Below are 1,153,433 nucleotides of genomic sequence, written 5' to 3' on the forward strand. Positions count from 1 at the left end.
AAAACAAGGTTAACTGAAAGTATTAGCTCTCTAGGACTCTATAAATATTAAAAAAAAAAACCAAACAACCAAAAATCCTGTATTCCATTCAATCTCTAGTTTTCATAAAATACTCCCAGATACTCCTAAGCTCTGAGCAGAATAAATCTCCTCTATACCTATGCCAAATTCTGTCATTCCCAAAACCAAGCCATCTCCGAGTGTAAAGCCCTCTGGTCCTATGACAGAAATTTTAATTTTTAATTTAAATAACTTTCAGAGGGATGCCATAATTTTCCTTCAATCTACATACTTTTTATGCATATAGTTATAGAAAAACCTAACCTCTACCAAAAATATAATAGTAATAATAATTAAGTTATTTGTTAAAGGCTCACTGTGTGTCAGGCACTCTAAGTGCTGGGGTGGATACAAGCAAATCGGGTTGGATACAATCCCTGTCCCACACTAAGCTCACGTTCTTAATCCTCCTTTTGTAGATGAAGTAATTGAGGCATAGGGAAGGTATGTGACTTGCCCAAGGCCACATAGTAGACAAGTGGTGGAGACGGGATTAGAGCCCATGAACTTCTGACTCCGGGGCCCGTACTCTATCCACTGCGCCATGCTGCTTCCTGCAATAGGAAAATATCAACTGAGAGACGTTAGGGAAGATTAGTGCAATTGGGAGGTGGATTCCCTTTATCGCTAGACGAGAACCAGTGTCCTATATGAAATCCATTTCTTTTCGTTTACCCAAGATGTGGAGGTGGTATCAAGTATTCTTATTCTGATGAAACAGCTAATTCCACATGGAAGGAGATGGGGAAAAAAATGAAAACTGACAAGATGGAGGACAAACTTGCTTCCATTGACTCTTTTACACCTCCTCTTTACTTCCCTTTCCCCTTTCAAGCACGAATATAAGCAAATATAAAAAACATGTTTGAAAAGGGAATTTAAAAAGGAGGTAAGGTTTACCTTTATGATTTATTAATCTGGAGAAGCTTTAATTGTTTAAGAATAAAGCATCACCATTTCGATGGGTTTTGTTCTTCAAGAGCTGATAAAGGTATGTATTATTTTCAAAAGCATGGGAGGTGCTCCATATATTTTATTATTTGGTGATAAGAAAGTCAGCCCCATTTATTTAAGGAAAAATACTCCAGCAAAAACATGCATTTTATAGTTTTCATGGGTCGAGCCTAGGAAGCAGAATGTTATTCTACCGGTAATCCCATAAACCCTAGCTGTTTATAACCAATTTTAAAGAGTTTAATAATCTCACCTAGCAAACTGTACATCCATTTAAAAGTGGTTTGAAAACATCTTTAATAAATTGTCTTTAAAAATTAATGCCATTTCATGATTTTCTTGCCAAGCAGCCAAGAAACTTTAGAATGTGTGTGATATAGCTAAGCTCTGTCTAATAATGAACTTGCTAAATGCTCAGTTATCCCAGAGTAATCATAATTGTGGTAAATAAACATTCTGGGAAACCTTGACATTGCACAAGGAAAAGCTAAAAATAAAACCCACACACCTTTGGAACTATTCAATATCATTTGCTAAGAATGAAGCACTGAAGAGTACTAGTCTATTTAGTAAGATACTGTCAAACAGTATCCACAAGGAGTAACACGAAATTTAAAACACCAGTTCTTCTGGTTAACAACTAATTGCTAATGCAGCTTAATGTCTCTACAAGTGTTATACATGTGTTTATGTTACAACAAAATGCAAGTAATCAAGTGGTTGTTTATACTGTAACACATTAATTAGTAACCCAGTGGATTTCAACTGTAAAACAATAGCAATACGTTGTGATGATGCAATCTATTCTTTGTTTACCATAATTATACTTGCTAGACCATTACTCATTTCACTAGCAGCCCCGCTTTATTGGAACACAGAAATACACGGAGTGACCTCAAACCTATAATTTGCTCTGAATCTCTGACTTTTCTCATAAACACTTTCTTAATTAGCATTCCACAACTGATTCAAGAAGAAAAAGTAACAAAGCATGTATTGTGATTATCTTTACTGGGGTCCTAAAAATATATTCAATATTAATTTTATTAATTTTATAATGAAAAAGGAGCTTGTAAAAATAGATGATACAGCAGGAGTCCAAAAAAAAAAAAAAGAACGCAACAGGAAAATGATAAGATAATTTAATTCCTTCTATATATAGTAGAAATGCAGAATGAGATTTTTAACTGCTGTGTCATATGCTGTTCCGTACATGTTTATCATCTAAATTAAAAGGCTTAAGCAGACAAGGGATTTACAGATTAGAAGGATTTTCCTTGAGCCTATTAGTTTGCTATATATGAGATTCTCCAGCACCAACCACACCATCTCAAAAATGCCAAAGAAAAACATTGTAACCACCTTCAAGGCACATGTTACACGTACTATTTGTATCGAGCACAAAATTAGTTTCCACTTCTCTTTCAACAGATGCTCACATATTTTAACACAGCATACACAGCAGTCACTCTTGATATAAAGAAAGGTAAGTAAATATAGGCTATCTATGATGTGTGCAACTTTATGTGTTTATCAGACATGTTTACTCAACATAACATACTAGTGGAGATCTGTTATAGAAAGGGTAAGTCAAAATGGCCCAGTTTTGCTTTGTGTATTTAGAATATGAGAGTGCTTCCTAATTTCAGTTACCCTTAGTCAAAATAAAGCTACTAACTCTCTCATAGCATACCACATGCAAAAGTGATTTAATCATAAAAGTGAGCAAATAAGTGCTGAGACTCAAGAAGAGAATTATGAGTGAAAAATGCCAAGTAGTCCTCCAAGAAGGATTGTTACTCTAGTGGAGAGTGTTCTCAAAGGACAAAGTAGAAGGGGGCAAGGAGGATGGAGGAGAGCCAGAACAGAGCTTTGCAAGTGAGTATTGGGGAGGGGACAGGTGGGGAAAGAAGAAGCCATGGTTGCAGTAAAGCTGTGCTCGCAGCCACAGAGAAATGTCAAGATGGGGACAGATAGGTAGCAGGAATGAAGGGAGCCTCGGCAATAGTAGAGGGAGTTATGATGACCCCTATAGAGTACGTTGGAAGGCAGAACCACAGTATAAGTAGGTGGAGCCATGGCAACTGCCAGATGACCTGCAATAAGCAATAAATGAAGAGTTGACCCCAGAGAGGTCAGGGGAGGAGATGCAAGAGGGTCAGGGAGAGAACTGATTGTTGGGATTTGAGTTCTTCTAAGTCTTCCCTAATTCCCATCATCATTCACCTGATCGGTAGAATTTATTAGCGTAGCACACCCCATGGATAGGACTCTTTCTGGTTTCCTTCTGCCTGTCCTGCCAGAAGCTTCTGGGAGTTGACCCTTTCCCTGGCCTTTGTGGTTGGATGCTTGTCAGAAATTGATTATTATATATAATAATAATTGTGGTATTTGCTAAGGGTTTACTAGGTGCCAGGCACTGCACTAAGCACTGACGTAAATAAACGGTGATTGAGTTGGAAACAGTCCCTGTCCCGCACGGGGCTCACAGTCCTAATCCCCGTTTTACAGATGAGGGAACTGAGGCAGAGAGAAGTTAAGCGACTTACTCAAGGTTTCCAAACAGGCAAGGGGAAGAGTTGGGATTAGGGCCCAGGTCCTTCTGGCTTCCAGGCTCATGTTCTAACTGCTAAGCCGCTCTGCTTCTCAATTGAAATGATACCATTGCAGAACAACAAAGATGTTGCTTAGCTCATTGTATTTTACACTGTAGAATCCTAGGCAGTAAATTGACTGGAAGCTTTTCCTCTAAAGAAAGATGGGATAGTTGCATGTCCAAACTGAAGAACTTGTATCCACCCAATGCTTACAGCAAGTACCATTTTGGCTGAAAGTAGACCAAAATATGTTAGGTGTTGTTGCTAAAGAGAGTAGTAAGGGTTTTGTTTTGTTTGGTTAAGCACTGGAATTAAAATACAAAACCATTGAGAAAATTAAAAATAATAAATTGTATTTAATCTATCCTTTCCAGGAGCTCCAGGTAAAGTTGTGTTGAATTTTATGAAAGCACAATCGGCTGAGGTAGACTGACGGGAGAGGAGAGCTGGACATGAAAAATGTAAAAATCACTACAATATTAAATGGTACCTTAATAAACAGTTTGAGTAAATGCCCATTATATATGAAGTATCTGGATGTCATTTCAGTCCCTTTATTTTAGAAGAAGATAATCCAATTGGTAGATAAAATATATTCTGGTATTAGTAGAAATGTTCATAAAAAAACAAACTTTAAAGTTCTCAGTGGTTCCACAGCTAGACATTTATTTTTCAGGACTTGTTTCCTTACACACAGAAGGGTGGTGACTGATGGTAGCAAAGATTGATAGTTATCATACAATAACTTTTGGTGGTGATTATTCTATTCATGGATGGAGCTTATTACCAGTATAGTGGACACGTCTCAAGTTAAGCATATCATTCATAGAGAAGCAGTGTGCCTCAGTGGAAAGAGCACATGTTTGGAAGTCAGAGGTCATGGGTTCGAATTCATGCTCTGCCGCTTGTCAGCTGTGTGACAGTGGGCAAGTCACTTAACTTCTCTGTGCCTCATTTATCTCATCTGTAAAATAGGGATTAAGACTGTGAGCCTCATTTGGGACAACCTAATTACCCTGTATCTACCCCAGAACTTAGAACAGTGCTCTGCACATAGTAAGTGCTTTACAAATACCAACATTATTATTGTGTTCCAGATTTAGGAAACCTTCCACCTCAGCTCTAGGGCATGAAACCAGATACAATCAGGTATTTTACTACAGGATACAAGATACCCTCAGCATACTTGATCCTTCAAAAGCAATGGGTCTCACTTGCCATATCAAATATCGCACAATCTTCAGGCTTCATAACAAACTCTTTGTGAATTTCCGCCATTCCATGTTGAAGGTGGTACTGGTTTTGCCTGTTATTTAAATATTGGTTTCACCATAAGATCCCCCAACATCATTGTTTGTTTATAATATGTATTGGGAGAGAGAGGAAGATATACCCATCATTGGGCAGGGATTGTCTCTATCTGTTGCCGAACTGCACATTCCAAGCTTAGTACAGTGCTCTGCACATAGTAAGTGCTCAATGAATACTATTGAATGAATGAATGAATGACTATATGGGGAGAGAGCTTATTTCCAAGACTAAATATGAATTGGAGGAAGGTCATCCTGGAATTTGGAAAATAAACACAGATGAAAAAGGGATCATTATAGTAAAAAAAAAAAACTATGCCAACCTTGCATTTTATACTTGCATTTTATGTTAAATGATCAAAACTACAACTTCATGGTGGCTGGAATGGGGTTTTCTCGAGGAGATTTAAGTCTGCGGGGCTTCCAGCAGGTTTGTGAGCCTGGAAGAGAGGTGAGTCTGCTGTGGGACCTTAGGCAAATCACTTTACTTCTCTGTGCTTCAGTCCCCTCACCTGTAAAATGGGGATTGAGACGATGAGCCCCACGTGGGACAGGGACTGTGTCCAACCCGCTTTGCTTGTAATAATAACTTATGGTATTTGTCAAGAGCTTACTATGTGCCAAGCACATTGTTCTACAAGTATCTACAAGGTAAACAGGTTATTCCACATGGGGCTCGCAGTCCCAATCTCCATCCACCCCAGGGCTTAGTAGAGTGTCTGGCACACAGTGAGGGCTTCACAAACACCACGATTATTATTTTTATTGACTCTTATGCCCTTCTAGAGAAAGAAACAAGCTAAAAGGTTTGTGGCTGGAGAAAAGAGGTGAAGGGGCAGGCTGTCCCTCTGGCTTTTCCTGCCTCTGGTTCTCCAAGGGGCCTCGACCGGCCACTGGGGTCCTCTCCTCCCGAGGTCCGTGAACGCAGAGAAGCAGTGTGGCTCAGTGGAAGGACCCAGGGCTTGGGAGTCACAGGTGGTGGGTTTTAATCCCGCCTCCTCCACTTATCAGCAGTGTGACTTGGGGCGAGTCACTTCACTTCTCTGTGCCTCAGTGACCTCATCTGGAAAATGGGAATTAAGACTGTAAACCCCACCAGGGACAAACTGATCACCTTGTATCTCCCCCCACCCAGTGCTTAGAGCAGTACTTTTGTACATAGTAAGCGCTTAACAAATGCTTATTATCATTATTATCATTCTCTATGCCTCAGTTACCTCATCTGTAATGGAATTAAAAAATGTGTGCCCCACGTGGGACAATCTGATTCCCCTGTATCTACCCCAGCGCTTAGAACAGGGCTCAGCATATAGTAAGTGCTTAACAAATACCATAAGTATTGTTATTATCAGCTGTGTGACTTTGGGCGAGTCACTTGTCTGTGCTTCAGTTCGGTCATCTGGAAAATGGGGGATGATGATGGCAATGATGATGATGCTGGTATTTGTGAAGAGCTTATTACGGGCCAAGCACTGTTCTAAGCGCTGGGATAGATATAATAATAAGAATGATGGCATTTATTAAGCGCTTACTATGTGCCCAGCACTGTTCTGAGCGCTGGGGGGATACAAGTTAAGCAGGTTGTCCCACATGGGACTCACAGTCCCCATTTTGCAGATGAGGGAACTGAGGCCCAGAGAAGTTTACTCATTCATTCATTCATTCAATCCTATTTATTGAGCGCTTACCGTGCGCGGAGCACTGGACTAAGCGCTGGGAATGGACAACTCGGGCAAGTGACTTTCCCACAGTCAGCCAGCAGGCAAGCGGCGGAGGCGGGATTAGAACCCACGACCCCTGCCTCCCGAGCCCGGACCCTTGCCGACGAAGCCACCCGGACCGTGAGCCCCAAGCTGGGAGGGGAGGGAAATAACCCGATGGACCCGACTGCCTTGCATCTAGCCCAGCGTTTAGCGCAGGGTGGGCGCGCAGGAGGCGCTCAGCAGAGCTGGCACAAGGCGCAGGTCCCCTCCACAACGCGGCAGGGGCGCGTTCAGCCAAGGGGGGGAGGGGGCTGGGCTTGGAGATGCAAATGAGGTGACGTCAAGGGCAGGGGGCGGGGTCTGCCCAAGGGGCAGAGGAGGAGAAAGAAGCCCCCAGCCCCTTTTTGGCGAGAGAGCCCGGGCAAAGAGGTGAAGGCCACCGGTGCTGTCCACCGCCCTGCTGGTGCTGATCCATCCCCATCCCGGACCGTCCTCCCATTCCCTGCATCCTCCTTGGAAATTTCGACAGTTTCTACTTTCTGGACCTCCTACCATTCCCCTTTCCTCCCTCCCTCCCTTCCTTTCTTTTCTTTTTTTTTTACTCTTCTTTTTGTGCTCTTTTTGAAAATCCGTTACCAGGAAAAGACCCAAAGCAGCCTCCTTGGGGACTTTGAGGACTGTTCGCATCAGGTAAGAGGCAGGATTTTTCCATGTCGGGGATTCTTACAGGGGGAAGACTGGGGTTAAAAAGGATCTGCCTAAGGAAAAAAAAAACCTCATAAAACCCTAAAGTTGCGAGGTGGTGATCTGCTGCCAAATTGTACGTTCCAAGCGCTGAGCACAGTGCTGTGCACCTAGTAAGCGCTCAGTAAATACTACGAAATGAATGAGTGGTGCAGAAGGAGCCTTTGAAGGAGGGAGAGGGAGTAGGATCGTTCATTCAGTCGTATTTGCTGAGCTCTTACTGGGTGCAGAGCACTGGACTAAGCGTTGGAAAGTACGATTCGATGTCAAAGCCGTTTTCAGCCTCTAGTGCCTAGGAGGAAGGTCTAGGGGTGAACGAGAAGTTGGGGGGTGGGAGGGGGTGGATAAAGTTAGTCTTCCAAAATGTCTCTGTCTTCCGTGATACGTGACAGGCTGAGCCTTACCCCCCCCCCCCCAAAAAAAAACAAAATCCAAAAAAAAATATGAGCAAAGGGCACCCGACGAGTTAACCCCCAATAAGGCACCCTAAATAAATGCCCTTAGCAAATGGCTTGTATTTGGGGGTGGGAGACTCCTCCGCCTTATCGATAGCTCCTCTGGGATTTATAACCGTTTGTCTGGAAAGCCCCAGGGCACCGAAGAGGCTTTCCACCCAGGAAAATAAATGATTTTTTAAAAAAAACTAAAAGAAAAGAGGCAAAAATGCACTCTCTATCATGCTGGGTGAGTGCTGGGCTGCTGACGGACAGGAGACGCCGATGAAAACTTGGTAAACTCAGAAGCTCCAAGGTCAGTGTGTGTATCTTTGTGGTTTTGTGTGTGTGTGTGTGTGAGTGTGTGTGCTGTTGTGGGTGCCTCTGTGTGGAGAGAGTTGGGGGTTGTTTGTTCTGCCGCTGACGGGCGAATGTCAGGCCTTCCCGCGGGCTAGAAGTAGATGTAAATGGGGAAGCTCTGATTTAATAATACAGTATTAGGTTGTATTATAGTTGCTGCCGCTGTTGGTAATTGAATGGAACCGGGAAGCGTGGGCAGAGAAAATGTCTTACTATTTTAGTAGCGTTTAACCTTTCGCAGGCTTAGAATAGCGCTCTCCCCTACTTAGGGGCTGGTTTCTTATGCAACTTGGCAGAATGGGTATCTGGTAGGCAAATCCTATGAAGAGGGGGAAAAAAAAATAGGGAAAACAGAGAACGGGTAGGTTTTCTTATGGTGAGATGATGGAACTAAGCTTCACGTTCCTTGTATTTTTCCTGGCCACACATGCCTTTATTCACTAGAGAGACAGGTTCATCTTTTAAATAGAACAGAATCCGTCCAACAGTTAATCGGCAACTCAGGTACATCAGTCCAGCCACAAGTCCGGAACTACTTATTGCTTGAGATGACTTTCGTTTAAACTGCTGAAGCCCATTTAGGAAGAACGTCAGTACTGCAATTTTGGTTTGAGCCACGTGGTTTTAATATATTAGATATATGTATTTGTATAATTAGTGCACAGGTTTCCAGGAGGTAAATAGCTCCTGGAAATGTCTTGTTGATATCCGGCCGTGGCGTAGCTACACAACCACTTCTCATCAACTCAAGAATATTGGATTTTCAAGTTCAATGTTAGACCCCCCTTTTAATATCTAGGTTCTATTTTGCATTACACTCGTTTGGGAATTTAAGTCTCAATGTGTGGAATAGAAATCTCTCCAGAGGTGGTTATTCAACTTGGATAGCTGCACAACTCACACAGAAGTAGATTTTTTATGTCAATGGACTTGCAAGAGATCAGATTAAAATTCGTGCCTGACCAGTGCACATTTTTTCCAGGGACAAATGTTTTCAATCACGTTGTAATATTTATATGCATGTGACAACTATTAATAGTTATTGAAAACCTTTGCATATATCGGTTATACGCAGGGGATAGGTACAGGCTTTTATGGAGATAGGTAAAGGAGAAATATGGATAAGCAAGCTGTTATCTTGAATTTTACCTTGTTTGAATAGAAAAAGACTTATCTTTGTAAATTTGAGCTTTCAAGTATCTGCTTTTAAATAGGAAATGTTAAAATGCAATTCTTGTTGGATTGAAATATTTTTAGTTTAAGCAGCACCCAAATCTTCATTTTTCTTTTCACACCTGTTGGGTTGTAGTTTAGGAGTATGTAGAAGTGAAAATTTTTATTTTTATTTTTTTAAAATACAGGCAGATGCAAGAGTTTCCTAAACCCTAGTCTCTTGTCTCATATGCTTTTGTCAGAAGATATTTTTGCACCTGGAAAAAGTTCTGGGGTGTTTAGCTAAAATTCAGCATTATCACAGGTTGAATTAATATGAAAGTAAAAAAGATTTCAATTGTAAAATGGATACCATCAACTGTTTTAATTATTTTAAGAGGGCTATGTTGATCTTTTAGTGATTCAGTGGTCTTTTCGACTCTTCATTAAATAATAAATATAATAAATAGTACTTGTAAAGCACTTACTGTGGGCCAAATCAATGCTGAGGTAGATAGAGGATAATCAGGTTGAACACAGTCCTTGTCCCCCAGAAGGCTCCCAGTTTAAGGAGGAAGGAACACATTTGCTTCTTCTCCTACCGGACTGTTACCATCCAAGTGCTTATCCTATCCCTCCTTGAAAACTATATCAGCCTCCTGGCTGACTACCTGCCTCTTGGCTCTACTTCAATCCAATCTTCATTTTGCTCATTCCTCCAGATCATTTTTCTACAAAACCATTCAGTCCAGGTTTACCCACTCCTCAAGAACCTCCAGTGGTTGCTCACCCACCTCCACATCAAAACAGAAACTTCTTGCTATTGACATTAAACCATTCAATCGTCTTATGCCCCCCTACCTTAGGCCTCTGATGTCTTACAAAAACCCACCCCTCACCCTTCCCTCCTCCAATTCAGTCTTACTCACTGTACCTTGATCTCATCTGTCTTGACCATGTCCTTCCTCTGGCCTGAAATAACCTCATCCTTCATAACTGAGAGATGATCATTCTGCCCACTGTCAACCTTATTAAAATCATGTCTTCTTCCGGAGGCCTCCTCTGTTTAAGCCTCTTATCCTCTTCTCCCACTCCTTTCTGTGTCACCCTTGCAGATGAATCTGCACCCTTGATTCACCCTACCCTCAGCCCCACAGCACTTCCATACATATCTGAAATTTATTTACTTACTGAATTTAATATCTGCCTTCCCCCTACATTGTAAGCTCCTCATCAGCGGGAAACATGTCTACCAACTGTTATATGGCACTCTCCCAACAATATAGTACAGTGCTCTATATGGAGTAAGTACTCAATAAATACCAGTGATCAACGGATAGAGTAGGATTTGATCTCCATTTTACAGATGAGGTAACAGAGACAAATGAAGGCACTTGCCTAAGGTCACACAGAAGTCTAGTGACCGAGTCAGGATTAGAACCCAGGTCCACTAACTCCCAGGCCTAGGCTCTTTCCACTAGGCCACATTACTCGTTTAAACTCTATTTCCTTATGACATATTTCAATATTGAACATGTGAGATGGAACCCATGTTGACTGGAAAACATTCCTGACATTTATTTTGAAGAGGGAGCTGATTGTTGAAGCAGTCTTTGGTGCTGGATAATATGGTAGTTTTTTATCTTATTTGGTAGGATAATAGATCATTTTTACAATTGTATACTTCAATGTCATGAGTGTATTTGACATTTCATGAACACTATCTTACCTTAACATCTTTTGAGTCCACTGGAACTAGACATACTATCAAGAAGTTGACAATATTTCATTCCTATGGTAATGTAAATGTGATAATACTGTTACTTAAATAAACCAGCCCATTGTCAAAATGAAAAGGAAACATTTGGAGAGAAATGCATGCCTCTTTCACATGACTCACTCTAGTTTCTGGTATTGTCTATTAGAAAGTGGTGATTCTTAAAAGTTGAATAATAGGCTGCATAAGTTACTGCTGCAACTCAAATCATTATTAAAAATACATCTAGTGGAGACTTTATACTTAATAAATATCAATGGGTATAAAATGAAGTTTTTGAAGTTTTAAAAATCTTTTTATTCCAAATTTAGAATTAAATATGTTTAATGTGGTATTCATTTTTTCCCCTTCATTGACTGAGATGAAATTGCTGTTATTAGTTTCCCAGGGATGTGTCAAGAAAAAGAGATAAAAGCACATTCATTCAGTATCTTGATCTCTGAGGAAAAAAGACACTGCATTAATTATTGAGATTTTTTTCCAGGGTTTCTAGTTTAACTTTTCCACAGATGTTATAGGTAATGTAGCATTTTATCATTTTAAGAACTATAGGAAACCTGAGAGAAGTTTGAACACTTTAGCATTTTAGTGTGAACATTTATCATTACATTCAGTAGACCTTAATCACCACACCCATCCATTAAATTATATAATATGAGTGGTCATACAGTGCTGTTGAATTAGGAAAGTAACATTTCTAAAATGAAGTATAGACAGATTCTAGTTACTCCCTTTTTGAAAATGGAAATCAACCAGGCTGGAATAACAACTGTTGAAAGATTTCACGAAGGCTGGAAATCAGGAAAGGAAAGAACCAGGCTTAGAATGAAAGTGAGGCTAAGACTAAGGTGAATATTGGGGCCAAGGCATTTTTTGTTTGGGTAAATTTACTCACTACTCAACCATCAAGTATTTAAACTAGTTCCTGTGCTGACCTGTGATCGTTTGTTGCTTAATCTTAGAAAATTTAAAGCACTAACCTTAGACTTCAGTTATTTTTCCATCCCATTATGCTCCATTAAAATTGCTATTTAATATTTTCCATTGATTGGGCACCTTGCAAAAGGTCCTAAGAGTCACAGAAACTAAAGTCATATGTTAACACTATGTTTGCCGGTTCTGGCTTCCACTGAATTTCTCTAAACGTTTTTTTCCCCAACCAATCTTATTTTTACTGGCTTCCGTGTTCCCACTGTCCCTTTGGCAGATATCCCTCGAGGGAACTTTTCATTTTCCAATTAAATATATTATTGTAGAGTAAACCAATTGGTCCCTCGGTGGCAAATCACCTTGACATTCAGTTAGGGTAATATCATTATAATTGAGTAAGTTTTGTGTCTTGATGTATTGAGAAACTCATGACCTATGGATTGAAAATAAAGTATCCAAGAAGTTAGAGTGAAACACTTGAATGTTAGTGAAGTAACCCTTGGAAGGGGTGAATTTTAGTTTGGTTAGTATGCCAATATTGAGCCAATTTGAGTTCTGAAAATGTTTTGAATTAATTTGACATTAAAGAGGAAAGAGTATAGCCTCTCCACCTAGGCATAACCATTTTAACTAAACCTACACCTTCAAGATATCATAGAAATCTCCAAATGTGGTACTTTTCATCACTCTAGGTACCAAGCGCTGGGGTAGATACAAGCTAGGCAGGTTGGAAACAGCTTATTCCCTACATGGGGTTCACAGTCTTAATCCCCATTTTACAAATTATCTAAAAGGCAGAGAGGTTGAGTTACTTGGCCCAGGTCACACAGAAGACGAGTTGTCAAAACTTTATTAATTAAATCTCGTCTTTTGTATCGCGTTATGTAAATCTCTAAAGCTGAGTGGATTGCTTATTAAGTTCTTATGCGCATTATAGAGAATTCTCTTCCAATTCATCACTGTATTAAAACAGTGCTGGCTAATGAGTTCTATCCACAACTCTAAGGATTTGGAAATTGTTTTTGAAAACTGTTTTCTTTTCTGTGAGTCTAACTTTATGCCTGTCCTTGCAAAGGACTGTTGCAAGTTTCTTCTGATATATGCCTATCCCAGGATATTAAAGGAAAAAATGTAACAAACACTTAAAAAAAAAGTCTTAAAAAAAGGGCTCTCTGCTACTGTGATACTGAAATGGCCCTGAATGAAGACTCCCATTCTTTAAAATGGTGGGACACAATTTTTTCTTCGAGGAGGGACTTTAAATTTTTACCATTCCAAGGTGTGGCTACTAGTTGTAATCTTTGCCCTAGAGGTTGTGGGTTCTAATCCCAGCTCTGCCACTTGTCTGCTGCATGACCTTGGGTAAGTCATTTCAGTTCTCTGGACCTCAGTTACTTCATCCGTAAAATGGGAATTTGAGAATGTGAGCCCCACTTTGAACAGGGACCTTGTCCAACTCGATTTGCTTGTATCCACCCCAGAGGTTAGTACAGAGCCTGACACAGAGCAGGTGCTTACCAAATACGATTATTATTATTATGATTATTATTTCTATAAACTTTGAACTCCTCTAGGTCATGGAGGCTATGTCTTGTTCTCCTATATTTTCCCTTACCGTAGTATCTAATACAGTGCCTTAGCATATAATAGGCACTCAATATGTACTATGGATAATTATAATCAACAGTGGTATTTTTTTATCATCAATGTATTTATTGAATACTTAGTATGCGCAGAGCACTGTATTAAGTGCTTGGGAAAGTACAGTGCAACAGAAATGGTAGACAGGTTTCCTGCCCACATATTGAAGTGGAGCTATGAAATGTGCCCTTATTTTGGAGTGAGCAACCACACTCAGCATTTCTGAGAAATTCAAATATCCATTCGAGTATTTTATTAGTACCTGATCATGGCAATTTCCCTATTGCCTGTTATTCTTAGGATATTTCCTTAAATTATCCAATTACACTAAATCATATTTTCCATACAGTTAAGGGTTTATGTTGACCTAGAAACATTTGTTCATTCTACGTTTTACAGATATACATTAAGCTGTAACAGTACCAAAAAACCTTAAAAACACAAGTACATAATAAAATTTTCATTTTAAATGTCACAGATTTCTGTTTACTAGTGTTATAGAGATCAAGACAATAAACTACTAGCTAAGTTTCACTGGTTAAATGTGATTAGTACTTGGTAATACTGAAGCTGATTGAGAAATGGGTAGAAGGTCACCATTTATTTGCATCTGAATTAACTGAGATCAGTATCCAGCAGAGCTTCTTTGGAAAAAAAAACCCTCAAAAAAGACTTAGTGAACAATGAAATACTTCAAAAGTTCTTGAATATATTAGGTGGGGACTTTGAGGTACAACTCCTTATTAGTTTTTCCCACTGGTGCATTTTTTATTTGAGAAATATGCACAACACATTCTTTCTTTAACTCTGCTTAAAATGATGAAACATTTAATTAAGAGGTCATCGGTTATATTTCTGAGAAGAAATGAGTCAGCTATCATAATAGTTTGTTGATCATGATGATATATTTTCTTCTTTAGAAAGAATGGGATTCAGTACATTTGTGATAAATTCTGTGTCAAATGTAAGTTGGGTTGCTGAAATCATTTAATCAGTGAATTAGCTAATTAGGGTCTTGGGAGTGACCACTATTCTAGCAGTCCATTGTTAGAGCGGTTAAAAATGGAAAATTCCTATCCCATCATTGCAAGAATGATGAAACAGTCTTACATTCATTGGCAATGTTCAGGACCTAGTTGCAAGTTGAGTCTCTTGCTCTCTAAGGTAGTTGTCCTCTCAGCTCTTTGAGTTTAGGGAAATTTCTAAGAGCACAAGTAAAAACAAAAAAGAAAAATGAAGTAAATGAAGTAAAAATGCAGAAAAAAATGAAGTAAAAATGAAAAAAAAGACTGAAAAAAATGACAGCTATAAACATGACTTCTATAGATTATTGGAATTGGAAGTAAAATACAATAAGAAGGTGAAAACTCTAAGTTAGGGTTTACTGGGAGAAGGTGACAGCTGATAAGCCCTTACAATCAATAGTAGGACTTTACATGAGAAAACACGGCTAACCTTTGGAGGATTTTGTGGGAACTGATGTGTTCTGAACAGCGTTAAGGAGCATGTGAGCACTCTATTAATAATGTTGGTATTTGTTAAGCGCTTACTGTGTGCAGAGCACTGTTCTAAGCGCTGGGGGAGATACAGGGCCATCAGGTTGTCCTATGTGAGACTCACAGTCTTAATCCCCATTTTACAGATGAGGTAACTGAGGCACAGAGAAGTTAAGTGACTTGCCCACAGTCACACAGCTGACAAGTGGCTGAGCTGGGATTCGAACCCATGACCTCTGACTTCCAAGCTTTTTGATAAATTCAGATGAGCTTTCTGGAGAATCTCAAAATTGACTGAAGTCCTGGGGAAGCCACTAGTGACCATTTCAAAAGAGTGTCTCTGACTGGGGTGATTAAGAAGCAGGGCTATAGCACGGGCCTGGGAGTCAGAGGACCCGGGTTCTAATGCTGGCTCTGCCACATGGCATGTCTGCTGTGTGACCTTAGACAAATCATTTAAATTCTCTGTGCCTTAGGTACCACATCTATAAAATGGGGAGGAGTAGGAGCCCCATGTTGGGCAGGGACTGTGTGCAACCTGATTACCTTGCATCATCCCCAGAGTTTAGAATAGTGCTTTTCACATAGTAAGCATTTACCAAGTACCATAATTATTATTATTTGGCTAATAATTAAACAGTAGTAATTATCCTGAATTTATGGACAGCAAATACTAGAACTGGGAAATTGTGTTTCATTTAAAATGGTCTTGGATCCCAAATGTAGCATTTATCGTTTGCCCAGGAAATTGTATCTGACACGTTCCAATCTTTAAATCACATTTATGATGTGCTTTTCACTCTCTAATTATTCAAATCATTGAGGCCAGAAAAAAACAAACTTTCAAACCTGAATACTCAGATAATTCAGACAAAATATTATTTCAGGTCTTGAATTATTCAAATAATTGCCTCACTTTTGCCTCTTCTCTTTGGCTGTGTCTACAACCACAAAGAATCCAAATACCTCCCACCTAAATCCAACCAACTTGGATAGCTGATAATTATAGCATTTGTTAAGGAAAATAATTTTTAATGTGAAATGTTTAATCAACTTCCTTGAACAGACTTGTTCTTTACTTCCTTAGCTGTGCTTCAGGATTTTTCTCATGATTATTAGAAATTATACTTACAATTTTAACCTAGGAAAAGAAATCACTTCATTAAGGAATTATTTTTTTTCTATGCAGGTGAAACTTTCATGTGGAAAACAAACCTCAGCTGTTTTTTAACCTGTTAATTAGTATGATTGTGTTGTTGTGACTTGAGACATCCTATGGGAACATTTACAAAGTTTGTACACGCTCTGGGCATTAATATAAATGCACTTCTTTTGAGGGGAAGTCAGAACATATACCTTTTAAAGTACAATATGTGAATAATTAAGTATTCTGATAACAATCCATTATTTTTTTAAAAGTTTGAATGACTGAAAATAGTAGCAATAGAGATATCCTGATTTACTCTTCCAGGATTAGTAAATATGTTATTTATAAGGACTGAAAGTCCTTGATTAGACTGTAAGCCCGTCGAACGGCAGGGACTGTCTCTATCTGTTGCCGACTTGTTTATTCCAAGCGCTTAGTTCAGTGCTCTGCACATAGTAAGCGTTCAATAAATACTATTGAATGAATACCTAAAAATACTTCATGTGGTATGATAGAAGAGTTGACAGAAAACATGATAAAAAGAGCTATCAATTTATTTTAATACTCTTAATCATTTGCTGTAAATGGGCTCGCTATTTTTGTGAAAACATTATTCAGTGGAATAAACAGTTTTCCCCAAATTTGCTCTAGATTCAATATTAAAATATAATTTCAGATGTAAAGTGATAGCTTCCTAAATGTAAACACTAAGCAAGAATCAACTTCTAACTGGTTTTCAGGTTATTACTATACTATCCTCCAAAGTATATTTTCAATCAAATAAACATGTTTATGTTCAGTCAATCAATAGTATTAGAGTAGTACCTCCACATAGAACATTGTACTACACACTTCACGGAGAGTAGTTGGTAGTTACCATGCTTGCCTTCAAGGAGCTTATTATCTAGTGAGGCAGACAAACATTAAAATATATGAAATAAGTAGGAAGGAAGGAAACTACCAAGTAGCACTGAGCCACACTCAATCAGTGCTGCCATTCAAATTGTAAATAAAACTCTGGGTAACCTCAAATATGGCTCTTTTCTTTTCCTGGAAAACCTCTATTATTGAGAATCTTCCTCCCACCAAGTTCCTGATTTAATAAGTTCGTGTCTGTTTTTTTTAATCCCTTTATTCTAGAATCTCAGGCATTATGAGAAAAATTGAAGAATTTGATGGCTTTTTGGTTTGTGCACATGCTTGAGAACTCAGTGTGGTTGATTGGCACCGTTATTTAATTGGTTCCTTTCTTAGAGAGCATGACATCATTGTAGAGAGGAAAGAAAAAGCACAAAACAAAAAGGGAAATCATAATGAATCAGTACACTTATGGTTCAAAACTTCAGGACTTTGGTACATTAAAATGGAAGAGTAAACTTGAATGAAACGTAAGGAAAAGTAAAGATCCCATGGCTATGAATTTTCTTTATATTGTATTTTCACAGTTTCTAGTATTTGAATGACAATACCTGGGAAACATGAAGAGAGCACTTTCAGAAATCTCTCAGAGGTTTTAACTTCATTATTCCAATTATGATTCCCTTAAGAATTACCAAAATGAGTTCTCCAAATAAACCTTTTTTTTTTTGCCACATTTGTTTTTCTCGTTTTGGCAAATTTCTTGTTTTAATCCATTCCCTAAAGGCTGGGGAAACCAAGAGGCTGTCAATAGGTTTCTTTCTCGGCCTGTGCAGAAGTATTATGGCTTAATTGATAATGTCTGCAGTGGTACTGTGTGGCCAGTTGTGGAAACTCCTCTGTGTGTAAGCAGAGGACTGGTCACATCATTAATTATGCATGTTTTGCAGAATGTCTCAGTAAAGTTAACAACCGTTAAAAAAGCAGTAGGGGGAGCCCAAGCAGGCATTACAGATGTATTGTTGTATAATTTTACTAATGCTACTGCATTGTTCTTGTTTTCATCATCCTAACAGAACACAATAAAGAAAATTCAAATGACCCAAAGAGCATTTTTAGTAGATGTGGGGGTCTTAGGTTAAATCCTTAGAAGACATCCCACTAATTTTTCCAAATAGTTAGAATATGCAAAAAGATCTTCATATATGCAAGCCACCCAAATAGATCATTCAGGAGTGAAGAGGAATAAAAAATAAATTCCTGGTGTGTGGCCTCATCAGAGCACCATTTTCACAGCCCATATAAATTGAATTCTTCAGGCAAGACATTTTGGGGCAGTTTAGGTGGGGTTTAAAAGGCCATATAAAGCACTACCTCAATTTTTCCAGAGTTTTCCTTTTTCTGTAGGGAATTATTTATGTTTCAGGTAAATGCCACAGAAGGGGGAAAAAAACCTAGGGCATCATTTCCTGAGTTATATTTTTATGCTTCAGTGAAAATAGATCTGAATTAGGTCATAGAATTTGACACCTGCTATTCTATACTTAGTTGTTACACCAGAAATATTTACCCAAAACCTTCTGCACTTGTTTTAAGTTTACATTTTCCCATTCAGGTGTGTCCAACAGGGATTGTAGATTTCACCTCAGGGATATAACTTAAAGCTTTAGTGATCTCCTCTAGATACTTACTGGACATTATAAAACAACATTCTGGAAGGTTAAGAATGTAATGTTTTAATAGAAATGTTTCCTTAGCATATTTTTCACATGATACTCTTATTTAAACACAGCATCTAGCTACTGTGTGTTTCTTTCTCACACAAAATGACACTTTTAAATATTAAAAAATATCTGCTTATGCGAAATGAATACTTTGTATTTATTCCACACAGGAAAATGATATGTAATGGACATGAGTTTCACCAGGAGTACATGAAAAATTCAGTATTTTAACAGACCTTACATGATCCGGTTAGCAGTTCACATTGCTTGTCATGTAGGGCTTAAATTATATGTTGCCTAAGGGCTTATTGGGCTCTTAAAAGGAACGTATGCAAATGTTTGCTTTTTTCCTCCAAGAAGTAGTGAGAAATAAATCGAGGCACCCTTATTTTCAGATTCTGGAAATGCTGTGAAGACAATCCGTGGGTTTTGATAATAAATTAAGTATAGCAGTTGAAGTATAGAGTCTAGTCAAGGATAATGCCACAGTTACAGACTTGTAGTTGGAGAGGATGATAAGATTAGAATGGAGTAGACTCAGTTACACTTTTCAAGGGGGAAGTTGTTGGTAACCTTGGAGAGTGCAGCCCCAGTGGAGGGAAGATGTATTTGAATTGTACTGGCGTAGGAGAGGAGATGAAGGAGTGGGGAGGTAATTCACTCAAGAAGTTGAGGCAGGAATGGGAGAAGGGAGATGGAGGTGATAGCTAGATAGTGAAGTGGGGTCCAGTGAAGGTAAATTTCTTTTTAAGATAGGGATCTCTAAAGGAATGCACTCGATGGTGACCACTGGATCCCCAGAGTTTCTTGTTGTTGTCTTATGCCGTCGAGTCGTGTCCTACCCATAGCGACTCCATAGATACGTCTCTCCCAGAATTCCCCACTTCCATCTGCAGTCTCTCTAGTAGTGTAACCATAGAGTTTTCTTGGTAGAAATATGGAGGCAGTTTACCTTTGCCTCCTTCTGCACAGTAAACAAGCCTCTGCCCTCGACTCTCTCCCATGCCGCTGCCCAGAACAGGTGAATTTTGACTTGTGGCAGACTGCCTTCCACTTGCTAGCTAGGAATGGAATGGGTATGCCTCTACTTGTCTCTGACGGGTAGAGTACTGGAAACTCTTCAGGAATGACCCTCAGGAGACAGAGCTCTCTACCTTGGAGTAAAAGCCTGCGGCATAACCACCACAGTTTTTCATGTAGGAACTAACCTGATCTTGCTAGGACTTGTAAGAGGATCGTAAGAAAATCCAAGATGGTGATGGATCCACCTCCTGGCCTTATTATTTGGAACTGGAATCCTTGGTGTCTTGAGAGCTGGGGTCCTTGTGGTGTGAACAAGGCTCAGGTGAGAGCTGGGCAAAGGTTGTGATCCTCACGGAACAAATGAGTACTTGAGGTGCATTTGGGGACTGAACCCAGCTAGGGTTACTGCAGTATGAGAGGTGAAGCTAGGGGCCAGTTGACATGAGCAGGAGCTGTGCATGGAAGGTTCCTTCATTCAAGCATATTTATTGAGCACTTACTGCAGGCAAAGCACAATGGGGTCCCAATCTAGAAGGTTGTTGGAAGTTTGGAATCAAGGCTGCTGCAGCAACAGTACCTCTGTGGTCCTTCGGGGCACATGAATAGGTCAAGTGAGGCAAGTGGGTGGGGTGAAGAGAGCCTCTTGTGTTAAGCCCCAAGCTGGTGAGTGTCAAAGGTGGGTGATGGAAAAAGAGACTCTCCTTATTTCCCACCTTTCATCAGTTTCTTTCATTTTTTTTTCTCCCACCATTCTCTTGCACCTCTTCCATGCCCATTCTTACCGTTGGTTTTATAACACTCATTCATTTTGTTTGCCCCCTCTTACTTTCCCTCCCTGATTTCCTACTATAACCTAGCTTGCACACTTTGCTCCTCTGATGCTAACTTACTCACTGAGCCTTGATCTCATCTGTCTTGCAGCTCACCCCCCCACCCACTCACTCCCTGCCTCTGTCCTAGAACTCCAACCCCTTTCATATCTCAACACCCTCAAAGCCTTACTAAGAGCACATCTTCTCCAAGGGGCCTTCCCAACTAAGTTCTCATTTCTTCTTCTCCCACTCTCTTCTGTGTTGCCCATGCACTTGGATTTGCATGATTTATTCACCCCACCCTCCATCCCACAGCACTTATGTACATATCTATAATTTATTTTTATTAATATCTGCCTCCCCCTCTATACTGTAAGCTTCCTGTGGGCAGGAAATGTGTCTGCCAACTCTATTATATTGAGTTCTTCCAGATGCTTAGTATGGGTATGCACACACTTAGTGCTCATTTTGATTGATCAATTGGTTGTAATGGAAAGGTCAAGAGAGCATAAGTCTCTGTTGAGCACGGTTAGGACAGTTTTGCAGAAATGAGGTGGAAGAAATGACAGATTAGGTGGGTATAGTTGGCAAGTTGATATGTTTTAGGTTCCTGAAGGACAAGGAATTCTAAGTCTAAACATCTAATGTATTTCAGATATAATGCTACATGGAAAAGTACACTGGAACCATAGACGTAAAGATGCACTCTTCCTTGACAGTCAAATAACACTTCTAACTTCTAATAGATCTTGTCTTCAGTCACTTTTATAACATTTCTTAAAGTCTGCCCGATAAGACACTGCCCTGTACTAAAGGATCTAATTTAGCAAATACCCAGTGCTACTAATTTCATTAGAGATAATTCAAACTATCCTAAAAGGAAAACCAAATGAATATCTAACTTTTTCTTCTTTCCTGGTTCTCTCTCCTCCGGCCCTATAAAATAATAATGTGAACAAAAACAGCAAGAAAAAAAAATCCTCTAATTGCTTCTCTTCCTTCAGCATCTTTTGTTGACCAAAAATACCATTTAAGTTATAGCAAACTCCAAGAAAGGTAGGCAGCAGCATGCTTTTCTTGCATCTCTGTGTGGAAATCCCAACCATTGTAGTTCTGGAGTAACACAAAATGGGAAAATAATATGTTTCATATTTTATGGCCTCACTAAATGTAATGCTTCTTAGGAAGCTTCCTCTGGGTAGTCTTTCAACTACAGACCATCACTTTCAATAACTTAAAGCCCTTTGACACGTAAAGAGATTTAGCACATCAAATTGTTTGCAGTACAAGTTAACAATTATAAACTTTAAAGGCCCAATGGAATGAGCCTTTTAAGCAGTGGAGTAGAGGCTGCCTTTTTCTGTACAGTAGATCAAGGTCAGAGCCAGTTGTCAGGACAAGAATAAGTCTATTAAACCTGGGATTTCTCATGTGGGTTTACTGGTACCTTCTAGGTCCAGGGCCTACTCCAAAGGTTTGTTGTCAAGATTTGTCAGTGGTATTTACTGAGCACTTACTGCGCACAGAACAGTGTAATGAGACATGCATCTTAACTACATTTTTTTTTTCAATTTCTAATGTCCATAAGGTTCTTGCACTAATGGGAGAGACAGACCTAAAAAACATTAGCAGTAAAATAAGAATGAATAAACACTATCTCTGGCCATCAGTTCTACATCGTTTTTGTGTTGCTAAGGGGCTAATACAGTGTTTCATGATAATTAGTTGTTCAATGAATGCTACTGATTTAATACTGACTTATTTCTCAAAGAATCGCCCACAGGCATGAATATGAGGCATGATCTATTGCTAAATATATATCATTCTCAGTGCAGTAAGAATAAGAGAAAAGATATCTATATAACTCCCCATTTTACCAGTGAAGAAAATGAAATTATTAAGCATTTTTAGTGGTATTTGTTAAGTGCTTAGTATATTCCAAGAACTATACTAAGGGCTCAGGTAGATACAAGCTAATCAGGTTTGAGCACAGTCCATTTCACACATGGGACTCAGAGTCTTAAACCTGTTTTACAGTTGAATTAACTGAGCCACAGAGAAGTGAAGTGACTTTCCCAAGGTCACATGGCTTAAATATGATAGATATGGGATTAAAACCCAATTCCTCTGACTCCCAGGCCCTTGCTCCACTAGGTCACACTGCTTCTGCGGTTATTGTGTATTCTTCACTGTACTAAGTGCCAGGGTAGATGCAAGATAATCAGGTTGGACATAGTCCCTGTCCCAAATGAGACTTCTGGTCTGAGTATGTTCACCAACAAACAACCAATCGATGGAATTTGAGATCTATTTGACTAAGGATCAGAATCTGAGAATCTGAGATTCTATTTGACTAAGAAAAGACTATATTCAGGAATGCATTCCCACTTTTACACATACTGAGACTTTAAATGGGAATATCCTCTGCTTCAGAAGAGGACACAGACAATATAAATATATGAAACTATAGGTACATAAATCCAGGCACCACAAAATTTGCAAGGAGGCCAAGCTCTTCTTTTCTCTATAATTTAAATTAAAGACTTGAATTGTATTGTATATATGTCTCTAGGCTTAAAAAGAGTAGCTCTAAAAATAATAGATGATCCAGGATAAAAGTGTTTCCAATTTATTATTCACTATAATTCTAATGAGTAATTTGGTTTCAGGTACACTCACACCATGAAAATGTCACCAGATCCAGTAGAGACATATTTAGGGAAGGGTGATGGGTACATTTCCCTGACAGGATTTCATTTTCTTCAATATATATAATGATGTGCTCAAAGTCATAACCAACGAGGCATATTTTATATTTACAGCTACAGATATATTATAAAGCTATTAATAACATGACAAAATATGATGGAACCTAGCACCAGTGCCTGGTACATGGAGGGTAGGCGATTAATTGCCATCTCTTTATTACAAATCCATAAAATGAGGGTGGTCAGATATTATAGATTTCTTCACCATTCCGCAGCATGTCAAATGGGTTGTTCTTGACGAAGTTTTCTTTTAACCCTTACAACTGGATTTTGTCATTAAGATTTCCCTTGATCGGGTGTGACAGTCACATTTTTAAATGAAATTTGTTAGAATCACTGGCCAATATACTCATGATTTCTCAGAGATCATCATCATTACATTGCCTTCTGTATTTCTTGAGAGTCCATTGAGTTTGAAGCACTGTACTAAGTGCTGGGGAGACCACAGCAGAGGAACCATGCATGATCACTGCTCTCCAGAAGCTCACAATCGAATGGGCTGGACAGACTGAACAAAATAATTCACAAACGGTATGAACAGAAGGAAAAACCAGGATATAATGGGAAATACTGCAAATGCATCAGGGTGAACTAGCTGAATAAGTAATTTTAGTAGAATCACTTTCCTATTCCACCTTGATTGTTGTATCAGCCTCCTTGCTTACCTCCCTGCTTCCTGTTTTTTCCCACTCCAGTCCATGCTTCACTTTGCTGCCCAGATCATTTTTCTCCAGAAATGTTCAAGCCGTGTTTCCCCACTCCTCAGGAAACTCCAGTGGTTGCCCATTCACCTCCACATCAGAGACTCCTCACCATTGGCTTCGGAGCATTCAATCACCTTGCCCCCTCTGGTCTCACCTCACTGCTGTCCTGCTATAGCCCAGATCTCACACTTCACTCCTCTAGTGATAACCTTCTCACTGTGCCTCAACCTCATCTATCTCACCTCTGATCTCTCGCCTGGCATGCACCTCCTCCTCGTAACCAACAGACAGTGACTCTCCCCTCCTCCAAAGCCTCATTGAAGGCATGTCTCCTCCAAAAGGCCTTCACTGACTAAGCCATCCTTTCCTGTTCTCCCACTCCCTTCTGCGTCATCCTGACTTGTTCCCTTTTTATTTATCCTCTCTCCCAGTCTCACAGTACTTACGTACATATCTGTAATTCATTTATATAAATGTTGGCCTCCCCCTCTATGTGGTAAGCTTTTTGCGGGTGGGGAATGTGTCCCTTTATTGTTGAATTGTACTCTCCCAAGTGCTCAGTACAGTGCTCGGCAAAGAGAAAGCACTCAATATATACGATTGACTGATGATTACTTATTCAGCTAGTTCACTATTTGCAACTATTTCTTGTTACATCCACTGTATATGTAAAGGTACTGAGGTTAGTAATGAAACCTATAATTATTAAAGGTGATATTGGGATGATTTGGTAGCATAGGGAATTACTGGGGTTGTATTTGAATTCCAGGTAGTTCTCATGAATTTTCTGGAGATGAAATAGCTGAATAGCTATATAAATACAGCGTCAGAATTGAGTTCCTTTATTCATACCTGTGTTGACACAAAGTCCTACATACCTGAAAGACAAAAAAGGGGGAAAAAAGGACATTCTCTAGGATCCTCTTAGTTTATGAAATGGATTATCATCCATCATTTGAAATAGAGATCCAAAGACAATAAGCTTCTGTGCACATGGATTGCAACACATATTCTTCATCTTTGAGTAAAGCTGAGTAATCAGTTGCATTGAATGTGCTGGAAGTGTTTTGGCTTGATTGAGTATATTAAAAGACTATAATTTCATAGTGCCTGAACCTATTTATTACGTACTTGATGATCCTGAAATTTACAGCTATAATGAAACATCTTCGAGTCTGAGACTTTCAAGCTTTAAAAAAGCAGTTTTTCTCAGGCCTTGTCTTTTGACAAGCAGTGAAGGAATTGATGAAATCCTATAAAAAGTGAAAGCAGAAGTTAATGAAAGCTTATTAATGGTGCCATCCTCAAAAAATGGTTTATCAATAACATGATATTTTCTTAAACTATTGGCTAAAATGCCTGAGGTTAGCAGTGGGTAATAGGGATATGCATTCTATCAGAATGCTGTTTAACTATGGCAGGTAATTTCAGAGAATGATAAATGCTCAGGAGTGGTGGGTCCCTTATTTCTTTTCTATTACTTTGTTTGCAATTTTACTTCACTTACTTCATTAAAAAGTTATTTATGGTTCCAATATTTCTTTTGTTGAAAAAAAGTTCACTTTAATACAGGTGTCAGATAAATCTGTTAGGATTTGATTGTTTAATTCATATAACTCTTTCCTCTCTGCATCTATAGTTCAAATATTTTTAAGTTAATAATTAATTATGGTATTTGTTAAGCACTTACTATGTGCAGAGCACTGTTCTAAGCGCTGGGGTAGACACAGGGTAATCAGATCGCCCCACGTGGAGCTCACATTTTTTAATCCCCATTTTTACAGATCAGGTAACTGAGGCCCAGAGAAGTTAAGTGACTTGCCCAAGGTCACACAGCAGACAAGTGGCGGAGTCGAGATTAGAACCCATGACCTCTGACTCCCAAGCCCATGCTCTTTCCACTAAGCCACGCTGCTTCTCAGATATATCAGATATATCTATCAGATATATAGGGAGAACTTTTGTTCAGGGATCATAAACTTAGGTTTTGGGTTTTTTTATGGTATTTGTTAAACTCTTAAGCCAGGCACAGTATAATCAGGTTGGACACCATCCATGTCCCACATAGAGCTTACACTCTTAATCCCCACTTTACAGATGAGGTAACTAACTGAGGCACAGAGAAGTAAGTGGCTTGCCCAAGGTCACAGAGCAGACAATTGGTGGAGTAAGGATTAGAACCCAGGTCCTTCTGTCTTCCTGGCATGTGCTCTATCCATCATTTAGACTGTGAGCCCGTATTTGGCAGGGGTTGTCTCTATTTGTTGCCAAATTGTACATTCCAAGTGCTTAGCACAGTGCCCTGCACATAGTAAGTGCTCAATAAATATTATTGAATGAATTAGGCCTTACAGTGCCAACCATAAATGTCGATTTCCAATCATAAAGGCAAAGCCATTATTTTCACACACACATTTTTGGACTAGGAGTTACATTCTTGCTCATCCAGTATCTAGAATAAAACCTGAAAGTTTTCAAGTGGCCCAGAAAACCGGGTCTCTATCAGGCCTAGTGGGGCCTTTCAATGTCTTCCGGCCACTCCCAACCCCTGCATCTCTTGCCCCTGGTTTGTAAAACCGCATTCCTATTCATTTCTTCCCTGAAAGTGAAAAATTGATACCTCTGATCATAGAACTATGAATGGGGTAATACAGAATTTGTCCTTAAGGTTAGGAAAGTGGACAGTGGGATGGCCAATGATCATTGACTCTGATATGAGGCCATTGGGACTAAGTTGTGTGTTTCCCACTTGGTGTTGATTTGGTTTTCAACAGGAAGCTTCTCTTCCATTAATGGAATTTCATGCCTCTAACTTAAAAAAGGCTGTGAAGTTGGAAAGAAGTGTTTCAGCACTGCTTTCGTGGACAGACTGATGAACCAGCTCATTGGCTCTTATCTCCTATTTTGTATTCAGTGATGATTGCTTCTTGATCAAGAAGAGGTTCAGTTATGTTAAATTGATGTTGCAATTTCTACACTTCCCAGGTGTATACAGAAGTCTGAAAAGCCGTCCACCAAAATAGAAGGAATAAATATCTACTTGTGAATCAGTCAATAGCATAAATTGAACACCTACTGCATGCAGATACCTTTTCTAAATGCTTGGGAGAGTACAGAGGAATTAGAAGGCACAATCCCTATCCTCAAGGATCTTACAGTCTACCAATTATAATGATTAATAATGAAAATGATAATAATGATTTTGTGTAGCACTATGTGCCAGTCACTGTATTAAGTGCTGGATTAGATACAAGATAATCAGGTTGGACATAGTTCTGACCCACGTGGAACTCATGTAGGAGAAAGAACAGGTATTGAATACTCATATTACACATGAGGAAACTAAGGCACAGAGAAGTGAAATGACTTGCCCAGGGTTCCACAGAGGGCAAGTGGCAGGCCTGCAATTAGAACCTCGGTCTTCTGACTCCCAGGCCCATGCTCTTTTCCACTAACTCATGCCCGCTTTTTAGTAATCCAAATAATCTGAGTAATCTGAGTAATCTGAATGTCACCCCCTTCCTCAAGAATCTCCAGTGGCTGCCTATCCACCTCCATATCAAACAAAAATTCCTTACTATTGGCTTTAAAGCTGTCCATTGCCTTGCCCTCTCCTAGCTCACCTCCCTTCTCTCCTACTACATCCCAGCCCACACACTCTGCTCCACTCACTGGTGCTAACCTTCTCACTGTGCTTCGTTCTCACCTGTCTCACTGCCGATCCCTGCCCCACATCCTACCTGTGGCCTGGAATGCCCTTCCACCTCAAATCTGCCAAACAATCACTCTTCTCTCCTTCAAAGCCCTACTGAAGGTGAACCTCCTCCAAGAGGGCTTCCCAGACTAAACCCCCTTTTCCTCAGCTCCACCTCCCTTCCACAACACCTCCACTTGCTTCCTTCACTCTTTTCCCCCATTCTCCATTCCACAGCACTTAGGTATGTGTGTATGTATCTATAATTATATTTACTTATACTGATGCCTGTTTACTTGCATTGATGTCTGTCTTCCCCCTTAGACTGAGCCTATTGTGGGCAGGGATTTTCCCTCTTTATTGCTGTATTGTACTTTCCAAGCACTTAGTACAGTGCTCTGCACACAGACAGCGCTCAATAAATACGATTGAATGAATGAATGAATACTGGTCATACTCCTGGCTAGGTGATGAGATGTAACCTAGTAAGTAGATGTTCTTTCTTGTAAGAATCACAAGCTTCTTATATGTAACATAAAGACACAGTTGTTAGTCATTTCTATGTTGAGGAGACTGGTGAGCAAAGATAGAAAAGGGAGGATGAAACTCAGCATTAGCTGCAGGTGAAATATATTTCCCAAGGAATAGTCAAAGATCAAACCAAACTGGGTACCTAGTTTAAGTTTGAAGATGAGGCATGCTTTTGGCCAAAGCAGTAATAAAGCAACTCAGAGATTGGAAAATACATTTATTTTTTTATCAAGAACAAGACTCTTTCTGCTGTGATACTTCCCACGCCTAGTTTTGTCTGTGCAGTCATGCTCAGTCTGTATTACCAGTGAAAATGTGGATTGTGCCTATAACACTCGATGTTGTTTGTACTGTCATTTTTAGTCTTGCAGACTTAAGGATTCTATTTTATAGTAATGACAAGTGATTGAAGATATTTTTCCAAGTTTCTAAGGACAGAAAAGCTCCATTTGCAAAATATAAAGAAATACAAACAACTAAATCTCCAAGGTATCTTCCTCACAGGTCTACAATATACAATTAAATAAGTGTTTATAATACTGTTATTGATAAGCACTTACTATGTGCCATGCACTGTGCTCAGGACTTCGGTAGAAACAGTAAAATCAGGTTGGAGCACAGTGCCTGTTCCAGATGGGCTTCATAATCTAAAGAGAGAATAGATATTTAATTCCTATTTTACAGAGGAAGAAACAAAGGCACAGAGAATTTAAGTAACTTATTGAACATCATGCAATAGGTCAATGGCGGGGGTTGGATTAGAACTCAGGCCCCCTGACTTCCAGAAATTATAAAGATTGGTAACTGTGATGCAATTTTATGTTGCAGTGCTAGATGGCCTTTGGCTTTCTGCTGACTTACTTTGTAGCTTATTACACCTGGTCAAGTCTTTCATTGTTTCATCAATAACACAGAAACTTTCATTCTACCAAATTCTGGTTTCAGAAATTCCTGTTCCAAAAGATGGCCCTTTATGCCTAAGGATCATTGTGAGCAATTAGGACCCCCCCCCCCCCAGTTGTATGCATCTATAATGAGAGGGCTGTGTTTTTAATGTCCGCCTACCCCTCTAGACTGAGCTCAATGTGAGCAGGGAATGTGTTTATTGTTATATTGGACTCTCAAGCATTTAGTGCAGTGCATTGCACATAGTAAGCGTGCAATAAATACGATTGAATGAATGAATGAAAATGAGGAATACTCACACTCTTAGATTTTGAGCCTCCCAAGAGTCAGGGAACATGTCTAATTCCCATTGGTGTATTCTTTCCCAGCACTTAGTATAGTGGTCTGAGAAAAATAAGTGCTTGCCCAAATAATAAGCTTTCTATTACTACTGCCTTGGTTTTGAATATTGCTTTTATTCTCAAAGTGCTTTCATATCAGTTACCTCATTTCTCCCATTCCAACAACCCTGTGAGTTAGAAAGGAAAGTATTATCATTCCCATTTTGCAGAGGCAGAAACTGAAATCCAGAGAAGCTAAGGACCCACCATCACACATGGCTGGCTGGTGGCAGAGTTCAGATTTGAACCCAGTTCCTCCACCTACCATATCAGTGCCCTTCCATACACCATGTTGCCTCTCTTGTCAGCCATCCCCTTGTACTTGGTGTCCCTACTGTCAAACATGTCCATGCATAACTCCATTCTATCTAGTCGTACATGTCAGAAGAATGATACTTTGCTTGTGCTGTTGGATTCCATACAAGCCACCTGATGAAATAAGTATTAGAGGAGAAGTGATGGTCCCTAGCCTGGATTTGGATCCTGCAGGTGCTGTCCTTGTATTCAAACTCCCCCATATGGTCTAGGATTTCTCTGTCTCAGGAGACAAAAATATAAACCTGCATTTTCATCCTTTCCTGACACCAGTGGCCAGCCTGGAATTCCCAAGATACATAATTTTCTGATAAAGTAGAGATAAGTATTTTTCCATTCCTGGGTCACTACATTAAGATAGCTGATGTAGAATTCTTTGACCCAATAGAAGGAAAATGAAATAAAAATATGAAATAGTTATTATAGACAGCATCTGAGCTGTTAATATCCATTACATTCTATCCCTTTAGATAGCAAGATTGTTGTCTTTCAGTGGAAGTAGCATGCCCTAGAATAAAAAGCGTGGGCCAAGGAGTCAGAAGACCTAGGTTCTAGTCCTGGGTCAGCCAAATCCTTGTTTTCATTCATTCATTCAATAGTATTTATTGAGCGCTTACTATGTGCAGAGCACTGTACTAAGCGCTTGGGATGAACAAGTCGGCAACAGATAGAGACAGTCCCTGCCGTTTGACGGGCTTACAGTCTAATCGGGGGAGACGGACAGACAAGAACAATGGCACTAAACAGCGTCAAGGGGAAGAACATCTCGTAAAAACAATGGCGACTAAATAGAATCAAGGCGATGTACAATTCATTAACAAAATAAATAGGGTAACGAAAATATATACAGTTGAGCGGACGAGTACAGTGCTGTGGGGATGGGAAGGGAGAGGTGGAGGAGCAGAGGGAAAAGGGGAAAATGAGGCTTTAGCTGCGGAGAGGTAAAGGGGGGATGGCAGAGGGAGTAGAGGGGGAAGAGGAGCTCAGTCTGGGAACGCCTCTTGCAGGAGGTAATTTTTAAGTAAGGTTTTGAAGAGGGAAAGAGAATCAGTTTGGCGGAGGTGAGGAGGGAGGGCGTTCCAGGACCGCGGGAGGACGTGACCCAGGGGTCGACGGCGGGATAGGCGAGACCGAGGGACGGCGAGGAGGTGGGCGGCAGAGGAGCGGAGCGTGCGGGGTGGGCGGTAGAAAGAGAGAAGGGAGGAGAGGTAGGAAGGGGCAAGGTGATGGAGAGCCTTGAAGCCTAGAGTGAGGAGTTTTTGTTTGGAGCGGAGGTCGATAGGCAACCACTGGAGTTGTTTAAGAAGGGGAGTGACATGCCCAGATCGTTTCTGCAGGAAGATGAGCCGGGCAGCGGAGTGAAGAATAGACCGGAGCGGGGCGAGAGAGGAAGAAGGGAGGTCAGAGAGAAGGCTGACACAGTAGTCTAGCCGGGATATAACGAGAGCCCGTAATAGTAAGGTAGCCGTTTGGGTGGAGAGGAAAGGGCGGATCTTGGCGATATTGTAGAGGTGAAACCGGCAGGTCTCGGTAACGGATAGGATGTGTGGGGTGAACGAGAGGGACGAGTCAAGGATGACACCGAGATTGCGGGCCTGCGGGACGGGAAGGATGGTCGTGCCATCCACGGTGATAGAGAAGTCTGGGAGAGGACTGGGCTTGGGAGGGAAGATGAGGAGCTCAGTCTTGCTCATGTTGAGTTTTAGGTGGCGGGCCGACATCCAGGTGGAGACGTCCCGGAGGCAGGAGGAGATGCGAGCCTGAAGGCAGGGGGAGAGGACAGGGGCAGAGATGTAGATCTGCGTGTCATCTGCGTAGAGATGGTAGTCAAAGCCGTGAGAGCGGATGAGTTCACCGAGGGAGTGAGTGTAAATGGAGAACAGAAGAGGGCCAAGAACTGACCCTTGAGGAACTCCAACAGTTAAAGGATGGGAGGGGGAGGAGGCTCCAGCGTAGGAGACCGAGAATGATCGGCCAGAGAGGTAAGAGGAGAACCAGGAGAGGACAGAGTCCGTGAAGCCAAGGTGAGATAAGGTATGGAGGAGGAGGGGATGGTCGACAGTGTCAAAGGCAGCAGAGAGGTCAAGGAGGATCAGAATGGAGTAGGAGCCATTGGATTTGGCAAGAAGGAGGTCATGGGTGACCTTAGAGAGAGCAGTCTCGGTAGAGTGGAGGGGACGGAAGCCAGATTGGAGGGGGTCTAGGAGAGAATGGGAGTTAAGGAATTCTAGGCATCGATTGTAGACGACTTGTTCTAAGATTTTGGAAAGGAAGGGTAGTAGGGAGATAGGACGATAACTGGAGGGGGAAGTGGGGTCAAGAGCAGGTTTTTTTAGGATGGGGGAGACGTGGGCATGTTTTGTGACCTGGGACAAGTTACTTCACTTCTGTTTCTCAGTACTCCTGTTCCCCCTCCTATTTAGACCATGAGCCCCTTGTGGGACAGAGACTGTGTCCACCCTGATTAATTTGTATCTACCCTAGTGCGTAGAACAGTATTTTACATGTGGTATGTGCTTAACAAATACCATGAAAACAAAATAAAACAAACAAAAAAAACCAATCTGGTAAAAATAGTAAATGGAAATAAGGGGATCTTTTAAAATTGATTTTGTCTCAGTTTTGTATCAGAATATAATTTGAAGAATTTGTCATGTTTCTTTCTAGTGTCCTCGGTCATAACTGTATCTTTCCAACTGCATGGTCTAAATTGATATTTTGTCTTAAGGAATTTATAATCAAATTGTTCTGATAATATGTTGAGTTCCCGCTAGGCAACTATCAGGCAATTCTGCTCTGTTTCAGGACTCAGGGTTGGTCCAGCTCACATCTGACTATACCCCTCCTTATTGGCCTCTTTCCACTCTATCCAAGCTTCTTTCACAGCACTGGAAGGGGAGATTAACCATTCAACTGCATTGATCATTATATTGTGTATTTGCATTGTGAATTCAAATAGTCAATCTTTCTGCTGCTCTTGGGAAATATCAATGGGGGGGCAGATAAATGGAGCACATTTTGATTCATTTTACACAATTGAGCAAAAGTACAATAAAATATGAGACAAATACTGCTTAGAATTCAAAGGGATAAGTGGTTGGAAAAAGTACAAACTGTATAAAAGAAACAAAATAGAGATGATACTAAGATTGGGCTTCAAAAAAAAAAGGCAAACAGCATTGATTCTGTAACTGTACATCAGACTTGCACTTACAAGCCCACCTTATCAACATATTTAGTGGAAAATAAACTCTGTTAGTGCATCTCTAACAGAAAACTCACTGGGTGCCTGTCAGAGTTCTAGGAAAAGGTGTTAAAATAGCCCTAGCAAAATAGAGGTAGTCCTAGCTAAGAATGGTTGGTTGATGTGGTTTGCATTGGACAGAGATGCTACTATGTTGGTGGAGAACACAATTCCAATTATTCTTTGACTGGTGAAATTGGAGTTGCAGGACAGCAGTGACCTGGAATTTGGAATCCTGGAGAAGTGTCAGGATGTAATTGCTCTAGGGATTCAAGTTAGGCCCAATGTGGTCTCAAGTGAAGAAGCAGCATGGCCTAGGGGAAAGAGCATGGACCTGGGAATCCAAGGACTTGGGTTCTAGTCCAGGATCTGCCAAGTGCTCTGCCAACTGCTTGCTGTGAGACATTGGACAAGTTATGTAACTCTCTGTGCCTTAGTTTCCTCAATTTTAAAATGGAGATTCAATACTTATTCTTCCTCCTATATAAACTGGAAACATCATGCAGGACAGGGACTGTGTCTAACCTAATTAACATGTACTTATCCCAGGTGTTAGAACACTGTTTGACACATAGTAAGGGCTCACTGTGGGCAAGGAATGTGTCTACTGTTACTTCATACTCTCCCAAGTGCTTAGTACTGTGCTCTGCACACAGTAAGCACTCAAATACGACTGTGCTTAACAAATACCATAAAAAATGGTGAAACCATCTTAATCATTAGAAAGTTTGGATTCAGGCTAAGAACCCTCAGGCTAACTTCTTGTGGCAATGGGGCTATTCTGTAATAGACTTTGGGGAGAACATCATGGTCTTAGAGAAGCAACCTTTGAGTTGTATGTGACCCTGCTGTGACTGACCCTATGTCTAAACTTAACCTTTAGGCTCACAATTCTAGGTTTCCCTAAACCACTTTAGGGTATGAGAAAAAGATGAGAAACCACAGTTCCTGCTATTCCCATGGCCTGTATGTGCCAGAGACCATGAGTTATCTGCAGTTGCAAGCTCCTTGTAGTTCTATACCCTTGAACTAATAAAATTGGAAGAGGTGCTTGGGAACATACAAAATTCAATTGATCTTATCTATTTGGGGCACACTGTGTGCAGAGAGCATTTTACTAAGTGCTTGGGAGAGTACAATATAAGAGGTGGTAGACACATTCCCTGCCTACAACAAGCTTAGTGTCTAGACCTGTTACATATGTCAAAGAACTGCCTAATATGGAGGGCAAAGATCATAAATAACCTGGTTCCTGCTAGTCTAACTGGAGGCTGAGAGTTCTGATGTTGGGCAGGCCACTGGGCCACATTGGGTAAGATATAAGTTGTACTGGACTCTCAAAATCACCAGCTCTGATACCCCTGACTTGGAGCCTCTTACCCTAAAGTAGGAATTTGTGAGAAACATCACAGATAACGGCCTTGGTCACATGGTTTTGGTTGTTATTACTCATTTATCACTCAGTCTATTTACAGCTATCGGAAACTGAAACTTCAAGAAAATCAAAATACCTACTATCCCTGTCAGTGACAATTGCAACACAGTAGAAATCCACAATGCCACAGTGTATAATGCATCATTAAGTGTTCATAGACCTTGGCAGTGATAACCACATATACAAGGATAGGATCTTGCCATCAAAAGCATCATCCTCAGACACAAAAGGTTTAAACTACTCCCCTCACTTGTATGTAGCATATTCCTAGAATTCTTCATTATCTTGTCCATAGACAGAAATGCTATTATGCACCTTCCTGGTTATGGTAATTTTTCCACCTTTGAAGCAGAGGTAGGATTTCTCCCCCTCGCTGAAGATAGAAAAATAGTCCAATGGCCTAATCATAATCAAAATACATAAAAAATCCAAACTGAAAATATGTACAACACTGGGGAAAAAGGGCACTGATTTCTTTTCAAGCCTCAAATAACTGCAGAATTTAGACCCCTGGGATTTTAGGGAAAGCCAGTCCTAAGAGCTGCATTTCTTCCTTAATTTACATTTTAAGTGCTCATCAAGGTAAGAGGCAATGAAGTCAGAAGACTGAACATATAAATTTCATTCTTCTCTTGGACCAGGACATCGAGAGAATTTTCAAGGTCAGGACATTTTTAAACTTCTAAGGGCTTTTGCTTTCACATCACATAAGGCTAAAATATATGTACCTTAGATGGGAAAGTGCTGAAATGAGAACCTCTTGCCCAAGCTACGTGAAATTGTTTACAGGGATTGCCCCTCTAGTGCCAGAACAGACTTAACACAGAGTAATTGGCTAGTCAAGTGGCTGATAATTCCCAGAAGGTAGGGCTTTTGAAGAGAAAAACTGAATTAGTCTACAGAGAGCCTGATATTGACAAAAATACCCTTTATTTTTTATCCAGACTAAAATCTTGTTTGAAAAGCTCTCTAAAATTTAAATAAATGAGATTACTCTGTAATTCATCTTTGTTATTACGACCCTGTACATAGCCACAATATTTCAGTTATCTCATGTACATACTCAGCAGTGCTAAATTTTAACTTTCAAAGAACAAGTAAGGGTACCTGTAGCCTTCTGTTAATTATATTATTTCTTGTTAACTTTTCTAAGGGCACCAGGATTTATTAATGTATACTAGGACTTCTCTTTGGGAGAAGGGAGTGATTAGAAAGTTACTAATTTGACTCTGTAGCAGTGTATAAAAGGAGAAGCAGCAGAATTGCCATGATAGATATCGAAGAAAATGCTGAAGATGCACCTGTACGTGATGCGTGGTACCTACTTGGGGATTCAACATTCAAAAAGAGAAGCAGCATGGCTAGTGTGGAAAGATCATGGCCTGGAAGAAAGAGGTCCTGCGTTCTAATCCTGAATCTGTCATCTGTTGTGTGATGAAGGGCAAGCCAAATAAGTTATCTGTGCTTCAAAGTCACCTCATCTGTAAAATGGAGATCAGATTCTCCTCTCTCTTGCTTAGACTGTAAGCCCTACATGGGACAGGGACATTATCCAACCTGTTTATCATATCTACCCCACATAGAACACATCTCAGTGTCGTACCTGGAGAGTTTCCAGGACTCTACTACTCTCGACTATGGGAAGGAGAGTCAAACAGAGACATTTCCATTCCTAGCTTGGGCAGTTGCTAGCTAGTGGAAGGCAATCTGTTATAAGTCAAAATTTTAGCTGTGCTGGGGAGCAGTGGGATGGGAGAAAGTCACAAGAAGAGACTCAAGTTTATCGTGTGGAGAAGGCAATGGTAAACCACTTCCGTATTTTTACTGAGAAAACTCTATGGATTTACCACCAGAATGATTGCAGGTAGATATGGGATGTTCTGGGAGAGACGTATCCACGGCACTTCTATGGGTCAGAGATGACTAGACGACTTAAGACAAGGCTTCATATAGAAAGTGCTTTAGAAATACCATTAAAAAATTGTGGATAAACCCACATGCTCTTATTAATAAATCCTTGCTCTTAAAAATTGCAGTTTTCGCATGACAAGGAGAAATATTGCTATTTTATTAAGTGTTGAAAGAAACCAGATAATAGATAATGCCAAGGAAAAGTTGTATTCTGGTTTTGCTTGTCCAACCTCTTGCTTAACAAAATGATGTGGGATGACAACTCACAAATTGGATGGCAGAAAACCATGCTGAAGTATGGATGCATAATTTAAATATGGCATATGCACAGTAAAATATCTGATTATATAAATGTATGATGAGTAAACCACCACTCAGATGGAATCGTTTTGAAACTGGGAGAGGAAGAACATTTTTGGGAGAAAAACATAATCCAGAATTTTATATTTTGCTCTTCTTAGGAATGAAAGACATCACCATCCTTAGTTTTTCTTCAGAAAATTAAAACCAAATTATAGGTTTATGTTCATTCCATTGTAAGCATCCTTTGAAATGAAGTACATTACTCCTGCGTTCATGGCTCCAATGTGGCTGCTCCTTTCCAGTATTGATTTGTGGTGAGGGTTGGGAGAATTCCAGAGCACCAGTGGGGAGGCATACTTAAGTCCACAAGGGGACAAGGGCAGTGGGCAGAGCTATTGACTCTGACTTTTAAACATTACAGCCCTTTCACATAATTTACCTCTCTAAACCAGGACCTATTAGAAATACTGGGAAAATTGTGTATAGTCAGGAAGGGAGAGAAGAATTGAAGGTCCCTGATTATAATACTAACAATAATGATATAATAATAAATAATTTAGTATTTATGCACTTCCTACATACTAAGTGCTATGATAGATGCAAGCAAATCGAAATGGACACAGTCTCTTTACCGCATGGAAATCACAGTCTTAACCCCAATTTTACCAATGAGGTCACTGAGGCACAGACAACCTAAGTGACTTGCCCAAGATTCCCAGCAGACAAGTGGCGGAGGTGAGATTAGAACCCTGATCCTTCTGAGTCATGAGTCCATGCTCTATCCACTTGGCTGTGCTGCTTCTCTATTAGTTATAATCATGGTAATAATATTATTTATTAAGTGCTTACTGTATGCAGAACTCTGTAGTAAGCACTGGAAAGGAGTATTGTCTTGCCTATGCTGTCAAATCACCTTTGACCCATAGCTACTCAATGGACACATCTTTCCCAGAACACCCTACCTCCATAGTCCTAGTAGTGTATCCATGGAGTTTTCTTGATAAAACTCTGAAAGTGGTTTACCATTGCTTTCTTGCAGTAAAATTGAGTCTCTGCCCTTGACTCTCTCCCATGCCACTGCTGCTCAGCACAGGTGAATTTTGACTTGTAGCAGATTGCCTTCCACTTGCTAGCCGCTGCCCGATCTAGGAATGGAATGGGTATGACCTAGCTTGTATGACTCTCCCTCCCTCAGCTGAGACTGGTGGAGTACTGGAAACTCTTCAGGTGAGGTCCTGAGAGGTGGGGAAGGAGTACACAGGTGGGAATTAACAGGGACACTGATCCTTAATAGACTCACTGTGAAATCTTGTTTTCTCTCTCTTTCTCTTATCTTCAAGGTTAGGGCTGAGTGAAGTGTGAGAACTCCAATCAGGCATTTCTATTACTTTCACTTTCCCATTCTGCTTTTCCTCTAAGAATTAGGCGTGCTTTCTCTTGTGCTCTTTTGCAGTCTCACTTCTTTTTTTATTTTTTTAACTGCACCTCTTCCTTCCCATTATCTTTTTTTCCTCCTCATTTTTTCCCTGCCTTGTATTTTCTGGCCTATTTCCCACAGCTACCATTTCCTGTGTCTGGTTTCTAGAATAATAGAACACTTCATTATAAAATATTTGGCCACAGTTACTAGGATGTCATTAATTGCCACTTGGGGGAGTTCATTAGAAGAATCTTCCCAATGATCCAGTAATAGTTTGGTTCTTTATAAATGACAATGTCCAGTTCTGGACTTCATGAGTAAGAAGAGATATGAGGAATTTGCAGAGTTAGAAGTGAGACATAAAGATGATTGAAGGGTTTGAAAATCAGTCTGATAAGGAAAGGCTAAATTATTCAACCCAGGCAAGACTGAGTAGTAATTTAATAAAGGCCATCAAATATTTGAAAAGAGGTCATCAGCTCCTCTTCCTTTCCTGTGAGAACAAAAGAGGAGGTGACTTTTAAACTTCAGCTTGGAGAATGATTTAGGTTACATAAAAGGAAGAATTTCTGTAGAACGGAGAATGTGTGGTTGTGGAATCTCATCCACTGGAAGTGTCCTTTATGTGATCCTGAGTGAAGTATGGAAATCTTAAGAGAATTGGAGGAAAGAAAGCGGAAACAGTGGGTGTAAATAACTCTCTCAAGAAGTTTGGAGAGAAATGGTAGGAGGGAAGCATAAGGTCAATAGTTGGTACATAAGCAGGCTTGAAGGCAGTGGGGAAGAACCCTACAGTGTTGAATAAGGACTGTGTCTGACCTGAATATCTTATATCAACCCTAAAGCTTATTATGGGTTTAGCAAATATCAAAATTATTATTACCATTATTTTTTATTATTATCATCATCATTTAATATCCTGTTATGACCTAGTGGATAGAGCAAAGGCCTGGAAACTAGAAGAACCTGCATTCTAATCCCAGCTCCACCACTTGTCTGCTGTGTAATCTTGGGCAAGTCGCTTCACTTCTCTGTGCCTCAGTTACCTCATCTGTAAAATGGGGATTAAGATTGTGCTCACTTTAGGGGACAGGGACTGTGTCCAACCTGATATGCTTGTATCCACCCTGGCACTTATTAAAGTAAGTAATATTAAGCACTTAACAAATGCTACAATTATCATTATTATATCTCTGTCCATCCTCCCAAGGAAGATGATCTGCCATAAGAACAGAGGCACAAATGTGCAGTTAGAAAAATGATGTGTCCTTCTAGGTAAAGGAAGTCAAAAAGGTAACATGGTCTAGTAAAGCAAGCACAGTTCTGGGAACCAGAAGATCTGAGTTCTAATCCCAGCTCTATCACTTGTATGCTTTGTGAATTTGGGCAAGGCACTGAACTTTTCAGTGCCTCAGTTTCTTCATCTGTAAAATGGGGATTAAATCCTACTCCCTCCTTCCTAGACTGTGAGCCCCAAATTGGGCAGGAAATGTGTCCAATCTGGATATCTCAACAAAGTTCTTGGCACATGGTAAGTACTTAAACACCAGAAAAAATAGAACAACTAATTCTGGTTAGAAGACTGGTGAAGATAGAAACTGTTATGTCCTTTGCAACACTTTTTCTGGGAGTTCTACTGAATATGAAATGAGAAAAAGTTTGGGATCACTTATGATCCTCTCAAAGCATTTGGAAAAGTTTAGCACTATGCATTATACTGTATGTATCTGTGTGTGTGTGTGTGTATTCATATATCACAGATGATGTTATGGCCAGAGGAGACTGGATTAGGTATTTCAATTCAAGATTCCTTAAATTGCAATGAGTATATTAAACTCTAGTTTTTGCTTTTTTGCTCACTTGTCACATGAAAGATAACTGTCTGAAGTTCGATAATCTCAATTTTGTCATTATTCTTTATCACAAATAAAAGGTTGATGCTGCATTACACTAGAACTTTCTCTTCCTTTAAAGAAATAAAATTTAACTAGCAATCAAAGTCTCACTCCATAACTTTTCAGGTTTCATCAATAGCCATAAAAGTCATGCAAAAGCAGGGAAAGTCATAAAGACTTGTTGACATTTGAGAATTGTAAGGTAATAATCAAAACCTGTATATTTCCTGAAAGAAGACACCTGGGAATTGCATTTCATGATTGAGAAGGCTAAAGATTGTATGACTGCTGAATATTTAACTGAATAATTATATAGTAATCCTAATAATGTGGGGCTAAAACAAAGTGAATCATCCGAAATGAAACCTGCCAAACAATTTAAATTATGCCACTCAGTCTTAATTAATTTTAAATTTGATGAAACAAGAAGAATTGATATGTAGTAGGACTTGGGAGAAAGCAATAGTGTCAACTGAAAAAAAAACTTTTAAAGTGTGACCTTTAAATTACTAATATTATAATTATAAATCCAAACATTCTACTATTTGCAACTTCATAAAGAGTTTAGTTCCTGAATTTTATGGAGGTTAGAATGAAAAGTCACAGGAGTAATTACAGCACCATCTGTTATGTAGATTTTTTTAAAAATTGTATGTTTTTAAGCATTTTGCTGAGCTGTCGATCTGCCAATTAATTGTGATCATCTAATAGACAGTGAGAGGCTATAGAGCCTGAAGTAAAGAGTATGATTTAATAAATAAAATAATTATAATAATTGTGGTATTTGCTAAGTTCTTACTTTGTGCTAGGCACAGTTTTAAGCACTGGGGTAGATACAAGCAAATGGAGTTAGAAGCAGTTACTGTCCCAAGTGCGACTCAGTTACCTCATCTGTAAAATGAGGGTTGAGTCCAAGACACAGATAATTAAAGTGACTTGTCCAAGGTCACAAAACAGACAAGTGGTAGAAACAGAATTAGAACCCATGACTTTCTTACTCCCAGGCCCGTGCTCTATCCACTACACCATGCTGCTGGGAATCTTGAAGATGCAACGTAGTGGTAGAAACAGAGTGGCACAGTGGTGATTTACTCCCAGATCCCACAAACCAATCCTATCCTAGTAAGCCCGTCATTGGGCAGGGATTGTCTCCATCTGTTGCCGAATTGTACATTCCAAGCGCTTAGTACAGTGCCTGGACATAGTAAGCGCTCAATAAATACTATTGAATGAATGAATCCTAGTGTCTCCTGAAACCCAGCCTCTGTAGTCTTGCATAAGGCCATCTGAGGGTGTAAGGAAGATAGGAGATGGTACGATTGTCTGGAAATCATTTTCATTGATAATTTTTCCCTTTCCATCAATTTTCTGTTCACCCTTATTATTATTATTATTGTTATTATTAATGCTATATTTGTTAATTCCTTTTTATGTGTCAAGCCGCCAGTACTATAGAGTTAATCAGGATAGACACAGTCCCTGTACCACATGCATTTTTTTGGCTAAGCAAGAGGGAGAACAGGTGTTTTTTCCTCCGTTTTGCAGAAGAGGAAAGTGAGGCGCAGAGAAGTTAAATGACTTGTTTGAGGTCATGCAGCAGGCAAATGGGTTACGTGACTTGCCCGTGGTTACACAGCTGGCAAATGGTGAAGATGAATTTGGAACCCAGGTCCTATGACTCCCAGACCTGTGAAAGAATATTTTTCAAAAGATAAGTCAAGCCAAATAGCAGAAGCACAAGTTTGCAGTTTAGAAAATTGAGTCATTACTGTTTAAGACCAGTTTTTTGCAATGAGCTTTTTCACTTTCATTCTGATCATTTTTGATTCCTCTTGTCCAAATGAAAAAAATGAAATCTCCAACTACTAGATACTTATTAGTCAGTTGTAGGGAATGATTCCAAGGTTTGTTTACACAAGTTAGACCTCTGGGCCTCTTCTTACATAGCTCATTATGCAATGTTCTGCCCTAATTCTTGCCTTCTCTTATACACACTTCCTCTGAGATTTGCAATTGGAGCAGAAGTGATACAGAAAAGGAAAAATGCTTCTTGTCTGGGGAAGCTATGAGTTTAAAGCTGCTAAAGCTATAAGAAGGTCTTACAACAACAGTTACTTCCTGGCAATGAGAGGCAAGAGGGAAAAATAAAAACAATTTTGGAGAAAGGGAGGAAATGCCACATAGGCAAAATTGAACTCCATTTATACTAGCTTGAGAACTCTACTTTAAAAATTGCAATATATCCATGGCCTCCAGATTTTTGGAAACAGCCTGTCATCTTTCTGGGTACAGCCTGCCATCTTTCTGGCCGTTCCTCCTGTTGCGATGCCCCAGCTCGTACCAACCAAGAATTTCCCAGGTCTTGGTGACATGTAGTAGGGTCAAACTACACCTCCGATCACCAAGGCTACTGTGGAAAGTTTTTTACATAGTTTTACCAACATGAAAGAGAGTTACACATACACACACTCACTCCACTTCTCCAATACCAATTGCAGTGTGTTGGTCAAGGGAGTCCGTTCTACTGATGCTGCTTCTTTCTGCTTCCAAGTGTTGCTGACTTCTGATGCTTTTGAGTGCTGCTCTCCGTGCTTCATGCCCTGTGTGTTTCTGTGTGCCATCTGTTCTGCATGCCTCCTCGTGATTCAAAATGAGTGCCTTTTATCTGCTTTAGGTGTCACAGCTATTTCTCTATGTGGCAGCCTTTGGTTGGTCCAGGCCCGTTCTCGGGTAGAGAGGAGAGAGAAGGTCATGCCTTCCTCCATTCTCCACCCCCACAGGCCAGCAACCACTTGCCTCAGGTAGAGCTCAGTGGTGCCTTCACTAGTCTCTTCCTTCTTGTTGTTCACGAGATCACAAATAATCACTATTAAGGCAGTTTGTTGTGGGCTCAACACACCTCCCTTTCTGAAGTTCCGGCTGTTTCTGTTGTTGTATTCTAGTGACTTTTCCCTCCTCTGTGATTTGCGTCCCTCTTCAATAACTGTTAAAAGCTTTTAGGGCAAGTTTGGGCTCTCTTAATACCATGATTTATGTTCTATTTCTTGCTAAGTTGGAGTGTAAAATTCTGGAGGACAAGACCCTTACTCTACCGAGTGCTTGGGAAAGTGGCTAATATATTGTGCTTCCTCCTAGTAGGTGCTCAATAATGCAACCAAGTAATCAGTGATAATTATTGAGCACTTACTGAGTGCATAGCACTGTATTCATTCATTCTTTCAATCATATTTATCGAGCACTTATTGTTGCAGAGCCATGTACTAAGTGCTTGGGAAACAACAATACAACAATAAACAGTGATATTCCCTGTGCCCACTGAGCTCACCTGGGAGAATATAGTATTAGATCTACATTTTCTGCCCTCAAGAAGTTTACAAGGTAATGGGAAGCTAAAGCCTTGTCAAGAAAATGTTGGAATGGAGTACTGTCTGCCTCCTGACTAACCAAGGAAACAATTTTTCTAGGTCCTATTTTCTGAAGATGTGTTCATGTATTCTCTTTGATTTTGTCTCTGGTTTTTTTTTGCTCCCTCCACGTTGTGTGTGTCTTCCCCGCAATCTTGAACCACTTATATCACCCCCATAGAAATACTATCCACTAACCTTACACTGATAATAAGAACTGATGAACTAACTTCATTAACTTAATTGCCTTTTTATTTACGTGATAATGATGGAATTTATTTAACTTATTTGTGGTATTTAAGTGCTTAATACATAGCAGGCACTGTACTAAGTGCTGGTGTAGATACACTCTAATCAGGTTGGACATAGTCCATGTCCCACATAGGGCTCACATTCTTCATCCCCATTTTACAGATGAGGAACTGAAGCACTGAGAAGTGAAGTGACTTGCTCAAGGTCACACGGCAGACAAGTGGTGGAACCGGGATTAGAATGCGGGTCCTCTGACTCCCAGGCCGGTGCTTATCCACTAGGCCATGCTGCTCCTCACAATTCCATTTCTAAGGTGCCAAGATAAAGCTCTGGGTTAGTGCAAGATATTTAATACTATGACAGTAGTATGTAGCTGATTATTCTACAAATCATTATCAGTCATTAGATTTTTTTTTAATGTAGCATTCATAGGATAGAGGCACACAAATGAGTTTGGCATGATTGTTAAAGTGGTTGTTAGTGTCAGTGAAATATGATTCAAAAATTCTATACCTGGCAATGTAGAAGACCCTTATTAAGTAGTCCAGCTGTATCTTTCATTCTAACACATTGATGATTCAAATAATGATATTTCTTAATATTATAACTAGAATAAACTAATCATGTCATCAAAGGTAGGGGATTGAATGGCTCCTATAAGATGTACCTAGTTCATGTGTTACCAGAAAATTTATTCCACGGCTCTGGGTCTACGATGCATGATGATATATGTCACTAAAAAAAGGAAAATAGTTGTTTGTATAATAATAATAATCATAAATACAGTATTCGTCAAGGGCCTAGTATGTGCCAGGCACTGTTCTAAGTGCTGGAGGAGATATGAGATAATCGAGTTGGACACAATCCCTGTCCCACCTAGGACTCACACTCTGAATCCCCATTTTCCAGATGAGGGAACTGAGGTCCAGAGAAGTGAAGTGCCTTGTCCAAGGTCACACAGCAGACAAGTGGCAGATTCAGGGTTAGGCCCATGCTCTATTCACTAGGCAATGTTGCTTTCCAATGTGATAACAGTTCCTTTTCTTATTTTCTTTTCCCTTTTCTGTATGAGGAAAAAAAAACTGTTTCCGCCACTGAAACTTTATATGAGCTCATATAGGTCGTAAAAATTCTGTGAAATAGGATACATAGCCAAATAAACTCTCTAAATCATGTTTGGGGCTAGGAAAAAGTGTTTAAAGACACTCTCCTGGCACTCTTTTTTATCATAACCATTATCAGTATTTGTTGAGTATCTACCACGTATGGAAAACATTGTGATAAGAACCTGCAACCAAGTTAAAAAATATGGATTCTGCTCTCAAGAAGCTTACCCTATAGTGGAGGAGACAAATCAACCAATCAATCAGATTTTTTGAGCACTTACTTTGTGCAGAGCACTGTACTAAGTGCTTGAGAGAATACAACAAAATTAGCAGACACTTTCCCTGCCCATAACAAACTTAAATGAACGTAATTTTCCATACATACAGTATGGAAACAAGTAAGAATCTATGTGTAGAAGCAAAAAGAAGGTAATAGCGGATATACACACTTGAAGCTTGGTTTCTGATCTTAGGAGCACATCTTCATGAATCATAATCATTTATCACCATTGTCTGTCTCTTCTATTTTTAGTTAAGTTTTTGGAGATTCTAAATTATTCATATGTGTTATCATGTCTGTTTCCCTTTTTTCAAGTCGTGGCATGATTTTAAGAGGTGATTGAGCATTCTCTTATTTCTTTAGCCTGATCGTGGTATTTGAGGTATATAGATTTTAATGTCTCTAGGTTGCTGGTACAGCCTATTTTTGCTAACATGTGAATTTAATAGCACCCACAGAGATTTCTTATGAATCCAATTTTATTCAGATTGCTTTTCTCATGATATAAGGCACAACATACTATAAAATAGTTGTCCTTTGTATTTGAAGAACACTCCATTGATGGCAAAATTTACTGAGTTCATGTGTGAAAAGAGCAATGTGGGACCTTCAGTTCCAGCCACACTCTGCACCCAAAAAGTCCATCTCTTGTTGTGGTGTCTTGCTTAACATTTGCAGTGTCTGCTGTTGTTTTCCCTTTTTCCTCCCTGTCTCATTTCTTATAAAGCTTTTTATTCAAAGACAGCCACTTCTTTTTTGATAGCAGTATGCCATGCTGGTCTGTCTTCAGGAACTGATTCCCAGATTTGAGCTGCACTGTTGGGGGCTTTGTTTTAAATAATGAACACACTAACTTTCTTTACTGACTATTTATCCTTTCAATTTCAATTTTGGCAGGAGATCACCTATAAGGATGTTTAAGTGCTGGTCAGCTGTTTTGTTTGTCGGCTGCATTTTTCTGGGAGCTGAAGGGAGGCCAACCAAGGAAGGATATGGATTTAAATCCTATCAACCGCTAGTAAGATTGCGGCACAAGGTACTGATTACATTTTGGCTCTGTTTGCTCATATACAAAACCGTTTAGTAGTGATTTACTCACTAGAGTTCCAGTGATTAAGTTTATTACCCATTTGGGGATGCCTCTTTCAAAATTTGTGTCTTCAATAGATTCTTTATTGTGAAATTTGCATATTTTTAAACCATAAAACAGAGCTTTCTGTTTCAAGGTGAGTAACAAAGTTCAGAAAGAAAATAAAACCTTTTTTTTCTATGTAAAGGCAGGGTTGGCTCAGATATTATTTTTTTCTTTTTTGCCATTGAAAATTGCATATATGGGTGACGAGCTGCAAACTAGCTGTAGTGGGATTATATCTTTTGGAAATAATGTAGTTCAGTATCTAATTATTGGGAATATTCATTTGTTTCTGTTAACGAACCCATAGACGATTTGTAAACTGAAACTGTTGAACTAATTCCTCTGGGAGCATATCTGCTCCCAGGGCTTCAACTGCACCTCTAGTTCTGTGACCCTCAAATCCTCCAGGAAACCTGCCCTAATTAATTCCTAAATTCCCCACTCAAATCCTCTAACTCTCACATCAGTAGTGCTCTTGCATCATTCATTCACTGATTCATTCAATCATAATTATTGAGCACTTACTGTGTGCAGAGCACTGTACTTAAGCAATGAATAGTCACAACTCCTCATAGTCCTTATGTAAATATTTTATGTATTTTAGTACTTCCGCCTATCTGTATTGTAGATAGGTCTTTCTGTTTCTCCTGCTAAATTGAAAGCTTCTTGAAGGCAGAGATCATAATTTATAATACTACTCTGTTGTCTCAAGCACATAATACAGTCCTCTGTGCACAGTAGATGGTCAATACATATTATTAGTTCGTTGGTCTGACTTGCTAATTCCAACCTTCCTTCTATTCTTCACATCTGCATTTCCGCCTGCCATCCCTCTCTATACGGGTGTCCTTCCAGCACCTAACCTAAATATATCCAAAACCGTCTCCTCATCTCTCCTCACAATATGATCCTCCACCTAACTCTTCTATGTTCCATCACAACCAACCTCCCTATCTCCAAAGGCCACGACCTTGGTTTTATCCCTCATGCCTTCCTTTATTTCAAATCCAATATTTAATCTATCACCAAATGCTCTCTTTTTTTCCCTCCAAAACAATTTTTGTATCTATCCCTTCCTCTTCATCCAAATGGCTCCCATGGTGTCTTTTTCTCATACCTTGGTTTGACTTTGCATCAGTCCTTTCATTAGTCTATAAGTCATGCTACCTGGATTATTTTTCTAAAATGTTGTTCTGCCTGCATTTCCCAACTCCTCAAAAACTGCCAATGGTTATCCATTCTCTTAACAAGAATCTTCTCAATATTGGCTCTAAGGCATTGAATCAGCTCTCTTCTCTCTTTAAAAATCCCCTACCTTCTATCACCTACATTCCAGGTCACAGTATTGTTCCTCTCAACCTAAACTGTACCTTAATTCATTTATTCATTCAATCATATTTACTGAGCACTTACTGTGTGCAGAGCACTGTACTAAGAGCTTAGAAAGTACAGTTCAACAATAAAGAGAGACAATCCCTGCCCACACTGGGTTTACAGTTTTTCACATCACTTCTGCTGCCGACCACTTGTGCCTGGCCTATTCCTTGCCCGAAACTCCCTCTCATCTAAGAATCCAACACATCCCATATTCTACTCAAGTGAGAATGCACCATCTAAGGACTACTCTAACTTCAAAACACTGATGCACAAATATTAAATAACCTATTATTTAACCACTAATTTCTTCTTTATCTAGTCTGAAAATTATTTTGGCATCTGTTTACACCACTAGATTGAAGACTGTTTGGAGATAGGGATTATACATATTTTACTTGACTTTCCAAAGCATATTTAGACTGAGCCTGCTGTTGGGCATATTGTCTCTATCTATTGCTGAATTGTACATTCCAAGAATTAAATACAGAGCTCTGCACATAGTAAGTGCTCAATAAATGCGATTGAATGACTGAATGAATTTAAACCACAGAGAAGCAGTAAGGTCTAATTAACCAATTGGTATGTGTCAAACACCGTTCTAAGTGCTGGGTTAGATACAAGCTAATCGGGTTGGACATAGTCTAAATAGGAGAGAGAACAGACATTGAATACCCACTTTGCAGTTGAAAAAACTGAGGCCCAGAGAAGTCAAGTGGCTTGCTCATGGTCACACAGCAAGCAAACTGGCATAGCTGGAATTAGAACCCATATCCTGTGACTCCCAGGCCTGTCCTCTTTCCCCTAGGCCTTGCTGCTCCTCTGCTTCATAAATGCTTGGAAAAATCTAGCAAAATACATATAATCCCTATCTTCAAGCAGTCTACAGTCTAGGGCTACAAACAAATCTTGGGCTAGTTACTTGACTTCTCTGGCCCTCAGTTTTCTCATCTGTGAAGTGGAGATTCAATGTCTGTTCTCCCTTCTGCTTAGACTGTGAGCTCCAGGTGAGACAGAGACTGTGACCAATCTAATTAATTTGCATCTATCCTGGTGTTTAGTACAATACTTGGTGTATAGTAAGGTCTTATTAAATACCATTATTATTATTATTCTATAATCAAGTGCCAGCACACAGTAGATATTCAACACTTCTGAATGATCTATTGGAATAGGTTTTCAAGATTGTGAAGGGAAAAACCTATGCTTATATGGGTAATAATTGTGATTATTTATTGAGCCCTTACTATGTTTAGTAAGGAGTAGATTCAAAGTAATTATATTCGCACAACCTCTGTCTTATATGGGGCTCACAATCTAAGGACGAAAGATTGATTGAAAATATGATTGTTCATATTTTATAGATAAGGAAATTGAGGCCCAAAGGGTTAAATGACTTATCCAGTGCCACACATAGAAGACTAGGGACATAGAAGAACTAGAACTCGGGTCTCCTGACTCACTGTCCCGTGGTCTGTTAACTAAGCTGCACTGCTTTCTGAGCAACCATGTGTGAGTTCAGGTGAAGGAGGAGAATGCCTAAACTAATGATGCAGACCAAACTAGACTTCTCAAAGTACATGGCCTGAATTGTCCTCCTGAGAGGCTCTCCTTCCTCAACTAAAAAGCCTGCTCTTGTCCAGTTTGAATTTGATCTCTTCTTGCTAATTACAGATTTTGAAAGTAGCATCAAGAGATTGTGATAGAGTAATTAAAATGTGTTATACTAATTCTTTTCATCTAAATGTCAACTTCGATCCTCTAAAATGTATTCTCCACATATGGCTTTGAGGAGGGTTTCATTAGGTAGTAAAATAACATTCTAAACTGACTATGAGTTTTCACCTTCCACAAATGGTAAGTGGTCAGGAGCAGTATTTGAAGCTTGATTTGCAAATTTTAAAACCCAAAGAAAGGAGCATAACAGATGAAATGGATAGAATGATAACGAGACAATGATTTGTAATAGTACCATTCAGGGGATGACAAAATTAGAGATTATCAGGGACATGTAGAGTTTAGTGGCTGAAATAATTTCATGTCACCTTTTGCCGGACCCCACAAAATTATCAAAGCTTGAGTTGGTATTGGGTATTACTGTAAACAACATAGCGATTAGATGGTTGAGTTGCTATGGTAAATATTACATTTGCTATTTTCACTAGAGAAAATTATCACAAGAAATGACCCTTGTTCATCGTGGGGATTCTGTTATAATTGAAGTGTTTCCTCAGGACATTTATTAATGCCCCCTCCTAACCCAAGATGTATCATCTAATGCATACATCTCTCTTTCTAAGAAAGTCATTTTTATTCTTGCCTTCTCTCGTTTAAGAACATATGCTCTCATTACTCACGGTGCCATATTAAAAAGAATGAAAAAGCATTGTATTTCAAGGATCCAGAGAAAAATAAAGGCCTTTTTATGAATGTTAAATTTTACTAAGGTTGTCAATTTGCTGGTCTCTGAGGAATTCTTTTTTATAGATTTTTCAAGAGTTTCTTGAACTCATTCATTAACCGATTTCTTTATTCTTAAAACAGAAAATAAATCCATATATTTCAGTCTGGACATGGTAAAACAAATATAAAATAATGAGATATGATTCAGTATTTCCTATGTCTACTGAAATTATCTGGAGGGAGCTACCTTTCTGCTATTATTCCTCATTTTAGATTAAAGGTCAGGTGATTTTGGGTGGGGAAGAATAACAAGAAAAGGCAGTTCATCTAATCCATGTAAATTGTGCAGTTTAGGTCTGACTTTGGGTTTAACAACAAGGCAGTTGCCAGAGGAGTTTGGGGAATATATAAGAATCAGTGTGGCCTGATGGCCTTTTAGACTGTAAGCTCCTTGTGAGCAGAGAACATGTCTACCAACTCTATTATATTATAGTCTCTCTAGTGCTTAGCACCGTGCTCCGCACACAGTAGGTACCCAATAAATGCCACTGATGGATTGATTTATGGAAAGAATACAGTATTGTCAATCCAGATTCTAATTCCAGCTCCTACTGTGTGATGCTGGACAGGTCCCTTTACTTTGACTATTAGCCCCATGTGAGACAGCTACTGTCCATATTATTCTGTATTTACCCCCATTATATAGAAAATATTTAACAAATTCCATTAGTGTTTATTATCATCATTATTAAATATCATTGTTATCATTTATATAATCTCAAAATGGTCCAACAACAAATCTTGAAGCCTTTTTCACACTCATTGTAAGGAAAATTAGAACTTATTTAAGAAATATTTTCAAGACATGAAAATATCTATCCATCATCTATGGCACCAAAAATGAAAAATAGAGCACATTAAAGGGATTTGCTTCATTCAGCAATGCTGAAAATGGGGACAGAGTGATTAAAATACTTCACAATTGGATGGAATTAGCAAATCTTTTCTCTTTGATTTTTAAGGATGGGACTGAGGCTGAGATAATTTCCTTTGCTTAAACAAGGCCTTCTTTATGAATGGAGCAGTGATGATATGCTCTGGGGCAGGCAAAGCCAGATGGTTGGTGGACAGCGTGGCTCAGTGGAAAGAGCCCAGGCTTGAGAGTCAGATGTCATGGGTTTGAATCCCGGCTCTGCCACTTGTCAGCTGTGTGACTGTGGGCACTTAACTTCTCTGTGCCTCAGTTACCTCATCTGTAAAATGGGGATTCACTGTGAGCCTCACGTGGGACAACTCGATGACCCTGTATCTACCCCAGCGCTTAGAACAGTGCTCTGCACATAGTAAGCGCTTAACAAATACCAACATTATTATTATTGATAGTCTGTGCCCTTAAATTTGTATCTCCTAAATACTCTTTAAGTAATAGACAAATGGCCACTCCTTCAACTGCTTGGTGTGCTGTTGCGCACTGAAATACTCCTAGCGATTGTCTACTCATCCCAGCTCTAAGTATATAACAATAGCAAGTAACAATAATCCAAAGTACATGAAAGATAACGAAATTTAGCTTCCATGAGAGTCTGAGATGGACCAGAACATATCCAGGAAAACAAGCTGGAGACTATTCTGAAGTCAGAAAATAGGATCTGGTAATCCAGAAAGCACTCATGTGGCTGGGCAAGGAACCTGTAGAGCTATCAGAAGTTGTGAGAGGATCAAATTCAATTCAGTTCAAATTGATTGTATTTACTGAGCACTTACTGTGTACAGAGCACTGTATTAAGTGCTTGGGAAGTACAATTCAGCAACAAATAGAGACAATCCCTGCCCACACCCAGCAGGTGGGAAGATTATCTGGAGACAATAAACCAATCAATAGTATTTACTGAGTGCTGAGCACTGTATTTACTGAGAGACCCTGATTGTATTAAGAAAATTATTGACATCTGGGAATTTAAGAGAACTGATTAACGGAGAGGACATTTCCCCATACTTCCAGGGAATTAATCCATCCTGCCTAGTTGGAAGAAATATTTAAAAGGCAATTCAGAACCATGCTTCCATCTGATTTTCAAATCACAAAACAGTTCCCCAGTAGGAGTAGGATGGTGTTTAACAAGTAACTATTGAATAAAACTCCTCTCCAAGTCACTTTGAGGCCTCTATCGTCATCAAAATTGGCATGTTTTTGTAGGGCACCGTTCTTCAGGGATCACTTAGAATCTACATTGCTGGTGGACCAGATCATTTATTAATACTGTGTTTTCTCACCCAGTATAGCTGGAAGGTACATCTTGTGTTATACAATTTTTGAGCTGATGTAATGTATAATCCTCCACGTGGTTGTAGCAGAAAAAACAGGGAGTAAGCAGCAGTTTTGTGACGAAGCATATTCTGTGAGAGCATCAGGTGTAACAGGAATGAGATCAGAATAGCATCTGAGTAAAGGGGAAAAAAAACATCAAATGGATTCAAGGTGTATAGAAAAGTCATATGGTTAGTGAACAAGTCAGTTTCCACTTCTTAACTGAGAACCTCTGTCATACCCATGGTGGAATAAAGTTTGCTGATCTTTGGCTATTCTTTAGCACATTTAAAACTCCTCTGTCAAATTGGATTTGTTTTGAGTATAACGTATTGAATCTTAATGCTTAACAAGAATATGGGTTAAATGCAACAACTGACTTCTACATAAGCCTCTATCTCTGGTTTGTAAAAGATGTAAATAAAATTCCCAAGATAAGGACCCATGATTTAAAATGCTTTTGCCATTCTTTTCATACTGAATTCTCAGAAGAGCACTGATAAAATATATTCATGTGGTATGCTGGAAGAAAACTGTTCGTGGAGATTTCCTTAGCCCCACTAGGATTCAACCTCTTAAAAATAAATAATGAAGTGATTTAAGATGTACAATAGATGGAATTAGGAACCAATCCACCCACCTCTCTTACATCTCTTGCTGCACTGTGAGAGTTAACTAGTTAGTGAAACCAATATGTTCTTAAAATTGAATAGACAAATATTATTTGTTTGTGACTGCAGCATCCATTCCTTTAAAGTATTGTTGAAAATGGAATGGAGAAGAGACGGTCCATTAGCCTGCCGCACAAAGCTATTTTTAAGCACAGGTGATTCCACAATCGTACAGCATCAGAATCACCAATATTTGATGTACTATTAGCAAACTTTTATTTGATTTTAGTAATAAAAATCTCAATCCCTATCAATCGAACAGTGTCACATTTATTGTTTACTGTATGAAGAGCTGTGTACTAAGTGTTTGGGGGAGCACAGTTTAACAGAGTTGGTAGACACATTCCATGTCCACAATGAGCTTACTGTCTAGGGAGGGGAATATGAATTCTGAACTACCAAAGATCCAATATGTATTAAGTGCATATTGTACCACATGAAGTTTTTTATGTCTGACTATAAATGAATAAATGAAAGCTAATGGAAGAGAGAGCAGGTGGATTTAATAGGAACATAATGTAAATCTAATTGCTAATACTGATTTGTTGACAAACTGGCAAAAACCCCTTGATTTTCAGGTTAAATTAATTATGAGCTTTTTAGCCTATCTTTCATTATTAAAATTTCAATTCTGTTTCCAATTAGCAGATCTCCATATTATAAATCAAAGGAAGTTTGCTTAACGATCTACTGATTTCTGAGCTTAGAAGAGTAAGCAGCCTTTAAGCTTTAAAAAGAAGTCATATTTCTATGATGTAAGACAGCCTTGAAAAATAGTTTTTGAAATTTATCTCCACATTGGAAATTTCTCTTTTCTTTTCACAAATTAGCATGCCAACCTCACCACCATCTAGCTTCCCAACTCACTAGGCAGAAGGAAGCAACTTCAACATTGCCAGCTTCTGGCTGCAGCAAATACATAATCTCAAGCATAGGTTTTCCAAGAAAGCTCCTCAGAGACAGGAGTGTTAGCAATAAACTATATTAAATTCCCTTTAGGCTACAGCTTGATTTACATTCGCCCTGAGCTTATGGGGACAATACTTGCTTGTTCCTGTCATGAAAACCACTTCTTCTAAAGCTAACTTCCCAAGCTCTACAACTTTAATTTTATATCTCAAACCTTCCAAAATATTTGTGCCAATATTTTTATGATTGTAAAAACTCAGGCATGGTTGTAGTTATAACTGTCAGGTAGCCTAAACAATTATGTGACTTTGATTTGATTACCTTTACTTATTTTTCCTCATCCTACATCCTAAACTTGGGAAAAGTAATTGTCTGTGGGACATGAAAAGGGAGGGCAATCCAGGCCAGAGACAGGACATGGGCGAGTCAGCAAAAAGATACATAAAATTGAGTAGATTGAATTAGAGGAGTGAAGTGTGCGGGCTGGGTTGTAGTAGGAGAGTGGTGAGGTAGGAAGGGGTGAGGAGCTTGAATGTTTTAAAGCCTATGGTAAGGAGTTTCAACCAATCAATCGATATTTGCTGAGCACAATTATTCTCCCTACCTCCAAAGCCTTAATGAGGGCAGATCTCCTCCAAGAGGCCTTCCCTAACTAAGCCCTCATTTCCTCTTTTCCCACTCCCTTCTGCGCTGCCCTGACTTGCTCCCTTTAGTCACCTCTTGGCCCAAGCCTCACAGCACTTTTGTGCATATTCATAATCTATTTATATTGATGTTTGTCTCCCCTTCTAAACTGTAAACTCATCTATTATATTTTTATACCCTCCTAAGCTCTTAGTACAGTGCTCTGCACACAGTAAGCACTCCATAAATTCATTCATTCAGTCATATTTATTGAGTGCTTACAGTGTGCAGAGCACCATACTAAACGCTTGGGAGAATACAATATAACAATAAGCAGAAGCATTCCCTGCCCACAGTGAGCTTATAAATACAATCGGTAGATCGATTGAGCATGTACAATGCTTGAGTTGATAGATACGCTCCCTCCTTCATCGGGAGCTTAAATTTCATAGGCGGGGCCAGTAATTAAAATGAATGACAAAGAAAGGAAATGGCAGATCATGAGGATATGTACTACATACTTTGGAATTGAGGTGGGGTGAGTATCAAAGTGGTTAAGCTGTTCAAAGCCGAAAACAGAGGTGATGTGGAGGAAGGGGAAGATGGGGGAAATGAGGGTTTAATCAGAGATGTCCTCTTGGAAGAGATGTGATTTCAGTAGGGGTTTGAAGATGGGGAGAGTGGCAGTCTGATGGCTAGGTAGAGGAGGAAGTTCCAGTCCAGAGAGACCTGGGCAAGGGGTCGGAAGCAAGGGAGTTGAGATCAAGCTGTAATAAGAAGGTTGACACTAGAAGAGCAAAGTGGATGTATTTGGTTGTGGTAGGAGATGAGTTAGGCTAGGTAAGAGAGGGAGAGTTGATTGTATGCTTTAAAGTTGATATTGAAGAGTTTCTGTTCGAGGTGGAGAGGGATGGGTAACCACTGGGGGTTTCTGAAGAATGGAGATGTGAGGACTTAGTTGTTTATCAGAAAAAAATGATCCAGGCAGTAGAGTTAAGTATGGACAGAGTGGTAGGGAGATTGGCCAGGAGGCTGATGCAGAAATCAAGGTGGGATATGATATGCACTTGGATCCGCATGGTAGTGGAAATGTTGGAAAGGAAAGGGTGGATTCGGTCAATGCTTTGACATGAAGGATCTGGTGACTGACTGAATATGGAAGTTGAATGAGAGATGAGTCAATCAATCATATCTATTGAGCACCTCTTGTATGCAGACCACTGTACTAGGCACTTGGGAGAGTACAATATAGCAGAGTTGGTAATCATGCCAGGCACAGAGTAAGCGCTTAAATGCCATCATTATCATTATTATTATTAACAAGCATATTATAAATACTTTTTTCATACTAATGTCTGCCTCCCCCTCTAGACTATAACTCCATTGTGGGCAGGGAACATGTCTGCCGATTCTATTGTGTCGTATAGCATTGTGGTATAGTATCGAGAAGCAGCTTGACCTAATGGAAAGAGCCAGGGCCTGGGAATCAGAGGGCCTGGGTTCTAATTCCTACTCCTGTCACTTGTCTCAGATATAAACTTGGGCAAGCAGCTTGGTTTGATGAAAAGAGCACGGGCTTGGGAGTCAGAGGTCGTGGGTTCTAAGCCCCGCTCTGCCACGTCAGCTTGTGTGACATGTGACAAGTCACATGTGTGACTTTGGGCAAGTCACTTAACTTCGTGCCTCAGTTACCTCATCTGTAAAGTGGGGATTAAGACTGTGACCCCCACGTGAAACAACCTGATTTCCCTGTATCTATCCCAGCACTTGGCACATAGGAAGAGCTTAACAAATACCATAATAATAATAGTAATGGTAATTATTAGTATTATTAAATTCTCTGTGCCTCAGATTCCTCAACTGTAAAAGGGGATTAAATCCTACACCTTCCTACCTGAAGGACAGGGAGTGGGTCCAACCTGATTATCTTGGATCTGCCCCAGTGCTTAGAAGAGCGTGGGGCACATAGTAAGCATGTAACAAAAACCATTATAACTATTTATAACTATAAACTATTATTATTGTTATTATCATTATTATTACTCTCCCAAGTACTTAGTATATTACTCTGCACATAGTAAGTGTTCAATAAACATCATTGATGATAATCATAACAGTGATTGTCAGTCTAATCCAGAGACGATGCACCTGAAAATTCCAAGATATGGGGGTTGCTGTCATTTCCCTGAATAACTGAAATTTCCTTCTGAGTTCTGAAGGTTACCTATCATGAATTCTAATAACCTTCTCCCCACATCAATTACACAACAGAGGGGTCTCTTTTTGAGGATTCTTTATGAAAAAAAAAGAAGAAAAGAAAATAAATAATTTCTTAAAGAATGAAAGCAAATTAATAAAATAATGCAACCTGCCATACTACAGGGTTTGCCTTTTTGAAATAGCTTATCAGGTTTTTGCTTGAGGCATTGTTATGCTTTCAAGAATTGACAGCTAGGTCACTCCAAACCAGAGGACTACCTGCCATTCACTTTTGTCGGGACAGTTTCCAGAAATTACATTGTAATAGCCTGAGAACTGCTGTCCTAGTAATTTTTCAGATATTATAGAAATATGAATCTAAACTGACAGTGCATTTGGAATGGGGAAGGTGCCTTTTTAAACAGGCCACACATGTTCTGAATGCTGTGCCTTTTAATTCAACTCATATCCCCTTTCCTTATCAGATTATAGGATAATGACTTCAGAAATTGTACAGAGAATCAGCTTCATTGTTGTTGTTATTGTCTTCACTGTTAATGAGTCTGATCATATTGGGAGTGAAGTTGAGTAAACTGCTTTTTAACAGCAAAATGCTCATTTACTGTGAAATCTGATTCTTAGCAGTCACTAATGCTAAGCTTCATTACTAAATGTTTACATAATTACCTCCACCAATGGTGATGACCGTGTTTATGCTTTTAAGCCTCCTTCATAGGAGAAGTTTAAGGCAACATTCCAGAATTCTTACTGTGCCAAAATTAAGTCCAAGACAATGAGAAGATAAGTGACTTAAAGGAAGCAACTCAGAAGGTATGTTAGGGTTGAACTAAATCTCTGGTTCCAATTTCTCTACTGAAATCTCTAGACCTTTGCCCTAACTGTAAGGTTATTTATAGGACCAGAGAAGGAATAGGTAGGAAAGAAATGTGGGGCTGAGGAGAATTCTGGCTTTAAAAAAAAAATTCATGGCAAGGATTACAAAGCCTTAGTTTAATGAAACTGGTAATAAAATAAAATATATTCTCAAATAAAATAAAATATATTCTCAAATTTTATTACCAGTTTCAATATATATATATATGTGTGTGTGTGTGTGTGTTTTGTCGTATTCTGAAACCCTTTGGGGTTGAAAATGATGCTACCTACTGATTTGTCTCTGCTTGTGCCAGAATGAATGTGAAGACCTATTAGGTGTGATTGATTATCCCTTCCATATATTGTGCTTATAAGAGTTTCCCTAGCTGCAATGTTGAATTTTTTATCCTTGGGTCTCATGCTGTCCTAGGTTTTTCTTCTTAAGGTTACAGTCTTCCAGAAGCCCTTGATGAATAGAGGTCACCCAATTGCTGATTGCTGTTATGTCTGCTGAGCACTCGATAAACGGCCCATGACTCTCCCACATTATTTGAAGATGTGTCATTATGTTTTCAAAATATTTCTTTATCAATCCTATTTTCCAGTGACCCCAATTCAGCTCCACCATAGTGCAGGTCTTTGAGTAGCCTCATTCATCAATTTTCCTCACTTCTCCCCCAGTGAAAAGTGATATGATGTCAGAGACTGATTGATTCCTCCATTGTTTCTAATCCTGTGGTGGAACTGATCTAGCAGCTGAATATGGTATTTTGAATCATTCAGATATCATATACATAAAGATTTGGATGCTAAAATTGCTCATAGATATGTCAGTTTGGTCTGTATCTTTGATGATGTGTTGGTGCCCTAATGTGTTAATCTGCCCAAAATAAGCAATTTTGTTTTATTTTGGATTCCTGGCTAATAAGCTACCTAACTAGCAGAATATGGTTCTGGTCTCAGTTCTATGTCACCAGAGGAGAACCTTATTTAGGGGTAGGATTTTGGGGGGTTAGGTTGATACACAAGCTCTGTTTTTCCAATAAGCAATCTACTCTGTTTTATTGATTCAAAGTAGCAAGTCATAACCATCTGGATGTTTCATGTGTGTTTTGACAACATGGTAATAGCAAATAGGAATCAATCAATTAATGGTATTTAGTGGGTGCTTTCTAGCTATAGGGTACTGTACTAAGTGCTTGGGAGAGTTCAGTACAGTAGAGTTGGTAGACATGATCCCTGCCCACATGGATCTCATGGACTAGAAGGAGAGACAAACATTTAAAAAAAATTATGGATATGTACATAGGTGCTTTGGAGTCATTTGGAATGAATATCAAGTCCCTAAGGGGTACAGCTTCAAGTACATAGGCGATGCAGAAAGAAGAGTAAGGAGGGAAAATAAGGAATTAGTTGGAGAAGTCCTCAGAGGAAATGTTACTTTAGTAGGGCCTTGAAAGTGGAGAGAGTGGAGGTCTGTTGGATATGAAGAGAAGGGATTTCCAGTCCAGAGGGAGGACCTGGGCAAGGGATGGATGGTGACCCAGGTGAGATTAAGTTGCAGTGAGTAGGTTGGTGATAGAGGAGTGTTCAAGCTGGGCTGTAGTAGATCACTGAGCTAAAATAGGAGGGAAAAGCTGAATGAGTGCCTTAAAACAGCTGGTAAGGAGTTTCTATTTGCTGCAAAGGTGAAATGAGAAACCAGTGGAGGTTTTTGAGGAGTGGGAAGACATGGGATGAATTTTTTTTAAAGAAATGATTTGGGCAGGAAAGTGAAATGAGGATTGAAGTAGTAGATAGATCGGGGGCCTTGGAGTCAAAAGGTTCAAATCCCAGATCCTCCGCTTGTCCGATGTGTGGCCTTGGGCAAATTACTTCACATGTCTGGGCCTCAGTTCCCTCATCTATAAAATGGGGATTAAGGCTATGAGTCCCATGCAGGACAGGGACTCTGTCCATCCCAGTTTGCTTGTATCTGCCCCAGCACTTGATACACTGCCTAGCACATTATAAGCGCTTAACAAATGCCACAATTATTATTATCATTATCATTATTATTATTATTGGAGAGGGGACAGGCAGGAGGCAGGGAGATCAGCAAGGAGGCTGATGCAAAAGTCAATTCAGAATATGACAAGTGCTTAGATCAGCATGAGAGCCATTTAGATGGAGAGGAAAGATGGATTGTAGAGATGTTGGGAAGGTAAAAACAACAGGATTTGGTGAGAGATTGACTATGTGGGTTGAATGAGAGATAGGTTGATAATGCTGAGGTTACTGGGTTGTGAGACAGGAGGATCGTGGTGGTGTCTGTAGTGATAGGAAAGTCAGAGGGAGGATAGGTTTTAGGTGAGACAATGAGGGGTTCTCCTGTTCATATGGCAGCAGGACATCCAAATAGAGATGTTCTGAAGGAAGGAGGAAATATGAGACTGTACAGAGGTAGATTTGGGAATCCTCTGCATAGAGATAGTAGTTGAAGTTATGGGAATAAAAACATTCTTCAAGGGAATGGGTGTAGATGGAGACTAGAAGGGGACCCAGAACTGAGCCTTGAGGGACTCCCAGTGTTAGAGGGTGGAAGGCAGAGGAGCCTGCAAAGAGGTGAGAAGGTATGGTCAGAGAAAGAGGTGAAGCACGAAGGGACAGTGTGAGGAATGCCAGGACTAGATAATGTTTCAAGTAGAAGGGAGTGGTCCAAAGTGTTAAAGGTAGTTGAGAGTATAAGGTTTAGGTGGAATAGAGGCCATTGGATTTAGTTTTGGATTTTGGTCATTAGTCTTAGAGGGGACAGTTATCTAATTATTATTACTATCATTATTATAGTTATCTTGGAGTGACGTGGGTGGAAGCCAGATTGCAGGGATCAAGGAGAGAATCGGAAAAATGGAGGCAGTGAATTTAATAGTAATAACAATTACTGTAGCATTTGTTGAGTGCTTACTATGTGCCAGGCACTGTTCTAAGCACTGGGGCACATACAAGCAAACTGGATTGGACATAATCTCTGTCCCACGTGAGGCTTACAGTCTCAATACCCAGAGGTAGGAGAGGGATAAGGGAAGTGAGGCACAGAGAAGTGAAGTGACTGGCCAAGTGGAGGACATGTGGCAGAGCTGGGATTATAACCCAGGTCTTTCTGACTCCCAGGCCCGTGATTTTATCCACTAGGCCACACTACCAAGACAGATCACTCTAGGAGTTTGGAGAGAAATGATACAAGGGAGATGATACCTGGAAGCTGTGCTGGAGTCAAGGGATTTTTTTTTTAGGCTAGGGGATATATGAGTATTTTTGAAAGCAGTGGGGAAAGAGCTATTGGAAAATGAACAGTTGAAAATCACAGGCAGGGAAAAAAGAAGCAGGGGAAGTTTTTCAAAAAGGTACAAAGGGAAGGAGTCACAAACACAGGTAAAGTAATTTTGAGAGGAAATGGTAGATTACCCCTTGAGATCCTTTTGGGAAAAAAGGGAGGGTTGAATAAGGGGCAGGAGGAGGGAGAGGCTGGAGGGGAGTGGAAGATTTTTAGGGAGATCACATCATCTGATGGTTTCAATTACCCTAATGAAGTACACTGGGTGAAGAGATTGGGTGTGATGGCAGGCAGGGAGTTTAAGGAAGTAGTTAAAAATCTGAAGCAACTGGTGCAGACAATGGGTCAAGCTTGTCAATAAAGATGGGAAAATATTGTTTCCAGGAAGAGGAGAGGGCAGAGTTAAAGCAGGTGAGTATATGTTTGAGATGGGTGGAGGTCGACTTGATGTGTAGATTTGTGCCTATAACACTCTGCAGCTTGTGAACAAGAATAGTAGTGTACTGTAGCGATGATTCAGGGCTGGGAGTTTATGGCATGAGATTGGCAGAGAGAACAGAGGAGCAAAACAGTTGAGTTCAGTGGAGTATAAGGTATTCAGGATGTAGATTTGTGCATCAGGAGAAGGTAGGTTGGGTATGGAGACCAAATGGGAACAGGACAGATATCAATCGATCATGCAATCATATTTATTGAGTACTTGCTTTGTGGAGAGCACTGTCCTAAGCATTTGGGAGAGTAAAATATAAAAGAATGGGTAGACATGGTTCCTTCCCACAGTTAGCTTACAGTCTAGAGGGGGCTTTCAGTAAAGGGATATGTAGAGAAAGGGTGTGTAAGAGAAGAGAAGCCAGGAGGTTGTTTCTGGAGAATAGAATTTCAAAGTTAGCAAGGTTGGATATTGTATATCATGCCTCAGTGTAAAGAGCACGGGCTTGGGAGTCAGAAGTTGTGAGTTCTAATCCCTACTGTGCTGTTTGTCAGTTGTGTGACTTTGGGCAAGTCACTTAACTTCTCTGTGCCTCTTTTACCTCCTCTGGAAAATGGGGATTAAAACTGTGAGCCCCACGTGGGACAACCTGATTAACTTGTATCTACTCAGTGCTTAACACATAGTAAGTGCTTAACAAATACCAAATTATTATTATTATTTCAGTAATTAGAGATAATGAGATTGAGCAGGTGTCCAAGTGGGTAAGCAGATGAGATGGGGTAGAGCAGAGTTGAACAGTGAGTGGAAGAAGGCAGCAGAAAGGTCATCAGGAACATTCATGTGGATATTGAAATACCCGAGGATCAATGTAGGGCTGTAGAAAGAGAGAAGGAATGGGAGAAAGGGATCAGAATGCTTCAAAGGTTGGAGGGATAGAGCCTAGGAGACAGTAGATGACTGCAACTAGTCCCTTAAGTAGGAGGTTTGTAGCAGTAAAAATAGTAATAGTATTGTGATTTATGGAGTGGGTGCTGGAGGTAAGACATGGACTTCTGATGAAAAGCTCTTTCCACCGAATATTTTTCACAGGGCAATTGAATTGTATTTCAGATTCATAGAGGCATCTTCAAGCCACATAGGGGGAGGCTTCAAGCTACCTAGACTGTATTGAACAAGACCTAGTAAATTTTTTTATGGTATTTGTTAAGCTTTTACTACCTGCCAGACACATTACTAAGTACTAGGATAGATACAAGCTTATAAAATTGGAAATTGTCCATGTCCCACAGGGGGCTTACAGGGGAAACAGAGTGGTTCAGTGGAAAAACCTGGGCTTGGGAGTCAGAGGTCATGGGTTCTGATCCTGGCTCTGCTTGTCATAATAATGTTGGTATTTGTTAAGCGCTTACGATGTGCAGAGCACTGTTCTAAGCGCTGGGGTAGACACAGCTGTCCCACGTGGGGCTCACAGTCTTAATCCCCATTTTACAGATGAGGGAACTGAAGCGCAGAGAAGTTAAGTGACTTGCCCACAGTCACACAGCTGACAAGTGGCAGAGCTGGGATTCGAACTCATGAGCCCTGAATCCAAAGCCCGTGCTCTTTCCACTGAGCCACGCTGCTTCTCAAGCAGCTGTCACAGCTTGTCAGCTGTGTGACTTTGGGCAACTCACTTAACTTCTCTGTGCCTCAGTTCCCTCATCTGTAAAATGGGGATGAAGACTGTAAGCCCCACATGAGACAACCTGATCACCTTGTATTCCCCCAGCACTTAGAACAGTGCTTTGCACAGAGTAAGCGCTTAACAAATACCATTATTATTATTATCTCCATTTTACAGGTGATGTTACTGAGGCACAGAGAAGTTAAATGACTTGCCCAGTGTCACAAAGCAGACAAGTGAAAGAGGCGGGATTGGGACCCAGGTCCTTCTGACTCCCAGGCCTGTGATCTATCCAATTGGCTACCCTGCTTGTCCAGTTTTGTTTTATTTAGAGTGATATTTGTTAAGCACTTACTACATGCCAAGCACTGAACTGAACACTGGGGTAAATACAAGATAATAAGACTGGACACAATCCCTGGCCCACATGGGGCTCACAGTATAAGGAGACGAACAATACATTTTAAATCTCCATTTTACAGATGAGGAAACTGAGACCAAGAGAAGTTAAGTGACTTGCTCTAGATCACACTGCAGGCCAGCAGAAGAGAGGATTAGAACTCAAGTTCTCTGAATCTCAGGACCATCATGCTCTTTCCAAGAGAAGCAGCATGGCTCAGTGGAAAGAGCCTGGGCTTGGGAGTCAGAGGTCATGGGTTAGAATCCCGGCTCTGACCCTTGTCAGCTGTGTGACTGTGGGCAAGTCACTTCACTTCTCTGTGCCTCAGTTTCCTCATCTGTAAAATGGGTATTAACTGTGAGCTTCACATGGGACAGCCTCATTACCCTGTATCTACCCCAGCGCTTAGAAAAGTGTCCTGAACGTAAGCACTTAACAAATACCAACATTATTATTATTATTAGCAGGCTGTTTCTTTGGTAGAAATGCAATCAAGAAATAATGATATTAATAATATCTGCATTAATTGTTCTAAGCACCAAGTTAAATTCTGCAGTATTTATAAGGTAATCAAATCGGTACAGTCCTAGTCCCACAAAGGTCACCAGTTTCAAAGGAGAGAACATGCGTCGTATCCTCATTTTAGAGATGAAGGAGCTAAGGAAACAGAGAAGTTAAGTGACTTAGCAAGTAACACACCAAACAAGCTGTGAAGTCAGGATTAGAATGCGAGTCTCTCCAATCTATTTGTCCTGCTCTTTCTAGTAGGAAATTCTGCTTCTTTAAATCAGTGCTATTTATCGAGCCTTTTCAGCACAGCACTTGCATGGATGGAAACATGAAACAAAATTTCTCTGATCCTAAACTGGGTTTACATTGTAAGTAATGTTTAATAGCTTAATTTCCTTTAGACTAAGCTGATCATAATTTCTTCCGACAACCTAGATGGTTCTTATGTTTTGTTTATTTAAAAGGGCCTTTAAATGGATGTTAATATCAAATATATGCTTCATTCACTTCTCACTTGATTTTATTGATATTTGCTTTTTTTCTAACTTAGTTTACTTTCTGTTTAAAGGTAAATACATGACTGCACAAAGGGCTAATAAAACCTGCTGAGCAAGTCTTATAAAACCTTTAAGAAAGCAAATTAAAAATTCACAGGCTTATTCACTGAAAGGAGATGCATTCCCACCCCAAATATTTTCATTTGCTGAGGAATCCACTACTAAAAATGATATAAAGTTTGCAAAATCTAACCCGAATATTTCAGGGAATCCATAGTATCCAAGTCTCAAAGATTCCTTTCTTTCCCCTTTCTGTGATTCCCCCAATATTTTATTCAGCATTACTACCAAAGTTTATCAGAAGGTGAAAGTGTGGACAAAGTGTGGACTGTATTTATAAAGAGCTCTCAACAGAGACTATCAAAATCTTGAAAGATGTGTGATAAGGTCCTTTGGGCAGGGACAAGTCTACCAACTCTGTTGTATTGTACTCCCTCAAGTGCTAAATACAGTTCTCTGCACACAGTAAATATTCAGTAAATAATAATAATGTTGGTATTTGTTAAGCACTTACTATGTGCAGAGCACTGTTCTAAGCTCTGGGGTAGATACAAGGTGATCAGGTTGTCCCACGTGAGGCTCACAGTTAATCCCCATTTTCCAGATGAGGTAACTGAGGCACAGAGAAGTGAAGTGATTTGCCCACAGTCACACAGCTAAGTGGCAGAGCCAGGATTCAAACCCATGACCTCTGACTCCCAAGCCTGGGCTCTTTCAACTGAACCACGCTGCTTCTTGATTGATGAAACCAGTGTGGTTTAGTAGAAAGCACAGGTCTGGTTGAAGGGCCTTGGTTTCTATTCTTAACTCTACTACTTTGATAGCTCAGCTGTTGGAGTGCAGGACCGGGAGTTATGCATTCTTAGACATTTTTAGGTCAAATGATCAACTCCAGCTCAAATAACCTTTCAGATTTTTTTAAGGCATTCATTCATTCAGTAGTATTTATTGAGCACTTACTATGTGCAGAGCACTGTACTAAGCACTTGGAATGTACAATTTGGCAACAGATAGAGATAAGGCAGCATACGCTAGTGGTTAGAGCATGGGCATGGGAGGCAGAGAGCCTGTGTTCTAATCCTCGCTCCTCCACTTGCCATCTGTGTGACTTTGGGCAACTCACTTAATTTCTCTGGGCCTCAATTTACAAATCTGTAAAATAATTCACTATCTGTTCTCCCTTCTAATTAGACTGTGAGCCCCACGTGGAACAGGGACTGTGTCTGACCTGACAGGCTTATGGAGTAGTGGATGCCCCAGCCCGTTGTTGGGCAGGGATTGTCTCTATCTGTTGCCGAATTGTCCACTCCAAACACTTAGTATAGTGCTCTGCACATAATAAGCACTCAATAAATACCATTGAGTGAATGAATGGATAGAGCGTTGGCTTGGGAGACAGAAGATCATGAAATCAAAATATGACAGATTAAACAGCAAAAGGGGCTTCAGTCTAATCTGAAAGAATTGTGAAGATAGAAGAAATGGTCTATTTCAGGGTATGGAGTGTTACTTGCAGGAAAATTACTTGATGAATCCAGGTGATATTATTATTAGATTATTGTCCTCCTCTAAGGCTATCAATATTTTGAAGTGGGAAATTGCCTTTAAATACATTTTAAACTATGATTGGATAAATGATTCCAGTGTCCTCATGGAAAGGAATATATTCGTCTAAATACCAAAAGTTTCAAGTTCAGTTGCTTTTTTTGCCTGCAGAATTCTAAAAGGAAGAATCCACCTTTGAAAGGAACTTTTTTTTTTAATCATTTTTATTCCCCTTTCCTTCAACTAGTTAAAAGGTATGTCTCATAAAACGTCTTAAGAAGATAGTCCAGAAACATAAATGATCAACTTCAAATAGAAAAGTAGGTAACAGTGAATATTTTTAAAAATATATATATATATGTTTGTATAGATATTTCAGTACTATACGCAAACACACACACATCTATGTATATACTCACACGCATATATGTTACCTTCTGAACAGCTGCTAAACATATCTAGCACTAATATTTCTTTAATTTCCACCAGGACAGATTTATAACAAATCAAACGGTAATTAAATACCATATCCAAAACAACAGAAGCAGTGTGGCCCAATGGAAGAAGCTTTGACCTGGGAGCTGGAGGACCTGGGTTCTAATCCCACTTCTCCACCCGTCTGCTGGGTGACCTTGGGCAAGTCGCTTAGCATCTCTGTGTCTTACTTCCTCATCTGTAAAATGGGGATTAAACCCGTGAGCCCCATGGGACATGGACCATATCCTATCTGATAAGTATCAATCTATTCCAGCGCATAGAACAGTGCATGGAATGTAGTGGGAAGCAGCGTCGCTCAGTGGAAAGAGCCCGTGCTTGGGAGTCAGATGTCATGTGTTTGAATCCCGGCTCTGCCACTTGTCATCTGTGTGACTGTAGGCAAGTCACTTCACTTCTCTGTGCCTCAGTTACCTCATCTGTAAAATGGGGATTAAGACTGTAAGCCTCATGTGGGACAATCTGATTACCCTGTATCTACCCCAGCGCTTAGAACAGTGCTCTGCACATAGTAAGCACTTAATAAATACCAACATTATTATTATTAGTAGTAGTAAGCACTTAACAAATACCATTAAAATTAAAAAAATGAAATAATGAAATCTCACCAGATGAGCTTCCATTATGCATTTTTTTAGTGCATTTTTCTTACTTTGAGCCAGGGCTCTGCCCTTTCTCACCATCTGTAAGAGGTCTATTCCTTCTCTCTGTTAAATTGTTGCAGCTTTCCCCCTCATCGGTCAGTCCACTGAGGTAAATGCAAGCTAGTCAGGTTGGACATAGGCCCTTGCTATTTCCCTAGGTCATGCTGCTTTTTCAGGGCTGCTCCAGGCTCAGGCACCCCATGATACCTAGTAGCCCAAGTGCAGGGGCAACTCAAACCATGCCACTGCCCAGTGACTTTTCCTTGGAAGCAAATGTGCATCACACTCTGTTTCACGTGCAAACTTAGAGAGGGAAGGGAGCTAAACTGTGAGACTTTAACTTAGCCGACATAAGCCAATCCCAGGTAATCAGGCTAATTGCATATTCTGTCTCCTACTTTAAGTGAAGTGTAAGTCAAAAATACACTTTAATCAGTAAGTAATTTTGAAAGCACACCTGTTTTTTTTCTATTTATTCCTGCTGCATCTTTGCACAGAATTTACATTATGTGCATATACAAGTAATGCTATCTTCCCATTTTCCAGCCTTAAATTACTTTTAATACTGCAAAGGAATATTTTTATTGTTCCTCAGAAAAATGAACAATCATTCAGGTAACTTTAATATAAATATATCTGGTTTCTTCAGGAAAATTTTAGGTATAGAGTTGAAATACGGTGAAATATGTTTTATGCTAGAGTTTCTACACATTTCAAGATAATGTGTTTCCACTCCTGGCTGTTTATAATTGTGCTATAAACACATAACTCTGATGGTCCACAAAGGACCATGAATTCCATGTTGGGAGGTTGAAGTATGTGGTATCTATGAAGAGTAAATTACCAGTAGAGAAATAACTACATTTGTAAACAATTGTGAAAATAGGCTTTCTCAAAGGAATACAATTTATTGTAATGTTGAACACCTTGTTATTTTCCTTTACAGATAGTTTGCAGAGGCACAAGGCCAAACAGCTGTAGTGGTGAAATACCTATAATCTCCATTGTACTAAAAGTTATATTTCCTAGTCCTGCATAATTTTGTCATAGAAAAAAGTACTGTCCTTTATTTAAGGTCATGGAGTCTTGACTTGCTTTCAGTTTAATATAGATTCCCTTCTAATCCCAATTGCAAGATGTTTCTTTTCATTTGTTACTTTTTTGGATTTCAATCACCTTATCGCATGGTGAATTTGTAAAGCTCATTTAATACATTAATATGGTCCATTTGGGGAAGTTTTCTCCTAAAGTAATTAAGGATTTTACACTTTTTTTAACCTCTTTGCAAACTGAGTTAGTTTTCTACTTACAATTTTTCTTCCATTGTTTTATACTTCACCTCTTTTTCCCGAATGTATCTGCCAACACTGCGTAGACTTGATTAGCCACTGACATTGGAAACTACTTAACAGATCTGATTTATTGTACCATAAATATAAATGGACATTAGCTGACAGCTAATTTGAATTCCTCAATCAGAAACTCAAGCTACTCTCCTGGAACTAAATAACCTATATCCCAACATGAGGAGGGCTTATAATTGTGATATGAAGCCATTCAACTCTATCACAGGATAGTGCATTTCTGACTGAAATAAATTCCTCTTGTTTGTGATTATTACATTAAAAAAAGAATTGGGAATGATCTGAATAATGATGTAATGGTAAAAATTCCCAACTAACCCAGGGCATAGAGTACATGTTCCTTGAGTTGAAAGAACATAAAGAAAATATAAGCATGATCAGTGCCATTAATAGATTATTATCATTATTGTTTTGTTATTTATTTAGCACTTACTATGTGCTAAACACTGTGTTAAGTGCTGGGACAGATACAAGATAATCAGGTCCCGTGTGGGGCTCACACTCTAATAATAATAATAATAATGGCATTTGCTAATTACTTACTATGTGCCAGGCACTGTACTAAGCACCGGGGTGGTTACAAGCAAATCAAATTGGACATAGTCCCTGACCCTTGTGGGCCTCATAGTCTCAATCCCCATTTGCTCCTCTTCCCCCTCTACTCCCTCTGCCATCCCCCCTTTACCTCTCCGCAGCTAAAGCCTCATTTTCCCCTTTTCCCTCTGCTCCTCCACCTCTCCCTTCCCATCCCCACAGCACTGTACCCGTCCGCTCAACTGTATATATTTTCGTTACCCTATTTATTTTGTTAATGAATTGTACATCGCCTTGATTCTATTTAGTTGCCATTGTTTTTACGAGATGTTCTTCCCCTTGACGCTGTTTAGTGCCATTGTTCTTGTCTGTCCGTCTCCCCCGATTAGACTGTAAGCCCGTCAAACGGCAGGGACTGTCTCTGTCTGTTGCCGACTTGTTCATCCCAAGTGCTTAGTACAGTGCTCTGCACATAGTAAGCGCTCAATAAATACTATTGAATGAATTTTACAGGTGAGGTAACTGAGGCACACTGATTTATAGAATTGTATGATGGTTGCTCTCCATGCATTCACTGTAATATTTAGAGATACATCATTTGACATCCCTTTTTCTCTTGGCATGCCGAGAAGCAACGTGGCTTAGTGGAAAGAGCATGGGTTTGGGAATCAGAAGTCATTGGTTCGAATCCCTGCTCTGCCACTTGTCAGCTGTGTGACTGTGGGCAAGTCACTTAACTTCTCTGTGCCTCAGGTCCCTCATCTGTAAAATGGGGATTAAGACTGTGAGCCTCCCGTGGGACAACCTGATTACCCTGTATCTACCCCAGAGCTTAGAACAGTGGTCTGCACACAGTAAGCGCTTAACAAATACCAACATTATTATTATTATTATCATTATTGTATTCAATCTTGTAAACTCATTATGGGCCGTTTGACCACCAATTAATCCAAACCCCTCTTAAAAAAAAACAATTTATCAACATTTTCCAGCCAGAATAACTTTCTGTGGTAGATCAGTCCATATATGTGTTGCCAAAAATATGACAGGTTGTTTCATTTTGTTTCTTTGGAATAAGCTCCCACAAAATACCTAACTCTTTAGGACAAAATCTAGAGCTTAATTTGTTGTGGATCTTGGAGGCTCAATCCTCACACTTCTGAGATTGTCAGTGCATAAACCCAGCCGCAGTATGATCACTGCTGTCTTGTAATGTTATTACAATTTAAAGTGTAAGATTATGTCAACTCTTGTATAAAGTTTCTGCACCCGTTAATCCTCAACAAAAAGCAATTTGTGAAGAATGAAAAATATGACCAAGAGGTGTTCCCCAATTAAGCCCTGATTTCCCCAACTCTCCATGAACCAATCATATTTATTAAGCTCTTACTGTGTACAGAGTGTTGTATTAAGCTCCTAGGAGAATACAGTATAATAGAGTTGGTAGACGTTCCCTTCCCACAAGGAACTTACAGTCTACAGTCCCTCATCCTTCTTTATCACATATGCACTTGGACCTGTGTCCTTAAGCACTTGAAATTCACCCCCAACACTTAGCCTCTCCACACTGATGTACATATCCATAATTTACCTTAATGACCGTCTCGAGACCATAAGCTCCTCGTGGGTATGGAACTGTCTGGAACCACTGATTGATTGAAAGATGGAGATACTACTGTGAAATCGATAGTCACATAAAACTGTATTCACCATCAAATAGCAGGACAGAAGCGAGCGAGGCTGTGGAATGCACTCGGAATTCCAGAATTATAGGAATGTTCACAGTAACACAAAGACTCTGGGCAAGACATGGGGAAAGAATGGAGGGAGCAAGTGACTCTTGTATGGTGAATTGAAATGAGTCACCCACAAATTGTGAGGGAAGAATAACCAATTCTAAACCATAATGAAGATTTCTCAAACAATTCGGTATAGTAGTGGACAGCTGGGAGATCATTGCAGCAGACAGACCAGTCTGCAAATCACAGTACTGAGAAGAGCTGGCTACTAGAAGAAAGGCTTAAAAAAGACTGGGATATGAGCAATCTCTCATGCAAAAGCTCTTCTTTTCTTGCCTTTTTGCAGTAGAGCTATTGAATTTTAATGCCAGTATGGCTTGCATTTTTCTTTAACTTTGAGAAAACAATAGAAAATATATCTTGAATGGTTTGAATGCAGTGATTTTAGCCCATTCCGTATTATCTATGATGAACAGATCCTTACTTCCAGCATAGTCTGTATCTGTCAGGTCCCTGGATATATCTCGAATACTAAACATTTTATGGTTTATTGGGTCCGAGAATAAATATAAGCTTCACCTCCAAGCTCCATTTTTACCCCTGCTACGCTGGCTTACTCGCTTGAACGAAATGTGATTGTGGAGGAGGGAATACAAATTTGGTTGTCCCAGTTGGCAGTTCACTTTGGCTCATCATAGTTGTTCCCTAACAATAATAATACTCATGGTATATGTAAAGTGCTTACTATGGGACAAACAACCAAATCAAAATAAGCTGGCATCTCAGTCTAAGAGGGAAGGAGAATTGGCAATTTACCACCCTCCCCATCTTCAAAGTCTTGATAATATCAACATCTCTACAGGAGACCTTCCCTGATTACTCTTCATTACTCCAGCTATTCACCTTTCCTCATACATCACCACAGCACATATATGTATATATATGTAATTTACTTCTTTTTTAATCTATATTAATGTCTGTCTCCCCCTTTAGACTGTGAGCTCATTGTGGACAGGAATGTGTCTGTTGTTACATTGTACTCACCCAGGTGCTTAGTACAGTACAACTAACTCTTATATTGGATAATTACCAAAACAAAACCCCTGAAAATGTCAGGTTGTACATGAGAAAAACAGTTTCTGTTCTGTTAACTCCTAATATAAAATTAGCTATGCAGAATTTCACTGTCTTGGGCTAGAATACTGTTAACCCCAGACCTGTCAACTGTAAGTATTTGAAAGAATCAGCAGAATTTTAAAGTTGCAGAGACAGTTAAAAACAAAAGCAAAATATTCTTTTGAAAACATGAATTACAGTTCTAGAATTTAGAATGTGTGATATAAAAGCAGTTGGCTCTCTCAGGGAGAGAGCTTAGAGAAGCAGAAAACAGCTGCTTGACTAAGCGAGGGTCTCAACATTGCGGGGAATAGAGACTTCCTAAGTATGGCAGCAAAGAGTGAACATTCGGGTGTCAGGAATGATAATTAGGCCCTATTGAATGAATACTCTTGAATGAATGAATGAATGAATCACCTTTGTACTCATGTCTGTATCCCTTAAGCACCGTGATTCTCTGTCCATATCCCCTACTCGATTTTATTTATTTATTTATTGAAAAATCTGTATCTTCCATGTGACTGTAAGTCCCTTGAAGGCAGGAATCATATCAACCAAGCTCTATCCTTTTGTACTGTCCCAAGCTCTTCTACAGTGCTCTGCACAGAGTAAGCACTCGATAATAATAATGTTGGTATTTGTTAAGCGCTTACTATGTGCAGAGCACTGTTCTAAGCACTAGGGTATAAAGGGTAATCAGGTTGTCCCACACGAGGCTCACAGTCTTCATCCCCATTTAAAGATGAGGGAATTGAGGCACAGAGAAGTGAAGTGATTGTCACTGTCTATGGCAGGATTTCAGGATTTCAGCTATCCACTTTGTGGAATGGTTTAGGTGGTTCTTCAGTCAGAAACTTTCACCCCTGATGTGAGAGGCTTAAAAGGCAATTCCCTATTTTAGAAACCAGGACTAGGCTTCCTCTCCTGCTTCTCTATCCACAGGACCAAACAGCAAAGGCTCAACTCTGAAGTGATGAGAATTTTCAAGAACAATGAGTTATCCTGAATTGTATTCCTACTCACATGTTTTTCTTTGAAAGCAGAGTATAATCTGAATAAGAATGTAGAGTGCCTGGAGGATTATACATTTAGAGCATTTTTCCCCGTAGAGAATAGACCAACTACTGAAGCAAAGTGAATGCAAAATAATGTAGAAAGGGATGGTTTGCTTTGTGTACTAAATTAGGACAGGATGGGCTAGTGAGTGTAATTTACTTTTGGACCGTAAGGCAGAAAAGTGTCCTATGATATAGTTCCAAGTTGAATCTATTTCTGTCCAAACTCCAGTTATTATTTATCATTGTACCAGTTTATGACCTTATCTTTGAATTGAAAATAACAACCTCTCAGTACCTTTGAAAATGAATAATTAGCTGTTAAGATTGTTGACATGTGTGTTGGAAATGAGCAATCTTAAATAAGGAAGGCTCTGTCATTCATTCTTTGACATTTTAATTCGGCAGTACATGATCAGGAAATGTGCCTGTTATATTGTACCTTCTCAAGTGCTGAGTACAGTACTGTGCACACAGTAAGTGCTCAGTGAATTTGATTGACAAGACTTCTTTCAAAGCCTATTTCAGAATCTACAAGATGCAAATATCAGTTCCTCTAATTCTGCTTTTCTATGCTGTTTTGGTTGGTTACCTGGTGGAGAGTTAAAGAGCTATAGAAGTGTTAACCATTTGCTTCGGGCCTAAGCATTTTGCAGTTGTATTTTGTTAGTTTCCTGGCATTTTGAAACATGGACTCATAGAGCATGTGAACCTTTTTGTAGTGTACCCCAGTGCTTAGCACAATGCCTGGCACGTTATAAGTGCTTAACAAATACCACAACTTTGTTATAATAATAGTAATAATACCACGATTAATATTATTGTTATTATTTTCTCTGGTCCTTGCAGTTTTGTATATATTCTGGGTAACACATAGCACAATGTTAAAGGCAGAAATGCTTATGAACACGTAGGTTTTTAGCAATGTATGATCACATAGCAGACAAATTTCTCCCCCTGTCCAAAAGAGTAATGAGGTTTTTTTATTATGATTGTTTAATTAGGTAAAGTGTCCACATAAAGTTCATAATTTGGATAGGAACGAGATCAACAAAGTTCTATCTAAAATCCATGTTTTAGTGCAGCTTGCAAATTTACTACAAAAGTGTGACCTTGAATCTGAACTCAACTCTATATGATTCTCTAAGAATTCTACCCTAAAAGAAAATAACTAAATTCCAAATGGTTTCTTATTTTTCAAACGTATTTCTTATCCACCTGCCCTGAAATGCTGACTATTTATCTACTGAAGATCTAAATAAACTTTATAGGGTCAGTTCACAAAGATGTGAAAAATTTTACTTTTGAAAGACTGGATAATAGTAATAATAACAATAGTAATAATAATTATGGTACTTGGTAAGCACTTATGTGCCAGGCGCTGTTCTAAACTCTGGGGTCAGTCAAGGTAGACGCAGTCCCATTCCCACATGGGGCTCACATACTTAATCTCCATTTTGCAGATTAGGGAACTGAGACAGAGAAGGTAAGTGACTTGCCCAAGGTCGCACAGCAGACAAGTGGCAGAGCTGGGATTAAAATCCATTCATTCATTCAATAGTATTTATTGAGCGCTTACTATGTGCAGAGCACTGTACTAAGTGCTTGGAATGTACAGTTCAGCAACAGATAGAGACAGTCCCTGCCTACTGACGGGTTTACAGTCTAATCGGGAGAAACAGGCAGACAAAAACAATAGCAATAAATAGAATCAAGGGGATGTACATCTCATTAACAAAATAAATAGGGTAATAAAAATATATACAAATGAGCGGATGAGCACAGTGCTGAGGGGAGGGGAAGGGAGTGGGGGAGGAGCAGAGGGAAAGGGGGGGGGGAAAGGGGGCTTAGCTGATTCCCAGGCCCATGTTCTATCCACTAAGCCAAGCTGGATATATTACTTGTCCCTTATGAATGAATAGATCGTGTTATAAATCGAGATATGTTGAATTTTCATCTTAAATTGTAGAAAGATTGAATTTGAAGAACTTCATTAAGTTATATTGATTAGAAGCCATAGACTCAGAGCAGCAGGGACCTGGTATATTTTTAATACATGCATTTACTTCCAGGATTTAAGTGCTATTATTATTTCTATTACTACAATAGTAATATCTGTTTCCGAATTGCACATTCCAAGCACTTAGTACAGTGTTCTGCACATAGTAAGGGCTCAATAAATACTATTGAATGAATGAATGAAAAATAATATAGATGAGGGGAACCACATAACAAATTTTAAAAGTCTGATCACTGCATAAGTAACAATTGATTCTGTAAACCAAATTGTACTAATATTCAATTTTGCCCTTGAAAATGTAGATTTTAAAAAAATTAAGGTGAAGAAAATTTTGAGTTCTTATTAACATTTATATATGTTGAAAAGTACATAGTATCCAAAATGTGAGCAGTTATGATGCATTTAAGGATCCTGGAAGTATAATAGAGTTAATATTAGAGTGAGCAATGGATTGGCAGGGCTGTTTGGGAATGAGAAGAAAGTGGTCTAGTGAATAGAGCACAGGCTGGAAGTCAGAAAGATCTGGGTTCTAATTACAGCTCTGCTACTTGTCTGCTGTGTGACCGTGGGCAAATCACTTAACTTATCTGTGCCTGTTTCTTCATCTGTAAAGTGGAGATTAAAACTGTGAGTCCCATGTGGGACGGGGACTGTGTCCAACCTGATTAACTTGCATATACCCCAGCACTCAATACAGTGCCCGGTACATAGTAAGCGCTTAACAAATACCATAAAAATATTTTTAAAGTGCTATGGAAAACAAGAGTGTTTTACTAATTAGATTTTTTGGCACATTCACAGTGGTCCAATGATGCATGTTGCTTCAGAACTCCTCTGGTATGGAGCTCCACCACTTTTAGCAAAAGTAAAATATACTTAAATATTAAATGAGAAAGTGCATCACAAACAGTTCCTGCTTAGACCTGAAAGCTAAATCTTCTCTAGTTGCCTAGCAACGAACAAGGAGGTGTGTCAAAGTGAGAGACAGGGTTGAATGAAGCAATTCTAGGATAAATAGAATTGTTGTCAACTTTAGCCTTAGCTTTCATTTCAGAGTTGGGAGATGGGGTCCTGTACTAGTTAAATTGCACAATTGCTAAATCTTTTGTATCCTCTTAGTGAATTCTTGGTGGGTCTGCCTCACTCTATTCTTTATAAGTGATTTATTTTTAATACTGGACACAATAATTGGAGCTCTCGTTAAGGAAAATTTAATTACTATGATTTTCTACATGGGCTGGCCCAGCCCATTTAAGATGAATGTTCTTTTGTCCACATCGAAGTATTAACTCATCACATTAACCTTTGAAATTTTCTTTTAGTAGGGATTGTTTTTTATTCTGCTGTGACAATAATGTTTGGGTGCAAATTGTGACACATTTCTTTGTTTCAATTACAGCAGGAAAAAAGTCCAGAAAGTTCAAGAAATAAAGGTAAGATCATTTAAAATCATTGTTATGGATTAAAGTGTATAAAGAAAAGCTCACATTTATGCTTGAAAAAGGTGTAGGATTTTTAAGGAGAATTTCAGAGTAATTTAGAATCAGTGAAGTGCCTGACAGTGATCGATGAAAATGCGGGGAGTCCGATGGAGGGATATTTTGTCTTCCACGCAGGATGGTTGTTACCCTTAAACTGGTAGGCTCCTCTATTAGACAGTAAGTTCCTTGTAAGCAGGGACTGTGTCCACTAGTTGTACGAAATGCTTAGTACAGTGTTTTCTACAAAGTCAGTGCTTAAAAAATACCCTTAATTGATTCTCTAGAAATCGTTATGGCTTCAGGAACATAGGCTTGAAGAAAACAGGTACCCCCAAAATGCAAGTGCTACTGTCATAGTTCTGCAGCTCTGGAAAAAAGTGATGATAGAACTGGAAAACACAGAATTACTCTGTAACTCTGGGTCAGTCTAAAGGAGTTAGTTCTAGGAGGCCTGAGGGAGGGAGAGAAGGAAGATGGGAAGGGCTGGACTGTGTTTGGGAATGTTCTGCTTTCCATTATTGCCCTCGCACTTCCACTGGTGAGAGATTCCACAGATGGGCCACTTCAGACCCACATCCCCTCTGAAACAGGTTCTGGTGCCTGACAGACACTCAGAAGTTGGAAAACTCAGGGATGGTTTTAAAGCATGCTTTCAACCCAGACATCTACAACAATCTCAAGCGGGTTGGAGGAGGAAGGGGAGAGGAAATATTCCCAAATATGTATCCAACCTTTTCTTCATGTTGCCAAGCATCATGTAGGAGACAAAGAAGACAAGAATGAAACATAGAAATTTCCTATAAGAAAATATTACACTTATGAATTCTCAGGATTGTGTATCCACATCTTTATTTGTCATTTAAAAAGCCTTCAGGAATCCATTTTGAAATTACTAGACCACATGCTAACTGTGGGCTAGTGGTAAGAGAATGGGCCTGGGGATTAGAGGACCTGGGTTCTCATCCCAGCTCTGTCACTTGCCTGCTGTGTGACCTTGGGCGAGTCTCTTAGTTTGTCTGTGCCTCAGCTTCTTCATCTATGAAATGGGCACTACATAGCTCTTTCTTTCCACTTAAGCTATGAGCCCCATGAGGGACAGGGGCTGTATCTGACCTGATTATTCTTTATCTACTTTAGAGTTCAGTATAGTCCTTGGCACATAGTAAGCATTTATGAAATTAATAATTATAATAATACTTATAATATGACCAATGTTTGTTACAACCCTTTTTAATTTTTAAAATGTGCATTATTTCACCCGTTTCTGTGGATCACATCATTCTGACCTATTGAAGCTACTTATGTAGATTTGTGATTTTACCTTTGGAATAGTAATGATTCATACTCAAAACGTCTACAGTAACTCAGAATTTTATGAGTAAAGTGCTGCTGAAGAGAATTTCAATTCCATAAAATGCTATATGAGGAATATTTATTTGATGTATGCATTATAAGTGTATCAACTGGACACCTTATTTGGTATAAGGTGTCCCAAGATGTGGGGATGTTTCTTTAATATGATGTTCATGGTGCTATAAACGGATATCTGAAATTGGTGTTGCTTTTTTCTGCTTACCCCATTGCCGCAAACTATGCAAATTGTATCATACATAAAATTTACCCTTTTTTTAACTGATTTTTGGCTGTGTATTCATGCTTATTTTTTTCTTTGACAATGTGATATATATAAGACTTGACATGATGCCCTTTGGGTCTTTTCCTTCTATTTCTTGGCACATTGAGCAAAACCCTCACTTACATTATGAATTCCAGACCACTGAATTGTAAGCAAATCAGAGATATGTGGATACTTGAAAAGATATTATTTGCCTTTGCCCATGAGAACCCTAAATTACGCATAACGGCTTATATGAACTCATCTGGAAATGCTGTTACCATACTGGATTTGCTGATTGGCTATTTTTCGATCATTATTTCTATTTCAGGCTGCAAGAATCATGCTGAGGCAAGGATACCATAATCTATGAACTCAGAGTTCTAATTCTGGGATTATATGTCACCAGGGTCAAGAGGTCATCCATTGAGCAGGCTCACCAGCTCTAAAGTCCAAGTTGATTTTTAAAATATAACCCACAGCTACTCTCGTCCTATTTCCAGTTACGAGATTCTGAGCAAACCATTACATCGATTTTTTTTTTTATTTTAAAAGGCTTTACATTTTTACACCCATGATATTTCCAGAGGAAATCTTTAATCTACTGACTTTCCTGCATGCTGTGCATGTTTCTGCTTAAGATAGTTTGTCTTTGAAGATGGAAGTGATCTTAAAGTACAGTGAGGCACAAGGCAATCTTTTGATAATTGGTTAGTTTTGAGACAGTGAGTGAAATGTATGCTACTGTTTTCATTAGACGCATCTTAACTTATGAAAGTTTTCATTTTCATTGGTGCCAAGTAAATCTCATCCAGCGACATAACAAAATCCCCTCAAATCATCCATGTTTTATACGCACAAATAATGCTGTCACAGCAGAAGAGCTTTGGTTAAAATCTGGCTAGCAAGGACGCAACCTATCCACTGATTGTGACTTATAGAGCCACCATCTTTCTGCAAGTGAGGGTTTTTATCCTCTTTAGTTCACCTCTTTTAGTTCCACTATCTAAATTCGCCACACTAAAAGTCCTTCTAAGACATCAGTATGTGCATTTTTACAAGCACTCTCTAGTTTTGTGTATTTGAATGTAAGAGATCCGTTGGGAATGTTATAGGCATAGTTAGGAAATAGTTTCCCTCAAATTGTCAGTCTTCAATGGAAAGGACACTATCTGGACTGTTCTCTTTTCAAGTACATGCCAATGAATTTCATAAGTAATCGGGGTCTAATTCTCAGTTACATTTTATTTTGACTTTCAGGAAATATTTGAAAATTGCATTTCAAATGCCAGAACCGATGGGTAAACATTCAGTGCTAGATGGCAGTACAAAGCACTCGGTTTTGTAGAAACTAGTAATCTAGCAAAGCATTAAAAAATCAAAATGTTATTACTCCCATTGGTCCTAGGCTACTTCATTCACGGTGTTTGAAGCTATTTCATATTATAATGTGAACATTTGTATCTTTAGTCTCGCTAAAGAAGAGCACTATTTCTGTTCCACTGCTTCTGTTGGTTCATCTGATGAAAGATACTTTGTGGAAGTGTGGGCTTTCTTCTCTCTTCCCACCCTGCTATCTGTGGATGCTGAGCTCTTAGTGTTCAGAAAGGAATTTAATAGGTAGTGGGAGTTGAGTATTATGTTCCTATCCCTGGGATTCAAGTGTCACTGGCATGGGAGAGTCGTTGATAGTATCTTTGTGCTTCTTAATTAGCTACAAGGTAATTAACTCTGGATACCTAGTTAGTAACAGGATCTAGAAGGTGTGTGATTTAAGCATTAGGTTTTGCCTTAATATTAATAATAATGATGTTGGTATTTGTTAAGCGCTTACTATGTGCCAAGCACTGTTCTAAGCACTGGGGTAGATACAAGGTAATAATAATGATGGCATTTGTTAAGAGCTTACTATAGACTGAGCACTGTTCTAAGCGCTGGGTTAGATGCAAGGTTATAAGATTGTCCCATGTGGGGCTCACAGTCTTAATCCCTGTTTTACAGACGAGGTAACTGAGGCCCAGAGAAGTGAAGTGACTTGCCCAAAGTCACACAGCTCACTCTGGTGATTTATGAATTATCTCTTGAAAAAGTATTTTAAATATGTCAATATTAGAAGTGAAAGTAGAATGATAACACTAAAGGAATAGGTGGGGTGGTTTGTTTTCATGCCATATTTAAAGATCAATCAGTGGTTATTATTGAATGCTTACTATGTGGAGAGCACTGTACTAACTTGGGAGAGTACAACACAGTGGAGTTGGTAGATACATTCCCTGTGCACAATGAGCTTACAATCTAATTGGGGAGATGGATATTAATGCAATGAAATAATTTATAATCTATAATTTATAGGGCTGTGGGGCTGAGACGGGGTGAATACCAAATGCCCAAAAGTCATAGATCCAAACGCATAGACAACTTCCCAAGTACTTAGTACAGTGTTCAGAACACAGAAAATGCTCGATAAATATGATTGAATGAAACTCAGAAGGGAGAGAGAGCCAGGGAAAAGTCAGTTTAGTCAGGGAAAGCCCCTTGGAAGAGATGCATTAAATTCTTTCAATACCTCATATAAGGAGGTATTTGAAAGTCAATTATCCAAACCAATTGATTTCAGGATAATTCAGGAAACTGAGTTTGGTTATCTTGAACTGGAGGTTGGCTTACTTTCCCAAACTTCTTGTTGCAATATTTCAGTCCTTGGTATGTATAAATAATAGATTAATAGGGATAACCAGTTAAATAGATAAAATAGTATATATGGTAGTATATATTACGGGGAGCAACATGTCTCGGTGAAAAGAGCACGGGCTTGGGAATCAGCGGTCATGGGTTCGAATCCTGGCTCTGCCACTTGTCAGCTGTGTGACCGTAGGTAAGTCCATTAACTTCTCTGTGCCTCAGTTACCTCATCTATTAAAAGGGGACTAACACTGTGAGTCTCACATGGGACAACCTGATTACCCAGCATCTCCCCCAGCACTTAGAACAGTGCTCTGCACATAGTAAGTGCTTAACAAATATCAACATTATTATATATGTATATATATATATATACATATATAATAGTAAATGTATGGACTATAGAAATTATACTTAAATCTTTTATATATGTGCATGTGTTATTGGAGAAATTAGTTTGTTGATAGAAGTGTTGACACTGGAAGTCAACACTGAAAGAAAATGGTAAAATGAACATAAGTAGACGACCCTCTAGTCCATTTTAGCCCAGTGTCATGGGGTAGGAGGCAGGCTACCACACTAAGTCCCTCTTTCCTGGCAGGACAAGGAGGCCAAAGAAGAAACAAATACAAAAAGAAATAGCTTACCCTGCTTATTACACTCAAGATTGTAAGCTCATTTTGGTCAGGGAATGTGTCGTAAACTCTATCATATTGTTACAATGTATTCTCCCAAGTTCTTGGTTCAGTGGTCTGACCCAATAAGTACTTAATTAATTTTTACTCTCCTGTTCCTGGTTCTGGATCTGGGTTGATCAGCTCCATTGTGCAGCTGCTTTGTAGATTGTTTCCTTCATAGCTGATTTTCCAATATTATAAATGTGCTGTGTTAATGAGGTGATGCTTGCATTTATTGTTTTGCTATGACTCCATGCTCCATTATCAGTCAATCAATAAATCAGTCAGTGGTATTTGTTGAGTGCTTTCTGTGGGTAGAGTACAATACAACAGAGTTGGTAGCCACGTTCCCTGCTCACAGGGAGTTTTCCATCTAGAGACATCTATTTCAGTTTCCAGAGGTGAGGTTTTTTCACTACTATTATCCTATGGATGGCTTGGACTAGATTTTCTAGGAGAGTTATAGTGAAAGATATATTGCAATGACCAGTGAATTTTTCATGCAATATCTGAGGTAGCTCAAGAAAGAAGCCCAAGCAACTTATGTAAAGGACATTCCTACATTCTATTATTAGCTTTGAAAACTTAGTACTTTATTCTCCCTCTCTTCATACACACACGCACAGCATTCTCACTGAAATTTTGCCCTTTATCACATGGAATATAACTAGTACACATACTAAAATAACACTACCCATGATTTATGAAGTTCCCTTCTTTCCTGGATGCTCTGTCACCAGTATAATTTAGTTGTGGATTCAGGTATTACTATCCTCCTTTTGCCAACCAACAATCTGATGCAATGAGAGAGTAAGTGACATGCCCCAGGTCATCTATTGAATTGGTAATATAGCTGAGGCTAGCCCTTCCTTCTCTAGGTTCTTTCCAGTGGAATAAACTGTCTCCCTGTGGACAGATTGAGTGTTGGAGGTGAAGAGCTGTGAACTTTCTCAAAGTCACAACAGCAAGTCTGTAGAGCTGGGAATAGTTTCTCAGACATTTATTCCTAAATGCTGCACAACTGAGAGCCTCAGATGAACAAATGGAAATATACTATAAACCTCTAAGGAAGTAATTCCTGTGTATGAATTTTTTATGAGGCCCATTGTCTAATTGATGGGTGTCTTTATGTTTATGAAGTACAATAAAGCCTGTGTCACAAGTGATGTTTGAAATGGATATTGCTTACATTGCACTGTGTGAACTTGCCGTCTTTTTAATGGATTACATTACAACTACATTGTGATTGCTCGAATCTTTGTTTTCAGTTTGAGGACTTTTGCTAGGATAAATAAGTGTTTGTAGAATTTATGACAATTTTATCTCTTGTCTGCTTTTTCTCCTCGTAAAGACATTTGTAACCCCAAGGAAGCCCAAGAACATTCAATTAATAGAATCCAGCACTGTAAAGGTGAATTTTAAAGACTGACAATCTGAAAAAACACAAAGCATTAACAATGCTGGATGAATCCCACTAGGAAACTGTTCATTCTTGTCTTTGTGATAATAACTGGCAAGACACGGCCAGAGACATACAGGGAAAAACAATCATTTTTCACACCCTTCGTAGACAATAACAAATGTGTTGGATTTGACATGGAATTAAAATTTACAATCTAGCCACTACTTTATTGGACCCATACTTTAGAGATTGGATTGGGCGTGCAGCCCTGAAATCCTCATGAGCTGCTATTGATTAACCACAAGTTTTATCATCATGTAAGGGAGAACCAAGCACTTGGAAATTGACTGATAGTTCTTCAATTATAGTATGAATTTCCACAATAGTTCGATCCATTTTACTTCATACTTAGCTTAACAATCTTAGTGCAAAATAATTGTTGACTTGCAGATCAATTTCAAACATGTCATTCCCTATTATTATATACGTTACCTGACTTTTCAGACTTCATTAGTCAGCATCAGCTTCATTTACAATCTTTTGATATGGAAAGTGAAGAGATTGCCATATGGAGGCAGGTTCTATCACATATTCATTTGGCATTAAGAATCAAAGTTGGTGCTTTACCATCATACTAGCCTCAAATCCATGCCTGTTTAGAACAGCATAGCCTACTGGGAAGAGCACTGGACTGGAGGCCAAGAGACCTTTCTGTGGACTCACACTTGCTCTGTCACTGGCCATGCTAGATGATCCTATCTGCGCTTCAGTTTCATCCTATGAAAAATGGGGAGATACTTGTTCTTCTTCCTCTCCAGACAGTGGGCTCGGTGTGGGATAGATACTGTGTCCGATCTAATTATCTTCATATACTCCAGGGCTTCCCATGTTGTATAAACTCTTAATAAATGAAGTTATTATTATTATCATTATTATTATTTGATGGTTTTGCTAATTTATAAACTTTCTATAATGCTTTCCTTTTTACCATTTACAAATAATAGGCTAAAGGAGACTGAGTGCAGTTCATCATTAAAATAGTCTTATTAGTTTATTAGCTCTATGATGCAAAAGTTCTTATTTCCAAATTATTTCAGGTAAAAGGTGAATCATGCCTGCAGAACGTCCTTGTCAAACTGCACTCATTCCTTTGTTCCTCAGGTATCATGTGTTGTCTCATTTTATAAGAACATTCTTTTTTCACATGATCCTGGTCCATTCCGTGATGTAACTAAGGAACTGTCAACATGGAGGCACTTCATTCTTGAAATATTACAATTGTCTATCATGAAATAATACTTTATTCAATATTGAAGATCTTCATGCATCTTAAGATTGATAGATGCTTTTTGAAGATTTTTATGAAAAGCCTCACAAATCAACTGTACACTCCTGTCTTAGAAGTCCTGGCAGCTGGGAGAATAGGAATATTCACTTAAAATTAAGCTTGTCATCTTACCAAAAATTAAACAATCATGAAAAGCACCTCCTGTATTCCAATATGCTTTGGAAACTCTTCATTTATTTACTGGATTTGTTCAGAGTTGACAAATACCAAGTTAAATATTGCCATTCTGTTCCTGAGAGCCGGATTTCATTGACCTATATCCGAAGTGACTATATTAAGTTTGTTGAACTCAATTCTCCCCGTGTATAAGGAAGTAATACTTTGAGGGGATATTTAAGGCTTTGTAGCAAATATACATGAAGTATAAATTGGACATATACTCTCAGAGTGTCCTAATTGGTGCTAAAATCTTGGTTCTCTATACCTTTTTCACTATAGTCAAATTTGTTGCTCTCTGCTCTATCTGAGGGCCCTGATTTACCCAGAGACCCTAAGATGAAGTAAAACTCTGGAAGAGAGCTATAAGAGCAAATGTGACAGGAGGAAAGGGCAAAGACCTGAGAGTCCCAACCAATCAGGATATCAGTCAGTCAATGGTATTTGTTGAGCGTTTACTCTGTACAGAGTACTGTACTAAGCACTTGGGAGAGTGCAGTACAACGGAGTTGGTAGACACATTCCCTGCCCACAAGGAGCTTACAGCCTAGAGGAGGAGTGAATCAATCTGGGAGCCTATGTCTGCAGAGAAGCAAAGTAGAGGCCAGACCAGATTTCGATGTGGAAGCGGGATCAGTGTCAGAGAGAAAGATAATGTCATTATCCTTTCTAGACTGAAAGTTGGTTGTTGGACAGGGACTGTGTCTATTACATTGTTGTGTTTACTCTCCCAAGCACTTAGTAAAGTGTCCTACACCAAGCAGACACTCAATAAATACGATTGATTAATTGTATGCCTACCATTGAATGAAGCCATAAGCAAGAGTGGGAAAAAGCATTTTCCCATCTCCTCTTCCTCCCTCCCTGCCAAACTAGATCTTAATATGATGTAGAAAGTATAATATCCTCAATATATTTTACATGTCTGATTCCCTCCTCTGGAGAGTGAGCAGGGAACATGTCTACCAGTTATTGTATTGTACTCTCCTAAGCACTTAGTACAGTGCTGTCCACTTGGTAAGCACTCAGTAGATACCACTGTTTGATTAATTGATTGATCATATGGGAGTAATCAAGAGAACTCATTGTCCCCTGTGGAGGGGACAGAATTAGTTTTCCCCCTCTAGACTGTAAACTTGTCGTGGGCAGGGATTGGTCAGTTACATTGTTATATTGTACGCTCCCAAGCACTTAATATAGGGCTCTGCACATAACTGAATAATGAATACGATTGATTTATGTGTCTTCAAAAATTGTTCAATGCCAGAAGTTCCCGGTTTGGCTGTCTCCTTCAATAGAAAGTTAGAGAAATCCAATGACTGAATAAATCCACTTGAATATGTGCGATCATTGATAGCCTCCACTAAAATACAGAGTTTAGCTGCTATTTAATGTTTCTTGAATATTCATAATTCATAATATATAAATTCATAATATATTCATTCATTATTCATTATATTTGAGAATCAGGGTCTTTTTCTTTTCAAATCACTTTAATATGGTATCTAATCTGAAGGTGACAACACCAGATACTATAATTGCCACTTATAAAGCAAATATATATGCAAATATATATGTGCACATATGACATCTATGAATACAGATATAAGATGTACAGATGTACATATATGAATACAGATATCACACAAACGTATATCTTGATTACTGCCATTAGTAACATGGATGGTCTTATTATTTTAACATTATTAGACTGAACATTAATCCTTTAATCCGTTAATCCTTTAAAGCCATGAGAGGTTTATTATTAGCAATACAAAAAACTTTTATCATTGAATGTGATAATTGCTACGGTATAGTTAGGTAAATTATATCTCCTCTTGCACTTTAATTCTGAGTTGTTAATAGAATAGAGGGGAGCTGGGGCTTATGCAGGATACCTACTCAGTTTCCATTGCCTAAGCAGCTTTAGGAATTACACAGAACAAGACACCATCCTTCCCCACCCCCCACCTTCTGCTTATACTTAATGATAGTAGAGCAGCCTGTCATCCCAATTGGTTCTGTGACTTGTCTTCCATTTGGTGAGTTTCATTAAGTTCTAAAGAAAAGTAACATTTTTAGTGGGAAAGGAATCTATATGAATCTTTATGCATTAGGGTTATGCAGCAGTGGTTACAGTGAAATTGAAGAAGGCTTTGAGGATAATACATTGGTTTTGTTTTCTCCAACTGTTCGATTCAGTAGAGGAGGTTTTTCTTTGTTGCAAAAGCCTCGGAGATTAGATGGGATCAAATCGATCTTATTTATACACAGGATGATCCAGTGTACTAAGGGAAGAGAAGATGATGAGCTATCCAATCTTCTTGTGCTCAACTCAGGCAGAACCTCAAAGGATGTCAGTTCTGGGCTTCTCTTTCACCCTTCATTAATAATAATAATAATAAATAATAGCAGTGATTCAACAGCTATCACTAGTAATAATTTGGACCCTGCTATTTGTGCACAAATCCTGAGAGCTAAGGAAGGCACCTACATCAGTTGTGGTCTGAACTGTTAGCCCCTCAGTTCCCCTCTTAGTGCCAATTAATAATAATAATAATAATAATAATAATAATAATTGTTCAGCACTTACTATGTGCCCATAAGCAGTGGGGACTGTTCTAAGCAATTACCTGTTTAGCCTAGTCTCTTCTGCCTGCAAACCTGCTGAGGCTTTGTTAACTAAATCAACCTGAGGAAGAAGAAAAATTGTTCATAGGAGCTGGACAGTGCAAGTGTGAATTTGAACTAATATAATGATAATAATAATAATGTTAATGGTATTTGTTAAGTGCTTACTATTTGCCAAGCAATGTTCAGCCCTGGGGTAGATACAAGGTAATCAGCCACATGGGGCTCACAGTCTTAATCCCCATTTTACAGATGAAGTAACTGAAGTCCAGAGAAGTTAAGTGACTTGCCCAAAGTCACACAGCTGACAAGTGGCCGAGCCAGGATTAGAACTCATGACCCCTGACTCCCAAGCCTGTGCCCTTTCCACTAAGCCATACTGCTTCTCTAATGTACCTGTTTTTATTTCAGATTAGTGGTGTTCAGTTGAGTAGAGATCAGCTGGACATTTTCTTGTAATTCAGCTCCTAGGGCCGAAAAAGCAGTTGTGATTGTGGAGATGGAAGGACACACCATCCTTTGTGTTTTGAAATCTATCTGTCAACATTCTGTCAACTTTCCAGCTTGCTGATGTTTGATTCCAAAAGCTGTGGTCCTATCTGCAGAGTACAACCTCTTCTATTGCTAGGGAATGATTATCATTTGGCTTCTAATGAACAGGTTCGGGCCAAAAATGACATTTTCATTGGAAAAGTATTTCCAAAAATTCTCCTGCACTTGCAGAACCAACCACTGGGTTTTCCTGTGAGAGTCTTCTGGATTATTGCTCTCTTTTCAAGATGCCTTGGAGGCAATAGAATTGATACAGGTTGTTTCCCATCATTGTCTGAAAAACAGGGGGACGATTTCCCACTTCAGCAAGAAAGATGAAATTCTGGTCCACGGGATGTATTAGTTTGACTCATTCTACTCTCCTACATCCCAGATTTCACTGCACCCCACCGTACCCCATTTCTGCACCATCCAAATCAATCAATCAATCAATCAATGGTATTTATTGAACATTTACTGTGTACAGAGCGTGGTACTAAGCCCTTTGGAGAGCACAATGCAAGAGAGTCGGTAAACATATTCCCTGCCCATAGTGAGTTTACCATATTTATTCATTTAATCATTTATTGAGCGCTGACTGTGTGCCGAGCACTGTACTACGCGCTTGTAAAGTACAATTCAGCAACGGAGACGATCCCTACACAACAAAAACGGACTCACAGTCTAAAAGAGGGGAGACAGACAACAAAACAAAACAAGTACAGTTCTGATCTACAAAGCAAATAGAGCAATACATAGTTACTTATACTGAATAAGCCCCATGAGGGGCAAGAACCATGTCTTATTCCCATTTGTATATTCTTTCCCAGCACTTAGTACAGTATTCTGTACAAAGTAACATTTGATAAATACTATTAATACTAGGCTTTGAAATGTCAGAGATACTTGTAGCTACCAATGTTTGTTCAGATTTCAGCATTTGTACAGGTTTATCAAGTCCCTAGATGACCCAAAGTAGGTCTAAAATTTATTTTTTAAAGCTTTGAAAGTTTAACATTTTAAATCACATACCAAATACAAACTCTAATCTCATAGTTTCTAATCTCATATAATTCTTTTGTATATTTATCCCCCCACATTATGGCACTTTCTGTTAACTGGGCTATCCAGAGTTTATCTCGGAAAGAGAATGTGCACAATGCTTATAGATTATAAAACAAAGCATTATAGAATTCTGGCATCACTTAAGCATGAACAATCGGGTGTATAAATGAATGAGGAAAAATATTTTATTTCATGCTACATGTAGTAATTTCCTTTTTACTGCCTTTAAGACATCATTATTAGCCTCCACTGTGCATAGCTAATTCTTTGGAGTGCTATTAATTATAGATTGAGAATGTATTATTTTTTCTTTTATCTCCTGCTGGCAATTTGAAGGACAATCAGAACTCACGCAACTTTGAAATATGAGTCCAGTGAGTGCTTTTTTGGTGGCATACTTTCTAATTGCAACTTTTACATTATGCAGGTGCCGTTGAACCAATTACTTCATTCATTTGTGCGCTGGTCTTCTTCTACCAAGGATTGAGGCATTTCATTATCCATTAAAGTCCTGTTCTAGTTCATTCCAGGAACCCTCTTTTGCCACTTCTCCTCACACGAAAACACTCTAAAGCGTGTCTACTCATGTTAACGTTTACGTCGTAACTGAGAGCACATATCAAAGTGAAGTGCAAATTAGAAACTGCTAAAATGCCTGCCACTAACAATTATGATGGGGCAGTAATAAATTTCTCATTTATTTCAAAGGGTCAGATTAATAAAGCTGCATGGCAAATTAGCATAAAAGGTGGACCTTCCTGTCTGTTTTGATTATCCTTAAAGGCTAGTGTTTCTTGGGAGATTTTGCTTGAGATCAATGTATCCATTCTTAACTAGCAGTTTAAATATGGGCCTCCTTTCAGAAAGAATCCAAACCATGACTGCTAATCAAAGTTGGGGATTGTTCTCTCTCTCTTTTTTTTTGTCCTCTGTCCAATTCACCCTTAAGAAGGAGTTGGGTCCTTTTTTGTAAATGAAAGAAGGGGGGAGGCTGGAAGGGAAGTTCTTTACAATCTTGTTTTCTATTGCTCCTCAAATAGCTAGTCTGTACAATTAGAAACATGATAATGGAAACTATCGGAGAGGGTGCCCATGAAAAAGCGTTTTAGTTTAGGTTAAGAACTCAGTATTTAATGTTAAAAATAAAATGTTGCAAATTCACTTGTGCATGAAAAACATAAAACATAATATTTATCACTCTCTCTGATTTTCTCCCATTTTATGGATAATATCTGAGATCCAAAATTCAAGTGAAAATTGCTATTAACACCCTGAGATTTCTTTCATGAATAGTTACAAACCCACATCACAGTGATTTTCTGTCATTGTTTCTACATAATAAGCCTATCAAATGAAGCTTTTCACCAGCTGCCTCATAGTCTGATCAGGAAAAATGCAGGATTTTTAGGCACTCCTGAATCAAGCTGACATATACAAATATCCACAGGAATCGTTTGTCCCCAAATTCCTATTATTAATTTTAGATAATGTTGAAGACAACATTAGCGGATCATAAAAGTGGTTTTACAGCTTCTTGAATGCATAAGATTATACAAACTGGTACTGATGGACATGATTTGATTGTTAAGGATATTAAACAATCAAAACCATTTCTTGAGTACCTATTGTGTTCAGAGAGCTGTATTATAAGCACTGTATTGGTGAGTACAATAAAATTAGTATAGAAGACCCTTGCCCTCAAGAGGTTTACAATCTAACAGGGGAGGTATGATTTCAGAAGGCCTTTTATTTCATTTGTATCTGTTAGGTATGAAAGGGGAGGGAGTTTCAGATAGGAGGGAGGGAGGGAGGAATTGACAAGAATGAGATACAGTGATCATTTTAGCTTGAGACACATGAAGAGCAAAAGATAGGGTTTGGGGAGAAGAATGTAGATACGTAGGAGGGAGAGAGCTGAGAGAGTATTTTAAATTCACTGCTCGGAGTTTGTGCTTGAAATGGAGAGGAAAAGACCACGATTCAAATTGTTCAAAGAGTTGGGAGTTGTGAATAGGGAAATACTTGAGAAAAATCTTTGAGCAGCTGAATGAAGTAAAAACTAAAGGGAGAATCAGGAGGCGGGAAGATCACCACTGAGATGGAAGTGGTGAGATATTCCAAGAGCGTAGACCAACATGGGGGACCATTGGATTGAAACAAAGAAGCAGATCCTGTAAATGTTGTGGAGGAAGAACCACAGGATTTAACAAGACATTGAATGTTTGGGGGGATTGAAAGATAGTGCCAAGGCTGTAGACTTGAGAGAATGGGAGGATGATTCCCAAATCTACCTCTCCAGCCCTAACTCTCTCCTTCTCTGCAGCCTTCTGTTTCTTCATGCCTTCAGGACATCTCTACTTGTGTCCCCCTCCAATACTTCAGGCATGGCATGTCCAAAACTGAGCTCTTCAATTTCCCACCCAAGGCCTATCCTCCACAGACTTTTCCATTGCCACGGGCAACACCAACACACTCCAGGCCTCAGTCTCCTGAGCCCTCTAACCTCAGTATTATCTTCAAATCATATCTTTCACTGAACCCGCACATTCAAACTGTGATGAAATCCTGAAATCATAGCATCTACAGAATCTGCCCTTCCCTCTCCATCCAACCATCATCATCATCCAAGCCCTTATTTCCCTCCTTGACTACTAAATAATGTTCTCCACTGACCTTCCTTCCTCCATTTGTCCTCCTCTCCCGTCCGTACTTCACTCTGCTGCCCAGATCATTTCTTCTGAAAAACCTCAGTGATGTGGAGGTGGATGTGCAAACACTGGGTATTCTTGAGGGGTGGAAGAAAAGGGACTGAACATTTTTGTAGAAAATTGTTAGGGGCAGCAGAATTCATTCAGTAGTACAGCAGAATGAAGTATGGACTGGAATGAGGAAAGACAGGAGGCAGGGAGGTCAGCTAGGAGGCTGGTACAGTAGTCAAGGTGGGAGACGTTAAGGGCTGAATTAACGTGGTAGAAGTTTGGTTGGAGAAGAAAGGACTAATTTGATCTAATTTTCATTCAGTTCTTTCTTGGATTTTTTTGAACAATTGAATGGAATAAGGAAATTGAATTGATTAGCTTCAGAAGGCTTTTCTCAGAAATAGAACAGAGGTGATTGAATAAGAAGGGTTTGACAGAAGACTATTATCTGCCTTATTCAAGTGAGTTTGTGAAAATACATCGACAATTGGTAAAAATTAGAAAAAGTCTCAGAAGAATTTACAAAATGTATTATGCGGACTTGGACTAAGATTTTTCATTATTTCAAAAGTACTTCAGGGGCACTCTTTGCTAGAGTGTTTTTTTTCTCAACTTTGAAATTAACCTATTTTCCAATCTAATTATGATTTAGAGGCTCTGCTTCAGGACATTTAATCATCTTAATGCTACTCTTTGATTTTATGGTTGATCTGAAAATGTACTAATGCTTGACAACTAACCATGGGTCACATCTTTAGTTATAGATTTTGTCTAGAAAATAATAGCTAATGTGAAAAGGAGTAATTGAATCTGAAAATAGATCATTTCTGGTAGGATTAGACATGCATAAGTACAATTAGAGAATAACTATCTTGAAGATGCGAGTTATTTGACAATAAAAATTGAAATGAACATGTATGCATTAGCCAAATTTGCAGATAGAGCCTAAATAGAGAGGGCTAGATATGATGTCTCTCGTAGTGTATTTAAACTATTCATGTTCTATATCACTTATTGCAAAACCAATTGTTTTTTCTGCTTCCAGATTAATTTGTAATTGTAATTTTTTTTCCAGTTACAAAACTAAGAACAAGCCACACTTGTTTAACTCCAAGAACTTTAGAAAGTTCAACATGGAAGTGAAATAGTAACTAGGCTATGTTTTTCATTCAAAAAGGAGACGTTTGCTTTATATTTGAATCAACTGATCAATCAATCATATTTATTGAGTGCTTACTGTAGGCAGAACATATTTGAAGAAGAAATCCTACTGATTGTTTGAAAATATCAAGGTGGTTGTCTCAACCTTTCGGTAGTATAACAGCTATCATGTCAAAATAAAATGTTGGCATTTAATGAAGTGAGATAAGAATAGGATTACATTTAAAAGTACCATAGTAAAAATAAAAATTACAGAAATCAAAGCGGTAGAGATATTTTCCCCGGAACTAATTCCTACTGGTAAATTTAAGATATTATTAGAATTGGACTATAATTCACCTTAATCCCATAGTAATCCTTATATTACATAGATGCTTGTAGACAACTAGGTGAATTATTTCTTATGTTCTAAACACTTCACTGCTTTTATGACATACCAGATCCTCAAAATTGGAAGAAAGGATTCTAAGTAAATAAGGGAATTAAAACTATTAGTTGAGTTAGCTAGAATAAGATGTTTACTTCTGCTTTATAGAAAATGAAAAACTGTTGGATTTTAGTTTGCCTTTGTTATCATATTCCACAACTACTATCTTGAAGCTATTTAGCTACATATCCTTAAGTATGTTTACATTTCTACCACCTACTGAGATATTTTCCTGGGAGTTAGAAGGTCATGGGTTCTAATCCTGGCTCTGCCACTTGTCTGCTGCGGGACCTTGGGCAAGTCACTTCACTTCTCTGTGCCTCAGTTACCTCATCTGTAAAACGGGGATTAAGATTGCGAGCCCCCCCTGTAGTACAGCGAATGTATCCAACCCGATTTGCTTGTATCCACCCCAGAGCTTAGTACAGTGCCTAGTACATAGTAAATGCTCAACAAATACCATTACTATTATTATTATCATTTTGTTTAATCTACCCAAAGGCCATTTCATAATTAATTGAAGGTCACCCATTGTGATATCACTTAGAGCCAAACTTTTATTTTTCTGCTAGTACATTCAAGGGTTATTTAGAAGAAATCACTTTCACTTTCATTGGTGTCCAAAATATTTCTTCCAGATAAATACCATTTTAGAATTTCTCTCTTTTCTGATTTTTATATTTTGCTTTTTCATTCATTTCAAAGAGAGATGAGATCAACATGAAAACTTGAGGTCTTAATAATTCCAACTTTCCGAACGGAACCCCCAAGTCAAAAGTGTTTGGGGCGGAAGTATTCTGTGTCCATTTCTATCTGTCAGTTGTATTTATTGAAAGCTTACGAAGTGTAGAACACTGTACTGAGTGCTTGGGAGAGTATATTGCAACAGAATTAGAGGTCACATTCCCCACCCATAACAAGCATCTGAAGAACAACAATTCTCAGTGCCATTGTTTCAAAATATGTAGGCAAAATAAATATTTAGGAGGCAAATAACACTAATCCCTTCTCTGAGCCCACTACATTCTAAATAGAGTAGACAGCAAAATCTTTGAAGGCCAGTACTTGCATGTTGTGTTTTCAGACATGTAGTGTGGTATTCTGCACATGAAAGTTGCTCAGTACGGATTGCTACTGCTTTTGCACCTGGTGAATTATATACAAAATTAGAAAATGCCTCTTTCTATAAATCGGCCCATGGGAAGAACGACTAACTGACCTCTTTTTTGTGTTTTATTATCAAGAAAGAAAGGAAATAATATATATATATATATATATATATATATATATAATTTTTTCTCAAATGTGAGTGACACCTAGAAAAATGTGCCATGTTTGTGAAGATTTGATAGAAATAGTAAACCTTGCTGTTGGGGACGCAGAACTCTTCTATCCATTTTTAAAACCACATACACAATATTTAGTCTGTAACCTTATGCAACATTTGCCATAAGTGAATGAGACTAATGAGTGAGATTACAATTAAACTCTCTCTTGAAGAAATTCATCTGTGAATATCCAATTTATTTTAAATATCATATATATCCGCCCAGACATGAGCATTGGCTAGAACATTTTCTAAGGGTCTCATATAATAAGGAGCATTTTGAGGAAAATCGCAATATTGGGTGCACGGTGAAAGGGGGTGCCTAAGCGGTGGAGGGTTTAGAAATATATCGCAATATTAGGGTGCTCGGTATAGAAGGGGAGTGGGCTGAGCGGGGGAGGGGGCATAGAAATAAAGCGCAATTTTGGGGTACTTGGAAAAAAGGGGATCGGTCTAAGAGGGGGAGGGGCTTAGAAATGAATCGCAATATTGGGGTGCGCGGTCTAGAGGGGAATCGATCTAAGCGGGGATGGGGCTTAGAAATAAATCGCAATATTGGGTGCTTGGTCTAGAGGGTGGCTTAGAAATAAGTCGCAATATTGGGGTGTTCGGGAAAAGGGATCGGTCTAAGAGGGGGAGAGGCTTAGAAATAAAGTGCAGTATTGGGTGCGCGGTCCAGAGGGGGAAACGTAGAAATAAAGCGTAATACTAGGTGCGTGGTTGTCACCCGTCTCCCGGGACAAGTTCGCCGCGAGAGAGACAGAGAGAGAGAGAGGCTGGGGATGGAAAACCTGAGTTTTGTAAAGAATTTATTCCGCGGGGCGAATTGAATTTAATTAATTATTTAGGCTCGACAATCGGCTTTCCCTTTGGGGGGATACGTGGTGTTAAAGCTTCCCCTTTGGGAGGAGTATGGTGTTAGAGCTTCCCTAACGGGAAGAACACACTGGTATGTTACTGGCGTGTGGGCGGACAGCAGGGCCCGCCCAGGCAGAGCTCGTTCATGGTTTACTCACAACGTGGTGAGGCGGCTCGTTCCCACCATGTGCGCACCCACTTAGGCGCTAAACCCACTTACACGTTAAAACCCACTCATACGTTAGCACCCACCTTTGGCGTCAAATTGGCGTAGGCGCTACTTACACGTGGTGAGGCGGTTACCTCTCACCATGTGCGGTGCACCCACTTGGGAAGAATCCTCTTAAGCGTTCAATCTATTTATGCGCCCAACCCACTGAGGCCTTAGACTTACTTAGGCGTTGCACTCACGTGTGCGTGAAACTCACTTGCGCGTTACGCTGGCTTGTATGCTACCCACTTTCGCACCAAAATCACATGTGCATTATACTCACCTATACATTGCCTGCTTAGGCACTAAGATCACAATTGCGTTACACTCATACATTACCCACTTATGCATTGAACCCAGTTATGCGTTACACTCATACATTACCCACTTAGGCATTGAACCCAGTTATGCGTTACACTCATACATTACCCACTTATGCATTGAACCCAGTTATGCGTTACACTCATACATTACCCACTTAGGCATTGAACCCAGTTATGCGTTACACTCATACATTACCCACTTAGGCATTTAACCCGGTTATGTGTTACACTCATACATTACCCACTTATGCATTGAACCTAGTTATGCGTAACACTCATACATTACCCACTTATGCATTGAACCCAGTTATGCGTTACACTCATACATTACCCACTTAGGCATTGAACCCAGTTATGCGTTACACTCATACATTACCCACTTATGCATTGAACCCAGTTATGCGTTACACTCATACATTACCCACTTATGCATTGAACCCAGTTATGCATTACACTCATACATTACCCACTTATGCATTGAACCTAGTTATGCGTAACACTCATACATTACCCACTTAGGCATTGAACCCAGTTATGCGTTACACTCATACATTACCCACTTAGGCATTTAACCCGGTTATGCGTTACACTCATACATTACCCACTTAGGCATTGAACCCAGTTATGCGTTACACTCATACATTACCCACTTATGCATTGAACCCAGTTATGCGTTACATTCACCCGTCCCGCGACCCCTGTCTCTGTTCGTTGTTCCTGGTGGCAGAATGGGCATCTGGTGCTCGGGGCAGGGAAAGACACATGGGTGGCTGTTGCTACCGCTGTGATCTTCCCAGAGAGACCCGAGCACCAGAGGCCACAGGTATTTATTACCTTTGGTTTGGGTGGTCCCCACTTCCTTCCTGTTCAATCTCCGTCCCTACCATACCTTATTGGGTGGACACGGAGGTGAGGGACACCTATCTTCCCGTCCCGCCTCCTCTGGCCAGAGAGGTTACGTCCCGATGGCATTTTGACCTTTGGGTAGCCGGTAACCAGGTCCGCCTTGGCACAGTGGTCTAGAAGGGGACTTAGAAATAAAGCGCAATATTGGGTGCGTGGTCTAGAGTAGGTTTCACCTTTACAATGCCGGTTTCACCTTTACAATATCGCCAAGATCTGCTCTTTCCTCTCCACCCAAACGGCTACCTTACTGCTACAGGCTCTCGTTATATCCCGGCTAGACTACTGTGTCAGCCTTCTCTCTGACCTCCCTTCCTCCTCCCTCGCCCCGCTCCGGTCTATTCTTCACTCCGCTGCCCGGCTCATCTTCCCGCAGAAACGATCTGGGCATGTCACTCCCCTTCTTAAACAACTCCAGTGGTTGCCTATCGACCTCCGCTCCAAACAAAAACTCCTCACTCTAGGCTTCAAGGCTCTCCATCACCTTGCCCCTTCCTACCTCTCCTCCCTTCTCTCTTTCTACCGCCCACCCCGCACGCTCCGCTCCTCTGCCGCCCACCTCCTCACGGTCCCTCGGTCTCGCCTATCCCGCCGTCGACCCCTGGGCCACGTCCTCCCGCGGTCCTGAAACGCCCTCCCTCCTCACCTCCGCCAAACTGATTCTCTTCCCCTCTTCAAAACCCTACTTAAAACTCACCTCCTCCGAGAGGCCTTCCCAGACTGAGCTCCTCTTCTCCCTCTACTCCCTCTACCACCCCCCCTTCACCTCTCCGCAGCTTAACCCTCTTTACCCCTCATTTCCCTCTGCTCTTCCCCCTCTCCCTTCTCATCCCCTCGGCACTGTACTCATCTGCTCAACTGTATATATTTTCATTACCCTATTTATTTTGTTAATGAATGTACATCGCCTTGATTCTATTTAGTTGCCATTGTTTTTACGAGATGTTCTTCACCTTGATTCTATTTATTGCTATTGTTGTTGTCTGTCTGTCTCCCCCGATTAGACTGTAAGCCCGTCATTGGGCCGGGACTGTCTCTATCTGTTGCCAACTTGTTCATTCCAAGCGTTTAGTACAGTGCTCTGCACATAGTAAGCGCTCAATAAATACGAATGAATGAAAGGGGGGTTAGTATTAAAGCGCAATATTGGGTGCTTGGTCTAGAAGGGGTTAGAAATAAAGTGCAATATTGGCTGCTTGGGGGGGGGGGGGCGGGGCGGGGCCTAGAAAGAAATCAGCGTGGCTCACTGGAAAGAGCACGGCCTTTGGAGTCAGAGGTCATGGGTTCGAATTCCGACTCGGCCACTTAATAATAATAATAATGTTGGTATTTGTTAAACGCTTACTATGTGCCGAGCACTGTTCTAAGCGCTGGGGTAGACAAAGGGGAATCAGGTTGTCCCACGTGGGGCTCACAGTCTTCATCCCCATTTTACAGATGAGGTAACTGAGGCACAGAGAAGTTAAGTGTCTTGCCCAAAGTCACACAGCTGACAAGTGGCCGAGCTGGGATTCGAACCCATGACCTCTGACTCCAAAGCCCAGACTCTTTCCATTGAGCCACGCTGCTTCTCTATCAGCTGTGTGACTTTGGGCAAGTCACTTAACTTCTCGGTGCCTCGGTTACCTCATCTGTAAAATGGGGATGAAGACTGTGAGCCCCACATGGGACAAACTGAGTCCCCTGTGTCTACCCCAGTGCTTAGAACAGTGCTCGGCACATAGTAAACGCTTAACAAATGCCAACATTATTATTTAATGACTGTAGGCATGGGGGCAAAGCTGAGCTAAGCTGTACTACTACCATAAATCACCACTGTCTCCTGTCTGAGAGTGAGACTTTCAAGGTTGCCTCAAGATCTGTGGGAAGGAAAACAAGCACACAAACCAACAAAAGCAGCCCTTGATATTTACGGGCAAACATTCACAGTAAATTTCCTAGTGTGTTCTTTATAAAAGTCATCCTCAGGACGATTTTGCAGCTAGGCAATTAAAAGAGTTCAGGTAATCAGGCTCTGAATGAACATTTTATATTCCTGCTGTTTTACAGGTAGAGCAGTATTGCAGGAATTGGAAGTTCACTGAATTTCACATTTTGATTGTGACCCAATCTAGCCCCCTCTTACTCTGGAAATTATGAATGTGTACTTTGAGTTTAGCCAAAGAAGAGTCAATAAAAGCTTCTATGCTGGCATTTTACCAAACTATTTGTACTAATAAGTGACTCTGTTCTGTAAATAACTGTGCTTAGTGGATGTTATTTCTTTGAATTCACGTGAAGGGTATTGGTTATAAATTTCTTAAGTGCTCTTTCCATTCTAAAAGTGTGGGCACTTGGTTTATTATTCCTAAATCTCTGTTACTAATCTGATAAATGTAATATTTGCAATATTTTATTAGGTCAAAATATGAATACCATATCTATTGGCTGCATTTAATTCTAATCTTTATCATTCATAAACATCATATCCTCGTCCCAGAATATATTTGCTATCTATCAATGGTATTTATTGAATGTTTACAGTATGGAGGGCCCCATACTAAGTTTTTGTCAAAGTTCAATACAACAGAGTTGGTGATTATGTTCCCTTCCCACAAGGAGATTACTCTTGTGTCTACGGGAGGAGACAGGCAATAAAATAGATAAGGGGTAGAGGAAAAAGTAGACTATAAGAATATTTATATAAGTATTGTGGGGCTGGAGTGAGTATCCACGTTTACTCCATGTTTCCCAAACTATGAGTCAGGAAAGCTTTCTGGTGGCTCTCACTGTAGCCTTGGGACTTTGGCGCTTATGTCTCTTGGACCCCAACTTCCCTATGCTATATTATGACTGTGTAACCTTAGGCAAGTCACTTACATTCTCTGTGCCTCAGTTACTTCATCTGTAAAATGGGGATTAGGACTGTGAGCCCCATGAGGGACAACCTGAATACTTTGTATCTATCCCAGCACTTAGAACAGTACCTGGCACATAGTAAACACTTAACAAATACCATAATTATTATTATTATTGGAATTCTAGCTGATGATGCTTCTCAATCTTAAATTTCCTCCAGCCTACAGGACAACTCCCACTGAGAGTTGCCAGCATTTTAAGCTCAATATGTTAAATTTTGAGTTCCTCATTTATTCTCTTAGCCTTTCTATCCTTTTAACTGTCCAATCATTATATAAAGCATCATGCCTTCTCTAGACTGCAAGCTCTCTGTGGGTACGGGGACATGCCTACCAATTTTGTTGTACTGTACTTTCCCAAGTACTTAGAGCAGTGCTCTACACACGATAAACCCTCAAAACACATGATTGTCTTCCTTGCCCCAGGAGTTCACAATATTATTGCTATCTTCTACTGCTTCCAGTTGTTTTTTTTAGTTCTCTGAAGCTTTTCTACATCTTTTTCCTAAAGATTTCAATCATCTGCCCCTTCCTTACAGGTTTATAGCTGCCACTCTGGATCAATCCTTCTAGCTGGTTGCTACAACTTATTTACTAATCTCTCTTCCTCAAAGCTCTCCCAATTTCAGTTAATTCCACATACAGCTGTTCAGATAAACTTCTTAAAACCTATTAAAGTCCCATCACTTCCCTACCCATCAACACAAACCCCCAGTGCGTATTGATTTCGCTCTGCATTAAACACAAAATCTTAACCATCAGGTTTAAGACTCTCCACTGGCTGCCTCCTTTTGGCATTTCCACCATCTTCTATTATTCTACTGCCAAAGGCAGTTTGCACCTTTTGCTTCTCTCCAGCTAGTCTTCTAACTGTAATTCACTAACAATTACACCATATCCAACCCATTGCTCATGCCTTTTTTGGCATGAAATTAATTCCCTTCTTCATCAAAATTACCAAATTATATCACTTCTAATCTTAAAAGATTTACTAAAACTCTACCTCCTTCAAGAGAATTTTCCTTAGTCTCCACCTTTTTGTTCATTTTAGCCAATTAGCCACCATAGCACTATGCTCTTATCTGCTATTTCTTTAGTTAATTTCCTATGAATATGCTTATTATTTGTATCTTTGCTCTTCCTCACTTATCCATTTTATGTTTGTAATTTTTTACACCTTCTTTATATTATAAATTCTTTGTCATCTCTCTTCTTGTAAACCGTGACTTTGATTTCAGGGGCCATATCTTTCATTTCTATTGTCCCAAATAATGTAATTAAGTCTGATGTACCCAATAAATGATCAATAAATGATGGTAACCATGATTTATTACGAGTATGTGAGAAGAAGCTGACAAGAGAAAGATGAAAAAATGAAGACTTAAGGGAAGCCAAAAAACGAAATTGAACATTATCCAAGGAAATATTGCCAATTCTTTTAATTTTTTTCATGGTATTTGTAAAGTGCTTAGTATGTGTAGGTATTATGCTAAACCCTGGGGTAGATACAAGATAATCAGGTTGGACACAGTCCGTGTCCCGCATGGGTCTCACAGTCTTACTCCTCACTTTACAGAGGAGGTAACTGAAGCTCAGAGAACTTAAGCATTTTGCCCAAGGTCAGACAGCAGACAAGTGGTGGAGGCAGGATTAGAACCAGGTCCTTCTGACCTATGCTTTATCCAGTAGGCAAAGCTGCTTTTCAATTGTTGAATGGCAGTTCGCTTACTGACCTCCCAACCATTTAATCCATTTCTGTGAGGACTTCATGAATTTCCTAAGTGCTTGAAACCTCACAATATTCTAAGGGTCTACCTTTGTTCAAATGCCAATGTTCACAAAGTGCATATGGTCACTACTCTTTGAATTAAAATTTTAACACCCTTGCTATTAGGATTAGAGAGCCAAACATGGAAACAAAACTCCATTTTACTCTTTACCTAGCAGAACTTTCACTACATTAATTTCCTCAGAAGACATATTCTCCTCGAACAGAGATTTCCAGGGCTACTTAGGTCAGTAGGGTGACACTGGAAAAGTCAAGCTAGCAAAGGTGATTATTTTCCATTACAGTCTAAGCAGTTTACCTGAAACTTTTCCATTTCCTTTCACAAGTACGAAAGCATAAAACTTTGAAGTTACAGCCACATATTCTCTAAAGGGATAAATAAATATGTGAATAGAGGCTAACCCAGTAAACCTAGAACATTTAGATTGTCAAAAATACAGTTGTCCATCAAAATTTTATTTAAAAAGCTGTGGATAATAATGGGATTGGAAGAAATATTCTATTGAGATTATCTGTAGGATTTTATGAACATATAGGAAATGAAACAGAGTGGTGGATGAACAGTTTTCAGGTTAAAGAAATATAAATTGAGGGATCCATGGGATCTTCATTAAGGTGTTTTATTTAATATCCTCACAATTTGCCAGCAAGTGGGAGTGTGCAGCAAAAATCTCAAAATTTTCAAGTGATTAATCTCTTCCTATTGGTGGAATCTGATGAAAACTGAGAAAGGTTTAATAAGAATGGAAAAAAAAATTAATAAACCTTGAAAAATGGCAGAATAGCCACGTGAACCAAGTGTAAGGCAATGCAAATATGAAAATGTCTCCCTTATCCTAAAACGATCCTCCCTTTATGGCTCCCTCCAATGATAGTCCTGTCTTCCTCCTACCATTCCCCTCCAACTCCTTGAGCAAGTTGTTTACCCCTGCTCTCTCAAATTCCTCTCCTCCAATTCTCTCCTTGACCCCCTCCAATCTGGCTTCTGTCCCTTTCACTCCACAGAAACAGCCCTCTCAAACGTCACCAATGATATCCTTCTTGCCAAATCCAACAATCTCTACTCCATCCTAGTCCTCCTCGGCCTCTCAGCTGTCTTCAACACTGTCAACCACCCCCTTCTCCTGGAAACTTTATCCAACCTTGGCCTCACTGACACTGTACTCTTCCTGGTTTTCCTCTTAGCTCTCTGGCCATTCATTATCAGTTCCCTTCACAAGCTCCTCCTCTGCCTCTCAACCACTAACTGTGGGGGTCCCTCAAGATTAAGATCTGAGTCCCCTTCTATTCTCCATTGATACCCACTCCCTTGGAGAACTCATTTGCCCTCATGGCTTCAACTAGCACCTCTACGTGGATGATACCCAAATCTACAACTCCAGCCCTGATCTCTGCCCCTCTCTGCAGTTTTGTATTTCCTCCTGTCTTCAAGACATCTCTACTTAGATGTCCTCCCATCACCTCAAGCTTAGCATGTATAAAACAGAACTCTTTATCTTCCCATCCAAATCCCTGTCCTCCCCTTGACTATCCCATCACTGTAGGCAGCACCACAATTCTTCCATTCTCACAAGCCCATAACCTTGCAGTTATCCTTGACGCCACACTCACTCAACCCACATATTCAATCCATCACTAAATCCTGTCAGTCACACCTTCACATCATTGCTAAAATTCTCCCTTTCCTTTCCATCCAAACTGCTACGATGTTGATGCAATCACTCATCCTATCCCACCTGGATTGCTGAATCAACCCCTTGCTAACCTCCCAGCCTTCTGTCTCTCCCCACTCCAGTCCATATCTCGGCCATTTTTCAATGAAAACCTTCTGAACATATCACCCCACTCCTCATAAAAAAAGAGTGTTCTCAGCTCCAGGGCTTGCCCATCTACCTCTGCATCAAACAAAAACTCTTCACCATTGGCTTTAAAGAATGCAGTCACCTTGCCCCCTCCTAGCTCATCTCACTTCTTTCCTACTACATCCCAGCCTGCACACTTTGCTTCTCAAAAGTCAACCTTCTCAGTGTTCCTCGATCTTGTCTATCTCGTCACCATCCCCTTATCCACATCCTGCTTCTGGTCTGTTGCGCTCTCCTCAAATTGACAGATAATTACTCTCCCCTCCCCTTCAATGCCTTCCTGAAGGCACATCCCCTCCAAGAGTCATTTCCTGACTCAGTCTCTCTTTCCTCTTCTCCCACTACTTTCTGTGTCACCATGACATGCTCCCTTTGTTCTTTCTCCCTTCCAGCCCCACAGCACTTATGCACATATTTGTAATTTATTCATTTATATTAATTTCCTCCCCCCTCTAGACTGTAAACTTGTTGTGGGCAGGGAATATGTCTGTTTATTGTTGTATTGTACTCCTCCTCGTGCGTAGAACAGTGCCCTGGACATTGTAAGTGCCCAATTAATACAGTTGAGTGAATGATTGAATGAATGAAAAATAATCTAAATTACATCTACATGATGAAGGTGGGCCCATAACTGCAGTTATGACTCAGGAGATTCCAGTGTCTTTATCGATGATTATGTCATACCACTGACCCATTGTGCAGCAGCAACCAAAATAGACAATAGAAATGAATAGAAAACAAATATCAATATGTGATTGTGTATGAAATACTCTCTGCAGTTCTGGCTTCCATATTTAGGATACACATAATCGAGATAAGGTTTGGAGAAGGGAGACAAAGATGGAACAGTCAATAAACTCTCTAATGAGTACAAGGGGAAAAGGTACCAACTCTTCAGTTAGAAAAGATGTACATTGTGTTAGAGGACATAGCTGAAGTGTACAGAAACATTAAGAGTGTTCTCAGCTCACCCACAGAATTGTGGTCATGAAACCCTCCAACATTAAGAAAGTACTTCAAGTGGTGGAAACCACATTGAATTTCTTACCACAAGAAGCAGTGTAAGCAAAATGTATGCTAAAGGGAGTAGATTAATTTTGGAAAGTGGTCCACAATGGATTGATTAGTGGAAATGTTAGGTACTAAACTTAGGGACGTCTGATAGTACAAGCCTAAACATTAGGATTTATGGGAAGCATGGCAACCATTACACAGTTGCTCCCAGCATCCTATTTCTACTCTTGAAAAAAGGAGAGTGTGCTAGATAGATCAGTACTGTTCTGTTTTACTGTATTTGAACCTGTGCCAATGTCAGGTTTTGGAACTGTAAAGAGAAGAGAGGGCACTTCCTAATCCATTTGTTGATTTGTGAAACCTTTTTGTGAAACTGCGTTGTACTTCTATGTTCACCAGCACATAGTTGCCAGTAAACAGGGACATCAGCAACTCATGCCATCATTTTCATGTCTCACTCAGTATATTACATATTGGGTTTAGGAACATGGTTGTAGAATTCCTTGCTGCTACTTTTTTTAATGGTATTTGTTAAGTGCTTACTATGACAGACTCTGTACTAAGTAGTACAAGCTAATCAGGTTGGACTCAGCCCAACTTTCATATTGCTAGACCTCAATGTTTCCTGTGGGCTCAGATCACTCCTCCAGCCTCACTAGGATAAGAGGCTACTGAATGGCTCCTGATCCCAGATCCTGCCTTCTTTGAGATGGCATTATTTCAGAAGAACAATTTGTCCCTAAGACCAGGGAAAATCTAGTTTAGTGAGAAATTCCCTCTTAATTCTAGAACTCAGTGTAAATACCAGTTCTATGACTGGGTTTGTAGACACTGGTCCCTCTCTATCTCTACCCTTCTCCCCATTATCCAATCCTGCCTCTTTGAAGTAGTCTCACATTTTTTTTCTTTTCCTTTATTTTGTGCTTACTGGTTTTTCTTCTTTCCATTTTTTTTTTGGCCATTCGTCTTTTTTTGGGGGGGTCCTTTCCTTCTTTTCAGAATTTTGCTTTGTCCTGCTTCATTAACTCTGCCACAGTTCACCCAGAGGGCAGCACTTTGTTTCCAATCCTTACTCAGCTTCAGTTCCTTGGAATTATGTACCAGCAACACTGAAGTGGCCAGGTACTCTTTGTCTTTTTTTTCTTTCTCTTTCTTTTGGTGCTAACCTCACTCTCCTCCCCATCTTTATTCCTTTGTGCTGGACATTTCTGTCTCCGCTACCCTTTACCCTTGATATGAATGAATGTTTTAGTGCTGTCCTGATTCCTCTGCTCCCATCTTCTGTTCTGAAAACTATCATAGAGTAGCAACATAGAGGCTGTCCATGATCCAGCATGAGCTGTGAACACTTTTCTCCTTGTTCAAATAGACTATCTCAGTTTTGGTGCCCCAAACTAAATACTGGCTACAGAATTTGGAGAGATAACTGGATAGGCAGTAGCAAATGTTCAAGCCAGTTACACATATCCAAGATAAGGGACTGCGCTTTCATGAAATGTGTTGATTTGGCACATATGCTTATGATACTTCAGTTCCTTCTACGTATATTGTGGCTAAGTTTTTCCTGAAACCTCCATCTGCAGGTACTGGGCAAGCCTCTTAAAACGCAGACCTGGTTAGAAATTCTACACGGTGACTTCATAATTTATTTGTGTTAATGTCCGTCTCTTCCTGTAGACTGTAAGCTTCTTTTGGGCAGGGAATGTGTCTACTGACACTGATTTATTGTATTTTCCCACATGCTTGGAACAGTACTCTTTGAACAGTAATAGCTCAATAAATATCATTGAGGGACTAATTGATAATTTGAATGTGCCAAATTCATTCTGTAAATTGCCCTGAAAGACATACTGGATGTACACTCCAATTTGAAAACCTTTAGACTTTTATTGTTGGGATCTCTGGAAATTTTTCATAGCTCAAATTAGATTCTAAGTCTTTCAACCCACTTAAAATGTGTGTTTTTCTATAAGATACCAATGAGAAATAAAATATAAGGTTACACTGAAACAAAATGATATAACATTCATTCTTCTGACGTGGGCCATGAAGGCTCTAATTAGCATACGTTTTGATTCTCCCCACATAAATTTTATGGCAACAATGATTTCATGGCTTTAGGGATAATTGCACACTAAAACTGTGCTTCACATGAAAAAAATCTATAAAATAATATTCCACCATCATATCTTCTATCCCTAGAGAACAATTTTGATAAATTTCAATATGATCTAATTAGCAATAGGTCTATCCCTCTAACTACAGATGAATGCTGTTACTATTTATAATTATGCTATAAAGCCCCTCTAAATAATAGGTATTTGGAGGTACAATTACAAGAAAGTAAATAAACTGGGCAAAACTGCTATAGCACAGTGGTTCTGAGAGAAATAGGTTTAAGAATCTCAAATGAAACCCCATTTAAACAGAATACATAAGGTTGTTCAAATAACTCTAACTTCACATGTGAAATAAGAATACTAACACATATGTTTTCAATCTTTGGAAAGAGCGAAGGTCAATTTCTTCGCAATTTTGGTAGTTCTGAACCTCTGAAAGAGCCAGGAAGAGAAGGGATCCTTTCCATCATTGTTTTCCCCTACATTTCAGAGTTTGGCTGAGTAGGCAAGAAGTAGGGAAGGTGAATAAGAGATGAGAGATGAGGAAAGAATGGAGAATTGAGGTTGAATGTAAATTTGGAGGGAGGATAACAATAATTAATTATAGTATTTGTTAACTGCTTACTATCTGTCAAGGACTGTTGTAAATATTGCGGAAGACTCTGAATAATCAGCTTGGACACAGTCCCTGTCCCACACAGGACTCATAATCTAAGTAGGGAGGGGAACAGGTATTGAGTCCTCATTTTACAGATGAGGTAACTGAGGCACAGAGAGGTGAATTGACTGGCCCAAATTTACACAGCAGGCAAGAGGAAGCGCTGGAATCAGAACTCAGGTACTGAATAGTAAACCCCTTTGATGTCTACTTCCTCCCATTGACATCTCACCTCATTAAGTTAGCCCCCAAGAGACCACCTCCTTTTCTTCCCTTTAGGAATACTTCTAATTCTCAGTTGGAAAATGACTTCATTCTCCTTCAATAAGGTCTTTCTCCTTCCTCCACATCTCTCTTCCCCACTGAACATGTCTTCTAATCTGGACTAAGAGTATCCTTTAAAGTACATTCAGCCACACTGAGAAGTTTCATTACGAGACAAGAACTTGGAATAAGTTCAAAGTAATAATAATAACAACAGTGCTTAGTAAGTACTTGGTGCTCAGCACTGGAGTAGATGCAAGATTGATTGACTGATTGAAGGATGCTGCCTCCTATTTAGATTGCGATCTATTTAGGTGGGACAGGGTCTGGGACTGGGTCTGGCCTGATAAGCCTGTATGCACCCTAGAACTTGTTGCAGTGTTTGACACAGTTTATGCTTAATAAATATGATAATAATAATAATATAATATTTGGATTTGACACAGTCCCTGCCTGCCATGGGCTCATAGTCAAAGAGATAGCAAATATATTATCCCAATTTTAGAGGCTCGTAAACTAAGGCACATAGGTAAGTGGAAGAACCAGAATTAGTATCCAGTTTTTATTATCATTATTAGTATTATTATTATTTTCATACATTTAAGTGTTCACTAGGTACCAAGCACTGTTCTAAGCACTGAGATAATAATAATAATGTTGGTATTTATTAAGTGCTTACTATGTGTAGAGCACTGTTCTAAGCTCTGGGGTAAATGCAGGGTAATTAGGTTGTCCCACTTGGGGCTCACAGTCTTAATCCCCATTTTACAGATGAGGTAACTGAGGACCAGAGAAGTTAAGTGACTTGCCCACAGTCACACAGCTGAGAAGTGGCAGAGCGGGGATGATAGATACAAGTTAATCAGGTCAGATACAGTCCCTGTCCCTTGTGGGGCTCACAGTCTAAAAATAAGTACAGCGAAGCAGCGTGGCTTAGTGGCAAGAGTGCTGGCTTGGGAGTCAGAGGTCGGGTTCTAATCCCACCTCCACCACTTGTCAGCTGTGTGACTTTGGGCAAGTCACTTAACTTCTCTGGGCCTCAGTTACCTAATCTGTAATATGGGGATTAAGACTGTGAGCCCTACCTGGGACAACCTGATTACCCTGTATCTACCCAGTGTTTACAACAGTGCTTAGCACATAATAAGTGCTTAACAAATACCACAATTATTATTATTATTATAAATAAGAGAGAGAGGGATTTAATCCTCATTTTTCAGATGTGTAACTGAGGCACAGATTCATTAAGAGACTTGCCCAAGGTCACACAGCCTACATGTGGCAGGGCTGGCATTAATATATAGGTCCTCTGACTCCTAGGCCCCTATTCTATCCACTAGGCCACAGTTCCTCTTTAAGGCCTTTCTTCCTTCCTCCTCCTCCTCTTCCTCCTCCTCTTCTTCTTCATTCTCCTCTTCAATTCCCATATATGGGAGCACCTCCTGAACGCAGAGTGCTGTTCTCAGTACTTGGAAACAAGCTTAAAATAAGAGTAAAAGAGAGCCACTGCCCTTGAAGAGCTCACCACCTGATGCAAAAGGTGAGCATACTTAAATTCTCCAATATACAAGAAATAAAAGAAAAACAATAGATACAAATGCTAAAAACCCATCCTGGTAATGAAATGAAGCTATAAACAGAACTGCCAAGTTGGCTGTTTGGGTAGCAATGCCATAAATATGGAATTTATCTAGGAAATGTCTCTTGAAGATGAGTTTCTTTTTAAGAGGTTTTTGAAGGTGAAGGTGGAAATGATTTTTGGAGCTGAATGAAGAGGGGATTCCAAGCAAGAATGAATATAGGAACTATGGGACTGGAATGGGAGAAACTTGAGTTCCAGTGGGCTGCAGTGGGAGGAGAGAAGTAATAGGTAAGGGAGAGAGATAGTTAGTGTAGAACTGCAAAACCAATGGATAGGAATTTTCATTTTATGCAAGAAGAAATGAAAAGCTACAGGAGGCTTTTAAAGAGGAGGGTGATGTGTTCCAATCAGTGTTCTAGAAAAAGGATATATTATCCAAGGAAATGGCATGGTAGGAAGGATGAGCAGGAGTTTTTTGATAAGTAAAATCCTTGCTGAGTTGTAATAGTGCAACTAAGTCATGTTACTGCAGACTTTATTTGAAAGGCTTTTGGAGTTTAATAAGCAGGTTAACATTTCATATGGCCTTAAAGATTGGTCTGATTGCAGACAGGGATTCATATAATGTCTTTGATTTTTGACAGTGACACAATCAGAAAATTTAAAAAATGATACTGGACTATGTGAAATAGTACATAAAGAACACATTCTTTACCTCCTGGAACTTCTGCAAACATTAACTTGGTATACAATTTTGTACAATGCCATACATTTGTTTCATCAATGCTGTGTATTTGTTTCTTCTGATTCATTCCATTTCAGACATTATTTTTGTTGGATAATTTATAGACTAAACTTGATGAGTAACCTTTTCAATCTCTAAGTTATCAATGCTCTCTGTGGCCAATGTTTCAGAGACACAGCTAGCAAAATGAAAACAACTGGATATATATTATACCAACCATGTTTATTATATATCAAACCACATTATATACTTATTATGCTGGTAATATACTGATTTAAAGGTTAATATACCCTGGAGTAGTAAATGACCCGGTGGTCAAAAAATATTGCTTCACCTTTCAAGCATCCGGATTATGACCAAAAGAATATTTAGACTCTGGGAGAAATAAGGACCATGAGCTTTGACTTTTTTGCTGAACAACTTATTCTGTCAGTGGCTCATGTCTCATATATTAGGACTCATGCAGGACAAGACAAAGAGATTTTGAAAAATGACTTACTGAATCTCTCTCAACAGGAATATTCAACCAATCATACAAAAAAAGGCCTCACGTAACATAGTGGGGTTGACATGTTGTCTTCAACTTGATCTCTGGGCATTCCATTTTCTTAAAATTTCCTGTCTAGAATCTAATGTGGGTGCCGTGGTGAAGGAGGAGGGTCTTCGCTTATTGTTGATTCTGATAAATCTAAAATCCAATTGTGAATTAAATGCATCAAAGATAGGCAGGAGACCAGAGGCCTATTTATTATGTATTGACTGGCTGGGTCATGATTTAAAGGGACAAATTTTTTACTATTGGTAATGTATCCTGGGAGACAATATCTCTAAGACCCTGATCCTTCCCCATCACCTAAGATGGCTGTATTGTACTCTCCCAAACCTTGCATATAGTAAGTGCTCAATAAATATGATTAAATGAATGAATGAATAAAGAAATGCACTTTTTTGTGGTTGCTGGACAAGGTAGTCCTTAGCTGATCTCATCTAATCACTGCCAAACCCTTTGCCCTCATCTTTCCCCTGACTGGGAACTCCCGCCCCCTTCATATCTGACAGACCACCATTTTCCTCGCTTTGACCCCATGGGTCCCTGAAGATACGGACCTATCTGCTTCCTAATGCCTTTTGAAAATCGTCAAGCAAGTTGCCTATACCTGTTTCCTCCACTTCCCCTCCTCCAGTTCTTTCCTTGACCCTTTCCTTCCATCCCCTTCACTCCGTGAACCTGCCCTCTCTAAGGTCATCAATCATCTTCTTGCCAAATCCATTGGCCTCTACTGCAAACTAATCCTCCTTGACCTCTCAGCTGTCTTCACTACTGTGGACCACCCACTTCTCCTTGCAGCATTATCTAAACTTGGCTTCACTGACACTATCCTCAGCTGGGTCTCCTCAAATAATAATGATAATAAAAATGGTAATAATAATATTTGTTAAGCACTTTCTATGTGCCAAGCACAGTACTAAGTGCTGGGATAGATGTAAGATAACCAGGTTGGACCCAGTCCCTGTCCCACATGGGGCTCACAGTCTAAGTGGGAGAGAGAACAGGTATTGAATCCCCAAGGAAAATGAGGCACAGGGAAGTTAAATGACTTGCCCAAGGTCAGAGAGTAGGCAGCCAGTACATGTTGGTTCATATTTAGGGGTGAATGTGCCATCTAGTAGGCCTTACTGTTCCGACTCAATTCCTACGTTTTCTTTTTCATACTGTTATAACAATATAAAGTGGACTCTCATTTTCTCATTTTAAAGGCACACAAGGCTATTTTTTGCTATATGTACCCTTAAAGTGAATTGAGGTAGTTTCAGCAAAACAAATTTCAGATTAACAAATACATGTTTAGAATCCGCTGTGGCTTGTTAAAACAAAAATGTATTGATGCCTGCATTCCATTCCAAAGACCTTAACCTCTTCAATCATTTTATTAATCCTTCCAATTAGCAGGCAGAAAGCAGTGGCCTTTTGTAATGACCAACCAATACACGTTGATAAATTGACCCACAACAGGTTGTTTTGGGGAATGGGTTAAAGCTTGTACCTGCTGATCCTCAGAAGGCAAATAGAATGTGCATATTTTATTCCTCTTATACAATAGTCTGAATCTTAAATTTAAGCCAAATTAAAATGGATCTTGAGGCTTTCTTGGATTTCATATTCTTTCCCACTAGTTGTCTATTTAAGAATGTTAAGAAGGAATACCTTGAACCTTGTTAATTCTAAAATCTTTTTCTTGTAGAAGAAAAAGCTTTAATTTAAATGGACAGTACAGTAGTGAACAATACCTTGATAGATGTTGGATAAGTAGTGGTTTTAAATAGTTTCTAGTTCAATCTATTCGCTTGTACCGTGTTCCATTTCCTCACCATATTGATCATTAGGCATGCTATTTGACCTTTTCTAATCTCTTTACTTATTCAGAAAGATGATTTCTTTCCTTGTGCTTTCTGAGAAGTCAACTGCAACCTGCAGCTTTCTTGCCTTGTCTCTCCCGAGGAACATTAAGAGGCATGAAGTTTGTTTACTTTCTTTCAAGTCTTTTTTGTACTGACAGAGACTGCCCTTTTTCAAATGTCTATTTTACTCCTCCAGTTGTGGCAACTGTTTAAAGGTTAGGAGAATCACAAATGCAAGAAGATGACACACTAACAGGAAGAAGGTGTGAAGGTCAAAACTGCTTCACACTAAAGGATTAAAGTCTCCCTTCAGACATTTTTGCAATCTGATCTTGTTGCTCTCAGAAAAGTCAATATTTGCATCCTTTTGAATATGCATGCCTCAAGTGTTAGGGAAAAGGACACTTGATAGCTGCACTTATATGATCATCTTGTTTTCATTCACAAGATATGATCAGAAAATCCTCTAATAATTGGAAGACACCACAGTAAGGAGTTATTTCATTATTATTTGCTCTTTTGTAATTTTAGATTGAACAGATTTAGCACTTTTATGTTTCTTAATTTAACCTAGTGCATTACAAGGGCAGCTTAAAGAAATCTGAGAAAGAACGTTGTTTTCTTCATAGATTGTTAAGGGTAAAGATGGTGAAGAAGTTCCTTGGAAGTTTTCTTATTATATTCTCCATTCAGTGGATCTTTGGAAAGAATTGTCTTCCTTAAAGAAATCATCCTACAGAGGCTTCAGTGGTATTTTTGGATTTTCGGGGTTTGTTACTTATTTAATATGACATCATTTGAAATGTTGCACACATTTTTTATGCAACACTTTTTCATCTCTAGTAACGGTAATGGTGTTCAGTGAGTGCACTTTAGTAAGCACTGGATTAAGTATAAAGGTTTATTAAACATATTCCTTATTAACAAGGAGTTTATTCATTAATCTCTAGGTGTTTTTTTCTCCCATTTCCATACTGATCCTTCATGCTCTCTTCCAGAAGCTTCTTCTAGTGGTAGCAATAATAATATTTTGTAATAAATTCTTAATGTATGCAAAGCACTGTATTAAGCACTGGGAAGCAATACACAGGTGAAAATGCATTGGGTTAGAATTGTTTCCGAACCTTATGGTTCTGAGATGTCAGTGGGGTCAACTACCTAGGTTACTCATACAAATGCTTCAAATCAGTTCCTAGGTCACTTTTGCTAATCCTGATTTTATTTTCTCAACCTAATCGTGTTTCACACTTGCGGCGATTGTATTTAGATATTAAACTGGCAAAGGATTCCTCTCCTCTCTCAACTCTCTTCTCCCCACCAGGAGCTTTCCAGACAAATTGAGTGGTACCTTTGATTCCCCATTGGCATGTTCAGAAATTCCCCATATAATAATAGTTCTTTTTTTTATGGAGCATCCTGTATCTTTCTCTTGTTCTTATCTTTGCCTCATGTATAAAATATAAGGGGCACCTCTTACCTGAGCTATTGTTATTTTCTCTATTCTAGTTCTTCACTGCTTCTTAATGTTCTTGCTTTCAATCAATTCAATACACTTCTACCACTATTAATCCATATGCAGAAATGTTAACCACTTTCTGAATCCCTTGAAATCCGTCCAGCAACTCCCCACTTAGTCAAACAACTTTGGATTCAGGAAACCCAACAAAGCCTTTCCTACCTACATACCCTCTCAAGCTTGGCTTACTTTAGCGAAAGGATGTGCCTGAGAGTCATTTTGGTATCTGAGAAGCTGACAAGTTGCATTTCTAAGCTCTTTTCCATGACAGATTTGTCCCCCGCACACCATCTTTAATGACAGAAATATCATTTCTGATTCGGGGGATTTTTTTGGCATTTGTTAAGCCCTTATTATTGTTACTTACTAATGTACTAAGCACTGGGGTAGATACAACTTAATCAGGTTGGATGCATTCCCTCTCACACATAGGGCTCACAGTCATAATCCCCTTCTTCAGATGAGGTAACTGAGCTCCAGAGAAGTTAAGTGACTTGCCTAAGGACACACAGCATGCAAATGATAGAGCTGGGCTTAGAACCCAGGTCCTTCTGATTCCTATGAATCCCCTAGCCACACTGCTTCTCTACTCTTCTCTAGAGAAGCAGCATGGCTCAGTGGAAAGAGCCCGGGCTTGGGAGTCAGAGGTCATGAGTTCGAATCCCAGCTCCTCCACTTGCCAGTTGTGTGACTTTGGGCAAGTCACTTAACTTCTCTGTGCCTCAGTTACCTCCTTTGTAAAATGGGGATTAACATTGTGAGTCCCACGTGGGACGACCTGATCACCTTGTATCCCCCCAGCACTTAGAACAGTGCTTTGCACATAGTAAGTGCAATGACAAATGACAAATACCACCATTATTATTATTATTATTACTCAGATGGTAGACAAATAGACATGGATTATACCTAATTATATAATAGTAACAGCATTAAGTCCCTAACGTGTTTAGACACTGTACTAAGCTCTTGGCAAAAACAAAACAAAACATCAGTGTGAATTAGACATGGTCCCCAGTCCCTATATTTTTCAAATGACGAGGCATAATGTCATTTCTATCATTATCTCCATTATGTCACCTTCATCACCATTATCATTGTGACATCATCCCCATCACCACCATCATCATGGATCAAAGGCAGAGACTTTGTTGGGAGTCACTGAAGGTCTTGGTGCAACACTGCTATTTGATCACCTGGTCCAGTAAACTAAGTATCACTTCTGCATTGCCTGTGTATTTGAGTCTGATAGTTATCTCACTCCCTTTTTGACTGGCTGTTCATTTGTTTTAGGTCTATGACTAAAGCCTTCATTTTCTTTGTTTCTTAGAAATGTCATACAGTATATATTACAACTTGATTTTATATCCAAATTGCCTTTGCTTATTGCTTCTTGGCTTGCACTGCAGTAGTTACTAGAAATATGGAAGAATGAGATTAGCTTCTTTTACTCCTGAAAGAGATTGAGTGTCATGAGTAACTGTTCTAAGATGGTGCTAAAAGTTTAAATAATGAGCCACATTGACAGGGGATCCTTGTGGACCCCAAGCCTTGCCATCCTGGGATATTGCTCCCAGCCTGCCTTGTGCCAACAGGAAGGACACAAGATGTCACAGCATGTGACATTCACACAATTTAAAATGCTAGGAAGTCTGTGGTTGTGAGATTATTGTGGCTGTAATGCCTGGACTCTGAGTCAGGAGAAGCCTAAGTGTTTTCCTTTTGTCACAGCACCCTACTGCTCTTTATGCTTTTATTGTTTGTAGTAACTATTTTTCTTGTCTTTCATGTTGTTTTTGTGTTTTTATTGTTCCCATTTTCCAAATTTGTGTATTAACAATCCCCACCTCCACCTCCCTATTTTTAGAGTGTGAGCCTCTTGGACCCAGACATCCTGTCTACTTTTCCCAGAGCTTAACAAAGTACTTTGCGCCCAATAAACACTTAATAAATACAATTATTACAGTTTTCCTTAATATAATTACCTTGCCTGAAAAACAGCAACTGAGATTAAATTGTAAGTTTTCATGTATTCATTTGAAATGCATTATTCAGACATGACCACTGGTTAACACAAATAAAAGTACATATTCACTTTGAGACATTAGTTGTGAATTTTTCACTGATCCAGGTTTTAATAATGACTCCTGGATAATTGTTTATGTTCTTGACATTTTAATTGCTGCCATGAATAATTAGTGTAACTTTATTTAAGCTTTTGCATAGGCTATTACGCAAAAGTACTTTTATATGCTGTGAATCACATCTTGGGGCTAAAAGTTACAATAATTTTTCTTGCATTACGTTTCCTACAAACAAATTATGTGTATTAAAGACTCATTCTCTGTTCAACTTAAAATGCTTTTTGAAGCTAGATATTGTTTTTTATGAGTTTGAAATAGTTGAAATTCTTATTTCAGTAGATTTTTCATCTTTTCAGTTGCTTAAAGGAAATAAAAAAATCTTCAGTGATGAATAATCAGCTATCAAAAAGCAATTACACTTTTACCAGGATTATATTAGAATAATAATAATATAAGAATTTTAATACATCACTATAAAGTTCTTAATTCTGGAGGTAAAATGTCAAAAGCAGCCTTTTTGATTTGTAATATTGGTTTTGTGCAGAATTTCTGTAACTAACTTAACCTGATTATATAACCTGGGTTTTCAATTGATATTTCAAAGTGAATATACATATTCATCAGTGTCACCCCTTGGTCATATTTGAATAATGAATTTCAAGTAGTACCAGGAATATAGACTAATTATTCTCCATTTTTACCTTCTAATACAAGATGATTGCATTAAAGAACATCCTAGTTCTCTTAGGTTGTTTTAAGTCTGGTGTACTTCTTGCCGTGCTTGTCATAGAGATGAGAGGGTCAGGTTGATGTGGCAGGGGTCACTACAGTTTGAGGATTTCCATCAAGATTGTCCATTTGTGCAAGTGCAGGGGTTGAAGAAGTGGCCTGCTATAAGTGCCCCAGAGATGGGAGAGTTTGGAGGCAGACCAGAGGGTCATGTCTCAGAGAGATTTGAGGGTGTGAGGATGGGAGGCAGAAAGCTGCACCACCAGTTCTAAAAGCAAGGAGGGGGATGGAGATGAGGGAATTTACCTTGACAAGAGAAATGATGTGTCTGGTGTTATCTCAACAGTACTGTGCTGAAAGTTACTTTGCAGTTGAATAGTGAGGTGATACAAAGTGGGGTTGATGTAGTATTTGTTTTGCTGAAACTATTCATTAAATAACTGAGTAATTTGCATCATACTAATCTCAGGGAATTGAAACGGCCATGTCTGTCTTGTGGACATTAACATGGAAAAATGTCCACTAGCTATTTTTACTGGAAATTGGGGTTTGGATTCTCTGTTCCAACAAGACAGTATCCTTGCAAGATCTAAAGAGTGACATTCTCCAAGAGCTTAATAGGTAGCTGATGATCAGGAATTTTGTATACATTTGTTTTGTAAAAATTGCAAAAAAAATAAAATAAAACCCCTAAACCCCTTTTGGGGCATAGCATAAAATGATTAAGGATGATTAAGCATGTGGGCAAAGGTGCTACCCTAGGACATTATAAAGTACATACAGAAGTGTTACCAATATCCTGGATTTTCTCAAGAGAATCCAAGTATTGAATATGCTCCTTTTCTAATTAGGTCTTTGAAATATTTCACAAGAATTTAGGTCTACCTGGGTCTGGCTTTCAGCCTCATTTTAAAAGATGGAAAACTCAGGCCCAGTGATACCCATGACTGGTTACCCTTTTAAATGATATTTGTTAAGTGTTTATTATGTATCAGGCACTGCACTAAGCATTGAGCTAGGTACAAGTTAATCAGGTTGGACATACCCCATATCCCTTATGGTGCTCACAGTCTTAATTCCCATTTTACAGATGAGGTAACAGAGGAACAGAAGAACTGTCCATAAATGAAATACTGAAAAGCTAAAAGGGATCACTGTGATTTAACTTCATTGTAAAAGGCATCGCTCTCCTGAACTCAATCAAATTTGCACTGGAGAAGTTGTGACTTGCCCAAACTCACCCAGAAAGTGGGAGAATCAGGAGTAAAACCCAGGTCCACTTGAGTCCCAGGCCTGTGCTCTACCCGATAGGCCACATTGATATTTCTAGTTGTCCCATGAAAATTTGGCTCCAGTTGAAATTTTTAAAGGAAAATTAACAGCAAGAATAGGTCTATTTATGTAGACATGCCCTCCATCACCATCTTCGGTCCTTAGCCAGATTTTGTCAGTGTGAAAGAACCTCTTCTAAAAAGATCTATGGGGAAATTTTTTCCTTAAATGTAAGGTTTGGAATTTAATTCTGATTTCAAATCTATTTTTCCTTCAGTCTCAAATGAAAACAACTTGATGTTTTGACAGAATTAGTCATTTGAGCTGTAGAAATTTTTGAACAAACCGTTTTCAGAGATCAGGGACTTTAAAAAAAAATTAAAAAATTTTGCTGAAACACGTCATCCCAAAGATCTCAAAAGTAGATTTCCAGGGGTTGTTTCCAGTGCAAATTTGGATGATTCCAGTAAAAAGGTGCCTTTTACAACAAAGTTAAATCACAGTGATCCTTTTTAGTTTTTCAGTATTTTGTTTATGGACAGTTTTCAGTTTTCAGTTTAATCTACAAAATGACTTTTTTTAAATCCTTATTCAGTGGGATTTAGAAACATAAAATCTTTAAAGATCATAGCTCACTTTCCTTTTTTGCCCCCTTCTACTCTGGTTTTGGCCTCCTTTACTCTATCCTTAATGTCAGCCGTGACCTCTTTCTTTCCAAATCTAATGGCCTCTACCCCACCCTAATCATCCTCTATCTTTCTGCTATCCTCGACAATGGGGAACACCCCCTTCTCCTTGAAACATTATCTAACCTTGGCTTCACTGATGCTGTCATTTCCTGGTTCTCCTCTTAGATATATTCTGACCATTTCTTTTCAATTTTTCTTTGGCAGTCTCCTCCTCTGCCTCCAATATTCTAACTGTGGGAGTTCCTCAGAGCCCAGTTCTGAGTCAGTCCCCTTCTATTCCTTATCTACACCTACTCCCTTGGAGAACTCATTCACTCCCATGGCTTCAGCTACCATCCCTATGCAGATAATTCCCAAATCTATCTCTACAGCCTTGATTTCTCTCCTTTGAGGTCTCTGATTTTCTCCTACCTTAAGGACATATTTACTTCTACTTGGGCACCACTAGCACCTTAAACTTAATACAACCAAACCAGAGCTTCTCATCTTTCCATCCAATCCTTGTGTACCCCTTGAATTTCCTATCACTGTAGACAATGCCACTATCCTCCCTGTTTCACAAGTTCATAACCTTGGCATTTATCTCATCCCATCTCTCTCGTTCAACCCACATATTCACTTTGTCATCAAATTCTGTCCAGTCTATGGTCACAGTATCTCTAGAATCCACTTTTTCCTCTTCACATCCAAGGTGCTACTGTGCTGATTGAAGCACTTATAATATCTCCCTTGACTATGGCATCAGTCTCTTCATGGACCTTCCTGTCTTCTGCTCTTCCCATTCCAGTCCATATTGCCCTCTGCCAGCCAGATCATTTTACTCAGAAAAGCTCAGCCCATGTCTCCCCACTCCTAACTTGCCCATCCACCTCTATGGCAAACAGAAACTCCTTACCATCAGCTTTAAGGCACTCAATCAGTTCTCTCTCTTCTTGCCTTTCCTTGCTGAACTCCAACTCCAAACCAGCCCACCCACTTCAGTCCTCTAATTTTAACCTACTTACTCTACCTTGATGTCATTTATTTCACCACCGAATCTTTTCCCACATCCTCTCTCCCCACTCATATCTGACAGTCTACAACTCTTCTCACCTTCAAAGCCACCCTGAAATCAGGTATCAAGTCCCCATTTTACAAATGAGGAAATGGAGGCACAGTGAAGTTAAGGTGTGGCCCCTGCCTTAAGTTAGGGGGTGCAGGGTGTATGTGTGTTTGTATGTGTGTGTAATTTCCATATAAATATCCATATAAGATAACTGCAATATATTGAGAGATGATCAAGTGGATTTTTTTTTTCCCTGAGGTATCATTTGCTCACCCAAAGGTGGAATTAAACCATACTTTTGAAGTTTATCCTACAATATGATGAATGACTTTTTATGTGCATAGTAGTATATCTTTATCAGCTCCATAGTATATATTCTGGAGACACATCATAATATACTGGTTCAATTCTCAACTAACTGAATAAATGTCATGTTTGACTTATTGCCATATATTTTTTTTTTGTTAAGTTACTGGGGAGCCCTGTAAGAACTGTGTTGGCTTACTAGTTTCATTCAAACATTATGGATCCTTGCTATTAGCTCATTCGTTTTCACATTGAAATATTTTCCTTTTGAATTCTAAACACTTGTATGACCATGGAATGTACTAAATAATAAATAAAGCAACAGAATTGAATATGGATTTTATTGCACTCTGATGAATGTCTCTGAGATTTTATTGCAGATTGACAATGTGTGATCTATGGAATATACGAGTTCTCCTCTAGCAGAAATCACACCTTCATTGTTCCACTCCCTGGCATTCCTTTCATTATTTCATTAGCGGACAATTTATCCAACTTTCACTCTCTATATTTCATCCTTGTCTGACAAGGCTGCTTGCCTTCAAGATGCCAGAAAGGCAGGATCTATGTTTTCCCTGTTCATCACAAATGTGGGCTTCTATATCCTAAGTGTCTGTGAGGGACCCATCTTGATGTGAGGTCTGAGTCTCATGAGCTAGAAACTGGATTAGTAGAATAATGGCTTAATAGTTCTGGATCAGGGAGAGAATTAGCGGGTCTGGCCAAGCCTTAGAGGGTTGGACTGAAAATTTCCTGTTGGTGTTGTGGAGTTATGTATGTAACCTCTTTCCTGTGGAGCTCTGTGAAATCCTATCTGAGGTATATGTTATTGGATCCTTCAGGACTGGAAAGAGAGAGTCACACCTTCATATTCTGGGAGGGAACTGGCTTCTGGGATCATGGGATGCAAACCCCATCCCATAGGGCCAGAGCCAAGGTCTCCTAAGAGCAGAAGGAAGGAAAGGGGGGAGTTGAAAGCTGGTTGCGAGCGATGAGCAGCTCTGTGTGTTGCTGTCTTCTGTCTCTGAAATCCAGCCAGAAACCATATCTTCATTCATGAGATAATTAATGCATTTCTCTCCACCCAACCTATTCCAGTGGTAAAAAGGATACTTCATCCTTGTCTGGCAAGGCTGCTTGCCTTCAAGATGCTGGAAAGGCAGGAACTATGTTTTCCCAGTTTATCACAAACAAAGCAGGTTAATTTGGTTATCTTAATTTGTGGATGATTTTAGACTGAACTTGATTTCCCAGTTTTTTCTCCAAGCAAAGCTCTCAGGATTCACTTGGCCTAACCACACAACTTTGTTAATCAAATCTTCAGCTTGTCTCTGACAGGTTTGAACCTCAGGGACTGTAAATATTAACCTGCAAGCCTTGTTGTTAGTGTTCTTTTCCAGGGAATCTGATTCAGTCATGGTCGCCAGGACCTCAACAGGCTTATTCACTAGATCCTGCAGAGGAGGCTTTAATCCCATATCAGCCTCTAATGCTTATATTGTTGATGCTGATATTGAATTCAGGATGGTCAATCAATGGTATTTATTGAGTGCTTACTATAATAATGTTGGTATTTGTTAAGTGCTTACTATGTGCAGAGCACTGTTCTAGGCGCTGGGGTAGATACAGGGTAATCAGGGTGACCCACGTGGGGCTCATAGTCCTAATCCCCATTTTACAGATGAGGTAACTGAGGAATAGAGAAGTGAAGTGACTTGCCCACAGTCACACAGCTGACAAGTGGCAGAGTCAGAATTCAAACCCATGATCTCTGACTCCCAAGCCCGTGCTCTTTCCACTGAGCCACGCTGCTTCCCATGCTCTGCTTTCCATGTGCAGAGCACTGTACTGAGTGCTTGGGAGAATGCAATACTATAGAAAGGCAAATACATTCTCTGTCAAATAACGATCTTACAGTCTAGAGTTGGAGACAGACATTAATATGAATAAATAATACCAAATGAATATCAAATATTCACATATCACCAATCCAAGTGAGTAGACATTACAGAACGGAGAACCAGCTGGGGGAAAGAGAGCTTAATAGCAGAAGGCCTTTGGAGGAGATGTGACCTTAAAAATAGTTTGAAGATGGAGAGTGTGCCAGACCACATATGGAGAGGGATGGAGTTCCAAGCTGAGGGGAGGATATGGCAAAGGGATAGGTGGTGAGATAGACGAGATAAAGGCACGAGGATTATGCTGGTGCTAGAGGAGTAGAGTTTATGGCTGGGACATAGTAGGAGATCACTGAGGTGCGATAGGATGGAGCAAGCTGATTGAGTGATTTAAAGCCAACGGTAAGGAGTTTCTGTTTGACGCAGAGGTGGATGGGCAGCCAATGGAGGTTCTTCAAGACATGAACTGAACGTTTTTGTTGATAAATGAGCCATGCAACAGAGTGAAGTATGGACTGGAATGGGGAGAGACTGGAGGCCGGGAGGTGAACGAGAAGGCAGATGGAGTAGTCAAGGCGAAATAGATTGTAAGCCCGTCATTGGGCAGGGATTGTCTCTATCTGTTGTCAAATTGTACATTCCAACCGCTTATTACAGTGCTCTGCACATAGTAAGCGCTCAATAAATACTATTGAATGAATAGGATAAGTGCTTGGATTAGCGAGTTTGCAGTTTGGATGGAGAGGAAAAGGTGGGTTTTAGCAATTTAGCAATTGGTCAATCATTTCAGCCCCATATCAGGTTCACAGACAGTACATAATTGTAGTCACACCCACTCCCCGCCCCCCTGCCCTGAGGTTTAGATTTTGCATGTTTCCTTCATTATTCTTGCAATTCCATTTAGTTATTTCCTATATTTCTGCTGCTTCTGGAATCCATCAGAAATCTTGTCGCTGCGGTCACTCCTGTGCCTTCAGCATCATGAGCTTTTTCTGTGCTCAGTCGTGCCCTCCTTCTGTAGCTACACCTTGGCGCAAAGCAGGAGAGGGAGAAGGAAATGGAGGAGGGGAAGAAGCAAGCAGAGGATGAGGGAGAAGTCAGGGGAGAGCCTTGAGCTTTTTCTCTTATGACCCCCCCCCCACTCCCCTCCTCCGACCTGCCGAGAGCAGGTGGAAACTTGCTTGCCCCAAGTCCTTCCCGGTCCAAGCCCAGTTCCTTGACTTTGCAGGCCAGTGAAGAGGATAGCCAGTTGCTTAAAAGCCAGGGGTGGTAGAAGTGGGAGCAGCTGTAGAAAAAAAGATAAAAGTTACAGAAGGTATTATACAGTGAGTGGGATTACAAGAGGACTGAAGACAAGGGGGTGACTTTAAGGAGAGGGGCAGAAAAATGGTGACACTGCCCTTATACCCCCTCCAAGTGCCTTGACCGCGATGGAAATTCTGGGTTCGAATCTATACTCCCACTTCGCCCTCCCCATGAACTAAACTCAGCCTGTTGAAACGATCTTACTACAAGAGGTTGTATCAATCAATCTATGGTAATTATTGGGTAAGTACCTAATACTTAATCTATGTAGACCACTGTATTAAACTCTTAGGAGATCATATTATAACTGTGGTATTTGTTAAGTGCTGCTGCATGGTTCAGGAGAAGCAGCGTGGCTTAGTGGAAAGAGTCCGGGCTTGGGAGTCAGAGGTCATGGGTTCTAATCCCGACTCTGCCACTTGTCAACTGTGTGAGTGTGGGCAAGTCACTTGACTTCTCTATGCCTCAGTTCCCTCATCTGTAAAATGGGGATGAAGACTGAGCCTCACTGATTACCTTGTATCTACCCCAGTACTTACAACAGTGCTCTGTACATAGTAAGTGCTTAACAAATACCAATATTATTATTATTATTATTACTCTGTGCCAGACACTCTACTTAGTACTGGAGTGGATACAAGGAAATCAGGTTGGACACGATCCCTGACCCACATGGGGCTCACAATTTCAATCCCCATTTTACAGATGAGGGAACTGAGGCACAGAGAAGTAAAGTGACTTGCCCGGGGTGGCACAGCAGACAAGTGGGGGAGCCGGTGTTAGAATCCATGACCTTCTCACTACCAGGTCCGTGTTTTATCCACTATGCCTGAGTTGGTATACATGTTCCCAGTCCACAACAAACTATCCTGTTACATATGAAAAAGCAGTTGAACTGAAATCAGCTGTGATTCTAGGGAATAATGTGGCATCCTTTAACTCAGGAGTCTCTGAATTATTATTCAGAATAGGAGTAGTGCTAATGAAACTCTTATGTTTGCATCCATAAATTTAAGGAATTGATGATATTAAAGGTTAAGTATTTTAAAGATTTCCTTTGGTCTTTCTATTTCCTTTACCATATTAAATCATTTGCCACCTTTGTGGTCAGTTTGCCTTTCTTTTGCATGAAAATACCTTATATTTAATTTAAACTGTTTGCTCTCTTTTCCTCTAAATATTAATAGTTTTCCGTGTTTGCCTCCCAGATCACAGCATGATAGTAGTGGGAATATGTGAAACTTTCTTTTTGTCTCTGGTCTGCAATGAGTTTTCAGGAAATACCATTTACTGTATTTCTACACGTTTCTCCAGGCAGATGTTTTCTAGGAAGCCAAATTGAAACAAATTTATTAAATTAAGCATATGGACACATCCAGTTACTGGTCATTATTTTATTTTTTGAGTTCTGTACTAGGATAAAATTAATATAATTACAAATAAAATGTGTCCTACAATCCTAAATTGATTAATGCACCTCTAAAAAACATTGTATTTAGGTACTGTCTTTTATTGAAGTAAAAAAATCATGGCGGTGTAATGACTAAAGTACTTCAAATGGCCTGCTTTATATATATAAAAAATTATATATGCATAATGGGGGTGAGGGGTGAGGGGTGAGGGGAGTATAAACAAGCAGAAATCTTCATATTCTATCCAAAGTAATTACTGAACTCTTACATGTGCAGAGAGCTATATTAAGTGCTTGAGAATGTACAAGAGAGCTAGTAGATATGATCCCTACCCTCAAGGAGATTGCAATCTGGTGGATTGGAAGACGATGCCATTGTCAGGAACTTCAGCAACTCATTTCTTTGAAATTCATAAATCGTTGGTTATGTAAAATTTCCTGAGGGACTAAAGCGATTTTTAATCCCATCATTCCAGTTGCAGGTTGCACACTCTTCTCCCACACCCCCAGCATGACCACAAAGAATGCAGTGTTCAGGACTCGTCCTTTCACCCCAGTTGTTATGAGTAATAGTTTTGACAAAGAGTCCTCAGTTCTGACAAGATCAATCGCTGCGGTGAATTAATTTTGAGAATTCAGAGTAGCTAAAAATTACTTAGTAATTGACAAATCCCAGACCTACTAATGCTGAAATGCTTGATCTGAATTCATTCATTCATTCATTCATTCAACAGTATTTATTGAGCGCTTACTATGTGCAGAGCACTGTACTAAGCGCTTGGGATGAACAAGTCGGCAACAGATAGAGACAGTCCCTGCCGTTTGACGGGTTTACAGTCTAATCGGGGGAGACGGACAGACAAGAACGATGGCACTAAACAGCGTCAAGGGGAAGGACATCTCGTAAAAACAATGGCAACTAAATAGAATCAAGGCGATGTACAATTCATTAACAAAATAAATAGGGTAACGAAAATATATACAGTTGCGCGGACGAGTACGGTGCTGTGGGGATGGGAAGGGAGAGGTGGAGGAGCAGAGGGAAAAGGGGAAAATGAGGCTTTAGCTGCGGAGAGGTAAAGGGGGGATGGCAGAGGGAGTAGAGGGGGAAGAGGAGCTCAGTCTGGGAAGGCCTCTTGGAGGAGGTGATTTTTAAGTAAGGTTTTGAAGAGGGAAAGAGAATCAGTTTGGCGGAGGTGAGGAGGGAGGGCGTTCCAGGACCGTGGGAGGACGTGACCCAGGGGTCGACGGCGGGATAGGCGAGACCGAGGGACGGCGAGGAGGTGGGCGGCAGAGGAGCGGAGCGTGCGGGGTGGGCGGTAGAAAGAGAGAAGGGAGGAGAGGTAGGAAGGGGCAAGGTGATGGAGAGCCTTGAAGCCTAGAGTGAGGAGTTTTTGTTTGGAGCGGAGGTCGATAGGCAACCACTGGAGTTGTTTAAGAAGGGGAGTGACATGCCCAGATCGTTTCTGCAGGAAGATGAGCCGGGCAGCGGAGTGAAGAATAGACCGGAGCGGGGCGAGAGAGGAGGAAGGGAGGTCAGAGAGAAGGCTGACACAGTAGTCTAGCCGGGATATAACGAGAGCCCGTAATAGTAAGGTAGCCGTTTGGGTGGAGAGGAAAGGGCGGATCTTGGCGATATTGTAGAGGTGATGTGTAGGTGAGGTGTAGATGTGAAATACACACAGTTCTTGGTGTTACTCCCTGCTCTTCTCCTTTATGTGGTAGGCTGCAAAAATCAAGTCCATCAGGCTACAAAATCCTTTTGTCAGGATCCCGAAGGTTTTCGAGATGTCCACGATGCATAGCTTGTTTTTGCTACAAGTTACTTTAATCTTGGAATCATTCTCATTGGATACGTTTTCATTCTTCCAATTTTCCACTTCTAGTGTTTTGAGGACCTGTCCCTTAGGGAAATGCCCATTCCTAGATGGTTGGAACTTTTAATAATAATAATAATGTTGGTATTTGTTAAGCGCTTACTATGTGCCGAGCACTGTTCTAAGCGCTGGGGTAGACACAGGGGAATCAGGTTTTCCCACGTGGGGCTCACAGTCTTCATCCCCATTTTACAGATGAGGTAACTGAGGCACCGAGAAGTGAAGTGACTTGCCCAAAGTCACACAGCTGACAAGTGGCAGAGCCGGGGTTCGAACCCATGACCTCTGACTCCAAAGCCCGTGCTCTTTTCCACTGAGCCACGCTGCTTCTCAACTTTTATTAGTTGGGGTTATTCATATTAATGTTTGTGTCCCCCTCTAGATTGTAAGATCATTATGGTCAGGAAATGTTTCTGTTAATTTTATCGTATTGTACTCTCCCAAGAGCTTAATACAGTGCTCCACATAGGAAGTGTTCAATAAATACCACTGATTGATTGATTAATTTTAGAAATGGGATCTAGTTCTAATCAGGTACCTGGAGTAGTTGAAGCACTATTTAGAGGTGTTTTCATTCTCCACAAGTTGAATGTTAAGTCACCATGATGATTTATATATTGGCTGCATTACCTGCAAAAGCTAAGAGTGCATCAGAAATGTAGGGCTGTGCTATGAAGCATACATTTCCAGGTATCACAGAAGTGTATTATACTTCATGAGTCCTACTCTTTTAAAAGCATTGAATCTACAATTATTTGTTCATGATCAGTTTTCTTTATTTCTGCCATGTTGCATTGGCAACTCCTGTTTAAAATTTCAATATACATATAATTTAGAGGCATCAAGGAACAATCACAATTCCTTAGTGGTAATAATTTATTTAATAGTGAATTAGCAAAAATAATGGAAATCTCTGGATCAATGCCATACATAAATATGCATGTTCCCATTTCTGAAGTGAGTATATATAGATATATAGAAAAATTAGAAGAGCAGATCTGGGGGCCATTTGGTATTAGAGAATATATGCTTTATAATTAACTGTTTGAACCTAAGTAAATCAACGTAGATTCTTTAAGTGTGTTACACTTCCACTCTAATTTAACTGGGCTGATAGGACTGTAAAAAAATGTGGTCTGAATGTAGAATATCTCAAGCTGTGATTTTACTAGGTGAAATTCATTGACATTAGTTTTCCCCTCTTGGGGAGGTGGTAATAGCACAGTTTCTTAGATAGTGGAAGGAAGAGGATACTAGACTGTAAGCTCCTGTGAGCAGGGAATGTGTCTGCTGACTTCTGTTGTATTGTACTCTCCCAGCCTCAAAAGACAGTGCTCTGCACATAGTAAAAACACAATAAATACCATTGAATATTCAATTGATTGAACCTTATTTAATTCCAAAACTAATTCTCCCAGCAACTCTGTATTTTTTTCTACCACTAGGAAATGGGCAGGCATAGTTTCTACTTGTATTCATCCAAGTGCATAGCTCAGAGGTCTGCAGAAACTCTCAGTATACACAAGTGATTTGTTGGTTGAAGTGGTTAACTGTTTTTGCATCTGAGCTGCCAGTAGGATGGCAATCTAGGAAAAAGCGCAGTGATTTACAGAAAATGGTTGAGTAGACAAATCTGTCTTCAGGTTAACGGAATATGGAGACAACTAGTAAACAATCATCATTTCAAAATGTTCCTATGTTTTATCCCTCTCAACTTTTTCTGTGCTTCTTTGAACAATGGTCAATAACTGCGGTTGAATACTGACACTAACTGCCTATGCATAAGGGAAGGAGTGCATGTTGTTCTCCTTTCATTCCCCGTACTCCCTGCAAATATTATTAACAAAAGCATCTCCTCGGAGGCTTACCTGTCCTGCTTTTCCTCACTTTCAGTGTAGAGAGAGAACAAACTACAGAAGATAAACAAAGCAGCCTGGCTTAGTGGAAAGAGCATGGGCTTGGGAGTCAGAAGTTGTGGGTTCTAATCCTGGCTTAGCCACTTGTCAGCTGTGTGACTTTGGGCAAGTCACTTCACTTCTCTGTGCCTCAGTTACCTCATCTGTAACATGGGGATTAAGTGTGTGAGCCCCACATAGAACAACCTGCTTACCTTGTATCTACCCCAGTGCTTAGAACAGTCCTCAGCACATAGTAAACGCGTAACAAATACCATCATTATTTGTATTATTAAGAGAGGAGGAAGAGAAGGGAAGGAGTAGAATTAAATGAAGGATGTACCTAAGAGAATCGGATGCAGAGTTTTCTTCTTGGGGTAGATTTTCAAGTAAAATCCAGCATGCTGTGGAAACTGAAAATTTAAGAATTGGGCTCTCCCTCAGATATTACTTCTAATGATACAATTTGTGAGTAAACTTACTTCTTTTTGGGTTTATTACTGAGCCCTAATAGCTTGTAGTCATTCACTTGGCTCCTCTAATTCCAACCTACTCACTGTACCTCGAACTTATCTTTCTCCCCACTGGCCTCTCACCCACGTACTGCCTCTGGTCAGGAACAGCTTCCCTCTTCATATCCAACAACTACTCTCTCCACCTCCAAAGCCTTATTGAAGGCCCATCTCCTCCAAGAGGTCTTACCTAACTAAGGCCACATTTCCTCTTCTCCCACTCCCTTCTGCATCCCCCTTGCACTTAGATTTGCTCCCTTTATTCACCCCTCCCTCAGTCTCACAACACTTGCATGCATATATGTGATTTATTTATTTATTTATATTAATGTCTTTCTGTCCCTCTAGACTGTAAGCTCATTGTGGGCAGAGAATATGTCTACCACCTCTTTTATATTTACTCTCCTAAGCTCTTTGAACAGTACTCTGTACCCAGTAAGCACTCGGTAAAGATGATTGATTTATTCAAAGTGCTATTGCTGTGTTCATATCAATCAATCAGTGGTACTTATTGAGCACTTAATGTAAGCAGACCACTGTACTAAATGCTTGAGTGAGAAGCAGCGTGGCTCAGTGGAAAGAGCACGGGCTTTGGAGTCAGAGGTCATGGGTTCGAATTCTGGCTAGACCACTTGTCAGCTGTGTAACTTTGGGCAAGTCACTTAACTTCTCGGTGCCTCAGTTACCTCATCTGTAAAATGGGGATTAAGACTGTGAGCTCCACGCGGGACAACCTGATTCCCCTGTGTCTACCCCAGTGCTTAGAACAGTGCTTGGCACATAATAAGTGCTTAACAAATACCAACATTATTATTACAATAGACAAGGTAGACACTATCTCTACTCTCAAGGAACTTAAAATCTAGCAGGGAGAATGTGTGTGAGTACTGGGTTCAGGTCCCAAATAGCTCCCAATCTAAATTTCTGCCTCAGGCAAAATGGGCTAGAGAATTTGGATCAAAACTGTAATACAGTGTGCACTGAAGGGAGAAAATCTCAGTTCAGTTGGTCCCGAGTAGACATTATATATTAATATTGTAGGCAGGCATTTCCCTTTTATACCAAGCCAATTTAGACTCATTTTCTAGAAGGAATTATGGGCATTCATATAAGGAATATTAAGAAGTTTCTATGGAATCCAGAAGGGTGGTGAAACTGGATCACTAGTTTCCTTCAAATATTCTGACAAACAATAGATCCTAGAGTGTAGTCTTGGAATTGAGAGTGAGTGGTAATTTTTTCCTTATGTCAGAGGGACCAAATGTCTAAAACCTACCCTCACCATATTACTGTTTGTGTTACAGTAAAGTTGGAAAGCCCATGATTTAATCTCTGTTTGGAATGACACTGCTCTTAACCATGTGATTGCTTTAAATTCCACTAGTATGTCACTAGTCTGTGGGCCTATGTATTCCACACCTATCTAAAACCACGCGCATACCTGAGATGAAAACAACTCAGTTTGAACAATTAAGTTTAACTTTCATAAGCTAAACTCTTTGGAAATTCTCTTTTAAAAAATTCTCCCTGATCTATGTGGAGAATTTTCTTAATATACTACTGGACATTTTTCTAGAATTTCAAAGCCTCAAAATTCATTGCTGTAGCCACTTCACATAAATATTATAGTTGTAGTTCTAAATATTTCTAAATAATTTACATTGAACTGCCTAGAGGCTTATAATGCAGCATGCTTAATTAATTAGCATTATGTTTTTCCATAATGTTCCCAGATATCTTTTTGATGATAACACAGGATATATTATCCAGAGAAATTTAACAATGACATATAATGTGTGATGGCGATATTACCCTTCCCTCCTCCCTTCACCTTCCCATCCTCAATGGTTCTCTTCTTTTATGAGTGCAGATGGTAAAATCAAAGGCTTTTCGGATAGAAATGCACAGAAGCAGAACTGCAGCAGCTCATAGGGAGTGCTGAGAAGTTCCTGGTAGATGCTCAACAAATAATAAGAAGGAAAAGATACCAATCTAGTAATTGGAGGGGGGGTTGGGCCAACCGATTCTGGAATCTGAGAAATTGCTGAAGAAACCTACTTCTGTTCTCATTCCATTTCACAGACCTGAACTTTCATGAGCAAAACTACAGCATTAACAGTTTTAAGAACACTTTAGTGACAAGCAGAGCAACTAAATCTATTTAAAGCACTCAATCAACACTGCTCTCTGCCACTTGTCTCTTCCTACTTATTAATTTTATTTTTCCAATGCACCTCACCTTGCAGAAGAGCAGCATGGCCTAGTGGATAGAACACAGGTCTGGGAGTCAGGAGGATCTGGGTTCTAATCCCGGTTCTGCCACTTGTCTGTGTGACCTTGATTAAGTCATTTTACTTCTCTGTTCCTCAGTTACCTCAACTATAAAATTGGGATTGGAACTGTGAGCCTGGGGGGCAGACAATGTGTCCAACCCAATTTGCTTGTATCCAGCCAACTCTTAGTACAGCACATAGTAAGTGCTTAACAAATACTGCAATTATTAATATCATTATTATTATTGCATTCTTCATTCCTTTCTAGCTAATCTACTCAAAATACCTAATTTTTATCTCTCCTGCCACTGCTCACACCCTCCTCTTTGCCCCATACTCTGTTGAATTGTATTTCCCAACTGCTTAGTACAGTGCTCTGCACACGATCAGCACTCAATAAAATCATTAACTGATTGATTGCTCTTTATTTCCCTTTGTTTTCTGTTTCTTTATCTCTCCATTTCTATTCTGAATACTTTGAAATCAGGGATCGTGACTTTCTATTTCTTTACAATTTTGCCCTGCACCTAGTCCCGTGTTTTGCTTCAAGCTGGCACTCGGGGAATATTGGCACTCAGAATATGACAATGTTAGTGGTGGAACAGGGAGGGTGCCGCTAGCTGGAAAACAGTAGTGTTAGGAAGCAAAATAAATGGGGGAGAAGAAGAGATAAAAACTAATAAAGAGAACTCATTTGAGCCAGTTTAGCGTTACAGAAAATATTCATTTAAAAAGTTAGGGGCTTTATTTATGTTTCATTAATGTTCTACCTTGCTAACCATATTGAAATGTTCTTTAATGAATCCTTTTAAAATAAGGAAGCACAACAATGGGGCAGTACTGTTTAAATTTTAAATACACTTAAAGTTTCTTATTAGGCTTGTGGCCTTAGGGATCTTTTAAATTTCTTTGGGTGATTAATAAGAAGAAGAGAAATGCCACGTGTGCGAATAATGTAGGAAATTACACTTTGAAATTATTCTTGTTGAAATGAAAAAAGTGCTGGAAATTGGACAATAAATTATGAATGAGTTTTGCCATATAGAATATATAGCCAATGCTGCTACTTTGTCAACAAAGGGAATCAGTCCAGCAATGATTGCTTTAACAAAGCTTTGATGTTATTTCTCACTGTGTTCATTCTTCTAACAGGCTCTGGCCATGCAACAGAAAATGGGGATACCTTAGCGTAATGCTAAATCAAGTTGGCAGATGTACCTTTATGAATTCTGAATCTCTTAATTCCTTTTCTCGTACAGTAGGCATGAATTAACATTGAATTTCCATCTGGGTAGGCTTGGCTATCTGGTTGTTAGCTCTGGTTGAGAGCCATAGAACTTAAGTAAGAAGCCTCAAAATGTTATTAGAGCAACTTTTTAATTTTCATGAAACCTAAAGAATGTAAATTCTAATTGTTTTAGCCCTCAAGGCAGTCACATTATCAATTTAAAATTTATATTTCTCTTCAATGGAAGATCAAACTTCAATTCACCTTGTACGTTATTGCTATTAAATGCTATAGGTTATGCATTTCCATTGAGCAGCATTCAGCTGTGGAAGAAAGGAGAAGTGAGGTAGGGTAGCCACAAATGGAGAAAGTTACTTGTTAGAAAGTGATCATAGGGCTCGGAGCACATAGGTGGAGAAATTCTATTACCGAACAAACTCCCAACTGCAAATGGGTGCCATTTCAAGGAATTCATTTTTACTCTAAATCTTTCAACCTTATTTAGTTTGTATGTCTTACAAAGATTTATAATTAACCGGATTCTGCCTGCTAGATGCACTACTCACTGGGTGTAAATTAGACTTTTCTGGGGTATTTACCCTTTCATTCCATTAGGGAATTATTTAGTAAATCACTACTCCAATGTAGTAGGACAACTCTAGTAGCTATAAGATTAAATTGCTCAACTCAACCAAGGATTAGATTTTTCACCCAGCCAAGTCTAGCTGAATATATCCCAGTGCTGTAATGTTATTAGAGTATAGACTTTAGAAGATTAGTGCAGGTACGTAGAAAAATATGAGAGAGTGTGAGAGGCTAAAAAAAACTTTTTGTCCAGAAAAATCATAGTAATATCATGATAGAATAGGGAATGAGGGAGAGGGCAATTTAAATCCCAGTGAAAACTGCCCTCTGTAGTTTTAAACAGGAGGAAAGAGCCCACATTCTTCATTTAAGTGTTTGAGAATAATGCCTCTGATATTAGATTGTGAGTTCCTTGAGAACCAGGATTATGTATACACAGTATCCCCAAGTGGCTAATACACTGTGACCTAGAGGAAAGAGCATGGGTCTGGGAGTCAAGGCAAATGGATTCTAGTTTGCTCTTCCAGTTACCTGCTGTATGACCTCGGGTAAATCACTTAACTTCTTGGTACCTCAGATTCCTCATCTCCAAAATGAGGATTAAGTACCCATTCTGCCTCCTCCTTAGACTGAGAACCCCAGATGGGACAGGAACTGAATCTTATCCAATGGTATTAATTCTACCTCAGATCTTAGTTCAGTGCTTCAGATATAGAAGGTGCTGGGGAAGCATCACGGTGCAGTAGACAGAGCACAGGCCTGGGATTCAGAAGGTCATGGGTTCTGATCCCACTTCCGTCACTTGTCTCTTGTGTGTCTGTGGGTAAGTCACTTCACTTCTCTTTGCCTTAGTTATCTTGTGTAAAATGGAGATTGAGACTGTGAGCACCCTATGGGTCAAGACTGTGTCCACCTTGATTTGCTTGTATCCACCCCAGTGCTTAGTACAGTGCCTGACACATTTGCATAACAAATACCATTATTATTATGGGAAGCAGCTTGGCTCTGTGGAAAGAGCCCAGGCTTGTGAGTCAGAGGTCATGGGTTTGAATTCCGGCTCTGCCACTTGGCAGCTGTGTGACTATGGGCAAGTCACTGAACTTCTCTGTGCCTCAGTTCCCTCATCTGTAAAATGGGAATGAAGACTGTAAGCCTCACATGGGACAACCTGATCACCCGAATCTACCCCAGCACTTAGAACAGTAACAATAATAATAATAATAATGTTGGTTTTGTTAAGCGCTTACTATATGTTGAGCACTGTTCTAAGCGCTGGGGGAGACACAGGGGAATCAGGATGTCCCACGTGGGGCTCACAGTCTTAATCCCCATTTTACAGATGAGGTAACTGAGGCACAGAGAAGTTAAGTGACTTGCCCACGGTCACACAGCTGACAAGTGGCAGAGCTGGGATTCAAACTCATGACCTCTGACTCCAAAGCCCGTGCTCTTTCCACTGAGCCATGCTGCTTCTCACAGGAGTACTGTGCTGCTGCTTCATACAGGAGTACTTCCTGTGTGCCAGCCACTCTACCAAGTACTGGGGTGGATACAAGCAAATTGGGATGGACACAGTCCCTGTCCCACATGGAGCTCATGGTCTCTATCCCCATTTTACATATGGGGTAACTGAGGCACAGAGATGTGAAATGACTTGCCCAAGATCACATATAATAGACAGATGATGGAGCCCAAATTAGAACTCATAATAATAATGTTGGTATTTGTTAAGCACTTACTATGTGCAGAGCACTGTTCTAACCGCTGTGGTAGACACAGGGTAATCAGGTTGTCCCACGCAAGGCTCACAGTCTTAATCCCCCTTTTATAGAGGCACAGAGAAGTTAAATGACTTGCCCACAGTCACACAGTTGACAAGTGGCAGAGCTGGGATTCGAACCCATGACCTCTGAATCCCAAGCCCGTGCTCTTACCACTGAGCCATGCTGCTTCCCCAACTCATGACCTTCTGACTCCCAGGCCTGTGCTCTAATCCTGGCTCAGCCAGTGATTATAATTTATTATTATAATACAACTTTATTACAATAATAATAATTGTGTTATTTAATTGTGTTACACTGTATTAAATGCTGGGGTAGAGACACATAATTGGGTTGGACACAGTCCCTGTCCCACAAGAATCTTACAGTCTTAATCCCCATTTTACAGATGAGGCAACTAAGATACAAACAATTGAAGTGATTTACTTCAATTCAAATTTACTTCAAATAGAGAAGCAGCGTGGCTCAGTGGAAAGAGCCCGGGCTTGGGAGTCAGAGGTTATAGGTTCAAATCCCAGCTCTGACACTTGTCAGCTGTGTGACTGTGGGCAAGTCACTTAACTTCTCTGGGCCTCAGTTACCTCATCTGTAAAATGGGGATTAAGACTGTGAGCCCCATGTGGGACAACCTGATTCCCCTATGTCTACCCCAGCGCTTAGAACAGTGCTCTGCACATAGTAAGCGCTTAACAAATACCAACATTATTATTATTATTATTATTATTTACCCAGGGTCATACAGCAGACAAGTGCCAAGGCTGGGATTAATACCCACGTCCTTTTGACTCCCAGCCCCTCTTGTTTGACATATGGTAAGATTTTTAAAGTATTATCAAATTATACCTGTATCTTTAGAAAGTTCACCATAAAATGGTCTAGTACCCATAGTAGTGAAGGTTAAAGGATTCCTTTTTCATTTATAATATTAGTATTTCAATCCTTATTAAAATATTCTATTTTAAACTTTTTTGATTGCTCAGTTGATTGTCAGAATCAGCATCACCGTCACAGTATTGTCTCCCCAAACTCAGTAGGTTCTCCTTTACCCTCAGCTTAATATTGAAAGGTACATACAGCTTAATGAACCATGTCTTTTTTTCTGACAAGCTTCAATATGCATATCGTTATTATTACAATCAAATGTTTTGTTTCGTTTTGTTTCCAAAGGACGTCCATGGAAATGGCAACAAACTAGGTGTTACACAAAGATTTCACTTCTCCTTCGGAATTTATATTCTAGAGGAAAGAGAATGAATTCAGAGTTATCATCACATAAATAGTAGGACAAATGAAATGACTGTTGGGGTTATCCAAATGCCTTTTGGCAGCATTAGAAAAGGGAGATTTTAAATAATCGTAATTATAATAATGATGGTATTTTTAAACATTTGCTATGTGCCAAGCACTACATTAAGCTCGGGGATAGATGCAAAATAATCAGATCAGACTCAATTCCTGTCTCAAAAGAGGGAAGGAAAACAGGCATTTCATCTCTATTTTACTAACGCAAAAATTGAGACAACAGAGTTAAGTGACTTGCCCATCTGGACTAAAACGTGGGTCTCCACACTCACAGTTCCGTGCCTTTTTCCGCTCGACTGTCTTCCTTCCAGGAGTAAGGTGATATCATCTTCGGAGTGCAAGTTTTCTTTTTTTATGTTTCCAGTGGTAAGCTAGCATTGCTGTCTTGAACCTAAAAATTAAACATAATTCATCTGCACTGTCATTGGCGTTATGTTACATCGGCTTTACTGTAGAGTTGCTAATGGTCTCAGGCGTGTTTGGATTAAGCAAAATGCTGTGTCCCAGTTCCTCGGGATGGGAAATTATGTGAGCCGCATACACTCTCACAATCTTTACAGTGCTGTGTCTACCAATTCTGTTGTATTGTACTCTCCCAAGTGCTTAGCAGTGCTCTGCACACAGTAATCACTCAATAAATACTATTGACCGATTACAGTTCTCCATCCTGGCTCCTTGGTGGTTGAGTTCTCTCTCACCTTGGCCCTTTTTACCTCACCTCCCTTCTCTCCTTCTCCATCCCAACTTGCACACTCCACTCCTCTGGTGCTAACCTTCTCACTGTGCCTTGTTCTTGCCTGTCCTGCTGTCGACCCCTGGCCCATGATCTAACTGTAGCTTGGAATGTCCTCCCTCCTTAATCTATGAAACAATCACACTTCTTCCCTTCAAAGCCCTACTGAAGGCTCACCTCCTCCAAGAGGCCTTCCCAAGACCCCCTTTTCCTCAGCCCCCTGTGTCGCCCCAACTTGCTCCCTTTGCACTACTCCTTCCCCACCCCACAGCACTTGTGTATATATGTACATATCTCTAATTCCATTTATATTGATGCCTGTTTACTTGTTTTGATGCATATATACTTCTCTTTATATTGATGCCTGCTTATTTGTTTTGATGTCTGTCTCCCCGCTTCTAGACTGTGAGCTCACTGTTGGGCAGGGATTGTCTCTCTTTATTGCTGAACTGTACTTTCCAAGAGATTAGTACAGGGCTCTGCACATGGTAAGTGCCCAATAAATATTATTGAATGAATGAATGAATGAATGAATAGTGATGTGCAGGGGGTTGGGGGTCAAAAGGTCATGGTTTCTAATCCCAGCTCCACCATTGTCTGCTGAGTGATCTTCATTTATTGGGTCACATTACTTTTCTGGGCCTCAATTTCCTCATCTGTAAAATGGGGATTGAGACTGTGAGCCCACGTGGGACAGGAACTGTGCCCAACCCTATTTGCTTGTATCCACCCCAGTGCTTAGTAAAGTGCCTGGCACATAGTAACTGCTTAAAAATTACCAGAATTATTATTATTTTTATTAATAACTACCCCTACATTCTAAGCCCTCTTTCCTAAAATCCCACCTCCTCCAACAAGCTTTCTCCTATTAAATCCAATTACTCCAGATCCTATCAATTCAAAGGTCACTTCTAGTACTTACATATTTATTTATACTCAGCATTTGTATACAAATATATTCAGTGTTACATTCAATTATTTATTATGTTTGCACAATTTGTAAATATTGTACTGTCAGCCTCCCTTCTTAGAATGTAAACTTCTTGTGTGCAGGGGATGCATCTCATGTTTTTGTTGTACTTTCACAACTCTCAGAATAGCACATCAGAATAGTACATTGTGGAAAATAGTACAGTTACTGTCGTTATTACCTCCATCACCAAACCTTTGGACCAGAAATTAACACTCCAATTTCCTTTCCAGCTGTAATCGGAGCTTATTAATTTGACAATGAAAAATTTTAAGTGTTCCCATTTTCTTTGCCAACTGAGGGGAGTCGATGGAGTAAAAAGATTTCTAACACTTAAAGCAGCAAATACTTAGCACTTAGGGCCACCTCTCTACTTCAAGGAGTTCTGTTTCTGGTAGGATTGCTACAGATGTAACGTTGCTGCCAAAGAGAACTTTCTGGGTTTTCATCATCAGTGAGATGTAGGTTTTAGAAACCATGTATGCTCTAAATTGATGAGGATTAAGTTTTGGAGGTCCGAAACATCATTAGCTTCCAACCTTCACTGAACAGCACGTTGCTCAGAGTGGGACTGCTGTTAGCCAATGCCTGTGTGAAATCATATATAAAGTGGTGGTTAAACTTGGCATCATTCCAGATAGATTAACTGCAGAAATGGCTTTCAGAAAGATTAACTGCAGAAATGGCTTTACCAAAGATACTTATTCAGATGAGTTTTTGAGAGGGTTCTTCTTCTTCAGATATTTTGTCGGTTTCAACGTATCAGGCTTTCCCCAGTCTATTTCACTATCAGATTGTGAGGAACCCCTGCTCTATCATGGGCAAACTGTCCTTGTTTCTTGACCTTTCCAAACCAGGTCTGGTTCCTCCTTGCTGCCACTGAGTCCTGACTGACTCCAGAAGGTTCTGCTCCTCATGCGCTTTTCTCCCAAGGGGTCCTCATCTTAACCTACTGTCCCCAACTCACGGAGAAAGTGGAGGAGGAGGCCTTCTCTTTGACTCCACTTTAGCACCACCCACCCTCCTCCGTCCCTCACTGAATTCCTCATTATCCACCTCTACCAACCGCTACAATAACTAATTTCAGTCATCTGCTACTGCCCTGGCTCCACCTCCATTTTAATGAGCGACTGCAATACATTTCTCACCTTCCTTCTCTCCTTCTCTTCCCTTAAACTGATTCTCAGGTTCAATATCCACAACAACAATTCCCCAGTCACTCATTGCCTCTCGCTCTTTAACTCTACAGACTTCCTGCTATGCTCAAAATAAGTACCAAAAGGAAAACAAAAAGCAAAAAGTAAACAATAGTATATTCTTGTTATTTATGCTTCAATTAACTTCATGATTATAAAATAAATTCTACAGAATCAATTCACTATATGAGCAAATTTTAAGGATATTAAATTGCCATATATCATGTTTTAGGTTGACTTGAGCCAATAAATGCATGTAAATTAATACAGTATAAGATTAAGAATATAAAGGTGCAAGTGAAAAATGTTGTCAGTTTCAAAAGATGAGGATAATTTGGGCTTTCTACAATTTTCAGCCATGTGTACTGAAGGAAGAACCACCGACTGCCTCTAGTTTTCTCTGTTGCTGTGTTTGCAAGATGGGAATAAAAGTCCAGAGTTCATTCACTGGACTGTTTACTGATAAGAGTTCAAATCTAAAGGAACATGGAAAGCCAAAGGCTGCAATTTCACAGCACCTAGAAGAACATGGTCTTTGGGGACTGTTATAGATTGTTTGTGATAAGGAGAAATCCTCTACGAGAGGCAGCTTATAAAAGTAACCATACTTTTTGTTGCAACCCAGAAGACCTACTTTAAGAATGCCTTTTAAACTGCTTCTCATTTATTGTCATCCCCTATTCTCTTGCCCAGTCCCTGACACTGTAAAACTGTGCCTCTCATTTCTACTTCTTCAATCAGTCTGGCAGTGCACTGTGTATGAACACACTGCAGTGGCTCATTGAGGTTTTTGTCAAACAATTTATCTGTGGTCCTTTTTGCATAAAGTGCCCATATTTTCTTTCAAGTTCAAAGCAGAATTAATGGCAATCATTCTGAAGTAAAAAGCTATAATAATTCAAGTATCTCCTCATTGGGGTGGGGTGAAAATCAGAAGAGCGACAGAGAGACAGAGCTAGTCAGTAATAAAAATAGTTTACCTGAAGAGGAGGGAGGGGAAAGAGAGAGAGAGAGAGAGAGATTCATGTTCATACATGTACACCAGGATCCAGGATCCAGGTACAAATTGCTTTAGGTATGATTAATTTGTTTACAGCTATCCTGGGCCCTCATATCTAATCATCTTCCACCCAGTTTAAGAAGTTGATTTGTGACACACTTAAGAGCCACATCCTTGATTTTCCAGAATCTGTTTGGAAAATGCAGTGAAATCATAGTGGGACCCGAGACTGAGAGACAGAGAAAGAGAATCCTTTGAAATCATGATATCAGGGAGACTGGAAGGGCCTAGTTGGACCAGGAGGAGCCCTGGACACACGCAGCCCCTTGCAGCTAGATGGGCCAGTGAGAGCCCTGCACTGCAGCTTGGGGGATGCTGATAACTTTGTCTTGCCACCCCTGAAGTGACCACTAGCCCGCTAGATTCCCAAAGCCCCCTGAATAGAAAAAGTATGTGAGACTTGCAGGTGGTTCAGTGGGCAACCCCACCCTGTACCTTAGCTGATTCTGAATCCGTAAAAGTTCTACCTGAGAGTCCTGGATATCTGTGGCTCCCTTCTTATTCTGTACATCCCCTGCCTACAAGTAGATCAAATCTGAAACTCTATTTAGGGAAGCTTAATCTTCAGGATTAGTTAAGGTCTGGGAATGTTCACTTTGGACTAGTTGATATCTTGCATGGGTCCCTTACCTGCACTTCAGTCCAAACTCATGCTCTGAGAGTGGTTCTCAGGGGCCCAGAAACTCTGGAAATTGGCCAAGACTTGATTATAAAATTTGGGATGATCCCCAGAGCGGCTAACCTAGCGTATACCCATGGACAGAGCTGGTGCCACTCAACCTCCTTCATTCTATTTATCTTGATGATGTTGTCTTGTTTTTGTTTTGTTCTGTCTTGCTTTGCTGTCCGTCTCCCCAGTTTAGACTGTGAGCCCATCATTGGGGAGGGATTGTCTCTATCTGTTGCCGAATTGTACATGCCAAGCACTTAGTACAGTGCTCTGCAAATAGTAAAGGCTCAATAAATACTAATAAATGAATGAATGAACCTGCTCGGGCTGAAATAATTCGCCACCATTCACAGATAACATTCACTTGTTCCTTGAAATGGGAAACATATATCATGTTATAATGACCATATTCTCTGCACTTAGTACAGTGCTTTGCACACAGTAAGTGCTCAATAAATGATTGAGTAAATGAATTATTTTATCCATATGTCCTTCTCTAAACGCCTATCTCCGATTCCATCTTCCCACAGCTCTTCTTCAGGTTGTCTCCCCTCCCTCTGTTTCAGTGAGTTTGCCTGTTTTTTTCTAAGCAACCTGCCATCCATACGTGACAAAATAAATATAACTTCTTAAAATACATTTTAGAAATTTGTTTTACTAGGGATTGTGTCATTTAGTACAGTGCACTCAAAAGGTATCCAATAAATACTATTGCAACTACTAAAATAAATTATTAGAATTCAACTGATTTGGCCAAGTATTTATTTTTTGATTTATGATACATATGTTTTAACATAAAGTTTAATTTATGCCAACTGGTAAGAATACTTTCAGGCATATCACTTAGGAGTAATATACCTTGGAAATTCCAATCCAGTGTCCTTTCCAAACAATGTGTCTCTTTAGAAAGTGAGCCTTGTTTAAGGCTCATAAATTCTGCCTGCCTGCTTCTAAAGCTAAGTAGCATCTCTTCACTGTAATCCAGATCTGGCAGCACAGTTTGAAACTGCTTTTCTATGCTTTCTAAGTAGTTTTGCGTCATCTGAGAACCCGTTTAACCAAGTGTTCCAGCTGCCTCTCGAGACCTATCCTTAAATGGGCTGCACAGTATCTCTTTTCCCACTTATAATGAGTTAAACTTTTTCCATTAACCTCAAATAAGCTGGGAATGATCACTTAAATCCAGGCTGTTCTGTCTACTTTCCCCTGTCCACATTTTTATCTGACTCTCCCTCGCTTTCCATCTCTATTTCCCCTGAGGCATATTTTTCACTGAAGTCAGAAACAGAACTATTTATTGTGTCTGACAAGTGTCAAAAGTCCTTTCTGTGAAGGAGAAAGGAAGAGAGAATGCCTAACCCTCTGATCAAAGCTGGTGTGATAGATGTTGTCACTCCGAAAATGAAGATCTTTTCCTTGAACCACCTACCATTTTTTGAGCACCTTTGGCTATTTGTCAAGGTAGATTGTATTTCAGTAACAACTCTCTTTTCAGAGATATTTATGATTTGGGACTCTGATAGAGGTCACTAGTTGTCTTTTCTCTGGTTTTCTTACCTTAACAGATGATGCCAAGTTGCTTCTTAGATAAGACATCTGCAGATTTGTTCCATGTTTCTTAGAAGTTATAAACTCTCCTATCTGTGAAACTGGGCTTAGAATCTCAGGATTGTAGGGGTTTACATGAAAAGTAGCTTTGTTATTCTAGCCAACTGTCGATGACCAGAAAAATAGTCTTCACTGTTGCTGTGCTGATATCAGCCTGCAAATGAGGCCTGCAGAGGAAACTCCACGGTGTGTGGAAATGCTCAATTTTGTACTGTTCAATTCCTTTGCCATTTCAATTTCTTGAAGACAAGTAATGGAATTCTGTGTTTTGTTTTTAGGTCAGTGGCATTTTTTTTAGCAAATTTTTGATTCAGGCATATTTATTGCATTTGGTCAAAGGCCAGGGTTTCACTAATAAGATTCATAATCAAGTTTTCCAGTTGGAGGGCCAATGAACATCCAGTAAACGCTCTGAAACTGGGGCAGCAAAAAAACTCATAAATGTTCATATGCAGCTCAACACCAGATCCAGAGCCTAACTGTTTGTAGAGCTGAGTGCCAAAAAGAGAGGCCCCATTAATCCTCAGATTTTGTATCCAGCCACCTTTTTGTTGGGAAATTGCTTCATTGTATCAAATCACAGAAAGATGGAGTAGAATTACAAACACCAATCAACATTTGGCACTGGTGCATTTTCCCTTCTATATGACAAAGAACCAGAATGGAGATTTCCAGGAGAAAAATTCTACATTTCTGTCTCTGCCTACCCATTGCTAAGTTTAACTGAGGAAGACAACCCAGGCTGCCTAAAATGGAGTGGGGTTGCATAGCTCCCTCTTTTTCGGTAAGACCCATCACTCCTTTGGCCAGTTCACCAGGCCATCACACTGCCTGCCTAGTGGAAAGAGCATGAGACTGGGAGTCAGAACACTTGGGTTCTGGTCCTGTCTCTGCCACTTGCCTGCCGTGTCATCTTGGGCAATTCACTTAATTCCTCTGGGCCTCAGCTGGCTTCGCTATGAAATTAAATAAAATGTCTTTCCTCCCTCCCTCTTAGATTCTGATCTCCATTGAGGGAACATGTCTGTTTATTGTTCTATTGTACTGTCCCAAGTGCTTAGTATAATGCTTTGCACACAGTAAGCGCTCAATAATATGACTGAATGAATGAACTGGATAAGGATGGTGTCATATATGATTATCTGTATCTACCACAATGCTTGGAATGTAGTAAGTGCTTAAATAAATACTATTATTTTATTACCATTATTATCATCACCATCATAATCATTATTATCATTAATTAGACTTATGAACCCAGTCAAGGTTCTTGCTATCATCCTTTCTCAGGCTCTTTCTGCAAAAACACCACTTCATGTATCTTTCAGTTGGGCGAAACTGCTTTAACCCAGGTTTCATCCTTGGGTCCCATCAAAGGCGGGATATTGTGGAGCTATAGTTTTAGTTTTTCAACCATTTCCTTGGCACCTCTTCTAAACCACTTGGTTTTACTTCCAGAGATGCAACCCAATAATCGAAAACCATGCAATATTACGTTAGTCATTCACCTCTTACTTTAACATATTTTAAGAGTCATCTTAGGTCTCCTGTAAAAGTAGTATTTAGCATGGTTTTACCATTCTAGAATGTGAGGGATCACCTAGCCCTTGTTGTTAACATGGACAAGCAAGCAGTGGGCTTATAGCGTCAGAGTAAAAGTCCAAGGATTTTGTGGAATTATATACACTGATTCAAAACCTACTAGTCCAGGGTTCTGAACCCAGAGGGCGCTTGATTCTGGGTGTTGACTGACTGACTGACTAAGCCATTCAGGTTACAGAATTACATTATTCCTTAAAGAAGACTTCAATAAAGAATGTGGAATAAAGCAGGAGTTGCTTCAGAACCTGACTGTTAACACAAGTTGTGTGCGAGGTGACCCTGTTCACCCAATGCTCCGTTACTACAATTTTTAGCAATTATTTCAAACCTTGAATGCCTTTAGAAAGAACATGACAATTACAAAGAGAAGGTGAAGCATAGCAAGTTGTGGGGAAAAAATTAATCACTCCGGACATAAAGTTCAGGAGAAACCAGACCAAAGTGCTTTTTTGAGATATTGTGAAAAAATAAGGTCGTAAAAGAAGAAATGGCACAAACTTAGCAGCAATTCTAGGAGGAATCTAGTTGAAGCATGGAACTTACCAAGATGGAAGTGGCACATACAGTCTGAGATAGAATCACAATAAATTTGGGTCTAAATCTGTGTTATAAAGTAGATTTTGGGAGCCTTTTTTATCAGAGAGAATTTCCCATGGCATTTTGATTGGCCGGTGGATATTTAAATGGCACAAAGTTAATCATTGTAAGAGAAAAAAATAAGCAGTGTCAAATTCTAGGTATTCCTAAATGAATGGCTAAATAACTGCGTGACTTTTTGGTGCTCTGTAATTCTAGCTTTCCTGTAGATCCTTGTATTCTTATATTCTTGTAAAGTGCATGCATTTTTTCCAGCCCTCTCTAAAATATTTTATATTGAGGCAATTATTATTGTCATTATTTTACATTGCATTACAAATTTTCAATTTTGCAAAGTTCACTCTTTTTAACCTGAAAGATTGCAAAGTACTTTGTTAGGCTGTTCATTCTTTAAGGACAGGAATTACCCCTATTTAACTTTCCCAAGCACTCAGTAGAGAACTTTTCTCACTATTGATGCTCAATAAATGGTGTTGATCGATTGACTGAAAATAATGGTCACATGCTGTGTGAGCAGATTTTGGTCCACATCCCTGACAGGCAGGCACCCAATTAATTGGGTCTGACATGCAGCCCCATTTTCACTCCCTTTACTGTAGAGTCTAATAAAACACATTCAGCCTTCTCAGACTTGATGTCAAGTGACAGTTCAAATAAATCCTCCAATATCTGCTGAAGATTGATCACAGTATGATCCAATCAAAACCTTTAATGATTGTGATGTGTGTTTCCTGCTGCTACTTGGTGAAGTCAAGCAAAGCACAGCTGGGAGACTGAAAGATTGCCTGGTAGGCTAACATTGAAACATAATCAACCACTTGGACATGGACCACATATCATTCCTAAATGAATGGCTAAATAACTACATGACTCCTTGGTGCTAATTCTAGCTTTCCTGTAGATCCTTGTATTCTTATATTCTTGTCAAGTGCATTTATTCTTCCCAGCCCTCTCTATAATATTTTATATTGAGGTAATTATTATGATCATTATTTTACATTTCATGACAAATTTTCAATTTTGCAAAGTTCACTCTTTTTGACGTGAAAGATTGCAAACTACTTTGTTAGACTGTTCATTCTTTAAGGACAAGAATTACCCCTACTTAATTCTCCCAAGCACTTAGTAGAGAACTTTTCACACTATCAATGCTCAATAAATGGTGTTGTTCGACGGACTGAAAATAATGGTCCATTGAATATGAAACTCTTCCCTCCCTTCAGCCTAGGTGTCCGCCCTTCATAGAGGAACTTAATAAAACTTTGAAACTCTTTTTTAAAAAATATGAAAGAGAAAAAGGGAAATTCTATGCATAGTTAGGAAGTCAGTAAATAGCATCAGTTGAAAATCCAATATCTCTCTCCTGACACTGCAGCCAAACTGTTTTAATGGATGCATGTTAAAGTAATTGAGGTTTACAATTTCATGAAGCCATTTGGTCTGGGATCAGTAGTTAATGAACTATCTGAATATCTGTTGATTGATCTTGATGCTTTGCAACTGCACTGATCTCAGAGTTTGGATTGCAGATGTACGTGCATATCCTGAGATCCACTTTTCATAAAATGTTTTGAGAAATATTTGTGCCTTTGGGTTGGTCAGCCTGTTCTCCCTCTTCACTGGAGGCAGGAAAAGTTTCATGATGGTCAGTAATATTGGTATAAAAACCTCTTCTTAAAAGACCTAATTAATGTAGATTGCCACACAGTTATTTTGCTTTTGTGTATTGGCTTTCTGTGTCTTTTAATGGTTTTGTTGTTTATAACCATGGGCAGCTAACTATGGAAACATTGCAGTGATTTGAAAGTATAGTGATGCAACTGAAAATAAATGGGATTTTTAATAGATGAGACAACTTGGTAGAAAATATGTAATTTTTATGCAAGCTAAATTATACAAGGACATTGGATGCTGATTGCAATTCATTTTGAGTATAATGTGACTGAATGAAGTAAAAGTATACCTTGACACAATAATCAGATTAAATTGATTAAATCTCAGGCTGAACTGTGGTTCAGCATTAGTCATGGGTAATTACTGTCAGAAAGGACATGTTCTAGCCATTCATTTACATAATATGTACACTCTTTTAGATCTCAAATGAATTAATTACATTTTGTTTAATTGTGGTGAAGCTTCGTGCAAATGTACAGATTCTAACTTGTATAAACAGGCCATTAACTTTTAGAAAATGGCCCATTTTCCAATACAACCATCTTTAACTGAATTGCCAGTTTAAGAGAACAGGTTGGCATGAGGAGGTATGAAGTTTGGGGTTTTAAGTTCTATTTTCTATAACTCTTTAAATTAATAAAAACACAGGCTGCATCAGCAGTTCTGCACGTGATTTGTGTAGGTTTGTGTATGAAAAAGATATTATACACTTTGGGAAGTTCTCCCCCTCCCTATAGCCCACTTTCCTCACCTTCAACCCCTTATTAAAGTCTTATCTCCTCCAAGAGGCCTTCCCCAACTAAGCCTACTTTTCCTCAACTCCCTCTCCCTTCTGCATCATCTGCACACTTGGATTTGTTCCCTTTGGCATTTGATATTCACCCCACCCTCAGTTTCACAGCACTTGCGGACGTATCTGTAAATCATTTATTTATATTAAGTCTATTTCCCCTTCTGAGCTCACTGTGGGCAGGGACATGTCTACCAACTCGGTTGTATTGTGCTCTCCCGGTAAAAGTTCAGAAAATACCTTTGATTGACATATTCTGTTAGGATGCAATTTCCATTTTGATTCACATCTGTATGCCATTTTTGCCCATGCTCAATCTGCTTTTTCTTTCTCTTTCCACAGGATACCTGGGTCAGGATGGTCCTCTTGCATCTTGTGAAAATAAGTACTGTGGATTGGGAAGGCATTGTGCCATAAACAGAGAGACAGGGCAAGCTGAGTGTGTGTGTATGGAACACTGCAAACCACACTACAAGCCCGTGTGTGGCTCAGATGGAGAATTCTATGAAAACCACTGCGAAGTGCACAGAGCTGCCTGCCTGAAAAAGCAAAAGGTCACCATTGTTCACAATGAAGACTGCTTCTTCAAGGGTAAGTGAGCAATTCATGAAAGACTGTGTTTATTCCCTTTTCAAGGACTGCGATAGACATAACATGTAAAACTTCTGTCTGATCATACCTGGGAATACTGAAAAGATATAATATGAAAAGAAAAGGTTTGAGTACCTACATGATATATTGTGCAGCAGTTTGATTTCAATGACAATTCTGTAGAAATGACTAGCCGGTGGTCAAAGCATGCTTCAAGAATTAAGTGTATTCTGCTGCGATAGCTGTTGATTCGATACAGAGGTTGGTCTATTGTAACAAAATCCACATGGAGTAAAGTCCCAGTGGTGATTATGCCAAGTCCTGGTCTTGTGACACCTTGCCCCTACGTAGTCAAAACTGTGGGTTTGTTTTGTTGATATTGTTCAAAATATGTGCCAATCTCTGTAACCACCAGGGCTAGCTTTTAAATAGCAAATGAACCTCAACTGGCAAAACTGTAGAGGTCTCTATTGAAAGTATGGAAGCATAGGGAAACATAAATACAATGTTCAGTATATTTTGGAAATATTATTGTTCTTTTCTTTACCAGTGGACATAACCATCTGAGATTTTCAGGGAAAAATTGCTTTTCAATTATTTTCAGAATGAATAAGCCATTAAACCTCTCACCATAGGGTTTTAGAATAAGTGTGGGATTTAGAAACAATATTTTCAAAATTATTTCATTTAAAAGAAACACTTTTCTGAAGCAGGAAAAAGTAAAATGATGCATAAGAGCTTTTCAAATTCTGAAAGATACAGTACTCTGTATTCATTTTATTTATTAGAAGACTACTGTCATAGCAGAAGTTGAAATTATGGTAATAATTTTAATTCTTTAGTGCTATAAATAAGTGGAAAAGGTGCACATGCAAACTACTTTATAAAGAGAAAAGCAGCTATTTTTATTTTGAAAATTAGATCATAATTTAGTTGTCTGAGGAGGATGAATGTTACTTAATTTTACCTCACTGCTTACCTCTTTTCTATAATATAGTAGAACTATGAGATTAATGGTTTTCTAACAGTTAGCAGTGCTCTACCTTTGAGGGTTTTATGCTTTTGTAGTAGAAACTAAACTGTTCTACCAATGTTGAGGAATAAAGGAATTTCAGATTATACAACTAATTTTCTCCTTTTCCACATTTGCTCCTGGAGGAATTCTCATTCTGAGAAATGTAGCAAAAGTTTCAAAGTAGAAGAATAAAAGACAAAATAACAATTTGTTGTTACCCAGGTTAAGCTTCTAATAGCAATACTTTCACAGTGTGCATTTTAGTTTCAAAAATAACATTTGAGACCATGGAATGAAATCACTTGTTAGATCAGATACTTTAAGCTCACTGTAGGCAGGAAACATTTGTACTTTCCCGAGCACTGTATCAAGTGGATACAGTATCACTGTATCAAGTGCTCTGCAAACAATCAGTGCTCAGTAAATGCCACTGATGATCAAATATCTTATCCACTTGATTGTCCATTTGTTCTTAGATGTTTTACCCATTAGGAAGGGACATTATCCCAATACGTGGAATTCATATCATGTGCTAAGGCTTCCTAGTTTCTACCTGTGTTTCTTATATCCCATAGCATTGGAAACAAATATCAAAACCCAATAATAGACTTGTCATATTGTTCTAAAACAATACATATTTTTCAATCATCTTTACCACCTAAAAAAAAAGATATTCTTTCAATAGCACATTATCTTACTCAAAACAATTTTAATTAAATATCAATGAATCAGTTCCTGAGTGCTTACTGTGTACAGAGTGCTATACCAAGCTTGCAATCTGTGTCATCTGAAGCCATTCCACTCTCAACTTTCCAACATATATTTTCCTCTCCCCTCACAAACAACTACTAGAAAAGAGAGTAGGAGTTTAGGATAGTGGTACAAAAAGAGAAAAAAATGTTTTAAAAAGTTCATTCTTTTATTTTACCCATGTAGTTTTGCTTAACTACCTCTCATCTCCTTCTGTGTCTATCTGACTTTGGCTGTCTTTGTACCTAATATGAAGAGTTTCTTTCATAACATGTAAAACTTCTGTCTGATCATACCTGGGAATACTGAAAAGAAATAATATGAAAAGAAAAGGTTTGAGTACCTACATGATATACTGTGCAGCAATTTGATTTCCATGACAATTTTGTAGAAATGACTAGCCGGTGGTCAAAGCATGCCTCAAGAATTAAGTGTATTCTGTTGCATGGCATTATATGGTCAATGCACAATAGCTGTTGACTCTATACACAGGTTGGTCTATTTTAACAAAATCCACATGGAGTAAAGCTTTCTCGACTAAACCTGCACTCACCTCCTCCAATTACTACTGTGAAGTGATGTAAGAGGAAAAATGGTGCATAGGGTTGAGGTGGCAAAGAAAGAGTAGATTAATATATACATAGGCTTAAAAAACGAAGGAAAAGAGGAGTAGCTTAATGTTATAGAACTATAGAGATGAGGGGACCTTAAGAAGTAGCATAACCTATTGGAAAGACCCCTGAGCTTGAGAGTTGGAGGATCTGTTTTCTTATGCTGGCTTACACCTCTTACCTTCTTTGTGATCTTGGACAAATCACTTAACTTCTCTGTGCTTCAGTTCCCTCTTCTGCAAAAAGAAGAGTCAATACTTGTCCTCCCTACTACTTAGATTGTGATCCCCATGTCAGACCTTATTATTTGAATCTTTCCGAGTGTTCAGTACAGTGCTTGTCACATAAACAAGTGCTTAACAAAGACCACAGTTATTGTTATTATTATTATATCATCTTATCCATTCCCCCTACTTCAGGTAATGAATTAATAAAACAATCCAGGACAAATGGTCATCTTTTTGTCTTCAAGGCCTGCAAGGATGGTAATTGCTTGAGCTCCCTTTAAGGTCCAATACAGAGTTTTTAAAAACTCTTCTTGAGACCTAAATTTCCAGATTTTCAAAGCACCTTTCCACTTATGACTGTTAATTTTCATTTCATGAAAGTTCATATTCATAAAATGAATGTTTTATTTGTCCCCTTGATACCCCCTATATTTTCAACTCTGAAGTACCTCCACGTTTGGATACCGGAAATGCTTTCTGGTATTATTGAAATAACTTAAAGGAACAAAGCAAAATTTGAATACTATACTTTAGAGATGTGGGCACCATGAATTAGTCATTTTCCAAAGTACATCATGATAAAATCACTCTAATATGTCACTTTTCATTTTCCTCTATTAGGAAATAACTGAGAAAGCAGAGGATGGAATATAGCAACATCTGTGCTTCTTTGGCATGATGTTCTTTTAGATGATGCTCAGCATAATCTACAGCATCCAATGTCCATATAATTTCCAGACATCATTTTCTGCATCTGATAGATTTGCGCTGTCATTTTCCTAAGGACTTGCTAACTGTTACGACTCATATCTTTGGTCTATAACAAGGCAATTTCTTCTAACCCTGACATAAGGTCAGGCTATACCAAAGAGCATAATTTACTTATTGAGGGTTAGATTTAAGACTGAGAAGAAATTGAACAAATAACTTGTCAAATGAATAGGGAATTAAACCTTTTTATGAGGAAACCAATTGAATGGAAACCCTCTTGCCGTTTATGGAGTAGAGAATAAAACTGTCATAAAAGCAAATGTTCTGTGCATTTAAATGTGCATTGAAAACAATAACAACTTGGGAAATGTAGTTGTTGAAGCAATGTGGATATTATTGGAATGAAACCTAACAGAGTTTCTGACTCCTGTGTGATAGAAAATTGATGGCACAGGCTGTCTTTTTCCTTTTGTCTAAATTTTTGGGAGTTGTATGAAAAAAAGTGGTAAGATTCTTGCCAATGACTGAAATAATTTGCTATATTTAATATGTGGGTATAAAAATATCATTGAATATGGAAAGTCAAAAGTTGGGAGTCAGATTATTTTGTATCAGAATAGTTAGTCTTTTTTAAGCTAGAGAAAAATAATAAATTGGGCCACTGATGTCCTGTGTTTGGTTTAACCATATTCTTTAGGTACAAATGGGTTATTGTAAGATTTGGTGAAACTCCCTGAAATAGGTTCACCTTGACACAGGTTAGAAAATGTAATATAAAAACAAGCCAAGAACCCAAGCCCCAAATTTTAAAGGTCTATAAGTGTCAAATTGTATTGCATTTTCTGCTTTTCCCACCTCTCTCACTAATCCAAATGTGAGTTGCTTTCTTGGTGACCCACTTAAATGCCTTAGAACCAGAGCCTGGTATATAACATATCCAATATATAACTATATTTATATGTTATATATAATACCTGGTATTTAGTAAAAGAAAGTCTTTTTTATATTTTATGTTTTACTTTTATATTTTTATTTTTATATTTTGTTTATAAAACAGCTACTAATAAATAATAGCAATGCATTTCATATTTTTGGATTTGAGTATCCCAAATTGAAAGAAATCAAAAGAATGAAATCTTAGAAAATATACCAGTAAGATTAGATTTTATTGAGGAATAGCAATAATTGTTGCCTTTTGCCTACCAATCCAAAATTGAGTCCAGTGGAACTGAATGAATTCTTCCATCCTTCTAGACTGCATGATTGGGATGTTACTTCTTTTGGGGGCCAAGGATATTACTTAAACCAATCATATTGTGTGGGTAATAGTTATTAAAAAATTAGAACATACAGACTGATGGGAAATATAGGCTAGTGGAAAGAGCACGGGCCTTGGAGTCAGATGGCTTGGATTGGCTTGGATTCTAATCCTGTTTTTACCACTTGTTTTTAATGCTATTTGTTTAAACCTTACTGTGTGCCAGGCACTGTACTAAACACTGTACTAATCAGGTTGGATACAGTCCCTGTTCCACCTGGGGCTCACAGTCTTAATCCTCACTTTGCAGATGAGGTCATTGTGGCATACAGGAGTTCAGTCACTTGTCCAAGGTCACAAAGCAGACAAGTGATGGAGTCAGGATTAGGAGTAGAACCCTCTGACTCTCAGGCCTGTGGTTTTTCCATCAGACCACAGAAGTTCTCACCTGTCTTCTGTGTGACCTTGTGCAAGTCACTTAGTCTTACTGTGCCTCACTTTCATCATCTGTAAAATAGGGATTAAAATTCTGTTCTTTCCTAGTTAGACTTTGAGCCCCACTTGGACAGAGACTGTGTCCAACCTGATTATCTTGTATTCAACCCAAAATTTAGTACAGTGTTTGGAACTTTGTAAGGTTTAACAAGTACCCTTTAAAGAAAATCAAGGTGTTATTTCAGTCAGCACCAGGGAAGTCACACACACAATCACACACAAGATTTATACTGGCAACACAGAACTAAATATCATCACAGAATTCTGTTAGCTAGGCAGCATATTGACCAAATATATATCTTTCCATTCTTCAAAAACTCTCAATGGTTATCTAGTCCTCTCCACATCAGTCACAAACTCCTGGCCGTTGACTTTAGAGACATTCACTCAGTTTTCTCCTATGTACCCCCTTTCTTCTTCCACTACAGGAAGAAGACACTCTTTGTTCTTCTCATGCTAAACTACTCACTGTGTCTCACTCTCTCCTTTTTCCCTCACCTCTTCTTGCTCATAATCTTCCTAAATCTTCCCATTCATATCATCTATTCCACAGCTCTTCCCATTTGTAAAGCCCATCTGAAAACCCAATTTCTTTGGTAGACCTTCCCTAGTTAATTAATTCATTCATTCATTTCATTCAATATATTTATTAAGTGCTTAATGTTTGGAGAGCACTGTGCTAAGTGCTTTGGAAAGAACATACAATGATCAACAGTGACAATCTCTGCCCAAAACGATTTCTCTCCCCAGATTACATCTCCCCAGCTACTACCTCATCACTTCTGTATATACTGACTTACATTCACTATTATCCACTCATCTATATATCAACCTTTCCTGATTCCTTCTCCTGTAAATTATTTTAGCATCTGTTTCAATCCCTGGATTGCAAACTCCTTGAAGACATAACTAATATCTACTAATGCTATTGTATTCTCCCAAGAGTCAAGTTCAACGTTATGTACCTCGTGGAGTCTCAGTGAATGCTATTGATTGATTAATTGACTGATTAAACTCATGTATAAGGTTTTACCATCAACTTTGAAAATAGAGAGCAATGCCCAGGTGCAGAATCCAGTCTATGGATTCTGCCTTGTCTTGCTTTGCTTGCTTTGCTTGCCTTATCTTATGCTATCGAGTCGTTTCCGACCCATAGAGACTCTGTGGACACAACTCTCCCAGAATACCCCGCTCTCCATCTGCTGTCTTTCTCACAGTGTATCCATGGCGTTTTCTTGGTAAAAATACAGAAGTGGTTTACCATTGCCTTCTTCCTTGATTTTCTACCCTTGATTCTCTCCCGTGCTGCTGCAGCCGAGCACAGGTGAGTTTTGACTTGTAGCATATTGCCTTCCACTCACTAGCCAATGCCCAAGCTACAGATGGAATGGGTAGGCCTCTGCCTGACTCTCCCTCCCGTAGCCAAGACTGGTAGAGTACGGGACACTCTCCAGATGTGAATCTGAGAGGGGATGGATTATATCACGAGTGGTCAAACTGGGGCTTCTGGGCTGCTTGCATCTCTTCCTCCCTTGCAAAACAGTTTGCACAGAAGTTTTACTGTTTATTATTTTGTGGCCACCACAGCAGTGGGTTGCATTTTGTTACTCTTCTGGTCCTACTGAGGGCACATTAGCATATTTAAGCTTGGGTCAGGCATTTCCCATCCCCTAACTAATGCTCCCTGCCAGTCCCTACCATTCATTCATTCATTCATTCAATAGTATTTATTGAGCGCTTACTATGTGCAGAACACTGTACTAAGCGCTTGGAATGTACAGATCAGTAACAGATAGAGACAGTCCCTGCCCTTTGACAGCTTACAGTCTCCCTCTGAATGCCTACTTGCCACTCCAGTTAAAGGGATTTATTTGATTCTGAAACTCTCAGCCATGTTTCATTTTTAGTTGTGACTTTCCAGTTCAAGAAGTTTCGTTACCTCTGTCATATATGCTATTGGCATTACTGATCTATGTGTCCTATACTGGCTCCTCCAAACAAGCAATGTTGTAGTTCAAGGACATTTATGTCAATATCTACTGCAGAGATTGGCTTACATATAGATTCATATTTGACAACCGTGCAGATATGATCAAATATACTCTGGGCAGGTGGGATTAAGTCTGTCCAACGATGAACATGATATACACCTAAAAAATAGAAAGGCAAAGTAAATGCAGTCTATTGAAAATGAGTAAGGAATTTACTGTAGCAAATGTCATGTGTTTAAATGGTATGCGGTCAAGTAGTTCCTTTGCCAATGTTATTAAGATTCTTTTCAGCAAATACATATTGATTTATTAATATTTTGTACCTTGGGGCTTAGGAAGAGTTCTATGAATTTGACAACCATGTTTTCAGCTTTTTACTTCTTCAGATTACATATTCCCTTCAGCTTCACCAATTTAAAAAATCCTTTGAGCATCATTGCCCAAGTGACTTACAAGGAAAACTCACTAAACTTACCCACTAAGCTTACCAAATTCTCAGACTATAGTTTGGGGAGAGAAAATATTCTCTGGATGAAAACTACATGCTATGGTTGTTTTTCTCTAGTTCTCAATAGGGGCCCTTTGGCATAAGGAGCTCAGTGAGATATATATCTTCAAAAATGAATAGATGCCTAAGGCATTCTCCTTTAAGATGGAAGGTTGAATTTTAAACTTCTTGAGAGCAGAGATCATGTCTACTAAATCTGCTGTTTCTCCCCAACTGCCTAATACAGTGATCTGCACAGTTTCAGTGCTCAATAAATACTATTGATTGAGAGCAAACTAGAGAAGAAGGAAAGTTAAAGTGCAGTTTAAAGCCAAACCTAGATGCACAGAGAGCATGACAGCTGTGCAGTACAACATTTAAAGAATTTGTAATATTATTACAGAACTCCAAGCTACTGTTTTTTTTTTAAGGTCTTATGGAATAAAATTGCCCAAGAATTGAAAATAGGCGGATGTTGTTCCCATCTCTTAAAGAAGGAAATGAAAGACCCCAGTAAATACAGAGCAGCCCTCTTAACATTGATTCGGGGGAAAACTTTTAAAGCAGATTTCAAATTGGAATCATCACCTTAAAACTATTATCAAGACTTTGGTTCTAATGCCGGTTCCACCACTTGTTTGCTGTGTGTCCTTACGCAAGTCATTCATCTTTGTGCAGCTTGGCCTAGTGGATAGAGCACAGGCCCAAGAGTCAGAAGAACCTGGATTCTAATCCTACCTCATCCATTTGGCTGTTGTGTGACCTTGAATAAGTCACTTAACTTCTCTGTGCCTCAGTTAACTCATCTGTAGTATGGAGATTGAGACTCTGAGCTCCGTGTGGGACAGGGACTGGTGTCCAACCTGATGTGCTTGTATCCACTTGGATTGTATCCACTCCATCATTCAATATAGCACTTAGTAGAGTACAGCACAGTGTAGTAGATAAGCAGAATTGCATAAAGGATAGAGCGTGGGCCTGGAAGTCAGAGGGTCATGGCTTCTAATCCTGTTCTGCCACTAGTCTGCTTTGTAACCTTGGTTAAGTCACTTCACTTCTTTGTGCCTCAGTTACCTCATCTGTAAAATGGAGATTGAGACTGTGAACCCCACGTGGGACAGGGACCGTGACCAACTCGATTTGCTTGTATTCTCCCCAGAATTTAGTTCAGTACCTAGCACGTAGGAAGTGCTTAACAAATCCCATCACTATTTTTAAGTATTATTATTACTTGGAACATAGTAAGAGCTTAACAGCTATTCTTATTATTATTATCATTCTTAACTCACCAGAAGAACACAGACGCAACATACAGCAACAAACCTATGTAAAGAGAAAATCAGACCAAATAAACATAATGCAGTCATTTCTGCTATAATGTTCAGGTGCTTTAGGTAGAGAAGCAGCGTGGCTCAGTAGAAAGAGCCCGGGCTTGGGAGGCGGAGATCATGGGTTCGAATCCCGGCTCCACCACTTGTCAGCTGGGTGACTGTGGGCAAGTCACTTAACTTCTCGGTGCCTCAGTGACCTCATCTGTAAAATGGGGATTAAAAACTGTGAGCCCTACGTGGGACAACCTGATCACCTAGTATGCCCCCAGCGCTTAGAACAGTGTTTTGCACATAGTAAGCGCTTAACAAATACAACCGTTATTATTAATTAGAACTTGGTAGAAGATCAGAGGAACAAAGTAGTTGACATAATGTGGCTGTGAATAGACTCTGAATTGGTTATGCATCTCACTGAGGAAATGCTGCTTCAGGGAATGATTGGGTCATGTAAAGCACTCTTATCTGTCCTTCATTAGCATATCAAAGGGAATCAATTGCAAACACTTAAAATTCACGGTTCATTAGAATCCCATTCACCATGAGGTGCTAATGGCCACTAATAAGTGTCAGATATGCGTCAGAGAAATGTCAGAGAAACAAGAAAAGTACAATGAGGCCAAACTTGGAGTAAAACAAGCTGCATAAGCCTTTTTAGTCTTCCATAACCTTCTGGAATTTCACGTGTGATAGAAGTCATATACTATTTCAACTCTTTGGCTCAGTGGAAAGAGCCCGGGCTTGGGAGTCCGAGATCATGGGTTCGAATCCCTGCTCTGCCACTTGTCAACTGGGTGATTGGGGGCAAGTCACTTCACTTCTCTTGCCCTCAGTAACCTCATCTGGAAAATGGGGATGAAGACTGTGTGCCCCACGAGGGACAACCTGATCTCCTTGTATTCTCCCCGCCCCCAGCGCTTAGAACAGTGCTTTGCACATAGTAAGCGCTTAACAAATACCATCATTATTATGAGAAGCAGCGTAACTCATTGGAAAGAGCCCGGGCTTGGGAGTCAGAGGTTACGGGTTCAAATCCGTGACTTCTGACTCCCAAGTCCGGACTCTTTCCACTGAGCCTTGCATTTTACTCTACTCTGAGGCCCTGGGTTATATACCTCACATCCCACACCCCTTCACCAAAAACCTGCTCCCTCCTCACCGTGGATATTGTCACTGCCTCCACCTCCCCTTCTTCCAACCCTGGGAATCCAGTTTAACTCTCGGTGGGTGATGGAGGGGTGAGGGGAGAAAAATTTTTTTCTACTTTCAATACTGCCTCTCCATTAATTTTTTCCTTTAGTTGCAGTTTTATCTTCTGTTGTTCATCTTTCCTTTTTTAGCAACAGAATCCTTTCCTGCGGGATCCACGTCTTATTACCATTCATCCCACAGAAAAAATATTAGCGAGAGGATTCTTTATCACATTTAATATTTTCTGCCAGCTTCTTTTTCTATCTATGATATTTAGATACCGAATTTGACTTTTAAATATTTGGCATGTCTTTCATTATCATTGTAAAATTTCATGTTGACTCCCCCAGCTTCAAACCTAAAGGACGGTACCTCATCTACTATATTTTATTTCATGGTTGCTATGGATGTCAGAATTTTCCATCAGCAGGTGTGAACACAATATTCGGTAGTGGTAGAAAAACAACAGGAGGAGCCTTTATTAGTCAGTAGTATATTTCTTTTCCCTTGAAATAGACGACTTAAATAGTGTATAGTTCATCACCCCTATTTAACACCATCCCTCTATTACTTTGCCTTTCCCACTCATCGCATTTCCACATGCTCACTACAACTTTAGTAGTTTCCATAACTAGCTTAGTTCTTTAAATACACTGCAACGAACACATTTTACAGGCTAGTTGACTTTTATTTTTTCAACATTCCATTGCAAAAGAGGGATAGCGAACAGTTGTCCAGCTTTTTCAGATTTAGCAGATAGTTGCGTTCAGCGGACATTATTAGGACTAGGTCTTGACTCTTACCAGAAAAAAGAATTGTATGAACTTGCTTTGACTTCTCTTTAACCTACTAACTGATAGGTGAAATGAAAGATTTTTTGTTTGTTGGTAACACTCTTCTAGAGACAAAGTAATAGACTAGTTATCGGCTACCTGCAGGCAAACATAAAAGCCAACCCCCAACTAGGGGAGTTTGAATTCACCGATGTGCGTGATGGGAAAGAGAAGTGAGAAAATAGAGTTGAAAGGAGAAAGGGAGTTTAGGGGAAAGGAATAGAAGGAGAGAAAAGGAGTTAGAGAAAAAGAGAAGGGACATTATAGTGGAGGAGGTTCTGGAAGGGAAAGAGGAAAATGGGAAATGAAGCAAGGAATTAATAGAAAAATCAAGGGACTCCTATCATTGCTATGGTTTCTTTCCTTTCCTGGACTGTGGAGCCCTGTGAATGCCTGCTCTCTCTGCCCAAGAACTTGATAAAAATAATAATTATTATTGTGGTATTTGTAAAGTAGCAATAATGTTGGTATTTGTTAAGTGCTTACTATGTGCAGAGCACTGTTCTAAGTGCTGGAGTAGATATAGGGTAATCAGGTTGTCCCACGTGAGGCTCACAGTTAATCCCCATTTTTCAGATGAGGGAACTGAGGCACAGAGAAGTGAAGTGACTTGCCCATAGTCACAGAGCTGACAAGTGGCAGAGCCGGAATTCGAACCCATGACCTCTGACTCCCAAGCCCGGGCTCTTTCCACTGAGCCACGCTGCTTCTCTAAAGTACTTCTTATTATATGCCAGGCATTGTACTAAGTGTTGGGGTTAGTTTACAAGCAAATTAGGTTGGGGACAGTCCCTATCCTACTTGGGGCTCAGTTTTAATCGCCATTTTACAGATTAGGTAACTGGGACGCAGAGAAGTGAAATGATTGACCCAACGTCGCATAGTGGACAAGTGGCAGAGCAGGGATTAGAACACATGACCTTCTGACTCCCTCCACCTTCATGTCTAATTGACCACCACCCTCCCCATCTTCAGAGCTCTCCTAAAGTACCATCACCTCCTAGAGGCCTTCTTTGGCTAAAACCTCACTTCTTGTTTTTACCTTCCCTTCTGTGCTACTGTGGCATAATGGTTAGAGCATGGGTTAGGTCAGAAGGTCATCGGTTCTAATTTCGGCTTCACCATTTGTCTGCTGGGTGACCTTGGGCAAATCATTTCACTTCTCTGGGCCTCAGTTACCTCATCTGTCAAATGTGGATTGAGACTATGAGCCCCACATAATAGTAATAATATATGTATATTAGTATATGCTAAGCACTGTTGTAAGTGTTAGGGTAGATACAAGATAATTAGGTTGTCCCACATGGGGCTCACAGTCTTAAACCCCATTTTATAGATGAGGTAACTGAGGTACAGAGAAGTGAAGTGACTTGCCCAAAGTCACACAGCTGACAAGTGGTGGAGGCGGAATTAGAACCCACGACCTCTGACTCCCAAGCCCGGGCTCTTTCCACTGAGCCACGCTGCTTCTCACATGGGACAGGGACTGTGTGCAACCTAAGGGGAAGGGGTTGGCAGTGACAAAAAAGATGAGATTGAGAGCTAGTGAATAGGTTGGTGTTAGAGTACATAAATGGGTTAGATTATAGTAGCATATTAGTGAGGTGAGGAGGTGGGAAAGTCTGATTAAGCGGGAAGGTCTGCTCTGTGATCTTGGGCAAGTCACTTCTCAGTGCCTCAGATACCTCCTCCGGAAAATGGGGACTAAGACTGTGAGCCCCATATGGAATAGGAACTGTGCCCAATCCAATTTGCCTGTATTCACCCCAGAACTTAGTACAGTTCCTGGCACATAGTAAGTACTTAACAAATATTACAGTTATTGTTATTATCACTGTTATTATCAATAATCCTTGGCCAAACTGGAGATCCTAGAGGAGACTCCTGAGTGATTTGGATCCCTGAGATGCTCTTTGGTTGACTCCTAAACCTTTAAGTGGCTCCAAGCTATCCTGAGATCACCTTATTCGTGATTCAGTGTGGGAACCTTTCATCTCTAACACTGTGCCTGTCATAACTGCAAGGTGACAGTCTCCACACCTCCATATTGCACCCACAGTTATTTCTGGAGCTTAATAATGACAGGTATTTAAAGAGGACAAATGCAACATTCTGCATATTAATATTCAGGCTACCTTACCATGGAACTATTATGGGGCAAAAATATGCCATCTGACTGGTACATGTACCTCAGCAAGCTAAGAAAAACAGTAGTTTTACATAAGTAATAAGCAATGTGACCTTTCAGTGCTCATGTTAAAAAAATAAAAAGCAGACCATGCCAAACTCCACTAATGACATATTTAAATTACAGGACTTCTTCATGGAGTTATCTACAATTTCTAATCTTTTAACTAAGCTATCAATCATACTATTATTTACTAAATTAACAGAGCAAATGTATTGGTTGCACATAGGTCAGGATGCTCTGACCAATCAAAACTTATTCAGCTGATTCCCTGCAGAAATAACTTCAGAGTGGAACATGCAGCGGGCCAGAGGTGTTCCGGACTTTGGAAGCCGGGGGCAGGAAGAGCTGGGATGACCTTTGCCATTGAGGAAGAGATCAGAGGAGCACAAGGGAACTTAGATTACATTTACTGAATTATTGCAGTTGATTCCTAGAGTTCGTAGATATCACTTTTCCCCTAGGCACTTTTCCCCCTCTTGATGTTGCATTCTTCCCATACATACCACTTTAAAAATTTATCCTCTTTCTGATTGTTATATATTAGGCCCACCAATTTTCTCCTTTGCCACCTCTTAATATGCTTTGTCTTTGAATCTCCCAAAGGATACACTAGGCCTTTTGAGCAGCATGGTCTAGCAATGAGAGCATGAGTCTGGGAGTTAGAGGACCAGGGTTCTAATTCAAGCTCTGTCCTTTACCCTCTTTATGATTATGGGCAAGTCACATATTTTCTCAACGTCTTAGTTTCCCCAGCTGTAAAACGAGTCTGTGCAGAGTTTATGGTTGGGATAGGATGGAGCGTGACCTCAGTCTTCTGAGGAATGATTGTTACTGCAAAGTGTTTTAGTCGTTCTAAGAAGTAGTTCATAATCATTCGTGCGTTACCTAGAGTGCGAGAGTGCAGAGCATCAGCAAATTAGGTGAATCAAAGATTCTGATGCTCTCAACCTGTTGCCATCAGCATGGTCTGGTAGAAAGAGGACAGGTCTGGGAGTCAGAGGACCTGCCTGCTGTGTAACCTTGGGGAAGCCCCTAATATCTTCATGCCTCAGTTCCCTCCTCTGCAGAATGGGGATTCAATTCCTGCTCTCCATTCTTCTTAGACTGTGAGTCTCATGTGGAAACTGATTACCCGTATATCTTCTCTTGTCTTATGCCACTGAGTCGGATCCGACCCTGAACGATACCATGGACAACATCTCTCCCAGAACGCCCCACCTCCATCTGCAATCGTTCTGGTAGTGTATATCTACCCCAGCTGTTAATACAGTGCCTTACACATGGAAAGAGCTCAACAAGTATCACAATTATTATGTTATTATTCTATAGAATTGGTATTGTATTCTGATGCCAGATTTCAGATTCCTTTTGTCCTTGAGCTAGACCATAGTTTCCGATTTACTTTCTTTATGCTTGGAAAAGGTTCTGATTAGTTCTTTCCAACTGATATGAGATTGGCTCCTGTATCTGAATTGCAGCAGAGATCATGTCCTCTGTGTCCCTTTGGTATTGGAAGCCACGTTTGCTTCTGGGAATCATGATTAACAGTAGCCTTGCTGTTGGTCCAGTGAACAAAACAGTGCTCTGAGAATCAGGGGATCATTTAATCCATCAATCCATTAAATGTATTGAGCACTTACTCTGTGCAAAGGCTCTGTTCTAAGGTCTTGGGAGCTTATTTGAAACAAAATGTTAAAAAATAAATATTTAATTTTTCCTTGCTCTTCACCTTGCCAACTTTCCCCTCTTATCTTGTATTCACCATGTATTTCAGCCATTACTGGGGCTTGGAATATGGAATGACTTCTGCAAAATGGGTGTTTTAGCACTCTCTGCATTTTGCTCACTTTTTTCAAAATAAGATATTTTTCTCCAAACAAAAAGGAAAAATAATTATAAATCAATTTTTAAAATGTGCTTGCACATTTTGGGTAGGTTTAACTGACCACTAGGGAGACTAATTGAAAATGGCGGCATTTCTACCTGATTAAATTATTTATAAATGTTCTAATAATTCATGCATCAGGTTAATTCTTTCTAAAATATTATTTGTTTTGAGAAACATTTCTTGAAATGCTACTGAAGATATCTTTAAGATTATATGAATACATATGTAAGATTTTTATCTAAGGGAAACAGTTATTTCTCAGTGATTTCTGCCTGTATTCTTTTTGGGATGGAGAACTAGTAAGTGCTACTGTTTCTTTTTAGCAGAAAGGAGAACTCAAGGCAACGATAGTTGAAATTACTTTGTTCAGGTTCAGATACTGAATCAGTAGCACATAGAGAAATAGAATCCAGATTTCCTGGCTTGTAGCCCAGCTTTTCCTCTTCCGGTAATCTCATTTAATTTCCTATCTCATCCTTTGGTTTGTAGGAACTCAGGAGTCCTGACAAAAAAGTGAAAAAAAAACCCACATTCCTCAGAACTTAAAATCCTCCCTGATTTCAATAAAATGACCTCTTGAAAATTGTCTCTGGAAACACAGTCATGTACTCTGATCATCAGCATCAGCAGCCTAATTCAGATTCATTACTATTATTATTATTGCAATTGTTTGTAATTAAGTCATTAAGAGTGCACTGCAGGCTATTGCTGATGGAAGGGGTAAGCTGTGAAAAACATTACATGGGGTAAACTCTTTTGGTATGCTGAAATAAACATTTGTTTGGGTTCAGTCTACATTGGCATTTCATTAACTGTATCAACCTGGCCATTTTGCTTTTTATCAGTATTTCTTTTCAGGGCAAATGGAAGCCCATTCATTATCTTTCAAAGGAACTGAACAGTGGTTAGTTGTAGGATTTGCTGTGATATCGAGATACGTAGACCTCTGACAAAATGATCCCCTCTAGGGAGCATTAAAAATGCACTTCCTCTCTTTTCTTTCTCTACTCAGCAATTTTTCTCCCCCTGTAACATCCCTGGGTAGTTTGTCATTTCGTATTTATTGGCATATATATGGCTCAGATTAAACGACGGTCAGGGCAACGTGGTTGACTTCTTAAATGGTCTCCTTATAAGATCCCCGGAGGCTTTGGCTGGATGCATATGGTTGGTACTTCTGCACTTGCATGTGACTATGAGTACCAAAGTGAATTGTACCTTTGTGCAACTGAAATGACTCCATAGCTCTTCCTGTCAGTGAATGCCCAGAAAACTACCATTAACTACAATACTACAAAACTACACTGTACCAACAGTCACATTCCTGCCCACAATGAGCTCACAATATAGAGGTTCAGTTCTTTCCATGAGAATCCATGGGAAACTAGGATTATTAGGAATGAAGATCAATTAATCCTTTCTCTTTTAATGGTACTTGTTGAGCACTTATTTCTTAATTACTATACTAAGTTCTGGGGTACATGCAAGATAATTGGGTTAGGCATAGTCCTTGGCCCAGATAGGGCTCACAATCTAAATAGGAGAGAGTAGGATTTAATCCCCATTTTACAGAGGAGGTAAATGAGACATAGAGAAGTTGTGACTTGCCCAAGGATACACAATGTCCTTGGGCACACACAAGTGTGTGGACACACACAAGTGGCAGGGCTGGAATTAAAACCCAGGTCTTTAACTCCCATGCACATACTCTTTCCACTAAATAATCTTGAGTGTTTTTTCTATGCAGAGTACTATACTGAGTACTTGGGAAAGTACTATAGAGTTGGTAGACATGATCCCTGCTTCCAAGGAAAATATAGGGATTTGAAAATGTTCAATAAACAGTATTGATTGATTGATTAATTTGAAACTGCTCTGTCAGCAAGTATCAAGGTAGGGAGAATGTGCCCAAGCTTCAAGGAACCTTTCCCTCTACTTTCCCAGGCCTGAAATGGGCCCATCAAAACCCCCAGGGCAGTTCCAGAGTCCAAATTAAGCTTAGGAGTCATGCGCACTGTCTTTTCTTGAAAAGGTAATTCTCATCCCTGCCAAGTGTATGCCCATAGTAGGGCATTGCTGTTCTGGCTGACCTTAGGTTGACCTACTCTCACTATTACTCAGGATGCTCCTCCAATCTTTTACCAAAAGGATTTGCTTTCTCTTTTATTAGTAATGCTGATGTATTTACATTTAAGTATTATGCAGAACAGTGAAAGTTGCTACTGCATCGTAATTCAAATTCAAATTATGATACAAAGATGAGTCAATTTTAAATTTAGCCACGTCTAAAGAAATCAGTAGGCGCATATTTCTTTTGGTTGCCTTTTTCAATGTGAAGAATAATAACTAAGGCATTTAATTTTGATGTTTAACTACAAAATATAAAGATACAGTTTTTTTAAGCTTTAATTAAAATCACATCAAAATTATCGCTAAACCCAGAAGAAAATATGTCTGATTAATGTAACACATATTTTGTCCTTTAAAGATTTTAACAAGTCGAAACATTTATGTGACATATTGGCACAATCTCTGTAACTCAGAGATAGCTAGTCTTTGACAGAGCAGTTGATAAAGTAACAGCTTTTTTCATTAATAACTGAGTAAATAGGCATACAACAACCCACATAAATTGTCAGTGCTGGGGCTACAGTGACTTAAAGCAGCAGGCGTGGAGGCGAATTCAAGTTGATAGAGCCTATAAATTACTTTGAGGAAAACAGGTTTCATGGCCTTTTTTATGTAATTCTAATTTCTGAACCATCAGCTCCCAATTTATTGGTATGTGGTCTTGCTTAGGCATGATATTGCATGGAGCAGATGATATAGGATTGTCCCTCTGGCTGCAGGTGTTCTGGACATTTTTTACATTTGTCCAGATCTGCGAGAACATGGCATGGCAACCTACCCCTGCTCACGAGGCATGTGAGCAGGGCTCCCGAGGGGCTGGTCCCTGGGGAGGCACCTCATGAATAAACCCAGGTTGCATCTTTTCAAATTCCACTGTCCTGGTTCTAGCTCCTGAGAGGGGCATCGTATTTATTAAGCACTTACTCTATACCAGGCACTGTACTAAGCACGCTGATCGGGTTGGACACGGTCCATTTCCCCAAGTGGCTCTCACAGTCTTAATCCCCATATCACAGATGAGGCACAGAGAAGCTATGTGACTTGCCCAAGGTCATGCAGCAGATAATTGACAGAGCTGGGATTAGTATACAGGTCCTTCTGACTCCCAGGTCCATGGTCTTACCACTAGGCCAGACTGCTTCCCAGCATGCTTCCCACGCTACTTTATTTCCTGCCTTACTCCATCGCTCTTCCTGATTCCATTCTCTTCACAACCTTGCCTCTTCTTAAACCAAAAGCAGTAATCATTCCTGAATCCCCACTCTTCTTCCCTCCTCTGTATACAACTTTGCACCCCATTGCATGCCCAAGGCTGAGATAATCATAATGATGATGATGATGATATTAATGATAGTATTTGTAAAGTTCTCACTATGAATGCCCCACATAGTACTAAGCACTAGGATAGTTACAAGATAATCAGGTTAGATATAGTCATATAGTCACAGTCTAAATAGGAAGAAAAGCAGTCATTCAATTCCCATTTTACAGATGAAGGAACTGAAGCCCAGATAAATCAAGGGACTGGAAACACAATATTATTTGCTGTTTGCGTTGCAGAGAGAAAATGATTTCTGGAAAGACTGGGCAAAAATGCTTTAAGAACTTACGTTCGGGAGTCAGACTTAGACGGAAAAACTGCACAACAGATTCAGAACAGAAGAGTGATGTTGCAGTGGAGGACTGTTGTGGGTCTTGATTTGTTGATAGGAGATCAAAATAAGGAAGTTTTTAGGAAAAGAGTAGAATGTGAATGTGAGAAAAGGCAGTGTTCTTAGTATTATCAATTTTCATTTGATTCAGGAAAATTGAACCCAATTTCATTGGAGACATTCTTAAAATTTTTCAATTTCAAGCTCAGCAGGTACTTTATTTTGAGTTCAGAATAACACCAAACACATAGTTGATGCTCCAATGATTACTACTTTTCCTGTACTCCTTGTTAAATAGAGACATTATTTTTCTATCATGAGTTCCTTCTTGCCAAACTGAATGTGTTGGCAATATTTATCCCTATGCTACTTTTTCATGCCTGCCGTGCCTTTAGCTATAACTTCCTCCTTTAATCTGTAAGCTTCTTGTGGGCAGAGATCATCTATACCTAATTTAATTATGCTTTGTTAAGCACTTACTACATGTTAAACACTATTTTAGGTGTTGGCGTAGATACAAGTTAATTAGGTTAGATGCACCCTGGGTCTTTTATAGTGCTCACAATCTGAGTAATAATAATAATAATGGCATTTAAGTGTTTACTATGTGCCAAGCACTGTTCTTGGCACCTGGGGAACCTACTCTTTTGTATTGTGCTCCCCCAAATGCTTAGTACGGTGCTTTGTACACAGTAAAAGCTCAATAAATACCATTGATGGATGAATGGACTACCACCTGCAAGGGAAGGAAAGGTCTCCAAGACCATCCAACTTTTGGGGTGCAGTAATTGTGCTCCAAAGAGCTGGACATTCCCTTCAAGAAACAGTGGCAAATTTTTTAGTCCTGGAATTAAGGGGGATGTTTTTAGATATGCATTGTTAGAAGCATGTGCCCTAATTCTGCAATAACATTCAATTCCGAGATTAGGGAAAATATGCATTGTAAAGAACTGAATGTACTCACACAGAGAAACATATTCTGAACCTGTTCCCATTTTAAGCCAAATCTTGTTGAGTGTTTTTTTTGCAAAGCAAAATCGTGTTTTTTGCTTGAATTCCTAGCTGAGAAAGATATTTGAGGTGTCAATGATAAAGCATACATGGATTATTTTTTTGTGGTATACCCAGCCAGTACTAGATTTGTAGGTATGAAAGATAACCAGAAAAAAAAAATGTGGTTTTTCCACGAGAATCCCATACAAAATTTGTTGGCTCCTGATGTTCAGAGAGTTAAATGAGCTGATCCAATTTCAAATGTCTAACATTTTGAAATTTACTTAGCATTCAAAGTGTGGGAACAAAATTCCTAGAAAGCTTCTGGTTGAAATTCTAATGCAAGCTAGATAAAAGTCAACATTCATATTCAAAGACAAAACTGCCGATGGTGAAATTCTTCAATGCGAGCAGGTGTGAATGGAAAGGTCCACTTCTTACTCATAATCCATTCCACATTGTCAATGCCATATGATTGTCCTTTGCTAGACAAATCAATTTATTCTTTTGGTACATGATTCTTCTGAAGTGTAGGTTCAAGAAGACGAGGCCCTCCTCTCCTTACAGCGACTTACCAGCCTAGTTTGCTTTTCTTGACTTCTTGACTTGATTTCTCCTCTGAATACCAAACTAATTGATGCTATGCTTCTTCATGTCTGCAAATCAGATCTGTCCCTTACAGTTTACAGTCCCTCTAGACTGTAAGATCCTTGTGGGCAGGGAACATGTCTACAAGTTCTGTTGTATTGTGCTCTCCCAAGAACTTAGTACAGTGTTCTGCACACAGTAAGCTCAGCAAAGGCCAATGATTGCCTTTTATTCTCCTTCTACTCTCCATCTACATCCACTGCCTTGGAGAACATAGCCATAGCTTCACCTGCCACCTCTATGCGGATGATACCCTAATCTACATTTCCAGTCCTGATCACTCTCACTCTCTCCATTCTCACATCTCCTCCTGCCTTTAAGTCATCTCTACCTGGATGTCCTCCTGTCCCCTAAAACTTAACATGTCCAAAACAGAGCTCCTTATCTTCCCACCCGAAACCCCCCCCACCAACTTTCCCATCACTGTAGATGGCACCACCATTCTTCCTGTCTTACAAGTCCCTAACCTTGGTATTATCCTTTATTCTCTCCCTTCAAAGCCTTATTGAAGGCACTTTTCCTCCAAGATGTCTTCCCAGATGAAGCCCCACTTTTCCTCATTTCCCACTGTCATTACCCTGACTGCTCCCTTTGCTCTACCCTCCTCCCAACCCCACAACATGTCTGTATATATCTGTAATTTTATTTATTTGTATTGAAGTCTCCCCCAGTGTAGATTTGTATTGTCTCCCCCAATCTACATTTTAAGGTCGTTGTGGGCAGAGAATGTCACTGTTTATTGTTGTATCGTACTATCCCAAGAGCTTTGGACAATGCTCTGCACACAGTAAGCATTCAATAAATATGATTGAAAGAATGAATGAGTGAATGAACGATTGAATGACTGATTTATTGGGCCTCATTTCAGTTCACCACATCGCAACTACTCGGACATTTTGCTAATATTTAGTCTCTGTACTTGTGCTGCCTTATGAAGCTGAACTGTGGCAGATATTGTCTCAGTGCTATGTTTCAGAATCTTTGTTGGCTGCCCTTTTTGTCATTTGATACTAAATATGACATAGTCTATTTAATGATACTGTTCTAGGAGATAGATGTGGCTTCTATAGTGGATCTAAGTTGAAGAGCCATAGAAAAGATTAAACACTATTACAGATTTGTAGACTTCTAGTTTGATATGAATCTTGAAGCTCTGTGGGCAACATTTCTATTTTGGGGTTTTTTTCCAAGAAGGAAATAGTGGCAGTATTGATTAAGCTTTCTACTTTTGTTTATTTGTGCATTTTTGGATTGAGTACCTCCAGGGTAGCAAAATCAGGAAAGGTGCCAGGCTCTATGTTGTGTGTTCTGGGCTTCTCATGGAAATGAACTGACACATTTCCTCCATCTTCTTCAGACTTACTGTGAATCTAGCAGTATACAGTTCTGAAGTCTTTAAGCTCCTTCTGGGTAGAGATTGAATTTACCAATTATGTTGTATTTTACTTTCCCAAACAATTAGAATAATGCTCTGCACATAGCAGTTACTCAGGAAATGCCAGAATTGATTGATTAATAGATTATGCAAAAAATTTGTAATCATTTTCATCTGTTTCCCTGTGTATCCCTTCATATCACAGTCAGTAACTCATGGATGACTGTTTCAGAATCTTTTAATGATATTCATAGTCATTAGTTGAAAGAGTTCACAAGTAGATCTGAACACTTTTTGGCATTGGTTTCCAAATTGTTTTTCATACTCTTTCTTAATCAAGGAAGTCTGGAGTAGACATGGCTTATACAAAGTCCTACTTTAATACAGTCTCCATGGGCGAAGAATCAGTCCATGCGTTTTCAACTCATATGGATCAGCCATATTGTTGGCAAAATGAAAGCCCCTAACAAATTCTCAGTACAGCCAAATTAGACTAGTAATCAGGAGTCTGCTGTAATCCAACTCTGTATGTGATAGCAAATACTTTTACAATATCGGCAAATGTAGTATATAATTTTACAGTCCAGATCTACAAAAAATTACATCTGTTATTCTCTCCAGATCTATAAAAAATTACATCTGTTATTCTGCTTTTGGTTTCAAACCATTTGCAAATTGGGTTAATGGTAAGTGGTTAGAATCTTGCCTGCAATGGAGATACCCTGGAATTTCCCCAGTCAGTTTCCTCACCCTTCTTCTTGAAGATATGATTATATCTTCAAAGGAAAAAATAGAGGAAAGAAGATGTAAAATTGAAAGGATGCATCATGAAACAATAGTTGTAGAAGAATGGAAAAAGTGATCTTCACTTTTCCTTTATGGGGGATATAGGCCTAATAGATTTGAATAGAACCTAGAGAAGAACCATTCCTAAATTATCTTCTCATGCCAGAAGGGACTTAAAGCCATATTTGAATAGAACTCTTGGACTAGTGACATCAATAGCATATCTTCAACATTTTGTTCTATAAATCATGGCTGTAAAATGAACAGAGTAATTCATGGAAGGCTTAATAATCCAACCTAAAGAAATAAGAAGAATTAACCACAAAAAAAATTGTCTTTATTTGATATTCTAGAAGAAAATTACCTGTGAGAAAATTCTCACTAAAGACTGAAATTTACTAAAGAAGCAGCCTGGCTCAGTGGAAAGAGCAGGGATTTGGGAGTCAGAGGTCATCGGTTCTAATCCCATCTCAGCCACCTGTCAGCTGTGTGACTTTCGGCAAGTCACTTAACTTCTCGGTGCCTCAGATGCGTCATCTGTAAAATGGGGATAAAGACTGTGAGCCTCACCTGGGACAACCTGTTTACCCTGTATCTACTCCAGTGCTTAGAACAGTGCTCAGCACGTAGTAAGAGCTTAACAAATACCAACATTATTATTATTATTATTTACTCTACCATCTTCTAACCCATGAGGATAAGGTCCTTGCATTTGCTGACATGTAAAGCACACTATTCAAATTAAAGCATGCTATTCTGATATTTGAATAGCAAATATTAGAAGGTAATTATCGGTTCAGAATTGAGTTAGTTTATCTATGAGAAACTACTAAATGATGAATTTGAACGTGTGAAAAATGTATGACTTAAATGCATGTATTCCTATTTTCTTTGGTAAATTTTGGGCTAAAATAGTTTAATGAGAGAAAAAAATATTCCCCCCAAAAGAAATAGAAATTATGACTTTGTAATTGAGCAAGATTATAGCTGTCTGCTCCTGAAATATTTGCAGTGCTATTAATTGAAATGCTAAGAATTTAAAATGCAACATAATTTATAATGAACCATAGAAAACTGATTGGACAACAGAATGGAGCCTACTTGCTCTTTCAGCTAAATTTTCTCTGGGAGCTTTTATTGTAAACACAGCTTGGATGCATTATAAATCATCTTGGTGAACTATGTTGAGGAAATAATTGGATAACTAATTAAACTGATAATATATGCTCACATTTTCATAGCACCATGGAAGTTGGGGTGGATAGCAATTAAAGTGGGATGAAGGGTAGATTAGGCATACATAGTCAAAAAAGTACAATATATATGTGCAAGATGGGAAAAGTATAAGGAATGTGTTCAGATCTTTCAGAAAATAAGAATCCCAGGGGATGACAACTAAACATTTATTTACAATATTATAATAATGATGATATTTATTAAGTGCTTACTATTGGTGGGCAGGGAATGTGTCTGTTTACTGTTGCATTGTACTCCCCCAAGTGTTTAGTATTCATTCATTCAATCATATTTATTGAGTGCTTACTGTGTGCCGAGCACTGTACTAAGTGTTTGGCAGAGTACAATACAACAATAAACAGACACATTCCCTGCCCACAACAAGCTTACTGTCTAGAGTGGAGAGACAGGCATCAATACAGATAAAATTACAGATATGTACATAAGTGCTGTGGGGCTGGGAGGTGAGAAGAGTAAAGGGAGCAAGTCAGGGTGACAAAAGAGTGTGTGAGATGAGGAAAGCTACAGTACTCTGCAGACGTAAGTGCCCAATGAGTACGATTGAATGGCATGCTATGTGCCAAACACTGGTGTTTATAGAAAATAGATTGGGCACAACCTTTATTTCACATGGGGCTCACAGTATGGGAAGGAAAACAAGTCTTTTATCTAGATTTTAAATACAAGGAAACTGAGGGGAAGAAGTTAAGTGATAGGACAACTGCAGAGCGGGGATTAGAGCTAGGGTCTTCTGACTCCCAGTTACATGCTATTTTCACTTGGCCACATTGCTGTAATGCCACTGAAAAAATGAAGAATGATTATTTGAAACACAATTTACCAAAGATTTCTGCCATTTGCCTCAGTACTGATAAAGCAAAATTTAGAGAACAGAGTTGATTGCGGTAGGCTCCTGAAGAATACTGGATAAAGTCCATCTGTTAAGCTCTTTCAAATCAGAAGGGACTTTGTGTATTATGATCGTAGTCAAAATCATCATCATCATCATCAAAGTCAATAACATTTCCTAATGCAATTCCCCCATTCCAAATCAGGTCACCCAAATGTACCCTTAATAGTTACATGCCTGGCACATAGTAAGCACTTAAGAAATACAATAATTATTACCATAATTATTATTATGTATGCAGCACAAATAACACTTACATGCAGAGCTGGTCATTCAGTTAAACTATAAAACAACTTTTCACTAGGTGTTTTTGTTAGAATATTGATATGGAATTTGAAAACTGTTGTTGAATGCAAGCTGGTTTTGTCAATGCAGCAAGTGCAGATGTCAGAAGAAACAGTTTGTGTATGCAATACCTGACATTGTGAGTACTAGAACAGATGTTTTCCTTACTGTGGAATTTTCAAGAATGCAATGCTTGCCTAGCAATTTAAACTATTCATTAATTTATTAGCCTTTCCATATCCTGGCTCTACTTCTGTTTTTCCCTCTCTTCCCACTACTTGGAAATACTTTTTAAGTTGTCTCTCTTCCCAACAGATTGTACCCTGCTTGAGGGCAGATAGCTTTTTTTTTACCTCCAGTGCTTAATGGAATGTGTTGCACATATTAAGCACTCAATGAATACTAATGATAATGATGATAATTCATTAAGTTCTTACAGTACTCTAAGCTCTGTGAAGAAATATCAAATTAGTTACAATTGCTCACAATTTATAAGTTGGGTGGAAAAAACAGTTGACACACACACATGGAATGAACATCAATTAAAATGAATCAGAGCAGGGAAATGAAGCTAAAAGAGAACAATTGAGGACCCTTTAATAGCAAAAACGGGTCACAATACTTTGCAGTTTAGGTTTAGGACACATTATCATTCCAGGCAAACAAGCTAGAGTGAAGAAATTACAGCAACCCTTTTAGTTCTTTAACTGTTGGAAATATTAACTTCTCCTGAGAGTGTCCTGCTGAGGAGGGAGGAAGACTACTCTGATTTTGGGGTGTCTGACTCCCATAGTTTCAGTCCATTTAAACATTTCTAAAAACCTATTCTGGAAACCTTTCCAGCTTGCTAGACCTAGTCCACTTCCCAGAATTTGTTGAAGTACCGACTTGCTTTCTTTCCAAGTTTAAATCTTCCTTTGGATAGAAACATGGAGACAATTCATCATTATTGCAAAGAAATTTGCCAAGTATTAGGTGGAAAAACAACTAATGGAAATAGCCTACACACAAAGCAAGAGTGTATACTGAGTGTGAAGGTTCCCAGTTGTTTTCATTCTGCTACTACATTGAAATTTAAAATGTCAAAAATATTTTAATTTATTTCTCCTGAAATCTCTGAAATGATAGAACAAATATAATTCATCAAAAACATAATGAAGGACACTAGTCTGCCAAGAATTATTAAAATGTGTCATCGCATAATCAAGGAAGCACTAAGTTCTTAGAGAATAAAACCATTAATTTCAAAGCTCCTTCTCCTGTTAGCAGGTAATGCAGTTAAATCCTCACAAAACTCAAACTCTGTTTTATAGATTGCTATTATTTAACGCTTATTGAGAGTTGAAAATCAAAGACTTGATGCTTTCTAAAATACAGTAGAAAATGATAGATTGTCAATGTAAATATATTTGATGAAGACATGTAAGTTTCTGAGAGCTGAAATGCAATACTTAACAAAATAAAAGTGTGAACATTTGAAGGGCAATTTTTACACTGTTCATCTCTAAGTCCTTTCAAGTCATCACTGAAGCAAAATATTGAGTCATTTGGGCCATTGGCCTGACCCGGATAGCATTTTATAATTTCTTAGAGTGCATTAAAATCAGTTTATTTCCTAATATCATAGAAATAGATGTAGATATAATCCCAGATCTGCCACTTGTCTGCTGTGTGACCCTGGGCGAGTCACTTAACTTCTCTGACAATTCACCTCTGGCTTTGGGTCTTTGGGCTAATATCAGCCTTTCTAGCTTGAGTATGTACTTGTAATAAAACTGGTTATATATTTCCCTGAGGTTGCTCAGGTTCAGGATCTTATATACTACTCTGCAATCCTAGCTGGTAAGGATTTCTGCACTCGAAACAAAGCATTTTGATTTCTCCAGCCTTCCAATGCCTAAATATGGGACTGAGTGACCTCAGAACATCAGTAATTGTGGCATTTGTTAAGTGCTTATTATGTGCCAGACACTGTACTCAGTATAGGGGTGAATACAAGCAAATGAAAACCACATTGTTGTTGGAATCAAGCAACCTTAACTTTTGTTTGTTACTGTTCGATTGATATTTGAAACTCCCATTGAGAACCAATAGGCTATTTCAGATAAAATCAATTTGGAATCCCGAAAGTAGTTAAAAGCCAATTTTTGTAAAGGAATCTATTTCTCGACTGTGTGTCAAATGAAACTGGTAACAAATTAGACAAAGCAAGAGGCTTAATTAAATGTACAAGTTTGTTTTTTTCTTTTGTTTTTTCCCTTCGTTGAAACAGTTGAAAGCCAAGGCAGAATAAAAGAAAGCACACCACACAACATTTGTTTAAAATACAACTACAAGAAAAAAAAAGAGATGAAAGCCTACTAGTCTTTTGGAGACAATGGACACTATTTGAACTTTTTGCATTGAGCCTTAAAAACCTGAACCACAATATAATCTATAATGTAGTTTTGCTGAAAAGTTTTGTGGGGATTTTTTTCTCTCCAAAGGCTTGGATCAAATGATTATCATATTCAGATACTAGCAAGAAGAAAAATGTAATACTACTAATAATAACTATGATATTTGTTAAATGCTTAACTATGTGCCAGGCACTGTACTAAGCACTGGGGTAGATACAAGCTGATCGGGTTGGATACAGTCTCTGTCCCACATGGGGCTCACAGTTTCAATCCCCATTTTATAGATGAGGTAACTGAGGCCCAGAGAAGTGACTGGCCCAAAGTCACACAACTGACAAGTGGCGGAGCTGGGATTGGAACCTATGACCTCTGACTCCCAAGCCTGGCTCTTTCCACTGAGCCACGCTGGTTCCCATCCATCCGTGCAAAAGTGTGAACATTGTGACAAACAGCTGATATCTACCTAGAGAGAGAAGGATTTTTACGGTTGATCTCACAGGTTTTTTTGCCAATACTGACAATCAATCAAGCAATCAATCATATTTATTGACACTTACTGTGTGCTGGGCCCTGAACTAAAGATTTGTGAGAGTGCAAACAACAATATATGAGACACATTCAATATTCATTCATTTAATTGTATTTATTGAGCCCTTACTGTATGCAGAGCACTGTACTAAGCACTTAACAATATAACAGTCAACAGGCACTGTGTTGCACTCTCCATTTCATGTTGTCATTTTAATTGGTATTTAATAATTACCATATTGATGGGAAAACTTTAATACTAAATGTTCAGTAAGGGTTGAGTTTTTATTTCAACCGCAAAATTACGCACGCAGTATATTCCTGCAAATTCCTTCTAGACATTGACATTCACTGGATGTACTATTGTTCCAGAAGCTCTTTGACTGGAACTATTACCTAAGCAGAAAGAGTACTCTAATTGGATCTGTTAAGAATCTGGTATTTGCTTCTGTTTAACATGGTAATCCCCTCAGGAAAACAAAACAAAGAGCAGGAGCAAAAACAACTGGAAAAAGACAAGTGTAAAATATTAGCATAAGAGTATAAAAGTGAAAAAACCCTTTCTAGTGTTAAATGCTAATTATGGCATAGAAGTTTGTTCCATTAGCTCTTTTAAATTTAAAACAACTGCTGAATGGATCGTTTCTTTGTTATTTGGCCATTTCAGCTTCTCTTTGATAAAGGTCCTTGTCTTTTGAAAGGAACATAAAGATTTTATTGGTCCCTAATGATGCAAACTACAGCTGTACAATCATCATTTTAGAATCCAAGATCTGTATGCTCTTAGATCTGCTGTCACTTTATCACGATTGTAGAACATCTTTAAGTGTATTTGCTTAGGCAGATGGTGAATGCCTATACTGGGACAGCATCCATCTTTTTTACTGAATGATGAAGTGTTAAAAAAAAAATCACTATGGTGGGAAAACACAGACTTGTAAAAATCAATCTTATCCTTGGAAATGTTGGAATACTGTAGAAATGTAGAATATTTTTGTGTGAGTATAACAAATACAACATTACCCAAGGTACAAATACTATATTAAACAAATAGCAATCCAGAGCATAAAGAAATATGCATGGATAGAATGATATGTAAGTAGAAGGATGAAAGAATATTTCATTTAAAAGTTAATCATCATTTAACACCAATGATGCTTTTCCAAACCTCAACTTTGATAGGAACCGTAATTTCTTAGGATTCTCAGTTAAAATATTCCATGACCATTCCAGCTGCATTTCTGGAGCACTTTTAAGGAGGAGAAAATTGCTTTTGAATTTTTACATTTCAATTTTTTAAAGTAAACCAGCAAATCCCTTTTTCCAACTCGGTTTCTACATCTGTAAAATAAGCATCATGCATTCCTCTGCCTCAGAGGTGTTAGAATGAATATGGTAATTCATAAAAGGTAATTTGTAGTCTTTCAAAATGTATTATTATTTATACGTTCAAAGTGCATTATGGTACAAGATGTCATATTAAATAGAAACTCATCAGCTGTATAATTCCTTAAAGTTGATTATTAAGGAGAAATTTAGTGATTCTGAAAAAAACAAAAAACTTTTGTAGACATTCATGCGTTAGCAAAGCATAAGAGGGAGCTTTATACTCATTACTTAGTGTAAATATGTATATTCATTCATTCAATCGTATTTATTGAGTGCTTACTGTGTACAGAGCACTGTACTAAGGACTTTTGCATATTATATACATTACCTTTGACAGTGAGAGTCTAACCATGTGCGTGACCTCTACTCCCTCTCACTTTGTGTGCTCATGTTTTTTTGCTTTATTTAATAGTATTGCTAAGCACTTACTATGTGCCAGGTCCTGTACTAAGAGCTGGAGTAGATAGAAACTAATCCGGTTGGACCCAATCCATGTCCCATATGGCGTTCCCAGTCGGAATCCCCATTTTAAAGATGAAGTAACTGAGGCTCTTTGGAAGGCCAAATGACTTGACTTAGATGAGCATATTCTGGAAGAGGACTAATTCTCTGGAGAAAACAGTAATGCTAGGAAAAGTCCAGGGAAAATGTAGAAGAGGCAGACCAATCGCTAGATGGATAGAAACCATAGCAACAATAATGGAAGAATCATTAGCAAGATTACAGATTATGGCATAACAGAGGATGGTGTGGGGAAACTATATCCATAGAGTCGCTAAGAAATGGAAATGACTTGATAATAATAAAACTGAGGCTCAGAGAAGAGAAGTGACCTACCCAAGGTCACACAGAAGGCAAGTAGCAGAGCCGGGAATAGAACCCACATTTTACTGCTCCCAGGTCCATGTTCTATCTTCTAGGTCACTGGTTTGTGTCACAGAGGCCTTTTCTATGTTTTCAAGCCTGTCTCTTGGCATTCCAGTTTTCTCAAAGCCTTTGCTAAGAAGAACAACCTCTTTGGTGATTGCTACCAATGTGGTTAGTTTCTCTTCTGCAATGATATTCCAACTTTCCACTGTTACATGGTTCTGCTCTGCACACAATAGGCCCTCAATACATGCCAGTGATTGACTGATTGAGAGTGTTATTCCTTGGGTCTTTAAATAGTTTATTCTGTCCTCTTTGCTTGAGTATTGTTCCCTGTCAACATGCAGTACTAGTTTAGGTTCCGCACTGCCATCCATTCTTCTCTTTTGTCCCACCCAGAGAGCTGCATGTGTGTGACCATGGGTATTAATGAGTTGATTTGGCATTCCAGGACCTTGTGGTTGATAATCTTGTCTGGTCCTTCCAATTGATTTTCAGTGATTCGAAAATGGCACTGGTAAAACTGTTCCAGAAGTTACATGGCATCTCTAGGCTGTCGTGGTGTCCAATTTGGTGGGTACAGCAAATGTTAATATAACTTAACCACTTGACAGAGTGCACAGATCCTAGATGCACGTGCAATTCAAGTATCACTATTCACAAAGGGGCCTTAAAGATATTCAGATTTCCAATGAAGTGAATGGTCTTGGAATTACTTTTCAGACTCTCATACAATACATTCTCCTTACTTTCAATAGCTATTCAACGTTATAAAGTTGCTTTCAGACCAAGAGGTTGGCTTGGTGTGAAGTTTATGAAGAACAAAGTGGTAGAGTTTTATCCTAAAAGAAATGAAATTTAATAAACTGTATTATATATGTTTTCAAAAATAAGGCCTAACTTTTTCAGTCAATATCAGTGACTATCTGTGTAAGTTCCTCTTTGTAAAATGTAAAAAAAAAAAAGAAAAGTAAAGAAAAACACGACCATTTTAGCAGAGATGTAGCTCTGGAATGACAGACCCAGTGATTAGATTAAATGAATTCCTGCTCAAGTATCTTGAAAACTGATTAATGAAAACAGAGTAGCCTATTTAAATACATGTCTAAAAACTAAAGCTACATTTCAAACTGCCCTAGCTGCCAAAGTAAAATCTGCCTGCTGCTGGCTCAGAGATTTAGCAGGGTTTTTTGGGGGGGGGGGATTTAGCAAAATAGATTGAGAATAAGCACAGCAAATCTAATGCTGCCTTCCACACAATTTGTGGAATGTGAATTGTCTTAGTGTTTTGCCTCTAATGCATCACTTCATGGTGGCCGGTGAGATTACTCTAGTTCAGTTCATTTCATTGCATACTGCACAGCGGGCCCTGAGGGAGAAATTGTAATCTGTTTCTATTTGGAAAAATCTCATGATTATAATTTGGAAGAATCATTAATTGACCTTCCTTTCCTGTGATGTATTGTTGGCCATGATTTTCTTTTGTGGCTACATCTTTCCAGATTCAAGTTCTTTAACATGTATTTTTGGGGGGATGAGTACCTCTAAAAGGCAAATATGTAATTTAAAGAGTAATATAAAAGTCAAAGTTGGTGGGGAGGACAGTGGACATTAACAATATTTTTTGAGCTTAACTCCACAAAAGTGATTGAGGAATGGCTGTGAAAATTTAGAAAATTATACAAAAATATATGAAAAAGGTGGCATCCTTTCTTTTTAAGATTTCTGGGCTTGTTGCACCCACAGGTCTTTTAATCTGTGGTGGTGTCATTCAGTTAGCTGAAAAGGAGAACTTTTAAATCTAAGAACTCCTTAAGCAGCATTAGTAATATAAATGGTAGCTTATCGAATGATGCATTTTCCGAAACTTTTAATAAGATTGCATGATTTTGTAAACATATTTATTTCACAGTACCTCAGTCAGGAACCAAGGCAGAATTTGGGAAAACATGGACCCTATCTTCTTTAAAAATGTGGTGTTACTTGATCTTCTACCTTTAAGCCTAAATTTGTGCTATTGTGTCCCTTGGCTCATACACCCTACACTGGTCCTGGGACAACGCGGCTAGGAATACTCTCACTCTAGAAAATCACTTCCCAGTATAATTTTCTTTTAAATTAAGAATAATTTGTTTCTCTATGGCTCACAGGGATATAGGGAGAGGGTAGTTAAGCAACTCAACAGTCACAATGTGAAACAGAAGTAGACCATGGATTAAGACTGAAATTCTTAAACTCCAAACCTCTGCCTAGGCCATGAGACACTCTAGTTCTTCAGTTATAAGGGAAATAGGTGGATGCTAAAATCCTGGCATTTTAGTACTTAACCAGAATCTATGGGATTAACATTTGTAATGAAAAAGTAATAAAAAACAGGAGACCCCAGTCTTGCCCGAGAAACAGCATGACCTATTAGAAAAACACAGGTCTGGAAGTTAGAGGACCAGGGTTCTAATTCCGACTCTTCCACTTGCCTGTATTGTGGCCATCGGCAAGTTACTTAACTTCTCTGTGCCTCAGTTTCCTTATCTGTAAAATGGAAATTGAATACCTCTTCTCTCTCCTAATTAAACTGTGAGGCCCAAGTGGGACGGAGACTGTGTCCAGCCTGATCATCTTGCATCTACCCCAGCACTTAGCTCAATGCTTGGTGCATAGTAAGTGCTTTTGTCCAGCCTGATCATCTTGCAACTACCCCAGCACTTAGCGCAATGCTTGGTGCATAGTAAGTGCTAAACAAAAACCACAATCATTAATTAGTCCCTATGAGTAAAAATGATAATTCTGGTGTTTCATGGGTGGATTTTGATGAGGAAGCAGAGTGATTTTAAAAGATTAATGGAATGAATAAAAGGCATGATGGAGGAACAGGAACTTCAATCTAAGGATTATCCTTACAAATTATCACTGAATCTAAGAAGCAAGTGAGATACCCAGGAAGAGAACCTCAAAAGAAAGTTGCCACCCTGAGCGGAAAAGACAAAGGGGAAGAAATTCTTCTAAGAGAAGTTCAAATAGTAGTAATAGTGGAACATAGTGAGTGGTAGACACTAGACTCTGTGCTTGTTATGGGCAGGGAATGTGTCTGTTTATTGTTACATCTTATCCTGCAGCTCTTAGTACAGTGCTCTGCACACAGTAAATGCTCAATAAATGTGAATGACTGAATGACTAGTATAGCAGTAATAGTAGTAGTGGAAGACAGGGTTGTGGCATGTCCTGGAGAAATGTATCTGAGAGCTCACCTCCAGGAGGCCTTCCCAGGCTGAGCCCTCCCTTTCCCTCTGCTCCTCCTCCCCTCCCCACAGCCCCTACTCCCTCCCTCTGCTCTACCCCCTTCCCCTCCCCACAGCACTTGCATATATTTGTACACATTTATTGCTCTATTTATTTTATTAATGATGTGCTTCTATCTGTGGTTCTATTTATCTATTTTGATGGTAGTGATGCCTACTTGTTTTGTTGTCTATCTCCCCCTTCTAGATTGTGAGCTCGTTGTTGGGTAGGGATTGTCTCTATCTGTTGTCAAATTGTACTTCCCAAGCACTTAGTACAGTGCTCTGCACACAGGAAGCACTCAGTTAATACAATGGAATTGAATGAATCTTAAAAGTATTTTGTAATCATTTTAAGGAACGTGATAGCACAGAATAAAAGAATGAGAACAAACCCCAGATGACACAACAGTGATCCCTAAGGCAATTTTGTGAACCTCTGATTGTGAAGTTGTGACCCCTGACCCTCATTATGCCAGCAGGGATGAGGGAGGGTAATGTGGGCTAGGTGGCCTTCGTGTCTTTTGAAGACATACCCTTTCAATGAATGATTTTTGCTCCAGGAACTATTTCTGGTATCTTTGGAAGCATGCATCAAGAAGTATTATTATGGGTTAAATCCATTTCAATCTTTCCTCTTCAGGACTGTTATGTGATATCAGGATAATGCAGAAGAGGCTTTTCCGTAGTGCAATTGAATGTTACATTACCCATGAACTGTCAAACCAATAGACTGTAACAACCATCAGTGTGGCTATTTTAAAACCTGTAGGCTGCACATACTTTGAAAAGTCTTTAATCACTGGGGTTTTTGAGCAAGTCATAATAAATGTCTTGTGTTGGCTCTAATAACTTTAAGTTATGTCATTCTCTATTTCATTCCAATCCATGGTACCAATCCAGGGATTCAAGGGACAGATGTACAAATCTTGCTCGGAATTGATTGTTTGTGTTCCCGGTGACAGTGTATTCGCATTTTCAAAAGGAAGGGTATTCTCCTAACTCTTCTGCATTTGGTACAAAATGAGGTATTCAATTTGGGTGGGTGGGATACTAAAATTAAGTGTGGAGTTTAATATTTAAAATATAAAAAAAGTAAAGGAGCTGTTAAAATCTGATCAAAAATAATGGTGAGTATTTTTTTTGTTTTTTACTGTCAATCTTACCTAGTATGTGTTTCTCTTGATAAAAAGCTATTCTTATGTCAATCAATCCATCAATCACATTTATTGAGCACTTACTACATGCAGAGCACTGTACTAAGCGCTTGGGAGAATACAAGAGAATTATCACACCCATTTACAGTCTAGAGGGTGAGACAGACATTAATATGAATAAACAAGTAATTTAAAATATATGATTTAAAGATATATACATAAAGATATATGGTGCTGGAGGTGGGGTGAATATCAAATACCTGAGGGTTTCTGAACAGATGAAAGTGGTTACCTTAATTTGAAATAGCCTCAGTGCTCTCCGTTTAGCATCTGAACAGTTTTTCATATATTTTTATTTTGAATCCTTGCTAAGGAAATCCAGGAACTAGGGTTTATCCTTCCATAGAAACTTTGACCAGTTTAGCTGTGTAATTCCTAGTAAGCCATAAAAACAGATTGGGCAGGTACTATTATTTGATTGCAAATTCTTTAAGGTTAGGGAACATGTCTTATAGTTTGAATATTCTCTCTCTATCTATACAGATGCTCAATGAATATTGGTAATATTGCTGATTATGAGTATTATTTTGATGGACTCATTGCTTTATTAGGAGTGATGAAGGTGATAACTGTACCTTTGGAGAAGCAGCGTGGCTCAGTGGAAAGAGCACGGGCTTTGGAGTCAGGGCTCATGAGTTCGAATCCCAGCTCACCACTTGTCGGCTGTGTGACTGTGGGCAAGTCACTTCACTTCTCTGTGCCTCAGTTCCCTCATCTGTAAAATGGGGTTTAAGACTGTGAGCCCCACGTGGGACAACCTGATTCCCCTATGTCTATCCCAGCGCTTAGAACAGTGCTCGGCACATAGTAAGCGCTTAACAAATACCAACATTATTATTATTATTACCTTTGCAAGTTTATCAGTGAGAAATCCTGCCCCTTTCAAAGACAGGTAAGAACTCCAGGTGGTTCTATTAGAAGCTCTTGATAAAAGACAGCTGGGGGTTGGGGGGGGGGGGTATCTGTGTAAAGAGGAAGATAGTTTTATAGGGGTTCTTGGTGGAGAGGGTTATTATGATTCCTTTTGCATCATTACCCCTGCCAAATGAAGAAAGTCTTGCTAAGCTGGAAGAAAGAGAGTCCTGCTCCAGATGGAAAGAGAACTGGTAAGACAAATGCCAAGGAGGAGGTGTTTGGTGCATAGAGAAAGCAGGGAAAAGAACTCTCTGAAATACAGGGTAGCAGACATATGGTTATATTGAATAACTGTGAAATTGAGGCCTAGAGGAGCCCAGGAGGTGATCTCTGAGGTCCTATTCAAGAAGAAAAAGGTTGTTTATCCCTAGAGGCTTCAGAGCTGGTGGGAACCAAAAATTCATGATTTTCTGACCCAAGATGCACCCATGGTCTTATCCTTATCTCCCCATGAGATGTGCATCTGCTTTGTTATGAATAAAATATGATTATAATATTAGTACTTGTTAAGCTGTTACTTTGGGCTACACACCATAAACAGTAAGTGCAGGGGTAACTACAACATAAGCAGCCCAAATGTGGCTGATATTCTAAGAGGGAGACCAGAGGAGGAAAATGGGGTATAGGTAAATTACTTTGCCCAAGGTCACACAGCAGGCAAATGGCAGAGTCAGGGCTGGAACCTAAAGTGACTCCCAGACTTATGCCCTTTCTCCTGCATCACAGTGCCCCTAACTGTACTGACTTCCTAAATATCCACTCTACTCTTGATCCTGTGGAGGTGTTAATAGCAGGAAGAAGAATGGATCATTCTACACTGGCTCCTCGTGAAATATGGGAAAGCTAAAGTTAATGAAGTGCTGATCCATAAATGGTGTTTTATTTAGAGTGTAGTGTGGGGAGAATCCTGTACCAAACACTTGGGCAACATAACAGAAGGAAAAGACAGTCTGTTTCTTCAAGGATCTTACAATCCAGCTCCATTTTTTGTGTGTCTGTGTTAGCTTTTCTGTGTGTGTGTGGATTTGAAGAAATGAAAGGACTGTCCTTCTTTTCCTTCTTTTCTCTTATCTTCATAGCTCTCTTGAAATCCAAGGCTGCAGGGCACCACTGACATGCTCACTGTTTGGGAAATATTTCTTGGGCATAAATCTGCAATTCAATCAAGAGCAGGCCCCTCAAATTAGGTAGGCAGCTGGAACATAGGCAGTTCCTACAAAGGAGCAAAACTAGATGAGCAGCAATGAGCTAGATGTTGTATCAAGAATGGGCCAATAAACAGGTCATGAACAAGAAAAGAACCTAAAATGAATTCCTAAAGCTGCTTACTAGGAAACTGAAATGAAACCTTTTTTTTTTTTTAAGTCTTTGACTCTCTTCCAGTTACAGTTCATTTCCCATGTGTGTGTTCCATGAACCACAAAAGAAGCAATGAAGGTAAAAAATACTTTTAGAGTTGGAAGGGTAATTAGTATTGCTCCTAGGAAAAACTTGAGGACAAGGATTATTTGTGTGTGTGTATGTGTGTGTGTGGTAGGAAAAGGAAACTGAGCAACCAGAAATAAATTTATACTTCACATGAGAACCAAACTAACAAACTTTTACATTTTATCCTTCTCCTAATCCTCAAGCTTCACGTAGATCTGTTGGATCCCATTAGTTTGAATTATCTCTTCTAAAATGTGGGTTTTAACCTTTATTCGTTTGGCAAAATACTACTGGAACCATTACCTTCTGTGTCCAAATAGGGTGGCAGAATCTAGAAGAAGGAAGCATGTTTCCAATGATGTTAGTCCCAGAGATTAGAGATGGGCAAGGGGGCTGGTTTAGACTCCGCACAAGCTCTCCCCCTGAAAGCTACCCTTTCTTGACCCCTTTCTGAAATGACCAGGATTGCTGATGTCAGCCACTAATGCATTTGAGAGCAGACACACCTTTCCCAACTGAGAACTAACAGATGAGCATTATATCAATCCATATTAAAGGCTTACTGTATGTAGAGCACTGTATTAAACACTGAGAGTTGAATATCACAGAGTTGGTAGACATAATCTCGGCCCTCAAGGAATTTAATCTATTTGCTGAATTAAATTGCCAGTTGTAACACACCTGAAGTAAAAATCATATAAGCTATCCTAGAACTGCTTATCACTTTCTCCATTAATGGGAAAATTAGCTCCAGTCCTTCTAATGCCTATGGGCTGGGGGGGTCGGGGGGGAGGGGACAGGGAATAAAAAGTCCTGACTAAGGCTAATAAGATGCAAAAGAAAAAAAATATCTCAGGAAGCACAGGCCTTTTTGTTTTTAAGTGCAACCATTTAAGGCCACTTTAAACTCTCTTTTCAGTCAATTGCACCATTTCCTCTTTTTAATAGAATAGAAACCTGCTAAACATACCAGTTCATCAATTGTACTATTTTCAATTTCCTCAACTGACTTCAGGATCATTTCTCTGGTGCATCTTGTATTATGCTGACAGTTGAATCATGTCATGGCAGTTATGAGCTGGCTCAAGAAATCCTAATCTATCTACTTCTTTCAATTTACTCTTCCACCTCCCACCCAGGAGGGTTTGTCACCCTCTCCATATAATTTGTTTCTCATTTCCTTTTAGCCTACAAAATATATTCACACTCACAAATCGGTTCTCTATCAGAAGCAATGCAATTGAAAGGAAGCAACTTTCAGACAATTTTAGCCTGGATTGTGTGAAGCACACAATGTAGGCCCTAAAGCTTTTAATAATCTTCACTGTATGGATGGGACATCTTGTAAATTTTCCACCCAATCTCTGTGTTTCCTTTTAGAGAAAGGCAATATAATGAGAACTAATTTCAAACTCTCTTTACATCTTCCAGTTTGGTAAAATGTTAACTCCCTTCTCTCGCTCAGCGACTACAGATGCAATCTGGTTTATGCCTTTCTCATGATTTAGGTGATTTGTTTCAATCTCTTTGTCCCTTTTTAGTTTAAGAAAATATCTGGAGTTGTGGGTTACATGTATCAGGTTTCTGAATTGAGAAGCTCAGGAAAGGGGGAGTAATTCAAATCCTCTTTTTTATGGATATGTTAATTTTCTTATTCTAGAGCTCACTTGGGATGGAGTAGTATTTTTCCTTTTCCCTCATTTAGAAAATTTTATTGATGGTCTCTGGGATAAATGGATGAAAAAGTTGCCTTCAGCTTGCATGGAATAAAGCTTTTCTCAAATAATGGGCCACTAGTTTCCCCTGATGATGCCAATTAAGCATATAGGATATTCTCTCTGATTTGCTTTCTATTTAAATTATGGCTTCCAAAGATTTCACTTTACTAGCCCTCTGTTGCAGATTCATTAGTGCATTTGTACATTTTTGTGTCTGTTGATACACACAGTTATTCTCAATATGTTATCTCCACAATATGTTGCGTATTGCACTGTCACTGGTCACATTTATTTCTGTTATTTTTTTGTAATCTTTTTAAATCCTCTGCTCTAACACCTGCATACTAGGCTCTTCTGTCTTCAAGTTATCTGAAATGACTCCACATCATCTGAGGCTTTTGCATCATGTGTCTGTTATCCCTTTATATATCTAGTCTCCTGCCAGACCAACTGGTGGCTATATGTGTCCTATCCATAACATGGCCACAGCTTGGGTCACTATGAAAATGGCATTCCAAAATGGCCCAAAGACAAGGGGAAGTTCAGAGAGGACCAGGTAGTGCTGATCCGCTGTCTCTGCCATCCAGCACCCACCAATCCCTTGGTGCTTCTCATGTGCACTTGCTATGTGAAAGAGGAGAAGGGTGGTGAGAACATGTTGCTTGATGGACTTGGACCTCAGCCTCAGCTGCCTGGTATTATTCCCTGGGCTGACCCTGGCTCTGCCATCACCACAGTTAGACTTCAACACCCATCCAATCCAATGGAGCTGAGCTTCAAGACACTTTGCTTTGGATTGGATGGTTCATCTGAGCTCTGAATGGCAAGAGAAGAGAATCTATTTAAAAAAGTCATTCCCCCGTTTGGGACAAAAGAGGAGAGCTTGTCAGTCCCAAAGCCATCAGGTGAGGTATGACTGTCATATTTCCACTGCTTTTACTCCCATCATGGGTCCTAGAATGATTTGGCAGAAGTAGTTGGGGGCAATCCTTGTTGGGAAGGGAATTAGCACAGGTGGGGAATGTTGACTCTTACCAGCAGGGAATGTCAAACTTCTTTTCTCTCACATTTTCTCTCTGGTTTCAGCTCCAGGTTGCAGAGTGGGTAATTTTGGTTTTTTGCCATGGCTGAATTTATCAGTTTCTTGATGTATGACACAATCACCTTCCTATCCTTTCACTTTTACAGGGGTTTTGTGTTTTTCCTAAAACTATGAGCAAAAAGCCCAAACCTGGGGATTTCCAGCTTCCAAACCCACCCTTTCTCTGCAGTGTAGCTCCTGCTCCCCTAGATGGCTTCTAGTGAAAAGGGGGAAGTGACAGACCTCAGAAAATGTTCCATTCTTGGGTCTCCTTGGACTTCTAGAAATCACTGTTTTTCTGGGCTGTGGAAAAAAAAAACAATCCAGAGAAATTTGAAAGAAGCAAAGCAAAATATTTTTGCAGGTAAGCATTTGATCATAAATATGAAATGGTTTCAAGGATCAATGCACACAAATCTTTGGTCAACCAATATTTGAGTTCCAACTGTTTTCAAGAATCAGAGAATCCAAAAATATAGGTTACTTTTCAATTCTGTTCTATCCATGTAGATGTTATCAAAAAAAGTTCCTGAATTCCTCAGTTTTTCTATTTAAAATGTACAGTAAAAATAAATAATATGGAAACTGCATGGACAACATAAATTTTGATGATGTTGGAGTCAAGCTAGTTTGGTAGAAATCTGATCATGGAAAAGGATAAAAATAATAATTGTTTTTAAGGTATTACTATGTGGCATGCACTAGGACAGATACAAGATAATACATATCTGTAATTTATTTATATTAGTCAGTGTCTTCATCTAGGGACTGTGTCTGTTTATTGATGTACTTTACCAGGTGCTTAGTGCTCTGCTCTGCACACATAGTAAGTGCTCAATAAATATGACTGAATGCATGAAAGATAATTTAGAGTTTGAGTTCTCTGTGGCCGGGCAAGGTGATTACTAACTCTGCTGTTGTGTACTCCCCAAACTCTTATTAAGTGCTCTGTACACAGTTTGGGCTAAATAAATATCATTGATTGATTAAACAGATTGAAAGCAGTCCCTGTCCCACATGGGACTCAAAGTCCTAAGGGAGAGGGAAACAGATATTAAATATCCATTTTACGTCTGAGGACTGAGACATAGAGAAGGTCAGTGACATACCTAAGGTTCCACAGTAGGTAAGTGCTGGAGCAGTGATTAGATAGAAGGCAGAGATGAACTTGTGGCCACTAATTTGTGAGTGATTCATTATAATACTGACTTTTTCTGGGGGCAGTTGCACACATGTGGTTTAGTTTTGTATATTTTGTTTAGATCACACAAACTTGTGTTAGAAATCTAAGAAGTCAAGCATAGTTTAATGGACAGAGAAGATATTTAGGTATTTTGTTTTAAGAAAATTTTGACTGATGAGATAAGGTTGAACTTTAGAGTTCTGGAAAATCCTCAGAGCCTTGTACTCTCCCACCAAAAAATATTTTTGACGGTATCATCTTACTATTTCTTCCTGCTCTGGATCACATGTTTAAAGAGTTTCTTTTCACTTCTGAAAGCCTCTCACTTGGCAGTGGTTCACATAATGTGATGCTGATGGTTTTAAATGAGAATCTATAAAGAGAGAAATGGGAAAAGTGTTGCTTTCAAACAGCCATTTTATTTTAAATGAAAGAATACTTAGACATAGGAAGTCATTACTATAAACCAAGTTCTCTAACTTAAAAGATAAACATAAGTATCTTTTCCTTCATAGCCATTATCATGTTTTTGCTTAAATCTTTCTAATAACTTATCCCTTTCCACTCTTTGTGGATTCTCTTCCAGCTCACTTATAAGATTTTCCCTTTAATTAGACTTTTTTATATTTCAGGCTGTTCTTACAAATACTTTACTCCCTTCCCCCTTTTGCTTTTTCAACAGCAAAAATAATCTATTTCTGTCTTAAAATATACTTTTTTCTGAATATTAATAGCCTTTGTAAAACTGTAAGGATAGCAAAAAGATAAGAAAAGAAGATCTGTTGTTGAGATGGATATTTTTTTCTGTATGTTTTCAAATTTCCCAGTTGAGTAGTATTGCTTTACTTTGGTACAAGAAGACAGTTTCTAAATAATCCATTGGATCAAGAATTAATTTAGGATTTGTAGTTTTTTCAAGTAGTGGGCCAGTGGATTTTTGAGGACAGCATGAATTAGACAGGGACAATTTAAGATAAGACAGGCAATCAGCTTAGAGTCCATTCCTGGAGGCTTACGTTTTATGGCGGTGGGGCCAGAGGGTGGAAAGGGTATTACTTGTCCAAGCTATCCAGTGATTCTGAAAGTATTACTCTGTAGGGGAGATGGATAAGGAAAGTAGTAGGGCCTGGAAAACAAGACCTCTCAAAATGACTAATTGTTGATCAAGAGGCACAAAGGATAAATAATTGAAGCAGGCACTCCCTGATGCATAGCTATTTAAACTGAAGATATTAAAATGTTTTATTTCTATTCTATCATAACCTAGAGTTTCAACGTTAGCCTTTGGCGATTACACTTTGAAGCAGATGATTCCTACATAATTGTTCTGGGGTTGATACGAGATAATTAGGTCCCACCTGGGGCTCACAGCCTAAGAAGGAGAGAGAACAGAGAGAAATTGAATTTCCATTTTTCAGATGAGGGAACTGAGGCAAAGAGAAGTTATGACTTGCCCAAAGTCACACAGCAGACAGGTGGTGGAGCTGGGATTAGAACCCTGTTGCCCTGAGGATGCTCTGGTCTGGTCCCTGGTCTTTGCACCAAGTCATGCAGATCTACTCTCCTATTGCTCCTCTCAAGCTCCCTTTTTACCTGTACCTGGTTTTCGGTACTGTGTTTAGTTTTTGTGAAAAAAACAAAGAAAAACTTGATGCAAAATTAAGGAAAATTCATGTCAGTAGACAAGGCAATGAGAATATAGTAGTAATAATGTCATTTGTTAAGCGCTTACTATGTACTGAGCACTGTTCTAAGCACTGAGGTAGGTGAGGTAATGAAATTGTCCCATGTGAGACTCATAGTCTTAATCCCCAGTTTACAGTTGAGGTAACTGAGGCACAGAGAAGTCAAGTGAGTTGCCCAAAGTCACACAGCTCATCAGTGGCTGAGCCAGCATTAGAACCCACAATCTCCGACTGTCAAGCCCATGCTCTTTCCACTAAGCCACACTGCTTCTCTATACCAATTTACAAATACGATAGAAGTTGTTGAATATGAAAGCTGAGAGGAAATAATAGGAAACTATGATTTCCATATTTGATGGCAGAAAATATTCTAAACCTTAGGGGCATATTTACAATATCTCCTCTACCTCTCAGGCTGTAAGCAACCATCTTGAACAGAAGTCATGCAAACTGATTGTATTTTATTTACTGTAGTCCTTAATACAGTGCTCAAAATATACTATAATCACCGTTAATGTTATTATTAATAATAAAATTGTATCTGTATGCTGACTCAATAGTACAATTTGAGGGTTAAAATGTACTAGGCATTTGGGAGAGGACAATGAAAATTTAAAGACATGGTTCTTGCTCTCAGTACTTAAAATGTAGGATGGGAGACAGGAAAATGGGGAAAGGATAAGCTACTGATGCAGTATAGGACTCAAAAAAACACATCCTTTACATCATTCTTTCAATATTCCCTTTTTCTATATCAGTCAGGTGTAAGAATTAGAAGTTGAAGCCAATCCAAGCATTTTGAGTTAGCTTACCTTTTTAGTTGCCTTCCTGCTCCCCCAAAAAATCAAAAAACTTTCTAAAAATGAGCTGTCTTTACCAATAATATGTTAAAACTATGGAAAAATATAGACCCTGATGTTAAACTAATATGATAGACAAAAAAAATTCACAGCAGGTTTTTAACCTTAGTTTCTATTTTAAAATAATCATTACTTTTCAAGTGTATGTCTTCTCTATGGAATGAAAGTTTATAAAATTGTTTTGCATACTAACCCAAATTAAGGTATAATTAATGGACAAAAACAGTAATTAAAGAGGTAGCTTTCTAATTCATAACTTTGCTATGTGTTTTGTTCTTAAAGTGATGCACAAGGGAAGGAAAATTACCAGTAAAATGAATGAAGAGAATGAACTCAAATCTTCACTGTGATAGCATTTGTCATGACCATTAAAGCAAAGCTCACCAGTGTTTTCAGTGACCCAAGTTGGATTTTTTCAGATGATCTGTGAATTGATAATAATAGGAATAATAATCATGGTATTTGTTAAGCACTTACTATGTTCCAAGCACTGTTCTAAGTGCTGGGGTAGATACAGGGCAATCAAGTTGTCCCACTTGGGTCTCACAGTTTTAATCCTCATTTTACAGATGCGGTAAATGATGCACAAAGAAGTTAAGTGGCTTGCCCAAGGTCACACAGCAGACAAGTGGCAGAGCCGGGATTAGAACCCACATTGATGCAGTATAAGACTCAAAAACACATTCTCAAAAAAGTCAATGTGGAATTAGAATAGCCACATTATAGTCCAAGTGATGTAGTTATCATGATGATTTTAAGATATTTCCATTTGTGACACCACTGTCATATTGACCAATTGACATATAATGAAACACAGTCAAATTAAACTCAATGTTAATTGAAAATTTGAATCACGACCTCAGTTCCAGTGTGATGAGAACACTGATGGGATGATTAATTTCACTAATGCTGATATTGTAAATGATATTTAAGGAACTCAGCCATAAAATCATCTTTCTACATTAAATGTAAAGGATTATGTGTGTGTGAATGAAATGGGATCAATTTAGGCTCGTTATTATTTAAAATTCGAAGTAACGTTCACTCATTTCTATTTTAAGGCAATAGAAAAAGTTTCTGATCCAGTTGAACACTTGGGCAGAGATTCAATTTTGTTAACATGAGTTTTATCAAAAAATCAAGAATTCTATTTTATTAGAGAACTACATGTTTTCCTTGATTTAGTTTGAAATCACTTTGCAAATATTGATGAAGCTAGTCATTGGAAGTTTATTATTTTAAATCAAATAGTTCCAGAAAATGAATTTCAAGAGGAAAGTTATGTGGCAAACCTTTTTAATAGGAATAAGTTATGCAAAGTGTGTTTTGCCAACATCTACCTCATGTTCTATGCTCATTATGCAAGGTTAAACCGTGTTAGCTTCTGAAGTCTGTGCTAATGAATCTCATTATTTTTAAATTGTTTACAAGGCCCAAATAGCTATAATGAATTGGTAAAAGGTGTTGTTTTGGAAATTGGACTGAAATGCATTAGTTGACTGAAACAACCATCAGATATTTAGATACTTCATAGGCAGTCTGTCATGACCTGAAAAATATTGAAGTGATAATGCTTGTTCATAAAATTTACAATGGTCAATGCCTTAGCTGAATTTAAATTTTATTCCATCAGCATTATTTTATAGTTCAAATAGAACTAATATTTTTAAAAATGCTAGTGCAGGGAACATAATTTTCTAGGTAATTTGATGGATAACTGCATGTCTTACTTATCAGTGGGTTCTCATCTTCAAAGAAGATTAATCACTCAGTGATGAGGTAGGTAGCCTCGTTTCTTCAACACTGTAAGCTTTTGTATGGCCTAATGGTTAGAGATACTACTACATCCAGTTTAAATTCATGTGTATTGCCTATATTAGCTGTGTTAGACACCAATTGTTTCTGTTTGGCTGTATTCCGGACCCTTTTTATGTGAGTCTTGTCTTGCCGCTTGTTAGAATGGTTCATATGTAGCAGCTGAAATAAAATTAAAACAAGTCCAAAAGTTTGTCAAAGACCAACATTTGTATAATCTTGGCTTGTTTTGGAATACTCTAGTTTCCTAAAAGAGAAAAGAATTGAAGAACTATGCTTAACAGTGACTGTTTTTCATGTATTTGACAGATTCATTCAATAGTATTTATTGAGAGCTTACTACATGCAGAGCACTATACTAAGCGCTTGGAATGTACAATACGGCATCAGATAGAGACAATCCCTGCCCAATGATGGGCTCAAAGTCTAGAAAAGACGTTGGTGTGAAGAATGACCTGGAAGTTTGTAAAAAAAGAAAAGTAACAATCAAATCAATAATGTTGATTTAAGAGGCATTATCTTTTCTATTGTGAGACTAAGGAATGAATGAAATGAGGAATTAGCCAAACCTTGCCTACGGTAATGTGCCCAGATTAATCTCTCTAGTACTTGCCTAAAATGGAGAATTCTATAAATTCATTGGGGGCCAATGTTGCCCTCTCATAGTAGGAAGTAACAAAGTCAGAAGTACTATTCTGAAAAATGAATTTTTTGACCAGCCAGCAAAACATTTCCTTTTTCAGAGTAATAATAATAATGTTGGTATTTAAGTGCTTACTATGTGCAGAGCACTGTTCTCAGCACTGGGGGAGATACAAGGTAATCAGTTTGTCCCCCATGAGGCTCACAGTTAATCCCCATTTTACAGATGAGGTAACTGAGGCATAGAGAAGTGACTTGCCCAGAGTCATATAGCTGACAAGTGGCAGAGCCGGGATTCGAACCCATGACCTCTGACTCCCAACCCGGGCTCTTTCCACTGAGCCACGCTGCTTCTCTGAGTAGTAGTACTGAGTACTGAGTCAGTGGAACTGAGTGTAGTACTACTGACTTTGCTACTTCCTATTCAAAAATCATTCTCTTTACAAAATTTCTACAGAGAGAAAAGAGCACTGATAACTTTAAATAATCAGTGAAAAAAAGCAATTTTAGCTTTGATTTTTGATGCATTTGGGGAAAATAAAAAGCGTAGTCAATATTAGATGTCTGGGTCACAACCATTTTCTTATGTAAAAGCTATCGACTCTCGGACTCTCCAGTCAAGTCTGAAAATGGAAGGAAAGGAAACAGAATAACTCTATGACCCAGAGTGCAAAGGGACTGGTTTGTTTATCTTTCCCGGGGTCATTGTGATTTTCTGGGTGAAATATTTTCAGCACCACCATCCTTCCTTTCTCACAAGCCCATAACCTTGGTACTATCCATGATTCCTCTCTCTCATTTAACTCTCATATGCAATCTATCACTAAATCCAGTCTGTTCAACCTTCATGTCATTGCTAAAATGCATTCTTTCCTCTCCATCCAAACTGCTACTCTAATCCAGCCCACACACTTCACTCCTCTAATGCTGCGTTCTCACTGTACCTCTATCTCATCTCTCGCCACTATCCCTCAATCATGGCCTGCCTCTGGCATGGAACACCTTCCTTCATGTCACACAATAATTTTCCCCACCTTCAAAGCCTTATTGAAGGCAAGTCTCCTTCCAGAAGGACTTGCCAAATAGTTCACTTCCTCTTTTCCCACTCCCTTCTGCATTGCCTTGATCTTCTCCCTTTCGCAACACACTCAGTGATAAGGCACATATATATATATATATACATATATATATATACACATAATTCATTTATATTAATGTCTGTCTCCCCTTGTTGACTGTAAGAACGCTGGAGGGCAGGGAATATGTCTATTGTTACATTGTACTCTTCCTAGAGCATAGTACAATGTTCTGGACACAGTAAGTGCAAAATAAATGTGATTGCTTGAAGAGGGCAGCCTCACCTATACATGAATTAGAGCTATGTTTTAGAAGATTACCCAGAGGTAAAATATGTCTCTGCTGGTTTGCTGCCCTGCTGGTTCTGGCCCTGCTGCTTGCTACTTTTTGATCTCTTCCTATCAGCTTTAGACTCTATCAGAAGATTAGAGAGATCTCTTCCTTTCCCTTTCTCTCTCTCAATAAAAGACAATAGGAGGCATCTAATTTAAGTTTTAAGTTTTTCAATTCTAAACCTTTTCTCAGCCCCTTCCTTAAACAAAGGCATTGGATAAACGGTGGTAAACAGCCTATTTATCCCTTTATCTGTCTGTGTGGGTGTGTTGGTTTGAAATCTGTTGAATATTTAATTCTTTTTGTTTCCTTTTCTTCAGTAAGTGCTGATTGGTCAGCAGACAGCTGATGAAATTAATAGATAACCTACAGCCAAAATTGTTAGAGCATTGTTTACTATTTCTAAATTAACCCTGCACTGTCCTAGCAGCCTTGCTAGAATTGTAGGAAAAGTTTAGGCACATTATCCCTGAAGAATGCAAACAGCCCCAGACAGGAAGAAAGGAATCTGAATAGTGGAGATACATGGATTAATGACTTCCTCTCATTAAATGGCTGACCCTACATGAGTTGAATAGACCCAAGGAGGTCTCAAACATTGTAAATATATTTTCTTCAAGGGGAAGATTGCCCTTATATAGGGGAAATCCAAAGTGCTGTTTATTTGCAAGTTCCCTCTTGTAAGGAAAGGTAGTAGCATTTTTAAATCTCATTTTATTAATGATCTTCAAATGTCTTGTTTAGCTGTTCTTCCACCAGAGGCTATACATGAAGATTCCAGGGGCCTGATGATTACTGCTGATAGGGTGAGGTGTCTGGAAACCTCCCTTAGAAAGAGAAGAAGAGGCCTGATTAAAGCCAAAGGTGTAATGGAAAGTTTTTCCTCATTGAGAACTAACATCTTAGCCCTTTGCAACAGTTAATCCCTTATCAAAGCCTTACTTTCCATTACATTAACATTAGATGAAAGTTCATCTTACTATATTATTTCCCTCCTGGGAAAAGGAACTCCGCTCCAGTAGTATATATTCATTTTACTAGGTAAAAACCCACTAACAATGTTTGATTTATTTTCTCAGTGGGGCAGAGAAGACTGAGCATGAGAAAAATATGTTTTGTGCTCATAACATGTGAACGATCAGATCCTGTCTGTGGGATTTACTTTGTGTATATCTTTTCTTCTCACCTTGCTGTCGACTACAATAATACCAAATTTATCTTCAGAGAGTTAGAGGAGGCGACTTTCACAGTTCCTGTTTAAATCAGTCAAAATTTCCCTCATAAATCCTTCAAGCTGCCATGCTGAGAACATAGTGTTAATGATATAACTAGCCTTCTCAGGGTAGAGTATATCCTGATATGTTTCCAAATTTAGCACTCATAAGATTTCTGAAAAACATGAAGACTGCTGGAAATTTGGTTTTAGACTAATTATCTCCTCAATTTGAAAAATGTCATGATGAATTTTTTTTTTAATTTGTTTTTTCAGATGGATAAAAAGAGGCAGGTGTGCAGTAGCACAGATTTTTTAACATATGCCGTCTCATTCATTCATACATTCCGTCGTATTTATTGAGAGCTTACTGTGTCCTGAGCACTGTACTAAATGCTTGGAAAGTACAATTCAGCAACAAATAGAGAAAATCCATACCCAACAATAGAAGGGGGGAGACAGACGACAAAACAAGTAAACAGGCATCAATCGCATCAATATAAGTAAATAGAATAATAGAGATGATGTGGACAGGTAGGCAGAAAAGTATCTCAAACTTGGGAAAAGCTTTGAGTACAGGCCACAGCAGTGAATACTCACTTGTCTTCAGTAACCTCATTGGGCTGCAAAATCTAAGAAATGATGGACTGGGAATATTAGCATCTTAGACAGAGGCCAGAGAAGACAAACATTCGGCGATACAACATGAATGTGCTTCTGAAATGCTTGCTAAGAAGAGCTTGTACATCAGAAAATTGTTTCAGGTCAGTGGAGCTGCTTTTTTAATGCTGGAGCTGATATTCCTTCTGTGAAAACTGTTTTTACAATAGTGCTGCTATCATTATCATTGGTATTTACTGAGTGCTTACTGTGGGCAGGGCACTGTACTAAGCATTTGGTCTCTGCCCACAGCGTTTTAGTCTAGAGACTGAGATACTGACAATTTCTCTCCCTGTAAGGTATATCTATATATACCTATATATAGATATATCTGTATGCACATACATGCACACACCGTACACACACATATATTTATATCTATATCTATACACACATATATCTATATATAAAAATATATAGATATATGAGGATATAAAAAATTTGGACCATGCCCTATTTTCCCAAATACTCTATATAGCATAGTCCTCTACTCTTGTAAGCTCCTTGTGGGCAGGCATCCTCTATACTGCCTCCTTTGCATTGTACTCTCTCAAACTCTTAGTACAGTGCTCTGCACACAGTGTTCAATAAATTCCATTGATTGACATAGTAAAGTCTTAATGCTATATTCATCATTATTTTATCACATTATTATATTGTGTTTATCACTATTTTTGGATGTGTTTACATTTCTTTTGTCATCGTTTGGCTCTTGGGTCCAATAATACACTCATCTTCTGTGGGGAACTATGCTTACTTAATCAGTGCTATTTACTGAGCACCTATTGTGTACAGACCACTGAACTAAAGGTCCTTTGGAGAGTACAATCAATGGTATTGATAGATACTTTTTCTGCCCACAAAGAGTAGAGAATTTTATTTTCATGACACCAATTAATGAAGGGACTGGTGGAGCACTGGGGCTCAGGAAAGAGGGAAATACAGGAACATCATCAGATACTCTGGGGAATTAAGGCACCAGTACAAGAAGGAGCAAGTATACAGGCACACCATGCAGATTGGATTGTAAGCACAGACTGGTTTTACTGTCATCCATGCCTATAAATGCAGGTGATATTCATATAGAGTACAGTCTCATAAATTTCCAAGATGATGAAGACAAATGGATTAGCCTCAAACTTAAGACTTAAGAATGACAACCTCCTGATACTATGGTTTACACAGCACTTCTTGCATGCTATCGTGCCTACCAGTCATATTCTCTTTGTGACATGGATGCAATGACCAAGTAGGCAAGCAGAGTTGTACCATATTTTAATGCACTAAGCAGTGGGATAGATAAAAGCCAAGCAAGCTGGACGTAGTCCATGTCCCACATGGGGCTTTACAGTCTTAATCCTCATTTTACAGATGAGGAAACTGAGGCACAGAGAAATGGCTCCCACAAGGTCACAAAGCAGACAAATGACAGTGCCAGAATTAGAACCCAGGTCTCCTGATTCCTAGGCCCATGCTCCTTCTCATAGCAGAATATTGCAGTGGCACACTGTTTTGTTTTGCCTTTTTTTCTGATGTACAGGACCCATCTATGACTGGAGTCACCACAGCATAGTGTCAATGCTGTTTTTGTGCCTCCATGACTGAAAAGACAGTCGATTTGATAGCCACTTTGGCACTTCCTATTTTTCAGAATTTCTGTTGTGTTTGTCCACAGGGTGGAATGCTCTGGTTGTCTCTATGGTCGGAAACTTTCACCACTGATAACATAGATCCAACAGGCAGAGAGAGGACTAGAATCTATGACTCGTGGTAGAGCAGTGGTCTTTCTACTTGATCAACAACCAGGCATAATTTTCAATACAGTCTTTTGGATTTCGGCATTGTTCTTTCCTACCTTTATTTAAAGTACTTTATATTTTGACATTAACAGTGAGTAATTTGTGATTGAATTCAAAGAAAGCAAATATTCTTTATAACTCTAAAACAATATAATCCTCTGCAAAGAAATGCCTTAACATTGCATTAAATTTGGGGTGCCAGATGAAGAACTTTGCTTTACTATGTTGCTAAGGTCATGAATATATTTTCTTCCCTTATTTGCTTTCAAGGTAATATTGAGTTTCTTAGCTACATACAAGTTAGCAAGCTCTCCATAGACATGTTATGATAATGTTAGCTCATATTTTTATAACATAGTACATAACGGTTTGCTAATCTAAATCTTTATATTTATTGCAATCCAATTAATTTATCCTAAATAGCATAATTAAAGCTTAATCGAACTCTAGTTTCTTTACTATTATCACCTTGAGTCAGATTGCTGAGAGCTATTTTAGCTGAAGCCCTCCTGCTAACAAACCACATTGCCACAAAACATCTGCCTGAATTTCAGTAGTGCCATTTGCCTGAAGACACGCTAAACTTTCCATTATGTAAATTTTTCCCATGTAAGTGACACTATATACAAGTCAACTTGCAACCAGAAACTGAGTAGGGGCATTATATATCCTGATGCCACAGATGAGTTAATAACAAAGCTAAGATAATTAATTTGAAATGTTTTCTACTTAAAATCATTTAATTTAAATAATAATATCAAGAGTTTTATGGTTGAAATTTTTTTCTCTTATCATGGACTTAGTCACTAAAGGAAAGATCTTAATCAGGTACAATACTCTGAAAAGTACTGGATGGTTTGAATACCCATATAATCTATCCTATCATTTCCTCATTATATTGCTAGGCTGAGTGAATATTAGGCAGCATTTCAATATCTACTAGTTTGTTCTTTGATATGTCTTGTAGCATAAAGCAGTTTCATTTTAATGATCTGCCAGAGAACTCCATAATTAAACTTGGCCATTGATATGGGGACGTGGAGACATGAAGCCTTGAGAAAGCTTTTTTTTTTTTCTAGGTCTATGGATGCTCAGTGACAGCAACCTTAGTCACAGGATATATGGCTGTAATTTCCCAGTCATTAAGAAAGCTCTGTAACTAGTATATATGTAGATCAGCAGGTTGTCTAAGATTTAACTGGATCCTAGGTATTAATTCACCTTTTTCTTGGAATTGTCTCCCCCTTTACGTCTGACAGATGTAATCATCTTCATCTTTGGTTTCTTTGGGATGGGGATCATGTCTACTCTTATTATTCTAATTATTCTATTGTACTCTCAAATGTTTCATACAGTAGTCTGTGCACAGCAGCATTCAATTATAATAGTAATGATAATATTGTATTTTAAGTCTTTACTATATGCCAAGCATTTTACTAAGTGCAGGAGTAGAATCAAGATAATCAGGTACTGATTATCATGTAGGGCTCACAGTCTGAGAGGGAGAACAAGTATTTTATCCCCATTTCATAGATGAGAAACCTGAGGCACTGAGATCATAGGTACTATCGATATTATTGATACATTGATACTATTAATTACATGCCTTTTAGAAATTGCTTGTTGTGAATGTTTACCTTCTATATTTTCCTCTATCAGATGTTTTCTCTTTAGGACAGTACTGCATGACCTTGCATTATTTCTGTGCACCCTCAAATGAATATTTTCTAGGTGTTTCTAGCCTCTGTACCTAACGCAGGTAGTTCAGATGGCTCCTAATAGCTTTACGTTCATTTTCCAAGACTTCTGGCCAACATTCTAACTGCAATCCCAGGAAAATATGATTTGTGTACAGCCAGAAAATTAGTCTGACATAGAAATACGACCATGTATAATGTACTGTAACAGCTGACTGAACTTGCACTCTCTAGTAGATTGATTCATGAAGACATCCCCATCACTGTGGCAGCTGCTGGACTTTTGAGAGAAATGTGGGGACAAACTCATGGTGAATAGATTACTTGGACAAGCAGAAGAGAACATGTTTTTGTGGGGAAGATGATGTGCCTAAATATTTGTGATGTTTATGAAAGCATCATGAGGAGCAGTTTGGCTCAGTGGAAAGAGCGCGGGCTTGGTAGTCAGAGGTCATGGGTTCTAACCCCTGTTCTGCTGCTTGTCAGCTGTGTGACTTTGGGCAAGTCACTTAACTTCTCTGTGCCTCAGTTACCTCATCTGTAAAATGAAGATTAAGACTGTGAGCCCCATGTGGGACAACCTGATCACCTTTATCCCCTCCAAGTGATTAGAACAGTGCTTTGCACATAGTGAGTGCTTAACAAATACCATTATTATTATTATGAAACACCCTGAAGCATTAGAGTAGATATAAATTATCCAATCAGACAGTCCCTGCTTCCCACAGGGATCACAATCTAAGAAGCATGAAAAACAGGTATCTTAGTTTAATTTTACACAAAAGCAAATTTCCCCATTTTACACATCATGAAATGGAAGCTCCGGGTGGTTAAATAGCTTGCTGTAATAATAATAATGGCATTTGTTAAGCGCTTAGTATGTGCCAAGCACTGTTCTAAGAGCTGGGGGAATACAAGGTAATCAGGTTGTCCACATGGGGCTCAGTCTTAATCCCATTTTACAGATGTGGTAACTGAGGCCCAGAGAAGTAAAGTGATGTGCCCAGAGTCACACAACTGACAAGCGGTAGAGCCAGGATTAGAACCTGTGACTTCTGATTCCCAAGCTTGCCTCTTTCCACTGAGCAACACTGCTTCATGATCTGCATTATGTATATAGTTCAGTGGAAGAGCTGGGATTATAATCTGAGTCTCCTAACATCCCTCTCCCACCATACACTTTCTACTTGGCCTCAATGTCACTAATGTTTCTCCTATATCGAATGAAATTGTACATTCCTTGATGGTATGGTTCTTGGCTAGCGTGGCCTAGTGGCAAGAGCACGGGCTTGGGAGTCAGAGGTTGTGGGTTCTAAACCTGGATCCACCACTTGTCTGCTGTGTGGCCTTGGGCAAGTCACTTAACTTCTCTGTGCTTCAGTTACCTCACCTATAAAATGGGGATTGAGACTGTGAGCCCCACGTGGGACAACCTAATTACCTTGTATCTACCCCAGCCCTTAGAACATTGCTTGGCACATAGTAAGCACTTAACACATACCTTAGTAATAATAATGGTTATTATTATGAAATCTATTGTATCCCCCCCAAGATCTTAATGCAGTCTTCTGCCCAGACTGTGCTAAACAGTAATAATAATTGTGGTTTGTGTTAAGCAGTTACCATGTGCCAAGCACTGGGGTGTATATATATATATATATATATATATATATATATATATATATATATATATATAAAAGGTAATCAGGACCCACCTGCTGCTCCCGGCCTAGGTAGGAGGGAGAACAGTTATTGAATGCCTGTTTTTCAGATGAGGGAATTAAAGCACATAGTTGCCCAAGGTCCCACAGGAAACAAGTGGCAGAGCTGGTATTAAAAGCCGGATCTTCTTTCTCCCAGGTCTGTGCTCTTTCTAATAGGCCATGCTGTTTCTTGCTGCTTTCAACAATACTACTGATGGAATACGCAGTCTACTGTTATTGTATGGATGATGTGATTACCATTAAAAGATTCTTTCCTCTCAGGATTACACCTGGAGAGTTCCCAGTATTCTACCAGTCTCTACTGCAGGCATATCTATTCCATTCCTAACTTGGGCCGTGGCTAGCAAGTGGGAGGCAATCTGCTACAAATCAAAACTCACCTATGCTGGGCATCAGCAGCATGGGAAAGAATCAAGGACAGAGACTGTCCCTTACTGTGCAGAAGAAGGCAGTGGTAAATCACTTCTGTATTTTCACCAAGAAAGCTCTAGGGATACACTACCAGAGAGATTGCAGGTGGAGGTGGGGCGTTCTGGGAGAGATGTGTCCATGGTGTTGCTATGGGTCAAGGACAACTCAATGGCATAAGATAAGAAAAGATCCTTTCTATACCTTCCTGGCTCTGGAGTCAAGAAAAATACTAATAAGGGCTTTGATTCAGATGGTTTGCTGATGGAATGCTATAGCCTTTTACTAGTTATTAACCTAATAGCTAGGGTGTTAATTGAAGAACACTGTAAGAATGATAAACCTATGAGAAGACCTTGAAAGAGCAGTGAGAAAGTTGTGGAGGGTTGTTCAGATAACTCAATCAATGGTATTTGAGTATTTATTGGGTAGAGTACTGTACTAAATGCTTGAGAGAGTACAGTATAATAAAGCTTGTAGATACAATCTCTGCCTTTAGATAGTTTACAATATAATGGATTAGAGGGAAGAAGCAAAAGAAATGACTAAAGAGGGAGAGGAAAAGAAAGGATTTGATCCATAAAACTCCTAGTTTTAGGAGGATTTAAATATTGGATTTTGAGGAACTGCCAAGATGTAATGATGCATCACATGTAATATGATGCAATTTGGCACTGATAAATGATAATAATTATGGCATTTGTTAAGCACTTACTATGTGCCAGGCACTGTTCTAAGCCCTGAGGTAGATACAAGAAAATTGGGTTAGACACAGTACCTGTCTCACATAAGGCTCACACTCTTAATCACCATTTTTACAAATGAGGGAACTGACGCATAGAGTAGTCAAGTGACTTGCCCAAGGTCACATAGACAAGTGGTGGAGTCGTGATTAATGCCTATGACCTTCTGACTCCAGGTCCGTGCTCCATCCACTACGCCATGATATGGGAGCTTATATACTTATGGTGTAACAGAAAAAGAATTATCAATAGGTAAGTGTCAGAGCCCTTTTGCATTTCATATTTCCATTGAAAGATAATTGAAAGGAAAATTAAAGATAAAATTATCCTTTAACTCTCTTGAAGTCTTTTACTCAATGCTAATAAGAAAGCAGATATAGATTTGCTTCATCATATTCAATGATCCCAGTCTGAGGAAAAAAATCTCTTACCTGTGAATACTCTGATACCACAAATTTAGCCTCTTTAAAACAATCAGATATATTGAACACTTACTATGTACAGAGCATCTACTAAGTTCTTGGAAGAGTACAATAGAATAGAATTGGTAGGCATGTTTCCTGCCCAGGAGGACCTCACAGTCTCTAAGATTCACAGACTTGAATATTCTAAACTTGGTTCCAGAACCTTTTGGAAAAATAACATTAAAATCTCTAAGTATTATACATTATACTGATAAAGATTACAAACTAATATTTTTAAAAGCAATTGAAGGCATGACCTTGCAATATTAAGTTGTAATATGATTGAGTCTTTGCAGAAAGGTGCAGAAATAGAAGTGCTGCTGGTTGTGCTAGTGGTTTTTCTATTTCAGTGAAGAATTTAGCTAATTTAGGCTGAGCTGTCTTTTCTCCATCAACTATTTGTTCACGGACTAATTTCTAAAACTCTTTGCACCATTGAACCCTTCTCTCCATCAAGATCTCCTTCAATCATATTAATAAATTCATCACTTATGTAAATTGATAAGAGGATTTAAATATTGGCACTGTTTGTATCCCAACATTTATATCCAATGGAAACTTCTCCATTTGTTTCTGTATTTCCCTGATACATTGGATTGTCAAAGTAAAATAGATCCTTGTTCGTTTTAACCAAGGAGACATAACCCAGATATATCATATTTACTGCATGAATGAAACCATTCTATCCAAGATAGCTTTATAAATTGGTCCTTGAATTTTCAACTAATTTTTCAGATTCAAAATTTACCATAAAATCTCCTTTGGATAAGTTTTAAAATACAAATCTAAACTTTCACACTGAATCTAGAAGTTTGGGAAGTTTGTCTATCTAAAAGATTAGTTGCATCCAGGGAATGTACCTACCCACTCTGTTACATTGTACTCAGTCAGGAGCTTAGTACAGTGTTCTCTATAGCAGAAAGTGTTCAATAAATCCCACTGATTGATTGGCTTAGTACTTTCTGAATCTTAACATTATAAGCAAAACTATTAGTTTGGGAGCAAGCAGTTGCATTTTATGACAAAAATAGTGACTTAATTGGGATATTTTAGATGAAAACAACAGTGTGAGAAAGTGATTTTTATTTTACACATACCATAAAATTAGCTGGAAGCTACTGGGAAAGTGTCCCCAAGGCATGGTTGCTTTAGAAGGACCTCCAATTAAAAAAATAGTTGTTCAGTTACCTATACAGAATAAATATGATTTAGCTTTGAAATTATGTCAGGTTGAAATGACTAAAATTAGTATTAAACCAACATGATGCAAATGGCCTGTAATTGAAATAGTTTAGTCTGAATTTCCTGGCTTCTGGTGAACTATAAAGGAACACAAGCAAGGATTTCTGAAATTGAGCTGGAGTGAGGGAGTACATATTTTTTTCAAAAGCACTTTTTCTGTTACCAATCTTTCTCTATTTCAAGTATCTGCAATTATAATCTTCAAAGTTTAACTGGAACCAATTTTTAAAATTTGCTTAATTTTCTTGTCTCCAACTAACGCCCATTAGTTTCCAATTTGGAAGCATCACAATCCTTATTTAAAAGACTTCAATAAGGGCTGGTCTGGAGTAGCAGATTTACTAAATGATACACATTTGTCAGGACTGTCTAGATAGCTGAACCCTAACCGATTCTGGATCTGAGAGATTTAAATCATGTATTAATGCAGCTCTGACCCAGGTTATTTAAATGGTTTCTAAACTACCAAGTGAAATGTGTGCGGATATTTCTTTCAAACTTATCATTCATATGAGTGTGATAGTGATCACAGGAGTCAAGGATTGGTACAAGTGCAGTGTACTTACACTGTGTCAACACTGTGATTCTGTAGTCTGGGATTATCCTTCTTAAGAGCGGGAATCCTGAAGCGATGATTCCACACTACACCAAAAGCCACGGAAATACTCTGAACTAGGGAAATGCCTAAAGTTTCATTCGATACAGCATTTGGATGAAACCTTGAAGGTTCTCAACTTCAAAGTAAACTGTCAGCTACTCCCACTCCGCATCTAGCAATATTCCTTGTGAGTCAATTTATACAAAGCAGTGGCGCAGCACAGGCTGTTTGGAGTACAGCCATCAGCCATAAGTGAACAGTGGAAGCGACTGACAGCTCAAAGCATCATAGAAGCTGTAAGTTGCTTCCCTTCTTCATTTTCAGGTGACAGCTGAATGCTGAAGGGAATGTGCTGTGCCTCGCCTCTCTCATGGCAGATTTCTAGATGCAAAGTAGAAGCCACTGGTGTCTGAAACAAGGAATCTTCTCTGTCTCAAAGCATCAGGAACAGGTCCTTAGCTTCAAAGAAAGGCTGTCAGTTCCTCCTGCTTCTCAGCTAGAGATCTGCCAGAGAAACTGTGTACAAAACACCAGTGCAGAAGCTTGCTGAGGATTAAACTCTCAGCTATAACTCAGTGCTTACTGCTTCTATACAGGGGATCGTTCATAATGTTGAGGGGTAATGGGAAAGAGACATGGTGCTTTTGAATAACATCCTGGAGGGAATTTGTATTACCCATTGTTTTGTATAGAACATACTGTACATTTTCTAGAGTTTGTGGCCAGTGATTAACCTGTAGTTTGAGATGGAGTAAATGGTATACTGAGATAAGCCAAAATATAGTGCAGGATGTATTTCTGAGTGGAAGACCTTAGTACCACTTATTTAGAAGTGGTGGTGGTTGTTTTATCTTTATTCTAAGCATTGGGTCAATGCTTGATAATCAGATCTTAGTTTCTGTCCCTCAGGGAGGATGACAATCTAACCAAAGGGTACTTCAGGTATCTCCTCTATTTACAGATGAGGAAATTAAGATGGAGAGCTGAAATCAATCAATGATATTTATTGAGCACTTATTATGTGCAGAGTACTGTACTAAGCACTTGGGAGAGTACAATGCAACGGAATTAGCAGTCATGTTCCCTGCCAATAATGATCTTATGTACAGAATCCCCTTTTGATAGTACTAAAAAATAGGATGATAATGGTGGTATTTGTTAAATACCTAGTAGTCCCAAGCAGCAGTGTGGCCTATTATAATGTGGCACAGGATTGGGACTCAGGAAACCTGGTTTCCCATCCTGCCTCTGTTATTTGTCTTCTACGTGGACTTGGGTATGTCGTCCAAATTTTCCTTGCCTTAATTTCCTCATCTGTAAGATGAGGATTAAATGCATTTCCCTACCTTTAGATTGTGTACCCTATGTGGGACAGAGATTTCTTATCTGATTGTATTCTTTATTTCTGAAAGTTTAGCACAGTGTTTGGAATACAGGTGCTTAAAAATTATTATTGTTGTTATTATTATTACTAAGCATAGAAGTAGATACAAAATAAACCTATCAGACACAGTCCTAACTCACAGAAGGCTCATAGGCTAGGGGGAAGGAGAAAGAGTCATTTTATCCCCTCTTTCACAGATGAGGAAACATAAGTTGATACTAGTTATCTCATTTTAGGAGAAGTTACTGTCATGATTCAGAAGAGGGGATATTTAAAAAAAATGTGAGCTCAATCTGTTGTAGATAGGGAATTCTTTCACTAAAGCTTCATCTTAATTGATTCTTATTTGGCCTAAGATTCTGCCTCAAATTACTAACTACTCTGCTGCCAACTTTTCTGGTTTCTGAAATCCTGACACTTTCCAGTATCAGTTTCCCTAGACTTGTCTCTCCTTTCCACTGCATTTTGTCCCCTCCACCAGGATGACAATGGTGGAAACAGGCAAGCAGGGCTAGAGGCAAGAAAATCCTAAAATACTGTTGCTCTATCAGGCAGTCATACTCAAGACCCAACTTGGACTTTGAAGCAGAACTAGTAGGTCGTGACTCTAAAAGCACTCTTTTCACAGTGTGGTTCTTGCTAATGTTCGTTTGTCATATAACACAATGTTCTGTGCAGATTCAGATGAAGGAATATTGCACTCAAATTCCTTACAGACATAAACTGCATAGGACTAAACGATTCTCTTTGAAGGGATGTTCTCTTTTCTTTTCATCTGGTTTTCGAGGCTTCTGGAGGGAAAATGCATACCTTAAAATGTAATCCATGCCTTTATGCTGTGAGTGGCATATTATGTAGATTTTAAAAAATGAATTTTTAATCATTTAATCATTAGATATTCATATTTTAAACAGAAAAATAAGCCTAGAGAAGTTCGGAAAGGCAATTGCTTATTTTAGGACCCTAAGAGATTTGAATCGAATGGTTGAGAATAGCAAAAGAATAGTGGTGCAGAAAGTTGGGGTTCAAAATGGGAATTCATAGCCAAGACCGATGTGCAAAATATTGTCCGTAAAAGAGATCGAGCTATGATTCCCACCATTTTCTAAAGAATGACATATTCAATGATCAGTACAAATTTGTGCGTACATTGTGTGTGTGTGTGTGTGTATATATATATATATATAAACAAGAAATAAAGCATCACTGTAGTTACAGAGAGAAGCAGCGTGGCTCAGTGGAAAGAGCATGGGCTTTGGAGTCAGGGCTCATGAGTTCGAATCCCAACTCTGCCACTTGTCGGCTCTGTGACTGTGGGCAAGTCACTTAACTTCTCTGTGCCTCAGTTCCCTCATCTGTAAAATGGGGACTAAGACTGTGAGCCCCACGTGGGACAACCTGATTCCCCTATGTCTACCCCAGCGCTTAGAACAGTGCTGGGCACATAGTAAGCGCTTAACAAATACCAACATTATTATTATTATTATTATTCTTTAAAGATGTGATAGTAAAAGGGAAAAGAGGGGGAAAAAAACTGGTCACCTAAAAGAGAAATAACATTACCTGAAGCCAAAATTAAAATCTGCTCATGAGAAAATGTTACTTGCATCAATAAACATTTTTCATTTATTTTAAAAATACAGAGGCATCAATAAATATTACAGAAGACAAAGTTGGACTCAATACTACATAGCTTCATATTGCTTATTCTTGTCTTTAGAGGCAATAATTATAGACTTGTATAAAAATTAAATGGAAAGTAATAAAAATCAGAAAAGAGATTAAACAATTAACTTGAATGTAATCAAATCAGTAATGCCTGATTGACTACACTTTGGTATAAACACAGACCTATAATAAGATTTATTGAGGCCATTTTCAGTTATGTTTAAGTACTCATACAAGGTGAATAAAGTAGCTATGAAGGCAAAGGACCAGAAAAAAAGCTAATAGAGTATCTGCATTTCTAAAGGAATTAAATGAGTTGATATTCAGTACTATCTAAAAGGCTAGAACAATTAGTGAAATAGTTTGTAAATTACTGGAGGGAGAAAAAGTAGTAAGTAGATCACACATACTCATCAAATCCAAAAGTACAAAAACTTAATTTTACTCCTTGGTAGGATAACCTGTTGTATAAGGGAAGTGCAGAATATATGAATATTTACATTCATAAATTCAAGGATTCAATTTGTATAAATATGTGAGGTGCCAAGTTCTTAGAAAAAAATCTGAATATATTAATCATTAGCATTTGAGTGCTTACTGGGTGCAGAGCTCCTTACTAAGCCTTTGGGAGAGTTGGTAGGTGTGATTCCTGTCCATAAGAGATTATTGTCTTGTAAGGGAGAAGCAGACCTTAAATATGTTATGGATATGTAGGTAAGTGGAGTGGGGGTGAATATCAAATTCTTAAAGGGTACAGATCCAAGAGCACAGGTGATACATAAGGCAGAATGAGTAGGGGAAATGAGAGTTGAGGCTGGGAAAGGCCTCTTGAAGGAAATATGATTTTATCTGGGCTTTGAAAGTGGGAAGAGTGGTGGTCTGTCCATATATGAAGAGGGAGAGAGTTCTAGGTCAGAGGGAGGAGGAGGATACAGACAAGGGCTTGGAGGTGAGAAAGATGAGATTGAGGAATAGTGAATAGGTTGGTATTGGAGGGAAGTATGCAAGCTAAGTTACAGTAGGAACTTTAGTCAGGTAAGGTAGAGCTGATTGCTTTAAAACCAAAATTGAGGAGTTTGTTTGATTTGGAGGTGGATGACCAACGACTGGAGGTCCTTGAGTGGGGAGACAAAGTTGGGAGATGTTAAATGGTACCTTACAAGACCTTGCCACTATTTAAATACTCTCCCCCTTTAATCTATCTACCACCACCCTCTTGCTTAGCACATTACCCTTAATGCACTTTTACAAAGATGTGGTCTGCTCCTTTAAAATTCTATCCCAAAACATAGTTCCATCTGTGCTGTCTCATAGCTGGCATAAAATGCCAGGACTGCATCCTGAAGACTAGAGTCCTACAGACTAGAGGTATTGAGCTGATGACCCTCAGAGCTTGGCTGTGATGGAATGATCATCTAACATAAAAGGATGAGAGAAATTTTCCCAAGAAACTATGATATGAAGCTTATGCACTCCATCTGTGCACATCAGTGTGATAGTACAGTGCTGTGCACACGGTAAGTGCTCAATAATTATGAATGAATAAATGAATGTGATTTCGATATTTGATATTAGCCCCAATTCCACAGCACTTATGTACAAATCTTCAACTCCTATATTATGAATTATTCATATAAATGTCTATCTCCTCCTCTAGACTGTAAGCCTGTGGTGGACAAAGAAAGTGTACGCTAGAGCTGGTGTATTGTCCTCTCCCAACCACTTAGTACAGTGCTCTGCACATAGGAAATGCTCAAAAATATGATTGAAGTGTGGAACAGTGGCTGATGCTTCAGAGGTGGCCAGGGGAATACTTACAAAAGATGGCACCTTAAGGACATTAAAAATAATTATGGTATTTATAAGCACTTATAATGTGCTAAGCACTACATCCAGCCCTGGAGTAGTTACAGGCTGTTCAAAATGTGTAGCCTAATGGTTAAAGCATGGGTCTTGGAATCAGAGGACTTGGGCTCTAACCTGCGTTTTGCCATTTGTCCACATGTGATGCAGTGTGTGTGTGTAGATGTGTGTATGTGTAATATATTCATATATATGTGTGGTGGGGTGTGTGTAAATATATATATATATATGTCATGAAAACACTTAGGAATGGCAATACCTTGATAAACTAAGAATAAAAAATACTAGATTACTCCTTTAAACTATCGATATCTTTTTCTGCTTTATTTTAATGGGTTAATTGTACAGCTGTTACCAAAATATCATTCCTGCATTTAAAATTCTTGAGGACCCTGGTTATTAGAAAAAGAATAAACCCAGTGTTTAAAGCTGCTAGTCTCATTGCACCTTATGAATTAAATTAGCACGATAATGTTTTTCAAATTTAGGGACCTTGGGAGAGTTAGGCCTCAACTGAGCATTGTGAATGCTGCACATAATACAAGTCCTGGAACTTCAAAAAGGAAAAAAAAAATGCACCTTGGAGTAGACAAATAAATCTACTTAAACAAGGTATTGTTAGAAAATGGCAGGCTTTGATGAGACTTCAATAAAATTATTTTGATTTCCTAAAAGGATTGGTTCTGGTCAGATAAATATTTAATGCTTATGGAGTATCTACTAGACAAGTCTATCCTCTTCTCTTCTTGGAGATTTGGGACCAATCATCTTAATCCTGCTCTGAAGGCTGGCAAGGCATTCTGAAATAACTTTTGTAATGAATGAGATGTCTGCTCTAATAAATTACTTTTTTTAGTAAAACAATCCAGAGGCTCATCAGTTTGTCTTTATATTCTTCTTGCATTCTGGCAATTGTTTTTGCAAACCAAGAAGCCACATAGGGACACAGTTCATTCAATTCAATAGTATTTATTGAGCGCTTACTATGTGCAGAGCACTGTACTAAACGCTTGGGATGAACAAGTCGGCAACGGATAGAGACAGTCCCTGCCGTTTGACGGGCTTACAGTCTAATCGGGGGAGACGGACAGACAAGAACGATGGCACTAAACAGCGTCAAGGGGAAGAACATCTCGTAAAAACCGATGGCAACTAAATAGAATCAAGGCGATGTACAATTCATTAACAAAATAAATAGGATAACGAAAATATATACAGTTGAGCGGACAAGTATAGTGCTGTGGGGATGGGAAGGGAGAGGTGGAGGAGCAGAGGGAAAAGGGGAAAATGAGGCTTTAGCTGCGGAGACGTAAAGGGGGGATGGCAGAGGGAGTAGAGGGGGAAGAGGAGCTCAGTCTGGGAACGCCTCTTGGAGGAGGTGATTTTTAAGTAAGGTTTTGAAGAGGGAAAGAGAATCAGTTTGGCGGAGGTGAGCAGGGAGGGCGTTCCAGGACCGCGGGAGGACGTGACCCAGGGGTCGACGGTGGGATAGGCGAGACCGAGGGACGGTGAGGAGGTGGGCGGCAGAGGAGCGGAGCGTGCGGGGTGGGCGGTAGAAAGAGAGAAGGGAGGAGAGGTAGGAAGGGGCAAGGTGATGGAGAGCCTTGAAGCCTAGAGTGAGGAGTTTTTGTTTGGAGCGGAGGTCGATAGGCAACCACTGGAGTTGTTTAAGAAGGGGAGTGACATGCCCAGATCGTTTCTGCAGGAAGATGAGCCGGGCAGCGGAGTGAAGAATAGACCGGAGCGGGGCGAGAGAGGAGGAAGGGAGGTCAGAGAGAAGGCTGACACAGTAGTCTAGCCGGGATATAACGAGAGCCCGTAATAGTAAGGTAGCCGTTTGGGTGGAGAGGAAAGGGCGGATCTTGGCGATATTGTAGAGGTGAAACCGGCAGGTCTTGGTAATGGATAGGATGTGTGGGGTGAACGAGAGGGACGAGTCAAGGATGACACCGAGATTGCGGGCCTGCGGGACGGGAAGGATGGTCGTGCCATCCACGGTGATAGAGAAGTCTGGGAGCGGACCGGGTTTGGGAGGGAAGATGAGGAGCTCAGTCTTGCTCATGTTGAGTTTTAGGTGGCGGGCCGACATCCAGGTGGAGACGTCCCGGAGGCAGGAGGAGATGCGAGCCTGAAGGGAGGGGGAGAGGACAGGGGCAGAGATGTAGATCTGCGTGTCATCTGCGTAGAGATGGTAGTCAAAGCCGTGAGAGCGGATGAGTTCACCGAGGGAGTGAATGTAAATGGAGAACAGAAGAGGGCCAAGAACTGACCCTTTAGGAACTCCAACAGTTAAAGGATGGGAGGGGGAGGAGGCTCCAGCGTAGGAGACCGAGAATGATCGGCCAGAGAGGTAAGAGGAGAACCAGGAGAGGACAGAGTCCGTGAAGCCAAGGTGAGATAAGGTATGGAGGAGGAGGGGATGGTCGACAGTGTCAAAGGCAGCAGAGAGGTCAAGGAGGATCAGAATGGAGTAGGAGCCATTGGATTTGACAAGAAGGAGGTCATGGGTGACCTTAGAGAGAGCAGTCTAGGTAGAGTGGAGGGGACGGAAGCCAGATTGGAGGGGGTCTAGGAGAGAATGGGAGTTAAGGAATTCTAGGCATCGATTGTAGACGACTCGTTCTAGGATTTTGGAAAGGAAGGGTAGTAGGGAGATAGGACCATAACTGGAGGGGGAAGTGGGGTCAAGAGCGGGTTTTTTTAGGATGGGGGAGACGTGGGCATGTTTGAAGGCAGAGGGGAAGGAGCCCTTGGAGATGGAATGAACAGTTAAAGTTCATTTCTTAAATCAGAGAAATGAGATGATTTTAAGAACAATGGCTGAGATGGAAATGACACTTTATTAATGTAAATTAAAAAACAATTGTGAAATCTGAATAAAACCTAGGAAATAAAAAAATGAACAAATTGTAATTTTTGCTTGATGACTTCATGATTCTTTAGGCAACTTAGCCACACAGATTCTTGACTTTTCCTCGTAATTCTCTTGTCAGAGACAAGTGCTTTCCTAATTCCTTCTGCAAAATACATGCAACATTTGTTGCTTTCATTTTATTTCCACAGTCTCAAGCTGAGGTCTAATTTGTAGACACTCCTAGAAGACTGCCTCTTCTCTCTTCAGCCTACATACCTTCACCTTAGTATCACCCATCAAAACCTTATCAATCACTCTTGCTTTAGTAAATCTATACAATCAATTGATGGCATTTACTGATAGTACAGTGCTCTACATATAAGAAATTAAGTGCTTGGAGGAGTACAATGTGACAGTGAAGCAGTAAGTCTTAGTGGATAAAGCACAGGCCTGGGAGTTGGAAGGATCTGGGTTTTAACACCAACTCCTCCATGTGTCTGCTCTGTGAACTTGGGCAAGTCACTTAATTTCTCTGTCCCTGAGTTACCTCATCTGTAAATTGGGATTTAATACTGTGAGCACCATGTGGGACATGGACTTCGTTAGGCATTAGCGTATATCTACCCCATTGCTTAGTTCAGTGCCTGACACATTTCCTGCCAAATTGAACTTTCAATCCAGAAGGGGAGACAGATGTAATATAAATATTATGGGTATGTATATAAGTGCTATGGGTTGGGTATCCAGTATCCAAAGGACTAGATGGGTTAATGTTCATTTTGACTGTTTCTTGCCAGCTTGAAAATATCTGGTGTGACAAATCCAAAAAGAAGGGAAGAATGATCAGAGGAAAAAAAAACTCTGTATATGTTGTAAAGATGTTAGTTTTTAAACTGAACAAAATAGAGATTTTAGTTAGGAACATGATGCATACTTTCAGTATTTTTATAGTATTTGTTAGGCACTTACCTTATGTTAAACACTGTCCTAAGTGTTGAGGTAGATACAAGTTAATTGTTGGACACAGTGCCTGACCCTCACTGGGCTCAAAATATAAATAGAAGGGAGATCTGGCTTTTAATTCCTGTTTTACAGTTGAATAAACAGGTCCAGAGGAGGGAAGTAACTTGCCCAAGGTCACAGCATGCAGTTGACAGAGTCAGGATTAGAACCAAGGTCCTCTGGCTCTCTGGCCTGTGCCCTTTCCACTAGATAACACTGCTTCATTATTTCCTATGATTAAGCACATGGTAGTAAGAGTGTAAAATAAGAACCTTAATTGATCCATTTTCCCCTTCAAAATTTCAAATGACATTGTACAAAATGAAGGACTGACACTTTGCTTCAAAATGGAGCATATACTCTAGGGAAATGGACATAAAAATATCTGTGAATAGAGTAATCAAAATAATTGTATGATCTAGTAAATAAACCCAATACACAAGCACTCAAAAAGGGCTAGAGAAGGCTGATAGTTACATTACTTGTGTGCTGGGAATTTTATTTTATTTCATTGGTATTTAAATGCTTACGTTTCTAGCACTGTTCTACATGCAGTGGGATAAAGAAGCCTATCATGTTAGATACAGCACTTGACCCACGTGGCGCTCACAGTCTAAGTAGGAGGAAGTAGGATTGAATCCCCATTTTACCATTGGAATTGAGGCACAGAGAAGTTACTTGTCCAGGATCACAGAGAAAGCTGGGATTAGAACTCAGGTCCTTTGACTCCCAGGCCCATGCTCTTTCCATTAGGTCACACTGGACAGCCTATCTTAGGATAGGCTTCTTGGAAGAGCTGGGCTTTTAGGAATGGCAGACAAAGCTGTGGTCTGTCAGACTGAGGAAAGAGGGGAGCTCCAAGTTACAGCGGCATGAGACTGTGATAGAAGCTGAAGACACCAAATACATAAGGGGGAGTAGGTGGAATTCGGGCCAGGAAAAAGGTGTGCGAATTGAGAATCCCTACCAAATTCACTAAGAATGTCCTTTGTTGTCCAATGATGTTTGTTGTTTGTAGCAGTTAGGTGTCTTCATTTTAGCCTCTTAGTCTCATGTTAACCTTGGGTAATCAAGCAAGTCTTCTTTGATAATATATGTGCACCATGTTGGCCTGTCTATCACAGTTGTCTTCCAGTTTGGGGCTGGGATAAAATATTTTTTAAGATTTCACTTGAATGCATTCTTGAAATGTTTTCCCCATCCCCCTTCCTTTCAACTGTGCAATTTTAGCACATAAGATAGTAATTATTATCCTATTTATCCTTGATTTATCCTATTATTATTATTATTATTATAAATTATCCTATTTATCCTTAATCCTATTTATTACTATTGTTCTTGTCTGTCCGTCTCCCCCGATTAGACTGTAAGCCCGTCAAAGGGCAGGGACTGTCTCTATCTGTTACCGATTTGTACATTCCAAGCGCCTAGTACAGTGCTCTGCACATAGTAAGCGCTCAATAAATACTAATGAATAAATGAATTATTAGGGGATCTTTAATGTAAGTGGTTCTCCCCAAATCTTCCATCCACCTGAGCTGTACTGAAGCGGGCACAGCTTCACTGACAATATTCTTAAAAGAACACAGTGAAGACTGATGAGCAAATCTAGAGCACCCCAATATTAGCCTAAATAATAAGAATTACAATAATAATTATGGTACTAGTTAAGCACTTACTATGTGCCAAGCACTGTTTTAAGTGCTAGGGTAGATACAAGTTAATCAGGTTGGACATAGTCCCCATCCCATATGGGGACGCACACTCTTAATCCCCATTTTACAGATGAAGTAACTGAGGCCCAGAGAAATTTAAGTTACTTGCCCAAAGTCACACAGCAGACATGTGGTGGAGCTGGGATTAAAAGCCAAGTCTTTCTGACTCCCAGGCCCATGCTCTATCCATTAAACCATGATAATCAAGTGTCACCAGGACAACAGTTTCTAATATCTTTTAGTGAAAGAGCAGGCAATCTTTCACTTCCCTCTTGGCTGATATATGGAGTTTTCAAATCTTCTAGTAACTCTTTATTGAAAGATAATTTATGAAGAGAAAATCCCTTCATTACAGAGCCACTCCTTTCCGTCATCTGACAGAATTGCAGTTTATTGGAGGCAAATCTCTAGATTTACTATTTTCTGAGTTTCCTAGAGTCCATAGATACATTATGTTGAATCAATCCCAAATTGCCAAGTAGATGATTTTTCAAAAAACATATTGTATTAACATGTTTTACATTGAAATAGATAACTTCTAGTGAGAGTGGCAGGAAAATGAAATCGTCAGCATAAACATAACACTTTCTGACTTCCCATATTGATGAATTCATATTTATTGAATTGACCTTGTAATCAAGTGGTATTGATCCATGTCTCCTAAATTGTATAACTTTAATAAATTGCCATAAACCCAGATTTAATAATAATAAAAACTTCTATGGACAGACCAAATACTCCAGAATATTAAACTCACATAATAACCTCTATTCTATTCAGACTAGTCATTAAAACTTCTTTCTTTTTTTTTGATCATTTGCAATACCAGGTGTTATCTTAGCTATGTTGGGTCTCAAACGTGTACTTGTGAAATACTGAAGGGCCGGAGAAAGCAGAGAGAGAAAATACCCTTGGGTAAGAAATATACCATAAAAGTGCCTTGTTCAAATTCATACTCTGCTCTCCTTCTCCCTCTCTCTCTCTCTCAGGAGAACCTGATACTGTTTAGTCTGAAATTCTAAAGTGATGTTGGGATTTCGTGACTCTGAGGCCTGTCTTCAAGAAAGAAATAGTGTAGGTGCAAGACAGCCATGTTTAAATGACTGAAAAGCAGTAGACCTTTATAAATCAATGGATGAATTGAGGTTATTTAGCTCAAGACATAATTATATGTTTCTGCCTATCCTGCTTTTTTTCCAGAATCTCCAAACTTGCACCTGTGATTTGACTGATAGTACCTGTAATAACTGTTACCCACTTTAAATAATAATTTTGAGTTGGCTGACAATATCAATTAAGCGATATTTATAGATTGCTTACACTGTACAGGACACTGTCCTAACCGTTTCAAAGAGTACAGTACTACAGAGTTGATAGATGCATTTCTTACCCACAATGAGGTTATAGTCTAGAAGGAGAAGCAGACTTTAATATAACAGCACAATCAAATTTCCCTAGTACTCTGAATCTCACAAACTTCACAAGTCCCATCCAGAGAAACTTTGAATCAAGCATTCCTTTAGTGTTGGTGGGCTAATCACATATCAAGATCACAAAATTAAGTTATGTTTTGACACTCTGCCTAGCCCTTTATAAATACTTTATAAATAGTTCTCACAGCTGTAGAGAAGATGACACATGCTAATTCTTTCAGTTGGATTTTGACAGAAGTGCATGCAGTCATTCTTTGAAAGGATGTTTTGACCTTCTTGATTCTCTTCTCAATCTCTTTTGGAAATCTTTGCTTCCAGGTACCTTTTTTTTTTCTTCCTGGATGACTGTATACATTATTGATGAATATTCGATCACCTTAATTTACTTTAATAGTAATTATTGGCTCAAATCAAGCCTCTTGAATTCTGACCCAAGTCATCATTAAGTTAAGTCTAGATCACTGATACATTATCCAGGTCAACCAAATTTATTAACAACGAATTTTTCAGAGCCCAGGATTATTGTTTAGATCAAAAGGCTATATCTGGTTTCCAGATATTATGTGGAGAATTTGATAATTTTACTTGTTTTGCATCATGCAGCAACCAATATTTTGAAACCTTCGCAATCACTCTTCACTAACCCAAATGTGGGGAAGATCCAATATGACCTATTCAATTTAAGATGGGTTTGAGAGTCAGGAGACTTGAATTCTTGTCCCAGCTCTGCCACTGACCTGTGGGGTCACAGCCGATGTTAGTAAGCCTCAAAATTTAGGTGAAATATTAGGATCTCAGTTTCCTCATCTGTATATTGTAAGTAAAATTCTTGCTTTCTTTCCCTCTTTGACTGTGAGCCCTGTGTGGGACAGAAACTGCCTCATCTGATTAACTTCTATTTACTCCACGAGAAGCAGCGTGGCTCACTGGAAAGAGCACGGGCTTTGGAGTCAGAGGTCATGGGTTCAAACCCCGGCTCTGCCACTTGCCAGCTGTGTGACTTTGGGCAAGTCACTTAACTTCTTGGTGCCTCAGTTCCCTCATCTGTAAAATGGGGATTAAGACTGTGAGCCCCACGTGGGACAACCTGATTCCCCTGTGTCTACCCCAGCGCTTAGAACAGTGCTCGGCACATAGTAAGCGCTTAACAAATACCAACATTATTATTATTATTACTCCAGAATTTAAAATATAATAAGCACTTGGTAAAGTCTGTTATCTGTTTCACTACTAATCTCTTTAAGTCTCTGATAAATACATTCAGGATTATTGTAAGCCCAGAAGAATTACATATATTTCATGATGTTGTTTCATATCGGAAAATGTCATATTCTCATGTTGAAGAGCTTAATGGTCATGTAGGACTTCCTCAATAGTGGACAGTGTCATTTCTTTAACATAGCCTCCTTTTTGGCGATGATGATGTGTTAAAGATTCCATCTTGCTTTGCTTACATAAGTTTTTGATCTTGAAGTCATAATTGCCAAATGATCTTGGTATCGCTAATGACTTAAATGGATTCCTGGTGTATATGTAGGTGTCTATATTGGAAGACAACACCACTGATGGTGAAATTCGCTTAAGTGTGTGTCTGGGGCTGAAATGAGCAAAGAGGGACCCATAGTCCTGACCATATTGTCCTTTTGTGTTCTGTTTAATACCTGCAGCTCTTGGCCCTGTTTTCTCTTTTGTCTCCTTATTTCGTGTTCATCAAAAAGAAACACACTTTCTTGGTTGCAGTACACAATGTTGGTCTTTATTCAGTAATTCACTTGAAGTTTTTAGCTGGAATGCACAATTATTTGAGTTTTTGTTTTTCTGGGTCCTTAAAATGTTTCTTCTGCCATCTTTTGGTTTCCCAATTTCAGATCTCCCTGCAACACTTGTTTGGGTATCCTACTTTGACTCATTCTTCTCCCATTTACTTGTTCTTTAAACATATTTTTAACATATTTTTAGAGCAGGAGTATACCACTGCTTTATGTTATTTCAGTGCTGTGTAGTCTTTTTTTCTTTTTCCCCACACTTCAGCATCGCTGTCTCCAAATATATTTAAATCTTCATGACAATCCTCTTGTCAGCTTATTGGCACTGCTAATCACTGGTAATGATTATGATAATGGTAATGATTATAACTAGATCCTTCTAAGATCTTTCTTTCTCCTTCACTGGTGTCAATCATTCTATGATCTACAATCAATTATAGTGCTCTTTTAGAAGCGAGAGCCATTAGACACATTAATGCTTTGGGTAAGCTTGGAGGCTTGAAATGGGCTATTATCTAATTGTTAAATTCCCTTAGCAAGTCTTCTTTGAGAAGATGAAAGGCATTAGCCAAAGAAGAGAGAGAGCACCTCTCTTTAGAGCTTTCTTTATTCAGGAAATAAAATAATAATAACATTGTTTCCACTGTTCCAAACCCTGTATTAAGCACTGGGGTAGATACAAGACAATTAAGTCCCAGTTCCACATGGATAACCCAGTCTAAGTTGGAGAAAGAAGGGGTATTGAACTGACATTTTACAAAGGAGGAAACTGAGGGCCAAAGACATTGTGACTTGCCCAAGGTCTCATAGGAAGCAAGTGGCACACTTGGGATTAGAGCTCTGATCCTCTGATTCCCAGGTCTGTGGTCTTTCCACTAGGAAACACTACTTTATTTCCATTAGTATTGTATCAAACACCACCCTCAGTATATCAAATGCAGTTCTCACCCTCCCATACTGCTTCAATGTTCCATTATTCAGTTGTCACTTTCTTCATGCTAGTAGCTTTCTTTATTTTCTGTATTATTAAAAGTCCCATATGAAGAACACTGACAATTTTTGGACTTTGACTTACATATCTAGGAAGTTACCAAAAGCTGTGAGCCAATGTCCTAGACCCCTAGTCACATAGAATGCATAAGTTTGGATTTCACATGTGAGTAGCAATTTGAGTTTCTGCACAGGATAACAGTGATTAACAAAATCATCTCTTATCATGTCAATTTGCAGCTGTAAGTTCAAAATTATAAAAAGGGCTAGATGTTGTTTTTGAGTCCAATTCTTCCCTTTTCACCCTCCCAGACAAGGAATAGAGAAAGCTCTCACTGTGTTCCCTTTCAGACTATCCCCACTTGGAGGTAGAATTGCTCTCTTGGAGATCAAGACTTTGGGGGATCTCCAGGAAATAAAGATGAATATACAAAGGGATTTAGTCCAGAATAGGGTTGGGGGGCAAAGTTTTTAAAAGTGCCTGGCTGTTCTGATAAGACCTTATATTGACTACAGAAAGGGGGAAGCAAAGCATTTGAAATCATAATGGGGAGTCTTTATCTATCAGGTGCAGATGAGGAAGGTCCACAAGATCCTGAGCCAGGGTAAACACTGTGTTTTACTGGCTAAAGAGGAGGAGGACCATGAGCCCAGGCCCGATTACTCCCATTCTTATTCTATTGTAGCTTCCACAACCTCTATGTGAGCTCACTGTGTGAAGAGAATGTGTCCGTTGTTTTAGTTTACTCTCTCAAGAGTTTAGAATAGTGCTCTGCTCACAGTAAGCATTCAATATGTATGATCGATTGATCAACCAGAGAGCTATACTTGCTCCTTGAGGGACCCAATCATTTACACTGGTGCTCCATTCTGGAACATTATCCCTGTACTTCTATCCACGCTGATAAAAGATTTCCTTCTGGTAAGTCACAGGGATGCAAGCAAACCCATCCTGGGAAGGAAAGATTGGCTATAGCATAACTTGGATAATCTCCAGTTTTTTGTAGCTGCCAATTACATCCATATGACTAATCACAGCCCAACCCAGGGACACTGCTCATGCCAGGTCAGGTGGGAGGAGTGGTGCTGTTTGTCCAGGAAAACTCTTTACATTTTCGACACCCCTACTCTGGAGATGGGAGTATATTCATTCAATCATTTATTTAGCGCTTACTGTGTGCAGAGCACTCACTCAGCTCTTGGAAAGTACAATTCAGCAACAAATAGAGAGAATCTCTGCCCACAGTGGGCAGGGTTTTAATTGTTAAAGAAAGATTCAGGAATTTTTATTTGCCATATGCTAAGAAACTATTTCTCAGGTTGCTGCATGCTTCATGGGCAATGAGTCCTCTCTCCCCACCTCAAAAGGACAACAAACTCACCTTTCAGGATTTTATCCCCAGTCGGCCCTTGGATATTGTCCCAGTCTTTGAACCTGGGGAGGTTCCTAGTTGTCTAAATATTGTCTGAATTTTACATAAGGACCCTGGATATCTGCTACGTTGTTGCCACATAGCTGTACTGAATATATCTTCCTCCTCAAAGGACAGAGATGGATTTTTCACTTGGATTTTTTTTTCCATTTGTAATATCCAGGATAACAAATCCAAGTTGCATATGTTCTCACTTGTCAGATCCACCTTGTCTAATTTGAAACAATTCTGTGTTGTATGTGGATTTGTAACACACAAGGGAGAATTATCTAGGAGACATATGGGTAACTTCATTCCAGGAACATGATGAGATGTCTCAGGGTTTTAGCGTCTGTTCAGGAAATTTGCTTGGTAATTTTGCATACAAGTGGATTGTATGCCCAAGTGTATTTACTGACCTTTTCTGGAAAATGATCGGCAAAGACAAATGGATTATTGAATTCTAAAGAGAAAAATTTAAGGTTAAATGCAATATGTTTGATTTTTTACCCATTTTGGTCAGATAAACATTTCAGATGGCTTTAAAACAGGCTACAAATGAATAGAGAGCAAAGTTTCATAGAACTACAAATTTGTTATGAACTTAGAAAATGAACAATGAATATAGAAGAGGCTGAATAAGATAAAAACAAGTGTCATTGGAGTATTTACAATCAATAAAAAAGATGTTAGGAATGAAATGTTTTGAAATGTATACTTAAAAATTAAGAGCAAAAGGATTAAATGTCATGAGCAGATGTGGCATATCCACAGGACTAGACCCAAAGGAGATAAATGATTCTAAGCTACATTTTCATTAAAAATGTCTTTCCTAAATCATTTTGTTCCCTGGATCTCTTTAATACACATATGGCTCAACTTTATATGATTGTAAAATGAATATCAGTTTGGCATGTTTGGGCCCTTGGGCAAATGCAAATAAGTGTTGATAGCAGAAAGATGAGAAAAAGATTTTCTATCAAGAGGGAAAAACTATGGATTTGGCATTCATCCACGAGTCTAGCATGGCTCAGCTTCTGCCCCATCCAATAACATTCTGTGTGACCACACTAAATGACATTATCTCTTTATTTCTCAATTCCCACCCCTACCTACCCCAGTGAATTATGAAGGTAGCTAATCAGCTTAAGGGAATCCCAGGGATGTTCTCAGAAGAACTACTGAAAGTTACATTTGAAGGACTCCACTGCCCAGGGGTGATCCCAACACTCAACTTCAGCAGATAATTGTTAAAGAAAGATTCAGGAATTTTTATTTGCCATCTGCTAAGAAACTATTTCTCAGGTTGCTGCATGCTTCATGGGCAATGAGTCCTCTCTCCCCACCTCAAAAGGACAACAAACTCATCTTTCAGGATTTTATCCCCAGTCGGACCTTGGATATTGTCCCAGTCTTTGAACCTGGGGAGGTTCCTAGTTGTCTAAATATTGTCTGAATTTTACATAAGGACCCTGGATATCTGCTACGTTGTTGCCACATAGCTGTACTGGATCCTTGTGCCGAGATTCTCTTTTTTCCTCATCGATGTAAAAATTATTTATGTTGTCATTGTCCTCAAAAACAAAGGGCAGAAGCACCCATTCACTGTCTCCAGCTTTCACACCTTGGAAAAAAGCTCTCACCATAGTTCTGGATAAAGTTCTTCTCTCCTACAAACTTTAGAAAATGTCCTACTGTACCAGAAGCCTTGTACCAGAAAGTTAGTCTCTCTTACAAATGTTAGTAAATGTCTTGCTGTACTAGAATTATTTTACAGAGGATGAAGTGAGTGGTCTTTAGAAATTATGGGTTTCAAAACAGTTTAAAAAGAAGGAAAATATATCCAGTTCCTTGCACTTTTTAACAGCTCCAATGCTAGATATCTTATTTGTAGCCAGAAGTTCTGCAGTGACTTCAGAAATTGAGTTTGGGATACAAGTTAGGAATTTCCTGATATGCATTCTTGTGTGGATTTCCTGGTTGATCTAGAGTCTGCCTGACTGACAGGTGTTCTACATGGGAGATGGTATCCCTGTCCTGCCCTTGCCTACTTGCTGACTCCATTTTCCTGTGAAGTTGCGTTTTGGGGATTAACCTTTTGTTCCCCTTCATCCAGATCAGTGTCAGGTGGAAAGATAGAGAAGATGACCCCCCACCCCCATCCAAGCTAGCACACTTCCCCTCTTCAAAGCCCTACTAAAAGCTTATCTCCTCCAGGAGGCCTTCCCAGACTGAGCCCCCTTTTCCTCTGCTCCTCTTCCCCTCCCCATTGCCTTTACTCCCTCCCTCTGCTCTACCCCCTCCCCGCACCACAGCACTTCTGTATATATGTATACATTCATTATTCTATTTTATTAATGATGTGTATATATCTATAATTCTATTTATATTAATGCTATTGATGCCTGCCTATTTTTTTTTTGTTGTTGTTGTACCCTTCTAGACTGTGAGCCCATTGTTCGGTAGGGATTATCTCTCTCTGTTGCCGAATTGTACTTTCCAAGTACTTCTTACAGTGCTTTACACACAGTAAGTGCTCAATAAATGATTGAATGAATAAATTAAATTGCTATTTGTCCATCAAGGACTAAGGCCATGGGCTTCAATTTTGTTATTCTTTTGGATCTGTTAAGAAATAGTACTAAAATCTTTTTCAATGGAAAAGAATCACTCCTAAAAGAATACTTGCTTGTACTCAACTACTATCTGTTTTTCCAAGGGAGTTGAAGGAATGCCTAAAAGGAAGAAGGTACTATCATTTTCAATAGTTTAGAACAATCTGTGATTAGGATCTATTTCAAAATTGCTAAATGAACCTCAGTAGGTAAAAGAAAATTGAGCATACATAAAATGATATGTCTAAACTGTGATGCCTAGAATTTGAAGAGGGCTGATAGGCTAAGGCAAGTCAGTTTCTTCCATGGCAACTCTGATTTTTGATCTCTCGGTAGCTTTCCAGTGTAACTCCAGGTGGCAGGGAGACAGCTGGTCTCTGCCTGTTGTGTGGCGGGAAGAGGAAGAATTTGGGTCTCCAGTGCTGATGTACTATGTACCAGTCTAGGCAATGTTCTCTAGCTTTCCCAAAATGTTGGCCCTGGGACTTTTGCATAGCAGGGATTTCCTGCCTTGCATCCATGGACTCAAAGATAATAGGAAAAATGGGATTCTTTGGCCTTTTCATGCTTCCTAGGTGGAAGATTGCTGGGCTTTGAATGTAGAAGAAGTAAAAGTTGGCATTGCAAAATACAAAAAGGAGTGCTCTGCACATAATAAGCACACAGCAAATGTGATTGATGGACATGCCTCCTCTAGATGTTTGTTACAAGTAAGGACTAAAAATGGCAAGGGTTGGGATTTTATCAGATTTCAAAATAACTTGTTCTTTTAACAAAAACAAACTGTGAAATAGGATTCTAAGGAGAACTTGAAAAATCATATTTCCACAATTTAAGAATTGAAGGTTCTTAGTTGTGGTGTTCATTAAGATGTTACTACACTACATTTCGGAAACAACTGTTTAATACCTGAGGCAAATGTTTTTTTAAGGCTTCTGATAGATGCAATCAAAGGCAGTTACTTGAATGTTTACGGTATGCAGAGCACTGTAACTATGTAATGATTATAATGGCATTTGTTAAGCACTTACTATGTGCAAAGCACTGTTCTAATTGCTGGGGCGGTTGCAAGGTGAGCAGGTTCTCCCACGTAGGGCTCACAGTCTTAATCCCCATTTTACAGTTGAGGGAACTGAAGCCCACTGAAGTGACTTGCCCAAAGTCACAAACAGCTGACAAGCGGTGGAACCGGAATTCAAACCCATGACCTCTGGCTCCCCAGCCTGTGCTCTTTCAACTGAGCCAACGCTGTTTATATAAAACAACCGAGTTAGTAAACATGTTCCTTTGCCACATTGAGTTTACATAGAGGGGGGAAGACAGGATTATGTAATATTGACAACTTTTTTTAATCCTGTTGTAATTTATCATGTGATCTTTCCTTGAGCATTTTATTTAATGCAATTTTACTTTCTCCTGGTGATGCATGTGAACATATAAGAGGAATTGGCAGGGCCAAATGTGGCTCTGAGCTTTGAATATGCTCTGAATTTTGTAGTGTAATAGGTGGCAAAATGTGAATTCAGGGCTGTATTAATTATATTCATTTATTATTTAGGAACTACAGATGTTAAATAGCAACAGTGTGATCTTTAATAATAATAATGTTGGTATTTGTTAAGCGCTTACTATGTGCCGAGCACTGTTCTAAGCGCTGGGGTAGACACAAGGGAATCAGGTTGTCCCACGAGAGGCTCACAGTCTTCATCCCCATTTTACAGATGAGGTAACTGAGGCACCGAGAAGTTAAGTGACTTGCCCAAAGTCACACAGCTGACAAATGGCCGAGCCGGGATTTGAACCCATGACCTCTGACTCCAAAGCCCGTGCTCTTTCCACTGAGCCACGCTGCTTCTCTAATTTTTATTGTAATCACCTCCCGTTAAGTCCTCTTGCTAGAAGAAGGTTAGCCAAATTGAATCCTATTTCCCTGCTATTTAGGAGATTTTTATAAAAAAGAATCAAAATAGTGAGCAATTTACTTTTTGAAATTTTTAAAATGTGCTTTTAAGAAATTCCAATTAATTCTCATGTGGCTTCATCAAATTATATTTTCTATCTTATTTTCTCTTCTCTTTAGGTATGTCCTTCAATTTCTCATTATATAAGGTTGATCATTTGATATTCCATGTCCTAGTTCTCACTCCTGTGAACTGTACTCATAATACTAATCTGCTCCAAACCTGTTATGACCATTAGTATTTTTCATGCTCTCAATATCTGTGTGCTCATCCCTTAATTATCCAGAGTCTTCTCTCTAAATACATAAGTGCTTTTAATTGAAAAGGGTGAAGAGGAATAGGATAGTCCTTTCTACCCACTAGAACTGCCAGGCTCGGTGAGGTGGCGGGGTGGTTGAGGTTAGTCAGTCGTATTTGAGTGCTTACTGTGTGCACAGCAAATAGTTGCTCTCATCTGTAAGCTACTTATAGAGAAGGAACATGTCTACTAACTCTATCATATTGTACTCTCCCAACCACTTACAGTGCTCTGAACACAGTAAGTTCTTAAATAAATAGAATTTAAAGATGGACAATCATGTTTAGGTAAAGTAACCTTCCCATGGAAAGACGGGTGTTGAGGTAATTCCACTTGATATGAACTTTTCCACTAACCATTATGGTTTCAATTAGAGAAATGTTCAACTGATAGTGTCACAAAAATTGGGAGTAAGCAAACATTATCATCTTTAAAATTCATTCCAAATTATTCATCTGTTTATGCTAGAAATAAATTAAACTTGGACTTCATTAAGATACTTTTTAAAACTCACTGTAATTTGTGAATCACCTGAACATCATCAACTTCACATAGTAATTAGGGAGTTTGTGAGTTCATTTTGAATGTAATGATACTTCTGGGAAAAGATGAGCAAATTTTGAAGAAAATCAGAAACTACATTGTAGAGAAGTGATGATAAAAAAAAAAATTTTAAACACACATGTTAACACTAACAATGTTAGAGTGATATAATAGGACACATCATGATTTGATTAATGATATTACCTCAAATTATTATAAACCCAACCTCATGTTGGGCAAGTCATATAACTTTGCCTCAGTTTTTCCATTGGTAAAATGGAGATTGAACACTTGTTCTCCCTCCTTAGATTGTAAGCCTCATGTAGAAGAGGGACTGAATCCAACCTGAATATGTTTTATCTATCCCAGGGCTTAGCACAGTGATTGGTATATAGTAAGGACTTAAATAAAATAGTATTATAATTATTGCTCTTAATGCCTATCCTATCCATAACTCATCTGTAGACAGAGCCTTTGGGTGTAGTATTTGTTCCATGTTTTCCACTGATACTGAACCCGATTCTCTGCTCTATGGACTGCACTTCCCCAAAAGCTTAGTACAGTTCTCTGCACAGTCAGCTCTCAATAAATACCAATGATTGATTGCCTTGGAAAACCAGATTATATTCTACCTATAAAGGATGTCTGTTGACTTCACCTAGGAGAATATGTTCCCCATCACCAATGCTTTGCACTCACTATAACGTCATTACATGATTCTCTCATGATGATAGGGAAGATTTGGAACATAAAACACCTTTTGGGAGGTACTGCTAGTACAAGACAGGGGAAAGGAAGCAGGTATGTGCTCTTGTTGACCCTGCTCTTAGCATAATCCCCATTCCTCTGTTCATTCTCTAATGCCTCTTCAATCAGGAAATCCCTGAAGGAAGACACAGCAAAAAGATGCATACATAGAAGACTAACTTCCTGAGCAAAGAAAGTAAGCTATGATGTAAATGACTTGTAAAAGTTTCAGTTGTCTATCAAATCTGCTGCATTTCCAGAACAGCTGAAATTTACAGAGAAAATGATGCAGTTGAGAGTGCATCCTGGAAGCACAAGATTAATTTTGAGAAATTGTAAACCATGCTTACTTTGTCAGACATACAAAAATGATATATCAAGAAGATATTTTGGAATATCACTGTATGAAATAGGAGAAAAACCCAGTGGATAAATTGCTGCATGTTTGCTGAACAAATCATCTGGTAAAGAAAACAAAAATTGCCTTTTACTAGGTGAAACACTTAGGTATCTGTTAAGAGTGAAACACACTGTCCATATTTCATTCAATTGTATTTATTGAGTGCTTATTGTGTACAGAGCACTGTACTAAGTGCATGGATATTTCTAATGAAGAACAAGAAAAGTAATTTCATCAAATGAATTCTGATTATGGAAGTCAAAAATAGGAACAAAATCAGAATGTATATGAAGCAAACTAGAGAAATTAAAATAAAGTGCATTATTACTCAGAAAACAAAGCAAACATTAACTAAAGAAGTTGTTTGCAGTTTGTTTTTAATTTGCATTGTGGTGGGTTTTTTCAAAGTTTAATACCTTGAAGGTATAAAACTTTGTTTATATGCAGTGATGATACCACTGGCGATATATTCCTCCCACATACAAGATCTGGTTAGAAATTCTAATAAAATTGCCAGGACTCAAAACTGTTAAATTTAAACTTGTAGAGTCATCAATCAAGTAAATGGGATTTAAGTGCTTATTCTGTTCAGAGCACTGAACAAGGCATTTGGGAGAGTAACTACCAATAAAGATTTGAGGTTTTGTGTTGCTCCCTGAAATTTTCCTGAATATTAATTCCGGTATTTGTTAAGCATATATACCACATGGTTGGTGTACTAAAGTTCTGGGTGGATGCAAGATAATCAGGTCAGACACAGCCCATATCCCATGTGGAGAATGGCAAGGGGTTTCTGTTTGATGCAGAAATGGACAACCATTTGAGGTTTCTGAGGAGTGTCATTTTTAAGACAAAAATGATTCCCACATCAGAATGAAGTATGGAATGGAGTTAGGAGAGACAGGATGGAGGGAGATCAGTGAAGAGGCTGATGCAAAAGAGAAGGGTTGTAAGTGTTTGGAGCAGCATGATAGTAGTTTGGATGGAAAAGAGGGGCAGATTATAGAGATGTGAAAGTAGAACTGACTGATTTGGTGACAGAGTGAATCTGTGATTTAAATGAAGGGGATGAGTTGAGGATAATACCAAGGTTATGGGCATTGGAGAGAGGTAATATGGTGGCATTTTCTACAGTGATGACAAACTCTTGGAAAGGTCAGAGTTTGATGGGAAAATTTGTAATACTATTGTAATACTATTGTTGATATGTTAAATTTGAGACATGAGTGGGATAGTCAAGCAGAAGTGTCTTGAGGGCAGGAGGAAATGCAAGAAATGAAACACATAAAGTTGCAGGCTAGAATCTTGTTATTATGGCCAACAGTGAGATTGCAAGATAATTTATTCTTCCAAAAGATGACTTTAGAGGCAGCCTTTGACATTTGCAATTCTCTGATATTCCATAGTTGTAAACTCTTTGAGGACAGGAATCTCTTGTCCATTAAATCTATCAAATTATCTCCAGCATTTAGAGTGCATTTCACAGCATGAACATTCATAAAATAAATCATATAATATACCCTTTGGCTTTGGACATTTACTACATACTATGCTTAATCATCAATAATTTTTTGTAAAATCTTTTGGTCTTTATTTAGTAATATCTTCTAAGTGATAACTTTTTTCGTACTCATTACTATGTACTCATTTCATTGAACTCCTTGAGTCACTAAGGTCTTAAATCCTATCTATACTTGAAATTTCATTGCTTGACTTGAATTTTTGACATCTGAAAATCTAAATAATCTATTAAATATTCATAGTTGGTATTTAAAATCCCTTTTGTATTTCCCGCACAAAAATTAGGGAGCAAAAATCAAAGGGAACACTCATTGTTTAGTCACTCTCACACAGAAATTTCTTGGAAAAAAAAATGCTCCTAGGAATTATTTCTGCTTATTTATGGATCTCAAAATCTACCTAGGGAAAAGAAGTGCAGAATAATCTAAATGTAAATGTGAATAAATTTGCACTCACCAGAAAGGAGAGTTCTAAAAATCTTAATTTAGAACTGAAGAAATTTTTGAGGCTACAGGAAGATAATTTTAAACAAGGGTGAAGCTTTATGCAAAATGAAATAATTTCCTACTTGAAAACGTGCCCAATATTTTATTTTGACCATAATTCTTTTAAACGTTAGAAGGTATGTGACTTCAGGTACATATAGGGTGTGAAGCTCTTGTTGGTAATTTGAATGTGTCTTTAAAGTCCACAGAGGCAGAATTACCTAACCCTGAAAATGCAAAAAAGAAAAGCACTTAAGACAAGATTCCTAATATTTGGGGGAAATGAATCACACCATGTGTTTAGCTTTGTATTACCTAACCCTGAAGAAATTCATTTTTTTTTCCATTGCTGAGGTGGGGAGTAATAAATCTATTGTCAGGTAGAACAAAAACAATTAGTCACTTTGTAAAGCATATTTTGCAAATATATTGAGCACTTAGTCTTAAATATTACATTAGTTTATACTACAGACTAAAAGTTTAAGAAACTTAAATGCAATGTTGCAATTACAATGTGGGTGAAAATGTACTAAAGGAACAATCATAAACAACAACAGCTGCATTTCTCCATTTATCAGCAACACTTAAGATGTTAGGCTTCCAAAATAATTCCATAAAACAATTTTCTCTGACTTTAGTAGGGTTGTTCGCAAAGTAAAGCACATTTCACATATTCACAAATCAAAATTAGAAGAATATTTGAGTGTCTCTGGAGTTTAACTTTGTGTAAGATATAGAAGCAGCGTGGCGCAGTGGAAAGAGCACGGGCTTTGGAGTCAGGGCTCATGAGTTCGAATCCCAGTTCTGCCACTTGTCAGCTGTGTGACTGTGGGCAAGTCACTTAACTTCTCTGTGCCTCAGTTCCCTCATCTGTAAAATGGGGATTAAGACTGTGAGCCCCACGTGGGACAACCTGATTCCCCTGTGTTTACCCCAGCGCTTAGAACAGTGCTCTGCACATAGTAAGCGCTTAACAAATACCAACATTATTATATATAATCAAACTTTAGGTTTATAACTGTTTTAGAGACTTTGAATAACTAGTGTCAAAAAAAAAAATCAACCAGGCTTTTACTGCTGAAAATTTATTCAGAAAAACCATAGCCAAATCACAGAAAATAAATCCAGAGATGCCTATTCAGGAAACTATAGGAAAATTCATAATTCAGTATAAAGTAACCACTTTATTGCTTTGTATGGAGCCAAGCTTTAATTCACTCACATCATAACCCTATAATAATTAGTGATTTGTGCAATTGTAGATTTAGCTATTTTCCAATTTTAGAAATAAAATATAACTGATAAGTCATTTTGGTATGTGGTATTTCACTTTAAATTCAGTAGAATGCTTAGAAGTAATTCCTTGAAACAATTATGGGCATAAGATGAGATGGTTGAATTTCAGTGGAATTCCAAGGAGTATGGCCTTGTGGATACAGCTTTATTGCTGAATTGTACTTTCCAAATGCTTAGTACAGTGCTCTGCGCACAGTAGGTGCTCAATACCTACGATTGAATGATTTTATCAATAATTATTCCCCACACTGTAACTACTGTGGCTGTTCCTCTTCATCCATAAACAAATATTAACTATCTTAAAGCCTACAGTAGTATTTGGGGGGAGAGGGGGTGAATTTAAGTGCTTACCATGTGCCAAACTTTTCTCTTCCTGTTATCACTAATGGTTACTTGCTCGAGTTGTTATTCCTATGAACTGGGCTTTCAATCACTGGCAAGCATTCTTGGATCTCTTCTGAGAGATCTTTTGAATTATTTGGTGGACACTGTAGTATCTTTGAATCCATTCCAGGAATATTAAGTGAAGAGGAAAAATTGCACCTGTGTAATTATTAATAACAGCCTCCAAGTTTCCAGTCTTGGCCCCAGATCCTGTAGAGGCTTCAGAGTCCATGTCACCATTCTAAGTGATGCTGAATTACTGGCATTTATTTCTCTGAGTTCCTCTTGGAGGTATTTATAGTCTAGAGTTGTGGAGTTGCAAAAGTATGATATTTGTTTCCAAGGTCTTATGTGTTTCTATTTTATAGAAATCTAGTAAAAAGTTCAAATACCTTTATGTGACTTCAGTAAACAGCTTACCACACTTATCCATAGCTAATACTTCGGTTGTTTTCTGACCCAATCTTCTGTTGGCAACCTAAAAACACTCTCACTGAAGCAAAGATGAGGGAAAGTCTATCTCACGCCCTTCCCTTGTATTTTGTAATTTTCAACAAGAGTCAAATTATGGCAAAAATAACACACTTAATTTTGTAGTCTTTTCTTGGAGACTAGCAAAATGATCATGCCCTCACAACACATATGAAAATGGATACAGCACAATTTTCTTTTAGGGCATACTGGGTGAATGTGCTCAAATCATGCTCCAGTAATGTTCTCTGTTCTTAATTAATCCTTAATTGTGCTCGTGCTTCAACACTTTTGAATGAAGACTGTGAGCCCGTCATTGGGCGGGGATTGTCTCTGTCTGTTGCCGAATTGTACATTCCAAGCCCTTAGTACAGTGCTCTGCACATAGTAAGCACTCAATAAATACTATTGAATGAATGAATTATTTACTACCTCATCGTGGAGAAATTACTATTTTCCCTTTATCAAGCGTGCCGGAAATAGAGGATGTTATTCTATGAGTTGATGATACTCTGTTGTGGTGTGAGAGAGATCCTGTTTCTTATTGAGGAAAATGTGAACTAATAATAATGGTATTTAAGTGCTTACTATGTTCCAAGCACTGATCTAAGCACTGGGGGAGATACAAGGCAATGAGGTGGGACACCATCTGTGTCGCACATGGGGTATCCCCCAATCTCAATTGCCATTCTACAGATGAGGTAACTGAGACACACAAAAGTGAAGTGACTTCCCCAAGGTCACACAGCAGACAAGTGGCAGAGGTGGGATGGGAAGCAGCGTGGCTCAGTGGAAAGAGCCTGGGCTTGGGAGTCAGAGGTCATGAATTCGACTCCAGGCTCTGCCACTTGTCAGCTGTGTGACTGTGGGCAAGTCACTTCACTTCTCTGTGCCTCAGTTACCTCATCTGGAAAATGGGGATTAACTGTGAGCCTCACGTGGGACAACCTGATTACCCTTTATCTACCCCAGCACTTAGAACAGTGCTCTGCTCATAGTAAGCGCTTAACAAATACCAACATTATTAGAACCCACAACCTTAGACTCTCAAGCCCGTGCTCTTGCCACTAGGCCCTGCTTCTTTTCTGGAATGTGGATACCCAGTTTCCATTCTTTTGTAAAGTTACGTAGGTTAAAAGTAACACTGAAACTTTCTAATGGGGGTTTGATGGCTAGTTAATAAAAGCAGAATACTGTATACATTTTCATGTCTACGATTTTTTATTTCATTTCCCAAGCATATTATTGTGTAATCACTTGGGGCCAATATGTACTGTGCAGGTGATACCAAAATACAAACATAATCATCTGATGCTTTTCATGAACCGTGTTGGTGACACTACAAAAATGATGAAATCTTTGTACTGTCTTTAAATGGATTTGGCTGTTATTGATAATGAATTTATTTTTGTGCAAGCACATTCATCTTAAGCTACAAAGGAATTTTTGGCTATTTCTTTACAAGTTATTCTGCTTCTATGATATTGAAAACATATTGTACGACTATGTGAAACTCATTCACTTTACAGTAAAGTCAATTCAGGATTAGCTTTGTAGTTTGTTTTGACTAAAGTGGAGAGAAATTTAGCTTCAGTTGCAAAAGCTAAGAAAAGCTCATTAAAGTTCTGTCACTGCGTGCAATCAATGTTTCATATAGCCATGTTCTATGTGAATTCGAAAATACTTAAGAGGCTTATTGTAAAAAAAAAAAAAAACTATCCATTTGGTTATTCTCAAATATTTCATCCTGGGTAGGAGGAAACCTTAAGAAATAAAAATCGTTTCCGCATGTCAAATAGTATCTGAAAATCTCCAGCCCTGAACTTTCTCCTTCTCTGCAGTTTCCTATTTCCTCCTGCCTTCTGGATTACCTCTGCTGGGATTTCCCACCAACATCTTAAACCTAATGTGTTCAAAACCCAACTCTTTATCTTCCCATCCAGACCCTGTCCTTCCCGTGACATTCTCATCACTGTCGACAGCACCACCATCCTTCCTGTCTCACAAGCCCAAAATATCGGCATTTTCCTCAAATCGCCTCTCTCGTTCAACCTACATATTCAATCCATCACCAAATCTTCTTGGTTCTACCTCTGCAAAATTGCTAAAATCCACATTTCCCTCCATCCAAACTGATCCAAAAGCTTATCCTATCCCACCTTGACTACTGCAACTATTTCTTGGCTAACTGCCCTGCTTCCTCTCTCTCCACTCCAGAACATACATTTGGTCCAGGTTTTCCTGTCGAGAACATCCAGTGGTTGTCCAACCGCCTCTGCATGAAACAAACTCCTTAACATAGAATTTAAGGAACTCAGTCACCTTACCCCTTCCAAACCTTCCTCACTGACTTCCTACTACAACCCAGCTTGATCACTTTGCTCCCCTAACTCCAATCTACTCACTGTACCTTGATCCCATCTATCACGCCATTGACTGCTTACCATATCCTGCCTTTGGCTTGGAACTCCTTCTCCCTTCCTATCTGACAGACCATTGTTTTTCCCACCTTCACAGTCATATTAAAATCACAAGTCCTCCAAGAGGCCATCTCCGATTAAGCCCTCATTTCCTTTAGTCCCTCTCCCAGCTGGGTACTCTTGCACTTAGATTTGTACCCTTTATTCAACCAATCCTCAGCCCCACGGCACTTGCGTACATTCCATTACTGTAATTTATATCCATCTTCCCCTCTAGTCTATAAGCTCCTTTTGCTCAGGGAGCATGCCTACCAACTTTGTTTTAATGTACTCACCAAGTGCTTAGTTCAGTCCTCTACACCCACTAACTCAGTAAATTGAGAATTTCTTTTCACATTTTCCAGTCATTTAACAAGGAGAGGAAAAATATATTTTGTTGAATCAACAATATCATTCTTGCAATCTTCCCAGTAAGGGAAAACTCTTCTGTAATACTGACTGGGGCCATGTTCATGTGCATTTATACATGCACAATATGCACACACATGCAGCTCCCATACACTCACACACACACACCACACACACACATACACACACAACCATTTGTTCCAACACTGCGGAGTCCTGTATTCAACTAGGCTCCCACTGGCCAAAGAAAATTCCCTAGAAATATTTTAGCTGAAACATATAATGCTTATAAGTATGCATTTGGGCCAAATAAAATATTCTGTAGAAACATTATAAGTAGCCTTTACAAAATAAATTACATATAAAGAGAAATTACATATGAGAAACAATATGGCATAGTGGATAGAGCACAGGCTTGGAAGTCAGATGGTCATGGGTTCTAATCCCAACTCCAGTACTTGTCTGCTGTGTGACCTTGGGCAAATTACTTGACTTCTCTGTGCCTCAGTTCCCTCATCTGTAAAATGGGGATTGAGATTGTGAGGCTCACACTGGAAAAGGAAGGTGTCCATCTGGATTTGCTTGTAACCATCCCAGCACTTAGTAAGGTGCCTGGCACACAGTAAATGCTTAACTTTACATCCAGGAAAATGGTGGGGGTTTTATTTAGGAGAAGACAAGCACTTTACTAGGGGTAAGTAATAAGGATGATAATAATAATGGAATTTGTTCCTCCTGCCACCCTCCCCCTCCTAGCTTGCTTCTACGTGATATCAGGTCACATCCCGGCTCACGTTTGGTTACCTCCATTTATAATCAATGTGTGATATTGCTGAGTTGAGAAACAGCATGGTCTAGGGTGAAGGGGTGATAGTAATAATAATGAAGGTATTTTTTAAGGACTTAGAATGTGTCAAACACTGCTCTGTTGGGGTAGATACAAGGTAATCAGGTTGACCCACGTGGGGCTCACAGTCTTAATCCTCATTTTACAGAGGAGGTAACTGAGGCCCAGAGAAGTTAAGTGACTTGCCCAGAGTCACACAGCTGACCAGTGACAGAGCAGGGATTAGAACCCATGACCTCTAACTTCCAAGCCCATGCTCTTTCCACTAAGCCACTCTGCTTCTCTAGCTCAGAAACTCCTAAAAATGAGTTTCTCTTTATCCAATGGTATTTTCCAAGGGTGACCACATGAAATTATCGGTGTGTATTAAGCACTGTACATCAGAACCATAACAGCTCTCTAGAACCCGAGAAAAAAAGACGTGGAAGTTTGGAGGAGTCATAGAATAGACCTGCCTCCCCTGTTAGATCATCAGCTGCTTGAGGGCAGAGAATGTTTATTCTCTACTTCCCAAACACCTAGTAGAGTGCGCTGCACAGTGGGTCCTCAGTAAATACTGCTGGTATTACCATTGACATTGTTCCCATTACTGCTATTAGGAGAGTATTTGAGCTAGATACTGCAGTGCACTCTGCTCAATAAATATTTCTGCTGTTCCTACTGGCACTATTAGTGAAGCAGTGTGGCTCTGTGGAAAGAGCACGGACTAGGGAGTCAGAGGTCATGGTTCAAATCCTAGATCCGCGGCTTATCAGCTGTGTGACTCTGGGCAAGTGGCTTAACTTCTCTGGAGCCTAAATTCCCTCATCTGTAAAATGAGCATTAAGACTGTGAGCCCCAAGTGGGACAACCTGATCACCTTGTATCCTCCTCCAAGCTTAGAACAGTGCTTTGCCCATAGTAAGCGCTTAACAAATGCCATCATTATTTAGTTGTTATTATTATTACTAATAGTACTAGGACATTGTCTGAGCTTGATCCAGTTCAAGCACTAGCACAGTGCAATACACTGTGAGTGCTCAAATACTGTTGGTATTATTACAAATATTACTATTACTGTAGCTGTGACATCATCTGAGCTCGATACTGCTCAAATTCATTGCTTGGCTCCTGAGCAGTAACGGGCACCACTGGATTACCTTTTCCGGCTCCTCCCAGAGCACACTGTACTTGTGAATGGGCTGAATTAAGCATGCAAATGGGGAGAAGCAATAATCACAAGGTCTGCATTGGTCTCCAGGTTCTGTGATCCCTCACAAGACTGAAAGTAGGTCATCATTGCCTTGGTTTTTCCACTGAAGCTTCCTGGGGAATTCCTGGATGATTTGGGGGACATAGCTCGATTGGTCACTGGTTTTTATTGAACACTTACTTTGTGCAGAGCACTGGGCTATGCCTTTGTGAGAGTGTATTATAACATTCATTCATTGAATCATATTTATTTGTCACTTACTGTGTGCAGAGCATTGTACTAAGTGCATGGAATGTACACTTCAGCAACAGATAGAGACAATCCCTGCCCAACAACGGGCTCACAGTCTAAACAAAGTAGACAGAACAAGTTGCTGTATTAAGCACTTACTATGTGTCAAGCACATTGGTAAAAGGGTAGATGCAAGAGAAGATGGAACAATATTCCTGTTGATCTGTGGTATTTATTGAGTGTTTTCTGTATGCAGAGCACTTTACTAAGTTCTTGGGAGAGTACAATTGAAGAGTTGGAAGATATGTTTCCTCAAACAAGCTTCTCTACACCCAACTTTGAAATAACCAGTATGTGTCTTCCAGAACATGAGAGGTTACCTCAGGGCACAAAATATGAGCAGACAAACAATCGCTTCCAATCTCTCTTTATCGTCTCCTCGTTAAAGCCATCCCTATCGACTCATTCCCCATTGACATTTGCCTCTGTTCTGTTCCACTGGCCAATGGTAAACACTGCTCATTTTATGTGACTGCCCTATTGCCTCTAAATCTATACGGTGTTGGGAAAAGGAGCAGAAATAGCTGCAAACCACTTTATTAATATCAGAACGTGCCCCCCACCCCAATAAGGGACTGCTGGCCCATATTCCTAAAAATGTACTCTCTCCACATTTCTTCCTCCCCTGACCTCTCCAGTCTATATAAACCTATACTCAGAATTACTCAGTATCAAGTATCAAATTATCCAGATTCAAGTAGCAATAATGTTAGCTAGATTTTTTTTAAATCTATGTTTTGCATGCAGACCAAGTCCCTTTGTGCTTTTTATCTCCTGCATTAGCAAAGGTAAAGAAACATTGTCTTATTACATTCCTATAGCTTGGCATTATTTACTGGAATGATCAATTTCAGAGAGAGAAAAGTGCTTCTCAATGAAGAATGATCTCATTGTAAATTCTAGAAATTCAATTATTGTATTATTTATTTTGATATGGATGAAAAAATTTCCCAGACATATTCATGAGAAATGTATTAGCTAAGTGTCATGGGCAGCAGTGAAGATCTAACATAAAGTTATATGACAAAGTAACACAACACTTCATCGTTTGAACATCTAATCAAGCAGAAAATGCCTAATTGAATGCAGAATTAACCTTTTGTCCACAGTAAGAGGTTAAGCTCACTTTCTGTGATTTACATGAAGCACACCTCCACAAAATCCTCCAACCATCTGCCACTGGTCAATAAAACCTCTTTTAATTTTCATGAATTCTTATTAAAAATATTGAGGAAAATCCATCCATCTGTTTGATGGAAATGTCCTATCCAAAAGGAAAGCATGTCTAGATTTTATCAATTTTATTTTTCATTTGCAGGAAAAAGATGATATAGTAAGATTTTAATCATGTTTGAAACTGTTCAATATATATTGGCAAACAATTTTACAGGTAACTCCAGTGGGTTACTGAAGTTAGAGAGTATTATGATTTAAGTGGTACAGAATTAAGAAGTATAAGGTTTCTAAATGAAATCTTAAATGTGTGACAAATTAATTTCACATATATTATTACCAGTTCTTATTTATGCTTAGAGAACAGCATCGTGATAAATGTTCTCTTCATACATTGAAGACAGCCACCAGATTCATGACTATCCATGATGTAAAAGGTTTTTTATACTAAAAAGATAGATTACCCATTTTCTGCTATCAACCACAAAATATTCTTTGATATTTATTGACTATTCATGTAGTCTTAGAAGTGAAAAAATATTTTGGTTTTATAGATGTCCATGAAAGATGTCTTCAAAATGACACTGGTTATTAAGACCAAAACCTCTGAAAGGGTTCTGAGGTGGATCTGCTTGGATCACTATGATCTTCACCATACTTTTAGAGATCAGTCTTACAATACACATTTAGATTCAATCACCAGGTCTTCTGAACACATCCCTGTGAGTTTAAAGGAGCTGTATTTCACTGTACAGAACTAAAACTCTCAAAAATATTTTCCAGATAGAGTTTCAGATAAATAGGAGATAATCATCTATATGGTGGAATAATCTACAGAACACATTTTAAATATTTCAATTTAAATCATATGCTGTGAAGAGGCATTATAAGGTCACTGATTGGCATCACCAAGAAATCTCCCTGTTGAGCAGTGTATATTGCTCCATCCTTGATGTGAGAGGGAAAATTGATCTCACATTTAGATCTGAGATGCCTAAGTCTCTATAGTTACACTGAATAAAGCCATCAAGTTACTAAACCTTCAAATACTGTAAAAAAAAAAAAGTTGATGCACTATTTAGAATTTTCCGCACTTCTGACTTTTTAAATTTTTAATCTTTAATTCCATCCAAGTTCCTTTAATTTTTTTAGATTAAAAAAGCTATTGATTTTCAGAAATGAACACCCTCTTGCAGTTTTCTTCACGTTGGGGAAGAAGCATAACAGATTTCTTCTGAATCCTCCATGAATTTCAACATCAATTCACCTGGACTTAAGCAATTAAATGAGCATGATAATGTTGTTTTCCACTTTGCTTGGGATGTTTTTCTCTAGCAACTTTTTCAGTATTTGGATTCCTGGGACAGTTTTTTTTTTTACAAATTCTGGCATTAATCTTGTTAGCACTACCAATGACTAAAATGGTTTATCCTTATTTTAGTTTTGTCACTCAGACCACGTGTACCTATTAGGTTTCAAGTAGTAAATGTGTATGTTTCTATAAATGGTGTTTACAGCTAGTCAGGTCACTTTTCCAGTGGATTTTTGGGTGAGTGTCAATGGTAAATCAAATTAATCCATATAGGGATTATGTCTTCACAATGTTTTCAGAGAACAACTTTGTACATCAATGAAATCAGTTAGTAATTGAGGTGACTTGAGCACTTTGGTTCAATCCTTATGTAGCCTTTGAAGACTGATAGTGTGCTGTTCAATTTATTTTTCATCTTGCACACTCACACTATAAAATGAAGTAAGATCTAATACCAGTTTCTGCCGGAGTCCAGTGGAAATCTGTTGTCTACTTAATATACTGTCATTTTCCATCACTTTCAAACCAATTTTCAATCCATATTTCAGAAGACACATCTCAATGAACCTTAAAATGAAATTTTCAAGTAGGATTTTGATAGGCACTTAACTATTTTAGTAATGCAAGAAATATTTGTGCTATATCCATATCTTGCTATGTTGTTTTATCTCCCATTTATATAGTCATGCCTATTTTTTCATAGATCACTCCAAGATTTGTAAAGAGTTGAGGTTAAGGGGTAGTGCTATTTTCATTAATTTGCTAATTATTTTTCCAGCACTCAGAATATCACTGTAGGCAATGAACACATTTCCCTACCTTCATAATAATAATTAACGATGGTATTTTTTAGGCACTTACTATGTGCCAAGCTTTGTTTTAAGTGCTGGGGTAGATACAAAGTAATCAGGTTGTCCCACGTGACGCTTGCAGTCTTAATTCCCATTTTACAGGTGAGGTAATTGAAGCACAGAGAAGTTAAGTGTCTTGCCCAAAGTCACATAGCTGACAAGTGGAGGAGCAGGGATTAAAACCCATGACCCCTGACTCCCAAGCCCGTGCTCTTTCCGCTAAGCCACGCTACTTCCTTAATTCATAAAACTCATAAAAATGAATTTCTTTTTATCCAATGGTATTTTCCAAGAGTGACCACATTAAATTATTGGTGTTTATTATACACTGTACATCAGTACCATAGCAGCTTTCTAGAACCCAAGGGAAAAAAGACATGGAAGTTTGGAGGAGTCATAGAATGCAGTTACTATATTAGATTCAAAGTCCAGCTTTGCATTACAAATACCTGATTAACAAATACCAACATTATTATTTTTATTTTGGATTAAAATTTTTCTTCTCTTCCACATTGTCAGGCTCCCAAGGCAAGGCAACTTCACCATTTTGCGGTGCCTGAGGTGCATCCATTCATTCAGGCATGTATTGAGCACTTACTGTGGGCAGAGCACTGTATTAAGCTCTTGGGAGAGTATAACAGTGCTTAGAACAGTGCTTGGCACGTAGTAAGCGCTTAACAAATACCATAATTATTATTATAGCAACAATCAGACACATTCCCTGCCCACAGTGAATTTACCATATAGAGGGGGAAGAGAGGTCAACCTCCTATCAAGCTGCCTCAGTCGATCAGTCAGTGGTATTTACTGAATGCTTACTGTGTGCGGAGCACTGTGCTAAGCACTTGGGAGAGTACGGTACACCAAATTGGGTGGACATGATTCCCGCCTACAAGAAGCTTACAGTCTAGAGGAGTTGCGCTTCTCAGTCTTTGACATAAGAGTGTTCTATGTGGTTATATCAAGGGTTGTGGTTTTTTTTTACCATTAGTGGTATTTATTGAGCATTTATTGTATTTAGTTCTTGGGAGAGTCCAATACAGCAGAGTGGGAAGACACATTCCCTGCCCACAAGGAGCTTACAGTCTAGAGGGGTTGCACTTCACAGCCTGTGTCAGAAGGGTGTTAGTTTTAGGTTAGGGCAAGAGGCTTGATCATCAGGGGTAATTATTAGGTGCTTATCATGCAAGGAGCACTGTACTAAGCACTTGGGAGAGTACGGAACACCCAAGTTGGTAGGCATGGTGCCCGTCTACAAGGAGCTTTACAGTATAGAGGAGCCGCCCTTCACAACCTGTGTCAGAAGGTTGTTCTATCTAATTATACCAAAGAGTTTTATCCTCAATGGTATTTATTGAGTGCTTACTGTGTGCCAAGCATTTGGGAGAGTCTCTCATTCCCTTCCCTCCACGAGTTTACAGTGTAGAGGTTTTAGTGAACACAGGTAGTTTTTCACCTTCTTTCAGGCCAATACTCAGAATCTGGTCGCATCGAAAGAGCCCGGGCTTGGGAGTCAGAGGTCATGGGTTCGAATTCCATATCTGCCACTTGTCAGCTGTCTGTGGGCAAGTCACTTTACTTCTCTGGGCCTCAGTTGCCTCATCTGTAAAATGATTTTACAATCTGATGACCCTGTATCTACCCCAGCGCTTAGAACAGTGCTCTGCACATAGTAAGTGCTTAACAATACCAACATTATTATTATTTTGCTGATGTTTATCCATCTTTAGTATTTATTTTAAAATGCAAATATGAGGGAATTGGGAGCACCTGACGTGCAATTCTGATTACATATATAAGGCATGAATGTTGGTAAGAATCTATTAGGAAAAGTGCTGATGTTGTAAGTTGTACTGATTCTTTTGGAGGAAAAAAAATAAAAGTGCTATTTTGAACTTCTGGATCTCCACATTCAGAAATGCTGTAGGGAGGGAATTATTTTGAATATACTCTCCCTCTAGCTAACCTCCCCAAAATGATCCAAGAAAAATGAAAGTGTGAAAAAGTGATTTCTTCATTCCAGTTGTCAGATACATTGGAATTTTTCCAAGTTCTGAAAAAAAAAATACATAGAAACTGAGTGTGGAACTGAAAGATCTAAAAGTTGAATTAACGTCCTAACTGCCAATGTGGACCTCAAAAATTACTATGAAAATATGACTTAATAGCAATTTATATACTTTGTCATATTACCATAATGAAATTTTTTATCAAATGATAGTAATAATAGTGCTATTTGTTAACCCCCACATGTGCACTCTCCTAAGAACTTGGGATGGTTAAAAATATTATCAGGCAGACACAATCTCTGTCCCACACAAGACTTATAGCCTAAGGGAGAGGAAGAAGAGGTATTTATTTCCCATTTTACAGATGAGGAAACTGAGGTACAATGAAGTTGTGACATTAATATTATCTTCAGCTGAAAATTCTAACTTTAGGATAAAAACCATTTGTGACTACAGGTTCTCATAACACCTCATTCTTAACAAAATTAAAATAATGAACACTGCGAGTTCTTTGTCTTTAGAATAGGGCTAGAGGGAATCACAGACTGGTGATGAGATCTTACTTTTAAGTGTTTCAGTGATTTAATAATTTAAGCCCGTTGTGGGCAGGGATTGTTTCTTTTTATTGCCGAATTGTACTTTTCAAGTGTTTAGTAGCATGCTCTGCACACAGTAAGTGCTCAAAAAATACGGTTGAATGAATAAATGAATTTCAGCACTTAATGTGTGTCAAAGACTGTTCTAAGCACCGGGGTTGATATAAGTTCATTAGATTGGACACCCAGGGTTCACAAGTCAAGGTAGGGTGGAGAACAGCCTGAATTCTTATTATTCCATTCTATTTCCTTCAGGAACCAGGGTCATCTGGCTTATTACTTTGCCTCCTAATCAAGTAACAATGGGCTATTTTTCAAGGGGTCCTTCATTGGCCTCAACCAGGATATGCGGTCCTAACATATATTTCCACCCTTGTAACTCAATATTGTCTTGATATATTTTGATCGTTGCCTGGGAATACAATATGCTTTTTCTATAATGTAGTTGTTTTGTTTCCCAAAGAACTGCATGTTCACAAAAAGTCCTGTTGTAGTAAATGAATAAAATATTTTTTTACACCACTATATCAAGTTGTATCCAACAGATAAGCATTGTGGGAAGAAAGTTCACCAGTTTCTCAACCATGCCTAATGAAAATGCAAAATAGCAATAGAAACTAAATATACTTGCATCGAAAGGGCAAAGATAATGGGTTTGATCCCGCAGTGAGATTTCAAGGCAGCTAGCTGTAGGCATGTCCTCATAGCCCCAAAGAAACTAGAGTTGAAGTTATGTCAGTTTCTCTTCTTGCCATCATCTTTAGGGGAGAAGAAAAGTGAGATATCAGGGCAGCTAGGTGTAGGCATGTCCTTCAGAGCCACAAAGAAACCAGAGTTGAAGTTAATATGTCAGTTTCCTTTCTTGCCCCAATTTTAGGGGAAAAGAAAACTGAGATATTACCACAACATTCCTACCATTTCCCTCCTCTTCACTGGCTCCTTTTCTGTATTCATGAATCCTAGTAGAACGGTGCAACTATTGTGTGGCAGCCCTGTGATAACAATAATAATAATAATAATGATGGTATTTGTTAAATACTATGTGCCAAGCACTGTTCTAAGCACTGGAGTAGGTACAAGGTAATCAGGTTGTCCCTTGTGGGGCTCACAGTCTCAATCCCCATTTTACAGATGAGGGAACTGAGGCACAGAGAATTTAAGTGACTGCCCAAGTTCACACAGCAGACAAGTGGTGGAGGCGGTAATTAGAACCCATGATCTCTGACTCCCAAGCCTGTACTCTTGCCACTAGGCCATGTTTAAAGCTGTGCAGCTTTTGAACTCTCAAACCTATTCAATTTCTGTGGATCCCTCAGTTTTCCTCTATGGGTTGAATAGGATTCAGTGAGCTTCGTAGACAGTTTCTTTTCCCAGTCTTCAGCTACTTGCACCTGACCCCAAATCCTGGGGGGATCAGAGGGAAAGGAAAAGCAGTGGTAGTGATGAGGCATTGTTGAGAACCTTTCTCTTCCCTTTTTCTCTTTCTCTTTCTTACCCCTCATCCTTTCTTTTCCTTCCTTTGTCCTATTCCTTCTCTTCCCTACCCATTTTCTTTATTTTTTTTCTACCCCCTTTTTCTCTCTCTCATTCTTTTTCACTCCCTTCCCCTCTTTTCTATCCCTGTTCCTTCGAACCTCCACCCTCCTCTGCTTTGTCAACCCAACCCCAAGTCTATCTCCAACCTCAAAATGAAAAGTTTGTACCCTTTCTTATATTAGCATTATTCCATAAAGTAAGAAGGGATAATTCCTTTTATGATGATTTGCCTTTTCCATTTTTTTCTAAATCAGGATATGATCAAATTCCATGGGTTAGTAGTGCCATCCTCTTTGCCAACACATAGAATACCTGTTGCAAGGCAGTGCTATTTCAATCAAAACAGACCTTCCCATCTTTAAAACCCATCTTTTAACTCCTCCAGAAAGCTGTTTAAACCCCACACTTTGTCATATTAATCACACAGCCATTTTTGACACTATATATTTATAATTCATATTTATTCACCTTATTCTTGCTACTACTAATTATATCCTCTTTTTTCCTCTTGATTCTAGTCAGATGTCAGTAATGCACATTTGACTGTTTCCTTCTTTAGACTGTAAACTCATTTTTGCTGAACCATGACTTTAGTAATAATCTCTGGATAAAGTGAGCTCTAAATAATTTTCATGGATGATTATCACCAAGTCTTATACTCTGTTACCTTGGAGCGACCATGTTGTCTTTCTTTACATTAAAAATCTCTATTTTGGGGTTTCTTTGTTAGGTTATGAGCCACCCAAATCTCATATTCAGGGATCATAAAAGGACTTTTTTCCCCATAATTAAACATATTACATTTTTGTAGCACTAATACCATTGAAGGTTTTATCAAAAAGGATCCAGAGTAATCCTGGCATTTTTACACTTGAAATGTTTCCAACAGCAACAAAATCTATCTTCAGTGTACCAAAATCCCTCCCATAGGGATCAGTCCATCAAGTGAAACATTATTTCTAATTCACTACAATAATGTATTCATAGTCAATCTTCATATCCATTAATAGGCACAGGAGATATAAAACAGCTTGTGTAATGGACATTCCTTGCTATTCTGTTTGTTTTTCAAATATTGTTCTGAAATGATTTATAATTGAAATTCAACTTTACATCTGGATTGGGTATGGGCCTGAATATTTCAATGTCTCATTTTGTAAGAGATCTATCATTCTTAAGCAAGAATATCTGATTATTTAGAATTCAGTAAGCACTAAATATATATGATTCATTGACTGAGCACTTACTGTATGCAGTGAAGTGGAAGTGCTTGGAAGAGAATACCATGTGTGAAAGATAAAGGAGGTTTACCATCTCAGAGGACAGGCAGACACAGATTATTTACCAATAGAGAGGAAGAAGAGGAAGAACAAGGATACATCAAAAAATGTCAGCATGGAATTAAATATTTGAATGTAAACCTGAGTATGCTTAAGTGCTACGGATGGGTGCAAGTATATAAAGAAGGTTGTTGCAGTAAACCAACTTGGGGTCCTGTGGTATTTTGGAGGTGGTAGGATTTTAGGAGAAATGCTGAGGTCTGGAGGATTTGACAGGGGACATAATTTGAAGCTGGAGAAGAGGGTAAAAGAGCGTCAGAAGTGAGAGAATTGAGTGTGTGATCCAGTTAGAAGGGGAATTGTGAGGGATGAAGTTTATCTGATCAATATTCATTGAACACCTAGACTGCTAGAAATAGAAGAGAAGCAGCATAGCCTAAAGGATAGAGCCCAGGCCTGGGAGTCAGAAGGACCTGAGTTCTAATTCTGGCTCTGCCAGTTGTCTGCTGTATGACCTTGGGCTAGTCACTTACCTTCTCTGAACCTCGGTTATCTCATCTGTAAGATGGGGATAAAGACTGTGAGCCTGTTGTGGGACAAGGACTGTTTCCAACCCGATCTATATCCTCCCCAGCACTTAGTACGGTATGTGGAATATAGTAAGAGCCGAACAGATACCACTATTATTATCATTATAAGGTCAAATAGCATTTGAAGACATAGACCCTGCTTTTGAGGAGCTTACCGTGAATATTATCTATTTAATAAGGATTATGTGCCTGCAGTTGTCAAATGTTATTCACGATTTCAATTGACAAAGGATCCTATACATTTTGTGCTGTTTCTATGTATTGGTTTCATTTTAAGGAAACAATTTATTATTTTAAACTGATTCCTTTCTGTATATTTTGCCACCAAACTCATCTGCCCCATTTGCAATTCAGTAACACACCTAGTCATGTCCCTAGAACATATTCCATTTGCTTCTCTGAAATAGTGAACATGGGTAAGTGTACTTTTACGGAAGTCCAATATGAGGTATTCAGTGTTAGTATTGACCCAGAGTTGGGTCTTACTAAGAAGTCCCCAAGGGTAAAACTATCAGCAAAAGCAGTGCAGAATAGAAAAGCAAGATCTTCCTAGCCCTCATCCACAGGATTGGCCTCATTGACCAAATCATTATGAATGTCCTTCTAACGACTACTTGTCAGCTAGATGTAGACTTGCCCTAATAATAAGATGGTATTTAAGTTCTTAGTATGTGCCAAACACACTGTTCTAAGCACTGGGATAGATAGAAGGTAATCAGGTTGTCCCACGTGGGGCTCACAGCCTTCATCCCCATTTTCCAGATGAGGTAACTGAGGCACAGGGTAGTTAAGTGTCTTGCCCAAGGCCACACAAAAGACAAGTGGAAGAGCCGGAATTAGAACCCACATCTTCTGACTCCAAAGCCCTTGCTCTTCCCACTTGGCCTGCAGCTTCCCTAGGTTACTGAACTCTTGACTAGTTAAACCTACTGGCACATCCGCATTGATCTTCAAGTTGAAATTTGCATTTAAACTGCAAAGGAAAATGTAGCCTATACATTAGTGTGATCTTGTCTTCCTGGTCAACATAAAGAGAAGCCTGAACACTTACCCAGAAACTTTACAATCACGCATATATTCCACAACAAAAAGCAAAACAAAGAAAATATACCTTTGACTAAATTAACTCTGAAGACAGTACCAGATTATTCAACAACTCTAAAATCATTTCATTTTGTTCCACTTCTACACTTAAATTCATGCTTTTAATTCAAAATAGTCAAGAAAATGAATGAATGTTAACAAAAATTGAAACATATAATTTTTTTTCTCACAAAGCTGTGAGAACAACATTATATGCTTGAGTTTGCAAGGGCTTACTGAGCCAAAAGATTATTAGCTAGTACAATGCTCTTTGCACACTAAGTACTCAATAACTGCTGTTGATGTCACAAATTAAATGCAATAATTAAATGCCCCAATATCATATTTTGGAGAAATTAGAATGGGTTCTACAAGTATTTTGGCAGAAATTTGGTCCAAAACGTGCCCAAATGGGACAAAACATATTATTTCACCCTGAAGAGTATCATGTGTATAATAAGCCACCAAAGAATTAGATACACAGGCTCAACATCTGTTTAACAGTAGTCTTGCTATATCAGTTTCTTCTTGTAAAATCTGTATTAGAGCATAATGATAGCAAATTTTATCAACCTGTAAAGCTGAACATATCTTTGAAGTATTCTTGTTTACTGAAAATGAACTACTCTCAGAATTGATAAATTTATATTAAAAAAATCTTCATAAGAGAGAGAATTTCATATGCTGAAGTGTTTTTTTTTATTGTTTATGGTAATACTTCCCAACTGGCTATGACATTTTAAAAAAGGAAGATATTACCAAAAAAGAATGGCTATTAACAGAAGCTATTTGGAAGCCAAGTCTCATTCCAATTTTAGGGTAAAAAGTATGTATGTATAGCTGAGCTTTCATATATCTGGTTCCTGGAAATTTTTGTCAATTGTATAGTTTTCAAATATTCACACTATGTGGTTAATTTGAGGGTGTTTGTACAGTTAGAGATTAAAAGTACGATTGAAAATCCGTGGTTCAGATATTTTTTTTCAATCATACAGGACTGTTTGAATCTGGCAGGGTAATACATGAAGTGCAGGACTCATGTATGGGAAGCAGTGTGACCTAGAGAATGGAGCACAGGCCTGGGAGAAGGTCATGGGTTCTAATTCTGACTCTGTCACATGTCTGCTGATTGACCTTGGACAAGTCAACTTCTCTGGGCCTTCGTTCCCTCATCTGTAAAATAGATATTAAGACTGTGAGCCCTATGTGGGACAGTGACTGTTTCCAACTTGACTATCTTGTATCTATCCCAGTGCTTAGAACAGTGCCTGGCACATAGTGAGCACTTAACAAATACTGTTGTTATTATTATTATGTTTGAAACTTGTTTATAAATGAATCTATTTTTATTGTTAGCCATATTTGATTTGAATTGATTTGTGATGTTGATTTCTGTGTGTGTGTGTGTGTGTGTGTGTGTGTGATTGCTCATGCCTGAGGAAATTGACTGTTCTTCCGGAATCAATAGATACCATTGATTGACTGATTGCATCAGATCTTTTAATGGGAGTCAACTTTATTGAGTGGGTTTCATAGAATCTGCTTACATCAAATGACCAAAATTATATTTCACATGGCAAACCATGGCTATTAATAACTTTTATCACCCTTTTAATCTTGGCAGGGACTGATTAGCCTAGGAATCTTCCCAATTGACTATATCCTATAGTTGCCAGCAATTCTGCACACACCCCCGGGTTTCCAGATAGCTTGTTTGCCTAGATTTTGGAAATTAGTGACATTATGGTGAGAGGACAGGCCTGGAAAGAGGCAGAAGCCCTGAAATCAGTCTGTCATTAGGTTTCCCAAGATAGATTTAGAGAAGATCAGTGGTATGGTATACTGATGGATTATTAAGTATATAGCACCCAAATATGAAATGCAAAAAATGCCCTAAACCAATAGTTGGCCCTAAATGGAGAAAATTGAAAAATAACCTGTTAAAAAATCAGGGAATAACTGATCAGTGTTGGTTTCATCTCTGCTTGGGATAGGATAGGACATGGGGCCCAGTGGCGAGGAAGTAGTGACTTGAGACAGGAAGACAGTGCAAAACCAGAAATTGCAGAAGGGAGATTTGCGGGCTGAGGAAGATAAAGATGACAAAAAGGAGGAAGACAACAATGAGGATATGTTCAGGCCATTCAATCATTCAATAGTATTTATTGAGCGCTTACTATGTGCAGAGCACTGTACTAAGCGAATGTACAATTCGGCAACAGATAAAGACAATCCCTGCCCATTGACGGCCTTACAGTCTACGGGTTTACAGGCCATCCCTTCCCTATTATGAAGTCTCTCCCATTAATTTGCCCCATTCTTCAACAGTGTAGGAAGTTGCAGATGTTCCAGTATAATAATAATGATAGTTGTGTATTTTTGTTAAGTGCTTACTATGTTCCAGACACTGATCTAAGCACAAGGGTAGATACAAGATAATTGGGTTGGACACAGGTCTCACACAGGCTCTAATTCTACAGACTCTACCAGAACATTCACTTCCTATCTGTCCCAGTTTTCTCCAAAGAGCTCATTGGTGAAAAATGAAACATTTGTCATTTTAACATGTGAAGAGACACAGCAGTCTCTGCCAAGATTTGGCCGATTGTTATACTTTCCACAGAGTAGAATCAATACCATGGAAATGAAAGAGCACTATGAAAGATATTCAAAAATCTAGAAAGACATATCTATAAAAGCATTGACTTAGAGATCACCAATTCTAACATTTTTAAATGATATTTAGAAAGAAAATCATATTTGTACAAATTCAATAGCTGAAACTTTAAAAAAAAATTCAATCTCTTGGAAACCTGCTGAAGATGTGTTCAAATACCACCAACCAAAATAATTCTCATTTATGCTGAGAACTAGGGACAGTTTTGACGATTAATATTTTTTTTCTTAGAAAGTGAAGTTTAGAGGTTATGTAGCAAGTCTGCTTGTTACTTGAACTACTTTTCTCAGCCCTAAAAATAGGTGGTTCTGATTCTTCCTGAGCACAGACTGTAGACTGCACTTTAAAGAACATTAAGGATTGCTGACTTGAGAATCCTTTGTGTATTTGCATTGGAGATGTTGTCTCATCACATTGGGATGGGTTTGAGAATCGGCGTGGTGAGAGGGAGAGACCGGAATCAGGAAAGCTAAACCATGTAAAATTTATTCTCCTTGGCAAATTGAACTTTCCTTTCAGGAGGAGTACACTCATTTAGCGTATTCACATGTGGCTAATTGAACTTCCCTCTTGGGAAGAATACACTGATTTTAGTTTGGCACCCTGCGTCCACTCAAACTCAAACCTCTCGGGAGGAATTCACCTAGGCATTACTTGCACATGGTGAAGAACCTATCCCCCCTCCATGAGCACTTCCCACTGAGGAGGAATTCACTTGTGTGTTAAATGCATGGCAAAACACCCTAACCTCCAGCCCTATAAATGCTCAGGGGGACATTCACCTGTCTTGTCCCATGGCTTCTCATTTGGTGGAGACAGAGCAGGCATCCCACACTCAGGCAGAGTTTTCACACAGCCTGCTCCGTGAGTCTCAATCCCCTGCAGAGAATGTTGGAGGTGGTTGATATTTGTCACCTGTTCATCTAAGCAGTTCAGTTCAGGAAGTTTCTGCTTGTCTAATCTCCATTCACTCCTGACCCTTATTTGGTTGTCATGGGGACAAGGGACACCTCCCGCATTCCCGAGCTGGGATATCTAGTGATTTCATTTGCTAATTGAACCACCCACAAGACCCCAAGAGATAATATTTGACCCTGAGAAAGTGGGTGCCTCGGTTCACCTTGGAACAGATGTGAAGGGAATTATGTTCCTCTGAACACTGTCCCAGGGCTGCCATGCAGAAAATAAAAGATAATGGTGATTGCATTTATTTAGCCCTTACTACGTAATAACCACTGTGCTACATTCAAAATAACCACACTGGATGTGGTTCATGTGCCACATAAGATTAACAATCTAAAGTGGAGTGACAATAAGTGTTTTATTCCCACTTCACAGATAGGAAAACTGAAATACAGAAAGTTTGCAACTTTCCAAAGATCACTCAGCAGACCAGTGGCGGTGTGAGGCCTAGAACCCAAACCTCCTCACTTCCAAGTCTATGCTTTTCCCAGCCGGTTGGGCTGCCAGCCAGAACTACCTCCTGCCACAGCACTGAGAGGTATCCAGATGTATGGAAGCGTTGTCATTGCTCCATGTAAGATTTTTTTCCACACTGCTCAGCTCAGAATCTCATCTTTTGTGTGTGTCTTTGAGAAGGGTAGAGCAGTTGGTAGCTGGTTGCGTTAGTGACCCTAAACTTGAGGAGAAATCCAGGAGCAAAACACAAGATTTCTCTGCTGTCTGTGTCCTGAGGGCATAGTGATTACTGAGAGGAAAATAAGGGTGAATAAACTGTAGCTAAGGAAGTAACACAATTTTGTTTTTTTCCTACTTAGGGTAATACCTAAAAAGCAATGAAGAAGAAATCAAGATCAGACCAATGTTTCATTGATTTCATTGATCTAAGTTTTACACAGAGACAGGATATTCAGAAAAGTCAATCCAAAGTTTCATTTTAGGATTAATGGAGAATTCATGCAGAAGTGAATGCTTTCCTGTTCATAATAAATATTAGCTAGTGATTTTTTATTTTTGGCTCTTTGGATTTTGTTTGCTTTAGAAATTGTTATTCCAGTAAAAATCTAAACAGAGTTATTCTTTTGTTACTAAATGGTATTTTGCTGAGATCGATGCAATTTCTCCCTCCTGCCCTAAAAAAGGGGGAAGAGTGAAAAAAAACTGTTTCCCATTTGTGAAAATAAGTAATCTCACCCAGAAGGTTATTCTGTGTCCTTTTCATTGCAAGCCTTGCAGGAAATTCATGAATCCATAGAGAGAAATTCCATCTAAACTATATACTCAAAACATAAAGATTGGTGACCTTACATATGCCTTCTTGTCATCAAAACTTTTCATACACTCTTCAGTAAAAATTCCTCTCCCACAGCTTCAAGCCATGTGCTATTAACAATAGCAACGTTGTCTTCAGAAAAGTGAAAAATGAGATGAAAAGGGCAAATTGTAGCCCCCCAAATTAATGCTTTAATAGGATCTTTTAAAAGTTTCCTTTGCACTGAAATAAATGTCCAGCAAATGGGTAACAACTTCTATTATTTTTTTCTAGTTCATAATATTATCATCCATATGTGTTTAGAAGGAAAATGTCAGAATGAGTTTATATTATTTATATATTTATGATACTATAATGTATAATTTATGTATTATAAATTGAATGTCAAAATTTCATGTCCAAATTTACAAATATGTTTTATATTACAAAGAATGTAATTTAGAAAACACAAATTTGCCTAATCTAAAATTATACTAGTTCCATATGAATATCAAAAGCCCTGGAGTGTGAACTTTATATAGTCAGTATATTTTTTATTCAGAACTTATCTAGGAACTGAGCAAATATGAAAGTTAAAGGTAAAATAACTTCATCTTTTCAAAACTTTTTTATTTATTCATATGGAAGGAGATGATGCATTAATCAGTAAATACTGAGTTTAAGATTAAAAAAAAGTTGAAGATATAAAACAGAAAGATAACCTTCTTTTTGAAATAACAATTGGGAATTTAGTAGGAATTTGTGTTTTTCAGTTGTCAAATTTCCAGTGACTTCCAACTCTGCAGATTGTCAACTGGGCTAAATTCCAGAATACAAGAGGAGTGTGAAGGAAGAAATGTGATATTTCTCTGAAATAGAAGAAAAAAAAAGGCATTAGATTTGAGTATACTAAAAAACAACAAAAAAAAAGCAAATGCCCATAGATTTGATTGCCATCTATATGAGCAAATAATAGTTTTCTGTTAATATAAAGTGAATCATATTATAAATAAATTACTTTCATCCATCAGGCAGATTTCAAAAACATCAAATATCATGCCTGAGTGACAGATATATTTCAGCTTTGTGAAAAGAATGTAGAAAAATTGGATTGTGTATTCTTCCAAAATAACAAACACTCTATTTTTAATGGAATTAGGAGAGTAAGGTTTAGGGCATAAATACTGTTGTTAAACATATTCAGTGAAGTAATGGATGTATTTACAGTCAAACTAGATAAATTTTGACAGTTTTTGGACAAGTCCCTAACACAGAAGATTTTTCATATATTCTCATGGTCATGATTGGAATAGTAAATCAAATTCGGCTTTGTGTGCATCAAAAAGGCTGCTGCCAAAAAGGAATGACAACAATTACTTTGACTATCTAGTATCTTGGAAAATAAGTTAACACTTCTTTATTTCCTAAAACAACGATCATAGTTCAGGAATGGATTGAGGGAAGATTAACTGCTTTGTTTATCATGTTTAAATTATTTGTAGCTGGGTTGTCAGAGATAAGCCTTTATGATTACTTAGAAAACAAAACTTAATTTCTGATCTGCTTAACCATTATCCACCATGTTTTCTAAAGTAGTTCTCCCCTTAAGAATAGGGTAGCTATTTTTTCCTATGTAGATTAACAATGGTCACATATAGTAATCATCAAGTCCCTCAAACACTGAAATATAGAATTGAATTATTATTGTTAATTGAAAATATTAAAGATCCATTTAGATGTGGTAATCAAAGGAAAAAGAAACTCTTAAGAATTAACCCCAGTAGAAGATGAATGATGAATGCTTGATTTGGCTAATTTATTTGAATTCACTTGGTAAATGTTGACAAGCTGGTCCATTTTTGGTTTTCTTCTTTCTTTCTGTGCTTTCAGGACCCCTGTTTTTGTTTTGCTTGGGAAACAAATTGCAAACTATGTCGAGAAAGTTGAAAAATGGCAAGAAGAGTCAAAGGATACATAGACCGTTTAGAGTAGATAATTAGTATTTTCAGAATTGGAGATGGGTATTTACTATTGGACTATTCCATCATGTGAAATTATATGAAATAGTACTTACTATTGCATGTTCTCATTCTCTCTTGTTCTTTCCTCATCTTTTTCTTTACCAGTATTTTTTTTCCCTTTTTCATTTTACCGTCCTCCCTCTTGCTCACCATCCATATCTCCGTCTTTTTTCTCTTTCCTCTTCTCTTTTTCATTCCTATTTTAGTATCTGCATCCCCTATTAGATCTCTGAGAGAAAGTATCATGCCTATTAATTCTATTGTACTTTCCCAATCACTTAGTGTGGAGTTCCAAACGGAGGAGGTACACAAAAGAAAACATTGATCATAAGAATAGTATGCATTAAAGTTGTATTCTGGCAATGACTTGTTTCCAGTAAGAAATATTCATCCCAGACTTTTAAAAACACTTGAGGACGATATGGAATTTGGAGGGCTGAAAATAATTTCAAAATTTCCAAAGTTGCTGACTTTGTTTAGCTCCTTTTTATTCACATAGAATAAAATCTATGTGGCAAGTGTTTCATCAGTAGTATTACTCCCTTATGACATTTGAAACGATGGAAATAGTGAAGTGTTCTACATCACAGCCTCCTGTTGGTATAAAGTAATACTGAAGTCTCCCCTCATTTCCCACCCTATTTGCCCCTCCTCTGCATCAACTATGCAAATGAGTTTAAACATCTTAAGCATTTAGATACACTCCTCATCCCAGCCCCACAGAACTTATTTATATACCCTCATTCTCTGCCATTTCTCCTTTCTGTAACTTATTTTAATGTTTTTCTCTCCCAGTAGACTGTAAGCTCCTTGTGGGCAGGTCACACATTTGCACAGTTAGCATTTATAATAAATACTATTGTTTGATCGAGGCTACCTTGTTTAATTCAGGACATTAATTCTAAAATGAACAATAGCCAAATTTTAGTTGGTATCTGAGAGGTCTTTTTTGGAATAACAAAACTGATTGATAGAATTGCTAAACAGGAATATTAGGCCTTGGTCCTGAGTTCAGTCCTAAGAAAATCTAACAGTGGATTAGACTGAATGGGTTAAAGATGAGAAATAGCAGTTACCTAAAACAATTTCGGGCTCTGCAGAATGTAAAGAAGAAATTCCCTAGAAAAAATTCTTCATAAAACATTTTTTTAAAAAAACAAATCTTTTAGGTATTTGTTAATAGGAATATTGGTGTTAAATTTCTAAATAAATGTTGATTCTATCACCGACAGTGACAATATTGATAGTTCATTACATAAACATGTTAAATTGACAGTGGAAGAATTAGGATGGATGAGTGAAATAAAATAGTTTTGTCTTTTTTTTTAAGGAGGACTCTACAGAGGGTAGCAGGTAGATATCCCTCTCTAGAGTTCTCCCATTTTTTAAAAAAAGAGTCTTATTGCTTTCATAAGTCATATGAAAGACAATAAATCAATTAATGGATTTGAGTAACAAAGCACTGTACTTAATACCTTGGAATAACAGAAGGAATCTATTCCTTGCCCTCAGTGAGTTTACAATCTAATGGTAATACCAACAACAATCTAATAGACAAATATTTTTAAGTATACATTTTTATTTTTCTCATTTCCATTTTTAGTTTCAAAATACATGAAACTATCAAACTTTAAACATTTACCACAAAACATCTGATGTGATATTCTATAGACTCTCCACACACACCGAGGGGCTTACAAAGGCTACTTGAAAGAAGCCATGATCTGTGCCCCAAGCAAAGGGAAACATTTCATTTCTGTATATAAACGAAGACTGCATGCATGTCTGAAAGCATGAATGAATTGACTGTGCACTGTGAGAAAAAAGTGAATCTCCTCCACATTTTCAACAGATGCACAGTGCTGGGAAGGGAGAGAAGTGGAGTCAAGATGGTGAAGTCAACCAAGAATTAGAATTCAGAGCTACTATATTTTCAATTTATCATTTGGCCTGCAACATCAGATTCTCGTGAACTGTTTAACTTATATTTAAATTCCCATTCTGTGTTGATTTAATAAAATAAAGGACAAAAGCTCTCTTAACTAAATAATAATAACAAAGCTCCAAATGTAAAATCTTCCATTTTTCCTGGCCACCTGCTCTGTAACACAGTACATTTAAAGAAAAGAGCACCTTTAAAAAATAATAATAAAAAAAACCTTTATAAGAGCTCTCTAAATTGGCCCTGCTATCTGTTCTACAGAAGTAATGGCCAAGCATGGGGCCTCCATTATCTAAGGAGCTGTTTTCTTAGCCTCGGGTGTTCTAAAAGTCACAAATCCAACATGCAGTATTATGACTGGAAAGAGTGTTCACCTAGATTATAGACTTGGAGATCCTAATTCCTCCCTAAGAATAGCCAGTATTTACAAATTATGAAATTTTTGTTGTTGCTCACATCTTCCAGGGTGCAACAGCAAAGGTTTTCTAATATTCAAATATGGCTTACATTTGAAGTGATTTTTTTTCCTTACATTCAAATCCAAAGGATTACTGTCTCACTAACAAGTACTAGTGGTATTATATACCCCATCTTAAAAAAAAGGAAGGGTTAAATCAGTGTTTGCATAAAACCATCTTTGTAGATTTCTACAATTTTCAATATTTCATTTTCATGCAATTATGTTAAATTATTTTGTTGTTTTGCTTAAAAATAAATAGGTGTTAAAATACTCTACTGATCATATTTCCATAAAATCATTTGAACTTTCTAATGACTCTCACTATGGCTTGTCATGAATGGCATAAAGTAAGTTTTTCTATAATAATTTCTACCCTTTCATTTTCCTCCCTTGGTGGGAGTTAACCTTTTTAGTAGAAAAGTCTGAGATTTTTATGAGAACTCATTGTTAATATACTTTCTACTCTTTGAAATCAAACTGCATTATAAACTGCATTCTTTATGTAATGTATTATTTTATATTATATTTATTCTCAGTGTTGAAATAGCTGTTCTATTATATTGCACAGTTTATAAAGACAGTTTACTGAGAATTGTGTCCATATGAAGCTTCTTGAGAACTCTAAATTTTCTTATTCTTGAATGGCCTTGAAGGGAAAATATCAAAATACCCAGACTAGGCTTAAGGTATGCCAAGATTATCCATTATTATTAGGCTGGAGCAAAATAGCCCAAAAGAATAGATTTGAAAAATTGTCCTTTGTGGAATGAACTCTTCCAGAAGTTATGCAGAGGCCAATAGTAAGCCAGTCTCTCCAAATAACATGATATTATGTAGTTAGTAAAATATATATATATATATGTCTGTGTCTACATATTTTAAATCTTAGTAAATTGTTGGTTGTTTTTTTTAACAGGGGACAAATGCAAAACTACTGAATACAGCAAAATTAAAAGCATGCTCTTGGATCTACAAAAGCTGAAGTATTTTACACCACAAAATGAAAATCCTTTTGAAGAGCAAATACCTCTGAAGAAGACACTGGTGGATCAGATGTTCAAATATTTTGATGCTGATAACAATGGACTTGTGGATATTAATGAACTGACTCAGGTAGGTGTTAGTCTTACTTTAGCTTAACTAGAGTAATAATAATAATTATGGTACTTTTACACACTATTTTCCAAGAACTATTATAAGCTAGGGGTAGATACAAGCTAATCAGGTTGGACACAGCCCCTCCCTGTACCACATGGGGCTCAAACTCTTAATCCCCATTTACAGATGAGGTAACTGAGGCCCGGAGATGTTCAGTGACTTGGGCTAGGTCATACAGCAGACATGTGGCAGAGCCGAGATTGAACGCAGGTCCTTCCGACTCCTAGGCCAGTGCTCTATCCACTAAGACACATTGCTTCTCACAATTATATTTTAGAAGGGATAAAGAAGGAGCTGGAAGATACATCTTTGTATCCTATAGATCTTGGGGGTGGTTATGCAACTTTTCTTAAGAAAATGAATTTGCCTCCTTGAGCTGCTATAAAAAGAGTTGGCCTATATTTTCTCAAATGGTTAGGACAAGTTTTCAACGTTTTTAATAATGGTGAAATTTAATTGAATTTTAAAAATAACTGTATTTCAAAGTAAACTATATTCACAATGTTAGACCTTAGGCTGTGAAGTTATTTTCCTATTTGTGTCATATTTTAAATATATTAATCAGCTTTCTGTTGGTTGTTTACTTCCTTAAGGAAATGTATAACAGCTGTAACCTTTCAGTTGGAGAACATTAATTTTCTATTTTTGCTAAACTGTGTTATGCACACCTAAATGAGAGTGGTTAAGCAAAAGGCAGGACAGATGATTATCTCAATCAATTGGTTGTCAAGCACATTAGAAGTTTATGGACATCATATCCAAATCATTCAATTTAACTATACATGACAGTCAATCTGTCACCAAATCCTACCTTTTCCACCTTCACAATATCCTCTTCGTCTAATTGCTACCACGTTAATACAGTAACTCATCCTATGCCCCCTAGATTACTGCATCAGCCTCCTGCTGACCTTTCCACCTCCTGTCTCTCCCCACTCCAGTCCACACTTCAATCCACCACCTGGATCATCTTTCTACAAAAAGTTCAGTCCATGTCACGCCCTCCTTAAAAATCTCCAGTGGTTGCCCATCCACCTCTGTATTAAACAAAAACTCCTCACCATTGGCTTTAAAGCTGTCCATCATCTTGTTCCCTCCTACTTCACATCACTTCACTCTTCTACAATCCAGCCAGCACACTTTGCCCCTCAAGTGCTATATTTCTCACTGTGCTCCGATCTTGCTCGTCTTGGTACCGACCCATGGCCCACATCCTGCCTCTGGCCTGAATCGCCCTCCTTCCTCAAATCCGACAGTAATTACTCTACCCCTTTTCATGGTCTTATCGAATGCACATCTCCTCCAAGAGGCCTTCACAGACTAAGTCCCACTTTTTCGCATCTCCCAATTCCTTCTGTGTCGCACTGACTTACTCCCTTTGCTCTTAATATCCTCCTCACAGACCCACAGCACTTACCTATAAATCTCTAATTTTATTTGTGTTATCTGTGTCCCTTCCTCCTCTCTAGACTGTGAGTTTGTCTGGGCAGGGAATGTCACTGTTGTTGTTTTGTACTTTTCCAAGCACTTAGTACAGTGCTGTGCACACAGTAAGCGCTTAATAAATATGATTCGATGATTCAATAATGGTTGACAGCTAATAGTGAATATTTTTAAATGATCTAGATTTGATGAATTTGCTAGTTATTTTTCTCAAAAGTTGTACGCTCTTGTCTGTTTTCTTTCTCTCTCTGAAAACCACCTTTTCCTCTACTGGCACTTTCATTTCTCTGAGTATAATTAACATGATTCAGTGTTGAAAAATGTAGGTCATCAAATAATCCTGCAGTCGATTTCTGAATATTTTGGGATTAGGAGGAAATAGGCAGGAGACAGACACCCACAACATTCATATCTGGAGTAAACATAACACTCTTTTCCTCTTTCTCTAAAGGAAGCAAATTGGGGTAGGGGTGACAGAGAAATTGGGAGAAAGGAAATGTGGGCTTAATCAGGGAAGACCTCTTGGAGGAGATGTACCTTAAATAAGACTTTGAAGGTGGGGAGGTTAATTTTTTGTTGAATAGGAAGAGGGAAGGGGTTCCAGGTCAGAGGCAGATCATGGGCAAGAATCTGGAGCTGAGAAAGAGATTGATATACAGGAAGTAGGTTGGCTAAATGTGCAAGGTAGATTGTAGTAGGAGAGTGGTGAAGTAGGAGGGGGAAAAGTGATTGAGTTCTTTTCAATGAACGGAGATGAATTTCTGTTTATACTTGCCCAAGCACTTGGCTCAGTGTCTGCACATAGTAAGTGATGAAAAAATAACATTGATCATGAAGCACGGCCTGAGAAACAGAGTTGCAGACACACTACACTAGTGCAGATCAATCAGGCAAGGGTTGGCTTTCCTGGAGATGAGATTTCAGGAAGTTGGCATACTAAGATATAGACTCTAGAACAATGACAAGCCCTGAAAGTGGCCAGTGAATGAGTTGTCAAGGAATCATCTTTATAGGTTCACAGTGGGAAATGAAATGTCAGTCATACCTCAATCTTTTCAACAACAGCACATGCATAGATGGAATCTAAGCTTCAACAGCATAATTGCCACATAAAGAAGATAGATTATATATATATATGGATGATAACAACTTGCTTTTAAACTGTCCCCTGCCATTTCTCCAATGCTTCCATGATTGGAGGTACAAATTTATTCACTAAAGTGATGTTGTATTGCTACTATTATTTTAAAGGGTTAATGCACAGCTGCAATCAAGGAGGAGCATAGACATGGTAGAATCAAATTGTAAGGAAGCCTTGTAAATGATCAAAAAATCAATCAGTGGTATTTATTGAGTTCTTAGATAATCATCTAAAAGATGTCTTAACTTTACCTAGGAATAGTATTTTCAAGTAAGGTTTCATCCTAACTCATAACAAACTGAAGCATATTCAGTCCTCATACCCCCATGAATCTAGTCCTGCCCCCAGCTACCAATATAGAATACATTAGATTTACAGTTACAATGAAATAAAAATGCATTTTGGCAGTATGGAGGGAGAAATGCCATTAGAAGTCAGTTGGGCTCTTGTGTTAGAGTATAATCTATGAAATATATTATGTTACATATAAAACTCCTCTGCCTATGTTTCTCAATCCCAAGATGACCAGCCAAAAATATTCCCACTCAAACAAACATCCTAAAATTCTGAAGTCCTTCCAAATGCCAGGAAGCAGGTAACAATATAAAAGGGTTTCCGTGGACACCCTTATAATCATAATAATAATGACTAATTTTATATAGCCCCTCTCTTCCCGAAAGCTTTCACATTTTTTTATTTTCTCAACATTCTTATGAGATAAATAAAAGCCACACATAGCATTATCACAATTTTACAGATCAAGAAACTGAAGTTTAGAATGATTAAGTAACTTGTCTAATGATGCAAAGCCGGCCAGTGGCAGAAATGGGATTAGAACCCCAGTTTTCCATCTCTTAGACCCCAAATCTTTTCATTACATCATTCTGCCTTGCTAGAGTAATTTACCCACTTACAGTTGGAGTATTTTGGGGCATGGACTTAGAGGAACAGATGACTATCGAGAACGTATTGGTATTCACCACACATCCATGTGGTTGCCTTAAATTGGGCTTTTGATCTTCCTGGTTTCTGAAATTAAAGTAATTATTACCACAATCAATAAAAGCATATTGAACATCACTGTATACAGACCACTCTAATAAGTACTTAGTAAAATGCAGTAGATATAAAAGACACTGTAGTGGAATTTCAATTGAATACAAATAGGAAAGATGAAAGGGCATAACCTGACAAATAATCAAGTAAAAATTCAGATGCAAAAACAATTATATAAATCATAAATACAATCAACCGGTCTGTAAAATGTGCACGGTTTTACTGTTGTAGAAAATGTGCATCCATTAGAGTGCTTGGGTATGTGAAAAGAGTGTTAATTATCTAAGGTATAAAGGTACTTAGCATTGGATTTTGGGTGTGCTTGGGCTTGTTCATAGCAGTAATCTATTTATATTTCTGTCTGTCTCCCTCTGTAAACTGTGAGCTCCTTGTAGGCAGGGAATGTGTCTAAAGAAGTTGGTGTTACATTGTACTCCCCAAAACACTTAGTACAGTGCTCTGCACACAGTAATAGCTCAATAAATACGACTGATTCCTAACTTCTTCCCATTTGAAAGCATTGATTTCCTACCATCTGCTAATGAGCCACATCCTACGGGAGGAATCTGATTCCTTTGATTTCTAATTCTTTTGAAGCATCTGCTAACTATATAGTGGGCAATTTGCATTATTAACATATGCATGCCTGTTCCAATTTACCAGATAAGGCAGAGGGAAGGAGTCCCCATCTTGGTGGCTATGAAGAGGTAAAAGTCTAGGGAGGATATTAACCACTTGCTTTGAAACTGTCCCTTGCCATTTGTCCAACGCTTCCATGATAAGAGGTGAAAATTTATTCACTGAAGTGATGTATTGCTGCAATTATTTTAAAGAGTTAATACACAGACCCAACCAAGGAGGAGCGTAGACGCGGTAGAATCAAACTAAAAGGAAGCCCTATAAATTTATTAATTAATCAATCAGTGGCATTTATTGAGTTCTTACTACATGCGGAAAACTGCACCAACCACTTGTCAATAAAGAAATGTCAAAGATATGAGCTTCTGAGAGTTGCTTATTGAACCAGTGAAATTAGGTGAATTTAATCCACTGGAAAGAATATGAACTGGTGTGGGTGGAAGAATGGAAGGGAAGGGTATTTAAGAATACTTAAATTATGCATTCCACTTTTCGAAAATGACATCTGCTGGTAAAGTTGGGTGAGGAGAGGAGTGAGAAGTTTCGATGAGCAGACTGTTAGACTGTGTATAAGCAAGCATAGTCCTTGGTGTTTCTTTCCTCCCTCTCCTCCCTCCCCACCTAAGGTGAAATGTGTGAATTTCAATCACTCATCTGTGATTGTGTAGAAAATATTCCATTCAGTTTCCATGATTTTATTTAATAACTTTCTTCCTCTTTTACTTAGTGGACTTATATTTGTGGTCTGCCTTATTTATATAGGTAATTGCCCTCCTGTTGCTTATGGCTTTCATGTCTCTGAAGGAAGAGTCAATCCTCAGCTTTTTAACAGCTTCCCCATGTGCTAGTTTCATGAATGTTTAGCATCATTTTGAGCTATGACCCATTTATCAACTGAAGTCCTTCAAATAAAACAATCAGTCTTCTTATCTCACCTCCTTCTCCAGTGTCTACACAGTGCTTTGCACACAGTAAGTGCTCAATAAATATGATCAAATAGCTTCAATCAATCAATGGTATTTACTGAGCACTTACTATGTGTAGAGCCCCGTAGTAAGCACTTGAGAGAGAACAATACCACAAAGTTGGCAGAAAGGTTCCTACCCCATAATGAATTTACTGTCTAGAATACAAAATTTTCAGCCTAATGCCAAAGGGCAAAGACAGGGAAGAGGAAGAGTGGAATGTTCTGCGATCTCCACTCTTATCCCACCCACAGTGGCCTCTCTGTCCCCCTCCTCTGACTCAACTCATCCCGGAGCCTGCCTCTGCCTTCCTTGTGTCTGTGTTGTGGCCTCACAATACTTGGGGAACTGGTTATGTCAGGGTATTAACTTTTTAAGATAATTAAACAGTATATTACAACATCACTTTGGAGATTGGAATTCTAACTTCCAGTAGTGTAAGACTTACTACACCTGGAAGCATGGTAGAAATAGAAAGGATTCTTATAGTGCATTTTTGGAACATGTTTTGTGCAAGAGTGTGTCTTCCAAAAGTGTATTAAGTCCTATCCATAGAGATGTGAATGGAGGTAAGAATAATGGCCAATCCAAAGCATGATGAAAACTTACATTGTTATTACATTGATTGTAGCTATACGAACAATGGCTAAGGGGGCTGAGGGACTGAGTGAGGAAGGAACCTTTTTTAAGCACGAGAGCGGTAGAATATTTTGTTTTCACATCCATCTAAATGTCTTTCCTGTGCCTACCAGGAAAAGGTTTGCATATGCTTCTGTCCATATAATAGGATACTTGTAAGAGTTAATTTTTAAAAATTCCTTATACACTTCAAGGAATAAACACAACCAAAAGTTCAGGAACCAAAATAAATTAGGTTAGGTCTAGTGAAAATCAGGCAGAGTGCCTTTTGCAATGTGATGTGGGGTATTTTAGGAGCTGTTGGGAAATGATTCACTTTCCTTCCCAAAGGCGGTGAAGGGGATATGGATGTTCAGGGATAGAGGAAAATGAAAATGCTTTTCAGTACCACCCCACACAGCCTGAATAATTTCAAGGCTATGTTGCCAAATGCTTTACTGGAAACATTGAGGCATCCAACCCCATTTGATATATCTAGATATCTATAGATATATATCATATAATTAACTGCCAATCATTTTACACACATTTATAAATATGTATGTTATATAATTGTTATATATATATATATATGTCCTATAAAAATGCTACCAGATTCTAATTATCTAAAATTATCTAATTATCTAAAATTATTAAGGGTCATCTATACCTATGTTAAGAAATTTAATCTCCATTAAGGTGCATTAAATGAAAAATGGCTTTGTGTCATTGAGAGTACAGGGTTGCTACTTCATTTGGGAGAGTTTGCTTTTCCTAATTTTCCCTTTCCATAACTGGGAAAAGAAAGATGTTATTATTTTAATGAAATTCTGGGCAATTTGCAAAGCAAGTATGGTGACATGTAGGGATTGAGGAGTGCAGAATTCTCAGATGAGAGTTCCTATTTCAGTTAGGTGAAACTAATTGAGTTGGGGATATTTAGGACCACATTTGAAATCTGGAAGAGGAGTGGAGTATGTGGGCTGGGATGTAGAAGGAGAGAAGGGAGGTGAGGTAAGAGGGGGCAAGGTGATGGAGAGCTTTGAAGCTGTCTAGCCTTGGTTTGAGTCAAGGCTTTGAAAGACTCATTTTCTTTATAAGTAATGACCCCAAAAAAGTTGCAGTGTAAATCACCTGCTTAAAGATCCATGTAACAAACTGATGGAGAAGGGTGGGAATTGTATTAGGATTTGGAATGGCATGGCTCTCTTTTTTAATAAATGTGTTCTTCAGTTCAGAAAAATGCAAATTGTCTTGAACATGTCTTCCAAATATCACCCTCCCTCAAGAAGACAACACTTTTCAATTCTTTCTGTATCTAAGAGTGGGAATCATTAAGAACACTGAATTTTCTAATTGTATAATAATTCAGAGATGACTGGTTATTACAGTGAATTGAAAATTAATTAACAACCTCAATCATTGTTTAATTAAGATGGATGAATTTGAAGCACCAGTATTTGATGTGAAATATAATTATTCAAGATTTAAAATTTAAAGAAATGCAATGTCTACAGTACTTCAAATATTCAATATAGGGGATGCTGATTGTAGTTATTTTTATCACCTGAAAAGGAACCTACTGTCTATTGGTAGAATAGTGCAGAGTTTTGTCAATCATCTAGTATTTTGACACAAGTATACAATTTAATTTCACATTCTTGTTGAAGTGTCATGGTCTAGAATACACACAGAGCTATTTCATTTATGACATTTGAACATAGTTTAAAATTTGAATCAGAAGAAAGTGCTATCTACTGTAGTTCTAAGGAATAGTGACTTTGGAGATAATTGTAGAGCGAGTGTCAACTAGTTTTTGGAGTAAACATTTAATTCTTCAGTGATTTGTTGCATGTCTACTGGGTACAGTGTGCTATACAGGCAGGGATTGTGTCTGCTAAGTCTATATACTCTCCCAAACACTTAGTACATTGTTAGACACAGGGCTTACCCATTAAATTCTATTGATAGATTGACTGATATACTTGAAAGAGTATACCAGAAGCAAAAAACATGATTTCTGATCTTAAGAAATTTTTAATCACATCTTTATTTTTCCAGACAATACACAGATATGTCTTTCAAGCTCATTTAATAATGAACTGAACATGTTTTGGTTTCCCTGAATGGCACTATCTAATTGCTTCTCAAGCAACCAAGATTACTGAGTTTATAAAGGAGAAGCACTTTACCATGTGGGGAAATTTGTCATGTCATTTATTCACCTTATTTTTAGGTATATGTTTGTATGTTTAGATAATTTCTATTACCTAATTAAAACTAAGAGAATTGTATTTCAAGTATCCAAATTCATCTGAAGGGCTGTGACTGAATGATTTCAAGAGTAAAAAATGCATTTAATCTCCCCTCCCCTACAGTCTCATTTTTCTTCCTGCCTTAGGAAATTTCTACATGGTTATCCCAGGGTTACTTCAGGTTCAACAGAGCTAAAAATAAACTTATCTTCACCCTCAAATCCTCCCTTCCATCAAACCTTCCTATGAGAGTTATCACTCAAGTCTGTAACTGACATTATCCAAGATTTATTTGGTTTCTAAATCCTGTCACCTTTGTCTTGTCAGAACTTCCCAAATTTGCCCTTTCCTTTCCATCCATTGGCAATCACATTGGATGCAGAAACTTATTATATCCCAGCTTTATTACTCCAACAGCCTTCTGATAATTATAATAATTCTGGTATTTTGTTAAAGCTGTATGCCAGGCAGATGAAGAAACTGAGGCACAGAGAAGTAAAGTGACTTGCCCAGGTCACACAGCAGACAAGTGGTGGAGCCAGGACTAGAACTCAAGTCCTCCCGACTCCCAGGCCTATGCTGTATCACCTAGGCCATTTTCATCACATACATTACACAGAATACTGTTGCAGAATTAAGGAATGCTCTTTTTATGGCATTTGCTAAATGCTTACTATATGTCAAGCACTGCTCTAAGGCCCCATACTTTTTTGACTAGGTCACTGCTTCCCTGTTCTGTGTACCTATTTATTATTTATTTTAATGTCACGGGCCCATTCTGTAACTCCTTATGGGCAGGGAACATGTCTACCAACTCTTCTGTATCATATTCTCTCACTTAGTACTGCACAAAGGAAATAATGCTATTTGTTGATTAATCGGGAGAATGAGAACAAGATCAGAAGAAATTCTAAATGTGAACAATATGCTTTTAAAGATCATTTTAATCTTCATACAACATTGAATTTGAATAAAATTTCCAATGTGATCATTTCTAATACCCTTTAAAAATCACCACTTTATTATGAATTTAAAATTCCTTACATTTTCTCCTGTTAAACATCTTGCCATCTTCTTTAAAGACAAGCTGAAGATTATCACTTCCCTAATTCCCCCCCTTCCCCTGGATGTGTCATCACAAAAACAATTAACTGACCACTGACAACATAATGTGTGGTTGAATTCACTTGATGGTATGTATCAATGTCCAATATACATAGGGCACTTGGAATAAATACAGTATCTGAACACTATCTCTGCTCTCACAGAACTTACAGTCTAGGGGAATTGTGGACCTAAAACTCACTCATGTCTGCTAACTCTGTAATATTGTATTCTCCCAAGAACATAGTACACTGCTCTGCACACAGTAAATGTTCAATGTATATGGTTGATTGAAGTGACCAATATTTTTCCCGATTTATAAGGATGAGATAAACTATGGCCAAATTCTCTCCAGAAGTTATTCTGCATCATGTCACCTAGCTATGCTGGGCTTTCTCTTCTCTCTATTTATGTCCTTTCCTTCTGGATTCGGCCCAAATTAACTTCCTACCTATGCTGCTTATCCATTTCTCACTCTTACATCTTCCTTCTATCCACTCCCCCTTCTATTTGTGGGCATACTATATAGATTTAAATGAATTGACAACTGAATTATTATAAAATTGTTTTACATAATCACAGCAGGGGAAATCTTTCGCTATTGAAGTGGTTTAGCAAAAAAGTGAAAATTGCTCAGAACCATTTTATAACCCCTTTCACTTTTCCCAGTATTGTTTTTAATTAAGTAAATAAAATACCAGAGTTGTCCACTTTTTTGTTCCTAGACTAGTGGAGCAGTGTGTCTGTTGCCTTGTCTTGCTCTTCATCAGAGAGTAAAGAGTCATCTCAATCCTCGTTTATGAAAATTGCTTAGCCTGTGAAATCAGTGTCATGGTGACTTTGACATCACTATACGTAAAAGTGTTGTGTTTTCCCTTGACAGTTATGCCTGGAAATCTCTGTCTCTGCTTCTCAAACTCCACTGCCACTCTTTCACCTTTCTGTTCCTCTGAATCTACCCATGCAGTTTTTTAAATTGTCCCTCCATTTCTCCATCCTTCTCGTGCATCCGGACAAATCGATATTCCCAGTCCTACAATAATTCTGGGACTCCCTCTCCCCTTTCCTGCTGAGCATTGCTTTTTGCATTATTTTTTTGACTTCTTTCATGGCTGGGCTGTCTCTTTACCTGTTTAAAGCCCCCAACACCAAGTTCAGATGTGGGAGGCCAGGCCAGGGTAGGGTGAGGAAAGGAGAAGAAATTGACAGTCACCTCTGAAACCTCCTCCCTTGCTGGGCCAAACACAGAAGCTCAAAAAGGGAAAGAAACTCTGCCCAGGAAAGAAACAGGTAAAAAATATTCTAAATGCAATTTTAGGTAGGAAGAAAGACTGTGGGAATGTGGGATGAATTGGAAGGCATGTGTGTGTAGGAATGAACAGGAAAATAATTTCAGAAGTTGCAATAGAAGAGGGGAAAAGTTTCAAATGGTGAGAGAGAGTCTAGGGATCCTAGCAGTAGTAGGAGTAGTTAAGAATGATATACATCTTTGATTTATGATCAAGTAAGAATTAGTTGCCCTATGTAGAATCCCTTTGTGATTTACTTTTCTGCTGTATTTATCTACTGGGCATCTAATTAATGTGGATTTTTTTTCTTTACCTCTCCTATTAGCAGACGTGACTTTAATTGTGTAATTCATCTGAAATTTGATCATTTCGTAACTGAAAAGACTTCCTTGAAATCCTTCTATTTTGGAACAACTATCTGTAGATAGCAATTATAGCAGAATGGATTATGCCGACTAATGGGAAGGTGATCTCAGAAACAATGATTTTTATTTTTTTGACAGGAAAGGAAGAGCAACACAATAAGCTTATATTCAGGTGCTTCTTTGAAAAGTTTACTCTCAAATGTGCTCACAGTCTTCATTCCATGAAGCAAAGATAAGCACACATACAGGCGAGAAACAATATTAGCTGGTAAAATTGGTCTTCTTCCAAACCTCTCTATGCGGAGGTCCTGATAAGATTCTGAAGTTTGGCTATGTTTTTGAATTCAGCAAGAAATGAGTTTAAGATTATGCTGTGCAATGAGCTAAATCTTAGCTAAACAGGATCTACAATGCACCCAAATGGAAGGATGCATGTTTCTGTGTGAATAGCGAATGCATTATGATTAATGCTGTGAGAATGGACACAATTCCATTCAACTAGTGAAACAGCAAATTAAACTCATTTGAAAGAGTCTGGATTCAGTGGAGCCTGTGGATTTTAAATAAACTGACCGAATTGTGTTCTTTCTAAATAAAAAATCAGTCAATTCACATGTATTCATTATTTTGCATTTCTTCTACTTTTTTTGCCCATATTTCTGATGTGTTGTTGGTGCTGAGAGATTTAAATAAAATGATTGCATCTTTCATTATTATGGTTCATGTTGAAGACATACTTATTTTCCCTCCTGACTCCACTCCCCATACACTTGAGTTCACACCCCCTAAGTATTTAGTTACTCACTCCATCCGTACCCTTACAGCCTTTTTGTGCACACCTTACACTTCGTTTTCTTCTACCAGTAATTGATTTGAATGCTTTTCTTCCCCACTATATTTAAACCTCCTTGGTAGGGATCATTTCTACTTACTCTTTTGTGCTCTAACATCTGCTTAGTACAGTGCTCTACACAGAGTAAGTGCTCAATAAATGCTCTTGATTAACAGAGCTGTGGGTGGGTCTTCAGAGAACCACTATACATTGTTGTATACATTGTGTGCAGCTTCAATCAATTCCCTTCTCTACTTCTAGGCAAGATTTTCTTTTCTCCCTGTGAAGGGCAGTATTATGCCTTGTAAGAGAATAATAATAATGATCATGGTATTTGTTAAGCACTTCCTATGTGCCAAGGACTCTACTAAGTGTTGGAGTGGATACTTGATGATCAGGTACCACAAGGGACTCACAGTCTGAGTTGAAAGGAGAACAGGTATTGAATCCCCATTTTGCAGATGAGGGAACTGAGGCACAGAGAAGTTAGGGTCTTGCCAAGGTAGCACAACAAGCAAGTGGCAGAGCCTGAGTTAGAACCCAGTTCCTCTGATTCCCAAGCTCATCTCTTTCCACTAGGCAGCACTGCTTCTTATGCTGAGGACTAACATCTTGTTTTATTTAGCAAATATTGTGGCTTCTTTAGTTTTCCTGTTAATCCTAGAAAATGTCTAATTGAGGAGATTGAAAGGGTTTAGTCGACTTCAATATCCTACCCTCCTAGGGGTTAGCTAGCACACTTTGTGCCACCCAGGAGGGAAATGCGCTCAGTGAATGTTAAAAACAAGGTTTTTGCATGCCTTTGCTATAGCAAATTCCTGTCATTGTGTGTTAATGAATGCAGTAAGAAAAAACATTGATAATAGTTTTTCCTTTTGTGGGGATTTAGATAAATTTTTCAATGAACATAGAGCTTTGCTGAATTTCCAGCAGGGGGCAAGGCTGCTTGATGGAATTTTTAAAAAAATTGCCAAGATGAATGGAAACATGGGAAATGTCAAGCATAGGAAGTAATTTAATTGAAATAAAATCACAATAAATTGCCTCTTGGAAATAGCTTCCACATAATCCCAACTGTGGCCTATCCATATCTTTTGACACACGGTGTACTAATCATTATAATAGTTAAATGTTTGCATTTTCCTTTCATCACAAATTGGAAATCTGTGAAATATCTTCAATAAGATTTTATTTCTCTAATTGAATACACAGGCCAAATAGATGCATTATAAGCATATTTATGGATGGTAAACTGTATTATTTCAAAATTAAGAAAAGTATAGCCTGTGCTGTGCCACAATTTGCATATCATTTGAGAAATGTGTATGAATATATTTTTGAAATCATTTCTTTAGTGAGGAAAAGCCATTAATGAGATTCCCAAAGCTGTTTAATGGTGTGAAAAATAGTCATACGTTTATAATGCATAACTCATATGAAAATATTTAAGGTTAGGAGTTATACATATATTCATTCTTTAGTACACATTTTCATTATCATGTTTTGAACATATTGTTGCTTTACCCACATCTTTCTTTCTCTTAATTTTTCTGTGAGCTTATATTGGAAAATGAAGCACCATCATGAAAATAAGTTAAGGGAAAGAAAAAGATATGGAAGATGAATCACTATAAGTGATTTTTTTCCCCTAAACAAGAGCTTGGAATTGGTGAAATTTACAATACTTGATCTTGGGAATACAAGGTAGTTTTGAGCCTAATTTTGCTACACTGTTTTAATATTGCAAAGATTCACAAACATGATCTACTTCTAAATGCATTGAAATGATAATTACTGAAAAATTAACCGCCTTAATTTCACCTAATTTTTTCTAATAACTTAGCACTGAGATTGTTGGGAGCAGATATAAATTAATTTTACAGGCAATCAAGTTTGGTAAACAGGATTATTGTTTCAGACCCCTACTAATATCTAGCTAAACTCTCTCCCCTTCTTCCCTTCTCATCAAAGCATAAGCTAGTCCCTGAGAATCATTTAAAAACTTTGGAAATCCTTATTAACACTCCTGTCTAGTTGGTATACTTCTGTTTTGCTCTTCTAGATAAAGTATCAGAAATGAATGAATGGAATTTTCAAAATGCCTAACAGTAAGGTGTTGTGAACAGAGAAGTATCTACCAAACTCTGTGATATTGTACTCTGCTAAGTGCTTAGTACTGCACACAGTAAGTGCCCAGTAAAGACGATTGATTAAGGTAACCAGATTTATGATTGTTCAAGGTGGGGTACATTGCCAAAAAGAAGAGGGAAGGTAAAAGTCTGGACAGATAGGTGGAGGAGAAAGAAGAATGAGGAAGGATAGAGGAAGACAGGACTATCAGAGAAGGAAAGATGAGAGAGAATGAATAGAATGGAGAGAGTAGCCAATTCAGTCTGCCATGTCACCATTTACCACAAGTGCCAGCATGGTCACAGACATTGCCAACTCCCAGTTAGAAACAGCAGTAGCCTGCATCAGTGAGTCCAGTCATCCAAGTTACTGCTGGCCTTTTCTGAGTCAGTTTGGGGAGTTTCCAGTCAGAAAAGCCTTATTCCAAATTTGTCTGAAATTTTGAGTTCGGGTCCCTAGGAGATCCAAAGAACTATGAATGGTGGTATTCTCAGATTACCAATCTTTCCTGAAACACTTATGGCAGGCCCTCCTCCAGTGACAGTGTGGAGAGCTGCTAAGAATATTATCCCCAAAGACAAAATTAAGTCACTTGAATTGTGTATTCATATGAGGAAATGAAGCTCCCAACTGATATTAATCATTAAGCTCCTTGTGGGCAGGGGACTGTACCTATTTGTTGTTATATTGTACTCTCCCAAGTGCTTTGTACAGTGCTTTGCACACAGTAAGCACTTAATAAATATGATTGAATAAATGAGTGAATTGAGTGCTATGTGTAGAGCACTGTACTAAATACTTGGGAGAGTATAATACAACAGAATTGGAAGTCATGTTCTGTGCCCAAAATGATTAACTATCGAAGAAATAAAATATATAATAGAATATAATTAATATATATCATAAATTAATATTAAATCAATGACATTTAATAACTGCTTACTCTGTGCAGAGCATAGTACTCAGAGTTGGAAAAAATACACAGGGGGAAATAAAGGGTAGTAAGGCATTAAGCACCCTTGCATGTAGATAATGTTCATTTTCATGTGAGGCAATGACACAGGCTACTCACCAGAGTTGTTCTGGTAGGTGTCAAGATTTTGGGAACACTTAAGATCACACTAATATCACTTTTTGGGCCATGAAAATCAGGAAAGGAGATTAATGGTTTTAACTATTAGTCACCTAATGCAAGAGGTGTGTTCCTTCTTTTTTAAATGAGGTGACTTCATGAAATGAAACATTGTATTTCTTCAATAGTTAATATCAATAGTAATATAACACTACCAGAGAAAAAGATCCCTCTGCATAACTCTAAAATCCCCCTTGCTCTTGTAAATTGAAGGGTCAAGCTCGCTAATTCAGTGGGCCTACCTGGACCATATCCCTTAAGTAAGACACTCTTGGTGTTTTATTTGCATGGATATTGGTGCGTAGTTCAGGAAATACATAGATCTGACACTGAAATGGAATGAAAATGCTGACATTTTTTCTACATGCAGCATGGCCTACTGGATAGAGCACAGGTCTGGGAGTCAGAAGGACCTGGGTTCTAATCCTGACTTGGCCCCTTGTCTGCTTGTGACTTGGGCAAGTGCCTCTGTGGCTCAGTTACCTCATCTGTCAAATGGAAATTGAGACTGTGAGCTCCACATGAGATATGGACTGTGTCCAACCTGATAAGCTTGTTTCTACTCCATCAGTTAATACGGAGTAATTTGTAAGCACTTAACAAATACCATAAATAATAATAATAATAATTATTATTATGGTATTTGTTAAGCACTTGCTGTGTGCCAAACACTGTTCTAAGCACTGGGGTAGATACAAGGTAAGGAGGTTGTCCCATGTGGGACTCACATTCTTAATTCCCATTTTACAGATGAGGTAACTGAGGCACAAAGAAGTTAAGTGGTTTGCCCAAGGTCATACCTCAGTCAAGTGACAGAGCCAGGATTAGAACCTATGTCTTCTGACTCCCAAGCCCGGGCTCTTTCCAGTAACCCACGCTGCTTCTCAAAGTCCAGTCAACCTGGAAAATCAGCATGTCATCCATGGGCCAGACTGACACTGGGTTTCCAGTGAGGCTGCCATTTCTGGCAGCACCACACCATTGGCTACTGTAGTAGAGACCGCCTCCTCTCCATCATTGCTCGCCCCCAATCCTTGACCTGAATGGTGGAAACAAGACCAGCAGAAAGGTGATAAGGATCTATAAAACCTCAGATCTTCCAAAGATGGTCAAGTTTCAAGCAGCTTTTCTACAGAGACAATGCAGTGCTCCATTCCATAACAGATAACTGCAGATCAAACCCAGCAACCATTTTTAGTTACTAATGCCTGATCTACAGTCTACTAACCCACTTGAAAAATGCCTATATTTCATTTAAAATGAAATGATCCATTCCCTTAGGGTGATGAGCTTTAATAAGCAGATGTATTAAGAATATTGATTTAGTTCTCCACATGCAGAATCTACTTAATCTTAATAAACTGCTTCATATTAATAAAGGACTTCCTTACTGTGGGAGTAATATTTGTATTCCATAGGAAAATGATATATCAAACTGCTTGTTAATTTAAGACCCAGGTTTTGATTATATTTGCTAGATTTTAAAAATTGCCCCCTCTTCCACCGAATTGCTGAGTAAGAGAGTAAATAAAAGTAAATGATTAAACCTTAGCAACTAGTGAAAATATATATATAGCAGTTTCACAGCAGACCAGAGAAGTTCATTCCTGTTTTGCTATCCTTGAAAATGGTCAACTGGAAATGTTTTTGAAAATGAGGAATAGATTAGAACGGTTTCTATCTGAGCAAAAGACATTCTGTTATCTCAGGTGCTTATCTTACAAGTATTAGAAAGAATGTTGCAGGTGATGTCCATGATCATGGAAATTGCTAAGGAATTTTTTTTTTGTTGAAGCAGCATGGCTTAGTGGAAAGAGCCCAGGCTTGGGAGTCAGAGCTCATGGGTCCTAATTCCAGCTCTGCCACTTGTCTGCTGTGTGACCTTGGGCAAGTCACTTAACTTCTTTGTGCCTCAGTTACCTCATCTGTAAAATGGGGATTAAGACTGTGAGCTCCACGTGGGATAACCTGATTACCTTGTATTTATCCCAAGGGCTTAGAACAGTGCTTGGCACATAGTAAGCACTTAACAAATACCATCATTATTATTATTATGTTGAGTGTGGGCAGAAGAAGGAAAGCTTAGAGCTGACTTTGTGCATTTTATTTCTGTTTACCTACTGCTTTGCCTTCCCCAGAATGATAGAGAATAGCCAAAATTCTACCTCGTCCAGGGATCGCAGACATCATCATTGCCTAGAGATAATGTAATGAATCTTTAGTAGGGATGCCTAGCTCCAAGCTAGCTTGTCACATTTGGATAGCAAGGAGCTTTGGTAATATTGGGTTAGTATTTAATATTAGAATTGTCCTGAGCAGAATGAGGTGTAAAACAGCATTTTCTATTGAGCAATTCTTTATTAAAAATGTGTTTGACCCATTTAGATCTAGCAAGGCAGTATTATGAATATTATGGTTTTAGAAATTCAGACAAATCTAATATAGAATGTACTTATCAAGCACTTACTTTTGCCAAGCAATGTACTAAGCACCGGTCTGTTTACTCTACTTGTCCCTCAAATGTACCACATTTATTAGATTGTGCTACACTGTACCTTAAAAATATGTTTTTCCTGTCTGAATGTGCCATTCCAAATGTTCTGCAGTCATCCCTTTTCTTTGCTTGTCCCATTTAATAAAGTTGGGTTTTGTTAGACATTGCCTGGCTACTTGGCTGGTGAATTTACTTGGCTCTAGACCCACAGTATGGGTCATCATATCTGGTCATTTGATTAATATGGACTATAGGTAATGCTTATTAAGCAGTTGGTGGGCCTGGTCATACAGCCATACATTCTGCATTTAGAAGCATTGTGGCCTAGTGGAAAGAGCACGGGCCTGGGAGTTTAGAGGATCCAGGTCTGCCACTTGACTGTTGGGTGACTTGTGGCCAGTCACTTAACTTTGCGGTACCTCAGATTCCTCATCTGTAAAATGGGGATTAAATCCTACTCTCTCCAATTTAGAAAATATACTTTATGTACAGGATCCATGCCTGTCATGATTATCTTGAATCCACTCACTTAGTAGAGTGAGTGACAATATGATCATTATTATTATTGTTGGCAATTATGCAATATCCAGCTATCCAACAATATCAAATTGTTCTCCAGCTCAGGGCTCCACTGTCAATAATTCTGACAGTTAATTTCCTAAAGAATACAGATGATAGACTCTTTCACTATGAAGCTTGACCTAGTAATGGGGACTTTTAGGTTGAAAATCTGTGAAGAGGAATTGATAAAAATGCTAGTAATTTGTGCAGCAGCACTTGCATTCTTTCAGTCTGACCCATCTTTTTCCCATTACTGCAGCACGAGCAGTTGCTCCAGTTAGAAGCAGTGTGGCCTAGTAGATAAAGCACAGGCCTGTGAATCGGACAGACTTGGGTTCTACTCCAGACTCTGACACTTGTCTGCTGTATGACCTCAGACAAGTCGCTATACTTCTCTGTGCTTCAGTTCCCTTATCTGTAAAATGGGGATTAAGACTGTGAGCCCCAAGTGGGAAATGGATGGGGTCCAACCTGGTGAGTTTGTCTACCCCAGATACTTAGTACAACACCTAGCACATATTTAGCGCTTAACAAATACCATAAAAAATTTACAATAAAGGGGGCAGTGGTCACCATCTTGCAAAGTGCATGCAATACTTTTTCTTAAAAAAATACCCTTTATGGCCAAAGTAACTGCAACAACAGTATTGATGATGCTGATATTGTGCTGTATTATTTAAGTTCCTGTGGGCAGGGAATGTGTCCACCAATTCTGCTTTATTGTACTTTACCAAGGACTTAGTTCAGTGCTCTGCACATAGTAAGTGCTCAATAAATATGATTAATTGACTGATGGAACAGCAGGGAGTTGTCCCGGTGACACCGTAAGGCCTTCTGGTTCTTTGGTCAGAAACTTTCAACACTGATGGCAAAGTTCTAATAGACATTCCCTTCAGTGGAGTAAGGTGTAGATTGGATTTTGGGAGGGTGAGAGGTAGCTAAAGAGTATCCTAGCTTTCTTGATTCATTTTTCTACTTTATCTTTTCAAAAATGCTAGATTAGTGTATTGGTAAACAACAGAATTTGGTGGCAGCATTGTTCTGCTTTGCTGATGAAAATCTTTTGTTGTGTGTAGAATGTCCCTGAAGCAAGCAAGCACAAACCGTATTGCTCTTTCAGTTTTATCATCAACCCTCTACCAAGCTCTTTGTTATTGGCAGGTCAGCTTGGGTCAATAATAACAATAATAATAATAATTATAATTGTGATATTTGTTAGGTACTCTACTAAGTGCTGGGGTAGATACAAGATAATTAAGTTGGATACAATTTCTCTCGCATGTGTGACATAGTCTAATTTGGAAGAGAACAGGTTTTGAATCCCCCTTTTTACAGACAAGGAAACTGATACACACAGAAATTAAGTGGCTTGTCCAAGATCACAGAGGAGGCAAGTGAAGAAGTCAGGAATAGAACTGAGGTTCTCTGATTCACAGGCCTATGGTCCTTCCACTAGATCACGCTGCTAGATAAGACAGACATCAGTATGCAGCAGTTCTTGAATGCTTATCTTAAAGTTTTCTTATGATGCACAGTCATTTCCTAAAATGTACCACTGGGGTCTGAGATATCAGTGGAACTTTTAGAAATGTCTAATTCACTCACAGTGAGAAGTCTAGGCTCTGAATCTAGCTGGTATTATTTAATCAAGTACATTTTGTTGAGAGGGGAGAAAGGAAGAAGATATTTATTTATTTGAGGAAATCGTGCTATAAATGCCATGTTTCTGTCATAGTCAAGTAAATGTCTGAAGGCACTGTCTAACCTGTGATATTTTCATCTTTGCTGTTTGGCATAGAGTAAATTAAGAGAGTAGACTCTTGGTTATAACCCTAAATTAATTCTGCACTACCTCATATTAGTTTGGATGCTGAGGCTAATATTCGACAAACTTTTATATAAAGTCAATGTCACACTCCTAAAGGTATTAACTTTTTTTAATCCTGCAATAAATATCTATAAAGAAACTGGAAATCCCTGACTTTACATAGTTCCAGTTCATTGTTCCCCGGCAGCTTTAAAGTGATATATTAAGTGATTATTAGAAACAATTAATTATACCGCAGAACTCTAAAGGCTCAAATGTAATTTCATGGATATAATTTTCTTGTCAGGTAATAAAACAGGATGAGCTTGGGAAGGATCTGTCTGACTGTACTCTGTTCGATCTACTGAAATACGATGATTTTAATTCTGACAAGCACCTAGCTCTGGAAGAATTCTATAGAGCATTTCGTAAGTACAAGTCTTAGTCTATGCTTTCTCTCGATTTTCTTGTCCTGTCTCCATAACACTTTATTCTTAGAATTGTCACTAAGTCCATGCTGGCTCATTTTAGTAAAGGAGCTGACTCAGGAGTAATTTAGTGCACATTCTCTAGGGTACATCAGTGAGAGTAAAAGAAATTAAGGTTAAATAATCAGTTTTTGATACTATATCTTTGTTCCTGAGTTTAGCCCAAGGCATGATTTCTTGCTCTTCTTTGGGGAGATTATTTTGCAATAATAAGAGGTTCTTGTTTGGCTGTTGTGAAACACAATTTGAAAGACAGAGCTTACTGCTTTATTACCCATAACTTCCTCAGCCTTTATTTTTTAAGGATGTGTATTAGATTATGTGGGAAAGCTTGTAAATGTTTGAAGAGAAGCAATGTCACTGTGGACAGTCTTCACTATCACTAACTGTAATGAAGGTAAATTATTTCTACACCTTCAAAAGTACCCACCTTTACATTTTAATCTACCATTGCAAACAATACTTCACAGAAATGATCACTTATGGCCTTCTACAACTATAAAAGAAGAAACTTTGGACAAGGCTAAATAGTGGATAAATGATCATTATTTCATTCTTTTGTGTGTGCTCCATTATAGAACATGGGAACCCAATAAAACATACTCACTAGTATCTATGTGGAATTGTGGAATTGTTTGATATACAATTGTGTGTGAAAATAAAATCTATTTTCCATCAAAATTTATCATTAAAGGATAATATTCACATTTTTTGACACTTTTGGCTTTAAAGTGAGAAAGTGCTGTTTAAAAATGTATTGTTTGATTCATTAGGGTTTACAAATGTTTTAGCATTGTAATAACCAAACAGAATCTGACTAAATCTCTGGTTTTGATGCAAGATATTACTCTTTAACTTTGAGGACTATCAAAACTGCTAAAAGGAGAATAGAACTCTTCCACACCCTTCAAAATATGACCTTATCATCTCAAAGCTCATTGGCAGAAGCTTTATATCATGTCCAGTGTCTTGTGTCATTTTGATATTTATAATTCTGTATCCCCTCTCAGGAGTCATTATTCACTCACCTTCTCCACTGCCTCTAGTGCCGAATGCTTCCACATAGCTTGGCCATCAATTACCACCACTTCTTTTAAACCTGTCTTTTCTCCTTTAGGGGCTTTGTCATCAAATCCCTTTTGTCTTCCCACACTGCATCCAGTGAACTACTTTAAAGCCTTGGTTTATCCCTTCCCAACTTAGTCTTTGTTTCTTGTTTGCAGGTTACCTTTTTTCCCTCTCTTTTCATCTCTCTACCACTGCCAGTTTTATCCCACAAGTCTCACTGGATTGTGATTCTACTTTTAGCTCTGTTCTAAATTTCACTAGCAAAGTTCACTAGCATTGTCTTCTCTTAGCCAGGGTACAGCAGTATTCTTTGTAAAGGAAAGACCACCTGATCAACTGTGATCTTATCCTGCATCAATCAATCAGCCATATCTATGGAGCACTTTCTGTGTGCAGAGCAATATTTTAAGCATTTGGGAGAGGTCATTATGCTACAGTTGATAGACACATTCCCTTCCCCCATTGAGCTTTCAGTCTACAAGGGGATACACACATTAATATAAATGAATAAATTATATATGTGTACATAAGTCATGTGGACTGAGGAAGGGTTGATAAAGGGTGAAAATCCAAGTACAAGAAGATGTAGAAGGGAGCGAGAGAAGAGGAGTTTAGGGCTTTGAAGGTGGGGAAAATGATCATCTGTCAGATATGAAGAGCGGAGGTGTTCAGGCCAGAGGGAGGATGTGGACATGAGGTTGGCGATGAGACAGACAAGGTAATGGTACAGTGAGTAGGTTGGCATGAGAGGAGCTAAGTGTGCGGGCTGGGTTGTAGTAAAAATCAAGAAAGAAAGGTAGGAAAGGGCAAGGTGATTGAGTGCTTTAAAGCTAACAGTAATAAGTTTCTGTTTAATATAGAATTGGATTGGCAGCCACTGGAGGTTCTTGAGAACGTGGACTAAATGTTTTTGTAGAGAAATGATATGAGTAGCAGAGTGAAGTGTTGACTGGAGTGGGGAGAGACAAAAGGCAGGGAGTTCAGCAAAGAGGTTGATGCAGTAATCAACTCAGGGTGGGAGAAGAGCTTGGATTATTGAGGTAGCAGTCTGAATGGAGAGGAAAGGGCAGAGTTGATGATGATATAGAGGTTTGAACCAACAGGAATTTGTGACAGATTGAACATGTGGGTTGAATGAGAGAGATAAATTGAGAATTAACCTTGGCCAAGGTTATGGGCTTGTGAGTCAGGGATGAGCTGGTGCTGTCAACAGTGACAGGAAAGTCAGGAGGAGGACACAGTTTGGGTGGGAAGATAGGGGTTCATCTTTGGGCATATTAAATTTGAGGTGCTGGTGGGTCATCCCAGTTGAGCTGTCCTGAAGACAGAAGGAAATGTGAAACTGCAGAGAGGAAGAGAGATCAGTGCTGGAGATGTAGATTTGGGAACCATTGGCATAGAGATGGATGGCATGAAGACATGGGCATGTCGACACCTGTGCATGAAGGCTCATGAAGACATGTCCATGAAGATATCGACCCGTCTCTCAAGAGGCTCACATTCTATGAACAACTGATAGACTTTTGACTTCTCTCCAATTTCTTATCCTCATCTTATATCATCTTCTCCTCTTATTCAGTATACTCACTGTACTTCGTCTTTAATCAATTTTCACGTATTGACTAATTTGACTTCTTTCTTCCTTCTACTCCTAACTGATTTGGGGGGAAGAAGGGGTTGATTTTTTTTTTCTTCTGCACTTGACGTCTTGAGGAAGAAACAAGGAAATAAGCGGGGCCTTTAGGGGTTCCACTAGATCAGGCCCCTTGGAAGGTCAGGCAGGGTGAGTCTTCAGTAGCCTAGTAACAGCATTCCCCCAGGAGTCCAGAAGAGCCAAAGTAGTTGGAAGACATTGCCCTTCCCCCCATTTCCCATCCCAATTCCCTTCAGTTATGTGCTTGTATTGGGATCAAAGTTCTTGAAGCCAGTGATCCAGGTGGCAGGAACAATTATAAGAGACTTCGATTCATCTGTTTTATTACCACCCATTTGATCAAATCCATGTCCCCAGTGACAAACCCAAAGAGAGTCTTTGCACCTTATCTTTTTGACTTCCTACAGCCTTTGAGATTGTAGACTGTGTTTCTCCTTCCTGGATTGATTACCTCTCTATATCTAACTGCCTTTCAGTACTCTATTTAAAGATCCCTAATCATCTTTCACAAACTGACTTCTTGTCTCTCTTATTATCCTATTTCCCTTTCTTAAAGCTAATTTTGTTCTGATGCAAGTGAGAGGTTATTCATTTTGTATGAATCTTATTAGGGACTGGTAAATGATTCTAAGCCTCTTATACCCAATTCTGAAATTGTGTCACCATTCTCTCAGTGTCTAAATTACTTCTCCAGATTGAATTGAATGCTCAGTGAGATATTTAGTCTTTAAATCACCAAGAGTATTGCCAAAAGCAATGTTTTGAGGGTCTCAAAGTGTTTAAGATCCTCTCTAGCTCAGAAAGATTGAGTTCAACCCAATTCCCAGGGGATATGCACTTTGGAAGAAGTAAGGGCTCTTTTAGGTTACCAAGCACCATTTATTGCATCAATACCTATATCACACATACACTGAACAGTCTCTTAGTAGTTTGAAATTATTCATGCTCTTCTCAAACTAATTTACTACCAGGAAGTAAGTTTGGGAACAGTGAACACAGAATTCCAGCTGAACAATCAGAACAGATTGCTCTCTTTGTTATAGCCTGTATGTTTACTGAAATACAGACAGAGAGAATGGTAGTACAGATTCATATGTACATTGAATTCAAATTGACATTCTGACCTGGTTTCAAATTTAAGATCTTTTTTATCTTAATATGCAGAGATACCTGACTCCTTTACTTTATTTAGCATTTTGAAAGGGTTATCCAATTAAAATTAGTATGTGTGCAATGATAGGAACAAAGATGTCTTACCTTTAGGATTAATTATTGTTTCATTTGCATTTATAATGAGAAGTGTTTTAAGTAGATCAGATAATTAGAGACATAGCTGTCATCTGAAGATTCCAAGTTCATAGCTAAGTTACAACAGTGACTTGTACCAAGAAATTTTGATAAGTACCCCTTCAGACAATTTAGGAGTATTTCTTTCATAAATTAAGTGAAAATGGTTTATATACTAGTGGTGAGTAAATGTAAGCAAGTCCAAGAAGAATGGTTTCATAATTAGAAAAATGTAACTCTACCATCATTCATCTTTTCATGCTGCCAGTAATAGCTCCACCAAAATTCAGAATATCCTGATATGCTTAGGCAGTTGTCCTTATATGCAGAGTTTCATTTCTTTTTTGAATGTGAATACTTCAAATAGGTGCTTGATTAACTATATTGCCATATTATCGTCACCTCCTCTTTCCAATAGAAAATTTGAATCTTTCTGAATTTTATTGAACTGACATACATTTCATACTTTGTTTCTGGCCTTAGAAGGAAATATTTCTTGAGGTGTATGGCTCATCAAACATTGATGGATGTTAAGTGGGGAAGGTGGTGTGTAGGTGTTTGTTCCAAATGTACTTGTTGCTGGTGGTAGAATCAGTGACTGAGGAAAGGCAATCAAAATAAAGTGTGAAGAGTGCAAGCCATTTTTATTTGACAGCTCAGGAAAGCAACTGAATAATGATCTGTGACAAGATCAGTAAATAATAATGTTTTCTAGAATGCTGCTGTTTCCACCTCTCATGGGAAAAACGATGCAATGTATTGGGACATAATTTGATGTTGCTAAAGAAGGAAGTGTAAATTGGTTTACTGCCCTGATAAATAATATTTTCTTCCTCAGAAGTATGATGTTCCATTACTGAGTCTCTGAAAAGAAGTTGGTAATTTCACACTGCCAAGTCACAAAAAGCTAGAATATTTATATGCAGATGTGTGTGTATCTACAGATACTTTTCTCTGTCTCATTATCATGCAATCAGACCTCTAAAATATGACCCAATGTGAGAGAGATAACCATGAACAGTGCCATAATTAACTACTTGATATTATTAGGGTATCCACCAATAATTAATGAAATTATTTTTTGTGAATACAATAGCTTTAATCAGTAATGTAATGATTTCATTGTTAGGTCATGGTATCAATCATCCACTCTGTGAGAGTTCTGCTCTATTTAATTCAGAGCCATTAATAGGCTTTAAGGAATTGAATAGGCTTAAGGAATTTAAGGAATTGTACTCATTTTCTGGATGCTTTTTGGGAATCGCAAATTAATATTAGCCTCCTCTCTAACCAGATGTATTTCATGACTACACTTAGCTCTCTCTTAATATAGGTAAATATAATGCTATTCTAGGCTGCACTGTGACTGGCAGCTACATAAAAACAGTTTGCTCCCTTCAAAAAATGAATTAATGAAGCACAAAGGTGGGCTAAGATATAATTGTCACTGAGCAACTAGCTAGATGTATGTGAGGTAGCAAAAAAGGATGTTTATCTCAATGCTACAAAATACTTCTAGTCAAACAATGGTAGTTATTGAGCACTTACTAGTGCATAGTGCTTGATGTCAGCAATGAATGTGCAATGTATCTTCAGGTTTTAGTAACCCAGGCTTATTCCTGTACATATGAAGATATAGCGGTCATAAATAACCATATTGGTGAATCGCAAACTATTGAGGCTCATGTGGGAATTGAAGGCTACTATAAAATCCCTAAGGGAATGTTCAGTGACTTTATCAGACATTTTTAAATTGGACACAGGTCATCAGAAGAAAATAGATTTATTAAATAAATGTTAAACTATAGACAGACTATACATTGGGTTGGATGGCAGGGAACATCTCTACCAACTCTATTCTATTATACTCTCCCAACTGCTTAATACCATTATCTGCACACAGTAAGTGCTTGTTAAATATGAATGATTGAACACCATGCAAATACATACAACATATGCAATAGATAATAGTTCTACAGATTGAATATCACAAAAAAGTGAAAACATCACAGAATAGAGAGAAGCCATGTATCTGTATGTACATGATTATCCATGTTAGTTACCCTTTCATTGGGTTGTTCACCTTAGGCTCAATTCAGATCCTAGCTGATACAGAAAACTGGTTAGAAACAATCCCATCAAAATACAATTATGAAGACAAAAATTTCCCAGACCACTTAAAGAGTCTCCAAAGCAAAGACTCTGGTTTAGCCTTTTTGAATCTGCCCTAATTCCTGTTCCTAATTGTCAAAGGAACCTTCCCCAAACATTTTGCTGATTATTTTTCCCAGAAAGAAATTGTGCCTGTGTAACTACATGAAATCTCAACTTCTTTGCCCATCTGAGGTTTTTCAGATAGGCCATGTGTTTAAAGAATGCCAGCAACTCCTGTCCCTAAGAGACAGAATTGTTCTTGAATATAAAGGCACCACTGATAAAAAACAAGCAAACAAAACTTTAATTAGAAATCTGAAAAAAGTCCATTGGTTCCTTTTACAAAATACAGAACCAGGTTTTACCTTCCAACCTACATCTACCATGCTAAATTCACTGAAGGTTATTTAGGAGAGGTTAGGGAAGGTTAGATAGTTGGACTGATGTGATAGTGCTGGCAAATGCCAGTGATTCTGCCATCAAAATTGTCAATGATGCTCCTTTTTCCTTGAATATTTTGATGGGGATTGAGGAACTATATCAGGCAAGAGTGAAGCAGCTGCATGCAAGCTTCCACCATGTAGCTTCTAATTTCTTCTTTGAAAGTGATGTAAGGATGCTTTGAAAGAAAAAAAAATGAAGACATTGGTGAGAGGTTGCATTTATGCAAACAGTTCTGAAGTGCTTTGCAGTGACTGGTGCAAAATTATTCAAATGTATTTGAGTGCTTAATATGTAGAGAGCATTGTACTATTGTATTGTGAGAATACAATACAGTAAGGTTGGTATACATGTTCTCTGCCCACAAGGAGCTGAAAGTCTAAAAGGGAGACAGATATTAGAAAAAATATGCATATATCCATAAGTGTTGTGGGTCTGAGGGAAGAGTAAATATCATAAAGTACCAACATAAGCTTCCATGAAATTACATATTGTTTGAGGTCTAAAAAACATAAATATGACCAAATATTTTCATAAGTAATCTACAGAAGAAGGCTAAAACCAGATTCTAACAGACAGTGGGCAGGTCTTTGAGGAGATCAGCGGAGAATGTAGGACCTATGTAGAATCAAATACTTGATAGTGAAGAAATTTTAAGACCTAGAAAGGACCTATTGAGCACATATACAATTAGACTGTGAGCCCGTCATTGGGCAGGGATTGTCTCTCTCTGTTGCCAAATTTTCCATTCCAAGCACTTAGTACAGTGATCTGCACATAGTAAGCGCTCAATAAATGCGATTGAATGAATGAATGAATGACAAGAAGACTTAAGCCTGTCTCAAATACAAAAAGTGAATGTTTTTATGGCATTTGTTAAGTCCTTACTATGTGCCAGGCACCATTCTAAGCACCACAAGATAATCAGGTTGGACACAGTCCCTGACCCACAAAAGAGCTCACAGTCTTAATCCCCATTTCAGAGGTGAGGTGGCTGAGACACTGAGAAGTTGTGTGACTTTGCCCACAGCTACACTGCTTTTAATCAATGGCTTCCACAGGCATTGGAAATGGCAGAAGAGTATCATAAAAAATGAGGTCAACCTACCAAGATTTAAACAATGTTTAATGTAGCAAAACTGCTGGGCAAGATATTGATGGAAAATTGAGTACAGTGACTATGAGCAGGCCAGGCACAATGAACAGGTCTTTGGTAAATGCGACCTCAAACAGTGCATTGTGGCTTCAAACTCCTTGGAATTCCTAGCGGCCATATGACCAACCTGGCCTGCAGCAATCAAGAATGGCGAATCAGTCTGCATCAAAAACAGCATGAGATGCTTCCAAGTGTCAGTTGCTGACACAAGTCAAACCAAAGGAATCACTAATGAAGTACTATAGATCACACATTGCTCTTCTCAAGGACATTCTTACACATGGATAAGTGATTTCCCTCAGGAGTGCTATTTTCAGAGATGAAGAAGAATATTACATCGCCACAATCACTTTATTAAAATACTGTTTAGGAGTCAGATTTTTCTAAAGCTTAAGCTGATTTCTGGTGATACATGGGCACTTTAAAAGCTTTATTAAGACTGCTTCAGAGAGTGCCTTTGGATTTGCTAAGAGTAAATCCAAAATGTTATTTTTATTCTATTTGGATTTCCAAGTTAAGAATAAAAAAGATTTTCCTATAAACAAACTTAGGAGTATTATAACTTTTAGTTTTTTTCCATTTCCACAATCCTATTTTCACTTACTGCAGACTCTTTTAGCTTTCTCTAAATAAAAATCTTACCATCAAGATGCAGAGGCATTTTTTTCATTCCAAATTTACAGCAGGTAATTGTAATAGAAACCTAACCAGGGATTGCAGTCTTTAACATATGTGGATATATACTTGAGAGTGACTTATAGCTGTTTTGAGTAGATAGACGCAAATGACAATATGTTGAATTGATGCAATTTAACAATTGTTATTTATTTTCAGTTACTCTTTACTCTGTGCTATCAGTTTGTGGCTGAAATTGCTTGCTTAGACATTTCAAGTTAATTGGTAAATGCTAATGAAGAGATGTTGAGTGATTTGGGGGTTGGGGAGGGAGGCAGATATGATGAGAATCAACAGATGCCACTTCTCTCAGTTTAAATACTGTATTTAATGTTGCTAAGGCTGAAGTTTTGCTCTAATTGTCTGGAGCAGAGCCATATGTGAGGAAACTATTTCCTGCTTGTCTCACTGCTTGAGTTACAAATTGTAAATTTCATTACCTCTAAGAGTAACTCTTGAAACTTCTTGTAATTAAGAGTTTTTTTATATATAGAATAAACCCTAATGTAGTCTGCGTGTACACTGAAGTTTAATTTATCCACCTCCTGGCCACTTTTTTCTAGAGTGGTAGATGTTACTGGAGCTCATTTTCAAATATTTCTTTGAATTCAGTTTTATCTATAAATCCTAGAAAGAGATGTATAAAATACATTTCTTTTTTTACTAAAAAAAATAATTAGGTTTAAAGTATTTTTAATAGTTTGATTGAGAGCTTTATTGATACTAGAACTTATGGATTCATTTTTCTATCTGCTACAATAGATATTCAGTAGTCTAATGTCTTGGGATATTTAAAAGCATAAAACACAATCTATGGCATTGTAACAGTGAGTGAAGCATTTTTAAGAAAATGTGTTACTCTTGAAATCACTTCAGGATTCATGACTCTGTATTTAAGCAATCATATTTACTGAGTGCTTACTGTGTGCAGAGCACTGTACTAAGTACTTGGGAGAGTTGATAGACATTTTCCTGCCCAGTAGAATCAATTCATACATCTAATTGTGATATTTTACAGTATCCCTTTTTTTCATTTCAATTGTTAATATTATAATAGTGTTTATTCTGCCTTATAATGTTAGTATTAGGACACAGAGAAGCAGCGTGGCGCAGTGGAAAGAGCATGGGCTTTGGAGTCAGGGCTCATGAGTTCGAATCCCAGCTCTGCCACCTGTCAGCTGTGTGACTGTGGGCAAGTCACTTAACTTCTCTGTGCCTCAGTTCCCTCATCTGTAAAATGGGGATGAAGACTGTGAGCCCCACGTGGGACGACCTGATTCCCCTGTGTTTACCCCAGCGCTTAGAACAGTGCTCTGCAAATAGTAAGCGCTTAACAAATACCAACATTATTATTATTATTACTTGTTAAGCATCCTGGCTTATTGAAAAGTGCACAGGACTGGGAATCAGAATACCTGAGTTTGCATTTGGCTACTTGTCCAAAGACTGCATAATTTCCAGTCTATCATCATCTTTGACATGTATACCCCTACCGTATGAGCTTAAATGCTCACCAAATACCATTTTTTGATTGATTGATTAAAATACCAAAGAAGTATATAATACAATTCCATTCCTAAAGGAGGTGAAGGCCATCAGAAAAATTAACAAAATGTAATTTTTAAAATTATGAGAACACTGATCAAAATAGCAGCAAGCCCTAGTCTATAAATAATAAATAAGCAGAGAGACCATATGACCATCTGCGATCATTGAAGTGGTTATGGAAGTGAGTGAGCCAGAATTGTGGGATATTATGTATGCATTAGATGGTTAATAAAATTGGTGTTAAATTGAGGCATGGTGTGGTTTTATGAACTGATCATGCAGGCATTTCAGGAGGATGTAATAAGCAATGGATCAGAGGTCGGAGAAACTTGTTTTCAGAATCCCCTTCCACCTCTGCCCCCATTCCTTCTTATATAAACACCTGCAGCCTCTCTTTTTACTTCCCTGATCATCACTTTCAGTGGCTTACTCTCTGGTTCCTTCCTCTCTCCCTTCAAACACATCCGCATCTGTCCGTGGAAAAAACAAAAAGCAAAAATCCTGTTTTTTGAATATTCTCAAAATGCAGCACATTTTGTTAATACGCCCACAGTTTGGGGAAGTTTTAATCTGGAAATTAATAACATTTATGGCCTTTTTTCAAGTATCACACTTCAACACTCTATATGTGTCATATATTTATGACAGTAGTCATATAAAACAGCACTCTGAGAAAAGAATCAAGGAAACCATAGGTAAAGCTTTTCTCCCTCTCTGATCCAAACAATAACAAATAATAGAGAAGCAGCATGGATCAGTGGAAAGAGCATGGGCTTGGGAGCCAGAGGTCATGGGTTCTAATTCCGGCTCTGCCACCTGTCAGCTGTGTGACAGTGGGCAAGTCACTTTACTTCTCTGTGCCTCAGTTCCCTCATATGTAAAATGGAGATGAAGACTGTGAGCCTCATGTGGGACAACCTGATTGCCCTGTACCTACCTCAGTGCTTAGAACAGTGCTCTGCACATAGTAAGCACTTAACAAATACCAACATTATTATTATTATTATTATTATAATGTTTGTGTCAGTGAGAGGCAGAGTGGTTGTGTGACTAGGATACGGGCCTGGGCATCAGAAGGACCTTGGTTCTAATCCTGGCTCTGCCACTTGTCTGCTGTGGGACCCAGGACAAGGCACTTAACTTTTCTGTTCTTCAGTTACCTAATCGGTGAGCCCCATGTGGGGCATGGAGTGTGTCCAACCTGATGATTTGATACCTACCCCACTACTTAGTGCAGTGCCTGGCAAGTAGTAAGAACTTAACTATAAATACTACTTGCTTTTATAGCTTTTATAGTGTTGAAGAATGGAATGAAAATAAAGAAAATCTGAATAAAATAATATCAATATCAAAATGTATACGTGTAGGACTATGTCTATATATTGATTTCTACAGGGCTAGTATTTTTTTTATCGTATTTGTCAAGCGCTTACTACATGCCAGTTACTGTGCTAAATCCTGGAATAGATACAAGCTAATCAGGTTGGACACAGTCCCTGTACCACATGGGGTTCACAGTACTAATCTCCATTTCACAGATGAGGTAACTGAGGTACGGGGAAATTAAGTGACTTGCCCAAGGTCACAAAGCAGACAGGGGGCAGGGCCATCATTAGAACTAAGGTCCTTCTGACTCCCAGACTCCAGCTTTCTCTCTTGGACCATGCTGCTCCTCCATTAGTTTAATGGAGTAAGTTGTTAAAGATATTAAGTTTCTGTTAAAAATCTATCCAGTTGTTAGCTTAATTTTGGATATCTTTGACACTGACTGAGCAAACACCTTGTGCCCAGAATAGCGGAATGTACACTTTTGAGTTCCTGAATGAAGCCCATTGAACAGAAAATGAATGACATTTTCTAGTGTTTAAGTTCACTGTCAGTAAACAAAATAGAAATGTTGAACAACAATAGCAGGTCACTATTATCCTCTCTCCATACTGCTGAGGAAGTGACTCTTTGGCTCTATACAATCTTTGATTGCACTTATATACTGAACCCTGTTTCTTTGGTTTTTAAGGATTTTCTCAATTTTAGCATCAAAGCATTGACAATCTTCAATAAAATTGTTAGGGTGTATTCCAATGTTTTTAAAATGTGGTTTGTGAATTGTATGTTTAGACATTCTTTAAAATGGGTTATGAAGTTTTAAATTGAGTACTGTGTGCCGAAGAGTACCATTCTCTACAACGCCCACTAGACTGTAAATTCCTTGAGGGTAGGTATCATCTCTACCAGCTCTGATGTATTGAACTCTCCCAAATGCATAATGTACTCCGTAATGTACTGTAATGTGTTATGTGAATTAAAGTAAGGGTGAATGATATTGTAAAAAGTACATAGAACTTAAATGTGTTAACTTGAAGGTGAATTCCTGGGTCTAGACTGAAGTGTAGCATTTGAATCCTTTTTCTCAGTAGCAGAAACACTTCACTGTTTTAATATATGTACCAATTAATGCTTTGTGATTCATCAATTTTTCAGTATTATTTATCTTGCATTTTAAAGAGGAAGAGTAAATTACTGAATGGCTGTCATCATTTATACATTGCTTTATACAGCATCCCAAACTAACCCCATCCCATAATAGGCTTTAAAATAAATAATTATTAGCATTGCACCATCAACATCATATGCACAAATGCATTTATTGAGCACCATACATAGCAGCTTTTCTGAAGATAATATTGGGACTAATAATAATGATGTTATTTGTTAAGCTCTCTTTGTTGAGCATTGTATTGAGCATTGGGAAAGACACGAAGATAATCAGGTGGGACACAGTTCCTTTGCTATGTGGGGCTAACAGCCAATTACTACTAATTAATATAAACCCCTTAAGAAATTAAGGGAAATGCAATTCACCTTGCCCAACAAGGATTTGTGAAGAAAGTTAAAAGTCTTCCTATTAGTCTATGCCACAACATCATTTAAACATAGAGCCTTCTTTTTGGAAAATAAAATACTATCTCCTGTTGAACAAACTCAATTTCACCCTGCAAATCAAGCAAGTTGAAGCTGAGATTTTGCAAAGTTTTGATTTGATTAAAATGTCAGTCTAGCTAAAGAGGAATTTGGAAGAGATGCCTTGGCAATATTTTTGCAGCCTACTAGTTTTTTTAATCATGTTTGTTTACCTTAAGTTTATTTTTCTTTGAGTAGAAACATATTGATTGTGAGCCCAGAGAGTTCCATCAGCTTAATGTGATTCAGTTATGTGGATAGCTCAACGTCAAACCTAAGTCTTTAAGTCAACCTCATTAGAAGCATATAGAAAATATAAAGATTGAAGACCAATTCCTATTGATCTGGTGTAAGTATGTTTTTGAAGTGTTTCTTTGGGTTCTTTTAAAGCTGGAAAGTAGATTAAATGTGAATGATCTTTTTATAAAGTTTAAAATCTATTTCTAATTAAAGCTCAGCAGGGAAATGGGATTCTGGTAAAAAGGTATCAAGGAGAAACAAACAGTTATTGTTCCATAAACAACATACTCAAGTGCATGAAAGGAAATGATTGGTTTGATCCAGTTAGCCAAAGATCAAAGGTCCGTAGTGGTGCTAAAATGAATTAGAGGCTATAAAGTGCAATCATAAATAGTATCATGATAGTTATATTAGCAGAAATATGATATGAAAACAAACATGGAAGACCTTCTTCCACTATTTTTGACACTGGTCAAGCACAAATTAGGTGATGAGTATCTCTCTGGATTCTGTGATTTTAGGAAAAGCCTGGAGATATAGAAAAGATTGAAATTGCTTAAGTGTTGGAAAATAGTTACCAAGGGAAAAATTTAAGGAGTTGTAATCACTGATTTTGAAGAAATGAAAGTTCGGCATTTGCTTATTAATTCTTTCCCCAGAGAGGCTACTGATCTACTGTTTTTGATTTCCACTGACAACAACTGAGATTAAGTAGATTTAAATGACAATTACTCTCCCCACTTTGAAAGTCTGATTAAAAGAAGGTCTCCTTTAAGAGGCTTTTCCAAACTAAATCCTCCTTTCCTCTTCTCCCACTTTCTTCTGTCATCCTTGCACTTGGATTCACACCCATTATTCACTCTTCCAAAAGCATTTATGTACGTATGCATAATTTATTTCTATTAATGGCTGGCCCTGCTCAGACCTTAAGCTAACTGTAGGCAGAAAATCTATCTACCAATCTGCTATATTGTACTCTCCCAAGTGTATAGTGCTTTACTCTGCACAGAGTAAACACTCAATAAATGTGAATGATAGATTAAATAACAGCAAGAAAGATGTAGCAGAGACATAAGGAACCATGTCTTGACACCGAGGAAGATGAGGGAAGCTTCTTCCCTATAGAACATCAAGACTGGGGGAAAACTGTGTTTGTGTGTGGTTCTGTTTTGAGTACTTCAATTTTATGATTTTGGCAGATATTTTTGAAGGTTGAATTTATGTGTTTGAATGCTTTATTTAAAGTCTAGTTCTCAGCTTTGTTAATAGCAAACCCAAGGATTAAATTGAAATATAAACGACCAAATAGCTTGGAATGTTTTGTGTACCAAACTCTGTGACATGTAAATAATGCTTTTTTGTGAGCTAGTCTTTCGAAAGCACAACAAACATACACGGGTATTGATTTTGGTATAAATCTACTGTTTCAGTAAGGCATTTTTTCAGGATATGCTGAAGTAAGTCTAAACTAGGAAAGGAAAATAGCCAGCCAGGCATTTTTATCATTCCTAGTGAATCAGAGAGTTTAAGTTCAAGGTTCTCCATATGTTTATTTTCAGATGTATTCATAAGTAGAGTGTTTTGTGGTACCTCATGACTCCAAAGTAGGAAACTTTGCTAAATTTTAATGTTTCAATCAGTTGATAAATGGCATTTATTGAGTACTTACTGTATGCATGCACTATTCTAAGCATTTGAGTACCATAAAGTTAATAGTCATGATCTGTGCCTTTAATGAGCTTATCATATAGTGAGGAGTAAATGGAAAATGACTTTCTGAACTGATTTTTTTTTTTTTACTTGAAGCATGACAAATTAAATTTGGCTCTTGCATTTGGGATCTAAGAAAGAGGTGGGGTGGACTGAAGCTGCCTGATCTCTCAAATAAGTATGGGAGAAATAAAGTGAGAAAGAGAAAGGGGGAAAAAAAGAGATCTATAAATCAACTAGTAAGAGAGCTGTAGTAAGGGAGGTTATACCTAAAGAAACAAAGCTACAGAAACATGACAGAAGTATGTAAGTAAAGGAACAAAAGTAGAAGATACTAGAGTCAATATGGGAAGACAGTGGTTTTCCATAATGGGGAAAGTACATTTCCCATGAGATTATTGGAAGCCCACAGTTCTCACCCTAAATCCCCAGAGTCCAGTGAAACTGGTGGGTGGGAACAGGTGGACTAGAAGTGTGTTGACTTTCAATATTTCAAGGCAGCTATTATCAATACTTTAGGCTTCCAAGTCAATTAAAAGCTCAAAAAGAGGCATAAAATACTGTATGCACTGCTTTAATTTGCCTCTGTGCTATGCTGAATCACAAAAAAAAGTAGATCTCCAGACTGTAAGCTGGCCGAAAAGTCAGACACCATTAATGCAGTTAAGATATTGGCAGATTCTGTGAAGAATTTTTCAAAGCTCAGGGATGTTCTGATTTTTTGTTCCCTTTTTTATTATTTAGTAAAACAAGACTGCTGTACTACTTGAGAGATTAATAATTTCCCTTATGAGGAATTCCTGATATATTAATTTTCTTCCAAAGTACCAATAAAAGGCTTTCAGGACAGTGGAGTTTAGTGAGAAGAAAGCAGGGCTGGGTGTGGGACCAGAGATGTGAACCACTTTGTTCCCTTATTACAGGAATTAATATTCTTGGTTGTCTGAAACTTTCAAGGATTTTCAAGGAAAGATATCCTATAAAAGCTCTCGGCAACTCATAGTAAAATTTGCATTACCAACCCTTATGCAGTTTTTCTCTAAACTGGCAGCCAAAAAAATAGTGGTGTTCCAAGGATAGGAATTTGATCCTAACAATATGTGACTGTCACCACAGAAACAGATCACTGTAAAGATGATGTTCTCAAATGTAGGAGACCTATAATTCTAAAAGTGTAAGTGGATTGGAGCCCAAACAGCTTGCTGGAAAAATTCATCAGGTTTTCTCTTGATTCCGGCTGAGACTCTGTTTCGATGTAATCACAGCATGGGGAGAGTATAAATTGCCTCATCTTCTGTTCTCCCAAGATGCGAGTCTTACAAGTTTTATCTGCAGGATTCACTGTAGCCTGAAAGATAGTTACTAGCATTATCAGAGTTCATGGCTGAGGTCGCAAAAAATGGAGAGTGCTCTGCACACAGTAAGTGCTCAATAAATATGATTGAATGAATGAATGAGAGTGTATGTTCATTGTTTAAATTGGGTGAAAGTGCTGCTGGTTAACAAATAATCTTCAAGAGATTCAACATAATTGCATGAAAATTATGCAATAGCTTTCTTATACTTGGCAACTCCAAAATGACATGTTCCCTGCCCTCAATTCATAGTTTCCTATCAAGATGAACTACCAGGCACTGTTCCAAAAAAGGAAATGTTCAAACAATAGTAACAGGTCTACACTTTTCCCTCACCCTCCTCACTTAAACTCATCAGCTCACATAGTTTCAACAACTCAGTCTATGGAAATGGTTCCTAAATCAATCAGTGATTGATATTTAAAGAGTGCTTATTGAAGGCAGGGCACCTGGGAGACTACAACACAGTAGAATCGGTAGATATGTTCCGTACCAAAAAGGAGCCTACCCTCTAGCGGTGAAAGACAGACATTTTAAAAATAAATTAGGGATAATTATTTCATCTGTAAATCTACATCTCTGACTCTGACTTTCCCTTGTTAATACTCATTTCCACTTGTCTTTGGGACTTCACAATATGGACTAGCTGCAGGATCTGAAGCCTATGTCTAAAATGGACCTCATTTCTTTCCTGAACCTTTTATTTTATTGATTTTCCCATCCCAGGTAGCAATACCTATCAAATATGACTAAAAACTCAAAGTCGTGGTGTCATGTTGGTTGCTATTTTAAAGGTATTGTGAAGGACAGCTCTTCTTTTTTTAAATGTCATTAAGCACTTACTATGTGCTTGGCACTGTATTAAGCACTGGGGTAGATACAAGCTAAACGGGTTGGACACAGTCCATGCTCGACAGTTTTGGGACCCATTTTACAGATGAGGTAACTGAAGCTTAGAGAAGTGAAGTGATTCGCCCAAGGTTCCGCAGCAAAGGGGGAGTGCTGATTATAATCCATTTTCAAACAATGCAGTAGAGACACAGGCTCTTGCAAAGCCATGCCAAAAGACAGATCAGCCTGTTGATCAGCACCCAGGCCCCAGGGAAGCTTGTGGGTTTACAATGAGATTAGAATTCCCGGCCAATTTAGGAAAATCACTTAACTATTTAATAAAAGAAAGGGCTTTTGTGAAAAGCTGGTTTTGTTCCTTCTCATTCTTGTGTTATGTTCGACATTATAAGCAAATTTATGTGAAAACAAGAGATCTGGGGAAAATGGAACAGCTGATTTTATTGGTCATTCATATAAATTGACAGAATAAAGTCCATGTTGTTCAAAGACTCAGAGTTTGTGGTCCAGGCTGTGCATGTGGTTTGATTTGAATTACATCTACTCCAACAAGTGATACACCTTTATTTGCCTCTGGTCAACAGCAATTAATTTGCTAACTTTTCAAATAGGTTTTGGGATTTAGTCAGTTTCACTTTCATGTTCTTTGACAATGCACTGGCTTTAGTTTGATCACAAATTTTTGATCTATTAATTATCCTTGTCCCTGGTTCACCTAAAGTTCATTCCTTTCTGTTTTTCATTCTGTTCTTGTTTTACAGCCAATTTGCTTGTAAATGGATTTTCTGCAGATAACTAGATGAGTAGATTACCATGACCCAAAATTTCATTCTTGACCCAATCTGTTTTGTTACTGAGATAAATGTATCATAAGATGAGCTATTATTTTTCCCTAAGAAATGGGACAGCAAGCAGTGTAAAGGTCTTCTGAAATTTTCAACCTAACTCTTTTGCCATAAATATTTCTTGATCCAAATCTAGTCCTGGATGTGGGCATTTGATTTTCATAGGATGATTTTTACCCCATAAATCTTAGCATTCAGCAGTACATCTTGCATTTCACAGTACAGCCTTGAATTTCTTTTCTGCTGGAATATTTTGTGTTTATTTGGAAAAGTGTGTTATTCATACAGAAGAAACCAGAGATTTCATTTGATTTTGTCTGGTTTTTTTCCTCTAATACAGCTAATTTAGGTAAAACCCCAAAATTTTAGCAAGCTTTTATTTTACAAAACACCTCGGTTGCCATCAATAAAAATTGAAATTTAGTTTCTCAGTGCATAAGCAACATAGGAATATGGAAGCAGGGGGAAGTACAAAATATGATGATGATAACATTTATTAAGCTCTGTGTGCCAAGAAATATGCTAAATGCTGAGGGAAGTACAGGATAATCAAATCAGACAAAGTTTGAGGAAACAACTTTCCTCAACTTTCCTCAGACAAAGAGAGGAACTTTCAACTGTCCTCGGACAATTCTCACATGGGGCTCCTAATCTAAGTAGGAGGAAGAACTGGGTATTGACTCCCTATTTTACAGATGAGGAAACCAAGATACAGATGAGCAAGCTGAGATACAGAGAAGTTAGGTACAGAGCAAGCAAGTGGCAGAGCCAGGTGTAAAACCCAGGTGCTCTGACTCCCAGGTTCTGAATCTTTCCACTAGGTCAGGCTGTTTTCCTTTAACCTTGCATTTCTGTAAGTGCAGAACTTCAAATAAAACAGAATATCTTTCTGTTTTAGACAACACAAATTAAAAATAGAATTTTAAGCAACGAACACATGAATTCTCCATTCTGAGCACATAAGGGTAAAGTCCTAAGTCAGAGCACTCCAAAAAAAAGCTATTTAACTCTAAAATTGGGTATATAAAGGGAAATAGGAATCACTTCTCATTATTTCCTTTCTAATGTGTATCTTGATCTTATTTATAGCTGAAAAGTTCAAGTTCGAAAGTATGGTTCTTGCTCCTTCACATCAACTACTCTTTTAGAAAGTGAAAAAAGTAAAAAGCATGGGACACGATTTAAGAGTTTTGCGAAGTGTGGTAATAGATTCTTCTTTTTTAGGCAAAAAGAAAAGAGACCTAGGACAATGATTGGGGCCCTGAATTCTCTCTCTACATTATTTATAGAATGAATTGCATAAGGTGGAAAAGTGGAAAAGGTGAGCAGGCCATAGAAGGCAGCTTGGCTCAGTGAGCAGGGTGAAATCTGACCAATGACAGGGATCAGTGATTTCTAATCAAAACTCTGTTGACTTGCTGGTTGACCCTTGCCAAGCCATTTAACATCTGGGGAGTTCAATTTCAACATTTGGAAACAGGACATCACTTTCAGATTGGCTATAAAATGAAGAACATTTTGTAGTATTCTTTCCTCAGTGATTACTTCTTGATCCTGTGAATTATTTTTCCTGACAACTAAAATAGTGGATTGGTGCAATGAAACCCAAATGATTCTCCTTTCTTGAAGAGAGGATTTAATCCATTGTCTACATAATTACCTAAATGATTCCCCTACTCTCTTTAGCCTCTGTTTCCTTTCTATGTATATTTATGCAGTAAAAATATTATTTCTATTAGTAAAATGATTTCCTCAGATATGTTGAGCCTAAATTTATTGTTCATTAACTATAAAGAATTGGTCTCCATTAGTATGCTCATCTTCGTTATGTTACTTAGGAATGTGGTTCCCTGCTGTGTTCCCCACTTTATATGTAAAAGGACAGTAGTTCTTTAGGTCCTTCTGAGAGTGGAGTAGAATTAGCCTTCTCTTCCTAGATATTTTCCCTCTAGTTTCAAATACAAATGAATGGTATAGAGAGTGCCATATTGCCCTAAAATGTGAGGTCTATCATCCCAACATGACCCAACACACACACCTTCTTTCCACATATAAACAGGATGCTTATTAGTGACAGTTTCCAATTTCTTTGCCTCTTTGGATTTATAGATTTGCTGTAGCTGCCATGCTTCCACCAAGTAATAACAGGTAGGAGAAGAGAGGGGAAGGATCTGGGCCTCTAGAAAGTCCATAATCTGCATTTTATATCTCTATACTGAGTTCAGAAAGACAAAGGTTAAAGGCTAATACAAATCAGGAACAGTTGCCATCCCCTTCTGCTTCCTGCAGAAAGATAGAAATATAGAATGATTCCCATATAAATCATTAGATCAATGGTATTTATTGAGTGTAAACTGTGTGGAAAGCATTATATTAAGGATTTGGGGGAGTACAGTACAATAGAGTTGGTAAACATGACCCCTATTCTTAAGGTGCTTACAGTGTAGTGGGGAGAGACAGGCAATAAATTACATTAGATAGAGGAAATGGCAGAGTATAAGGATATGGACATATGGTCTGTAGAATTTGGGGTGAGGTGGTTATCAAAGTGAGAAACAGTGTGGTCTTGGGAGTCAGGCTAAGAAAATCAGAAGGACCTGGGTTCTAATCCTGGCTCTGCCACATGTCTGCTGGGTGACCTTGGACAAGTTACTTAAATTATTTGGGCCTCGTGTAAAATAATAATGTTGGTATTTGTTAAGCGCTTACTATATGCCAAGCACTGTTCTAAGCGCTGGGGTAGACACAGGGGAATCAGGTTGTCCCACGTGGGGCTCACAGTCTTCATCCCCATTTTACAGATGAGGTAACTGAAGGACCGAGAAGTTAAGTGACTTGCCCAAAGTCACACAGCTGACAAGTGGCCGAGCCGGGATTCGAACCCATGACCTCTGATTCCAAAGCCCATGCTCTTTCCGCTGAGCCACGCTGGGATTAAGAGTGTGAGCCCCATTTAGGACAGGGACTGTGTCCAACCTGAGTAACTTGTCCCTACACCTAGCACTTAGAATAATGCTTGGCACATAGTAAGCACCTAACAAGTACAATTATTATGATAATAATAATAATTATTATTAAAATGCTTGAGAGGTACAGACCTAAGTGCATAAGTGATACTGGGGAGAGGATGAATAAGTTGGGGAAATGATGGGTTAGTCAGGGAAGGTCTCTTGGAAGAGATACAAGTTAGTAGTATTTGAAGACAGGGAGAGTTTGGTCCATCATAGAAGAGGGGAAGGGAGTTCCAGGCTAGAGGTAAGAGGAATGCAAGGTGTTGGAGGAGAGACAGGTGATATGTGCCTGGAGAATTTGGTTGTCATAAATTATAGCCTTGCCTTAGGTGTTTCAAGCGTAATCAGAAAGCAGGCAATCCTCCTAATCAGCATGATCGGTATCTCACATACCCAAACACACGCACCCACACACACAGAAAACACCAGCTCTCTTACTGAGATCACTAGTTCTACATGAAGATGGAAATTATTGAATAAACAATTGGAACCAGCTCTTCCAAGATCAGTTCAAACAGGACTCAGGGAGCATGTTGATCTGTTTGATCATAATAGTCTCCTGAAATGGAATAGTTGTCTTTTGTTATGGTATTTGTTAAGCACTAACTGTGTTTCAGCATGGTAGTAATCTTTCTAATGCAACTGGCTTGATTCACCTGCATTTAAATTTGAGCATCCCCTTCACTAGCCAACTAGTTTCTCACAGAAGTGATAAGCTAATGGGTATAAAATGAACATAATTACTTCAGCTTTAGCTGACTAACACTAACCTTTAAAGGACCATTCAGACTTCGTGAATAATTTTTGCTGATTTAGGGGCTGCCGTTCTGTAGTTGCCAAATTCAGGACAGAAAAAAACTTGATTTCATGATGTGAAGTTTTGTACCACATTTTTTTATGAGAGTTTCAAATTTTATCTAAAACTCTTTACATTTACATGCTGTCAAACTAGTTAATGCTTTTTTAATATTCCATCAGTGGATAAATCAGCAGCTACAGTTGCATGAATGGAAAGCCTTAGAGAATCGCTTCCTATTGGCATTGAGAGATTACAAAGATATGTACTTTATTACTTTCTGTCTATCTTAGAGATCCTTTAGAATTTCAGTCCCATATATTTTTCTTTCATATCTGATTAAAGATCAAAGACTCCATTTACCTGGAATTTCTCATTTCTTCTAGAGTGCAGTTTAATTTTGTCAGTTCATCTTGGAGTTTGCTATTTGTAGTTGTTGCTTTTAAACTCAAATTATTCTTGCACAAGCAAATTTCTACTTTGTCCAGAAATATTTATTTCTCCATAGTGTTCCTTTCAATATCCAATAAATGTGAATAAGATTTTTTAATGACTCATAGAATAAAATTCTGAAGGGAAGCAGGAGTTAAATTTACTCAATATGCACTTGTTGCTCATATTTCTTACTTTTTATCTGAGTGATTTAAATTACTTCCATTCAATTACTTGAGAGAAAAAAAGGTTATTGAATTCTAGTAATATAAAAAATGTGATTATTGAATGACCCTGCTTCTCTCCATTCACTTCTTGCTAGCAAATTTGGAGAAATGGAGATGCAGAATAGCCCAGTGGATAGAGTACATGCCTGCAAGTCAGAAGGACCTGTGTTCTATCCAAGCTCTGCCGTTTGTCTGCTGTGTGACCTTCACAAGTCACTTAACTTCTCTGTACTTCAGTTACCTCATCTCTCAAATGGGGGGGGGGTAATACTGATGATTATGCAATGATGATGATTATGATTATGAATACTTAGATGATGATGGTACTTTTTAAGAGCTTCTCATGTGCCAAGGACTGTTCTAAGCACTGGAGTAGATATAAGGTAATCAGGTTGGACACAGTCCCTGTCCCACATGGGGCTCACAATCTTACTCCCTATTTTACATATGGTGTAACTGAGGCACAGAGAAAGAAGTGACATGCCCAAGACCACGCAGCAGACATGCGGAAGAGTTGGGATTAGAACTCATGACCTTCTGACTCCCAGGCCCATTCTCTCTCCACTACACCATGCTGTTTCTCTGGAAACCTATGTGGGATATGGATGGTGTCAAACTTAACTAGCTTGTTTATAGCTCAGCACTTAGTAGAGTGCCTGGCACATAGTAGGTGCTTAACAAATACCATAAAACATGCATATATGATTTAGGATTTTCAGTAATACTTTTAGACCTCTAGAAGTTTATAAGAATATTCATTCATTCAATAGGATTTATTGAGCGCTTACTATGTGCAGACCACTGTACTAAGCACTTGGAATGTACAATTCAGCAATGGATAGAGACAATCCCTGCCCATTGACGGGCTCACAGTCTGATCGGGGGAGACAGATGGCAGAGCAAAACAGAACGAAACAGAAACAAGGCAACTTAATCATGATCAATAGAATCAAGGGGATGTACACCTCATTAACAAAATAAATAGGGAAATTAAAATATATACAAATGAGCACAGAGCTGAGGAGAGGGGAAGGGAAAGGGGGAGGAGCAGAGGGAAAGGGGGAAAGGAGGCTTACCTGAGGGGAGGTGAAGGGGGAACAGAGAGGGAGCAGAGGGAAAAGGGGAAGCTCAGTCTGGGAAGGCCTCTTGGAGGAGGTGAGCTCTCAGTAGGGCTTTGAAGAGGGGAAGAGAGTTGGTTTGGCAGAGGTGAGGAGGGAGGCCATTCCAAGACAGAGTAATGTAGGACGTCCCTTCAGCACCCACCTGACCGAGCAACTGATCTCACCAGAGCATGCTTTCATTTCTAGAGAGAGCAGAGATATACATTCTAGGCATCTAGGCTAGGGCTGGGTCACTTTCAGACTTCCCTGTAGTAGAAGTACAAAGGAAGGTCAGAATTTTTTAGTTCTTTTCTACAAGCAAACTCGATATGAAAGCCTCTTTGAACTCACTGGAGAATAAGGTAGAACATATTTTTAACAGATTTGAAAGGCAAGACAAGAAAGTTAAAGGGCAGGAATGCCATAGAGACAATGAAATTGCAAACCTTGTGGAAGCAGGGGAGAGATGTAATGATTTTCCCTACACGTGTGATTAAATCCCAACAGATTATGAATAGAAAAAGTGGAAAAAGTTGAAACCCAAGTAAGAGCTGGGAATATGTGGCTTGCCTCGATCCTAGGATCGAGTAGAAAATGAAAATATCACTGCATAGTGGGCCAAGTTATTTAACGTGTCTCATTTTGTTATGTAAGAGATACCGTTTGGATAGTGGGTACCAAATAATCGACATGTATCTGGAAGCCAGTTTTTCTAGGCAAAGAAGAAAGGGCATCCATCTTCTAATCCACAATTATGACTGCTATATTTTATACCTCTGGTTGTAACTATCATGCTTTTTCTTAAGAGGAACATCAACGCAAGCTCCTACCAAAACAAATGGTTAACAATTAAGGAATAGCTCTTAAAACTTGGCTTTGCAAAGGGAGGAAGGGTGCAATCAAGATCAAGGGATAGAAAGGTGAAAATGGCCCTATTAGGAGAAATTCAAGAGCTAATATTTCCAGAAAATGGTTGGCAAAACATTTTTGAGAGGATATATAATGTGTTTTTCCTCAATTATATTTCATTGCCATTTCTACTTGCTTCATTTTTCTAATCTAACAGTTTTTCACATGCCTTTGTGCATACTTAGTTTTTTTAATGTATTTTTAATTGATGAAGATTCTGAATAACCTGAGAGATATTTGAGAGCAAGGCTACACCTAGAGCAAAGTGCTTTATATGGCTTCCAGGACAGGTGAATGGAAGGTAGCATGGTCCTAAATCCCCAATAGGCTTTCTGGAAGGAGGCTGAATTCTCAGGAAATAGTGGAGAAACTCCCTCCCTCTCTGAAAGTGAGGCAGAGTTCTCCTAGAGGAAGAGCTAGGAGAAAGAAGTCAGTGTGGGTCTTTTATGTGTTCCATGTCTGCCTGCGTGCTCCCAGGAGACGCCTCCAGAAGATATTTTCTTTGCAGGAAAGTATGTCTCTCAGTCTAAGCTATGAGTAGACTAAAACTTTAGCTAGGGCAATTTAATTTGATCATTGCATTAGACTGAACCCTGTTTCTAAGCCAAACCTTTAGGCAGCTGCATGGAGAAGCACGTGCTTGTCTGTTACTCAGCTCATTCACTTAGCCGTGGCAATCTTGAATCTCGGTGACTTTAAATATTAACTTGTAAACTTCGACTTCAGTATTTTCATTTGTGATCCATACCAATCTGTGATACTGATTATCTTATATCTATACCAGAGCGTAGTACAATGTTTTAATGTAGACTTTAAGCGCTCCTTTTGGCTGTAAGCACCTTGTAGGCAGGAATGTGTCTACAGATTCTGTTGTATATTACTCTCCCAAGTACTTGATACAGTGTTCCTGGCACAAGATGCTCAATAAATACTACTAATTGATTGACATGTAGTAAGCATTTAACAATATTTATTAATAATTAACATTTATTATTAATAATGTAATGTTATAATATACATTGATAATATTTTATTAATAAAGGCCACTTTAGTATTAAAACCTCTTATCTGCCTTGAATAATAATATCAAGCATAGCATGGTTCATCTTTTTTGATGTATTTCAGTGGCATGTAGTTAAGAAATCCCAAATTTAATCTCGGCGGAGTCTAATAATGGGTATTGACTCTTCAAGAGATGAGAAAGTAGAAGTGGTCTTGAAATGCTTCAGTTGCAGCTGAAAGGATGTTCAGGCCTGCGTTTCTAGAACTGCATTGCACTGAGAAGTCCTCAAGAGACTTAAAAGGTTAATCTGATTGCCCATAAGTGTCTCTCACATTATCGTGGTATTAGACTCAGAAGCAAATCCTTCTTGAAATTTGCACTGCCTTGTCATACAACACTGCAGAAGGATTAAAATCAATGGAATCTCTCCTATATTCATCTAAGAGGAAAAAGAGGGGCTGCATAGCTGTTCATTATACAAAAATCCTTGTAAACATGGCTGAACTAGGTTCCCATATGGAAAAGTGGCCAAAGTCAGTGTAAAGAATAAAAAGAAGGAGATTGGAAGACAAGATTTGCCACTGTAGACCTAGGGATTAGCAAAGTTATCCTTCATATTTAAAGGAGACACCACTGACCTTGATTTCCACCTATAAATGCATGTGTAGCTGAGAAAGTCATATATGGGACCCACAGTCCAGGGACACAGTACACAAAAATTATTGTGCTATGCTATATATGTTATGGTGTTTTTTACTCTTTTAAATGGTTTTCTCTCATTCCTTAAGCAAAGAAATCTAGAGAGTATTTCATATATGCTAGGAGCCCACACCTCATAATACTTGGCCTACAGTCCTCTAAGGCTTTTATGGGGAGAAAGGTATACTGAGGCACAGAGAAGTTAACTGGCATGCCCAGGGTCACACAATAGACATGTGGTGAGCTGGAATTGGAACCAGGTCCTTCTGACTCCTAGGCCCATGCTCTATCCACTAGGCCACTTTGAAGTAGCCTCAAATTACATTGCCATCACCTCTTTTACCATAGATATTGATTTGAATAAAATACATTGATTCCTCACCCCATGGAAATCTTCTGGTCATGGTCCAAGGCTAGGAATTGGCAGAGAAAGAGAAACAGCTACTAGCATAAGGTGAAGGGGTAGAGAGATAGAAACAGAGACACCCTGACTGACTGGCTTTCCTCTAGAAGATCACAAAAGAAACCAACGTCACAACTTCTTTAGACCTCAGTTTCTTTATCTGTAAAATGGGGATTGAATATTTCTTCTTCCCCCACACCTTAACTGTAGATTTAGACTGTGAGAATAGGTATTGTCCCTCATCTTATTGAATCATTTGCACCCCAGTGTTTATCACTGTGTAAATTTTTGTATGACAATGTATTTCCATGCCAGAACAACTCAGCAAATGAAATTTAATATTTGATTAACATTAATCAAATATTATATTTCATGAATCTCACCATAAGTTAAAACCTAAGGAAATTTTCTATACCTGTTTCTCCTAGGTAAATATCTAAGAATCCTTTGTCATTATGTGGGATATGGGGGAATATATATTGCATATAACTGAATACAAATGCTAATTTCTAAACACAGGTCTGGTTTGCCCTTGCAAATTCAGGTGGAGAGTTTGGATTATTCAGAATTGTAGAAAAGGAAAAAAGTTTATGTCTGGATTACTTAGATATTACCCTGAAGGGATAGCATTGTGAATCCAATAATGAGCTGTAACTGAAATGTTTTCCCAAAAGATAAATAGGGATATTTCAAAAGGAAGAGCAGAAAGAACAGGTAAAACATACATTGTAAGACAGTTTCACTGGGTAGAAATGAAATGAAAAAAGGCATCAAAGTTGGAGCAGAAAATCTTTGTGCAGTACAGAGGTATAAAGAAGGTTACAGTGGGGGCAGAATTTTATGAAATCAGAGCAAACAAAAACACACTTCTCTCTGAACTTCACTTTTTTCCCATTGTAACTAAGATGTTTGCTTTTCTGGGGTAAATGTGAACTGTTTACTGAACATTTAAGCACTCTCTGTTGTCCCCCATTAGTGGATATATTAGTTCTCTGCCCCAGGGTGTTTCTAAAGGAAACAAACTAAAAAGCAAATTGTGGTATTGACAGTTTAGAGCAGTCAAGAAGTCCGGGTTGTAGATACCTCCAAGGCCCGGGATCCCGAAAGAACTCAGGCAATGAAGAAGGGATACTTGATCTCCAATTAGAATGGGGAATTAGTGCAATGACTTAAATAATTTTAGTATTTTAATTGATAAAAAATATAAAATCAGTCATATTCATTTAATTATATTAGCATCACTTTCTCAAAATCAAGAATTTGTGAAGATGATTTACTTCACTCTAAGAAGAGTCAAAATGAGATATATTGGACTGATTCTGTAGCAATGTGAAAGTGTCATTAAATTCTTCACAAAAACCCTCCAAATTAAAATATTGTCTTGAACCCCTTTGTTATTACAGTTAAAAATTCTAGCGGATCTATTTTTTATATGTTTTTACATTCAGCGCTCTCTTCATGACCTGTAATTTTATTTATAACTTAGTTACATTTATTCTTCCACCAGAATAGACAGAAAGAGTGAAGGGAAAGTGGAAATGAAAATAGTATCAATTATTCCCAGTTAAATGATCATTTTCTCTTCATTTCTAATGGCAATATTATCCATTTTGTTACACTAATACTAAGAACTGGGATTGTGTAATTAGGTGGAGTTGAGATTCATACAAGCTATGGTTTTCTAGTTCTGTCATGGAAATGTAAAGAAAGGTAGTGTATCTTTCTGAGAAACTAGTTAACAACTAAGCTGTCCTTATATACCTTTTCTGCTTGCATAATTGCCCCAGTTTTTGCATAATTTTTGCAACACTGAAACAGGGAGGTTTTATGAGTTAAAGTCTTAAGATGCAAATTTATTGAGTGTTTATGCAGGGCACTAAACCGAGTGCTTGGAAGAGTGTAATACAATAGAGATGGTAGCAAAAATCCGTGCCCCCAGGAGGCTTACAGTCTGGAGGGGGACACAGACAGTAAATAAATTACACATAGGAGAAATTGCAGAGTAAAAGGGGAAACAAGTTCTTTAGAGCTGGGGTTGAGTGGGTGTCAAAATGCTTAAGGGGTACAGACCCAAATACATAGGTGCATCAAAAGGGAGAGTCAGTGGGATTGGAAAATAAGGGATAAGTCAAGGAAGATATCATGGAGGAGATATAAATTATAAAAGAGAAAAAAACGAGGTGGAAGGAAGGGAAAAGGAAGTAACAAGACACTTGAGATTGTTTCTTTTCTACTGCACTTTCTTTAAATGCCCCATAGGAAAGGAACTCTGTGACGTAGTCCCCCCTTACTCTCTTCTGGCTTTCTCAACCTTCTATTCCTTCGCTCCTGATGGAAACCTATCACTTCTTAGGAAGTCTGAGGAACCAAAAATATTAATATTTTATTTTCTCCTCAAAACTCTGGGTGAGGGAATTATTCAGTGGAGGCAATTATGGAAAGAAATATGTAATCATCAGAGCAGTAGTATTAAGAGCTTAATACATGAAAGCGCTCTATGAAGCTCTGGGAAAGAAGCACATGGTTGAGATGTAAACACAGCCATTAGGGGATCACAATCTAACACTAAGAGGGGGATGGGGTTGTTGACAGACCCATATGATAAGACAAAGGTAAGGAGGCCAATAATGAAAAGAGCAGTGGGATTTCAGGATCCTTGAGGCTCAGACCAGCATTCAAAGAGTCACACATAGAGTGATGACTTTCAGAACATTCTGAAAGTTGAAGAGGCATCATCCTGCTTCACAGGTGTATGAAATCACTAAACAGACAATAAGTATTGATTTGGATGGCTAAAGAAGGTTAGACCTATAAAGCCAGAGAGGAGGTGACATATGGGTTGCCTTTGTAATAATGCAGAGACCTCAAAATGTTCTGACCAAATTTCTCCTTTAACATTATAAGGGAGAGGAGAAATTGTCCTGCTTGATTTGTTTGAGATTTGTGATTAGGCTAGAAAACAGAATTTGACTAAACTGAAGACCATTAGATTAAAATAATGTAAAGATACGTATGTTTTAATAAAATATTTATCCATAGAGATAATCAGTTTTTAGACCGGAAACAGTCCCTTCCTTACTTTAGCACTCCCATGCATAGAGTAAATGTAAGTAATATAAACAAATGTGATGAATTGTCCTGAATTTTAATTCTAATTTTTACTAAGTATAAAATACATTCTTGGGAATCAGTGCATTTGGCCCAGTTTGAAATGTATTTCATATTAATGAACCATAAACATATATTGCTTCTTTGGAGTTGTATATATTGTTTATTGCTCCCTACCAATTTCCCATCCACGTTCTTCTCCAGACAGAGGATGCTAGGGATCAATATTCAATTTTGAAGGAATTTCACTACTTTCCAGTCTGTGACAACTCAGTGTCTATGGAATTTTCATAGTTGGAAGCAAGAGATTTATGATGCACAGCATAAATTTTCTTTGGTCTATCAAATTTTTCTGATATATGAACTATTTTGATGATTTTTTTCCATCTTGAAATAAATTCTATGAATCATTCTGATAGAAAATGATGTCTTTATTTGTGCTGTTTAAATCCAATTTCTGTCTTTTGCAGTTCAGGCATGTCAATAGAAATTAAAAATTAGAAGTACCCCTGGCCTTAAAATGCTATATCTAGTAAAATGGGTCATGATGCTTTAGTTCCTAGTCATCTGAAATACAGACAATCATTTTAAAAGTAGGCTTTTTAAAGCCAGAGACTTTTGTGAGGTGGCAATACACTTTTCAAAGCTCAACCTTTCCATTTTGGAAAAAAAAGGCTTGTTAGTGGTATTCCAAAGATACAGAGAAAGGGAAAGGCTGTTTTTGCTAGGAGTGCTCTGAGAGCAATACGAGTCCATAATTTTGATCTTTATCTGAAGGATTTCCTTCTAGAAGATGTATCCTTAGCACAGAACCTCAGGAACTGTTTTCTTCCGACTCAACTAGTGAAGTGTTTATGATATTTTTAACTAAAGGGAGTTTTAGCTTTTATTAATTCTGCATGATCTCTAACAAGAAAGGTAATTGTCGAATTGAGAAATTTAAGGTAATGTTTTAGAAATGCAGTAAGTATTTAGAAAAGCTAGCATAATAGGTGATTTTCAGTAGGTAATGCTTTTATACATTGAATGTGCCCAATAAATATAGCATTTCATTGTTAATATCTCAGATCTAGGTGAACTGGATAATTGCTCTAGTGTGAACAATTACTGTGAGTCATGGAAGTAGGCTTCCTGGCCCAGAATACCTTCAGGTGGGTGGCAGGTGATGGTTTATTGGCATGCTGCCTCCTTCTCCTTCTACTCCCCAAACCTGGCTGCTGTCCCAGGCCTCTTGTTTCACTAATGCCAGTTCCCTGCGGAGACATCTGAGAATCCCTAGATCTTCCCTTACTTACATTGTTTTGGAATCCTATCTGTCATCAACCCTCAAAGTGTTTTCTCTCTCTCTCCTCTCTCTCAGCAGGTACTACCACATAGGTAAGTGGGGAAACTTGCTAAAGGAAAGATGTTTGCTTTTGTTTCATTTTCAAAGCTAAACCAAAAAAATCCATTTTCTTAGTGCTGCAGGCTTTTCTTACTAAAAATTACCTTGCTTAAAATAGCTTCCACTGAATTTCCCATCAAACCTTTAGATCCTAATGAAGAGTAAGAAGCCAATGGCAATCACATCCCTAAACATTATTAAGTGATAATAGTTTTTCTGGTCTTTAGGATATTGCTTTTATGAGCACATTAGTAGTAGATTTGAAAGCCCATCAATGTTATTTTAATGTACTGTTACATATGACCACATAAAAAAAAGTATTGCTCTCTTAAGAAACACTTTGACGATTAAAGAAATTTAATTGAGCTTTACCCACTCATAGAACATAGCATATTTGTCATTTAAAAACATACCAAATACTTCATAGTATAATTAAATTTTGAATGCTTTATTTTTCTTGTCTTTCTTCACAGTTTATGTCTTCTTTACTAGTACTCATTTTTGAGCTGATGATAAGGAAGAGTTGGTCATATTTTCCTAGTATTATACATCTTCCTAAAATGCATTATAAAGTCTTTTGTTTTGGCTTCCTTTCCCACACCACTCACTGGTCAGGGCAGATGTGCATATAATTTTGGATCAATCATTAGTTTCTCCATTCTTTCTAAAGAATAGGGAATTTTATTTATAAAGTCTTGACAGAAAAAGCCATTATTTTTCCTGACTTAAATGGAAAAACTCTAAATGATTTGTCAGTAATTTGGAACTATCACTCGCACTGATCCAAAGACGGACAATTTAGAAGCTTCATGATTGGTTTGCACAAAATAATTAATATCGATCAGTGATATCTCTCTAGGGACAAGTTAAGGCCTCCGTGCAAGGGAAATGATGGCTTTGAAAGGAATTCTAAGCTAAAGATGGGCAGACAACTGAGTGACTGGAAAATGAGAAAAATGAAAAAGGGGTACAGTCCAAATTGAATCTAAAAGTAGTGAAATCAGAAGTGTTGATATTACTATGATTATTGTTATTATTAGTAGTACTCTATTTGTTAAGCACTTATGCAGGTGTCAAGCACTGTTCTAAGCATTGGGGTAGATACAAGATAAACAGATTGGACAAAGTACCTGTCATACATGGGGCTCACAGTCTAAGTAAGAAGAACAGGTGTTTTATATTTTTGAAAGTGTAAATGTTAGTCCTCATTTTAAAGATGAGGAAACAGAGATACAGAGCAGTTAAGCGATTTGCTCAACATGACATAGCAGACAGGTGGCAGACCCGGGATTAGAACCCAAGTCCTCTGATTCATGGGACCATTCCCATGAATGGTCATTAGGCCACACTACTGTTCCTCCAGATTACCGGTGAATATAGGCAGAGGGATAAAGTGAGTGACTCTCAGGGAAGAGAGGCTTTGATTCAAAAAGGAGAGAAAGACTCATCATCATGAGTGAGTCCAAAGCTTCTTTTTCTCATCCTTATACCAAGAAGGAAAACTTTGGTTCTAACCTTGTTGGGAGGAAGAAGGAGCAATCCTCAGTTCTAGTCATTTTGAAATTTGTGAAGTGCATAAAGCCATGTTAACAAAATTCTATTTAAATTTTCACCTAGCAAGAAATGCAGAGTCAATAAATGAAGGTGATACAGGATGTACAGGCTGTGGGTACCCAGTGGTTAATGCTGAACTAAGCACTAAGAAAACAAGACTGAGAACATCACAAAAGCAGAACAAAGTCTAGAAAACCTGGAAAATAGAGATAAGACAATAGCAACAAGGAGAAGGTCACTCTCGCCTTTGAATACAGATAGAAGAATTAGCTTCGGGAAATCGTCAAGGGTATCCGTGACAAACTCTGAGATACCATGAGAAGTAGGAACAATAGCTAGTAGGACTAGATAAATGAAGTAATCAATGTGTCAGGATAGCTTGTTAGTAGTGATGAATGGAACATCTGGCAGGTGGTGACATATGTAAGACAGGCAATTGGGATGAATTCAACTTGGTAAACTTTAGATTTTAAATAGGGCTCCACTGAGGTCTCCTTGGCAACAACTGTAAGACTGAATGAGCATAAAATGGAATTACAGGAAAGATAAACTCTCTTCTGGTTTTCTAGGATTCCATGGTGTGGGAGAGGTCTATTAGCTGAAGGAGAACCTAGAACTTAACATATAAAAGACAATGAGGCAAGATTTAATTAGTATAAATTTCCTTTGAAAAAAAGCTTTATTACCAATATTTTTATTCATAAGTATTATTATTATTAGTTATGATAGTTAAGCACTGTTTTAATTACTGAGGTATTCTATTAGGTAAGACACAGTGCCTGTCCCATGTGAGGCTCACAATCTAAGTAGGAAGTAGAACAGATATTCAATTTCCATTTTACAGATGAGAAAACTGGGGCACAAAGAAGTTAAGTGGCTTGCCTTAGGTTACACAATAAGCAATTGGAAGAGCTAGGGTTTAGAACCCAGGTCCTCTGATTCCCAGGCCCATGCTCTTCCCACTAGGCCATGCTGCTTCCCAGGAAACAGATAACTTTTCTGGAGGGAGAGGCAGGATCTCAGTAACTCACCTTCTTCCCAATATTAATAATAATAATAATGTTGGTATTTGTGAAGAGCTTACTATGTGCAGAGCACTGTTCTAAGCGCTGGGGTAGATGCAGGGTAATCAAGTTGTCCCTCGTGAGGCTCACAGTCTTAATCCCCATTTTACAGATGAGGTAACTGAGGCACAGAGAAATTAAGTGACTTGCCCACAGTCACACAGCTGACAAGTGGCAGCGCCGGGATTCAAACCTATGACCTCTGACTCCCAAGCCCGTGCTCTTTCCACTGAGCCATGCTGCTTATCTCTGTCACCCCCGATAATAGGCTGAATGTAGAAAAAGATGTTGAGGTGACTATTGAAGTGGATTTCAACCTTTTTATCCCCATGCACTTCTTCGTTGGGGCATAGGTTCTTAAAGACCACTTGCCCAACTCACTCCTCTTTGGTACCACGGAAAGGAAGTGCACTCTTACATTCCCATGTCTTCTCAACAGTCTCACTCTTCAGTCAGTTACATGATCAAAGTACCAACTTCAGCCATCATGCATAGTACCTACTAGTCCCACCATCCACCTGAGGGCCTGCAAAAGTAGCAATATTCCACTTATGATAATGGTAGTAGTGATTATAAGCATTCCAAAGAACCAGAAGGAGTGACAAGTGAAGAAGTGGAAGGAGGAAATAGGTGACCGGTACAGGATGTGCAGGCTGTGGGTGCCCAGTGGTTAATGCTGAAGTGATAGCAGTCCTGAGACTCCAATTCCCTCACGTTCAGCAACTGCTGTTTCCAGCCCTGTTGGATTTCAAGAAGGGCTTCCTCCTAGCTTTGAACCAGGCAGCACCAGAAGAAAAGAACCTTTCTCCACATCCTTGGCTTTGGATGATAGGGGGACTAGGATACTACAAGAGCAGATGTGGTGCTTAATCCCTGCAGGATTTCTGTATATATCCAGATTTTATTTGAAAATATGTCTCCCCCTTTAGACTGTAAACTCCCTGTGGGCAGGATACATGTGTATCATTTTTGTTACATTTTACTCTGCCACGCACTTAATACAATGCTCTGCACACTTTAAACACTCAGTAAGTGCTATCGACTGATGAACTGATTAATGAAGAGGTCTGGGGCCTGCAACTCCTATAGATCATTCCACATAGGGGAGTTTAGGGTCTCACTCTGGATTCTGGGTATAAAACTTGGCAAGTTCACAATGCCTAACAAAGCATCTGTGACATTTATAACTTTCCCTCATCAACAAGTACCCCTGCTACCATCACGTTCCATGAATAGAATCCCAGGGATAAATCTGCTGTCACATGCTCTCAGATCCTTCACAGAGGCAGAACAAAGCAGCCAAGGTAACTGCCGCCTTGCATCACTCCACAATGTCCCTGTTCTGAACATGCTCTGTATTCACTGGGCTAGGGATAATATTTTCTGTCACACTATTGGCTTTCTCTCCATTTAAAGCTTGCTATGTATGTGTTTACCTGGCAGCTCATACCAGCTCTCATCTTTGCCAAGGGGAGATTCCAATCACTCAATCAGTGGTATTTATTGAGCAATTACTCTGTGCGGAGCATTGTCCTCAGCACTTGGGAAAGTACAAGATTACAGAGTTTGTAGAGTTGATCCCTGCCTACAAGGAGAAGCAGCTTGGCCTTGTGCAAAGAGCACAGGCCTGGGAGCCGAAGGACCTGGGTTCTAATTCTGATTTTACCACTTGTAGGCTGTATGACCTAAGGCAAATCTTTTAACTTCTCTGGCCTTCAATTACATCATATGTATAATAGGGATTAAGACTGTCAGTCCATGTGGGGTAGAGACTGTGTCCAACCTGATTGTCTTGTACCTTTACCAGTGTTTGGTGTGGTTCCTGTCACATGGTAAGTGCTTAACAAATATTTTTTTTTAAAAAAAAGAAGCATACACTCTGCATAGGGACGCAGTCTGTAGACAGTAAAGGGGAAAATCACCCACAGAATGAAGGCTCCCCAAAACCTCAACCAGTCTGGAGGCTGCTGTAGTAATTGATGCAGATGTCATTGTACCATGGATTCTGAGCCACAAGAAGCCTAAGATTCTTCTCTTTTAGCCCATAGCATTCTACAATTCTGTTTTTATTTTGGATATTTGTCTTTGTGTTGTGGATTCTCATTTCATCAGTCAGTGATATTTCTTGAGCTCTTACTATGTGCTAAGCTCTTGGGACAGTACGGTACAACAGAATTAGCAGACACGTTCCCTGCCTGTAATTAGCAGATTCATTCATTAGTATTTATTGAGCACTTACTATGTGCAGAGCACTATACTAAGCACTTGGAATGTACAATTTGGCAACAGGTAGAAACAATCCCTGCCCAGTGACGGGCTCACAGTCTAAATGTGGGAGACAGCAAAGCAAAACAGAACAGAACAAAACAAGAGCAAGACAACATCATCAAGATAAAGATGTACATGTCCCCTGGAGTTGGGGGTGGACTGAAGATCAAATGTTCAAAGAACACAAATCCAAGTGCACAGAGGATGCAGAAGAGACAGCAAGCTGGGGAAGGGAGCACTTAATCTGAGAAGCTTTCTCGGGGGATGTCTGAACTTCATAATGCTTTCAAGGTGGAGAGAGTAGTGGGCTGGTAGATAGGGAGAAGGCAGCTCCAGGGTAGGGGGAGCATGCAGGAAAGAGATCAGTGATGAGATAGATGAGATCGGGACACAATGAGTAAGTTGGTGCTAGAGGAGGAGAGTGTGAGGGCTGGGAGTAGTAGGAGATCAGTGAAATAAGTTTAAGATGGGGTGAGCTGATTGAGTGCTTTCCTGATGTCTGTATCCTGTCCCTTCTCTCCACATATACTCTTAGACCATGAATCTCTTGAGGAACAGGGACCATGACTAATTCCCACCTGTGAATTCTCTCCCAGCATTTAGTACAGTGCCCCAAATACAGTAAGCACTTAATAAATACCCTTACTACTTCTAGAGAAATTAAATTAAAATTGACTTAGTAGTGCAACTGCACGTATTGAGCTGATGGGAGTTTAAAAGTTTAATTGAAATGGTAATTTGAAAGCTTCCTTTGGGCCCCATAGGTTATCTTCCAGATTTCCCTGCTGCCTGAATGAAGTTAAGAAGATATACATTATTTCCACTTATTCATAACTGTAGACTAGGAGCTGTACAGCACTAAAAAACAGAAATGGACAAGAAAAAGAGCATGGCCTAATGGATAGAGCACAGACCTGGGAGTCAGAAGGACCTGGGTTCTAATCCTAGCTCCTCCTCTTATCTGCTGTGTGACCTTGGGCAAATCACTTAATTTCTCTGTGCCTCAGTTCCTTAATCTGTAGAATGGGGATTAAGACTTTAAACCCTATGTGGGACAGGGATTGGATATAACCTAATCAGCTTGTATCTAACCCAGTACTTAGTACAGTGCCTGGCACAGAATAAGCGCTTAACAAGTACCATTAAAAAAGGAGGGGAGAAAGATAATGGAGCAGAGGAGGTTATAATCTAAAGTGCAGGTGTTTCAGAACCCAGAAAGTTTGGAAAGCAGCAGCTTAAAAACACTTAGAATTGGTAGGTAAACCCACTTATTTATTTCCCCAGTCAAAACCATGTTGAGAATTAATGAAAAATTAATAGCAAATATTGAATGGGCTTCACCATTAAAACATAGAAGTGGTTTTACATGAGGAAAAAATACTCCGGTAAAGAAAATGTTTGCGTTGAGATTTAATTGCCAGCTGTGTTTTCAAATGATCTGAAATATGGAAATAATGTTATCACTCTGGGAACAAATCCAAGAAACCCACATAATCTTCAATAGAAGAAAAGAAACAGCAACTCTTTTGATGTCATGTAAATTTTAAAAAAAAACTTCTAATTTTGATGTTGGTAACTGAAACTTCATTTCTGAATTTGGACCAAGCTATTTTACAGCTTTCTAGTTAAAGTCTCTTGATTTCTCCAATACATTTTCAGGACACTACAAATCAGATTATTGTAGTGGCTTTAAGCATAATGAAAGTTTAATTTCCAATGGGTCCTTTGCTAAGTTACTTTTCATAAGGATCACAACTATGGAAACTGTTTTCCCATGTCAATTTCAAGACTGAAGACTAATCCATTTTCAGAGTACATGGAAATTATCAAAGGGTCATAGTAGTCTTGAATTGACAGTTAATATTTGCACATGTGAACATGTAATTTGTGGGTGGGGATGAAGAGGAAATAGATTCTGATTAATATTCTAAACTGCTATGTTTGTGAGGTTACTTATTTTACCATTTTCACACATGGATAACCAGGTTTATTTATACATTTAAAAATCTTTAAGGAGCACCAAACTCTCATTTAGTTTAAATATATTCTATAAAACTGTAAACTTGGACAGATCAGTAGTTCTAAGATCATTTTAAATGTTTTGGGTCACCATGACTGTCTATGAATTAAACAAAACTCATTTGAGTTTCAAATATATACATTTTCTAAAGTGTTGCAAAGTCGAGCAACTATTGCTTCAACATTGAACAAAATAGCCTTGATTTCAAAGAGAATTATCAGTAACTCAGAGAAAAACTTAAAATTGATACCTAAATTCAAGCAGTATTAGCCTAGGGATCCTCCTCTATGTTCTCTCAGATAAAAAAATATATAGTTTTTGGAATTCAAATCTCCAATTTAGCTAGAGAAAATATTCCTAACATATACTAGAACTAAACATATACTAAACTGAAAGATTTCAGAATGAGTTTCATTTTTTCTCCCCATCTAAAACTGACTTCACTGACTGTGGAAAGATGTGGGCTTTTGGGCAAGGTGATTTCAGGATAAGAGCCTAGTCATATAGATACCTGGGGCAGATACTGAAACCAGTCAGTGAGTGGCTCATTCTTGACATGTTGTGGATTGAGGTGTAGGACAGTCTATTTTTTTTGTGTGTTGATTTGACTCTAACTCTTTTTTTAAGACTTTCCCCAATTAATATCTAGCAATTCCTGTTAATGCTTGTTTGGCACTTCTTAGATTGTGAACCCCCTCAAGTGATATGGACCATGTCTAATTCCCATGTGTGTAATCTTTCCGATTCATTGTTCTCCAGCCAGCTCTGGCAGCGCATTTTACCCACTGGACTGGCTTGTCCCAGGGGGGCCAGGAGACCCCAGGACAATCCTCCGCTGGTCCCCCTAGGCGGGGAATCCCCTGTGCTCCCTGGAGCCATGAAGACCCCACCTGGAAGCTCTGGAGAGAGGGTCCCAGTGTCTGTATTCAGGGAAGACTAGAAGGAAAGGGTGAGGAGAGTGGGGTCAGGGGGAGGCTGGGGAGAGCTCTCAGTCAGGCTGGCTGCCGCCTGGTGATGAGTGTGAGTATATCTGTGGTGTGAAAGTTGGGGGAGGGAGAACAGCAATGAAGTGTGGTGGGATTAGGGGTACTGGGCCAGTGTAGAACTGGGATTGGAGGTCTTGCCTGGCTGCACTTTGGCCAAGACCGCTGGCTCGCCCCACCAGCACGGGTGGGCCTGACCTCTTCCTTTTCATGAGCCCTAGGGCTTTGAGGGGAGAAGGTCAAAGGGGGTGTCCAAGTGCACTGTGTCTGATCTACTTATATTGAAGCTACCCCAGTGCTTAAGACAGTGTATGTGCATAGCATAGATTTAGCAGGGAGCACATCAATAAGTGGGTGTCGGTGTTGAGGGGTGTATGTGATTGTTCACAAGGGAACTTGCGCATTGTAAATATAAGTCCACACATGTGCCCATATGCATCTGCTGAGCAGGGCCCACTTTTTTCTAACCCTTCTGCATCACCCTGACTTGCTCCCTTTATTCATCTTCCCTCCTAACCCCACAGCACTTACGTACATATCTGTAATTTATTTATTTGGATTGATGTCCGTCTCCCCCTCTAGATTATAAACTCTATGTGGGCAGGGAATGTGTTATATTGTACTCTCCCAAGCATTTAGGACAGTGCTCTGCACACAGTCAGCGCTCAAATACAATTGATTGATTGATTGCTTTGCACACAGTAAACTCTATTAAACATCCTTACTACTACTAATTGCTTAATCAAGCAATGGTATTTATTGAGTGCTCACTATTTACTAGGTGCTTGGGAGAGTACAATACAATATAATTAATGGACAGTCTTTGCTCAAATTGATCTTAAGTTCTCACCGTCTCCCATAGCACTTTTGTACACATCTTTTGTCCTCTGTTACATGTTGATGTACATATTCCATTTTCCTTCTTCCTATATGTAATTTATTTTAGTGGATATCTGCTCTGCTAGGTTGAAAGCCTCTTGAATACAGGGTTCCTATCCACTAAATTGTACTATACGCTGTCAAGTACCAAGTTCTACCTTCCAATCTCCAACCGCTTTTACCTTTAACAGCTATTGTAGCTCTAGATTAGCCAGAAGTTCAAAATGTTAGGGGAAAAAAGCCAAACAGATTATTGTTTTTGAAGGACATTCCACTTCATTAACTCTTCAGGTAATTTTATAGAATTAGTTCTGTTAAATCATTTGGTGAAAGTTGGCTTGAAATTCTTACAGAAATGAATTGTTAGGGAAAAGTTAGGGATGAATTTGACTGGTGCATTAATTATGCTGATAACTTACTCTGTTGATCGCTCATTAAGATCAAATAAATATCTACCATAAATTCCCACCTTTCATCTCCCAAGGTCTCCAGGGAATCACCCGAGAGATTTGTGACCTTTGCTTTACCCACCGGTGAGAACCAATTTGATCCACAGTATAGATCATCACATTTCTTACAGATTCCTTAGTGCATGAGTTTAACATCTGCCAAATTGCAGCTACTTGGCCTTTAATACTTTTATATTTTTACACTGGCTCTTCTGACTATTTAAAAACATGATCTTTTATATGCATGCCCATTTCTAAGCATCAGAGCAGTTACCCCAGCTATACACTCTTTATAATTCCAGATTTAGTCTTGGTTCTTATACTTGAAATTCCTCTTTAGAAAATCCTTCCATGAATTCCATTTATGTTTCACAATTCTAGCTGAAAGACAATCTTCAAGTATTTCTGGGTTCTCTCTGCTGCTTGGCAACCATATTTCACAAGCGTCCATTATCTTGGTACTTAACCCCTGGCAATTATCGTGTATGTTTTTTTGAAGGTGAACCCAACAATGGCTTACCTTCTGGAAATAGTCCAACAGTGGTTGGCAAATTGATTTTGTAATGCTTCTGCTTGTTAGATACCAGATCCGTTTGCCCTCAGTGCCTTGATTTTAAAATTGTAGCTTCATATATCCAGGTTCTGTCTTTCAGTTATTTTAATTCTTTCTTTCAGCCTCAGTTTCCTCAATTCCAGTTGAATGCCCAGACAATCTAAAATTCTTGCTCTACTCCCAGCCATCCAGAATATCTGGCCAACCCTAGATAACAAATCTGTGAGTTTGCAATGTTTCCCTCCCAAACAAGGAATTATTTTGCCTGTAGAAGTGTCCACTGAGCACATGATCCATGCCTGATTCTAAATTTAATTGTCATCACACATTTATAAAATAAGTACAAATGGACACAATTATTTCCTATATTTAAGGCTGGATAAATTTAGCACTAATATTTCTTGAAGGAAAGGACTCCAAAATTCCTACTATATTTTAGTTCACAGCATGCTGCCCCAAATAATGGAATCAAAAGCTGTTCACAATCAGAGAGAATGAAATATTTCTTACCAGGAAGCAAAATAACTCCTTAAAAGCCTTCACATACACACAGACAAAAAAATCTAAAATAGTTTTAATATGTTAATAGTTTCCAGGAGAAAAATGAACAATGCAAGATGGAGTTTAGTAGGGACAAAGCTGATGGAATGCTTTTGGTGGTCAGAAGTTTCTGATTGATGTAAAGATAAATGGGTAACCTGTGGAGGCTTTTCAGGAGTGGAGAAATGTGTATAGAACTTTGTACTGGGAAAAACGATCCCAACAGGAGAGTGAAGAATGAATTGGTAATGGGAGAGAATGGAAAAGGAAGACGAATGAGGAGCCAGGATATAACAGATGCCTGATCCAAGGTGGTAGCCATTTTCATGGACTGCAAAGAAGGAGTCTGGGAAGTATGTGCAGAAGCTAGAGAGGCAGTATCAGAAAAGTGTAGCCTACTGTATAGAGTATGGGTGTGGGAGTCAGAACGACCTGGATTCTAATAATAGTAGTATTTGTTAAATGCTTACTATGGGTCAAGTACTGTTCTAAGCACTGAGGTAGATACTAGGCAATTAGGTTGGACTCAGTCCTTGTCCTACAGGGAGCTCATAGTCTTAATCCCCATTTTACAGATGATGTAACTGAGACACAGATAAGTGACTTGCCCAAGATCATACAACAGTTAAGTGGAGGAGCTGGGATTAGAACCCACAGTCCTTCTGACTCACAGGTCCATGCACTATCCTCTAGACCATGCTGCTTCCTAATCCCGGCTCCACCACTTGTCTCTTCTGCTGTGGGACCGTAGAACAGTACCTGGAACATAATAAGCACTTAACAAATACCATAAAAAAGCTGCCAATATGTAGAGTTAGGCTGAATTTGAAAGTTGAAAGCCAAGAATGAAGGAAAGTAACAAGATTGGCTTATGAGGCAGGGACAGTGGTGCTGTTAACAAGGATGGGAATGCTAGGGGGAGGAGTGGGTTTGGGAGGGAAGATGGGAAGTCCAGTCCTAGAAATGCTGAGTTTTTGTCTGTGGGGTATTCATGTGGCCCTATCCAGAAGACAACAGAAAATATGAGATTGCAGAGATGCAGTGACAGAATGCACTCTAAATTCTTGATGCCACCCACAGTGTTTTCTTAACATCTTAAAGTGCTAAAGCTCAAATATTCCCATAAGGATCAGTGACCATTGACTCTTTTGGGTTGATAATGCAACTAATAAAATGAAAATATTTTATGTAGCATCTAAAAGTAGATGGCTAGATAGTACCAAAATTTTGACATCTTTGAGACTTTTTATGAGATTTGTCTAGCCAATCGTACCCTGTTAAATCTTCATTCATTCAATAGTATTTATTGAGCGCTTACTATGTGCAGAGCACTGTACTAAGTGCTTGGAATGTACAAATCAGCAACAGATAGAAACAATCCCTGCCCTTTGACGGGCTTACAGTCTAATCAGGGGAGACAGGCAGACAAGAACAATGGCAATAATGTCCAGGTCCAGTTTCTTAACTATTTCTTAAATTGTATGTCTTATGTCGTCGAGTCATCTCCGACCCATAGCGATGCCATGGACTCATCTCTCCCAAAATGCCCCACTTCTATCTGCAGCTGTTCTGTTAGTGTATTCATAGAGTTTTCTTGGTAATACAGAGTGATTTTCCACTGCCTCCTTCCATGCAGTAAATTTGAGTCTCCACACTCGACTCTCTCCCATGCTGCTGCTGCCCAATGTAGGTGAGTTTTGACGTGGAGCAGACTGCCTTCCACTCACTAGCCACTGCCCAAGTTAGGAATGGAATGGATAGGCCTCTGCTTGACTCTCCCTCCTAGAGTCGAGACTGGTAGAGGACTGGAAACTCTCCAGGTGTGAGCCTGAGAGTGGAAATTGTACATGAGACAAAGGTAAAGGCATAAAAAATACCTTAGGAATATATTTTAGAAAGAGTGTTAGGGTAGCAAAACGAAAAGCTAATCAAAAGTAGTTGTAAAAGTGATATTTATGAATTTTTTTCAGTGGACAATGCTGCTATACTGCCACTATACTATTACTTTGGAAAATATACAAAATGAAGTATCACATTCCCTGCCAACAGAGAATGTATACTATAAGGAAGAAGACTAAAATGCAGGTATTTATGAAGAGAATAATCAGAATAAATGATTGACCATCCAATTCTAATAAATATACATACATAACGTTTGAGGATGAGTATGCATATATAAGTGCTGGAGATGACAAGCATGTTGACAATTAATTGGGGAAGGCTTTTGGAGAAGGAGGGATTTAAATATGGGTTTATGGAAAAAAAAATAGTATAGCTTTCTCCAGGCATATGGAAAGCCTTATTTAGTTTGAAATTTGAAAAGTTTTATAAGTAGCATAGCTTTATTGTAATGAGGGATAGGGTAATTTGGAAAATTCAGTGTCATTAAAACAGTTTAATTGTAAATCAAGCAATTCAGATCCCCCCCATATTATTTAGACTAAAAATGATACTATTCTTTCCTGTTTCTCTTGTTCAAATGATTCACTGATGCAGTTAACAGACTGCTGGCCATATCTCCTCTACATCACCATCCCGACCCTGCCTTTTGTCAGAGTTCTGTTTCCATCCCAGCCTTGTCCATCCCGGCTCTGGCACCATCCCAGTTCTAGCCCTATCCCTGACTCAGCTTCTATTCTTCCAGCCTGGCCTCATCTTCCCTGGCCTAACTCTGGCCTGCCCCATTCCATTCTGTCACCGTTCCAGCTCTGACCATAGGATCTGCAGTGTCTCGTCAACCTGTCAGGCATATCTGTAGTCCTCCCAGTAGATTAAGCAAATCATTATTCTTCGTCAGATTCCAGAACTGGGATTTAACATGAATTTTCTCCAAAGGATGAAAATGTACGTCCTTCCAGTAATAATCTTAAGGGGATAATAAGGCCCTGTTTTAGGGTTCCCTTGACTGTACTCTCTCAAGCGCTTAGTACAGTGCTCTGCATGTAATAAGCACTCAGTAAATGCAGATGATGATGATATGATTGCATTTAAAAATGGAGATTAAATACCCATTCTCCCTCCTTCTTATACTGTAAACTTAATATAGGACAGCAACTCCGTCTACCTCAGTATGTAGTGCAGTGCTTGGTACAGAATAAGCACTTAACAAATACTACAATTATTACTTTTATTATTAGCTACCCATAAGTTAGCCTGAGAAGAATACAGGGAGCTCGCATCAGCGCAACAGTTGCTAACCAGTCAAGGAATTGCATTTTTCTATCAATGAATCACATTGGAGTGCTTACTTTATGCCAAGAACTGAATTAAGTGTTTGGGAAAGTACAGTATAACAGAGTTGGTAGACAATGTACCTGCTCACAAAGACCTTACTTCTAGGCAGGGAGACAGATACTCAAATAAATTACAGATATGTACATGAGTGTTGTGGGGCTGAGAGTTGGGTGAATATAGTGCACAGATATAAAAGTAAGAGTGGTGCAGAAAGAAACAGAATAAAGGAAATGAGGGAAGGGAAGACTTCTTGGAGGAGTTGTGATTTTAACAGAGCTTTGAAGGTGGGGAGAGCAATGATCTGTTGGATATAAAGGAGGAAGGAGTTCCAGGCTAGAGCCATGACATGGACAATGGGTTGTCACCAAGACAGATGAGATTAAGGTACAGTGACTGGTTTGGTGTTTGACATACAAAGTGTTCATGCTGAGGTGTAGAAGAAAATCAGTGATGCTAGATAGGAGGGGGCAAGGTGATTGAATGCTTTAAAGCCAAAGGAAGGAGTTTCTCTTGGATGTGGAAGTGGATGAGCAATCACTGGAAGTTCTTGACGAATGGGGAAACATGATCTGAATATTTTTTAGAAAATGATCCAAGTAGCAGAGTGAAATATGGACTGGAGTTGGAAGAGACAGGAGGCAGGGAGGACAGCAAGGAGGCTGATTCAGTAGTCAAGATGGGATAGGATAAGTGCTTGGGTTAAGGTGGTAGCAATTTGGATGGAAAGGGAAGGACAGATTTTAATGATGTTGTGAGGGTTGAACAAATAGGATTTGGTGACAGACTGAATATGTGATTTGAAATGAGATAGATAATAATAATAATAATTTTGGTATTTGGTAAGCGCTATGTGCTGAGCACTGTTCTAAGTGCTAAGTTACAGGGTAATCAGGTTGTCCCACATGAGGCTCACAGTCTTAATCCCCATTTTACAGATGAGGGAACTGAGGCACCGAGAAGTTAAGTGACTTGCCCAGGGTCACACAGTTGACAAGTGGCAAAACTGGGATTAGAACCCACGACCTCTGACTCCTAAACCCGGGCTCTTTCCACTGAACCACTCTGCTTCTCGAGTTAAGTTGAGGATAATGCCAAGATCATGGGCTTATGAGACAGGGAGGATAGTGGTGCTGTCAACAGTGATGGGAAAGACATGGGGGGAACAGGGACTGGGTGGGAAAATAAGGAGTTCTGCTTTGGACGTATTAAGTTTGAAGTTTTGGCAGATCATCCAAGTAGAGGTGTCCCGAAGGCAGGAGGAAATGTGAAACTGTAGATAATGAGAGAGATCAGGCCTGGAGATGTAGCTTTGGGAATCATCTGCATAGAGATGGGAGCTAAGGCCATAGTATTGAATGCATTGAGAGAGTCCTAAAATTAGAGGGTGGGAGGTAGAATAGGATTTAGGAAAGAGAGAGAATGAGCAGCCAGAGAGATAGGAAGATAGGAGATAGGAATAGTGTGAGTAAGGCCAAGGTTGGATAATATTTCCAGAAGGAGAAGATTCACAGTGTCACAGGCATCTGAGAGCTCGAGGAGGATTAAGATGGAGTAGAGGCCATTAGTTTTGGCAAGAAAGAGATTACTGGTAACCTTTGGAAGGAGATTACTGGAAACCTTCAGTGGAGTGAAGGAGATGAAAACCATATGGAGGGATTCAAGGAGAAAATTAGAGAGGAAGTGGGTGTAGATAACTTGCTCAAGGAATTTGGAAAAGGATAGTTGGAGTGAGAAGGGGCAATAACTGGCGGGAGCCGTGAGGTGAAGGGGATGTGTTTTGGGAACCAGGGAGTCAACATGTTTGAGAGGAGTAGGGAAGAAGCCATTGGAGAGTGAAAAGTTGAAGATGGTAGTGAGGGATGGGAAGAGGAAGGGGACAAGCATTTAGATAAGGTATGAAGGGTTGGGGTTGGAGGCACTGGTAGAGGGAGTAGATTTTCAGAGGAGGTGGGAACTCTCCCAAATACTACTGGGAAAGATGGGAGAGTTGAAGAGGAAGCAGGAAGAGGAAAGATGGGACTGGACAGTAGCAAACCACCAGTATACTATTTACATCTAAAATTTCATATTTTTTAACACTGCATCTCAAATCTAGGATGTTTTTGTTGAAAATTGAGATACCCAAACTTACACCTTCCTCTCTCATAGTTGTTGGGAAAAGTAGGGAGGTGAGGAAGGTGGAAACATGAAGTGGAGTGTGGCAAGACCAGCAAGACCAACTCTGTCAGTAAAATGAGAGAAACGACAGCCTCAAGACTCCCCGTAAGGAGGGTCAGGTATGGGGATCAAGCAAATATATTTTACTAAAATTACCCAGAGCGGTCTACAAAAGTATCCCGGTGTAGGTCAGTCATTGAAAGAGTAGCCATATTTTTCATTTCTTTTTATTAATGTCAGTGTGGAGAACTGCTATGAATGAACTGTGAAATTGTAATATATGGTCTGTCACCAGCTGTTGGAGCAGAGTAACTGCCTCAACATTAAATTTCTCCATGGTTGTTTCTAAATGAAGGAAACCACTTTCCTGTCACTTTCAGGCATGCTCTGAGCTTTGGGTATCAATTAAGCCAAGTTTATTCATTATGCAAGATGCTACAAGTGGGGGAAAAAAATAAATAGATTAAACCAAGATGATATAAAACATTTTGCTCCAGTGAAGTTAAGCCATTTAAACAGCATTTTGTTTCTTCAAGCAAATATTGCCTCTTGTAGGTAGAGTATTAAAATGTCAACACATGAAGATTTGCCTTCTCTATTCTATGCAGTATGTTTCTTATGTTGCATTTTAAGTAATCATTGCTCACAACAAACCAATGTCTTGAAAATTTAGTCTTTTTTTTTTAAATACAGTAGGATCTGCTTTTTACTAGTTTTCTTAGTCATATACAGCATTATACTCCTTGCTTATACCCGAAAACCTCTGTTAGAGTAATTTTTTGTCTTAGTACAAAACATTGTGATAGACGGAGAACAAACACCCAGCGCTTTACATTAGTTGCATTAAAAAGGGAGTTTTGCCAAAGGTAATTTAATCTAACCTGAATTTAGAGGGTGAAGAAGAGGTAAAATCAGAGAAAGAAGCAAGGAATGGGAGACATTAGCTTTTCTTAGCACAGCCCTTGTGTCTTTGAAGTTAGAACTTCAGTGAGCAGTTTAGGATTGCTTCATATTTTAATCAATCCATCAATCATTCAATTTATACTTACTGCCTGCAGAGCAATGTCCTAAGTGCTTGGGAGAGTACTATGTAACAGAATTGGTAGACATATTCCCTCCCCTCAATGAGTTTAGAGTCTAGGGTGGGAGACAGACATTAAAATAAAGAAATTTTTATTATGGGTAGGTACATAAGTGCTGTGGGGCTAAGGAAGGAGTGAATAAAGGGTGCAAATATATCAGCATGCCAAATCTAAGTGTAAGGATGACTCAGAAGGGAAAGGGGGAAGAGGAAATAGGGGCAGAGTCAGGCAAGGCCTCTTGGTGGAGATGTGCCTTCAATAAGGTTTGGAAAGTGAGGAGTGTAATTGTCCAATATAAGGGATGGCGATACAGACCGGAGGCAGGATGTGGGCTAGAGGTCGGTGGTGAGATAGATGAAATTGAGGTGCGGTGTTCAGGTTGACAGTAGAGGAACAAAGTGAGTGGACTGGTTTGTAGTAGGAAAGTAGTGTGGTAAGTAGTAAGGGGCAAGGTGATTGAGTGCTTTAAAGCCAATGGTAAGGAGCTTCTTTTTGATGCAAATGTGGATGGGCAACCACTGGAGGTTCTTGAGGAGCGGGGAAACATGGACTCAACGTTTTTGCAGAAAAATGATCCGGACGGTAGAGTGTAACTTCTCTGTTCCTCGGTTACCTCCTCTGTAATATGGGGATCGAGACTATGGGACATGTCCCACTTAGGACAGGGACTGTCTGCAACCCAATTTCCATGCATCTACCCCAGCACTTAGTACAGTGGCTGGCATATAGTAAGCACTTAACAAACACCAGAATTATTATTATTATTAAGTATGAACCGGAGTGTGGAGAGTAAAGAGGCAGGGAGATCGGCAAAGAGGTTGATAAGGCTCGATTGGATAAGTGCTTGGATTAATGTGATAGCAGTTTAAATTGAGAGGGAAGGGTAGATTTTATCAGTGCCATGAAGGTTGAACTGACAGGATTTAGTGACAGATTGAATATTTGCAGAGCTGTGAATCAGTAACCCTTCAGAGACTCGATTAGTTGACAAATTTCATTAGGATGGAGAGCTGAAGAACAGAGTAGTTCTGCCCGTAACTAGGAGACAAGGAAGAAGGGAAAAACCTTTTCTGGTGTTTTTTGCTTTCAGTTGCTTCTTTCTCCGTCTCTTCCATGTCTCCTCTCTGAACCACGCAGTCTCTGGTTGCTGTTGAAATCGATGTTCAATGTTTAAACTTCTGCTGATGTTAGAACCTGAAGTTAGGGAGCTTCTAGCTTCAATGGGACTTTTTCTATAGTAGAGGAAGTCATTTATTTATGGCATTTGTTAATTGCTTAGTATATGCCAGGCACTGTACTAAATACTGGAGTAGATAAAAGATAATCAGGTTGGACATGGTCCTTGTCCCACATGGGGTTCACAGTGTTACGCCCCATTTTACAGAAGAAGTGACTGAGGCTCACAAAGGTTAAATGACTTGCTCAAGGTCACACAGCAGATGAGTGGCAGAGTGGGGGTTAGGACACAGGTCCTCCAATTCCCAGGCCCGTGTTCTTTCCATTAGGTCATGATGCTTCTCATCAGTTTTCTGTTACCAGGCTCCTTTGTCTATGAAATTGAATATTCCTAATTTAATGAAAATATCCATATAATCACATATATTAGAGATTAGATATTTTACATATTTTTGCAAGCGGAGATAATTTAACTGATTTGCCCAAGGTAACCAGGAAACAAGGGTGGAACCAGGTAGAACCTGGGGCTGTTTACTTGTTTTGTTTAGTTCTCTATCTCCCCCGCTTAGACTGTGAGCCCGTTATTGGGCAGGGATTGTCTCTATCTGTTACCGAATTGTACATTCCAAGTATTTATTACAGTGCTCTGCACAAAGTAAGCGCTCAGTAAATACGATTGAATGAATGAAGACATACTCTTTCCATGAGGCAACACTACCTTGAGGCCAATAAATGTTCAATAAATGGAGAAACACCGTGGCTCAGTGGAAAGAGCCCAGGCTTGGGAGTCAGAGATCATGTGTTCGAATCCTGGCTCTGCCACTTGTCAGCTATGTGACTGTGGACAAGTCACTTAACTTCTCTGTGCCTCAGTGACCTCATTTCTAAAATGGGGATTAAGACTGTGAGCCTCACGTGGGACAACCTAATTACCCTAGCGCTTAGAACAGTGTTCTTCACATAGTAAGCGCTTAACAAATACCAGTATTATTACCATCTGATACTTCAACAATTCTGTGGATCTTGAAATACATGCATTTGGGATTCTTGCCTTTATGTATCTATTGGTCATTCAAATAGCAAACTTATCTAGATCCTCAAAACCTCTCCAGGCTATTTTTTCCAGCCAGCTGCAGGGAACTGCTAAGGTTTGACTCCTTTGAGAACTGAGTTTAAGTTGGGGATATAGTCCATTTACTGGCATCATGCCTAGAAAGCTGCAGTCACTTCAAGACTAATTTTCATACTAAGATGATTCACTAAACCTGGAATTAAGTTGATCACACCAGATTCAAGAGCAGACAGAAAGGCACATCTGTTGCTTGGGTCTCTTTCAAAAGTGACTCGGAGAGCCATTTGTTTTCCTCCTTTTCCCATCTGTCTACTGCTTGTTTTGGGTAAACTGCAATGGATTCCATGCTGAATCAGCACACAAGGAGAGTAGGGTATGTGGAAAATATACAAGAAATATATGACAGCTAAATTAATATCATTTCAATAAGAAAGATCCTTGAGGCAGGGATCAGGTCTGCAAACTATTCTACTGAATTCCCCAAAGTGCTTAATACAGTGTTCACACACAGGCAGACACAATAAATATCACTGATTGACTGAAAACCAGTTGTCTTGCATGATACTGTTCATTATACTTCTGTAATGCCATGCGTGTACTTTCCTCATTCAAAATATGGTGACCAACATAATTGAAAACAAAATGAAGTTTCATACTTCATGAGATGGAACAGTAATGTTTGAAAACTTTCCCTCATTCAAACTGTGCTTTTATAGGATCTTCCAAGCTCTTTTCAACAGTGATAGTAATAATAGCATTTGTTGACCGCTTATTATATGCCAAGCACTGTACTAAAATGCAATATAATCAGGTCTGACAGTCACTGTCTCATACAGGGCTCCCAATTTGAAGAGGAGGGGAGCAAGAATTGAATCCCCAATTTCAAATGTGGAAATTGAGGTATGTAGAATTTAAGTGATGTGCCCAAGGTTGAAAAAAAGGCAACTGGCAGACCTGATACTAGAAAGCAGGTCCTCAGACTCCCAGGCCTTTGTTCTTTCCACCAGCTCATATTCTTCTCAGATTGTAGTGGAAAATTGGCCTATAAAGAGAAGTGTCAGCGTGAGGAATGGAGAGAGCCCTGCGTGTAACTAGTCTACTCACCACTAATTTAGATTTTGTCATCAATGACTGCCTAAACTAATGGGAAAGTAAGTTAAAGGAAAATATTGTTCTTCTTGAAATGAGGAAGGTACTGGACTAAATTCTGTGAGACCTGAGTATTGAAACAGTTTCCAAATGCTGTAGAAGCGGAGAGCCATCGGCTAGTGCTGGAATTTACAAACGTCACCAGACAGATAATAAATAATGATAATAAAGTTGGTATTTGTTAAGTGCTTACTATGTGCCAAGCACTGTTCTAAGTGCTGGGGTAGATACAGGGTAATCAGGTCCCACGCAGGGCTCACAGTCTTAATCCCCATTTTTCAGATGAGGTAACTGAGACATAGAGAAGTTAGGTGACTTGCCCAAAGTCAAAGAGCTGAGAAGTGGCGGAGCCAGGATTAGAACCCATGACCTCTGACTCCTAAACCCGTGCTCTTTCCACTAAGCCACACTGCTTCTCTAAGATGCATCTTGCCAAATTCAGACCCAAAACTGGTATATAGATATCAAAATATTCCCCCACCCTACTCCCTAAGTGTCACCTATTTGAGTATATGATGATCTTTATATAATGCAGATAACTCCTATTAGGAGAAAACAAGTATAGAAACAAGTTCTCAGAGCTTGGGCTTTAGCAACTATAAGAAAACCAACTACAATAAGTACACAGTGTTTTCTCCAGCCTCTTAGGGGTGGATTATTGATAGCTTCCCAAAGTCCCTGAGAACTTGCTGCTACTGTTAGGGAGCCTGAAGCTATTAATTACCCCAAAGAACTTTTGGGGTGTCTCCTAACTCTTAATGATAATGCAATATTGAATAATGCTTGCAGATGTGCAGAATCATAAGTGGAATTCAGTTATCACCATTTAAAAATGGGATTGAGTGTTCTGATCACTAAACATAACAAAAGCATTATAGCATTAAAGCATTTGAGAAGTCTAGCAAATGGTGGTTAGCATTTCCTACAATATGAACTTTCTCTAAAGGCTCGTTACCATCACTGCTTTAAGAAAAAACACAGGAATTTGAGGAATCAAAAATATTCAAATTAAGAATTTGGTTTTGATGATAATCTATACAGACTCTGCCAACACTGCACGTGTTTTGTTTTGTGACATTGATTTCCCTTCAAAACAGCCACCCAGTCGTCCCGAAATTTCAATCATCAAAATTTCTGCAATCACCTCGCAGCACAGTCATTAACTGCATTAACATCTTTTCTCACACCCAGGTTTCCTGATTCAATTAATACCTTAGTACCTGTCAGATAATCTAGATTCAAAGATATTTCTGTACACTGTCTCACTAAGGTCGGGAAATTAAATTCCCGATTTGTAAGTTAAAAGTGGCAGGCATACAATCCTGGTCCCAATCCTCAGAATTTGTCTTTGGATTTAGAATTGTTTCATTCTTAGAACTGGAAAATGTTACCTTATTTAGTTTTGCAAATAAACTCTTGCCTCAAAATATGGGTAAAAAAAGGCATTCTACAAAAGCTACACCAAAGCATAAACTAAATTTGGAATGGTGTAGTCTTAGTGAATAGTAGTTCATTCATTCATTCAATAGTATTTAGTGAGCGCTTACTATGTGCAGAGCACTGTAATAAGAGCTTGGAATGTACAAATCGGTAACAGATAGAGACAGTCCCTGCCCTTTGATGGGCTTACAGTCTAATCAGGGAATACAGACAGACAAGAACAGTGGCAATAAATAGAATCGAGGGGAAAAGCATCTCATTAAAACAAAAGCAAGTAGAATCAGGGTGATGTACATCTCATTAACAAAATAAATAGGGTAATGAAGATATATACAGTTGAGTGGATGAGTACAGTGCTGAGGGAATGGGACGGGAGAGGGGGAGAAGAGGGAAAGTGGGGAAAAGAGGGTTTGCACAGTGGCATAGTCTGCACAGCATGGTGTAGTGGATAGAGGATGGGCCTGTGAGCAAAAGGACATGGATTCTAATCCCTCTTCTGCCACTCATCTGCTGTGTGGCACTAGGCAAGTCTATTTACTTCTCTGTGCCTCAAATTAAGGATTTGGGGATTGAGGGTATGGGCCCCACGTGTGACTGCGACTGAATACAACTAAATTTGCTTGCATCCACTCCAGCACTTACTTCAATGCCTGGTACATAGTAAATGCTTAACAAATACCATAATTATTATTATCATTATAGTTTTTTGATTACTCTCTTTGCATCAAATAGTATTTTAACATCAAAATGATGCTATCTAATGACCCCCCAAATCTTTTCAAAGTATCGTACAATGTTTGATGAAAGTGGTGGTTACAAGAAGTCATTATCTTTTTCTAATAGGTATTGTATATAAGAATGTTGACTAAACATATATTTCATGGTTGGAAACAAATGATTAATTTTGGAAGAAATCCACAATATGCATGTTAATTGATTTACAGTCTGGTGAGACTGTGAAGCCTAGAACAAGTTCCCTCCCTTCTTACCTTGATTCTCAATATTTAAAATTTAATGATTTCTGTGACATTTTAGTTGTAAACCTTGTGTAATCTTCATTGTGATTCTATTCAGGAGTGCTTCGATGTTTCAATTTGGAAATTAAACAATTAAACTTTATTCTTAGGAAAGGGGACTTATGGTAGAACTCTATTTACCACTTGCCTGGTCTTATGCCATTGAGTCATTTCCGACCCATAGCGACACCATGGACATACCTCTCCCAGAATGCCCAGCTCTCCATCTGCAATTGTTCTGGTAGTGTATTCAGAGAGTTTTCTCAGTAAAAGTACGGATGTGGTTTACCATTGACACCTTCCACTCAGTAAACTCAGGTTTCTGCCCTTGACTCTCTCCCATGCCGCTGCTGCCCAACATGGGTGAGTTTTGACTTGTAGCAGATTGCCTTCCACTTGTTACCCACTGCCCAAGCTAGGAATGGAATGGTCAGGCCTATGCTTGACTCTCCCTTCCGTAGCCGAGACTGGTAGAGTACTGGAAACTCTTCAAGTGTGACCCTGAGAGGGGATATTTACCACTACTTTGTTTTAAATATTATCTGGAAAGTAGAAATGACATTTTAGACTCTGTAGAGAAGATGTAAAAATACTCCTTGAGTAACGTCAAGTCCTTTTCAAAAATGTGAGGTGACATTAAAACGCCTGAAGTATGCCTTATAAAGATTATCCCATCACAGTGTTGGTTTCCTTTTCCTCTTCTTGGATTCTGTGGATTGCCCATTTAACTGGAACTACAGGCAATACAAAAGGATGCTTTGTATGGGTTTAAAAGGTGATTGCCTTAAATTACATTCTAAATAGGCAAACAAAATGAACACAGGCTTAATGCAGTCTTAATTCCAGATAGCAAGTATCAGCCAGGAAAACATTCATTAGTTTAGACTCACGGGGGTGTTTTTGTGACTGCCAGGAATAAATAAATAAAACTTTCAAAAGTAAATGAGAAACCCGAATCTGTACAGTTGTTAATGGGACACATAACTGCAACACGTATTGTTAATTAAAGATCTTAATGCCTAAATGATTTTGGAATTGCAATAATATAATAGACACTGTATGTGTTTTACATATAAATACAGTCATCTTTGTTACTGCATACTGTGTTGATTAAAATTTCTCAGTCTTCCCTTCACATTCTGGTGCTCCTATGCTCTGAGTTTCAAAGCTTCAGGCAATCAATCTTTGGTACTTATTGAGCACTTACTATTCATCCATTCAATCATATTTATTGAGCGTTTACTATGTGCAGAGCACTGTACTAAACACGTGGTTGAGTACAATATAACAGAATTAGTGGATACATTTCCTTCTCAAAGCGAGTTTACAGTCTAGAGGGGGAGACTGACATTAATATAAATAATTTATAATATATATACTCCAGCACTTACAACAGTGCTTGGCATATTGTAAGCACTTGACAAATGCCATCATGATTAGTATATCTTTATACGTATATAAGTGTTCATTCAGCTGCATTTATTGAGCATTTGCTGTGTGCAAAACACTGTACTAAGCTCTTGGGATAGTACAGTACAACAAGAAACGGACACATTACCTGGAACAAATATCAAATGTCGAAGTGCACAGATGACACAGAAAGGAGAGTGAGCCAGGGAATAATGGCATAATCATGGAAGGCTTCTTGAAGGAAATCAGTGGTATTTTATTGAGCGCTTACTATGTGGAGAGCACTGTACTAAGAACTTGGGAGCTTACAATACAACAGAATTTGTAGACATGTTTCCTGCCCATATTGTGCTTACAATCTAGAGGGGGAAACGGAACACTAATCAATCAACCAATTGTATTTACTGAGCACTTATTGTGTGCAGAGAGCCCTATACTGTGCTCTTGGGAGAGTACAATACAGCAGAGCTGATAGACACATTTCCTGCACACAGTGAACTTGCAGTCTGGAGGACACGTAAACATACACAATTGTATGGACATGGACAGGATCCCATCATCAGCCAGAGCCTGAGGCAGTGGGTCGGACTGCACTAGGCCCCTTCAAGCACCGGGGCCTCCTCCCACTTTCCCGGTCGAGCGGCCCAGGAGATTTGACCTTAACAAAGCTTTGAAGGTGGAAAAAATGGCGATCTGACATTTATGGAGAGGGAGGGGATTACAGGCTAGGAAGATGATGTGGGAAGGGGGTTGGCTATATGACAGAGAGAGAGAAGCAAAGTGAGTAAGCTGGCATTAGAGGACTAGAAGGCGTAGGCTGGGTTGTAGTTGGAGATTAGTGAGGTGACCTAGGAAGGGCCCACTGATTGAGTGCTTTAAAGCCGATGATTCGGAGTTTCTTTTTGACGCATAGGTGGATGGGTAGCCATTGGAGGTTCTTGAGGAGTGGAGAGATATGGACTGAACATTTTTGTTTAAAAATGATCCATGCAGCAGAAAAAAGTATGAGCTGGGGTGGGAGAGACAGGAGGCTGGGGTGTCATTTATTCATTAAATCGTATTTAGTGAATGCTTACTGGGAGCAGAGCACTGTACCAAGCACTTGGGAGAGCACAATAAACAGGCATATTCTCTGCTCACAAGTTTACAGTCAGTGAGTAGGCAGATACTATCACCTGCTACTCTCAAGACAGAATAGGATAAGTGCTCGGATCAGCAAGGTAGCAGTTTGGGTGGAGAGGAAAAGGTGGATTTTAGCAATGTTGTGGAGGTGCAACTGACAAGGTTTGGTGACAGATTAAGTAGGTGGGTAGAATGAAAGACCTGAGTCGAGGACAGTGCCCAGGTTATGGGCTTGTGAGACAGGGAGGATAGTGGTATTTTCTACAGTGTTGGGAAAGACATGGGGAAATCATGGTGGAATGAAGCTGTGGGGTCAAGGAAGCATTTCTTAAAGATATAGGGGATGCATAAGGCCATTTGAAAGCAGTGGGAAAGAAGCTGTTGCAAAGTGAACTGTTGAGGATGGCAGTCAAGGAGGGAAGAAGAGAGAGGGTGAGTGTTTTTTAAAAAGGTATGAAGAGATGAGGTCAGAAGCACAGGTTGAGGGAGTAGATTTATAGAGCAAATGAAAGATCTTATCTTGATTATCTTGAGTAATGCTGGGAATATAGGGAGAACATAGGAGAGAGTCGAGGGTGGATGAGGAAGAGGAGTGTTGGGGGGATTCGTGTACAACTCTTTCAGGATCCTGAGTTTGGGGATATAGAGCTAATAATTGTTCACGATCAACACAATAAACGAAACCCAGTGGCAAATGACATTACCTTGCAAAATAACTATGGTATGGATTGTTCTTTCAAAGAGGAAGTCACACACATCTTCCCGCTCCCACACAGATTTACATACTGGTGATCTTTTTCTAAACTTTTTTAGTAAATTCTGGATTCATACATCTTAGCAAGAATTATAACTAACACACTTTAAATGAAGGCAAAGTCGCAGATTTCTCAGAACTATTCATTTGACATTCTGTTCAATCTGATTTCTTTTAATTTCATAAACAATTCTTCTGGTTGCTGAATGATTTCATACAATGCATTATGATCACGGCTCTCTTCCTGAAATAAATGTTTCCGATTCACTTTCTTGCAAAGTTTCAATTTCTTCAAACAATCATAATTTAGAGAATTTTCCTCCAAATACAGGTTGTCCTTGTGGGTAATCTGGTGGGATTTTCATTCTCTCTTAGTTTTAATTTCTTCCCTAAACCTATGCATTCAAATGCCCAAATATAGTTAGCAAATATTACCCTCATTTAGATGGAATCATAGAGTTTTGCTGAAATATAATGACTCAATTCTTATAATACCACATATAATGGCATATCCCCTTGAATGTATTTGTTTTACCCCATACTGCAGATGCTGAAATGTTCAGGTTCTTTATCTGTTAAGGCAATGTAGGAAACTAAACTTGACCCAATCCTTGCATTGTGCTGCCATTTCTTAATAGTAACCTTATCTTTATTGTCTTCTTTCTGCATTAATTCAACATTTGCCTTGAATACTTGCATCTATTTGTAAATGTCTGAGACTTTATCCCTCCAAAATTCATTATACAATTTCTACTCTCTTGGAAGGCAGACGCTTCAGGAGTCAATATCAACCAATCAACATTTAGTGAATACTTACTAATGACCACTGTACTAAGCTTTGGGGAGAGTACTATAGAGTAGGCATGATCCTTGTTCTCAAGAAACTTAGAATTTAGTGGGTTTTGCAGGCATTGAAATAAAGTGCAAGTTGAGGAAGCAAAAGCATCTAAGAATATGCATTTGAAGTGTTGTGAGGTTGAAGGCGAGGCGAATATCAAACGGCTTGGAGGTGATACCGAAAGGAAGGAGAATAGAGTTGGGAGATGAGAGATTACTCACAGAAGGTTTTCTGGAGCATATATATAGTTTTTTATTGGGCTCAGAAGATGGTGAAAGTGGTAATCCATACTTCCAGAGCATCTATGCATTGCGGTGTAGTGGGAAGAGCACAGGCCTGGGAGTCAGAGAACCTTGGTTCTAATCCTTAATCCGCCACTTATCTGCTGTGCCACCTTGGGCAAGTCACTTCACTGCTCTGTGTCTCAGTTCCCTCATGTGTAAAATGGGAATTCAGTGCCCTAGATTGTGAGCCCTATGTGGGACCTGATTATCTTTGTATCTACCCTAGTGCTTAGTAAAGTGTTTGGTATATAGTAAGTGCTTAATACCAGACCATAGTTGTTTTGCAAGGTAATGTCATATGTCACTGGGTTGCATTTATTGTGTTGTTTTATTGTGTTTTTAATTGTGTGTTTTTAATTATTATTTAAGTGTGATGCTGTCTAGTTTAATAGTAGTACTTTAAGGAGTTTTAAAAGGGAGTATGGGTACAAAAATAAGAATCTTAAAAATAGAAATAAAAACAGAACTCTCTTCAGTTCTGTATGGTTATGCTACATTTAAATTCTCCTCGAATGCTTTCTGTTACTAATATTTTTTGAAAGCAGTCTTCTCAAAACTTTCAGTGATGTCCGTGGAACAAATTGAACCAAGGCAACTAGCCAGTAAACACTGGCCTTATCCTAGCTATCGTTCTTAATAACGTTCACTGAACACAGAAATGGAAAATAGAGTACCATTGGTTATCGTGGACACTGGCCTGGTCCAGATTACGAACATTCCTTCAGAGTTAACTGGTGATTCAAGTTCCAAATGACTTAAAGGATGACATCTCTTTAATTCCTCAGTCCTGTCCTGATGTACTCTGTGTCTCATTTCACTAAATAGAAAATTGAAAGGCACCTTGGCCTAGTTGAAAGAGCACAGGCCTGGGGGTTAGAGAACCTGGGTTCTAATTCCGGCTCTGCCATTTATTTGTTGTTTAACCTTGGGCAAATTAGTTAACTTTTCTGTGCCTCAGTTACCTCATTGGTAAAATGGGGATTAAAAATACAAGCTCTCTGAGAGGCAGGTATTGTGTCATACCAGATTATCTTGTATTTACTCCTGTGCTTAACGTTGTGCCTCACACACATATTAAGCACTTAACAAATACCATTAAAAAAATAAACTGAGGATCATCTGATTTTCAGAAAGTTTAACCAAAAATTATGTGTCATAGAAAGACTTCCCTGCTTTGCCATTGATTTAGAAAAGGATTCAATTTACTCAAAGGCCACATTTTTCAATTTGTTGCATTTTTAAAAATGAGTTTTATTTGTAGGAAAACAGTATTTAAACAAATAGGTATTTTCAAAGGAGAGAAGCAATGGTTTGGTTAGGAGCTCCTACCAATCCTGAAAAAAAATATTTTCGTTGTTTTAATTTGTGTTCTTATTTACCCACATTTAGCAGTCTATTGTCTTAACCCTGCTCAATATTTGCTCTTGAATTTTCTCCCCTCTAAATTGTTCTTGTTTTTTTAGTAGTCTAATTTCTGAATGTCAGTGCCTAATAGGGGATGTTTGTGTACACTTTGGAGGAAGACAGAGAAAAAAATTATTTTCCACCATGCACCTGAAGGGCAAATTCTTATGTCTCCCTAAACTCAAAAGTGCCAATTGGTCGCAGCATGATGAAATGACCAAAAATGATAATTGGCAACAGGAAGCATACCTTTGCCCAAAATGAATTTCACTCATGCAGCCAATTTTTATAACAAATTGAGACATTTCATCTTGAAATGGATTGTTTTCAATCAATCATTCATATTTATTGAGCCTTTACTGTGTGCAGAGCACTGTACCTAACATTTGGGAGAGTAAAATATAACAGAGTTGGTAGACATGTTCCCTGCCAACAACAAGCCTACAGGCAAATTAGCTACTTTCTGAATTACTGTGCTGGATTATCAATGCTTATGAACTGTTAAATGCAGCTACTTTTGCACTGATTAACAGCCAACATACACTAGGCGATCTAGATGCTTTTTGTTTTCCATACTGTTATCAATTGTTTACAGTGGGTTCCTGAATAATCTTTATTATCACAAATGTTTACATTAGGTGTTCACATGGTTATGGCCAGAGTCGAGAAGTGTATAAAGGATACACAGGGACAGTTCATTCCTTCTAAGGCAAACACAGAAAATACACAAACCTGTACAAATTTAATGCGATCCTTTTATAATGTGATGGGTAAACAGCTGACTTCAATAGTTTCCTCTCTTTGTTCAGATTCTACTGTATCCATTTTCTGTAAATAATTTGGATTTCTCATGACGTTGACCACCTGTTTGTGTTGAAGGTATCTCAAATTGCAAGAAATTAATTATTATCCATATATGTTATCGTTCACCTATGTGCAGAGCACAGTCCTAGGAACCTGGAAGCAATAGTCAGCATGATTCCTGCCTTCAGTGAGTTTACGGTCCAAACCACACTCTATGGCATTTTTTCACTGGATCTTCCACATACCCTTTATTTGTAGCTTTAGTGTAATGTAATAGTAGTAACCATGGTATTTGTTAATCACTTACTTTGTCCCAAGCATTTTGTTAAGTGTGGGGGTAGATACAAGATCATCAAGTTGGACCCAGTCTCTAACCCACATGGAGCTCACAGTCTAAGGATGGGCTGAAGAATAGGTATTCATCCCCATTTTACAGATGAAGAAACAGAGGCACAGATAATTCACGTGACTTGCCCAAGGTCATGCAACTGACAAGTCGTGGAGCCAGGTCTCTTGACTTCCAGCTCTGTACCCTCCCCAGTAGGTCATTACAAGGAAGATGACAAATAGCTGTTGTGTATTATCACGGAAGTACAAACAAGGAGAAATGTGTTTAAAATGTAGTAAGTGAATTTGTTTGTTGGGAGAAAAAACTTACTGGCTGTTAAGTGTGAGAAAACATCAAAAATGGCTAAAAGGAAGGGTGCTGAGATTCAATCCCTCCCCTTCTTCAAAGTCTTCCTAAAAAGGCTCCTCCAAAAAGAATTCCCTGATTAATTTCCTACCTTTCTGACATTCCATCATGTGAATACCAAGTGAATTGCTTGCTTGTGTTCATCACCTGTATCTACACTCTCTTACACTTTCACCAGTTTCAGGAATTAATGTTTTTCTGAAAGATACGAGTAAACCAGTTATGATAGAACTAAAGTAGTCAAGGGATTTCCAAACGCTACCTTTATTGCTACAAGAATTCCTCCATAGATTGATAATTTCAGTTCTGAAGTTCCTTTGCTGACTCTAAACGAGAATATACCAGTCTAGTTTCTTGTTTGGACATTCCTCCATCCTTTTTCTTGCCTCTGAATTCCTGATTCATTCTTTTTCAAAAATTTTACCTAGAAATTATCTTTTTTTTCTGAAGCTAATATTCTGAATGAGCTTCATTGTGATTCTAGTGGAGAAGGAACACTATAGATAAGACAAATGATTCTATCAGTCCACTCAAAAAATGCATACTGTGTGAAGTCAGAATTGATTTTACATAATCAGATGACCTGGTGATAAATAGTGGAATCTTTAGTCCATACTTTTTATATTTTATGAAAAAATATTCTAGTCAATCTACTTTTTATTAGGGGACACTTTTGGCAAATGCTTCAGTTTTCTAACTGATTTGTCATCCACCTATAATGTCTTCTCTATTTGAGACAGTACTCTTTTCCTATCTTTCCTTAACATATTTTAGACACTCTTCTGACCAGAAATATTACTGCTCTGGGAACTTTAGAAGAAACATACATACTCCTTTTCCTATCCCATCCATCCTAATAAATCAATGAACTTTTTATATTTTGGATACTCCAACACAAGAGATGTTCCAACTTGGGCCATTACTGTTTGGCTCGGAGGGGTGATTCCTGTTTAGGTCAAAGGAGTAATATTCTACATATACTTTAAAATGTGAATCATGTTTTCTTTTTCACCCTGATGCCATGTTACGATCTCAAATCCAAACACACCCCAAATATATCATCACACTGTCTACCGTTAGCAGCACTTCAGTTTTCAACTGTTCCTTAGCATTCCCTAGGTGTATTACCTGATGTTTATCTAAATTAAATCTCATCCCACTTCGGTGTTTGCCCATTTCCCAGTTCTCATCATTCTGAAACTTTTCTCCTCTTTCCACTATGTCCACAGTCTCCCTTGATACAGTATCTGCAGATTTGATAAATGTCTATTCCTTTCTATAGATGGCTTGTGAGAGATATTAAACTGGACTGGCCTCCCTGCAGAATCCAGCTTGGTATCTCTTCTCATTTTCTGTGTTTCTCTTACTTAGCTTGCTTGTTTGGTTTGGATCCACACTTTGGTTATTACAGTGTAAAAAAATGAAAACAGTAGGAGAAACAGAATGACAAGGTAGACTGCTGTGCCGCCTGTGAGTCTCTAGTTATTGGCTTAGGTCATTCCCTGCCGAGAGCCAGGGGATGAGGGGGAGACATAAGCAGAGTGAGTGTTCCGTGTGCTTACTGAGGTGTGGCGGGAAGGGCTGCAGTACCGGCTCAGTGGAATTTTGAATGCTCCTAATGCCAACCCACTCCATGTGCACAAAAGGAGCCAAGAACTTTCTCACCCTCCTCCCTCCCTCCTCCAACTCTTTCCCACTTCCTCTCTCTCCCTCTTCCTCCTTTCCCTACCTCTTCCTGCCTCCACCTCCTTTCCCCCTTCCCTCCTTCTACCTACCCCCTTTTTTCCCCTTTGCTCCTTCTCTTTCCCTTACCTCTCCATATGCTAACTATATTGAAGGCATTAAGGTCAGCGAGGGAGGTGGATGCAGCAGTCAAGATGGAATAGGTTGAGGGCTCGGATCAGTACGAAAGATAGGTTGAGAGCTCGGATCAGTATGGAACAGTTTAGATGGAGAGGAAAGGGCAGACTAGCAGTTTTCTTCAGAATACTTGGAAAATAACTGATGAAACAACTATGACATTCTTTTCATTATTTGGATGAAGAGAAACTTGAATGGTAAAATTATTTTTATTATTATAATAATTGCATCCCTTGTTCACTGGGGACGTTTTTTGTTATAAGTTCATGGAAGAAGAGTCCTATGGATTCATTTTTCTTCTCCCATGTCACAACTTCCTAATTATCATCTCTGCACTACTGAACTATTCATTCAGTGGTATTTATTGAGCGCTTACTATGTGCAGAGCACTGTACTAAGTGCTTGGAATGAACAAGTCGGCAACAGATAGAGACAGTCCCTGCCGTTTGACAGGCTTACAGTCTAATTGGGGGAGACAGGCAGACAAGAACAATGGCAATAAATAGAGTCAAGGGGAAGAACATCTTGTAAAAACAATGGCAACTAAATAGAATCAGGGTGATGTACATCTCCTTAAACAAAATAAATAGGGTGGTAAAGAGATATACAGTCGAGCGGATGAGTACAGTGCTGAGGGGATGGGATGGGAGAGGGAGAGGAGGAGAGGGAAGGGGGCAGAAGAGGGTTTAGCTGCGGAGAGGTGAAGGGGGGGTAGAGGGAGCAGAAGGAAAAAACGGGGAGGAGGTGAGCTTTAAGTAGGGATTTGAAGAGAGGAAGAGAATTAGATTGATGGGAGTGAGGAGGGAGGGCATTCCAGGACCATGGGAGGACGTGGCCCGGGGGTCGACAGCGGGATAGGTGAGACCGAGGGACAGTGAGGAAGTGGGTGGCAGAGGAGCGGAGCGTGCGGGGTGGGCAGTAGAAAGAGAGAAGGGAGGAGAGGTAGGAGGGGCAAGGTGATGGAGAGCCTTGAAGCCTAGAGGGAGAAGTTTTTGTTTGGAGCGGAGGTTGATATGCAACCACTGGAGGTGTTTAATAATAATAATGTTGGTATTTGTTAAGCGCTTACTAGGTGCCGAGCACTGTTCTAAGCGCTGGGGTAGACACAGGGGAATCAGGTTGTCCCATGTGGGGCTCCCCGTCTTCATCCCCATTTTACAGATGAGGGAACTGAGGCCCAGAGAAGTTAAGTGACTTGCCCACAGTCACACAGCTGACAAGTGGCAGAGCTGGGATTCGAACTCATGAGCCCTGACTCCAAAGCCCGTGCTCTTTCCACTGAGCCATGAATAAGGGGAGTGACATGCCCAGGTTGTTTCTGCAGGAAGATGAGCCGGGCAGCAGAGTGAAGAATAGACTGGAGCGGGGCGAGAGAGGAGGAAAGGAAAGGGCGGATTTTGGCGATATTGTTTCCTGCAGTTTCCTACAGTTTCCTACAATTTCCTCCTATATTTTTGTACGCATCAGTTTACATACTCTACTATTTAAGCCCTTCTGTTGTTATAATATTGTATTTGTTAAGCAGTTACTATATTTCAAGCACTCTTCTAAGCACTGGATAGATACCAGTTCAACAGGTTAGACACAATCCCTGTCCTACATAGGGTTCACAATCTAAGTAGGGTGTAGAGTAGAAATTTGATTTCCACTTTACAGTTGAGGAAACTGAGGCATAGAGGAGTTAAGTGATTTAGGTAAATTAAGGTCAAGCAGCAGGCAAGTGGCAGAACTGGGATTACCACCCGTGTCCTCTGAATCCCAGGTCTGTACTTTTTCCACTAGGCCATGGGATCTGTCTCTTCCATTCAATTGACAGTGCCTTGTTAATTGGGCTTTCTAATTCAGTTACTTTTTTCAAATGCTTATTACTGAGCTCTACATAAGTAGGTACTCTTCACTTCCTCTTCCCTTTCAACCTGCCCTGCTCAGTAGTGTGGGACACATAACACCTCTCTAAATGAACCCTTGGACAGTTAGACGGACATGCCTGGGAGCAGGCTGGAAGTGGATGGATGTTTCCACTGGGGGATTGATTACCCTGATGTGGCTGCCCCATGACTGCATTTCCCTCTGATTTCTACCTGTTCAGATGAAGAGGTGGTGGTTGAAGGGAGCTGCGCCGTCCCTGCCTAAGCTCCTGGAAGTGTTTTGTTCCTTTCCAGAAAGCTGTGTCTTTGAATGTTGGGCCCAAAGTCTTCTGGGTATTAGCAGTTTTTTTGTTGGTGGTGGTGGGTTTTTTTTTTTTGCCTGGAAGCTCAAATTCATCAAGTAGAAATGCAATTCTCCATCTCACTCTGTTCTGTCAGCCTTCCACAGTATATGAATGAAGCTCTACAAATGTTTTCACTTTACATTGCGGGTTGGGAGGGGGGCGGGTTTGAGGGCATAGGTGATTGAGGAAAGAAAGGAGTTGTGACTTCTCATGGTGACTTCCTGGAAAGGGATCCACACTTTAATCTGACTCTCCTCGAAAGAGATTTGAACTGCTTCTTTATTGCACATTGTGAACATTTCAAAATCTTGCTATCATTGTTCTATTTTATGCATTTTTGTGGTATCATTTGAATGTCAATGCTTAGCCATTTTTCAGGATAGTCACTGTTGTTTTGTGCATGAATGCAGAAACGATTCATGACAGCTCTCAAGCTAGGAAAGCAGAATGACACATCTCTTTTCTACCCAGCTGTACAGTGCTGCCATTTCTTAATGTAACACCCTTTCTTTTTTGCAGTACCTTCATTAGATTGAAATAATACTATTGCTTAGAGTACTCCCTCTCTTCACCATATTGCCATAAAGTTTACCTTGATTTAGGTATAATAATGATAATATTTTTAAGCACTTAGTATGTGCCACGTACTGTGCTAAGCACTGGAGTAGACACAAGATAATCAGTTCAGGCACAGTATTTGTCCCACTTGGAGTTCACAGTCTAAGAGGGGAGGGAGAACAGGTATTAAAATCCCATTTTACAGATGAGGAAATCGAGATACAGAAAAATGAAGTGACTTGTCCATGTTTACACAGCAGGTAAATAGTGGAACTGGGATTAGAACCCAGGTCCTCTGACTTCCAGGCCCATGTTCTTTCCACTAAGCTATACTGCTTCTGTAAACATATCATTATTGGGAGTATATACTTACATTGCTGTATGATTCTGTGATTGATTTGTATTTTCCATCACATTATAAATGTCATTTTTTGTCATTGTTTTCACTGTGGGAGTCCATTAATGTATTTTAAATGATTTCCTTATTCATTTAGTGCTCTTCCATTTGTGATACTGTAAGATACTACCTGTGATATGAGCATATTACATGTTGCATGAGGAAAATATAAGTTAAAAGCATTCTGCAGCATCCGTAATTGTCTAACTGGGCCTAATAACATCTTCCAACAATTGTAGGAGAAAGCATCACTAAGATGTTTTAGGTAATTTGACGTAGAAAAACTAAAAATAAATTCAAGTTGCTTTCTAGCTCTGTTGCACTGGTGTGTCCTTGCATGTTTTGCATTAGCCTCCTGATCGTTCTCCCAGCCTCTTCCTCTCCTCTCTCCAAACTATTCTATCCGTTGCTGCACAGAACTTTTTCCTGAAACGTCAATTGCCCTTCATCTATCATCTCCTCAAAAGGCTCCACAGGCTCCCTCTGTCCCTTCAAGGCCCTCCACCATCTGGGCCATCTTTAGCGTAGTGGATAGAGCACAGGCCTGGTAGTCAGAAGGTCATGAGTTCTAATCCTGGCCTAACCACTTGTCTGCTCTGTGACCTTGGGCAAGTCACTTCACTTCTCTGTGCCTCAGGTACCTCATCTTTAAAATGGGGAGTGAGACTGTGAGCCCCAAGTGGGACGAGAACCGTGTCCAACCCAATTTGCTTGTATCCACGCCAGTATTTAGTTCAGTGCCTGGCACAAAGTAAACACTTAACAAATACCATAATTATCATTATCATTATTACCTATTTGTTTTCTTTACTGGTTATTTCCTTGTTGTGGGCAGGGAACATGTCTACCAGGGAGTCAGAGGATGTGAGTTCTAATCCTGTCACTTATCTGCTGTGTGACCAGGAGCAAGTCACTTAACTTCTCGGTGCCTCAGTTACTTCATCTGTAAAATGGAGTTTAAGACTGTGAGCGTCATGTGGGAGCAGGGACTGTGTCCAACCTGATCACCTTATATCTCCCCCAGCACTTAGAACAGTGCTTGGCACATAGTCAGGCCTTAACAAATACCATAATTATTATTATTATTATTACTACTGTTGTAGTCTTCCAAGCACTTACGACAATTCTTTGTAGGAAGTAAGTGCTCATTAAATGCCATGGATTGATTGATTCATTATTCCTCAAGGACTTTCTTCTTCCCAAACCAACCTTCTAGCTGGACCTCGCTCTCTATTCTTCTCCCTCTGTCCACTGCTCATGTTATGCCTGTGACTTGGAATTCCCACCCTACTCACATCAGATCAAGAACGTGCTCAATAAATGTTATGGCTACAGTTCTACTGGATTACGGCTACCATTCCGCTGGACAGCGGAGAATCCCTGGAGAATCCCTGTCTCTCTTTTACCCCACTGCCAGTCACCCCGAATTATTAGGCTTGCCTTGTGAGTCACCGTGGATTGTTGGGGGCTTGGAATCTTTGTGGCTGATATGGTATGCCCACAGTAAGTGCTCACTAAACAGCACTGACTGATGGATTTATCAGGCCCGCTGTCAGTGTGACCTTAAGGCAGGCAGTAGATACACCTAAAAAATTAATTCTGTCTGCATGAAGCATTGCATGCTAATAATGGTCACAGACAATTAAGTCAGGCTCTCGTTCAGTTTCAGATTCCACCAGAAATCCCTGTCTTACATCATATAACTCACCTGATGCACCAACGTGACCACTATCGGGGACTTCTTCCAAAGCCACTTGCTGATTTGAAAGATTGTCCATCGGATAAATTCTGAATAGGATGTTATATAATGACTCTGATTTGAGGGGAAGGGGAGAATGTTGAAATCACATTGAATGTGTCTTCCTGGGTAATGCATGAACTTCTCATTGCTCAAAATGCTTTCCAGAAAAAAGCACATTATATTTGGGCTGTGGAGAAAACCGAAACATGAAAGTTGTGCTTTAATGATAGTACAGAAGAGATGAACTTCTTGAAGCTCTAAAATGTAGGTTTAATTCATATTATTTGAAACACATTAGGCAAAAAGTATAATCATTTTGTTCGTACCAATTACAAAGTATTGTCATTGTGTGAAGGAGAAGAGCTAGCTAAAGGCTCTCTATGGGTTCTTGGGTTGCTCTTTAACAGTGGATAGATTAATGCCTATCTGCTATGAAGCCAATATCGCCAAGATCCGCCCTTTCCTCTCCACCCAAACGGCTACCTTACTGCTACAGGCTCTCGTTATATCCCGGCTAGACTACTGTGTCAGCCTTCTCTCTGACCTCCCTTCCTCCTCTCTCGCCCCGCTCCGGTCTATTCTTCACTCCGCTGCCCGGCTCATCTTCCTGCAGAAACGATCTGGGCATGTCACTCCCCTTCTTAAACAACTCCAGTGGTTGCCTATCAACCTCCGCTCCAAACAAAAACTCCTCACTCTAGCCTTCAAGGCTCTCCATCACCTTGCCCCTTCCTACCTCTCCTCCCTTCTCTCTTTCTACCACCCACCCCGCACGCTCCGCTCCTCTGCCGCCCACCTCTTCACCGTCCCTCGGTCTCGCCTATCCCGCCGTCGACCCCTGGGCCACATCCTCCCGCGGTCCTGGAACGCCCTCCCTCCTCACCTCCGCCAAACTGATTCTCTTCCCCTCTTCAAAACCCTACTTAAAACTCACCTCCTCCAAGAGGCCTTCCCAGACTGAGCTCCTCTTCTCCCTCTACTCTCTCTGCCACCCCCCCTTTACCTCTCCGCAGCTAAACCCTCTTTTTTCCCCTTTTCCCTCTGCTCCTCCACCTCTCCTTTCCCATCCCCACAGCACTGTACTCGTCCACTCAACTGTATATATTTCCATTACCCTATTTATTTTGTTAATGAATTGTACATCGCCTCGATTCTATTTAGTTGCCATTGTTTTTATGAGATGTTCTTCCCCTTGACTCTATTTATTGCCATTGTTCTTGTCTGTCCGTCTCTCCCGATTAGACTGTAAGCCCGTCAAACGGCAGGGACTGTCTCTATCTGTTGCCGACTTGTTCATCCCAAGCGCTTAGTACAGTACTCTGCACATAGTAAGCGCTCAATAAATACTATTGAATAATGGAGCCATGAGACAGAAACAGTTTGCCTCTTGTGCTTGCCTTACATCATTATTTTATATTACTGCAAAAACAAAAAACCCAAATGAACACCAGCTGGCACTTGGGCGTAGCATGCAGAGTTGTGAAGGGGGAAAATTCCAACATGCTGCTTGACCCACCCACCATTCCAGCCTCAGCCGTGAGTTCCTACTGGGACATGGCCTAGTGGATAGAACACAGGCCAAGGAGCCAGAAGGACTGGGTTCTAGTTCTGGCTCTGTTAGCTGTGTGACTTTGGGCAAGTCACCTAACTTCTCTGTGCCTCAGTTACTGCATCTGTTAAATGTAGATTACAATTGTGAGCCCCATGAGGGACATGGACTGTGTCCAATCTGATTACCTTGTATCTAACACAACACTTAGATTAGTGCCTGGAAAATAGTGAAGAGCTTAACAAATACCATTAAAAAAAAGGCAAGTCATTCCCCTAGGATCTTATCAGTTAAGGCTCCCCCAAGGACACCTCATTTACCTCTAGGGACCCCAAATATCCACTCCTTGGGGGAATAGGGATCACTGAGCTGGATTTCCAGCCTCGCTCATTCTAGTCCTCAGCCGAGTCCCAAGCAGGCTAAGAAAAGAACCCAAATCAGTCTCTCTTATCCTCCAAATCAATATTTTCCCCTCCCAAGCCCCTCTCTCCTTGTCATCTTTCCCTTCTTCTCCACTCAAAACCTGAAATGAAAAGTTTGTAAACTCAGCCCAGGAGTAGGTAAGGCACTGGAAGAATTGATAATAATAATAATGATCATAAAATAATAACTGTGGCATTAAGTTCTTACTGTGTATCAAGTACTGTGCTAAGTACTGGGGTAGATACTCCTGGCCTAAGGGGGAAAGATGAGAAAACTGAGGGACAGAGAAATTAATTACTTCATCTAGATTATACAGGCAGGTGGTAGACCTAGGGTTAGAACTCAAATCAGTTCGCAATTGAGTTTGAAAATAGCAACAAAATCAATAATAATACTTTGAATTTCCTACTCTTACTCCGACTAATAATTATTATCATGGTATTTGTCAAGCACTTACTATGTGCCAGGCACTACACTAAGCACTGGGGTGGATACAAGAAAACCAGGTTCGACACAGTCCTTGTCCCACAGGGGTCTCCCAGTCTCAATCTCCATTTTACAGATGAGGTAACTGAGGCCCAGAAAAGTGAAGTGGCTTGCCTAAGGTCACATAGAAGACAGGTGGAGGAGTTGGGATTAGAACCCATGACCTTCTGACACCCATGCCAGTTCTCTATCCACTATGCCGTGCTATTTTCCATGCTGCTTACTTATATATAAGATCAATTAATTAATGGTATTTGAACAATTACTGTGTTGCAGAGCACTAAACTAAGTCACTGGCAGAGTAGAACAGAGTTGGTCAATATGTTCCTCGCCAACGAGGAGCTTAGAGACATTAAAATAAATGATTGAATTACAGCTAAATAGTGTTATGGAACTGAGGGTAGAATGACTATTAAGTGTTTAAAAGATACAGATCTAAGTTCATACATGATGCAAAAGTTGAGAAGGAGCAGGGGAAAAGAGGGTTTAATAAGGGAAGGGCTCTTGAAGGAGATGTCATTTCAATAAGGCTTTGAAGATAGGGAATGTGATCATCTCTGGTATATGAATGGGCAGAGAGTCCCGACCCAGAGAGAGAACGTGGTTAAAGTGTCAGTGGCTAGGTAGCCGTGATCAAAATACAGTTAGTGAATAAGCTTTAGATGAATAAAGCGTATGGACTGGGTTGCAGAAGGAAATCAGGGAAGAAAGGTAGGAAGGGCAAAGGGAGCGAGCCGAGGCATCCTCCTTCTCTCTCCCCTCATTCCCAAAAGGAACGTCATCTACGGAGAGGCTTTTTAAAGCTTCAGACAGAATTCCCTCCCTAGATAGTTCTACTTATCATTCTCTGTTCACCAGTTTTTTTCTCAAGATATATAAACTCATGTAGCAGGCTAAATATTCCAATATTCTTTCTTTTAATACATTCAGAGCCAGGAAAAAACATCTTGAAGAAAATAACGCGATTTGCTTTCCTGTAGGCTCATCTTAAGTTGGGTTTCTCTTATGGGTCACCTTGTGCAAGTCATAACACACAACAGCAACTTAAAGTATACATATGCATAGAGTTGACTAGAATTCTAGTTACCGTTATTACCCAATAACCTTTCATTTAGAAAATGAATGCAGTGTCGAACAGCCTGACATATATTAACATGTGCACTGTACCAGTTCTATCATTTGCATGAAGAAAATACATTTCTGGGAGATGTAATAAATATGTTGTACTTTCAATATAGAAAGGATTACTCAAAAACCTTTAGAATTTGTTTCAGCAGCTTCTGTAATCCAAGAAAATAATACACATGGTTTTCAAGATGATGCTGTTCAGAGAGTACGCTCTTTGGAAAATGACAAACATGAGGCCACAGAGCAAACGGTCTCAACCTTAGGAAATGGACACTAATGTTGACTTGAAAGTGGTGCATTGTTTCAGTTTTCCTTCCATGAGTCGAAGAGTAGCAGCACAGTATATGATCTATTCCGGTGGACATTCCCTGAAGCCAAAATTCCTCCTTTGTTAGCTGTTATGAGTAACCTGTTTAGTATGTTTGGTCTTCAAGTCATATAGGGTCCCCTACTGAACCGAAAAAGTTAATGCACTGCCCTAATCACCATGCTTATTTCAAGAGCTGAGAATAGAGCCCGGCACAAGCTCAGAAAGCTCTTAGTAAGAGGAAGTTCCATACATTGCCTCAATCCTCAAGAGTTAAAGACTTTGTGAAATTAGAATTGCTCCCTTCTGAGCGAGAGACTTCAGTAATTATGCTATTTGTTAGGTGTCTGCTGTATGCCAATTATTGTGCTGAAACCTGGGGTGGTTGCTGTAGTTACATCAGACACAGTGTCTGAGGGAGAGGGATGGTGTTTTATCTACATTTTAGGGAAAGATCAACTGAGGCACAAAGAAGTGAAGTGGTTTGCCCAGGGTTACACAGTGAAGGCGTGACTTAGCCAGGATTGGTAACAGTTGTCTCCTGATTCAGAGCCCCAAGGTCTTTCTACTAGCCAAGCTGCATCTTTGGGATTCCTTAAACTGCTGATGCTGAGGTCACTGGGGCTACAGTTGGGACTGCCAAATGAGTTACACAGAGACCAAAATTCTACTCCACTAGCCACAGAGACCACAGATTTTTGGTTTCGTTTCATACAGAAGCAGCGTGGCCTAGTGGATAGAACACGGGTCTGGGAGTCAGAAGGACCTGAGTTCTAATTTCGGTTCTGCCACTTGTCTGCTGTGTGACCTTAGGCAAGTCACTTAACGGCTCTGTACCTCAGTTACCTCATCTGTACAATGGGGATTAAGACTGGGAGCTCAATGTGGGACAGGGACAGTGTCCAACACAATTACCTTGTATCTACCCCGTTGCTTAGTACAGTTCCCGGCAAATAGTAGGCACTTAACAAACACAGTTATTATTATTATTATTTGTATTATACTTGTCCATGAGTTTACATTGTCTTAGTGTTTAGTTTCATTTCTCCTTGTGTCTGTCACCTCTTCCTTTTCCCTGCTTGTATTGTTAGATTGTGAGCCCCCAGAAGGCCATTGATAGTGAAGTGGGCCTCAAAATGCACTTTTTGCCATTATTTATGCCTGTCTACATTTCTTGAATTCTAAGAATAATTATTCAACTCTTCCCCCTTACTTGGACTTTGTAATCTGCCCTTGAGTTAACCTCCCAGGCCCATATTAATATTTCTTCTGGGGAATACTTCTAACAAGAATTGTCATTAAGAAAATATATACAAATATCCTCTGTAAAAATTCTGTGAGAGCAGCTAAACTTATTTTCAGTTAATCAAGAGGGGTAATGTGTGAATACCGTACCTGTAGATATTTAATTATTGGAAAAGATTGTGTTTACTTCGGGGTATATAGATTGTATGTTTTGTGCTTACTCAGCTATGTAATCTTACTATAAATCACAAGCTAAACTCTTCAAGCTTTATATGCAGTTTTCAATGGTACAGTCGGATGGCAAGGAGAATCAGAGTCAGGTAGCTTTAAAGTGCCTGTCGCAGTTTGCCCAGGATGAGGTCTTTGGGATTACTGCTTTGCCTTCATCTGAGGTCCAAAATCTTCCCCCATCTACTCCTGTCACTGAATAGTCACCCCTGGACCTTATCTTATTGGAGTTTTAGAGCCTGGCTGAACCCCTGTGGAGGGTCTCCTTACGCAAGTTCTTCCTTTGTATTTCTGTTCCTGTTTCACATCACTAGAAGAAGAAGCAATGTGGACTAGTGGAAAGAACACAGTTAAGGGAGTCAGAGAACCTGGGTTGTAATCAAGGCTCTGCCACTTAACTGCTGTGTGATCTTGAGCACTTCTCTGGGCCTACGTTTTCTCCACTGTAAAATCAATCAATTGTATGTATTGAGCGCTTACTATATGCAGGGTCTAACTGAGTTGTAGACATGTTTTCTGTGGAGATTCAGTACTTGTTCTCCCTCCCGCTTAGCCTATATGATGCATGTGGGACAGGGACTGTATCCATTCTGAATAACTGGTATCTCCACCAAAACTTAGCTATTGCTTAGCAGATATCACCATTATTATTACTAGATGAGAAATTTAAGTTTTTCCACTTTCCTGAGAAGATAGGGTAGATCGTAAAAAAAAGTTGCAAGACTACTTGGAGGATCTTATGGGAAAGTAGCATGGCCAAGTGGGAAAAAAACAAACAACCATGGGCCTGGGCGTCAGAGGACCTGTGTTCTAATCCCAACTCTGTCATTTGCCTGCTGAGTGACCTTGGGTAAGTCACTTAACCTCTCTATGCCTCTTTCTTCATTTGTAAACTATGGATAACTGTTCACCCTCTGTTTAGACCACGAGCCCTATGTGCGATGGGGACTGGATCTGTCCTGATTATCTTATATCTTTCCCAGTGCTTAGTAATAGTAAGGGTTTAACAAATATCAAAATTATTATTTTGGAGCTGTCAAGCCAGTAGAGGGAGAGTGCACAGGGTCAAATTCAGGACACTTCGCTGCATTTAGCCATGGTGTGAGTACCTTAAAATTCTACTAATAATGAAGAAATTAAATTCTAGCCTCCCAGCGAATTCCAAAGGAAAATATTCTGTAATTAAGAAAGCAACATCAAGTCAGGTCAGTTGGGGAGTACATCTAAGACAAGTCACTTAATTGCTTCAGTTTCCTCTTTTTAAAATTGGGGATTGAATACCTGATCTCACTGTGAGTCTGTGAGCCACATGTGAGATGAGGACTGTATTTGATTTGATTGTATCATAGTTACCCCGGTGTTTAGTACAGTGCTTGATATGTAAGCACTTAACAAAAGTAAAATCCTTTCCCTTCTTTTCCTCCTCTTCCTGTTCCTCCTTCTCCTCCTCCACTTCCTCTTCCTTTTACTCCATCTTCTCCTCCATCTTCACCTCCTTCTTCTCTTCCTCCCCCTTCCTATCATTTTTATAGATTATAAGCACCTCGAGGGCAGGGATCATGCTGAATTAGTCAGTACTGCTACACAGTAAGAATTTAATACATACTATTGATCGATCACTTAAGCAAACTGGTACAGGATGAAGTGCTGTAGCATTTCCCTGCTGCATGAAAACCTGGAAATCTAAGGAATTAACCAAACTCTGGCACTGATTCTGTTGAATTGCCAAGAACACATAGGATAAAAAAAAATTATTTGACATAAGGCAATCAGGTGCTCGCCCAATGTCTCAGGAAGAAGGAGGTGTCTCTGTTATGAAGAAATATTATTTGAAATAGCCTGAAAGCCCATTTAAATTTTCCTGTCACCATGGAAATTATCACTGAATTCTCTGTAGAGATAGTCTTGAAACAGGTTCCTGCATAAGGAAATTGTGACAGAATATGAAGGGCAGTTGATTTCTAAGGATGTGCAAAGCATGTTGAGTGGCATTACCCAATAAAGACACTTATTGTTACACAGGAAAAGCTAGGAAGAGAGGCTGTGTGAATAAATTGACCAAGTAAGGCCTGTGCATAGTCAATTTCAGTTATAGAAAGAGGTTAAACAAGCCGGATCTCAGTGCAAAAATCACACTAACTCCAAGTAAAATAAAACTTGAGTTAGACACAGAAATATGTTATTTCTCTTCAAAAACAAGGTAAGGATTTAATCATTGACCTCTGTTCTGTCTTTCATGAGAGAGAAGGTTTTGTGCAAACTTGTGGAGACTGGCCTTTGCAGATTAATGCAGAGAGCGGAGGGAAAGGATAAGAAGAAGGGAAGTAGCTTATTACCACCCTCCATTGCCAACAATGTTCAGTACCTTAGCCCCAACTGGAGGTTTGGCGGTCAGGATGGCCTTTTACTGCATACTGGTGACTATCTTGCCACCATCACGGCTGCCTCCGGATCTCACCTTTTATAGCCACAGCAACATTTAAGAAAGAGGGCACTGCTACGATTCACAGACTGTGTTCCCCTTATGGGCAGGAACCTTTCTACCAACTGTGTTGTTCTCTCCCTAGCTCTTAGTGCTGCGTTCTGCATGTAGTAAGGATTGAATAAACACCATTGATTAATGGATACACAGGCTCCGAAGTCTGCAGGCCCAGGTTGCTTGAGTTGATCAGAGCACACTGAGTCCCTTTGGAACCTGCTTCAACCTGAAAGTAATGCCAGGGATCCGGCTCAGTTGGTTCTTTGAAAACCTGATCACTTCTAGCTATCCACCATTCACACCTTTGAATGATGAAAATTTGAATGAAATGGGCACTCAGAATTCAGTGTATCTTGCTTCTCATGGCAGCAGAGAGGAGATGGTTGAATTATTCTAGCATAGTAACTGCTCAATAATACCACTGATTGATTCATTCAAGATGCCTCTGGAGAAACTCTCTCTATTCATTTGTGGTCTTGGATAGATTTCTGTAAATCTGACATCAATAGAGTTTTCAAAACGAGGGCCAAGATCCTCACTGAACTCATGGCTCAGGAAAGAAGCCCCAAATCCTTCTGGAGTCCTGCCGCCTCGGATGGGATGGCAAAGGTTAATGGAATCTTGTAATTTTCCACATGCAATAGCCACTTGTTTACCACCGCCCAGGATCATAAAAGAATGAGCAACAGCAAATAACTTGAGTCCTGTTGAAAGCTATATAAAATTGCTTGCCTGAAGTCACTAATCTAGTTAACATAGAACTTGGTACACTGAAATATATTGATTTCTTTTAATAGAAATAAGTATTAAGTGAAAAGGGAACAAAGAATCTAGGTTTAGGAGAAAGTAAATATCTTTCTTTCCAGATAATTTAAAATTATTCCTCTGAAAAATACATTACTTTGGTGCGGTTGCTCTTCCATCTAATATGCCACTTTTGCAAGTAGAAGGCCAAGAACTGGTGAAAGTCAAGCTACCTGAGCATAACTCAAACATTGCCTCTTATTTCATTCATGATTAAGTCTCATTGTTTGCCCTTGTTAATCTTGATAGGCACTGAAGGGGGAAATAAGTAATGAGCAAGAAGTGCATTCTTGCAGCAGTCCTTATACTTAGTATGGAAAAGAGAGGAGCTCCTTTCTTCTTAAATTACCCTACTCAATCCTAAAATGCAGTCTGAAAGCAAGGTGATTTGGCAGAAACTAGAAGAGGGGTACAGGATAAATCTGTAGTTTGCTAATCAGTGACTTCCCTGACACATGAAAGGTTTACAGTAGACCTTTGTTGTTCAAAGTATTCTACTTAAAACGTTGGTTTACAACCCGCCCCTCCCACCTCCTTCTCTTGCAATTAGGTCCCTGGGCAGGATCTATTTGGTGGGCAACTGTGCCCGTTGAGTTCTTGCCATACCTAGACAGATTCTGCCTGGAGAGAAAATCTGCCATTTGTGTCCTCTGCTCCAGGCATTGGAATGATGAAATGGGCACTCAGAATCCAGTATATCTTGCTTCTCATGGCAGCAAAGAGGAGATGGTTGAATTATCCTAGCATAGTAACCGCTCAATAATACCACTGATGGATTCGTTCAAAATGCCCCTGGAGAAACACTCTCTATTCATGTAGTCTCGGGGAGATTTCTAAAAAAAGGTTAAGTTAATCAATCAGTGTTATTTATTGAATATTTACTCTTTGTCAGGCACTGAACGTAGTGGTCATTTGCGGAATCTAATGGAGTATGAAGACGTGATCCCTGTCCTCAAGGCACGTACAATTTTGCAGGGGAGACAATTAGATTATTACAGTTTAAAAGTACCAACAACTTTTCTGCCGTGTGACCTTAGGCAAGTCACTTGACTTCACTGTGCCTTAGCTATATCATCTGAAAAATGGGGATTAAAGCTATGTGCCCTATGTGGGACAGGGACTGTTCCAACCCAATTATCTTTTATCTATCCCAGTATTTCGTACAGTGTCTGGCACATTTTAAGCTCTTAACAAATACCATAAAAAACTTCTTTACTCAAAGCTTTATATTCTGAACTATAAAACTGACAGAAAAAAGGAACAATTTTTTAGACTTCATAAGACAAGGACAACTGAAAATGACAAATAAGTCTAGAGGTACATGAGAGAGTGGGTACAATTGCTGATTCTGGAAAAAAATCTCTCTTATTTTGGTAAAAAGTTGGCTCAGAGTCAATCTTTCTTTCAAAACACTTGTTTCCTTATTTGGCCTTAAACAGAGAGTATAAAAATAAGGATTACAATGAAAGGATACCTGTGCACAGATTTCTTATACAAGATATTTTATCAATTGTGTTCTGTTTTTTTTAACTCTGTGGTCTTTAGTGATCAAATACAAATCTTCAAAGAATTCAAATTCTATTCAGTAATTGCCAAAGAACACTTCAGGATTAGAAATTACTTCTAACTTTTGGTAATGTTTATCTATAATTTTCTGTCAACTCAACCTTTATCATGAAATATTAATACCACACATTTGACAATTCCTAACCTACTATTCCTAATTTGAATATCTTTGTAATCAATTAAAAATGAAATTGATTAATACACAATTGGAGGGAAAATGGCACGTAATAGTTTTCAGTACTTCATTGTCAAAAGTCAAAAACATGCTGGAATTTCATAGTTGGCGTAAGCCACTTCCATTTTGTTGGAAAATGCCCCCTCATAAGTTTTAAAGAGTTAAGAATTAAGAGGTTTTGTTCTTTATGATGCTATATTATGATGCTATGATATTTAAACATTTCTTCCTCTTAACTATAAATTAGATTATGTCTATTTCCCCTGATGGATCGTAAACTGTTTGGGAGCAGGGATTGTGTCCCCTAAATCTACTTTACTCCTTCCAGCACTGAGAACAGTGTTCTGCTCAAAGCAGGTGTTTGATAAATGTTACTGATGATTGACTCTAAAATGAGTGCAAACACTATATTAAATTGATCAATTAATAGTATTTGAGTGCTTACTGTGTGCAGAGAACTGAATGTACTAAGCATTTGGAAGAGTACAATACAACAGAATTGTTAAACACATCCCCTGTCCACAAGGAACTTACAGTCTAGGTGGGAGGCAGACCAAATAAATTAGAGATATGTAAGTACGTGACTGTGAGCCCATCATTGTGGAGGGATTGTCTCTATTTCCGAATTGTACATTCCAAGTGCTTAGTAGAGTGCTCTGCACATAGTATTCGATAGTATTTATTGAGCACTTACTATATGCAGAGCACTGTACTAAGCGCTTGGAATGTACAAATCGGTAACAGAGACAGTCCCTGCCCTTTGACGGGTTTACAGTCTAATCAGGGGAGACAGACAAGAACAATTGCAATAAATAGAATCAAGGGGAAGAACATCTCAATAAAACAATAGCAAATAAATAGAATCAGGGTGATGTACATCTCATTAACAAAATAAATAGGGTAATGAAAATATATACAGTTGAGTAGACGAGTACAGTGCTGAGGGGATGGGAAGGGAGAGGGGGAGAAGCAGAGGGAAATGGGGGTAAAGAGGGTTTAGCTGTGGAGAGGTGAAGTGGGGGGTAGAGGGAGCAGAGGGAAAAGGGGAGCTCAATCTGTCTTGGAGGAGGTGAGCTTTAAGTAGGGTTGTGAAGAGGGGAAGAGAATTAGTTTGGTGAGGAGGGAGGGCATTCCTGGGCCGCGGGAGGACGTGGCCCAGGGGTCAACGGCGGGATAGGCGAGACCGAGGGACGGTGAGGAGGTGGGCGGCAGAGGAGCGGAGCGTGCGGGGTGGGCGGTAGAAAGAGAGAAGGGAGGAGAGGTAGGAAGGGGCAAGGTGATGGAGAGCCTTGAAGCCTAGAGTGAGGAGTTTTTGTTTGGAGCGGAGGTTGATAGGCAACCACTGGAGGTGTTTAAGAAGGGGAGTGACAGGCCCCGAGCGTTTCTGCATGAAGATGAGCCAGGCAGCGGAGTGAAGAATAGACTGGAGCAGGGCGAGAGAGGAGGAAGGGAGATGAGAGAGGAGGAAGGGAGATGAGAGAGCAGGCTGGCACAGTAGTCTAGCCGGGATGTTACGAGAGCCTGTAACAGTAAGATAACACTTTGGGTGGAGAGGAAAGGGTGGATCTTGGCGATATTATAAAGATGAGACCGGCAGGTTTTGGTGACAGATCGGATGTGTGGGGTGAACGAGAGAGCTGAGTCAAAGATAGCGTGGCTCAGTGGAAAGAGCCCGGGCTTGGGAGTCAGAGGTCTTGGGTTCAAATCCCGGCTCGGCCACTTGTCAGCTGTGTGACTTTGGGCAAGTCACTTAACTTCTCGGTGCCTCAGTTACTTCATCTGGAAAATGGGGATTAAGACTGTGAGCCCCACGTGGGACAACCTGATTCCCCTGTGTCTACCCCAGCACTTAGAACAGTGCTCGGCACATAGTAAGCGCTTAACAAATACCAACATTATTAAAGATGCCACTGAGGTTGCAGGCATGAGAGACGGGAAGGATGGTCGTACCATCCACAGTTGCAGGAAAGTCAGGGAGAGGACAGGGCTTAGGAGGAAAGATGAGGAGCTCATAGTAAGTGCTCAATAAATGCTATTGAATAAACGAATGAAGTGGGTTAAATATCAAGTACTTCAATAGTACAGATGCAAGTACACAGGTGACACAAAAGGGAGAGAGAGTAGAGGAAATGAGGGCTTCGCAAGGAGGGCCTCTTGGAGGAGATGAGATTTTTTAGCAAGGCTTTGAAGGAGGGAAGAGTGCTGATTCTGTTGCCTATGAGTAATAATAATAATAGTTTTGGTATTTGTTAAGCGCTTACTATGTGTCAAGCACTGTTCTAAGCCCTGGGTAGTTACAAGATAATCAGGTGGGGCTCACAGTCTTATTCCCCCTTTTCCAGATGATGTAACTGAGGCCCAGAGAAGTTAGGTGACTTGCCCAAAGTCACACAGCTAAGTGGCGGATCCGGGATTAGAACCCACAACTTCTGACTCCCAAACCCGTGCTTTTTCCATTGAGTCATGCTGCTTCTCAGGAGAGGAAGTTCTGTGCCAGGTATGGACAAGCGCCTAGCAGTAAAATAGATGAGGTCAAAGTACAGTGAGTAGGTTGATATTTGAGGATTGAAGCGTATGGGCTCAGTTGTAGTAGGAAATCAGTGAGGTAAGATAGAAGGCAAGTTGATTGAGTGTCTTAAAACCAAGGAAAAGGAAACTATCCGTAAGCATTAGCATCCCTTGGTAATAAAAGATAACACTTTAGACAGGGATATCCAATCGATACATGTAGGGATGGTAGTAAAGATCAAAACATGATCAAAAGTAGTTTTCACCTCCAGAGAACAGAATATTTCTGTGGTCTTCTGGACAATATGCTCTGCACACAGTAAGCACTCAGTAAATACGATTGAATGAATATACACATATATACATACTCACACACACATACATATGTAATGTTAACTTTGAGCACAAAGAACAATTAAAAATCAATCTCTACCTATAGATCATGTATCATTCATTCATTCAATAGTATTCATTGAGCGCTTACTATGTGCAGAGCACTGTACTAAGCGCTTGGAATGTACAATTTGGCAACAGATAGAGACAATCCCTGCCCAATGAGGGGCTGAGTATTTGAGTTTGACAGGGATCATATCAAGTAGTCTGAATAGGGATGAATATATGGTGGAAAGCTGGATATAGGCCCAGATAACAAAAACAGAACCTTTATGAAAGCCCTGCTTTCACTGAGAAGTGTATAACCACTGGAGGTGAGACCAAGAAAGATGTTGTGGAATTCGAGAATTGATTAATGGGAAGATGTTTGTTCCTTTCCAAAACCGATTGCAGTTAAAAGTTCTTAGGTCTGATTTGACAATTCTTTATCCAGAGAATGTTATCATATTCTTCTTCATTTCCCAAATACATTTTATTCCCTACAAGACAATTTGTGTTTCCCAGTAGACCAATGCATTTCATTTCTGCAATTTCTATAGTGTACTCTGATCCAGCCAGCCGTGACCTCACCTATCTCACAATATCAGGGAATAAACAAGCATGTTTGAATTCCACTGCTAAATCACATTGACAATTAAAGAATTTATCTTTCTTAGGGGGGCAGTACTTCAGGCCTTTAATAAATACTTCTGAAATTCATTTCTTCTTTCTTGTCTTCTCATGGATGAAACTTGTCAATCAATCTAATTGAAATGTCATACTGACCTTTTATTTGAAACAATTTATTTTTTCTATAATCTCTTTGGAAGTTCTTACTTTCTTTTAGTATTGGATTTGAAAAGAAATCCTTAAATGACCACGGTTAAGAAACTGTTTGTTATTTAAATTTATGTGTGTTTAGCCATTAATCTTACCAACAAAATATTTTTTTTACAGAAGTTATCCAACTGACTCTACCAGAAGATCAGAAAGTAAGTGTCACTGCAGCTACAGTTGGACAGAGCGCTGTCCTAAGTTGTGGCATTCAGGGAGCCCTGAGACCTCCAATCATATGGAAACGGAACAATATTGTTCTAAATAACTTGGATTTGGAAGACATCAATGTAAGTACAGCAGTGTTATCCATCTCAACATATGGAGGTCCCTATGAAGTTCATAGCGGACCATGAAATTAAATGTCCTGTCAATTTCAAAACTAAACTGATGTATTTTGTAGGTGCAATCAGTGATTACCTGGGACTTTGTTAGATGAAGTTGAAGGTTGAGAAGATGGTACTGTAGTGTCAGGTCATGATGTCGGTTGACTAACCCAGAAATGCTGAAGAAAATGAAGGTTTTAAAGGATTTTACTTTCAGAGTTTGTCAAACAACATGCAGGAAATGAAACAGCGTTTTAAAGATATACCGAAGTGTAGTTTGTAGCACTGTAGTAGATCAGTGAGCTACTGCGAGAAAACAACAGTAGTAAAACATTCTGGAGCTCATAGAAATATCATGGAGGAAAGTGAAGATAAACAAAGGGGTTTCTTTTTAGAAAACATGGCCAAATGAAAATACAGGTATAAAAAGTTGTCTTCAGATTTCAATTTTGTGTTGAAGGCATGAACTGGGTAGCTAAACCCATCTTTTTTTAGTAGTTGAGGACAAATGTCAAAATACCAATACCATAATTTTGGACAAACTTTAAGATTAGATACTGAAGGGCCTCTGTAGAAGAAAAAATGATTATCCTGATTCATTTGCACCGTACAACTAGAGTAAGAAACTTAGTATAGAAACTTTCCCTTCAATATTGAATAATATTCTTTAATATTTTTGATTATCTGGTAACTTTTTTCATTCTAGAATCATTTCTAAGAACACTTGTTCAATCCTTCCTAGAAGGGGGCTCCAATATCTTTCTATCTATGAAAACAAATGTTTCACATGGTTGTGAAAGTTACCTTTTGTTAAAAAAAAATTACAGACCTTTTATGTTCCTATTTATTTCTGTGCCAGTTAGGTAGCTACTTTCAATCACCAGGATTCAATTTGCTGAATTAATTCCTGTTTATGCTGAGTGAGTAGTTATCTATCATCAGTAGGCTTATCACTTGAATTATATGTTTTTACCAGCTTCATGACAGTGAGTTCTGCCAAACTGGAACCCTGTTCATTCTATTAGAAAGTGAACTGCATTTATAGAACTCTGCTTGTGGACATAATCCAAATACAATTTTAGGATTTTGAAAACATTTATCCTAGTTTACCCTCTTAGTGTAGGAAGTAGTATTTTTTGTAGGCGTGGAAGAATGCCTCTGTGACTTAATATAGAAGTTTTATTTACCAGGCAGAAAGAGACACTAGCTGTCAGAGGAGAATTCCAGTGGGGACCAGGGAGAAAGTCTTCACCATTTTGGTTTAGAACCCTCCAGGGTGCTGGAAGCAGGACTGAGTTAGTGGATCACAGAATGAACTGAGTAAAAAGTAGACATTATGGAAAGATTGTGTATTCACTTTTATGACAGACCAAACAACTCGTTCGGCCCAGGTTTTAAATGATTAAAAATATCCTTATAATTGGGGGGCAGGATATAATAATAATAATAATTTTGGTATTTGTTAAGCACTTATTATGTGCAGAGCACTGTTCTAAGTGCTGGGGTAGACACAGGGTAATCAGGTTGTCCCACGTGAGGCTCACAGTCTTAATCCCCATTTTACATTTGAGGTCACTGAGCCACAGAGAAGTGAAGTGACTTGCCAGCAGTCACACAGCTGACAAGTGGCAGAGCCGGGAGTCAAACTCATGACCTCTGACTCCCAAGCCCAGGCTCTTTCCACTGAGCCATGCTGCTTCTCATAAATGAGACCAAATGCCCACTTCTGAAAAATGAGATGGGACAAAGTACAGGAATGGGCTGAAGTGGTAGAGAAGCAGTGTGCCTTAGTGGACAAAACGTGGTCTTGGGAAACAGAAGGATATGAGTTCTAATCCAGACTCTGTCACTTGTTGTCTGTGTGACCGTGGGTGAGTCATTTCATATCCCTGTACCTCACTTCCCTCATCTGTCGAATGGGAATTAAGACTGTGAGCCCAATGTGGGACAAAGACCGTGTCCAACCTGATTAACTTGTACCTACCGCAGCGCTTAAATACCATTAAAAAAAAAGTGGTGGCACTGATAATAATAAGAATGACTCCCATAGTGTGGATCCAGATCAGGGCTTCACTGGTCATGGGTTCAAATCCCGGTTCAGCCACTTGCCAGCTGTGTGACTTTGGGCAAGTCATTTAATTTCTCTGTGCCTCAGTTCCCTCATCTGTAAAATGGGGATAAAAACTGTAAGACCCACGTGGGGCAACCTGATTATCTTGTATCCTCCCAAGCACTTAGAACAGTGCTTTGCATATAGTAAGTGCTTAACAAATGCCATAATTATTATTATTATCATTATTATTAACCGTGATAATTGAGCTTCCCTTTTCCCTCTGCTCCCTCTGCCCCCCCCACCTCTTCGCCTCTCCACAGCCAAACCCTCTTCCTCCCCCTTTCCCTCTGCTCCTCCCCCCTCTCTCTTCCCATCCCCTCAGCACTGTATTTATCCGCTCAACTGTATATATCTTCATTACCCTATTTATTTTGTTAATGAGATGTACATCACCTTGTTTCTATTTATTTGCTCTTGTTTTAATGAGATGTTCTTCCCCTTGATTCTATTTATTGCTATTGTTCTTGTCTGTCTGTCTCCCCCAGTTAGATTGTAAACCCGTCAAAGAGCAGGGACTGTATCTGTTGCCGATTTGTACATTCCAAGCGCTTAGTACAGTGCTCTGCACATAGTAAGCGCTCAATAAATACTATTGAATGAATGAATAATTGAAGCTAGTTTTGAAGCAGTTTGGATTATCTCTTCATCATACCCATTGTTTTGATGCTTCCTGATGGACAATCTTTTGGAAAAACACCTATTTTGCCACTTGCTACTTTTAGATGTGGATATTTGTTACAATAGCATTGTTGTGGTGTCACAGAGAATAACAGTTACCACATTTTGCTGCGTCATGTGGCTTCAGGGAGCCATCATCTTGCAAATCCCACTGATGGACTATATGAGATGCCTTTGTTTAGACTCTGGGTGCAACCAAGTCTCATACCTGCCACTGCCTGGCATGGCCAGCTCCTGGCAAAGGCAGACTCGGGTTCAGGATTCAAAGGAGCCACTAAGCTCACACTGTCAGCAAGAAGAAAAGTCACGTAACCAAGTGAGAAGTTTAAAAACTCGCATTTATTTGCTCATCCATGAGTTCACACTGGAGAACAAACATTAGGATTGTCTAACTCTACTACACATTGCTATACTAAATATGTTTCTATCTGCATTAATGTCTCAGCTAATCACTCGTACAGGAAACTGCTCATAAACCATCTAATGATCCTGACTGGCAAACAGTCCAGCCTGTTTCTTTAGCAGTTGCAAAAACTAACCCTCCTCACTTATGACTCACCAAAACAACCTTCAATTTGGGAGTCTAAATTCTGTCCCAGGCAGTCATGGTGTGAGTCCCCAATTAATCCGGGCGAGTGGGTGGACCTCCGGTAATATCTCCTACTTACATATTGCTACTCTGCTGCACTTTAGTGAAGGTTCTGACCTTCATTTTATGAGCAGTACTCCATCATGACTATGTCATTCATTTATTCATTCAATTATATTTATTGAGCACTTACTGTGTGAAGAGCATTGTACTAAGTGCTTGGGAAAATACAACAATAAACAGTCATATTCCCTGCCCACAACGGGCTCACAGTCTAGAATGGGGGAGGCAGACATCAAAACAAGTAAATAAAATTACAGATATGTACATAAGTGCTTTGGAGCTAAAAGGGAAAGAGCAAAGGGATGAATAAAATTACCGATATATACATAAATTGCTTTGGGGCTCGGGAGGCGGGGGGGATGAGCAAAGGGAGCAAGTCTGGGTGACACAGAAGGGAGTGGAAGATGAGGAAAAGTGGGGCTTAGTTTGGGAAGGCCTCTTGGAGGAAATATGCCTCAATAAGGCTTTGAAGCGGGGGAGAGTGGTTGCTGTCGAATTAGAGGAGGAGGGCATTCCATTCCAGAAGCAGGATGTGAGCTAGGGCTCAGCGGCGAGATAGGCAAGATTGAGAGTTGTGGTCCGTTGGGGCCGGTCAGCCTGATGCGCTTATCGGGGGCTGCAGAGCCCAGCGTAGCCAGCTTGATATTCTTATGAGCACCGGCTCTGGTACTGCTTTCCAGGCCTGCCTTGGTCTTAGCTTGAGTACTAACTGGAAAAATGGGAGAGATGACCCTTACTAATCATGATGTCTGGGTTCTAATCCTGGATCTCATATGGGGTGACCCGGAGCAAGTCAACTAACTTTTCTCTGCCTCAGTTTTCTTATCTGCAAAATGAGGATCCGATATCAGTCCTCCCTCCTATTTAGGCTGGGAGCACTGTGTGGGAAAAAGACTACATCTGACTTGATTAATTTGTATCTACCTATAACTTAGTAGACTGCCTGGCATGTAGTAAATGCTATACTATATTTCTACATTTTCTATGAATTATTATCAATATACACTTTTGGAGATGAGGAGCTATTGTTTAGCCCATTTGTTGAGAAGCAGTACACCATTCCTATTTAAGACTGGTCTAATAGGAAACCTCCAGGAGAAATTCTAAAGCCAACACACCCTCCTCAAGAACTTCTGGACCCCAAAGCAGATCTCCTTGCATTTCTCTGGACTTGTTGGGATCTACTCCACCCTTGAAGAAACCCAGAGTGTCCAAACTTTGGGAGTGCAGACCGAGTATACAAGAAGATAAAGTGATAAAAGTATTTGCTACTGGATAAGCAACACCTGTCTCTTTGTTTGCTGGTGTCCTCAGCACTGAACGTGAGGTATCCGTGGATCTCGTTGGAATATCCATTTTGATTGGATCTCCTATCACCTGCCACTGTTCCCTCTTGACTGGGAAAGGGGGCTGTCTCGAGGCAGATCCTGCGATTCTATGATAGCAATCTCTCTACTCATTTAATTTTCAGTCAGTACTGGTCAACTGACAATAGTATATCATGCTGCTTCTTCCTAGGCCCAAGAACCAGTTGCATTTTGGAATCCCTGGGCAGGGACTGTTAGAGCTAAGCCTGATAGAGAAGGACTGCATTTGTTGGCCTTTGAGGACTGATATTCTCCTCCCTCAGTCTTGGGCCCTTTGAAGTTGCTCTGTTTCCCAGAAAATAAAGGTGGGCGGAGAAATGTCAGAGAAGACACAGGTGTCATTCCTTTCATCCTAAACTTATTCATTCAATCAATAGTATTTATTGAGTGCTTACTAAGCGCTTGGAATGTACAAGTTAGCAACAGATAGATTCAATCCCTGCCCAGTGATAGGTTCACAGTAAACTTATTTTAGATAATAAGTAAAAGCATATTATGTGCATGGCCAACTGCTGTCACTTTTTGATGATATAAAGGGGACAGACTAAAGTAGCCTTTATGATTCAGTCCCTGAGTACTGGTCAATAAAATCAAGCTAACAAGATTCATTGCGTCCAACCAAAGGAACTTGGCTACGGTACTTCCCATCCGGGTAATCACACCTTCACCTCCAAAAGGCTACCCCTGTGGTTTTCCTTTTGGATTTTCCTTTTTTAGTTGAACTGCTGGAGGACTATCCTTTAGAGATTAAACTGCAGCAGGTTTGGATGTCAGTTTGAGGTAGCAATAAATCCTCAGTGTTTACTTGTCTGAAAAATCAATAGCTCTATACACACATCTATAAACACAAATGGAAGCCTTAGTTTTGCTATACATTTTCTGAAAACTTCCAGAATCTATTCTCCCTTTTCCCTTAGGTATAGGAGACTTTCTGATCTGATCTTCCTTACAATATAAGGAAATATTTAAAATTCAAGCATGGACCAGAGTCTATGCTAGAGAGAATGTCATGCACCACTCCTAAAATGCATATCATAAGAATGATGACATAAATTATCACTGAAAAAGTTGTTCTGTCTGTACAAAATACAAAATTCAACTGGTCCATTTGTTATAGATATAACTATCTTTCTAGAGATAGATAGATATATCGACCCCAGTGCTGGTGACACACAAAAACTATGTTTTTAGCTTCAAGATTTATTAAAAGTGGGTACACTAACTCCTAGTATCCCTGGATATCCCTAAAACAAAATATTAGTAGAATCAATGCAGTTATATTTTATGTGCTCACCCCATTGCAGAAAGTTATCTTTTCTAAGTGCAAAGTTACCCACATCTTTCCTAATCAGGATGATTGGCTTCTTTTAGACTTGACAGTACTCTCTTTGAGTGTTTTACTGCTTTAACAAGATGCTGCCATGCATATATAGCTATATATATAAATTATTAGTAGCAATAAAAATAATAATGACATTTGTTGAAGACTTACTGTGTGCTAAGCACTGGGGTAGATACAAGCTAAATAGGTTAGACACGGTGCCTGTCCCACATGGGGCTCACAGTCTTTGAATATATAGATAGATATATAGTTATATCTATAACAAATGGACCAGTTGTATTTTGTAACTAAAAGGTATCTCTGAGTATCTTTCACTGTACTTGAAGGTTTTCATCCTGCCTAACATCTCTTCTGCCAAAGAACTGTGTCAGATATTCACTCTTCAAATCCAGTCTTATATTTTCATATGTATGGTTTTGTATCAAGCAAGCAGTCGATCATGGTATTTGTTGAGCCGTTACTGTTTGCAGAACACTGGTTTAAATGCTTGGAAGAGTACGGTAGCATAGGTAGAGTAGATCTGTGCCCTTAAGAAGTTTACAACCTAATAGATTGTACTTTAGAACTAAGCATTAATGATTCCCCAGCAGGGAGAATTTTAGGATTTTATGTGGGGAGATGCTTAGGTAATAATCTACATTTCTCAAAAGTCTTTCCTAAATATTTTATGGCCAACTCGCTTTACTTCATTGGCAGTAATGTTGAAGAAATCAGAGAACATGCCTACCTGCTCCCTGGTCTTGTACTTCCCCACGTGCTTAGTACAGTGAGGAGCCCACAGGGGTGGGGCAGATCCGGGACCAGGACCTTGGGCCCGGAGAGGGCCTGTGGTTTCTGGACTGGCTCCCCTGAGCCCCTTGCTCACTTGATGAGAGGTTTGCCTGGCCTGCTGTCTTTCGTTGAGGGGGCCAGTACCAGCTTCAGGGGAGTTGGGCAGGTTAGGGGATAGGGAGAAGTCTCGGTATGACTCTGCTCAAAGTCCCCTCTCTGCTCCTACAGGAGCACACTCCCCATTCTCCCACAGTGACGTCGGGCCAGACATAGTCTTTTGAAAAGAGCACACTCCCAGAAGTCTGAGAACCTGAGTTCTAATCTCTGCTCTGCCCCTTGTCTGCTGAGCGACCTTGAACAAGTCACTTCACTTCTCTGTCCCTCAGTTTCCTCATCTCTAAAATGGGGCTCAAGACTGCGAGCCCCTGGTAAGCCAGGGACTGTGTCCAACCTGACTTGCTTATATCCACCCCGGTGCTTATTACAGAGTCCGGTATATAGTAAACGCTTAGCAAATATCATAACTATTATTCAAATGGGGATTAAAACCATGAACCCCATATGGGACGTAACCTGATGCTGATGCTATTGATGCCTGTCTACTTGTTTTGTTTTGTTGTCTGTCTCCCCTTTCTAGACTGTGAACCCATTGTTGGGTCAGGATTGTCTCTCTCTGTCGTTGAATTGTACTTTCCAAGTGCTTAGTACAGTACTCTGCACACAGTAAGTGTGCGATAAACACGATTGAATGAATGAAATGAATGCTGCGCTCTAAACAGAGTAAGTGCTCAATAATTACCATCTATTGACGAAACACTCATTGGGAAGCAGCATGGCCTAGTGGAAAGAGCATGTGCATGAGAATCAGAAGCCCTGGGTTCTAATTCCAACTTCACTACTTACCTGCTGTTTGACCTTGTCAATTGGCTTAACTTCTCTGTACCTCATTTCTGTCATCTGTAAAATCGTGAGTCGATACCTACTCAGCTACCTACATTTTTTAGTGGTATTTGTTAAGGACTTACTATGTGACTGTACTAAACGCTGGGTTAGATGCAAGATAATCAGGTTTAACACAGGCCCTGCTGTTCTACATGGGTCTCACAGTCTTAATCCCCGTTTTACAGATGAGGTAATTGAGACAGAAAGAAGTGAAGTGACTTGCCTAAAGTCAGACAGCAGATGAGTTGCGGAACCAGGATTAGAACCCAGGTCCTTCTAACTCCCAGGCCCGTGCTCTATCCACTAGACTATACTGCTTCTCTGTAAAATGGGGATTCAATACCTGTCCTCCCTCCTATTTAGGCTGGAAGCCCCTTGAGGGAGAATGGCTGTGTCCAACTTTAACCTGTATGTACGTCAGCATTTTGTACTGTGTTTGGCATGTAGTAAATGCTTAATAAATACCCACATTGTCCCATGTGGGACATAATCATCTTGTATCTACCCCAGCACTTAGTATAGTGTTTGTCACATAACAAGTGCTTAAAATGCCATAATTGTTATTATTATCATTATTAGATTGTTATTAATAGTAGGATGACTATAAACAATGCAGTCAGAAACCTTCTCCTGCCCGGTTGTTTCTAAACTTGCATTTTTTTTCTGTACAATGGTACAGTTCCTAAGGATTCCTTATTTTCACTGAAAAAGATGTGCCATGTTGCAGTATTAAAAATTGGATAAACAGAAAATTAATGGAAATCCAGTGGTTTTTTTATTTGAATGGTATTGGTTAGGCACTAACGCCAATCATTATACTAAGCACTAAAGTAGATACAAGATTCATTCAATCATATTTATTGAGCACTTACTACGTGCAGAACACTTTACTAAGCGCTTGGAAAGTACAGTTTGGCACTAAAGAGAGACAATACCTGCTCACAGGTTGTACTCAGTTTTTGTCCCACATAGGGTTTGTAGTGTATGTAGGAGGGCCATTTAATCCCCGTTCCAGAGAAGTGGAGCTACGACACAGAGAAGTTAGGAAACCTGCCTATGATCACATAGCAGACAAATGGCAGTCAGGATTAGAACCCAGGTCCTCTGACTCTGAGGCCCATACTCTTTCCACTAGGCCATGCTGCTAACACAGTGCAGTGAAAATTTAGCATAGTTGCTTTATTTTCTACTTTAGCCACCTTGTTTGACAGTGATAACTTCAGTAATAATATTCTAAATTGTAAGATGCCTTAGTAGAGTTATTCAAGGTTATATCAATTCAATTAAGGGATGTTGAATTTACTACTACTAATAATAATGTTGGTATTTGTTAAGTGCTTACTATGTGCCAAGCACTGTTCTAAGTGCTGGGGTAGATACAAGGGAATTAGGTTGTCCCATGTGGGGCGCACAGTCTTCATCCCCATTTTACAGATGGGGTAACTGAGGCACAGAGAAGTTAAGTGACTTGCCCAAGGTCACACAGCTGACAAGCGGCAGAGCCGGGATTAGAACCCATGATCTCTGACTCCCAGGCCCTGGCTCTTTCCACTAAGCCATGCTGCTTCTCATTTGAATTTGAATTGAATTTGAATAGAATTTGTGTAATCACTGTCAGAGTATACTTTAATTATTAGAATTTGTGTTTTCTACAGTTTAAACAACTGTAGATATGGTGAACTGTCAAATACCCTGTGGTTGCAATAAAATCACTCTAGAGTGTGGGCCGAATTGAATGATAGAAAGTGGACCCCTGCCTCGTGGAGTTAGAATCTGTAGCTGTGATAAAAAACCAGTCCCATCGGGAAGCACAGAATGCTGTTTTCCACCCAAGAGAAAATGGGTAAAGATCTGTATAGAACTGGAGTTAACTGTTTATCCTGCTGCCATGCTCAGATGAACACAACCCATCAACCTTGTAGGCTTTCTGTTGTTTACCTTCCAGGCGCCGTAGAACATTTTTCTGTGATTGTTCCATTTGGATTTATTGCCCACAGTCAGCTAATCTTTCTCTGAACCTGTCTGATCTTCCTTCTGTTTTAACCTTTCTTTTCCGACTTTCTGTCTAAGCATCTCATAATTGTCCACACTCACAGTCTTCCAGGCAATCCTGAGTACCGTCCAGTTAAAGTTAATTAGATCTTCTAATCCATTACGCTTCAGGCCTCATTTCATTGCCCTGCTGATTTTTTTTTATATTATGACTAATATTTTTTCCCCTCAATCTCTCTCCAGACTTTGTCATCACATGTTCATGAATCACAAGAGCTCTTATGAGACCTCATGTCAGTGGAATGTAACATCTGCAATTTGTGAGATTCCAGGGATTAAAAAATAAAAACTCTGCCTCAAAAGATTTAAAAATAAAAATAACAAAATAAGTTATTTTATACCTGAGGCATATTAATGCTTCCCCAAAATAATTATTTATTTAGCAATTTCATGTTGTTCTTCCTCTCCAAATGTTCATAGAGATTCCTTTACTCTTCCTGAAATTTTAACACTGGTTAACTTTTAGCACCATTTATTTTGAGACAATCCTGAAGAGTTGTAGATGGAAAAAATCCCAGATTTTGAATACTTTTAAGTCATCAAAAATAATTTTCTGAAAGTATATGTTACTCAGCATATTTTCCAGTCCAGAAGAGTTCATCTTGATTCAGAGTCCTATGCTTATTAGTTATAACTTAAATTTGAATTTTACATTTACAGTTACATTTACAGTCTTCTAGACTGTGAGCCCAGTGTGGGCACTGATTGTCTCTCTTTATTGCTGAATTGTATTTTCCAAGCATTTGGTACAGTGCTCTGTACACAGTCAGCACTCAATAAATGTGACTGAATGAATAAGCTTTCATAACCTTGGCATTTTCCTCAACCCATTCCTCTTTTAGCCTTCGCATTCAGTCTGTCACCCAACTGTGTTGTTCCTTCAGAACATTTACATAATTTGCCTTTTCCTCTCCATCCAAACTGCACCCATGCTGGTTCAAGTCTTGCCAAATTCTGAATACTTCAACTCCTTCACTGATCTCCTTGACTCTTTCCTTTTTCCAGTGCATACTCCACTATGCCGTCCGCATCACATCTTCCGCCTCTTCAAAATCCTCTGAAACTCTTTGTTTCAAACCCAAATTTCAGGCCAAAGATGCTGTCAACTCTGTCCTCATTAATAATTCTCTCTTCTCTCACTGCACCGGAGTTCACGCTATTTGTTTCTCTCAAGCTAACCTACTTGCCGTGCTTCAGTCTCATCTGTCCCACCACCCTCCTCTTGCTTACACCTCCCTTAAGTCTGGAACAGTTCCACAAAGGTTTGGCGCATTATGCTGTATGAAAAGTTTGTGTAGGGGAAATCCTTCAAGATGATATGGCAGTCCTGAGCCTTTATTAGCTACTGTTTAATCTTCTTGGAGTTTGAATTACTAGGTTTAACGACCTCTTGAGCAGGGCAAGGCATGAGGAGGAAGAGGTAGGTGGAACTTTCTGTGAAACTTGGGAGGAAGGCGGCCAAGCTGTCCACAGAGGCATGTGTATTTTTCCCCAAAACCAGAGTCTGTGGGTGAACCTGGAGCTGAACCCTGCAGTGGTTCGACCCTAAATTCATCAGCTGGGAGTGTGGGAGCCACTGTGGAGTGGAGAGAGCCAGATCGTCATGGTCTGTGGGTGAAGTGAGATGTCTGTGCACTTAGAGGGGAAGGGAGGTGCCGCCTTTTTCCTCCTTGTGAAGCAGGAAAGTGGAACAAACTAAAGCTACTCTATACTAGCTCCTGGGAAGCATTCATCTCCTGTGAATTTTCATCATTAGAACATACTCCCTAATAACCAGACACCAGAGAAAAGACAAAAAAAAAAGCCAAGAATTTTTGATCATTAGAGGCTTTCTTGAAGTGAAAGTATGTGGAATCAATGATACATTACCGAAGCATATTAATTGGTACTTACATGAAAATTGCTACTCTTGTCTTTCAAAAAATGTAAATGAAGCACTATCCACATTTAATGGAGAGCATCCATACTGACATTCAACAACTTTTAACTGGAGTTTAAGTGCATTTACATGGATGGTGTCACTTCTTAGCCTATATCATATGGCCAATTCACCTGACTGCTGTACAGCTCAAGTAGGATTTCAGACACCCCACTTATGGGGAAATATGATGAACTGAGTCAATTGAGAATTTTATCTGAAGAAATGAATACTACTACTGCAATGGGAAAGTGATATCTAGGTGCAAGCAGTGTCTCTATCTCGCTTGCTTTCTCTTTTTCACCATCTCCCTTTCCTTCCTCTTCTTGTTACCAGATTGTTATAGCCAATCGCAGACAATCATTTCCATCTAAGGTACTTATCTCCTCAAAAATGGTGTGATTATAAGTAGTGAGGAAATGCTCGCACTGAACCACTGCCTTGTAACTGACTTTTTAATCCTGTTGACTACTCTGTCATCCCAAATTGAATTGCATAACAGATCCCATCAGGAAGAACCACATTATCTTCAATTAAATTTGAAAGTGACGATAGATCAGTAAGTGACTTAAAGAAAATCATGAGGAAATTAGATTATGAGGCTTAGTATCCTATAACACGGAGACTGGCAAAGACAAATTGACATCTCACTGTGGGAGAGTAAAGCTCAAATATCAGACTTTAACAACAGCAGCATTACTGTAAGCCCTAGAGAAGTCTAGTGGGAAGAGCACAATCCTGGAAGTCAAAGGAACTGATTTCCAATCCCAAATCCGCTGCTTGCCTAGTGTGTGACCCTGGGCAAGTCACTTAAATTTTCAGTGCTTCAGTTCCCTGGAAAAGCAGCGTGGCTCAGTGGCAAGAGTCTGGGCTTGGGAGTCAGAAGGCCGTGGGTTCTAATCCTTACTCTGCCACTTGTCTGCTGTGTGACCTTGGGCAAGTCACTTCACTTCTCTGGGCCTCAGTTACCTCATCTGGAAAAATGGGGATTAAGAAAATGTGAGCCCCACGGGGGACAATCTGATTACCCTGTATCCACCCCAGTGCTTAGAACAGTGCTCTGCATATAGTAAGCGCTTAACAAATGCCATAATTATTATTCCATCATCCGTGAAGCGTATGAAGCGTACCTGTCTTCCCTCTTATTTAGACTGTGAGCTCCATGGGGGACAGGGACTGCCAACCCTGATTGTCTTTTACCTGTCATACCATTGAATATAGTGCTTGGTACATGAGATGTGCTTAAATATTATTATTATTGGCATTCTGGCTTAGCTGTGCCTAAGGCTGATTGGAGAGACCACACTATTTCTAGGATCTCTTTTTTCAGGCATGGTGGGAAGTTTCTGAACCACAAAATCAGAAATTTGCAGTGATATGGTTCAGCAGTTTGAATGGGTCTGTTGAGTCATAGTGAGGGAAGATTTGTTACCCGAAACAGTTAAGTGGCTTGTAATGAGATGCCTGGCACCTAGTAAGTGCTTAACAGAGACCATTTAAAAGAAATGAAATCAGCTGGCAGGGTCTATTCAGGCCCATCTTGCCCTTTATCTTGCCCTTTTGGTACAGACCTCCTCAGCAGTCAGCTGAGCATGCTAGCTCGGCCTGACTGACCTTGGCATCTGTCATTGAGGAAAGTTAAAGGCTGCACATTGCTCGGAAGCACATAAAAGCAGGGCAGGACTGAGGAGTTTTTAAAAGGTATTCTATTTCGCGATCTTGCTCTTCTATCTTCCTCCTTCCCCTCTTCCCCATTCCTCTGGAGAATCGCCAATGCACTGTAGCAGTAAGTTCAGAGTGATATCAACACCCCCTTCCACAAATGTAATCCATTTAGTTAGGTAGTCAATAAATACTTTGCATTGATTGATTGATAATGTCCTTGCCTGTCAAGGGTGTGGTTTATGGCCCTTTGCTATCAGATGTTTGGGAAAAAAATGTGTTTTTTTAAGGAGGAAACATCTCAACCTATCCCCCAAAGCCTATTAACCTATTCCCAAGCAACACTGCTGGCAGTATTATTTGTTGAAGGTATGTCTGGGGTGGACTTGAGTTGACAGGGTATTCCCTTGAGTTGGGGGAAGCAGCGTAGCTCATTGGAAAGAGCCCAGGCTTGGGAGTCAGAGATCATGGGTTCAAATCCCGGCTCTGCCACTTAGCTGTGTGACCTTGGGCAAGTCACTTAACTTCTCTGTGCCTCAGTTATCTCATCTGTAAAATAGGGATGAAGACTGTGAGCCTCACATGGGACAACCTGATTACCCTGTATCTACTCAAGTACTAAGAACAATGCTCTTCACATAGTAAGCACCTAACAAATACCAACATTATTATTATTATTCACCAGCTTCGCTATGTCCCAACCAAAGACTTTTCCCCCATATTGTGAAACTTGGGGTTTAGAGTGGTGACCCGTCTAAGCAAACCAATGGGCTCCCTGGTCCAGAAGGAAATTCAGTGCTCCTTGAAATCCCAAAAGTCCTCAAGTGTGAAGCTCATCACACCCCTCTGATACAGGGTGATGGTTGGGGCCTCAGGAGCACATAGGTAAAAATTGAGCTCACTGCATTTGAAGTTTTGTCTTCTGTTAAAAAAAAACTGACACTCCTGAACATCTTAGCAAGCAATATATTTTGAAGTTTTCAAATAATTTAAAGGAATGGCACTATTTTATGTAAGTCATATGAGAAACATACAAATGCTAGCAATGTGCCTTTTTTTCAGGAATGATTTCTTTCAGAGTTGAACTATCCTCCAGTTTGAAGCTGTGTAGAATTATGCAACACCGATCCATTAGGTAGACAGGCTATAGTAGCTAGTCATTCGTATTTATTAAGTGTTAACTGTGTGCAGAGCAGTGTATAATAATGATGGCATTTGTTAAGTGCTTACTATGTGCAAAGCACTGTTCTAAGCCCTGGAAAGGATAGAAGGTGATCAGGTTGTCCTACGTGGGGCTCACAGTCTTAATCCCCATTTTACAGATGAGGTAACTGAGGCACAGAGAAGTGAAGTGACTTGCCCAAAGTCACACAGCTGACAAGCGATTGAGCCGAGATTCGAAACCATGACTTCTGACTCCCAAGCCCGTGCTCTTTGCACTGAGCCATGCTGCTTCTCTTACTACTAAATACTAAGAAATACTGGGGAGAGTATAATCTAATAGACACATTCCTTAACCACAGCAAATTTACAGACTAGAGAATAAGTGCAGTATTTGTTAATTAATTCGGTTACATTTATTGAGTGCTTACTGTGTGCAGAGCACTTTACTAAGCACTTACAGGGAATACAAGCAAATTGGATTGGACCGAGTCCCTGTCCCTGATCGGCCTCACAGTCTTTATCCCCATTTTACAGATGAGGTAGTTGAGGCACAGAGAAGTGAAGTGACTTGCCTAAGGGCACACAGCAGACAAGTAGCAGAGTCAGGATTAGAATCCATGACCCTCTGACTCTCAGGTCCATGTTCCGTCCACAAGGCTTATGAGGAGCAAGGGAGATGGAATAATTTGCTTTGATAGGGTCTTGGACAAGCCCTATTTATTTCATTGATCATTATGATCCTGTTTGCTCAAAAGGGATATGAAATTGTTCATGATTTAAACTTTCAGGATAATTTGAATTCAATTTAAAATATGATCACATCTAGCTGCACTGCCAACTTAGGTGAAATATCGATTCATCTTCTGAGTTACTTAGGAACTCACCTGCACATTCTCCAAAAATGTCTTTAAGAACATTCTCTGAAACGTCTTACCGAGCCTATTACCATTCTTAGCTTGTGAAATCTTAAGGTTGACATGAAAGCTTTCAAATTGCAGGTGGGAATAATGATCACATTCAAGTGGATTTGGAAAGCCATCTTCTTAATTTCTTGAGAAGGATGTTCTGAGAAATCGTTTGTATTTAAAGACAGGAGGACTTTTTGATGGCATTTGTTAACTGTTTAGTTTGTCCCAGGTGCAGGGGTACGTATAAAATAATCAGCTCAGACACGGTAGTCCTTGTCGCACATGGGGTTCATAGTCTAAAGTAAAAAGGAGAAAAGGTATGGGCAGAGAATATGTCTTCCAACTCTGTGTATTGTACTCACCCGAACACTTAGGACAATGCCCTGCATGCAGTAAATTTAATAAATGCCATGATTGATCAACTTAGACATCATATATCTACTATTTATAAATAGTGCTTTCTTTTCCTGCGGAAATGCAGGAAATGGTCTTCCAATACCTCCATTTATGGGGGATGCGAAAAGCACAAAGATTGTATTCAGGGCACATCAAAAGTCACAGCAGGAGGCCAGCAGAGGCTAGAAAATGATGGTGAAAGGCAGGAAGTGTGAGCTCTTATGTCCCTTCTACCTTAAGAATTCTCTGTCTCTTGAGTATCCAGGACCAATATTTTTGAAGAATCCTAGCCACATCATAGTCTCCCAGCAAGGCTCAGAGACAGAAGAGACACATCTGGGTCCCTTTTGTCAAACGCTTTGGGCGTGTCACTCCCTTCCTCAAAAACCTCCAGTGGTTGGCCTATCAACCTTCACGAAACAAAAACTCCTCACTCTTGGCTTCAAAGCTCTCCATTCCCTGGCCCCCTTCTACCTCACCTCCCTTCTCCTTCTACAGCCCCCCACAACACACTCCGCTCCTCTGCCACTAATCTCCTCACCATGACTCGTTCACGCCTGTCTCACCATCGACCCCGGCTCACATCCTCCCGCTGTCCTGGAATGCCCTCCCTCCTCACATCCGCCAAACTAATTCTCTTCCCCTCTTCAAATCCCTACTGAAAGCTCACCTCCTCCAGGAGGCCTTCCCAAACCGAGTCCTCCTTTTCCCTCTGCTACACCTCCCCTCCCCATTCCCTCTACTCCCTCCCTCTTTTCTTCCCCTTCCCCTCAGCACTTGTGAATATTTGTATATATATTATTATTACTCTATTTTCTTAATGATGTGTATATATCTATGATTCTGTTTATCTTGATGGTACTGATGCCTGACTACTTGTTTTGTTGCCTGTCTCTTCTTTTTAGACTGTGAGCCCGTGGTTGAGCAGAGGCACAGAGAAGTTAAGCGACTTGCCCTAAGTCACACAGCAGACAAGTGGCAGAGCAGGGATTAGAACCCCTCCCAAACCCGTGCCCTTTCCACTGAGCCACTAAGTCCCCTCTTAGTACAGTGCTCTGCACAGATTAAGTGATCTATAAATACCATTAATTGATTGATTGATCACAGCATGGCCTAGTGGAAAGAGCATGGACCTGGGAATCAGAGGATCTAGCTTCTATTCTTGGCTCTGCCACTTGCCTGGAGTGTGACTTCGGGTAAGTCACTTAACTTCTCTGTGCCTCAGTCTTCTCATCTTGTAAATGGAGATTCAGTGCCTATTCTCCCTACCCCTTAGACTGTGAGCACCATGTGGAGCAGTGACTGTGTCTGATTTGATTAAATTGTATTCATTCATTCAATAGTATTTATTGAGCGCTTACTATGTGCTGTACAAAGCACTGTACAAAGCACTTGGAATGTACAATTTGGCAACAGATAGAGACAATCCCTGCCCATTGACGGGCTTACAGTCTGATGGGGGAGACAGACGGACAAAAACAAGACAACATAATCACGATAAATAGAATCAAGGGGATGGACACCTCATTGACAAAATAAATAGGGTAATAAAAATACATACAAATGAGCACAGTGCTGAGGGGCGGGGAATGGAGAGGTGGAGGAGCAGAAGGAAAGGAGGCTTAGCTGAGGGGAGGTGAAGGGGAGAATGGTGAGGGAGCAGAGGGCAGAGGGGAAGCAGAGGAAAAAGGGGTAGGGGGTAGGGGTTAGGGGGGAGTAGAGAAGCAATGTGGCTAAGTAGAAAGAGCCTGGGCTTGGGAGTCAGAGGTGCTGGGTTCGAATCCTGTCTCTGCCAGCTGTCAGCTTTGTGACTTTGGGCAAGTCATTTAACTTTTCTGGGCCTCAGTTATTCAACTGTAAAATGGGGATTTTAAGACTGTGAGCCCCACGTGGGACAACCTGATGACCTTATATTTCCCCCAGCGCTTAGAACAGGTGCTTGGCACCTAGTAAGTGCTTAACAAATACCACCATTATTATTGTATCTATCCCAGTGCTTAGAACAGTTTTTGACACATAGGAAATGTTTAACAAATACAAGACAATAACAATATATGCTTTTTCAACCATATCGTGCTGTGGAAGCGAAGCTTAGAAAAACCCTTTTTATAGTCTGAAAGTAAATGTCTAAAAAAGTGCAGCTTTTAGCTATCATGAGTGAAATGAGTTCTTCCTGTCTACCTGTGGCCTTAGGAGGGCTAACTGTGTTCAGATGACATTACCAGTCAAGGGGAAAGGTAAGAGGATGATAACACATTCAAGTGCCTGGCACACACTCAGTTCATAGTCTTAGCAATCCATCGATCAGTGGTATTTATTTAGCCCTTACTGTGGGTAAAAGCTCTCAGCTAAGTGCTTGAGAGAGTACAGTATAATGGAGTTATATAATATAAAGAAATAAAGCATATTTCCACAGCACAAGGAAATATAGTGACAACGGAAGGTTGAGATGATTAAAACACCAAAACAGCATTTTTAAAACAGACAACGATATAAACAATATAGCAAAATAAAGGCCAAAATAAGGCTGGTGGAGGCCATGCTGCTTCCAAAATATCACTCTCCAAAATATCCATTTTGTTACATTTGAGTTGGTATTATTCCACTGCAGTCTAACAGATAGATTACCCCAGTCTGTGACCCAAATTAATAGAAATGATTGAAAATATGGTAAAAAAAACCAGTGTCTATTGGGCAACTATCCTGAACCACTTAACTCAGAAGTCATGCAAAGGTTAAATCTCAGAATGCTCAGCACTTTCAGCTTCCATATTTTGCACTGATGTAAGTTGGCTCCAATACAATTCCTCAAACAGCTGTGAGGAATCCAAGTCCTGAGACCTCTTTTATAAACAGAATGGCCTTTTTAAATGAAACCTCTTCTAAATTGGACACTCTTCAGAATTTAAAATATACCAAAATGCTAACCGATCCATAAGCTAGAAATCTTACCATCCGTCCCAATAGTAGAAGGAATTCTGCCTATTTGCAGTTGAGGGAAGAGAGAGAAAAGTGGATTGTTTCCTACCGTCGGTCCAACCGCAGCTGCTTGTGGTGCCCGCCAAAGTGACTCTGGTAATAGTTTCATTTTATCCCTGATAGCACCTGCTCCTATGCTGGACTCAATCTAGATTTAATGGACCTCTGGCATGGACTTTGGAACTAATGTTGTGTATAGACCCAACAGATTATGCGCAGGCACTAGAATGTCTGCAGGACAGAATTTTGTTGATAAAGATAAAATGCTCACCGAGAGGTGGGTAAGTGGATTAAGGGAAGTCATTTCTTTTACACGCTATATTGATGCTCTTCCTTGGTCTCTTTCAACTTTTTGCATGCATGACTTTTTGTAGGTGATCCATCATATCTGAAATTCCAAAAGGTTTTGTGTTTTTGTGTGTGTGTGTGTGTGTTGGGGGATTATATAGCTCCTGTTCAGGATTTTATTTGAGGATCCCAGTCCTGAAAAATTTCATGGATATCAGGCTAACATTTCTAGCCAGATTCTCCTTCCTGCCTTGGGGCTAGCCTTCCACCTCATTCCCGTCTTTCCTTTGAGGTCTTATTTCACTGCTATTCCTCTTCCTGTTTTGTCTGGGAGGGAAATAGGTGGAAATAACAGCGTCAAACATCTGGCACCTCCCAGGCTAAGTTCAGTATTCATTCATAGTTCACTTCATTTTCTGCTAGGGAATGTACAGATTTCCATCCTTCACAGTGTACACTGCCCTTACTATTCTTTTAGCTAGACATATGTGAACTCCAATCATGTTGCCCCATGGTGAGACCACAGCTAGCTATCCATCGCTTGCCTTGTTCGTTCATGTCTGATAGGACTGAACATCCTATCGGTGTGCCCTTGGACCAGTCAGCATTTTTGTGCAGGAGAGACACACGTAACTCAGTGGAAGACAATAGATTGAATACGGCTCTAAAAAACGGTGATAGGTCACAGCTAAATATCTAAATCCATGTAAATGGGTGTTTTCAAATGGTATCTGTATGTTTTGTGCTAAAATAAAGGATAGTATGCTACTTTCTAACAATATCATTTTCACAATTTGCCAAACTGTCCTACTACCCATATGCCATACTAGGTGTCTGCCAACTTTGATTAGAACTGTAAGGCATCCTTAGATGTCAGATGGTCCATACCCCTTCTCTCCAGTCAGAGAATGATGGAACCACCCAGGACAAGCTATCGCTTCTTCTCATAAGGATTTCTAGAGAGCAAAATCCTCACTAACTTGTCCAGTGCTTTATTAACCTAATGGTATATAGGTTTTCCCAGTACCAACTGGCATCCCTCGTATTTTCATGGAAACCTCGCTTCTTTTTTTCTCTCGAATATGGCATAGGTCAATATTCTTTTTATAAAATGCCTCCACGAATTTGAAGAAACTTATTTACTCTTAGCTTCTGCTTTTCTTCCTAAGATTTAATTTTTATTCCTTTAACCATTTTTGTTTGACTTCCTTGTCCTTGTCCTCTTTTAAAGGGTCGGGTTACCTTTGGACCCAGTGCTTTAAAATAATAATTGTGATATCACCCTCATTCGTTATCCTTCATTTTAATCCAATTAAAATCTCTAGTTGGCTTCTTGACTGTTCACAATAGTTGCATTCAGGCCACTGTAGGATTGTGCCTTCTTTCTTCCTTTTCATATTTCTCACCCACCCCGTGAATAAAGTTCTCCAAACCAATCATTGTAACGCTCAGTAAAATATGGGCTTTAGTACCTTGTTTAAAGTCTTTCTCACTAAATAAGCCAATATATTTTCACAAATACCCTTCCCTTTTGTTTTGAGACGGAGCCTATGTAATTCAGGAGGTTCCTGAAGATTGCAGTGGTTTTACAGAATCTGAAGTTTTTTCTTTGACACCAGTAATGTAACCACTGTTCAATTCCAGGATATTTCTCTCCTCAAGGTAAAGCTTTTTTCAAGTTGGGACCTTCAGCCATTATTATTCTTAATTAAATAAGTATTATTAATTATTAAATTTTTGATGTGAAGCCTAGTTTCTCATGCCTGTGCTCTTCCTAAAAGCCTTTAAAGTTCAACCTTGAAGATAAGCCTAGAGGAATATAACACTTCTGCTAGGCTTATATGGCACAACATCCTTAATGAGTGCCTAGCATAGCTTCTTGCAGAAGTTGATATTTAAATGCCATTTAACAACAAGAATGGAAAAATAAATTGAGATTTGACATTGATCCAGTGAGTCTGGACTGCATCCATAGCCTATCTGGACAATTCAGCATTAAGGATTTCTTTTTCTTCACTTTGGCTATGGTTTTTGGTTATTTTATAAACCACAAGTGCCCAGAGGAGTTGCCAACTCTAATCTCAGGAACTCCATCAAACAACCCATGGGCAGGGCACTGTTGTGACCGATCCATTCATATCTAACAATCCATCACATTTTGCCCTTTCAAAGCCCTGCAAAATCACATTTTCTTCAATAAACCTTCCTCAACTTAGCCCTAACTTCCTTTAGTCACACTTCCTTATGCATCACCTACATACTTGGGTCTTTACTGCTTAAGCACTTGGATTTTCATCCCATCCCCACAGCACTTATGTGCATACCTAGCTGAAATTTTCTTTTAATGTCTGCCTCTCCCTCTAGTCTGTAAGCTTCTGTGGGCAGGGGTTAATGTCTACTGCCTCTGTTGTATCGTACTTTCCCAATCTCTTAATACAATGCTCTGCCCACAGTAGTCACTCCAAAAATATCACTGATGGACAATCGATCCCGCTTCACTGGGTTCCTCTAGCCCAGCCCCACTGAAGTAAAATCTGAGTACTAGACCTCAACTTACTGCCCCTGATTTGCAGATTCGGAAGTCAAGATTCAAATTCCCAAAATGCACTAACTGTGCACAGGGGATTCTCCATTTTTTAAATGTTTATTTTGGTTTTGGGAAAGTTTGCTAAATGATCCTCATTTAGTATCTTTTCAGTTAATGAAGTATGGTTTATCTGTGTTGTGGGAAGCTTGTTTGCTTCCGGGCATGGCTTGGACCTTTGGTTCAAACTGCTAAAACAGTGGCCTCTCTGGGCCAGAAGCTTCTGGCCTTCTCAAAGAAAACTGTGACACAGAGTGCTAATGTTTTTAACTTGGGTGTTCTGTTCCTATCCTCAGAATGTGTGTACATATGTATATTTGTTTGTATATTCAATTATTTATTCACCTATTTCCTCCTGACATGTTTTTACTTCTTGCTACCTGTTATAGCTTCCTTTCTCCTGCTCTCACAATTCCAGATTAAGTTGATCTGTTTTTCTCCCATTAAATTGAAAGCAGGAATGTGTGTCTCACTTTACTTGTAGTCTCCCGTTTGCTTTGCGCTAAGTAGGCTTAGTTTAGTTCTTTGCCCTAGGTGGGTGATCAATAAATACCACTGATGGATTGATTGATCGAGCAGGGCTGTGCTCTATAGAGAGGTTGGTATGTCCAACCTCAGCTGCCACCCAAAGGAGTGGGAGGTGTTTGGCTTGGGGACATCATCAAATTAACTATTTGCTTTGTGTGTCTGAAATGCATGGAGTCTGACATCTCCTCCAAGAGGCCTTCCCAGATGATTAGACTGTGAGCCCGTCATTGGGCAGGGATTGTCTCTATCTGTTGATGAAATGTACATTCCAAGCACGTAGTACTAGTGCTCTGCACATAGTAAGCGCTCAATAAATACTATTGAATGAATTAAGCTCCCCCTTTCCTTTTCTCCCACTCCCTTCTGTGTCACCCTGACTTGCCCCCTTTGTTCTTCCCCCCTCCCAGCCCCACAGCACTTATGTACATGTCTGTAATTTATTTGTACTGATGTCTCCTCCCCTTAATAATAACGATAATGATATTGACTGCAAGCTCATTTTGGGCAGGGAAGGTGTCTATTTATTGTTTACTCTCCCAAACACTTAGAGCACACAGTAAGTAGTAGATAAATATTGAATGAATGGACGAATGAATACGGTATAGGTTGGAAGGATTTTTGACTCAGGCTTTACTGCCTGTTCGGTTAGTATGATGGCCCACCAAGGACAAAACCACTAATCATCGCCAGGAACATCATTTTCAATTATCCATGATTTTTCCTTTTCTGAGCCAAAGGTTAGGTCAGAAAATCGAGAGTGTAGTGGAGTTGTTACAAGAAAATATTTAGGTGCTTGGGGTGCTTACTGGGCCTCCCTATTTCAGGGGAACATATATTTTCTTTGTCACACTTTGTCGAATAGAATACTCCATCTCCTCTGAGTTTTCATCGACATCCATGCATTCCACTAATCTTTCTCAATCCACTAAAAAAAAAATCTCTCTTCCTCTTGTAATCTAATTGCTTGAAAGCCCATGTGAATTTAATTAAAAGGAAATCATAAATTTCCAAATGTATAAACAAGTCCATGAAGTTTCACCATGCCAAACATTTTCAAATACGTTAAATGAAATCACTGTGAGCAGTAAAAGTGGGATGTTTTGCATAAACTCCATTCTTAATTAGAACTCCTAGTTAATGAAGAAGGATTGGAGTTTTGTTTCAAATCCAAAAGAGGCAGACGTTTGGCATTAACTAAACATTTTCATCATGACAGAAATCATTATATATCATATCTTGAGTTTAGAAAATAAAAGGCTTTAGATGATTTTCTTGTCTTTAATAAAAATGTTGCTGTTGGAAAGAGGTAGTGACTCGTCAGTAAATGTTGATGACAGTGCTGTAATTAGGGTTTAATGTAATTGAAAGTGGGGGTGTTCAAGGGGTTTCAGTGAAAGCAAAGGACTCACTGCTCATCAATTTGGTAGGAAAGTCAAACTCAGGGCATAACTGAACACGAAAGAAATGACTCTTGTGGGTACTTTGTAACTCAGTCATACACAGTAGCTACATACAAACAATAGCTATACTTTGTCTTACATGGAATTTGTAGACAATCCTGACAAAATCAACAAGTGGTCCAAAAATGAAACCAAAAACCACCAACCCATCTAGTTATGTACAACTAGATTTGGAATAATCCAATTTACTTGGAGAGACCAGAGGTCAGCTGGACTATCTATAGTTTCCCAGTGGTGGTCTTATCCTGCTTTTCCCAACTTCTCCATTTGCATTCCCCTTTTCTTAAGAACTTCAATTCCTCTATCTCCCCAGTGCCTAAACACAAATCCTTTCACATCAATACCATTTCATGAAGAGGAAAAAGAAATAAAGACTACAAATAGTGATATCATAAACAAATACATAGATATTACTGTGTACATCCAGTTCTTCAATAGCCTCAGGGTTGCCTTCTCTCTGAACCTTGCATTAAGAGACTGGGAGTACTATATGGGACAGGAATTGTATCCAACCTGATTTGTTTGTATACACCCCAGTGCCTAGTAGAGTGTCTGGCACAAAGTAAGTGCTTAACAAATACTGTAATTATTATTGAGGTAAACTCACTCGAAAGCATTTACCCTTTCGTATGTCATGTGTATGTGCACAAGCAATTTTTTTAATAATGTAGCCTATTGAGTAGAATCAGGCTCTCGCTGTAGAAGAACATTTTCTAATTTCATAGCTGTGTACTGTCCAAAGGAAGAATTGAAATTACACATCTAGGCAGAACTTGAAATGGTGTCTGACAATAGAACTGAGAGCATAGAAAAATGAATAAATGACTAAGTTAAGCACGTTTGTGCGTGTGCTGGTGTGGGTGTATAACTGCACTCAAATAAATGACTGCTGGTATTGGGGTGGTTATTGTGGTGACATGACCTGGGGAAGTGGAATTTAAATGGAGGTGGGTTTTAAGGAGAATTTTGAAGATGGGGAAACCTATAAACTCGTAAATTTGAAAGAGAGAATGATCCACCTTGGGTGAAGGATATGAAACATTCATGGGTCAGAATTGGTAGTTTGAAGGAAGACACAATGGGAAGATTCTAATCCTGCTTCTTCCATTGCTTGTTGTGTGATCTTGGGTAAGTCATTTAACTTCTCTAGATCAGAGTTTCCTCATCTGTAAAATGGGATAAGGGGGCAGATTCAATATCTATTCTACCTCCTACTTACAATGTGGGATAGGGATGGTGTCTGACCTGTTTCAGTTGCATCTACCCCAGCATTTGACATATACTAAGTAATTAACAAATACTTGATGATGATGATGATGAACTTGGGACAAACAAAGAACACAAGCTGAGGTGTAGGAAGGAATGTGACCAGATCATTTGGAGGGTGATTGTTGGTGGAGGGTATTTGAAGTTAAAGCCAAGATTTTCTGACTAAGGTGGAAGTAAATGGGTAGCCACTGTAGGTTTGTTTGGGGCTCACAAAATCAAATTTTTCCTCCTAAAAGGCAAAACATCATGATCGATCCTTTACTGAATAAAATAAAAGAGTGAATGTCAACATGGAGATACTAAAAATAAGGGAAGCTACCCTTTCCTCTTCATTAAAACAGTTTTTTAAGAAAATTCTATAAATTCCAAGAACTGATTATTGTGGCTCTCATCATTTTGTGCCTGTATCTCTATGAGACAAGTGTATCCAAGTGCACTGTTTTATTTGACTCCAAATTGATTATCTACATGGCCCATAAGGAGATGGAGTGAAAGAACAAACACATAATCATTTGGTTGTATGGGTATGATTGCCTTACTGCTTAAACCCTTGAAGCAGGAATACCTGACTAAAAGGTTAAGAGCTGTAAAAGCCTGGATTTTTAACAACAGAAAGCACTCCTGTGAGAACAGGGAATTGTCAATAGTGTTTGGTGATATAGGAAGAGATCCTGGTTCAGTCCAGAGATTGAACTTTGGTAACCTCAGCTCAAGTCTGATTCATACTGATTATGCATTCCCCAGTGCTCACTACCTTCCTTCTGCTGTGGTTCTTTTCAGGTTGTATTGCTATTCTGAAATCTCCATCTCCTGCCCTCCTCCCTTGCATTTCTATTTTAGCCCTTAAATAGGGTGAAACTAGCTGACAGCTGGCCACGCTTAGAAGCTTTTGGCCCAGTGCTTTACTCATAGTGAGCACTTGATAATTAATAATAATAATAATAATGTTGGTATTTGTTAAGCGCTTACTATGTGCAGAGCACTGTTCTAAGCGCTGGGGTAAACACAGGGGAATCAGGTTGTCCCACGTGGGGCTCACAGTCTTAATCCCCATTTTACAGACGAGGGAACTGAGGCACAGAGAAGTGAAGTGACTTGCCCACAGTCACACAGCTGACAAGTGGCAGAGCTGGGATTCAAACTCATGAGCCCTGACTCCAAAGCCCGTGCTCTTTCCACTGCGCCACGCTGCTTCTCTATATACCACTGTTCTCATCATTATCCTGATCATCGTCATTTTTAATGGTATCCGTTAAGCATTTACTATGTGCCAGGCACAGTTCTAAGCGCTGGAGTAGATGCAAGCTAGCAGGCTGGACACAATCAATGTCCCACTTGGGGGTCACGGTCTTGATGCCCAACTGAGGTTGTCCTACGTGGGGCTCACAATCTTAATCCCCATTTTCCAGATGAGGTAAATGAGGCCCAGAGAAGTGAAGTGACTGGCCCAAAGTCACACAGCTGACAAGTGGCAGAGCCAGGATTATAACCCATGACCTCTGACTCCCAAGCCCGGGCTCTTTCCACTGAGCCACACTGTTTTCTGAAATGCTGGGGAGGGGATTTTGGAGATCAACCAATGATTATAATGTAACCAAACTGAGTAAGCATAATGTGCTATTCACTCATATTCAGGTATAATGATGATAAGGATGATGATGATGATGATGAGAATCAGCATGACCTAATGGGGATAGAGCTCACATCTGGGAGTCAAAAGGACCTGGGCACGAATCCCAGATCTGCCACTTGTCTGCTGTGTGACTTTGGGGATGTCACTTAACTTATCCGTGCCTCAGTTACCTCATCTGGAAAATGGGGATTAAGATTGTGAGCCCCACATAGGACAACTGATTACCTTGTATCTACCTAGCGCTTAGAACAGTGCTTGGCACATAGTAAGCACTTAAATATCAAAATTATTATTATAAACTCACTCTCCCATAGACATAGACTCTGAAATCACCAAGAAGAAGGAAGCCAGTATTTCCATTCTCCCCAGAACATTGGAGGCTTTAAATAGAGAAGCAGCATGGCTCAGTGGAAAGAGCACAGGGTGGAGAGTCAGAGTTCATGGGTTCAAATCCCGGCTCCACTGCTTGTCAGCTATGTGACTTTGGGCAAGTCACTTAACTTCTCTGTGCCTCAGTTACCTCATCTGTAAAATGGGCACTAAGACTATGAGCTCCACATAGGACAACCTGATCACCTTGTATCCTCCCCAGCTCTTAGAACAGTGCTTCCCACATAGTAAGTGCTTAACAAATGCCAATATTATTATTATTATTATTATCGCTGATGATTATCTGGGGGCAAGATGATTTGAGTTAAAAAAAAATCATCCAGCAGAAGCAGTAGTATTCCTTAAGTACTTACTGAGTACTGAGAAGCAGTATGGCCTAATGGAAGAATTGTGGGGCTGGGAGTCCGAGAACCTGGGTTCTAATCCTGGCTACGCCAATTGTTGGCTGTGGGACCTGGGGCAAATGACTTAACTCCTCTGTGCTTCAGTTTTCTATGCTGTAAAATGGCGATAAAAAACCTGTTCTCCCTCTTACTTAGACTGTGAGCCCCATGTGAGACACTGAGTGCGTTTCACTTGATCAAATTTTCTCTACCCCACACTTAGAACAGTGCTTGACACGGAGTAAGCACTTAACAAAAATAATGAGCAGTGTTTTCTGCAATGGGAAAAATAGACATTGATGAGAATTAGACACAGTCTCTGGGCCCCCAGTGAGCTCACAATCTTAGAATAAGAGGGAGGTTGGCGACAGGCATATAAGAAAATATCCACCAATTTAAACACAAAAGGCTTAGTGGAAAGAGCAGGGGCTTGGGAGTCAGCGGACGTGGTTTCTAATGCCGCCTCTGCCACTCATCTGCTGTGTGACCTTGGGCAAGTCACTTCACTTCTCTGTACCTCAGTTACCTTATCTATAAAATGGAGAGTAAGACTGTGAGTCCCTCATGGGGCAACCTGATTACCTCGTACCTCCTCCAGCGCTTAGAACGGTTCTCGGCACATAGTAAGTGCTAGACCAACATAATAAGGTTGGTATTTGTTAAGAGCAGTAGCGCATTTGAGCTGGGAGTAATAGACTATCAGGCTTCTTGCAGCTCAGAGGCCAACAGTTCTAATGGAGGCAGCTATAGCCGCAACATTCCCAACATTTTAAAAATTGAGGTGACATCATTCTACTGGACTTCACTCTCCCTTTTTGGGCTGGAGCAAGGACTAATTGGATTCCTGATGACTTGGAGTTGGATGGCCTCTCTCCCGCTTAAGAATCCCTAGAGGCAGAATAGACCTTAAAGACCAATCGTGGCCTCCCGGAACTCTTTCTCCATAATTTTCCAGTTGGATGGAAGTGATCTTCCTACTTCCATCACAAATGATTTATTTTATTGCCCAGTCTGATTGTCTGCTCTACCCCCTTCCCTGCCCCATAACACTTGTGTTCATTTGTACATATTTATTACTCTATTTATTTTATTAATGATGTGTATATATCTATGATTCTATTTATCTATTTTGTTGTTATTGATGCCTGTCTACTTGTTTTGTTGTCTGTCTCTCCCGTCTTGACTGTGAGCCCATTGTTGGGTAGGGATTGTCTCTATCTTTTGTGGAATTATATTTTCCAAGAGTTTATTACAGTGCTCTGCATACAGTAAGAGCTCAGTAAATGCCAATGAATGAATGAATGAATGAAGTTTCCCGCCGTGTATCTTTATCCATCAAGGCAAGTTTAGTGAAAATGCCTCATTTTTAAATGAAGTTATTGTTGACTTTAGTTTGAAGAGTGATTTTGTTGTTGTTGTTGCAGTGTACTCTCATGCCATGTTTGAATTGTTTATGTGCACACATAATGAAAAAAGGAAGCTTTCAGAATTTTAAAAGTTTATTCTTCCCTAAGGGATCATGGTGGTTAAAAGTGTTTAAGCTCACTCTGGAAAGGTAAAATAAAAGTAGTCACTCCTGGGATGAAGCCAAGTATTGAAGTTTTCAGCCACACATGATAGCTTGTCAAGAAGTTAGAAAGAAATGAATTTATAATGAAAATCCATATGTAATTCTAACACTAGAGCTCACTACTTGACTACTGTAATAATGGCTGGGCCTAAACTAGTGTGATACCTGTAGATGCGTTCAATATGTCTACTGAGTGCCATCTTTATATCAATCTGAGGGACAAAGTGTTCAGTAATAAGGTTTGGAAGCAGAGGATCCAGAGACATCAAATCATGCTCACTGACAACACCTGTCAGTGATGATCATCCGTGGACCTTGGAGAGTACGAGTTTCCATAGAGTATTAGTATAAAAAGGATTGAGAAAGGTGTCTCCCAGATCCTTTAAGTCTCTCTAAAGTAGAGGAATATTATTGAAATTAATAACGGCAGAAAGCAGAGTAATAATAATCGTGGTATTTGAGTGCTTAGTATGTGCATGATACGAAGCATGTGATAGAAGCTAATCAGGTCATACGTAATCCTTGTGTCACATGGGGCTCACAGTTTTGAAGAGATGGTAGGATAGGACGCAGCATGGCCTAGAAATAGTGGAAAGAGCTCATAGCTGACAGTCAATTCTCTCCTGTGTGACCTTGGATAACTAACTCACTTAACACTTAGTTTATCTGTTCTTCAGTTTCCTCATCTCTAATACAGAAATTAAATCCTCTCTCCTTCTGACTTACACTGTGAGTCCCATTATAATAATGTTGGAATTTGTTAAGCGCTTACTATGTGCAAAAGCACTCTTCTAAGTGCTGGGGGGATACAAGGTGATCAGATTGTCCCACGTGGGGCTCACGGTTTTCATCCTCATTTTACAGATGAGGTCACTGAGGTACAGAGAAGTGAAGTGACTTGCTCAAAGTCAAACAGCTGGCAAGCAGCAGAGCCGGATTAGAACCCATGACCTCTGGCTTCCAAGCCACGGTTCTTTCCATTGAGCCACGCTGCTTCCATTAGAGAAGCAGCATAGCCTGGGGGACAAGAGGACCTAGATTCTAATTCAGACTCTCCCACATGTCTACCCTGTGACCTTGGGCAACTCACATAACTTCTCTGTGCCTCAGTTACCTTATCTATAAAGTGGAGATTAAGTTGGTGAGCCCTATGTGGGACAGAGACTGTGTCCAACCTGATTAGCTTGTATCTATCCCAGCACTTAGTACGGTGCTTGATACATAGTAAGCGTTTAACAAATACCATAAAAAAAAATGTGGGACAGACACTGGGTCCAACCTGATTATATTGTATCTACCCCAGGGCTTAGTGTCTGGCATCTAATAAGTGTTTAACAAATACCATAATTATTTAGTCCCTCTCCATTTTTACACATTAGGAAATTGAGGCCCAGAGAAGTTATGTGACCCATCCGAGGTCACAAGACAAGCAAGTGATGGAGGTGGGATTAGAATACAGGTCCTGTTAGTAGCTTTGAAGCAGATACACCAGGCTGCAAACGATATCAAACCCCAATGATGGTGATTCAGATGTTCTGAAATAATGAATGAATTATGAAATTCTCAACGTTAATGCTATTAATGTGTTTGACAAGTAGTGTATTGAGTGAGAGAGCATTAAAGAAACCGTTTCTCGTTAAAAAAAGTAAAGATCATTAATGTATTCCTAAAATCACAACTCACTAAAATGGTGTACATATACTTTTAATTGATAAAAGAATAGAATAATCACCATTAACTTACAAGTCTAGAAGGGACTTGCAGTCTAAAGTCCACTAGACTGTAAGCTCCTTAAGGACAGCGATCCTGCCTACCAACTCATATTGCAGTCTTCCAGGTGCTTAATTAATACAGTACTCTGATCGATTCCATTTCCCTTTAGGGAAAGTTGACCTGAAGAACTAGTAATCTGATTCCTATCTGAATATCATCTTGTAGTTCTGTTTTGTCAAATAAGGCAGCTCCCCTTAAAAATCCCACTTTTATCTTTTTCTTCCATTGAAACCCAGTTGGAGGTAGTCTAAACCATGGATATTGGAATCAGAAGCCTGTTTTTCACCTGGAACTCTATTTTCAAAACATAAGCCTCGGCCCCTCGCTGTCTCTAGTATTTGGTTTCCCATTGTACTTCACAGGATAACTTTCCCTGGCTCATTTCATTCATTTACCAAATTAGAACATTTTGCTATTCTGTTTGGAAGGTTTTTGGTATCAGTTGCTCCTGTGTTGCTGACCCTCCTTACGATTGAAGCCTGGTAATGGACTACTTAGTGCAGATCAAGTGAAACTTTGTGGTCATTTTCAAGCTCTCTGGAAAAAAATTTAGTGGTAGAGCCACTATTCAGTCAATAGCAGGCAATCACAGTGAATGTGAAATGCAGCCTTCATGTGGAGAAATGCCAAGCAAATGGAAAAATGATTTGAAAGGAAATGAAGCAATCTCTAACCAACATGACTCAATCAGCAGCCAAAATCAATGAGGTGAAAATGGCCTGTCTGTGAAAATGAATGAGGTGAAAATGGATCTCCCAGTAAACCAGAATCCTTCTCAAGATGTTCACATACCTTAGCCAAGGAATTCAATTACAAACATTTTTGGCACCTCCTCAGGAGTCTGTGCTGGACACCACCCGTTTTTCTGCCTATCTCAGATTTCCAAATACTTTTAATTTCTTCATTTGATGATATAAGCGCTTAGTACAGTGTTCTGCACAGAGTAAGCGCTCAATAAATAATATAGTTGAATGAATGATATTTTTTCAAAGCCTCCGGTGTGCAGAGCTCTGTACTCTAGATTTTAAGCTCATTGTGGACAGGGATTGTGTTTGTTATATTGTACTCTTCCAAGCAAACAGTAAGCACTCAATAAATACGAATGAATAAATTGAATGGATGAAAGAATGAATGTACTTCTCTGTGCCTCAGTTTTCTCATCTGTGAAATGAGAATTCAATACCAACCTGATTTGTTTGTTTCCACCCCAGGTCTTAGTACAGTGACTGGCACATAGTAGGAGCAAAAAAATATCACATGGATCATTATGATGTCTGTTCTCCCTCCTACTTAGACCGTAGCCCCAAGTGGGACAGAGAATGTGTTCATTCTGATTAAATTGTATCTAGACTATAAGCTCGTTGTGGGAAGGGAATGTGCCTGTTTATGGTCATAATGTACTCTCCCAATTGCTTAGTAAGGTGATCTGCACAGAGGACACAGTAAATATGATTCATTGACTATCCAGTGCTTAATCCAGTGCCTGATACTTAGTAATCATCTGCACTGGCCTGTCAGGGACAAACCTAAATTAATACGTTACGGAAAATGCTAAATCGCCAGCCAAACTCATTTACAGTCAGCAATCTACTTCTTTATTGGGGGAATCTATTATCTGATCTCCAATAGAAATATAGTTCAAAACATAGCACATACTGGATGTGGGCAGAGATACTATTGGCTATTTTGATTTAATGTACTGGAGTTTCAATCACCGCTGTTGCAGGATTGTTCCAGGTTTGTCTAGCAATCAGTCAGGAAAGAGTAGAAATTCCTTTATTCTAAATGAGCCAGATTGGCTGACCCTTTTATAGGTTATTTGAAGATTTTTGTTAGATTCATTTTACATATTGTTTTGCACCTTTTTACATTCTAGACCTACCTAGGGACATACATATAGATATTCAAATGTCGGAGGAAAGCGGTGCTCATCTTTTTGGCCACTGTCTAGAGAGTAATAAAATCCAAATGGCTGTTTTCAAATCTGCTCTTTTTCCATTTCCAACATTATTTGTCGGACTCAGAAGATAGGGCACAAAGCACATCCTGTTATCAGAAATGGTCCTATGTTTAATTAATTTCCTGACTGTCCCCCTCCTAGGCTGCTTTATGGTCAACCTATCAAAATACCAACTAGGGATGGGAGCCACTTGGAAGGTTCAGAAGTTCACTGCCATCAAAATATTTATCTTTGGGTGCTGTTCATCTGTGGACTCCATATCCGATATTTACAATTTTCAGGACTAGGCGGGACAGCTCAAGAAACCAAGTTATTCTACTAATGTTTACTATAATTGTGGATAAGTACAGGAAGAGAAATTTGCACACTGGTGATTCAGGAAGCAGTTAGGAATCATGATTGGCCATTTGTTAACTAGGATAATTTAGTCTTAACCAGTCTTTAGCTGATGCCCTCAGGGATTTTTGAAAGCTTCCTGAGAGTAATCAATTTTGAGGAAAGATCTAAAAAGGAAGTTTGTGAGACATCATGGTGGAATTGGAAAATTCTAGGAAGAGCGAGTGGGAATAAGCTTTCATGTAAGGGATAAAATCAACTGTTTGTTTTTCTAAAAGAAATTGTGTAGTAATACATCAGCTATGGCAAGGGAACATGGCATAGTGGATTGTGATATATATTTCAAATGTTTTGCTCTTTTAAGAAAAACTTGATAGCTAAATCATATTAGATGAGAAGAGCAGATAGTATCCTGAATATAATGATTGTGAACACAGCAGCCCTGCAAAATAGAATAATGTTTCTTACTTTCGCTGTAATGCCCATTGCATCTATTTGAAATAATTCAATTCCATAGAGTATGTACCTGACTTTCTTTATTCTGCTCGGGGTTATTTTTTTCATATCTTCAAATCAATTCTGTTTGCTAAGGTTACTCTCACTCTTTAAAACAAGTACAATCTGCTCACATTATTTAGTGACAGAGGAATAGCTCCAGATTCTTCTTTCACTTTGACTTTTCTAAACCCCAGAAAATTTGAAGGGAGCAAGGTAACTCTGTAAGTAAAGAGAGGAAGAAATGTTATTTCTTCCCCTTAGCTTATAGACCATTTGCTCATTTTTGCGACACAGATGTTGGATCCAGGATTATGTTAAGTAAGTGGGAGACGTTTCCCCAAGAATTCCCCAGAGATTGGTGGCCCTGGGCACATGATGCAGGTCGCCAAATCCCCCTCCCCAATGCAGAAGCCCTGGGGAATTGCCCTAAATGCATTTCACCACCAGCCCTGCTTCAGTGTATCTTCAAGTTCTTCCTCAAGAACTTGGTAAATTAGATTTCAAATGAGATTGTGTAAGGAAGGGGTAAGATCAAAGAGGAACATGGTATGGAAAAAGAAGGAAAGCACTTATCAAATACCATTATTAATTAATTGTCCCTAACAATGCAGAAGATGGATATGAGAGAGACTAGAGAGGGAAAATGGGCACAGGAGAAAGGGTATGGGGGAGGAAAATGTAGAGGGATACGGAGTGCTAGATGCCAGGGAAAAGGAGTGAAGGATCTAAGAAGGGAAAGATCACAGATTTGATTGAGAAGCAAAGAAGAAAAGCAGCATGGCTTAGTGGAAAATGCACAGGCTTGGGAGTCAGAGGTTGTGGGTTCTAATCCTGATTCTGCCGCTTGTCAGCTGTGTGACCTTGGGCAAGTCACTTCACGTCTCTGTGCTTCATTTTCCTCATCTGTAAAATGGGGATTAAGAATGTGAGCCCCACGTGGGACAACCTGATAACCTTTTATCTACCCTAGAGCTTGGAACATTGCTTGGCACATAGTAAGACAAATACCATCATTAATTAATTGTCCCTAACAATTCAGAAAATAATTGAGTCTCTAGAAAAAGATGAAGCCAAAATGGCACCTATAATAGTTATGGTATTCATTAAGGATATATTATGCTATGTACTAAGCACTGCACTAGGTACAAGATAATTATACTGGACATAGTCTTGATCCGTCATGGGGCTCACAATCTAGAGGGAGGGAGCGTTGTTATCCCCCTTTAAAGAAATGAGGGAAATGAGGCATAAAAAAGATAAGTGCTTTGCCCAAGGTCAGACAGCAGGCCACTGGCAGAGGTGGGTTCAGTTTCCCAACTTCCAAAGTCATGCTCCTCTACTAGGGAATGCTGACTCCAAATCCCTTGTGTTATCTGGTGAGTATAAGTGGTTCTTTAACTCCAGTTCAGCCATTTTTGGGGTCCTGATGCTTGACACCCGCATACCACCCAGAAGGCACAGCTTCTCCATGCACTCTTCTCAGCTTGCTGCACCGCTCTTCTATCATTACCTATTCCTACATACTGTTGATGTTCTAATAATAATAATAATAATGTTGGTATTTGTTAAGCGCTTACTATGTGCAGACCACTGTTCTAAGTGCTGGGGTAGATACAGGGTAATCAGGTTGTCCCACGTGGGGCTCACAGTCTTCATTTCCATTTTACAGATGAGGGAACTGAGGCACAGAGAAGTTAAGTGACTTGCCCACAGTCACACAGCTGACAAGTGGTGGAGCCAGGATTAGAACGAACCCATGACCTCTGCCTCCCAAGCCTGGGCTCTTTCCGCTGTTCACACTGTTCTAGAAACTTGACTCTTTGAACCAAACGAGAGTGCTAACCTTTGTAAATTATTCATAGCTCCTGCACATAGTCAAATATTTACAAACACCACCCCAGGTGTAGACGCAAGAGGACAATGGTTTTGAGTTATTGGAAGCAATCGTTAAACCACTGGACCAGAAGTATGGCCCACCACTGGCTGGAGAGCAGAGAGTTAAAGTGAAGGCACCAGGAATTCTTTGCTCCGTAACTATCATCAAGCTTGATACATGAGAAGCTGTGTGGTCTAGTGGATAGAGCACTGGCCTGGGAGTCAGAAGAACCTGGGTTCTCATCTCAGCTCTGCCACTTGTCTGCTGTGTGACCTTGAACAAGGCACTTAACTTTTCTGTGCCTCAGTTACCTCAGTTAAGACTGTGAGCCCCATGTAGGATATGAACTGTGTTCAACCTGATTAATCTGTATCAACCCTAAATGCTAAGTACAGTGCCTGACACATAGTAAGCACTTAACAGATACCATGAAAAAAGCACTAATAATAATAATGAAATTTGTTAAGTGCTTACTCTGAATTGATCTAAACATGGGGGTAGGTTCAAAATAAGCAGATCGGACACAGTTTAAATATAAGGAAACTGAGGCACAGAGAAGTTTAGTAACTTTTAGGCCTGGTGAAACTCTTTCACTGACCTGGAAGCCTGAAGATCTGGGTTTTAATCCTACTTCTGTCACTTGCCTGCTGTATGACCTTGGGCCAGTCACTTCATTTCCCAATGGCCTGGCTTTCTCGTCTGTGAAATGAGATTCGGTACCTGTCCTCCCTCCTCCTTAAACTGTGAGCCCCAAGGGGGAAAGGAACTATGTCTGACCTGATTATCTTCTAGCTTTGTACAGTGTTTAACGCAGAGTGAGCACTTAATAAATGCCACTTATAAGCTCAGTGTGGGTAGGGAGAGGGACTACATATCTGTTGTACTCTCCCAAGTGCTTAGTACAGTGCTCTGCACTCAGTAAGCATTCAATACATACCACTGATTGATTAATAAAGATTACACACTTAGCCAAGTGGAAAGTCTGGATTAGAACCCAAGTCTCCCGAGCCCCTGCCCTTTCCACTGAGCTACATTATTTCTCTAATGTATCTCCAAAGGGGTGGTGTCATAATTCAACAGATCAGACATTCACTGATGCTAGCAGCAATGGGTTCACGAAACTGAGATCAACATCTGTAGTGTCACTGGGTCACTAGACTTCTTGATTATTTCACTGACATTTTGAAACATCAGAACAGTCAGATTACCCGGGAGAGAGAATATTGACTCAATCAGTATAAGTAAAATAATGTACAGTTCCTTTGTAGAATGGAAATTGGTCACAATGTAGCAAAATTAGCCAGCCGGCTTTTTGAAAACAGAGAAACTCAACATGTTTTCAGATGAAAAGACATCTCCTCAGGTGACAGAGATGACGCAGGGATGCATCGCCGAAATGCTTCCTCCATGAAACTGTTTATCTGAACTCATCTTGAATATGCCCCTTCATATTCATGTTAATTTGATTAATTTGTATTGTCATAATTCTGAAGGTACAGTAATTTTTATAGGGGAATGTCAAAACAATATATGACCAAAGCTCAGACCTGTCTAATGTGAAGAACATATTGTGAAGCTCTAACTGCATACACTACTGAATAGCTTTATCCAAACAGACTGTACACAATAGACCTTTAAAATATTTACAGATGATGAGCCCAATTCTTTGATTTGTAACCTCTGAGGGCACAGTGATGTAGCCCCAAGATATGTGGAAGAGAAGGCAAGCATTCGCTGCAGGTTTGCATATTCTGTGCCCTAACACCTCCATTCCCTCTTCAGAGATGTGCTACTAACCTGAACTGAGAGGGTAGGAATTCTGTTTATTGTACTGTATTCTCCCAAATGCTTAATACACTGCTTTGCATATGGGAACTACTCAATAAATAGCACTGATTGATCTGTTGTTCTCTCCCAGGTGCTTAGTAAAGTGCTCTGCACACATTAAACACTCAATGAAATACCACTGATTGATTGATTGGTATTTATCGAGCACTTAATAATAATGATGGTATTTTTTAAGCGCTTGCTATATGTCAAGCACTGTTCTAAGCATTGGATTTATTACCAGGTTATAGAAGTCACCCATCCTGGGAACACAACTGAAAAGTCCCTGCAAATACTTGGTCTGATGATGATGATGATATTAGTACTTATTTAGTGCTTACTATGTCAAGCACTGTTCTAAATGCTGGATTTATTATCAGGTTGTAGAAGTCACCCATCCTGGGAACACAACTGAAAAGTTCCTGCACATATTTCACCTGATGATGATGATGATGATATTAGTATTTATTATGTGCTTACTATGTGCCAAGCACTGTTCTAAGCGATGGAGTAGATACAAGGTTATCAAGTTGTCCCATGTGGAGCTCACAGTCTTAATCCCCATTTTACAGATGAGGGAACTGAGGCATAGACAAGTTAAGTGACTTGCCCAAAGCGCTGGGGTAGATACAGGGTAATCAGGTTGTCCCTCGTGAGGCTCACAGTCTTCATCCCCATTTTACAGATGAGGAAACTGAGGCACAGAGAAGTTAAGTGCCCACAGTCACACAGCTGACAAGTGGCAGAGCTGGGATTCGAACCCATGACATCTGACTCATAAGCCCGGGCTCTTTCCACTGAGCCAATTCCGAGCCTACTTATAAACGTATACTCAGCCAAGCATGCAAATCCTTTGCACTCCAGATCTGGCCCTCCTCTAGATGGCTGTTGAATCAGCACAGCAAAGTTGCATTTCTAGTGACTCTGCAGATACTGGAGCGAGATTCACCCCTATCATTCCCGATAAAACCATCCAATGGAATAATTTCCAAGCATAGGGAACCAGAATGCCATCCAGTTGGGAGGAGAGAATTGAATCGATTAGGTAGAATATGGCATCAGTAACAGGTTTTGTATTTGTTAATGACTATCCCCAGGCAGATTTTTGGTTTGAATTAAATCCTCTAAACCAATGGACTAGATTGTAAAGAATCTGCTAAATATGATGGAACAAAATATTGGCATTATAATTTAGTCAGTTTTCCCCTGCAGGAAACACAAGCCACACACTAAATTATCTTCTCAGGCCACGTTTGCACTTGGCAAATTCAAAGAAATACTATCCCTTAAGCCAGTCACTTCCATGACTGCCAGCATTGAAAAACTGTGCCACTGAAATGCCATGCAGGGAAGATAACACCAGTGAGTGCAGGATAATCGGTCTCTGCTCTGTTACCCAGGTCATCCGTGAATATGTGAATCCACAGCGGCCTCTGTTTTGCCACTGTGCTGAACACTGTCAGTTTACTCACCGTAATAATAAGGGCTGTGGTGGTCCATCAAGTTAGAGGAAGAGGAGAAGAGAAACACTAGAGGATGCTTTTTAGAGGAGGAAAAAACCTCACTCTACTGACCTCTTCCTGAGGGAAGTCTACAGAGCCCTATCGGGTGCTGCTACCTGGGATTCAGCCATTCACAGGGTGAATTGGCTGAACCATTCACTGGTAAAAGAGAAACAGCAAAGGAGAGGCCTATGGCCATTTTGAGGAAAGAAACTACTGAGGTGTGAGCCTGGAGAGGGAGTACACCGAGAGTAGTTCGAAAAAATGATCGGGCACTGACAGGTCATTCTCCATTTAAGGGTCTCTTCCTGAAGGACCGATCAGTGTAAGACTCCAAAGCAGGGGAAGTGTACGCCAACTCTGTTGTTTGTACTTTCCTGAGTGTTTAGTACAGTTCTCTGCAAACAGTAAGCATTCAATTAATACCATTGATTGATTCTTCTCTCATGAGCTCTGGCAAGCATTAGAATAAGATATATTTATATTTTTTACTTCCCGATCCTCTCTCCTCTCTTATCACCTTCTTAACTTCTTTTACTCACCTTTTAATTAGCTCTTTGACTTTTAAAGTCTCTTTCTTTATGAATTACTGGTCTCCTCTTAGTGTCGCCAGGCCCCCTCTGACTGTCACATGGGACTGACATATTTTCATCAGAAAACATACAAAAACTTCCACAGACTTAAAATTGCTGCTTGCATCTCTGTTCACACTTGCTTTATGCACGGATTGAGTCATGAATGTAAAATGGGGAGGAGATGTCAATTCCATAAAATCCCCTTAGTGGTCAACACGCTGGGGTTACTTGGCATCATCACCCTTTGGGTCTTTGGTCTGACCTCCACTTCTACTGGGATTATTTCTAAGGCAAAGCCAGTTTGACAGATGAGATGCAGTTGATGGGGCTCAGAGTAACTAGGAAAGAAAAATGCAGCCCTCTGGGCTCTGGTGACTAGAATTTCGGAGAGCTCAAAGAGTTGGGATCTGGTTCAGAATTGTGCATGGAAAGAAGAAAGACAGAGCACAGCACAGTGAAAAGGCAGTGGTCCTCAGAGTCAGAGGACCTGGGTTCTAATCCTGGCTCTGCAACTTGCCTGCTGTGGACCTTGGGCAAATCATTTAACTTCTCTATGCCCCTGTTTCCTCTGGTGTAAAATGGGGATTAGATCTGTGTTCTCCCTCCTACGTAGACTGGGAGTCCTGTGTAGGATGGACTATGTTCAAAATGAACAACTCCATCTACCACAGTGCTTAGTCCAGTGTTGGGTGCAAAATGAGCATTGAACAAATACCACCACGATTACAATTAGAGAGAGCCAGACAGGAAGAGAGATGGAGAGGAGGAAATAAAAAGCTTGAGTTAGAAGGAGAAGGAAAAAAAGGAAAAGGGGAAATAAGAGGAGGACCAATCTAGAATGACAGAAGAAAAGGGACCAAAAAGGGGGGATGTGACAGGGTGACCAGGAATTGTGACCCTTCTTCCTCCTCAAATGCCGTCAGATAGTTTCCAAACCATAGCGACTTTACGGATATGCCCTCTACAGAACGGCCCATCTTCTGTCATAAAGTCGTTCTGGTGTGTTCATCCATAGAATTTTCTTGATAAAGATATGGAAGTGGTTTACCATTGCCCACTTCTATGCAGTACAAACTTAATTCTTTGCTACTGACTTTGATCAACATTTTGATCACTTGATCATCCACCTTTGACTCTTTCCCATTCTGCTGCTGCCCGGCACAGGTGAATCGACCTGGACACTCTGGCTTAGACATTTCAATGTGGCCTTAGAATGGGACAAATGTTGGCAGAGGGGATTAGAGGCGAGGTAAAGGAAAGATGGAGGTGAGGGGAATGTACTTGACCTCCAACGCTGTCCCACATGGTCCGGTCCAATAATAATAGTAATAATAATGACATTGTTAAGTGCTTACTATATGTCGAGCACTGTATTGAGATGGAACCAGATGTGTGATCGAAACAATTAAATGTATAAAAATAAAATTTTCAGGGGTAATTTAGCATATAAAGAATTAGGATTTTATAAATTAATCTTTCATCAATACTCTGTTTTACAGTTGTTTGTTGAGTATATACAATTTAATTTCCATGTGGTGGAAAACTAAGTGTGGCTTTAAGATTCATTCTAAGAGGGCAATGATTCCAGATGGCTAAATCAGGATAAAAGAGACCAAGAAAGTATTTATAGAACTTCAGATTTGTTTGTTGTTTTTTACTGATAGAAATAGGTAAAGTTTTTGTCTATGTGATTCAGGATTGATGCGCTACATTCGTGCACTGTTGATTTCTACAGAAAAGTTCAACAGTCCCTAACTTTAAAGCCAGATAATGGTACCAGTGACCAGGTTAAGTGAGTAATTCCAATTTCGAAATAGAAAAAAGTAATCTGTCAATTGTAGCATGCAACGTATAGGCAGTTCCTTTTCCTAAATCCTAACAACTGCCTTTGAGTAGGACTATTTTACTTCCACATTTCCAATTGAAATACAGAGAAGCAGCGTGGCTTAGTGGAAAGAGCAGGGCCTTGGGAGTTAGAGGACATGGGTTCTAATCTCGCCTCCGCCACTTGTCTGCTGTGTGACCTAGGGCAAGCCGCTTAACTTCTCTTTGCCTCAGTTACCTCATCTGTAAAAGCGGAATAAGACTGTGAGCCCCACATGGGACAACCTGATTATCTTGTATACCCCAGTGCTTAGAACGGTGCTTGGCATATAGTAAATGCTTAACAAATACCATCATTATTATTATTACTATTATTACTACATTAATAAAAAATAGTAGATGACAAAATTTGGAAAAGCCCATGATCACTAATTATTGATTATTCAGGGCTTATGTAAAATAAGTGAATAGAGATTTATGTAAATGTACATCTAATAATAATAATAATAATAATGTTGGTATTTGTTAAGTGCTTACTATGTGCCGAGCACTGTTCTAAGCGCTGGGGTAGACATAGGGGAATCAGGTTGTCCCACATGGGGCTCACAGTCAATCCCCATTTTACAGATGAGGGAACTGAGGCACAGAGAAGTTAAGTGACTTGCCCGCAGTCACACAGCCAACAAGTGGCAGAGTTGGGATTCGAACTCATGAGCCCTGACTCCAAAGCCCATGCTCTTTCCACTGAGCCACGCTGCTTCTCATCTATCATTCAGTGGTATTTATTGAGCGCTTACAGTGTGCAGAAGACTGATCTAAGCCTTTGGGAGACCACAGTACAACAGAGATAATAATAATGTTCTGAAATGTCTGCAGAGGGAAAAACTATCACTTCTGACTTATTGGAGTAATAAATGATGCAAATCTCCAGAGATTGAATCTAGTGGCTAAATAGTCTAAAGGTAACTTGAGAGACAATATAATTCATCAAAGAGAAGGAACAAAACCTCACCCAATGATTTGATTTTCCAGGAAAATTATATGAGCGTATTTCTATTTTGAGGTGTGCTCTTTAGTAGTTTCAACTAAATAGCTGAGAATTTTTCCTCCCTCTTTGCCTTAGTGTTAATTGAACTTAGCTGCAGTCCTTTGGCTAACATTTTCAAGGCTTTACTTCCAGAGGACTGGAGGTAGGGTCTTTGTTTTTACTGAAATTCTCTCCTTACTCGTTTAAATCTGCTCTAGACTGTGGATGTGGAAAATTGGACAAAGGCCAGCATTCAGAATTTTTGTGATTGGCATGTGAAGTCCTCTTGTTTGGATTGGGAATGTCAGTCTCATTCTTTAAGTGATTTAAAAATTATTTTTAGCAGTGATTGATCAAACAGGCATTCAAAGACATTGACAATGAGAAAATGCCTATTACATTTTTAAGAAATATATATTTGGATCATGAATGGGTTTGGGGGTTGTTGGAAAACCAAATTAGCTCTTTTATCTCCTGGGCTAAAATTTGCATCCAGTCGATGACTTGAAGGAAAAATTGGAAGAGCATCTTTAGGAACTCTGCAGTAACTTTTTCCTTGAGTAAATGAATTGAACACTTTAAGTGGGATGGGAACAGACCTTCAATGGAGCTGAGATCTCAAGTGGAAGGGGATAGAGAAGCAGCATGGCCTAAAGGCAGGAGCACGGGCTTGGGAGTCAGAAGACGTGGGTTCTAATCCCCACTCTGCCACTTGTCTGCTGTGAGTCCTTGGGCAAGTCATTTCACTTCTCTATGCTCAGCTACCTCATCTGTAAAATGGGGATTAAGACTGTGAGCCCCACGTGGGACAGCTTGATTACCTTGTATCTACCCAGTGCTTAGAACAGTGCTTGGCACATAGTAAGTGCTTAATGAATACCATAATTTTTATAATTGTTATTGTTATATGGAAGGGAGATAAAAGGAAAAGGGAGAAGAGAAGGAGGACATATGAATCTACTCCTTATCGTGGCAGGAGAGTTTGTGTACACTGAACTATGCCATATAGGGCTACCTATAAAGGGAGAGGCCTAAGCCAAAGCATTAGACAAAGTTGATTCACCAGTGCTGGGGAGCAGCAGCTTGGGAAATAGGCAAGGAGAGATGATCAAGTGATCAAAATGTTGATCAAAGACAATGGCAGAGAGTCAAGTTTTTACTGGGTGGAAGAAGGTAAGGCTAAATCACTTCCATTAAAGATAAAGAACTTCATTCATTCAATTGTATTTATTAAGCACTTATTGTGTGCAGAGCACTGTACTAAGCACTTGGGAAAGTGCATTACCATGATAAACAGTGTCGTTCCTGGCCTACATTGAGCTCACAGTCTAGAGGAGGGGAGACAGACATCAATACAAATTAGTAAAATTACAGATAAATACATCCCTGTTATGGGTCTGGGAGCCGGAGGAAGAGCAAAGAGTAGGAGTCAGGACGATGCAGAAGGGAGTGGGAGATGAGGAAAAGTGAGGCTTAGTCTGGGAAAGTCTCTTGGAGGAGATGTGCCTTTGAAGGGAGGAGGAGAGTAATTGCTTCTTTACCAAGAAAACTCTTTGGATAAACCTACCTGAAAGACTTTACGACAGAAGAAGGGATATTCTGAAGAGGGTAAGTCTATGGAGTCGCTGAGGGTAGGAAATGGCTCGATGGCATTTGAAGAAGAAGCAGAAGAATGAGTAAAAAGAAGATAAAGAAATGATCTTGAGAGAGTGCTCCATCATAGTCTGTTGTTTTCCAAGACCACTCAAATAGTAGCAGAAATGGCACTTGACATAGAAAGAGCTATTACAGGGTGATGCTAGAAAAGGACCTGTTTGGCACTTGGGCCTCAAGGAGCCAGACATGCAGAGTCATTGGCCACACCTAAGGCCTGTCCCTATGAATCCCAGTTTGTTCCAAATACCCTCTGTCCTGCGTTTCCTCTGGTTCCTCCCAATCCCCTCCTTTCTTCTAATTTATCCTACAAGCATCATTATCTTCACCATCATCAGCAGCATTTATATCTCATTTACCCTGCTTCCCTCTCCTCTTATAAAGAGAGGAAAAGACATACTAGCCTATATTTCTCCCTATGTGATTATTCTTTTCCAGTAGATCAATCACTAAGTGATATTTGTTGAGTGCTTACTGTGCATAGAGCACTGTTCTGAGTGCTTGGGAAAGTTCAATGCAATAGAGTAGTTGGTAGACCCTTATCATCCCTACTCATCTATTCATTTTTAAAGGATAAAAACTAAATAGTTTTATTGTAAAGGCCCTCCAACTAAATGTCACCTTACCCCTAAGTCTCCTGTTGTGCTTAGATCCTTGGGAGAAGGGATCATGTCTACTAAGAGCACAGCGTTGGAGTGAGAGAATCTGTGTTCTAGTCCCATTTCCACCACTAGCCTAGTGGGTGCCCTTGGGCAAATAACGACTTCTCTGTGTCTCAATTTCTTCATCTGTAAAGTGGAATTGTAAATACTGTCAGCCTCATGTGGTGAGACTCTATTCCACCCTGATTTGGCTTGTATGTACCCTAGTGCTTAGTCCAGTGCTTGGCACATAGCAAGTGCATAACACATACAGGGATTATTAATTCTACTGTACTCTCCTAAGGTCCTGGTTCAGTGTTCTGCCTACCATAGGTGCTCAGTGAATACTACTGATTAATTGATTGCTTGGATAGTATTTGAAAGGAGTTAGCAGTGGATAGTTGGAAAAACAAGTGCAGAAGAGAGGTCTCCTGGCATGCCACAACCAGAGTGCCCGACAGATGTAAGGAGTGATGTATAGATGAACACAGTGTGGAAGGCATGATAATCCATCAGTCAATCTCAGCAGTTAGCCAACACCCTGATAAAATCCTACCTCTAGCCTCATCACCAAATCTAAAGGACAACCGTACAAATAAAACCGTACATGTCTATAGCATGTATAGTGTGCAAAACATGCATATTCACCTATGCATAGTTGCCTTTGGGTAGGATGAAACCCATATATCTCATGGGTTCGAATCCCAGCTCGGCCACTTGTCAGCTGTGTGACTTTGGGCAAGTCACTTAACTTCTCGGTGCCTCAGTTACCTCATCTGTAAAATGAGGATTAAGATTGTGAGCCCCACGTGGGACAACCTGATTCCCCTGTGTCTACCCCAGCGCTTAGAACAGTGCTCGGCACATAGTAAGCCCTTAACAAATACCAATATTATTATATATCTCAAAGCGAACATACACTTGTGCACTCACACACACACAAATGTGTAGCTATATTTGTGTGATGGTAAGTGTGTGTCGACGGAAAGGGGGGTTGAATAGGCAATGCTTTTCCAAGAACTAATAAGGTGTTATGTGAATGTCATGTTGAATCAAGATGAAAATTTCCCTATTTTAGAATCAATCTTTGCAAAATGAAGGCTATTTTCTCACTGTTCAGTTAAGTATGGAACATGGACTTTTCCTTTATTCTCTGGTCATCAATATTCTAGTTGTTTCCTGCTGGATCATTAGATTTTTCTCATTTTTCTTTTATGTTACCAGTATGTGATGTCTGCAGTGACATTCTTATTTGCATGTTAATACCTCTTATGATTGTGGTGATATAAGTGCCTGAAATAGGCATTTTCATTGTGCCTTTTAGGCTGCTCATACAATGATTACATCATTATATAATTGCCTGTCTTTGATCCATTCTGCACAGAGGCACTGCTTTTGTTCTCCATTCTTTTTGTGATTTGATCCAGTGTGTGTTGATATTGAGCTTTTCAACTTGTTTATATTTCAGAAATGTTTTACATGGAACTCAGAATGTTAGATTAGTTTGCTTTTGGAGAAAAATCATAATGGCACAGTTAACCTGTGACAGGTTCATGTAGTATTTCATTTGCCACCTCCACACATCATCTTTGTAATTGAAAGTACTAAAATGACCAACCCACATGAATTTTTATACCCTTTCTTCCTCTTCTCTGGAAGGTAAAATGATTAAAGTCCATATTCTTTTACCCTGATCTGATGTCACTTTTATTTCCTTGGTGGATATGCACTTAATTATTTCCAAAGGTGCCCTAATCCATAACCATCCCAGTTCTCATTTTAATAATTGGCCTCAAATTAACAAACATCTTCAAAAAGATCCACCCTAAAAAAACTGCATCAAACATGGCCCTTGTTCTACATTTCTCAAACTAAGCACTTGACTATACTAGAAAAATATGATTATTGATTCCCTTAATTGGAAAGCAATTGTTAATATTTAATGAGTTTAGTGCTGAGACAAATTCCTTGGTAAATATGAGTGTTCACTTATTTACAGGCACATCTCTATTTTAGGGTACAAACGCCAATCTGGTAACAATCGTACTGTGCCTAAAGGCCTTTATGTTTCTACTCATATGTGAATTAGTATAACATAGCTTGCATTTCAAAACACTTACCCCCTTGTAATGAGGATTTCGATTCTCACTGGCCCCAATTGTTCTCCTGGTGTGCTGGTTTTAATTTAAATTGATTTGTTTCAGGAATGGTTTATTTTTACAATAAGAAAAGGAGTTTTTTTAGAAGAACACGTTTTATAAATTGATCTTACCACATTCAATTTCCTTTTCAGTGTTGTATTTATTGATGCTAAATTATATATCTTGCCAAATAAGCTATTTCTGAAAGTCATAGATCTGTTGAACAAGCATATAACCAGCAGCACTTTAGATAATTTCAACACCTAGATGTTGATTAAAATTATTTTACTATTTCATGAAAATGTACTATGTACATCTGAAGATTAATCCAAAGTAAGTTTAATAAATTTTCTGTATCACAAACATTAATACACATTCATGAGAGAATTTTGCCATCAGTGATGTCTTCTTTGAACAAAAAGTTTTCAGTTTTATAAATAACTGAAGGAAAGAGTAAATCTTGAAAAATTATTTTATGTCATTTTTATTGGTGGGGGAATATCTGTACCCCCCCCCCATTTTCATTTAGGACATTTAATTTTGAATATATTTTAAATTACCAATTGAGTAAGAATTTTTCTGTAGAGCCAGAAATAACTAGTAACTTTCCACTTAAAACACAGTAAATAGTGTTGGATCAATCAATAGTATTTGCAGCACTTACTCTTTGTAGAGTACTTGACCAAGTACATGGAAGTACATAAAAGAGTTAGTGTGCATGCTACTTGTCCTCGAGGAGCTTAAAATCTAAACACAACAAGATCCTTAAGGGTAAGCTGACCCATATAAAGTAGGCATGCCTGGGACTTTCAATTTCAACCACTGTATTCCCAGTACCATTAGAATGCTATTTCCATTCCAGTGGAGGAGGCATGGAAGTCAATCTATCAATGGTAATAATAACAATAATGATAGTTGTCGTATTTGTTAAACACTTACTATATGCCAAGCACTCTACTAAGCAAGGGGATAGACACAAGTTGGACACAGTCCCTGTCGCAAATAGGGCTCACAGTCTTAATTCCCATTTTATAGATGAGGTAACTAGGCACAGAGAAGTGAAGTGACTTGTCCAAGGTCATATAGCAGACAAGTGTTTATTGAGCACTTACTATGTGAAGATCACTCTGTACTTGGGAGAGTCAGTTGGTCAGTCATATTTACTGAGCACTTACTGGGTGCAGGGCACTATACTAAGTACTTGGGATAGAACAATATAATAGGCCCATTACCTGTCCAAAATGACCTCACAATCTAGGAGGAAGGCAGACATTTAATATAAATAAATATAAAATGACAAATATGTAACATAAGTGCTGTGTGGCTCAGAGGGAGGATGAATAAAGGGAGCAAGTCAGGGCGACACAGAAGGGAGTGGAAGAAAAGGAAAAGAGGGCTTAGTTAGGAAAGACATCTTGGAGAAGATCAGACCATCAACAAGGCTTTGAAGTTGGGGAGAGTAACTGTTAGACATGAAGAAGGAGGGAGCTCCAGGCCAGAAGCAAGATGTGGGAGAGAGGTTGGTGGCGAGATAGACGAGACCGAGGTACAGTGAGAAGGTTAGCATTGGAGGAACGAATATAATGCAACAGTACAATACAGAAGAATTAGTGGGTGTGTTCCCTGCCCATATGGAGTTTACGGTCCAGAAGGAATGTTGCCTTCCTCCCCGTTGCATCCTGGATCAGATGAGTCCCTATTGCCAGGAAGAGGGGGCTACAAACCTGAGGGAAGGCATGTCATTGCCACGATTCCAAGACTCTTGAAAAGTCCATGCTGATTGTCTTGCTTGTGGGTGCCATGTTAGCCTGGCAAGATGGTGACAGCACAGGGAATTAATAATGATGATAATGATAATATAAACAGTATTAATAATTGCGATATTTGTTAAGCACTTACTGTTTGCCAAGCACTGTGCTAAGCAATAGAGTAGTTACAAGATAATCAGATCAGGGTAAAAGTTATGAGTGCAGATTGCCAAGGGTGCTTATGATTGGTGTAAAATCTGCCTGGGTACCTTTATTTGATTGCCTTTTACACAGCTGAAGGAGTTTATCTGCAACCTACTAATGACCTGCATCCTCTTTTTGGTTCCTGCAAACACAATCTGAATGATTGCCATTCACACAGAATTTTCTCTCATTCATTCATTCATTCAATCATACTTACTGTGTACAGAGCACAGTATAACAATATAAACAATAAGCAGGCACATTTCCTGCCCACAATGAACTGTCAGTCTGTGGGACTTGTCATTGCAGGTATGGGGAAGAAATTTCAAGGCAGTGATTTTATTTCCTATTCAACACCCTCCTCAAGCCTCATACTCCCCCACTGGCCAAGCCTCACAATGTGCATTCTCTCTCCTGAGTGGGATATTGTGACTGCCACTAAGCTACGAGTATGTACAGCCCCCACTTTTCCAGAGGACAGAGAGTCGGTATAGAGATTCTCAGTTGGTGCTGTAGTGCCTCTTCTCTGTAGGACAGAGCAGAAAGCTCAATACCATGCAGCTGTGAGAAGTGTATAAATGGGGAATCAAGGAATATCTGATGCTCATTCGTCCTCGGTTCTGCCCTCTTGTTGCCAAGCTGGTGACTAGAGTAATTTAAATCACTTAGAAAATGGAGAAGATGGAGAAGGAGAAGATAAAAGGTAGCTTTTCCTTTCACTTTGAAGGACTTCAATATGTGGGATGTAGATGTGGTTCATAGAGCTGGATATAGTTCCTGCCCCACATGGGGCTCACAGTCTAAGGGTTTTAGTGGGGTAGTAGGAGAACGAGTTTGGGAATGCAAGAAATCTACTGGGAATTTACAAAAAGGTGCAGGGAGATTGGGCAAAACACTTGGTGTGAAGGGATAAGGAGGGGGCAGGAGAGAGATTGAAAGTACCTGTTAGACACCTTGGGGTTGGCAAGCTTATTTCATGAGGAAGTGATGCAAAATTTTTTCGTGCTATTATGTAAGCTATAAATCAGCATCATCATCTATTAGCTATCATCTGCCTAATATTTATCATATAATGTCTTTGTATCTGTTTTTCTAATTGTCTAACATCTATCATCTACTGAGTAGTGACTGTAGGCAAAGAACTCTTTTAGGCAGTTCAGGGTCATGCATTACTTCAAGATGCTAAGTGGAATGGCAGAACAGATTGACATCTAACAGGAACCCAAGAGCTTTAAATATGTTACAGAAAAATACATGTCAGAGGCTTCGGGGTGATGTGGTGGTTATAAAGGGATGAGAAAATTAAGTTCCTCCTCTGCAGCAAGAAGAGAAAGGAGGAAACCGTGATACGGAGCAGAAGGAAGTAAGAAAAGTGGATAGGGAAGAATCTCACCTCTGATTGGAATGACTTTAACAGTGACATTCCTTGTGTTGATTGACTTTAGGTGTTTATGTGCCTTATAGTATTTGCAAAAGTTTACAAGCCATCATGTAGCCTCAACATGATCCATTTTTGTTTAAGGGGTGATGTCAAATGTAACTCCCTCACCTTAAGATGGGCGAAAGAGTCACAACAAAAACAAAGCTGTACTTCATTAAGGAATTTCAGGAAGTTCACGGTGAAGCCTAGATAATTTGATTCCTAAAGAAATGCAGACAGAAACTGCTTTAAGAGATAATAAGAAAAGAATGAAACATTGCATGGGGACTAAAATCTTTCAAAGCGACAAACTGCAAAGAGAGAAACATCAAAAGGGAGGTAAATATAGACAAACTAGAGTTCATTTGTTTTCTTATGAAGCAATCATTGTGAAGTCATTTCGGTTATGAAATCTTAAACCAATATGGGAACAAATCATCTAGGATTGCAGTTATTCTGTATGCAGATTAACTTTCTCAACATCTAATCAAAGACATATGCAGGGTTGTGGGGAATTAGCAATAAAGTCACATTGTACCGTGTGTAAACACCAACCTTCCATGTCAACTTAAGTAAAATAGAAATTTCAATCTAGTTTTAAGATTAGGCTGGAAATGCCATTTCTTTTCTAACTTGAAGATTTGGGTTTTGCTTGAATGTTCCTACAAATTTAAGATCCTGTTTGTTACAGTGTTTTTAAGATAAGACTAATCACTTTGCTTCTCTTTTCATCCTTAGGATTTTGGGGATGATGGATCCTTGTACATTACTAAGGTCACCACAACTCACATGGGGAATTACACCTGCTATGCGGATGGTTACGATACACTCTATCAGACGCACATCTTTCAAGTGAATGGTAAGTAGTGATACCCTAATTGCTATATGGTTTCCCTAAATTATTCCATTTTATAGTTCACAAACATGGGTCAATTTCCTTGCTAATTTTCCTGCTTAATGATGTAGACAGACTTGAAGGAAAAAAGATAGATTTTAAGCAAATCGTGAATCTTGGTATACTGCTAATCATAGTGACTTAATCACGAATTAGGGCAGTGAATAATAGTGCTTTCATAATCAATCATTAGGGCATTTATTAGTCAGTTGCTGTGTGTTTGATTCAGAGTGCAGAGCGCCAGAGGAGGTCCATGTGAGATGACCAACTTACGTAACTTGAACAACTTGTGCCCATCTTGTTACTTGAAGAAAATCAGAGGTTAAGGAGAGAAGATGTGACTGCTTCTCTTGTAATACCCTTTTCTTAACAGATGGAATCCTTTTGAAGTGGTAACTTGCTATGACTGGATTTAGGCACATTAAAATACAAGATGCCTGGATTGCTCTTCTGGTTCCACTTCTGATTTGCAATAGAATTTAGATACCTTAGAAAAATTGTTTCACTTTTTAAATTATTGCAGTTTTGTAGCATCAAATGATTGCAAATATTTTTGACCCACTTTAAAATGGAGTTATTAAAATCAATTAACTCATGTTTATTAAAAAAGTGAGAAAGGGGCTACCTATATTAGGTAGTATAATACTCAGTGCCCCATCTGAATTTATGATGAAGAATGCATCAGAAAATGAGTTTATACATTCTAATCTTACATATTTGGATAATCGTTACAGGAAATTCAGTGTTGCTCTTGGAGAAGAAAAGTCTTGGAACCAATGATTGAAGTAGGGGTGTCTAATGAGAACCAAATCAGTTTGACATGGGAGGCATGTGCAGTGGGAGTCATGAGAATTTAATATGTAATGTCTTTCCTTTCTATCCTTAAATCTCCTCCATAATAGGCTTCCTCCACTCCTCCACTTCTTCTGTGGAAATCCAGCACCAAGCCAACTTCAGCCACCTCAAAGTCATCCTTGCTTGCCCTAACACTATCTCTTTTGCCAATCATATGTATTGAGCACTTACTATGTGCAAAGCACTGTACTGCACAACAACATTTCTTCTTACTAAGTCCCATTCTCATTGGCCCTACTGATTATTCCAGACTTTTAACTTCCTCTTCAAGCCCCCACTGTCCCTAACTCAGCCCTCTCTTGATCCTAATGGTCTTGCCTAAGACCTTGTCGACATAACTGAAACCATCAAGAGTGAGTTGCATAGTTTTCCTCACCTCTCCTGTTCCCTCTCATCCTCATTTCCACTCTATCTTCCTTCTCAGCTATCTCTCAAAAGGAGATTCCCTGCCTGTTTTCAGAATCTACCTGGTCCAACCCCATCTCTTCTTCTCTTCTCCTCTATCTTCAAACATATCCACATCTCCCTAAAATAAACCCTCTCGGGATCCCACTATACAATACAGGTTTTGCTTCATGTTTTCCCTGCCATTCCAGTCCAAACTCCTCAGTTGGGTCATCTACACCTGCTGACTCAATTTTATCCCTTCCAATTCTGTCTTTGACCCATTACAATTAGATGTTGATTCTTTTTACTCCACTGAGGCTGCTCCTACCAAGATCACCTCTTCTTCCTGCCTTCAGACTCTACCCTCTTCAGTCCATGTTTTATTCTGCTGCCAGCACCTTTTCTTACAATTTCATTTTGCACACGCCTCTCCACTCATATATCTTAGATGTTCACTAATTATTTTCTCTATCGAGCATAAACTCCTGATGGTTGCCTTTAAGGCAGTCCATCAGCTCTCTCCCTCTCATTTACTCTGAATGAATTTACTCTGTTCTAACATGTCATACCAGATCACTCTCTTCATCCCACTCAAGCTGACCAATTCACTTATTCCCATTTCCCTGATCCATCATACTTATTCAGAACTAACTGTATGCGGAGCACTGTACTAAACACTTTGGAGAGTACATAGTAGCAGAGATGGTAACACTTGGGAGAGTATAAAATAGCAGAGATGGTAGACACGTACCCTGACCACAATAAGCTTACAGTCTAGGGAAGAATTGTGCTATTTGCTATGTGCCAATCACCATACTAAGCACTGGGGTTTTAATAAGATAATGAAGCTCCCCCCTGGGGCTCACAATCTAAATAAGAGGATGGAAAACAGCTATTGATTCTCCACTTTGCAGATGGGGAAGCTGAGGAGCAGAGAAGTGAAATGACTTGCACAAGGTCACACAGTAGGTAGATGGCAGAGCCGGGATTGCAACCCTGGCCTTCTGGCTTCCAGGCCCATATTCTTTCCATTAGGCCATGCTGATCTCTTACCCATGGCCTCCCCGTTGTGTGGATCTCTTTCTTGCTTCAAACTCAACAGACCAGACATCTCCCCATTTGTAAAGCCTTTCCGAAATTAATTCTCTACCAGGACACCTTCCCCAGTTAATTTCTAACCTTCCCTGCTTATAAATCTTCCCTCTGCCTCTCCAGCACCACATAAAGGCTTAAGGCCTCACAGATTCCTGCAGCTTTTTAGTGTGTGTCTTACATGCCCTATCACTGAAGCAGTAGCCTACCACTATATCCCCTTTTCATTGTTCCTCCCTTCTGTAATTTATTTTAGTGTCTTATCTCCCCACAGTTGTCCATTAGTTGAGGGGAAAGATCATATCTAGTAATTCCATTCTCTCAAGGCTTTAGTACAGTAATCAATCAATCAGTGGTATTTACTCAGTGGTTATTGTATGCTGAGCACTGGATAAGAGACTTGGAAGAGAACAGTTCAGTAGAGTTGATAGACACAAGGAACTCCCAGTATTGGGTATTCAAAAAATACTACTGATTGTTTAATTTATGTTTACTCCATTTCAGTCTGGATGCCTGGGAATCATAATCTCTATAAAGGGCAAATGCTCTTAGCATTTATATGGAGAACAGAATAAAGAGATTGAGGTTTCTGGATTTGTGGAAGTGTAGCATTAAATACATATGAAATCAATGTAAAATAGACTATAAACTCTTTGGTGGAGATTTTGCAGGTGCTCAATAAATGCAATTGATGGATTGTAAGAATAACATTTATGGCATAAAACAGCATTTGCAAGACAGACCAACCATTTACAAAACCCCCCGTCAGTTTTCTATTCTGCTGAGACTAAGAAGCAGCAGCAGCATGGACCAGCGTCAGAGGACTTGGGTTCTAATTCCAGTTTCACCACTTGCTGTGTGAACTACTTGGGCAAGTCACTTGCCTTCTCTAGGCCTCAGTTCCCTTACCTGCACAATGGAGATTTTAACCTGTTCTTCCTCCTATTTAGACAGTAAGCCCCATAATAATGTTGGTATTTGTTAAGCGCTTACTGTGTGCCGAGCACCGTTCTAAGCGCTGGGGTAGACAGGGGAATCAGGTTGTCCCACGTGGGGCTCACAGTCTTCATCCCCATTTTACATATGAGGGAACTGAGGCACCGAGAAGTTAAGTGACTTGCCCAAAGTCACACAGCTGCCAAGTGGCCGAGCCGGGATTCGAACCCATGACCTCTGACTCCAAAGCCCGTGCTCTTTCCACTGAGCCATGCTGCTTGATGGTCTCGCATCTACCCCAGTTCTTAGTACATAGGCACTTAACAAAGTACAATCACTATTATTATTATTACTATTATTATCAGTAGTAGTAGTAATAGTTTTAGTGTAGTAATGGTAATGAGTAATGGTATTTATTTTGTATCCTCTGAGTACAACACACTGTTCTAAGCACTTGAGTAAGATAACAATGTAATTCAGTTATTCTTCTGGTTTGTCTCAGTATTAGCGTTGCATCATTAATAAGTAGAAAATTTAAGGTTGTTGAGTAGGAAGAGTCTTAGAAATATCAAGAGTAGGAGTTACAGGAAATTTTCCTTAGGGATTCAGCAGTTATTTAATTATTTCACTATAGAAATGGTGCTAAAGTACATTTTTAGCTCTGATGTTTTTCAAAGAATACAAATGTTCAGCACACTGCAGTAGGTGAGGTATTTGGGGGCCTCATCTGAGGATGCATTCTCTATAAATCCAAAGAGTGTGATAAAGTAGAATTCATTTCATTCATTTTGTTGCTGTTTTCAGAACAGTCTTTTGGAACTTCAGCTTTTATGCAGAATGGTCTTTCCAAGTTATTCAGTGTTTGCTTTTCCCTCAAGGCAGATTTCCTTTACATGTTCACAATAGGTGCATAGGCATGATACTGCTCCTGATCACCTTTACCTATGCCAGAAACTAACTAGTCATGCTCCTGACGAATACTATTTCATTCACCAGCACCAGAAGAACTCCTTCAGATAACTGACATCCCTAGATAAGAAAATCAGACTTGAAAATATCCCTGAAGGGAGTCCTAGATTATGATTTCCGCATAATCAATCGACAGTGATTTTACCATTGTGTCTATAACACTATATGTGAGAGAATGTGAATGTGTGTGTGTGTGCGCACAAACAAGTACATACACACACAAACACATACGTTGGGGTTGGAATGGACTGAAGCAGCTGTTGTTCTCATGGTCATTATTACCAGCTGACCAGAATAGCCAAAATAGAGTCCATAGGAGCTAACCTAAATGGGAAATCTACCAACTATTGACTGGAAGAGTTAACTGGAGTTTCATCAGTCTGATACACACCATCCACAGTTCCTCCTCCCTACTAGATTAACCCCAAGAATTTGAAAGAGTCAGCAACAATGTAATGACAATCAGTTTTATTCTTATTTATTGGGTATTTACCCAGATTTACTGAGCATTGGACTACGTGTTTCGGACATTATAATATAACAGATTTGGTAAACACATTCTCTGCTCACAAATAACAGAAGCTGCAGCTGTATTCTCACTTGCCTACTTACCTTTTCCTGTCACCACCTCTGTTCCAAGTGATATGCACTGAAGATAACTGAATGGGTAAATGCCTAAGATAATATGATACTAGTAACATAAAACCTATCAGTTTGTAGGTCTGCCTGCCCATGAGTCTTCTAATATTCTTTCCTTCACCCACCCCTCCACAAACACCTATTTATTTCTCCTGTGTTCACATAAAACACAGTTCTTTCAATGGGCAGCTTAGACATTTTAACATTGTAGACAACAGTTTTTGCCTGTTGAATCATTAGTGGTTAAATTATAAGCAAAATAAAGCATTGATATCTACATGAGGAACGAATGCACTGGTCAAATGATCTGCTAATCTATTTGTGTGGGTAAAATATAATGTTACCAAACATGTATTCTGGAGGTAGTTATAGAGCATCATAATAACTAGTTAATGTAATGGCACTTGAGAATAGGAGGAAAGGCAAAGGAAGGTTAATGCAATAATGAGGATTTTATTTGATCTTAAAGACCCAACATAGGATACTTTGAAGACCATTTAATTAGATTTTAAATACCTTTTGCAATTTGCATGTGCAATTGTTAATCCATATGTTCTAAAAAAGAATTTTATAACTGAATTCTTCCATTTACCTAATCTCCCCTTGTTTCTTAGTGTTTGTTGTGTGTTGTATTTTTCTTTTCACTTGCTTGGTGGCTTTGTCATGAACTCTAAAGCTTTATTTGATGTTGTGTTTGAACTGGCAAATGATGTTTTTAAATAGCTCCTTGATCTAAAGCCCTTATTCAAATAGCCATTCAAACAATTATGCTACAAAGAGCCATTCTGAGAAAAAAAAACACATTGTTACTTTTTTCTGCTTGGTGTTTATAATGCTTGTGCTTATTGAATCTCTTTTGCTACAAAGTGAACAAAATGTTGAAAGGGAGAAGGTATGGATTGTAATACCAAATATTAACAGGAGTCTTTTCTTTTTTTTTAAGAGAAAAATAATACAGCTAAGTGTATATCATTATAAAGAGAAAATAGACTCCAACACATTTTCAGACACTTGATTCTATTTTACCATGACTATAGTCATTTCTGCCAGCTTCTTGAGGGCAGAGATCATGTCTACCAATACTTGTGGACTCTCAAGATCCCAGAATAGTACTCTACACATAGGGTGAACTTATTAGAAATGAATAATACTCCTTAATAGGAGGCAGTAATAAAGAAGCAGTATGGCCTAGTGGATACAGTATTGGCCTGGAAGTATGGGCTTCTAATGCCATCTCTGCTGTTTACCTACAGTGTGATTTTGGGCAAGTCACTTAACTTCCCTGTGCCTCATTTACCTCATATGTAAAATGGAGATTGAGACTATCCGGTACAGAGACGGTCACCAACCCAATTATCTTGTGTCTACCCTAGCACTTAGTACAGTGCCTGGCACATAGTAAGCACCTAACAAATACTACAATTATTATTATCGTTAGGTATTGCTAACTAGTGTAAAGATTACAGGTCTGGGAGTCAGAGAAAAGGCCTAGTGGAACAAACATAGGCCTTGGAGGAAGAAGACCTGGATTCTGATCCAAGATTTTCCACGCCTGTTGTGTAATCGTGGGGAAGTAACTTAATTTTCTGTCAGTCCCCAGCACTTAGTATGGTGTTTGGCTTAGAGTAAGTACTTAATCCCTGACTTTCCTAAAGTTTTTCCTTGAGAGCATTCCCCTCCCTATCTAAATTAGGCATCTATGGAAGCTGCTTTGTCTCATTTGGGCCACAAATTCACTGAGGGGGTACCTCATCGCCGCCAGGAGGAGGTTTACTTCCTTAGGAAGTAAACTGCCCTGGTGACCCAGTGAAATAACATAAACCATGTATTGATTTGAACAAGTCATTTTGGAAATGTCTCTTCAAATAGCCCTTTAAAAACTAAGCTTTAAAAGTACATCAATATAACAAATAGTAGTTTAAGTTAAAACCTTTCTGCTCTAGATTCTAAACTCCTTTTTGGGCAGGGAGAGGGCCTAGCGACTCTTACTCTTCCAAGCACTCAGTACAGTGCTCTGCACACAATAAGTGATCAAAAAATATTGACCGATTGATTTTTAAAATGTTTCAACCTCATAGATGTTCAGGTTACAATTACAAGAGTTATGACATTACAGCATGGCCTAGTGGATAGATCCCAGGACTGGGAATCAGAAGGTCATGGGTTCTAATCCTGGCTCTGCCACTTGTCTGTGGTGTCACCTTGGGAAAGTCACTTAACTTTTCAGTGCCTCTGTTCCCTCATCTGTAAAATGGGGATTACGAGTGTGAGCCCTATTTAGCAGGGACCATGTCCCATTCAATTTATCTCATACCTACCCCAGGGCTTAGAAAAGTGCCTGACACATAGAATTAAGAGCTTAACAAATAGTATTATTAAGGAAGCATTTTTTGGAGGTTACTTCAGTCAAAATTTCCTTTCATACCTGCAAAATTCCCTGCAATTATGTGGGAAACTTGGGTTGTTTGAGCAGTCCTATTTTACTTAAAAATTGCTTTTTGCCACTATTATGAAAATGTTTCCTAGTGTTTTACACACTGATGCCCAAAGTAAAGGGACTATTTTTTTTTGGTATGGTATTTGTCAAGCACTTACTATGTTTCAGACACTTCTCTAAGCCCTGGGGTAGCTAGAAGCTAATCAGGATGGACACAGTCCCCGTTCCACAGAGGGGTCTCAGCCTAAATCCCCATTTTGCAGAAGAAGTTACCGAATTATAGAGAAGTTATGTGTCTTGCCGAAGGTCACACAGTAAATAAGTGTTGGAGCTGGGATGAGAATGTAGGCCTTTCTAACTCCCAGGCCTATGCTCTATCCCCTAGGCCTTGTTGCACTGAAATATGAATACATTTCATTCCAGCACCTCACCTTCCCTAGTTTGAAGAGGAGACTGCAGGCAGGAAGCTCAAATGAGAAGAGTGGCCTCCCCTCTGTGTTTTAGAAGCAGCTTCTCTGTGCTTCTATGAAGTAATCGATCATGGGGAGGGATGGAAAAAGTATCAAAAGGGAAATAGAAAAAAAGAACGGAGAACATAAAGAAACTGGAGGAAAAAATAGTCAAAACAAAAATAGAGCCAGGTACAAGACCTTACCAATCTGCAACTACAAGAGCAGTTGGAAACCTGGAAGTAGGAAATGAAAAGACTTAGATAGGCGTGGAATAGGGGAATAAAAAGTAAAACATAGAAGCAAGATCGGGAAAAAAATGAGTAGACAAATTGAAAAAAGATATGGAATTTGTCTGTCAACTCAGTTGTATTGTACTCTCCCAAGTTCTTAATACAGTGCTCTCCTCACAGTCAATTCTCCCTGAGTAAGGATGATTGATGGATTGATTGATTGACCACCCTCAACAGAACCCAAAAAACTAGTGGTCCAAGACGCTTAGGGATCGGGAGTGAAGTACTGCCCCTATTTCCAGAGATTTTGTGGAGATATTAAGGGAATTTAGGCCATGAAAAGGCACAGAATTAGAAAATTAATGGCAGATGGTAACCAACGATAATGACAAGTTGGTTGAGACAAAAACGTCTAAACAAAAATGATGAAACGAGGGAATAGCACTATCAGAGACAGAAAAAACAGGCAAAAGAGTCAGAATTAAAGGGAAGTGGAGAAGAAAATCGTTACACAGGCTTTGTGAAGAACTAGTTTTTCTGCCAAAATTATATGAAAACAGAAAAGGTTACTGCCATCTATTGAGGAAATGGAAGACTGCAAATTATTGAAGCTAAAAGAAATAGAGATTGATGGTACACTCTGGTAGGGATATCTTCCCACAGCAAACAATTCTTTCTAATTCTACTAATTATTATTGTTAATTATGTTATGAATTCACTTTAAATAATGAAGGCTGCACTGAGAAATAAATAGCAATTGTTCTATTATTTTGGCTAAAACTTTCATGCTAATGTGTTAATAAATGTTAGTTTCTGTTTACTTAGTCTACCGTATATGTAAGTGAATTAATGATAAAATTAGTCTCCCTGACACACAAAGCATAAAATATTAAAAGAGAAAATGGGATTTTCTCCTAGAAAGTAGGTGATAAGTATGCAGACAGACATGATTTTAAATAGTCTACTAATGTTAATTAATCAGTGAGCTTGCAACTCTCCTCCTACCCAGCAAATGCATTTTTCATGGAGAAAAGAGTGGCCTCCACTCTTCATCTTCTCCTTTACTCTGACTTATGCTCTGTCAAAAGGGGACAATAAACTAATGTTCCATATCACAACACTTCCCACTCCTACTCCTTCCCTGACCCTTTAGCCCTGCAGCATAGAGAACGGACCTCAGCGTGCCCTGGAGTTTGATGGTCTAGTTAAACAACCCCCAAGCAATCAATTAATCATTGATATTCATTTAGTGTATATTGTGTACAGAGCACAGTATTAAGAGGTTGGAAAAGTACAATACAATTGATAGACGTGAACCCAGCCCTCAAAACATTGTGGTCAGGGATTGTCTCTCTTTGTGGCTGAATTGTACTTTCCAAGTGCTTAGTACAGTGCTCAGTGAAAAGTAGGCGCTCAATAAATGTGATTGAGTGAATGACTGAATAAGTTTACAATTCAGAAATTCCAGTTTTATTGGAAGCAAGTAGTTGAGACATCTGAACAGACAGCAGGTGTGCATTGATGATGATGATTATGATGATAACTATGGACCTGTTTCTCTTAATAAAATGGTGTTTATTGAGTGCCGACTGTGGGGAGAGCACTAAAATGTTTGGGAGAGTCCAAATATGAATTAGATAATAGACACTAAGGAGCTTATAGTGCAGAGGAGAACCTAACTAACTATCAGTATTTGATCATCTTGATCTCCAGGAATGGTACGATGAAATAAAGAATGGACTATTGAAAGGGCCTCTTGGGTCAGTTTATAAATCTGGGGACCTCTGGGCAGCTGGGAACCCAAACCAAAGTTTGTCCCCTCTTTACCCATTCCAGAGTGGAACTGGTAACTTGGCTTATGACAGAGGTTGCTGCAGGAGTCAGGTAACAGGGCTGGAGGGCTGCTCATATGATGGAAAGGTCATTTTCCCTCATCCTGCCTGGTCAGCTTCCACGGCACCCTACTGCCTCAAAGCGCCAGCGACCTTAACCCCTTCTGATAACTGTGGTCCTAGACATTTGGCCAGTTTACATAGTGATTAAAGAAACTCTGAGAATAACAACAATTTTTCTAGGAGCTGCTTACAAGACAAAAAAAATGAGGATTCTCTCCTCAAGAAGCTTTCAAAGGAAACAAATGAAACAACCACTAATCTGTGTGTCAAATTTTTATTTCTTTTATACTCTTTATTTTTGAAGGATTAATTTTATTCATTCATTCAATAGTATTTATTGAGCGCTTACTATGTGCAGAGTACTGTACTAAGCGCTTGGAATGTACAATTTGGCAACAGATGGAGACTTGGAGATGGAGATGGAGACAGGCTTGGGAAAGTACCGTACAGCAATAAAAAGTGACATTCCTTGCCCACATCGAGCTCACAGTCGAGACGAGGGGAGACAGACAATGGTACAAAAAATAAAATGACAGATATGTACATAAATGCGGTGGGGTTGCGGGGAGAGCAAAGGGAGCAATTCAGGGTGAAGGAAAAGGAAGTGGGAAATGAGGAAAAGTGGGGTTAGTCTGAGAAGGCCTCTTGGAGGAGATGTGAGGAGATATGAGAAGCAGTAGCCTAGTGGAAAGGACACGGGCCTGAGAGTCAGAAGGTCATAGTTTCTAATCCTGGCTTTACCCCTTGTCTGCTATGTGATCTTCAGCAAATCATTTCACTTCTCTGGGCCTCAGTTATTTCATCTGGAAAATGGGGATTAGGACTGTGAGCCCCATGTGGAACAACCTGACTACCTTGTATCTACCCCAATGCTTATAACAGGGCTTGGCACATAGTAAGCGCTTAACAAATACCATCATTATTTTTATTATTATTATGTGCCTTCAAAAAAGCTTTGAAATGGGGGAGAGTAATTGTCTATTGGATTTGAGGAGGGAGGACATTCCAGGACAGAGGCAAGATGTGGGCCTGCGGTTGGCAGTAAGACAGGAGAGACTGAGGCACAGGGAGAAGGTTAGCACTAGAAGAACGAAGTATAAGGGTTGTCTTGGAGAAGGAGAGAAGTGAGGTGAGGTAGGAGGGAGCAAGGTGATGAACTGCTTTAAAACTGGTTATAGACAGAGAATGTATCTGTTTATAAGAATGTTTATGAGAAAGTATTGTACTCTCCCAAACATTTAGCATAGTGCTCTGCACACAGTAAGCATTCAGTAAATAATAATAATAATAATGTTGGTATTTGTTAAGCGCTTACTAAGTGCAGAGCACTGCTCTAAGCGCTGGGGCAGATACAGGGTAATGAGGTTGTCCCACGTGATGCTCACAGTCTTCATCACCATTTTACAGATGAGAGAACTGAGCCACCGAGAAGTTAAGTGACTGGCCCAAAGTCACACAGCTGACAGGTGGCAGAGCTGGGATTCGAACCTATGACTTCTGACTCCTAAGCCCGTGTTCTTTCCACTGAGTCACACTGCTTCTATAATAATAGTTACGGTATCTGTTAAGTGCTTACTATGTGCCAGGCACTGTTCTAAGTGCTGGGATAGATATCAGGTAATCAGGTTGTCCCACGTGGGGCTCACAGTCTTAATCCCCATTTTACAGATGAGGTAACTGAGATACAGAGAAGTTAAGTGACTTGCCAAGTCACACAGCAGACAAGTGGCGGAGCCAGGATTAGAACCCACAACTTCTGACTTCCAAGCCCGTGCTCTTTGCACTAAACTACGCTGCTTCTCACATATGTATCTCAATAAATATGTTTGAATAAATGAATGAGTAGGGTTTTGAAAGGGAGGGAGAATGGTAGACTCTCAGATATGAAGGGAGAGGGATTTCCAGGACCGAGGGAGGACACGGACAAGGGGTCAGGCCAGTTTAGATGGGACCAAGCTAAAGAGAGAGTGGGTTGGTATTAGAGGACCAAAGTCTGTAGATTGGGTCAAAGTAGGAGATCGGTGATTTAAGGTAGGAGGGAGAGAGAGAGTGCTCTAAATCTGTTGGAAAGGAGTTTTGGTTGGATGTAGAGGTGAATGTGCAGCCAATGGAGGCTTTTGATGAGTGGGGAGATATGGACTCAACATTTTGTCAGAAAAAAATTCCAAGCGGCAGAGAAGTATAGACTGGCGAGGGGAGAGACATGAACCGGGGAGAAGTGGTGTGCTTAGAGGACAGAGTGCAGGACTGGGAGTTAGAACGACCTGGGTTCTAATCCAGCCTCTGCCTCATCTGCTGTGTGACCTTGGACAAGTCACTTAACTTCTATGTGCTTCAATTACCTCATCTGGAAAATGGGGATGAAGACTGTGAGCCCCATGTGGGACATGGACTGTTTCCAACTTGAATAGCTTATGTTTTCCACAGTGCTTAATATAGTTCCTGGCACATAGTAAGTGCTTAACAGATACCATTTTTAAAAAAAGGTCAATAAACAGGCTACAACAGTAGTTACAGAGGGACTTGATAGGTTCTTGGAACAGCATGGAAGCAAAAGAGAGGAATGGGTGGATTCTAAAAATGTTATGAAGGTAACCCTTTTGAATTTTTATTCTTAGATTGTGAGCTCCAGCGGGCCATGGATAGGTTCAACCTCTCATCTATGTAGTTCTATGAGAAGCAGCGTGGCTCAGTGGAAAGAGCCCATGCTTGGGAGTCAGAGGTCAAGGGTTTGAATCTCAGCTCTGCCACTTCTCAGCTGTGTGACTGTGGGCAAGTCACTGCACTTCCCTGTGCCTCAGTTACCTCATCTGTAAAATGGGGATTAATTGTCAGCCTCACGTGGGACAACCTGATTACCCTGTATCTACCCCAGCACTTAGAACAGTGCTCTGCACATAGTAAGTGTTTAACAAATAACATTATTATTATTATTATTATTATTATTATTATTATTATTATTATTCCCTTCTGTTTAGAATCGTGCTTTGCATCGCCCCACTCGCAGCCCCACAGCACTTTATTTATATTACTGTCTTCCCTCTAGACTATTAGCTTATTATGGCAGGGGACATGTCTACCAAATGTGTTTTATTGTACTCTCCAAACTGTTTAGTACATTGCTCTGCAACCAGTAAATGCTCAAAAAAAATGCCATTGATTGATTCATTGAGAATAAGTGCTTAATAAAAACTATTACTACTATAATTACTACTAGAGAATAAGTGCTTAATAAAAACTATTACTACTATAATTACTACTAGAGAAGCAGCATGGCTCAGTGGAAAGAGCACGGGCTTTGGAGTCAGAGGTCATGGGTTCGAATCCCGGTTTGGCCACTTGTCAGCTGTGTGACTTTGGGCAAGTCACTTAACTTCTCGGTGCCTCAGTTACCTCATCTGTAAAATGGGGATTAAGACTGTGAGCCCCACGTGGGACAACCTGATTCCCCTGTGTCTACCCCAGCGCTTAGAACAGTGCTCGGCACATAGTAAGCGCTTAACAAATACCAGCATTATTATTATTATTATAAGAAAAGGTCAGCGTCAGGGCAATCAAGCTTTGGTAACTGACTTTGTTGCAGGTATGAAAGACAGAAAGTAACTAGTACACTCCCAACTGCTAGTACAGTGCTCTGAACACAGGAAAATTCAGTAAAGGTGATTGATTAATTGATTGTAATTGTGCAGCAAGAGACTTTTCCTAGAACATAGAATGGCATGGAAGAAAGCCAGGAGGAGAATTGTAGAAAAGGGTCAGGAAAAAGCTGTTCTGACAATGTGTGCTAAAGATCATTTGTAGTCCTCTAGCTTTCTTACTGGATTGCCCCAAAAGATAAAAAAAAGCCTTGAGAAATTATGAAATATATTTATCATTCTGGAAATGACTTGGATTCATGATGTTTTCACATCTGGCATTTGTAACTTCAAATATTTTTCCATCTTAATAATGTTAGTGAGTTTTGTACTGGTGACAAGACACTATGGGAATTCTGAATATTGGAAAGCTTTAGGGATGGGGCTAAGGAGGTGGAATTGATGGCTTTAATAATGTCAGAGACACAAGCATCCAGCAAGCTCACTATCAACTGAAATGTTCATTAAATTCAGCCTACAAATTTTCAATCGGAAACTTCCTCTATTGACAAAAGAACTCCCAGCTCTGCCACTTGTCAGCTGTGTGACTCTGGGCAAGTCACTTCACTTCTCTGTGCCTCAGTTACCTCATCTGTAAAATGGGGATTAAGACTGTGAGCCCCATGTGGGACAACCTGATTCCCCTGGGTCTACCCCAGCGCTTAGAACAGTGCTCTGCACATAGTAAGCGCTTAACAAATACCAACATTATTATTATTATTATTATTATTAACTCCCATGCAAACAGAACAATCCAAATGCAACAGTGAGTCAGCAGCACTTCGGCAAAATTTATATTCTTACCCTCAAGCTGTCTTAGCATTTTTTTCCTCGGCAGCAGCTTTGTGAATTATCTGTGGAAGAATAGTGATAAGAATTCTTCTAAAGGAAGGAGGAGACGATGACACCCAGAGGAAGAACACCACAAAAAGTTTTTGGTTGTTTACTTGAGTGACCTGACGATTCACCTTAAATTCATTTTTGTTTTCTGCTAGAATGAGGCTACCATACTGGGTCAGTGATCCACCCCTCATGACTATAAAATTGTGCTTTCAAAGTCCCTGGACCATGCACTTTCCCTACTTTGCTCACAACAGTGGCAGCTTCTTCTAAGGAATGATCACACTGGGAAGAAGAAAGATAAAAAACACCAGAATTCATCATTATGGAGTCTTTCCATTCCTGTTCTAGGCAGGACAGAAGTGTTTCTGACTAAATGTATTTATGACAATATTGTGAGAAAATACCAAATGCATGTTATTAGAGATATTTTTATTGTTTGGTGTGTGTGGAAAGTAACGATATCCAATCTTGAGTCCCAAAAGATGAAGAGATCGGACCAGAAGCGTGGCTCATTGGAAAGAGCCCGGGCTTGGGAGTCAGAGGTCATGGGTTCGACCCCTGCTCTGCTACTTGTCAGCTGTGTGACTGTGGGTGAATCACTTCACTTCTCTGTGCCTCAGTTCCCTCATCTGTAAAATGGGGATGAAGACTGTGAGCCTCGCGTGCGACAATCTGATTACCCTGTATCTACCCCAGTGCTTAGAACAGTGCTCTGCACATAGTAGGTGCTTAACAAATGCCAACATTATTAAAGGAGATTTCACAACAATTACACTTAATGAGCATCTCTCTTCTCACGTTATCACTATGAAGATTTTTGCTTAGGAATTAGTCACTTAAACATCCCATAAAGCTTAGGGGTGCTTAGAGATTTCTATGTACTTCCAACTGTCTGAAGAACCTTTAGGAACCCTTGGTCACAATTTGATTTCTTTTTTTAACTCCCAGACTTAAACTTTGGAGAGTAGAGATTTTTGTTTCTGGTCAAGTATTGATTTACTGGTTATGGCTTTCCAGAGTGGTTCACCTTTACACCATCTTGGTAATTGTGATGGATCCATGAGTTAGAGAGCATATGTGATTCAGTCACCTTATATCTTTCCCCAGTGCTTACTACTACTACTAATAATAATAATGTTGGTATTTGTTAAGCGCTTACTATGTGCAGAGCACTGTTCTAAGCACTGGGGTAGATGCAGGGTAATCAGATTGTCCCACGTGAGGCTCATAGTCTTCATCCCCATTTTACAGATGAGGTACCTGAGGCCCAGAGAAGGTAAGTGACTTGCCCAGAGTCACACAGGTGACAAGTGGCTGAGTCAGAATCCGAACCCATGACCTCTGACTCCCAAGCCCGGGCTCTTTCCACTGAGCCACGCTGCTTCCCTACAAAGCCTTGCACAAAGTAAGCACCTAACAAACATTGGAAAAAAATAATAGAAATTTATCATTACTGCTGTTTGAAACGGAAGGAGACTGATCCTACCAGACGGAATAAAGTACCTTCTGGTATTGATATTTTTAAAGATTTATTAATTTTGAGAGGGCACTAGAGAGGAATTTTACTAAATTAAATTAAACATGGATTTACATAGGAACACAGTTCTTTTCTAATTCTTACCCAATTATTCATTTGTCAACAATGTCCTGGATGCTGTTGACAATAGAAATTAGACATTAAAACTGGGATCTATTGTTTGTAATCATACAGTAAAATCCAGCAAAGTTATACAGCAATAGGCAAGGTGCGCTCGGTATTCAAGTTAATAATATTATCTACAAACACAGAGGTAAAAATGGTAGTAAAACAGGAAATAGATGAATTTTACCTGAAGGAAGAAAGTGTGTGGGAGCTAAAGAAATATGTGAGAGGATATTTAAGCAGCTTGAGAATTTAAAAGGGAAGAAACAATGCCTAAAATTAGGAAATGAGTGAAAAAGCTTTTTTGATGCATCTAAAGGTAGGTAAAGGAAGCTAGGTGTGTGCCCTTTTGAATTTCTTAAAGGATTGTTTTAGAGTTGAAGAATAAAGTAAAAAAGATATAATAAGCATGAGAGAAAGTTGTTCGATGTGTTGATACAAGGGACATTCTTTCAGTGTTACTTTACTTCCTCAACTATATTCTTGCAACCCCTCTCAGCAGCCATTCATAATCTAGAAAAGGCCAAGAAAGAGTGAAGATAGGGGGAGAGAAAGAGACAGAGAGCGAGAAAGAGAGAAAAAAAGAGAGTATATTGAGAGAGTCAAGAAGGGAAAGAAGAAACTAGGATAAGTCAAGAGAGTTGATTCCAAAGAAGATGGGAAGCGTAACATATGCTGACTTGGGGTTCACTGAAAATACAGGGATTCAGTTTCTGACCCAACATCTTGGGGCACCTTAAAGAAGCCCGTTCCTGCGGAAAGAGAACTGTACTTTCCAAGTGCTTAGTACAGTGCTCTGCACAAAGTAAGTGCTCAATAAATACAAATGAATAAATAAAAAGTTCAGATAATAAAAACATTCAGGCCATGATTTACCTCTCCTCAAGGACTTCCAGTGGTTGCCCATCCACCTGCACATCAAAACAAAAACTCCTATTGCCTTTAAAGCACTCCTACCTCATCTTGCTACCTCCTACTAGAACCCAGCCCACACAGCTCACTCCTCTAATGCTAACCTCACTGTACCTCGAACTCTTCTACTTTGCCGCCGACCTCTCACTGCACGCAGTCGATGCTTAAGAAATACAACTGATTGATTGATTTGAATTTACTGAATCGTGAGAGCCATCTAACTACCCTAATATGACAGGAAAAGTAATAGTATTATATCTTACCAGATCAAAGACTATGTATTTAGCACTCAGGGTCTTAACTCATTCAAGTCACTTTGCAATTCAGGGTTTTTGGAAAAATCCAAGGATTTTTAATGAACTACCGCTTCCAGTGTCCTCAGTGATACCTTAATAGTCTGAAAGAGTTATTGCACCTTCAAAAAGCAAGCCATTTACTCCTTTTTCATTAGTAACAACGGGCTCAATATATTCAAGGTTTTGGCATACAGAAATCTAAAGCACTTTATTATGTGCAAAGCTCTTAGGAGAACATCCTGCTGGGGACACTTCTTGTTAACAGCAGGATAACACTTTAGAATGTTTAATCCCTTTTTTGCAATAGTCTCTGTGAATTTTTCATCTTATTCTTATATTATCACACATCCAACTGTTTTGTGACAGTTTTGCACATCTGATTTTTGTTAAATCAAATTAAATAAACCTTTAGGAACTGAAAGCTACTTTCTTTTGATTCTGAGACATTTAAATTGGAATGATTAGAATTCATGTTATTTAATGTATAATTAAAGATAAGATCACTAATTAGAAGGAAAAAACCTAATTAGCTGACTTCAGAAATCTTGCTTAATCATGACTCGTCAACAGAAAATTTTCCATTGTGATATCTCTTCTCCATCTGTCAATGCCAAATCTATTATATATAGAACAGATACTTATCTCATAATCATTTATTATAACAAATGAATATTGCTAATGATATTTACTATTTTGCTAGTAAGTAGATTCATGTAATTCTCTATCCCTAGGTGTTAAATTGGAGTAATTCAAAGACAATTTACACTTAAGGTTTGCTAACCTTGTTTAATTTTTGTCTAATGAAATCTATCCAAAATACAAAATTACTTACACACGTGTTATTCCACAATTATTAGTATTCTTATTATTAGCAGGAATGGGGATATGGTAAAAAAAAACCTCTTTCGTTATGATGTGACCAATCATTTAATTAGGGAGTAATCTTTGGATCTGACTAGCTTTTTAGGACCACCAAACCTTTGTAATAGTTGCCAGAGCCCAAATCTGCTGATATGACAATGTCTAGTCTCGTTCAGTTTATTCTAGACAGCAATGTTTCAAGATGTACTAAGGGTGGGGTTCTCTTGGAAGACCCTTCTAACTCAAAATCTTAAGAACATCACTGCAAGTCCTTAAATCACTTACACAGGAATTAATATATACTGTTGACAGTTTTCTAGAAACACAGAGCCACACACAAAACACTTGCTGGTGAAACAATTCAGAATCAGTCAAGCACTATGGGTGAAAATTACCTTAAAGAAAATATAGGTGATGGCCCAATCTGCATCTGAAAAGATATATACACTTAAACTAGTAATCTTCATTATAGTACACTGTTGAAGGGTATGAGACAAAAAGATGCCATAGTCACGAGTGTGTATGTGTACCTATAAACACAAGACCTAATAAAAATGCATGTATATCAATTAAACCTAGAATACAAGGGAATTCATGGATAGGAATGTCTTCTTGGTGAAAAATGATGGAGTGTTTGTCTTGTGTCCCCAAGGCAAAGTTTTTCAAACTGTCCTAAATTATTTCACCTAAGTTCATTTCCTCTCTTCAGGATAGCTGTTGGCAAAGAATGATAAAAAAATGGAATTCAAATTTAAGCCTGGAAGAGAACCTGTTCAGCCTAAAGGCTCTGATCTCTGAATATAACCAAGGGTGATCAATTCAATCATATTTATTGAGCACTTGTTGTGTGCAGAGCACAGTACTAAGCGCTTGGGAGAGTACAATATAAGCAGAAACGTTCCATGCCCGCAACGAGCTTTACAGTCTAGAGGTTGAAGGAGTTAATCCAGGCTTTTTGTTTTGTAGATCTGAACAAAGATGAATATTTTGAAATAAAGTTGTCAGTGCTTAGTACAGTGTTCTGCACACAGTGAGTGCTCAATAAGTTTGATTGACTGATTGATTGTATCCACTGTGTTTCCAGCCAGAATGTTTGTTGGATGTCATGCTGTGCAGTGTGATGAATAAGAAGAGATTGTTTTTAGATATCCTATTTGCCCTTTGTACATAAATTATATATTATAAATTGCTTATTCACTTATATTAGTGTCTATCTCCCCTTCTATTCATTCATTCAATAGTATTTATTGAGCGCTTACTATGTGCAGAACACTGTACTAATCGCTTAGAATGTACAAATCGGTAACAAATAGAGACAGTCCCTGCCCTTTGATGGGCTTACAGTCTAATCGGGAGAGACAGACAGACAAAAACAATAGCAGTAAATAGAATCAAGGGGATGAACATCTTATTAAAACAATAGCAAATAAATAGAATCAAGGTGATGTATATCTAATGAACAAAATAATAGAATCGAGGTGATGTACAACTCATTAACAAAATAAATAGGGTAATGAAAATATATACAGTTGAGCGGACGAGTACAGTGCTGAGGGGAGGGGAAGGGAGAGGGGGAGGAGCAGAGAGAAAGGGGGGAAAAGAGGGCTTAGCTGAAGGGAGGTGAAGGGGGGGTAAAGGGAGAGCAGAGGGAGCAGAGGGAAAAGGGGGAGCTCAGTCTGGGAAGGCCTCTTGGAGGAGGTTAGCTCTAAGTAGGGTTTTGAAGAGGGGAAGAGAATTAGTTTGGTGGAGGTGAGGAGGGAGGGCATTCCAGGACTGCAGGAGGACATGGCCCGGGGTCGATGGCAGGATAGGCGAGAATGGGGGACGGTGAGGAGGTGGGCAGTAGAAAGAGAGAAGGGAGGAGAGGTAGGAGGGAGCAAGGTGATGGAGAACCTTGAAGCCTAGAGTGAGAAGTTTTTGTTTTGTGTGGAGGTTGATAGGCAACCACTGGAGGTTTTTAAGAAGGAGAGTGACAGGCCCAGAACATTTCTAGATGGCCAGCTCCTTATGGACAGGGAATGTGACTGCTAATTCTATTCTAATGTGCTCTCTCAAGTGCATAGTAGAGTGTTCTACACACAGTAAGTGCTCAATAAATACCATTGACAATTTAAAATTCACCTCCATCAATCAAGTGTATTGAGCACTTACTGTGTGCAGAGCACTCTACTAAGCACTTGGGAGAGTACAATCAAATCTACTAAACCCAATATTCCAGCCAATAAGCAAGACTTCAGAAAAAGTACAGTTTTCAGAACAACAAACAATTTTTGATCAAGGATGGAATTCCTAGTTTCTTTTGCAAGTATTTCATTACTAGGCTTTAAAATTATATTGCATATTGTGACTGTTGGCAGATTCTCTCAAGCCCTTGCCCTGAACCTGGCGAGATAAAAAAGGGGAACCTGAAAATCAGTTTCTCATCCTAGAATTCTCAATTAGGTTCTTGGAAAAAGGATCAGAATGTGTCACTGTACCTCATCCTGAGCACTAGGCCAATATCTAGAGAAGCAGCGTGGCTCAGTGGAAAAAGCCCGGGCTTGGGAGTCATAGGTCATGGGTTTGAATCCCGGCTCTGCCACTTGACAGCTGTGTGACTGTGGGCAAGTCACTTCTCTTCTCTGGGCCTCAGTTACCTCATCTGTAAAATGGGAATTAAGACTGTGAGCCTCACATGGGACAACCTCATTACCCTCTATCTTGTCATCTGTGTGACTGTGGGCAAGTCACTTCACTTCTCTGTGCCTCAGTTACCTCATCTGTAAAATGGGGATTAAGACTGTGAGCCCCACGTGGGACAACCTGATTCCCTTGTGTCTACCCCAGCGCTTAGAACAGTGCTCTGCACATAGTAAGCGCTTAACAAATACCAACATTATTATTATTATTATTATTATTATTATCTACCCCAGCACTTAGAACAGTGCTCTGCACATAGTAAGCGCTTAACAAATACCAACATTATTATTATTATTATTATTATCTACCCCAGCACTTAGAACAGTGCTCTGCACATATTAAGCACTTTAGAAATATCAACAATATTATTTTTATTATATCTGGCCACTGCAGGGGCAGAGGTGTCCATGTCAGCTTAAGACCACCATGGTCACTTCAAAACCACTGCTCTAATATCCACATGCCAATTCTTTGTCCTGCCAATGATTTTCTTTGCCCTCCTGATCTCTCTGTAGCTTCTAGACATGTGGTGGAAATCGAGGAAAATGGCATATAAGACTGGAGAGTGATGACCCAAACAGAGAAGCACCTGCATCATTCAATCAACCGATCAATCAGTGGTATTTGTTAAGCACTTACTATGTGCACAGTACTGTACTAAATGCTTGGGAGAATACTATACAACAGAGTCTGTAGACGTATTCCCTGTGCACTTTTCTGTAAGCTTGTTGTGGGCAGGGAACCGACTCTGATATGTTGCTATATTGGTCTCTCCCAAGTGCTTAGTATAGTCCTCTGCACATGGTAAGCACTCAAGAAATATGGATTGATTCCCTTGTAATGTTGATAATGTTGTTGTCTTTAGCCTGCCGTTAACAGTGAAATTAGCAAAGAACCATAACATTTCTAAAAGAGATAGCCCTTTTTTTTAATCTCCCTTCTTGCCTTCTTTTTTGATCTGTAGATATAATAATAATGTTGGTATTTGTTAAGCACTTACTATGTGCAGAGCACTCTTCTAAGGGCTGGGGTAAATACAAGGTAATCAGGTTGTCCCCTGTGAGGCTCACAGTTAATCCCCATTTTACAGATGAGGTAACTGAGGCACAGAGAATTTAAGTGACTTACTCACAGTCATGCAGCTGACAAGTGGCAGAGCCGGGAATTGAACCCATGACCTCCGATTCCCAACCCCAGGCTCTTTCCACTGAGCCATGCTGATATACTTCTTATGATCACGGTTTGGCTTTGGAAATTGAAGGGCCTTCTGTATTTCATCATAGATTCTGTGATTAATATTTTTGGATGGCTGATAGGTATTTTGCCATCTAACAAATGGGTAAAGATATGTGAAGGTAAAACAGAAAATTAAAAATTGTACTTCACAAGGGGCCTCTTTGATGCATATATTTACATGTTGAGCTTTGAGTTATTTTTTTTCAAGATCATTAGAGCACCTCATTTTATAAATAGTAAATCTTGGGAAAGGGGATTCCTTATCTCCATGCTCCTTCTGCTACCCAAGCCAACAGCGGGGCAGATTTCAAAGCTGAGTGCTCTTAGACATGATGATAATACTGCATTTCTCTTGCATGACCACAAGATTCTCCACCGGCTTTGCGAACAGTGTTAAATGAAATTTGGACTGCTGAATTTTTTCCACTGACCTGATTTCTGCCTTTCAGTCCCACCAGTCATCCGGGTGTATCCAGAGAGCCAAGCGAGAGAGCCGGGTGTAACAGCCAGCCTCCGCTGCCATGCTGAAGGCATACCCGACCCCCAGCTTGGGTGGCTGAAAAACGGCATTGACATCACTCCAAAGTTATCCAAACAGTTAACCCTTCAAGGTACATTTATTTATTCTTGAGTCTGTAGAATTGGGAGTAAGATAGATGGTGCAAAGTCAGTTATTAAATTTTGCAACGCAATTCATTAGTTTTCCTTTAAGTACTAAATAGTCCTTTTGCAACATTTTACAAGTGTAGGGGTGACAAAGTATAAATGGGAAATGATGTTTGATAAAGGCTTTCATTCACTGATTTCATTTTAAAATAAGAATGCTACCAAAAAGGTGAATGGTACACAGAAATTGTTTTGGATTAATTAGACATACTACTAAAAGACATACATGTGTAACTGTTGATACATTCATTGGATGTCTCCCTAGAAAAATCAGTTTTGCAGCATTTCCACACACCTGTTCGGAGACATAAATTAAATGTTTAAGTGGATATGGTGTACTTGGCTAAGGCAAATGCCTCCTTATTGAATTGTTATACTACCCAGTAAAATTTATAGCATGCTGTCCATGGATGGTAGCAAATCATTTTACAACATATTTTACAAATGAAAAGGAATTAGAAACATGAAACTGCAAAAATCCTCAGTCACCCTGAAAAGAATACTGCTATCTTCTCCAAAGGTGCAAGGGCTCAGGGGATGGGGAGAATCCTAACTGGGCAAAGGGCCCCAAAATGTCTTCATTTCACCCAAATTAGATAGAGACCATCTTGACAGGTATATATATCAAAACATTGAAAAGAACCATCAGGAAGTGGCACGTCTCCAGTGCCATAACTGCTAGAAATATTTTGGATCAAATCCTATCACCTAGATATTCATTTGGGATCCCTTATCCTTGGCCTGGAGAGTAATGTCAGAAATCAACGTGAGGCATGGGTCATTATGATGATAATAATAATAGTATTTGTTAAGTGCTTACTATGTGCCAAGCACTGTTCGGTACAAGGTAATCAGGTTGTCCCACCTGGGACTCACAGTCTTAACCCCCATTTTACAGATGAGGGAACTGAGGCACAGAGAAGTTAAGTGACTTTCCCAAAGTCACACAGCTGGTAAGTGGTGTAGCCGGGATTGGAACCCATGACCTCTGACTCCCAAGCCAGGGCTCTTTCCACTCAGCCACTAAGCTGTTCTCCTTTTCCTCTATGTTATCCATTGTCAAGTCAGAAGTGGCTGTGTTATTATGGCCCTCTGACCCTTTCTCCTGCATGGGCCATCTCTTTGGCTGGAGAAGTGTGGAAGCATGATGGGAAGAGCCCGGGTTGATAACGCCGCCTTCCATAGTCCACAGGAGTTGATTGGCTGCCTGGGGAGTTCAGGACCCGGGACTGCAAGCATTATCATCATCACCCTGGCGATAACCTGGAAGAGGCCTCAGAGTGGTTTTGTGGATTATGTCATGAATATGGGCAACCCCAGATACGCTTTCCTGCCAACCCTTTCCCAAATCCTAGGGACAATAGCAGGGTACTGAGAGAAGCCATATGGCTCCCTGAAATGTTGACCGTACCGTGTCCGGTTGGAGAGCCATGTGCCCCCCAAAAAGCACCATATCCTTTGGCCCCAACACCCACTACCTTGGCACAGGCAGAGGAGAATCTCGAAGGATCTGCAGTTTCTGGAGGGAATAGGTTCCCCCCACTCTATCCCAGTTAATCTTTCCATACATCATTGGGAGAGTACAATCCCTTCTTCCAGACTGCGAGCTCATTGTTGGGTAGGGATTGTCACTGCCTCTTGCTGAACTGTACTTTCCAAGCACTTAGTACAGTGCTCTGCACGCAATAAGCGCTCAATAAATACAATTGAATGAATGAATGGGTTTATCTTACGATCCTAAAATGAGAAGGATATTTCCGCCTTATTGTTCTGGAAATGAGCCATCTTTTTATTTACATCTGCAGTCAGAGTCAGCAGGCGGACAAAAAAGAGCAGTTGAACGACAAAACACAGTAACTAAAGGGTACAGGAGGAAATCGGTTCTCCAGACGTGAACTAGTCTCACTCCAGGTGTGTAATTAGAGATGGACAAGAAGACTCCCAGAGGGCGGACACCTGAAATATCCCTGTGATGGGGGAATGTAATGATAGCACAGTTCATTAACTCCTTGAGTACTTATGGAATTATTTGGTATATTTCCAGCACACGGACTCAGGAAGGGAAACAGTTTAATTAGGACCAGCTAAGAGAACTGTCTATGTGTGTAATCAGAGAGCACTATACCAAAAAATGAAATCGTGGCTTACAAGTTGCATTTCCCCTCTCGATTTCAGCAAATGGCAGCGAAGTGCACATCAGTAATGTGCGCTATGAAGATACAGGAGCATACACTTGTATAGCGAAAAACGAAGCGGGTGTTGATGAAGACATCTCTTCCCTCTTCGTAGAAGATTCTGCTAGAAAGACCCGTAGGTATCAAAATAAAAACAACCATAACAATGAATCTCACACACATATTAATCTCTACCTGTAGAAAACAGACCTGCTAAAAACATTGTGAAGTGTGTATGTGCAGGTGGTGAAAGGTCTAGAATTGATGGAATGTTACAGCAGTTGAAAAATAACAATGGGTGTAATATATCACTTGGAGTAGCATGCTTTATTCCTCTGCCTGTATTCATCTCACATTTGTAAATTGATTTTTTTTTTCATTTTCAACTATCTCTAGCTGTAATGCACACAGGAGTGCATCACAATCACAGGGAGTGTTGAAAATAATAGGTATGGAGCACTCCGGGACACAGGTAGGAAGCGTGTCCATTGGTCTCCCTGTACCCCCACCTTCCCACTTTAGGGTCAGTGCTGTTTTCAGCATCTGAACTCCAAGAAGGTGGCTCAGTGGAAAGAGCATGGGCTTTGGAGTCAGAGGTCATGGGTTCAAATCCCGGCTCGGCCATTTGTCAGCTGTGTGACTTTGGGCAAGTCACTTAACTTCTCGGTGCCTCAGTTACCTCATCTGTAAAATGGGGATTAAGACTGTGAGCCCCACATGGGACAACCTGATTACCTTGTGTCTACCCCAGCGCTTAGAACAGTGCTCGGCACATAGTAAGCGCTTAACAAATACCAATATTATTATTGCTTAGCACTGAAAGAATGAACTCTGATCTCAGGGGAATAGATAGAGCATCCTGGAAGGAGCATAGAGGAAACTCCTCCCACCTGCTTTTCCCGCCACCGTGGTTGGCATATACCAATCACTGCCCAGAGGAAGGAAGCAAAATCTCAACCGGAATTCAGCCACATATTTGGTGAGGCTGTGGGTGTATGAAAAGAGAGAGAAGGAAAAAGGAAAAAGCATGTGTAAGTGTGTGTTGGGCTCATGTGGAGAACTTATTCCTTATTTTTGTAGATATTTCAAAGGATGAACTCCGAGGAATAAAACGATGTATTTCTGCTTACTCTGCAATCAGGAATAGCTGTTGCAATTCGACATCACTTAGTTTAGAGCACAGTGAACAAAAATAGCATCACTATCTCTCTCTCCCCTGCTACCGGTGACCTGAAAGCTTGACTTGTGTAACTTACTACTAGCACGGGACCTAAGCATTGGGATAAAGAAGCCTAGCATTTCTACATTTTTAATTTGTTGGAGAGTGGGTTGCTCTACCGTTTTTTGTTAGCACACTTGTTCTGCACGGTAGCCCAGGACTGGGAGTCAAAGGATCTGAGTTCCACTTTTGACTCTACAACTTCCTAATAATAATGTTGGTATTTGTTAAGCGCTTACTATGTGCAGAGCACTGTTCTAAGCGCTGGGGTAGACACAGGGGAATCAGGTTGTCCCACGTGGGGCTCACAGTCTTAATCCCCATTTTACAGATGAGGGAACTGAGGCACAGAGAAGTTAAGTGACTTGCCCACAGTCACACAGCTGACAAGTGGCAGAGCTGGGATTCGAACTCATGATCTCTGACCCCAAAGCCCGTGCTCTTTCCCCTGAGCCATGCTGCTTCTGCTTCCTGCTGCGAGACCTTGGGGAAGTCACAACTTTTCTTTGCCTCAGGTTCTGCATCTCTCAATGAGGTTCCAATACCTGTTTTCCTTCCTGAGATAGGCCGTGAACCTCATGAGGGGCAAGGACTTGCTCTCACCTAGTGATCTTGCATCTTTTACAGCATTTGGTACTGTGCTTGAGCTTAATAAATAGCAGAATTGAAGGTCCGATGCTGATTTTGATAAGTTCTGCATTTGCCTCTAGTACAATTCATTGGCCGCTTGTATATTTCCGGCATCATTTGGCATCCATTTGAAGTGGATGGAGTCGGTAGCTTCTGCTACACTGGGCGGTCGTAATAATAGTGTTTATTAAGTGCGTACTAGGTACTAAGCGTGCAAGAGATGTTAATACAAAGAAACATCACCATCATCAGCTCATCTTTCCCTTGAGAGTGTAAGCTTGTTGTGGGCAGGAAATGTATCGGCAAACTGTTGTACTCTCCCAAGCGCTTAGTACGGTTGCTCTGCTCATAGTAAGTGATAGCACTGATTGATTGATCTATTGAAAAAGAGATACTACACTAGGTTCAAAGTACAATGCAATCTTTGTTTCAGAATTAGAAGTCAAGTGGAATTCTGGGGAGAAAAATGTGTCCATTAAGAATGATCTCCCTTCGCTTTTCTCAGATTTTCAGCTGCATCTAAACAATGAAAATTCTACAGAAGCTATAATACCTCCTGATGCATGTTAACCTGTATTATAACAAACAGGTACCAGGTTGCCAGGCTTATTATCGTGCTACCGTTTTATAAAACAATATGCTAAACCACTCTGTTCATTTTATTAGCCAAATGAGTAAAAGTTACAATGATTAAATATGGATGATCTTCCTTCCTGAAAGGGTTGTGAAACACTGGAACTAATTTGGAGAACAAGTGGTAGAATTTTCCTACTAAGGGTTTTTTAGGTAGGATGAGCAAGAATTGCCAATTTTAATCTTTAAGTACAATCATTTCTAGAGTCAGAATCATTACACTGCTGGCTTGGTAACCTTATAATGGGGAAACTGACAGTGATCCCTGTGTGTGTGCATGCATGTGTGAGTGTGTATGAGAGAGAGAGAGAGAGAGACTGAAAAGACTAATACAAGAGTTGACAGATCCCAGGCTTGGGAGTCAGAGGTAATGGGTTCAATTCCTGTCTCTGCCACTTGTCAGCTGTGTGATCCTGGGCAAGTAACTTCACTTCTCTGTGCCTCAGTTCCCTCATCTGTCAAATGGGGATGAAGACTGTGAGCCTCACGTGGCGCAACCTGATGACCATGTATCTCCCTCCCCCCTGCAGCGCTTAGATCAGTGCTCTGCACATAGTAAGCACTTAACAAATATCACCATTATTATCATTATTCTACAGCTCTGTAGAATTGTCCGTGTAACTATTGCTTCTAAGCTTTAGGGACCCTCAAAGTTCAGGTTAGTTGATAATGCTCATCCTGAGACATGTTGGACAAGCCCTAATTTCCTTAGCTCCTTATGGCATTTAACCCAGCCGGATGAAGGATTCCCATGAGTCCCTCCTTCCCAGGTCTCTCCTTCTCTGGCACCTACTCTACTTTGTTCATTGGATCGTACTTTTTGAGCTCTTACTGTCTGCAGAGCACTGTACTAAGCGCTTAAGCAGGGCCAAACTATTGAGGGATTTCCAGTGCTAAATATAGGGAAAGATGATTGAATCAATCTGTAGGGTGCATACAAATCTGGCTCACATGTCATTTCACGAGTTTAGGACAGTTTAGTCACTCCTAACAAGCCGTGAAAGAATTTAACTCGCTGGGTCAACTGGACAGAAAGAATTATTTTCTTTAGTAGTAAAATTTGAAGAAATGAAGAAATTCATCAAAGGTTATATCAAGTAATTCATCCACCGTTGTGCCTTTCTTTCGCTAAATAATACCCTATCCTTTAGAATTTAAAAATAATTTATTTTCCTTCTAAGGCGAGTGCACATAAATTTAGGGAGGCAACATGGATTAATGGATAGTGCACAGACCTGAGAGTCAGGAGGACCTGGATTCTACTCCCCACTTAGAACCGTGCTTGGCACATAATAAGCGCTTAACAAATATCGTTATCATTATTATTATTACTATTATTAATCCCAGCTCCACCACTTTTCTGTTGTGCGATCTCAGGAAAGTCACTTCACTTCTCTGGGCCTCAGTTACCTCATCTGTAAAATGGGGATTAAGACTGAGAGGCCCATGTGGCATAGGGACTGTGACCAACATGATTAACTTGCATCTAACCCAGTACTTAGAACAGTGCTTAAAACACAGTAAACACTTAAGCACCATCATCATCATAGTAAAATAACAGATAGTCTGCAGGAAATATCAGGTCTGCTGGGTAAATCCCTTTGGGAAAGTCTCTTTTCCTTCTTCATTTAGAATAAACGATTTGGCTTCACAAAAAAGACATTGAAATGGGACTTTTTTCTATGCACAAAGATTATTTTGTCCCTGCCCTCTCTCTATCTTGAACATTCTAGTTCATTTGTTCCTAATATGAATGCCATAGCTAAGGGAAATGGTTTGTCAGTGGGTTAGATAGGGCACTTGAGGCAATCTAAAATGTCAGTGTGTTTTTCTACAGTAAGTCCCTTTGCAGCCTCAGATTTGTAGAGGTGTTACTGTCACAAGTGCTGACTGAAAAAAATCTGAATTTAAATGGCTAAGCCAAAATAAACATAGTGTATCTGCTCGTGTTTTAGCATTAGACCCTACTGGAATATGAAGTATTAAATCATGAATATGCTAGGAATCCATATATGCTAGGAATCATCATTGTGGGTAGGGAACGGGTCGATCAGCTCCGTTATATTGTACTAGCCATGTTAAAGTATGTAATGGTGATGTAGTTCAAAATGGATTCCTCAGCGGAGAGCTCTGTGACAGATCTTATGTAGCATGGCAAGTAGGAAACCAGGGCAAAGGAAGAAAAGGATTTGGGAGGAAAAAAAGACACTGCCCATTGATTCAGAGGAAGAGCATCAACCAAAATCTTTTGAGTAGAGGCTAAATTTTAGGTAGAGCAGAGGGCTCTGGTCTTTCGAAGGAGAAGTATGTTCTCTACATCTTTCCCTTGATGACAACATAGCTAGATGTTTAATATTTATACAGCTAGAGATTTACCTATTAACAAAAACTTCAAGGAATAAAAATGAGCAATACCAATCAAACTCGTAAATAGATTTAAATCACATTTCACTATTTCACATTAATTCCAGTTTTTATGCTACCTGATTTGGCCAATAATAATAATAATGTTGGTATTTGTTAAGCGCTTACTATGTGCAGAGCACTGTTCTAAGCGCTGGGGTAGATACAGGGTAATCAGGTTGTCCCACATGAGGCTCACATTAATCCCCATTTTACAGATGAGATAAATGAGGCACAGAGAAGTTACATGATTTGCCCACGGTCACACAACTGACAAGTGGCAGATCCAGGATTCAAACCCATGCCCTCTGACTCTCAAGGTCCACTGAGCCATGCAGCTTCTTATTCCATGAAGTAGCTTGTTCTTATAAATCCTTTCATCTAATCACCCCGAGAAAGCTGAGAATAATCAGCCCCTTATATTTGATGTGTGTGGATGAATTTAAAAAAGAATATGACTTTTCTGTGCCATGGAATAGTTCTATTTCTAACACTGGTGCTTTTTTGTTTCTTTTTTTGCATAATGTCACAGTCTTATCACCTAACAAGAGTTTATGTGATCTGAATGTTACTGACATTACAGGGTTATAGCCATCATAAGCAACGGGGCATCTCTGCAGCCTTTACTATGAAATAAGACTAAAATCATTTTGACTATGATTTATTACCTAAATTTTCTCCTCAAGGCTTTATGCACCTTTAATGGAATCTTCCTGTCTCATCTTATATTTAACAATACCTATTTACCTAATTTATTTTCAAATAATTTCTGCTGGCATTTTACTGTATGACTAGGAATGCAGACTAAACAAGGCTATACTTCCTGAAAATACCGGGACAAAATCTTTATCTTAAAAACTCAAAATTCCAACTTGATCAAGTGTTCCTTTTTTAATCATGCAGAAACTATGCTTTATTTTTTATGCTCCAGGGTCTGTGAAGTCTACAAATCCCATCAAGTGCATGTCTAGGTTAGAAAATTCAGCAATGTAAAACTAATTTGCATATAAAAAGTGTTAACAAATCATTTTATTTATGTATATGTGAAGCGCTTATTATGTGTCCAGTAGTGTTCTAAGCACTAGGAAATGTCTGTCTTTCACAAGACATTTGTTTGATATTCCAATTTACTTTTTTCTATAGAAACACAACCATTCTTAATAGAAAAAAGAACGTAGATCTTATTATTCATACGGAGCAAAGACTATTTGAGAATCTTGTTCCATGATTAAATTATCAATAAAATATATTCTATACCCTTTACCTCTTAGAATTATGATGCAGGTCATTTTTTCTGAATTTTGTTGAAATCAAGAAGTAGGCATTATAGGCATCATCATGGGATTTGCAGTCTAAGTAGGAGGAAGAACGAGTTTTGAGTCCCCATTTTTCAGTAGAGGAAACTGAGGTACAGGGAAGTGGAGAGAACCCGGACCTGAGAGTCTGAGGGCCTGGTTTCTAATTCTGGCTCTGCTGCTAACCTGCTGCGGTTTGACCTTGGGCAAGTTACTTCATTTCTCTGTGTCTCAGTTTCCTCCTCTGTAAAATGGGGATTCCATGCCCATTCTTTCCTCCTACTCAGACTTTGAGACCCATGTGGGATAGGGACCGTGTTTGGCTAGATGGTCTTGTACCCCGGTGCTTAGTACAGTACTGGACACCTAGTAAACCCTTAACAACTACCACAAAAATGATGATGAGAAGGTCAATGACTTGCCCAGTGTCACACAGTTGGTAATGGTAGTGAATTGATCAGTTTGCTTCAGAATGGGAAATCTGAGAAATTTCTCCATAGGTAAACAAGTAGGCCCCGACATAGGAAATAGTCCTCTGAAACCCCCGTGAATAAAGATTTGGTGAGAGTTTAACAAGATTGCATTTGTTTTTGTGCATACCTTTTGCATATCTTTCCCTTACCGTTTCCAAAAGCTACAGTTACAAATATGAAAGTGGGAAAAAATGTCTTTTCCTTTGATCTCTGGGATTCATATAATATCATTATGGAGAATAGTGTGGCAATCGTGACACCTTAATTAAAAGCTAAAGCTAAATAAGGGGCAAAATATGCCACATCATTTTTATCAGTATGACCTGGAGTCAGAGAAAAAAAATACTAGACAGGTGGAGTCTTTGGTTTATTTTGGATTCACAGAGCTTGGCTTCCTGATAGGATAGAATAAAGGATTAAGGCTTCCGGTTAGCGTAGGTTCTTTTATTAAATAACTACCAGTTCAAGGCTATGACTTCTATTGTTTCACCTAGAAATAGGTCAAAGTTCTACAGAAGCAGAATGTGATTACTTAATTAGGTTTAATAGGATGAAAAGTAAAACAGTTTGCTCCCAAAATGTTCACCTTATCCAATATTACCATGAGAAAAGGGAATATAAACCCATTTTTTTCTAATCTATGTCTCCAAGGCCAAATTAAAATGGTAAAGTGAAATGAAAATCTAATGCAATTATCCATACTTTTTCTGATCTGCTGGGAGGAAATCCCAATTACAGTCCCACTAGATTTGTAAACTCCTTGAAGTTAGGACTGATATCTGTTAATTATATTGTACTTTCCCAAGAGTTTAGTACAGTGCTATTCTCAGATTAAATACTCAATAAATACTAGCGACTAAACAATTAGTAAGGTTTATTTTTCCCTGAGCGGCAAATTAGCTGCTTAAGTAGCCTCATTCACAGGACATTTGTTTGATATTCCAATTTACTTTTTTCTATAGAAACACAACCCTTCTTAATAGAAAAAAGAACATTGAGTTTATTATTCACACAGAGCAAAGATTACTCAATAATCTTGTTCCACAATTCATTTATCAATAAAATATATTCGATGCCCTTTACCTCTTAGAGTTATGATGCAGGTCATTTTCTCTGAATTTTGTTGAATTCAAGAAGTAAGCCTCATAGATGATTACAATTATGGAAATTGCCATTCCAACCAATGAGAATAAGAATAAGATTCTCAATGAGAGTTCAGCTCATATATAGTATCCAAAAGGCAAAGATCAGTGAAACAGCCTTTTGTGATATATAAACATTGGTTTGGATATTAGGTGATATGAGTTTTTATTTCACCTACACCTCTAACAGTAAAAACTCAGACAAGTCATTGATCTGCCTTGGGGTTTATCTTAATCTGAAAAATGGGTATGAAAATAGTTCCTACTATCTATGCCTCAAGGCCTTGTGAAGGCAATTGATATAATAATCCAAAGCACCCTAGTATATAACCTACTTCCTCAGAGTAAATTACACATTATGACTTGGAAGCTTCAGCAATTTTTCCAGTTCACTGGTTTCTCTCAGTTAGCAAGTGTACTAAATCCACACTAATCACTTAAAACAGTCTGTGTAACTACCACAGAGGGATTATCTAATCACTTTAATAAAAATGAACATTTATATTTTTATCTCCGTTGTCAGCATGATGATACTTTTCACTTCACCTCCCCTTCATGTTTCTGCCTAAGAGCTTTTTGCTTTTCAAAGTTTATTGATTTAAAATCAGAAATGCCACTGTAGAAATATTTTCTTTATGATACTATGTTGAAATCCATAAGCCTTTCTGATGTATTTAAATAAAATGAAATTAGGGTGCTTTGAATTCAAATGTCCATTCGGTTTAATGATTCTGGCAGCCTCTTAGCCTAAGGGCTTTAATAGATTTCCATTAGTCTGTATTAAAGCCCGAGAAGCAAAAAACATAGAAAGGTACTTAAGGGTTTTTTCTGAAACTTTTTTTGAGAATCGCATTTAAAATATTAAGATAATGAAGTAAATCAGTAAATATGAACCACAAACTACATACTACAAATGGAGAAAGTGAAGATGGTGTCCTTATGATTGCAAGTGGTCAGTGATCTTTCCTTAGATATGGAAGCCAATGACCACTGAAAATAATTTATCAAAAGGAAGACTGTTGAATTAAATTCTTCAAACAGAATCTTGTAATACAAATAGTTTCTTTTCAGTTGGATTGAGTGCTAGTTTCCAAAGGGACCTGTGGCTTATTGTTCCTGGCAGTGTGATCTAGTAATGATTTTTCATTGGTAAAGTAAGAAAAGAGTGAAATTTCAAGTCAAAAATCAAACCTGCTTAGTTTATGGTCTTCTAAAGACAAAAAAGGAACCAATGCCCAGCAACACCTCATTACCCAGTACGGTTATATGGAAAATAGATTGGATATTGATATGGATATGGATAAGGAGAGAGTAGTGGAAAGGTACTTGAATTTAGAGAGCACACATGTTCAAAATGCCAACCTTGCAATATGTGATGTAGTGGAGACGGTTTTCATCAGAGATAGAGAAGCCAAGACTAGGAATGTAATCAGGATGGCTTCAGAGTATCCTCTGAGCATGCAAAGACAGCGGGGACATCACAACACTATACATTAATTATCAATCATATAGCAGGATTTGAGCACAAGTAGGCATATGTTGGAACCCTATTTTGTCTCCATGAGTCCAAACAGTTCCAAGGCAACTCAATTCATGGCATTATTGAGTGCTTGATGTGTGCAGAGCACTGTACTAAGCCCTGTACCGTATTACAGAGTTGGTAGAAACGTTCCCTGCCTACAACAAGCTTAAAGTCTAGAGAGGGGGGCAGTCATCAATATAATTAAATAATGTCAAATATATAATTTATCACATATATTTAAGTGTTGAAGGGTTGGTGGGGGGGATAAATAGCAAATGCTAAAAGATCATATATCCAAGTGTAACTGATTTATTTGCAAGAAATATCACCAGTTACCAATCTCCAATACAGTTGGGTTGACAGTGAGATTTCTGATATGCCCAGGGCATTAAGCAGCATCCACTCAGATGGCTCATTTTTGCTTTGCCAGGTGATTTGCCTTTTGTAGACTCAACCTATGAAATTTCAATGAGCCAGAAAAATCTAGCTCCAAAGTAGCTCCTGGTTGGTAACTGCATTCATTCCTTCAGAACTAAAGAATGATTTAATAGGTGAGTGGCTTATTTTCTAAAAAAATGGTATTTGTTAAGTGCTTACTAGGTGCCTGGCACTCTACTCCGAGCTGGGATAGATACAGATAGATATAGGTTGTACACAGTCCCTGTCCCACATGGGGCTCACAGTCTTAATCTCCATTTCACAGACAAGGGAACTGAGGCACAAAGTAGTTAAATGACTGGTCCAAGGTCATACAGCAGAGGAGGGAGGGAACATGATTATAATCCAGGTCTTCTGATTCCTAGTCCAGTTCTCTTTCCACTAGACCATGCTGCTTCCCTACTAATTCCTTTACTGATACAAAAGATGCATCCTTTAGAGAAGCTTGGTAATATAGGTTATTCATTTATATATGGTATGAATTTCAAACATTCTGGAGAAGGTTGGATTTACTAGAAACAGAGAAATATCATGACTTAGTGGCAAGAATTTGGGCCTGGGAGTCATAGAGAACCTGGGTTCTAATATCAGCTCCTCCACTTGCCTGCTGTAGGAGCTTGAGCAAGTAACTTAACTTCTCTGTGCTTCAGTTTCCTCATCTGCAAAAGAGGGATGAAATCCTCTTCATCCTCCTTATCCTGTGAGCCCTATTTGGGGCAAGAACTGTGTCCAGCATGATCAACTTGTATCTACCCAGCCCGGTGCCTAGAACAGTGCTTAATTCACAATAAGTGCTTAACAAATACCACAGTTAGTAGAAGAAAAGAGACCTGAGCCAAAAATACTCCAAATCCTGAATATTATAGTGAGAACTGCCCTTGCTAATCTCCCAGGTTTGCCATTTTACCCCAAAGCATAGATTTATCCCTCTGATGATAATTTGGGGAGTGAAGAGAAAAGGAGAAAGACAGTGAAGAGCAGATATTCTATTTCCATTCCTCTTTCTATAAATAAAACTCTTTCAAATTAAAGTTTCCCTTGTTTCCCTTCTCTGGGCTAGCTGTGAGTTATATTTAGTGACCCTAAATTGCTTTTCTAAAGAGATAGTGTAGTTGAGGTAAAATGTGAAAAGTAGAAGGGAATGAAGAAGTGGAAATTTGGCAGGGTTTGGAAATGGAAATGGAGTTTTGGCAGAAGTGTCTGAAGACTACATTTCCACACAGACCCTGACCAAGGTCCTGCTCCTCTTTTTCCTTTCCCTTTTTTACCGGATTTGAGGTAGCTGTTCAAAAGCGTATTTATTGACTCAGAAATTATCCAGGAAAAAAATCACCTCTCCTAGGATCAACTTGATAACAATGTGCCCTCTGCTGCAATTTCCTGAAAACAGTCTGCAGTAAAAGGTTTAAGATTCAGAGTTCAGAGAAGCAGCATAATCTAGTGGAAAGATCACAGGCCTGGGAGTCAGAGGACCTGGGTTCCGATTTCTTCACTGATGGTTTCTTGACTGTATGGTCTTGGGTAAGTCACTTAACTTTTCTGTAACTCAGTTTCCTCCACTGTGTTTTGCTTCTTTTGGATCCTGAGACTAAGTTTACCTGCTTGGTAGATTTCCTCTTTCTTATTCTGCATGAAGTAAAGTCATTTTTCCTAAGGGTCCAGAAAGTACCCCTTTTTTCCCCATAATGGTACTTGTTTTTAATTTGTTGGTTGGTTTTATGGTATTTGCTAAGTGCTTTCTCCGTGCCACACACTGTACTAAGCACTGAGGTAGATACAAGATAATCAGGTTGGATGCAGTCTCTCCCCCAAAATGGATCTCACAGTCTAAGTAAAAGGGAGTAGGATTCAATCCCCATTTTACACGAGCTCACCGAGGCACAGAGCAGTTAGTTGACTTACCCCAGGTCACACAGCAGGCAAGTGGCAGAGCTAAGATTAGAATTTAGGACCTCTGACTTCCTGGTCCTGTCCACTAGGACAGATGCTTCTTTGCTCCAATAATAATAATAATAATTGTGGTATTTGTTAAGTGTGTGTTACATGTCAAGCACTGTACTGGAGAAGATACAAGATGGTCAGATCAGACATAGTCCCTGTCCCACACAGGGTTCACCACCTAAGTGAGAGAGAGAACACGTACTGAATGCCCATTTTACAGATGAGAAACTGAGGCACAGATAAATTGACTTCTGAAGTTCACACGGTAAGGAATGGCAGAGCCCGGATTAGGAAAACAAGGTGATCAGGTCAAACACAGTCCCCCTCCCACACAGGGCTCACCACCTGAGTAGGAGAGAGAACACCTATTGAATCCCCATTTTACAGAGGATGAAACAGGCGCAGATAAGTAAAGTGACTTCTCACTAACCAAAAATTTGGCTGGAAATTGCTATACATCATAGGTCCACTGACTCCTAGGCCTGAGCTCTTTCCACTAGGCCACACTGCTTCCTAAATGCAAGCCAATCTGCTTGCATTCATCTCTGTGCTCAGTATAATGCTCGCATGGTTTAGTGGATAGAGCACGGGAGTCAGAAGGACCTGGGTTCCAATCCCAGCTCTTCCACCTGTCTGCTGTGTGACCATGGACAAGTCATTGACTTCTGTGAACGTCAACTAACTCATCAGTAAAATGGGGATAAGATTGTGAGCCCCATGTGGGACAGGGACTGATTAACTAGTGTCTATGCAGTGCTTAGAATAGTGCTTGGCACATAGTATGCGCTTAAGAAGTACTATTATTATTATAAAGGCATGGGGATGGGAGTCGGACATGTGTGAGACAGTCCTTTAAAATAAAAAGATTCCTTTAAGGGTCCTTTAAGATGTAAAGATTCACATTTTATTTTCGGTGATAAGCAACTAATAGTTAACTGTGCAGGGAATCAGTATGAAATCAGGAGACTTCAGGTAAATATATTGTCCCATTCACTGCCAGTGTCATTTCAGTGACAGTGGGACCTGCTGCTGCTACGTGGCCTAGTTTCTTTTCCATTCCCCCTCATCCTTCTCTTGACTCTCTCTGACCTTTTTCTTCTTTCTTCCCTGTGCCAATATTGTCGGATGCTACAGCAGCTTAAAACATATCATTTGTTCTCTCGCTTCAAGAATAACGACAATTCCATTATCACTGTATCCAAAGATCTACAATTGGGGAGGGAAGACCCTCTTTTATTTAGCAATTCAGGCTTCACCTTCCCAGCATTTTCATCATCATCTATCAATCAGTTATATTTATCGAGCACTTACTATATATGCAGAGCACGGTACTGACCACTCAGGAGAGTATAATACAGTAGCATTGGCGGACACATTCTCTTCCCACAGAGATCTTATATTCTAACATTGCAGGTCACAGGTATTGGAGAAGGAGCCTGTATGGAATAAACCCCTTAGTGCTGGCATGGATCTATCCTTAGGTGAAAAAGATGTGATAGGTGCCCTGGCTTTTGATACACTCCGCGTATGAGTAGATTCTTACCGTCTGTCAAAAGCTATGGCTCTGTGTGTATAGAGCAAGAAGTGAGTTAAGGTGCTGACATTTTCTGAAGGGTTCTTCTTTGTTGAGGAGGAAGAATTTCTGTTTAACTCAAGAAGTGAGTTAAGGTGCTGACATTTTCTGAAGGGTTCTTCTCGGTTGAGGAGGAAGAATTTCTGTTTTTGCTTCTTCTGTGCCCTGTTTTCTCTCATGCACCCTGCTAGCAACAAGAAAAACAACAGTCACAAACTTCCTCATGGGTACTTGCAAATAGTACTGAGATATTCTCCATTAATAACTCTGAATCCAGCAGAGTAGACGTTCTATACACTGGAGATGGCACTGTGAGAAGCACCATGGCGTAGTGGATGGAGCATAGGCCTAGAAGTCAGAAGGACCAGGGTTCTAATCTAGGCTCCACCACTTCTCTGCAGTTTGACTTTGGGCAAGTAACTTAAGCTTTCTGTGCCTCAGTTACCTCATCTGTAAAATGGGGATTAAAGTGTGAGCCCAACGTGGGACAGAGACCAAGTCCAACCTATTTAGCTTGTATCTACCTCAATGCTTAGAACAAGCCTTGACACATAATAAGCACTTAAATAACATAATTAGCAAGTACCGTAATTTGTAATTATGAAAGTGAGACTTTAGCAGAAGACAAGACCACCTCTGTCATTTAGGGAAAAAAATTATATTCTAGTGGTCATCAGAGGATGATCCTAAAATATATGTAACCATGGTTTTTCCCACATTTTCTCTTTCTATGAACCAAATCAAAATATGGTGTGTTTTTGAAAAAGAGACTGCTTGACATACTGCTAATGGTATCAAGTGATTTTTTAAAAATATGGTGTCTGTATTGAAAATTTAAAGTTCAAGAAGGGAAATATCTCACTTTTCATTCAAAGTACCTTTCTAAATAAGACTAAGTTGACAAAACTGCACAATGATAAATAGCCCTCAGGCATCAGAAGTGCTGCCAATCCATTAAAATATCCTTCCATTCCCCCCAGGACAGTCTAACCCAGCCATACAGAAAAATTCTGATTTTTCCCTTATTTCTGTAGTGACACAATAAACCTCAGTGTTTTTACAGTTTGATATTTTAATATGAACAGGCCATCATATTTATAACACAGTTGGCTTCCGAAAATTGCTCCGTAAGTTCAAATGCTATAGATCGGAACCATTTTTTTTTTGAGGAATAAAATTATGAACTGGTCATTGATTCTCGAACCAGGATGGGCTCACCTATTTTTATCAAAATTCTCCATAATGATGTTCTCAAGTATTCCTAGGTGAGTAATATAGCTACAGAAATGTGTTCTTCTTAAGTCAAAGAAGTTCCATGATAGGTCAGCTGGATTTTATAGGCATGACCTATGATAAAGCCATAATATGGTCAATGAAAATATGTATGTATCATGAATGTCTGGGAAAATACCCTGAAATTTGTTTTCATGTAATATTGTTTAACACTGAATGAATAATAATTTTCTACTAGAGTAATAATTTAAAGAACAACTTTATTAAATAAGAAATTGTAGGTAAGAAGGACTGAGGCCAAGTGCCCTTTTTAGTCTGCATCGACTATCTACCCCATCCTTAATGATAATACAATAATAATTATAACATTAATAAGTGTTTACTATGTACCAAGCACTGGGCTAACCCCTGGGATAGATACAAGATAGACCAGACACAGATCCTATTCTCACATGACTCATGTTCTAAGGGGTAGGGAGGACAGATAGGATATGTCCATTTTAAAGATAAGAAAATTATGGTTCAAGAGAAGTGAAATGACTTTCTGAGGCCACATTGCAAGTGAATGGCAGAGCCAAAATTAGAACCCAGTTGTACTGATTCCTAGACCAGTTCTCCTTCCTCTAGGGCATATTCAATTACTTCTTTTTATCTGTGGGCTCAAGGGCTGAAATGCACAATGGAGCAGAACCTATCTGTATAGTAAGAGATGCTGATTTTCTGCTTCAAACACAGAACAATATTCAAAACTGTATTTTGAAAGAATAAGGCATAAGATTTCCACCAATTTTCTGTTTTGCAGAGATACTGAGAAAAAAATAAATTCAGTGTTTATTATTATTTTTCAGCTACACATTTTTTTATTTGTGGAAGCACAAGAGTCTCTGATCCTCGTGTTTGTTCTAACAATTATTTTCTATGGCAATTAACTTAGTCTAACTCCTTATAACACTTATGCCTGTTGTGAGTATTTAAACTGTACTCCTATTTTTTTATGGTGCTTAAAAATGTCACCATGTTAGTAATATAATCTTCATTCCAAAGAAATTTCATGGAGTGATAATTAAAAAGAGGTTGCTTTGAGAATCTTTTCATACACATAAAAGTTTATGCTTAATTCATTTATACATGTTTGTTTTCTCCCCAGATGTGTGATCACTTCAATTATTGCTGGAATTAACACACCATTTCACATCTCCCATACTCATTTATTTCTTCTGTTCTTTCCTTTTCCCACATGCTGCAGTTGCCAACATATTGTGGAGAGAAGAAGGTACTAATATAATTATTTTTCTGTACTATGATATTCTTGTCTCTCGTAAACTGTCATTAGTTGTACTAATTATCCTAATTATCTTTCTCTTCCTAGACTTTAAGAATCACCTTCCTCTAATGACCTTATACAAGCATAGAAGCATCAAAGGCTTTTCATTATTAGAAGGGGTGGGGGAATCATTTGTTTATTATACCTGAACAGCTTGCCTTGTTGAATTTTAACAACCACATTAAATCAACACTTTGAAATTGTTTTAAGATCCCGAATTAAAATCAGTAAAATGAAAAGCATGCTCTATTTTCAGATTTTGTCCTTAACCAGCCTTTCATCTACTGCTGTTAAATACTTAGAACTGGTTAAATCTATCCTTTAGCATACATTTCAGGCCTTTAGGACCAAACCCAGGCCTGAATATGGATATCCAGGCTGCCCGTCTGCTCACCAGCAGGGAATATGTCTACTAATTCTGTTGTATTGTACTCTCCCAAACTCTTAGTACAGTGGTCAGTATAAATTAAGCTCTCAGGAAATACTATTGATTAAATGATTAAAATCTAGCCCACCTGTGGATCACTATGGACTACCAAGGTAATGCTATATTCCTTTTTTTCCTGAATAATGAAGTTTTAAAAGGCTTTGAGAAGCCCCTTCGAGAAGTCAGTGTGCCATAGTGGGAGAGGTGCAACCCTGGAAGTCAGAGTTCGCGAGTTCTAGTCCCGGCTCTTCCACCTGTCTACTGTGGGACTTAACCAAGCCACTTAACCTCACCAAGCCTCAGTTTCTCCGTCTGTAAAATGGGTGTACTAATACCTGAAACCTATATTCCAGGGTGTTATGGCATTATAATAAACACTTCTCAGGGCCGTGTGACTAAAATAACCAATATAAAGAACTTTGGCAATGAAAGCACTAAATTGAAACTTGAGAAGCAGCCTGGACCTAGTGAACAGAGGTCACGTATGGAAGTCAGAAGGACCTGGGTTTTAATACCAGTTCCACCACTTGTTGGCTGTGGGACCTTGGGGAAGTCACTCACTTCTCTGTGCCTCACTTCTCTCCTCTGTAAAATGGGGATTAAGACTATGGGCCCATGTTGAACATGGACTGTGTCTAACCTATTAACTCAAATCTACTCCAGCTTTTAGTACATTGGCAAATAATAAATATTTAACTAACACCATTGAAAAAGGAAAAGAGAGAGATGGGGTCTGGTAATCCTCCAGCATCATTCTTGTATTCTGCTAATGGTCATTCTAATCTGGATCTAGTGGACCTGTCACTGAAATTTTCCCCGAAGAAAAGCTACATTCTCAGCAGCAGTCTCCATCAAGAAACACTTTATTTCACTGTGATAACCACTGGCTCACAGCCACTTCTGATCATGGGATTTGGAGAGTCATAAATTTAACTGAAAGACCGAATATTTGAAGTAACTGTTTCTGGTCACCTCATTTAGTTCATCTTTCCCAGAATAGTATTGATTAGACCTGTGGTATTTTTAAAGTCACTATATAGACAGAGGTGGTGATTGAGTATGGTTGAATTTTTTATATATCCATGGCACCAATTAATTTATTTTTTCTCTCATTTATATTACCATAAATGTGGGAGGCAAGCAATTCTAATCATATCTGCTGTATTAAAATTCTCACCATGACAAAAAAAATGTAGCTATAATCCCTCTTCTTAGGGAAATGAAACATTTCGTTGCAGTGATCCGCTCCTACCCTGCTCTCTGGCCCCAACTGTAGATGGAGAGGCTGAGCTAGAACAAAATTTTACTGACAGAATAAAGTAAAGGAAGAGCTTCTAGCCCCTTATGTTCAGCTAATCACATAGCTGCAGTATGGTAGCAAATCTTAGAAACACAGTTACAGAACGTGAGGAAGACTGGATTGAGTTGGCTTCAAGTTGGCTTCCTTGGGATGCACAAAATCATGAAAAATGTCATTTACAGATTCAGAACAATAGCCATTCAGCTCAGTATTCCAGCATTAACAAGAGCGCCAAAGGATGTGCTTGGAAGTGGATAGTTTCCCAAAGTTCTATCAAGAACACTACTTCTATAGGGCCCTTTCTGGTGCATCAACATATCCATTGTCCACACACCCTGGAAACTTTAGACAAATGCTCTGATATCACCTCCTTGAGGGCAGGAATTGCATATACCAACGATATTGTATCATACTCTCCCTTGAGTTTAGTATAGTGTCTGCACAAAAGAAAGCACTCAGTAAATACAGCTGATTGATTTTGATTGCTGTGGGCATGCATATATCTATAGGGTTCCTGTTTAGCTATATGTATAGCTATGTATGTGTATATAGCCATTATTGATCTAAAATTTTTTGCTATGTATTTTCCAGAATCCATTTCGTGTTTTTAGGTTCTGTAGCATTTGGTTTGTTTCACTTCCTCTTGGAAGGGTGTGGGTTGGACCGTAAGATCTTTGACAACAGAGATCATATCTACTTAGTCTACTGTAGAATTGTACTGTTAGTGTCTGGAATTCCTTATTCTGTAGCCCTAAACTAGTTAATTAGGACTTCACAGTGAATACAAACCATGGTTCCAAGAATATGTCATTTCCAAAGGGCAGACCCTTCTCTTTGGGCTGAATTCGTATCACATTGCTCTACCACAGAAAAACAAATTATTTTTTACTGCAGGACTTAATGATTGGACATATTAGAGGTACCTTATCATATTAATATCAGAATCAACAGCATTTATTAAATGGCCACTGTGTGAAATCACCGTACTAAATACAAAACAAAAGTAATAGAAAAATGCCTGAAATTTGATTCTATATTTTGTTTTTTTTTAAAGGGACATGTGTATTTTAGAAATGCATTAATGTTTTGATCACTGCAAATTTAAAATATGTATGGGAAGTATGCATTTCATTTATTTAATCCAGTGTTTGTGATTCTACATGATCACTTTGATACTTATTTTGTCAAAATATCTAATGTATTTCCTAATTTGTATTCATGAAATCACTGAATAACTAGTTGGGGGAGAAAACAGAATCTCTCCCTAACTTCACAAAGTGATTTTTGCTGTACAATAAAATATCCCATAAGGTTTGCTTTATTAACATCAGACATGTTCACAAATTGATCTCCTGCCAGCAGTAGGAGGAGGTGCTGAATTTGGGTTGAAAATGTTTTTGATGATTTGATTTTGAACATTTAAATGTGCTTTTTATCCAAAGGTCTGGGTATTGGGAACATGTTCTATGTTTTTTATGAAGATGGAATCAAAGTGATACAACCAATAGAATGTGAGTTCCAGAGGCATATTAAACCCAGTGAAAAGCTCCTTGGATTTCAGGCAAGTATTTTGATAATTTGCTATGATTTTTGCTCAGTGATTTCTTTAGCTGGAATTAGTATTTGAAATGTACCCCCTGTGTTTGTTTCAAGAAAGAAGTTGTTTAATGACATTTTATTTGAACAACAGTCATAGGCCAAAGCTATGAGACACTGTGGGTTATTCACTAAAAGGGACTATCATTAATCTAGTTATTTGGGGTAGCACATGCAGCCAATCAGGGATAATTCAACAGCATTAATGCAGTTCTTAAAGTTAACATGTGCAGTCACTGTGGGATAATTCCACCCAATGAATTATATTTATGCTGCTCTTAGTAGCTATTTTTGTTGTCTGTCTCCCCACTTCTAGACTGTGTGCCCATTGTTGGGTAGGGATTCTTTCTATTTGTTGCTGAATTGTACTTTCCAAGCGTTTAGTACAGTGCTCTGCACACAGTAAGCACTCAATAAATATGATTGAATGAATGAATGAATTTCTTACTGTGGGATCAGATTATAAGCATAGCTATATGGGCCTCCTCAAAATTGACTGTGTAGGCCCCTTCAGGGGTGGGATGAAATCTACTTATGGTATTGTACTCTCCCAAGCTCTTAGTACAGTGCTCTGCGTATAGAAAATACTAAATAAATACCACTGCTTGATTGATCAATTGATTGATACAGCTGAGAGGAGGAAAGGGACCCTTAATAACCATGGAGACCCAAGATAATTATAAAGAATTATCTTATTACATTGTTAGATTAAAAATCCTAAACATATAGAGTGCTCTGTATATAGAAAATAATAAATACCACTGCTTGATCAATTGATATAGCTGAGAAGAGGAAAGGGGCCCTTAATAGCCATGGAAACCCAAGATAATTTTAAAGAATTATCTTATTATATTATATAAAAATCCTAAACTTTAGTTTTTTCATCTCCAAGATAAGGTGAATTGTATCAATCAATACTGTGTTTTATTTTGCTTCTTGCATAGCTCAGGTTGGCATATTCCAGGAATCCAAGACCTTCTGGTCAGGATTGACTCTTCCCCCCAGTGGTTGTCTGGCCACCAGCAATTTTCTCTTTCATTCAGGAGCTGACTTAGGTGGAGGACAGAATCTTAGGGAAATGGTTGCCCCATCTTGCATAAAGGAGGGGAAATAATATCATGGTATCTGGGGATTGGCTTGACACCCGTCTCAGGTTTTTGACATATCAACACATTTCCCTAGGCTACATTGCTGAATGAAAGTGGTGTAATGTAAAGTAAACTGCATCGTATAATCATGCGAATTTCCTATATTGTATTTAATTTGGATTTTCTTTCACAGCATTGTGTTCATTGTTAATGAAACTCATTTTCTTAATAGTGATGCATTTCTGCTTCTAGTACTTTATGGCAATAGCTCAGGGCAACAGAAAGTTCAAAGGAATGAGGCTTAGGTGATGAAGATGACATTACATAATGGAGGAAGAGTTAATTCACCTGAGTTGAACTTATGTGGACCTATTAGCCGTGTCCCCAAATAAATGGGATGTGAAATATAGGAAATGAATGCTTCTAATATAAATTCAAAGCATCTAAAGTCCCAATTGCCGGATGTGGTTAGAGGGTGGAGGAGGAGGAGAATGACAGTGATGAAAAGGAGGAAGAGGACGAGACAGAGGACTTCATTAGAAGGGTGGACAGTTTTACTCAATCAGCTCTGTCGTGAAGAGAAGTGAAATCCTTCCAGCTGCTCTGAATCACTGTGAGGCTACTATGGGCTTCTCATTCTGCTTAGCATCCTACACAAAAGGACTGAGGGAAATTTCAGGACATTCCTAATCCTTGACATCCATCTTAAGCCTTCACCTTGGTACATGTTGTAATAATAATAATAATAATGTTGGTATTTGTTAAGCGCTTACTATGTGCTGAGCACTGTTCTAAGCGCTGGGGTAGATACAGGATAATCAGGTTGTCCCACGTGAGGCTCACAGTTAATCCCCATTTTACAGATGAGGTAACTGAGGCACCGAGAAGTCAAGTGACTTGCCCACAGTCACACAGCTAAGTGGCAGAGCTGGGATTCGAACTCATGACCTCTGACTCCCAAGCCCATGCTGTCAAAGGACCCAGAGGTCACAGACTGGTCACTCTGTTTCCTAATACTCTGTTTCCAAGGGTGATGTTTCCCAGGGAGCAAGCACAACATAGGTGTTGAATAGTCCCATAGGAAACTTTCCTCTCTGCCTCACCCTATCCATTGCTTCGTTCCCCATCTAGGTGACTCCCTCCTTTCTGGTTGCAGAAAGGCTGAAAAGTAGCAAGGTTCTTTAAAGCCAAATCAACCTCTCCTCCTCCCCCATCAGAGTTTCATGAATGCAGTTGAAAATGAGAACACTAAGAACAATCCAGTTGTCCTGAGATTTGGAAACTCTATTGATTTGATCAGTGATGCTCAGTGGCAGATGAAATAAATTTAATGAAAGTAGACCTTTTCATTTTATCTTTTATACACTCAAAAGTTCATGTTTGAGGTCTCTTCTGGTTCTATAACTGAGTTGCTCATAAAAAAACCTGGGATTGGATTGTAGTTACTGTTCAAATAGTAATTTTCTGGAATTCTCTATAGAATTTACCTTATACATATTTATGAATTAAAACGGAGGCAGATAAGTTACATTTTTATCTCAAAACACTTCTTAAATTTACTTATATAATACCAAGAGCACTATTGAAATCTGATTGCCTTTTGAGGGTAAATCAGCCAGCTGAAGAGAGCACAGAATGCTTAGTGTGAATTTTGACTGAGGAGATGCTTATGGAATCTGCCATGAGAACTTTAATACCTCTTCAAAGCAGATAATATGGTTTTCATTTTTCAAACTATCCATAAATGAGGGGTAGTCATATACAACTAGCAATTAAGCTGAGTGTTTTCCAGACCCAACATTAGAGTTTGAGTCTGCTGGACTTAAACCTGTGATCACTGACAGACTATTACAACTGGGAATTCTGAAACGCTCACTCTATTCCAGAGTTCTAAATTTACCTGCCTTTACTAAATCCTTTCAACCTCTTCTCTTCTCCACCTCCCATTAAAATACCATTAATATGATTCTCTGGATTCTCTGGCTCTTGAGGTTCATGGTTAAGCAAAGTCAAACGGTAGAATTGCAACCCATCCCCAGTTCAGTCTTTGAAGCAGGTATTTGGCATCTACTTTAAGGCATAATTGCTAGGATGATCTCCAGAGAAACATAGTGAAACAGCTGCCTGCCTATCCTTTTCAAACCTCGGGTTAGGTGCTGCCCAGATACCTAGATGTGCTGAGCACCTGAGAGGTCCTGCTTGCAGGAAGGCTCCAGGAATTAGTCTGGAGGGTGGCCTGAGAGAATGAGAAGGAGAGGGAGAATGTAAGTGGGTTGGACTAGTAGCCTAGACCCAGATGAACCAGTTTATTGGTGTACAGCAGCTGCGGCTATCCCAGAATGGAAGAGCGGGGAGAGCAGGTGGTGGAGGAGAAAAATGGACAACTGCTTCTTCAGTCTTCTTCCCGCTGATGTCTGGCCTCCATTGTTGCATCAGATGCACTACTAGGATCTGGCAAGACTACTTCGAGTCATCCAGGTAATAATAATAATAATAATGTTGGCATTTGTTAAGTGCTTACTATATGGACAGCACTCTTCTAAGCGCTGGGAAGGATACAAGTTGATCAAGTTGTCCCACGTGGGGCTCACAGTCTTAATCCCCATTTTACAGATGAAGTAGCAGGCCCAGAGAAGTTGTGCCTTGCCCAAAGTCACACAGGTAACAAGAGGCAGAGCTGGGACTTGAAGTCCACACTCCCTAGCCCGTTCTGTTTTCACTGAGCCACGTTTATAGGCAGATTGATCACCACCAGCCGTTTTGCCTTCAGATGGCATTGCAGGTCTTCAGGGTCCCACGAGAACATAGATGTGTGAGGAAGTGATTCCAGACAGTAGATTCCACATGGCAACCTTGGTAATGAAGAGTAGATTGAACTGGACTGTCTCTACCCACTCAGCCCTGATTCACGATCACCTTCAACTCTGACTTGTCCAAACATTCATTCAAGCATGAATATTTTGGTAAATTTACATAGCAACTTTGAGTGCCCTAGCCTGCTGAAGGTGCCAGATGGAATTGAAAGATCAGTGAGCAGGATGTAGAGGTCTCACCTATTCTCTCAGGATGTTTTTCTGAATTTCGCACAGTGCAAAGATTATATAGACTGAAACCAAATGGTGATTTGGGTAGTTGGCTAAGTTCTTGAGTCACCTGTTTAGAAGGATTCTGGTTAGAATCCCAAAAGTTCAATAAATACTATGAAATGATTGATTGATGATATCAGTTTTGGGTATTGGGGGGATTCTCCCATGGTATTCACTGTCAGTTGTTGCCCATTTTTCTCTGGGAAATGATACGTTGACATCTTTGAAGTTTTTGTAGCATCTCTGAGTTTCATATATGGAAACAATAAATCAGGCAGGAGTACAATACAATACAGGAGAATTGGCAGACAGATTCCCAAGTCCAAAGGAGTTGCTGAGGCTGCTTTAGGAAGATAACTATGCTCTTAGAGGCACCCACACAAAAAAAGAAATGCGAATGACTATGCCTCACTTTGCAATTTGAACCTAAAAGCCTGGCTTAATGGCAAGAGCATGGGCTTGGGAGTCGAAGGTCATGGGTTCTAATCTCGGACTCCACAACTCGTCCGCGCTGTGTGACTTTGGGCAAGTCACTTTACATCTCTGTGCCTCAGTTGCCTCATCTGTAGAATGGGGATTAAGACTGTGAGCCCCACCTGAGACAACCTGATTACCTTGTATATACTCCAGTGCTTAGAACAGTGCTTGGTACATAGTAAGCACTTCACAAATACCATCATCATCATTATTATTATTATTATTAGAGTGAGATAATTCTGAAGAAAATAGAAGTAATATATCACCCCACACTTGCAAAATCCTATTCACAATGAGGGGCTGACCAACAACCTAGTATATAAATTTCATAAACAGTTCACTCTCCAGTGATAAAAGGATAAAAAACAGAATTAGCAATCCCAACCTAGTTTTTGTTTAGACAGCAACCAAGTTTCAAATCTATAAAGCTTCTGTGGTGCCCAACATCCTGTATGGCAGTGAGACCTGGAGAGATCCAGTTACTAAAGGAGTTTAACCAGCACGATCTATGAACCAAACTCAACATCAAATGGAAGGATTGCCAACACTGAGAGCTTGGAACACAGTCATCACACCAGCCATAAAATAATGCTCACAGCAGTTCCGTGAAGGATTACTTTGAACTACGACCCATCTGTCTGGCGATATCCTCCAAAATGAGTGAAACTATTTGCTGCAGTTTCTCACTGCCTTAAGTGGTTTAAATGACATTAGTTGCTGGCCTAGTGACAAAGAGGTGGAGCTGGGGAAGAGGAAGGCATGATATTTTGGTGAGTCCTGCTTTTACCCCTCCTTCAGTGGCCTCAGTGCCTCCCTCCACCAACATCGCCCATCCTGGAACCCACTATGCCTTCTCTGTGCCTTGGAGGGGAGGCATCAGCGAAGGCTGAAAGTTACCGAAAGGAGTGCCCCGAGTAGGTAACATCGCTCCCAAGGAGCCAGAACAGAACCACCTTGGTTTTTTCCTCCTCAACCCCAGGGTGGAGGCAGCAGCCAACTTTGATCCTCCCCAGGATGGTCCTGCAGTTTAGGCCCAGCCTGAAGAGAGTCCTGATGGCCTCTTCTTTATTCCCAAGGCTGGGAGAAAGGGGCCAGAGGAGATGTGGTCTTCCCCTCTCTGGCAAAATCTGATACAGAAATCTGAGACTGAGATAGGCATGGCTTTACTGACTGAAAAGCTGTTTGCGGGAAGAGCCTTTAGCTGGACCACCTTGTAGAGGGAGGTGGTGCCCTCCCGGGCTTTACAGCAGGAACTCGGGGCACTGATTCCCTCCCCTACAAGTTCCCCAGGGGGAGCAGGGCCAAGGCAGCAGGATTCCCAGATGGTATTGCGGGTCTTTGGCCAGCCAATCCAAAAGCAGGGGTCAACCACTCTCCAGGGCTCCCTTAGTACCCCATGATCCACCAGACTCTTCCCATATTTCAGATCTCTGGGCATATTTCTGTAATTAAAAATAAGTTGATGGATAAAATAGAATCATAGAAAAACTCTGAAGCAGCTCTGGCCACAGCAAGCCTCATACGTAAGCCAAGAAACTACAGACTTGGTTCATCTTTCTGTTGCTCAAAAGTTTATCAAATCCATAACACTGTTGCTGAAGATGGCTTTCAGGATGGAACCCCTATTTTTAAATTGCTCATAAGTTAATTGTGGCAAATGCCCAGCCCTTTAACCTCTTCCTAGTCACCAGACATCCTTCCCTATCAGATAATCTGGAACAGTTATGTGAATCGCGGAAATCGCCTGGACCCAGATCCCACCTGTGACAGATTGCATCACATGATTGGCATATGTCCAAACAAATCAGATGCCATATGCAGAAATCAATTAGAGGACATAGCTCACGAGCTTGTCATAAATCAAGCTCTTCAACTGAGAGGAGGATGAAACAGAAGTGCCTAGACAAGCCCGTAATCCAATCAAATATACTTTAGTCAATCCACATCAGTATCGAGCACCCCTCACAGCAACACAGCTTATCTGCTCAAAGCTTGGGAGAAAAATGGTTGACAGCAGGATACTAAAGCAGCTGTTCAATGGCATTTGATAGGGGGTATCATAAGCCTTTATACATTTTAAATGAGAAGAGGTGTAATGAAGCAGTTTAAATCAATGAAATAACAGTGGGTTGTTGGAAGAACACTGAAATGGGCAGCCTATCCTGGAATCGACAACTGGGAGAGAGATTGCATTCCTTAAGCAAAAGCTTTAAAAGATTGACTGTCAAGAGACAAACTTGAAAAAAGAGAGATTATGCTGTGATCAGGACAGATTTACACAAATCTACCCTTAAGTGCAAACTAGCAATGTGTTAGTTCATGTGTTGGTCTATTCTGTCGACACACACATATAGCAGTTGTGCCATCTTTAAAAAATTTAAAAAGAGGTGGTTTCTGTTTTTGTTTTCCTTTTCTTTTTCCAAATGTACAGTTTCAGTTCTCTGTCAGAAAAACCCGATTTGATGATTTTCAATCCACATTTCTAGGGTATATATAGGAGATGGAAATCAATTAAGGTTATTTTGACCTAGCAGAAGGATGAAACATAGATTCCATCATCCCTAATATACTTTGCTAATATTAAAGAGAACAGCTGTGAATTTCTCAAAATAACTGATTGACTAGAAAAGTTTAAATAACAACTGAAGCTTTGCAGAGTACAATATTTTTCCCAAACCTCTCTGAGAAGCTACTGGTTTGTGCTAAATAAAAATTCAATTTTGCTGCAGTGTCAGATCAAATCAGGTTTCAACTTGTGAATGTCGTTGTTGAGGATTCATGAAGTACACTCTTTCTAGTGCGTGCTTGCTTTCTTTCTTTCTTTCTTTCTTTCTTTCTTTCTTTCTTTCTGGTCATAGAGTTTACTAGATGCAATTCATGTTGTATTTACCATAGTTTTTTTCTCAGGTTTTTCATCTTGCCACAGCAAATGAATAAACTATTTTTTTTCCTGTTACCTTCAGGATGTTTGATAAACCTATAAGTGAGTTTGGGAAACTTTTTAGTCTAATTTTAGTCTAGGGGTTCAACTACCAGTATCATATTTAAGAAATGACAATAGTTGTGACCTTAATTGATAAGTGACTTCTCTCATGTTACCATATTATTTTCACCAGTAACTCTCAAACTAGTGCTTTAAATATTTTATACTACTTCAAACTAATATATACCTATGTATATATATATATATATATATATATATATATATATATATATATATATACATAGTTCTATCTTGAACTGCATCATATTGTTAAAAATACTTAAACATTTATTTTTAAATAAAAAAGTTTAAAAGTCCACAAAAATGAATACATAGAAAGGAGCCATAAATACAAGGAGACAACCTCCAGGCCTGGGAGATCAAAGAAATAAGTCCTATTACAAGTACTGTATTTAATGTGCTTTGACCTTGAGTCATTTATTTCCAATTTATATTTTTCCATCTGCAATCTAGAGATAAAGATATTCGTCACCGACGGTGTTTTTAAATTGCTTCTTCTTTTTGTCAATGAAGAGAGATTAGTCTTCAAGATAGTTGTTCTTATTATAAAAGGATGTAGATGGAGATTGACTTTATTGCCCAAATCTACTTAAAATATTTACAACTCTTGAAATCAGGAAGGTGCCCTAGGAAAGTCAGGGTCTTGACACTGAACGATCAGAGAAAATGAAGATGATAGAGCAAGAGAAGCTTGCTGAGTTCACAGGAGATGGTTATAGGACGGTGACATCATTACAACAAGCATAAAGTTCAGAGAGGGTTGAGCCAATTCCCAGTTCTTCACTGCACCATCCCTCATACATGGCTCTAATTCATTCATTCAATAGTATTCAGTGCTTACTATGTGCAGAGCCCTGTACTAAGTGCTTGGAATGTACAATTTGGCAACAGATAGAGACAATCCCTGCCCAATGACGGGCTTACAGTCTAATCGGGGGAGACAGACGGACAAAAACAAGACAACATAGTCACGATAAATAATCTAGACTGGGTTTCCATCCAGGAGTCACTGCTACTCTGGAAGCTCTAGATGGGTCTCTGCAATGCTGCAGTGTATCCCAGCTGGATACCTGGCCCAACCCGGACAGGCTCCAGGATCGGTGTGCGGATGGAGCCAGTAATGGCAGCACCTGGGCCCTGGGGAAGAGAGAGGCTCTGTTCCTTGTGCTGTGAAGACTTGGTACTTGGCCTGGATCTGTTACTCCTCTTTCTTCCCTATCTTCCCATCTCCCAAATCTTCCAACCCTGTCTGGAGAGAGTTGACAGTTAAATAAGACTTTTTTTATCACAAATAAAAACACATACACAAGCACATAAGCATTCAGAGGTGAACTGCACTATCTGTTTTCTTCCAAAGGAAACTGTGTCTGTCTGTGTGTGTATGTGGACATAAAGGCAACACTGAAGCAATATTAGAGAGGATGAGGCCTATGCAGAATGAATCTAAAGCTCAAATTGTGCTTCTATGAATCCCTCTCCTCCAAAAGATAAAGACCAAGTCTTCCGTTAGAATCAGTGGGACATAGTGAAAAGAGGAGAGGCCTGGGAGTCAGAAAACCTAGCTTCTAATACCCACTTTCCCACTTGTCTACTGTGTGAACTTGGACAAGTCACAAGCCAAGATTCTCTGTACTTCAGTTTCCTCTTCTGTAAAATGGAGTAAAATGGATTTTACTTAAAATGTGAGGCCCATGTGGGGAAAGAGACCGTGTCCATCCTATCTGGTATCTACCTCAGCACTTAGTCCAGGGATTGGCACTTAGTAAGCACTTAGCAAGTTCCATTATTGTTGTTGTTCTCGTTATAGCCCCTTGTTGGGTAGGGATTGTCTCTATCTGTTGCTGAATTGTACTTTCCAAGTGCTTAGTACAGTGTTCTGCACACAGTAAATGCTCAATAAATACAATTGAATGAATTATTATTATTATTTGGTCTAACTAAAGGTTGAGAAAGTGAGCTAGTTGGAAAACTGGTACCCATCTTTCTCCCTTTCCAATAATAATTGCTGAATTAACATCAATATGCTCCTCATGTCTTCACGGGACGACATGCTTCATGGAAAGCAGCATGGCTTAGTGGCAAGAGTATGTGCTTGAGAGTCAGAGGACATGGGTTCTAATCTTGGCTCCACCACTTGCCTCCTGTGTGACCTTGGACAAGTCACTTAACTTCTTTCCGCCTCAATCACCTCATCTGTAAAATGGGGATTGAGACTGTGAGCCCCACATGGGACAACTTGATTACCTTGTATCTACCCCAGTGCTTAGAACAGTGCTTGGCACATAGTAAGCACTTAACAAATACCATTATTATTATTATCTATTGATGAATTTCAGTATCTGTATCTAGTACATAACCTAATTTTTTCTCTTTTTTTCATTTCAAATACTGTACTATTTCTCTCAAACGCTTTCTCATTCAACCCCATATCCCTAATAATATATATATATTTTGTCTCTGCATGAGTGTAGGTTCTCTGGGCATGACATTCTTCCTGCATTTTTCTGGAGGACAATGGTCCTTTTTCATCATGGATACTCTCTTTGGGAGGCCTTCATTTTCATTTTTTTTCTTGTTTTTTAACAAAAGAGTATGTACCCAATAGCCATATGTTCACCTTTTAGCCTATGGTTGGTTCAGAGAAATCCTAGAAAGTACATAAATATAGCAATGTAAGCTGTTTCTATTCCAAATTACTCTGCTATATATTTCTAGAAGAAATCAAGGTATTTTGAATCTCTTGTGAAAACTCAACAATTCTGCTTAGCAACTCTTTATTTAATAGGGTTAAAGTATTTGAGCTTGGCTCTCATCTTTGTTTAAATGAAGAAACATCAGGTAGCTACTAAAATCTACAACTGTGGAGTAGTCAAATTTTATAGTGTTATCAAATGGTTCTGCATACTTTATTTAATGGGAGTATTGAGTCCTCTAGCATCCCTGGTTACAGATTTGATTCAAGAAAATGATTTTGGCAACCAGTGGATTGATTTTGATCTCAGATTCATGCCACTCTTTGCCTTGAAGCCAGATGAAAATGCGGCAATTTAAATGCTCTTTTTTTTTTACTCTTCCTGTCCCTCATACTACAATCATGTCCAATACATTTCTGTATTCTTCAAAGACACTTCCTTTTGTTGCTTCAGAGGAGAAATCAATCAACAGTACCATTTCTATTTATTGAGTGCCTACTGAATTCAGAGTACTGTGTGAGACACTTAGAGAAAAACAGTTAGTAAATGTTACTCAGAAGCAGACTTACAAGTTGTAAAAATTTTTTATCTGATACACGCAGTCACACAAATGCATTCTGTGGTAATATTTTTCTAATATTCTTTAATTTTAGTCTTTATCCTCATCACCTACATAGTTGTCTTTATCCTCTTTTAAAAATCCCACCATCTGAAAATTTCAGTTTACTGCAGAAGTGCTTTTATTTTCATCCATCTGCTGATCTGATTTAGGATGTCAGTTTCTGCTTTAGAAACTTGAAGGGAAAAAAAAAAACAGTGAAGCAAAGTAATGTTTTCACTTGTATTTTATCAGATGTTTATTTGACTGTAAAGTATAATAAACTCTCTCTGTTTAATTAAAGAGAGAATATTAAACATTTGTTCCTATCATTATTTTATCCAATTTCTCTTTCACTTGGGAAATTAAATGCAACTTCAAAATTAAAATGAAGTATAAAGACAATGCAAATGATAAAGGTATCAGTCCTCTCCTTACCAATTTAAGCAATTACATTTCCAAATGAAACAATCCTCTTTGCCCAGAATGATATGGAAGTATCAGCTCTGAGCAAGAAAGAAGTCTCAGGGAATAGGTGAGTGACAAGAAACCCATTATGCCCTGGGAAATGAGGAGTTCCCCAATTGTAGGATGCCAAACTGCTAAAATTCAGAAAATGTGCCACAGTATGCGACGTACAACAGGTATATATATTTTATGTATGTATGTTGTATATATATATATTGTATGTATGTATTGTATTTTGTATATACATATATATGTGTGCATATACTTCAAGAAAAAAGAGTTGTGCTGAATTTTTGCTTGCCCATCTTCCCCATTAGACTGTGAATTCCTCAAGTGATACTTCTCCTTCACTTTATACTAGAGTTAGAGTTGTCCAGGATAGGTATGTGAGAAATGCAGTTGATAATTATGATCATGAAAATCAATACTCTTCTCTCCCTTCTGCCACCTATGTTTTAGAAGTGGTTTATTTGGTTTTATACTGGCCAGTTTAGGTTGCAGTGGTATTGCTCCCTATCTAGCACTGCTATGACACCAGCTTACTTTGTATGTGATATTTTTATTTTGAAAATCCCAATCGTTTTTACCTTAATTCGTGCCAATGAATCCTATGGATTGGAAGAAGCATCCATGTTTAAAGTGATCTAGGAGGGAAGACAACACTTCTGGAATGATGGAAGGGGCTGGGGGTCAACCCAGAAGCATGCTCAGTGCCTATGTAGGTCCTGTGAATTCCCACCAAGAACCTTTTGGGATGTGTCATTCTGTCATTCCTTTACACTTCTTACCATATTTAACGCACATAACACAATTAAGGTAAAGAGTGGTCTTGTGGAAAGAACATGGACCTGGGAGTCAGGGGACATTTGTTCTAATCCCAGCTCTACAATTCATCTGTTGAGTTACCTAGAACAAGTCACTTAACTTTCTTGGGCCTCTGTTTCCTCATCTGCAAAATGAGAATTCAGTTCCTGTTCTCCTTCCAACTTAGGCACAACTGGGAAAGGGATTGTATCTGAGGTGATTGTATTGCATATATCCCAGAACTTAGAACTATACTAGGAACAAAGAAAGTGATTAACCAATACCAATCAATCAATCAAATGTATTTCTTTAGTGCCTACAGTGTGCAGTGTACTAACTGCTTGGGAGAGTACAGTACAACAAAGTTGGTAGACATGTTCCCTGCGTGCAGTCTAGAGGGAAGATGGAAACTTTATAAATAAATACATTATAGTTATGGATGTCTGTGGTGTGGGGTTGAGGGTGTGGTAAATATATGCTTTAAGGGTATGGATTTAAATAAAGGAGAGGGATCAGGAGAAAAGAGGGCTTAATTGGGGAAAGTCACTTAAAGGAGATGTGATTTTAATGTCATTGAATGTGGGAAGAGTCATACGTACAAACATAAATGTACATTACGTGTCTGTCATATGTGAGGGAGAGGCCAGATGGAGGGTATGGGAAAGGGGTCAGTGGTAAGATGGATGAGAGCAAGCTGGTGCTAGAGTGAAGTTTAGAGGCTGGGCTGTACCACAGTGTGATGAATTTGACTCAGAGAAATGTGCTTTGTTAGATCAATAGGGTTATCTCGCAGATTTACATCAGATTCCAGTTGGCAGCAAAACCCAAAACCACAGGGGAGAATTGTGCTCCAACCACTGACTTGTTTTACCAGCAGAATAGACAGAATGCCATAGTCATGTGGTCTGTGAGGTACACATCATATTGTCTGAGCATCATCTTGTTGAATGGTCTGAGCTACCATCTCATGGTATTGTAACTGGCTACAAAGAATTTCTATTGCAGCTTTAGGTCTCGATGTGGTACTGCTAAGGTGATCTTTGCCAAAAGACATCTGTAGGAGATATGCAGAATGACAAATTGGGACTCATAAGTAGTCTTTATTGAACTCACAGAAACTTTCCACTCAGTGAATTGTGATGTGGTATGGGCTGTTCTTCTCAAGTTTAGTCATCCGAAAATATTGATTAATCCCAGAAGGTTGCCCAATAATAGACTGGCGGAGCTCCAGATCAAGTCTTCTTTTTGACACCCTTTGTTGATACAAATGATGTCAAGCAGGTCTGTGTTCTTGCCCTGATAACGTTCACCAAAATGATGACAGCATCACCGACAGATGTATTCAAGATATGGAACATGGAGCCTACACCTAATGCCACTGAGAGAGCAGCTGCTTCATTTTGCAGTCAAATTGTCCAAAGACAAAGGTGACAAAGACCCTCATTTAAGAGGTATTTTCAGGTGATTTCATACAAGGTGGGTAAGATATCCAAGACATACAACTGGTCATTGAGTGTTTTACAAGAGCTGTCTGAAAATCCACCTGAAAGACAAGTGCTGCCTCAATCTAAGTCCAGTATCATAGTTCCTGTTTCAAAGGACTCCCTCAACGGTCTGCTGCTTAAAGCCATAGAAAATTTCTGCCTCTTGGGCAGGACACTCTGACAAAGTAGACTTTATCTCGAGATGCTACAGTTAGAAAGCTGGAGCATCATCTCTGGTACATATTTGTATATATATATATTTATTACCCTATTTATTTTGTTAATGAGATGTACATCCCCTTGCTCCTATTTATTGCGATTAAGTTGTCTTGTTTTTGTCCACCTGTCTCCTCTGATTAGACTGTAAGTCCATCAATGGGCAGGGATTGTCTCTATATGTTGCTGAATTGTACATTCCAAGCACTTAGTACAGTGCTCTGCACATAGTAAGTGCTCAATAAATACTATTGAATGAATGAATCTCTGGAAGGAGAGAGTCCATAGATGTCTGCCATGCTGATATCAGTAGACTATTGAGGCAGGCTGAGAGGAATGTTCATCATACTGACGACCAGTTCCATTTACATTTCTGAGGCAGTTTGCCTTGTCTTATGCCACGTCGTTTCCGAACCATAGCGACACCACAGACACATATCTCCCAGAACGTCCCGCTCTCCTGCTGCCATTGTCCTGGTAGTGTACCCACAGTTCTTTTGGTAAAAATAGGGAACTGATTTACCATTGCCTCCTTCCACGCAGTAAATTTGAGTCTCTGCCCTCAACTCTCCCATGCTGCTGCTGCCTAATACAGGTGAGTTTTGACTTGTAGCAGATTGTCTCCCACTCGCTAGCCACTGCCCAAGCTAGGAATGAAATGAACGGGCCTCTTCTTGATTCTCCCTCCCGCAGCCGAGACTGATAGAGTACTGGAAACTCTCCAGGTGCAACCCTGAGAGGGTCTGAGGCAGATAGCCAGCATAAAATAGAAAGGTCACCTGCTGAAACCTTAGGTCCTGGAACAGTGTGGGATCACAGGAACGGAGAGTTCAGCTGCAGTATTGCTGACAACTAATAGGAACAGAAGATAAACAGATAACTGGTTTCCAAAGGTGGTCTTTTATGAAAGGTCAGCACTAGAGAACACTCCAGAGGTGGCCCAAGTGAAAGGGTACAAGGATGATCTGGCGGCCACCCTCAGGACAGGATCTATTGGTTCAGCATTCACAGGCAGTCACAGTCCAAGACAGTTTGTCTCGCATCACCTCTGACATTCAGCTTTTCGGGTCTTACTGCATTTATGGAAAAATGTGCTAGGCAAAAGATGGTTTCTAACTTCCTAAAATAATCAGCACTGATTTTCATGTAAATGAACTGAGGTTACCTTTCCGTTTTCCAGCTATCCCTCCTCCTCAGAATACATCGGAGGTGACAGGGCTGCAGCTCATCCCTCATAGATGGGAGACTTCATCATTATGATTTAGGGAAATGTGGGTGACCTTAGCTATGGGCATCTTTATGTGGGTGTGTACATCTGCGCCTGACCACAGAACTCAAATACTTTGTTTTCATTTTCAAGGGTTGGGTGGGCGATTGGAACTGGCTGAATAATATCCACAAGAACGGAAGGGAAAACTCAGTGATCTAAATAGAAAGTAGTCCCAAGGAACAGGGAGAGAAAGCTAAATTCTTCTCCTTGCCTCCAACAATTAAGATGGCCTCTTCTTATCAAACTCCATCCAACCTCTCAATGTCTCTGACTTTCTACCTTCACTCTCTGCAGAAATCTTGGCTACCATCAACAATTCCTGATTTTGCATTCTCGGGAGGATTAATCACTAATTACCTTGTAACAGGATCTTCACATTCCTCCAGTTTCTCCATGGGGGTCTTTATATTTCTCACTCCAAGTGGGCTGTGTCTGCCTGCATCACAGATACATAGATGGTCATGGAGCCTGGGGTGCTCTGAATGGTTTAACAATAAGAAGTATTTGTTGAGCACTTATTTTGTACCAGGGACCGTGGTAGAGACTCATATCAGACAGTCCCTCTTCCACATAGGGCTCACAGCATGAGAGAAGGAGAATATGTATCTCAACTCCATTTTGCAGAGAAGTAAACTGAGGCACAAAGCAGTTCAGTGAACTGCCCAAACACATACAGCAGGTCAAGAGTGGAGCTGGGATTAGAACCTTGGTTTCCTGAATCCCAGTCCTTGGCTTTTCCTATTAGGTCACACTCCTTATTCTCTGGGGCTTGGTTATTTCAACTAATTTTTATTTTCACTGGGTCAGTCTCTTTTTTATGGTATCTGTTAAGCATTTGCTATGTCCCCAGGCACTGTACTAAGTCCAGAGGTAATACAAACAAGTTAATCAGGATGGACCCAGTCCATGTCCCATTTGGACTCACAGGCTTAATCCCCATCTATAGATGAGGTAAATGAGGCCCAAGGTCAGTGACAGAGCTAGAATTAGAACCCAGGTCCTTCTGTCACCCAGGGTTCTGACACTGGCTCCCTGCATTTTTCATGGTTAGGGGGACACAGACAGGCACAATCTTTTCTTGCCTAATATTTAAAAATGTTCCAACATCAAACTAAACTAAAGTACATGAGGATACAAAGTCCAGAGTTCAAAATCTCGGCATAACCCCATCCCTAATATATGGCCCTTTTGGCTCTCGGCCCACGGATCTACACCTACTGCATCATTTCTCAGTGTAGATTATGATTTAATAATTGTGGTTTCTCTAAAACCATTTTGATGTGTTGCCTCACAGATCTCATTTAAATGTTTGGTTAAGACTGCCTTGGGATAGTAGAACAGAACTCTATTGAAGACTGTTGAAAGGACCGTGAGCTAAGAAGTAATTATGAGAAAATGAAAACTGAGTCAAGAAGAGAAGGGCACCCCTGGGTTTCATTGAGGTTAAGTCCAGCTCTATTTCATTCCTTTATTAATGATCTATAGGATGGAGGAAACAGAACATTCATTCAATTTGTAAATGAGGCACAGGAGGAGATGTCAACAATGAAATGATGGAATAATAGAACAAAGGGATCCAGGCAAGGTTAAAATAATAACTAGAAACATTTTTCATCATATTGGACTTCAACCCACATCTGTTGATATTGGCTATTCAGTCCATTTTCCATTGTGTCTTTATCACAGTTGATATTTCTATGGCAGTTTGTCGTTTTATTTTCTAAGGTTACAGATCGTCATGAAATTTAAGTTGGCTTTTTCTGAGAAGCAATGGAAATAGCCACAGAAAAATATGCCATTTAAAAAAATTCGGTCCCAAAGCAGTCTATCTTAAAAAAAAAAAAAGAACTTAGCCTTGAGAGGAGATATTCAAGGAAGGATTTATAAGGTAAACCAAAATTTTTAACAGTGATTTTGAAGGAGGTCAGAAATATCTGGCAGTTGCTGCTTGTGAAGTTAAAACAACTCTCAGCTGTGGGTTCTGGTTCGTTGTTGAATACGTTTCTGCAAATGAAGATATGAAAATATTATTAATAGAGCCTATGTTTGGCAGTTGCTTATGTGTGAGGTCATGTGAGTTAAATTCTCCATTGTGGTAGCAGGTACTATCAGTAGTATTTGTAGTGATACGTTATTTAATTTACAGAGTGCAGAGCTCTGTACTACGAGAAAGAATATGTAGGTGAAAGTCGAACATAGCGCCTATCTTTTGGGAGACAATTAGTCCACCCAAAATAGTATTTGAGCAATTTTCATAAATAAATGTGAATTGAGCAGACACAGGAATGAGTGCTAAGGAGAGTGTAAATGAATTAATAAGCCTTAGACAATGTAATGTTTGTTTTTACCCAGCATTCCCATTTTGCTATTGTCACCTTCAACAGAAAGAAGACAGAAAAATATTAGTGGCTCCTAAAACAGAGTACACTGTGGTTGTTCAGAAAGAGCAATATGCTGGCATATATCGTATCTTTGTGCATTACCAGGGCTCTGCACACATTCAGTGCTCAGTAATACCATTTCTTGATTGAACAGTGATTGAGAAAGTTGTGAGATGTCTGGTGGTCACAACTTATGAACTGAAAATAATTTTAGGTGTGTGTGTGTGTGTGTGAGAGAGAGAGAGAGAGAGGGGGTTCAATTTCGATTTGTTCTGTTGAGAATAGCATGGTTACTCAGTATTATAGCAAGGATATTTCAGGGAGAAACATAATTTTACCTGTCTTGTACCGAGTGATTTGTAAAAATGAGCGTTCTGACAGGGCTGAAAGTGACTCAGCAGAGCTATAGCAAGATATTTTGAAAGAGAATTCCCCAACTCCCTAGTCCAGCAGCTCTCTTCTCTTTGCTGCCTCATCCTGCCTATAGAGCAGTTGGGGAATGATTGTCCCTATCTTGTGAACACCATTTTTCCTGAGAAGTGCTTGAAGTAGCAAAGGATAGTAAGAGTTTTTCTACCAGGACTGTATCCAAAATACAGGAGTTCTTTACAGTGAACAATGAAAGTCATTTTCTCCGTTGAGCTGTGGGAAGAGTGTGACTTCCCCCTTTGTCTAGACTCCTTTCCCTGGCTTAACAGCAACAACAACAACAAAATGGGCATTATAAATACAGTAATCCTCTTCTTGTTCGTAATGAAAGTGGTCATAGAAAACACTGTTGGTTGTCAAATGATTTATGTGGCGTATATGCTAATGAACTGCTCAATTCCTTTTACTTTATAACAGGATGTGAACTAACCTAGGTTTATTTGACTCTAGGCCTTTATTTTAATGTCTGTCTCTCCCCTAGACTGTGACTTTCCTGTGGGCGGTGACCGTGTTTACCCACTCTATTGCTTTCTCCCAAGTGCTAGTACAGTTATCGGCATACGGCATAACTAAATGCCACTGAATGAATTAAAGTAACGGGGAAGAAGCATGGCCTTCGGAAAGACTACAGTACTGGGAATCGAGAGATCTGGCTTACAGTAAAAGTTGTGGTATTTATCAAGCGCTACAGTATTCTCAGCATTGTAGTGATGCAAGAGGGAAGAAGCAGCGTGATCTAGTGTATAAGAGCATGGACCTGGGAGTCAGAAAGAACTAGGCTGTAACCCCAACTGTGCCACTTGTCTGCTGTGTGGCTTGGGACAAGTGACTTAACTTCTCTGGGACTTAGTTACCTCATCTGTAAAATGGGGATTAATACTGTGAATCCCATGTGATTGGCCGATTAGCTGGTATCTACCTCAGTGCTTAGTACAGTACTTAGCACATTGACTCATTCAGTCATATTTATTATTTCTATTTATTAACAAATACCGTAAAACACACAAAGATTAGGTCAGACATAGACCATATGCCACATGGGCTTTCAGCATAAGTAGGAGAAAGTTCAGATATGTCATTTACAGACCGGGAAACTGAAGCACTGAGAAATTAAGTGATTAGCACAAGGTCACCCAGCAGGAAAGTTGCAAAGCAGGGATTAGAATCCAGGTCCTCTGACTCCCAAGCATGTGTTCTTTCCAGCTCTTCCACTTGTTTACTGGGCTATCTTGAGCAAATCACTTAACTTCTCTTTGTTTCAGTTTCCTCATCTGTAAAATACCTGATATCTCTCTTAAACTATGGGAAGGGACCATGTCTGATCTGATTATCCTTAATCTACTTCACCGCTTACCCCAGGGCTTGACATATAGTAATTACTTAACAAATATCACATTTATTATTACCATTATTAGGATGACAGGGTGCCATCCCATCTCTTTCAGGAGAGCCTAAACACTTTTAGAGAAGCAGCGTGGCTCAGTGGACAGAGTCCGGGCTTGGGAGTCAGAGGTCATGAGTTCGAATCCCGCCTCTGCCACATGTCAGCTGTGTGACTGTGGGCAAGTCACTTAACTTCTCTGTGCCTCAGTTACCTCATCTGTAAAATGGGGATTAACTGTGAGCCCCTCATGGGACAACCTGATTACCCTGTATCTACCCCAGTGCTTAGAACAGTTCTCGGCACATAGTAAGCGCTTAACAAATACCAACATTATTATTATTATTATTTTAAACTAATCCACTTCCTTATTGTGCTAATTGAAATATTAAACTGCTGACCTAGTAGAATGTATAGACTTTTTTAGGGGCGATGTAGTTTTTCTTAAGCACCTACTATGTGCCAGGAGGTGTAATAATAATAATATTAATGGCATTTGTTAAGCACTGAACAGTGTGATAGATACAAGCTAATCAGGTTGGACACAGTCCATGTCTCCCGTGAGGCTCACAGTCTTAATCCACTACAGATAAAGTATCCAAGGCTCAGAAAAGTTAAATGATTTGCCCAAAGTCACACAGCACAAAAGTGGTGGAGGCAGAATTAGAACTCCCAGGCCCGTGCTCTGTCCACTAGGCTACATTGCTCCTCAACTAGGTATTTAGTTGATACCTAAATACTCTGTACATTCATCCAGCTACATTCCTGGTTAAAGAGGTTGTTCCAGGTGTGTACATGAGTTATGGCATACACTTGAGAGAAGAGTAAGTAAAGCCCAGTAAGATTTTTAAAGACATTAGTGTTCCTGAACGATGTCAAAATTATTTGTCAAAATTCTGCTGTATTTCTTTTTATGTTAAATTGCAAGCAGGTAACCTAGTAAATAAATCCATAATGATCAACAGAGAAGTAAATTGGTAAGTTTTGTAACTGATTTTAAAGCAGTTTTATTCAAAATGAATTTAGTGCTACACTCATTTGGTGAGATCTCATCATATTTCATATATCATTTTCCTTTGCTCAATTTGACCCACTATAATTTTCCTGGTGTTTGAAGCAGAAAGAAATGTGCATCATGAAACAATGGTTTGGAATACAGTTTTGCGATCTCTGTTTTGATTTTCATATCTCGTTCTCTATTTCCTTTTCACTGAATTCTAGGATGAAGTTTGTCCTCAGGCTGAGGGGGAAGCAGTTCAACGATGTGTATGGGCATCAGCTGTTAATGTCAAAGACAAATTCATTTATGTATCTCAACCAACTTTGGACCGTGTTCTCATTGTTGATGTTCAATCGCAGAAAGTTGTGCAGGTACTAACCATACCTTGACTAAAGTTTCTATGACATGAATTTGGCATAGAATTGTTTTTTTTTCCATTTTTCTTAGAAAGCATATACAAATTATGTAAGCTCTGTTTGTGAATATCCTTAAACCTAAGTATGCCCATTCACTGGCTTTCCAATAAGGGTCTTCAGTGGCTGATTTAGAGCAAGGGCTAAATTTCCCTCTTCTTATCCTAAGAGGATTGCTTGGCTGGAAGAATGGCTGACTTTTAAAATAATGTTATTTCTATATTTTAGATTCACATCTTAAGTAGGATGCTAGCAAAGCACTTTATTGTACTAGTGCCTTATCATTGCTGATCCTAATATTCACCTTGGAGACAAGTGAAGATTTTCCTCCATGGATAGCCAATCAATTGGTAGAATTGATTGGGTGCTTGGTGCGTGCAAAGCATTGGATCTGGTTTCGAGGACACAAAGTAATATGCAGAAAAGAGGAAAAGAGGAATGGAAAGATGTACATGATGATGATGGTATTTCTTAAGGACTTACTATGTGCCGAGCACTGTTATAAACACTGGGATAGATACAGGGTTATCAGATTGTTCCATGTGGGGTTCACGGTCTTAATCCCCATTTAACAGATGAGGTAACTGAGGCACAGAGAAGTTAAGTGACTTGCCTGAAGTCGCACAGCTGAGAAGTGGTGGAGCAGGGATTAGAACCCATGACCTATGACTCCTAAATTCTGACTCTTTCCACTAAGCCACACTGCTTCTCTGTGGAGAAGCAATGCTTAAATAAAAAAGGCTGTTCATCTCTCTGTACAAAAGTTCTAGGGTGGTTGGGACTACAACTAAGTATTGTGATGCAAAAGTGCTGATGTGGCAATTGGTTGGATTGAACTGGGAAGAAAAAAAATACATCTAATCTTGGCTTTAGTTTCTATGTTGACACTGTTTTGTTTCATCTCTCCTTATGTGTCTGTCCTTATATTTTTATATTATGAGCCCCTTTGAGGGTCAGGGATCATATTGCAGTCAGTCCTATTTATTGAGCGCTTACTGTGTGCAGAGCACTGTACTAACCCTGGAAAGTACAATTCAGAAACAAAGACGATCCCTACCCAACAACAGGCTCACAGTCTGGAAGGGGGAGACAGACAACAAAACAAAATAAGTAGACAGGCATCAATAGCATCAAAATAGATAAATAAAATTATAGATTTATACATATTAATAAAATCAATAGAATAATAAATATGTACAAATATACACAAGTGCTTTTGGGTGGGGAAGGGGGTAGAGCTGAAGGGAGGGAGTAGGGGCTATGGGGAGGGGAGGAGGAGTGGAGGGAAAGGGGGCTCAGTCTGGGAAGGCCTCCTGGAGGAGGTGAGCTCTCTGTAGGGCTTTGAAGGGGGAAGAGAGCTAGTTTGGCAGATGTGAGGAGGGAGGGCATTCCAGGTCAGAGATAGGATGCAGGCCACGGGTCGACGGCGGAACAGGTGATAATGAGGCCCAGTACGGAGGTTAGTGGCAGAGGACCAGAGTGTGCGGGCTGGGCTGTAAAAGAAGAGAAGGGAGGTAAGACTGTAAGACGGGGCAAAGTGTTGGAGAGCTTTGAAGCCAAGAGTGAAGAGTTTTTGTTTCATACGGAGGTTGATAAGCAACCATGGCAGATTTTTGAGGATGGAGGTGACATGCCCAGAGCATTTCTGTAAAAAGATAATCTGGGCAGCACTGTGGGACTTTTTCATCCTAGCCAAGCCAACTTAGTATTTATATTCCTGGAATCAAACTGATGCTCAGAGCCCCAGAACCTTAGCTTCTATGCCTTAGGTAAATTTAAGTTATTAAAACTGTTAATTGAAAGGTGAAAGTGACACCACAGAGATACATGGCAAATTTCCTTTTAACTTAAATTTCTGTTCTATGCACCCGTATAGAGGTAGTGTTATTCCGTAGTTCATTTTTAATCAGATACAAAGGTAACCAAGCAAATAGGTCTCAGCATAAATACACAAGGTAGCTGGGCTGCTGGCATTTGACCAGGAAGGTTAGCAGTGTTTTGCTTTCAACTGCTTCAAAGGTCACCCAATTACAGGCATTCTGATTGGAATTGCCAACAGTACTTTCCTAGGCAGGAAGAAGTCTAGCCACACTTCAAGAACAACCCAATTTGTCTTTTAATTCAGGTTAAAGCTAGATATCTGTGTGTTCTGAGATACGTCACCTCTTAGATTTTCATATGCAATAAGTCAGATACAACCCATGTCCCTACCAATTTCCAACAGAATCCTATCTGAAGCTTAATAAGGAGTCTTGGGCTATGAAATGTGAACTGGCCCTATCATAGTCACATAACTTTCAGTCAGTGAGTAGTGTTCATTGAACACTTACTCCTCACAGAACAACTTTAATAAGGGCTTGGCTTTGGAAATAAAAGTAGCTTTAGTAGACATGACCCCTGACCTCAAGAATCTTATAGTCTAGTGGAGTAGACAGAAACAAAAATAAATTACGAGTAGGTGAAGCAACCAAATTTAAAGATATACATAATTGCTGTGGAAGGAGAAAGATGAGTAACTAAGTGCTTAAGGTGGAAGGACTCAAGTGTTGTGGGGAGAGGGCCAAGTTAGGGAAATGAGTGATGAATCAGTAAAGGCTACCTGGAGGAAATGTGATTGTAGCATAATCTTGAAGATGGGGAGAGTAGTCGTCTGCCATGTGTAGAGGGGTAGGGAATTCCAGTCAGGGGTGAGGACGAGAAGTGAGAGCAAGGGTTCAGTAGTGTCAGAGGTGAGAGAGAGGCAAAGTGAGTTGATTGGCACTAGGAGATTGTATGAGAGAGGAGCAAGAATAAATAGCCATGAAAGACCTGGATGAGTGTCTTAAAGACAATGGACAGGAAATTCTGGTTGATGCAAAGATGACTGAAGAGATGTTTTTGAAGAGGAGGGGATGTTTTAGTATCATTATGAATCCTCTTGTCATTAGAGAAGCAGCATGGCTCAGTGGAAAGAGCATGGGCTTGGGAGTCAGAGGTCATGGGTTTGAATCCCAGCTCTGACACTTGTCAGCTGTGTGACTGTGGGCAAGTCACTTAACTTCTCTGTGCCTCAGTTAACTCATCTGTAAAATGAGGATTAAGACTGTGAGCCTCATGTGGGGCAACCTGATTACCCTGTATCTACCCCAGCGCTTAGAACAGTGCTTGCACATAGTAAGCGCTTAACAAATACCAACATTATTATTATTCTAGTAGAATATACCTTTTAGTGACTAATCTTAAAGGTATTGAATTCACACAATTTATCATAATATTTTCAAAAACTACAAAACCCAGAAAAATAGTATTTAAACCTAGTTATTTATTTATTTCACTATTCAAAAATGAGATATCATGAAAGATATGGAAAAACTCTTATCTTTTTCTCTAAATGGTCTTCCACTAATGACTCTTAATTTGAAAAAAACACCAGGAAAGTCAATTTTAGACTACCACATTTTGGAATTATCAAATTTTATTTAGAGCTTTTTTTTCTTTTTGAAATAAGATACTACATTTCAAAATGCATTCTGCTCAACCTGCCATTACAATTGTAATTCAAATTTTTATTCATAGAATTTTTGGTAAGCTGAATCTGACATAGTACATGATGTGTTCTGGGATCATAGAGAAATTATATTTCTTAATAATATTGAAATATACGAGATAAATAATTAGAGTTCTTAGTATAATTATGAAACCTCTTGACATCCTAATAGAGTATACCTTTTGTGTCTGATCTTAAAGGTATCAAATGTAGTTTTATCATAGTATGCTCATTAACAATCCAGGTCTATGTTCATTTTATCTATGTTCATTTTTATCTTATTAATTGATACAAAATGCAACATGAAATATATAATTGAATTTTTCCATTAACCTCACTTAAAGATAGGAAAAAAGCCATAATTTAACAGATTTAACAAGTTAACATTTACGGATAAGCATTTTAATTTTTTTTTTTAAGAAAAAACCTCTTGCATTCAGTAATTCCCACGACCCAATTAATACGTCTCACCTAATGTAGTATGGATTTTAGCAGTCTAAGATAGACATGTATGAAGGTCACCTTTGAAGCATTTTATGAACAGACCGATCACAGAATGATCTCAAACCAAGATGCCTCTTAAGCAGCAGGGTATAGTGGATAGAGCATGAGCCTAGGAATTAAAAGGTCCTGGGTTCTAATTCTGACTCCACCACTTGTCTGCTGTGTGACCTTGGGTAAGTCACTTCACTTCTCTGTGACTCAGTTAACTCATCTGTAAAATGGGGATTGAGACTGTAAGCCCCATGTGAGATAGGGATTGTGTCCAACCCAATTTGACTGTATCCACCCCAGTGCTTAGTATAGTTTCTGGCACCTAGTAAGCACTTAACAAATACCAGAATTATTATTATTATTATTGTTATCAAGTGAACACCATTAAATTCCAATGCTTTAGAATGACAAAAAACTTTTACATTTCAAATCATGGCAATTTAAATGATATATGTTTTCTCTCTGTTGTTGGGAATTAATAAAGTGCTTAGAATGATGTCTATACATATTCAGCATTCAATGAATGCCACTGAGAGATTCAAATTGGCATATTTTAAATTTTCCGTCACTTGCATAGGTTTCATTACTTCCACCATTTAGTGCCATCAAACTCAACCAGATATTCAGAATCTCTCTCTCTCTCTCTCTCTCTCTCTCACTCTCTCTCTCTCTCTCACACACATACACACCCACACATATCCATACAATCCAGACTCACCTACTCAAAACAGTTTCAAACCTGCACCCAGTTTCAGGGGAAATTCATGACAGTTTTATACAAAATGGTGAAGACATTCTAATTTAGGTGAGCAAATCTCTGGTTTGCAGCCTCTCTTATAATTGCCAGAGAGGTTTAGTGCCTGCAGGCTATGGCCCTTTCTTTTCTACAGGTTAAAACTTGGGGAAAATTCACCTCTAGGGTTAGGATGAATTCAGTGGTTCTATTATTTTTAATAAACATAAATTCTTTTTTTAGGCTGTTTTTAACTTCCCATTTTAATGCCTCTGAAATGATTTGGGTCAGTTTAGATTACATTTGTCTAGAGAAACTATAAGTGCCTCAGGAATTTGGTAGCCTGAGTTTGTAAATGTATTCCTTTGAAAATGCTCATCCTCGGAGGGAGGCAGTTATGGAAATGTCGATCATTAATGGGAAGCTCAATTTCTGCAATTGGAAGGCATAACACCTTCAGTTTCTGCCTGACAGCAGAGCTGTTGTTTTAAGTGTGTGGGTGGTGGGTGGGGGAAGACTGAAGAGGGAGGGAGAGAGAGTGGCCAGAGGCCTCACATACAAGCTACCAAACAACCGGATTCCTTGGACAGTTAGCGCCAGGTCCAGGGATGCAGTTCAGACTGAGACCTGTTGGCATGAAACCAACCTATCACCTAGAACCCCGTTTTGGTAAATGATTAGAAAGCCCTGGCCTCAGATCTTCATATCAGAGTCAAAAATGGCACCAGCAAGAATTGGGAAGACAGATGTGGTATTTTCAATTTGCAGTTAGATTTGCTCTGTATCAACAGTGTCTCTGGCTTATGTCCCCATTTTGCTTTGAAACGGATGTCCATCTCAGACCACGTAAACCCCTTTCCTTTGAGGAATATTTTTTTTAAAAGAGTATCTTAACAGCTCAAACTTCACCTTTTTTAAGAGCATGCCTTTTTAAGAACTTCCCCCAAGATAGTGGAAGGCAGTTTAAGATTTTAATAAATTAATTTGGAAAGCAATAACAAGGAAAGAATGATCCTGCGATTTTCCAAATTTCCTTCTCATGGAAACAAGAAACACTAAGAGTCAAAGTTTAGCATGGAAGATGATAAACAGGTGGGATTGGTTATTTAATAAGCCATGCTAGATGCAAAGCACTGTACCTAGCCCTTGGGAAAGGACAACGAATTACACTCTCTCCAGTTTGTCTATAGAACAAAGAAGAGCGCTTAGTATAGAGCCTGGCACAAAGTAAGCACTTAAGAAATATTATTATTTATTGTTTTTTGTTTCTTTTAATTTTTTTTAATGGTATGTGTCAAGCACTGTTCCAAGCTCTGGAGTAAATATGAGTTAAGCTTGTCAGACATAGTCCTGTGCCATATAGGACTCACAGTCTAAATAGAAGAGGGGACAAGTATACCATCCCTATCTTGCAATTGAGAAGAGTGAAGGACAGAAAAATTGATTTGCTCAAGATCACACAGCAGGAATGTGATGAATTGGGAGTATAACCCAACTCTGACTCCCTTTCCCTGCTCTTCTCACTAGGCCACACTACTTCCCAGTTGAGTCTAATATCAAAAGACTGCTGTCTGTATTCTTGAATAAGTCTATACCTCCCCTAAATGAGCTGTTTTTGTACAATATTTCTCCAGCTCGAGCACATCAATCAACAACAGCTGATTGGAAAAAACAGAAAACAATTCTAAATACACTTTATTTTTCACATCCAAAAAAAATGCATAATTTCTTTGGAAAATAGATATCTGTAATGGCTAAGAAGTAGCTCTGAGGTAGAAATAAAAATGACTTGTGAACTTTAAAAAAAGCTGAAGTACATTTCTTATTTTATAAATCAAGTTTCTAGTCTCAAAAGGTTCACAGACTATCAGAAATCAATTTAATAGGTTTACATGTAATTTTTGGTGGGAAGAATGGTGCATATTTATTATTGTTTTGAACTAAGACTACGTTAACTGCTTGTCTACTTGAGCGACAAAGTAAAAGGATGTATTGGAAGCTATAGAAATTGGTAATGCAGTAATCATCAATTTAATAATAATAATAATAATGTTGGTATTTGTTAAGCGCTTACTATGTGCAGAGCACTGTTCTAAGCACTGGGGTAGACACAGGGGAATCAGGTTGTCCCACGTGGGGCTCACAGTCTTCATCCCCATTTTACAGATGAGGGAACTGAGGCACAGAGAAGTTAAGTGACTTGCCCACAGTCACACAGCTGACAAGTGGCAGAGCTGAATTTACTTCACATGAGTTTGATATTTTTAAGAGAAATGTATTTATGCAGCATCTACTGACCTCCAAAACATTTAGAAGTAATTAGATGAAGGTATTTTGTGGTTACTGTGGATATCTATTTCCTGGGCATAAGCTACAAAGTTTCTATCAAAACACCAGAGAGAATTTAAGCAATTAATCTGTGAAGAGTGGCTGTGGGGTAATGGAGTAAAAAGTAACACATTTTAAATAATTCATATTTCTCAACAAGGTAAACCTTGCAACCTTATCTTTAACCGAACTAAAGGGGAGTTTCTAATTGCCTTTTTAATCTTAAAATTTAGAAAGAACATCTGACCTCTAACGCATTTAGTGCGATTGGCAGGAGGGTGTTAGGCATGGAGCCGCATGCATTTATGTGGCTTCGATATCCTAGGTACTCATATAATAATAATAATGTTGGTATTTTGTTAAGTGCTTACTATGTGCAGAGCACTGTTCTAAGCGCTGGGGTAGATACAGGGTAATCTGGTTGTCCCACGTGAGGCTCACGGTCTTAATCCCCATTTTACAGATGAGGTAACTGAGGCACAGAGAAGTTAAGTGACTTGCCCACAGTCACACAGCTGACAAGTGGCAGAGCCAGGATTAGCTAACAGTTGCCTAAGCATGCTAGAGGTGCCGGCCACCCCTCACCCCACTGTCCAACTATCTGAACTCTGACACAGGTTGCCTCTGAGGTTCCCATGACAACAACATCAGCCAGAGTGATATTAGGGTTCGGGAGGATCTAAGGTGGGACTGGTTGATTGATGCACATCTGATGCTGAAGCTCTTGTCCTATTCTTCAATGTCTTAAGGTCCAGAATGGATGTTTCAACCAAAAATAAGTACATATTCACAAATATCTGTCCTGTGCAGTTTTCATCTCTGTAACAGTCATTGATTTGCTAAACTTTCTTCACTTCACAAAACTGTGAACCATGAAAGACTTTCACACAGGTGGTATTTTGCTGTTAAAAAAGCATGAACTAGTAAACGACTGTCCTCATTCTGCCTGCTCTGAAGAAAAGGTCGGTTCTGCTCGGATGCAGGAGAGGCTTGTCGTAACTCCTCGGGAGTATTCTCAAGTATCATCTGCAGTTTCAGTCAGCCATTAGTGCATTATCTTGAGGATCTACATCATTAGTTTAAATTAGGTTCACTTAATTAGCCAGCTGGTACTCTCCTTGACAAACTGATAAACAAGCTGTGCTTCCCTGTTCCATAATGTCAAGTTGGAAACCTGAGTTCCACGTATTATTATCATCTACCTGAAGCAACCACCAAAGGAAAACAATCCTCACTGTTCATTAATTTCCTGCTGCAGCATTTCACTTCATCCAGAGTAGCCTTTCTTGACCTTAACAGGGAAAACAGTTCAGCTAAATACACAATTGCATGACGCATACAGAATGGGCTGATCTTGGCAGTGCTGTGTCCGATCATTTTTTTTTTTTACCTAAGGGGAAAATGCCAAAATCAGGGAGTGCAATCTTTTTTGCCATGGGAAGCTATCATGTACAACAGTTGAATGTTTGGAGATCCAGGAACTAGACATTTTAAACTAACAGCACTAAAATAATATGTCAAAGAAGTTATTCAGTAAATAGTTCATATAGTGACCTTTAAGATGGTCCCAATGTCTTGCTTTCCCAATAGACTGTCAACTCTTAGAGGTCAGAGATCTTGTCTATAAACCCCTTCATACTGTACTCTCCAAATTGCTCAGTAAAGTGTTCTGCCCATTGTAAGCATTCAATAAATACCATCGATTGATTAATGATTGATTAGCTTCCCCCACCTTGAGCATGTAATTAAGTTATCAAAGAGCAAAGTGATACATTCAGACTGTTTTAAGCATTTTAACTAGGATAACTCCAATTATCTTACTGCAAGTATATTCATATTTATTGAATAATAATAATAACATTGGCATTTGTTAAGCACTTACTATGTGCAGAGCACTGTTCTAAGCGTTTGGGTAGATACAAGGTCATCAGTTTGTCCCATGTGAGGCTCACAGTTTTCATCCCCATTTTACAGATGAGGTTACTGAGGCACCGAGAAGTGAAGTGACTTGCCCACAGTCACACAGCTGACAGGGGCAGAGCCGGGATTCGAACCCATGACCTCTGACTCCCATGCCTGGGCTCTTTCCACTGAGCAATGCTGCTTACAGTGTGCACAGCACTGTATTCAGTGCTTGGGCAAACACGATATAGCAAATGGTAGACATGTTCTTCCCCTTGAGACAATTTCCATCCAGAGGAGGAGACAGATCTTAAAATAAATAATAAATTTGTACATAAATGCTATGAAGCTGAGGATTGGGTGAATAAAGGGTACAAATCCAAGTGTGAGGGTAATGCAGGATAGGCAAATGAGGGAAATTACTCATGAAAGCAATTCTGCATTTTATTCATCTTTATTTTACTGATAGAAGATTTAAATTAGAGATTGGTCATTGTGAAATTTCTAATGTTGCATGTACCTGCGTTTGCCAAAAATATGATCGTATATGTAATCTTAGAGTTCAAAGATGATTTTTCTGCCAGTTAGATTATATCACGGTAGGTAGGTGTGTGATTTCTAGTCATTCCACATCATGTGCTAAATGCTGGATGAAAGGTGACATCAAATGCATTTTATTTGATTTCACATGTCAAAAATTTGATCAATTACCAAGTGAAATTGCTCTCATGGAAAAAGAAAGAAAAAAAGGAATGTCCTGTAGTTGTGGAATTCCAGTAGAATAACCAGAACAACACCCTCCTGACAATAAGTTATCTGAAATCTATTACATTAAATGCCACCTGTTATAAATGATAACTGGATATCAAAGGTAAAGGATAAAAAACACACAAACTACAGACCATTTCCTTCTTTACCGGTGGTGGATTTGTCACGTGGAGAATCAAGTTAGAAAGGTTAAGAGAGCCATGACAGTGTATGTATTGTTTGTCATTTCAGTGTTTTCCATTTATGATCAGGAAATGAAGGAAAACCTAAAATATTCAGTGCAATCCATGCAGCACATAATGCTCACTGCTCCTCATTTGGCTACAGCCCAACAAAAATAGCTGAGTTAATTAAATGAACAAAATGTGGTTTAGAAGGTAAATACATTTTTGGCTGATTTACCACTTTTGTTTAATATTTCCTAATAGTTCCTGCATGGAGTCTAGTTTAGTTGCTGAGTTAACAAACTCTTCTAATTGTGAGAATTATTTAAATAATGAGTAAGACCCAGTGTTTAAACAGAAGCATGGATGCTCCAAATTAATCAAAGTATGGGTTCAACAATACAAAGTAAAGCTTAATTTTAAGTCTTCTCTTTCATAGATCGGATCCCACCATAATTCTAAGCCAACTTGACCTTCAGTTAATTAAAGAACTGTTTCAATATGGTTTTTTTTATATACTTTTATTCCAGGCAGTTAGCACAGACCCTGTTCCAGTGAAATTGCATTATGACAAATCACATGATCAGGTGTGGGTGCTCAGCTGGGGAGATTTGGAAAAGACTTCACCAACTCTGCAGGTCAGTATATTGGAGTGACTTTTGTGAGAAACTTTGTAAAACAAATGGACACAAAGAGTTCACTGCCTTGGGACCCTGGCTTTATTAACAATTCACAATGAAGAAGAAATTGATGACATCTCTTATCCCTGAGATTTGATTCATATTCCAGACCCAAGTGGGAACCATGTTAACTGATCAATCAATAAAAGGCATTTATTCATCACATATTATGTGCAGAACACTGCTCTCAGTGCTTGGGAGAGTACGGTGCAACAAAAGTAGCAGATTTGTTCCTTGCCCATATTGCGCTTACACTGTAGAAGGGAAATAGTTACTTTAGTATTACTCCCTAGTACGGCATCAATAGTAAGCAAGATTCAAGCTTGTGGAGCTCTATGGGGGAAATTTCACTAAAAGTGATGTCTAATACCCTGAGCTACATGGGTTGGCATCAGTCAGAGTTTTAAATTGTAGGTAAAAATTATGCTTGAATGACATATGGGAAATATCCTATTTTCTGCCTTGATGTTGCTTCTAAACTTCCATTTCCCTTCCATTTCCACTGCCCAAGTTATAAAGAGTTGAATCTCGACATAGTTGGTGCTAGAGGCCACATTTCCTAACTGATGCCAACCATCTCTTTTTCTTTAGTCTTAACCCTGAATTAAAAACTGTGGTGGGAGTCTGGGGTTGAATTTTCTTTGTGGTAGAGTTCTGCTTTTGAATCTGTTACCTTCCTTCAAGTTATATAATAATAATAATAATGATAGTATTTGTTAAGTGCTTATTATGTGCCCCGCACTGTACTAAGCAATGGGATGATACAAGCAAATGGGATTGGACACAGCCCTTATTACATGTGGTCTCACAGTCTCAATCCCCCTTTTCCAGATGAAGGAAGGGAGGCACAGAGAAGTAAAGTGGCTTGCCCAAAGCCGCACAGCAGACAAGTGGCAGAGAAGGGATTAGAACCCATGACTTTCTGACTCCTGGACTCATGCTCTAGCCACTATACCATGCTGCTTCTCATCTTTTGAAGATTCACTTGGAAGTATTAGGGTGCAAGTGGTTTTGCTTGATCTTGGTTAATTTATTGTTGCACTAGTCCGTTATCAAAATCCCTCACAGAAAGACAATTTATCTTTCACTAGAAGCTATATGGTTTCATAATGATGGGGCAGAGCTGAGACTGCCAATGTCTGCTTCGACTTGGGCAAATATTTAAATGAAGAAAGGGAAGTTTAGGGTTTTCATTTTAGTTTCCCTGGTTTCCTCCTTGTCATCCATTTTGGACAGCAAGGGGCTGTGTGAGGATTCTTTGAGGAAGTCATCTATGCCCAAGGTCTTCTTGAATGGTGAATTTATTTTGGATTTTTGAAATGTACACTTGAGGACATCCCTAAAGTGTTTTCTCCCCGTTCCCACCCCTCCACCACCTTAGATGTCGCCCTTGTTTTAAATGCTACATGCTTTGGGAACCTGGCATACAACGATCCAATTTTGTGCCCCTAAAAGCGTCCTCATCGAATTCATTTCTTGAAATGTAAAATACACAGCTGCCAAATTTTTTAAATGATGCATTTCTATTTGGACTGTTTTAAATGTTTATTCAAACAGTCTTTTCACAAGCAGTTTGTTTTATTTAGGAAAAAGTGAAACTAAGCTCTAAACTGAAAATCGCATTATTTGGTTTAAGCTGAGGGGTTGTTTGAGTGGTAGGTAATGATGCTCTTTACTCTTTAGGTAATAACCCTGGCCAGCGGCAGTGTTTCACACCACACCATCCATACCCAACCAGTGGGAAAGCAGTTTGATCGAGTGGATGACTTTTACATTCCTACTACAACTCTCATCATCACCCACATAAGGTAAGGACCATGATGAGTTATACCTTCTGATTTATTTCTACTTTTCATATGAAGTTACACAGTAGTATTTCTAGTTCAGAAAACAAAGCCATGATTATTTCTCCAGTGGTCAATCCACAGACCTGTTGAAATGGTAATTTTGCAATAGTGGTATTGAATTTATTGCCATGTTAAGAGCTGGGGCTTTTGTATTATTCCATAAAGAGGAAAAATGGATTTTCCTTACTAACACATGCAAAAATATTTCTCTAAGAAGAAATGGTACGAAAGAGGAAGCATTAACAAAGCCCTGGCCATTTCTGAGACAAGAAATCACCACTAACCACCCATGAAAATAGTGTCACTGTTCAAAAAAAACAACTCTATATCATTAATCTACTATATTAATATAGGATGTGAGTTGGCTAGCAAAAACTTCCAACCCATGCACCAGATATTTCTGATTAAATCAACAGCTGCCTTGCTCCAACAAAGAGCAATAGAATCAATCTATCAGTGACATTTATTGAATCCTTTATTTTGCACAGAGCACTGTACTAAGCACTTGGGAGAATAGTTGGGGGAGGCAGTAAAATAAATTGCAGGTAACGGAATCTACTGAGTGTAAGGATAAGTACAAAAGGGCCATATGGGTTGGGGTGAAGTGGTTAGGGGTGGGACTAAGTGCAAAGGTGAAACAGAAGAGGGAAAATAGTGAAAGAGGATGAGAGCTAAATCAAGGAAGGCTTCCTGAAGGAGAAATCAATCAATGATATTTGAGTGCTTAATGTGTGCAAAGCACTTTGCTAAGAGTTTGACGGAGTACAGAACAATGGAGTTGGTAGAAATGAGCCCTGCCCCCTGATTTCAGTAAGACTCTGGCTAAGGACGGTATAAGATTATGTCTGCGAAACCTTTAGGGGAAAACTAGCAAGGAGTTTGGGGAGAAAGACCTTAAGATGAATAGGATGAGACCTGAAGTAGAGGGAAGGAGCTAAGTGAAAGTTAGCTCCCTCATAAGCCTTCCTATCTCTTCTCTGTTAAATTTTTGATCTGGATTTCACAGGTTGTTTTGCTTCTCATCTGCCCAAAAGCTACCTCAGCTCTTCCTCTTGGCTTCACTTTCCAACTGTCACCAATCCATCATTTGACAGAGCTTTGTAAGCAGGTTGATCATTTCTTTGCTTAGCAAATCACTTATGCCCATTGTTTCATTAATTCAAAATGGCCCAAAGCCTAAGTTGTACATTGAAGTCACATTATCCACCCTACCCATTTCAGTATCTAGGAGTAGGTAGGAAATTTAAACTGACCAGGACTTTAGTAGTCATTCTTTCTTCAGTTACGGGCTCTTAACCTCTCACTCAGTTTTAACAGTTCGTAATTCAACAAGGGTTTGAAGATATCAGGCAAAGCACCATCAATAAACTAAATCAAACTCTTCAAACACTTTTTTACTCCTAAAAGTGTGAGGTAGAATTTTGGCAGACTTTATTGAACAGCACCAGGTGAGGTTTTATTATATATATATATATATGAATATATCTCTATATTCTCATACAACCTGAGAGTTCCAAAGTGACAGAATTATTTTAATTATTTTAATTGCCCACGTGGGACAACCTGATTACCTTGTATCCCCTCCCAGCACTTAGAACAGTGCTTGGCACATAGCACTTAACAAATACTATCATTATTATTACTATCATGCCAGGCATTTGAGAAATAAAGAATAATGAAGTGACATGTTCTATGTCTACAAAGAACTTACATTTTAATGAGGGAGATAAAAATATTTTTATTCAAAATAAACACAGTGAGTAGGCACAAGAGTACTCAGGAAGGTGTAAAGGAATGTAGAAAAAAAGTGTAACATGGAATTATTGTCCCCATCTTAAAGAAAAACCTTCTAAAATCATATCTTCTCCAGAAAGCTTTCCCTAAATAAGCTCTCATATCCCCATCCTACTTCTCTTCCCTTCTGTGTTTCCTGTGCACTTAGTTATGTATCCGGTAGTCACTCTGATACTCACTCAACCCTATCCACAGCACTTATGTAAATGCATTAATGCGCTCCAATTTCTCTATCTATAATTTGCTTTAATATGTCTCTCCACCACTAGATTGGTAAACTCCTTGAAGGCAGGAATCATGTCCACCTATTGTTTTCTCCCAAGCACTTGATTCAGTGTTTTACACACTATAGGTAATCAATAAATGCCATTAATTGGTCATCATAAATCTCCCATGACATCATCAATCAATCAATCAGATTTATTGAGTTCTTACTTTCTTTAGATCACTGTACTAAACTCTTGGTACAATATGCCAATATAACAGAGCTGAGGAATACATTTCCTACCCAAAATGAGCTTATAGTCTAGATGGGGAGAAAGACATTAGTATAAATAGTGAAGGAGGGGTGAATAAAGGGAGAAAATCAGGGTGATGCAGAGGAAGTGGGGGAAGAGCAAATGAGGGCTTAGGCAGGGAAGGCCTCTTGGAGCAGTTGCGTCTTCAATAAGACTTTGAAAGTGGGGAGAGTAATTGGCGAATATGAAGTGGAAGCGTGTTCCAGGCCAGAGGCAAGATGTCGGTGAGAGGTTGGCATAAGCCCAGTGTGGGCAGGGATTGTTTCTCTCTATTGCTGAATTGTACTTTCTAAGCACTTTGTACGGTGCTCTGCATGCCGTAAGTGCTCAAAAAATACAATTGAATGAAATAGAGGAGGCTGAGGCAGAGTAAGAAGGTTGGCATTAGAGGAGTGAAGTGAGGTGAGGTAGGAAGGGACAAGGTAATAAAATGCTTTATTAGCTGACTGTGAAGAGCTTCTCTTTGTTGCCAAGGTGGATCGACATCTTTAATGTATTTTTTGAAAGGAAAGTGATGGAAAACTCTGTTTAAGAATCTTGTTAATTCATAATATAAAAAGGAGTTTTAACCACCATTTAAATAATTTAGTTTTTTAAAATTTTATAAAGAAACCAGTTAACTTATTGCCAATGAACAAAAAATGATGAACTGCATCTAGTCGGAAGAGGTTTGAAATGTGTATAATGGCTAATTTCAGCAATTCTACTTGCTGTGAATCCCTAGGGGAATGGTGATGAGTAAGAGATGTTTGTGGCTTGGGAAGTATTGCATACCTGCTTGGAAGGCTGTAGAAAAGTATGACCCGAGACACATGGAAGAATTGGTAGTGGCATTTTTCAAAATCCCATTCATTTCTTTGACTCTCTTTGTATATACTGATTCTGGGAATGCAGGAAAGCACTGGGAATACTTCAAGTGATTCTGCTGACAGAAAATTACAAAACAGCACAAGGTTTTATAGAAAAATCAATACTTGAGGCCCTAAGGAGCTACCATTTATTGTAACCACAGCACAGATGCTTAAGTTACTCCCCTATCCCATTAGACATTTCCATGATATCTGACTGATGGATATCCTAGCTACTATTTGCATGACATATTGGCTCACTGCTTTCTGTACTTATCCAGACCCAATAGCTTAAACCCTAAGAAGAAACATCTCAGCAATTGTGGTGTGGCTATACTTGTATGAAAGGTCCAGCTGATTAAGCCTTGTCAGAATGAATGAACTTGTTTTGCTACTGATCGCCCTAAATCTCAGGAATATGGTGCACTCTCCCATTAGAGACAGAGGATGAGGTTTGTGAGGCAAAGTATCCTCTCCTCTTTGGAAAGACTCATCATTTCAGGCTCATAGATTTTGTAAAAAATTATGTATATAATTGATGGGCACTGCCCCATGCAAACTTTCAGATTTACGTTTTCCAAATCCTTTAAACTAACAGGTATTCAAGCAGACTATTTTTGCACTTTGTTAAAGAAAATCACATAACATATTCTCTTTTTGCTCAAACCAATAGCTTACCCTAGATGGATATAATATTGTAGGACTTATTTTAATAATCAGTAATTCCGAAGACTTTTTTGGTTAATGGAGCTTCTTTTTTTTAGTGCTCTAATGATGCGCAAAGATTTCTTGTTACAAAATGGTATTTAATTACAAAGTTCTTCACTATCAGATGGGAAACTCATTAATATTGAAAGCAACTGTTACAAGAGTAGAGATAGAAAGAAAAAGAGAGAAAATATTTTCAATCGTATTTGATAATGTTAAATTCCACAAGTTTAAAGCAGTTTGCTTATTATTGATAATCACACTATGGTGTTCACGTAGATTTAAATCAGGGTCCTTAAAGAAAACAAGATAAGCACTACCCTTATTTTCTGTTGTTTAGATAAAGGGTGTTTTTTTGGTTACGTCAGGTGCCATACTTATTGGCTTCATCCTTAAATGAATACCTAAGGAATCACCAGTCTTTAAAAATATTTAGCTATGGAAAACCAGTGTGTTAAATCACTGAGATACCATCACTGAAAGTTATAACCAGTTTTATCTTCCTGAACTCCTTAAGGGCAGCTGTATGTGGGATAGACTGAATAGGGGAAAGACTGGAAGTTATAAGAAGTCTGTTAAAGTAATCCAGTCAAGATATAATGACACATATCAGGCTACTGTTCAGAAGAGGCACCGGCAGCTTTGTGCTTTACTTAAATACAAATGAATGATCAAAGTGACATGTCATTGTCAGTTTTAAATTTACTGAAACAGAAAAAAAATAAGTTTAATGGAAAATATATCCATTAACTTTAACATATCATCAGACAGTGATAAAAATGTGTAACCGCCCCAGTATATTAAGGACATTAGGCAACCAACATTAAATGGGCAGCTCATCATCATTTGAGTATTTAAACAAATTAGAACAATGTTGCAGGAAACAGAATAGTAAAAAAAAGCTGTAAGGAAAATAAAAATTGCCACTGTCTTCTGCTGCTTTGACACCATTTAGGCCTGGTTATGGCTAACTTTCGGAGACATTTTCTTTGTCATTGATCCTAATTGACTGTGTCGTTCTCCATAATATTGAAAGCTTCTGGGCCCTTGTTCCCTTTTCACCTAATAAAGGTAATTGTGGCATTGCCATTCGATTGTAAAAGCAACAAGGGTTAGTGGAAAGAGCACGGGCTTGGGAGTCAGAGGTCATGGGTTGTAATTCCGGTTATGCCACGTCTCTGCTGTGTGAACTTGGGCAAGCTATTTAACTTCTCTGTGCCTCAGTTACCTCATCTATAAAGTGGGGATTAAGACTATGAGCCCCACGTGGGACAACCTGATTACCTTGTATCTACCCCAACACTTAGATCAGTGCGTGGACATAGTGCTTAGCAAATACCATAATTATTGTTATTAAGCACTTTACTGTGTGCAGAGCACTGGACTTAGCACTTTGGAAAATACAATACAACAATAAAGAGTATCAATCCCTGCCCACAATGAGCTCACAGACTAGAGATGCTCACTACGTGCAAAGTACCGTGCTAAATGATAGGGTAAATCCAGAATAAGCAGATCAGATACACTCTCTGTCTCATACGGAGCACAGCCTGAGAGACAGGGAGAACAGGTATTTAATTTCCATTTTATGGATGAGTAAACTGAGGCACAGATAAGTCAAGTGACTTGCCTGAGGTCACACAAAGGCATATAGCAAAGCAGTGATGCAGGGATTAAAAACCAGGTCTCCTGACTCCAGGTCCATGCTCGTTCCTCCAGGCTTCCCCCCTAAAAAATAATAATAATAATATTAATAAAAACTTAATTGAAACACTTAATGGGGATTTCTAACTCAATTTCCAGGGAAATGGATGAGGGTTTAAACTAATTACACTTCAGACACCACCATTCCTTGGACATCCTGCATCCTTTAACCAAAGACACTGTGTTCATAACTGTGTTCTGAGAGACCGCAAGACTGGCTATCACTTGATTTTGGAAAGTGTTTTTTAATGGATGAGAAAACTTTTTTTTTGAGTAAATGATGCCTAGAAAAGAGTCTTTTTGTTCTTATCCTACAGGAATGGAAATCTAAACCTTTTCATAAGGACCCATAATGATTTCAATCTCTGAAACAAAGAGAATAGCATCAGCCAGCAGTTTGAGTTTAAATCCGATTATTAATATTCATGTCACTTCCTTCGCTTTTGCATTTTGAAAAGATGCACACTATAGATAAATAGTTCATCATCATTATCGTATGTCTTATGGAAATAGATGCTCGTTTACCTATTTACTGCATTTGTCAGTCGTTAGGTTAGAGGCTGTGCCCTGCTAACACAAAACTATATGAGGCATTTGTAATGCATTTTCATACTTCTACCATTCATCTAAATATAAATGGATCTAGGGTTCCCTTGGCTCTTAACATTTTAAAGAGATTAATACTTAGAGAAGAAGATGGATTTGTGGGTGGAGGCAAATTGTATGAATTTTTCTGAGACCTGTGAACTTCTGAGTATCAGTTAAAATAGATCCGAGAAATGCCAGGCTATGTTATTTAATCCAGAAAGCTACATATTCTTGACCAAAGTTTTAAGGAGTGATACATTCCTAGTAGATATGCCAGTGGCAAGCATATATTTAGGAGATCATTTTTCAGAAGAAAACAAACTTGTCCCTTGGGCAAATCTTCATTTTAACACCATTTTGATGCTGACCAGAGAAGCGCCTCCAGAGTCAAATGCTTTTGAAGCATGTCACTGTCTTCTTCAGGCAGCTCTTCCCAGCATTCTGGATAATTTGTCCTATTATGGGGGCCTCCACAATCCAGCTCTGGCCCCCTACCCCATGACCATCCCAGCACAGCAGTTTACAGACTCAAGACTCTCTGACATGGTGGATGTGGTGGAGGGGACAGAGTGAAGAGAACAGGGCACTGTGATGAGAGAGGAAGGCATATTCTGCATAATTAATTATGCATGACCTCAGTCCTTTTAAAAATAATGTGGGTATTTGTTAAGCGCTTGTTGTTTGCAGAGCACTGTTCTAAGAGCTGGGGGAGATCCAGGGCAATCGGGTTGTCCCACGTGAGGCTCACAGTCTTAATTCCCATTTTACAGATGAGGTAACTGAATCACAGAGAAGTTAAGTGACTTGCCCACAGTCACAGAGCTGACAAGTGGGCAGAGCCAGGATTTGAACCCATGGCCTATGGCTCCCAGGCCCGGGCTCTTTTCACTGAGCCAGGCTGCTTCTCATAATAATGTTGGTATTTGTTAAGCGCTTACTATGTGTGGAGCACTGTTCTAAGCACTGGGGGGATACAAGGTGATCAGGGTGTCCCACGTGGGGCTCCCAGTCTTCATCCCCATTTACAGATGAGGTCAGTGAGGCCCAGAGAAGTGAAGTGACTTGCCCAAAGTCACACAGCTGACAAGTGGCAGAGCCGGGATTAGAGCCCATGACTTCTGACTCCCAGAGGCAGCACTCCCTTGGTCTGTCCCATCCCCACCCTGCTTGGCTACTACAAAATGCAAATAGCTAGCTTTGGGGTCAGTGCAATAACAGTGGATTAGTAGATTGTCTTGCCTTATGTTGTCAAGTCATCTCTGACCCATAGCAGCACCTTGGATGCATCTCTCCCTGAATACCCCACCTCCCCCTGCAATCATTCTGGTAGTGTAACCACAGAATTTTCCTAGTAAAAATACAGAGGTAGTTTACCATTGCCTTCTTCTGTGAAATCAACTTGAATCTCCACCCTCGAGTCTCTCCCATGTTGCTGCTGCCCAGCACAGGTGAGTTTTGACTTGTAGCAAGTTGCCTTCCACTGGCTAACCACTCCCAAAGCTAGGAACAGAATGGGTATTTTTCTGCTTGACTCTCCCTCTGATAGCTGAAACTGTAGTGTACTCTCCAGGTATGTCCTTAGAGGAAGGATTAATGAGTAGATTACCAAACGGTAATCTTTATGTGAAGTTGAATACTTTATTAAAGAGGGAAAAGTTAAAGTTGTTAGATGGTTCCTCCTTATTAGGATGAATGTCAAGCAAGGTAACTGACATTGAAGCATCCTGTTGGCACTATGGCTAGAATAATAGTGGATTGGCTAGACTATTGTTCTGACCCGGTAGTCTAGTGATTTTTTACTGAGTGCAATGCACCATACTAAGCTCAATCAATCATATTTATTGAGCACTTACTATGCAGAACACTGTATTATGCTCTTCGGAGAGCAAAATATAACAGTGTGGAGAGTCACGTTCCCTGCCCACAACGAGTTTACTATCAAGAAGGGGAGATAGACCTTAATATAAAGTACGGAACTGTACATAAGTGCTGCACGTTGGTGAGAATATAGTTAATATCATGAGCTGTTCATAACAGTAAACTACGTTAAAATTCCCCTTGGGGACAGCTGTAAAGATGATAATAATTCTCTGTAATTATTTAGCATCTTTATCCAAGCAGTTTACAAGTAAGTTACAAACATATGGGCAAACAGTCGGTGAGGTGTTGTGGAAAGATCACCTGTGCTGGGCAGCAGCAGCATGGGAGAGAATCGAAGGTGAAGACTCGAGTTTACTTCACGGAAGAAGGCAATGGTAAACCACTTCTGTATTTTTACCAAGAAATCTCTATGGTTACACTACCAGAATGATTGCAGGTGGAAGTGGGGCATTCAGGGAGACACGTGTCCAAGGTGTCGTTACGGGCCGGAGATGACTTGACAGCATAAAGCAAGACAATCTATTAATCCACTGTTATTGCACTGACCCAAAAGCTAGAGACTCAAGTTTACTGCATGGAAGAAGGCAATGGTAAACCACTTCTGTATTTTTACCAAGATTTTACTGGAAAGGCCATTTCCAGTAGCTTCAAAATAAAAATTAAAAATATTTATTTATAAAAATATATATTAGTATATGTATTTATATAAATATATAATAGTAAGTTAGGCACTACTACAACCCAAGTACTTCGTTAAGTGCTGGGGTGGATACAGGATTATCAAATTCAACATAATCCCTTTCCCTCACTAGGCTCACAGTTTAAGTAGAAGGAAGAATAACTATTGAATCCCCTTTTTACAGATGAGTAAAATGAGGCCCAGAGAAGGCAAGTGACTTGTCCAAGGTCACAAAGCTGGGGAAGAACTGAAGTCCTCTGAATCCCAGGCCTGGTCTCTTTCTACTAGACCACACTGTTTCTCTGTTGTTCGCTCATTTGCCTGAATTTGAAAGAGGCAAACTTTACTGTTTCACCAACCTAATATTAGAAGAAATTGTGCTGATTATCATTTTTGGGACATCGATCCACTGACCCTAACTTCCAGCCTATTCTAGAAAGCCTGACTTTTCACCTCCAGAAAGAATCATTTGCTGGATGACTCAAAGATCACAAAAGTGACAGGAGCAGCTAAATGTCTGAGGAAACCTAGCAGTACTGAAGATTTAGAGAAAAGAAATGGAAGTTACAAGGAAAGATATAATAATAATAATGATAATCACAATAATAGTGTTTATTTAGCACTTGCTATATACAAAACACTGTGTTAAGTACTTGGGCAAATCCCTTCACTTCTCTGTGCCTCAATTACCTCATCTGTAAAATGGGGGTTAGTGGTGTGAGGCCCACATGGAAGGTGTAATACTCCCAATCTGATTAGCTTGTATCTATCTACCCCAGTGCTTAGTACAGTGCACATAATAAGCATTTAATAAATACCATTAATAAAAAAATAAAGCAGTGGATAAATACAAGGTATTCAGTCAATCAATAGTATTTATTGAATGCTTACAGTGCACAGCACTGTACTAAGTACTTGGGAGTGTTCCAACTGGGCACAGTTTTCTCTCCCATACAGCACTAACAATTTAAGAGAGTGAAAGAAGTAGTGTTTTATACCTGCTTTACAAATGAAGAAATTGAAGCCCAGAGAGATTGTCTTGCCTAAGGTTACATAGCCAGCAAATGATAGATCTGGGAGAATAGAAGGAATGCAGAGAACCTAAGGAAACAAGGTGGCAAGTTTGGAGTGAGAGGTGGAGGGGTGATCAGAAAACCTGCAAACATCCACAAGAATAAAGGGTGACTGGGCTAGACAGGAGAGGTGGGTTGAATTCCCTGATGAATTTCTAAAAGCTAACATAGACGCCTCAGTCAGTTTGAGAGTAAATTATTTCTGTAAAAGCAGGGCCAATGAGAAAAAAAATGTACCAGGAAATAATTCCATGGGATACACACCATTAGCACTTCTGTTATCTTTAAATTTTAGTAGAAAGGAACTCTTTGTGAGCAGGTAATGTATCTACCAACTCTGTTATATTGTATTTCTCCCAAGCACTTAGAATAAACACCCAACAAATAGGCTTGATTGATTGATCGATTGATTTTGTTTAATGCAGGGATGGATGGGCAACTGTCAGAGAGGGTTTTTTTTTCATTTTTTTCATGTCTACATCCTTATCTGTCTACCCTTATAGTCATAAACTTAGTATCCTTATCACCATCCTTATCACCATACACCTGGATTACTAACACCACCTCCTTACTAATGTCTTTGTCTCTGTGGCCTTTAATGTTCCCCGTATTTCATTCATTCATTCATTCATTCATTCATTCATTCATTCAATAGTATTTACTGAGTGCTTACTATGTGCAGAGCACTGTACTAAGTGCTTGGAATGTACAAATCGGTAACAGAGACAGTCCCTGCCCTTTGACGGGTTTACAGTCTAATTGGGGGAGACATACAAGAACAATAGCAATAAATAGAATCAAGGGGATGAACATCTGATTAAAACAATAGCAAATAAATAGAATCAAGGTAATGTACATTTCATTAACAAAATAAATAAAGTAATGAAAATATATACAGTTGAGTGGACGAGTACAGTCCTGAGGGGATGGGAAGGAACGGGGGAGGAGCAGAGGGAAATGGGGGGAAAGAGAGTTTAGCTGTGGAGAGGTGGGGGGTGGGTAGAGGTAGCAGAGGGAAAAGGGGAGCTCAGTCTGGGAAGGCCTCTTGGAGGAGGTGAGTTTTAAGTAGGGTTTTGAAGAGGGGAAGAGAATTAGTTTGGCAGAGGTGAAGAGGGAGGCCATTCCAGGACTGCGGGAGGACGTGGCCCAGGGGTCGACGGCGGGATAGGCGAGAACAGGGGACGGTGAGGAGGTGGGTGGCAGAGGAGTGGAGTGTGTGAGGTGGGCAGTGGAAAGAGGGAAGGGAGGAGAAGTAGGAGGGGGCAAGGTGATGGAGAGCCTTGAAGCCTAGAGTGAGAAGTTTTTGTTTTGTGCGGAGGTTGATAGGCAACCACTGGAGGTTTTTAAGAAGGGGAGTGACAGCCCCAGAGCGTTTCTGCAGGAAGATGAGCCGGGCAGCGGAGTGAAGAATAGACTGGAGCGGGGAGAGAGAGGAGGAAGGGAGATCAGAGAGCAGGCTGACACAGTAATCTACCCGGGATATTACGAGAGCCCGTAACAGTAAGATAGCCGTTTGGGTGGAGAGGAAAGGGTGGATCTTGGCTATACTAAAAAGGTGAAACCGGCAGGTTTTGGTTACGGATCGGATGTGTGTGGTGAACGAGAGAGCCGAGTCAAAGGTGACACTGCGGTTGAGGCCTGAGAGACGGGAAGGATGGTCGTACCATCCACAGTGATAGGGAAGTCAGGGAGAGGACCGGGCTTGGGAGGGAAGATGAGGAGCTCAGTTTTGGTCATGTTGAGTTTTAGGTGGCGGGCAGACATCCAGGTAGAGACGTCTTGGAGGCAGGAGGAGATATGAGCCTGAAGGGAGGTGGAGAGGACAGGGGCAGAGATGTAGATCCGTGTGTATGTCATCTGCATAGAGATGATAGTCGAAGCAATGAGAGCGAATGAGTGCACCGAGGGAGGGAGTGTAGATGGAGAACAGAAGAGGGCCAAGAACTGACCCTTGAGGAACCCCAACAGTTGGAGGATGGGAAGGGGAGGAGGAGCCCTCGAAGGAAACCGAGAATGACCGGCCAGAGAGATAAGAGGAGAACCAGGAGAAGACAGAGTCCGTGAAGCCAAGGTGAGATAAGGTGTGGAGGAGAAGGGGATGGTCGACAGTGTCAAAGGCAGCTGAGAGGTCTAGGAGGATTAGAATAGAGTAGGAGCCATTGGATTTGGCAGGAAATATTTGCTCTTCAAATCAAATTCTTTGTTTATATTTTTATTTCTTCATCACCTATACCATTTGATTTTGAACTCTTCAATGACCGTATCATGATTTATTGTTTTTAATTCTTTACAATGGCTTGTAACATGTTCCTCATAATGTTCAAAAAAAGTCCAACTATTTTTGATGAAAACATGTCTTCCTAATAGAAGGATTTGTTTTCTCCTGGCAGCTGGTGTGAGCAGCTTTTCATTGTTTACTTACCTCTTTTAATATCTATTTTTGTAGTGGATATTGCAAAGGGTTAAAAATACCCATTACATACAACCAAATGAACCCATGATCCTAACTATATATTGATGGAAGAAATGTGCATTTCACTCAGTGACCAGTTTTCTATCCAAAAAGATTGTTACTAGTAAAAATACTGACCCTAAATTTCTCCTTACATCCATTACTGATAATAACAACGGAGTGTGATAGTGTCTAAAAATGATGGTTTTTGTAACACTCAAGAAACTTGGTTTGTAAAAGTCTAAAGAGCCTGAGGAATGATTATTTCAGTTCCACGGTTCATAAATTTAACTGAATAAATGATCATTACAACAAATTCAACTGTATAACTGCACTAGTATATAGAGTTTCAAAAGTCAAATTAAATAAGTGAATCCAGTATAATGGATTTTCTCCTACACTATAGGTGCTTGAATCTTTACGAAAGTGTTCAGCTTCATATCTAGATTACATTTGGAAAAAGTAGGTTCCATTCACTGATAGATGGTTTACAATTTAGGATAATTATTATTTCTTTCAGGTATTATCTGGAACAAAAATAATAGGTACTGTTCTTCTCAGTTTCTTACTCCCTGTGTTAAAAAACAGTAATGGCCTGAAGCAGTTAATAAGCCTTCCTTCTAAGGCAAGAATCAGTTCTGGAAAGATTAGAGCAAAATAATTACTTTGTTTTAACATCATTCATTTTGTTCTTTAATTTACCTGAAAGCTTCTTTAAATGTTTTGCCCCAAAGTGATGGAAATGCAGCCTTGCACGTAGATGCGGTCAGTAAATCAACCAATCAATGGCATTTATTTAGCACTGGTATGTAGAGCATAGTAGGAAGATTATAGTACAATAGAGTTGGTAAACATGATCCGTGCCCAAAAGGAGCTTACAGGCCAAAGGTGGAGAAAGGTATTTATAGATAAGGCCATGGCATAAATAAATTTATGGTGGGAGGAGAATGTGCCTGTTTATTGTTGTATTATACTCTCCTAAGTGCTCAGTACAGTGCTCTGCACATAGTAAGCACTCAGTAAATATGATTGAATGAATGAAAAAGGATATGTACATAAATCCTATGGGGATGAGGTTAGGGTAGATATCAAATACAAGTATACAAAGCCAAGTGCATAGATGATAAGGAAGGGAAAGAATAGGGGGAGGAAAAGGAGAGAGACAGGGCTGGAGGGTTAAATCTGGGGAAATCATCAATGTAGAGATAGTAGTTAAAGCTGTGGAAGTGAATCAGTTCTCTAAGGTAGTCAGTGTAGCTGGAGAATAAAAGGGGACCCAGAACTGAGCCTGGAGGGACCCCCACAATTAATGATTGGGAGGCAGAGGATCAGTCTGTGAAAGTATCAGAGAAAGAACAGCCAGAAAAATAGGAGGAGAAACTGGAGAGGACAGTGTCAGTGAAGCCTAGGTAAGATAATGTTTCCAGGAGAAGTGGTACACAGCATAAAAGGCATCAGGAAGGGTAGAGTATTGGCCATTAGATTTGGCGAGACAGAGGACCTTAGAGGGGGCCATTTCTACCTCGTGAAGGGGGTGGAAGCCAAATTGCAGGGACCCAAGTAGAGAATTAGAAGAGAGGAAGTGGAGGCAGCTGATGTAGACAATTCACTCAAGGAGTTTGTAGAGAAATGTTAGGAGGTTAAGATGGTGGTGGGACCATTAACATTTCATCATCTCTCAGACTTTGGTCTGACCTTACCACATTAAGCTTCTCTGGTATTGAGCTCCTTTTGGGCAGGAAACATGCCTTCCATCTTTGTTACATTGTATTCTCCAAAGTGTTTAGTACAGTGGTCTGCACACAGTGAGCAGTCAATATAAATATGATTTATTGTTTGATTAATGATCCTGACTTCAATTCTACCTGTCATCAGAGGTAAATTGTTAGAGCTCTGTGCTCTGAGAAACACACCCCCATATTGGCTTAGGTGAGGACCTCTGAACTTCAGCACAGCGCTATCACTTTGACTGCCACTAGGGAAAACTTGAAAGTTGATTTAAAAACTGGTAAAATCTTCAGTAAAACAACAGCTCCATGAGGAATTTATCATCGGTCCACATTTCTTTCAACACGATGTCAAACCTGACTTTTTGGGTTGATATTGCACATATTATAAAACAAATTAAACTAAAAGACATCTGGATCCCTGTAAGTTTTGCGTGCCTATTAATTTCTAAAATCATACCATGTTCCTTTCTATGAAAATTAACCACTGACCAGGAAGAATCGCCAACACATTTAACTTGTCAAGCTACATCCATTATTAAACATGGCTGTTAAATGGTGTTAAGATACTGAATCGGGAGTGATAAGCATAATGAAATAACTGTTTCAATATACAATCCTTTAAGCCAGAAGACATCTTCATTGAACAAATGTCTCCTGGGCATTTTCAGAAGTGCATGACAGGTCTAAATCTAGAGCAAGCAATCTAGAAGATTTGTAATGAAGGCTGCCAGATACTAAAATTGATTCTCCTTACTTCGGAAAGAAAAGTGCTGATTTGCTCAAGCCTCTCGTTATACGTGGGTTCTTGAGACCAGTCCAGTCCCAGATGAATAAGGGGAGGTCTGGCAACTAGGTAAATGCAATCTGAAACTTTCAGGCCGGCCCTGCGGTTTATATCTAAGCTGAACCTGTAGGATCAAGTCTGGATCAGAACTACACTAGGGAGACTGATCCAGATTGGGGACAACCTTCTACAATGACCCCAGAAAATAGTTCAAGTTCTGGAACGGGGTACAAGTGTGGATCTGTTCCAAGGCAGGACCAGAGAAGCTTGGGCCACCAGAGTCAGGATCCCAGAAGGGAGTCCCCAGACCACTGAAGCCCACCTCAAACCACTTAAATCCATTTCTCAGATGCTGTGATAAAATTGAACTAGTCTCCTGGGTGGTTTCCAGATAAGCTGCCATCACTTTTTATGTTTTATTGGCATTAATTCAGACTCTAAATGGTACAAGTATTGACAGCAACTGGTCCAGAATTCAAACATGAAATCCCTTTTGGTCAATACTGATGAATGGCAATTCAATTTTTTAAACAAATAATACTAATAAAAAAATTAAGCTTGCTTGCTTTTCTACTTGCACCTTAGTAAGTTTTATTTTTTTTTAATCTCAATAAGTATTGCACTTTCCAAGCACTTAGTACAGTTCTCTGTGCACAGTAAATGCTCAGTAAATATGATCAAATGAATCAAGTAAGATTCAGTGAATTTCCTGGGTTATAGTTCAATGTGTGGTATATGCGATTGCAACAATGCTCTGCTTCAGTATGTCCCTATTCCAGTATCCACAGTAAATAAAAAGTATTTTCTGTTCTTGTTTAAAAGTCTATTAAAATCAATCTTACTTGCCTGGCAAAAAGTGTGAGCTATCACCAGCTTTGAGCACCTTATGTCTTGACAGGGAACATATGCCTTGCTTTCAATACCATGAAATGTAACCCTAATGCCGTCATGAATTAGTAAAGATCTCTATAACTCAGTGATTCTCAACCAGGGTATTGTAATCTGTTGCCAGGAGAGTTCTGAAGATGTCTAGAATAAGAATATTTTCAAAGGAAATGAAAAAATATAACTCAAATAGATAAAAATTTGAAAATTACAAAGATAGGAAATGAAAAGCATAGAACAGGAAAATAGAGGTTATGGGATTTAGAAAAATATTTAGGCAAAAGGAGCTAAAAAGTTATGAAAAGCAGGCATTTTACAGATAAACCTGACCTTATCATACCATGAGCCTTTGAGGATTACTCTATTACCATCTGATCTGGACCAGCCTCTAAAACACAATATTACATTTCCTCTTTATTTCTCACATTAAGAAAACTCAGTTTAAGAAAAGCTCATTTATTCTGAGAATCTCCTATATATTTCCATGTTGGAACTTTGGAGCAGCATGGTGTAGTGGCTAGAGCACAGGTATGGAAGTGAGAACTTCATAATTGCCCCTCCACCACTTATCTGCTGTGTGACCATGGACAAGTCATTTCACTTCTGTCTGCCTCAGTTACTTCATCTGTAAAATGGAAATTGAGACTGAGCACCCAACATGGGTCGGGGATTGTGTCCAACCTGATTTGCTTGTATCCACCCCAGAGCTTAGTACAGTGCTTGACATATAGTAAGTGTTTAACAAATACCACAATTATCAATTATTATTATATTAATGTAGTCAATCACAGTCATTTGATGATTTTTGTGAGTTTTTAGGCATTTCAATCTGAGTAAAAAAAGCTCATTTGACACAATGCCAGTGGCGTATGGAATGTCCCTAGCTCAACTATCTGGGAAATGTCTAATCAACCAATCATTCAGTGGTATGTATTGAGCACTGTGATGAGCATCACCTGGGGATCGTTCCCCCACAATATCAGGCGCTCAGCCTATGAGCCCTCAACCAGGGATTTGATTCCCTTTTAAATTTGGGCACTCAAATGACATGTTCCAAAAGTAAAATCAAACACCACTGTTACAGAGGAAAGCTTTATTTTACTAAAAATGGGGTTAGGCCCATATAACAATAATAATAATAATAATGTTGGTATTTGTTAAGCACTTACTATGTGCACAGCACTGTTATAAGCACTGGGGTAGATACAGGCTAATCAGGTTGTCCCACATGAGGCTCACAGTTAATCCCCATTTTACAGATGAGGTAACTGAGTCACAGAGAAATTAAGTGACTTGCCCACAGTCAGAGAGTTGACAAGTGGCAGAGCTGGGCTTCAAACCCATGACCTCTGACTCCCAAGCCTGGGCTCTTTCCACTGACCCATGCTGCTTCTCTAATATGCACGCACACACACACAAACACACACATACAGAGCACAACACTTATAGTTACCATTCCAACTGGTTTTCCCCAAGTCTTGGTGAAGATGATCCCACTTTGGAGGAGTTTTGAGGAGTCAGAGTGCCCACAGCTTGTCGTCCTCCTGGTTCAAGTCTTAGGTGCTGGGCCACAGCAGCCATAGGTGTCTCAATGCATGGCTTAGGTGGTTCCACACCAGGCAAAGAAGGCCAGTTCTTTCCCTTTTTTATCCCTTGTTCTGGGGGGGAGGTTGTAGAGAGGGACTGCTCAGGATTGCTAGCTATCTTCCGGTCGTTATTGGGAAAGCCAGAGAGGAAGGTGACCCCTCTGCCCTGACTTATTCCCCTAAGGATACAGCCCCATCCAGCAGTCTTTTTCCTGCCCAGCAGAGCAATTTAGCCTCTCCTTAAACCCTCTGAAAAACAATTTGATTCCTCTCCAACAATTCAGATCCTCAAAACTCCTCAGAAGGATATCAGTTTTTCCTCTAAAACATCCTTTGGCCTTGTGGCTCCCGGGGTCAAATAATACAAGATGGAGTTACTCTCGCTCACTACAAGCACTTACTATGTGCAGAGCACTGTACTAAACTCTTTGGAAAGTACAGTGAAACAGAGTTGATAGACACAGTCCCTGCCCACAAGAAGCTTGCCATCTAAACTCAGAGACAGACATTGACGTTGATTATAGATGAGGGAAATAGTGGAGTATAAGAATATTTATATAAGAATTGTGGGACTGGGGTGAGTATCATAAAGCTTAAAAAGTAAGTTCATAGTCAGTGCAGAGGGGAAGACAGATACTGGGAATAAATGGCTTAGTCTGGAAATGCCTCTAGGAGATGTGATTTTATGAGGGTTTTGAAAATGGGGAGAGTGGTGAATTTTTAGATAGAAAGGGAGAAGTGTTCCAGGTCAAAGGAAGAATGTGGGTACGGGGCCAGTGTCAGTATAGACTGCCACTGCCAATGAAAGAGGTTTTGGTAGGATTGTGTATAAATGAGAAGGGGTTTAATGAAGGTTCATTTCAGGGAAGCAGCATGGCCTTGTGGGTAGATTATGGGCCTGGGAGTCAGTAGGACCTGGGTTCTAATGCTGGCTTTACCACTTGTCCACTATGTGACCTTAGGCAAGTCACTTCACTTCTCTGTGCCTCAGTTCCCTCATCTGTAAACTGGAGATTAAGACTGTGAGCCCCCATGTGGAACAGGGACTGTGCCCAACCCAAGTACCTTGTATCTACCCCAGCAGTTAGTATGATGCACATAATAAGCAGTTACCAAACACCATTGTTATTATTATTATTATTATAATTTGGAGGGATCTGAAATATTCCTTCACTGTACTCCTTTCTGAAGAATCTGATATAGCTTCATCATATTTAAAATGTGAGTGACAGCCTTCAATGCTAGCTGAAGCCAGGTCTCCAAGGAGGTATTTTTAGTATCAGACTATTCCATCTGGGTAGCTACAATCCCATAGTCCTTTGGGTCACACACCACTGTAGTATGAGCATGATTTTTAGCTGCAGCTGTTAATAAGGTTACCCCACCAATATCAATTTGTTCAACTGCTTCAGCTATGGTTAGAGTAGGATGTTACAGTCTTCACAAAAGGATAGAGATTACAAATAACAACCCTTATAAATTGAGGTACAAAAAATAGATTGGTGTCAGAAGAGTGAAGTTTGTGAGTTGAGTTGCAGCAGGTCAATGAGGTAGGAGGAAGAGAGTTTACTGAGTACCTCACACCTGATGGAAAGGAGTTATTGTTCAACGTAGAGGTAAATGGACAGCTACTGGAAGTTTGTGATAAGTGGGGAGATATGGACTGACATTTTTTATAAAAACAATCTGGGCAGCTGAGTGAAGTATGGCGAGTCAGGATGCATGGAGGTTAATGAGGGGACTGATGCAGTACTCAAGGAGAGATAGGGTAAGTGCTTGGATCAGCATGATAACAGTTTGAATGGAGAGGTAGAACCGACAAGATTTGGTGACAAATTGAATATGAGGATTGAATATATGTGAGTCTAAGATAATGCCAAGTTTACAGGCTTGTGAAATAAAGAGGATCGTGATGCTGTCTACAGCGACAGGAAAATCAGGGGGAGCATGGGGTTTGGGTGGGAAGATAAGTTCTGTTATGGACATCTTAAATTTAAAGTGGTGGTAGGAAATACAAGTAGAGGTTTCTTGAAGAGAGGATAATATGTGAGATTGCAGAGAAGGGGAAAGGTCAGGGCGGGAGAGATAGTTTTGGAAATTAATGATGTAGAGATAGAAGGTAAAGCCTTAGGAGTGAATGTGTTCTCCAAGGGAATGGGTGTAAATGAAGAATAGAAGAAAAGTCAAAACTGAACCTTGAAGGATCTCCACAGCTAGAGGGTGAAAGACAGAGGAGGAGCCTGTGAAAGAGACTAAAAAGAAACAGCCAGAGAGATAAGAGTACCAAGAAAGGACAGTATCAATGAAGCCAAGGTTAGATAATGTTTCCAGGGGAAGGGTGCGGTCAAAGGCAGCTGAGAGGATTTGGCAAGAAAGAGGTGATTGGTGACCTTAGAGAGGGCATTTTCTGTAGATCGAAGGGACAGAAGCCAGATTTCAAGGCATTAAGGAAAGAGTTGAGGGGAGGAAGTGGAAACAGCAAATTTAGACAACTTGCTAAAATAGTTTGGAAAGGAATAGTAGGAGGAAAATGTGGTGTTAATTGGAGGGTACCATGGACTACAGGGAAGGATTTTTTTAGGATTGTTGATATATGGTCATGCTTGCAAACAGGGATGAAGGAAACTGTGGAAAGTGAGTGGTCGCAGATGACTGTCAGACGGGGAAAAAGGGTTTGGGCAACTAATTTGATAAAATAAGAAGGGATGAGTCAAGGGGTTAGAATTTGAGAGGAGGTGGGAAATCTATACTTGAGATACTGCTGGGAAGGATGGGAGAATTGGGAAGGAACTGGAGGAGGAAGAGACTGAAAAGGAGCAGGAGGATTTTAGGGATACCATGCCTAATTATTTCAATTTTACCCTCCAAGTACATCACTATGTTATTAGGGGCAAGAAATGAGGAGGCTATGGGGGGGACAGTGGGTGTAAGGAGGAATTAAAAGTCAGAAACAGCTGTTCCATTCGGGGAACAAGGAGTCAATAAGGGTGGAGAAGTAATTTTGTCAGGCTTAATAAAGGACAGAATTAAAGATGGTGAGGATTAATTTGTAAAAAAAGAGGTAAGTCTGGCATTTCTGCAAACAGTGCTCCCTAGTTCAAGTGGAAGAGTAAAGAAAGTGTGGAGGTGATCCAGGAATCTGGCTTGTTGGAATGAGATTGACTGTTGGACAAGAGAGTGAGGGAATTGAGTTCATTTGAGAGAGTAGATTTGTGGATGGGACTTTCCTAGTCCGTTAGAAGGTCTTGCCTGATGAGACTGAAATTTGGACCACTAAGATGAATAACCAAAATTATCTATCATGTATTTACGTTCATCCGAGGAAAATATAGGTTTTAAATCTCCACCTGATTGAGAATTGTGATGCCAGAGACCTTGGCAGAACTAGATTCCCAAAAGATATAATGACCAAAATTGGCATTAAATCACTACCATAAATTGGAAAGGATTCTATCAGAAAATGCCAAAGTCGAGGTTTATATGTCAATCTTTAAAACCACAGAAGTTTGAAACAGTAAGGATCAAGCTTGAACATAGATTGCCAAGTACCATATTGTTCTCCATGTTGCTCCCTGAAGGCTTTCCTTGGGAAAATAACTCAAAAAAGGCTCTAGGCTAAAATAAGTCCCCAAGTTAACTTGCCTAGTTTCCTTTTTACCCAAAGTCTTATTTAAGCTGACAGAAGTACTTTACCATATGGAAATCTTCCTATGGTGCGGTTTCCACCATGAGCTGTTCTTCAAGCACCTATCACAGGAAACTCCAACTAATGGTAATAATAATTGTGGCATTTGCTAAGCATTTACTATGTACTATTTACTCTGATGATTCATTCATTCAATCATATTTATTGAGCACTTACTGTGTGCAGAGCACTGTACTTAGCACTGAGTATGTATAAGATAATAAGGTCAGACACAATCCCTATCCCTTATGGGATTTACAGCCTAACTGGGAGTGAGATCAGGTATTTAATCTCCATTGTACAGATGAAGAAACTGAGGCAAACTTGCCCATGGTCACACAGCAGGCAAGCGATGGAGCAGGGATTAGAACTCAAGTCCTCTGATTCCCAGACCTCTTCTTTTTCCACTAGCCCATCCTGCTTCCTTTTCTCTCTGAAGTTTTTTATGCTTTCCTCAGGTTAAAATGGTGGATAGGCTTTCCCTCTATTGATAGAGGAGCCAAACTCCTTTCAGAGTGTTCCCAAAGTTTCTGGTGAGATAGGGAGGGAAGGAAGGTTTGTGCTTCTGCTCCCTATTGGCAGAAGTTCCAGTTTCTTCCTCAATGACCCACTATCTTTGGAGAGAAAGTGGGGAGTTGTTCTCCTGCTGTAGTGATCCTGGAAGGTCTGTGACCTCGATGTGTAACAAATTTGTGTTGTGGTAAAAATATGCCATAATTCTTAGGCCCCTTGAAGGATTGATTTTTCTATTAAAACCTATGTCAAGTTACAATTTTCTGTTGGTGGAAACAGCTGAACTATGCCCAATGCTTTCTTGACACTTCCCAGCATCAAAATATACAAGTGGATTCAGAGAAAAGAACTGAATTTAAAAAATACCATTTCCAATCCCTGCCACATGTTCTGTGTTATAGTTTCCTGCAATCTTTCAAGCAAGAATGAAACATTTCCCAAGCCACAAACGTTTCTTACCAACGAGACCTAACCGGAGGTTCATGCAATATGAAATATCTGAAATCATTCCCAATTATATAATGTTCAATGAAAAATTTTGTTCTCCAGAAACCAGCAAATAATAGACAATGTACAAGGTTTTCTTCCCATTGGAAAGTAGAATTTCTTTCCTATTGTCTTCTTTGTTTTTACATGCTCTTCAATTATCTAGTGCCTGTTTATGCAAACCAGAGAGAAAAAAAAACTTTTATATTCATTATAGAACAGAATTGTGTCCATTTCCCAGTTTTATTTTCTGTTAAATGGAAGCACCACTATTGTACTGAATTAGAATTAGAGTCTTTTGGTACAGGCTACATTTACCCAATGATTCCTATCTATCTCTGAGAATTCTGACCCAAGGAGAGAGGCAAAGGGAGAAATTTGCAACTAAGACAAATGTTGGCCTTCTGACAAGTGCCTTTGAAAGCTTTGAACTAGATGGTTGGTCTTATTTATTTTTAAATACAAAAGGTAAGCTAGAGGTACTCTAGTAAAAAAGGTAAGTCATCATTAATTCACAGATCCGTTGCTAGAGAGAAATTGTTTCTGAATTTATAGCAAATTAGAAAGTACATAAAATTTCTTTCTTTTCCATGGTTTATGCAAATAGCTTAAAAGGTACTTTGTAAGAAATCCATAGTTAAAATTATAAGCAAAACCATGAATGGGTTGAAATGAGTGTTTGGTCCTCAGAGAGGTTACTTCAGTGAATCACTGTATCTAGTTTCTTATCGTCTTACATTACATTCAGTTTTCAGTAGTCAAATGCATAGCATTTTACATTTCAAGTGCCCAGAATGTCTCCTATTTAAGACAACATTCACCATGAAATGAACTCTATGCCCAACTGTCCTTTAAAGTTAACAACAATAATAATATAACAATTATATTGCATTATGGGCCCCAGGGTCCGGATGGGGGGAGTTGTCAGGAAATCTAATCTGTGAACAGTGTATTCAGTACCACAGTGCTGATGATTAGCTATAGAAACTAATCAATTTTATCCTCACCACTAAGGGCCCAAGAGAAGTTGTTCTATCATTCTAAAGAGTTTTTGAGATTTGTCAGTTAACACCATTTGCTACTAGTTACCATTCTGCTCCAAAATCAAGTGCATTCTGGATTTAAGATTGCCTCCCTCTTTAAAGTTGGGATATATGCCAATTCTGGAACCTCTCATAAGGGTTCCACATTAGCTTAGTAGTGATCTCATGCATCTCATAAAATTATTGTTACTTGAATCTACACTTTTGTGGAGAAACAGCATTTCCTAGAGGAAAGAGTCATGAGACCTGGTCACTGCCACTTGCCTGCTGGATAACTTTAGGCAAGTCACTTAACTTCTCTGTGTTTCAATTTTGTCATCTGTAAAACTGGGATCCAATAATCAGTCAGTGGTGTTTACTGAACACTGTGTGCAAAAAAAAACTGTACTAATGGCTTTGGAGGAATATACTATAATAGAAAATAAAAGTACAATGAACACAAGGTTGGTAGACACATTTCCTGCCCACAGTAAGTTTACAGTCTTTGGGCCCTTTGCTCTCATATGTTTCCCCCAAATATCTGGTGTTTTAAAAAACCTGAATGTTTTTGCTTATAGATAAAATTGGTGATCTTAACAATCAGTTGCAATCACCCTAGTCTATAGAGGACAGGCCTGGGAGTCAGAAGACCTGGGCTCTAAACCCAGCTCCGTCACTTGCCTGCTGTGCAACCTTGGGCAAGTAACTTAACTTCTCTGTACCTCTATTACCTCATCTGTAAAATGGACTTTAAATCCAACTTCCTCTGACTTAAACTGTGAGCTCCTGTTTTGGGTCAGGGAATGTGTCCAATCTAATGATCTTATATCTAGCTCAGGACATGGTACAGTGACTGGCTTAACAAGTCACTTAAAAAAAAAGAATCATCCACATACCCATGTGTAAGCTAGGAAACAACAGTTGGCAGTTGATTCCCAAGATGCTAGGTATGGACTGAAGGAGCACAGAATTATTTTATTCTATTTTTCAGAAACAAAGTTAAGAAAATACTAAAATCAGTGAACTAAGGTGAACCACCAAGAAAAACACCCATGGGAAAAAAATAACTGGAGACTTTTCATTTATTTATTTCAGTTTCTTCTCTTTTGCTTCTTCCAAGCAAGTAGCCCAAATTCCTAAGAGGAATTATGCCACTGACATTTGCAAAGTTTAGAACGTATTAACCTGTCATGGGGATTTGGTTTTGCCATAAATGCGAGTCTTCCAAGTGTTTGAACGGTACATTGTCTCAGCACCAGTAGAATTATTAGTGCAGTTGGAAAGCTATCAGCCAAGAGTTTGTGTTTCTGGTTACAGAAGAGAAGTTGCAGAAGAAAATATGAGATTCTGGTTGTTCCTGAAATAGTTGTTTACCACCTTAGTCACATTTTTAACATTCCATTTTTTCTAAGTATGCACTTTCTTAATGCCCTCATAAGCCCTTGAGGAAGGGAAGAGCGGAAAGAAGAGGAAAAAGTATTTCTGCAACCTAAAGAAACTTCATCAGCAGAGCTGGGTTGAAAACTCAACCCAAATCCCAAATTTAGGAGTTCCAAATCCCATCTGGGGCATAATCTCTTTGAATTTGCCATAACTCTGTAGAATTCATGATGGGATTAAACCAGGAGAACTCTAATTTTTGACACTTTGGATGTATTCCTTTTTGAATCTAATTTTATTTTGGTGAATTCAAGGTTGGAAGTCAGTTAGGCTCCACTTAAACTCATTTATCTTAGCTCAGAACAAGAGCAATGGTAGGTACCTTGAACTTGAGGCATAATTTAGCAATAAGAAGGAATTCAAGTGTTCAAGTACACTCCGAAATACCATACCCACAGCATGCTTGTGTTTGAATCTATAAACGTGATCGTGTAAAACATGTCCATATGAAAACAATTTAAAATTTCAAACGTCATAATTTCATCTGTGAAAATAATTTAAAATGAATTGCACTAGACTTCAAAATTTAGTACTCATGTAACAATTTGAATGTAATTAAATAATTATTTAAGATAACACTTTGGATTTTTATGGCTATACAGTTAAAGATAACTAGTCTTTTATTCTCTTATTGGAGCTATAGAAACACTCCCTAACTTCAACTAGGAAGAGAAGACCACCCATGTAAACTACTGGTTTTTGCACCTTGGAAAAAATGTGGGAAAAAAATACATTTTTGCAATCACTTAAGTCATCCATCCTTGGTCAAAAATTACTTAGTCCCTTAGACTCATATTTTAACTGTGTCTTCATTAGTAACTTAATAGACCATAAATTCTTTGTGGGCATGAAACTTGTCTGTTTACTGTTATGTGGTACTCTCCCAAGAATTCCATACAGTGCTTTGCACACAGTAAACACTTACTAAATACAATTGTCAGACTAATTGACTTTAAGAAAATGTAAATATATGTATTATCATCAGTCTCCATAGTAGCATGTTCTCAGTCTCTAACCTTTGTAGAATTCTGTACAAGGCCCTCCAGAACATATGACAGTACTGAAAGATTTCTTCTTAGTCCTTAAGGAGTATACAATCTGTCGTTAGAAACATAAAATGATGCTGTATGCACTAAGAAAAAAAGAGCAGAAAAACAAATGATAAAAATACAGGAAAGTAATGAAATGAAACAGAAAAGATATTAAGTTGAAACACATAGGTTAGCGAGGATTAGCCAGGAATTATAATTGGTGAGTGATGTGTTTGAAATAGTGTTGAATAATGTTTGAAAAGGATGATACCTCATCCCCCTTAGACTGTAAACAAGTCTCTGTGTCCAACTTGCTTATCTTGACACATAGTAAGCGCTTAACAAAAATTGTTGCTGTTATGATTATTATTATTGCTCATGAACTGTGCAATCATCATAAAGCTGTATTTAGAAATGACTGTACAGAGGAAGAACATGAGGGAAGCCGCCCAGTTAGGACCATCATCCAATGCTCTGGAAAATGTCCAGCTCACCAGTCTGCAGTGGTTGAAGTTACGGACTACTAAATGCAGTATTGAAATGATAATCGAAAACCAGTGTTTACCAGATCCAGAAAATGAAAAAATAAAATAAAACCCCAAATGGGCTAGGTACAGGGTCTGATCTGGCTTATATTGTACTCCCCAGTACTTAGTGCAGCTCAAAGAACATAATAAGCACTTAAAATTTCCACAGATTATTATTATTTTTATCATTTCAAGAGAGAATGAGGAAGTTCATGAGGGAGTCCTGAGATTGAGTTGGCAAACTCAAGTTTGAAGGTCGATTATACTTAACTTTCACTCTCTTAGCTCCATGCAGATAATCAGTTTTATAAATCTCAAATTAAAAAGACTGTCCATTTCTTAAACTCATTCAAACACTGAAGTATTTCAGAGCTGTCGCTCTTCTAGTTATAAACCTAAAGCAAATAAGCCGATCCGTACTTCTCCTTGCATTTGTTGCTAACCATGGATGTGAGTACTATTTAAGAACTGAGATATTTCATAACAGCTTTCTCGTGAAGTTCTGCTGGAGATCTAATCCTTTGGTAATTTACCTTGAAACAGCGCTCAGTCTTTTCTTATAGGATTCAGTAAGCAATAATAGAAGAACAGCTAAGTAGAAAAGAGCAATATAATTTAGGGAATGATGATGCATACCAGATTTGTAGTTTGAGACCATCCAAGGTGTCTGTCAGCCCAACACAGCAAAGCTTGTTTTTTAAGTGCTATGCTGGGGTATGCTTATCTCTCAACTAGAAAAGCAAGTGTGTATTTATTCAGAGTATAATACCCCCAGAAGAGGTAACTTCCAGAGTTTCCCCAGTTAAAGAGGCCCCTTTTCTCTCTTTGTTGCTTCTTTGACAATGGCACAGTGAAGCTAATCCCTACTACGTGATATTTAGTACAGGAATAAATGCTGGTTGTGAGAAAAACAAATTGTTTAGACTTCTACCAGGTTTATATTATCTTAAACATGTTCTTTTAAGATTAAAAATCAGAAATAAAATAAAGCAAAAAACAAACTGAGGGGGGTTTCTTTGTTTTGGAGGACTTTATGATTGATCTTAGAGAATTTGGTGAAGGAAAGTCCAGTTAACTGGTTCCTACCCAAGCATAATACTGCACAGATTATTTGAAAAGCCCACTAGCCAGGTATTTCATCTTATTTTCAAATATGCAGAATGGGAGTCATAAATCTCATTTAACTTCCAAGCATTATCAATGCTTATTTATCTCCCCCTCTAGACATAAGCTATAAACTCCAACTGGGCAGGAACTTGTAAGCTATCTTTTTGTACCGTACACTCCCGTGTGCTTAGTAGAGTGCTCTGTGGAAAATAGGCACTTAATAAGTAACATTGATTTACTGATTCATATTAGTTAATGTGGCTTAGTGGAGAGAGCACAGGCCTGGGAGTCAGAAGGACCTGGGTTCTAATCCCAACTCTGCCACATGTCTGCTGTTTGACCTTGGACAAGTCACTTCTCTGTGCTTCGGTTACCTCATCTATAAAATGGGGATAAGAGAGTGACCCCCAGTGTGGGACAGGGACGGTGTCCAATCTGATTAACTTGTATCTATCTCAGCACATAGAACAGTGCTTGGCACATAGTAACCACTTAATAAGTGGTATGATGATGATGATAATTAATAACCTTCTAACAGAGTACTGTTTAAGGGGCAAAATACTGATTCGTCATTCATTCATTCAATTATATTTATTGACCACTTACTGTGTGCAGAGCACAGTAATAAGCGCTTGAAAAGTACAATACAGCAATAAAGAGAGACAATCTCTACCCACAAAAGGCTCCTTCTATTGTTTTCTACTTCAAAAATGGAATCTAAAAGTGCACATTTTTTTCAATAGCAAGAACAAAAATTATTAGACCTTCTGAAAAAAGTAATTGGAAGAAAAATAATTAAGTAGAGTGCTCCCAATTCTAACAAATAAATCTAGGCTTGTGCCAAGAGGCTTCAATTTCCTACCTACATTAACTGGTAAAAAAAAATGATTAAAAAAAATGTTTTAGGTCTCATACTTCACAGGACTCAGTGCTTCTGACATGCAATACAAGGGTAACTCCAGACTGGTGAATTTAACTCACTAGGCAGTTCCACAAGCTGAAAGTTTTAAAAATATTAATCAGGGATTAATGAACAGTAGAAAGACTCTGAAAGACAATCTGTACTAGGGAAACATACCTTTTATCTTTTTTAAGGGTATTTGTTAATGCTGTGTGCCAGGCACTGTACTAAATGCTGGGATAGATACAGGATAATATGGGTGGACACAGTCTACGTCCCACATGGGGCTCACGGTCTTCATCCCCATTTTACACTTGAGGTAACTGAGTCACAGGGAAGTGAATGACCTGCCCAAGGTCACACAGCAGACAAGTGGCATAGCCAGGATTATAACCCAGGTCCTTTTGACTCCAGTCCCATGCTCTATCCACTAGGCAACATAGCCACCTACCCCATAAATCACTGGTGATACCTCAAAGGAACACCAGTTCTTTTGCTCTTCTCCCTTATCCTGCAATGGTCATTTAGCATGGTTGTAAACCTGTCATCATTTCATCACCCCGATCAATCAATCAATCAATCAATAAACAGTATTTATTGAGTACTTACTGTTTGTGATTTTAAAGTAACCTAGGAATAACCTAAAGGATTAGATGCTTTCACATTCATTCATTCGATCGTATTTATTGAGCGCTTACCCTTTGCAGAGCCTTGTACTAAGTGCTTGGAATGTACAGTTCGGCAAGAGATAAAGACAATACCTGCCCAACAATGGGCTCCCAGCCTATTTGCTATAGCTGTCATTTTTTAAATTAAAGTATTAATATGCAATGAGTACTGCTTTTAATTTGTTATATGAAGGTAGAGTGATGTTTGAAATAATCCTAAATACAAGTTCCAGAGGAAATAATGTAGAATACAGCAATATATTATCAAGATCCAAAATTATTAATATGTTATAAAGTGATTGAAACAAGATTAATACAGCTATAATACTAATTGTTTAGACTGTGAGCCCGTCGTTGGATAGGGATTATCTCTGTCTGTTGCCAAATTGTAGATTCCAAGTGCTTAGTACAGTGCTCTGCAAATAGTAACCGCTCAATAAATTCTATTGAATAATAGTATTAGTTAATCACTCACTATGTATCAAGCACTGTTCTAAGTGTTCTATGTTATAAACAAGGTAGAAACACAGGAGGAAGAACAGTATTCCATCTCCATTTAAAAGATGAGGAAACTGAACCACAGCAGAATTAAATGACTTGCCCAAGATCACACAGCAGACAGGTGGCAGAGGCAGGATTAGAACCCAGATCCTCTGATCCCAGGACCGTGCTCTTTCCAGCAGCCCATGCTGCTTCTTTTGTACTCAGATCAAATTGGCAATAAAGCAGGGAAGATCTGCTCCACGAAAAGTTAGAGGGTCCAAAGCAGCCAGAAATCTAGGTCTGGTGCTTAAACAATTTCCATACAAAACATTAGCTATTAACCCCATCTAGGGTAAAGTTACTAACATTGACAGTGAAGGCAAATTCTTCTAAGAAATTCCTAATCGCTCCTGAGAAATTGAGGTAATGAGACCATTTGCCTCCTGCGGACTGTAAACTCTCTCTAGACTGTAAACTCATCCCTCACTGTGGGCAGGGAATGTAACTGTTTATTATGTCATACTCTCCCGAGAGTTTAGTATAATGCTCCACATAAACTAAGTGCTCAATAAATATGATTGAATGAATGAATGAATAAACTTGGAGATTTCTTCTTTCCTTCCCTTTTTCTACTTTAACCAGACTTGAAAATTGAAAAGTTTGAATGCTTTTATCCAAGGATTGACTGTGATTCCAAAGTGTAACAGTTATAACTTCAATAGACAATATTAAGCAAGTGTGTACATCACACAAACATGGAAAAAAGGCATTATATTGGGGAAAAAATTGAATAGACCTCTTAAAATTAAACATAGATGTCAACTCTGATGGTGGTGGAGACTGGGACACAGTTACCTGAAGATATTTGATAGTGAATGTGCATAGAAGGATCTATTATTCAAGTTCACATTTCAGGATTAACTTTAGATGTCAGTATTTAAAAATAAGACCTGGTTGAAAATTTTTCCCTCCATAAATCTAGGTCAGTGTGAGCATCTCTAAACTGATCATTTATTTTTATTTAATGAAGTAGCACAGCGAATGTTTCATATTTTGGCAAGAATCTTATACCTTTTCTTTACACAACATTTAACAGGGCTAGCTAGCTTTATTTATAATGAAATAACTGAATTTGTTTTACACAAATTCCCTCTGAATTTCTTTTTTGCAAGTAAATTTGCAATATTAAAGATATTTTATCACTTATTTCCTTGCAAGAAACATGCTAATATGTATGTATAATGTATATATGTATATATTATGTATATATTAATTTGACACCTAGGGGTTGTACTGATTCATGGGAGTCCCTTTTTAACATATCCTTTTGGAGGGGGAAGTGTGAGTTGCATAATGTAACACCCGTATAAATGGTCCCCATGTTAATATTAAAAGGGCACCCTGTTTTATTTCACACACTTTATTTTGCCACCATTCATTTCATTTTGAAATTAAGTATATGATGGGCAGAAACATCCATTTGAGACCACTATGAAGTATTGTTTTGTGATTTTTGTGTTTGTGGCATACTTACTTTTGAATGGTGTAATAAGTAAATTGGGGAAGCTGCATGGCTTCGTGTAAAGAGCATGGGTTTGGGAGTCAGAGGTCGTGGGTTCTGATCCCAGCTCCGCCATTTGTCAGCTGTGTGACTTTGGGCAAATCACTTCACTTCTCCGTGCCTCAGTTACCTAATCTGTAAAATAGGCATTAAGACGTGGGACAACCTGATCATCTTGTATCCTCCCTAGCACTTAGAACAGTGCTTGGCTCATAGTAAGTGCTAAACAAATACCATCATCATTATTATTATCATAAATGTTACCATTCTAATTGTTGGGTCTCCCCACGCTTTGGAAAGTGTTATTTTGTTCAAAGTCATAAACTGAAACAAGAACTATCCACAGAACATTTGACAAAACCCCAATTTGGACCTAATATTGTCCAATTCATCCAGGTTCATTACTTGTTCCAAAACCTCGACACCCAAGTTGTGGCTAATCCTATTAACTCATTGGCAATTCCTGTTAAGTACTACAAATATGTTTACCCAGAGTACCAGGGATCTCTGACAAAAATAACTGAGTTCAAACAGCTGTTATGCAAAAATGTTCCCCAAACTGCTTCTTAATTTTGTTTTATTTGGTATGGCTACTTAAGGCTATGATCATTTTTTGTGGTCAAATATAAAGGTGAATTATAAAAGCAAAATAATTTCCAAAGGCAGGTATGGGATATGCATCATATAAACATTTGATAGCTAAATTTCTCCATGAACTTGGTGTTTGAAGGTGGTGGCAATAATGAGATTTGCCAAATACCTTTTGTTCTTTTTTTAATGGTATTTGTTAAGCACTTACTATGTGCCTGGCACTGTACTAACTACTGTACTGATCAGGTTGAACACAGTTAAATAGGATGCATGGTTTTCTAGACTGTAAACTCATTGTGGGCAGGGAATGTGTCTGTAACACAGTTGTAAAGTATGTACTCTCCCAAGCAATTAGTACAGTGTTCTGCATACAGTAAGCACTCAATAAATACGATTAACTAACAAAGTACAATTGATTTAGAATTTGAGAAAGCACAAAAATAGCATAAGATATGTTTCTGCACACATAGAGCTTGCATTCTGAGGCAGGGAGACACAGGGATATATTTACAAACAATAGTATCACAAGCCCCTATGAGGATCACACTTGGAGAGTTTCCAGTACTCTACCAGTCTCAGCTATCGGAGGAGGAATTAAGCAGAGGCACTGCCTAGCTTGGGCAGTGGCTAAGAAGTGGAAGGTATTCTGCTACAAGTCACAACTCACCTATGTTGGGCAGCAGCGGCATGGGAGAGATTTAAGGATGGAGGCCCAAGTTTTCTGCATGGAAGATGGTAATGGTAAACCACTTCTGTACTTTTACCAAGAAAACTCTATGAATACACTACCAGAACAAAAGCGGATAGAGGTGGGGCTTTCTGGGAGAGATCGGTCCCTGGAGTCACTTTGGGTCTGAAGTGACTCAACAGCATAAAACAAGCATTACGAGAATTTGGGTTTTCAGTGGGATATGCATAAATACATACGTGCTAAGGTAGCAAATAAACATGAAAAGTGGAGGGACTGTTGGATTTATACGAATTAGAGCATGGGTAAATTAGTTGGAGAGAGTTTGTTTGGGGAGCTGGTGTTTTAGGAGAGCTTTAAGGGTTGGAGTGCTGAGATATGGTGACTTGAGGTAAAAGGGAGGTCCAGGCCAGTGGTCAGCATGAGCAACTATTTGGGGATATGAGACAAAAATGGGTTACAGTTATGAAATGAGATTGGGAGGAATGAAGAGTGTGAGGAGGTAAGGCAGACCAATATATAAAATGGAGGGAAGAGGAAGGGGCAAGGAGCCAGAGGACCTAGCTTCTAATCCCAGCTCGACCACTTGTCTGCTGTGTGATCTTGGGTAAGTCACTTAACTTCTCTGACCCTCATTTTCCTTATCTGTAAAATGGGGATTCAGAGCTCTTCTTCCTCCCACTTATGAAGTCCTTGCAGGACAGAGACTGTGTCCAATCTGATTGTCTTATTTTTGTACAGTACTTAGGACAGCGTTGGGCACATAGTGCTTAAATTCATTATTATTAGTAGTACTGTAATTATTATTATTATGATTAAAAGGCTTGAAGCAAATCTCAACATTAGGGTTTTCGTTTAATGTGGAGGGAGATGGACAACAATTGGAGGATTGTGAGGAGAGGAGACTCATACAGAGCAATCTTTCAGGAAGATGATCTGGGGATGCATATTAAAGAAAGACAGTCAGTTGTATTTATTGAGTCCTTTCTGTGTGTAGAGCACTGTCCTGAGTGCTTGGGAGAGTATACTACAACAGCAAACAGAAACATTCCCTGCCCACAACAAGCTTACAGTCTAGAAGGTGAGACAGACATTAATATAAATAATAATAATAATAATGGTGGTATTTGTTAAGCACTTACTATGTGCAAAGCAGTGTTCTAAGCACTGAGGAGATACAAGGTGATCAGGTTGATTCATTCATTCAATAGTATTTATTGAGCGCTTACTATGTGCAGAGCACTGTACTAAGCACTTGGGATGAACAAGTCAGCAACAGATAGAGACAGTCCCTGCCATTTGACGGGCTTACAGTCTAATTGATCCAAGTGTGGCTCACAGTTTTAATCCCCATTTTACAGATGAGATAATTGACGCCTAGAGAAGTTAAGTGACTTGCCCAAAGTCACACAGCTGGCAAGCGGTGGAGCCGGGATTAGAACCCATGACCTCTGACTCCCAAGCCCAGGCTCTTTCCACTGAGCCATGCGCTTCTCAATTATAGTTATGTCCTGAGAGCAGGGAGATTCCAGAGGAGGCTGATAGAGTGGTCTAAATGTGATATGATGAGAACTTGATCCCAGGGTGGTGGCTATAGGTAGAGAGGAAAGGAAGGCTTAGCTTCTCTGCAAAATTATTTTTGAGGAAAATTTGGCAGGATTTAGCAGTTGATTTGCGGTGAGAGTTGAATGACGATGAGGAGTTGAAGGCAGCCCAGAGTTGTGGAGAGGATGGTGGTGTTGCTAGTGGAGATAGGAAAGACAGGGAAAGGGAAGGACGAAAATCAATTTCAAATGGAAGCAATCAACCGATGGTATTTATTGAGGGCTTAGTATGTGCAGAGTATTTTACTCAGCTCTTAGTCTGCTATGAATGTATGAAGCTCACAGTCTATGTAGAGGAAAGAACATATTGAATCTTCATTTTCTAGATGAGGAAACAGAGGCACAATAAAGTTAAGTGACTTGTCCGAGATCACCTAGCAAGCAGGTATTGATGGTATTGACGCCTTTCTACTTGTTTTGTTTTGCTGTCTGTCCCCCCGATTTAGACTGTGAGCCTGTTGTTGGGCAGGGATTGTCTCTATCTGTTGCCGCATTGTACATTCCAATCGCCTAGTACAGTGCTCTGCACACAGTAAACACTCAATAAATACGATTGAATGAATGAAAAGCAGGTGACAGAGTTGCGATTAGAACTCAGGTCCTCTGACTACCAGGCCCGTACACTTTCTACTAGGCCATGTTGCTTCCCATGAACTTCCCATGAATTCCCATGAATTCCAATGAGAAGCTGCGTGGTCTACTGGATAGAACCTGAGTCTTTATGTCAGAGGGTCATGGGGTCGAATCCCGGCTGTGCCACTTGTCAGCTATGTGACCTTGGGCAATTCACTTAACTTTTCTGTGACTCAATTTCCTCATCTGTGAAATGAAGATTAAGACTGTGAGCCCCATATGGAAGACAGACTGTATCCAACCTGATTACCCTGTACCTACCCCAGCCCTTAGGACAGTGCCTGGCACATAGTAAGAGCTTAATCAATACCACAGCAGCGTGGATCAGTGGAAAGAGCCTGGGCTTCGGAGTCAGAGATCATGGGTTTGACTCCCAGCTCTGCTACTTGTCAGCTGTGTGACTGTGGGCAAGTCACTTAACTTCTCTGTGCCTCAGTTACCTCATCTGTAAAATGGGGATTAACTGTGAGCCTCACGTGGGACAACCTGATTACACTGTATCTCCCCCAGCACGTAGAACAGTGCTCTACACATAGTAAATGCTTAACAAATACCAACATTATTATTATTACTATTATGGAATTCTCGAGCTGTGGAACTTGGCAGAGGAGCCAACAGCAGAGGGACGATCAACCCAGAAAATTTTTAAAAACGACATTGAAATGTCTTTATATTCTTCTTCACCCTTACACACATACATCTGTTCAACTTGCCTATTGCAGCTTACATGTTATGTGTGGTTTTATGTTTGTCTTCCCTGTTTAAGCATTATCTCCTGGAGGGCAGAGAATATGTCACTCCATTTTTTTTTCACCTACCAAGTGCTTGGTGTAATTCAATGCCGGACACCACGTGGGCACTCAGTAAGTGCTACTATTACTATGAGTACTCTAGTAGAAGCAGAGTGGGTACTCGAGAAGCAGTGTGGCTTAGTGGAAAGAGCCCGGGCTTGGGAGTTAGAGGTCATGGATTCTAATTCCAGCTCCACCACTTATCATCTGTGTGACTTTGGGCAAGTCATTTGACTGTTCTGAGCCTCAGTTACCTCATCTGTAAAATGGAGATTAAGACTGTGAGCCCCACGTGGGACAACGTTATTACCTTCTATCTACCCCAGTGCTCAGAATGGTGCTTGGCACATAGTATGGGCTTAGCTAATACCATCAATATTATTATTATTACTACTGGCCAGCTGAAAACTGGAATGTTCCCTTTAATGCTGGAACTGTGACCTCTCTACCAGGAATAGAAAATAGCATTGGTGCTCATAGTCAGAGGGAGTGAGAACAGCTATTTAATCCCCATTTTACAGTTGAGGAAGATGAGGCACAGATATGTTAAGTGATTTACCCCATGTCATACAGCAGACAAGCGAAGAGCCCTAAGTCCCCTGATTCCAAGCCCTGAGCTTTAGACTATTTCATACTGTTGTTGTTTTTTTACTTCTCACACAGCTTTCCTTCTTCCCGGTCCTGGAAACAGTCCTTCGCCTCCAGGGAAATGTAGTTTAACTCCTTTCCTTTAACTCATTTCCTTTAGTCCTTTACAGCCTTCTCCAGCCAGCAATGTGAATGGCTGTTTGGAAGCCAATACAGCCCTCCTTGGGTGAATAAAGATTTTAAATTGGAATAAATTTTACCCTAATAGTTAGAAAGCCTATACTAGGAAGATAATTTAAACTGAAGTAGAATGAGCAGGTTTTGAATAATTATTGGAAGAGCAATGAATTCAGGATGAATTTGATGAGCTTAAGAAAAGACGGTAACTAAGTGAAGTGAATGAAAATAGGTGGGATGTGCTGTGTATTGATATTCAATCCTTTTATCCCTGCTGGTTTAATAAGTTATTTGATTTTATAACTAAGCACACCAAATCTCTGTAGGCCTAGGAATAGCCAGATAACGATTTTTGAACTATATAAAAAGAAAATGTTGTTTCAATTAACTAGCTATTACTCTTATTTTTTTTCACAGTGTGATCTTTCAGGTGACAGGAAGCGAGGAACTGTGATTTCCCCCGAAATTAATGGAATCATCATTTAGAATTTAATTCTAGTGGTCTAGCTGGCTCCCATTGCTTCAGAGCTGAAAATTATCCCTGGGGCTTGGTACTTCTTTGGCTCACATTGATTAGAGGTGCCTTTTCTGTTTGAAAATGACACCGCTCTGGGGAATTTTGCACATAGGAAGCTATGGCCGAAAGATGAATGCTTGACCTATGCTTCCTTCTATACTATGTCCATGTAAGATTGCTCCATGTTGTGTTGCTTCATCTCTCTTGGCCGTGCAATATGGGCCAGCTCTCAATGCACGGGCCACACACTCTGATGCCTTTTTTTGAACCCTTTTTGTTTGTTTGTTTTGTTGTTTAGGTTTGGATTTATACTTCATAAAGACGAACCTGTCCTCCAGAAGATTGACCTTGAAACCATGTCCTACATTAAAACAATTAGCTTGAAGGACTACAACTGCATTCCTCAGTCACTGGCTTATACCCACCTTGGAGGTTATTATTTTGTCAGTTGCAAGCCTGATAGCGCTGGAGCTATTCCCCCACAGCTCATGGTGGATGGTGTTACAGACTCAGTCATTGGCTACAATGGCGATGTGATGGGCACCCCATACATTTCTCCCGACGGGCATTACCTCATCAGCATCGATGATGTCAAAGGGCTTATGAGGATCCAATATATCACCATCCGAGGAGAAATACAAGATGCCTTTAATATTTATACCAATCTGCACCTCTCGGATGTGGCATTTCAACCATCGTTTACTGAAGTCCACCAGTACAATGTCTATGGGAGCTCCAGCACACAAACAGATGTGCTCTTTGTGGAGCTCGCCTCTGGAAAGGTTAAGATGATTAAAAGCCTTAAGGAACCTCTAAAAGCAGAAGAGTGGGTTTGGAGCACTAAGAACCGGTTAATTAAAGACAGCGGCCTCTTCGGACAGTATCTGATGACACCTTCCAAGGAATCCCTCTTCATCCTAGATGGACGTCTAAATAAGTTAAACTGTGAGATCACTGAAGTAGAGAAAGGAAACACAGTCATTTGGGTTGGAGAAGCCTAAAAACCAGACTAGCTAACTATTGAATGAATAGTTTTTTCAGTACATTGCACTTAACACGTTCTTTCAATTTACACTCTTTTTCCTTTGAAAAGTTTATGTCCTAGAATATCTGACATGTTATTCGGTCAGCCCAATGCATTTAGGTTTTTAATTTGGGAAAAATCTTAAAAACTGTGATTGACCCAGTATGAATTTCTCACTGTTCCCAATGAGGACACATCACTTACGATCAATATCCGAATTGAGAAATTTCCCTGATCACAAGCAAAACTAAAAAATAAAAATAGGTCTATAGTTATATTGCATACTGGAGAACAAAAGGATTTTAAAGAAGTTCACAATATCTAAACTGCAGGGAATTTCAGATGACAAACACCATTCCATGTAGTGGGTGGTGATTTGATTTAGTTTTTCTCTTTTAGTTTGTTCAAACCAGAATAAAAGGTGTTGAGCAACCTTAGAATTCTTAAATCCAAACATTCTGTCCTGTCTACTGTTTTATAATCTTTTTGTGCCTTGAAGGGAAGTCTCACGAGGAAAGTGAAGAATAGAAGCTGTATAATTCATTTCCAGTGTGGCTACAGATGGTTTGTCATGGAAAAGAGAAGCATTAAGTGTTTCATGGGCTAAATACTGCCTTCAGTCATTTGTTCGGCCCTCAGTGAAATGTCATTTGAAGGCATAAACCGGTTTTAGGATGTGAAAAAGTAACCCAAGGTAGAACTTGAAAAAGAGTTTCTAGCCTGCAGTAAGCTACAGAAAACTCTGAGTACGGGGTAGAAAATAAAGGGAAATCGTTGCGATCTCTTCTGTACTTATACAGTTCTCAGTCACTAGACTTTGTTTTATTTTCATTGCAGGTTTTTGTTGGAATCCCAACAACTAGTCATAGAATTAACCTTATCTGCAGCAGAAATTAATGTTAGTTTGCTGAGGGTTTTTCTTGGTAGCCCAGGACTGCATCAACAGGGAGTTTCTAGTCTTCTAAAGAGTGACATCACATACATTTGCTTAGAGCAAACCATCTGAGAAGACACTGACCTTAACAGGAGGACTGGTTTTACACCAGGTTTTAGAAGAATCAGAAATATGATGCAGAGAATACCACAGTTGTGATACTAGTTTGTTGTCTCTGCTATGTCACGCTATTTCATCAAAGCCTATTTGGTCATCTCTTCTAACTGAGTGGACCAATTTCTTATCCAATCCTCAACTAAACTCCCAACATATTGCTTTCCTTTAAGAAAGGTTCCTGCCCTCACTTAGGACACTGCATACAAATTTAAGTAGAAATGGAAATGCTCCCCAAATGAAGATAATCATATAGCCAGTGGAGAGGAAAGAATAGAGGTCTGGTTTTTTGAAGTACGCTGATAACTACCCAGAATTGCAGTGAGTGTATACAATGTTTGGGGGGTAACTTATTCAATTTTATTTTGTGGAACAGTGCTTATGGGCTATTGAACTGACCTCCATTTACTAAAGGCAATCAGAAAAAAAAAGGTCTTTTTTAAGTAAAATAAAATTACTCCAGTTTAGATTGTGTAAAACTGCTTAGAAATTTGAAATTTTATATTGTGTAATCTCTTGTGTGTATATAGCATCCCGCGTTGTGTGGATACAGTAGATCTCTTTAGCTTGAAGAAACTTCCTGGGAGGGAGATTTAATACATAACAAAAGTATGCTTATGTTTCTAGTTCCTGAATCTGCTTTCCCTTTAAACAATTTTTCCTCATTGTGAACATGAACCATGTAAACTGTCTGTTTCTTAATGATTTACAGTAGGTCTGGCTCACATTTTTCTTCTGTAACTTACACCATGTGGATGTTCTGTACGTAGAAAATGCTTGACAAAGGAGAATAAACCCCTTACATTTTAAACCCTCTTGACTTCAGTCAGTATTCTAATATACACCCAACAATATTTCCTCTTACACTAGAGAAAGTATATATAACTCCACTTTTGTTTGAAAGGGATGGGAAAGGATTGGAAACTTGTTAGCTTTTTCACTTTTCATTACTTTACACTGATCCTATATAACATGATCAAATCTGGCATCTCGCTGTTGAGAAGCTGTTTTTGGTAGAGATGCCACAGTGTTTGACTTATTTTTCTCCACAAAGCACAGTGATTAGCTCACCCCCAGAACCAGCTGCTTGAAAGAACTGTCCCTTCACTGTGTGTTTCTTCCGTTGCAGTGAATTTTTATAGTCCATTCAATTATCAGGTTTTTTTCAAAGAAATTGTTCTGTGTGTTCAAAAGTACTTCTGAAAAAAATATCTTGAGCTGTAAATGAAACATATTTGCTACTTCAGGAGAAGTACATGGGTACTATTCCAACAGATGAAAATTAAGATAATAATTATGGTACTTGTTAAGTGCTTACTCTCTGCCAAGCACTGTTCTAAACACTGGTGTAGATATAAGTTAAGCAGGTTGGACACAGCCCCTGTCCCACATGGAGCTCATGCTCTAAATCCCTATTTTACAGATGAGATAAGTGAAGCTCAGAGAAATTAAGTAACTTGCTCAAGGTCACAGAGCAGACATGTGGTGGAGCTTGGGATGAGAACCCTTGTCCTTCTGACTTCCAGACCCATGCTCTATCCACTAAACCGTAGAGCATTTAAAAATATTCAAACACTAGGAAAAGGCAGGATTCACCTTCTTTTCTGTACAGCATCATGAAATTTTCTAGATTTACATTTCCTCCTTTGCCCAAATTTGTGGAAAAGATGCTCCTTACCTTTCATGCTAGAATACTTTCTTGTTGAGATACTCACTGCAGATTTCATCTGAAATAGCATGTAAAGAAGAAGCATGGCCTAGTGAAAAGGACACATGACTGGGATTCAGGAGACCTGGGTTCATATACCATCTCTGCAGCTTCCCTGCTGCACGACCTTGAAAAGTCACCTAACTTCTCTGTGCTTCAGTTTCTTCATTGGTAAAATGGAGATTAAATGCCTTTTTTTCCCTCTCCCTTAGAATGCGAACCTCTGGTGGAGGTTTGACGGGCTTAAAGTCTATCCCAGGAAAGTCAAGGAGAAGATGGCCAGTTAATAATAAGCTCACCCATAATGTAGAGGGTGTCACTGCAAAACTGCTTTTCAGGAGCTTCGGATGTTAGCAGTGGCTCTGGAAAACTCATTCTTCTAAAAGAAGATATTCCAAAAGAAGGTACAACCCACAACTTTACACTCTCTTGAGGTTCTTAGAAATCACCTTTAGCTAGATTTCCTGTCACAGTTGTACTCTGAGATGCAATCTCAGTGTCTTTTGCCATTTCTTCTCATTGCTCTGCGCTATCCCTTCTTTCGTGATCATTTTGGTAAAGAGGTTGGGATGTAGGGCTTCAGGCTGCAAGGAAGGAAAACTCAGGAGCTCTCCAAAACTGTCAAGTCCGTTCAGACTCAAATAGCCACTAGTTGTGTTAGCTCTCTCTGATGACACTTCAATAAACACTAGCTTATTTCCTGAGGATTTAAATTTACCCTTGAAATCATCCTTTACTCTAGGGGCATCTTGAACTCTGAAAAGGAAGAATTAAAAATTCATTCAGTTTAACCTTGAAAAGAGGAAAGTAAAGGGAAATACAGGAATACTGTAAGGTTCTCAATTCAGCAGTAAGTCCTTTCCTTGTAAATTTTTTACAACCAGATTAAATGTCAAAATAATATTATTTCTTATTTTAATTTTGCTCTTTCCCTGATCTCAAAGGACTTGCTAAATGCACGAATCTTCTGAATTTGGTCTGAAAAGTCTCATTTCTTCCAAAGTACATTTTTTCATTTAGAAAGAAATTACTTCAGAAGTTCACCTTGTGGAGCTTCAAATTGAACCCAAGTTGAACCAGACCGAATTGAACAAGATGTGTAACTAAGTAGGCTGGGCGGCTTTTATGCTTTATTAGATTCACAATTCTCATTGTCTAGGTCACGTCTTGTGCCTTCCTTTCAAAAATAAGAAGTTCTAGCCCCACATAAACACACAGCCAAATTGGAAATAGGTTAAAAGCAGAATCAGTAGTATCTAGAGACATTTGTCCCTCTTTTTGATTTAATAGGTGAACACCGTTAGCTTCAGAACACATTAGAAAACCAAATTATTGTAAAAAGCATTCAGAGATAACAAAGCAAAGAATCAATTTTCCAAGGTCAGGAAACCTCTTTATCCCTCTTCCCATATCTGCACATTTGCACTACTATCCCATATGTACAATAACCAATTTTTCCCTCATTTTTCAGACTATCCCCCTCATTTAAAAATATCCTATTGAAAACAATAATAATCATTGTAGTATTTGTGATGTTTACTCTGTTCTCAGCGTTTTACTAGGCATTGGGATAGATACAAGCAAATCATTTCAGATGCAATCCCAGTGCTCTTACATTCAGCTTCACCTTTGCCCTTACTTTGGGGAACATTTTACAGATGAGGAAACTGAGGCAGAGAGAAGTAAAGTGACTTTTTCAAAATGATATTAAGCACATCCAATATGCCAGGCCCTGTACTAAGCGCTGGAGTAGATACAAATAGATTGAACACAGTCCATTACCCACATCGTGATCACGTACTTACTGAAGGTCACACAACAGACAAATGGTGGAGCCAGGATATTAGAAATATTGGGTACAACCTAATTTGAAGGTGAATTTTGTTGAGTAATTTGATTTTCATTTTCACTTTTAACATCTGAAATTAACATATAGATTATGGAATATCTGAAATCCAGATAGATTAGGGCCACCAAGGAAACAATGATATCGACTGAGAGTTGATCATAGTGGTTATAGTAGTATTTATTGAATGTTCTGTCTAAGCTGAGGGTGAGTCTGAGGAAGATAGAGTCAAAAAATGTCACCCAAAATGGCTAGGGAAAAGGATTGTCCTGGATAGAAACAAGCAGCTATGCATTTCAAAGATTCTCCTCCCTTGGAGTCCATGGGAGGAAATGTCTGATAACTGCAACTCTCTCAATCTCTTTGCTACAGAGATCTGTCCTGGTGATATGGGGTGGGATGGAAGTTTTAGAAAATTGGTCAGGTTGGGCTGGTTTGACCTCTGATGGTGTTGGTCTGTGCAGAAAGGAATACAAGTAATAGTAGAAGTAATTATGTTCACTAAGTGCTTACTATCATTTATGCATTCATTCAATTGTATTTTTTGAGGACTAATGTTGTGTAGACACTGTACTAAGCGTTTGTAAAGTACAATACTGTAATACAAAACACCTGAGTGCTGGGAAAGAGTACACAGGTGGGAAGGGAGGAAACTAAATGCTGTAATGTGGCTTTTCTTATTACCATATATCTTTTTTTGTTGAATTAACAGTGATATTTCCCGCCCAGTGAGTCTACCTCCCTCCCATCACCTGCCCTTTAGAATAGTGGTGCAATCAACAAATCAGTGGTATGGAGAAGCAGCGTGGCTTAGTGGAAAGATTCCGGGTTTGGGAGTTACAGGCCTTGGATCCTAATCCCGGCTCCTCCACTTTTCTGCTTTGTGACCTTGGGCAAGCCATTTTACTTCTCTGTGCCTCAGTTACCTCATCTGTAAAAAGGGGATGAAGAATGTGAGTCCAGCATGGGACAACCTGATAAGCCCGTCAAACGGCAGGGACTGTCTCTATCTGTTGCCGACTTGTTCATCCCAAGCGCTTAGTACAGTGCTCTGCACATAGTAAGCGCTCAATAAATACTATTGAATGAATTACCTTGTATCTTCCCCAGCGCTTAGAACAGTGCTCAGCACATAGTAAGTGCTTAACAAATACCATAATAATAATACCGAGACTCCTGTGAAGCCAGAGTACAGGCCTGAATCAATATCCCTGTACCTTTAAACGGTGTTTGATACACCACACTGCTCATTATACATATCGTAAATAAAAGTAACCACAATGAGAGGACAAAGGGGCAAAGATTTTAAGGAAAAATAAAATAGGGTCAAGGAAGTCATTATCATACCCTTGCCTGTTAGGAATGAGGGACTGAAGGAATTGAGAGAAAACCAGCTATTTGGATAGTTTAGGAATTTAGCTGCATTGAGCCTTTTGAAAAACTGATGACATTTTATTCATCTTATATAGCATATTGGATACATGGTAGAGGGGATCAGTGCTCCCTTGCCACAATGCATCTATTTGTGATTTACAACCAGTTTATGGCTGTCCATCATGACACCAGAAAGGGTTTTTGTGTTCATTAGAATGACTCCCTGATTCTTGACAAATGGAGAGACATGATTTAAAGTGTATCCATCTTCCAGATGTGAAAAGCATCCCCCATATTGCTAACTTATTCAAATAAGGCCCTTAATTTAGTTTATGGCAGGTCACATTTCTTAGCTTCTGACAGATTTACATCAGCCTTACCCAGGTCTCTACCAAATAATAGTTCCACTCCAAATATGAGAGTACTAACTTTAGTCTTTAGAGATATAACTGTTTATCAAGGAGAACAGAATGAGCCACTCCAAAATTTAAAACTTTCCTGTTGTACAGAGGAAGCAGCTGCAATATCAGATTGGAGCAACTACTTACATGACATACAGGAGGTGTCTGCATTGATCGAGTAAACTCGTCCCAAATTTCAACTTTCCAAAGAAGTCTGGTCTTGAATAAGGAGGGGAGAGAACCTTTCAATCTCCACGGTTTCATCTTCATTTTGAAAGATGGTGTGAAGGCGACCATGAAAATAAGCACTAGCTAGATGTAACAAAAATTGGAAGTCTAAATAGAAATCAGGGGGACCTGAATGTAAATCAGTGAGTGGGCTTGGAAGAAATTTTAAAGACTCTTGGTTCTTGGAGAAGTCTTAACTCAAGGCTCCAAGTAACAAGGCTGCAATTTACTCTCTATTATGCCCATCAACTGAAATGGAAGTGGAGGAAACAAAGAAAAATTTTTGATTTTGGCCACAGACTCAGAGTTTTAAAAGTTTAGTTTAGTACACATGATGAGGGAAAAAGAAAAGAGCTAAATGATATTCAAACTTTTACACTTCATAGTTACACTTGTCTAAACAATCAGCTCACAGGTAGACTTTCATACACAAGAAAACTCTCCAAGGCCTGAACATTTGTGTTTAAAAGTTCCTAAGTGTAACAGACCAACTAGCTTATCTGGGAAACTATGAATCATCAGGGGGAAGAAGCCTGAAGTATCTCTCTTACTGAGAGAAATGCTGTTCTCCAGTAAGCAGGTGCAGCAAGAAGTTTTCTCTTTCATCTTCATTCCCTTTGACCTCATTTCTACTCCCCAAAAGGGTCTGATTATTTTTCCACTGCTAGCATCGCCAACACTCTTCTTCTTCCTTTCAGTGTTTTGATGAAAATTTTAATCCAGGATAGTTATGGAGCGTTGGCTGTAGGAATATATTTGTATTTTAAATCTGTTAATTTGGAAAACAGTAGTAGGTGGGAGGATAGCTAAGAGCAGAAGGGGATTGCTTTGCAAAGCATAAAAATAATGACTTAAAATACAATTTTCTAGGCTCAATGATTTTGAAAGTGAACTTGTAGATTTAAACATAGCTTGTTAAAACTTTTTTGCAAACTATATTTTAGGACATAGCAGGGGAATTTGTTGCTAGTAACAAGTCATTTGTTGCTTCTCAAAATGTAAACTACACAAAACTGATTAGAATTACAATGAATATTTTGATTTTTATTTCCCTGGAGTCTTAGACCCTGGAAGTTAACCATTTGAAGGAAGAAAAACAATCAAACTACAGTTCTCTTTAAAAGTGTCGCTTGAAAATTCCTATTGACTTAGAATATCAATTCATTTTTGTCTTAAGAAGAGCAGCTTAGAGCTGAATTCAAAATCAGATGCCTCAATATTTGAATTCTACAATTTAAAGCTCTTAAAATGCCTCTTCCAGTCCTGAGAACCATTATAGTGAGCTATGTTAGTGAGGAATTTAAAAGGCTAGTTTGAAACCCTATATTAACTGAAATGCTAAAAAGTGAAAATGGTTAATGCACTGAGTAAGAGCACTGGACAGAATAGTTCCAGGTCGAATTCCTCAGTCTCCCAGTAAAAAATCATTTGAGAAGCAATGGGTCTACTGGAAAAAGCAAGGGCCTGGGAATTTGAGGAATTCGAATTCCCAGTTCTGCCACTGACCTGATGTATAAACTTTGGGAAAGACTCTACCGTCTTTCTACTCAGGGAGAATTCTAAGTCACTGTAATGAGGACACTGTGTCCCAGGCCGTAATAAAGCTATTAAAAATAACTTCTATGCAGCTTTACATTGGCCCAACGTGACTATGGAACTTGGGATGTAACTGTCCCTCCTAATGATCTGGGTGGAGGCATCCTGGAATATGTATATACATTCCTTTTTCCACTGGATTTGTTGGATTCTGGACTTTGCCATTGGAAATCGTTTTGTATTTACATCACTTCTTCTTTCCTATTCTATCTGTAGCTAAACCCTCCCTACCTCACTGTGAATTGCCTTCACTTGAGTACTTTTCCCAGTTCTGAGTATGGTGTTTTTGCATTATAGTAAAGTCCTTAATAAATACTAAAACTTCTATTATTCCTACTGCACTTATTACTATTACTATGTCTGCTAACAAGTTGTTAATGGACATTTCCAGCAAAAGCTGGTAAAGGTGACAACCAATATAAGATTATTCCCTTGTTGAATCACTGGCCCAACAATATTTCCAATTTATACCTATTATGAAACTCGTCTTAGGAGGTAAAAATATGAGGTTTTAGAAATTAAATCCTTCTCCCACTTCCTCTGGCTGTGAAATTCACTGAGAAAAATAAGGGAATGTGGAAACTTCGGCCTGGAGGTCTTCACATTCTGGGTCTATCAAAGACTCGGTGTGTTGTTGAGTCACAATATTAAATGATATTCATTTCAAAACCCCTTGAGACATCAAAAGGGGAAGGCGATATCCTCATTTATAACTGTAGTTCAAACCTAGTTCTGAAAAAACAAGATTTGTGACTCATAGAAGGCAGATGCGTATACATCCCAGATGGATGACTGCAGCCTTGAAGAGAAAGTATTTATGTTTTTTTTAAGACAATTCAACATTCTTCTCCCAGGACTGAAAGTTTTAAAGTGTAGGAGAAAAGAGTAGGAGGACTTTAAAGGCTAGTAAAGTGGTTTCAAGGCTCTTAGAAAATGAGAAAGATATCTCTCTTCATGGCACCTTAAACATTTAAATATAGTCAAGCCCACTTAAAGAAAGCCAGCAGTATGGACATTCTGATTACAGAAATGCTATTTTATACTCCTGTCAAAAAATGATTTCAGTGCCATGAATCGAGCTGCTTTTTGTCCCTTAACTTATTTCAGTCAGGAGGAAAATGAGGTGTTTTAATGGCCTATCCAGTTCTCACCCTTTCTTTTTCTTACTTCCTTCTCCATCAATCTTTCTTCCCCCCCCCCCTTTTTCAGGCTCACTCTTATGCCTGGACAACAAGCTATCTTCTGTATCTGCTAATCAAAAAAACTAAAAATACAGTTAAAATGAAATGTTTTCCCACTGATATGTCACATCACCCATGTCCTGGGACTCTTAAGTTAAAATTTAATATAAAAATGGATTTATTTTGTCTGACTAAAGCTATGACAGGGAGGTACATTCCATTCCTTTATTCCTACTGTTATATTATGTTTAAAAATATGACTGCCACTTCTGAGAAACCAATCCTATCAATCAATCAGTAGTATTTACTAATGCTTAGTATGTGCAGAGCACTGAACTAACTGCTTAGAAATGCACAGTTGAAATAATAGAACATGTTTTTGCTGCCCAGAGGAAGCTCACAGTCTAAATAAATTATGGCATTAGCTACACTTAACAGAAATAAATCTAAAGCAGGGCACATCCCTTCCCAGGTCTGGAAATAGATACCAAAGTACCCTTTCTAAGTTAATTTCCATCTCTGACAAAAAACAGACAGTGGTGAGAATTGTGTTTCCAGTGCATGAAGTTGCAGGAAAAACTCCTGAGGGTAGAATTGGGAAAGCTGCTAGATTCTACCTTTCAATTCACATGAATATCTTCAGAGTTACAGAATTTTAAAATGTAAATGTAAAAGTTATAGGAGTAATTTGGTTAGTAACTGTTATGTTCATTTAGTACATTCCAAAAGTTGTATATATTTCTGAGCAAATGCTACTAGAACTTGATGTTTTGGCTGCCTGCTTACTTAACTAATTACAGCTGATGAAAGGTTGACAAATTCTGTTAAAGTTAATTTATGGATCACTTTTGGACAGTCATTTTTTTCTGTGAATCATAGAACTAATCCAAACAAATAAAACTTTTTTGACTCTTCCAGTGAGTTGAGACAAGTTGATTTATTTGACATTAGCAGCAATTGGAGAAGCCATCTACGTTAAAGAGAGGTTTTAAGGATTGTTGACATGATGCATGTGATGGGAGAATGAGTACTCACTTCTCATCATTTTAAGTCAGATAAATGACTGTATATCATAGGCAGCTACATTTCTAGTTTGTCCCGCTGTATCCCTAAGAAGCCTACAAAGTCCTGGGAAATTGAAGAAAACTGATGTTTCTGTGCCTAATATCTCTTCCTTTTTCTTTCCCCCAACTCTTCACCCCCTTCTCTCTTTACCCCCTCCATTTCTTCCCTTCTTCTGCCCCATCACTTCCCCTCTCCCCTTTACCTCCCTTTCTCTCCATCTTTCCTTTTCCCTCTTTTTTTACCCCTATCCCTCTTAAATCTCTCCTCCCTTCTGTATTCTTTCTATCCCTTTTATCAGTGAATGAATGGTATTTATTGAGCAATTACTATGTGGCAGAGCACTGTACTAAACAGTAGGGTTGTTAGCACAATACCAGACTATAAGGAGGTATAGTTTAGTTTGTCTTCACTTTCCAGATCCCTAACAGCACCAAGGCTGAGCAGATCTAAAAGCAGAGGGGATGGGAAAAGAGTAATAATAATAATAATAATTATGGTATTTGCTAAGCTTCTACTCTGTGCCAAGTGCTGTTCTAAGCACTGGAGTAGATACAAGTCAATCAGGTTGGACATAGTTCCTGTTCTACATGAGGCTCACACTCTTAATTTCCCATTTACAGATGAGGTAACTGAGACAGAGGGAAGTTAAGTGACTTGCCCAAGGTTCACACAGTAGACATGCGGCAGAGGATTAGAACCCAAGGTCCTCCTGACTCTCAGGCCTTTGCTCTATCATTTAAGCTACACTGCTTCTCAGTAGGTAAGATAGTAATCATATAAAGTTGGTATTTGTTAAACACTTACCCTGTGCACGCACTATTCTAAGTGCTGGGGAGATACAAGTTTTATCAGGTTGTCCCACGTGGCGCTCACAGTCTTCGTCCCCATTTTAGAGATGAGTAACTGAGGCCACGGAGAAGTGAAGTGACTTGCTCCAAGGTCACAAAGCTGACAAGTGGCAAAGCTGTATTACCTCTGACTCCAAGCCTGGGCTCTTTCCACCTAGCCACACTGCTCACTAGTAGTAAGCAATAGTAGGGAAACAGGTAGTGCCACTTGGAAGAGTCTCTGGGCAAAGGTGCCAAGCAGCTCTGTTTTCCACCTGGCTCTGTGTAATCCCCTTTTTATCCCAGATGGATTCCTTTAGAATGGAGACTGTATTTTTGATGTATTCTATAAACACGTTAAATAACTCATTTTAGACATGGCCCCTGACCACCTGTAAGGAGCAATAGTTCAGCAGCTTAAAAGATTAGCTATTTTGACTGTATCTCTTATCCTTTCTTCTTTATCCCTCACAACATAGATAAGAATTTTAGGCGACAGCCACTGATTGAATCTACCCCTAGCTTAACACTTTGGCCTGAATTCTCCTGTTGTTACAGGTGCAGGATTATTTTGTTTGAGTGGGGAGGAGATTAATCATTCGAATAATGGAAAGTAATTATTTTTAGTTCATTTCAGATCACTCAACAACATGCACATCGAATTACAGAGCTATTGATGAAAATAGTTTTTTAATAATAGTAATAATAATGATAATAATTATGGTATTTGTCAAGCGCTTGCTATATGTCAGGGACTGTACTAATCGCTGGGTAGATATAAGCAAATCGGGTTGGACACAGTCCCTGTCACACATGGGGCTCACAGCCTGAACCTCCTTTACAGAGGAGGTAACTGAAGCACAGATGTCTCATTTTGGTGTCCTGCGTTGATGTCTACAGTGATTGAATTTTTATGAGATAACACCTCAGCTCTTGATTCCAATTTGTCAACATATAGTCAACCTCTGTAATGGGATACTTCAGTTATTTATAATTGTCCAGTAAATGTACCTACTTAACATAGTCTGCTTGGCTTCATTCAGGTTCTAGAAAACCTTTTTCAGTGATGTATTGCATTCAAAACACGGTCTTGCTTGAAGTGTTTTAGTGTCATTCAGGAAGTGCCATTTTAGAAAATATAGTCTTTGCAAATATTGTTACTTATATTGAATGTATTAAAAGAAAATTTCTTCAGTCTTCTTTTATTTAATAATAATAATGATGGTATTTGTTAAGTGTTTACTATGCACCAAGCACTGTTCTAAGCGCTGGGGTATATACAAGGTTATTAGGTTGTCCACAGTGGGGCTCACTATCTTAATCCCCATTTTACAGATGAGGTAAATGAGGCCCAGAGAAGTGAAGTGGCTTTCTCAAGGTCACACAGCAGAACAAATTAGCAGAACTGGATTAGAGCCCATGACCTTTGACTCCCAAACCTGGGCTCTTTCCACTAAGCCGCGCTGCTTTTAGTTAGTTTATTTTGTATGATCACAAGGTGTGATTTAACAGAGAAAATGGATATTATTCTCATCTGGAAAGAGCTTATCATTTTAGAATCCTAAACCCTTTCATTAACCATAGATTGCCGAGGCACAGTTCAGATAGTTTGATGATAGTAGGAAGATTGTTGACACTGCTGTGAACGATATTAGCTCATTGTCAGAGGAGTTGAAAGGTGTAGACATTTTTTTTCATCAGGAAATTTAATAAATGACTTTTGAAACTTTATGATCTGGATTCATAACTCCAGGTTACATTTACTGACGAAAATTTCAAAAACTTGATTTGTTTTCACTGGAATTCCCACTGAGTTTTATAGCTATTCAGATGATGTATGCCATTTTAAGTAAGCTCTTTCTCCTGAAGCACTTTGATGTTTCTTCTGAGAGGTCACTGGACAATAAACCCTTCACACAGTTAAGATCTCCTGTGGCATATCTGTTTGGGAACTTGCATGACATCTACCCTAATGTTTCCACACTATTAGAGCATTTAATCATATGTGGGTGATTATGACAGGCCACATCTTTATAATAATAATAATAATAACAATGTTGGTGTTTGTTAAGCACTTACTATGTGCAGAGCACTGTTCTAAGTGCTGGGGTAGATACAGGGTAATCAGGTTGTCCCATGTGAGGCTCACAATCTTAATCCCCATTTTACAGATGAGGCAACTGAGGCACAGAGAAGTGAAGTGACTTGCCCACAGTCACACAGCTGACAAGTGGCAGAGCCGGGGATTCAAACCCATGACCTCTGACTCCCAAGCCCGTGCTCTTTCCACAGAGCCACGCTGCTACATCTTCTCTAAGAGGCCTTCCCCAATTAAACTCTTTTATCCCAACTCCTCCATTCTAAATCATCTATGCACTTGGATATGTACCTTTGGGCATTTGATATTCATCCACCCACGGCAGCTTACCGTACATATCTGCATATTGAATAATGGCCGTCTTCCCCTCTAGACTGTAAACCTGTGGGCATGGAATATGTCCACCAAGTTTTGGTACTGTACTCTCAATCCGCTTAATATGGTACCTGCACTTAGTAAACTCTCCGAAAAGTACCATTGACTGATTGATTGATCATTATAGGCAGTAGAATGGTTTCCTCTGCATATCAAGTGACTTCCTCTCATGGCAATGTATCCCGTTGTGTTTGTGCAAAGGAGAAAATAAAGGAGGTGGTTATATCTCTCCTCTCATCCCTCACAATTGGTGGTGTTCTAAAGTGTTCTTATATTGGCCATCGGGCCTTAAATAATAAGGCTTTCAAGTTTAGAAGAGGCCTGAAAGGTCAGTACTACCTATTCCAGGTGCAACTGTTACAGCCTTGAAAATCTTTCAGTAAAGGTATTTTTTTTCATTCTCAGATGGCATTCCTTACTAGCAAAATATCAATCAATCGTGTCTGTTGAGCATAAACCACTTCTTTTTCTGCAGCTCTGATTAAAGACCATTTTTCTTCTCATGTCCTTAGTGTGGGATTTTATTTTTGCCTGTATGTGTTAAGCAAAAAAAAGGAGTGTGATTGTTTTATTTCCAGGTATCCATAACTGATTTCAGTTCACTTTGAGGTTAAACAGAAATGGAGCTGTTATGCCCACAGAGGAATACGGTCTCATTCAAGTTAACTTTTATATACAGGTGGGAGACTATCTCTCACAGTTCTGTTTACAAGTCTCTCTCCTTGAGCACTTCGTAGGAAGGTTACGCAACAACATTTTGCTGATGCATAAATTGTGCACTTCAGAGATCTCATTGTGGAGAGGGAAGGACAGTAGCTAGTGTAAGGAGTTTCTCGGGAGAGAAAAGACTCCAGAACCTCTATAGCAAAGGACTTAAATCTACTTTTCAACAGGTGTGCTGAAACACAAATACTGACCATACCTTCAAAATCAGAAGAAGTGTGGGCCTAGTGGAAAGTGCATGGGCCCAAGAATCAGAAGACCTCTGTTCTAACACTGGTTTCACCACTTGTCTACTGTCTGACTTTGGTCAGGTCACTTAACTTCTCTGTGCTCAGTTACACTGTCTGTAAAATGGGCATTAAATCCACTCCCTCCTACTTAGACTGTGAGCCCAATGGGATAAGTGATGGCATTTGGCTTGACTATCTTGTATCCTCCCCAGGGCTTAGTACAGAGGTTGGCAAGTACTTAGTACATGTGCTTACCAATTACTATGAAAATAATCTACCTTTTCCATTAGCATCTCTGAGATAACATCCATCGGATTTGAAAAAGGGCAATAGATTTGGACATAGCTCATTAAGGTTCAAGTAAATTTCCCACTATAACATTAATGCTCTAAAGTAACCAATGGCAAATAAATTACCTGGAAACATTCTTATTTTCACCTGGACATAATTAGGGATCAGGAAAATGAGAAAGATCAGCATTTAAGAGAAGGTTTTAATATTCCAAGATACAGTAGTTATGGAAATGTTCCTTTTTATTGTCTTTTTACTAGAAGATAAAATAGTCAATTGTGAAATATTCATGGAATTTAAATACCAGAAATCTCACAGTCTCAAGATTGGTGTTCATTTTTAAAATATATTTATTTCTCATCTACATATTTAGTATTTGGTCAGCTGTTTCATACTGGTGTGTTTAATACGATGTTCTAGATTGTCTATTAAATCTCTTTTGAGTATACTGCTTCCTGCTTAGTCCTTGTTCATCATTCTACTTTCTTACCGTATGTCTTCCCATCAAATTGCACTCTCCTTGAGGATTGGAAATGTGCATATTATTACTGATGGATACCTTCTCATTCTCAGTCAATATTTTTGATCAATTTAAAATATTTGGGGTACACATACCATAATGTGATGAATCATATTACCATTAATAAAACCAAGGCACTGATAACATTGAGAGTATTCTTGCATACCACCTAACTAGAATTGGATATAGTACAGATTGAATTCTTTACTTCATTTTCTGACCTTAGGCAAAGCACTTAATATCACTGTACCTTAGATTCCTCACCTGTAAATAACAATAATAATAATAATGTTGGTATTTGTTAAGCGCTTACTATGTGCAGAGCACTTTTCTAAGGGCTGGGGTAGATACAGGGTCATCAGGTTGTCTCACCTGAGGCTCACAGTTAATCCCCATTTTACAGATGAGGTAACTGAGGCACAGAGAAGTTAAGTGGCTTGCCCAGAGTCACACAGCTGACAAGTGACAGAGCTGGAATCTGAACCCATGACCTTCTGTACTCCCAAGCCCGGACTCTTTCCACTGAGCCCACGCTGCTTCTCTTGTACATTTAGTACTGTTTTCTCTGGGAATTTATGCTGTACATCCCATGTAGGACAGGACTGCATCCAACTGAATTATCCCTGTACCTTCCCTCCAGTGTTGAGAATAGTGCTTGACACATAGTGACCACTTAGCAGATTCCCCAAATTATTATTATTTTGTTATCCAAGCCCTAATTCGTGCCCCACATGGTCACTACCTAGAGATCACTGAAATATGGATATTCCCAAGAAGCATGTCAATTTTTCACCCCACTGCATTAGACACTCTTATTAATATTTTAAAAATTGATAAAAAGTAAAGCGTTATAATTATTGCTATCAATAATTTACTATATGAGCATTTCAAGACTTCACTAGACTAGAAGCAGGGAAAATGTCTACCAATACTGTTATATTCACTCTCCAGTGATCTGCCTACAGTAAGGTCTCAATAAATATGATTGATTGATTGATTACAAACAGACTTTTGAGAGAGCATATTTTGGAGGTATCACTGTTAATAAATGTGGAGCTGAGAAATAAAGAACCCACTCATTGCTGATGCTTGAGATTGGGCCAGGATAGGATGAGAGTAAGTGGTCTATATGCCTCTGATTTTCTCATTCTACAAATGATCCTTCCCAACCTCCAGCAACCATCCCAGGAGCAGAAGAAATCAATTAATCAATCAATCAATTGCATTTATTGAGTGCACATTGTGTGTGAAGCACTGTATCAGGGTGGAACTTGGGAGAGAACAATGTAGCAGAATTGGTAGACATTTTCCCTGCCCACAAGGAGCAGCATGTCTTAATGGAAAGAGTCCGGGCTCAGGAGACAGAGGATATGAGTTCTAAATTCCAGATCTGCCCTTGTCTGCTGTGTGACCTGGGATAAGCCACTTTGCTTCTCTGAGCCTCAGTTACCTCATCTGTACAATGGGGATGAAGACTGTGAGCCCCACGTGGGACAACTTGATTCCCTTGGATCTACCCTAGCACTTAGAACACTGCTTGGCACATGGTAAGTGCTTACCAAATACCATTATATATTACTAATTATTATTATTGTTATTATTATTGGAGTTCACAGTTCTAGAGAGGAGACAAACATTAAAATAAATTGTATGTACAATAAGTGCTGAGGGTGGTGAGGGTGGGTTGAATAAACACTGTTAACTGACACAGAAGGGAGAGGGAGTAGAGGAAGTGAGAACTTTAGGAAGGCTTCTTGTAAGGAGCAACAATAATATTAATAATAATGTGGTATTTGTTAAGCACTTACTATATGCAGAGCACTGTTCTAAGTGCTAGAGTAGATATAGCGTAATCAGGTTGTCCCACGTGAGGCTCACAGTCTTAATGCCCATTTTTACCAGATGAGGTAACTGAGGTACAGGGAAGTTAAGTGGATTTCCCACAGTGCACACAGTTGACAAGTGGCAGGAGCCGGGAGTCGAACCCATGGACCTCTGAATCCGAAGCCCGTGCTGCTTTCCCACTGAGTCATGCTGATGATGGTATTTGTGAAGCACATATTATGTGCCAAGCACTGTTCTAATGGCTGGGGTAGATACAAGGTAATCAGGTGTCCCACTTGGGGCTCCCAGTCTTAATCCCCATTTTACAGCTAAAGGTAACTGAGGGCACAGAGAAATTAAGTGACTTGTGCCAAGTCACACAGCTGACAAGCGGTGGTGCTGGGATTAGAACCCATGACATCTGACTCCCAAGCCTGGGCTCTTTCCCCTAAGTTAATGAAAGGGATTGTATGGTATGGTAGAAACAAGTGTATTCATCTGCATTGACATTTAACATATTTTCTATGTTAAATTCTGCTCTTGGAAAATGTGCTAGATTTCAACCCTCTTGTGTTGAATCAGCCCTGTTCTCATTTCAAGGTGCTGGTGAAAAGGAATGAAGAGGAACTTCTTCTAGGGCCAGAAAAGAAAGGAATCATTCTCAGTGTGAGTTACCACCAACAAAACACCCTTATACATATAAAAGTATGGTGGTAGAACCCAACTGTGAGAGGATTGAGGCTCCTACTGAAAGTGGTTAAGAGAATTAGGGAATGTTTCCATAGCACATGTAATACTGGGAACTGTATTTCTCAGAATTAGTGAGAGCAAGAACAAATTAGTAGGCCACTGGGCCTTTTAAATTTAGAGAAAAGCTCCTGACAAGTCTCTTGCCTGCCCTCTAGGATCAAGTTTAATGGCTTTGGGGAAAGTTCTGTCTCGTGCTTTGTAAGTACACACTCAGAACTTTTTATATGTATTTATAATGCCTCAATGTATATTGAAATCTGATTATCTAGTGCAAATGTTGGTGCTTGGATTTGGTTTAGCCTTTTTTCTTCTATTTAGAACTAAAATTCTGCATGTTTGTGAAAATGACCAGGATTTCCATCAGGTGTTCTTACCAACAGCTCACCAAAACCCCATGGTAAAGTATCTCAGCTGTTTGTACTGATGCCAAACCTCCCCTTTCGCTTCTTTCCATCCCATACCTCCAGAACTAGAGTAGGTAGAGAGTTGAAGTGAGGAAAGTTGCAATATCTCTAGGGATCAAAACAACTTATTCAGCTTCTTAAATTCTGAATATATTACCAGGATAACTTTCCATTTTGAATCCTATTTAGTATAATCATTAAATTCATATTATTGATCAGTTTTCATTATATCAGTAATCGGCAGTTCTGATATTCACTGAGGCCATGGAAGAGTGCACTGTGCTAATGAGGAAAGGACAGGGACAAGACAGCTGCCTCAGAGACTCAAGGCCTGACATAAATTGCTTAAATGAGAATGAGAACCTATTAAGAATTAATAGGGTATCAGAGGAATCTCATGGGAGTGAGGGAAATAAGCTAATAAGGTCCTATTTTTATTTCCAGTATAAAAACACTAGATATTAAAGTTAAAGTTTTAAACACTAATGAGAAAGTAAGGAAGAACATTCATATTTTAACCTCTGGACTGTGAAGCTCCTTGTAGGCAGGGAATGGGTCTGTTTGTTGTTGTGTTTATACTTTCCCAAATGCTTAGTACAATACTCTGCACATAGAAATTGCTCAATAAATAGGATTGAATGAATGAATGAACCATTAAGGGAATTTTTTCAAAAGACAGTAAAGAAAAAAGTTTGTTTCTATCATTAGTAATCCAAAATGTGATATGCATCCATGGTCTTAATTTCTTAACGATTCTTTTAATAATTTACTTGAAAAGAGCATGAAAAGCAAATATGCACTGCATTTGTAGGAAATTATTATTAAAGAATGTTTTCTAGATTGAAGACTTGAAACATATTGGAGAATCTTGAATTAAGGAGGTGTAATACAGATATTTACAAAATGGTCAGAAGGGATAATGGAAGGAGGTAGCTCCCTGATCCTCAGGAAATGACAAGTGCTTGCAGATTTTTATATTCTGCTTTCCAAAAATTTTTTTATAAAAATATTCTTGTTAAATTTAGATGGTTGCATTCTCTCTCCCTTTTGAATGTGTAGTCTAGAGGAAAGCCCTTCTTTCTTTGTCATACTCTGAAACTGTACAATGCCGCAACATTTTACAATGTACTTTTGTATTGTTCTGTTCTTGGTATCAGTATTAGACCAAGAATAATAGGTTAAATTCCATCATCCCCATGGGAGCCAGATGGGGGGGACGGTTTTGTGACCTTCCTGAAGTCATAGTGTGCTCCATGAAGGAACAATATTAGCCTTAAATATTGTGTTTTGAGTATTGTAATTGCATCAAAACCCAATGTATCTCTAGCTGTAAATTCCTGGTAAACTTCTTAAGTTGGTGATTGGGCCACACTCACTAAGACCCATAACATGAGGGATAATTTCTGATTCAGTTTGCTAATACACCAGGTACAGAGCTAGAACCAAAGCAGAATGAGAACCAGCAAAGCCTAGGAGAAAGATTATGGGTCTGGATGTCAGAGGACCTGAGTTCTAATCCTGGCTCTGCCACTTGTCTGCTGTGTGATGTTGGAAAAGCCACTTAACTTCTCTGTGCCTCAGTTTTCCCTTCTGAATAATGGGGATTAAGACCTCAAGTCCCATGTGGACATGGATGTATCCAATCTCCTTATCTTGTATCTATGCTAGAGCTTAGTACAGTTCTTGGTAAGATAAAAGATAAAAATCAAATAAAGATAAAAAAAATCAAGGGGTAGGCTGACTATTAACTTTTAATAGTTAATTTTTGTTAACTTTTGTTTAAATAACCTCTGTGAGAGGTTGACTTCTTTATGAGTTAACCTACTCCAGTCATTTTATCAAAACAATTCTCAACTCATCAAGGACTTGTCTTCAAGGAAATCGGCCATGCTTAAGAGTAAGAGGTGCCCAAGTCATTTAAATCCTCAAGCTTTCAATGACCTACCGTATAGTCCTCCTTCCTCTAGGTAGTCAATTTGTATTTGCTGAGCATTTGCTCTGGAGAGAGCACTGGGCTAAGCCCTAGGAGGAGGACTAGAGTTAGTAGAACAGTCCCTTACTTCAAGGAGCTTACTAACTAGCTAGGTAGTCCTTAATATTGTCTTAATGCTACTTTTAAATCAATCGATGGTATTTATTTTTATGGTAGGTGTTAAGTCCTTACTATATTCCAGTTGCTGTACTAAGTGGTGGGGTAGATACTTGGTAATCAGTTTGTACATAGTCCATGTCCCATGTGGGGTTCAGTCTTAATCCCCATTTTACAGATGAGGTAACTGAGGCACAGGGAAGTGAAGTGACTTGCCCAACACAACAGACAGGTGTCAGAGGCTGGATTACAGCCCAGGTCTTCTGACTCCTAGCCCCATATTCTTTCCCCTAGACCATGCTGCTCCTCAGGCAATACATATCCAGGTTTTAAGCATGGAAAAGCTGGGACTAGATTTAGTATATACAAAATGCCCGAAAACCTAAGGGAGGTCTCAAGGAATCTTTAAAGACCTTACATCCGTTATATTAAGTAGCACTGGCAAGAAACCAAAATATACTCAAAGGTAATTCCCTTCCAGGCGCCTGCTCTCGGATCAACGAGTGGCTTTTCCTTCGTGATGCCACTTACAGGAATTTTAGCAAAAATAAGCTGCCAAAGTCTGTGTTCGTTATCAATCCTCATAGATTATCTCCTCACTTTAGAGTTGTCTGGTGAAGTAAATAAGGTGTAGTTTATATATCATTCCTCATAGAAATCTGCACTTTACCATGTCATTGCCATCACCCACGTGGCTCTGCAGTAAAAGCAGTTGTGACATTGAATGAAATATTTGGGCTATAAAAATCTCTTGTACTGCTCCAGCACTTTCATTAAGAAAACCTGTCATTTCAAATATGCTCCGGTTCGCTTAATGAGATTTTCATTTGGCCGGCCCAGTGCTCTGAATCCTATTTCAATTTAAAAAGTCTTAGGAAAAAGAGGACACTTAATAGGAAACCCTTTATCTGGCAACTTCTATTAGATCCTGTTACCTCTCCATCCCCGCTACTGTATATACATAAACATGGGCGGTTAATTACCAAAGTCATTTGTAGTGGAAGAAAAGGGAACTAAAACTCTCCATTACAGGGAGAAATAATTGAGTTGTCTGGATGAATAGATATGGTTAGATAAGTCTCTGGACAATAAATAATCCTTTAAAAATGGTACAGCCACAGCATAAACAACTTTTAATTAAATTATATGGGGAAAAATAGACCTTATAATAAAGTTGAACCTGAAAATCCATTTAGTCAGTCATCACAGCTGTATGATTTGGCTTTCCACTACCTTTTTCTGTGTGTGGGTGAAATGTCTATTTCCTTACCTTTATTTGTTCAGTCTGAGTTATTTCAAGAATCTCAGATCAGATTCTCCTTAAATAATCTGAAAATTTAAGCATTAAAAATCCTAAAAGCTCAGCAAATGTTGAATTGGTTCACCAATCCTAGGAGATTTTTCCCTGATAGATATCCTTTACTTTAGCTTACCCGTTTGTTGGTTTGTTTAAAATCTTTATTGACTTGCAGTCTCTAGACAGTAAGCTCCTTGTTGGCAGGGAATGTAGTTATCAACTCTTCTGTACTCTATTCTTCCAAGTGCCTGGTACAGTGTCTTCACACAGTGAGTGCTTAATAAATGCCATTGATTGCCTTCTCCCAATACCCTTCTCATTGCATACTATACAATACTGTATATTGTATATAATATAGTATAAACTATAAGATGGACATAATGGGCTAAAAAAACTTGAGAATATACATATATAGATATTTGTACATATATGAAATCTGGTGCTTTAATTTCAAATACCTAAACTATCCTAGATACCCAAATGGAATTTTCTAAGCAAGGTCATTCTTTGAATATTTCTAAGTATTTTTTGTTTCGTTTTTTTCAATTCAGCCACCTGTAAACATGATACCAAAGCCATAGGAATTAAACATGACATCCAGTGCACTCTATAACATTCTAATGAGAAAAGCTCTTAAGGTGAAATACAAAGTGAGCCCTACTAGGGACAGGGAATGTGTCCATCCTGATTTTGCTTGTCTCCACCCCAGTTCTTAGTACAGTACCTGGCACATAGTAAGCGCTTAACAAATAATAGCATTATTATTACTAATGGTCCACAAGGACAGGAGTCCACATATAAAAGTGACCCATTTAAACTGTCCTTGAAAAAAAATGTTCTATTTGCTTCAAGGTAAAAATGATTGACTGCTTGCTTTACAAAGAAATGTTTAAATCCCCACACACTAGAAATACCTCTATTAAGTATAAACAGTCTGCCAATTGTATTATGTCATTTTTCTAATTCCCTTAATTTTGTATAGGCACAGAATTTATGAGTTTTCAAGGTACTATTGTATCAACTGTCCATGCTTAATTTCCCAAGCTACAATGATCAGATCATTTTTTATTTTCTTTCTTCCCACCAGGATTGATTTTTTTCCTGTTTGATGGGCACAGAGGTTCAGGATTTGAACAGCCGAAAGTTATTGTAAATTCCACAAATAAACCCTGATTTGACATCCTTGGTTCAAACATCCCCGGAACTTGAATGTACATGTCTTAGAAAAAGAAAATCCCGATTACTAGACTACATTGAGAGAGTTGAGGTTTCAAGCCATTTAAACTCAGCTATTAGAAAACATACTACCTAGATAGGATACATGATGAAATTGAAAATATAGTACCTATAAAAAAAGAATGGCACTGATTAGAAGTGGTAATAGTGGAAAAAACAGGAGGTTTATTGCTAGAGAGCTTATGACCTATTTTTAAAGTTGAAGTACAGCTGTACTCCTTTGCTCCAAGGATAAAATTCAAGAACTGGATTTGTCATTTTAACCATTCCTTCAGGAGAATGACATCACTGGTTTTACTACACAACTTTTATTAATAGCTCATCTACGTTAGGAATAGTAAACCACTGTGTGACAGAATATCATTTATGACCAGTGACTAATGTAGGATGTTAAGAAACGGTAGTCCCATCACATTGGCAGGATTCCACACACACATGTCTGGAGGAGGATATCTGGAGAAACTTTAAAAATTAGGCCCAGAATTTTTTTAAGAGATGCCTTAAAAATATCCTTAAAAAACCACTTTTCATGGGTTACCATTTTTCTTAGTGTAATATGGTTGGAATGTTTTTAATAAAATTAGCTGAAGCACGAGAAACTCTTATAAAGTACAATGAATATAGGAGAAAATGGATAAATGACAGAAAAAATAGAGTATGCAAATACATTACTGTGAAATATGTTTTGAGTTTCTAGGAAGCTTTACTGTGTCTAGATTTAAGCATGACTTGGTTTACGTATCAGTTAAAATGTAATACTTATTTTGATAATGGTCTTGATCTCTTTCTTGAGCTGGGAGAGGGTCTGATAGAACTCTGCCTAAATATTTTGAAGAACTCTAAAATTCTGATGGTTCCACAACAACATTCTGTGTTGCTAAATGTTAATAAGAAGAAATCCTTCATGATGATATGACAATTAGCAGTTTATAAAGGCTACTGATAAATTCCTTTATAGTTCAAATTACTAGATCTCCCGATCTTATGAGCAGTGGCTGGCACTGGGGAAGAGCGGGGTGGGATTTTCTGTGAAGCTCTGGAGGAGAGAGAGACTCACTTGCGGGAAGCAGACGATCCACCACATATGTGGCTTTCTCTGAAACTGAAGCATATGTGGGTGAAAGGGTCCCACACATGACTTCTACTCCTGGCCCAGGGGACAGAGAGGAAATCGAGGACTGTGTGGGTGAAGGGGATTGTGTGCATGCACTTAACTTTCATCACAACAGCAGCTAGATCGGGGAAAACAGAAAATCATGTTTTGTTCCACTGTCCTGGCTCATTAATCTCCCTCTGGTCTGTTCTCACTCCAGTCCATACTTCACTCTCCTGCCCGGAATTGTTCTAAAAAACCATTCAGAACATATTTCCCCAGTGCTTAAGAACCTAAATGCTGACTTCCTACTATAAACCAACAGGTAGACTTCACTGCTCTAAATGCTGACCTAGTCTCTGTACCTTGTTAATAATAATGATAATAATAATAATGTTGGCATTTGTTAAGTGTTTACTATGTGCAGAACACTGTTCTAAGAGGTGGGTTAGACATAGGGTAATGAGGTTGTCCCACCTGAGGCTCACAGTCTTAATCCCCATTTTACAGATGAGGTAACTGAGGCACAGAGAAGTTAAGTGGCCTGCTCGCAGTCACACAGCTGACAGTGGCAGAGCAGGGATTTGAACCCATGATCTCTGACTCCCAAGCCCGTGCTCTTTCTACTGAGCCAGGCTTACTTAGTACAGTGCTTAGCACATAGTAAGCACTTAAGTGCCACTATTATTACTATTATCTCCACACCGACTCTCCCCCTCCCATCCTGCCTCTGGCCTGGAACTCCCTTCCACTTCATATCTAACAGACATATCTCCCCACCTTCAAAGACTTATTAAAATCACATTTCCTCCAAAAGGCCCTCCTTGACTAAGCCCTCATTTTCTCAAGGATTTGTACCCTCTTTTCAACCCACTCTCAGTAACGTGACACTTCTGTACATATCCAAGATTTATTTTAATGTCCGTCTCTTCCTCTAGAGTCCTTGTGGGCAGGGATCGTGTCTGCCAACTCTGTTATATTGTAATAATAATAATGTTGGTATTTGTTAAGCCTTTACTATGTGCAGAGCCCTGTTCTAAGTGCTCAGGGAGATACAGGTTGTCCCACATGAGCCTCACAGTTAATCCCCATTTTACAGATGAGGTAACTGAGGCACAGAGAAGTTAAGTGACTTGCCCACAGTCACACAGCTGACAAGTGGCAGAGCTGGGATTAGAACCCATGACCTCTGACTCTCAAGCCCGGGCTCTTGCCACTGAGCCACGCTGCTTCTCTGTACTATCCAAGTGCTTAGTACACATTTATTGAGTAAGGTCTCAATAAATATGACTGAGTTGTGGATTGATTGACTGATTATTCCAGGCCCCAGAGTGTTTGCTAGACCAGTGAAAGCAGGACACGGTGGTAGTGGGATAGAGCCCAGGCCTGGGAGTCAGACGGCCATGGGTTCTAATCCCAGATCCTCCACTTGTCTGCTGTGTGGCCTGGGGCAAGTGACTTCAATCCTCTATGCCTCAGTTATGTCGTGTGTAAAATTCATTCAATAGTATTTATTGAGCGGCTTACTATGTACAGAGCACTGTACTAAGTGCTTGGAATGAACAGTCGGCAACAGATGGGGATCAAGAATGTGAGCCCTCACATGGGACAGGGACTGCATCCAACCCAATTTGCTTGTACCCACTCCGTGTTAGTAGAGTGCCTGCCACATAGTATAGCTTAACAAATACCACAATTATTATTATTACTACTCTTTTCTTTCCACGTCGTGGCCCCTCAGCCCAGGTTCAGGGAACAGGAAAACACCTGCGGCCTCGTCCCCAACCCCAGACCCTGAGGGTTTATGCTGCCCCAGCTCTTTCTCACTGCTAGGTGGGCCTCATGTTTGTTTTCTTTTACTTTTCTTGGTTTAAAAAATAAAATCACCCGGACCAGCAGTGATCTTGGGGCCTGAGGGACTGCCAGCCCCCTGGACCGGGAAACCATGTGGCCATTTTCTGGCCAGCGTGACCATGCATTAGGGGCAAGCACTAGCCTGACATCACAGCGTGGCTCAGTGGAAAGAGCACGGGCTTGGGAATCAGAGGTCATAGGTTCAAAATCCCAGCTCTACCACTTTGTCAGCTGTGTGACTGTGGGCAAGTCACCTAACTTCTCTGTGCCTCAGTTACCTCATCTGTAAAATGGGGATTAAGACTGTGAGCCTCACGTGGGACCAAACTGATTCCTGTATCTACCCCTAGCACTTTAGAACAGTGCTCTACACATAGTAAGCGCTTAACAAATACCAACATTATAGTTATGGCTAGCAGATGGAGGTGGCTGCAGGTTTCAGGAATGAAAGAGGAAGGGTCAGGCCATCTTGAACACTAAGAGTAGAGTTGCTAGACATGATCCCCAGCTGCGAGGAGCTTACAGGCTCTATTATATCATATCATCGTTATTAATAGCATCACTGTTATAGTAGTAAAAGTATTTATTAAATTGTTATTGTATGCAAAGCACTATATTAAATTTGGGGAATGAATACACTAATGGGAATTAGACGGGGTTTACATTCTAAGAGTTTAAATGAGGAGAATGGATTAGAAGCAGACACATTCAGAGTGATGAAACATTAAAACACAACACAAACAAATATATACAATTTCCATCGTCATTATTATCACAGAATTTCACCTCCAGTTCCCAAACAAGGGTTTATGCTTATAACTGTAAGTATTCTGTTCAGTAATTAAAGTAGTAACATTAGGTATTCTGTTCAGCAATTAAAGTAGCAAACTGTTAACAACAACAACAACAAAAATCAGAGGTCTAATATTGGGTGTTCTTCATCCCTAGCCTCAAAATACCTTGCAAGAGAGTTTCCAAATCTGAACTTATTTACCAATTCAGAGTTTTGAAAGATCCAGATAACAAAAGACCTGAGATTCTTCTTCTCATATGTCCTGAATGATTGAAGTTGGCCATCCACAACTATGGTCCTTTGATGTTATTTTTTATGATTCACATAAAATGGTACATGGCTCTAGTGCTGTGTCACTAATTACTCTTTGATGAAAGAATTTGTCAGGATAGCATCTGGTTGTTTTAGAATGGAAAACTACAGCCACACTAGCCAGCAGCATCAATGTTGAAGGTTCTTCATGTAATCTCAATGAAACAAGATCACCATCATCCTACCTTGGTAAAGCAAACGTTATCATGGCTTACCTGAGACAGCTGGGAAAAGAAAAAACACTAGTTCAGTATTAGTTGAAAAGCACCAGTCTACACTGATGAAATCATTTCATCATTCCTCCCTTCATTTTGCCTATGGAAGTGGAGTAAATATAGCTTTTATTAACAAATATAGTGGATAGAGGGTGGGTCTGGGAATCAGAAGGACCTGGGTTTTAATCTTGGATCTACTTGTCTTCTGTCTTCTGTCTTCACTGGTCTTCTGCGTGACATAGGGCAAGTCACTTCACTTCTCCAGGTCTCAGTTTCTTTATATGTAAAAGGGAGCCTAATGTAGGACAAGGACTGTGTCAAATTTGACTAGCTTGTATTCACCCCAGTACTTAGTTCAGTGCCTGGTACACAGTAAGTGCTTAACAAATATCATAATTATTATTATCATTATTGTAAGCACTTATATACCAAAAAAGGGTAATAATTTGATAATAGTTATGGCACTTGTTCACTGTTTACTATGTGCCAAGCACAGTACTAAGCTCTGGAGAAGATATGCAATCATCAAATCGGATACAGGCCCTGTCCCAAATGGGGTTCACAGTCTAAGTAGGACGGAGTAGGATTTTATCCCCATCTTTTCACAGATGAGGAAACTGAGGCCCAGAGAAGGTAAATGATTTGCTCAAGGTCACATAGCAGACAAGTAGACCTGAGTTATAGTCCTGGTTCTGTCTCATGCCTTTTGTGTGATGTCACTTAACTTCTCTGGACCTCAGTTTCTTCATCTGTAAAATGGAGACTCAATTCCTGTTCTCCCTCCTACTTCATCTCCTGTAGACTGTGAGCTTGTTGTGAACAGGAAACATGTTTACCAATTCTGCTGTATTTTTACTCTCCCAAGTGCTTAGCCTCCTCTCAGGATGGCACCTGGAGTGTTTCCAGTCCTCTACCAGTCTCGGCTCTGGGAGGGACAGTCAAGTAGAGGCCTGTCCATTCCATTCCTAGGTTGGAGAGAGGCTAGTAAGTGGAAGGCAATCTGCTAAAAGTCAAAACTCACGTGTGCTGGGCAGCAGCGGCACGGGAGAGAATCGAGGGTGGAGACGTGGGTTTACTCTGCGGAAGAAGGCAATGGTAAACCACTTCCGTAGTTTTACCAGGAAAACTCTATGGATCGACTACCAGAACGATTGCAGACGAAGGCGGAGCATTCTGGGAGAGATGTGTCTGGGGACGTGCTATGGGTCAGAGATGACTCAATGGCATAAAATGATAAGTGCTTAGTACAATGCTCTATATGCAATAAGTACTCCATATATGTAGTTGAATGATTGATTCTGTCTCCTATGACCATGTTCTTTCCACTAGGCCATGCTGTGCTTCTCAGTTCCTAACTGTATTTACTATTTATTGTAAGAGTGAATCTTAAATTTTATGGAGGCCTTTCTTTCTCCTCTTGTATTTTCAGGGTCTTTTCTATCCAGGTGGTTCATACATATTTACCAAAAAAACTTAGTCATTGGTTAAAAATGAAAATACCAAAAGTTATCATTTCATTCATTCACATATGTAGCTGTGTGATATCAGGACATAGATAAAAGGTAGGGCTTTCCACATCCCCAAAGGGCATTAATGGATATTCCAAGTTCAGAACTTTCATTTTCCTAACTGTGGCCTAAGGCAGTAATAAATCGTTTTCAAACTGCGCTCTGAATAAAAGATAAGTACAAATATCACCAGGATCAATAGCCTAGGGTTTTATCATTGTAGAATAATTACTAACATAATTTAGCTCTAATGCTATCTAAAAGTGAGTTTAATTACTTAAAGGAAGCAGAACAATGAGATACAGCATATACGTTAAAAATGACACAGGTTATTTTTGCAAAAACAGACCGTTAGCAGAAATCATTTGCTAACCAGGCTAGACAATTAGATTGCCACTTGAACCCCATATTGCCATTTTTAAAGCAACAGAGCTTAAACAGGTAAGAAATGACCCTTTCATCTAAAATCCACTTAGAAAAAAATGCACCAATGTATGCTTTAACTTTCTTATATCTACCATAACAGTGTCTACCCAAGCTCTTCACAAAGTTCTCTGCACCCAGTTGGCCTTCAATAAACACTCTAAATTGATGTTTAATTTTTAAAATATTTTCCAGAGGAAAAAGGAAGTCTAGGAAAGGAGATGAAACAATCAGAGTGCTGAAGGATGTGTAGACAACGAAAAGATGTAAAGGAAATAAAGGGTAGAAGGTGTGGGTAGATGGAAGGAATGATTTCTTCTTCTTCCCCATTCATTCAGTTATATTTATTGAGTGCTTACTGTGTGAAGATCACTGTACTAAGTGCTTGGAAAGTACAATTCGGCAACAGATAGAGACGATCCCTACCCAACAACGGGCTCACAGTCCAGAAGGGGAAGACAGACAGACAAAACAAAACAAGTAGACAGGCATCACCACCATCAAAATAGATAAATAAAACCATAGATAAATGCACATCATTAATACAATAAGTAGAGCAATAAATGTGTACTAATATATACAAGTGCTAAGGGGCGGGGAAGGGGGTAGAGCAGAGGGAATAGGGGCAATGGAAAGGGGAGGAGGGGCAAAGGGAAAGGGAGGACTCAGTCTCAGTCAGTCTCCATCTTCCTCATCGTGATATTGTGCATGAAAATGTAGAGTGTGGAAGGATTGGGGTACTCACCCTAGTCTGCATTCCACTCCTTGTTCATGCTGAGAAGCAGACCCGCTTAAGATCAGGGGAACAGCGGAGTTGGATTGGAAAGCGACTCTTGGACCAGAACACTCCTGAGGCAGGCTGGGAGTCACACCCGGAAAGAGCACTGTCCTGGGGCCACGAATGCCTTCTGCCACAGCTAACGCTAATACCTCTCCGAGCCGGTGCTCTGTCCAGAGGCTGCTGGAAGTGGCAGTGTCATGGAGGATGCCACGGAACTGGGGCAATATAATAATGATGAAAATAGTATTTGTTAAGCACTGTCTCTATGTCAAGAACTGTGCCACTTGTCTGCTGTGTGACATTGAGCAGTCACTTAACTTCTCCGTGCTTCAGTTAGCTCATCTGTAAAATGGGGATAAAACAATGTGATCCCACGTGGGACAATCTGATTACCCTGTATCTACCCCGGTGCTTAGAACAGTGTTCGGCACATAGTAAGCGCTTAACAAATACCATGATTATTATTATTTTTATTACTGAACACTGGAGTTCTTTGTTGAGGGGCGGGGAAGGGGGTAGAGCAGAGGGAGTAGGGGTGATGGAAAGGGGGAGGAGGGGCAGAGGGAAGGGAGGGCTCAGTCTCAGCCAGTCTCCATCTTCATCATCATGATACTGTGCATGAAAATGTCGAGTGTGGAAGGATTCGGGTACTCACCCTATTCTGCCAGACAAGACAATCAGGCCAGAAACAATCTTTGCCTCACGGAGGACTTGCAGTCTAAAGTGGAGGGAAAACATGTCTCAACCCCCATTTGGGAAATGAGGGAAATGAAACACAGAGAAGTTAGGTGACCTGCCCAAGGTCACATAGCAGGCAAGAGCTGGAATTAGAACCCAGGCCCTCTGACTTCCAGGACTGTGCTCTTTTCACTTGGTGATGAGGAAGTGAGAGCATGGAGGGGAAGAGAGAGGGCAGGGGAGCCAGAGTGTGAGGAGTTTGAAACTAGACTGTGGACCGTAGACTTTGGACTGTAAGCTCATTGTGGGCAAGGGATATTGTTTTCGCCTACTCTCCCAAGTGCTTACTACAGTGCACTGCACCCAGTAAGTGCTCAATAAGAATGACTGACTGACCTGGCTAGAAAGAGGAAAGGGAAAGAAGTGGTGGGAAAAAGATATGCATGGTGGAGGGCAGGGGAGGGGAAATAGGGTAGGTGGAAGAGGGGGAAGGGAAAAGAGATGCTGCCACTGCCGGCTTCACAACTGCAATGGGGCAGAATTTCTGGGGACTCCAGCAGCGAAGTCCAGATGATTCCTCCCTGTTGTTTACCACAGTTGCCCTGCATAGGCAGTCGCCTCCTGCAAAAAGAGAATCATGATGACTTACACTGTAATCCTGAGGGGGTTTGCCCCACAATTATATTCATCCTCTCAGTTTGGGGGCATCTTGCCACATTATTGTAGATGATCCATAGCATAGTTAGCCCTTTATAGTGGCATGAAGCATTCGGATATACTTAAGGAGGGACACTACCATCTCTACACAGATGATTTCTAAATCTGCAACTCCTTCTCTGCGGTCTTGGTTTTCCTCTTACCTTCAGGACATCTCTACTTGGATGTCTCAGACTTAACCTGTCCAAAACATAACTCCTTATCTGTCGACTAAAACCCTCTCCTCCCTCTGAGTTTCTTTCTCATCACCATAGAGAGGAACGCCATCCTCCCTGTCTCACAACCCTGTAACCATGGCATTTTCCTCAACTCATCTCTCTCATCAACCCACGTATTCAATCTGTCACCAAATCATGTTGGTTTCACCTTCACAACATTGCTAAAATCTGCCCTTTCTTCTCCATCTGTACTGTTACCTCACTGATCCAAGCATTTATTCTATCCTGTCTGGATAACTGCTTCAGCCTCCTTGCTGAGCTCCCTGCCTCCTGTCCCTCCCCAGTCCACACTTCACTTTGGGGCTCATATTATTTCTCAAAAAAAGTTCAGTCCATCTTTTCCCCACTCCTAAGAACCTCCAGTGATTGCCCATCCACCACATCAAACAGAAACTCCTTATCATTGGCTTGAAAGCACTCAATCATGGAGCTTCTCCTATCTTACCTTGCTGATTTCCTACTACAATCCAGACTGAACACATTGCTCTTCTAATGCCAATCTACTCACCATACCTTGAGCCCACCTATCCCATCACTGACCCCTTACCTATGTCCTACCACTGGCCTGGAATTCTCTTCCCCTTCATATCTGACAGATGATCACTTTCTCCACCTTCAAAACCTTATTAAAATCACATCTCCTCCAAGAGGCCTTCGCCCACTAAACCCTTGTGTCCCCTACACCCTGTCCCTTCTGCACTGCTCTTCCACTTGGATTAGTACCCTTTTATTTACCCCACTCTCAGCCCCAACGCACCTTATGTACATATCTGTAATTTATATTAATGCCTGTCTTCCCCTTTAGACTGCAAGCTGCTACTCGGCTTGCGGGCAGAGAACATGTCTACTAACTCTGTTATATTGTAGTCTCTCAAGTACTTAAAACACTAAGTACTATTGATTGAACTCTGGGCAAGAGGGAGAAATGACTTTTTCATTTTAATATGAAATTAATTCATAGGAAATTTTCCCCAGGGATGACAATTGCTTGGGAAAATTCCCCAGAAGCAACTCTTCCCCATTGGCAAATTTTCAAAAATTGCCTTTAAGCACTCAGTTCTGAGTTTGCCTAAGTAAAAGTTATTTGGTTGTGTGCTTCTTGAACCCTGGGTTCTTTTAGCCCCTCACTGACAGAGTCTATGGCTTTCAAATAAAGACAGGCAAGTGCAGGGGGCCAGGCAGTTGTTTTAGAAATTGCTCAGAGGCAAGAAGGCTAATTTGGACTGCAAATTGCAGAGGAATAAGAAATCATGTGTCTACATCTATTTGTGGAAGTAAATGCTGATGGGAAGAAATGAAATGATAAAGGAGTGGATTGGTCTAAGAGGAATTCAGTTTAGAAAGAGGATATGAAATCCTCGCAGCCCTAGTTAGATAGGATTGATTACCGGTCTCTAAAAGACAATCATTGTGATGGTTTGGAAGAGGTAGCTGAATGGAAAGTGAAGAATCTTGAGACAGCTCTGTGATATAAGGAATTTAGGGTTTGAAAAGAGATTTTTTTTCCCCCACCTTGGGAAATACAGTGCAGAGTCATTTACAGTGAAGTAGCAATACTGTTGTAATGTACAAGCAAGCAGCAATTCAATATTTGGATATCTGCAAGGGTTTGCCCCAAATCTACAGGTAAACCATGATTGAAGTATAATATGGTTTCAAAGGTATCACCAGCAATAATAATAATGGCATTTATTAAGCGGTTACTATGTGCAAAGCACTGTTCTAAGCGCTGGGGAGGATACAAGTTGATTAGGTAGGTTGTCCCACGTGGGGCTTACAGTCTTAATCCCCATTTTACAGATGGGGTAACTGAGGCACAGAGAAGTGAAGTGACTTGCCCGAAGTCACACAGTTGGCAAGTGGCTGAGTCAGGATTTGAACCCATGACCTCTGACTCCCAATCCCGGGCTCTTTTCACAGAGCCATGCTGCTTCTCTAATAAAAATGATAATAATAATAATGATGGTATTTGTTAAGCACATCCTATGTGCCAAGCATTGTTTTAAGCACTGGGGCATATACAAGGTATATGTGTCAATCAATCACTGCTATTCATTAAGTGCTTACCGTATGTAGAACATTGTACTGAATGCTTGGAAGGGTACAGTTGGCTTTAAAGCAGTCCACCACCTTGTCCCCACCTGCCTCACCTCACTTCTCTACTCTACAATCCAGTCTGTCCATTCCGCTCCTCTACTGGTAAGCTTCTCACTGTGCCTCCAGCTCACCTGTCTCATGGCCGACCCCTAGCCCAGTCCTGCCTCTGGCCTGGAATGCCCTCCCCCATCAAATCTGGTAAACAATTACTCGCCCCCTGCTTTCAAAGCCTTATTGAAGGCATATCTTCTCCAAGAGACCTTCCCAGACTAAGTCCCATTTTTCCTCACCTCTCACTCCCTCTGCATCACCCTGACTTGCTCCCTTTGCTCTTCTCCTCCTCTCAGCCCCACAGCACTTATTTACATATCTGTAATTTAATTTCAATTATTTTTATTGATGTCCACCTTCCCCTCCCCCCTAGACTGTCAACTCCTTGTGGGCAGGGAATGTGACTGTTTATTGTTCTAGGGAAGCAGCGTGGCTCAGTGGAAAGAGCATGGGCTTTGGAGTCAGGGCTCATGAGTTCGAATCCCAGCTCTGCCACTTGTCGGCTGTGTGACTGTGGGCAAGTCACTTAACTTCTCTGTGCCTCAGTTCCCTCATCTGTAAAATGGGGATGAAGACTGTGAGCCCCACGTGGGACAACCTGATTCCCCTGTGTCTACCCCAGCGCTTAGAACAGTGCTCGGCACATAGTAAGCGCTTAACAAATACCAACATTATTATTATTATTATGTTCTGTAGTACTCTCCCAAAGGCTTAATTCAGTTCTCTGCACAAGGTAAGCACTCAAATATGATGGAATGAATGAGATTACGATATGATAGAGTTGATAGACAGGATTCCCCCTCTGCACAAGGAGCTTACAGTCTAGAGTGGGAGGCAGACATTAACAAATATTAAAGACAGGGAAAATGGGAAATATAAGGTTATGTACATAAGTGCTTTAGGGATACAGTGTATATCAAGTGCTTAAGTGGTCCTCTTAGACCGTAAGCTTATTGTGGGCAGAGCACGTGTCTGTCATATTATTATGTAGTAAGCTCCCTAGTTCTTAGTACAGTGCTCGGCACACAATAAGCGCTTAATAAATATGATTCGTTGATACAAATAGCCTGCAAACTCACTGTGGGCAGGGAATGTGTCTACCAAGTCAGTTATACTAATATACTGTACTATCCAAGCACTTAGTACGGTATTTTACACACAGAAAGCACTCAATAAATACGATTGATTGATTGATTAAAGTGCATAGGCCATGCCCAGTGTGATTAAGTGGAAAGAACACGGGCTTGGGAGTCAGAGGACATGGGTTTCAATCCCAGCTCCGCCACTCATCTGCTGTGTGACCTTGGGTAAGCCATTTAACTTCTCTGTGCCTCAGTTACCTCATCTGGAAAATGGGAATTAAAACTGTGAACCCCAAGTGGGACAACCTCATTACCTTGTGTCTTCCCCATTGCTTAGAACAGTGATTGACACATAACAAGTACTTAACAAATCCCTTCATTATTATTATACATATAATAATATTATTATACATTATTATTATTATTATCATTATTATTATTATTAAAAGGGAGGGAAATTGGAGAAATGAGGACATAGGAAAGCCTTCTTGGAGGAGATGTGACTTTAGCAGGACTTTGAAAGTAGAGAGAGTAATGCTCCATAATTACAATGTTGAAGCAGAAAGGAGAGGTTGATACGAGAAGTCGCAAGGTGTAGAGGATAGAGCACAGGCCTGGGAGTTAGATAATTGTGGGTTCCAATTCTAGCTCCGCTACTTTGCTGTATGACCTTGGTCAAGTCACTTAATTTCTCTGTACCTCAGTTACCTCATTTGTAAAATGGGGATTAAGACTGTGAGCCCCATTTGGGACAGGGACTGTGTCCAACTTGATTACCTTGTATCAGTTTCAGTGTTTGGCTTTCATTCATTCATTCAATCGTATTTATTGAGCTTTTACTGCATGCAGAGCTCTGTACTAAGTGCTTGGAAAGTACAATTCACATAGTAAGCACTTAACAAACACCATAATCATCATTATTATTATTCCAGAGGACAAGGCCTGTGTCATCTACTTTTACTCTTATGCTGCCAAGTGTCTAGAACCGCACAGAGCATACAGTCAGGTCTCAAATTGCCAGTGATGACAACGCCTCCCACGGTCCTGGAACGCCCTCCCTCCTCACCTCCGCCAAACTGATTCTCTTTCCCTCTTCAAAACCTTACGTAAAAATCACCTCCTCCAAGAGGCCTTCCCAGACTGAGCTCCTCTTCCCCCTCTACTCCCTCTGCCATCCCCCCTTTACCTCTCCGCAGCTAAAGCCTCATTTTCCCCTTTTCCCTCTGCTCCTCCACCTCTCCCTTCCCATCCCCACAGCACTGTACTCGTCCGCTCAACTGTATATATTTTCGTTACCCTATTTATTTTGTTAATGAATTGTACATCGCCTTGATTCTATTTAGTTGCCATTGTTTTTACGAGATGTTCTTCCCCTTGACGCTGTTTAGTGCCATTGTTCTTGTCTGTCCGTCTCCCCCGATTAGACTGTAAGTCCGTCAAACGGCAGCGACTGTCTCTATCTGTTGCCAACTTGTTCATCCCAAGCGCTTAGTACAGTGCTCTGCACATAGTAAGCGGTCAATAAATACTATTGAACCTACAAGAACTTAACCAGTGTCCTCTTGTACTAAAACAATACTGTTAATCACACACTAGCTGAATCCTAATGTCTCTTCAGACATTGTTACAGTGGTTCCACGACAGACATGAGTATTTTGCCCTACGGATCATTAATCAGGCAAAATTCTATTTATCATGATTAAGCTGTCTTGTTTTTGGCCATGTCTCCCCTGATTAGACAGCAAGCCCGTCAATGGGCAGGGATTGTCTCTGTTGCCGAATTGTACATTTTAAGCGCTCAGTACAGTGCTCTGCACATAGTAAGTGCTCAATAAATACTATTGAATGAATGAATGAAGATGACCACATAAAAGAACAGTTTCTAGCACCTACTTGCTCTGCTTTTTATATGCCTCAAATCACCGTGCCCGACTGTCCAATCGGAGAGTGGCACCTGGAAAAGAGGAGAAGGTACTTTCCTTTGAAACCGACCTTTAGGGCGGGAGAGGGCCCCAGCCCAAGGTCCCTCAGAGGGGTGCAAAGAGCCGCCACCATGGCCTCCACCCCCACTGCCATGCCGAGGACTGTGGGACCTTGGGTAAGCCATTTAACTTCTCTGTGCCTCAGTTACCTCATCTGGAAAATGGGAATTAAAACTGTGAACCCCAAGTGGGACAACCTCATTACCTTGTGTCTTCCCCATTGCTTAGAACAGTGATTGACACATAACAAGTACTTAACAAATCCCTTCATTATTATTATACATATAATAATAACATTATTATACATTATTATTATTATTATAATAATGTTGGTATTTGTTAAGCGCTTACTATGTGCAGAGCACTGTTCTAAGCACTGGGGTAGATACAGGGTCATCAGGTTGCCCCACGGAGGCTCACAGTTAATCCCCATTTTACAGATGAGGTCACTGAGGCACAAAGAAGTTAAGTGACTTGCCCACAGTCACACAGCTGACAAGAGTGGGATTCGAACCCATGACCTCTGATTCCCAAGCCCAGGCTCTTTCCACTGAGCCACGCTGCTTCTCTGTTGGAGCTTTCCCGGCAGAGCTAAGAGATGTGCGTGGGAAGTGGGTTCCAGTCTGCTGTCAAATTGCATCAGATGACTGGCAAGGGGAAGGGGGAGGTGTCATGCGGTGTTATGTTGGGTTGTAGTTCAACCTCTTGGATTCAGAATTGGTAGAGCTGAGAGGATCCCCTCAGACGATTACATAAGGCAACCGAACGCCTCATAATAATAATGGTGGTATTTGTTAAGCGCTTACTATGTGCAAAGCCCTATTCTAAGCACTGGGGGAGTTACAAGGTGACCAGGTTGTCCCACGTGGGGCTCACAGTTTTTAATCCCCATTTTACAGATGAGGTAACTGAGGCACAGAGAAGTTAAGTGACTTGCCCTAAGTCATAAAGCTAGCAAGCAGCAGAGCCAGGATTCAAACCCATGACCTCTGACTACCAAGCCCGGGCTCTTTCCACTGAGCCACACTGCTTCTCTTATGTAAATCACACCTATTGCGGACCCGTTGCAGCATGACATTCATTCAATCATATTTATTGAGTGCTTACTGTGTGCAGAGCACTGTACTAGGTGCTTGGGAAGTACAATTCAGCAACACATGGAGACAATCCCTACCCCACAGTGGAATCTCAGTCTAGAGGGCTCCACAGTCTATGACAGGTACAGGAAAAATATATCTGTCACTAAGACCTCTAAAATGCATTTATCGACCTTACAAAAGCTTTGGACATTGTCATCATAACTGAATTAAAGTAGATTCTAAGCAAATTTGACCAGCCCGGGGAGATTGGTTACATTGACAGGGTGTTACCAGGGTTGAAGATATGCTGTCTGCCTTTCCCCATACCTTCCTCCTCCTCCTTTTCTCCTCTTCCTTACTCACTCATACTCTACCCAGTAAGGGAGCAGGGTTCTTTCATCTTCATCATCAACATCGTTATCATCTTAATCATAATTGTAGTATTTAAGTGATGATGGTGCTGATGGTGCTTGTTTGTTAAGCTCTTACTATGTACCAAGCGCTGTTCCAAGCTCTGGGGGTGACACAAGGTAATCAGGTTGTCCCACATGGGGCTTACAGTCTTAATCCCCATTTTACAAAGGAGGTAATTGAGGCACAGAGAAGTGAAGTGATTTGCCCAAAGTCACAGAACTGACAAGTGGCAGAGCTGGGATTAGAACCCACCACCTCTGACTCCCAAGCCCAGGCTCTTCCCACTAAGCCACGCTGCTTCCCATAAGTGCTTACTTCCACTGCGCTAAGCACTATACTGTACTGTGAGGCATATACAAAGTAATCCATCTGGATTGTTCTTTCCCCATTGAGCTCACAGTCTAAGAAGGAGGGAGAATAAATACTAAATCCCAACTTTACAAATAAAAAAATACTGATCACAAGATAACAATGTTGGTATTTGTTAAGCGCTTACTATGTGCAGAGCACTGTTCTAAGCTCTGGGGGGGGATACAGGGTCATCAGGTTGTCCCACGTGAGGCTCACAATCTAAATGTCCATTTTACAGATGAGTTAACTGAGGCACAGAGAAGTTAAGTGACTTGCCCACAGTCACACAGCTGACAAGTGGCAGAGGCGGGATTCTAACCCATGACCTCTGACTCCCAAGCCTGTGCTCTTTCCACTGAGCCACGCTGCTTGATCTGCTCAAGGTCAAACGGCAGGCAAGTGACAGAAGGGGATTAGAACTCAGGTCCTCTCACTCCCTGACTCTTGTTCTTTCCACTAAGCTACATGTTCCCAGTTCATTAAACAATGATAATTATTGAGCACTGTGTGCCAAGCACTGTACTAAAACTTGTGAGAGTATAACACAACAGAGTTGGTAGGCACATCCCCTGCCTACGATGAGCTTAGAGTCTCGAGCGCAGCTCTGGAATGGACTGGGATGAATTTGTGCACAGAGGGGGAAGAGGAAGGTTTCTACTTTCCACTCAAACACCTGCCCCTTAACCTGCATGTCCCCGTAATGTCTGTGTAGAAATCCAACCTCATGGTCTTAAAAAGCACATTACCCCAGACAGAGTGTGTGCTCTCTCCAGATTCCTGTTTTCCCGGCCACCTCTTCGGAAGCTTTGCTGGAAGCAAATGCAGATTCCCTTTATGAAGGATATAAATGCTACAAGATCTAGAGGAAATTCCAGGAAGAAGCTTCAGTGAAATCTTCACTTTCCATCCAACAGACTTTAGTGTCTGTTCTATTCTAAGCCCAAAATGAAGAAACTCATGTTGCATTTGGTAGCATGATGTAATAATATGAATAAGAAATCTCTAGCATGTTTAGGTGTTTGATCTAATCAAAGAATTTAGAACTTTAAAAATCAAATCAAAACCTTGGGATGTGTTAATATTGCATCACCATTGTTTTTGAACCAGGGAGAGTATTGAGCTAAAGAATTGTACTTTTTAATTCTTTACAGGTATGTAGACATGGTAATTGCAATAAAAAGGTCTTATTAAATAGTGAATCTTAGGCAGTTTCATTTAAAATTTTTCAATTATGACTTCATCTATTAGCACAGAGATATTTTCTAGGTAATTAGATTTCTCTATTCAAGTTTCTCAAGGTAAAAATAGGTTCATTGAACTCATTCTCATGAATATACTCTTTTGCTGAAATTAGATTTCTGGTAAATCATTAAATCTAAACACCACCAGCTAGGGCATTTTCAGTGTCTTAGTCTTCATGAAATCTCTCCAGTCCTTTAGGTATGGCTGAAAACTCAGTATCATTTACATCAAACAGAACGAAGCTGAGAAGCAGCGTGGGCCACTGGAAAGAGCATGGGCCTGGGAGTTGGGAGGACCTGGGTTCCAATTCCAGCTCAACCACACGACTGTTGGCCAAGTTACTTATGTTATCTCTGCCTCAGCTCATTCATTCATTCATTCATTCATTCACTAGTATTTATTGAGCGCTTACTATGTGCAGAGCACTGTACTAAGCGCTTGGAATGAACAAGTCGGCAACAGATAGAGACAGTCCCTGCCGTTTGACGGGCTTACAGTCTAAGGGACATTTGGTCGTGAGCTCTGGGACTCTCTCGGCCGCTGGCCGCTTGACTTTGAGTCTGATCGGGTAGGGTCGGCTTGTCCCCCGACCCTGGTCATCGCCTGCTTATTAACACTATTGTATTGTGTCTTACTGTACCATGCTGCTATATTAGCGATTTCGCTTGTTATTGTTTATTGTCGTCAGTGCTGCCACCCACCTCTCTGGCCTCACCAGCCGCCTGACTTTGAGTTTGATCAGGTCGCCCCTTAATCGAGCCTACCCCCGACCCTGGTCATCGCCCGCTTATTAACACTACTGTATTGTATCATACTGTATCATGTTGCTATATTACTGATTTCATTTGTTACTGTTTATTGTTGTCAGTGCTGCCACCCACCTCTCTGGTCTCGCCATGTCCCTCCTCCCCCCCCTCCCTCCCACCCCTTCCTATCCTCCCCTTCCCCTTCCTCTCTCTCGCTCAGCTCTTTCCCGCTCTCTCCTCTGTCTCTTCCCCTCCTCCCCTCCCCCGCCCTAGAACCCCACTTTACCAGCACTACCCCTCTTCCCCCTCCTCCTACTCTTCCCCCCACCAAACCCCCTCCTCACCCCCTCCCCCCTTCTCTCTTCCCCACCCACGCCCCATCCCAGTCCTCTTGTCCCACCGCTACCCCTCATCCCCCTCTCCTCGTCCAGGGCCCCGCCACCTCCTTCCCATCCAAACCCTCCCCTCCCCCCACCCTTCCACCATCCCCCCCTTGTACTCACAGCTACTTTCAAGTGTGGCCTCTGGAACCCCCATTGTTTTTACGAGATGTCCTTCCCCTTGACGCTGTTTAGTGCCATTGTTCTTGTCTGTCCGTCTACCCCGATTAGACTGTAAGCCCGTCAAACGGCAGGGACTGTCTCTATCTGTTGCCGACTTGTTCATCCCAAGCGCTTAGTACAGTGCTCTGCACATAGTAAGCGCTCAATAAATACTATTGAATGAATGAATGAATGAATGAACCCCCGCTCTATTACGTGGCTCTCTCCCGAAGACACGGTCTCCGCCGCCGCTCTCTCCAGAGGAGGCCTCTCCTTCTCCCACTCCCCCAGACTCACCGGTAAGGGAGGAGGCGTCGGCTTCCTCCTCTCGCCCCATTGCCGCTTCCGCACTATCCCTCCTCCCCCCTCACTCTCCTTCCCCTCCTTCGAAGCCCATATCATTCGCCTCTACCACCCCCTCCAGTTACTTGTCGCTGTCATCTACCGCCCTCCCGGTCCCACCTCCGACTTCTTCAACCACCTTGACCCCTTTCTCACCTTCCTTCTCTCCTTCTCTCTGCCCACTCTGATCCTCGGAGACTTCAACATCCATATGGATGTACCCGATGACTCCTCTGCCGCCCGCCTGCTATCCCTCCTCGACTCTGCCGACCTCCTCCTCCACCATACCGTGCCCACTCACCGACTCGGTCACACCCTCGATCTCGTCATCTCCTACCGCTGCACTATCTCCTCCCTCACCGACTCTGAAATCCCTCTCTCTGACCATAACCTTCTCACCTGCCTCATCTCTCACACTCCCCCTGCAAATCTTTGCTACTGCCCCACAGAGAGCTCCGCTCTCTCGATCCCATCTGTCTTTCCAAAAGCATCTCTCCTCACCTTGCTGCCCTGTCCTCACTTCCCACTCTCGACGATCAGGTCTCCGCTCTCAACTCCACCCTCTCTACTCATCTCGACTCTCTCGCCCCTCTTTCCCTCCGCCGCTCTCGCTCCACTAACCCACAGCCCCGGATCACCTCCTCCGTCCGCCTCCTACGCTACTATGTTCGAGCTGCCGAGCGCTGCTGGCGAAAGTCCAAGCACCAAGCCGACCTCACACACTTCAAATTTATCCTTTCCTGCCTTAACTATGCCCTCTCCTCCGCCAGGCAAAACTTCTTCTCCTCCCTCATCGACACCCATGCCCGTCACCGCTGCCGATTGTTCCGGACCCTAACTCTCTCCTTAGGCCTCCTGTTCCTCCCCTCCCCCATCTCTCACTCCCAATGATCTGGCCACCTATTTCCTCACGAAAATCAACACAATCAGGTCTGAGCTCACTAAAGTCACCCCTCCGCCTCTCCCCTCCCCCCCACCAACCCTCTCCCCTACTTTCCCATCCTTCCCTGCAGTATCCTCAGAGGAGATCTCCTCCCTCCTCGCAAGTGCCACCCCCTCCACCTGCACCTCGGACCCCATTCCCTCTCATCTTCTTAAAACCATCGCCCCTGCCCTCCTCCCTTCCTTAACTTCTATTTTTAACCACTCAATCTCCAAGGGCTCCTTCCCCTCTGCCTTCAAACATGCCCACGTCTCCCCCATCCTAAAAAAACCCGCTCTTGACCCCACTTCCCCCTCCAGTTATCGCCCTATCTCCCTACTACCCTTCCTTTCCAAAATCCTAATGCTTAGAATTCCTTAACTCCCATTCTCTCCTGGACCCCCTCCGATCTGGCTTCCGTCCCCTCCACTCTACCGAGACTTCTCTCTCTAAGGTAACCCGTGACCTCCTTCTTGCCAAATCCAATGGCTCCTACTCCATTCTGATCCTCCTTGACCTCTCTGCTGCCTTTGACACTGTCGACCATCCCCGCCTCCTCCATACCTTATCTCACCTTGGCTTCACGGACTCCGTCCTCTCCCGGTTCTCCTCTTACCTCTCTGGCCGGTCATTCTCGGTCTACTTCGCTGGCGCCTCCTCCCCCTCCCATCCTTTTACTGTCGGAGTTCCTCAAGGGTCAGTTCTTGGCCCTCTTCTGTTCTCCATTTACACTCACTCCCTCGGTGAACTCATTCGCTCTCACGGCTTTGACTACCATCTCTACGCAGATGACACGCAGATCTACATCTCTGCCCCTGTCCTCTCCCCCTCCCTTCAGGCTCGCATCTCCTCCTGCCTCCGGGACGTCTCCACCTGGATGTCGGCCCGCCACCTAAAACTCAACATGAGCAAGACTGAGCTCCTCATCTTCCCTCCCAAACCCGGTCCTCTCCCAGACTTCTCTATCACCGTGGATGGCACAACCATCCTTCCTGTCTCTCAGGCCCGCGATCTCGGTGTCATCCTTGACTCGTCTCTCTCGTTGACCCCACACATCCTATCCGTTACCAAGACCTGCCGGTTTCACCTTTACAATATCGCAAAGATCCACCCTTTCCTCTCCACCCAAACGGCTACATTACTGCTACAGGCTCTCGTTATATCCCGGCTACACTACTGTGTCAGCCTTCTCTCTGACCTCCCTTCCTCCTCTCTCGCCCCACTCCAGGCTATTCTTCACTCCGCTGCCCGGCTCATCTTCCTGCAGAAACGATCTGGGCATGTCACTCCCCTTCTTAAACAACTCCAGTGGTTGCCTATCAACCTCCGCTCCAAACAAAAACTCCTCACTCTAGGCTTCAAGGCTCTCCATCACCTTGCCCCTTCCTACCTCTCCTCCCTTCTCTCTTTCTACCACCCACCCCGCACGCTCCGCTCCTCTGCCACCCACCTCCTCACCGTCCCTCGGTCTCGCCTATCCCCCCGTCGACCCCTGGGCCATGTCCTCCCGGGGTCCTGGAACGCCCTCCCTCCTCACCTCCACCAAACTGATTCTCTTCCCCTCTTCAAAACCCTACTTAAAACTCACCTCTTCCAAGAGGCCTTCCCAGACTGAGCTCCTCTTCTCCCTCTACTCCCTCTACCACCCCCCCTTCACCTCTCCGCAGCTAAACCCTCTTTTCCCCCTTTCCCTCTGCTCCTCCCCCTCTCCCTTCCCATCCCTTCAGCACTGTACTCGTCCGCTCAATTGTATATATTTCCATTACCCTATTTATTTTGTTAATGAATTGTACATTGCCTTGATTCTATTTAGTTGCCATTGTTTTTACGAGATGTTCTTCCCCTTGACTCTATTTATTGCCATTGTTCTTGTCTGTCCGTCTCCCCCGATTAGACTGTAAGCCTGTCAAATGGCAGGGACTGTCACTATCTGTTGCCTACTTGTTCATTCCAAGCGCTAGTACAGTGCTCTGCACATAGTAAGCGCTCAATAAATACTATTGAATGAATGAATTAATTAATTAATTACCTCATCTGTAATATGGAGAATGGCCGCGAGCCCCATATGGGATATGGACTGCGTCCAATCTGATTAGCTCATATCACCGTGGCTCAGTGGAAAGAGCCCAGGCTTGGAAGTCAGAGATCATGGGTTCGAATCCCGGCTCTGCCACTTGTCAGCTGTGTGACTGTGGGCAAGTCACTTCACTTCTCTGTGCCCCAGTTACCTCATCTGTAAAATGGGGATTAAGACTGTGGGCCACACATAATAATAATAATAATAATAATAATGTTGGTATTTATTAAGCGCTTACTATGTGCCGAGCACTGTTCTAAGCGCTGGGGTAGACACAGGGGAATCAGGTTGTCCCACGTGGGGCTCACAGTCTTAATCCCCATTTTAGAGATGAGGGAACTGAGGCACAGAGAAGTTAAGTGACTTGCCCACAGTCACACAGCCGACAAGTGGCAGAGCTGGGATTCGAACTCATGAGCCCTGACTCCAAAGCCCGTGCTCTTTCCACTGAGCCACGCTGCTTCTCCAACACACATGCTTCTCCACACATGGGACAACCCAATTGCCCTGGATCTCCCCCAGCGCTTAGAACAGTGCTCTGCACATAGTAAGCACTTAACAAATACCAACATTATTATATCATTATTATTACCCTAGTGCCTGTCCCAGAGTAAGTGCTTAACCAATGCCATAAAAAAATCCACAGATGATCGATTCTGCTGTGGCCTCCTGCATTATGGCAGCAAGGATCTCTTTCCAAGGTTGAGGAATTTTGCCACTCAGAGAAAGTCTATCTGCAAAATCCCCAATGTGGTAGTCAAGAGAACTCCCATCCTTGTCAGGGAAGGCCATTTTGATTTTTCTTGACATAGCTTTAAGAAAAATAAATAACTGCCCAAGGGAGCCTATGAGAAAGGAGAGGTCCTAGAACAAGAGAAGTTAGGAGGACACATTGCTATAGTTGCCTCACTGGTGTCCCGTCACAACTGCTATCACTATTTTGACTGCCCTTCTGATTCCCCCAGGCCTTGTTCATGCATTTATTAAGCCCTTACTACATGAAAAAGCGCTGGGGTAGATGTGAGTTCATCAAGATTGACACGGTCCCTTGACCACATAGGATTCAGCCTAGAGGAGTGGGAGAAGAGGTTTCGAATCCCCACCGTACAGATAAAGAGGCACAGAGAAGTTAAGTGACTCGACCAAGGTCACACAACAGGCAAGCAGCAGACCTGGGATTAGAACCTCTGGCTCCTAAACCCTTGTTCTAGCCACTAGATGATGCTGATTTCATTGTTTTGGGGGGTTCCAGCTACGGCGCTAACTCTGGGAGGCAGCAGCTATGGGGTTGGCAGAGTGGCGACAGTGGTGTTTTCTTTTATTTTATCAAGTTTCCTTTTCTCCATGGAAAGGACAGTTGCTTTCCTGAGTGTGTGGGTGCAGATGGGTGAGTGAGTGATACGTATGAACTCACAGCATTCATTCATTCGTTCAATCATATTTCTTGAGCGCTTACTGTGTGCAGAGCACTGTACTAATCGCTTGGAAAGTACAGTTTGGCACGATAGAGACAATCCCTGCCCAACAACGGGCTCACATTCTAGAACGGGGAGACAGGTAACAAAACAAAACAAGTAGACAGGCATCAATACCATCAGCAGCATGGCTCAGTGGGAAGACCCCAGGCTTGGGAGTCAGAGCTCATGGGTTCTAATCCCGGCTCCGCTACTTGTCAGCTATGTGACTCTGGGTAAGTCACTTCACTTCTCTGTGCCTCAGTTATGTCATCTGTAAAATGGGGATTAAAACTATGAGCCCCACGTTGGACAAGCTGATCACCTTGTATCCTCCCCAGTGCTTAGAATAGTGCTTTGTGCATAGTAAGCGCTTAACAAATACCGGCATTATTATTAGATAGAACCATAGATGAATGCACATCATTAAACAAATAGTGCATTAAATATGCATAAATGTATCAAGTGCTGTGGGGAGAGGGTAGATCAGAGGGAGGGAATAGGGGCAATGAGGAGGGGAGAAGGGGCAGAGGGAAAGGGATGGCTCAGTCTGGGAAGGCCTCCTGGAGAAAGTGAGCTCTCAGCAGGGCTTTGAAGAGGGGAAGAGAGTTTGGCGGATGTGAGGAGGGAGGGCATTCCAGGACAAAGGTATTGTGGGCCAGGGGTCAATGGCGGAAATGAGACATGGTGAAAAGGTTAGCGCCAGAAGCAATATCATCATATATCATATATCATATATCATATCCTTCTAGACTGTGAGCCTGTTGTTGGTTAAAGATTGTCTCTATTTGTTGCTGGATTGTACTTTCCAAGTGCTTAGTACAGTGCACACAGTAAGCACACAATAAATAAGATGGAATGCATGAATATCATATGAACTCATACGAACTCACTAGTCAATGTCTCTCTGTCCTCTGCTCCTTGGGTCTGTTTTTTTTCCCAAATCCAGGGAAAAGACAGATGTTTCTATTTTCAAAATATATTCATTGTGTAGACTGTAAAAGTCTCTGTCTGCTAATTCTGTTGTACTCTCCCAGGCACTTAGAACAGTGCTGTGCATATAGTAAGCACTCAATAAATACCGTTGATTGAGTGATTGATTCTGGAAACGCATTGCTAAGAATTAACAATGTCATATGTTAGCGATATTTTAGCATTTTCTTTTATGGTATTTATTAATAATTGTAGTATTTGTTAAACCTGTCCTATGTGCCAAACACTGTACTAAGTGCTGGGGTGGATACAAGCAAATTGTTTTGGACACAGTCCCTGTCCCATGTGGGGCTCACAGTCTCAATCTCATTTTATAGATGAGGGAACTGTGGAACAGATAAGTGAAGTGACTTGCCCAAGGACACACAGCAGCACTTACTATGTGTCAAGCTGGGCTGGATGCAGGTTAGTAAGGTCAGACACAGTCTCTGTCCTAAGTAGGGCTCACAGTATAAATAAGGAGGGAGAACAGGTATTGAATCCCCATTTTGCATTTTAGGAAACTGAGGCACAGAGAAGTGAAGTGACTTGCCCAAGATCACACAGCAGGCAAGTGGTGGAGCTGGAATTAGAACCTAGGTCCTCTGGCTCCCAGGCCCATACTTTATCCACTAGGTATTACTGTTGTACATGTGAGCAAATAAGTCAAATATAAGCTACACGTATTTGCTTTAAACTAAGACCTGGGCTTTTAAATCAAATATTTCACATTAAAATTAATTCCTTCAATGAAAATATTCTAATTTAGTGTGAATGGTTCCACCAGCTTGAGAAGTTCCGAATTTAAGGGGTCAGACCGTTCTGACGGCCGATAGTGAACTGCTAAATTCTTCAGACCGAATCATTAGAAAGCTATTAATTAAGAAATTAAGACTGCACCATGTAATTACTAAACCAACTAATATTGCTTCATAATATGACTGTTACATGGTAGAAAGAGAATAACAGACTATGAATAATTACGGCATTATAAATGGTTTAATAACAAATTGTGACCTAAGATCCAATTCTGCTATATTATTTTTCTCTTTCAGAAACAACTTAATTTTTAACTCAAGTATTTCCACTAATGAGGTATGATCTAAGAGCTTCTTATCAGATTTATCCATTTTTTTTTTTTCCAATTCCATTGCTTTCCTAGTTCCTGCCTTACCCAGGGTGTTTGTAGGAAGTACATGCTTTACTGGGAACATTTATTCATGAAATGTGATTAGATGACACTTAATGGGCTTGAACTGACACTCATTTCACTTCCATGGAACATGCTGATTACACATTTTGCTACTATAAATAAATGCAATTAAATATAATTCCTAAGACTCTCATACATCAGTGGAAATCAAGCCCAGCCTTCTGATGTTGCCTTGCATAAAATAGACTATCCAGTTGCTACACATGCAAAATACACGATATTAAAGAGTTGAGGATTTTGGTCATCATGACCTTTTAATCTTAAACCAGTTCCACAAATATTCCCAATTGGGTTTAACAGCAATGTTCCATTAAGCAAGAGTAGCCTCTTATAGAGAATCAAAAGGAGCAGAAAACAAATTGTGGTTCAATCCAAAGCAATCGTCAGAATTCACTAATAAATTTTATTATAAATAGCTCCTTTTCCTTAACAGTACAAACTACTGTGGTGCTAAATTCATTCATTCATTCAATAGTATTTATTGAGTGCTTACTATGTACAGAGCACTGTACTAAGCACTTGGAATGTACAATTTGGCAACAGAGACAATCCCTGCCCAATGACAGGCTTACAGTCTAATCGGGGGAGACAGATGGACAAAAACAAGACAAGACAGTGTGAGTAGCACTTATGAATTATTTTGTCATTTCTTTTATTTGTAAATTATCTTAATACCTCTCTCACTCTAGACTGTTAATTCCTTGCGGACAGGGATTTTTTCTAGCAACTCTACTGTATGTGCTTAGTGTTGTGTTCTGCCCACAGTAAGCACTCAATGAATACCAATGATTGAGTATATGAAGAATGACAGGAATGGTTTTTCATCCTTATTCTCAAAACAAAGAGATAGGCCTATCCTTTCTATTTATTGCCCCTGCTTTTTCTCTTTCAGTATACCACAGCAGTCTTTCATTAGTGCAACTGAAGAATTGAAATTTATACCTTCCATTTTCTTTGCATGCTCATAGATATAAAATCAATTTGTAAATATTCATCTGTGGAAGATTAGGGCTAAGGAATCAAATCTCAAGTCCAAGTCAGGATATGAAGAAAAAACCTTAACAACCCAAGCCTAAAATTTTTCAGTCAAGTCTGTTGCTCAAAGGCACCAGGTTTGTTAACATCTCCCAACAAATTGACTGCTCAGGAATTGGAATTGTGTTTAACTTGATGAGAGTTTCCCAAGTGTTCAGTGCGCTAGCTACTCCATAAGCAGGGTGGCTCCATGGAAAGAGCCCGGGCTTGGGAGTCATGGATCATGGGTTCTAACCCCTGCTCCGCCACTTGTCAGCTATGTGACTTTGGGCAAGTCACTTCACTTCTCTGGGCCTCAGTTACCTCATTTGTAAAATGGGGATTAAGACAGTGAGCCCCGCTTGGGACAATCTGATTACCTTGTATTTACCCCAGTGCTTAGAACAGTGCTTGGCACATAGTAAGTGCTTAACAAATATCATCATTATTATTATTGAATACTACTATTTCATTGATCGATGATATTACTGCTCCCATAAAAATCATTCAAATCACACTCCATGCAGGACTCCTTCATTCTCTCTCCTCTCAGTAGATACCCCGTGATACTCTACCCAGCAGTTGTAAACAGTGAAGAGAACCATTTCACAACTTTCATTTGGTTCATATTCCCTATCCTTTGGGACTCAAAGCAGTGGTGTCACTCCCTGTCCAGCCCCCTTCTGCCTCTTGACCTTTTTGCTACACCCTGCCCCAATTTGCTATTGTCTTTTTAATACCATCAGGGATTTCCTGCCTTCTTAGAAGCAATTTGTTTTCCCGATTCTTCTCTTAATTTTTGATTGTCAGTGTTCTCCACCAGTTTTATCTAATTTCCCCGACTGAGCCTTGAGGAACTCATCTGGTTAATCTTGGATCCATGTTTAGGCAGGGATTGTCTCTATCTGTTCCCGAATTGTACATTCCAAGTGCTTAGTAAAGTGCTCTGAACATAGTAAGTGCTCAATAAATACTATTAAATGAATAAATGATGAACTTGAGACTGAAGAGTATGTGGCAACAGATGATTCCAAAACAGACACAGAATCTCCAATCTGAATCTCCTCCAGATGTGGGAGTGAGCAAACTAACTTTAATCTGTATAAAAACACATTCTTGGGATGGGGAGGAGATGGAAAAATGGGAAAGGAGAAGGGCAGGTAATTTTTCTTCACTTTTAGGTCAGTGGGAGGGAGAAGACTCCTTCCACGGAAGCACGGTGATCCTGCAAGACATGGTTACACCTTATATATCCTGGACAATCCAGACTAAAGTGGCCTAGCAGATGGAGCATGGGCCTAGGAGTCAGAAGGACTAGGTTCTAATCCTGGCTCCAGCATTTGTTTGCCATGTGACCTTGGTCAAATCACTTAACTTCTCTATGCCTCAGTTACCACAATTGTAAAATGGGGATTAAGACTGTGAGCCCCATGTGGGCATGGACTGTGTCCAATTTGAGTAATTTGTATCTACCCTAGAATTTAGCACATTGCTTGGTACATAGCAAGCATTTAACAAATACTGGTAAAAAAAGAGTGGGGGGGAAGGAAGGGGCAGGTGTGAAGTGTGCATAGAGAGAGTTTACTACAGTGCCATTGAGGGAATTCTGGTTTTCAACTTTTCAGACTCCCTTGCAGCTCAGCAAGTTGAAGGAAAAGTTATCAACCCTCTCTCGGTACCTCCAAAGTCAGAGTGAAATCCCTGGGATAAAACACCAGCAGAGGAAGAAAACCTAGACAACAAATCTCCCACATTTCTATATGGAAAATTGAGTCTAAATTTTTTTATGGTATTTGCCAAGCACTTAATCGTGTTCCAGGCACTGTACTGAGACTAGGGTAGATACAAGCTAATCAGATTACTCACAATCCCTGTCCCACATGGGGTTCACAGTTTCAATCCCCATTTTAAAGATGAGGTAACTGAGGCTGGAAGTGAAGTGATTTGCCCAAGGTCATGCAGCAGAAAAATGGCTGATCAGGATTAGAACTCAGGTCCTTCTGACTCCCAAGCCCAGGCTCTATCCACTAGGTCATGCTGCTTCTCATAATGTTCAAATATAAGATTTTGAGATTTGTCCAAAGTTTGGCTGCATTCAGGCGCCAACATTTTGTCATGTTTTGCGAGTTGTGAGTCTTTCCTCTTGCTCTTGACTTTGCGATATCAGCACTTGCAAAATTAGTGATAAGCTTAGTTGTCTTGTATTATGAAAGATGTATGTTAGGAATTGGTGCAGCTCTTTTGGATTTATCTGATCCAGGAGGAGTAGCATGGCCTAGTGAAAAGAGCCTGGTCCTGAGAGTCAGAAGACCTGGCTTTGAATCCTGAATCCACCTCTTCCTTGTGGTGACCTTTGGTAAGTCACTTAACTTCTCTGTGCCTCAGTTTCCTCATCGGTAAAATGGAGATTCAATACTTGTTCTCCCTCCTACTTAGAGTGTAAGCCTCCATAGTACCTGATGATCTTATATTATCCTGGTATTTAGTGCTCGGCACATAGTAAGTGCTTAACAATTTTTTTTATTATTACATTATCCTTATTATTGTTAATTTCAGATAGGGATGGTTATGGGCTCCTCCACAAGCCATGGGCTCAGGGAATCTCAACTGGCCCCATGTAAAACTCCCCAGGTTGGGGCATTTGTCCATCTCTGTGACCATCAGTGATTTAGAACATTACTCCATGGTCTCATCCTCTCATATGGCAAATGAAGAAAGGCCTAGACCCAAGGAGAGGCAGATAACTGCAGTGTCTTCATTACCCACATGTGAACCATTTTCACTGAAAAACTCCTCTCACTGCAACTGGACAGTTCAAAGAGTTCACGTCACTATTCATCAGCAGGATAGAACAATTTTATTGGTTAGATCATTACCTTTCACCAGCCTCCCTTTAAATTAAACGGTCTGTTCCTTTTCCAAATAAAAGGCCCTGAAACCCACATGTTCCATTGCCTTCTTTCCTTATGAGCCTGAAAAATCATCTAATAGAGCAACTCCTGTGAGGATGTCTACTGTGTCAAACAGTAAGGTTTGGCAGTTTCCTGCATATCCTTGCCAAACTGCAAATTGGGGTTACCATAATACCACCTTTCTTTGACTTCATCCATATGCTGCTTGATGCACAACACAATATACCAATAAACTCAAATTATGTTCCTTGCAAGAAATTTTTTATTTTCTTTTCTCTAGCTTTGACCATTCCTTCCAATCCCACTGATGTGGCACTTGTTCCCAAAGCTGCAACTTTCATCCTAAAACTGAAGGATTCATTCTCGAGAGATGTATGCTCTACTTATTTTTTAAATCTTCTCCACCCTCTTTTATCAGAGTCAAACAGTTCGTGATGGAACTGTTATAAATCATCTTGCTCTAATCACATAGTCTAGGCAGTGGGAAATGTTCTGCATAGATATGTCCTAGAATTCCCATCATGTGTTTTTCAGAAAAGGAAGAATCTTTCTCCCTAATGATTAATAATAGCAATATTTGTTAAGCACTTAATGTACACCAGGCCTTCTATTACGCCCTGTGGTAGATATATGATTGAATTAGAAACAGACTTGTCCTGCATGGCTGAGAGGGAGGATAGGTATTTTATTCACATTTCATAGATGAAGAAACTGAGGCAAAGAGAAGTTAAGTAACTAACCCAAGATCACCCATCAAGCAAGTAGCAGAGCTGAGATTAGAATCCATGTCCTCTGACTGCCCAGGATGTACTCTTTCCTGTAGGTCGACTTTTTACGTGGTTGCTTGAGCCCTGGAGACATGGTGCAGAAAGTCTGATTATTTTCATTCATTCATTCATTCATTCAATAGTATTTACTGAGTGCTTACTATATGCAGAGCACTGTACTAAGTGCTTGGAATATACAATTTGGCAACAGATAAAGACAATCCCTGCCCAATGATGGGCTTACAGTCTAATTGGGGAAATACTATTGCCTTCCACCATACACACACACACACACACACACACACACACAAAGTGAATCCAATTTTGACAGGCTATCTAGAACTGCAAATAAGTCATATGTTCTTGAATTCAGAGGGCAATATAAAACGGCATGCAAGTCACCCATCACTACATATTGTTGAGCTGTACGGAGTTCTTAAACTGTTACTTTACAGAGTTCATTGACAAAGGAGAAAAGTAATTAAAAATGAAGATGTAATAATAATAATAATGCTAGTATTTGTTAAGCACTTACTATGTGCAGAGCACTGTTCTAAGTGCTGGGGGACATACAGGGTCATCAGGTTGTCCCACATGAGGCTCACAGTCTTAATCCCCATTTTACAGATGAGGTAACTGAGGCGCAGAGAAGTTAAGCGACCTGCCCACAGTCACATAGCTGACAAGTGGCAGAGCTGGGATTCGAACCCATGACCTCTGACTCCCAAGCCCGGTTCTTTCCACTAAGCCACGCTGTTTCTCGGTAGCTCTTGTATTCATCACAAATCATATTTTTATTTTTCATTTTTTACATAAGCATTTAAAGGGTATACATCGTAAATTTTATGATATACATGAAGGAAAGTGGGTAATAATCCAAATAGGTAATAATTTTTCACATTGTATAGGAACGAATGGCAGATAGGCAAGCACTGCTGGCTTTTAGAAACACTGTCCTGTAGCATGCTACTTAGAACCATCCCTATTCAATGACTTATAAGTCCTGAAATCTTCCTCAATTCTGAGATTTTGCTGCTTCCCTCAGCAGTTTTCTCAATTGATATGTATTACTTTTAGATTTTTTTTTCCACCCTGATCAGTATGAACTCACTTTCTGAAGGTGTGATAAAGCTGAGCAAAACATAGTGGCTGAATTGATGCTTACAAATAGGACCACATCTTTAAATTACATAATAAACTATTTCTATTAGTATCTGGCATCTCCCCCCCGACCCCCAAGACTGTAAGCTCGCTGTAGGCAGGGAATGTTTCTGCCAATTCTGTTGGATTGTGCTCAGAACAGAATTCTGCACATAAGTGCTCCATAAATACCATGGAGCACAGATATAGATTACATATGGGAACCCGTTTAACAATCACTTTTCAATCATGCTTCGATTCTCCGGTCACATGAAGCCTTTGGAGCAGAATTTGCATGTAATCACCGTGGAGTTTTCTAGAAGACTGTGTTAGTCTGAAATGCACTGATCAAATTCAGACTACCTGTCATTAATATCAGTACCTGTCGTAGAGTTATCTATATTCACAACAGCATCAATTAAGCTACTGATATTTCATGAAGAAGTGAGAAGATGAATAGGGATACAAGATGCATTTCATCCATCTGACATTTTAATGGCAGCAGCAACTAGATTGTACTTTCTTTTTAGGAAATGTAATCTTCCCATAATTCACTGACAGGCAGGTCATAATAATCATTATCATAAATTTGAATAATTAACTGTGAAATCGTGAATAGTAATTTTTCTGGAGGAGTTCAGATTGGCAGTCCAGAAAAATCATGCTTTAACCTTGAGATGTAGAATACTACAAAACTGTATTTTTCTAAACAACTGCCTAACCCTTCACTCCTTCTAGCTCTGCCCTTAATGTGTCAATTCTTAACCAAAAGACAATTTGTAAGACTCAACATCCTAATACTTTCTACTAAGGCATATCAACAATGTTGCTGAATTTGACACATTCTCCTTTTATACCTCTAGAGCTGTGTAGCTAAAATATTTGAAATAGCCCCTGAGTTTAGTCTACTTCAGTCGGGAAATAAGTTAAGAACATTTGGAAGTAATATGAATAACATTAACTTTTTGTGTTGTCTGCTTTAATGCCCAGTACACATCTGCTTCAGACTTGCATAAAATTTGTAGAAGTATTAATTGATTTATAAGCTAAACAAAGTGACTGTAACTGTTAAACTACATTTATGTGTTGTCCATTCAATTTTAAAATGAAATTCAAGTTGAGTATAAAATGTTCAATATTTCTACAGTGTCAAGTAGCTGTTTATCTCTTTGCTAAATCATCTGGAAAGAAAGCGCTGTGTGTTTTTTGTCTTTCCTTTCCATCAGTTACTCACTTGTGGGTAGAGATTCATCTGGTTGGTCTACTTGATTAGATAGAAGTGTATGTGATTCACTCTGTTTTGATTTTTAAATTTAGGAGGGCCCAAACTGTACCTTGCAGCTCTTTTGAATTTACTCTATGGCTGCAATTTAGGTATTACTTCGTGGTGATGACTAGCTGCAGTGTGCTACTACTGTTCCAGCCCTTTTCAGTGACAATAATGTCTTCACCATCGTCTCTCCCACCCTAGTCACTATCTCTCTACACTACCCCTGATGCCCTTCCTCCCCCTGACAAAAAAAACCCAAACACCCTCTGGCCATCCTGTTAAAAATAAATTTATTGACACCCACCCACCATTTAAAGAAACAGTATGGCTTAGTGGAAAAAGCCCGGGCTTGGGAGTCGAGGACATGGGTTCTAATCCCGATTCTGCCCCTTGTCTGCTGTGTGACCTTGGGCAAGCCACCTAACTTCTCTGTGCTTCAGTTACCTCATCTGTAAAATGGGGATTAAAACTGTGAGCCCCTCTTGGGACAACCTGATTACCTTCTATCTACTCCAGTGCTTAAAACAGTATTTGACACATAGTAAGCGCTTAATAAATACCGTAATTATTCTTATTATCATTGTGTACCATCACTCAAGTAAGTGTTTGGGGGAGAGGAATACAACAGGTTGATCAATCAATCAAGTCTACTGAGTGCTCACTTTATAGAACACTGTGCTAAGCTCTTGGGAGAATACAATATAGTAGATTTGGTAGATATGTTCCCTGCCCATGAAGAATTTACAGACTAGATTGGGAGAAACTTAAGACTTACAGGTTCTAAACGCCCACATGCATATAGTTTGTGTTTTAATGTTATTCAATCACTCTTTGTGTGTTTATTTGATCTTCAGTCTTGAAGATTTACTGCTTTCTCCTTCATGCTATTAAAATCTGCGTGCTCAGAATATTTCCCCAAATGGTCTTGGATTAAGACCCAATAAAATTAAAACAGGGGAAAAATCAGCAACTAAAAATGCCAGATAATCCAAAAGAGGGCAGTTTGAATCTTATGTTAATCAGTGTATTTTTACAGTATTTCTTAAGCACTTATCACGTGCCAGGCACTGTTCTAAGCGCTGGGGAAGATACAAGATAATAATAATAATGTTGGTATTTGTTAAGCACTTACTATGTGCAGAGCACTGTTCTAAGTGCTGGGATAGATACAGGGTATTCAGGTTGTCCCATGTGAGGCTCAAAGTCTTAATTCCCATTTTACAGATGAGGGAACTGAGGCACAGAGAAGTTAAGTGACTTGCCCACAGTCACACAGCTGACAAGTGGCAGAGCTGGGATTAGAACCCATGACCTCTGACTCCCAAGCCCGTGCTCTTTCCACTGAACCACACTGCTTGACACCACCACTGTCCCACATAGGACTCACAGTCTTAATCCCCATTTTACGGATGAGATAAGTGAAGTGACTTGTCCAAGGTCACATAGACAAAATGTGGAAGAGCCAGAATTAGGACCCAGGCCCATGCTCCATCCATTAGGGCACTCTTCTTCTCTGAAACACTGATTCAATGCTTAAATCAATGAATCAATGTTTAACCTATCATCTCCTTTGTAAGACTTCCACTGGATCTGCAGAAGCAAAGGTAAAGAGGGATGACTTTTGATCTCCTGTGGACGGTAAGCTCCTCTTGCCAACTGTAAGTTTTATGTGGGTAGGAAATCACATCTACCAACTCTTTTATACTTTCCCAGTTGTTTAGTGCACTGCTCCACGCACAGTAAGCACTCAATAAGTCCCTTTGACTGATTGATTGATTGATTGATTGTTTTTTTTTAAAGTCAGTACTTGAATTTTATCTCTGAGTCTCCCACACAGAGCATTCTGAATCTGAGGAGTAACCATGCTCTCCTCAATTCCCTAGGCAGGCCATCCCCTTACCCATTTCACCACTCATGCATTTATTGAATGGCCAATGATGCACCTCAGAAGTTCAAAACAAAGAGCCACTTACAAGTCAAACACATTTTGCAGTACACACAGTGATGCTACTTCCCCTGAACCTGGGTATGTCGTCTCAGGGCGCTCTAAACTCTTTGACACTGCTGCCGCTGTGGAATTCAGCAAGAGTTGAGTGCTTTAATTGTAGAGAGCAGTTAGAAGTACCCTACCACTCCTTGAATTTCAAAAGAAATGATTCCCTTTTCAAATAAAACTCAGTCAGAGCTCAAAATGGTTTGTTTCTATAACTGGTTGAATTGCCTCTTTTTCAGAAACCTTTCTTTTTACCTCAAGGAGGTCTCTGTTCTGCCCTGCCCACCTACTAATGAACTGCTCTTCACATATCTCTAACATCTTTGGAAAATTTAAAGGTGTTGAAGGCAGGCCTTTTCTAGAACACCTGAGGAATTAACAGCACATAGATCTATATTTTTCACTTGAAATGATTAATCTGCTGCCAACTCTTAAAGAAAATATCAGAAATATTTTAAAAAGTATTTTTATTGTTCATTCTCCTCTCACTAAAATGACTAATATTTTACATTGAAATCTTGGGTAAAGTTTATAAATGTTTCAGGGTATGGCTCAAGTGTTCAAAGAACTAGATGCTTAGTTATTTGTTTCGATGCTATTTTTCTCCATTTCATTACTCATTTTCCTCTCAATATAGTGATTCATTTCCTTATGTTTATATTTTATGTGGACTTTTAGAATCTCCTAGTATGGATAATAAACCCTCAGTTTTGCAAATTAAAACTTTAAACTAACTCAAATTTTAAACCTAATCCAGTTAACAGTTAGCCCAACTCCAGTTTCTTCTGCTCCTGGCTGGGTTTTAACAGAGATGATTTCATTAATAAGTCGATCAGTGACATTTATGGAGCACTTAACGGTGTTTAGAGCAGTGTACTAGAGCTTGGAAAAATACAGTACAATGGAGTTGACAGACACAATCCCTCCCACAAGGAGCTTATGGTCTTAAAGAAGGAGACAGACATTAAAATAAAGATCAGTAAAGATAAAAGGCAGAGTCTAGGGGTATATAAGTAAGTACTGTGGAGCTAAACCTCGGTTGGATATCAGGTGCTTAAAGGAAAAGAGAACCAAGTGCATAAGTGATGCAGAAGCAAAGGCAGGACATAAGGAAGGCCTCTTGGAGAAAATGTAATTCTAGGAAAGCTTTGAAGGTGGGGAAAAGGATGGAATGTCAGGTATGAAGGGGGTGGAGTTCCAGGCCAGAGGGAGAATATGGGCAAGGTATTGTCAGTGAGATGGACAAGATCCAGGTAGATTGGTTTTAGAGGTGTTAAGTTGGTGTAAGGGCTGTGTTGAAATGACCTAGGATGAGTGAATACATGTAAAGCATTCATTCTCACGGGTCACTTAAAACACAATCCAGTCCTGCTGTCCTGGTACCAAAGTAAAGTCTCCACCCATGTATTTTTCACAGTGCTTAGTACAGTGTTTGGCACACAGTGCTTATTGAATAATATTATTCTTACTACTACTTATGCCTTGGTGAGTTAAATACCATGTCCTCCCTTTCTTAACCAATCTAAAAATATCCATCAGTACAAACAACCTCTCTTCTGGACAGAAATATGAGAGTGAAGATAGCATCTTCTTTCTTGATAATTAACAAAAGTAATAATCATTACATGCAAATTATGACTGGCTTTATACTAATTATAAATATTTCATGGCGACTATTGTGAATTAGAAAAATACAAGTAAACTTCCAGAAGTGTTGGCAAATACTAACAGTGATTCCTGTAGCATCAAATTTGCCTTAAAATTTAAAGTTTGCATTAAAATCTGGTTAAATTGAATGCATTATTAATCAGTAAATCAATCAATCAGTAAAGCAGAGCACCGTACAGTGCCAGGTTATAGTAAGAGCTTAACAAATCCTATTATTATCTATTATCATTATTTCTGTGATGTTATGAAGGTAGAACTAACAGGATTTGGTGACAGATTATGTATGTTGAATGAGAGAGATTAGTTGAAGATAATGTGAAAGTTACGTCTCATGAGACAAGAAGGATAGTGATCTTGTCTACTCAAGGGAGCGACAGGAGAGGGCAGGGTTTGAGTGGGAAGATGGATTTTATCATTATCATTATTATAATAATAGTTTTTGTTGTTATTATTCTATAATGCTATTTAGAACAACTATTTGTGCAGAAGTTTCCATAACTTTATCTTGTCACCTCATTTAGAAAACCATATTTAGGGCAACTATAACCTATAGTAAAGTGCCGAGGGCCTAGTTCAATGTTTTGTGCACCCAGTAAGTGCTCAATAAATACGATGGAATGAATGAATGAATGCGAACACATTTCAGCTTTTGTTACGCCTAAATCATTAGCAGTGTTTGGTGTTAGTGGAAGCAATGTAGGTTATTTGTTCTAATTAGATGGATTGAGTTGAGGTGAAGACTACTTATGTGGGGTAGGCTTTTCAGTAGTGTTCATATCTACTGGGACCCCAGTTAATAATAATAATAATAATGTTGGTATTTGTTAAGCCCTTACTATGTGCAGAGCACTGTTCTAAGCGCTGGGGTAGACACAGGGGAATCAGGTTGTCCCACGTGGGGCTCACAGTCTTCATCTTCATTTTACAGATGATGTAACTGAGGCACAGAGAAGTTAAGTGACTTGCCCACAGTCACACAGCTGACAGGTGGCAGAGCTGGGATTCGAACTCATGAGCTCTGACTCCAAAGCCCAGGCTCTTTCCACTGAGCCACGCTGCTTCTCACCGCTTCTCACTGCTTCTCAGTTAACACCGAAGAACTTCTTAATTGCCATCAGTCAATAGTATTTATTAAATACTCACTGTGTGCAGAGCACTGTGCCAAGGTCTTTTCATCGGTATCATTACAACAGTAGTTAGCTTACTTTAATTATTTATTGATTCCATATTCATTTTCTGCAAGGCCTGTAAGATGAAGAAGCGGCTTGGCTTGGTGGGAAGAGCACAGGCTTGGGAGTCAGAGGTCATGGGTTCTAATCCCGACTCCACCACTCATCAGCTGTGTGACTTTGGGCAAGTCACTTAACTTCTCTGGGCCTCAGTTACCTCATCTGTAATATGGGGATTAAGACTGTGAGCCCCATGTGGGGCAACATGATTACTTTGTATCCCTCTCAGTGCTTAGAACATTGCTTTGCACATAGTAAGCGCTTAACAAATAGCATTATTATTATTTTGGTGGATGTGAACAAGATAGGGTGAAATATGTGGGCCCAGTACGAAGGAACGAAGCAGTGCTCAATTGTAATCCTGCTTGTTAATGCCATTGTCTGAAATATGGTTGATGAAGACTTTGGCTCCTTAGAACAAAGATGGAATGTCCATTCTACTTCATTCCTTTTGAGTTCTATTCACACATATACACACACATAAACACAATGTATATAATTATCCTTCATGTACAGTGAAGTCGCCACCGATAATGAAATTCATCCCATTGGTACTAGTGAGACCTACAGTTGCATGGGTATTAACCAGCCTTCCTGTGCTGGCATCTTGTATTCAGTGCTGGATGCTGCTTTTGTTATCTACTTCTATCATATTCATAAAACTGCAGTGAGAATCATTCAAAGGCTGAATGACACTTGTCATCTTTGTTGAAGACACTGGTGAGTCAGTGATATATCAGGTACCAAAAATACTGAAGCACTGTATGCTGGATCTATTTAACAGCAGTAGTTGATATGGAAACCCTATTTAGGGTTGTTGCTTTTAAAAATCAGGATTGCAATGTAAATTGCACCGTTTTTATAAATGTCTGCAGCCATATTTTACCTAAAATTTCTTGAATGTAAGTTGTAAAATTTGGGGGAAAAAAAACAAAGGAGTCTTTATGTCCCCCAGTGGAAAGTGGCAGTATATCTGTGGCAATTCTTAAACTTAACCTCAAGAAAGAACATTTTCTGGGATCTTTTTCAAGGTTGGCTACAGAGATGTTTTATTTTATGTTTTAATAACAATTGTGAAGAGTTTTCCTTTTGGGTCCTTGGAGTACATCTTAATAAAAATCAGAGTACTGTATCATCATCCAGTTAACATGTCACAGGTCATTTGTTCTACTTCCTTGGATATAGAGGACCAGAGTGGTCTAATGGAAAGAGAATGGGACTGGGAGTCAGCAGATCTAAACTCTAATCCTGGCTTTATCAACTGCCTGCTGTGTGACCTAGCTTCTAATCCTGGCTCCACCACTTATTTGTCAGATGTGTGACTTTGGGCAAGTCACTTAACTTCTCTGTGCCTCGGCTACCTCATCTGTAAAATGGGGATTAAGACTGTCAGCCCCACGTGGGAAAGCCTAATTACCTTGTATCTACCCCAGTGGTTAGAGCAGAGCTTGACACATAGTAAGTGCTTAACAAATATCATTATTTTTATTAAAAATTACTTACTATCTTCCTCTTTCACCTTGGACAGCCTCTCTAAACTCAGTTTCCTCATATGTTTCTTGGACTGTAATCCCCATTTGGAACAGAGACTGTGTCTAATATCATTATCTTGTCTCCACCCCAGCATTTAGCAAAGTATTTGGTTTAATCAATAAGTGATTAATAAACTATTACTATTATTCTGCTTTCCCAGGTTAAGATCCTGGGAATCATTTTGATGATGTTTATCTGCTCCTCTCCCTGGTAGAGGCAGAGTCGGGTTTACTGATTACGGAGGGAATATGTGGGCGGAAATCCCCAATTAAACATGAAAATAAAATAAAACATAGAGGTCTGGAATTCTATGGAATGTAAAAGGGAATGTTGACGGGGCACTTGTGTGAGATTCAAGTGACTTCATTGCTATTTTGGTTCCCTAATTCCCTTCTAGTAGTAAAGTTAATCCAACAGTCAACATTAGTAATTGAAGCCTATGGAAAGTTTCCAAGGAAGGAGACACAGATCACAAACATATACTCATGAATTACTAGAGTGGAAGTTGTAGTAACTTTGGACACATCCCATATCTTCAGCTTTCTTTAAAGAAGAAGATAGAGGGGAAAGTAGAAAGGAATTGAGGAACTGAAAATGCCCTATGTTTGAAAACAAGTAGGTACTTAGGGGATTTGATTTATTCCTAGCTGTGATGATAATAATGTTGGTATTTGTTAAGCGCTTACTATGTGCAGAGCACTGTTCTAAGCGCTGGGGCAGATACAGGGTAATCAGTTTGTCCCACGTGAGGCTCACAGATAATCCCCATTTTACAGATGAGGTAACTGAGGCACAGAGAAGTTAAGTGACTTGCCCACACTCACACAGCTGATAAGTGGCAGAGCCTGGAGTCGAATCCATGACCTCTGATTCCCGAAGCCCACTCTCTTTTCACTGAGCCACACTGCTTCTATCTTGTTATTACTTATTTTATAGGAATATGGAAAAACTTACGGGGTCAAAAGTAGGCAACCACTTATACTTCTCAAACAGCTTATTGTTGCATAAAGTCCTTCCCTTTGGGCACTTTTGCAATGAGCACCACTGAATAAAATATTTTTTCTGCTCCACACTAATAACCCTAGAGAGAATGATCCATTTGATTGTCTATGTTTACAGTTGCATTGAAAACGATCATCCAGCCACTGTTCAGGTCATTTGCGTCATGGTAGAATTCTCAGAACAATCATACAATTGTAGATGATTGAGTTGCTCACTTAGTGCTTTTAAGACTTTGGCCATGATTACGTTCTTATACAGAGATGCACTTGGTAGTGTTCAAAATGCAGTCAAATTAAGTTCAAGGAGGATATGGACATAACATTAAAGCTGGAAATAGTTTTTTAGGAATTAAAGAAGAACTAACTTTTTGAGTAGATTATAAAACCCAGAAATAGGCTCCAAGTAGGATTTGGAAAGTTTCCATCCTTGTCCTTTGGTTTGCCAGCCCCCTGCCTGGAGGTAGATGATTTTTTGTAGTCCATCTATCTCTAGATTTCAATAATTAACACTATTTTTATTACTATGTATCATGGCTTAGTGGATAGAGCACAGGCCTGGGAGTCAGAAGGTCATGGGTTCTAATCGTGGTTCCTCCACATATCTGCTGTGTCACCTTGGGCAAATCACTTCACTTTGTTGTGCCTCAGTCACCTCATCTTAAAAATGATGATTGAGACTGTGAGCCCCACATGGGACAGAGACTGTGTCCAATCCTATTTCCTTATATTCATTCATTCATTCATTCAATAGTATTTATTGAGCGCTTACTATGTGCAGAGCACTGTACTAAGCACTTGGAATGTACAAATCGGTAACAGATAGAGACAGTCCCTGCCCTTTGATGGGCTTACAGTCTAATCGGGGTTATATCTACCCCAGTGCTTCGAACAGTGCCTGGCACATAGTAAGTGCATAGACATAGTAAGTGCCTAGCAAATATTATCATTATCATTATTATTATAATATAAAGTACTTACTGTGTCAAGTACTGTTCTAAGTGCAGGGATAGATACAAGATGAACAGGCTAGAAACAGGCCCTGTCCCAAATGGGACTCACAGTCAAATATTACTGGTATAATAATAATGGTAATAATACTAATAACATTTGTTAAGCACTTACTGTGTGCCAGACACTGTTCTAAGTGCTGGGGTGGATACAAACAAATAAGGTTGGACAGACCGTCACTCACTATGCTAGTATTTGAGAACTAGTTTATTTCTCAGAAGGGATTCTGAATTCTGTGTCCATTGTGTCAGGAACATTGGAAACACCCTGCTTGGATTATATATGGTTTGTAAATCTAGCCATGGGAAATGGAAAACCAAAATTAAAAGCTTTTCATAATCTGCTTTTATTTTGTTTTCTTTTTTCTCCTTTGAGTCCAAGAAAAAAAGGGGCCATACTTTTTCCTTTTTTAATGGTATTTGTTAAGCACTTACTGGGTGCCAGGCACTGTACTAAGCACTGGGGTAGATAAAAGTTAATCAGATTGGACAAAGTCCATGTCCCATGTGGAGCTCACACTCTTAATCCCCATTTTACAATTGAGGTAAAGGGGGCAGAGAGAAGTGAAGTGACTAGTCCAAGGTCACACAGCAGACAATTGGCAGAGCCGGGATTAGAACACAGGTCCTCTGACTTTCGGGCCTGTAATTCTTGCCAGTAGGTCAAGCTTCTCTCCTGTAGCATTTCCCAAAACCTGCTGAGATGGGATAAATGGATAGCTGCCAGGAGACTATCTGTCCCTTTGAGGAACAGAACACTAAGTAAACTTAGCACTTCCTCCCAAAGTGTGGACAGAAGTAGGTTACTGAGATCAAAGAACTGTTACTATACATGCTGCTCAGCTAATTCCCGCTTTTTCCCAGGCCAAAACAATGTGTTATATGGTTTTATGAGGGAGGTTTTTTCCTTTTCAGCTGCCTGATGCCATTAAGGATCAGATGCCTTTATTTTTGCCATTTAGGTCAAGTCACCAGTTTCCTTCCACTGTGGCTCAGAAGCGGCTCACATAGTAAGAAGGAACAAAGACAGAAACACAAAGGATCAGACTACACAGGAGAATCAGTCAGTGGTATTTATTTTGCACTTAGAGTACACAGAACACTGTACTAAACACTTGGGAGAGTGCAGTGTAATAGAATTGGTAATAGTAATAATTGTGCTATTTCTTAAGTGCTTACTGTGTGCCAAGCACTGTACTAAGAACTGGGGTAGATGCAAGATAATCTGGTCCCACATGGACTCTCATTCTAAGTAAGAGGGAGAACAAGCATTGAATCCCTATTTTGCAGATAAGGGAACTGAGGCACAAATAAGTTAAGCAACTTATCCAAGGTCACATAGCAGACAGGTGGTGAAGTAAGGATTAGAACCCAGGTCCTCTGACTCACAGTCCTGTGCTTGTTCCAAAAGCTCATGCGGGTAGACACATTCTTTGTCCTCACAGAGTTTACAATCTAGTGGGAGAAGTAATATAGATTCAGGTGGCCCCAGCTGCTATTCCAAAGAGTAATGTAATATTGTCCTGTGCTCCGTGCCTGGCTTAAAAGTAGTAGTAATCATATTTATGAAATGCTTACTATGCATAGAGCACCATACTACATATGGGGAAAAAGTATACAAGTGGAAATAAGACATGGATCCTGTTCCATGAGGGAATCACAGTCTACGATTATAAGTATGAGAGTGGACTGGAGATGAGCACACTGTGGGCAATGAAACAATAAAACATTAAAACAGCGTGAGACAAGGACAAATCCACAATACAAAAAAGAAAAACAAATTTCAGTAGGTTGCTGTGGCTAGAGAAGCACAATTTCAGTCTCCGCGTGATTCAGAGGTATACCTGTAGCCACAGCAGCAGCTATTTTAGCCACTAGCTTTCTTGACGTTTTATTGAATGCTTATGGTGTACAAAAGAAATGTACTAAGCACTTGGAAGAGTACAATATAACAGAATTGGTAAGCATGTTTCCTGCCCAGAGTCTAGAAAAGCCTTATGCTTCATGATTCAGGTACGTTCTATTTCCCTCTGTTGGGGGAAGCTGGATGGAATGGGGCCTCCTCGATGGTACCAAGGGGACCCAGTTTTAGTTCCTGGGATGGCAGTGTGACTGGAGCATAGAATTTGCTCAGCTGCAGCAAAAGAGGTGAGAGTGCCCAGCTAAGTGAGGCTGCAATTACCAGATTCTTTGCTAAGCTGTTGCGGAAGAGGAGCTGAATGTGTATGATAACATGAGCATCCTGACAATCAATTCATGACAGCTCTCAGTGGCTCCCTAACCGTGAACCTCTTTCCAGCGGGTTGTTCTAGGGTCAATAAGGACTCTCTTTCATCCTGAAGTGGTAACGTGAAATGACTAGAAATATTAACTTCAGCAAAACAGTTCCAAATCATTGAAACCTAACACACAGCCTATTTTGAGGCTTTTGAGACCTGGTTGTATCCCAAAGCCTAAAGCTTAATTGGAAGCTGTCACACAAATAAGGAATACATTCCAGGTGATGTTTAATATTTGGAGAGGTGGAAGGGAATGGGAGGAAGGATTGGGGCTAGTTGAGGCTCCTAGCCCAGAACAGAACTTCACTAAGTCAGTGAGTCAGTCGTATTTACTGAGCACTTACTGTGTGCACAGCACTGTCCTAAGCACTTGGAAGATTACAGTATAACAAGTGGACACATTCCCTGATTACAGTGAGCCACTAGAGTCTAGAAGTAGATACAGACATTAATATAGCTAAAGAAATTACACATATTTATGTAACTGCTGTGGGGCTCGGAGGGGGGATGAATAAAGGGAAAAAGTTAGGGCAGTGCAGATGGGAGTGGGAGAAGAGGAAATGAGGGCTTAGCCAGGGAAGGCCTCTTGGAGAAGATGTGACTTCAGTAAGGCTTTGAACTGGGGGAAGAGAATGTCTTTCAGCTATGAGAAGGGAGGGCATTCCAGGACGAAGGCGGGACGTGGGTGAGAGGTTGGCAGTGAGACAGATGAGGTCAAGGCACAGCAAGAAGGTTATGATTAGAGGAATGAAGTGTGTGAGGTGGGTTGTAGTAGGAAAGCAGCATGACAAGGTAGGAGGGGGCAAGGTGTTTGAATGCTTTAAATCCAATGATGAGGAGTTTTTGCTTGATGTGGATGGGCAACCAGTGCAATTTCTAAATGAGTGAGGAAAAATGACTGGAATGATGAGCAGTTTCTGTTTGATTCACCCTGAACCATGAGTTCCTGGCTGCCAAGAATGGGGATTGAGAGCTTCTATTATTCCCTGGATTGGACTCACAGAGCCACTACAGATGCACCGATGCTGTGAACCCCACGGATCCGATTTGGGGTCACTACCCTCTGCTGCTAACCATCTAACAGAAGCAGCAGAGACCTTAATCTTGGTCAACTGCCATAGACATGACCAGCTGGGTGACCGCAGCGGCCGTAAAAAATGGTGGCAGATGATTGGAGTTATGGGGAATGAGAGACTTCCTTTTCCTTTCCCATTTCCATTTCTCTATTCTCCTTTTCTCCCCATGGGGCTATTCCCCAGATGAATAGGTTAATAATATCTTTTGGTCTCAGAAAAATGGATTATTTAGGCTCAGAGTACTGAAATGCACATGACCGTTTTCAGTTTGATAGTTAACACATCTTTCCTTCTCTGTTTCTCCCCCAAAAATCCTTTGTAGGCTCATCTCTCTGCCTCAGGAGCAAATCTACTCTCCCACAAAGATGTCAGAAGAGATGTCTTACTTGAAAAGCAGTCATTTATCATAACATTCATAAGAGCCTGTACAGGGATGAACATAGGTGACGAAGCTTAGATATTGAGTTTCAGGGAGGATGAATCAATAGTTGCATTATGAGATTGCATGTGTGGAGTATTTATACAGAAGAATGTAACTAACACCACTGAGTTTCAATTATTTTCTACTATTTTCCACACATAACATCAATAGTACAGTCATTTTTATTAGTGCTTCCAGTAATGTAACGAATGTTCATCATTACTCTTTTAATTCTTTTACTCAAGAATTAAATTCTATGGCTATGACTAGGCTAAATTCTAGGGCTAGAGCTTAGTAGCTACAGAAGGATGTGCATTCTCAATGAGGCAGTGCCCTGAACTAAAAGCTTGGAAAGTACAAAACAGTGGTGACATGCTTCCCGGCCACTAGGAGTTTGCACTCTATATAAAACTACTGACAAGTGGATTAATCAAAGTAATATATAATGGTACTCAGGAGAGATATTAATGAGTGTTTAAGTGCTAGAGAGAGCAGCTGGGGTGTATGACTTGGGATGTTGTGAGCTAATAGAGAAGGATAAATTGGAGGAGGAGGAATGTCAGGAAGCCCCCTGGTAGTCAGGAGCTACCAGATCCCCTGGTAGCTTGCCGTGATCACATAGTGGTTAGTACTCTGCGTTGTGGCCACAGCAACCTTGGTTCGAATCCGAGTCATGGCAGAGGTGGGCAGTCATTTTGAGAAACAGCGTGGCTCGGTGGAAAGAGCCCGGGCTTGGGAGTCAGAAGACATGGGTTCGAATCCCAGCTCTGCCACTTGTCAGCTGTGTGACTGTGGGCAAGTTACTTCACTTCTCTGACCTCATCTGGAAAATGGGGATTAAAATTGTGAGCCTCACGTAGAACAACCTGATTACCCTGTATCTACCCCAGCGCTTAAAACAGTGCCCTGCACATAGTAAGAACAAATACCAACATTGTTACTATTATTATTATTAAGGCACTGGATATGGGTAGAACTGTGTTCTGTTGGACATGAGAAGTAATACAGTTCCATTTTGGTGAAACAGCAATCAAGGGGAGGGTGGTGAGAGATTCGAGAGTTCAGTACCATTAGGAGGTTAACTTGACTGACTAATATATTACCTCTTTTGCCTGTCAGCAAACTTTCGCTGATGCCAGAAGGAAAACTTGTAAATGTGAATAGACCCTTTCTGAGACAATCCATTATAGCTGTAAGGATCTATGCTTAAGGGCAAACAAAGCAGCAAGACAACTTTTTTAGACATTTAAAAACACACAAGTAGGATCTTATCACCGGGAGCCTCATCTTCATCTTGGTGTTAGCCCTGTGGAAAAAACCACTGTCCTAAGAATCAAGAGAGTCTGGTTTAAAACCTGGTACTACCTGTAGCTGGGAGATATAGACAAAGACCACACCTACATTTTGCACTGTGCTGCTTCTCTTCCTACCTGTGCTGAGTGCTTGGAAGAGTTCAACAGAGTTAAGAGACATAATCTCTTACTTAACTTCTTCACGTCTCAGTTTCCTCATCAGCAAAATAGGGATTAAGACAAAGAGCCTTATGTGAGATAGGGACAGTGTCCGTCCTGATCAGCTTGCATCTACCCAGCACTTAGTTACAGTACCTGGTACATAACATGTGCTTAACAAATACCATTAAAAAAAAAAAACTAGGTCCACTACGTCCAGAGACACCTAACACTAAACACCTGGATAGAAAGGCACTCTCCAGCACCAGCCTACTAACCTGAATTTACAGGGAGTTTTTCAGTATCCTCCTCATGAGGTTTCTAACTGCTTCCAATTCTGTTGGCATCCCAAGGCTTAAACGCTGCCTGATTGCTTGCATTCACTTTTGTGCATTTCTTCTCTAATCTCTTTTTAGCTATCCATTTGAATTGCTTATTTTTCTCTTTCAGAATAGGCTCCTTCCACTTTTCACCTGTATATTCCCGACCATGTCTTTTCATAACCTTTCTTGAAACATGGTATTTGTCAATATGGCAAACTGCCTGTTGGTGTGTCTTTATCCTCAGATAGCATTGCCGTACAAATCCCAAATATCCATATGCTTTGATCTTATCCCCCAAACATGTTGTTGCTGTCCATGATATATTAGGTTGCAAGACAGTTTTAAAAAGACTATTCTGGCAGGAATCATGAAAAGGTTAAGCATTCTAATAACTCTATAGAAATGCTGGACAAACCAGGCTCAAGAGAATTTTGTAGGGAAGGCAAAATTGAATCTACCACTCCTGCCTAAAATACTTGTTACTATTCTTGTACAAGTTTTATGCAGGCACATGCGGAGAAGCAGCATGGTCTGGTGGGAGTCAGGAGGACCTGCATTCTAATCCTGGCTCTGCCAGTTGCTTGCTGTGTGACCTTGGGCAATTCCCTTCATTTCTCTGTGCCTCAGTTTTCTCAACTGTAAAATAGAGATACCTGTTCTCCTTCCTACTCATTCATTCATTCAATCGTATTTTTTGAGCACCTACTGTGTGCAGAGCACTGTACTGAGAGCTTGGAATGTACAATCCGGCAACAGATAGAGACAGTCCCTGCCCAACAACAGGCTTACAGTCTAAAAGACTGTCAGCCCCATGAGGGACAGGGACTGTGTCTGATCTAATTAAACTGTACCTACCTCAGCGCCTAAAACAGTGTATGACACATAGTAAGGATTTACAAACTATCATAAAAAGTCTCCCCCGCTTCAAGACCCTACTGAAGGTGCGCCTCCTCCAAGAGGCCTTCCCAGATTAAGCCCTTCTTTTCCTCAGCTCCCACTCCCTTCCGGATCACCCCATCTCACTCCTTTTGTTCTTCCCCCCAACTCCCCCCGCTTCCCCATGGTACTTACATTTATATCTATAATTCTATTTATATTGATGCCTGTTTACTTGTATTGATGTCTGTCTCCCCTACCCTAGACTGTGAGCCAGGTGTGGGCAGGGATTGTCTCTCTTTAGTACTGTACTATATTTTCCAAGGACTTAGTACAGACTTAGTACAGGACTTAGTACAGGACTTAGTACAGACTTAGTACAGGACTTAGTACAGTACAAGTCTGCACACTGTAAGCACTCAATAAATATGATTGAATGAATGAATGAAGTTGGTCAGGGATCATTAGAGATAAAAGTGAAGGAAATGGATTTTGGAGTTCACCTTTTGCCCAGAGTGGAGATGCAGATGGAGGCTGGGCCTGAATACAGGAAGCTCTCATGGCTTGCTTTCCACTTAAGTGAGATCACAGAAATCACCTTCCACTGGCCACAGGCTGGCCAAGGAGAACTAGCCTAACTAAGTCAGTGTAACCCTCAGTTAGTACTTCATGATTTTTTAAAATGGTATTTAATATTAATGATGTTGGTATTTGTTAAGCGCTTACTATGTGCCTAGCACTGTTCTAAGCGCTGGAATAGATTCAAGGTAATCAGGTTGTCCCATATAGGGCTCACAGTCTTCATCCCCATTTTACAGATGAGGTAACTGAGGCACAGAGAAATTAAGTGACTTGCCTAAGGTCACAGAGCTGACAAGTGGCAGAGCCAGGATTACAACCCATGACCTTCTGACTCCCAGGCCCAGGCTCTATCCACTCTGCCAGGCTGCTTCTCTAAGTGCATTAAATGTTTTCTATGTGCCAGGCATTGTGCTAAGTGCTGGGGTAGATACGAGCTAATCAGGTTGGACACAGCCCGTGACACAAATGGGGCTTACAGTCTTAGCCCCCATTTTACAAATGAGGTGACAGGCCCAGATAAGGTCACATAGCAGGCAAGTGACAGAACTGGGTTTAGAACCCATGTCCTTCCAATTCCCAGCCCCATGCTTTATTTGCTAGGCCACGCTGCTACAGGACCATCACTTCATGGTCCTGTCTGCATGAAATAAGTGTACTTTTGTGGGTTATTTTCTTCCAGGGAAATACAGACTGTGAACCCCATGTGGAATAGGGACTGTGTTCAACCTGATTACCTTGTGTCTATCGCAGCATGTAGTCCAGGGCCTGGCATATAGTAAACATTTAAGAAAATAAAAAAATAAAATAAGGGACCAAAAATATCTGTGGGCATTTTCCCAATCAAACAAAGCTAATGTTTATGGAATCACATATTAGTGGGTCTGCTTCAGAAACGTTGAAAAATTATACGTTCAGTTGATAATCAGCTCCTAAAATGCATAGAAGATTGTCCTTTCCCACTCTGACATGTTTGCTACTTGTTTATGCATTCCTAATCTAAACATATTCAAGTGAATTCAAATAATATAATCTTTTTCCAAAAAAATGATCCAAGGAGGTTATTTGCTTTGTAACCTCTAACTCAATAAAACAGTGAGCCTGAATTTTTAAATTTAATGAAATTCACCTATGATTAACAGATTTAACACATAAATGTTGAGTCCTCATTGGGAAGCTGCATCCGTGGCCCACCTGATGTTTTCATTTGCAATTTATTTTTAAATATTTTCTATCAATTTAAGGCAAAAACCCCCATACCTGAATGGGACTATTAGCTTTTTTTAATTCATTCTCAGTGACAGAAGATTACAAACTCCAACAGGTAAAGAATTTAGTGATCCTAACCAGTGTCCTTACAATATCCAGAGCACTGGAAGTGCTTAGGAGAATGAAATGCAACAGAATTGATAGACCAGTTCTCAAATGGTTTGGAATGCAAAATTATTGTGACACTGTGTTAATTGGTAATTTTGCATTTCACAGCCAAGAACTGAATCGACTGGAAAGTGAAATAACCTCTCATTTTTTAAAACAGTAGTTTTTGAGCCGACAGTCTGAAAGCAGGATTGGTGAAGAAGTTTGTATTGTGGTGCTGCCAATTTAAAGGTCAGAGATAGAAATTTTGGTCCCCAGAGCTGTCAATCTGGAGCATTTTTGCAAAGGATATCTTTTTTAGTTGTTGTAAGTGAATCATTCTTCATTAGATAAATACACTTCAGATATCAGCACCAATTAAAAATCCATTGTTCAAATAAAGCATGAACAAAGATCCTTGACCAGCTTCTTTTGTAGTGTTGAGTGCAAAGAGAATAACTCTGAGCAAATGACAGGCTTAAAGGTCAGTAAAATTTGATACACTTCACTTTAGAAGTGGGAATAGTAATGAAAGATACAGTAGGCATAATATTCTCAGCTTTGTTAAGCATTAATATTAATGCTGTCAACATTCAATAGCATAGTTATTCTAGTGCTCTTAAATCTATTAGGTAAATGCAGAACTGGATTTTTTAAGAGTTTGCATATACAGCAAATATTTTCAGTTGACTATTGGATTTTTCAGAAGCGAAGTGAGAAATTGCATTTTAGACTTTTAGTTGTTTCTATGAAAAATGTCTATCTGTTCCAGGAGACCAAAAGGTGGCTCTTAAAGAAAATGCCATGAATATTAACAGAACAGAAACAGTTCTGAAATAGAAAAGGCTTTTTCAGTAAGGTAATGTATTTTCTTATATTGTGAATAAAATATTAAGGATTAGTATACTGCTGACCAGCTCAACAATTTAGAAATATCATCTTCATTTTTAACTCTTTTGGGAAAACTGCTCAGCCTCTCACTTTTCCAATTTGTACCCTTCCACCCAGATCCATTCTGGGCTTATTGGTCTATGTCAAATACTAATGTTTTTGTGTGGAGAGATCCTGCCAAGTTTAGTTTGCTCTAGTCTCTTTCAACTAGCACCTTTTCATTCCTGCTCGATTACTTCTTCTTCTCTTATTGTTTCAAACTGGTTTCATAGCTCTAACTCGCCAAACCTCTACAACATTGGCTTCCCTCAATATTCCAAGGTCTTTCCTCCTTTTGCTTCAGGCCTTCGTATCCCAACACTGTCCTTCCTTTAATATGATAATTGCCTTTCTTCAGAGGCCACAAACATAGTTCAAATAGATTTCAAAACAGAATTAGTATAAAGACATATCACGATTATAAGTCCAGTTTTTTTCCATCTTCTAAGAGCGAGAAAGGCCTTTAATTCAGTAATCAGGAATCAAGAGGAACAGGAGGATATTGAATGAGTTTAGCTGTATTGTGTTTTTTCTGTTTGAAAAATGGAAATCAGCAAGACATTTCCACGAATCTGTCTAATGGACAATGATACATTCTCATGGAATTTGTTGAGTGGATGCAATGAAAATAAGTGAATTATAATATAGTACCCTTCATTATGGACTGCATTCGGTTTAGTGCATGGAAACCAAAGATTTTTATTTTATTTTTTTTAATTCACTATCTGATGGTCACTACCAGTTGAGCCTTTGGCTTTAGTGCCTGCCTGATGAAGGTAAGTTTGGCTGAAGTCTTCAGTTAAGGAATAAAACAAAACCTTGAGCTAATTCTTGTAGAATAGAAAGGAGCTTTGCAATTAGGGTAACCACTGGCAGAAATAGCTCAATTTAATCCTATTTATAAATAACTGAAGACCTGTGATGGTGATTTCTCACCATTCCAAACCAAGGAAGAGGCCAGAGAGATTCAAGACAGAGCTGTACATGCTTTGGTAGACCTAAACCTTCACTGGGGAAATCCTACAAAATACCTCGTTTACTCATCTTTGGTTTCTTGTTTCTTAAGAAAAATTAAGGAGGAGAAGGCTTTGGAAGTTGCTTTATGTACCTTTAGTGAAAACTACTGTAGATCTAGCTATAACCAGATCTACAGGAAAGTAACACAAGTTGGTAGAGAAGATCCCTGCCCACAAGGAACTTATAGGCTACCTTACACTGCATTTCTAATTGGTTACCCCAGGACGATCTTAAATGCTCCATCTGGCTTTAGGGGAAGTAGCCCGATTTTCCTCTAGAGAAAGAAGGAAGGTTTATTCATAATCGATGGTCACAAGCTCAGAAGCTGAGTAAGAATGATACAACGGAACTCTCGCAATCTCCCTGGTGGGATTTCATGCCAAAGGCAGTAGGATAATCATTTCCATCCCGCACCTCTGCTGTCTGCCTTGAGTTGTTCCCAGAGTTGCAGCCTGATCAAGTGAAAAAGCTGCCTCCACCCCAGGCTAGTCCGGCTTAGTAGGGAGTCAAGGGAATAGAGTTTGACAGCCTGAAGGATTTTCGGATTACCCGATCCTGGACATTTTCACCAGCTTGCAGAATTAGAATGACACACCAATGCTTATCTCAGCTTTTGCATCCTGCACTCCCTCTGACTCTCGCTCGCCCTGTGAAGCTTGCAGAAGCAGCACACTATCCCAGCTCCCTCCCAAACACCAATCTCACGGACAGAAGGACAGACGGAATCCATCAGAATCTTCTTAGGCTTGTGGGATTTGGTCCTGGGCATTTGATCAGGACCGCTTCACTGATTAATTCCCTGATAATTCTGCTGGTCTGCCCCTGGACCTGAGAGCAGAATTCCAGGACATGCTGACCATTCCTAAGAAGTAGCATGGCCTAGTGGAGAGAGCATGGTTCTGGAAGTCGGATGACCTGGGTTCTAATAGCAACTGGTTGTTAGGTGATCTTGGGCAAGTCACTTTACTTCATTGTGCCTCAGTTTCTTTAACAACATGGGGATTAAATACCTGTTCTCCCTCTTACTCATATTGTTAGTTCCATGAGGGGCAGGGAATTTCCGACCTCAACTTAGAACAGTGCTTGACAATAGTAAATTCTTAGCAAATATAATAACAATGATAAAAATAATAATGATAACCCTAATTTGAAGATATGACTCAGAGAATAGAATGAAAGTTAACAAAGGGGCAATTCTTCTCTTTTCCCAAAGACTAAATTAAGCAAATATTTGGGAATGAGATTGTATAATTGAAAATAAAATAAAATTGAAAATAAAATAAAATATGGGCAATACATTAGTGAACGCTTAGAATCCCCACAAAATCTAAAGGATAAACACTAAAACCACATTTACAAGGTCAGTGAAGAGCATTTGCCACTCTTAAAATAACAAAGGAAATATTTCAAGGTATATATCAACCTTCCAAGAAAATGTGTGTATATATATATATGTATGTATATATATATTTGAAACAAAATTTCTCATGATTCATAAGATCTCTTGAAAGTCATGAGAGTTACACTTGGAAGACTTATCTTAAGCCTAAGCATCAGTGAGGTGCCAGGGAAAATAGTCTAAACACTAACTTAGGGAATAGTGAATCTAGTTAATACAGGAACTGAAAAAAAAATCACTCTGAAATACTTTGGTTCATTCTATGATCTAAAAGTCACACAGAAGGAACCCCAGGCCTTGTAGATAAATGGGAAAGTATTTCCAACTAAACAAAGAGCACCCTTCAGCAGAGAGGATCTGATGTGAGCCTGTTTTGGGGCAGGGATTGTCTTTATCTGTTGCCAAATTGTACATTCCAAACACTTAGTACAGTGCTCTGCACATAGTAAGTGCTCAATAAATATGATTGAATAAATGAATAAATAATAATAGTAATTATATTTAAGTGTTTGCTATATGCCAGGCACTGTACTAACTGCTGGGATGGATACAAGCAAATTGGGTTGGACACAGTCCCTGTCCCACTTGCAGCTCACAGTCTCAAACCCTATTTCACAGATGAGGTAATTAAGGTGCAGAGGAGTGAAATGACTTGCCCAAGGTCACAGAGTAGACACGTGTGAGCTTCTGACTTCCAGGCCTGTGCTATATCCACCACACCCTGCTTCTTCTTCATTTATTCCAATCAGTACAATACTTGAGATGCCTGGCACCTGTCCCACATGGGGCTTACAGTGTAAGTAGGAGGGAGAACGGGTATTCAATTCCCATTTTACAATTGAGGAAACTGAGACACAGAGAAGTTACGTGAGCTGCCCAAGGTCACACAGCAGACAAGCGGCAGAGCCAAGATAAGAACCCAGGTCCTGTGATTCTCAGGCCCAAGCTCTTTCCACTAGGCTACACTGCTTCTATAATACTGGAATGATTCATCAATAATACTGGATCCAGTCAAAAACTAGGATTAGAAAACAGCTGTATAAATTAAGCAGTGGCATTTATCTAATAGTAATGATGATAATGGTGATATTTGTTAAATGCTTACTGTGTGCCAAGCACTGATCTAAGCACTGGGGAAGATACAATGTAATCAGGTTGTCCCACGTGGGGCTCACAGTTTTAATCCCCATCTTACAGATGAGGAAACTGAAGCACAGAGAAGTTAAGTGATTTGCCCAAGGTCACACAGCAGTCAAGTGGCAGAGCAGGGATTAGAACCCATGACCTCTAACTCCCAAACCTGGGATCTTTCCCCTAAGCCAAGGCTGCTTCTAGTGCTTACTGTGTGTAAGAGCACTTTATTAAGTGCTGTAAAATGTTCAGTACAATAAAATGTTCAGTACAACAGAGTTAGTAGACAGGACTCCTAACCACAAAGAGCTAATAATCTATGGGGCGAGACTGATAGGGGAAATAGAGCATAGTAAGGCTATTTACCTGAGAGTGGTATGTCTGGTGCTTATGAAATTATCTATAATTTCACTGATTTCAATTAGGTCTTCTTTCCCTTTGCACCCTTCTCACTTAAAGTTCCAATTTTTTTTAATCCATTCTCCTACAAAAGCTTTTCCTGCCATGATCATTTCCATTATCCTTGTCTTCACCTTTTTCAGCTTTGACTACAAGAGCTTCAGGCAGTAATTCCAGGAGAATGTGGTTTTAGATAGTCAGAAAAACTATCCCTTTCACTTTGTTCTCTATCTCCTCCTTAACTTAAAATAATGGTCAATAATATCTTTGAGATCTTTTTCCTGAAGGCCTTATTTTTCCAAGTCCTTCATCATGCCATTGTAATTTGGATTATTTTCCCTAGGAAAATTACCTTCTAGTAGCTCACACTGAAGCTCCTCTGCCATTTTGCAGCCCGCTCACATGCATGCAAATCAAATTCACAGGGAAGGGATTCAGTCTGGGTATTTTGCAAAATAAAATATAAGTTAAGGCAGGTGTTCTAGTGAGTGACAACCCAATTGCTATGAAGAATTGCTCAGAACATTCAACGGCAACAAAAAGCCCTCTGGGCTTTTTAGGTTAAAGATAAACTAAAGATGGAAAAACATTTTCTATTTCTTCCTCTTTCAGTTGTCTTGAGCTACAAAATCACAGTCCAATAAACTGTCATTATGTTCAGCGCAGACTCCCCTTAGATTTTGATATTGAAAACATCAGACTCATGAGATAGCTTGCTCTCTCTCATTCTCTTTTACCTTTTTACGTTTTATACATTTAAGCCAAGGCCAGGGAGACTGTGCCAGTGTTTTAAACCAGGTAAGACTCAGGCTCAATCACAATAACTCTGAGTACTCCCATTTGGGATGGAAAATCAAATGGTGGTCCCAGTGGTCCCCACTGAAAGAAGTGAGCCACCTCCTCCTGTCCATTGGGTACTTCACTCTCTCACCAGCTTCTCCCAGTCTTCCAAACACCCATCACTCCGGATTTGCAGCCTCCTTGCTTCTGCTCCCTTTCTTCCTGTCATATGGTTAGCCCATAGCCTGAGCATATTTTTTTTCTCATTTTTTATCATTCAAGTCGCTCCCCTTGCCTTCCATGCCTACTCCTCAGAAAACTTTGGATTCCAGTGCTTTACTCCCCTGGTAGAATTTGCAGTATTGTCCCAAAAGAAAGACTCATCAGGAAGCACTTCTCACAGATGAGAATTCTGGCAAGGGGGTTTAAGGAAAGAAGAGGTCACAGTGAAGAGAAATAAAGAAAGGAGTGGGAGGAGAACTTAGTACTTACAAGGTGGGAACAATTCAGCAGTGGTTTGGTTTGCCGTAGGGAAGACCTTTGAGACAAACTTAACATGAATCAAAAATAAAATGGATGATGATGCTGATAATGGTGGAATTTTTTAAGCACTTACTATATGCCAAGCACTGTTCTAAACACTGAGATAGATACAAGGTAATCAGGTTGTCTCATGTGGAGCTCACAGTCTTAATTCCTATTGTACAGATGAGGTAACTGAGGTACAGAGAAGTTAAGTGGCTTGCCCAAAGTCACAGAGCTGACAGGTGGCGGAGGCGGAATTAGAACCCACGACATCTGATTCCCAAATCCGTGCTCTTTCCACTAAGCCACGCTGATTTTCGAAGTAATGGTTTATTGAGGAAGATAATCCAAGAGCAAAAGTATATGACAAGAATGTGATCCATCTTCACCTACCAGTAATAATAATAATGTTGGTATTTGTTAAGCACTTACTATGTGCAGAGCATTGTTCTAAGCGCTGGGGGAGACACGGGGGAATCAGGTTGTCCCACATGGGGCTCACAGTCTTAATCCCCATTTTACAGATGAGGTAACTGAGGCCCAGAGAAGTTAAGTGACTTGCCCACAGTCACAGAGCTGATAAGTGGCAGAGCTGGGATTCGAACTCATGACCTCTGACTCCAAAGCCCATGCTCTTTCCACTGAGCCACCCTGCTTCTCTGGTATTTAGGTACCAATATGGTACCTAAAGAATACAGGAGGAAAGGAGATTGAACCAAAACTTCCTAATCATCCAAGACAACTCATTCACTGGCCTTGAAAAGGCAGACAATTTTTGAAGTGTTTCTTCAGGAGTAAAGCATTCCTAAGATGATAGATACCTTTCCCAGTAACATGACAGATACTTTTCTCAAAAATATGTTCAGGGAGTCTGCGCTGAACATTTCTCAAGGTGAGAAAATTTTTAGACATCATCAGACTAAAAAAGTTACAATAATTTATCTCTCTTTATTGCTGTATTGTACTTTCCCAAGTACTTATTACCATGCAGTGCACACAGTAAGTGCTCAATAAATATGGTTGGATGAATGAATGAATGAATAATGACATGTAATAACAGCATTTGTTAAGCACTAACGGTGTATGAAGGATTGTTCTGTGCTCTGGGGTTATTACAATCCAGTAAATCCAATGAATTAGGTGGGGCACAGTCCCTGTCCTATATGGGGTTCCCAGTCTAAGTAGAAGGGAAAACAGGTATTTCATCCCCATTGGATAGATGAGGAAACCAAAGTACCAAGAAGTAAAGTGACTTGCCCAAGGTCACACAGCAAGCAATTGTCCAGGCCCATGCTCTTTTCATTAGGACTTGCTGCTTCTCAATAGCTCCCCGATCGTGGGGTTGTTCGACATAGTTTAAGGAAACATTCCCAGAGACTTTCAGTGGGGAGATAAAATCCACAGGAGCTAGGGTCAAACATTCTAGATTATTCATATGGCAGCCAAGAAGCACTGTCTTTAAATGGATCACTGATTCTTTATTAGAATACGGATTAAACTAAGATCTTTGATCACTCAGAGCATACACCTATCTCTAACAGATGAGTTAAAAACAAGGATGCCTCACTTCTGAGAGACTCCCTGCTGCTATGAATGACTGGAAATGGAAACCTTTAATCAACCTATGAACTAGGCAAACAGCAAACTGAGAATGAAGTCTAAATGAATTTGATGTATGACTGAGAAATATAGGAAAAGTCCAAGTGATTTTAAAGCAAATATCACACAGGTTAAATAAATGAAAGCATATTTAACTAAATCACTAACTACTAAATGCAGGCTGAGTCCTCGGCTTATGATCAGAAGTGTGGTTACTTGGGAGGATTATCTGGCACAATATTGGCTTCAGACATTAGCCTATATTGGGGATTTTAATTCAGAGAGGGAGGTATTTTGAAAGATTGAGATTTTGCTGTTTTTACCTGCCCATGAGTTGGGAAAGTAGAAGAGTGAATCCAATTCTTCCTTTAGTAAGATGGTATGTGGATGAAGTCTAATGCATAGGGTGGTGTTAGAAATGTCACTTGGCTGGCGTTTGACTGTCCCCTGGGATTACAAAAGGAGGTTCCCTGTAGAAAGTGTGCTTGGAGCTGGATTGAAAAATTTTAGGGTTTGGCCTGAAAAATACATTGACATCTACCCCCATCACTCTCTCACAAAACACACCTATCTTTCCATCAGAAGTGAACCGAATGTGACTAATGTTCTGTGAAAATGCATCCCTACCCTATGAGGAGTTCTTTGGGCTCAAGGGACTCTTAGGTCATTCATTTGCATTTTTTGAGCACCTAACTGTGTACACCTAAGTGCTTACCAGAGTCATACCATCAGCAAGCAGATCCTGTCCTATTCACAAGGTTTTGATAATTTAATAAGGTTGAGAAGTATTATATCTGTGTGAATGACTGTGTGTGTTCACTGTGGGAACAGAAGAGTAAATTTAGATATATGTGGTACTGGCAAAAAGTGAGCAAAAATATATATATATGTGTAAATGCTAAAGGCAGCTGATGGAATGATATGTCCAATGGAGGAAGGGATTAGTTGTAAAATATTTCTGAAATAGAGGATGGGGAGGAACATGCACTGGTGAGAGCACAGTAGAGTTAGTAGACCCGAGTTCTACTTCCAAGGTTCTTACAGTCTAATAGGGAGAAGATAATAATAATAATAATTGTGGTATTTGTTAAGCACTTACTATGTGCCAAGGACTGTACTAAGCGCTTGGGTGGATGTACATAATTTGGGTTGGACACAATTCCTGTCCCTCAGAGGGCTCACACTCTAAATCCCCATTTTACAGATGAGGGAACTGAGGCACAGAGAAGTAAAGTGACTTGCCTAAGGCCACACAACAGACAAGGGGCAGAGCTAGGATTAGAAGCCATAACCTTCTGAGTCCCAGGCCCATGCTCTTTGGGGGAAGAAACAGAGAATATGACTATGTACATAAGTGCTGTGGTGGAGGCGATTTCTTTTTAAAAGAATAATGGCTGATATTGTCTATGTTCTCAACTGTCTGAGTAGAAATGAGAGGAAGAAAGAATTACTCCTGTTTACTGATCACCAGAAAATTTTCTTGGGATCATTTGGACCTGTGAGAAATGAGGGGTTGTGGGGGGGGATGCTAGTGGAAAGTGCACAGGCCTGGGAGACATTTAACTTATCTGTGCCTTAGTTACCTCAGCTGTAAAATGGGGATTACGACTGGGAGCACCATGTGGGACATGGACCGATTCCAATATGATTAACCTGTATCTACACAGTCCTTGGTTCAGTCCCTGGCACTCAGTGAGCGCTTAACAAAAGCCATTAAAAAAAAAGAAAAGTGGTACTCAGGGGAATGATTTCATGTGGGACAATTTTGCAGGGTACATGACAGGCATGCCTTGCTAATGTAGGACTCTACATTTGATAGACCAACACTCTACTAAACTCATTTCCTCTCCAAGAGACCTTCTCTAACTCCTCAATTCACCTTGTTATATGCCTTTCTCTCTGTGAGATGACATAATTGAGGCTATAAACCTTATGCACTTTGATACTTATCTCCCCCAGCCCTACTTTATCTAGACATCCTTATACTCTGCTTTTTATCCTATCTGTAATTTTTTTTTAAATGTCTGTATTCTGCTATGGTCTCTAAGCTCCTTGTGGGCAGGATTCGTGTCTATCAACTCTCTCAAGTGTTTATCACAGTGCTCTGCATATAGTAAGCACCCAATTAATACTATTGATTGATTGATTAATGTGGGCCCTCATGTCAGTCCCAGCAGGAGAGACAGGCAAGTCCCCAGTTTACAGTCTATCCCATATCAATTATATCTTCCTATTTGATTTTGTTGGGCTACTCTAATTCACTTAATGTCAGATTTTGTTTCTTGTGAATTAGAGATATTAGGTAGTAGATGAAGAAATATCCTTACCTGTACCCTTCATTCCCAAATAAGATTACGACCAGTGTTCCATTCACAAGGAAAACTTGACATTCCAAACGACATTAGGTAGCCCTTATCCTGACACAGAGTTCTGACTTCAGTATATCCGTTACCTGAGTATTGGGTTCAGTCTGTTAGTGTGTGTTTTTTTTTTACTCAACCTAACTTCAAATGATGTTTTTTTCTTTCCTTAGTGGGCCTTTTATTTCTTATTGTTGCAATTTTTCAGGTATTTCTTTCTCCTTGTGGCCTTTCCTCCTCCTCCTTTCAGGGGAAGTAAACACTTTAGACCCCAATGGCATGTTCTGACAATGGTACTTACTGATTGAAAGTTAGGAAGCAGTCACGGTCACCTGGTTTAAGAAACAAGGTAATGGAACTGACATTCAATCCCATGTTTCCTCTGAAAACTACAGCAAATATTTTCCACTGAAAATCTAGGGTTTAGTTTCTGGGGGTTTATTTGTTTTAAATAGAGCCAAAGCATCTTATGCTTGACTTTTTTAAAAACAATACATTATTTGAAACAAACTTTATAAACACTTCTCAAAAAAAGCAAATTGCGAAATGGGGATGTCTCACTTTATTTTCAACGAATTAGAAAGGAAGAAAAACCAAGACAACTTTTTTTATTTAATTAATTATTCGCTAGCCATGATTTGGTTTTCCTCCTCCTGTTGAAGACCCTTAAGTGTGCATATAGTTTCATAAACATATGTCTTTTAGGTTAGGGTTGTGAATGGTAATGCAGTGTTGATATATTACTAGCTTGGCTGCAAGCAACTGTTTAATCTTGAAGTTATCCTCATCTGTATAAGACCTGGTTTTTTCTTAAAATTTGACCATTAGGGAGTACCCCATTGATTTCCCTTGGTTATATGCTTTCAATTCATCAATCAATGGCATATCTTGAGTGGTGTACTAAGTACTTGGTACTAAGCGATGGTATATGTGTCCTCTGCCCACAGGAGCCTAAGTCAATATACATAGGACACACACACACCATGCATTTATGCAAACACAGAGCTGACATTTTTAGGGATCCTATCTCTAAGTATGGATGTTGCTGATATGACTTACTTTATACTCACATTCCCTCCCATATTGTGCCCAAGGCACTAAAGGAAGCCTGGCTGTGAAATTTATTACTGGCTTGAATGAGCTTTTAGGCATCCCTCTATTGTCAATAGTTTGCCAAGCAGTCTCTCCCCTGATTCGCCCACTTTTTAGCTATCCAGAGGACCAGCACCCTGAGTCTACGTGACATCGTATTCCAGCTAAACTACAGCCTGTATGCAGAGAACTGGAACCTATGCTTGCCAGTTAAGGAGCTTACTATGTTATCATCTTCTAAACAGCTGATTATTCTTATTTTTATTCTATTGTTTCCCCATAATGACAGAATTGCTTGTAGAGTGATTGTCAGTTAGGTGCCCAGAAGCTTAATTTGCAAGGAGTTGGGAATATATATTGTTGCTGTAATATTGAAAGTAAATTCAATCATTGTTTTAATTCTCTTTATGACGATTCTACTTTTTCTACACAATTCCTTCTAAACAAATCCATTCTATTTGGTTTTCTTTATTATTACCTAAGAGTCTTAAGAAATGATCTATTAATGTTTGCATAAAGTTCTATAACGTGGAGGTCGTGCTCCTGATTGACTGCCTGAGAAGAAAAACTGACATTTCTTGTGGGCAGGGATAGTATTTGTCAACTCTATTATATTGTACTTTCTGAGCACTTAGAAGAGTGATCTATGTACACTAAATACTCAATAAATATCATTGATTGATTAGAATAGATTATAAACACTTTTAGGGCAGGGATCATATCTATCAACTCCATTGCTTAGTAGTCTTCCAATTTAGCAGAATGGTCTAGTGAAAAGAGCATGGCCTGGGGGTCTGAGGACCTGGATTCTAATCCCAAGTCTTCCACTTGTCTGCTGGGTGACCTTGGACAAATCACTTACCTTCTCTGTGCCTTGGTAACCTCATCTGTAAAATGGGGATTAAGAGTGTCATGTGGGACATGGATTGTGTCACCTGATCACTGTACCTACCCCAGAGCTTAGAAAGGTGTTTGCCACATAGTAAACACTTAACAAATACCATTAACTCTTTTCTATTAAAAAATGCTCAGTACAGTGCTCTGTACACAGTGAGCACGCAAGGAATACAGTTGATTTAATGCTGTCTTTGCCTCAGTGCCGATGAACTGAAGATGTTTCAGGACAGTCATCTTGTCCTTTATCAAATGCCATTTGATATTAAGTGTGGTTCATTGGTGATGTTTATGAAACTGCTCAGGAAGGTGGCTGTCACAGAGTCCTATAGAAAGTTAGGTACACCACAGAGTTTTATAGACCTTTTACTTAGTTTGGAATTTGGTATTGCAGAGCACTGTACTAAGCATTTGACAGAGTAAAGAAGCATAGGTAGAGACCTTTCTGTCTCTCCCTCTAGACAGTAAGTTCACTGTGAGCTGGGAACTTTTCTTCTAATTCTGTTGTATTGTTCTCTCCAAAGCCCTTACTACAGTTCTCTGCACATAGGAAGTGCTCAATAAATATGACTGATTGATTGTTAGCTCTTAACTGCTATGGTTTTGAGCATGTGTTCCCAGCAGTGCCTGTAGTTATGATTGACATTTGAAAATTGTTATGTTTCGCTGGATTGTCATGTACTCAAGCTCACTTTCCCTTATGTTTATTTCTCATATACCCTATGCTGTTTTAAAAATCAAAGAAAATAATAACAGGCCCTAAGCTTTATCTTTCCAGCACAGGATATGGGCTTTATGAAAGAAACAATGATAAGAGATATTCTCTTGAATTACTGTCTTGTCTCACCTAATTATAATAGCTTGCTATTGCTATCCACTGTTATTAGTTAACCTTACATTTTACATTTTCCTAGGTGGTTCCTAAGGCAGGGAAAATTCTAAAGTGAATTCTTGATCATTACTGAATAAAAGTTAGTATGTATATTTCTTGTCTGTGTATTTCTATTCCAAGACTAATTTGGAACACTGGCACTGTTCCTATTCCTTTCTTCAAGCCTACCCAAACATTACGTTCTTCAGAAGGCATTTAATGTCAAACCCAAACCAACCTGATGTGTCTTGTCCTCAGGCACCTCAATATTCAAATATATTTTTTCTGGCTGTGATTTATTGTGGAATTCCTAATGTTGTGTTTTTAGCCAATCTTTCACTTCTAACATAGTATTTTATGTTCGTCCTATTAGATTGTAGGACTAGAGTTGTGTCTTTTACCTTTATTTGTGGAGGAGCATATACGAAGGAGCTCCTCCTTCATATTTGGAGGAGCATGGCCTAGTGGCAAGAGCACTGGCCTGAGAGTGAGAGGACCTGGGTTCTAATCCCGGATCCACCACATATCTGCTGTGTGATCCTGGGCAAGTCACTTCACTTCTCTGTGCCTCAGTTACCTCATCTGTAAAATAGATATTAAGAATGTGAGCCCCCATGTGGGAGAGGGGCTAAGTCTGACCTGATTATCCTATATCTACCCCAGTGCTTAGAACAGTGTTTGGCATATAGTAAGTGCTTAACAAACATCATTATTATTATTACCATTATAGAAGGGTCTTCACTGCTTTGTACACAGTAATTTCTTCAATTCTATTACTTCTAGCATTTATTTAGTTCTTGCAATGAGATAGAAACCAGTTATTCTGATCAGGCCCAGTCTCTAACTTGCAGAGGACTCAAAGTAGTATTTTAATGGCATTTGTTAAACATTTGCTATGTGTATCCTAATTATACAGGATAATCCACACAGGGCCCATAGTCTGTATTGGAGGGAGGAGGATTTAATACCCATTTTACGGGTGAAGTAGTTGAAGCATAGAGATGTTTAGGGACCTGACCAAGGTCACACAACAGACAACTAGCAGAGCCAGGATTATAGCTCAGGTCCTCTGACTTTCAGGCCCATTCTGTTCTCTTTTTACTAGGCCACTCTACTTCTCTATTTTATCCCCATTTTACAGGTGAGGAAAAAACTGCTATGGCTGTTATGTTTTTCTACTGTTGGATGCAAGTGAAATATACCTTGGCAGTATATGACTAGACACTTCAAATATCCTGCTTTTCTGAGAAAAATACCCAGTTTAAACAAATATGAGAAAAATGAAGTCAATAATAATTCTGTAATTCTGTTGTGACAATCAAAATTCTAAGATGGGGCCTCCAATAAAAAAAATGTTGCAACATAAATAACAACTTTAAGAAGAGAAATAAACCGTAGTTTCAGAAACTCATCTCCTCCAAGAGGAATTTTGTTCTGTAATGTTTGAAAGCATGGAAAAGTCCTTAAATAGAAACATAGATTTTTTTTCTTCTTTTTACCCTAATCTCTAGTCACAACCATGTGTGAAGAATAAGAAAATGCATTTGAATCCTAAAGCAGTAGAAAAACCCTTCAATAGATTCAAGTTTCAGCGCTCAGGGCACGTTTTCTCAGAAACAAAAAAAAGTGGTCTAGAATAAATAAATAAGGCCATGTGTATGAGTGAATTAATGCCAAACAGTTCACCAACCTGATATTTTGTGAAAATCCTTCTTTGGAACCGGAGAATTCAACCATTCCAAAGAGTGGAAAGAGCACGGCCCTGGCAAAAAGAGGACCTGGATTCTAACCCTCCTCCAGGAGGCCTTCTCAGACTATGGTCTCCCTTTTCCTCTGCCCCTCCTCCCGTCCCCATTGCCCCAACTCCCTCCCTCTGCTCTGCTCATTTCCCCTACCCACAGCACTTGTGTATATTTGTACATATCTATTATTCTATTTATATTATTAATAATGTGTCTATATCTATGATTCTATTTATTTTGATGGTATCTATGCCTCTCTACTTGTTTTGTTTCGCTGTCTCCCCCTTTTAGACTGTGAGCCCGTTGTTGGTACAGGGATTGTCTCTATCTGTTGCTGAATTGTACATTCCAAGTGCTTAGTCACACAGTAAGCACTCAATAAATACTATTGAATGAATGAATGAACCCCTACTCTGCCGTTGCGTGCGTGTTGTTTGACCTTAGACAAGTCCCTTAATCTCTCTGTGCCTCGGTTTCATCATCTTTAAAATAGGGATTCAATGCTTGTCCTCTCTCATATTTAACTTGTGAGCCCCATAAGTGACAGAAATGCTAAATTGATTCACTTGTTGCTGGAAGACTAAATGACCAGTACCTGAAAATCTGAGTATTTACAAACCTTCATGAATTTAGGATTTGGGCTTCTTTATGTTTCCAACAAGCAGTTTTTAAAAGCAACAGAGGTTTAAGTCTAAGTAGCAATATAGGTTCTTCAGTCTATTGGCAGTAAAATATATGGTCATGGTGAAATATTTTCTGCCTAACACTATTTATTGTTTCCTAAATTCCAATCAAAAACTTTCAGGTGAGTGAGACTTCTGAAAACTAAGTTTTACCTCAGATTCCATTTTTTTAACCCCCAATCCTCTTTTCCATATAGTAAATTATTGAGAGGAATCATTAATCATGTGTCTGTTTGTTATTATTTTGTACTCTCCCAAGTGCTTAGTACAGTGCTCTGCACACAGTAAGCGCTCCATAAATACAATTGAATGAATGAATTAATCACTATGTGAATGCCGGTTTTCCTCTCTAGACTCTGTGGCTAGGCTCGTTATAGGCAGGGAATTTGTCTATCAACTTGTCTATGAAATCTGTTGTATTGTACTCTCCCAAAGACCTTAGTATAGGGCTCTGCGCAACAAAAGAGCACAATAAATACTCAAACTGATTCACTTAAACTGAGTTCAGGCAACAGATAGTGAAATAAATATTTTAAATCAATAAAACAAAGCAAAATGGGACCCAATTTAAGAAAACATTTCATATGGATTTTTTTCACATGGATTTAAACAGTTATTAATTCAGATTATATTGACCTATATTCTCTATTAACCTTGCAATTTGAGCAAGATTTACAAGGCCACTCATTTCCCATCATGTTTCTTTGATCAATATGTTCCCATCAGCCCAAGAAATTCCACATAATTCAAATTAACTCAAATTGTGATAAGTGGCTCTTGAGGACATCTTATGATCTGAATCTTTCACAGTACAGATAAATCTCTATATAGGTAAAATATCAAGGAAATTGAAAAAAATGGGAAAGCCACACTTTATCAAGTCCATTAATAAAATATAAGGGCTAAGAAACTGGGTACTTTTAGACACGATTAACTTATTTGTCCTTTAACATCAAACTCCCAGGAGTCCTGTGCAAGATTAACATCTGAATTTTTTTTCCCAGTGTGCATAATAGCATGCAGAAATAAGGATAAAATATTTCCCTAACTTCCTTTTTGATGCAACATTAATGAGCGTTCAGAAAAACGAAAGTTTTTTTTTTCATTTCCCCAGGCAAAATCATAAAATCATTTCTTTTCACACTAGGAATGTAAAGTCATACAATCACCACAGGGTGTAAACTACTCATAGGTGTTTGCAAAGCAGTAAAATCTCCAGTAAATGTTTTCCCTATTTCCCCTCTCCCTGGTGAGTAAAAATGCCCAAAGCAGCATTCTTAGTTTTCATTTGGATGGTTTATTTTCTGAGAAAGGAGTTTAAAAATTCATTTTACCTACGGAGTTAGTTCTTCCCTTTGAAATGGGTTTCTGGGTGCCCATGGGACTAAAGCATTTACAAATCTGTCTTTAGGATGTGGGCCAGCTGTTCTTCATCACACTTAGTACAGAACAATAAGATTTGGGTTTAAAGCACATCAAGTGATTTCATTTAAATGGAGAAAAGCCTCTTGATTTTAATTGACTTCAGTACTCAAATAATAATAATAATAATGTTTGTATTTGTTAAGTGCTTACTATGTGCCAAGCACTGTTCTAAGCGCTGGGGTAGACATAGGGGAATCAGGTTGTCCCACGTGGGGCTCACAGTCTTAATCCCCATTTTACAGATGAGGGAACTGAGGCCCAGAGAAGTTAAGTGACTTGCCCACAGTCACACAGCTGACAAGTGGCAGAGCTGGGATTCAAACTCATGAGCCCTGACTCCAAAGCCTGTGCTCTTTCCACTGAGCCACGCAAGTGTGTGGACCCTGGATCATTAGGGAAAGTGCTGGTATAGAGAATAATGTATTAATCTTGATGGAGAAAGTGGGGAGGCTATACTAGGGGGCCCTTCAAAGCCTGTGATCAGTCATATTTATTGAGAACTTTCTATGTGCAGGAAACAGTATTACATGCTTGGGAGAGTATAAAAAGCAATAAACAGATCCGTTCTCTGCATGCAATAAAGGTGATGTGGTCAATGTATGCCTGAGGATGACTGTGGGAACTGCAATGCCTGGTGCAGCCAGACAACAGTACTATGGCAGGAGCATACTTTTCTGGTGAGTTATTTCCCAAGTTGTTTATGTAAACCCATATAACCCTTAGAAGTCTCCTCCAATTTCACCATATTTTCGATGTTGTGTGAGTCATTCTATCCTGGAAGAAGCACACAATTTGTTTTCAACTGCCTGGTTTGCTTTCAGTTATCCAATCAATACTTCAGAACACACAAGTGTGAGTGCACACACACACAAACTGTCCATTTTTGAAGGTGACACTAAGAATAACAACAGAAAACAGAGAGAGGCCTCTCTATTATTTTTTTGATTATCTCTCTACCCTTTCTTCTTGAAGACGGTAATTTTCATGATATCTTTGAAGTCATGCTAATCTCCATATGGAGGGGAAGAGCTTGTGCAGATGCCTGAGGATTTGGCTGTCTGTTCCATCCTTCTTTGTGGTTTCCTGCAGGAATGCTGCCTGACTGTGGATGTTATTTCCTTCAAACTCAGAGGGCCACCTCCTTAAAGATACAAGGTTTGTTCAGAAATTCCCTCTTTGTGATTAAAGTGGTTCAATTTTCCATCTTAAGGAGGGCCACTGTAGTGTGTATGTAGCCACCAAGTTCCTTTAGGGGTAAGTAAAAGTTCAGTGTTCAGCAAAATATTCATAGTTCTCTTTATTTAGGCATGTTTCGACCAGTCACAAATGTTTCTCAGGTTGTAAGCTCACTTTCATTATGATCGAGAGGAGCTGCAACGTGTTGTTGAAGGCAGTAGTTTTTACAACTCTTAGCCATTTTCCCACAAACATGTTTTGATGGTGTCTTCTGAACAGCTTCAGCAAGCTCAAGCTGAGTTGTTTCTGTCAGTATTCTCCATGAAAGGCATCTGGGTATCAACAGTTCCTATTGAAGAACAACAGAATGTGATGGATTTGAGGATATAATATTAATCTCTCCAGTGCGTAGGCCTGAAGCATATATCTGAGGGTACACTGCATAGTATATTGTTTCATGACATCAAGAAGATATCAGTCTTTCTACTAAAAGCATAAAATGAGCAGTTGCCTCGGAGTACACAAGTCAATAAACACATGCCTTCGACCTTCCTAGCAGGGGGCCTCATAATGCTGGCAGATTGCAGCTGTTGAAGATTATTTTTCCTCCTACTTTAGTCTTTGAAATGTCAGCATGTCACAGAGAGTTGCAAAACCAGTCTGAAATTGGGGGTGCGGAGTCATGAACATTCTTCAACACTGGATAGATGTCCCCTTCCCTGCAGCTGAAAAATTGCTCCAGGACACCAGAAAATTATGGATATGTGTAACCAACACTCAGGTAATATTATTTCTCAAGAGGACTGAATGAAATGAGCCTAGAAAAGTTTCGGTAATAGACAGAAGTATAGAAAATAGACAAACCTGTCTGAAGTTCCCATATGCTTCTAGCCTGAAAGCTCAATGCGGTCAGGGATTGTCACTCTTTATTGTTGTATTGTACTTTCCCAAGTGCATAGTACAGTGCTCTGCACACAGTGCTTAATAAATAGGATTGAATGAATGAATGAATCTAACAATACATATACTAAGTATACAAGCAGACCTTTTCACCCAAATTTTATAACTCTAGTTAAATCTAAGGCAAATCAGATAATTGCTAAGAAAAATGACTATAATAAATACCATTGATTTTCCAGATCAGTTTTCAAAAAAAAAAATTGGTTCATATTTTCCCACTAAATCATCAATCAGTGGTATTTAGTGAACACTTGCAGTGTAGAGAACATTCTATTAAACTCTTGGGAGAGTACAATATAACAGGATTGGTAGACATGTTCCCTGCCCACAAGGCTCTTACATTCTAGAGGAAGAGACAGACTTTAAAACAAGTTATGGATATGTACATAAGTACTGTGGGGTTGAAGGGGGGAATGACTGAATGATAAAAATCTAGGTGAAGGGTGAGGATAATAATAATAATTGTGGTATTTCTTGAGCATTTACTATGTGCCAGGCACTGTACTAAGTGCTGGGGTAGATACAAGCAAATAGGGTTGGACACAGTCCTTGTCCCACCTGGGACTCACAGTCTCAATCTTCATTTTACAGAGGAGGGGACTGAGGCACAGAGAAGTGAAGTGGCTTGCCCAAGGTCACATAGCAGACAAGTGGTAGAGCAGGATTAGAATGCAGGTGGTGGAGAAAAAGGGAAGTGAGGGTTTAGTTGGGGAAGTCCCCTTGGAGAAAATGTGATTTTAATAAGGACTTGAAGATGGAAAGAGTGATGGTCATTTGAATATAAAAGGGGAAGTGATTCCAGGCCAGAGTCAGGATCTGGACAAGGGGTCAGCAATGAGATAGATTAGATGAAGTACAGTGAATAGGTTGATAATAGAGGAGTAAAGTAAGCATGCTGAGAAATTCACTGGGTAAGATAGTAGAGGGCAAGATGATTGTATGCTTGGCAGTCTATGATAAGGAGTTTCTGTTTTATGCAGAGGTGGCTGGGAAACCACTGGAGGGACTTGAGTGGGGAGATGTGGACTGAATGTTTTTTTACTAAAATGACTCCGTCAGCAGAGCGAAGTATAAACTGGAGTGGGGTGAGACAAAGAGGTACGGAAGCCAACAAGGAACCTGATGCAGTAATAGTCTAGGAGAGATAGGCACTTATCCTAGAGGGATAGGGATGTGAAAGATGAACTGATAGGATTAGATGACAGATTGAATATATAGGTTGAATGAGAGAGATCTGTTGAAGATAATGGCAAGGTTTCAGACTTGAGAGACAGGAAGGATGGTGGGTTTAGGTGGGAAGATGAAGAGTTCTGGTTTGGACATGTTAATGTTCAGATATCTATGGGAAATCCATGTACAGATATCCCGAAGGCAGGAGGAAATATGACACTGAAGAGAAGGAGAAAAGGACATGGCAGGAAGTGTAGATTTGGGAGTCATCTGTGTAAAGATGGTAGTTGAAGCCGTGGAAATGAATGAGTTCTCCAAGGGAGTGGGTGTAGATGGAGAAAAGAAGGGAAACCAGAACTGGGCTTTGAGGAACTCCTACAGTTAGGGTATGGACAGCCAAGAAGCCCATGGTAGAGACTGAGAATGAGTGTCCAGAGAGATAGTAGGTCTCTAGACTGTAAACCCTTTTTAAACAGGGAACATGTTTGCTAATTCTGTTGTATTGTACACTTCCAATCGCTTAGGATAGTGCTCTGCACATAGTAAGCACTCAGTAAATACCGTACATTGATTGACTGATAGAAGGAGAACCAGGAAGGGACAGAGTCAGTGAAGTCAAGGTAAGATTATATTTTCAGAATGGGTGTTCCACAGTGTCAAAGGCAGCTGAGAGGGAGTGTGGCTTAGTGGATAGAGCATAGGCCTATGAGTCAGAAGGACCTGGGTTCTAATCCCGGCTCTGCTACTTCAATCGTATTTATTGAGCGCTTACTATATGCAGAGCACTGTATTAAGCACTTGGAATGTACAATCTGGCAACAGATATCTGCTTTGTGACCTTGGGCAAGTCACTGAACTTTTCTGTGCCTCAGTTCCTTCATCTGTAAAGTGGGAATTAAGACTATGAGCCCTAAATGGGATAAGGACTGGGACCAACCCAATTATCTTGTATTTACTCCAATACTTAGAACAATGCCTGGCACATAGTAAGTGCTTAATATTCATTCATTCATTCAATAGTATTTATTGAGCACTTACTATGTGCAGAGCACTGTACTAAGCGCTTGGAATATGCAATTCAGCAACAGAGACAATCCCTGCCCAATGACGGGCTCACAGTCTAATCTAATGCATACAACCATTGTTGTTGTTATTATTGCTATTATTATCATTAAATTTAGAAGATGACTAGGATGGAGCATAGGCTTTTGGATTTGGCAGGAACACCTCAAGAGCCTCCAATAGTTGATCATCCACCTCTTCACCAAACAGAACCTCTTTACCATTGGCTCTTAAGCACTCAATTACCTTTCCCCCCCTCCTATCTTACCTCACTGATTTCCTACTGACCCAACCTGTTGACTTAGCTCCTTTAACACCATCCTACTTACTGCACCTCAAATCCCATCTGTCTCATCGCTGACCCTCCCCTATATCTTCCTTCTGGCCTGGAAGTCCCTCCCCCTTCATATCCAACCTACCAGCATTCCCATAATTTTCAAAGTCTTATTAAAATCACATCTCCTCTGAAAGGCCTTCTCTACTAACCCTTCATTTCATTTCCCTTATGCCCTGGCCCTTTTGTGTCTCCCTCCCACTTGGATCTGTATGTTTTAAGCACTTGATGTTTACCCAAGCCTCAGCCCATCAGCACTTTTGTTCTTATCTGTAATTTAGTTTAATGTCTGTCTCTTCCTCTGGACTGTAAGCTTCTTGTGAACAGGAAATATGCCTTGTACTCTCTCAAGCAATTAGTACAGAACTCTGCATGCAATAACTGCTCAAGAAATAGAACTGATTGATTGACTGAAGATGTAGTTAACCCCTCCCCATCACAGTAGGCTTTGGCCCAAAGAGATTGATTTATTTGCTCCCCTTGGGTAAGATGATACCCTTTAGAACTGAAGTAGCTTGGAAAAAATGAACCACAATCCATATGTCTTCAATTCTTTTAAATAAGGATCTTCCAAAGTAGTCTTCTTAAGGAATGATAAAGATTAATAGTACATACCCATCTTCTTTAACCTGCTATGAGGATAGAAACTAAGACCCATGAAAAATAGCGGATTACACTCTATCAGTAAATGAGTGTAATTGATCACTACGTTTTATTTTGAGGATGGTTGAAGTAGTTTGCTATGAAAATATGTTCTAACAGGACCTCTTTCAGTGTTTAATTGCTCAATATTCAAATTCTCATTGCATCATACTAGGTACTATGCACAGTCTTGGAAGTATCTTCTTCACTCTAGGACGAATGCACATCTCCTTGCAAACCTGGCACATAGTAAGGGCTTAACAAATACCATAAAAAAAAGGGCACGATAGAAGACCTAATTTAGACAACCCACAGACTGGGGTTTAGTAGTATTAGCTATTCAGTGTTCCTTGAGTTCAAACATTCTTTTATGTTTTCACTATGCTACTTTCAATTGAAAGTTTCCCATTTGCAAAGAAATTTCCCATTTTCTCTCTATCAGATGATGTCTAAATCTGACTTTGGAAAGGACTTGCCTTTTGCTTATTTTCTTATTTTGACTACCTGTGCACAATAATTTGAGTAGACATTCTCACTCTTGTCTAAACAGATGAAATGGCTGCAATGAAAAGAAATTCTGATAAAATATAATGTATAATTTTAGGGTTGAAAATTATGAGTTATATTTTAAATGTCTAGATAATTTTAGAACTAATCCTTGAATATAAAAACATAAATATTGAGCATCAGTGAAATAAGCCAAAAAGAAGCAGACGATACTGCCTCAATACTTCAAATTTGATCAAAACAATATCTATAATGATGATGGTAATAATATGGGTCCTTATTTGAAATCATTACTACATCATTTTCTGGGTAAATTATACATGCTATTCTCATAAGCAGGTGTTTTTGCTGTATCAGAGCATCAATCAATAACCTTCAGCATCAGTGATCTCCTGAGCCTACTGTTCAACAAATAAAGAGCTAATTTTCCTCAACCTAGGTTTCTTCCCAGAAGGTGGCAAAGAACCTCTGGAACTTGATTTAATAACTGCAGAGACACAAAAATCCTTCCCCATCCTTTAACTGTTCCATTTCCTCCACCAAATCCAGGGACATCTCTTCCAGAAAAGGATGATAATAAGACAGGCACAGCCTCAACAGCCTTCACTTTTGTTGAAGAATCTACAGCACCTGGAAATGGCTTTCTCTATCAGCACAGCCAAACTAAAGTCTTACAATTTGCAATAAGGGCTAGATTACTGCAGGGGCTCATGGGGCTGAAAGGACCTCGGGGTTGTTATCGGAGGGTCTCAGCCTTAAAGCCCTGCCAAAATTGAGCCAAGAGTCACTCATTGTAGGGGCACCTGGAACCTGGTCAGCCTCCATTAGGCCCTAAAGAACTCCAGTTCTCTCAATCTTCTGATGCAGGTTTGGGGACGTCTGCTCAGTGTTCCTTTCAGTCTCATGGATCCCAGTCATCTCCGTGAAGGTGAAGAGGGGTCGTCGAGGACTAGTCCACCACATCTTCACAGGGGCTGGCTGCTGGAAATTTTCAGAGAAAGCATTCAATCAAGGTACTCTGCACACAATAAGTGCTTAATAAATATGATTGAATAAACAAGTGCTTACTCTGTAAAAGCACTGTAATAATAATAATAATGGTATTTGTTAAGAGCTTACTATGTTCAGTGCTTAGAACAGTGCTTGGCACATAGTAAGCACTTAACAAAAACTATAATAATAATAATAATAATAATAATGTGCCAGGCACTATACTAAACAACGGAGTGGATATAAACAAATTGAGTTGGACCCAGTCCCTGACCCACATGGGGCTCACAGTCTTAATCTCCACTTTACAGATGAGGTAACATGAGACACAGAGAAGTGAAGTGACTTGCCCAAGGTCACACAACAGAAAAGTGGTAGAGCCAGGGTTAGAACCCAAGACCTTCTGACTCCCAGGACCGGGCTCTATCCACGAGGCCACCGTACTAAGAGTTTGGGAGAGTATGGAATTGGTAGACACGTTTCCTACCCACAGAAAGCTAACAGTCTAGATGGGAAGATAGATAATAATAAAATGAAAGAGATTAAATTATGACTATGTAAAAAAGTGCTATGAGACTGAGGGAGGGGTGAACAAAGGTTGCCAATCCAAGCATAAGAGTGTTCCAGAAGCAGAAGGGAGTGGAAGAAGAGGAAATGAGGGCTTAGTCAGAGAAGCCCTCTTATAGGAGATGTGTTTTTAATAAGGCTTTGAAGGTTGGGTTAATGGACATCTGTCAGATATGAAGAGGGAGGGAATTCCAAGCCAGAGATAGAATGGAGCGGAATGATTGGAGGTGAGATGGATAAGATCCAGGTACAGCGAGTAAGTTGGCATTAGAGGAGTGAAGCACGCAGGTTGTGATAAGCTTCCCAAGCTCCACGTGTCTCCCTGTCCCCCAGAGTTTCTCTTGCAGTAGGCGGACACCAGGATATTAGATCTCAACAATGTTAAATATTTTCTTAATTCAGCAAAAATAGAAATAATTCTGATTCATATCATCTTTGCCTAGATTTAATGCTTTTCCTCCCAGAACCCTCTGTACTTCCCTATATGTGTCCTGGGGGCTTAGAGTCCTTTGGTCCTTTCTCCTTTTTTCTCGGCAGGTCCTGGATTTCACCCTCCCCAAATGCTTGGAAGCCATGTCTTTTTCTGTACTTTCTTCCCCTCAGGGCAGAGTTCTAACTCTGAACCCCAAGCCTTCAGGATATCTAGAACAACCTTATCTAGGATTTTCACTGATCCATGTCTGGCCCCTGTGCCTGTCCAGGGTTCACGGCACAATTTTACCTATGTCCTGCTCTCCCAGCTACACAACTCACAAACTCCTTACTTCCAAGATGGCCAAGGGCTTTCTCCACGTATCTGGTCCCATACTTCTTTCCCAGACCTACTCCATGATTGGTTCATCTGGACATTTACACTTCTGTCAGGGAGGGGCTCTACAGAGTGACTCTCCCACCTTCCTCTTCCCTCTCCTCTGTATGGAGGCCAGTGGAATTGGTTATCGCCTCCTCCCCATCTTGAAACCTTCTACCATGCAATCCCTAGTTGCATGAGCTGCAAACTCTTGTCTAACTCCTCCCCAGCCACCTTCAAACACAATCGAATGGATTGCACTTTCCCCCTATTCTCTCCCCTCCCATGGAGACTCCGTCTCCTCCTTGAAGCTCTGGCCCATAGCCAGAAACTACATGCAGAAGGCCCACACAATTTGGAGTCTTGAGTGGGGAATAACCAGGGCTCTAGCTAAACTGTCTCAGAAGATCCCAGCTCAGCTTTGGCTTTATACACAGTCAGCAGGTGGTCAAACTAAACTGCAAATTACCGAGGGAAATGTTGAGATTTGGTCTCCTACATATACCTCTATTTCTAATCACTCTGATGATGCTAATGATGATGATGCCAAACACTATGCAGGACATCAAATCTTAGCACTTCACTTGGTTACTTCCAATTTAGTTTGACCAAGTGTTGACTGTCTATAGAGTTGGGGGATGCGAGTTTCTTGGCCATCTGTGGGAAAGATTGCTGGTCAATTTTAAACTCAGTCATGTTACAGCTTGTGGATATCTGGGCTAACACAGTTGTAAGGTGGTTTGCATCGACAGGAAACCGGGTTACAAGAAACAAACACTATAGCTGTTGTCAGAAAACCACACAGTAGGCAGACTGCTGAGGGAAATGTTGCTTTAACCTTGAACACACTGTTAAGAAAATGGTTGTCAGACACAATTCCTTTATCCCTAAATTAGTTCTGAACATGGTGATATTTACTATTCAAGCTGCAACTTGGACAGCAGCTTAACAACCATGCTGATTGCCACCACCGGGAATCACGTCCAATCCTCCTCAGCATGAATCTTCCTTGCATAAATTCACTTTCAAAAAACCCAGAGACAAACAAAAACTAGTTGCCAGACTTAGATACTTCAAAACTCTTCCACAGTAAAGGTCACATTAAAAGTTTGATCTAGAAGTAATAAGAGTAAAGGTATTATTATCTACTTAGTGCAATAAAGAAAGTTTCTATATTGCACTAAGAACAGAAGCCCTACACGCTGTTCCTGCCCTCAGAGTGCTTACAGTCTAGTAGGGAATAATAATTATGAATAGATAATAATTATGGTACTTGTTAAGCTCTTACTATGTGCAAAGCACTGTTCTAAGCACTGGGGTTGATACAAGGTAATCAGGTTGTCCCATGTGAGGCTCACAGTCTTAATCCCCATTTTACAGATGAGGTAACTGAGGCCCAGAGAAGTGAAGTGACTTGCCCAAAGTCACACAGCTGATAAGTGGTGGAGCCGGGATTAGAACCCATGACCTCAGACTCCCAAGCCTAGGCTCTTTCATAAAAAGTATGCGAGCAGTAGAATCAGAAGAAATACATTGAATGTTCATTAAAAAAAGTATGTATGCATTTTCATGAGTTTATGAGTCTATAGATATGCAGGTTAGGAAAAAAATAATCCTAAAGAGCATTATGAAGCTAGTCATACAAATGAAAACCTGAAACAATAGACCTGCTCATTAAGTAGAGAACTACTGCTCTCTGAAAATCTTTCAGAGATCTGAAAATATATGCAGTTGAAGGTTAATATCTTAAGTATGAAAAGGTGATGGACCAAATCTCAAGGAGCAATATCTATTTGGTGGTTCTGAGAACTGCAGTGAATGGAGTTCTTCAGGACACCAGTGGAACCCTTAGGGAGTCATGTCGATATTCAGTTAACCAACACTGTTAGCGTGAGAGAGTGAGCTAAAAATTGAGCAGTGTGACTGTTTAATGCCAGACCTGGGGAAGGCAAGTTTTGTAAAGTGCACTGTTTAACAGATTTGAGTCAATTATATAAGATTCCTGAACCACCAGGGAGCAATTGGCATGACCTTGAGGTTCCCATTTCCCAGTATTTTTGCAATCCATAACTGTCATAATTGATGAAACTTTCTGCTACATACTTTTAAAGCTTTTTAAAGTGTCCATTATTCCCAAGTAATTGGTAATAATGTGCTGTTGTTCTAATGGTTGTTTTCTATGTGTCTGCAATATTAAGCCTTTACCCTTTGATTTATGGTCTATTATCCAAGGAGAAAATAGTATGTTCATTTTCAACTATTACAATTTCAAGTTGGTTTATGCCTCATCAATATTTTTCATCATTATTTTCCCCCTACAAGAGGGATGTTTGGTGAATACTTAAAATCATGACAAGAATCAACAATAGAGGAGTGAATTGATTTCAAGAAATCAGAAAGAAAGCAGAATATCCATGGTCTAAAACCAACTAAACACAAAAGTCAGAGCCTTTAATGCATCTGATGGTTTAAAAGAATAGACCATTTCACAGCACAAAAATGGCCCACAAAAACAAATGTGGGAAGCACAATTGAAAAGGGGAAACTTTTACTTGAATTTTAGAAGTTTAAGGATATGGAGAAGTGGCTTTTTGAATAAAAAATAGAAAGAAAAAAGAGGTCAGGACAGCTTGAATAAAATGACTATTTAAACGATTTTAATTTTCTTTGCAATCTTCAAGCCTCAATGGAGGGTTGTCCTGGGGGTGGCTCCAGCTCAAGTCCAGCTCTTGAGACAGGCATGTTGGCCATGTCCGGCTTGGAAGAGCAGCTCTCTTTGCTTCTAAGCCCCTCCGTCTTACTCATTTCCTCCAGCTTTGAGGGGAGGAGAGAGATTCCTCCCCTCTTTTCTCTCCCCAACCACACACACAGCTGCTTGGTTGGATTTGAACGAGTTTCCAGAAGATGGTCCCTCCCCTAGGAAAATAAAAAAATAGAAACAGTGGGGCCCAATCGAAGTAAAGAAATATTTGAAGAGATTGGGTCCAGCAGCTCGGGTCCGGCCCCAGAACTCAGCCCCTTCAGTTTCAAACCTGGGTAGGTCACATTCTTCCAAAGTCAGTCCCCAGTAGAAGTTTCAGATGGAACACTACATGGCTGCCAAGGCCCAGGAAAGCATGTCGGCATACGTTGAGGGAACTGCTATGTGGGTAAAGCTGTTTTTCATGAGACTGCTGCCCAGGCACCCTGATAGCCTGTAGAGAAGTTGGTGATGGTGGTCTCCTCTCCCTTTCCTTCTTCCTTCCCGTCAACTTCCAGATGGAGTTAGTCATATTTATTGAACACTTACTGTGTGCAGAACATGATTCTAAGCACTTGGGAAAGTACAATGTAACAGAGTTGGTAGCTATGTTCCCTGCCCTAAGAAGTTTACAGTCTATGTAAATAAATATATTTTGTATATTTTTCTATAAAAAAGCACTTCAGAGAAAGAAAGCACCAGGAAGCCTTCCCTGACTAACCTCCCATCTCCGCACCCTGTTATTCCTTCCTTATGTATCTCTTAATTACTTGAGTCCTTCACCCAAGACAGTTTGGTACTTACACCACTCCAGAACCCCATAGAACTTCTGTACATATCCTAATACTCATTTGCCTCCCTTATCTGTAATTCATTTTAATGTCTCTTTTACCTACCTCTTAAAAACGGAGATCATATCTACTTTCTTTATTATACTCTCCCAACTGCAGAGTACAGTGCTCTTCACACAGTGAGAATTTAATAAATACCATCGATTAATTGATTAATTACTCTTAAATCAAGTAAATAAAATTATTTTGACCCCCCAAAAGCTTTGATTTTACTTTAAAAAGAAATTGCTTATAATTAGAAAATCTTCTTCAAGGGTTAAATTTCTGGGCTGTAAAAGGAAATTGATATTCAGCTGCTGTTTTGAGTAAGGGCTCAGGATGATCCTTATCTAATCCAAACAACGAAGACCTTTCCAAGTATATAAATCATTACAGCTCCTGAAACTATGCTAAAATTTAAATGTAATACTAATTAGAAAGAAGAATACAGAGGACGTAGAAGGAAACAGAACACTCACAGTTCAATGCAAAATATCTCTGTATTGCAATTTATTGAAGGGCAAACACCTCTGTTTCCAATCTATATAAGAATCAACATCAAACAACTCCTCTCCACAAAATAAAAAAGGGTACTGCCTATCATAATTCTAGTGTCTAAGAAAAAGGATTATCAGGATAAAATAAAGTCAAACATCCTGCTCCACTGAGTATTTAAGAATGTCTATCATAACATAGATATAAGCATTATGGTTGGGTATAGGAAGAAAATCTTTCAGGTTGTTTTTAGAAGTAAACAAGACACAGAGCCCTCAAACTGTCAGGCTGAGTTGTTTTCCTAAGGGGTTCTCGATTTTTGTTTGCAGAAAATATGCTGCTGACAGTTAGGCTCCAAACAGTACATCAACTCTCCTCTCTTTGTTGCTGTCTAAAAGGAGTATTGACACGTGGCTGAAGAAAATGCAGGAGAAATGAGTAATTACATAATTACAAAATAACACAATTATTTCATTTAGCAAAATAAGCAATAAGGTGTGGATATATAGAGGTTTAGGAGATAATGACAGAAAAGAAAGCTTACCAAGAGATAAAATAATGAATGCTATATAAATGTCCAATCTCAAAGGCCCACAAAATATGTCCAAGGGGTTAAAGCAGACTCTACTTAGTTCTCACACAAGTGATAATTCAATTAGGAAATAGAGTTTGGTGTTATTAAATCAATTTTAGTTTCCTCCTGCTTTTTCATATTCGTGAAAATACAATTTATTATTCCCTTTCCCTTCCCAAAGTCATTAGCAGTTGGTTGGAATGTAAATTGTGGTAGTTCTCTTTTTTCTTATCATTCACAGTTCCAAGATCACATGTCCAGCAGGGTAGAAAGGAAATCTAGCTCATTCTGCGCCTTTGGTCAGGACCCCCTCAAACAATCCCAGACAGAGGAAAATATGTTTGATTTTAACATCAGGGAAGGCAATTGCCTTTAACATGCAGTATGGCCTAATGGAAAGAGCACAGCTTTGGGAGTCAGAGAATCTGGGTTCTAATCCCAGGTCTGCCCTTTGCCGGCTGCCGTGTGACGTTGGGTAAGTCATCAGCGGAAAGACCAGGGGCTTGGGAGTCAGGGGTCATGGGTTCGACTCCCGGCTCTGCCACTTGTCAGCTGTGTGACTGTGGGCAAGTCACTTCACTTCTCTGTGCCTCAGTTACCTCAATCTGTAAAATGGGGATTAACTGTGAGCCTCACATGAGACAACCTGATGACCCTGTATCTATCCCAGTACTTAGAACAGTGCTCTGCACATAGTAAGCGCTTAACAAATACCAACATTATTATTTAACTTCTCAGAGCCTACGTCTCCTCATTTGTAAGTGGGAGAGGGATTTAACACCTGTTCTCCCTCCTACTAAAGCTTTAACCTATCATTCAATCAGCTGTATTTATTGAACACCTACAGTACACTAAAGGTACTGTATTATGGAGTTAATGGACAGAGTCTCTGCCCTAGAGTAGTTTACTGTACAGCAGGGGAGGCATCCACCAAAATTATTTACAGTAGGAAGAAGAACCAAGTAAGTCGGTAGCAAGTATTTAAGAAATAGGATCTGGACAAATGTGCTATAGTTGGTTGTGAGAATCTAAGTGAGTGATTAGTGCAAAGTTCTACTAAGGTAACTGAAGGATTAAATTTGGGAGAAACAGGTGATGAGATTTTATAAGGGTTTTGTAAACGTGGAGAGCTGTGACTGAGACTATGAAGAGAGAGTGAGTTCCAGGCAGGTATCAGATATGAGTAAAGAATTAAAAGCCTGAGTGAATAGGTAAACTGAGCAGAATGAAGAGTATGTGCTGGGTTGTAGTGGGAGAAGAGAGTGGATAAGTAGCTGGAGAGCTGATTGAAATTCACGAAGCGTGTAGTCAGGAATTTCTGCATGATGCAGAAAGGAATGGTTAAGCTTTGAAGGCGTTTTGAGAAGTGGGGAGACTTGTTAAGAATGTTTTTGGAAAATGATCCACCAACAGAATGAAATACGGATGGAAGAAAGGAAATCACTGAGACAAGGACAACCTTATGAGGATGCTGATGCAATAGTCAAGCCAGGAGATGACAAATGACTGGACTAGCATGTTGGCCATTCAAATGAAGAGATTGGAGCAGATCCTGGAAACATCAGGGATGAAAATGTGGCAAGATTTAGTGATGGATTAAACATGGAAATTGAAAGCCCGGCTGGAGTCAAGGATATTGATGAGATTGCAGGCTTCAGAAAGAGGAAGAATGGCAAAGTTGTCCAACTGTGATGGAACTTTAGGTGGATTAACCAGACTAACTGGGTATCCCAAATTGTACACCTATAAAGTCAAGTAAAGTCACTCTTTATTCCTCTAATGCCAATCGACTCACTATACTTTTATCTCATCTGTCACCACTGATCCCTCTCCTACCTCTTGCCTCTGACCTGGAGCTTCCTTCCCCTTCATATCTGACAGTCATTTGCACCACCTTTAAAGTCTTATTTTAAGCACATCTCCTCCAAAAGACTTTCCCCAGCTAAGCCCTCCATTTTCTCTTCTCCCACTTCTTTTTGTGTTACTTTTACACTTAGACTTTTACCCTTTATTCACTCCTACCTCCGCACTTAGGTACATAGCATTATTACTATAATTTTTATTATTTATTCTAATATCTATTTCCCCTTCTAAACTGTAAGCATGTTAGAGATAAAGAATGTGCCTTCCAACTCTCTTATATTGTACTCAGCGTGTCTCAGTGGAAAGAACACGGGCTTGGGAGTCAGAGGTCATGGGTTCGATTCCTGGGTCTGCTGCTTAATAATAATAATAATAATAATAATGTTGGTATTTGTTAAGCGCTTACTATGGGCCAAGCACTGTTCTAAGCGCTGGGGTAGATACAAGGTAATCAGATTGTCCCACATGAGGGTCACAGTCTTAATCCCCATTTTACAGATGAAGTCACTGAGGCAGGGAGAAGTAAAGTGACTTGCCCAAAGTCACACAGCTGACAAGTGGTGGAGCCGGGATTAGAACCCATGACCTCTGACTCCTAAGCTCGTGCTCTGTGTGACTGTGGGCAAGTCACTTAACTTCTCTGTGCCTCAGCTACCTCATCTGTAAAATGAGGATGAAGACTGTGAGTCTCGCGTGGGACAACCTCATTACCCTGTGTCTACCCCAGTGCTCTGCACATAATAAACGCTTAACAAATACCAACATTATTATTATTATTACTCTCGCAAGTGCTTAATACAGTGCTTTGCACACAATTAGCACTCAAATGCAATGGATTAATTCCTTATTTCAATAGTTAAAATTCTAAAGGTAAACTTTACCTAGTGGCCTTTGTGCAGATTGAATGATCCCTAGTTTGCCAGAGAACTCAAGGATCCTCTTAGATTTCAAAATCAGTAGAGATCAGGAAGGTCTTTTATTTGACCCAGTTCCAAAGTTCAAGAGCCTGTGAACTCTTTGCCTCCCGTTAATTGAAAGTTTCCAAGTTTTGGGCATCTATTACTCTGAATCTAGAACCATCTGAGTTATCTGTTTTTCAGATACACTGAAGAAAACTGAGTTGTTAAATGTCCTCCCCACTAGAAAGTTAATGTGTGAGTCGTGGGTGACAATGAAACTTTGCCATGGGAAACCAAATGGTTTATCAGTGCTCTGTCTGAATACAAATAATGAAATATTGCTGTAAACTATGCTGACACTAGACCAAAATTTGTTAAGCTTCTGAAAGTCCATGGATCCACAAATAACAATTGCAAACTATTTGATTAAAGACCACAGTTTGAGATTAGTGGAATACTTTTGAAGACAGCAGGTGCTTAGTATACTGAAGATAAGAAACAGTGAGTGGTCAAGAAAATCTGAAACAATGATTTCTACCCTCTGGGCCCTAAGGCCTTTTAAGGTAACTGAAAGGAAAGAAGAAAACTCTAGGAGAAGCAAAAAAGAAATTATATGATAAATTACACTGAGCTGTAAAGTATATAATCAAATTTAACTCACGAGTGATTTCTTATCACTGGATGCCATCAGGGAGAACCAGTTAAAAACGTAACTATTATTTTATCTTTGATTTTTCATTTCAGCCAATGCTATCTGTAGTCTCTTTGAAGCACATTTTTGCTTTTTTGTTAATTTTTAGCTATTGATGTTTTTAAGATTTCTAAGGAAAAGTCACTTGGTGAATTCTGATCTCCTTTGTTATTTTCAAGTGTTCCATGCAGTCCGCAATTTACATTTATGAGTTTAATTTTGAATGTCATTTTCTTTCAAAATGTCAATAGAAACTAAGTTAAAATAATACAAAAGCAAGATGGGGCCAAATCTGTTACCTTTAATTGGCCTAAGTAAAATGAAATGAACAGACTTTCAGTGATCATTCTCTCAGATAATCCATATAATAGAAACATATACAGAAAGATGTTAATTTAATTCTTAATTAATTCAAAATATTCTATAGGTCCAAAGAGCACTGAGAAAGTTTTGGATTTTACAAAATATCCACATCTTACGTCTATATTGATCAAACAGATCAATATATTTTGATCAAATCTATCAAATGAAATCACCAAATCATATCAAGATATATTCTGATCAATCAAATAAAAATCAAAATCTGAGTATTTAAGTATCTGATTTGAGTAGTCTATAAAGGGAATATACACAGCACAAGCATGCTTACTTTTGCTTCTTGGGGCAACCTAAAGTAATTATTCCAAACACAATTCCTTTTTAAGGATTACTGATTGAAGAGAAGAAAATAAAACCATACAAGTTTCATTTTAAAAAAATCTTTATTACATAATAAAATAATCCCAAACAAAATTTTTTAAATGGGAAAAAGTATCAAAATAATATATAATACTATATAATGATATATAGTGATATATAATGATAATGATAATATATAATAGTAGTCTTTTAAATTTCTAAAATAATGCTTTTGTATCAGTTTATTTTACCCTCACAACATCCTTGTTGTAAGGAACAGAAGCATAGAAGAGTTGTGGCCATCCTCAGTTCTCCAGAATACAAAATAGAAATATTTTACCTAAAAAGGCCAAGACATATTCAATTTCTCTATATCACGGGGATTCAGTTCTCGATGAACTTAACATTAAGAAAACCTTGCAAGCTCTTTGAGAGCAGGGATGCTGTCTCTTGACTGTATTAAATTCTTCTAAGTTTTTATTACAATGTCCTATATCAAATAAGCACTCAAATCAGTCAGTCAATCAGATTAAACTGTGTACTACACATGTCCATAACCATTTTTTCCTGACATTACTTTGAATTCTAAAAAATGTAAGGATGAGGTAGGATTATGGCAACCCTGCTAGGATATTTTTGAAAACTGATGGAGGTAAGAGAATTCCTAAAGTTTTCCAAGGGGAAGATGTTCTCTTTAGAAGAAACAAAATGATGTCCCCTTGAGGGTGGAGATGAAAATGTTAATGGTGGAATTTCTACATTTAATATGGGTGTGGTTGAAAAGGCCAGTGTAAAATGTATAAACTCCTTGTGGGCAGGGATTGTATCTACCAACTTTTTGGCACTGGACTTTCCCAAGTGCATAGTATCGTGTGCCAAACACAATAAATGTTCACTAAATATGACTGATTGATTGAATAGTATTTACTGATTGTGTAATTAGGGCAAAGCATTATACTAATCCCCTGGGATAGTGCAGTAGAGTTAATAAACATGATCCCTGCCCTCAAGGAGTTTTTTTGTTCCTTTTTATATTGTTGACTTTGTCATTTTCGTGGGTATTAGAAACAAAAATAAATTACAGAGAGGAGAAAGTAATGGAATAATCCCTTCAACATATCATTTTTTGCAATACAGTTACAACTTCTATTTGCAGTAACTGCTGCAGTTTGCAGTTTTCTTTTGTTTTTTTAAACTTTATAAAGTCTATGCTCTAAATCAGCCAACCATTTCTGACCTGTCTGCTTGTGTTGACTCCCAGAATTCCAAAATGCTGCCTTACTTGTTTGAGTTTATAGATCCTAGAACAGTTTGTCATATAGTCATTTATAATAATATAGATGAGAATAAGATACCAGGCCTGAACCAAATGAGTCTTTGTGAAGAGAAGAGTGCCATCTCAGTGACCACAATTATCTTCTCTGATAAAATGACAGGAAATATGTTAAAAAAAGAGTAATATATAGAAGCTATCTAGATTTTAGGAAGCTTTGGATTCCATTCTAAATGAAGTTATTTTAAATATGTTTAGGATTGTTTTACACTTTTGTAATTAGGTGTCCCTAATTTAAAGAATGATTATTTGTGTGCATTTAGGTATCTGAAGAAAATGAAGGGTGAATATTAGTCTCTTCCATAAAGTTCACGTGCTTACCTTGTCCTTTGAAGTTGCAACTGCTATTTTGAGCATTTGTCATTTACCTTTATCCTTCGCCACAAATGAACCAAGCCATTGGGTTGCATTTAGAATTATAATGAAGGGTAGTGTGCATTATTAAGTAGAGTCATATTACCCTATGACTAGAAATATTTAAACATAACTGGAGTCTAAACCTTATAAAGCATCTGACTCCTCATTAGTTAGGAATATTTGGCAACAGATCAGATCAACCCACCACATGTGTCTTTTAGCTGTTTTTATTACTCGGAATCTTGGACTTCTGTCAACAGTGTTAGGCTATAATTATGTTTGCTAGAATAAGAAAGTACATGTAGTGATTACTTGTTGCTAGTGTGTTTCTCAAGTTCTCCTTGAGATTGTCTGCTTTTTACTGCTTCGTGCTTTCTCTCAGAATTTTGAATAGCAGGACAAATCCAGCTGTCACTGACACTGGTATCTCCACATTGTATCCACCAGCATCAGCTTGGTGCTACTCTAGGCACATCAAAGTATTCAGACAAAATGGTACCATTTGGAAGATTTAGATCCTACTTTCTTACATTTTTAAACTTACTGAGAGAATTCTTCATAATAGAACCATAGCATTTTAGTTTTTTGCATCCTGCGTATATGATAACAATAACAACAGTAATAATAATAATGATAATAAAAATAATATTTTTAGATGAAGAAACTGAGCTACAGAGAAGCTAAATGCCTTGACCAAGATCCCACAGCAGGAAAGTGGCAGAGCTGGGGTGAGAACCCAGGTCCTCTGACTTCCAAGTCCACACTCTCATACATATGATTGACATTGCAGAATGTAGAATCTCTAATACATTTTAATTAGCATTCTTTCTTATCCTGGAGACACAAACTTGAGTTTTTGTTCTTTTGCTGGGCTGTAAAATTACATTAGTATCACAAAAGCATTGGCTGTATAGGAAATAGAAAATGTAAAAATTCTAAACAGATTCTTGTTTAGAGAGGAAATATATTTGGGGCTTCAGCAGACTAGGGAATTTGGACTTTCACAACTTCCAAATAATATAACTATCCAATCCCGTAGTCACCATGATTCATCTGATTTGCTGTGATGATTCAGATATTCATTCATTCATTCATTCAATAGTATTTATTGAGCGCTTACTATGTGCAGAGCACTGTACTAAGCGCTTGGAATGAACAAGTCGGCAACAGATAGAGACAGTCCCTGCCGTTTGACGGGCTTACAGTCTAATCGGGGGAGACAGACAGACAAGAACAATGGCAATAAATAAAGTCAAGGGGAAGAACATCTCATAAAAACAATGGCAACTAAATAGAATCAAGGCGATGTACATTTCATTAACAAAATAAATAGGGTAATGAAAATATATACAGTTGAGCAGGCAAGTACGGTGCTGAGGGGATGGGAAGGTAGAGGGGGAGGAGCAGAGGGAAATGGGGGGAAAAGAGGGTTAAGCTGCGGAGAGGTGAAGGAGGGGTGGTAGAGGGAGTAGAGGGAGAAGAGGAACTCAGTCTGGGAAGGCCTCTTGGAGGAGGTGAGTTTTAAGTAGGGTTTTGAAGAGGGGAAGAGAATGTTTGGCGGGAGGTGAGGAGGGAGGGCGTTCCGGGACCGCGGGAGGACGTGGCCCAGGGGTCGACGGCAGGATAGGAAAGCCCGAGGGATGGTGAGGAGGTGGGCGGTAGAGGAGCGGAGCGTGCGCGGTGGGCAGTAGAAAGAGAGAAGGGAGGAGAAGTAGGAAGGGGCAAGGTGATGTAGAGACTTGAAGCCTAGAGTGAGGCTTCATATTAAAAGGAATTTCTAAGGTAAGGTCCAAACTATTATGTGGTGGGGAAGTTGTACTCAATTACAGTGGAAGGTGGAATCATAGGCATATTCTCTGTATGTCTGCCTGAAGTCCGATGAGGTCACAACCTCATTTGGAATGTTGGTCGCCAGTACTGTTCTGTGGTTGTAGTCATTTTGGCACCACACACTATTCCATCTTTGAAAGGACATGCTGATTTGTTGTTGTTTTCTCATTTATCCATGCATTCCTGAGAAATACTCTCTAGATAGTACAATTCAGTGGCTGCATCCAACTCTGTGTCACCAGTGAATATTTCAGTTGCTTCAGGACTTGTTAATAATAATGATAATGTTGGTATTTGTTAAGCGCTTACTATGTGCAGAGCACTGTTCTAAGCGCTGGGGTAGACAAAGGGGAATCAGGTTGTCCCACGTGGGGCTCACAGTCTTAATCCCCATTTTACAGATAAGGGAACTGAGGCACAGAGAAGTGAAGTGACTTGCCCACAGTCACACAGCTGACAAGTGGCAGAGCTGGGATTCAAACTCATGAGCCCTGACTCCAAAGCCCGTGCTCTTTCCACTGCGCCACGGTACAGGCTGTTGCTACTCCCTTTAGGACAGCACCAGTCAGAGCTGCTTGAGATATAGTAGAGCTCTAAGGCCTAAAGTTCTTGTAAACTCCAATCTCCCCCAGAAAAGGTCCTCAATGCTTAGCTATCACTCTTCACTTGAAGACCCGATTTGACAAACTATCGTTTTATACACCAAACTTAGATTTCTGTAACCCCACATCCAGTTGGGGAATCCAGTGTCTCCATTTCCTCCCTTCCATCATCCTCTATGTCCACCCTTCCCTTCTTCCATCTTCTTTCTACCTTTACCTTAACCCTTAATGGAGTCTGCTCCCTTGACTCTTGTCTTGAATTTCCAGAAAATACTCTTACTTTGTCAAGGTCCTCCTCTATCAGCAATTCTGCTTTATGTACAGGAGCTATGAGCTTAAATGTCTTAGTGTCAGTCCATTAAATTATCCCCAGGAATGTACTCAATTATTTATAGGAATATCCTGGAATTGGAAGGTCTGACATCCTCTCTCCACACACAAGTTCAAAACTTTGGAATGAAGTTAGGAGAACTAACACCTTAGGCATAATGATATTGGTTCTGCCCCATAACGTAGTGTTTTAAGTGAAAGTTAAATTTGTTTTTCCCCTCTTTTTAATCAGTGCTTTTAATGTTTTCTTATATAGTGATATTCTGTAGTGGCTTACTTCATCCTGTTTTCTTCATTAAAAAGAAGTTAGTGTATTGATACTTTATCATTTTTGTCCCTTGTGCGCTGTTTTTGGAAATAAAATACATATTTAAACAGAAGATCCAACTTAGCACCTGACTGGGTAATTCAGTATTGACGACATACATTCAAGAAATAAATGTCGATTTTTATATTTAGAATTTGGGGTCGATCAGTGGCACATATCGAATTTTTCCCATAACTAGTTTCTTCTTAAAGAACAGTGCAACCCAAGTTACTTCCATTTTGGCAATTTCTGCTCAACTGATTTCTTAAATTTTTAGCATTAACTGTATTTACAATTGAATTTCTTGTTTTCTGGATAGATGACAGGGTTTGTGGCAAAATAATATGAATCAAAATTTAGTTATTATACCTGTTTGAAGATTGAGAAAACTTCTGAGATAAAACCGGATCTTGATTCACTCACCAAAGCATCAGTGTGTGCCCTACCTCTCACAGAGCTCAAAATGACTTTTGTGATAATTAAGATATGCTTATCTGCCTTGACACAGTGCAATTCTTCCATTTAACTGAATCAATGGAGTTATCCAGTTTAATAATGAAATCTATCTATTAAAGTAAGATCTGCAGGATGTATGAGAAGTATCTAAAGAAAAGTCATGTACCATTTTTATGGAGTAAGTCAGTAAAATACAGTATTGCAAATTAATTTCAAAGAACACAGACTATTTTGACTTTCCCAAAGGGTAAATTGATCTGAAAATGTATGCCTCACCTATCTAATTGTTAATGGAGGAAGAGATGGCTAGAGAAAAGACACAGGGTGAAACAACACTAAGTACAGTGTCTGGCACATACTAAGCACTTAACAAATCCATAATTTGTTAATATGCAGAGTAAACTCGACAGCATCTCAGAATCCTGGCATTTGATATAGGTAGCGGGCTACAGCCATTTACCGTCCCTTTGAGATGTGCTGTGAGATTGCAGCTGCACCGAGTGACTTGCTAGTTCTCCAAGGAGGATTGAGAACTTTTTAGAAAATCAGAAAAAATCAATCAATCCATTGTACAGAGAAGCAGCATGGCCAAGTGGAAAGAGCATGGGTCTGGTAGTCAGAGGAACTGGGTTCAATTCTTGACTCTAATTCCTGGGTTAAGATCCAGCTGTTACCTTGGGCAAGTCACTTAACTTCTCTGTACTTCAGTTACCTCATCTATAAAATGTGTGCTAACTGGTTATCTTGTATCTATTCCTGTGCTGAATACAGTGCCTGGCACATAGTAAACATTTAAGAAATTTCATAAAATGCATTGTATACATTGAGCGCATACTCTTTGCAGAACACTGTAGTAAGTAGTAGAAATGCTAGTATTTATTAAGTGCTTACTTTGCACAGAGTAAAGGGCAGCAGTGTGATTTAGTTGATAGAACACAGGCCTGGGAGTAAGAAGGATGTGGGTTCTAATCCCAGCTCTACCACCTATCTGCCTTGTGACCTTGGCCAAGTCACTTCACTTCTCTGTGCCTCAGTAACCTCATCTGTAAAATTGGGATTGAGAGTGTGAACCTTATGTGGGACAGGGATTGTGTTCAACCTGATTAACTTGGCACATAGTAAGTGGTCAAAAAGTACCAGAATTATTATAGAGCACTGTACTAAGCATTGGGAAAGATTACAGTGGGGAGTATTAGATGTGGTTTCTGCTTCTCAAGAGGCTCACAATCTAAGAACTAAGCACTTGGGATGATCCTTGTCTTTGAGGATCTTACAGTCTAGAGAGGATGAGTGTAAGAAGTTTATTCAGGCAACATATCATTACTTCTTTCAAACCCAAAGTGAAGAATCCAGAGAAATGATATAGCATAGTCCAGCACATCCTGTGTCTGCAGTGGCTTGGTGGTTCATAGGAGAAATGAAACAAACCTTTCCCTTCCCTTCATGATTTCACTGTTACTGACAGTTTCCAGAAAGAGAAAATTCTGGGCTGGTTCCTTTGAGTCCTTTATTAGTGCATGAAAAATGTTTATGTAAAAGAGCTGTGGATATCTACTTTCACAAATAATCTTAAATCCTGGTATTTTCACAAGTTCAGTACTTGCACATTTAATCTAATCATTTCCATCAGCTAACCTAGCCTCTTTTTTTACCTTGAAAATGGATAAATTCCAAACATAGGAAGAATAATGAGATGTCACAATTTTTCCTTGAGTGTTAAAGCACCTTTGTATTGAGAATTTTCATTGCTAAAAAAATCCCTTTTTTGTTAGAAAAATACAGGTTTTCTTGTAACAAAAAGCTGGAACTCGCTGGGGGAACAATGAAGATAAATTGAAAAGTGAGCAAAAAATATTCTCCTTTCTTACAAATTCACAAAAGTGCAGCTCTGTGTAGTAACTCCTTCCTAACTTCCACAAGACTTATGGCAAATTCCCCCAAAGTACTCTTTGTGATGTCTGTATGTTCATTAACTGTGGGAAAACCCCAAGCTTTTGGTCACTTAAAAGAGGAAGATGTTTTTCTGTGCTATAGACTTTTTTTCTGACTTTTTTCCAGAAATCTTAATCAATTTGAGAGTGGGTAGAACATAAAATAAAAATATGCTGCCATAAAAGTTGGAAATATATTCTCTATAACAGCTTCTGAGGCCTATCTGCATAGCAAGCTCTCTGTTGTTTATTCTGTCTGAAAATGAATAAATCTATTTGTGGGAACTCCTAAAAGGCGATCATTTTTAGAAACAGCAGATTCTGGCAAAAGCAATTGTTTCAACAAATCCAAATGACAAGTGTTTTATTATGACAGCTATTGAGGTTTTGAAGGGAAAAACACGTAGGCATTCCATTTTGGAATATTAAAGCAGAGAAGCATTTTGTGTTTAAACATACTGTACTTAGATGGTTTTATTGAAATATGCCACAGAAAGAGCTGTAAAAAGTGACTTAAAAAAAGAAAAACACCACAAATGATGGAACTGCAGATACTACTGATTGATTGATCTGATGATTATAGAATTATATCCCTCATATTTTCTTCTTTTTGCCAGTCTATTCTAGTTCTCTGCACTGTAAAATCACAAACAATATGCATCTCTGGTGATGGGTCACTTTTCTTGCATGGTTTAGCCGTATCGCAGTCAATACTTTGGAAAAATGTGTAAATGACCATGATCTCTCTCACAGTTGCATGACTAAGAGTACTAATAGTGTACTCTACTGATATTTATGAAGGAAAAAGAACTAAATTAGGCAAAAGTGGAACATCGCAGAAAAAGGATGACAAACTTATCCCAAATAATGATGCCCTGTCATTTAGACAGCAGCTCTCAATTTTGTTCAACTCGCTGAAGACTATTATTTCCTCTTATTCGTTGGGATGCAGAGCACTCAGCTCTGCAGAAGATGAAAAAGATGACAGTCTTTGCCCAGGTTTTATAATCTAAGTAAGAAAACTTCAGTAAGATAGAGCTGAAATAGGTGACGAAACTTAAAATTGTTAGAGCTGAGATGAGAAGATGAGATCGGCAATACCTCTGACCTCCTCCTTGTTCCATTAGTTCCATGACTTCCACTCCAGGTGAGAAGCATTGCTGCCTAGTGGATAGAGCACGGGCCTGGGAGTCAGAAGGACCTGTCTTCTGGTCCTGGCTTTGATCCGCGTCTCCTGTGTGACCATGACTTAACTTCTCTGTATTTCAGTTATCTAATCTGTAAAAATGGAGATTAAGACTGTGAGCTCCGTGTGGCACCTGAACTGATTCCAGCGGGACGATCTTGTATCTGTCCCAGTACTTAATACAGTGCTTGGCACATAGAAAGCACTTAACAAAAACCACTAAAAAACTGTTCATTCTCAGGAAATCTCATAGCATTTAGCATTTACTTTTACTGGTTTACTTAAGCTTCTTGGGTTTCAGTGACTTTTCAAAATAGTTTAGACTTAGAAAGTTACTTGATATGAGTGACTTCCTTTCCTATTGAATTTTGGAATATCTTTCCTGGCTATTTTGTGCCTATCTCAACTCACTTCAGTAGCAGCTTGGTTATTGTGCTCTGGACCATTCTTCTTATTGCTAGTTTTTAAGATCCTTGAAGAGAAGGTTCATGTCTACCAATTTCCTTGTACTCTCCCCAGAGTTTAATACACTGCTCAGCAAACAGTAAGCACTCAATACTATTGACTGATAATAGTAATGAATAGTACTATTTACTAAATAAATGTTATCGATTGATCCATTGATCACTAATGGTCTTGTTTCAATATTGGTGAACTGATGTCCTTACATATGTTTGCTGTTGGTCATTTGGTCCTACTAGAGAACCCTTCTCTGACTAAATAATAATGTTGGTATTTGTTAAGCGCTTATTATGTGCAGAGCACTGTTCTAAGCGCTGAGGTAGATACAGGGTAATCAGGTTGTCCCACGTGAGGCTCACAGTCTTAATCCCTATTTTACAAATGAGGTAACTGAGGCACCGAGAAGTTAAGTTACTTGCCCACAGTCACACAGCTAACAAATGGCAGAGCTGGGATTCAAACCCACACCCATTTCCCCTATTTCCTCTCCCTTCCAAATTGCCCTTGCTCTTGGAATTGAACCCTTTATTCACCCTAACCTCAGCCATACAGCACTTATGTGCATATCAGTAATTCATGAATGTTTGTTTCACCTGCTAGACTGAAAGACTATAAGTTCCTTGTGAACAGGAAGCATGTCTACCAACTCTTTTAGATCATACTTTCCTAAGCACTTAATACAAAGCTTGGAACCCAGTAAGTGCTCAATAAGTATGAGTGATTCATCAAATGTTTGCCACCTGTAATTTATTTTGTGTTATCCATATTGTTTGCTGGTTTTTTAAATTTCTAACTAGAGAAAAACATCAAAATCCTGTCTCTTTCAGGTCTTACTTGTCAGTCAGTCAATTATACATTGCAAAAGCTCACTACATACAGAGAACTGTACTAGGCACTTGAGAGAGAACACTACAATAATAAACATATTCCCTGCCCACAACACACACAAAGACCTCCTTGTATTCTTTCTAGTTTCCTTTTCCATGATGTGTTTGCCATAGGTTGACTTTTTTGAGTCCTTCCTTTTAACAAATGTAGCCTACCAAGGTGATACTAATTTAAGAGTCCCTCCTCTACCCAGTGGACCCACTGAAAAAGATTGGATTAAAAGGATCTGATTGGAAGTTGCCGAATAGGAGGATGGGCCATGGCTGTGAATTACCAGCAGGTGCCCAGGATTTTCCTGAATGATTTCCACTACCCTACCCCACCCCATGCGGGTTTATTGACTTAGAGCTCTAGAGGTGAATCCAGGCACCCTACTGTTGGCTTGGCAGAGAGAAGATTTCCTTCAAATCAAAGGCAGAGAAGTGAGAAATAGAAGCATCCTACATCACAGGCCTGGATCTAACAGATAGGAAGCTAAGTCTGTGGGACTGTGGACTGTTTGGGGCAGGAGGATTGGGGGTGGTGGGAGAAAGGAGGAGGAGGAGAAGGGATGGGAGTGGGGGAGTGCAACTCACAGTGAGGTTATTTACCTCTGAACTTTGTTCCTGAAGATCAATCCTTATGTTGTCCTTCTAGTCGTGAATGTGGAAGGCAACTTTAGTATTATTCATTCATTCATTCATTCATTCAATAGTATTTATTGAGCGCTTACTATGTGCAGAGCACTGTACTAAGCGCTTGGGATGAACAAGTCGGCAACAGATAGAGACAGTCCCTGCCGTTTGACGGGCTTACAGTCTAATTGGGGGAGACGGACAGACAAGAACAATGGCACTAAACAGCGTCAAGGGGAAGAACATCTCGTAAAAACAATGGCAACTAAATAGAATCAAGGCGATGTACAATTCATTAACAAAATGAATAGGGTAACGAAAATATATACAGTTGAGCGGACGAGTACAGTGCTGTGGGGATGGGAAGGGAGAGGTGGAGGAGCAGAGGGAAAAGGGAAAATGAGGCTTTAGCTGCGGAGAGGTAAAGGGGGGATGGCAGAGGGAGTAGAGGGGGAAGAGGAGCTCAGTCTGGGAAGGCCTCTTGGAGGAGGTGATTTTTAAGTAAGGTTTTGAAGAGGGAAAGAGAATCAGTTTGGCGGAGGTGAGGAGGGAGGGCGTTCCAGGACCGCGGGAGGACGTGACCCAGGGGTCGACGGCGGGATAGGCGAGACCGAGGGACGGCGAGGAGGTGGGCGGCAGAGGAGCGGAGCATGCGGGGTGGGCGGTAGAAAGAGAGAAGGGAGGAGAGGTAGGAAGGGGCAGGGTGATGGAGAGCCTTGAAGCCTAGAGTGAGGAGTTTTTGTTTGGAGCGGAGGTCGATAGGCAACCACTGGAGTTGTTTAAGAAGGGGAGTGACATGCCCAGATTGTTTCTGCAGGAAGATGAGCCGGGCGGCGGAGTGAAGAATAGACCGGAGCGGGGCGAGAGAGGAGGAAGGGAGGTCAGAGAGAAGGTTGACACAGTAGTCTAGCCGGGATATAACGAGAGCCCGTAATAGTAAGGTAGCCGTTTGGGTGGAGAGGAAAGGGCGGATCTTGGCGATATTGTAGAGGTGAAACCGGCAGGTCTTGGTAACGGATAGGATGTGTGGGGTGAACGAGAGGGACGAGTCAAGGATGACACCGAGATTGCGGGCCTGCGGGACGGGAAGGATGGTCGTGCCATCCACGGTGATGGAGAAGTCTGGGAGCGGACCGGGCTTGGGAGGGAAGATGAGGAGCTCAGTCTTGCTCATGTTGAGTTTTAGGTGACGGGCCGACATCCAGGTGGAGACGTCCCGGAGGCAGGAGGAGGTGCGAGCCTGAAGGGAGGGGGAGAGGACAGGGGCGGAGATGTAGATCTGCGTGTCATCTGCGTAGAGATGACACTCTACGTATTACTACTTAGCTAATTAGATGAGTCTTGAAAGTGGCTCTGAGGCCTGTACCTCTTTAAAACTTGTTCCACCTAGAATCTTCCATTGTTGATGGAAGCAGAATTACTTGGTCATTGCATGTCCTTTTCCATTTGTAGAGCCTGAATTTTCTCTACATTGTTTAGACTTTTTTTCTGAAGAGGATAGGGCATTAGATGGCACCTAATCCCCTGCTTGTCAGTGGTTAGTATTCTCTGTTTGGATGCTGAGTGGAAGGATGTTTTGATGGTATGAATCCAGGTTTGCCAAAGAGTTCTGATAATTCTCTAGATATTTCCCAAGTCTCCAACAAGTGAAGCAGTAAGGTCTTGTGGAAAAAGAAATGGGCCTGCGAGTCAAAGGAAAGGGTTCTAATCCCAGCTCTGACACTTGTCTGCTGTGTGATTTTGGGCAAGTCACTTAACATCTCTGGGGTGAGGTAACTGAGATAATGGGAAATAAGATTTTTGAACCTCATGTGGGACAGATACCATCTTCAACCTGATTATCTCTTTACCCCAACACTTAGTACAGTGGCTAGCTCATAGTAATTGCTTAAGAAGTACCATAAAAAAGTTCTCCCTGCCATCACCTCAAACTTTACAAGCCTATATACTTCTTCTTTCCTTTATATATTTGTTCCTTTTCCCTTTAATTGTGTGTGTATTATATAGGAATAATTAAATTAACATGATTGACAGATTTATTCAGTTGTACTGCTTATGTTGTGGGTGGGGAATATGCTACTAATGCTGTACTATACTCTCCCACGTGCTTAGTAAGTACTGGGCACACCTTAAGGGCTCAGTGAAAACTACTGATGGAATATTTGTCTTTTTTCCTATCAAACTATACACTCTTTGTGGGCAATGTTTTCTACTTTAACTGTACTTTCTCACCATTTAAAACAGTGCATTGTACTTAAAATATTTCACTATTACTATTCCCAAACCTTGGAGTCTTCAATATACATTCATCCTTTTATGTTTGAGTTACAGGAAGATGAACTTTCCCCTGGCATCTCCAGAAGAAACGAAAATGCATCTTAAGTAAATGATGCTCCCTTAAACTTGTCCCATTTTATCCACACGAACCAGATCTCTGCTCACTGTGAGTGGAAAATTTGTCTCTTGGGTTGGAGTAACCTGTCTCAGAGGTATTTTGAGGGGAGGGGCTTCAGGTATGCTCCTAATGAAGTCTTCAGGAGACTGTTAGCTCCTTGTGGGCAGAGAACATGTCAACCAACTCTTGAGAACTCCTAAGGTCTCAGTATGGTTCTCTGAAAATAGTAAATGCTCAATAAATACCACTGATTTATTGATTGTCAGCTGCCATCTGGCTCCAGCCTATCTACGCCTTCTGCAGAGCTATGAATTACTGAGGTAATGTGTTAGAGTTTATGGTCTAGGGCCTGGTAAGAAGGCCTAGAGATCTAGAAGGGCGCAAAATTTGTATGTAAACATTTAAGGAGGATAATCCTCCTCAAAATTCTGACTGCCAGATTTTCTGTGCTCAGCCCTGTCAGGTGGACACTGTTTTCTTAGCACAATACAGTCCCCTTCTTTTTTCACAAGATTCTACACTTCCCCAACCAAAAAAACCCCAAAAAAACAACCCCCCCCACTTCTGCAGAGTTTGTCTTTTTTAAAATTGGTCTAAGTAGGCAGAAAATCGTGATTGCTTCATTGGTCTTCTAAGCCATAAAAAAAATTATAAAATAACTTTTTGATTTTTATCTACTGTACTAACGCTTGCAGTTATTTTCAATAATTCCACTGACAGAACCCTGGAAATGGTGAGGCTTATGTCAAGTCAGTTTCAGGGTTTGTTTAAATACCAGATGTAGATAGATGCAGGAGTGTTCAAATGAGCTTGTCATTAAAAATTCATAAGTGAAATGTGTTTAATTTTCAAATGAAGCTTCTTGATGTTGGAATCTTATAAATATCCTTAAACCATAGATCAGAGACCAAAACTGGATTACCTATGAAAAGCACACAATAAGTGCTCAATAACTGTTCATATCTGTAATAATAATGGTATTTAAGTGCTTATTATGTGCCCAGCACTGGGCTGGATACAAGAAAATTGGGGTGGACATAGTTCCTGGCCCACAGAGGGCTCTCAGTCTTAATCGCCATTTTACAGATGAGGGAAGTGAGGTGCAGAGAAGTCAAGTGACTTCCCCAAGGCTACACAGCAGACAAGTGATGGAGCCTGAATTAGAACCCATGACCTTTTGATTCCCAGGTCCGTGTTCTATCCACTACGCCATGTTGCCTCCTAAGCTCACTGTAGGAAGGGAATGTGTCCACCAGTTGTTATAATGCAATAATAACTGTGATATTTAAGTGTTTACTAGGTGTCAAGCACTCTTCTAAGTGCTGGGGTAGATACAAGGTAATCAGGTTGTGCCACGAAGGGCTCACAGTCTTAATCCCCATTTTAGTCATTCATTCAGTAGTATTTATTGAGCGCTTACTATGTGCAGAGCACTGTACTAAGCGCTTGGAATGTACAATTTGGCAACAGATAAAGACAATCCCTGCCCAACAATGGGCTCACAGTCTAAATGGGGGATTTTACAGATGAGATAACTGAGGCAACAGAGAAGTTAAGTGACTTGCCCAATGTCACATCTTCCAAGCACTTAATACAGTGATCTGCACATAGTAAGCATTCAATAAGTATGATTGATTTATCACAGGTGGACTACATAGACCTAAATTGAACGTGGATGGTTTTGCTTCCATAAAATCATTAAGTGTGTCTTGAATGATTCTGAAAATTGCAGATCAATCCTTGATGATGTTGGCATCTAAGTACTAACTATGTGTTAAGAACTGAGAAAGTTCTGAGGTTATAAAAATAAACACAGTACCTACCCCATGTGGGGCTCACAGTCTAAAAGGAAATAAGAAGAGAAATTTAATCACCATTTTACATATGAGGAAACTGAATCAAGAGAAGTTGCTTCTTGCCCACAGTCACAGAGCACGCGGAGCTGGGACTAGAACCTAGGTGTTATGATTGATTGCTAGTCCACCAAGTCATGCTGTCTGCCTAGTCACATCACTTCCTTTCTCCCTCTGTTGAAAAAGAAATAATGGGAAATATTTTGATGTAGCTTATGTTCTGGCATATGAATACATCTGTAAAGTAAACTGTAATACGTACCTGACAAACAATAGATGCTCAGCTCTTTTCAAGGAAACTATTCTGTTCCTTATATTTGTCTACATAAATCCCAGTTTCACACTCTGAGCCACCTGAAACTCGGTTCTCTTTTCTTTGCCCTACCAAGTCCGTTACAGGTGCCAGACTGATTCAAGCTCAAAGGTAGATTTCCCTGTGAAAGAGGAACCAAATGAGAAAGAGAAGAAAAATAGCTCCAATAAAGCAGGAAACTACTTTCAAATTGGTACAATATCCGATTTTCCCCACTTGTCATCCTAGCAGAAGGTGGAATGTTAGGGCCTATCACTCAGGAAAGAGCTGGAACAACAGAATGATGTTAAAACCCCATTCCTTCCCATGTCAAGTGCTTTGTACACTTATCTGTGCACAGTAAGTGCTTAATAATTGTCATTTCTCTTATCATCCAGTCCTATGACTGTTCATCATATAACATCACTCACATCCATCTCCAACTTCCTGGACCATTTCGATGCCTTTCTCACCTTTCTCTTCTCCATCTCTATCCCTTCACAGAGCCTCAGGGACTTCAATATGTATGTGGATATTCCCAACTACCTTTCCTCAGCCAACTTTCTCTCATTCCTGAACTCAACTAACCTCCATCTCCACCTCACCCCATTACAAACTTCATCACAAGCTTCATCTCATTATCTCTTATTATACAATATCTAACATCAATGATGAAATCCCACTCTCCAACCACAACAACCTCATCTGCCTTCTGTTTCACACATCCTCTCCCCTTAAAACTGTCCTTGGCCCCCATAGGCACCTCCAATCTCTGGATACACTCCACCTATCCCAGGCCATCATGCTCCATTTGATCTCCCTATTCATTCATTCATTCAATAGTATTTATTGAGCACTTACTATGTGCAGAGCACTGTACTAAGTGCTTGGAACGTACAATTTGGCAACAGATAGAGACAATCCCTGCCCATCAATGGGCTTACAGTCTAATCGGAGGAGACAGACAAACAAAAACAAGACAACTTAATTACAATAAATAGAATCAAGGGGATGTACACCTTGTTAAAATGAATAGGGTAATAAAAATATATACAAATGAGCACAGAGGGGAGGGGGAGGGGGTGGGGGAAAGGAGGCTTAGCTGAGAGGAGGTGAAGGGGGGGCAGGGAGGGAGGAGTGGGAGCAGAGGGAAAGGGGAAGTTCAGTCTGGGAAGGCCTCTTGGAGGAGGTGAGCTCTCAGTAGGGCTTTGAAGAGGGGAAGAGAGCTAGTTTGGCAGAGGTGAGGAGGGAGGGCATTCCAGGACAGCGGGAGGACATGGGCCAGGGGTCAACAGTGGGATAGGTGTGAACGGGGGACAGTGAGGAGGTGAGCAGCAGAGGAGCGGAGCATGCGGAGTGGGCAGTAGAAAGAGAGAAGGGAGGAGAGGTAGGAGGGGGCAAGGTGATGGAGAGCCTTGAAGCCCAGAGTGAGAAGTTTTTGTTTCGAACGGAGGTTTGATATGCAACCACTGGAGGATTTTAAGGACAGTGACATGCCCAGAGCGTTTCTGCAGGAGGATGATTAGGGCAGTGGAATGAAGAATTCTGAAGTGGGGAGAGACAGGAGGAAGGGAGATCAGAGAGAAGGCTGACACAATAATCCAGTCGGGATATTATGAGAGCCTGTATCAGTATGATAGCTGTTTGGATGGAGAGGAAAGAGTGGATCTTGGCGATAGTGTAAAGGTGAGACTGGCAGGTGTTGGTGATGGATTGGATGTGTGGGGTGAATGAGAACTCCCCTCTGTCAAAGCATAAATCCACACCCTTAATGCCACCCTCTTCTCTGAACTTGCACCCCGATCACCCGATCTCATACTGCCAATCTGTACTCCTGGATATTTTTGCTTTAACACGCAATAGAAAATGAAAGCATTGTTTGCCAACTTGTTTTGACACTTAAAAAAATTAGGACGAAAGTTTGTTGTTGCCTTAGAACCCCAGCAACTACTGGAAATAATGTAAACTCTTTAGACAAGACCTGAGACCAAAGTAGATTTTCCCAGCCATGCCAGGTTAGGCAGCTAATGCAGTAATATTTAGGCTGACGTAACTTTAACCAAAAAAAGGCAACAGTTACCGTCTTCAGATAGAGTGTATCCATTAATCTAAGTACTTTTGAGCATTAAAGTACATCAAGTAAAACTCACCTATCTGAATACTGCAATTTTTTTTTTAATGAGAAGAATAGTATCTAATGCTATATGCTGCAGAGAAGCAGCGTAGGTCAATGGAAAGAGCACGGGCTTTGGAGTCAGAGGTCATGGGTTCGAATCCCAGCTCTGCCACTTGTCAGCTGTGTGGCTTTGGGCAAGTCACTTAACTTCTCAGTGCCTCAATTCCCTCATCTGTAAAATGGGGATTAAGACTGTGAGCCACGTGGGACAACCTGATTCCCCTGTGTCTACCCCAGCGCTTAGAACAGTGCTCGGCACATAGTAAGCGCTTAACAAATACCAACATTATTATTATTAATGCTCTCAGTGAAACGGAACATATAACCAAGACAACATTTCAGTCCATGGTTTTCTTTAGGGTATGCATACATAGAATCTGTGTTTATAAATGCATACCCAAGGTTTAAATATACACCGTAATACAATTTTGCCTAATCTCAAATAAACCCCAACTACCTCTTTGACCCTAAACCTGGCACTGTAGGCTACATCATCTTAAAATCAAATATAGTTTTCAGCATGTAGTGCTGCATTAGGTGCTCTGTTTCCTCAATCTGTATGTTAATATGCATCTGTGGTGTTGAACCCAAATCAAATCAAAGCTATATCAAACCTGAGAGAAAATGATTTTCATTGAACTCAAGCTCTGTTGGCTGAGGATGTAAGAAACTGAGCTTGTCTCTAAAGTAATTGCCCAAGTTACTGCAGCTGCATATTGCTCTTCCACTGAGCCAGGAGGTGGACTGTTGTGAGAGCATGAGTAGCAGCAGGCTACCTGACAAGGTTGATTTAAGGTGAAAGCAGCAGGTGCAGAAATGTGTTAAGGGCAAGAGAGAACAGAATCGAAACAGGTCTAGCCCTGGGGGGGGTGATGCTCTGAAACAGAGGGCAGGGTGTTCTTTTGTAATATGTTGTTCCAGTGGTCTAACAAGATAATAATACTGGGGTACTTTCTTTGAAAAGTTGAGTTTCTTGCCTTTTCATTTAGTTTAGATTTTTTTTAACCTTACAGTTTTTTGTTTATTCAAGAATCCAGGTATGTAGGCTATTGGTTCGGCGGGGTCAGGTTCTCATTCAATCTCATTCATTTAAAAGTTTAGATGAGCAACTGATTTTAATTCCTGTTTACAGTTATGGCATTCAGCAAAGAGATAGATCTTTATAACCAAGGTCCTGTGTATCTATGGCTACTGAAGTGGAACCACAGGTGGCAATATTCAAATGCTTCACAGTCATTAGGACTATCTTGTGGTTATTCAGTGTGGTTTGGCATGTTCTAATTGGATGAAGCAGCGTGGCTCAGTGGAAAGAGCACAGGCTTGGGAGTCACAGATCATGGGTTTGAATTCTGGCTCTGCCACTTGTTAACTGTGTGACTGTGGGCAAGTCACTTAACTTCTCTGTGCCTCAGTTACCTCATCTGTAAAATGAAATAACTGATTTTAAAATGAGATAACTGATTGATTCTATTTATTGCTATTGTTTTTGTCTGTTTGTCTCCCCCGATTAGACTGTAAGCCCGTCAAAGGGCAGGGACTGTCTCTATCTGTTCCCGATTTGTACATTCCAAGTGCTTAGTACAGTGCTCTGCACATAGTAAGCGCTCAATAAATACTATTGCATGAATGAATAAAATGGGGATTAAGACTGTGAGCCTCACGTGGGACAACCTGATTACCCTTTATCTACCCTAGCGCTTAGAACAGTGCTCCGCACATAGTAAGCACTTAACAAATACCAACATTATCATTATTATTATATCTGGCTCACATCTTCCTACCATTCCTCTGCACTCCAGATCAACTTTTCATCACTTCCCCTCAGTCCCTCTACTGCCATTAATCCTCTTAACCACATTCCCATTTTTCCTTCAGTTTAAAATTCGAGTGTAAACTCGTTGCGGGTAGGCAACCTGTCACTAATTTATTCCTTACTTCCCAAGCACTAGTATAGTATATCACACCAAGAGGGTCCTCAATGCTACTACTCCTAATCTTCTGCCTCAGTTCACCTGAATCTTTCTTCTTGTTGTTTTGTATTTTCTTTTTCCTCTGCCACTTTGTAAGTTTCTTGAGGCCAGGGTTTGCCCCTACCAACTCTAATGTAGTATTCTCACCCAAGTGTTTAATTCAGTACTCTGAACACAATGAGTGCTCAATAAATTCCATTGCTTTAGCTCTTCCATTAAATCAAAACCTTTTGGAAAGGCAGTGAACATACCTTCTGTTCCACTTTTCCAAATGCTTAGGACAAAGCTTACTCCTTGGCAGGTTCTCAGTTAAGGCCACTGATGAAATCCATTCCACTCTGGAACTCTATCCTGGTGGTTGGTATCCAGTAATCCCCACTAAGAGGTGGCAGATGAACCTCTGGAGTAATAGCAGCGCAGTAATAGCTTAATAGCAGTAATAGAGAAGCAGCGTGGCTCAGTGGAAAGAGCACGGGCTTTGGAGTCAGAGGTCATGAGTTCGAATCCCAGCTCTGCCACTTGTCAGCTGTGTGACTGTGGGCAAGTCACTTAACTTCTCTGAGCCTCAGTTACCTCATCTGTAAAATGGGGATTAAGACTGTGAGCCCCATGTGGGACAATCTGATTCCCTTATGTCTACCCCAGCGCTTAGAACAGTGCTCGGCACATAGTAAGCGCTTAACAAATACCAACATTATTATTATTATTATTATTATTAGCAGGAATCGGAGTTTGGAAAGAAAGATGTTAGTGCGATCATGTGTTACTGTTATTTGGTACTGTTGCAATCTTTTTAAGAGGTGAGAAACACACATGGTATTACCATGCTCTCATCTTATCAAGACTATTAAATTTGGTTTTCTTGATCTACGTTCCTCGCTCAAAACCATATTTTTCATATGGCTTATTCAGGCCACAATTCAGTTGCAGTACAACAACCAGTAAACTATATAGGGTCCAGAAATATATTATGGGCCACAGCTACTGGATGTGTATAACTGCATAACTACCTGGGCTGACCCAGTTTACTGGACATCCGGTCCTCACTTCTACAGATGAACTGATCAGCCAATGACTGATCTTGAGGAAGTGTCTTGGAATTATCACTGTGATCTTCCTGGAAGCCGGGAGCAGGAAGGGGAATGTGGGTGATTCCTGAGCTAGAGGCTGCTCCTAGCCTCCAAGTAAATATGAAGCAGCCTGGTCTAGTGGAAAGAGCACAGGCCTGGAAGTCAGTGGACCTGGGTTCTAATGCTAACACGGCCACCTATCTGATGTGTGACCTTGGTCTAGTCACTTAACTTCTCTTGTCTGTTACCTCATCTGTAAAAAGGGGATTAAGCCTGTGAGCCCCATGTGTACAACCTGATCACCTTATATCTATCCTAGTGCTTCGAATACTGCTTGGCAGACTGTGATCTCAGTGTGGGCAGGGAATGTCAGTTTATTGTTTTACTTTCCCAAGTGCTTAGTACAGTGCTCTGCACAAAGTAAGTACTTAATGAATACTATTGAATAAATGACTGAACAAAGTGCTTAATAATAATGATGGTATTTGTTAAGCACTTAGTATGTGCCGGACATTGTACTAAGTGCTGGGGTGGATACAAACAAATCAGATTGGACACAGTCCCTGTCTTATGTGAGACTTAGCCTCAATCCCCATTTAGCAGATGAGGTAACTGAGTTACAGAGAAGTGAAGTGACTTGCCCAAGGCCACAGAGCAGACAAGAGGCAGAGCTGGGATTAGAACCCATGACCTTCTGACTCCCAGTCCCATGCTCGATCCACTATGCCATGTTGCTTCATACAAATATTAGCATTATTATTGTTACTTGAAGCAGCGTGGCCGAGTGGAAAGAGTCCGGGCTTGGGAGTCAGAGGTCGTGGGTTCTAATCCTGGCTCCACCACTTGTCAGCTGTGTGACCTTGGGCAAGTCGCTTCACTTCTCTGTCCCTCAGTTCCCTCATCTGTAAAATGGAGTTGAAGACTGTGAGCCCCACGTGGGACAATCCGATTACCTTGTATCGACCCCAGCACTTAGAACAGTGCTTGGCACATAGTAAGCGCTTAACAAATACCAACATTATTATTATTATGACGATGTGTTCTTTCTGGCTCCCAGGATAGTCCCCTTGTGGACCTCTGGGGTAACCTGATGATCTAGAGATGACTTCAGTTGGTGCCATTGGAGACCAGCCCTGAGTCGAGAAATTCAGAGAAGAGAAATGCCTTCATTTGACTTTGTCTTTTGGTGATGTGGGCTGATGTACCTGTTAAGTTATCATCCATTGCAACCCTGTGTTATTCTCTGCTATTTGAATTTGAGAAGCAGCATGGCTCAGTGGAAAGAGCACGGGCTTTGGAGTCAGAGGTCATGGGTTCGAATCCCAGCTCTGCCACTTGTCAGCTGTGTGACTGTGGGCAAGTCACTTCACTTCTCTGTGCCTCAGTTACCTCATCTGTAAAATGGGGATTAAGACTGTGAGCCCCACGTGGGACAACCTGATTCCCTTGTGTCTACCCCAGCACTTAGAACAGTGCTCTGCACATAATAAGCGCTTAACAAATACCAACATCATCATTATTATTATTACGTGACATTCTCAGTTCAAATGTCAACAAACCACTTTTCATGTCCCCTGCTGACCCTAACTATTCCAGCACTTCCTCTTTGCCTCTGGAACTTTCTTGCTTTTTTGTTTTTATTTTTAATGGACCATGTTTTCTTAATATTCCAGGACCATTATCCTCCTCACACACCTCTCCAGCAGGACAACAAGGACCTTGCTTTGAAATTGTGCTGGGAAGCCCCAGGGAGCCTAGTGGGATGCAGAGACATGCCAGGAGGGTGTAAGTTACAAGCAGAGGATGCCACAGATTTTATTTACAGAACTGGTGCCACTATTGTCTAAAAATTTCCTATTTTCTCTAGTTTAAGAATAAGTTTATTGTGGATCCCCCTGGGCATGACTACCAGTTGGGATCAACCGCTTTTCATTCCCTATATTGTTTTCCCTCCTCTGTCTCTCTGTCTCTCCCCTTCCCCAACAAACATATTTGGATTATTTCCCCAGTTTACCCACTGGGGACCCAGGTACCTATTCAAATTTTTTTTTTAATGGTACATTAGTTAATCCCTAGCTTAGACTTGCCCATGGGTCATTTTAATTTAGCAAGGTTTCAGTTCCAAGAACTCTTCTAAACCAGAGTGAATTAAGGGAAGGTACTTTTTAAAAGGAAACCTCAATGTTTTTGATATTCCTTTCATTTCACAAACGTAGCAGTCTGGTTTAGATTACAGGATAATCCGGTCCCATGGATATCCATTATCACTATACTTTTGGATGCTGCTATTCCAATGAAACCCCAATTTTATGGCATCTGCTAAGTATTTAGTATGTGCCAGGAATGTGTGAAGCACTGGGGTAGATATAAGCTATTCAATTTGGATGCAGTCCATGTCCCACATGGGGCTCACAGTCAATTATAATGATAATAATAATAATGTTGGTATTTGTTAAGCGCTTACTATGTGGCAAAGCACTGTTCTAAGCGCTGGGGGAGATACAGGATAATCAGGTTGTCCCACGTGAGTCTCACTGTTAATCCCCTTTTTACAGATGAGGTCACTGAGACACAGAGAAGTTAAGTGACTTGCCCACAGTCACACAGCTGACAAGTGGCAGAGCTGGGATTCAAACCCATGACCTCTTACTCCCAAGCCCAGGCTCTTTCCACTGAGCCACGCTGCTTTACTCATTTACAAGTGAGGTAAATGGGCACAGAGAAGTAAAGTGATACCCAAGATTACACAGCAGACAAGTGATGGAGCAGGGAATTAGAACCCAGGTTCTTCTGACTCCCAGGCATGTGCTCTATCCAGTAGGCCATAATGCTTCTCCTGAATTTTTTAATGAAACAACAAATCACCTTTAAGGACATAAGGACCTTACAACTATTCTTGATGTCTGGAAAAAGAGAGAGATCTCAGACTTTTTTTTCCTACCAACTACATAATAGACATCACAGGCATGAGTTGATAGAAGTTGAAGGGCAAGAAACACTTACTGGAAACAGACATCAAGGACAAACACTTGATAGAGCCATAATTCACTGAACAGTGAAGTCATTTGGCCCTAACTGATCGGTGAAGTTGCAGTGATATCAGTAATGGTTCACTGGAGAAATTAGGAGTATTTGAAACACATAGGAGTGGAATTCTCATTAGTGGCTGTAATACTTTCCTCCATCTTGTCTCTGGTTCCTGTAGGGGAAAATCTAACCCTCCAGTGCACATTAAGGGTTAAATGGAAATCAGATGAAATGAGACAGTAGTGGTGGAAATAATAAGCTTGGAACAGACAGCATCCTGGGCTCAGTGTGATTTTAATTACATTGAGAGAGTTGAAATATTCCAATTTTTTTTCCACTTCTGAATCACAACACACTCGTTATGCAAATTCAGATCACTTTGAGCCTACTAAAATTTCATTCATAAATGGAACCTCATAATGCTGTGTAAATTTTTCTTGGAATCCACAAATCAAAACAACTTCCTGAAACAGGAAATTCAGCTGAAATTTAAAAACTCTTTTTGGGATGTACTAAGTAAAAATGGACTTCTTAAAACAATCCTTGATAAGTAGCAAAGTTATTAGTCCAGTTGTAAGCTGGCCTATTCCTTATCGTTAAGCCTCTGTGAGCAGTTTTGTTTTGTGTGTTTTTTTACATTCCTCCATCTTGATTACTGCCACTGAGGCCTACAAATTCAAAATGGCTGCTGGATTTACTGTGACTTGGGAAGCAATTGCAAAGGAAGACATGGTACCCTCAAGTTCCAAGCTCAGGTTTTTGTGAATTTCCACAAAGAACCCTTTGAGTTTTCTTGTGATACTGCCCTTTCCTATATACTGCAGTATACATTGCTCCTGTTGCTTCTGGGTTGTCAAAGGATTGTTCAGTATTTTATATTCCTATTGCTAGCCCCACTACTGAAGTGTTCATTTCGACCAAAGTGAATTGTTTCCAGTACTTACCACTATATGCCTTCCCCATAGATCTTTAAAAGAACAAGATATAATGAATTACCTAAAGGTGGAGCGGCACAGAATCAGATTCCTTCCAGGTCTGCATTTTTACAAGGCAGTAGAATTTGATAAGGCTGGGAAACACAAAACAATGCACTAACCTTTCAAAGTGATAATAATGCCATCAGCAATTTGCTGTATTCTGAAATCCCAAGGTTTATATGTGTTGTTGAAGCAATCTATAAAAATACCATCACTTTTTCAGAAGAAATCATGGTTTCGGCAAAGATTCGAATTTTGTCGATGAGAACTAAATTAGTCGAAAATGATAAATGGAATTTCTTAAGTAGGGCTTGATAAAACCATACCATCTACTGCTATGACAAGTGAAATGATAAAAGGTAGTTGCTAAAAATACTATAAAATATAGACATCAGAGTTACATCCTCCTCACATTACTAAAACCTGAAAAGCTTGGCTTAATTTGAGACCCATTCCACTGATTACAGCAGGAAAGAAATAGAACATGTTCCCAGAATCCTTTCTTAGTCCAAAATAATAGGGAAATGGCTGGGTTTTACTCATCCATCTCCACTTCTTGCCATTCCATTGAAGCCCACAATTTTAAAATGGCATCTGATTTACAATGACTTGGGAAGGGATTAATGATGGTTATGGTACTAGTTATGCTCTTACTGTACCAGGCACTGTTGTAAGCGCTGGGGTAGATACAGGTTTATCCAACTGGACACAGTTCCTGTCCCACATAGGGCTCACACTCATTCCCCATTTTACAGATGAGGTAATTGAAGCCCAGAGAACTTGTGACTTGCCCAAGGTCACACATGCCACAGAGCCGAGATTAGAACCCAGTTCCTTTGGACTCCCAAACCATGTGCTATCCACTATGGAAGTCACGGCATGATCTAGTTCAAAGCTCTAGCATAAAGATCCTTGTAAACAGGAATCATATCACCCTTGTGAAGCTTAATCCCATTTACTAATACATCCTGGACCTCCCTTCACTTAGAGTTTCTGAAATGATGTATTTTTATTATCTAATTTCCAAATTCAGTGAGGTTTTCTTGTTTTCATGTTTTAGTACAGATTTCTACAGTTATCAGTGAAATTGATTAATCCAGATAGCCAGTTCAGGTGAAAATCCCTCCATATTTTTTGTTTGTTTTTTTTTCTTGTCTCCCAATATGTGGCCTAGTGGATAGGGCCTGAGAGTCAGAGGACATGGATTCTAATCCCAGATCTTCTAATTGCTTGCTGAGGGTCTTTGGGGAAGTCACTTGACTTCTCTGTGCCTTCATTTCCCCTACTATAAAATGGAGATTGAATACCTGTTCTCCCTCCTACTTAAACTGTGAGCTCCATGTGGGCAGTAGAACCCAGTTCCTCTGACTGTCGGGCTTGGAGTCTTTAAATAGGCCACGTTGTTTCACTTACCACACCACCAAGCCCAATCTGACTATGGCCAGACTGCACCATGCAAGTGAAGGGGCATTTGGAGGAGAGTGGAAAGTAAGTAGGTGGAGAAAGGGCAGAGATAAATTGGTCAGAGACAGAAAGGAAGACTCGGTGATAAGAAGGTGAGGCAGGAAAGAGGGTAAAGGGACCTGGGAGAAAAGGTAAGTCAGTGCAACCTTAGTGAAGGGACATCTCCAAGAGGCCTTCCCTGACTAAGCCCTCCTTTCTTCATCTCCCACTCCCTTCTGTCTTGTCTTGACTTGCTCCCTTTATTCAGCCCCACAGCACTTAGGTACATAGCTCTAGTGTAATTTATATTAATGACCATCTCCCCCTCTAGACTGTAAGCTCCTTGTGGGCAGGGAGTGTGTCCATTATATTGCTGTATTGTACTCGCCCAAGCTCTTAGAACAGTGCTCTGCACACAGTAAGTGCTCAATAAATATGATTGATGATGATGTTCAACCTGGTTAACTTGAATATACCCCAGCACTCAGAATAGTGCCATATACCTAATAAGGGCTTTACAAATACCATAATAATAATAGTAATTTGTGTATATAAATGTTATATGTACATGGATTGAAGATTAAAGGCAGTTTCTTCACCTCTCCATTTCATCTAGTTTACAGCTCAAATTTTACTGCAATAATTGAAAAATGATACTACCATTAGTGGAAGATTAAGACTCAAAGGCTCTCGTGGAATTGTTCTTTAGAAGAGATTTCAGGCTTTTCCAGGAAAATAGCTCTTCATTTCTGCATTAAAGTCCTTTTTCCTATGATTTAAAATTAGTAAACCATAGCAGTTAGGATCAAATTAGAAAGGTCCAGTATGTCTCTCCTCCTAAGACGTGGGTGGGAGGTTCGATTATTTTGTCTAGTATTTGCCTACTTCCATTACTCAAATGATTCTTCCATATTTTCCTTTATGTTTAAGACAAGATAGGAAGTTCTGAATTTACTGAAAGCCTCCAAATTAAAGTATCAGAGAAAACTGAGAGGGAAATGGAGATGAAGAAATTCTTTGACTAACGCTGTAGTTTTATCAATGGCATTTATCTGTTAGTGGCATTTATTGATCTCTTACTTTGTGGATTGACCTGTACTAAGCACTTGGGAGAATACAACAGAACTTGGGAACATGTGCATGGAAAGGGGAAGAACTGAAGCCAGTCCAGTCCAGTACTCTGGATTATAGGTCACTCAGTCAGACCAGGTCACACAGCTACAAAGTACCAAGATTGTGATGAGCAGTCCAACTGGATACAGGTCACTCTGCTGAGTGCGTAGAGGATCACCAAAGAAGAGTAAGAATGCATTTTATCTGCCCTTGAGAAGCTTGGAAACTAATTTGGGGCTGGGCAGGGATGGCGAGGGAAGCCAGATATAGACTTTTAGCTTTAAAAATATCAGGGGAATAAATACCAGGAGCAGGAATACAAAGCTAATGTGTGTATGCATTAATGTGCATTTGCTGAAGTTTAACAAGATGAAGGTATGGTGGACAAGAGATCTGTACTTTTAAAGGGTTAAGGAAAATAGGAGGAAAGAATAGTGTAAATAATTAGTAGATTAGGCATGAAGAGGAATCCTTGGAAATCATAAATTAGAGTTGTGAGCGGGCTTGCATTAGTAAAGAAGAAAAGTTCGGATAAGAGGGAGACGAGAAGACAGTAAGTATCCAGTTGGTGAAGTTTCAGTTAGAGGAAGTCCATAGTCAGGCATTTCAATTTTAACCAATGGATAATGGAGTTTTTTATTCCCTCTGTCTACTTCCCACCTCCTTATTATGCATCTGGGTTTCTTTCGTTCCTTTGAAACGAGACCCCAGCCTGTCACTTAGGAATAATTTGATTTCATTTTCAGACTCACAGAACATGCTAACTTGGCAGATAGAAATATCCCATAGCCTCAAATATGGCCTCAGTTTCCTCATATGTAAAACAGATTTAATATCTGTCCCCCCTCTCTTTTAGACTGTGAGCCTCATGTGGGGCTGGGACTATAACCAATTTGATTACATTGTGCCTACCCCAGAACGTAGAAGAAGACTTGGCACATATTAAGCACTTAACAAATACAATTATTATTATAAAAACAACCAAAAGAAATGCACTGATTTATTTACATAAATTGATGTGACACTTAGAGAATAAAGGGCAAACCCAATTTCTTTGGGATTCCCATGAAATTTCCATTAAGAAAAGCTTGGCATCAGAACAATCTATTCGATAAAATGTCTGCTAGCTGGCATTCTGAAAATGCATTCAAAATGTTCCTTCAATGAATAATGACATCTACCTCATTGTTTGTGGGTTTTGTACTTATCGAATGCTCATTGTGTTTTTCTCCATTGTGCTGTCCAAACCCAATAATACAGCAGAGCCTGAAGGCATGAGTGTGTGCAGAGACTGCATTGGCTAAATGTCAGCCAGGCAGTCAGTGGAGTTGCCATCTGGGGAGCAGGACTTAATTGGCCAGAGCTTGCCCTCAATTAAAATAATGCTGAAATCAATGGAAATTGCTTGTAACTAAGGGCAAAACTGAACATTGTATATACTGATGCACACGACTCATTACGTAGATCAAACCAGGCTCATTCAAATACCCAGGTAGCTTCTGTACAGGTGGATCTCCAAGAAGTTGATTTGGTCTAAACTCTAAGAACTGTGATAGCTCCAACTCCAAAAGAGATTAAAAGTGTAACCTTTGGACCAATAATCCCTTTCCCTGAGTTTAAGGGATTCCAATTCCAAAATACATGCCACATAATCTCTATCTGGAGAACTGCTGTTTCAGAATTGCAGAATACATAATCCCTGATAACTTCATTTAGCAACAAAAAGCAATTAACTATGATTTCACATGAAATATGGGAATAGGTAATTTGGAAGAAAAAATTGACAGGCATCATTTACAAATGCCTCCACGCTCTCAAATCATTCTTCAGTGTTAGTCCAGGTTGATAATCTAGATCTCCAACTCTGACAGGCAGAGCAGCATATCTCTAAAGGCTAAGTGAAGGATTGAGCAATTATCAAGTAATTTAGGTTATTTAGATAAATAAGTGGAATTCTCCCTCTGGAACAGAGGGCACATATGTGTCCAGAGCTACCTTCTCTTCCCTGAGGTAGTGAGCGGGCATAATTACTTCCCTCTGTACACAACCACAGTGGTTATGTGTGGCTTTGGAACCCTGATGGATTGGTGCATTTCATGCTACGAATTGACAGCATGTTACTCGTATCATATATCAGATTCCCATGAATTGTCATCCAGAATTACCACCTTACTGTTCTCATTTGAGAGAGAGGATCCCATAAATAATAATAGTAATGGTATTTGTTAAGTACTTATTATGTGCCAAGAACTGTTCGAAGCACTAGGGTAGATAATAATAATGAGAAGCAGTGTGGCTTAGTGGAAAGAGCCTGGGCTTGGGAGTCAGAGGTCATGAGCTCAAATCCCAGCTCTGCCACTTGTCAGCTGTGTGACTGTGGGCAAGTCACTTAACTGCTCTGTGCCTCAGTTACCTCATCTGTAAAATGGGGATTAACTGTGAGCCTCATGTGGTCCAACCTGATGACCCTGTATCTCCCCCAGCGCTTAGAACAGTGCTCTGCACATAGTAAGTGCTTAGCAAATACCAACATTATTATTATTAATGATGGTATTTAAGTGCTCACTATGTGCCAGGAACTGTACTAAGCATTGGGCTGAATATGAGCAAATTGAGTTGGACACAGTCCCCATCACAAGTGGGGTTCACAGTCTCTATCCCCATTTTACAGATGAGGTAACTGAGGCACAGAGAATTGAAGTGACTAGTCCAAAATGAGTGGTGTATCACACCACCTGCTTTGCTGTATGCATACTTTAAGTTACCAAGGGGGAAGTATATGTTAAAAATAAGTTGGAGATAGAGGAGATGGTGGAATACATGGATATGTGGTGGTGAGTTGGGTGTGGGGTGTGGTAATTGGAGAAGTGATGTGCAGCAATACTTAGAAGATTCAGTTGGATGCAAAAAAAAGGTCTTTCTTTGTACTGGAGACATTTGAACATGTTTGAAAAAACAACGGGAAGGGGTTATCAGAAAGTGAGCGATTGAAGATGGGGACTAGAAAAGAAAGAATGGAATAAAGTGTTTTGGAGAAGGGAGGAGAGATGGGGGTTGGGCACAAGTGGAGGAGGTAGAATTTTTTTGAAAGCAGGCAGAAACTTTGATCTTGATGAGAGAGAAAATATGCAAGTAGGAAGGAGTGGAGACACTTGAAGAGATTTGGGAAACTCATAACTGAGAGTTCAGTTTTATTAATGGTATTAAGTGCTTATTTGTGTGCAGAACAATGTACCAAGGATTTGACAGAGTGCAACATAACTTATTTGGTAGACTCATTGCCTCCCCAAAAAAACACTTACAGCCTAGAGAAGTTGTGCAAAAATGGTTGCTTTTTTTGTCTTATCTTTAATAACCTCTCTTTTCATCAGTGATAGCTTAGTAACTAATCTTTCTCTTAATTATGAGGAATTTTTTTTAACCACAAGGCAAGCTTAAATCACATGATATTTGGGTTCCATAGTTATAATAAATATCAGTAAAGGAATACAACTATCACACTGGAAGCCTCCTTCAGGAATTATGTCTGTCACATGGAAAGAACATCTCAAACTTTGCTACCACTCAACTCTGACTTTCTCTCATATTGTCTTCCTCTGTCAGGTGGTATTTTTTGAGCACCTACTGTGTCCACAAATATACTAAATGCTTGGGAAAACTCAATAGATGAAGAGATGTAGAAAATTAAATTTCCACACATCCTATCAGAGTCCAGACGGGAAGGAAGAGTAGAGTTGTCAATCCGACCGTGTATCAGCAGAAAAAGGAACATATTCCTTGGCTAATCAGGAAGAACATAAAGTGAATCTAGTACCGACCTGCCTTGTCTCTAAATGCTCCATTTGATAGCATGTAGGGAAAATGGTTAATCTTGCTGGAGAGGAGGAAGAGGCAGGAAAGCAGTTCTATACTACAAGGTTTTGTGTTCTTGAAAAATTCCATTTTAACTGATATTGTGGAATCCATTTTGAGGCTGTATACTGATGTATCTTCTAACATTGAGGTGCAGTTTACCTAAACAACTTCCTGGCAGGTGATTGTTCCCTTATCTCCAGGTAACATTTTAGCCAAAATGCAGAGTGAAAACCACATTAAGGCAGAGCTAAAATTACTAGTTACTAATTCCTCTTAATTGGCTTGAAAGCAAGGTTGGGAACATGTTGACTGTTAAATTACAAGTGGGTTCTATTCATATTGGTATTTATATTTTTTTGATTGCCCATTACTGACATACTTGTAGATAGTATTGACAAAGTTACTTTTTGTGATAAATGATTCCTTTGTTAAAAAAACTTTACTTCTGCACATCCAGGCTCTTTTGCACATTGGAAAACTGAAAATGGTTCTGAGGAATATCTGTTGTGGCTGGTACCTGTGTGTGATTTGGCTACCATCTGCCATCCTCCTACTGAGGATATACTTTGCATATGAAACTGAATGAAAAGTAATTGTTTCATTACTTAAAAAGTAATCTGTAGAACTGGCTCAAATTTACCAATGAGAAGGGAGCAGATTATTCACTTCTGAGGGGCACAGTAATGTTTTCAAGAGATTATTCTTCCATTTACTGCATTGTAAGAGATAATTTACGAAGTAAACCCTAGTGGCCTAAAATCATCATTAGTGCACTGCTCCGAAGTGAACAGAGTTGCTGCCTTTTTGCTGACAGGATCAAACCCATTTTGTTGCCCAAGTGTCATTTTATCAAACTGATTCCCATGAATTGTCATCCCAAATTACCACCTTACTCTTCTCTTCAGTCTCTCTGAAGGAAACAGGTGGCCAACCATCCCTTAAAATTGCATCTCTTAAGTTACTCCAGCCTGCAGTTAACAGTTTAGCAATTAACAGTCTGCTAAACACTCTGAAAATCAGACATACAACTTCATACTCCAAATAGAAGAAAATTTGTCATATTTGAGCGATCCTTCCTAAAAAATGATTTTGATTGCTTAATGCCATTAAAATATTTCTCTGGATTTTTTCTGTCAATTAAGTTTATGTAAATCTGTAGTAGGTATTAGAGTATTGCTTTTGATTGGAACAGGCTATCAGTAACAAGTGGCATGCAAATCCTAAATAGTAAAAGCAGTTTGTTCTTTAGGGAATGTTAATAGTCTTTTAATTGTACCTCTCAACCTGAGAGAAATATAAGTGAAGAAGGAAAATACCAAATGAGACAAGGAATCCAAAAATAAAGACATCAAGAGAAGCAGCGAAAGAGGGACTGAGCACTGGCATATATGCAAAGTAATCAGGTTGGACACAGTCTGTGACCCACACAGGACTCACAGTCTTAATCCCTACTGTGCAAGGCAACAGAGGCACAGAGAAGTTGTGACTTGCCCAAAGTCACACAGCGGACAAGTGCGGAGATGGGATTAGAACCCAGGTACTTCTCACTTCTAGGCCCGTGCTTTATCCCTAGCCACACTGCTTTTCAATTTGTAGTGTGTCCTGATTTGTCTGTTGGCTAGCAGACAACTACTGGTACACAAGTAAATGGAATTTTTTTTCCAAGAGAAGTATTGATTCATTTTAAATCATAAGCAGAGTTGTATTGGACAAAATCATTTCATGGTAATATTAAGACTGCCCATCAAATATTTCACTCTATCTGTGGGGAAACACAAATAGCTAGATTCTTCTCTTATGACTTGACGTGCCCATAAAATCACCTTATAATGAGAGGAAGGGGTAGTTCTGCACAGAGAAGCCACAATATATTGTTAGAAGTTTAAGACCCTCAGTCAAGAACTGGAGTCTAATTCTGTATCTGTCATTTTATACCCTGGCAAGGGAATTGTTCCATATGACTACGTACAAATTCAGTTTTATAGAACAAGGACTCATTAGCCAGTCCAGAGGCCCATTTTATTAATGTATTGTGACCACCTACACTGGAAAATTTGGGTACAAAGTTTATTTTTGTATTTTAAATTAGATTATCTGGTGTAAATTGGTGCTTAAGGCACCAATTATATGTCATACAATAATAAATAAGATAGTCATCAGATAGGGTATATAGCTGAAATTAGTGCCACTTCAAGTTAATGAATCCAAAATATTACTTAACTGTGAGATGACAGATTTAGTTTCCCAGAATACTTTATTAAGCAGAAAAGCTATTGAAAGTTAGTATGCATGCAGAACTAAAATTGGATATCTGCTTCAGATGATTCCATCAATTGGAGAACTAATAGCAAAATCATTTAAAAAGTGAAAGAAAATAGGTTTAAAAGCTGTCTTTTTCATTAAAAGGCCGAGAGCAGCTCTGCTGGTGCTCTGGCTGGGCCGGGGGTCCTGACCAAGTAGAACTTGCCCCTGGACTATAATCAAGAGGCTAATGAGCGGAAAGCCCAGACACTAACAGGAGGGGCTGGAGAAAGCCAATAGGTCAGAATCGCCAGAGCTGAGTAGTTCACATAGAGAGTCAGGGCTCACCCCTCCCCGGGGAGATTATAGAGAAGCAGCGTGGCTCAGTGGAAAGAGCACGGGCTTGGGAGTCAGAGGTCATGGGTTTGAATCCCGACTCCGCCGCTTGTCAGCTGTGTGACTGGGCAAGTCACTTAACTTCTCTGTGCGTCAGTTACCTCATCTGTAAAATGGGGATCAAGACTGTGAGCCTCATGTGGGACAACCTGATTACCCTGTGTCTACCCCAGCTCTTAGAACAGTGCTCTGCACATAGTAAGCGCTTAACAAATACCAACATCATCATCATCATCAGCTGCTGCAATCATCTAGACCAGTGGGACATGTAGGCCCAGGATGGCTCTTCTAGGATTCTGACAAAATTCAATTTTGGTGGTATAAATCTCTGCCTCTGATTCCTGCTGCAGTTGCCATCCTGTCACTATTGCTAATGTGATCAGTAGGGGATTTTCAGTTCATTCTTACACATCCACCCTTTGTAAAGGAATCTGTAAATGAATCTGTCTGATTTTCAAAAGTGTGTGGCAAATCTTACCTGACCCAGTCCTACACTGAGAAGCAGCCTGGCTCAGTGGAAAGAGGCCGGGCTTGGGAGTCAGAGGTCATGGGTTCTAATCCTTGCTCCGCCACCTGTCAGCTGTGTGAGTTTGGGCAAGTCACTTCACTTCTCTGTGCCTCAGTTACCTCATCTGTAAAATGGAGATTAAGACTGTGAGCCCCATGTGGGACAACCTGATCACCTTGTATCCCCCCCAGTGCTTAGAACAGTGTTTTGCACGTAGTAAGCGCTTTACAAATACCAGCGTTATTATTATTATACTGTAATTGGCACACCCTCATATACTTTGTATATTTATATAGAAATGGTTCCTTTACAATATATACGCTCTCTCTCTCTCTGGCCATCACCTCAAACTTAACACATCCAAAACAGAACTCCTTATTTTCCTGCCCAAACCTTGTCTTCCCCTAACTTCCCCATCACTGTAGACAGCACCACCATCCTTTCTGACTCACAGGCTACAATCTCAGCGTTATTCTTGACTCCTCTCCCATTAAGTACTTAGTACACTGCTTTGCACACAGTGAGCACTCAATAAATACGATTAATGAATATTCAATCTATAACTAAATCTTATTAGTTCAACCTTCATAATATTGCCAAAATCCATCCTTTCCTCTCCATCCAAACTGCTAACACATTAATTCAAGCACTTATAATAATAATATTGGAATTTGTTAAGCACTTACTATGTGCAGAGCACTGTTCTAAGCACTGGGGTAGATCCAGGGTCGTCAGCTTGTCCCACGTGAGGCTCACAGTCTTAATCCCCATTTTACAGATGAGGGAACTGAGGCACAGAGAAGTTAAGTGACTTGCCCACAGTCACACAGCTGACAAGTGGCAGGGCCAGGATCCTTTCCCATCACTTATCCTTGATGACATTCCTGCCACCTGTCTCTCCCTACTCCAGTCAATATTTTACACTGCTGCCTGGATCAATTTTCTACAAAAATGTTCAACCCATGTTTCCCCAGTCCTCACCAACCTCCAGTGGTTACCCATCCAACTCCACTTCAAATAGAAACTCCTTACCACTGGCTTTAAAGCACTCAGTCACCTTACCCCTTCCTACTTCACTTCACTACTCTCCTACTACAACCCAGCCCCCATGCTTTATTCCTTTAATGCCAACCTACTCACCGTACCTCGATCCCGTCGAAACCACCGCTGTCCTCTCTCTCACCCATGTCCTGCCTCTGATCCATAACTCCCTCCTTTTTCATATCCAACAGATAATTACTTTCCATGTCTTTAAAGCCTTACCGAAGTCCAAGAAGTCTTCCCTAACTAAGCTCTCATTTCTTCTTTTCCCACTCCCTTCTGCATCTCCCTGAATTGCTTTTTATTCAACACCTCTGCCCCCAGCCCCTCAGCACTTATGTGCATAACTATAATTTATTTATATTAATGTATCTTTCCCCTCTAGACTGTCAGCTCACTGTGGACTGGGAATGTGTATGTTGTGTTGTACTCTCCCAAGTGCTTAGTACAGTGCCCTGCACATAGTAAGTGCTCAATAAATAATAAATGATTGATTGATGGGACACACAGTTAAAGGGGAAAGCTGGTATTGAATCCCCATTTTGCAGATGAGGAAACTAAGGCACAGAGAAGTTAAGAGACTTGTCAAGGGTCCCACAGCAGCCAAGTGGCAGAGCCACATTTGAACCCAGGTCCTCTGACTCCGAGGACCATGCTCTTTCCACTAGCCCACTTTGATTCCAAACATGTCCCAGTTTGGAAAGCCAGAGGTATGGGTCTTTTCAACTCCAGTTTGAGGCTTTGGGGCTTGTCAGAGAAATGGGTTGAGAAAGATTGCAAAAAAAATTTGCAGATTAATCATCTAAATAGATTTGGCATCCACGAAATGACACACTAATAAGTCATGGCTAATGGCTTAAGACAGAACCCTTCTTTTCCCATCTTTGACGTGAAATCTGGTCATTCTTTTTACAGCCCATTCGAAGTAATTAAGATCTTCCTCGAGCCACGTGCCTTAAAAATGAGGGAAGCTAGTCTTTTGGACATGATCAACTTCTCAGCCTCTGACAGAAGGGTCTGTGGCATATCTTCCCCCAAGAATCAATGCCCCTAGCATCATACTGGGACATTGCCACTGTTTTTCTTTGACTAGCACTCATTTTGTAGAGGACTAGAAGCACAGAGGTAGCAGAGGGAAATAAAAAAGTTCTCAGTATTGCTCCTAAAGAGTGACACCTTGGCACGGAGGAAATAAACTAGGCATCATTCTCTGTTACCCCTGCCACAGGATAAAACTTCAGCAATCATATATCCAACAAGTTCTATATATCTTCAGACCTCACTGACCTCTGAGCACCTTCGAGTCCCCAAAAGTTAAGGTTTGTTGGCATGTGACTTCCCCCCGAACACCCACCTGTCTTTTCTGTTGTCTCTGTAGTGTCATTAACATTTCCTATTCCCTTATAATGACATGAGCCACAGTTCCTATGGGGGTCATCAGTCCATAGCAATTTGTATCCAGTGAGATCAAAGATGCTTATTTGTCTTTATGACCTGTCAACTTCCACTGCCATCATCACAACTTTGTCTCTACAGTGTCATGAATCTGTCAGGATCGGTATTCTTTATCAATGAATGTACATTTTATGTATGTGATTTTTGCACCAGTTATATTGTTTTTTCCCCAAACTGACAAATTTACATGTGAAGTCAGGTCTAATTAGGAACTAACGTATGTTTCATTAATAACTATATTGATGGTAAAGAAATTAACCACTCTTTAAGGTGTGATATGAAATGCGCCCTATAACGTAGCCATCAATACTGCACAAGTGATGAATAATACAAAACCAAAGAGAAGGTAGCAAATGATTCAGAAATGAACTATTTTGCATAAGAAAGGTCAAAAAATGGGATTACTAGTTCATGTTCTGTGAGACTAAAGAGTTCAGAATTGAGTTATATTCTCCTATAATTTAGTCCAATTTATGACTGTGGCTTGAGTCTGGAATGGGCTGCTTTCTACCCCAATGCATCATTTAAGATGGAGGAAAGAGACTATTCATTGCCTGGACTTAGAAGGGGCAGACTTAGGGTAGATAAAATGAAAATGATGCCCAGGTCATGTAAATATATTTGAACCTAGGCAACCAGCTAATGAACTAATCAAGTGAGGTTTGAGATAAGATGTCTTGTCTATGGTAATGATAGAGACTTTTTTTTAATGAAGTGTGTGAGGTTTTGTTTGGTTTTTTTTGGTTGGTGGTGGGTTTTTTTGATTGTTTTTTCTTTGGAAGCAGCAGCACTTTAATTCTCTCTGGGCAGGCTTAGCGTGGGGGCACAGGATTTTCAACCCAGGGACCTGGGATAGGAAAGGAACATTCCAAACACCCCACAATGTGGCCTCCCCCATTATTCCATGACCACTCCAAACGCCACCTTAACAAAAACTGCTCTCAAGTAAAACCAAATGGAGAGTGGTGTTCCCTTCCATCACTCCCTCTCTTTCCCTGCAGCTCTGGACTTTTGCTAGAGACAGGATTCTGGAGGCATAGAGGGAGCTGTGGCCCCAGTTTACAGCAGTCAACACACCCCTAGTCCTGCACAGAACCACAGCCCTAGAAATTCGAGTCTTGTACTTTCCTTCCCCTGAAATGCTGTGTCCCTTTTTCTTTTTACTGTCTTAACTTACCTTCTCCCTGAGCCCTCCCCTTTTTCCCCTTCTACAATCTCTCTGCTAAGTGTGAGCTGCTCTGCCTGCCAATCACATGCCAGAGAGCCACATCAATGCAGAGGGTGGGGATGGGGTGTTGGTGAGGTGGGAGATGGTCTGCCCTGAGAGGGAGGTTTTGGGAATGTTGGGAGAGGGGTTTGTGTGCTCTATCTGGACACACTTGAGAATGGTTCTTGGTGGTCATGATAGGGGCAACTGAATTGTGGAGGGTTTGTGTGCATTTTTTAAAATTTGGGGTCCTCGGCTTCAGCTCTATAATCCCCTTATTAATCCAACCCTGCTCTGGGATGATTCATTCATTTATTTGTATTTATTGAGTGCATATTGTGTGCGGAGTACTGTATTAAGTACTTGAAAAGCACAATTAAGCAACAGATAGAGACAATCCCTACCCAACAACAGGCTCACAGTCTAGATGCCCATGATGGACTTATAACCCTTCAACCTCACCATCTTTGTATGTGATGTTAAACTAAACTTTTCAGCAAATGAACCCGAACCTCATGGAAGCTATAATAACTCTTTAATCCCATAAGTGAATCATTTGTAAATTGTTGTCCTATGGCAGGTAAAATTAGCATGGCCCTGTGCAAAGATGACACCCAAATTTGTGAAGTTTTCCATATTTTTTTTACACCTGCTACATGTACTTCCTCTCTGCCAATTCCCTTTTTTCTTTTTTTCTTTTTTTTTTTTTGTATTTGCTAAGCATTATGTTCCAGGCACTGTCTTAAGCACTAGGACAGATACGTGATAATTATGTTGGCATCAGTCCATGTCCCAAATAGGGCTTACAGTCTTAATCCCTATTTTACAGATGAAGTCACTGAGGCATAAAGAAATCAAGGGAATTGTCTAAGGTCACCCAGCAAGCAAGTGCTCGCTGTGGGCAGGGAATGTGTCTGATGTTATATGTTAATCGCCCAATGCTTTACACACAAGCATTAAATAAATGAGATTATTATTACTAAGTTTCAGAGCTGGTCTTAGAACCCAGGTCCTTCTGACTTCCAGGTCCAAGTTCTATCCACTAGACCTTGCATTTTCTCCTTGACCCCCTCCATCCTGGTTTATGCCCACTTCTTGAAAACGCCTTTTCTAAAGTTACCAGTGCCCTCCTTATTCAGTGGCCTCTACTACACAGCTTATCAGATATCACTGACACTCTTGACCACCCTCTTATTTTTTTTTATGGTATCTAAGCCCTTATGTGCAAGACGCTGTATTAATTGCTGGAGTGGGTGCAAAGTTGGACACAGTCCATGAGTGTGGGACTCACAGTCTCAATCCCCATATTACAAGTGAGGTAACTGAGGCACAGAGAACTAAAGTGATTTGCCCAGGGTACTATAGCAGACAAGTGGCAGAGCCCGGATTAGAACCCAAGACCTCATGACTTCCAGTCATGTCACTGATACTAATGATTGATTGCCTGATGTTTCCAAGAGTGTACAGCGTCTGTCCTGAGAGACCCTAACCCAGTGTTCTGGGACAGTGGATGTCTGCAGGATATCTGGTGGAGCTCTGCCTGCCCTCCTGGGATTTGACCACCTACCCCTTCCATCACATTTATGCCCCCTTTCCTGACTGCTACCTCAGCAACTGGTGTAACAGAAATAAGGAAAAGTAAGGGATTAGGAGAACAATCACTGGGAGTCCTCTCATAGTTACAGGCAACACCTTTGAAAGCTCCAGAGACAGAACAGTTACCCTTTTCCTCTGCAGTGTCTGCTGCTGTTATAACATTTCTGCTTTTAAGTGCTGTTTACAATCCCCACAGAATGATAGATGATGCTTCATGGATATTCACCCTAGACAATACCCGAAATGTTCAAATCCTAAAAAAAGGTATTAAAATGTGTCACTGCCTTTGTGAGCCTCAGTGCAATTGCACCCATCTGTTTCAAGAGGCAGCGTCATTTTTGACAGGCACAAAATTTGAAAACTTTTCTCAGCCAACATTCACTTTATCCATCCTATGTTCTGAAAAATCTATCAGCTCTTCTAAGTTAGTTCTGCAATTCAGTTAAAATCTGATTTCCCTGCTGGACAACATCCCAGTGGCAGATTTCAAGATGCAAAGGAGCTTCACAGTGGAATCATGTAGTGAGGAAAGTAGTTTCCAGAACACATTTCCTGTGCTGTTTGACTGCACTGAGTCAACACACAAAACATAGATGGCCAACCATTTTGGAAATTTCCTAATTGAGTACAATGGAAAATCCCTACTGAATATAGGAAGGTCACTAACTGTCCCTTTTCGTCTTGAATATTAGTTTGTGTGTGTGATTACATTTTGATTATAATATAACAATATTAAGCACAGAAGTGAAAACATTAAAGGATCTTTTTTTCTTTCGTTTTGTTTTTTGTTTAAAGAACTGTCTGCTTTAATGGGCCTGGCAGTTAGGTGGTGACAGTAGATTTTGGAAAGGTGGTGTTTGCTAACTCTCCATGTTTGCTAACTCCCTGCTAACAAGAGGGGGGCTGGGAAAGAAAAGAGAGACTTGTGCTGCTCCCATTTAACTGGCTGTTTCTAGATCTGGCCCAGAGTAGCAATGCTTTAATTCACCAACCAAAAGGACCACATAAAGTGCATGCAGCATTAGCAGGAAAGCAGCATGACCTAGTGGAAAAAGCACATGCTTGGAAGTCAGGTGACCTAAATTCTAATCCCAGCTCCACCACTTGAATGCTGTGTGACCATGGGCAAGTCATTTCACTTTCTTTGCCTCAGTTTCCTCATCTGTAAAATGGGGATGAAATATATTGTGAGCCCCACATGGTACAGGAACTATACCTGACTTGATAAGACTTAATTCAGGGCTTGGCACTCAGTAAGGATTTATCAAATACCACAAAAGCTGCAGTTATCTCCTACACTAGCACCTCTTTTCCCAGTGAGTGGCCTGCCCATAATAATGATCAGGCCGGGAACTGCTATTTCCCTCTAGTTCCCAGGGGAAGTGAGCGGTCCTCTTGTTGTTGGTTTGGGAGCTGGTCTCAGCATCACTGCTGCTTACTGGTGTAGACAATAGTGGGTGGCAAGTGTTTAATGGGGAACAAGGATAGGTCCCATTTACATTTCCAGCCAGTGAGGAACCATCTTGGGTCTTCCCTGGTCCCTTATTTGTTCAAAGAGGCTAGAAAGGTTTGCTACTTCTTGTCCATTTTCCCTTATGGATTTTTGCTGGGAAAACGATGTTAATGGTGTTGCTCTCATGCTACTGAGTCTGTAGGTATCCATGCTTGAGCACCACATCTGCTATCAAGAACATCTAGATAGAGCTCAAGAGGCATAGGTCGCATCTTCTGCCTTAGCTGATACCTACCTCAAGAGTCATTTACTTTGTTTATCCCATCCCATGCTAGTTCTTTTCCAGTAAATTTTCTGAATCTTCCATCATCAAGCTATCTTTCTTTCCTCTTGGAAGATATTCAAACAAGTTTGGCCCATCACAAAGGGTGAGCAAGAAGAAGATAGGAAAAAGGAAGTTGGGTGGAGACAGGAAATAAAAAATGGGGATGCGAATGGAAAATTAAGGGGGAAGGGGTGAGAAAATCAGTTATTGGCCAGGTCCTGCTTTGTTTCACTGGGAAATGTGTAGACATGAAATATGGAAGTGGTAATATATCATTCAATCAGTGGTATTTACTGAGTGCTTATGCTGTATACAGGGTACTTGGTACTTGGTAATTCAGTACTATAGTCAACCCCTTCTGTGTAAGAGCAGAAGTTACAGTTCTTTTCCCCTTGAATTTTACTTTGTGAACTTGAAATTACAAAATCAAGGCATCAACCAAATGGTACAGTATCATATGAGGTAGAATTATTTCTTCTTTGTTTAAATGTTTTCTCAGTGAGATAGCTACTTTAAATTGTGAGATACGGGTGTGTGGTGTAATTAACTTTTCCACTTGCTATCTGTGGATAACATCACCTATCTGAAACATTGACCATTGGAGAACGTCTTGTAAGAGGAAGGAAGGAATCAATGAGTTTCACATAACATGCACTTGGAATCGAATGTAGTTCCATCAATTAAGCTGCAGCTGCAAATGGTCTATTCACATGAGCGTACTGGCTGTACTGAGTATTTTTCTTCACAGTGTAAGAATGTCTCAGGGGCTCTTTTATATTGATTTTCCCAGAGAAATATAAGTCAGCATTAGGAATTTCTGTGAAGCTATTGAATATAATTTTTTGTCCACTAATAGAATTTTTCATAATCATCCTGCCTTCCTCTTTCCTCAATATGGAAGAAATGAAAAAAGAAAAATACCTGAAAGTAATGAGATGAAACTTTTGAACCAATTAATCAATCATTGGCATTTGTGGAATGTTTACTAAATGCAGAGCTCTGTACTAAGCAGTTGGGAGAGTGCAATACAAGAGAGTTGGTGCAAAGGTTCCCTGCCCACAAAAAGATTAGTAGGGGAAACAGACATTAATACGAATAAATTACATACATGTACATAAGTACTGTGCGGTCATGGGTGGTCATGACTGAGTGTTTAAAGGGTACAGATTCAAGTGCATGGGTGATGCAGAGGGGACATCATTTAGGAGAAAAGACAGTTTAAGTCAGAGAGGACCCTTTGATGTTATCTTTAATAAGCACAGAGAAGTTAAATAACTCGCCCCAAGTCACACAACAGACAAGAGGAAGAACCAGGATTAGATGTCAGGTCCTTCTGACTCCTAGGCCCGTGCTATATCCACTAGGCCACACTGCTTAAGCACTTACCTTGTGCCGGGCACTGCCCTAAGCACTGGAGTAGATAAAGGTAATCAGTTTGGATAGAGTCTATGTCCCACATAGGCTCACAGTCTTAATCCTCATTTTACAGATGAGGTAGCTGAGGCACAGAAATGTTAAATGACTTGCCCAAGATTACACAGCAGATAAATGGCAGAGCCAGGATTAGAACCCTGGTCCTTCTGGCTCCCAGACCATGCTTTAGCCTCCAAGCTAGGAAGATAGAACTGACAGGATTTGGTGACTCACTGAATATGTGGGTTGAATGAAATAGATGAATTAAAAATAATGGCAATCTAATGGGCTTGTGAGATGGGGAGAAGGTTGGAGGTGTTGTCTCCAAGGATGGGAAAGACAGATATAATTTGGGTGGGAAGATGAGTTTGGTTTTGGACATCTCTAGTTCAAGGTGTTGGTGGGGTATCCAAGTAGAGATGTACCAAAGGTTGGAGAATATGTGTGAGAGAGAGAAAGAGAGAAAAAGAGAGAGATCCAGGGCCGAATATTTAGATTTGGGAATCATATGCATAGAGATGACAGTTGAACCAATGGGCGTAAACACATTCTCCAAGGGAGTGTATGTAGTTGGAAATAGAAGGGGACCTAGAATAGAGATTTGAGGAACTACCACATTTAGAGGGGTGGGAGTCTGTAGAAGAGTCCACAAAGGAGACTGAAAACATGGGGAGAGCCAGGAGAGAACAGTCAGTAAAGCCAGTAAAGCCAGTTAGAAGATGTTTCCAGGAGAAGGGAGTGGTCCACGGTGCAGAAGGAAGTTTGGAGCTCTAGGAGGATTAGGTTGAAATTAAGAACATTGGATATGGCAGGAAGAAGGTCATTCAAGATCACTAAGAGTGAACTTTCCGTAGAGTGTAGGGTGTGGAAGCCAGGTTGAAAGAGGTGAAAGAGAGTATCGGAGAAGAGAAAGTGGAGGCAGCAGATGTAGGCAACTCACTCAAGGATTTTGGAGAGGAAAGATAGGAGGAAGATGGGGTGAGAACTGTCAAGTTATGTGGTTGAGAGAGTAATTTTTGTTTTGTTTTGTTTTTAGGATAGGGGATCCATGAGCATATATGAAATCAGTGGAGAAAATCCTGTTGAAGATGGTGGGCAGGGAAGAAAGTGGGGAGAAGGCAAGTATTTTGATGAGATGTAATGGGATGGGGTAAGAAGCGCAGGTGGAGTGGGTGGATTTTTAGAGGAAGTGGGAGATCTTGAACTTCTGCTGGGAAAGATGGGAGTGATGGAGAAGGGGAAGGAAGATGGATGGACTGGAGAGATGCTGGGGAGATTTTAGGGAAATCTTGCCTAACGTTTTCAATTTTTTCAACTAAGTAAGTGGTTAGGTCATTAAGGACAAAAGATGGAGCTGGGGATTACAGGGGATTTGAGGAGGGAATTAAACTTCTGAAATAACTGGCAAGGGCAATGAGCATGGGAATCATAAGATTGAAGAAAAAATAATGTTCCAGGTGGAAGAGAGGACAGAATTAAACCAGGTAAGGATGAATGTTAGATGGACAAGGTCAGATATTATTCAATGTAGGAGAAACAGCTGAAACATTACAAACCTTGGGAAAGACTTATATGATTTGAGGAAAATCATTTAAGCTGACTCACATTTTTCAAAGGTTACTCATTATTCACATATTTGTCATTTTCATCTTTTTTCACTCCCTCGCTCTCTCTGCTTTCATCACACTTCTTGTTTCTTCATTTCCTTTCTTGTTTTTTCCTCTGTTTCTTTCCTTCTATTTGAAACTTTTGTTGAAGTGAAACATGCTGTTTTTATTTTCTTTCTAGGCAGTTTCATTGTTGTATGAATTTATGCCAAGGGAATTGTATGTTTTTGGAAGTTACTAAGATTCAGAAATAGAGTAGACAAGGCCATACATAATATGAAATGGAAAGTTAAATGTGCCCTGACTGAAATATAGTTGGTGGTTGTTTCAATTTCTGACCCCTGGGAAGCACATTTTTCAAACATCTACCCAATAAAGGCAGTCATATAAGAATGTGAATTGTTTGTAGACATCTGTAATGAGTATGAGTAATGAATTTTACATATGATCATCTAATTCTACAATTTTATGTGTAATTAAAAAGTCTAATTTATATTATATCTGCCTTAATTTGCTCTTCGACAGATCACCTCTGTACAACAGCAGTTTATTCCCTGAAAACTGATTCTGTCGTCCTCAGACTTCTCAGTTTCAGGTTGTGACCCCTATTTCTTTATGACAGGAGTTGCTACTTTTCCAACCTTCAGGGAGTTTGATTGAAATATTCTCAATTCTCTAGGTTAGGTTTGACAAAAGTCTTTAAAAAAAAATCCTATCTTGGAGAATAAATTTTAAAAAAAAACTTATTGGGTTTTTTTGGGGACTAACACATGAACCAACCTGTGAGGTGAAACGAGGTTGCAAAGACTGACTCCTCAATTATATAGTAAAGTATTTCAGGGCAGGATTATATCTTCTTCCACCTTTATACACTCCCCAGTACTTAGTTTATGGCTTTGCACATGGTAGATGATCAGTAAATCATATTAGTAGATTACAAGTAGTTGTGCTCAATGGACACAACACACAATATCTGAGTGAACTGTGAGGATTATTTGTGAATGCTTGATGGGTCCTATCTGGATTAGATATTGACAGGTCTATAATACTGATTTAGCTCAGTTGAATCCTTTAGAGTAATTTCCTTGAAGGCAGGGACCCTAGGTTTTCCTTTTATTGCTGAGCAGCAGCGTGACTCAATGGAAAGAGCATGGGTTTGGGATTCAGAGGTCACGGGTTCTAATCCCGGCTTCTCCACTTGTCAGCTGTATGACTTTGGGCAAGTCACTTGGCAAGTCACTTAACTTCTCCGTGCCTCAGTTATCTCATCTGTAAAATGGGGATTAAGACTGTGAGTCCCAAGTGGGACAACCTGATCACCTTGAACCCTCCTGAATGCTTAGAATAGTCCTTTGCATATAGTAAGTGCTTAGCAAATACCATCATCATCATCATCATTATTGTATTCTTCTAAGTGCCCAATATAAAGCTCTGCAAAGAGTAGGTGATAAATAAATACATGAAAAATGATAATGATTAAATAAATGGAATGAATGCTGCCTGTAATACATAAACATTGATAGTGTACAATCCACCACACTATATGCCTTCAGACCTTGAATGTTTTCAGAAAAAACTATGCCCACTAGGAGGGCCCTCTAGTCAGTAAGCTTACTGTAGGCAAGGAACGTGATGGCCAATTCTCTTGTACTCTCCCAAGTGCTTAGTACAGTACTCTGCACACTGTTACTATGCAATAAATGATTGATGGAAGCATTCCCTGACAAAACTGCATATTCCTAGTTATGCCACCACATTCATGTGGATTATTTGATAATTATTTCTCTTGCTTTTAATCACTTGCATCGCATTCTAACCCTTTAACCTTTTCTACATTGGGCAAGATTACATACACACATCTGTCCCATTAGATTGTAAAGCCTTCGAGGGCGGAGTCTGTGTCTGCCTTCCTTTGTATGCGCGCCAAGTACAGTTCAGGGTTATACACACTATAGGTGCCCAATAATGTTGGTGATATGGATTGTGAGTCATTACCATTCCAAGGCTTTATTTTTCTCTTCTTACTGAAGAGGATTCTGGCTAGGAAGTTACACTCCATGTTACTTTGACAATCCCCTACTTTCCAAATGTGGAACAAGAATATGGCTCTTCACCACTGCTCTACAAAAGTCCCTTTTCCACTTAGAACTAAAATGTCAAACCATTCACAATTGCAGGAATACTACAATTAATATGGTAGAAATAAGTAGCATTTTATGAGAAATTACAGCCACTGTAGGGTCTTTAAGACCAAAGTGAATGAAAAGTAGTAAGCATTGGAAGTTATCCAGTCCTTTATCTCAAATTACACTTCTAAGCTTCAAAGGCAATTTGGATAAATTGCTGCTATTCTTTAATGATGGCACTGGGTTTTACACCTTGACACAAAATTGAACCTTGAAATCCAATACTGAGCTACCAAGTAGAAACTTTGCATTAGCTTCTTCAGTTCACAGCAGGTGACTAATGCCCACTGATCCAGATTGCTGATTTCAAGGAAACTGCATGCCCTTTGGGTTCAAGCACAGCAAACCATGTGCTTTTAATGTCTTCTCAGTGAATCAACATTGCACTATTTCTATCCAGTCTTTTTTTTCCTGTTAAGTAGACATAATTTTCCCAGTGTTATTTCATTTCTATCAAACTAATTCAGAGTAATTACTTCTGTCTTTATGGATGTTTTAGTTTGCCTCACTAGTCCATGAACCAACTTAAACCTATGCGATTCTGTTGGGTGGAGAGAAGAGGGAGTGGTAGAGATTTAAATTGGGAAAGTTTTAAACACTCCAAGGACTTTGAAGTACTTTCCCACCAAATTCTGCTCTCAGCAAATTCAAACACACAATCATGGATGATAGTCTTGCTTAGTCATGCATTGATTCTTTCTGCTATACCAGCCACTTGGGTGAAGATCACCAGTGATGCCGTAATCAACTTGGAGAACTCTACATGTCCTCTTCTTTCTTACACTTTCCATCTCTCTCCCCAACCCTCTTTTATCTCTTGTGTGTATAACTAAAATTAAATTTACCCTGAAACCTGCCTGAGAGGTAAACAAAATGAGTTATGCCTTTAGGGAAGTGAAGTGAAGTTTCCAGGAGATTACTTGATATAGAAGTGGGAATATAGCTCTACCAGCGCCTTATCTTCCAGACCATTTGCTACACCTGAACGAGTGGCTTTATCATAAAAAATGCTCCCTAGATCTACCTTTCCTGAATCAGTCCCCTGCAACATCTTTTCCTTGGCAAACATACACCGCTTTTCAAAATGTGCTTTCTACTTATTTTTGCTTCTGGATTCTGTGGAGACCTCATAACCTTGGTTTAATCCCATTTTGGCATTAGGGTGTGTCTCTCCAAGATCCAGATATGACTGTATTCAGACAAGATTGGGTTACTGTGTACTCAAATGCCTTATCCGCTGAGCCATTATTCATTCAAGTCTTGCTACTTATGAGGGGATTTTATTAAACGAATGATAAAGCAATGTACCAAAATGTATATACAGCAGCAGTTAGGGTTGATTCATCAAATGCTGAATACAAATGTATTATCAAAAACTCATGGAACACATGCTAATAAGATTCAGGGTGAATTTACTGGCATGAAGCTCACTGATCTAATGGGGGCGTTCAGATATAGACTGAATCTGTAAGCTGCTTGTGTCACGAGATAGCAAGCCCTCTTTGCAAACACTGAGCTCTTGTTTTTTGTTTGCACTTGATTTTTCATTCTATTTAGGGAGCGGCAATGTGGTCCTTCTTGTAAACTGAAACAGTTACACACTGCACAGGATAAGAGAAAGGTTGGATAGAGGTCAGCCTGGAGTATTGCTGATTATAAACGTTATACATCGCCTAACAGATTTGGAACAGGCTAATGCATGAATAGAAATATTGCACTTAAATTTAAAAAAGCCATTTAGCCTGTATGTAGCAGGTTTGGGGGCATACACAGGTGGTAGAAACATGTACTCATGTGGATTTATGTAGGTTGCATGGAGATTGTCCTGCGTCCTGGAGACTGAGATTCCTGAAAGGGGCTCGCAAATCTTCCATTTCTATATGGGAAAGAGGATTGAGAATGGGTTTTTTTTCTCCTTAGTGACCAGAAAGACAGAGTGTTGCTGCTGTCTTGGACATGGGAAGGGTATATAAGCTGAATGTTGACACTGAAGCCAGTGTTGAAATATCATATGACCACTGGGAGAGTATTATGAGCAGGAGGGCAGCTGGCCCAGTGGAATGAACACAGCAGTGGGAGTTGAGAGACCTGGATTCTAATCCCAGTTCTGCCACTGACCTGCTATGTGATCTCGGGCAAGTAATTTAACCTCTCTGTGCCTTAGTTTTCTCATCTGCACAATGGAGATAAAATGTTTCTGCTCCATCTCCTGTAAGACTGAGTACCATTTAGATAACGATTGGGCCTGAAAGGATTATCTGGGATATACCCTAGTTCTTAGCACCAGAACCTGGCATATAATAAGCAGTGTGGCTTAGTGGAAAGAGCATGGGTTTGAGAGTCAGAGGTTGAGGGTTCTAATCTCTGCTCCGCCACTTGTCGGCTGTGTGACTTTGGGCAAGTCACTTAACATCTCTGGGCCTCAGTTACCTCATCCGTAAAATGGGGACTAAGAGCACCGCGTGGGACAACCTGATTACCTTGTATCTACCCCTGCACTTAGAACAGTGCTTGTCACATAGTCTCGTCGCTTAAGAAATACCATCATCATTATTATTATAATAGTGCTAAATAAATACCACCATGATAATTGTTTTTACTCTCTCCCCCACATACATTTATGATAGAGTATCTGTTTCTTTTCTTGAGTGTCCAAACCCCTTCATATGGACTTTATAAGTACAGGCCCTAGTATGCAATAGTACCTCTAGAGAGCTGAAACGAGAGATGTTTTAATACTAATGCAGTCACCCTAATCAAAATTTCAAAACTGCATCACGAGGAACCAGCAAAAGTGTGAACATCCTAATCTCTTCTGAATCTCCCCCAGTGACATATCACCTGCCTCTCCTATGTCACTTTAGGGAATTGATATTCTAAAATTATTTCTTTCGATGAGAATAATTCTGCTTTTAGGTATATATCTGCATTGGTTGTTTTCAAAATCTATAATGAGAGAACACCTTGGGCAAGTCACTTAATTGCTCTGTGACTGATTTCACATCTGTAAAATGGGGATCTGTCACCTGTTCTCCCTTCTACTTAGACTGTAAACCCCATGTGGGATTGGGACTGTGTTTGCTCTGATTGTACTTTATGCCTAATAATCATCTTCTAAACAGACTTTGAGCCTCTGGAGTAGACCTACCACTATCTTAATATTTTGGAATATGTTTAAAGAAGATATATACCAGAGACAGGTCTTGCTTCATATTCTAGTGGCAGGTAGCAAAAAACACTTAGAACAATTACTAATTAAATATCAGCTGCAACATACCAACAATTGAACAAATTGTTCAGAGCAGCATTGCAATGCTTTTTCCCTTTCTCAGTCCAACAAACAGAAAAAAAAAATCTCATTACAAGGAGGCTCCTTTTCTGACCCTTTGTTCCTGCAGTAGGAAAGGGTGTATCTCAAATTTGCCTATAGAGTTGGAATTTCTCCTTTATAATAGCACCCTTTCCCTAATGACAAACTCTAAACTTAGAGGTAAATTTCTCATGAATAGAAGCCTCATTTGATCTCTGTGCATATCAGGAGGTTTCATTTTGCCAAGTCAAGACAAGACAAGACAGCCTGGATTCTGTACAGCCTTTTCACAGTTGTTTTAATTGAAAAGGGTGTCACAGGAACACAAAATGCCTCGTGTTAACTGAAGTATCACAATTGATCATCATCTTGGGTTTGACAGACAAAAGCCATTCCTACTGAAGAGAGTAATCTCCAAACACCTGGCGATGAAAAAGAGAGCTGGTGAAGGCCAAAGTTTCACCATAACATAACATTAGGAAAAGTTTCCATGGCAATAATAGTTCGAAAAATGACAATAATCAAAGCTAATGCAACAATTTTAGTACTATGCCTTGATTTTGGAATCCTGAAAAAAAGTTACTGTTTGCATATCGGTTTCTCTGAGCTTTATGATGTCATTTTTTTTCCCTTCATTGTATATATGTCTTATCCTTTTAGTTGATGTTTGCAAATCATATGACTTGATTTAATTAAAATAAGGAGATGACTGGTCTGCACAGGCCTTTTCAGCATCAAGACGAGACACCACATTTTGGTATTTGGCTTAGATCATAATTGTTTTCCATAGTACCCTGAGAAGTTTGGGAGAGGCAGAAAATGACCATTTTCTCAATGGCCTTTGTAGTTGCATGTTGCCAGGATTTAAATGGAGTGTTTATTCCTCTCATATATTAACATGACATACATTATACTAAAACTAGCTGGTTTCTAGTATCTACCCTTGATAGCCCCTATTTCTGGGTGAGGAAATATATTCCCCTCTTGTATTTGCATTGTTTTATGTTCCTGTACAAGTGTTCTGTCAAAGGGCAAGGAAACTATTTTATTAAACTTAAACAATGCATGAATACAATGTTATCATTGAAATAATGTCAGAATATTGAAAGGATTATAAGACTAACTTTTATAAATATATATATATATATATATATATATAGTAATTCAACTCTGAGAAAAGTATAACAACCCTAAGAAAAAGTCTAGTGTTGCCTTTTTTCTGACCATGCAAAACACCATTCAACCAGTGTCCCTGAAATGGGTTTTCTTTCTTATTGGATGATTTACTGGATGACATGAGAAGCAGCATGGCTCACTGGAAAGAGCACGGGTTTGGGAATCAGAAGTCATGGGTTCTAATCCCGACTCCGCTGTTTGTCAGCTGTGTGACTTTGGGCAAGTCACTTAACTTATCTGTGCCTCAGTTATCTCATCTGTAAAATGGGGATTAATAATAATAATAATAATAATGTTGGTATTTGTTAAGCGCTTACTATGTGCCGAGCACTGTTCTAAGTGCTGGGATAGACATAGGGGAATCAGGTTGTCCCACGTGGGGCTCACAGTCTTAGTCCCCATTTTACAGATGAGGGAACTGAGGCACAGAGAAGTTAAGTGACTTGCCCACAGTCACGCAGCCGACAAGTGGCAGAGCTGGGATTCGAACTCATGAGCCCTGACTCCAAAGCCCATGCTCTTTCCACTGAGCCACGCTGCTTCTAAGACTGTGAACCTCATATGGGACAACCTGATCCCTTGTATCCCCCACCCCAGGTCTTAGAACAGTGCTTTCCACATAGTAAGTGCTTAACAAATATCATCATTATTATTATTATTATTACATTTAAGTGAAATAAATGTATTTTGAATTAAATTAAACTGTCCTTGTCTTTTATGCAGTTGAGTCATCTGTGACCTACAATGTCACTATGGACATATCTCTCCCAGAACACCCCACCTCCATCTGCAATCATTTTGGAATGGTATCTATAGAGTTTTCTTGGTAAAAACCTGAAGGTGGCTTACCACTGCCTCCTTCCTCACAGTAAACCTGAGTCTCCGCCCTCAACTATCTTCCATGCTGCTGCTTTCCGCGCAGGTGAGTTATGACTTGTAGCAGATTGCCGTCCACCTGCTACCACTGGACAAGCTAGGAATGGAATGGATATGCCTCTGCTTGACTCTCCCTCCTGTAGTCCAGACTGGTAGAGTACTGGAAACTCTCCGGGTGCAACCCTGAGAGGGGTTAAATGGTAAATGAACCTAATTGAAGATGAGTCACTCTCATGAGTATTTATTTTGTCCTGCATTCTAATCTGTTTGGACATTTCTTGCAACTACCAGTAAACTGTCTGCTACTCAGCTAGATTCTCTCCTTTGCTCACGGGAGGGTGAATGTGGAAGGGCTCTTTTTTCCGAGGCAGTTGTCTCCTGAAAACATATTCCCTGTTGTAAAGCCACATTAAGCGGAGCCATTCATTCAATCATAGTTATTGAGGGCTTAATGTGTGCAGAGCACTGTACTAATCGCTAGCTTCGCATTTTTGATAGACCAAAAACCCTACAGTGGGAATACAAGTTCACTAACAAGCATGTTCCAGAGAATCGCCAGAGAGGTGTGGTTTTAACTTCCTTCCCATTGCTCTCTGGAGATGTACCCTTGATGTCCCCAAACCCCAGATTCTATGCAAAGATCATCAAAGGTGATGTTTCCATGAGTTGTTCAAAGAAAATATACTCTTTCTTCCCTATGGTTTCACAGTATACTTGATGGTGATAACTATACAAAGTAATTTAATTCATAAAGATTAAAGTCATGTAATTTTGGACATAACTAGAGTCAAATGCAGAAGTAAAAAACATCCTCCTAATAACAATGATGATATGTTTTATCCAGATCTGTCTCCTTCTCTTCAGTCTTGTATTTCTTTTTGTCTTCAGGATATCTATACTTGGATGACCCGTGGATAGCTCACACTTACCATGCCCAAAATAGAACTCTTGACTTTCCCATCACTGTAGACATCCTCCTCTTATCAGAAGCTTGTAACCTTGGCATTATCCTCAACTCATCCCTCTCAGTTAACCCACATATTCAGTCTGTTACCAAATCCTTACAGATCTACCTTCCCAACATCACTAACATCAGACCCTCCTCTCCATTTAAGTTACTACTATGAAGATCCAAACCTTTAGAATTTCCTACCTCAGTTATAATAATAATAATGTTGGCATTTGTTAAGTGCTTACTATGTGCTGAGCACTGTTCTAAGCGCTGGGGTAGATACAGTCTAATCAGGTCCACATTTTACAGATGAGGTAACTGAGGCACAGAGAATAATAATGCTGGTATTTAAGTGCTTACTATGTGCAAAGCACTGTTCTAAGAGCTGGGGGATACAAGGTGATCAGGTTGTCTTCATCCCCATTTTACAGATGAGGGAACTGAGGCACAGAGAAGTTAAGTGACTAGCCCGAAGTCACACAGCTGACAAGTGGCAGAGCCGGGATTCGAACCCATGACCTTTGATTCCCAAGCCTGGGCTCTTTCCACTGAGCCACGCTGCTTCTCTAAAGTGAAGTGACGTGCCCAAAGACACACAGCAGACAAGTGGCAGAGCCGGGATTAGAACCTGTAACCTCTGACTCCCAAGCCTGTGCTCTTTTCACTGAGTCATGCTGCTTGTCTTAATTATGAATTATGAATCAGCCTCCTCGCTGACCTCCCTGCCCCCTGTTTCTCCCCTCTCCAGGCCATGCTTCACTCTTCTGCCTGGATCATTTTCCTAAAATAACACTCAGTCCAGGACACCCCTCCTCAAAAAAACACCAGTTATTGCTCATCCATCCATATCCATCCTTACCATCTGTTTTAAAGCATCCAACCAGCTCTCCCCCGCTCCATTTACCTCACTGATTTCCTGCTACAATCTATACTGATCACTTCACTCTTTCAACACCCACCTACTCCCTGTCCTAAGATCTTATCTTTCCTCCCCCGACCTGTTACCCATGATTTCTCGCTGGCCAGGAATGCCTTCCCCCTTTATTTCCTATGAGACCACCCTTCGATTCCCTACTAAAATCATATCTCCGCCAGAAAGCCCTATCTAAGTCCACACTTTCCCTGTTTGCTCTACCACTTCAGTAATCTATGCATATGGGTTTAAACACTTTAAGCACTTTAATATTCACCTCAGGCCCACCTATCCATCTGCAATTCATTTGACTATGTCCTACCTTCTAATCCATAGTTTCTTGTGGACAGGGATTGTGTTTACCCACTCATATTGTACTCTCCCAAAAAAATATAGTGCTTTGCACACAGTAAACATTTAAAATATTCCACTGATTGATCTTGTTAGGGTGATTACTAGAAATGGAGAAACCCAAGAGGGTAAACTAAGGAACGATGTTTTACTCATTAAAAGCTATCTTGGAACCTGAAGATACTAGCTAATAAGTAATTCATTAATAAGCTAACGAAGTACTAATATTTCTGGGTATTAGCCTCTTACCCACCTGGTCAGGACTTGGGGAAACTCTTCAAAATCAAGCATTTATCTTGATGTAGTCCTCCACATAGATACACAAGATTAGGGTATTTATTACTCATCTCATGTCTATATGTGTATACACACACACACACCTATACACAGACATAATGGGTTTTACCTATAAGCATGCTATTTTTTCTTGATCAGGACTATTTTACTACCCAACAGAAAATAAGAACATTTCTGTCAGTTTCTAGTTTCACTTTTTCTAGACTAATGACAGTATTAAAAAGAAAATTTTGATGTTTACTTTCATTTCAAAAAGCTGCTGCAGCATGCACTAGTAATGTCGGGTAGTGCTCAAGTACACAAAACTGAAATTGCAGAGACCAAGGTAATCTTTTTTCAAACAGTGTTATTTGCCTGGAAGGGATTTTTTTTATTATAGAAAATAGAATGCCTGGTTGAGGTTAACTGTTTGAGACTTACTGGACTATAGGATTTCTCCACTCCAGATCTGTAGTTTTGCAGAATTTTGCCATTTATGGTCTTTATATTATGCCCCATTATGAAGTCAGTGGTAAACAAAAGATTACTTTTCGTTGCATAGTTTATGTCTGAGGAAACACTGTAAGAAAAAGTCAGTTATCATTTCCATGTATTTGATAATGACAATTCTAGCATCTTCATCATGAAATCTGTTACCTAATTAGATTTAGAAGTGTTACTAAATTAGATTACAACTCACTAAATTCTCACTGATTTCATTGGCACCATCCACTGGTCTGTTACAAGCCTTGAAAGTTTTGATAAGACCCTTGTCTCCCTGTCTCATGTAATACAAATAGCTTCTCCTTTCTCTACAAATGAAGTCATTTTATGTTTCTTTTTCATTTTTGAACACTACACTAAGAATTTGAGAATATGGTAGAATGGGTAGACAAGATCCTTGATCTCAAGGAGTTTAAAATCAAATTACTAGGACAGGTGCTAAAATAAATTTCAGATAAGTAAAAATGAAGTTCATAAAATATGTACTTTAAGTCTTCTGGAAGATTATGCATGCTTAAGTGGTTAGATGGCATGGAAGTACTGAAGTGACAGTTGGGGAGCCATAAACTGTGCAAACTAAAAACTAATCAGGGAAGGCCTTTTAGAGGTGGTGTGATTTCTACATATCTTTACAGGTGGGGAATACTATGGTCCTACAGTTAACAAGGTGGAAAGAGTAACCACGAAATTTATGATGGGAGAGTGAGGATGAAGCACAATAATTGGTTAGCTTGAAAGGAAGAGTGAAAGCTAAGATTCGGGGGAAGAGAATAACTAGGAGGTGAAAATCTGGTCAAGAACCTAAAGTCAACAAATGTTTCTGCTTGATGCAGGGAGAAATGGGGAACCATTTGGGGTTTTTGAGGCTCAGGAAGATATGTGCAGGAACATTTTTAGAAAAATGGGACAGCAGGAAGAGGTATAGACTGGAAAGGGGATAGGCTGTTGGTAGGCTGTTGGTTGGTTGCAGATGCAAAGTGGCTGATGCAGTAGTCAAGTCAGAGAATGACAGAGTCCTTGTTTGTTATCTGTTAATTCCCTTCTCTGTGCCAGACACTATATCAAGTGCTGAGGTAGTTACGAGCTAATTTGGTTGGACATAGTCCATGTCCCATATGGGGCTCACAGTCTTTACCCCCATTTTATAGATGAAGTAACTGAGGGACAGAGAAATTAAGTGACATTCCCTAAGCCACACAGCAGAGAAGTGACAGAGTCAAGACTAGAATCCAGGTCCTTTTGACATCCAGACCACTGCTCTATCTACTATGCCACCCTGGAATCAAAATGGAAGCAAAATCGTGGCTGTGTGGATGGAGAGAAAGAAGTGGATTCTGGGAAAATTTGTAGATCAGGCAGACAGAAATGGGGCTTGAAATAGAGGAGTTAACAATAATCAAAGGATAAGGTCTTAAGAGATGACGAGTATGGAAAAATTCTCAACTGGGGGAAAATTAGTAGAGAAGATTTTGGAGGGATTATAAGGAGTTCAGTTAGGGACATGTTAAGCTTGAGGTACCAACTGAACATTCTTGTAGAGATATTTTGGAAGTAGGAGGAAATGTGAGATTGCAGAGGAGAGGGTGAAGACTAAAAGGGGTAGATTTGGGAGTTGCTTGCATAGAGATGTTAGTTGAAGACAGAGCATATGAGATCTCCAAGAGAATGAGTGAAAAGGGAGAGAAGAAAGGGACCCAGAATAGAGCATGAGGCAAAGAAAGAGCTGATGAAAGAGACGAAGAAGGCTTGGCCTGAGAAGTGAAAGGAGAATCTGAAGGAAACTGTCAGAAATACCAAAGTTAGGGTTGCTACAGGGTAGAAGACACCACCTTATAACATGCAACTATGTTTTATGGAAAAGTAATGGAAGGTTCTTTCTCAAAAGACTCTGATTGTCACTGATGCAGTTCATCATCAGCATTGTTATCTTTGAACCAAAGGATAACCCTGTATCTATAGCTAACTGCTTGAACTGAGAAGTTTACTAGATTTACATGAATGTAGGACAAGCATACCAGAATGGGTAGCTTTATATGAGTCAGTTTAATTTATCTGTTTTCAAAGTGTGCAGTGAAAAGAGCACAAATCAGCAAATACTTTTCAAACAAATTGGAGGCCTTTATTACTGTACAAATCTCTCACTGACACCCCTGTGTGGTTTTGTTTCTGTTCCTATTTTAGCGCATTAGAGGCTCAGTGAGCTTGAGGCAAAATAAATGAAGAAAAAAAAATCTCCAAGCCAAAATTTCTTAGGGGCCTCATTCTTAACTCAGGGAAAGAAGATGAGTTATGACATATTTTATTACAATTTCTATGGGTCTTCTGAAAGTGAATCAGGTAGTTTATTTTGTTAGAGAAATTGCAGCCTTGGGCATGGGTCCTGATTAAGCTAAGATTCTCTATGATTGACATCGGTGCTTATGCTGAGGTAAAAGGGAAATCAGGGAGATAACTTCTGTTTCTTATTCTGCTATCATTATTTGTGAATTCTCATGTCTTAATTTGGGCATTGGTCAACCTATCAAACTAATTTTTTTACAAACTGATGAACATTTCCCTGGAATAGTTTTATCTCTACTTACCAATGAAGACTGCAAGTAAATTTACCTTAAATGAAAAAAAAGAGTTATAAGTTGAGTACCTGCCTACTCCAGGGAGACTGGCACTCAACCCTATGTAAAGAGCTACATAAACCTTATATATTTTTAGTTTTCACAGTTTCTCTTTCCTTTCCTTTGCATTATAATATAATTCATTCAAATAAAATCCTTATTCTTTGACAAAATTAAAAATTCATTCAAATAAAATCCTTATTATTTGACAAAATTAAAAAGTCACTTGATGTGATTCTGAATATAGTATCATATTTCTCTTATGTTACCCACGTTTTTCTTTCAAAATCTAATTTTACATATTACATTTTACATATCTCCCCAACTCTAGAGCAATATGACCCCTCTGACTTATTTGTTTGGCATTTTCCCTTTTCAAATATTGCAGTTTTCTGGTTTTGGTTAGAAGTAACATTTTAATTTAGGATATTTTGCTTGAATTGACCAATTGCAAGTTTATTGAAGTGAATTAGCTTAGTCACAAATATTTTAGGAATAATTCATTTTCATTTTAATTGGGCATCTGTCTTCCAAAAAGTTTGAAGCATTTGTCTAAACTTGCAATAATCCTCACAGGACTTTTTTTTTTGGCCTGTTTCTGTCAGTAACTATGGTATTTGTTAGGCAGTTATTATGTAGCAAATAATGTACTATGTACTGGGGTAGTTATAAGATAAGCAGGTCATGTAGAGTCCCTGTCCTACATCAATTAATCCAAGGTATTTATTGAGTGCAGAGCACTGTATTATTGATTGGGAGAATACAATACAATATCAGTCAATAGTATTTGAGTGCTTATTGTGTGCAGAACACTGTTCTAATATAATCATTATTCTCATCATCATTACAGTATTTAAGTGCTTACTATGTGTTAAACACTATTCTAAGCACTGAGGTAGATACACATTAATCAGATTGGACACAGCAGTACCTGTCCCACTTGGGGCTCACAGTCTAAGTAGGAGAGGGTATAGATATTTTTTTTCTCCCATTTTACAGATGAGGAAACTGAGAACCGAATACCTTAAGTGACAGGCCTAAGGATATACAGGAGACACATGGGAAATCAAGGATTAGAACCCAGCTCCACTCCCTCCCAGGTCCATGCTTTTGAAGTTTTACAATGATACGATAATGATATGGTTAGTAGGCAGGGCTGTGAAGGCCTTTAAGTTGGGCTTCGTTCTGATACCTAGTAAGCAAGTCGAAGAGCATCCCTCCCTTATTATCCTATTCACTGTCCATCTAGAGAGCCATATCCAACATCCCAAAGTTGTAATAACTTCAACCATATTAATTTATTCAATCATATGAAATATTATTAAATGAACAGGCAGTTCTATTTTAAAAACAACTTCGATCCATATGTTTTAATACTAAACGGTATCAAGGATGAATAAATCTCCAGACTTTCATCTTCAATCTTATATCTCTGCATTTCATTCTAGGTATAGATCTTTGTCCTCAAACTCTTGGGGAAATTAATCCCTCAAAAACTTCAGTTTAAAAATATCCTCCATTAAGTTATGTATTTCAGAACACCGTGCAAAGAAAAGCAATTTAGTAATGAAAGGAAAGCAAGAAAAACCCACACCAAAAATCCTTACATGATTTTTTTCTTTCTGAAAGGATTAAAGAAAATAAAGAAGGAAGTAATGTTATCAAATCCAAAGCACAAAGGTCTGCTTAACAAGATATTATGTACTAATGCTACTTTCTAATTACAGTATATTAAAAGCTTAAATGATTAGGGAAAACACCTTGGCTCAGAAATAAGCATTTCGGAATGTACCTCACAATGTCCAACAATTCATATTTACTTGGATATTCATTTATTGAATTAAAAGACTGAATCCACGAGAGGCAAAAAAGATGACTGGATGAAGAAAAAAATCCTAAAATTCCATTTTCAGAACTTATTGGTTTCATTTCACACATACTAGCAGGTAGTCCCTTATTCGCAACCATTCAGGAAGATTCATTTTGATGATGGGATTCTATCCCTGAATGTGGTTCCTAAATGACCTGGAAGTTTGAGATTGACTACAATGTATGGAGTATGTATCCCTTTCAGAGTTATATGGTGTAATTTTTATTCTATCCTTTGAATGGTAGTGTTTTCCATAATCAATGGGAAAGGAAAACATTTTGCAGGATTCATCACCCACAAAGCAGTTGCTGACTTTTTTTTCCCCTTTTGATTAAGAAGAGTTCCATTCCTGTCCTACTGTCTTACATTATCAGAAGACAGGCATTCAAGGATGAGTGTTTTGTGTTGGTTTGGCTTTTTTGTTGTTGTCATCATTTGTGTTTTTTGGTAACTTCCTAAGAGATAAGTGCAGTTAGCAAAAGCAAAGGAAGAAACCTCGGAGGTAGGTTAAAAAATAACAGGCTGTTGTTTATTAATTCAGCCAAAGATATTTACGAGTGTTTTTTGGCTGATACTAAGGAGGTGCTAGTGATGTGCCTCAAGAAAAACTTCTCTTTGCTGTACTAGTATTGGTTAGAACGTTACTGTGTGAAGAACACAGTACTGAACCCTGTAAAAGAGTACACAGGTGAGGAGAGGACTGGAGACAGACACATTGAAAACAGTAAAACCATAAATCATTAAAACAGCATGAGAAAAGAACACATAAAAAATAAAAACAAAGGTCTGTAGTGAGCTGTGGCTAGTGGAACAGGGCTCCTCATAATTGAACCCAAAGTATCCCCAAAGCCACAACAATGACTACCACAACTACTAGCTTTCCTGAGGGTAAATGAGTCCTCAGGCTGTAGATGTTGTTCTCTTTCCTGCCAGGGTGTTGGGAAACAGGGACAGGATGGAATCTCCTCATTCATTTATTCAATCGTATTTATTGAGTGCTTAATGTGTGCAGAGTACTGTACTAAGAGCTTGGGAGATCACCATATAACAATAAAAAGACACATTCCCTGCCTAGATGTGGAGGGAAGATGGTGTACAGATATACTGGGAACAGGGCCCTGGTTGGTGGGGAGAAAGGCAAATCACTTAGCCAGGGGTTGCCAGTGTTTTTTTAAGGCAATTCCAATAATTATTGATTTAACTACAAGAGGCAAATTGTCCCATGCAGATATAGGGCAGAAATAGATAGTGGCCATGATGTTGGAAAAAAAAAATTACCTGCCCCTGCACATGGAACCTTTGTTTGATTTTGGGGGGTTAATTAAAAGGTGAACACATCCTATCTTGTCTTAGAAAAAAATTCAGAATAGGACTGGTAAAACTTTTATTTCTGTCTGAGATAGGTGGTTCTAATGTTTTCAGTGTAATCAATCACTTCTAGCTATTTGAGTGGATGTGATTGATGGATCCCTCTTAGCAATGCCTGAAACAGTCACGGTTTGATGAGTAAAAAAAGTAAAGACAGGCCCTGAGGCCCTCTTCTCACTTACCTGAGAAGCCATATTGGAGGAAGGTAAAAAAGACACTATGCTGCCCTTGTTTCTCCTTCAGCATATGAGAATAGGGAAGTGAACAGAAAGCATTGTAACTCATTCAATTTTGCCTTTGGATGCCCTCAAAAGGTTCAAGGTGTGTATTGCCCAGTTGATGTTGGATTTGATATGACCTTTGTGCAGGTTTTCCATTGGTTTGGTTTCTTCAGAAGCCCTTATCAACCATTTATTTATTGAGAATTTACTTTGTGCAGAGAACTGTACTAAGCACTTGGAAGAGTACAGTATAACAGAGTTGGTAGGTATTCATTTGGAAAATGTTGTTCCCTGACCACAACAATCTTACAGTCTAGAGAGGGTAAAAGGCATTAATATGAATAAATTATAGATACGAATGGAAGTGTTGTGAGACTGAGGCCAAGTGCAAGAGCGACACGGAGTGGGAAAAGTTGAAATGGGGATGTAGTTAAAAGAAAGCTTCTTGGAGGAGATGTTCCTTCAGTACAGCTTTGAAGGTGGAGAGAGTAATCCTCATCCTGATATAAAGAGAGAGGGCTTTCCTGGTCAGGGGCAGGATGTGGGTGAGAGGTCAGCTGAGAAATAGAAACAAATCGAGGTCTTGTGAGTAGATTAGCATTAGAGGGATGAAGTGTTTGAGCTGGGTTGTAAAGGGAGAGGAGCTAGGTAGGGTAAGAGATGGCAAGGTGGCTGAATGCTTTCAAATTGAAGGTAAAGATTTTTCTGTTTGTTGTGGAGGTGAGTGGGCACCAACTGGAGGTTCTTGAGGAGTGGAGAAACATGGACTGAACATTTTTCTAGAAAAATTATTGGGTAAGCAGAGTGAACTATGGACTGGAATGGGGAGAGATGGGAGGTAGGGAAGTCAGCAAGTTGGCTGATAGAGTAATCAAGGCAGGATAGGATAAATGCTAGGATTAACGTGAAAGCAGTTCAGAAGGAGAGGAAAGGACAGATTTAAGTGATGCTGTGGAGGTTGAACCTGAAGATTTAATGATAGATCGAATATGTGGCTTGATTAAGAGAGATGAGTCAAGGATAACACCAAGATTATGGGCTTGTGAGTCAGGAAGGATGGTGGTGCTATCCATTCCCTTTCTTTCTTTAGTGGAATTAAGACAGCTGAGGGGCATGAATCTTTGGTTCAGTGCTCTGCACACAGTAAGCGCTCAAATACCACTGATCTACTGTCAGAAGGAGGAGATACACTATCTTTTGTATTTACCAGTAACAACCGTTATTTGGACTAGTGACTGTAGGACTCCAAGCTCTTCCAGCCAGTCAGCTGAACACCATAAGTGTCATCTGCTCCTGCAGTGTGCTTGAGGGTATTGACTGGAAAAGTCGACCTGTGCTTCTGGTTACTACAGCTCTTCCGTTGGGCAGAACACGACCCAAGCCTGGACCAGGTACCTTTTCATTTGCCATCATCCTCCACTGAGTAGCTCTCCCCCTACCACCCAATTCAAAGGCTGCTTTTTTGTTTACAATTAATTACCTTTTTAAAATAAGTCCTTTTACAATATATTTGAAAATGCTTAGAATATCAAGTTCATGATACATTTTTGTACCTCCAGGAGAAATGTCTTTTTTCCTTAGCACTAGCTTATAAACAGAATACAAAATCATTTTCTCTGAAATGTATTTTTTATGGTATTTAAGTGCATACTGTGTTAGGACTGTAATAAGCCTTGGGGTAGATAGAAGTTAATTAGGTTGGACACAGTCCATGTCCCACATGGGGCTCACAGTCTTAATCTCCATTTTACAGCTGAAGTAACTGAGGCAAAGAGACATTAAGTGACTTGCCCAAGGTCATGCAACAGATCAGTTTTAGGGTTGGGACTAAAATCCAGGTCCTTCTGACTTCTAAGCCCGTGCTCTACTAAACTAGACCGTGCTGCATCTATGCTATTCGTATTTTTATGAAAAGTCTATTTCATGAAATTCATTCATTAGGACTTTGTTTTGAAATACTTTCCAGCCTCTCTCCAATCTCTTATTGAATGATTTTCCTACATAGACAAGTCTATATCTATTAGGGATGTAGGAATAAAAAAAAAAATCAAGAACTAAGTGCAACAGCTACTGTGCATTTATTAGGTTGATATAATCTCCTTTCTTTAAAATAAAATTGAGGTCAACACTACTATATAACTACATACTCCCATCTGTTTAGCATTATTTGCAAATAATTCCATTCTTCAATCAACAATAGACAAAATCCTGCATGGAATCAACTCGCCTATGTATTAGCTTCAAACTGCGGGGCATATATCCCTTAAGAGTCAGAGTTGCTGATTCCCATGAAGAAATTTTGCTGCACAGTTGGTGTCTGAGAAAATCCATCATCTTTCCCTTTGATCTGTTGTTTAAATATGCCCTGGAGTATATTTGAAGAGTCACAGCTTATCACCAGTTCTACTTTAAATCGAAGTAAAAACGACTAACCCAACTCTTCAAAACATTCAAAGGAACTTGGACTCACCCTGGAATAATTGAGCTGCCCATGAAAAACTTGAAAAACACTAAAAAAAGTCTTAATAAAGTCTAAATTTGACATCTATTATCTATAATATTTGTCAAATACCCACTGCATGCATTCACTGAAGTGAAATCATGAAAGGCATAGATCTGGCTTTAGGTATTGACAAGTTCATATTTCAAGTAAAATTTCTGAATAATGATGATGATATTAAGCACTTATAGGCTGAGCGCTGAGGTAGATATGCTAATTTGATTGGATGCAGTTCCTGTTCTACATGGTGCTCACGGTCCAAAAGGTAGAGAAAAAAGATATTTTATCACCATTTAACAAGTTACCTCAATTTAAGCACAGAGAGATTAAGTGATTTGCCGAATCACACAGCATGCAAGTAGCAGAGCCCAGGCACATGGCTTCTGGTTCCTTACCCTTTATATTGTCAGACTGCCCCCACTTGTCAGCTGTGTGACTTTGGGCAAGTCACTTAACTTCTCGGTGCCTCAGTTACCTCATCTGTAAAATGGGGATTAAGACTGTGAGCCACGTGGGACAACCTGATTCCCCTGTGTCTACCCCAGTGCTTAGAACAGTGCTTGGGACATAGTAAGCGCTTAACAAATACCAACATTATTAAATTTAAAAAGCATGGAGATTCAAATAACTTATATGATATAGCAAATGGTTGAAAGGGAATTATTTTTCCAGGTTTTTGTTATTCTTATACATCTGATATTCTTTATGCGATTTGGCAGGGGGAGATAACAGCTTTCAATTTTATTCAGGAGACTTCTCTGTACTTCAGACTAAATCTGCATAATACATAATTTTCTTTAGAAGTTAATGAAACTTGGAGATCAATCAAGTTCATAGTGAATTTTGGATGAGGTTCTATTTATTTTGATCTAGAGGTAGTCTCAGTAATTCCCAATAGTGTGCTGAGAGACAGCATGGCTTAGAGCATGGGCCTGGGAGTCAGAAGGAACTGGGTTCTAATCCCAGCTCCACCACATGTCTGCTGTGTGACCGTGGGCAAGTACTTCTCTGGGCCTCAGTTACCTCATCTATAAAGTGGAGATCAAGAATGTGAGCCTTATGTGGGACAGGGACTATGTCCAACCTTATTAACTTGTATCTACCCCAGCACGTAGGACAGTGCTTGGCATAGAATAAGTGCTTAACAAGTACCATAAATATTATTATTACTATTACTTTTGGCTTTGGATGTGTTTCCTAAAATGAAATATAATTCCAACTCTAGACTTCCTATGTTATTTTATCTTTTCAGTAACATCTTGCTAGGCAAAATGGACTTTCCAAAAGGAGCTATTCATGTGCCAGGCACCGTTCTATGCGCTGGGGTAAATACAAAGTAATGAGGTTGGAATATATTCTATGTGCATTCTAATGTTTATCTTCCCATCCCAGACATGAAATTTCACTTAAACTACAGTCACGTTTTTACCTGTTTTTAGTGACAGAAAAATATTTAGTTTAGTGATTAAAATTACATTTCTGAAATCATATCTGAATATTTTGTTTTGGAATAATTAAGCATAGAAATTATAAATTTAAATATGTTTGAGAAGATAAGCTCACCTAAAACCTTTCAGAACAAAAATAACTGGTGAAAACTCAGTTTATTTGATTCCATTTTTTTAAAATGGTATTTGTTAAGCATTTACTATGTGCCAGGCACTACTCTAAGCACTGGGGTAGATACAAGATAATCAGTTTGGAATGTGTTTTATGTGCATTCTAAAGTTTACCTGTTTGTAGGTGATAGAACAGTATTAAATTTAGTGATTAGAACAACATTTCTGGAATCGTGTCTGAATATTCTGTCTTCGCCCTTCTAGACTGTAAGCCCGGTATGGGCAGGGATTGTTTCTCTCTCTTGCTGAATTGTACATTCCAAGCACTTAGTACAGTGTTCTGCACACAGTAAGCGCTCAATAAATACAATGAATGAATGAACAATTAAGCAAAGAATATTTCAATTTAAATATTGAGATTGTTTAGTAGTTAGTTCAATCTGCCTGGACATTAAGACTTCTAACATGCATATTTCTATGTCTTAAACAGCAGTCAAAAGTCAATGGCAGTTTGGCATTCGCTCACATGGCTTCAACTACCCCTCTATGCAGTTGATACCCAATTTTGCAACTCCAGCCCTGTTCTCTCTCCCTCCCTGCAGTCTTGCATTTCCTCCTGCTTTCAAGACCCTCTACTTAGATGTTCCCCCATCACCTCAAGTTTAACATGTCTAAAACAGAACTTATCTTCCCACCCAAGCCCTGTCCTCTCCCTGATTTTCTCTTCACTGTAAATGGCACCACCATCCTGCCTGTCTGACAAGCTCGTAACCTTGCTGCTATCCCTGACTCCTCTCTCTCCTTCAACCTACATATTCAATCCATCACTAAATCCTGTCAGTTCAACCTTCACAAACATGCTAAAATCCACCCTTTCCTCTCCATCCAAACTACCATGTGATTCTGATCACTTATCCTTTCCTGCCTTGATTACTGTATCAGCCTCCTTGCTGATCTCCAGCCTCCTGTCTCTCCCCACTCCAGTTCCATACTTCACTCTGCTGTCTAGATCATTTTCTACAAAAATGTTCAGGACATGTTTCCCTAATCCAGTGGTTGCCCAAGCACCTCTGCATCAAACAAAAACTCCTCATTATTAGCTTTAAAGCACTCAATCGCCATGCCCTCTTCTACCTCACATCACTAGTCTCCTGCTACAACCCAGTCCACACATTTCATGCCTACAAGGCTAACATTCTCACTATAAATCCATCTTGTCTATCTCGCCTCTAATCTTCATCCATGTCCTCTCTCTGGTCCGGAATGCCCTGCGTCCTCATATACAGAAGAAAAGAAGCAATGTGGCGCAGTGGAAAGAGCCCGGGCTTGGGAGTCAGAGCTCATGGGTTCGAATCCCGGCTCTGCCACTTGTCAGCTGTGTGACTGTGGATGAGTCACTTAACTTCTCTGTACCTCAGTTACCTCATCTGTAAAATGGGAATTAACTGTGAGCCTCATGTGGGACAACCTGATTACCCTGTATTTACCCCAGTGCTTAGGGCAGTGCTCTGCACATAGTAAGTGCTTAACAAATACCAACATTATTATTATTATTATTATATACCACAAACAATTTCTCCCCCACCCCACATTCACAGCCTTAATGAGGGCACAACTCCTCCAAAAGACCTTCCCTAAGCCCTCCTTTCCTCTTCTCCCACTCCATTTCTGTGTTGCCCTGACTTGCTCCCTTTAATCAGTCCCACTCCCAGCCCCACAGCACTTATGTACATATCTGTAATTTCTTTATATTAATGTCTATCTCTCCCTCTAGACTGTAAGCTTATTGTTGGCAGGGAATGTATCTACTGTTATATTACACTCTCCCAAGCTCTTATTACGGTCAGTGCTCTGCACACAGCAAGTGCTCAATAACTATGATTGAATGAATAAATAAAGCAAATTATTTTGATTGAATAAGAGTTACCTACTGAGTTAGCTACTAAACCAGAATGGGAGCATTTATTTATATTAATATCTATGTCCCCCTCTAGATGTAAGCCCATGGAGGGCAGGGAATGTGTCTGTGTATTGCTATATTGTACTCTCTCAATTGCTTAGTATAGTGCTCAGCACATAGTAAGCACTCAATAAATATGATTGACTGACTGCCTCAGTGTGACTAAAGATTTCAGGAGGGCTCAATTGATAGGATCTTTTCTGGATCTCAGACAGAGACAAAAAACCTATGATATTATGAATGCCTTTAAAGCTGCATGTTGATTCAGGTTAGGTGGTAGGCTGAACAAACTTCAGTTCTAGCAACATGGACCAATTATTTAGGAAATTTTATTTCAAAATCATCATTATAAAAGTTGGCCATTTCAGAATTGATAGGTGCTCTGCTAATCATTTATCCATCACCTCTACCCGATTCAGTGAATCAGGTTTTTTTGTTTGTTTTTGGGGGGTTTTATGAAATATGTTAAGCGCTTACTATGTTCCGGGCACTGTAGTAGTTGTTGGGGGTAGATACAAGTTGATAAGGTTGGTCACAGTCCCTGACTCATTTAGGGGTCTCAATCTTAATTGCCATTTTAGAGATAAGGTAACTGAGACACAGAGAAGTTAAGTTAATTGCCCAAGGTGACACAGCAGACATGTGGTGGAGCTGGGATTAGAACTCTACCCACTAGGCCATGCTGCTTCTCTTAAGCAGAAACTGCTGTAGGCTTGTGACTGAACTCTTAAATTGCCTTCAAATTCCAAAACACTGAAATGTAAGTATTCAGCATATGCATATGTGTGTATCATGCTTTTATATAACACATAGGCACAAATGCTTTATATGTAAAAAAGTTTCCATACAAGACATCCCTCTCCTTATCAATCCATTCATATACACAGTTTATTCAACATCTTATGCATAAGTAAAAATATGCTATTTATTGAATATGAATCTTTACTAATTTTTTCTCATTTGTAGGCTAAAAGCCATTTTGTTATTTCTGTTTTAGTACAAGTAGATAGAATCAATTTCACACTCTTGAAATGCTGCAATCAATAACAATAAAAACCAACTACATAGACAATTTATCAAAAATATCAAAACAGGTCTTTTTCATTTTTCTAAAAACTCTCAACTATTGGAAATAGCATCTTTCAAACAGTCTGTTTTAGTCCATCCAAATGTACTTGCTATCCATTATGTATCTTTTTCCACATATTTCTCAGTTTCGAATTGGAATTGAGGGCAACCTTGTGCAAAGGTATTTTTCTAAACTACCTATTTTCCACGTAAGCCTGTTTCTTTGCATCTTTCCTGAGTGTGTTTTATATAGGAGAAAAAGCATATTAAAAAACAGCTGCAAAGAATTACCAATCTTTAGAAGCATCCTAAACCCTTTGGTTTAATTAGCCTTGACCTTCATTTTGCGAGAGGAAGACAGTTTTCAGGCCAGCAGGTTGGTGTTTCTTTTCGCTAAAACAGTCTATAATTAGAAACACCTGAACCAGAAATGACATAAGGCAGACAAATATATGGGTGTTTTAAATGGGACAAACCTTCAAGCTGGTTGGAAAGACCTGCCTTTCAGACTCATCTAGGCATAGAGGTTTATCTGTTTTATGCCGCAGTTGCTTTTTATGCTTAAAAGGAGAATGCAAGAAAAACACACAGGGATGAAAATTATTAAAGATGTTGTTTATGCATTCACTTTCCAGGACTTGATTGTAATCTTCTTAAGAATGGGAACCATGGATTTTTTTACACATATATCATAGAGCTCCTAGTCATGTCCCATGAAAACACAAAATTCCCAAATGCAGCATGTTGTATGGGTCTGTCAGCTAGAAATGACTTCTAGTTTTTGCAGTCCAGTATCTCTGCCTCCAAACACCAAATTACCATCACACCAAGTTGAATTTCATATAGCCAAATGGACTTTTATCTTGTATAGAGGAAATGTTTTATTTTTTTCTTTTAATAGTAAATTCAGGGCAATGGAAAGTTGAGCTGAAAAGAAAGGAGTACATATCTATTTAAATCCTACCATTAAATTCAAGAATTTCTGAAGTTGCATCTACTCACAAAAACCAGTGTTCCACATTAGGAATTTATAGCATCAGAATCCTGTCTAGTGATCCTTATTGGGGTAAAAGACCCTTTAAGGCAATGACATTTCGAGCTGCTATTTTAAAAGCATGTAGCTGGCAGCAGAAGTACACAAAAGCAGAGGATATTTGTTTGATGGGTATTGAAGTATAAAGCTTTCCTTTGCTCTGATCCCTGGAGAAACATGGTAACTGGCAAGTTCTGATTTTAAGTATAGAAAGTTTGATTTTAAAACCCTTAAATCTGAAAATGAATAAGCCTCTTCATTTAACCTTTCAGCTATTGAATGGGGCTTATTTTAAATGGGTCACTCACTGTCATAAGACTTTAGATCCAGCTTGGCAGCATGGCTCAGTGGAAAGATCACGGGCTTGGGAGTCAGAGGTCATGGGTTTGAATCCCAGCTCCGCCACTTGTCAGCTGTGTGACTGTGGGCAAGCCACTTAACTTCTCTGTGCCTCAGTTGCCTCATCTGTAAAATGGGGATTAACTGTGAGCCTCAGGTGGGACAACCTGATTACCCTGTATCTATCACAATGCTTAGAACAGTGCTCTGCACAAAGTAAGCGCTTAATAAATACCAATATTACTAGAGTTCTGAGTTTAAAATAGGAAAAGTAGAAGAGAAGGTATCTTATTTAGTGATATAATCAACTCTCCTAATTTGAAGAATGCATATGATGTGGTACACAGAGTTTTGAGAGGATGAGAGGAAGCAGAATGTTTTAATGCAGTGGTGATTTCCATATATTCAAATGCTCATGCACTCCAACAGATCCATCTTTCATGCCTATCAAAATAGAGAAGGTTTTTTTTCTTTTTTTTTGTTAAATAATATTTGTTAAGCCCTTACTATGTGCCAGATACTGTACTAAGTTCTGGGGGTAGATACAAGTTAATCAGGTTGGACACAGCTCATGTCCACATGGAGCTCAAATCCCAAATGGAGTTGGGATTAAAACACAGGTCTTCTTCTTTCAGGCCCATGCCCTTCCACTAGGCCATCTGCTTCTTTAGAATTGGTAGACATGGTCTTTCCCTCAAGGACCTACTAATCTAGTGGATGAGGGATAGGCATTTTAGGTCCGTATATATCTCAGTTGTTTATCCAAAGATAGTTAAAAGGAATATCTGATACAGGTATGTTGCCTAAGGTACATTTGATTGGATTATGGGCATCCCATTCCTGCAGACAGGACCAATTGATTGGAAGATCTGCCAATTTGCTGCTGCCGTGAAACCACAGTGGGACACAGAGACCGAGAGGGAGGCAGACATGTTTCTGACAAGTCAAAATCAGTATCCTTTCTCTCCCCTAGTCCTGTGCCCTGAAACCCTAATCTCCTACAGGCTAAAGCATGGACAGCTGCTGTTATTCTCACCACTGTTACCACGGCAGTTGTGTAAATATAGAGAAGCAGCATGGTTTAGTCAAAAGAGCCCGAGCTTGGGAGTCAGAGGTCGTGGGTTCTAATCCCGGCTCTGCCACTTGCCAGCTGTGTGACTTTGGGCAAGTCACTTAACTTCTCGGTGCCTCAATTCCCTCATCTGTAAAAGAGGGATTAAGACTGTGAGCCCCACGTGGGACAACCTGATTCCCCTGTGTCTACCCCAGCACTTAGAACAGTGCTCGGCACATAGTAAGCGTTTAACAAATACCAACATTATTATTATTATTATTATTATTTAGCTTCTCTGGGCCTCAGTTACCTCACCTGTAAAATGGGGATTAAGACTGTGAGCCCCAAGGGGGTCAACCTGATTACCCTATAGCTCCACAAGAGCTTAGAACAGTGCTTGGCACATAGTAAACATTTAACAAATAACCATTATCATTTATTATAGCAATTCCCCTGTTTGAATCAGCTGTGGGGGAGCCAGCCCTCTCTGTCTCCTCTCTGTCCTCTAGGAGCCAGTGATAGCAACAGAATCCCCCTCTGCATCCTCTCTGTACCCCAGCCGCATCCCCTTTCCACTGAGCCACGCTGCTTCCCATAGAAGCTGCTTAGTGGAAAGAGTATGGGCTTGGGAGTCAGAGGATGTGACTTCTAATCCCAGCTCTGCCACTTGTTTGCTTTGACCTTTGGCAAGTTACTTAATGTCTCTGTGCCTCAGTTCCTTCATCTGTAAAATGGGGATTAAAAGTGTGAGCCCCATGTGGGACAACCTGATTACCCTGTATCCACCCCAGCACTTAGAACAGTGCTTGGCACATAGTAAGCGCTTAGCAAATGCCATAGTTATTATTATAGCGCTCTACACACAGTAAGCGCTCACAGTAATTGAGAGATTAATTGATAATGAAATGACTGACAACTACATATACAAATATACCAAGTCATTCTGGTTTGCATGCTAAAGCTGTTCTGCTCTAAACATGTACTCTCTAGAACTAGAGTTTGAATTTTCATAAATTCCATTATTGTGTAAAAATAGTAAGACCCACACACAGTTTTTGAAGTGAACGTTTTCACTTCATTGGAGCATCACAAAGGCAAAAGAAGAAATTGATATGAAAGGCAGCTCTTTCAATACTCTCACAGATGAAAATAGAATCAATATATTTGGTTTATAATTTTGTTTGCAAGCTAAATTCCTCAATTTTTATTTTTCTCTGTGCTTATTTATTGATGGTGTTTACACTGGATCAATGACTGAAAATGTCTGTCCTTTCTTTTTGTTTAGCATAGAGTATTTACTTCATTTTTTTAAATCTGTATGGAAACCATTAAAATCCAGTTCTCAAGGAGTTGATAATTTTAAAATCATTCTGCTGAAAAAGGCATTTGAAAGATGGCCAATTATTTAAATGACATATTTTGTTATTTCTTATATTTCCATTATAATTAAATCAGGATAGTTTTCCTTTTCAGGGAGACATTCTTCTTTCAAAGCATTCAACTCCTTAGCCATGCTTCAGAATGCAGATATTATAAAATCTCTTTTAATACACAGATTATTTACCAAGATATTTACCTTGGTGTAGGTAGTTTGGGGAGACGGTCGGCAAATATACTAGAGGATTGTTTTAGCAATGAAACTATTTTCTGGGAATCCAACATGTGGTTTTTTTATGCATGATCCCTTTTAAACAAAACACTATTGCTTTTAATTCTCTTGGCAACCCCTCTACTTTGACAGCTTCTAGGTAGGACAAACTCCAGGAGTAAATTTGCTGCATCATTAGATGTTACTGTTCTACAGCCATAGTTTGAGTTATCTTGTCTTGAATCAACCTCCAGCCTGTTGTTGTCAAAACGGGGAAATGGAAATAGATTAAAAAAAGCAAATATGGCTACAATCTGGACAAATCAAATAAATGTTGTTTAGCCTGAGGATTTCTACCCGTAAAAAAGAAGTCCATTAGAAAAACAGAATTAACATTAAATATCAGAGAATTTGCATTTTCACTTTTAGCGTCATGTGTCATTTGATATATTGGAAATTAATAATAATAATAATAATAGTATTGGTATTTGTTAAGCACTTACTATGTGCAGATCACCTTGTATCCTCCCCAGTGCTTAGAACAGTGCTTTACACAAATATCATCATTATTATTATTATCAGCCATCAGTGCATTCTTTAACCTGCTCACATGATTGTCATTATCAACGGCAGCAGCAGCTATTACTGAGTGACCTGAGAGCAGCACACTCTAACCTCAGTTATACCATAATATACGTTTTCATTGTGTTTTGACTAGAACCCAATTCGGCAGTGTTCCTCCAATAATACGAGCTTGTTTGGGATACAGCGGCATGCCATTTTTGTAAGAAGGAGTTGTACATGCATACCTGTAGGTGTTATTGGGATGGGTAGGTGTCCATCATGATTTTCCTTTTGCAAGATGATAATCCCTGATTTAAAGGAGAACTGATAGTACTAGATGCTTGATGAATATATTATAGAAGACAAAGCTCCTAAACAGTTTAAAATCATTTCACACCATCTTACTAGGATCTATTTTGATTATGAAATGGCTGAAAATCAGAGTGCTTTATCTGAAATATACAACCGGCCCAAATTCAACCACCAAACACTGTTGTAATATTATAATACCATTATAATCGGGAAAATTTAGTTTAGGTATGTCATTTACATATTGTTCTGCCAGCATCAAAACAACAAAATAATTCTATCTATTCAAGATATGGAGGGCTGCTCACTGAAAAAAAATCAGCTATGAAGATAGTTTATGTCTATGTATCTCTCCATTTAGATTGTGGATTAGAGGTCAGGGAATACATTTTACAATTCTGTTTCATTTTTTATTTTATTTGACCAATTACTATGTGCCAGTCACTGTACTGAGTGTTGAGATAGATAGAATCAAGTGAGGTTGGTCACAGTCCGTGCCCAACATGTGGCTCACAGTCTTAAATACCCATTTTACATATGAGGTAACTGAGGCACAAAGAATTTACCCTCCCTAAGGTTACACAACAGACAAGTGGCAGAGACAGGACTAGAATCCAGGTCCCTGTGTCTACTAACTCTGTTATATTGTATGCTCCCCAGTGCTCACTACAGTGCTCTACACACAGTTAACAATAAATATGGTTGATTGGATGGAGAAGACATCCCATTATTGTTTCTTTCTCAGACTCCCCCTTAAACTATTTCAACTTGTGTTTCTTTTCTGAGGGATTATTTCACTTTATAAAATCAAAAAATGATAAAGCAGAAAATTTTAGTATTTTCATATATAAATTACTTCCTGGGCTTCTCACAGGCACCTTTGGGAGCAGCATCAACTCCTTCAGTTCCCTGGGGTAACCTTTGCGTTGCTTAGCAATATCTTCCTAAATGGTCCTTTGATAGTTGGCAGGGAAGATTGATGGGGATTCCAGGTCCCTCTAGGGCAGCAATTTCTACTTTTACTCCCAAGTACCCAAGTCCCAAGTGCCTGGGACAGTTCTTTCTACCCAGAAGATGCTCTGTTAACAATGATGATGATGAAAGTCCCTTTGTATAGTTCCAAAACACTCGCAGGCAGTTTCCTGGATTTTCATCCTGGCTTATACACTGGAGTGAGCTACCAGGTAGTTCCTTAAATTGGCATGTGGGATATTCTACAGTGGGCCGCTCACTTTCTCCCTCAATTCAATAATTTATTTGACTAAAAGAGTCTCTTACATAAAAGTAAAACCGAGCCTACTGGTAAATTTCACTTTCATTTGTCAACTTGGAATACTTTTAGACTATGTCCACAGACATTCAATTGTATGACTAAAACAGCCTGGGATTTATTTTTATATTAATATGTAAAATAAATGTTTACTGTCTTATTGGTATGAAAACCTCTTAGTTATATGAATGACTTAGGTGAGTTTTTGTGTGATATTAAACTACAGTACTTATTGAGCAACTACTCTGTGTATAATACTGTACTAAGCACTTCACAGAATATAAAAGAGTTAGAAGACAAGATCCCCTCTCTCATGTGTTTCATAATTTCATGGAGGAGACAGAAACAAAGATAAATTCATTATAAAGGGATTAATGGAGTATATAAGAGGTGTTTTAAATGCCGTGGAGATTGGGGTAACAAGTACTCCACTTAACATGGAAGAATCAAAGTGGTAGTTGGGGGTTATAAAGTAGGGAGAGTAGAGATTACTCATATTAGGACTACTGGAGGTGATAATAGTAATAATAATTGTAATTATGGTATTTGTTAAGCACTTACTATGTGCCAAGCACTGTTCTAAGCACTGGGGTAGATGCAAAGTAATCAGATTGTCCCCACATGGGGCTCACAATCTTAATCCCCATTTACAGATGAAGTAAGTGAGGCACAGAGAAGTTAAGTGGCTTTCTCAAGGTCACACAGAAGACAAGTGGCGTGGTTAGAATGAAAACTCTTGTCCTCTGACTCCCAAACCCATGCTCTTCCCACTAAGCCATGCTGTTGTTGTGTTGTAATCTCCCAACTGCTTAGTACAGTGCCCTATATACAGTAAATACTCGATACATTTGATTGATTCATTCATAGGTCTCACACAGAGCTCACAATTCAATTGAAACTATATGTTGGATATAATTAACAATTCTTTAATATGAATAAATCCATGTCTTAGGAAAATAATTTAGCAAGATTTTCAAAATTTTCACAGATGTTTCCCATACTAACAGGAATCTGAATTTAAGATAACAAAAGTCCTTTCATTTCCCTTTTCTATGTTTGCTAAACAACGTGTAAATTATAAGGATTATTTCATGATGGAGAGGTTCCTTTTACAAGGAAGATCTACTAGAATGAGAAGGCATTCCTTGTCTCACTGTCTCTCACTTTAAACTACCCATCAAGCAACTGGCAATAGTTTCTACTGAGTACTTACAGGGTGCAGATCACTGTGCTAAACACTTGGGAGAATATAATACAACAGAGTGGGCAGGCATGACTGAGTTAACAGTCTAAGGGACATTAATATAAATGAATAAATAATGTGCATGGGGTGAATACAAAGATCCTAAACGTACAGATCCAATTGAGTGGACTGAACAAAAAGGTAAAGGAATAATGGTAAAGAGGATTTAACTGGGAAAGACTCTTGGAAGAGATATGATTTTAATAAGGTTTTGAAAGTGGGGAGAGTGGTGGTCTGTCATCTGTAATGGTCTGTTGCTACTTTGAAAAACCAGCTAAGAATAGTGGCAATGGGTTATATCCACCTGGGTCACTGGGCTAAGTTTCTGAGAAAAGAATATAGATTCTTTCCCTCTTTATTGTCCAGATCAGAGATTAAGTAAATTCAGGTATGAATTTGAGGTTATTGCTGATTGTAGTCTTGTTTTACTTGGCCTGGAATTGGGACAGTTGTAAGTCACTTCAGTTGCCAAGTATTTCAGAGTGAAGGTGCTTTTTGAAGTAAGGTAGTGACCCTCCTCAGTGATCAAAATCCACAGTGAGCTAAACAGGAGTGTGGAGTATGGTGTTTTCCTTGCAACCTCTGCTGACAAAGATTATTGATCTTTATTCCCACCTCTGCCATTATTCAGTCCTTGTGGTTTTTGACAACATTTTAAAACTGTGTAATTCTGTATATTCACCGATAATTTTATCTACGGCAACGCTGCTGTAACACCTGAGTAGTTAGAGAAATTTTCATGGGAATTCAAAAGTGTAAACCCGTGCCAAGAACTGTTGTGGTAAACTCTAGGGAGAAAACATTCACAGCAATTACCATATAAACCTATATGATATGAGGCTCACGGACTTAAAGGCAGAAAATGGATAGTCAAAAGCAAGTGAAATAAATTTTGAAAGCCACAGACAAATTAATCATAAAGTGGTAGTTGAAGCAGCATGACCTGAGGATCTGAGGACATGGGTTCTAATCCAGCTTTGCTATTTGCCTGCTGTATAACCTCGGGCAAGTCACTTAACTTTTCTGTGCTTCAGTTTCCTCATCTGTAAAATGCAGATTTAATACCTGTTCTCCCTGCTACTTAAACTGTGAGCCCCATGTGGGACAGGAACTGTGTTCAAAATGATTCAATTGAATCTATTCCAGAGTTTAGAACGGCACTTGACACACAGTAAGAATGTAACAAATACCACTTTATTATTTGTAGCATTTCATTAGTAGTGGAGGGAGATTTCTCACTGTTCAATCAGGGTTTCCAGAAATTCAAATGGGCACAAGAACCACAGCATTTTAAATGATGTGTGTGTATCTATCATAATTTGCCGATTCAATCTGAAAGCTCTCAGCTGGAATATGGTACCTGCAGGATTTAGTCAATGAGGAGAAAGATATAATATGTTTTATTGGGTCCCAACATTGACAATCTCAATCAATTAATCATATTTATTGAGCATTTACTACATGCATAACAGTATACTAAATGCTTGAGAGAGTACAGAATAACACAGTTGGTATACACGTTCCCTGCCCAAAACAAGTTTAAAATCTAGAAGGAAACTGAAATGAAAATGTATCTGAAGGAAACTGCCGATAGGTCTTTCCCCCATCCACCCAGCTTCCTCCACACCTGGCTGTTCCAACCTCTTCCACAGTCTCAATTATGTAAGGGAGGGGAAAGGTAATGGTAGGGAGAATTAAAACTTGTTACAAGAGGTAACATTACCTTGCCCAAAAAATGAAGAGGGATTAGGTTTTGCGGGCCCTCAATAGGATTATACAATGTATGTCAGAAGGGCAGATTGTAAAGAAGAAGGTGGGCGAAAAGCCAAGAATGTAGATAATATTTACAAAGACTAGACGAAAATTCTGGGTCAAGGGAAAAACCATCCCTTGACCCCATGGCTTTTTTCAGTTATCACCCCTTCTCCCTCCTACCATTCCTCTCCAACTTCTTAAGGTTAGATAGTAACCCCACAAAGGGCTCACAGTCTTAATCCCCAGTTTACAGATGAGGTAACTGAGACACAGAGACCAGAAAGTAATGCTGAGGCCCTGCAGCGGAGACCCCCAACACCCTACCCAATCCCCCGGCCTCAAACGGTCACACCCGGTGGAGACAGATGGCATGGGGCATGCTGGCAACGATAGATGAACACCCTCGCTGCAACCATGGCCAGGGCTCTGGGGCCGAAAGCCTTCCCAAATTAAGCCCCACTTTTCCTCAGCTCCCACTCCCTTCTGCGTAACCATGACTTGCTCCCTTTGCTCTTTCTCCTCTCTCTACCCCACAGCACATATATATGTCTAAATCTAGAATTCTGTTTATTTATATTGATGCCTGTTTTTCTTGTATTGATGTCTGTCTCCCCCCAAGACTGCGAGCCCACTGTGGGCAGGGATTGTTTCTCTTTATTGCAGCAGTGTACTTTCCTAGCATTAGTACAGTATTCTGCACACAGCAAGAGCTCAATAAATACAATTAAATGAATGAATTGACTTCCCCAAGGTCACTCAGCAGACAAGTGGCCCAGTCGAGATTAGAACACACGTCACCTGACTCCCAAGCCCAAACAAGCTCTTGCCACTAAGCCAGAGATTGACACCTCCTAACCTAAGCCAAGAAGAGTGAACTGCAGCCATACACCTCACACACATACATACACAAAGACACACGTACACACACACTCGTACACCTGATACGCACACAATAAGACAAAGTTTTTGTAAGTGTGTGAGGGTTTGTCCATTGATATATTTGTGACATCTGACTGCAGGAGGGACCTGTGTACCACACACACCATTGGTATCCCAATTTCTCTCCATCTCAGTCTCATCTCACATTTTTCTCCAACGTGCCACCCCACTCAAGGAGAATCAGAGGGAAAGAAATAACAGAAAATGGAACACTCTAGAGAGCCTTTCTCTCCACAGTGGCAAAATCTCTCCTGGAAAGAGTTAGGTCCTTAGAAAATTGCCGTCATTTTTCAGACCATCAGATTACTGGGCCCCCTGCCTGAATAATTGCTGCACTTTGAAAGGGATTTTGCATAGCTCCTTTAACTTGAAAAAAATATTTTTCACAATTTTAATAATCACGTACCAGTCAATCTGACTTAGTTTCCTGAATCATTCATTCAGTTGTATTTGTTGAGCTCTTACTGTGTGTAGAGCACTGTACTGGGTGTTCTTTAGTACTTAACAAAGTTCCCGCCCTACTAATTTATACGGTAAATCTGGAATTTATTCATTATATCTGTAATTATTTATATTAATGTCCATCTCCTCCACCCCCTAGATTGTATCCTACTTGTGGGCAGGGAATGTGTCTGTTTATTGTTGTATTGTACTCTCCAAGTGCTTAGTCAGTGCTCGCCACACAGTAAAAGCATTCAATAAATATGACTGAATGAATGACTATTAAGTTCAATCAATTAATCAATGGTATTTATTGCACACTTGTGTGCTAAGCACTGTACTGAGAACTTAGGAGAGTTCGATATAGAAGACTCTGTAGACACTTTCCCTGAGATTGGAGTTTCTTATACTTGAAAGTTTTTTATACTTCAGCCCTATCTATTCTAGTCATCTTACTTTGCAAGATGATGGCATATTTGCTGATTGCTTCTCCACTAATCATTACAAGTATAGCATTATCAGCAATTTGTCATTTAAACAAATAAAATCAAGCTGGCAACAACCCATATTGAAGGAGCTTTGTTGCAAACCAGACTAAAACAAGCTTGTACTCTAAAATGAATCTTCTTGAGCGAGTGGTTATTTTTTACATCCCAACTGCCAACACACTGTTCCCTGCTGGTGCTTCTGAGGTAAGGACTATTTAAATCTCTTTTTCCAAACAAATGGACCTCCTTTCAATTATAAAATAAAATGAACCACCCCAGGACTTGTTTCATCTCCACAGAATTTTAAAAATTATGAAATTGACCAATTCATTTTAGACTTGACCAAATAGCAAATATAGCATAAGGATGTCTCAATGCTATTTCTTAAAACCATTTTATTTCTTCTAGGTAGAAAACCAATAATTCACCTTGGAAATGAAATAAACTGTTGCTCTCCTCAAAGAGATATTCTCAAAAGAACTTGTTCTAGCAACCAAGATTTTGAAAGAGCACTAATATTTTCCATTTATAGACCAAATATGCCAATGTGTAGAAAGGCAGACAACCAAAATATTAAACATCATGCCTTCACTGACTACTGTACTAATATGCATACAGTATTTGCATTAATTGGTTTGTCTCATCCATGAGACTGTGAGCTATTTGAAGCCATGGATTATTTATTCTCCAGTGTAGTTCCCAAATGCCATCTGGGTTCTCCAACAACAAACAAACAACCAACCACCACCCCCACCAAAAAAAAAAAAATATGCACTGACAACTGATTGTATGACCTTGTGAAAAATCTTAGAGTAAGAGAGAAATCTGAAAGTATGCATGCACAATTTGAAAATAGGGAATGTAGGACTGGTAATTGTGAAATATTATCTTTGGATATGTTGAACTCATTAACTCCCCAAGTCTCATGCTTGCATTGAATAGATTGTTCATCCTTTCAAACCCTTAGTATGGTCTATTGGAAAGAGCGTGGGTCTGGAATTCGGGGAACCTGCGTTCTAATCCTGGCTCTGTCATTTGCCTGCTATGTGACCTTGGGCAAGTCCCTTAACTTCTCTGTGCCTTAGTTTTCTCATCTATGAAATGGGGATTCAATACCTGTTTTCCCTCCACCTTAGACTGGTAGGCGTAAATCAGACAGGGACTTTGTCTAACCCGATTACCTCAAACCTCCTCCAGCACTTAGATAAAGTGCTTAACAAAACAACCAATTATTACTTCTATCATTTTTTAATCTCATTTACAGAAAGAGGCAGCTCTCTTGACACACTTTCTTATTTATTTTATTTATTAGTTTTCTAATATTTTTGAAATGCAATACATCCTGAGAAGAGTGATACATGCAACAAATTAATTACATATCATCCATAAATACGAAAGCTTGTAAGAGATGACAGCTAGGCTAGAATCTTTTCAAACCTCAGTAGTGCTGAAATTTGGAGTTGCAGAAGGGAAGATTTTACACACATTCCTCTAGACTGTAAGTTCACTGTGGGCAGGCAACATGACAACCAAGGCTGTTATATTGTACTCTCTTAAGTGCTTAGTATAGTGCTCTGCACATAATAAGCACTCAATAAATATAATTTATTGATTCTCTTTTATGCCTATCAATAACTGTATATGCTGAATGCAGTCATAGAGTGAACATAACCAGCAACTCTTTCTTCTTTTTGTACTCTTGAGTACAAAGTATCTATGAGTACTATGAGTATCTACTTTTGCTAGGTTCTACAAAGATGGTCTTTATCAACTGCTTTACTAGATGCTAAACACACTGCTGAGTGCTAAATATCAGATGAGACACAGTCTGCATTCCACACAGGTTTTAAAATTGAAGGCTCTCAATCCCATGGTCTTTCCATTAGGCCAGTCTGCTTCCTACTAACATTAAGTAAATTATCAAAACAGAATTTTAATATATGGAGAGATGTCTTTAATGTTTATTTTAATTCTTTGAAAAAAAAAGATATCTCCCTGTAGACCATAAGCTCTTTGTGGGTAGGGTTCGCATCGGCGAACTCCATTATACTGAACTCTCCCAAGTGCTTAGTAGAGTGCTCCGTTCACAGCAAATGCTCACTATATACCATTTATTGTCTGATTGATTTATACAGGTAAATTCAGTGTGATATGGCATTTTTCAGCACCAATAGATGTGCCAAACTCACAAGAAGTTAGAAATTGCATTCAACACCTACACATACTGCTGCTAATTTAGGAGGTGGGAACAAGAAATTGCAAGCTAGGATTGATTTTCACTTCATCATAGTGAGAAAAAACTGTGATATACAAAGCTGAGATCCCTGAACACTGGCAAAAGAATGTCTAGCTACAATTTTCTAAAAGAAAGTAGAAGTAAAACCAGATAGTGGTACCTAGTAATTATGGGAACTGTTTCTGGTCAAATAAATATTTGGCTATTGAAATGACTTTAATGTGGCTATGCTTTAATCAGTGAGTATTGTGGATTCATTGAAAAATGTGTATAGAATTCTATTTGGAAATTGTCTCAAAGAGCTTCTGACAAAGTATTGGAAACTAAACTTAATTTATGATAGACTATCAAATATGGATATTTTTGTACAGAAAACTGTTTTTAATGAACAGGATTTGGTTATTTCCATTTGGGCCAATATTAAACCTCCCAGTTTGTGATACAGCTACAGTCTTAGCTTGAAATTAGCCTATTCCTTCCTAGGCTACAGAGATATCTAATTTTAATTTGAAAATTAATTTGAACTTCCATAGCTCCAGAGTAAATAAATATTGAAAAAAAATTGCATATACCTGAGGCCACTAAGCGACTGATGAATGACAGGCATCCCAGAATATTTTCTAAATGAAATTCACCTGCATAAATAATTGGAATGTTCTATATGTGAAATTAGTTTTCATATTCAACATAGCCTCAATATGCATGAAAAATGCACATTTAATAAAAGCAACTCGATCTACATTTTGCAAAATATGGTATGATTTGGTATATAATTAAATAAATGAGGTACGCTGCAAGCAGAGACCATTTTACACATTTTTTCAGAATTACACTAATAGACATTAAGACACTGATTGACAAAGACTTTTTTACTGCTAACCTAATATATTGTAACAGACTCTCAAAATTAAATAAATTTGAAATGTGTACAGTGACGTGATCATATTTGCAGTAAGAATCAATGTTGTTACTCTACACAGAACCACCAGTTGGAATGAGAATTTTTATCATTCCTGTGACAAAGTTCTGTCAGGTGACCAAATAGCAGCATGTTTACGTAGTTGGTGCACATGGTGAAAATGGCCCACACAACATTTAGGATAAAGTTTCTTTAAGACCCTTTAAATTTTCCCCCAAAAGTATAATCACTGCAGATAATGGTGGTTTTTCCATCAAAAAACAAAATAAGATCCATTATGTGAAAATGTTCCTCAACTGGAGTCCTTTGTGACAAGTAATCTGAATAGTTATGAAGACCAGATCACAACTGAGTATCAAATGGAAAGCTGGGAAATCTATTACTTGTGAGAAGCAGCGTGGTGCAGTGGATAGAGCACGGATCTTGGGAGTCAGAAGGTCGTGGTTTCTAATTCCAGCTCTGCTACCTGTCTGCTGTGTGACCTTGGACAAGTCACTTCACACTTCTGGGCCTCAGTCACCTCATCTGTAAAATGGGGATTGAGACTGGGAGCCCCATGTGGGACAGGGACAGTGTCCAAACCCAATTTGCTTGTTTCCACCCCAGTCCTTAGTAAATTGTCCAGCACACAATAGGCTCTTAACAAATGCCACAGTAATAATAATATCTAGAACGTAAACCTTAAAATGGGTTAAATTTCCCAGTTGCCAATTTTTGGAAGGATGAACAGAGTCATTGGGCATGTGGAAGAGCTGGCACTATCTTGAGGGAACTGCTGCACTCGCCAACTAGGGGCTTCAAAGGGAATCAGAATCGCTATCATTTTCTTCACTGGGCTAAGGAATTAGGAAGGAAGGTATGGATGACTCGTTATAAAGAAGACATCATGGAGATATAGGTCAGATCCCCTCCGTGCTCTTCCTGGTTTCTTGCCTTCCGTAAAATTCTGAAGGAAAAATATATTTCCTGTAACTGAAATGTTGCTTTTGAGACTTCTCCCATTTCAACTGTTCTGGACTGCCAGAAGACATTAAGGCAATACTAAGGATTAAAGAGATTAGATGAATAGATTATTTAACTGGAATTGAGCCTAGAAGCAAATAATACTAATTGTGAAAAAAAATCATTAAAATAAAAAGTGGAGAACTAATCATCAAGCTAATTTGGAAACAAGACGAGGTCAGAACAAATTGGTCTAATTTGTTTTGGCATATTGTTTTGGCTATTGCTTGTATATTCCTAATATTGTTTTCTAATCCCAATTATTTTTCCCTAGATAATCTTGATTTTTTAAGTGGTATTTGCTAAGTGCTTACTATGTGCCAGGTAGTGTACTGAACTCAGTGGTAGATACAAGCTAATAAGGTTGAAGACAGTCCCTTTCCCACATAATAACAATAATGTTGGTATTTGTTAAGCACTTACTATGTGCCGAGCACTGTTCTAAGTGCTGGGGTAGATACAGGGTAATCAGGTTGTCCCACATGGGGCTCAGAGTCTAAATCCCCATTTTACAGATGAGCTAACTGAGACAGAAAAGTTAAGTGACTTGCCCAAGGTCACACAGCAGACAAGTGGCAGAGCTGAGATTAGAACCAGGTCTTTCTGATTTGGATAAGCTTGGATTTTGGGTGTTATACTTGAAGTGGGTGATATTTTCAAGTGAGTTTAAAATTTACTATCCATCTACAGTCTGTTCCTGATTCTGTTTCCAATGGATAATAATAATAATGATAGTGATATATTATAAGCACCTATTTTTTGTGTAGCACTGTGCTAAACACCAGTGTAGTCACAAGATAGATTGGACCAAATACCCGCTCCATAAGGGACTCCTGTTCTAAAAAGCTACATCCCAAAAAGGTAGATATGAGAGCAGTGAAACCCAAACCTTCAGAATGGGAAAGAAGGAGTTTATGTAGTGCTTGAACGATGCTATGTCAATCCTATTACCTACGTACAACCAGGGCCACGATGGTGTCATGAGGCTAGTTGGAAGTAAAAGGAGAAAGAGAAAAGACTACTATGGGTATCCAGGCACTTTTTTGTTAGGTAGGAAACGAGCTGGGTTTTTGGATGGTCTTCAAGTGTAACACCACAGAGTGTGATGCATTAATCAAATCTGAAGGTTTCAGAGGCACAGAGATATACCCATCTTCTCAATATTTCATCATGATTAGGGATTTAAAGTAATGAAAGAAGCACCGCTTGTGGGCTCAAGTGGGACCTAATGGAAATTGGCCAACAGACTTATAAATGTAATATATTCATTCTTTGCTTTCTATTTCTCTTCTGCTTGATTTCTGTGGGAATTTACATCTACTAGGAAACCTTGAAGGAATCTGTGACTGGCAGATAGTTTTGTTCTCAGCTTACCAGTGTGCAGGAGAGCAGAAATAGGAGGCAGTGGTTGGAAGGATGGAGGAGTTAGAGAAGAGAGGGATTGAAGGGCAGAAAATAAGGGTGGGTGGGGAGGGCTAACTAGATTTGGGGTAAGGACTAACTAGATTTAGGGTAGGTCTGTTTTGAAAATTATTTATGAGAAAATAACAGTGAGGTCCTGGAATACAGTCATTTCTTCAGCTTTGAGATTAGGCTCGTATCATGGCTTTGCTGGTGGGGAGAATGGATGCCATCAGGATACCAAAGCGTACCAAGCAGGATATTGTGCAGCTTCATGAGTTAGGATAGACACAAGCAGGAAGAACAGAACATACTCTTAAAGATATCCCGAAGGAAGCACTAGAAGCAGCCTGGCTTAGGGGAAAGATCCCAGCTTTGGAAGTCACAAGTCATGGGTTCTAATCCCTGCTCCGCCACTTGTCTGCTGTGTGACCTTGGGCAAGTAACTTCACTTCTCTGTGCCTCAGTTCCCCCATCTGTAAAATGGGGATTAAAACTGTGAGCCCCATGTGGAACAACGTGATTACCTTGTATCTTCCCCAGTGCTTAGAACAGTGCTTGGCACATAATAAGCGCTTAACAAATACCATCATTATTATCGTTATCATTATTATTATCATTAGATAAACATGCCCAGCATGGATTAATCAGGGAGAGCTCCCTTCATTGAACAGAGGCATTGGGAAATATTATAATAGCTAGAAGTAAAGGCCAGAATAGCTCCAGGCTTGGCAAACAGCAAATGTATCAAGTGGCAGTGAATCAACTGTATTTATTGAGTGTTTAATGTGCATAGAACACTGTACTAAGCACTTGAGAAAATACAATATAGCAATATCTAACAGAGTTAGTAGACATGCCCCCTGCTCACAATGGACTTACAGTCTACAGAGTAAAAGACTACATTTATGCACAAAGAATGTAAGCTCCCCGTGAGTGGGGAATGTGTCTACCAACTCTGTTTTCTTGTACTCTCCCAAGCACTTAGAACAGTGCTCAATAATTAGTCAAGTGAATTGAAAACACTTCTGATATTATGTTGGTTATTTATACACTTAAAGATTTCATTACCAGTAGCAGCATTTTAGATCAGAAAGATCTCTTTTTCTCTCATTTTATGTATATGTACAAACGTTACTGTCACATAGACTCTTTAGTCTTGAGCCTAGTAGTTCTAACCAATTCCTCGGGCAGCGAACATATCTACCAACTCTGTTATATTGTATGCTAAAGCAAGATCTTAGTAGGGTTTTGCCCACAGAAAACCCTCAATAAACACGACTGGTGGATTGATTTAACTATGAGGATTTGTTGATATCTGCCATAGAAACACGGGCCTGACGAGGAATGGTGTCTACTTCATCTCCTATTCATATTTGTGTGAAAAGAAAGTAATTGGAACGTGTTGTCCTCAGATGTGGAAATGTCCTACCACACCACCTGTTACGTTGGTTGCTGCCAACAAAATACCGATGACCTAACCGTGCTCAAGCTCCTCTCTGGCAATTGAAGGTAATTTATGTCATCTGGGCTTTTTCAATCTTCAGAGATCATCCGTACCACACCATCTGTAGTTTATGTTAAAAAAAAACAGCTCAACAGAGGAAAAGATTTTTTTTTTGCCTTGGAACATGTCTTTAAATGTCAAAGAAGCCAATAATCTGCCATATGACAGTGTCTAGCAAATTGAAAACTTAATTAGAGAGCAATAAAAACATGAGGGACAATGAAGCTAGCAACATTCTGCAGCTAATACCATTTCTGTGATCACCACCCTAAGATACAGGCGCCACCACAAATAAATTTTTACCAACTGCCATGTATCTCATTTACTTACAACAAACATATAAAAGACAAACACCCAGACTTCCAACTGGAATATTCAGTACTTAAGCATAAAACTAATACTTTGATTTCCTTTGGAAAATCAACCTTTGCAACATGCTACATTCATCTCAGCAGTATCTGTTCTGTTGAAAGGAGCCAGCACTGAAGGTGTCCGATCCAAGGGCATTTTGAGAGGGCAGAAAGGAGGGCAAATAGGGTGAGGAAATGAGGGGTTGATCAGAAGAGTCCTCTTAGTCAAGGTTTGATTTAAGTAGGGATTTGAAGGTGGGGAGAATGGTAGGATATGAAGGAGGGGACAGTTCCAGGCCCGAGGATGGTCAGTGGCCATGAGGCCAGAGGGGAGATGGCTAATATCAATGTACAATCAATTAGTGATATTTATTAAGCAATTACTGTGTTCAGAACTCTGTACTCAGCATTTGGTAAAGTACCATATAGTAGAGTTGGCAGATGTGATTCCTGCCCTCAGGAAGCTTCCAGTTTACTGTGGGTAGATTGGCATTAGAAGAATGAAGTTCTTAGGCAGCATTGTAGCCAAGATCCGCCCTTTCCTCTCCACCCAAACGGCTGCCTTACTGCTACGGGCTCTCGTTATATCCCGGCTAGACTACTGTGTCAGCCTTCACTCTGACCTCCCTTCCTCCTCTCTCGCCCCGCTCCAGTCTATTCTTCACTCTGCTGCCCGGCTCATCTTCCTGCAGAAACTATCTGGGCCTGTCACTCCCCTTCTTAAACAACTCCAGTGGTTGCCTATCAACCTCCGCTCCAAACAAAAACTCCTCCCTCTAGGATTCAAGGCTCTACATCACCTTGCCCCTTCCTACCTCTCCTCCCTTCTCTCTTTCTACCACCCACCCCGCACGCTCCGCTCCTCTGCCGCCCACCTCACCGTCCCTCGGTCTCGCCTATCCCGCCGTCGACCCCTGGGCCACGTCCTCCCGCGGTCCTGGAACACCCTCCCTCCTCACCTCCGCCAAACTGATTCTCTTCCCCTCTTCAAAACCCTACTTAAAACTCACCTCCTCCAAGAGGCCTTCCCAGACTGAGCTCCTCTTCTCCCTCTACTCCCTCTACCACACCCCCCTTCACCTCTCCGCAGCTTAACCCTCTTTTCCCCCCATCTCCCTCTGTTCCTCCCGCTCTCCCTTCCAATCCCCTCAGCACTGTACTCGTCCGCTTAACTGTATATATTTTCATTACCCTATTTATTTTGTTAATGAAATGTACATCGCCTTGATTCTATTTAGTTGCCATTGTTTTTACAAGATGTTCTTCCCCTTGACTCTATTTATTGCCATTGTTCTTGTCTGTCCGTCTCCCCCGATTAGACTGTAAGCCCGTCAAACAGCAGGGACTGTCTCTATCTGTTGCCGACTTGTTCATTCCAAGCGCTTAGTACAGTGCTCTGCACATAGTAAGCGCTCAGTAAATACTATTGAATGAATGAATGAATGGTAAGTGAGTGAGATAAGGTAGGATGGGGAAACCTGTTTTGACTGCCTTAAAACTGATAGTAAGGAGTTGGAAGATGCAGACCAAACTTTCTGTTAGAAAAATGACCCGAGTAGCAAAGTGAAGTGTGGATTGGAGGGTTGAGGGAGACAGGGAGGTCAACAAGGAGGCTAATGCAGTTGCCAAGGTGGGATAGGATACTCTCAGTGGTGTTTGTAAATATAAAGCTGTATATTTGTCTCTTAGTAAAACATGGTATGGATGTAAATACATTTCTATGATTTGCTCTTCAACTTCCCCAGCCCTGTGGAAAGCAAGCCGATGACCAATAACATTCTGGGGTAGTTACCACAAAGAAACGCCTTAGGGGATGTCAGGCAACCTGTTGTCCTTTTTGCCTGGTAGGCATTTTGAAACCATCATGTGAGCTGGATTATCTCAATTTGCTCACTCTTCTCTAAGTTGATACCCATGAAAGTTGCATTGCTAAACAAACCTCAATACTCTGTGTTAGTGTGCTTCAAATATGAAAGATGGCAATCAAGAAATCTGAAATCATATTTTTAAGCTCTACTGATTCCCCCATCTAATTTATTTTAGTATCTGTGACCTTTATTAACTTGTAAACTCTTTGAGCGCAGGGATCATGTCTACTAATTATATTGTAATCTACCAAGCATTCTGTCTTTTCCTGATTCTCCTCTTCTCTCTCTGGCAGTTCATTGTCAGTCTCCTTCATGGGATCCTCCTCCCCTTCCCATCCTCTAGTTATAGGGGTCCCTCAAGGTTCGGCTCTTGGTCCGCTTCCATTGTCTACCTACATTCACTCCCTTGGAGAACTCATTCAGTCCTGCGGCTTCAACTCTCAACTTCAAATCTATCTCTCCTCCCCCGTTCTCTCTCCCTTTCTCTAGGGTCACATCTCCTGTCTTCAGAACATCTCTACTTGGATGCCCTCCTGCCACCTCAAACTCAACATGTCCAAGACAGAGCTCCTTATCTTCCCTCCCAACCCCTGTACCCTCCTGAACTTTCCCATCACTCTAGACAGCATGACCATCCTTCCGGTCTCACATGTCTGCAATCTTGGTGTGATCCTTGACTCTGCTCTCTCACTCAGCCCACACATCCAATCTGTCACCAAATCCTTTCGGTCTCACCTTCACAACATCATCAAGATCCGCTCTTCCGTCTCCATCCAAACCGTTACCACATTAGTACAGTCACTCATCCTATCTCGACTGGATTACTGCATCAGCCTCCTTTCTGACCTCCCAACCTCCTGCCTCTTCCCACTTCAATCCATACCTCACTCCATTGCCCAGATTACCTTTCTATAGAAGCACTCAGTAAATAGGATTGAATGAATGATGAATGAATGACAATACAGTGCCTTTACTGGCAAGTGTTAAATAAATACTTCGGATTAAATTGACTATATATGTAATTTTTTCTATGGTCCCAACTAGTTATTTTCATTTCATCAGCTATTAATGAGAATAAAATATTTGTACCCAGAAGAGAGAGTAGGGAACACTTGAATTCTAGTTCTCACTCTACCACCATACGGTGAGACCTAAGGCAAGTCATTTTAACCTGTGCATTATTTTCTGTAAAATTGGAATTCAATACCTACTTCTGGTTATATCAGAAAGGTGTGATGAGGATATAATGAGATTGTCAACTCCTTGAAGGCAGGAGTTCTAAATTGTAAGTTACTTTCTAAATTGTGGAAGCACAGTGGCTTCCCCAATAGAGCATGAGCTTGAGAGTTAGAGGACCTGACTTCTAATCCTGAGACACTACTTGTATGTCCTTGAGCAAAGTTATTTACATTATCTGTGCCTTAGTTTCCTCATCTATAGAATAGTGATTTAATGTTTGTTCTTTCTGCCCCTTAGACTGTGAACCCCATGTCGGGCAGGGATTGTGTCCAGAATGATTGTCTTGTACGTACCCCAATGTTTAGCACATAGTAAATACTTAACAAATGTTTTTCCTCCTATTGTGCTCTCCCAAGTGCTTACTGAAGTGTTCTGCATGCAGTAGATTCCTAATGAATGCTACTACTGTGAAAGTACTTTATAAAAATAGAAAGTGTTGGACAAATGCAAGTACTATTATGAATAGCAGTTCATCCCTTACAATTATTTTAAATAACTATTTTCTACAGTTACACGAAATGCAGTTCTGAGACAATGACTAAATTAATGATAAACACAAAGTCAATGAGAATTTTGAGCCTTTATCAAATGGTGAATTAGATCCTTTAAATGTTCTCTACTTGTATGAGGCAATTAAGTAATATCCAATATGGCGAGGTCATAAAATCTGAAGCATGAGTGACCACAGATAGGATTAAGTCCTTTTTCTATTACAACTGTCACGGGAGTCATAGTATCAATGAGCTTCATGTCATTTCCTTCCCAGAGTCAGAGTTTGAAGAATATTAACTTGTGAATGGCTGAGTGGCAACTAAGACATGGGGGAGAAAATTGAAACCTTCAAGTATAACTTTTATGGAGGCTAACCTTGGATTTCATGGGAGTCTAAAACCAGCACAAGCCAAATAATACCTATATGAAGGCACCTGAGAATTAAAAATGAGTACTAATTCCATGATAATTGGTGGAATCAGCACTGAAGGATTATATAATACATTGCAGCTGCAATTTACTAAATAGCTCCCTAGTGGACTGCAAGGTTAATGCTTCTCCTAAAGTACCAAACTCACTATCAGAGAGTAACTTTAGCCACCGTGAGAATTGGGCTTATGCTTTGTCAATTAGAAAATTTAACATGATAGTAGCATCTGGCAGCACTTTATAACTACAGATTCATTCTGCCATCATTAATTATAAACTCACACCTGCTCATTTATATGCTTATTTTTTCTTCAGAAAATATTTTCAACTTCAATGGACTGTCTGTGGTTTTAGCACAAAGAAATGTTGTCCAAAGATAGTCTGTAACTATCTTTACAGATTTTAATCAATTTGTATCATTTATCTGGAAAGGCCAAATAATGTCTAAAATAGATGTTTCCAAAAGTCTATTTGACCCCTTCTCCAGTAAAACTAAATAATGTACCTTTGGTCTTTAGGTCTGTTGTTATGTTCTCTGACTTTTGATTTTCTGTGTAAGGTGCACTTTGGCTTGCTTCAGACTCTGAAACAGTTTTCCCATTTTTAATCTCAGCATTCAATGTTCATGTGGTTCAGGTTTACAGTATTCATCGTAATCAGCTCCAATTTAACCTCAATTTTCACTTCATGTGGTACAAAACTATCAATTTCCTCTAGGCTCCCATTGGTTGAGCCCAGTGCAGAAAAGTCAATCTGTGTGGAATTGCCACAAAATTAAAAAAAATTCTTCATTCATTGACCAAAAGCTGATAACTGCCAAGCAAATGTCAAGTCACTATCTTCCTCTGGTGGGGAGGAGAGGGAGATGTGGGCAGAGAGTGAAAAAGGGAGCTAATACAGTCCAAATCTGTTGGCGTTGAGACCTAGGGTTGGCTCAGACCCCCAGGGTGGGTCAGTGGACCAAAGGAATCTACCACAGATTGTTCTTCCCCAAAGCCATAAACTTTAGAAAGAATGGATCCATTCCCTTTTCTCTGAAGGATGGGACCACTGCTCCATTTTACAACTCAGCCACTCTAGCCCCTCCTCCACTAGACTGTAATAATAGTGTTGGTATTTGTTAAGTGCTTACTATGTGCCAAGCACTCTTCTAAGCACTGGGGTAGATACAAGGTAATCAGGTTTTCCACTGCTCCATTTTACAACTCGGTCCCTCTAGCCCTTCCTCCACTAGACTGTAATAATAATGTTGGTATTTGTGAAGCGCTTACTATGCGCCAAGCACTGTTCTAAGCACTGGGGCAGATACAAGGTAATCTAGAACCCCACTTTACCAGCGCTACCCCTCTTCCCCCTCCCCCTACTCTTCCCCCCACCAAACCCCCTCCTCACCCCCTCACCCCTTCTCTCTTCCCCACCCACGCCCCATCCCAGTCCTCTTGTCCCACCGCTACCCCTCATCCCCCTCTCCCCGTCCAGGGCCCCGCCACCTCCTTCCCATCCAAACCCTCCCCTCCCCCCGCCCTTACACTATCCCCCCCTTGCACCCACAGCTACTTTCAAGTGTGGCCTCTGGAACCCCCGCTCTATTACAGGTAAGCTACCTTTCGTCCATGACCTTTTCCTCTCCTGCTCTCTCCTCCTCCTCACCCTTTCGGAAACGTGGCTCTCTCCCGAAGACACGGTCTCCGCTGCCGCTCTCTCCGGCGGAGGCCTCTCCTTCTCCCACTCCCCCAGACTCACCGGTAAGGGAGGAGGCGTCGGCTTCCTCTCTCGCCCCGTTGCCGCTTCCGCACTATCCCTCCTCCCCCCTCCCTCTCCTTCCCCTCCTTCGAAGCCCATATCATACGCCTCTACCACTCCCTCCAGTTACTTGTCGCTGTCATCTACCGCCCTCCCGGTCCCACCTCCGACTTCTTCAATCAACTTGACCCCTTTCTCACCTTCCTTCTCTCCTTCTCTCTGCCCACTCTGATCCTCGGAGACTTCAACATCCATATGGATGTACCCGACGACTCCTCTGTTTCCGCCTGCTATCCCTCCTCGACTCTGCCGACCTCCTCCTCCACCATACCGCGCCCACTCACCGACTCGGTCACACCCTCGATCTCGTCATCTCCTACCGCTGCACTATCTCCTCCCTCACCGACTCTGAAATCCCTCTCTCTGACCATAACCTTCTCACCTGCCTCATCTCTCACACTCCCCCTGCAAATCTTCGCTACTGCCCCACAGAGAGCTCCGCTCTCTCGATCCCATCCGTCTTTGCAAAAGCATCTCTCCTCACCTTGCCGCCCTGTCCTCACTTCCCACTCTCGATGATCAGGTCTCCGCTCTCAACTCCACCCTCTCTACTCATCTAGACTCTCTCGCCCCCCTTTCCTTCTGCCGCTCTCACTCCACTAACCCACAGCCCTGGATCACCTCCTCTGTCCGCCTCCTACGCTTCTATGCTCGAGCTGCCGAGCGCTGCTGGCGAAGGTCCAAGCACCAAGCTGACCTCACACACTTCAAATTTATCCTTTCCTGCCTTAACTATGCCCTCTCCTCCGCCAGGCAAAACTTCTTTTCTTCCCTCATCGACACCCATGCCCGTCACCCCCGCCGACTGTTCTGGACCTTTAACTCTCTCCTTAGGCCCCCTGTTCCTCCCCCTCCCCCATCTCTCATCCCCAATGATCTGGCCACCTATTTCCTCACGAAAATCAACACAATCAGGTCTGAGCTCCCCAAAGTCACCCCTCCGCCTCTCTCCTCCCCCCACCAACCCCCTCCCCTACTTTCCCATCCTTCCCTGCAGTATCCTCAGAGGAGATCTCCTCCCTCCTTGCAAGTGCCACCCCCTCCACCTGCGCCTCGGACCCCATTCCCTCTCACCTTATTAAAACCATCGCCCCTGCCCTCCTCCCTTCCTTAACTTCTATTTTTAACCACTCAATCTCCAATGGCTCCTTCCCCGCTGCCTTCAAACATGCCCAGTCTCCCTCATCCTAAAAAAACCCGCTCTTGACCCCACTTCCCCCTCCAGTTATCACCCTATCTCCCTACTACCCTTCCTTTCCAAAATCCTAGAACGAGTTGTCTACAATCGATGCTTAGAATTCCTTAACTCCCATTCTCTCCTAGACCCCCTCCGATCTGGCTTCCATCCCCTCCACTCTACCGAGACTGCTCTCTCTAAGGTAACCCATGACCTCCTTCTTGCCAAATCCAATGGCTCCTATTCCATTCTGATCCTCCTTGACCTCTCTGCTGCCTTTGACACCGTCGACCATCCCCTCCTCCTCCGTACCTTATCTCACCTTGGCTTCACGGACTCCGTCCTCTACTGGTTCTCCTCTTACCTCTCTGGCCAGTCATTTTCGGTCTCCTTTGCTGGCGCCTCCTCCCCCTCCCATCCTTTAACTGTTGGAGTTCCTCAAGGGTCAGTTCTTGGCCCTCTTCTGTTCTCCATTTACACTCACTCCTTCGGTGAGCTCATTCGCTCTCACGGCTTTGACTACCATCTCTACGCAGATGACACGCAGATCTACATCTCCGCCCCTGTCCTCTCCCCCTCCCTTCAGGCTCACATCTCCTCCTGCCTCCGGGACGTCTCCACCTGGATGTCGGCCCGCCACCTAAAACTCAACATGAGCAAGACTGAGTCCTCATCTTCCCTCCCAAACCCTGTCCTCTCCCAGACTTCTCTATCACCGTGGATGGCACGACCATCCTTCCCGTCTCTCAGGCCCGCAATCTCGGTGTCATCCTTGACTCGTCTCTCGTTCACCCCACACATCCTATCCGTTACCAAGACCTGCCGGTTTCACCTTTACAATATCGCCAGGATCCGCCCTTTCCTCTCCACCCAAACGGCTACCTTACTGCTACGGGCTCTCATTATATCCCGGCTAGACTACTGTGTCACCCTTCTCTCTGATCTCCCTTCCTCCTCTCTCGCCCCACTCCAGTCTATTCTTCACTCCGCTGCCTGGCTCATCTTCCTGCAGAAACTATCTGGGCATGTCACTCCCCTTCTTAAACAACTCCAGTGGTTGCCTATCAACCTCCGCTCCAAACAAAAACTCCTCACTCTAGGCTTCAAGGCTCTACATCACCTTGCCCCATCCTACCTCTCCTCCCTTCTTTCTACCGCCCACCCCGCACGCTCCGCTCCTCTGCCCCCCACCTCCTCACCGTCCCTCGGTCTCGCCTATCCCCCCGTCGACCCCTGGGCCACGTCCTCCCGGGGTCCTGGAACGCCCTCCCTCCTCACCTCCGCCAAACTGATTCTCTTCCCCTCTTTAAAACCCTACTTAAAACTCACCTCCTCCAAGAGGCCTTCCCAGACTGAGCTCCTCTTCTCCCTCTACTCCCTCTACCACCCCCCCTTTACTTCTCCGCAGCTAAACCCTCTTTTCCCCCTTTCCCTCTGCTCCTCCACCTCTCCCTTCCCATCCCCACAGCACTGTACTCGTCCGCTCAACTGTATATATTTCCATTACCCTATTTATTTTGTTAATGAATTGTACATCGCCTTGATTCTATTTAGTTGCCATTGTTTTTACGAGATGTTCTTCCCCTTGACTCTATTTATTGCCATTGTTTTCGTCTGTCCGTCTCCCCCTATTAGACTGTAAGCCCGTCAAACGGCAGGGACTGTCTCTATCTGTTGCCGACTTGTTCATTTCAAGCGGTTAGTACAGTGCTCTGCACATAGTAAGCGCTCAATAAATACTATTGAATGAATGAATGAATGAAAGGTTGTCCCACATAGGTCTCACAGTCTTCATCCCCATTCTCCAGATGAGGTAACAGGCACAGAGAAGTCAAATGACTTGCCCAAGATCACACAGCTGACAAGTGGTGGAGCAGGAATTAGAACCCATGACCTCTGACTCCCAAGCCTGGGGTCTCTCCACTAAGCCCTGCTGCTTCTCTAAGTTTCTGTAACTGTAAGTTACAGAACTGTAAGTTTCTTTAGGGCAGGGATCAATTGATCAACCATATTTATTGAATGCTTACTGCTATCAGAGCCCTGTACTGAGCCCTTAGGAGACTATAAACTCGCAAGAAATTTATGTGTCTATCAACTCTATTGTATTATACTCTCCCAAACACTTAGTCACAAAGTGCTCAATTAATATCACTCAATGATTAATTGAGGAGCAGCCTGAGCCTAGGAAGGTAAACTCAGAATGGACCACTTGACCTGGGAATTGATGGGTCTCATCTCGGTCCTAAGGATTTGGGGAATACCGTACTTAAAATCACAGGGAGTGATGTTGTAAGCCAATGACTTATAAACTCAGTACATTGGCCTCACTGGCACAATATTTCTGTAGATGTGGGAAGTTGTTTTCCACAGCTGTTTATATATTAATAAAATATTTCTCCAAGCAAGGTTTTATATAATAATAATAATGGTGGTATTTGTTAAGCGCTTACTATGTGCAAAGCACTATACTAAGCACTGGGGGGATACAAGGTGATCAGGTTGTCCCATATGAGGCTCACAGTCTTAAACCCCATTTTACAGATGAGGTAACTGAGGCACAGAGAAGTTAAGTGACTTGCCCGAAGTCACACAGCTGGCAAGTGGTGGGGCCGGGATTCGAACCCATGACCTCTGACTTCCAAGCCCGGGCTCTTTCTACTGAGCCACGCAAATAACTCGGACTGCCCTTTTGCCATTGTTCCCCCCCATATCTCTCCACTCACCCAGATCAAGTATCCTGTCACACTGTAAATTTTAAACTCTCAGCCTTGGGAATTCCACTGGAAACCTCTTTACCTTTTCTATCATCCTGCTTCCCATCCTCCCCTCAGAGAAATAAAGGAAAGGACAGCTGTTAAAGGCAGCACCCTAGGTAAGCCAGCAAAGCTTTCATAGGTGAAAAATGATCCACTTCTTTTAAATCAATGATAGGTCTAGTCTTATGCTGTTGAGTCATATCTGACCCATAGCAATGCCGAGGACATATCTCTCCCAGAATGCCCCACCTCCATCTGCAATCGTACTGGTAGTAATAATAATAATGTTGGTATTTAAGTGCTTACTTTGTGCAGAGCACTGTTCTAAGCACTGGGGGAGATACAGAGTATTCAGGTTGTCCCACGTGAGGCTCACAGTTAATCCCCATTTTACAGATGAGGTAATTGAGGCACAGAGAAGTTAAGTGACTTGCCCACAGTCATACAGCTGACAAGTGGCAGAGCCGGGATTCGAACCCATGACCTCTGACTCCCAAGCCCAGGCTCTATAGATTTTTCTTGGTAAAAATACGGAAATGATTTTCCATTACCTCCTTCCATGCAGTAAACCTGAGTCTCGACTCTTGACTCTCGACTCTCTACTCCACTTTCGACTCGACTCTCTCCATGGTACTGCGGTCCAGCATAGGTGAGTTTTGACTTGTAGCAGATTGCCTCCCCCTCGCTAGCCACTACCCAAACTAGGAATAGAACAGATATACCTCTGCTTGACTCTCCCTCCAGTAGTCAATACTGGTAGGGTACTGGAAACTCTCAGGGTGTGACCTTGAGAGGAGACACCGATAAGTAGAAAAAGAAAATAAAAGTCTTAAAGTAGTTTTGCAACCAGAGCCTTGTAAACTGTAAACTTCTTGTGGGGAGGGATTATGTCCACTAACTGCTCTGTATTACATTTTCCCAAGTGCTTAGTTAAGTGCAATGCACACAGTAAGCACTCAGTAAATACCACCATTTCATTAATTGAAGAGACCCCAAGGTAAGAGGCATTTACCTCTGCTCCTCCCCCTCCCCCTTCCCCTCCTCTCAGCACTGTGCTCATCCGCTCATTTGTATATATTTTTATTACTCTATTTATTTTGTTAATGACATATACGTCCCCTTGATTCTATTTATTGCTATTGTTTTTGTCTGTCTGTCTCCCCCGATTAGACTGTAAGCCCGTCAAAGGGCAGGGATTGTCTCTATCTGTTGCCAAATTGTACGTTCCAAGTGCTTAGTACAGTGCTCTGCACATAGTAACCGCTCAATAAATACTATTGAATGAATGAATGAATCTGAAACCCAGTGACGCTACCCCTTAAAATAAAATGAGTCCTATCAAGCATATTGTTTCCTGCACTTGTGTAGCTCCCAATATGCCTTTAGATCTCCAATACTCCAATCCTTTCTCGGCCTACATATTCACATGTAGAATTCTTTCAACCGATGCTGAAACATACATTACAAAACCCAGTCTGTTAAACTTGTAGCTCACTGTCCTGTGCATAACTCAGAGAACAATAAGGTCCATTATTACCAGGAAGAACAGAACATACAAGTGTTCTCACTGAGGAGCTCCAATAATGAGGAACGAGAGCTGTCAATGAGCTATTTCTGAATGTGCAGTTGATGTCGGTGATAATTTGCAGAACAGGCAGCATAGAAGAGCTCAATCTTGTTTCTATTTAACTGCTACATCTGAAAACAGGGTAGGGAAAGGATGAACATTTGACTTTGAATTCCCAATACTCATTCACCTGTCATTTTAAAATTCTTATTCATAGGAACATCAATTTTGTATTCTTTTTCCTTCCTTAGGAAGTTGAAAAGTCTGTAGTCAGACTTTTCAGGAGATCCTTCATGATCTTGCCACTGTAATTTCTTGCTAGCAAACAAACCATCCTATAATTTGAGTTGTTTGCCCCTGGGTATAATCACCATATTTTCCTAGTAGCATGAAATTCTTTCCTATTACTAATTTTAGGAACAACCTATAGCCGATACTAGAAATTCCCTGTAATCATCTTCATGTCTATAAGACAATTTTCATTATCAAGCATTCATTATTAACATTGTGTGAGGAAATCACAGTGCCTTTGAAGACATATTCCATAGAATCTCTTTGTCTCAAATCAATCTGATTGTCCTCTCTAGTACTCCTTTTTAATGCAGTATACACTGTAGGGATAATTTATTTTCTAGAACTGACCTCAATCTCAATTTACTTTATTAAGAGTGCCAAATCACTAAAGACAATCATTTTCTGCCCTCAAATCTGGAGATGATTATTTTATACTCTGATACCCCCTCATGGGAATAGAGTGTGCATACATTTTTTCGAATGACTCTTTTGAGTTAACCAAATGAACTGGACTTTCAAATTGGATATTCATTCATTCAGTAGTATTTATTGAGCGCTTACTCTGTGCAGAGCACTGGGCAATTTAGGAACTAAGTTGCATTGGAACTTAGTTGCAAACTGTATATGCAATTAAGGAAAGTAGTTTGGCCTACCTAGTAAACAGAACATGGACCTGAAAGTCCTGTGCCTTGATTAGTTGATTAGTAAAATTGGGATTAAGATTGTGAGCCCCATATGGGGCATGGACTGTGTCTAATTTGATTAGCTTGTATTTCTCAGTGCTTAGTACAATGCCTAGCACACAATAAGTCCTTCACAGATATCATAACGAAGTCATATTCAGATTGTAGGGAGTCTACAGAAGGAGGGATATTTTGCCATTAGAAGAAGCATTCAAATGTTGCTGTTTGCCTGAGGTTTGAGTTCTGACAGTGCTCTAGTAAATTATTTTCTTTGAGATCATATTGATTCATCATGAGTGCACCTAATCACCTACCTTAAACTCAGTATAGAAGTATTTAGCATTTAAAGAGAGCTCTTTTATTCTTACAGCCAGATCTTGTAATTACACTCCCATCCTTGTGGAGTAGGTCAGCATTTTTCCACTATTTTACAAATGAGTAAAATGAGGTACTAAGAATTTAAATGACTTGCCAAGGTCATAAAATGAATCTCTGCTGGGGAATAAACCCTAACCCTGTCCTTCCCCTGACTTCCCCATCATTGTACACAGCACCACCATCCTTTCTGTCTCAAAGCCTGTAACCTTGGCAATATCCTTGACTCCTCTCTCTCATTCAACCCACATATTCAGTCTATCACTAAATCCTGCTAGTTCAACCTTCACAACATAGATTAAATCCACCCTTTCCTCTCCATCCAAACTGCTACGACGTTAATCCAGCCATTTATCCTATCCCACTTTGATTACTCTATCCGCCTTCTTGCTGACCTCCCTGCCTCCTGTCTCTCCCCACTCCAGTCCATACTTCATTCTGATGACCAGATCTTTTTTCTAAAAAAAGTTCAGTCCATGTTTCCCCCCTTCTCAGGAACCATCAGTTGTTGCCCATCCATCGCCGCAAAAGCCTTACTGAGGGCACATTTCTTCCAAAAGGCCGTCTTTAGCTAATCCCTCCTTTCCTCTTCTCTCACTTCCTTCTGGCTTGATCCCTTTATTCATCCCACCTCCCAGCCCAACAACATGTATGTGTAATAATCGCTATATAGCTGTAATTTTATTGATGTATATTAATATCTGCCTCCCTTCTCTATATTGTAAGCTCATTGTGGGCAGGGAATATGTCTCTTTATTGTTACTGTGTACTCCCCCAAGCATTTAGTACAGTGCTGTCTGCATACAGTAAGCATTCAACAAATACGATTGACTGACTGAGCAGAAACAGGACTTAAATTCAAGGCCTTAAAGTTTAAGATGATTCATTTGGGAAAACCTGGTCCCATCTGCTATCTAGCTTCATTAACCCTCCTCTACTACTGCAAAGAGGCAGGGCTTGGGGACTCCTCGCCCAGCAGAACTTTCCAGCAAATGGAAAGTGCTCAGTACTCAGTGTGAGAATCGGCCTGGCTAATGGAAAAAACAAGGGCCTTGGAGTCCAAGGATCAGAGCTCTAATTTTGGCTCTGTCACTTGCCTGCTATATGGCCTTGGGCAAATCACTTACCGGCTATATGGCCCAGGGCAAGTCACTTAATTTCTCTGTGCCTCGGGTTACCTATTTGTAAAATGGGGATACAATATCAGCTCTCCCTGCCCTTAGACTGTAAGACTTATCTTTTTATCTACCTTGGAGCTAGTACAGTGCTTAGCACACAGTAAGCACTTAAATACCACAGCGATTATATAGGGCACATGTTAATCTTATTTAAGTCTTTGGTATCAAATTAACTATCTACTGTTAAGTAGTCTGAACCTTCAATATAAACAAACTATAAGAAACTTTTATGGATATACTTTCTCCTGCTTAAACAAAAAGTGCTTTTTGATCTCAATTACTTGCTAAACTCAAACAGATAAAGATTGAAATATCTCTGGCACACTTTACCTGGTCAAACCATTCAATTGCTGCAGTTTCTTGTGGGTTAACAAGGAGGAAGGAAGGATCTGACCCACTGCAGCCCAAGTCAAACTCAGAAAGTAGTAAACCAATATGTAATCAAGCACTTCTCAAGTTGTTAATTTCAAATTCTAACACTACCTCTTAACCCAGTACCATCAGCTCTCTTGTTCTTTTAGTAAATGACTTTGTTTAGTTTGGGATATTGTCATAGGAGCTCAATTATCAAAATCTTAATTCGCTCTTCCCCAGCTCTTCCTCTACATCCCTCCTAAGCTTACCTTCTGATTTTTCCTCATCTTGACTCTTCTGAAACCTATTTCCTATTCACACTATTCCCCAGACAGGGAACTCCATCCTCCCCAACCCCAAATAACATGTCTCCCCACATTCAAGTGCCTCCTAAAACTCTCACCTCCTCCAGGAAGGCTTTATGCATTAATTCACAAAACTGAATTAGTATCAACAGCCATTTTTAGCACATGTTTAATTCCCATCCTCAAAAGTTATATGCATATGTGTATTCATTTGATATATTCACTTATTTATTCAACTATTTCACCCTGACATATCCTTACTACTCAAAATAATAGCCCTGTTATCCTGGTCCTGCTGGTTGAAAGTTATTTTTGCAGCCCCTCTCCCCCAACCAGTTACAAACTTTTTAAGAGCAGCGGATGTGTGTTTCCCATCTGTTTTTATCTTCCAAGTGTTGAGCACTTCTCATTCTGTAAGTGCCTAATAAATATTACAGATCGATTGCAGCTGACTTTCTTGCTGACCTCACATCTCACTTTGTCCATGACCATGTCTTCTTCCTTATCCATCGACTCTGCTTTGATCCAGATTTGTTGCTGAAAATGAGTTCCTTGACAACTTGGTGCTTGTCTTTGATCCTGCCGGGTTCCTGGACCTTGCCTTCTAAGTGCATCAATGCTCTGATCCTGGCACTTTGTTCTTCAAGAGAAGGGCTCTCACTACCTGATCTTAGCATTAACTTCACTGAGATAAGCTCCGTCTAGCTGAACAAATTCACAATTGAAAGAATCTGATTTGTCCTTTATTCTGAGAAAAAGCTGTAATCCTTTTTTCATTTGTGTTTGTGAGTTCCTTAGGGACTTGAGGTTTCTCTATTAATGTTTTGATTGTGTTTTGTATTTTAAGATAGAAACTGAATAAATTTATTTTTTTCAGTAACCTCTTATAGGGAAGGGAGAATGGAACACAAGCCTGATGACATAGCTCCTGTATGGCTCTTCTAAGGTAATCAATCGATCAGTGGTACTTATGTGAGTAGAGCATTCTCCTGAGCACTGTGGAGAGGACAATACAAAAAGTAGGTATAATAGAAATAATACATGTGGTGTTTGTTAAACTCTTTCTATATGCCAAGCACTGTACTAAGCACTGGGTGGTGCATCAGACACATGCTGTCTCATTGTTCATTTCTGGACCTCCTCACCTCCCGCTGCACAAGCTAGTAATGCTGTCAGCTGATGACATTGCTGAAGTAGCTCTTTGAGAATAATAGGCACCATAAGTGCTCAAGAAATGCCACTGATTGGATGAAACTCGGTCCCAAACTTCAGGGAGAACCTATGTGAAAGAAATGGTTATAGTAGTAGTGATTTTTCAGCATCATTAGCAGTGTCTTATCACTGGAAGTTATGTACTTTCAGAAGCACGTGAAAATAAGATGAGTACCATAATTTCTCTGTGAAGCAAGCCCAGTGCAGCACAGACCAAATACCTCATTGCTGGGTACCAGGAATTTTAGCATCCAGCTTATTTTCATGTCCCCTGATGAAAATTAGATCTTTTTCCTGCATTATATCTGAGGTTAACAATTAATGAACCATAAAATTATTTTCTATCTACTCCTATGTGTTCCAAAATTAAATTCTTAACTGATCAGTTTACTTTCGTACTCAATTTTTCATAAATATATGCATATAAATTATAAACATATACATAAAGTATCATTTAGCGAATAGAATAAAATTAACTGAAATAGGAAACTTTGAATAAGAATTTGGATTTAATCATACATGAAAGTTAAGAGCATTTTGGTTCATCAGCCATGATTCACCTCCAAGATTCTGTTAAGGATTCTAGAGTTTGTTTTACTAATCCCTGTCTACTACAAAGAGTTTTTGTCATAGTGAAGTCAGAAAATATTTTTAAAACTGCTTTGAGTTGTCACAGTAATGTGAATCATTGTCATTTCGCAGATTGTGGAAATAGCAAATATTTCAAACTCCCCTCTGCTAAAGACTATTTCTATTGTATAGAGAAAAGTGAAGCTCAAGGAGACTAAAATAGTAAATCAGTGAAAGAGCTTAGAATGGGATTTGTGAATTTCAGATCTTAGCTTCATAACATTTTAGAGTTGGACCAGCTGGGCATCCAAGCTATAGCAGGCCATTCAATCCCACTGAGCAGATTCCTGGATTGCAGAAAACCTTGTCAGAGGAGCAGAGGAGCACCAGTCTCCAGCCTCCTTGTTGGAATAATAATAATAATAATGTTGGTATTTGTTAAGCACTTACTATGTATAGTTCAAAGCACTGTTCAAAGCACTGGGGTAGATACAGAGTCATCAGGTTGTTCCACGTGAGGCTCACAGTTAAGCCCAGTTTTACTGGTGAGGCAACTGAAGCACAGAGAAGTTAAGTGACTTGCCCACAGTCACACAGCTGACAAGTGGCAGATCCGGGATTCGAACACATGACCTCTGACTCCCAAGCCCGGGCTCTTTACACTGAGCCACACTGCTTCTCTGTGAATAGAAATCAGTGATCTTCCTGTGAACTTCTGCAAACCTTGCATTGCTGGCAACTGGGGATTTAGGTTCCATAGCTTTGACTGACAAGCTATGTTTTTGGAGGGTTTTTTACAGTATTTAAGTGCTTTATATGTGCCAGGTACTGTTCTAAGTGCCTGCAGAAGGTCTGCTGGGTGACCTTGGGCAAATCACTTAACTTCTCTGTGCCTCAGTTACCTCATTTGTGAAATGGAATTAAGCCTCTGAGCCCTATGTGAGGCAGGGGCTGGGAACAACCTGATCAACTTGTATGTACCCCAGTGCTTAGTACTGAACAAATACCATGGGGAGAAAAACAATTGCTGTCTCTGCCAACAAGCAGTTTTTCTGGACAGCAGCAGGCTGAACCCATTCCCTGTAGCCTGCTCATTGAACTCCCATATCCTGCTCTTCTGACCCATCGATTGGGCCACAAAAGCAGAGGGGATGATTGAATCTGTGGAAAAGCTTTCATTTTCTTCCTCATTTCCCAAGGTTGTGGGACAGTATTGCAACACTGGCTTGATTTAATCAGTCAAAAGCTGCTCATCCACTGCTCTGGGGACACTTTGTAAACATTCAAGTTGACTATTCAAATGCACTAACGCTGTCACTATGCACTATTGATGTGTTTTTTTCCCAAGGACTCAGGCATACCTATGCGTTATGGCAAATGTTTGCTCTATAGTTGAACACCTATGGCTTAGTGGCAAGAATGGGTTGTAATCCCAGCTTTGCCACTTATCTGCTGCGTGACCTTGGCTTGAGCAAGTCACTTAACTTCCCTTTGCCCCAGTTGCCCCATCTGTGAAATGGGGATTAAGCCTGTGAGCTCCATGTGGGACAGGGTCTCTGTCCAACCTGATTATCTTGGGTTTACCCCAGTGCTTGGAACAGTAGTTGGAAGATAGCAAGCACTTAACCAATACCATAATTATCATTATTATTATCATTATTGAGAGAGCTTACTGTATGCAAAACACTGTAGAAAGTGCTTGGGAGTGTACAATCAAGCATATGGAATTGGTAGCCACATTCCTTAGCCAACAAGGAGCTCACAGTCTAGAGGGGAAGACGGACATTGCTATAAATAAATTGATGATAAGTGTTGTGGGGCTGAGGCTGAGGTGGAAATCAAATGGTTGAAAGGGTTATGCAATGCAGAAGGCGGGGAGAGTAGAGAAAATGATGACTTAATCAAGGGAACCCTCTTGGAAGAGATGTGATTTTAGTAAGGCTTTGACAGTAGGGAGAGTGGTAGTCTGTTATAGATGGAAGGGAGGGAGCCCCAGGCCAGAGGGAGGATGCGGGCAAGGGGTCAGTGGCTAGATAGATGCCCTCAAAGTACATTGAGTAGAATGGCAATAGAGGAATGAAGTGTGTGGTCTGGGTTTGTAAGAAATCAGCGAGGTAAGATGGGATTGAGCGTTGGTAAGAAGTTTCTGTTTGATGCAGACATGCATGGATAACTCCTTGAGGAGTGGAGAAGCATGGATTTTTTTTTTTTTAAGAAAAATGATCCAGGAAACAGAGTGAAGTGTGCATTGGAGTAGGAAGAGACAGAAGGCAGGAAGGTCAATGACAAAGCTGGTGTGAGTAGGGAATGTTTCTGTCAACTCTTATATTGCGCTATCCCAAGCACTTAGTAGAGCTCTCTGCACTTAGTAAACAATAAATACCAGAGCTGTTAATGATGACAATGAGTACTCAAGACAGGATTCAGCTTAGTAGCAGTTTGTATGGAGAAAAAAGGGCAGATTTTAGCAATGTTTTAAAATAGAAGTGGCAGGATTAGGTGTCAGATTGAATATGTGGGTTGAATGAGAGAGCTGAGTAGGGAATAATGCCAAGGTTACAGCCAAATGAGTTAGGGAAGATAGTGATGTCATCTACAAGATGTGAAAGATAGAGGGAGGACAGGCTTCGCTTAAGGCGTTTTGTTTGAGACATGTTCAGTTTGAGGTGTCAGCAGACATCCAAGTAATATTATTCGGAAGGCAGGAGGAAATACGCAACTTCAGAGAAGATGGAACAGAGTTAGAGCAGTAGATTTGGGGATCATCCACGAAGAGATTAACATCATTATTATTATTATTATCATTCCCATCATTATGAGATAACCCTTCCCTTAAAAGTCCACCTGACAACCCTCAATAATTGGTTCTCTCGATGGAGTTGTGAGTCCATTAGGGGAGTCTTGTTGCCTGAATAATATGTGATAAAAATTAATTTCCCCAAAGAAAATTCCATCCATTGCTCTCTATGTCTCTTCCTAGGGGTTGGAATATTTCCGCTTTCCAGTCTCACTGTGACTACTTCACCCTGTTTCACCTTCTGTTCACCTGATGAAATTTTATTCTGCTAATGTGCTTCCCTGTTGAACTTTTTCCTAAGATCATGGATGTTGGTAAATTGGGTAAAGAACAGTGGGGTTTTTTTTTCCATTTATTTATTTGTTTGCTTAGTTAATTCACATACCACTGACATACCTGGGAAATAATGAATGTTTTCAATACACTGCAATAACAGGACCATCTGTTTAATATGGTCCAGACATTAAGGTTTTTCTGTCTACTCCATCGGAAGTGCCTAAAGAATTGTTTCAGCCTCTTGTAAAAAAAAATTAAAATAATGAACTTCAGTGTAAAACTGTATTTTGGTACTGCCTTTGGGGTCCACCTGATTTTGCATTATGTTTTGGACTGAGACAGATTCTTGGTGCCCTTACTTAGTAGATTGAGAGGGTTTACAACACACACATATATGTGGCTTTGCGATGTTTCTCTCTCAACTGAAATCTTAGGAAATACATTATAATTAATTCTTTCATTCACAACTTTGTTAGAATTGCTGCAGTGAACTACACATAGCAGTGATATTGTCTTTATTTCATATTGCACAATTATGCTATTCACCATTCAAAGCGTGACTTCAAAGATCCTAAGCAAATTGAACTTCTGTATTCGCTATTCATATTAATGGCTTCATAACTAGTGTCTTTTATATTACTTTCTCATTAATAAAGATCACATTTCCCAGAAATGACAATGTAGATGGAGTTCATGGGTTGATTTGCTTTGCAATATCCATTTCAAACACAAAGCATGTAAGAATAGCTGATGAATTATTATTGATTGGAAGTCTACAGTATTCCCCTTAATTACAGGAGAGATCTGCTTCTTCAGTAAAGATACTGGTGCTAATGTTAATTATTAACTTTTCACTCATGCTCTATGCAGCTCGCAATTTTAAAATACTATTATTACAATCAAAATAATTAAAATATCAAATATAATTTAATGGAAATGAGAACCCCAGTTAATCCTAGAGGTCATTTCATTTTTTGCTTCAGTGAATAATGATGATTATTAGCATCCCTTAATTTCCTGCAATGCACTCGGCAAATAGAAAATATAAGAAAATGTTTTCCAAGCCCCTGTTATTTCTTCTTTATAAACAAACACATATGCCTGGTATTAATGATTGGTCAGAACCTCAAATTGATTCTGAAGTAGAAACAAGATAAATCAGATGCAGTGTTTCCCATCATTTGAATGGAGAAAAATTGATCTTTTGAAAGAAAGAAACCTACAAAATTCTTAAATATCTTCTCAATTTAGGCTTCAAAAATGGATAAACTAGTAACTGTATCCTGACCACAAGAGGAAAGCAGCATGGCTAGTGGAAAGAGCCTGGGCCTGGGAGCCAGGGGATCTGGGTTATAATCCCAGTTCTACCACTTGTCTGCTGGATGGATGACCGTGATCAAGTCACTTAACTTCCCTGTGCTTCAGTTTTCTCACCTGTAAAATGGGGATTCAATCCACTTTCCTCCTACATAGATTGCGAGCCCATGTCTGTCTGAGACTGGGTCCATCCTGATCCATTTGAACCTACTCCAGTGCCGTGTACGGTGCCTGGCAACATAGTGAGCACTTAACAGACACCATAATTATTTGGTAGTTTCCAGTTGACAAAACTAGATCAAACAAAAAGGTATCTAAAATCTGAATAGAGTATTAAATAATATAATCCTCGGTTCTAATCCTGTATCCACCACTTGCTTGCTGGCAAATCACTCAACTTCTCTGTTGCTCAGTTCCTCATATGTAAAATGAAGATTTAAAACTTCCCTCCCACCTAGACTTTGAGTTCCACGTGGGACAGGGACAGTGTCCAGCGTGATTAATATAGGTTCTGGGACATACAAGCACTTAAATACCAACAAATACCTTAAATAGGGATGCACAGAACAGAGATAAAGTGTTTACATATTCTGTCAACATTGATGCAATTTAGCCTGTGCTGTAGAGAGAAAAAAAAAGAAACCAATGAATGAGTCCTTACATTTCAGTGGGTTGAAAATGGTTTCAGGGAAGATGGGAAATTTTGTCATATTGTCCAATGAAGGAAAGGAGGAGGTTTGGCCAGCTAAAGGGGGAAAGACCTTCCAGAAAGTGGGAAGGATTGTGGAAGAAAACTCCAGGAAAGGAGTGAGTGATGAAAGTCAGGTTGGGAAAAGCAGAGCACTGGAAGAGATAAAGTCATTTAATTCATGTGATCTTATGTGGAGAACTGAGTCTGAGAGAGAAGATATTTGAAGGGTAAGGGGGTTATAGAAAGAAGAGCCCAGTGAAGAAGCTGCTGCAGTGCGGACCATTAACTATAAGTGGCACTGATGGTGGAGAGTTGACAAAAGAGTGAATGGGTTTCTGAACTTATCCACAGTTCCATGACAGACGTTGTACAGGTGAATTGAAATGAGAAGGCCAAGATGTCCTATAGCAAAGTGACAGTTTGATGATGATGGGATATCAAGTATCATAGTGAGTTGAAGGTTTAGGTGGTTAAAGGACTTCCCTACCCAGCAGCCAATCCCAGCTATCGGATTCAGTAAAAAAAAAATTAGCAAAAATGGGGCCCTGGGTTTAGGAAAGAAGTGGGCTCAATGTGGAATGTGTCCTAGATAGACAACTCAACAACAGGTGGAAGGCAGGAGGCAGAAGATGTCCAAGACAGTCTGGAAAGAATCAGCATCAAAAGAACAACAAAGAGGGCACTATAAAGAATTGAGGAACTGAAGGGAAGGGCACTGGACTGGACTGAGGAACTAAGGGGAAAGGAAAATCCTAAATCCAATCTGAGACAGTGGCATGAACTGTTCAAAGTGAAAGAATGATCCAAGTTGCATATACACTGAGCATGCTCCGCACTAGGTAAAGAACTCCCAACATTTAAAATAAGTAGCAGAAGTTGATGCAAGGAAGGCTTTCCTGTTTAGCCAGGGCAGTTCCAAGTAGCAATATTTGTAATTTTTCTGCAGTTGAATGAAAGATTAGAAAACCTAAAGCTGTTTTGCCCAAACTTGGTTGCCTAGTCAAATCGGGCAGTGGAGACTAGTACTGGGTTAGATAATTGATGAGAAACCCCTTTGCCATATTCTGTTTTTTTGTTCTTTGTTTTTGTTTTTTAGATTTGAGGCCCAGGTCTGTCAGTAATTGATTTTTTTAGGTTAGGTGAAAATAATGAACAAATATGCTTTTCCAAGAACAATAAAAATCAGTCAGGATTATTAAAAAGTTATTTTGTAAATATAATACAATTGATTTTCCTCAGGCTCTGCATTTCTTTCATTTTAATGCACTTTCAGGCTTCGTGTGTCTTTGCCAGAAATGCTGAGTTGCAATACTGTCTACCTGATGAAGAGTGGTTTCTTATAGAATGTTTTAAAAAGGAGCTTTATTATTTGAGAGAGAAGCATTTGTAAAAGAGTCACTAAAGGATTTTTCTTCACAGGATTTTCAGGGTCGTCCCTGGAATATTCCCAAAGGGTTATGAGAGTGAGGTCTCAATTGAGTTGATCTACAAATATCTCTGAATTTGTTCTCTGGAAAAATGTGGCTATATTTCTAGAGAAGATTCCCATTGAGAGTCTCTTGCCATAAAAAGTCTTTAACGAGTCTCCAATCCCTTAAGATACTAATTCTCTCTTATTAGATGCAAATGTTGCTTTTAAAAGGGTAAATGAGCACCATATCTAATGAACACTTTAAATGAATTATCTAGTTCTAAACTGGAGGATCGTATTTATATTCCCCTAAATTGGAAATGCTGCTTAATGTTCATTTTACTAGTTCTGGTAAGGAACTAAGTTATATAAGTAATTATGTGTTTTTAATCATCTGTTGAATGACCATTTCATCATATATGAAATTACAGATAAATATTTTAGAGAAGGAATAAGTTACTGTGGATAGGATGTAACATAGATCATTTGGGGTTATTTTGAAGAGGTGATCCAAAACAGGACACCTAGCGGTATACAAAAACAGAACTGGAAAGTATCATATCTATGAGTTTCCATAAAATCCGTAGTCTTGAGATCTCCTAGACACCTGTTGCAACGGTTGGCATAATGGGACTTCTTAAGACCTAGAGATTCCACGAGGCTCCCAAGAGCAAAACTCAAGGAGTAGCAACTAACAATAATTGATTGTGCTCTTTATTAAAAACTACTATGGTAGATAGTGTTAATCACATCAGACACAGTCCCTGTCTCATATGGAGCTCAAAATAGAAGGTTACTTATGATGTGTTTGAAGCTATTCTGGAATGCCCTAATCGATCGGTTGTATTTATCGAGTGCTTATTGTGTGAAGAATACTGTACTGAGCACTTGGAAGAGTACAATATAACAATAAACAGACATATTCCCTGCCCACAATGAGCTTACAGTCTATAGGGGGAAACAAGCATTACTATAAATAATTACAGATAGGTACATAAGTAGACGGGGATTGCATCTATCAAAATTCTAAATATCTCATCTGTACTAACATGGCAGATAGAACAATTGCAGAAAAGCATTCTGGGCATTAACAATCTTAAGAATATGTTACTGTGATATCCCACATCAGTGATTTTACTATTTGTTTGCATATTTTTGTTACTGTTAACGTAACTCTCCACACCAAGCCCTCCACAGCTAAGGGTTCTGCTTAGATGTTATTGCTGAGCCCTCTGGGAATCTCTTTGGTTCAACTCTTACAGTCTTTGGTTTTATTGATATGCAGGGGTAGTCTTAGTTCTTCAAGTTTCCACTTTGGATTGTTATAGTTGTTCATTAATGCTTTTAATGTTCCTTGCTGAGCTACTGGCTTGCTTTTTACTGACTTATACACATGGGGGCCTCACAGCTTGGAGTTGGCCTGCATTAAAAACTTGCAACTGTGACCTCAATTCTATGATAGAAAACATTTGGCTACCAGGTGGGACACTCCGTAAAACATTGGATGTTTTGATGACTTTTTTTTAAATCATTTGTGATGTGCTCGTTAGCCAATTTCATGGAATGGCAACAGGACAAAGGGGCTATTGTGAAGAAAAAAGATGGATTTTGGAAGCAGACAGAAATGAAAGAACAAAGATTAAGAGAGAAGAAGTTTCACACATATTATGCTTGAAAACTGGGGATCCTGCTGACACTCACTGTGCTGGTAGTTAATTGTAATTAATAAGCCAGTTGTCCGATTCAGAAGGCAAATTTGCTTAAATGTTCAAGCCAGGGGGTCAGGACACAGGCTTCCATAGAGGCCCCTGGGTTGTTAGGAGGCAAATTAAAGGATAAAACTGTACTCATTTTTTTCTAAGTTCTAAATTTAAAAAGCACACAAGACAAATAAAGTAGGCTTTGCATTTGCCCTGACATACCATCAGCCCATTTCACAGCAGAGTTGTAAGACCCATCTGAGCGTGGCTGTGAGTGAAATGGCATAGAGCACCTATTAAATGAATAGAGTGAATGCACAGTGCATTTAATACATATTGGGAGAGGCGTATTCCTGTCTCTACCAGCTTTATATTCCAACACAGACATGCCAACCAGAGACATGACCCCAGAAGGACAAGTCAACTGATGAATGAATATACTAGAATAAATATATATTTATTCACATGAGTTTGGGTCCATTTGCACCACCACTAAATCTTGTCTCCATGTTGCCTTCCAAGGCTGTAGCCTGGTTCTGGAGCCTCTACCTTCATCTATCAGGGTTCTACTGCTTTGATTTGATTGTGTGCTTTCCTTCTTATCCCCTCTCCCACCAATCCTTTGATATTTTGCATCTTTTGCTTTTAAAAATGACCCCCAGTGGCCCTCTGAATTAATATGAAGAACTGAGTAGTGAGTACCTATAATGTTGAGTTCAGGGATTGAAAGTAGATGAGTACTGTTTGGTATTAACTGCAACACAAACCAAATCTAGAGGCAAACCCTGCCTCCAATGCTAGGAGACAAGAGTAGCCAACAACCTGGCCTGTTAACAGGAAAAGGATAGCTCTTTTACAACATATATTTGGATAGAATAAAAGGCACAATAGGGGAGCTGAAAAGTGGAAAACCTTTTCAGGTACTGCAAAAATAAATGTGTTGCTACACACCCGGTCTTAATATGTAAACAGAAAAGAGGTGAAGGGGAGAGAAGGAGTTGATGGTCCCTAATCAGTCTCTAATTGCCCCACTGCATGGATATGTTTTATTTACCACTAGTGTCATCTGTTAACATGAAAGGTTGACATTTCTAGTACAGTGCCTCTCAAATTTTGTTCTCTCCTTCCTCTTCCTCTCCTCTTCCTCCTAACTCACTCTCTCTTCCTAACCTGTGTTCTCTCTATTCTTTCTCTTCCACTCTTCTTCTCTCCCTTCCTGTATTTTCCGTATGTCACCTTGGAGTGTTGAGGCCAATTAAAGCTATTTTTTATCTATTAACATGTCTATATTTTTTTTATTCCCTTAGTATGCTGCAGATTTCTCTTCTGTATTTTTTGTGGATATCTTCAATTCCTTAAGGAAATTACAGTTAGTTTAAAAGTGAAAATAATGAAAATGGAAGCCAACTGATCCCTTCCTCCTGTAAGTATACCAAATTTCTCCATTTTTTTAAACATAGTTTCTCACTGATGTTTCACATTTCCCTCCATTCCATTAAAGAAAACTCTCATCCAGGAGTGTATAATAGGTGTTAACAATGAAGCACCGTTTTTTCCTATAATGTCCAAATATTCAAATATTCTTGAATCAGAAGACAACCAGGAAAATAGCCTAATTTTGAATTTTCCTGGATGATTGATTTCTTTAATAATATTTCACTTCACTGGTTCCAGTTATTAGGGATGCCACGTGGCTGGGTGGATTAAGCATGCATTAGGGCGTCAGAAGACCTGGGTTCATATCCTGGCTCTGCCACTTGCCTGGTGGGTGACCTTGGGTAAGTCACTTAACATCTCCGTGTTTCAGTTTCCTCAATTGCAAAACTGGGGATTTAATACATGTTCTCCCTCCTACTTAGACTGTGAATTCCATATGTGACAGGGACTGTGTCCCACTTGATTAACTTGTGTCTATTAAGACTGTGAGCCCCATGTGGGACAACCTGATTCCCCCGTGTCTCCCCCAGCGCTTAGAACAGTGCTCTGCACATAGTAAGCGCTTAACAAATACCAACATTATTATTATTATTATTATTACCCCAACGCTTAGAACCAAGTTTGACATGAAGTAAGCACTAAAAAACTACCATTAAAAATTTTAAAGCATAGATCTCTATCAATCATTCAATTATATTTATTGTTCTCCTTACATTAAGGAATGTAGTATCCATTGTTAAAACACTGTTATAGTTTGGTATTCATAAAGAAAGGACATTTGTGGCATAACCCCATACATAGTTTTTATTAAAGAAATTCATAAAATTGAGAGTGATGTCAACAGCGAATGAAATGTAAACTGCAATCTTATTTTGTCATTGTTAGATCGCTTGTCATGAATGATATAGGAATAAGCCAGGAATCCAATTATATCTTTTATAAGTTAATGGGTCATACTTATTTAGTGCCCAGGGACTTCTAAAGCTCAAGCAACTGAGAGTGCAAGCAGTCAGAATTAGAGATGGTTGTAACCAATCCGGTGTTCTTTCAGATTCTTTTTTCGGCTCAGGTTTAGACACATTTTCCACATTTTGATTTTAATGCTTGTGTATCCATGAATCGTGGAAGCCTTAGCCTGAAACCCAGATTAAGAACTGGTGTTTGTGGGCTATGTTATGTATGTGGAAGGGTGGTCTCTGTATTTTGGTAATCCTCAGAGTGGGCAGAATTGCAGCAATATCTTTGGCAACATCTGTTGTAGGCAGGCAATTCAAAATAAAAACAACGAAAATTCTTTTTCGTTGTTGAGGATCAGATGAATAGCAGTGTAGTGGTGAATTTTATATTTCTGGTTCTTACAAGAATGCAACCAAAGATGCTCAATTCCAGGGAAAATAAATGAATGGAAAAGAGTTATAATTATCTCCCACAGCCCACTACTTCCACTACTTAGACCTTCCATGAAGGGGAGTTAACAATGTTGGGATATTTTACTCATTTTTCCTACCCTGCCCACTCCCTTTCCCAGTCAATAGTTACCAAATTTTTTTTGTAAAAAATATAAAGTCAATCCTGGATTCAGTGAAGTATTTGAGGAGATACTGGCTTTAGATTAAAAAAAAATCAGCTTCATTTTCCTCTCTATTCTGTAGCTAATGTTCTCATAATATTAAAAGTGATTTTAAATCCAGTGATGCTGTATTATTTTAAATTAAGAGTGGGAAAAAGATTGTTGTTCTGCTTTAAGAATAGGATTGGCTTTTTCTATAAAATTTTCCTCATGTTGAAAATCAAGAAGCAACATGGCTTAATGGCAAGAGCACGGGCTTGAGAGTCAGAGGATGAGGGTTCTAATTCCTGCTCCACAGTTGTCTGCTGCATGACCTTGGGCAAGTCACTTAACTTCTCTGTGCCTCAGTTACCTCATCTGTAAAATGAGGATTAAGACTCTTGAGCCCCATGCGGGACAACCTGATTACCTTGTAGCAGCATGGCTCAGTAGAAAAAACATGGGCTTGGGAGTCAGAGATCATGGGTTCGAATCCTGGCTCTGAAACTTGTTAGCTGTGTGACTGTGGGCAAGTCACTTAACTTCTCTGTGCCTCAGTTACCTCATCTAGTAGAATGGAGATGAAGACTGTGAGCCTCACGAGGGACAACCTAATTACCCTGTATCTACCCCAGTGCTTAGAATGGTGCTCTGCAAAGAGTAAGTGCTTAACAAATACCAACATTATTATTATTACCCCAGCACTTAGAGCAGTGTTTGGCACATAGTAAGTGCTTAACAAATACCATTATTATTTTTATTATAATAATAAGTATAAATTTCCTGAGTTTTAAAATAAGCTACTACTATACCTAATTTTTGAATAGTAATTGTGGTATTTGTTAAGCACTTACTATTTGTCAAGCACTGGACAGGTGAGGAAACTGGGGTAGATAAGTAAACGCACATAGTAAGCGCTCAATAAATACTATTAAATGAAGTGTCTCTCCCAAGGTGACACAGCAGGAAAATGACAGAGCCAGGATTAGAACCCGGGTCCTATAACTTCCACACTTTTTCCAGTAGGTTACCCTGGGTTTTTTTTTTTTGGCTTCTAGAAATAAGAAAGCTTCAGACAAAGCAAAGTTTTTCCATCCAAATACAAATTTTGCAGTTAATCAATCAATGGTGCTTATGGAATACTTACTATGTGAAGACCACTGTACTAGGTGCTCAGGAGACACAACCCCTGCCTTCAAATAGGTTACAATCTAACAGGGACTGGAGGAGTTTCTTGAACTTTAAGGGGAAATAATAATAGTAATAATAACAATCAAAATAATAATGACAATAGCAATACTACTAACAGTATCATGATGATGTTTGATTGTGATTCCAGGCAACTTCCAGAATGTAATTTGGGCCATGCAACATTCAACGTATGACTGAGGGGTCTTGTTATTGTCATTCAGGCAAGCTACCCCTGGAGTGCCTAAGTAAATGTTCTTATACACTATTTTTCTATCCTTAGTCTACATGAATTTCCTTCTCTTCCCTTAGACTGAAGGTCCTTATGGGCACGGTTTGCTTCTCCTAACTCTGGAGCATTGTACTTTCTCAAGTGCTTAGCTCAGTGTGCTTTGCATATAGTAAGCACTCCAATAATTGCCATCGATTGTTTGATTGATTTACACTTTTAAATGCCTCATGATATCCCTGGATTGAAGAAACATGACGTCTGATGTCTCCAGAACCCTGTTGGCTTTTGGAGTGCAACAAGTTTAACTCACTACTGATACCTGTCCTTTTATATCTTAATGTCCTCATCTAGTTGAACAGATTGTAAATTCAGTGAGCTAAATGCCCTGAACTCTTACCTCCACAGAGCTACTGTTGTTGGTTTTAATGATGTTAACTGGAACAACCAGAAAACTGCACCCAGAGCTGAATATCCAAACACAAATCACCTATCCCTCTATTGCTGATTTTGATCCTCAGGTTTCCTCACTTTGTCCCATCTTTAAACTTGTTTTGGGTTAACACTGGACTATTAAGTAGCTTAGTGTGTGTGTTCAAATTCCAATATACCATATTTAATTCATTGCCATCTTTTTTCAAATGTTCGTCTAATTATACATTCAAAAGTGCCAGATCCCTAACCTCCTATCTAGCCTCCTCTGTTATGGTTTTGAAGAAAATTAGGTGTAGTTTCTGAGGATGGAACAAATAGGGTGATATCAGAATTGAGGATCTGCATCTGAGCAATATCGGTCACTACAGAGTGTGTCCTTGAGTGAAACTCCCTTCCAGTTGGCTACCCAAAGTTAAGAGCTAATTTTCATTTTGGTGATGTGTCAGTGTTTATGGGCTCAAACCCAAGAGATCGGTAGACCTTGACAAAAATGAAGGTGATGGATATGCATCAGAAGCTGCTTTAGGGAAGAATCCAGATTTTATTTGAGCAGAGACAGTTGCAGCTTTTTACATCTAAGTTGTCCTTCATTCATAATGATGCCCTATCTTTCCTTTTTTCTGTTTGTTTTATAATAACAGTTATGTCGTAACCTACCTCTCTCACATACTAGATTTTTGAAACTTACATAGGTAGAGCAGGTTTCATTCACTATCTGGTAGCTTGCCTAACTATCAACAAAACAGCCTTCTTAATGAAATATCGCCATTTATCTAACCACCTTCTGTTCTCATTCTCTGAATATACTGACTGCATCCGCTGGCTTATTATCACAGCAACAAAGCCTGAATTGAAGAGCTCTGCAAACAAAGCACTTGCTTTCAGACTGTGCTGCAGGACAGCCTGCCTCACTTTGAAGTCTTTTGGTAATATTTTTTCAGAAGAAAATCTCCACATTGCCTTACATGCCTTTTTGGTATCAAATATTTCAATAAAAGGGGAAAAACTCTCCCAGAGCATCTTTATGTGCCCTAAAAACGTGTCTATATTTAAAAAGCACATTTTCAGATAAATGGGTTTTATTTTTATAAAAAGTGAATTCCTGTTCTTAAGTTATTTCAGATTTTAAAGCTGCGCTCTTTGTCCCTAGCTTCTCTATAGGCAGTTTTCTCTCTAGACAGTAGATTTCATATTCACATTTCTAGTGTTGAGGGGTCAGCTTTAGGTAAATGCTGTATTTGGGTCTGATAACTCGTTCAATTTCATTTAATGAAAATAAACTGTATTAAAACCTCTTCCCCGATTCAATCAGAATCTCATAAAACTGAATGAATGGAGAAGAAAGTTAGGTGAAATTTCACTAGTGAGGGTCTGCCCAGTAGGCTCAGACTTTCGCATTGTGATAAGAGACTGCTATTCCACTTTCTCTTAGTGGAGGTTTGGAAGAACTCTTCATATATGCTTCAGTTCAGCCCCATAACAACTGTGTACTTATCTGTAATTTATTCATATGTCTGTTTTCCCCTCTAAATTTTGATACCTTGTGGGCAGGGAACATGTCTATCCATTCTGTTGTACTCTCCCAAGTGTTTTGGGTTAACACTGGACTATTAAGTAGCTCAGTGTGCGTGTTCAAATTTCAGTATACCATATTTAATTCACTGCCATCTTTTTTTAAATGTTCATCTAATTATACATTCGAAAATGCCAGATCCCTAACCTCCTTTCTAGCCTCCTCTGTTATGGTTTTGAAGAAAATTAGGTGTAGTTTCTGAGGATGGAACAAATAGAGTGATATCAAAATTAGGCGTAGTCTCCCAAAATTACAAAATTAGTTGTACTCTCCCAAGGGCTTAGTACCATACTCTGTACATAGTAAGCAGTCATTAAGTACCATTCATTAATTGGTTTATCCTTCCACCTCCTATCAGTGGTTATCTGTCCTTTCCTTTTATCCATCTCTTCTCTCAGCTGCTGCCACGGTTCTACATTTTGCTTCTGTATCAAGCATGGGGAAGAACAAATGGATATTAACTCAGACATGGTTCTTGGCCTTCGGGAAGCTTGCAATCTAAAAAGTGATTGGATAGAAAATTAGGAGAGCAAAAATAAAAATCTAAACACTATCAGTGTAAGGAAACATCTCAGGTTTTCATCTCACTGGCTAAGATGGAGCTGTCCTGTCTAAATTGTCACAGTCTTCTCCAAGAGAACAAGTGATGGAAATTCCAGCTTGGATCCTCCTATATCAGGGGAGAGGATTCATTCATTAAGTCAACTGTATTTATTGAGCACTTACTGTGGGCAAAGACTGCACTAAGAACTTGGAAAGTACAATTTGGGAAAGATAGAGACAATCCCTACTCAACAATGGGTTCTGAATCTCAGATCATTCCCCGGTGACACTGGATCCCAGTGATGGAGGGAAACCTCTGTTAACATATGGTGTTCTACTTCTGTATAGAATGTCCCTGTGTCTCACTCTACTAAAATAATAGCCACTCAACAGGTCTGTGTTGAAATCAGTAACAGGTCTGGAAAATGCAATTCCCACATCATTCAGTCAATAACGGGTAGGGAGAATCCAATTCCCACTTAGTTAAATAGAATGAGATCTCACCTCATGATCTGTACCTATTTGAGACGTCTGGATTAAAGTATGATGATGCCTACAATTGACAGACACTATGAACTGATCTTCTAAACCAGAAAAAGTAATTTCAAAGTGCTCCTAAATTTAAGGGTTTTTGGGAAGCTAGTCACAAAAAATGTTGATTAGATTTCATGAGAAGATATTTCTTCCTTGTCTGGCAACACAAAATCTGGAAGATTATAGTTAATGGTGGTTAATCTTCATGGCAGGGAACAAAAATTGATATCCTTCCAGCATCAGAATGGACCCAATTCTATTTAACATGTTTCTGAGTGATTTGGGTCCATACACAAGAAAGATGTGTCTCATTAAGGTTTGATGAACTACAGAATGATTGATCTCTGGAGACTTTCTTTGATCATATTCTACCATTTGAAAGTATCAGTTTATGGCAAACCATTTGGTCAGTAGAGCTAGTTGAATGGTGTCTAAATGAATGGCTGATTCAGATGAATGGATGGTAGACGGAGCAGAGGGGATAAATAAATTCAAGAACATGTGAATAAAAATGTAACATTTTATTCATCTGGAATTTAAGATTCAAAATGAAAAGTCAGGTTAGTAAAACAATTATAGTTGGACACTCAGAAATCAGGATTTAGAGTAAGCAAACCATTAAACTGGGGCCACATTGAGCAGCCGTATCAGTAAGAAATAACAGAACTCTGATTGACCAAAAAAAAAAAATTCAAATGGTAAAAAGTTGGATTCCTTTTGATAACATCATACTATGAATGTTGAATGCTAAGAATACTGATGTTGAGCTCCCACTAGCCAAATCTAATTTCACTTATGAGTAAATCAGTTAGTGGTATTTGTTGAGGACACAGTAATTCTTACTGTGTCCAGAGCACTGTACTATGTCCTTGGTAGGGTACAGTGCAACAGAGTTTGGTAAACACATTTCCTGCCCATAAAGAGTTTACAGTCTAATAATAATAATTTTGGTATTTGTTAAGCGCTTACTATGCGCAGAGCACTGCTCTAAGTGCTGGGGTAGATACGGGGTAATCAGGTTGTCTCACGAGAGCTCACAGTTAAACCCCCTTTTACAAATGAGGTAACTGAAGAACAGAGAAGTTAAGTGACAACCACATTCACACAGCTGACAAGTGACAGTGTTGGGATTCGAACCCATGACCTCTGACTCCCAAGCCCGGGCTCTTTCCACTGAGCCACGCTACTTCTCATAAGTCTAGAGGCTTAAACTCTGTTACTGCCCCTACCTGTAGTCTATTTTAATGTCTGTCTCCTCCACTATATTTTAGGCTTCTCAAAGGTAGTGATTATAGTCTTCCAACTTTATTGTACTTTCTCTATTCCTATTCCTATCCCTATTCCCTACATTCCCTATTCACCGTAAGTACTCAATAAATGTTACTGATGGTTTGATATCAGCCAAGAAAGTATTCTAAATCATCCGCTCTAGTTTCAGTTTAAGGGACTCCACCCTTTATTTGTTTTCCTCATGTTTCTCTGATTCCTTTCTGCCTCTTTTACCCTTTTTCACCCTGCTCTGTCTATTGAATGAAGGTATAGAAGGGAGAGAACAGGTTTGGATTCATCTGATGCATCAGTAATGAGTAACTTTTCAGCACTACACACAAACCAGCTCTGCTTCTCCAACAATCATTACTGAACACCTCCTGCATGCAGAGCATAGAAGAAGTCTAAGTATATACAGTCATTTGAAGGAAGATTAACACTTGCAATTTGCAAATACATAGTAGTTAAAATAACATGAAAATCGAGGAAGAAAACAATCAAAAACATATAAATAAACCAGTAACCAGAAACAGAATAGTGTGAGAATAATTATGAGGATTGACGTGATTGAGAGAGTGTATATGACTGGGAAAAGGGGAAAAATCATGATACACACCATAGAAGGAATGGCTTTTTAGATGGCCTCTGGACTGTAAGCTCCTTGTATGCAGAGAACGTTTACCTCCTGTATTGTATTATATTTTCCCATGTACTTTGTTATCTACTTGTTTTGTTTTGTTGTCTGTCTCCTCCTTCCAGACAGTGAGCCCATTGTTGGGTAGGGATTGCCTTTATCTGTTGCCAAATTGTACTTCCCAAGTGCTTAGTACGGTGTTCTGCATATAGTAAGTGCTTAATAAGTACGAATGAATGAATGAAGATGCATTCGATAAATACCATCGACGATCATGATGATGGCCTTTGGAGAAGGGAAGAGTTGTAGTTTGGTAGGGCAAAGAAACTGAAATGGTGTGAGCAATGGGTCAGAGGTAGGGGATGTTTAGTCATGTGAGAGACCCACTTAATTTGGCTCCCTTGAGGTGAGGAAAAGTGACTGCCCACCTCTGATCATCTGTATGACTTCATTACTTAACACTGCACATTTCTCAAAATGAATAAAACTTCTGAACAATTGAATCACTATTTGTTCTAATAAAGAAGAAATTTCCACAAAGATTTGTACCCCTAGAGAAAATTTGCTACATTTGTGGACAAAATCTTAAGAATTGCCTATTTAAGAGGGAAAATTATGTGGTTTCCAATCCAACTACTTTGCAGAAGACTTATTGATCGCTTCTGTGACTACATATCAGTTGCAGATAAATCCAAACTAATCACATTTTAGTTGGGTCAGTGGGGATATGATCTGTTTAAGGAACAGTTTGTTGGGCTTTTTTATTTATTATTGGACAACCTAGGATTTTCACTTAACTTGAGCATCAAATCTTAATATCATTTCTAACTACAAATTTACTCTCTTTAAAAATATGCTAGAATCTTAAAAAAGGAAAAGTATGTCTCCAATGTCTTCTATTTCTAGCTTTGTCAGATCGTTCTTTAAAGCAGAATCATTTGTTATAAATAATTGTATGCACGTTTAGCAAAAATGTGGGCATAGCAGTGTTGAGGTAATTGGGCCTGCACTTATTACCACATGCTACAAATTATTCTTACTTGAGGCAGCTAAGCCTGGGACTAGAAAAAAGATATTGCACTCCCAAAAAACTTTTTACTCCATCCACCTGAGAAAGCAGTGGGAATTAGTAAAAAGAGTTAAGAACTGGAAATCAGGAGTCTGGAGTCCAACTCCAGCTCCACCACCTGGTAATATGTACCAGGGCAAATCACTGAACTTTTCTGTACCTTGGTTTTCTTATCTATATTCTGTTTTAAACAGCTGTTCTCCCAAGAGACTGTCTGATCTGATTATATTGTACCCACTCCATTGCTTAGCACAGTGTTTGAGACCAAGAAAGGGTTTAACTTATCATTGTTATTATACTTTGCCTTAGGTTTTCACATGAAATTACCTATACATCTTGAGAGTGTGAATTCAAAAGCTTATTCTGTGTATATTTAACTATTTTGCCAATGAATCCATCTATTTCTAACATGTAGTCAAATAGAAAACCAATTGTTTGCTATGCCCCAGGGCTGGCTCTACACTGCATAGAAATTAGGAATTCAATTTAAGATAAATCAACAAAATATACAATGTTGTGAGCCCCTACTGAGATATTTGCCTTCCTATGGTTGCTAAAGTTTCACCTCACCCAGATTTCTTCTCCCCTTGGATGGTATCCTTGGATGCGCATCACCCAGATTCCTGGAATGAGACCCTTGGATGCCCCTCACCTGGATTTCCGATCCCCTGGGGCAAGAGCCATAGATTCACCTTCCCCTCGATTCCTGGACCCTGAAGTGAGATCTGTAGAGTCACCTCCCCACACTGGGCAGCCCTAATTGACCGGGATCGCCTCCTGGGTTGGGCACTCGCTGACAAGTTCAACCACCACTGTACACAGAGGAAATCTTTATTCCATGATTTAGGCTAACTAAAAAAAAGGGGTAGATGCATATACGTACAAGCACACTCACACACAGACACAGAATAGCTACCCATCCAACTGGTTTTCCCCAAAGTCATGCAGACGGTCCCCTGCCGGAAGAGTTTCAACGGGTCCGGCCTCCCTCAGCTTGTCGTCCTGGTTCAAGTCTAAGATGCTTTGCCAAGGCCACATTAGGTGTCTCAGTGCATATCGTAGATGGGTTTGGCACGAATCACTTCTTCCGACCTTTTATCAGTTGATTCAGCAGCGGGGGTTGCAGTGGGACATTCTGAATCCCTGTTCCCATTGCCTGCTGCCTTCAGCTTGTTATCATTAATAGGTTGAGCAAGAGCTGACACTTTTGGTAAAGACCTATTCAGAGTAGACTTTTAGATTGTAGTAGACCTTTAGATCTCTGTAAGATTGGACTTCAAAAGTTCCCAGGGTTTGTTTCAGAAATCCATGGCCCCATTTTCCATGGTTTCCCATTTTATCAGTAGATTACCTTTCTGTATGGTACTTCTAATGTCTCAAGAGGAGAGACTCATTCTAGGTATATAATAATAATAATAATGGTATTTGTTAAGTGCTTACAATATGCAAAACACCATTCTAAGCGTTGGGGTTGATACAGGGTAATCAGGTTGTCCCATGTGGGGCTCACAGTCTTAATTCCCATTCTACATATGAGATAACTGAGGTACAGAGAAGTTAAGTGACTTGCCCAAAGTCACACAACTGATAAATGATGGAGCCAGGATTAGAACCCATGACCTCTGACTCCCAAGCCTGTGCTCTTTCCACTAAGCCACGCTGCTTCTCTGATATAGTCAGATCTTATCCACAGTGGTACTTTCTCCCACTTACCTGATTATCTTTCATCTGCAAATCAAACTGACTTGATTTTCTCATAATAATAAACTTTATTTGGTGGTAATGTTATGACTTCTGGATGTAAACACTAACTGGTGAGGCTTATGAAAATAAATTAGAAAATAATGAGAAATGCAAATGAAACATCTGAAACTAAGAATTGTTTTCATGTTACTTGTGTTGTTTTATCTATCAGGAGTTCATCCAGCTAATAACTTTTGCCATTCTAATTGTTCTTGATCCAAGTATTCTTCCTCTCTTGTATGGTGCTCTCACGCTATTAACATTTTCCACTTGTGGTTTTGTATTACTTGGAAAGTAAGGGTGTGAAACACTCTGAGCATCTAGAAACAAAGTATTATATAAATTAAAGATATTGCCATTATTATTATGACGATTAAGTCCAGAACAGATATCCAATTATATCTCTCATTCTATTTTTATGGGTTTGCAAAAATAAACAAAAACATAATAAGGACTCATATTGAACCTTAACAGCTACATAAAACTTACACAAGTAACTTTTAAAGGCTACCTTCTATTTGTTTCTTTCCTCTTATCCCAAGGCTGACAGATTCAATAATGTAATTATTCATTTGTTGAATTTGCGTAAGCCTATTCTTTCACTTGGCCCATTCCCTTGTTTTTCATTGTTGTTGTTGTTGTTGTTTTTCATTATGCCTTTCCAAAAAATTGTAATCAGTAACAGAGCTGCAGGAATTTTTTCCCCTCTAGAAATACGAGAGCTCTGTTACTCTACCCCATTTATTGAAGAGATTAAATTACATAATATATTCTCTAGAAAGGTAGAAAAGCTGCAGCACAGCCACTAGCCTATCTAACCTAGTAAAAGAGTCACCCTGCTCTGTTACCATTAAGCCTGACTGCTCAGAGACCCTGAATATTTGATCTCTGGAATCATATTTTTAGGAGTGCTACTGGAGGCTTGATCTGTGACCTTTGAGCATTCAGTATTTGTCTAACCATCAGCCACACAGTACTTATGTACACACAAACACATTCATATATAGATAGATAATAATATAGATAGATAGATATAGATATATTATATGTTATGAATAATTTATATTACTCTCCATCTTCCCCTCTAGACTGTAAGGTCATTGGGGGCAGGAGACATGTCTGCCAACTCTCTGATATTGTACCCTCCCAAATGCTTCCTACAGTGCTCTATAAACAGTAAGCACCCTGTAAATGCCATTGATTGATTAATTCCAGGAGATGACCATTTTGAAACTATTTTTTGATGAAAAAAATCTGCCTAAAATAGTTTGACACCTCCACATTATTGAAATAATTTTGAGGTGAACAACCTTCTCCATGTTCCTATCCTCTGTTCCTTTCCCAACATGTAAATAACCGTGCTCATCTGACTTCAGAACCCCCACTTATTCCCTTTAGAATCAATTTAAACATACATGCTCACTTCGGACCATACTGAATCCATATTAAACAGAGGCTACAGCTTTGAAATAATGACAAATACTCTATTAACTTTAATTGTTATTTTCTAGGAAACATTCAAGCAGATTTAACAAGAAAAGCACTATAGGCAGAGGTCTATTAGCCAACTAGCCCAATAAAAATTATATCTCTTGTCTAAATGGGAAAGACCAGCAATCATTAACCAGTCTCATAAAGAACTGCAGTGTTAATTAAAAAGTATATTTTTGTTAACTTGTGATCTTTGAGCTCATTCCAAAAGTCACAAATTAAAAGGCATTAAAGGTGGTTTTTTTGGTCTCTGTGACCGCATTTTGCAGAGTAGAAAAATATTTTACTACCTAGTCAAGAATTCAGTGATTAGAAATGACAAGCATCATATTAATTTAGAGAAAGTTGCATGTTACCAGGAATTTATGCTATAGTTAGGAAATGCCTCTTTCCCTTTAGAATAACTTTTCTCAGGCACAGATTAATTTTATTTATTAATATTAATGTCTGCCTCCCCCTCTAGTCAGTAAGCTAATCGTGGGCAGGGAATGTGTCTGTTATACTGTTGTACTGCACTCTCCAAAGCACTTAGTAGAGTGCTCTGCAGACAGTAAGCACTCAATAAATAAAATTGGATGACCAATTGATCTGGGTTCTAATCCTGGATCCGCCACTTGCCTGCTGTGTGACCTTGGACAAATCACTTAACTTTTCTGTGCCTCAGTTCCTTCATCTGCAATATCTTTCCCTTTGATTGTGAGCTCCATGTAGGACCCGATGATCTCATAAGTACCCCAGTGCTTAGTACGGTGCACGGCACATAGTACACACTTAAAATACTACAATTATGATTTTTGTATTATTATGCCAGCATATAAAACCAAAGGATCACTGCCTTATCTCTAAAATGGGATTTGAATACTTGTTCTCCATCCTCTTCAGACTATGAGCACTGGTGGGACAGGGAATATATCCAGTTTGATTAATTTGCATTTACCGAATGTTTAGCACAGTGTTTGGCAGGTATGTACATTAAGTGCTGTTGAGTTGTGAGTGGTATGAATAAAGGGAGCAAATCAGAGTGCTGCAGAAGAGAGATGAAGAAGAGGAAAAGATGGCTAAGTCAGGGAAGTCTTTTGTCTCCCAAGGTCACGCTCTTTCCACCAGGCCAAAAAATGATTTTCACTAACCAGATTTGTTTGTCATTACTATTCCTATTTTCAGCACTTCAAAAATCGTTCTATAGGGCTGAATGCAGGTTTCCAAAAATATCTAGAATTAGTAAATCCTCAGTAGTGAGTTGTATTGTTCTCTTAGCTGATGCTGTTGGATGTCAATTGTCTGGTGAAGGGCATTAAGGCCTATGCCAACCTTTGAAAATGCTTCATTTTGTCTGTGGAGAAACATAAATCTCCTGCAGATCTATTTTATCTAAGTACAAAGTTCTTGCAATTTCCCTTTTCAGAGCAATAAATTACCGCAATACTGTATGTGTTTCCTAAATCACTGTCTCCCGTGTTAACAGCCATGACTACAAGTTTACACTTCATTGGTTTCTTTTTGAACTGGCAACAACGCATTAAGTTACTTGTAATGGAAGGATTTCAGTATTGGCATACAGCCAAGGCAAACAAAACCGGCATTCAGTCTGCTTTTTCGGTGACATTGCAGAATAAAAGCCGCATTCACAAATGGACCTTGTAGAGGTAATGTGGGTGGAAGGTAGATAGCTTTTGTTTGGGTTAAGCATGTTTTAAAAGGGATCCTTGAAAAAAGAAATCAATGAGCAGAGCTCAGTCTTCTTTCTCCATTGTTCTACAGTGGGACACTGGGAAATTCACACTTCAGCAAAAGCTAGATGTTTGTCACTACCTCAGGCTGACCTGCCTTCTGTGGTTTGTCTAACTGTCCACCTCTACACCCAAAATGGGTTTTGCTTCGTTGTCTCTTTAAAGTGTTTCCTTTTTTCTGCTCTGTTTATGGTTAAGCCACTACAGTCAGTCAATCGGTGTTGTTTATGGTGTGCTTACTGTGTGCAAGAAGCTGGACACAGTCCCTGTCTCACATGGGGCTCACAATCTTAATCCCCATTTTACAGATGAGGTATCTATTTATCGTGATTAAGTTGTCTTGTCCTTTGTCTGTCTGTCTCCCCCGATTAGACTATAAGTTTGTCAGTGGGCAGGAATTGTCTCTATCTGTTGCCGAATTGTACATTCCAAGCACTTAGTACGGTGCTCTGCACATAGTAAGCGCTCAATACAATTCAATGAATGCATGAAGGTATCTGAGGCCCAGGGCAGTTAAGCACTTGGGAGAATAGGATACGAAAGGGTGTGTATAGATGGATCCTTGCCACGGGGAGCTTATAGACTAGAAGGGGAGACAGATGTTTAAATAAATTGCAGATGGGTATGTAGTATGTAAGGGCTGTGGGGCTGAGGGAAGGTGGAATACCCAAGCGCTTAAGGGGAGAACGGACTGAAGCACAAGGATCCTGTCATCATCTGTTCTTCTCACTTACCCTGTTAAAACATATCAAGCGTCCAGGACCTTATCTGTGATCCTGTGTTGCCAGTGCTATTTGATATCGAGCACTGCCAGTTAGTGGAGTGGATCCAGACCAAAATACCATTTTTGCGGTGTGCTCATTTCTCAGTCATAAACAAAATTGGGCACTATGATTTTCCTATATACATTTGGTTTAGTCTAATTATTTCAGCCATCAATGTTAGTGCCACACTCTGCCAGACTCCCACAGAGCACCCATGTTTCTTGTTTGGTTTTGTTGCTTTGTTCTTTAGCCAAACACTATTAGACAGTGAAATAGCTAAGTAATAGAATTCAGTGATGTAGTCACCTCTTGGTCTCTGATGTCGATCCCCAGTTATGTGTATGGTTTGTCAGGTGTGAGTTGATCAATCAATCAGTAGTTATTGTTGTATTGTACTCTCCCAAACACTTAGTTCAGTGCTCTGCACCCAGTAAACACTCAATAAATACAATTAACTGAGCATTTTCTGTGTGCAGAGCAGTGTCCTAAGTGCTTAGGGGAGTACATTACAACAGAGTTGGCAGACGTGTACCCAGTCCACAGGGAACTTGTAGTCTAGAGGGGAAGACAGACTTTAAAATAAATTGTGGGTATGTACTTTGTACTTTACAATATCGCCAAGATCCGCCCTTTCCTTTCCACCCAAACGGCTACCTTACTGCTACGGGCTCTCGTTATATCCCGGCTAGACTACTGTGTCACCTTTCTCTCTGATCTCCCTTCCTCCCCTCTCGCCCCGCTCCAGTCTATTCTTCACTCGGCTGCCCGGCTCATCTTCCTGCAGAAACGATCTGGGCATGTCACTCCCCTTCTTAAACAACTCCAGTGGTTGCCTATCGACCTCCGCTCCAAACAAAAACTCCTCACTCTAGGCTTCGAGGCTCTCCATCACCTTGCCCCTTCCTACCTCTCCTCCCTTCTCCCTTTCTACCGCCCACCCCGCACGCTCCGCTCCTCCGCCGCCCACCTCCTCACCGTCCCTCGGTCTCGCCTATCCCGCCGTCGACCCCTGGGCCACGTCCTCCCGGGGTCCCGGAACGCCCTCCCTCCTCACCTCCGCCAAACTGATTCTCCTCCCCTCTTCAAAACCCTACTTAAAACTCACCTCCTCCAAGAGGCCTTCCCAGACTGAGCTCCTCTTCTCCCTCTACTCCCTCTGCCATCCCCCCTTCACCTCTCCACAGCTTAACCCTCTTTTCCCCCATCTCCCTCTGTTCCTCCCCCTCTACCTTCCCATCCCCTCGGCACTCTACTCGTCCGCTCAACTGTATATATTTTAATTACCCTATTTATTTTGTTAATGAACTGTACATCGCCTTGATTCTATTTAGTTGCCATTGTTTTTACAAGATGTTCTTCCCCTCGACTCTATTTATTGACATTGTTCTCGTCTGTCCGTCTCCCCCGATTAGACCGTAAGCCCGTCAAACGGCAGGGACTGTCTCTATCTGTTGCCGACTTGTTCATTCCAAGTGCTTAGTCCAGTGCTGCACATAGTAAGCGCTCAATAAATACTATTGAATGAATACTTTGGGGTATGTGGGTATTATGGGTATGTGCTCAGGGGCTAAGGATGAGGTGAATATCAAGTGCTTAAAGGGTACAGTGCATCCATTACTCAGAAGGGAGAGGGAACAGGGGAAAGGAGGAATCAAGATATTCAGTGAATCTTGTATATGTGTGAATATATTTTAACTTATTAATTAGTAATAACAATATAATAATTGTGGTATTTGTTAAGCGCTTACTATGTGCCAAGCGCTGGGGTAGATACAAGGTAATCAGGTTGTCCCCTGTGGAGCTCACCGTCTTAATCCCCATTTTCCAGATGAGGTAAATGAGGCACAGAGAAGTTAAGTGGCTTGCCCAGCAGACAAATGAAAGAGACTGGATTAGAACCCATGTCCTCAGACTCCCAAGCCCCTGGTCTTTCCACTAAGCCACCCTGCTTCTCTGAAAGTATTGAAAGTATACAATCAGCTCAACAACAGGAAACACCTCAAACTTAAAGTATTGGATTCGAATGTAAATAGCAACTCCAATAGGGCTTTACAGTCTTTATAGCCCTGAATCAGCCACCCTGTCTTGCCCCAGCCCACATACTTCACTCCTCTGTTGCCAACCTTCTCACCATACCTTGATCTCATCCATCTATTATGGTACTTGTATTCTGGTCCATCCTAAGTGCTTACTATGTGCTGAGCACTCTTCTAAAAGCTGGGGTAGATACAAGTTAACTGGGTTGACCTTAGTCCCTGTCCCACATGGTGCTCACAGTCTTAATCCCCATTTTCCAGATGAGGTAACAGAGGCCCGGAGAAGTTAAGTGGCTTGCCCAAGGTCACACCACAGACACGTGGCAGAGCTAGGATTAAAGCGCAGGTCCTCCTGATTCCTAGGCCCCTGCTCTCTCCTTTAAGCCACGCTGCTTCCCATCTCACAGCCAACCCCTTGTCCACCTCCTCCTTCTGGCCTGGAACTCCCTCCTCCTTCATATAGGACAGACTACCACACTCCCCACCTTCAAAACCTAATAAAATCTCAAATCCTCCAAGAGCCCTTCCCCAACTAAACCCTCACTTCCGTTACTCCCTCTCCCTTCTCTCACCTATGCACTTGATTATAATTATAATACTATTTTATAATTATTATAATCCAGATTATAACAATAATAATAATCTGTTAAACACTTACTATGTGCCAAGCACTGTTCTAAGCACTAGGGTAGATATAAGGTTCACAGGTTGTCCCACGTGGGGCTCGCAGTCTTCATCCCCCTTTTACAGATGAGGTAGCTGAGGCAGAGAAAAGTTAAGTGACTTGCCCAAAGTCACACAGCTGACAAGAGGCAGAGAGGGATTAGAACCCATGACCTCTGACTCCCAAAACCATACGGTTTCCACTAAGCCACACTACTTTCCCTCTATATCCTCTCTATAGATATGTAGCCTCCATTCACCCCACCTTCACCCCACAGGACTTATGTACTCATCTGTAATTTATTTCAAAGTCTGTCTTCACCTCTAGACTGTAAACTCCTTTATTCGTACATATGTTTAATCATATTTAGAGTGCTTACTGTGCCCAAAGCACTGTACTAGGAGCTTGGGGAAGTACCACACAATAATAAACAGGGATATTCCCTGCCCACCACTATATCACAGTCTAGAGTTGGGGAGACAGACATTAATACAAATGAATTAAATTACAGATATGTGTTTTGGGCCAGGGATGGGGAAGAGCAAAGGGATATATAAAATTTCAGATACGTATATAAGTGTTTTGGAGTTGGGAGGAGGGAAGAGCAAAGGGAGCAAGTGTGGGGGATGCAGAAGCGAGTGAGAGATGAGGAAAAGTGGGGCTTTGGGAAGGCCTCTTGAAGATGTGCCTTCAATAAGACTTTGAAGCCAGGGGACGGTGGTTTTCAGTTGGAATAGAAGAGAGAGGGTGTTCCAGGCCAGAGGCAGGACGTCGGCTAGGCTCAGCGGTGAGGCAGGCAAGATGGAGGCTCAGTGAGAAGGTTAGCACCAGGGGGGTGACATGTGCGGGTTGGGTTGTAGAATAAGAGAAGCGAGGTGAGGTAGGAGGGGGCAAGGTGATGGACTGCTTTAAAGCCAATGGAGAGAGTTTTTGTTTGATATGGAGGTGGATGGGCCACCACGAGTTTTTTGAGGAGCAGTGTGAAGTGTCCAGAATGTTTCTGAAGAAAACGTATGTGGACAGCAGAGTGAAGTGGAGGGGGGAGAGAAAGGAGGCCAGGAGGGCAGGGAATATGTTTACTAACTCTATTGTAGTGTATTTGTTCAAGTTCTAGTACAGTGCTCTGCACACAGTAAGTGCTTAATAAATACCAACCAGTGACTGTATTTAACTGCCAAATGATCCCCCACAATACATTAATTCACAACCCATTACACGGAATATAGGGATGAAGAAAGCCAGTTGTAGATGGTATTTCCAACAGATGGATATCTGTAAAGGGGGAAAGAAAATTTTTAAATTGCATGAGAACAGAATTTAACAAATGGTATATCTTAAAAGTACAAAAATAAACCCCAATCACAGTAAAACTTTATCCATGGGGTATTTAGCTTTGGAACAAGAAGGTAGTAAAGAATCAGTGTATGATTTTGGTTCAGTAAATGTTTAGACAAAATGTTGAAATATTTTCTCTATGCCTCTGGGCTAGAATGAGTCTTCCCTGTTTAGGGTGAATTAATGTTTATTGTGACATAATTTTCTGGTGTCATAACTATTCCTAGAAAGTAAGTTATGCATTTTGGAAAGTCATATTAAAATTCTCAGGCCACTAGAATTCTAATTTCCTGCTTCGGTACACTAAGTGATGTATTAAAGTTCCAAGCAACCTCGTAAAATAGAGTACTCATTATTTAAGTCCCAGCCCCAAAGGACTTATGTCCCTATCCTATACTCTCTTGCCTCTCCTACTTGTAATTTATTTTACTGTCCGTCTCCTGCCATTAAATTGTAATCTCTTTAAGGACAGTCTTCTAGGCTGTAAGACCCTATTAAGACTGTAAATTCCTTGTAGGCAAGCAATATGAGTAGGCAAGCTCTGTTGTACTCTACTCTTCTGAGTGTTCAGTCCAGTGCTCTGCAGACAGTAAGTGCTCAATAAATACCCCTGATTAACTGACTGATCGAATAAGATCTGTCTACTAACTCTACCGTGCTCACCCAAGCACTTAGATGCTCTGTATCCAGTAAGTGCTCAGTAAATACCTCTGACCGATCGATCATTGTTAACCAGGCTCTCTGAGGGGAATGATTGGCAATAAGATTTCCAAAAGCCTTTTCTACCTCCTTCCCACTGGGAAAGCCTGTTCACCATAGCAGTTGCCATTGACACCCTCTCCTCTTCTGGAAAGCCCAGTCGACACCTGCGTCATTTCAGTTAGAAATAGTATTTTTTTTGTCACTGAGGAGAGAGGGAGAGCTCTTTAATGTCTACCAGTAGCAGCAGCAGCAGAGGAATAACAGTAATACTTAGACAATAACATAAAGAATGTTTTTACTTCAAGCCCAACTTAATACAAAATGTTAAGAACTTCAAGCATGGACTATGCTCATCACTGGTCCCAAACTGAATATGATTTGTTGACTGTCGAATCAGTACTTTAGTGCCCTCTAAGACTCAGGCTATCAATGTTTATGAACCCCAAAATTGATTTAGCTTTTAACATTCAGCTCAGGGTCAACTGTAATCCCCATTTATAACTGTAGTTTAATATAATATAAAACTGCTATAAACTCTGATCATTGCCCTGTAGATTCCTTAATTCAGTGTACATCTTTTCCTGAATGTTTCTGGAAATACTCCTAGCAATTGCTACCAGAAAAATCTGGATGGCTTTGAACAGTCTGTGGAGGTTGCTCTGAATGTTTGTGCTGCTTCAGTGAAGCACAGCTGGATTCACATCTGTGCAATCAGGGTTAGTTCTATTTTTGCACCCAAATTCACATTTATTTAAACATTTATTAAAGATTATACATTTATGGAAATTTAGTTTAGTAAAAATGGGGTTAAATTTGAATGCATTTTGCTCTGAGCATGTATTCTACAGATGGGGCAAACGCTCTTTTTAAAAACATCCCAAATGAGTCTATTTTGTTCTAAGGGAGTATCTTAGTCTGGGGTGATTTACCACCAAATTTAATTGGGACTAATGTATAAGGGTTTCTAAAAATGTGAAATGGGCTCTCTATGGCATTAGGTTGATTAACAGCACATTATTGCCCGACAGGTGATATGTAACAGAGATTCAGCACTGGATTTCCTTCATGCCATCTGTTATAGGTGGAGCAACCCATTTCCAATGAAAATAGCCTGCAGGGAACAGCACACCTCAACACCGAGCAGCAATTTAGGGATCAGAGCTCTAATTCCGGGGTGAGGTCATTACCCCTGAGAATGCTTTCTGAAGTCCCTTTCTGAGCCATAGATGTGTCATCTGGAACAAGGCTAGGCCAGAGTGGCCCAAGTTCAGAGACCTACACAAAGGAAAGAGGTAATTCCTGTGGGCAGGCCAAACTAGGAGGGACTCCTGTCCCTCTCAGGGCAACTCTGGAAATGAAGTACAATGCCTGAGTATGAACTGCCCTCTCCAAGGTTCTCTCCAGTTCTAGAGGGAAGACTTAACAGTGACACTTACTGTTGCTTGTAATTTATTCTTGCTGTTTATACGTCGGTCCTCTCTCACTTAGAGGGCTGGTGTCGTCTAAACTAAAGGAATCAGAAGCAGCATAGCCTAGTGAGAAGAGCACTGGATGGAAACCAAAAGACCTGGATTCTAGTCCCAGTTCTGCCAATGGCCTTCTGGACAAGTTCTGTCCCCTCTCTGTGCCATGCATTTTTCATCTGTAAAATGGGAATAAATAATTTGTGAACACTTGCACAGGGACTGTGTTCAATCTACTAATTTTGTATCTACCTCGGTCCTTAATGTAAACTAAGCACTTAATAAATACCATTTTTCAAAAATTATTTATTTTACATTTGCCCCAAGGCTTAACACAGTATTTGTAGTGAACTCTTAATATGTACTTTGATCTCATCTCTCTCACTGCTGTGCCCTTTCCCATGTCTTCCCTGTGGCCTGGAACTCCCACTTCAAAGATGACAAACCACCACTCTTCCCATATTCAAAGTCCTGCTAAAATCGTATTTTAATATCCAAGAGGTCTTCCCTGATTGTCATATTTTCCTCTACCCCCTCTCCCTTCTGTGACGGCTGGTCATTGGAACTGTACCTTTTGAGCCTGCTGAAACTGGGACCCACATATGGGAGAGGAATTGTGTCTGCCCTGATTATCCTGTACCTATTCCAACATTTAGTGCAGTGCCAGTTTCAAAACAAGCACTTAATGAACAACATTATAATTATCAACCATTATTTAAGCATTTGATATTCATCCCACCCTCAGCCAATTGATATATCTACCTATCTAGGCTCTAAGCTCATTGTGGACAGGGAATGTGTCTGTTATATTGTTATAGCATACTCTCCCAAGTGCTTAGTACAGTGGCCTGCACACAGTAAGAGCCCAGTGAATAGAATTGATTGCTTGTATATCTGTATGTGTGAGAATGTATATAGAGATAATAGAGATATATCTGTAATTTATTGATGTATTTTAATCTCTGTCTGCTCCTCTAGACTGTGAGCTCCTTTTGGGCAGTCAAAGTGTTCAGTTTGCACTTTGCTAAACACTATGTTAAATTGAATGCCCTTCCACATACTGCTGCCCGTGTTAGAAGATGAGCCAGATGGATTGGCTCCAAGCGAAGATCTAAATGTTGACCGGCTGAGGTCTAATCCCGGCTCCGTTGCTTGTCAGCTGTGTGACTTTGGGCAAGCCACTTAACTTCTCTGTGCGCCAGTGACCTCATCTGTAAAATGGGGATTAAGACTGTGAGCCTCATGTGGACAACCTGATTACCTTGTATCACCCCAGCGCTTAGAACAGTACGTGGCACATAGTAAGTGCTTAACAAATGCCATTATTATTATGATTATTATGTTTTCTAAGAGCAGAAGACAATGGGACTGTAATTAGTAGATTAGGACCATTACCCAGAAGAAGTTCCATATAAAGGTCAACAAGCACAGTATAAAGGCCTGGGGAAAGTGCCTGTTTCGGCCTGCTTACTGTTAAGTGAAATAACAACTGAGGCAGCCCAGGTAGAGGGGATCTTCTAATGGGGATGCCCACGCTGGTCTCAGCCTGTACTTGGCTGCTCACTGTCCCCCAAAGAGAATGCAGGGACAGTCAGGACTTGAGGGACCTCTTGGCTGGGGGACGCCCATTCGGGTCCTGACCTTTAAGGACCTGAACACTGGGTGGGACTGATTATTATCCCACAGTAGGAAACTCTAAATGCCACTGGGTTGAGGGGTAATATAGTGTCAGAGATCTCTTTGCCTGTGGGTTGAGGGCTTAAGAGAAGCAAGATCCTTTAATATTAATGTTTTTCTGTATGCTAATAAGAGTTTTCTTCCTGTAATATTGGCGATCGTGTTTTTTCCTGTCGGTAAGCTGAATCATGAACCCCCTTGTCCCTACTTGACTCTTTAAGGACGTAACAGCAGCTCAAGTCTCTAAGAAACAACTCTTTGGCACTGAACTCTTCCCAAGCTTTTAGTACAGTGCTCTGCACACAGTAAGCTTCATAATAGCACTGATTTATAGTAGTAGTAATAGAATTACAAAATGCTTACTATGTGCACATAACTGTTCCAAGTGTGAAGAAGGAATATACAGTTGGAAATTAAACACAGCCCCTTTCCTTTGGGAGGCGTAGGGAAGCTCAAAATCTAAAAATCCCCTAAATAATGATAATAAAATTAAATAGCCTATAAGGAAGCTAACCCTTTGTAATACCTCTGCAGTAATTTTGAGAAATTTGATTATGAGAAAGTTGTTAGATTTAAGAAAGTGTTTCTTAGAGGCAATAGTTTTCAGTGAGCACTGATTGTGGGCAACACTACTTTACTACCTGAAAGTGAAAGTTGAACTAGATAACCACTTGAAGCCTCTTCTTATTCTTCGATTCTAAGAGTCTATGCTTCACAGTTTTTAGCCCCAAATCAGTCACTTGGCCATTCCTGAAAACAGGCTTTTGCATCTATGTTTAAATAAATATGAATGGTGGTCTCCCCCTCTAGACTGTAAGTTGCTAGTGGGCAGAGAACACATCTACCAACTCTGTAGTATGCAATCAATAAATATGATGGATTGATTGATTGCGGCTTCACTTGCCAGTTTCACAACCTGATTCATTCCATTCTACTTTGCTTTTTTCCTTTAGTCTATGAGCATTCATGTGTTAGGAAAGATATAAAGGATAGCACAGCCTTCAGATTGTGCGACCTCCATGTCCAACAGACTATCACCCCTCACATGTGCCAACTTAGGCAGAGATCAGCCATTATTTAAGCTCTTTAGCAAGATTTGTTTTCTCTCGGTGTCCAAGTCTGAAAGTTGTCTCAAGACTGGTCCCCTCAGTAGCGATCCTTGCAGTTGCCTCCAGCAGGCTGAAGAAATACCTGAACTCTTCTATCCAGGGGCATAACTTCAAAGATCAAATTGAAGCCCCCAGAACTGAGTGAGCATAAAAATAGGAGTTTATTATGCATTAGCCCCTGAAGCGCTCATCAGTATACAAGGAAAGGAAGGGAAGGGTGGAGGCTGGTTTTAGCTCTGAAAGCAAACAAAAACATAATGGATTACATTTTGAAATTTTGTAATTAATAACATGTTTTCCAACATTATACTAATATCTAAACCTTTCTTAGGTTCTTTCATTTTAAACACATTTGAAATTTGATTACAGATGGATTCAGTAACTATATGCACAAGCAAGTTTGCTTCTTTCCTAAGGTAAACATCCGTGTATACACACTCACAAGCACACATATACACTTGTAAGTTCTGATCAATAGATGTAGGGAACAATGACCAAAAAGAGTGTTCTTTGAATGGTACCAGTTCACTGATGATCTATTATCTATAGCATAACAAAAGATAATTGAAACAACTACTTGAAAATAATTACCTGAAAATGTACATTTAGTAATGAATACTTGAGAATAAATAGCATCAGATTCAACAAGTGCAAACATTTAAACACAATTTTAAATGTGTGTTCAATTTGTACTCTAAACGATTCTCATTATTCATTTACATTCCAAAGAGCGTGGCAGAAATTGGCAGATATAATCATTCTTGTGCTTTTCACACTGTAAAATGATCAAGCCATCATTTTGGAACTGGGCCTACAGAATCCATGCCAAAAAGAGAAAGCCTGAGGGTAAAGAATCTGTAGAACAAAATACCCTGGATAGCTCTCTAGCCAATGAGAGTCTAAGTCTTCAGATTTGTATTCTTTTAGATAAAAAGCTAAAAATGGTATTTATTCTGAAATTCTGTACTGTAGATAGTACACTGCCAGCCTATAAATGCTAACTACTACTTATGCAAACTACCTAAACTTTATTTCCTTCCTACTCTCCATGGGTTTTCACCTCTTCTCTTACACTCTACATAATGAGAACACCATGCAGACCAATTAAGTCTCAGGGAAGATAATGCCTTTTATCCTTAATCTGGGTAATTAGGTTAGTTAGGTTGAGAACCAATGCACATAAATAGACGAGGTGTCCTTTTTTATGACATATTGTCAGTTCTGATCCAATTTGGGGAAACTTATTTATAGCATTTACAATGAATCCACAACATCTCATTCCTCCAGGAAAGTCTTTCCTGTGTACCTAATTAGGAGAGACTGGGAATGTCAATCCATTCTGGTCAGCATATTGTGGAGGAGTGCTGGTAGACAGTTAATTTTATCATCAAGGTCCTCTTCCAATCAAGCTTTGAAATATAAAAAATGTTTCATAATGTACTCACCCAAGTGCTTAGTACAGTGATCTGCACACACTAAGCACTCACTGAATATGATTAACTGATTGAATTGGATCCCAAGAGTATTTGACAACTAATATAGAAATGAGAAGAGTTTTGAGCAGCTTTAATCAGGAAACATTGTCATTAAGATAACACATTCTGAGCCTAAATTGAAGGAGATTTCATACACAATTAGATCTTCCCCAATTAATTTTCTCTTCTCGCAGCTTTATATCCCTTAATGACCACCTCAGTACTTCTGTGCTCACTGTGTATCTGTTTACTGACAATCACCTTTAAGGTTTCTATGCATGTATCTTGCATACCCTATTAACTTCAAAACTCATTCATCCACAAATCCACTTTTCCTTCTTCTTCCTATCTGAAATTTGGTTTTGTTTTTGTGTCTCCTAATAAATCTATTGGATTTTATCCCACACTTAATACAGTGCTCTGAAGTATTTAGAGTGCTGTGCACAGAGTTGCTCAAGAAATACTATTGATTGTTAGTGTAATGTAGATGAAAAGGGTAAGTGGCTCAAAGTAGGGAGACAAGTGACAGAATTGCTGTGAGCTTTCTAGAAAGCCAAACTGCAGAAAGATTTAATTTCCTGCACTTATACCTGTACTCAATAAATATATGCCAAAGTTTGAGATTTGCCAACCAATGTCATGAGGAAAGAGGCTGCTCTAAGCTTGCAACCAGGTTCTGTGGTTGAACTAAGCATGATGTGACGGTACAATCTCAGCTGTACACACATGAGCTGGCAATGATTCTCTTGAACTATCCTGAACGATTGCATTCCTAGGTGAGGCGGTTATGAACCCTGTGCGCTGATGGGAACATATTTTCTATACTTATAATTTAGGTGATAAATTAGGATGGCTGTCAGGACAGCTGACAGCAGAAGAGATAAGAAGAAAAGTCTAACCCAAGTTTATCTGTCCTCCCCAGGACTAGGACCTCAGCCCTTGAAATAAGCTTTTTTTTTTTAACAGCATTTGTTAAGCGCTGGCATTGTGCTAAGCACTGGGGTAGATTCAAGCTGATCAGTTTGGACAAAGTCCATGTTCCACATGGGGTTCAGAGTCTCAATCCACATTTTACACATGAGGTAACTGAGGTTCAGAGAAGTTGAAGTGATTTGCCCAAGGTCACAAAGCCTATATGTGGTGGAGCTGGGATTTGAACACAGGTTCTCTAACTCCCAGGCTTAGGCTCTTTCTGCTAGACCACACTGCAGAGTGAGGCTGGAGGTAAAGCAGAATGATTGGAAGGGCTTGAGGAGATGGGTTAAAGTCTGTATTACCACATTTTGAGAACATGAATTGCCACTAATAGTAAAAATGTTAGTATTTGTTAAGCACTTACTGTGTGTCAAGCATTGTACTAAGCACTGGGGTAAATGCAAGATGATCGTGGCTCAGTGGAAAGAGCCTGGGCTTGGGAATCAGAGATCATGGGTTCAAATCCCGACTCTGCCACTTTCATTCATTCAGTAGTATTTATTGAGCGCTTACTATGTGCAGAGCAATGTACTAAGCACTTGGAATGTACAAATCGGTAACAGATACAGTCCCTGCCCTTTGACGGGCTTACAGTCACTTGCCACTTGGCAGCTTGGCAGCTGTATGACTGTGGGCAAGTCACTTCACTTCTCTGTGCCTCAGTTACCTCATCTGTAAAATGGGGATGAAGACTGTGAGCCTCACGTGGGACAACCTGATTACCTGTGTCTACCCCAGCACTTAGAACAGTGCTCTGCACATAGTAAGTGCTTAACAAATGCCGACATTATTATTATTATCATTATTATTATTATTATTATCATGGGGGCACAGTTCCTGTCCCGATGGGGCTCACAATATAAACTGAAGGGAGAACACGTATTGAATCTACATTTTAGAGATGAGGAACCTGAGGCACAGATAAGTTAAGGTCCCTAAACTGTAAATTCATTGTAGACAGGGAATGTGTCTACCAACTCTGTTATAGTCGATTCTCCCAAGCACTTAGTACAGTATTCCACCCGCAGTAAGTGCTCAATAAATACCATTGTTTGATTCATTGATTAATTAAGCGGCTTGGATCAGATCACACAGCAACTAAGTGGCAGAGCCAAGATTAGAACCCAGGTCTTATGATTCCCAGACCAATGCTCCTTCAACTAGGCAATGCTGCCTCTGAGATGGAGACTCATTCCTCAGCCATTTTCTGAGTCCAGCCGACATATACTCTCTAGAGTCACCTGCTTGTAACACATCCTCTTCCCTGGAATCCATTTGGACAAACAAAGGCAGCTGTGGTTCACCGACCCAGTCATGCCCTTGGAGACTGTTAAAGGGTTTGAGAATCTCTATCCCAATTCCTTAACTCACAGCACTCAAGAGTCATTTCACGGTGCAGGCCAGAGAGGACTCTATCCAGATGCATTAATACTGATTGGCAAATTTTCCAGGTTGAGGGGATCAGTTCCACCTTACTTTTTTTATCGTAGTAACAAACTCAGTCACAGCACATGTTATTATTATTATTAATAATAAAATGATAAACGATTCTGTCATTTGTTAAGTGCTTAATATATGCCAACTGTACTAAACAATGTAGTAAATACAAGGTAGTCAAGTCAGAAACAGTCCCTGCCCCACATAGCAGTTTAAATAGGAAGGAGAACAGATATTTAACCCCCCATTTTACAGATGAGGAAACTGAGGTGCAGAGAAGTTAAGTGACTTGCCCAAGGTCTCAAAGCAGATAAGTGGCAGAGCTGGGGTTAGAACCCACGTCTTCTGACTGCCAGACCTGTGCTCTTCCGGTAAATACCTCTACTTTCCTATTAATTTTCATTAGGGTCCCTGAAATTTTGGCTCTCAAAATTCATGCTGGTTTCACCCAGATTTACCACTGTTATCCTCTTTCCTTCTAACTATCAACAGCTCATCCTCCTAATCCTTATATCAATGAGTTAAGTGAATGTAAGCATGTGTCTCCAGAATGCCCTACAACAAATCCAAAGGAAAAATCAGCCCAAAAGCTAGCAAAAAGGCAAAGCAGGCTGCCTGAATTTCATAAAAACGACTGCTTAATTTTCATTATTCCCAGCTTGATTTTTCTTAGGCTTTGGGCATGTGGACTGGGCTTTTGATAGCCAATTTATGACATGACTAGCTGAGTCATTTTTTACAATTTGTGATGAGTATGATTATATCCATGATTATATCCATTATTAAGCTTTTCATGCAGGAGTTAATTGATCACAGACCCAAAAAATCCACAGACATGGTGAGACATACTGATGCATGTGCTGAGAACCCCCTCCTGTCTCTGTCCAACCAACCTGCCCATCTTGAAGTAAATGCCACCCTTTGGCCACATCTATTTTCTTAATTGGGTGCAAATCATTGTGTTAAGTAATTGCACACTGTGATAGAGAGCCTCTCCAAAGCCCACTTCCTCTGGACTCCTTGTGGGCAGGAAACATTTCTACCAACTCTGTTATACTGTACTCTTCCAAGCACTTAGTACAGTGCTCTGCACACAGTAAGTTCTCAATCAGTACAATCAATTGATTGATTACCATCCAACTTTAGTGACTAGCCAAAATAATGTTATCCTGAGGCTGTAGACCAGTAACGCATTGCAATAGTGAACTGCCAGGATAATGTTTAGCCACCTGAACGTGGAAGACTAACAAGGGAGAGTTCTTTTAGTGTGAGTTTTCTTCACATTACAGAAATGAGCCCCAGTTTTGCATTTCAGAAACAACTGAGTGAATTGCAGGCAAAATGTGCTCCTTCAGTAGTGGAGGAAATCAATAATTAGATCCTCTACTGTAAATATATCCATATCTATTCCCAGAGTAACTCTTTGATTTTGGACATATTCCACAGATTGAATGTTATTTTTCTATAAAAATGCTTTGGCATGTTTCAAGATGAAGAGACTTCTAAATGCTCCATAATCATCTCTCTATGCTGAAGGTTGAAGTTCCAGTGAAATGATTATAATGTCTATATTTTTGAAATGCTGAGACTCCACTATAGATTCCCAAATTGAAGAACAGATACTAAAGAAATACCTACTGCTTTTCAATGATTTATAGTCTCAAAGCAGCCTACCCAGAAGGAGCTTCTTAGCCGAAATGAACCTATTCTGCTATTTTAAGAAATCAAAGAGGTTGGGACTAAGAAAAAATTAGCCAGGAGACTGGATCAGGATGCCAAGAATGTGATGGGTAAAGGATAAAAGGCAGAGTGAATGCTATGCATTGAGAATTGCCATTAGAAGTTATTTTTCTTTCTCATTGTCCACTGCACATTTCTATCATTAAAAGCAGGAAGGAAGTGAGTAGAGAGGAGAAGCACTCTAGTGAACATACTTCCTTATAAATAGATCCTCTTGACTTGCCCAGCACTGAGAGAGCACAATTTATGGCTGTTCGAATCAGATCAACAAGTTGGAGCAAATAGACAAGCCTCTCCAAAGGATGCATAGTGAAAAATGCTCCCTGCCATTTTGGATGCAGTGCCCTAGTAATCCCTGGATTTGTTGGAATGCTAACTATCTGCATGGGGATGCAGGCCTGTGAAGTTGGTCTCAAGGTGTATATTGACAAACAATTGCCAAGTGAAACATGCCAAAGCATTTTGTAGAAAAACAACACATTCAATCCACAGAACATATACAAAAACATGGAGTTACTTTGGGAGTGGATATGCTTATATTTCTAGTAGGGTGGCTAACGATTGACTTTCTCCACTATTGAAGGATTAGTGTGGAGAGCACGTTTGCCCACAGTTCATTCGGGCAATTGTTTTTGAAATGCAAATTGACAAAAACACCTGTCTCTCACACACCATCATTCTTCCCCTCAAACTACTTTCAAAAGTGTGGAGTCCTTGGGCATGATCATTTGACAATTTCATTTCCAGTGGGAGCTTGTTAACGATTAAATCACTTCAAAAAGTTCAAATTTGCAGTCCAATTCTTGCCCTTCATTTCCAGCAAACCATTTGTCTAACCATCATCAAAGTTCTGCCCAATTACATTCTCCAGGAGGTCTTCCCTAGTTAATCCCTTATTGCCCCATGCTATTCCCCCACCCTACTGCCAATTCATCACTTCACATCACTTAAGCACTTGGGTTTACTAAACGGTAGCATCTGTGCACATATCTTGAAAAAAGGATCCTGTTTCTTCCTACCTGCAATTTACTTTATTGTTGGCTATATTTTAAGCTCCTCAAAGGCGGAGATGATATCTGCTAGCTATGTTTAACTCTCAAGCACTTAGTTCAGACTATGCACCAATAAAAATGATTGATTGATTAAAGTTGTTATTCTAGCTTTTAAGCAAACACTTGTTATGTCATTTCCAGGTTGTTATCTAACCCCCTAGGCTTTTATTGAAGGAACATTATCTATGTCCAATGCTGATGTTAAAATTCCCTTTTCTCCTTAAAATATGCCTAAACTTCTTTGGATTTCATGTTCCTTTCAGCAACCCACAACTTCCATTATATATTAGCATAATGTGAAAATACTCAAGTCTGAGCTTTCTCACTCCAGAAAGCTATGAAAATTGGATGATTGAGAAACATCCAAGGATGCCATGTAACCTGAGTGACAGGTCTTTGTGACTTCATCAAAGATTCATCCAGTAAATAGAAATGAACCAAATTGATATGGAAGAGGTAGTGTTATCAATTTGGGACTAAGGAAAGCTGAAATAGGAGGATACTTAAGAGTATAGATTTGGTTGGTAGAAAAATGGCATGTCAAAATCACAGTGGCAATTAAGAGAATAGCAATGCTGTCAATTTGGATTTGGATGCAATTGTTTATGGATTTCTCTCCATCTTGCAAGATGGCATTTTCTCCCTTATACTCTAGTGGATTCAGATGCAAATTCAACAGTGGGTAGGCAAAAGACCACGGAGTCTCCAGAGAAAGGATTTAAGTTAAAGAATCATAGTTCAGGGAAACATCTGGACTCACTGAACTAGTTTCCCTTGCTCTATTGCCCATAATCAGTTGTTTCATTCCGTTATGAGAAAGCTTTTGGACATAATTCTTAATTGGTTATCCTGAGTTAAAGTTTCACTGTAGGTACAACCATGAAAATGCTATTTGTCCAACAACAATGGAAATTGTTGTGTGCTGAATAAAACACACACTTTGCTCTTAATTTTATCATATTTTCTTAACTACTAATATCCATAGCAATGTTAGACTCAGAAAAATAAAACTATTTCTATAATATGCTGGTTGGAGAATCTACTTATTGAACAGCAATCCTCTGTGGTAGGACAACACAATGAGAGAGTAAATATTTACAGAAAGGGAAGGAAATCTTGATTAGCAAATAAGTAAACACCCTGCATCTTCCAAAGTGCATATATGCACTACAAGCTAACAAGTGAATACATATCTATGTTGGCTAATAACTTTCAGAGGGATTAAGATCTGTTTGTTCAATGATTGGGAAGACCTTATAATTCCCAAGAGCCAAAGTTTCCTCATTACAGGAACAAAGATGGAATCCCACTGCAATCTGTTAATTGCAGGACTCTTATTTTACCTCTGGAATAGGAAGGTAGAAGATGAGTTTAGAAGGGCTACGATCCTCTGAGCCTTGTTGTGAAGTCATTTTCACAAATGTGTATAATCATAGCAATAATAGGTAGGGGTTTATTTCACATTTAACCCCACTAAAATTCAGGTGCTGAGTTTAAAAAATTGATCATTTTATTGCATTTTTTTTTCATTTATTCTAAGGAGTTAGAGTTTGACCTAGAGTATATTCAAGGACACTGTTTCATATTTTTGTCTGACCATAGTTTATACTTTTTGTAGAATATTTTATTGTTCTGTAATTCTGGATAAAAGTTGAGTTTCTGTACTTTCATGTTGGGCATAAAAGTACCAACAAGTACCAACATTATTGTTATTATTATTATTACTACCCCTTTTATCTAGTTTGTCCCAAAGGGAGGCTATGGTGAGCAAGAACAAACAATTCCTGTCTAGGCTTAAACTCCTTTAAGGTAGTGTTCATGTTTACCAACTTTGTTGTATTGCACTCAACCAAATGCTCATTACAGTGCTCAGTAAATAGAATTGACATCTACTGTTGAGTGAGAGAGGAAATCCTCCATTAATGATTTTGGCTAATGCTCACAATTTAATGACCTCTTTCATAGGCTGCCTTCATCTGATTGTCTTTTACTGCTTCCCTGGTGTCCCTGGCATTTGGTATTTATTGTTAGTTTGTTTTCCTATCTTGCACCTGCCAAGCATTAGGGAAAGGAAAGCCAGTCAGTTACTCTTCCTGGATGAGTGTCTCAGCTTGGTGAGTCTCTCTCAGCCTCCTGCTCCTGCCCAACACCCCCAAGGCTACTCAAGCTATTCAGCTCCTTGAGCCCCTCTCTGGCCCAAACAAGTCCTTTTGGCTTTCTGCTGCCTGATTTGAAAGCTCCATAACTTTCCATCTAGAACAAAAAGAACCAAGATTTCCACCCCATCCACCATTTTCTGCTGCTTTTGCTGCTACTAAAGCCCTGGCTTCCTCTTCCTCTACCTTTTGGCCCTTGGGTTTGTCTCTTGGAGACTGAGAGGTGTGTAGTCATCACAACTAAAGTAATAATAATAATTATTATTATTATTATGGCATTTGTTAAGCTCTTACTATCTGCAAAGCACTGTTCTAAGCTCCGAGGAGGATGCAAGGTGATCAGGTAGTCCCATGTGGGGCTCATAGTCTTCATCCCCATTTTATAGATGGGGGAACTGAGGCACAGAGAAGTGAAGGGACTTACCCAAAGTCACACAGCTGACAAGAGCCTGATCTGGGAATTGAACCCATGACCTCTGACTCCCAAGCCCATGCTCTTTTCACTGAGCCACGCTCCTTCTCTGTAATAATAGCACTGTAATTTGAGGGCTAAGAACTGTGTCTCATTTCCACCTACTACTGACTCTTTACCAACAGGTAGCAGAGTGTGCTGTACACAGTAAGTGCTTAATAAATAGTATTCCTACTATGGTGAAATGTATAGGACTTAATTGGACTAAGATTATAAGTGTCTTTGTACAGGGAATGAGCTCTAACTGCTGTTGTTATTTAGGCCAGTTTGGACCAGGCAGTCTGTTTTCAGTTGGTCTGTGTCTCTCTTTTTATGTTCCACCAGATGCCTTCTTTCCTGATATTTTTATTACAAGTGCCTCACTCGCTCAGCCTCAGGTCTTGCTGTGGAGTAAGCATGGCTTTGAGGCAGCTTCTATTCATTCAATTCATTCAGTAGTATTTATTGAGCTCTTACTATGTGCAGAGTACTGTACTAAGCGCTTGGAATGTACAATTCGGGAACAGATAGAGACAATCCCTGCCCATTGACGGGTTTACAGTCTAGTCGGGGGAGACAGACAAAAACAATAGCAATAAATAGAATCAAGGGGATGTACACCTCATTAACAAAATAAATAGGGTAATAAACATATACACAAATGAACACAATGCTGAGGGGAGGGGAAGGGAGGTGTTCACAGTGTTCTGGGAAGGAAATGCAGAGAGTCAGGCAGCTCCTGGCTTCAGGTGTCTGCAATGTGGTTGGTATTTTTTCTTTTCTTTAATGATGTTTGTTAAGTCCTTACTATGTATCAGGCACTGTTCTAGTATTCTTCTCGTGGTTGGGAATTTCCCTATGTATCTGAAACCCATATTGTTTTCTAGTGGCAAAATGTAATGCTAACTTTTCATTCAGCAGTGAGAAGCAGCATGGCTTAGTGGAAAGCACCCAGGCTTGGGAGTCAGAGGTCTTAGGTTCTAATTCCGCCTTTGCCACTTAGCAGCTCTGTGACTTTGAGCAAGTGACTAAACTTTTTGGAAGCAGTGTTGCCTAGTAGGATGAGTATGGGCCTGGGAGGCAGAAGATCTGGGTTTTAATCCTGGCTCTGCCCCTTGTCTGCTGGGTAACCTTGGGCAATCCATTTAACTTCTCTGAGCTTCAGTTCCCTCCTCTGTAAAGTGGGGATTAAGACTGTGAGCCCCATCTAGGACAACCTGATCAGCTTTCATCTACACTGGCTCTTAGAACATATAGAAAGCACTTAAACACTGTAATCATTATCATTATTGTTATTATAATACACTATTTTCTAATTCCATCATGGCTTCAGTCTTGCTTCAGAAATTCCTACTTTCCTTTCTGACCCCTTTTTGCATCAGGCTGTTTGCCCTTAAATTCCATTTTAATGGTAGTGTTTTCTTTCATTTGCATTCAGAATTTCTCTGACCTTTTCCTTTATCATTAAGTTGATTTTGTTGCTAGCTGATATTCAGAGTGCTGGGTTTATACATATTACAAACCTTGATATAAAAAAATGCAGTCAGTGTTTTAGATGAAGCTGAAGGAAAAGATTTATGATAAACAGCATTCGTTTTGGTAGTTTGCCAGTGTTGTCCTAACTTAATTGACTGTATCCCTATTCTCTAAGGAAACAGGAATTTACATTCATTCATTCAGCACTTCTTATAGAATGCCCAGTGTTCAGAGCTTGGTTCAAGAGCAGAGGTGAAAACCTTTCCAGTATGTATTTGTATTAAAAGAAAGTATTCAGCCTCTGTAGTGGCTGAATAATAAAGATGTTAGGATTTATATGAAAAAAATACTTATTTAAGCATGAAAGTGTTTCTGTACAAAACTCTGTACCCCGATTTTAAATCATTTTTATTCCAGGAGGATGAAACATGTCTCAAACCTTTCCAGGAACAAAACCAGGTTTTAGAAATTCTTTCTGAAGTCCCTCTGAGAGAGGAAATTCACAAGTTCATTCATTCAATCGTATTTATTGAGCAATTACGCTGTGCAGAACACTGTACTAAGCACTTGGGGAAAGTGCAATGTGAGAATAAACCGACACATTCCAGGGCCACAGCGAGTTTACAGTCCAGAAGGGGGAGACAGACATCAATACAATAAATAAATTACAGATCAGCTGTGGGGCTGGGATGGGGGAAGGACAAAAGGAACAATGATGATGATATTTGTTAAGCGCTTACTATGTGCAGAGCGCTGCACTATGCACTATGTTCTAAGCGCTGGGGTAGATACAGGGTAATAAGGTTCTCCCACATGAGGTTCACAGTTAATCCCCATTCTACAAATGAGGTAACTGAGGCCCAGAGAAGTTAAGTGACTTGACCACGGTCACACAGCTGACAAGTGTGGCTCAGTGAGAAGCAGCGTGGCTCCGTGGAAAGAGCACGGGCTTTGGAGTCAGGGCTCATGAGTTCGAATCCCAGCTCTGCCACTTGTCGGCTGTGTGACTGTGGGCAAGTCACTTCACTTCTCTGCGCCTCAGTTCCCTCATCTGTAAAATGGGGATTAAGACTGTGAGCCCCACGTGGGACAACCTGATTCCCCTATGTCTACCCCAGCGCTTAGAACAGTGCTTGGCACATAGTAAGCGCTTAACAAATACCAACATTATTATTATTAAGTGGCAGAGCCGAGATTTGAACCCATGACCTCTGACTCCCAAGCCTGGGCTCTTTCCACTGAGCCACACTGCTTCTCCCAAACAATTTAGGGCGAGGTATAAGGGAGTGGAAGAAGATGGGTTATGGGTGGGGAAAGCTGAGTCTGGGAAGGCCTCTTGGAGGAGATGTGCCTTCAATAAGGCTTTGAAATGGAGGGGGAGGAAACTCCCCGACTCAAAAGAGGAACTGGAGATAATCAGGTCATGACCAACTGCCTCCGGGACTCTTGGAGGAGATGTGCCTTCAATACGGCTTTGAAATGGAGGGGGAGGAAACTCCCCGACTCAAAAGAGGAACTGGAGATAATCAGGTCATGACCAACTGCCTCCGTGACTGGAACAGATAAGAGAAGCGGGGACTCTGCCGCTTAGCAGCTGGGTGACTTTAGGCAAGTGACTTCACCTCTCTGTGCCTCAATTACCTCATCTGTAAAATAAGGATTAAGCTTGTGAGCCCCACGTGGGCCAACCTGATTATGCCAGGGTTTAGAACAGTGCTTGGCACATAGGAAGTACTTAACAAATATGTTGCCGAATTGTACATTCCAAGCGCTCAGTACAGTGCTCTGTTCAATAAATACTATTGAATGAATGAAATGCCATTATTATTATTATAAGAGCTGAAGTTTGACTTCCCAACAGCCCTCCCGGGAAGGAAGGGCGGCCCACATCTTCTCCAGCTCCCAAACCACGAGGAAGCAGTTGAAGTTGCAGTTGAGTAGCTTCAGGTTGGAGCAACATTTCCTGGAGGGTTAGAGCTCTTCCTTGCTGTTCCCTGAGGGCAGGTATCTCGTCCTCTTTCTTATCTTTCTGTCCCCTAGCCTGTGCTTAATATAGTAAGCACAATAAATACTGCTGATTGATGATGATGATGGCACTTGTTAAACGCATACTATGTGCAAAGCACTGTTCTAAGCGCTGGGGAGAATACAAGGTGATCAGGTTGTCCCACGTGGGGCTCACAGTCAATCCCCATTTTAACAGATGGGGTCACTGAGGCACAGAGAAGTGAAGTGACTTGTCCAAAGTCACACAGCTGACAAGCGGCAGAGTGGGCATTTGAACCCATGACCTCTGACTGCCAAGCCCGGGCTCTTTCCACTGAGCTGCTGCTTCTCTATTGCGCAGGGGCTTCCAGAAGTTCCTCCATAAGGTGAGGGCCTGGGCTGAGTTGGGCCTAGTTAGGGGCCTTCACTCTAACACTTTATTCTTATAGCCTTTTTATCACCCTTTCATCACTTTTCTATCACCCTATTGACACCTTCTGATCTCTCTCTTTTAACACCTTCATTACCCTATTTATTACCCTATTCTTAATACTCTCTCTCACACCTTCTTACCACCCTTTATAAGTCCCTTCCCCTCCCCTCCCCCAAAGATTCCCACATTGAGGAAGATGAATGGCTATTGGCTGGCCTCCCACATAGAAAGAGCACAGGCCTAGGACTCGGGAGACCCAATTCTATCCCGGTTTGGCCACTTGCCAGCTGTGTGACCATGGGCAGTCGCTTCACTTCTCTGGGCCTCTGTTCTTTTTGTGTAAAAATGGCAATAAAATACCAGTGCTCGCTCCTCCCCCTTAGACTGTGAGCCCCATGTGGGATGCTGTATAACAGCAGGGCGTGGGTATCCTTTCTCTCTATTCATTCAGTAGTATTTATAGAGCCCTTACTATGTGCAGAACACTGTACTAAGCGCTGGGGATGTACAATTCGGTAACAGATAGAGACAATCCCTGCCCACTGACAGGCTTACAGTCTAATCGGGGGAGACATACAAAAAATAGATTCTATATAAATAGAATCAAGTGGATGTACATCTCATTAACAAAATGGATAGGGTAATAAAAATATATACAAATGATCGGACAAGCACATTGCTGAGGGGAGGGGAAAGGAGGGGGGAGGAGCAGAGGGAAAGGGGGGAAAAGAGGGCTTAGCTGAGGAGAGGTGAAGGGGGGTAGATGGGGAGCAGAGGGAAAAGGGGAGCTCAGTCTGGGAAGGCCTCTTAGAGGAGGTGAGCTTTAAGAGAAGCAGCGTGGCGCAGTGGAAAGAGCACGGGCTTTGGAGTCAGGGCTCGTGAGTTCGAATCCCAGCTCTGCCACTTGTCAGCTGTGTGACTGTGGGCAAGTCACTTAACTTCTCTGTGCCTCAGTTCCCTCATCTGTAAAATGAGGATTAAGACTGTGAGCCCCACGTGGGACAACCTGGTTCCCCTGTGTCTACCCCAGCGCTTAGAACAGTGCTCTGCACATAGTAAGCGCTTAACAAATACCAACATTATTATTATTATTACTAAGTAGGGATCTGAAGAGGGGAAGAGAATTAGATTGTCTGAGGTGAGGAGGGAGGGCGTTCCAGGACTGCGGGAGGACGTGGCCCAGGGGTCGACGGCGGGATAGGCGAGAACGGGGGACGGTGACGAGGTGGGCGGCAGAGGAACGGAGCGTGGGGGTGGGCAGTAGAAAGAGAGAAGGGAGGAGAGGTAGGAAGGGGCAAGGTGATGGAGAGCCTTGAAGCCTAGAGTGAGAAGTTTTTGTTTGGAGCGGAGGTTGATATGCAACCACTGGAGGTGTTTAAGAAGGGGAGTGACATGCCCAGAGCGTTTCTGCAGGAAGATGAGCCGGGCAGCGGAATGAAGAATAGACTGGAGCGGGGCGAGAGAGGAGGAAGGGAGATGAGAGAGCAGGCTGACACAGTAATCTAGCCGGGATATAACGAGAGCCTGTAGCAGTAAGGTAGCCGTTTGGGTGGAGAGGAAAGGGCGGATCTTGGCGATATTATAAAGGTGAGACCGGCAGGTTTTGGTGATGGATCGGATGTGTGGAGTGAATGAGAGAGTCGAGTCAAAGATGACACCGAGGATGTGGGCCTAAGAGAGGGGAAGGATGGTCGTACCATCCCAGTGATAGAAAAGTCAGGGAGAGGACCGGGCTTGGGAGGGAAGGTGAGGAGCTCAGTTTTGGACATGTTGAGTTTTAGGTGGGGGGCAGACATCCAGGTAGAGACGTCTTGGAGGCAGGAGGAGATGTGAGCCTGAAGGGAGGGGGAGAGGACGGGGCAGAGATGTAGATCTGTGTGTGTGTGTCATCTGCATAGAGATGATAGTTGAAGCCATGAGAGCGAATGAGTGCAGCGAGGGAGTGAGTGTATATGGAGAACAGAAGAGGGCAGAGAACTGACCCTTGAGGAACCCCAACACTTAGAGGATGGGAGGGGGAAGAGGAGCCTGCGAAGGAGACCGAGAATGACCGGTCAGAAAGATAAGAGGAGAACCAGGAGAGGACGGAGTCCGTGAAGCCAAGGTGAGATAAGGTGTGGAGGAGAAGGGGATGGTCAGAGGTGTCAAAGGCAGCTGAGAGGCCAAGGAGGATTAGGATAGAGTAGGAGCCATTAGATTTGGCAAGAAGGAGGTCATGGATGACCTTAGAGAGAGCAGTCTTGGTATAGTGGAGGGGACGGAAGCCAGATCGGAGGGGGTACGGGAGAGAATGGGAGTTAAGGAATTCTAAGCAGTGAGTGTAGATGACTCGTTCTAGGATTTTGGAAAGGAAGGGTAGTAGGGAGAAAGGGCGATAACTGGAAGGGGAAGTCGGGTCGAGAGAGGGCCTTTTTAGAATGGGGGAGACGTGGGCATGTTTGAAGGCAGAGGGGAAGAAGCCATTGGAGAGTGAGAGGTTAAAGATAAAAGTTAAGGAAGGGAGGAGGGCAGGGGCAATGGTTTTTATAAGGTGAGCAGGAATGGGGTCCGAGGCACAGGTGGAGGATGTGGCACTTGTGAGGAGGAAGATCTCCTCTGAGGATACTGCAGGGAAGGATGGGAAAGTAGGGCAGAGGGTTGGTGGTGGGGGGTGGGGGGAGGCAGAAGGGGGAAGGGTGACTTTGGGGAGCTCAGACCTGATTGTGTTGATTTTCGTGATGAAGTAGGTGGCCAGATCATTGGGGGTGAGGGGTGGGGGAGGGGAAGGAACAGGAGACCTGAGGAGAGAATTAAAGGTCTGGAACAATTCAGAAGACTTTGCAAAGGGCTAGAACCAGGAGACTGGAAGCCAGGGATGGAACCCCTCCCTACAGCCTGAGAATAATAACAATAATAATAATGTTGGTATTTGTTAAGCACTCACTATGTGCAGAGCACTGTTCTAAGAACTGGGGTAGATTTACAGGGTAATCAGGATGTCCCACGTGAGACTCACAGTCTTAATCCCCATTTTACAGATGAGGTAATTTAGGCACAGAGAAGTTGTGATTTGCCCATAGTCACACAGCTGACAAGTGGCAGAGTCGGAATTCGAACCCATGATCTCTGACTCCCAAGCCCATACACTTTCCACTGAGCCACTGCTTCTGAAGCATTGTGGACTAGTGCATAGAGCTCAGGCCTGGGAGTTAGAAGGATCTGTAGTCTAATCCCATCTCAGCTACTTGTTTGCTGTGTGACTTGAGGCAAGTTCATTCATTCATTCAATAGTATTTATTGAGCGCTTACTATGTGCAGAGCACTGTACTAAGCGCTTGGGATGAACAAGTCGGCAACAGATAGAGACAGTCCCTGCCGTTTGACGGGCTTACAGTCTAATCGGGTGAGACGGACAGACAAGAACAATGGCACTAAACAGCGTCGAGGGGAAGAACATCTCGTAAAAACAATGGCAACTAAATAGAATCAAGGCGATGTACAATTCATTAACAAAATAAATAGGGTAATTAAAATATATACAGTTGAGCGGACGAGTACAGTGCTGTGGGGATGGGAAGGGAGAGGTGGAGGAGCAGAGGCAAAAGGGGAAAATGAGGCTTTAGCTGCGGAGAGGTAAAGGGGGGATGGCAGAGGGAGTAGAGGGGGAAGAGGAGCTCAGTCTGGGAAGGCCTCTTGGAGGAGGTGATTTTTAAGTAAGGTTTTGAAGAGGGAAAGAGAATCAGTTTGGCGGAGGTGAGGAGGGAGGGCGTTCCAGGACCGCGGGAGGACGTGACCCAGGGGTCGACGGCGGGATAGGCGAGACCGAGGGACGGCGAGGAGGTGGGCGGCAGAGGAGCGGAGCGTGCGGGGTGGGCGGTAGAAAGAGAGAAGGGAGGAGAGGTAGGAAGGGGCAAGGTGATGGAGAGCCTTGAAGCCTAGAGTGAGGAGTTTTTGTTTGGAGCGGAGGTCGATAGGCAACCACTGGAGTTGTTTAAGAAGGGGAGTGACATGCCCAGATCGTTTCTGCAGGAAGATGAGCCGGGCAGCGGAGTGAAGAATAGACCGGAGCGGGGCGAGAGAGGAGGAAGGGAGGTCAGAGAGAAGGCTGACACAGTAGTCTAGCCGGGATATAACGAGAGCCCGTAATAGTAAGGTAGCCGTTTGGGTGGAGAGGAAAGGGCGGATCTTGGCGATATTGTAGAGGCGAAACCGGCAGGTCTTGGTAACGGATAGGATGTGTGGGGTGAACGAGAGGGACGAGTCAAGGATGACACCGAGATTGCGGGCCTGCGGGACGGGAAGGATGGTCGTGCCATCCACGGTGATGGAGAAGTCTGGGAGCGGACCGGGCTTGGGAGGGAAGATGAGGAGCTCAGTCTTGCTCATGTTGAGTTTTAGGTGGCGGGCCGACATCCAGGTGGAGACGTCCCGGAGGCAGGAGGAGATGCGAGCCTGAAGGGAGGGGGAGAGGACAGGGGCGGAGATGTAGATCTGCGTGTCATCTGCGTAGAGATGGTAGTCAAAGCCGTGAGAGCGAATGAGTTCACCGAGGGAGTGAGTGTAAATGGAGAACAGAAGAGGGCCAAGAACTGACCCTTGAGGAACTCCAACAGTTAAAGGATGGGAGGGGGAGGAGGCTCCAGCGTAGGAGACCGAGAATGATCAGCCAGAGAGGTAAGAGGAGAACCAGGAGAGGACAGACAGTCATTTTGCTTCTCTGTCTCTCAGTCACCTCATCTGCAAAATGGGGATTAAGCAGCGTGGCTTTGTGGAAAGAGCACAGGTTTTAAGGTCAGAAGTTCTAATCCCAGCGCCGCCGCTTGCCAGCTAGAGACAATCCCTGCCCAATAACGAGCTCACAATCTAAACGGAGGAGTCAAACAACAAAACAAAACATACGGTCTAAGGGGTAGTTATGAAAACACAATGGAGAAAGTAGGACAAATCTAGGTCCCTTTCTATTCTCCGTCTACACCCACTCCCTTAGAGAACTCATTTGCTGCTGTAGCTTCATCTAAAATCTCTGAGCATGCAGTTCAGTGCTTTGCACACAGTAATACTATTACTTCTCACTCTAGGCTTCAAGGCTCTCCATCACCTTGCCCCTTCCTACCTCTCCTCCCTTCTCTCTTTCTACTGCCCACCTCCTCACCGTCCCCCGTTCTCGCCTATCCCGCCGTCGATCCCTAGGCCACGTCCTCCCGCGGTCCTGGAATGCCCTTCCTCCTTACCTCCGCCAAACTAATTCTCTTCCCCTCTTCAAAACCCTTCTTAAAGCTCACCTCCTCCAAGAGGCCTTCCCAGACTGAGCTTCCCTTTTTCCCTCTGCTCCCTCTGCTCCCCCTCTACCCCCCCACCTCTTCTCAGCTAAGCCCTCTTTTCCCCCCTTTCCCTCTGCTCCTCTCCCTCTCCCCTCTCCTCCCCTCCCCTCAGCATTGTACTCATCCGCTCAACTGTATATATTTTCATTACACTCATTAAAACAATAGCAAATAAATAGAATAAAAGGTGATGTACATCTCATTAACAAAATAAATGAGATGTACATCACCTTTTATTCTATTTATTTGCTATTGTTTTAATGAGATTTTCATCCCCTTGATTCTATTTATTGCTATTGTTTTTGTCTGTCTTCCCCGATTAGACTGTAAGCCTGTCAAAGGGCAGGGACTGTCTCTGTTACCGATTTGTACATTCCAAGTGCTTAGTACAGTGCTCTGCACATAGTAAGTGCTCAATAAATACTATTGAATGAATGAATAAACATACTACTGCATAAGAGAAGCAGCGTGGCTCAGTGGAAGGAGCACGGGCTTTGGAGTCAGAGGTCATGAGTTCAAATCCCGGCTCTGCCACTTATCAGCTGTGTGACTGTGGGCAAGTCACTTAACTTCTCTGGGCCTCAGTTACCTCATCTGTAAAATGGGGATTAAGACTGTGAGCCCCGTGTGGGACAACTTGATTCCCCTATGTCTACCCCAGTGCTAACAGTGCTCTGCACATAGTAAACGCTTAACAAATACCAACAAATACCAACATTAATTAATTAAGAACTCTCAGTCAGCCAGTGGATGGTAGAAACGCCAGATATTTGTCTGCTATATTTAGGTTTAGAGAGTATTTTTTTTATCTTGTATTTATGTTTGGTTTTGTACTTTTCTCTATTGAATTTCATTCCGTTTTTATAGGACCATTTTTCTATTTCCTGTAGGTCACTTGGAATGTTATTCTTGTCTTCAAAGTATTAACAATTCTGTCTTTATTATCAATTCTGACGCTCCTCTCACAAACCCATATACCCATAATCACTAGGCACATCGCAATTCATGGCCTTTGACCAAGTCTCCTCCATCCATTCCCAGCAATTTGATTATTAACCAGTTTAGTAATCACTCCCTCTGTTTTTCTCACCCACACTAGCACTTTCCTTACTCCAGTGACAATTAGTTCCATGCCTTAGAATTCTGCTCAGCCCTTAAAACCTGGAGCTATTTATTCTGCCCAGGGATTATTATCTTTCCCAGATTTGAGTGTCCTTTAAAGAAAAATGTTATTTGGGGAAAGTGCTGTTAGCTAGCACGGAAGAAGAGGGAAATGGTCTGAACTGAAGAAAACTGTAGGTTGAATATTGTTGAAAAAAGTCTTGACAGTGAGATCTATTAGTCTGTAAAGTGATTTCCCAGAGGACAGGTACTATCTCTTAGAACTTTTAAAATGAAGTGGAATAAAACCCTGAGAAGTATGTTGGATGGAATGACCCCACATTGTTCTTTCCTGATGGGGCTGGGGTCTGGACAAGGTTATCTCATGGTTCTTTTCCATTTGTAATTTCCATGGTTCTGTAAAATAAAATGGTCAAAGAGATGAGGATTGCCGAAAAAAAGTCATGTTTTGCTATGCTTGTAGTCCAGATACTAAGGTAAATCACTACAAGCATACATTTCCTCATGGAATACTTTCAGTCAAGTATTTTCCCCTATGAAACTTAGGTGAGTAATCGGGAATGTTTGTTGCATAAAGTTTTGACAATTATAACTTACAAACCCCCTGGAATTTGAAGTTTCATGCTGATAAGCTGAACTTGGAAAATATGCTGTTACCATACAGCAGTGTGAAATGCAGTGGTCTTATTTTCCCTTCCAAGTCCTCTCCTCCACCTAATTTTCCTTTCAAGGAGGACAATCCCACTATCCTCCCTGACTCTAAACTTTGGCCTTGGTATCATCCTTGATTATCCTTACTCTTTTCAAATCAATCGATCAATCAGCCGATGGATTTTATTGAAAACCTACTTTGTACATTGTATTGAATTTAGCATTTGGGTGGCTAAAATAGAATTAACCGAAACGATCCCTAAATTTAAGGAGCTAAGAGTCAAAGGATGAGACAGATACTAAAATAAATTTTCTGGGTTTATCTAAGGACTCAGGTGGCATGAAAGGACTGAAGTGGCATTTTGGTATTTAAGGTAGGGAGGAGAGAATTATCAGGAAAGACCTCCAGGAGAAGATGTAAGGGCCCAATGATGGGCAAAGCTGTAATCTGTAGAATTTGATCAGGGGAAAGATCTCTAGTTAGTGAGGAGGGTGTGAGAAAGACTTTTGCAGTAGTGGAGATGACGAAGAAGGAGAAGCAGGGTGGCTCAGTGGCAAGAGCCCAGGGTTGGGAGTCAAGGGTCATGGGTTCTAATCCCGGCTCTGCTGCTTGTCAGCTGTGTGACCTTGGGCAAGTCACTTAACTTCTCTGTGCCGCAGTTCCCTCCTCTGTAAAATGGGGATGAAGACTGAGCCCTACGTGGGATAACCTGATTACCTTGTATCTACCCCAGTGTTTAGAACAGTGCTTGGCACTTAGTAAGCACTTAACAAATACCATTAAAAAAAAAGAGGTAGCTAAAGGCAGAGAAAGGTAAGGCCAAAAGTAAGGGTGAAGCTTGAAGGTGAAACCGAAGGCAAAGGTGAGTAAGCGTGAAATCTAGGGCAATTCTAAGAGTGAAGATAAAGGAGAAGATAGGTATCAAGCCTAGGATGAAAATAAAGGCTACTGTAAGGTTGAAACTAAGGGTAATGTAAGTGGGAAGGTAATGGCGGAGGTGAGTACAGTGCTCTGCACCCAGTAAGGGCTCAATACATAACGACAATGAAGTATGGATGAAACTGAGTTCCAAACTGAGCCACCAGTTAAGGGTAATTCTGAAGGCCAAGGTAAGAGGTCAGAGGAACAGCTAAGGACCAAGGAGATAACAAAGTTAAGGATAAAGGTGAGGCTGAAGCTGAAGGTAAGAGTGAAGCCAAGGACGAAGGTATGATAAAGGTAAAGGTGAAGCTATTGGTGAAAATGGGGGCAAACATAAAAGAGCAGCTCAGAAAGAAGATAAAACCTAAGGTATGGGTGAAGCTGAGGATGGGATTTATGGTGAAGGGAAGGGTAAACTGAGGTCAAAGGTAAGGGCATAAGTAAGAGTGGAGCTGAGGTCAAAAGTAAGGACCTAGTTGAGGGCGAAGGGAAGGGCGAAATGAGGCTTCATTCACTCTGACCTTGGCACTCAGCCTTTAGACTCAGCTTTGGTCTCAGCTTTTGCCTTGGCTTTGCCCTTATGTTAGTCCTCTGTTTTGCCCTTGATATTGTCATTACATTTATCCTTAACTTCACCATTACCTTATACTAATCTTCACCCTTGGTTTTGCCCTTATCTGCACTGTTTTATGTCCTTTCTTTCACTCTTCCCTTCACACGTGGCTTCAGCCTTTCCTTCTCCATTTCCGCCACCCTTTCTTTTGCTCTCAACTTCACCTTTGCTTTACCCTTATCTTCGCCCCTGCCTTTGCTTTACTTCAACCTTTGATTTACCCTTCCCTCTGACTTCCTTCCTCTCCTCTCTCCCTTCACCCTTTCCTTCCCCTTTTCCTTCATCCTTTCCTTTGTTCTTAATTTTGCCTTCAACTTCACCTCTGCTTTACCCTTACCTTTGCCTCACTTTAACCTTCCGATATACCCTTAGCTCTGACTTCAGTTTCGTCCTTCCTTTGCTTCCAGCGTTACCCTTGGCTTTGGTCTAAACTTTGCCTTCAACCATGTCTTCACCTTAGACTTCAGCCTCACCCTTAAGACTCAATTTCACCCATTCCTTCCCCCTTAAATTTTCCCTTTGCTTTACCCTTACCTTTGCCCTCAGACTCATTTTTATCCTTCACATTTACCTTTCCCCTTGACTTGTCACTTACCACCCTCCTTGTCTTCACCCTTAAGTTTGTCCTTATTTACATTTACCTTCACCCTAGAATTTTCCCTTCCCTTCACTCATCCTTTCATCCTCATTTTTGTCCTTACTTTTGCTCTTAGCTTGGCCCATGCATTCGCCCTCACCTTCTGGAAAGAGCTGACTCTAAAAGTCAGGGTAAAGCCAAAGGTGAAGGTAAGGGAGAAGGTAAGTGCGAAGCTGAAGGTGAAGCCAAAAGCCAAGCGCGAAAGAAAGGAACGAAGAGCATAATGGGTGAAAAGAGCCACTAAGGAGTAATGATATATCTGACTGCGTGCTTTCAACTCTCCCATTCAGTGGGTTGGAGTATGAAGTGAACCACTATGTCGTAACATACAGCGTGGGCCCGGGAGTCAGAAGGTCAAAGGTTCTAAGCTTGGCTCCACCACTTGTCTGCTTTGTAACCTCACGCAAGTCACTTCACTTCTTTGTGCCTCAGTTACCTCATCAGTAAAATGGGAATTGAGACTGTGAGCCCTATGTAAGAGAGGGACTGTGTCTAACTCGATTTTCTTGTACCCACCCCAACCCTTAGTACCGTGCCTGGCACATAGTAAGTGCTTAAAAAATACCATAATTATTATTATTACTAAATCTCCTGATTTGGGAGTTAAATTGAAGTGAGAATAGTTTGGAGGGAGTGGAACCAAGGGTGGTAGTGGTATTGCTGTCAATTACAATATAGCATATGGAGCAAATCTAGCTGTTGTTGCCTAAAGATGCTTTGAAACACGTTTCCAACATGACTTAATAAACTGAAAAGTAAATAAAATAAAAGTTACTCCATTTCTATTAGATAATTGTATCCATAGTATTTTAAATGTAAAATTTTCATAAGCATGGAATATAAGAAGAAATTCTGAAGAAGTAAATATGCCAGTTGTCTTTTTAAGATATGGGATGGGTTGGCCCAGGATAAGTATGTTCCTTGAAGATAAATGTCAGAAGAAAATATTGTTGTTGCTCTGAATTTAAACAGAACAGGTCCTTACCAAGAAGCAGCATGGCCTAAAGGAGAAGCAGTGTTGCCTAGTAAAATGAGTATGGGCCTGGGAGTCAGAAGACTTGGGTTCTAATCCTGCCTCTGCCCCTTGTCTGCTGGGTAACCTTGGGCAAGTCATTTAACTTCTCTGAGCTTCAGTTCCCTCATCTGTAAAATGGGGGTTAAGACTGTGAGCCCATGTGGGACAGGTACCTCGTCCAACCTGATTACCTTGTATCTACCCTAGAGCTTAGAATGGTGCTTGACACTTAAAAAGCAAGCATTAGCGCTTAAAAATACTATTATTATTATTTTTATTATTATAGACCTAAGTAAAATTTGAAAGACTTTCCCCAGTAGACCACAGGGGCACAGGGAAACTGAAGTCAATACGTCCACCCGAGTGACAGAGCATCAACAAACAGAGTATCTCAGTATCAACAAAGGACACTGGTATGAGCTAAGAACCAATCCGGACACAGTTTAAAGAGGCATCTGTCTTGCTTTTTGTGCTCTAGCTTACCCAACACTTTTCAGCCTGCCATTCTAGATCTCTGACAAAACAAAACCTAGTTGCTATAAGCTTTCATTAGTTGTCTAATGAGGACAATCACAGAGCACCATTAAGAAATAGGGGGCATCTGGAAACTTCTTTTCCTAAAATATGATGGATTATTTTCTATCACGTTAAAGATTAAACTAGTGCATAGCACTAGTGCACATTAGCTGGCCTCTCCCATTTCTGAGTGTTTACAAAAAAGGGAAGCAAATTTAGTGGAAAGACCCCGGGCTTGGGAGTCAGAGGTCATGGGTTTGAATTCAGACTCTGCCACTTGTCCACTGTGTGAGTGTAGGCAAGTCACTTAACTTCTCTGTGCCTCAGTTACCTCATCTGTAAAATGGGGATTAAGACTGTAAGCCTCACGTGGGACAACCTGATGACCCTGTATCTACCCCAGCACTTAGAACAGTGCTCTGCACATAGTAAGCGCTTAACAAATACCAACATTATTATTATTATTTTCCTATCCTTGCAATTTTGTTTTCCCATAATCTGCTCTCTTAATCCTTCTAATGCCTGGCCATGAGAATTTGTCAAGAGCAAAGCAGTAGTTTCTTTGTTTGAAAGGTAGAACACCATGCCTTTCTAGCTGTTAAATAATTAGAAATCTCTGACTGTTTCTGAAGTTATCTCAACTGATTTCCAATGGTCGCATTATAAATTGGCAGGAAAAAGCACAACATTAGAAATTGTCTCCATACTGTGTTACCATGCTGCTAACTAAAGTGGTTTAATCTTTCGTCATGGCGATTTTTTAAAAAACATTCTTATTGTTTCCCAGTTCATAAATTAGATGTTGAATTCTGTTTTATTGTGTTGGGTAATAATGTCTTCCTCCATGGGACATGATGACATGATCACAGTTTCATACTCCTGAATGACAGACTTTTATAGGTTCCAAATGGTTGCTTCACGAGGTTTTTTTTTTTTGGACATCTGTTTTTGAAAATAAACCAAAGTCACTTACAACAACACATTTAACTTCTGCTCAAAAGGAATGTGCCATATAGCAAACTCCAAGATCACTTTCTTTTTAGATGGGGAAATGATTTATTTGGTAAACAATGCTTTAGTAGATTAAATAGAATTTGTCAGTGACTCCCAACTCTTTATGTGGCCTCAGGCAATGCAAGACTGGTCTGTGAACAGAAAGAGGAAGGTGCAAATGGAAATGAACATGAAAATAGTTCAAGAAAAGAAGAGGTTGCTAAGCAGTGGAGTGGCATCTCTCTGGAATAAGATGGTCTCAGGGCATGTCTGGCCAATTTTATTTTGTGATAGCAGTGGGAACTGCGTTGACTTTTTTTTCTAAATTACACAGATTATGTCTGAGAGTTATAACCAATGGAACTACATTCCATCACCAAACAGGTGATTTCACAGCCATGCTGAGTCATTTACGCTAATGTTAGATCGAACTGAATCTGGACGGTCAAATCAATCAGGTCTAAGGAGAGCTCAGTGGAACAATCAGTCAATCAATCGATATTATTTATCGAGCAATTGCTGGATGCAGAGCAGTGTACTAAGAGCTTGGGAGAGTATGATACAATAGAGTTGATAAATACCTTCCCCCTCGTGGGGGAGACAAATAATAAATTGTATTCCAAATAAATGGAATGGGAAAGAACGAGAATATAGACATAAATTCTGTGGGGGTGGGGGTGGGTTAAAGCAGTGTGGCTCAGTGGAAAGAGCATGGCCTTTGGGAGTCAGAGGTCACGGGTTCAAATCCTGACTCAGCCACTTGTCAGCTGTGTGACTTTGGGCAAGTCACTTAACCTCTCTGTGCCTCAGTTACCCCATCTGTAAAATGGGGATTAAGACTGTGAGCCCCATGTGGGACAACCTGATCACCTTATATCCTCCCCAGCACTTAGAACAGTGCTTTGCACATAGTAAGTGCTTAACAAAGGCCATCATTATTATTATTATTATTATTAAAGAGTACAGATCCAAGTGCACAGATGATACAGAAGGGATGATGAAAAAGAGAACATCCTTTGCCCTCTTTTCTCCCACCATCAACTTCTTGCTCACTTACCCCTTCCCTCCACTCCACATTTCAGTTCTGGCAGACCCACTACTCTCCCATCTTCAAGGCCTTCTGAAATCACATCTCCCCTACCAGAGCCTTTCCAGACTGATTTTTCATCTTGCCACTCTATATCTCCCCAACTGCCACTTCAGCACTTCTGCACCACTGTGGTTACATATGTATGTATCTTTGAGAATTTCTTATTTCCTACCATCTCTAATTTATTTTAGTGTCTCTCTCTGACTAGACTGCCCTCTCCTTAAAGGCAGGATTTATGTCTACTAATCTGGGTGTCCTCTACCAAGTGCTTGGTATAATGCTCTGCACAAAGTAGTTGTATAATCAGTGTTATTAATTATTAATTGAAACTTCAAGATGGGGGATTTGGGGACAGAAATAAAGAAAAAATTCAAAAGACATCTGAACTTTGAGATTACTTTTTTTTCCTGGAACTATTTGTCTCCAGACCTTATAATGGATCCAGTTCTACATATACAACTTCAGAGGATCACGGAAAACTCTTGATAATCTTTTCAGACCCATAGCTAACTATTGATTCTCTAATTAATGAAGTGACTTTTCTATCTTTCTCTGCCCACATAGAGCTCTGTTATCTCTGACAGCAGTCGGGTCTTGATGGACAGGCATAACAGAAACTATCTCTAGGGATTCGTGATAAATTCTAGCCTAATACCAAGGGTCTCTAAACAAATTGCAGAGCTTGGTTAATTGGGGGTTCACTGCAGTCAGCAACCCTGAATGGCAGTTCAGGAAGAGTCAACTTGTAACTGCAGCTTCTGTGTTCACCATCTGTTGCCTTCTAAGTAGTAAGATTTCATGTCCCTGAATATCAGATCTTTTCTCATGGGATAAAAGAAGGCAAGACAAAGCTTCTCACCCAGCTAGACCATTCAGCCTTAATAAATGTTTAGAGCAATCAAAAGGGAGTGGTATCTCCACCTGACTTCATCAACTTTTCTTTGAAATTTTCACATTCATAATCTGGATGCTCTTGCGTGCCCTTGCCGACAGTAGGTAGAGCCAGCAGTGATTCCTTTCTACCTTATTGTGGCTTCACTTGCTTACCAAGCACGGGCTTGGGAGTCAGAGGTCATGGGTTCTAATCCCAGATCCGCCACTTGTCAGTTGTGTGACTTTGGGCAGGTCACTTAACTTCTCTGTGCCTCTGTTACCACATCTGTAAAATGGGGATTAAGACTGTGAGCCCTAGTGGGACAATCTGATAACTTTGTATCTACCCAGTGCTTAGAACAGTGCTTGGCACCTAGTAAGTGCTTAATTATAATAATAGTAATAATAATAATAATGTTAGTTGTTAAGCGCTTGGGGGATACAAAGTAAATAGGAAATACCATTTTAATTATTATTATTATTATCTTGGAATTCTCACCTTTAAACTTTCAAAATGGCTCCCCAGGAATCTCACCAATATCTTCTCTCGTCTTTTGAAAATCCCTAGAGTGTCCCTGCTCTCTGAGTTTTTTTACTCTCACATCTCTTGATTTTCATGTTGTTAGTTCTCTCAAATTGCATAAATATTATTGTCTACAGGCTACATTCAGTACACACATCTTGGAATTTCAATGTTTATATTCAATTCATTATTCCATTTTTCCTTCAGGAACTCAACTCTCATTCCCTAATTGGAGTTGTCTGAGAAAATTGAATGGGATGTTTATTCATTTAATTATTTTATTCCAGTGTGAATTTTACACAGAGGAATCAGTTCCATTGTAGAGGAAAAAGAATGCCACATCAGATTTACTTATGGCCTTCCAGTGACATTTAATCTGCTCAAAATGAATTGATAGCCAAAGATAAGTCTCCATCATTACTGAACCTCTTGGTACCTCAAGAGTTCAGAATTCCTTGAAGATTCAGAAGGCTAAGAGGAAGTTTGTCTTATTGACTGAAACTTGGTAATTTTATGGAACATTCCTGGCACCAATTCAACCTTAAATTTTGTGGAGAAAACTAGGTTAAATAAGATTCTTAACTCTGTTAAGAAATATTTATAATAGAACTATGTTTAGGCATGAATGAAGATTCAGTCCCTGGAACACAGAGAAAGAACTAAAGCTCTTACCCAGTATATTATCTATCTGTCTATATATCATTATATCATATGTTTAAAATATATGCATGTATGTACGTACATAAGTATATATACCTATGTATATATAATATTTATTAGCCACTTATACCAAGTACTGTGCTTCTCAGGAGGAGGTAGACCTCACGTGTCAATACAATCAATCAATGGTATTTACTGAGTGCTTATTGCTTGCCGAGCACTGTCCTAAGCACTTGGGAGAGTACAATGCAACATATTTAGAACATGTGTTACCTGCCCATACAAATTTGCACTTTAGATGGGGAGATAGTAAAATAAATTGCAGACATGTACATTAATGCGGTGGGGCTGAGAGTAGGGTGAATAATATCAAGTGGACCGAAGACTACAGATCAAAGTGCATAGGTAACACAGAAGGGAGAGGGAGTAGGGGAAATGAGGGATTGTTAAGAAAGGCATCTTGGAAGTGCTTGGCTCAGTGGAAAAAGCACGGGCTTGGGAATCAGAGGTCATGGGTTTGAATCCCAGCTCTTCCACTTGTCTGCCGTGTGACCTTGGGTAAGTCACTTAACTTCTTTATGCCTCAGTTACCTCATCTGTAAAATGGGAATTAGGACTGTGAGCCTCTTGTGGTATAACCTGATTACCCTGTATCTACCCCAGTGCTTAAAACAGTGCTCTGCACATAGTAAGCACTTAACAAATACCAACATGATTATTATCATTATTGTTATATGCTTTTAATAAGGCTGTGGATGTGGGAAGAGTGGTGGTCTGTCAGATATGAAGGTGGAGGGAGTTTTATTGTAGATTATTTTTTATTTAATACTTTAACAATACCGTGGATGTGTTTAATTTTCCAAAAGTACTTTCACATTACTTATTTTAGCTTTCTATTATAACCTCCCCATGAGGTGGGCAATGGCTGGTGTTATTATTCCCATTTTACAGATGAGAAAATTAAGGCCCAAAAAGTTAAAGCAACTTCCCTAGGTCACACAGAAGGTAGTGAGAGAGGTGGAACTAAAATGGAGGTCTTCTGACTTGTAAACTCTGTAGAGGGCAGAGATGATGTATACCAATTCTATGGTATTTGTCTTGTCAGAGCTCTAAGGATAGTGAACTATGCATACATTAAGTGCTCAAAAAAGCACCATTTATTGATTGATTCTGACTCCCAGACCCAAGCTCTTTTTACCACATCACCTTCTGTCAAAATACCTGCAAGAATAGCCATTCGTTAAATATTTCTGAATGTTAATTCCAAACATTGTATTGAAACCTATTATTCTTCATGTTTTACACAACAAGGAAATGCCAGATAATAATAATTACAACAATAACATTTCTTAACTGCTTATTTTGTACCAAGCACTTTTTAAAATGGTATTTGTTAATCACTTACTATTAAACACTGGGATGCTACAAGGTAATCAGGACAACACAGCTCCTGATCCATGCAGAGTCACAGTCTAATTAGAAGAGGGAACATAGATTGAATGTCCATGTTACAGATGATGAAACTGAGGCCCAGAAAAGTGTGAAAACACAGCAGGTTAGTAACAGAGCAGGTATTAGAGCACAGTCCTCTACCTCTCAAGCCAGTTTTCTTTCCACTAGGTCATGCTGACACCAGCTTTTGGTGAAGTCACTATAGCCCAGAGGAAACATAATAAATATTAGTGCCCTCACATATTCTTTATAATCAATCCTCAACAGCTACTAGTTGTAACAACGCTGATATAGAAGTTGCTACTTGTAAACAATTCCATTATTTCACTATATATCCAGTTCTCGCATTAGAGGACCTGACACAATTCTGTACATTTTTCAAAGGTAAGTGCCAATCTCCCTTGTCACATTTGAGGAAGGATGTGTTCTTTATTCTTTGGTTTAACTCAAATTCTTCAGTGGCTCTGCGCAACTGAAATCATATTCCAGTCAAAGAAAAATAGAGGCCTAAGGAGTTTTTCCAATATACTTTCCAAACACTACCTCTTAGTTTATTCACAGTCAGTAGTTCTGATTTAAGGTGGAAGTATCCAGAATATATCAGGCGTGCTTCCAGGTGTTTGTTAAATAATGATAATAATAATGATGGCATTTGTTAAACACTTACTATTTTCAGAGAACTGTGCTAACAGCTGGGGTAGATACAGGAAAATCAGATAGGACACAGTCACTGTCCACATGGAGAAAGGGGTTGGAGAAGCAGCGGGATCAGTGGAAAGAGCACGGGCTTAGGAGTCAGAGGTCATGGGTTCTAATCCCGGCCCTGCCACCTGTCAGCTGTGTGACTTTGGTCATTTCACTTCTCTGTGCCTCAGTTACCCCATCTGTAAAACGGGGATTAAGACTGTGAGCCTCAAACGTGGGACAACCCGATTACCCTGTATCTCCCCAGCACTTAGAACAGTGCTCTGCACATAGTAAGGACTTAACAAATACCAACATAATTATTATTATTAGATATTTAATCTCATATAGATGAGGAAACTGAAGCTCAGAGAAGTGTGACTTGCCCAAAGTCATCATAGTAAGCAAGTAACTGGGTTGAGATTAGAATTCCAGGTCCCCTGACACCCAGCCCTAGGGATTCTACTAGGTTACACTGCCCGTCAAAGGAAAAAAACTGAAAAGGAAATGCTGAAAGAAAGCAGTGGGCTCTTTCTTCATACTTATCCCAGAAGGGAAAATCGTTCAGGTAAGAAGCATGTGTTCTCTCAGAGAAGAAGATTTCCCCCTAATCCACATATCCAGGCATTCTCAGTACACAGAGACCAGAAATCCCCGGTACACAGTAATCAGTATACATCACCAGGCAGCCCCCACTATACAGAGATCAGTAGACGCAGACCAAGCGTGCTCAGTATACAGACACCAAAGATGACCATGGGTCTAGTTTATCAAGTGCTGGACTCTGAACACTGGAAACCAGTGAGCCCTCAACCTAGAGTTAACTCCTACCCAGGGCATGTGAACTTCAGTTTTCTCAACTCTCAAATGTGGTAAATTTAGCTTACACTAGATTGTAATTTGGATTACAAGCTCCTTGATGATACCAATCATGTCTACCAGCCCAGTGGATAGAGCCTGGGCCTGGGAGTCAGAAGGTCATGGGTTCTATTCTATTCAATAGTATTTATTGAGCATTTACTATGTGCAGAGCACTATACTAAGCACTTGGAACGTACAGTTCGGCAACAGAGAGAGGCAATCCCTGCCCAGTGAAGGGCTCACAGTCCAAACGGTTCTGATCCCGGCTCTGCCACTTGTCTGCTGTGTGACCTCGAACAAGTCACTTCACCTCTCTGGGCTTCAGTTACCTCATCTGCAAAATGGGAATTGAGACTGTGATCCCCACCTGGGACAGGAACTGTGTCCAACCTGATTTGCTTGTAACCACCCCAGTGCTTAGTACAGTGCCTGGCACATAGTAAACACTTAACAAATACTATAATAATTATCACTGTATTTTTCTAAGCTCTTAATGGAAAGAACATGGGCCTACAAGTTCAGGGGACCTAGGTTCTGCCATTTGCCTTTTGTGTGACCTTGGGCAAGTCACTTAGCTGCTCTGTGCTTCATTTTCTTCATCTGTAAAATGAGAATTCAACACTTCTTCTCCATGCTACTTATACTGATACAGGGACTGTGTCCAACCTTATTATATCTATGTATTCATTATTATGATTATTATTGTTATTGATAATTATTATATTTGTTAAGCACTTACTATATGCCAAGTACTGTTCTAAATGCTGGGGTAGATACAAGTTAATCTGGTTGGTCAACATGCATAGTAAAGTATTGGAACATCTTAAGCAAATTATGGCATTTGTTAAGCTCTTACTATGTGCCAAGCACTCATCTGAGCACTGGGATAGACCCAAGGTATCAGGTTGTCTCACGTGGGCTCACAGTCTTCATTCCCATTTTACAGATGGAGTAACTGAGGCACAAAGAAGTGAAGTGACTTGCCCAAGGTCACACGGCAGACAAGTGTCAGAGCCAGGATTAGAGTCCACATCTTCTAACTCCCAAGCCCGTCTTCTTGCCACTACACCATGACACTTCCCTTTAAAAAAAAAAAAAATCACAATTATTATTAATAGTAGTTCAGAACTCTGTATACCATATATAGTCAATAAATTCCATTGATTGATTGACAGAGTGATGATAGAATCAGGACAATTAGTGAAGACTGTGAAGTATTTTGCAAGCAAAAGAGTTGGGTAAAGAAATAAGCAGCCAATAACAGAAAAATAGCGTTATTTCACCATTGAAGATTTAAGAACTTGAAGGTCATCATGCAATTTTAGGAACATGAACAACCCTGTTGCACGATTAACCCAAACAAAAAATAAACAAACAGAAATCCTTTTTCAGAAATGGGAAAAAAAAGGAAAGGAAACATTGACCTAAATAAATTTTATTCAAAGTTTTCCATGATTGATTTGAATTAACATTTAGCTACAGTTTTAGGTTGACATGGCTGAGAGTGAGTGGGAAGAGAGTTGGTGCAGATACCTGCCTTTATATATTCAAAGTATATGAAGTAATGTATTGCATAAATTAAACACAAGTGAAAACTGAATTTTCATACATTTTATATCCGTTATCTGTTCCTGCACAAGTCTGGCCTTTGGATATAAAGCTTTAGTGCTTTCAGTGATAGAATACAGGATTTAATTTGCATATTTGTAAGTCCTTTAAAGCAAAAATAATTAGAATTGTACATTTTGATGAAACGTATCTAGATTTGTGGTGTTCAAGTAATCATTCTAGAGTTTCAAAATGTGCAGTGCAATGGCTTGAACATCTAAGAAGTAATAGCGCAGAAAAAATAAACTTCTATCATTAAGGTAGCCATTCAAGGAATCACACTTACTAGAGTTAAGAACCTGATGAATTGTATTTGTTGCATTTATTATTTTGAGTACAATTCTATAAGATCTTAAGAAAATCTAATTTATTTTATGCTATGAAGAATCATTTCCTGATTTCAAGGTCACTGGTCATACCTATAGTTTTGCTGGAAGGCTCAGGAAAAAGTGAATTCATTGCCAAAGGGTCTCCAAAAATCAAGAACCTAAGACAACAGAAGCGGCAGTCGGGGATGGAGAGAGTCAGCCCTAGGCAGAGTTTTAGAGATAATGGGTCTGAAGAGGCAAGAAAATAATTACCTGTTCTTCCTCCCAACATTCAAATGGAGGAATGTGCTGAGAGAGAATCAACCTTCTGTGGCCCCCGGGTGAAGAAACCAATAGCTGAGAGGGATGGACACAAGACCTGTTGCTGTTGCCCTAGAGGAGGAGCAAGATCAGTCCAGATAAGGCCATTTGAAGGAGATGTGATTTTAAAAAGGCTTGAATGTGATGGTGGTCTGTTGTATATGAAAGAGGAGGGAGTTTCAAGCCAGTGGGAGGACAAGAGCAATGGGTCACAATCAACTGAGGGAGACAGACACTAAAATAAATCATTCATTCATTCAATTGTATTTATTGAGCACTTACTGTGCACAGAGCACTGTACTAAATGCTTGGAATGTACAATTTGGCAACAGAGACAATCCCTGCCCAATGACGGGCTCACAGTCTAAACGGGGGAGACAGACAGCAAAGCAAAACAGAGCAAAACAAAAACAAGACAACATTATCAAGATAAATATAATCAAGGGGATGTGTTCCTCATTAACAAAATAAATAGGATAATAACATATACAAATGAGCACATTGCTGAGGGGAGGGGAAGGGGGAGGAGCAGAGATGTGGGAGGGGGGGAGGAGGGAAAGAGGGGTCTCAGTCTGGGAAGGCCTCTTGGAGGAGGTGAGCTCTCAGTAGGGCTTTGAAGAGGGGAAGAGAGTTAGTTGGGAGGAGGTGAGGAGGGAGGGCATTCCAGGACAGCGACAGGACGTGGGCCAGGGGTCGACGGCGGAATAGGTGTGAACGGGGGACGGTGAGGAGGTGAGTGGCAGAGGAGTGGAGTGTGCGGGGTGGGCTGGAGAAGGAGAGAAGGGAGGTGAGGTAGGAGGGGTTCAGGTGATGGAGAGCTTTGAAGCCAAGAGTGAGGAGTTTTTGTTTCATGCGAAGGTTGATAGGCAACCACTGGAGGTTTTTGAGGAGGAGAGTGACATGCCCAGAGCATTGCTGTAGGAAGATAATGCAGGCAGCAGAGTGAAGTTTAGACTGAAGCGGGGTGACACAGGAGGATGGGAGTTCAGAAAGGATGCTAATGCGGTAATCCAGTTTGTACATAAGTGCTGCAGGGCATTTTTAGAATGATAATAATCATGGTAAAAAAAAGACAGTATACATACAGTCAACTAAATAATGTTTTGGATTGGGAGCCTCCTGAGGGTCAGAAACTCAGTCTTATTTTTTCTTATTGTAGCCTTCCTCAAAGCTGAGTATTGTGCTTTGTCCGAAGTTAATGAGCACTTCCACCTATTAAGGAACCCTCTTGGGCAAATGTCAGGAACCTAAAATGCATGCCTTCTGCTAACCCAGAGGGTGAGTGTTAAGTGCTTACTTCATGCCATGCATTGTGCTAAATTTTATGGTAGATCCCAGGAAATCAGATCAGGCACAGTCCCTGTCGCGTATTAGGCTTACAGCCTGAAGGGAGCAAAAAAAGATATTTAATTCTCATTTTGCATATGAGGAAATTGAGGCACAGAAAAGTTAAGGGACTTGGCAAGATCACACAGCAAGTAACTGGTGGGGTGGGATTAGAACTGAGTGTCCTGACTCCCAGTGTTATGCTCTTTCCACTAGGCCAGGCTGCTTCACTAAGAATGTTTAATTCCTCTTATATAAGACTATAAGCCTATTTCTCCCAGAGAGAAAATAAACCAGAATCATTCCTAATCTGTTGCAGATTAGAATGTTTAATTCCTCTTATATAAAACTATAAGCCTATTTCTCCTAGAGAGAAAATAAACCAGAATCATTCCTAATCTGTTGCAGATTAGGAATACCACATTAGATTAAAATTAAAAAATGATAAGGGATAAGGAATTATTTTACCACCTCTCAAGGTCGCACATGGACAGTTTCCAGTACTCTACCAGTCTCGACTATGGGAGGGAGAGTCAAGCAGAGGCATTTGCATTCCATTTCTAGTTGGGCAGTGGCTAGCGAGTGGAAGGCCATCTGCTACAAGGCAAAACTCACTCATGCTGGGCAGCAGAGGCACGGAAGAGAGTAGAGGGCGGAGACTCAGGTTAACTGCGCAGAAAGAGGTGATGGTAAACCGCTTCTGTATTTTTAACCAAGAAAACTCTATGGATACACTACCAGAACGATTTCAGATGGAGGTGGGGCCTTCTGGGAGAGATGCGTCCATGGCGTCGCTTTGAGTCGGTCATGACACGGCAGCTTAAGACAACAACAAGACAATTATTGTATGTACAATTCCCCCGTCTCCTACTCATCCCCTTTTCCAGTGGAACTTTCAATCAGGCATTCTCCCATGATAGCCCTGAGCTATCCACCAGGATACACTCTCCCAAAAGAAATCAAAAGATGACTTTCTAAACCTTCAAGGTAAAGCTTTCAACCAATCCATGTGCAGTGCAGCAAAAATAGATTACTGTCAATTCCTTTGTCTGAAAAAAAAGCTGCTTCAATTTATAAAGATAAGGGAGGAACATGTTCCAAATTTTTAAACATCTAGTTATTGAGAATGAGGCTTGCTTTGTCCCATGAGATATGGCCATTAAATTCCATATTACTCAAAAAGAACTTCTGCCACGTAAAGTCGTATCGATTCTCATCAGGTGCTTTCAGATTGATATTATAGCATTTCTTCCAGTATTTTGATATGATTAGAAGTTCAGATTTGCAAATTTCCAGGATCATCACATCTTTCTTCTCAATAGAGGCATTATATAAGGCCTTTTATAATCTTCAGGCACCTTTCCAATCTACTATTATTTTCTTGCTCAATTTAACCCAGTAAAACTTCATTCACAATTGCACTTTAATTTACCTGTAGGCAATCTTTTGTTAGCCATCACAAACCAGATTAATCTGTTGCTGCTCCTGAACTAATAGCATAGATCTTCAAGATATTTTATTCAGCCTTATAAACCCACTTTCTGACAAGCTAAGGCTTCTTTAACCTTAGTGCCATTTCCAATGAACACACCATTAAACTGATCCTTAGATCTTATTAGTGAGAAGAGCACTATAGCATAGCTGTGGTCATTGTGATTTCACCCATGGGGTAGTCATCCATTATGCAATGTCTCAAGATAACAGTGGGAAAATTGAACTCCTTTAACAAGATTTTCTTGTTGTCTTGAAGCTCCTTTCTTCATTCGCTTTGGCAGATTCTTTTGGAGGATAGATATTTAGTGACTTGCTTGCAAAAAAAATAATCAATCAAATATGTATTTCCTAACTTTACTGAGAAATGAGCATCTGCAATGAGTTAAAGCTTTGCCTCCTCTGATCTGGGAAAGGGATTTTTGAGACAAAGGTATCCGTTGTTGAGCAGGGATTATCTCTATCTGTTGCCGAATTGTACATTCAAAACGCTTATTAGTACAGTGCTCTGCACAAAGCACTCAATAAATTACTGAATGAATGAATGAACTAGGGCACTGTGGTGATTGGTGTTTTCAGTGCTTTTCCTCCAAACAGTTTTGCAGTGCTGTATTGTCACCTTTACAGACTCTTTAATAGGGTAATAATAATTATTAGTAGGGTATTTGTTAAGCTCTTATTATGTGCCAGGCATTGTACTAAGCACTGGGATGGATATAAGCAAATTGGGTTGGACTCCGTCTCTCTCCTATCTGGGGCTCACAGTCTCAATCTCCATTTTACTGATGAGGTAACTGAGGCACAGAGAAGTGAAGTGACTTGTCTGAGGTCACACAGCAGACAAGTGGAGGATCGGGATTAGAACCCACGATCTTCTGACTCCCAGGCCTGGTGCTCTGGGCAGGGAGAGTTGGGAAAAGGAGAGGGAGTTGGGAAAATTAGTAGGGACTTAAGGAAGTTTCCAAATGTGGGTAATGTCAAAATCCACTTATTCTTCAAGGACTAAACTTTAGAAAAGAATAGTGAGGTAATGATAAATATGAAAGAGAGAGAATGTTTGTGAAGAGCCTGATCCTTAATTACTTGTATATACAAAATCCAAATGTCACAAAGTGCATTAAAAAACATTTCCTAGGGATTTCAGAAGTGGGTAGAAGAGAGTCCATGAACTACAGTACATTTCCTTCATGCTTTGAGACCTCAGTAGGTACAGCCAGCTGTCCCCAGCAATCCGACACTACACCTAATACATCTGGAAGTTCCTCCTTTCCTCTCAGGGTTTTCCTGTATCCTATTTTCTAGATTAGCCAAACTTCTGAGCTTTGCACGGTTGTCTAGTATGGATTCAATCCTGATTTACATTTTTACTCTCATTATAAGTGTTCAAATTTGAATCACGTTCAAGAATATAAATTCTGTTAATTTTCCCTTGTTGTGGTGTGGGCACTATTATCATTCTTGTAAAGAGGTAGTCCTGCTTCACTTTTCGGGGAGTCTCGGAATGACGTAAAACAAACCCTTGATTAAAGGCACTAAAAATCTAGTATATTTACTAAGTTCCAACCCTTTTAATTTCATATTATACTTGAAAAATTTACTTTTCCCTTAACTGCATTCCAAGCCCAAGTACATGCAGAAGACCTCACCGCTCTATCCATATAGTTCCTAGAATCTCTTTCCTTTTTCCTCAAATTCTTGATCTTTGATTTACTTGTACATATCCAGTGTTCCCTTTCAAGGTTAAACTACAAAATATCCCCAGATAAAGTATGGGGTTTTTCTTAGCCTATCCATTGGTAAGATAAGCCTATTAGCTTCTCCTCCATATAGCTCTTCTTTCCTTAGACTCCTTTGAAAACTCTGAGTCTGTCGTATTATCTGCAATCCGAGATTTCATAATATCTGAAAAAAAAACCCTCCAACCTCCAAAAGAGCTTTAAAAAGGTAATGTGGCTTCCAAGAGCTTACTTTATAATAATGTAATAACTTGATAGAGAAAAGGATTAGAATATTCTACCCAGCCTATTTTGTTTAAAAACAAAAACAAACCAAAAAACCTCGACACATGACAAGGAGCATTTTACAAGTACAGGTATTTGTCCGGGCTCCTATAATTGAGTTCATGAAATGCTTCCAGATGAAATGTGAAGGGTCTGTCCCACTCTCCATCTACTTTCACTTCCTGACAGGAATGAAATGCCAACCTCATATTTTTGGATAATGCAGAATTAAGGTTAGTAACATGACAGGTAATTTCAAAGAAATATTAAAGAATATTTCCCCCCAGTGGATTAAGTAATATTAGAATGGAACAAAAAACCTTACTAAAACTGAGAGTCTAGTTTTTGTTTCTTGTTGTCCTGGATGAATAGATAGTGATCTTTATTTGCCTTCCCAGAATTCTAGGTGATGACTAATGTCCCACTATAGACTAATTCCCTTGTGGGCAGGACCATGTTTACTAGCTTTGTTGTACTTTCCCAAGTGCTTATCGTAGTGCTCTGCACATGTTAAGAGCTCAACACATGCCAGTGATTGATTGATTGATGCACAACATATTACTTTATTAAGCACCTGGAAGGAGCATTCTTCAAGGAATGAGAAAGACCCTGCTGGAGGTAGGAAAAAGAGGACTTTAAACAATAAAGTAAAATATTCTTAGTGTTACCGGTTAGAAAGCCCATAATTGGGCAGGGATTATCTCTATCTGTTGCTGAATTGTACATTCCAAGCGCATAGTACAGTGCTCTGCACATAGTAAGCGCTCAATAAATACTATTGAATTGAATGAATAATCAGTAGAAGATTTTGACATGTCCTGACTAATGCTTCTGTCAGAGCACCATGTACTTTGGTGAGACACACTTAATGCCTTGGATGGATAGATAGATGTGAGCTGCCAGACCCTTTCAAAAAAGAAACATTCCGTTATCATCAGAAAAAAAAAAGTTATCAGTCCACTACCCCCAGAATGCTTGCGTAAAGCACCAGAGGAAATGCTAGTTATTTGGAGACTTGTAATCTACAATAAAACTATGGAAAAATTGAATGAAATTGGTATATTTGATCTCTCTATGATAGATGCTGATTATGGGTGATGGGCCATATAGTACAGGTTTAGCCTGGCAGTCTCTAACAAAGGTACAGTCAAGTACATCAGTAAACTCCATATAGTTCTCGGTGTTGTCAGGGCTGTGTATTTTGGAGGTTTTTGATGGATTTTGACTGGTGTATATGTGATCAGTAATAACTCCTTTACATTATTAAAAAAAACTTTATGAATTAAGAATCAATTAAGGTGTAATGTGGTTTCTCACTCCTCTTACATGGCCTGCCTCCATTTTTAGTTTTCCTCTTCCGGCATGAGGAAATATCTTCATGACTGTAGACATGTTAATACCTCTAAGGGAGAATGCAATAATAAAGCATGTGTTGTTCTTCTAGTATGCCTACACCAGTTGTGTGGCAAAGATAATTTCTACTCTACCATCAAACCACATTGTAACTCTGTAAATACCCAGTTGACAGTCCCGACACTCGTCAAGTATTACCCAGGATTTAGCTAGAAACAAGTATGTAGCATAGACCTACTCGGTTTTTATTAGTTGTAGCATTACTACAGCATGCCGTTGCTGTTCTGACCCCTGAAAACTGTTCGCTCCATCAGTCACTCTCCAGTCCTTCAGTACCAGATGTTCCAATTTAGATATTGCCTGAGTCCAGAGAATACTAATCTGTGAGCAGGGTCACAATTCAGACAACTTCCATCCTGACAACCAACAAGGCTGGTGTCAGCTCAGCAAATTCCACTAGGTATTGCATCTACTCCACGTGAGGGATAGTCAGTCGAACTCAGCAATCAAGATTGCGTTTGACCATGAACTCATTTCTCATCTGAGAAGCTCGTTTGCTTTCAGGTAAGTGATTCAACCTGGCCCTCCATCATTTTCCCTGCCTCATACTGCAGACAGTGTAGGGAGGAGGCCCTGAATAGGAGGGGCAGAAAAGGTTTCTGTCTCACATTGATTGAATGAAGTGAATGCTCTCAGAATAACGAGACCATTTATTTCTGTAGTTTGTCCTATTCACTCAATATTTATTCAGTGGTCTTGTGCACTTTCTGCTTCATGAATAGATGAACTGATAGCAGGGTCAATCAATAATAATATTGAACATAATAATGATGATAATAGTGGTATCTGTTTGCTTGCACTGTACCTAACATTGGGATAAATACAATATATAAAGACAATAAAAAATGCAAGTACAAATACAATATAATCAATCCAAACTCAAAACTCCCAAGTCCTCGTTCTTTCCACTAAGCCATGCTGCCTCTTCCAATCAATTAATAAATAATGTTCAGCGAGATCCACTGTGGTCTGAGCAGTAGAGGTAGAATCCTTTCCATCCAGGAACTTACAATTGGAGTATTTCATAATAGTAATAATAATAATGGTGGTATTTAAGCCTTACTATGTGTAAAGCACTGTTCTAAGCTCAGGGTGGGATACAAGGGGATCAGGTTGTCCCACATGGGGCTCACAGTTTTAATCCCCATTTTACAGATGAGGAACTGAGGCCCAGAGAAGTGAAGTGACTTGCACAAAGTCACACAGCTGGCAAGCGGCAGACCCTGGATTAGACCCCATGACCTCTGACTCCCAAGCCCAGGCTCTTTCCGCTGAGCCATGCTGTTTCTCTAATGCAAACAGATATATTTCATACGTACATTTCATATGAACAGATGAACTTGACTCATACTTAAGTTGTTCAATTTCAGGTTTGAGAAGAGGTTCAGGAAGGCAAACAGAGGCAAGACTTCCCTTAGCAACACCTTTGTAATCCAGACCTAAAGTTGTCAACTCTGGACCCTTTCTTTATGGGAAAAAAAATAAGCTCTAATTATTACTAAGTAATCTGGAATCAGGCCTAGAAATATGGAACTATTATACATCTGGAAGTTTGGTACCAAAATTACTTATATATTGGATTTAAATACAAATAGGTCTCAAATTTGATATTTGGGAGTCAATCTATAGAATTCCCTTATTGTAGACCTGCATATGTCACATACTGAGAGGTTTTGGGAATACAGATAATATTGATTCTTTCAAAATCAACCAATAAATCATATTTATTGGGGGCTTACTGGGTACAAAGCACTGTACTAAGTACTTGGAAGAGTACAATATAACAATATGACTGATACAGTCCCTTTCCACAACAAGTTTGCAGTCAGGAGGGATGAATAATTTATTCCTCCTGACCTTTATGAGGAGTAACCTAGGAAGTGATTCCTGATATTATTAATGGATGTAGATTGAGTGTGAACATTCAAGCATTAGTTCTTCAAAATTCATTATTTTGAATTAGTTCTATTATTAGCCCACGAAGAATATTAGAAGTCCAAGATTTCAGATTCTGTTCAGAATTACCTTTAAAGTAACATGCATTTTGAAAAGTCTGAACGAGGTTAGATGTAGCAAAGGAAGACAAGATAAGATGTTGGGAAGATTTGGGGTTGAATAGAAGGAACAAATGTAATTTCCACCAATTTAAAAATGTTAATTTCCACAGGAGTGAACGATATAAATGGACAAAATATGGGGAACCATCTCTATAATTTATAAATGATCTGTCCTTGAGCAAATATGCAGCTTGCCTCTCATAGAAAGTGATGGCAATTTACTATTCTCAGGACGATTTAATCTACCTAAGCCTATGAACCCCATATGAAATGAATTCTCCAATGATAACTGCTGTACAACAAAAAGCCGGTTGTGCTATTTTCAGCAAATTCCCCTTTGTCTGTAACAATCATTCTTAGCCATTAGACAATATCTTCCTTCTGCATGGTTTACAACATACTGCAGAGAAAGAGAAAAGATTTCTTGGACATGTTTCAAAAGTCCCCTGATTGTGACTTGCTAGGCTATTGTCAGAGCCCCCATCCTTCATCCAAGCTTCTACAAAGAACATTCCTAGGGGTTACTGGATTCTGGGTAGAGGGGAGTAAAATGTTTTATCATTTCTCAGTTGTTATTCATCAAAGACAAGCTTTTTTGGGGGTCTATTATACTTTCCAGAGTAATAGAAAAAGTGGAGATAGAGATGATTGGGATGTTTGTCAGAGGCCCGGGATCAAACTGTCACAGTACTTTTCAGAATGCAGTTTCTGCCAATCATTTGCTGTATGTCATCTTCTTGTTCAATGACCCATGAATGTCCATTCTCTTAGCTAGATGAACCTTCAAAATTTACTCCTGGAAAAAGTTACAGCTCACTACATTTCTGCCTACGTTTTTTTTTGTAAGAAATGAAACAAAACCCCCATATCTTCATCTATTTCCTTTGGAAAGATTTAGAACATCTGTATCTTCCTCACATTTGAAAAAAGATAAAATAAAAGAGAATGAATCTACTGCTTAACTAACATTTGAGCTTGACAATCACAGCTAAGAATTTATGCAGACTTTCCTTCTAGTGCAATGGTACTGATATTAAGGCATGTTCAATCAATCAGTGTTAATTATTGAGTTCCTACTGTGTGCAGAACACTGCATTAGCATTTGGGAGAGTGCACATGCAACATAATTGGTAGATATGTTCCCTGCCCACTAATACTTTATTTTTTTTTTGGCACAGTATCAATATTTGCCATTTATTAATTGTTTGTATCACTGCTGCATAAATCAATCAATCAGTCAATTAATGGTATTTATTTAGAGCTTGCTGTCTTCTAAACCTGGCTCTGAGATTTGCCTGTTGGGTGACCACATTTTTTAAATCCTTGTCCCTTCCATTTATAATATTCTTTTAAATAATACATAACATGCATTTCATATAAGCCACATATGGGACAAGGACTCTGACCAACTTGATTATCTTATAACTACCCCAGAGCTTAGCTCAGTGCTCAGCTCACTGTAAGTGCTTACCAAATTCCCCAATTGTCAGTAATGTGCCAAGCACTGTACTAAGCACCTGGGGAGGTATAATACAAAAGAGGAGGTATAGATGATCTCTACCCACAGAGGTTATGGACTATAAGGGGAGAGAAAAATTAAAATAAATTATAGATAGATATGCCCATAAGTGTTATAGGCCTGGGCAAAGGGTGATTGTCAAAGTCCTTAAGGGAAATTGCTCATGTGCATAGGCAAGACAGAAGAGAATGTGAATAGGATGAGGAAATGAAGGGTTACTCAGGGATGGTCTCTCGGAAGAGATGTGAACAGAGGAGGGCTTTGAGGATGGAGACATATATGAAAGGGTAGAGAGAATTCCAAGCCAGAGAGAGGATGTTGGCAATGGATCAGCGGAAACAAAAATGAGATGAAGGTACACTGAAAAGGTTGGCCTTAGAACAACTAAGTGTGCAGGTTGGGTTGCAGAAGTATATTCATCCTTATGATGTTGGGTCATCACTGGTCACCATTATGCAGATAAAATAAGAATTCTCTAATTTCTTAGAACACACTGCAGAAAATTCCCCAGCTGGAACTGCTACTCATATAAACTCGAGTAGTTAGCCAATTTATTGCATTAGATATTCAGAATTCTGACCTACAAAGTGAGTGTTTCCCAATCCCCATCCTAATTTCAGTTAGCTTTCTTCTTTTTTAAATAGCATACTAAATGTACTGTCAGAAAATGCTTTTCAGGGAAGAATAGTGCTAACTGCATTAATGAATCATGTGAGAATATGCTGATTACTTAAATTTAACAGACTTATTTTTGTTTGACTTGATTGGTATTGACATCATTACATATATGAAATAATTTGGGACATTTATATCTTTAATATTTTGTCAGGATATCTGTTGAGCTGCATGGGAGATTGATTTTTGACCAAAATAATAAAGAAAATAGACCGATGAAAACTCTTCCTCATGAAATAACACTCCTGGATTTTTTTTAACTTTCGTTTAACAGCCTAATTGGTAGGTCAAAGGCTATACTCTCTGATTAGAACCCAGCTCATCTGGCTACCAGGAAAGGTCATCTTTCCACTAGGCCATGCTGCCTCCCACCCTGCTCCTTTATTGTCAACCTATTCTCTGTACCTCAAAATAAACTCCCTCCCCTTTCATAGCTGACAGGCTTCTTCTCCCCCCATTATCAAAAGCCCTCTTAACATCACATGTCTTCCAAGAGGGCTTCCCTGACTAAGCCCTCCCTTCTCATTTCCGCCATCCACTCTCCGTGGCACTTGGATCTGTGCCTTTTAGGAGGAAGCAGCATGCTGTAGTGGATAGAGCATGAGTCTGGGGAGTCAGAGGTCATGGGTTCTAGTCCTGACTCCACCACTTGTCTGCTGTGTGGCCTCTCTGTGCCTCAGTTACCTCATCTATAAAATGGAGATTAAGATTGTGAGCCGCATGCGGGACAGAAAATATGTCCAACCCCATTTGCTTGTATCCACCCCAGAGCTTAGTATAGTGCTTGGTACATAATAAGCACTTAACAAATACTACAATTATTATTTTGATCGGTCCCCTGGGGTTTCAGATGCAAGCCACTCCCTTCCTGAGGAATCGCCCCAGCTGAGGTCATGCCAAGTGTGATTCAGGATCCCTTCGGTCCTCTCCACTCACCTCTCCTTCCCCCGCTTCCTCTATGCAGCCCCCTCTGTGCCCCCCCCCCCCCCGACTCCCAGCCCCACAGTGTCTTGCCTCATTAGGGGCCTAGCAGCCATCTTGGAACAGATGCCAATTAATTTTAATGTCTGTATCCCTACCTAGACTGTATGCTCCATGTGCTCAGGGAACATGTCTACCAACTCTATTATTTGCTGTTCTTCCAAGTGTGTAGTACAGTGCTCTGCACATAATAACCATTCAAGTAATTCCACTGATCAATTAGTAAGGAGCTTAAAAATAAATTGAGCTTATAGGGCTTGCACCCTAATAGACCAACAAAGGGGAAATACTGTATAATGGAAGGGGTGGAAGAGAGCTACATAAGAAAGAAATGATAATTGTTACATTTTGGAAGAAGGAAAAGAAAGAGATATGGGAATTGAAGGCAAAACCTTCCTTACAGAAACTGAAGGATCCCAAAGCGAGTCTCACCAACACATTCTATTTTTTTGCAGTCTATTTACTCAGCAGAGCATAATCAGTTGTTGAAGATTTGGGGATTTACATTTCCGATGATCACAGCTCACAGGCCTGAGACTATGAATACATTCTTTTAACCAAAAATTCATAGAAGTATAATTATGTGATAATATCCACAATTTTTAAGGTGTAGCTAAATCTACATATAAATAGGACCAGTTATTTACCTAGTTTTCTAAAAATCCAGACCTATGAAATAGGAATCAGTTCCTACCAAAGAGTGCTGCTATTTCTATCACATTTACACTGTTTTCAGTTCTGTTATCTACTTCCTGATGATAAGCAGTTATAAAATGAAATTTTCTTCCAAGCCATACAAATATATAACCTTTAAGTGTTCATTTTTTTCTTTGTCCCCATTCATTTTTGTCCTTTTAATGCTAAATCAACTCAGTTATTCAGTTACTCTGCAACTCCACTCCCCAATAGAGAGAATGTAATCATTATCAGACTTACAGAAATCATGGAAAAATGATTGACCATTTCTTCCTAGCTTGTTGTGGGAAGGACATGTGTCTACCACTCCTGATTCATTTTGTTTAGTGGTACTTGTGAGGCACTTACAATGTCCCAAGCACTGTCCTAAGCATTGGGTAGAGAAAAGGTTATCAGGTTGGTCACAGTAATTGTCCCACATGGAAGGGAAGGAGAAATATTCAATTCATATTTTGCAGATAAAGAGACTGAGGCAATTAGAAGCTAAGCAACATCAGATAAGTGAGAGAGTCGAAGTTAGAACCCAGATCCTCTGATCCCCACCCATTAGGCCAAGCTGCTTCTCACTAGATCGTGCTGCTATTGTACTCTCCTTAGTGCTTAGTACAGTGCTTTGCACACAATCAATTCTCAATAGATACCATTGATTGAGTTTTGCTCTCTAATCATGCTTTTAAATTGGCTCAAGCAAAAAATGCTAAAATGTTGCTATCAAAGGGAAGAGGGATTGCAGTAAAGCATTTGGAGTTTTCATTCTGGTGTGGATGTTCCCTATCCCTGTCCCTATTACTAATTTAGTTACTTAATTGAACAGGGATGGTGATAGTATTCCAGTATTTTATTATTTGAGAACATTGAAAAGGAATTTTGTTTTCTCGACAAATTTTCAGAATAATGAAAACGATGAAGTAAACTTACTGAGCTTCCCTAAAGAATAATTTACCTTAGCTACAGACTGTTGTCGTACCTCTTTTTGGAGGTTTGTTTTATGTACCATGTCCTCCCGCGGTCCTGGAATGGCCTCCCTACTCACCCCCGCCAAACTAATTCTCTTCTCCTCTTCAAAACCCTACTTAGAGCTCACCTCCTCCAAGAGGCCTTCCCAGACTGAGCTCCCCCTTTTCCCTCTGCTCCCTCTGGTCCCCCTCTATGCCCCCTTCACCTGCCCTCAGCTAAGCCCTCTTTCCCCCCCTTTCCCTCTGCTCCTCCCCCTCTCCCTTCCCCTCCCCTCAGCACTGTACTCGTCCGCTCAACTGTATATATTTTCATTACCCTATTTATTTTGTTAATGAGATGTACATCACCTTGATTCTATTATTTTGTTAATGAGATGTTCATCCCCTTGATTCTATTTATTGCTATTGTTATTGTCTGTCTGTCTCCTCCGATTAGACTGTAAGCCCGTCAAAGGGCAGGGACTGTCTCTGTTACCAAATTCTACATTCCCAGCACTTAGTACAGTGCTCTGCACATAGTAAGCACTCAGTAAATACTATTGAATTGAATTAATGTAGTTTTTGGTTCTACACCTTCCTTTCCCAATTGTACATATAGCTGAAACTAAAATGTATTGAAGACGTTAGATGGTAAAAACTAAGGAGACAGTTCAGCTGTCCTCTCCCTCGTCTAGCCAACAGAGAATAAGTTAAATCCAGGAAACCACGATAAGTCTGCTAAAGGGCAGCCAAAATTACATGCACATTCAATTTTGAAGCTTTAGAAAAGCTCTGTCAGTTAGACTTGCTGGGATGACAGTGCCATTTAGTGACAGTGGTTTTCCAGGAGCTGCTTCTAGGAAATTGGAGCTGGGTCGGGAAAGGCAAATAGCAAATTCAAGAAGGAAAAAAAACCCCATAATGTAGCAGTGTAGCAGTAGCCAATATCTTCTTGTAGGATTTAATAATCAGAGAAAGCCAACAGCAGCATTCGAACAGGGAGCAGCCTAGGCTAGTGGATAAAACCCAAACCTGGGAGTCAGCCAAACCTGGATTCTAATAATAATAATAATAATAATGTTGGTATTTGTTAAGTGCTTACTATGTGCAGAGCACTGTTCTAAGCACTAGGGTGGATACAGGGTAATCAGGTTGTCCCATGTGAGGCTCACAGTTAATCCCCATTTTACAGATGAGGTCACTGAGGCCCAGAGAAGTGAAGTGACTTGCCCACAGTCACACAGCTGACAAGCAGCAGAGCTGGGATTCGAACCTATGACCTCTGACTCCCAAGCCCGTCCGTGCTCTTTCCACTGAGCCACACTGCTTCAAAACTCAGCTCTGCCACTTGTCTGCTGTATGACCTTGGGCAAGTCATCACTTATCTGTGCCTCAGTTCCCTCATCTGTAAAGTGGGGATTAAGACCATGATCCCCATGTGGGACAGGGTTTAATGGCACTTGTTAAGTAAGCACTTAACAAATTACATTGAAAAAAAAAGAGAAAGTAACAGGAAAAATAAACTGCATTAAGCCTAGAGCTTGGTGATGATAATGGAGGCATTGTAATAATCAATAAACCAATCATTGGTATTTACTGAGAGGTTACTGTGTGCAGAGCCCTATACTAAGTGCAGGGGAACTTGATTACAATCGAGTTGTCATATGTGATCCCTCCCAAAAAGTTATTTATATTCTTCAGTAGACAGAAATTAAAATAAATTTCAGATTGGGAAAAAACGTAGAGTATAAGGATATTTACATAAGTGCTATGGGGCTGGGATTGGTATCAAATATAGAAAAAGGTCATAGTATAGGACTAAGGTTAGGTAAGTGAGTATATCAATTAAGGGATGAATTAATTCATTCAATGGTATTTATTGAGCACTTACTGTGTGCAGAGCACTGTACTAAGCACTTGGGAATGTACAAATCAGCAACAGATAGAGACAATCCCTCTAACAATGGGCTCTCTGTCAAGGCGGCAAGACTCTTAACTTTCTGATCTTATTCCAAATGTGATTTGTCAGAGAAACAATTAAATACCAAAGAAAGGGATTTAAGCTATTGCTCCCTCAACAGGGAGATAGGATGGGGCATTACACAGGCAAATTCCATATATTCCATGATAAAACCGGCTTTGTTCCTTTAAAATGTGATTGTATCATGAATGGATGTATTGTGGGATACATTTCTCATAGATTTACAGATGATAAGGATCTATCTAGAGCTTTTGGAAGAGTACTATGAAAACTATTTATATGCTATATTCTTTAAACATATATAAGCTACACATACTGTATTCTTTTAAGTATTGCTTATCAGTCAATCATATTTATGGAGCGCTTACTCTGTGCTGAGCACTATACTAAGCCCTTGGGAGAGTACAATATAACAATGTAATAGACACATTCCCTGCCCACAGCGAGCTTACATGCAGAGTAATATCACTAACCTATTGTTTGATTTTTTCATTGTAATTGTTAAGCACTTATTCTATGCTGGAAACTTGATTCAAGATAATCAGGTTGAATGCAGTCCATGTCCTACTTGGCTTCACAGCTTTAATCCCCATTTTACAGATGAGGTAACTGAGGCACAGAGAAGTTAACTGATTTGCCCAAGGTCACACAACTGAGAAGTGGCTGACCTGCGATTAGAACCCAGACCTTCTAACTCCCAGGAGCATATATTATTTTAATAGAAGTAATGGAAATTTTTTCATTAAATTCATTCAAAGTATAATACCATAATATTTGATGTTAGAAATTGTAACACTTTCTTTGAATTTTTGAAGGAGACTGCAGAAGTGAAAGATTGTTCTTTTCACCAATAACGGTTTATCAACTTTAGTAAATAATTTGTCCAACTTGGGTAGAACAGGAGATTTCTTCTTTTTAATAATGACAGTATTTGCTAGGCACTTACACTGTGCCAAGCACTGTAATAGATATAAGGTTGGACGTAGTCCTTGGCCCACATGGGGTTCACAATTTAAGTGAGAATAATAATAATAATAATGATTGTGGCATTTGTTAAGCGCTTAACTATGTGCCAGACACTGTACTAAGCGCTGGGGTGGATACAAGTAGATCGGGTTGGACACAGTCCCTGTCCCACCTGGGGCTCACAGTCTCAATCCCCATTTTACAGATGAGGTAACTGAGGCCTAGAGAAGTGAAGTGACTTGCCCAAAGTCACACAGCTGACAAGTGGTGGAGTCGGGATTAGAACCCATGTCCTCTGACTCCCAAGCCCGGGCTCTTTCCACTGAGCCACACTGCTTCTCTTAATGAATTGGTCACAAGAGTATAAGAATTTGTCATAAGAGTTATGATCGGAAAACCCTGGTTTCTTGGTCAAACAGAGATGTTGGCAAGTTTGTTATTTTAGAAATGCTATATGTCAAATGATAAATTAAGGAAAAAATATATATTTTCCCCAGGCAGATGCTTCTTACGGAAATTAAACACATTAGTGTCTCATTGTAAACTCTGTACTGAGGTTGAAGTGAATCAGACCATGGTTCAGAATTAGAAATTATCACATTTTAAAAAGATAATAGAGATTTTTAATTTGGAATTCTATCATAAATCACTGACCTCAAAGTACTGTTCTAGGAATATTTGCACATGATTATTACTTCTAGAGAATTATTGCAATCATTACTGTTTGTGGAGACCACTGAATCCTCCCGATATATGAAGAGATTGAAGAAAACTCTTGAACAGGTGAGGTATATTTAACATAAGCAAGTGGCTTGAGTGGGGGTAAGAATATTTGTTTTAATAGTAAAAGTGTATGAAATCTTCAGGGATGTAAATCAATTCTTTGGATTCAAAAATTACATTACTTATGGTGCATTTGGATGCAATTATGCAGTGTGACTGTTTAGATCAATGAATGACTGATAAGTCCCTCTACCTCATGTGGATATAAAGATTGCTTTTACTATGTTGTTACATCCATTTCCCTGGTGCTATTTACATTTTTCAACCTTTGAGTCACAAATCTTCCTAAAGGTTTTGCTCCTTGACATTTATCTTATCTCTGATCACTTTACCCTAAACTAATCTTAGGGAAGCATCATGGCCTAATAATAATTATAATGTTGGTATTTGTTAAGCGCTTAATATGTGCAGAGCACTGTTCTAAGCACTGGGGTAGATACAGGGTCATCAGGTTGTCCCACGTGAGGCTCACAGTCTTCATCCCCATTTTACAGATGAGGTAACTGAGGCACAAAGAACTTACGTGACTTGCCCCACATTCACACAGCTGACAAGTGGCAGAGCAGGGATTTGAACCCATGACCTCCAACTCCCAAGCCCGGGCTCTTGCCACTGAGCCACGCTGCTTATCTAGCGGATAGACCACAGGTCTGGGAGTCAGAAGGACCTGGGTTCCAAACCTGCCCACGCCACTTGTCTGCGGTGCGACCTTGGGCAAGTCATTTAACTTCTCTGTGCCTCAGTTACTTCACCTGTAAAATGGGGATTAAGATTGTGAGCCCCATGTGGGACAGGGATTGAGTCCAATCTGATTAGCTTGAATCTAACCCAGCGCTTAGAACAGTGCTTGACATATAATAAGTGCTTAACAAATCATCATCATAAGTGTTCTGCTTTCTAGTTAGTGTCCTGCTTTCCTCTATCTCCTCCCTGTTTTTGACTTTTCTATCTCTACTTCAGCTGTGAAGTTCAGCTGTGACCTATGTTTTTAGAGAAGCAGCATGGCTCAGTGGAAAGAGCACGGGCTTTGGAGTCAGAGTTCATGGGTTCGAATCCTGGCTCGGCCACTTGTCAGCTGTGTGACTTTGGGCAAGTCACTTAACTTCTCTGTGCCTCAGTTCCCTCATCTGTAAAATGGGGATTAAGACTGTGAGCCCCACGTGGGACAACCTGATTCCCCTGTGTCTACCCCAGCGCTTAGAACAGTGCTCGGCACATAGTAAGTGCTTAACAAATACCAACATCATCATCATTATGTTTTCATTCAGAGTCACTTGATAGTACTCTCCCAGCTGCTAAGTAAAACAGACATTCTGAATTAATTTTTAATTTCCCATCCTACCCTGGACTTCTCATATCTCAGTGAAGAAACTCCCTCCCTAGTGTGTTCCTGTATCTTCAGCATTAATGCATTCTGACCCTTCTCCTCTTGTCCAGGACTTGTTTCTATCACTGCTTAAAAAAATAAAAATTTATTTCTTTTCAAAAATTGGTGGAGAGGAGAATTATTTCACAGAGGAAATTATGTGAGTCTAAACAATAGCCATGACTGGCAAGTGTGTAGAGCGTTCTGATAGTTATGGACATTCATTCATTCAATAGTATTTATTGAGGGCTTATTATGTGCAGAGCACTGGACAAGAATGTGGAACAGCCACTGTTGGAATCTTTAAACCATCTATTTCATTATCCGTAAATTCCCATTGTATCAATGGCTATTATAATGCAATTTTCCTGTAACACTAAGTTGTACAAGAAGACACTTATGGGAAAACACTCTATGTATCTGCAGTATTTTCCCAGGTTTTTCTTCATCTAGTTTAGAATTCCAGACAGTTGACCTTCAGTAAATACTGTTGACAGATTGTCCCAGTGCTTTCTGTTTTAGATGGCAAACACATTGTTCTTCATTTAATATTGCACTGAATTCATGCTTTTGCTTTCCTTGGGTGCCTGTCATCAACTCCCCACCACTTCAGTTTGTTCTCCCCACTTGCATCTGAATAGAAATCGTTGAGACTTTTCCCAGAGCTTAGTACAGTGCTTTGCACAAAGTGTTTAACAAAAGTAAACACAAACAATGATAATAATAGTAGTAAAACATTTTCACTTATTCTTAGAAGAAACCAGAACAATACAGGTGCATATGAGTTTATGATATAAAATTTTGGATTATATTGTTTTAGCTCACTATGGATCTCAGATGAGAAGAGGTGTTCATGAATATTATACTTTCTTACTCTCAAAGGAGATATTTATTACTGTTATTTCAAACATTAAGATTACGTGGGAGGAGTTGATTTTTTTTTTCTGTGTGTACATTCTACATTTGATAGATATAGATAGATAGATAGATAGACAGATAGATAGATATAGATAGATAGATAGATAGATAGATAGATAGATAGATAGATAGATCTTGCATCATCAATCTGTTAATCCATGTTATCCACTGAGCATTTACTTTGGGCAGAATCTGTATTGAAAGCTTGGGAAAGGATCATACAGTTGGAGACACACAGATAATAATAATAACAATAATGATAATGGTATTTGTTAAGTGCTTACTATGTGCCACGCACTGTTCTTAGCACTGGCAGGGGTTTGGGGGGAGGGGGGATACAAGGTAATCAGGTTGAACCATGTGGGGCTCACAGTCTTAATCCCTATTTTACAGTTGAGGTAACTGAGGCAACAGAGAAGTTAAGCGACTTGCCCAAACTCACACAGCTAAGTGGAGAGCTGGGATTAGAACCCATGACCTCTGACTCCCAAGTCTGTGCTCCTTCCAGTGAGCCACACTGCTTCCTTAATAATAAGAATAATTGTATTTGTTACGTATTTCCTATGTGCCAAACACTGTACTAAGGTGCAGAAGTCAACACAAGATACATGATCAGGTCCCACATGGGGCTCACATTCTAAGTAGGAGGGAGCACAGGTATTGAATCCTCACTTTGCAGATAAGGGAACTGAGTAGTGAAATGACTTGCCCAAGGTCACCCAGCAGACACATGGCAGAGCTAGGAGTAGAACCCAGGTCCTCTGATTCCCAGGACCGTGCTCTTTCCACTAGACCACAGCACTTCCCTAAGATGATGAGGAGGAAAATATTACCCATAAAGTGGGACTAAGGACAGGAATTCTCCTCACTGTTACCAATGATCCAATTTTATGTTCCATTTTCTACTAGCCTGGTACATACTGGTTTTCCAACTGTACAACCTCAAAAAGACTCAGAGGTGTCTCCTTTCTGGCAAGGACCATGTCCACCAACGCTATCATACGGTTCTTTCAATCAGTCATTCAGTGTGGGCAGGGAATGTGCCTGCTTACTGTTATACTGTACTCTCCCAAAAACTTAGTACTGTGCTCTGGCACTCAGTAAGCACCCAATAAATGCAATGGGATGAATGAATAAATGGTATTTATTGAGCATTTACTATATGCAAACCACTGTACTAAGCGCTTAAGAGAGTACTGCATAACAAATTTAGCAGACATATACCCTGCCCATAATGAGCTTAAGCACCTAGTCTACTGGTCTGCTTACAGGAAGATTCAGTGAATGCAATTGATTGATTAATTGATAGGTGTGAAAGAAAAGAGGAAAGTTGACCTGAGCAATTTGCGATATTGATGGCACTCCGATTTGTATAAAAATGGAAGTTGATTACCAAGTGAATACATCTACACTTCGCTTTAATTTCAGAGTGTGTGGTGACTTTTTTTTCCTCGAATGACTTTATTGAGGATTCTTCTGAGCAGGCAAATTGGTTTACAAAGTAAATAAAGAGGGATTAAGGGGAAACAAGCTCTGAAGTTGCTTCTTTTGTGGTCTGGACTCATGAAGTATAAGCAACAGAGGGAAGGACAAAAGAGCTAAGCTATTATTTGATTTTTAAGAAATGTGGGTGTTGAAGAAGAAAACAGAATGAAGGAGAGGGCGAAAAAAGCCAAGGAAGTATAAAGACATGAAGACATAAGTGTAGCGCTTAAAAACTGAGACGGAAAAATCTCAGACTTGTCAGTGAATATAATGGGGGTTAACAATTTGAATTTTCACAACTGTTGGTTGACTGGGCTATGTGCATTTCTGGAATGCTGCTTTTAGAGGGTTTATTTGAGTGTTGCTAGGCTGCTGCTCTATTATTTGCAGCTATGGTAACGGATTAGGTTATTCCTGCAGGCTTCACCTCACTCGTGTCTCTCAGGACCCTTCAGCCTCTCAGTTATAAGGTTCCTGAGAAGAACCAGCTCCACGGGAGCTTTGGGAGCCCAGGATACTCCCATGCCCTTACGCCTCAACTCCCTCTTCTTCATCTCCTTTCATTAGGTCAGAATAGAGTCCAAATCCCTCTGGGAGCAGATATGGCCATGTGTATCCTAAAGTTCTCACAGGGTTCAAATACCACAAGCCATCACATAATTTGGAGATTATGACTAGGCTGCAGCATTCTCTAGAAGGGACCTAATTGGGAAAGGAGTAGCCCAGGGACTCCCACGGCCTTGTGATTCTCTGAATGGTCAGGAGCGTTCTTGTGTTCTTCAGACACAAAATGGGGAAGGATGCTCCGAGAAGCTGCCCTGCTCTCTGGACCCCCAGGATGATGATGTTGAAGGCAGGGTAGTTACCATAACACTGCACAACTTGTCGATAAGTTTACCCATATTTTGGAAATATAGCCTCTCAAAAATACTGTAGATTACTTATTGAATTATTTACTCCACACATTTGCTTTATCCCTCTCACTTCTCAGTTCCGGTATCACTTAACCCTAGCTCAGAATCTTTCCCTTCCCAAAGTATACCTCTCATTGTGCTTCATTCTTGATTCTTCCATCTCTGACTCCTTCCTCAAACTTTTCTTCCCGTATGGAACCACTTTATACTTCAAATCGCCATATCTCAGCTCTTCACATATTCAAAGCCCTTCTAAAATATTACATTCTTCAGGAGGCCTTTTTTAAATGGTATTTGTTAAACATTTACCATATGCCAGGCACTTTAAGTGTAAGGATAGATACCCACAGCACTTGTATATATTTGTACATATTTATTGCTCTATTAATTTTATTAGTGATGTGCATTTATCTATGGTTCTATTATTTTGATGGTAGTGATGCCTGTCTGTTTGTTTTATTTTGTTGTCTGTCTCCCTCTTCTAGACTGTGAGCCCATTGTTGGGTAGGGAGTGTCTCTATCTGTTGCCGACTTGTACTTTCCAAGCATTTAGTACAGTGCTCTGCATACAGTAAGTGCTCAATAAATACAATTGAATGAATGAACACAAGTTAAACATATTGAACACAGTCCCAGTCCCACACAGGGCTCGCAGTCATCCCTATTTCACAGATGACGTAACTGAAGCATGGAGAAGTTAAGTAACTTGCCCAAGATCCCACAGCAGACAAATGTAAAAGCCAGGTTTAGAAGCCAGGTCCTTTTGACTCCCAGTCTTGTGCTCTATCTACTGTATAATAATAATTCTGGTATTTGTTAAGCACTTACTATGTGCAAAGCATTCTTCTAAGCGCTGGGGGGATACAAGGTGATCAGATTGTCCCATATGGAGCTCACAGTCTTAATCCCCATTTTACAGATGAAGTAACTGAGGCACAAAGAAGTGAAGTGACTTGCCCACAGTCACACAGCAGACAAGTGGCGGAGCCGGGATTAGAACCCATGACCTCTGAGTCCCAACCTAGGCTCTTTCCACCAAGCCACACTGCTTCATCAGGCTGTTTGTCAATTAATTCCAGGTCCCATCTTCCCAGTCACTACTGGGACACTTCTGCACTTAAAGCTACTTTGAACACTCTTCTACGTATTAGTTTCCATAGTATATTATTTAGGCACTCATTTATTCACTATCCCTTTTTTCACTCTTCTTTTCCTCTTAGAGACAATTTATTCTGTGCCTGTTTCCCCTGCTAGACTGCAACTTGCTTGAAGGCAGAGATCATGTCTTTTATCTCTAGAGCATTTAGGAGAGTTCTCCAAACTCAATAGAGAATCAATAAATACTATCGGTTGACTGATTTACTATTGGTAGTGCAAAGAACACTGCTGCCAAGAGATCTAAAGCCTGGTACATATTTATCTTCGTGTATCAAGTTGAGAAATGTTGAGTTCAGAGTTACGTGGCACTAAAGTTCTGTTTCAGCTCTTATTATAGTAGTTTAAAACTAAATGGAATCCTTTTCATATTATATTCCTTGACATACTGTTTTTTTTCTGCTAACAGTCTTTTGGAAAATGTACACATTTCATGCACAAAAAGGAAAATTATGATGTTTTTAAAAATCTATTGTGTGAAACCAAACTGAAGGATAAAAATATTTCTTCCATAATACTGAAATCCTGTAGTCAGGTCAGGGAATTTGTTAATAAAAATTTTGATCACGTCCATTTGCATTCTTTCTCTCCAGCTGCATTATGTAAAGGGATGGATGTCATTTTTTCTGAACCGTTTTTTCCAGAATGAACCACTGTTGAAGAAGCCCAAGGTTAAGTCGGGGAGAGACCATCGTTTGTTAACCAACGTGGAATCTCAATATCTGTTGAAGCAAGGTTCTCACCTTCAACACCACCACAAATTCAAAAATAATTATAAAGGACACAGCTGAAGAAGAAAAGGTTCAAAGTGATTTTTTTAGATGTCAGAATGCTGAATTGTAAAATAAAAGGCATGCCAGTGGAATTAATGAAAGCTAAAATGTCTTTTTAATAGGATTTTTCATAGGATTGGCTATATCCTGAAGAAGTCTTTATAATTTTATCTTTCAAGCACCTTTCGTACCATGCTATACACCTTATGGTGATCAGTAAATACATATGGGCAGTTTTCTCAAAGTGAATCCAAAAATACATTACACCTGAACATGTTTCTGCTGCCCGTTTCTGAGTCAGATCACTTTCATTCCAATGAGGAAAAGATTTGAAAGCCCAGAAAATGTGTATTTGACCAAATTCCCTTTTAATGTCAACAAAGATATTTCATTTATCTACATTCAAACATGGGATAGTTTTGTGATTATTATTTTCAAGATAATAACCATTAAAGGGGAAGCAGCATGGCCTAGTGGAAAGAAGGAGCATGGCCTATGAGTCAGAGGACTTGGGTTCTAATTCCTGTCTGCCAGTTGATGATAATGGTGATGAAGGTTTTATTTGTTAATAATAATAATAATGATGGTATTTGTTAAGTGCTTACTATGTGCCAAGCACTGTTCTAAGTTCTGGGGTAGATACATGGTAATCAGATTGTCCCATGTGGGGTTCACAGACTTAATCCCCATTTTACAGATAAGGTAACTGAGGCACAGACAAGTTAAGTGACTTGCTCAAAGTCGCACAGCTGATAAATGGTGGACCCAGGATTAGAACTCATGACCTATGACTCCCAAGCCTGGACTCTTTCCACTTAGCCACACTGCTTCCCTAACAGTTAATAATGTTGGTATTTGTTAAGCGCTTACTATGTGCCAAGCACTGTTCTAAGCGCTGGGGTAGACACAGGGGAACCAGATTGTCCCACGTGGGGCTCACAATCTTAATCCCCATTTTACAGATGAGGTAACTGAGGCACCGAGAAATTAAGTGACTTGCCCACAGTCACACAGCTGCCAAGTGGCCGAGCCGGGATTCGAACCCATGACCTCTGACTCCAAAGCCCGTGCTCTTTCCACTGAGCCACGCTGCTTCTCAGTTGTGTTATGTGACCTTGAACAAGTCACTTAGCTTCTTTGTGCCTCATTTTCATCATCTGTAAAATGGGAATTAAACTCACCTCCCTCTGATTTAGATTGTAAACTGGCCTTGAGGAAGTCTGTCTCCAGAATGAGCGGCTGCCTGGGAAAGTACAGTGCTCTGCACATAGTAGACGCTCAATAAATACTATTGAATGAAAAGGAAAATTTTCTTTTGCAGTTTCCCCACTGGAAAAATCACCCTAGCTATTATAGACTCTGCCCAAACACATCTACCTTCAGTCTGGTCAGGAAGAAGGTCACACTGATTAAAGTTAACTGTCAGATGTCCATGTCTGCCCCTCTATCAGTGGTGTCATCTTTGACACCAAAATATGGTCAGAAGATAACAATTATAATTATAGTATTTATCGAGAATTTGTATGTGCTAATCCCTAGAGTAGACACAAGATAATGTTCTCTCTGCCATGCATTCTGAAATATATTCATTCAAATATTGCTAGTTATACTCTTAGAAATATATTATGTTTATTATTTGCCATATATGTATATATAGCATATAATATGACAGGAATTATATAGTCAACAAGTCTAGCACTCTCTGATCATGTGATCAAGGTTGGGTATTTGTTTGTGATTTTGACGGAGGTTTGGACAAAGTTTTAAAAGGCTATGACTTCAGTGTCAAATGTTTCGGCTATCGCATCCCAGCCAGCAAGGAGCAAGTGCCTTATATAATTATGACCTAATACAGTTTTGGTATTGCTGGATTTCCTTTTGTGCTATGGAAGAGAACGCATCGTTTACAATTAATTGGCAAAATCATAATGAGTCAGGGGAAATCTGATTTCATCTACACTTTTCAAACATGTATTGATTTTCTTTGATTATGCTTTATTTTTTGTGTTGCCTTGGCCTCCAGGAAGGTAACCAGAACATGGTAGTCAATGATTACACTATCTTGAGCAATTCTTTCTAATGCTAAAGATCTCTAATGGTCTATTTTACATATTTATCTATCCCAGTTTCTGTTCAAGGGAAGAACAATAAGCCACGGGCATTCAAGCAGTCAAGGAAGGTATTCCGGTTTAAGGAGATGAAAAGATCACTCAGCACACGGATGGAACATGAAGTATCATTTTTTCTCAACTTTCAGGTTTTAACACTTTTTTGCATGCTGCTCCTCTATTCAAAAAGTTTATTTCTTTCTTGCTGGCCTTCTTGGTCTAAAATGTCTCATATCACAGAGGCAAGTTGCTGGGCACATGATGGGAGGAGGCTGAGGCAAGTCACCGAATTTCTCTGTGCCTCTGTTTCCTCATCTATAAAATGAGTAACAAATATCTGTTCTCCATCCCCTTAGACTATTATTTCAACGTGGGACAGAGGCTGTGTCCGTTCTGATTCTTGATTCTAGCCCAGGCTTAGCATAATCATTGGCACATAATAAGGGATCAACAACTGCCATGACTATTATTACCACCTTTCAGGAATCTTCCATGAGGAGTTGATGGATTCATTCAGTTCTGAGGGCTGAGGCCTGAGGACTCCGTTCAGTTCTGCCTCCAACTTCTGGCCAGACCTAGGACCGTGGCAGAGCAAGCCGGTCAAAGCAGCTGTAAGCCTCTCAGCTCTTGAGAGAGCGTGGTAACATGTGCAGGAGCTAGGAAAGGTGAAGACAGTACCTGGAAGAGGATTATTAAATAGGTATTCTTAGCTAATAGTACCACTGAGTTGCTAAGCATTAAGTGTGCAATCTGCAAAGACAGTTCCACACATAGTTGAAAAATGGTGACAGAACGGTCCTGTGCCTTGAAGTCAGCAGACATGGGTCTGGTTCTATAAATTTAAGAAAGATGAAAGGAGTAAAATAATCTAAAACTGTGGTGTGGTTCTTCAAATATCTGTAGGGCCTCTTTTATTTTTATCGAAGAACTTAAAGACTAAACTAAATGTAATCGATCAAGCTGCAAATGAAAAGTGAAGACTATTATATGAGTTATTCAGAATGAGTAGAATCTTCTGCCTGCTAAATCATCCAAAAGATTAATCTACTGTCTACTATTTTTTACATTTTACTCATCAAATTCTTAATCTAAATTTCTGTTCTGCATGCCTATGTCTCTCTCTTTTTTTTTTTTTGAAGAGATTTTCTTCTCGTTTCACATCCTCCCCACTTCCCAAACTTCAATCTTGATTGGCTGTTTTCACCTAGGTATGTTGTCAGTATTATTAACAATTCCTTCCAACTAGGGGGTTGCTTTCCTTCCTTTTCTTGGGGGCTGCCCACCGTATCAAAGTTTGGGGAACTAAAATGATTGGGCAACACTGGTAAATGTTTTCCAAATTGGCAACAATGGGAGGAAAACTTTGTGCTTTGAGTTGAGGATTGATCTATGCTGAAGGTGGGCTTCAGGCATTAGTGAAATAGCTCCCCATGCAGAGTCTAAGGAATGGAAATGAGGAGAATTGCAAGCCCAGGTGTCTCTCCTGAGACTGTTGGATGCAAAGAGAAGCAGCATGGTCTAGTGGATAGATCACAGTCCTGGGACGGAGAGGCTCTAATCCCTGCTCTGCCACTTGTCTGTTATGTGTCCTTGGCCAAGTCACTTCAATTCTCAGTAGCCTCATCTGTAAAATGGGGATTGAGACTGTGAGCCCCACATGAGACAGGGATTGCATCCAATTGAATTTGCTTGTATCCAAACCCGTCTCTTAATATAATGCCTAGCATATAGCAGGTGCTTAACAAATATCAAAATTATTATTACAAAGGGAACTGAGAGTCCTGGCAGCAGGAGCTGTAGGAGGATGAACCAGGAAGTGGGTATTTCCTTCTTCAGGATCATCTAAATGGATATTAAGGGTCCAGGTGGTAGGACAAGAGGGGAAGATGGAAGGTTTGGAGAGTACATGCATCATCATTGTCATAGTTTCCATCAAAACTTCATTGAGGGAAACAAAATGCCTCTTTCATTTAGCCCCATGGGATGATATCTGAGTCCTGTCAGAATAAGAAGAATTGGAAAGAGCAGCAGGTTAACAGTGGACTGGAGCATCAGCCATTCTCTTCCTCCTGTTGACTTTCCTCCCACTTTGAATGCTTTGGAAATGTCCGCATATTCCTTCAAGCTATATGGATATAATCTTATATCATGGGAATGAATTTGCCTAAGCTCTCCCAGGTCCCTCACCCTGGTAACCCGATGTTGCTTTTGCCAGTCTATTTTCTGTGAGTGAAATGTTGATGAACAACCACAGGAAATGTAATAACTTTTAAGGAAAGAGCTAAATGTTTAAAAATGAAAGGGAAAATGAGGTATACTAAAGAATGATGTGCCAAAGCAGAATGGTATTCATTCTTAACTAAATTTTTCATGATCTGAAAAACTCGGTGAGGTCTTTATATTTGTGAAACAAATAATAACTTAACTGCTGGACTTCTTTCTCTTACCTTCCTGTTAATATGAAGTAAGACATAAGGGTGTCCAGTGAGACATTTTAAGCTAGACTAAGGACCTGGACTATTTATTTTTAATGAACTCTGATAATACAATTTCATAAATCTACCAGTTTTTGGCTCCCCCTGGCTCACTTTGAAGCCGAAACATTTAATCTCAACCAATGATTTCCAATATTTATTAATTAAGCCATTCCACTCGGGGCACGCTCCTGAGTTAAAAAGCACCCTATGACAGTCAGAGAGAAATGAACGATGCCAGAGTCTAAAAACGGCAGGTTTTAATAATAATAATAATAATGTTGGCATTTGTTAAGCGCTTACTATGTGCAGAGCACTGTTCTAAGCGCTGGGGTAGACATAGGGGAATCCGGTTGTCCCACATAGGGCTCACAGTCTTAATCCCCATTTTACAGATGAGGTAACTGAGGCCCAGAGAAGTTAAGTGACTTGCCCACAGTCACACAGCTGACAAGTGGCGGAGTGGGATTCGAACTCATGACCTCTGACTCCAAAGCCCGGGCTCTTTCCACTGAGCCACGCTGCTTCTCACTTAAAAGCATGTTTTGAGAAGTAATGTGGCCTAGTGGAAAGACCACCTGGGTTTTAATCCCAGCTCAACCACTCGGCACTGTGTGATCTTGGGCAAATTACTTAGTTACCTCATCTGTAAAATGGGGATTATAACTATGATCTGATGTGGGACAGGGACTGTGTCTGATATGGTTATTTTGTATCTATTTCATTGCTTAGTAAAATGCCTGGCATATAGAAAGTGCTTAACAAATACATTTTAAAAAATCAATTAGTGGCATTTTTTGAGTGCTTACTATATACAGATCTCTGTGCTAAACAGAGTATAATCCAGTTGGTAGACATAATCTATGCTAAACCATGCAAAAGCTCCTCTCTATTGGCTTCAAAGCTCCATCACCTTGCCCCCTCCTACCTCACCCCTCCTTCTCTCCTCTTACATCCCAGCCCACATACTCCTCTCCTCTGGTGCTAACCTTCTCACTGTGCCTCATTCTCTCCTGTCCCACCTTCGACCCCTAGCCCATCTCCTACTACTGGCCTGGAATGCCTTTTCTCCTCAAATACGCCAAACTAGCACACTTCCCTCCTTCAAACCCTAATGAAAGCTCACCCCCTCCAGGAGGTCTCCCTAGACTAAGCCCCCCTTTTCCTCTGCTTCCCCTCCCCTCCTCATCGCCCCCATTTGCTCCCTTTACTATAATCTCCTCCACACCCCACAGCACTTGTATATATATGTACATTTTTATAATTATAATTCTATTCATTTATTAATGATGTGTATATATCTATAATTCTATTTATTTAAAATGATGCTACTGATGCCTGTTTACTTGTTTTGATGCCTATCTCCCCCTTTTGAGACTGATGCTGAATTGTACTTTCCAAGTGCTTAGTACAGTGGTCTGCACACAGTAATTGCTGAGTCAATATGTTTAAATGAATGAATATTGCATCACACTTCCCAGGAAGCACTAGCTGTTAGGGAATATATTTGTAATCACACCTGGCATGAGAATGGAAATCTGACTTCCCCAAGACAGACCTGAATGAGTGTTTACTGATCCCTGAAAAGTAAACAGCTCCTGGAAGACTTTGGAAGTTTCAGTATACCTCTTAAAAAAATCAGGACTACCTACCCATACACTGGAGTATAATTAAAAAGGACACAAAATGTATGCAGATCACCATGCTAAACTCTTGGGAGAGTACAGTACAACAGAGTTGGTAGACACATTCCCTGTCCACAACAAGCTTAGAGTGTAGAGATGAGTTTACAATTTACCTGTAAAAAATTTGAATTCTCTTTTCACGCTGTTGAAACTTCTCCCATAAAATATATAGGTCGATAAGTTGCTCAAAGAGATTGCTCAACGGTCTTGATTCTTCAAGACTCAAACAGCAGCACTAAGACAGACTAAATTTAGGCTTCAAGAAAGGGAGAGGCGCACTTATATAGTCCTGCCTATAAAGATCCAGTCTCCATAGGATACCTGCGTAGGCAGGAAGTTCAAGGAAATGACTTCCAAAGGTGAAGTCAATTTGAGGAGGTTTTGCTCTTTTCCATTCCTGTTCAGTAGTAGTAATGATAGTATTTATTAAGTGCTCACTGTGTGCAGAGCACTGAACTAAGTGCTGGGAAAGAGTGCACAGTTGAGAACAATCACAATCCCCAACTTGGGGTGGGGATGGGAAGGGGAGGTGTTCACAGTATAAAAATTAAAAGGGAGAGAAGGGATTGGTGACTGACACACTAGGAGCAGGAACTGTCCTTTGTCTTGGATATGAAGTCCCTTTACAAAAAATTCCATTCTCAACATCCCTTTCTCTTTAGTTGCTTAGCTCCACCCTTTTTTACAGGGTACCTGTCAAATACCTCACCCAAAAAAGGGAGAAAGATCCAGGAATTTCTAGAACAGGAAATCTGCTCATTCCTCAGTACTATTCCGGAATGAAAGCTCCTTTGCATAGGGTGCCAAGAATTCACTTGGAGACATCATCTGGAACACAGTCCATTTCAGCTGATGATTTAGGTACAAGGAGAGGAATAGAAAAGTAGGAAGAGCTTCAGAAACATGATGAGAGAAGGGTATGTGTTAAGCATCTGAAAACAATCAATATGAAAACCTGATGCTCGCCAAGAAGGCTGAAGGTCAACCACCAGGGAAGAATCTTAAGAAACAGCTTGACGTAGTGAAAGGGGCTCATGTCTGTGAGTCAGAAGACTTGGCTTCTAATTCTGACTCTACCACTTGCCTGCTGTGTGACCTTGGGAAATTCACTTGACTTTTCTATGCCTCAGTTTTTTCATCTGTTAAATAGAGATTAAATGCCTGTTCTTCCTCCCGCTTACAAGGAAGGGGGAATGGGAATGTGGAATGGGAACAGGAACAGATATAGTTAGATTAGAAGAGTCCTGGGTTCGACCTGAGTTCAGGTTGAACAGTCTTGTATTTTCTATAAGTAATATGTGATAGCAAGATAAGATCTCATTAATTCATTTAATGCTGTTCATTTAGCACTTACTGTGAGTAGACCACAGTTCTGGGCACTTGGGAGAGTATCATAAAAGTAAAAGATTCTGTCCTCACCCTTGATGAGCTTATAGTTCAGTAGGGGACATAAATGAAAAAGGAAGAATACTAATATAGTTTTAATTGATGGTGGGAAAAATGTGGAAAAAAGAAATGGATAAAAATGAATGGCATATACATAATATTAAGAATTTTTGTTCCACCCTCTGCCTGAGCAGAAATTGATCAGTCTGAAGGCATTTTCTTCTACTTGAAAGCAGCACTTGAGTTTTGTGCAGATCACTGATGGGCAGTGTGATTTGCAAATAAATGTTCAAACTAATTTGTGCAGCATAGACATTTCAGTCTCTCTGAGTTCCAAATGGCCAGATTTTAGCACCAGATTAGCACTAGCTCAGAGATATTTTCTCTTGGGGTAGGGGCTCCCTCAGGACCTACACTAATATGCCCCAAGAGTGTGCTAGAATTTAGCTCTCATCATCCCTGAACCATAGATTTGGAATCCCCAAAAGGCACAAGAAATCACTGGGGTCCAGCTAGTCAGCCCCATAATTTAAAGATGGGTTGATAGGGTTGGGAGAGAATCCAAAACCTTCATCTCTTCCCTCTGATGTCTAATTTTTTAGGTTAAACACATGTAAGCAGATCACGAGCTTATTCTTTGATTATAGATGGTAACCTGTATTTAACTTTATTGAAGATTTCAACAGCAGCAGTTATTGAACAATAGAATTTTGAATTAAATTTAGGAATAAACACACATCCCTGATTTGGAACCTGATCCTAACTTATACCCAGTGCTTAAATTCAGTGCTATTTATCCTTAAACCTTCTGCCACAGTTCCATTAGCAGCCATTTTGAGGTTACACCATTCAGTGATAATGAAAATAATAATAATTATAATCAATACATCATATTTATTGAGTACTTACTATTAGCACAATATAAATATGTGACCTAGTGGATAGACCATGGTCCTTGGAGTTAGAAGGACCTGGGTTCTAATTCCACTTCTGCCACTTCTCCGCTATGTGACCTTGGGCAAGTCACTTAACTTCTCTGTGCCTCAGTTATCTAATCTGTAAAATGGGGATTTTAGACTATGAGCCCCATGTGGGACATGGACTGTGCCAAACCTGATTGGCTTGTATCCACCCCAGCACTTAATACAGTGCCTAGCAAGGAAGCGCTCAACAAGTAAATTCCATAAAAACTGAATATAAAACTGAATAATAAAGCTTTAAGACATCAGGTGTAGACAACTCTTTCAAGGCATTTGGGGAGGAATAGTAGGAAGGAGATGAGGTGATAACTGGTGGGTGCCATGGGGGGTTAGGGGTGTGGTTTTTTTTTAGAATAGCATTTAGGAAATACATGTGTACAAGTCCTTACTCTGTGATATAGACTGAGCTAATGCTACCTTAATAACTCAATAGTATGTACTGAGCACTTGCTGTCCTCTGCCCAAACACTTGGGGAACTTACATTTTAAAGATTTGAATCTGTTCAGTAATTTTTCCTAAACTTACTGTGTGGGCAGATATTACATTTACCCCTCCCATAGGATGTTCTAAAATAATTTGACGGCCACCCCCTGAGAAGGAACAGTTCATCCTCAGGCACTAAGATGGTTATAAAACCTGTCAGACTCTAAGCTCCTTGTGGGCAAGGAATGTGTCTACCAATTTTGATGTATCACTCTCCCAAACACTTGTGTAATTTCTGCACAGAGTAAGTGCTCAATAAATTTTGTTGACTGATTGATTATTGAAAGGAGGAGAATTTAAACTAGCATTTGGCCATATAAAAGGAAGAGGTTTATTTTGTTTGTTTGTTTGTTTTTTGGTTTAAAATACATAGGCCAATGGTATATATTTCTGATTGACTGATTGATTTCTGAGCCAAACAAGTCTTGGAAAATGTCTGCCCCCATCCAATTAGTGCTGAAATTTCCTCTAAAAATAATACAAACCCTCATCCCTTTTTTCAGAGTAAATATTTAAAAACAGTTTACAAATGAAAGCATAGAGTGTAATGGAGCTAATATCAAATGAAGAAAATTTCATATACGGGTATGGCAGTTAACTATAATTGGACCACACATCAAAACTGTGTACCTCAGCCGCTCCTGAGAGTGAAACCCAAAACTGCCAAAGATTAAAATCTTGATATTTTGTTTTTATGAATGTTCAAAGGTATAATCATCTTCAATTTTATTTTCTGAATTAGTAGTTACTTGTTCCTCAGTGGTAGAGGGTGCAGTTGGGAGCTTTGAATGAAATAATATGTGACCATCGTAGGCAGAATTTTGATTATGTACTGACATGGCCACTAACACAGGGAGTATGAGGTGGAAGGACATTCTCTACCTTCACCGTAAGGACAGATAAGACAATAGTCTCTGCTCTTTGGGAAGAAAATGAATCTGAATGGCAATACTAGCTTGGAAATGAATGAGAAACTATACAACCTTCTATGTAATGCTTCATTCATCATACGTTTCAAAAAAAAAGACTGTTATAATGCCATTAATCCAAAACAATATTGTTCGATTCAAGTTGTCTTAAACAGGGTAATTCTGCTGAGGATGACCCATATTGACTAAAGTTAACAATAAAAGGAAGATGATGATAATAATTGTGGTGTTAAGCATTTACTAAGTACCAAGCGCACAATGTAAGTAGATCGGACAGAGTCGCTGTCCAACATGGGTTCACAATCTAAGGGCGAGGCACAGGAGACAATTTAATCCCCGTTTTACAGAAAAGTTAAGTGACTTGACCAAGGTCACAAATGGCAGGTAAGTGGCAGAACAGGGATTAGAACCCAGGTCCATAAATTCCCCGTCTAGACTGTACATTCTTTGAGGGCAGGGAACATCTCTACCAACTTGGTTGTATTGTACAGTTCTTAGTACAATGCTCTACATCCAGTAAGTGCTCAGTAAAAACCTCTGATTGGTGGTTTGACTCCCCATCCCTTACTCTTTCCACTAGGCCATGCTGCTTCTCGTGGATTCTGTGAAAGAATTCTGAGCAACAACCATGTATATCTAGTTTCTCCTATATACAGGTTATTTGGCTATATACGAGTTACTTCAACCTGTATGTAGCTAAGAATTTAGAATGTTTATGTAAGTAGTGCTTTGAAGCCAGGATTTTCTAGCAGAAAAAAATGCCTGGCCTAGACAGTAGTGTTGTTTTAGTACATTTTCTCTTTCAAATGCTTACAAAAGTTTTCAGTGCTTCTCTTGGAATTCAGTGGAAAAATAAAGTCTTTGCCTGAAGCACTATTTGCCAAAGACACAAATATAGGGGTTAATATCTTGTGTTTGGATACATGGCATCGACAGTACTGTACATTCTTTCTGATACATTCTTTCCCTCAAGACTGTAAGCTCCCTGTGGCTTACAACTCTGTTATATTGTACTCTGCCAAGCACTTAGTACATTGCTCTGCACAGGATAAGTGCTCAATAAGTATGATTGGCTTACCGATTGATAGCAGAATTGCTTCTCTTATTTATAATGAGACTCCAATTTAGACTCTTAAATTTTTTTCATTAATGACCTGAAAGACATCTGTATATGGAAAGCTTTCAAACACCATAAAGGGGATGAAGTCCTAGTTATATTTGTAAAAAGGAGCTTTGTCAGGGTTTAAGCTATTTTGATATATGTTATAGATAATGGAACAGGATCAAGGTTGGAGATCAAGAAAGTGTACAACTGAGATAACAGCAACACTCTGCTCTTCTGCCCACAGAAAAGCCAGAGTTAAAGACAGTGGGAACCAATAAGCCAAGCAGAGTATTTGAAAGTCAGATATGTAGGTTTTCTATTCCTGGGACTAAGAAAGGTTTGGTCTGTGACCCAGGGCAGGGCATTTATCTTAGTATACTGCTAAGCACACTATCAATGCTTAGTAAATACTTGTTGGCCTGAAAATGGGGCAATAATGATGCTTTTATATTGAATGAAAGCTGAGATTAAATGTTTTTCTTCCTCCCCAAAAAGGGAAAGTTAAAGAAATTTCAACAGTACTTGTAAAAGAAAGTGTGACTCAGTGAGATCAGCAACAGTCCGACTTGAGAATATTTATTCAAATTCTCCTTTACTTCTAATTTACTCTGATTTTCTTCATAAATTATATGGCCTACGTCAATGGTAATAATTGAGTGCTTACTATGTGCAGAGCACTGTACTATGCCTATGCTTTAGTATACAGGTGTACCTCTGGTTCTGATTAATCACATTTTGTAAAACATGGATATAGGTCGTGCACTAATTGATGATTTGACCCCAGCCACAAAAACTCTACCCAAAACTATGCCCATTCAGCTCATGCAAGACAAATGTCTCGCATCATTTTCTTCCCATTTTTCTCTTTTCTAGGCAGTTTTTCATCCCCGTCTTCCTCTAGTCAAGAAAAATGTATAAAGTATTTATGAAGTACAGTGATTTAGACCACATTATAACTAGGAAAAAGGTGATCTCATCCAAATATGACCACACCCTATCATTGCTCTCAGCAGTGAAAAAGATAGCTGGTAATAGAAGAATAAAGTGCAGAAAGAATCCTGTCAACTTGTAATTAAAAAAAAGAAGGGCCTTATTTGGGTAGGATTTCCTCTTAGATAACGGGGCTGAGGAAACAGGGAAAGAAGGGGATACGGGGTGGGGGTGGGGGCAAAAATTCCTTAGGAAGGGGAGGGAAGATGGCAGGAAGGGATATACCGAGTACCTTTTACTGATCTATAGGTCGGGATCTCATTTCAAGGCTGGTTAAGGAAAAGAACCTTACCAATTGCATATAAAGTCTATGAGAAAGTAGATCCCATGATATAACTGTTCATGATACATTCACATTGTTAAGGAAAACAGCAAGCTCTATTGTGGTGTACACCTTTACTCATAAAGTCAGGATGATCTAGACAGTTGTTGTGGAGTGGTCTAATTAGAATATTACAAATTATCTGGAAGAAATTGAATGTTATGTGAATGCTTAGACTTTATTGGACTTTATTTTCCTTAGTGTCTACATCCCTCCCCGGTAATAATGAGATTTAAGGGGGTGCATTAATGTTTCTAGGCCTTAAGGAACCATTTAGTGCAATCAGTAATGCACTAAATTGGGTTCAACAGGCTCTTTTCAACAGATTCCTTAATACCAATAATGTTGAGGGGACTAAAAGACATTCCTTTTTTTTTCTGCAAGGGTGACGACGAGTTTTAGAATCTCAATGCTGTAGAAATGTCATTCTATTAGTAAATATAAACATAAACTTTATACAATATAATAAAAATATTTGCATTTATTAAGCTGTTGACATATTCATCCATTCACTCATATTTACTGAGTGCTTACTGCGTGCAAAGCACTGTTCTAAGCGCTTGGGAGAGTACAATATAATAACGAACAGGCACATTCCTGCCCACGCTGAGCAAGCACACAGTCTAGAGAAGGAGACAGACATAAATATGAATACATGAACAAATTACAGATATTTACAGATATCTACATATCTACATATGTGCTGTTGGGTGGAGAGGGAGGATGAATGAAGGAGCATGTAAAAGCAGTGCAGAAGGGAGTGGAAGAAGAGGAGAAGAGGGTTTAGTCACGGCAGGCTTCTTGAAGGAGATGTGCCTTCAATAGGGCTCTGAAGTGAGGCAGAGCAATTATCTGTCTAATACACTCTGAAGTACAGTGATTTAGACCACAGCAAGATAGACTACACTGAAGTATAGCGAGAAGGTTAGTATAGAGGAATGAAGTGAGTAGCAAGGTGATGTAGGAGGTGGAAGATGACTAAATGCTTTACTATATGAAGTCTTGGGATAGGTACAATGAATTGCTAGGTAATCAGACCACACAAGGCTTGCAAACACCAATTATCTAATTACTTAGCTTCATCCCTAACACTTTGCTCCCTATCCATCAATCCATTAATGGTATCTGTTGTTGAGCACTTTCTATATGCAGGGCACTTAGGAGAGTATGGTACAATAGAACTGGTAGACACGATTCCTTCTTTCAAGAGCTTAAAATCTAGTGTCCTTATAGGCAAGAAGGTAATATAATTCACATATGACCAAAGAAGCTATGTTCTGGCAGTGGTAAATGGCTTAAAGTTCTCTTTAAATGCAGGATAGATCATTCACAAATGCTTAGAACAGTGCTCTGCACACAATAAACACTCAATAAATATCACCGATGATGATGATAATGATGATTTAGACCACATCATAACTAGGAATAAAGTGATCTCATCCAAATGTGACCACACCCTATCATTGTTCTCAGCAGGAAAAAAGAAGGATGGTAAAAGAGGAATAAAGTGAAGTGTCAAATTGTAATCATCAAAAGGAAGGGCCTTTTTGGGGTAGGTTTTTCTCTTAGATCATGAGCCCCATTCAGGATAGGAACTGTGCCCAAATCATCTTGTTTCTACCCCAGTGCTTAATAAAATGCTTGGCTCATAATAAGTATTTAACAAATACCACAGGCATGAAAATAAGGTCATAGACCATGGAAGATCTCATCCCTTCCTCCTCAATTCCTATAAAAAATATGCCTTAGAAATATAAAATTGTAAAGAGAATAAGATTGTTGAAAAGAGAAGTATTCTAAGTGAATCAAGTAAAAAAGATTTATATTAAGACCACTATCATTGCATAATTCACTGCAAAAAATATTTCTGTGAAACCTGAAAGGTTCTAGAAGCCAAATGCATACATTACAATAGATTTAATTGCTTTCTTCATACTCAGGTTATCTAAGAGTCTTCAATGATGGCATGCTAACTGAATCATGAACTTGAAAGGCAGCAGAATTTAGTCATTTCCTTTGTCCCAATTATTCCCTTTTGGAGTAAATTGGTATATCTGAAACTTATTGCACTGTAAAATGCCCTTCTGTTTTCATAAATGAATAAAAATATTCATAATAAAATATTATAGTTTGGCTTTGAAATCCCAACTAAGATGGTGAGAAGATTACCAGCATGCTGTTATTGAAGGAAGACTTTGGAACTTTATGGTACTAGGAATATAAGCACCTCTATTTCAAATGGATAGAGAGATTTCTTGCAAACCAGAAAGAGGAATGCACACACCCACAGGCATTGTACATTCCAAGCGCTTAGTACAGTGCTCTGCACATAGTAAGTGCTCAATAATACGATTGAATGACCTACAGGCAGCAAAAAAGTACTCCTGCAGACATTCATTTAAGCTTTAACGTCATTGATAGTCAATCAAAGATGATGACACTGACAATATTCTTTGAATAGGTAAATGGATGTTGCTCTAAATATTTGCCCTAATTCTGGAAAGGAGAGTCAATCCCATATGTAATCAATCATTAGTATTTACTGAGCATTTACTGTGTGCAGAGCACTGTGCTAAAAGCTTGGAAGAGTCCAATACAAAAGGGTTGGTAGAAATACACATTATTTCACTTGCTTGCTCTGATGTTGATATACCTCTTTTCTACCTGATTATTAAGCATTTTTGAGCTCTTTCTGCAGTGTGTCCACCTACAAGGGTATAACCATCTAGTAGACATAATTGACAGTAAAAGGTAGATTCTAAATAAATTAAAGGGAACAATTCTTTACAACACCTGTTCTGCTTCCTACTTAGACTCTGAGCCCCATATGCTCACGCGTTTTCATTTTCTCCCATGGCGTCAACTACCACGTCTTCCAAGTGCTTAGTACAGTGCTCTTCACACAGTAAGCACTCAATACTATTACTGCTACTACTACTACTAACATTGGCATTTGTTGAGTGTTTCCTATGTGCCAAGCACTGTTCTAAATGCAGGGGTAAACACAAGGTAATCAGGTTTGACACAGTCCCTGTCCCACATGGGGCTCACAGTCTTGATCTCCATTTTACAGATGATGTAAATGAGGCATAGAGAAGTTAAATGACTTGCCCAAGGTCACCCAGCAGACATGTGCCAAAGCCGGAATTAGAACCCATGTCTTCTGACTCCCAAGTCCGTGCTCTTTCCCTTAGGTCACATTGCTTCTAGCATCTGACCAGCTTATCTTATACCTACTCCAGTGCTTAGTACAATGCTTTGAACATAGAAAGTGCTTAGGAAATACCACAATTATATAATATAGTAAGTACATGGAATTTGTTACCACTAGAAATTACTTAGACAAAAAAATAAGGCTTGACATTTCATAGATGAACAGTTCATAATGTATTATTACAAGGAAGGCTAAGGATATAGAAGAGAAACTTTGGGGTTGTTGGGTTGTTTGGGTTGTTAATAAATAACAATAATAATAATAATAACATTTGTTAGGTGCTTACATTGTACCAAGCACTAGATGCTGAGATAAACACAAGATTATCAGTTTGGACACAGTCTCTCTACCACAGGGGGCTCACAGTCTAAGTAGGAGGGAGACCAGCTATTTTAATACTTACCAATAGGAAACTGATACACATAGAAATTAAGTTACTTGCCCAAGGTCACAAAGCAGAGTCGAAATTAGAACCCAGGCACTCTGACTCCTCGGCCCATGTTCTTTCCAATGGGCAATTCTGCTTCTCTAGGATCAAATTAGGAGTAAATTCAAGGAGGGCAACCAACCTATAGTTCTTTCATGTACCCATTTGTCTCTGTTAGAATAGAATGCAAGGCTGGATGAACCATTGATCTGATCCATTAATGATTTTTTTATGATCTCACCTTATTAAGGTCTGTCTGCAAATTTGGATATCTTGTTGCATTCTTCTTAATCTTTTATGAAAATGCTACATAAAATTCATTCCAACTCCAAGTCTCAAAGGACCGTCGCATTCACCATCCGGAAAGATACTATTTATCCTTACCATCTGTTTCTATATTTAACAACTTTAAATCTCGTCAGAAGGTTTCTTCCCAGACCATCATTTCTTGTGCTTTTTTATGCAATGCAGTGCAATCTTGCCAAAGCCCTGTGAAAATCACATCCACTGATTCTCTTCCATCCAAATGCTTTCTGATCCATTCAAAGAACTCCTGCAGATTGGTGGAGTTGTAAAAATTCTGCCTAACTAATCTGCTATCAAATCATATTTAAATTGACAATACAATTGAAAAGAATGCACAAGGAGATTCAATACATCCAGAACAAGACATGTAAGAAACGAGGACAGCCGGTGCTGCATTTCCTTGATTGATCTTAAAAACTGAGACTGATGAAAAGACAGTCACTCACTCTATGCAAAGCAAACCATTGCTAATATTTCCAAAGCCAGAGAGGGTACAGTCAGGTTTCCTGCAAAACTCCCTGAGAGTATTCCAAGTGGTTCCCCTGAAAGCAATCACTGTTGTGAAATGTTGTGTATTAGCCCCTTCATCTATTTGTGAACTGTGGTTTTCCCCTGTCCTTCCCTACAACTCTCCACCTCCAACAAGACCTCAGATTGAATTCTTTGAGATCCCATAGTTCTTACCAAAACCTGACTGTTGTTATGCGCTTCAGCACTGTCTAATTGTCACTCCCATCTTTTAAAGGGAAGCATCATAGCGTAGTGGAAAGAGCATGGGCTGTAGAGTCAGAAAATCTGGATTCTAATCCCCTCCTCCACAGGTCTGCTGTGTGACCTTGGGGAAGTCATCTAACTTCTCTTTCTCTCAGTTACCTCATATGTAAAATGTGGATTAAGACAGAGAACTCCACTTGGGATAGTGACTCTGTCTAATCTGATTATCTTGAAGCTACTCCACTGCTTAGTACAGTGCCTGGCACATAGTAAGCACTTAACAAATAACCATAAAAGAGAAAAAAGTACTCATAAAGTCAACTTTGAAGGAAAGGTATTATAAATACCCAAGTGATTATTGTATCTTAGTTTTCAAATTTACCGCCCCATAAGACCACACACTTCATTTTATTCTCCTTTCAAAACAAGGAAGATTAAACTTCAATATGTCAACTCTGGTGCCTGTTGTTAATGGAGGAGAAGGAAAAATTTCTCCCTGGGATGGAATCACCAACCCATCTGTACCAAAGAATAATTGCTCTGATACCATTCAGTTTCCTCTGATTGGCTGTGGGCCTGGCCTCTTGTAAACCTCTTTTTCTTCACCAACAAAATGCTACCTGCCTAAGGATAAAGTGGCAGTTAATTAGGCAGCCTTCTCTGTTTCAGATCATAGGGAAAAAGTACTGGGAAAATTAAACATTTTAATCTCTTACAATATTTTAAAAATAGCCAGACACATTAACACAACCAGGCACTGTCAGCAGGCTTTTCTAATTAAGGGCTTTATCTGAAAGTTGATGCCACTAACAGTTTGGTGTCCCATAAAATTAACTTTCAGCCTGCAAGAAGACATGGTCTCTACTTTCAGTGCTGGCTCAAACCCTCTGGGAAACAGGCATTATAATCCTTCGAGAGAAAAGAACTGAGCATGCTGTGAAATATTCAAGTCATTTCAATAAATTCTTTATTCTTACAGACCTGAGCTAGGATATTACACCTTGGGTTTCAGTTGAATGAAATTTGAAACATACCTGTGCCCTTAATTTGCAGTCAGCAATGAATTTATTTTGTTCTCTGAATGCCTCTCCATGCAGTATTACTTTGTTGAGCGTAGCTCCCGGCATAGAAGAAATCTATGGGAGGTGAAGAGGAAAAAGGAACAGGGTAGCTATAAAAAGAAAGCACATGAAAGTTTCAGTAGAATGAACTTGGGTGAGCAAAGCTTTCACCAGAGTAATTAAAAAAAAATGTTTTCTTCATTTAGCTGCTTCCACTTGCTTTTATCGTGTCCTTATATTCTATGGTAAGATGTTCTTAATGCTGAAAAGTATAAACTTGGACTATGTCCAGTCCATGATGTTCAAATAATTAAATCCAAACCTGAACACTTTACCTAAAGTTTATGGATAATCTAAATATTGATTTTCAGGTTTTTACCTGGAATTTTTCAAGGCACAAATTCAGCCTCTCTCTCTAAGATTAATGAAATGCAGAATTGAGAATGAAGGTACAATGATGAGTTGTAAAAATAAAAAAAAAAGGTTTAGGGAAGTGTCTTTGCAAATACCCTGATGGTGATGCAGATAAATGCATTTGACAGAAAGTCAAGAGAGGCTGATGTTATAGAAACTAGGGATGAAGAAGGGTTAATTGTCCCACATACATGGGATTGACCCTTATTCCATTTCCTTGGCTCATTTAACAGAGACATATAAGGGGAGGTGACAAATAATTGTCCTGTATTTGAATGGCAAAAGTCCCACCTTTTCATAAAAAGAGAGAAATTATAGTTGTAAGTATTTAACGAGCATGTATTGTGGTTAGACTTTGTACTAGGAACTTGGGACCATATAATGAAAATGGAAGACACAGTTCCCACTCTTACAAATTTAATGAAATGGCTGAAGTTGAATTACAGTCAGTGCCCCATTTTCTCCAACCTAAAATCTGGCAACTGTGGTTGAAGAGATATATTTCCAAGTATCAAAGGTGATGAAAAACAAAGAGGATGGATATTTGAAAGTGGAAATTAGGTCTTTTGGGGGGGTACACCATTTTCATTTAGAATGTTATCTATCCCTTTGATTCCCACTTAGGAACCAAAATATTACAGTAAGGAATTTGTCAATCGCCTACCCTAATTATCAAAAGAGAAAATATAAGAATCACCTTGATAAGCTTTAGTGAAAGAAGAGAGTTCTGACTGTCCTCGAGTGTTCTCTTGGTGGTTACATAAAAAAGGGAGGAAACTCAAAGAAAGACAGAGCATTAATACCAGCGGGAAAGCTAGAGAAGGCAGAGGCAGTGTCAGACAAGAAAAAATGGATCCAAGGGGATTGTTAAAGAGTTGGAGGAAAGAACAAGAGCAAGTAATCATTATAAGAGGAAGAAGTGGGTCATTTGATAGGAGTTTTCTGAAGAGAAACCTGATCCATGGAATTCTACTCCACTCATGTGAGTTATTTTCTTATTTGTAAAGTAACCTTGATGAAAATACCATTATTAAAGATGCTCCTTTGTGGGCTTTGCTCATGTACTGTGTTCAGATCAATTTCAGCTAGCAAGAGAGTGGTTGGCATTTTAGACTCCTAATTTCATGATTGTGATCTTAATATCTTGAGTAAGGGGAAAAAGCATGGGCCTGGAAGTCAGAGGACCCAGTCTGTAATCCTGACTCCACCACTTGTCTATTGTTTGACTTGGGCAAGTCACTTAACTTTTCTGCGCCTCAGTTTCTTCAATTGTAAAAATGGGATGAAATATCTGTTCTCTCTCCTAGTTAGACTGTGAGGGGCAGGGGCTGTCCCTGCCCTCATTAACTTGTACCACCCCAGCACTTAGAACACAGTAATGTTTAACAAATTACATATCAACAATAATTATTATTAGTAATAATAAATTATTATTGATTTACAGTCAAATAAAAGTTACTGGACCATAATTAATGGATGAATGGGAAATATTTAAAGATCACATCAATTATTAAAATGCGTAACCCATAACTCATAGTTACCAAAGAAACCTATGTTGCTCAGTGAGACAGCAGGTGTTAGCAGTTAGCTTTTTTATTCATTTATTTATTTTTTTTTGCAAAGCTAGAGAAAATTGTTGTACCGTCTCATTTGTCACAGCATGTTTTACTATTTTCAAATATCTCTCATTTGTATTTTTGAAAACACAAATATGTTTAGCTATGCTGGGGTGGGAGGAGAATGCATTTGCCAAGTTTTGAATCCTTCTGAAGGATTTGCAGGTTTTTAATTTAGTACACATGATGTCATACTGTTCAAAATCATCTAAGCATCTTCAAAGCACTGTTTCTTGGCTCGAAGGCAGGTTAAACATCATACCAAAAGGCTCTTACCAAATAAGAGATCTAGCAAATGGCAAAGAAGTGATAAGAGTTTTAAAGGGTACTAGTGAAAATGTTTGGCCAAAAGATGTGGTGGTTTTGAAACAAAATATTTGAAAACTGTTGCTTTATTTGGAAGAATAATAATAATAATTATAGTACTTGTTAAGCACTTAGTATGTGCCAAGCACTGTTCTAAATGCTGGGGTAGATATAAGTTAATTGGGTTGGACACAGTTCATTTCCCACATGGAGCTCACACGCTTAATCCCTGCTTTATAGATGAGGTAACTGAGGCCTAGAGAAGTGAAGTGACTTCTCAAGGTCACACAACAGAGCTGGGACTAAAACCCAGGTCCTTCAGACTCCCAAGCCCATGCACTATCCACTAAGCCATGCAACACTTTTCCTGGCACTTCTGTTTCTCATTCTTGCAGATCATAAGGGTCGAACTTCTTTTGATAGTCTGGTCATGGTAACGGATAACAGTTGAGGAAGCCATTTTCTGGTTTTTGGAGGAAGAAGTAAGAAGAAGGAGCAGACCTAGAGAAATGTTAATGAGGTGTTTCTAAACTCTGGGAAAGTTGCTGGCTAGAGCTGTGTTGCAATTCCTGGATACAGGGTGACTGCAGGTGGGACAAGAGGTAAGCATCCACTTCAGGGCCCAAGCCTGTGGAGACCACATGGTTTGACCGGAAGCATGAATCTCCATAAAGATGTTGGAGTCGAGGGCTATGTGCCCTTTTCCCATGGCCTAAAATGATGGCGGGAGACCATTAGCTTGTGTGGTGAGTGGCCCCAAATGTACTAAGCACTTAGTACAGTGCTCTGCACACAGTAAGCACTCAATAATAATAATGAATATGGTATTTTTTAAGCACTTACTACATGTCAGACACTGTACTAAGCGCTGGAGTGGGTACAAGCAAGCTGGGTCAGACATAGTCCCTGTCCCATGTGGGGCTCGCAGTCTCAATCCCCATTTTCTAGGTGAGGTAACTGAGGCACAGAGAAGTGAAGTGGCTTGCCCAAGGTCATACAACAGACAAGTGGCAGATCTGGGACTAGAACCCATGACCTTCTGACTCCCAGGCCTGTTCTCTATCCACCATGCCAGGCTGCTTCTCAATAAATACTATTGTCTGATTGATCTGGGACAAAATTTGATTTCACATATAAGACAAGACCAGAAATTGTGGAGAAGTTAATGGATCCATTGAGTTTCCTTAGAAGGGCAGAAGTCAGACCTTCATAGCCAAGCTACTTGCCCAACTACTCAGTTGCCTGTGGCAGTTTGGGGATGCAAGGAGCAGCAGGGGTGGAGCAGAGAAGCTGTCAGGGAGGAGCCAATGTGGCAATAGGGAAATACTCTTTGGGTGGGCTTCTGCAGAAAAAGAAGGGGTTGAAAATTTTTCCTTCCCTGACAAATGCCCATCAACCCTGATAGCCGTTAGCCCTACTGGGTAACAGACATAGTTAATGACAACATCTAAACAGGGAAACCTTAAGGGAAAATCGAAAGACTTCACAGTATTTGAATATCTAAATGAAGCTCCCAGTGTAGGACTCCTCAGCAAACTACCATTAAAGGAAATCTGTTACTAGTACTTCTTATCTTGCTTCCATAATGGAACTGCTAACACATAATACATTGGGGTGGATAGTTTTCTCAGTCAGATTATAGCTCTGGGAATAGATTGGGAATCCATCCAATTTAGAGCCCCTCAATTGGGTGCTGATACTGCTCTCAACAAACAAATCCCAGAATACATCTGTATAATTTCTTGGAAAAGTAGGATTATTATGAATAATGGCATCCCTGGTTATGTTTTTATATCAGCTTACACAAAGTTCATTATGTTTCTGCCCCGGCCTGTTCACCGAGCCTACAAGTATGTAAGTATGACACTGAAGATCTCTCTCTCTCTTATCCCGTCTCTTGGTCTTTTCTCTTCCTCTGATCATAGGACTTCCATGATGCCCATTGGCCTCTTCATCCCAGCCAACACAGTCCCCTCCATGCCACTCTTTTTAAAAATAAATAAATAAAGCAGGACTCAGAGTCCCTGCTCAAATTGCATCCTTTAAGGGGAATAGGAAAATGTTTGGGGTCCCAGCCAGGAATATGATTGCCAGATTCCTGGGCCTTGGCCCAGCCTATGTGCCCCATACTGGAGGAAGCTGACTTGAGTTTGATCCAGCTACACCCCTTCTCTGCTCAGACCTATCTTCAGGTACCTGTTTGGGCTCCAAACTCTCAAAGATGCTCTCCCAGGGTTCAACCTGAAAACTCACACAGATAATTTGTAAGTAAGAACCAACCCAACACAGCTCAAGTAAAGGGTTGCAGAGGACCAGTGCACAAAAGTGACTCTCACACCCTTTTTCTCCTGAATCACACAAGTAAGGATTCTGTTGAGCTCAGCTGCACAAGTGGTTTCCTAAAGAAAGAACTGAAAATTAATTTAGCTCATCTCAGGTTGAATTGCTTTAATTAAGACAAAATGTGTGTTGATTAACAGAGCAAATGTCAAGTCAATTAAAGTACTTCAAGCTTAACGAGATGACTTTTGCGATATATCTATTGACATCAACCATACTGGAGCTATATTACATTAAGTATTGATAGAGTTAAGAGTTGTGGTACTAAAGCAGGGATTATATCAAACTTGGTACTGAGAACTGGGATAGCTAAAAGATAATGAGGTTGAACACAGTCCCTGTCACCACATAGGGCTCACGGTCTAAGTAGAAGAGAGAACAGTTTTATTTAGTGCCCATTTTACAGGTGAGGAAATTGCTGCATGGAGAAATTAAGGACTTTTTCAAGTTCATACAGCAGGTAAATAGCAGAGCTGGGAGAACGCAGGTCCTCAAGTTAGCTAAAATATGTGGAATACACAGTACGCAGTCAAATCCAGTGCTTTAAAAACTATAAAGTAGTTATCAATAGCCTACTACAAATCATCTGCTGCACTAATGCCTGAAAAAATATTTTTTTTCTTAATAACAGGCCTTGTCTGCTTCCATATTCAATAAATACAGCACAAGCATGCCATAAAGTACTTTCAGTATCAACCAATATATACAATAAGGCCTATTTAAAATGAATAACTATGGAATTAATAGAACTGTTAAAAGGATATATTTTCTGTGTTCCCAAAGAGAACAAAGCATATGCAACAAACATGCTGTAGCAGAATTCTTGGGAAAAAAAATCCATTCAATGATTAACTTTCCTGAGAGCTAAAAGGTGAAATATATTTATTTGAACAACCCTACTATATTAAAGCAATAAAACTGTTAAAATGCCATTTCTCTACAGCCAAAAGAAAAACACATTAAATCCTTTCTTATCAGATGAAACTGTTGAAAGATAATTTCTTGTTTGAAAATATATGCTGCAAGTTCTCAGTGTACTACATACGTGTTGCAAGAAAACAATGGTTGTTTGTGGTGACCCTAATAATGTACTTACAAAACCAGGAATTGTCAATTCAGGGCCCGATAAACCTACAGCCATGATTATGCGTGCTGAGATAGATTCAATGGATAAGGATTCATTTTCATTCTTCACTGCCTCTTGATTTTACGTGTAGTGCTGTTCTTCAAGGTACTAAAGTAAAGATGGTGAGATTGTAATCAAGTGAAGGAGAATTATTTGAGATGACAACTCTTCCACCATGGGTGTCTGTAAAGACTTTCCTCGTTCTATCCATGGAATCCCAAACTCTTTTCATTTCTGCCTGTTGGTGACAACTTTTCAGTGTCTCCTGTACAGAGATGCACCTTATTTCTAATTGGGACATCCGCATGGTTTGGTGGAGAGATACCAGAGCTGAGCAGGATAGTTCCAACATAGCGAGCCTGACTTTTGCTTCTGATGGACATGGAATGGCTGTCATCTTATGCTGACATTCCATGCTGGCATTATGCAAATTCACCATCACCCTGCCCTTCTCCTTCCATCTTCTCCTGCCCAGCTCCTCCTCCTCTCCCAAGCATTCCCAGACATTTCCCCCTTCCTACTCCCTTGCCTTGCCAATCCCTTTTAAAGTGTGTTTTTCTGTTTCCTCATCACAGCTCCAGTGCTTGTCCTCCTATCCACAGGCTCCCTTGTTTCTACCTTGGCTAGATTATTTTAAGTTTATCACTGTGACTGCCTACAGCCCCTTCCCTGACTTGCAACCCCTGCTCTGGGACAGAGTTATCTCCTCAGCCCAGCCCAATCCCTGTGGTTGTGGTAGTCCCAGAGAGAGGGCTTCATGCCAGGGAGGGGGTTAGCCACAGATGTCAATAAAATAAGTAGAGAAGCAGCAAGGTCTAGTGGAAATGCAGAGGCCTGGGAGTCAGAAGCCCTGGGTTCTAATCCCTGCTCTGCCACTTGCCTGTTGAGTGAGTCACTCAAAAAATCTGTGCTTCAGTTTCCTTATCTGTAAAATGGGCAATAAATACTTTTTCTCTCACTCTTAGACTGTGAGCCCTCTGTCCATCTTGAGTAACTTTTACCTACCTTAGGGCTTAGCATTTGTAAGTGCTTAACAAATGCCACAAGTAAGTAAAAAGGAAATAAGAAAAGGGGGATAGAGGAGAAAATGAGTTACTGGACACAGGAAGTTTAGATTCAGAGACATGGTGGATTTGGGTACACATTGGAGCTGTGATGAAATAAGGAAAGCACTTTAAAAACATGGTAGGAGGGTAGTATAGGAGGAAAAATTTGAATGAGGAATGGGGAGTGCAGGAAGAATGAAAAAGGAGAAGACTGGGGATAAAGGGGGAGGGTAGAGAAAAGGTGGATTTATCTGGGGGGAGTAGTAGTGTAACAATATTAAACTGCTTGCTGTGTGCAGAGCACTGTACTAACCCCTGAGAGAGAACACAGAGGTGGGAATGTGACATAGTCCTTGCCCTTTGGTCATTAACTAAGGGTGCAGGTGTGGGACACATGGAAAATTTACTTCCAGGAGCAATGAATACTGGCCATACTGTCTTGGAACAGACTGTATATCTGGGTTCTAGTCATGTTGTTAACACTGGACTGCTATGTGACCTTGGCCGAGGGGACTTAACCTCTCTGTGTCTCAATTTCCTCTTCTGTAAAACAGAGATAATAATGCCTGCCTTTGCCCAACAGGGACATCATGGGGATTAACTGAGTTAATGGACATTAAACACTTGAGAAAAATAAAAACTCTACTCATATGCAACTTCATTATTTTCTTCTTGTGACAGTTGTTATCGTTATCAACATCATGGCTGTAATTATTATTAACATAAGTATTCAAGGTTTTTCCATTATCATTAACTTCATTATTGTCATTCTTTTTACAGTTGATATTATTTTTATCATCATCATTATTTATTAACAATAATATCACTAACCTGTGTAGTATAGGTTACTTTTCTTATTTTTGCTGCCAACCAGGTTTCACAGCCTTTCCAGAAAAAAAGAGATCTTGCTTTACTGAATATTTAAAATGTCTTTCTGTCCTCTCTGCAGATCCCTAACTTCAGTCTATGACACAAAAGCTGTTTGTGTTTTCTCCTGCTTTTCATTCTCCTCAAGCATCTTGTCCAATGAAGGTATGATTGCAAGGAGATTACTTTAATGTACAGATATTGTTAGATTTCTGTAGGAATTTCCAGGTTCCAGCGGGTACATACATAGTTTGGGCTTCTGATTGTTGGTTTGTAAATAAGAAGTAAGTTTTTCCAATTACTTGAAGAAACAGATAGGGAACTATACAATTGCTGTCTGACATATGCAGTTAATATTTATAACAAGCTTGGGTTGTCACAGAAGAGTAAAAATAAGGGTACACATAAAAAACAGTAGCCCAGAATACCATTTTTCTTTCTTTGCTGCCAACTTTGGTTTCTTTTTTCATTGTCTAAAATCTGGCGTTTCTTTCATAAACATCCTGCTTAAACCCGCTAGTTATAAATGATAAAATGAGTTTAAAATACCTGATGTGTAATTTTAAATCAAATATCACCCACACAGAATCAATGGAATCTAATGTGTTTTAGATGAATTTATCATTTCTGATGTTTTCTAATTTCAACTCCGGGCTCATGCTGCAAAGAGAGTGTTGGATCTTACTGAATGCGTTAGAAAACATATACCCAATGATAGCTTTCCCATCATTGTGTTTACATTGTACTGAAGTTCCAGTGTTCATTTAAGATGTATTATATAATCAGCAATATTATTCCTGGGTCTAAATAACTCTTGGTAAGGTCGGTTTTTTTTTCACTTTTAAAGTATGTTTTTAATGAGGAAAAATGATTATTTTACTACACTAGACATGCAATTAAGGTGCAGGTGTACTTTGAGTTATTAGGGTGTTTTTTCTATATCTTTTTAATCTTTTCTCCCATGCATGTGGCCCACCCCCTCCCACTTTGACACTGGAATCCCCCTGAGGGACCCCAGAAAGAGTCTTATTTATTCCTTATTGTACTTTTTCCCACCACTTAGTACAGTGCTTGTTCACAGAGCAGGCGTTCAATAACTACCAATGGGAAAGTGAGTAAATGAATGAATGATTTGGATCTCTAAATGGAACACCAGGATTAGCACACTTCCTGAAGAGAAGGGTGAATCTTTAAAATAAATTACACAGGTAAATAATCTGGGCTTATATTTCTTATCAGCATTATTGTTGTTGTTATTATCATATTATTTTGCATTATAATTATACATTACTATTGTTATTTTATGATGGACATCTTGAATATCATCAATTTTCAGTGCTGAATTTAACAGATTCTCATTTCATCAGGTATGTGTTAGTCTCCCTCACTGGAATCTCCAGTCCTCAAGGGCAGAAGCATATCTATCACTTGTCACTCATTTCACAATTCTCTACATCTAGTAGAATTGGCTGTCTTTCCTCACTCTCTCAATTCACCTAATCCTTCATGAATGTTTAAATGGCTCCTAATAATTCACGGGAAAATCTGATTAGCAATAATTTTTAAAGTTTTCAGTTTATTCCACCTTGGTAGATATGATAGAGGCCAAAGAAACGTATAATTTTCCACAAACCATTTGATTGTTCGCAAGTCTAAATTAGAGGTTTTGTCAGAAAGTTCACACTTTTATTAAGTCTTTAATTAAGAACAAAATCAACAAAATGAAATCTGACATTTTCCCACATAAATACAGCTATGGGATGAAGAATTAGATTGATATTTTAATATCAACTCTATTCAGAACATTAATGAAAAGTTGAAAACATGTCTCCGCATTACATATTAAAACTTGGCTTAAATCAGTTTGTTTTATACATCTAAAAAATTGCAGTTAGACAAAGCACCTGTCATAATATGTTAATTGAATCATCAAACTTTTATTTCTTCATAAAAAACAATCTTAAGCAATTGGGAGCTTCAAATCTGGAATCTAGTGCTACAGTAGCATGGTATTAACTCTTGATTTTCTGTATTTCAATTGCATTTCCCACTAGGATTATATACTCTAAGATTTTTTTTTATTTTGATCCATTTTGTGTTTCATTTCAATCAACTATGCACTTTTCAATTAGTTGTAATACTCTTAGTACTTGAATCTTTTGATTGCAAGAATTCAAAACTTATACAAAGGTAGGTCCAAAACTATGGAAATTTTGAGCTCATATTTTCATTCAATCAGTAAGAAATTACCGATCTCGTACTGAGTACTAACACTTTATTAAAATTTGGAAAAAGTACAAGAGAAGCATGACACCCACTTAAGAAATTCACAAGTCAGTGAGACTGGCCGACAAAAATTATTTACAAATAACAGGAGTATATATAGAAGTTGAAGAGTAAGCAACCAGGACAAAATAATTGATTATACAAATCAATATATATATGCACATAAATGCTGAGGGATGGAGTTCACCACATAAATCCTGAGTGACAGGGTGACATGCCTAATAGTTCGGTGATTTAATTAGAAAGGAATTCCTGGAAGAGTTGGGGTGAAAGCTTTGAACATGGGGAGAGATATAGGCTGGTGGATTTGTGGGGAGAGGAATTCCCAGGCAAGGGGTGAGAAGGTGAGGGGTCACCTCCACAAATACTTGCCCGACTCTTGTTCACCTAGGCTAAAATAACTTAGTCCATGTTCATGGAGGAGATTGTATGGGTGAAGCACAGAGTTCACCATGTCCTAAGATCCAATCCTACCCTTTATATTACCTATATATATATACATATATATATATATATATATATGTATTATATATTAGGTGGCCTTTGGTAATCTCCCTGTAGTGCAAAAGAGAAGATGATCCCTTTGCTTTGTCATTTCTCCTGTTTAAGTGCATGTTTGTGACTTTGAGAAGAGAAAGCAACAGATTTTGTTCTCTCTGACTCCTTTGGCCCACGTACATTCAAACATCCTCCTGGCCATTGATTTTTTAAGCTCAGTGGGATTTAACCAGCAGAAGCAAGGATCTCAGGCCAATATTTGCCTCTTTCCCATATTTTCCAGATGTCACATGACTTAGTTCCATTCTAGCCTTATCTCCTCAAGACTGCTAAGACTGTGCTATAAAGAGACCAAAGAGCAGCTGAGGCAAGAGCTTGGCAGAGGCCTTCTCTCAAGATGAATGGTGGCCTCTGCTCAAACCACTAGTTTGTCCTCGGCTTAAATGTCCCTGACATTTTCTTATGACTTTTCCTTCTAATTAAAAATAATAATTTTGGCATTTGTTAAGCACTTACTATGTGCAGAGCACTGTTCTAAGCACTGGGGTAGATATAGAGTAATTAGGTTGTCCAACTTGGGGCTCACAGTTAATCCCCATTTTACAGATGAGAGAATTGAGGCCCAGAGAAGTGAAGTGACTTGCCCACAGTCACACAGCTGACAAGTGGCAGAGCAGGGATTCGAACCCATGACCTCTAACTACCAAGCTTGGGCTCTTTCCACTGAGCCACGCTTCTTCTCTGAGCAGAAGTAGATTAGAGAAGTTATCCAACACTCTCTTTGCAGCATGAGCACAGAGTTGAAATTAGTAAACATCAGAAATCTTAACAGTATATTAGTTAACATACTAGTTAATTAGAGAAGTAGAAGCTAGAAAAATGTACCCAGTAACATTCGTCCCAAAGACATACAAGATACTTTATCCAACTCTTTTTCCAAAACAAAAAAACAGCATTTTTGAATCGATTAATTATATATATATATATATATATCCACTTTTTAGTTAAATTTGAGACTACTTCAAGTCTTTCTTCAGTTTGGATCTATTACTGGTTCCGGTGGTTCCTCAATAAATGTTTAGGTTTATTATTATCCAGTCAAAAGGCCCTGTCAAATGATGTAGGCCAAGAGCTGGAGGGGACGCCAATAGCATCACTAGGAGAAGTAGTGGAAGGAGCCTGCCCTGGGCATCACAGCGGATGGAAAGCAGGGGAGAAAACCTCCCTCCTGACTTTACCACTTCTCCCGTCTGAAGCTTCATCTGGCCTAATCTCTCCCCAGCCCTTTCGGCTGTTGCATGTTGACTGGCAGAAGTTCCTAATACATGCAGAGGAGGTTTTGAAAGCCACCATCTGTGCTGTGTTAATATGGTAGATAATACTAATTTGGAATAAATCACTCAATTGTGATGACTATTTCAATAACTCTGAACCTGAATTGCCAGCTTCCTGCAGTGCTGACCATCATTAAATGCTCTCCTGACCTCCAGATGATACTCAAATCCACACCTTACTAGGAAGAAACTACCTTAAATTTTCAGGGAAAAGTGGTTTCCTTATTGACTTTTAAACAACCATCTAGGCTTTATTTCAGTAATTTACTTCACTATATGTTTCTGTAATAAAGAAGCCAAATATGGGTTGACTCTCCTTCATTTCCTGTGATTATGTAACACATTTATCATTCCCTCTCCATAAAGTCCATTGCTCTGGAAGGTTTCTCAGAAGTACCTGTTCCCTGAGGCTAATTATAAATTAGCTACTTTTCATTAAGCAACAGGAGGTAAGGAACAACTGCAACGCCATGTGATTATATATCTTAAGAGTAAGTGTTAGAGCTAATGTTGCTTAGAAAGTCATAACTCAAGTGGGTAGCAGGTAGATGTGTTTTTATTGGTTAATAAAAAGTATAAATCGCTAACATATTCCAAAATACGAATTCACGGTTAAGACTGTCTCTGCCGAGAAAAATGTTTCTTGAATAAACAGAAAATGTTCAACTTTATCCAATGGTTAAGGTGACACAAAGAAAGCAGCAAACACAGTTCATGAGTACAACTGATATTGTCACTAGGTTTTGCCTTCCAGGTGCCTGCATACTCATAATTTCCAGATTCTGCCTACAGGCATCTTCAGAGAAGTAGAGGATAAAGAGTTAAGCTTCATTGATGTTTGTTAGAGCAAAGTATGTCAAATTGCCATGGAATCGACGGAACAAAATCCACTGGAATGAAAGTGAGTGAACAGTCTTGGAAAATAATGGCCTGATAATGATGATGATTATGGTATTTATTAATTCATTTCTTCAAGCTCTCTCTTGCTCTCTGTGTCTAACTCTTATATGCCACTGTAACAAAGTTTGCTTTTTATAGTCAAGGTTAAATGTTGTTTTTTTTTAGTTTCAGAGCTTTTGGGTAAGAATCTTCCTCTATAACCCCCTACAAGGAAGACACTATAGCTCCGCTTTGTGAATCACTACTGCAGGGCTCTGGAATCACTCTGTAGAAGTTGGAATGTGAATGGAACAACTTTTATAAGGATTATCTAAGTCACTGCAGGAAGCAATGCAGAAGGACTGCTGAGAAGCAGAAGAGACTAAGTGGCTCTTTTTGAGCAAAGGCCATTTCTTTTCCCTGCCCCTCCAACGGATGAAAAGACAAAGCTGGCATTATACCCTACAAGTAGCAGCCTGTACTAGCACCCTACAGGCAGGACCAAAATGATTCTGAAATTCATACCAGGTAGTCCAAGTATGAACAACTGAGAGTAGAGGGAAAAGGAACAGAGAGTGGAATAGGGGTTCAAGAGTCCAAAGTTCCTGTACTTTTCTTGCACTGCTCTCCTATCTGGTTCTGTGTGGCTTTTTGGAAGTAAGGGGAGTCACTTGATTGAGGAAAGAGAGCAGCAAATGGAAGTAAAGAAAGGTCGAAGAACTCCCCTGAAACCAACCTAATTCACACTGACCCACTGAGATTTTTCCCACACACCCTTGGGCACACCACCATCCACCCTAAGCCTATGAACCCCATTTGGGTCATGGGATGTGTCTGTTGGAGATTATCTTGTACCTACCCCAATGCTTAGTATAGTGTAAGGCCCATATTAACTGTGACCACCTTGGACACTGACAATTAATGCAGAGGTAAAAGAGAAGACAACAACATCCGAGAGTAAAAAGATTGCTCTTCGCTGTAGCTTTTCAGAAACAGAAAATGAAATACCCCAAAATGTCTATATCTAACAAATGTCACTATTATTATTATTATTACTATTACATTATTACAGACACAAAGCAGAGAACAGTTTTCCTCTTCATTCTCCCCACCTTTCCTGTGAGAAAAATGCAGACCATTTTGCTGTTCCAGGTCAGATTTAGGGTCAAGATGATGTTTTGCATATTTTTACAGCTCAATTCAGTCCTGCGATTACAGCCCAAAGTAATCATCTAAACTCCCTCTTTCTGCTGTGAATCCAATATTGAATTGAGAAATGGACTCTGTTTTTATTCTGCTGAAAATGTGGGTTCATGTAGAAATATGAATGGATCTTTTTAACTTCACTTTTGTACCCCAGCAAGCAATAATGTCAGTGAAGTCAATTTCGAAAGAGTGAACAAATGCCATGATCTTAATATACTGTTAAGAAGGGATATTAGCTTATATTTTGGCACTTTTCTTAACTGTAATTTATTTTAATGTCTGTTTTTTCCACTAAATTGTAAGGTTCATGAGGGCAGGAATCGTGTCTACCAACTCGATTGTATTGTAGGGAGAATTTGGTTGTTTGCCTGAATTTATGGATAATGAGATCTTCACGTACCTTTGGCCTACATCTCAAGTAATTTGTGAACGTAGACTACAACTACAGAGAAGCAGCATGGCTTAGTGGAAAGAGCACAGGCTTGGAAGTTAGAAGTCATGGGTTCTAATCCTCTCCCCGCCACTTGTCAGCTGTGTGACTTTGGGTAAGTCACTTAACTTCTCTGTGCCTCAGTTTCCTCACCTGTAAAATGGAGATTAAGGCTGGGAGCCCCATGTGGGACAATTTGATTACCTTGTATCTACTCCAGCACTTACAACAGTGCTTTGCACATAGTAAGCACTTAACAAATACCATCATCATTATTATTATTACTATTATTACATGCAATCAGATTTGCTTGGAACATCCCTCTTTCATTCTGAATTCATGTAAGGGTAGCCTTAGCTTCGTGTGAATCAGAATTTGGATTTTTGTTACAAAAAGTAAAACATTAATGAGGTTTTCATCCTGAGGAAGCTTTTTGTAGCGGTCTGTCCATCTGTCTCATTCAAGCAGTACAGTACTATTTATTGAGTTTTTCCTAAGAAGGTAGCACTATCTAGGCATGTGGAGGAGAACAGAAGCAAGGTAAACATTTCCTACACTAAGGAGTTCATGATCCAAAAAGGAGACAGTGGGAGCAGAAGGAAGAAAAAGAACATTATAGGAAATAGTTGATAAATAATTAAATATGTGAATAAGAGTACACATATGTACCGAAACAAAAATGTTTTCCCTGAATAGTTAATTTGAGGAGGGAAGCTGTCATGGGTCCACATAATATTTTCTGGACACACCCCTGAATAATTTTGGCTTGGGACTTCACAATGTGCTATAGGAAGACACCTGGAGTACATGTTGAACATCTTATCATTAACAATGAATCATGGTTAACAGGAAATGGTGGTAGTTTCTGAAAATTTAATCCTCTTTCACCATTGTTGCAATTATTAACCGTGACCACCTTGGACACATTTATTCATTCATTCAATAGTATTTATTGAGCTCTTACTATGTGCAGAGCACTGTACTAAGCGTTTGGAATGTACAAAATTCGGCAACAGATAGAGACAATCCCTGCCCATTGACAGGAAATTAATGCAAATGTGAAAGAGAAGACAATACCATTTGAGAGTAAAAAAATGTTCTTTAGGCTTCCAGAAAACAGAAAATGAAATACCCCAATGTATCTATGAATTATATAACATGCGGAAATGTGGAGGGGTTCAGAGTACACCACTACTCCTGGGGAAAATGATTAGAATCACTGAAAGAAAGTACAGTGTTTATTGTTGAAAGTAAAGTGGCAGTGACATGCATTGGATTTTACTAGTCAGAACAGTATCACCCTTTAAAATAAAACAAGTAGAGCCTACAGTATGGGTTTTACTGATTTCTTAAAGCACGCATTTGTCAGAAACTCCAAGAACATGTTAGCCAACACAATAACTTTCAGGTCCTGGAGTCCTGTATTCAGTTCCATCATCTTTTCCCTGTTGCCCCCAACCCCTGAAGCTTCACAGCAGTCAGGAGACTGCCAGGTGGAAGATCTCACGAGCCCATCAACCCCCACTTAATGCCAAGTATCCATGACCCATTTACACTAATGTCTGCCAAAACAGGAAGTTCTTTTCAAGCAGCATGAGATGTATTTCTAAGATGGGACTTTGCTGTTACTTAAGAGAAGAGGGTGTTGGAAGCATCAGAAAAACATTCTGGTCTCCAAGAACAAAACTGTGTCATTTTGGTCCAAGGCAATTCAGCATAAAGAACAGAAATAATGATGATATTCATATTAACAATAAAAACAATTTATATGATATATATTTCTAGTTGGTCACATAGATTGTTCCGGACCTTTAACTCTCTCCTTAGGCACCCTGTTCCTCCCCCTCCCCCATCTCTCACCCCCAATGATCTGGCCACCTATTTCATCACAAAAATCAACACAATCAGGTCTGAGATCCCCAAAGTCACCCTTCCCCCTTCTGCCTCCCCCCCACCAACCCTCTCCCCTACTTTCCCATCCTTCCCTGCAGTATCCTCAGAGGAGATCTCCTCCCTCCTCCAAGTGCCACCCCCTCCACCTGCGCCTCGGACCCCATTCCCTCTCACCTTATTAAAACCATCGCCCCTGCCCTCCTCACTTCCTTAACTTCTATTTTTAACCACTCAATCTCCAATGGCTCCTTCCCCTCTGCCTTCAAACATGCCCACGTCTCCCCCATCCTAAAAAAACCCGCTCCTGACCCCACTTCCCCCTCCAGTTATTGCCCTATCTCCCTACTACCCTTCCTTTCCAAAATCCTAGAATGAGTCATCTACAATCGCTGCTTAGAATTCCTTAACTCCCATTCTCGCCTGGACCCCCTCCGATCTGGCTTCCGTCCCCTCCACTCTACTGAGACTGCTCTCTCTAAGGTCACCCATGACCTCCTTCTTGCCAAATCAAATGGCTCCTACTCCATTCTAATCCTCCTTGACCTCTCTGCTGCCTTTGACACTGTCGACCATCCCCTCCTCCATACCTTATCTCACCTTGGCTTCACGGACTCCGTCCTCTTCTGGTTCTCCTCATCTCTCTGGCCGGTCATTCTCGGTCTCCTTCGCTGGCGCCTCCTCCCCCTTCCATCCTTTAACTGTTGGAGTTCCTCAAGGGTCAGTTCTTGGCCCTCTTCTGTTCTCCATTTACACTCACTCCCTTGATGAACTCATTTGCTCTCACCGCTTTGACTACCATCTCTACGCAGATGACACGCAGATCTACATCTCCGCCCCTGTCCTCTCCCCGTCCCTTCAGGCTCGCATCTTCTCCTGCCTCCAGGATGTCTCCACCTGGATGTCGGCCCGCCACCTAAAACTCAACATGAGCAAGACTGAGCTCCTCATCTTCCCTCCCAAACCCGGTCCTCTCCCAGACTTCCCTATCACCGTGGATGGCACGACCATCCTTCCCGTCTCTCAGGCCCGCGATCTCGGTGTCATCCTTGACTTGTCTCTCTCGTTCACCCCACACATCCTATCCGTTACCGAGACCTGCCGGTTTCACCTTTACAATATCGCCAAGATCCGCCCTTTCCTCTCCACCCAAATGGCTACCTTACTGCTACGGGCTCTCATTATATCCCGGCTAGACTACTGTGTCAGCCTTCTCTCTGATCTCCCTTCCTCCTCTCTCGCCCCTCTCCGGTCTATTCTTCACTCCGCTGCCCGGCTCATCTTCCTGCAGAAATGATCTGGGCATGTCACTCCCCTTCTTAAACACCTCCAGTGGTTGCCTATCAACCTCTGCTCCAAACAAAAACTCCTCACTCTAGGCTTCGAGGCTCTCCATCACCTTGCCCCTTCCTACCTCTCCTCCCTTCTCTCTTTCTACCGCCCACCCCACACGCTCCGCTCCTCTGCCGCCCACCTCCTCACCATCCCTCGGTCTCTCCTATCCCGCAGTTGATCCCTGGGCCACGTCCTCCCGCGGTCATGGAACGCCCTCCCTCCTCACCTCCGCCAAACTAATTCTCTTCCCCTCTTCAAAACCCTACTTAAAACTCACCTCCTCCAAGAGGCCTTCCCAGACTGAGTTTCCCTTCTCCCTCTACTCCCTCTACCACTCCCCCCTTCACCTCTCTGCATCTTAACCCTCTTTTCCCTCCATTTCCCTCTGCTCCTCCCCCTCTCCCATCCCCTCAGCACTGTACTCATCTGCTCAACTGTATATATTTTCATTACCCTATTTATTTTGTTAATGAAATGTACATCACCTTGATTCTATTTAGTTGCCATTGTTTTTACGAGATGTTCTTCCCCTTGACTTCATTTATTGCCATTGTTCTTGTCTGTCCGTCTCTCCCAATTAGACTGTAAACCCGTCAAACGGCAGGGACTGTCTCTATCTGTTGCCGACTTGTTCATTCCAAGCGCTTAGTACAGTGCTCTGCACATAGTAAGCGCTCAATAAATACTATTGAATGAATGAATAGAGTGTGGCTTGCAAGCCTTAACTATAATGCCTTTGTCAAACAGTTAATTTAGATATTTAAAGCCAACCTTTCCCCTCTCCCCCAAAAATACTGTGGAGAAAAGAGAAATCTGTGGCCTACCTAAGCTAGATTACCTCAATAAATAAAGCAAATAATGACAGTTGGTTAAATCTCCACTTGTTTAGACAAGGAGAGCATTTCTCTAAGGGAAAGGAAAGCATAAACAGAGCTTCTTAGATGTGAAGATAGGGGATTGTGAATAAACAAAAAAAGGAGCTTTTTTTTTTTCAGAATTGGAATAAACTGAAGACCCCAAAATTGAAATAGTGTGTTTGTAGGAATACATTAGAAGTGTGTGCCTTTTTCAGTGAATTTAGAGTCTTTGAAAGCTGTAGGACGAGCTCTCTGAATAGCATTGCTATAGCGTCTATAACAGACAAACTGCATGGAAGTTGAAAAAAAAAAAAACAGAGCTCTAAGCCCTACTTTATTTATGCCAGAGTTTGGCCAAGACACAACCAAGGCTCTTCTGAAATTGGCAGCTCACAGACCCAGCAGTATTATTGTCATTGAGAGTAATGATAATAACTTTGCTTTGATTTCAAACTCATTATGCATGTAAAATGGGAAATTATAAAATTGCTTAAACTCTGGTACTTCTTTCATTACAAATTAAGCCCTGGCTCAAAGAGGATATCACCTGCTGCTTAATTGGTAAAGCATTACCAGCCTCATTTTTTGTTCCAAGAGAGAATTAATAATTAATCAGTCAGTTCTTTACCACAAGTTTTTGTTATGGGAAAGCCTACCACCGGTGGCTAAGAGCTCGTACAGTGTTTCCCTTCACAGCAAAAAAAAGTCTAAGGGAGAGGGAAAACAGGTATTGAAACCCCATTTTTAGAAAAATGAGGCACAGAAAAATTAAGTGACATGTCCAAGGTCACCCAGCAAACCAGTGAGAGTGCACTTGGTTGGATCTGTGACCTATGGGCATTGATATTTACCCTACCCTCACCCTGCAGCACTAATTCTGTTGTAGTGTACTCTCCCAAATGCTTAGTACAGTGTGCTGCACATAATAAGTGCTCAGTAAATCCCATTGAGTGGTTGATTGGATAAGGCACAGGAAGTTAAGTGATTTGTCCAAGGTGACACAGCAGGCAGGATGGAGGCAGGATTAGAACCCAGGTCCTCTGATTTCCAGGCTTATGTGAACGCCAGGTCAGATGGAGACTGTGTCTGATCTAATTACCCCAGTACTTAGCACTTATCCTGACTTATCCAGGTAGTAGTTCTATTCTTCTAAATGAGCTACCTAGACCTCTAAATTTCCTTTTGCATTTTGAGAGCTGATTTCAGAGGCAGAAATTGAATTCCACGCATTCAATTTTTAAAGCTTTTAATTTGTGAAAACCCATGGAGTTATTAAAGATTGTAGGGTATGAACTGCTAACAGGATTAGAACATAGGTCCTCTGAGCCCCAGCCTCATCTGAACTCCCATGTGTGTCAGGGACTGTATCTGATTCATTCATTCAATCGTATTTATTGAGCACTTACTGTGTGCAGAGCACTGTACTAAGCACTTGGAGTGTACAATTCGGCAACAGATAGGGACAGTCCCTGCCCAACAACGGGCTCACAGTCTATTACTCCAGCACTTAGCATAGTGTTTGGCACATAGTAAGCACTTAACTAATTTGATTTATTTCATTGTCTGTTTCCCCCTTTAGACTGTAATCTCTTTCTAGGCAGGGATCTGGTCTACTAATTGATCACATTGTACTCTCCCAAGCGATTAGTATAGTGCTGTGCACACAGTAAATGTGCAATAATATCATTCATTGATTAATTGAAGTTTCTCAAGTATTTATCTCTAATCAGGTGAGAATACAGAATTTTGGGGGTTTTTTTATTAGCGTGGAAACTAACTCAACAACATGAGTGGGTATGGCATTAATAAAGTTCCCTTATCAGTATTCACCCTACATATCCAATCTGTCACCAAAGTCTGCTGCTCTCACCTTCACATCACCAATATCCGCCCTTTCCTCTCCATTCAAATGCTACTTGTTAGTACAATCGCTCATCCTATCCTGCCCAGATTACTGCATCAGCCTCCTTTCTGATCTCCCAGTGTCCTGTCTCTCCCCACTTCAGTCCATACTTCATTCCACTGCCCAGATTATCTTTCTACAGAAACACTCTGGGCATGTCACCACCCTCCTCAAAAATCCCCAGTGGTTGCCTATTAACCTCTGTGTCAAACAAAAACTCCTCACTATTGGCTTCAAAGCACTCCATCACCTTGCCCCCTCCTATTTCACCTCCCTTCTTTCCTTCTACATCCCAACCCACACAATCCACTCCTCTGTTGCTAACCTTCTCTCTGTGCCTCATTCTTACCTGTCCTGCTATCGACCCCGGCCCATTTCCTAACTCTGGCCTGCAGTGCCCTCGCTCCACAAATCTGCCAATCACACTTTCCACCTTCAAAGTCCTACTGAAGGCTCACCTCCTCCAAGAGGCCTTCCCAGACTAAGCCCCCCTTTTTCTCAGCACTCCATCCCCTCCGCATCTCCCCGACTCACTCCATTTGCTCCTACCCCCTTTCCCGTCCCAAAGCGCTTATATATACATGTACATATTTATAATTCTATTTATTTATATTGATGCCTGTTTACTTGTTTTGATATCTACCTTTCCCCTTCTAGACTGTATGCCTGTTGTGGGCAGGGGTTGTCTCGCTTTACTGTTGAACTGTAGTTTCCAAGCACTTAGTACAGTGCCCTGAACACAGTAAGCACTCAACAAATATGATTGAATGAATGAATGAATATATTTATTTTATTCATTGAGACCTTGAGGAAAGCCATGTGGCTACAGCCAAGATGTATATGCCAGTCACATTACAGAGTAAAGAGATTGAAGTATGTGAACACTGATAAGCTCATCCAAACCAAAGTTGATCTTTCTGCTTGATAATTTTTTTTACATGAATCACTACTGTGTATACTTGCAAATTTCATATATTACAATTTTACATTCCAAGCGCTTAGTACAATGCTCTGCACATAGTAAGTGCTTAATAAATACAATTGAATGAATGAATGAATGTATATGTATTAAAATAATAACTAAATGAAAGGGGCTTACACACATCCAAATAAAACACTAACATGATAAAAGATCCATTAGAGAAATAATTTGATATGTTCCACCTTAAAATTCAATTATAAACACATGCAAGATCAAACTCTTTCACAGTTATTTCTCTCTCTTTTTGTCTTCATATAATTCAAGCTTCATGTACTAGTGTCATGCCTTTTTATAGTATTTAAGTTGCAATTTTGGTGTCATGTAGAATTGCAGACAAAAGAGCTCTCTTTCACCAGGGTATTAAAAATAAAATACTGCAGAGCAGGTTATCAAGGGAGTGAAAAAATCAAATTAGCTGAAAGAGAGAGATTTTGGGTGTGCCTTCATGTGTAGGGAAAAAAAAAAGCCTGGTGTGAAAAAAAGATTGTTAATAGTGCCCGAAGATTAATATATAATAATAATAATGTTGGTATTTGTTAAGCGCTTACTATGTGAGAGCACTTTTTCCAAGTGCTGGGCTAGATGCAGGGTAATCAGGTTGTCCCACCTGGGGCTCAGAGTCTTAATCCCCATTTTACAGATGAGATAACTGCGGCACAGAGAAATTAAGTGACTTGCCCATATCACACATCTGACAAATGGCAGAGTCGGAATTCGAACCCATGACCTCTGACTCCCAAGCCCGAGCTCTTTCTACTGAGCCACGCTGCTTCTAAATGCAAATATATGCATTTGCATGTCCGTTTGGGATTATCAGGAGTACCCTACTAGGAGAAGATTACTGAAGAATTAAAATGGCATTTTAATAGTTGATTTTAATGCAAAAGAAGTTCAGCCATCTCTCCAATCATTGTGAACATTTTCCAGAAATAAATTTATAAATGGGACACTTGCTTTTTTTTCTGGTTTGGAGTATAAAAAAGAAGAGATGATGATGAAGTTTCTGATTATCTACATAGTTAAGCATTTTGGATGCCTGCCATAAGAGATCCTCAAAAGTGGTAATGAACAATCAAGACTTTGCTATCCTCCAGGTAGGTGATCATGGCTGTTGAGTGGGGAGCTGAAATATGCAGGTGACAGCAGCTTTGGAGCAAGAATTCTTGTTAGGTCTCAGTAGAGACTCATGAGGAAAGTAATATGTTTAGCCAACATTATTAAGGGAAAAAAATTAATAAGCTCCTGAGAAAAATGCAATTTTTTTTGGCTTGTATTATAATAATAATGTTGGTATTTGTTAAGCACTTACTATGTGCAGAGCACTGTTCTAAGCAGTGGGGCTGATACGGGGTAATCAGGTTGTCCCACGTGAGGCTCACAATTAATCCCCATTTTACACATGAGGTAACTGAGGCACAGAGAAGACAAGTGACTTGCCCACAGTCACACAGCTGACAAGTGGCAGAGCAGGGATTTGAATCCATGACCTCTGACTCCCAAGCCCGGGCTCTTTCCCCTGAGCCATGCTGTATTATGTAAATTGCTATTCTACAGTCTCTAAATGAGCTACCCAAACCTCCATTTCCCACTGCCTTTGAGAACTGACTTCAGAGCCAGAGACTGAATTCCACACATTCAGTTTTTAAAGCTTTTGATTTATGAAAACACTCACAGTTCAAAAAGATGTAAGGTATGAACAGCTAACAATTGTTTGGATTTCAAACCAGCAGCCACTATTTCTTTAGGATTTTTTCACAGGTAGAGAAGAAATATGTAGCTAACAGGGCTGTAAGGAGTAAGTTCTATTTTCTTAAGGGATTTTCCCAGACAAATTTCCTCATTTGTCCTAATTCCACACAGAGATAATCTAAACCTTGGCATCTTTAGAGCCGTGGGGTACCAGGCCCACTTTCAAACCCACCTGGAAAGCATGACCTCAGCATTCATTCACTCATTCATTCATTAAACATTCATTAACTGCCTGTATCATCCACTAGATTTAAGTTCCTCGAGGCAGGGATCGCTTATACTAATTCTGTTTTACTCATCATTGTAGAGCTGTGCACACACCGGGAGATCTACAAATGTGATCAATTTATCACATGAGAGAGTGTAAGAAAAGTAAAAGGCAAAATTCCTGTCACTGAGGAGTTGTCAATCTGCATGCCTACCTGCTTAACAGGCCATTTCAGACTTTTTCAGCTTCCTATCCTGCCTCTACATCTATATCTAGGATTGTTTTTTCATGGCATTTGCCATAGTAGACTGGCAGACTGGCATTAGGAGGAGGGTCTACTACCCCGATCAGTGTTTGTCAATCATTTTGAACTCCATAGCAATCAGGAGACCAAAAAAAGTTTGTCCCCCCAAATTGACACTCACCCAAAGTGTTTCATCGATCTTCCAAATATCAGATGATATTTGGGACTTAACCTTTATGAGGTAAACAAACATAACACATTGATATAACTGCCAAATTAAGTACATTAAACAGACATATGTACAGAGAAGTAGCGTGGCTCAGTGGAAAGAGCACGGGCTTGGGAGGCAGGATAGGAAGCAGAGGTCATGGGTTCGAATCCCAGCTCTGCCACTTGTCAGCTCTGTGACTATGGGCAAGTCACTTAACTTCTCTGTGCCTAAGTTCCCTCATCTGTAAAATGGGGATTAACACTGAGCCTCATGTGGTACAACCTGATTATCCTGTATCTACCCCAAGTTTAGAACAGTGCTCTGCACATAATAAGCACTTAACAAATGCCAACATTATTATTCTTATTATTAAGCATAGGAAAGTGTAAAAAGTTCATAAGAGCCAGAGATGGCTGAAATAATGATATAGCTTAGGGTATTGAGCAATTTAATGGGGAAATCTTATTGGAGGAAGTAAGATTATTAGGAGGAATTTACAGGTGGGGAGAGCTGTGGTCTCTGATGGGGGAAGGAATACTTGCACTCAGAAATTGAAATGTCGAGAACATTAACTTTAGGTATGACCCTTACAATTTTTGTGGCACAGTTCTGTTGTGGATTTTCAGCAGTTTAAAAAGATATAGAGATAATGTAGAATAACCCTTGTGATGATCTGATTGTCATGCTGATGCAAAATACAGTTAGGGATATGTGGAATATCTCGTTATCTTTCCACAAGCCATTAGGATTTTGACACAGTTTCAAGGAACCCAAGAATCAATAGTGTCTGTAAAGAGAATTCCTCCAGTTTAGTTGGCTAATCCATTTTGGCTGAAGGACCAACAAATTCCAATATGCTGATAATTGGAATGAATCTGTTGATGTGAAATAAGTAGAGTCTTTTTATTGCATCCAAAAGCAATGTGTCTCCAGATACAAGAGGAAGTGAAACAAAATCAAAATAATTAGGAGACAAGGGATATGCTCTTTAAATGTCTTCTATGCAAAAGACTTTAGTTCCTAGCTATAGCAATAGGTGGGATGGAAGTGCACAAAATGGTGTCTATAAAGCTTCTGTAACTGCATGCTTCTGCATTCTCAGTCCCAAACCATATGGCTTTCACTGGCTTTGATATCAGACTGCAAGTTCAGATGCTATTTATTATTATCTCTAATTTTTTTAAAAAAAGTTTTCCCTTAAAAGAGTTCTGTCCCATCGAATAATATGTAGGTTAGAATTCTTCCCTAAATTTACCTCCCTGATTTCCTACTACAAGCCAGCCCACACACTTCACTCCGCTAATACCAAGTTACTCACTGTAGCTTGATTTCATTAATCTTGCTGATGACCCCTCACCTATGTCCTGCCTATGGCCTGGAATGCCCTCCCTACTGTTATTCGACAGACCATTACTCTCTCCACCTTCAAAGATTCCTTAAAACCCCATAGCCTCCAAGAGTCTCTCCTGACTTCACCCAAATTTCCTCTTCTCCTTCTCCCTTCTGCATCACACTTGCACTTGGATTTTTACCCCTCATTCACCCGCTCTCAGCCCCGCCACACTTATGTACACACCCATAATTTATTTACATACATTAATGCCTATCTCCCACTCTAGATTGTAAGTTGGCTGTGGGCAGCGACCGTGAATACCAACTTTGTTATATTGTACCCTTCAAAACACTTAGCTTAGTACTTAGTGCACAGTAAGCACTCAATAAATGTGATTGATTAAATAACTGGATAACTTGCTTTCACAGCTTTAATTATCAGCCCTTAGTCCCTGGAAGGCAGTGTTCATACCTATTAGATTGTACTCTCCCAAGCTTTTAGTACAGTACTCTGCTCAGAGTAAATACTAGTACTTTGATTTCAAACTCCATGATGAATTTCTTTATGTCTGTCTGAGAATGTTCTAAACTGTTTTTTATGGCATTTATTAAGCACTTATTAAGTATCAGGCAGTAGGGTAGAGTCAAACTAATCAGCTTGGACACAGTGTCCCACATGATGCTCACAGTCTCAATCCTCATTTTACAGAGGAGGTAACTGAGGAACAGGAAAAGTAACTGCCTTGCCCAAGGTCCCGGAGGCAGAGAAATGGTGAAGCAGGTATTAGAACCCAGGTCGTCTGACTCTGATGTCCAAGATCATTCCACTAGGCCATGCTGATTCTCATATATTATTCTCATCTATTAATGTGGTCAATAACCTGATACTCTTACCTTTATTCCTATAATACTATTTCAACATCTACCTTTTTTGCTCACTGTAGTATCCTCAGTTAATTTAATAATTTGCCTTTTTTAATTTGTTCATAGTCCTCAGAGTTTTCAAACAAAATGACAGAGCTAATATACTAACCAATTTTTAGTCTTGTTTCCAATTAAGATTTCCTGAAGCACTGTGTTAAATGATTTATCCATTTGACCACTAATTTGTTAATGTAATTGTAAAAAATCAATTAAATTTCCCTTGCACAATTTATATTTTGCAATCTCAATCTGGCTAATGGTGATATATCCATTATTTTCCAGAGCTCACAAATATACTCTTCTTTCCATTTGTTCCATTATTTTTGGTAAGAATTGATGGAAAAAATACCAGCTGCACATTTTACCTTTTCTAAAAATAACAAAACATCTCCTTTTTTAATGGTATTTGTTAAGCGCTTACTATGTTCCTTCTTTATGGGAAGAGAATGTGTCTGCCAACTCTGCTGCACTGTACTCCACCAGAGTTTATAGTATGGTGCTCTAAGCACAGTAAGTGCTCAATAAATACCATTAAAGTTATTGATGATGATGTTCCAGGCACTGTACTGAGGGATGGGATAGATACAAGATAATTAGGTTGTACACAGTCCACTTCCCTCATTGAGCTCACAGTCTTACAGATGAGGTAACTGAGGCACACAGAAGTAAAGTGACTTGCCCAAGGCTATAGGGCAGAAATGTGGCAGGGCCAGGATTAGAATCCAAGTCCTCTGACTTCCAGGCCTGTGCTCTTTCCACTCGGCCACACTGCTTCTCATGACTTTTCACTCCCAACTTTTGAATAATCTTCTTTGCTCTCTTAACAACTAAAACTACAATCATTTCATTTAACTATAATGATTTCCATTCATCTTTCGTGAGCTCTACTCTACTCTATTCCCATATGAAGCAGAACTGGGTAGCGTGATGGTTCCAATATTGTTCAGGTTCTGTATAGTCTTAAAATCATTTCCAAGGAAGTTATGCAGTTTGTTTGTGTAATGTAGATTGAAACCACTCACTCCAAATGGAGTGGAATTCCACTGTTGTAAAACAAAGTAGCTATATACTTCGTTTTATTTTAAACATATATATATATACTTTTATTTTAAACATATGTAGACTTTTATTTTATTTTAAAGCATACCAGTCAATCAATCTACCAGTCAATTAGCCATACTATATACTGGGCATCCTGTGCATGTAAGTCACTGTATTAAGCACTTGGGTGCGAGAAAGAAAAAACATTCAGTCAGAAAACCAATGAATGAATGAATGAATGAACTTAATGAGCACTTACTCTCTGCAGGGAGCTGTATTAAGTGCTAGGGAGAGTACACCACAACAGTATGTCAGTTTCACTCCCTGTCCACCTACCGACTAGAGGAACAGATATATTAATATTAATTAATTAATTATAAATTAATAATGTATTATAAATAAATAAATTACAGATCTGCACATAAGTGCTGTGGGGATGGTGGGGAGTAGATGGTGAATATAGGTAACAATTCAGGATGACACAGAAGAGAAGGGAAAAGAGGAAATAAGGGCTTAGTCAAGGAAGGCCTCTTGGAGGAGACGTGCCTTCAATAAGGCTTTGAAGGTGGGGAGTATAATTGTCTGTCAGATAAGAAGATAGAGGACATTTCAGAGGCAAGACATGGGCAAGAGGTTGGAGACGAAATAGACAAGATTGAGGTACACTGAGTAAGTTGGCATTTGAAGAGGCATTTGGTGTGTGGGCTGGGTTGTAGTTGGAGAGAAGTGCGATGAAGTAGGAGGGGGCAAAATGATAGAGTGCTTTTAAATGGAAGGTAAGAAGTTTCTGTTTGATGTGGAGGTAGATGGGCAACTACTGGAGTTTTTTGAGCAATGGGGAAACATGGACTGAATGTTCTTGTAGAGGCAGCATAATGAAGTATGAGCTGGAGTAAGGAGAGACAGGAGGTAGGGAGATCAGCAAGCAGGCTGATACAGTAATTAATTCTGGAGAGGATAAGTGCTTGGATTAAGGTGGGAGCAGTTTGTATAGAGATAAGTAAGTCTTTCAGTTTGTTTTCATTTCAGGATAATGAACCCTACTGGGAAGTATTACGATTTAATAACTGTTGCCAGTGTCAATCATATTCATCAAGAAAGCATTACCACCTATAACAGTGTCTTCCTTTAAGGTTTACTTATGTCCACGACTATAATATGCAAAGAACTAAATTAATCAATCAATGGGACTTACTGAGCATGAGCACTTACTATGGGCAGAACGCTATACTAGGTAGTTGGGAGAGAAAAAAACAACAGGGTTGGTAGACAGGTTCCCTGCCCAGAAGGAGCTAGAGGGGGTGACAGACATTAAAATAAGTTACAGAGTACTGTGCAGGGATTGTCTTTATCCTTTGCCAAATTGTGTATTCCAAGTGCTTAGTACAGTGCTTCTGCACATAGTAAGCACTCAATAAATACGATTGAATGAATATATGTATATATATATACTCTGAGGGTGAGGTGCTTAAATGGGACAAATTCAAGGGCATAGGCAACACAGAAGAAAGAGAGAATAGGGGAAATGAGGGCTTAATTGGAGAAGGCCTCTTGGAGGAGATATGATTTTAGTAAAGGTTTGAATGTGGGGTGAGTGGTGGTCCGTCATATATAAGTGGGGAGTGAGTTCCACATGAGTGGAAGGCTGTAAACTAAGGGTTGGCGGTGAGATAGATAAGGTTGAGGTACAGTGTGTAGGTTGGTTAGAGGCGCAGAGTGTGAGGGCTGGGTTGTAGTAGGAAATCAGTGAAGTAAGGTAGAAGGGGAAGAGATGATTGAGTGCCTTAAGGAATTTCTGTTTGATGAGGAGGTGGATAGGCAACCACTGGAGATTCTTGAGGAGTGGGGAGATGTGGAAACAATTTTTTTATATCAAAATAATCCAGGCAACCAAGTGAAGTATGGACTGAGGTGGGAGAGACAGGATACAGGGATGTCTGTGAGGAGGCTGTTGTATGAGTCAAGGCAGGATAAGATAAGTGGTTGAATCAAGGTGGTCATAATTTGGATGGAGAGGAAAGTGTAATTTTAAAGATGCTGTGAAGGTAGACCCTACAGGATTCTGTGACAATGAGAAACAGCATGGCTCAGTGGAAAGAGCCCGGGCTTGGGAGTCAGAGGTCATGAGTTCTAATCCAGGCTCTGCCACTTGCCAGCTGTGTTACTGTAGGCAAGTCACTTAACTTCCCTGGGCCTCAGTTACCTCACCTGTAAAATGGGGATTAACTGTGAGCCTCACGTGGGATAACTCGATTACTCTGTATCTACCCCAGCACTTAGAACAGTGCTCTGTACATAGTAAGCGCTTAACAAATACCAACATTATTATTATTATTATTGTTATTATTATTAATCCTGGTTCTACCACTTGTCTGCTGTGTGCCTTTAGGCAAGTCACTTAACTTCTCTTGCCTCGGTTTCCTCATCTGTTTAATGGGGGTTAAAAGTGTGAGTCCTATGTGGGACAGAAACTGTAGCCAACCTGGTTATGTTCTATCTACCCCAGAACTTAGTACAGTGCCTGGCACATAGTAAGAGTTTAACAAATACTGCAATTATTATTTTTATTATTACATGAAGATAAACACAAAGACCAGAAGTTTACTGTGGCAGGTGGCACAGAACTGCAGGAATCTCATGGTTCAGAGTCCAATGATCCCAACTGTGATCAGAGTGACTACCGCAGCGGCAGCCGCCACAGTCTTCTTGTGGTTCCGTGGAGACAGAACCAGACTGCAGCTGCTTTCTTCTTTTCCACCTGGGTGGTGAGCAAGGTAGGTCGGGATGGAGGTTCCTCAGGGATGTGGAGAAGAATCAGTGCAGGATCCCAGAGAGGTAGCAGGGAGGTCCAGTAGAGAAGGATGCTCAGGGCCTGGAGAGCAGTGATGAGGGCCCGGAGGCCTCAGGATGTTACACAGCCATCTGGTAAACAGGTTTGGGGTGTGATCAGAAATGGCTCAAGCTCACAAAGGCTGATGTAATGACAATATAGACAGCTCTGATTAGGCAGCTTTTTGATTTCCAATACAAGGTCCTTCTAAGAGTCAAATGTGTAGGAAAAATGAAAGAGATGGTCATATCGGTTTATGGAAGAAGCGTTAATGTTGGCTAGGCTGTAATTGTTGAATGGTAACATTCATTGCTGGTAAGAGCAGTCTCGAATGGCTTAGAGGTCCCTGAAAGTGACTGATCACCAGGTGTGACTTTATACTCCAGCAAGAGAGCCTGTTTAATAGTCATTTTCCCCTACACCCTGAACATGATTCTTTAACCGTAACATTTGCCATCTAACGTGACTCCTTCTCGCTGACACGGAATGGAGGTCATTCAGAGTGTCAGAGTGAGGTAAGCAATAGGCATGGCAAGTTGCTCTACCCTGAGAAGTGCTCATTTGTCATTATATTTATCAAATCACAGAATAATCCAGAAATTTGAGTTGAAGGCTGAGAAATGGTGTCCTGCTTTAGCAGGCCTAGACATGACAGCAAGGGTAGAGTTTAAAAAATGGTACCATGAAGCCAATCTGACTTTATGGACAGCAATTTTCATATCTGGCAAATATCTCAGAGACTAACCATTTTCAAAATAGCTTATATAAACTTGCTCCTCAAGTATACTAAGGCTTGATTTTGGCATTGTTAGCTAATAGGGTGAGGAGTGAGGAGAGAAGGCAGCGTGGCTCAGTGGAAAGAGCACGGGCTTTGGAGTCAGAGGTCATGGGTTCGAATCCCGGCTCGGCCACTTGGCAGCTGTGTGACTGTGGGCAAGTCACTTAACTTCTCTATGCCTCAGTTAACTCATCTGTAAAATGGGGATTAAGACTGTGAGCCCCACATGGGACAACCTGATTCCCCTGTGTCTACCCCAGCGCTTAGAACAGTGCTCGGCACATAGTAAGCGCTTAACAAATACCAACATTATTATTATTATTAAGGCAGAATGAGGCAGGGTCCTGCACCAGATTTTTCTGGGAGATTAATGGGGAAACAGAAAAATGGGGAAAAATAACATTTTCTGGCTTCCTTTCCATTTGTCCAGTTTGCTATCTTCTAGCCTTTCCTGCATCTCTCCGCACCCTGCACCCTAAAAGGTAAAAAAAAGTCACAGTTTTTTTGTGGAATTCACAGAAAAAAGAAAATTTTCTGCTTTCCTTCCAACTTGTTTCCCATTTATTATCATACTTCACAAGGACTCCACCAGGCTTGAAAAGGGAGAAAAACATTTGAGTGCCTGAGCACTTCGGAATTCACCCATCACATCTCCCCCACAACACTTACATACATATCTTAAAATTCTGTTGCTTCTTCCCAATGGGAATTTAGTGCTTGACTCCCCTCGAGACTGTAATATCCTTAAGGGCAGGGATCATGCTTAATAACTCTGTTGAACTCTTCCAAGCACTTAGTACAGTGCTCTGCACAGAGTAAGTGCTAAATAAATACTACTTATTGGTTGATCAACTATGAAATTCACTTATTCTCTTTATTTTTTTAATAGTTTCGGTGATCCGTTTTGAAAAAAAAAGGAATTATTTGATTGAATTCTGTTTCAGGAAGCTCTTTAGTTATAGATACTTAGTGGAAATATGAGGATGAACATGTGGTCTATTTCTTTACTTTCTTTTTCCGGTGATTTTGGTACTGGAACTAAGTTATTTCACAAGGCACAGATCCAAGGGGAGCTCACTTCTAAGTGAATTTTCAGGCCCTATTGAATAAAACAACAAGCTGTTTTCCTCTTTTATATCCCATCACTTTCAACTGGATGGAACTCTTGGAAGATCTTGAAAGGAAGTCTTCATGTTTTTAGTCAAGACCCCTTGCTGTTTGTGTACACTCTTTAGTTAGTAATAGGTTTCCAAGCTTAAAAGGCCCTCTATGAAGTGCACATTATTTTCCTTTCACTCTGGAAGCCACAATATTCCCAACCACTGAGGAAAAATGAGCCCCTCTAACAGGACAATATGTATTCAGGCTCACAGTCTCTGAGTTTGTAGCACCACTCCTATCCAAATTGGAAGCAGGGGAGAGGCTTAGCAAACTAACACAGAAATACAAAAAAAATTACTGGTTTAGCAATCATTCCAACCTTTTCTTCTCATCTCTCATATGCTGAAAAACATTTTGTACTCAGCAGATTTGTGCCGAAATCATTTCATCACTGTACCAGATGAGATTTTTAAAATCAATACAAAAGTAACAGGGATGCTTAAGCTCTAAGGGGAGAGTTAATAAATGAATGGAGGATAAAAGGGAGCCGGTTTCAGCCAAATGTTCCATATTAAAAAAAAAAGTTTTCAGATATGTAGCAGTTCCTCCACACTGTCAACAAAAAGCATATCAACACTTCCCCATTGTTACTGGATTTGAAGAAATATAGCATTGACATCAGGGATGCAGTTTGATGGTGGAGAGGTGTCAGAAATTCAATTGCATTAGAGTTAAAATTCAGTTGTCTCGGTAGATCATAAGATTACGCTATAGGGGGAATATCGTGAGGTTCAGAGATCACTGGTGCTGCCAGATGTCTACAATCTCTCAGAAAAGTGGGGATGGTTATGATAATCACACTGGTGAGTCCAAACATATTGTTGCAAAAAGTTTTTGTTGAAGTGGAAGAAAATTAGTTTTGGATTGAAAGATAATGAAACTGTCACTCAAGAGTTTTGGGCAGAAGTCCTTGATTCATGAGGGCTGTATATTAACGATGTTCACTATTCAATCGGATACTTTTTTTTTCTAAGCGAATCAGGGATTTTTAGAATGGTTTGAGAATTCACACTACAAATCTCTACATCTCTTTTTGCCTCACTGTAAATGTCCAGAATGACAGTCTTCCTGGACCTGGGATTTTGCATGGGGACACATGGACCTGCTTATCAGCTGAGTGCTGTTACAGTCCATTAACTGCATAGTCCATATTAGAGTTATAAAGCTTTCAATGCATACTTGAGAAGCAGCGTGGCTCAGTGGAAGGAGCCTGGGCTTAGGAGTCAGAGGTTGTGGGTTCTAATCCCGGCTCCACCATCTGTCAGCTGTGTGACTTTGGGCGAGTCACTTCACTTCTCGGTGCCCAACTTCCCTCATCTGGAAAATGGGGATGAAGACTGTGAGCCTCACGCGGGACAACCTGACTACCCTGTATCTACCCCAGCGCTTAGAACAGTGCTCAGCACATAATAAGCGCTTAACAAATACCATTATTATTATTATTATTACTTGTTTTATATCCATCGGCCAAGCCACCTGTACTACAGTGTGACTTTTCCTTAATGAGAAGCGAAGGCCCGGTTATAGGAGAGCTTACTGTACCTGGAATACATTTACTGAGTTTAAAATTTTAAAAGGTGGATTTGTACAACATTCTCTTTTAGGTCTTGTTCAAATTTCATTTGAATGTAATCATGCCAACTGAATTGCAACTGAAGGTCTGGCCTCAGGAAATTTCTCTCTTCCTCTCCTACCTTGCTCTCTGTGCTTGTGGCCAACAGACACAGCATGGGGCAGTGTTGGCTGACCAAAGTAGTTAGCTAGTTACTGACAGTTTAGGGTGACTTAAAAACCCAGAGCAAGATTTTATTTTCTGGGGGATTAGGTGAGTATATGTACATGTATGTTATATTTTAGTTACTTAAAAAAATTTTTTTAAAGACTGAATCCTCTGAATTCACGCTAAAATGATTTTAATTGTACTCTGGTGTTTTATTAAGTGACTCTTTCAAACATTTGAAACTTCAGTGCTGAGACATCTTATGACCAACTCCTAGTTGTTGAAGAGTAGAATGAAAAAAATGGGCTTTCAGTTTGCACTTTAAAAATGACAGCCTAAAGATAAAAAGCAAGTGATATCAGTGATGTGGAAGAAGTATGTACTTACAGGGAATTTATGATAGGTAGTACAAATGTCAAAGATGGAAACTTCTAAATTTTGAGAATTGTTTGGCACCAATGATTCAGTTTTAGGACTTCAGTTCTTCATGATATACAGTGGATATTTTAGGAGCAACACTCTTTTTCCACATAAAGGGTTTCTCTATATATCAATACCTAGTAAAACTTTGTATATTGTCTTCCATTTGATGTTTTCCTTGAAGACCACTTATGCTCTTTATTGTGGGGCTGAAAGTGACTGTTTTCAATGAAGCAGAATGTATAGGAGCATATTTGGTCTTTCTTCTCTGGACTAGCCAAAGACCTGAAGTGGTTTTTAGTTCCCCTGCTCTTCTGGCATTGAGTCAGGCTACAATTTCATTACAGACCTGAAAGGATATTCATAATCTTTATGGAGGGAGAAAGACGGGAGACTTTGGACTGAAGCACGTTTTCTCAGTTTGTAAGCTATTTCCTGGTTATCTTATGCATTTCTGGGAGGTTGAAGTTTTTCAATCTATGGTGAGAACGTAAGTAAAGTATTTAGTAAATAAGCACATTAGTTACTCAGATGGGAGAACATCTGAACCTAAAAGATCTGAGATTAGTTTAGGAATTTTTGTGAATGTGAAGAATAAATTATGCTCACATATCTTTTTTACAGGTAATTAATTATACAAAATACATCCCCTAGTGAAGGTATGTTACAAATTTCTATGTGAATTAACACTGCAACCCAATATCATCATGGACTCCACAAGATTGTAAGCTTCGTGAGAGAAAGGACTGCATCTCACTTCTGTTTTACCCTCCCAGGTGTTTAGTGTATTACTTTATAATCAGTTGGTTCTGCATAATTTATCATTGATCTATTGGTATCTATTGATCACTTACTATGTCCAGAGCATTGTACTGAGCACTTGGGAGAGTACAGTAGAATAGCATTGGCAGATATCTTTCCTGAGCACAGGAAGTTTACTGTCACGAGGGAGAGATAGTCATTAAAATAAATTATGGATATGTACATACATTCTGTGGGAATGAGGCTGAGGAACTATCAAATGCTTAAAGGGAATCACTCTAACTGGCACAGAAGAGAGACGGAGTAGGGGAAATAAAGCCATTGATAGATTTCTGGAATCATTTTTTAATTTATGGTTTTTAAAAATATTCACAAATGTTCAAAGGAATGAACTAATGGCTGGTGAAAGGGACAAGGCTGCTAATTAAGACAGTCTTTGATCCATGGAAGCTCACAGTCTAGAAGGAGATTTTGCAGAATTGTTGACGGACACACAGGTAAAGAAATTACAGGGTAAATTCAGCAAAAAAAAAAAAAAATCAGCATCAACAACATCGATTTCAGAAGTAGTACAATACTCCTGGTATGGAATAATTGTCAGACTCCCTGCCATTACCAGCAGGGTCAACTTTGTTCTAAACTGCCATGAACTTCCCAATGTTCTAAAAGTTGGGAAGATGTGATTTCACCCATTCCACCCTAGAACAGGCAGGTCATCTACCTGGTTGGGTAGGAGACAGCCAACTTGCTCACCCAGCAGTTCCCAAGGATACTGGCACCTGATGGCAGGGTATCCCCAGCCTGCGTGGTTATCGCTTCAGCTTCTGCACATCTCTTTCAAGAAGAGACGATCTATTTCTTCTTCACCCATCTCCATGGTAATGTAAGGTAGAAAATGAGTGAGCTGACCGAGCCATCAGCTGACCCAACCTCTTACTTTGGAGAAGCAGCATGCCCAAGTGGATAGAGTCAGAAGGACCTAGATTCTAATCCCAGCTTTGCCACTTTTCTGTTGTGTGACTTTGGGCAAGTCATTTAACTTCTCTGTGTCTCAGTTACCTCATCTGTAAAATGGGAATTTAGACTATAAGAAGTGGGACAGGGACTTTGTCCAACCTTATTATCTTGTATTTACTCCAGCACTTAGTACAGTGCCTGGCACATAGTAAGTGCTTAATAAATACCACAGTTATCATTATTATTATTCCTCACTCCTCCCTCTTCTCCCCTTCCTCCCCCAATGAAGGACCCTGAAACACCAAAGGACAGAAAGCAGGATGGTCTAATGGAAAGAGAAGCCAGTGAGCCATGCTCTAGAAACCTGAAAAAGATGCTATGTGAACCCAAAGTGACAGGCTGAGAAATAGGGTCTGTGAGTAAAAATGAAAGGAATTAGGGTTATTTGAGAAGATTAATACTGCCATTATTAGAGAAGACTTTTTTTTCATAGGAAGATTTCTCAAGGAAAAGTTTAGATTGAAGTTCAAGTGATTTAGATTAGATCTAAGAACTGTGAGGGATTTAAAAAATTCTAATAAGTCCCTCAGGGAGAGTGTGAAATTTTCTCTGGAGTTATAAGAAAATTGGGTGAGATGTGTGTGTATATGTATTTGTGTATGTATGTGTGGGTGTGTGCATGTGTGTATATTATTATTATTATGATACTTGTTAGGCGCTTACTATGTGCCAAGCACTGTTCTAAGCACTGGGGTAGATACAAAGTAATCAGGTTGTCCCACATGGGGCTAAAAGTCTGAACCCCCATTCCCCAGATGAGGGAACTAGGCATGGAGAAGCCAAGTCACTTGCCCAAGGTCACACAGTAGACAAGTGGTGGAGGCGGAATTAGAACCCACATCCTCTGATTCTCACATCCGTGCTCTTGCCACTATGCCACGCTGCTTCTCATAAGTGTATATGCCTTCCCTATTTGAAGGAAACCCCACCAATATTGAAATTCAACTGTGGTTGTGAGTGGGAATAAGGAATGTGGATCCACAGCCCTAGCCACCTGATTGGACTCTTCTCCTGTCATGTTTGATGTTTTCTGTCCCTGGCTTTATATGTTGATTTTGCCTTCTTTTTCTGTAACCAACTGTTGCTCTCTCCTTCCATGTATTCCATCCAGAAAAGGTGTGAGGTGATGAGGATTGCTCTGATGTTGCTGGCCTTATTATTCCAGGATCTGGTTGTTTGTGTTCCTATCTCAAGTACTGCACATAGCATTTTTGGAATTTCTATCAAAAATGTCAAATAGAACTAATGTTTTTCCAAAATACACTCTAATTTTAATGACATACAAAGATAATAAATATTCATCGGCAATTCAAAAAGGTAATAATCATGCCCCCAAACAGTTTTTTCCCAGACTGATGTTGTCTAGCATTCCTGAAAGCAGAAGAGACATAGTGTGTGATAGGTGAGACAATTATTCAAAGCAGTGTATTCAAAAAAAGGATGTTTGAGAGGGAAATACATTGGCACGGTTAGGAAAGCATCATGCCAAGCCAAGATCAACTGAGAAAAATACTTTTCAACCCTCTAAAAAGCTCAGTAGAAAATCTAATTAAAACCTGCCTTAGTTGGTAATGGTGTGATAACATAGATAAAAACAAATTTTTCTGTATTCACGTAAATATAAAAACATGGGCAAATGTAAGGGACAATAAATATCACATTAAATAAAATGAAATAAAAAAAGGCATTTTTTCCCCTCCAGGTCAAAGAATAAGCATAAAACAGGTACAGTCAGAACTAACAATTCTCCTGAACACTGTGTTGTTATTAGAAGAGAATGAAATAGAAATGATAGGAAATAAAAAGAGGAAATAATTGAAGTTAATTAGCTGGAAAAGACATCAAAGCCATCTAAAAAATGCAGAAGATATGTGTTTTTAAGAAGCTGAATCTATTAGCAAAATATGGGAGGCCAAAATGGATGGTTTCAAAATCAAAGTAGTTCCATGTGCACATATGAAAAGGGGAAAAAATTAAAAAGTGAAGAATAATTTATTAGCCAAGATTAAGAACACACTAGAGTTGATACTTTGCTAAATCTTCAAACAAATAAAGGGATATAAAGTTGATTTAAAATGCTATAAACTGTTTCTGATAAACTACTATGCAAATGAAAGATGGCACAGTAATGTAATTTTTCATTGTGATTGCTTGTAATCAATTATTAATTGCTTCAGGGAATTAGAAAAATAAAACATAAATTTCTCACTAAGCTAAGAGTATGTCCAGGAATAATTGTCAGAAGGATGAGTTGATAATAAAACATATTTTGAGGGAGAGACTCATTCTAAATATTTTAATGTTGGTGAACAGAACCAGTGTAATTGTTTAAATATTTAATGAACTGGGAAGCTATTTTAATTCAATATAGGAATGTATTGAAACCATAGAATGGTTTAAAAGAATGATGCTGATTAATTTTAATCACTGGTTAATTTACTTAGCACTCTTGACAAATCCAAGAACGCAAAATATTATACAATTAGTCGTACACGGAAAAGAGCAGTTCACTGGAACGAGTTTGAAGTGGTAAAATGTTCCAGAAATAGTAGCCAAGAATAATTTTATCCTCCCATTAAACTATATTAGACTGGGCAAGAAATAGAAGTCACTGTCACTGGATAACTAAGGCATAACCAAAGAAGTCAAAATGAATCGCCAGTTTCTTATTTCCCCAGTAAAGAGGGAATACAGGGAACACTGAAGTAGCTGAGGAAAAACCTGGCCACCCTATACAAATTGGAGCTGGGAAAAGATCCACCAGAAAGACAGAAATCCAATCAGAAGGTTGTAGTAATCGTATTTAGGATTTGGCAAGTGCTTGCTACGAGGTAAATCAAAGTAAAATGATATAACAAGGTAATCAGGTCAGCTTTGGACCCCATCCCACAGGGGACTCACAGTCTAAGGAAGGGGGAGAACTAGTAATTTAATCTCCATTTTATGATGAGGAAATCGAGGCACAGAGAAGTGAAGTGACTCTCCCATGGTCACACAGCAGGGAAGAGGCAGAGGACAGAGTAGACCGAAGGTCTCCTGACCCTCCTGTCTATGTCCTTTAATTAGCCACTTCTCTAATGAGCCTATTACTGTAACCTAAACTCTTTATCACATGTCACTGGAAGAGCTTGTCTGAAGAAGTTTCTGCGTTTGATGGCCTGAGCCCTAGGCTACAAAAGACCCTCTAAAAGTGTGGTCTGGACTTCCTTCCAGAGAGAGTATGCCAATATCAGGGGCCCATTCATTTTGAGGAAAGTGAAATGTTAACTGTGAGCCCCACGTGGGCCAGGGACTGTGTCCCACCCTATTTGCTTGCATCCACTCCAGCGCTTTGTACAGTGCCTGTCAGATAGGAAGAGCTTAACGAATACATTATTAATAATACAATCATCATTATTATATAATTGATACATTGTGTGTATATATTGTGTATTTATCTATGATTCTATTTATCTTGATGGTATTGATGCCTACTTGTTTAGTTTTGCTGTCTGTCTCCCCCTTTTAGACTGCGAGCCCGTTGTTGGGCAGGGATTGTCCCTATCTGATGCCGAGTTGTAATAATAATGATAATGCTGGTATTTGTTAAGCACTTACTACGTGCCAAGCACTGTTGTGCTAAGCGCTGGAGTAGATACATGGTAATCAGGTTGTCCCACATAGGGCTCACGGTCTTCATCCCCATTTTACACTTGAGGTAACTGAGAGAATTCAAGTGACTTGCCCAAAGTCACCCAGCTGACAGGTGGCAGAGCCGGGATTCAAACCCATGACCTCTGATTCCCAAGCCCCGGCTCTTGCCACTAAGCCACGCTGCTTCTTGTACATTCCAAACACTTAGTACAGTGCTCTGCACACAGTAAGCGCTCAATAAATATGATTGAATGAATGAATGAATACTATCACTATTAATATAGTGGATCTTATATGTCAAAAATGTCCCATGAAAACTCAATGCAATTTTTTTTAAAAAAGCCATTTAACATTGAAAATGAATGATGCAATCTCTCAAAAAATTATATCCCAGTAAAACAACTCAATTTCAGTATCCAAAAACAAAAGTATTTACATTTACATATGAAGATAGGTGGATAGATAAATAGAAACTCTGGGGAAATCATATGTTCAGCCAGGAAATGAAAAGTCTTATTTTTGGAATGGATGGTCTCATTATTGGAATTTTCTAAACTTTTGGAAAATCATATGCCTGGAAATTTTAAAAGATATTAATGAGAAATTTAAGACAGGATATTCTAAGTCATTTGGGGCAAGATTCATATGAGTGGATGACTTATATACGGGGCATTAAATATATTAGAGTAATGATGTTTTGCCAGCACCATCACTTCAACAGACCATCAGTTATCAAGATATTTCCAAACATTTCCAGGATGGATGCTGCTGCCCTAGTATTCCTAGTACCCTAGTATCCCTTAGGAGCATTTAAGTAGATCCCCCATTTTGTTCCAAAATAAACCAGAAGGCAAGGACAGTCTAGTTCATCCTGGAGCCCATTCTGCAAAATACAGGGAGACATTAGGTTTCAGGATTCCACATCTACCTGGAGAAATCACTTCCTTCTAAAGTGATGGAAGTTTGGTTTTCTGCTTTTGAAAATTCATCAGGGAACTTTTTCCTTCCTAACACGGCTCAGCATCGTTCTCTTCCCACCCCTGCGAATTTTCTAGACCCTCTCCCTGAACGCAACCCCTTGTCTCTAGTCAGCCATTCTCCCTTATATTTCTTATGCCTTGTAATTTTCATTTATATTTTTACAGTTCCAGTGCTACCACAGAGTCCCTCAGGTATCTCACTAATGTGACCACTTCCAGCGACCCTTCTGTGATAATAATCTTGAGTAGAAGAGATGGGAGGCTAGGGCCAGAGATGGGAGGCTAGGGTGGAGTGCATGGAGTTCTCATAGAGTCGAGTTGTTTTACAGACCTAAGACTTCTAAGTCTTTTTGAATCTACGCAAGATGGCGGATGCATTCATATATGTGTACATGCATCCCGTATAGACTGACCATAACGGGTTTTTTTTTGCCTGATAACCAGAATCGATAAAACTATGTATACCATATAAAATAATGAGAAAACTCGGAGCCTGTGTCATTTAATCTCCTCATGGACTTCATGTTTTGGATTATTTGAAATTTTATAAATTGACCTTTATCAAAGAAAAAAGTCCTAATGCTATCCTTACTGCCATCTCAGTATTTTTTCCACTTTTATTTGTTTGGGTCCTCCGTAAATCTTTAGTATTTCCCGATTGCCACTGAACACTTTCTACTTAAAAAGAATTTTTCTCATAGCTATGTTTTTTTTCTTTCCCTTGGCTTATTCGTGAACATTTGACACTGGAATTCATTTCGATCATTTAAAATGTATGCTGTTCCAGGTATTGTAACAGCATGGAGAGAAATGTAGCACTTAAAATTAGCATAGGGAGAAACTATTAAATTCAGCAAAGTACTTATAATAATGCAATAAAATCTTTTTCCAAGTAGGAGTCTGGAGGAAAATGTAGTTTCCCTCTCTAATATGTCACTTCAGCCAGATATTTGAAGTATTGCTACAAGGCTCTAATATTCCATTAGAGAAGGTAATAGTAGTGAGTGGGTGTGATGATTTCAGAGTTGAATCATATTTGGTTTCCTATCCAAGAACCCACCTCTTGTCACACTTTTATCTCCTTTTTCATGAATTATTGTTTTGCATATTTTGTAATTTATTTAATTTTTCAGGTCTTCAGGGAAAGTGTGCAAATTTCTAGGAATCATTTGGCTAATGAGATACTATGGTCATCATGGGAAATTAGATTTTTGATTCAGAGTCTACCTGAATCTTCTGAGTTTACAAAATGTGAGCAGAACCCCAATTCAGAGGTCTTCCAATAGGGTCCTTCTGTTTGAGGCCATTGAGAACAACTATTGATATTATTCAGACTTGCAAATATTATTTTACTAATGGAGGACTAAAGTATTTTCTGAATGAGAAGCAAAGGTTTTCACTGAGTTCCCACTCTTGTGCAGTCTTCTGAATTAAGGGCTAGGCTGTTTATCTTGTATTTACCCAAAGAGGTAGCACATACTTTGCCCAAAATAACTCCTCAATAAGTTCTACAACAAATTCACTAAGTGCTCTGCACACAGTAAGCGCTCAATAATATGAATTAATTAATTAATTAACCAACTATATCTTCAAGCACTGCCCCTCAACACTGTATGTCATTTTTATTTGCAACATCACTGGTTTTTTATCCAATTATGTTTGTCCGTATCTACATTCTGTTACTCCACCACCAAGGTGTCTATTTATTCGTTTCCAATTTCCAAATATTACTATGACAATGATTTCTTTGCAAGTTATTTTTGGCTTGCTTTCCTCCAAAAGAGAACTGACAATCATACGTTATCTTTCTGAATTACCTTCCTTTCAAATATATATTTTCCTAGTGTTTTTGGAAATAAAATTTGATATTGCATCTGTCTTTTCTTCTGGGTAGACACTAGTGATTTTCTAAGCTTCCCAATTATTTCACCTAGGATCCCTCTAGTAATAATGATGATGATGATATTTGGTAAGCACTTACTATGTGACAATCACTCTTCTAAGTGCTGGAGTAGATACAAGCTAATCCAGTTGGACACAACCCCTGCCGCACATGGGACTCACAGTCTTAAACCCCATTTTACAGATGAGGTAACTGAGGTACAGAGAAGTTAGGTTATTTGTCCAATGTCACACAGCAGACAAGTGGTGGAGCTGAGATTGGAACCCAGGTCCTTCTGACTCCCAGGCCCGTGCTCTATCCAGTAAGCCACGCTTCTTCTCTAGACTGTAAACTCCCTGTGGGCAGGGAACAGGTCTACTAAATATATTGTACTCTCCCAAGCACTTTACAGTAAGCACTTAATAAATATGATTCATCGATTGTACCTTCTCAACCAATATTAAGTATCAGATCAGAAAGCAGTCGACAAGCTGAAAATTCCACTTATGAGATAAAAATAATAATACTGGTAGTAATTATGGTACTTGTTAAGTGTTTACTCTTTGTTCTAAGCACTGAGGTAGATACAAGGTAATCATTCATTCGATCGTATTTACTGAGTGCTTCTGTCCCACATGCGGTTCACAGACTTCATCCCCATTTTACAGATGAGTTAACTGAGGCACAGAGAAGTTAAGTGACTTGCCCAAGGTCACACCAGCAAAGTGGCAGAGCTGACATTAGGACCCATGACCTCCGACTCCCAAGCCCATGCTCTTGTCACTAGACCATGCTGCTTCTCCTCTTCATCTCCCACCACTCCAGCTTTTTGAAAACTCAACCATAGCAACAGGTTCTCATTAAACACAGATTTTCTGTGAAAATCTACCGTGCTGCTAGTATCCAATCTTTAAAGAGTAAAGTCTTGAAATATCATACAACTCTGTTTAGTAACGTTAGTGTTTGGTGAATGAACAGCATGCTGTGGATGCAGGAGTATGCATAGATTAAAGGAATAAAGGAATAGAGAATCAGCATGGCCTAGTGGATAGAGCACGGGCCTGGGAGTTGGAAAGACCTGGATTCTAATCCTGGCTCTGCCACTTGACTACAGGGTGACCCTTGGCTAATCACTTAGCTTCCCTGTGCCTCAATTACCTCATCTGTAAAATGGGGATTAAGACTGGGACCCCCATATTGACTGTGTCCAACCTGATTACCTTGTATACCCCGGCACACAGTAAGCATTTAATAAACTTAATATTAAAAAAAATCATGTGATTGAGAGTATCTTTTCTTCATTTCACCCTAACAAGAATCTTTTTCAAAATCCCAATTTAATAAGGAATGTAATCTTTGTTCACTTCCTCTCATGGCTGCACCTACAAAATCTGCAGGTTCTTCACTCAACCTTAAAAAATTGCAATATGAAAAAAATGGGGCTATAGGATTAGCATAAAAATTGTTGTTTTTACCATCCAGCTTCAGAGGAAGGGACCCTCCGCCCAGAAAAAATCCTGAGTTCTCACATTTATTCAACAAAAGTCAAATTTCTATCTTCCTTAACTCCCTGAGTTACTCTTCTGGTTTCTCTAAAGTTGCTTGAAATCAGAAGTGTGGTAAATAGCTCAGTGGAACTTGTAAAGTCCTTTATTGAGGCAACCTGCCCTGAAACACTTCAATTCTTTACCAATATCTTTCATTTGATGTTTTATGTTCTCAATAAGACTTGCTAACACAACACAACATATGCTGGGCTGAAACACTACAAAATTAACAGTCTCTAAAACACATTACACACTGTATATATGATTACTGTGCATTCATCCTCTCTATAATCTTTACAAATGTTATTTATAAAATTACAGGGGAATGCTTAGAGAAATTCTAGTAAATAGAGATTTGTGATCCATATCCAGAAATGCTCAGCTCTACAAATAATGACATATTACTCACCAAAATGTTATTTCATCAAGGGAGTTGTTTATCTGGATCTGGTTAAACTGCAGCATCTCCATGGAAAACCAGAATAACAACAGCCCCCCAATAATAATAATAATGTTGGTATTTGTTAAGCGCTTACTATGTGCAGAGCACTGTTCTAAGCGCTGGGGCAGATACAGGGTAATCAGTTTGTCCCACGTGAGGCTCGCAGAGAATCTCCATTTTACAGATGAGGTAACTGAGGCACAGAGAAGTTAAGTGACTTGCCCACAGTCACACAGCTGACAAGTGGCAGAGCCGGGAGTCGAACCCATGACCTCTGATTCCGAAGCCCACGCTCTTTTCTCTGAGCCACACTGCTTCCCCCACCAAGGAAGGCCATGGTAAAGGATGAAATAAGTGAAATGTGAATCAGAAAAATAAAATAAAAGGATTGCAGAAAAAAAGAAGAGAGAAATGAAGTGCAAGTGAAATGTTTCTGGAGGCCTGAAGGTTCTGTTTAATTGAGGAGTGCTGAGTGTATTTGAGCCTTCAGCAATACAGAAGTGCAGATGTGTCATCCTTTGAATGAAAACAAACTAATAGTCCTGCGATAGTTCTCTAGCCAGAAGGTTTTTCTGAAAGCTCATAAAATTGCATCAATTTTTATACGCCATCCAAGATACTCTAGGATATGGTTGCAAAGACAGATCTCCGACAGAAGCTTTCAGCTGAATGAGAAGCTTTCAACTGTACCCGAGTACTGTGTTTGAAAAGATGCTGTGCACTCTACAGTCCCCGTATCCATAAACGTTGGGCATGAAATCTGCTTTCCTTCAGCATATCTTCGTTCCTTTATAGAAAGAGTTTAATTATTTTTCAATTATTTGACATAATCTGAGTCTGACTGCCATGGCTATGTGCCTCTTCTCTATATCTGGGCGAAAGATCAGTGCTATTACACTTGTTTTGCAGGTGATGTGGTTTGCTGTTTGCAATGTCTGGCTCTGTCTTTGTTTCTCCCCTTCAGTCTCATCTTCCTTTAAGTGTTCTGCTAAGGAAGAACCACTACATTTTTGATGTTGTACACCTGACTGGCTTGTCTGCCACATTATCTTGGAATATTCAACCAGATTGCCACAGTGTCAGAAGATAAAATGGGTAATTACATATAACACGTCCATTCTGATGGAAACCCAAATTTTCTTTGATTTCTCACTTTCGGGAGATGTGGGAAGTTAATTCTGATGGCATTAAGTGCTTATCAAGTGCTTCCTAAGTGCCAGAGCGCTGTGCTAAACTCTGGGCCAGATACAGAAAATCACACTGGACACTGTCTCTGGCCCCTTGAAGGGAGAGAGAGTCCAGGGATCATCAACACTCCACAGATTAGAAGCCTATAAGGCCCAGAGGGGTTAAGGGATTTGCCCACAGATACGTAGTAGAGCAATGTCAGAGCTAAGACTAGACCCTCAGACTTCCCAGCCTTTGTGTTCTTTCCTCTAGGCTTCACTTCCTCCTTTGAAGTTAGATGCTAAAAGGGTAAATGCATGTTTTAAGAGTATTAACAAGGAAGCACTTTTCATCATCTTCTACTCAGGATAAATACACATTGAACAATTATTTGGGATCAACTGAAATTAAAACCTGATATCACCTGCTGTCATCAAGCTCAAACAGAGGTTGGAATTAGTAAGAAGAGATGAATTCCAGAGCTATAATACAGCCACCAGATGACTTTATCATTATTATTCTTCCTTTTATTGATGATAATGATAATTGTGGTATGTGTTAAGTGCTTACTACGTGCCGAGAACTGTGCTAAGCAATAGCTACAATAAAACTGGATCAGGCATATTAAATAATCTAGAAACTTGCTATTTTAGTACAACTTTAAAAAGCAATAGTCAATATAATGAAAAAAGGAAATTAAAACCTACTGCATTTCAAAATAATAATAATTATGGTATTTGTTAAGACCTTACTATGTGATAAGCAGTGTTCTAAGCACTGGGGTAGATACAAGATAATCAGGTTGTCTCACGTGGGGCTCATAGTCTTATGCTCATTTTCCAGATGAGGTAACTGAGGCACAGAGAAGTTAAGTGGCTTGCCCAAGGTCACACAGCAGACAAGTGGCAGAGCCGGGATTGGAACCCACGTCCTCTGACTCCCAAGCCCATGCTCTCGCCACTATGCCACGCTGCTTCTAACTCAAAAGAAAGCTTTCTTCTGGATCAATCCTCTAAAATAACTTCTGAAAGAAGTGGGTTAGGAGGGCAAGAAGAGTCGGGTGAGATAACTGACTGGTACTGGCCTAGTGTCTGGTAGGCAACAAATAAATTCCTTCCTGCGTGTCAGCGTTTCCTCCACAGCAGGCTCTGGAAATAACTATCTGAACCAGTGCTGGGTTCTGAAAGCTGTGAGAGAGTTGCAGTTGTGCCATTCGTTGAGAATTTATGCCCAGAGAGAAGGACAAAATGCAATTCTATTGTACAAAAAATATTTGGATGGTATTTAGAATTGTAGTACTAAGCGATTCCAAACTCCTTTATGTTTCCAGGACACCTGTGCCTTTGAGAGTCCCACAACTGACCACTGAACATCAGGATGCTCTAAGAGATCTCTTAGTATGGCAGTAACTCAAAGAGAAAACTCATGCTTATGTCTTTAAGGGGACAGAACTGTCTACTGCAAAAATTGTGATGTCATAAACATTTCTGTGAATTAGGGACTAATTTTCCTTGAAAGGCACACAATCATGCTTATTTTGTAATCCACAGAACTCTAGGAGCTTCCTGAAGGAAGGTCCAGACTCCAGACAAGTAGAATACAGACCTTGGAACTTGAAGCATGGAACCCACAGTAATCAAGGAATAGCTGCTCTGTGGAGGTGAGGTGATTTCTGCACCTTGAGGACTCTTGTTGGGGAGCCAAGTTCAGGGGAAGACTTCTTGGTCGTATCTGTGCTCAGGTCCCAATTATTCCTTGAATTGGATCCAATTTGAGAAGTGTTTGTAAAACATTTTCTGGGCTATTAAATCAAAATGATGTTAATAAAGCTGAAAGGATGTTTGTGGCACTGTCTGAGGCTGCTTCAAAGACCTTTAAAAGAGCAGGCTCAGCACAATTGAAGGTACCTTAAAACTCCTTCAGAAGCACTCGAGTCATGACATCTATAATTTCCAATATAAAAGCATGATGAGTGTTCTGCTGAAGCCCATTAGTTGACCACATAACATTAAATCACTTCTTTGATTATTGCGCCTTTATCTTCTGCCAAAGTCCAACAAACAGGCTCAGGGCAATATTTTGAATGGAATCTTATCTTTGCAAACTGGGGCTAACTAACTGAGAAGCTAAGAAGCAGCGTGGCTCAGTGGAAAGAGCCTGGGCTTGGGAGTCAGAAGTCATGAGTTCTAATCCCGGCTCCACCGCTTGTCAGCTGGGTGACTTTGGCCAAGTCACTTAACTTCTCTGTGCCTCGGTTATCTCATCTGTAAAATGGGGATTAAGACTGTGAGCCCCACATGGGATAACCTGATCACCTTGTTCTCCCCCAGTGCTTAGAACAGTGCTTTACACAAAGTAAGCACTTAACAAATACTATCAATAGGGCTGCCTCAAGCAAAGTTAACACTGCAAAAATGAGAGTCAGTTTCTTCCATCAGGAAACTTGTAAACAAATTTCAATAAAAATACTTTTTAAAATATTACATCATCCTATTATTTTAATACTCTCCAGAGGACCATGGGAAACAGCATAGCTTGAATGTTTGGGAATGTATGTGTGGAAGTTATCTTAAAAGGGCAACTTGAACTTTTTTATTTTGATGTTAAGCCCAAACATCTAACAAAGGGAATTATTCATAACTTTGACATTAAGTTTGCAGAATTCTGTTGTAAGCCTTTGGAAGAGTATAATAGGATTAAAATACATGATCCCTGCCCTCAGGGAATTTATAATCTAGCAGATGAGACAGAAACTAAAATAAATTTCAGCCCAAAGGAAATAATAGAGTAAAAAAGATATGTGCATGAGTAATTAAGGAGATTGTGAGAATTTAAGTGCTTAGGTGGTATGGAAGTGCTTGGAGATGTTAGGAGTGGAGATCAGAAATCAAGCCACGTGCATACTTTCTGGAGGAGATGTGATTTCAGAAGGACTTTGACTATGAGGGAAACATTGGTCTGCTGAAGGTGAAGGAGGTGGGAGTTCCAGACAGGAGGTAGGCTATTATGAAGACATCAGAGATGGCAGAGATGAGAGAGACCAAAGTGCCTAGGAACTGACCTGAACTGAAGAACTGAAAGGAAACCATCCCAATACTAGATAAAGTTTTGTGGAAACTGAAGGGTGGAAAATCTCTCCTTCTTGGAAGTATCAGGTGAGGTTTATTTGAACTTGTATCTACCAATACTATATCCTAAGGCAGTTACTTATTTAAATAGGCAAAAACTTTCTTTCCAAGGATTCTATTAAAGTCATGAGGATTGCTTGGACTGTGAAAAAATTGTACATAGAGGTTCCCAATGAGAAATTCAGCTTTAAGGCTCATGTTGAATCTAGATATGTGATATCTCATATTATGAGACCAGAGAATGTCTCAAACAAGCTGATGTTATTTCAGCTTGTTTGCCAATCCTGTAACTTGATTAGAAAGCATTGGAGAAAGTTTCACTGTTTTATACTATTTAGAAACAAACTGGTTTTTGGTTTCTAATCCTTGATGCACATTCAGGTGATCCCCAATTGGGTAAGCAGGTCACTTTGGGTCCACCATGGTCAGCCCATCACCCTCTGTGGTTGGACCAAACTGAACAAATCACTACGAGTCTATTTTTGTTCTTATGGGTATCCATCTAGTGGTCAGAGCATCCTTTCACCCTTAAGAAACAGTATGACCTAGTGGATAGAGCACAAGCCTGGGAACCAGAAGGACCTGGGTTCTAATCCTGGCTCTGCCATTTGTCTGCTGCATGACCTTGGGGAAGTCAATTAGCTTCTCTGTGCCTCAGTTACCTCATCTTTAAAATGGGGTTTAAGACTGTGAGCTACATGTGGGGCATAGACTGCATCCAACCTGATTAGCTTATATCTACCCCAAAACTTAGAGCAGTGCTTGATATATAGTAAGCGCTTAACAATTATCATAAAAAAAGACTATCAGCCTCTTGAGACCCTATTGAGAAGTTGGGAAGACTAAGGGCTTCTATCTTTCACAGTAGAGGTAGAGAGCAAGTTTTTTACATGGTTTAGGATAAAGAATGGGTGAGGAAGATGGGTGAGGAAGCTGGAGAGAGAAGGGAAAATGGTAAAACTCAACCGGAATGGAAAATTCAAGGATGGAAACTGCACAGGAAAGGGCCCGGCAGCTTGGTCCAGCAATAAGTCAAGAAGTGGTTGGGGAATGGCATTGAACTGTCAATTTTTAGGGGGGATTGAAGTAGATTCCTCTATGTTATTTTCTCCCAAGCACTTAGTATAGTGCTCTGCACACAGTAAGTGCTCAATAAATTTGATTTAATGATTGAGACATCATTATGCACCATTGTGACACATGGAACATCCCATATCTTCATTCCCTCCAGAAGGTCTGTGTTTCATTGCTTGTTTACCTAAATCACACCAGATTAAAGAAGATATATATATATATATACACATATATGCTTGTGGCTTGGTAGAGGAGACCTCAGCCCCTTGTATTCCTTTACTGAGCAGCTCAATTGTCCCATACTTAAGAACTAAAAGGTGGTTGAGGTTTGCATCAAATTGAGCTAACCCCTGCCTTGAAATTTACACCAAGAGCTCTTTCAACCACTGCCTCAGCATCTATTTTGCCTTGAAAGATGGAAATAGTGTGTTTGGTGAAGTTAGGGATTAGGGCATTCCAGACATGGAGAAAGGCAAGAATGGATTGGGGGGGTGGGGGGCAACAGAGTCATGAACATAATACTGTGAGTTTTCCTCGAAGGGATGAAGAACAATAGGATTTTAGTCCTCGGTTCACAGACTCTCGGGTGGCAGAGTGCTGTGATAAGTCATTATTAAGCTATACCCATGACATCAGTCATGAATTCACCTATATATCATCTCAAATAGATGAGACTATCAACCATCCAAGTATTAGGGGAAATACCCAGGATATCTATGTTCACTTTGAAATATCTGTATTTCCAGGATTATAATGAATGCCTTAGGATCTACCAATATTCTATTTTTCTACATCTCCAAATATTAAAAAAGCTCAAAGCTTACCTGAGAATTATCCCTTGGTTTTGCCATAATCCATTTTTAGTTGAAAAGTAATTCTATTTTCAGAATACTCTGGTATTACAGTGATAGCATTGAGATTCGAATTGTAAATTAAATAATCTCATTTTGAAGTTTCCTTGTCTCTGTTTCATTTACTTGCTTTTGTATTTATAGTCTTTGATCTCCCACTGCAGGATATATACAATAAGATTGGGCCGGCAACATTTTTAACCTTCCTTTTCCTTCATGCCTTCAATTCTCTTTATCACTGGAGCTGTCTGTGATACAGTGCACATCACCTCGTTAGAAGCTCTTGTGATTTGTTTCATTTTATGTAATTCTGGGAACAAATCAAATTAGATGAGACATTTTCTCATCCGTCCACTATATCTGTGAAATCCTAGGCTTGGCAAAGGTTCAGAGATTTATTTAAGACCTTCAAATTTAGTATAAACCTAAGAATCATGGTTCAATTCAAACCATTTTCCTTGTTAATGGAATATATTTCTTCTTCAAAGAAAATGTACAAATCCTCACAAACTTTTTCTAAATAGAACATGCACTGTAAATGGACAAATTTAATTTCACTCCTATATTTAGCTTCAAAACTTTTGAAAAAAGGGCATTTATTCTTCAAAGGCATTCCATTTTAAATTCAACACATAATGATAGTCCAATAAAAGTTAGAATTTCACTTAAAGGAGATCTTCAATAAGAAAGTTTTTAGTTAGAATCTAAGAAATACAATTTAAAATGACCAACACCGAGAAAAGGAAAATTTAATTGGTCAGTAAAGAGCTCACTCAGTGATCAGGTTTAAAGGAACAAGTTATATTTTTAGAAGACTTCCTATTGGAAAATTATCCTTGGGCCCTACTATGGCAAGATTTGGCAAAACTAACATGCGGAGAGTGGTATCGTCTTTGGAGTCCAAATCACTAATGCCTCCCTGATGTGAGCTTGACATCCTGACTGACCAATTACAATGTTGGACTTTTCAAATCTCTATCCATCTTGCCAGCTCACTGTTACTTTGGGGAGCCTTAAAGTAGTGTTCAAAGGTTTGGCAGGCTGGCATCTGTGTGAGCCAGAGAAAGAGGAGCAAAAAGCAGCATGGCCCACTGGAAAGGGCTGTCCCTTCCCAGAGTGTTTGGAAGAGTACAGTGGAAACTGCAAGCCCAATCCACGCCCTCCAATAATTTAGAAATTAAACTATAAGGCTTTTAAAATGTACTGGGTTATGCTCAGGATTTAACTTGTGCTGGGGCCTACTGTGATTTAGGCCACACTCCTGTGAGGAGAATCTAGAGCCTGTGGAGAGAAGTAGGAGAGCCCAGAAACATTTTGGGGAGAGCTGTGATGGAGGGAATCCAAGATTTTAAGATTTGGAGTCAATGACTCACAGACAAGAACTGTCAGAAGCGAGAGTAGTCAAAGAAGACCATGAGGTGTCTGAAAAAACAGAAACTTGTTCCAATTACATTATTCTTTATTAAAGAAGATTTAGGGATAGTTCCTGATCTCAACCTCATGCTAATGGGACCATAACAGGACTGACATTACAATAAACTCCACGAGTCTAAAGAGATGCATTGATACATAAAAGATGATCGGTATATTTCTCATTATATACTATTCAGTTGACTTCATGTGACAAGAGTCTGAACTGAATGCTGAACAGAATGACCTAGTAGAAACTTGTCAGACCTGGGAATCAGAGAACCTGCATTTTAATCCTGGCTCTGCTATTGTCTGCTGTGTGACCTTGGATAAGTCATTTAACTTCTCTGAGTCTCAGTTTTCTCATCTGCAAAATAGGGATTTAAAGCCTGATATCCTTTCTATTTAGACTGTTATCTCCCTGTGGGGCAGGGACTGTGTATCACCTAATTAATTATTATCATTATGATTATTATATTTAAGTACTTACATTGTTCTATATTCTAGAGTAGATACAAGTTAATCCTGATTAGTCAGTACAAGTTAATCCTAATCCTAGAACAGTGCTTGGCACATGGTAAGTGCCTAACAAATACAATTTTAATACAACAATATAATAATAATAATAATAAGGAAAGGAGTTTGAACCTTTTTGAAAACTGGGTTTTGAAAAATCAAGTGGATTTTTAACATGGTCACAGACAGTTTTGTTTGGTCATTCTACTGAGTGGCATTTGCTGCGTACCTTCCTGTTTGCAGGTGTGTCATCCATTTTAAGTGAGAGTGCTTAGATGGCAGGGGCAAAGTGCCTATAATAGTATCTAGGAGCACAAAATTATTTAATGAAAGTTATTTGCTGATGATGTTGGTTGTGATGATGGTGAAAGTCCCTTAAATGTGTTTATTTGCAGCTTCAGTCTCAGAGAAGTACCTTGTAGCACCATAACTGTGATGAAATGTCCCCATTAGTTCCTCTTATGAGGTAGAAGAGAGGTTTGGGGGGATTATTATGTGATATTTTAGAGAGAAAATTGGGAACTTGGTTTCTAGATCATTGCTTCTCTAAGAAAATGTGGTTGGGCTACTTATTGCAGTGACTAGAGTTCAGTGGCTACATCGTTTACAATGCTGCGGTTCCACTCTCTAAATTTTCCCTTTCGGTGTCCCTTCTACACCTCCTCCCCTCACCACTCCCAACGAACCCCATGACTTTGAGAAATGGAATTCCAGGCGTGAACAACTATAGAGGAAAAGAGAAGGGAAAGGCTGAAGAAAAAAGTCAATAAGAAGATGGGCAGTAGGTAATTTGAGGCTAATGACAATTACTTGAAGTGAAGTACTATGAACATACATGTAAAGTGAATGGCTATTTGTGCAATGAGGACTAGAAAGAAAAAGGAATAAGTTTCGGTGCCTTTTGGGGCTCAATTTGCTTCTTAGATTTGCTTGGTTCTCTTCAATTAACATAGCAGTAAGAAAATAGCAAATATTTCAAAGACTTGACATTACTAACTGATCTGCTAACAATTTCACCAATTCTGTGAAAAATTTAAAAAAGGAGCAGATCGCTGTTGGAGCTCTAAGTTAGACTGTGTCACTACTGCAGCTTAGCCTCTCCATAAGTGTTTGGAGCCATTGGTAAACACTGCATTTTTTAGGGTTTTTTTTCTTTTTTTCTTTGGTAATTGACAGACTGTGTGTTTTTGTGCTAAATCTCAGTCTCATTCTATCTAATTCAATGCTATATTTCCTTCCTTTTGTCATGCCATGATATGAATAAATTTTTTCTCTTGAAGGGTGAGACTAAACTCACCCTTCGCCTGTCGAGTCTGTCTGTGGAGTCTGTGCTCTGGGCGATCTTCACAAAATAAAAATAGCAGTAACTGTCTTTGATGGCATTCACTTGCCCAGGGGCAGGGGACTGGATGAGATGACCTATTAAGGTCTTTTCCAGACCAATGTTTCTAATCTAGAAAGATGAGGTCACCAAATGGACATACTAATGACCTGAACCAGGGCTTGAGCAGGGGCAAGGCGATAACCAGCAACAGTTCTATGCCCAGCTAAATGGTAGGCTGGGTAAGGAGATCACACTGCAAGGAATCACCCAGTCTCAGAGCCTCCCATCCACCATATCTGCTCTGCTGTCACAGCAGAAATCACCACCAACTGGATACGGTACCCCTGGGAGCCCACATCCTCCTGCGGTCCTGGAATGGCCTCTCTCCTCACCCCTGCCAAACTAATTCTCTTCCCTCTTCAAAACCCTGCTTAGAGCTCACCTCTTCCAAGAGGCCTTCCCAGACTGAGCTTCCCCTTTTCCCTTTGCTGCCTCTCTGCCCCCCTTCACCTCCCCTCAGCTAAGCCCCCTTCCCACCTTTCCCTCTGCTCCTCCCCCTCTCCCTTCCCCTCCCCTCAGCACTGTGCTCATTTGCTCATTTGTATATATTTTTATTACCCTATTTATTTAGTTAATGAGGTTTACATCCCCTTGATTCTATTTATTGCTATTGTTTTTGTCTGTCTGTCTCCCCTGATTAGACTGATTGTAAGCCCATCAATGGGCAGGGATTGTCAGTATCTATTGCTGAATTGTACATTCCAAGCGCTTAGTACAGTGCTCTGCACATAGTAAGCGCTCAATAAATACTATTGAATGAATGAAAAGGTGGCAGGGGGAGACATGTATTGGTAATAGGGGAGTGCGGTTCAGTTTCTGGACCTCTGGCATCACTGCTTCTAAGCGGGAATCTCGACCTTTTTATATGGTATTTGGCAGGGTTACTGTTATATGGAACTCTCCCCAAATCTTAATACAGTTTTCTGAATGAATGAATGAATGAATGAGTGCTTACTACCTGCCAGGCACTGTTCTAAGTATTGAAGTAGATACAAGGTAATTGGATTGGACATGACCCATGGCCCACATAGAGCTCACAGTCTCATTCCCCATTTTACAGATGAGGTGACTGAGACACAGGGAAGAGAATTGACATGTCCAAGGTCACATAGCAGACAAGTGGCAGAGTGGAATTAGAACCCAGGTCCTTTGACTCCCAGGCCCGGGCTTTAACCATTAGGCCACACTATTTTCTTAACCTGGCAGTGCTATATTGTTAAAAACCATTCTCTGGTATGGCCTCTCAATGGTGTGACATCATGACATCACAGCATCAGGATAATATAATGTTGTGGTATCACTCCAAGAGGCACTGCAAGTCCTGACTGGTTCAGTCTCTAGTCTGGAGTTTCTGAAAACTAACAAACAGAATCAAATCAATTTAAACCACCAGATCAATTTAAATCTCCTTAAAACAGAGAAATTTCGTAGTACAGTACATTTTATTCTCCTTACAGTAATCATCACAAAATGAAGTGGTAACAGGCAATTTCCTCTGTTCCCATCTCTTTCATTAGAAACAGGCATCAGGAAGTATTGTTCCATGTGATTAACAAGAATGCTCGAACTAGTCTGATCAACTATGGTATAATTTGCTGTCACCATTTCTCATTTATTTCTCTCTTCCTCCATTCTCCCCATCTCCCTCCTCCCCTCTCTCCCTTTTCTGGAAGATATGTAGGAAAAAAGCCTTGAATGATAATTGTCTTTCACAGGCCACAAAACCCTAATACTTAATTCACATAGCAAGGGCTCTGCCAGGACTATAAAATCTGGTAGTGAATGTTTTAAGGATGTTGTAGCTAGAGTCCATCTGCTCAAGGCATGATTCTGGGGCTATAATATACACTGCTCTTTGGATTATCATGCTGTAATGTGTGGTATCTTAATTTGGTTGGCTTCAGAAATAACGATGCTTCTGGTTTCAATAACTCTAGGTTCCATTATCTCAGGTAGGGTGATTATGAAGCCAGTGGCCTCATAGAGCTTAACAATTGTTAGCCTAGAGCTGTGGCTACTTCTGTCTTATGTAGTCTTCCTATTTCTCTTTAGTTTGACATGTCTGAGAGTGGGCTTTGTTTCCACTTAGTAGCCTGTGGCAGTGAGCTCAGATAATGACACTTCCCTGTACCGCCCCCTCTTTCCACCTCCCCGCTCTGTGTGCTCCATTATCTTTCCCTCACCCCCGCAATCTCTCTGGCCTCCCTTCTCATCCATACCCCCCCAGAAAGACAGACATACACACACAAATGCTTTGTAAATAGAGATCTGTCATTTTAATACAGTAAGGGGGAATCTACATCCCAGACTCCTGTGCTCTGTCCCTGGGAGTGTATGGACTTGCCCAGCGATAGTAACAAAATCATCACCCTCCGCTGTCCTCCAAACCACTCCATAATAAACCTACCCATGTCTCAGCAAGAAAGAGGTTAAAAGATATACCTGCTGATCAAGACAACCCTGCAGGTGTAAGACTTTCAAGATGATTGGAGACCAGTCTAATTGGCAACCCCTGGCTTCCCAGAGGCTGATGTGTAAAGTAACAGTAAGTGGGGGAGCCTTTCCATTTGAAGCTTGTTGAAGAAATTCTCTTTCTTTTTTGTCTTTGGAGCTTCGACCAAATGCTGTTGCTCAGCGGCAAGAGACAAGCCTGTGGTGTGACTTTCTTACATTTAGCAAGAGTTACTGTACCTCCTTGCTGCTACTGGCTGGCAGGTGGTATTTTGCCCCCCATGGAGCTTATTGGTTTACAATTCTGTATTTTGATTTTAAAGTTTTTTGGACCTCCTGAAGTGGTAGGTCATTTATTAAAGCTAAAGGAGGATCCAGTCAGGACCGTCAAGGGCTTTCCATTGAAAACCTGACACTGATGGTGTGATTTCCTGTGATCACTGGAAATAGGTATGTCTTTGTTTCCTTTCTTTTGCTGTTGTTGGGTGGAGGGAAAAAAATCAAAGGAGATGAAGGCATTTGAAAGGAGAGTGGGAGGGCATAGAGCATGGCTTAGTGGAAGGAGCCTGGGCTTGGGAATCAGAGGTTGTGGGTTCTAATCCCAACTCTGCCACCTGTCAGCTGTGTGACTTGGGGCAAGTCACTTAACTTCTATGGGCCTCAGTTACCTCATCTGTAAAATGGGGATGAAGTCTGTGAGCCCTATGTAGGACAACCTGATTACTTTGTATCTACCGCAGCGCTTAGAACAGTGCTTGGCACATACTAAGCGCTTAACAAAATCAGCTAAAACTGGGTGTTAATAGTTATAGTACTTATTAAGTGCTGACCATATGCCGAGCTCCGTGGTAGATCACCTCTGACCTCTTGCTCACAACCTCCTTCTGACTTGGAATCCCTCTCCTTTCACATGCAACAGGCCACTCTCCTACCCACCTTCAAAACCCTCCTATAATCACATCTCCTCCAAGAGACCTTCCCTGACTAACTCTCATTTCTCTACTCTTTCTCCCTTCTGCATCACTCAAGTTCTTGGGTCTGTATCCCTTAAGCACTTCACCACAAACATTTATCTCACAACACTTATGTATGTAATTTTTTAGTCTGCCATTTCCTCTACCTGTAACTTATTCTAGTGTCTGTCTCTCCCTCTATACTACCGGAAGGGATTGTGTCTACCAATTCTATCATTGTGTTTCCCAAACACTTAGTCCACTTCTCTCAGTAGGATATGCTAGGGCAATGCTACTGATAAATGTACACAGCTAGGACACAGTCCCTGCTCCACACGGGGTTCTTTCTTCTAGGCCACTGCTTCTAGGTTCCATACTAAGTGCTTGGAAAGTACAATTCACTTAAAAACCATGGTTTCCTGACCAAGCATATTACAATATAGCAGGGGTGATGAAAAGATGATTATGTAGATGGTAAAGCTAGAATAAGGCAAGTTTTTTATATACGGTTGTGGTATGGTTGGTGTGGAGGACATGTGAGTTGTTGGTTTCCAATTAAACATTTCTATTGTGATATCTATTATTTTTTGGTATTTGTGCTTGATTCTCTCTTCCCTACTTCAGCTCCTCAGTGAACAATGCTCCCTTCATCACTGTAATTGAAAAATCCAACAAACTCTTTAAACTACTCCAGACAGATAATTCTCTTAGGTTTGATTCAGTTTACCGATTGAAGCTAGGTTCTGAATATCACTACCCAAAGAGTGGGATAATGATGGAAGACTAGCAGTGCATATAGACTTTAATTGTTCTGTTGAAAAGAGTATTATTTTCTTTACCAAATCAAAACATCGCACTGTGAGACTTTATCATCAGGCTTTGCCCAGTGTATTTCCTCTTTACCTTGCTTTAGTTAAAAGATTTCTATTGATTAGGCAGAATGACTGATTGTTCTGCTAGCAAATGAAAAATCCTCTACTGTTGTGTAAGGAGGAACAAAATCAATAGATCTGGGGGAGTGTTCTTTTCCACAATATTTGGTTCATTAACTTGTGTATCCTGAAAAAAATCAATCAGATTTATATCTCTGTTCCCTCCTGCACCTTTCAACCACCCCCCACCTCCGACTGCATTTTTCTGTTTCCTACAACTCAAGGATCCTTTAGTTCCCTTGGTCCTCTTATCAATCAATCAGTAGTATTTATTGAGCACTTACTGTGTGCAGAACATCGTACTGAGTACCTGGTGCTCAGTATTGTACAATACAATAGAATTTATAGATATGATCCCTGCCCTGAAGGACTTTACGATCTAGTAAATACTAATCTAAATATCCTTTTGCCAGATCTATCACTGAGGTGCACAGCTTCTATAAAGTCAGCTGTCAGTTTGCAAGAATAACATGACTTTCTCTTAGTTTCCAAAAATTCAAAAACTGACAAGGATAAACACTACTAGGGGGTTGTAGTTTCTGTTTCTCCCACTAGATTATAAACACTTTGATGGTGGGTTTCATGTCTACTGACTTTGGTATTATCCAGATGGTTTAATACAGTGCTCTGCAGACAGTGAGTGCTCAACTTATATTATTGATTGATTGAATTGATTGAAAAATAGAACAACATTTAATTGTGCCAAATTAGAGAGTTTTGAAGCTTCTTGAGGACTACCTCTGACAATGCTTACTTTTTAGAATGACTTTCATTTTCTTTTATTTGTAAGTCTTACACTTGAATAGTGAGAGATGAGCCCCAAATTGGAGAGTTCAGCCTTGTTTGCCTCTTTCCCTGGAAGCTTCCCAGAGACAGTTTGGGTGAGTTTACCTGCACACTTTACTCCTGGGATACTAAACCATTCTCATCCACATCCAGTCAGTGGCTCAGGCCAGAAGGAACTCTGATAAACAATCCGCACAAGTAGCTGGCTTATGTGTATATGTGTATGTATTTCTTTGTTTTGTTTTTGTTTTTGTGGTGGTATTTTTATTCTACAACTGACTAATAGAGGCACTGGATGACTGGATTTGAGTAGAACATGTCTTTGATATCAGATCAATTGATTAGACAGTTCCCTGATTGTTGATTTGTTATAAGTAGTTTCTGTCAAATATAATTGTCTTTCCCATGAAATGAATTGGTCTCCACTGGATGCTACTTACACTTTTCTATATTCAACAGGGATAGCCTGACTGAGGTCTGTTAATAGGAGTGGGGACCATTAAAAAGTTTATCCTTAAAGCATTTTGGAATCATTAACTGGCTTGTATCTGTTCAACTGTTGTAGAGTTTCAGTTTCCATGTCATTCTGGCACATTTAATCAGCTAGTAAATTTAATGTTCAGGGTGTGATTTTTTTTTCTTCTTCTTCCAAATACACTACTGAATTAGTGTGTCATTCTCCAGCAGTCTGCCCTTTAGAATATTATGTTGTATACCTAGGAGAAGCTCTGACATTAGATTTAGTATTATATTTACAGAAATAAATATCCCAAAACAAGGTTATGGACTCATTAGTGGTGAAGGAAAAAATCAAAATTGAAACAACGCAACAGCCAGAGGCAGTGTAGTTTGGAGACGTCAGACTTAATATCAAGCTAGTGGTATTTCTTTGGTGAACTGCCAAAACTTGTTGAGCTCTGCCCCAAACTAGAATAATTTTCCTTTGCAGAATTTTTCCATGATTCATGTACCAAGACTTCAATTTACTCATTATACTACTATCAGCAACATCGGGTCACTTGTTACTAAGATTTTATTTTTTGGTACTTGTTAAGCACTTACTCTGTGCCAGGCACTGTACTAAGCACTATACTAAGCTTTTCCAAGTGTTTCAAAAGGTCTTATTAGAACATTCAATCATAGACATGTTACCTGCCCCAAAATTGGTCTGAAATCCTAACAGCAAAGCTAAGGAAGTTACCACCTGAAAGTCCAGCAATTGAGGCTTAATCTAAATCATGGTTCATTCTGTAAATTAGCACATACACCTTGATATCTAACCTTGGAAGTCTAACACTATTCCATATGATTAGAGGCACCAGTTTAATTTCACAACTCTGGGTAACAAATTCTCTGCCAGTGGCATTTACCAAATTACCATGAGTGTTTCCACAGTAACAATTCTGAAATCTAATTTCTCCCCCTCTAATGTTTCTTTTAAGGTTTGGAGTTGCAGAGAGTTAGGGTAAAAAAAGCCCAAGGAACTAGTGGAGTTGGTATATAGACTGGGATTGGTTGGTGCTAGCTTCATAGATGTCATAATCATACAACCATCATCTCTGTGCCTCATCAAACAGTAGAACAAAAATTTGCTACTCTGTTGGGTCCCTTCTCTTCACTCAACAGATCTTTAAGTACTTACTGCACATTTAATTTGCATAGAAAATCAAAATTCTAAACCAACTGTTCAACCATGTGAACACAAATGTACATTGTTTTGCTTTTAAGGAAAATATGAAAATAAGTGATAAATTGTTTAGCTTTCCTTCATAAAGTTTATTTCTTGAACTTCTCCAAGGTATTGACAACTCACATAATGGAAGGAGCCCCAAAGTGGGTCATAAATCTCTGAAGTGGAAAGGGATGAGGCTTTTTAATTTTGGTTAGAACTTGGCTTAGAAAATTAACTTGTGGTCTACTATGATTTTATGATCTTCTGCCATATTTGCAATTGTAATTTCTTTACCTAATCACAGTTTGTTTCCCTCTATCAACATATATTCCCTATATCTAACAACATATCCCCATTAATCTTATTTTCATTTACAAAGCTCATGTGCCCTTTTTTAGGTCATCTTGAATTCAAATGTTTTCTCATGCAGAATATTTTCATTGTCCTTTTTCAGTAGTAACAATTAACTCTTTATTCAGAGTGTCATATACTTGCAAATTTCACCCCCATTCTCCTTTTCCTAACTTTGTTATACCTCATCAGTTCCCATAAATTCAATCATTGATTTTAAATATTGAAATTGACTTGTTAAATAGGTTCCATTGTGTATCCAAATTATGTCATCCCGATTTCATACAACTGAGTTTTATGTTAATTCATAGTGATGGCAACATCACTCTATATGTGGATAGCAGCATATAAAAATAAATGCCATAATTTATTTCATATCACAACAGAACATACACAAAATTGCTCTCAGCTCTTAAAATACAGACTCTGGTATCATGTTTATAGTTTTGTACTTTTAAAAGTGCACAGATGTTTTGTTTTTGACTCAAGTAATCAAATCCATATGCCACTCTGACTAGATAAAAGGAAAAAATCATCTTGGGTTCTGTCTACTTACTACTTTTGAAAAGTAAGAAATTGCCACAGTTAATGCATACTGAATCAAGGTTGCCAGATAACTGAGGGTAGAGACAGGCATTGAGAATGAGTTTTCCATTAAGCAGTTTCCTAGGAATTATGCTGTATCAATAGGACTCATTTGACTGAAAATTTCTCTTAAAAATAGAGTAGATGAAGGTATCCTCTTGTGTTACTCTAGTAAAAAGCATGTGTTAGTATAAAGGAGAGCAAAGCACTTTATAGATGAAGGTTTTTAGGAAGGAAAGCTTGCCGATCATGTAGCCAAAATATAAGTAGGAAATAGCTGAGGAGGGTGGAGATGACTTAGAGGTGAAGATGACTTATAGATGAAGATTTTTAGGAAGGAAAGGTTGATCCTGTAGCCAAAATATAAGTAGGAAGTAGCTGAGGAGGGTGGAGATGAACTAGAATGGGAGATTAGTGCAAAGACTGGGTGAAATAAAGTCTCGCTGTATTGTTCATTCATTCATTCATTTGTATTTATTGAGTGCTTGCTGTGTGCAAGGCACTGTACCAAGTGCTTGGGAGAGTACAATACAACAACAGACACATTCCCTGCTCACAATGAGCTCACAGTTGAGAGACAAGTTCACAGGTATAGCATTCCCAGAAGAAATATGAATTTGGGGCAGTGAGGAAGAGACCAGGTTTTTGTTAGGGGAATATGGAAAACAGCTGCAGCCTGCCTTTGCTGCTTCACTCTCCTGAGGAGAGGCAGAGCTGGTGTCATTCCCATAAGGGTCAATTATGCATCTTCTCCCAGCAGTCTTTCTGGGAAACAGTACAAGACACTGAAATAAAGGATAAACCAGTCTGAGATGGCTGGCAACCTTAGCAGGCGGATGCTAAGATGAAATGGAAAGTTTGCTCTCCAAGTCCTCCAGTAGGCAATAGAGGATCTCAGATTTTGAATCAAATATGGTGCCAGTTGACTGCAATATGTGAGGGAGAATGGGGAAGCCAAGGCTCAGAAACTCTCAAAAATCTCCAACACAAAAATCCATCTGATGAGTGCAGATGGTAGGAGTGAATAGGGTAAACTGCACATGTGAGTAGTTAGAGGCTTCAAGCTGTCATTTTGGTCATTTTGACTCATAACTACTAAATTAATCTGAAGCACAGTATGGACGACATATAAAAATGAGACTGGCACCTGTTTTTATCTCTTCTGACAAGTCCCTTAATTTAAACCTCTCTCAGAAGTAGGAAAGCTCAAAATGACCTTAAATGGAGTCAATTTATTTTCCCCAGGGCAAGAGGAGTAGAAATGTTCTGATATTTCCCACCTGGGGAATATGTATTAGTGTTTTGCCAAGAGAAAGCTATGACTGGCTAATGCTCTTCTGATTTTTTGCTGAGGGAGCGTAAAATGAAATGACAGATTCTTTTAGGACAGACTATTGTATATTGGCTAGCATTCTAGAGAGTTGATTTTTGAGGGCACTACCTCATATGTGAATAAAATCTTTTACTCTTATTAACAACAACTGCAATTGAGTTTCTCATTTGGTGTACAATATTTTCTCTAATGTTGTATTAGTAGGGTTCTAAATCCAATTTATTTGTTCCACCCATTCTTAATATATTACTCTGGTCTGTCTTTGCTCCTTCAATGTGACACCTGGAAAGTGATGCCTTATGTGAATTAGGATATAGATGACTTATTAAATCTACTTTCAGTTAATCATATTGATACCATAGACAGGATCATAAGTGAACTTCAGAGTAAGGCATAAGGGGAAGAAATAAAAAGTGCTTGAGAGTTTCTTTCATTTTTCCTTTGTGATGGGGTTACTCCCAAATACTGAAGAAATTGTTTTTGCTATCAGAAACATTGTTTCAATCTGTCTCATTTCAAAATTCTCGTCTTTTAAATGATTAACAGTGATTTTTGTTAAATATCTATAAAGTATAATTTTTATAGGTGGTAAAAGATCATTGTATAGCTCTATGACTAAATAGGAGCAGTTACAGCTTCCAAGAAACTTGCTCTGTGAACTGCTGGACAATATTGTCAGTTTGCTAGATCTCTGAACTCTTCCATTTTAATTATTTCTGACTTACAGTGGGAAAGTCTTAGGTACTGTCCTAAATAGAGTGGCAAATTCCACAGACAAGATAATAGTAATTATTGTCATGTATTGGCATTTTAAAGCATTTGCTGTCTGCTAAGCACTGTACTAAGCCCTAGTGAATATGAAAGATAGGTGAAATACAGTCTTGTAAGCAGAGTTTACAATCTACACATCTCACATGCTATACCTGGAAGTGTTCATAAACTGATGTCTAGTTACTGTATGTTTCTCCTTATAATCTCAAAAGTACTTATTTCTGGATTTGAAAAAAATTCAGAAATATCTCCCAGATGAAAAATTTAAAAAAATTTACCATTTAAAAAATCCATGGTAAATAAGTTCCAGGAATATCATGTGACTTTATATTTAATCCTTTGAAATCTTGATTATTAATCAATAGTATTTATTACTTAGACTGTGAGTCCATGGAGCAAGGAATCTATCTAACCTGATTATCTTGTACCTACCCCAGTGATTAGAAAAGTGGTTGACACATAGTTCTTAAATATTATTGTTATTATTAATAATAATAAGCACCTACTGTGTGCCGAGTACTGTACAAAGACCTTAAGTATTAATGCTAGCCTAGGAAGCTAAATTAGAACTCCAGCTCACTTGGATAGTTTGAAATCCTGTTAATAGAAATAGAAACTATGATTTCATTTTTTAAAATGGGTTTTACATCTAGGGACAATGGAGAATTTTTCTGAATTTTAAAAAAAAAATGGGCATTTTGTGGTTTTTTTGTCTCTTTGTTTTTCATTTTAAGGAAATTAAAAAAAAAAGAAGAGAGAAGACCATCAGGGTAATAATAATAATAATAATGTTGGTATTTGTTAAGTGCTTACTATGTGCCGAGCACTGTTCTAAGCACTGGGGTAGACACAGGGGAATCAGGTTGTCCCACGTGAGGCTCAAAGTCTTCATCCCCATTTTACAGATGAGGGAACTGAGGCCCAGAGAAGTTAAGTGACTTGCCCACAGTCACACAGCTGACAAGTGGCAGATCTGGGATTCGAACTCATGAGCCCTGACTCCAAAGCCCGTGCTCTTTCCACTGAGCCACGCTGCTTCTCCGAAACAGTAGAAACAGTGATTGTCACTTGGTCCTAAGGAAAATAGAAGTAAAATATATTAATACCTTACTGAACCAAAGGAATCTTCCCCCAACTGGTGGTAACATGGTATCTGCTAGCATAGGAAGTTGCTTCCACATTACTCTTAATTTTCCTCCATTTCCTGTGCTTACTGTGAGTGGTGCACTTCACAAAGCAAGTTGGTAGAGTAAAATGCTGTAGAGTTTGTCCTCAAAGACCTTACAATCTATCAGAGTTTAAAAACCTGCTTTCATTGTCTCATTAGTGTCCAAATAACTTCAAAGAAATTATGAATTTTTCCAAAGCTATTTTCTCCATTTTTTTCTAATGCTGTGAATTTCTGTAGGGAGAAGAGCTGCATACCCCATTTCCTCTTGTTTGCCCTAATGAAGTGAAGAAAGGCTAGTCAGTATTCTATAACCCTTCATATACTTAGAGATCATTCTCTACCTACCATAATTTTATCTCCTTCATTTGGAACTAAGATGAAGATAATAGAACACACTTTCTTCTAAAAGTGAATGAGAGTCACCTAAGGACAACTGCATTGCTCCAGTGATAGTGCCTGACTTCTAAGCACTTTAATAGATTATAATTCAATTTAGCTAAATAAAAACCAAATATAAATATTCTGATGCTGAGTTATGAACCGATTCTTTTCACCCTAATAAAAGTAATGCCTGTACTTGAAAATATTTTTAACCATTCTGCAGGTCTGGGACCTAAGACTAAGTGGAAATCTATGAGGTTTTTCTTGCCTGTTTAAAATGTCAGTAGCATCACTCATGTTCAATTAAAAACAAAATGGTTAAATTAAGGTGTGGAGTACAAAAAGCCTACTTTCTTCAGTACAAATTCAAATGATTCCATTAGCTGTAGTATTCTTCATCTTAGCGGCTGGAGTCTTTGTTACCCAAATTTACCATGTTTCTTCTGAGCCTGTCCCATGGGGGATGTGCCCTATTAAGGCTCTTTGATAAGAAAACTTTATCACTGTTGGTCTAACTCCATCTGACACACATTTTCTCCCAACTGTTACAATCCTCCCATCACTTGGGCAGGGTACAAACTTTAATTCCCATCTGTGTAATCTTTCCCAGAGTTTAGCAAAATGTTTTTCATTAATATTATTGCTGCTACTACTTGGGCAGCACACTATTATCATAAGATGTGCATCTGTGGGAAGTGTGGCATTGGAAAACCAGAAGGAAAGGAGAATCAGCCTCAACACAGTGATTGATATCTACCAGGCCCTGACATAACAGCACGGCTGTTCAATTTTTCTAAATTGTTTTTGTCTTTTGATGGTATTTAAGTATTGTGATGCAGAGACCTTATAGAATTGAGAAATTAGACAACATGACCGAGGCTATCCCCACTGTCTGAAATGGAAAGTCGGCAAAAAAAATGACTATCTCAGATGGCCACAGTGAAGCCATCTGGTATGGATGAAACATAAAATGATTCCTAAGGATATATCAACTGTCTCCAAATACCCACTCTCTCCAAAACCTGTCACCTTCCCAACATCACTAAAATCCACTCTTTCCTCTTCATTTTAGCTACTACTATGATCCAAGGACTTACCATATCCCACTTTGACTTCTGCACCATCCTCTTCTCTGACCTCCCTGCCTCCTGTCTCTCCCCACTCCAGCCCCTACTTTACTCTGCTGTCCAGATCAGTTTTCTAAAAAAAAAAATTTAATTCCATGTTTTCTCTACTCAGTCAACCAATCAATGGTACTTATTGAACACATTATTTGCAGAGCACTGTACTAAGCATTTGGGAGTGTACAATACAACAGAATTAGCAGATTTGTTCACTGAGCATAATGAGCTTACAATCTAGAGGCGGGGACGGACATTAACATGAAGAAGTAATTTATAATCTTTAAAAATATGTACATTAGTGCTATGGGGTTGGCAGTGGGTCAATTTCCAAATGTCCAAAGGACACAGATCCAGGTGCACAGAGGATGCACTCTTTGAACCTTTAGAGGTTGCCCATCCACCTCCTCAGAAACTCTTTACCATAAGCTCTAAGACATTCAACCAGCTCACCCTCTCTAACCCCTGCTGACTTCCTACAACCCAAGCTGTACACTTTACTCCTCTAATTCCAACAAACTAATTTATTAACTGTAATTGGATCTTGTCTATTTTGCTGCTGACTTCTTGCTCATGTCATCCCTCTTGCCTGGAACTCCTTCCCCTTCATAGACAACAGACCACCACTGTCTCCACCTTCAAACCTTATTAAAATCACATCTCCAAGGGGTCCAAGCCTTCATTTCCTCTACTCGCTCTCCCTTCTGCATCATTTATGAACTTGGATCTGTGCCCTTTATCAAGAGTGATATTCACCCCATCCTCAATCAATTGTATTTATTGAGCACTTACTGTGTGCAGGGCACTCTACTAAGCACTTGCGAGACTGCAACACATTATAAGAGATAGGTTCCCTGCCCACAGTGATCTCACAATCTAAAGAGGGAGACAGACATTAATATGAATAAATAAATTATGGATACATGCATAAGTGCTGGGGGGATGAATAAAGCGAGTAGGTCGGGGGATGCAGAAGTGAGTGGAAGAGAAGGAAAAGAGGGCTTAGTCAGGGAAGGCCTCTTGGAGGAGATGTACCTTCAATAATGCTTTTGAAATGGGGGAAAAGTAATTGTCTCTCAGATATGAAAAGGGAGGGCATTCGAGGCAAGAGACAGGATGCGGGAGAGAGGTCGGTGGCGAGATAGACAAGGTCGAGATACAGTGAGAAGGTTGGCCTTACAGGAATGAATTATGCGGGCTGGGTTGAAATATGAGACTAATGAGGTGAGTTCAGGGGGTCTCGTAACTAGCACTACAGAACTATGTACATTACTGAATTTATTTTATTAATTAATTGTATTGTCTGTCTCCTCCTCTCATTTCTGTTGTACTCCCCAAGCACTGACTATATTGCTTTGCCCACAATAAGCACTAAATACCATTGATTTATTGATATTTTATACAGATCTGAGCCCTAGAATAAGTTCCAGAGGAAAAGGTATAAGGATATTCAGGATATGAACTTCCAGAGAAGCAGCTGGGCCTAGTGGAAAGAATACAGGGCTGGGAATCGGAAGACCTTTGTTCTAAATTGAGCTCCATGACTTATTTGTGGTGTGACCTTGAGGAAGTCACTTCTCTGTACCTCCATTTCCTCACCTGTTCTCCCTTCCTCATGTGACTGTGAACTTACGTGGGACATGGACCGTGTCTTAGAGAAGCAGTGTGGCTTAGTGGCAAGAGCAGTAGTTTGGGAGTCAGACGTCATGGGTTCTAATGCCGCCTTTGCCACTTATCAGCTGGGTAACTTTAGGCAAGTCACTTAACTTCCACGTGCCTCAGTTATCTCATCTGTAAAATGGGGCTGAAGACTGTGAGTCCCACGTGGGACAAACTGATTGCCTTGTATCTACCCCAGCACTTAGAGCAGTGCTTTGCACATAGTAAGTGCTTAACAAATAACATTATTATTATTATTTTTTATTCTAACTTCCTCACTCCTTAGCACAGTGTTTGCACATCATAACTGCTTAAATTCTACAGTTATAATCATTATGATTTATTATTTGTATAATTAAACCAAGCTCCATTGACAACAATGCTTGGGCACTCACATTACGAAACTGACTCTCTTGGCATTAGATCTGTCATTTCTCTATTCAGTATTTTGTGAACAAATACATGGCTCAGTGATAAAAGGGCAGGCCTGGGAGTCTGGGAACCTGGGTTCTGAGGCTGGCTTTGCCTCTTTCCTGCTGTGTGATCTTCAGCAAGTTACTTTCCTATGTCTCCACTTCTTCATCTGTAAAATAGGGATTAAATATCTGTTATTACTTCTCCCTTACACTTTGAGCACGATGTGTGACAGGATCTATGTCCAATCTGATTACCTTGTATTTACCCCAGGCTTAGGACAGTGGTTAGTACAAGAGCAAGCACTTAACAAATACCACAAGAATTTTCATTATTAAATGCTTTGCCATTGTAAAGGTAAAATTGCTAGGTAATAGATAGTTTTAAGCACTGCTCACAACCAGTGATAAACATCTGTGTACAATCCACAGCTGAACATGTTCCTCCTGCTCTTGCCTCTAAATACATCTCACCAAACACCAGAAGTGTCAAGACTGAGGCTTGTCTACTGTCTTCAGCAGGGGATTCCATCTGAAACTTAGATCCTTTCTGGGGGGGTAAAAAAAATTTAAAAATTTTGTCGAGTTGAAGCAATAGCAATCTCAACTAATTCAATATTTTAGAAGTGTCAACAGGCTTCTTGACATCACTGTTTAAATAATTGATTTCTGGTAATAATGATGATGGCATTTGTTAAGCATTTACTATGTGCAGAGCACCGTTCTAAGCTCTGGGGAGGATACAAGGTGATCAGGTTGTCTAATGTGGGGCTCACAGCCTTAATACCCATTTTAATAATAATAATAATGGTATTTGTTAAGCGCTTACTATGTGCCGAGCACTGTTCTAAGCGCTGGGGTAGACACAGGGGAATCAGGATGTCCCACATGGGGCTCACAGTCTTAATCCCCATATTACAGATGTGGTAACTGAGGCACAGACAAGTTAAGTGACTTGCCCAGAGTCACACAGCTGAGAAGTGGCAGAGCTGGGATTCGAACTCATGACCTCTGACTCCAAAGCCCGGGCTCTTTCCACTGAGCCACGCTACTCGTCATTTTACAGATGAGGTAACTGATGCACAGAGAAGTGAAGTGACTAGCCCAAAGTCATACAGCTGACAAGTGGCAGAGTCGGGATTTGAACCCATGATCTCTGACTCCCCAGCCCGTGCTCTATCCACTGAGCCATGCTGCTTCGCTGCTAAATCCCCAAAATAGAATAAGTGAACCAAAATACACTTTGGCCTCCCTAGTTCATTTCCCTTTAGGCTATTGAGTACCTCCCCATTTATCTTCACGAGGAGAACCTTCAGAATGCTGATAATCTGGAAATAGGTGTTATTCTACTAAGACCCCACATCTTTGGCATGTGTAATTTCAGAGGGCAGAGAGCATGGAGAGAATTTATAAACACAGAATAAGTTGCCCAAGGCATCCCAATGAACTCGAAGAATATAAGTGAATGTGGTTATGAGAAAACCCATGACACAATATCTTGAAAGCCCTGTAAATCATGTTATATGCAAAGGAACTACTACTCCAAAATTGTTTGTGTTTTTGGGGTGGTGCAGTATATTAGAAAATCATTAATTTTATGGGACAATTAACATAACTTAATTAACTGATCCACCATGCAATCTATATGACTAAATTTTGTCTGAATTTATCAAGAACCCTGTTAGAGATGGTTCTGAAATTGGGGTGAACACAGGATGTTAAATCATTCTTCCAAAGCAAATAGACACAGGATCATTTACTGGTGTCTTTTTGAATCGGGTTCCCTTTCTTGTTGATGGTACATGCCTCTCTTACAAATGGATGCAAGATCTTTGGAAACAAATTATAAATAGCAATTGCTGTTCTAAGTATTGATAGTGCAACTATTTCAAAGTCCTTGAGATAGAAACTATCTGCCCCATGGCACTTTATTTGCATTTTTTCTATTGTTATAGTTTTTCAGGCATTAATTAGCCAAAGCTGAAGTAATGAAGCATCTACAATGAAAAGCTGATACGAGAATTGATTAGGGCAAGGTGTTAGAATTGGTTGTCCTGTTATCTAATAAGCTACTTAGAATTTTTGTTTTTGATGGGAGCATGTGAAGTCACTTCCTTCTGTCAAAATTAATCACAATGAACAATTTTGCTTCAATTATTGCAGTAAGCCTCTGACCTTATTTTTTACTAGCATCCTTGTATTGATTGTGGATCCTTGCCGTAAGTCTGATGCTCTGAAACCTGACCAATTAGCATCACAAAGAATATAAAATAATAAGACAAAATAACCAAAAGTGTAATGAGGATCAGCTGTTATCCAGAGACCCAAACTCCTGCAAGTACATTTTTGTAAGAAATTTAGGGATGGAAGTGAGGAAAAATAGAAGCTTTTTTTTTCCCCCACCCAAGATTTTCGGGTTGAAACAACATAAAAGTTGATATGTTCTGCTGTTACCATTCTAGCAAAACTACAGCAGAGGATTTCATTGCTAAACTTGTCTCCTTAGATTAGACTGTGAGCCCCATATTAAATGGAAGTTGTATCTGAACTGATTACAGTGTATCTCCACCAGGGTTTAGTGCAGTGCTTGATACAAAACAATTATCATATACCATAATTGTTTTAATTAGTTTTGAAACACGAGAAATTACCTTGTTCATATAAAGAACCATAAATGTCCAGTTGCTGCACACACATGAAAAGCACAGGGGCATATCTGAGATTCTGTATCTGGCAATATTGTCCATGAATTTATACAAATCCTTCTTAAACCTATCCTATTAACATTTTCAGGCACATCTTCCTGTGGCAATGACTCATATACTTTCTTCCAATGATATGAAAATGTTTACTTTTCATTTTGAGCCTCCCACTGTCAAATTTTGATGCCTTCCCCTCGGCACTGTTGTTGTGAGACTAATAATTGTGACTAATCATCCCATGCTTGCTATGTTTACACCCTTCACGCTTATACAAACTTCAATCATGTTCTCTCTAACCTTTATTTTTTCCAGAAGGAAGAGTCCTACGTCCTCCTTAGTTTCTCTTTTTCAATGTTGACATCACCTTGGTTCTGTATACATTCTCTACCTTTATTAGCTGATCATCCAGAAATGCATACACTTCTCAGTTATAGAGATGCCAGGGCTTTTTAGAAGGCACATATCCTTTATGCTGTTGCTTCCTCCAATTATATTTTATTTTAATATGTCTCCCCTACTAGACTGTAAACTCCCCAAAGGCAAGAGTGGTGTCTACCTACTCTACTGCACTCTCCCAAGTAATTAGTATAGTGCTCTGCACATAGTAAGATTTCAGTGAGTACTGTTGATTGTCTTGTTTTAGATTCTCCCTTATAATGATGCTGAGCAATCTAGTGATGCTTTTCAAAGCTGTGGCACACTGGGTCATGATTGGAATTAATTGTCATCAATCAACAGAATCCACAGAGTGCCTAGCATGTGAAGAAGATAGTTCTAAATCTGGGAGAGTATAGAAGAAGAGATAAAATGACTCTAAAATTTATTTTCTGAGTTAGAATCAATAGCTTGGAATCAAATAATCTGTTCAGATCGACTCTGGCATTTTGCTGGTATCATAAGAGCAGTAAGATAACAAAAAAAAGGCCTAAAAATTGCTACACTTAAAGATAGAAAGTTTTATAATTATATGTTCACCCACACTTAAAACCTATTCCTTTTATGCACAATAAATGTACTTGCATTTTTTTGAAAGTGCCTTTTCCCACTCTCTAAAGAATAAAAGTTCAGTGCTATCAATGCTTAAACTAACTTTCATCTCAGAAAGGGCAACCAGAACTAGCAACTCAAACTGTTAGGTTTCTGTAAGATTTTAACTACTGCCATTCCAGGTCTTTTTGAGGCAGATTCCTATCGCAATAATATCTAGATACTCAAAAGATTACAATGAAGCACATCATTACAGTGAAGGTCTTCAATGAAGCACTCACAAAGTCAAGAAAACCAATCTATTAGGCTTAATAACTTAATAAGGAGTTAGCATTTCATGATTAGTTGCAAATTATTTGACACAAAGTGCCCAATTAATAACAGTTCTAACACCTTTTTAAAAGAAACGCTTTTAAACTGTAGTTGTCCCAAGTTTGTCTTTTTTGGTTATTGCCATTCTGCTACTGCAGGACCCTAATCATACTTCCTTCATCAGTGGAAGATTCCACTCTGACATATCAAGCAGATGAAGGAACATTTGCTCATGATACGAGTATCTTGACAAGCTTGGCAATAAAAAAAATCATGATGGGGAGACATCTCATTAGCTCTCTCCCTTTTCACATGAACACAATTCCATTCAAATCATCACATTGTATAATTGTTCTATTGCACAGATGGACTTGAGCTGAGCATTGAAAAGCTTCCCCCTGGCTTCTCGGCATTAGAGAGGAGCATTTTCCAATCCAACCCTTGTTTAGAAATATTCCAACTAGAGCGTACTTTTTCTCCTTATTTTTTTCAGGTTTCCATTGATCTTTACTGTGAATGTGAAGTAAGCTCCAGGAATTTTGGAGTGAAAACCAGTTCTGTAGTGTGGATTACTGGAAAGAACAGGGATTTGAGATTTAGGAGGCATGGGTTCTAATCCCACTTCTTCCACATGCCTACTGTGACTGTATAAATTTCTAAATTGCTCTGGGCCTCAGTTTTCTCATCTGTCAAATGGGCATTCAATACCTGTCATCCATACTCCTTAGAATGTGATAACCAAATAGTACGGGGACTGTGTCTGGCCTGATTATCTTGTATCACACCTAATGCTTAATACATCGTTTGGCACATAGTAAGCATGTCATTTACTCATTATCAATAATAATTATTATTATCATCCATGATCAGGGAAAGGGCAGGATAACCCCCATATTCCCAAAAGACACTCCTTTATCTCTCTTTTTCTCCTGTCCCCTCAACCAAATTACTGTGGGTACTCAAAAGAGTATTTTTAAAATTCTTAAATTTTTTTTTTGGAAAAAAGTTTTAACCCTGAAGTGTTAGAAGAAAAACAATCTTTGTGATGCTTTTGAGCCAGAATTATTATTTTCACTTTGTCATATTCATGTGATCTGGACTTCTTTTGTGGAATTTATGGCTATAATTTGAATTTATTGTAAAAAGAACATGATGCATAACCTGAAAACACAGTCTCTAAAACTATATTCCATAATTATACTTAAATCTGTGTGCTCATTTTGGGCAGGGATTGTATTCACCAGCTCTGTTATATTGAACTTTTCGAAGCACTTAGTACAGTGCTTTATACATAGTAAGCACTCAAGAAATTATTGGTTTATAATTTCCATTATCCCTTTCAAATGTCTAGATTATTTACAAAATTGCAAAATTTCCTCTCAAAGTATATTTTTCATTGCAAAAATAAATTAGATTGAATACAGTTTTTTATGTACTTAAGTGCTCTACTATGTGTAAACACTGTTCTAAGTGCAGGGATAGGTACAACTTAATTAGGTCACACACAGTCCCTGTCCCTTATGGGGCTCACAGTCCAGGTAGAAGGGAGAACAGTTATTTAATCTCCATTTTACAACTAAGGAAACTTAGCAACAGAGAAGTTAAATGACTTGCCCAAGGTCAACCAGCAAGCAATTGGCAGGGTAGAGATTAGTTCTTCTGACTTCCAGGCCTGTGCTTTTTCCACTAGTCCACAATGCTTCCCCAGTTCTCTCCTGATTGTTTCATAGACCAATGTCCAAACTTCATATTCTGTTGCAGAAGAGGAAATGAAAATTTTAGGGATTCTGAATCTTCTGGGCTGCTGTCCTTCCCATAAAACTGGATATTTTTTAGAATGAGAATTCAAAAATCAATATTCCACTTTAGTTTACTAATCACTTCTAATTTGGGGATATATTTTACAGTGAATTTTGAGATAAATGCCATGGAAATCTCCTAGGTTTTGTTTATCACCCTTTGCCACTATCTCTCCTGACTAAGAATTAAGTCTCTTATTATACTCTCTTCTTTCATTAGCTATTTCGGCATTTTTACTTTTTATCTTTTTTTTTACGTTTTCCTCTATTGAATTCTTTATAGTTCTCTTTTCAACTGATATTTATCATTCTTTTTATCTTCTTCCAAATTACGTTTAATTACCACCCCATTATTCTGTAACTTCATTTTTTATCCTTTAAACTACTAATTGCATTCTTGTACGCTGTAATTTCTTGACTCTATTTTAGTCTGTTTGAGGTTTCAGTCTTTATTTCTTTCCTTCTATCAATCATACCCCACTATCCACTTTATAGGTTTCTTATTTGTTTTTCCTCTGAATCCCTTGCTGCGTATTTCTTGAAGAATGAACCTCATGAGGAGAGAGGAGGGAAGGCAAATGTAAATGCATAATGTCAATCAGTATTGCATATGCAGTGTTTTTCCAGAAAAATAGAAAATATGTTGTAGCGCTTATACATATATCTCTACCTGTAATTGATTTAATGTCTGTCTCCCCTATCGGATTGTAAATTCCCATCATACTCTCCCTACAATCAGCATAGAGCACTGCACAAAGTAAGCACTCAATACCACTGATCAATAAATTATATTTATTAAGTATTAACTGTGAGCAGAGCACTAAGCCCTTGGGAAATTATAGTATAACAGAGTTAGTAGACACTTTCCCTGCCCACAATGAGCTTACGATCTAAACGTAGAGATAACAGTATAAAGTATGGAGTTGTACATAAGTGCTGTGGGACTGAGAAAGGGTTAAGACATGTTCCCCACATGCAAGGAGCAAATTTTTCTATATAATAATCCAATGTATGCTTGTGTTCACCACATTCTTTATGATTCTGTAAAGTTTAATAGTGTTCCTTGTTAGCATCCATCTTTTTAGATAGAAATCCCATATTTTTAGTATATACGTATACCAAAAAATTACCCATTTACTCAACATATATCATGTCAACCTAAAACAAATGGATACTTAGTGCATTATGAAGGACTGGATGACGAGGCTAAGGCTATTGATTCAGAAATGATCCCTGGCCAACGGGAGGCTCACACTATTAAAGGTTGAAGAAGGGCAGATACCTGGGGAAAAAAAGTAGCAGGTTAATTTCTGGAAAGCAATTGGCAATGAAACAGCAGTCAATCAATCAGAGGTATTTATTGAGTGCTTACCATGAGCACAATAAGGAAAACATGACTTGGGAGGGTATATGGTTCTTAGGTTTGTCACCATTCCAGGTACAGTCATCACAGCTCTAATCTATGACAAAGTTCCTAAATGTTTCTACCACCTCTATTGCAATAGGATTGATCTTAACTCTTGCAATGTTGCATTGGGAAAGGGGTCATGGTATTTAAATGGCACGCCGTAAATTCCAGATAGAGCAATGCAGCAGTCCACACAGGTCCTGGTTTCTGACTGCCCAACTCCAGTAGAATGGTTTTTCTCCCCAGTGATGACAGGAGTAAAGGGGAGGAGCCATGGTCCCTAGGTCCCATTGTCAGGTCATCTTTGTTGTCCTTTTCCAGTTCTATTTTGTCATTCTTAAGATACAGTGACCAAAATTGCTTCCAGATTCCAAGGGCAGGCATACTCTGTTTCAGAGAGTAGCCAGCTATGCCTTTTCATTCTTTCTTTCTATTTCTCAAATACTCATCTACAGAATTCATTGAGCCTCCTAATTATCTCATTTTCAGTTTTGAAGGGACATTTTTCCCCTTGATTATCAAGTGTACCACTGATTCTGTAGCCTGTTTCTTGATTTTCATATCTGTGATGGTTGTAGTGTCGTGCAATGATTATCTTCTGCTACTTTTTCAGTGATGGCTAACAAATATTGGAACTAGAAACAAGCAATCACAGGGTGTTTTTTATTGTTTAATGAGGAAACTGAGTACACAAAGAAACAACAGGTGTGCAGTACATTACCAATCAAAAATCTAAACAAGTGATCATAACATTACCTAAGACATATGACATATGTATACTACACTGTAATAATGTGAATGATTTTTGTTCTTTTTCAGTTTCCATATTTTTTTTGTTCATAGAATATTGAATTCCTATAACACCTTAGAATGCCATAGGAAAAAAGGGAATATGCCTGAAAAAATAATTTAATATTTAAAGGTTAAATTATCTAGTTAAAAATTTGTGGGCCAATCTCCCCATGGGCAACAGATTACTATATGCTACTAGGGAGGCAAAATCATCCACTGGAAGCATAGCATGCCCAGAAATAATATAGAAGGGCCAGAAACAGAGGAAGGGATGGGATTGATGCCTTGGGGGATAGGAGAAGCTGGAGTCCCGCAATCCTGTGTTTGCTGCAGAGCTCCTGAAAAGTAAGAAACAAATAGGTCAGGGACAACTAAGAAAATGAATAGGGAATAAAAACAGGACAACAGAAGCCTCAACCTAATCTTAAATCAAAAAGATGATGGCTAATACTGCTGCTGTTCTATTTCTTTTCCAATAGAGTCCTGCAGGGAAGAGTGGAGCCCCTTGGGTAGGCTATGTTTGACACTTGATATTTTATGCCGTAAGCATGTAACTTTAAAATCCACCCCATGCCACTGGTATTTAATCTAAAAGTTTCTATAGGTAATTTCCACTGACTTGAGGGCGAGGTTGCCAGTCAAGGGTTTAGATAGATAGTCCTAATGGTGCTGTATTTAGGTTCCTCAGAATTTGCAATATGATATAAGCTACGTGAAAATGATTAATACCTTGGCAGACAATAGACAAGACTCCTGGACCACTGGGACAGGATGTTGAAAACAGGACAGGGAGCAAACCTCAACACTTGGTCCACACTCAAGTCAGGTTCACAACCACCTTTCAGAATAAAATAATAATAATAATTGTACTTGTTAAGCACTAAGTGCTGGGATAGATTCAATACAGTTGTACAATTGAGAAGCAGCATGGTCTAGTGGAAAGAGCGTGGGCCTGGGAATCAGGACACTTGGGTTCTAATCCTGTCTCTGCCACTTATGAGCTGTGTGACTTTGGGGAAGTCTCACTTAACTTCTCTGTATCTGTTACCTCATCTGTAAAATGGAATTAAGACTGTGATCCCCATGTGGAATATGAACTGTGCTCTACCTGATTAGCTTGATTCTGCCCCTGCATTTAGTACAGTGCCTGGCAGATAGTAAACACTTAACAAATGCCATTAAAAAAACCCAAAATTTGTGTCCATATGTATTTGATCCCATTTTACTGACAAGAAAGTTGAAACAGTGAGAAGCTAAATGTCACAGCAGTCAAGTATTGGAGCTGGGATTAGAACCCAGATCTTCTGACTCTGAATCCTGTGTTCTTTCCAGTAGGACATTTTTCTTACTAAAGAAACAGAAGGGCAGTAACATCTTGGGCAAAATAGTACACTGTAAACACTTGGCTCCTGTAGGTACAGCCACTGATGTTCTCTATGCGACTTTAACGGACACTGAGACTATCATCATTTGTAGTCACTGAGCGCTTACAGGAACAGAGCACTGTTCTACCCATTTAACACTGCACTAAGAGTCTATCCGGGACCAAACAACGGATTCTCAATGAACAGTAGTCCTCTTTAAAGAACAAATACTCTCCCTGCTTTCTCAAGTGGTGTTCTCACAGTTGTCCCATTCCATTTCTTGCAGAAGGAAAATTTTGATTGATTCTGCTGCCTTAGTATCAGAGAGTAATCTGTTGCCCACTGGGAGATTGGCCCACAGATTTTTAACAGGATAATTTCACCTTTAAATATTATTTTTTTTAGGTACTCTTCTCTCTTTACTTCCCTATGGAATTCTAAAGTGTTACAGGAATTCAGTATTCCATGAACTACAAAAAAATCACAAGAAAACTTAAAGAATGATTTGATAACAGAAATATACCAGATTGAAATGAGTATCTCTCTACCAGTTCCTTCGAAGAAAGAAAAATAGAAAGGAGAAGCAAATAGTCACCAATAGGCACTTAGTGGTTTTAGGAAGGAACACTAATAGGGTCAATTTAGAACTTTTCATCTGTACTATACGGTTTTATGTCTTCCAAGGAATCGTTTCAAAACTCACCTGGTATGCCTCTTGTCTAATTATTGGAATTTTCATGCTAATTTCTTCTTTTCATTGTAAAATCAAAAGAGTACTGATAAATCTATTGGATATAAACCAAATAGCAGCTTTTTGAATGTGTGAGAATGAGATTTCATCAGGTCTGTAGAGTTCACTTATACAACTCTGAATGATATGCTGCAGTGACACAGAATAAATCATTTTCCCCAAATCTGCCCAATAATGTCAGGTCCAGTGTCCATGTAAAGTTTAAGATTAACCATTAAACTTATTATGCCAACTTGACTTTCTAGTCTTGTTGCTTGTCTTGAAAACAAATGTCAAAGGAAGGTTTTTTGTTCTGATATTTATAATTAGTTTTTTCCCCCCTCCATTATCCATCTTGTGTGAATTTGATTTTGAGCAGCTGTTGTGTTCTAGATCAGCAGTTTGTGCCTCATTGTGCTTCTTTTTCCTTCTGAGTCTTGCCTGCCAACCTCAGTCAATCATATTTGTTCTGCCACGAGTGACTGCTGTAATAATTAAAGTAAGAAATATGCATATCTACTCAAATTTACCATCTGACAAAATAAGACTGAAAACAACAAGCATTTCTGAAGGAAAGCTTTGTTTTCAAATGTTAGTTATTTGAAATGTTAGCTTCGAAGTGAGTTATCTGTATTTTGTGTGAGAAGACTGAAATTTCTCACTAGTTGACTGTAGTATTTAAGGGCTTTCTGTGTGCCATACACTAAGTTAAGCAGTAGTCTCAATGAAGGACAAGAGATGAGGGTGAGGGATCAAGATTTTTAATACTTGCCCACCTTCCCTTATCTGACTGAAGATTCAGAATGTGACCCCAATAAATGTCTGCTAATGGGAAAAGCCTTTTTGTAATTTTCTGGAGGCTGTCTAGGAACAAATGTCAAATTTAATATGACAGTAACAACTTTGCCAAGAAAACCCCATACTTACATTCTAGTTTGTTCCAGGAAATAGAATACAATTAGATGAGAAAGCTAGAATAATTGGGTAAGCAGTGAGGCCTATTGGAAAGAACCCAGGACTGGGAGTCAGAAGACCTGGGTTCTAATTCCAATTCCACCACTTGTCTGCTGTGTGACGTAGGACAAATCACGCAACTTCTCTGTGCCTCAGTTTCCTCATCTTTAAAATGGAGATTCAATACCTTTTTTTCCCTCCCACTTAGACTCTGAGTCCCATGTGAAACAGGAAATCTGTACAGTCTGAACTACTCCGCTACTTACAGTACAGTGCTTGGCGCATAGTAAGTGCTTAACAAATACCATCATTCACTCATTATGCCCTGATGGAAACACTTTCCTATTTCAAAAACCACCTCCACACCTTGTCCTTTTCTCCAGACAAGCATCTACCTCTGTCTACTGGCTCTCCTCTTATCATGTGATTGCCTACCTCTTACTTTTTTGATCTCCTTTTCCACCACACTTAAGGACCTTTCTACTACAGTATTTTCTGCTTTGTTTCTATTCTGTCGCTGCTGCTGCAAGTTGCCTCTTCTGTCTTCCCGAGGGTCAGGAACACCTGCTGTTTCTTATTAAGCTCTGGCATTACCAGGTGGCAAGTGGGAGGATCACTGCCAGTTAAGAACAACTCAATCTTAAGCATTTATATGAGCCTCCTTCTAGTTTCTGCTTGGTTGGAAACTTAAGGGAATAGGAAAAAGGAAGACAGCAAAGTTCAGGAGGGAGAAGAGGAGAGAATGACAGAGGAACAAAAAAGAAGAAGAGGGAAGAATAGAATCCTAAACTAGGCCTAGTAGAAAGAGCAAAGGACTTTGGAAGAGATGAGTTAGATTCAGGTTCTTGCTCTGGACTGCATGGTTTTGTAGAAAAATGATCCAGTCCAGGCAGCAGAGTGAATTGGAATGGGCCGAGACAGAAGGCAGGGAGATCAGCAGTAATCTGCAGTAAATTACTGCAGCAGCCTGATGCAGAACTCAAAGAGTAAGAGTATATGTGCTTGGGTTAAGGTAGTAAGAGTTGGGAGGAGACGAGAGGGTGGGTTTTAGCAATATGAAATTGAACCCAGAGGTCTGGTAACAGATTGAGTATGTGGGGTAAAATGAGACAGATGAGACACCAAGGGCTTATCCTGAAAATACATGTATAAAAATGACAATTGACAGTTGTGAAATTGCTGACACCATCCACAGAGATGAAATATTGTTTCTTTGGGACTTTTGTTAATGGTATTCGTTAAGCACTTTTACTATGTGTCAGGCACTGTACTAAGTGCTGACTTCCTCTTGCCTTCCATTTTCAGGGAAGCCCAAACCCCATCTTCTCTCAAGGTTATTGAAATTGAAATTGTACCTTGGCAGAACTTATTGTTATTTGTCAAAGGAATGGCAAAATGAGGAGAAAGCTATTTTATTTTGTGTTCAAGGAGCAAAGGAAAGGGGAGTATAGTTTAGGCACAGTCGTTAAATGCAGCATCCAGGGAGATGAAACTGACAGCCAATTATAGGACTCGCTGATGCCACGATAAAATACAACATGTTGCTGATTCCCTTGGAGTTTAACAGTGATACAGGATAAGAGGTCTATGACCCAAATCAAACATCCAGACAATTGGTGAGGAAACATCAAAGGACAAGGTCAGATACTTGATGGATCCTGCACTGATAATCAGTTGTCTATTCAATGTTTCATTTTATCATCATTGCAGGTAAAGAGACACTGCAGATTTCTGCAGCACTTTAAGAGGAGACAATTACATTAATTCTATCATATTTATTCAGTGCTTACGGTGTGCAAATCACTGTATTCACTTATATTAAATGTGTAATCCTAATCCGCTCCTAGTCATTAGTGACGTAAACAGGCACTATTGCACCAGCATCATGTATGTCTTGAACGAGTAGCACCTCATTAGATCATATTCAATGAATTGCCAAAATACACAATTATAAAATGACCAAAGAACCTGCTAGGGAGATTGTGAGATGTTTAAAGATCGAGTTGAACTGTTAGGGTCATGTCTTTTATCTTCATGTAGATTGTAAACTCTTTTGGGGTAGGGATCACATATACTGGCTCTATTATACCATACTTTTCCCAAACAGTTAATACAATACTCTACACAAAGTAAGCCCTCGATAAATATCCTTGATTGATTCCATTTCCAAGTACCTAGGACAGTGTTCTGCAAATGGAAGTCACTCATAAATATACAGTGTTAAAGGCTTGGCTTACCACAACAGAGAACCTAAATAGTGGAACTAAAGCTTGGCTTGCATTTCCATCTTTCCAATCCAGTTGAGAGTACATAAAAATGAGGAAATAATTGGTATTTGAGAACCAGTGGTTTTTCAAAACACAGTGGGCTTGGGAACATCAACCATGTTTATTCTGTAGTGGGAGAATCAATTTCCCTGTCAACAAATACAGGGTCTCTCTCTGAGTGACCACTCAGAAAACATAAGTATATGGTACTGATCCAGTCCAAGAGTCTGGATTTTAAATTATAGGGACCTTGAGGGCAGAGATCATGTCTACGAAGTATCTTGTTCTCTCCTAATCATGTAGTACATTGCTCTGCACATAGGTGGTCTATAAATTTGGTGGATTGATCATTACCAACAGAGGAGCCAGATCATTTGGAAGAATTGTGTGGTGGTTACCTTTCTTAATATCCACCCACATTTCAGAAAATACCTCCATTCGTTTCTCCTGATCCATAATGAACCTACTGTTTGTCATTTTTATCATCTAAATCCAGGGGTTTATGGCCCACAGGGTCTCAGAATGTGTCAAGAGGTGGAGAACAGCAGACGGTAGCCCCTTTGGTTACTCCAAGGAGAAATGGGTTCATGGGGTACCATGCGAGAATAGGATTATCATGTTGAATCATCATCATTGGTATTTATTGAATACCACTGTTTTCTATGTGCAACCACTGCTACTAAGTACTAATTGCTTAGGAGAGTACAATACAACATTCATTCAATTCATTCAATAGTATTTATTGAGCACTTACTATGTGCAGAGCACTGTACTAAGGTCTTGGAATGTACAATTTGGCAACAGATAGAAACAATCCCTGCTTATTGACAGGCTTACATTCTAATTGGGGGGAGACAGACAAACATAAACAATAGCAATAGAATGTTCCCTGCCAACAACCAGCTTACAAACTAGAGGCGGCTGAATTGACTGAGAGAGACAGCTATGGAAGTGGCTGAGGGTTTTATCCTAGGCCACTGAATAACTACTACGTTTCAAGTATGTTCTAAGCAATGAGATAGCAGATACAAGTTAATCAAGTTGGGCACAGTGCTGTCCCACATGGGGCTTACAGTCTAAGTAGGAGGGAGAGGTACTTAATCCCCATTTTACAGATGAGGAGACTGAGGCCAGAAAAGTTAATTGATTTGTCTCAGGTGACTCAAGAGGCAAAGAGGAAGAGCTAAGATTAGACGCCAGAATCCTCTGACTTCACTAGGCCACACTGCTTCTGTCGGTACAATTTCCCAAAGACAGCTATTGAAGGGAGAATTTAAGGGCACAAACTAATGAATTCTCTTTGAAAAAAACTGGGAAGGGAAAGTCACCATGAGTCTCCGGAATATGATTAGTAAATCTAAGTTTAAAATTACAGTATCCGTAGAGATATTGCCTGTCTTAAAATATCAATCAATAGGGTTCTGTTTTCCAAAAATGAGGTGCAGAAATTCAGAAACATCTCATTGTATGGCTTGGAACTATTGTGTTTTGAGGTGATTTTAATTACAATTGGCCCTAGTTCTTTATAACTCTGCTTTGCTAGACTGCCACACCACTCAGTCAGAACGCTGACAGTCGCAAGCAAAGCATCTGCCTGACGTTTCTGTGTACTGTCAAGTAGACAAGACAGATTTTTTGAATAAGGAGACATCACATTTAGAGGCAGCAAAGCTTATGAAAAAAACAGCACTCATATCCCTGAGGTGAAGTTAAGGGAAATAAACTGACAGCGCAAGTTTTTTAAGTCTATTATTTTGAGGGGCATCTGACAGGAAAGCTCTAATTTAAATTAGTCTTGTGATCTGTTCTGAGGAATCTGAGTATGTGAAGGTTGGTTTTGATCTTTGGACAGGGACCCCACACTTAACAGCTTCTCACCCTTCTCTTGATTTGGGAAGTCTTTTTGAAAGGATCTGAAGTAATTATTTTGTGATGTGTCTATTACTATGTGCCCTACATTCTATGATAACAAAGTTCATTATTTTCATAAAGAAGAATAATTTCAAACCTTAGATAAAGGAAAAAATTTTTAAAAAAGGTTCAAACAATCTCTCACCACATTACTGAAGAACTGAAGGAATACAAAGTACTCTATATACTATTGTGAAGGTGTTGGCCTTGGTGTTTATTAAGCATATACTGGGTATACAGCAGAATATTAGTGCTTGGAAAAGTCCAAAAGAAGCAGGAATGTTGCAGCTAAAAGTCTAATGGGGGGGGGGAGTGGCAGATACAAAAATGTTTATAAATAAGGTTTTCATTATAATTCATTATCCAAATACCAAATAAATGAATATGATCATGACTTGCACTTGTATTCCATTTTGAGATGAGACTTTCCTCTTTAATAATCTAGACTGATCCTGGAGGCAAGAAGATAGAGATGATTTAGCAAAGAAAACAGGTCTATCAAATCAACTCTGTTATACTCTCCCAAGTGTTTGGTACAATGCTCTGCACACAGTAAGGGCTCAATAACTATGATTGATCGGTTGAATAAAACACTAAATCATTTTGTGTTTCAATTTTGTTCCGCAAGGGACCTACGGAAAAAGAAAGAACCTCAAACTCTATCTCTACCCAGCCTTTAAATATTTCTAGTACACCCTAGGCTATAATCTAAAGAAAATGATGTTCATCAAAACTGTCCTGTTCCTAGAATTACTAGATGAAAAAAAGGAAATTACATTTCCTACATTCCAGTTTGAAGTTTGCTGTCCCGCCTTCTCATTTAATCATTTCCTTTTACCTTCAGTAAAACTTGGAATTAACAATGTTCCCATATGAACAATCACCTATAATGCTGAGTGAATTATGTGAAAGCGAATTATTCATTGCACTACTCAGAGTAGTAAATTATATGTATCTTAATTTATGATATAGTACTCAGAAGAGGCCCAGAAACTTGTAGTTCTTAAGATCTCTAGCTCTACCTCATATCTATCTATTTAATGTGAATTACTATATAGGTCATGCTATAGTCCTAGCCGGTTATAATGAAGTGTTCAGGTATTCATTTAGGATGGGGCCTGATAAAGGAAAAATGGGAGTCAGAGGACCTGTATTCTAATCCTGACTTCATCACTTGTCTGGTGTGTGACCTGGGGCAATTCACTTCACTTCTCCATGCCTCAGTTACCTCATCTGTAAAATGGGGATTAGAGCTATGAGCCCCATGTGGGACATGGACTGCATCCAACCTCATTATCTTTGATCTACGCCAGTGCTTAGTACAGTATCTGGCACATACTAAACACTTAAAAAATACCATAAAAATTAAAATATAAAAACCAAATACCATTAAAAAAAATTAAAGCACACAGCTGGAAAGATGCCAGAGTAAACCAACAACAGTAATGACTGCAAATCTGTTTAATTGCTACTATCTCCCTGCCTCTGTCTCTTCCCCTTCTTCTGTACTTCTTTTCATTCTAGTTCCCTTGGCCCTTCATTGTCCATCCCTTTGCTCATCTCATTCTTCCTGACCTTTCCTTTATCTTCCATCTCCCCATTCTCTCTCCCCTCCCTTTTCACTCTTTCAGGCACTGTTCCAGAGGCCCCATCCCATCCTCCCTCAGTCTCTCATATCCCCCATTCTATTTTCCCTACTTTCTGTGTCACCTCGGATTTAGGCACTCACCCCAAACCCCTAGAGCATTTAATGTACATATCCTTATACGAGATTGTCGTCCCCCCTGCCCTGTAATTTATTTAAATGCTTGTCTCCCATCTAGAGAGTAAAACCCTTGAATCATGCCAACTTGCTCTATTGTACTCTCCCAAGCATTTAGTACAGTGCTCTGAATATATTAAGTGCTCAATAAATACCATTGTTTGCTTGACTGATTGAGTCACCAAATACTAGGGAAGCTGAAATTGAAATGAGGAACAGAAACATTTGACACTATCTTCAAGAGTTCTAGAAACTTAAAAAACTGCCATATTTTCTAAAGGATGAAAAGTTACTAAGATGACATTTAGGTTAGTAATTTACAATAATTTCTTATTATTTACATGAAATCTCTGCCTCAGAAGTCTTCCAATAATTAATTCTACTTTTTCTAATGTATTTATTCCCACAAGGGGGTTTAAATTATATACCATTTCCAGATTGAGTTAATTAATGCTTCTCCTTGTTGTATTAAGCTCATTAAAATTTTAAAAGCTGGAATATAATTGCTGGTGATGTTTGGCCTTAAACTTTGTTTTACATTTTATAAATCCTCATAGTGAACCAGAGAGAACCGGTTTCCTTTCAGTGCAGTTGTGGAATATTTGCATAAGCAGTTCCTGGGTTCCATTGTTATCTGAAAACTTAATGGAGTTTTATGACAAAAGTGATCTGAATAGGTCTTCATCTATTTAGTAGTGACAGTAGGTATTTATTAAGCACTTACTGTGTGCTGAACACTGGTAGAAACTACATTGGAAAGAATTACATGCTCCCTTTCCATCAGGAAACTGATAATCTAAAAATTTACCAGGTATTTATGGGGCTTTGGTTAATTTCTCTCCAGCTCTGACAGTTTCATGAGTCAAATCTGGCCAAATGATATTCTAAGGAATGGGTCCATAGTAACTCAGAAGAAGGGTATCCCATTCATAACTTCCAATGCAGATGCCTATCTATTAGGTTAAACAAACTTGGGAAATGTAGACATGACAATGCTCAGCACACAGTAAATGCTCAAAAAATATGATTGAACTATGTAGTTCCCATGTTAAAAGATAACAGGTCAGAGATCACCACATAGGCAAATACAAAATGAAAGAGAGCTTACGAGTTGATATGGAAATATGAAAAATAGTATATTTTACAGCAGAGGTATAGTGGTGGTAAAGTCTCATGAGCCTAGAAGTCGCAAACCCAAAACATAACATCTTCAATAGCCACAGATCAAAAGACCCATCGAAATTCCTTTAACCTGATTTGTCACACAAGCCTCGGGGAAAAGTCTGTGGTGGGGGTGGCGGGGGAGTGGGGACTAGACACTGCACCCATTTCAGGCCTGGATTCATATCCATGGGGCTTTCGGCACCACCAAAACTGGTGAAGCAGCAGCACAATGTAGTCCATGTCCATAGTGAAACATGAGCCATAAAGCTTGTGTTGCCTAGCTTTTCACCCACCTATGTATTTTCACTAAGAAAAGTAAGTACTAGCTCATTACTTACAAGCAAGTAACGAAGAGCTGCATGGAGCTCACAGGTGACAGTTAACTTACCCATCTTCTGTAGATGAAGGGAGAAAGTATGATCTTGCAATTGTAAATAAGCCAATGGGGTCCAAAGCCATATGTTTTGAATCTGCCACGACTATTTTTCAGTGGGAGGAAATATTTTCAAGGAATTACAGCTCACTGAAAAAACGATTATTTCAGGTGATGGTTGAAAAGATAAAAGATAATGTGAGAAGCAGCATAGCACAGTTGGAAGAGTGTAGAACTGCAATTCAGGAAATCTGGGTTCTTATCGACAATTATAATTAGAAGAATAATTAAGTATATACTATATGCAAAGCACTGTGCTAAATGCTGGAGTAGATACAATCTGAGAGATTGGACATAGTCCCTGTCCTAAATGCGGCTCAGAGTATTAATCATGGGTCTGCCACTTAACTATAGTGTGATTTTTTTCCCACAGTTTCTTCACCCATAAAATGGTGATTAAAGGCTTGTTTTCCCTCCCACTTTGATTGTGAGCCCCATGCGTGATAGGAACTGACCTTGGCATATAATAAGCACTTAACAAATACCTCAATTATTATGATTATTAGACTGTAGGGGTAAATGTTCCAATTAGATGAAATTGTGACTTAGCATGGGAATTACTCCAAAGATCAATTGGGCCCTTGCCTGGAAGTTGTATGGGGTAACTCACAGCTTCCCAGAATTGTGGATGATCAGCTGCCTGCCAACCCATACCCTTCTGCTCCTAGCCTTGCCCTCTTAAGAGATCACCAATCAACAATTATGAGAATTTGCCCAACCTGCTGAATAGAGGCCACTGAATCATGATCCGAAAAGTGCTAAGCACTTTATAAACAGTGTATATTTTAGTCAGAACTGATTTACAAGAAAAGCTTATTTCAGGAAGAAAAATAATAACCCTAGGCACTTTCACTTGTCCTATCCCAAAAACTGAAGGCAAATAGTTTATGTGGATCTAGAAAAGAGGGAAAATGGGTAATTGGAAACTTAGCTAAAGTTCTGTACATTTTCACTAGAAGTTTCAGGAGTTTAGGAAGACTCTGAATATGAAGAAACAGCATGAGTGAGAGGATAAAAGTGGAATGGTCAAGAGTGAGATACAGTTAGATGGTAGGATTGGTAGAAACACCAACCAAGTTGGAGAAGAGTGCATAATGAGATAAGGTGATAGAACTTGGCAAAAGACCTTGAATCTAATTGAAAGAGTTTTTGTTTGATGCATAATAATATTGATAACTGTGGTATTTTTTAAGGGCTTTCTATGTGCCAGACACTGTTTTAAGCTCTGGTCTGGGTACAAGAAAATAGGGTTGGACACAGTTCCTTTCCGTCATTGGACTCTGTCTGAATCTGATTTTCTGGATGAGCTGATTGAGGCACAGAGAAGTGAAGGCACAGGGACACAGGAAGCAGTTATGGGTTTTGAGGAGAAGAGAGATGTAGGCTAAGTATTGCTTCAAGAAGGTGATCCATGCAGCAGTGGGGGGTATATATTGAAGTGGGGAGAGGCTAGAGGTAGGGAAACCCGCAAAAGTACTGACGCAACATAGTTATGATATGACCAGAATAATAATGTTGGTATTTGTTAAGTGCTTACTATGTGCAGAGCACTGTTCTAAGCACTGGGGTAGATACAGGGTAATCAGGTTGTCCCACATGAGGGTCACAGTCTTAACCCCCATTTTACAGATGAGGTAACTGAGATACAGAGAAGTTAAGTGACTTGCCCAGAGTCACACAGCTGAGAAGTGGCAGAGCTGGGATATTTGTACCAATGTGGTTGGTAGCTGTTGGGGTATATGGGTAAGGGCAGATCTAGGAAATGTTGTGTAGGGAGAACTGGAAAGATTTGGCAGTAGATTGAATGTTAGACTTTAAAGACATTGAAGAGTCAAGAAACAAATCAAAAATTTTAATATATTTACTATATTGTATAGGCACCTCATTATCACCATTGGGCTACCACGGGATTCAGCGTTGGTTTCTAACAAATCTACGGTTTTGTACTCTTGTAGTGTTTAGTACAGTGTTCTGCCCATACTCAGTGCTCAATAAATACCATTGATCATAACATTCCATCTCTCTTACCCATGTCTCTGAATCCAAAGATAACCAGACAACTAGAAATGGTAGCATATGTGCCAATGATATGATTTTTTTACACTCGGCTCAAATATACTTTTAAACTTGAAAATTTGCTGTCTGATGAAAATTAACAGAAATCTTTATTATAAATTGTAGAGCAGAATTGTTCATAAACAACTGGAAGACTCTGGAGGACTTACCTGAACTGATTCCTGATTAGTCTTCCCAACTTTTGAGGTTCCTTAGTTCAGATGAAACTACAAGGCATTGTTTCTGAAGTTTTTACCAGAAAAAGTTTTCTGTCTTTTTTGTGGTTAGAACTTTATGGCTTGGGAATGTCTGACCTCTGAGGAAGAAAAGAGAATCAATATTTATGGTCTGGACCTAAAGAATAGTAAGAAAACTCCAATCATTAGAATACTAGGAGGAAAAAAAGAAAGGCTAGTCACATGGTTTTGGTTTTTTTTAAGTTGATAAAATTAAAATGGCCTATTGTTTTTAAATTAGAGTAGATTAGAGATCACTCAGATTTTGAGCACCCCCATAGGCTGTCCCATTTGTGTATTTTCTCCTAGTACTTAGTACAGTGCTCTGCAAATACTATTAGGATTACTACTACAAATTTTATTTACCTCATTTAAATAGTAACAAACAAATTTTAGTGCTTAAATATTTATAGAACAAGGTTTGAATGAATTCTTATCATAAATGAGTTGGTGGGTTTATGGAACTATAAATCCACTCGTTTTTGACTTTAGTCCATTTGTACCTTTACTCGAGATGCAAGAACTGCAAGATTATTTTTAAACTTTATTTCACTACATTTTTCCCCATAAGCAGCATGCTAAAAAGTAGCAATAACTACATTTAACCATTGATTCTATAATTATTTGACTAAAGACGAAGCTGAGATATGATCTCCACAGGAATCCTGGAGCAATGTTCATTAAAGAAAATAATTGCTTCCTCAAGGATTTGGGATAACTCCATCCTCCTAGGATCTGTAAAGAGGGCACATCTAAGAACAGAAAAATATAAATAAGTTATGAATAAACTGCTCAAGTCAACACTGTTTCCCTGAAAAGAAGTTTGACCATAGGAAATTCTAAGAGACAGCACCTTTGCTGTGGAAGTGTGGAAGGGAAGGAAGAGGACAGATTCTTTTTTAAGGTATTTGTTAAGCTTTTATTATGCGCCAGATACTGTACTAAGCACTGGTGTAGATAAGAGTCCACATCTGGCTTCCGTCCCCTCCACTCTACCGAGACTGCTCTCTCTAAGGTCACCCATGACCTCCTTCTTGCCAAATCCAATGGCTCCTACTCCATTCTGATCCTCCTTGACCTCTCTGCTGCCTTTGACACTGTCGACCATCCCCTCCTCCTCCATACCTTATCTCACCTTGGCTTCACGGACTCTGTCCTCTCCTGGTTCTCCTCTTACCTCTCTGGCCGATCATTCTCGGTCTCCTACGCTGGAGCCTCCTCCCCCTCCCATCCTTTAACTGTTGGAGTTCCTCAAGGGTCAGTTCTTGGCCCTCTTCTGTTCTCCATTTACACTCACTCCCTCGGTGAACTCATCCACTCTCACGGCTTTGACTACCATCTCTACGCAGATGACACGCAGATCTACATCTCCGCCCCTGTCCTCTCCCCCTCCCTTCAGGCTCGCATCTCCTCCTGCCTCCGGGACGTCTCCACCTGGATGTCGGCCCGCCAACTAAAACTCAACATGAGCAAGACTGAGCTCCTCATCTTCCCTTCCAAACCCGGTCCGCTCCCGACTTCTCTATCACCGTGGATGGCACGACCATCCTTCCCGTCCCGCAGGCCCGCAATCTCGGTGTCATCCTTGACTCGTCCCTCTCGTTCACCCCACACATCCTATCCATTACCAAGACCTGCCGGTTTCACCTCTACAATATCGCCAAGATCCGCCCTTTCCTCTCCACCCAAACGGCTACCTTACTATTACGGGCTCTCGTTATATCCCGGCTAGACTACTGTGTCAGCCTTCTCTCTGACCTCCCTTCCTCCTCTCTCGCCCCGCTCCGGTCTATTCTTCACTCCGCTGCCCGGCTCATCTTCCTGCAGAAACGATCTGGGCATGTCACTCCCCTTCTTAAACAACTCCAGTGGTTGCCTATCGACCTCCGCTCCAAACAAAAACTCCTCACTCTAGGCTTCAAGGCTCTCCATCACCTTGCCCCTTCCTACCTCTCCTCCCTTCTCTCTTTCTACCGCCCACCCCGCACGCTCCGCTCCTCCGCCGCCCACCTCCTCACCGTCCCTCGGTCTCGCCTATCCCGCCGTCGACCCCTGGGTCACGTCCTCCCGCGGTCCTGGAACGCACTCCCTCCTCACCTCCGCCAAACTGATTCTCTTTCCCTCTTCAAAACCTTACTTAAAAATCACCTCCTCCAAGAGGCGTTCCCAGACTGAGCTCCTCTTCCCCCTCTACTCCCTCTGCCATCCCCCTTTACGTCTCCGCAGCTAAAGCCTCATTTTCCCCTTTTCCCTCTGCTCCTCCACCTCTCCCTTCCCATCCCCACAGCACTGTACTTGTCCGCTCAACTGTATATATTTTTGTTACCCTATTTATTTTGTTAATGAATTGTACATCGCCTTGATTCTATTTAGTTGCCATTGTTTTTACGAGATGTTCTTCCCCTTGACGCTGTTTAGTGCCATTGTTCTTGTCTGTCCGTCTCCCCCGATTAGACTGTAAGTCCGTCAAATGGCAGGGACTGTCTCTATTTGTTGCCGACTTGTTCATCCCAAGCGCTTAGTACAGTGCTCTGCACATAGTAAGTGCTCAATAAATACTATTGAATGAATGAATCCCACATGGCGCTAGAAGTCTGATCCCCATTTTACAGATGAGGTATGGAGAAGTTAAGGCCACCCAGTAGATAAATGATGGAGCCAGGATCAGAACCCAGTTCCTTCTGACTCCCAGGCTTGTACTCTGTCCACTAGGCTACACTGTTTCTACTTTCTATCCTGAGGGCATGGCTTTGCACTTCCTAAATTAACAATTTATAGAGGTTTCATGACATTAGGAGAGGGCTGGAGGGTGGGGTTGTGCTGTAATTATTCTCTTTAGGGCACTGGTTGTATAATTTTCTTTAAAAAAAATCTTTAAAAAAATCGCTATCTTTAAAAAAAACTTCCAAATATATTGGGGAGGGAAGAGTTTGAGAGACCAAGTGGAAAGAGAAATGAGGGCACAGGTGGATTCTGGTGCTATGTGCCATCAATTACCTGAGAATCTGGAAGTAAGACTACCTCCAATTTTCCACCTCAGTGCAGATGTACCATTTCATCATTATAATTCACATTCACCCAAGCATCTTTTTTTGGTAGTAATAATAGTTGTAGTGGTAGAAATTAAATATAATAAGCACTTCCTGCATGCAGAGCAAAGTACGATGTGGGGGGAGAGAATGCACAGGTGGGAAATAGACACAGTCCTTGTCCCTCGACTGAGGGGGGCTCACAATCTAGAAGCCTAATGGTATTGAAACTCTACTCTTTAAGCATGTGATCATCTAGCCATCTCCTTTTATGTTGTCCTCCCATTCATAAACTTTGTCTTGTCTTCCCTCTCAGGTTGTAAGTTTCATGTTCTTTAACCTCTGTTTCCCTCAAGTCCTTAGAAAAACATTCTGCACTAGGTGCTCAATAAATACCAATTAATTAACCAATTAATTAAGACCAGGCTGACAACATTTCACTTGTCAGATGACAAAAGTTTGAACCAAGATTGCATTTGCTTGTGTGGAGTGTAAGGGGTAATTCTGTTCTAAATTAAATCAATTTACATGAATTCTCTTTTCTCTAAGATAAACCTTTTCTATATATATGGGAAGATATAAGCACCCTCTTATGAAATAACCCCCAACACTCTAACCATCCTGGGTAGGTCACATTTTCCACTGATTTAGCCTTTGAGATTGTCCTTCCAAATAATCCATATTGTTCTCAACAGTGGAATTCAGAATTAGAGAACCAACTTTAATAAGAGTCTGACTAATGACTAATAAAAATCTAGAATGTTCTTATTTTTAGAATTCTTATTAATCTATTAATGATAATGCTGCAATTGTGATTAAGTACTTATGAAAGACTAAAGGGCACCCAGTATTTTGAGGGGGAAAAAATGAAAGCAGGGAAAATTGTAGTAGAGCCTTGATTGAATCTTTACTGCTTCTTTTCTGTTTCTCAGTTAATTTTTATTGCTTCATAAATACTGTGGACTGAGTTTTAAAACATTCACTTTAAGTGTAAAAATCAGAGACAGAATTGATTTTTAATGTGGCCAAACAGCCCTCTAAAATATAAGATATAGAAACATCTACCCCAAATAGCCTATTTCTCATTACTGTATAGATTGGTTCAAAACAACTGCTGACAATGACAATATGTATCTGTAAACTATCCCATTATATCCAAGAATGTTTACTGCACTGTCATCTAAACTTGGAAATTATTTTAAATATCTTGCAATATAAAATGTTTTTTATTGAAGTAATTTTGTTCTATGGCCTTCTGCCAATGAATTCACATCATATTATATTCTACTTCTTGAGTGTTTCCATAGAGACACACGACTTCTACAATCAGAAAAAATTTCAAACACCTATCCTTAGGTTTTGTTTGTTTTTTAATGGTATTTGTTAAGTGCTTACTATGCACCAGGCAGGGCTAGATACAAACTAATCAGGTTAGACACAGTCTGTGTCACAATATTAATACCCATTTAACAGATGAGTGAATGGAGATAGAGAAGTGAAGAGACTTGCCTAAGTAGATAGGATCATATAAATGTCACACTAAGCAATGTAATTTCATCAGAAAAGGATATATTATGAACCAAAAAATGTTGTTTCAATTATTTTAAGTAGAATGAAAAATTTTAAAAATCCCTCTGGTAGTCTCAAAGAACTATCTGGCAACCTTAATTGTGCAAAAGTAGATGACCAGAAAATGCATATGGACGCATCTTCAATAGTATTAGAAATTGGAGATGGGGATTACAACATTAGATGGTATATTCTGGGATGACAGTGACTGAACCTTTATGTAACTACTCAATGATCTCCAAGCATCTAGTACAGTATTCCATATCCAGTAGATGAAAAATGAATTCCAGCAAAAACCTTCAAATTTTTTGAAAGATTGTTGGCCTTTCTTTAATCCAAGCTTGAGATCAGTTTTAGAGCTGATAGATGATGATATAAGACAGGAAAGTGATACATCATTCGCAGTGGATGCTCAATAAATGATGTATTGATGATGTCGATACCAGTGTTGAACTTTCCTACTCTAAGTGTGAGTTTATGGAGAGTAAAAAGTCTCTTTTTATTTGTCTGCAAAACTCAGAAAGCTCAGGATAATTTTGTAGAATGTGCAGAAATAAACTCTTCTTCTAGTGAAAATTTTACAAAGCCCAGTGATAAATTTCTTTGATAATGGGAATGGTGCCCAACTTAAAGTATCGAGAATTTAGGTGATAGTAAACACTCTTACAGGTCACAAAAAAAGAAGATATCTGTGGGGTAGAACTGAGAATATAATTCATTGTTTCTAGAATAAATTCACCCCATGTGGAACACACCCACCTTTCCCAGCCAATCAACCCCTATACAATGCTAGACATTCCCTTGCTTTCTTTGTCCAAGAAGTAGGATAACTATTAATTGGAGTAACTCAATGTTTGTTTTTTGTATATGTGAGCAAAAATTGAGGGGGGGTTTTTAACCTGGATTATACGGTTCTGTCACTGTACAAAATATAATTTAATACAACACTCAACTGAACAGGTGTCCATCTCCAGCATTATCTCTATAAAAGTCAGGAGTTGTTTCATGGGCTGGAGAAGTGGAAAAAAACGTGAATTTTCATCCCCCTGCCATGTCTCCTTTAATATGTCCACAAAAACTAGGGAGCATATTTTCAAACTTGTAAATGCAGGAGAAACTAGGTTTAACTTCTGGATGAAATTCTGAGAACCCAGTGGTAAATGCTGTCAATGATAATGGTTTCTTGTTCAAAGTAAAGAGGGCTCTGTGAGATCTTAAAAGAAATGAGGAATCAATTGCACACAACATAGAATTTTTAGTTGGTCTGTCTCCACTTAGATTGAGTGAGAAACTGTATGAGGCAGAATATAACCTTGGGGTCGTATTGTTTTTGAGATTACTTGTTGTAGAAGCTAAAGATTATTGATGGTGGCCTTTTACAAAGCAGGAGAACTAAAGATTGTTTTGTCATGCTGAAAAAAGAATCTTGGAAATGGACTCTGTCATGCTGAAAAAAGAATCTTGAAAATGGACTCCAATCTGCATTACTAGGCATGGCTGTTCTTAATGATATTCAGAACAAAGGGAAACTTTTTTTTTAATCAGCATCTTAGGCATCTTAATATTTATTATAAGATGTTCTACAGCAGAGCGTCATTTGCAAAGCTGACAATGTGCTGGATACTGAAGGAAAAATGATTCCAGCTAATTTCCATTTGGCTTTCTCTTCTTTCATTTTACATGCTCACCCATTATACAGGGTTACAGCATGTGTTCATTGCTGATTATGCCATGGGAGAGTTGACGAGGATCAAGAAGATTCCAAGGAAGAGTGAAAGGGGATGGTGGGGAGTATGTACTGCACTGCACTTTTTTTTATTACCTCCAAGAACTCAGTTGTGAAAGCAAAACAGGTTTGGGGGTAGAAAACTCATAAATCACCCACACATTTTTGAGGAACATATTATATATGCATCCTTAGCTACACCTGTATTTTATGTCAACATAGTATGAATCAATCAATGACATTTATTTAACCTTTACTGTATGCAGAGCTCTGAATTAAAAGCTTGGAAGTCTACATTACAATGCAGATTTTTTGGTTTTCTTTTCTTTTCTAAAATAGTATTTGTTAATCACTTACTATATGCCAGGCATTTTACTAAGTGCTGAGTTAAATATTAGCTTATCAGGAGGGATACAGTCCAAGTCCCACATGGAGCTCAGCATTAATTCCCATTTTATAGATAAGGGAACTAAGGCCAGAGACATTTAGTGACTTGTTCAAGGTCACAAAGCAGATAAGTGGCAAGCCAGAATTCTGGGATTCTGACTCCCAGGCCCTTTCTCTATCCACTAGGGCATTCTGCCCTTACCCACAGCAAACTTACAGTTCAGAGGGCTCTCTCTTCTCTACGTCTTTTCATAGTTAAGAAGGCTAGTGAACCTCATATCTCTCCACCTTTCTACTCTCTTGTTCATATCAATGGGTACCTGAAAATAAGCACCTCAAAAGCTTTTATGAGCCTCCACCATCGATATAATTGGATGCCCAATATTCATTGAGGATTTAGTGTTACAACTACTACTGCCTGAGAGTCAAATTTAGTGAGGATTGTAGACTTCCTGAAGGCGAGAATCATGGCTATTATATTGTGCTCTACAAAGTGTGATGCTCTGTAAAGAGTGAGTGCTGAAGATAAATCCTATTGATTATCTGATTCATTGTCGATTTGTTTTCTAGGATGTGGGTAGGATTATATATTATTTTTCTACAATTGATGCGGAACAAAAAAAAGCTCATTTAGAATTGGTTCCTGTGTTTTTTATGAAGTAGGTGGAGAGAAGGAAAGAAAGAAAAAGAAAGACAGACGATGAATGAGAATGAATACTCAACAATATCTATATGAGATGGAAAATGGTTTCTGACTTTGGAAACAAAGACCGTTACAAGGAGCATGTTAGTAGTGAAGCCTGTTCCTCTGAATCTTGTTTGATTTTACTCTTGCTAAGACTATCTTATGTCATATCAATAACACTGTGATTGTTTTGTGCTTGAAGCAGCCTTGGTGGCCAGCTCGTATTCCTAATAGCATAGACTTCAATTCATCAGGCTTATGGGCAGTGGTGCACTTAGTTACCATCCTCCATCTTCATTTTTTAAAATGTTATTTGTTAAGCGCTTACAATGTACCAGGAACAGAGCTCAGTGAACTTGTTCCCCTACCCCTTTGGTGATCTCAGAACCACTCACTCACAGTCCTGGACACCTCCACAGTCAGCCTCCTTCGCTCCTGGCCATGAGCTGCAGAACGCTGCTCACAGAAATCTAGATACCTGGCCAAACTTGCTCATCTTCTCCATTCTTATTGGCACCCATGCCTATTACACTCATCATTTGTTCCAGACATTAAACTCCCTCCTCAAACCCCCACCTCTCTGCCTTCTCCATCCCTTGTCCCTAATGATCTGTCTAGCTACTTCATTGATTCATTTATTCAATCATATTTTTTGAGCACTTACTGTGTGTGGAGCACTGTACTAAGTATTTGGGAGAGTACAATTCATTCATTCAATAGTATTTATTGAGCGCTTATTACGTGCAGAGCACTGTACTAAGCGCTTGAAATGAACAAGTCGGCAGCAGATAGAGACAGTCTCTGCCATTTGACGGGCTTACAGTCTAATCGGGGGAGACGGACAGACAAGAACAATGGCAATAAATAGAGTCAAGGGCAAGAACATCTCATAAAAACAATGGCAACTAAATAGAATCGAGTCGATGTACATTTCATTAACAAAATAAATAGGGTAATGAAAATATATACAGTTGAGCGGACGAGTACAGTGCTGAGGGGATGGGAAGGGAGAGGGGGAGGACCAGAGGGAAATGGGGGGAAAAGAGGGTTAAGCTGCGGAAAGGTGAAGGGGGGTGGTAGAGGGAGTAGAGGGAGAAGAGGAGCTCAGTCTGGGAAGGCCTCTTGGAGGAGGTGAGTTTTAAGTAGGGTTTTGAAGAAGGGAAGAGAATCAGTTTGGTGGAGGTGAGGAGGGAGGGCGTTCCAGGACCGCGGGAGGAGGTGGCCCAGGGGTCGACGGCAGCATAGGCAAGACCGAGGGACGGTGAGGATGTGGGCGGCAGAAGAGCGGAGTGTGCAGGGTGGGCAGTAGAAAGAAAGAAGGGAGGAGAGGTAGGAAGGGGCAAGGTGATGGAGAGCCTTGAAGCCTAGAGTGAGGAGTTTTTGTTTGGAGCGGAGGTTGACAGGCAACCACTGGAGTTGTTTAAGAAGGGGAGTGACATGCCCAGATCGTTTCTGCAGGAAGATGAGCCGGGCAGCGGAGTGAAGAATAGACCGGAGCGGGGCGAGAGAGGAGGAAGGGAGGTCAGAGAGAAGGCTGACACAGTAGTCTAGCCGGAATATAATGAGAGCCCGTAGCAGTAAGGTAGCCATTTGGGTGGAGAGGAAAGGGCGGATCTTGGCGATTATTGTAAAGGTGAAACCGGCAGGTCTTGGTAACGGATAGGATGTGTGGGGTGAACGAGAGAGACGAGTGAAGGATGACACAGAGATTGTGGGCCTAAGAGACGGGAAGGATGGTCGTGTCATCCACGGTGATAGGGAAGTCTGGGAGAGGACCGGGTTTGGGAGGGAAGATGAGGAGCTCAGTCTTGCTCATGTTGAGTTTTAGGTGGCGGGCCGACATCCAGGTGGAGACGTCCCGGAGGCAGGAGGAGATGCAAGCCTGAAGGGAGGGGGAGAGGACAGGGGCGGAGATGTAGATCTGCGTGTCATCTGCGTAGAGATGGTAGTCCAAGCCGTGAGAGCGAATGAGTTCACCAAGAGAGTGAGTGTAAATGGAGAACAGAAGAGGGCCAAGAACTGACCCTTGAGGAACTCAAACAGTTAAAGGATGGGAGGGGGAGGAGGCGCCAGCAAAGGAGACCGAGAGTGACCGGCCAGAGAGATAAAAGGAGAACCAGGGGAGGACGGAGTCCGTGAAGCCAAGGTGAGATAAGGTATGGAGGAGGAGGGGATGGTCGACAGTGTCAAAGGCAGCAGAGAGGTCAAGGAGTATTAGAATGGAGTAGGAGCCATTGGATTTGGCAAGAAAGAGGTCATGGGTGACCTTAGAGAGAGCAGTCTCGGTAGAGTGGAGGGGATGGTCCATGCCCAGAATGAGCTTACAGTCTAGAATGATGAGACTAAAGCTGTATATCTTCCTGCAAAAAAACAAACAAAACCCACAGGGCCACTCCTTACCCAACCAGAGCAATCCAAAAGATCTTATCAATTACTATGCTACCCAAAAACTTAACTATAATACCTAAGAACGAAAGTAACTGATAGCTCTACTGAGAGCTACTCTTAAGCTCACAATGTGGACTCCTTTTATTTATACTTTATTAAAAAGAATAGGAACTAAAGTCTAATGAAAGGTAACAGTTTTGATGGACATTCTAAAACAATTGGATCGCAACAAAATTGAAAAAACTGAATCCATCAGGTATGATCACCCTAAAATTGTCCATGTTTCTCTTCAGGGCCTCCCTCGTCCTGCCCCTACTTTAACTCTCCCATCTTTCCCAGTAGGATCTCAAGAGGAGATCTCCTGCCTTCTCTCAAAATCTGTCCCTTCCACTGCTTTCAAACATGCTCATATCTCCCTTAACCTGAAAAAAAACCCTCCTTTTACCATGTTTCCCTCTAGTTATCGCCCCATTTCCCTTCTACCATTCCTCTCCAAACTCCTTGAATGAGTTGTCTACACCCACTGTCTCAAGTTCCTCCCCTCCAATTCTCTCCTTGATCCCTTCCGATCTTACTTCCACCCCCTTAACTCCAAAGAAATTGCCTTCTCAAAGTTCACAAATGACCTCCATCTTGTCAAATCCAATGGTTTCTACTCCAACCTAATCTATCTCGATCTTTCAGCTGCCTTCGACACTGTTGACCACGCCCTTCTCCTAGAAACATTATCCAACCTTGGTTTCACTAACACTGTCCTCTTCTGATTATCCTCCAATCTCTCTAGCTGCTCAATCTCAGTTTCTTTTGTGGGCTCCTCCTCTGCCTCCCATTCCCAACTGTGGGCATTCCTAAAGGTCCAGTTCTGGATGCCCTTCTATTCTCCATTTATGCCCACTCTCTTGGAGAACTCATTCGCTTCATTGGCTTCAACCAACTCCTCTATGTAGATGATTCCCAAATCTACACCTCCAACCGGTATCTCTCTCCCTCTCTGCAATCTAGCATTTCCTCCTACCTTCAAGACATATCTACTTGAATATCCTGCTGACCACAAAAGCTATAACACATCCAAAACAGAACTCCTTATCTTTCCACTCAAACCCTGTCCTCCCGCTGATTTTCCCATTACCATAGACCATCCTACCTGTCTCACAAGGCTGTTCCCTTGGCGTTATCATTGACTCATCTCTCTCATTCAACCCAAATTTTCTACCCATCACTAAATCCTGTCTGTTCAATTTACACAACATTGCTAAAATCCACCTTTTCCTCTCCATCAAAACTGTTACCATGTTAAGCCAAGCATTTAACCTATCCTGCCTTGACTACTGCATCAGCCTCCTTGCTGGCCTCCCTGCCTCCTGTTTCTCCCTATTCCAATCCATACTTCGCTCTGCTGCCTGGATCATGTTTCTACAAAAATTTTCAGTCCACATCTTCCCACTCTTCAAGAACTTCCAGTAGTTGCCCAGCCTTTTCCATATCAAACAGAAATTCCTTACCATTGCATATAAAGCATCCAATAACTTTGCTCTCTCCTACCTTACCTCTCCTACTACGACCCAGCCCACACACTGTATCTAATTACAAATTAGAGTGTAAATACAAATTACACTCCGGGGAGAGGCAGATACAAGATTGCTTATAAAACAGAAAAAAGAAGGAAGCTGATAATCCTGTGAAAAATGGTGAAGACGGGACATATGCTTTATGAAAAGCTTTTCTTTTGGATTAGTGAGACTTTCTTCATTTACTTACATGTTTCCTTAACTTACTGCATATAGTGTGTCAGGAATTCACACTTGTTAATGATTATGATTGCTATAATACTTTCATTCATTCAATTGTATTTGAGCACCTACTCTGTGCAGATCACTGTACTAAGCTCTTGGAGTTTACAGTTTGGCAATAGAAACTGATATTACCTTAAGTTTGGATAGTGCTTCACATCTTTCCCTAGCACTATTACAGTAGTGATCTCATATTGCCCTCATCCCAGTATGGTAAACAGAGGTGTCCTTATTATCCCCAATTTATAGATGAGGAAACTGAGGCCCAGATAGAGTAAGTGACTGACTCAAGGTCATACAGTAGGTCAGTAATAGAGTTGGTAGTAGATCCCAGGTCCTCTGGGTCCCAAATATGCGTTCTTTTACCTATCACACTGCTTCATTTTTATTTAGAATGTTCATGTTCATATTCAGTCATATTCATTTAGCCCTTTTTCCTAGATGCTGTTATATGACTGTGTAAGCTATGATTTTTCTTTTGTTCTCCTGTTTCATTTTATGCATGCTGATTCTCACATAAGACATCCCTTGGGAATTTGCTAAGCCAGCCTGTAAATGGACATTAAAAAAGAAATAGCCTACCAAATGGCACTCTGACTGCAGCAAAGAATAGAGAAGGATAATTCCATCACCTTCAATCAGGATGTGAAGTATTACACGGACAACTTAAAGGGTTGCTGATTTATCATTGAGCCTGCTGCACCACTCAAAAAATCTATATAGAATTCGTGTGTGTGCATTTCTAATGGTATTTGTTAAGCACTTACTGTATGCCAGGCACTGTATTAAGTACTGGGTAAGTACAAGATAAATTGAAGACAGTCCCTGTCCCATATAGGGCTCACAGTCTTAATTCCCATTTCACAGATGAGGGAACTAAGGCACAGAGAAGTTAAGTGACTCCCCAAGGTCATAGAGCAGACATGGAATTAGAACTCAGGTCCTCTGAATTCCAGGCCCATGCTCTTTCCACTAGGTCATGCTTCTCCAACACTGTTTATGAAAGGTTTTTTCTAATCATTAGTTATAAAGTAGTTATCATTCTAGTAGAGGACAGTAAGGGCGTCAAACATTTGTTTCATTTTCAACAAGCACTCTCTATCTTTGAATTGAACTGGTTTTCCTGAGATGACAAATTAATCTGTCACAGGTTCTGTTTTCTTGCTGTAAAATGAAGAGGATCATAATGACACATCAGCTAGGAATGTTGTGATAGATATTATGATAAAGTGGTAATCATCTTAGCGAGGTTCTGTTATATTAAAAATTTCCAAACAGGAGAACAACAGTGGTATTTAGTTCCATTCTCCACTCTTAGGTTTGGAAAGATACAGAGGGTAGTGCATCCCTCCGGTCCAACCTCTAATCTCCAATAGGCAGCAAGTTTTTCGAGTAGGCATTAAATTGCAGCATTGCCACATTCTCAGATTCCAGCAGAGAAGGAGAAGCCTATATTTTTTCGTATTGAAAACTTGAGCAGCCAGCCCAAGGTACAGAGAAAAAGAAGTGGGGAGAACAGCAGATTTCCTTTGGTTTGTCTCTTCCCAGTCCCATCACTTCCAGTTCCTGTCCCAGCTTGGATCATACTCCCACATTACGCTGTGCAGTCTAGAAAATGCTTTGGAAGAGAGGCTGTGGGATACATTTCCCCAATCTCCCTCTCTCTCTGCAGACGTTCCCTAGGAAAGCCTCTGGGCCTTTTCCAATCCCATTCTCCAACCAGGTTCACCATTCATATTTTCATCGTACCCTCCTTCTCACTGCACCACCCTGCATCCACAGATCCCCAAATAAGTCTTAAACATCTGAGAACCAAAGCTAGTCATTAAAGTTTCACCTCCAGGTAAAATACACATCCTTTACTAAAGCCAGAGCTTACTTTAGGAAAGCCTTACAAGTGATTATCTTGTTCTGTCATAAAAAAACTGTTTTATCCTAAGAGCAGTGGGAAATGATAGCCATTATATCACTGGTACATTTTTGTGAAGAATCTGGAGGCACTCTAGAGTTTATTGAAGCCTGTTAACTGCCATGAATGCATGAAAAGCAATAGAGAAAGCACTACCATACTTACATTTCAGGTTGAAATCTGAAGTACCTGCATCCAATGTTCAGTGGGAAACTATTCTAATAAATTACTATTCTATCAGTAAAGTGGACTTCCTATTTGCTTTCTAACACTCAAATGTTGTACCATATTAAATCAATGGCATTCAATCAATGTGCTTAGGGTGGACCATTTTACCCTGACGAGAGGTTTTATTTGCTTTTTATCTTTAATATAGGCATAACTTTAAGTTGAAGACCAACCAAGATCCAAGTAAGTGGTGCTATGAGGGAACTGAGGAAAGACCATTGAAAGTGGATACAGAGTAAAGCCTGTCCCTTCAAATGAACCTATGGACACATTAGCCCTGAAAACATAAGGCTTGATATTGGCAGCTACCTCGTTACCCACTTTTCTTTCCTGAACATAGAGGTTACATGTATTTCAATGGCTTACTTTAAAGTTCTCATTTTGCTGTGACTAAGAATACACCTGATTAATGACATCACTGATCTTAGAGAGTATTATCTACTCTTTAAACTAAGGCTGTCTTTGAGACTAAAGGAAACTCTCATTTTGCTTTATTATTTGCTGACTAAAAGTTTGTTTGCCATAAGGCTGCTTTTTAAGCAACCCACTTCAACAAAAGTGTGCTTTTGCAAATTTCCAGGCAACCTTCTAAAACACTAAATGGATCTAACAGGTATAAAGTGACTATTACTTCAAATGATTCCTAATCACTTTTCTTGACTACTTGGTCATTTTTATCACTTGTTAGACTCTCTTCTGTAAACCCATAAATAGCTGGCTGAAATGCAGTCCTCTTAAATTGGATCTTAAAACTTGGTTGGCAGCAACCCATAATAGGTCTATTGTTTATGGAAAACTGCAAATTCAAAAGATAAGAGATTAATGCTTTTGGACACATGGAATACCATGTTCTAATTAGCTATTTCAGTTGCTGATGCTGGATTTATAATCCCACAAAACACTGGGATACGATTATGTCAGGCTTTCCTATAATTTGGAAAAATACCTTAGATGTCTCAGATGTTCAAATTCTACTGAAAAAAGACAAACTATAGTCTTTGTTGAATCCTGTTCTCCCCACCCTTAGACTCTAAGTCCTGAGTGTGACAGGAAACATGTGCAATATGAAAGTATTATGTCTACCCTGGAGTTTAGCACAGTGCTTAGAACAAGGTAAATGTTTAACAAATACCAGTTACAATTATGATTATTGTTACTGTTAATAGTTATTTGTCTACCTATCTCAGAAACTGACTGTTGCAAAGCAAATTACTATTTTCTTCTTCCACACTGAGCACCATTCTGAGCAATGCTTTATTCGCATCGACCCACATAGCAGGAGTCAAAAAATAATGGGGAAGCCCGGTGTGAGAGAGCACCACGCGGAACCCTAGACCTAGTAACCTTGTGTTTTTATTCATATGGACATATTCACTTCTGTCAAAAAAGACTTAGCCCAAATTCACAGTTTCATATTTATAAGGACCAATAAATCTTGGAAATGCCCATGCTGTTTCCCAATGGGTGCTTCCAACAGTTTAGGGATCATACTCTAAAAAGAGGGCCAAGAAGGGTCGATGCCTGGGAGATGTACCAAAATGAACAATTACATTAAATTGTCACGTGTATCTGGGACAGTTTGAGAATCTCTCTTTGATTTATTCTTAACTGTCAAGTAGAGGTCTCTTCAAGACACTATAGATGAAAAAAGAGTCACTGCTGAGTTAAGGCCCATAAGTTTCACAAAGGTTTTTTTTCAGAAGGGTGATAGCAAATCTGTGCCCTGATCTTATCTATTTCAGTCAACTGGAATTCCCCCTAACCTGGAAATCCCTTCCTCTCCAAATATATTCATTCATTCAATAGTATTTATTGAGCGCTTACTATGTGCAGAGCACTGTACTAAGCGCTTGGGATGAACAAGTCGGCAACAGAGACAGTCCCTGCCGTTTGACGGGCTTACAGTCTAATCGGGGGAGACGGACAGACAAGAACAATGGCACTAAACAGCGTCAAGGGGAAGAACATCTCGTAAAAACAATGGCAACTAAATAGAATCAAGGCGATGTACAATTCATTAACAAAATAAATAGGGTAACGAAAATATATACAGTTGAGCGGACAAGTACAGTGCTGTGGGGATGGGAAGGGAGAGGTGGAGGAGCAGAGGGAAAAGGGGAAAATGAGGCTTTAGCTGTGGAGAGGTAAAGGGGGGATGGCAGAGGGAGTAGAGGGGGAAGAGGAGCTCAGTCTGGGAAGGCCTCTTGGAGGAGGTGATTTTTAAGTAAGGTTTTGAAGAGGGAAAGAGAATCAGTTTGGCGGAGGTGAGGAGGGAGGGCGTTCCAGGACCGCGGGAGGACGTGACCCAGGGGTCGACGGCGGGATAGGCGAGACCGAGGGACGGCGAGGAGGTGGGCGGCAGAGGAGCGGAGCGTGCGGGGTGGGCGGTAGAAAGAGAGAAGGGACTACTCCACTCCCCATATTCAAAGCACTATTAAGGTCACGAGTGTGAGCCCATTGTTGGGTAGGGATTGTCTCTGTTGCCAAATTATACTTTCCAAGAGCTCAGTACAGTGCTCTGCACAAGGTAAGCGCTCAATAAATATCGTTGAATGAATTGAATGAATGAATCTCCAAGGAGCCTTCTTCAATTAAGACTTTCCTGAAAAGATCCCTGGCTCCCTCTCCCTTCTATGTCATCCATCTCTTGGATCCCTGACCATTTGATATTCATCCTTCCCTCAATCCCATAGCACTCATGTACATATCTTGAAATATATTATAAATTATTTATATTACTATCTGTCTCCTCCTCTACACTGTCAAGTCATTATGGGTACGGAACATGTCTGCCAACTCTGTTGTATTGTACTCTCCAAGCATTTAATATAGTGCTCTGCACATAACACTCAATAAATACCATAGATTGATTAAATCTAAAATAGAAACCACATTTGCGGTTGGGTTTTCTTGGGTGATTGGGGACTCGGTTATATCAATTCTTTAAAATACATCCAAGCTTTTCTGGGCTGTTTGATCTCTTTATTTTACACCATGATGCATGTAGTCTTAATTGCCATATCTGGAAAATCCAGAGAAACAAAATATTTATTATTTTTGTTCACAGAAGCAACATGATTACAATCAAAATTTGCCATGGCAGTTAGGCAGCAACATGAAAGCATCATTTTGTTACCATCGACATTGTTTTAACTTTGCTAGCTCTTCAGTAGAATCAAGTGTTAATAGTTTTCTTAACCCAGAGGGGGGGGGAAACAATCATTCTCCAAGTAATGTTAATTGGAACTGAAAGCAAAATACAGTAGAATAAAAGATCCAACAGTTTTAAGAAAGACTTTTTATCTTTAAACCCTATATGAAGAAAAACAAACTTCTTTATTTTTTGTGATGCTTAAATTATGGAGCCATGGGATTCCACCTTTTCAAAGTGTTTATAAATTACTAATATGAAGATACTGTAATCTAGTCATTTTAATTGCACCAGGAGATTTATTCTTCTTTAAGCCTTTCATGCTTTATGTGGCTTTTTTCATCACAGTTCTAATTTCAGTTTCATTATACTACTGCAATTGGCCCTAAATCAGGTGTGTAAAGAAATATAAATTCATTGTTTTGTCTTTGGATCTACTAATGTGTGTAGTAGCGATCATTTGTGGATAAGGCTTGAGAGGTAACTTAGAAGTTGGGTATCACTTTACAGCTTTTAGTGCCACTGCTTAATTTTTGGCCATATAAGTAGAATTAGCAGGTCATAATTTCTCTTTTCCGAGACTGCCATTTTTCTCCCATGCTTATCATGTACAACCAGTGCAAAGCATTGGACATTATTAAATATACAGGGACTGTATCCAACTAGATAATCTTGTATATACCCAGCGATTAATATAGTGCCGAGCATTCATTCAATCATATGTATTGAGTGCTTATTTTGTACTGTGTTGCTTATATAGTCCTTAACAAATATCACAATTAGTATTATTACTTAGGTAAAAGCAGTCCACCCATTCAGATAACTGAATTTTCTTCAATCTTCAAATACTTTACCATTCATTTATTTTCTTCTCAGCCCTTTTCTATCACAACAAGAGGTTGTTGTTGATTTGTATACTCAACTGGGGGGCTTTCTTTCAATAATGATTACTTTAGGTCCATCTTTCCTGTGAGATTGTAAATGTCTTGTGGGCAGAATCATTTCTTTCTCCTCTTCTTTCTCCTTCTTCTCCTTCTCATTTCTCCTCCTCCTCCTCCTCTCCCACTCTTAGAGTACAGTGATTGGTACACAGTAAACATTCAAATACCATTATTGGATTAATGTTGGTTTATTCCAAAATCCTGTCATCTATTTTGAACTTCACTTTAATATTAAGATCAATTTTTAGAACCAGTTTGGTAATCAGATACTATCCAAGCTCAACAGATTTAATAATATGATCAATTGAAGTATACCTCAGAAGCATCTGAGTTTGGAGTATTGCAATCTTCAAGTTTCAGATTTTAAAGAGTATGATAAAACATTTGCTTATTTAACTTTCCCTGAGGGGTAAGTATCTGTACTTCATATACACATTTTCATTTATTTTGAATGCTAAAATTTCACTAAACCAAAATTATGGGTGATGCACAGCCCTCAATTAGACCAATCAACTTGCCCTAAAAAATGTAGTGATAATAATATATGTGCTAAAACACAACTCCATCCCCAACATGGCTTCTACTCTATGAGAAAAAAGATATTTTCCTCATTTTATACATAAGGAAACTTAGGCACAGAAATTTAAATAACTTGCCCAAGGTCATGCAACAGCTAAGTCTTGGAACCAGGATTAGAATGTGACTCTCCTGACTCCCTGTCCTCTGTTTTTTCAATCGTATTTACTGAGCACTAACTGTGTGCAGAACACTGTACTCAGCACCTGGGAAAGAGTACAATATTACAAAGCTGGCAGACACTTTACCTTCTCACAAGGATCTTACAATCTAGAGGGGGAGAAGAACATTAAAATAAATTATGGCTATATATATACATACATATCAATGACACTTATTGAGTGCTTACTATGTACAGAGTACTTTACTAAGGCTTAAGAGAGTACACCAGAATTAACAGAAACTTTCCCTTCCCGTAACGAGCTACTGTCTAGAGGAACGAGTTTACAAGCTTTGAGGGTGGTTGAATATCAAGTGCTTAAAGGGCTTAGATCCACATGTAAAGGCAACAGAAGGGAGAGGAAGTAGGTGAAACGAGGGCTTGGTCAGTGAATTCATGTGATTTCAATACGGTTTTTAAATTTGGAAGAGCGGTGGGCTGTTGCCTAGGAAGGGGGAGAGAGTTCCAGGCTGGAAGGAGGACCTGGAGGAGAGGTCAGTGGCTATATAGACAAGATTGAGGTACAGTGAGTAGGCTGGTGTTAAAGGAGAAAATTGTGCAGACTGGGTTATAGTAGGAAATCAGCAAGGCAAGTTATGAGGGGGTGAGTTTATTGCGTATCTTAAAACTGATTATAAGGAGTTTATGCTTAATACAGAGGTGGATGGCTAACCACTAGAGGTTCTTGAGAAGTGGGGAGACATGGACTGAACTGCTTTGTGTGTGTGGTGGTTGTTTTTTTTTAATCTGGGAAGCAGAGTGGATTGGAATGGGGAGAGACAGGATGCAGAGATTGGCCAGGCGGCTGTTGCAATTGTCAAGGTGGGATATGATAGGTGCTTGGATCAGCATAGTAGCAGTTTCATATGTAGAGAAATGGGTGAAAATAAGGCTGCCCACCTCCTTGTCCACTCAGTTAAAGGTACTATCCCCACTCTTTGCAAATCTACACCTTGAAGGTCTATGAGATCTACATAGGGAAGGACATGCAGTTTAATTATTTTAGAGAGGGCGGATCATTTAATCAAATCACTTTCCCTGAAGCCAAATCCATCAAAGTCCACAGATAGAAGTTTGGAAATTTTCTGCAGGCTGGCTGTCATGGTGCAGTGAAGAGCCAGTAGGAAGGTTTGGTGGCACAAAGGCCCACTTTACCATCCATGGCAGCTTGCACTCAACTGTCAGTTACCAATGCAATAGGCAGTCCTCACTTGCAGCTAATTTTGGGTCTTGGGTGCAGAGATTGCTCGCTGCATCTGCAAGTGGATCATAGCCAGGTAAGCCTAATTACTGCTTAAGAATATCTGAAAATTAGTGGGCCACCCAAATCTGGCCTAGTGACTGGTGGAAAGTTCATTCATTCATTCAACGGTATTTATTGAGGGCTTACTATGTGCAGAGCACTGTACTAAGCACTTGGAATGTACAACTCGGTAACAGATACAGTCCCTGTCCTTTGACGGGCTTACAGTCTGACTGGGGGAGACAGACAAGAACAATGGCAATAAATAGAATCAAGGGGAAGAACATCTCATTAAAACAATAGCAAATAAATAGGATCAAGGTGATGTACATCTCATTAACAAAATAAATAGGGTAATGACAAAATAAATAGGGTAATGTTACCAGGTAAAGTTACCTGGTGACAAAGTTACCAGGGCATTGAATACCCTGAACTAAATACTCAGCAACGGAAACTACGCAGAGTTAAATAAGAAAAATGTTGACTGGCAGAGGGTTTGTTTTTCTACTGTTTCTTGTGTGGAAGACTTAAAATGGATATTGAGTTAAATATATTGTTAAGTGTGTACCTTGGAGAGGTAGGCATGCTAGCCAATCCTCTGATGGCCCTGTTGTCAGCCACGTGATGGAATAGTTCAGCTTATTTCCCTCAGGTTGAAATTTATTTTGGTCCACTTTCTTAATAGTAATTCTGCTTTATATGGCTTTTAGCTCATTAAAAATGTGTTGGTTTTTCTATGAATCTGTGAATTTCAGCAGAATGTTTAGAAATACAAGATAATTTTGCAGATTACATGGTCTTGTAAAAACCTAAACACCAGAATTCCCTTAGAATGGAGGTGGGCTAAATATGCATTTTTATCTCGAGTGTAAGCTCCCTGTGAGCAAGGAACATGTGTACCAACTTTGTTGTATTGTACTCTCCCAAATGCTTAGTATAGTGCTCTAAACACAGTAAGACCTCAATAAATACCATTGATTGAGTGAATGACTGATTGTTAAGAACACCCTTTAAGCTTTTCCAACTTGCTCCAATGTCAGAAAAAGCATCCTTCCCTAACCTGGTAGCCCCAGCTCCATACCTGAAATTGAAGGCCAAACCATAGGTGAGGTGAGGGGGAGTTGTTATTGTCTTATGCTGTCGAGTTATGTCCTACCCACAGCGATGCTATAGGCACATTTCTCCCAGAATGTCCCACTTCCATCTGCAATTGTTCTGGTAGTGTAACCACAGAGTCTTCCGGGTCAAAATACAGAAGTGGTTTACCATTGCCTCCTTCTGCCCAGTAAACAAGTCTCTGCCCTTGACTGTCTCCCACGCTGCTGCTGCTCGGCACAAGTGAGTTTTGACTTGTAGCGGGTTGCCTTCCACTCACTAGCCACTGCCCAAGCCAGGAATGGAATGGGTAGGCCTCTGCTTGACTCTCCCTCCTGTAGTCTTGACTGGTAGAGTACTGGAAACTCTCCAGGTGTGACCCTGCGAGGGGTTGACGGGGGTAAAAACTCAGAAAAGGCACCAAGGACACATGCCAAATAGGGATGTAGACATTAGCTCTCTCTTTGGTTCAGAAGAGAGTAGAGCTGGATTTCAATAGTGAGTGAGGAAGTGGTTGAAATTTTATAAATGCCCAAGCCTTTCTCTCCTGAGGCAGAAGTAATGTCTGTGGGAACAGGGACCTTGAAGAGAAATGCAGTACTTCTGGAGCAAGTGGTTGGGAGAGACCAGGGGGTCTAGATTTGAGGGTTCATGCAGGTTTCTGCATGATGTCATCATAGATGCTGCATGCTTGACGTAGGTTAATTGCTTTTTATATAACAGGAGGCGTCAGGTAATTTTTCCTCAGCTCAGGGAGGCCAAATGTATGAAGCTGACCCTGGGAAAGACATAGTTGATTTGCCTATCTTGTGGGGCTTAGAAGAAGTGTGCTTTTTGTTGTGCCTTTTTTTTGTATTAAATGAATTAATTCTTCGTACCTCATAAATATTTCATTGGCAGTAGGGATTCCTATTTTCAATGCTTTTATGTTCCTCTCTTGACCTAAAGAATGCTCACAGAATTCCAATAAAATGAAACCTTGTTTTTCTGAGAATAAGTTTCTAGTTCTCTAGGTGTCTGTTCTAAGTACAGTTTATTGAAACCTGGGTAATTTTGTTCTTGGAGCTCATTTGTCACTTGTCCTACTCTGTCTCTTATTGCAGAGAGATAGCTGTCCTAATTTATTTTAATTTTTATCAAATTCTTTTTTGGGTTTGTTGTTGTTGTTGTTGTTGTTTTGTTTACCTCTATCAGTCAGTGTGGGTTGTTAAAAAAAAAAAAAAAAAAAAACCACACAAAAAACAAAAAAATGCTTTCTTCAAGATGGCAACCCAGCCCAAAATTACTATTCTGTTTTTGTCACTGAGGGAGAAGTCAAGCATCTGTTACCACCTCATCAGATCACCGGTTCTCATGAAACAGTAGCTGCAGCTGTTTTCACCAAGACATCTCACTGTATTTTCAGGATTGAGTTAAGGTTGTATCTCCTTTGAGAGGGTAATTTTTTTTTCATTTGGGCCAATGTTTAAATCACTTCTTTCGTCACGGCACTACACAAGATCATTTGGAGTTTATTCTTTCATTCCAAAATGAGATGCTCAGCTCCAAACTCACTTTTATTGTCCATTTTTAGGTTGATTTGTATTGTATCTTATTTTTGTTCAGTTGTGCTATTTTCCAGACCAAGCTGTCAGCACAGATGCCGATGATACTTTCCTACTTTATAGTACTTTCATCTCCATTTAAAGTGACATTAGACTTACATCCTTGGCATTTCTCAGCTGGAAGATTGCCCATACCCAGTCCCTCAGTATTTGAAGGATCTTCAGAAGCATTAGCTACAGGCTTAGGCCATTGAATAGCAAAAATTGCATCGAACAAATAAGTAGATGGAGAAAAAAGATTTTTTTCTTTGGGTCAAGAATTCAGTTGGGCTCAACCCACCTCTTATGAGTTGCAAGAGTTACTGTAACTTCATCAGTAAGTCACTAAGACCTTAAAGAAAGAAATACAGCCTATTCTTGAAAAAGGCATATGTTTTGATGGTTGATGGGAGCAAGAATCTACATTCATTTCCATTGCCAGCTAAGACACTAACTTGAATTTACTTTTGACAGCAAATATAGGGTGAGAATCCAGTTGGTCTTGAGGAAGCAGCTTGGGACTAGGATCTCTTTCCACTTGTGCCACTGGCTACTTTGTGAATTCGGGCAAGTCACTTAAATTGTATATGCCTCAGTTTACTCAGTTTACCTATCTCCTCCTATCTCATAGGGATAGTAATAATAATAATTATAATAACAACTGTGGCACTTAAGTGCTTACTGTGTGTCAATCACTGTTCTAAGTCCTGGAGTAGATAGAAGTTAATCAGGTTGGGCACAGTCTTTGTCCCACATGGGGCTCACAATCTTATCCCCATGTTACAGGTGAGGTAACCAAGGCACTGAGAACTTAAGTGACTTGACCAAGGTCACACAGTAGACATGTGGCAGAACTGAGATAAGAACCCAGGTCCTTCTAACTCCCAGGCCTATGCTCTATCCATTCAGTCAGGGGATGTTTTGAGGAAACTCACATCTCATGAGATAAATGATGTGAAAATCTCTGGAAAAATTGAAGTGCTCTATCAATCCATGAGTGGTAGCTATTGAGCTCTTACTGTGTGCATAACATTTCACTAAGTGCTTGGGAGAGTACAACACATCAGAGTTGGAAGACATACTCCCCACCCACAGGGATTTATAGACTCTGAGACAGCTGGGGGATGCGAAAAATCATTGTAAACTCAGTCAATTTGAGTAGGATATATAAATCCAAGGTGGTATTACTTTAGAGGATCCAATGAAATAGTACTCAGTAATTTGTGGGAATAACGGGAGAGCTCCTCTACTAGAACTTTCTTCCTCCAACAGTAGTTCCTGGAAACCAATCTTGCATGAAACAGGTGATTGTTTTAAAATTTTAAATAAATTTCCAAGTCTAATTACATAATTACTTTGCTTGTCTTTAGACATTTCACATTATGATAAACAATATCATTTCAACATTAAGTTTTCTGGCTATAATTTCACAAGGTAGAAGAATTAAAGCTCGCCCTACAATGAAAAAAATCTATTGATATGCAAAAAATGCATACTGTTTGTACCTCCATTTGGTTAAATATTTATTCTCCATTTAAATGATTTCCTATACACAGTCTTGTACCTACTCTGTACTCTGTATCATAGATCATTAAAAATGCCTGTTCTCCAACTTGAAACAATGTTATCCTAAATAATTTAGAATATGGAAATCACTTTCAAACTAAATATTTTTCAATTTCATTATTTCATAAGTTATGTCAAATGTAATTTTAATGTGCAACATTACCATATACTGACAGTTGAATTAAAACATTTTCCCAGAGATTTTTTTTTGAAGTTAGGCAGATCAAATTATCTAAAGGTATTTGCATTGCTGAATAGTTATCATAAATAGATAATGATTATGGTCTATATCTCTCAATCCTAAAGGTGGAGACTGGAAGCCAAGGATAGGTGAGGGTGATGAGCAAGATTTGTGGATGAGGCTGGAAGCATTGGATTCTCCAATTTTTGACAGTAGACTTTGGTTCAATATCTTAGCTGAGACATTTGTTTAACCTGAACTTTTGCCCAGTCCCCCTGCTTCCACTCAAGTCCTCTTCCCCAGACTAGTGTACAAAGGCACAAAAGATGGGGATGTCTCCGATATCACCACCAGATGGTCCATGCCACCAAACACCAAGCCCTATTCATCCACCATCATGAGAGTTTCCCTTCAGGAATAACTCTAGTGTTTATTATTAGTTCCAGATGACAGCATTTTCACTTCCTTCTGAAAAACAAATTCCAGAATATATTTTTTCCCACCCACATATAAAATAATTAGCTGTCATCCAAATTGCTGGTAAATATAAACTGAAACATCTGTGTGCTAGTAATGTACAGTTCTATTTGTGCCACAGTTCATTCTTTAGAGGAAGGCAGCACCTTGACTTAGGAAACCTCCATTAAAAAAAGAACCACAGTTTTTGACAAATGCTGGATTCTGGGCCCTTCTGATAGAACATTTTATCATTTTTACAGTGTTCTTTCAAGGCTATGGTTCTCTAGTACATAATTGTGCATGAGACACAGACAAGGCACACAGCATTCCTTCAGCATACTTATATATAGAGAAAAATAGTGTCCTCTCCACCTGTTCACCCTTGATCCTTTGAGTTATCATTCAAGATAAGCAGATTCTTAGAGCCCTGTACTCAAAGAGCTTTAGTTTATACTTGCCTATTTCTTCTTCACCAGCTTAATTATGAAATAACATGGGTATTCTTTCCACTATTCTTTTATTTCCTGTCATGTTTTTCTAATGTGATTTTTAATTGTTTCAAACTGCTGCTGAATTCTGATGAGAGGTCAGGTCCACCCAATCCATTCCATTTTCAAATAATTACTCTGTGCACTTAGCACCTCATTTTGAAAGTTCTGAGACTAACGAGCACTCCTTTTCTATTGGGCATCTGGTTAGAAAACTTGGGTACATGTGCGGCACGAACAGTCCTGGACTGATCTGGCACAGATGATAATATAATTTGAAATTATCTAACCTCTCTAGCAGGCTATTCATGGGTATGCTTTGAGACTACAGGCTCTATGATTAGGAAACTCTGTTCTAAATTAATCCTGGAGAGCACAGATTTTTCGATCAGGGAGATCTGAATGGCAATTAATGAATAGAAACATAATAAAGGAGGATCTCAATCAGGCAGAAATTACTTAGATAACCAAGTGAAGGCTTTGGAGGCTAATGCTGTTTTAGTATGCTGCACTAAAATAATTAAGAACTAGCAGGAGATTAAATATTAAGTAAATTAGAGCACTAGATTAAAATTCATTTGTTATTATATGAATTCATTATTTCTGTGGTTTAATTTTGCAGACGTTCTATGTGCCCAAAAGATAATGATAATGTTTCTGAGACTAGGTCATTGCAGACTGGTGACTGACTCTGTGAATAAAGTTTTCAGCATAGCCAACCTTTCCAAGCAGAAGGGAAGTATGTTTAGCTATGGATGCCGTAATACCTCTCCATACAACGCACAATCCCAGAAAAGCCAAGCTCAGATTAACTGATTCACATACAAAATAAAAAGAATCTAGGTAATATTAAGTGTTTATTCTCTTTGCTTTATTCATCCAATAAGATGAACACCCTCCACCTTATTTGTCTTGAGAATATAGAACCTGTGCAATCACTTAAAATATTCACCGAAATGCAGAAAACAACATCATCATATAGCAGAGCTTCCCAGAGTTGTTTTGACATGCCAAGGAAAAATGACAGCCTGACAAAAAAGGCAGAATCAATCGATCAGTGGCAATTATTGTGTGCAGAGCATTGTACTAAGCATTTGGGAAAGTAGAATGAAGTAGAGTTCCCTGGCCATGAGAAGCTTAAATGACATTAAGGCTTGTTCCAGCAGTACGGGCCCAAGAATCCAGGCAACTCCAGTGGTGTAGAATCCCTGTGGGAAGTGTAGCACCTAATCCTTCTAATCAATCAGTCAGTGGAAATTATGGAGGCACTTACTGTGTGCAGAGCACTGAACTCCGTGCTTGGGAGACTACAATGCTAAGGGTTTTAGACAAGATCTCCGCCTTTAAGGAATTTACAATCTAGTGGCTTTTAAAGCATGAATGTGAGAACTCTTCCAAGAAGATAATAGTAACTATGGTATTTGTTAAGTGCTTACTATGTGCCAGGCACTGTACTGTTGGGGGGAATACAAGCAAATCAGGTTGGACACAGTCTCTGACCCACATTGGGCTCATAGTCTTAATCCCCATTTTACAGATGAGGTAACTGAGGTACAGAGAAATGAAGTGACTTGCTCAAGGTCACACAGCAGATGAGTGGCAGAGTCAGGATTAGAACCCATGAACTTCTGACTCCCAGGCCCATTTATCCACTAGGCTATCCACCAGGATATGCTGCTTCTCTGTGTCAAGATGACAAGTGTGCCCATCACAAACTCTTCCATTTGATGCTGGAATGAACCTGTGGGCTGTGGTTGCCTCATAGTGTCCAGTAGATCACAGTAGCTAAGCACCTGAGAACCCCAAGAAGCAAGCCTCCTGTCTCATTGAGAAAACTGGGTGTGGGGGGGATGAGGAAAGCCGAGGCAGGAGATAAACAGCTTTTATAGAGAAAGAAAAGGGTTGAAAATTCTATATGTTCATCAGAGTTTGCTGGGCTCATTTGTGATCAGTGATTAGATCTTCATTGTAATAATGGCATTCGCACTTACTGTATGCCAAGATACATAATAGATGGGACACAGTCCCTGTCCCATGTGGAGCTCAAAATCTAAGAAAGATGCCTTTTATCTCCATTTATTAAATGAGAAAACTGAGGCCCATAGAGGTTAAATGGCTTGCCCTATGTCACACAGTAGGCCTATGGCAAAGCAGAGACTAGAGCCTAGGCCTCCTGAATCCCAATCCTTGGTTCTTTCCTCTAAACCATGCTGCCTCCCACTTCTATGGTCCAATGGCTCATTTGATGTCAATAATCTTGCCTTCACATTTCTGCACAGAATGCAAGAAAAGAAATTCTCCTTAGTTCAATACAGAGCAATTCTCACTCTCCATCAGTGACTTATGGACAGGTCTATTTTATGGCTGACAATACTTATGTGTATCACATCCACCCTTTCCCTACCTATTTACACAATATGGCAGCCTTCTTCAGAACATCTCTCCCTTTATGATTTCTAAATGCAAAGACTATTAAGAAACGTGTATCACATGGACCTACCCCATGGAGGCAGCTTGCTTTACTACCATCTTTAATTGACATTCATCCTTCTTTTATCATTTAAGTCCTCCATATAGAATTAATGATTGGATTCAATATTGGCATCTGAAGGTGCTTGTATGTTTGTTTCAGCCCTAAGAATGCAGCACAGAAATCCATTCCAAAAGTCTTTTGCAATGCCTTCAGGTGGCAGCTGGTGGTGGAAGTGTTATAGAATGGATTAAAATGTAATATGGATATTTTACAAACCAGTCCTATACTAGTAGTGTTCACTAAGTGAAAGTATATATTGTGCAACATACAGTCTTTTAATGAGCTTGTAAAAATTGGTGTTTGCATCTTGATGTTCCACACTAATGGTATCATAATGAGAAAGTGATAGCAACAAGGAACATTATAAGGAAATGTCAGAAAAGTGCATCATGAAAATTTAATTATGCATTTGTTGGTTTGCGAAGCATTTTAAAATCCACAAAGTTGAATCGTGGAGAGTAGAGGAGAAAAGGCCATCAACACGTAATGAAAGGAAGGTTAATAGATGAAAAATAAATGCTAGAGGAGAATAATAGATAAAGGCAATTGTAGAATAACAAAAACAATAAAAACAGATTCATTTAGCCCCTTTCTTTTGTACGGCTCAATCAATCAATGAGTGGTATTTACTGAGCACTCACTGCATGCACAGAACTATATTAAGCACTTGGTTAAAGCATGATAGAGCTGGTAAACACAAATGTGCATGCATATATATCTTTCATTTTCCAAGAAGATGTTACTGATAGTGAAATCCTATTCATTTATGTTAAGGTGGCTTAAAAGAGGCAAACTACCACACTGCTTCCTTGTCATTCTAGTGGGTTTGTCTCACATCTGGCCTGTCTCTGTTTTTGATGCTGCCTCCTTGTGTTCTAGTCTTCTCTTAGTTTCTGTCTGCTCCACTTGTCTTCCTGCCATGACTGTCTCCCACCAGTCCACTGCTAGTTCATATGGTTTGAGACGGTGCTTTGTTTTGTCTTGGAAATATTTTTTCAACTGTTTGCGTTTATACATGGCCCATTTCATGTCTGCCAACAGCCACTGCTTGGTTTGCTCACCATAACCCATTTTTCCTCACATATCTCACCAACAGGCCTCAATGCTGATGAGCTGACTGCATTTCAGGACTTTGTTGCATATATTATAGAAGCTCACATATTTCTCAGTATTCATTTGAGGTAAGACATGGCAAGTATGTCAAATATATACTCTTATAATGGGGATTAAAATCTTAAGATGCATAACAAAGTTTTCTGCTAGACAGTGAAAAGCTCAATGTCACTTTCTACGCAAGTCCTGTATAAAATACTGAAATATTGATGGGTGAGCATTAAAGCCCTATGTGTTAAGCTTTTACTTGACCAAAGAAGTACCTCTTCCTTTTTTTTTGCCAACTTCCTGCCATTCGTTGTAGGCTGCAAACTACCAGGTTCAATAGAAGTCTAGACTTTAATGCAGGCCAGCTGAAGTAAAGTTGGTAAGGAATATAATGAGCACACTAGCTCCACTTTCCTCCCTCCTTTCCTCTTTCCCTTTCCTGTTAATGGACTAGTTAGAACTAGAGAGAGAAACTGCTTAGCTCAACAATTATGTAATGTTGAGGACTGGATATTCTTACAAAAGGAACTTGGCATGGACTCCTTGTGAGCAGATGTTTAGGAGAATGCCAGAATGAGCGAGATACTTAAAGATATTGAGTGATTCAATGCAGTGATTCTGCAAGCTGCTGTCAGAAAGCTGAAAGGCTCTATGGCCTTTCTCTGCGCTGCTGTTTTTGGCAATAAAATTTGCATTTTAATCTACAGGGAAGTTCATGTCTTCCTGCCAACCAGTATCAGCAGGCTGTCCAGAACCACCAGCCGGAAAGCACAATGGCCTTGACAAATATTTTCCATTTAGTCCACTCCATACTGCTACCAGCACTAGAAACTGACTAGACTCCCTTTTTTATTTCAGTTAAGGCCTCATTTAAATTCACAAAAAAAGTTTCACAAGGAATTAATATCAATGTAACAAATCAACACTTGGAATAAGGAAATTATCTCAGGGGTTCCCAAAGCATCTGGAGTTTACAAAATGGAAAATAGTCAAAGAGAAAAAATTTCCATCAGATGTACGTGTTCTGCTTTCCTTCACTTCAAATAGGCCCATGAAATAGGAGCGCATATTCTTCTTTAGCTTTTCCCTAATATTCATAATGCTTCTTTGGCTGGTGGAACCAAAATATAATTGGGGTGAACTGGAGGTGATCACCTGTTACTCCACAGCACAGGGGAGAAAGTACAGGTTTGGCAGGCAGGAGATCTGTGTTCTAAACTCAGTTCTAAACAGGCACTTATCTGCTGTGGGACGTTGGACAGGTCACTGAGCTTCTCTGTGACTCAGTCTCTTCATCTAAAAAATGTCCATTCAATATCTGTTTTCCCTTCTACTTAGACTGTATATCTCATGCAAGACAGTGAGTGACTATATCCAACCACATTATGTTGAATCTAGACCAGAGAACAGGTACATTGCTTGGCACACAGAAAGCATTAAACAAACACCACAATTAGTATTACTAAAACCTGGGGACCATCTAATCAATCCTGCCAGCTCTTACTTAGTCCCCCAAAATAACTATCTCTAATTCAGGTTCAGAGCACTTCCAAAATTGATAACAAAAGCCAATCTAAATAATTCATTCTCCTAAAGAAAACTTGAAGGGAAAACAGAGTTGTTTTGTATCTAATCATATTTTAAGTTATGATAAGCAAAGGACTCCATGTGATTACACGGTTTAACCATCTGTGGTAAAATAACTCTTTCAAAGAATTAAGGAACTATTCAATGCTCTAAAAGAAGCAGTTTAAACAAATATTGATCTAGAAAAGTTATTCTATAGATAAGTAATCACTTCACTACACTTACAAGGAAATTAACCCATTCTCTCCTAGGATGTTTATTTGTCTAGTTTTATATTGGGTAATCTGATTCTCATTTGGTCTTTCAGTCTGGTACCGAAACTGCACAAGATACCCTTATTTCCAGAATTTTTTGGTTTGAACATCCCATCTCTTTCCTGCCTCCAAACCTGCTGCTGAGGTCCACAGTTCAGAAGTGGTGTCCATGTTCTGTGCTGAGGTAGGGATTGCAAAGTCTCTAAGAGAAAGAAAGGTGGCCAGGGCTTCCCCAGGGCCAATATTTTAGGTTCAGGGAGCCTCGAACTGACTACCTCAAAATGACTATGTGCTGCTGTGTGCCCAGTGGAACACATGCGATTTCCCATGTGTCTTAGTGTCCAATATCCATGAAGGATATCCATGGCTACCCTGCCTCATAGTCTCAGCACCTGAATCAATTCCCTTTGGTTTCTGTTCAGCAGATGCAATTAGTGGAAAAACCTTTGAATATGTTGGTTGGTATTCATCCACATTAGCAATCCATCTTTCCACTGGTATTACCTTGCCACCATCAGAGAAAATGAAACTGAATCTCCCATTGGATTCAAGGTAAGCCAGAGGAAATTATTATGCAAAGACCAGAGAACAGCTCACCCAAATTGAAAACACCAGCATTGGAAACAGATTTATCCAGAATTCGTTGAGTATGTGCTGGGACAAGAAAGACAATTCAAACTAATGAAACTGAATGTGCTCTTCTGTTGAGGATCAGGATAGATATTTTTGGCTTTTTAAAATCAAGAATAGATACCCTACTCAAATGCACTGTGGTTAGTCAGGTTTTAAAACTTGCCGTTCACTGATTTGTTTCTGGAAGAATAAAATCTCTGCATTACATTACTCTTCAAGCATCTGGGGAATTGTTTTCAATATATGCTGCATATTGTTAAATAATTTGAAATGACATTCTCTAGGGTGCCAATTTGTTCCCTCTACCTTCTTCCTCATCCACATCCAATTTCAGACAAAGGGTAATCGCAAGCCTGAACTCCCTAGTGGGCATTTTTGAGATGTGCATGGGAATGAAATTTATACCCCCATGTATGTACCACTGTGAGTTCTGAGCCTCACCAGGGGCTTCCTGGTGTCTGGAGCAACTCCCTTCTGCACCCCCACTTCCCGACTTGATGGAGGCCAGTCCACCCCTAACTAGAGGAGCAAAGCCAACAATGACTGAGAGAATACTGGAGAAGCTGAACTGTTTACAAACCAGGTTGTGAAGCCCTGTGGGGTGAGACTCTTGAGGAACCCTCCTTAATCAAGGGTATTTACTGAGTGCTTACTATATGCAGAGCACTGAAATAAGCACTTGCGAAAGTATAATATAATGGAGTTGCTAGATGTGATCCTGCCCACGAGGGATCTACCATCTATATGGGGTATTAAAATAAATTTAAAATAAAATAAATATAATTAATAAATTTATTAAAATAAATATAATGAATAAATGTATTAAAATACATTCAATACATTAAAACATTAATTTATATTCTTCCCACCACTTAGCATGCTGTTCATCACATACATGCTCAATAAATACCATGATCACTTAATCGAAAGGGGAGGAGGAATGATATCCTGTGGACACATGATGCCAAATGCATCATGCTAAATGCAGCCCCAGAATTTAAGCTTTACCCTCCCCAGAAGGCAGAGGCCCTGGAAAAGAGAGAGTTGGAACAGTGTGTTATTTAGTCCAACTCTTTGGCAATTTTTCTGCTGCACTGTAATTCCTACAGTGGAAGATAGACCCCTAGACTCCTTAGTATGCATTATTTTCTAATGCCACGTAGGGCTTCAAAAGGTGGACAAACCATTCTTTTTGTTTTTTCATCTAAGTAAAAGCAGAGATAAAAAAGAGTCTTGGGGAAGACTCTCCTCTTCATGTACAGCAACCCTCCTGAGATCAATGGAAAATAGAGTCAGTCAGTCAATTGTATCTACTGAGTGCTTTACTGCATGCAGAGCACTGTACTAAGCGCTTGGGAGAGTACAACACAACAGTATAACAGACACCTTCCTTGCCCACAACGAGTTTCTAGTCTAAAGGAAGTCTATATTTACACTAATATAAATAAATTACAGATATGTAAATAACTGCTGTGGGACTCTGGGGAATGGGAGGGAGATGAATAAGGGGAGGAAGTCAGGGTGTCACAGAATGGAGTGGGAGAAGAGGAAATGGGGGCTTAGGGAAGCCCCCTGACTTCCTTAATAGGGATGGAGCAAGTTCCAGACAGAGGTAGGATATGGGCAAAGAGTAAATATTGGGATAGACAAGATCAAGGTACAATGAGTATGACGGCTTTAGACCTGGCTTACAGTAGGAAATCTGTGAGGCAAGATAGGACTAAAAGAGCTAATTGAGCTCTTTAAAATGATGGTGAGGAATTTCTGTTTGATGTCGAGGTGGATGTGAATCATTGGATGTGGGATATGATAAGTGCTTGGATCAGCATAGTTGCTGCTGGATGGAGAGGAAATGGCAGATTTTAGTGATTTGAAGGTAGAACTACCAGGATTTGGTGAAAGATTGAATATGTAGGTTGAATGACAAAGATGAGTCAAAGATAATGCCAAGGTTATGGCCTTCAGAAATAGGGAAGGTAGTGGTGGTGTCTAAAGCAATGGAATAGGTATGGGGAGGCCAAGTGTTTTATGGGGAATTTTATGGGGAAATGAGGAGTTCTGTTTTGGACATGTTAAAGTTGAGGTGTTGGTGTCAGAGATGTCCTGAAAGAGGGTGAAATGTGGAACTGTGGAGAGGGAGAGATTTACCTTTAATTTCCAGATAACCTTTAGCTATTTGATCTTTAGAGGTAATCACTGACATTTAAAAATTGGGTAGATTAACTTCTCCTTATTATAACCTTGTATCATACTTGTTCAAGTCCTTATATCTGAATATATTTTAATTGCTTTCCTGAATCCACTAACAAATTCTCTTATGCTGTATCTGGAACATTCATAAAGATATTAAGTGTTTTCCCATTCCAATTTATGAATTTGGGAATGACGAGTAGCCTGAAACTAAGCCATTAAAATCTAGCAGCTGACAAATTAAAAAAATAGATATTGCCAAAAATTAGAATTCACTAATTAATAACTTAATAATTAAAAATAACTCAGGGCTGGAAATATTTGGGTTTGGAGCTGGAATTAGGTTCAATAATCAGGATCTGTAACTGTTTGGTCAACAACAGGATTATTAACAACTAAATATTACACAATTTAATATAGTTTCATTGAAAATTTTTAACACTTTATCCATATTTGGAAGAGGTCAAAGTTGAACCCTGTGGATTGATCCCAAGAACAAGCTCTCTGAATCTCATCACATTTTTCAGTATTAGAAAAAATAATTATTTCAAACTATTAAGAGTATTCTTAAATTTCATGCAATATCATTAATCAAGAGATGTAGTTTTTATATAATGATGACTATGATTATGATAGTGACTTTTTTAAAGCACTTACTATGTGTTTAACACTCTTCTAAGTACTGGAGTAGCTATAAGTTAAGACGTTTGGGCAAAATTCCCTGTTCCAGTTGGGGCTCACAGTCTCCCACTTCAGTTGCTAAAACGTTTTGTAGATATTAGGACTAACTCACCTCATTAAGTTATTTACTTAGTTTCACATGAATACATTTAAGTTAATTCTTCTCAAGAGAGGCCACACTTTGTATGATGATATTAAATACTTTTGTGTAAATGACATTGTTTTCCCTGTGAGGTCACAAAAGTTTTATGTTGATTGTATAAATTTTTACTGTACAGGAAATGGTGGGTGTTGTTAAGAAGTAGATGTTGGTTAGGAAAATAATTTTAGGTATTTAAGGAAGAAGGAAACTAAAGAAACAAGATTTTAATGGCAGCCTTAGACTTACATTATTGGTTCCTGAAATCTGCATCTTAAGTAGAAATAACATAAATTGGATTATAGTTTCTCATAGGAATAATGTCATAAAAGAAGGATTAGTTCCGGTATCCAAGACGAATACCCAAAATATTTTGAGTTCTACATCCTGAGTAGTTGTGTACTCAGTCAACTATAGATGAGTAATGTATCCTAAAAAGTACACTGAAATTGAGTAATACTGGCCCCAGGTCACGTATCTTTTACTTAACTGGAAGTAAAATGGATATGCATCCTCCCGGATGATTCTACCGGGTAATCGGAAATCTTTTATATCTTGTCCACCCTGCAGCCTCTTCCACTCCTTACTAGCTCCCCTTTTCTCCCCTAATCTTTTTTCTTTTATTGTTCACAAATTTCTCCCTTAATCTAATGATCCAAATTAATAGGACCAAGGAAACATACGTATGAAGAAGAAAGTATAGCTTGAACATATTTAAATATTCCATTTAGAGTGGGTAAACTGATATGGTCCCAAAAATCATCAGTAAAGGAAAATAAATCGGAACAGTCACATGTTAGTTACCCATTTTCCCTAGTTTTTCACCCATGCATATCTCACAGTATTATGCTTATGAAGTGATTTTAGTGGCCCAGTCACTATCGAGATTTGTTGTTCATTATGCTACATCCATATTAACGATACAAAGGTATTCGCCAAGCTCTGACTTTTCCCATTCATTATAAATTCCATTTCTAGGTAGTAATTGAACAGCCTGAGCATTGTATTTTAAGGTCATTCTTCACTTTTGGAGTGTTCAGTGTCCCTTTGCCTCTGACACTAAGGATTACCACAACACTTGAACTATAATCTTAGTAAACTTTTCTGAATGGCCATGTTGGAATGAAGCAAGCATTTTCAAACAATCCTGTGGCCTAAACAGGTGTGACTCACTGATGCCCTAAACTTGATACTTTTTTTCAGGATCTCTCTCCTCAGTACAGAGCAGATAATAATTTGTAGAAAATATTTTATTGTTACATAAATATGGACAGGTTCATGTATTCCCAAAATATGAATTTTGGGGCCAGGATTTACAGAAGAAAGTCTGAATAATCAATCAATCAATGGTATTCACTGAGATTTTACAATGTGCAGAGCTTGGGACAATATAACAAAATTCCCTGCCCAAAACAAGCTTATATCCAGAGAGAGGTTTCAATAATTTGCTATCTTTTCCTTTGTTTCTTGAATAACTCTAGTGTCTAACACACATGTAGAATGGTAGTTTCCTGAAATATGTTTTCTGAATATAAGGTATTCTATATTGCAGATTTCAGTGAAAAGAAAGGAAGTGATATTTCAATACTTAGGTTTTTTCACTGCCCATTCCTGGTGCTGCATTCCTTTACCTCTGTGTAGCCATTTTAGTTTCTTTCATGTAAAACATAAAAATCAAATTTGATATCCTTTGGATATGAGTACAACTAATTGCTCAGATTATCTCAAGAAAAATGTTGACAATTAAGGTGTTTTAAATATGTCAAGGTAATTACATCCAGAAATATCCATAAAATTACTTTAAATTTGATCCGCTAAATCACAGACCAGGCTGTCTAAATGAACCTCTCTTCCATAGAGGAATACAAATAGGTTTGAGTTCTGTTTTATATTTCTCACCTCAGGAGACCTAAAGATTTTTAAAATGTGTGTTTTAAACTTCTACCAATACTTGTTAGAAAATTATGCATTCATCTTTTAGAAGTGAACTACTCCTGAAAATGATTTTCTACAGGCTTTAGTAAGAATGTGTGAGAACTGTCTGGAAAGTATCCCATTCTTCACCATCATCTGTTGCTTTGTGGCTCAGTGCAGGCCACTGCAGACTTCATTAGGTAACATTCTTGGAGCATCATTGTTTCTGGAAGTCAAAGTATTGATCAATCAATCATATTTATCGAGTGCTTACTGTGTGCAGAGCATTGTACTAAGCACTTGGAGGAATGCACTGTAACAGACATATTCCTGGCACAGAGAGTGAAAGCATGTTAGGAAGGCTACGGAACCATAAATTTATTTACGTAAAGAGTGTTGGTAATAACAGTAGGACTTGTTGAGCACTTAAGATGTGACTAAATACCAATAAATATATGAAATGTACCACTCATTTGTATAAATGGCATTTACCAGTCTGAAGGGGAGTCTTAAAATTGAAAAAAAAAAATGTGGTTGAAATAAAGAGAAAAGAAACTAAAAAAGACTGCATTTACTTATAGCTGGTTGAAAAAACTACAAATGAGTGTCTTCTAGGAAAATAACCCATTTAACATGGGGGAAAAGCATGACTAGTTCATTAAATTCATGGATAAAATATTTCCACTACTAAAATAGGATTGTTTAACAATATCAAAAAATGATTTCTTTATCACCCTAGTGGATTTTATTTTGAACTCCAAACCAAATGGAGCAATCCATAATATTCCTAGAATTTAACTAGTTTCACATAATGACTTTGGATCATTAAGTTAATACTTATAGTAGGGTTTTTTTTTGTCAATAAAAGGCTTTTCCATTTATATTAGAGTTTACTATAAACCATTCATTTTACTTAAATATAAAACATATCCTGAAAACTTAATTTACAATCTCCATTCTGAACAAGTAACCTGAAATGGTCGATGTTCAGTGTTTTCGTAGTGGTTCTGGTGTTTTAATGTGAAAAACATTATCTGCTGTGGTCACTGGCCACTTAATCCACACATGCATGCATAGATACAAACTTATCCTAAATGTATCATCACTGATATCAAATGCCAAATTAATCATCATTGATATGAAATGACAAATTATAGCAATATTTTACAAAGTGGTTATTGAGTTTGTGTTGGCTTTGCATTGCACCATCAGCAGAGAGTTCCTTCCATGCCTGACTCAAGTGGGTTCTAAAAGGAGTGTCTATCCCTCTCTTTGGGATCTGAAACAAGCCAATAGATTTCCTCATTCCCTTCCTGTTCAAGTCTCCCAAGAATGGGGGTGCACATTTGATTCCTTCAAGAAACTGGGCAAAGGGGAGTGGCAGGGCATCTGGGTTGTCTTCCTTACCCAATAGGAAAGAGGTTGCTTCAAATTTACTCAGAGCTAAAACTGACACCTAGAAATCCACACTTCTCCCAGGAACTGAAGTTCTGGGGAAGTCAGGACTAAAAGAGTTAACTAATCAATCAGTGGTACTTATTGAGCATTTTCTGTGTGTAGAGCACTGCACTAACACTTGGGAAAGTATACTACAACAAAGTTGGTAAATGTGATCCTTGCCCACAAGGAGCTCACAGTCTAAGGGAGTGCAGACATTAATATAGATTAAGAACTTGAAGAATGAGGGAAGGAGGCTTGGGCAGAGAAGGGGAAAAGAAATGTGTATGGGGAAGAGAAGAGGAGAAGAAAGGGGATCATGTAGAGTTGATAGACAAAGAAGGGAAAAGAGAGATCTGGTATTTGAAAAATAGGATTGGCTTTAATAATAGAAGCCATCCAAGAGAGAAGTCACAATAGTAGTTATCAATCACTAGTATTAATTGAGCACTTGGGTTGTGGAGTACCACACTAAGAGCTTGTGAGTACAATAGTTAATACAACCCCCTTTAAGACTATAAGCTCCTTGGGTAGGGACCATGTCTACTAATTCTTTTGAACTGTACTCTCCCAATCACTACGGTGGTCTGCAAACAGTAAGTGCTCAATAAATATTATTGATTGATAGTACACAAAATCCCTACCCTCAAGGAGCTTACAATTAAACAGTTAGAGATAGGAAAATAAATAGTTGTACAGAATGGAGGTACACTGCAGAGAAAGCAGCAATAACATCATCAACTGTGAGAGTGATAGGAGCCACGTCTTGGACACTCTTCTGGGCATTCAGTTGGCTACACTGTATTAAATGTTTGAGATTACCAAAGAAGGAAATGCCATATTCTCTGACCACAAAAATCCTTCATTCTAATAAGGGAGGCAACAAAAGTATTTACAAAGTAGTCAAAATAAATAATTGAATGTGCAATTTAATAAATGTATATATACATAAGTGTGAAGGATAAATGGAGAGAGACTAGGAGAGAAGGAAAGTGAATAAGTGAGAGGAGAGAAGCAGAAGGAGGGACAGGAAGGAATAAAATTGAGAGGAGAGAAACTACAGCCACAGGGAGATTGAAAGAGAGAGAGAAAATCCTAAGAACAAATTTAGAAGAGAGAATATTTCAATAAATACAAAGAGAGAGAGGAAAAGACAGAGAGAAAGAAGAATATAGGGAAACATTTTCTAAATAAGTCATTTGAAGAATTGGTACTTCTACCAATGGTTCTTAAGCGTTGTCCTGTATTTGCATAAAATAGTCTACCAAAACTTATTTTTCTGTACCTTAAATATATGGAAAGCTGAGTAGTCATGTATGGATAAATTACTTCAAACCCAAGATTTCTTCTTTTCTTCATGACAGATCCTTTGGCCTAAATCATCTATAAAATGGTTCTACTTCCCCTTAAGCACTCGGATACTCACCTCAGCCCCAGAGTTTATAAAATATCCTTTTACTCTACTGTTTTGCTTATCTGTAATTTATTTGAATGTCTGTCTCACCATCTACACTGTAAGTTCCTTGTGGTAGGGATTACATCTACAAACTCTGTTGCAGTGCATTTTCCCAAATGCATAGGACAGTGCTCTATACATACCCTGTGCTTGATTTATTGATTCACTGATGGGATGATTGATACTACAGTGTGCCCAGATAGAACCAACTGTAGTTTGCTAATTTCTTCAATAAGGATTTCCTTTTCCAAAGGCTACTGGGGCAAAGTTTGAACATTTCTTGAAGCTTATGCAATTTTTCAGCTCATGTTTTGTAGTAACTTCACCACTTCAGCACTAAATTTCCCTTTTCTTATAAGCCGTCTTTGATGGACTGTAAGTTTACCATAACCTGTATTCTGCAGTCCCCATGGCAACAATGAAACTTTCATTTCTACTATAAATATTTAAATCCCAATCAAAGTAGTTCACATATTCCAGAGTAAACAGAAAAAAAAAGAGTTGTGATTACACTGCAGTTACCCAAGCAGAGTTGGAAAAATCTTCGTAACAGTTTTAGTGTTTTGATGCTAGAGAGATTTCTGAGTTACCCCAAGTGACACTGTTATGAAAAGTAATGTTTGGGATAATTTACAGGTTCAAAGAAGCAATAGTCAGAAAAATACATTTAAACCCTCTACCCCTGGAAAGGAATTTCAGCTTATTACTTCCCAGTAAATTAAAACACTGGCAGTGTCCTCACCAAGTAGTAGTTATTATTAAAGATTTCACAGTTCTGCAGCAAAATGGGTTTTTCTAAAACATGGTTAATACCAGGTCTACCTTAGTACTAGGTGTCGAGGTTTTAGGGTTAAATGCAGGATAGGGAAAGGATCTAAAAGGAGTGGGGCTTAAAAAGGGGGGGGGGGGGCAAAGCATTGTATGGGGGACCGAAATCAATCACTGAGTAACCTCTGTGTAGAGACCATTCCACTAAGGTTTTGGAGAACACAATAAAATTAGTAGGCAAGATGCCTGCCTTTTAGATGAAAATAATAATACCAATTACATGTCCTTTATATATGTACATAAATGCTGTGGGAGGTAAAGAGCACATAAATGTGTAGGCGGTGAGGAAGTGCTGAAGTGGGATTTGGAGGATATAAACTATGGAGTTTAGAAGTTAATTGGAGGAGGCAATTTGCCCGGTGTTGTGATTACAGAGGGGCTGTGATGTGTCACATATGAAGCAGAGGATAGTTCCAGGTTGGGGCAGGGGAAATATGAAGGAGTAGTATTAAAGCATCAGATAAAAGTAGGCAACACTTCTTCCTTTTAAAGCAAATGATAGTATTTGCATAAACATTTAAAGAGGAAAAAGAGTAAATAGCACCAGGCACTACAAAAATCAAGTATAACCAAAGGACAGCCTTTCTGTGTCTCCTTTTCAGCTGCACACCCACTCATAAGTAAAATTCACCAACAGTGGTGTCTTTTCTAATACAAAGGACAACTATTTACATATATATATATATATATATATATATATATATGTATACATATATACACACACATATTGTATCACTGAATCATCCAAGTGCTACAGACTGATAAGTTTAAAGAAAAGTGAAGTGCTCTATCAACCTGTGCCAGGAAATCCATACAAACAACCAAAAATTCATATTAAATAAAAAGCTGTGGCAGAATTCTGCTACCTAGGGAGAAAACCAACCAACGATGCAAGGCTAGGCAAGGAAGAAGTCAGCACATCTGTTGGGAGAATGGCAAATAACGAACAGTGGTAGCATGATATCGGGCTCAAGACTGAATGAAAGGGCTACAGAGCTGTAGTGTTGGACAATCTTTTCTATGGCTGTGATATCAGGACCCTACACAAATGCTACATCTGGATCCTTGAGCAGTTCCATCAGCATCATTTACTGACCTCAAACAATATCAAATGTCAATACAGGATCGCAAACAATGAAGTTCTGGAACATGGTCAATCTCCTAATGTTTAAGTTACACTGTTTGGAACCCATGAAGAGAGTAACAAACAGCAGGATGCCCAAACATCTGCTACATGAAGTGCTGAAATTAGAAAATAGGAAGCAAGGAAGACATGGGAAATGTTTTAAGGACAAAATTAAACCAAGTCTCAGACAATGCTGCCTCCCAGATGAAAACTGGGATTTCATTGCTGAGGATACACCAGCAGAGTGTAACCTTATCAAGAAAGGAGTGCTCTGATTTAGGGAATTTTCAGGCACACAAACTTCAGTGTGCAGGGAAAGTTGGTCCTTTCCTAAAATAAAAGATAAAAAAAAGCAAAGAACAGATGGGAAGCAAGGGTTTTCAGCATTCTTTTTGAGTCCCTGTGAGTGAAAGATTAATGTATAGAAAACTCATTTGACCTGGGCAGTGATGAAGTAGGAAACAGAGACATTTTGTGTGAAAAGCAACTGTATGCTCTTTACTGTGAAAGGATCTTTCATGGCACTGAATCCTATTTCCAGTCTCTAGCATCAGCTAGAAATCACCAACAGTATCTTTCACCTTTCAAATAGGAGAAAAACATCAGTGATGTACCCAAAGGCATCTCTTCAATCATGTGGTTGACCAATGCTATGTCTTGAAAGATGTTTCGATCGCTACAGGTACATGAAATGCCGAGTCTTTGACTGACCATACACTTCAAACTTGAAATAAAAAATGCAATCCATGTATCAAAAAGTAATGCCGAAATCATCACAATAGCTCAATATGGCATTAGAGAAAAAGAAAACCTGCAATGAGCTTTCTGACAACATCAAAGTAGACGAATATAGAACCCTAGTTCCAAGTACCAATGTGAATGAACACTTTCTAAGCGACCATAAAATCAATCAATCAATAGTATTTATTGAGCACTTACTGTGAGCCAGGCACTGTACTAGGTGCTTGGGAGATAACAACAGAGTTGATAGATGCTTCCTGCCCCAAATAATAATAATGATAATGGTAATTGTTAAGTGCTAGCTTTGTGTCAATCACTGTTCAAGTGCTGGGATAGATACAAGGTTATCAGGTTGTCCCAGGTGGGGCTCACAGTCTTAATCCCCATTTTACAGATCACATAACTGAGGCACAGAGAATTTAAGTGACGTGCCCAAAGTTACACAGCTAAGTGGCGGAGCCAGGATTAGAAACCATGACCTCGGACTCCCAAGCCCGTTCTCTGTAAAAGGAGGTTAATCAATGGTATTTGAGTGCTTAGTGTGCAGAGCACTGTACTATGCACTTGGGAGAATACAGTACCACAGAATTAGTAAACATGTTCCCAGGTGGTGTGAATAGAAGGTTACGATGACTCAAAATCACGTGATAAAAAATTGGCACTGGACAATGTCAAAGACATTGACTCTTAAGACCAATCAGAACCCATGCTCGATTATGCAGTCTCACAGGAAAAATGAATGCTAAAACTGACAAACACAATTCAGCTGATCTACAAAGTGCAACAGATGTTGATGTTGTCAGTACCCTATTTGTTGCATTAAAAATGAAGCTAAAAAGATTTTGGTCATTAAGAAGCATGTGTATTCAGGATTTTTTCAGCAAAATGAATGCTTGCTTTGCACATGCAGACTAAATGAAATAAATCTCTTATGTTTACGGAACACTATTATATAGCGGGTGATATCCAATACACTCAGCTTCAATTTTTGCTAGGGTGAGAGGAAATTATGTGAAATGGACACAGCCGTAAGAAGAAACTTCCTGATTTTGAAGATGACTGTTAGGGGTTGGACAGAGACTCACTGGAGTTTTCGGGGATGGGTCGAAAAATCAGCAAACAGCAACCACCAACCTACAGCATCAGATACATAAGATCTATTTTCTTCCTCAAAAGAAGGTTGTAAAAAGGAGAAGGAAGTTGGAGAAGACCGAGTCATCCTGTCCTCATAGCCACCTGATCACTGCTGCCTCCACCTAAAGTTGATTATTCATTCATTCATTAATTCATTCAATAGTATTTATTGAGCGCTTACTACGTGCGGAGCACTGTACTAAGTGCTTGGAATGTACAAATCGGCAACAGATAGAGACAGTCCCTGCCCTTTGACGGGCTTACCGTCTAATCGGGGGAGACAGACAGACAAACAATGGCAATAAATAGAGTCAAGGGGAAGAACATCCCATTAAAACAATAGCAAATAAATAGAAACAGGGTGATGATTAAACAAAATAATCTCATTAAACAAAATAAATGGGGTGATGAAGATATATACAGTTGAGTGGACGAGTACAGTGCTGATGGGATGGAAGAGGGGGAGGAGCAGAGGGAAAGTGGGGAGAAGAGGGTTTAAGCTGCGGAGAGGTAAAGGCAGGGTAGAGGAAGCAGAGGGAAAAGGGGGAGCTCAGTCGGGGAAGGCCTCTTGGAGGAGGTGAGCTTTAAGTAGGTATTTGAAGAGGGGAAGAGAATTAGTTTGGCGGAGGTGAGGAGGGAGGGTGTTCCAGGACCTCCTCCCGTGGTCCAGGGGTCAACGGTGGGATAAGCGAGACCGAGGGATGGTGAAGAGGTGGGCGGCCGAGCAGCGGAGCGTGTGGGGTGGGCAGTAGAAAGAGAGACGGGAGGAGAGGTAGGAAGGGGCAAGGTGATGTAGAGCCTTGAATCCTAGAGTGAGAAGTTTTTATTTTGTGCGGAGGTTGATAGGCAACCACTGAAGGTTTTTAAGAAGGGGAGTGACATGCCCAGAGTGTTTCTGCAGGAAGATGGTCCGGGCAGCTGAGTGAAGAATAAACTGGAGTGGGGACGGAGAGGAGGAAGGGAGATCAGAGAGAAAGCTGACACAGTAGTCTAGCCAGGATATAACAAGAGCCTGTAGCAGTAAGGTAGCCGTTTGGGTGGAGAGGAAAGGGCGGATCTTGGCGATATTATAAAGGTGAGACGGGCAGGTCTTGGTAACAGATTGGATGTGTGGGGTGAACGAGAGAGACGAGTCAAATATGACACAGAGGTTGCGGACCTGAGAGACGGGAAGGATGGTCGTACCATCCATGATGATAGGGAAGTCTGGGAGAGGACCGGGCTTGGGAGGGAAGATGAGCTCAGTTTTGGTCATGTTGAGTTTTAGGTGGCAGGCAGACATCCTGGTGGAGATGTCCTGGAGGCAGGAGGAGATACGAGCCTGAAGGGAGGGGGAGAGCACAGGGTCAGAGATGTAGATCTGCGTGTCATCTGCGTGGAGGTGGTAGCTGAACCCGTGAGAGCGGAGGAGTTCACCGAGGGAGTGAGTGTAAATGGAGAACAGAAGAGGGCCAAGAACTGACCACTGAGGAACTTCAACAGTTAGAGGATGGGAGGGGGAGGAAGAGCCTGCGAAGGAGACCAAGAATGACCGGCCAAAGAGATAAGAGGAGAACCAGGAGAGGACGGAGTCCATGAAGCCAAGGTGAGATAAGGTATGGAGGAGGAGGGGATGGTCGACAGTGTCAAAGGCAGCAGAGAGGTCAAGGAGTATTAGAATGGAGTAGGAGCCATTGGATTTGGCAAGAAGGAGGTCATGGGTGATCTTAGAGAGAGCAGTCTCGGTAGAGTGGAGGGGATGGAAGCCAGATTGGAGGGGGTCCAGGAGAGAATGGGAGTTAAGGAATTCTAAGCAGTGAGTGTAGATTAGACTGTAAACCCATCATTGGGCAAGGACTGTATCTGTTGCCGAATTGTATATTCCAAGCGCTTAGTACAGTGTACTGCACATAGTAAGGGCTCAATAAATATTATTGAATGAACCTATCAGCTTGGGGTCTCGCCAATCCCACTTGAAACTCTTTCACCAAATCAATGCCCCACTCCGATAAACCCTGGTTTAGATTAATCCTGTCTCAAAGGCAGAGGGAGAGATTTAATGACCCTTTGGGGTTGCTCTCAGCCTTCTGTTTCTCTCAGATAGCATTTGGTGCTGAGTTAAGAAGTTGGATGCAGCAAGTATTCACACAATCATTTTCAATTAGAAAATTTGGCTAAAACATCTTATGTGCAGGTCCTTCTCTAATCAGAGTTCATGACCTCATGTCTTAAAACATGAGAAGCAGTGTAACCTAGTGGAAAGAGCATGGGTCTGTGAGTCAAAGGATCTTGGGTCTAATTCTGGCTCCTCCACTTGTCTGCTATGTGACCTTGGGCAAATCACTTAATTTCTCTGTGCCTCAGTTACCTCATCTGTAAAACAGAATTAAGATTGAAAGCCCTATGTGGGACAGAGACTTTGTCCAGCCAATTATTTTGTATCTATCCTCGTGCTTAGCACAGTGTCTGGCACATAGTAAGGGCTTAACAAATACCATGAAATAAGAAAAAAAAAGAGCTACTAAGTCATTTGTGCTTTCTACACATAATTTAAATTCAGAAATGCTTTGAAGTCCACCCCAGTCACTTTTGAAGTTTAACCTAAATATACAACATTGTCTAATTTACTTAAATAAACTTACACTGACTTAGTTAGAGACCAGGTCTAATTCCCATTTAAGTATTCTCTCCCAGTACTTAGTACTCTGCACAATGTTAGCACTTAATAAATATGATTACTATGACTACTGATTAATTATGGTCCTCTCATCTTCTCAATATGTGTACCTTGCTTTTCAACATCGGTTTGATTCATTTTATACCAAAAATAAGAATAAAATTAGGCAGAATGATTTTTTTGGGGGAAGGGAGAGGAAACATGTAAAACATGTTAACCCGATATTTTATATAAATGGACTCTTATGGATGAACAGTTAAACTTTGGAAATTTCCTTAGTAAATTCAGAATCCCAATAAATTAAAATGTTCATTTTGTGTTAGGAAAAAATAAACAATGCACTAATTCATTATGCGAAGCAACTGTCCTTTTCCTCCAATTTCCAATGCCCATCTATTTTTAAATTTTTATTTTCCTTCCACATCTTCATGCAGATGCCTAGACACATTTAGCAGCAGGAGCTAAAATAATAATCCTGAGTGGGACACAAACTAGCTGACATTGCCTTTCTGACGTTTACAATTGCCCACACTTTTTCCAGATGGCTTAGATTCCACAACCACACACACCACAGCCTAAATTTCCCTGCCAAAGCTTTTCTCCTGGAGATTCCATCTTCAGCTCATCAGAGAGCTTGACCCACCGAATGGTACATGAATGCTGCAGGTAAGACCGGTAAGTTTCAGTTGTATTTACCCCAATAACTAACTATATGCTGGCCTCAGCAGATGTGACTGACGTGTCCTCATTGCTCTAAGTCCTGAAAATGTGTGAAACAAGCACCACCTACAGATAGTTGTGATCTTGGCGAATGAACATATTTCACATCGTTAAGGGATTTTAAAGGTAAAATGTCTCCTTTGTCTCCCAACCACGGAGAAAAGGCAGATTGGCCTTTCTGTCCTATGCCTTTCATAAACAGAAATTAGAAAAGTCTCCTTAGAGTACTAATGCCCAAAGTTCTTCACTCAACCAATGGGTCTTGGTCCAAAACTAATCATACTTCTTTCATCCCATTCCTAATAAGGGAGAATGAACCAAGTTGAGAAGTACACCAAAGAGGCACCAAGGGGGAGTAATTTGAGTAGATGGATAATGGTACCCCTTACCTCTTCAGTCACTAAGCCATTAGTGATGCCCCTAAAGTTTTTTTGTGTCAAGGAGAACTTGCAAAAACAATTGAGAGATAAATAATATGAGTTTTTACAAAGACATTATCTTGGGCTCAAAGAACTATTCTAACTCTAGGGTTTATGTCACAAGAGCATATGACAAATCCATCTAGATTTAAAATGAATCTGGAGTTATTTTCATAGTGGGGTAACTAACCAAGTCTCATCATTTTCAGAGCTACACAGGGTGGTACAGCCCTCATACAAGGGAAAGTATCCCACTCCAAAATGGGACTGTAGTTTTCCGTCAGTTCATAATGCTCCTCATGACTGTTATCCTACTCTGGGCCATTCTAAACAATTAGATTGTCAACTTGTTGAGGGCAGAGAACATGTGTTTTCTGCTTCCACTACATTGTAACCACCTTTTGGGCAGTAATTGTCTCTGCCAACTGTTCTGTACTTTATAGTAAGTGCTCAGTAAATACTATTGATTGTGTGATTGCTCAGGTGGTTCACACAGTTTGGGACACTCAATAGCTGCCAACAAATACTGGTGATTGAGCTACTGAAGTATTGGTCACTACCAATGCATATGAGATGGATGATCCCAGCAAACAAACTGAAATAAGAAAAACTCCATATCAGTTACTTCTGTGAGAAAAAAACATTTGACATCTTGTCTCTTCCCTGATAACAGGAAAATAATTTTCATTTGTTTTGTATAAGTCCTAAAAACTGTGTAAATTTAATAAATGTCAAATAATAATCATAATAACTGAAAAGAACAATTTATTTAGTCCCTTAATATATCAGCTTCATCTGCCACGTCTTTACTTGTGACTTTCTGAACTGAATATGTGTTTTCTTCATTCTTAGAATGAAAATAGAATCACTATCCCTTTCACGTGAACAGTTGTGCTGCCTACATAACTTGCTAACAAAGTTATTGCTATTGATTCCTTATAAAATGATGTTCAATATTGGCTTAAAATGCAGTCCTGCAACAGTTTCCCAAACACACCCTACCTTTCAACAACTTTTGTTTCTCTGCCTCACTGTGCCTTGCCAGTTAATTTTCCATTTTCAGCTCCCTTTTTTCTATCATTTATTCTAACAAAATCATTTCACTCTTGCCCAGGTGAATTGGTCAGGTATTTCCGACCATATTTAAAGATATAATTTTCTCCAGATACCTCTCAGGATTTGACATAAAATTCTTTCTCAAACTTTATATTACTCCAATGATCCTAAATGAATCTAAGCAATTTAAGCTTTAATAATAGCATTCTCATTTCCACTTTCTTGATTTTATTTAAACTCACTGAACTCTGTTCTCTTTTCCTATTAGGAAATCCTGTGTTTATGCCATCCTTCAGAAGTAACCCAATTCCCTCATTAGCCCAGTACATATCTGTAGAATGAATGAATATTAGTGCTTACTGTAGGCACCTACTCTCTTCATGGCTGAGAATTGATTAATCAATGGCATTTATTGAGCACTTTCTGCATGCAGAGCAGTGTACTAAGCACTTGAAGAAAAAGCATAATAGAATTAGTAGAAATGACACCTGAAGTCAAGAAGCTTACATTTTAGCCACGGATACAGATGTTAAAATCAATTATGGATTAGTAGAAAATAATAGAGATAAAGACAATTATATACATTTTCTTGGGTGGGGGAAGGAGGACAAGTGCAAGTATACAAATTCTTAGGAGACAAGGAAATGCTGAAGTGACAACAGAAGTGGGGAATCTATATGGAGAATAATTGGGGAAGACCTCCTGAAGGAGGTGGTTTTGGAAAAGATTTAAAGATGGCAAAAGCTATGTTCTGTTGGAGATAAAGGGAAAGAGGGTGCTAGACTTGAAGAGGTGAGCAAGAGGCTGGACACAGGATAGATGAGAGCAGAGCACAGTGAATAGGTTAGCTTGATAAAAATATAATATGAAAGCTGTATGAAAGGAGCGAGTCAGTACAGGGGAAAGCCAGTGTTCAGGAGTTTCTGCTTGATAATGACAGAAATGGCCAACGAATGGAGGTTGGGGAGATGTGGGCAGAATCATGTTTTCAAAACATTACCTGGCCAGCAGAGTGAAGTTTGGTCTGGAAAGGTGAAAGACTGAGGCAAGGAGATTAGTAAATACTTTTAGTAGTTAATCCAGGATATTGACTGTTGGCTGTTTGGATAAAGACAAAGTTGCAGGTTTTTGAGGTAGTGTGGAGAAAATACTGGCAGGATTTGGTGAGCAGCTGAATATGGGGATTGAGGAAAGTGTCAATGATTATAGCAAGTGACAAGCTTGAGAAGTGAGGAGGTATTAGTGTTAACTTTTTAAATGGTATTTGTTGAGGTTTTCCTGTATGCCAGACAGTGCACTAAAGGCTAACGCAAGCTTAACAGGTTAGACACAGCCCATGTCCCACATGGGCTCACAGTCTTAATCCCCATTTTACAGATGAGGTAACTGAGGCACAGAGAAATTAAGTATTTTGTCCAAGGCTCACACCAGTTGAGTGGTGAAACTGGGATTAAAACCCAGGTCCTTCTGACTCCCATGCCCAGGCTCTGTCTCCTAGGCCATGCTGTTCTCAACTGTGATGAGTAAGTTATGTAGAGGGGAAGATTTTGAAGGGAAGGTGAGTAGTTCTGTCTTGGACATACTGGACTTCATTAAACCCAGTGTAGCCTACCTCAGAGGAAGTAATAGATCATAATCAATGTCATTATTTGGTCAATCTAATGTTGATAACAACTTTGGTATTTCTTAGGCACTTACTATGTGCCAAGCACTGTACTAAGTGTTGGGTGAGGAAAATTCAAGCAAATCAGGTTGGACACAGTTCCTGTTCCACAATGGCATCACAGTCTTATTACCATCCAGACAAGTCCAAAGAAAATAGGTTTTGAATACCTGCTTTGGGCTGAGCACTATATTAAATTTTGTGGGGAGCTAACAAAGATGAGCAGTTCAGGGTCTTGCTCTCAAGGTGCTTGAAGGTGTCATGCAGATGGTTTTATGATGGGTACATTTTTCTCCTCTACCCTCTCCAAAAGTACAGAGTTGAAGAACAGGTAGAAGGCATTCAGTGTTTCAGCTTAATACAATTCCAGAAGTGTTCAAAGGATTCCTTGGTCAGATGGGCAGGTAACCTGGACCAAGGCAAGATAGAATGTCTCCTTGCCCTTCGTTTAAAGGGTTCACAGGAAAGCGTGGTATGGCTTTCAAGGCCCCTCTTCTCCCAAGGCTGCAAATTGGGGGCAATCAGAAAGACAAAGGGGTGTGGCATTGCTGTGGGGAAGAAGGGTTGGTTTTGAGGGAGTCAAAAGGAGGGCGAGAGCCATGCCATGTATATTTCCTTCTCTCTCAGTAGTAGATAGGGTTCTGATCGGCTTGGGGTAGCCCTCAAAGATCTCTGGGCGGAGGAAAAAAAATCTATCAGCCTTGGGATTGGGAAGAACCGGTACCACTGGTCCACTTAAAATGGTATGAAAGCCCACCCTGACAAGATTTCTGGAGGAAGGCAAAGCATAATCTTGCCTCCGTCAGCCTGTCAGACGGCAGCGCTTGGCTGATTCTTCAAAATGGCCTTAAAATTTTCATGTTGTTTTAGGTTTGTTGTTCCAGAGTTTAGCCTTCAGCACAAGACCTTTCCTGTGGGGCTCATTCAAGGAATTTTGATGAGGCTTGCAGTCCCTGATCCCTAGTGCAGTCTAAAACATACAAAACCCAGGCCTTTAATTGTCTCTTTTCTATCTTTTGTTATAGGTGGCATACTTGAGGTAGGTGAAGTTAACCTTTCCCTTTTTGATCTTTCTAATTGAATTAGGGGAGCTAATGAAGAAAAATCCATTCAAGGGCTGAAGTGCTGTCCTTCTAACGAGTTCAATCTGTCTGGGCTATATTTTCTCCATGGAAAAGAGAAAACTTAATTTAACAGGAATAGCAATGGTCCGCCATAGGAAGCTCTAAATTCAATATAAGAAAGAAAAACCTGCAGGGCGACCACATCTGTTCTCTAGGTGAATATATAAAGGACTTTTTCTTTTGTCTGTCGAGTGTTTTTCATGAATTCTGACACATTAGCTTCTGTTACATTATAAAAGCAACAGCCACAAAGTATTGCTTCAGAAACTTTAAGGAAGCCTCCAGCTTCGATTCATCTTTCCACTCTCTTTCAGGTCCTAACAGTGCATTTGAGTTGTAAGTACTGTAATTCCCCTAGTTCAAGAAATCTTTTACCAAGAATTATTTAAAAAAAAAAAGAATTGTTCCAACAATTAAAGGCAATTTTGGTAAATGTGCCCCCAGTGAAAAAAAGTTAATTTTGTTCACATCTTGCTTGACTAATTTTCATTTTCTCTCTCTCAAATATTTCATTTTCTAAATATGATATGGAAGGGATAGAGGAAAGGTGTGAAGGGAGGGAAAAGGAAGATGTGGGTAGAGAACAGAGGATCACAGCTAAGCTTAATACAGAAATGACAAGCCAAAGGAGACATATTCTGGTAACTGGGGAGATATTCCAGTCTATTTTAGCCTTTATCATTAAGTAATTAGCAATAGAAGATAGAGGAAAAACAGATGTCTAGGCTAAAGATATGAAAATCAGCTGGCTGCACAGGCTGTAGAAAGCAGTAATAGAGTAATTCAGGGGGACCTGCTGATATCCCAGGGAGACATTAAGGAACTTTGTCAACAACCATCTCTCTGTATTTTTTTTTAAAGCCAACAAATTGAGTATGTTTAAGAGGCCTGCAAGAAACCATGATCCAAACTAAGAAAAAAAGTTCACAATGTCCATATAACAGTGACTGTGAAAATTATGAATCGAAAGGCTTACTGGGTTTAAATCAGATACAGTGAAAGAATGTGGGGATGTGAGAAATATATCTGACATTCCTTGTTTTGCAAGCCATCCAGCATGTCACTTTAGCAGTGAAAGGCGTAAAATCAAAAGAGCACTTGAGGGTTTCAGAAGAAGGCAGAGTTATGCCTTCAACTGTTGTAATAACTGAGCTATGGTCACCCCATCACGCCTCTGTTCCTCACTGGGGAAATAAGGATGAAGAACTACTTGTGTCTTCATCACTAATGAGTATTTTATTTTCCTCATAATTACCGAACATTGTACTCATGTAACTAGGATAATATAAAGGGCAAGGCAGGAATAGACTTTAAAGGTTACCAAATCAAGGCATTCAACTCTGAGGAAAAGATTTTACCCAAGTTAAAATGCCTATTGGCATGGGCTATGGCTACCCTAATTAAGAAGAGTTAAGATAAAATCAACATATTTATTCCCCAATAAAAATTTATTTTATTTATTTTTGCAATAAATTTACAAAAAGTGATCAATTGAGTTTATTGGGTAGATGAATGGTACAATGGATTCTGCAGTAAATCCCCCTGAAATAAAATTTGAGACAAACTTTTCAAAGCTAGGGTAAAACCTGACAGAGACAGTCTTATCATATTTTCCTATACCAATGGTCAATTTCTCAGGTAGAAAGAGTCTCTTTTGTAAATTATTTATCACATTTTATACTCCTCTGCTTTCCTGCTGTTACATTTTGGGAAGCATCCATGAATGGGTAAAGGGAGGATAGCTATCATTTAATTTCCTATTTCCCTCCATCCCTTCACTCCCAAAAAAGTAGCTCTAGTGTTTTTCTTGGACCAAATACTGTGCAACACAGGCAAGTACGTAGATGGGTTGCAAAAGAATTTTGAGGAAGAATTTTCCAAAGTTCGTGGGCCCTAGGATGAAGTATTTTCATTGACATGATCTATGGAACTAGACCAGTAAAATATACACAGACATTGAGGAGAGCACCAGTTCCAAAAGCAAATACATGTCTTTTGGGAATGCTTATTGCAAAGCACAGAAATGTCTCAAAATATTTCACCAGTCAGATATCTCATATACACAAAGCACTTAAAAAGCATTTGCATTTACATCACCACTGAAAAATACAAGTCCAGGAAATAGAAGGCAGGAACAATATCAGAAGTGGACAGCACTATCAACGCTTTAAGGAATTCGACACTATTAAAGGAAATGATATTCTGGATGCCGTGATTTTTAATCTAATTATTTGATGATTTTATTTGTTGCCTGATGTGTTGCTTTGGGTACATCACTCAACTTTTCTATGGTTCATTTGTCTTATCTGAGAAATAGGGAAAAGAAGTAGTGTGGCTTAGAACATAAAGCACGGGCCTAGGAGTCAGAAAGACCTGGGATCTAGTCCCAGCTCCTCCACTTGTCTGCTGTTTGACCTTGGGCAAGTCACTTCACTTCTCTGTGCCTCAGTTCTCTCATCTGGAAAATGGGGATTAAGACTGTAAACCCTATGTGGAATAGGAACTGTGTCTAACCCAAATACCTTGAATCTACTCCAGCACTTAGTACAGTACCTGGCACATAGTGCTTAACAAATACCACAGTTACTATTATATCAATTAACCATATTTATTGAATTCCTACTGTGTGTGGAGCACTGTACTAAGCACTTGGGAGAGTACAATATAACAGAGATGACAGACATGCTTGCTACCCACAATGAGATTACAGTCAAGAGGGGAGAGAGACATTAACAGAAATAAATATATTGAAGATATGTTCACAAGTGCCATGTGACCTTTGAGAGAGCAGTTTCTGTGAAGAATAGAGAGTGGAATCCAGATTGGAGGGGGTCAAGGAGAGAATCAGAGAGGAATTTGAGACAGCGTATGTAGACAGCTCACTCGAGGAGTTAGGAGAGGAATGGTAGTGGGGGAGGTGGGGTGATGACTGAAGAGTGCAGTGGGGTCAAGGGAGGTAATTTTAGGATAGGTGGTACATGAGCATGTTTGAAAGCAGTGGTCAAGAAGCCACTGGAGAGTGAAAAGTAGAAGATGGAGGTCAAAGAGTGAAAAAGGGAGGGGGCAAGCACTTTAATAAGGTGTGACAGAATGTGGTTGGAGGTGTAGGTGGAGGGTGGCATTTTTGGATGAGGGAGATTTCCTATTGAGATATTGCTGGGAAAGATGGAAGAGTTGAAGAAGAGGCAGAAGGGGGGAAGAGGGAAGAGAGGATCAGGGGAGACTTTAGAAAAATCACTACTGATGGTTTAAATTTTCCCAATAGAGAACATGGCCAATTCATTAGGGGTAAAAGATGGGAAATGTGGGGGAACATAGGGTTTGAGGTGGGAGTTAAATGTCTGAAACAACTGGCAAGGGCAATGGGCACTGGAGTCAGTAATAGATATCTATTCTCCCTCCTCCTTAGACTGTGAGCCACGTGTGAAAGAGGACTGTGTCCTAGTTGATCGTATCAAATCGACCCCAGCTCTTAGTAGATACAAACTAAACATGTTGTATACATTCCTTGTCCTACATAGCGTTCACAGTATTAATCCCCATTTTACGTATGAAGTATCTAAGAAACAGAAAAATTTAGTGACTTGCCGAGGTCACACAGCAGACAAGTGGCAGAGCTGGGATAAGAACCCAGATCTTTCTGACTCCTAGGCCCAGCTCAAGCCATGAAGCCATGGTGCTTCTCTTAATTGACCCAGGCCGGTCTCTTAAAAGCATGGAAGGTATTCTATCCAGTGATCTGTATTTTCATACCTCCAAGGAGGGCAGCAGTGCCAATATGATTCAGCTCCAAAATGAAAATCATAGTATTTTGAAAAGAGAGTATTTCATGTATCACTGAAACAAAGTTAAACACAGAACCATGGAATCTGGTATCTATGTGGCAGAAAGAAATGCTGCACCAGTGGTGAAAAATGCTGGGACAGCTTGATTATTTGAAATAGGATACGCACCATAACAGTTTCATAGTCATATTTTAGTCAATATCTTAAACGGAAGAGAGTAGATTAGCTCACATTTTCACTGCTCCATCCCGAAATGGCCAGTTGACAGCAGTCAATAGAAGTTGGATATAAGTAATTGAATTAACAGAATTGAAGGAAATGGAGTTCAACTAGATCAACAGCTTAAGAAGGATAATTTCATCTTTGGGACTGCCTATGGGGTATAGGAAGGGCAAAATTCATGAGTTAGCAAGAGACCAGAGGTCATTTTTCTTGAATTTCTAGCAGAATGTGCAGTAAGGGAATTCTTATAAATTCTTACAACAAAGCTACATTATCTAATTTTATTTCTCTCTAGGTCCATTTTCATATATCAATTAGAAAATTAAAATGACTGTTCATGTTTTGGAAAGACACATTATTCATGAGAAACAGAAGAGCATATAAGAAAGCATAATTGTTTTAGTCGGTAATGTAGAAAAAATGAATTCTTACAGAAAATAATGATACACGAATCACTGAAATAGGGACTTACTCTCCATAGCAACCAGGTCTGGGTGCAGCATTAATAAAGCTTGCAGAAATATCAGTACATTGAACAAATATCTTACTATGTAGGACATTAATGGGCAATTAAGCCTCTCTCAGCATATTATGGAAACCCAGATTATTCATATCTTGTCTCCTTTAATATACTGGTCACCAAATATTTACTTTGTCATCCTTCTTCTTTTTAAAATTAATAAGCAAGAAAGCCAAGTCTCAGCATTGTTATCCTAAAAATAAGATCAACTGGTTTCTGGATAGAATGGTGGAGGGGTCGATCTGGTGGAAGGCAGGGTTTCCAACTGATGATCTCTAAAGCAATCACTGGATTCTTTGGGATCGCTAAGATTAATTTTATGCAAAAATCCAACAGTGGGGAGAGACCATTCTCCACTGCCTTTCCCATGATCCCCAGTTCCAATGCAGCAGTCACACCAACTCAGGCATTCAACTGACAGAGAAGCAGTATGCCTTAGTGAAGAGAGCTCGGGCCTGGGAGTCAGAAGGACCTGGGTTCTAATCCCAACTCTGTCAGGTGTCTGCTGTGTGAGCTTGAGGTCATGGGTTCTAATCCCAGCCCTGCCACTTGTCAGCTAAGTGACTTTGGGCAAGTCACTTAATCACTTAACTTCTCTGTGCCTCAGTTACCTCATCTGTAAAATGGGGATTATTCATTCATTCATTCATTCAATAGTATATATTGAGCGTTTATTATGTGCAGAGCACTGTACTAAGCGCTTGGGATAAACAGGTCGGCAACAGATAGAGACAGTCCCTGCCGTTTGATGGGCTTACAGTCTAATCAGGGGAGATGGACAGACAAGAACAATGGCAATAAATAGAGTCAAGGGGAAGAACATCTCATAAAAACAATGGCTACTAAATAGAATCAAGGCGATGTACAATTCATTAACAAAATAAATAGGTGTAATGAAAATATATACAGTTGAGCGGACGAGTACAGTGCTGTGGGGATGGGAAGGGAGAGGTGGAGGAGCAGAGGGAAAAGGGGAAAAAGAGGGTTTAGCTGCGGAGAGGTAAAGGGGGGTGGCAGAGGGAGTAGAGGGAGAAGAGGAGCTCAGTCTGGGAAGGCCTCTTGGAGGAGGTGAGTTTTAAGTAGGGTTTTGAAGAAGGGGAAAGAGAATTAGTTTGGGCGGAGGTGAGGAGGGAGGGCGTTGCCAGGACCGCGGGAGGACGTGACCCGGGGTCGACGACGGGATAGGGCGAGACCGAGGGACGGTGAGGAGGTGGGCGGCAGAGGAGCGGAGCGTGCGGGGTGGGCGGTAGAAAGAGAGAAGGGAGGAGAGGTAGGAAGGGGCAAGGTGATGGTGGAGCCTTGAAGCCTAGAGTGAGGAGTTTTTGTTTGGAGCGGAGGTTGATAGGCAACCACTGGAGTTGTTTAAGAAGGGGAGTGACATGCCCAGATCGTTTTCTGCAGGAAGATGAGCCGGGCAGCGGAGTGAAGAATAGACTGGAGCGGGGCGAGAGAGGAGGATTATGACTGTGAGCCCACCTGGGACAACCTGTCACCTTGTATCCCCCAGCACTTAGAACAGTGTTTTGCACATAGTAAGCTCTTAACAATACCATTATTATAAATTAATAATTTCTCTATACCCGAGTTTCTTCATCTGTAAAAATGGGGGATTAAGAGTGGTCAGCCCATTGTGGGACAAGGACTATGTCCAACGTGACTAACTTGTATCTACCCCATCACTTAGAACAGTATTTGGAGTATAGTAAATGCTTAAGAAATACCATTGTTATTATTATTATTACTATTATAACAGAGATGATGGCTTTCCACGTAACAATAAGTAAATGCTAGAAGCCACTGGTGCTACATCTGGCCTTGGATAATTGAAAAAAACAACAGGAGAGGGACCTTCAAGTACTTCATGGACTGAAATCAGTCAATCTAGACTGTAAACTTGTTAAGGGCAGGGAGCATATCTGCTAATTCTGTAGTATTATACTCTCCCAAGTGCTTAGTATAGAGCTCTGCACAAAGTAAGTGCTCAATAAATACCATTGATTGATTGAAGCAGCATCACCTAGTGGAAACTGTAGAGGCCTGGGAGTCAGAAGACTTGAGTTCTAATTCTGGTATGGCCAATGTGCCTGTTCATTCATTCATCAATAGTTATTTATTGAGCGCTTACTATGTGCAGAGCACTGTACTAAGCGCTTGGAATGAACAAGTCAGCAATAGATAAAGACAGTCCCTGCCGTTTGACGGGCTTACAGTCTAATTGGGGGAGACAGACAGACAAGAACAATGGCAACAGAGTCAAGGGGAAGAACATGTCGTAAAAACAATGGCCAACTAACATTGAGAATCAAGGTGATGTGACATTTCATTACAAAATAAATAGGGTAAGTGTAAATATATACAGTTGAACAGACCGAGTACACGTGCTGAGAGGGATGGAGAAGGCGAGATGAGGGTCGGAGCAGAGGGAACAATGGGGGGCTAAAGAGGGTTAAGCTGCGCCGAGAGAGGTAAGGGGGGGCGGTAGAGGGAGTAGAGGGAGAAGGGGAGCTCAGCTGGGAAAGGCCTCTCGGAGGAGGGAGTTTTAAGTAGGGTTTTTGGAAAGAGGGGAAGAGACATTATGCCTGGCGGAGGTGAGGAAGGGAGGGCATCCCAGGACCGTCGCGGGAGGCACATGGACCCAGGGGTCGACGGCGGGATAGGCGAGACCCTGAGGGACGGTGAGGAGGTGGCGGCAGACGAGCGGAGTGTGCGGGTGGGGCAGTAGAAAGAGAGACGGGAGGAGAAGTAGGAAGGGGCAAGGTGATGTAAGAGCCTTGAGCCTAAGAGTGAGGAGGTTTTTGTTTGGAGTGGAGGTTGATAGCACCACTGGAGGTGTTTAAGAAAGGGAGTAGATATGCCCAGAGCGTTTTCTGCAGGAAGATAAGCCGGGCAGCGGAGTGAAGAATAGACTGGAGCAGGGCAGGGAGAGGAAGGGAGATCAGAGAGAAGGCTGACACAGTAGTCTAGCCGGGATATAACAAGAGCCCGTAGCAGTAAGGTAGCCGTTTGGGTGGAGAGGAAAGGGCGGATCTTGGCGATATTGTAAAGGTGAAACCGGCAGGTGTTGGTAACGGTTAGGATGTATGGGGTGAACGAGAGAGATGAGTCAAAGAGCCTGTTGGTTAAGTCACTTAACCTCTGTGAACCTCAGTTTCCTTTGTCTGTAAAATAGGGATTCGACACCTGTTGTCCTTCCTACTTAGACTCTGAGCCCCATTTAGGACAGGGATTGTGTCCAGCCTAATTTGTATCTATCCCAGATCTTAGGACAGTTCTTGACACATGTAAGGGTTTTAATAAATACATTTATAATGATAATCATCACTTCCCGGCCTTCCAAACCTACTGAAGGCACATCCTCCTCTAAGAGGCCTTCCCACACTAAGCCCCACTTTTCCTCATTTCCCACTCCCTTCTGCGTCACCCTGACTTGCTTGCCTTTGCTTTTCCCTGCCCTCCTCAGCCCCAGAGCACTTGTGTATATACCTGTAATTGTATTTATTTGTACTGGATGTCTCACTCCCCCAACCCCCGAGACTGTGAGCTCACTGTGGGGAGGGAATGTCACTGTTTATTGTTGTATTATACTTTCCCAAGCACTTAGTACAGTGTTCTGCACACAGTAAGTGCTTAATAAATATGACTGAATTAATGAAGTGCTTATTCTGTCTACAGCATTGTACTAAGCACAATAGCGTTAGTAGACATAATTCCTATTCTCAATGAGTTTTCAATCTAGCAAGATGCCAGATATTAAAATAAAATCACAGGTGGGAGGGAAACAACCGAGTTTAAAGATATGTACAGAAGTCCTATGGGGGGGCTGGTAGGGGAGAGAGTACAAGTGGCTTAGATGATACAGACATGCAGTCTTGGAAGTAGGGGGTGAAATAGGATGGGGAGGGGGTTTAATCAGGGAAGGTTCCTGCAGAAGATGATGCCTTCAAAAGGACTGAGAAGATGGGAGATCAGGTTCTGCCAGATGTAAAGGAAGAAGGAAGGTGTGAGCAAGAAGTCAACAGCCATTTAGATAGATTTGAGGCATAGTGGGTAGTTTCGCTGGAGGGGAGTCTGAGATGCCTGAGCTGGGTTGTAGTGGGAGAGGAGAGAGGATAATGAGTGGGGAGTAATAGTCTCAGCTGCACTTGCTATAATTGACTAGTGAGATTAGTGATATTAACCTATCAAAATGAGGTGAATTCAATGAAAATTGTTTCATTCACTTCAAAGGCAATTCTGACAAAGGTGAATATGACTCAAACAGGGTGAATGGGAAACATTTTATAAAAATCATTGAGATGAAATAGGTCATATTCAGTTCCCCTAAATACTCTTCACCTGCTTAAATATTCCAACCTTTGAAAATTATTTCAACATTTTTTCATCATGGAACCCATTATCTAATTGGATGGGATAAAATGGAGATGGAAATATAAGAGTTTTGTTCTTGAACAATTTCATATTTTGGGAAACAACCAGTGGATTTAGATTTTCAGGCAGTCAGTCAGTCAAGAGAATCAGTATGACCTAGTGGAAACAGCCCAGGACTGGGAGTCAGAAGATCTGGGTTCCAATTCTGACTCTGCAACTTGTCTGCACTGTGACCTCGGCTAAATCACTTAACTTTTCTGTGCCTTAGTTTCCTCATCTCTGTTCACTCTGCTGCCTCTCTGCCCCCTCTTCACCTCCCCTCAGCTAAGCCCCCTTTTCCCCCTTTCCCTCTGCTTCTCCCCTTCTCCCTTCCCCTCAGCACTGTGCTAATTTGTATATATTTTTATTACCCTATTTATTTCATTAATGAGGTGTGCATCCCCTTGATTCTATTTATTGCGGTTAAGTTGTCTTGTTTTTGTCCGTCTGTCTCCCCCGATTAGACTGTAAGTCCGTCAGTGGGCAGGGATTGTCTCTATCTGTTGCCAAATTGTACATTCCAAGCGCTTAGTACAGTGCTCTGCACATAGTAAGTGCTCAATAAATACTATTGAATGAATAAAGTGTGGATTAAGATTGTGAGCCCTATGTGGGACAGTGGCTCTGTCTAACCTAATTATCTTGTATCTACTCCAGGGCTTGGTACATTGCCTGGCACATACATATCCGGCACATAGTTAAGCACTTAAATACCACAGTTATTATTTATTGAGCACTTACCATGTGCAAAGCACTGTACTTAGGAGAGTATGATATGAAAATAGACATATTCCCTACCCACAATGAGGTTACAGTCTAGAGGGGGAGACAGATATTAATATAAATAAATTACTCACATGAAAGCCAGTACCATGGGGCTGGAAAGGGGATGAATGAAGACAGTCAGTCGGGGGATACCAACGGAAGTGGGAGAAGAGGAAAGGAGGTCTCTGTTACGGAAGGTCTCTTGGAGGAGAGGTGCCTTCAATAAGGCTTTGAAGGTGGGGAGAGTAATTTTCTGTTGGATATGAGGAGTGGGGGCATTTCAGAGCAGGGGAAGATGTGGGCGAGAGCTTTGGTGACATGATAGATGAGATCGAAGTACAGTGAGAAAGTTAGCAATAGAGGAGTGAAGTGTGTGGGCTGGGTTGTAGTAGAGAGTAGCAAAGTGAGGTAAGAGGATGCAAGATGATTGAATGCTTAAAAGCCATAGAGGAGTTTCTATTTGATGTGGAGGTGGATGGGCAACCACTGGAATTTCTTAAGGAGTGGTGAAACATGGCCTGAACGTTTTTGCGGAAAAATGATCCAGAAAGCAAAGTGAAGTATGGACTGAAGTGAGGAGAGACAGGAGGCAGGAAGGTCAGCAAGGATGCTGATATAGTAATCAAGGTTGGATAGGATAAGTGATTGGATTAACGTGATAGCAGTTTGGATGAAGAGGAAATGACGGATTTTAGCAATGGTTCAAAGATAGATGGTTCAAAAGATACTACCATGAATGACATTTCTCAATAATAATTGCTAAATCATTGACATTTCTCAATAATAATTGCTAAATCATTGTTCTAACCACTGCTATTTGAATGTTCCACTCACTTGCCACCTATTGATATATTACATTAAATATTTCAAAGTTGTAAAACACAAAACATTGTATGAATACATGGCAGTAAAACTAAACCTTTAAAACACAATCCCACCCTGACCCTAAAAAATAACTCTTTCACACAGGACTTACGTACCTTACATATCTTACATATCCCACATACCCCATAAACACTAACACATGTACGTATTCCCTGTCCCTTCTTCCTCTTGCTGTAAATTATCACGGTACCTGTCTTCCCCAGTAGGCTGAATATCCTTAAAGGCAGAAATTATGTCTACTTACTCTATTTCAGTCTCCCAAGTATTAATAGTTAGTCTATTAATGGTAATTGAATGGTAAGCATTCAATATTTCTTATTCCCCTTTAACAGATGAGGGAACTAAATCCAAAGGGGTTAAGTGACTTGTCCAAGGTCATAGTGTAGGCTATTGGTGGAGTAGGGACTCAAATCCCGTTCTGATTCTCATACCTCTCTGTGAGGCCAAGCTTCTTCTTACTTGCCTCAAACTGCCCTGCCTCTACTGTTTCTCCTTGATCTTTCCCCTCAAAGAGCCCCTCCAACTTTCCTCTCAGTCCAGTCAAGTTTCAGCATCGCTGTATCCAATTTGCCCGGAAAACAACTGAAGAAAGTGGAGGTGAAGGACTAACACAAGATGATCAATCAAAAAATCAGTGGTATTTACTGAGCACTTACTATGTGCAGAGCACTGTACTTAGGAGAGGATAACAGAATTAGCAGACATGTTCCCTGCCCAGAATGAGTTTACACTGTCTTCATGCACTAAGGCAAGAATAATGTCAGTGTGACCCAATGGAAAGATCACCAGACCGGGATTGTGGTCTCAGCTACAAACATCACAATCTCTCTGAGTCTTAGATTCCTCATCTTTAAACTCTAGACTTTAAGCTTATTGTGGATAGAGATCATTTCTACCAACTCTGTTGTGATGTACTCAACCAAGAGTTCAGTTCAGGCTCTGCATATAGTAAGTACTCAATAAATACCAATGATTGATGGATGGTTCAACAGAGATGATAGAGATTTTTAGCCCTAGGGACAGAGACTGTATTTGATCTGATAACCATCTATATACCCCAGTATTTAAGACACAGTGAGTACTTAATACATGACATAAACATTCACCTGCTTAGAATTCCTTAACTCCCATTCTCTCCTGGACCCCCTCCAATCTGGCTTCCGTCCCCTCCACTCTACCGAGACTGCTCTCTCTAAGGTCACCCATGACCTCCTTCTTGCCAAATCCAATGGCTCCTACTCCATTCTAATCCTTCTTGAGCTCTCTGCTGCCTTTGACACTGTCGACCATCCCCTCCTCCTCCACACCTTATCTCACCTTGGCTTCACAGACTCCGTCCTCTCCTGGTTCTCCTCTTATCTCTCTGGCCGGTCATTCTCGGTCTCCTTCGCTGGCACCTCTTCCCCCTCCCATCCTTTAACTGTTGGAGTTCCTCAAGGGTCAGTTCTTGGCCCTCTTCTGTTCTCCATTTACACTCACTCCTTTGGTGAACTCATTCGCTTTCACGGCTTTGACTACCATCTCTACGCAGATGACACGCAGATCTACATCTCCACCCCTGTCCTCTCCCCCTCCCTTCAGGCTCGCATCTCCTCCTGCCTCCAGGATGTCTCCACCTGGATGTCGGCCCCCCACCTAAAACTCAACATGAGCGAGACTGAGCTCCTCATCTTCCCTCCCAAACCCGGTCCTCTCCCAGACTTCCCTATCACCGTGGATGGCACGAGCATCCTTCCAGTCTCTCAGGCCTGCGATCTCGGTGTCATCTTTGACTCGTCTCTCTCGTTCACCCCACACATCCTATCCGTTCCCAAGACCTGCCGGTTTCACCTTTACAATATTGCCAAGATCCGCCCTTTCCTCTCTCCACCCAAACGGCTACCTTACTGCTACAGGCTCTCGTTATATCCCGGCTAGACTAAAGTGTCAGCCTTCCCTCTGATCTCCCTTCCTCCTCTCTCTCCCCACTCCAGTCTATTCTTCACTCTGCTGCCCGGCTCATCTTCCTGCAGAAATGATCTGGGCATGTCACTCCCCTTCTTAAACACCGCCAGTGGTTGCCTATCAACCTCCGCTCCAAACAAAAACTCCTCACTCTAGGCTTCAAGGCTCTCCATCACCTTGCCCCTTCCTACCTCTCCTCCCTTCTCTCTTTCTACCGCCCACCCCACACGCTCCACTCCTCTGCCGCCCACCTCCTCACCGTCCCTCGGTCTCGCCTATCCTGCCGTCGACCCCTGGGCCACGTCCTCCCGTGGTCCTGGAACACCCTCCCTCCTCACCTCCGCCAAACTAATTCTCTTCCCCTCTTCAAAACCCTACTTAAAACTCACCTCCTCCAAGAGGCCCTCCCAGACTGAGCTCCCCTTCTCCCTTTACTCCCTCTACCAGCCCCCCTTCACCTCTCCGCAGCTTAACCCTCTTTTCCCCCCATCTCCCTCTGCTCCTCCCCCTCTCCCTTCCCATCCCCTCAGCACTGTACTCGTCTGCTCAACTGTATATATTTTCATTACCCTATTTATTTTGTTAATGAAATGTACATCACCTCGATTCTATTTAGTTGCCATTGTTTTTACGAGATGTTCTTCCCCTCGACTCTATTTATTGCCATTGTTCTTGTCTGTCCGTCTCCCCCAATTAGACTGTAAGCCCGTCAAATGGCAGGGACTGTCTCTATCTGTTGCCGACTTGTTCATTCCAAGCGCTTAGTACAGTGCTCTGCACATAGTAAGTGCTCAATAAATTCTATTGAATGAACCTTCAGCTGGCATCATTCTAACTGCTATATCTGTCCACCCCACTCATTATGCCTTGTTCTTGTCTCCTCCATTACTCACCTCTTGCTTATATGCTCCTATCTGCCTGGAATTCCCTCCCATTTCACATTCAAAAGACCAGTGCTCTCTGGTATGGAGTTTTTCATCTCCTCCAGGAAGCCTTCTCTAAATAACCTCTCATTTCTCTACCACTTATCCACCTCTCCACTGCCATTTTAGTATGTGTGTGTCACCATGAACTTTTATATTCCCACCTCTCCTGGAACACTTATGTATATATCTTTATTCTCTATTTCTTCTTCCTACTTATAATTTATTTTAATATGTTATCTCTCTCCCCCTTTAGAGTGTAAATTCCTTGAAGTCAGAGATCATATCTACTAATTCTACTGTACTCTTACAGGTGCTGATACATCAGGGTTCAATAATCGAACAGTGGTATTTATTGAATATATACTGTGTGCAGAGCACTGCACTGAGTGCTTAGTAGAGTACAGTGCAAAAGAGTTGTACTGCTCTCACTGAGCATTCAGTCTAGAGAGAAATACAACAGACTGATTGATAAAGCTTGAAAACCAAAAAGCATTACTATTTCCCTGAGAATTGATTAGATTAAAATTATAAAGAAAGTTAAATACACTACCACCCTGAAGTTGACAACTTGACTCTGTAAGGATTATGACTTTACATAGACTAATATAAGAGCTTTATATCTTAAGTGACTGGTTCCTGAAATTTCTGAGCTTTGTCATTAAGAGATTGTTGCTGTTAATGTCATTATTTTCAGTTCAAAAATGCGAGTCAGGGCAAAATCGCTATCATCATTTAATGATGCCTATCAGTATCCCAAAATGTGCAAAACAGATGAAATTTTGTGAGTTAATGATGCTATTGGAGCTTCATTTTTAATACTGGAAATAGTTTACAATGAACTGAATATCAGGTTCCCCTGCGTGGCAGCATAAATTTTATGTTTTTTCATGTTTAGCTTCATTAAGGCAGCTTTTCCAAATATTGCGCTGAGCTTTACAAACACCATCTCAGTTGACAGTCTCAGAAGGGGCAAATCTGACTTTATATTATACTGAAAAATAACTTGGCCAGGCATCAGCTTTGCACAATCCAGATGGGGCTCAGGGGATGCTGGAGAAATGGCTGTGATTTTGACTAAAGTCATAACATAGCAGGTCTCACCCCAGCAGCTTACAAATTATGATGTCCACCAGAACCAGTATCCACCATCACTGGCATCACCCGGGGCCCCTTGCCTCACAACTGGAGAAGATGGTGCAGAGGGATTCAGACAGAGGTGGCATAATGCCACCTTGGAGTGCTGGTCCAGGAGGCTGTGGCAGCAGGAGATACAGAAGTGGAGATGTAGGGGAAGCAGCGTGGCGCAGTGGAAAGAGCATGGGCTTTGGAGTCAGGGCTCATGAGTTCGAATCCCAGCTCTGCCACTTGTCGGCTGTGTGACTGTGGGCGAGTCACTTAACTTCTCTGTGCCTCAGTTCCCTCATCTGTAAAATGGGGATTAAGACTGTGAGCCCCACGTGGGACAACCTGATTCCCCTGTGTCTACCCGAGCGCTTAGAACAGTGCTCTGCACATAGTAAGCGCTTAACAAATACCAACATTATTATTAGATGTGGTCCCAGGGAAGTAAACTGCAGTGGGCAGGCTATTGGCCCAAGTGGAATCTGGAAAGACCAGGATGGTGGGGATGGACCATTGAGATGACTTTGGACTTTGATTGAGGCAGCTGGCTCAAGCACACCGAAGGAGAGGAAGGGCGTGGGGAGGGGGGAGGGGAGAGAGAACTGGCAGTTAAAAACTTGACCATGTCCAGTTTCTGTCTACTTGAGTCAGTGATCATGTCTGGGTTAACAAGAAATTGGCAGGAGAATACGGTGACTCTGAAGCCAATAAAGGGGGTAAGGGAATTCCCCCAAAAGACATTATTGCAGTTTGGGGATTTATCTTGACTTCCACATGACATCATGTAATTGTGAGAATTCTATGATAGCTACCTGAGTATCGTGTATCTACCCCAGTGGTTAGTACAATGCATGTCACATTTTAAGTGTTTAATGAATACAATTACAATACAGAATGGAAGGGAGCAGCAATTTTCTCTCTCTGGATTGCCTGATGCCTGTTGCCAGTCCTGCTTCTTCACCACCCATCAGGGTGCCAAAACGCCCTGACTTCACCACTAATGATATGAACGTATGGCCTAGTGGATAGAGCATGGGCATGGGAGTCAGAAGGACATGGGTTATAATCCTGTCTGTGCCACCTGTCTGCTCTGTGACCTTGGGCAAATCATTTAACCTGTCTGTGCCACAGTTACCTCATCTGTAAAATGAGGATTATGACTGTGAGCCCCATGTGGGACATGGACTCTATCCAACCTGATCAGTTTATATGTACTCCAGAGTTTAGTATAGTGCTTGGCATATAGTCAGTGCTTAACAAATACCATTTGCCTATCAACCTTCGCACGAAACAAAAACTCCTCACTCTTGGCTTCAAAGCTCTCCATTACCTTGCCCCCTCCTACCTCACCTCCCTTTCTCTTTCTACTGCCCAGCCAGTACAATCTGCTCTTGTACCGCTCACCTCCACACTATCCCCCGTTCACGCCTATCCTGCCGTCGACCCCTGGCCCACATCCTACTGCTGTCCTGGAATGCCCTCCCTCCTCCCCTCTGCCAAACTAACTCTCTTCCCCTCTTCAAAGCCCTTCTGAGAGCTCACCTCCTCCAAGAGGTCTTCCCAGACTGAGAGTCTCTTTCCCTCCGCTCCCCTTCCCCTCCATACCTCTGCTCCTCCCCTTTCCCCCTTCCCCTCAGCACTGTGCTCATTTGTATATATTATTATCCTATTTATTTTGTTAATGAGGTGCACATCCCCTTGATTCTATTTATCTTGATAATGTTGTCTTGTTTTTGTTTTATTGTTTTGGTTTGCTGCCTGTCTCCCCGTTTTAGACTGTGAGCCCTCTTTGGGCAGGGATGGCCTCTAACTGTTGCCAAATTGTACATTCCAAGCACTTATGTTCTGCACATATTAAGCGCTCAATAAATACTATTGAATGAATGAATAAAAAAGGTGGCATATTACAAGAATTTATACATGCCCAATTGTTCTATTTTGAGGCTCTAAGGACCTCCACAGAATGAAACTGTTCCTCAAATCCATAAATAGAGCCAGCTAGTCATGTGGCCCTTTGATAACACCTTACTCTCTACAAACCACATATACACTGGAGTTTATATTCATCATGCAAGCTCCATAGGGATTGTTTCTTCCATCAGATTTGTCAGGTAACTGCTTTATATGGTAACAGGTGGAGATAAACAACAGCCTATCTGTGCTCCTGTCCCAGTGCTCTGGAAGAATTTGTATAATAAAACCAAGTAAACAAAATTCAGAAGGTAGGAAAGTAAGTCTGCAACAAAAGACATCATCACCAAACAATTCTGATACACTGTCGGAGCTTTCCTGCCCTGGGGAGCCACAATAAGACATTCAAAAGGAAATGTGACATTATTAAGCTATGGATATGGTCATTAAGAACGGCAAAGGTTTATGCTCTGATGGGAGCACTAAACATGGCATCCAGAGGTTTTCACCTTACTTTAGAGAAGAGAACATGCAAAATGACATGTGTACAACTTGACAACTTGCCCACTGGGGCATCATTAAAAGCATTCACTAGGAGAAATCAAGATAGCAGCGTTTTCCAGAAAATTATACCTGAAAGCTGTCAAATTCTGGTTGGTCGCTATGCATAATGTACTACTGCTGTTGCTATACTGTCTTGCTTGATGTAGGGATTATATATTATTCCTTGAAATACTGTCTTCAATTTGTCATTTGCACATGCTTTAGAAATTTCATTTTAAATATTTATTGTGCCCAGATCTTAAGCTCCCTAAGATGCTCATTCCCCACTCATCACCTGGTTGAAAGGGCTAGCTTTTGAGCAGCAGATGGAGTGTCTCAGCCGATATGCGAAGTCTCAGCTGGAACAATCAGACATTCATCATCTTGGTTTATCATTCCTTGTTCTATATCTCATGGACATTGGCTCAGTCACTTTTAATTGTCCACAAGCCTTTCCGATTGTACGTTTTACACATGCATTATATTGTTTATGTGTTTATAAGTGCTCAATGGGGTCTTTCGTTTCAGCCCATGCTCACCCTCACACCTGGCTAATTTTACATTCCAAATATAGCTGTGACCTCCTGATTCATTCTTAAGGCTTTGAAAATTGGGTTTTGAAATTTGAAAAAGAACTGTTTAATAACTCTGGCGAATCCTTATCTATTCTTTCATCCCAAACAAACTGAAGAGTTGTTCATGATTCCAAAATGCTCAAATGAGATTTTGGGCATTTGTGATTTAGGCAGTCCAAATAAGTATGTTGACTTTTCAATTATGATTTTAGAGTGGGCCTGAAATCAATAATGTACCACAATAATACACTAATCATTCTCCATTAATCCCTTGGTATAGAACCTGCTGTTGGTGGCTAGTCACCCCTGGATACTCTCCACCATGCTTTAAAATCTTTACTGTTTTCAGTTTCTCTGGCACCTTCTACCCCCATCTTTTAGGTCTCAGCAGAATGTCCATAGAATCAAGGGAAGCAATGTAGGGTAATGGGAAAAGCACAGGTCTGGGAGCGAGAGGATCTGGGTTCTAATCCCAGCTCCTCCACTTGTTTGCTGTGTGACCTTGGACCAGTCACTCAACCTCTCCATACCTCAGTCACCTCATCTGGAATATGGGAATTGAATTCTGCTCCCTCCATTCAAGACTGTGGTACAAGGACTGTGTCCATCCTGATTATCTTATATCTAACCCATCCCTTAGAACAGTGTTTGAAACCTAATAAGCACTTCAATATTATAGACCTACAGAATATGTTCACAGTTCTTGGGGTGCGGGGATGGAGAGGGAGATTATACTACCAGAATAACTATTCTTTAAGATTGAAAACATATCTATTAGGACATGTTGGATTCTTGACTTGATTGATTTTATCTGAATGGCAAAGTTTGGTTGTTGATTGTAGGCTTATTATGGGCAGGAAACATGTCTGTTAATTATGTTGCAATGTACTCTCCCTGCACTTAGTACAGTGTTCTGTATATAGTCAGAGTTCAATACCATTGATTGATTGCTTGATTGATTTGAGATTTTAATCAGGGAGTATGCCTTAATCAATCAACGAATAGGATTTATAGAACTCTTGCTCTGTGCAGCATACTAAACTAAGCCTTTAAGAAAGTATAATAAAGTTAGTAAATGCAATTCCTGCTCTCTGGAACTAACAATCCAACAGGGGAGATTACTTTTTCATCTGTCTACCTTTCTATACTATTTCTGTTTCCTACTGTTTTTCCTCCTTAGTCAGTCAATCATATTTATTGAGCACATACAGTGGGAAGAGCACTTTACTAAGCACTTAGGAGGCCACAGGAGAGCAGGTAGAAATGATCCCTGCCCTAAAGAGTCTTACAATCTAGCAGAAAATACATACACAAATTCCGTATTAGGGGCGTGTCAAAGGGTTCCACAATGGGTTGGCACATTTTGCTCTACAAAACATTATTAAGGTGAAATCTTTCAAGTTGATATGACAAATGAGCATTTTTAAAAGGTACTAATCAATGTCTTACAGTATGAATTACTAGATCTCCCATTCTCAGAAGCAGGGGTGGTACTGGGGAAGTGGGAGAAGGGACTTTCCATGAAACTCCATTGGAGCATGGACTGCCCAGTGGGAAAACAAGTGTGGTTTACTTAACTTCCTATCTGCACCAAAATCCTGTCCTCCCCTGGATTTTCTATCACTGTAAACCAGCGATCAGCCATCCTTCCCTCTCTCACAAGCGCCAGTATCACCTGGGCCATTACTCCCTTGGACTCACCTGGTGCTAGCGGTAAGCAGCACCATGTAAGAGGAATCGAGGGCAGAGGACTCAGGTTATTATGCAGAAAGAGGCAATGGTAAACCACTTCTGTATTCTTACCAAGGACAACTCTTTGGACATCTATACTACATAGAATGATTGCAGATGGAGGTTACGATGTGTCCTTGGAGTGGCTATGGGCACGAGACGAACCTCAACAAGCATAAAGACAAGCCATAAGACGATCTCTCTCATTCAAACCCCATATAGCCAATCCAGCTCACAGAATCTTGTGAGATTCAACTACTCACTAACATCACTAAAATATAGCCCTCTGCTAATCCAGCTGCTACCATTGCGTAATCCAAGCACTTCATCCTATCCACCACCTGAATACGCATCAGTCTCCCTCGCTGACCTTAATGCCTCCTGTCTCTCTCCACTCCAGTAAATAATACACTCTGCTACCCAGATCATGTTTCCATAGAACTATTCAATTCTTGTTTCCCACTCCTCAAGAAACTCAGGGGTGGCATCCACTTCTGCATCAAATAGAAGTCCTTACCATTTGGCTTTAAAGCACTCAATCACCTGGCCCCTTCAATTAAGCAATCAAAATGGTATTGAGTGCTTTAAAATGTGCAGGCATTATACTACACACTTGAGAGACTACAATGCAACATGATCCTTGACCTTAATGAGCATACTACACCCAGCCTGCACACTTTGGCTCCTCTAATGCCAACCCTTCATTGTACCTCCATCTTGTGTATCACGCCCACGTTCTGCTTCTGTTCTAGAACTCCTCCCTCTTCATATCTGACAGCAATAACTCTCCCCACTTTAAAAACTTATTTAAGGCACATATCCTCCAAGAGGCCTTCCCTGATCGTCCTCACTTTCCTTTTAACCCACTCCCTTCTTTTTAGCCTATTTGTACTCTTTTATTCACCGCCACCCCCAGTTCCAACAGCATAAAAACATCCATAAATTTATTTATATTAATGTCTTCATTCCCACTAAACTGAAATCTCACCTGTGGGTCGCGAACATGTCTACCAACCTATTCGATACTGTACTCTAAGTGATAGTTCCGTACTCTGCACATAGAAAGCATTCAATAAATACCATTGATTTCTTAATTGATTGAGGGCTTCAGGTGATTAAGCACTTTAAAGGCCAATGGTAAGGAGTCCTGCTCTTCAGTACATATGATTGATGAATTAATTAATTGATATCCTTTGAAACTGAAATAGGTATGGGAGAACCTGTAACTGACCCCCATGATGGGAGCAGGGGGCATCCCGGACTGGTTCCCCACAGCCAGAGCTCTCCCTCTCAGATATGGGGAATGAATGGCTACTGTTCCTTCTGCCTCTGCCAAACTATGGTGGGTAAGGGAATGGGCTGGGCTGGGGTAGGGGGGTGACCTGTCATCCCACTTGGCTATGTGACCTAGAATATGCTTGGGAATCACACAGATTGATCAGTGCCAACTCTCTTCGTCTTAGGCATCACATGTGCTTCTTCTCTCCATCTCTGGGACCTCATTCTGAACTTGCTGCTTGCTGTCTTTGCTGCATAACGAGGAGTGCAGCATTTACCTTCTCACTGGGTCACACTACAAAACGGTAACAATTCTTCTTTCACAAGGATGTTGGAAGGCTTAATTAGTTGCTATTTGTAAAGCATTCTGAGATCTCTGAATATCAGATATTATAGAGCTCCAATTATTCTTTATTGCTACTAGCCATTTCACTTTCTCTCCCTTTATCCTTTCCAGTGCTCTTTATGGTCATTATTATACTGAATTGGACATTTTGTCAAAAATTTCCACTCAATTCATTGTCTCTCTTCAACTACTTTCTTGTCATGCTATCAAAAATACAGTAAAGAATATCTTTAAATATAATTAAATGCACACTCCTTTTTAATTGAAAGGCAAATGAAGAGGAATAAACCTCTTAAAAACTTGAATGTCACAATATAATCTGGTTACATTGAACTGCAAAGATGCCCTGTATTCCTCAACCCAAATGTCATTATTTTATGACTCATGTTTCTATTTTGAGGTGACATGCCTGTGCCTTTCAAATGTGAAATAATGCCATTCATTAAAACATTCTATTAGTCAATGTAGTTTTCTCTGTCTATAATTTCCATTAAATATTTTTCCATTTTTTGGGGGGGGGAGAGAGACTTAGATGAATAAATTTACTTTTTTTTTTTTAAGAAAAGACATTCTAATCCTCTATTTTTGTATCAAACTATAGAAGAGGCACCCATTGATAGCCAAAAAAATCATTAGGTGAATGCATACATACCGCATTATGATCTTTTTATATGCTAGAAATAAGCCCTTCTCTAAAGCATACAGATAAAAATCGCACAATAAAGTTTTGAAAATTGGTTTCACTTTTTTCCACTGGAAAGTAGGCTATGAGCTGGTTCACCTCATGCAGAATAATCAGTTCCTCCTTTTATCCCCTACTCATCTGAAATTTTTTCTGTATCTCTAGATCTCACTCATTTCCACATTAGAACTATAAACTCCCAGAAATGTTTTGGGACCAATTCATTGCTGATATCAGTGGAACCAATTGCTATTGATTCCTGCTCAGTCTAGGCAGGAGTTTTATTTCTTAAGATAGGGTTTCCTTCCTTGGACTTTTGAGAAAAAATGTATTTCTATTTTTTTTATTTCTTTCTTTGCAAAAAAAAAAAATCATGTCAAACTATTGACCTCTTGGACTCCTTGAAAGCTAGGTGGTGTATCTCTGGGAGATGTACATTCATCACAAGTTTGGGCTTCTAAAAAGAGTAAAATAAAATATTTAAAATTTTCCATCATTTTGATCATATATATTAAAATATTTGGAGTAGAATATAAAAAGTTTGCATTGAACAATTGATTAAATCCCAGGAAGCTCACAGAGAATAATATGGCAAGAAACAGTCACATTTTTCACTCTGTGCCTGAATCACGGCCGGCCGGTTCTCAAAAATAACTCACTCCCAGTGGCTTTGTGTCTAGTTAGTCTGTCAGCTGTCATACTTTCCTATGAGTCTAGAATATGTTGCCATGGTTGAAACAGTGTTTGCCCATTTTTTGAGTATTCCCTAGGTCCACCCTGCCTGTATTCAATCTGTTAATCCACCATAGAGTAACTGCTTATGTATCTTCCATTCACTCATTTTTCACATGCATTTTGACCAGCAAAGTTGAGTTGTAGGAAAGAACTACCCAGCCCTGTAATACTGACATTCTTTCTATGCTTTATTTTTTAGGCAAGTCCTTGTTTACTGTTATTACTACTATCACTAATAACAATGACAATAATGTTGCATTTGTTGACAATTATCATGAAGCATTGCACTGTAAAGTGCTGCAGTAGATGTAATGCAATCAAAATTGACCCAGTCTCTGTCCCACGTGAGGCTCACAATCGAAGTGGAGGGAGATCAGATATTTAATCCCCATTTTACAAATGAGGAAACTGAGGTACAGAGAAATAATGTGACTCACCAAAGGTGACACAGTAGACATGGGGTGGAAGCTGGGATTAGAACTCAGGTCTCCTGACTCCCAGATATGTGCATTTACCATGATGCACCCTACTTCTTTGCTTCCTTCTTAGCTCTAATAATGGCGTACAGGCAATGTTTCTTCGACTGGCCTCAAGCAATTAGGGTTGTGGCGCATGTTTTCATAATTTCAACAGAATTATAAAACACTTCCGGATTTTCCTATCACTGTAGAAAGCACCACCATCCTTCCTGTGACATAAGCATTTATTTTTCATAATTTATCGTATTATTTGTCATAAACATAAGCATCTTGGCATTATTCTTGATTCATCTCTCTCATTCAAACCACACAGTCACTCTACTAGCCTTGGTTGGTGGTACAACAATGAAAGGATGGCGTGGCACGATGGTATGCACCCAGATTTAGCTCCTGCCTTTTCAGAGAAAGTAGTTTTAAGCATCACTCATTTTATAAGGCATCTTGCTTTCATTTACTCCTTTCTTTCACTTGGATTAGGGAATAATGTTGACACAATGCTGCTAGAGAAGCTCTTACATAAAGATGCTTCTGTATAAAAAAATGCCCAAAGATCAGCCTTCAGTTCCAATCAGTGATTTCTAATCTTCGGTGTATCAGCCTTACCTCAAGCCTAATGCAGATTTTCTTGACTGAGATCAGTGAGTGGGTCTTTCTACCACTGGAAACGTTGCTGGTTGCAGACTTTTGCCAGTTGGATACTCTCCATGTTTTTGGCCACCGGCTAGATTAATATTCCAAGCCTCATGAGAGACAGGGACTGTGTCTGACCTTATTATCTTGATCACCCAGGTGCTTAATAGAGAGCTTGGCTCAAATAAGCACTTAATAAAAACCACTAATTATTGTTTTATTCTGTGATGTCCCAAAAATCTCTGAAAGAAGGAAGTATACTACCCCCAATTTTAAGATACAAATAGATGGATGGCAATGCCCAATGTTAGATGTGATTTTAGGCATGGTTGACTAAGGAATGTGGTGGCATGTAATAGGGAAGGAGGAGTGGAAAGGAAAGGAGAAGAGGAGAGCAGGAGGGAGTGAGAGTGAGTAGGAAGGAGCAGGGAAGAGTAGAGAGATGACCCTTCATTCACAAAGGTCATAAAGGGGTTTGAAAGTAATGAGATAGCTAATCTACTCATTTGGGGAAAAGATGAATGAATTCCCTTTTCATAAAGCTGATCTTTTTATCTATTCATCCTCCTTGGCTGAGGGAAGGGCAGTTTATTGAAATGAGGAAAAACAGGAGGATTTGTGAGATTCCAATCAGCTTGGCTTTACACTGACAGAATAACCCATATGCCAGCTCTTCAGACCTTGAATCCCAAAGGCTAAATTGTTCTTAAATCCTCAGCTAATTTTTTATATTTTGAGCATTTCAAATTAGCCAGAATTAGCCATTATTCATATAGTGCAATATAACTCTCAATCTGAAACTTTGTCTAGTGTGAAAATACTGTGGAATATTCTAAAATTACCTCTAGTGACTAGAAGTTATGCATATGAACTTGGTGCATATGGACATCCCAATATTTAAACAAATTCCTCCCAAAATAGGTAGATTCCTTCACCAGGTAGATGATAACATTAGTTATTCTTAATGGGGCAAAAGCCAAAATTGCCTTAAAATGCTAGCTTGATTATGCATTTACTTGTTCTATATGATTTCTTACTCATTAGGAGTAATTACCTTCTCACTGTAAGCCATGACTCCATGCTTATTTTTAGGGTTGTGTTATTTAGAGAAGCAGTGTGGCTCAGTGGAAAGAACCCAGGCTTGGGAGTCAGAGGTCACGGGTTCTAATCCTGGCTCAGCCGCTTGCCTGCTGTGTGACTTTGGGGCAAGTCACTTAACTTCTCTGTACCTCAGTTACCTCATCTTGTATAATGGGGACTAAAACTGTGAGCCCTACCTGGGACAACCTGATTACCTTGTAACCCCCCAGCGCTTAGAACAGTGCTTTGCACATAGTAAGTGCTTAACAAACACCACCATTATTATTATTATTATCTTTAAAGACAGAAGGTATCCTGAATTACTGTCTTATCTCTTCAATATCTAGCCAATGGCTGGACTGAATGACCTGGAATGGAAATTAAAGTTGTAGTTACATTCCCAGTCCAACCACTTATTATTTTTCCTTCTTTTGCTTCAGCACCTCCATATTGTACGTGGCAATAACAAATCTTTCCTAGCAGCAACAGTAATAGAAGCAGCAGTATTTATTAAGGGCTTACTCTGTGCAGAAGGCTGTATAATATGGAGGGAAAGAATACAGAGGTAGGTATTAATAAACATGGTTCCTGTCCTTTGTGGGACTTGCAACCTACTCAAATACTAGTTGCAAAATTTAATAAAGAAAAATCCAGATTTTCCTAGTAAATAATCTACTACTTGGAGTATAAGCATTTAAAGAGGTTTTTTGTTTGCTTTTTGCGGACCATGAAAGTTATCGTTTAGATCGTAAATTACTCCACCAGATTGTAAACTCCTCAACTAGAATGTAAACTGCTTTTGGACCACTATTACATCTACCAATTCTACTGTACTCCTCCAAGCACTTAGTACATTTCATTTTTATGATATTTGTTAGGCAATGTGCCAGGAACTGTAGGAAGTGCTCAGGTACATAGGAGATAATCAAAGTCAAAGTCTAGATCAAATCTTAAGATCCATTTTGCAGAAAAGGTAACTGAGGTACAGAGAAGTAACGTGACTTGCCCAAGGTCACATAGCAGACAATTGGGAGGGCTGGGATTAAAATCCAGGTCCTTCCGACTCCCGAGTTTTTTTTCCACTGGGCCACGCTGCTTCCCTATAATAAGTGCTATTCCAACAGTAAATGCTCCATATACACTGAATGATTAATTTAGTGGACTGACCTACACACTGTGCAATGAAAAAGGACTCACCATAATTTTCTCTGCTGAAAATGGATAAATTGAATAGTTGTTGTTTTTCATGGAAGCATGGCCTAATGAAAAGAGCACTGGCCTGGGATTTAGAAGACCTGGGTTCTAATTTTGATTCTTTCATTGGCTTGTGGCATGACAGCAAGTCACTTTACTGTTCTGTGCCTCATTTTCCTCATCTTTAAAATGGGGATTTAATTCCTGTTTTCCCTTCCCCTTAGACTGTAACCCCCATCTGGGACAAGAACTGGGTCCAATCTGATTATCTTGTATCAACTCCAGTGCTTAGTACAGTGCTTGGCACATAGGAAGTGCTGAAGAAATAAGATAATCATCATAGTAAACCAGGATATTGGGAAATTATTCCCAACTTTTGTGTGTCCACTTTCATTCTTAGCAACATGAATGCATAGAAAGGAGGAGAGCGTGTGGAGATACAAGCCTGCTAGAATACTGGAATGGCCAAATTACAAATCCCAGGATGCTTTTGCACCTATATTGTCTAAGTACTGAGCCTGGTCCAGTTGACACTAAGCCATTAACAGTCTGATCAAAAGCAGCTGGGGTAGGCAAACAAAATTAGCCAGGACAGTTTGAATTATAAGCTGTAATACTGATGATGGGATTAAAAGGCTCTTACCCTGTGCCAAACACTGAGCCAACCACTGGAGTAGATAGATGATAAAATGATGGGTTACAGAGCTTTTCCCACATAGAGCTCAGACTAAGGAGGACAGAGAATAAGTTACGTTCCTTCCGCTTATGATGAGGAAACTGAGGCAAAACAAATTAAGTTGAGTTTGCTAGAACAGTCACCACTTGCCCAAGGGGTGGAGTTAAAACTTGGTTTTGAGACTCTTGAGCAGTCCCATGATCTTATACTCTTCCAGAATTGTCTAGAACAGTCCCCATCCATCTAACTCTGATTATTTCATGAGACAAAAGGATCAGGAAGCCATCTTCTCTCACCTGCCTCTGGAGCCCCCAAAAATGTTGTTATAGGATAGCCGGGCTTACTAATACACAGATTAGTTGATGTGGAGAGAGATTCTCAGTCCTCAACTAGACTGATCGTCAGTGTGAGACTTGGGTTGCCTAGTGGAAAGAGCATGGGCCTAGGAGTCAGAGTATCTGAGTTTTAATACCTACTCCACCACTTTTCTTCCATGTGATTTAGTTATCTGCAAAATGGGGATTAAGAATGTGAATCTCACATAAGACATGGACCATATCCACTGATTAGCTTTTATCTACCCCAGTGCTTAGTACAGTGCCTGGTACATAGTACTTGCTTAACAAAAAACAGTAAAAAATGAGAAGGTGGAGTCTGGGAAAACCCTTCCTTCCAGATCCAAGAGTAGAGATTTCTGTTCAACAGAATATAGAAGTTAACGTTTCACATGTCCGGTACTTCCAGGAAACTGGTTAGCTTGGATTTTGATTGATATCAGGAAAGCAATACTGCTGGACAAGCATCAGTCATAGCCAAAAAAAATGTAAACAACTCTCAGGTTGTCAATAAACAAATCAACATGAAAGTTAATATCTAAATTCCTTTGAGTACATATAAACTACCCCTCTATTGAATTCCCGAGTTCCAGAACACAGCAGCATTTTATCTGGCAAACATGAAAGGTAGAACGTACAATCACACTTCCAATCATAATTGATAATGGTGAACTAAAAACATTCCATCAACTCCAGATGGCACTCAAATTACCTGTAGAACCAGATGGGAAATATCTGAGACTTGAGAAGCATTTCAGAGAAATAATAAAGGTAGTTGGCAGACTCAAGAGCAAATGTCTCCTTTGTAACTCTCATCAAACATCTTCAAATATCTGTCTTTCCATTGCTAAAACTTTTAGAATCTGCAGAAACCTCCTGTTACTTTTTGCTCAGCCGACAGGAAGAGATTAGAAATGTCTCTCTTTTCTGTCAGAGTTGCATATATGTTCAGCAACAATCCCATAGAGGTCTACTTTACCCTGACACACATGCATTGGTTATGATAATTCCCCTCTCAGCATACAAGATAAAGAATACTATATACCCTGGTTCAGTATGTGGTTATTTTTGAAGAACTATATATAACCACCTATTTAAAATAATAAGTATGAAGCATTGTTCTACTTTTTACTGTTTTCATTTTTAAATTAGTCTCCTGGGTTTGAATGGGCCAGTAGAAACATGGCGCTAGTGGGGATCACTGTCTAAACAGATGACTGAAGCATTTTTTCTTCTTTATCACCTCATGTAACTGTGAGTGCCACACTTTATGTAGCTATTATAAACGGGACTTACTGAGATTGAGATGTCATCTAGCTGAGCTTTCTTCATTAACAAACTCCTCCCAGCCCCACAGCACATTTGAATATATCCGTAATGCATTTGTTTATATTAATGTCTGTCTCCCCCTCTAGATTATAAGCTCATTATGGGCAGATAAAGTATCTGTTTATTTTTATATCGTACACTCCCAAGTGCTTAGTACAGTGCTCTGCACAAAGTAAGAACTCAATGAATATGACTGACTGACTAATGAACCCTTCATTTTCTAACACCACCCAGAGCACATAAATGAATATTTAGTCCAGCTTTAATTTAGGGACCCTGATTCGCATTTGGTGGAATGTGATCCTTATCTTGCCATTCTAAATGGGGTAAGTCAGACTCCTGGAACCATCTCCACCCTTCAGTGATGCTGTGATGGTAAGAAATGGTCCCTAGAAATTCTTCAGAGTTGCTTTTTTTAAATGGTATTTGTAAACCGCTTACTATGTACTATGTGCCAGGGACTGTACTAAGCTATGGAGTAGATTCAAGATAATGAGGTTGGACACAACCCCTGTTCCACCCGGGGTTCACAATCTTAATTTCCATTTTACAGATGAGGTAATTGGACCTCAGCAAAGTTAAGGAATTTGCCCAAGGCTGCATCACAATTCCTGAGCAATGACTTTAAGTGACTCCATCAGGTCTCTTTCATCCTTTCTCTCTGTCTCTCACTACTCTCTTCTCCAACTATACTCCAGTTTAGACTCTCCATTCCTCCAAGTCAACCTTCTAACTGTGTCTTGTTCATGACTCGTCCACCTCTGATTCCTTTGGGAGATTATGCAGAACATACCGCTTTTTTCTACCCCTGGAGACTGAAGCACATCCTTAAAAGTAGAGGCATTCTCCCATAAGAAAACAACTGGCCAGGATGTCTTTTCTCAGGGTGTTGCATTCTTTGCAATTTTGATAAGATTAATCTAGATTCTTTTGTTCACGTCATGAATTAAGACCCTGAACAAAATTGGTCCAGACAGCATCTTATGTCAGATGACTGTCCTTTGGTGGATCATCAATTGCATTAACTTTTTTTTTGGTGCTGGTTCAGCACTTACTCTGCATCCAACACAGCTCTAAACGGGGGAGTAGAAACAAGATAATCAGGTTGGACACAGTCCCTGACGCACGTGAGACTCAAAGTCTAAGCAGGAAGGAGAACCTGTATTGATTCTCCATTTTGTACTTGAGAAAACTGAAGGCATACAGAAGTGAAGTGACTTGCTCAAGGTTACACATCAGACAAGTCATGGAGTCATGTAGAACCCAGGTTGCCTGGTTCCCAGGCCAAGCCTCTATCCTCTATGTCATGCTGCTTCCCTGATTGGTGGATGAGAGGATTTTTGAGGGAAAATGAGCAGTTTAGTTCACCAAATTGCTGCTGTTGCTGGGATAGCTTGTTACAATCTTGAGGGCAGGGTCAAGTCTACCAACTCTGTTGAACTCTACCAATTGCTTAGTACAGTCCTCTGATAGGGCTGTAATAATAATAATAATGTTGATATTTGTTAAGCACTTACTATGTGCAGAGCACTGTTCTAAACACTGGGGTAGATACAGGGTAATCAGGTTGTCCCATGTGAGGTTCACAGTTAATCCACATTTTACAGATGAGGTAACAGGCACAGAGAAGTTAAGTGATTTGCCCAAGGTCACACAGCTGCCAAGAGGCAGAGCCGGGATTCAAACCCATGACCCCTGACTCCCAATCCTGGGCTCTTTCCACTGAGCCACACTGTAAACTCACTGTGAGCAGGGAATCTGTCTGTTATATTGTAATACTATACTGTCCCTAGCTCTCAGTACAGGGCTCTACACACAGTATGCACTCAATGAATATGATCAACTGACTGGCTGACTTCATAGTCAGTGATCAATAAATATCACTGATTGATTGACTTATCCAGTTTCCTTACATATCCTGACCAAGGAAGTTGTCTTGTAATGAGCTTTACTTTCACAGTGATAAACTGATTATATTCCAGGGCTTCATTTTTCTGACCTTGCATGTCATTAGATATTGTGTTAGACTTGAAGGTGACTTGAGACTTTTATGAAAAATAAAATCCTATTTTCTCACTCTCCAGGAGGCAAAGAGCTGGTCTAATTGAGTTCTTGCTGGTCCCTTCCAACTTTCATTCTATAATTCTCTGTTTCTCTAATTCCCTTAATTCCTCACATGCCTTTTAATGAAGGGGCAACCACAGCTTGACATACTAAAGGATTCATAAACAACATCCTTGAAGACAAAATGCTTTAACCAAAACGTGTCATTCGCTGCCAGAAACACTACGCACAGATTCAATACAGAATTTTATTATTTTTCACCTTTAAACCTAACATCTAGATAGAGATTCAAATGTAGCATCCAGTGTCAGAGGTGACAGGGGAGGAGGCAGTAAGAGGAATTCTAGGGACATAGGCATGCCAGAAGAGGGAGGAAGCTGTGCTTCTTGCAGTAACGTAACTGGAATAAGAGGACGTGAGAGTAAGCTAATTTGAAGCAGGCCTTTAGAATAGACTAACACAACTGGTCACTGCTGCTTTCAGCTAACCAAAAGGGAGCAGTTCCTCTGATTAGCTGCAAGAAAATTAGGATTTTGACCTAAACAAAAGAGCGGAATTCTATGATGTATCACAGGAGACATAGCACTTTTCTGGAATATCTGAAAGTCACCTTCCCCCAGCCTCCTGAATTCACTCAAGAGCATTCTTAAACTAAGTGTGTTGATGAGAATCTATCCTATTTTCAAAGAACTTCAGATGGATATACCACATCCTCCTTTGGTAACCTATTGCAATGTCTAACTACTCTCTCCCCATCGGTAAATTTTCCCTTATTTCTAAACTAAATTCCCCTTGCGGCAGTTTAAACCCTTTAAGGCCATTTCATCCATCATTTCAATAGCTGAGCAATTTTGTTGTGCTGTTGAAGTCACTGTAATCTGCCACATTTTTCCATGGTGAATATGATACCATTCTTAAGGAACGTTGTGGGCCCTACTGTAAACCAGACATCGTGATTTTCATTATAATCAACATTATTAACTAACATTTCTTGAGTGTCTACAGTTGTAAAGCAATGTACTAGATTGGGTAGGGTCAGCCTATTTTACAAGATAGTTGACCAATGCAACAGTTCCTATTAAATTCCTATTTCGGGGAGCAAAGACCAGGAAGTACGTTTTGTTCAAATTAACTTTAACCACTTGTCATAGGCAATTATTTGTATTTATCGAACCCTTCCTGTGTGCAGAGCACTGCACTAGGGGCTTCGGAGAGTACAATACAGCAGAGTTGGTAGACAAGTTCTCCCTAGCCCTTGGGAGAGTAAAATCAAAATAATAGATATTCATTCATTCAATAGTATTTATTGAGCGCTTACTATGTGCAGAGCACTGTACTAAGTGCTTGGAATGAACAAGTCGGCAACAGATAGAGACAGTCCCTGCCGTTTGATGGGCTTACAGACTAATCGGGGGAGAGGGACAGACAAGAACAATGGCAATAAATAGAGTCAAGGGGAAGAACATACATGATCTCTGTCCTCTAGAGTCTAATACTATAGCTGGGGAGACATACTCTAAAACAAATTATGGGGACAGGGGAGCAAATAGACAATAAAGATGTATATATAAGTTCAATTGGGATGTGTGTGTACCCAAATGCCTAGGTAACATACAAGTGTTATAATGACAGTAAAGGGGAAATAGGTTTGGGAAGATGAGAGATTGATATGGAAAGATTTCCAGGAGGAGATAAATCAATCATATTTAATAATAATAGTAGTAGTATTATACATTTACTCTGTGATGAGTACTGTACTTAACAAAAGAAAATAATACACAGATGGAAATTAGATACTGTCCCTCAGGAGGTTCACAATCTAAAAATAATAAGGTGGAGTGTGGACTGACAACAGATATATAAGAGCACAACAGAGTTAGCAGTCATGAGATTCCTGACCTTTAGATGCTTAAAATCCAGCAGAAGGGATCAGACATTAAAATAACGTATAGGTAGGTAGAACCATCAGGGAATACAGTACAGAAGAACTGTGGGGGAGAGGAATGGAATAAGTAATAAAGTTCTCAGAGAATACAGACTTAATGACACAGAAGGTAGGGAGAATTGAGTGGGGACATAAGAGATTAGTCAGATTAAGATTAGGTTTTCTAGAAGAGATATTTTGGTAGAACTGTGATTTCAGAAGGACCTTCAAAATGGGGAGAGCAGTGGTGAGAGCCAGATTTAAAGCGGAAGGGAGTTCCAGGCAGAAAGGACATTTACAAGAGTTCCCATGGCAAGAGAGATGAGAAAAACATAGTCTATTAGTTTCAAAAGAGATAAAATACAGAGTTGGTGTGAGATTAGAGATTACAGTAACTAGAGATGATGAGATGAAATGGATGTTCTATTTGGTGAGTAGATGAAGTGGTGTTGTGATCAGAGAGTGAAGTTACAGAATTGGTATGAGATTAACGATTATACAGTGACTAGAGATAATGAGATGAAAGGGATGTCCTAGTTGGTGAGTGGGTGAAGTAGGGTGAAGGCAGGAGGTCAGTGAATTTGAGGAGTGAGAGGAAGCAGGTAGTGCAATGCCATTGAGAACATCCATGTGGATATTAAAGTTCCCAAGCTTTGGGCTAGGGATGGCAACAGAGTGAAGTAATAATAATAATAATGTTGGTATTTGTTAAGCGCTTACTATGTGCTGAGCACTAAGTGCTAGGGTAGATACAAGGTAATCAGGTTGTCACACCTGAGGCTCACAGTCTTCATCCCCATTTTACAGTTGAGGTTCTGAGACACTGAGAACTTAAGTGAGTTGCCAACAGTCACACAGCTTACAGGTGGTAGAGCCGGGAATAGAACGCATGACCTCAGACTCCTAAGCCCGTGCTCTTTCCACTGAACCATGCTGCTTCCCAATGTGAATGAGAAGTAATGTGAAATATGGGTCAAAGTGATTCAGAAATTTAGAGGGGGGTGCTGGGGGCAGTAGATGCCAGATGCCAGAGTGGATGATGAGGCAGATGATGTGGGATTTGAAAGAAGAGTAGGAGATGGATAGGTGGTGACATGGGGTGAAATGATCACTAGGGAACAAGAAGGAAGCCAAATTCACCCCCTCTTCCTGAAAGTCTTGGGGAATGGGAGAAGATGAGGACTCCTCAGAAGAGAGTAGCGGAAGAGGTAGTGTCATTTGGAGACAGTCAGGTTTCAGTCATGGTGAGGAAGAGCACTGACAGGATTAAGAATAAAAGGAGTTGCCTATGATTAAGCGGAAGTTCCACAGGCCACTCTTGGCTGGAGGGAGTGGAGGGGGCTGTTAGGTGCAGAGAGGAGGTGGGGTGACTAAATATGTGGGTTCAATGTGAGAGATGAGCTGAGGAAATTGCCAAGTTTCCAGGTTGGTGAGGCAGGGAGAAGAGAATGGTGGTGATGTCAAGAGTGATGGGAAAGTCAGTGGGAGGACAGGGTTCGGGTTGGAAGATGAGGAGCTCTGTTCTGGAAATGTTAAGTTTGATTGGTCAGTGGGATATCAAGTAGAGGTGTGCTGAAGAAAAGAGGAAATGTGAAACGTCAGAGAAGAGATTTCAGGGCTGAAGAGGTGGATTTGAGAATAATCCACATAGAGATGGTTGTTGAAGCCATTTAAGCTACTCTCCAAGGAGTGGTTGTAGGTAGAGAATAGAAAGGTACCCAGAGCTGAGCTTTGAGAGACTCCCGTTGGATAAAAAAGGGAAATCAAAACATGAAAAAATGATTACTGTGCTGTTTCTGAAGCAGTTGAATGAAGAAAACTGAATAAAGAAAAATACTGACCAGAACTCAGGAGAACCCGAAAGTATGGAAACAGAGTCCATGCTCTCTGAGACTGTAATCTTTACTTATGTTGGACAAGATAACCTTAATACTAAATTGAGAACTCCCCATGGAGAATGGAGGGCTTTACAGGCCAGCTTAAATGTGCAATGTCAACTTCACAATTCTTCTTAGTATACACCTATGAAACTCTAAACATACCCTACTTTCTTGCTTTTGCAACAAACTCTAAATACCCAACTACAACATCGCAGCTATAAGTCACACGAAGTTAGCCAATGTATGTATCTCTTTATTAGACTGGCAATTAGAAATCTAATGTATCTGATTTTATTAGATTGGTATTTAGCAACCCATTTCAGTTGAGGAAGCTTTAGACAGCTCATGGTCAGGATTAAGAAAGTGTTCTGCCCACAGTAAGTACTTACTAAATACACTTGAATGAATGAAATGTAGGTTTGAAAATTCACTGGTCATACTGGTTAAAAAAATCTTCAAAATCTATAGAGAAACACATTTATATCAGAATTGGAATGTATCTAGTGCCAACCATCCTGAAACAGCAGATAATACAGAGCAGTTTGGCATGATGTAGAAGAGAGGAGGAGGAAAAGGAAGGAGAAACAGTAAAGAGAGTAATCAAAAAAAATTACAGGTTATAGTGGGCTAAAGAATGCAGTCATACTTATTCAGTGTTCACTGTGTGCAGAGCACTGTGCTAAGGACTTGGGAGAGTATAGTATAAGAGTTGATAGACACGTTTTCTGCCCTCAGATAGGTTACAGTCTGTAAGGGAAGACTGACATTAATATAAATAAATTATGGATATGTATATAAGTGTTGTGTAGCTGAGGGAGGGATGAATAACGGGCACAAATCCAAGCACATGGGCAACACAGAAAGGAGTTGGGAGAAGAGGAAATGAGATCTCAGTTGAGGAAGACCTTTTGAAGAAAATATGTCTCCAATAATGTTTTCAAGGTAGGGAGAATGATTGTCTGATATTAAGATAGAGGACATTACAGGCCAGAGGTAGGATGTGGATGAGAGGTTGGCAATGAAATAGATGAGATTGGGGTTCAGTGTTGGCATTAGAGGAGCAATGTTTGCAGGCTGCATTGTAGTAGGAAATCAGGGTAAGATAGGAGAGGGCATGGTGATGGAGTGTTTTAAAGCCTACGGTAAGGAATTTATGCTCAATATGGAGGTGGTTAGCCAACCACCGTAGGTTCTTTAGGACTGGGGAAACACGGATTGAACGTTTTTATAGAAAAATGATCTGGGCAGCAGAGTGAAGTATGGACTGCAATGGAGAGACAGAAGGCAGGGAGGTCAGCAAAGAGGCTGATACAGTACAGTAATCAAGGTGGGATAGAGTAAGTAACTTGGATTAACATGATAGCAGTTTGGATAGAGAGGAATGGGCAGATTTTAGCAATGTTGTGAGGTTGAAACAAAAGGATTTTGAGGCAGATTGAGTAAGTGGGTTGAATGAGAGAGATAAGCTGAGGATCAAAAGGATCAAGATCAAGGCTGGAGATGTAGATTTGGGAATCATCCACACAAAGATGGTAGTTGAAGAGGCCATGGAAGAGGTTATAGAAAAATGGCATAGGGTTAATGATCATATAAAACAACTTTCTTTCCCTGGCCACTGAAATAATACGTTTTTAGTGAAAAAGAACAGATGTTCAACTATTGTTGGAACTTTGCCTCAAAATAACTTAGAATGCCTCTTACATAATTACAATCTCTTTCATTTGTTTTCTCTTTTCAGAGGATCAACTAGAAGCAGGACTTCAATGATCAAGGAATGCTCAAACCACATCCTTCAGGTTCTTTCTATGCAGAATCTCAAGAGAAGAGTCCTTTGATCTTTTTTCAGAGCTTCAATACTTTTCACGTGTTCCCCTTCCCATTCCTAATAAGTTAGGCTTTCCACAGACTCTTGCCTACCATTAGTGGCTTGTTTTTAAAACTTTTTTTGTGACAGTAATTTTCTTAACATGAGTAAACCAATGGTGGGAAAATCAGCTCTCTTTCTTACTCCCTTTTGGAAAGTCCTTAATTATCAATCTGTCATACTGTGGACCTGAGATGAATACTACTGCACTAAGTGCCTCTAGTCAATTTTCAGTTTGAAGTGTATTTTATTCATTCATTCAATTGTATATATTGAGCTCTTACTGTGTGCAGAACACTGTATTAAGCGCTTGGAAAGTACATTTCAGCAACAGATAGAGACAATCCCTACCCAACGACAGTCTCACAGTCTAGAACTAATGGTATTTACTGTGTGCTGACTATGTGCAGAGCACTGTACTAAGCACTTGGTAGAGACAAATCCCTGCCTTAAGAACTGACAAAGGAAAGTCAGTATTAAAACCCCACAAGACCATCTTCTTGAACATAATCTTAGAGGGCTGACAGGCAGTATATTATCAAAATTTCCAAAAATGGGGAGGGAAAAGATGTAACTAGACTTTTAGAAGACAAATAAAAATCTTAGATTGTTATGGGAAGCAGAACACTTAGATTAACGTGATAGCAGTTTGGATAGAGAGGAAAGGGCAGATTTTAGCAATGCAGTAAGGTTGTTGAAACAACAGGATTTTGTGACAGATTGAATATGTGGGTTGAATGAGAGAGATGAATTGAGGTTCAAAAGGATCAAGATCAGGGCTGGAGATGTAGATTTAGGAATCTAGTGGAAAGAACACAGGACTACGAGTCAGAAGACCTGGGTTCAAATTCCATATCCACCACTGACCTACTGTGTGACCTTCATCAAGGCATTTAACCTCTCAAGGCCTCAGTTTCCTCATCTGTAAAATAGGTAAAATTGGACTGTGTCCAATCTCAGAACCTTGTATCTATCCCAGGGGCTTAGCACATAGAAAGCAAAGTACATTAAGTTAATACCATATTATTATCCAGATAAATTTCAGATCAGGATCTGAACCCATGGGTGACAATCCCAGCTAAATTCTAAGACTGAAACCTTGAGTTTGTCACCCAGTGGCCCAACATATCCTTAGAAAATTTTAAGTTTCTTAATTTACACTTGAAGAAGCAGCTGTTCTCTACTGAGACCAGAAAGAGAGGAAAGAAGCTTAAACCACAATGTGAGGAGGAATTCAAGTATAAGGAAAGATTTTTCTGAAAGTAAGATTGTTCAACATTGGAAGGGTAAATTAATAAGCAAGAATCTAAAATTAGAATGCATTTTCATCTGCCTGGGTTAACTTAGTGGATTTCTTCCAGAAGGAGGGGGATGGAGTAGATAACCTCTCAAGATCCCTTTCAGCCCTGTATTTTCATGATTGTTTAGGCAAAAACATATTAGTTTCTTTTCTCTTTATCTCTCATGAATAGTTCTGGTCAGGCCAACACAGACACAAGTATCCTAGTTAATCAAAAATACGATTTCCATGAATTTTCTAGGGAAGATGGCAATGTAAATCTGACCAATTACACAGTCTTCTAAATTTAAAGTGCTGATATTTTTATTGTTTTTTCCAAGTTATAGGAGTTTGTGTAAAACCCAATCTTTGCTTGAAAAGAAAATATCCTCTGTGTTGATCAATACAGCAGACTGACTCCAACAGATGTATAACAGATCATTCTAATTAGTGTGTAAGTCTAGATGGTAGTATTATTTTATTATATTTATTTCTTACTATTTCCTTCCAATACGGCTGACTTTAATATACATCTTCTTGTTATTTTCCCTTATCACATACTTCTAAGTTGAGTATAAATGTGACAAAGATTCTTATTTACAAGGTAATGAACAACCGGCTAATAAAAAATATCTCAAAAGCTACCATCTTGACATAAAATTCTGTTACAAGACTTTATTTTCTTCATGTTTACTAGAAAAGCATAGTAGCCATCAAATCTATTTTTGGTTCTGTTTTTGCTTGCACATTAAATTTCAAATTGTATTCACCAGATTTGCTCCAGGATACACATATAACCCCTGAATCCTAAAAATGTAGAGTAAGCTGTCAAGGTCACACTCAGGGTCTGCTTCAAACACATGGTTTCACCCTACCATCCTTGAGTAGTCACATGATGCTGTGTCAAACTGGACATACAGCATAGATGGTGAACGCCCCCCGAGGGACAAGGACTGTGTCTAATTCTCACCTGTATATTATCTTCCAGAACCTAGTACTGTGCTCTGCCAACAATAAGCACTTCATATTACAAATCCTACTACTAGTAGTAGTGTAATATAATCAATCAATGGTATTTATTGACGGCTTACTGTGTGCAGAACACTGTATTAAGCACCTGGGAGAGTACGATACTACAGATTTGGTAGATGGTCCCTGCTCTGGGCATACAGGCTAGAGGGCAACAGAATCATTTACACAAACCCCTTTTTCTGACATGGGCATGAAGACGCTAGGCACTCTTAAATGTTCAACTAAACTTTCCTGTCGCCAGTCCTTCTAACATGGCACCATGAAGAAGTCACCTCTTGGTATCTGGAAAGCAACTCTGGTCACATACAATGCAGAGATCAACTTGCATGGCCAGTTCGTAAAAAACAACTTCTACAGAGAGAACAGGCTGAAAATATTCACAACTTCCCTACCATCCTTAGCAAACCTCAGAGGCATCCTGAAACTACAATATGCAGGAAACATCAAAACCTCAGGCCTTCCCTGCCCTTACCCATTTATCACTTTACTGCTGTAGAACAAGGTGGAATCAATCAATTTCCACTTGGAGAAGGCATACCCAGCAAAAACATCAATCCACATCCACTTAGGTAAAAGAAGATTTTCAGATTAATTATTAAAGTTCCATTTGCACCCACACTAAAGAGCCAAATTAAATTTGAGCTTGGCATATTAACGACCAATGGACTTCAGTCTATGTAAGATTTGGGGTCTGTTACTGTCTAATTTGAAACTATGCTGGGGTTTTAGACCACCGGGATGAAACACTGCTGCTGCACGTTTTCAACCAAAAAATATATGGAATAAGAATGAGCTTCAGGGTTTAAAAAATCCCAAATCCCTCCAAGCCATTCAGAGCACTTCACTTGGAAAGAAGCTACAATATGCTGAAATGGTTTGTCATATATTCTCAAAATGTGTAATAAATTCTGGCCTTGTCCACTTTTAGTATTATTTTTGTTTTCTATTCCCTCTAGTTCTTCCTTTTATTATTATGGATGAAGTGAATTGGATGCCGGCTTTCAAGCTAAAATCCAACAGGGAAAAAACAACTACCAAAAGGCATGTGCTTTAAATAAAGTCGGCTAACATAAAGGTCATGAGACTTGTAAAATCAGTATAGAGGTATGTGATAGGGTGAGGGCTAAGTTCACACTGTAAGGCTACTAAGGAGAATATCTAAATCCAGAGGTCCACATTGCATTATTTTATCAATGTCATGAATACGAAACCTGTCAGATACTATAATGCCAGTGTTCTGCAGAAACAAATGCAGCCCGACACACTAGCACTTGATTCTACTGCGAAGACAATGCAGCATTCGTTGAGTAAAAATCTTGTCAAACCATCTCCACTCAGGCAGTGCCCCACACTAAAAAGTAAAGTCTTAAAGCAATCTTAAAAGTATTTTCTCATTATCCATACTGTCAACTACATTAACCAGAGGAAAAATGTTTTGTTTTTTCCTTCGTGGAGGTGAAGCAGAAAGTGTACTCAAGATCAACATATTTAAGAAAACGATACCCATGTCTAGATGGAGCTAGGCAGAATGAAATCAGTGATGATTTTCTCGATGTAATTGTGAAAATAGGGATATTGGGCAGCTGTCTGAATAAGACATTTTAAGTCTCATGAGACTGTAAGCCCATCAATGGGCACGGATTGTCTCTGTTGTGGATTTGTAAATTCCAAGTGCTTAGTACAGTGCTCTGCACATCGTAAGTGCTCAATAAATACTATTGAATGAATGAGATCAACGATCTGTACTTCAGAGCAAAAAAAATAAACTAGCTGAAGTGAAGCTGGAGTGGGACTTCACTTCATGGTGATAATGATGATCAAGACATTCTCCATCTACACCCACTCCACTGGAGAATTCATTTGGCCTTCCCACACTGAGCCCCCCTTTTCCTCTGCTCCTCCTCCCCATCGCCCCAACTCCCTCTGCTCCACCCCCTTCCGTGCCCCATAGCACTGGGGTATATTTGTACATATTTATTATTCTATTTATTTTATTCATGATGTGTATATATCTATAATTCTATTTATCTATTTTGATGCTATTGATGCTTGTCTACTTGTTTTGTTCTGTTGTCTCTCTCCCCCTTCTAGACTGTGAACCGTTGTTGGGTAGGGATTGTCTCTGTTACCGAATTGTACTTTTCAAGCACCTAGTAAAGCGCTCTGTACACAGTAAGTGCTAAATAAATGCAACTGAATGAATGAACTCACATGGCTTCAGCTAATAGTAATAATAATATTAATAATGGTATTTGTTAAGCGCTTACTATGTGCCAAGCTCTGTTCTAAGTGCCAGGCACTGTTCTGCCACCTCAATACAGGTGATTCACACATTTACTCACATACTGCTTCAGTGAGAGAAGCAGCATGGTGTAGCAAGAAGCAGCATGGCGTAGTGGACAGAGCACAGGCCTAGGAGTCAGAAGGTCAGAGGTCCTAATCCCTACTCCACCACATGTCTGCTGTGCGACCTTGGGCAAGTCAATTCACTTCTCTAGGCCTCAGTTCCCTCACCTGTAAAATGGGGAATGAGACTGTGAGGCCCACGTGGGACAGGGACTATGTCCAACCCGATTTACTTGTATCATCCCAGCGCTTAGAACAGAACTTCGCACATAGTAAGCACTTAACAAATATCATAATCATTATCTACATCTCCAACCCTGATCTCTCTCCTTCTCTGCAATCTCAAATTTCCTCATGCCTTCAAGACATCTCTTCTTGGATGGCCTACTTAACATGTCCAAAACAGAACTCTTCATATGCCCACCCAATCCCTGCCCTCCCCATGACTTCTCTATCACTGTAGATAGCACCACTATCCTCCCTGTCTCAGAAGCCCATAACCTTCGCCTTTTCCTCAACTCATCTCTCTCATTCAACCCACATGCGCAATGTCACCAAATCCTGTTGGTTCAACGTCATGACTTGGCTAAAATCCACCCTTTCTTCTCCATCCAAATTACTCACATTAATCCAAGCACTTATCCCATCCCACCTTAACTACATCAGCCTCCTTGCTGATCTCTCTGACTCCTGTCTCTCCCCACTCTGGCCCATACTCCACTCTGTTTTCCAGATCATTTTGCTACAAATTTGCTCAGTCCAAGTTTCCCAACTCCTTAAGAATTTCCAATGGTTGCCCATCCATCTCCAATTAAAACAGAAACTCCTTACCCTAGCCTTTAAAGCACTCTTGCCCCCTAACCTTACCTTACTCCTGCCCCCTCTACTTTGCCTGCCTGATTTCCAACAACAACCCAGTCTGCACACTCACTGAATATATCTATCTTGCCACCAACCCCTCACTCATGGCCTGCCTCTGACCAAGAATGCCCTCCCTCTTCATAACCAACAATCACTCTCCCCACCTTAAAAGCCTTATTAAAAGTATCTCCTCCAAGACGCCTTCTATACAAAGTCCTCATTTCCTCTTTTCCCACTCCTTCTGTGACACCTTTACACTTATTCACCACTCCCTCAGCCCCACAACACTCATGTGCATAAACATAATTTACTTATGTTAATGTTTGTATCTCCCTCTAGACTGTAGGCTTGTTGTGGTCAGAGTACTTGTCTACCAACTCTGTTACACTATACTCTCTCAAGCGCTTAGTACTGTGCTCTACACACATTAAGCGCTGAGTAAATACGATTGATTGCTGGTGGATTTTTGATACTTTCCCTTAGCTGCAAACATTTTATTAGTTTGACAAAGCAAGTATTTAAAATTGCTACCAATTTAAGTTATGAACATTAAATATGTTTTAACAATTACTTAACAGGTATTCATTCTTCCTTTATGCTTATAGACTGGAAAAGGTGGATAAGTATCCCTTCAGTTTCATTTCCATGGCAATTTCTTAATTTAGAATGAGTTAGCCCAAGAAAGAAATTTGATTTCTACTACCGTACAAGCTACTGTATTAAAAAAATGTATTTTTCTTTCAAGACTCCCAGGCAATTCCAGTTAAGTAGCTGGAAGCAGCTAGGCCTAGCTGAAAGAGCCCAGACATGGGAGTCAGAGGATCTGGGTTCTAATCCTAGCTCCACTACTTATCTGGTTTGTGTGACATTAGGGAAGAGACTTCCTTTCTCTGTACCTAAGTTTCCTTATCTGCAAGATGGGGATTCAAAACCTGTTCTCTTTCCTACTTAGACTGTGATCTCCATGTGGGATACAGATGTATCTGACCTGATTAGCTTGTATCTACCTCAGCACTTAAAACAGTGCTTGACACCTCATAAGCTCTTAATACCATAAATAAAATAAAAATAATAACTTCCACCATTACATGGTAATGTTTATTTGAAAAACTTGAAGATTTGTCCTTAACCTTCACATTTATTATACTTGATCTGATGGAAGGATGATTGATGAATTCATGTGCCTCATACCACTACTTTTCTTCAGCAACTAAGCACTGACCCAAACCTGAGTACTGAAAATATTAACAAGAACATGAGCTGCATAGTGTGCTTGATCCAATTCTTTTTTAATGCCTAGAATTTGAGCTGTTATAATCTTACTCCATATTTCAACAGCATCAGCAATAATATTGTTTTTTTCTACACTTTGTTTAAAGTTACGAAAACAGACTTCGGGAGACTACGCACACATTCTACAAGTCCAATACTTTAAACTTTTCCTATAACAGATACAACTATTTCATCACAATTTTGTCCCAAAATTAGGACTGTTCTTAATACAGAGGTATGACAGAGAACAGTTCAATTCTTATGTTATCCTGCTGGAACATTATTTAATGAGGTATACATCCCCTTGATTATATTCATCTTGATGATGATGTTTTGTTTTTTTTGTTCTGTTTTGCTTTGCTCTCTCCCCTGTTTAGACTGTGAGCCCATCATTGGGCAGGGATTGTCTCTATCTGTTGCCAAATTGTACATTCCAAGCACTCAGTACAGTGCCCTGCACATAGTAAGTGCTCAATAAATACTATTGAATGAATGAATTGAATACCTTCTTTTCTGAAGATGTTGGGAATTATCTCCAAAGCTATAGAGAGTAGTCCTATTTATTTTAGCACCTCTCACAGTTCCATCTCTAACTGATTAATTCACACACTGATAAGTAATTGGGAGCATCTCCTCTCGACTGTTAGCTAACTGTGAGGAAGGAACATGTCTACAAATTCTGCTGTACTGTTCTCTCCCAAGACCTTAGGATAAGCTCTGAACACAGTAAGTGTTCAATAAACATGACTGATTGATCAATCAATATATACTATATAATATAAACTATATATAGGTTGCAAACTTCTTGAGGTCAGGGATTATGTCTACTTACTCTATTGTGTTTTCCTAAGTGCTTAATACAATATTCTACCCAGAGTAAATGTTCAATAAATACCAGTAGTTGATAAACTCAGTTGTGACATAACTCATTTCCACTTGCATTTTCACTAGAATGCTGTTAAACAATAAGACAGGGTCTTCCAACAGTGCTAGCCTGTTTGGATATAATATGATTTGAGTGTCAGAAGGAACAGCTGTGTTTATTCAATAGTATTTCAATAGTATTTATTGAGCGCTTACTATGTGCAGAGCACTGTACCAAGCGCTTGGAATGTGTTTATGAGTCTGTGCATGGTGTCAGGCATGGGTATTATGACATTAGTTCTCCTTAGCCTGGGATTTTGCAAGGTTATTGGAGAAATGACTGTAGACAATGATGATGAAGCTTCTTAAACTTATAAAATGCCTCCATGGCTAATGGGGAAAGCAGAAGTTCTGTAGATCTTTACATTTATAAATGTCAACAATGATAATTAATCTCATTAATCTTAGCCAAAAATGGAATATTTCTTAGGAGTACTACGAATGAAAAATGGCCCAAATGTCTAAGAAAATCATGTCAATAGAGGTGTGAGATTCATTTTGAAATGAAGGAAATTTTTCGCTATTTTCCTGGATGTTTTCCAGGCCACGCCAACAGGTTGCCCACAGATAACTTAAAATACACTAGGATTGAAAAAGAGCAAATCCATTTCCCAACCTACCACTCACTGCAAAACAGGCTCACCTGACTGACCATCAGATCGGCTAGCTCACTATATAGACTTACAAATGCAGCTGCCAGAACCTTGATCTGATAATAAAAAATCCACTATGTGCTTTAAGGCTGGGGAAGTGTTCTTTTCACACATCTTATAAACACGCTTTCTCTGGTTCCCTAAGGAAAATGATGGGCAAACGGCTAACCTCAAATGATATCTCATTAGAGTGGGTTTACAGGCTGGGAAGGCACTTTATGCATAATCCAGAGAGCTATTTCACTTAAAAAACTGGTAAAAAATGACAGCACCTGGTGTGATCATTTGTCTGTGACAGGAAGTGTGCTTATGGGTTCAATGAAAAAAAAAACCAACCCTATGCTTTTCTTTCACTTCTCTGAAATTATATTACCACCCCCTTATCCATATTACACCCAAATTCCAGTCTGATTTCAGTGTTCTGGTTTAGGTCTTCACTTCCCAATTCCGTCGGGCTCAAATCTAATTAACGAATGGTTTATAGATCCTCCTTATTCATTCATTTTAAGATTCAAATATTGCCAAGTATGAGGCATCCCTCTAATCACTGGATTTTCTCTGGACTTTTACCTTCACAAGCTGATCTGAACTCTGCTACTGCCAATCTGAATTAATTTTTCAAGGAAGGTATTTAATGACATCAAATCAAATGCTTCTTTAAATTAATATATTACATATGTGTTGTCTTGATTGCTGTCCCTTTCTTGTTTAGCTCAATCCCACTTTCTGCAGTTTTCAAAACCAAGTCCCCCGTTGATGCAGCCTGCTGTTTGAACTCTGACATGCTCCAGATGTTCCTATTACATGATTGTGCTTCTATAAAGTGCTGCAGTGATATTCTATTCTGCCTTTGGGTTGCTCCATTCTGCTGAGTTTCTTAAGGGAGTAGGTTGAGGAGAGAATAAGGAACATGGTGTAATATAGAATTTTGGACAGGTTAAATAGGGACTTGGGTCCACACCCATATGCTCAACCGCTTACTTTCAGATACCCTTAATTTGAATACTGATTCCTGAAGGAAAATCAGAGTGCCAAGCATCTGACTAGGATATATATCCAGGTGACAAACTTTTGGGTTATGCAGTAAGCTTTATGGTTTGTTTGTTTCTTGCTTTTTTGTATTTATTTAATGGTATTTGTTAAGTGCTTATTATATCTGGGAATCATGGTATTTGTTAAGCGCTTACTTTGTGCCAAGCACTGTTGTAAGCACTGGGGTAGCTACAATGTAGTCAGGTTGTCCCTCATGGGGCTCACAGTCTTAATACCCATTTTTCAGATGAGGTACTAAGTCCCAGAGAAGTGAAGTGACTTGCCCAGGGTTGCACAGCGGACAAGAGGCAGAGCCAGGATTAGAACCCATGACCTTCTGACTCCCAGGCTCAAGCTCTATCCACTACACCACTACTATGTGCCCCCTCTAAACTGTAAAATCATTGTGGTCAGGGAATCTGTCTACCAACTCTGTCCCATCGTAATCTCCCAAGCGCTTAGTACAGTGCTCTGCACAAAGCAAGGGTCCGATAAGTATAATTGATGGATTGTGAAAGTAGAACAATTTGGTGGCAGACTGACTATGTGGATTGAATGAGAAAGATTAGTCTAGAAAAAAGCCAGGGCTTCACAGCATTGTGAGTCAAGAAGGATACTGTTGTCATCTACCTATGACCAGACAGTCTCGGGAGATAGGAAGATGAAGAGTTTTGTTTTCTAGTTCAGTGTATTTTATCCAGAAATTCAAATACACCAGTACTAAAATTTTTTGATAAAATATGTGTGTCAACAGAGTCCATCTTACCTTGCTACCATTTGCAGGACAGAAGAATGAAGGAAGGTTACTGTAGACCAGAGAAACCAAAAGAAAAAGGAAATTACAGGAGTCAAATTTGAGGGGCGGGAGGAAAGGCAGAAAAATTTTCTATCTAGTGCTGATGAAGATAAATGGAATCCCCCATAAGAACCTCAAAGGGAACATTTGAACTCAAGAATGAAAAATCACTAGAATACTAAAGAAGTTACCATGGAAACGATACTCACTATAGCCAATCACAACAACCAAAGCAAAAAAATGACACCATTATCATCCCCTTCCCCTTAGCTAAACTACAGCCAGCAGCACCAGTATACATTTAAAAACTAACCCAAACCCAGAGAATGGCAAACCATAAGTGCAGCCTTAAAAAAAGGAAAAAAACATGAAAAAAGTTAATTGAAGAAGTAAATACAAAAGCTTTGATTTCTTAAACGACATTTTTGCAGAAAAAAGAAAGAACACTAAGATCCTATGTTAAATGAATAATATGATTCTGGAATTAAAGGTGGCCTCATTTTCAAGTGCCTGAGGTACCTTGGAAATCACAAATAATATTTACCCATTTTCTCCTCTCCATGGCCAGAACATGGTCTAGTGGATAGAGCACAGGCCCGGAAGTCAAAAGGACCTAGATTCTAATACTGACTCTGCCACTTGTCTGCTGTGTGACTTTGGGCAAATCACTTAATTTCTCCATGCCTCAGTTCCCTCATCTGTAAAATGTGGATTAAAACTGAGTGCCATGTGGGATATGGCTTGTGTCCAACATTAGCTTGTGTCTACCCTAGGACTTAGTACTATGCCAGGCATATAGTAATACCATAAGAAATTTTGATAAAAGTATAGGCTCTAAAAGGGAGCAGGAATTATCTCCACCCTTTCACTTTTCTCCATACTTGGACTGGGTCCAGTATCAGGCATACCAGAATGAGGTCTGCAGAATCCTGGCACCTGTCCGAGTATTGCATGTGGGGAGGGTCTCATCCACATAATCTGAACAAATCAGTGGCAGGAAGCTCTACAGTTATTCGTGCCCCTCTCTCCCCCAGTGATGGGGGAAAATGTTACCTTGGGCAACCAAAAAACGTTTACAACATTCTCAGCTTCAGATGTATGGCATAACTCCTTCAAAGACTGCTCAAAAACAAGTTTCATTGTTTACTTCAACACTTCGGTAATAAATATTCCCAACCCTATTAAGTGATGGTTTAAGTAGAATTCTATATTAACATGCCATATTAAGAGTACCAGGGAATACTGTTGTCCTAATTGCTGTTCTTTATTATTTCAAGCTGAAATGGAGCCCCATGGAAGTATTTATAAAAGAGCAATGCATGCACATTTTTCTCCTTTAACTTTCACTGAGAATCTTTTTTTCTACCATTTCTTTTCTTTTCACAAAGCACAACTCGCTATTTCCAAATAAGGCCAGTCATCAAAAATGCTGAGGAGCAATAAATTATAAGCAAAAGTACTAGCATTTGCCTACACATGCACACTCAAATAAGTGATATAAATGTCTTCTCATGTACACTACAAAAAAAACAGTGACTAGAGCTTACAGAAGGTTTTCTGTCATTTTGTTATGATGGAGTTGTGAATAAAATCTGATGTCTACTGCAACAATTCAGTGCTCTTCAAAGGGCATCAAAGTACTCTTTGATCAAATGAGAAATGATCAAAGACTAAGCTTGTTATAAAAACCCACAAAAAGATTAGATTCAAGTGCATTTTCTTCTAGTCTCTCTTAGACTTGGTGCTTTGATGATTCATTTTACTTTTAAAAGAGTGAGACAAGTGAGGAGTATAATATAGGAAATGAAGAGCTGCAGAAATATCACACACTTGATTCAGAAATGTTTGACTCCAGGTGGATTTATGTTGACACTGAGAAATCAGAGCATACTGAAGACAAAAGTCATCAGTGATCTAAGTACATATGTTCCCATCAAAGGAACACAGCTGCCTCATTTTTCTGAGGCACGAAATTCATTTTTCATTGTTAAATTTTACTCCTGTTTAGATGCCTGTTTGATTTGAGAACACCTTAAAGTAAAATGAACGCATCAGTGTTGAAGTTCACAAAAAGTAGCATGACGTGGGAGTCTGGGAATCAGGAAGATTTAGGTTCTAATCCTGGCTCTGCCACTTGACTGCTCTGTGACTTTGGACAAGTCCCTTTAATGCTCTGTGCCTCAGTTCCCTTATCTATAAAATGGGTATTAAGAGTGTGAGTCCCACATGCCATTGTTCTCCTCTGTCCGTCTCCCTCTATTAGACTGTAAGCCCGTCAAATGGCAGGGACTGTCTCTATCTGTTGCCGACTTGTTCATTCCAAGCGCTTAGTACAGTGCTATGCACATAGTAAGCGCTCAATAAATACTATTGAATTGAATGAATGAACAAAGACTGTGTTCAACTGTTTAGTCTATATCTATCCCAGTGCTTAGTATAGTGCCTGGCACATAGTAAACACTTAGCAAATACAATTAAGAAAATAGTTGGGGGAAATTGGTTTATTCCAAGAAGGCCTGGTAAAACATTGCGACCTAATGCAGAACTCAGCAGAAGACAAGCCTGGCCTAATTACAGAACAGCAGAATGAGCTGGAAATCAGTCCTCCATTTCTCTTTGTTTTGGGATGAGACAAACCTATTTCTTTTTAATAGGGTCTATTCATGGTTGAGGTACATTTAGAGCCAGCCACTCCTAGGAAGTATCTCAGCCAGCTGTATCTTTGATAGGAAAAGCCCCTTCTAATGACATGTATAAACTAATTGAGGTGGAGGAAATGATACTGTCAATCAAAAATTACCTGCACCTAGTTCACTTTAAGGAAAAGTCATTTTTTCCTGTTCTCCATTTTGAATTATCAAATGAAAAAATGACATTTTCTTTCCTTTACTGACATTAAAGGGCTTCTGGATTATCTTTAAATAAAAGATTAAGGGCAAAGTCATTAAAAGGCTAACAGGCATGTTTTCAAATCTTGAGGAATAAATGTCACTGTTTGCACATAAATTATTCATTGGTATCTGGATTTTCAAAGTTCTGATAATTACTACAATTTTATATTATTGGAAAATAAGTACTTCATAAATAATGAACTGTTTACCAGATGGACCCTAATAGCTTGATACGGTAAATTCTTATCCAAAAAGAAAAGTTATTTGCTCTCCTGTACTAGTAATAGGGACCAAGCTATTTGGGGAATGCACTTCATCCATTTGAATGAGCACTAATTTGATTTCTTCTTTTCTTTAATCTTGTTCTACAAAGAACTTTTACAATGCATAGGCAAACATATAATCTGTAGGGGTTTACTGACTATTACTTTCAGTCAGTCAGTCAAGATAATTTATTGAGCATTTACTGTATGCAGAACACTACACTAAGCACTTGGGTGAGTTCAATTTGAGGAGAGAGGTTGTTTTCCTTAAGCAAAACTCTCATAAAGATCTAGCTGTAAACAGTCGATTGGAAAGCAGATGCAAGCTTTTGTGTGGCTCAAACTCATTAGTGAGGCAAGAATCTAGCTTTAAAGCCAAACAACACAGAAAGGAGTGTTAGCTACACATTTATCTTTCCAGCGACTCTGGAGTGCCTGGACAAGTTTTTACTGTAAGTATCCTCATCTTCAAAAACATAAGACACCTCTCTCTCTCTCTTGTTCTCATGTATATGTACATTAGGCTTAAATCTGACAGGGTGATGGACATAAAGCAGAAAGGGCTGAAAAATGTATTATAATTGTCTACACAATTCTAATGGTTTGAAAGACGCTCCTTTCAGAAAGTTTTGTGAACTTTTTTTGAAATTTCAAAGCACTTAGTGAGCATTTAAAATTTGAACTAATTTTTCTTTAAAAAACTTGAGTAATCTCTCTTGAACCTTACCAAACTGATATCATGGTTCTGTATTTGGGGGAAGATTCTGTTCTCCAAAATAAAGCTGATTAAGTTCAATGTTTCCATAGGATTCTCACTGTCCCAAAGAGGATTCTTTTCATTTATCATCCAAGCAACTTGTCACGGTAATGTTAATTTGGTGTCTTCCTCTCATGTTTGTAATTGTCATAATGGAATGATAAACTTCCCTACGGTACCTGCCATTTCTATTTTAATTGATATTCTAAAGATGTGTGCTCTCAATTTGGGTTGGTATCCATGGTCACAACTTGTAGTGAAAGACATCATTTTTTTACTCCTGGAGCCTAGAGGGTCTAGGTTCCTAAGGTTCTAGATCATTGAGGTTCTAGACTCGTTCATTCAATCATATTTATTGAGCACTTACTAGTGCAGAGCACTGTACTGAGCTCTTCAAAAGTATAATTCAGCAACAGAGAAAATCATTACCCAACAACAGGCTCAGAGACTAGACATCCGAGGTTCTAGGTGCCTGAAGTCCCCACTCCAGCTTCCGGAAGCTCTAGGTTCCCAAGGCAGCTCTGGCAACCAGGGACTCCAGTGCCCCAAAGCTCTAGGTCCCTCTGGCACCCCGAGGCTCTAGGTTCCCAAAGGAAGCTCTAGGCATCTGGAGACTTTTGGTTTCCGAGGCGGCTTCAGCACTCAGAGGCTCTTGGTTCCTGAGGTTCTAGATCACTGAGGTTTTTAGATCGCTAAGGTTCTAGGTACCTGATGTCCCTGGCTCCCAAGTTTTTGGTTTCTTGAGTGTTACTGCCTCCTAGATCTAGATCATTGAGGTTCTAGACTCTTGAGGTTCTACGTGCCTGAGGTCCCCATTCCAACTCCACTTCAGGGGAAAGAGTGTTTAGTCGGAAAAGGCCTCTTGAGGAGATGTGATTTTAAAAAGGCTTTGAAGGTGGAGAGATTTGATGTTTTTCATGCATGAAGCGGGAGGGAGTTCCAGCCCAGAGGGAGGATGTGAGCAAGCCATCCGCAGCGAGATAAATGAAATTGAGGTACAGTGAATAAACTGGTGATAGAGGAGCAAAATGTTCAGACTGTGTTGCAGTAGGAAATCAGTGAGGTAAGATAAACAGGAGCCAGCTGATTGAGTGATATAAAGCTGATAGGAGTTTCTGTTTGATATGGAGGTGGATGGGCAACCACTGGAGGTTCTTGAGGAATGGGAAAGTGTGAACTGAACACTTTTTTGTAGAAAAGTGATCCAAGCAGCAGAGTAAAGGATGGACTGGAGGGGGAAGAATCGTGAAGCAACATATTCTCTAATAGAGCACAGGATTTGGAGTCAGAAGGATTTGAGTTCTTATTCTGGCAACTCCACTTGTCTGCTGTATGACCTAGGGCAAGCCACTTAACTTTTCTGTGGTTCAACCTGATTAACTTATACTGAACCCTTAGTGACCCGGCAGTTACTTACAGGACTGTTTTTCTCTGATTTTATAGAGGAGTTGAATAGATAAGGTGGTCATCAGAATCATCTATCAATCTTATCTATTGAGCATCTACTGTGTGCAAAGCTCTGTATTAAGCACTTGAAGAATATAACAGATACATTTCCTGCCCACAAGAAGTTGGGACATTTGTATCCTTAGACGGTCAGTTCCCAATCATTTGGGGAAGGTCAAACAGATTTTGAGCAGCTGCTGGCTTCACTCCAGTTTCGTGATAATGTAGTCCTGATTTGAACCACTAGCTCTCAGTCCATTAGAATGTGAGTTTCAGCAGTGCTTAATTTTTGCAAGGAGAGATGGCAGAGTGCTGCAGGCCAATACCAGCAATCCAGTCACTAAAACATCTCCTTGGAAGCCAGATGGGTGTTTCAAGTGTAGGAATTCCACTCTGCCTTCAGCTCCACTCTGCTCTAAGAACCCCTGTTCTGTGCAACCTTTCTTGGGATTCATCAGAGCTGACCCAATCAGTCTGCCATGACCTGTGTCCAAAGAAGAGCCAGGGCCTCTTGCCCCAGGCATCAGGACTCCTCCACCAGCAGGTCTTTAATAAATGTAGGCTGAATCCCAGGAAGGCCTGGAAGAAATTATGCTTTAGTCCCCAGGAACAGGCAGAATTAAGAGAAGCAGAGTGGCTCAATGGAAAGAGCATGGGCTTGGGAGTCAGAGGTCATGGGTTCCAATCCTGGCCCTGCTGCTTGTCAGCTGTGTGACTGTGGGCAAGTCACTTAACTTCTCTGAGCCTCAGTTACCTCATCTATAAAATGGGGATTAAGACTGAGCCTCATATCGGACAGCCTGATTACCCTGTATCTAACCCAGCTCTTAGAACAGTGCTCTGCACATAGTAAGCGCTTAACAAATACCAACATTATTAATTTGGCTGAGGATAGATGATCGCAAGCCATTTCACACATCAGGTGTTCATTTTAAAAGGTTTACCCCAGGATGCATTTCTGGGGGTGAGAGTAAGAAATCAAATCCTCCAGAAGGCCTTCTGTGACTGATGCCTCATCGTCCCACATTCCCCCCCACCCAGTTCCATTTCATCTCTTCAGTGTCACCTAAGCCCTTAGGTACTCACTGCTACAACCCTGTAACGCCTATGTACTTCTCTTTAAACTCTGTGGCTTCCTACTATCTGAAATTTATTTTAGTTTCTGTCTCCTCCTGCTGGTTTATGTTAACATCTTTGAGGGTAAGGAAAATAGCTACTAAATTACTATTAAACTTTCCCAAGTTCTTAGTACAATATTCCGCATAAAGTAGGTATTCAATAAATTGGTATGAACTGAATGATTAGTAAATGCACTTGATCACTAGACTGTAAGCTGGTTATGGGCAGGGAACATTTCTGCCAACAACATCATATTGTATTCTCCCAAGCGTTTAGTACAATACTCTGTATAGAGTAAGTGCTCAAAAAACAGGCCTTCTTTCTGGTCACAATCACCTCGCCCAGGACTCAGTTAATTTTAGGAATGAATTGTCACCTAAGACCTGAAGGTCAGAGAAAAGCATGCATGCCAACTTCACTTTCCCATCTTCAAAGCCACCCTAAAACTATTCTTCTTCCAAGGGCCATTCCTGATTAATCTGTCCTAGTCACTCCACACCATCAATCCCCTTTAGACTCATGCACCTCTAATATTTGTTATAAATTTCTGATTTAATTACTTCATTGTATTTTATAACTTTCATCTTTTATCTTAACTTTGTTTTATTTATGGTATACTTTCAATTCAAATCTCATTGTCTCCATTATAAGCTCAATGCGGGAGAATACCATGTCTTTCATTTCTGCTGCTCCCAAGTGCCAAGCACAGTGCTCTTCACATAGGTAGATCAATAAAAACTGTTGATGAAGAAACCCATAAATGCATTAATCTGACAACCAGTCCACAGATTAGCCTTAAGCACAAAAATGTTTCCTAGGTCCCTCAAGTTACCTTACTTTAAGCTTTCTGATGTACTGTATCTTTGTTCTCCTCCTTATAGCTCTATTTCCAGGCTTATTCAGTGAATCTTATTTCTGGTTTCTTGTTTTCAAAAAGCCATAGCCATAATAACTGCAGGTTGCATTTGCAATTTTATCCCTTCAAATAGTTGTGAATTGCAAAATAAGGCCTGCTGAGAAAGGAGGCAGGAAGTTTGGCTGGTAATTTATACTGAGGAGCAGTGTAATTTGAATTTCAGTGGAACACATCTTAATCCACATAGGTACGTTCAGGAAACCTGGGTTTCTTCATATCTGGAGCTACCTTAAATCCCCAGTAAAAACAAAGGGAAGCCATCACCTCCATCCAACCTTCTCCACTAGAAAAAAAGGATCTGGACTTTTTTCATTACCCTCACTGAAAATGAATAGTTTTAGCTCTTACCATTGTGAAATGTTTTGTAACTTTTTCCTTCATTTGTCCTTGCACTGGTAGAAGAACCTTGAAGGACGTTCATTTTTCTTAGTGGTGGATGACATTCAGCCTCCCAAACCATTTTGAGCCATGTATTATTTCTTATTCAATTGTGTTAACTATTTTGAAATTCCAAAATGAATTGCTTTTCTAAGGCCCAGCGAGTTTCCCAATTTTGAAAACCTTTCTCAGCAACAAACATAAATCACAATGTGCTCAGGTCTCCTCCTTCCCATAGGGTCTTACCAAATGGAGACAAGAGAGAAGGGACTTCAGACAAACTCTGTCATTTCTCTCTCCAGTCAGACTTCTCGTAATGTTGCCAGCTCAACTGCTGCATTTCCAGACACCAGCCTCACTCTGATCCCCTCAGGATCGTACCCCATTCTGGTGGTGTGCAGTTTGGTAAATACATGGACAAAGAAGCCTCACAAACTACATTGCTTGTGGAAAGAGTAGATGACATCACACATAATTATATTATTAGTCTCTGCTCCACAGTGCAGTCAAATCTATGGGTTGGATAATATTTAAACATACATTCATAGCAAAAAGGATATTTAAGATAGCTCACCAAACAGGGGTCCAGGTAATACAGAAATTGAATTACCAAGATCACATTTGTATTATATATGTAGATTATACTTAATTTAATAATTATCACATTTGTTGTGTGCTTACTATGTATGAGCCAAGCACTGTACTAAACACTGGAATAATTACTAGATAATTAAGGTCCCGCTGAGGCTCACAGTCAAAGTAGGAGGGAAAATAGATACTGAATCTCCATTTTGCAGATGAGGGAGTTGAGACACAGAGAAGTGAAGTGACTTGCCCTAGGTCACCCCGCAGACAAGGGGCAGAGTCAGGATTAGAACCCAGGTCCTTTGATGCTCAGGCCCCTGCTCTTTCCACTAGGCCATACTGCTCATCTACCTATACACCATATAGCATATAGATATCCAGAATAATGTACACAAAGTAATGAGAAGAAAACATAAAGCTTTACTTCCTTCCTTAAAAACAAATTATTTCTAACCCTTCAATATAATCATTTTTTAAAGCAAAACTTGGCTTCCTCTGGATTCATAGCCTGCAGCATTCTTACTGAACAGGGTTAGGAACAAAACTCAATATTCAGGCCAAGGGACCTAAATTTGGTGTTGCTCAGATCTGGATTAACACATTCTTGAAGAAAAGAAAAGAGCAGTGATCAAACACAAACATGTTGGGCAGGAGGAGGGTTGTGAAAATGCTATCAGTGATAAAAAGGCGGTCTAGACAAATACTTCATTTTTCAGGCTAAATCAAGGAGTATACGTCACTCTTTTATTATAAGACAGTGGCCACGTCCAAAATCCGTCCTTTCCTCTCCACACAAAGGACTGTTGTTTCAGCCTCTTCATTGACTTTTCAGCCCCCCAGCCTCTCCCCTCTCTAGTCCATGCTACACTCTGCTGTCTGGATATTTTTTCTAACATGCTGTTCTGCACATATATCCCCACTCCTCAAACACCTCTAATAGTTATGTGTTCTGCTCGTCACCAAGCAGAAATCCCTGATCATTTGCTTTAAAGCCCTCAATCTCTCTCTCTCCAACACACTTATCCCACCACACCCCACCTTATGCTCTTCACTCCTCTTAAGCTAATGTCTGGATTTCACTCTCATCACTGATCTCTTCCTCATGTCTTCCCCACTGCCTGAAACTCTCTCTGCTTCAAATCCAACAGACTATACCAGCAAAGCTATGCTCATATTCAAAGTCCTTCAGGAATCACATTTCCTCCAGGAGACCTTCTCCATACAACCTCCTTAGAACCCCCACAACGGCCACTTCAAAATTTATGTGCCATGTAAACTCTTGAATCCTCACAACCTCCCATTACACTTATGTATATATCTTACGTACTGTGATACATAAGCACTAATTCATGTAATGACACCTTTTCCTTCTTTCTAGCTGCAATTTATTCTTAGTCTTTCTTTCCTGGAAAGATCATAAGCTCCTTAAGGGCGGGGACTATGTCTACTAGAAGTATTCTGTCCTCTTCCAAGCACTTAGTACATTGCTTGGCACATTAGAAGTGCTCAGTAAATACAAGTAATTGAGCTATGTCTATATCGGAGCATCCAAATACGTGAGAATATTTTTCTGTTTCTCTGGCTGCAAGGGTGACGGGGTGGAATGAAAGACCATTGTGCGGATGGACAGACCACATTGTGACAAAGACCAATACCAGACAGACTATCCCGAAAGGATCGTGTTCACTGGTTTGCTAGCAACAGGCAAATGGAAAGGGAGCGGCAAAACTCCCTTAGCTCCCGATTGCCATCCTTAGGGAAGAACCAGGGCCTAGTTAAAATCCCATGGGTCTGGGACTCAGAGTATCTGCATCCAATGGCTCCTACTCTATTCTAATCCTACTTGACCTCTCAGCTGCCTTTGACACTGTCGACCATCCCCTTCTCCTCCACACCTTATCTCACCTTGGTTTCACGGACTTCGTCCTCTCCTGGTTATACTCTTATCGCTCTGGCTGGACATTCTCGGTTTCCTTCGCAGGCTCCTCCTCCCCCTCCCATCCTCTAACTGTTGGAGTTCCTCAAGGGTCAGTTCTTGGTCCTCTTCTGTTCTTCATTTACACTCACTCCCTCGGTGAACTCATCCGCTCTCACGGCTTCAACTATCATCTCTATGCAGATGACACACAGATCTACATCTCTGCCCCGTCCTCTCCCCCTCCCTTCAGGCTTATATCTCCTCCTGCCTCCAGGACATCTCTACCTGGATGTCTGCCCGCCACCTAAAACTCAACATGACCAAAACTGAGCTCCTCATCTTCCCTCCCAAGCCCGGTCCTCTCCCTCACTACCCCATCACCGTGGATGGTACGACCAACCTTCCCGTCTCTCAGGCCCGCAACCTCGGTGTCCTCTTTGACTCTGCTATCTCGTTCACCCCACACATCCAATCCATTACCAAAACCTTCCGGTCTCACCTTTATAATATCACCAAGGTCTGCCCTTTCCTCTCCAACCAAATGTCTACCTTACTGCTACAGGCTTTCATAATATCCCTGCTAGACTACTGTGTCAGCTTTCTCTCTGTTCTCTCTTCCTCCTCTCTCTCCCCATTCCAGTCTATTCTTCACTCCGCTGCCCAGCTCATCTTCCTGCAGAAACGCTCTGGGCATGTCACTCCCCTTCTTAGAAACCTCCAGTGGTTGCCTATCAACCTCCGCTCAAAACAAAAACTTCTCACTCTAGGATTCAAGGCTCTCCATCACCTTGCCCCTTCCTACCTCTCCTCCCTTCTCTCTTTCTGCTGCCAACCCCGCATGCTCTGCTCCTCTTCCACCCACCTCCTCACTGTTCCCCTTTCTCGCCTATCCCGCCGACGACCCCTGGGCCACATCCTCCCGTGGTCCTGGAATGCCCTCCCGCCTCATCTTCGCCAAACTAATTCTCTTCCCCTCTTCAAAACCCTACTTAAAACTCACCTCCTCCAAGAGGCCTTCCCAGACTGAGCTCCCCTTTTCCCTCTGCTCCCTCAAACGCCCCCTTCACCTCTCTGCAGCTAAACCCTCTTCTCCCTCCTTTCCCTCTGCTCCTCCCCCTCTCCCATCCCATCCCCTCAGCACTGTACTCCTCCACTCAACTGTACATATCTTCTTTACCCTATTTATTTTGTTAATGAGAGGTACATCACCCTGATTCTATTTATTTTGCTATTGTTTTAATGAGATGTTCTTCCTCTTGATTCTATTTATTGCCATCGTTCTTGTCTGTCTGTCTCCCCCGATTAGACTGTAAGCCTGTCAAAGGGCAGGGACTGTATCTGTTACCGATTTGTACATTCCAAGTGCTTAGTACAGTGCTCTGCCCATAGTAAGCGCTCAATAAATACTATTGAATGAATGAAATTCTAATTCTGACTCTGCCATTTGCCTGCTTTGTGACCTTGGGCAAGTTAACTACTTGGTGTCTCAGTTTCCTCAACTCTGAAATGGGGATTGAACATCTGTTCTCCCTCCTCAGACTGTGAGTCCCATAGGGGACAGGGAGTGTGTCCTACTTGATTATCCTCTATCTACTCCAGTGTTAAGTACAGTGCTTGGCACATAAGTAAGCACTTGAATATTATTAATAATGTAGAAATGGAAGTTCCTGATTTCCAACTATGGTCCCAACAATTGAAAATTGAAATCAACGGAGCCCTGTTTCAGTGGCTGTCAAAAGTGGCAACAACACTTACTTGCCTAGTTAGGATAATTAGAAGCCCTCATCTTTTAGACATTAGTATAGGATAATACTGCTATGACAAATAATAGTGATTAACCTGGATAAGTTAGGAAGAGGTACCTAAACCTGAAGAAAACATAGTTTAACAATCCTCCATTGATATTAGGCCCAAAAATTAGGGACAATACCACTATTCTCCCTATCTCACAAGCCCAAAATATTGGTGATATCCTCAACTCAACACTCTCATTCCACCACATATTCAATCTGTCACCTAATCCTGTCAATTCTACCATCAAGAGATTGCTAAAATCCACCTTTTCTTCTCTATACAAATTGCTAATATACCGATTCAAGCACTCATCCTACCTCACCCTACCGCATCTGCCTCCTTGCTGGCGCCCCTTGCTTATTGTCTCCTGCCACTCCAGTCCATATTTCACTTGCTGCCGGATCATTTTTCTTAAAAAAAAGTTCAGTCCATGTCTTCCCACTCCTCAATAATCTCCAGAGGTTGCCCATTCACCTCAGCAAACAGAAACTTATTACCATCAACTTTAAGGCACTCATTCAGCTTGCCCACTCCTACCTTACCTCACTGATTTCCTACTACAGTCCAGCCTACACACTTCGTTCTAGTGCCAGCTTTGTGCCTTGTGCATTGTGCTTTGATATCATCTATCCCACCAGTGAACACTTTCCCACGTCTTCCCTCTGGCCTGGAACTTCCTCCCACTCCATATATATATATTGCTAGACCACTACTCTCTCCACCTTCAAAGCCTTATTAAGTTCATATCTCCTCTGAGAGATCTTCCTTGCTTAAGCCCTCTTTTTCCCAACCTGCTCTCCTTTGTGTCACCTAGGAACTCAGACCTGAGACCTTTGAATATTTGATACTCATCGCACCCTCAGCACTACAATGCTTATGTGTCTTTTAATTTATATTAAGGTCTATTTCTCCCTCTACACTGGTAAATTTGTTGTAGGTAGGGAACATATCTGCCAGCTCTTGTACTCAACCACGGGGGTAGCACAGTGCCTTACACATAGTAAGTGCTGAACAAATAATCAATCAGTGGTACTTACAGAGTTCTTAATCAGGTTGGACTTGGTCACTGCCCTAGATGGGGCACACAGTCATTTAGAGAAGAGGAAACACAGGCACAGAAAAGTTGAGTAACTTGTCCAAAGAGGTAGAACCCAAGTCCTAATTTCTAGGCCCATACTCTTTCCACTAGCCCATGCTACTTTCATGTGCTGTTGGCAGTGATCAAGACCTCTCTGCCAGTCAACATAGGGAGTACTATTCAAACTCCCTTCCTCTCAATCACTTCAGAGTACTTAAACCTATGCAAGGCAGACTTTATGGTGTTCTCGCTCGGAAAACTGGGCTCCCAATAGGCACTGATCAATCATTCAATAATATTTGTGTACAATGCCATGAACTAAGCATTTGGGATGGTACCAAACAGTTGGTAGACATGATGATACCTGCCATCAAGAATCTTACATTCTGATGGATTGTGATCTCGATTTAAGTAACATCTAGTTAATTAACTAGTCTCTAGTTAATTAACTAGTATCTATATTTACTCCATGGTAGCATATGTCCATGCCCATTCAGATAGTTACATGACCTCTCCATTAATTTTGCCATGCAGTACTCATTTACTGCAGCAGTGAATTAAACATTGAAAGGGTTAATACTCCTTCCAAGGTAGAATAACTCTATGCCTGGGGAAAGTAGGGCTTAATAATAATAATGCATTATGTATAATTCTGTAAAGAAGAAATAGATGATTTAGAATTATCCCTCAGAAGCACTTGACATCCTTCCCTACATCTCATTCTCACGGGGTAATACTTCATCTCCTGCCTAAATGTACTGTATGTCATGAAAAGACTTCTTCTTCTTCCCCAGAAATGGATAATCATAATGAGTCAGTATTTTATAACGCCTTTTGACTGGGGTATCACTCAAATGACCTCACGATAAAATGATCAGAAAACAGGCAAGAGGCCAGATAGTCACAGTTCATTCAAAGCATAGAGGAATAACTATGTTATTGTTCTAACTGGAGCCCAGAATGATCCGAGAAGCAAAACTAAGTTAAGGAGGGTGGGAAAGAGGTGGAGAGAGAGATAGGAAGTTAGAGATACATTAAGAGAACATGTGTTGCTATGGAAGTTTTTTTCTTACTATGAAGAATCTAACTGAAGACAGTAAGCTCAAAGCAACTGAATGGCAGTTGGCAGGCATATGGAATCTGTTACCACAGGATGCTGTGCAGAGTGAGAATGTCAACAAGTTCAAGAGGGGTTTACATCAATTCATGGATGATAACAGAATTACAGAAGGAAAGCTAGTGCTGTTTCAAGATGATTTGCTAAACACGATTATGACTGTTAAGGAGGCTAACCGGCACCCAGCCAGATCATAATAATCATAATAATAATAATTGTTCTTCCTATGTGTCAAGCATGGTGATAAGTGCTGGGATAGATTTAAGTATATGAGACAACCTCCAGAGCTGAGAACAGCATCTTGGTTGGCCTTAAATTGACCTCTGTAGCATGGGATTCTGATATTACCAGATGATATATTTCTGTCCCTGACAGAAGAGTCGTGCCCAAGGCCGGAAAAGCCAGTTCAGCTGAGGCAGAGGATAACAGGAGTTTCAGATTATGTCATACTGAAGAGGAGAATTACTGTCTCATTCCCTTTCCAATAGCACACCATCAGGCCTGCGACTCTCATGGTAAGTCCTGCAAAGAATGTGATCATCCACCCACTTCAGGATATCTGGACATCATACCTTGGTTTCCCAAGAAATATTCCTACAGTCATCACTTGCCCCTTGACCCGCTCTCTATTCCTTAACACTAAAGTGGTACTGAAGACAAAGGAAGACAAAATGGACATGGTTTTTTGCTTGTTTCAACTTTATAGTTGTGAAAAATAATCACTTCCGGAGAAGTGATTGTCATTGATTTGTTAGCTTCTTAATTCTATAAATTGCAACCAATGGCCATCTGGAGTTTTGGTGTAAGCAACTTGGCTAAAAATTTTAGAAAAGAAACCCCTTCTGAACTCTTCCAGGGATCACAGAAATAAAGAAAGGAAAGAGATTTTCAAATGGATGAATTGTGTTGCTTAGAGTCTAAATCCTCCCTTTAATCAGCTGGAACACTTCCAAAGATGTGCAGATCTCCACTAAGCATTTAACCTTGTGTTGGCCCGTAAGTATGCTTTCAAATTCTCCTGGGTCAAATACAATCTGCACAGATAATTGGATAGGGCAGCAGGAACTAGTTACAAAATTGCTGGCCAGAAATTTATCTCTTTGTCTTCATCTTTACCTCCAACTGACCCCCTACACACTTTTAAAATGTCATTTTTGCACATCTGTAAAATGGGAACTGTTGTTATATATTTCACTGAACACCTACAGGCTTTATATAATGACATAAAAAGGCATAATTACCCATCCCGTATTTCTAGCATCTAATGAGCACCCATTTGAGCCACAGTGAACTTCCCAAATTACTATTAATTAGATAAAACATTATCAATACCATTTAGAAATATGAACACCACTGCTTGGTAGGGGTAAGCTCATTGTGGGCAGAGAATGTGTCTGTTTATTGAACTGTCCCTAACGCTTAGTACAGTACTATGCACACAGTAAATGCTCAATAATTACAATTGAATGAATGAATGTTAGTGGACAAAGTTACATTTCCTTGCACATCAATTTCATTCAAAGTTAATACAAATTCCATGAACTGTTTTATAGGTATATTTTCAATATATATGATAGGGGATCTCAGTTCAAACAGCAAAAATGTACAGTTTCCCCCTATTATAAAGCCCATCGAGCTCTCTCACATTAGAGCTACTGAATATTTGGATCATTTTATTGGATCCTTGGAAAAGATTAATGCACTTTTAGAGTATTTTCCATGGAAAACTGTAACTCATTTAGTGGTCTTTTGGTACTCAATTTAGAATACTAAGTGGGATATAACAGTAGAGATCATTCAGAGAATTGCTTGGCCTTAGATGGGTCAGTGACATGAAGGCATGGACAGCCACTCCCAAGAACACTCTCAATTCCTGGTACCCTTACGGACACAGATTCAATCGTATTTATTGAGCGCTTACTGTGTGCAAAGCACTGTACTAAGCACTGGGGAGAATCCAATATAACAACAGACACGCTCCTGCCCACAATGAGCTCACAGTTAAAACATGTCCTCAGCTAACCTACCCAGCCATACACAAACTTTCAGAAGCAGCCCTGTCTAATGGAAAGGGTACAAGCCTGACAGCCAGAGGACCTGAACTCTAATCTCAGCTCTGTCAACCATTTGGTGTGTGACCTTAGCCAAGTCACTTCACTTCTCTGTGCCTCAGTTGTCTTGTTCTTCCTCCTACTTAGACTATAAGCCGCAAGCAGGACAGGGACAGATAGTAAGAGCTTTAAAAATGCCATTCAAAAAAAAAACCCAAGACCCTCAGCCCTACATTTCATCACAAACAACTTCATTCTGCCCCAAATCAGGGCTAGATGGGCAAAAGAGAAAGGATTTAAGAGTGATGGGAAGGTTTGATGTAAAATGAAGAATCAGTTCATCAGTGTCTGAACAAGAAAGATCACAGGAAACAGAGAGAGTGATATTCCCTATTATTATCTACCCCTTAAGTACAGTTATTTAGATATGCTTTCCACTTTTACATTTTTAATAGGAAGAGCAGATTCACTCCTAGTTCAACACTTAACATCTTCCTGAAATTACATGGTTTTGCTGTTTCCTTCAGTTTTCCATAAAGGATCTTCTAAACTGAAAGGGTCCTCTCCATGCCTAGTATTAAACCCAGCGCTGTCTCAGATGACTGCACAGGTGTTCTGCAGATCTTGCATAAAACATGCATGAGATGAAATAGGTGTGCTATAGATTTAAATGGGAATCTGGCAGTGTTCCTAGCAGGTATCTGACAATAGAGCAAGTTGACTGTTATCCCTCCCTATCCACATTTCAAACTACATCTGCATAAAATTCATTGTCTAGTTCCCTCAATGGCTTTCAAAGTTGTTATTTACAGACTTTAAGGATGGCAGGAACCCAGCTATAACTTTTGCTGGACTCCAGTTCATTACTCTGTTGTTCCCTGTGGCAATTTCATTATGTCTTCAACCTGTGTTCAAACTCCCACTGCGGCAGTTACGTGTCAAATTTAGAACTTCCAGATTGTAAAGTTATGCTACCTACTCCCTGCCACCCAAGGGTAATTTGCCCATTAATTACTGGAGCTGGTACAAACAATCCTCCCTTTCTGTTGAACAAAGTCCTCAATGCTTACAAGTGTCCTGTCTTTCACCGGATAGACGCTCCCTCCATTGTAAGTCAGAGGATTCTCTCCAGGTTACTGTAGGTATATTTTCTGCAGGACTGACCCAATTAAGGAAGGGCTTCCCCTCTCACGATCACATCTGGAGAGTTTCCAGTAATCTACCAGCCTTGGATAAGGGAGGGAGAGCCAAGCAGAAGCATACCCATTCTATACCTAGCTTGGGGTAGTGACTAGTGAGTGGAAGGCAGTCTGCAACAAGTCAAAGCTCACCTGTGCTGGATAGCAGCGACAGGGAAGAGAGTCAAGGGTGGAGATTCAAGTTGATTGCATTGAAGAAGGCAATGGTAAACCACTTTCACACTTCTACCAAGAAAACTCTATGGATACACTACCAGAACAATTGCAGTTTGGAGGTGGGGCATTCCAGGAGAGATGTGTCCACAGAGTCATTATGGGTCAGAAATGACTTGACATCATAAGACAAGACAAGAGGGGTTGCCAGCTAGCCACATCCATTCAGTCGCCCAACTGGTATTTGCATGCAGGAAGCTTATGTTCATCCCTTTGATTCTATTTATTGCTATTGTTCTTGTCTGTCTCCCCCGATTAGACTATAAGCCCATCAAAGGACAGGGACTGTCTCTATCTGTTACCGATTTGTACATTCCAAGCGCTTAGTATAGTGCTCTGAACATAGTAAGCACTCCATAAATACTATTGAATGAATGAATGAAGCTTAGGTCAGGAGTTCTCAAGGACTCTAGTTTGGTTTCTGGGGGACAACTGACATGCAGTGCTCAGTGCTGCTCCAAGGATTTGGTTAGGTCTTGGGGGATGCAGAGACTCATTTCAGACCACAGGTATCCTTTTTATTTCAAACAAGATCACTCGTTTCTAGCTAAGAGGACCCGAGGCACTGAAATGACTCTAGACCATAGATTGAGTGCTTAAATTGATAAGGGACTTGCCCACCTGGGGAATCCCTCAAGACTCAGTTTTGGGTCCCCTTCTATTCTTCACCTACACTCATTCCCTTGGAGAACTCACTTGCTCCTGTGACTTCAATTACTCTCTCCATGTGGATGATTTCCAAATCTACATTCCAGCCCTGTTCTTTCTCCTTCACCACAGTCTCACTTTTCTTCCTTCCTTAAGGACATCTCTACTTGGATGTCCTTCCAACACCTCAAACTTAACCTGTCAAAAACAGAACTCCTCATCTTCTCACACAAACCTTATCCTTCTGATCTTCCTATTAATGTGGACAGCATCATCTCACAAGTCCAAAACCTTTGCATTATCTCAGACTAATTTCTCTCATTTGACCCATATATTGTCTATCCCCAAATCCTGTCGGCTCCACCTTTACAATATGGCTAAAATATGCCCATCCTTCCCCATCACTATAATCATTTTCATGCATTAATGGTAATTATTGAGCAGATACCATGTGCATAGCACTGTATTAGGCACTTGGGAGGGTAAACATTGGTAGAATTGGTAGACGTATTCAGAGCCTATATGAAGTTTATAGTCTAGAGAGGGTAACAGACATTAAATAACTTACAAAATAATATATAGATGTGTATAAGTGTCGTGGGGTTGAGGGAGGGGCAAATATCACATGTCCAAATGTCATAGATCCAAGTGCATAAACAACACCAAAGGAAGAGAGAGAGCCAGAGAAAAGCAGCCCTAGGCAGGGAAGGCCTCCTGGAGGAGACATGACCTTAATAAGGCTTTGAAGGCATGAAGAGTGGTGCTATGGCATATTTGGAGGGGGGAAAGATTTCCAGGCTAGTGGGAGAATGTGGGAAAGGGGTCAGTGGAGAGATAGACAAAAGTGAGTAAGCGTGCACTAGAAGAGCAAAGTATGTGGGGTTGGTTGTCTTAGGAGATCAGTGAGGTAAGGGAGGAAGGGGAAAGCTGATTGAGTATTTTAGAGCCAATGGTTAGGAGTTTCTGTTTGAAGTAGATGTTCTTGAGGAAGGAAGAGACCTGGACTGAACTTTTTTTTTTGAAAAAGAATCTATGCAGCAAAATGGAGTAACTGCTTAATATGACTGATTGAACTTCCTACAGTTTTACTACACCGTCTGAGATTGCACTAAACTGTGGGTTTAGTGATGATGATAATAATAAGGATAATAATAAAATCAAGTGATTATAGAATTTGTTAAATGATTACTATGTACTAAGCACTATGCTAAATGCTTGGCTTAATACAAATGCAGTCAGATCAGACTGATTAGTTCCTGTCCCACATGGGGCTCACAGTCTAGGAGGGAAGGAGAAAGGGTATTTAATCCCCATTTTAAAGATGAGGAAACAAAAACACAGACAAGTGAAATGCTCAAGGTCACACAGCAGGCAAATTGAGGATTAATAATTAGAAACTTAGGTATTGTGACTCCCAGTCCTGTGTTCGTTCTTCTAGGCCACACTGTTTCTCTTACCAGCTGTATGGTGTATGCTGAGCCATCTTTTTCATTATCATTATGTATTATATCCTGTAAAAGGTTTTTAAGCCTTTGTTACAATGACCTACTGAGAGCTCACCTCCCCCAGGAGGTCTTCCCAGATTGAGCCCTCCCTATTTCCCCTACTCCCTCCCTCTGCTCTACTCCCCCTCTCCACAGCACTTGTGTGTATTTTTATATATTGTTTATTACTCTATTTTATTAATGATGTGTATATATCTATGATTCTATTTATCTTGATGGTATTGATAGCTGACTGCTTGTTTTGTTGTCTGTCTCCCCATTTCAGACTGTGAGCCCATTGTGGGCAGGGATTGTCTCTATCTGTTGCCAAATTGTACATTCCAAGTGCTTAGTACAGTGCTCTGCACAGAGTAAGCACTCAAATACGATTGAATGAATGAATGACCATGTTTTTACAGAAGTGACTTTCTTTCAAAAATAAATCTTCTCCAGATCCAAGCCAAGGAATATTCTCTAAATCCAGGCCAAGTACCCTGACTGAATGGAGATAGCTTCCTAGACATCTTGTAAGTTCTTGCCCACTGTCCTGCTGATTTCCTGAAGGATTCAGGAAAGTCCTTTGAGTTCAGACAAGACACCAGAAATTCCTTGACAGCAGTTGTTCTTCAGGCAGTTATCTGGGCAGTTAGGATAAAATAATCTTCCAAAACAATACAACAATTGTGCCACTACAACACAAATGTTAGTCCTTCTGTCCTGAACTATATTATGAACCCTAGTAGCAACTGCCTCCTCTCATTAGCTAGTAACGAAACACATTTCATTACAACCATCTAGTTGCATGGACTTTAAAATCAATTTTTTCCTTTCACCCTGATGTTTTTCTCTATCCAGTCACTATGCAGTCTTAAAACCTTTATGTGGTTTAAAATTTTTTTTGCAATTTGTCTTTTTGGGAGAAATGGAGAATCCAAAGTTTAGATTTTAGAATGAAGATTAGGGCTATACTAGCAAAGTGAAGAACTTGAAGGATTAGCCTAAATCATGATGGTAAAATGCTCTTGCCTGATTGCCTGGCTAGTCAGTACACAAAATAATTTTACCCATATAATTTAGAATAATTCCCTCCAGTTCCTATTTCTTTCCCCTGTAATATAAACCTGGCATCCACCGAGTGATTTTGCTCAGCTCTTGAAATTAAGAAAATGATGTGCCTTGAACTATTGTTTTCAGTGAACAATATGGAAGTTGAGAAACTTTCAAACTAAGGTAAGATTAGCGAGAAATATACAAGTCACCTAAAGTCAGCCAATCAATAGCTGTAGGCTATATGATTCACCCTATTTGCAACCCATTTCCACATTAATTTTTGTGAGCTCAGAGTCCAGAAACAGTTTGCCTTTCTCAGTGAATAAAATTTCCTGAGCCACTGGGGAGAGCACTCCAGATGGCCACTAGCAACAGTTTGTGAAGTAACAAACTAGCTGATTATTGAATTAAGAACAGAGTATTCCATTCCCATTACAGAAATGAGGCTGGTTAAACTGTGGCCAAGAATGGAATTAGGATCGCACAACCCTCTCAGATCTCGAATGTCTGGATAAACAATCTCTTAAGGGATATGAGCAATATCCAAAGTCCTTTTTTTTATTAAAATCTTAATCTGAGGAAATATGGAATAGTAGATTTGATGGCAAAGAGAATGGGTTCCAGATTTGCTTCCTATTTTATGTCACTTCCACCAAATGCAGATCTGTTCTTTAGTGTTAGCATCATATACCTTTAAGAGAGAAAACCTCACGGACACGCACAGGACTGATTCACAAACAGCAGAAAAGCTGGGCATGAGAGAGACTCACTTGCTTATCGTTAAATCTCATAAATGAACAAGTTGTTGAATAGAACATGCAATGACTGGTTTGATTCGCAACAAAGGTACACAATTTCTAGGGGAGCCAATGACCTGGAAACCTAGACTGTAAGAGGATACCGTCCATAACCATCTGTCTATTGCTCTGCAGTCACTGCTGGATGTCAGTTTGTATCTTATCTTAGCTGCTGAACTATCTGGATGCTTTCTAGCATTTGGGATTTAGAGAGTCAAAGTTCATTAAATGGAAGTCACAACCTCTTTCATCATTCATCCTGTAATTTAATATTGTAACCTTCTTGTACATATTCCAGGGTATCATCAGGCACCACAAATACTCAGGATACACATAGGATTCAGAACCGGGTTTCATTTGAGGCACAGGGAGCTGATTTGATACAAAAAGAAAATTGGATTGGGCTCACGTTGTCAGGTTTGTCACTAACTGCAGGTAGAGGAAGAGAGAGAGAGTCTCCTTGGAGTTGATCATTTCTAGACTCTGATGAAAACCAAGCAGATAATATAGACAGTATGTTTCATTTATCATGGTCCCTAATTTTTGTCTTATTTGCTTAGTATTTTCCCACTTAATAATAATAAATGTTGGTATTTGTTAAGCAATTACTATATGCTGAGCACTGTTGTAAGCACTGGGATAGATACAGGGTCATCAGGTTGTCCCACTTCAGGCTCACAGTCTTAATCCCCACTTTACAGATGAGGTAACTGAGGCACTGAGAAGTCAAGTGACTTGCACAAAGTCACACAGCTGACAGGTGGTGGAGCTGGGATTAGAACCCATGACATCTGACTCCTAAGCCCGTGCTCTTTCCACTGAACCATGCCACATCAAAATCACCTTTTCCCACAAAAGCAACATGTGTACAAATCAATGGCCTGGTTTGTCCTCTGGCTGTCTCCAACCAAAAGGGTCATAGGCCTGCCTAGTTAATAATTAGCTTATTGAGTCTTGAATATGTGCAGAGCACTGTGCAGGATAGCAGCACTTGATATATCTGGGCACCCCATAAGATCATCTTCCACCAGATAAAGGGGCTGATGAAGCACATGCTCTGATTAGTTTCTGAATACAGAAACAGATTCATTTGACACACCTGCCAAACTTTTTTTTTTTAATGGTACCTGTTAATTAGTTGTATTTACTGAGGGTTTACTGTGAGCAGAGCACTGTACTAAATACCGGGGTGGAAATGATAATCAGGTTGGAAACAGTCCCTTCCCACATGTGGCTCACAGTTTAAATCAGAAAGAGAATTTAATCCCAATTATACAGATGAGAGAGCTGAGGCACAGAGAAGATATATGCCTTGCTCAAGATTACTAAGCAAACAAGTAGCTGAGACTGGATTAGAAGACTTGTCCTTTGACTTCTACGTCCATGTTGCTTCCCTTGACACAATCTAGCACAAAAGTGACACAATCTGCTTGCAACTGTGTAATATATAACACAATCTGATGTGGACAATTTCCAATATTAGCATGTCTGTTCCAGTTTATTACATGGGAGCCAGGGAGGGAGCCCATGTCTAGTGTCTATGAAGAGGTAAAACCCTAAGGAGGATGATAGCCCTTTATCTTTGGAACAGTCTCCTCCCAATTCTACATTGATCTCAGCTGTGTTAAGTCTTTCATGACTGGAAGATATAATTTCATTCACTGAAGTCATGTTTTATTGTATTACTCATTTTGGGCTATATTATTGTCTCACAAGTACTTAGTACAGTGTTCTGAACTCAGTAAGTGCTCATTAATTACAAATGACTGATTGAAAGTATAATAGAATTAGTAAGCATGATCACTGCCCTTTAGGAGCTGACAGTTTAGCAAGAGAGATAGAATCTTAAGTAAATTAAAAAATAGAAAGTAATAGTATAGATATATAGATATATATTTATATACACACAGGTCTATATTGATATATATGTATATATATGTATATAGATAGATGGATAGATAGATAAAAGACATGGGGTTGCTTGGGAAGGTGAAAAGATTAGATATCAAATGGGGAAGACCTTCCTGGAGAAGGAATTTGAAAATTGACAAAGTTGAGTCTGTTAGATGTGGGAAGGCAAGAAAGCAGGCAGGAAGAAAGAAGTAAGAGTTTGGCTGGAAAGATGAAAATGAAAAACAGGAAGTAGGGAATAAAGAGTGTAAGCAGAGGTGTTGTAGGACAAGAGTATAGGAAGTAGGTGGTAGAAAGCTGATTGAATGTCTTAAAACTGACATTTCAAAATAACTGGGTTTCAATCAGCCTATACTGAGCCTCTTTTAACATGATAGTTCTGAATTCAGTTTAATATTTAGTTCCTATCTGGAAGTCCATTAGCAAGGAGGACTCATTTACAACAAAGTAATGCTGTACTCCAAACCTCCGGCCTGAACTTAGACTTTCATAATGTTAGGATAGTTCCACAATGGATTAGCGTACTTTATGCAAGAATGGTTAATCAGGCGACTCCTTCAAGATGATCTCCCCAGAGAAGAGGTTTAAAGAGTCTCCTTTCTGTCAGTACGTGTTAAATTATGAAGTCTCCCAACTTTGTGCTAGGGAAGGGGAGGAGAGACTTTCCTCTGTAGCCAATCCCCTCGGCTATAGTCTGGGTTGCCACAGCAGGGGCTCTCCCAGTTGGTGAGTTGAGATTTTCAGGACCCAATAATAATGGTAGAAAAGTGAATAATCAAGCAGATGGAGGATCAGAACAAGATCCCATGCCAGACTTCCCCAGGACAAACTCAATGGCATAGCCAGCTCTCCCACTTAGCCTGTAAACCTCATGTGGGACAGAGACAGTGTCCAACCTGATGATCTTACATCCATCTCAATGCTTAGAATAGTACTTGGCATCATCATTATTATCATCAACTCATTTGTGCCTTATATTTCTTATGAGAGCAGCACTTAACACCCACTTGCTTCCATGAAATGATGGGGAGGGAGGGAAATAGGAAGATTTTATGAGTATAGAGAGGCTCTATAAATCCAAACTTACATTAATAGTCAATATTCCATTACCTGATCCTGTAATGCCATTATTTGCACCTAATATCTTTTTTTGTTCTTAGCACAGCAATAGAATTTTCTAATCTCAGTAAAATTGACAGGCAAACAGAAGAGTTGTGTAGTGCAACAGATACTCTAACACCATCATAGTACAGATGTTAAAAACCAATTTAAATAGTCTGCTATACCTACAGAATATTGCCTCCTTTAACCTCCCTCCCCTTGAAAAATAATGCCAAAAGATATTCGAACTTGAAAAATAATTGTTTACTGGATCTTCCTTTATTCTTTACTCTGAATGTGGTGGTTTACTTTTGATTTAACTTTATTAATATTGACATTCTCGCCTCCTGGGATTCTCTCTCACTGGCTTTGATTTGAAGAGTTTTGAGAGGTTGTACAGCAGTTTATATCACTAGGAAAATGTGAAGTCCTGTTTTTTGGTAGTTCTGCAACTGACATTTGGTGACATTTTCCCTGACTGTTGGCAGTTTTGTATTACCTTAAGACAGTGAACCAGAGTAGTGAGGTGTTTAATTTGTTTTGTCCAGGCTCTGCTGTGTGTTAATAAAACCCTCACAAAGCTCTTCCCTTCACATCCCACTCTCAGTTTTCCTCCCGACGGCTCTTAGCATCACCCTAGTTTGTTTCCTAACCTTTACTAAAATACAGAAGGCTTTTTCTAGCGTGTACAGAGAAGCTTTCTTGAAGCTTATATTATCTTAGTTTTCTTCAAAAAACTCTTTTCACCCTTTCTAGCTTTATTTTGTACTGACTAAACATGTATAACATACACACACCTCTTGTTTTGAGTACACTACATCACATAACTATTGTTATCTAATAACTACCATGTTTTCTTTATTGACATCAATCAATTGCACTGAGCACTTAGTGTGCAGAGCACTGTACTGAGCACTTTGGAGAGTACTGAACAACAGAGTTGGTAGACATGTTCCCTGCCCACAGTGAGTTTACAGGGTAGCATGTGTCATTTAAATAACACAAGGATTTTTCATTGTTTATGTAACATTTGCAATTTTTCTAACACCCTTTTCTTCTAGGGTTGATGTTCAATATGGTAGTCAGGTGAAATTGAGAACTAATATCTAAAGGATTGGGAGAGACTTGTAGCCACACCAGGTTTGGGCCCGAGGGAAAATTTCGGGCTAGAGATTAGACACAGGTTTTGTTTCCCGTTGAGTTGCAGGACCCTGTCAATGTAAAACTACTCTCTCTCACCATTAGATTGTGGGCTCCTTGAGGGTAAAAATGTGTCATTTCTTTTGTATAGCACCTAGACCTCTAGTCCCATACTCTGCACACAATATTAGATAACTATTGTTAAAATTGATGGTAGTAACAATTATTTTAGGAAGATTGAGACATTAAGATACTTATTTCAAAACAGCAACAGGTGTTGCCAATATATGAAATGAGCTGTCAAGCCCTCACTGGCCTCTGCAGCCTCCATCCAACCTGTGGAGATACCCTTACCATCCCTGAACTCTAAAACAAGAAGTGAAGGTATATGTCATAATTCTGCTCATTTGGTTCCTGACAAATCAGAAATCACTTTGTTTCCCGAGGTGTGATTCACGCTAGGTCATGAAAATTAGAATTTATAATACTCTTCCAAAACTGTTCAGTTTACATTATGTGGTCATTGCATTGTTCAGAATGCAAACTGTTGGGCAAAACAAACTCAGGAATCCCACATATTTAGCCAAAAACCTGGTGTGTACAGCTCTGTCTACTGTGGGAGCTGTACACTTACTTATATTTATGTTTCAAGCAGGTTTACTATAAAGGCACTGACAATTCTAAACAGGTTTTTAAAAAATCACAACAGAACTACACATATAAGAGGAAGTATTGTCTGATTAAAACACTATATTCACAGCTATTTGAGGATTCTCTCAAAGGTAAAGTTTGAGTATATTAAAAAAGATTAACAGTCATCTAGCCCACATTAACTAGTCGAAAGGTCTCCTCAAAGATCAGAAAAACACTCTTCCAGCACTACTGGGGGAATTGGCGGACATTTAGGCTGAATTGGGTCTTGCATAGATAACCTTAACATGATTAGCTGTGCCCTTCTCCCGTGGTTTTCAATTATTTCACTGTCCCAAGTCATTTCATCATTATTTTTGTCACAAATTGTAACTTGGTTCTTTAAGGGATGATTTTTGAAAGTCATATTTTGAATCCAAAAAAACAGTACTCTTGGCTCTAAACAACCAGGCAACACATCTTTTTTTTTTTAATCCTATGTTAGTGGTTTACAGGACAAAAGAAAAACAATCTTCTGCCTATCATTTTTTGTGTTTGCAGAATTCTGGGACAATATATTATCCCACTCAATTCTTCCATATTTTGCTGGCCATGAAAATGCAGATATTTGGGATTGAATGATCCAAAAGCACTATAAGCATCTGAAACCAAGTTCTCCTTCTGGAATTGAGGTGTCGTTGGGTAGGGATTATCTCTGTTGCCGAATTGTAATTTCCAAGTGTTTAGTACAGTGCTCTGCAAACAGTAAGTGCTCAATAAATAAGATTGAATGAATTAATGTTGTCCTGCAAAGTCCACATACTTGAAATTCCTCTTTGAACTAAGAAACACAGCTTTTGTGGTCCAAATTCCTGGGTAACTGTCCTGTAGATGTCATCAGATGTTCCCCACCACCTAGGGTCTGACTCATTCCTTCCCATCACTCATGGCTAAACACCTGAAGTGGAAGGATCTTCAATGCTGGGGCAGAGTCTAACCAACTTGTGGGTAGAACACATCTTATGTTTCTATTTTTCCTCTCAAGCCCTTATTTGAGTAGAGTACACTGCATTCCTTAGGTGTTCAATAAATACCACTAATAATTATGATACTTGTTAAGTACTGTATGAAGTGGTAGGGTGGATACAAGATAAAAAGGTCAGACACCATCCTTGTCCCACATGGGGCTCATGGCCTAAATAGGAGGGAAAACAGGAATTCAATTCCCATTTTATAGAGAAAAAGGTTGTGGCACTACTTCTAGTGAAGGTTTCAGACCCAAGATCCATGGTAGGAATCTTGAAAATAACTAATGTGGACAATTAGTGGACAATTGGGAACCATTTTTATGTTTGTTTTGGAGTCAAGATACTGTGGTGAGACTTCTTCCCCGTGGCTGTGCCCCTCTCTTACTACAGCATTAGCTCTATGCTGAAGTCACCTTGGCTTTAAGTGCCTTTTTAGGTAAAATATCAACAAACTCTTCACAGCAAACTGCATCCCTATCCATCCACATCTTTGTTGCACCCACTGACCCAGCTAGAGCATTACTAGAAGGGACAAGAAGGGCCTTGCAAACCTCTAATAATACCATAGGTTCCTCAAGCTTAAAGTCATCATGACTGAATAAACATCAGTTTGTTTTCATAGGGAAGCAGCATGGCTCAGTGGAAAAAGCACAGGCTTGAAAGTCAGAGGTCATGGGTTCAAATCCCAGCACCACCACTTGTCAACTGTGTGACTGTGGGCAAGTCACTTAATTTATCTGTACCTCAGTTACCTCATCTGTAAAATGGGGATTAAGACTGTGAGCCCCACATGGGACAACCTGATTACCATGTATCTACCCCGCGCTTAGAACAATGCTTGGCACAGAGTAAGTGCTTAACAAATACCAACATTATTATTATTTCAACAGGACAATCCACCCTTTCTTCCTCTCTTTTCCTCACTCCTCTTTCTATCCTCCCATTTCCTTTCTCCTCTCCCTTGGACCCCCTGCTCTCTCTTTCTGCCTTCTGAGGTAATTTTCTGGTTCTCTCACTGCCACATCCTGATGTCTTGGTCCATTAGAAACATAACCTTCCAGGCACCAGGCCTTCTCAAGAATCTTCTTTCATTTTCATGCATCCTTCCACTGCCTTGAATCTAAATATTTCCTTCATTCCCTTCTGCTTTTTCACATCTTACCACAGTCACTTCTCTACTAATTTGTTGTTTGTGAAAATGGCAACTGACAGTTTCATAACCCAGCAGATGGGATAAGGAACACTTGACTGATTTTAAGTATCACAGATGATCTAATCACAGGGGTGACCATACTGTATGAAGAAACGATTCCAAAAAACAAATGGAGACAAAAAACAAACTCGTGAGGTCCAGGGTTGATACTGAAGATTACCATAAAAAACTATGACAATAAACTCAAGATGGAAAAAAATTGAGCCATCTAGTTGAGAAAATCAATTTACTCTTTCATGTGTCAGTGCAACTCATATAGTGAAACTGTTGCTAGAATCTCTCTGGAGAAAAGTCTAATTTACATTACATGCTTACTGAAACTGCAGGGCTACCCTCCCAAAATTGTTACAGTGTGAAAAGTACTATACTACCACTAATAATAATAAATATGACATTTAAGTGTTTTTTATTTGCCACAAACTGTGCTAGATATAGGATTAGGGAAGCAGCATGGCTCAGGGGAAAAAGCACGGGCTCGGGAGGCAGAGGACGTGGGTTCTAATCCCGGTTCCGCCACTTGTCTGCCTGACGTTGGGCAATCCACTTAATTTCTCTGAGTCTCAGTGTAAAATGGGGATTAAGACTGTGAGCCCCATGTGGGACAACCTTATTACCATGTATCTACCCCAGTGCTTAGAACACTGCTTGGCACATAGTAAATGCTTAACAAATACCACAATTATTATTATTATCAGAATGGAAACAGCTCTATTTCACATGGTTCTCACAGGCTAAGGGAGAAGGAGAACAGAGAGTTTATCCCCATTTTAAAGAGGATGAAATTGTGGCACAGAAAAGTTAAGGGCCTTACCCAAGGTTACCCAGGAGACAAGTGTCAGAGCTGGGGTTAGAACCCCGGTCATCTGACTTCCAAGCCTGAGCTCTTTCCACTCGTTTACATGGCTTCTCAAGGTGTTGTAAGCAGTGAATGAGAGCTTTTTTCCAGCAAGTTATTATATCCCATGTTCTGCCTCAAGATGCTATTTTACAGCATTCTTCAGTCCCATTCCACTTGGAAATGAAGGATTTGAGACATTTTCTAAAAAGGTCATATTTCCTAATGTCTATGAAAAAAAATAAGATCCTAAGAAACATCATTATTGAGTCAAATAACCAACCATCTAACACAGGTTTCTGTCTCTCCTATTATTAACAAAGACTGTTTGAAGGAACCAATCAAGCAATATATTAATAGTTTATTGAGCACTTAAGAGTAAGCTGGAGAGAGTTGGAAGACCCAATCTCTCCTATCAAGGAGTTTATAGTCTTGTGGAATAGCCAAACACAAAATAACGATAGAATCAACTCATGAATAGTATTTGAGAGTTTACTATCTGCAGAGCATAGTATTGTAATAAGGGCTTGCTGGTGCACAACAGAGTTAACAACTGACATCACAAATATCTCAGGCCGTTATGTAATGTTTGATCTTCCTACATCCAACTCCATGGTTATAAATCCATATACCATCTCTAACTTTCCCTTCTAATAAACCACCATGAACCTTGCTCTAAGAACCTATTAATTCTTGATTTATGTAAAACCTGCTGATTTTGACAATCCTAGTCCAATTCTGCAGAAGTCAAATTCAAAGCCCTTGAAAATGTCCTAATCTACACTTCAGGATTGACTGATTTCACCTATGTGGCAAAGAAAGGAGAGGGAAATGGAGTGGATGAGAGTTAGAATTTTGGTTCCTTATTGTTCATGAACACTGGAAAGTGTGCAATATCATCTTCTTAGCAGTTCCCTTGCATTCTCCGATTGAATGAAATGAGAAAGAATAAGATGAAGAAGACAAGAAAAGAGAAGTTTTAAGAGATTAAGTGGAAGGATTATTGTTGAGCCTGAATCTCTCCTATGAACAAGAGGATGGACTTAAAGTAGATCCTTGGAGATTTTGCCCCCTAGATTTGGGTGATACCTGAGTGGAAGGGGGAATAAATGAAAGCAATTTTTTTTTCCCCTCTGTTCTAGGATAAAGCCTGAATGGAACAGAAAATGATCTCCCATAAATGCTAATCTTCACTCGGTCTCCCAACAAAACACTCTCTACTTCAGAAAGGCATGTGGGGAAATGGTGAAAGTCATCTGGACACAATCTTCTGTAACCAATCAATCAATAGTATTAAATACCTATTGTTAGTAGAGCACTGTATTAAGTCCTTAAGAGAGTACAACAATAGAGTTGTTGCCCTCAAAGAGCTTACATTCCAGTAGGTGAAAATAATTTACTGATAGATATTCACACTGTTCTCTATCCTATTTAAACCATGAGCCCCATGTGGGACCTCATTAACATCTTGTGTCTACCCCAGCATTTGGTACAGTGCTTGGCATGTACTAGCATTTAAGATATACTACAAATGTTAGTATTATTATTATAACAAAGGAAAATGGATATAGAAGGCTTGGAGAGTACAGAAATGCTAGAGGTGGGTGTGACTGCACAGGTGTGAAATTGGTAAAAAAAAAAAGAGCTGAGGTGGTAATTGAGGAGAAACAGCATGGCCTAATGAAAAGAGCACAGGTCTGAGAGTCAGAGATCTGGATTCTAATCCTGTCTCCACGTTGGCCTACCTTATGACCTTGGACAAGTCACTTAACTCTTCTATGCTTCAGCTTTCTCATATGTAATATGGGGATTAAATACCAGTTCTCCTTCCTCCATAAACTGTGAGTCCTATGTAGGACAGTGACTGTATCCAAACTGATCATCCTGTATCTCCCCTAGTGCTTCTGTACAATGCCTGGCACATAATAAGCATTTAAATTCTAAACTAACCCAGAGAGCAGTGCCCACACTAAGGAACTAAAAACCTTCCCATTGGTAGGGCAAACTGTGCTTTTCCTTTTTAAAAACCAATAATTCATAGGTAGATGAATGATTCATTTGGAACAATTTGGTGGGGCCTGCCATAACCCATTCTGAACTCAACGTATAGCCCAACCTGAACTCAATGGTTTGGTATCGAAAGGAGTCAGTCTTTCAACTCAGGTTCCAAGAGTTGCTTCAAGGCCATGTATGGGTCCGAAAAATGATCACCAGCAGCACCAAATTCAAAGGTGGCCATACATTAGCCAACTCACTAGTATAACGTCATGTATTACTGTCCTGATTGAATGGTACAATTATGTAGCACTTTTCCTCCCACAGTTGACTGGCTTCCAACAGAGAGAATCACTTTCTACCACAAGTATTTCTAAGATAATAATAATTATGGTATTTGCTAAGCGCTTACTATGTGCCAAGCACTGTTCAAAGCACTGGAAGAGATACAAGGTAATCAGGTTGTCCCACATGGGGCTGACACTCCCCATGTTACAGATGAGGTAACAGGCACAGAGAAGATAAGCGACTTGCCCAAAATCATGCAGCACACAAGTGGCAGAGCCGGGATTAGATCCCTACCTCCTCTGATTCCTAAACCCGGGCTCTTGCCACTAAGCCACGGTCACCTGGCTATTTCTCTGAAAGAATAAGAGTGACCAGTACTCTAAACCAATCAACTAAATAATCAATAATACTGACTGAACATCCACGGTATGCAGAGCAATGTGTTGAACATTTAGGTGGTACAGTAAAGATATGGGGCTCCATTCCTGCCCTCAAAATATCCACAGTCTGCTTAGGAAAACAGACACTAACCTAATAATTTACAGAGAGCAAGAGAAAGGAGAAATTGTTATATTTATGAATTAGTGTGGTCTAGTGTAAAAAGTACAAGGCTGAGAGTCGAGACCTAGGTTCTAGTCCTCTCTCGAGCACCTGCCTTGGGTAACCTTAGGCAAGTCCCTTGGCTTCTCTGTGCCTCAGTTTCCTTAACTGTAAATGGTGAGCATCATTAGGAACATGAACTGTGTCCAATCTCACAATTTTTTATCTACCCTAGTGCTTTACTTAATAATTATTATACAATAGACTAAACTTTTAACTTTTCCACCTGACATTTAAATACCAATGTTTGAAAAGTCAGCAGAGGTATAGTTTCAGGGTGGATTTTTGTGGCTTCATCAAGAACCACATTGGTAGACAGAGAAAATGAAACTTAACAGTATTTCCAGCCAGCCAGGGCCATCAAACTGAAAATGACTTGGAAACAGGAGCATCAATGAAATGACCCCCGGGTTCCCTTACAGCTTTATAAATTTGTAAAATTATTCTAATCAATTTCTAAGTCTGAATTGTTTAGTTAAATGTCTACATTTTGGGATATTTATTCAGCCAAGAAACCTCCTGCCCTTACTGTATTAAAAATGTATGACTACAGATGGGGTTGAAAAAATTATACAATTTCTATCCCTAAGTGGCCGTGAGAGACCCTGGAGGAAAATCATCAGAAAAAGAAACAGAATTTATATGATAAGATGGATATAAAAGGGGCACGTTTAAATCGCATCTTGAGCAGACCTTGTGCATGTTGGAAGATAAATGCAGCTCTCGGGATGTGCTGCTTGTGTCCTAGATTTTTGAAAAAAAATGATCAGAGACACTTTCATAGTTCAGAATACTGATTTTTGGCAACGGGGGACTTTGAAAACTAATAATAATATTTAAGGAATATTCTTGGAAACATTCACATTATAAACCAGTAAGTTTAGCAGGGGAGGGAAGAACACATGAATATTAACAGGGACTGAAAAACACGGTCTCATTTAGAAAATACAAAAAACTTGTCAGTATTACTTTATAAAGGATTTTGCACAGTTTGACTATGCCAAAGAATGTATTTTCAGGGCAAATGCTGAAAGTAAAGCACCCCTCCAATCAGAGTAGGGCCACCATAGCAGTGTGGTATTTGTTAAAATGCTCATTAAGTGCCAACCACTATATTAAGTGCTGGTGTCAAAGCAGACACAGTCCCTGACCCATATGAGGCTCACCAACTAAGGGCAAGGGGAAACAGGTACTTAATCTGCATTTTACAGATGAGGAAACGGAAGCACAGAGAAGTTCAGTAACTTCCTTAAGTTTACCCAGCAGGCAAAAAGTGGTGTTCATATTAGAATCTGGGTTTTCTGATTCCCAGTTCTTTATCCTCTATACAATGCTGTTTCTCCATTTTCCAGCATTTAAGCTATTCCTAGCTACAGAACACAGACTCTACAGTTGTGTCCCAAGGGATCATGGGCATCTCTAAGTAACTGGAAGAATCCCTGGAGGCAAGAGTTCAAACCACACAGCTAGGGCTGAGAAGCCACCCAGTCCACCCTCTGATCTGCGCGGAATAACCCACGAAGATGAACCCATCAACTGACTATGGACCCCACTCATGAAACACTATTAAAGTTTCCCAAGTGCCAGCCAACAGCCTCCGGTGATGTTCTGACAGTTCAAGAAAACGTGACAGACGTGGTTTACAGGAGAAACATTAGCACTGGCATGATTTCCTCATTTTGAACATTTTTCTACTTTGGTATTGGAAGTGAGAGAAATAATTAGATACCTCCAGGGAATAAATGTTGGTTTTTGTTTCTTTTAGATGATTTTGCTTTCTTCTTAATGGATAATTCTTTTTTAAACTCCTGTTTGAAATTGACAAATGAGAATACTAATTGCTCAACTACAGGTGCACCCCCCAAACCCAGAAATACATCATGCACTAATTGATAACGTTGGCCAGGATTCACAAGTTCCACCTGACTTTATATTCTATCAGTTCAGGAAAGTAAAATTCCTTCCCAGTTCATTCCTCCCCTTGGATCGCTCTGTTCCCACACTCTCCTGTTTCAAGCAGTTTTTTGGCCACCCACGTCCTGAACTCTAACACAATACCACCAAGACTGCCAGTGGATTTCTTCAACTAAGGATATTGGGAACAAACTGAGCAAGGCTATGTACATATTTGTATATTATATATTGTGAATTTAAAAGTCTGCCCTCCCTCTCTAGGCTTTAAAGCTTCTTATGGGCAGGGAAAAGTTCTGCTAATTCTGTTATATTGTACATTCCCAAGTGCTTAATACAGTGCTCTGCATAGCGCTCAACTAATATGACTGATTGAGTGATTGACTGGAGGAGAAATAGGGGAAGGCTTGCCAGAGGAGCAAGTATTTTAAAAGTATTTTATTGTCCCATTCAATAGGAGAGAAAGTTGTGGAGGATGATTCCTACAAGACAGTAGAATTGCAATGAGGTGTAAAACAGCAATAATTTATTGGAATACAACATATGTCTGAACAGCAACCATTAGCAAATTTGTATTCAATTAAAAAAATGAATTTGCTATTTTCTTAGCTTCAAAAATACTTCAGGAAGGAAGGAAGGAAGGAAGGAAGGAAGGAAGGAAGGAAGGAAGGAAGGAAGGAAGGAAGGAAGGAAGGAAGGAAGGAAGGAAGGAAGGAAGGAAGGAAGGAAGGAAGGAAGGAAGGAAGGAAGGAAGGAAGGAAGGAAGGAAGGAAGGAAGCATTTGTGTGGTGGCAAACTTTTCCAGGAGGGAGGAAAGTGTTGCATAATGTGTGTGACTGGAACCATTTTTTTTTTTTTTTTACTGGGGATTGATGACACCTAAGGGTTTTAGAAATGTTCCCTCATTTATTTCAATTAGGGAAACACCCTCTAGTGGAATATGAAGTCATGTAATCATGTACATACCAGATTACTGCTTCCTGAGAAGGTGAAAGCATGAGCCCTTTTTGTTATCTTTCATCAACTGTAGAATCAGATCCGTTAATAATGCAAGCTCTGTTGCCAGATTTCTCCTGGTTCGCTCTTGTTAAATAGGCAATGCATTCTGGGAAGCATTTAATTTATGAAAACATTCTTTAAAGGACTCTGAAATCCTTTGGTGACAATACCTTGTAGCGGGAGGACAATGTTTTGCAGGAAAATGTTTCTCCCTTCCTAATTCTAAATTGTCATATTGGAATTATGGGAAATGAGAAGAAAATAACAGGGAACAAGACTATCCTTTGATAAAAGAAATTGCATTTTACAGTGGAAGTAATTATCTTTTTCAAAGAATCTTTGAATCGTGGTGAAGAACAACTCGGACAGACTTTGCCAGGGGCAGCAGAAGAGATAGGGATAAAATGGAACTGACTTTAAAATGGCACAGTTTTGGACCTCTGAAAATTAAAAGTTTTAAGGATTTCCCAGTAAACATTAACTATTAAAGATGTGGGCCCGCCCAAAAATGAAGGCATGATAGTCCAGAGGAGAGTAAAGAATCTTAATTAACCAAAAAAAAAAAAAAAAAAACCCAAGCTGCTATTTATCTGAGAAGCAGCATGACTCACTGGAAAGAACACGGTCTTGGGAGTCGCAGGTCATGGATTCTAATCCTGGCTCCGCCATTTGTCAACTGTGTGACTTTGGGCAAGTCACTTAACTTCTGTTAAGGTGCCTCAGTTACCTCATCTGTAAAATGGGGATTAAGATTGTGAGCCCTACATGGGACAACCTGGTTACCTTGTATCCTCCTCATCACTTAGAACAGTGCTTGGCACATAGTAAGTGCTTAACAAATGCCATCATTATTATGATTATTATCTAGTGACCATATTTTAGAGTTTTGAAATAAGGATAAAACCAGCCTACTTCTTTGGGATGTGGATAGTTAAATAATGAGCTCTTCTTCCCTTCGTCTATATCCCTTCTCAAGGAGTAAGTTAGGCTCTAAAGAGGCACATTAATCTTTCATACCACTTAGACACCACTAAATGCAAGGGACACAGCTCCGGAAAATTTGGGCATCCCATCCCTGCTAGTGTAATGCACTGAAGGACTGTGTGTGCTTTGCTTGTGCCCTATCTAATGCCAAGTTACTCTCTTTTTAAAACTTAAATCTTTAGGAGATATTTTGTCTCAAAAGGTTTGAAAGAAATTTTGACCAACGGAAATTAATATGGGCACATGCTTATGCTTTTCCTGGGCTTTGAAAAGTTTACCAACGTTTTAGCAGTAAAAAATATTCCCCATTTTGCTCACTTGAGTGCCTCTTCACACTTAAGGAAACAGAGTGGCAAACATAGGATAGGCACAATATTTGGCTGATGTACTGCCAGGCATCAAGCACACCACCGAAAAAATATATAGTCATAGAGTACCTTAAAGGTGTATCAAAATAACAGGGCTTCAGTGAATAAAATTGTACCCTCCAGTCATGAAAAACTTAACACAGCTGGGAGCACTGTAGAAATGAGAAGAGTTTCAAAGACAATGGGCCAGCACCCTCCTTAGGCTTTTACCTCTTCCTCGCTACCAAAAACAGATTCCTTCCCTCTCTGATAAACTGGGCAAGACATGCATAAGTTAATAATGGAAATTACCCATGTCAGATTGTGTCATATGACTGAGAATTGATTCAAATATAACAGACCCCCCCAAAGGAACCAGTAAGAGGATGTGACTCATTTAGTGAGTCATAAATCAACCCCTTCAAGTGGGTGAAGGATGATAGGAAAGGTTTGCCCAGGGCACATCCTTAATCCAATCAAATATCTCTTAGTCAATAGGCACCCCAGTCATATATCCCCGCTCTCCTGTCTTCTGCTCTTATATCCCCACCTTGGGTAGCATATAGTAGGTGTGTAGAACTCTAACATCACACTACTGAACCATGTGCAACATGATGGAATGATGTCATTTCACAAGGAGGGAAATGAATTGCATGGCTCTTGGCACCGCATTTGCTCAAAGGTTTCAGTATTTTGGGTTCTGGACAAAAAGGTTGCCAACCCCTGGTGTGAGAGATTCTCTTTCAAAGGTACACTCATAGAGGCAATTTCACTGTCAGCCACACCTTCTTCGACCCAAAAGATGACTACCACCTCTCTTCCAATTTAGAAAGTAGCTGCTGGATGTTTAACCCTCTGAAATTTTAATGTTGATACAGAGTTAGTGGCCACTGAGTCCCAAAACCAGCTACTTTAGTTTGGTATTAAATGTAACATGTAGTGTCAATTATTCCAGAGTGTATAGCAATTTAAAATATAGCTTCCGTTTGCGCTACTGGAAATTGTGAACCTAAAAGCCTAAGCACCAGGAGATCCGTGAGTGGCATCTCCAGGCAACACTTAACCACAGTGGAACAAAAAAATCATTTTAGAAATTGGAAGTCTATACATGGCCATTTACAAATTCCAAGGAATTATGCTTATACCTTCTGATAAATCAGCTTTTTTTTTTGCTTTTGCTGAACGTGTTGTATTTGTCAAAAGAACATGAAAAGACAGCAGTCTCATAATGAGATGCACTTTACAGTATCAGAAAACACAAAATCAGATTCTGCTTAAGATGATCTACTTTGCTTTCGTTTTTGAAATGGTTAGTAATGAAGTTCTATGGCCACCACTTTATACCAATTAAATACCATAATCCTCTTATTTGTGTAAGTCCCTCGTGCTCCTCACTTTTCTTAAAGACAGGAACTAGTGAAGCTCATACGGTGTTTCTGGATAATTATTACTTACAGTTTCAAATAAAGCTCAGTTCCAAGCCATTTGCATTTATGTGCTGAAACTAAATGATTAATGTGGATTTTTACACGTTTTTAGGTTTAATTTTTCAGCCTAATGAAACCATAAATATCAAACTCTCAGAATCTTTCCATCTCTTATTTAATTCAGTATATAATTGGGAACATGCTTTAACTACCGATAGGAAGGCCTTTCCAGTGTAAATTAATTAACTCCATATTATTTAGACTAGTACATTAAGGTTATAGGTTATTTGGGGTTTATGTACAATTTGACTTAGAAATTGATGAGGGAAATTTTCATTCTCCACATCAAAAACTGTTTTCCCTAAGTTATGTTACAGTAAAATGTTCTAAAATCAAAATTAAAGGAAGCTGGATTGGCTGATACACTGATTAATGAACCGCCCACACATTCACACAGAGGGCAATATGGACATTTGATTATGTGATCAGCATCCCTTAAATCACCACAATGATCTCCAGAAGTCTGAGCCCAAAGGCCTTCTCCATTAAGTAAGCATGAATGCTCCTGGTTCTTGAGATACATATACATAGCTCTGTTCTGGGTTGTAATGTCATCCCCTTTAGATTTTAAGCTCAAAGTGGGCAAGGAACATGTCTACTAGTTCTGCTATATTGTTCTCTCCCAACCTGTTAATACAGTGCTCTGCACAAGTAAACACTCAATGAACACCATCGATGATGGTGATGATGATCGCATTTGAGAAATGCAGAGCACATGTCACTCAGTGGTATTTATTGAGCACTTACTGTGTACAGAGCACTATAGTTAATGCTTAGGGTAATACAGTACAATAGAATTGGTAGATATGTTCCCTACCACAAGGAGCTCATAGTTTAGAGGGGGAGATATACATTAAACTATGGATAGGTACATGCCCATGCTGTAAGGCTCAGGGTGGGGTAAATATCAAAAGCTTAAGGGGTACAGAACCAAGAGCATAGGCAAAACAGAAGGGCGAGGGTCTGGGGGAAAAGAGAGCTTGATTGGGGAAGACCTCTTGGAGGAGAGGTGACCTTACTAAGGCTTTGAAGGTGGGAGAGTAGTGATCTGGCATTTATAGAAGGGGAGAGAGTTTCAGTTTAGGAGGAGGCCGTGGGAAAGGGGTCGGTGGCGAGTAAGGTGTGAGCGGGGCTTAGTGAGCAAGCTGGCCCTAGAAGAGCAAAAAGTGTGGGCTGAACAGTGAGGTAAGGTAGGAGGGGTTTGATCTGATTGAATGCTTTAAACCTGATACTAAAAAGTTTCCGTTTGCAGAGGTGGATGAGCAACGACTGGAGATTCTTGAGAAGTGGGGATGTGGATTAAGTTTTAGTTTAGAAAAGTGATCTAGGCAGCATAGTGAAATATGGACTTGAGTGGGGAGAGACAGGAGGCAGGGAGGTCAGTGAGGAGACTGATGCCGCAGTGGAGCCAAGATATGATAAGGGCTTGGATGAGTTCGGCTGGACAGGAAAAGGCAGATTTTAGTGATGTTGTGAACCTAGAACCAACAGCATTTGGTGACAGATTGCCTAGAATCTTATCTCCAAAATGCTCTGAAGTGAATGTACTCAAAGACAGAGGAACATAGCTAAAGTGAACCAAATCAGTCATTACTTACACAGGTATGAATAGGGGCAGCTATCATCATAGATTTACATAATCTGAAAGTTTGGCATGCAACATGGCTTCCTCCATTTGGGGATTCAAAGACAACTTTCTAGAAACTTTAACAGGAAATTACTGCAAACCCCAAGCTCTTCCTTAAGACTAAAATATAAACCATGAGTAGGTGAAAGAAACATACATTTAATTAAGGAAGACAAATGGCAGTAGCCACAAATAACCAGAGAAAATCTACCTAGTGGATAGAGCAAGGGCCAGGGATTCAGAGAGACCTGGGTTGTAGTCCCAGCTCCAACAATGATTTGCTATGTGACCTTAGGCAAGTCACTTAACCTCTCTGTGCTTCAATTACCTGATCTGTAAAATGGGAATTAAGACAGTGAGCCCCATGTGGGACATGGGCTGTGTCCAAATGATTAACTTGAATCTACCTTAGAGCTCCATACAGTGCCTGGCACATAGTAAGCACTTAACCAATAGCATTAAAAAGGTAAGTTTCAGACTAAATAATTGTCTTCTCCTTGGGAAGTACTCTCTTATATAGGGCTGTATTCTGTTACTGACATGTGAAATTTGATTGTTAAAAAAAAATTCTTGGAAGATCATGATTTTGAAAGGAAGAGCATATATAGATGACTACCTCAGAGGTTGCAGCAGTAATTGCTGCTCCCACTGTATCTCAGGTTTAATTCAATAGCCAATAATGTTTACTGAGGGCCTAGTGTAGGTAAGCAATTGCATCAAATGCTTGGAACAATCCAAAAGAGAGTGAGAAGACAAAAACCTGCCCTTAAAGAGTTTATAATCTATTTCAACTAGTCACCTTATGTTGAACAAGCCCAATAGAACACATAAACTAAGAGGACCCCAATGTCCTCATAAAGACTTATTTGGGGTTCTACCAATCTTCTTCTTTGATCACCCCATTTAAGTGTTGGATTGCAATGTATTTTATTTAATCTTTTATCATAAAATCTATATCCTTTTACCCCTCCCCCCAAAATCAGCCAAGATATATTGGATTACGATTCATAATCCATAAAATCTAACCCAACCTTGTTTTTCAACACTGTCTTGCATAGCAAACACTATTGTTCTATAGATAATGGTGAGATTGTGGGAGGTATGGTCTAGTGGAAACAGACCAGTCAGAAGCATGATTTCTAGCCCCAGTTCTGTTAGTGACTTGTTGCACAAATGAGATGAGCTCTCTGAGCCTCAGTTTCCTCATCTGTGAGATAGGGAGAAAAACCTCTGCTCTTCTTATATCACAGGGAATTTGTGGTGCTACAGGGAAATCAATGCTATATGACTCCTATATTGTAAACTCTTTGAGACAGTAAAGTCTATTAATTCTATTGTGCTCTCCCCAGCATTTAGTACAGGGCTCTGCACGCAGTAGGCACTCAATCAATACTATTGATTGATGAGAAAGAGCTATGGACAAAAGTATTATATAAAGAAATGTCAGCAAGCAGGTATGTCTAATATACCAATATGTGACAGATGACCCCTTTGACATTAATTACTAGGTGTTAAAAGAGCTACGGAGCTACGGAACAATTTAGCCCTTCTTCTCTTGGGAAGTAACAATAGCTCTCCTAAACCAGGATCATTACATAGCTTTTCTAAAGGATCAAGATAAAAGTGCCTGTAAGTATTTTGAAGGATTGCGAGGCTCTGATTAAACAAGTTCATTAACAAACACTATTTTAATTAGAACTACAAAGGAAAATAATGGAAAAAGAGCATTTAAATGAAGATAGAGTGTGATTTGCAACTGTAAACTCACTGATTGAATACGAAAGCTTTACAACATATGGCCTAGTTAAGGGCTGCAAAGCATACAAATCACCTCCTCCAAGAGGCCTTCCCAGACTGAGCTCCTCTTCCCCCTCTACTCCCTCTGCCATCCCCCCTTTACCTCTCCGCAGCTAAAGCCTCATTTTCCCCTTTTCCCTCTGCTCCTCCACCTCTCCCTTCCCATCCCCACAGCACTGTACTCGTCCGCTCAACTGTATATATTTTCGTTACCCTATTTATTTTGTTAATGAATTGTACATCGCCTTGATTCTATTTAGTTGCCATTGTTTTTACGAGATGTTCTTCCCCTTGACGCTGTTTAGTGCCATTGTTCTTGTCTGTCCGTCTCCCCCGATTAGACTGTAAGCCCGTCAAACGGCAGGGACTGTCTCTATCTGTTGCCGACTTGTTCATCCCAAGCGCTTAGTACAGTGCTCTGCACATAGTAAGCGCTCAATAAATACTATTGAATGAATGAATGAATACAAAGCATACATACACTTCCACCCTTGGCTTGTGTTTGAGAAATTTACAAACTCCAAAAGTAAATGCTTAAATTCCTGGCCTATTTTATCTCAGGTATTGGTTAAACAAAGAGAGAAAAACTCACCACATGCTAAAACTGGGGCAGGAACTTTTAAAGGATAAGAAGAGACAACAGGCAAATCTTTCTCCTGCAAGGTAATCAGCTGAAAACATTTAGCCCCACCCCAATTCCAACCCAACTCTGCTTACAACTTTATACACCTGACAGAGAAGGCAAATGACTTCCAGAATTCCCCAATGGCCTCTGGGAAATGTAGTCAAACCAGCTCCTTTGCTACCTACATCATGTAATTTTTCCCCAATCCTTCCCTGTAAGTCTGTTGCCTGACCTGATTAGAATATGAAAGGACAAAGCTCTGACATGAGAGACTAATTGTGATGCCGTGGTCTAAAAGCCAGTAAAGCCTAGTCCTCTCTCTCCTATTGCATTAGTTTCCCCACTCCTCAAGAACCTCCAGGTTACTCGTCAGCCTCAGAAAGAAACTCCTTACCAAAGATTTTAAAGCACTCCTTCATGCATTCATTCATTCATTCATTCAGTCAGTCAGTCATATGACTTGACTGCTAACTCCGTGCAGAACACTGTTCTAAGCTCTTGGAAAGTACAATTTGGCAACAGATAGAGACAATCCCTACCCAACAACGGGCTCACATTCTAGAAGGGGGAGACAGATGACAAAACGAAACAAGTAGACATGCATCAATAGCATCAAAATAAATAGAAATATATATATGAACATCATGAGTAAAATAAATAGAATAATAAATATGTACAAATATACACAAGTGCTGTGGGGCGGGGACCCTCCTACCTCACCTTGCTACTGTCCTTTTTTCAACATTTTGCTCCTCTAATGCCCATCTAGTCACTGTGCCTCAATTTCATCAGTCTTGTCGCTGATCTCTCAGCCACCTCCTATCCCTGGCCTGGAACTCCCTCCTTTTGCGTAACATATAGACGATCACTCTCCCCACCTTCACAACGTTCATGAAGGCACAGATCCTTCAAGAGGCCTCTTCCCACTAGGCCCTCATTTCTTTTTCACTCACTCCCTTCTACGTAACCCTTGTGCTTGGCTTTATCATTCAAATGTATTTATTGAGTGCTTACTGTGTCCAGAGCAATCTAAGCACTTGGAAAGTACAGTTCAGCAATAGAGACAATCCTTGCCCACAGTGGCTTTACAGGACCCGTTATCCAACCCTCCTTCAGCCCCACATCACTTAGGTATATAGCCATACTTTTTTTTTAATATTAATGTCTGCTCCATATGCAATATCTAAGGAGCAGACATTAATGTCTGCTCCATATGTCTACAAGCATAACGATTGTAAGCTCGTTATGGGCAGGAAGCACATCTGCCAATTCTGTTGTACTCTCCCAAGCACATAATACAGTGTCCCTTACACAATAAGTGCCAATAAATATAATTGATCAATTCAATTGATTATCCACAGTGATAATCAGTGATAATCTCCTCATTCATCTTTCACTGCCATACCCTACTTTGACCCACATTGCTATTTCAGCGCCCCTTCAAGCACTTGGATACTCACCCCACAAACCTTGGCAATGTTTACATGGATATCTTCCAGCTCTGTGACTTTCCAACCCTTAAGTTCCCTTAATATCTGTTATCCCTGCTAGATTGTAAACTCCTTAAGAGCAAAGGCTTTGCTAACTGACTCTATTGTACTCTCCCAAGTGCTTAGTCCAGTGTTCTGTCCAGATTAAGGGTTCAAATTCTGTGTAATCACTTGAGATCACATGTCAGTAACCTGATTATTTCAAAATCATGTACAAAAAGGATTTAAGATTGACCAACCTTGAAAAACTGAAGCTGAAATGAAAGTATAAAGCTTTTTTCATTATAATCTTTTGGACAATGACTACATTGTTTTTCTCCAACCCACACTTCCAGAAAAAATTTCTAAAATATAAAAATTGAATTAATATTCACATAGTATCCAGTTAATCGAATTCAACTCAGTCATAACATATTTCTGCCCACAAGGAGCTTATAGTTACAAAAGTGGTCACTTAATAATAATAAATGTGTTTTTTGTTAAGCACTTAGCAGGTGCTAATCACAATACTAAACTCTAGGGGAGATACAATATGAGCAGCTCAGACACAGTCTCTCAAAGGACATGACCGAACAGGTATTTAATCTCCATCTTCTGGAAGAACAAGAAATGACTTGCCCAAAGTCAAACAGCTGTCAAGTTGTGGATCCAGGACTAGAACTGGATCTCAAGTCTGATCTCTTTCCTTCCAGGCCTATATTTTTCCACTAGTCCAAGGTGAGCCTAAAAATATATATTCATTCATTCATTCAGTGGTAGTTATTGAGCACTTACTATGTGCAGAGCACTGCACTAAGCATTTGGAATGTACAATTTGCAACAGAGACAATCCCTGCCCAATGTCGGGCTTACTATGATATGCTCCATCTATTTCTTTTATACCATTTTGTTTGTTTTATTGGAAACTTGGATTGGAAGAGAGTTATTTTTGGATTTGGCATAAGCAGTTTATCTCAGCTGTATTTATTGATTGATATCTGTGATAAACTGCAGTGAGAACTGTTTCAGTTGGCCAGCTATTGTGACGCTTAAAAAGGAGTCGTAGGTATTCCATTTTAAAAGCTAACAGTCTAGACAAGAGGATTCCATTGCCCTCTTATTTTGGACACCATTAATTCTAATAATGATCACCTTTAATGTTAGCATTTTCTAAGGAAGTTTTAGCATTCTATTTTGTTTGGTTTCTGATTTCAAATGATCTTCATCTGCCATCTCATGTTTGTGATAATTCCTTCTTTGAAAAAAGAAATCAATGAATCCTTAGATCAAGCCAAAGAAGAAAAAGGATTTGATGGAACTTTGCAATTATCGACTGAGGTAGGTAGGGTCAGTCACAGCTGCCATTTTAATTGTCTTCAAAATTTCCATGTCTTTTTGATGTTCTAACTCCTAGGGGGTTCTTGAAAAGCGTATTGTTGGCTGCTTAGATATGATTCTGACACAGTTTTCCTCATTATTCTTTGTGTCAGTGGTGCCAGTTGACACCTTGGTGATGTATCTTTCTGATTGTCTTCTTGTCAATTACAAAGCCTAGTAGGACTCCTGATAAGGGCTGTTGCTGTTATGAGTAGAGTTATCATTACAAAAAATAGGCTACTCAAATGTATTTATTATTTTCCCTCCATGTCCCTACTGTCATCAGCAACTGGAAAACTGCTGGTCGTTCAACTGAAGTTAATACACTGTAACTATATCTCATTTCCATGACTTCAACTACCATTCCTATGCAGATGACACCCAAATCTACATCTCCTCCCCTGTTCTCTCTCTCCCTCCCTCCAGGCTCACATCTCCTCCTGTCTTCAGGACATTTCTACTTGGATTTCCTCCCACTACCTCAAACTCAACATGTCCAAGATAGAGCTCCTTATCTTCCCTCACAAACCCTGTCCTCTCCCGAACTTTCCAGTCACTGTAGATGGCACAACACTCCTTCACATCTGACAACCCGTAACCTTGGTGTCATCCTTGACTCCTCTCTCTCACTTAACCCACATATCCAATCTGTCACCAAATCCTGTCAGTCTCACCTTCACAACATCACCAAAATCCTACCTTTCCTCTCCTTCCCAAACTCATCCTATCCTGCCTGGATAATTGCATCAGCCTCCTTTCTGACCTCCCAACCTTCTGCCTATCCCCACTTCAGTCCATACTTCACTCTGCTGCCCAGATTATCTTTTTACAGAAGCTTTCAGGGCATGTCACCTCCCTGCTCAAAAATCTCCAGTGGTTGCTTATCCACCTCAGTATCAAACAAAAACTCCTCCCTATAGCCTTTAAAGCTCTCCATCACGTTGCCCCATCCTACCTCACTTCCTTTCTCTCTTTCTACATCCCAGCCTGCACACACCGGTCTTCTGGTGCTAACCATCTCACTGTGCCTCTATCTCGCCTGTCTCACTGCCGACCCCTGGCCTACATCCTACTTCTGGCCTGGAATGCCCTCCCTCCTCAAATCGGCCAGACAATTACTCTTACCCCTTCAAACGTCTATAGAAGGCTCAGCTCCTCCAAGATGACTTCCCAGACTAAGTCCCCTTTTTCCTTGGCTTCCTCTCCTTTTCACATCACCATGACCTGCTCCCTCTGCTTGTCCCCCTCTCCCTGCCCCAAAGCACTTATGTATATATGTATATATCTATAATTCTATTTATTTATATTGATGCCTGTTTACCTGTATTCACGTCTGTCTCTCCCCTTCTGGACTGTGAGCCCGTTGTGAGCAGGGATTGTCTCTCTTTATTGCTCTATTGTACTTTCCAAAGGCTTAGTACAGTGATCTGCATACAGTAAGTGCTCAATAAATACAACTGAGTGAATGAATGAATGCTTGACTATAACTCAGAATATATTGACAAGAAATACCATTTCAGGATCACAAACACAAACATGCATGTGAAGTCGGCTTGGACTTTAAACTCCCAATAATTGGAAAATTCAATGTTCAGGATTCCTAAAGACTTTTTTTTTATGTGCCAGGCACTATACTCTAGTTGTACTGTACTCTCCCAAGTGCCTAGTATAGTGCTCTGCCGACCATAAGCTAACCATAACTAGCATTGATTGATTGATTACCAAATTAACATTTGAAGGACTGCTCACAAAATTGATTTCAATAGTGTTTTGGAGCTACTGAGCTCTTCTTCCATGTATGCTATTATTCATCTCCTGAAAATACCCATCTCCTGGCAGTCAAGAGTGTCGAAATTTTTCTAAGCATTAACTAATCCCACGTCTATTAACACTGACACAAAACCTCACTCAAGACAACTAACCAGAAATTCAATTTAGAGAGTGAGAAGAGTTTCCTAGAAAATAAATAAATAAATCCCCCCTACCTTGTCCTCTTCTTTGATCCATTTCATTTTGGGTTTCATATCCTTAAACATTGTTTTTCTTGAGCAACAACAAACACAGCTAAAGAAGGGAACAGCTGGGCTGGACTTCAAGCAATGCTTTTCTTTCAACTTGTTGATCTCTAAAAATGAAAGCACAAAGAGGGAAAGCACAGTGGGAGTGTGCAGGTTTTTGTCTTCACTCCATCTGTTTGATTTTTACTTTGTTTACTAGGGTTTGATTTTATATTTCTATAAGCGAAGTAGAATAAAATAAAAGTCAAGCAGCAAAGCAATGCTGTTGGGGGCCCTGACTTCCATTCTGCTAAGCCTCAGGAGTGGGGCTGCAAAGAAAAATCCGTGGATTCCTGACCTTTATTATATTTAGTGGTGTTGATTGTAAAGATGGGAAAATTAGAGCTGAAAGACATATAATAATAATAATGATGATGGCATTTGTTAAGCATTTACTATGTGCCAAGCACTGTTCTAATCCTAGGGTGGATACAAGGTAATCAGGTTGTCTCACTGGAGCTCACAGTCTTCATCCCCACTTTACAGATGAGGTAACTGAGGCACAGAGAAGTTGAGTGACTTACTCAAGGTCACACAGCAGGCAAGTGGCAGAGCCAGGATTAGAACCCACAACCTCTGACTCCCAAGCCTGGACTCTTTCCATTAAACCATGCTGCTTCTCATGCATATCCAGGAGACAGTAATAAAAACATTATCACTCATGTACAGATCTTTAAATAATATATTAGAAAGGACTTATTTATTCTTATTAATGTCTGTGTTTCCCTCTAGACTGTAAACTTGTTATAAGCAGGGAACATATCTGCTAATTCTGTTGTATTGTACTTTCCCAAAAACTTAGTACAATACTCTGTACATACTAAGTGCTCAGTAAATACCAATGACTGACTGATTGATTGATATTAGATTAACTTAGAAATTAGTCTTCTATTTTTCCTCAATGTTCTTTGCATTCAGTAGGCACTTAATAAATGTTGTTTACTATGAAAATCAAATATCCTCCAGCAGATCAAGTATTTTACAGGTGCCACTGTACTAGAGATATTAGTAATACTGATATTAAAGGGACAGACAAATCAATCAATGGTATTTAGTGAGCACTTACCATGTACAAAGAACTGAACAGAGTGTTTAGAAGTACTGGGATCTTTCCAAGTGTTTGGCAGCAGAGTGATACAATTAGAATTTAGCGTTCAATCAATCCCTTTCTTTTCCTTTCCCATCCAGTACTTCTAAAGAGGGAGAACAGATTCACCCTTAATAGTGGGCCAAGGCTCTTATCTACCTCCTTGTGTTTAAGAAATTACAATGCAAGAGCTCTCATTTTTCCCTTGGAGCAAATGAGGGAAATATTTTCCTAGGTGTCGCAGAGCCCTTGAAAAGTCTGTAACAAAATACCTATGAATATTGATGTCTCATGGCAAATATGAAGAACACATCCATGTAATAGATGATTCCCATTCTGAAACTATTAGCTCATATGACAATTAAATTTCTGAGAGGAAATTTACACCACCTATAATAAAATTCTATTGATACTATAAATAATTAGCATTTATTCCATCAAAGTTAATAGTGGGTTCTATTTGACTTGAACTCAGTCATCCAATCCTGATTATTGCTCACTACAAAAATGATCATTGCCCATTTCCAATTGCAAGGCCCAGAACACAGAGAAAAGCAATAATAAAATAAGGAGTTGCTGCTGTTAATTTGCAAACCTGATGCCTATTCACATTAGCACTTGCTTGACTGTGCCCAAGAGAGGTATTTTCTCTTTCAAATCCGGTCTCTCAGTAGCTATCAAATGAAAAGAGTAAGGTTAGTGAACTGTCTCCCTCTACTTATAAATGTTAAAGCTATTTCATCCTTAGTTAAGGTGTCATTTCACATTTTCTGTTGAACTCTAAACTTCCCAGACAACAATGTCTTGCATCATTGCCTAAGTCTAAGATAAGATACCAAATGTCATCAAGCATCATTTCTGTATTCTCTGTTTCCCTGTCACCACTTATCTTGCTATTTCTGTGACTTCAGGTGATACCGTCACTTGAATGACTGTCAACTCTAAAGTGGCCCTGACAAAGTTAGGACTAATATGATCAGAACAATTGATATTTCATTCATTCAGTCATATTTATTGAGTTCTTACCGTGTGCAGAGCACTCTTCTAAGCGCTTGAACTGTACCAAGGCAATGATATTCAAACTTCCTTGCATGAATAAAAATCACTCGACAACAGATTCAAAGAAACAAGATATGCTATTGACATCTAAAGAACAGTATATTAAAAAGAACTACTTTTCTAAAAGTATCAAGGAACTCAGAGGGAATTCAGAGATGAAAAGAGGAAATGATTAGTCCAATTTCAACTCCATACACTTTCAGGACTTTTCAGGCCTTCAATTGCCAGAGCAAAAATTATTTGTATGCAATTTGAAATTTACACTTTCTTGCACTTCTTTTCTTACACTTTTCTTACATTTTTATCTGGTCTTCACCAGGCAAGCCAATTGTTCACTCAGGTTTTCAGGAGAAAGCTATATTTTCACCATGGTACTACATAAGGTAAGTCTAATTCTCAGCTTCTCAATCAGTAAATCAATGGTATTCTTTGAATGTATACCATGTGCAGAGTACTGTACTAAGCACATGAGAAAGTACACAATACAATAGATTTGGTACACAAAGTCCCTCTATAGAAGATTATGAGTCATGCAACACTAATTCCATTTTCAAATGATGGGGTTTTTTGTTAAGCATTTACTACGTTTCAAGCACTGTTCTAAACTCTGGGGTAGATACAAGGTAATCAGGTTGTCCCATGTGGAGCTCAGAGTCTTAATCCCCATTTTAAAGATGAGATAACTGAGGCCCAGAGAAGTTAACCGACTCGATCAAACTCACATAGCTGACAAGGGGCAGAGTGGGGATTAGAACCCATGACCTCTGATTCCCAAGCCCGTGCTCTTTCCGCTGAGCCACACTGCTTCCCTAATCTGTCAATCTAATCCACAAGCAACATGTCCTTACATTAATTTAAAACAGTTCTGTAGACTTTGATTATCACACTGGAGGTTACTTCACAGACATTCCCCCAAAACGCTTTCTGCTCTTCTCTATGAAAGTAAGCTCATTAAGTCTATAACTCTGAAACTACTGCTTCACTAGGTTGAAATTGCATCAAACTAGTGCCAAATTCAGCCATCAAATATATATAATTATTCAAGGAAGATTTGGAATTATTAATATCAGCCAAGATTCAAGTCATAGTAGCTTTGTGATGGCCAAATCATTGCAGAATCAGAGTTTCAAAATAAATGAACAACATTATTATTATTATTATTATGTGCCAGACTTGTACTAAGTGCTGTGACGGATGCAAGCAAATTGGGTTGGACACAGTTCCTGTCCCACAAGGAGCTCACAGTCTGAGGCCCTATTTTACAGACGAGGTAACTAAAGCACAGAGAAGTGAATTGATTTACCCAAGACCACACAGCAGACAAATGGTGGAAGTGGAAGTGGTGGAAGTGGAATTAGAACTCATGACCTTCTGACTCCCAGGTTGGTGCTCTATCCACTAAGCCATGCTGCTTCTCTGCCACAAGACTCTAAGATCCTCTTCTAGACTGTATCTCCTTGAGAGCAGATACCACGTCCTCTAATATTAACTGTATGTTTCATTAAGAGTTTACCATATACCCCAGAACACTCAAATAAGCTCTGGAATAAATACAATACCAGGAGGACAGACACACTCTCCCAAGGTCTGAACACACATTACTGATGGACTGATGGATTGACCAGTTCTGTTGTACTCTCCCAAGTGCTTAGTACAGTGCTCTGCACCCAGTACATTTTAAATGATTAAATTTAAATCATTTAAATAAATTTAAACCATTTAAATAAATCATTGATTGAATGATTTCTTGACATCCATAGAAACCACTGAGTTTCAAAATGTGTCTTTCAAAGAACTTCCAAGGAGACAAGCCACCGAGTACATGAAGAACCATGCCCTTTGGAGGCCCCACTGAGGGAGAAATAGTTGTTCTTTTCTCAGAGCAACCAAGTAGTGAGAGCCCAGGTTGCCACTGGATATTCCCCCTCCATCCTGGCTGAGTTCCAACTGGAGAGAATAAATCAGAATGTCAAATGTGGAATGAAAGATGGCACAATTCTGACTCCCTCCTCATTACTTCTGAGAAGATTCTGGCCAACCCCTTGCTACGTTTAAAAGGAAGAATAGAGATTACAAGTAGCTTCTCCTCATTTCATCTCCAGCTATATTTGTCCATGTTCTAAGAACAGTTCTTCATAGTCAGATTTCAAAGCACGGTTTGATCTTCAGAGGTCTTCGTCGAGCTGGAAGTTTGAAATTGAAAACATTAAACATGTCGTTTAAAATGGGCTTTGTTGTATTATATGCCTATGCAGAGAACTGTTCTTTGTCTTTGAAAATTACACTATTAATGGTGTGATACTATTCATATCTGCAAATGTGGCTGAAAGATCTATTCATGGCCAACAATCTATTCCTCATCATGAGCATGTAAAAATAGTTCATGAATATATATTTATATGTATGAATAAATATATACTTTTATATACTCTTAATATATATGTTAATGCTGTTTGTTAAGCTTTCATTATGTGCCAGACACCGTTCTAAGGACTGGAGAAGACACAAGGTAATAAGTTTGGACACAGTACACTCTCCAGATGGACTCACAGTCTTAATCCCCATTTTACAGATGATGTAACTGACACTGAGAAGTTAAGTGACCTGCCCAAGGTCACCTAGCAGATAAGTTGAGAAGCCTGTGTTAGAATCTAGGTCCTTCCGACTCCCAAGACCCAGGCTACAGTGGATAAATTAATTTGCGGGGGCCTGTGTGACTGAAAGTATTCCATTTTTCAAGGACTGTCACTGTAACAGCATGGCCTAGTGGAAAGTGCACAGGCCTGGGAGTCAGGAGTACTGGATTCTAATTTCCAATTCTGCCACTTGCCCATTGTGTGAACTTCTCTGTGCCTCAGTTACCTCATCTGTAAAATGGGGATCAAGACTATGAGCCCTTAATTGAAACTGTGTCCAACCTGATTAGCTTGTATCTATCCAAGTACTTAGTACAGTGCCTGACACAGAATAAGTACTTACGAAATACCATTTAAAGAAAAGGAAAAAAGAAAAAAGAAAGACGTCTCTGGATTGCTGCATAATGGACCAATCTACCAGTCCACTGTTGCTCTCAACTGTCCATTGCTAAATCATATGGCTTAAAACTGTTTTTTGGGGTCTAATTTTTTTTTATATGATCGCTTTGTTAATAATCACTTATTTCACCATGCAGAAGCTGTTTGAATAACCCATTTTCCTCCATGATTCTCACTTGTGCCATCATGCAAAGTTTTGTGAAGAGCAAGGTTTCAATGCTGGTTATCTGGCTGTGTCCAAGATCGCTCTGTTGGCAATCTGCCCTGTCGTTTGAGAATTTCAGCAAGCTCCTCAGGCTACTCCTGAAAATAGGACTGGCTGAGTCAGAGTCAAACATGTTGCCTGATATTTCTCCAAGTATTGGAGTAAATCAGAGTTGAATTATAATTCTAGTTGTGTTTAATCTATTCTCTTCCCCCATTGTTAAAGATTGGCTATGGGTCTTGAAGAACTTGGAAGCTGTTGTCAGAATATGCTTCTGGTCCACCAGGAAACTCTCCCAATTTGAAAGGCTCCAAGTATTATTGAAAGTCTTCCGTAAAATGATGATGATGGTTCCATCAGGAATGACAGGCTATCAGAGGAATTGAGTCCAGTGCTTGTGGCCTGCTCAGCTCCATTCACACTCCATTCTCTGCCAATCATGTTTAATAATAATAATAATAGTATTTGTTAAGCACTTACTATATGTTAAGGACTGTTCAAAACGCTGGGATAGATATAAGGTAATCATGTTGTCCCATGTGAGACTCACAGACTTAATCCTCATTTTACAAATGAGGTACTGAGGCACAAAGAAGTTAAGCGACTTGCCCAAAGTCACACAGATGATAAGTGGTGAAGCTGGGATTAGAACCCACGACCTCTGACTCCCAAACCTGTGCTTTTTCCACTAAACCACACTGTTCTCACTGGGGCATGGAGTGCAACCAGGGAGTAGGTGGCAGAGGTCTGACAGATTATAAAATGCATTTGAAATCCTCACTCAGTCAGCCGTAAGTAATTACCTAACCACTGCCATATTCTGATACATATGTACAGCCAAATACACACAAATGATCGTGAATCACTTCACAGAGTCAGTAATATGCTCTGAAAACAACAACCCAAGACCACATACTAGCCATTATCCAAAAATCACTATATACAACCCAAGATTTTCATGGTAATCAGTGAACTTAATGTTGCTGAATTGTACTACCTCCTTGGTATTTTAACCAATGAGGCATAATCGGAGTAGTTTTGAGAGATTCATTGACACGGCTTGTTAACGATGTAACATCTTTTCATATCTATTGAAGGTCCATACAACTCAAAGGTGCCCACTTTGTACTTGGCTGTAGGCCTGAATCTACTAACCAAGACTTCTCAGAAGATTCCATCAGAATCACAAATAAATCATAATTAACATCAAGTGACAGATTGGAAATTCTGGCTTAACTCCAAAAATGACTAATTTCAGTTTGTCTCTGAATAACAACAAGAAACTCTCCAGCAATCCACACAATAACCGTAGGGTTTTGACCTTTGACTTTTTACAGTCAAACAATCAGTGGTATTTATAGAGTGTTTACTCTGTTTAGAGTACATCCCAATTCAATTCTGGGTCTTTCTTTAGTCAATCAATCTCTTCCCCACAGACAAAGCAGCTTGTGCTTCTGGATCTCTCTTTAAAATGCTCCTTCCTCTAATTCATTTTGCAGTCTATTCAGTATGTAAATTAGCATAGCATCAAATAGTCCCTCATACTCCTAATCAACATGAATTGCATATACCATCCTGAATTTCAGTGAAATTTGATTCTTATCTCTCTAGCCCACTGACATTGTTGCTGTCTGTGATTTTTGTCAGCAAAATGTACCTCATCCATGCTGGGAAGCAGCATGGCCTAGTGGAAAGAGCATGGGCCTGTAGTTCAGGGGATCTGGATTCTTACCCCAGCTCTGTGTTGTGGGATTTTGGGCAAGTCGCTTCACTTCTTCTGTGCCTCAGCTACCTCATCTGTAAAATGGGGATTAAAACCTCCTCCCTCTGATTCAGACTTTGAGCCTCATGAGGGACAGGAACTGTGTTCAACCTGATTATCTTTTATCTACTCTAGTGACTTAGACAATAAGCCCCTTATTAGGCAGGGATTGTCTCTATCTGTGGCAGAATTGTACATTCCAAGCACTTAGTAGAGTGCTCTGCACATAGTAAGCACTCAGTAAATACTATTGAATGAATTAGTACAGAGCCTGGCAATGGAAAGCATTTAACGAGTACTGTTAAAAAAAAAAAATCCACCTATTTATTTGTCCTTGATAATCCCAGCTCTAAAATTCTCCTAAAGAAACACCCCATGAATAAAATTGGAGTGGGAAAAAATAAGCCCACAAGCTTTATGACATCAAGAGATATATTCTGCTTATTGATTATTTCATTGGATCACAAATATCTAGTAAAATAAACCCCATCTTGAGAAATTTGAAAGGGCATATTCCAAGCTTTGGGGTAAAAACCTGATTGTATTGAGTTTTACAATCCTACACAAGGAAACATTACTGTTAAAAAAACACTAATAATTTCAGTAAGGCAGTTTTTATCATTTTGTGCAGTTGGCCTCATATACTTATAATACAATTAGTGACACTGTAATTTAGCTATGTACATGTCATGATGTGTGTTGTAAGTGGTGGAAAATTAAAACATTCATCTGAGAAATATTTTCCTGTTGATGCAAGACTACAGCTTTGGAACCAAGGAATTATTTCTTTTGAATGAAAACAAAGATAGGAGTATAATGAGGAAAAGAAATCATTACAGTCAGCAATACCATTTCAGTAACTGAATGAGTAGGTTTTATAAGAAAAAGGTTTCCTTTACTGTAATTCACTTCTTGGATGACATTTAAAGCATGTCAGGTCAGGATTTTTATTACTGTAACTTATAATATGTTGCTGGAAAGTTAATAATCTTTAATAGCAATGTCTCTTTTGTAGCAATAGTGGCAAAGTTTAGTTTCTTCTTCTGGAGGTTCATAAAACATTGTGCATTATTTATTTTTACATAGCAGAATAGCCTAGAAGAAAGTGCCCAAGCCCGGAAGTTAGAGGACCTGGGTTTTAATCCTGGTTCTGCAACTTGCCTATTGTGTGACCTAGGGCAAGTCATTCAATTTCTCTGTGTCTCAGTTTCCTCATCTGTAAATGGGTTTGAACAGGTATTTAATCCTAGTTAGACCAGGAGCCCCTCATGGAGCCGGGACTGTGTCTAACCTGATATTTTGTATCTAACCCTGCTTAGTGCAGTGTTTGGTATAGGATAAGAGTGTAACAAATACCACAGTTATTATTTTGATCATTATATTGGAACAAAATAGTTAATGAGATTTTGCAGCACTATTTAATTGACACATTGTTTAGGGATGGAATGGCTCTGAAAACCTTAATGGGAAGCTTTCTGCCCAGTGAGAAGGCTTGGGAAAAGATGAAGGGAAGTAGTGAAATAGAAACTTTTCACCTTCTAGCTGTCTTCTGGAGCATGCAGATTCTCACAGGATTCAACCCACTCCAGGGCTGCTGACAGCTCCATCCTCCTCTGACTTGACTGCTGCAGTTGCCAACGAAGCACTATTCATCTGGATCTGTACCTTGTAAGCACTTGATATTTTCATCCCAACTTCAGCCCTGCAGTACTTAGATACATAACCATAATTTATTTTGAAGTCTATCTCTGCCTCCAGAATGTAAACTCCATAGTTCAGTGGTCTACACAAAGTAAGCAATCAATAAATAGTATTACTTGATTAATTAAAGCTCAAATTAGTTCACATACACCACCAGTCTAGTGGGCATTTCAGTGTCCAGGCAACCAGCATAGACTAGGGGGTGTTTATTTAAATACTCGGGACATCACTGGTGCTGAAAAATTCTAGTTTGCAGTCTAATTCATTGGCCATAAAATAGCATTCTACTATTATCTACACTCTTACTATCTATCTCCTTCACAGTAAAGCTCAGATTTACAAAACCTATTTTTAACATAGTGAATCAATCCATCATTCATTCATCCATTCAATTGTATCTATTAAGCGCTAACTGTGTGCAGAGCACTGTGTTAAGTGCTTAGGGAAATACAATACAACAATAATAGTAACGTTCACTGCCCACAGTGAATCAGTCAATCATATTTATTGAGTGCTTACTGTATACATCACTGTCAAAGCGCTGGGGAGAGGACAATGTATCAATATAACAGACACATTCTCTGTCTATAATGAGCTTACAGTCTAGAGGGGGAGACAGACATTAACATAAATAAATGAATTATGGATATGTACATAAGTGCTGTGGGGCTGGGAGGGGGTGATGAATAAAGGGAGGAAGTCAGAGTGATATGGAAGGGAGTGGAAGAAAAGGAAAAGAGATCTTAGGGAAATCTCTTGGAGGAGAGGTGCCTTCAATGAGGCTTTGAAGGGGGAGGGTAATTGTCTGTTGGATATAAAGATGAAGGAGGTTCCAGGCCAGAACTAGGATGTGGGAAAGTGGTTGGTGTCAAGATAGATGAGATCAAAGTACAGTGAGTAGGTTGGCATTTGAGGAAAGCAATGTGTGGGCTGGGTTGTGGTAGGAGAGTAGTGAGGAGAGGTAGGAGGGGTCAAGGTGATTGAGTAATTTTAAGCTAATGGTAAATAGTTTCTCTTTGACATGGAGGTGGACAGGAAACCACTTGAGGTTCTTCATTTCTGTAGAAAAATGACCAGGGCAACAGAGTGGATATGGACTGGAGTGGGGAGAGATCGGAGGCAGGGAAGTCATCAAGGAGGCTGATACAGTAATTATGCAGGAGAGGATAAGTGTTTGGATTAACGTGCTAGCAGTTTGAGTGAAGAGGAAAGGGTGGATTTTAGCAATGCTGTGAAGGTTGAACCAACAGGATTTAGTGATAGGTAGAATATGTGGAATGAATGAGAGAGAAGTCTAGGATAATGCCAAGGAAGGATAGTGGTGTTATCTACACTGATGGAAAAGTCAGGGTTTGGGTGGGAAGATAAGTAATTCTGTTTTTTAGTTTAGTTTGAGGTGATGGCAGTACATCCAAGTAGAGATGTCTTGAAGGCAGAAGGAGATGATAAACTACAGAGAGAGAGAAAGATCAGAGCTGGAGTTGTAGATTTGGGAATCATATGCATAGAGGTGGTAGTTGAAGCCATGTGAACAAATAAAATGAGTTCTCCAAAGGATTGGGTATAGATGGAAACTAGAAGGGGACCCAGAACTGAACCTTGAGAGACACCAACAGTTAGGGGATGGGAGGCAGAGGAGGAGTCTTTGAAAGAGACTGAGAATCAGTGGTCAGAGAGCTAGGAGGAGAAGCAGGAGAGAACAGTGTCAGTAAAATCGAGGTTGGATAATGTTTCTAGTGGAAGGGGATGGTTGACAGTGTTGAAGGCAGCTGAGAGGTCAAGGAAGATTAAGATGTCTAGTCAGTGGCCATTGGATTTAGCAAGAAGGAGTTCTTTTGAGACCTTTGAGAGGGATGTTTCTGTGGCATAAAGGGGGTGGAAGCCAGATTGGAGTTGGTCAAGGAGAAAATTGGAGGTGAGGAACTTGAGACAGCAGGTGTAGACAACTCATTCAGGGAGTTTGGAGAGGAAGAGTTGGGAGATGACTGGGGGGATCTGTGGGGTCAAGAGAGGGGTTTTGTAGGGTAAGGGAGACATGCAGGTTTGAAAGCAGTTGGGAAGCCATTAGAGAGCAAACAAGTGAAGATGGAAAGGAGGGAGAGAAGAAGGGAGGGGGCCAGTGTTTTGAAAAGGTGTGAAGGGATGAAGTTGGATGTGCAGGTGGAAGGGTGGATTTTGAGAGAAGGCAGGAGATCTGCTCTTGAGATACTGCTGGGAAAGGTGGAAGAGTTGAAGAAGGGGCAGGAGGAGGGAGGGACTGGGGAGGGACTCTCAATAAAGTACATGGCAAGTCATTAGAGATAAGAAATGAGGAAGGCAGAGAGACAGGGAGTTTGAAGAGGGATTTAAACACCTGGAAAAACTGGGAAGACCAATGAGCATGTGTGTCAGTAAGGATGGAGAAATAATTTTCCTGGGCAGAGGAAAGAGCAGAGTTAAAGCATGTAAGGATAAAGTTGAAGTCATCAAGGTTGGTATGAAATCTAGATTTCTGCCAGTAGCACTTTGCTGCTCATGCACAAGAGCAAAGGAAGAATACCGTGGAGGTGATCCAGAGCTGGGGGTTAGTGGTAGAAGACTGACAAAGGGATAGGGGAGTGAGTGAGTTGAGTTCAGTAGAAAGGGTGATGTTGTCAATTTTGTCAACAAGGAAAGGTAGTTTGGGTATGGAGGATAAATGGGGCATGTTGAGTTGAGAGAATTGGATGGGGTCGAAAGATCAGAGGTCGCTGGAGGAAGAGATTTGCAGGGGGGAGATGTATGGGATAAAAGGCAGATGAAATACATATTTAAAAAGAAAATGGATCAAGTTAAAATGAAATTGAACATGCAATGGGATTTGCCTAGAATTCAGACTCCAAAATGTTTCCCTAAGCCCTTAATATATAAAGCATAGAATGTTGTAAGCCTGATTATTCCCTCCCTAAGTACCTGAAGTTGTTGTTTCTATTTCTAGGCTAGCCACAGTTTGGGAAAGGTGAAAAGCAAACAAGGAATCAGTGTGTCAATAACCTCCAGACAAAACTAAAAATCTACTGAGAAATAGTATATAACATATATAACAGGCATCTGACTTTTTTATAGCTTCATCCATGTCACCTTTAAGAAATACTTAGCATTAAATTAAATCAAAAGGAAAGAGGAACAATATTGAGGTCTTCCAATGCAGCTTGCTCATTATTAGACAGCTTTGATGAGCTGGACGAGTGTGGAAGCAGTTGCTGCACAATTCACTGAAATGAATAAAAAACAATCAGTTTTTATTGAATAAAAAACAAAAACTGAAATAAGCAATGCAGTCTTGCTGCTATGTAGCGGTCAGGATTGGAGTGATTCCTTTGAGGAAAGGTGTTGGAAAGGACCTGAGTCTGAGGCATAATTGCAAACAGAGCAAAATTCTGCAATTATGGCTTACCCAGATATGTATGTATATATACTCCTGAAAATGAGGGCATATCATTGCACTGGCAGTGATCTCAAATAGCTGTTTTGCCCTCAAAGATTTTGCAGTTTTTAACAGTAGTAATAATGTAATAGTAGGACTATTCATAAAGGCAGGACACTGTATTAGGTGCTTAGGGAGTGCAGATAAAGAAGTGTTGAATAAAGAAGTGACATGTTCTCTTCCTGCAAGGAGGTCATATTCTAACATGTTTATTTGTTTCCTTTGGGATCTCATGCCTAAGACAGTCAGTCAGTCAGTCAGTCATATTTGCTGACCATTTACTGTGTGCAGGGCACTGTACTAAGCACTTGGGAGAATAAAATTTAACAATAAACAGACACGTTCACTGTCCATGATGAACTCTGTCACTGGATTAGAGAGGCATTCTGTTGTTTAGCGAGGATAAATGGTACTCTAAAAGCAAAGTGAAAATACAGGTTTTTTAGAGGCCACGATGCTAATTATAATATTCTACAGTCTTCATCTGCAAATCAATGTTGACTTTTTTGTGCCTCTCTTTCTTATTTATTGGGTCAGACCAAATAGCATGATAAGAGTGGGGGCATTCTTTCATATATTATCAGCTAAATATGATTACCATTTACTTGCTTGATTCATTCTTAGTTTACTTCTACTTAAATAAAATTCCACTGGAGGACGCAATCTGCTCTGCATGCTGAGATTTGCATTTTGTTCTTTTAAACACACATTAGAAATTTGTGGAAAAAAAACAACAACATTGGTTCAGAAAGTGATTTCCCATTAAAGTTGTATCCTATCCAGATTAAACAGAACGGTAAACATACTTTTTAGAATTGCAAACATTGCATGAAACACTTCATTAGTATTATCTTTTTTAGCTACTGAAGCACAGTTTTGAAAATAACATCATGTTCAGTTTGTAGAGATGTACATCTTAATGATATTATATATAAAGCAATCAACCTATTCATGGCCTTGTTTATGTTGAAATTGCTTATGTGCACAGATGCTGGAAACAGCAGGGCAGCTTTACACCATATAGCATATTCCCACACAGCCAGACTGAGCTCTGAGTTACTTCTAGGTCAGCGGTAGTGCCGCAACTCAACACTTATGTTAGACCCCTCCTCCTCCAACCAACAGAAATATAAAACAAATTAGAACCAGGCCCAGTTAGATGAAATGTCTCTTGGGAAATATTACTACACCTACATAAATTCTTAAACTTCAGTACTTCAGCACACTGAGGACACTGTGAGATATAGACTAGTCAGCCAGATTCTTCTCACTTATGCAACTTTTTGCAAGGCAGAAGAATGTTCCTCCCCAATATAGTTAAACATGGTGCCACTAGAGCGATTTGTATTCTACTCTAACTAAGATGGGTTGTTCCCTGTCTTTATGGATGTAAAGAATCAAAGATCGGGAGGGCTCCTGGAGACCCTTAGATCATGCAGGTCTTCAGATAAGATACCAATAAATCATCCCACAGAGATTATTTTCCTTTCTGAGACTGAATCAGCAGAGCAGTGGTTCTCTGATGCGTTCCTCCACTTATTCTTGTCTTGCCCCCAGCGAAGCAATCCGATATTCAAAGTAATGTGTTCCCATTGAACTTTCCATGTTTTCTCTGTTTATTAAGTTCTTACAGGACTGAATATTTTCAAGTTAAAAACATTTTTGATTATTGCTAGTTAAATGGTTTTAAAAGTTGTGACCTTAAGAGAAGTCTTGGCAATTTTTTTCTTTTAGAGTAGCGGCTAAAGAGAAATGGGCATTTCTCCCCAGGTGGTAAATCCTCATTGGATTTCAGAATTCCACCAGCATTCTCAGTGGAGAAAGATTGAATTGATCAGGAGAATGTTCTGCCTTGTAAAAAGTATCAATCTATCAATCAATCAATCCGTGCTATTTACTGAGCACTTACAATGTACTAAGCACTTGAGAGAGTTCAAGCAGCATGGACTAGTGGAAATAGCACAGGTCTGAGAGTCAGAAGAGCTGGGTTTTAATGCTGCAGGACACTGGGCAAGTCACTTAACTTCTCCATGCTGCAGTTTCCTCATCTGTAAATTGGGGATTCAATATCTGGTCTCTCTCTCTCACCTTTGGTCTCTGAGTCCCATGTGGGATATGGACTGTGTCTGATCTGATTGGCAGATGGCGAGCACTTAGGATGTACCCCACTTGTTATTTTTACAATAGAAGTGATAGGCCTGATCCATGCCCTCAAAGAATTCACAGTCCAGTGGGGAAAAAAGACTTAAAAACAAATTACAGACAGGAGAAGGACATGTACATAGGGCTGTAGGGCTGGGGATGCAATAAGTATCAAAGTTTTTAGGAGTACAGGCCCAGGGGACACAGAAGAATGGAAGAATTGAGAGGGAAAAAGAGAGGTTCAGCATTTAAGCAAGGTCAAAGACAATTATTGAATTATGGCTGGTGCTGAAAGAAATATTCTGAATCTAGTCATTCAGTTTTCCAGATTGCCTTGGAAAGTAAACTATAAATACTCTTGATGAAACTGGAGTCTATTCTAAGCCTTGTGTCTATCTAGATTCTCTGACAGTACTGAAAATGAAAGGGATACAGACGTCCTGAGAGACAGCATAAGGGTAAGATACAGGACAGCTGTGAACCTTCCAGAATATTGCTCATATCTCTGGAAAACGTATTTGGTAAATGGTGGATGGTGTCTCTTGATAAGAAAAAAATAATCTTCAATGTTTGAGCATTCCATCCCAGAAACAAAACACATTGATACATTAGAGCTCAGCAAGTCAAGTGGATATTTCAGTTCCTGCATCCTCAGGGTTATTCCACCTGTCAAGAAACTCCCTGGGTTTGTGTCAGAGTGAATTTGTCCAGGAGTTCTCCTGGGGACAGGAAAGAAAAGAAGGGAAGGAGGGAGGTGTGGGGAGTCAACTCTCATTTTCAAATCCCTGGGGATTTGGATTGATCCAGAGAGACATGGTAAGTTTTGGGTTCACTCCCAGGCATTTTGTTTAAAATAATAATTGTGGTATTTACTAAGCACCCACTATGTGCCAAGCACTGTACTACTACTACTAATAATAATGATAGTATTTGTTAAGCGCTTACTATGTACCTAGCATTGTTCTAAGCACTGGGGTAGATACAAAGTCATCAATTTATCACACATGGGGCTCACAGTCTTAATCTCCAATTTACAGATGAGGTAACTAAGGCTCAGAGAAGTTAAGTGGCTTGCCCAAGATCACACAGCAGGCAAGTGGTAGAGCCGGGATTAGAATCCACCACCTCTGACTCCCAAGCCCTTCTTCTTGCCACTAAGCCACACTGCTTCTCTGAGCACTGAGATAAATACATGGGCTCACAGTCTAAGCTCAAGAGTTTACGGGAATGTGAATTCCGCAAGGTATCCAAATTTAATTTGAATTTAAACCTACTGAACCTCAGGGAGTTTGGAAAGAGGGAGAGGCATAAAAAGGAAGCTTTGGGAAGGAAAGAAGGAAAGATCATTTGGGAATGAAGAGAGGTTCCAAGGATATCTTCGATGAGAGCACTGCAGCATTTCTACTGAGTTTTATTGCTGTAGTGCAGGTCTCCTTCAGAAACGTAGAAGACTTCACTCCCCTCCTACCCCCTCCTGACCTTAGCAGAGAGTTGGGTAGGCACTGAGAAAGCTCTGAATCTTTATCTATACATTTTTAATGACAGGTCACAAGACATTCTCAAGTATTGGTGACATTCTTACCAGTATTTTTATTAGTATTTTACTTGCAACTAGTTAAGAGGAAAAAAAATTACAACCGCTTGATTAAAGCCCGTTTCATGATCTCCTGCCTAATTCATACCTCTGTTCCCTATTTCTGTCTTGTCTGTACCTGGAGGTCCAGTGACAGATATGATATGTTGCTAGGCAGAGAAGACAGCCTAGAGCTGACGAGATTTAGGAAGGCAATGGACAAGTGAAAAAATATCCATGCCCCTTTCGAGTTGATGAGCAAATGGATCTCCAGAGAGAAACATCTTGGATATATTTTTCAGGTAACTTAGGCCCTTCTGTGATTCAGCAGAGGCTTTCACGAATACAGATCCATAAAACAGGCGAGTCACAGAGACTGCTTTTGTCCCTCACTCCCCACTTGAGTGGAAAGTATGCCTCTTTTTCCCCGTTTGAAAAATAGGGCTCCTAATGCTGAAAAGGCAGCTGGGAAACTCCAATGAGAGATGCTGAAGAGAAGCAAACTAGCATTCTCTTCCTACCATTAAAACAGTTCACATTATTGAACCCCTCATTGTGGCTGCCTTGAGATTTCTTGCCCCGACCCACACATCATGCCATAAAGTGTAATGCGCCAAATTAAAATTCAAGGCATTTAGGAAAGTAGCCCAAACTTTTTTTTTTTACAAAACTGCCATCATTTAAGCAGTTTACAGAAAACTGTGCCTTGAAAAAACAGCCAGAACACATAAAAAAGAATTAGATTGGAGCTGAACACCTCATCTGAATGCAGAGAGAGGAAGCCGCTAAACAAGTCAGATTAATCTAGAAAAATGGGTTGTTTTCCCAGTATCCTTTTGTAATCAGGTAATGTATTCCATTACCCAATCATCCCTGGCAGCCAGGTTTCTTTATCCCACCTTGTCGGAGAAGAGTAGAATAAACTACATCACCTGAAATTATGGCTTTGAAAATTGAATTACATTATTTTCCCAGAGCCCTGTCAGGGGTTTTACAAATTGTTAATCTCCTAGTTTCTGCTTTTGATACCCAATTATTATTTACGAGCAATATGAATGTGTTAGCAAGATGTAATGGTAGTTATTATGCGTGAATTGCCTTCAGTCCCTGGAGAATCTGGAAAATGAGATGTTGAATCTCTTTACAGAGAGCCTACAAGCAATGATAGATTAGTAAATAGGATCACTAAGCATTTGGTAATTCACCACCTCAGTGAATCATGTCCTTCCCTAGTGCCTAAAAGTAACACAATTTTGGTAAAGTTGGAGAACATTAGGGAAGAAGGAGACCAAGGGACTTGAAAAAGGACTGGAATATTTTGACCCCTGAGTAGGGAGTATCAGTCTAGCCCTGGTAGAAATGGTAAGAAGAGCAGAACTAAGTAAATGAATAAGGTCTGTCTGGTTCTTATCTGAGAATTATCACCTTTTCTCTAGTAAAAAAAGGTACAGTTTGAGGGAATTCTGCAGAGCTGAAACCTGCTAATGAGTTTTTCTCCTTTGTTAATATATAGATCTATTCAAGCAAAAGGAACCCCACTTAGATATTTAAATCCTTTAAGCAGGTCTTACATCTTCTATACCCGGTCCAGAGCAGAATATGCAGTGGGTCAACCACCAAGTTAATCATTGTGATTTTGCTGCACTGAAGATATATTATTTTCTTCTTTCAAATTAACTGTCCAGTATTTCAATAGCTGTGTACCTCTGAACACCCTAACGTTCTTTATAGCTAATGAAAAATTCACAATTATTTTAAAGGTTCATGAATTTTCATGTGCATGAAATCTCATTTTTATGTTCCTGGTTTTTCATTAACTTTAATAAAATGCTAATGAATGTCCATGAACAATTACTCAATGCTTCACCCTTGCAAGTATCTCCATTTTCAGATGGGCCTATGCCTTGGGAGGATTCTATGGCACCCGCCCCCACTTACAAGATGTTGACTGTAAATATACATGAAGATCTGCAAAACCTATACATACAGACCTAGAGCTGCAGATTTTTTTTATGGCTCGAGTTTTTTTTCTTTCATTTATTTGTTTATTTTCCCCCTGTTCTTCTTCTCAATGCCTGGATAACTAGACTGGCAATAACCTGCAAGGAACTAAGTATAAACACATGGGAATCAGCTAAACTAAGTTTAAGCTGTGTAGTTTCTCAGGAGTCTAATTTTTTTGAGATGTCTGGTCTATGAAGCTTCTCCATGGAAAATATTTCACTTATTCACATTTAATATTGGAAATGGACCCTCCTGGCAGTGGATAAATTAAAAACGCATAGAATGCAAGAGTGCATGAAACCCTTAGGATAATGGAAACTTTCATTTTCCATTTGTTTAGTAGAATTCAGAAGGCTGTTTATGCACTAATAGGTTTATTAATAATACTAGAAAGCAATAACTGTACCTGTTCGGTGATCAGTGAAAGCAGATATTGGGAAGCCAGCTTTATAAGAAATAAACATCAAGATCCCCTCAATTTCACAGTTTCTATAAACGGCTTCCTTTTTTTTTTCCTTGACCATAAATCTGACTTGTCACTTCCATCCCAAATTTTAAAAAGAAAACATTTAGGAGAACCTATTTGTGTTCTTTCGCATGACTACCACCAAACAAAAACAAACCTCTTGTAAACAAATACATGGTCTGCACATTAATGATGCTCATTATAATCCTCTTGTAAAGCTATTAATTTGGTGACTTTGCTAAGTTAAATCCTCATCAGCATATGTCCTCAGCCAAGTTTTCAATGGCCATAATAATTAATCCTTTCAAATTAACTTATGCATTTTAATGAAAGGTCTAAAAGACAGATGAACTGGCTATTTCTAGCTTCCTCGACACCATGGAGAAGTCATAAAAAGAAGGAAATTAGAGAGGAAAAAACTTTTTGCCTTAATTATGCTACAAGCACTATAATGAGATATGGACCTACATAAGTCATGAACCTTGTATGTCTGTCCTTTACTACATTAAGAACAGTTTTAAATTAAAAATAAATTTTTTGAATCTTCCACCTGTTGATTAAAAGTCTACTTAAGCTGATGCCTGGACCTTCCCATCTTGGAATGATTTACTTAGAAAAGTAGGATGAGTGTCATAGTGAATATCCGAAAAATTTAGTCCTGCTGACAGGTCAGCCAATAAATATGCCTTCACTATTCAGCTGGCCAGTCAGCAGAGGCAAGAAAACCACACCTTAGGAAAATTACAGTTGCAAGTAGGTCATTGAGATCCTACTATCAAGTGGCTTGTCAGCTAGAGTACTTAAGGGATTGGCTGCTCATTTCAGAGCCTAAGTGATTATTTTTGATAACCCGTCAAGGGCTTGTTGGGGTCTGTGGGGGACGGGGAAATTGAGGTTTCATAAATAGAACGACATTGGGCCCATATAAAAATTGGGCAGGTTGTAATAGCACTAAATTTGAAACACGGGAAAAGGTCCAAGCTGAAATGTTTGTTGGATGGCCAATTGAAAGCTTGTGCAGATTACCTGAAATATTTTGGGTCTAACCCTTTATGAGGGTTGCTGGGGTCGTTCATTAAGTATATTTCTAAAATATCCATGGAAATTAGCACAGTTTCTGAGAGATGCAGCCTGAGAGGCAGGAAGGAGGGATTGAGCAGCAGTGCGGCCTAGTGAGAAGCAGTCTCCTAGTGGCAAAAGCAGGGAGGCCTAGGAGTCAGAGGACCTGAGTTCTAATCCCAGATCTGGCGACTGCTTGCTGTATGATTGCTTGCTGTATTTTCATTACCCTATTTATTTTGTTAATGAATTGTACATTGCCTTGATTCTATTTAGTCGCCATTGTTTTTACGAGATGTTCTTCCCCTTGACTCTATTTATTGCCATTGTTCTTGTCTGTCCGTCTCCCCCGATTAGACTGTAAGCCTGTCAAACGGCAGGGACTGTCTCTATCTGTTGCCGACTTGTTCATCCCAAGCGCTTAGTACAGTGCTCTGCACATAGTAAGCGCTCAATAAATACTATTGAAGTCACTTAACTTCTCTGTGCCTCAGTTGCCTCATCTGTAAAACGGGGATTAAATCCATATACCTCCAATTTAGACTGTGAACCTCACATGGGAAAGGAACTGTGTCTAACCCATTATACTTGTATCTATCCCAGCACTTAGAATAGTGCGTGTCACATAGTAATTCCTTAACAAATACCATTAAAAAATTGAGGAGACTGCAACATTGTCATACCAAGTAAATCCAGAAAAATGAGGTGAGATCAACTAGGTCACTTAGGTAAACATTCTCTTGCCCAAAGAATCCAGGATACTCATGAAGGGAATTATTAGGGAATTACTGAAGTAATTTGGACTCAAAACTATTTTCCTTTGGCCCCAGATATTTGGTCATTTGGAGGTTAGCTTTAAATTTCCAGTCATCCAGTCAAAACATATTTTCAAAACCAAATGATCTGACAAACTTGTTAGTCAAATCCATCCTCTGACAAAAGCAGAAGTTTTGATCAGATAACAGGGATTAATGTGATGTCCACAGGTGACTAGACATTATCTATCCACTGCCAGCCAAACCATGTATCAGGCAGCCATGTATGATGTCAGACTTACTACTCTGAGCAAGCAGCATGATGATAATGAATGCCAATTTATGGAGAAATGTGGATTTTCCATGGACCTGATGATTTCTGGTACACTTAAAAAGCAGCATGGTCTAATGGAAAGAGCATGGGCCTGGGGGTAAATGGACCTGGATTCTAATCCCAGTTCCACCGCTTGTCTGCTCTGTGACCTTGGGAAAGTTACTTAACTTCTCTATGCCTCCATTACCTCATCTGTAAAATGGGGCTTAGACTGTGAACCCACATGGGACATGGACTTTGTTCAATGTAATTAACTTATATCTACCCCACTGCTTAATACAAGGCCTGGCACATAGTAAGCATTTATCAAACAAACAGACAAAAAACTTCCCCCTTGTCCCAGAGCCTCCCACTTCCCCAAGTCATGGGAAGAGCATCATCTAAACGGTTGAATTTGGAGACAGAAGCCATAGCACAAGGAGGCTATCCCTCACTTCAAAGCCATATTGAAGGCACATCTCATTCAAGAAGCCTTCCTAATTAAGCCTTCCTCTCCTCTTCTCCTACTCCCCTCTATGTTGCCCTGACTTGCTTCATTTACTTATCCTCCTTTCCATCCCCACAGCACACACACATATATATATATATATATATATATATATATCTGTAAATACCTGTAATTTATTTATTTCTTACTGTTATTAATGTCTGTCTCCCCCTCTAGACTGTGAGCTCATTATGGACCAGGAATGTGTCTGTTGTTATACTGTACTCTCTCAAGCTCTTAGTAGAGAAGCAGCATAGCTTAATGGATAGAGCATGAGCCTGGGAGTCAGAAGGTAATGGATTCTAATCTTGGCTCTGCCACTTGTCTGCTGTGTGACCTTCGGCAAATCACTTCACTTCTCTGTGCCTCAGCTTCCTCATCTCTAAAATGAGAATTGAGACTGTGAGCCCCACGTGCGATAGGGACTGTGTCAAACACAATTTGTTTGTATCCATCCCAGTTCTTAGTACAGTGCCTGGGACAAAGTAAGCGCTTAATGTTGGTACTTGTTAAGTACTTACTATGTGCAGAGCACTGTTCTAAGCGCTCTAAGGTTGTCCCATGTGAGACTCACAGTCTTAATCCCCATTTTACAGATGAGGTAACTGAGGCACAGAGAAGTTAAGTGACTTGCCCACAGTCACACAGCTGACAAGTGGCAGAGCCGGTATTCAAACCCATGACCTACCATTATTATTATTAGTATTATTATTACAGTGCTTGGCACACAGTAAGTGCTCATTAAATACAAATGAATGAATGGAGAACCAGTGCAAAAAAAAACCCCAAAACCTAAAAACATAAGCATCGCACATGCCATATTGGAAGGGGCAGGGGATAGGCCAAATTAAAAATGGAATACATGGTATGACAATTGTTGTGTCTGTTAAAAGCCTACTATATGACAAGCACCAAGATCATCAAATCAAATTCAGTCTATGTCCCACATGGGGCTCTCAGTCCAAGGGGGATGGAGAAAAGGTATTTAATCTCCATTTTACTGGTGAGAAAACAGAGTCACAGATAATTTAAATGACTTGCCCAAAGTTTCACAGCAGGCAAGTAAGTGGCAGACCCGGGATTAGAACCCAAGTTTCCTCTCTTTCTCTCTCATTCAGTCTTGTGCACTTTCCACTAGGATATACTGCTTCTCTGGTTTAAAACCAGATACTTGGTCACTTAGCTTACCATCTCTTCAGGCCAGTGATGTTAACTGACATCAGATATATCACATCTCTGTTCAATATGTCGAAGTAAGGTTAATACTTCGGGAGACATAGATTTATTTGGCTGCTGATTAATCAATCATATTTGCTGAATGGCAACTGTGTGCAGAGCACTGTACTGGGGGTTTAGGGGAGCATAATAGAACAGATTTCTTTCAATCATACTTATTGAGCACTTACTGTGTGCAGAGCACTGTACTAAGCACTTGGGAAGTACAATTAGGCACTTGGTAGACTTGGTAGGCATGTTCCCTGCCAACAAATGAAAAAATAAAATTGCTATGTATATGCAGCTACAGACCGTCCTTCTCTGATCTTTTGAACTGCAAAGTGCTGAAGGTCCAACAAAGTTAACAATAATAATAATAATAAAAAGAAGAATGGTATTTGTTAAGTACTTATTCATTCATTCATTTAATGGTATTTATTCAATGCTTACTGTGTGCAAAACACTTACCATGTGTTAAGCACTGTTTTAAGTGCTGGGGCACATACAAGATAATTAGGACAGAAATAGTCCCTTCCCCACACATGGCTCACATATAAGAAGAAGAACGGGTATTGAACTCCCATTTTACAAATGAGGTTACTGAGACACAGAGAGTGAAGTGATTTGCCCAAGGTCACACAGCAGGCATGTAGTAGAACTGGAATTAGAACTCAGGTCCTCTGACTCTCAGGTCCAGACTCTTGTCACTTGGTCATACTGTTCCTCTTTTAGAGATACCTGCTTGGGTAGAAAGCTAGGGGAGGGTGATTTGTCCCAGGACCACCTCCAGCTTTCCCCCTTGTATTTCCCAGTGCAAACTGGGACCAATAAATAGTATGGGGAGCCCACTACTGTTTCAGGGATATCAAGTACATATTTCACAGGGTTCCCAAATGTCACAGTGGCTTTCCTGGAAGCCAAATGGCTAAAACCTGTTAATACTTTGAAGATCAAGGGATATTGTGTGCATGCCTGAAGATATAAAAGTATTAGACCACGGTTCTCATGATTTATATGCTGTTCTCCATCTAAGACAGAAAATAAAGTGGTTGATAAATTTTCAGAAAGACCAATCTCTGTCCTTTCAAAGAATTAAAAGTAGCTGGGAAAAAATTATCTTTAGTTTAAGTAGCTTCAGAGCCCAGTGAATAATAATGACTGCTGTACTTAGTGTCCCTTCTTATATCACAAGCCAGTAGGCATTACCATTTAAGTGGGCTTCTACATTAGTACTTCATCTAAAAATGCTGGTAAGTGGTTTGGATGTTTTGGCATAAAAAAGCTTCTTGCTGCAAGATTTGGATAAATAAATCACTCTGAAAACACTTTGCGACTTTTTTAAAGCAAAGGAGAGTGAAAGGCATATGGAAAAGCAAAGTTGTTCACTGGAAGTTAATATTCCATTTTAAAGCTTTTCATTTTGGTCGGTAGGTCAGGCAGGACTGTGTTGAGGAGAGGGCAAACAGACATTTTGTGTTGGAGTTGGTTTTCTCAGGCACCATCAGAAGAAAGGACAAGGTAAACACATCTGACCTTTTTCCACTCTCCGGGTTGAAAAGGACGGATAAACACCATTTTATTGTCAGGGTTTCAAATACGGTTTTGTTCCTCTATGTGTGTGCAATAGCAATTTCTGAGATAGGGAAAAATTCAAAACTAAATGTCTAATAAGCCCTCTCCGACCTATGCGATAGACAGTAGGCTGGAGTAAGCCTGCAGGGGGAAGTGGCTGTAAATTTATGCAGGGATGAGATGATAAAACTCACAAACACACACTGCACACGGTGTGATGCAGTAGCGCTACACAATACCTTAATCATCAGGAATAGCTGTTGTGTAATTGGACCTCAATTGGGGTAAGATCTGGGGCCCATCTCCTAAGAACTTAATATAATAACCACATGTTGCTCTGTCTGCCCCAGTTCTTGCCCCTAATGACATGACCACATGCTTTATTGAGAAAGTTGAACCATCAGATGTTATCTTTGTAAAATCTTCTATGCTTCTCTTCAGTCCTTCCCTCCTCCTTCCCCTTTTTCAACTCTTCTATCTTTCCCAGCAGTAGCTCAAGAGATGGTGATGATGTTGGTATTTGTTAAGCACCTACTATGTGCAGAGCACGGTTCTAAGCACTGGGGTAGATACAGGGTAATCTGGTTGCCCCAAGTGAGGCTCACAGTTAATCCCCATTTTACAGATGAGGTAACTGAGGCACAGAGAAGTTAAGTGACTTGCCCACAGTCACACAGCTAAGTGGCAGACCCAGGATTCGAACCCATGACCTCTGACTCCCAAGCCCAGGCTCTGTCCACTGAGCCACAGATCTGTTTCCTCTCAAAATCCACCCTCCACCTGCACCTCCGACTCCAACCCTTTGGACCTTATCAAAGCACTCCCCAACTCCTTTCTTTCCTCCCTGACTGCCACCTTCAACTGTTAACTCTCCAGTGGCTTTTCCTCATTTTCAAATATTCTCATGTTTCCCCTATCCTAATTAAAGCCTCCCTTGATGCCATGGTTCCCTCCAGTTACCACCCCATCTCCCTCCTACCATTCCTCTCAAAACTCTTTTCCCTTCCCTGACTAAGCCTTCATTTCCTTGTCTCCCAATGCTCTTGCACTTGGATTCACCCCCCCTCAACTCCCAAAACTTATGTATATATCCATAATTTATTAATTTGTATTAATGACTGTCTTCCCCTCTAGATTCTAAGCTCACTCTGGGCAGGGAATAATAATAATAATAATGGTATTTGTTAAGCACTTACTATATGCTAAGCACTGGGGTAGACACAAGGTAATCAGATTGTTCCACATGGGGCTCACTGTTCTTAATCCCCATTTTACAGATGAGGTAACTGAGGCACAGAGAAGTTAAGTGACTTGCCCAAGGTCACACAGCAGACATATGGCAGAGCCAGTATTAGAACCCACATCCTCTGACTCCCAAGCTTGTGCTCTTGCCACTAGTCCATGGGGAATGTGTCTACTAACTCCAGTATATTGCACTCTCCCAAGTGCTTATTACAATGCCCTACACAGAGTAAGTGCTCAAGAATCAGGTAAACTGATTGATTAATATTTACCCATTCTCGACCCCACAGCACTTATGTATGTAATGTTTACCATTTCCCCTATCTGTCATTTATTTTAATTGCTGCCTTACCTGCTAGACCTTAAGTTTCCTGTTGGCAGGGATCAGGTCTACCACCTCTATCATATTGTACTTTCCCAGGCACTGAGTACGGTGCTCTGCACAGAGTAAGTGCTCAGTAAATATCATAAGCAGAAAATACTTGACATAGAAAGTACTATATCAATACCATTATTGTTCAAAAATATGTATAAGCTACAGATTAGTGATGGGTTATTAGAGGAAAATAACCATGCTCCATGACGATGGATGTCAGCAAAGGAAAGTATCACATCGTTCTTCCAAGCATCCTTTAGAATATCTGTCAGACAGAGTACTTGGCTGCATGAGCCACTGGGATATAAAGTAGTTCAAGTTCTTTTGGGAAACACAGATATCAATCAATCAGTGATCTTTTTGCACTCTGAGTACAAAGCACTGTACTAAATGCTTGGGAGAGTATAGTATCAGAAAGCCTTGAGAATCTGCCAACAGGTGTATTAAGCTGCTCTTTTGCAATCTGGGAAGAAGTCAATAAAGCAGCCTTTCATAAAAAAAGGGTACAACACCTGAACCCAAAGGCCTGCCTTGCTCTAGATTCAATGTGAAGTCGAAGCCATGGCCACCATTGATGTTTTATTTCTCTCTATGCAGCTTCACAAAGTGGGACTCATACATGGAGAGAATGACAGCTGTCACCAGCTAAACTTAACTGGGAAACCAAAAGAGGGGAAAAAAGGAAGCCAGGAAATGCATTTTCAGTGTAGCAGGCAAGGTAAATTCAAGGAGATAACTGAGGCAGATGAGGCCATTGAGCTGCAAACAATAAAAGAATATTTCTTTCCGGTAGATTCTTCGAGAGGACAAGGGCACTGATGCAAACTTGAATGGATCTCCTGGCACTGCAAAAATTCAGCACCTCAGCACAATAGAAGAGAGTCTGTGTGTGTTGTGCAGTACGGGCTATCAATTGTGCAATCAGGCATCACAATCCTTGGACAGCATCTTCAAATGTGAAGACATCATTATCATCACGCTGGAGAAGCAGCGTGGCTCAGTGGAAAGAGCACGGGCTTTGGAGTCAGGGCTCATGAGTTCGAATCCCAGCTCTGCCACTTGGCTGTGTGACTCTGGGCAAGTCACTTAACTTCTCTGTGCCTCAGTTCCCTCATCTGTAAAATGGGGATTAAGACTGTGAGCCCCACGTGGGACAACCTGATTCCCCTATGTCTACCCTAGCGCTTAGAACAGTGCTCGGCACATAGTAAGCGCTTAACAAATACCAACATTATTATCATCATCATCATCATCACCATCATCCAATCAGTCAGTAGCAGGAGTCAGGTCCGCCAATAATAGTCATCAGACACTAATGGCATTTAACAATTCTAATATGTACCTTAATAACTGTATTGAGTGCTGGAAAGAATACATGGTTAGTTTCAGACAGGGTCGTTTCAAACAGGAGATTTACAATCTAAATGGAGGGGAAGATAGGAGGAAGAGGAAGAGGAGAAGGATAGAAGTCTCAGTCAAACAGAGGGAAAAAAAGGGAGAAATAGACTAAACAAATAAATTTGAAATACAACAATATAATTAATCTATTATTGTGGTGTGGGGGATAGTTTTCAGTCTCCACAGCTACAAAGGTTTTCAGGCAGGTCAAAAACTTTGTCAAACTTCCTATCATCGCCAATGTGTCACTGGAGTTACTGCTCTGTTCCTATCTCTGATTCTGACTTAGCAGCTGGGGAGAAGGGCCGTGCTTCTTTCCCACAGTCATGGATGAGTGGACAATCAGTCAGTCAATCATATTTATTGAGCACTTACTGTGTGCAGAGCACTGTACTAAGTGCTTGGGAGAGTACAGTATAACAATGTAACAGGCACGTTCTCTGCCTTCAACAAGTTTACAATTTAGAGGGGAAGATAGACATTAATATAGATAAATAAAACTAAAGTTATGTAATACGTAAGAACAGGATAGTTCCAGTCATCAGACTGGATCCTATGCAACCTGAACTTTAGAGAAGCAGCGTGGCTCAGTGGAAAGAGCCCCGTCTTGGGAGTCAGATGTCATGGGTTCTAATTCCGCCTCCGCCGCTTGTCAGCAGTGTGATTTTGAGCAAGTTGCTTAACTTCTCTGTGCCTCAGTTACCTCATCTGTAAAATGGGGATCAAGACTGTGAGTCCCACGTGGGACAACCATATCTCCCCCAGTGCTCTGCACATAGTAAGCACTTAACAAATGCCAGCATTATTATTAGGAAGCAGCGTGGCTAAGTAGCAAGAGCACATGCTTGGGAGTCAGAGGTCATGGGTTCGAATCCCAGCTCTGCCAACTTATCAGTTGTGTGACTGTGGGCAAGTCACTTAACTTCTCTGTGCCTCAGTTACCTCATCTGTAAAATGGGGATTAAGACTGTGAGCCTCATGTGGGACAATCTGATTACTCTGTATCTACCACAGCACTTAGAACAGGGTTCTGCACATAGTAAGGGCTTAACAAATACCAACATTATTATTATTATGAAAAAGGAGTTCAGTGTCATAATAGTCCTGAACATCTGCTCACCCTCTGCTCCTGCTGGGTGTTATGCCTGGCTCCCTCAATATTGACAGAGGATGCGTTTCACTGGAGACTCGGGTTTCCCTTCGTGCATTCAGTATTCAATACAATACCTTATTAAATCCGTTTAGGTCATTTGTTCCAGTACTTACTAATGTCTTATGAACAAATTGCCCAGTAGTGCTAGAAACTGTGTTGAATCATGGTCCATCAAGTCGATGATCTGTTGTAAGGGTTGAGGATCTTTTCAATTCCCTGGAAATAGTGAATGAAATGGACTGTGGAGTCCCACAAAGAGAGTATTTTAATCTAAAGTTGGTAGAACTATATTTTTTAGCATTGTCTCCAAAAGTGATCACTGGCATCAAAAAGTTATCAGATGTTCACCTGAGCACGGTGTGAATAGAACAAATACCAACAGAACATGTTTGCGTTTAGCTTTATTGGAATGTGGTTTTCTGTTGCTTACGTAATGGATCCAAAATGCTGGATCAAAGTCATGGTATTCCATCTGCTGTCCCCTGTAATTCTAGAAGACTACCTTGTCAACTCTTCCTGAACACAACACTCTCTTCCCAGTTTCTTAGGTCATCATTTAAAATAAGGTCACAAGCTATAAAAAGCTTACAAAAGTCACATTAATATCTCTGACATTTCTGCCGATATTATAGTTCTTTTTACTCCACTGAACCAATGAATATACTCGAGAGTTTACATTCATTTATACCAGTGTTCTAGAATAAAAGAGAAAAAAAAAAACAACAACAAAGGGTAAGTGGCCCGAGAGACTGGAACCTAAATTTTCTACTTTGAAAAAAACATAATTCATGCCAAAATACATTTTGCATAATTTAGAACTTAAAAGTGAAATTTCATGCAAGATAGAACAGTATCCTGAGTGAAGGGGTCGGTTTAGTGGGTCAGGTGTAAGATTCAGATTAAGTAACCTTCTGGGAAAAAAATAATTATTTGGTGGGAGTGAGCTCAGATCATCTGGAGCTGAGATTACTAACAAAATTGGCCTTGGCTATTTCAGTCTTGCACTCACCCAGTTTTTCTCAGTTATCCAACATTTTCTTTTAAATTATCCAGGCAGCGCTCTATTCAAGACATTGCTGGTTCAGATAAGCAAGGTTCAGATAATCAATTTTCTGCAGGGATTTCACGTTTTCTTGGGAGTTCATGTTTCTTGGGAGTCTCCAGAACTTGAGTTCACATTGCAAAGTAACGAACATGCCACGATCCTGGGGACAGGAGTTTCAGAAAGGCATTTGAACAGAAAAAAGTTCTACCTGAAAGCAAAATGGAGCCTTCTTATGTGGGAAGATAATTTGGCACGTCACGAATTCTATCTCCAGCCTCTCATTTCCTACTCCTAAAGGCAAGCTTTCTTAAGAAGGGAGTTGGTTATATTGTTGCTTAAAGGTCATATATTATTGTTTCTAATTATATCATTCATGAAACTATTTGGTTACTATTTGTTCCTTTTTATTTTTCTACCTTTTGATCAATGAATCTGGGAAAATCAGAGTTTATATTCTTGCAGCTCTGTTCGCACCTCTCATTTTGATAGTTTTAAAACTATGAGGAAATATTTTAAACAAATAAAAAATATGTTTCATGTGACATTTATTATGTGCAGTATCTCACTACCAGTCAGACTGGATTTTGAAATTATAATTTGCAATCTTGATTTAAAACATTGGTTTCTGCTCTTGAATGAATTGGGAGTTGATTAGTGATTCATTCATTCAATCATATTTATTGAGTGCTCACTGGGCACAGAGGACTGTACTGAGCACTTGGGAAAGTACAATACAGTAGCAGACAGTGACATTCCCTGCCCAAAATGAGCTTACAGTCTAGAGGGGGGAGGCAGACAACAATATAAATAAATAAAATTACAGATATGTACATAAGTGCTGTGGGACTGGGAGAGGGGAAGAGCAAAAAGAGGAAATCAAGGCTATGCAAAAGGGACTGGGAGGTGATGAAAAGTGGAGCTTAGTCTGGGAAGGCCTCTTTGAGGAGATGTGCCTTGAATAAGGTTTTGAAGGCGGGGAGAGTAATTGGCTGTTGGATTTGAGGAGGGAGGACGTTCCTGGACAGAGGCCTGACTCACTTATACATTAGAGTGGGCACAGTTTCCTCTGAAAAGTGCCAACCATTCCTTTATAAAAATTTTGTAGATTTCCTTTTGATCATCATCCTGATCATAGTATGTTCTGTTCCTTCACAAATTCTCATTGAGAACTATCTTCCCTTTTCTTATTAGCGTTGTTTTGGTTCTGTTTGTGCAGATTTTATGCGTAAAAGCCTATGTTTCTTTTGCAGTCATTTACAGTTTCCATGTTGTAGCATACCAAAAACCAGCTGTTCATACTGTTAACATCCACTTTCCTCTTGCGTCCTAATGGTTTTATGAGACAAGCCTTGCTCTGATGTTGGTGGACAGATTGAATCCAGGATCTCTTTACTTGTATCCTATCCTGCTACCAGTGGTTAAGTATCATATGTAGAAGGCAATGAAGTGGGTGTTGTAGAAAGTAGAAGCAGCGTGGCGCAGTGGAAAGAGCACGGGCTTTGGAGTCAGGGCTCATGAGTTCGAATCCCAGCTCCGCCACTTGTACGCTGTGTGACTGTGGGCAAGTCACTTAACTTCCCGGTGCCTCAGTTCCCTCATCTGTAAAATGGGGATTAAGACTGTGAGCCCCACGTGGGACAACCTGATTCCCCTGTGTCTACCCCAGCGCTTTGAACAGTGCTCTGCACAAAGTAAGCGCTTAACAAATACCAACATTATTATTATTATATAGTATTTGTTGGTACATATAGTTTAGACTGTGAGCCCATCATTGGGCAGGGATTGTCTCTATCTGTTGCCAAGTTGTACATTCCAAGCGCTTAGTACAGTGCTCTTCACCTAGTAAGCGCTCAATAAATACTATTAAATGAATGAATGAAGTATCACAGCTATAGAGTTGCCCAACTCAATTTCCTTATACCCACCCTAGCACTTAGTACAGGACCTGGAACATAGTAAGCACTTAACAAATACCATTATTATTAGTGAGTTGGATCTTACAGACTCCTATCTAAATTTTAATCTCGTTGTGGGCATGGAACGTATCTACCCACTCTGTTGTATTGTACTCTCCCAGGCACTTAGTACAGTGTTCTGTACTCAGTAGGCCCTCAATAAATGCCACTGATGAAGTAATTGATCTTACAGCTCTATAGATGTTCATTTTTGTGGAAATCTTGAAGCACACAGTGAAGCAAAATGCTGAGAAGACAATCTGGTGTAATCTTCAAAGAGTAGAGGCATTGAAAAGATTGGAATTTAAAAAGGGGGGAATGAATACAACACTAGACACTGCACAGCAAATGCGACCTTGCAGCGAAGATCAATTCTTACGTGGCATATCCATGGCCCACATTATCAGTAGAATCAACTTTGAACTCAGAAAGTAACTGCATACGACTAAATTTTTTTTAAAAAAATAGGAGGGATAAGAAAGGATAGAAACATATTTTAATTATTTTAGGGACATAAGTCAAGTAGACAAAGGGATTTGTATTCGTTTTTAGAGATTGCACTGAAATCCCACATTTCCAATGTGAAGGTAAAGTGAAGAATTAAAGAGACATTTAACTAAAGATTATAGATGAAAAACTTCTTTCACCTGAATTAGCCATATCAATGGGGCTGAATTTATTGCCTGAATTAACTGGAAGATGGCTCAATTCTCTCGTTCACTTTGACAAAGTATGGCCCAATATTATTATCGTCCTCATCCCTTATATTTTTCCTTCCATGCTTTCTTATGTATCGATAACCAATGTCCTCTCCCCACTTACTCTTAAATTGTGATTCCCTTAAGGGAAGAGCATCATGTCTGTATCTCAACTGTGTGCCTTTTTTCCCCAGGTTTTAGCACAATGTTTTGCACCCACTATCATTCAATGCACATATTCAATCTATTTTTAAAACGACATTTCTTAAGCACTTACTATGTGCCAGACTCTAATAAGGGCTGAGATAGATACAAGCTAATCAGGTTGGACATAGTCCCTGTCCCACACAGGGCTCACATCTTAATCCCCATTTTATAGATGTGGTAGCTGATGCATGGAGAAGTTAAGTGACTTGTCCAAGGTCCCGCAGCAGACAAGTCTCCTCCGATTAGACTTTAAGCCCGTCAAAGGGCTGTCTCTATCTGTTGCCGATTTGTACATTCCAAGTGCTTAGTACAGTGCTCTGCACATAGTAAGCGTCAGTGGAAAGAGCCCGGGCTTTGGAGTCAGAGGTCATGGGTTCGAATCCCGGCTCGGCCACTTGTCAGCTGTGTGACTTTGGGCAAGTCACTTAACTTCTCGGTGCCTCAGTTCCCTCATCTTTAAAATGGGGATTATGACTGTGAGCCCCACGTGGGACAACCTGATTCCCCTGTGTCTACCCCAGAGTTTAGAACAGTGCTCGGCACATAGTAAGCGCTTAACAAATACCAACATTATTATTATTATTATCAATAAATACTAATGAATGAATGAATGAAAGTGATGGACCTGGTATTAGAACCCAGGTCCTCTGACTCCCTGGCCAGTTCTACCATCATATCACTGAAATCTGTTCTTTCCTCTCCATCTAAATTGCTACAGTTCTGATCCAACCACTATTATATCTCATCTAAACTATTATCTCAGCCTCCTCACTGATTTCCCTGCTTCCTGTCTCTCCTCACTCCAATCCCATACTTCTTTCTACTACCTCAGTCATTTTTCTAACAAAGTTCAGTCATGTTTCCCCACTCTTCAAGAACCTGCCCATCCACCTCCACATCAAATAGAGACTCTTTAACATTGACTTTAAAATATTTTATCAACTTACCTCTCCTATCTTAGCTCGCTGATTTCCTGCTACAACCCAGCCCTCACACTTTGCTCCTCCAATGGCCTGTATGCCATTATGGAAACATCAAACATGACATCACAGAAAGGGCAAAACCCTTTTTGTTCCCACAGTTTGACCAAACTGTGGATCCCTCAGTGCCCTTTCCCCTTCAGTGGTTTATTCTATGAAGAATAAAAGTGGGTTTACATGTTAGTATGAGGAAGAAGGTAAAATTTTGAGCTGTGTGTGGGACTAGAGTTGTGTGGGAGCTGAGACTGAGGTGAAAGCTGGGAGTGAATGGCAGAATGAAGTAGTTCACTAGAGCCACAACATCCAGGGTAGCAGAAGGGGTAAATACAGAAATTGAAAAACAGAAGATTTGGGAAGTGAGGGATAGTGAAAATTTCTGCTGTGTAGCTGCTAAAAAAAAAAAACACCCAACTCACCATGTCTTTCATCCTTCCTAAGCAGAACAAGACAATAAAGTGAGGTATCATTATAAGAGGTATCATTATAAGACTTATGGGAAAATGGGAGGGAAAGAATGCAGCCACATTCACCTACTCTTTCCATGGAGGCTAGCTATCTCTTGAAATGATAGAAAGTTAGCTCAAAAAGAAATGTGTGTGTTGCTCCCTGTGACAGATTTTTGACAACCCACAGCACTTATGAACCCATCCATATTTTTTATATACATTAAAAATATAGAGAAAGCCTCAACCTCTAGACTATCTTCTTTTGGGCAGAAAACTTGTCCATCAACTGTTGTATTGTACTCTAAGAGTGTTTAGTTTAGTACTCTAACACTCTGCACACAGTATGCTCTCAGTAAATACCACTGATTAATTGACTGATGAATAGGACTCTCCTAAAATGGTAAGAGAAGATCTCCGCGGAGAATAACCACTTCTACGATTGAAGTAAGTGAATAATTTCCCCTGATTCATCTCAGTGGAGATGAAAGATGAGGCAGAGGACCCTTGCTTTTCCTTCCATGGTTCTCAGGGGTGCCCAGAGATTCAGGCTCAGTATCTTTCTGATTGATGAACGAAATGGGTGAAGAATAAAAGATGTGACTATTAGAGTGAAGGGAGGGTAATGTTCAAGCTCCTTTGTGCCTGAAAGAGTTCTTGGCATCAATGGAATTCTTAGATATTACACTAGGAATTAAATACCCAATATATCCATAAATAACATAATAGTATATTAAAATAGAGAATCTTAGCCTAGGCAAAATTTGGTTAAAGCCATTTAGCCGTGAAAAGCATATCTAAGCTTGGTAAAAACTGTTTCAATGTTGAACCCTGACTGAACAGTGTTCTGCACACAGTAAGCTCTCAATAAATACAATTGAAAGGAAATAGGTATGTAACTATCAGCCCGATCTTGTATTTCATGAGAAACATATTTTCTTCACTAGCCATAAGAGCTAATCCAAGTGACACATCTTCTCCAGACTAAGACCAGTAATGATGAAAAGATATCACTGAAACCTGTTCACTGGGAAATATCTCCTAGTTGTCATATCATGTATTATGGCACTTTCCTACTAAATTTCCATATTTTCTTTGTGTTTCTAAGCATTTCCACCTCAGCTACTCAAAGGGGAATGGTTTGACACCTGGTCCCCAATAATAAATACCACTTATTGCTTCACCAGAATATGTCAACCAAGTATTTTCATTTTCCATGTCATTTCAAGAGCTTCCTTAGACATTAACACATGGAGAATGCTTAGAGTATTTCCTCAAATCAAGTATAGCCGTATGTTATACAACAGCAAGATAAAAGTGTAATCCCTGAAATTTCCTTTTATTTCAGACAAAAAATGCAGCAAATACTGTATATTAGGGATTGGAGTCAGGAGATCAGGGTCTAATTCCAGCTTTGCCACTGACCATCAATATAAAGTCATTTAACCTCTTCTGGGCCTAAGTTTCCTTCTCTGTAAAATGGGTATAAGATACTTTGTCTCCTAAAGTCTTAGTTTGTGAGAACCATTTGGGATTGGGACTACATTAGATATGATTGTGTCTACTTTAGCACTTAGCACAGTGTTTTTGCACAAAGGAAGCACTTAATCAATCAATGATATTTATTGAATACTAACTATACATAGAGTACTATGATAAATGCTTGGGAGAATATATCAGAGTTGGCCAGCACTTTCCACGCCCACAAGGAAAAGTATTAATGATTATTATTATATAGTATGACAATGAATACCATTATAAATAAATAATTAGCATTATAAATAAATATGATTATAAAGAAAAAAATTAAAGAAGAAGAAACAAGTAGGACAGCATAGAAAGGTTGGGGGCAGGAGAGGAAGAGAAGGGAAAGGAGGGAACTGCAGGAAGAAGAAAAAATGAAGGGACAAAAAGAAAGGAGAAGGAAAAGTAAAATTACTGTTCAATCCGAGTGAAAACAGATATTTCTGCTAGTTCATCAAATATTTTCAATGGTTAATTATTCATTTCACATATTCAACAGAAGGACATTTCTCTGTTATCTCTGATGTCTATTTTGATGTTCATGTTCTCAGCTGATCAGGAGATCAGTGTACAAGCAGGAAAAAAAATTACACTGAGTTCAATTTTGTTTTGGTGTCAGATTGCATCTTAGGTATTAATAGCTGTCAACGCACACAAAGAGAAGAATGTTCTCTGAAAACGTTTTGATTCCTAAGTGCAGAATCAGCACAAAAATTAGTCTATCACTTAACCAGGTAGGGACTATCTGGTGAAAAAGCTTGTGAGAAGAAAGAACAGATAGGTCTTTGCCACAATTCTTCAAAAACACTATGGACTAAACAGCATATAGGTAGGCCCAAGATAAAGTGGCTTATCATCTCAAAAATACACAGTAACATTTACAGAATCACCTAAACTTCAGGGGAGCCACTTATACCTTCATTTAGGATTTGCATGAATAAAGCAAAGAGCCCCCTCACCCCATTATTTATGTCAACTGAGGCATTAAAATATCAAGATTTATTTCTCCTTGGAAAATCATTACTGCCAGAGAACAATACTTTCATTACAACTTGACACTGCTCCTTCACTAAGAAACTGAAAATTCACTTTGAATTTAAAGTTCAAAGCACCACAATACTTGTCCATTAGAGAGGTTCGAATCTTTATTTTTGTGGTTGACACCCATTTTCTAAATCCCTTCTTGATTTTCTTCATCAAATAGCTCATCCATATTCTGTGAAGTCAGTAAGAGTCCCACTATCAAATTTCATCGCCAAAATGTAGCAGTTAAAACTTAGATTGCATACTGATTTAAAAGAAAATAACTACTTCATCACCACTAGAATCTAAGCTTCTTGAGGGAAGGGGTCATGTCTTCTAACCTCATTTTACTTTCCTAAGCACTTAGTATATTGCCCTGTAAACAGGAGGTGCTCAATAAATGCTACTGCTAGACCGAAGCTATATTTGAAACTTTTTCATCTGTGTGTTTGTCTTATAGCATTGGACTGTAGATAAATAGCACTGGACTGCAAGTCCCTTAAGAGCTAGCACCGGCTCTGTCATGAAATGTACAGATTCATGGGCACTTTCACTCTTCTTTCAATTAAAACAGATTTCCCCAGAGCCAAAGTCACTCTCTGCTTGCAGATGACACATCTTTTGGGAAACTGCATCACTGGTTTTAGACACTCTTTCAGGTTTGCTCTCTGATTCAGTCCCTTAGGGTCTAGAGGATCAGATATTTGTAAATTGTTAGAGTGTAACAATTTAAACAATTTTTTAAAAATAGTAACAAATGTCTTCAAACTGGAGACATTTTAGTCACATATTAAGAATGAAAATCACTTGATGTAATCATTAAAAATCCATTTATCATATGCTTAGTAATGATTACACATTTATGAGATTTATAAATGCTTATTAACTTGCCCACAGCATTTGAGGCATGAAATGGACAAAATATGATCCCTATTCTCACACCCAAAGGTTCTGAGGAGCAATAATATAGTAGCTCCCAATTCTGCCACTTGTCAGCTGGGTGACCTTGGGCAAGTCACTTAATTTCTCTGTGCCTCAGTGACCTCATCTGTCAAATGGGGATGAAGACTGTGAGCCCCACGTGGGACAACCTGATAACCTTGTATCTACCCCAGTGCTTAGAACAAAGCACTTAACAAATACCAACATTATTATTATTATTGTTATTATTTAAAAGCCCACATGCCAGTTCTAGGCAAATACCAACTTCTTAGGTGGCACTGCTTGTGAATTTCCTTGTTCAGCTACTTCTCATTGCCCATCTTTCAGGCTCACTGAGGGATTGGAGGCTGATTCGCAGGGGTCTTTCTTCAGGGTATAAACTATGAGTCAATGCACTCAGCAAAACAATCAATCAATCATCAATGGTATTTATTGAGCACTTAATGGATTCCCGCCTGACCCACTCTCAGCCACTCCCCCCATACGTCACTGAGTAGTAACCTTAGCAAATCTGGCACAAAGAGACAAGTAACATTCTTGGGCCGTGAATGTACGAGGTTTAGAGAAATAACACTCAACCCCACAACCTAAGTCTGTGCAGGTATTCTGATCAACCCTTAACAGTCCATTCTCCCTCTCCAGAAGAGACTGGACTCTTTGTAATACGCAGTAACTCCATTAAAAACAGGAATTACATAAAACAACTGCACTCCATGTTGCTAAATCACTTTGGGCGGGAAAGTGAATCACAGTGATCAATGGAAATGTCAGAGTCTCTTAAATTATTTTCAGGAGAGGGAGAAGGGTCAGCTGAATCAGCCAAATCTAAGACAGAGAGTTTCTTAGTTGTGCTTTGATCCCTTGTAGTATTCAGAAAATGGCCTCTTAGCATCAGCTGCTATAGACCTAAAGCAGAGGTAAGCATTTTTCTATGCAGGTAATTAGACTGCACTGCTGGAGTGAATCTTTTTAAGCTTTATATAATAATAATAATAATGTTGGTATTTGTTAAGTGCTTACTATGTGCACAGCATTGTTCTAAGCCCTGATTACACAGAGTAATCAGGTTGTCCCACATGAGGCTCACAGTCTTAATCCCCATTTTACAGATGAGGGAGAAGCAACGTGGCTCAGCAGAAAGAGCCCGGGCTTGGGACTCAGAGGTCATGGGCTCTAATCCCGGCTCTGCCGCTTACCAGCTGTGTGACTTTGGGCAAGTCACTTAACTTCTCTGGGCCTCAGTTACCTCATCTGGAAAATAGGGATTAAAACTGTGAGGCCCACGCGGGACAACCTGATCACCTTGTATCTCCCCCACGCTTAGAACAGTGCTTTGCACATAGTAAGCGCTTAACAAATAACAACATTATTATTATTTATATCATTTCTAGCTGCGTCCCCTAAGGTTTGGGATAAGGCTCCTCTCCCCTCCCCATTGCCCTGACTTGCTCCCTTTGTTCTACCCACCTCCCTGCCCCACAATACTTGTGTATATATGTAAATATCTATAATTCTATTTATATATATTAATGCCTGTTTACTTGTTTTGATGTGCATATATCTATAATTCTATTTATTTATATTGATGCTATTGATGCCTGTTTAATTGTTTTTATGTGTCTCCCCGCTTCTAGACTGTAAGCCCATTGTGGGCAGGGAATGTCTTTATTGTTGAACTGTACTTTCCAAGTGCTTAGTACAGTGCTCTGCATACAGTAAGCACTCAATAAATACGATTGAATGAATGAATGAAGGAATATTGATTGAGAATAACAAAGGTCCATCTATCCATAACCAGCTGAATTTTCAGTTCCAACTGAATTTTTCAATAGAAACTTCCTTGTTGTCCATTATTCTAATTGGGGCAAACCTTAAATCCATGAGCCTTGTACCCATGGCTAAACTTTATTCACCTGCAGTTTAAACTCTTTGGAAGCATCTATCTATTATTCAGGCATGGCCAGTAGTCCCACCTCCTCTCTTGCCCAAGAATCCTGATGCCAGCCCACATCCTGACTGGCAGAAGACACTGCAGACATTTCCCCTTCTCACCGTCCTGTCCCCACCTCCACAGCCAAGATGGCTTGATTCCTTTTATAGCTCCAGACTCAAAAAATCTTACCTTTACTCATTTCAATAGTAGATGCCCATCTACTTGTTTTGTTTTGTTGTCTGTCTCCCTCTTCTAGACTGTGAGCCCTTTGTTGGGTAGGGATTGTTTCTCTCTGTTGCTGAATTGTACTTTCCAAGCACTTAGTACAGTGCTCTGCACACAGTAAGCGCTCAATAAATATGATTGAATGAATGAATGAATCCCTTGGTTCTGGCTCCAGACCAGTCCAATCTACATAAAATATGGGCAAGCACCTAAGGCAGGTCCACTTTTGAAGTGATCAGGAAACGAGCTCTGATCATTTATTGAGTACTGTCAGTGTTAGCAGACCTGTTGCCTCCTGCGCTCAGGAAGCTTAAATCTAACTGGGGGAGGCAGGCAAACAGACATTACAACTAATGTAAACATGAGAAAGAACAACGATATAGCAAGTAACATCCTATGTTAGGATGAAATAGCTGAATAAAGAATGAACCATCAATATATACTTATGTATATAAGTGCTGAAGATGAGAGTAAATTACACAGGTGTTTACTGTTGTTATTGGAATGACAGAAGTAGAGTGTTGAGAATTAGGTAGGAAACACATCCTGGAAGAAATGGGACTTTAGGAGTGCTCTGAAGATGGGCAGTCTCAGTCAAACCAGAATGTCACAATTCTGCCACTGTCCTACTGTGTGACCTTGGGCAAGTTGCTTAACTTCTCTATATCTCAGTTTCCTCATTTGTAAAATGGAGATTTCCTATCTGTTCTCCCTCCCCCTTAGACTGGGATCCCCCTGTGGGACAAGGACTGTTTCCAACCTAATTACCTTGTATCATCTCCTGTGCTTAGTATATTGGTTGATATATTCATTCATTCAATAGTATTTATTGAGTGCTTACTATGTGCAGAGTACTATACTAAGCGCTTGGAATGTACAATTCGGCAACAGATAGAAACAATCCCTGCCCATTGACGGGCTCACAGTCTAATCGGTATAGAGTAGGTGCTTAACAAAAAAACCCCTCTAAATGCATATGTGAATTGATACCCCAGTACAGCAGCACATTTCATTTATTCTTGGACTAAACTATAGATCATATGAACTTGGCTGTGTTTATGTACTCTGCATATTTCCATCATTTATAAATCATTCTATATTAAAATACGGTCTTTGTATATGATTTATTTATTTACTTGAAACAAGGCCCCTTCACATATGTAACTCGCCTGTAGGTTAAGAAGAACAGTCATTGGTCATTGTGATGCTTAAAGGTGCCCGATTCAGGCGAACGAGACATGAACCATTACCAACACTGAGTATAATGCCAAGCCCCTCTGGATGCTCAATTAATACTTGTTGATGATGTTAATGATGCTGTTGATCATTCAAGCTTGTCACAGTTCAGATAACTGACCTTCAGATAATTAGCTTATCGCCATATTTCATCCATGCACATGCATTAAGAGAGAGTGGCGGAATTCAATTTAATTTAAACAGAAATTTGGAATGACAGATCTTACATGCCCAGTAGTTCATTATGATGATGAAGGTAGTTGTGGTGGCCCTGGAATGAGAGGGGACTCTAAGTCATCCTGGAAATGAACTGAGAAGAGCATTTTGCTATATCCTGAGGTTTTAGAGTTTTCAGAGCTTTCATTTTTCCTTATCATTCAGGCCCGATATATTCAATTTCTCTGAACTGGATCCAGCAGCAGGTTCCCCTAAAGAAAGACAGAGTTTCCAAGGGACAGAGAGGATTGAGTAATTATGATCGTGGGAGAAAATAAAATCGAGCACCAGATATAGAAAAAAATGGGAAAAAAAAGTTCAAAGTAGATATGCACTGGAACCTCAGGCAAAATCTTCTAGGTATCAATCAGTCATGTTTATTGAGCACTTACTGTGTGCAGGACACTCTACTAAGTGCTTGGGAGAGTACAATATAACAGAGCCACTTGTCAGCTGTGTGACTGTGGGCAAGTCACTTAACTTCTTTGTGCCTCAGTTACCTCATCTGGAAAATGGGGATTAAGACTGTGAGCCTCACGTGGGACAACCTGATTGCCCTATATCCTGCACATAGTAAGTGCTTAACAAATACCAACATTCTTCTTATTATTATTATTGTTACAGATGGTAGACCCATTCCCTGCCTACAACGAGCTTAGAATATAAGTGTAACCAGTATAACCTTGGTTTGTCATTGAAATATGGCTCAAACAGAGTTCCTGAAGAAAGACCTGCAGACAGGACTGTCATGATTAAACCACTGACTCAGTATCAAGAGTTCCAAATCTTAATCCCTGTTTTCCCCACAGTGTCTGTTTGCATGTCACTTCAATCCCATTAATCAATCATTGTTAATCTTTGCGTGGCTCAGTGCAGAGAGCCCGAGTTTGGGAGTTAGAGGTCATGGGTTCTAATCCCACTTCCGCCACTTGTCAGCTGTGTGATTTTGGGCAAGTCATGACTTCTCTGGGCTTCAGTTACCTCATCTGGAAAATGGGGATTAAGATTGTGAGCCCCATGTGGGACAACCTAATTACCTTGTATCTACCCAGCGCTTAGAGCAGTGCTCGGCACATAGTAAAAACTTAACAAATACCAAAATTAACAACAAATACCAAATTTTTTGTTGTTTATTGAGAGCCTTCTGTGTGCAGAGCACTGAACTAACTTCTTGGGAGAGTACGAGATAGAGTTGGTATATACAGTCCCTGCCCTCAAGAAACTTACAGTCCAGTGGAAAAATACAGATGTTAAAATACAGTAGAGATAGGGAAAACAACAGAGTATAAGTATATGTGCATAAGTGTTGTGTGGATGGGGTGAGTATTGAAGAGTTTAGGGAGTATGGACCCAAATGTGTAAGTGATGCAGAAGTGAGTGTGAATAGGCTTGAGTGACTATCAGCTCATCCTCTAGACTCAATTCCTTGTGACCAAGGAATGTGTCTACCTATACTATTGTATTGTACTCTTTCATATCCTTAGTACAGTGCTCTGAACACAGTAAGCACTCAATAAATTGCAATGATTGATGGAGATGAGAGGTTAATCAGGAAGGCTTCCTAAAGGAGATATAATTTTAAAGGGTTTTTAAGATGGGAAAGTGGTGGTTCAACAGGTTTCAGTGCCTGTTCTCTCTCCTACTTTGACTGATCCCCATGTGGATAGTACAGGGATTGTGTCTGACCTGATTCACTTGCATCTACCCCAGCACTTAGAACAGTGGTTGACACATAGTAAGTGCTTGACAATTACCAGAGTAAAAATAATAATGAAGGGGAATGAAGTTTCAGGCAAGAGAGATGCAGTGAGTGAGATATTGATCTTCAGGGGTGAAGTGGGCAGGCAGATATGTGTTGGAAGAGGAGGAATTTTAGATAGGAGGGAGAGAGCTGACTGATTGCCTCAAGGACAATCTGAGGAGTTTCTGTTTGATACAAAAAATGGCGGCCGACCATTGGAAGCTTTTGAGGAACAGGGAGAAGAGCACATAACTTTGCTAGCCCATCCTCAGATTTCTTGTGTTTAAAATGGAATTTAATGACCCCCTTCAAAGGATTGTTGTGAGAAGTAACCATTGTTTTAGAGCATATGTCCCACTGACATAAGGGACCTAAGAAAAATGGGATCAGTTTTACAGCTGTGGTAGAGTGTATTCAAAATGAAATGGACCCTGAGACCCATGTGACCTCACAGAGTAAAAACACGATGTTCTCTGGAAGTCATCATGTGGAAGTCCACATGATTCCACCCTATCAAGGTAACCTGACTCCCTCCACAATTGCTCTGGAGCCACTGTGTTCCCCTCTCAGGTCCTTCTGAACATGGCCAACACTTCCAGATCATCATCAGTCATCATCAGTGGTATTCACTGTGTCCTTACTATGTGCATAGCAGTGTAGTAAGTGCTTGGAGAGTATAATACAACCAAGTAGGCAGACATGTACCCTGCCCACATTGAGGTAACAGTTTAGACCATGGAGCTTGGCAGCAAGGACAGAGGCAGAGGAAGGCTGGGGGCTGAAATTATACCTACCAGCCCTAAAGCCATGCAGTGCCAAATCTACTTTGGACAGAGATGGAGGACAGAGGATAGAGGGCCCAAGACTGTCCAATAAGGAGTGTGGCCTGGTGGAAGTCCTGGGAGTCAGAGGACCTGGATTCTAATCTCAAATCTGAAACCTGCCTAGTCTGGCACCCTGGGTAAGTCACTTTACTTTTCTTTGCCTCAATTTCCTCATGTGTAAAATGGGAGCTTCAGTAACAGTTCTCCTTTCCACTAAGGCCGTGAGCTTTTTGTAGGACAGGGACTGTGTCCAACGTGGAATCTTTTAGCTACCCAAGTACTTAGTACAGGGCTTGGCACATAGTAAACCCTTAAAAATATTATCATTATTATTATTATTATTATTATTATTACTACTACTAACGTCCATTGTATGAAGTATAATTTTCGGGACTAAGATGGCCACAGCAATTGAATTTTAATACAGTTGCAATTTACTGTAAGAAAATGCAACCACCAGCATGACCTAATGAAAACAAAATGAATTTAGGAGAGGAATCATGGCTCTACCTCTTGCCTGCTGTGTGACCTTTGACCAGTCACTTAACTTTTCTGTGTCTCAGTTCCCTCATTGGTAAAAATGGGGACTAAATACTTGTTTTCCCTCCTACTTAGCATGTGAGCCCTGTGGAGGACAGGGACTATGTCCAATCTGATTGTTTTGCTTCTACCCCAGCATTTTGTACAGTGCTTGGCAAATTATATGCCTTTAAATACCACAATTATCAATAGTATTGTTATGATGACCTAATAGAATATGTCATTTAGATTTTCAACTCCTCACCTCAAAGATAATGCTGGAACAGAGCTCATACCCTTGAGTTTCGTTTTTAATCATTTAATCACACTCCAGTGATAAAAATTTAACATCGTCAGAGGAATTGATTTGCCACCAGGATTAAATATCTCCATCGTCAACCCCACTCATTTGCCTGACATGCACATGAAGGTTTTTGCCATTTATTTCACCAACATACACATCATTTTTATAGAGGCACATTCCATATGTTCAGTAAGAGGAGAAAAAATAAAACCTTTCATTTAGCTAAAGATTTCGGGCCTTTCCTTTCTCAGATCACTAAATTTTCCTGGCACCTGTAGCACATAGACGAGTGCAAAACTGTCAAACTTTGTTCAAGCCCTGGAGCTTCTTTTCCAATACAGCCAGATGTCAGGCTCAGCTCAGCTTTCCCTGTGTGTGGCTGCAGGCTTGAGAGCATTGTCATCTTGCAACACATTTCTTTGTGACACATGACACCATGCCCAGAGGACAGGCCTAGTGGGATGTCTATTGCATTCTTTGAGGGGCTTCACTAAAGTCTGGCCAAATGTCTGTGCGTCCCCTGTCCCTACTATTCAGAATCATGTGCACAGCAAAGATGATTTCACCCTCAGGTTCTAGCTTCTTCAGAGAATCACACACACACAAAAAAAATCCCAAATCTTCTCTTGTTCAATACGATTTTACCATTCTGTCTTGGTGACAGAGTTGCTCAAATCTGCCAAACAATCACACTTCCTCCCTTCAAAGTCCTACTGAAGGCTTGCCTTCTCCCTGAGGTCTTCCTAGACTAAGCCCTCTTTTCCTCAGCTCCCCCCACCTTGCCCCGACTCACTCCCTTTGCTCTACCCTTCCGCCCCACAGCACTTGTGTATATATGTACAAATCCAAAATTCTATTTATTTATATTAAGGCCTGTTTTACTTGTTCTGATGTGTGTGTGTATATATATATATATATCTAATGCTATTTATTTATATCGATGATTTTGATGCCTGTTTACTTGTTTACTGTCAGAGAAGCAGCGTGGCTCAGTGGAAAGAGCACGGGCTTTGGAGTCAGAGGTCATGGGTTCGAATCCCGGCTCGGCCACTAGGCAGCTGTGTGACTTTGGGCAAGTCACTTAACTTCTCGGTGCCTCAGTTACCTCATCTGTAAAATGGGAATTAAGACTGTGAGCCCCACGTGGGACAACCTGATTCCCCTGTGTCTACCCCAGCGCTTAGAACAGTGCTTGGCACATAGTAAGCGCTTAACAAATACCAACATTATTATTATTATTATTATTGTTTTCATGTCTGTCTCCCCCCTTCTAGACTGTGAGCATGTTGTGGGCAGGGATTGTCTCTTTTTCTTGTTGAATTATACTTTCCAAGAGCTTAGTACAGTGCTCTGCACACAGTAAGCGCTCAGTAAATACAATTGAATGCATGAATGAATTTGCTTACTTATTGCAATGTGGATTTTGTTAATGGGCAGTGTGATTTGAAAAGTTCCAGTTCACCCAGACCCAAAGCATAAAGACCAATTTTTGTGAAGTGCAAAAGAGCCCTTTATCTAGATAGTGTTGAACAGACAGTTTCTTTGTTCAGTGCCTTCTTTACTATTTATTGCAGAGATGCAAATACGATTTACAATTTTGAGCCATTTCCATATCCCCGAAACAGAAAATCCATACAAAATTGATAAGGAAAAAGGAATTAGGGCAGTTATTTGCTCCATTGCAATGGGGTTCAATTATTTAGCATTTGAGTACCTCAGTTATTACAGCCTGAAGCATAGAGTATTTCATCAGGCTCTAACCTGTTTTATATTTGAACATGAAAGGAAACCTCAAAAAGGATTCAGATAAGCCAGAGACACTCTAATGAACAGCTCATCTGTTCCCTCTCCATAGGCCTGACTTTATCCAACTTTTTTCTAGATGACTTCACCTCTTCCATTAGTCCTCTACTTATTCTAAAATCTTCAGGGGAAGCCAAATGGTTCTCTTCTTTTTCTCCAGGTAAAGTAACTCATTTTCTGCTTATGGTTTTTTACACTAGCTGCACCTCTCTTTACTTGCCAAAGCTACTGTAATAAAATGATAGGGAAGGCATTCCCTCCCTTCTTGACTTGATCATACAGCATAAAAAATAAAATCACATTTACATACTCAAATATACGCACAGTCAAGCCCACAAAAACCACAACAATCTTCCAGTCTGACAACCACAAAAGCTATCTAACATTTAGAGAATCTAGAGTGACAAAAATTGTCTGCATATATTCACTAAGTTTTTGACTGAAATCACTTCAGTTTGCTTTACTTGACTTTTTTAATGGTATCTGTTAAGTGCTTACTATGGGTTAAGCACTGTTCTAAGAACTGAGGTAGATCAAGTTTATTCAGTTGGACACAGTCCGTGTCCCACTTGGGGCTCACTTTCTGAAGGGAGTAGGATTTAATCCAATATTTACAGATGAGGTAGTTGAGCACAAAGAAGTTAATTCAATCAAGGATTCAATCACTCAATCAATTAATTGAACGATGTCTGCGTGCATACCACTATACTAAGCGCTTGGGAGAATTCATTGTAATAGAGGTCGTAAACACATTCCCTGTCCACAACAAACTTACAGTCTAAAGGGGGAGGAAGACACTGATGTAAATAAATTAGAGCTATGTATATAAATGCTGTAGGACTGAGGAAGGGGTAAATAAAGGGAGAAAATCAGAGTGATGCAGAAGGGAGTGGGAGAAGAGGAAATGAAGGCTTAATCAGGGAAGGCCTCTTGGAGGAGATGTACCTTCAATAAAGATTTGAAGGTAAGAAGAGTAATTGTTATATATGAAGAGGGACGGTGTCCCAGATTAGTGATTTACCCAAGGTCACACATCAAGCAATTGGAAGACCCGAGATCAGAACCCTAGCCTGTGCTCTTTCCACTGGGCTACACTCCTTCCCCACTGCTTTCTTCTGCTCCCTTCTCAGTCCCATGACCAAATGTCACCATTTCCCAAGTGGTGGGATCGTGAGGAGCTCCCAGTTGGACTACTCCAGACACCTTGGTCATCAAAAGTAAAAAAAAAAAATAATTGAAAATACAATTGTTGCCTGGATGATCCCTATTTTCATGCCCAATTTGGTGCTAGTTATTTTTAATGCTTCATGTGCCCCAAATGTCTCTTATCTACCCACAACTTCTGCTGTTCTTATGCAGTTTGCTCCTGGTAAACAGCATCTCCCCCTAAGAATTCCCCTTAGCGGAGGTCCAAAGCAGGGGTGACCCCTGTGACCACTGCCTGGTCCAGCAAGGCTGCCCATAGAGGGTGGGCACCAGGCTGCAGCAGGCTCACAGGGTTAAGCGGTGCCATATGTGTTGTAGTTGTACCCCTTCTACTAAGGACTGGTATTTTTCATAGTAAGCCCAGACACATTCATCAACCGACCAAACACTTTTGATGCAAATCTCACTCCCATCCTTAGACCCAATCTGGGTCTCTGTCTACACTGGTCAGTATTTATTTGTCCACACTACCATCTTCCCTAACTGTAGCATAGAGTAACTTGCTTCTCTCTGTTACAGGTGACAAGTATTCATTTGTCCACAATACCAATTTCCCAAACTGTAGCACAGAGTAACTTGCTTGTGTCTGTTACAGGTGACGAGCTTGCAAATAGAGTTGAATGAATGTAAGATGTCTATAAAGCTCCTTCAGTTGGTTTATGCCCTTGGAATAACTCATTAGTAAACACCTCTTCTGTTACCGTCACAGACTGGTGATTTCTGTCTACATTAAGTGATCCTAATTACTCCTCTGAGAGAAAAAATGATTATACCCAATATTGATCTCTACACTACAGCCACGTCTGCATGAAATTCTTTTGTGTTTTTTTCCCCAGATTTGCATGGGTCAAAGCTCATTTTAACAACCTAGCTCATGTAACAAGGATTGCCTAGTGCAGACCAGATTTATCTTTCCAGAATTATATAACAGTAATCTCTAGGTTGTCCATCTGACTGACAGATAATTTGGGGCAATTCCAATTTCCATTCTTACCTCTTTCATCTCATCATTCTTCCTCATACTCCTTCAGCTTAATGGCAGCCTGGGAGGTTTGGAGGAGGAGTGCCTAGAGTGAAGCAGCCTGGTATTGGACTAAGAGAAGAAGCACTCAGAGACCAGCACCTCTGATTAGTAGCCATCAAACAGGCACATCCTTGAACCAATCCAAAGGCATCACAAGGACAGAAAGCAAATGCTACATGTGCCATCTTTGCCAACACTTTCGGTTCTTCCCAGCTGAATTGCATTGACATGCACCAATCAAATTTTCTTAGCATTTGCTGGGGAACCAGGAAGATTTCATTAGTCAACAAACATATCGGTTCTAAAATTTGAACAGATGCTAAACATTTTCCCTTTCAAACTCAGCCTAGGTAACCTATAACAGTGTCCACCTAGAATGGAACTGCACAAGTCCATCCACCTGCAGATGTAAAATTCTTACAATTCCTCTGGTGCTTTAACAGGCTGGATGATTTATGACTCATTCAACAATTAACTTTAGGACAGATTTAAAAGTAGTACCATTTGACACTATGCTTCATGAAAGAGCTGTAAAAGCTTTTCATAAGATGAAGAAGAAAGCCAGGGAAATACTGTGTTAACGATGACAGGGATATGAGATGAGTGCTTATAATTATGCTAGTCCAATCAATTGATTGAGCATTTACTGTGCGCAGAGCACTGTACTAAGCCCTTGGGAGAGTAGAGTACAACAATATAACAGACAAATTCTCTGCACACATTAAGCTGACAGTCCTGAGCGGGAAACAGACAATAATATAAATAAATGAATTACAGATACGTACATAAGTGCTATGGAGCTGGGATGGGGGATGAATAAAGGGACTATGTCAGGATAATGCAGAAAGGAGTGGAAGGAAAAGAGGGCTTAGTCAAGGAAGGCATTTTGAAGGAGATGTGCCTTCAATGAGCCTTTGAAGTTGGGGAGAGTAATTGTCTATCAGATAAGAAGAGGGAGGGCATTCCAGGCCAGAGGCAGGAATGGGTGAGAAGCTGGGGGTGAGATAGATGAGATTGAGGTACAGTGAGTAGGCTGGCATTAGAGAAGTGAAGTGTGCAGGCTGATTTGCAATAGGAGAGTAGTGAGGTGAGGTAGGAGAGGGCAAGGTGATTAATTATTCCTTTTATTAAGTGCTTGTAATGCTAAGCACTGGAGCCAATACAAGGTTATCAGAGTGACATAATTCCTGTCCCATTCCAGGTTTCACAGTCTATCTTATCCCCAAGTTGTAAATAAGAAAACTGAAGCTCAGGGGGGTTGTTACTTGCCTAAGACTATGCATCAGGCCATTGGCAAAGTTGGGACTAGAACTCAGTCAGTCAATTGCATTTATTGAGCACTTACTTTGTGCAGGGCACTGTACTAAGCACTTGTAAGAGTTGAAAATAACAACAGAGACATTCCCTGACCACAGGGAGCTTATAGGTTTTCTGATTTCCAGACCTACGTTCTTTGACCTAAGCTACACTGAATGAACCAGATCTTTGATGACTGATATGAGAAGAGGAAAGAGAGGGGGGTTAACAGTGAGCAGTGGATATAAGAAAGGAAAATTGAATGCTCATTGTTCATTCATTCAATTCATTCAGTTGTATTTATTGAGTGCTTACTGTGGGCAGAGCACTGTACTAAGCACTTGGGAGAGTACAATATAACCATAAACAGACACAGTCCCTGCCCACAATGAGCTTACAATATAGATATAACCTGTCACACCATGTAGCCAGCAGGTTGGAAATAGATTTGTGGTCTTGTACTCTCATACTTTTCCTGGGAAAACTAATACTGACAGTTGATGAGGTTATGTCCTTACACCTTCCTTCTGGTTGTCTCAGGAATGTACTCAACTGGTTGCTGTCACTGGATGCTGGCACCCAACCCACCTAGAGACTGACAACTGTGTCAAGATCACCCAAGGTGGCCATGGCCATTTGGGGATAAGTCTGAGACATGACAAATCTGAAATGCAGCAAATCAGACTGGTGGTTTTAAGGGAAGACTAGTGGTTTAGGGTTGCATTTCCTGAAAATGTTTCCTCAAGGTAGAATCCTTGTTTATATTCATTTTGACTTATGAAAGTTGGACCAAAACCTAACAGTACATAGAACAATTTAATGAGGAAAATCTTTTTGTCCCCAAGAGATATAGCCACGGTCTATAGAGTTCTTTACTTCTTTCCTTAAATGTACTCCACCCAAATGATTTGAAAGCACCAACCTTTAAACAGGAATCCAGGGTGACTACAATAAGCACATCCTCACAGTTTCACATCTCAAACAATCAGGTTTTATGTAATATTTGGTACAATAAGTGAAAAGAATATGTTGCCAATATAGGGACTGCAAAGGTCCATTCTACAGTATGCACGGGTCGTCATTACATGACTGGAATAACGTAAACTATGTTGCCCTTAGAATCTGGAATGTAATTTTAAAGCAACAAAACTACAGTGTGTTTTCTATTTAGAATGAATGCAGTTTAAATGAGGCTTAATTTTAGAACTACAGTTATAAGGCACCTTCTGTTTAGAAATCCTGCTGTTTAAATGTGATTTTGTTTGAGAAAATCTGAGATTGCAAATCCCATTTTCCTACGAACACTGCAGTTTGAATGTGGCTTTTGTGCAGAACACTTGCTGTTACCCACTAAGTTCCATTAACAATGCTACTTTCTGAATGTACTTTCAATTAGGAAGGCACAATAGGTTCATTATGAAAACACGAAAGAACCCATTCAACTTTGCAGCTTTGAAATATCAAGCCATTTGGAAGTCTGTTCTCAGAGATTGTGAGTAGTTCACATTGAAATAAAAGACCAATTTCAACAAAAGTTATTTGTTTTTGTTCTGCTAAAAGAATAAATGGTACAATCGATGTCCTTATATGACTGAACATCTCTAAGATATATTCCAATAATCTCTTCCTTTAGGAACTATATGGAATATCTATAATCTCTTCTAGTAAAGGTTACATTGCATCAGTGCCAGCAAATTCTCAGGATTTTTCAGGTTCCTGAAAAACCCTTTGGCTTCATTTATCCAGACAGCTAAGGTCAAACAAAAACATAAAGACAGACAAGATATAATTGGATGACAGGAGGGGGAAGGAGAAGTGAACTGAATTATCTGGACAATTGGCTAGAGAGGCCAACTCACAGTTTCTATAAAAAGATGGAACAAATAGTTGTGATTGTTTCCTGAATGATGGAAGTAAACAGCTAAAAAACCCTGAAAAAGTAGCGAATGAAAGTATCTGGACAGGCAGTGATATAAAAATGTCTCTAGAAAATTGCCTTTCCACGGTCCAATTTGAAAAGCTTAAGGGCTTTCAACATAAAAATCCATGTCATTTTCAATTTACTTTAATTTCTTCTTCACCACATTCAAATAAGCTCAGTTTCTGAAAATTCTTTTGTAATCTTCATATTGATGTTTCTTCTAGACCTTGTGCTAATGAGCTGTGACTTTTCTTCCATCGCTCCAACACAGAGATCACAATGTGACCTGTCAGAGTGCATCAGTAGAAACCATATCATTAGCCACAGATTCCCCCTCACTTTCCTCTTTCTCTGTGGCCACTGCTGCATCAGGCAAAGACTTTCAAGGGCTTTGTTTTGGCCCTAGGGTATTGGATCCCTATTTTGATTGTCACCGTTGCCTGATGTGAAACAGAGTAAAAAAGCAAACCTGGTAGTACATAAAGAGTGTTTGTCTCACCCCTCTCACATCCAGACTAGGTCCCTGAATAGGAATGTTTTAGCAGTAAGCCAGCTCTAGGCCAACAGCCCTAAATCGAACTCAGACTTTCTCATTTGACAAAGCGAATAGGGTGGGGAGTCATAGATACAAAGAGCTCACCACAGGGAATGAAACATAAAAGGACAGGAGAATTCAGGGCAAGTGGGATTCATGTAGAGGAAAGTTCCCCCGTGTAGCTTCTCTCTTTGCCTGGATCTTTTCAACTTCAATCAATGTTTTCAAAACTCTCCCAGCTGCCTCTCTCTTCCATCCTACCCTTCCTCTCATAACCCCATCAAAAGATTGAAACTTGCTGTCAGCGCTGGGCTAGACAAAGGCCACAGGCAGTCTTTGTAGATAGGAACCTCCCCCCTGGGGTGTTTTCACTGGAGGCATAAGAATAATCCTCCAGATCAGCAAATAAATCAGCTGGTAATCTTTCCTGAGGAACGAATGGGGACTGTTTGGAACACTGTCTGGCCAAAGCAGCCCACCCATACCTCTGTGCTTCCTTTCAACAGGCTTCCCTTGAGCAGGCTGTACGTTGTCACCAAGAAGCAAAAAAAATCAGGGGTTTTTGACAGAAGTGATTTATTTATTAATATGACTTAGTCCTGTCAACGGAACGAGCCCCCCTTCTGCCTTTTAGAAGATTGTGCCTTTTTCCTGCTCTATGTCCTCCTCTGTAGCACTTCCTGTCTCCCTTAACCTCTTTGAATCTCAGTTTTCTCATCTATAAACTAGGGTTAATAATGCTTACCATTTCATACCATACCATTTCACGCTGGAGAAGCAGCGTGGCTCAGTGGAAAGAGCACGGGCTTTGGAGTCAGGGCTCATGAGTTTGAATCCCAGCTCTGCCACTTGTCAGCTGTGTGACTGTGGGCAAGTCACTTAACTTCTCTGTGCCTCAGTTCCCTCATCTGTAAAATGGGGATTAAGACTGTGAGACCCACGTGGGACAACCTGATTCCCCTATGTCAACCCCAGTGCTTAGAACAGTGCTCGGCACATAGTAAGCGCTTAACAAATACCAACATTATTATTATTATACTACATTCATACTGTTATCCCAGTTCCAAAATATTCCTTCTCATACCATTCTTCTGAACTGGAAACAATGTCAATCCTATTTACTGAGCACTTAATATGTGCAGAAAATTTCTTCTCCCCAAACAAATCTGACTGACCATAGCTTCCCACAGGTTCACACCTCTCCTCGTGTATGTTAAGAGCTCACTTTATGCCAAGTACCTTACTAAACACTGGAGTAGATACAAGATAGTCTGGTCCTGCATGGGGGTCACAAACTAAGTTGGAAGGACAACAGGCATTGAATCCCCATTTTGCATATGAGGACTGAGGTACAGAGATTTAAGTGACTTGCTCAAGGTCGCACAGCAGGCACGTGGCAGAGTTGGGATTAGAACCCAGGTCAGACCTGTGTTATTTCCAACAACCATGCTACTTCGTGCCTCAGTAGAAAGAGCCCGGACCTGGGAGTCAGAGGTCATGGGTTAGAATCCCGGCTCTGCCACTTGTCAGCTGTGAGACAGTTGCCTGTTACCTCATCTGTGCCTGTTACCTCATCTTTAAAATGGGGATTAAGACAGCCTCATATGGACAACCTGATTACCCTGTATCTACCCCAGCGCTTAGAACAGTCCTCTGCACATAGTAAGCACTTAACAAATACCAACATTATTATTATTATTATTCATGTAGGCAGAGAAGGAGACTTGGCCCTCTGCTGTACTTTCCCAAGAGCTTAGTACTCCTCATTGCGTTGGGTGGATAATCACTAAATACAATTACTAATACTATTATTTTTCTTGAAGGAATGTTACTGTAATATACAAATAATTAATCAGTGGCATTTATTGAGTACTTACTGTTTACAAAGCACTGAATTAAGCACTTGGGAAAGTACAACAGAGTTGGAAGACACATTCCCTGGCTACAATAACTTTACACTGGCACATGGAGATATGAAGTGTGGAGAATCCCCAAGGCCTATAAACTTGGGTGACATCTTAAATTTCCTTCTAGGTCGAAAGGTCCTCCCCTAGATTGTAAGATTCTTGTAGGCAGGGTTTGTGTCTACTAACCTTATTGTACTGTACTCTCCCAAACACTTAGTGCAGTGTTATGCACACAGCAAATGCTCAATAGATACCAGTTTCACTTCAGTACAATAAAAGAAGAGGAAAGGAGGAATTAGGTCAGCTACTTAAAAGCCTCTTGGAAACCTATTTCATTTACATTTTATAAAGAGGAAAGTGTTTGCTTATTTTGGTTTAACCAGCTACCACTCCAGGCAAAATGCAATTAGAAACAGGGAAATTGCATAGGAGGTCATTTAGCTAAAAGCCTCTAAATCCCTCTCAGCAGTTTAGCAAGGCGGCCTAATTATGAATCTGTTGAGCCCCACAGATGGGTAAAGCAACTCAATCATGTGAGAACTTGGGAAGAGGGATGTTTCGTGTAATAATAATGATATGATAATAATAGTAATAATATTTACTGCTGTTCACAGTCTCAATCCCCATTTTATGGATTATTATTATGGCATTTGTTAAGCACTTACTACTTGCCAGGCACTGTTCTTAGCACTGGAGTAAATATGAGGTAATCAGGTTGTCCCATATGGGGTTTGCAGTCTTAATCCCCATTTTACAGATGAGGTAACTGAGGCACTGAGAAGTTGAGTGGCTTGTCCAAGGTCACAAAGCAGACAAGTGGCAGGGCCGGGATTAGAATCCATGTCCTCTGACTTCCAAGCCCATAGTTTTTCCATTAAGCCATGCTGCTTCTCAGTAGCAGTAAAAGAGGCCCAGAGAAGTGAAGTGACTTGGCCGTAGTCATATAGTAGACACAAGCAAGTCAGGATTAGAACTAATGACCTTCTGGCTTCCAGACCCATGCCTCATCCACTAAGCCATCTGCTTCTGTCCATTTGGTGAGAACTAGACTGAGCCGGACACAAACCACAGAGGGAATCAATACCAGGGAGGGTGAGTAAGACTCCCAATCTCTCTATGCTGACAGTTTCAGCCCTAAGGGACTAAATGGAAGGACTGAACCCCTTTTAGACCCACTGGCCTGAAGAAGGAGGAGGGGAAGGGGTGCTATCATATCTCCAGTTGGGGGGTGGGCAGTGAGCAAATGAGGTTTGCTCAAAAGAGAATGCTGACAAAAAACCCCTACGACTTCCCCCATCCCCGTAAAAAGGGAAAACCTCAGAGGGTTTTGAACCAAGATCTTTCCTCAGTGAACAAATCTTCCTCCACAGCAAACCAGTGCTCTTCCTTCAGACCCAGAAGGAGGGAGATATCAAGAGGGGAAAGAATACAACAGGTCACAACTACCCCAACAGAAAAGATGTAAGGTGGAAAAGGTGGAAGCCTTTTTTAACTCTAATATCAGAAAGTTGAACGTGGGCATAATTTCTAGGCAGTTAAAGATTACACTTTCTAGTATCAGTCAAGCTTCCTAAAAAACGTGCGGCCATGGTGATAAAAAAAGCATTTTTCACTTTAGTCAATTAGAGAAGATTTCACTTGGGCCTCTGGGATGCGTGCTCTTACCACTAGGACATCTGTTTAGCTCCTTTCACTAAATACTGAATCCAAAAATTGGCTCTGTGGATTTGGACTTAATATGCATCCCTGCATGTTCAATAAAGCTGTAAGGCAGTGCTGTTTTTCTAATGTTGTCTTCTGTGTCTGAGCCCAAGACTGAGACCTGGGGAGAGGTAAGAATTTTCTTATGTTTTCGGTCCTGAAAAAAAAGGGCTTGGGAAAGAGAGATGGACTATAAATATCTCTTTAGTGATGCCACTTACGTTTTCCGAGCAGAGGTGTGCACTCTATTGAGCCTTCCTTCCTTCTCTTTCCTCCCCCACCTCTGTGTCCTGAGAAGTTACTTGATGTTTCATTACCTTCCTCCTATTAAATAATATGAGAAGCACTGAGGCCTAGTGGAGAGAGCATGGGCCTAGGAGTAAGAAGGTCCTGGAGCCTAATCCTGACTCTGCCATATGTCTGCTGTGTGACTTCAGGTGAGTCGCTTTACTTCTCTGTGCCTCAGTTACCTCATCGGTAAAATGGGGATTAATACTGTGAGCTCCATGTGGCACACGGACTATGTCAAAACTGATTAGTTTTTATCTATCCCAGGGCTTAGTACAGTACTTGGCACATAATAAGCGCTAAATGAATACCATAAAAAAAAATCCACCAAACTAGAGCTTGGCAGCTCTCAGTTTCTGTACCGTCCTAGAGAAAAAACTGGTTGGGCAATTGTATGAGCTGTTAGGCCACTTGCCATATCTGTAAGTGATTAGGCCCTAGCCAGAGGATGGAGCTGCTTTGGCCCACAGCTGCTCCTCCAGACTACAAATCGGGTTCATTTGGAAACCTCCACTAGATTCTGATTTAGAGCTGCGGCATGTTTTGAGGGAATGAGTCAGGAGCATGATTTGCATAAGAGGCAATTAACTGGATTATGAATGCATCTGGGAACCCTAACAGATCGACCAACCCCTAGTGACAATTAAATTATTACCCAGCGAGGAGCTGCATCCCCTATAATTGAGACCTGCCACTCGTAGATGCAATCCAATGCCAGCCTGGCACCCAAACTTGGTCTGCTCAAACCCCCACAATCTGTGTGTCTCCAGCAGAAGAAACTATGCACCAATAATAATAATCATAATGATAATTAAAGTACTTGTTAAGTGCTTACTTTATGCCAAACACTCTTTCAATTGCTGGAGTAGATACAAGTTAATCAGGTTGCACACAGTCCCTGTCCCCAGCCACACTTAATCCCCATTTTATAGATGAGGGAACTGAGGCCCAGAGAAGTGAAGTGATTTGCCCAAAGTCACCCAGCAGACATGTGGCAGAGACAGGATTAGAACCCAAGTCCTTCTGACTCCCAGGCCCATGCTCTATCCACCAAGCAACTCTGCTTCACCAGAGACTCTGTTCCTGAGCCTATACCAGGTGGTCTCTCCCCCAATCCCTCGCCACGGGGGTCAGTTTCAGAGGAAGGGACCCAGAAAACAGGTCTTATAGTAGGGCATTTGTGAGCCAGGCTCCCACCCCTCCTGGAGGAGGACCCAGGTCTTTCCAATGGAGCTGACTCCCTTGCAGGGGTGGAGTTCCGCTTCTAGTCTTCCCCCAAACTCACAAATTCCACTAAAGAATGGGGAGAAGTCGGGGAGGAACAGATCATGGAAAGACCCACCTCCCTCTTCTCCGGAAACATCAAGCAACTTCGTAATTTAGACTATGAAGAGAGGAGATCAGGAGCGGATATGAACCGCTCATTTATTGGACCATTTTGAAGGATTTTTCCTGATTAATATATCGTAGCACAAAATATGCCGATCTGTCATAGAACAGCTGGGAGGTGATAACCCATAGCTGGGGCTGGAACATAGCTATTGCCATCTCAGAGTCAGCCTGAATTAGGTTCCAGGAATGGATTAAATCACTTGGTAGACCATATTTTCTCCAAGTGAGTTAAAGGGTACTATGACAGGGTGGAGACTTTGAACCTTGAAGGATCAGCCATTAATTAATCAATCAATCAATGGTATTTAGTGAGCACTTAATGTGTGCAGAGCACTTAGCTAAGCACTTGGGAGAGGACAGTGCAGTCAGTAGACACATTACCTGCCCACAAGGAGCTTACAGTCTAGAGGGGGAGACAGATTTAAATAAATTACAGATATTGACATAAGTGTTGTGGGACTGAGGATGAGGTGAGAATCAAGTGCCTAAAGGGTAATAATGATAATTGTGGAATCTGTTAAGTGCTTAATATATACCAGTCACTGTACTAAGCACTGGGATGGATACAAGCAAATTGTGTTAGATACAGTCCCTGTCCCACATTGGGCTCACAGTCTCAATCCCCATTTTTCAGATGAGGTAACCGAGGCACTGAGAGGTGAAGTGACTTGCCCAAAGCCACACAGCAGACAGGTGAAGCAAACAAGCAGGCACACAACAGACGGCAGACAAGAGAAGCAGCATGGGGTAGTGGATAGAGTATGGGCCTGGGAGTCAGAAGGGCATGGGTTCTAATCCCGGCTCCACCACTCACCTGCTGTGTGACCTTGGGCAAGTCACTTCACTTCTCTGTGCCTCAGTTATCTCATCTATAAAATGGGGATTGAGACTGTGACCCCACATGAGAGAGGGATTGTGTCCAACCCCATTTGCTTGTATCTATCCCAGCACTTAGTACAGTGTCTGTCGAATAGTAAACGCTTAACAAATACCGAAATTATTATTAAGTGGCTGAGCTTAGATTAGAACCTATAACATTCTGACTCCTAAGCCTGTGCTCTATCCACTATACCATGCTGCTTCCAGATCTAAGTGCGTAGACAATGAAGAAGGAAGAGTGGATAGAGGAAAGGAGGATTTGGTTGGAAAGACTTGAAGAAGCCCATCAGTCCTTTCATGCCTAAGAAAAGCATTCTTGGTAGGGGGAAAGTGATGAAGATCATTGAATCAATCAGTACCACCATCCTTCCTGTTTTACAAGTCCATCACCTTGGCATTATCCTTAGCTCCTCTCATTCAACCCAACTATTCAATCCGTCACCAAATCCTGTTGGTCCCACCTTCGTTCATTCAATCGTATTTATCAAGCACTTCCTGTGTGCAGAGCACTGTACTAAGCACTTGACAACATCTCTAAAATCTGCCCTTTCCTCTCCATCCAAACTACTACCAGGTTAATACAATCACTCATCCTACGCCGCCTAGTTTACTGCATCAGCCTCCTTGCTGACCTCCCAACCTCCTGCCTCTCCCCACTCCAGTTCATACTTCACTCTGCTGGTCGTTTTCCTACAGAAACTTTCAGGACATGTCACCCCCTCTCTTCAAAAATCTCCAGAGGTTGCCTAGCCATCTCCATATAATAATATTGTTGGTATTTGTTAAGCACTCACTATGTGCAGAGCACTGTTCTAATCGCTGGGGAAGATGCAGGATAATCAGGTTGTCCCACATGAGGCTCACAGTTAATCCCCATTTTACAGATGAGGTAACTGAGGCAAAGAGAAGTTAAGTGACTTGCCCATAGTCACACAGCTGACAAGTGGCAGAGCGGAATTCGAACCCATGACCTCGGACTCCCAAGCCTGGGCTCTTTCCACTGAGCCACGCTCAAACATAAACTCTTCGCCATTGGCTTTAAAGCACTCCATGATCTTGCCCCCTCCTACCTCACCTCGCTTCTCTCCTTCTACAACCCAGCCCGCACAGCCTGTTACACTGTTGCTAACCTTCTCACTGGACTCCATCTCGCCTGTCTCACCACCGACTCCCGGACCACGTCCTACCTCTGGCCTGGATCACCCACCCTCCTCAATCCCACCAATTATTCTCCTCCTCATGAAAGCCTTCCTGAAGGCATATCTCCTCCAAGAGGCCTTCCTAGAGTAAGCCCCACTTTTCCTCATCTCCCACTCCCTTCTGCATCAATCTGGCTTGCTCTCTTTGCTTTTACCACCTCTCCCTACCCCATAGAACCTATGTATATATCAATATTTTTATTGATTTATATTGATGTCTATTTGCATTGAAGTCTTGTCTCCCCACCTCTGGACTGTGAGCTCATTGTGAGCAGGGATTGTCTCTCTTTATTAATGCATTGTATTTTCCCAAGCTCTTAGTACAGTGCTTAATAAATAATGATTGAATAAACGAAAATGAACAATTAACCCAGGGCAGGGCCCCATCAGGGAATGGAGTTTGGTCAGTCTAAAGGGAGAAAGGTCCAGAAGAGATGTAGGTGAACAGATTAGGAGAGAAAAACTGAAGGGAAAGGAAGAGAGATTGAAATACCTGAGAACTTAAAAAAAACCAGCATGTGACTGTCACTAACTCTCCAATAGGCTTTTTCTTACTGTGAATAAATTTTACATTGCAATCAACAATGATTTTTTTCTCCTGTGTCTGTTGGTGTGGAATATTGCTAGTTAGTGATGATCCTGACAACCCCAATAACCAAGCCTTATTTCAAAAGTGAATGAACATTTGTTTTGTTGGCAGTATGTTTGCGGGGATGTTTTTGTCACCTTTCTCCATCCCTGAGTTGTCCTTATTGGATAAAAAACTCAATCTTCTGTTTCAAAGAGCTTAAGAGTTTTCTTAATTAGAAAAATAGCAACCGGACTCTGGAGAGAGATGATTGCGAAGCAGTGAATTCTCAGCACATCCAGCACTGTATTTTCTGAAGCCCTATGGCATAAATACCCCTGGGCCAAGCGAATGGCTTGGAAAAGATTTCACATTTTCTTATGCCTGGGTTTTCAGGTCATTATGGGGATCTTTTATCAGTTTAAAATTAGATTTATGTCCTTTGCTTTTCCAACATGCTTATGTTTTCTCTTTCTCAGGAACAGATATATATATGTATTTGTATGTATACATACATAAACATATATATGTATATGTTTGTGTGTGTATATATATATATATACTTATTTAGAACAGTGTCTTGCACGTAAGCGCTTAACAAGTACCATTACTATTATTATCATCATTATTATTATTATTATTAATGTCTCTCCCTCTAGACTGCAAGCTTGTTGAGGGCAGCAAATGTGTAAGCTAATTCTGTTGTACTATGCTCTTCTAAGGGCATACTAAGTGCTCAATAATTATGATTGACTGATTATTTATGTACATGTAGAGAGATGAGTAGCCACACCATAATAAAGAGTATTACAAATTTTTTAAACTAGAAATGATTACCAGTCATCCATCTAATCAGTCAATCAGGATAATTTATTGAACAAACAATGAGTGAAACTGCACTACACTAGGGAGAGCACTACAGAATTAATAGACTCAAATCCCATCCTCAAGAAGCTTGTAATCTAGCAAAGAAGATAAGCACTAAAACAAATTACTGATTAGGAAGAAGCAATAGTGCATAAAATCTGCAAGGCCTGAGTTAGGGAAGAAACATGACCTAGTGGCAAGAGCGTGGGCTCGGGAATCAGAGGTCATGGGTTCTAATCCTTGTTCCACCACTTATCTGCTATGTGACTTTGGGCAAGTCACTTAACTTCTCTATCCCTCAATTACCTCATCTGTAAAATGGGGAGTGAGACTGTGAACCCCACTTGGCCTTGTGTCTACCCCAACAGTTAGAGCAGTGCTTGGCACGTAATAAACACTTAACAAATATCATAAATATTATTATTATTGCTTTTGCCTATGTACTAAACCAGAGATTCCCTAATTCTTCTGTAAGGCTATGGTGAAATGGTATTTGTAATCAGGAATGTATCCTGGCAGCTAATCTCTCTTGAATCCAGCCTGTTCTATTTATTGAAAAAAAAAGTTCAGAGAACAAAATGATAGTGTGGCCAGTCTGATTTAGCTAATTATAGTACTTGTTAAGTGCTTACTATGTGCCATCCACTGTTCTAATCACTGGGATAGATACAACTTAATCCGGTTGGATGTAGTCCTTGTCATTCATTCAATCGCATTTATTGAGTGATTACAGTGTGCAGACCACTTTCCCACATGAGGCTCTCACTCTTAAACCCCATTTTACAGATGAGGTAACTTAGGCCCAGAGAAGTTAAGTGACTTGCCCAAGGTCACACAACAGACAGCAGATGTGTGCCAGGGCTGGGATTATAATTTAGATCCTTTTGTCTCCCAGGCTCTATCCACTAAATTACACTGCTTCTCCTTCAAGAATGGCATTTAAGTGAATCTTGTTGTGCCTGTTTACAAAGACAGCACAGTATGGCCTAGTGGAAAGAGCATGAGCATGGGAGTCACAGGAACTGGGTTCTAATTCCAGCTCCACCACTTATCTGTTGTATGACTTTGGTCAAGTCATTTAACTTCTCTGGGCCTCAGTGACCTCATCTGTAAAATGGGGATTAAGACTTGAGCCCCATGTGAGAAACGGACTCTATCCCACCTGTTTCTACCCCAGGACCTAATACAGTATTTGACACCTAGTAAACTCTTAGCAAATACCATAAAAAAAAAACAGGGCCTAAAGTGAGGGCAGTGAGGGAGACAGTGACATTTCCACACAAACTCACAATTGTGCTAAATTCCTAATGACAGAGTAATTCTACTAGTCAATTCCACATATGTGATTCCAAATCAATACAAATTATATTCAGAGTATATGAAAATATTTCTCCACCCACCTGATGAAAGTCTTGATTATCTATTTTTCAATAAAGCTCAAGTTCATAAAAATAGGTCATCTGAATTACTCAAAATAGATGTGATTTTTGAAGTAATTATTATTATTTCCCCATGTGTGGAAAAAAATAGCAAACAACAAAAACGAGTTCCAACAGATTGTAAGATGGCACAGTTGAGAAGCAACAGGGCCTAATGGAAAAGCACAGGACTGGGATTCAGGAAGCCTGACTTCTAATAGCAGCTCCCCTTCTTGACCTGCTGTGTAACCTTGGTCAAGTCACTCGATTTCTTTATGTCTCTGCTTTCTCATCTGTAAAATGGGGATTCACTACCTGTTCTCCTTCCCTTTCAGATGGTGAGATTCATGTGGGGCAGAGACTTTATCCGACTTGATTATCTCGTATCTACCCCAGTGCTTAGTCCAGTGCTTGGAACATATCAATCAATCAATTGCATTTGAGTGCTTACTGTGCATATGTGATTAACGTATACCATACTTATCATTATTATAGTAGTTATGAAATGATGGAATGGAAAAAAATCTAAAATTTCAACAGTCACATTTTTAGAATTTTTAAAAGAAGAATCAGAGGAACAGGAGTGCTGCTTTCTTTAGATGCGACTATTGCTCCTTACTGATTCAACTGTTGCCAACTCATGACCATCTGCTCCCTCTGCTCCCTCTCTGCCCCCCCTTCACCTCCCCTCATCTAAGCCCCCTTCCCCCCCTTTCCCTCTGCTCCTCCCCCTCTCCCTTCCCCTCCCCTCAGCACTGTGCTCATTTGTCTATATTTTTATTACCCTATTTATTTTGTTAATGAGGTGTACATCCCCTTGCTTCTACTTATCGTGATGAAGTTATTTTGGTTTTGTCCATCTGTCTCCCCCGATTAGACTGTAAGCCCATCACTGGGCAGGGATTGTCTCTATCTGTGGCCAAACTGTACATTCCAAGTGCTTAGTACAGTGCCTTGCACATAGTAAGCGCTCAATAAAATACTATTGAATGAATTCACAGACCCAATCAACTCTTCCCCGACCCCAGTCTGTGGCTATAAAATGCCAGATCTCTCAAATAGAATCACAGGCTCTAACCACAAACCCTAAGGCGCAAATTATGCTCTGTTCAAAAAGCCAGTAGTAGGCCATCAAATTATAGTAAAGAAGATTTTCAAGGAGTTTCCACGTTTCCAGTAGAACTCTGGAAAAGGAGGCAACAAATTATTCTTTTCTCCTAATTGCCACTGGAAAAATGCAACTGGGACAGGCGGGGGCACAAAGGAAGGGAGAATGAAATAGACTAAAACTCAATTCAGTGAAGCTTCAATCTGATCAGCTCATTCATTTACTTCAAATGAATCTATCTTTCCACTGACACCCAATGCAGATTGGGTTCTTCTCCAGAGATACGTTATTCTTGAAATCTGAACAGTCAGTTCTGATGTGACCAGATAATTTCTCCACAATTACTGGAGGCCTGTAAATCTCCAATCTGAATTTTTGGGGCCCTAAATCATTTTCTTCTTTGGGAATCTGGCTGATTCTTGAGAAGACTGACAGAAAGGAGCATGTGGAGGGAAGCAGACAAGAACAGAATTACCTGGATATGTGTCATTATTTAGAATCACCCAGTTCCAAGTGTTCATACTTTGTATGTCCAACTATTGTACTGAATAATTTATTAAATATAATTTAGTATACTTTATACATTTGAGTAGGCCATAAACTGTGCCTTAGGTGTCATGCTCAAGTATACATGGACTTTTGGATGTGGAACAAATATCATCTGTGTTGACATTTGGATAGGGATAAATCCAACTATCATTAAAATTGTGACTATTTTATTGATCATCTCTTCATACTCAAAGAGATGTAGAGATTTGAAGTATTTTTAAAAAGAAATTCCTCATACATTCCAGCTAAACATCTTTTCCCTAAATATTTCCTGCTTTGAGAAGCAGCATAGCTCACAGGCCTGTAAATCAGAGGATCTGGATTCTAATCCTGGCTCTGCCAACTGCTTGCTATGAGACTCTAGGCAAGTCACTTAACTACTCTGTGCCTCAGTTCTGCTCTCTTCCCTTCATGGGGGACAGGGACTGTGTCCAAACTAATTAAGTTGTAACTATTCCAGTGTTTAGAACAGTATTTGTTACATAGTAAGTGCTTAACAAGTACCATAAAAAATCTTTACTTGTAAAGACTTAGCAATCAAGTAACATTTAAATCATTCTAGGTGCATATCTGGGTAACTGACATTATAGGAAATTCTATGTGGCATATGCACATTGAAAATAGAAACCTAAAATGTAAGAATACATTGGAAATCAGGGGGCTTGAATAAAATAATGCCTTAAAATTAATACCCTAATAAAACGATTAAAATTGACTTTCACAGTTTAGTCTTTTACACTTTTATAAGGTTTCTGAAGCAGCGTGGCTCAGTGGAAAGAGCCCGGGCTTGGGAGTCAGAGGTCATGGGTTCGAATCCCTGATCTGCCACTTGTCAGCTTGTGACTCTGTGCAAGTCACTTCACATCTCTGTGCCTCAGTGACCTCATCTGTAAAATGGGGATTAAGACTGTGAGCCTCACTAGGGACAAGCTGATTCTCTGTATCTCCCCCAGTGCTTAGAACAGTGCTCTGCACATAGTAAGCGCTTAACAAATACCAACATTATTATTACTATTATTACACCAGTTCGAACTGAACTTTATCTACTTTATTCTAAATTAGTGAAAGTAGACTACAAAGCCATTTTGAAAAATGTACATTCTTCCCCTTTAGAGTCTGATAAAATGAAAATATTTGGTTTTCAAATTGTTTAATACATTCGTTATATTCTGTCATACAATATCATTTAAAATTGATTTAGTATAGTAATTGCAGACCAGTTTAATCTAGGGATTCTTGATTACTTTTATTACACTGAGATTGCTTATTTAATATCTTCATTATATTACTGTTGACACAAACTCCCCAAACACATGTTTTTGTTGAGAGATGATAAAAATGTAAAATGTATTACAAACATATTTATCAATGAAGCCCTTGCCCTCCCTTGAAAAAATGACATGCCACACCTGAGGAAGAGTGAATCTTGCTTAACAAATAGGTTGAGCAATGGCTAAGAGACTGATGCCAGCTTTTGATTATGCTAATTAGGAACATTGTGTTGCAGAAGAGTTATTCTGCAATCAAGGGATAAGCTTGATTTTGAAGCCAAACACTATCTTGATATTTAGACTAGCAGCAGAGCACTAATTTCACTGCTGTCTTTATGTGCATCTTGCTTAAATTGGGTATTGATGGGTTTAGTCCTCATAGCTTAAAGGAGGAAAAATCCTTGTTCCGAAACAATTAAAAGGACTGAAATGATGGTAAATAACCAGTTGGCAGCAAGAAAAGAAACACATTCTGGCTGACTTCATAGGCCTTGCTGACTGACTCTGCTTCTCCGCTCAAGTGACACAAGCTGAAAGACTTTATTGTGTAATGTTGTACCACAATGATTCCCTGAGGAATGAATTACATACCTGTTTTGCAGTGATAGTTAGGCACTTAATCACTGTTGATGTTCTGCTCAGCAATGTTTTCTGAAAGGCTGCCTAGCTCTCCACAGAATGCTTGAGACATCTTCTGCTCCTTTTATTTGCATATTATTATCTTGTTTTCTCTCTGCATTCATCTAAATTTGTTCTACATGTGTAATCATCATTATCTAGACCTGGGATTCAATAGTGTTTGTAATTTCTGTTTTACTAAATTAGTTTACTAGCATCACTGGGTCAGTTCTATATAATCTCTGAGATAATCTAGGCTGAATATGACCCATGGAAATGCTGAACTCCCTTATGCATACAGAAGGTGCTTAACTCCTTCTCCAGATTTCAAAGACCAGTCTTCGAACATCCATTTTTTGCCTCAGTGTTTCTCATTGAATAGAGACATCACCTCAGCATCAAAGGTTTCTCCTGGAAAGCTTGGTGCTGATACCTGATGCCATACCTTGGTCCAGACAATTGTAGAGCCTGGCTGATCTCCCTGCCTCTAGTCCAGACTGCACTATGCAACTGCCTGGATCATTTTTCTAAAATAGCATTCTATGCACATCTTCCAGCTCCTCAAAAGCCCCTAATGGTAACCCAGTCCTCTTCTCATCAAGCAGAACCTCATGATCACTGGTTCAATCGGCTCTTTCACTCCTACTCATCCACTCTCTTCTCCCTCTATTCCTCCACCCACCGTGGCCAGCTCGCAATATCAATTCTTCTCAAGCTTCAAATATTATAACCACAAATCTCCCCTTCCAAAATCTCCAGGAGGAGGGGACAATTAATCCCCAGTTAAATTGTCCAGTTCCCCTCTTCTAGGAAGAGAATAATGAGAAACATCTTTATTACTGATAGCTTAAAAGGAAATGAAGAGGACACCAGACAACAAGACTCCTGGGGTGAAGATGAAGATCTCTTAGTCTCAGACCTAAGATGATGGATGAAGACCAGAATCCTTCCTGAGTCCTGATCATTCACCTTGAGAAAAGGAATAACAGGCTCAAGAGATTCCTCTGGGTTTCTGCATTGTCAGCTAAGAGGAAGAATTCTGCCACTTGCAACAAATCTCTTATAAGAATGAATGGTTAGATTCTGCTTGGCAATGCTCTCAGTGCACAGTACTCTTGCCGAACACTGAACATATTAGATTAGGCCTGGTAAAATCTTCCCACATGGCCCTTGTGGACTGTAGGTGCGGTCAGGTGGCAAAGACATTAAAATGCCTCATAGAAAATGGAGTCACACTCAAAATAACTCTTTGGATTGAATGGCAAAGGCACAGATTTGGAGTGATTTGCTTTTACTTAAGATTCTCACTTACAAAGGCAGTGACATTTTGCATTATGTTTCACCTGACAATTCAGCCATTATCTGCAAGAAAATCAGAACGCATGTTACCATAGGGACTAAAAGAGCCCAGTGGCTTGATCTGAGAGGGTTATGTTGACCTCTAGTTCAGCTTGTCTTCAATTTGCCCCTGAAAATTGTATGAATAAATAAAGTTTCCTCACTAGAGGTCTTTGCAGGTGCTGCACATAGCAGAGAATGTACCAGCACAGCGGAGCTCAGGCCTGAAAGCTAATAAATAAAGGAGCAGTCTATGTTCTAAAACTGCAACCTTAGCATGACTGCCATGACAGAAACAGAGAATTAAAGCAAGAAAAAAAAACAATCGTGCCCCTTTTATTTTATTCCTCTCTTCTTAGGCCCCCTATTCCTCCCCCTCCCCCATCTCTCACCCCCAATGATCTGGCCACCTATTTCCTCACGAAAATCAACACAATCAGGTCTGAGCTCCCCAAAGTCACCCCTCCGCCTCTCCCCTCCCCCCCACCAACCTTCTCCCCTACTTTCCCATCCTTCCCTGCAGTATCCTCAGAGGAGATCTCCTCTCTCCTCGCAAGTGCCACCCCCCTCCACCTGCACCTCGGACCCCATTCCCTCTCACCTTATTAAAACCATCGCCCCTGCCCTCCTCCCTTCCTTAACTTCTATTTTTAACCACTCAATCTCCAATGGCTCCTTCCCCTCTGCCTTCAAACATGCCCACGTCTCCCCCATCCTAAAAAAACCCGCTCTTGACCCCACTTCCCCCTCCAGTTATCGCCCTATCTCCCTACTACCCTTCCTTTCCAGAATCCTAGAACGAGTCGTCTACAATCGATGCTTAGAATTCCTTAACTCCCATTCTCTCCTGGACCCCCTCCAATCTGGCTTCCGTCCCCTCCACTTTACCAAGACTGCTCTCTCTAAGGTCACCCATGACCTCCTTCTTGCCAAATCCAATGGCTCCTACTCCATTCTGATCCTCCTTGACCTCTCTGCTGCCTTTGACACTGTCGACCATCCCCTCCTCCTCCATACCTTATCTCACCTTGGCTTCACGGACTCCGTCCTCTCCTGGTTCTCCTCTTACCTCTCTGGCCAGTCATTCTCGGTCTCCTTCGCTGGCGCCTCCTCCCCCTCCCATCCTTTAACTGTTGGAATTCCTCAAGGGTCAGTTCTTGGCCCTCTTCTGTTCTCCATTTACACTCACTCCCTCGGTGAACTCATTCGCTGTCACGGCTTTGACTACCATCTCTACGGAAATGACATGCAGATCTACATCTCCGCCCCTGTCCTCTCCCCCTGCCTTCAGGCTCGCATCTCCTCCTGCCTCCACGATGTCTCCACCTGGATGTTGGCCTGCCACCTAAAACTCAACATGAGCGAGACTGAGCTCCTCATCTTCCCTCCCAAACCCCAGTTCTCTCCCAGACTTCCCTATCACTGTGGATGGCACGACCATCCTTCCCGTCTCTCAGGCCCGCAATCTCGGTGTCATCCTTGACTTGTCTCTCTCGTTCACCCCACACATCCTATCCGTTACCAAGACCTGCCGGTTTCACCTTTACAATATCGCCAAGATCCGCCCTTTCCTCTCCACCCAAACGGCTACCTTACTGCTATGGGCTCTCGTTATATCCCGGCTAGACTACTGTGTCAGCCTTCTCTCTGATCTCCCTTCCTCCTCTCTTGCCCTGCTCCAGTCTATTCTTCACTCCGCTGCCCGGCTCATCTTCCTGCAGAAACGATCTGGCCATGTCACTCCCCTTAAACAATTCCAGTGGTTGCCTATCAACCTCCACTCCAAACAAAAACTCCTCACTCTAGGCTTCAAGGCTCTCCATCACCTTGCCCCTTCCTACCTCTCCTCCCTTCTCTCTTTCTACCGCCCACCCTGCACTCTCTGCTCCTCTGCCGCCCACCTCCTCACCGTCCCTCGGTCTCGCCTATCCCGCCATCGACCCCCGGGCCACGTCCTCCCGCGGTCCTGGAACGCCCTCCCTTCTCACCTCCACCAAACTGATTCTCTTCCCCTCTTTAAAACCCTACTTAAAACTCACCTCCTCCAAGAGGCCTTCCCAGACTGAGCTCCTCTTCTCCCTCTACTCCCTCTACCACCCCCCCTTCACCTCTCCGCAGCTTAACCCTCTTTTCCCCCCATTTCCCTTTGCTCCTCCTCCTCTCCCTTCCCATCCCCTCAGCACTGTACTCGTCTGCTCAACTGTATATATTTATTACCCTATTTATTTTGTTAATGAAATGTACATCGCCTTGATTCTATTTAGTTGCCATTGTTTTTACGAGATTTCTTCCCCTTGACTCTATTTATTGCCATTGTTCTTGTCTGTCCGTCTCCCCCGATTAGACTGTAAGCCCGTCAAACGGCAGGGACTGTCTCTATCTGTTGCCGACTTGTTCATTCCAAGCGCTTAGTACAGTGCTCTGCACATAGTAAGCGCTCAATAAATACTATTGAATGAATGAATGAAAGGAAGCAGAAACACAAGTGCTTAGCATCTTTTTAGCAAAAAGATGAACATATCCAACTGTTTTGCCTACTAAATATATATCATGTCTGGACAGTAGATTTCTCTGATGGCTATGTGATTGAGACTTTCTTCTATAAATTCACCCATTCACAAAGGTAAATTGGCTTCCTGCAGAAACATTAAGACACATTAAATAAAGATCCTATGTTTATAATCTCAGAAATCTACATGAGTCTCCAGCAAGTGGGTCCTCCCTGGGTAACAAAGAGAAACAGCCAGAAACCCACATCATGAACTCTTCTGAAAATAAATTGGAGTCACTGGACTGTGGTGTAACACTTAAATAGTGCAACAGAACTTCAGATTCTTTTAATCCTTGGTATTCTATTGTCAGCTGAAAACAGAATGTAAGTGGTTCATGTGTTGAAAATAAAATGGAAGCTCTACAAATCATAACTATAAGTCAAAACAAGTGAAATGTAGCTGCTTGGAATTTACCCACTGGAGTGATTCAATTTTAGCAAACACAAAATAACATTTTAATGTTCTTTCATGCAAAGAAATGTACTTTGAGACTACACTTATACTCCCACGATTATCTGCTTAATTGTGTCAGTATGAACTCAGCTAGAGGCTAATTTGGGGGTTATTCTTACAAAATTGATATCCTCTCCCTCTAATCATATGATGATTTCCTGTTTTTCTTACTTCTTCCAACTAACTGCACATCTTTCTGGCCTGGTTTTCTATACTAGCTTTCTTGTCTCCTAATTTTAGTTCTGCAACAGGTGCAATTTTGCTATCTAAATAACTGTTCAGAGTGACTCCAACTAAGATCTAGATTATATTGTTTCGTGTCTTCTTTCCCAAACCTAGATGGCTAGAATCTCATGTCTCTACTGCCACCAATTTCCTAATACAATCTACTCTGAAATGAAAAGATATACACAATTTTAAAATTCTTTACAAGCCAAAGCATCAATATTCCAAGAATCTTAAAAAACTGAAGGGATTTTAAAAAACAAAATCTAAGGATACAAAGAAGAATTTGAATGAATACTAGGCTAGACTAGAAAATAAGCCTTTTCAGACAGATCATAAAAATAGAAAGGGAATTGCCAAAGCAAGTACTATGCAAATTGGAGAAAAGTGTCCTAAATTCCCATCACGAGATATAGCACGGGACACATATGGAGTGCCCAGTGTAATCGGTCAGACACAGAATGCACTGAAATAGAATGTGCAAATAAATGAAGAGTTTATGAAGCATTTAAAAAATGAACACTAAATAAATCTTACTTAGGATGCAGTGAAAGCCACTATAAGAGCCTCAGTAAATATTATTAGTTTCCTCAGTCTGTTCCCCGCCAAAATTTTACTGCAAATGGATTTTTTGTGAAGCAAGTTTTTGCCCCAGAATATATATTTAAGTCATTAGTTACCAATGTCTAATAACCCTGGAGTCCAGCTTCATTTTCAATCCAAGTAAAGGGAGACTTTTTCTCACAATTACATATGTTTCCTCTCAATAAAGGTAGGCTGGGCAGGTCTGCTTGCTGATTTGCTAAGGTTACTTTGGCCAAAAATGGGTTGAGTACAAAGAATGTTTCATGCACTTGGCAATGTATGGCACCTTTCCCCACCTAATCTCTGTTACACTCTCTGCTCCAGCAGGAACCTAGGTGGCCAGGGTGTGAAGGTGTGAATGTCACCACTTTCATTATTCAATAGTATTATTTATTGAGTGCTTACTATGTGCAGAGCACTGTACTAAACACTTGGAATGTACAATTCAGCAACAAATAGAGACAATCCCTGCCCAGTGACAGGCTCACAGTCTAATCGACTGTGATTTCCTTAAAATCAATCCCTTGGTACAGAATTTTACAGCAGGCCCCAGGAGCCCCAGAAAGGGAATCCAATATCTTGCTTGATTTGTGCCTCTGACTGGGTTAGAAGTTGTCATAACTCACATCTGGTCCCTAGAACTGCTGAAGGCCCTTCCCTCCCTAATGCATCCTCAGGTTACATTGCCTCAGGGGAAGGGACCTAGCAAGGAGGCAAAGTAGAAGCAGCTTGGCTTAGTGGAAAGTCAGGGGACATGATTTCTAATCCTGGCTCCGCAACCTGTCTGCTGTGTGACCTTGGGCAAGCCACTTAACTTCACTGTGCCTCAGTTACCTCATCTGGAAAATGATTATGACTGAGCCCCACGTTGTCAACCTGATTACCCTGTATCTACCTCAGTGTTTAGAACAGTGCTTGGTACATAGTAAGTGCTTAACAAATACCATAATTATTATTATCATTAATAGTAAACAAGGTAAGGGGTGGCCTCATGGCAGCACACTACAGGGGCAACATGCTTCCTGATACACTTAAGATGTCTGCCTCTTGGAATATTCAAGATGGCACATGACTGCTTAGTACAGTATTCTACACACAGTAAGTGCTCAGTAAATACGATTGAATGAATCCAGACCCCTCATTAAAGAGGCCACCATACATCCCCATTCATCCCTCCTGCTTTCTCCAAAATGCAACTCATTTCTACAAAGTTTGGATTCTGTTTTTTTTTTTTAATTTAGGCACTAAGAGATCCACACTTGAGGGACGAGAGATGTGTTGAATAGACCTGGGTTGGAAGATAGGCAACAGCAGGAAGAAGAGGTGAAAGAGAATGAAGGAAGTAAAGGGAGTCAGAACTTCAGGAGGGAGGGAAGAGAACGGCAGAGAGTAATGAGGGTGTTGGTTGGGGGTAGGGAGGGAAGTAGAGCCCAGTCCTGGGATCCAGGCATGGAGCCATGCAAGGACAGAGAAGTCAGAGGACTTGGGTTCTAATTCCAACTTTGCCACTTGCCTGCTATGTGACTTTGGGCAAGTAATTTAATTACTCCCAGTTTCAGTTACCTCATTTGTCAAATGGGGATTAAGACTGTAATCCCTGTGGACAGGGACTGTGTACAACCTGATTATTTAGTATCTATATGAGCACTTAACAAAAACCATACAAATCTAAATCTACCTCATGAACCTCTGGGAACCTGCGGTTGCTACTCTCTTCACCCCAGTGCTGAATCTGATACCTGAGTTGTTCCAGGAAGAAACCAATAGCCAAGGGAATTATTTTCTGGCAGACAGTCCAGGGTAGAGGGTCGCATCAGGGGAAGTGTGAAAGCCCATTCCTCCAGCACTGTCACTGCTGCAACTTTTGGAATTCCTGCCCCTACTCTCCATCCCCATCCCTGAAACTCTACCACTCCCATCCTTCAGGGACTCAGTGGCCTCTGAGAGAGACCAGAAACCAAAGGAGTGGCCCCAGAGAGGTCTCACTGACATCAGGTCACATAATAGAGGAAGTCAAAACAAGCAGTTTGGCCTAGTGGTAAAAGCATGGGCCTGGGAGTCAGAGGCCTTGGTTCCTCATCCCAGCTCTTCCAATGAGCTGCTGGGTGACCTTGTGTCAGTCACTTAATTTCTCTGTTTCCTCATCTGTAAAATGGGGATTAAATACCTGTTCTCCTTTTCGTTTGGACAGTGAGCCCCATATGAGACAGCGACTATGTCTGGCCTAATTAACTTGGACCTACCCCAGCACTTAGATTTGACACATGGGAAGTACTTAACAAATGCCAAAAAAAAAAAAATTCTTGCCTACAGTACAGCTGGTCCTGTTGCCATCCCTGATAGCAGTTTCCATAATTCGAGACAAGGTGGTTGTGTCAGGGTTCTTGTCACAGGCCTAGTATCAGCACTAAGGGTCCCACCTTCCTAGCAGATAGTTGCATCCACCCTCAAGCTCCATGAGCTTGTGTTTGACTTAGGAAAGAACTTGCCCTAAAAGGACTGTGGCTAAAATTAAGAGTTTTCACTGAAAAATTCAGATGGGATTAATAATGCCGTTTTGCTAGTGTGGTCACATCCTACCTAAAATGGTCTCCAAAATTCTCTACAGAGGACTTTTTACCACAACAGTTTCATCTGTAAAGGACTGGATATGTTGTTAAACACATTGAAACTGGAATTTTTCCCCTCAAATACTGAGGTGACTTTCATTTATATGAGAGAAACCTCTAATAATGAGAAGCAGCGTGGCTTAGTGGAAAGAGTACGGGCTTGGGAGTCAGAGGTCGTTAGTTCTAATCCCAGCTCTGTCATTTGTCTGTTGTGTGGCCTTGGGCAAATCCCTTAACTTCTCTGTGCCTCAGTTACCTCATTTGTAAAATGGGGATTAAGACTGTGGGCCCCATCTGGACAACCTGATAACCTTGTATCTCGTCCAGTGCTTAGAACAGTGCTTGGCACATAATAAGCACTTAATAAACACCATTATTAGTATTATTATTACCTATGCCTGCCTTAGCAATAATACAGAATAGACCCTGATGTGCTAAAAACTATAGCAGGTCAGAGCAAGCCATTCAGTAGCCAGCAGGGAATTAACTTTTTTAAAGAACAGACCTCTGAAAAATATCGCTATGCAATGATAAAAAGCTCCATTTATTTTTGGCAAAGCATTCTCCAGTAAAAGTAAGTACTTTCTGCTCAAATGTATTGGCAGACATGCTTTAGCATCAGAAAATCATCCCTATTAAATCCAAACTCAAGAAACCTTAATAATGGGTTGATCTTTAGGTCCAAGTCCAAACTGATAAACTAGCAGACTGTAGCTGGGTATATCATGCCCCAAAATTTGTGTTTCTTGACTGAACAACAAAAAGGTTAAAGTCATGTGTTTCATATGGCTGTGTCAATTTCCAGCTCCCTGAAACTGTACCAAGAAGCTCACCACAGAAAAAAGCAGAGTATCAAGGAACAAGACAGCATTCAAACATCTACTTGCAACCATTTTGCTGTAAGTCAAAATCTTTCATTGTGCAATGCTGTTCTGCTACAAAACCGGAGAAAGGCTTTGCTAATAGTATGCCTTTTTGCTCTGTTTCATTTTATGTGTTGAATCCAATCTCCTCCTACCTGGAGGAAGAGGGTCTCACATGAACAATAAACATGAACTGAGATGTTTAGGTAAGCAGTTGCCTCAAGGCAGCACACTGCAGGGGGTTGTAGCTTGCTTCCTGATGTGCTCAGGATGTCTGCCTCTTGTAATATTCAATATGGCACCTGATCCAGACCCCCTTATTAAAAGGGCTCCTCCCCTAACAACCCTCCTACTTTTTCCCCCAAATGAAAGTCATTTTCAAAAGGGTTGTAGTCTATTTTTTATTTTATTTAGGCACTAAGAGCTACACAGGGAGGGGATTCCTCCCTGCCTTGACCAGTGGTGACCTGACAATGGTTCCCATGCACTGTTTCTAACCCGCAAACCAAGGTATCTATAGGAGAGTAAAACCAGAAGACACTGGGACAGCTCCATATTGTCCAACTCACGCTCTTGGGTCCATGGCTCTGTCATTTACCAGTTGTGTGACCTTGAGCAAATCACTTAATTCCTCTGCATCTCAGCTACTTCTTTAAAACTAGGATTAAGAACTGTAAGCCACATAGGGAATATGGACTGTATCCAACCTGATTATCTTGTATGTACCCTAGCACTTAGAACAGTGCCTTGCACAGAGTAAGTGCTTAACAAATACCATTAACAAGCTACACAACATAGAAGGTTACGAATCTCATGGGAGAAATCTGTATGCTCCCTCAGAAAGACTAGAAGACATAGTTTAAATGGAGAGGTCATTGGAGCTTAGTGTTTTTTTTAAAATTGAAACAATTCTGAGTTCTGTTAGGCTTCACTCACTTTGATTTTGGTGGGATAATTTTTCTTTCTCTAGGTGGACAGTTTTTGGATATCCCATCCAACATCACTAATCAGTTTCCCTGTGCTAGTATCATAAATAAAGGTGCCTCCCAACGCCCTCCCCACCATTACCAATTATTTATGAGAAACTTTAGGAGACATCTTCCAGGAATCTGATATCCACACAATTGAAAAATCACTAGTCAATTCTCTCTAGTGTTTCAATGCTCCATGTAGCAGGAATGAAGCCGTATTAACCACTGAGGCTGTCAATTCTGTAGAAGTAATTGGAGGAGGAGGAGAGAAGGAAGAGTAGAATTACTATTCATTAAGTGAACTATATTAAGTTCTGGGGGAAAAAAATATAGATGAGAGTTAGATATGGTCTCTGACCCTCCAGAGGTTCACAATCTCCAAATAAAGTGGGGAAGGTTTTGGGGCAGACCCAACTGGAAAGATGAGTAATATAAATACAAACCAACATTAGTCTTCTAGACTAAGCTCAGAGTTCAAGGACTACAGAGATCGAAAGAACCTAGAGATACCTCAGAGTATAGCTGCTTAGGTCATAAAGCAAGCAGTCTCAACCATTTTAAGGCTCCCTTAAAATCTGTAAATGCTTTGAGCCGTTACAGTATCTCTGCATGCACTGGGTGGCTCGGGAGCATAGGTCTGCTGATTGAATTTGCCAGATACCATCCTTCACAGCTTCAAAACACAGGGACTTGCAACAGTGTTAACCTCTTTTTTGTGAGTCTTCAGAAACTAGAAAAGACCTGGAGCAGGTGCAGTGCAGGGAAGAACCAAGGATGTCATTTATCTCCAGGTAAAACAAAATTTTACCCAGCTGAGGACCAAAATGAAGGATTCAATAGAGACTGAATCATCTAGGGAAAAGTAAGAAAAATGTCTCTGGTTCAAGGTCTAATCTTATTACTTAGCAGTTTCATCTGTTTCTCCATCTCCTCCACTCCTTTAAAAATGCTCAGTCACACTCACATGCTTGCAAAATTTGATGCTTCTGCTTATAAAATATAAATTTACACTATGAATTTGTGATTCCTTTCTGTTCTCCATAATAGCCTCCCTCAGTACCTTAGTTTTGAAAGGGTCAATAATCGAAGAAGGGGAAAAATTTCCCACCCAGTTAAAATAAAATTACTCGCTAGATTTTTAAACACTGCAATACTATGACTACCACTACTGATGATAATAGTAATAATAATAGTAACAATTGTAGTATTTTTGAAGCACTTATAGGCTAATCGTTGAGGATCATCTGGTCCTCACACAGTCCCTGCCCCACAAGGAGCTCACCATGTAAGAGGGAGAACTGGTACTTAATTTCCATTTTGCAAATGAACAAAGTGAGGCATAGAGAAGTTAAGTGACTTGTCCGAGATCATATAACATATAACATATATTAATAATAATAATGTTGGTATTTGTTAAGTGCTTACTATGTGCCAAGCACTGTTCTACACGCTGGGGGAAAATACAAGGGAATTGGTTTGTCCCACGTGGGGCTCACAGTCTTCATCTTCATTTTACAGATGAGGTCACTGAGGCACAGAGAAGTTAAGTGACTTGCCCAAGGCCACACAGCCAAGTGGCAGAGTCAGGATTCGAACCCATAACCTCTGACTCCCAAGGCCATGCTCTTCCCACTAAGCCACCCTGCTTACACTATATATCTATAAAGAGAAGCATATTTGTATATCCCTAAAATATCTTTAAGCATGTTAAGAAAGGAAAGCATATTTTTAAAATCTACTAGATTAAAATATTTTGGCTTTCAAATTTCATTTCATTTTTTTAAAAATTGAAGAAACAATTCAGAGTTTTGTTAGGCTTCACTCACTTCTATTTTGGTCGGAAAACCTTTCTTTCTCTAGGTGAACAGTGGACAGTTTTTGGATATCCCATCCAGCATCATTAATCAGTTTCCCTGTGCTTTCATTTTTAAAGCACATTTCATTTCAGATTTCAAAATAAATCAATTTTAAAATGTTGTTACTTTTAATAAACTAACGATGGGCTACTCTTGATTCCCCAAATTTCTCAGAGCAGTAGTCTGATTCAAGCACTTGACATTTTCCCAGTACACATGGTAACAGTATGTTACATTCCAATAGTAAATTAGGTATTGGGGGTGAGGGGGAGGGCGTTGAAGCCCAAAGTAAGGGAAAAGTGAAAGCAAAAGTAAGAGCTAAGATGAAGCCAAAAGTCGAAAAGGTGATGCCGAAATTACGGGCAAAGGTGAAGCCCAAGTAAGAGCAAAAGAAAAGTCATAATTAAGGGCAAAAGTGAAGTCAAAAGTAAGGGCGAAGGTAAAGCTGAAACTGAGGACAAAGGTGACACTGAAACTAAGGACAAAGCTGAAGCCCAAAGTAAGGGCGAAGGGGAAGCAGAAAGTAAGGGTGAAGGGGAAGCAGAAACTAAGGGAGAAGCTGAAGCTGAAAAGGAAGGGCAAAGGTGAAGTCCAAAGTAAGGGCAAAAGTGAAGTCTAAAGGGCAAAGATGAACCTGAATGTAAGGGCGAAGGTGAAGCCGAAAGTAAGGGCATAGGTGAAGCCAAAACTAAAGGCAAAATTGAAGCCAAAAGTAAGGGCAAAGGTGAGAATAAGAGAATATTCCAGGTATTAATGCAAAGCACAGTATGAAATCAATAGAGCACATTTTACTTGTCTATTTCCAACACTTAAAGAATGTTTAATCAGATCATAAAAGAGTTTTTAATCAAATGAATAAATTAATCAAATAAGTCAAGTGATTGTATTGATGCAGGAAGGTAAAAAATCAACTCCTATCAAAGTACTGAGTATGTTCATACTCACAGTTTAGTTGAAGGTCACCTTCAAATTAAATTGTGTGATTTTATTGCCCTGTTCAATATTATTTGTAGAATCATATAATAAATCACACAGAATATACCCTATAAATAATATAGATAATTTTCTGAACCATAAAATAAAAATGTAACTGAAATTATGTGATTTATTTTTCTATCTTTTGCAGATGGTAGAGTATACACCTCTTTGGGAACTAAATTCTAAATGAAGTTCATCATTAATAAATGTTCAATTAATTTACAGTTATCTTGCTGTCAGTTTCTATATTTATGTTTCTATCATTAGATTTTAAGCCTGTATTACCATAGAAATAAATGGTGCACAATATCTTTCCCATTTATCTGCTA

At 39.7% G+C, this 1,153,433-nt stretch overlaps 1 protein-coding gene, 1 long non-coding RNA gene and 5 other non-coding genes across 9 annotated transcripts; 3 read left to right on the forward strand and 4 right to left on the reverse strand.

The window, feature by feature from the left end:
* The first annotated feature begins 7,011 nt into the window (after window positions 1-7,011).
* Window positions 7,012-527,777, forward strand: FSTL5 (follistatin like 5). 2 transcript variants are annotated; one of them, XM_029077167.2, is made up of 16 exons: window positions 7,012-7,314; window positions 46,168-46,306; window positions 76,557-76,590; window positions 146,936-147,184; window positions 257,760-257,956; window positions 278,140-278,260; window positions 360,277-360,443; window positions 411,272-411,392; window positions 433,874-434,035; window positions 436,266-436,400; window positions 452,013-452,039; window positions 455,260-455,378; window positions 476,014-476,163; window positions 486,652-486,759; window positions 488,485-488,609; window positions 525,190-527,777. In XM_029077167.2, the coding sequence occupies exons 2-16, from the start codon at window positions 46,184-46,186 to the stop codon at window positions 525,890-525,892; spliced, it is 2,541 nt and encodes an 846-aa protein (XP_028933000.1). In that variant the 5' UTR covers window positions 7,012-7,314; window positions 46,168-46,183; the 3' UTR covers window positions 525,893-527,777. The 2 variants fall into 2 exon arrangements, with proteins under 2 accessions (XP_028933000.1, XP_028933002.1); XM_029077169.2 differs by lacking the exon at window positions 452,013-452,039.
* On the reverse strand, window positions 153,586-153,723 carry LOC114815789. Its single transcript, XR_003763591.1, has one exon. It is a non-coding gene; the product is annotated as a small nucleolar RNA SNORA7 (small nucleolar RNA).
* LOC114815812 lies at window positions 469,937-470,074 on the reverse strand. Its single transcript, XR_003763613.1, has one exon. It is a non-coding gene; the product is annotated as a small nucleolar RNA SNORA7 (small nucleolar RNA).
* A 141,969-nt stretch (window positions 527,778-669,746) lies between the features above and the next one.
* LOC114815779 lies at window positions 669,747-669,851 on the forward strand. Its single transcript, XR_003763582.1, has one exon. It is a non-coding gene; the product is annotated as a U6 spliceosomal RNA (small nuclear RNA).
* Window positions 669,852-918,449: 248,598 nt separating this feature from the next.
* Window positions 918,450-1,028,228, reverse strand: LOC114815658. Of its 2 annotated transcripts, XR_003763458.1 has the most exons (4): window positions 1,028,085-1,028,228; window positions 931,476-931,621; window positions 919,395-919,503; window positions 918,450-919,003 (listed from the first exon to the last, which is right to left on the reverse strand). It is a non-coding gene; the product is annotated as an uncharacterized LOC114815658 (long non-coding RNA). The 2 variants fall into 2 exon arrangements; XR_003763459.1 differs by lacking the exon at window positions 919,395-919,503.
* Window positions 952,672-952,809, reverse strand: LOC114815753. The gene has a single exon (XR_003763555.1). It is a non-coding gene; the product is annotated as a small nucleolar RNA SNORA7 (small nucleolar RNA).
* Window positions 1,028,229-1,045,609: 17,381 nt separating the features above from the next.
* On the forward strand, window positions 1,045,610-1,045,748 carry LOC114815777. Its single transcript, XR_003763579.1, has one exon. It is a non-coding gene; the product is annotated as a small nucleolar RNA SNORA7 (small nucleolar RNA).
* The last annotated feature ends 107,685 nt before the right edge of the window (window positions 1,045,749-1,153,433 follow it).

The sequence above is a fragment of the Ornithorhynchus anatinus genome, chromosome 12 (genome assembly GCF_004115215.2).
Source record: "Ornithorhynchus anatinus isolate Pmale09 chromosome 12, mOrnAna1.pri.v4, whole genome shotgun sequence".
Taxonomy (NCBI): Eukaryota; Metazoa; Chordata; class Mammalia; order Monotremata; family Ornithorhynchidae; genus Ornithorhynchus; species Ornithorhynchus anatinus.

Coding starts and splice junctions, on each gene's coding strand:
- FSTL5 (XM_029077167.2), top strand. CDS start 46,184: ATGTTTAAGTGCTGGTCAGCTGTTTTGTTTGTCGGCTGCATTTTTCTG. Junction 257,957..278,139: donor ATATTAATGAACTGACTCAG/GTAGGTGTTAGT, acceptor TTTTCTTGTCAG/GTAATAAAACAGGATGAGCT. Junction 436,401..452,012: donor AGATTCTGCTAGAAAGACCC/GTAGGTATCAAA, acceptor CACATGCTGCAG/TTGCCAACATATTGTGGAGA.